This window comes from Chiloscyllium punctatum, chromosome 41 (assembly GCF_047496795.1).
Source record: "Chiloscyllium punctatum isolate Juve2018m chromosome 41, sChiPun1.3, whole genome shotgun sequence".
Taxonomy (NCBI): Eukaryota; Metazoa; Chordata; class Chondrichthyes; order Orectolobiformes; family Hemiscylliidae; genus Chiloscyllium; species Chiloscyllium punctatum.
The window spans coordinates 15479016-16439360 of NC_092779.1; the positions used below are offsets into that span (position 1 = coordinate 15479016).

The 960345-nt window shown below is 41.3% G+C and overlaps 5 protein-coding genes across 12 annotated transcripts; 3 read left to right on the forward strand and 2 right to left on the reverse strand.

The window, feature by feature from the left end:
* Window positions 1-86991: 86991 nt before the first annotated feature.
* nrn1a (neuritin 1a) lies at window positions 86992-94663 on the forward strand. The gene is made up of 3 exons (XM_072560436.1): window positions 86992-87307; window positions 90211-90355; window positions 93345-94663. Exons 1-3 carry the CDS (start codon window positions 87253-87255, stop codon window positions 93562-93564), a joined length of 420 nt encoding a protein of 139 aa, XP_072416537.1. The 5' UTR covers window positions 86992-87252; the 3' UTR covers window positions 93565-94663.
* Window positions 94664-251235: 156572 nt separating this feature from the next.
* On the reverse strand, window positions 251236-709048 carry fars2 (phenylalanyl-tRNA synthetase 2, mitochondrial). Of its 8 annotated transcripts, none has more exons than XM_072560438.1 (9): window positions 708934-709048; window positions 703280-703315; window positions 701454-701535; window positions 615638-616264; window positions 606324-606483; window positions 565163-565294; window positions 440647-440807; window positions 371638-371789; window positions 251236-251515 (listed from the first exon to the last, which is right to left on the reverse strand). In XM_072560438.1, exons 1-9 carry the CDS (start codon window positions 708957-708959, stop codon window positions 251377-251379), a joined length of 1515 nt encoding a protein of 504 aa, XP_072416539.1. In that variant the 5' UTR covers window positions 708960-709048; the 3' UTR covers window positions 251236-251376. The 8 variants fall into 8 exon arrangements, with proteins under 8 accessions (XP_072416539.1, XP_072416538.1, XP_072416542.1 ...); XM_072560437.1 differs by lacking the exon at window positions 708934-709048 and adding an exon at window positions 708724-708916; XM_072560441.1 differs by lacking the exon at window positions 701454-701535 and having other exon boundaries at window positions 703285-703315.
* A 147-nt stretch (window positions 709049-709195) lies between these two features.
* On the forward strand, window positions 709196-884036 carry lyrm4 (LYR motif containing 4). The gene is made up of 3 exons (XM_072560445.1): window positions 709196-709349; window positions 756386-756506; window positions 883573-884036. Exons 1-3 carry the CDS (start codon window positions 709264-709266, stop codon window positions 883624-883626), a joined length of 261 nt encoding a protein of 86 aa, XP_072416546.1. The 5' UTR covers window positions 709196-709263; the 3' UTR covers window positions 883627-884036.
* Window positions 884037-905524: 21488 nt separating this feature from the next.
* Window positions 905525-907266, reverse strand: ppp1r3g (protein phosphatase 1 regulatory subunit 3G). Its single transcript, XM_072560980.1, has one exon. It carries the CDS (start codon window positions 907225-907227, stop codon window positions 906121-906123), a length of 1107 nt encoding a protein of 368 aa, XP_072417081.1. The 5' UTR covers window positions 907228-907266; the 3' UTR covers window positions 905525-906120.
* A 13074-nt stretch (window positions 907267-920340) lies between these two features.
* On the forward strand, window positions 920341-941747 carry rpp40 (ribonuclease P/MRP 40 subunit). Its single transcript, XM_072560446.1, has 8 exons — window positions 920341-920664; window positions 930613-930757; window positions 930847-930915; window positions 932659-932754; window positions 934316-934441; window positions 937296-937494; window positions 938968-939102; window positions 940966-941747. Exons 1-8 carry the CDS (start codon window positions 920548-920550, stop codon window positions 941162-941164), a joined length of 1086 nt encoding a protein of 361 aa, XP_072416547.1. The 5' UTR covers window positions 920341-920547; the 3' UTR covers window positions 941165-941747.
* The last annotated feature ends 18598 nt before the right edge of the window (window positions 941748-960345 follow it).

The following is a 960345-nucleotide window of genomic DNA, read 5'->3' on the forward strand; positions in this document are numbered from 1 at the left end:
ATTCCTGAGGTAAACACAATGACTGCAGATGCTGGAAACCAGATTCTGGATTAGTGGTGCTGGAAGAGCACAGCAGTTCAGGCAGCATCCAAGGAGCTGTGTTTTGCCAGCACCACACTCTTAGACTCTGACCTCCAGCATCTGCAGTCCTCACTTTCTCCCAGATTCCCAGTTGTAGATTGGCCATTTAAAAAAAGACCAACCATTGTCCTGTTTACACATAAATGTTTAATTTCAGCTGTGCCATCTCCCACACTGTCATCCTTCCTGGAAATGTTCCTACAAACTGGGAGGATGATTTTGAGCAAAGATCTATTCACTACTAAAATCTCTCCACATTGGGTCATCAGCTCTCCTGATGCGGCCGGGGTTCCCCAGGAATTGAAGATAATCTACTTGCCCATGCTCTAATAACTTGCAAGTAAGATCATCAGGATGCGAAAAATAGATTATTTTAATTCTCTTGGAGCATTTCAATAAGAGGATTGTTTGACTGACAATCATACAATTAATAAATAAATATTTTTTTTGTTTTCCAATTGGCCAGAGAAAGGTGGGGCTCATGTGGATCCTGAGGTGGGGCAGATGGAGCAAGGGCAAAAGACTAATATTTAAATAGTTGATTTCACAATCAATCAATGTCTTATCGATGCTTTTGAAACGCCTTCAACTGTTGTGAGGTTAAAAGGCAGCAGTCTGTTTGCACACATTCATCTCCCATAAACCTGTAAGTGGTCATGATCGGAAAACAGGGGTTAGCTCCCTGCTCTTCTTGGGAATACTGCTGTGGGATGTTTTACGTTTACCTGAATACACAGATGGGACTTCAATTTCTCTGCACCTCTGACAGCACAGCATTCCCTCAGTACTGCAGCTGTCAGCATTGGTTCATGTCCTCAGTCCCTGGAGCAGGTATTGAACTCAGAATAAAAAAAAGCACATCGGCAAGATTGCAACTAGCAAAGCCAAAGCCCACAAGGTAATGAAAAGATAAAATCTCGAGGGGATAGAATTGAGCAGATTTAGAAGCTCTGCCACCTATGTGTTTCACATTAATCAGTTCACCTTAGCAATGAGAAACCACATGGACACTGAAGGATTGGAAATAGATTCTCAGCAATACATTGGTCTTGTCACAAGGCCACTTTGCAGTGTGGCACGGTTCGATATTGCAGGAACATATGTCAGAAAATTGAATCATTGTGTCCTCTATTGGACAGATTTAGAGGACACTGTAGCTATTTGAGGCACTAGTAAGGACCAGTATTGATGTATTGACTATAGGCAACATTTTTCAAAGCATAATGGTCAGTGTTACAAATCTAGTAAGAACTAGGCACTGGATATAAGGACATATGAGACTCCTGTCTCAATATATCTATTTAAGGTAATGATTAAGTATTATAAGCAGACAGTATCCAGATTGAAAACTTTATAAAGGGATATTTTTTCCCAGTCTAATCATCCAAGTTACATCACAAAAGCTAGAACAGGAAGTTAACTGTTTGTTCCTGCAATGCATCTTTCCCGAAAGACCTGTCCTAACTTTAACTGGGGGAGGGGAGGCAGTTTACAGGCTGTTAGTTTGGAACTTTGAGGAACACTCCTGCCCCTTCTGAACCTACAAATAAACAAAACCTACCTGCAACTTTCTTTCTAAGGGCTCCTCCTGGTCCCAATTCAGTCATGCACTCGGTTTAGCCTGGTTTGGCCCAGTGACAAACTTTCTGAAGTTTCCCTCTCAAGGTTTTGATTACAAATTGCGATTGGATCTCCAAGTTGCCATTGCAGCCTGATGAGCATATTTTATCAGGTTTTTAAATCCAGTGTCTAGCAGTAGGGCAGGGTTAAATTCATTTCCGTTTCCCATCTTTGCATTTTCAATTGAAAGCAATTCAACTCCAGTCAATGTGTTGGCAGCTCTATATCTTGCCTTGTGAACAAAGGTGACCACAGTCAGTTGTTTAGGAAATTAATTCTCCAAGTGTTTTTAGGATGACATAGGAAGTGTGAGATGAGAAATGGACAGGAGACAAATCAGGAATTGGACAATCCCAGAAGAGTGAACGTTTTATCAGCAGACTGTTCCCTTGACTGATGATCCTTGCCCTCTAACAATTATTCTGCGTTGGGTGAACATCGTGACTGGTTTCCTGAGCAGGCAGGCAAAACATGAACAGCACTAATGTACAGTTGATATGAAATGCATCCTAATTTATGAATCTTATGGGAGATACTAAGCACTTGCATCCTAAGCTAATGATTGCATCTGACCTTCTGAAATGTCACTTTTTTCTAATAGTTATGAAAATCAACAATTATCACATTTTCTATGCTTGAAGTCAATGGAAACCTGAAAAATTCTGATTTTTCAGCACCTGAAGCCTGATATCTTTTAGTTTCTGTGCAACTGTGAGAATTTAGATTGAGGAAAAGCAAAGAAATGGAATCTTCTCAGCAACGTGCTTAAAGGACACATCTCTTGGTGAAAGATTATGCAGATGTGAAAAGGGAAAGCTAATATTTTTAATTGATTCTTTTTGGACAATTGGCTGTGCTAGGCCAGCCTATCCCTAAGTGCCCTTGAGAAGGTGATGGTGAGCTGTCTTCTGGAACCGCTGCAGTATCTATGGCGTGGGTAGACTCACAATGCCCTAAGGGCGGGAGTTCCAGGAGTCTGGCACAGCAACACTGAAGGAACAGCGATATAGTTCCACCTCAGAAAGTGTGTATCTGAAGGCTTGGTGAATTACTGCAGTGTATCTTGTTGATGGCACAGACTAGAACCATTGTGCATCATTGATGAAGGGAGTGAATGTTTGAAGTGGTGGATGCAGGCACCAATCAAGCAAGCTGCTTTGTCCTGAAAGGTGTTGAGATTATTGAGTTTTGGAGCTGAGGCAAATGGACACTATTTCATCACAATTTTGTCAAGTCCTTGTAGTTGGTGAACAGGCTTTGAGAAATCTGGAAATGAGTTACTGGTCACTGTGTTCCTAGCCTTTGACTTTCTCTTGTAGCCACAGTATTGATATGCTGGTCCTGTTCCGTTTGGTTAATAGCTACCTGCAAGACGTTGATAACAGGGTATTTAGGGATGGTAATATTGTGAGAGAGCTTATTAGAGTCTCTCCTGTTGGACATTGTGTGGTATGAATATTACTGCCAATTATCAGTCCAAACCTAGATGTCGTCCGGATCTCATGCGTACTGATTCGGACTGCTTCAGTATTTGACAAGTTGTAAATGGCGCTGAACGTTGTGCAGTCCTCAATAGATATTCCCATTTCTGTCCTTACGATGGAGGGAAGGTCTTTGAAGAAACAGCTGGGGGTGATTGGGAGAAAGTGAGGACTACAAAAGCTGGAGATCAGAATCGAAAAGTGTGGTGCTGGAAAAGCACTGAAGGTCAGGCAGCATCCGAGGAGCAGGAGAGTTTCGGGCATAAGGCCTTCATCATGAATGTGGTTGAGCCTGAATATTCTGATAATGATTTCTTGTGGCTGTGATGATTGATTCCCAAAAATTACAATCACCTGCTTTTATTTGTGTATGATTGTAACAGTAGAGCATTTTTGCCCTGATTCCCAGGGGTGCCATTTTGTCTGGGCTCCTTGTTAACACACAGGACAAATGCTTCCTTGATGCCAAAGGAAATGATTGTTAAACAGGTTAAGGATGAGAAGAGTGACTCCAATTATATTACAGCAGAAAAATCTGTACACTGTGCTGCAAGAGCAAACTGAAAGAAATGGTAATCAAGTTCAGTGGAACATTAATAAACTCCAGGATAGCTGTCTAATAAAGAAAGAAGTTCAATGACTGAACAGGAGAAGCCATAGTAAGTGATATAGGGTATTTTCACTGGACTAGGAATCCATGGTCCAGGGACTTGGGTTTGAATCCCACCAGAGCAGATGGTGAAATTTGAATCAATGAAAACTTGGAGTTAAAGGCTAGACTAATGGTAACTGTGGAACAATTGTAGTTTAAAACCATCTGATTCACTTAGGGAAGGAAAGCTGTTGTCCTAATGGTACAGCCAGTGATGTCCACATTCCAGGAATGGTTTGAATTTAAAAGCCGGTGCTGGTAAAGCAAGGGGAACTCAGCTGACACTCCACTGCTGTACTGAAGGAGTGCTACACTGTCAGATGAACGGTCTTTCAGATAAGATGTCAAATTAGAGCCCTATCTGTTCTCATATGTAGACGCAAGCAATCCCATGTCACTATGACAAAGGATCTTTCAATCATTGCCACAATGTTGCTTTTGGAAGCTATGCAGATATTGGGTTCCTTTACTACCACAGTGAGTACAATTTGAAAATGCTTTCTTGGTTGTAAAGTGCAATGAGACATCGGGTCATCAATTCAAGCCTTTCTTTCTGTGGTGTCCACACCAATTATTGTGTGGAATCACAGAGGCAAGTGTACATTGCATTTCATAAAGAACTGGGTAACGTTATGACCATATCCATCGAAGTTTCTCTTCCTTACTCTCTACTTGCTGGCGTCCTTGATCTTCTTCCAACTTCCTTCATTTCAATGTTCATATCCATCTATTTCAAGAGCCTGAAGAGTGCACAACAGGAGAGGGAGACTATGAGAAGGTAAACAATAACAACCCCATATTCCTACCATCATGGATAGGTTAAATCGCAGAATTCTTACAGTGCTGAAGAAGACCACTTGGCCCATTGTGGCTGCATAGCCCCTCGGAATAAGCAATCTGCTGCCAATTTCCTGCTTTCTCTCCATAACCCTGCACATTTTTCCTTCCAAGCTCACAGTTTTATTCCTTTATGAATGCTTCAATTGAACCCACCTCCACTAAAACCTCAGGCAGAGGCTATTCCAGACGCTAACCACTTGCAATGTGATAAAAAATTCTTCTTGTGCCACTTCTGCCCCTTTTACTAATTACTTGATATTTATATCTTCGTGTTCTTGATTCCTTCGTGATTGAGAGATTTCTCCCAATCTACTCTGTTCAGACCACCATGATTTTCAATACCTCTATGAAATCTCCTCTCAGCCTTCTTTTCACCAAAAACACAGTTTCAGCTTTTCCAATCTATCCTCACAACTGAAGCTCCTTAACCATGGAACCATTTTTTGCAAGGCGATAGTGAGAACAGCAGATGCTGGAGATTAGAGTCAAGAGTTTGGTGCTGGAAAAGCACAGCAAGTCAGGCAGCATCCGAGGAGCAGGAAAATCGCTCAAAATCCCTTCATCAAAAGTGAGGCCAGGAGCCTCAGGGGTGGAGTGGAGAGATAACGGGAGGGGAGTAGGATGGGGAGGGGGAATAGCTGAGAGTGCAAAAGGTGAATGGAGGTGGGGGTAAAAGTGATAGGTCAGAGGGGATGGTGGAGCAGATAGGTGGGAAGGAAAATGAACAGCTAGGACAGGTCATGAGGGCAGTGTTGAGCTGAAAGCCTTCCATATCCATCAAAGTTTTACCTGCACTTCCACACATGTCACTTACTGTATCCATTGCTCCCGATGCGGTCTCCTCTACATTGGATAGACAGTAGAACTCTTCACAGAGCGCTTTAGAGAACCTCTCCGGGACACCCGCACCAACCAACTCCACTGCCCCATGGTTGAACACTTAAACTCCCGCTCCCACTCCACCGAGGACATGCAGGTCCTCAGCCTCCTCCATTGCCACTCCCTCACCACTCGACGCCTGGAGGAAGAATGCCTCAGCATCTGCCTTGGGACCCTCCAATCCCATGGCATCAATGTGGATTTCACCAGTTTCCTCATTTTCCCTCCCCCCACCTTATTCCAGTTCCAACCTTCCAGCTCAGCACCATCCTCACGACCTGTCCCACCTGTCCATCTTCCTTCACACTTATCCACTCCACCCTCCCCTCCAACCTATCACTTTTATCCCACCTCTATTCACCTATTGCACTCTCAGCTACCTTCCCCCAGTCACAGCCCCCTCCCATTTATCTCTCTACCCCCCGAGGCTCCTAACCTTATTCCTGATGATGGGTTTTTGTCCTAAACATCAATTTTCCTGCTCCTCGGATGCTGCCTGACCTGCTGTGCTTTTCCAGCACCACACTCTCAACCATTTTTTTGCAAACCTTTGTGGCATTGTCTCCAATCTCTTCACAACCTTTCTAAAGTGTGGAGGTGAGAACTGAATGCAAGCCTCCAGCCAAAGTCAAACCTTTGATCTGTACAAGTTCAGCACAACCTTTTTGCTCCTGTGCTCTATGTTCCTACTAATGAAAAAGGGACTTTTGCTTTATTAACCTCTCTCCCAACCTGTCTTGCCACTTTCCATGATTTATGCACATTTACCTCGATCATGATTCTTTTTGCTCTTCATTTTAATATCTCTTCATGATATTTTGAGCAAATGAATCACTTCATATTTCTCCACCTTGAACTTCATCTGCTGCCTCTCTCATTAATTTATCTATGTCTTTTTGAAGTTTAACAATGTCCACCTGACAGTTCACAATGTTTTCAAATTTTATATTGGCAGCAAACTTTGAAATTGTCTGCTGTGTACTGTGATTTATGCAATTGCTATGTATCAGGGGAAACAGGGGTCCCAACATGAGCCTTAAACAAAACATAGAACATAGAACATAGAAAAGTACAGCACAGAACAGGCCCTTTGGCCCATGATGTTGTGCCAAGGGTTAATCCTAATGTAAAATAAAATAACTTAACCTACGCACCCCTCAACTCACTGTTCTCCAAGTGCATATCCAGCAGTCGCTTAAACGTCCCTGATGACTCTGCTTCCGCCACCACCGCTGGCAACACATTCCATGCATTCACAACTCTCTGAGTAAAGAACCTACCTCTGACATCCCCTCTATACCTTTCTCCTAAAATCTTAAAACTATGACCCCTCGTACAAGTCAATCCTGCCCTGGGGAAATGTCTCTGGCTATTGACTCTATCTATTCCACTCATTATCTTGTATACCTCGATCGGGTCTCCTCTCTTCCTCCTTCTCTGCAGAGAGAAAAGTCCGAGCTTATTCAATCTCTCTTCCAGTCCAGTCAGCATCCTAGTAAACCTTCTTTGCATCCTCTCCAAAGCCTCTGTATCTTTCCTATAGTGACCAGAAATGGACACAATATTCTAAGTGTGGTCTCACCAGGGACCTGTAGAGCTGTAGCAAAACCTTGAGGCTCTTAAACTCGACCCCCCTGTTAATGAAAGCCATAACAGCATATGCTTTCTTAACAACCCTATCCACTTGGGTGGCAACTTTGAGGGATCTATGTACTTGCACACCAAGATCCCTCTGTTTCTCCACACTGCCAAGAATCCTGTCTTTAATCCTATATTTAATCCTATATTCAGCATTTGAGTTTGACCTTCCAAAATGCATCATTTCACATTTATCCAGCTTGAACTCCATCTGCCATTTCTCAGCCCAGCTCTGCATCCTGTCTATGTTGCACTGCAGCCTACAATAGCCCTCTATACAATTGACGGCACCTCCAACCTTTGTGTCATCTGCAAATTTACTAACACACCCCTCAACCTCCTCATCCAAGTCATTTATAAAGACTACAAAGAGCAGAGGCCCAACATCCTTCAGCCCAAGAAACACCCATTAACCATGACCATCTTCTCCCTGTCACTCAGCTAATTCTTATCCAAGTTGCTAATGTCCTATTTATTCCATGAGCTACAACTTATCCCACAAGCCTGTTGTGCGGTTTTGCATGAAACATCATTTGGTGGTCCATGTACAATACATCTAAACCATTATCCTCATGAAGTCTCCCTGTTACTACTTCAAGAGGCTCCAGCAAACAGTTGTGAAATCCCTTCAGAAATCTACGTTGGTTTTCATTAATTAACTCGCATTATGCACGTAGACACATGTCACTGAGGATCCAGACACCAAGATGAAAGTGCCAGTGGGTCCATCCCAGGAATCGGTGGCCCTGACAGTGAAGAGACTTCAAAGTGAACCTACAGTAGCAGCTGTCTGTAGTGCAGAGTCCAGGTGGTGTTTGCAAGGTGTATGAGAATTGAGCAAATGAAAGTGCACAAACTCACAAGGCGTGAGTGCAGAGGTGCATGTTCCATCAAGTTGTTCCAACGTCATTATATTCTTATCAATTTCATGAGTCAGATATAATCTGAGATTGCTGATGGTGATGACAGTCCAATCATATTGTATTTATAGTATCTATGCTGGGAGTGACAGTGGATGCTAAGAATAAATATTTGATGGATTGCTCGAGACTAATTTGGTTTCATTGCTCTCCACCTGCTGCTGTGACACTACTGCTGTACATCGATCTCAAATTTGTCTATCCTCTGCCTCTCCTTCGTCTTCGGGCATGTCTATTTACAGAGCAATAAAGTGGTACACAGCATGCTATGACTGTTGTGAATACTGTGCTGCATATTGCAAAGAGCAAGCTGACCTTTCAGGTTTCCTGATCTAGCCATCTGCATACCAATAGCTCCCTGTACTTCCAGTTCCTCTGTGAATCCGGGCAGTGTGGTGCTCAGCTAGCGCAGTGTTGGATAGTTCTTGTCACAGACATGGGAATATGGAAACACAGGAACAGGAGTAGACCATTCAGACCCTCGAGTCTGATTTGCCATTCAATAGGTTCATGGCTGATCTGTGGCCTATCTCCATTGGCTCATATCCCTTAATAATTTTGCTTAACAAAAATGTATCTATCTCAGATTTAAAATGATAAAGAAGTTATTCCAGAACCAATTCCATCATCGAGTGTGAGTGTGAGTGTGAGTGTGAGTGTGAGTGTGAGTGTGAGTGAGAGTGAGAGAGAGAGAGAGAGAGAGAGAGAGAGAATATTCGATTTTCTCAGAATGAAAGAGCCAAGAGAGCTTCCTGCAAAGTTGGCCCTAACATGAATGAAGCATGTGCCTGGATTGAAATGTCATCATGTACAAATGTCTACCCTTGCCTGTTATATCTCCATCATGAAGGTTACACCCTGTAAGTATAATCTCAAGCTTCACTTCAATAAAGTCCTCGTGTTGAACACACTGCTGTCAATGTATGGTGGTAGAGGAGGTAGTGAAGAGAGTGTCCAGTGCTGAAATTAAAAAAAAAAGTTACAGTGAAAACACTGCTTAAGAGAAAATGGCTGTAGCTTCTCCAACACCAAATCACTGGAGAGGTTAGACAGAAACTGGAAGTAATGGCAGAATTATGCAAGAGCAAACTAGAACAAATCCCTACACTTTAATCACTTCTGAGAAGAGGTTGTTTCAAAGTATATTCCACCCTGAATTTCTCTGAAGGGTAGAAAAAAGAACACATGGCAGAAATTTTAAGAGCTTTACAGGCACTCTGATCCCTAAATGGATGTTATGTACTTATTCAATACTATAGAACAAAGTGAAAAAGAGACCATTGATCGATATGCAGCATAATTGACTCAGTTTGTAGAAACCTGTGAATTTGCACAATTAAAGGATGTGCTAATAGAGAGAGGTTTGTATTTGGAATAAAGGATCCCAAAGTGGAAGAACATTGGCAAAGAGAGGACAAACTTTCACATGGAAGAATAATTGACCTGTGCAGATGTGCTGAGGTTGTGAAACAGCAGAGAGCGTATTTAATTTTTATTGTAAGCACTGTCCAATGTCACCCGCATCCCAAGAGTGAATCAAACAATATGTGGCAGAACAGACCAGGCTTTGCATTTTTCTGACAGATAATCCAGGCACGCAGGGCAGAACAATCACAGATGAAGGGCAGGATAAAATGCTACAGAAGATATTGTGCAAAAGAGAAGGCATGTCCAGTGCAGTGAAAGCAGTTGGATGCAAAAGTGTGGCTATAAAGAAGCATATCGAGCAGGTGCAGATAGGTACATCAAGTAGGTATGGATAGCCGCTGGTGGGAATGCAGCTAAAGATTCTGACAAATCACGGTGGATCAGATACAACAGATTGGTTCATTCAAGTTGCTAAGTGAGACATGGTTAATGACTGATGAAATAAGGCCTGCTGAAGGAAAACCGCAGCTCAACATAAAATGTCAGAATGACCCCCTGGTGCATCATGCAACACCAAGACCTTCACAGACTTGTGCAAAGTGGCTGAATCCAAAAAAATGAAGTCCTCAAAAGTAAGGTTAAGATTATATGATGGCATCGCACTTGTGGTGAGGGGACAGATTGTTCTCTGAGCCCATTGCAGTGGCATGAAACAGTATCTAGAGCTCCAGATCGCAGGTTACAAGCAAATGCCACTCATCTCAGCCAGAGAAAGTCTCAGTCTTGGACTGCTAACCCTCAATGTGTCAAATGAAATTTGCATTATGCTGCAGTACAGTAAACGAGTGTGAAACACATCCTAGATACGTACACGGTGTTAGAATGCCTTCCAGGAGGAGAGCAGCTTCAGGTAGATGAGAATGCAAAATCAATTCAGCATCTGTCAAGCAAAGTTCCAGCAGCCCCAAAGGTCAGCCTGAAAGAGAAAGTAGGAATCTGGAGAAAAAAGGAGAGAACAAAGGTATCAACTTCTACAGGATGGATTAGCAGCATGGTAACAGCAGAAACACCTAGAAAACTAATCATATTTATTGACACAATGAACCTTAATATACCACTGAAAACATCTCACTACCCTATGTCAACTATTGAAAGAATCTTGCCACAGTTTGCAAAGTCAAAACTCTTTACCATCCAGGCCATGAAGGATGGTCACTAGCAAGTGACTCTAAATAAAAGCAGCAGCTTTCTAATTACATTCCGGGCGCCCTTTGGGAGATACAGATGGCTGTGCATGCTGTTTAACATTTCCACTGCTCCAGCACAGATGACATGAGATAGTGAGGGGAGGGGGTGCTGGAGAGGATGATCTGCTCAGTTATGGATGTGGAGATATAATGGAAGAAGCTACTGCTGATCCACAATTAAAATCTAGTGCAACTGCTCAAAAGAGCTCCCCAAGAAAGCCTGAAGTTAAACAAGTCAATATTACCCCTGAAGTCACATACATAGGCTGTGAACTGACAGCAAAAAGTCTTTGACTGGATCCCAAAATGATGAGCACTACAGCAGCGGTGCAGCTTCCAACAGATGAAGAAGCAGTGCAATGATTTGTTGCATTTGTCAACTATTTGAGAAAATCCCTACCCAAATTGTTATCAGAGTGTGAACAATTACACCAACTCATGGTCAAGGACGTGCAGCGACATTGGGGCACAGAACAAGAAGTAGCATTCATTAAAATCAAGCAGAAATACGATGACATCAGTGATGATGCCACCCTGCAACATGATGTCATTGAAACAGCAATCCTAATGCAACAAGGACCACATTCACACCCAGGGCATTAACATCAATGGAACAATCTTTAGATTGAGAAGAACTGCTTAAACATTGTTTTTGCTTGTGAACATTTTCATCAACACCTACTTGGAAGAGGCAGAGTGCCTTTTGAGTCTGACCACACCCCATTTCAAAACAGTTTCCTCAAGATAATACTATCTGCACTGAAGCAGATGCAAGGAATGCTATTCTAGTTACAAAGGTATCATCTAGATATGACATACAAGCAAGAGAAGTAGATTACAGACATTAAAACTGAAATAACTGCAGAGGTCAGTATCCCATCACCAAGTCAACCTTTACTTGCAAGCGCACAGTACATGGGCTCTGACCAGCAGCCAGCTCAGACCCAGCCCTAAGAATGAGGAGACTCTCTGAAGCTCCAGTTTGTTTTACAGGTTATATATATTTTATTAAACAATACACAGTTTACAAAACAACTGACATTAACAGCTGTATACAGAGAAATAGCAATTCTACAAGGAAGAGGAAGGGCAAAGCCAGGCCCCAATCCCCGTCGTTCAACCATTTTACAGGGAGATGAGGACAAACCTCAAATCCCAGTTTCACTCGTTACAAAACAGTAACAATGGCATTTGTGTGTGTATATATAGATAGTCCAATTGCATAAAACAGTGCATACAATAGAGACCCCCAGCAACCCAAAAAGCTCTGTTTTTAATTTTTTTTTCTCTCTTTACCCCCACACTACCACCTAACTGCAGTAGTGCTTATTTTTTTCCCCAGCACCCATGGTGTGTGTGTGCAGGTGTGAGACACAGTGAAAGACACAAAGTGCACGAATCTTTATTCAATTGCCACCACCAGGAAGAAAGGAAAACAACCGAGTGGCCAGTGACAAGCACTGCCCTTCACATCAAAGGGCAATGCTGTGTGATCAAAACAGTGAAGGGGAGGGTAAGGACTAAATCAAAATAGAGTTGGAGGGAGAAATGATGCACTCCACTCCCTGTGGCGCCCACCTCTCCCTGAACGACTCCAGGGTGTTGGTGGACACCGCGTGCTCCTTCTCCAAGGACACCCGGGCTCTAACGTAACCGCGGAAGAGGGGCAGGCAGTCGGCCCTAACGACCCCCTCCATGGCCCGCTGCCTGGACCTGTTGATGGCCATTTTGGCCAGACCCAGGACCAGACCCAAGAGGAGGTCTTCAGACCTGCCCTCCCTCCTCCGTACCAGGTGCCCGAAGATCAGGAACGTGGGACTGAAGTGCAACCAAAAGCAGAGGAGGAGGTTTTTCAGAAAATCAAAAAGGGAGTGCAAATGCCCACACCCAATATATACATGGTCCACGGACTCCACAGCTCCACAGAACAAGCAGTTGGGCTGGGAGTCCGTGAACCACCGCAATCTGCGGTTGCAGGGGACTGCTGCGTGCAGCACCCTCCACCCCAGATCCCCGAGAGAAAGGGGGAGGACTCCCGCGTAGAGAGCCCTCCACTGGGGGAGGTGGCAAATGGGCGCGCCAAGGCGTGTCCGGACGGTGGATGAGGGAGAAGAGGTGGACAACAGCAGTCTATACAGGGCCTTCCTTTTTACATCTTTGAAAGGGACAAAATCAAAATTCCGGAGGCGGCTCAGGTTGTGGGGCACAGGTTCCCGCGGGAAGTACGGGACCTTGGTGCCAATGTGAAATTCCGTCTGGGTGGGGTGAGCGCAGACGGGATCCCACCGCACACCTGAGCGTCCTCCAACAGGTGCACTACGTCGGGTCCGAGCACCGCCGTTTTAAGGCGTCGGATGGCGGTGGCCACCTACCGGACGTCTACCGCTGCCCTGCTCGCTATGTCCTGCGGCAGCGTCCAGCCCAGGCCCCCGGCACCCAGCACGTCCCCAACCCTGGTCGCCCTCGCCGCCACGGCCCTCCCCTCCGACAGCCACTCGAACCCGCGAGTACGGAGGTGCGGATTCCTGAGCAACGGCTCCCTGACGACAGCCGCTACTCCAGCCGGAGGGTAGGAGCGACGCGATTCGACCATGTTCCAGACAGTGATCAGGTCCAAAAGACAGGCAGCGTCTTGAGGGCGACCTCCAAACCGTCACGGTCGACGAACAAGAGCTGCGTGTCGTAGTTGAGGTTATGCACCTGGCGGAAAAAATACGTCGCCAGGGCGCACCACCTAGGAGGAGGCTCGACGTAAAGGTATCGCCGCAAGGTCTGAAGGCGGAACGTCGCGACCTGGGTGCGGACGCACACCAGCAACTGACCGCCCTCCTCGATAGGGAGACTCAGAACCTGCGTGGCGACCCAGTGCAACTTTTTGTCCCAGAAGAAGTCGACCAACGTTCTCTGGAAGTCAGCAACAAAGCCAGGAGGCGGGACCAAAGTGACCAGCCGGTACCACAGCATGGCGGCCACCAGCTGGTTTATGACCAGCACTCGACTCCTGTAAGATAGCACTCGGAGCAGTCCTGTCCAGCGGCCTAGGCGAGCCGAGACTTTGGGCTCCAGCTCCTGCCAGTTGGCCGGCCAGGATTCCTCAGCGGGGCTGAGGTAGATCCGCAGGTAGAGGAGATGGGTGGTACTCCAGCTGAACCCCCGTAACTCCTCGGGCAGAGAGTCCACCTGCCACGAATCGACCAGTAGTAAATCCCCAACTCTTACAAGAAGTATTGATGAATCGATTGCCAGAGAACATTAAGGGCATCTTGGGTATATAGAGATGAATATGACATCCCCAAAGTTGCCTCTTGAAAGTAGAGAAGTTAGTCCAATGCAAAGACTAATGTCATGCCAGACAAAAACTCAACTTCCAATAGTGAAACAGTTGCCAAAACCATAAGCAGACACAGATGTAAGTGAAAAAACATCAAGATGAGAAAGCCAAATTTAATTTGGACAAGACTTATTATTATGGAGTTATTATTATCCTGCACAAGTTAAAGTGGAAGTGCAACCGTACAATCCACCAGGGAATCGAATCAAGTCTAAGGAAGGCAAGAGATGTGCTTTACTGGCTAAATATAAGTAACAAAGTCAGGGATCACATTTGCCAGTGGATATTGGATATCTAAAATGATGAAACATTCTGATTACTGGGAGTTGGACCAGTTGACTTTAATGACGACTGCTGAGATTACCCAAAACCACACATCTACTGTTAAAGCCTTCCCGAAGTTGCCGTAGATGAGAAAAACCATCAGTGAAGAATTCAATGACTTCATGAAAAATTGGGAAGTCAAACACCACCCATCATCTCCTCACTATCCCCAAGCAAGTGGAAAGACTGAGGCGGTGGTGAAAAATCGCCAAGGAATCACGAATAACCCGAGCAAACGTCACACAGACAGATACAAGGCAGTCCTCAATTGAAGAAAGACACTCATTGAAAGTAGAGAAGTTAGTCCAATGCAAAGACTAATGTCATGCCAGACAAAAACTCAACTCCCAATAGTGAAACAGTTGCCAAAACCATAAGCAGACACAGATGTAAGTGAAAAAAACATCAAGACGAGAAAGCCAAATTTAATTTGGACAAGACTGCTAAAGCATTGCCAGAATGGAGTACTGGGGAGCTGATCAGGGTGAAAATATTCAATGATCTCAACAAAAGCCAGCTCTACTGGCAACATGGAACCTGTCTGGAGCAGTTGTCACCTCCATTGTAGGTGGTGGAAGTGAACAACCAGAGAAATCATCACAACCACAGGCATATAGACCCAACCTCAGAAATTGATCCTCAGCTGCAGGCAGCCACTCAGAGAAAGGTGAATGTATTACCTTCACAGGACACCCACCAACCATCAGAACCACAGAAACCCAACAACAGAAATATAATAGCAACAGCTACTACTGCAACAGCAAATGACACAGCAATGAGACTCCGTTGAAACAAGATTATGCAGATAAACAGCCAACATCACACATGCATACCTCTAGGAGGCCTGCACAATTTAAGGACAATGTGCAATGCATAGGCAGAGACTGATAGAAATAACAAATGGCTAAGGCAGGAGAACAGTACTGGATATAGGTGATAATGTGGGTAACTAAAAATGTTCATGATCATGAATGCATTTTATTTCTTCTGTTGTATTAAAAAAGGTATGTTTCGATGAAATGCAGTCATGTACAAATGTCTGTCCCAGTGTGCCATGGACATGTGAAATCGACGTTTCGGGCAAAAGCCCTTCATCAAGAATAAAGGACCTTCATCTCTTGCCGTCCAAGCATCAATGAATTTAATACACGCCGTGACGTTGAACAATTCTTCCATCGCTTCCGCCTCCGAGCTTACTTTCACAATCAGGATTCCCACCCACCTTCCGAGGACCCCTTCGCCCACCTCCAACACACTGCATCCACCTGGACACCCCACGCTGGCCTTTTACCTGCCCTCAACCTCTTCATTTCCAACTGCCGCCGGGACATTAACCGCCTCAACCTGTCTACCCCTCTCCCCCACTCCAACATCTCACCCTCACAACGCGCAGCCCTCCAATCCCTCTGCTCCAATCCCAACCTAACCATCAAGCCAGCGGATAAAGGGGGCGCAGTGGTAGTCTGGCGCACTGACTCCTACACTGCTGAAGCCAAACGCCAACTCAAGGACACCTTTTCCTACTGCCCCCTCAACCATGACCCCAACCCCCATCACCAAACCATCATCTCCCAGACCATACAGAACCTCATCACCTCAGGAGATCTCACACCCACAGCTTCCAACCTCATAGTCCGGGAACCCCACACTGCCCAGTTCAATCTACCTCCCTCCCAAGATCCACAAGCCTGACCACCCTGGCCGACCCATTGTCTCAGCATGCTCCTGCCCCACTGAACTCATCTCTACCTACCTCGACACTGTCCTATCCCCCCTAGTCCAGGAACTCCCCACATACGTTCGAAACACCACCCCATCCTCCACCTCCTCCAAGACTTCCATTTCCCTGGCCCCCAACGCCTCATCTTCACCATGGATATCCAATCCCTCTACATCTCCATCCGCCATGACCAAGCCCTCCGTTTTTTCCTCTCCAGACGTCCCCAACAGTACCCTTTCACCAACACACTCATTCATTTGGCCAAACTGGTCCTCACCCTTAACAATTTCTCCTTCGAATCCTCCCACTTCCTCCAGACCAAAGGGGTAGCCATGGGCACCCGTATGGGCCCCAGCTATGCCTGTCTCTTTGTTGGCTACGTAGAACAGTTGATCTTCCGTAATTACACCACTCCCCACCTCTTCCTCCGCTACATTGATGACTGCATTGGTGCCACCTCGTGCTCCTGCGAGGAGGTTGAGCAATTCATCAACTTCACCAACACATTCCACCCTGACCTTAAATTTACCTGGACCATCACTGACACCTCCCTCCCCTTCCTGGACCTCTCCATCTCCATTAATGACGACCGACTTGACACTGACATTTTTTACAATACCACCGACTCCCACAGCTACCTGGATTACACCTCTTCCCATCCTACCTCTTGCAAAAATGCCATCCCGTATTCCCAATTCCTCCGCCTCTGCCGTATCTGCTCCCAGGAGGACCAGTTCCACTACAGAACACACCAGATGGCCTCCTTCTTTAGAGATCGCAATTTCCCTTCCCACATAGTTAAAGATGCCCTCCAATGCATCTCATCCACATCCCACATCTCCACCCTCAGAGCCCACCCCTCCAACCGTAACAAGGACAGAACAGCCCTGGTGCTCACTTTCCACCCTTCGCATAAACCAAATCATCCGCCAACATTTCCGCCACCTCCAAAAAGACCCCACCACCAGGGATATATTTCCCTCCCCACTCCTTTCCGCCTTCCGCAAAGACCGTTCCCTCCGTGACTACCTGGTCAGGTCCACGCCCCCCTACAACCCACCCTCCCATCCTGGCACCTTCCCCTTCCACCACAGGAACTGTAAAACCTGCGCTCACACCTCCTCCCTCACCTCTATCCAAGGCCCTAAAGGAGCCTTCCACTTCCATCAAAGTTTTACCTGCACATCCACTAATATCATTTATTGTATCCGTTGCTCCCGATGCGGTCTCCTCTACATTGGGGAGACTGGATGTCTCCTAGCAAAGTGCTTTAGGCGACATCTCCGGGACACCTGCACCAATCAACCACACTGCCCTGTGGCTCAACATTTCAACTCCCCCTCCCACTCTGCTGAGGACATGGAGGTCCTGGGCCTCCTTCACCGCTGCTCCCTCACCACCAGACCCCTGGAGGAAGAATGCCTCATCTTCCGCCTCGGAACACTTCAACCCCAGGGCATCAATGTGGACTTCAACAGCTTCCTCATTTCCCCTTCCCCCACCTCACCCTAGTTCTAAACTTCCAGCTCAGCACTGTCCCCATGACTTGTCCAGACTTGTCCTACCTGCCTATCTCCTTTTCCACCTATCCACTCCACCCTCTCCTCCCTGGCCTATCACCTTCATCCCCTCCCCCACTCACCTTTTGTACTCTATGCTACTTTCTCCCCACCCCCACCCTCCTCTAGCTTATCTCTCCACTCTTCAGGCTCTCTGCCTTTATTCCTGAGGAAGTGCTTTTGCCCAAAACGTCGATTTCGAAGCTACTTGGATGCTGCCTGAACTGCCGTGCTCTTCCAGCATCACTAATCCAGAATCTGGTTTCCAGCATCTGCAGTCATTGTTTTTACCTCATGGACATGTGACCTCTACCGTGAGGTACACATCATGTCAGCATATATCTCAAACTTAACTTCAATAAAGTCCTCATGGTTGACTCACTGCTGTGTTCGTTTGTGGTCACACACTTAGTGGAAATTCAAGAAATTAAATCTATAACAAATGAAGAAATGGTAAGAGTTGACACAAGGATTATGGAAGGCCACACTTGTGTAATTATGCACAGCTACAGCACAGGGGAGACTTCAGTTTCTGTAAAAAATATTAGTTCCTTCAATTGTTGGTTTGGTTCCAGTGTCAAAAGATTTGAATTAAATTACTCTGGTACCCCAAGGCATTTTTAATCTCCTGACAGCAACAATGTGCTGCAAATCCATTAACTTGGCAGTAGGTTCCTGGAATGGCTCAGTAGCAAAGAAAGTGAAAGGCAGTTGCATCTTACTTCATTGCAAGCACCATCCTTATCGTTGGTGTGATTCTCAAATGATTCTAGAGAATAAAGCCTCAGTTCTTCAAAGGTGCTCAGGAGTAAGATTTACCACCTAAAGATTCCAGAAGTGAATTCCAAAGGTGACGTGAGAGTTACAGCCCTTGACATCAAAGCTGCATTAGACCAGGTGTGGCATCAAGGAGCCCCAAAAAAAACCAGGAATCATTGGGTACCGGGGCAAACTCTGTGGTGGTAGGAATCATACCTGGCACATAGGAGGATGGTGGTGTTGTCGAAGGTCAGTCATACCAGCTCCAGGACATCTCTGCAGGAGTTCCTCAGGGTAGTGTCCTCGGCCCAACCACCTTCAGCTGCTTCATCAATGGCCTTCCCTCCATCATAAGGTCAGAAGTGGGGATTTTCGCCGACCATTGCACAATGTTCAACACCATTCGCAGCCCCTCAGATACTGAAGCAATCTGTGTCCAAAGGCAACGAGATCTGGAGAATATCCAGGCTTGGGCTGACAAGTGACAAGTAACATTCACGCCACACAAAAGCCAGACTATGACCATCACCAATAAGAGACAATCTAACCACCACCCCTTGACATTCAATGGTGTTACATCAGTGAAACCCCCACTGTCAACATCCTAAGGGTTATCATTAACCAGAAACTCAACTGGACTCACAATGGCTACAACAGCAGGTCAGAGGCTAAGAATATTGTGGTGAGTAACTCAGCTCCTGACTCCTTAAAGCCCATCCGCCATCTATAAGTCACAAGTCAGGAGTGTGATGGAATACCCCCCTTTTGCCTGGGTGAGTGCAACTCCAACAACACTCAAGAGGCTTGACACCAACTAGCCCACTTGATTGGCAGTACATCACAAGCATCCACTCCATCCACTGCCAGTACTCAGTAGCAGCAGTGTGTACTATCTACAAGATGAGCTGCAGAAATTCACCAAAGTCTTCAGATAGCACCTTCCAAACCCATGACCACTTCCATCTAGAAGAACAAGGGCAGCAGTTACATGGGAACACCATAACCTTCAAGTTACCCTGCAAGACATCCACCATACTGACATGGAAATATATCGCCGTTCCTTCACAGTCGCTGGGTCAAAATCCTGGAATTCCCTCCTTAAGGGCATTATGGGTCAACCCAAAGCAGGTGGACTGCAGTTGTTCAAGAATGCAGCTCACCCCCACCTTTTCAAGGGCAACTAGGGATGGGCAATGAATGCTGGTCCAGCCAGCGATGCCCACATCCCGAAAAATTAAGTTAAAAATGACATAATTGTAAAAACATGCTGAGGAAGGCATGGCCCGGTCTGTAAGCCTAGTGTTGAAAAGTGTGGTGCTGGAAAAACACAGCAGGTCAGGCAGCATCCAAGAAGCAGGAGGGTCGACGTGCAGGAAGTGGAGGGTATAAGCCGTCCAATTCCTGCACCTCCCCTCTTGAACCCTACCCCTCTAACCGCCACAAGGATAGAACCCTCTAGGCCCTCACCTTCGCCCCACCAACCTCTGGATACAAAGCATCATCCTCCGCCATTTCTGTCACCTACAATCAGACCTCACTGCCAGAGATATATTTCCCTCTCACCCCTATCAGCATTCTGTAAAGCCCCTTTCCTCCACGATTCCTTGTTAGGTCCATGACCCCGCCAACCCACCGTCCATTCCCGACACCTTCCCTTGCCACCGCAAAACATATAAAACCTGCACCCACACCTCCCCCCTCGCCTCCATCCAAGGCCCAAAGGATCCTTCGCCATCTGGCAGAGATTTTCCTGCACATCCAAACATCTGATCTACAGTGTTCATTGCTCTCGATGTGGTCTCCTCTACATTGGGGAGACAGGATGCCAACTTGCGGAATGCTTCAGAGAACATCTCTGGGACACAGGCACCAAACAATCCCACCACACTGTGACCGAATACCTCAACTCCCCCTCTCACTCCGCCAAGGACTTGCAAGTCCTCGACTCCCTCCACCGCCAAATCCTAGCCACCCGATGCCAGGTGGAAGAATGCCTCATCCTCCGCCTTGGGACCCCCCCAACCACACGGCATCACCATCAACTTCACCAGATTCCTCATCTCCCCTCCCCCCACCTCATCCAATCCTCCTACTCAGCACCACCGTCCTGAAATGTCCCACCTGTCCATCTTCCTTCCCACCTCTCCGCTCCACCCTCTGCTCTGACCTATCACCATCCAAGCTACCTTCCTCCAAGCCCCACCCCCTCCTATTTATCTTTCAGCCCCCTTCCCCACCTCAACATTCCTGATGAAGGGCTTACCCCCAAAACATCGACTCTTCTGCTCCTCAGATGCTGCCTGTCCTGCTGTGTTTTTCCAGTGCCACAGTTTTCAACTCTGATCTCCAACACCTGCAGTCCTCACTTTCTCCTGTAAGCCTAGTGGTAGGACTTCTTTGTGAGGGCTCATCTCTGGTGCAGCCTTAGTCTTCTGGTTTCCATGGCATCCTCCCACTCATATTCCTTCTCTCGTTCCAACATGTCGCACACAAACTGCACATTAGAAGTCCCATTTTGAAATCTTTTGAGCACGTGTCCTAAATCTCCTGACTGGAACTCAAATTGTTTTAATATGCTGCAGAATGCAGCTTTGAAGTCTAAAAGTGCAACCCCAAAATATTTTCAAGACATTTCTTACGCGTTAATTTCTTATACGCACAGTGGAAAGGCCATGTCAGTTGTCATTGAGAATGTGATGGTGATCATCCTTTTGGAACTGCTACAGTTCATGACATGTACATACACCCTGTTGGGAGGGATTTAGGGATTTTTATGCAGCAAAGTTGAAGGATTAATGATATGGAGTGATAGTGGTACTGTCTTTGGAATAGTAATCCAGGGGTTAATATCCTAGGGACACGAGTTCAAATCCCACCACAGCAACATTCTTATGTTCACTCATGGGATGTGGACATTGCTGGCTGGGCCAGCATTTATTACCCATCCAAAGCTACTCTTGAGAAGGTGGTGGTGGGCAACTGGTAGCATAATTTAAATTCAAATAGTAAGAAATCTGACATTATAAATATGACAGTGACTATGAAACAATCACTGATTGTTGTAAAAACTTATGTTTAATTTGGTTCACTCATGTACTTGAGGGAAGGAAATCTGCCATCTTACCTGGAACCCAAAGTAGACAAACAGGAGGCTGGAAGAACACAGCCAGCCAGGCAGCATCGGGAGGTGGAGAAGTCAATGTTTCAGGTGTAACCCTTCTCAGTCCTGAAGAAAGGGTTCCATCCGAAATGTTGACTTCTCCAACCCTTATGCTGCCTGGCTTGCTTTGATCTTCCAGCCTCCTGTTTGTCTACCTTGAATTCCAGCATCTGCAGATTTTTTTTGTCTCTAACTAATTTTATCTGGTCCGGCCTATATCTGACTCCAGACCCACAACAGTGCAGCTGACCCTTAACTACCCTCTGAGATGGCAGAGCAAGTCACTAAGTTTTAAGGTGATTAGTGATGGGAAACAAATGCTGACTTTGCCAGCAATGCCCAGATCCCATGGATGATTGAATAAAGAACTGAAAAGTCAGGTGAGTGTCTTGGACAGGAACCTGCACGTGGTTGTATTCCTTTGTGTCCACTTATTCTTTTAGCTGCCAGAGATTGTGGGTTTGGAACGTGCTGTGTAAGGAGACTCAGCGATGTCCAACAATGCATTTCAGAGATGATATGCTCTGATGCTATTGAGTGGTGAGGTGAAGGTGTTTAAGGATTTGGTGTTTCAATCAAGTAAGCCGCATAATCCTAGATGGTGTCAAACTTCTTAAGTGTTGTTAAAGCTGTACTCATCCAGGCAAGTGGAGAATATTCCATCACAATACATGATCTCTAACAACCACAACCATCTTCCTTTGTGCTAGGTACGACTCCAACCAACATAGAGTTTTCCCCTCAATTCCGATTGACTCCCATTTTGTTCAGGTTCCCTGATGTGATACTCGGGTCAAGTGCTGTTTTCATGTCCAGTCTGCCTCATCTTTATTTTATTTTCTCGGGTTCAAGTGAAGGGTGTCATTACGCAATCTGACGCAATTCATGTACACGCCTGAATTGAAAATGACAGTCACATCCCCTTGCTGAGGACAGAATTGGTCAGGTGAACTACCACACAGTGTGCAGTCCATTCTGATGACGAGTCATTGGACCTGAAATGTTGACTGTGTTTTCTCACTACAGATGCTGTTAGACTTGCTGAGTTTCTCCATCAATTTCTGTTTCTGGTGCGTAAAAAATTCTATTTGCTCCCAAGAGTCTTGGCCCAGCTCTCACCCTCCCTTCTGATCAAAGTTCCTGAGGCTGTAGGTTCAAATTGACACATCAATAAGACCTGTTAAGTATTCATAAAAAGATTCATCGTAATGCTCAGAACAAAATGTGTCATATTACGTTGATCTTGTTCCAATACAGAATATTATTTAAAAAATGAAAGAAATGACATAAAGTATTTTCTTTCAGTCTTGCTTTCACATCCAGTTATATGACAGGCATCCCCACAGGGCCCACCGAAACATCAGAATATAAAGCACGCAGTCTTTGTGAGCACACTCCATGTTAATAAGGCTCAATTCAGAAAGATTACAAGTGATTACTATGGGCCTAGGCTCCAAAGGAAATGTAGATTATCAGTGGATCCTGCTCACCTGAATTGTGAGCCACACTGCCTCACAGGATCTTGACCCTGATAAATCATAATGTCCATCTGTTTAACTGCATGAGGGAAATTCACGTACACTCAGGAAGCATCAAATTATTCAGCAGCCCATTGGTTTATCCAGAGTGCTTCTTAACAAAGGATAACTAACTTTGACATATAAAAAGGTGGATTGATTTGAAGGGTGTAATAATTGAAACAAGGGCCAGGTGGACCTCACTGACTATGAGATCCTTGATTGGGGGTGTTAACCTGGCCCAATCAGGGAGCCCTGACTGACAGATTTGAACAGGAGATTCAGAGGTTCCCTTAGTTTAGGGGAGTGACTGTGCTGGCTGGTACTACAGTCAAATATTACTGTTGGTTTATGCTTTTTTTGGAGGGGGAAACCTGATTCCTGAACTAGCTGAATTATTTAGCCAGTTTGTTAACTGGCATTCCTTTTAGTGAGGACTGATTGTTAAACTCTTGATGCATATACTGTGTTTCAGGTGTAGCTCAGTTCTCATTAGGGGGGTTATTGTTTCACTGGCTGGTTACAGCCTGTGTGTTACTCTTGTCTCTTTTCTCCTTTTCTTTGAGACAAGGACAATGTTAATTTTCTGGTAGGGCTTAGCCCTTGGACTCTGGTTTTCTTTTGTTTTTTGTATGTGTCTTCACTTTTTATTGGTGTTTGGACTGAGCCCTTGTGGAAGACACACATTTTACCAGAGGAGCTGTTCCTGTGGGGAGGCCTAGCCCTTGGACTGGGCCTCTGAAGATTGAATATCTGTGTGTGTTGGGAGGTGAGCATTTGCTGTATCTGGCGTTTGGGTGAAGACCCTGCCTCCAGGAGTGGATCAAAACCCCTGTGAGTTAACTGCATCTGCACCTGTACAATGTACTGTTCCTGTGAGTGGGCCTGGTTTTCCAAGGCTGGGCCAGGACTCCATGGAGACTGAACACCTGTGGGGTGTGCATTTGCTGCCTTCAGTAGTGGACTCTGCAGTTTGGTGTGGACTCCATTTTGGACAATGCACCTCAAACAGGAGTGGACTCCATTTCTGGAAATGGACTCTATATATTTTGAAGACTCTATATTTGGAATGTGCACCAGAAAGGACTGATTTTTGGTAATTAACTGTATTGTGGTGTTTGTTGGGTCTATCACCTGCACTGTCTTGTGTCCCTGGGTCTGGCAGGCCTTAACTGTGAGCTGAGAGGCTCATGCTTCGTCCTGAAAGCTGTCACCCCAAGAGCCGGAGGGTGGGTAGGCCATCCTGTAAATCTGAAGGTTGGTAGGCTGTCCCGAAAGTTGGAGGGTGGGTAGGCCACCCTGATGCCAGTCGTCCCGAGAGCCAGATGGTGGGTAGGCCATTCTGAGTGCGGTTATCCTGAGAAGGGGTAATCGGAACGGGCTGTCCTCAAGGTGGTCGAAAGGTGTCAGAGCAGCCAATAGCCAGAAGGTGTGTGGGGGGTTTATCACCTGCACTGAGATCTGGAAGGCTTGGGGGCTACCCTGCACACTGTTCCCCTAGGGAAGGGGATGGGCTATCCTAGAGGTGGCCAGAAGGTGTGCCAGGATAGCCCACTGGCCAGAGGCGCTTCGGGGTGGGTGAGCCCAATGGTATGTAGGGGCAGACCGAGAGCCAGAAGGTGGGTAGCCGTCCTCAGCGCTGTCACCCCGGGCAGGCTGCCCCAGAGGTGGTCGAAAGGTGCTGAGGGTGGTTAGTGAAGCCGGAAGTGCGTAGATCGTCATGACCACTGTCACCCCCGGGCAGGTACTGAGGTGGGCTGTCCTAAAGGTGGCCAGAAGGCATGCCAGGGTGGACAGAGAACTGGAAGGGGCATGGGGTGGACCGAGAGCTGGAAGATGGGTGGGTGTGGGCTGCCTTAGAGTGGCCTGAAGGTGGGAGGGACAGGGGCTTGCTGGGTCTACATTGTCTGCACTTTTTTAAGTAACTGGATTGTCTTGTGTATAAAGGTCATTGTTGCTGTCTTTTTATATTTTGAAACTGGGATTTGTGGTTTGTCCTCATTTCCCTGTAAACTGGTTGAACAGTAGGGTTTGGGGCCTAGCTTTGCTGCTGCTCTCTTGTAAAATTACTGTTGTATACAGTTGTAAATGTTAATGTTTGTAAATTGTTTTGTAATTTGTTTAATAAAATCTTATAAACAGGAGATTCAGCTCCCCTCAGTTTAGGGGACTGACTCTGTGCTGGCTGGTGTTACAGTCAGTATGTTACTGTTTCTGCTTTTTTTTTGAAGGGGAAACCTGATCACTGAACTGGCTGAATTATTTAGCCAGTTTGTTAACTGGCATCCTTTTTTTTTCTTTATTTATTTTTTAACCCCACACTACCGCCTAACTGCGGTAGTGCTTATTTTCCCCCAGCACCCATGGTGTGCGTGTGTGTGTAGGTGTGAAACAAGTGAAAGATACAGTGCACGAATCTTTATTCAATTTCCACCACCAGGAAAATAGGAAAACACCCAAGTGGCCAGTGACAAGCACTGCCCTTCAAACCACAGGGCAATGCTGTGTGAGCAAAACAGTGAAGGGGACGTTTCTTTTAGTGAGGACTGATTGTGCATCAGGAGTTTAACATAATATGTTTCAGGTGTAACTCAGTTCTCATTAGGGGATTGTTGTTTCACTGGCTGGTTACAGTATGTGTGGTGTTCTCTGTTTCTTTCTCAAAAAAAAGAAATGTTAATTTTTGTGGTAGGGCTTAGCCCTTGGACTCTAGTTTCTTTTGTGGTTTTTTGTATGTCTTCATTGTTTTTGGTGGTTCAACTGAGCCCTTGTGGAAGACATACATTTTACCAGAGGAGCTGTTCCTGTGGGGAGGCCTAGCCCTGGGACTGGCCCTCTGAAGTTGAACACCTGTGTGTGTGCTGGGAGGTGAGCACGTGCTGTATCCTGGAGTTTGGGTGAAGACCTTTCCTTCAAGAGTGGATCAAACCCTGTGAGTTAACTGCACCTGTACAAGTACAGTCTTCCTGTGAGTGGGCCTGGTATTCCAAGGCTGGGCCAGGACTCCATGGAGACTGTACACCTGTGGGGTGTGCATTTGCTGCCATTTGGAGTGGATTCCATTTTGGCAATGCACCTCAAAAACTGGAGTGGACTCCATTCCTGGGAATGGACTCTACTTTGAAGACTCTATATTTGGAATGTGCACCAGGAAGAACTGTTTTTTGGTAATTAACTGTATTGTGGTTTGACACTGGATTGTGTCCCTGGTCTGGCAGGCCTTAATTGTGAGCTGGGAGGCCCATGGGTCATCCTGAAAGCTGTCACCCCAAAAGCTGGAGGGTGGGTAGGCCACCCTGTTGCTAGTTGCCATGAGAACCAGATGGTGGGTAGGCCGTTCTGAGCGCTGTTGTCCTGAGAAGGGGTGATCAGGATGGGCTGTCCTAGAGGTGGTCAGATGTCTCAGAGCAGCTGAGAGCCAGGAGGAGTGTAGGGGCGGGCTGAGATCCAGAAGGCTTGTGGGCTACCCTGCACACTGTCGTCCCAGGGAAGGGGATGGGCTGTCCTAGAGGTGGCTGGAAGGAGTGCCAGGATAGCCCACTGGCTGGATGGCACATCAGGGTGAGTGAGACCCCAATGGAGCAGACAGCCAGAAGGCAAGTAGCTGTCCTCAGTGCTGTCACCCTGGGCAGGTACCAGGACAGGCTGTCCTAGAGGTGGTCGAAAGGTGTCAGGGCGGACTGAGAACTGGAAGGGGCTCAGGGTGGGTTGAGAGCTGCAAGGTACATAGGGATGGGCTGCCTTAGAGTGGTCAGAAAGTGGGAGGGATGGGGGCTTGCTGGGTCTGTATTGTATGCACTGTTTGTAACTGGATTAGCTTTTTATGTACAAATGTCATTGTTGCTGTCTTTTGTGTGAAACTGAGATTTGAGGTTTGTCCTCCTCTCCCTGTAAGCTGGTTGAACGGTAGGGTTTGGGGCCTGGCTTTGCTCCTCTCCCTTGTAAAACAGCTGAAAATGTTTTTAAACTGTTTTGTAATTTGTTTAATAAAATAAAAACAAGGACTGTCAGACATCCTGACACAGCTGAAAAAATAAACATTCAGTCCCCTCAACTTAGGGGACTGACTCTGCTGGCTGGTGCTACAGTCAGTATGTTACTGTTGGTCTGGCAGGCCTTACTGAGCTGGGAGGCTCATAGGTCATCCTGAAAGTTGTCACCCCGAGAGCCAGAGGGTGGGTTGACTGTCCTGTGAACCTGAAGGTGGGTAGGCTATCCTGAAAGCTGGAGGGTGGGTAGGCTATTTCTGAACACTGTCATCTCAAGAACAGCTAATAGGGAGGTTGCCAAGAGGTGTCAGAGCAGCTGAGCACCAGAAGGTGCATAGGGGCAGGGTGATATCCAGAAGACTTGTGGGCTGCCCTGTGCACTGTCATCCCACGTAAGGTGACATGCTGTCCTAGAGGTGCCAGAAGGTGCTAGGTCCATCCAGAGGTTGGATGGCATGTTAGCATGAGCAAGAGCCAGATGGTACATAGGGTTGTCTGAGACTGGATGGTGGGTAGGCAATCCTGAGCACTGTCACCTCAGGCAGGTACTGGGGCAAGCTGTTATGTAGAGGTGGCCAGAAGATGTCAGGGCAGCCCACAAGCCAAGTGAGTGTTGGAGTGGGTGAGAGCCCGATGGTAATGGGTAAACTGAGAGCCAGAAGGTGGGCAGGCCATCCTCAGCTCTGTCACCCAGGGCAGGTACTAGGTTGGGTAGGCCATCCTGACTGCTATCATTCTGGGGGGGCTGGGAAAACAGAACAGGCTGTCCCAGAGGGGGCTGAATGGGGCATGTGGGCAGAAGGTGGGAGAGATGGGTGGCTTGCTGGGGTGGGATCAGTATTCAATGCACTGTTCTTATCTAATTGAACAGTCTTGTATGTATTTGTTACTGTTCTGTGACAAGTGAAATTGGGATTCGAGGTTTGTCCTCATTTCCCTGAAAACTGGTTGAACAGTGGAGATTTGGGGCCTGGCTTTGCCAAACCTCCCTTGTAAAATTTGCTGTATCTCTGTATACAGCTGTTAATGTTAATTGTTTAAAAACTGAATTGTTTAATAAAATAGGGAGGGGAAAAAAACCAGGAGGGTCAGTCTCCTGTCTTCAAGGACTGACTGAGCTGGCTGGTCACCGCTAGTGTACTAGAGGGAAAAAATAAACTATACAAGGCATTGGTGAGACTGCCTCTGGCATCTTGTGTACAGTTTTGGTCACCGTATTTGAGGAAAGATGTAGTGGCATGGAGGTGGTTCAGGGAAGGTTCATTAGATTGGTCCCAGAGATTAGGGCTTTGTCATATGAAAGATCGAACAGTTTAGGCCTATGCTCTCTGGAATTTTAAAGAATGAGGGGAGGTCAAATTGAGATATTCAAGATGACAAAAGGAATGGATAAAATAGATATGGAGCAGATGCTTCCTCTTGTGGAACATTATAGGAGGAGTGGTCATGGCCCTAGGGTAAGGGGTAACAAATTTAAAACAAGTCAGGAGACATTCCTCCCAAAGGCTTGTGAATCTATGGAATTAATTATCCCAAAGTGCTGAAAGTGAGTAAATTTGAAGAGTTAAACACTTTTTTTTAAAATTGGTAATGGGGGTGAGGAGCATATCAACCATGCTCAAATAGTAGAGCAGACTTGGTGGGCTGAATGGCCTAATTCTGCTCCTCTATCATGTGAACGTATTAGTAGGCGACTCAGTCTCCTCATTCTAGAGGCTGGCTGGTCAGAGCCCAAGAACTGTGCCTGTGACTTGGTGATAGAAACTGTAAACTGTACTTTCTCACTTTCTTGCTAGTTAAATTTGAAGTGGCTTAGTTGGCCTTAACTAGCTTTATTCCTGATGAAGGGCTTTTGCCCGAAACGTCGATTTCGAAGCTACTTGGATGCTGCCTGAACTGCTGTGCTCTTCCAGCATCACTAATCCAGAATCTGGTTTCCAGCATCTGCAGTCATTGTTTTTACCTCCTTAACTCCTACCTGCCTGCCCACACACTACAACAGCATGAGCAGTGCAATAGGGGGGCCAGCTGATTTGTAAACAAGAACCATTGTCTTGTAGTTTTTTTTGAAAAACTAAGTGCCTGTTGAATTTGTCACCTTCCCTTTTTCTAAGGCTAGGGTAGGGGTACAGGAAAACTGGAGGGCTACCTACCCCCTGATGGATATTCTACCTTTTAACCATACACCTGATAAATCCATCCTCAACTTTCAATGTTCATACCAGCAGTCATGTTCAGCTCCTCCCTTCACTTATTATCCTATTTCTCTCCTGCAAACTGGGCACTAAGCAATCTGATACTCTCACTGACCTAAAGCTTCAGTAGTTTCCGAAGATGGAAGTAGTAACCAAGCAAAAATCTATCGGTGATACAGAATATCACAAGACTGGGGCAACTCGTTGGAAAAGTGTTAAGGCTGTAGCCCAATTTTCTTACTGTTGCTGATAGCAAGGCTCTAAGCTTGCATCTGCTTTCCACAACATTATCCTCTTTAAACAAGGGTTAGGCACAGAATTGCCAAAGCCCAGCAGACAAAGGGCACATGGTCATCATCCTGATACAATACATTGGGGAAAAAGCAAACACACTACTTGCAGTTACCAATAACTACCAACAGGTGCTGTTGAGCTTGAGTCCACAGCTGGCAAACTGCATTACTGCATCCCTGAGGAAACTTCATAAGGCAGTTGCAATTAACAAGAGTAAAACCTGAAGGATCCAGCACACACCTTTTCTACAGATTACCAAAGGTACATAAACAAGGCCTCCTTGCCCCCCTCAGACCTGTAGTCTAACTTCCTGGTACACCAACAGACAGACTTGTGAAGGAATTGCACTGTAAACTGAAACACCGAGTAGAAGACATAAGCCACTCCACCCAGGAATTCCTGAACATCACCACAGACACCAAGGTAGAGGGTGACGACGTGACAGTCTTATTCACATTAATAACGATCACCCTAGCAAACGAAACACTGACCTCATTGCTAGACAAACCAAGGACACAAGCACCTAACTGCATCAGCAAGGACAGCATCCTCAAACTAGTAGACTTGTGCCTCACAATCCACTTCACCTCAACGACAAGATCTACAAACAAATCAATGGAATGCCTATGGGGTCCCCAACATCAGGACTCTTAACAGAAACAATGATGCAGAGGTTAGAACGAACAGCCCCTCCCACGATCCAGCCCAAGCTCTGGGTCTGCGAGGTGAATGACACCTTCATTATCACGAAATACAACAAATTAGAAGAAAGCGACAAACACATTAAACTACATCCTAACTGGTATAAAGTTCACCGAAGAGGAAAAGACCAACAACCGAATCCCCTTCCTAGACGTCATGGGGGAAACGCAAAGCCAACGGAGAGCTACAGACCAGCGTCTACAGGAAAGTCTCTCTCTCTCTCTCTCACGCGCACACACACACACACACACACACACACACACACACACACACACACACACACAGAACTGCAAGAGCAAGCCCAACAACCTGGAGACTGAGAAGCTGAGGAAAAACACATATTTAGGAACAACGGGTACCCGATAAGCACAGAGCTGATTCCCTCTCCTTCGAATCCAAAGGGGTAGCCATGGGCACACGTATGGGCCCCAGCTATGCCTGTCTCTTTGGCTACGTAGAACAGTCGATCTTCTGTAATTACACCAGCACCACTCCCCACCTCTTCCTCCGCTACATTGATGACTGCATTGGCGACACCTTGTGCTCCCGCGAGGTGGTTGAGCAATTCATCAACTTCACCAATGCATTCCACCCTGACCTTAAATTTACCTGGACCATCTCTGACACCTCCCTCCCCTTCCTGGACCTCTCCATCTCCATTAATGATGACCGACCTGACATTTTTTACAAACCGACTCCCACAGCTACCTGGATTACACCTCTTCCCACCCTACCTCCTGCAAAAATGCCATCCCGTATTCCCAATTCCTCCGCCTCCGCCCTAACTGCTCCCAGGAGGACCAGTTCCACCACAGAACGCAGCAGATGGCCTCCTTCTTTAGAGACCACAATTTCCCTTCCCACGTGGTTAAAGATGCCCTCCAACGCATCATCCACATCCCACACCTCCGCCCTCAGACCCCAGCCCTCCAACCGTAACTAGGACAGAATGCCCCTGGTGCTCACGTTCCACCCTACCAGCCTTCACATAAACCAAATCATCCGCCGACATTTCCGCCACCTCCAAACAGACCCCATCACCAGGGATATATTTCCCTCCCCACCCCTTTCCACCTTCCGCAAAGACTGTTCCCTCCGTGACTACCTGGTCAGGTCCATGCCCCCCCCCCACAAGCCACCCTCCCATCCTGGCACATTCCCCTGCCACTGCAGGAATTGAAAAACCTGTGCCCACACCTCTTCCCTCACCTCCACCCAAGGCCCTAAAGGAGCCTTCCACATCCATCAAAGTTTTACCTGCACATCCACCAATATCATTTATTGCACCCGTTGCTCCTGATGCGGCCCCCTCTACATTAGGGAGACTGGGCCCCTCCTAGCAGAGCGCTTTAGGGAACATCTCCGAGACACCCGCACCAATCAGCCACACTGCCCTGTGGCCCAACATTTCAACTCCCCCTCCCACTCTGCCGAGGGCATGGAGGTCCTGAGCTTCCTTCACCGCCGCTCCCTCACCATCAGACGCCTGCGGGAAGAATGCCTCATCTTCTGCCTCGGAACACTTCAACCCCAGGGCATCAATGTGGATTTCAACAGTTTCCTCATTTCCCCTTCCCCCACCTCACCCCACTTCTAAACTCCCAGCTCAGCACTGTCCCCTTGACTTGTCCTACCTGCCTATCTTCTTCTCCACCTATCCACTCCACCCTTTCCCCACCCCAACCTATCACCTTCATCCCCTCCCCCACTCACCTATTGTACTCTATGCTACTTTCACCCCACCCCCACGCTCCTCTCACTTATCTCTTCACCCTTCAGGCTCTCTGCCTGTATTCCTGATGAAGAGCTTTTGCCTGAAACGTCGATTTTACTGCTCCTCGAATTCTGCCTGAACTGCTGTGCTCTTCCAGCACCACTAATCCAGAATCTGGTTTGCAGCATCTGCAGTCATTGTTTTGACCTTCCTGCACAGCAGCCCTAAACAGGAAGACATAACATGCCTAGAAATGCTAGCCACTCTACTATATAACAAAGACATCTCAGAGATGATGCCCAGACTACTCCAACCCCTTGGTATCGTGGTAGCCCACAAACCTACCACCACACTGAAACAGCTCCTGATGAATTTAAAGGCACCCATACCAACAACCAGCCGGATGAACGTCATATACAAAATGCCCTGCAAGGACTGCAACAAACATTACGTTGGACAAATGGGCAGGAAACTAGCCACCAAAAGACATGATCAACTATCACTAATATCCATACACGCAGTTGACGAGGAACACCAGTTTGACTTGAACAATATATCCAGCATGGGACAGGCTAAACAAAGATACGTACAAGAATTCCTAGAGGCCTGGCATTCAAACTGGAACTCCATAAACAACCATACTGATTTGGGCCCCATTTACCAACCTGTCAGAAACAGAACTGGAAATGGTATCACAATAAACCAAGACAGATACATAGAAAGAGGGTTAGAACACCTGCACTTCATCTGAGGCTCACTGATGATGTTACCGAGCATGGTGACGAAACGTCTGACAATAAGTCTACCAGCTCAGTGAGCAAACTTACAACCTGATGTCAAATAAGTGTACCTGTATATCCATAGTTTTTTTTAACAAGAAGAAGAAACTGAAATGCCAGAGGAGGTGTTGGCCTGGTGGTGTTATCACTAGACTACTGATCCTGATAACGTTCTAGGGACCTAGGTTTAAAGCCCACTATGGCAAATGATAGAATTTGAATTTGATAATTTAATTCCAGATTCTCTTTTGTTTTAAGAGTTTAATGATACTAATGAAACCATTGTTGGACAAACTTTAGGGAAAGAAATCTGCCATCCTTACCTGGTCTGGCCAAATGTGATTCCAGGTCCACAGTAATGTGGTTGCCTCTTAACTGCCCTCTGGGCAATTAGGGAATGGGGAATAAATCCTGGCCTAGCCAGCGAGGCCCTCATCCTGTGACTTTTGTTTTTAAAAAGCTGCTATATTAATGAGCATGACAATCAAGCAATTATATTCTTGATGTAATGTTTAACAGTAATAGGACTGCAAGCAGCAAAATGATTTATTCAGGATGTGGACAGAAATGTTCAGCTTAGAAATCATTATTTACCATGTGAAAAACGATGGAAACATCTCTACACAGCACAATCTTACAGAGGAGCATCATGGTAAAGGAGACTGACATAGCACCAAAGCAAAGTGTAGCTGGCAGAACAGTTACAGAGGTAATTATCCCGAAGGTAAGCTCTTGTTGGCTTTTGTACAAGCACCATTAAACATGACCAACATAAAAAGGCACTCAGCGTAAAAGTACAAGATTTCCACTGAGCAAGGTGGTTGCATGGAAATAACCAATCGCCTACACCATGTGGGTATTTCTTCTTACAGATTTCCTTGTTTCATGGAGAATCAAGCATTGAGAAATTACATCTCTCCTGAGAGGGCTCTCTGATGAACAAGGAAACAGTTTTGAATGTTTAACTGGTTGGAATCATCTTTTATGTTTCCTGGTTAATGAGTTCATTTGGAACTTTCAAACTCACCGCATCTCCTAAACCCACAAAAAAAGCTAGAATCTAGAAGAACCAAGGGAACAGGGGCATGACAACGCCTTCTACAACTTACCCGCCTGTTGGGATTGGAACGAGGGCCCAGTGGATCACATTGACTCTGAGATCCTTGATTGGGGATGTTTACCTGGGGTAATCGGGGAGCCCTGGCTGATTGATATAAATAGGAGTGTCAGAGAGACTCCTCAACCCAGGAACTGGTTCTGAGCTGGCTGGTTAGAGCCCATATACTGTGCATGTGTAAATAAAGGGTGACTTGGTGATGCAATAGCTGCCTCCTTGGATTTATTACACCTCCAAACCACACTCCAGCCTGACTTGGAACTATATTGTTGTTCCTTCGTCAGTAATCGGTTAACATTTCAGAAGTCCCTCCTTGACAGCACAGTGGATGTACCTCGACCACACTAATTGAAGCAATTCAAAAAGCAGCTCATCAACACCTTCTCATGAGCAATTAGTGAATTCTAGTCTTAACAGTAACCTACATACCACACAAATTAATTTTTAAGAGTATTTGTTTGCTATTATGGTGAGAATATTTACTGCATTTATATTAAACAGGTTGCTGCCTTTCTTTAGAATAGAAGCAGAAATTTCATCAATCTGCGTATTTGTTACTAATGTTCATCCCCAAGGGTTCTTGGGCCACTGTTCACGCTATTATACTGTTCTGATTTAATTATTGTTCTCTTGCTCATTACTGTGTTGTCAAAACACATCGTCTTGTGTCAATATTGATCACATTACCCTTGAAGATAAAACACAGTACAGATATTAATTACTCTGCAATATATGCTACATGATATTCAAAAATATCAAAGTTGTATGAATTAATCTCGAAATGATTGCAAAGGATGGACTGTCACAGCTGTAATTAAATCTTTGCACAAATTGGTTGGCCTGAGGTGTGAAATTTGGAGATCTTGGCAACCCGATATGTCATCTGTGTGTGCACATGTAGTGAGTCACAGAGCCAAAAAATTGGTAGGAACATAGGATACTCATTCTGTGCCACTGGTGAAGCAAGTTGCACAGGGGACTGAACACTGCAACATATTGCAGCTGGCAGGAGACTGGGAAATACAAAGCAGAGGTACTAACAGGAAAGTACTGCCAGTCCCTGCTGATGAATAACTACAATCTTATAATTGCGAAAGCATTAAAAAGAATTTCTCTTCAGTTGCCAAGTGTGGTATAAATTTAAATGAATTGGCTGCTTCTCAACAGCAATCCCAAGAAGGGAAAACGCCACTTAAGAGTAGGTTTTCTGCGTATTATCTCCCCATTCATTTTAATAGGATTGAGTTCCTAATGGGGAGAAGTAATTCATCTTTTTGTCAGTTTTATTCCTCACTCACAGACAGTGATTAAAAGAAAGCAAGGATTAACCTACTGAGCAATATGCAGACTAGAGACGATTCTGAAAGCTGGTCGGTGCTATGTTGGTAAAGCAAGCAGGATGGAAAGGAAATCAGAGACTCCATTGAACCAATCTCCCCCCTTTTCAGTGCCATAAATCACATTAGCCCCTTCATATTCCACCATTCTGGAAAACAAATACAAAACAATCTGGAATTAAGAATCTACCCATGACCATGAAGCCATTATAGATTTTCAGAAAAGCCCATCTCATTTCCTAATGTCCTTTAGGGAAGGAAATCTGCCATCCTCACTTGGTCAGGCCTACATGTGACTCCAGACCCACAGAAATATGGAAGACTCGTAATTGCCCCTCTAAAATGGCCAAGCAAGCCATTCAGTTGTACCAATCGCTACAAAGTCTCGACAAAAATGAAACCAGAAGGATCACTTGGAATTAACATAGGCATCGGAAAAGACAACAGCAGAAGCAGTCCAGTCAACCCTGCAAAGTCCTCCTCTGGGGGCTAGTGCCAACAGTGGGAGAACTGTCTCACAGACTCAAGCAACAGCCTGACGTAATCATACTCGCAGAATCAAACCTTGCAGACAATGACCAGACACCACCATCACCATCTCTGGAAATGCCCTGTCTCACAAATAACACAGACCCAGCAGAGGTGGTGGCACAGTGGTATGCAGACAGGAGGAAGTTGCTTGGGAGTTCTCAACATTGACTCTTGACCCTATGGAGTCTCATGGTTTCAGGTAAAACCTGGGCAAGGAAACCTCCTGCTGATTGCCACATCCTCTCTCGGTAGATGTATTAGTACTTGTCCGTATTGAACAACACTTAGAGGAAGTGTTGAAGATGACAAGGGCACAAAATGATCTCAGGATGGGGTATTTCAATGTCCACCACCAACAATGACTCGGCAGTAGTATGATTGATTCAGCTGTTCGGGTCCTAAAGGACATAGTTGCCCGATTGGGTCTGCAGCAGGTGGTGAAGGAACCAACACGAAGAAAAACATACTTGACCTCATCCTTACCAATCTGCCAGCTGTGGATGGATCTGTCCATACCAGTATCAATAAGAGTGATACACTCCAGGGACCAGGGACCTCACAGCACCAGGGACCCGGGTTCAATTTCCGCCACGGCAACTGTCTGTGTGGAGTTTGCACATTCTCTGCATGTCTGCGTGGGTTTCCTTCAGGTACTCTGGTTTTCTCACACAGTTCAAAGATGTGCAGGCCAGGTGAATTGGCCATGCTAAATTGCCTGTGGTGTTAGGTGCATTAGTCAGGAGTAAACGTAGTGGAATGCGTCTGGGTGGGTTGCTCTTCGGAGGGTCGGTGTGGACTTGTTGGGCCGAAGGGCCTGTTTCCACACTGTAGGGAATCTAATCTAATCTAATCTAAATGGGACAGACTTCAAACAGATTTAGCAACTCAATACCATGAGCAGCAGAATTGTACTCCAGCACAATCTATAATCTCATGGCATGTCATATCCCGCTCTTAACCATTACCAAGAAGCCAGACTATCGACCCTGGTTTAATGGAGAATGCAGGAGGGCATGTCAGGAGCAGCATCAGGCAAAAGATGAGGTTTCAACCTGGTGAAGCCACCAAATAGGACTATCTACATAAGACAGAGCTAAGCAATTCCACAGCCAACAGATCAGACCTAAGCTCTGCAGTTCTGGTGGTTGGAGACAGACCTTACACACAGGAAAATGGTTGCAGTTGTTGGAAGTCAGTCATCTCAGCTCCAGGGCACCTCAGCAGGAGTTCCTCAGGGGAGTGTCCCAACCATCTTCAGCTGCTTCATCAATGACCTTCCCTCCATTTTAGGTCAGATGTGGGGACATTCGCCGATCCTTGTACAATGTTCAGCACCATTCATGTCTCCTCAGATACCGAAGCAGTCCATGTCCAAATGCAACAAGATCTGGACAATAACCAGGCTTGGGCTAACAAGTGGCAAGTAACATTCACGCCACACAAATGCCAGGCAATGATCATCACCAATAAGAGACAATTTAGCAACTGCCCCTTGACGATCAATGGTGTTATTATCACTGAATCCCTCACTATCAACATCCTGAGGGTTATCATTGAACAGAAGCTCAACTCGACTCACCACATAAACACAGTGGCTACAAGAGCAGGTCAGAGGCTAGGAATACTGCAGTGAGTAACACTCCGCATGACTCCCTAAAGCCGGTCCACCATCTACAAGCCACTAAGTCAGGAGTGTGAGGGAATACTCCCCACTTGTCTGGGTGAGTGCAGCCCCAACAAGACACTTGACACCATCCAGGATAAAGCAACCCACTTGATTGGCATCGCATCCACTCCCACCACTACCTACGCTCAGTAGCAGCAGTGTGTACTGAGCAAGATGCCCTGCAGAAATTCACCAAAGATCCTCAGACAGCATCTTCCAGACCAATGATTACATCCAACTAGAAGGACAAGGGCAGCAGTTACATGGAAACACTATCACCTTCAAGTTTCCCTCCAGGCCACTCACCATCCTGACTCGGAGGTATATCACCATTCCTTCACTGTCACTGGGTCAAAATCCTGGAATTCTCTCCCTAACGGCATTGTGGGTCAACCCACAGCAGGTGGGCTGCAGTGCTTCAAGAAGACAGCTCACCACCGCCTTCTCCAGGACAACTAAAGATGGGCAATAAATGCTGGACCCATCCAGCAATGCCCACATCCCACAAATGAATAAATAAATTGACATTACAACCACCTTCATCAGTGATTGAATGTATGATTAGCCTGATCTCTCCCCACCAGGCCTTTCTTGACCACCTCAAGCATTGACACATTTCCTTCTCTGAGGTCAGGTTATTTTGTGACTTCAGGATTCCCAATCCTTCATTGATGCTGGGTCAAAAACCTGGAGTTCCCTTCCTAACAGCACTGTGGTCTCCTTACACTAAATGGAGGGCTTACCACCATCTTCTCAAGGGCAACTAAGGATGGGCTATAAATATTGGTCCCCAACCAATGCACAAGAGGTCAAGAACAAATTCTGCTCAAACTCAGACTTCTTTGACCTTCCTGTTCTGTCCTTTCCATTGACAACTCTGATGATTGGAGAAATGGGTTCCTTTTCCTCCAAAACTGTTGCTCCAGTTCCTTCCTCTGCCTCAGTATCTCCATCCTCAGGCCCACACACCTTATCAACATCCACAGACGAGGCCAGAGCTGGACACTTCCCAGAGTAAGCAAGTCCTAGCAAAGTTAAGAACTGCTGTCACTTTTTAACATTTCCATTCTGAGCATCTTAGTTGATGACACACAACTTTGCTTGACCAAAACTACTTTTGACATCTGGAAAGCAGGGCCAGGGACAAATATGAAGAGCCGTGGTGCTGTGCATGGTCTGGGCTTCAGGCGCCTGGCCTCTAATCCAACAGCAAAGGACCCAGTCCTGACCCAGGCACAGTGGGCCTCCTTGACATATGAGCTCTGCTGTAACCCCTATCCTCTGTCCTACATAAAGGTAAATATCCATAGGATTCTGCCACTTGTCCATTGGTGGAAGAGCCACAGAAATCTACATGGAATTTCAGCCACTAATCTACTCTGGGCCAGCATCAAGGCTTCTTTATTTCTCAATCACAGGATCTGAGCATTAATGGCCACCCTTAAATGCACTTGCAAAGATAGCCTTCTTAACTTGCTGCAGTCTGTGTGGTGTAGTAATACCCAGAGTGCTGCTGGGCAGGGAATTTGAGGATTTTGGCCCAATATGATTCCAAATCGGGATGATGTGTGCTTTGAAGAGAAACCTGCAGTGGGTTGTGTCCCCTTGTCTGTCTAGGTGGAAGAGGTCATGCAATTGGAAGTTGCTTTCTAAGGTATGCAGACAAAATCATCACCCATTCAGCTCCTATAAAAATGTTTGAATAGATATTTTTAATCAATCGGTTCAGAAATGTTATGACACACCTCTGAAAAAAGAGGACTTGAACCCAGGCCTTCTGGCTCAGAGATAGGAACACTGCCACTGTGCCATAAGAGCCTCAAACATTGATTCCCAAATCCAATATCTTTGCTTTCCATGAAAACTACAAAGGAATAGAGAAAATGGGTGTGGAAATGCCATTTGTTTAATTGATGACAATTATAGAATCATAGAATCATTGAGAGAGACAGCATGGAAACAGACCCTTCAGTCCAACTCATCCATGCTGACCAGATATCCTAAAGAGCTAGTCCCATTCGCCAGCATTTGGCCCATATCCCTCTAAACCCTTCCGATTTATATGCCTATCCAGATGCCTTTTAAATGCTGTAATTGTACCAGCTTCTACCACTTCCTCTGGCAGCTTATTCCATACACTCATCACCCTCTGTGTGATAAAGTTGCTTCTTAGATCCATTTTAAATCTTTCCCCTCTCATCTTCAACCTATGCCCTCTAATTTTGGATGCTCCGACCCCTGGGAAAAGTCTTTGTCTATTCACCCTATCCATGCCCCTCATGACTTTATAAACCTCTATAATGTCACACCCCAGCCACTAACACTCCAGAGAAAACAGCCCCTATTCAGCCTCTCCCTATAACCCAAAGCCTCCAATCCTGCCAACATGCTTGTAAATCTTTTCTGAACCCTTTCAAGTTTCACAACGTCCTTCCAAGAGCAGGGAGATGAGAATAGCATGCAGTATTCCAAAAGGGGCCCAACTAATATCCTGTATGGCTGCAACATGACCTCCCAACTCCTCTACTCAATACTCTGACCAATAAAGGAAAGCATACCAATCGCCTTCTTCACTAGCCTACCTACCTGCGACTCCACTTTCAAGGAACTATGAACCTGCACTCCAAGGACTTTTTGTTCAGCAACATTCCCCAGGACTTTACCATCAAGTCTATAAGTCCTGCCCTGATATGCCTTTGCAAAATGCAGCACCTCACATTTATCTAAATTAAACTCCATTTGCCACTCCTTGGCCCATTGGCCCAAATGAAGTAACCTTCTTCACTGTCCACTACACCTCCAATTTTGGTGTCATCTGCAAACTTACTAAACGTACTTCCCACGTTCAGGTCCAAATCATTTATATAAATAACGAAAAGCAGTGGACCCAGCACCAATCCTTGTGGCACACCATTAGTCACAGGCCTCCAGTCTAAGCAACCACCCTCCAAACCATCCTTTGTCTTCTACTTTTGAACCAGTTCTGTATTCAAATAGCTAGTTCTCCCTCTATTCTGTGTGATCTAGCCTTAATAACCAGTTTATGAGAATTAAAGATCTAACAATTGAAAGTAGATTAGTTGGTTTTCATGCATCTTGTCATTTCTATGACTCAATATTGATGAGGTCCTTTCCTTATCAAAGTCCATCTGATACTTGACCTCCAAAGCTCTTCTTGTCAGCAATATGAGTTCCAATCTTCAAACCTCCAGCTCCCCTGCCAATCTCCTATTCTGCACATAGTTCTGCTGAATGTCTCCTGTCCCATCAGAGCCCTGATTTCAATATTCCAAATCTTGCTTACTCATTATTTCAAAGCCCTGCACCAACTTAAACTGTTTCCATGGATGCTTTGGGTTCTGACTCAATTCTTCTGTCCAATCTTTCACCTCCCTCAACTCCACCATAAAAGGACTTTGTGAAAGCTAACAGATCACTCAGAGTTCATGAAACCTGGTGCTCCTGAGTCCATATTGCTATTCTAATCCTCTTTTGAAGATCCAGGAGTGCATTGCTCATAAGAGCGAGTTGTTGTTTGGTTCTTGTATAAATTCGTAGCTTTAGTGACACATCATCCAAAGACCAACAACCCTCCATGGATATTGTTACATTTTAGAATGTCTTTATCTCATTTATTACACATAACATCAGTTCAATAAACATCCACAAGATCGTCTGGATGAGCAGACATAATAAGGATCATGAGTGTGTCACAGATCCAATCAGGTTTTGTGTTCACGATCAGGGCTCATTTTCTCAAACATTTTCGTTTCCTACTGCCTCAAAACTCTCTCCTTTCCCTGAATCCCGACAATATTTCTGAACACCCAGGGAGTAGGCTTCAAGTCTGTTTGTTCAGAAACTAATCCGGACTGATTCACCTTCACATATTTTCAGCAGCAGATGGCCCAACTGACATCTGGAACTCACCATATGAGGGATTTCTGGGGACGAATTTGCATCACACCGTTCTGTAATGTAGTGCGTTAATGCTGCGACCGGCTGCTGTACCAACACAATGACATGTATATCCACAGTACTTCCTTTGCCATTGCTTCCAAGAGAACAATCCGAACAGAGCAAGTAGCCTAGATCAGACTTGAATATTCACTTTTTATTCAATTTTGATCTGCAAGCTATCCTTAAAAATCATTGTGTATTTCGATGTCACCATCTTATTTTTGTTTGCAGTATATTTCACTTTTATGCGTGTTACATTACTGAATCTTTTACGTCCTGCCTGCTTACTATGTCTTAATTTGAATGCATATGCATTTATTATCTCAAATACTCCTGCTTCTTCTCTGCTCTCTCTCTCTGTCATGTATCACCCAAGGCTGGAACTGGTACTGGAGGGAAAATTGTGCTCAAGTATTTCAGCATTTCTCTGAAGTTAATCTTTCCACTTACAGATAATCCATTTATTTAAAGCATGACAGAGAATTGGCAGATTAACACACTTTGCGACCAATGCACTAACATTGCATAGTTTCAAGACTCATTTTTATTCATTAAACTGAATGCTTTAACAACCAGAACACCAAGAATAATCCTTACCCACCCTCACACCCCACTGTTGAAAATGATGGAAATAAGTGGATGATTATTGTCATTGGATTATTCTCATCTCTGGAATTTAAAAATTGAGAATCATATTCTATGTGGCATGTAAAGAGTTTTTGTGATGGTGCAGCATGTATTACAAGTTGAGTGTGGAAATGCAGTTTTAACTCCCCTTTTTGTGCGAGCAGTTTCCTGCCTGCGTCCACAATTTGACACTTCCTCTGATTCACTTTGAATTATCTCTATTTGAATTGGCACATTAGCTGACTTGCCAACAGTAGGTGGTGCTGAAAGTCCATTCTTGGAACTAAACTCTGCAAGTCTCCTTCTGTCAGATCTGAATTAATGTATGTAATCCAACAGATGGGCATTTTCACTGCAGTGGAACCTCCATATTCTATGGAAATGGAAGGAAGTGTCCCCACTGAACACTGGAAAGTGACTGGAAGCTGGAAATCCTCACATTCTGGTTTTTCATGCATGGTTCAATACTCCAGGCGCAGAAATAAATACAAGCAGTGAGCAGTGTCAACTGAATTTAATCTTTCTTGAGCCGTTATGATTTATGCGAGGAAATAGGTGCTGTGGTTGATCAAGCAGCATCTTGAACATGATTTTGCCCCAAGAAGATTCTGGCAAGTAACCAAGAAGTTGATACCTGGAACTAAGACAGCAGACGTTCAAAGGGAATAATACAACAGGCTGTTTCTGTAATATTACTGCTGAACTGAAATATTGAAGATTAAAACGTTTCATTGTATTTTACAGAAATGCAAGGATTTCTATCTCTTACATTCTGATTCAGTTCACTTAGCTTATCCAAAATTCTGTTACACATTCCCTAACTCACAGCTGGTCCCTTGTATCCATCACCTCCATGTGCTCATGTTCTAACCTGGCTCCTGGTCAAGTGATGCAATGACTTTAAGTGATCCATTTTTCAAGTACCACTCCCCGTGTCTGTGTGGGTTTCTTCCGGATGCTCCGGTTTCCTCCCACAATCCAAAGATGTGCAGGTAAGGTGGACGGGTCATGCTAAGTCGCCCCGTAGTGTCCAAGGATGAGTAGTTTAGGTGGATTAACCATGGGAAATGGGGGAGGTGTAGGGTGATGGGGATAGGGTGGGAACTATGTGGAACTGGGTGAGATACTATTCAGAGGGTCAGTGTGGATGAATGGCCTCTTTCCACACTCTATGAACATAGTGGAAATCAAGTTCCATTATTTGCAGGGTCATCAAAAACAGAAATTTGATTGTACCACTGAATTGTCCAAGTCTACCTAACTGTCTAACTCAGATTAAAAGAACATGCAAACCTGTTTTTTTCTCAATAATTTATTGTAATCACTTTGTTCTTAGCCAATAGCAAGCAAGGAAGAAACAAGAATGGCTCACTCATAATGCTGTAATTAAAACTCTACCATAGAATAATAGAGTAAAGATCTGAGGATGCTGGTGATCTAAAACAAAAATCAAAAGTGCTAGAGATGCTCAGCAGGTCTGGCAGCATTTGTGGAGGGAAAAACAGAGTTAATGCTTCAAGCCCAGTGACCTCTCATGAGAAGTGAAAACAGCTGGGATAAGGTGGTATTAATGTTGATGAGACACCCCAAGAAACACATGGCTGTTTGTAGCCTAATAGATTATTCATGTGCCTGTGAATGTAGTACTTATAAATGTTATCTAGTTGTAATAAATGTCCATTGAATTTTTCAATGCCACACTTATTTTCTTATGTTGGAAGGGATAGCATAAGCATTACTACACCAAGTAAAATACCCTGCTAGAGTCAAGAATTGCATCATGGTTAACAGTGGTGACTGTCTACAAAAGATTCCAACATCTGGAAAGCTATGTATAGAGCAGCCAGACACAACTCTAGACAATGGAAAACTTGAGCAATCAGCATAATCACTTTCTGTGAGCGCAGATAACTTTACAGATCTGTAGATAGTGCACTGACCAGGAGTGAACATTTCTTTAATTAGAATGTAAATTATTTCAAGATACAAGAAATTTCTAACTGTATAAAAATATAAAGCTGATGTTACAAATACAACCAAATTTAAAGGCTATAGACATGCAATGAAACACACTGAGGACTCTACCTCTCTTGCTTTAAAATAAACTGAACAGGCTTAAAACTCTTGTCCAAAATGGCAGTTTTAAATGAAGCTGAAAATATGGCTACAAAACACTCCTAGAGGAGAGTACAGATTGAAAATACTCACAAATTTGGTTTCCTACATTAAGGAGGCTTACATGTGTCCAGGCTTTGGTCAGTTTTAACAATTTCTTTTTCTAAATCTGCACAAAAATTAAAAAAAATATGCAGAGGTGTACTCCATTGTCATGCAGAGTATGTGAAACAGACAGACCAAGGAGCAAAGAGGCAAAAGGTGGTTAGCAAGGCCTGACATGGCACTTCGCAAGTTATTATCTCAGAGAAAATTGGTCTGTGGACACGCTGTGAATTAAAGAAGATTTTGCACAAAGGAGGGGATGTTGTGGTGCAAAACAAGTCTACAATTGTGACAAGATAGACTGAAAGATGTTATTCCAGAAGACACTCACGACAGTAAATCTTTGAAGAGACTCATTATCATACCTTCCACCTATAATACATTTTTGTGGTGTGGAATTGTGGACCAGGTTATTGCCGGGTCTCAGCGCGTGTAGATAAAACCAATTTATTTATCCACTGAACCAGTTACAAACTGTTTATTGCATAGTGACTGCACAGAAATTGAACACACATCTTCCTTCAGTTGTAATAAGCAACTCTCCACCACTCTCCTTTATATTAGCTTGTGATCCAGAGTCAGTGAAACCACAAGTGATTGCTGGTATAAATGGAATAAGACAATGCTTCATTAAAAAGGTCAATAATAGTACAGCACTGCATCATGTAATCTGACTGACTAAGACTAATGTAAATAGAAAGCACTTCCATACGCACGTTTGGTTCATTTGAGGCTTTTATCAAAGTGACGCAAATGAATATTCGATATAAATGACAAAGATAAATGTTAAAATAAATAAAAGATTTCAAAAATATTCTCTCTTTTTTAATTTGTTCATGGAATATGAGTGTTGGTAGTAAGGCCTGCATTTATTATCCATCCCTAATTGCCCTTGAGTAAGTGGTGGTGAATCTTGACAGATTGACATGTAGGGACATCCACAGCACTTTTAGAGAGTTTTGACCCAGTGACAATAAAGTTACAGTGATATTGTTCCAGATTTGGCTAGCATGTGACTTGGAAGGGAACTTAGAGCTGGTGGTTTTTCCTTGCCTCTGCTTTCCTTGTCTTTCTAGGTGGCAGAGATTGTTAGTTTGGAAAGTACTGTGTGTTGCTGCAGTGCATCTTGTGGAGTTAGTCAATGCTGTCAGTGTGCATTCATGTTGGGTAAAGTGAAGTGCTGGGTGGGGCACCTCTCAAGCTAATAGCTATGTCCTGGATAGTACTGAGCTTCATGAAGGCTGTGGGAACTACACTCATCAAGACAAGTGGAAGTATTCCATCACACTCCTGACTTGTACTCTATAAAAGATGACCAGGCTTTGGAGAGTCAGGAGGTGAGTTGCTCACTGGAGAGTTCCTAGTCTCTGGTACTTCACCTTTTCCTTTCTGTCTTTGCTAGGGTACAATTCTGAGAGCTCTGAACTGAGTACTATTTGGCAACTGAGTAACATTAAACTATTTGGTATTGTCAGGACCATAATCAAGCATCAGCCTATCCTTAACTGGTGTCTTCATACTTACACATCCAGACTGGATAGCATCATGGAGTCCTGCCTCAATACAAGGTTGCTGCCCTTTAAGTAATGTTTTTTTCATACTGAAGCTCTTTGAGACAGCTCTAGAAGTCGTAATTAGGTGTAATAAAGACATGCCTGTTTTTCCTTCTTGAAATGCTAAACATAGAACATATAATGATGCTTGGTTTAATTTGTACAAATTAGATGAGTGTTTAATTAGCAACATGTTTTTGAGAATAATTATACAAACTGAGAAGACCAAAATAATACTTAGCAATTTGTAATTATTAAAATTTAGTTCTCATCTTAGCTTTTAATTTGATTCCCATATTCAGATCATATTGCTGTGTTGTGCCTCACAGTCAGAATGTCAGTGTATCTTTAACAGACATGATATCATTGTTGTATCATAATATATGACTTGAGGGTGTAACAGTCTCAGACTCCATCTTACTGGAGATCACTTGAAGCATGACATGACACTGGAAGCATACCACTCATTGTAACCAAATAGCCCAATACCAGCGCAGATACTGATGCTCAGTAAGCACAAATTTTGGTGTTGTCACATTTCTTGAGATTTGTACCGCACTCACTGTGGTGGGACAGGTCAGAGACAATGCAATTGTACCAGTTGAAGTTAAAAATACGCTCATAGCTGATCTGTTGCACTTTGACCACAGCCAGTGTGAACAGTTACAATTAGCCACTGCCAAAGATGAGTAACTATAAGAGCTGCAAAAGACCAATGAAGAGCATTAAAGAAGTACTTCAGAAGATTTATTCACTTTGACCACACAGAGCCAAACTTGGTGTTTCATGACAAGCCATTGGTCAGGGATGAAACAGAATATTGAACGATTCATGAATCCATACAAGACATGCTGAATGTTTTAACCCCAGCGGCAGAGGGGGCATCTACATCTACACAACATTCTACCCATTACTTGGCTAAAGTAGCAACAGATCTATTGAACGTGCATGGCAAAGTTTGCATTTCGTGATGGATTACGTCTCCCAATTGCCTATTGTTCAATGACTTAGCAACACAACAGGTCTGACCATTGCTGCCACAATGGTCACTACTTTCAGTTTATTCAACATATCCAGAATGGAAAGTCTCTGACAACAGGCTACAGTTGACAGGCAACCCATTTAAATGCATGTGTACTCAGTCGAGGGTGACTCTTTTCACATCACCACCTCACTATCTGCACTTCAATGGTCTTGCAGCACCTGTGGCATGTTCTATCAAATGAAAGAATAGCAGAATTGAATGCATGGTTGAAAAGATGCTATAGGAGGAAGGAGCCGCTCTGTTCAGGATACAGGTTGGGGACTAGCTCCAGAAGAAGTATTGGGGCCTGATGTATGTCCATCACTGGATTCAAGGACAGAGTCAAATTGGAGAAAACTAAGGAACTAACAGGGTGTAATTACATTACTCAGTGTAGTCTATAAACCAATAACTACTAGGTAGAATGTAGAGAAGCAAAACTGCAAGAGAGTTACAGGGAGGTGTAAACATTACAAAATAGTTATAACTGGGCACTACAAAGTACTCAAATATAGACTGGGATGTAAAAGAGCAGTAAAGGGCAATTGTTTCTAGTTGTGTCCAGCGGAGTTTTCTACAGTCGTACATGCCCAGTCCAGCAAGAAAAGAGATACTGCTAGACCTGGTTCTTGGGAATGAGGTGGCCCAAGTACAGCAAATGTCAGTGGAGGAACATTTAGGGCACAGTGCTGTTTGCATCATAGAATTTAGGGAGATCATGGAAAAGGGCAAAGGACAATCCAGAGGAGGAATATTTAACAGAGTGAGAGCTGACTTCAGTGATAAAAGAATAGAACTGAGCCAGATGGGCTCGAATCAAAGGTTGGCCATGGTAATAGATGAGGAAACTCAGTTGATTGAACAGTGTAAATTTATAAGGAGAAGGTATTGGATAGCCTAACAGTACTTAAACTGCAAACGGCATAGGGAGTGGATGAGATCCATCAAAGATATTGAAGGAGATGAAAGTGGAAATTTGTCCACTCTTCCTTCACCTTCTCCTCCAAACCCTTCACTACCTCATGGCACCTTCCACTGCACCTGAAGGTTTAATTCCTCCCTCCTCAGTGTCCAAAGGCCCAAACACACCCTCCACGGTTAAGCAGCACTTTATCTGCACTTCACTCAATCTGGTCTGCTGCATTCGCTGCTCACAATATGGTCTCCTCTACATTGGGAAAACACTGCATAGACTAGGTGACTCCTTAGCAGAACATTCACGTTCTGTCCGTAAAAAAAGACGCAGTTGCCTGCCACTTTCATACACCACCCTGTATTGTGAACAGTTCTTAGCATTAGACTTTAGGAAGGATGTGAACCCATTGGAAAGAGTGCAAAAGAGAGTTACAAGAAAGGTCCAGAGATGAGAAACGTCAGTTTTGGGGATAGATTGGAGAATCTGAGACTCTTCCTTAGAGAGGAGAAGGGTAAGAGGAGTTTTGAAGAATATTTCGAAATCATGAGGGAACTAGACAGAGTAGATCAGCAAAAAACTTCATAAAAGAATGGAGAATGAGAGGGCACAGATAAAATGTATAGACAAATGTGATCTGGGAAACACAAATAGAAATTGCTGGAGAAACTCAGCAGGTCTGGCAGCATCTGTGGGAAGAAAGCAGAGTTAATGTTTCAGGTTTGGTGACTCTTCATTAGAGGAGGTGATCTGAGAAAACCCTTTTTCACACAGCGTGTGGCTAGGGTATGGGGTCATACAGCACAGAAACAGACTCTTCAGTCCATGCCAACCATTATCCCAAAATAAACTAGTCTAATTTGCCTGCGCTTAGCCATATCCCTCCAAACATTTCCTATTCAGGAACTTATCCAATTGTCTTTTCAACATTGTAACTGGACCCACATCCAGCACTTCCTCTGGAAGCTCACCCCACATTCAAACCACTCTCTTTGTTAAAAAGTTGTCCCTCATATCTTTGTAAATCTTTCTCCTGTCCCCTTAAAAAATATGCCCCCTAGTTTTGAAATCCCCTACTCTAGGTAAACGACACCTGCTTTTCACCTTATCTATACCCCTCATGACTTTATAAACCTCTGTAAGGTCACCCCTCAACCTCCTACGCTTCAGTGAAAAACTCTCAGCCTATCTAGCTTTTCATTCTAACTCAGACTGCTGGAGTTTTGATTGAATGCATCAGGAAGTTGAAGAAGAATCTTCTGAGACTTGTCCTAAAAATGGCCACAGGCCTTTCTTATTTTCACCTGATCATTTGTATTTATGGTCCCACTTTATCTGAGTGGGACTCTCTGATAAACCTTTCTGGTTTTGCTTCGACCGTACCTGTTGTTTATCAATCCCTGTATTGACTCGTAATCTCTTTCCTTTGTCTCCTGGTATTTTGCAATAAATACCAATTGTCCCCGATGTCAGTGCTTAGTGCATGGTTCAAAGGAGGGGAACAGATTTTTAAAAACTCAAAAAATGTCATTGTTTGAGTGTAACATGATGTGATAATGCAACTTTGCACGCACAGTTATTCACACATGAACTGCCTGACCTCAGCAATAACATCACAACAAAATGAAATTCTTCATCACAAGGAAGAAAAAGCCAAAAGGAAGATTTGCATTTATATAACCCTTTTCACAACCATCAAAGTGCTTCACAGCCAATGATGTACTTTTGAAGTATAATTACTGTTGTAATGTAGAAAACACAATAGGCAGTTTGTATACAGCATACTCTCACAAGCAGAAATGTAATAATGACCTCTGAACACCTGTTTGTTTCTCATATTGATTGAGGGATAAATACAAATTGTGACTTCTGTCATATTATAAGTGAAATAATTAAAAGTTTTTTTGTCTGTACATGTATGTGTAACTAATGATTAGTTTTGTTCAGCGCAGTATATATCTGGCTGAAAGAGAATGCCTAATTAGCAACAGCAACAACAGACCAGGCTCCTCCAGATACCAGCAACGGTTTATCTGAGAAACATTAGCATTCAATCTAATTTGTGAGAGACAGCCTTACTATAATTAAGCAAATGTGTAATGACTCACTGAAAAAGTGTTAATAGCTTACTATATAAAAATAGTGAGGGTGATTCACTGCTAAAACTATCATTTTAGTTCTGATTAAGTTGGCCTTAATTTCAAAACGAGAGTACAATAATTACATAACATTATACATTTTTAGTACCTTGCAGAATGCTTTATTGGACTTGTGAGATTAGAGATACAATGAGATATCTCTGCTATGGCATCCCACAGGTTGTTATGAAGCCAGTTATTCTGGATAGTGAGTCGAACGTTGATTAAGAGTAAATCCTGCCTGAGCGTTCTCCTCTCACCTATCCACCCACAAATGCATTCGCTTCCAAAAGGAATTCACAGTGCGAAGGGAGAATTGCCATCACGACAAATTCCATATTTCTGACTAACCTCATTACTCTTGTAATAATGGACTTTAAGAACCGTGCTGCTGACTGTACTAGCTTGAACCTCCCCACATCCCCCACCCCTGCCCATACACCCACATGCACCTACACTATCATACCCACCAATTCTTCACATCTCTCAGACCTTGCTCTGCCAATCCTGAAAGCAGGTAACATGGGTAAATTGCTTTACCACCTGCAAGAAAAGTTAGCCTTTATGCAGCATCATAACCTGTGCATCTGGAGCTGTTTGCAGTGTGCTAGGAGGATTGTGGAAAGAGATTGATTTTCCAGCTGACTTCTCATCTCGATGGGCTGCGGAACAGCTTTGGCACTGCAGATGCTGGGAAGATTCGGGGCTGCAGTCTCTCTGGCGAATGGTACATTTCCAGCTGTATACTGTGCGCTTTCATCTCAGTTTCAAGCTCCCCTCTCTACCCAGCATGGTTTTATATTTAGCATTCACTCTAGTTAAGCAAATGAGTGTATATACCTGATAACTCTATATGTGTTTGTTAAGAGAATGGCAATGAAATACCTTGCAAATTCCCTTTATATAGTCATTACACTCATCTTTATTGAGTAGACACCGTTTAGCTATAAAAAATTGTGGCACCTTTCAGTGTAATACACGGCATTATTATTCCTCAAATTACATTGAACTTTTCAATGATCTCATACAATTTCCTGAGTTTCTGTTGTACTCTAAAATGCAGCAAGTGGAGTGCAATTATAGCACAGATGCTGTTCTTAGAATGATGCCCAGCTGCTAGTCACAACTACACTTTGCTGTGACTACAGTAACAAAGAAAGACTGCACAGATATGCTATGTTCATGTGCTTTAGCTGCTAATGATTAATTCAGACCAAAATATCACTCCCTTGGAAAGCATTAAGAAATGCACTTGTACAGTCTCCATGAATAATAATCTGCTGCGTACAGTGAAACTTCAGACCTACACAATTTAAAAAAATCTGCTTTGATGTAAACCCTACTTTGGTTCATCTAAGGCCAGGCCACCTCTGAAGTGAAAGAATCCATTGGATGGATTCAGGTCCCTCAATGTTTCAAATTGACTCATATTGCAAGTTGCAAAAGAGATTAATCGTTTACTCTGGAAAGTCTTTTATGTTCTTAAGAAAAGATAATGCAACACAAAATATTTCGAGATGTTTGAATTACACCTGACTGGAATATTTTCAAAGTATTATTGTGGCTTCATAGAAGCGTACAGTGCAGATAGAGACCATTCAGCCGATCAAGTCTACACCAAATCTCTGAAGAGCATTCCAACCAGACCCAGCCCAGCGGTTGCCGAGGCTAATCCATTTAGCTTGCACATTCCTGGACACTGTGGGGCAATTAAGCACGGTCAATCCACCTAGCCTGCACATGTTTGGACTGTGAAAGGACACCAGAGCACCCAGGGGAAACCTGAGGCTGGAATTGAACCTGGGCACCTGGCACTTTGTGGCAGCAGTACTAACCACTAAGCTATCGTGCCACCCAATATTCAAGGGCAGTGCGAGCCCAACACGCAGACCTTAAGTGGATGCATGTCACGGACCCCTTACGACCTTGAGCCTTGCCAAGGGCATAGAACTCAGCTGGACTAATGGCAGACTCAGGCAGGCCCAGGAAGTAGACCTCAAGCTGGCCCAGTGTGCGGACATTGGGCAGGCCCAGGGTGTGGACCTCAGACAGGCCCAGGGTGTGGACCTCGGACAGGCCCAGGGTGTGGTCCTCCGGCAGGCCCAGGGTGTGGTCCTCCGGCAGGCCCAGGGTGTGGTCCTCCAGCAGGCCCAGGGTGTGGTCCTCAAGCAGGCCCAGGGTGTGGACCTCGGGAGGCTAAGGGTGCAGACACTGAACAGGCCCAGTGCGGAGCAGAGTGAACCCCTACTTACTTTTCTGGAATCAATAGCTGCTACATCTGCAGAAGTGACCTCGGCGAGGCCGGCCAAGCAACAAATGATGGCGCCTGCAGATCAGCAACTTTGTTGGTGGCTGGGTCTAGCCTGGGTGGCAGCGAATGGGCATCATGCCAACATTGAAGAGATGGGCCCAGCGGCAAGAGACACGACTCTGATGTTGGATGGTCTGGCGCAGGCGGCGGTGAGGTGGTGGCGGATGAATATTGGCCCAGTGGCAAAGGTGACGCTTAAGGATTGGCAGCTTTGATGTTGGTTGGTTGTGGTGCCAACAAAAGCGGAGGGATGGCAGAGGGATGGCAGCAGGGACGCCTCAGCACTGATGGAGTCTCTTCCAAATATGTCTTTCTTCTTCTCCTTATTCTTAAATTATTCAAAATGGTGCAGTTTGATGATGACAAATGAAAGCCTTTCACTGTATTTTATTGTCTGTTTGCTATAAAATAGACGTGACAATAAATTCAAAATCAAAATCAAACCTGGAAACGCCTATGGTGCTCCTAATGCATATCACCAGTTTTACTGTCAGTTCTGCGATGATCCATAACCATCTTCCCACAACAAATAGCACCAAATACGCTCTTCTGACAAATTTGATTGTTGAACATTTTAATAAACAAAATATTGTTTCTATTTTAAGAGAAACAAAATGCATTTTACCATTGACCAAGTATGGCTGCTAGCATGATTGTATTTTCGAACAAATAAGATTCTGATCTATCACAGGCAACAGCACATTTTGACTGGGGAGAAAAAGACCTTGCATTTATATAGCATCTTCCACAGTCAACAAGGCACCTTTTGAAATCTAGTCACCATTGTAACGTATCGAAAAGCAACAGTCAATTTTCACACAGGTTTCCAAACACAACACTGAGGTTAATAAACGTGTCATCTTTTTTAAATGATATTGGCTCAGGGATAAGTATTAACTAGGGTTTAGGGAAACACGTACTAACAATCTGTTCTCCAATCATACTTGAAGTGTCTATGAAAGGTTACCTCAAAGCTAATTATTTCGAAGGTAAGGGTAAGGGCTGCTTTGTGAGAATGCCACATTTTTTATGTGAACTTCAAGAAGCAGCTGGTTTATGTAAGAGAATCATCCATGCCAGAAATGTGCCTGTCAGATCTGGCATTCTACTGCGACTGGAGAAGCTAGGAAGAAACTAGAATCCATTCTGAAGAGAACATTAGGGCTCATAAATAGTAATATCATATACAATACAGAATTAGCTAGCTTCAAATTGGACAGGATGATGGTTAGAAACAAATTGATGTGCAAACTATTGTTTGATGATGTGAAAAGACCAAACCAGATGGAGTATCATTTACTTTCATTCAGCGTGGCAAACATAATTACCTGGCTTGAAAGCAAATAACTGACAACAATAAAAAAACGTTTCAAGTTTTGGGAAAGCTTGCTGTTTGTAAGCCATAAATTTCCAGCAATATATAATACAGCTCTTGCTGCTCAGGATAAGGAATAAAATTAGTAGGTGTTTTACTTCCGTGTATCCAAGCTCCCATCCTTCCTCTGTATTTTGAGACTTATTAATGCAAAGAAATGAGATTCAATAATAAATGTGAAAGCTCAGGATTTTAGCTCTGCATTAAACGTGAGTTCTCTATACACCGCAAATGCATGCAAAAATGTATCTAATTTCAATCTTGCTCTTGTGGATTTTGTAATATCTTAGAAAGCTCAAAAATATCAGTTGATTTAGAATTTGAATGCGACGGTGATTTTTACAGTCAGCTAAAAATTACTTTAGATGGATAGAATTTTGAGACGAGAATGTATGCTCATAAACTCCTTCGGTAAATATTTGTGTTAGTTTTTATGGAGCATTTTATTTCACAAAGAATCATTGGCACATGGAACAAGCAGGTGTGGAAGAGTCGGGCTGAAGGGTCTCTTTCTGTGCTGTCTGACTCTATGTGTCAGACATAAATTTGATGGTATGCCTTAAAAGGGAAATCGGAAATCTGTTGGTTAAATGCATTGTAGGCTCATGTATTCCATTAGAACTATGCTTCATTGCCTGAGGATGTTGGAGAGAAATTATCGAAAGTTTTTCTATGTTGGCAACTTCATTTCTTCCCAGAAGACCGTGTGGTTCAGGGGTGAGTAAACAATTATGATTTTTTACAGCACGGTCTAATTTCTTTTCCCTGCTGTTTCAATGTGTTTATATGTATTACCGTCAGGCTTATCCACTTGAGTGACAAGAGTATTCCTGAGAAATGCAAAAATTTCTCAAAAATGCTGTGTTTTTTATAGCCTGGTTTTCCTTGGAAATGAAATTGGAAAGCATTTGGGCTTGCCACATTAATGCTTATGTTGAAAATACTCGAAGAAATCTGAAACACTTGCTTGGTGCAGAATGTAATTTGAATTTCGAAGTTGAAGAACATAGGTTTTTGGGAACCATAATAATAGGAAATGATCTATGGCGATGCCAATCCAGATTCACAGTGCTGAAGGGCACCCTCAAAAGAATAGGATATGATGCTCAACTCATCGATTGCCAGTTCCGACGTGCCACAGCAAGAAACCAAAATGACCTTCTCAGGAGACAGACACAGGATACAAACCAAAAGGGTACCCTTCATTCTCCAATACTTCCCAGGAGCAGAGAAACTATGCCATGTTCTTCACAGCCTGCAATTCATTATTAATGTAAATGAGCATTGTCAAGACCTCCCCTATGCCTCACCTTTAAATAACCACCAAATGGTAAACAGATCATTGTTTGCAGCAAAATGCCCAGCCTTCAGGACAACATTGACCACAACACTGTCATGGCAACCACTGCAAGACGTGTCAGAATGCCGACACAGATGCCATCATTCCACGTGGGGACACTACCCACCACGTGCGTGAAAGGTACCCATGTGACTCGGCGAACATTGTCTATCTCATACTCTGCAGGAAAGGATGCCCTGAGGCATGGTACATTGGCAAGACCGAGCAGACGCTACAGCAACGGTTGAATGGACACCATATAACAGTCATCAGACCGAGATGTTCCCTCCCAATTGGAGAACACTTCAGCAGTCAGGGACATTCAGCCTCGGATCTTCGGGTGACTGTCCTCCAAAGCGGACTTCAGGATATGCAACAATGCAGAGTGCCCGAGCAGAGGCTGATAGCTAAGTTCGGTACCCATAAGGATGGCCTCAAACAGGACCTTGGGTTCATGTCACACTACAGGTGACCCCACTACACTATACATTTCACACACACATGTACACGTTCACACACACACACACGACACACACAGAGAACTTCTCTCATACACATACTCTCTCTCAGACACACACAAACACACACACACTCACATGCACACCCTCTTACTGGCATATATCTGTCACATGATGCACAAACTCTCTCTCTCTCTCTCTCTCTCTCTCTGTCTCACACGCACATACATACATTCTTTCCCTGTCTCACGCACACACACACACACACACATATAAGTCTATGAATGAATTTGTATTTGCAGTTATATTCTATTTCGTTCAAAAAGCACACAATATGTAGACAATCAGTCCATGTGACATTTTATAAATTCCTTCTTTGGAAATAGAACCAGTCTGACTCAAGATTGAGATACAGACAGACTCTAACCTCACACCTTTAATGCATTGTCTGAGCTGAGATGTTACCTTTTTTTTAATCAAACCTTAAATTATCTTGGGAATGTGACTTGAAAGAAGTTCTGGATTTACATATTAATCAATTGAAACTTGCATCCCCATTCTAAGTGATTAAAGACTTAACAGCAATCTCAGTTTGTTCAATACTTCACATCAGTTGTATGACACTTTGATCTTTTACAATAAATTCTGTGTCCTATGATCTTGCCCCACTCACTATCTGATGAAGGAGCAGTGCTCCAAAAGTTTCAACTTCCAAATCGTTTGCACTATAACACTATGGGTGGCACGGTGGCACAGTGGTTAGCACTGCTGCCTCACAGCGCCAGAGACCCGGGGTCAATTCCCGCCTCAGGCGACTGACTGTGTGGAGTTTGCACGTTCTCCCCGTGTCTGCGTGGGTTTCCTCCGGGTGCTCCGGTTTCCTTCCACAGTCCAAAGATGTGCAGGTCTGGTGAGTTGGCCATGCTAAATTGCCCGTAGTGTTAGGTAAGGGGTAGATGTAGGGGTATGGGTGGGTTGCGCTTCGGCGGGGCAGTGTGGACTTGTTGGGCCGAAGGGCCTGTTTCCACACTGTAAGTAATCTAATCTATAACCTGGTGTTGTGTGATTTTTAACTTGATTCAGGCAATGGTCCAGTGCAGGTTAAACCTCATGTAGGTTGTACCTCCCAACCTGAATTGGTAAAGGAGACCATCTAGTTCTACATCGCCCACCTCCTGCCTCAAACTCAGCCCTGTAAATTGAAACTTTGCCCAGCTATGAAATAGACAATTTTAAAATGGTACAGTCCCCACCCTCCACTCTTCATTAATTTCAGCCCATTCAAAATCTTTGCTGTCAATAATCAACAAATTCCACTCACCCATCACTGCGAATCAACTCATTTATCTAATTTGTTATTTCTGGGACCTCATTGTATACATATTGCCTGCAAAATCAAACGATTGTCTCCAAAAGTAATTTTCCCGCCACAAAGATCTTTGAAATTTTTTGAATGATTTGAAAGATATTCTATTAATTCAAGTTTTCCCCGTCTTGATCACTTTAGATGTTAGGGATATAAACCCTATGATCCACACAAGGAGCGAGCAACTGTTTTAGCTGAAGATCACCCAAACCAATTTCAGGTTGGACATTTTTCAGATGCCTTTTGGTTGTAGAACTTCCACTCCAAGAAATCAAATCTTTGCAGTGCATCCACAAAATAAGTGTCACCATCTCCAAGCTCCACTCTGCAATCCTTGAGATAAAGTAGCCAAGCCCTTTGTTTAGGAGAAAGTGAGGACTACAGAAGCTAGAGATCAGAGTTAAAATGTGTGGCACTGGAAAAGCACAGCAGGTCAGGCAGCAACCAAGGAGCAGTAAAGTCAACTTTTCAGGCATAAGCTCTTCATCAGGAATGATAAATATTGTCAGCATGTCTCTGTGTATGAGTGTATATGGGAAAGATATGATCCCTGATTTATGAGAAGACAGGGAATTGCAGGAGAAATAGGGAACCAGCAAAGCTGGGCACATGATGGCACTACTACTTTTCATTATCCCTTTCTCCCCTCCATTTGTTGCCACACAACTGGGCAAATTGGTAACTTGCCTGGTGCCAGGTATTTGGAGGCTCAGTTAATTGCAAGGATTTGAAGATTATGAAATGGAGGGATAGATAATGCACTTTAGTTCCATTCACAAAGAGAGATGTCATTGGGGGTGATATAGAGGGGAGAAGCCAGTGATCAGGACAGGCAGGAGAGAAAGACTTTAGTCAGCCAGAGAATGTGAAGTTCAAAGGCTTCTCTGAGAACTTGGGACTAACACTTTCTTCTCAAAGAAGTCTGCAATTGACACCCTCGTGTTAGTACCCATCTAAGGACTGACTAATACCAAGTGACAAAGGACTAACCACAATATGTCTTTGGTAGAAAAGGCTCATACTCGAGTAACAAGATGTGATTTATCACATTGCAGTAAAGAACAGGTAACACTAATATCTCACTAGTTATCCACATTACACAGATAGAAAACATGAGTACCTTCAAAGAGATACTTGGCTAACCCAGGTTACATGGCTGCTAACTGTAATGGTGTGACTAACAGACTTGCAACTGCAGAGAACTGACTACGACTGAATGGTTCCTGCCAGAGACTGCCTTTTATATATCAATGAGCAGAACTAATCCAAAACTTCTGAGTGAACCCTTATAAGCCAACCGCCTTCTAAAACATTTCTCCCTGCTCCCAAGGAGAGCTGAGAAAGATGATTACCTTGTGAAGTCTGCACTGCCTGGTTTGCAAACCCTGGAAAATCAATGCAATGGCAGCTGGAAGTTTTACATGAGGCTCCAAATTGCACTACAGAATCGAATTAAACAGGTTAACACTGTCCGGCCTCACTGTGGCAGTACGTGCAGTCACCATGAAACCCAATACAGTGAAAACGGTAAAGGGCAAACCCCTCGGCATTACCGAGTAGAATCACATTCCCCAGTTTCGCATTTCCAATCTCCTGCCCCACAGACTTTCAGCTTTCTGTCTTGGGAGGAGGTAATTAATATTGAGATAATTATATTCTAAAAATTGACACCTATGCTTGAGTGAACCTCCAAGGTAAGCCGTAAGGCAAGATCTACACCCACTGGCACAAAGGACTGTTTGTTCCAACGATAGTCTTAGAAGAATGCATTGTTAGCAATATAATGTGCAAAATTTTAATTGCATTAAAGACTCTATTCATCTCAGGCAAGGTACATTGATATTATGTGTTGGAGTACTTCAAGTTAGCATAACACATCTTTTCATAATTTTTTACAATAAAATTGTGCATTAGGAGCACTTATTAAAAGTGTCTAAAGTCTTTAACAACATGTAGTAATAACATGTACCTTCCATGTAACTAACAGAGATGCCATTTTCTGCTTTTCTTGATGTTAATTTAAGTAAATCAAACTATCCAATCTAAAATTAAATGTAATAATACAAATGAAACAGCTTAGCAACTGGTAATGACCCACTTGACTTTTGTTAATGAGATTGGATGATTTTCTGCAATAGGTAGCTGATGGAAAATGGGTTTGCCAAGCTTCATAAAGCTGCATTTTAAGGAGCAGGAGTTTCATCTTTATGAAATTATTCATTAAAAGGGGGAAATTAGGAGCTTTAAAACCCATTTACCCACAGCAAAGTAGACATTAAAGTCCTAAGACTAAGTCTGCATCCAAAATTAACAAAATCAGACAAAGTGAGAACGTAACATAACAAAGTCAAGGACTGACAAGGATGCCATCGCAACTCCGCGGATGGGATAAAAACATTTACATATGTTAAAGAAAGAAAACCAGCAAAAAAATGAGCTAAGAATACATACCTGTTGTGTTCTCAAGATCTAGAATTTTTAACAGTTGTGCTATATCATGTCACGTATACCAGGGCTCAATGAATAACACTCTGGTTTTTGATTAAACATTTGTGCAATTAAGGCCCTCCCCAGGGCTGACCGCTCAGTGCAATCCTGAGGGAGAGCTTCACTGATACAAGTGGTGTCTTTTGGTGGTCTGAGGTCTCGCCCTCCCTTTCTGAAGGACATGAAAGATCCAATAGGACTATTCTGAAAAAATGTAGGGGATCCCAGGTATCCTAGTCATTTATCTATCAATCAACAGCACATATAGTCACTATCATATTTCCGATTGTGGAAGATTACTGTGCAAAAATTAATTTTTTTTATATGTATTCATGCACAGGATGTAGCTATCACTGGCTGGACCAGTCATCCCTAATTGTCCAGAAACCAGTTAAGAGTCAATCATTTTGCTGTGGATCTGGAGTCACAGGTAATCCAGACTAGGTATGGGTCGCAGTTTCCTTCCTTAACGGATGTTAATGTATCAGAAGAGTTTTCCCAATGGTTAATGCCTCCCATTAGATTTTATTGAATTCAAATTCCACCATCTGCCATGACAGGATTCATACCCAGGTCCCAGAGCTGGGGACTCTGAATTAACCGTCTCCCAATAATATTACTATGCTATTGCCTCCTGCTGCTGTGTTTTCGACATGGCAACAATGGGTACAGTTCCAGGTGCTCCCACAATCCTCCCACAATCCAAAGATGTGCAGGTTAGGTGAATTGGCCAAGCTAAATTGCCCATAGAGTTCAGGGATGTGTAGATTAGGTGCTTTAATCAGGAGAAATGTAGTGGAATGGGAGAAAGTGAGGACTGCAGATGCTGGAGACCAGAGTTGAAAAATGTGGTGCTGGAAAAACACAGCAGGCCAGGCAGCATCCGAGGAGCAGGAGAATCGACGTTTCGGGCATAAGCCCTTCTTCAGGAATGAGGCTGGTGTGCCAAGCGGGCTGAGATAAAAGGTAGGGGGGGGAGGGAATTTGGGGGAGGGGCGTTGGGAATACAATAGGTGGAAGGAGGTGAGGGTGAGGGTGATAGACCAGAGAGGCGGTGGGGGCAGAGAGATCGGGAAGAAGATTGCAGGTCAAGAGGGCGGTGCTGAATCCAGGGGTTGGGACTGAGATAAGGAGGGGAGGAGGGGAAATGAGGAAGCTGGGGAAATCTACATTCATCCCGTGTGGTTGGAGGGTTCCTAGACGGATGATGAGGCGCTCTTTCTCCAGGCATCGTGTGGTCAGGGTCTGGCGATAGAGGAGGCCAAGGACCTGGATGTCCTTGGCGGAGTGGGAGGGGGACTTAAAGTGTTCAGCCTCGGGCCGGTTGGGTTGGTTGGTCCGGGTGTCCCAGAGATGTTCCCTGAAACGTTCCGCAAGTAGGCGGCCTGTCTCCCCAATGTAGAGGAGACCACATTGGGTGCAACAGATGCAGTAAATGATGTGTGTGGAGGTGCAGGTGAATTTGCGACAGATATGGAAGGATCCATTGGGGCTTTGGAGGGAGGTGAAGGGGGAGGTGTGGGCGCAAGTTTTGCACTTCTTGCGGTTGCAGGGGAAGGTGCCAGGAGTGGAGGTTGGGGGGTGTGGACCTGACGAGGGAGTCGCAGAGGGAGTGGTCTCTCCGGAATGCTGAGGGGTGGTGGGGGGGAAATATATCCTTGGTGGTGGGGTCTGTTTGGAGGTGGTGGAAATGACGGAGGATGATATGATATATCCAGAGGTTGGTGGAGTGGAAGGTGAGGACCAGTGGGGTTCTGTCCTGGTGGCAATTGGAGGGGCGGAGTTCAAAGGCAGAGGTGCGGAAAGTGGAGGAGATGTGGTGGAGAGCATCGTCGACCACGTCAGAGGGGAAATTGCGGTCTTTCAAGAAGGAGGCCATTTGGGTTGTTCGGTAGTGGAATTGGTCCTCCTGGGAGCAGATGCGGCAGAGGCGAAGGAATTGGGAATATGGGATGGCGTTTTTGGAATGGGTAGTGGAATAGGTCTGGGTGGGTTACTGTTTGGACGGTCTGTATAGACTTGTTGGCCGAATGGCCATTTCCACACTGTAGGGAATCTGTGATTCTTCATAAAGGATATCATGATGCCATGAAGAGTGCTCTGTAAATGTATGTTTTTACTATTCCACGTGGTGACATATTTTGGAATTTTAGCCATATTTGATTTTGATTATGATGATACAGTTGCCTGATTGTGTAAGTGTAAATGTATGCATACCTTTAGCCTGCACAATGCAATAATTTGTAAACAAGAATACTGTTATGCGATTCGCACACTGATGCTTAAATTAAAGATTGGTTCAGGTGATGCAGAGTTCAATTACATATTCATGAAATCTTCCCAAAGATGTTGATTGGAAAACACAAATAACATCACTCCCAACTGATGAGTTATTTATGATACTGGTTGTCAATTTGTCTTAGACTACATTCTTTAGGATCATTCTGGAAAGAAGTGAGGTCTTTTGGTCTTTAATACCTTTCATAACAAAGAGTTGGATTGCCTGTAATTGGATTCCTGTGATAACCAACCTTAAAAATAGCTGCAGTGCCTAATTGCTTCTGATAGCCTTTCTGTTACTGACCCCAGATTCTCATCTTCTTGCTCATGTCGTTTTTTCAAATGAAATTTTATTTCATTATCTTTAAGTTATACCAATTTACACACAGTTGTCATGAATGGTAACAGTCGAGATGTAAATTCTGATTATTGCATGTTACCGTGCACAGGACTCTCAACCAGTTGATTCAGTGTCTTATACCTCTCTGCATTCTTAATAGTGAATGGAATAATAGTTGGCTGGTGTTGAGTTATACATTGGCGAGAGGCTTAGATGCTATGAGAAGAGGCAGGGCGCACAGGGCTTTTAAGTGCTTGGTTTGGGTAATGCTTGAATCTTAAGGTGTGGGGACAATTCCCAATTGCTATGGCCAAGAGGCAGTCAGAGTTATGTTTTCACTACCTAAAGCTCCTCAAAATGGGAGGTTGAGTGAGTCACTTAAACAGCTGAATGACTGTGAGTACAGTGAAAAATCTTCTTCAGTTCTCTAAGCAAAGGTAGGTCTGATCCCACAGTAACATGACCACCACTGCAGGAGACAGGTTTAAAATTACCTCAGCTAGTTTGGGGATCAAACCCCATGCTTTTGACATCAATTAAGTCCACACCTGCCAACCAGCCAAGTAGGCCCCAAATACTATGAACTTTTGTGGAAACATAGGCTATTATAAGCATGTTGTAGTCCTGACCCTGACCAGTAGAAAGATGAATGCTATAAGCTCCAAATTTGTCCCTCCTGTGACATGGCCATGAGTCTCTCCTGTTTACTGCCTGCCATTGGTGGAAAGATTTAGCCTCTTTGGCCATATTAGAAATGTACCTTCCTTGGCCATCAAGTGCTAAAATGAAGCATAAGTTTGTAGTAATTATCCCAAATGTAGGGTGAACCTGATTCAAGAGCCATTGTGTTACAGGCCCTCCACATCAGAACACTGGGTGACTTTTGCGTGCAGCAGGATTTCCACATCAACTGTCTGTCTGAGAATGTTAACCAACACTGTCTATCTAATCTACTGCCTGCATATCCTCTCTCATATCCCCAGATAATATGAGCCAGGTATTATTCATTGTGATCCTGGAAAGAAACAAACATTTACAGAACATGATTCACAACATAAGCGGAAAGTTCAAAGGGTTTTACGACCAATTGAGTATTTTTGAGGTCATTGTTGTAACATAGGAAAAATTCCAGCCAATTTGTGCACAGTGAGTTCCAATATACAGCAATGAGATGGTGAACAGATAGCCTCATTTTATGATGATTATTGAGTGATAAATATTGACCAGATAATGGACCTAACCCCCCATTCTTATTTGAAATAGGGGTCTTTTCTAGCCACCTGATACGACAGACAGCGTTTTAATGTTTCTTCCAAAAAAAGCATAGCATCTCTAAGAGAGTAACTGTTCTTCAGTAATGCCAGACTGGACTTTTGTACTCAAATTGACTTAAAGGTGAGAATGTATGAGTTGAGCTGTAGATGACACATATGGAGAGATAATAAAACGCGTAATTTCATAATATTTGCAAAAATCCTAAACTTCCTTTAATTGCATCATCCTGAATGAAAACAATTTCCAGTCGCACATAATTTTTTATTTAACCTATTTTTCTTTATCAACCTGCTCAGCAATGCTATTACACATGCCGCTGGAGCAGGTGGGACTGGAACTGAGGCCTCCCACTGTAGGGAATAGGACACTACCACTGCACCACAAGAAGGCCCCTTCAATTGTAGAACTTAAATAGCCTTTATAAGGGAATCTTCATTGCATGTACAAAATTTCTGGAATCTTCTATATTGGCTTATTTGTACTACATTGTACGTTTAATAACCAGGTCCTTTATCTAGTGCGGCTATGCAGCTGTGTTCAATTAAATGAAGAAAACATAAGTTTGTAGTAATTATCCCAAATGTAGGGTGAATCCCAAAGTAACCGAACTACTATAACAGATGGTTCCATTAGCACTGACAATGTAACTTCTCCCAGGGGAGAAATTCCTCATTGTTACATTTATCCCGCACAATACCCTAACATAGAGGAATCTGCAGAGTTTGCAATAACAAAGCAATCATCCCTGCTTCTTAATACATCTCCTTTGCATAAGCCAGCATGATAAACAGTCCCAAGGTTAGTTGCACTTAGCTTATTAAGGACAGACTGACATATAATGAAAGCTAGGCCTTGCAAAATTGTGTAATTTTGAGCTTTCTATGGATTACCTTTGCAATATATGTTCAGGCTAGGTGTGTGAAAGAATACATCAACAGTGCAGGAAATAACTGAACAGCCCAGAACCACCAAAGGACCATGACTTCAGGATGCACAATACAGATATGTGTGATATTCAATAGCAATTTTTACATATATGCCATCTTTAGCATATCAAAACATCCCAAAATATCCCATAGGAATGTTAGCAAAGAAAACTTAATACAAGTCCACATAAAAGCAAGGTTATCATAGTTTTAACAGAGGCGATAGCGAGGACTGCAAATGCTGGCAATTAGAGTCGACAGGGTGGTGCTGGAAAAGCACAGCAGGTCAGACAGCATCCGAGGAGCAGGAAAATCGACATTTTGGGCAAAAGCCCTTCATTAGGAACAAGGCCGTGAGCTGAAGGGGTGGAGAGATAAATGGGAGGGGAGTGGGGCTGGGAGGAAAGTAGCTGAGAGTGCAATAGGTGGTTGGAGGTGGGGGTGAAGGTGATAGGTCAGTGAGGAGGGTGGAGCTGATAGGTGGGAAGGAAGATGGACAAGAGGGACAGGTCAAGAGGGTGGTGCCGAATTGGAAGGTTGGAGCTGGGATAAAGTGGGGAGTGGGGAAATAAGGAAACTGGTGAAATCCACACTGATGCCATGGGGTTGGAGGGTCCCGAGGTGGAAGATGAGGCGTTCTTCCTCCAGGTGTTGGATGATTAGGGAGTGGCGATGGAGGAGGCCAAGGACCTGCATGTCCTTGGTGGAGTGGGAGGGAGAGTTGAAATGTTTGACCACAGAGCAATGGTAGTAGGTGCAGTGTCCCGGAGATGTTCTCTGAAGCGCTCTGCGACTAGGCCTCCTGTCTCCCCAAAGTAGAGGAGACCGCATCAGGAGCAATAGATATAATAAATGACACATGTGGAAGTACGGGTAAAACTTTGATGGATGTGGAAGGCTCCTCAGGGGCCTTGGACAAAGGTGAAAGAGGAGGTATGGGTGCAGGTTTTGCAATTCCTGCGGTGGCAGGGGTAGGTGTCGGGAGGGGAGGGTGTATTGGTGGGGGGAGGGGCGTGGACCAGACAAGGGAGTCGCGAAGGGAATGGTCTTTACAGAATGTGGGTGGGGTGGGGAGGGAAATATAGCTTTGGTGGTGGGGTCTATTTGGAGGTGGCAGAAATAGAGAAGGATGATGTGATATATACGGAGGTTGGTGTGGGACCAGGGCGGTTCTGTCATTGTTGCAGTTGGAGGGATGGGATTCGAGGGCGGAGGTGTAGGAATTGGATGAGATGCACTGGAGGGCATCATCAACCACGTGGGAGGAGAGATTGCGGTCTTTAAAGAAGGAAGCCATCTGGTGTGTTCTGTGGTGGAACTGGTCCTCCTGGGACAGGTGCGGCGGAGGCGGAGGAATTGGGAATAAGGGATAGCATTTTTACAGGAGGCAGGGTGGAAGGAAGTGTAGTCCATGTAGCTGTGGGTGTTGGTGGGTTTGAAAAAGAAACGGTGACTGACTCAACACTGACACCTTCTATCCAGCTTTTGAGAAGCACAGAGATTTTGGAGGATAGTAAGACTCAAAGGAAACTTGAAAAGATGGTTAGCAAGTTTGGGAGTGATGGGTCAACAGGACTTGATGGAAGTTAGGTGCAAGTAACAAAGTTTTGAATGAGATCACGTTTACAGAGTCGCAAGGTAGAAGGCCAGTCAACACAACATTTGAATAATTGTGTCAAGAGGTAAACCAGTTTCCTATTGCTGTCCATTTTTATGGAGAAGCATAAAAAGCAAGAGAAGGCAACCCCAGAGCACTATCCCTCCTCAACCTTCCTGCTACCATCAGCACAGTTCACAAGCTCATTCTTGAATCCTCTTTGTGAACTCACCTTTGTGCCCCTGCTCTCTCTCCTAGTAACACTGTCAACATTGTGTAAATCTCAAACAGATTCTCCCACGCTCTTTGGTATATCATTGGTTCCATCCATGAATCCTTTCCACTTGCCTTCACTTTTTACAGCTTAACCCTTCACAATATAAACCAGGATGATGGATTAGCTTCCACCTCCATGCTGTTGGCATCCTGCTCTTTCGCATCACTTCCTCCATCAATCCTGCAACTCTTGTCACTGCCTCCCTCCATCCATCTGACATTAAGCTAAAACATCCTTCCAGCTTTATGTCAGCAAGACTGATCAATCACTTCAGATTCTGTGAACAATAATTTGTCTCCAAATCCTACCTTGCTCTGCAGCTGTAGCCTCCAGAGAAACTGGGTATTTTTTCCAACATGGAGCTCAGTAACAATTGACACATCACACTCCATGCTGGTCAAGTTGGATTTATGAACCTCCCCATTTCTACCATCCATCCCCTGTGGTGCAGCTCATGCCCTCACACATTACCTTCCATATTCTCAGTACTCAGTTTCTCACCAGACTTCACTGTGGCTAGTGAATCCACTGTATATTTCTGACCTGACTATTAAATTGTGCTCCTCTCTACGTCTTTGAATATACTCCAGAGCTGCAATGTTGGTGTAGTTCTCACGGTCTCTTCTCTCTGCTCCTTCATTCATTACTTCTACAGCCAGTTTATCCATACTCTCTGGAACTCTGCCTTACTCCTGACTCCTTGCCTCAAACGCCTCTCCTCTGTGATGTGTGATAATGGTGTTTTTCTCTGCAGACCACATCCAGTCCATCTTCCCACTTCATGCCTGTCCATTATCTCACCACAACAGTGCTAGGCAGCCTTCTGAGTGCAAGGGGAAATAATGGCCTATGAGGTATTATCACTGGACCAGTAATCCAAAGGCCGAGACGATTGCTCCAGGGACATGGGCTCAAATCCCATTGAAGTAGCTGGTGGAATTTAGCATCAACTAATTGACTGGTGACCATTAATTGGTGTAGAGTTCACCCCCAAGTTGCCTGCATGTGGCCATGGTTGACTCTTAACTGCTCTCAGAAATTGCTGGGTTAAACCACCCATGCCAATGGGAATGGATGCCAAATGTTATCCTCGCCAGCAATGCCCATGACTCATCAAAGGTGTCACCATACATGTGTGAAAGGAACTGAAAAATATATCTGTATGCAGCTATACCCAGGCAACATTTAGACTGGGATGAATAAGGAAGTACCTAACCTTGATATTCAATGGTTTTGCTCAATTCCCCAATATTAACATTCTGGTTTAACCACTGACCAGCATCAAAAGCTATAGCGATAAGAGAAAGGTTCAGAATAGATAAACTCTGTGGTACATAATTCACTTTCTGACTGCCCAAAGTCTATTGATCATCGAGAATATTCTCCACTTGCCTGGATGGGTGCAGCTGCAACAACATTCAGGAAGCTTGACACCTTCCAAAACAGAGCAGCCTGCTTGATTGGCACCCCATCCACTGCCTTCAATATTCACCATCCACCAGCACTGTGTACTATCTACAAGATACACTGCAGCAATTTCCTAAGGCTCATTTGATAACATCTCCCATACCCACAATCTCTATTCCATAGAAGGACGAAGGCATCAGATATTTCATTGCCTGACAAATTTCCTCTAATCCACACACTATCCTGACTTGGCACTAATCAACATTCCTTCACTGTTCTTGGGTCAAAATCCTGGAACTCCTTCCCTAACAATGGGTCTTCCTACAGCATATGAACAATGGTGGTTATCTGAGCAGTGGTGGTTCACCGCTTTCTTTCAACGGTAATTAGGGATGGGCACTAAATGCTGGCTTGAGAGTGTGTTGCTGGAAAAACACAGCAGGTCAGGATGCCGCCTGACCTGTTGTGTTTTTCCAGCAACACACTCTCAACTCTGATCTCCAGCATCTGCAGACCTCACAGTCTACCAAATGCTGGCTCAGCCAGTGACACCCACATTAGATTAGATTAGATTACTTACAGTGTGGAAACAGGCCATTCGGCCCAACAAGTCCACACCGCCCCGCCGAAGCGTAACCCACCCATACCCCTACATCTACATCTACCCCTTACCTAACACTACGGGCAATTTAGCATGGCCAATTCACCTGACCTGCACATCTTTGGACTGTGGGAGGAAACCAGAGCACCCGGAGGAAACCCACGCAGACACAGGGAGAACGTGCAAACTCCACACAGTCAGTCGCCTGAGGCGGGAATCACATGAATGGATAATAGTCTTTAAAAATGATTGGCGTCAGAGAAAATAGAAGGGAGATTGAGGTGAGCTGGGGGTATCTATTGTGAGGATGTACTACATGGAACGATCCACGCAGGGAGGTCATGGGTCAGAATACAGTGGTCCATTGGAAGGTTTCCATTTAGTGTGCTTGGGCCAGCTGAATTGCTAGGGCTCAGACAGTCCTGAGACCAGAAGAGGAGGAGGAGCTAATCTTCAATGTCAAGCTGGTTTTCTGAAGAAGCACTCCAGCAATTTGTGGCCCCTTAATTAATATATCTGGCCTGTGGTACTCTCTTAACTGGAACACCAATTAGTGTACACACACATACACATACACACACACACATCAGTAAGTAGGCATTAGGCAACCAAGGAGCACACCTAGAGTAGATTGTGGTAGCTGTAGCCAAGGCACAGGGCACTTGATCTTTCATCACCGTATTGAGAACATTACTGCCTCCTTCTCATCAGCTGGTAATCCTCAAAGTCTGCTACAAGTAGGTTTAAACAATAAGTCGTATTCACAAACATGTCCTTTTACACCAAATCAATACAGAAATTACAACCTTGTTGACACGAAGTAACAATTTCTGATTAATAAATATGGCTTTGTATTACTACTTCAAAGAATGATAGAAGAAAATGTTATTCCACTGAACCAAAACTCTGCAGCAACCACCGGTGTAGACTGAAGCAAACTGTTTACAACCCCCACCTCACATTTAACGCTGAAATTCAAGCCCCATATCCTTTTCATCAGAAGAAACATCTACTTCTGTCTCTAATGTCACTTCCATCTTTCCCGGCCCAGGACACCAGCAGCTGAAACCCTCATTCCTACATTTGTCACCTCGAGGCCCCACTACCCTAGTACTCTTTTGACCAGCCTCCGTATTCTGCCAACTTCAGCTCATCTGATACACCCTCTGTTTATGATTGATCCTGCACCAAGACTTGCTTTCTCCTCAGCACTACCTTAGATAACTAAGCTTCCCCATTCTTCAGCCCTTCAAATATACATTTCTCAATCTCATGTTCAAAGTCCTTTATGCCCGTTCTAGTCTGTGTAATCTCCTTGGTAATCTACAACTCCTGCCCTGTTCTACCCCATCCCCAAAATTGTCTTGGTCAAGTCTTAGACTCTTGTTCATCCTGTCCTACCTTTACTGTCTTAGCGCCAAATTCTCTGAATATCTCCATTTCTACCTCTCAGGCCTTTAGATCCTCCTTTAGGTCTTCCTTAAAACCCATCACTTTGACCAAGGTTCACTTCCTTCTAATATCTCTTCCATTGTCTCAGCAACTATTTTTGTCTGATCATCATAAGTGCCTTGGGGCATTTTTCAATCTTAAAGGCACTAATAAATGCAAACTGTTATGGCTGATTATTGCGTTGAAACGACAGTTTCTTTTAGAGTTGAGAATCTTTTCATTGTCTTCAATAATTGATGCTAAATGTGATCTATGAATTGGTCTATAGGGTGCAATAGAAAGACTAAACTTCTTCCTTGTTTAAATTGTGAGAAGATGTTTCTACATTGCAAGAAAGGCGCAGGAACATTAAACAAATCATGGCACAGATTTCACAGGAACACTCAGAATTCATTTGCATAAAGGTATATTTTGAACAAAATGGAGAGAAGATTTGTGTCAGGTGATATGCCTTGCCTTATTATGAGAATAGGTATGTGTGTACAAAGAAACAACATTGGCTTGCCAATAATTCAGGCTTGCTACGGATAGGGAGAACAAGATAGATACTGGATTGAATTTCATTCAGTACCAACAGAGTCAAACAGAATCCGACTGTACACATTACCCTGACCGTACCACATGCCACTAGCATCGGCCTCATTAGGGTGGGCTTGAAATGTTGTTCCCACCCATAGACCCATGGACTTCTACAGCACAGAGGATGACCTTTTGGGCCATCATGCCTGCATGAGTCAACAACAATGACTCCACTCATCCCATTTTCCAGCCCTTAGCTCCACCCCTGGTGGTTAAGACAATGTAAGTGAATGTCTAAAATACTACTTAAATGTTTTGTGAGTTTCTGACCTAATCGCTATTCCAGGCAGTGAGTTCCAGACTTATACCTCCTGGGTGAAAATATTTCTTCACAACTCTTCTCTTCGACTTCTACCTCTTACCTTAAATCTATATGACACACCACCCCCCCGCAACCCTCTCCAATAATGGGCAAGGTGCCTTTGATGCACCCTATCTATGCCCTTCATAGTAATACTTACTTCTATCAGATCATCTCTGCTCCAAGGAAGATAACACTAATCTCTCCAATCTTTTCCCATACCTCAGAGCCTCCAGCTCAGGCAGCATCCTGGTAAAGCTCCTCCATACCCTCATAGGTGCAATCACATCCTTCCTATAAAGTTAAATGCCAAAACTGCACACAGTGCTCTAGTTGCAGTCTAACCACTGTTTTACATAGTTCCCGCATAACACCTATATTCTATGCCTTTGCTAACAAAGGAAAGCATCCCATATGCCTTTTTAATCACTTTACCTACCTGTCCTACTATTTTCAGGGTCCCTCTAATTTTTCCAGAGACCTACCATTCACAGTGAAATCCCTTGCCTTGTTAGCACTCCACACGTTCACTGCCTCACATGTATCCGGACCCACACCTCCCCCCTCACTTCCCTCCAAGGCCCCAAGGGATCCTTCAATATCCATCAGAAATTCACCTGCACCTCCACACACATCATTTACTGCATCCGCTGCACCCGATGTGGCCTCCTAAACATTGGGGAGACAGGCTGCCTACTTGCGGAACGTTTCAGAGAACATCTCTGGGACATCCACACCAACCAACCCAACCGCCCCGTGGCTGAATACTTTAACTCCCCCCCCCCCCACTCCGCCAAGGACATGCAGGTCCTTGGCCTCCTCCATCGCCAGACCCTGGCCACATGACGCCTGGAGGAAGAGCAACTCATCTTCCAGCTAGGAACCCTCCAACCACAAGGGAGGAATTCAGATTTCCCCAGCTTCCTCATTTCCCCTCCCCCCACCTTATCTCAGTCCCAACCCTCAGACTCAGCACTGCCTTCTTGACCTGCAATCTTCTTCCCAACCTCTCCGCCCCCACCCCCTCTCCGGCCTATCACCCTCACCTTAACCTCCTTCCACCTATCGCATTCCCAACGCCCCTCCCTCAAGTCCCTCCTCCCTACCTTTTATCTTAGCCTGCTTGGCACACCCTCCTCATTCCTGAAGAAGGGTTTATGCCCGAAACGTCGATTCTCCTTCTCCTTTGATGCTGCCTGACCTGCTGCGCTTTTCCAGCAACACATTTTTAAGCTCTGATCCCCAGCATCTGCAGTCCTCACTTTCTCCTAGTCTAATTGACTACTCCAGGTTGGCTTGCTGAAGCTGAGAATGAGGATGCTGAAGTTCAGCTGCAATGAATACAATGCTGCAGCTGCTCATGGGTGTGGCAGAGACACATCAGCAACACACAGCTATGTTGAGGAGTATCTGTGATTATCCCTCCCAGATATGCATAAATGTCAATAGGTGACCTTTAAGCACTCAAAGGAGCGAGCAGAGACTATGCTTGAAGACAGGACAGTCAACAAAATTATGGATAATCAAGGTAAATGGACCAGACAGTATAAACAGTTTCACAACTGTAATAGGTTAACCAAGTTAAGTGAAGATATGAGAGTTCATGCATATCCTCAAATAAGGTTGGACATGTGACTGGTCATTTTGTAGTGATTGGGTTTAATGAATATGCAGATGACTCTCTGAGGTATGCTGTGGTGTAACTGGTATCTCATTAGTCATGTGATAGGGACTCTGCTGGAAGGTTGAACAGTTCTGAACAGCCTTGCCTGCTGATACATCATCACCTATGCAGGTAACAAATGCTGATGAAGAATCACCTTGAGGTCAGGCCTGAGTTTACCTGAGCAGATGAAGCCATACTAAAACACATCACTATGGTACTCTCCCCTGTGTCATGAATGCCAGCATTGCATTTCACAAGAAATGGCATGCTATCATGCCCATTTCCTTCCATCATATCAAAATACCACTTTTTGTTCTCTAAGATGAAGATTGAGCAATGATGTAGGGAAAGGATACATCTGAAAGTATTAGCACCAGGTTTGAGACCTGGGTGAAATTCATCATTGTGCCCTCCAGAATTGTTTCCCACTCTCCATTCTTCATACAAGGAAAAGGTTGCAACAATTAAGGGCAATAAAAAGTGAGAGAGGTGACACAGAAACATAGACAATAGGAGTAGGTGTAGGCCACTCTGCCCTTCAAAACTGCTTCACCATTAATAGCTGATCATTCAACTCAGTGCCCTGTAACAATGTGGATTTTTTGAGGCCACTAATTACACTCAAGCCGGAAGCTCACTGCTCAAAAAACAAAGCAACAACGATCAAAGCTAATGGGAATAACAGCTCAGTCAACAGCTATTATGAGCAAACGTTTAGTAAAATCGAGAGAGACCCTTTTGTTGTAAGATTTTAAAAGTCATTTATTTTCAGAGAAACGCTTCCAAAAGACTTCTCATTTGGACTGCCCTAGAAAATTGACAACAAGAAATTGAAGTCAAAATAAAACAAAGGACTTCGGGAAACCTGAAACAAGAACAAAAATTGATGGAGAAACTCAGCAATTCTGGCAGCATCTGTGGAGAGAAAAACAGTTAACATTTCAGGTTCAGTGAACTGCCACTGCACTTGGAGCATTAACTCTGTTTTTCTCTCCACAGATGCTGCCAGACCTGCTGAGTTCCTCCACCAATTTCTGTTTTTGTTTCAGAAGTTGAAACAAGTTTGTAGAACTATCTGACATCCCAGAGAAGATATCAGAGGAGGTGGAGTGGCCTTACTGATTAGAAACAATGTTATTTCAATGATGAGGAAGGATATAATGAAAGGAAAGCATTCAATGGAGACAATATGAGTGAAACTGAGGGAACAGCAAAGGATATAAAACTGCAATAGATGTTGTGCATATATCCTCTGGTAGCGGCTCTGAAGTGCTAGTTTGTATAAATGCAGAAATTAAGCAAGTTATAGGAAGGATATTAAAAGCTGGAGATGGCTCAGAAGAGATTTACCAGGATGTTGCTGGGTATGGAAAGTTTGAGTTATAAAGAAAGGTTGGATAGGCTTGGACTTTTTTCACTGGAGCATAGGAGGTTGAGAGGTGACCTTGTGGAGGTTTATAAAATCATGAAAGATATAGATAGTGTTAATGGCAGGTGTCTTTTCCCTAGGATGGGGGATTTTAAGACTAGGGGACATAAGTTTAAGGTGAGAGAAAAGAGATTTAAAAAAGACATGGGGTCACTTTTTTACACACTGAATGGTTTGTGTGTAGAATGAATTTTCAGAGAAAGTGGTGGATGTAGGTGCAGTTACAATTTTTAAAAGACTTTTGGATAATTGTAAGAACAGGAAAGATTTGGAGGGATGTGGGCCAAGCGCAGGCAAATGGGAATATTTTAGGTCGGGATTATGGTTGACATGGACTGGTTGGACTGAAGGGTGTGTTTCTGTGCTGTATGACTCTATAACTCTATGGCTCTATGTTTAGCAAAGCCAGAGTATTAATAGGGATTTTAACTTTAACAAACATCAGAAGAGGCAGGCAAGCACGTGTAAGAAATGCAGTGAATTTCTGGATTGTGTCCGGGATGGTTTCCTACAGCAATGTTGTCCTGGTTGCAACAAGGGGATAAGCAATATTAGACTTAGTAATGATTAATGAGCCAGACTTAATGAGTAACCTGATTATCTATGAACATTTATCAAATAGTGATCATAACATGATCAATTTCAATGTAGCATTTGAAAGTGAAAAGCATGAATCAGCTACTAGAATTTTAGATTTAGTTCAAGGTGATTTAATGAGATGAGACAGAGATTGTCTACAGTCAACTATGAAAATCTGCTAAAGGATAAAACAACTGACAAATAATGGTGAATGTTTAAAGAAACAGATAACACAATCAAAAAAAGGTTATACCCCAAAAAAGATATGCTTCACAAAAAAAGCAGCCATGGACAATTAAATTGACAAGGGACAGCATAACACTAAAATAAGGGCTTATAAAAATGCAAAGAACAGCACATATTCTGCTGAATGGGAAAGATACAAAGGCCAGCAAAGGACCACAAGCAGCTTATAAGAGCTATTAAAAGGAATTATGAAAGCAAACATGCCAGGGGCATCAAGATCAATGAGAAGAAATGTTATAGCTACATTAAGGGAAAGCAGGTGAACAGGAACAATGTTGGCCCACTAAAGATTGAAACTGTGGATATTGTCAATGTCTATGAGGAAATAGCAGATATGTTGAATAGTTACTTTGCTTCAGTATTAACAGTGTAAAAGGAGGGTCCCTTGTGAGAAGTCCCGAGGAAATTAATAGTTGACTGGGAACAGGGCTGAATAAAATTAATATAAGTAAAACATTGATAATTAATAGAATTAAAGAACGACAAATTCCCAGGACCTGACAGTCTCTCTCCAAGGGAGTTAAAGAAAGTTGAGGAGCACTTGTAAACCCTCAAACTATAATCTTTCAGAGATCCATAAATACAGGGGTCCTCCAAGTGGATTGGAAAATTGCACGTCTATCGGCTTTTTATGCAGACCAAAAGAGGAACATCAGGAAAGTACAGACCAGTTAGCTGAACATCTGTGATGGGGAATTTGTCAGAGTTTTTAATCAAGGATGGGGTAACTGAACACCTTGAAATTTTCAGCTAATCAGAAAGACCCAGCATGGATTCATGACAGATAGATTATCCCTCACAAACTTCAATGAAATCTTTGAAGAGGTGACTAATGTAGTTTATAGGAGCCTATTAAAGTTGTTTATATGGATTTTCAGAAGGCATTTTACTTAATCTCACATAAGAGACTGTTAGCTAAGGTAGGAGCCCATGGAATTGAGGACAAATTACTGATAAGGCTGGGAAATCGATTGAGTGGTAGGCAACAGAAAATAGGGATAATGGTTAGCTACTCAAATTGGCAGGATGTGACCAGTGGTGCCTCACAAGAGTCAATGTTAGGGCCTCAATTATTCACCTTATTTATTAATGACTTGGATAACATCATAGAAAGTCATACATGTAAATTTGCTGATGGCACACGTTAGGCAACTTTATAGACAGTGTAGTGTAGCATGAAATTACAAATGGATATTGATAGACTAAATGAAAGAACACAACTGTGGCAGATGGAGTTCAATGTAAATAAGTGTGAGGTTATCCCTTTTGGGCCCAAGAAATGATAGATCAGGGTATTTTCTAGATTTTGGAAAAAGGAATTTAAATTTGGATGCCCAAAGAGACTTAGGGCTTCAGATAGATCTTTAAAAGGTCACAAACAGCTGCAAAAAAACCAAGAAAGTTCATGGAATACTGGCTTTTATATCTCTAAATCAGGAATAAAATGTTGCAGAAGTTATGCTGCAGTTGTACAAAACTTTGGTTAGACCGCATCTGGACTACCGTGAGCACATCTGGGCACCACACCTGAGGAAGGATATATTGGCCTTGGAGGGAGTACCATGTAAGTTTACAAGAATGACAGCTGGATTTCCAGCATTAAGATCTGAGGTGAACTTATACAAATTCGACGTGTTTTCTCTAGTATTTAGAAAGTTAAGGGGTGATCTGATCAAAGTCTTCAAGACATTCACAGAAAAAGACTGAGTAAATAAAGATAAACTATTTCCACAAGTTGGGGATTCTAAAACCAGGGGCATTGTCTGAGAATTAGGGCCAGACCATTCAGGAGAAATGTTATGAAGGACTCCTACACAATGACAGTGGTAGATGTTGTGGGTTGGTGAAGGAGGCATATGGCATACTTGGTTTTATTGGTCAGTGCATTGAGTATAGGAGTTGGGGAGTCATGTTATGGCTGTACAGGACATTGGTCTGGTCACTTTTAGAATACTGAATTCAATTCTGGTCACCCTGTTATAGAAAAGATGTTAATAAACTTGAAAGAGTTCTGAAAGGATTTACAAGGATGTTACTGGGATTGGAGGGTTTGATGTATAGGGAGAGGATGTATAGGCCTTTTTCCCCTGAAGCACCAAAGGCTGAGGGGTGATCTTATATAGATTTATAAAATCATGAGGGGCATGGAGAGGGTGGATTGCCAAAGTCTTTTTCCCAAGTCCAAAACTAGAGGGCATAGGTTTAAGGTAAGAGCAGAAAGATTTAAAAAGGACCTGAGATTCAACTTATTCATGCAGATGGTGTTTCATGTATAGAATAAGCTGCCAAAAAGATGGAAATATGTACAATTACAACATTTAAAAAACATCCTGATGGGCCCATAAATAAGAATGTGGGTCAAATGCTGGCACATTGGACTAGATTAATTTAGGAACTCTGATCAGCATGGATGAGTTGGACCAAAGGATCTATATAGCTCTAAGACTCTATGATGTTATGCTTGGAACTCTTTTCCACAAATGGCAGTAGATGCTGGGTATGTTGTTAATTTTAAATCTGTGATTGATTTTTTTTGTTAAGCAAAGATACTCAGGAATATGGGCCAAGGGAATATGGAATTAGGCTACAGGTCAGCCATCATTGAATGCCATGGAATGGTGGAACAGACTCTAGGGGCTGTATGGCCTGCTTGTGTGCCTATGTTCCTAACTCAATCTCAACAACTGCTGGCCACCCGTCTCACCTATCATCATGTCCCCTTACATATGCCTTCATCAGTCCATATTTATCCATTTCGGAATATACTCAGTGAGGCAGAAGAACTATCACTAGAAAATGGATGAAGCACCAATGTAGATTGAAAGATAAGGAGGTAGTCATGCCCAGCTCGGTTGCTCGAAAGAAACTATTGTTAGTTGAAGAACTTTGGGTCTCAAACCTCAAGGATTATAACTAAGACAAAGGCAGGGACATGACATACATGTGCAGACAGCAATAATGGGTCCCATGAAGGTGCTGCAATGCTGAGGGCCCTTTACAGTACAGTGAAGGAAGCTTACATTTCTCTAATCTCCATTTTCCCCCTTGACCACGTCTGCAAAACTTAGATGACACTTCCAAAGAAAACTCATTCTATTAGTCAAGGATGACTTCCAAGACGTCTCAATCCTAATCTCCTAGTGTTTCCTGTAATTCGCAGCAGTTTGCTGGTTACTTCCAAACACTCTTGTTTTTCAGCGTTGAATGTTATTTATGGAGAGGTATCCAACCCACAACTGCTTACGATCCACAAGAGAAGAAGCAGATTGGACTGTGGCTTCACCAGACCTTTCTTGTCGACTTCAAAGTAGAATACACAGGGTTCTGGGATCATATTTCTTATGAGGACATGAAAAATAAAATGGACTGGGCAACAAAGAGACACTCCATTTTCCTCCACTTTGAACTTAAGACTAAATAAAGTGCTTGAAACACATGCATTGTAGTTTCAAAGCTTATGTTCTGTCTAATCCATGTTTCAGTTTCCTGCTGTTACTTGTAAAACTTGCATGGATTTCCCTATTATTCTGCTCACATGAATTATTGGACAAATCAAAGCAGAAAGAGCATCTATAATGGAGGATTAGTGCATAAATGAAGGTGTAAACTGAGCTTTGTTTCAGATTTTGCACACTAATTTATAGCTATCATGGCTAAAATGTATTCATTTGTTAGGTTACATCACATAGCCTAAATAATGGGGGAGAGATGTCTCAATCAACAATGTTACAAGTCACACAGCGCCAGGTTATGCTCCAACAGGTTTAATTGGAAGCACACTAGCTTTCAGAATGCCACTCCTTCATCAGGTAGTTCATCAGGTGAAGGAGCAGCGCTCCAAAAGCTAGTGCGCTTCCAATTACACCTGTTGGACTATAACCTGGTATTGTGTGATTTTTAACTTTGTACAACCCAGTCCAACACCGGCATCTCCAAATTAATCAACAATGACATATACATTTTTGCCTCCGTTATCCATTGTGACACCAGCTGTTCAGACCTAGGGTCATGTAATGGTAGGAAACTATGGAATTTATTTCGGACTCAATACAGTCCCATTTTCAATGGGAATGGGCTTGCCGGAAGACCAAGATCATGCAGTAGCATGTGCAGCATAACTATATATTAGACTGTTCAGAAATCAGTTTAATCATTACCCAAGAATTAGGGTTGTTTTCAATTCTCTAACCTTTCTTCAATATCTATTAAGCTTAAATGAGCATGGACCCTCTAACTTCTCCGATCTTATGTACTCTTTCAGATGGCACCTATTGCAGGGGAATTGCCTATCAGAAAGCTCAGTTTCCCTGGCAGTTCCCATGGAATCTGTTGCATTGGAAATTTCACATAGTGCTTAAGCACAACTCCATTTTGCTCTGCTCCAGAGATTACTGTGACCAGTGGTGTTCTGCAGAGATCGGTGCTGGGTCCACTTTTGTTTGTCATTTATATAAATGATTTGGATGAGAATATAGGAGGCATGGTTAGTAAGTTTGCGGATGACACCAAAATTGATGCAATAGTAGATATCAAAGAAGGTTATCTAAGAATACAAAGAGCTCTTGATCAACTGGGTCAATGGGCTAAGGAGTGGCAGATGGAGTTTATTTTGGATAAATGGATATATAGCTTTTTGGTAAAACAAGCAGGACAGGACTTATACAGTTAATGGTCCAACCCTGGGTAGTGTTGTAGAACAGAGAGACATTGAGGTTCTGGTACATAATTCTTTTAAATTTGCATTATATGTATTCAGGGCACTTAAGAATGCTTGCCTTCATTGTTCAGACCTTTGCGTATAGAAGATGTGACATCATGCTGAGTTTGTACAGCATGTTGGTGAGGTCTAATCTGGAGTATTGTGTGCAATTCTGGTCATTGTGTTATAGGAATGATATTATTAAAATGGAGCGGGTGCAGAAAAGATTTACCAGAATGTGGTCAGGAATGGATGGCTTGAGTTATAAAAATATGCTGGATAGGGGACTTTTTTCACTGGAGCACAGGAAATTTCAGGGGTGATCATATAAATGTTTATAAAATCATGAGGAGTGTGGATAAGGTGAATAACAAAGAGTCTTTCCCTAAGATGGAGAAGTTCAAGGCTAGAAGTTCAAAACTTAGAGGGCATATTTTTAAGGTGAGCAGAGAAAGATTTAAAAACCACATGAGGGGCCACATTTTACACAAGGAGTGGTTGGTATGTAGATGCAGGTACAGTTTCAATGTTTAAAAGACATTTGGATAAGTACATGGATGGAGAATGTTTGGAAGGTTTTAGGCCAACTGCAGGCAGGTGGGACTTGTTCAGTTTGGGAACATGTTCGATGTGGACTAGTTGGACCAAAGGGTTGGTTTCCATGCCGTATGACTCTATGAGTCCATGACTCTCTGGTTACAGAATATCTGAACTGAAGAACCAATGAACTGTTTGCAATGTCTGGGCACTTCTGTTGAGGTGAAATATTCACTATCTGTCTGCAGGAATCGATTGAGGAGGAGGGCAAAGTCAAGCAGAAAGTAATGAAGTGCTGGACGGAAATCTAAATTCTGGGAGGATGGTTAGTGAAATTGAATTGTCTGGAGCATTTGAAAGATGACTGCAGTTCAGAATTAATTCTCTGTAATTGTGGGTAGTATTTAGTCATCATTATCTGACTTTCCTCTCCCTCGTCAGATTCTTTTCATATTCCACTTTTCCCTATCTTCCTTTCTTCATTCTTTTTCTTCTTTTGTTTCTTCTTTTCTTTTTCCACCATACTTTTCCTGTCTAACCTTCCTGCTCCTTAAATCTCTTACCCTTTCTCTCCTTTAACACTTTCCCTTACCTTCTCCTCCCCACCCCTTCTTCCATCAAGCGGCAACTTGTATTGATATAGCGCCTATAATAGAACAAAGCCTTTCGTGGTACTTGATGGGACCATCATAAAATATTTTAAAAAGGCATTTCTATGACAACTTTCATGACCATGGGACATCCCAAAATGACTTTGCAACCAGTTAAGTAATTTTCAAAAGGTAATCACTGTTGTCGTGTTGGAAAAACAGCAGCCAAATTGCGCATAGCAAGCTCCCATGCACAGCAATGTGATATTAACCATACAGTCTGTTTCAGGGAAGTTGACTGAGGATAGATATTGTCCAGGACACTATGGAGAGCTTGTCTGCTCTTCTTCAAGATAGTACCCTGGGAATTTTTGCACTCATCCAAGGGAGTAGACAGTGTCTCAATTTAACATTTCATTCAAAGGGCAACAGCCCCACCACACAGCATTCAATCAGTTTGTCGGTTCTGATTATTTGTACCTAGAATAGGATCTGAACGAACAGCCTTCTCATTTAGAGACAAGACTGTTACCAACTGATCCAAAGAACAAAGTGGAGAAAAGAGTGAGTCATGTGCAGAGTTTTAAGGAGGGAATTTTGAAGCCTGGGTGCAGGGGATACAGCGGTAGTGTCCCTATCTCTGGGCCATAATGTCTAGGTTCAAGACCCACTTGCTTCAAGGATGTGTAATAACATCACTGAACAGGTTCATTAAGAAAGGTTCTAGAGCTTGGGGGCAAAGCAGCTAAAGATGTGACTGGCAAAGAGAGATATTCAAAGTCAGAAATGTCCATAAGGCCGGTGTTGAAGGAACATGAAAGCTCATCAAGATTACATAAATTGGGAAGGCCAAAGTCATAGCTGGATTTTAAAACCAGGTGAAAATTTTGGATCAGTGTAGGCAAGGCAGGTCAGTAATAGATAACAAAGATTTAGTTTAAGTTAGGAGACAGGCAGCTGTATTTTGGACTCAAGTTTATAAAGACTAGACTACAAAGGAACTTGCAAGTTTGAGCAGGTATGCTCAAAACGAGCAACAGCCAAGACCGATGGCAAACATGGCAGAGGGTTAAACACAGGAGGCTGGCTAGGAGTGCATTAGAATCGTTATCCCTGGAGGGACCAAGGCGTAGATAAGGGTTTTAATAGCAGACAAGCTGGGAGAGGGTTGAATAATGTTACAGATCAGAAATATGATCCAAAACGCAGTTCAGGGTCAAATATGATATTCGGGATGCAAATGGCTGTGTTCCATCTCAGGCAAGTGCCCAGGAGGGGATTAGAGGCCTCCTCTACCTACTCTTTCATTTCCTCTTCCATCTCAATCCTCCCTCTTTTAAACTCTGTCCTTTTCTCATTCCTTTTCCTTCATTTCCCAATATTGCGCAATATATGAGCAAGATGGGGATTATAAACTAAAAGAATTGATATGTTGGGTCATTTTATAATGGCTTTCTGACTAGGTGGTGAGGTTACATTTCAACATTTCTTCTTAGTTTTATTGCTTGAAACAATTAGAATCCTACTGCAGTATTGACTTCTGATTTGTTTTTTTAACAAGCTTCAGTGGTTGATTCTTCTGAATTAATCACTTTAATTGAGATTTCGAAGCGGAACAGGTCAGAGGAACAAGTGGAATCTCAGACTCGCTGAATAGACTCATTGTTTTTAACGTGCTAGATGATATTTCCCCTGAGGCCTATGAAAGACATGGAAAAGAGGAAATGTCAGGGTGCGTCTTGGGAGGCCAACAGAGAGAGCGTGGAAATGGGTCATTTAGAGAGGTCAGGACAGAGAGAGAAATTAAGGGTTCAAATTCCTTTTCACTCTAGGATCAGGATACAGTTGCTTTATCTGCTAAGTAAGGAGGATGAGATACTGAGACAGAGAGAGATGGAGCGTCAGAGAAGCCGAGATAGAGTCAGATGAACAAAATAGCAAAAGGAGCAAGTTGAAAAAGTAAGGCTTGTAATTACATATTTCACAGTGAGAATTAGGTTTGACTACCACAAACTCAAGTGGGATACAAGAGTACAGTGGAAAGTGTACAGAGTCATGTACAAAAGGACCTAGCTACAAAATCTGAGGTTTAAAGCAGAAAATAAAGAAATAAAGTTAAAAGTTTAGCATTGCAATCCTTCGTAAGTGATCAGCCATGGGCTTGGATCCAAGCTCGCCCACCCCGTCGCTGAGACCATCAGCAGCAGGAGTCCCCTCGTTGAGCGAGCACCACAGAACAGTATTGCCCTCCTGCTGCTCCCGGCGGTGTCACTGACATGAGACCGCTGGGCCGATCTCAGCAATGCAGCTACCGCTGAAGCTCTCCACGGAAGCTAAGTTGCATTAAAGTTATTAAAAAAGCAGAGAAAGCAAAGAAAGTTTCAACGTCGATTTCGAAGCTACTTGAATGCTGCCTGAACTGCTGTGCTCTTCCAGCACCACTAATCCAGAATCTGGTTTCCAGCATCTGCAGTCATTGTTTTTACCCTTGTTTGAAGGTATAGTATTGCATCTTTTCACTCCTCAGAAGCTAAACAGGACTTCTGTTTCCATCTCAGACAAAAGAAAGCACACCTTCAGCCGAACAACACTTCTTCCATTCTGCATTAGAGACCGAGCCTAACTTTTGTAATTAAGTCTGAAGTGGAACATGAACCTGCAACGTTGTGACTCAGAAGCAGAAGTGCTTGAGCCACAGCTGACTAGAAACAAGAGAGAGAAACCAATTTAGTGTTTTGAATCTAATGTGACCTGAAGAGTCATATTCCACTTGAAACCTTCACTATTTTTTTCTCCAAATATATTGCCAGACCTGCTGAGCATTTGCAGCTTTTTGAGGTTTTGTTTCAGATTTCCAGCGTCCACAGTATTTTGCTATGTATGAGTCAGTGTGAGAGAGAGTGAATGAGTGTGGGACAACAAGTGACTATAACAGCAGAGAAGGAGTTGATGAGCTGCAGTATGAACTAAGGTGAGAGTGTGTGAATGACCCGGAGTGAGAGACAGGGAGTGAAGTTACATCAGTGAAAGGAATGAGTGTGATTCAGGGCAGGAAATTGAGTGCAAAAGCCACAAATATGGGGTGTGGTCGTGGGTGGGATCGGGGGTGGAGATGGAGGGGGACGTCGGCATATATTAGCCAGCAGTTAGATTCCAACCTCTTCACGTCTCACGTCCACCCACTTTCCATCCCACAGTCTGTGGAGGGAAAATGAAGAGACGTTCAGTTCCCATTAACTCCCACTCATAACCCAGGAACTGTACAAGACCTCAGTGCAGCTCTGATAAGTAAGGTTATAAGGAAGTTTAAAATCACACAACGTCAGGTTATAGTCCAACAAGTTCAATTGGAAGCACTAGCTTTCGGAGCGCTGCTCCTTCAGGTGATAGTGGAGCGGCGCTCCGAAAGCTAGTGTGTTTCCAATTAAACCTGTTGGACTATGACCTGGTGTTGTGTGATTTATAATTTAGTACACCCCAGTCCAACACCGGCATCTCCAAATTATAAGTTGTGGTAAGACTCATATTTTGAAATCACATGCAAGGCCTTTCTGATAGCTCAACTGGTGATCATACTCAAAGATATGAGATCCTGAGGGAACTTATTACGGTGGACGATGAGAGGATGTTTCCCCTAATGTGACAGAGACTGGATCTAAGAGGCACGGTTTAAAAGGGAAAGGGCAATCTTCAATTTTTCCTCCCAGAGTTTTGTGAATGTTCGGAATTCTCTTCCCAGAGAGTGGAGGAGGCAGGGTCTGAATATTTTGAAGGCAAAGGAAGTTATATTATTGACAAGCAAGGGAGTCAAAGGTTATCAGGGATAGGAGTCAAAGGTTATCAGGGATAGGAGTCAGAAGTTATCAAGGATGGGGGGGGGGGGGGCGGGGGGGGGGGTGGATTTGAGACCAGATCAGTCATGACCTTATTACATATGATGAACAGACTTGAGAGGACCAGTGACCTCGTCCTGCTCCTAATTTGCATCTCTCTGAAGAAACGTCACCTAGGCTGGATGTTAGTTTGCTGTCTCTCCCTGGATGCTGCCTGACCCGCTGTGATCGCCAGCATTTGTTATTTTCATTACATGTCTCCATATTTGTTACAGGCGGCCAATTATTTTATCTCAAAATGACCAACGACAAATGTGACTTTTCATGATTATATCAGTGCCCATTTCCATCAGATAAACTCGATTGTATCTATACCAACTGTTCACCAAATCGTAGCTTTTTGTTACTTATCGTTCAGTAATTATATTTTAAGTGCAGCAAATAATATTTCGATTAGACTTGACATTGCAGTTTTGACATTATCTTAAGAAACAGACGAATCATTCATATTTGTTGGTGTTTCAGCAGTGAAATTAAATATATTTCATCATTTTCATTTTCATTTTCTTTATTAAGTCTCACATCATTTCTATTCCTGTGTAAACATCTTAAGTATTTACAGTGAGATTGGATAGAAATACTCTACTAATTCATTTCCATTTCGGAAACCAGCATTGCGTAGTTGCAAACACTGAACAGTCTCTAGACTTTCCAAAGTTGCAGAAAACATCTCCAACCATTTCAATGGAATCAGGATGAAATGACATTGTGTTCGAGGGGCTTTTTCTTCGTAGTTCTGAGAGTTGCACTTTGTTAACGGCCAAATGAAGTGAATCGAACGTAAGCCTGCGATCGGAATGTTAGTTGAATTCAATTCCCTCGATGTATTTTGGTCCGAGCGTGTAATAGGTCAGCCGCTCCAGCCCTCTGCAAGCGGGAGTTTGAGTGTGTCGGTTCACGCCCGCAGTGTAGCTGCATTGCTCATTAGGTGAGACCTCCTTTCGAACAGTGGACTGGACTGTCTCAGAAATGAAGCGGAATGTCAGGAACCCCGTGGTGAATTGAAATGTCACCATATCCACACACACAGACACAGACACACACACATATACACAGACACACACACAGCCCCATACACAGATACACACACACACACAGACACACACACAGACACAGCTCCATCCCCCCCCCCCCCCCCCACCACACACACCTCACACACACAGAGGCAGGAAACCCAGATCCGACTGGTATTGAATGACTGCATTGTGGAAATCCTGGAATCAATGAAAGGAAAAGCCAATTTCTCTCCGTAAACTAGTTGGGAGCCTGTCGTTTGCTTGAATCGAAATTTAAACAGGCAACGATACACGCACACACGCACACACACACGCATACACACACACATATACACACATACACACACACATACACACACATAGCACGCACACACATACACACACACATATACACACACATATACACACACATACACATACACACACACATATACACACACATACACACACGCACACACACATACACATACACACACACATATACACATACATACACACACGCACACACACGCGCACACCCACACATACGCACACACACACACAGAATTCAGGACTTGGAGAATTTGGTTACACAACGTGGCTAGTGAATGTTGCAATTTCTATCTAAAACAAAGAGCCTGCATTATTTATGTTGTGAATTAATGTTAACACTGACCACCCCCCCCCCCCCCCCCCTCGGGGGAGAGTTAGGTTATTCGAGTAAAGGGAGATGGATGGAGGGTGATTGAGAAGTGGCGGGACACCAGCAGTGAGGCATGTTAAAGGGGCAGACTCCAAAGGAGCTAACCTGGGGGGAGGTGGAGGCGCCCGAGGGCGAAGGGCGGGCTCTTTAAGCGGGTAAGAGAGGTCTGCTTGCTGATCATTATTCTGTCCATCAGCCCCTGTCTGGACGGGGAGAGATTCCTGCTGACGTCAGCGGGAGAGATACACTTTGAGCAGCCACAGGATGACGTCATTCGTTTCGCTGGTAATCCCAAAGGGGGCATCAATTATTTAAAGGGGCTTCAATAAAACAAGGAGAGAGAAAGAGGGGGGGGGGGGGGGGAAATCCTTCAATCCTCAGCTTCCACTTGCTCTCCAAGGCAGATCCACTGACTATCTCGGAAGCAGCCTCTGTCCTTCCACATCCTTCGACTGTGATGCTCCCCGCAGTCGAACAGCAGGATGACTCCAACAGGGATTGACCAGGGGGTTTGACCTCTATCTCCATCAGGGCGAGCCAGACACGTCTCGTCCACTCCCCAAGCCCCTGTCGATAATCCCTTTTGGCCGAGCCACTGTTCGGAATCTCAATGATCCTCACTTGATGATCGGTTTCCACGCTGAGTGCCGGTTAATTTTGGAGGTTGCCTGATTTATGGGAGACGTGTTGGGTCCCCAGAGAGCAGAGCCGACCCGGCAGAGTCATTGATGAAGAAAAAGAGCCAGATAAACTTGCTAAAGTGGACCATCCTTCAATGAAATGGGCTCACTTTTCATTTCTTCTTAAAGCTGGGCAGGTCAGAGCAGGGCAGGGGGCGTGGAAAGAGGGGGGCGAGAGGTAAAAATTGCTGCAGAGAAGCGAAGCTCATTTTAAAAATCAGACACATTCGGGTTCCTCTTTAATATAAAAAAAAGCCTTGGAAATGTTAATCCTGGAATAGATGCGAAGAATCCTATAGTGTGTATAAATGTTCAAAATGTTATTACCCAAACCTATTTAGGAAAGGGCTTTGATAGTCGATTTCAATATTCCACACCCGAGAATGCTCTTTTAAAGAAAACACCATTCACCGCCCTATTCACTAAAGTTTCGCGCTCTCCTGACAACCTTTCTCGTGTCCCAAGTTGCACCCACTCTGATCAATAATCATGAAGTGTATGGGGTGGGGAGTGGGGGGGGTGGGGTGGTGCTGTGGTCAATCTCACCCTCCTCCCCAGAGGGTGGGAATTTAAGCTAATGTCAGATGGAGTGGGTGCCAGATATTTGATGTCCGCCCCCCCCCCCCATACTAACGCGGAGATCTGAGTAATACCCAGCCCTCTGATGGCTATAAATACAGTGTGTGCCTGGTTTTTATTTCACTCCCCCCCCCACCCCCACCCCCCACCCCACCCCCCACCCCCACCTTAGCCCAGTCGGATTCAGTAAGAGTAACCCATACGTCAGGAGTGTACGTGGCCCAGCGAAGCTCTGCCTAAACTCCCACCCACACCCCACACCCTCCCCTTCCCTCAGACGGCAGTGAACCAACCCAGCCCGGCTGCACTGTGCTGTTATACTTGGAGGAACTAACTTGTTGGCAATGTCTGATGTCCGGCCTTCCCCCACGTTTTCGCAGCTAACCGTCTGAAAAAGCCCGCAGTCTCCAATGGTTCTACTCAATATAGGATGGGACTTACGTTGAACGGAGTGTACCTTGCACTTACTCTGGCTGTACAGCTCGGTGAGTGAAACCATAACATTCGATTAATTCATTCTCTGTGTGTGTGTGTGTGTGTGTGTATACACCGGTTGGTGTCTGACCCTCACTCTTACAGTGGCGCGTTATCACCTCTTACTGTACATTCCAACCCCTTGTTCAGGGAGAGAGGGGGAATAATGCGAGAGATCTTGACGCATCGTCCAACTCAGTCTGAATCCATCTCCCCCCCTAGTCGTTTGAACAAGGAACTGACTCCCGAACACAGGAAAACTCAGCATTCATCCATCGTTCGTTTATTATATATATATATATATATATATATATTCTGTCCGTGATAACGCCACGGTGTGTCACCTTCCTTTGGATCCGTTATCGGAGAGAGGGGGAGAAGATGCAGGACGTGGATTGAAATGTAATAAAGCCGTCCTGCAGCTCTCTCTCTCCCTTCTGGTATTGCAGGACTGGCGGGTTGTGGGAATGTCAACTTCTTGTAGACAATGAAAGAGTTAAAACTGGGCTCTCACCCTCGGAAACATAAAGTCCAAAAAGTTATTTTCTCGGGATTCAAACCAGATTTCCCCCCGTCATATGACATCCAGCCGCAGTTAACCTTGTACTGTACATAAAACCTTCGGCTCTGAAAAATATCAGACCCAAACAGAGAATATAGAGCCTCCCATTGCTAGCCTTGGACGCACATTCGCAAGATATTTATTAATGGTTTATTCAGATCTGTTTGGGCATCATGTTAATATCCAAAATAAAATCCAGCCACTATTAACACGTTCTCCAAGTTGTAGTGATTCAGAGGCAGAAAAAAAATCCTCCGTCTTCATTACCATCGGCCATAGTGCCTCTAGTATGTTCCCCAGGCTTTAAGAAAGGCGAATGATCAGTTCCTTTCTATTTTCATTGAGATTTTAAATAGCTAGAAATTACAGCCCGAGAACGAGCCAAAAAGAAATCATTTTCGAAGCTAAATGGGGAGAACGAAGGGAGGCTTCGACTTTCTCTCAATAATCCTGAAATTGTCCCCTGGGCACGGTTCAAAAATTCCCGGTTTAAGGTACGGATTTGACATCGAGAGAAAGCTATTCCGGGAAGCGGCGTAGGAAAACCTCTTTCTCTCTCTCTCTCTCTCTCTTTAATGTGGAACACGGTGAAGATATATTCGTTTGCAGGCGAGGAATAGAGTTAAGGTTGAATGTGCAAATTGGGACCAAGCATTATGAGTGGTTTCCCCTCAGAATGTCAGGCAATCTCCTCATTGGAAAGGATTAAATAACCCGGCCAAATAAAACTGTTTAAAAAAAGGCATCGCCTTCTGTGTTTGTACCGGCGCCGAGGTTCAACAGCAGATCTGACCATTCCCTCCCGCAGCCATCGCTAACGGATTCTATTCCAGATTGATTTTTGAAATGCGTTTTTTTTAAAAAAAGGTACTTGATAATCACGTCAGTGTTTTAATCCATTTTTTAAAAAACATTTTATTAATAGGTAACCCGTTCACATACAACGGCAGAAAGTGCATTTTAACGCATTACCAAGCGATAGAACAAGCCCCGTGATTATAACCGGAATTCTAGAGCACTGCGGTCAATTTCAATGGGGGCGGTTTCTTTCCCGTTATCTCGTACATTTCTACATCGGACCACCCGCTCTCCCCCAAAGAAATATGCTGGATAACCCAGTTGATACCGTTGGACCAAAATAGTCACCTGTAAAATCGAAGTGAATAACAGCAGAATAAAAATCACATTCAAAACCGCCACTCTGACTTTTAATGAGGCGCTCATTTGGACAAGTTATGGACATTTACAGACGGGTACAGATAATTCCAGACCCATACATCAAAGACACCTTTTACTGTGAGAGTAGTTTAAGGCCCTTGCCCATATTTCAATTCTTTAAGCCGGTTACAGCTGAGGTACCACCAACTGATGATTAGCCAGATCTCATAGTGCCATATGGTACTGGTATTAGCCTTGTTAGTGAGGCGCATTTGGTCAGGATCTGTGGACTGATCAATTAGGCCAGCGCGCTTAATTCCCCAACACTTAAAGGGCAGGTTTGATAGCGTTAACTAACATGTACACGGTTCCGCTCGGAGACTCCAGTCACTCACCCGTGCATCGAATTGAATTTTAAAGCAAAGTCAACTGAGTATAAGATGGCCATCCATGCGAAGAAGAGGTGTATGGAAAGTGGAAAACTGCTGTTGTATAAAATCAAAAGAAAATGCAGAGGACTCCGACAATCGACCGGACGGAATCCGAAGCCCCCAGGGACAAGTTGCGAAAATCCAACCATCCCCACGCCGGAAACAAAAAAAGAACAAAATCCCGATTGATTTCTGGCGACGCCTGACCGTCCAACTCCAACTTACCCGAAACCGACACAAGGCGAACGCTGCCCGGGAACTGGTCACACCCTTTCCGAGTCCCAAAACTAAACGGCGGGAAAAGATTTCAGCCTGAAAGTAACATTCAGAAAGTCTGCAGGTCACACAGATGGAAAGGGGACGGGGCGTGGGTGGGGGGTCGCACTCATGCCAATAGAGGCCTTGCAAGAATATCAAAGATAGACTAAAAATAAACCTGAAACAGACAGGGGACTGTTATTTTAGCCTACAACAAATAGAGCAGCTCCAGTCAATATATAATTGGAGAGGGGAGGGAAACATATCAGGTTTCTGTTAAAAGGAGCACATCTCCTGTAAAAATAATGTATATTAGATTAAAAATTCTCCATAATAATATTAAAATGTATGTTTGTGAGATACAGCGCACCACATGAAAAAGGCTGGAAAAACAGCATATAAGTAACTAATTGGCAGAAACGCATTGTTGTCTTTTTATTATGATTAAAGTGTTATGATGAGTAACAGTATTTTATGACCACTGCTGTTTTAATTCCCCCCGCAGCTTATCTGTTCCATACTGTGCGAGCAGCCGGCAAGTGCGATGCGGTGTTTAAAGGATTCTCGGATTGTTTGCTGAAACTGGGAGACAACGTCGCGAACTATCAGCAAGATATGGACGACAAGCAGAATGTAGAAACCATCTGCTCGTAAGTATGACACCAACACACACACACACACACACACACGTACACACCCACACTCACTAGCACCGCCGCCTCCTTCCCACCCCCACTCTCCCCACGTGGAACACGCGAGGCAGGAATATCACCCACATTCACCAGTCTCCCACATGGTCTCTTACACTCACTGACTCAGCCTCAGCACCGCGCCCCATACCCTCCGCGCACACACACGCATCATCACGTCCCGTTCCAACATGTTGCTGTTCTCCATCTGTACACACAAAGGGTACACATCCGAACAAAGGCCCGAGAACTGCCTACCAACTGGTGCTTGCGATGTATCACCGGGTAACAATGTTTTCCAGTGAGCCCGGCTGTAGACTTAGCGGTGTGCATATTTCCCACATACAGCCACACCTATAATCCACATTGTATAATCCGTGCCAACAAACCGTAGGTTTTAAAAAGCAATATACTGCTCTCTCGATTCCCATCCTGCAAACACAGACATACAATTATTTCCCCTGTTCATGAACGATCGCCTTTTTATAGGAGCTAGAGCTGCAAAATTATGAATATCTGTTGTATATTACGCTGATTATTTGTGCGCGTGGACGGCCCCTGGAAGTGTACAGAATCATTTGCAAATATATGTCAAGGCACAGAACCATAAAGAATAACTGCAAAACATGCAGCGGCATTTAAAAGGTGTACCGTATATAACAAAAAAAAATGTAGCGATGAATGAGTAACGAGCAAAGCCCATTTTTAAATCCTTGCCTTGACTATTTAACATTTTACAACATGATATAATGTCCTTCTCATGGAAGTACATGGTTTGGATGGATTGTGGTTTTGAACGGCGGCTTGGATGAATAGCAAATGAATTTCTACTAAGACATTTTTTTGGGGTAACAAATAATTTTGCCCCCTTTTAATGCTCCTTGGTGTCGCGAACTGTGGTAACGTTACCGACTATCCTGATATACATTTGGGGCAAGCGAACAGACGTAATATGAGCATTAAAAAGCAGTGGAAATATATAAACCGAAGTGCTTGAGTATGCAAGCAAGGGGGAATTACCTCAACCCGAATAAGACTACATTCCCGTAAGAGAGCAGTTAATATTTATTGTAAAGAACAGCAGAACAGCGTCTGCTGTGTGTGCAGCATGGTAACCACTAAATAAACTGCCCGGTATATTATTTACAGTTAAAATTGGAATTTTGAGCCCCACTTGCTTCCTATCCTGTAAAGAATTCGAGAGCGGATGCAAGGGGAGATCAGAAATTACATGTCCTCTGGGACATGTAATTATAGCAGAAATACTGCAGGAAAGATGGCCCAGGCATCTCAATATCCCATTATTTATTGCCCGTGTCTAAAACACGGCGGGTGCTGACATTTTAGTGTTGATTGAGAAGCTCTGCCATTGCAACAAACCGAATGCCGCCGTGGTGTATGCATTGTCTGATTTTAGTATTTCAAATATTTCGTACAGAAGAAACAAACCGTTATAAAATATGCAGTTGGATAGATTGATCTGCACCGTATAAAATATTAATAGACTTGCTTTGTATGTGGCTGTGTAGATGTGTCTGTGCGTGTGTGTAGTTTTATGGGTGAATGTGTGAGTAGATTTTGTGTTTATGCATGCGTGTGTTTACAGACATGTCTGTGTATGTAGATATGTATTTGCATTGAGTGTCTCAATATGTGTACATAGGTTTGTATGTGTGTGGATTTCTTAGGTACGTGTGGTTCTTTGCATGTTTGTGTTTGTATGTGTTTAATGCGTATGTGTGCGTATGAATAGGTAGATCTCTATATCATGTGTATGTATTTATACATGTATGTTTGCATTTGTAGGCATATAAGTGCACATTCGTGTATATGTGTGTGCATATGCATACGTGTCCACGTGTGTGTATTTGGACGCATATATGTGTATTTATGTGTGTTTATATATGTGTCTAGGTATGTATGAATGTGTCTGTGTATATGTATGCGTGTTTATATATGGGTATATATGTACGAATGTCTGTGTATATGTATGCGTGTTTATATATGGGTATATATATATGTATGTTTGTGTATATGGAAAAGCACAGCAGGTCAGGCAGCATCCAAGGAGCAGGAGAATCGACGTTTCGGGCATGAGCCCTTATTCAAGAAGAAGGGCTTATACCCGAAACGTCGATTCTCCTGCTCCTTTGATGCTGCCTGACCTGCTGTGCTTTTCCAGCAACACATTTTTCAGCTCTGATCTCCAGCATCTGCAGTCCTCACTTTCTCCTGTCTGTGTATATGTGTGCGTTTATATGAGTCTATATATGTATGGATGTGTCTGTGTATATGTATGTGTTGAGATATGTGTATATTTATTGTATGAATGTCTGTGTATATGTGTGCGTGTTTATATATGTCTATATATGTATGGATGTGTCTATGTATATGTGTGCGTTTATATATGTATATAAAATGTATGAATGTTTGTGTATATATGTGCATGTTTGTGCATGTTTGAATGCATGTATATGTGCTTGCGTGACAATTTTCTACAATTTTGGCGTTAGCTGGAAAGCATGTAGTCACTCCCAGGCCGTTAGAGACAGGGACAGCTCCGGGCACGGCGGGGTTCTCTCACGATGCCTGGATCAGTTCAGAGGGGAGAGAGAGAGAGAGAGAGAGAAAAAACATGAGGAAATGTGCCGATTGCAATGGCCCTGCCCAACGTGAGTGACAAATGGAAGTCGTGCCACTTTAATGACGATTAAAATGCGCCTTGATTATCAAACGAGTTGCAGAGGGATGGGTGGAGGGTGGCGGGGTGGGGGGAGTGTGGGGTGAAAGAGAAATCTAAGAGTGAATGATTGGAGTAGAGGGAGACGTTGAACAGGGAGATGGACAGAGGTGCGGGAGAGTGATTTGTCGGAATTTTCGGTGTATTATTTTGATGTTTGGATTCATTCTCCTCCTCCTTACACCTCCCCCCCCCCAAAAAAAACTCCAGATACTGGAACGACTTCCACGCATGCGCCACGACTGCCATCGCGGATTGCCAAGATGGAGCAACCGATGTTTGGGAAAAACTCAAAAAAGATTCCAAAAACCTGGATTTCGAAGGCAGTTTGTTTGACCTATGCGAAAGGAATAACTCTGCAATAAGCCCCCAGTGTTTCACTTTCGCCGTTTTAACATTGTCCGTCTTACTGACCTGGATCCTACTGTAGAGACATCACACACAACAAAAAAAAAGCATTTTTGCAAACGCGCCGCCCACCCGCCCATGTTGCGTGTGTGGGGATGTTGCAAAAAAAAAATCATTTCAGAATGACAGGACCTTGTGATTCATCAGTGAGCCAGAAGGTATTTGCCAGGAGTGGAAACTGTCTCATGTCTCTTTTCTTTTAAATTGTTCTTATTTCGTTCTCTTTAATTTAACACACACAAGCGGTTTTTTTTTGTGTCACTTGCCAAAATGTTACCGAGGAGCGTCAACCCTCTGAAAATAACAAAAGAACTGCAACGAGAACTCACTCAACAAGAGGATATCTCTAACCAGATGCAGACCAGAACGCCAGAGTTCGGTTCAAAACTCAGGAACGGCCTTTGAGCCAGAAGTTAAAGTGTTGTGCGCCCTACGGAGGAACAGAGAGGGAGAGAGAGAGAAAGAGAGAATCAAGCAGCTGGCCACTCTATTTGTGTGAATCTTGGTGATTAAACACCTTCGCTGTGTTTCTTACTGCCACCATCTAGTGTGTATTGAGGTCTTGTGCTTTTTATCATTGTAGAACTCTCACGGGACGTGACAAGGAAACTATAGTGACCGCCTCCCTTTCCAAAAATAACAGAAACCCGCGAACAGTCCAGATCGCGGTCAGCTCCCCTTCCCCAACCCCTCTCTCTCCGGAGAATCGCAAAAATTGTTTCCTACCCGTAAAAGGTATCCTTCATCCTCACAAGCTTCTTTTTTCTTATTTTTTAAATTTTAAATATATATATATCTATAAAATATATATGCTCACTTATTTTTGGATGTCGCGTAGCAGAGTAGATCACTAAAGGGTCTTAAATGTATCTCAAACGAAACAGTATGAGAACCAATCGTTATTTTAGAAATAAAAAAGTTACTCTCAAAAGCAAACCGGCAAAAAATATAGCTACAAATCCAGAAATAAATATATATATGAGTTTTTTTGTGGTTGGTATAACAGTGTCGCTTGATGTTTGAGCGAAAATCAGAAATATAAAAAATGTTAAAACTTGCTAGAATATGGTTATAAAGCTCCTGTTGTACGATTTGTATTAAAATAATGAATTTTAAAAATATCTTAAGGCCCAGAATGTGGTTGTCCTGCTTGCAGCATTAGGGCAGATCATTTCCTAATTAATAATGTAAGATCCTCTAACAGTAGCCTGGCTACGATCGATTGGAATCGTTTTCAGGTCTCTCATTTGTAGTCTCCCGGTGTCCTCCGTTTAAAACAAATAATACGGGAAGTGGGGAATGTAGTGTAGAAAGGACAACGTCAGAACATCGAGTAGAGGAGTCAGTTTTAGGTCTAATATACAGCGGGAAAGGTCAATAGATGATTTATTGGACACATGCTCTCCACATACGGAGCCACTGGTTGGGACACTTTGAAATGAATTTATTCAGCGCTCTTGTAGGCGTTTTTGAACGGTTCCCAAATTGGATGCTGACGTTGCACTGTAATGGAATATTTCTCCCGAGCGAAGCCGTTGAAAATTTAATGTGCCGGCCAGGACAAATTTCCACCATAATTCATGAACAGTCGGCGTGAAGCCGATTTTTTTTTTGCATGGAGCAGATTAACCTCAGCAACAGCTCGCCTGGCTTCTGGAACCGAGCTCAGGGAGAGCTGTCCGGTCTCGGTGTAAACTTAATGGGAAATGCATGTGACTTAGTGTTGACTGTGTCCGGGTGGGGGGGGGGGGGGGATCTTTCTGATTTCACCATTCTGGGGAGGTGTGCTGGCCTCAATTAATTCCCACAGCCGCGTCGGATGGACTGAGCGGGTGGGACGGAGGTGGGTGGGGAGGTGAATCGTCCTGCCGCGTCTCGCCCCAGTGCAAAATGGAAATGAAACAGCACCATTTTTCCTTTTCTTAAAAAAAAACATGAATCACATCCTATCACAGTCATTCGGTGTAGATTAAACAAGTGCTCCAGTCAACATGTTTTATTTATGTCTAACTGGGGTTAACATTCGGCCTGGTTTTTTTTACATCAAAAAACAAGAGATGGTAAATGAAAACAGAAATAAAAACAAAGGCGCAGATTTCCAGCTTCTTTGTTTTTATTTTGCTGATTGTAATCTTTAAAAATGCAATTAAAACATCGAGATGTTTAGCTTGACCGGACCAGGGAGGCGAGGATATCAGGGATTGGATGTCACAAACAGAAATATTTTCCCCTAAAAAAAAATTCCAAGTGAGATAATCTGTCTTTAACTGGAAGGATGTGAATTGTAAGCTGTCTGGGTATTGTTTTGTTTTTGTATTTTGTAATGGCTATCCCTAGCAGTAAGGTCCTTTCCTGGTGGATGAGATATGAGAGCCGTTTGAAATATTGCAGGAAGGTCGGATTTGAGGCGCGCACAAGGACGTCTACTTTAATGCTGGCACAAATGTCAACCCCATTTTAGTCGTCAGTCCACCTTAACCCGAGTGGAACTATTGTTCTTTTTTAGCTTTAACCACGACAGTAAACGAATGTAATGAAGCTGAGCTGAATTTTAATTCATACTTTTGACCGTAGGGCTTGCATTCTGTTGAATGGCGAAGTGACTAAAACATCGGATGAGAAATATTGGATATGTCTCGCCAAAAAAAAAGGTTGTAAAACCCCCGAAATTATTTTAAATAAAAGGTACATAAATAAGTGTTGCTGCTGGATAGAAATGACAAGTTAGGGTCAGGGTTTTGGTGCGGATTTCTAAGCTGAAACTCCCCAGTTAGGAGTTTGACTTGGCGCCCTCGTTCCCACTCCCAATCGGGACACTTTCTGTCGCCTTCAACCCTTCCACAACCGACTCCGGAGGAGGCTTGGTGGGAGTGAACGTCAGCCGAGAGGAAGGGAGCGGTCGGCGTTTTGAGGGTTGTTTCAGTCAGTCAGTGAGTGAGTGTGTGAGATGGGTCTCTCCCCGATGCAGCAGCTCATTCCCAGCGCCTGGTGACTCCTTCAGACCGACAGGGACACAGGCACCCCCCCCCTCCCCCCCACACTACCCCCGAGAGAAAACAGGCATGAAAAACAAACCCCTCCGTTTATAATCGTCGCGAAGGGTAGTGTCCACACATCTGGGCCAGGATTAACCCAACTCGTGTCCCACCTGACTCATAACACATCAGAGCAGGTTGTCTTCATTTAAATGAAAAGCTAGAAGCTCGCCAGAGAGGGTCCTGTGGCAATGTCCCGACTTCTGAGCCGGAAGGTTACGGGTACCAGACCCAGTTGTCCCAGAAATGTGTTAATTGAAAGTTTTATTTTCTCTTTACACTGTGAGTCGAGCTGCCCGATTGTTTCCAAAAGTTCATTTTATTGCAGACGGAAGAATAATTATAGTGTGGTCTTAATTGTTAAATGTCACACTGAATGGGAAAAAAAAACACCAGGCTCTGAACCACTGCAATTTTACTTCGTGGGGACGGGTTTAGAGATTTCCGTGCAGTTCGAGTTTCAACTTGAACGGAGGCGATTGTGGAAGGGGATTTTTATTTTCGCTTACTGCGCGGGATGATGAGGAGAGGGTGGTATAATAATCAATGTTTCATGATTAGTTCTGCAGGCGGTAAGACAGCGTTGCCAAGGCGACAGCCAACGCAGGGAGGAGTTTAATGACCAGCTTCAGGTGGGAGATTTAAGCAATGGGTTAGAGAGACACAAAAGCAATACATGGCGTGGGCAGAGATAAAACGTTGCTGCTAAAGAGATTTTCCTTTAAAGCTTAAACACAACAGAGAGAAAAATAATTGGGTTTTTGTTTTTGCACGACTGAAGAGCACCAGACATTTTTTTTCCCCCCAAGTGCCTTTTTTTTTGGTTTAAAACCGCGGCCCAAACTCTGTGATATTGAGAGCTGGTGTTTGTCGAGCGAGTGCCCGCTGTGGGGGTCGGCCGTGTTTCTGCTGCCTCCTAGGGGTCACTGAGCCGGGGGCTGCTGCCTGAGATCACAGCGAGACGCGTGTGCAAACACGTTCTGTCGGCTGCGTGCTGGGGCTTTCTTTCTTTTTAAAAAAAAAGCCAGAGTCAGCTGGTATTCAATTAACTTCTCCTCCAGTCCCGTAGCAGCAGACCTGTCACGGAAGACGCGCCATTGCAGTCAGATGTAGCAGTATCCCTGAACTCATACATTCCGCACATTACAATTGGCACCTTAATGCTGGACGAAATTTGACAAAATATTGATCATGAGATCTAATTTGCAGCAGGGCAAGCTTTTTTTTTTGATTTTTAAAAGTACTTTTTTGCGCGTTTGCCTTTCAATAAATAAACTAAGAGTAACACTGTCTTATTAAGGTCTGTAAATTGTCCCTAAATAATTTTATTGAAATTGTCCCCAAGTGTCACGAGAACGTATCATCACATTCCCTCAAATGCTGTGCACTTTCAGCGGTTTTCACCAAACGCCTTACATGTCGATTAAAAGTTGCTCGTTTTTTTGTTATGGGACGGCTAGTATGTAGACTTCTTGTTCTGAGGAAGGGTCACTGCTAACAGACCTGCTGAGCATTGCGAGTAATGTCTGCTTTTGTACCTGGACTCCCCAGTTCAGCACATGAATTGGATGGACACCGACGCCGTGGGAGTCTGTGAAATCTCCCTCTCTTTATTCCACCCCCACCCCCCCACCCCACCCTCGAGTAGGATTCGTACTCCGGCCAAAACGCTTTTCCCAGCTTGTCCAGCCAAGGCAGCGGGTTTGCTGAGACACACACAGGGGCCGAAGTGACCGTTTCAACAGCGGCTGCACCTACTCGTGCGGGTGAAATTCTTAAAAAGAGAAAGAAAACGGACTGTGACAGCAGACCATCACAATACACCCCACCAGCCGAACTGGCCCCAACTCCAGTAGTCAGTTGCTTGTGGAAATAGTTTTTTTGACGAATTCCATTGATGGGTCCAACAAAATAACATTCGAAGTAGTTACCTCAATTTGAAAAAAAAAGTAAAGACCATTCGCAAAATTTGTCGTTTTGCCGCAGTCATTAACATAGGGTGATTTTTCTCTCGTCTTTTTTGGTTGTCCGTCTGTTTTGAGATATTACACAGCATCGCAGTCATTACTTTTACATAAAAGCTCTTGTCTTCAAAAAGCGAAGTGAATTAAGTGTGTTAAAGTATGAGTCTGGTTAATGCTTACACTCCCATCCAAGTGGAGCGGATGCCTTTATCCTTGTTTTTTCTGTAAAAACCCCTGTCTTCAGAATCAATCCCGAACGAACCTGTTCAAAACGTGTTGTGATTGTAACTGCCTGACGTGTTGTAAAGACCGCCGATTCCATTTATTACTTTTTGAGGTAATTTTTGTTTTATTTTTTTTTTGTTCGACGTTGTAATAAAACGTTGCAGCGTTGCCTTGGCCTCTGTTAAAGGAAATGAATGTGAAATGAGCAGAAGGGGTAAGGTCACAGGGCGGACGGCAGATGTATGCTTCAACATTTGGAAAATGTCTCCACGAGCAGACACTGAGCCTGGCCTGCCGAGGGTGTCCCGCGGAAGGAGAATTTGCAAGGAGATAGCATGCCGGCGGCGTTCCCTCCGCCTGTCCTATTGCAATAACAAAAATAACGAGGCAACTGGAGTGACCCTTCTTTGCCACACGTTTTTGCAAATCGCCCAGCTCCACTCTTCTGCTTACCATGAAGCCAATTTCTACATGCATGGGATTTCTCTTTAGTTTGCAGATTCACCCAGGTTACGGAGCAAGCATGTCTTATTCATCCAGACCTGGGCGGTACGCTACCGACTGTTAAACTAGACAATTACATTTCTGTACCCCTTTGATCTGTGAGAATAACGTGGAAAGGAGATGGAGGGAGAATCGAATCTCTTAGGATTTAACATTTCTGTCGTAGAGCCAGTTTATTTTTTGGATTGACGATTTCCATTTAAATTATAAACAATGCTTCTTTCCTTTAATTTTTAAACATATTCGTTGTGACATTTTATTTGTATTTTGAGGAATTCATATACAGTATTTTCGAAAAGCAAAGACCTGTCTCTTTTTTTTTGTCGAGTTTCTGTTTCATATCTCCTGCAGGGAGGGATAAAGCAGTCCTATGCAGAAAAATAAACTTCAGTTTGTTGTCTCACGAACAGCCGTTTCCAGTAGAGGTCTGAATTAATCAGCAAATGTCATTCATTGTAAGAGAGAGCTTGAACATGACCATTCGTCCACTCCCACACATCCCACCTTTGCGGGGGGGGGGGGGGGGGGGGGGGATGCTTCCATGAAATTCACACTTATTTAATTCCAGGAACACTGTCTTTTCACCTCCTCTTCCCTGCTCTCTTCCCCTCCTGTGAGGTTTTGATTTGTGTCCAGTGAATGTTGCAATGGACCAGGCCAAGTTACAATTACGACATTTAAAAGGTATCTGATGGGCACACGCAGTGGAAGGGCTTAGAGGGATGTGGGCCAAGTGCTGGCAGATGGGACTAGTTTAATTAGGATATGTGGTTGGCATGGGCAAGTTGGACTGAAGGGTCCTGTTTCCCTGCTCGATGACTCGAAATGAATCCCCAGTTTAGGATTTAAAAGCCGCATCAGTCTCTGAGCACACACGAACAGCTATGTCACAAAAAAAGGGACAAAAGAAACAAATATTTATGCTGACCAGTTTTCATCCAGCACCGCCATTTATTCGTATTTTCCACTTTTTTTTAGACGGGGGATCCCGTTCTAATCTGAAGCACTGACTGTGCAGTGTCCCTTCTGCTGTGAAACAGGGCTCTCTCCTCAGACGCTGAGTAACCCACAATCCATGGAACCGCAATTTCGGATCTCCCCTCTCCCCCCCCCCCCCCACTCCCCCCTCTCCAAACCCCCCATTCCCCCCTCTCCAAACCTGTTATACATCCGCTGAAAGAAATTGTCGCTTGCAAAAGGGAGTCTCCAATTCAGACGCAGTGCAATATAAATGTCACAGAGACCTGCTTTCACTTTGAAATGTATAGAAATATTGCAAGATGGACACATTACATTTCACTAAACCAGGAATTGGGGCTTTAAAATTTCGCTAAATTTAAGTTTCAATAAACCACGAGTAAACCTCTCACACGAACCTTTGAAGTTTTAAGGAGTTGTTGTAATACGGAAAAGCCGATGATAATTATCCTTGTGGATAGTCCCAACATTGCTGATCCCGAGGAGAATAATTCTCCATCACGTTTATCCAAACATACAGGCAGCAATTTGAGGAGATAATAGCAAGATGGGCCTGGGCGCCCCAAGGAAAACTAGACAAAAATTATTGACTTGAATAAATACATTCATCACTCTAACAAAAGCGTGAATTTGATCAGAAATAATCACCAATAACCGAAGGGGAGAGCAGTGCTAAGAAGCTGGCCAATGAGAATATAGGCTGTAATTTTAAATTAAAGTCTCTCCCGAGCAAATGCACCTAAACTCCAGTGTAATTAGAAACGTTCAGTTGAGAACGATTGAGAAACTACGTGCAAAAGGAGCACCTGAGAGATTTTACTCGACGTTTAAACATCATCCCACGTCTCCTAGCGTGGTGAATGCTGCAAATGTATAGGCCTCATCTCAAACACCCCGATCTTGGGAATCATGCAGGAAATGCCGCGGACTGAATTAAGTTTTATTCTGGAATTCTAACTCGCTACACCTAACTCGCATATTTAAAGAGAGCAAATGTTTTTATTTTTTGCTTTCTGCTTCGTTTTTTCCCCCCGATGCAGCCTAACATATTTGGCCCTCAGCAGTACCATTCTGAAAGCCTAGCTCATTAACTGACATTTGAACATAACATGAGCCGCTACATGTAGTAACATAATACCGGTATACTGTCCGACATTACTACTGAATGCCATTGAACTACATATCTGTGATATCACACGTTATAACCTGTCTGTTTTACAAGGTATAAATAATTCTGCCATTATTATATGCCCGATTGGATTGGTTTTAATCTTGCACCATTAAAAAAAAGGCAGACGTCCAAACTGGAATGTTTTCGCTCAGGGCACCAATTCTTTTGTACTCCCACATTAAATATGACACGGAGTATTTATACGTAAAGTTCCCTCTCTCCTGCCCAACTCTCCCATCTCTCACACACCTTTCCTACAATACACTACAGTCCCGGAATGAGATTGACTCGACGCCTCTCGGCAGTAAGGTGACATTTCTTATGGTCAGCAAAGAGGGAGAGAGAAAGAGAGAGAAAAAGTCAATCCATCAGACCAGTCTGGATTATAACTGGATTCTAAAAACAGAGGTGACAACGATCTAATTAGCTGCACACCTAAATCCCAATCGAAATCTTTCAAATTAATTTTCAGCGCAACTGAAGGTGACACAGTGGTACAAGCGAATGCATGTTCCAAATTTCCCATGTGGTTAGCTTCATTTCAATGGTCAATCACTTCCTCTCTAATGAATAAAGGGAATTTTCAGCGAGCCGGTCAGACCAGGCTGCAGTTGCTGTGTGTCTCCTAGCGACCTATAGAAGCATTCACTGCAGGGAAGTGTGAAGGGAGATTACATTAAGCAGGAAGATTGCCTAGAAGTAAAACGAAACTTTTCCAACCTCCCCCCCACCCCCCCCCCCCCCACTCCAGTCCAATAGTTTCCTTCCCCCTCTTTATTCTGTACACTATTTGCCAGTTATCCACTCTCCCCTCTTCTTTCAATATGCAATCCATGCCAACCCTGAAGTTCTGGCGAAATAAGAATGGCCAACTATTCCTCAAAGGAAACCAGTATCATCTTTTCGCTGCTCCTGGATGGTTTGGTTCAGAATGGTGAGTCTCCTGCAGTAGATCTTAGGCCTGATTTTCACCAGAAACAGGGCTGGGATTCTAAGACAGGTCGTGGATTTGATCATCAGGAAGCCAAGTGCATCAGCACCACCCACTCTTAGCTGGCAAGCAGTGTGGGTCTGGGGGGGGGGGGGGGGGTGGGGGGTGGAAATCTAAGGGAGTGGGGGTCAGACCAGCAGGCAGCAATTCAGTCTCTATAAACCAGTGGGGTTAAGTTGCAGATTGACTGGTGTAACAATGTTAATATTCAAAGTCGTGTAGACATGACAGGGCCTTAATTAATATATTGCATACTGTCCCTTACAGATAGCTGCTATAGCCAGCTATCTCATGATGGTGCCCACATTGGCAATGGTTGGACTGACTGGTGTACTAAGTGATACAAAGTCACTTTCAGGTGTCCAATGCTGCACTTACAACACACAGAGTGAAATCCCAATTGGCCTCATATCTCTAAACTCATGTGCTATCACTCTATACACTGTCTGCACACTCACAAACGATCATTCTGCACATGCACACGTGCTCAGTTTCAAATATGCAACTCCTCTGAGCTCATCCAGTATTGTTTGAAGTGGTAAATGATTGGTCTTTCATGCTATGCTTACATCAATGATTTTTCCTCTTGCTCATTAACCTGTTTGCCTTTTCCTTTTCACTTTCTTTACTCGAATGATCAAGGAAAGGAGATTGCTCAATCCCTTGAGACTGCTCTGTCATTTAATATGATTATGACTGATCTGATTCTAACCTCAAATCCACAATCCTGCCCACCCTGATAATCCTTCACCCCCTTGCTCACCAAATGTCTATCCACATCTTCCTTAAAGGCATTCAAAGAATCTGCCTCTGTTGTTTTTTTTTCAGGAAGACTATTCAAAATACCCAGATCCTCTATGACAAAAAAAACCTCTCATCATCTTTATTTTTCTGTCCTTATTTTTAAACATTGCTCCCTAATTCACTTTCTCCCAGAAGATGAATTCTCTCCATATCTACTCTGTCACAACCACTAAGGAACTTATATGTTTCAATCAAATCAACTCTTCATCTTCTAAACCCCAGTGGATATAGGCCCAGTCTGTTCCAACATTTCCTCATAAACTGTCTCATTCATTCTTGATATTAGTCTATTAAATCTTCACTAAACTGCTTCCAAGGCATTTACATCCTTACATTGAGAGACCAATACTGTGCACAGTACTCCAGATGTGGTCTCAACAGTGCCCTCTACAGTGAAGTATGACCTGCTTACCTTTGTATTTAATTCCACACGCAACAAAGTATGCCAAAAATCACATGACACCAGGTTGTAGTCAACAGGTTTATTTGAAAACACAAGCTTTTGGAGCATTGCACTACAGGTGTTGTGATGAAGGAGCCAATGCTCTGAAAACATGTGATTTCAAATAAACCTGTTGGACTATAACCTGGCATTGTGGGATTTTTGATTTTGTCCAACCCAGTCCAATACCTGCACCTCCACATCATGACAATAAGTTATGACATTCTATTAGTTTTCCTAATGACTCACTGTACCTGCATACCAGCCCTTTGTGATTCATGCACTAAGACACCCAGATTCCTTCATCTTTCAGAGTTCTACAGTCCATCATCATTTAACTTATATGCTTCTTATTTGTTCGTTAACTTGGCCCCACAATCTTGTTCCACTGCTGAAAATCAGTAGCTTTTAAGGAGTTTCTGAAAGGAGAGGGAAGATTGGAGAGGTTCAGAGAGAGAGTTCCAGTGCATGGGATCATGACAACAGAAGGCACATTGGCTAATGGTAGAGCCATTGAAATTGGTAATGCCAGAATTGGAAGAGCATGGAGATTTTGAGTGTTGTGGATCTGGAGGAGGTCACAGAGATAATGAAGGGTGAGGCCATGGTGAGCTTTCACGAATGAGATGATTTGAGACTATCTACTTAATGAAGTGAGAAAATATTCTTTTATTTCTGTGACAACAATTAGTGTCAAATGTTGGAATATTTTAGTGAAATACCCTTATACAACAGACAACCAGGAGAAGTCAACACCTGTAGCTGATAAGGGAATCCTCTCACACTCCATAATTTCAAAGATCATATTGTGAATCACCTTATATGGCAAGTTTGGCTGTTATTAAAGTCATGATGGCAATAGTCCAGAAATTCCTGCTAGTACTCCTTTCTTCATACAGTTATTTCAAAAGTGATGAAATTTCAGTTTAGAATGCTTGTGACATCTCTATAGTTTGTATGTAAAACTGTGATAAAGCAGAACCTCCTTCCATCACATGCCAGGGACCAGCTCAGTCCAATATTCCAGTTTGGAGTCTCTGCCTGTCAAAACAGTCACCCTGCTGGAGAAGTCAGAGCCATATCCCATCACTCTGACAGGACACATGCTGGACTCCAATTGCTCTTAGAAAAGTGTCAGAAGCAAATTCTTCTCCCTATCCAGGGATAGAGAGCCACCTTTGTGAAGTTCCAGAGTTTGACTATAAAGAAATATTCACCTGATTTCAGCAGACATGAGACCTGCTGGGTCTACTAGGGAAGGCCAACTCAGTCCTCAGGATTGTCTGAGAATATCCGGAGAGATGACCTTGGAATCGCTTCCCACTATAATCAGAGTGGACAGATGGAATCTCAAGTGGGTTAAGATAGAAGGGATGGAAACCTAGTAAGAATTAGATTTACTCTAAAATACCTACTGTCTGCATGCCAAGTCATGTATGGGATTGTCCTCCAGTTCAGTTAACCCCACTCTCAAATACCACCTCCCTCCACTTCACTCCCACCTCATCTTCCATGGATGATCTTCAAGCTCTTTCTGTAAACTGCTGTATAACTTTGGTTATAATGTTAGTTACTGATATACTAGGCACTATTATCCTCTGATCCAACATTCACAAATGATGTGGAACACTATCTAAATATAATCATTTGACTACCAAACATTTTGGGCAAAATTTCTCTGTATTTGACCCTGCCTTGAAACTTCCTATCTCTTCAAAAGTAAATGAATGAACATTTGTGAAAAACAAATTAACAATTTTATTTAATGGTAAACACATATAGGTAATCCACAATGAAGTTAAAATGCAAGAATTTTCCCCCAGCACAGTCCCAGTATTGAACACTTTGAATTATCACCACTGCAGTAACAGACATGAGTTCTTAGCCTGAGATCCAGGATGCAGTAGCCGTTGGTGCCAGAGGTTCCCATAGTTTTAGGATCATTCTGGAAAGCAAAGACATCCACTACTATATTCTTCCTTAAACCTCATTCCTTATCCGCTCTTATAGCCACTTTCGAGGAGTTTACAGACTTCTATAGCATTTAGCTGATTCCAGAGTTGTCAACCAGGCTGGACATGTTCCCTAGTGTTGAATCTGAGTCTTTCACTAGTTTTTCTCTCCTCTATTTCCTTTTCTCTCTTCAAGCTTATCTAATTAATGAGGTACACTTCTTGCCCCTTGATCCCAATGCCATCTAATTGCTGACCATCTAACCTGTCTTCCTTGAATGTATGGTATATAATATTCTAAGTGGTTCCCTCTCGTTAAATGATCAGCACTCTCTTCCAAAGCTCTCACTCATTCCTAAAAATCTTTCTGAAGCCCCCACCCCTATCCCAAAATTTTCCATCATTCCAAATTCATAGTCATAAAGTCATAGAGCTATACAGCACGGAAACAGACCCTTTGGTGTGACTCATCCATGCTGACCAGATATCCTAAATTAATCTCGTTCCATCTACCAGCACTCGGCACTCCAAACCCTTCCTATTCGCATACCCATCCAAATGTCTTTTAAATGCTGTAATTGTACTTGCTTTCACCACTTTCTCTGGCAGCTCATTCCATACACACATCACCATCTGAGTGAAAAAGCCGCCCTTTAGGTCCATTCTAAATATTTCCCCTCTCACATTAAACCTTTGCCGTCTAACCTATGGACTCTCCTACCCTAGATAAAAAGATTTGGCGATTCACCCTATCCATGTCCCTCATGATTTTATCAACTTCTATAAGGTCACCCCTTAACCTCTGACATTCCAGGGAATATAGCCCCAGTCAGTCATACAGCCAAGAGTTTTACAGTGAAAGAGGTGCTTTGGCCTATTGCGTCCACACTGGTCACCAATGGGACCCTAGTTCCATTTTTCAGCACTTGGCCCACAGCCTTTTATGCTTTGGGTTTCAAGTAATCTTCTAAATATTTCTTAAATGTTGTGATCTTTCCCACCTCTACCAACCCTTTCAGGCAGTGAGTTCCAAATACCTACCTTTCTCTGCGTGAAAACATCTTTCCTTCAATCCCCAGTAAACCGCCTGCCTGTCACCTAATATCAATGCACAGTTCTATTTCCAGTCTGACTTAATATTGGGATACAGACAGACTCTGACCTCATATCTTTAATGCATTGTCTGAGGTGCGATGTCACCTTTTGTTAGCTCGAAAGGTGACTAAAATGAAGTTCTGGGATTTACATATTAATGAACCAAAACCGGCATTCTAAAAGATGAAAGATTTAACAATCCAGGTTTGTTCAATTTATCACTGTATGACACTGTAACCTTTTGCTATAAATTCTGTGTCTTATGATCTTATACTCCAAACCACCTGATGAAGGAGCAGTGCTCCAAAAGACAGTGCTTCCAAATAAACCTTTTGGACTATCACCTGGTGTCGTGTGATTTCTAACTAAATATTTCCATTTGTCACTCAGTTGCCTACTACTAAATTTGACCCGAGTTAAAGAAATAGCTACATGGTCACAGAGCCTTCCCATTTTGTGTCCTTGCCTTTGTGAGTAACAGCCATGGATGTTTGAGATAAGTGGAAGATCATAGTCACTGGTTTCAAAGTGGAATATGTGCAGGGACTCAAAACATGAATGTCAATTGATTGGATTTATTTTAATTTATTGATCTATCTAATGATGTATATTTATGCATGCACAATTTATCCAAAGTGTCAACAGCAAGGGTGCTGTACTTGTGAAATGTTAACGCACGTATAAATGAACAGGAGCAGGTATATTCTGTGTCCTGAAAGAGTAGGTGGTAAATTTTAAAGCATTTTTTAAAAATGACATTTCCATGAACTTGTTTGCTATCTTCAGTGTTAATTTCTGTTCAGCAACAATGTTTAATTGCTGCCTGGTTAATATTGGGATCTTCTGACGGTTTAAATTTCCATTCAACGACAGATTGTGCATTGCAGGAACAATGTGTTGCTGGTTCTGTATGTCTTGTTGGCTTTACAGATACTTGATTTCATTAATGGGCCTTCTGGGAAGTAAGGCTGGAGGGCAAGGAGCAGTAAAGGAGACAGGACTGAGCAGGCACAGCTTGGAGAAAGGGCTGGAGGAAGAGGAAGAAAACAATGCACAACAACTGCAGAAGCAGGGCCCATCAACTCTGTTCTGTAATTCAATTTGTTAAAGACTTATTTTGGGTTTCAATTCCACTTTTCTACCCACTCTCCATATCCACTGATTTCCTGAGAGACCAAAAATCTGTGTGCCCCAGTCTTAAGAAATATTCAAAGATCGAGCATCCACAGCATTCTGATGGAGAATTCCAGAAGTGCACAAACCTTTCAATGAAAGCTAGTACTTCCCAATAAACCCATTGTGCTATAACCTGTTGGGTGATTTTTAATAGAATAGGGGTGACACCTTCAGTCAGACAATGCAGTTTAGGTGGGAGGCCATGTTTCAAGTCTAGCTCCAGGATGAGATGCAAACAGATTTGAAACATGGCCTCCCACCTAAACTGCATTGTCTGACCTAAGGTGTCATTTTTATCCTGATAAAACCTGAAGTTATCTTGGGACATGGATTTACATCTTAATTTATCAAAACTCTGCACCTGCATTCTAACTGATTAAAGACTTAATAGCCATCTAGGTTTGATTAATACATTCACAAAAGTTAAATGATCATTTGATCTTTTACTCTGATTTCAATGTCTGATGTATTCTCTCTCACTAGCTGCCTGAGGAAGGAAAGGGAGCTCTGAACACTTGAGTTTCAAATAAACCTGTTGGATTATAACCTGGTGTCGTGTGATTTTTGACTTTGAGAAAGAATAGCTAATGATACATGGTGCTGCCAAAGCCACACTTATAGGCTTCCTACCTCCTCCACATGGGAACTAAAGAAGACTCAGTATAACCCTTGGAAGACTCTATCAAAGTTGGATCCCAAAGCAATTGATAGTAGTGTAAGTTAGCATGGCAAGTGCCAGATCCATAGCCAGAGGCTCCATTGTGGCGGGGCCCAATATCAAGTTCATGGAACTGAATACTCGCTGCATAGCTGCCAGAATGCTTTATAAGCTCTGTGCAATGTCACAATATATGAACTTGGATTTATACTTGTCCTTAGATATTAGATACAAGTTCACTAACAGGCTTTCCTGATGCATGATCTTTCTGATTCAATATTCCTCAAATTCAACTTTTGATTCCTCTCACCCTGCACATGATGCCTCTTCCAGAGGCATGTTGTCAATGATATGAAGGCCCTTCCTCGAGCCTTGGATCTAAAGGATGTGCAGTGCCAGTCTCATGAGCTACAAAGGTCAGAGTGAATGATGGTACATCGTCAAAATGCATTCATTCCTCTTTTTTCATTTACCACAGACATCACATTTCTTCAGCAGCTGAGATCAAAAAAGGGGAATAAGACTCAACAAGGTGAGGTGGAGCCTACCATATAGAGTGCATTAGGTGTGAGTTCAAAGTGAAAGAGAATGGGAAGAGAATATGGTCTGGAATATAGTGCCTGCAAGTCAAATGGGAGCTCACAATCCCATTATAACTTTCAAGTGGGAATTGGATATATACATGAAGGGTAAAGAGTTGCATGACTGTGGAGAAAGAACAGAGGAGTGAAAAGAATTGCATAGCTCTTTCAAAGAGCGAAGAGAGTGCCTAATGGGCCAAATGGCATCCATCTGTTCTATGTGACTTTGCTTGAGGACCCTTGCAGCATGTCTCCTCCTGCATTTCTGCTCGCCAAAGCCCTGAACCAATCTGTGGCCTTCAGGTCAAGGACTGGCTCTCATGGTCACTGACAAATCTGGTGATACAACCTTCTCCTTCAGGAAATACGGTGTATGAGTCATGATCTTATGAGTAAGTGCACGTTGGGATTGACCAGTCCAGATGTTGTGTGGAAACTTCGAGGGATGAGGCATTGGCACTGTTAGTAAGACTGTGGCTTGGAAATACAGATTGTGAGTAGGTGCTGAACTGAGGTGGAGTGAATGAAGATGGGCACAGTGACTGGAGATGAGTGAAGGAAAGGAAGGCAAGGGAGAAGTGAGGATGACAGTAAAGATAATGGGAGTGCAAAGACTGGGTAAATGGGCTCAGATTCTTACCCTGACAATGCCGCAGAATCCTAAAAGTTCGTACTCTGATCACGGGAGCTAAACTCATCATATTTGCCTCTTTAACTACGTCTTCACATTGTCCAGCAAAGAGCTGTCTGGGAATAGAGGTCTTTCTACCCAACAATGGAAGGCAGAGTATCAGGATCCCCCAGCCCAAAGCTGCAACAGAGAATCCAATGCCTCGAGCTGCAGGTCTTGCAGCCAATCTTCCCTCAAATAGAGGAGAAAGTAAACTTGTCTATCACCCCACAGGACAGTTCCCTCATGGGAGAGAAAGCGAGAGAGAGAATGAGAGAGTGAGAGTGAGAGAGAGAGAGAAAGAGAAAGAGAGAGAGAAATGACTGGTAGTGTGTTTAACCTGAAAGTCACCACACCTCAGGCAAGGGGCAAAGTTATGAAGGCAGGACCTTTATAGCAACCTTAACCAGTGTAGGACTGAAACTGTGATGTTGGTATCACTCTACATCATGAACCAGCTATCTAGTCAACAGAGTCTAACTGACCCCTCTAATGTTCCATTGTTGCGTGCTGATTTTTCATTGTTCTTCATGGGACTTTGCACATTGCTGTGTCACCATATGACCACACTTTTTTTTAGTTTCAAAAATAAACTTTATTCATAAAATTATTTGAGTCTCTTTACAATTGGTCATGCCATTCTTGTGCACACATTATGTTACATACAGACATCAAATTTCATTTTTCCTAAATACAAGTCTGTACATTTACTATCCAGCTCTTCTGCTGAGACGTCAGCAGAGCCCAAATGACAGGGTGGGCCCCCTGTTCTTCTTAGGCAGGCAGATGCCCCAAGCTTCAGCGCATCCCTCAACACATAATCCTGGACCTTGGAATGTGCCAGTCTGAAACACTCAGTCGGGGTCAACTCCTTCAGCTGGAAGATCAACAGGTTTTGGACCGCCCAGAGAGCGTCCTTCACCGAGTTGATGATCCTCCAGGCACAGTTGATGTTCATCTCGGTGTGCATCCTGGGGAACAGGCCGTAGAGCACGGAGTTCGCGTCATGGCGGTGCTCGGGACGAACCTCGACAAACACCACTGCATTCCTCTCCAGACTTCTGTGTAGGCACATTCCAGAAGGAGGTGTGTGACAGTCTCGTCCCCCCCGCAGCCGTTTTGAGGGCAGCGTGTGGTGCAGCTGAGAGTCCAGGCGTGCATAAAGGATCTCACAGGCAGAGCCCTTCTCACCACCAGCCAAGCCATGTCTTGGTGCTTGTTGGAAAGTTCTGGCGATGAGGCATTCTGCCAAATGACTTTGACAGTCTGCTCAGGGAACCGCTCGATAGGATCTGCCCTCTCCTTTTCCCGAAGGGTCTCAAGGACACTACGTGCTGACCACTTCCTGATGGACTTGTGGTCAAAGGTGTTTTCCTTCATAAACTTCCCCACGAAGGACAGGTGATACAGAACGGTCCAACTACTAACAGCGTTCCGCGGCAGCGATGCCAGGCCCATCCTTTGCAACACCGGGGACAGGTAGAACCTCAGTAAGTAGTAACGTTGGTGTTTGCGTACCGGGGATCCACGCACAGCTTGATGCAGCCACACACAAAGGTGGCCATCAGGGTGAGGTTGGTATTGGGTGTGTTTTTTTCCCCGTTGCCCAGATCTTTATACATCGAGTCCCTTCGGACCTGGTCCATCTTTGAGCTCCATATAAATTGGAAGATGGCCTGGGTGACTGCAGCGGCAAAGGTTCTGGGAATAGGCCAGTCCTGTGCCACGTATAACAGCAATGACAATGCCTCACACCTGATGACCAGGTTTTTTCCTGCGATGGAGAGCGACCGTAGCTTCCATCTGCCCAGTTTCTGCCTCACTTTGCTGATACATTCCTCCCAAGACTTGGTGCATGCCCCAGCCCCCCTTTGCAGCCATTCTTACAGTTACAAAACCTTCCTTGGTTGCTCCAGTCTGAGTGGACCTCCTGGTTAAGGTATGCTGGCTGCTTTCTACTGGCATATTGACTCTCATTTACATGCGCAGCCAATGAGCACTGTAAGTGGTTCTGACTACATGATGGTACCAGATGAGAATGACCTTTCAGCCTGCATTTACAGAGAGCCTCTACAGTTAATTCTATGCCAATTTAATTTGTGTTTTAGATCTGATGTATCTGATATCTACAGCAAATTCTGGTTGGCAGTACAAAATCACATTTTCCGCAGGTAAAATTGGAATCCTATACGCCAAATGCTTAATAGTTTCATAAACATCCGTTAGCTTTTTCAATAATGTGTTTGTCAGATCTTCTATTTCAGATACCATTATAATTTTATTTCCCAATGTATGAGTAAAATCTTCAGCTTCTATTATCAGTCATTGTGTTTCAATACTCACTGCAGCTCCAGTCTTGGGGTCTATAATATAAAGTGCTTCTGGATTAGTGGTGCTGGAAGAGCACAGCAGTTCAGGCAATATCTGAAGAGCAGTAAAATCGACGGTTTCGGGCAAAAGCCCTTCATCAGGAATAAAGGCAGAGAGCCTTTAAGAGATAAGCTAGAGGAGGGTGGGGGTGGGGAGAAAGTAGCATAGAGTATAATAGGTGAGTGGGGGAGGGGATGAAGGTGATAGGTCAGGGAGGAGGGTGGAGTGGATAGGTGGAAAAGGAGATAGGCAGGTCGGACAAGTCATGGGGACAGTGCTGAGCTGGAAGTTTGGAACTAGGGTGAGGTGGGGGTAGGGGAAATGAGGAAACTGTTGAAGTCCACATTGATGCCCTGGGGTTGAAGTGTTCCGAGGCGGAAGATGAGGCATTCTTCCTCTAGGCGTCTGGTGGTGAGGGAGCGGCGGTGAAGGAGGCCCAGGACCTCCATGTCCTCAGCAGAGTGGGAGGGGGAATTGAAATGTTGGGCCACAGGGCAGTGTGGTTGATTGGTGCGGGTGTCCCGGAGATGTTCCCTAAAGCGCTCTGCTAGGAGGCGTCCAGTCTCCCCAATGTAGAGGAGACCGCATTGGGAGCAACGGATACAATAAATGATATTAGTGCATGTGCAGGTAAAACTTTGATGGATGTGGAAGGCTCCTTTAGGGCCTTGAATGGAGATGAGGGAAGAGGTGTGGGCACAGGTTTTGCAATTCCTGCGGGTGGCAGGGGAAGGTGCCAGGATGGGAGGGTGGGTTGTAGGGGGGCGTGGACCTGACCAGGTAGTCACGGAGGGAACGGTCTTTGCGGAAGGCGGAAAGGGATGGGGAGGGAAATATATCCCTGGTGGTGGGGTCTTTTTGGAGGTGGCAGAAATGTCGGCGGATGATTTGGTTTATGCGAAGGTTTGTAGGGTGGAAGGTGAGCACCAGGGGCGTTCTGTCCTTGTTACGGTTGGAGGGGTTGGATCTGAGGGCGGAGGTGCGGGATGATGTGGACGAGATGCGTTGGAGAGCATCTTTAACCACGTGGGAAGGGAAATTGCGGTCTCTAAAGAAGGAGGCCATCTGGTGTGTTAATATCAAGTGCAGTCAAGCCTAATGTTAAAATATTATCACAGTCTTGTAAAAAATGCTTACTTTTTTATCACAGCTTGGCTGCAACCAGTTTTTGTAGTAGAACTTTGATGGGCTGCCTTAGTTCTTTGTTATGAAATATTAAAATAAAATTAACCATCCATTAGGTGCAGTTTTCTGTTTTGTTCTCCAGTAGAAGTGAGACCTGGGTTGAATGGAAGATATTTCACATATATATTAGATCTCCAATTTAAGGGAATGGCAATAGACAAACACTTACTACTGACTGCTTCACTATGAATATTTTGTCATTAAGATCATAGGGTGAATAATAATTTTTTGTAATTCCCAAAGCTGGCTTGTGGGTATATTATGGTATGCTAGAAGTAAAATTTCCAACAGTAAAGCACCAATTACTTTCAGTGAAAAGAAAACACCTACCATCTGATTTTGTAATCCCGACACTGAATCCTGGAGCTTTTCCGACACAGTGGCTGGGTGTCCCAACCTCTGAACTGGAAGTTCTAGCTTTGAGTGTCACTCCCTAACTTGATGACTAAGGTAGGCGTTTCCATAACACAACCAAACAGGTCAATCTGTAAATCCTTCCAACACTCACCAATAGCAGACAATAGGAGTTGGAGAGACTCCTGATCAACCAGATGATTACAAAAAAATTTGAAACATGTTTCTTCACTAGTCATAGCTCTGGACTGCAACATGCGTGTGGGATGGGGTATGGGCTGGGTTGTAAAAATCTATCAACTTTTGAGAATGTTCTAAAAATGCTTGTATTCAGCTGCTGGGCAATTCACTGATCTACTCACCTTGTACCCAATTATCCTCAAAAAGGTTCTTCAAATATTAATCCAATCATCCCTTTAAAAAGGTCTCATGTTAGTCATTCCCTGTTAAAGCACACTATGCTGCATCAAAACAATTACTCCTGCGTTCAATATTCTTATTTTTACAAACTAAAATATGCTATGGTCTGAAATAACTGCACAGAGGCCGGTATCCTGTCACCAAGTCCCCCTTTATTTACATATGCACACTACCATGGGCTCTGACCAGCCAGCTCAGAGTCAGTCACCCAATTTAGGGAACTCTGAATCCCCTGCTTATTTTATTTTATTAAACAGTTACAAAACAGTTTATAAAAAACAGTTAAAATTTACAGCTGTATACAACAGCAATTTTACAAGGGAGAGGAGCAGCAAAGCCAGGCCCCAAACCCTACCATTCAACCATTTTACAGGGAGATGAGGACAAACCACAAATCCCAGTTCCACATATAAAAGACAGCAACAATGACATTTGTACATTAGACAATACTGTTACGTACAAAAGATCAGACAATACAGACCCAGCAAGCCCCCGCCCCTCCCACCTTCCGGCCATTCTAAGGCAGCCCGCCCCTACCCACCTTCCGGCTCTCGGTCCACCCCATGCCATTTCCAGTTCTCGGTCTGCCCTGACCCACCTTTTGACCACCTCTAGGACAGCTCGCCCCGGTACCCGCCCAGGGTGACAGTGGTCAGGACGGCCTAACCACCTCCCAGCTTCACTAGCCACCCTCAGCACCTTTCAACCACCTCTGGGGCAGCCCGCCCCGGTACCTGCCCAGGGTGACAGCGGGCAGGACGGCCTACCCACCTTCTGGCTTCACTAGCCACCCTCAGCACCTTTCGACACCTCTGGGGCAGCCCGCCCCGGTACCTGCCCGGGGTGATAGCACTGAGGACGGCTACCCGCCTTCTGGCTCTCGGTCTGCCCTATGTACCATTGGGCTCTCACCCACCCTGATGCACCATCAGGCCTGAGCTATACTGGCACACCATCCGGCCATCTCTAGGGCAGCCCGTCCCCTTCCCTGGGATGACAGTGTGCAGGGTAGCCCACAAGCCTTCCGGATCTCAGCCCGCCCCTGTGCGCCTTCTGGCTCTCGGCTGCTCTGACACACCTTTCGACCACCTCTAGGACAGCCCGTCCTGATTACCCCTTCTCGGGACAACAGTGCTTAGAATGGCCTACTCACCATCTGGCTCTCAGGGCGACCGGCATCAGGGTGGCCTACCCACTTTCCAGCTTTCAGGATAGCCTACTAACTTTCAGGTTCACAGGATAGCCTACCCACCCTCCGGCTCTCGGGGTGACAGCTTTCAGGACGACCCATAAGCCTCTCAGCTCACAGTAAGGCCTGCCAGGCCCAGGCATACACAAGGCAGTGCAGGTGATAAACCCAACAAACGTCATAATACAGTTAATTACAAAAAAAACCAGAGTCCTTTCTGGTACACAGTCCAAACAGAGTCCATTCCCAGGAATGGAGTCCGCTCCAGTTTGAGATGCATTGTCCAAAATGGAGCCCACTCCAAACTGCAGGGTCCACTTCTGAAGGCAGCAAATGCAGAGCACACAGGTGTTCAGTCTCCATGGAGTCCTGGCCCAGCCTTGGAGAGCCAGGCCCACACACAGGAACAGTACATTGTACAGGTGCAGTTAACTCACAGGAGTTTGATCCACTCCTGAAGGAAAGGTCTTCTCCCAAACTCCAGGATACAGCAAGTGCTCACCTCCCAGCACACACACACAGGTGTTCAATCTTCAGAGGCCCAGTCCCAGGGCTAGGCCTCCCCACAGGAACAGCTCCTCTGGTAAAATGTATGTCTTCCACAAGGGCTCAGTCCAAACACTAAAAACAGTGAAGACACATACAAAAAACAAAAGAAAACTAGAGTCCAAGGGCTAAGCCCTACCACAAAATTAACATTGTCCTTTTCTCAAAAGTGAAAAGAGTAACACACAGGCCGGAACCAGCCAGTGAAACAACAACCCCCCCTAGTGAGAACTGAGTCACACCTGAAACACATTGTGTGCATCAGGAGTTTAGAAATCAATCCTCACTAAAAGAAATGCCAGTTAACAAACTGGCTAAATAATTGAGCCAGTTCAGGAATCAGGTTTCCCCCTCCAAAAAAAAGGAAGCAGAAACTAACAATAACATACTGACTGTAACACCAGCCAGCTCAGAGTCAGTCACCCAATTTAGGCAACTCTGAATCCCCTGCTTATATCTGTCAGACAGGGCTCCCTGATTGACCCAGGTTAACAACCTCTCTTTTTTTTTCTTTTATTTTCTTTTTTTTTGGAAGGAAACACTCGAGTGGCCAGTCACAACTCCAGGGTGTCGGTGGACACCCGCGTGCTCCTTCTCCAAGGACACCCGGGCTGGACACTGCTACTTTTTTTTTCTTTTTTTTTTCTTTTTTCTTTTTCTTTTGTTTTTTTTTCCTTTAACCCCCACACTACCACCTAAGTGCGGTAGTGCTTATTTTTATCCCCAGCACCCATGGTGTGTGTGTGCAGGTGTGAGACACAGTGAAAGACACAAAGTGTACGAATCTTTATTCTAACAACCTCTCTTAAGGATCTCATAGTCAATAAGATCCACCTGGTTACAATCACCACAGGTCTTCTAAAGCCTTGTCATTTGATCTCTCAAGGGATTACGTTTCTGATTAACTACACACCTCTGCTTATCCAATCTCCTCAGCATCTCTGCACAGAATATATTCTCTTCTTTTTTCAAAACGCATCAGTTCACTCTTCTGTGCAGTATTGCCTATTCCAATAACTTATCTCTGTCCTGTGATGATGTTTACAGTCTCCCTTGTTGGTTTGTCAAATCCTCAGTGTTTTTGTTCTTTGTGCATTTTCATATTGCGTGCCCCATAACCATGTCCAAATCAATCAACAGAAATGGATTCAACATTCACCCCTGGGGTGCATTGTTTTCAACAATCTGAGCACCAACCAATTCCTTCTGTCCCGTCAATGAACATCTCCACTGGTGGAATTTCTTTTGTACCACAGACTTGGACTTTTGTCACAAGTTTCCTTTGAGACACTTTGTCAAACACCTTCTGAAAATTCATAAATACAGTATCAACTTCATTCCTTTTCTCCAGCCAATTTGTACCACTTCCAATAAACCATTGTCAAGCACAATTTGTCTTTAAGATCTCAAGGCTCAGTTTCCATGAGTAACCCATACATTTCTAAACATATATCACTTTTAGAGTCATAGAGTCATTGAGATGTACAGCGTGGAAACAGACCCTTTGGTCCACTCGTCCATGCTGACCAGATATCCCAACCCAATCTAATCACACCTGCCAGCACCCGGCCCATATCCCTCCAAACCCTTCCTATTCACAAACCCATCCAGATGCCTTTTAAATGTTGCAATTGTACCAGCCTCCACCACTTCCTCTGGCAGCTCATTCCATAACATACCACCCTCTGTGTGAAAAGGTTGCTCCTTAGATCTCTTTTATATTTTTCCCCTTTCACCTTAAACCTACGCCCTCTAATTTTGGACTCCCCAACCCCAGGGAAAAGACTTTGTCTATTTATCCTATCCATGCCCCTCATGTTTTATAAACCTCTATAAGGTCACCCCTCAGCCTCCAACATTTCAGGTAAAACTTCCCTAGCCTAGTCAACCACTCCCTATAGCTCAAATCCTCCAACTCTGGCAACATCCCTGTAAATCTTTCTGAAACTTTTCAAGTTTCACAACATCTTTCTGATAGGAAGGAGACGAGAATTGCATGCAATATTCCAACAGTGGCCTAACCAATGTCCTGTACAGCTGCAACATGACCTCCCAACGTTTGTACTCAATACACTGACTAATAAAGGAAAGCATATCAAACACCTTCTTCACTATCCTATCTACCTGCGACTCCACTTTCAAGGAGCTATGAACCTGCACTCCAAGGTTTCTTTGTTCACTCCCGAGGACCTTACCATTAAGTGTATAAGTCCTGCTAAGATTTGCTTTCTCAAAATGCAGCACCTCACATTTATCTAAATTAAACTCCATCTGCCACCTCTCAGCCTATTGGCCCATCTGATCCAGATCCCATTGTAATCTGAGGTAACCTTCTTCGCTGTCTACTACACCTCCAATTTTGGTGTGATCCGCAAACTTACTAACTATATCTCTTATGCTCACATTCAAATCATTTATATAAATGATGAAAAGTAGATTGTTTTGGATGTAGGTTTGCTCGCTGAGCTGGAAGGTTCATTTTCAGATGTTTCGTCATCATACTAGGTAACATCTTCTGTGAACCTCTGGATGAAGTACTGCTGATGCTCCCTGCTTTCTATTTATATGTTTGGGTTTCTTTGGGTTGGTGATGTCATTCACTGTGGTGATGTCATATCCTATGGTGATGTCATTTCCTGTTCCTTTTCTCAGGGGGTGGTAAATGGGGTCCAAGTAAATGTGTTTGTTGATAGAGTTCCAGTTGGGATGCCATGCTTCTAGAAATTCTCATGCATGTCTCTGTTTGGCTTGTCCTAGGATGGATGTGTTGTCCCAGTCGAAGTGGTGTCCTTCCTTATCTGTATGTGAGGATACTAGTGAGAGAGGGTCATGTCGTTTTGTGGCTAGTTGATGTTCATGTATCCTGGTGGCTAGTTTTCTGCCTGTTTGTCCAATGTAGTGTTTGTTACAGTTCTTGCACGGTATTTTGTAAACGTCCTTAGTTTTGCTTGTTGTCGGAATGGGGTCTTTCAAGTTCATTAGCTGCTGTTTTAGTGTGTTGGTGGATTTGTGGACTACCATGATGCCAAGAGGTCTGAGTAGTCTGGCAGTCATTTCCAAGTTGTCTTTGATGTAAGGGAGAGTGGCTAGGATTTCTGAATGTGTTTTGTCTGCTTGTTTGGGTTTGTTGCTGAGAAATCTGCAGACTGTTTTCATTGGGTACCCATTCTTTTTGAAGACGCTGCACTATACTACATGAATATACTTCTTTATATACAGATAAGGAAGGACACCACTTCGACTGGGACAGCACAATTGGGTCATTAATAGATGGAAAATCCCACAGGTGATGGTAAAAAAAACCACTCAGGAAGTCTGCAATTTGGCTTGAGCATCAACAATAACAAAACACAAAACAAAACACCAAAGAACTGTGGATGCTGGACATCAGAAACGAAAACAGAAATTGCTGGAAAAGCTCAGAACACAGACTTGTGAAGAAATGACGAAACATGTTCAATAACAAGTTATGGTGAGAGCAGTATGACAATTCAGCACGCAAGCATTGAGAATGTGGATCAATCCCAAATTCATGAAATGGAAGTCACTACAAATGGGAATAGCAGCACTGGTATGAAGACAAGGCATGCAATTGGCCACTCTTCAACTTGTCCACTGAATGAAGTATGGGGGGACATCCAACATCAGCCTACAGCTGAAAAAAAACACGCAAAATCCTTGGTTGGAGCATTGTGCTCTCTGAGCAAGAAAACTATCAGGCCGATGAGAAAATGATTACTGCTTTCCAAATAAACAAGATAACTGCAGATGCTGGAAATCTAAAACAAAAACAAATTGCGGGAGAAACTCTATAGGTATGGCAGCATCTGTGGAAAGGTCACTAGACTCTGCTTCCTCTCTGCAGATGCTGCTAGGTCTGCTGAGTTTCCCCAGCAATTTCTGTTTTTGTTACAGTTTTTCAAATATTGCTTTAGGGAAGAATTGTCAGAATCAGCTGGAAAGAGAAAAGATGAGGCCGACCTTAGGAAACTTGGACATCCAGTACTGAAGAACATTTAGCTGAAGTAAAGAAGTGGAAATTTGAGAAAAATGAGACCACTGGAAGAAGTGAGGGTATAAAATGGTGTTGGTGTCAAGAAAAGGTAAAGCATCAGTAAAGGACGGGAAGCATTAAATCATTACTTTGCATCAATCGTCATGAATGAAGTGAATATATCAATGACATGCGGAGGTTGTCAAAAAGTGAATCAGATAAAATAGACAAATATAATCAAAGTTTAGCTGTGGAAAAATCAATAGAAATGAGAGGAATGCATTAGGGTTCTTGAAGGAAGCAAATATGGAGATAGCAGAGTCTCTAGTCACAATTTTTCTTTTAATGTGGAAATACCAGAGGACTGCAAGATTGCAAATTTTACAGCTCATAGAAAACAAGAAGGATAAATCCAGGCTGCAAGAGACCGGATAGTCTAATACCTGTAATGGAGAAACTTTCAGAGTCAGTAACAAGGAGAAAAATAATTATTATTTAGAAAAATGAATTAATAAACAAGAGCCAGCATGGATTTATTAAACTCATGTTTAAAAAGTTGATTGAGTTACTTAATAAAGTAAAAGAGAAAGTTGATGAGAGTCACATTACGGATGGGTATAAGTAATTCCAAAAGTATCAGTAAATAGTTATTTGTTAGTGAATTGAAGTCCATCAGATTAAAGGCAGTACATTCATCGTAAATTGGACATTGTATGGGTTTGGATGTTTGAATGTCATGTGGAGGTGTTAGCTGATCATGGGGGTCTGACTGTGTAGGAATAAGAGGTTAGGTAACACTAACATTCCTTTTGGTTCAGAAACTTTGGCCCTTCTTATCTCCTTTTGCTGGTGGGATCCCATGGCCTGGGAATCCCAATCTTCATTTCACAAAAATAAAAAATGACTAAAGTGGAAGTATCCAATGTCCTTAAAAGATTTTAGTTATCAATTTATGTCCTGAAATGGCATTGGCTAATCTTAGAAGGGGTAGGTTAGAGGCTAGTCTGAGAATTTCTAATATCTCATTAATGTGCATCGATCTGCTTCACTAAAAGAAATTTCTCAGTACTGGTCAGTCTAGACCATTCAATTTCAATATCTTGTGTCCATCAACTTACATTTCTGAATTATCGTCCAAGCACAAAAAGATCCTAAAATGCTTCACAGAGTTCAGAAGACTAGAGGTGGAATCAAATAGAGAAAACATCTGAGGTGGTCACTAAAAAGAGGATCAGCAAGGGTCTTGAGATGCTTTTGAAGGAGGGAGAAAATTAATACGTTTAAAAGCTTGGAGTGAATGTCCCAGCTACTGGGCTTTAATGGTGAATGAATCTCTAGCCCAGAGTAGAGTAAATCAAATAGTGATGCCATGGTGGTCAGAGCCAGATATTTCATACAGTAACATAGAGTTAGACTGAAAAATGAGGAATTGGATGGACCATGACGAGACTCTTAGACAAGCACAATAATTATGAATTAATTTTGAGATATATGGAAGCCAGTAGAAATTAGTGATCACAGGCGTAATCAAGGAAAAGGGTTCAGTATTAGACAGAATACTTGAACTGGAATTTTAAAAGTATTACAATGTATACTTTGTGGTCATCAATGAAAAACATTGGAGTGACCAAAGATAGAAGGGTTAAAGGCATTAATAGCAGTTCATTGACAGTAGAGTTACGTTAAAGATGGATTGGGGCAGAAAAGGTGAGAATTGGTCACAGTGCTGAATTGAAAAAAATTATTGTGACAAAATTCAAATTCTACTTCATTTGTGAAGGAGTATCGAGGACAAAAGAATATAATTTTGATCCAGTCAGTGTAAAAAGGGGACTGGATTGTTGGGATGAACAATGTGTCATTAATAATTCACAAGACAATAACAGAACCCCTGAACTGCTGTTTCAGTACTTTTTCTTTCCAGCATTCCACATGTGTTACAGAAGGCTATTTTACAGTAGCCTCTTAGAGAAGTAATATGACCCATCCTATGTTCATCCTATGCTAATTTTGACCCCCTTCTCAAATGCAGGATATTCCTCAATACATAGTGCAGTGGGTAGTTTTCTACTTCAATGTGAGGAAGGGCCAGTAAGGCCTTGAGCTTCATGCAGTTTGCCAGTGACATATACAGGACGTGATAAATCATGACTTTCAGTTGACAGAAGTGATCAAATCCCTACGACTGTTAATCGCAGAATACCGAAACACAGACTCGCCAGCTGGACATTTTAATAAGCAGAGGAAGGTTGTTTTGGCATATTTATTACACTTTTCTCATTGCCTTCCACCATCATTTCATCTTTTACATATATTGAGAATAAAAGTCTTCTAAGAGAGAAGAAACACAGTACTTCCATATTTTATAACTAACCAATAAAAAAAATCTGCAACTCAAGTAAACATTTAGTTTTAAAATATATTTAGAGCATTTTTGCTTGTTACAGAATTGCAGTCTACTTACATGAAAATTTTATTTTTATTTGTCAGTATGTAAGTGGTAGTCATAGTTTCAATGTCGCAGTAAAATTCATGTAACTACCTGTAAGCTGATAGCTATTGATATTCACCAGGAGCCATGGCATTCAAGAAGGTGGTGATGACCTGACGTCTTGAACTACTGCAGTCCATGCACTGTAAATGCACCCATGGTCCTGTTAAGGAAGGAGTTCCAGGTTTTTTGAGCCAGCGACAGTGAAAGAATGGAGATATTGTTTCAAGCCAGGATTGTCCAGACCTGAATTGAAGACAAAATGGAGATCCTGAGCACAAGCATGGGAGCTACCCAACGGGCCACCTCTGCTTACCGTTCAGGAGGAGTGGATGCTGCAGAGGTAGATAGGGAACTGCAGGTGCCCTTAGAAGAGGAGAAGGCCAATCAAACTGTGATGAATCAAAGTTGGCAAGAAACTTCTCCAGACAATTAGCTTGGGATATGGGTGCAGTCTTTCAGGGTGGTGGCCTTATCATTGGGTCGTAGAATCTCTAGCTTCCCGGCCTCAGTGAGTCTGCCTTCACTGGTACAGAGGAGTCCTCGTAGAGCCACAGAGATGTACAGCACAGAAACAGACCCTTTGGTCCAACTTGTCCATGCTGACCAGATATTCTAAATTAATTTAGCCCCATTTGCCAGCACTTGGCCCATATCCCTCTGAACCCTTCCAATTCATGTACCTATCCAGATGCTGTTTAAATGCTGTAATTGTATCAGCCTCCACCACTTCCTCTGGCAGCTCATTCCATACACGCACCACTCTTTGCATGAAAAAGTTGCCCCTTTCAAATCTTTCCCCTCTCACCCTAAACCAATGCTCTCTAGTTCTGGACTGCCCCACCCCAGGGAAACAACATTGTCTATTTACCCTATCCATGCTCCTCATGATTTTATAAACATACAATAAGGGTTTGCTCCACTGATAGCAACATGAAATCTCGGTGGCAAAATCACACCTAATTGATTCCTTAATCATCTTAATTGGCTCCATACCAATACAATTGTTGCCAAGTCAGCATGGGTGGCTAGCACTGCTGCCTCACAGCGCCAGGGACCTGGGTTCGGTTCCAGCCTTGGGTGACTGTGTGAAGTCTGTACTTTCTCCCTGTGTCTGTGTAGGTTTCCTATAGGGGTTGTGATCCCATGCAGCTCTCCCTATTTATCTCAACTCCTCCTCTCACTGCCTCCCATCCCACTAAAAGTCAGTTCACAAAATCATAAAATCAAATAGCAGGGGTGGCAGTTTTTCAGCACATCAAGTCTGTGTTGGAGATTTGGAAGACTAATCCAGCTTGTCCCAAACCCTTGTCCAATTCCCACATTAAAGTGCTTATCAAAGTATCTTTTGAGGGTTCCTATTGTTTCTGTATCCACCACACAACCATACTTAGCATTTCAGTCCTAACTATTCATTGTGTTCAAATAGATTTTTCAACTTATATCTTTGTCAATCAACTTATATTAATGTGCACTAACTATCAACTCTTTAGCCATTTAAAACAGGTTCTTTTTATTTATTTCATCTTTATTTTAAACATCTCTATTAAATTTCGTCTGTAGTTGAAGGAGAAAGTATATTCAAAAAGTTTGATTCATAACTCTTGAGGAAGATACGTTGCAACCTAATCCTTTTTAAAAGGCTTGGTGGTAAGTCCAAGACTTAACTATAAAATAAATGTTAAGACAAAGTCCTGTAAATGAGCTATTGTTAATCACAGAAAAAAAAAGAAGAAAAATATTACATTATGGGTCTTGGCGACACAGATAAACCTCATAATCTGAAGCAAAACCGTGTCTCTTGTGTGTATTTACTGGAAAATGTTTTATTTAAATTCTCAGGTTCTGAGTGTTTGTGAAGAAAAACCATATATACATTGTATAATGTGTTATGAAAAGAGTTAAAATCAAGCTTCTCAAGGAGGAGTGACACAGGAAAGTCAATCTCAGAGAAAATTGCCCACGAAGATTTACTAATTTCTGTGGCAAGGATTTCCTCTTTACTAAGGTTAATTTGAACCTGATTGGCAGCGAATTTATGGCATCTCCAGCCATCCAGCAATGCAAATTAATCAAATACTAGTAAACCCATTCTAAAGATGAAAGTCTTAGTCTAGGTTTGTTCAATATATTATTTTGGTAATCTGTAATCTTTTGCTATAAATTCTGTGTCTCATGGTCCTGCTTCACAACCACCTGATGAAGAAGCAGTGCTTCGAAAGCTAGTGCCTCCAAATAAACCTGTTGTTGTGTGATTTTTAACAATTACCATCAAGCAGGCTAAGCAGTCAATTCAATTGAAGTATTCTTCCAGATACCCAACTAAGAATATACTGCAGGGGTTAACTTTTGAAAAGTGAAATAGTTATTAGGACATACATCTGGAAGCTAAAACATAACCAAACATTATTTCTGCATTATTATCATCTTTAGAGTCTATTGATTCTTCACATCATAATGGAAAGGATTGATATTTGATAAATATGAAATTTTGTTTTTCAGGGCCATTGAGTCAGTTCATTCCATTTGCCGAGAGGTGCGAGGAAGGAGCGAAGGACTTCTGGGAAGTCATATATTTGTGTGGTTGCGTTACCCGAAACACTACTCGGGTAGTGTCTTCCACCCATCCTCCTTCTCTAACCAAAAAAAAAGGTTCTGTGCGCCAGATTCTTAAGATAACGAGTTTATTTTTTATTCCTTATTTTTCAACAGTCTCTTTGGGAATTTAGGATAGTGGGAGTGGAGGTTAGGGCAGTTGAATGTTCCTCCTGCAGAATGTGGGAGGTAAGGGTCACCACTAGTGTCCCTGCTGACTACGTCTACGGGAAGTGCACCCAACTCCAGCTCCTCGAAAACTGCACTAGGGAACTGGAGCTAGAGCTGGATGAACCTCGGATCATTCGGGAGGCAGAGGGGGTTATTGAGAGGCGTTACAGGGAGATAGTCACTCCTCAGATACAAGAAGAAGGCAGATGGGTTACAGTCAGGGGACGGAAAGGGAACCAGCAGGCAGTGCAGGGATCCCCTATGGCCATTCACCTCAACAATAAGTATACCATTTTGGATACTGTTGGGGGGGATGACTTACCAGGGGAAAGCAGTGGGGCACAGGGCTCTGGTACAGAGTCTGTCCCTGCTGCTCAGAAGGGAAGGGGAAGAGGAGCAGAGCAGTAGCCACTGGGGACTCCATAGTTAGGGGGACAGATAGGAGGTTCTGTGGAGGCGAGAGAGACTCACGGTTGGTGTGTTGCCTCCCAGGTGCCAGGGTTCGTGATGTCTCTGATCGTGTTTTTTGGATCCTTAAGGGGGAGGGGGAGCAGCCCCAAGTCATGGTCCACATAGGCACCAATGACATAGGTAGGAAGAGAGATGGGGATTTAAGGCAGAAATTCAGGGAGCTCGGATGGAAGCTTAGAGCCATAACAAACAGAGTTGTTGTCTCTGGTTTGTTGCCCATGCCACATGCGAGTGAGGCGAGGAACAGGGAGAGAGAGAAGTGGAACACGTGGCTACAGGGATGGTGCAGGAGGGAGGGTTTTGGATTCTTGGATAACTGGGGCTCTTTCTGGGGTAGGTAGAACCTCTACAAGCAGGATGGTCTTCATCTGAACCAGAGGGGTACCAATATCCTAGGTGGGGCGGAGGGGGGGGGATATTCGCTAAGGCTATTGGGATGGGTTTAAACTAATCCAGCAGGGGGATAGGAACCAAAATTGTAGTTCGAGTATAGAAAAGGTTGGGAGGTCCAAAATCAAGTTTCAGGGATGCAAGATGGCACTATCAAGCAAGAAGTTGGTTTGAAGTGTGTACTTCAATGCCAGGAGCATCCGGAATAAGGTGGGTGAACTTGCAGCATGGGTTGGTACCTGGGACTTCGATGTTGTGGCCATTTCGGAGACATGGTTAGAGCAGGGACAGGAATGATTGTTGCAGGTTCCAGGATTTAGATGTTTCAGTAAGAACAGAGAAGATGGTAAAAGAGGGGGAGGTGTGGCATTGTAGGTCAAGGACAGTATTACAGTTGCAGAAAGGATGTTTGAGGAATCGCCAACTAAAGTAGTATGGGCTGAGGTTAGAAACAGAAAAGGAGAGGTCACCCTATTGGGAGTTTTCTATAGGCTTCCAAATAGTTCCAGAGATGTAGAGGAAAGGATAGCAAAGATGATTCTCGATAGGAGTGAGACAGACAGGGTAGTTGTCATGGGGGACTTCAAATTTCCAAATATTGACTGGGAACACTATAGTATGTGTACTATAGGTGGGTCAGTTTTTGTCCAGTGTGTGCGGCATGGCTTCCTGACACAGTATGCAGACAGGCCAACAAGGGGCGAGGCCACATTAGATTTGGTACTGGATAATGAGCCCGGCCAGGTGTTAGACTTGGAAGTAGGTGAGCACTTTGTGATAGCGATCACAATTCTGTTAAGTTTACTTTAGTGATAGAAAGAGATAGGTGTATACTATTGTGCAAGAGTTACAGCTGGGGGAAAGGCAATTACGATGCGATTAGGCAAGATTTAGGAAGCATAGGATGGAGAAGGAAACTTCGGGGGATGGGCACATTAGAAATGAGGAGCTTATTCAAGGAAAAGCTCCTGTGTGTCCTAGATAAGTATGTACCTGTCAGGCAGGGAGGAAGCTGTGGAGCGTGGGAGCCGTGGTTTATGAAGGAAGTGGAATCTCTGGTCAAGAAGAAGAAGCAAGCTTATGTTAGGATGAGATGTGAAGGCTCAGTTAGGGCGCTTGAGGGTTAAAAGGTAGCCAGGAAAGACCTAAAGAGAGAGCTCAGAAGAACCAGGAGGAGACATGAGAAGTTGTTGGCGGATAGGATCAGGGTAAACCCTAAGGCTTTCTATAGGTATTTAAGGAATAAAAGAATGACGAGAGTAAGATTAGGGCAAATCAAGGATAGTAGTGAGAAGTTGTGTGTGGAGTCAGAGGAGATAGGGGAAGCACTAAAGGAATATTTTTCGACAGTATTGACTCTAGTAAACGACAATGTTGTCGAGGAGAATACTGAGATACAGGCTACTAGACTAGGTTGGATTGAGGTTCACAAGGAAGAGGTATTAGAAATCCTGCAGAGTGTGAAAATAGATAAGTCCCCTGGGCCGGATGGGATTTATCCTAGGATCCTCTGGGAAGCCAGGGAGGAAATTGCCAAGCCTTTGGCATTGATCTTTAAATCATCATTGTCTGCAGGAATAGTGCCAGAAGACTGGAGGATAGTAAATGTGGTTCCCCTGTTCAAGAAGGGGAATAGAGACAATCCTGGTAATTATAGACCAGAGAGCCTTACTTCAGTTGTTGGTAAAGTGTTGGAAAAGGTTATAAGAGGTAGGATTTATAATCATCTGGAAAAGAATAATTTGATTAGGGATAGTCAGCACAGTTTTGTGAAAGGTAGATCATGCCTCACAAACCTTATTGATTTCTTTGAGAAAGTGACCAAACAGGTAGATGAGAGTAAACCAGTTGATGCGGTGTATATGGATTTCAGCAAGGCGTTCGATAAAGTTAAAAGCAAATTACTGCAGATGCTGGAATATGAAACCAAAAGAGAAAATGCTGGAAAATCTCAGCAGGTCTGGCAGCAGCTGTAAGGAGAGAAAAGAGCTGACAGTTTAAGTCTAACTGACCCTTTGTCAAAGCTTTGACAAAGGGTCAGTTAGACTTGAAGCGTCAGCTCTTTTCTCTCCTTACAGTTGCTGCCAGACCTGCTGAGATTTTCCAGCATTTTCTCTCTTTGTTTCGATAAGGTTCCCCACAGTAGGCTATTGTACAAAATCCGGAGGAATGGGATTGTGGGAGATATAGCAGTTTGGATCAGTAATTGGCTTGCTGAAAGAAGACAGAGGGCAGTGGTTGATGGGAAATGTTCATCCTGGAGTCCAGTTACTAGTGGTGTACCACAAGGGTCAGTGTTGGGTCCTGCTGTTCGTCATTTTTATAAACGACCTGGATGAGGGCGTAGAAGGGTGGGTTAGTAAATTTGCAGATGACACTAAGGTCGGTGGAGTTGTGGATAGTGACGAAGGATGTTGTAGGTTACAGAGAGACATAGATAAGCTGCAGAGCTGGGCTGAGAGGTGGCAAATGGAGTTTAATGTGACAAGTGTGAGGTGATTCACTTTGGTTGGAGTAACCAGATTGCAAAGTACTGGGCTAATGGTAAGATTCTTGGTAGTGTAGATGAGCAGAGAGATCTCGGTGTCCATGTACACGGATCCTTGAAAGTTGCCACCCAGGTTGACAGGGTAGTTAAGAAGGCTTACAGTGTTTTAGCTTTTATTAACAGAGGGATCGAGTTACGGAACCATGAGGTTATGCTGCAGCTGTACAAAACTCTGGTGCGGCCGCACTTGGAGTGTTGTGTACAGTTCTGGTCACCGCATTATAAGAAGGATGTGGAAGCTTTGAAAAAGGTGCAGAGGAGATTTACTAGGATGTTGCCTGGTATGGAGGGAAGGTCTTACGAGGAAAGGCTGAGGGACTTGAGGTTGTTTTCGTTAGAGAGAAGAAGGTTGAGAGGTGACTTAATAGAGACATATGAGATAATCAGAAGGTTAGATAGGGTGGACAGGGAGAGCCTTTTTCAAAGAATGGTGATGGTGAGCATGTGGGGGCATAGCTTTAAATTGAGGGGTGATAGATATAGGACAGATGTCAGAGGTAGTTTATTCAGAGAGTAGTAAGGGTATGGAATGCTTTGCCTGCAACGGTAGTAGATTTGCCAACTTTAAGTGCAATTAAGTCGTCATTGGACAAGCATATGGATGTACATGGCATCGTTTAGGTGGGATGGGCTTCAGATTGGTATGACAGGTCGGCGCAACATCAAGCGCCGAAGGGCCTGTACTGCGCTGTAATGTTCTATGTTCTATGTTCTATGTTCTAAAAGTAGTGTTTAATGTGGTATTTCATTATTAATGCCAATTACACCATGTTCAACTGGACGTTTTGCTTTTCAAAGGGCTTTACCACAAAACTAACAGCAAGTTCATGTCAATACAATGATTTTTAAAGATTGAAGATTTCAACAGCGGACTCTAAGGAGACTGCAATTTCTGGATTTCCATATTTCACTGTACTGTACATTGTCTTGGTGCTGAAAGTTATTGCTAGTTGCAGACGTGTAATGACAGTGAAAAGTGACAGTACTACCATAAAATTAAGATCAATTCCTCCTTTTTAACCCAATTCTGATTCCACATTTTTTGGATTAATTCTATTTTCCATTGTTAGTTCGATATATTCAATACATTTCTTCACTTTCCTCAGTACAGTACCTCTACGGTTCATCAGACCAGACCATGAATAAAAATCAAAAGGTAGGAAATGTTACTTTTTACACACATGCATATGCACCCAACAGAAGGATCACAGTAAACCTTTCTGCGTATGGACGGAGATGGTAAAAGTAATAAAGGGACTCTGGTATTGTGACTTCTGAGACATGCAATCTCAGAAACAAGCTTATATTATTTTCTTAAAATTACAACAGGCCTCCAAGTGCCATGGAAAACTACGATAAGGGTTGATGGAACCAGACAGGCCTGTCCTTCCAGCAGAGTTCTGATATGTGTACACATGCCCTGGGCGGGGGTGAGGGGGGATGAAAAAAGTCATTCTTGGGTAAGAGTACTGTGGTTGTACTAATGAACTTGGAATTATTAATATGTCAGCTGTAATGGAAGACAGACTTTTACACGAAAAAGGCATATCTCTGGCTTACCTATAAACATACCATAAATCTTTTTTAAAAACTGATGATTATGGTATTACTGGACTGAATGCCTTCAGCTGGTTAAACCTCCAGAGTCCGATAAAGGGAAAGTAAAACATTAGACAATGATGTAGTCATGTTTTTCCTATGTCAAACAGCTTTAATATGTGAATGAATAAATAAAATGTCCATTTAGACTGGATGAAATCATTAACACAAGGAAATAACTGAAAGTCATTCCAGTTTGATTACATTCAAACCACTGGTTTACGAGGATTGCATGTTGAATTCTATGTTTATTACTTGGAAGCACAAGATTCTGTGAGAATTTTACCAATCTTTTTACAATTGGGTCTCGTGATTCTGTCAGATTATATTAAGTGAGCTGGCTTACGCTAATTATATATGCAAAATTCCTATTGATTATACAGGACCTTATTTTGGATCACACATTTCCACAATTTCATTTGTCTTTAACCTTTCTACTTCTGAGACTCTACGTCTGTATTATTAAAATTCCACAGTACCCCTCTCTCCAATGCAAGTATGATTCCTGTATGAAAATTATGAAACATGTTTCTGAGGCTCAGCAATAACTCCATCAAGACACGGAAGCATTGAGATAAAATAATATTTATTGTTGGTATTTAATGTGAGGAGTAACAATGGTTTTTCTTGTTCTTTGTTCCTCTGTTGTGATAGGTTGTCAGTGGAGCTCTGGAGTGCTGAAGATAGAGGCATGCTAAAAGACGGTGAGTTGGAGCTGATCCCGCAAGGATCATGCAGTTGGTAAACCAATATTGAGGTAGAGGTAAAAACAATGACTGCAGATGCTGGAAAATGCTAGATTCCTGATGAAGGGCTTTTGCCCGAAACGTCGCTTTCGAAGCTACTTGGATGCTGCCTGAACTGCTGTGCTCTTCCAGCACCACTAATCCAGAATAATATTGAGGTAGGTAGACTACTGCTAAGATTGGGGTAAGGTGCTATGAAACCTGATAGGCACTGATTAGAACAATAGTGTTAATGACTGTATTAGCTCTTGGATCATTTATATATTACTTATGAAGTGGATGGAGAATACCCACTCAGCCTGGGTACTACTGTACAGTGGATCAATGAGTATAAGTCTCTGAGACCTAGCAGTGATTTCCACTGAAGACTCACATGTCAGCTAGTGATCCTATAGCAGTGTAGGAATTTATTATCATTGGCAGATGTTTTGAAGCCTCACATTCTCCAGTTGGGAAGCCCTGGCATAAATTACATTTCCTTAATCTAGACCTTCACAAGGAATACCATTAGGATAACAGCTTTTCTCTAAAATGGCTCAGCTTTAAGTGGAGTTTGAGCTGAAATGAAAAAACAGACCTTTAGCTCCTCCCATTAACCTCGCTGTATTGAAGCCAAGCCCCAGTACAACGATTTTGTCTATGAACTGACTGGGGAGGATTTTTGATTCAGGCAGATAGTGGACAGGCAGGTTGATAGACCAATGTCTCCCATGAGGGGACTGATGGATTTTTGTGACTGGGTTTCATTATAAGAAAGTCAGTGAGCAGCCAGTACTAAATGAACACTGACAGCCTGATTGCTGTTTGGGACATAGAAGGAAACTCTGACGGCATTGACGTCCCTCCTGGTCCACATGATCAGGTAAAATCTGATCTTGTAATGTTTTAAGAACAGCCCTTTAAGGACTCCTTTTAAGGCTACTTTATGTTCAGATTCAAGGCTTTCCAGCTATGTCCAGTCCATGCCATGCCTATACCATCTCACTAGGTGAGATTTTAACTCATCAAAAACCCATTCATCACAAAATGTTAAAATTTGACCTGCAAGAGATCTTCGCCCTTCCTTAGCTGAGTGAAGAAATGTTCTTCCCATGACATAGGGCCCTTAGTACATCTTAGAATCCTGATTTAAATCAACTCATGAAACACCTGCTTATTCCAGATGTGGCTATTGACTGCCTTTTCAAGGTTAATTAAAATAATGTAGCAGCCGAGAAGACAACAGGAAGCCAATGTGTCTTTCTGTCTTGCAATTTTCATCTTCTTGTGCCCTGTTTTATAACGGGAATAGAATAGGAATAAAATGAAATAGTTTGTCTTTCTCAGACTCTCAGGAAGCCCTTGTTGCTCCAGACTTTGTGAACTCCAAAGGTTTTCAAAGAGAGCGCTTGACGTTGACATTGGCACCATGTTGTCTGTTATTCATCCCAGTTTCAGATAATGTCTTTAATTTTCACTTTGTCCTTTTTATGGGGTTTCTCCATTAAAATAAACAACAGTCTCAACCTTTCCATCAAAAAATAGGAGCAGGAGTAGCCCATCCAGTACCTCAAATCTCCTCCACCATTCAGTAAGATCACAGTGATCTTCTATGTCAGTCATAACTTTGTAAACTATTCCCATATCCTGTAATCCTGTCATTTATGACTTGACTGTACTTCACCACTGAGAGCTCTCTGGAGTAAAAAATCAGAAAGTCAACAACCCTTTGAACAAAGACATTTCTCCACATCCCAGTCTTATATGACTGACTTCTAGTTCTAGAGATCCAACCAGGGCAAACACTCTCCCAACATTTACTCTGGAAAGCCCTAGAAAAAATGTCAAAACAAGATTTACAAGGATGTTGCCAGGGTTGGAGGACTTGAGCTCGAGGGATAGGCTGGATAGGCTCAGGCTGTTTTCCCTGGAGCTTCGGAGGCCGAGGGGTGACCTTATGGAGTTTTATAAAATCATGAGGGGCATGGTTAGGATAAATAGGCAAGGTCTTTTCTTTGGGGTGGAGGAGTCCAGAACTAGAGGGTATAGATTTAGGGTGACAATGGAAATATATAAAAGGGACCTAAAGGGTAACCTTTTCACAAAGAGGGTGGTACGTGTATGGGATGAGCTGCCAGAAGAAGTAGTGGAGGCTGGTACAATTACAACATTTAAGAGGCATTTGGATGGGTATATGAATAGGAAGGGTTTGGACGGATTATGGGCTGGGTGCTGGCAGGTGGGACTGGATTGGGTTGGGATATCTGGTTGGCATGGATGGGTTGGACCGAAGGGTTTGTTTCCATGCTGTACATCTCTATGACTCTATGACTCTATACACCTGGATGAATATATGAATAAGAAAGGTTTGAAGGAATATGCCAAATGCTGGCAAATGGGACTAGGTTAGGTTAGGCTATCTGGTTGGCATGGACAAGCTGGACCAAAGAGTCTGTTTCTGTGCTGTACGTCCCGATGACTCTATGACTGTATGTTGAGGTTGCTGGAACTCTGAAGTAAAAGGCAAGTGTGGAGAAACACTGCAGGTCTGGCAGCAGCTGTAGAGAAAGAAACAAAGTTAACAATTTGAATCCAACATGACCCTTCTTCTGACCTAAACTGGTCAGTTCTTGTCACTTCTGATGAAAAGTCATATTGGACTCAAAACAAGAACTCTGCTCCTGTCTCCGCCAATGCTGCATGACCTGTTGAGTGTTCTTTGCTCTTTCTGTCTTTATTTCTAATTGCTATGCAGTCATTTTTCATTCTTCCAAATTTGAGCAAGTACACACCTAGTCTACTCAACCTGCCCTGATGGGGTAATCCCTATTGAGTTCCAGATCTCAGCCGAGATGTACCAAGAGAAGAGTGGCAAGGATAAATGGAGAGGGTCTTATAATTACCATTCAATATTGCGAGCGTTCTTGTCGTCAATGAGGAACAAACAAACTGGAAATTACCCCTTAGGACACAGAAGGTCCACACCACCCCAAAGGAGGGGAAGTCAAGTAGTTTTGTAACTTTCAAAATGGGAAAAAGAAAAACAAGAGAATTACATGTGTAAAAGTTCAGGATAACTTCTGAGTTAAAGCCAACCTTACAAGGAAACAGATAGGGCTGTTGTGATGCAATGGTACCTCTGCATACAAATACTGGATTGATGTCCCACCTGTTCCAGAGGTGCCATAACATATATGAAGAAGTTGGCTCAGAATATCTATAAAGGGGAAACATTAAACATTTAGCATTTCTTACTGGAGCTGATGGCTTGCTATATTTATAACAGGCATTTTAAAATGTAACTTTAAACAAAAAGCTTGATACAGAGACAATGTAATTTTGCACGTAAAAAATATTTAAACAATTCTCTACACGCATTAAATTAATAACTGAAAGGTTGAAATATCAATTAAAAGCTTCAGATTTTGACCCCTCTAAAATTTCAACACAGCTTAAAGGTAAATGCCAAAAGTCTGATAGATTTCCCAGATGTCATTGTGACAGTCAACTAAACTGTTGGTATTTATTTCTTTAATTTAGCTGCATTGCTTCTTAAGACTACCCTCTCTGAACATGCTTTTGTAGATCAGAAAATTTTATAATTTGATCATGAATATCAATTACTGAAGGTACTGCCACAAATGGAAATTACTACAGACACAAATCACACGTAAAATTCTGGTGTTTATGTTACAGTTCAAGTTTGTATTAGTATTAGCACAAATATACAACCTCCCATGAACCACCACAATCAGACAGCATGATAAAACATAATTAGTTCTTGTGCTTATTTGTATTAAATATTGACTTCTGTATTTAAGTGCTGTAACCCTTGGGCAGTTTTATCAGTACAGCTCAAACATATTTAATCAAAAAATCAAAAAGCTGATATAATAATTGGGAGTAACGTAGCAGACGTTGGAAATCTGAAGTGAAAACATAAATTGCTGGAAATACTCAGCAGGTCAGGCAGCATCTGTGGAGAGAAACAGAGTTGAGCTCAGCACGATTCTTCTTTGGCGTGTTAGTACTTAGCCCTCCAACTGTGAATGCCCCAGTTTAAAATAATTGAAATGGATCTAATATTAAAACTATACAAAAATACTCAATTTAAAATAATTGAAATGGATCTAATAGTAAAACTATACAGAAATAATAAGTTTTATTGGTGGGCATTAATCAGTTACATTTTGTGGAACACATTACGACATTTAAAACATGTCTACAGGTGCCTGTGTTCTTACAAAGTACAGAGAATGCTGGAGAAACAATGAGTGGAACCCTATCGAGGTCTGAGTGACATGGCTGTGGTGAGATTTGTGCTAGATTCAGAAGATATTTGACGGCCAACTCAACATTGGGAGCACCTAATCAACCAGTTCAGATGTGCTTGATACACATGGGCAGAGGGAGATTTGAACAAAGAACAAAGAACACAGAACACAGAAAGTTATAGTATAGGAACAGGCCCTTTGGCCCTCCAAGCCTGCACCGATCCAGATCCTCTATATAAACCTGCTGTCTATTTTCTAAGGATCTGTTCCCTGCCCATACAGGTAACTGTCTAGATACATCTTAGATAGCGCTATCATGCCTACCTCTACCACCCCGCTAGGAATGCGTTGCAGGCACCCACCACCTTCTGCATAAAGAACCTTCCATGCATATCTCCCCTAAACTTTTCCCCTCTCACCTTGAACTTGTGACCCCTAGTAATTGAGTCCCCAACATTGGGAAATAGCTTCTTGCTATCCACCCTGTCTATACTTCCCATGATTTTGTAGACCTCTGTCAAGTCCTCCTTCAACCTCCATCTTTCTAATGAAAATCATCATAATGTATTCAACCTCTCTTCATTGCTAGCACCCTCCATACCAGGCAACATCCTGGTGAACAGCTGCTGCACCCTCTCCAAAGCATCCACACCCTTTGGTAATGTGGCAACCAGAAATGTATTCCAAATGTGGCCAAACCAAGGACCTATACAAGTGTATCATGACCTGCCACCTCTTGTAGTCAATACCCCGTCTGATGAAGGAAAGCATGCCATATGCTTTCTTGACCACTCTATCGACCTGCATTGCCACCTTCAGGGTACAATGGACCAGAACACCCAGATCTCTCCATCCACCAGTTTTCCCCAGGGCTTTTCCATTTACCATATAGTTTGCTCTTAAATTCGATTGTCCAAAATGCATCACCTCACATTTGCCCGCATCAAACTCCACCTGCCATTTCTCTGCCCAACTCTCCAATCTATCTATATTCTGCTGCATTCTCTGACAGTCCCCTTCAGTATCTGCTATTCCACCAATCTTTGTGTCATCTGCAAACTTGCTAATCAAACCACTTGTATCTTCCTCCAGATCATTCATGTATATCACAAACAACAATGGTCCCAACACGGATCCCTGTGGAACACCACTGGTCGCAGTTTTCCATTTTGAGAAACTCCCTTTCAGTATTACTCTCTGTTTCCTGCAGCCCAGCCAGTTCTCTATCCTTTTAGCTAGTACACCCTGGACCCCATGCAACCTCACCTTCTCCATTAGCCTACCATGGGGAACCTTATCAAACGCCTTACTGAAGTCCATGTGTATGACATCTACAGCTTTTGCCTCATCAATCAACTTTGTCAATTCCTCAAAGAATTCTATAAAGTTGGTAAGATATGACCTTCCCTGCACAAAACCCTGTTGCCTATCACTGATAAGCCCATTTTCTTCCAAATGTAAACAGATCCTATCCCTCAGTATCTTCTCCAGCATCTTCCCTACGACTGATGTCAGGCTCACCAGTCTATAATTATATGGATGATCCCTGCTACCCTTCTTAAATAGGGGGACAATATTAGCAATTCTCCAATCCTCTGAGACCTCATCTGTGTTCAAGGATGCTACAAAGATATCTGTTAAGGCCCCAGCTATTTTGTCTCTCGCTTCCCTCAGTAACCTGGGATAGATCCCATCTGGACTTGTCCACCTTAATGCCTGTTAGAATGCCCAACACTTCTTCCCTCCTGATGCTGACTTGACCTAGAGTAATCAAACATTTATGCCTAGCCTCAACACCCATCATGCCCCTCTCCTTGGTGAATACTAATGCAAAGTACTCATTAAGAATTTCACCCATTTTCTCCATGCATAACCTTCCTCCTTTGTCCTTGAGTGGTCCAACCTTTTAGGAGTAAGTGAGGAATACAGATGCTGGAGACTAGAGCTGAAAATGTGTTGCTGGAAAAGCGCAGCAGGTCAGGCAGCATCCAAGGAACAGGAGAATCGATGTTTCGGGCATGAGCCCTTCTTCAGGAATGAGGAAAGTGTGTCCAGCAGGCTAAGATAAAAGGTAGGGAGGAGGGACTTGGGGGAGGGGTGTTGGAAGTGCAATAGGTGGAAGGAGGTAAAGGTGAGGGTGATAGGCCGGGGTGGGGTGGGGGCGGAGAGGTCAGGAAGAAGATTGCAGGTTAGGAAGGTGGTGCTGAGTTCGAGGGTTGGGACTGAGACAAGATAGGGGGAGGGGAAATGAGGAAACTGGAGAAATCTGAATTCATCCCTTGTGATTGGAGGTTTCCTAGGCGGAAGATGAGGTGCTCTTCCTCCAACTGTCGTGTTGCTATGGTCTGGCGATGGAGGAGTCCAAGGACCTGCATGTCCTTGGTGGAGTGGGAGGGGGAGTTGAAGTGTTGAGCCACGGGGTGGTTGGGTTGGTTGGTCCGGGTGTCCCAGAGGTGTTCTCTGAAACATTCCGCAAGTAGGCGGCCTGTCTCCCCAATATAGAGGAGGCCACATCGGGTGCAGCAGATGCAGTATATGATGTGTGTGGAGGTGCAGGTGAATTTGTGGTGGATATGGAAGGATCCCTTGGGGCCTTGGAGGGAAGTAAGGGGGGAGGTGTGGGCGCAAGTTTTGCATTTCTTCCGGTTGCAGGGAAAGGTGCTGGGGGTGGAGGTTGGGTTGGTGGAACGTTTCAGAGTGGAGGTTGGGTTGGTGGCCGGGTGTCCCAGAGGTGTTCTCTGAAACGTTGCACCAACCCAACCTCCACCCCCGGCACCTTTCCCTGCAACCGGAAGAAATGCAAAACTTGCGCCCACACCTCCCCCCTTACTTCCCTCCAAGGCCCCAAGGGATCCTTCCATATCCACCACAAATTCACCTGCACCTCCACGCACATCATTTATTGCATCCGCTGCAGCCGATGTGGCCTCCTCTATATTGGGGAGACAGGCTGCCTACTTGCGGAATGTTTCAGAGAACACCTCTAGGACACCCGGACCAACCAACCCAACCACCCCGTGGCTCAACACTTCAACTCCCCCTCCCACTCCACCATGGACATGCAGGTCCTTGGACTCCTCCATCGCCAGACCATAGCAACACGACGGTTGGAGGAAGAACACCTCATCTTCCGCCTAGGAAACCTCCAATCACAAGGGATGAACTCAGATTTCTCTGGTTTCCTCATTTCCTCTCCCCCCACCTTGTCTCAGTCCCAACCCTCGAACTCAGCACCACCTTCCTAACCTGCAATCTTCTTCCTGACCTCTCCACCCCCACCTCCACTCCGGCCTGTCACCCTCACCTTAACGTCCTTCCACCTATCGCACTTCCAACGCCCCTCCCGCAAGTCTCTCCTCCCTACCTTTTATCTTAGCCTGCTTGGCACACCCTCCTCATTCCTGAAGAAGGGCTTATGCCCAAAATGTTGATGGTCCAACCTTTTCTCTAGTTACCATCTTGCTCCTTGTATATGAATAAAAGGGTTTGGGATTTTCCTTAACCATGTTTGCGAAAGATATTTCATGACTCCTTTTAGCTCTCTAATTCCTCATTTCAGACTGGTCCTACTTTCCTAATTTGATCCTAAAGCTTCATGGCTTAGAGATAGGGACACTACCACTGTACCACAAGAGACTGTCTTTTATGCTTTTCACAAGTGGGGTGATAAGTTTCTCATTAGACACTGCCAAAGTGCCAATTAAGGAAGGATTATAGGTTGTTAAATATCTTGTTAATGGCATGATTTGCCTTATTAATATTCAGCTTTCTCTCTCACCAAACAAATTGAAGATCGAGAAAACCCAACATTGAAACCAGAAAGGGTTCCTGGCAAATCCAACTTGCCACTTTCTCCAAATGACCTCCACATTGTGTACGAACAAAGTGGAGCTCAGGGCATGATCGTCGGGCACCAATCCCTTGTCCACAAACATTGGCCTTCTCTCACCTCTCATGACCATGATGGCTTCACTCCAGTACAGTGGCAGGACAGTGGAAGCACAGATTTGCATTGCAGGGCATTTGGACAACTTGCATCAAAAGACTGCAGAAGGAATCCTTTGATTATAAGTACAGGCACCCAGCTCACAAAATGGACCAGGTTGCATCTCAGGGCTGTTTGCTTGTTCTCTCAGTGCTAACTCACTTAGTGTCTACTCATATGATTACAGCACCCTGGCCTTGCCTTGTGTTGCCAATTAGTGCAGTCACACAGCCAGCCGGCAGCCCTCAATCAAGGGGGCAGACATCTTGATGTAGGCACCATGCTGCATCGCCCACCCCGAGTGCCAGCAGCATAGATGGCTAACAAACCGCATGCACAGAAAGCAAGCAGCCATGCCTTAAAGTCTTGGGGGAGTAATCCTTGCTGGGATATTGTGTCAAGGGCAGCCTCTGATATCCCAGGATTTGGCCAGGGTTAGATATCTGGTCAATGTGTTCTCGGTGAGAGAGTCCATGCCCCGACAGACCAGGAAATGGGTTGTGGTCAGTCCTGTGGCTCCATAACAACCAGTCCAGGAGAGTGGTGTAGCCGCCAGTCATTACAGTGCAATGTCACCTCCCCCCAAGCCACTAAAGTACTTTCAATAGATCTTAAACCTCTCAACACCTTAATGTACTCCCTATTTCCACAGCTGGGCTGAAGGGACCTGGTTGGCAGTGGGATCTGTTGGCCCTCATGGTTTGGCTCTGATAACTCTGGTTTGCTTGTGTCTGGACAGACCATACATGCTGAGGGTCTTCTCACCAGAGACAAATTGACCCTCTTTGGCATGAACTGCCATGGGCTGGAGAGAGGGAAGGCTGAGTGGCTGTGGAGGTGAAGAGCCCAATCAACTCTGGAGCATCCTGATAGGAGACCTCTGAGGGTTCTGTGTTTGCAGGGATTCCTGCCTGCTGCTCCTGCATCCCCCATGTGGGCGGGGATGGAGTCTCCAAATACTGACACCGTATAGTTTTCTCCTGCCTGAGGCTGAGCAGCTGCCTGGTTTCTGGCAGTCCTCTGAGGACTGGCAGCCTAGCACATTTCTTCTTTGACCAGCTGTGGAGCTGTCACAGTGAGTTGCCCACCGGATTGTGTTCCCACATCCTCCTCGTCTACTGTTTCCACCGAGGTGGTAGAATCCGGGCTGCTGTGAGGTGCAGGAGGCAGCCTTGCTGATGCCTCCTCTAAAGCCTTGTTACTCTAATCCACAGAGACAGTAGTTTCTGAGGGAATTGAGCATTACAACTGGAAGTTGGTGGAGGTACTGGCTGCAGATACAGGAGAGCGAATGCAGCAAATGGTTAGAAATGATGTACAGTGAATGATTTTGAAAGCAGGTCAATATGAGAGTTGCAGTGGCATGAAAAGTAGTATTTTGTTGGCTAATGGGTCATTATGTCTCTGCATGCCAATGTGCATAGTCCTCACCTTCTCCTTCAAGGACCAGGGTTTGTTCCTCATAGGGAGTGAGGAGCCTAATGTGGTGAAACTCTCCACCCATGCTTTCCCCTGTTACGGCCTGTCTTCTCCTGTAGTGAACGAAAGCGAGAGATTGAGTGAGATGAAAATAGGGTAGTATGGCATAGGCAAAAGGCAATGAGGTGTTCTAAGGTAGTGCGGAGACAGTGCAGAGATGATGCAGGGTGAATGGTGTAGGGGCCGAGAGTGTGGAGCTGGAAAAGCACAGCAGGTCAGGCAGCATCCGAGGAGCAGGAGAATCGACGTTTCAGACATAAGCCCTTCATCAGGAATGAGGCTTGTAGGTCGGGGGGCTGCGAGATAAATGGAAGGGGGATGGGGTTGGGGGGAGGTAGCTGGGAAAGCAATATGCGGATGAAGGTGAGGGAGAAAGTGATAGGTCAGAGGGGTTTCGGAAGCTGGTGCCGAGTTGGAGGCTTGAGACTGGGATAATATGGGGGGAGGGGAATGAGGAAGCTGTTGAAATCCGCATATATCCCGTGTGGTTGCAGGGTCGGAAGGCGGAATATAAGGCGTTCCTCCTCCAGGCGTCGGGTGGTAATGGATTGGCAGTGGAGAGGCCCAGGACCTGCATGTCCTTGACAGAGTGGGAGGGGGAGTTGAAGTGTTCAGCTACTGGCCGGTGGGGTTGATGGGTGTGGGTGCCCCAGGGATGTTCTTTGAATGGTGTTGGGGGTTGGGTGGTTAGAGGGGTGAGAATGTCGATGTTGTGGACATCAGTGAGAATAGCAGTTGATGAGACTTGGTGGGAGGTGTGGCAGTAGCAGAGATGTAGTGAGTGTGAGGAAGCAGCACTTACCCTAGCACAATGGAGAAGGTCATTGATCCCTTATGACTGCTGGCCATTCCTTCATGCTGTTGAGATGGCACTAATCTGGGTGGTGACCCTGGACCAGGATGCCCAGGTGGCATGGACCAGGGCCAGTCATTTGTGAAGTGGCGGGCCCTCCTCCAACACTAGCCCCTTCAGTAGCACCTCTGGACCCCACTGGAGAATCGTGGAGCCATTCTTTCCTTTTTTTCCAATACATTCAAAATCTGTCTCTGCACGGCAGCTTCAGAACGCCAGTGCTCATTTGGGTCCACAGTGGCCTTTTAAAGATGGCATGAATATAAGGAACATTAATCTTTTGGTGAATATCTGCTGAATGATGAGTGGCCCCAGGACTGGCACATGGTAAAATGGAGCCAGGATTGGATATGACAGATTCCATAGTAGTGGGGTAGATAGGTATTGAGGAGCATTTGGTAAGATGTGATAAAAAGAACCTCTGAAGATTCACAGCAGAAATCCCTCCAAAAATTGGATACAACTTGGATTTAACCAAGAAAGTGTAAAATTCAGCTTAGAATTATTTTTTTGAATCCAATAAAACTCAGCTTTGGAACTGAGCTGTTTGATGTACCTCCATTAACAAACACAATTGGTGGACCCAATCCCAGGGCATGAATAGATTTGTGGGTCGTATTATCTTTGGGTAAAATGATCTCCAACCACTCTTACAGACAGTGAAATTCAATTTGCATTAATTTGGATTTAAAACCACAAAAGCACCAGGTAAAATAATTGGCTTGTGTGGATTTGGCTAACATCAGAAGAGATTGTGATCCTTGACAAAAATCAATCGCAAGAGTGGACGTTGAACATAGAACATAGAACATAGAAGAATACAGCGCAGTACAGGCCCTTCGGCCCTCAATGTTGCGCCGATCAAAGCCCACCTAACCTACACTAACCCATTAGGGCATTCCATGAACTTACGACTCGCTGAGTGAAGAACCTACCCCTAACATCAGTCCTATATCTACCCCCCCTTAATTTAAAGCTATGCCCCCTTGTAATAGCTGACTCCATACGTGGAAAAAGGTTCTCACTGTCAACCCTATCTAACCCCCTAATCATCTTGTACACCTCTATCAAATCACCCCTAAACCTTCTTTTCTCCAATGAAAACAACCCCAAGTGCCTCAGCCTTTCCTCATAGGATCTTCCTACCATACCAAGCAACATCCTGGTAAACTTCCTCTGCACCCGTTCCAGTGCCTCCACATCCTTCCTATAGTATGGCGACCAAAACTGCACACAATATTCCAGATGCGGCCGCACTAGAGTCTTATACAACTGCAGCATGACCTCGGGACTCCGGAACTCAATTCCTCTACCAATAAAAGCCCAGTACGCCATATGCCTTCTTCACTGCACTATTTACCTGGGTGGCAACTTTCAGAGATCTGTGTACATGGACACCAAGATCCCTCTGCTCTTCCACACTACCAAGTAGTCTACCATTAGCCCAGTAATCCATCTTTTTATTACTCTTACCAAAGTGAATCACTTCACACTTAGCTACATTGAACTCCATTTGCCACCTTTCTGCCCAGCTCTGCAGCTTCTCTATATCCCGCTGTAACCTGACACATCCTTCCTCACTGTCTACAACTCCTCCGACTTTTTGAATTCACCTACTTCTCATTACTTTTAAGTGGGACCTTTTTGAAAAGTCCAGACGTGTGGACTTTGTTTAAGACATTACTGCAATTTTTCCTATTGTCCAATAGACCTCTCGCAGCCCTGACTGCCTTGGTTTTTGCATATGAGACTACTTACACTGCTGACACCCACTGAAACCATCCATCGGCTTGATTCAATATTGTCAGAAGAGGAGAGAAACCGAGGGAGAGAAATTAAGTCGAAAGTCACGAGAGTGGTTTTATCTGCTGCTTATCTATAGGCAACACCTCATAAAGCCTTCCTCAGAATATACCAGTAGATAAAGTATGGTGGATAAACGTGTAAACATCTGGATGGGAAAGGATAACTAAAGATTAAATGTGGAATACAAGAATATAATAGCAAAAGTGTTGATGTGGGGCTCAGGGCCAGTCTGGAACTGCTTTTGAATGGAAGTTCCTTGTCGAGGATTTCACTAAAATGGGGCCCTTGCAAACTTTTCAAGTTCGAAACTTGATCTGAGGATGTGGTCTGTGGTAAAGCAATAAAGTGGTTGCTGTTATTGAGTTTAATTCTGGTAATAGACTAATCTTCTGCTGCATTTGCCTCTTGGCAGGAGTCAGTAATTGTTTTGCTGGAAGAGACCCAGATGAAAACCGACCTTAAATCTGTACAAGCAGAGAAAGACCCTTGGAAGGGAATGTAAATCTAGATGGGAAGCACTCAGAGAAGGCTATCTAAAGGAAATTGTCCACAATAATTACTAGTAATTAAATAACTCTACAACCTGTTGACAAACAGGAAGAATGAGAAATTACAAGCTAAGGAAAGATAAGAGGTTAGGAGAAAGATTGTTCTATATTGTAGCTGATGGAAAGATCATTGAGGAAAGCTATTGCTCATTCAAACAAACAGGGATGTGTAAAATAATGGAGGTACCCTTCCATATAAATTGTGCCTTGTGTACTATTCAGTGAACAATGCCATGAAAACCTTATAAATTCCTGAATTGTATTAATTGAAAAAAGCTTGTGGTTATTTCTTAAATTATTGTTATTACCTCTTCCCCTTTCTCCCCCAAAACTGGGTTTCTTTGCCAGTTCAGGGCAGTTTCCCCAACCTCCTGCCAGGCCTTTAGCTGTGTTGTTCTTGAACCTCATAGGTTGCCTGACCTTCCAATATGTTTTCCTTCTCCTTAGACTAATCACATTGTGTATATATGAGTAATTCATTTGTTTAAATTCACACCCTTCCACTTTGCATTGACGTATCTCTCATCCATTGGTTTCCAAATATTCAACACTTTTTATTCATTTTTGAAACTGGATATGTCCATGTGAAGGTATGTTAAAATCTGTATCGGTTCAGTAACTGCTTTTGGTGTTGAAATGATTCACTCTTCAGAAGCGCTTTTATTTGTCCAACTTTTACTCCCAAATTAGAAAATTGTGATTTAAGACAATTTTCAGCACAAACTATAAGGCATCATTCTCGGGTAGTACTGAGGGAGTGTTAGTTTTAGTGCAAACTACATCTCAGATGACGTTAAAGGCCACATACTTGAATCATAATAAAGCTATGCAGAGGGAGTCCATTCAGCTATTGTGCCGGATGATGAAGAGCTCCCCAACTTCATCCCACATTCCTGCCCAAGGTCAGCAGCTCTCAGGACATTCTGTTCCATCCATAGACATTTCAAATGTGGTGATGGTTTCTGCTCCATCGATTCCATTAAAACATTTGAAGAATTGGGGTGGCTCAGTTGTTAGCACTGCTGCCTCACAGTGCCAGGGGCCTAGCTTTGATTCTAGCCTTGGGTGACTGTGTGGAGTTTGCACATTCTCCCTGTGACTGCATGGATTTTCTCCGGGTGCTCTGGTTTCCCCCCACAGTCCACAGATGTACAGGTTGGGTGAATTGGTCATGCTAAATTGCCCATAGTGTGTAGGTGTATTAGTAGGAGGGAAATGGGTCTGAGTGGGTTACTCTTTGGAGGGTCAGTGTGAACTTGTTGGGCCAAAGCGCCTGTTTCCACACTATAGGGATTCTAATCTAATTCTAGTCATTACAATGTATTCTTGCAGCAGGTCGGAGGCCACATCAGGACAGTCTACACCTATGGCCCAATCATTTTCACCAGAAAGGAATCCCTTTCCCATGTTAGTCTTCTGAGGTTCCAGAACTGCTGCCCCTTGGATTTGGCCAACCGCATCAAGAACCCACCTGCTGCCCTTCATAAGACAGCAAGCGCAGATTGAGGACATCTTCAGGGAGATACCTCAACTGGATTCTATGTTTTCAAGTGCAAGTTCATGATCCCCATATGGTCCCAGCACCAGGTTCCCAAAGACTGTGGGAAAATCCTACCCCTTGTAGCTTTAAAAGTAAATGAAAATGTTTACAACTACTATTGCTTAAACAGTGATAGGATGGCAATATAACAACACCACCACGAGTGCTTGCCACAACTCATTTGTAACCTTTCTGATGAGCTCTATTCCTTGATATGCTGCCTTTTTGGCACAATTGGAAAAACACAGTTTTCCTGAGTACAGACTTGGTTTTGGCTCCCAATAACGGATGCAAGTACACTGGCAGAAGATGGCCACCTCAAGATTGTGGCCATGTTGGATTTTGGATCTGGTCAGTTTTTGGGTCAGGCAGTTATAGTTGGCCAGCTTGGGTCAAGTCAAAGGTCATTCCAACCACTTGGAATGCAGGGAAGGAACTGAGCTGTGCAGCTGATAACTAGACGGTACAGCACCTCACCAACTCAGCACCTAGCCCAGTAAGATCCTCCATTAATTTACTCATCGCATGTGGCAACCTTAAAAAGTGCCTGGTTTCTAGAAATCACTGTGCTTCAGATAACAAATGTGAGATATTGTAACTGGATTATTTATCTTCCTATTTCTCTTCAGGCAGAAGCATTCTGACTATAAATGGAACAGGATTTGCATGAACATCATGCAGTCTTTAATCTCACTGTGTTGGCAAGGCTGTGTCACTTAACTGTAAAGGCTTTGTAATACTAAAAAAAGGGTTCCATCTTCAAACAATTGACTCAATTAGTGTTTTAAGTGCATTAGCAGTAAGTATTTACTGGTAAGTTAAACCCTGTATACATTCCATTTGACAGTAATCCATCAGCAACAGACCTTTAATGGTTGCTTGTAGGAAGTGTAATCATCAAATAAAATTTCTGTTATCTACAGGTCACAGGTTTAAAAAGTGATTTTTGCAGATATTATCTTGTTTAAATCTTTCTCTTGTCTCTTGTGGGTTTCTTCCTGGAGAACATCCTCTTGAATAGGAAAGGAACCAATGGCTTTGCTCTTAATAAAGTAAAATAAGAACATAAAATGCTGGACACGCCCAACAGACCAGGCAGCCTCTATGGAGAGTGACACTGTGTCTTGGACAGATTCATCTGCCAAAGTTGAGAAAGCTGTGTCAGGAGGCATGCTGGGCTGCAATTTCAAACTTCTTAGGCTTTTCCTTCCACTTGCTACTTCCCTGCAGTGGGAAACATGGTTGCAATCTGACCACACTTCGAAAGTGACGCTGGGTCACCATTAGAATGTCTGCTCAAAATACAATTTTCCCTGATTCCCTGAACACTTGAGCCAGATGGGTTTCTGAAGTCTGTTGGAACAATACAAAAATAAGTCAGTTCATGGACCTTGAGGGAATCTAAAGTGGAGTCAGGTTCTTTTTTGATAGGTAGGTTCAAAAAGATCTTACTAACTTCAAATGTCAAAATGTAATGGTGAATGATTATTTTTAGCATGTTCTCAATGCAGTGATTAAAACAGGGCTCTGGCCTGAAATGCGAAGTAACATTAAATTGACCAGCAGTGTAGAAACATTGATATGCGTTATGCTCCTTCTCTTGCTCTAATCATACGCCAGCAACCAGCAGCCGGAGCGGGGAAATGCCAATGGCCCAGTGTGGAGCGCTGGTAGTAACCTGGTGTGGGAGCGTGGGGTCAGTACTCTAGTGCAGGAGCCGGGGTAGCTGCCAAGCGTGATGCATGGCAGCAGTCAGCAGTCAGACCATGTGGAGGCCCCTTGCATTGATCTGCTGCATAGAGCTCTGGGAGATAGACTGTGATGTTTTCCTTTTCAACTTCTTGCTTTTTCTGACCTATGGTCGTACTATGTACAGTTGCAATGTAACTTTTTTTTCTTCATTTCTCTATTCTGTAATTAAGGATTGTACTTAGGTACATTTGTACCTAAGATGGCGCAATAAGTGGTGATTTATAACCTTTTCGCTGTACTGATTTGAGTAAATGTGACAGTAAAGCCAATTCATTCATTCATACATTCCATTCTCAAAATACAAGTCCCAGCACAGTTCAGATGAACCCCCTCCAAATGATACAGCCCTGCCCTGTCCCAGTATAGATGCCATTTCCCTATAACTTATAGGATGTCAAGTTCAGAGTGAGAATGTTCTTTCAGATTTACAGCATTCACAGTCTATTGATACAGTGTTCTACCTTTAATCAGTAGCTCACACTTAGTTAACTGTTATGAATATGCAGGCATGAGGGGATCATTCTCCCTGAGTCTTTAAGAAACATACAACCTTCTTCCAGAGTCTCTTTGTTAGCATAGTCTGTACAATGAGGTGAATACTCATAAATAGCTTGTTAAGCTTTGGGCCATCATTTTTTGTACTTTAGTTATTTAATCTTCATATTTTAGTCTACTCTAGGAGTGAGCCAGCTTTCCTTACACCCTCCAAATGTTTTCAATAGCCCAAATATCTAGTAAAATATAGCTTAATAAAGAGAGCCCTTTTGCAATTAGTTCAGGGATTGGTTTGTTTGCAAGATACTTTTTATCTCTAATAATGGATGAGGAGCTCTCCATTAGATCTTGTTTTCAGACTAAATTGCCAACAAACTTTTACTATAATAACAGAACAGGTTTTAGCTGAAGTATCACATTGTATATTTTCGGGGCAATTGTTCAACTTGGCTAAGAGTTTGATTAATATAAAAAAAGTTCATAACTCTTAAAAAAACCATGTTGATTCCTTTAAATAAAGGTTAAGGTCCACCAAGTATTTTGCAGTTGGTGGACTAGTCCATCTTCAAGGACTCAGCAGCCAACCGAAATGAGTATGCTATTATTGTCACAGACTTCACTGGCAAGTGCGTGCCAAAGGAGTTCACCTGAGTGTTCCCCAACCAGAAACCATTGTTGAACAGGAAGATAAACTCCCTACTATAGTCCAGGTCTGAGGCATTCAAGTCAGGTGACCCTGATCTATACAGGAAACCTAGCTGTGATATTCACTAAGCCATCAGGAATGCCAAGAGACAATATCAGACTAAACGAGAGTCCCAGAATAACCACACAAATACATGTCGACTGTGACAAGGCTAACAGGATATAACAGACTACAAAGCAAAGTTGAGTAGTATTGTTGATAGCAATGCATCTCTCCCCAGTGAGGCAAACACATTCCATGCCAACAAAAGGAGGGAGCTGGTCATCAACTTCAGGATGTGGAGTTGAGGACCTGCCCCTGCCTGTATCAATGGTGCTGATGTGGAGGTGGTGGAGAGCTTCAAGTTCTTAGGAGTAAACATTACCAATGATCTGTCTTGGTCTATGCATGTGGATGTCACAGTCAAGAAAGCACATCGACACCTTTACTTCCTCAGGAGCCTAAGGAAATTCAGCATGAATTACTCTTACCAATTTTTCTAGATGCACCATAAAGAGCATCCTCTCTGGATGCATCATGGCTTGGTATGGCAACTACTCTGTCCAAGACCACAAGAAATTACAGAGAGTCGTGAGTGCATCACGAAAACCAGCCTTCCACCCATTGACTATGTCTAAACCCCTGCTACCTTGGGAAAGCATTATCAAAGACACCTCCCACCCCAGTTACACTCCACACTCTTCCATCGGGTAGAAGATACAACAGTTTGAAAATATGACTAACAGGTTCAAGAACAGCTTCTTCCGTGCTGTTACCAAAGACTTATGAATGGACTTCTATATATTTGAGTTGATCTTTTCTGTACCTTCTCTGTAGCTGTAATACTATATTCTGCATTCTGTTCTATTACCCTGATATATTTACATAAGGTATGGTTTATCTGGTCAGTATGCAAAACAATACTTTTCACTGTATCTTGGTACATGAGACAGTAGTAAATCAAATCAAATGATCGAACATTTCCCCAACTTCACACTGCTATGCACTTCTACTGTAGTCTTTCAAGCTTAGCTTCCACAGAAGTGCATAGTGCAGTGTCCATCAGGGAACATAATCAGAACAGAGTCAGAAAGAGAGAATATGTCTCCCTTTTCATGTCACTGCCTATCGTATTGTAAGATTAAATGTCTAGTTTGAATATTCGTGATTGGATGCTTGAATGATTGGTAAATGGGTGAGGTAGGTGAATGAGTGAGGTGAATAGGTGAATCAGCGGGTAGTGTGCTTAGGGCATTCGGGTCATCAGGGAGACATCAACTCAGCTTGGAAGAGTAGTCAGAAGATAGTCAGGTCATGTCGGGGAGCCGTGGTTGGTTGGTCAGGGGCTGGGGGGGTGGGGAGGGGTGGGTGTTGGTAATCATGAGGACAATCAGCTATTATTTCAGAAAGACTTAATAGTTTTCACTTGTCAAATATTTCAATTTGGTTGGAGCCTATGAAGACAAGATAATTCGGGGGAGGAGCTGAGGGTTATTTGGGTGGTTGCGGAGTAGTTAATTGGCTGGGACATGGTTGGTTTGGGGTAGTCAAATGGGCAGAAGGGTGTTCAGGTCAGAAGGGAATGCGTGGTCAGATAAGAAGGCAGTCAGTTCATGGTTGGGTTTGGGGGTCTACTCAGAATGGCCCAATTTGCGGGATGGGGGGAGGTGGTGTGGGTGAATGTGAGGATGAGTTCTGGAGCCTAGGTGTCAAACTGCCTAAAGTTTTCCGAGTAAGTACTAAGCTAAGTGTAGTGGAACCTTCTGAATCAGATTCATCACCATTCGTGGGGCAGTGCCAGGGAAATAGCCTATCGGAAGCTGAAACCTCCCAGGTAACAGACATTGCCATGCCAGGATATCTTAATATGGTTTTGGTTCACATGCCCAGTCTCCAATGATCCTGAGACTGAATGATTTGGTGTAATGACTCTTCTCCAATTCTTGGTACCCTGTTATCTATCTTGTCTCCAACCAAATTGAATTATTTGACAAGTGAAAACTATTAAGTCCTTCTGAAATAGTAACCACATCTTTGTGATTTTCAATAATTAATCAACGCAAAAGAATAATGTGGACACATGTTTGAACAAATCAGACATCAGGGCCATTTTAATTCTGTGTGATGGGGTGGGTTTTGGATTGAGGCAACCCCTTGTTTCATGTTTGTATTTGAACTGAATGACTCAGCTAACTTTTCAGGTAGATTACTGGATTAGTGGTGCTTGAAGAGCACAGCAGTTCAGGCAGCATCCAACGAGCAGCGAAATCGACGTTTCGGGCAAAAGCCCTTCATCAGGAAAGCGAAATCGACGTTTCAGGCAAAAGCCCTTCATCAGGAAGATTTTCAGGTAGATTGCCTGACAATATTCTCCATTCACAGCATTCCTGCAGCAGTTTAAGGAATTCCCTTGCCACCATCTCTGGGAAAATAAGGAAGGGCGATGAATGCTGCCTTGCCAGCGCTGCTCAGATCCTGAGACGAAATAAGGAAATTAACACCCACCTAAAATTCAGACAAAATGGGCTCACCGACTGGTGAAGAGTCCCACATGGGGTCTCAGACCAGCAAACAGTGCAGGTATTCTGAAGTCAGTGCATTATTTTGACCACGTTGAATTGATGTTTCACCACCTTTAGAACAGGGACAGAAATAGATAAAACTGAGTGATGCCTCAGTCACATTTTGTCATTTACAGAATCACCTGCTCTTTTTTATAAATCATACATTAAGAAGTATGTATTTAACAACAAAAGCTTGCAAAGAATAGAAGTAAACTTCCATCAGATCTCACACTGACAAATTTCCAGCAACATTTGTATCTATTTCTTCTCATTCCTATTCAAATAATCCTTCAGCATCTTCTAGCGTCTTCCTGTTGTAATGCTCTTTCTGCAGAACATTTTGTGAGCACTCTTTTTTAGTGTGTACAAAGAAGTGGCTACATCTTTTAATTTCTTTATCCCCGCTGCTTCCATAAGAAATCAGCAGTTCCCTCACTGCAGCATACAAGCAGCACAAAAGGAGGGTGATGATGTCAAAAATTTTACAGTCAAGTGACAGGGTTAGACTTTAGCAGGTCACTTCAAAGACAGGGCTACGAAGCAGTGTTTGATCAGAGCTTTCTTTTTCAGTGATACTTGAAAGGACTTGCCATTGAACTGTCTTGGTCCATCTGTTGGTGTGCAGCATTGTGCCAATAATAGTGGCCAATCAGTTTTGTGTTAAATAATTGGCTTGAAAACCTACCTTAGTGCACAAGGTGCCACGTACATACTTACTTTGAAGGTTATCAGTTGTATTCAATGAATTTAAACTGAACAGGAACATTTTCAGTTCTATAACTGAAGCTGATACTCTGGGTTCAGATTACCTCTGTAGAGTCGCTGTCATGCCTCAAGCAGTTCTCAGTGAATTGTTGAGCCAAGGCAACTCATTCCCACTTCAGTTGCACTGTGTTAGTTAATGTTGGATGGTAGAGGAAACACAATTAGCTTTGTCAACCTGCATTACAGAACGGAAATTTTCATTCAGACCTACAACTTGACCACATAAATACTAATAGATGGAGAGAATAGGTCTGTGCTCAGTTGTGATATTCCAGCCACTTGATTGCCCTTTTAAATTTCACCAGCGAGCTTCGGTGTGATCAAAGCTTACTTGGGGACAATGCCGTTGAGGAGTCAATCACTTCTGAGAGTAGAGAAAGGAAAAATACAATGACAGGGAAAATCTGCTAAGAAGGTGAAAAATGGGTAGACTCTCAATTTGTTCATCTTGTACTATAACTGGCTCGGTGCCCCCTTTGTTGCATGAGAAGACTTGATTACTTGGGTCAAAACTTCATCAGTGACATGATCTTTACTACCAGCATTCCTTGGGGGTTACCATAGACCAGAAACATAACTGAGCTAGCCATAGAAATACTGTGGCTACAAGACCAGGTTGTAGGCTATGAATCTTGCGCAGAGTTAATTGCTTTCTGACTCCTCAAAGCCTGTCCACCATCTTTAAGGCACAAGTCAGTTGTGTGATGGGAAACCCCCATTTGCCTGGATGATTGCAACAACACTCAAGAAGCTTGTTGCCGTCCAGGACAAAGCAACCCACTTGGTTGACACTATATATTTGAATTCAGGAGAATGGGAGTAGATCTCATTGAAGTATATGAGATTCTTAAGAGGCTTGACAAGGTAGATACAGAGAGGTTTCCCCTTTGGGAAAGTCTAGAAGCAGAGGACATAACCTCAGAGTTTATGGTCATGCTTCTAAGTTGGAGATAAGGAGGAATGTTTTCTCTCAGAGGCTAGTGAATCTGTGGAATTGTTTACTGCAAAGGTTTGTCAAGGCTGGGTCATTTTGTGTATTCAGTGCTGAGACAGACAGATTTTTGATCAGTAATGGAATCAAGGGTAATGGGGACAAGGCAGGAAAGCACAGTTGTGGGTTATTAGATCAGCCATGAACTAATTGAAAGACAGACCAGACTTGATGGGCTGAAGGTTTATTTTATAGTTTTCCACAAGTATTCACCACTGACATACAGTAGCAGCAGTGTGTATCATATACAAGGTGCACTTCAGAAATCCACTGAGGCACCTTAGCCACCACCTTCTAAAGCCATGACAATGTTTCCTCTAAACTGCATGGTTATGCACAGTACAGGAGTTGGGAGGTCATGTTGTGGCTGTACAGGACATTGGTTAGGCCACTGTTGGAATATTGCGTGCAATTCTGGTCTCCTTCCTATCGGAAAGATGTTGTGAAACTTGAAAGGGTTCAGAAAAGATTTACAAGGATGTTGCCAGGGTTGGAGGATTTCAGCTATAGGGAGAGGCTGAACAGGCTGGGGCTGTTTTCCCTGGAGCATCGGAGGCTGAGGGGTGACCTTATAGAGGTTTACAAAATTATGAGGAGCATGGATAGGATAAATAGACAAAGTCTTTTCCCTGGGGTTGGGGAGTCCAGAACTAGAGGGCATAGGTTTAGGGTGAGAGGGGAAAGATATAAAAGGGGCAACTTTTTCACACAGAGGGTGGTACGTGCATGGAATGAGCTGCCAGCGGAAGTGGTGGAGCATGGTACAATTGCAACATTTAAGAGGCATTTGGATGGGTATATCAATAGGAAGGGTTTGGAGGGATATGACAATAGACAATAGACAATAAGTGCAGGAGTAGGCCATTCTGCCCTTCAAGCCTACACCACCATTCATTATGATCATGGCTGATCATCCTTAATCAGTATCCTGTTCCTGCTTTATCTCCATAACCCTTGATTTCACTATCCTTGAGAGCTCTATCCAACTCTTTCTTAAATGAATCCAGAGACTAGGCCTCCACTGCCCTCTGTGGCAGAGCATTCCACACACCCACCACTCTCTGGGTGAAGAAGTTTCTCCTCATCTCTGTCCTAAATGGTCTACCCCATATTTTTTAGCTGTGTCCTCTGGTTCGGCACTCACCCATCAGTGGAAACAGCGGAAATATGGGCCAGGTGCTGGCAGGTGGGACTAGATTGGGTTGGGATATCTGGTCGGCATGGACGGGTTGGACCGAACGGTCTGTTTCCATGCTGTACATCTCTATGACTCTATGACTGTAGGAGTAGCTTGCCTGAGGATCTGCACACAGCAAGTGGTGTACCAAAGCTGTTTGCAGCACTGACTTCCAGTGCTTGGAGGTCTGCACAGAAGAAAATAAAATGAGCAGGATCGCTGTCCATGAACACTACCATCCAGAAAGATGAAGACTGCAGATACGTGGGAACACCACCATCAAGCTGCAGGCCATCCTGACTTGGAATTGTATAGCCATTTCTTCACTGGGTCAAACACTCCCTAGTACACTGGGAGTCCCTACACTAAATGCAGCAGCTCAAGGAGACAACTCACCACTACCTTCAGAAGGGCCATAAATGCTGGATCCACTGATAACGCGCATATCCATGAATGAATAAAATAAAGGTGCTTTATTATTTCAGCACAATGCAATGCATTGCAGCTGATCGGTGTTGAAGCCATCCTCAATTTTTCTGTCGGTTTTGTCCATCCTCTGACCTCAAGTCATAAAGACATTGAAGAAGAAAGTCAACTTGCAATGCAAACAGTTGCAATGGTTTTGGAGAGACTGCTTGGGCTGTTGTTGTTCTGACTAATATGACATTGGGCTCCTTTAAAAGCTGCAATATTGCTATAGGATCCAAAAAGGCACCCAGGTCTGGCGGGGAGGCAGAATAACACAGGGTCCTGAGGCTCGCCCACTGCAATCCCAGTGTGGGCTATGAAGGCAGTGGTATCAGGATGAAGATTTTCAAGGTGGATCCAGGAGGATCCAACATAAAACAAAACTGAAAATTCCTTTATTTCCATTTTCAGTGTATTCAAGTGTTGTCCTTTTAAAGATCACTAGTTGGAATGTACAAAGCCTGTTATAACTGGTGAAGCTTATTTGACTGAGGAGGTGACAGCCTTGTGGTATGATTGCTAGTTTCTTTTTAACCCAAGACCTAGGTAATGTTCTGGGGGCCTGAGTTCAAATTCTGCCATAGCAGTATTCGTATTCAACAAAAAATTTGCTTTTTAAAAATCTGGAATTGAGAGACTGATGTTGCTGATGGAACCCGTTGTTGATATTTGGAAAGCCCATCAGGTTCACTATGCTTTTTAGGAAACTTTTTAAACTGCCCTTACCTACATGTGAGTCCAGACCTACAGCAATGGTTGACTCTTGACTTCAATTTTAGATGGGCAATAAATGATGATAGTGATGCCGACATCCCGTGAATGAACAAAAATTGGAATGAATTCGGCACTTCAGATCAATGTAATCGTAAGGTTTGTCAGAATCAAGTTACAACTTGTTCTCATGCAGGGTCAGAGCAGGAGCTTGGGTAGAACTCAGGTCTGGGTTCTGTGGCTGACTCCCCCATGAATGGCGTGGTAGTTCAGTGGCCAGCACAGCTGCCTGACTGTGCCAGGGACCCAGGTTCAATTCCAGCCTCGGGCAACTGTCCATTTGGAGTTTGCTCATTCTCTGCATGTCTGTGCGAGTTTCCTCCTCCCACAGTTTAAAAGTGGATTAGCCATAGGAAATGCAAGGTTTTAGGTGGGTCTGGGTAGGATGCTCTTTGGAGAGTCGGTGATGGGTTGAACGGTCTGCTTCCATACGGTAGGGATTGCATGATCCCTATACCAAGAGTCTTGAAACTAACTATGGTGGCCTGATCACCATCAGGGCTGAAATCAGATAACAAACCATCTATCAGCAATTGAATAGGGGACTCTTTTAGTATCCACAATTCAATGTTGGATGATTACTGGCAGCAAGCAGCTGAGGCTACTTGATCTGCCCGCCCTCTTTCCTCGGACTCCCTCTCCTGTTGGACAGGAATTGAAGTCCACTCAATTATTTAATGCCCTTTTTAAGCCATGATTGTATCTGTCTCCACCACACTCCGAAGTGATCATTTCCCGATCCTAACCATTTACTGCTAATGGAGGCTTTTCCTCAAGTTGCTTCTGTTATGATCAAATAACATGAAAGATCCAAACTTCCAAAACCAGCCCGGTGAAAACCTAATGAACAAGATTTCACTTCCTGCAACTTTTACTGGAACAATCAAACCACAATTCAACACGTTAAACGTCATGACAAAGGAAGAATGGGAATGAATTTCAATTATGAATGTTTTTCCCAGCTTCATTATAAGACAGTGTGGCATTGTTTGATTTACCTGTCTCCCTGATGTTCAGATTTCAATTTTTGAAGCAACCCTACAGCAAAATCATTTTAGGATGAAATCGAAGATAAGGGTTATTAGCAAAACATTCAAAATTGGGGTGGGGCGGGCGGTTGCTTTGTTACGCCACTGTATCTGTCTCCACCATACTTCGAAGCGATCAATTCCAAATCCTATACAATGCCGGGAGCTCAAAAGCTTCTGGAAATGTGATCATGTGATCAGCCTTGGCCACTTGTAAAAGGAACAGAATTTAAACATGAAAATATTGAGGGGAATGCAATATTTTTAAGGGATTTCACTTCATGCCCACTGGCTACAATATAAACATGAATTAAACAACAAACTACAATGGATTATAAACTCTAAATCCCGTGTTAAATGGCATTTTGAACAATGACAGATTTCATAAATTTACACAGCAGTTCACTCAGCATGCATGTCATCAATCTATCATTTTGAACAGTGACCTTGTCTTGAAGAGTTCTAGCTCCCATTTTTCCAGAATTTAGTCTGTTCTCCAGCCGACAACTTCAGTTTCATTGGCGTAGTCTTTACCAAGCTGGTGTTCTTTTGCAGAACCTCCTTAATTCTGCAAATAATGGTCCGGGTGGCATTAGATACACTCATGTTACCTTCAAGTAGCAGAAGCATCTGAAGCAACTGCGATTTGTCTACTCCCAGTTCCTCGATCCAACCTTGATCTTCTTCTGCCTGTACCGTAACACTGCGAACACTAACTGAATTCAGAAAGCTCCATTATCCAGGTTCAACCAGTTTCAGTCTCCCCAAGAAATTTTGGTTTCCAAATTCAGTTTCAGTCATTGCATAAGGACTCAGTTTCCTTTATCTGTTAAGAGTCAAAACAAACAAGGAATTCCTTGGTACCATCAGTGTGGAGGAAGGGTCACTCGACCCAAAACATTAACTCTGATTTCTTTCCATAGCTGCTGCCAGACCTGCTGAGCTTTTCCAGCAATTTCTGTTTTTATAACAAGGTTAGAGGTCACAGTTGCATCCTATTTTGGTTGTTTGTTGTTTTAAGTCCATGTCAGCAAAACGTCTACCACTGAAAACAATTTCTCCACATTCACTTTATTAAAAACATTCTACATTTTGAATACTTCATTTACCTTTCTCTGCTGTTAGAAGAATGATCCCAGATTCTCTCAGTTCTCCACACAACTGAAGTCCTTCATCTATCCACAAGTGTTTAATACTTGACTCATTAATATTTCTTTTCAGCTTGGGCTATCATCACTTTTGACAATAAATTGCTCCTACCTGCCCAATCTATCACAGACTTATCCCTGTTGTTCATTGACTGTCCGCATTTTCCTATTCCTGCACTTTCTTAGAAATGCTTCAAGTCTCAATCACTTCTAATTCCAAAAGAAAGGTTACTGGGATAGTACAGCAGCTCTTTCCTGGTTTTCAGATCGTTCTGCTTTTATGTGGGCAATTTCATTGCTAAGCTTAACTTATTGCACGGAGAAGGATTAATGTCCTTTGCCACTGCTTTAATAGTTAAACAGTCAGCAAACCTCTTGAGAAGTACAAAATGAGTGCTTTTACAGGTTGTATCTGTTATCATTGACATAATGTAAAAGTGGCAAGATCAACATCACAATTTCTAAAAGCGGAACACATCCCAATAAAATGCCAATCAAAGTTTGACAGCTCCTCGCCTGCAAAGATGGAGTTTTCTCTTCCACAGCAACCTCTCAAAGTCAATCACTGTGAGGCAGAAAATGGCTCAGGAAAAGAGACAGTCAGTCAGCTTTATCATTCAGATATCACAGCACTAAAAGCAGCAGTCTGACATTTCTTAAATGACTGCCAATTTGCCTATTGAAGTTATTAGTAGTCTGTTGAAGTAAACCATTGCTTCCCTTTTCCCAAGAGTAAATTTAAATTCTCCTCTACAATTCTCAAATTCTCTGTCTTGAAATGTAACAGATTCCTGTGAAATTATGTTTAAGCAATATTCAGTGGATTTTTTGTTTTGATATACAACTGACTTTGCATTTTCTGTCAATTGGCAAAAAAAAAACCCTATACTCATTATGGTGTGGCTCAGTGCTAAAGTTTCTTTGATATTCATTGTTGTGAAGCGCCTCAGGACAGTTTATTCCTTTAGCGGTGCTATATAAATGTAAATTGTTGTTTTACTACCATACATCCTTGTGTAGTGAGAAGTCTGTGATACGTATTAAATAGTTCACCAATATAATTCTAACAGATTGCTACATGTAATGTTATAGTTTAAACAAAACCATTTGTTCACTAAATTTGTGAAATTTTTCATAAAATCATTAAGTTAATACACGTTGACTGCATTTATGCAGAGCATGCTGCATTGACAGTTCCTCCAAAATGGATAGAGTGTATTCAGTTATACAATGATTTCTGGGTAGAGGCATACTCCATCAAGTCGCAGATTTGTGGAAGAGATCATATTAAGATTGAGGAAAGGAGGATTGCATTTGGAATATGGAACATATAACTTGAATTATGTATTTCTGTAAATTCCCTCGTTACAAGTCAGGCTCTTCTCTGAGCTTCAAGAATTGGAAATGCACAAATATAAAATATGAATGCAAAGTATTTTTCTCTGGGTTACTAACAGTGATGCCTGGGAGAAGAATCCTCCATTCTGAGAACCTCCTTGACATTCCTGCATTGGCTACCACACTTCCGCCACTATCTATCCAACGCGAGACATTTGATTCCACCAAAGCATGATCTTACATTGCATCCATTAGATTGCGTTTCTTGGCACTTGATATTTACAGTAGCGCCTCGACTTACGGACTTAATCTGTTCTGGGACCCAGTTCACAAACCGAAAAATTCGCGAACTGAATCAATTTTCCCATTGTTTGGATATTTCCGGAGTATTTTCTCTTTTTTGTCTCTTGGATGTTGGTGATGCCACAAGAAAACGATCCAGAGAAACTTGTTTTTTTTACTTTTTTGCAGAATTTTCCGAAAATGGGACATCACATTGTCATTTAAAATGTTCACCTTCGTTCGTACCTTGAATTTCGTACGTATGTTGAAGCAAAGTTTTGCGTACAATCCTGTTCGTAAACTGATTTGTTTGTGAACGGGGTCATTCGTATGTCGAGGCGCTACTATATATCTGTGAGTCTGCAGCAAATTTCTCTCTGTATTTCTGGAACAAAAGGCAATTTTATTGGAGAGGCCATTCAGCTGATTCATGCCATCACCGGGACTAACACTAATACAGCATGGGCCGTCGGGACATAGCAGCAAGATTGGGTCTGCACCAGTTGGCCAGGGTACCAACAAGAAGCAAAAATTATCTTGACATTGTTCCCACCTGTTGTAAGTGCATCTATCCATAACAATATTGATAGGAGTGATGACCACACATTCCTTGTGGAAACAAAGGCCTGTCTTCACATTGAGAGTATCCTCCATTGTGTTGTGTGGCATCATCACTGTGTTAAATGGAACAAGGTTAAAAATCACACATTCGAATACCATGATAGTTTCACTACTTTCATGTGCAAATCACAAAATCTTTTTTTAAAAGTTGCATTTTCAGGTTAGCTATTATGGTATTTGAACAGGTGAAAGACTCAACAGACAATCAAGGTATTTTTCAATGTGTAATTTCAATTACATCACACTGTAAATGTTTGCTGTTAATTCTGTGCCTTAGAATTGTGTGCTCCACTATCACCTGACAAAGGAGCGGTGCTCCGAAAGCTAGTGTGCTTCCAATTAAACCTGTTGGACTATAACCTGGTGTTGTGTGATTTTTAACTTTGTACACCCCAGTCCAACACCGGCATCTCCAAATCATGACTACTATTGACACCATTAAATGGAACAGACTTCGAACACATCGAACAACTCAAAATTAGGCATCTGTGTGGGCTGTGTGGGCCATCAACAGAATTGTTTTAACTACAATCTGTAACCTCATGGACTGCTATATCCCCCACTCTACCATGACAATTGAGCTGGTAGATCCAGCCTGGTTCAAAGCAGCACAGGCACACTTAAAACTGAGATGTCAATCTGACGAAGTTACAACACAGGAATACTTACATGCCAAACAGCAGAGGAAGTTGACAACTGACAACGCTAGGTAATCCCACAAACCATTGATCTAAGCTCTGGAATCTGCCACATCCAGTCATGAATGGTGTTGGACAATGAAAGTAACAAGGAAGTGGAGGCCCCCCAAATTCTCCACCCTGAACAATGGAGGAACCCAGCACAGGCAAAAGGCAAAGCTGAATTGTTTGCATCCATCTTCAGACAAAAGTGCAGGCTTGGCTTTCTGGGTTAATAGTCCAATGACATTACCACGACACCACTGCCCCACCATAAAAGCACTTCAAGAAGGTGACTCATTACCATCTTCTCAACAGTGATTAGGAATGGGCAATAAGTGCTGGACTATGCAGTAATACTCACATCCCATGGATGAATTTAATATATGTCACCACTTCCACCTAGAGCAGTCACGCACCACCCTTAATCTAGCTCCTATCTCTAATCTATGTTGGAATTATGCCTACAATGTGAAGCTGCAGTCACTAAGAAAGTAACATTGAGGTAACATGAGTAGAACTAATCTTGATGTGAACCCTTGATTTCTCCTCTGCAATGAGTCCTTGCCATTCTCTCCTTGTTCATTTCAATTGAAAAGATCCATGGGTGTCATCAGTAATGCTGGAATTATATCCACACTGAATTTACCAGACTCATTTCAATTCAACTGCAAACATGTCAATACACTTAGCTTTTAACATCAATCAAAGAGAACCCAGTTGTCAGTAATTTTCAAGATTTTCAACACTACCCAATAACATGTCATCTTTCATAATGAAAATATTGGATAGTATTGAAAATTATGGCTAATTTATCTCTTACGTCTTTGATTAAGGACTGAAAATTAATTTTGGATGTCATGATATCTCCCCAGTTAACAATGCAACTTGAAGAATTGATTTTGTTTTCCCATTTATACCTAAATTCAACAATTTTAATATCGATCTGAATGAGAAAAGGACACAATTGACTTTTTAACAATATTTGCAGCGGTTTGTACAAACTGGTAATTACTTGCGCATTTCCAAAGCGAGACAATCACTGATCATGGCACCAGCCATTGGTAAAACATTGGACTGCACCAGTGGGACATTAGTTATCCTCAAAATTGATCCACAACAAAGTTTCTAGCTAAAGATGTCTACCAGAGACAAGAAAGGGAATACATTTTGAAAGGTCTATATGTACTATTGCAGTATACATTTTTTGATTCTCTTGTGGGAAGTGAGTATCGCTGGCTGGCCAGCATTTATTGCCCATGAGAAGCTGGTGGTTATCTGTTTTTTTGAACCTCTGCTGTAGGTAGACCCACAAGGCCCTTATTGAGGGACTCCAGGATTTTGACCAAGGACAGTGAAAGAAACGTGATTTGTTTTCAAGTCAGACTGGTGAATGACTTGGAGGGGAACTTGGGGGTGGGGGTGTTCCCACATATCTCCTGCCCTTGTTCTGCAAGATGGAAGTGGTCATGGGTTTGAAAGGTGCAGTCCAAGGAGTGTTGGTGAAGTGCTGTGGTGCATCTTGCAAGCAGTACAAACCGCTGCTACTGAGCGCCAGTGATGAAGGGAGTTGGATGCTTGTGGATGTGGTGCCGATCAAGTGGGCTGCTTTGCCCTGGATGCCATCAAGCTTCTTGAGTGTTGTTAGAGCTGCACCCATCCAGGCAAATGGGGAGTATTCCATCACACTCCTGCATTCAATCAAATGTTAGCCCAGAGAGCATAAGAACAGCATAGGATTCGGGGAGACCAAACAAGATGGAACAAAATAAAGCGAAAATAGGACAGGGTCCACTTTGGAACTTGCATTTACAGGTTGGAAAAAAATATTTATTAATTGTACTGTGTAATCAATCCAGACAACTGCAAGAATTCTAGAACTGTGGTCTGATCTTACATAAGAGGAAAACCCTAAAGACCTTCATTTATTGGAAAAGAAGAAACTATAAAATAATTTGCAACCATACAGTATCTTATAAATGTCTCAAAACAGTTTGCGCATGATGAATTGTATTGAAATGCAGCCAGTGTTGTAAACACCCTTTCTTGAGAAGCAGAGGCACGGAATTGAGCTTCATCATGCTGAAGCCTAATGTTGGAAAATTGCATGTGTATCACTTCCAGCCACTTGGATATAGGTCATATGACATCCAAGAAGTGTCAAAAGCCCTGAGAGGCAGGTTCACCATTTTCTTTTTAAGTAGAAAGGAGCAGGATGTGAATGTCCATTGCTTTTGCAGGGTGGTGGGACGCCCAGTGCTGCAGTGCTGCAGGAGCCAATGACTGCACACATGTGGTCGTGCCAATGCCAAATAGAAGAGCTACCACTCCATTAATGTGCAGTTGGTCTCTGATCGTGCGCGAACCATCATGCTGATGTGTGCCCTCTTTCCTGATATGATGCCCTCACCCTGATGCTACCTCTGAGGTATCTGAGCCACCAGAAAACTGCCCAATCACAAGGGTCGCATGTGTCCACAAGATGGCTGCCCCCATCACTGGCACCTGACCATGTAAAGACATAGGATACACAATGACAGACATGGTGCCACCAGAAACACTGTATTGCAGTTAAAATGAAGGATTCTGCAAAGTCTGGTCGACAGAAGGGATCACCTGCTCGATTCTCCTACAACTTACCTTTTAATCAGAAATACATTGAAACAAAACCCAAAGAACTGCGGATGCTGGAAATCAGAAATAAAATCAAACATTGCTGTAAAAACTCAGCAGGTCTGGCAGCATCTGTGGAGAGAAAGCAGAGTTAATGTTTCGGGTCCAGTGATCCTTCTTCAGAAACCGATTGTAGCTAAGGAAAAGTTTGGCGTATATGCTAGAGAAGGAAGAATATCAGTGAATATGTGATTAGGCCATGCACCTCAATAGCTGGAGTCATGTGGAGACAGTGAGAGGTGTTCGAGAGTCTGGCTGGTATTGGAAGGTGAGTGAGGGTGAGCCTCTGAGAATTAGGTATGGATGCTAACTGATGTGATGCGTTGGTGGTAGAATATAGTCAAATAGCCTTTATTATCATGTGCAATATATTGTCAATGAATACAGTGAAAAGCTTGTAATGTGGCCTCTTGGTGCCATCTTAGGTACAGGGTACCTAGGTATAGATACTTAAAGTGTAAAAACAGGTAAGCTAGGGAATAGAGTTTAAACAGTCCAGCATGATAATAAAAGTGACTATAAAGTACTAACGTTTTAGAAGTTCTAGTCCTTTTCCAACATGAGGCCGTGCCTACTAGCCCCAGAACACAAGGCAATGCCACCTTCACGCGTTGGAACCCCTTTGTACCAGCTTCATGACTGCTCCAGCTCCTGATCCCACCCGTACCTGTTCTGGACCCGGCCTCGACCGGTACCCACTTCGCTCCCTGCTCCGCCCCCATCTTCCCACACCCTGCTCCCTGTTCGCTTCCCACTCCACTCATATCTCCCCATACCCCACTCCGCACATCCCGCTTGCTGCTCTGCTCCCCACTCTGCTTCCATCTCCCTGCTCCCCACTCCACACCCGCTCCGCGCACCCCCTTCCCCGCTCCAGGACTCCACCCAGACTGGTCCCCGCTCCAGTCCCGACTCTACTCCTCACACCCCACACTGCTCCCGGCTCCCCATGCCGCTCCCCACACCCCACTCCGCTCCCCATTCCCCACGCCGCTCCCCGCTCCCCACTACCCACTCCCCACGCCACACCCCACACCGCTCCCCGCTCCGCTCCCCACGCCGCTCCCCACTCCCCACTCCCCACACCTCTCCCCACTCCCCACGCCGCTCCCCGCTCCCCGGTCCCCACTCCCCGCTCCATTCCTCGCTCCCTCATCTCCACACCCCACTGCCCGCTCTGCTCCCCGCTCCTTGCTCCCCGCTCCCTACTTCATTTCCCGCTCCCTGCTCCCCGCTCCCCGCTCCCCACTCCCTGCTTCCCCCTCCTCACTCCCCACTCCCCGCTCCCTGCTCCCTGCTCCCTGCTCCCTGCTCTCTGCTCCCCGCTCCCCGCTCCCTGCTCCCCGCTCCCCACTCCCCGCTCCCACTTCCCCCTCCCTGCTACCCTCTCCTCACTCCCCGCTACCCCCTCCCCGCTCCCCGCTTCCTGCTCCCTGCTCCCTGCTCCCTGCTCCCCGCTCCACTCCTCACTCTGCACTCCACGCTCCCTGCTTCATTCCCCGCTTCGTTCCCCACTCCCCGCTCCCCGCTCCCCACTCCGTGCTCCCCGCTCCCTGCTCCCCGCTCCCCACTCCCTGCTCCCTGCTCCCACTTACCCCTCCCCGCTACCCTCTCCTCACTCCCAGCTACCCCCTCCCTGCTCCCCGCTCCCCGCTCCGCTCCTCACTCCCCACTCCACGCTCCCTGCATCGTTCCCTGTTTCGTTCACCGCTCCCCGCTCCCTGCTCCCTGCTCCTCACTCTCCACTCCCTGCTCCCAGCTCCCTGGTCCCCACTCCCTGCTCCCTGCTCCCCACTCCCCGTTCCCCACTCCCTGCTCCCTGCTCCCTACTCCCCACTCCCCACTCCCCGCTCCCCACTCCCTGCTCCCTGCTCCCTACTCCCCACTCCCCACTCCCCGCTCCCCACTCCCTGCTCCCTGCTCCCCACTCCCCGCTCCCCGCTCCCCACTCCCTGCTCCCTGCTCCCCGCTCCCCACTCCCCGCTCCGCTCCCTGCTCCCTGCTCCCTGCTCCCTGCTCCCCGCTCCCCGCTCCCCGCTCCGCTCCCTGCTCCCTGCTCCCTGCTCCCTGCTCCCCGCTCCTCTCCCTGCTCCCTGCTTCCCACTCCCTGCTCTGCTCCTTGCTCCCCGCACCCCACACCACTCCCTGTTCCCTCCTCCCCGCTCCTCACTCCCTGCTCCCCGCTTCCCGCTCCCTGCTCCCCGCTCCCCGCTCCTCACTCCCTGCTCCCCGCTCCCCACTCCCTGCTCCCCGCTCCCCCCTCCCTGCTCCCCACTCCCTGCTCCCTTCTCCCTGCTCACCGCTCCCTGCTTCCCACTCTCCGCTCTGCTCCTCACTCCCCACTCCACGCTCCCTGCTTCGTTCCCCACTTCGTTCCTCACTCCCCGCTCCCTCCTCCCTGCTCCTTGATCCCCGCTCCTCTGTCCCCACTCCCCGCTCCCTGCTCCTCGCTCTCCACTCCCCACTCCCTGCTCCCTGCTCCCTGCCTCCCGCTCCCCGAACTCTGCTCCCCCTCACCGCTCCCCGCTCACCGCTCCCCGCTCCCTGTTCCCTGTTCCTCGATCTCTGCTACTCACTCCCTGCTCCCCACTCCCCACTCCCTGCTCACCGCTCCGTTCCCTGGTCCCCGGTCCCTGCTCCCTGCTCCCCGCTCTAATCCCCGCTCTCTGCCCCCCGCTCCCTGCTCCCTGCTCACCGCTCCCTGTTCCTCATTCTCCGCTCCCTGCTCCTCACTCCCCGCTCCCCGATCCCCACTCCCTGCTCTCCACTCCCTGCTCCCCACTCCCCGCTCCCCGCTCATGCTCCCTGCTCCCTACTCCCTGCTCCCCGCTCCCCACTCCCTGCTCCCCGCTCCCTGCTCCCCGCTCCCCGCTCATGCTCCCTGCTCCCTACTCCCTGCTCCCCGCTCCCCACTCCCTGCTCCCTGCTCCCCGCTCCCCACTCCCTGCTCTCCGCTCCCTGCTCCCCGCTCCCCGCTCATGCTCCCTGCTCCCTACTCCCTGCTCCCCGCTCCCTGCTCCCCACTCCCCGCTCCCCGCTCCCCACTCCCCGCTCCCCACTCCCCACTCCCCGCTCCCCGCTCCCTGCTCCCCGCTCCCCACTCCCTGCTCACCGCTCCGATCCCTGGTCCCCGCTCCCCGCTCCATTCCCCGATTCATTCCCCACTCCCTGCTCCCCATTTCCCGCTCACTGCTCCCCGCACACCGCTCCCCGCTTCCTGCTCCGTGCTCCCCGCTCTACTCCCCGCTCCTCGCTCCCCATGCCGCACCCTGCTCCCTGCTCTGATTCCCGCTCCACTTCCTGCTCCCTGCTCCCTACTCCTTGCTCCCCGCTCACCGCTCCCCGCTCACCGCTCCCCGCTCCCTGCTCCCCGCTCCCCGCTCACCGCTCTGTTCCCTGGTCCCCGCTCCATTCCCCAATTCATTCCCTGCTCCCTGCTCCCCGCTCCCCGCACCCCGCTCCCCATGCAGTACCCCGCTCCCTGCTCTGAGTCCCGCTCCATTTCCTGCTCCCCGCTCCACGCTCCCCGCTTCCTGCTCCTTGCTAACAGCTCCCTGCTCCCTGCTCCCTGCTCCCTTCGCCTCGCTCCCTGCTCCCTGCTCCCCGTTCCCTGCTCCCTGCTCCCTACACCTTGCTCCCCGCTCCCCGCTCCCCGCTCCCTGCTCCCCGTTCCCTGCTCCCCACTCCCCACTCCCTGCCCCCCGCTCCCAGCTCCCTGCTCCCTACACCTTGCTCCCCGCTCCCCGCTCCCCGCTCCCTGCTCACCGCTCCGTTCCCTGGTCCCCGCTTCCCGCTCCCCGCTCCATTCCCCGCTTCATTCCCCGCTCCCCGCTCCCCTTACCCCGCTCCCCGCTCCACTACCCGCACCCCGCTCTCCGCACCCGGCTCCCCATGCCGCACCCCGCTCCCTGCTCTGATTTCCGCTCCACTTCCTCTGGCCCGCTCTCTGCTCCCCGCTCTCTGGTCCCCACTCCGCGCACCCCGTTTACTGCTCCCTCCGCCTCGCTCCCTGCTCCCCGCTCCTCGCTCCCCGCTCCCCGCTCCTCGCGCCCCCCTCCCCGCTCCCCGTTCCCCATTCCCTGCTCCCCGCTCCCCGCTCCCTGCTCCCTGCTCCCCACCCCCCGCTCCCTGCTCCCTGCTCCTCGCGCCCCGCTCCCTGCTCCCTGCTCCCCGCTCCCCGCTCTCTGCTCCCTGCTCCCCACCCCTCGCTCTCTGCTCCCTGCTCCTCGCGCCCCGCTCCCTGCTCCCTGCTCCCTGCTCCCTGCTCCCCGATCCCTGCTCCCCACTCCCTGCTCCCTGCTCCCTGCTCCCTGCTCCCTGCTCCCCGCTCCCTGCTCCCCATTCCCTGCTCCGTGCTCCCTGCTCCCTACTCCCCGCTCCCTGCTCCCTGCTCCTCGCGCCCCGCTCCCTGCTCCCTGCTCCCCGCTCCCCGCTCCCTGCTCCCTGCTCCCCACCCCCCGCTCTCTGCTCCCTGCTCCTCGCGCCCCGCTCCCTGCTCCCTGCTCCCTGCTCCCTGCTCCCCGCTCCCTGCTCCCCACTCCCTGCTCCGTGCTCCCTGCTCCCTACTCCCCGCTCCCTGCTCCCTGCTCCCCACTCCCTGCTCCTCACTCCCCACTCCATGCTCCTCACTCCCTGCTCCCTGCTCCGTGCTCCCCGCTCCCTGCTCCCTGCTCCCTGGTCCCCACTCCCTGCTCCTCACTCCCCACTCCATGCTCCTCACTCCCTGCTCCCCGCTCCCTGCTCCCTGCTCCCTGCTACCTGCTCCCTGCTCCCCGCTCCCTGCTCCCTGCTCCCTGCTCCCTGCTCCCTGCTCCCCGATCCCTGCTTCCCACTCCCTGCTCCCTGCTCCCCACTCCCTGCTCCCTGCTCCCTGCTCCCTGCTCCCTGCTCCCCGCTCCCTGCTCCCCACTCCCTGCTCCCTGCTCCCTGCTCCCTACTCCCCGCTCCCTGCTCCCCACTCCCTGCTCCTCACTCCCCACTCCCTGCTCCTCACTCCCTGCTCCCTGCTCCCTGCTCCCTGCTCCCCGCTCCCTGCTCCCTGCTCCTCACTCCCCGCTCCCTGCTCCCTGCTCCTCGCGCCCCGCTGCCCGCTCCCCGCTCCCTGCTCCCCACTCCCTGCTCCCTGCTCCGTGATCCCTGCTCCCCGCTCCCTGCTCCCCACTCCCTGCTCCCTGCTCCCTGCTCCCTGCTTCCCACTCCCCGCTCCCTGCACCCTGCACCCTGCTCCTCGCGCCCCGCTGCCCGCTCCCTGCTCCCGGCTCCCCGCTCCCTGCTCCCTGCTCCCTGCTCCCTGCTCCCCGCTCCCTGCTCCACACTCCCTGCCCCGGCTCCCCGCTCCCTGCTCCCTGCTCCCTGCTCCCCACCCCCTGCTCCCTGCTCCCTGCTCCCTGCGCCCCGCTCCCTGCTCCCTGCTCCCCGCTGCTCGCTCCCTGCTCCCTGCTCCCCACCCCCCGCTCCCTGCTCCATTCTCCTCGCGCCCCGCTCCCTGCTCCCTGCTCCCTGCTCCCCGCTCCCTGCTCCCCACTCCCTGCCCCTGCTCCCCGCTCCCTGCTCCCTGCTCCCTGCTCCCCACCCCCCGCTCCCTGCTCCATGCTCCTCGCGCCCCGCTCCCTGCTCCCTGCTCCCTGCTCCTTGCTCCCAGATCCATGCTCCCTGCTCCCTGCTCCACACTCCCTGCCCCTACTCCCTGCTCTCCACTCCCCGCTCCCTGCTCCCTGCTCCCCGCTCCCTGCTCCCCGCTCCCCGCTCTCTGCTCCCTGCTCCCCACTCCCCGCTCCTCACTCCCCATTCCCTGCTCCCTGCTCCCCGCTCCCAGCTCCCTGCTCCCCGCTCCCCGCTCCCTGCTCCCTGCTCCCTGCTCCCCGCTCCCTACTCCTCACTCCCCGCTCCCCGCTCCCCGCTCCTCGCTCCCCGCTCCCCGCTCCCTGCTCCCGGCTCCCCGCTCCCCGCTCCCCGCTCCCCGCTCCCCGCTCCCTGCTCCCCACTCCCTGCTCCGTGCTCCCTGCTCCCTACTCCCCGCTCCCTGCTCCCTGCTCCCCACTCCCTGCTCCTCACTCCCCACTCCATGCTCCTCACTCCCTGCTCCCCGCTCCCTGCTCCCTGCTCCCTGCTACCTGCTCCCTGCTACCTGCTCCCTGGTCCCCACTCCCTGCTCCCTGCTCCCTGCTCCCTGCTACCTGCTCCCTGCTCCCCGCTCCCTGCTCCCTGCTCCCTGCTCCCTGCTCCCTGCTCCCTGCTCCCCACTCCCTGCTCCCTGCTCCCTGCTCCCTGCTCCCCGCTCCCTGCTCCCCACTCCCTGCTCCCTGCTCCCTGCTCCCTACTCCCCGCTCCCTGCTCCCCACTCCCTGCTCCTCACTCCCTACTCCCTGCTCCTCACTCCCTGCTCCCTGCTCCCTGCTCCCTGCTCCCTGCTCCCTGCTCCTCACTCCCCGCTCCCTGCTCCCTGCTCCTCGCGCCCCGCTGCCTGCTCCCCGCTCCCTGCTCCCCACTCCCTGCTCCCTGCTCCCTGATCCCTGCTCCCCGCTCCCTGCTCCCCACTCCCTGCTCCCTGCTCCCTGCTCCCTGCTCCCCACTCCCCGCTCCCTGCTCCCCACTCCCCGCTCCCTGCACCCTGCACCCTGCTCCTCGCGCCCCGCTGCCCGCTCCCTGCTCCCTGCTCCCCGCTCCCTGCTCCCTGCTCCCTGCTCCCTGCTCCCCGCTCCCTGCTCCCCACTCCCTGCCCCTGCTCCCCGCTCCCTGCTCCCAGCTCCCTGCTCCCCACCCCCTGCTCCCTGCTCCCTGCTCCCTGCGCCCCGCTCCCTGCTCCCTGCTCCCCGCTGCTCGCTCCCTGCTCCCTGCTCCCCACCCCCCGCTCCCTGCTCCATGCTCCTCGCGCCCCGCTCCCTGCTCCCCGCTCCCTGCTCCCTGCTCCCCGATCCCTGCTCCCCACTCCCTGCTCCCTGCTCCCTGCTCCCTGCTCCCTGCTCCCCGCTCCCTGCTCCCCACTCCCTGCTCCTCACTCCCCACTCCATGCTCCTCACTCCCTGCTCCCTGCTCCGTGCTCCCTGCTCCGTGCTGCCCGCTCCCTGCTCCCTGCTCCCTGCTCCCCACTCCCTGCTCCTCACTCCCCACTCCATGCTCCTCACTCCCTGCTCCCCGCTCCCTGCTCCCTGCTCCCTGCTACCTGCTCCCTGCTCCCCGCTCCCTGCTCCCTGCTCCCTGCTCCCTGCTCCCCGATCCCTGCTCCCCACTCCCTGCTCCCTGCTCCCCACTCCCTGCTCCCTGCTCCCTGCTCCCTGCTCCCTGCTCCCCGCTCCCTGCTCCCCACTCCCTGCTCCCTGCTCCCTGCTCCCTGCTCCCTGCTCCCCACTCCCCGCTCCCCGCTCCCCGCTCCCCGCTCCCTGCTCCCCACTCCCCGCTCCCTGCTCCCTGCTCCCCGCTCCCTGCTCCCCACTCCCTGCTCCCTGCTCCCTGCTCCTCGCGCCCCGCTGCCCGCTCCCCGCTCCCTGGTCCCCACTCCCTGCTCCCTCCTCCCTGCACCCTGCTCCCTGCTCCCCGATCCCTGCTCCCCACTCCCTGCCCCCTGCTCCCTGCTCCCTGCTCCCCGCTCCCTGCTCCCTGCTCCCTGCTCCCCGCTCCCCGCTCCCCGCTCCCTGCTCCCCACTCCCCGCTCCCTGCTCCCTGCTCCCCGCTCCCTGCTCCCCGCTCCCCGCTCCCTGCTCCCCGCTCCCTGCTCCCTGCTCCCTGCTCCCTGCTCCCCGCTCCCCGCTCCCTGCTCCCTGCTCCCCGATCCCTGCTCCCCACTCCCTGCTCCCTGCTCCCCACTCCCAGCTCCCCGCTCCCCGGTCCCTACTCCCTGCTCTCCACTCCCCGCTCCCTGCTCCCTGCTCCCCGCTCCCTGCTCCCCACTCCCCGCTCTCTGCTCCCTGCTCCCCACTCCCCGCTCCTCACTCCCCATTCCCTGCTCCCTGCTCCCCGCTCCCCGCTCCCTGCTCCCCGCTCCCCGCTCCCTGCTCCCTGCTCCCTGCTCCCCGCTCCCTACTCCTCACTCCCCGCTCCCCGCTCCCCGCTCCCCGCTCCCCGCTCCCTGCTCCCTGCTCCCGGCTCCCCGCTCCCCGCTCCCCGCTCCCCGCTCCCTGCTCCCTGCTCCCCGATCCCTGCTCCCTGCTCCCTGCTCCCTGCTCCCCGCTCCCCGCTCCCTGCTCCCTGCTCCCCGCTCCCTGCTCCCTGCTCCCCGCTCCCTGCTCCCTGCTCCCTGCTCCCTGCTCCCTGCTCCCTGCTCCCCGCTCCCTGCTCCCTGCTCCTCGCGCCCCGCTCCCTGCTCCCTGCTCCCCGCTCCACATTTCTCGCTCCCCACTCCCTGCTCCCCGCTCCGCTCCCTGCTCCCTGCTCCACCCTCCCCGCTCCTCAGTCCCTGCTCCCCTCTCCTCGTTCCCCCCTCCGCTCCTTGCTCCCCCCTCCCCGCTCCTCAGTCCCTGCTCCCCTCTCCTCGTTCCCCGCTCCGCTCCATGCTCCCCGCTCCCGGCTCCCTGCTCCCTGCTCCCTGCTCCCTGCTCCCTGCTCCCCGCTCCCTGCTCCCTGCTCCTCGCGCCCCGCTCCCCGCTCCCCGCTCCCCGCTCCCCGCTCCGTGCTCCCTGCTCCCTGCTCCCCGCTCCCCGCTCCCCGCTCCCTTTCCCTGCTCCCCACTCCCCGCTCCCTGCTCCCTGCTCCCTGCTCCCCACTCCCTGCTCCCTGCTCCCTGCTCCCTGCTCCCTGCTCCCCACTCCCCGCTCCCTGCTCCTCGCGCCCCGCTCCTCGCGCCCCGCTCCCCGCTCCCTGGGGAGGTGCCTGGGCTGTACAAAAACAGGTCAGTTTTACTTATTTAACAAGGTGTTAGAAAGGATTCTGAGGGATAGGATTTATGACCATCTGGAAGAGCATGGCTTGATTAACTGCAGTCAACACGGCTTTGTGAGGGGCAGATCATGCCTCACAAACCTTATTGAGTTCTCTGAGGATGTGACTAGAAAAGCTGATGAGGGTCGAGCTGTGGATGTGGTATATATGGATTTCAGCAAGGCATTTGATAAGGTTCCCCATGGTAGGCTCATTCAGAAGGTCAGGAGGAATGGGATACAGGGGAACTTAGCTGTCTGGATTCAGAATTGGCTGGCCAACAGAAGACAGCGAGTGGTAGTAGAAGGAAAATATTCTGCCTGGAAGTCAGTGGTGAATGGTGTTACACAGGCCTCTGTCCTTGGGCCTCTACTGTTTGTAATTTTTATTAATGACTTGAATGAGGGGATTGAAGGATGGGTCAGCAAGTTTGCAGATGACACAAAGGTTGGAGGTGTCGTTGACAGTATAGAGGGGTGTTGTAGGCTGCAGCGGGACATTGACAGGATGCAGAGATGGGCTGAGAGGTGGCAGATGGAGTTCAACCTGGATAAATGTGAAATGATGCATTTTGGAAGGTCGAATTTGAAAGCTGAGTACAGGATTAAAGATAGGATTCTTGGCAGTGTGGAGGAACAGAGGGATCTTGGTGTGCAGGTACATAGATCCCTTAAAATGGCCACCCAAGTGGACAGGGTTGTTAAGAAAGCATATGGTGTTTTGGCTTTCATTAACAGGGGGATTGAGTTTAAGAGTCGTGAGATCTTGTTGCAGCTCTATAAAACTTTGGTTAGACTGCACTTGGAATACTGCGTCCAGTTCTGGTCGCCCTATTATAGGAAAGATGTGGATGCTTTGGAGAGGGTTCAGAGGAGGTTTACCAGGATGCTGCCTGGACTGGAGGGCTTATCTTATGAAGAGAGGTTGACTGAGCTCAGACTTTTTTCATTGGAGAAAAGGAGGAGGACAGGGGACCTAATTGAGGTGAACAAGATAATGAGAGGCATAGATAGAGTCGATAGCCAGAGACTATTTCCCAGGGCAGAAATGGCTAACACGAGGGGTCATAGTTTTAAGCTGGTTGGAGGAAAGTATAGAGGGGATGTCAGAGGCAGGTTCTTTACACAGAGAGTTGTGAGAGCATGGAATGCGTTGCCAGCAGCAGTTGTGGAAGCGAGGTCATTGGGGACATTTAAGAGACTGCTGGACATGCATATGACCACAGAAATTTGAGGGTGCATACATGAGGATCAATGGTCAGCATAACATCGTGGGCTGAAGGGCCTGTTCTGTGCTGTACTGTTCTATGTTCTCTATGTTCTATTAGCATGGCTCAGCAGTGAGTGGTTTTCAAATTCAAAACAGTGAGACATTTACCTAAAGTCAACTGAAGGTAAGATTTATACTGTTTCAACATCAAATGGCTTTTGAATATGATCACAAGTAACTACCGATGCACATCCATTTGAAGAGCATTCAGCAATTCATAGTTGAAACCTGGATCAGACTGATAGGGTGACATTAAATCTCCAGCTCAGAAACAGGTCACTCTCAGGTCCACACCAGGGTTAATGCTGCATCCTTGCCTTGGAGTCAGAATGTTTGGGATTCAGAAACAAAAACAGAAATTGCTGGAGAAGCTCTGTGGGTCTGGCAATATCTGTGGAGACAAAGCAGAGTTAGTGTTTTGGGTCCCTTCTTTCTGAACTTCTTTTTTGTGATGGAAACCACAAAACACATTATGGCGGCAGCAAGTGGGCCCGAAAGCCAAATAGTGACAGCTGGTGGATGTAAATGGATGCCTAAGGCTGACAAAAAGGTGATAGCAGTGTGGCAGTTAGAAAAAGTCTTTTTCCTAAGAGTCATCCATCAATTTGGGGTGGCACGGTGGCTCAGTGGTTAGCACTGCTGCCTCACAGTGCCAGGGACCCGGGTTCAATTCCCACCTCGGGCAACTGTCTATGTGGAGTTTGCACATTCTCCCCGTGTCTACATGGGTTTCCTTCAGATGCTCCAGTTTTGTCCCACAGTCCAAAGATGTGCAGGTTAGGTGAATTGGCCATGTTAAATTGCCCGTAGTGTTAGGTGCATTAGTCAGGGGTAAATGTAGAGGAATGGATCTGGGTGGGTTGCTCTTCAGAATGTCAGTGTGGACTTGCTGGGCTGAAGGGCCTGTTTCCACACTGTAGGGAATCTAATTTGTCTGAACTCAGAGATGAAGTTACAACTACAACTAAGACTAAAGTGCTACAACCAAAACTCAAGGCAACATGTTCTGAATCACAGTGAATAATTTGCCTTTTTATTTTGAGTGAGTGTCAGTTTAACATGTTGGTAATACTTAGAGTCATAGAGTTTTACACCATGGAAACAGACCCTTTGCCTGATCTTGTCCACGCCACCCAGTTTTCACAATTAAATTGGTCCCATTTGCCTGCATTTGGGCCATGTCTATCCCATCCATGTACCTGCCCAAATGTCTCTTAAATGATGAAATTGTGTTCACTGCCATCACTACCTCTGGCTGCCCATTCCAGACCCTCACCGTCCTCTTTGTGAAAAAATTGCTCCTTTGGACCATTTTGTATTTTGTCCTCTCACATTAACCCTATACCCTCCAGTTTTAGGCTCCCTTACCAGGAGGAAAAGCTGTTGGCTTTCCACTTTATCTATGCCTTTCATGATTTTACAGACGTCTATAAGGTCACTCCTCAATCTGCTATGCACCAGGGAAAATGAGTCCCAACATATCCAGCCTCTCCTTATAACTCAAACCTTCCAGTCCAGGTAGCATCCTAGTAAATCTTTTCTGCACCTTTCTAGTTTAATAATATACTTTCTATAGCAGGGTGACCAGAACTGCATGCAGAACCTCAAATGTGGCCTTACCAATGTCTTGTACAGCTGCAGCAAGACATCCCAAATCCTATGCTGAATGCTCTAACTGATGAAAGCAAGCATATGGATTGTCTTCTTCACTGCCCTGTCTACCTGCAACTCCACTTTCAAGGAGCTATGAACCTGTACCACCAGATGTCTGTTATAGAACACCCCATTTAAAAAAAATAAAACAGGGACCCGGGTTCAATTCCCACCTCGGGCAACTGTCTATGTGGAGTTTGCACATTCTCCCCGTGTCTACATGGGTTTCCTTCGGGTGCTCCAGTTTTGTCCCACAGTCCAAAGATGTGCAGGTTAGGCGAATTGGCCATGTTAAATTGCCCGTAGTGTTAGGTGCATTAGTCAGGGGTAAAATGGACTCTTACGCTAGGATTTCAGAGGACTTAAAGTTGACAAGAAAAATGGAAAGCAAGCCTTTCACCATGAAATGGCAAACCATTGATATTCCAGCAGATCTTCAGTTATTTAAAGTAAAAATCAGTATTCACTTCACAGTTAACTGACCAATCAAACATCTCCTTGCTTTGCAAACAGTGAAATGCCACAAGTCAGCTCAGTCAGTTTTTGAGAAACAAATGTTATTTTTAAAGTGGCCCATGATGATGGCAAAAATCTTGACATTTTTCAAGTTTTAGAATATCACCATAAAGTTTGAGTCAAGTAGAGGATGTGCACGCTTGAGTTCACAACATCCTGTTAACGGCCAGATGAACCGATAGACCAATTTGTGAGCAGACGTCAGTGCAGGTATGTAAAGTAATTTCACCAATATTAACGTAGCTGAAAGGCTATTGAACTGCACATTGCCTCAATACCTGCCAAATTCTTCTAAAATGCTGATCTGGACAAATCTAAGGAATGTACCATTGATTGTCTACCAGAAGAAGGATGCAATTTCAGAGCAATTGTGACAGGCCAGTGGCATCTGCAAATACTTAACCCTGTCATGACTATTGCACTTATCAACTGGATCAGGGGAACATCCAAATGTTGCATGAATTGTAGTTTGTCTCATCACCAAAACAGCATCCAGCACAGTGCAATCTATGTTCTACAAGAAGACATTGAATTTCTCATATATTTTAACCTCATTGCTTAGATAAAGCCAAAGTGCAACATTAAGCTCCATTGCAACATGTAAAGAAGGGCCAACCAAGGAGCAATGCCAAAGTAGCTCCCAGACGTCTGTCCACCACACATAAGCATGTTAGCAAAGTCTCAGAGGTAACTACAATGCTTCCGCTTGCAGACTGCAATCAGATTGTATGTACGGTCAACTTGATACATAACATGGATGCCATCAGAAAAGCTGAAGCCTTCATCCAAGTGACTTTTCTGAAAACCTTTCACCATGAAATGGCAAACCATTGATATTCCAGCAGAACTTCAGTTATTTAAAGTAAAAATCAGTATTCACTTCACAGTTAACTGACCAATCAAACATCTCCTTGCTTTGCAAACAGTGAAATGCCACAAGTCAGCTCAGTCAGTTTTTGAGAAACAAATGTTATTTTTAAAGTGGCCCATGATGATGGCAAAAATGGGCCAAGCTTGATAATGGTGCGAATGCAAATATCATCACCCCTTTACATATTTGCCTGAGATATATTCAGGTAATGAACACAATGTGGTGCGATCTGTACAAGATAAGCTAACTGCTTACAACAGCTCCAATGTCACATGTATTGGCATCACCCATCTTAAATGCCAATACAGATTCTTGGGATGGACAACTGAAATCTTTTACATTGTCGTAATAGATGGCCACCTATTATTGATCTGCCAATATATACGGACCTACATATAATCACTACACAGAAGGTGACAAACCTGTCAGTTTAAACATCAAGGATTCCATGCCACAACATTGAGTCTATCCATCAACTCACTGACCTTAACCTAGACCAGTTGATGCTATTGGCAACTTTAAAGGCCATGCAGTACATCTGAAAGATTATGCCAAATTTAGCATTAATCCTCCCTTTAGTGACTGGAACAAGGTCAGTTGAGTGGATTTCATAGAAGATGGGTTCCCTGACTGGGGCTGTTAACCTGTTCCAATCAGGGAGCCCTGGCAGACAGATATAAACAGGAGGGTCAACAGTTTTGTTCACTCTAGGAGCCAGGTCTAAGCTTGCTAGACCAGTATCAAGCACGTTTAAATAAAGGGTGACTTAGTGACGGGGTACCTGCCTTCATGAATTATTTCATTCCCTATAAGCGCAGCATTCACATTCAAGATAGCTCAAACAGGAATTATATTCCATGTCACAAAACAAAAAAAATCCCAAATAGTCAAGTATCATATGGACTGGTGTATTTCCAGTATGCATTGGAAAGAAAGATGACACTATATGTATATGTGTAGATTTGATAACCGAATATTGCATTAGGAAAGCTTTCACACAAGATTACTACCGTAGCAAAACTTAAACCCAAGTTCTCAGGTGAAATGCATCTTTCTAAACTTCATGCCAAGAATGGTTATTGGTCCATACACCTTTCCCCTTGGGCCCAACAAATAACACCTTTCAGAGCCTTTTCAGTGACATACTGTTTCTACATATTAATTTGGATTATCCATTAGCCAGGTTACATTGCATGAATCGTATGGCCCAGCTATGATCATAATGAATGGCAGAACAGGCTCGAAGGGACAAATGGCCTAGTCCTATTCTTATTTTCTATGTTTTTTGTATCACTGAGATTTTTGTATCACAGATTGTCCACATATCACATTGCAGTTCTCAGGAAAACTAAGTGTGAGCATTACACAAACCATCATCAACTAATGGTAGCAGCAAGAAAATGTCATGAACTTAAACAACTTCTTTGAATGAATTTACTCTTCATAGAATTTGTTTAATCCATTAACAGAATTAGGGTGTCACTGGTTAGACCAGCGTTTATGGCCCAGAGGGCAGTGAAGAGACAACCACATTGCTGTGGGTCTGGAGTCACATGTAGGTCAGACCAGGTAAGGACATTACTGAACCGGATGGGTTTTTCCGACAACTGATTTGTGGCCAGCATTAGATTCTTAATTTCAGATTTCTATTGAATTCAATTTCCACCATCTGCTATGGCAGGGTTTGGATCCTTGGTCATCAGAATATTACCTGTGACTCTGGCTTAATAGTCCAGCAAGGCGTCATCTCCCTGAAAGTGTTGGACCTGATTGTGCTAAGAACAAGGTATTCCTCTAGACATACAAACACATTTTATAGAATATGAGTTGAAAGATAGTCTCTGTTTTGTTCTCAAAACACTTTGATCATGAGCCAAGCAGAACAGATTCAGGAAGATATGTCTGATGGAATCCAACTGCAATAGCTCAAGGGAATTATCACCAAACACATTTAACAGGTCCCTGAGGAACACATTCTTCCTGATTATTCAACTATGAGCTAGAAGTGTTTAGGAAAGTAATCTTCAAATCAGAGGCAAATAAGTGACCATTCCACAGAGTATATATCAAAGATATGATCGATCATTTATCTAGCTCATGATGGTGCAGTGAAAGAACAAGAGTTTGGTCCCTGAAACCCTCTATAGGTTGGCCATCAAAACAAGTCATACAAAATATGTTAACTCCATCAACTTTAATCATTGAGAGAACCTCTCATTTCACACAAAATTCCTTCTGACTTGTGGTGGAAGATCCCAACTGATAATTTCAATGTCCAAGGATATGATTATATTCTAATGACTGATCATTCCTCCAAATTCCATCTTTTAATATAAATCAGTTGTTGACATGTTAACAGCAACATTGAGTATGTTTAGTGTTCCTCATCAATCATGTGGGGCAACTATCTGAGGTACACTAGTGCTATCTGCAAAGGTACGTGCAGGATGTAGAATATTTAGCACATTGCCTCGTGTCTGACTATCCTCAATCTAATGATCTCACAAAATGCTCTGTCTGCACGGTAAAGTCCAAGATTCTTAAATGCCAAGTTATTCGCCAAGTTTTTCAAATAGTCACGTTAAATTAATGTGCTACTCCTCAAAGCCAGGGTTTATCCTAACCAGTAGTTCTCATATTTGGAAGACAAAACCATACAGTTCTTCCCTCAAACAGATACTACTCGACACATGTACATGTTGTACTATTGGAAAGAAGGGAGAAGATGCACAAGATTAATGAGCTATCCCAATTTAAACCATGATGTGGAGGTGCCAATATTGGACTGGATTAGACCAGGTGAAAAATCACATGACACCAAGTTATAGTCCAATGAGTTTATTTGACCTGTATGACTATAATCTGGTGTCTTGTGAACTTAAACCATGACAAAGCACTAGAGTTCAAAATGTTTGTACGCATACATAGTATCTTGGAAGAATACTATGATATTGTGTCCAGCCAAAGTTTGGTCAAATCCTACAAGAAAAAATAAGACACATTTGAGTTGTACATAACCAATCATCTATCATACAATATGGTGACTTGGATACTGAAAGTATGATACCAATCAGCAAGCGTATATCTATGATACACGTTACAACTCCAGCTACAATGACAGTTGGAATACCACGGAGTGGAGCTCCACAGCCAAGTCATGATAATTGAATAAGGACTAGATCTGGTCATATTGTCAGTCCGTCAAATGTATAAAGATATTGTGCCAAGGTGTATCCTTGTATATAATTATCAGAAGGGGAATGTCGTATTATTGCACAGATTTCAGAAAGACACTTTGTTGTTACATTAAGACATCTCAATGACATCATGGTATAATGTTTTAGCGCAAAATGTCTCCATCTTACTCTCTGCACAGACATTCAGTAAATTAGTTGGTCAGCCAGTAAGTTGGTCAGTTAAGCTCACCACTCAATCAGTTAGTCAGCTAGTCAACCATTTACATCACAATGTAGAAATATAAGTAAGGATATAACATGGACTATATGTGAATGTTGGAGATGTCATAGTCATATGCATAACTACTGATAAAGTTCAAAATATCTGTTTTAATAAGAACCCACGTCTCTATGATACATGTTTGTTGGGTTACCATTTAGGTAACCATATTACAAAGAGACAGCACAAACATAGGTCAACCAGCCTTTTTCTCCACCGTATTGTTCCATGATTCTGCGGCCTCTATGGTGAAGATGTAATGGAATCGATTTGTGTTGAGAGTGTGGTGCTAGAAAAGCACAGCAGGTCAGGGTATCATCCGAGGAGCAGAAGAATCAACGTTTCGGGCATAAGCCCTTCATCAGAAATCAATTTGTGTTTGAAACAAAGTAAGAATTGCAAACTATGCACCTAAAATAAAAAAAAAGAAGCACAATAATGTATGTGGGACAATTATATAAGAGCAATGTAGCAAGTGGGAAAGCACAGAAATGATAAATTTAGCTCACAGAGATAAGCAATTTCCAAAGGTGTGAGACAACTTGCAAGTTATCATTGTACAGTGAAAATCAGTTTTTGACAGTCCTAGTTTCTAGAAGTTGAAATATATCTAGAAACTCTATAATGATGTTCCTTCTGGGAACCTGTATTATATTTTTAATATCAATTCAATTTAAACCTCTAACTTGTTCAGAGTGCCTACGTGGTTTGGTATAGAACCAGATCTGGGTCAACTCAATTGAAATGAGGTGATTCTCATTTAGTAGAAGTCACATGGAGGTAGGTTACAGTGAAAGGACTAGAACCTGTGTAGGAAATTTCTTAAAGAAAGAACTTGCACTCACCTAGCGCCAATTCATGACCTCAATATGTTTGAAATGATGTTGCAGCCAATGAATTACTTTCGAAGTGTTTTGCAAAGTTCCATAGTGTTTTCAAATAATAACCATTTTCAATCGGTGATTTACCTAATTTTACATTGCGCCTTAGAGTGCAAGCCAAGCATCATTTTCTTTTGAAAATATTCTCAAAGGAGGAGGCAAAAGCGTGTTTGCTGAGCAGTGAGTATGATCGATACATCAGTTTAATGAAATGTTGCTGCAAAGGTGTATTAATTGTAGTAGAATCACATGTATTCTGTCACAGCGTGTCACTGCTTAAAAATAATGAAGTAGAATGGATTAAAGATTACTTTTTCTTTCATGTCGATGCATGGTTTTATATTTAATCTGCAGAGTCCTTCAGAAATGCAGAGTTGTAATTCAGCTGTTTTCCACTCGGCAGTTGTTCTGCAGATCCTTTAATTTCAACAGAGTTACAATTAATCTTTATGTGAAATCCTCTTATGGTGATTTAATTCTAAAGGAGGCCATTTTACTGACCTTTGTACTCAGGAACGCTTATTTCCCCAGGGCCAAATGTCAAAGAAACGAAACTAGAGACTAATTATGCCTGCGCCTGGCCTATTTATGTTGCTTTGAGAGGGACAGGGAACTTGAAAATAGTTCAGCCAAACTGACGATAGGTAAAGTTGCCTTACACAAAGAGGAGTTTCTCTCTCATTAGAGGGAGACGATTGGTGGTGGTTTAACCTGAGGGTCACCATGCCTCAGGTGAGGGATAAGGTTGTGATGGTGGGACCTTCATGGTGACTTCAGCCTTTGATGGGAATTGAACCTGCGTTGTGTTGTCACTGCACATTGCAATTGAGCTAACTGAGCCCCAATGGATGACAGGCTAGTGAGGGCATTAGGTAAAAACAATGACTGCAGATGCTGGAAACTACATTCTGGATTAGTGGTGCTGGAAGAGCACAGCAGTTCAGGCAGCATCCAAGGAGCTTCAAAATCGAGGTTTCGGGCAAAAGCCCTTCATCAGGAATAAAGGCAGTGAGCCTGAAGCGTGGAGAGATACACTAGAGGAGGGTGTGGGTGGGGAGAAAGTAGCATAGAGTACAATGGGTGAGTGGAGGATGGGATGAAGGTGATAGGTCAGGGAGGAGAGGGTGGAGTGGATAGGTGGAAAAGAAGATAGGCAGGTAGGACAAGTCCGGACAAGTCATGGGGACAGTGCTGAGCTGGAAGTTTAGAACTAGGGTGAGGTGGGGGAAGGGTAAATGAGGAAACTGTTGAAGTCCACATTGATGCCCTGGGGTTGAAGTGTTCCGAGGCAGAAGATGAGGCGTTCATCCTCCAGGCGTCTAGTGGTGAGGGAGCAGCGGTGAAGGAGGCCCAGGACCTCCATATCCTTGGCAGAGTGGGAGGGGGAGTTGAAATGTTGGGCCACGGGGCGGTGTGGTTGATTGGTGCGGGTGTCCCAGAGATGTTCACTAAAGCGCTCTGCTAGGAGGTGCCCAGTCTCCCCACTGTAGAGGAGACCGCACTGGGAGCAACGGATACTAGTGGATGGGGAAGTAAAACTCTGATGGATGTGGAAGGCTCCTTTAGGGCCTTGGATAGAGATGAGGGAGGAGGTGTGGGCGCAGGTTTTACAGTTCCAGCGGTGGCTGGGGAAAGTGCCAGGATGGGAGGGTGGGTTGTAGGGGGGCATGGACCTGACCAGGTAGTCATGGAGGGAACGGTCTTTGTGGAAGGCCCAGCCCTTCTACTGTTTTTTCCCATTTCTGCAGGCGTATGGGGCCTAAGTCCAAAAGGCCTTTAGAAAGGTGGCACAAAGACATGTTTTAGGACTGTCCTCAGACTAAAAAGGTAAGTTTCAATTTTATTCAGCTCGCCCGTGAGATTGCTGGGCATCTGTCTGATGTCTGGAATTTGATGATCAGGCAGTTACAGGGTTCCTCAAATTTCCTACATTAGACTCACCCGTCGGGAGGCATTGATCCTTTCCTTGATTTTAAATGGAGGTGCTATTAGCTTTGGACAGCACCTTGGATATGTTCTCAGACTCGCCAAACAGTACAGAAGGGGCAATTGGATCCATCATGCCTGCATTGATTCCATTATCTACAGCCAATCCCCTGCCTTTTACCCATATCCCTGCACAACAATACTATCCAAAACAAAATCCGATGCCCACCTGAACACCTCAATTAAACCTGCCTCCATTGCATTTTCAGGAAGTGCATTCCATACCCTAACAACGTCCTCTGTGTAAAAGCTGTATCTCACATCTCCCTTGCTTTAGGTGCACATCATTTCTGCTGGTCCAAGATAATGCCTTCACTCTGGTTACTTTTAAACAGGAACCACTGTTGAATCAATTCCCATCCATGTGTCATGCAACCTGGTCTAAAAAACAGATATCATGCAACATTAGCTCTCATAAAGGACTTTGTACCAGTGATAGTAGGGCCGAAAGTCTTCAGAAGATCAATGACTGGCAGCCCCAGCATTTCACTTTCAAGCAACCACTCCATTTAAAGACTGTCTCAGTAAGGAAATATGCCAAAGGAAAAAAGCACATTGTTAATGAGACTAAAGTTACAGTCAGTTAAATTTAGTCAACGCTAATTGGCCTGGATGAGTTAACATGTACACCTTTTGAAGATAATGCTAGAAACACAAACATTCCAGCAGGGAAATCTATAAAGTCTGTTCTTTCCTAAAACGTCAAAAAACTGAATTCATCAGATCAGTGGCAGGGGCAATGATTACCTTGGTCCTGCTCTTGTGAAAAAATCTATCAACAAAGAATGAGAATGTTTCAATGTGAGACACCTAGAGAGATTTCCCTGCTGGCAGAGACCAGGGACAATATGACATCCCAGATATTGAACAGTCTATTAAAAGGCGATTGGAGGAGTAATACATCTTCTATTTTTGACTATTTGAGCTAATATTGGTAACAGGGGCACCCTGTTAATGTTACCATCCATTAAAATGTTCCTGGAAGAGAACTCCAGTGAGATTTGCTTAATAATGTGCTTATGTGTTAGCTTGGCAATGTTGAAGATGGGAAAAAGTGGAACCACACTGATTCTGACAGGTTTTTAATATTTTAGTTTTGTAAGCTTGCAATTTGTGTACTTTTATTCAACATCAATGAAGATACCAAAACTGCTGCAGTGTTCACAGTGAAGATTAAGTGTTGGAACTAGTACATGAAGGTATGAGCTTTGTCTGGATCTCATTATAGAGAGAATGGTCCAATTACAATGGATTACTTCATTGTGGCAAAATATCATACCTTCTGGAAAAGAAAAATTCTTACGAAAATGTATTTGGGGCTAGCTGGTGCAGCTTTTCAATATCCATGTATACCAACCAAAGGAAAGTGGATTGAGAAGTGAATTGAAAGTGGATGTCACAAGCTAAAAATTAACCTGGGGTTCTTGTGGGAAAAAAGCCAGGTGACTTGGGTTCATGCCCCACCTGCTCCAGAAGCATCTTTGAACAGTTTGATTAGAAAATGTCCAAAAACAAATGTGTCAAATTTGAACATAAAAAGCGAAAATTCAAAACATTGGCTCAGAATTTGCTGAAATGGGAGTTACGGTACAGACAGCACTGGCTCTGGGTTTTGAGGTTCAGGCATAAAATCTCAGAAAATAAAAGCCTACCCCAGGAACTAAAACTAATGGAGAACACCCCAACAGGTGACAATGCTATCTCAATTCAATTTTGAGCAATTCTCCAAAAAAATTGAAACTCAAGGAGGATGGTACTCTCGATTAAGCCGAGTGAATGTCAGAACATGTGAGATGGGAGAAAGTGACCACTGCGGATGCTGGAAGATGCAGAATCGAAGAGTGTGGTGCTGGAAACGCACAGCATCCAAGGAGCAGGAGCATCAATGTTTCGGGGCATAAGTCTTTCATCAGGAATGGACAAGCTTAGTTACTGAGACTGCGAGATTGTGTTAGACATTTAGATTAAGAGGGTACAGAACTCTGAAAGCAAGCTGATAATGGATTACAGACAGAACAGGTGCCTACGCTATGTATTATGGTTCTAGGTTTGCTGAATTTAACCACACCAATATCACGCCAGGAATAGTAAACAAATTGTTTATGTTTCTGGAAGTTCTGTATGCTTGAAGATATATTACAGAATTCCTCAACAAACAGATGTTCTGTGAAGGTTTAGCAACTATCATCTTGAGAAAGCACAGCTGTATCTCCCTTATATTACACGCTGCAAGTCAAACTCTGCAATGGCTGCTAGTCACATGTCCTCCATCCTTATTACTTGGTTATCAGCATATTCTCCCTTAAAGTGGTATCAACATACACAGTACTAAACTTGGACCCACAGAAGAGGAAAGGTTCATGGTCTACTGAGAGGCAGAGGGTGCTTTCAAGATGTTCCCTGGATATGGAGAAGTGCTTTCTGATGTAACCACAGTTAGGAGAGGGAGGGGGGTGGGGAATATGGTGAAAAAAACAAATGAGGTAGGGATGGAGGGTTTCTTGTGTTGGCATGTAAGCAAATTAACCCATTATGCCCATGCCACCTTCATAATTGGTTTGTGAGTTCTTGGCTGTAAGCCAAAAGGCTTTAGTGAATCTCATGATTCACTTTATAAAGGAGTGACTGACTGAATGAGTGTGAGATTAGATTCCCTACAGTATAGAAACAGGCCCTTCAGCCCAACATGTCCACACCAACACTCCGAAGAGTAATCCGCGCAGACCCAATCCTCTACCCCTATATTTACCCCTGATTAATGCACCTAACATAAGGGCATTTTAGCGTGGCCAATTCACCTAACCTGCACATCTTTGGATTGTGGGAGGAAACCAGAACTCCCAGAGGAAGCCCACGCAGACACGGGGAGAACATGCAAACTCCACACAGACAGTTGCACAAGGTGGGAATTGAACCCAGGTTCCTGGCATTATGAGGCAGCAGTATTAACCACTGAGCCACCGTGCTGCCCAGTGGTTGTTTAGTTTATGTACACATCCATGCATTCACATGTAGTCTCTGTGCTTTGAAGAAATGAAGACCTTCGCTTGGAAAAAACAAAGGCATGTATAACTACTTTCCGTGTGTCAGCTCTGGAAATCGGAGGGGGTGGTGGGTTATCTAGACATCAGTAAAACTAAGAGATAAAACTGGGAGAAGACCCAAAATCCCAGAGAAGGAACTTTAAATCTACTAGAATAGAATATCCTTTATTGTCATGTGTAATCCAGTGTAGGAGCACAGTGAAAAGTTTTTACAATGGCTACCTTTAATAGCACCATCTTAGGTACAAATACCAAGGTACAAATCTTGGATACTGGTGAGACCGCACCTGGAATATTGTGCGCTGTTTTGGCCTCCAAATTTGAGGAAAGACATTCTGGCTATTGAGGGAATGCAGCGTAGGTTCACGAGGTCAATTCCTGGAATGGTGGGACTATCTTACGTTGAAAGATTGGAGAGACTGGGCTTGTATACCCTTGAATTTAGAAGGCTGAGAGGGGATCTGATTGAGACGTATAAGATTATTAAAGGATTGGACACGCTGGAGGCAGGAAGCATGTTTCCATTGATGGGTGAGTCCTGAACCAGAGGACACAGTTTAAAAATAAGGGGTAGGCCATTTAAAACAGAGTTGAGGAGAAACTTTTTCACCCAGTGAGTTGTGGGTGTATGGAATGCTCTGCCCAAGAAGGCTGTGGAGGCCAAGTCTCTGGATACTTTCAAGAAAGAGTTGGATAGAGCTCTTAAGGATAATGGAATCAAGGGTTATGAAGATAAGGCAGGAACAGGATACTGTTTGAGGATGATCAGCCATGATCATAATGAATGGTGGTGCTGGCTAGAAGGGCAGAATGGCCTACTCCTGCACCTATTGTCTATTGATACAAAAGAGGATTAAAAGGAAAAGTAGTAGCATTACTCACAATGCGTAAAAAATAAGTTAAAGATAAGGTAGTTATAACAGAGTTAAAGGATTGACATTACAGTCCAGTGAAGAGTTTCAAATAGCAGCAGTTCAGCAATTGGTCTCGCTGCTGGCATGAGGCACTAGTTTAATAATTGTCCCGCTCCTCTCCACCCTCGGTTTGGATGGGCTTATCCTCGCCTATTTCGTCCCAAAGGCTTATCTGAACTCAACCTGTGGTCCAATAGGAGGGATTCCACTACTTACTTTACTCATCCCCACAAACAAAATGATCTAAGAAGTAGTATGTTTTTAATGACATTTCAGTGGCCTGCGGGGGAAGGGTTGTTAACCTGACTTTCTCTCGGGTTGTGCTGGTCAAGTGTTTTAGAAAGGTGTCTTCCAGGTTGCCAAAGCAATAAAGTGTGCAAACATTCTTATGTTGACAAGAGGTTCAAAGACGTCCTCTCACAGTTGTGGATTAGCTGAGTGCTCTTTCCACCGGTTTTGTTGAATTTGTGTCACTGGGAAAAGCTTCTGGTTTCAGGAACAGCGGTAAAATCTCTCGGGCTCCTGGGCTGAAAGAGGCAACTTAGCTCTGCCTTTCTTTTTCACAGCTGCGGTAGACTGAAAGTGGTTGCCACCAGATCTCCTATTCCCCTTTCATCACACACAAATATACTTTATTAAACAAATCGCATCAGACAGTGGGAGAATGAATGAACAGCACAGCACAATTCCCATACACTGCATGGAAACCATTATGAAGTTGTAGGATTGCCTTCACACATTTGGATTGTGACCCTGGAAAGGGTCACTACATTGAGGTCAGTAACTTTCCCACAGGGAGCAGATTAAAATTTCTCCAACCAGCCACAGCAAGCTTCTCTTACTCACCTCTTAGAGTCTGGCATAGCCATTGTCTTGCCAGTGAATTGCCATCTGTCAGGGAACAGTGCATGACATAGGATGTGCTACACATGAGTAGAATATATTTACGAAACAGGAAGGAAAAGAAGCAAAGAACATAAGGACATTAGAAAGAGGAGTAGGAGTAGGCCATTCGGTCCCTCAAGCCTGTCCCAGCATTTTAGAAACATATGGCTGATTTGCTCCAGGCTTCAACTCTGTTTTCATACCACATTTTCATAGCCCTCAATTTCCCAATACTTCAAGAATCTATCTACCTTCTCTAAATACTTATAGTGATCTAGGCTCCACAACTCTCCAGGGTAAAGAATTTCAGACTTGCACTACCCTCTGAGAGAAAGAATTCCTTCACCTGTCAGTTTGAATGATAATGAATAAAAGCTTGATAATGAACTTGAATAATCTGCCTGAAATCTGGGGGTGGGGGAAGAGGGGGGAGGTGGTTGGTATTGGAACTTTTAGGAGATAGTAAGGTCTGCAGATACTGGAGAGTCAGCTCCTTCAGGATAAGGACAAAAGGGTAACTAGGGAGAGAATAGGGCCCCTCAAAGCTCAGCAAGGCGGCCTTTGTGTGGAGCCACAGAAAATGGGGGAGATACTAAATGAATATTTTGCATCAGTATTTACTGTGGAAAAGGATATGGAAGATTTGGAATAAAGGGAAATAGATAGTGACATCTTGAAAAATGTCCATATTATAGAGGAGGAAGTGCTGGATGACTTGAAATGCATAAATGTGGATAAATCCCCAGGACCTGATCAGGTGTACCCTTGAACTCTGTGGGAAGCTAGAGAAGTGATCGCTGGGCCTCTTGCTGAGATATTTGTATCATCGATAGTAACAGGTGAGGTGCCTGAAGACTGGAGGTTGGCTAACGTGGTGCCACTGTTTAAGAAGGGTGGTAAGGACAATTCAGGGAACTGTAGACCAGTGAGTCTAACGTCAGTGGTAGGCAAGTTGTTGGAGGGGAATCCTGAGGGGCAGGATGTACATGTATTTGGAAAGGTAATGACTGATTAGGGATAGTCAACATAGCTAAGTGCATGTGAAATCATGTCTCACAAACTTGATTGAGTTTTTTGAAGAAGTAACAAAGAGGATTGATGAGGGCAGAGTGGTAGGTGTGATCTATATGGACTTCAGTAAAGCATCCGACAAGGTTCCCTATGGGAGACTGTTTAGCAAGGTTAGATCTCATGGACTACAGGGAGAAGTAGCCACTTGGATACAGAATTGGCTCAAATGTAGAAGACAGAGGGTGGTGGTGGAGGGTTGCTTTTCAGACTGGAGGCCTGTGACCAGTGGAGTACCACAAGGATCGGGTGCTGGGTCCTCTACATTTTGTCATTTACATAAATGATTTGGATGTGAGCATAAGAGGTACAGTTAGTAAGTTTGCAGATGACACCAAATTTGGAGGTGTATTGGACAGCGAAGAAGGTTACCTCAGATTACAATAGGATCTTGATCAGATGGGCCAATGGGCTGAGAAGTGGCAGATGGAGTTTAATTCAGATAAATGTGAGGTGCTGCATTTTGGGAAAGCAAATCTTAGCAGGACTTATACACTTAATGGTAAGGCCCTAGGGAGTGTTGCTGAACAAAGAGATCTTGGAGTGCAGGTTCATAGCTCCTTGAAAGTGGAGTCGCAGGTAGATAGGATAGTGAAGAAGGCATATGGTATGCTTTCCTTATTGGTCAGAGCATTGAGTACAGGAGTTGGGAGGTCATGTTGCAGCTGTACAAGATATTGGTTTGGCCACTGTTGGAATATTGTGTGCAATTCTGGTCTCCTTCCTATCGGAAAGATGTTGTGAAACTTAAAAGGGTTCAGAAAAGATTTACAAGGATGTTGCCAGAATTGGAGGATTTGAGCTATAGGGAGAAGCTGAACAGGCTGGGGCTGTTTTCCCTGGAGCGTCGGAGGTTGAGGGGTCACCTTATAGAGGTTTGCAAAATTATGAGGAGCATGGATAGGATAAATCGACAAAGTCTTTTCCCTGTGGTCGGGGAGTCCAGAAGTAGAGGGCATAGGTTTAGGGTGAGAGGGGAAAGATATAAAAGAAACCTAAGGGGCAATGTTTTCACACAGAGGGTGGTACGTGTATGGAATGTGCTGCCAGAGGAAGTGTGGAGGCTGGTACAATTGCAACATTTAAAAGGCATTTGGATGGGTATATGAATAGGAAAGGTTTGGAGGGATATGGGCCGGGTGCTGGCAGGTGGGACTAGATTGAGATGTCTGGTCAGCATGGACGGGTTGGACCGAAGGATTTGTTTCCATGCTGTACATCTCTATGTCTCTATGACTCTAACTGGATCCCAGTGAGAGTCAGCATCTCCAGGCACTGTATCTGAGTGAGAGTCAGTCCCTTCAGGAACTTTTTCCAACGTTTCTGATGAAGGGCTCCAGCCCAAAATATCGATTTTCCTGCTTCTCAGATATTGGAACTTTTACCTTTACCTATTGCTTCTGTGTATTTTTTAAATTTATCTGTAGGAATGCATAACCAACATCTCCAATTGTCCTTGAGAAAACAATGGTGAACCACCAGCTTGAACTGCTGGAGCCCACATGGTGCAGGGGCACTCCCACTGCAGTTGGGAGGGAATTCCCGGATTTTGACTCAGCAACTACAAATGAAGGGCAACTTCTTTCCAAGTCAGATGGTGTGCGGCACGGAGGAGAAATTCCAGGTATTTTGTGGTGTTTTGCTGCACCTGCTACCCTTGTCCTATCATGTGATGGATGTGATGGGTTTGAAAAGTGCAGTCAATGAAGCCTCGTTGCAGATGATACGCTGTCACTGTACGATCAGTGGGTGGAAAGGATGTTTAAAATGGTGCATGGGGTTCCAATCAAGTGAGACGCTTTGTCCTGGATGATATATACTCCTTGAATGATTTTGGTGCTGCACCCATTCAGGCAAGTGGGGAGCATTCCATCACAGTCTTTGGGGAGCCAGGAGGTAAGTTACTTGCAGCAGAATGCCCAGCCTCTGACCTGATCTTCTTTCCACAGTGTCTGAGCTTTTCATGTCATTAACCCATGTGAAAGTGGGTTCCACTTTCCTTTTTATCATTCTTTGGGTAAAGACATTTCTCTTTATTCATTTTATTGGTGACTTCCTTACATTTAAGAGCCATGATTGAGACTTGCTCACACCCTTTTCTGCCTCCCCTTTATTCAAGCAGGTGCAGGCTCATTTGAAAACCACTGGAATTTTACCTCAGGACCCTGTGCTTTGTTTTTTACAACTGAAGCTGGTGATTTCACAATACAGTTTAAACATATATTGTACTTAGTGTTGTTACGCAGTGACTTGTTTGTAACTCTGGAACAAGCTGTGATTAGTTACAGTGATATTAATTTTCAGCACATTTATCAACAGGTTTTAAGACCTGCATGTGGTTTATTGATTAATCATAATTCCCAGCTTTGGAATGGAAGTGCCTTCTTAGTTCATGTGCAACATCCAGGTGTGAGCTTTGAATTGGGTGAGGCAATAGGGATGGGCAATGAATGCTGGCCAGCCAGCAATACTCTTGTCCCAAAAGTGAATAAATAAAATAATTTTAATGGGCTCTATTAGATCATTTCTAAGATTTCTCATTTCTGGAGAAGAAGCCCCACTTTGTATTTCCTTAGAATTATAGTCCCAAAGATCTGTCATCATCTTTGTTTTGGACTTTAGTTTTGCATCTTCTTTTGGCTCTCCATTCTTTGGTAATGTTAGAGCTGTTTGCTGTGCTTTAAGTATGGTACACTTTATGTACTTCTGAGCCAACGACACAACAAATAAATCTGTTCCTAATCCTCTGGTTTGAAAAAACTCAAACAGAAGAAATCAATGAACAGAAAATATAATATCAAATCAGAATTGAGTTGCTGGCCTTTTGAGAGGTCAGAGTGTATGTGTGTGGCCATGGGGCTGCAGTTTGGATATTAGATTACTTACAGTGTGGAAACAGGCCCTTCGGCCCAACAAGTCCACACCGACCCTCCGAAGAGCAACCCACCCAGACCCATTCCCCTACATTTACCTCTTCACCTAACACTACAGGCAATTTAGCATGGCCGATTCACCTAACCTGCACATTTTTGGACTGTGGGAGGAAACCGGAGCACCCGGAGGAAACCCACGCAGACACGGGGAGAATGTGCAAACTTCCACACAGACAGTGGCCAGAGGTGGGGATTGAACCCGGGTCTCTGGCGCTGTGAGGCATCAGTGCTAACCACTGTGCCACCGTGCTGCCCAACTTTTGCTTATGCCTCTGAGTTTATGCACTGTGTCAGAGGTTAAACATGCCTTCCTGGAACGGAAGGAAATCTTGAAAGTCTCTGCAATCTGCCACGTCTCACATAACAGTGACTGAAGAGTGGCGCCAGTGTTGGCATGTATGCAAGTTGCATTGGGATGTAAGCGGTACTGGCATAAAGTATACATGGAAACTGTTTCCATTGGCTGGAAAGTCAGTGACCAAAGGAGACAAATCAAAGACAATTGGAAAAGGAATACATTGTTAACCGTTAAGAGCTGGAATGTACCAAGGATGATGGAAGCAGATTTATTGGGAATTTCTAAAAGAAAATTAGCTAAATATTTGAAAAAAAATTCAAGTCTATATGGAAATGCAGGAAGATTAACTAATTGGATGAACTGGCATCAGCTCAGTGGGCTCCCTTAACACCTAAAATACGCAGAAGCGATGGAAACGATAGATGTAGGAAGTTATAAAAGGAGGCCACACAGAGAGAGAAAATAAAAAGAACAGACTTCCAGGATCCAGCATAGTATGGCAAAGGAAAGCTGTACAAATCATAGCAATTTATTTGTAAATTAAATCCTGATTTAATTCGATCCTTAAATCGAATTATTGTACAATAACATCTATCTGTTCATGCTCTTCCAACTATTCCCAAACATTGGATATTGCGACTTTGCTTATTGAAAGACACAAAAAATGATTATACATGCAAGTCACCTCTCCATTTATCCACAACTATAATTAGGGCTACACTGTCTTTTAAAGATCTGGTTAGAGTCTAAATGAGCACAAGCCAAGTTCTTTAATTGAAAACGAACAAAAAAGCAAGAGCACTAATCATTGTTTTTAAAAGGTATTGGTTTTCCAATAAATAGATTCTGAAAGGCCACAGAATTTCTTTTTACAAGTAAGACAAAATAAATTCCAACTTTAATTTTAAATAGGGTCGAAACAAGAAAGTCCTTAAAATACACAATAGTTTCATTAGCGTCGGTGAAGAGGAAACTCAAGGTTCTGTGAGAAGAGAGACAGGAGAAGAGATTAAGAGAGATGGGAAAGGAATCAAGAGGAGATATAGGCTATTGAGAAAGAAAGTGAAGAGGAAGCTATCCACAACAGAGAATTAATTAGAAGTGGGGAGTGACTGCAGGCCAGAGGGCACAATTGGGAAAGGAAAAGTGATCTGGAGCAAGGGTGAAGAGATGTTTGGAAATAAGTGATGAGAGAGGAGAAATTATTGACAGAAGGGATGTGAACGTGAGATAGCTGAGCAGACACCAGAGATGGTTTTTGCCACTGGAATGTAGTCAGTAAGAGCACTCCTGTTCCTTCCAGCTCCAGATTCAGGCGCACATTTTTTTGCAAATGAACTTGCTGTTTCAGCCTTTAGTGACAAAATTAAAGCTGTATACAGACCACATTTTCCTGTATGTGCAAGGCCTAATGGTCAGAGCTGCCCAATTTTGAAAAGAGGGCTTTCAACATGCATAAAGTCCCATATCGCTACATGCAAATGATCCAATGCCTGTTTCAGACATCGGCGCTGAATGCTTGCTTTTCCAATATGGCAGCTGGTCCTGCCTCCTGCCAATAACAGGCATGTCTGTCCCAGCATGTTGGATGCAGAGGTAACTATTTTGTGCCTGAAAACCATGACTTATGGTATCAAATTTCTAAACCAAGATCTTTATTCAGAACCTTAATCTGTCTTTTCTCTTTAAAGATGCTGGCTACCGAAACAGTGTATTTCTTACTATTTTTTATATTACATTCATTATCTTAAACAAGACTATAAAGAGATATTTTCTATTTAAAACTGGTAGATTTGCTATTTTTAGCAAATGTTTTCAAATTAACAATTGCCATTTAGTTTTAGCTTCATTATGAAGATTAAATTTAAATTATTTATCATCATCTGCTTCTATATTACTTTTTAATGAAGACCAAAATAAACAGCATTTTAGGAGAAAAAAAATATGCACAGCTTCAGTTGCAAATTACCCAAGAGGAAAATTTACTTGCTGGAGAAAACGTTATAAACTGTGTTGAAATAAGTGGCGGAAGATATATGCTACACTTATCCTATTGTGAAATCACATTTTTTTTCCTTTCAATATATCCTCCCTTGGAGGTACCCATTCTAACAATAAAATTAATCACTGTGACAAAATCAATATTTTAATTCTTTTCCAAGCATCCCAACTTCCAGCTTTTGCACCCTCCTTGCGAGTTCAAGCCAAGGAAGGAAGGCAAGGTGGACGTGGAAGTTGTGGCCAACTCTGGAGTGTCCTGGGAGATTTCTGGAGGGACCTGTGCATTGTTCCTTCTCTGGTTGGTTGCCTACAGGTACTGCCCTGTCCCCTTATGAGAAAGGAGTTTCTGGAGTCAGGTTAAAGGTCCTTTGACCTCCCCAACAACCCCCCCCCCCCGCCCCTGCCCACCCCACCCCCTCCCCGCCCCACACCATGGTTGCCTTGCTGAGCACCAACAGCTAGAATGATGAACTGCAGATCTGTGCATGTATTCAGCAAACTCTGAGAGTGCTGGGCCTGGCTCTTCATGACAACCACTGATCTTTCCATGGAGGCAGCCAGATACTCAAATGCTTGTCACAGGAATCAGCAAACAGGTATTGGTGGAATCCTCCAACCGTCAAGTCAGTTGACCCAGTACCACTGCCTCACAGCACCAGGACCCAGGTTCGATTCCAACCTCAGGTGACTGTCTGTGTAGAGTTTGCTCTGGATTCTCCCATGGTCTAAAGATATGCAGGTTAGGTGGATTGGCTGTGCTCATGCTCCTGAGTCTGCTTGTGCATTTCCATGAAGTTTACTGTATTGCCGCACCACAGGGTCCTCTCCTGCCTGGTGCTGAACCGTCCTCAGAGCGCCAGTGAACTGGGCATTTCTTCCTCAACCAGCTGTGAAGGCATGGCAGTGATATGTCAACCTGCAGTTGCTCCCAATTCAAATCTGGGCACAGTAGCCACCGAGGTGTCATATCCGAGCTGGTGGAGAGTTTGGGAGGCAGCCCTGTCAGTGCCTCCTGTAGGTGATCAGTGATTGCTTCCTCAGAACTGAAGGAGGGCTGTTCCCTTGACCGCGGAGACCACGCAGATTTTCCTGGTACCTGCAGAACACAAAACAGAAAACACGTTAGGAGGAAAGAGTGGAGGATCAAGCATAGAGCATGGAAATAGATCTTTTGGTCCAACCAGTCCATGCCAAACTAAACTAGTCCCACTTGCCTGCGCTTGGCTCACATCCCTCCAAACCTTTCTTATTCACATACATATCTAAATGTCTTTTAAACGTAACTGTACCTGCATCCACCACCTCTTCTGGAGGTTCATTCCACACATGAACCACTGTTGGTGTAAAAACATTACCCCTCGTGTTACTTAAATCTTCAATCCTCTCACCCGAAAAATATGCCCCCTAGTCTTGAAATCCCCACCCTAGGGAAAAAAACACCTTATTTATACCCCTAATGATTTTATAAACCTCTATAACGTCACCTCTAACCTCTTACGCTCCAATGAAAAAGTCCCAGCCTATTCAGCCTCTCCTTATAACTCAAATCCTCCACTCCTGGCAACATCCTGCTGAATCCCCTCTAGCTTAATAATATGCTTCCCATAACAGGGTGACCAGAACTGAACACAATACTCCAGAAGAGGCCTCAATGGACAACGTATTTTACTCGATTGCTCAGATATGGAGGTTTCAGTATCGTTATAGGCGCAGTCAATTGTCATTGGCCGGGGAAGTATAAAGCAGTGGGGGCAGTTGCGGGGAGGTGGTGGGGAATCGGAACACAATTTCAAAGTAAGACAGAAAAGACTGAGAGTTGAGATGAGGAGAAGTTTTTGTTTAATCAGATGGTTACTGAGCTTTAGAATTCTCAACACCACAGCTGTAAGAGCTGCATGGTGGCTCAGTGGTTAGCACCACTGCCTCACAGCACTGTGACCCAGGTTTGATTCCAGCCTTGGGTGACTGTCTGGGTGGAATTTGCTCTGGATTCTCCCACGGTCTAAAGATGTGCAGATGAGGTGAATTGGCTGTGCTAAATTGCCCATGGTGTCCAGAGATATGCGGATTAACCATGGGAAATGCAGTGATAGGATGGGGAGGGGGGTGAGTCTGCGTGGGCTTCTCTTCAGAGAGTAGGTGTGGGCTTGTTGAGCCGAATGGCTTGTTTCCACACTGTAAGGATTCTATATTTAAAAATTCTATTAGTCTTTGGGCATGTTTAAAGGCAAAGATTGACAGATTTCCAAATACCAGGGGCCTAAAATGATATGAGATATCATAAAGTAAAAGGCATTGAAATAAACGACCAGCCATGGTTGTCCTGAATGTTGGAGCAAACTCAACAGGCTGCATGTTCTACTCCTGTTCACACGTTTCTATTCCAAGAGGATTAGATGCAGTGAAATCTTGCTTCCACTATTTTGAAGTTTGGTCAGACCACACCTGGATCACTGCACTCAGTTTTGGTCCTCTTCCCTTAGGAAGGATATGAGTGGTGCAGAGGGAATGCAACGAAGATTTATCAGACTTGTTCTCATAAATGGCAAGACTGTCCTTTAAAGAGAGATCAGAGGAACTTGGCTTAAATTCTCAAGAGTTTCAACAAACGAGAGGTGATCTTTTCGGAACTTACAAAACAGATAGGGTAGATACAGGTGAGATGTTTCCACTGGCTGGTGAATCTTAAAACTAGGAACATAATTTCAAAATAAAGGGGCAAGTCACTTAAGGCGAAGATGAGGAAATATGTTTTACTCAGAGTCATAGAGTCATAGATGTACAGCATGGAAACACACCCTTTGGTCCAACTCGTCCATGCCAACCAGATATCCTAAACTAATCTAGTTCCATTTGCCAGCATTTGGCCCATATCCCTCTAAACCCTTCTTATTCATATACCTATTCAGATACCTTTAAAATGTTGCAATTGTACTAGCCTCTGCCACTTCCTCTGGCAGCTCATTCCATACACGCACCACCGTCTGTGTGAAAAAGTTGCTCCTTAGGTCCCTTTTCAATCTTTCCCCACTCACTCTAAACCTATGCCCTCTAGTTTTGGACTCCCCCACCCCAGGGAAAAGACCTTGTCTATTTACCCTTTCCATGCTCCTCATGATTTTATCAGCCTCTATAAGGTCACCCCTCAGCCTCCCACGCACCAAGGAAAACAGCCCCAGCCTATCCAGAGTCATTAGGATTCTAGATTTGAGGAGATGTGAAAGTTCAGTCTTACACTTAAGTAGAGATGGACAGGTTTCTAAATACTAATGATGTAGAGGGCTAGAGGCATATGTGGAATAAAGACATTGAAATGGATGCTCAGCCATGATCGTTTCAGTATTGGAGGAGACTTGATGGCTGAATGACCAACTCCTGCTCCTATGTTGCCAGCCCTATATTTCTTTTTAACACTACCTGTATCAGTATGAAGTAAAAAAAACCCTAAAGTAGTGACATATTTAACTCGTCAGACCTTTAAAATTTTTTAAATGTTGCCTGTCTGTGTCAGAGATATTAAAAATCTCAAACTATGAAATTACATAATGTCCAGTTCTTTAAAAATTAAGAAATAAGCTGCTTGTGTCATTTGAGATTTGAAAAAGAAATCCATTCTGGCAATTGCAATAGCTGGTAACATTTCCGAAAGATCTATCATTATGTCATTAAGAATGCTTGGCTGGTCTCCACAGATATTAATAATCTCAAATGGGATGGGGGGGAGCATGTTTTCAAACCTTGTAGTTTAATTAACAATTTTGAGAAGTTGTTAAACATTATTTGTCTTTGATTCAGAGTTATGAATACTAGTTTGTTTGCTTTTACAAGCCATTAAGCAGATTTATAAGTTTGTAATGTACTGTCATGAATGAACATGTTTTTCTAATTTGGGCGTCATGTTCAGCACAACATTGTGGCCCAAAGGGCCCGTTCCTGTGCTGCATTTTTCTATGTTCCATCTTCTAAAAATATAATGGAAGGCTGCACTAGATATCTCACTATTCATTTCATCCCAAAATTGCTCTTGAGGGCTGTCTATGGTGCATACTGGGTAAGTTGGCATTGAATGTCTGGAACATACATGTTAAATGAAAGAAGGAATGGAAGGAGATGACTTGATTGGGATTGGCATTAAGTTGGCTCAGGGCAGGGATGTGACACAAGGAACAGTTGGGTGATGGTGTTGATGAATGAGTTTCAGAGAGAATTGGGGCAAAATTCTGAAGAAATGATATGGGCTTTCTAATTAGCCCACGGTGATAATGCTGCGGCTGTCTATGATCTCCACCCAGGATGGACCCAACTCCAATCCACAACTGTGTCTCTGCCCAAAGTGAAAGTTGGACCCATTGGGCCTCCATATGAAAATTCTAGTCCAAAAATTCAGATCAGCAACATTCCATCAGAATGAATTATTAAGATGGTCAATAGCCTGATGTGTAACAATCTTACAGGGTCTTGCAAAGAAATTACTGCACAGAAACAGGCCATTCAACGTAACACTCCCATGAAGGTTTAAGCTCAACTCAAGCCTCATCTTTATATAACCATATCAAAATATTTTGCTATTCCTTTCTTCTCTATATAATGATCTAATTTCTGTTGTGCCTTGTCAAATGACTCTCACACACATAAGCTGATAGAAGACTAAGTTATAGCTTAGTTGAGCAATTCGCCATGGTGGACCAGTAGTTAGCACTGCTACCTCACAGCACCAGGGACTTGGGTTCAATTACAGCCATGGCAACTGTCCCTATAGAGTTTTCATGTTCTCCCTGTGTGTGTGTGTGTGTGTGTGCACCTCCAGGTGCTCCTGTTTCTTCCCACAGTTCAAAGATGTGCATGTAGATGAATTGGTTGTGCTAAATTGCCCATAATGTCCAGGCATCTGTGGATTAGCCATAGGAAATTTAGAGATAGGGTAGGAATGGCGAGTCTCATTTTGATATTAAATCGTCTTTGTGGTTTTTCTATTCTTAGCTGAGCAGGCACATTAACTCACCTCTCATAATCCCTATGTTTGGTCAAGCTGTTCAAGTCCAGTGGTCCACACTAATGCCCTTATGATAGTCACCTCAGTAATTCCTGGTAGCAGCATCTCCCACATTCTAACCATTTTCTAAAAAAAAATTCTCCTGAATTCACTATTGGATGTATTTAAATCATTAAATATGCTGGGAGTAAGTGGTCTGAAATTTCACAAAGAAACTGGATTTACATGCATTATGAACAACTTTATACTGTGAATTTATTGTTTGTTGTTCTAGGGACCCCAAGTGTACAATAAAATACACCAGTAAATTACTGAATGGCTGAAATTGGAAGGAATGGTAATAATAGCAATAACCTGAGAGCAAAGGATGTCCATTAAGGGATTTGTTACATAATACATGTATGCCCCTGAATGTTTTACACTGCAGACTCGTCAACTTAAAAGGAAAGTAACTGCTACATTTTTAGATAGGATAAAGTAAAAGAGAAATTCTTGAAATTAATAATTTGCTTGTTCTCAGTAAAATCCTTTTTTCTCCACCATAATATCCCACATTGAAACAAATCAATGATTGCTGGTCAGCATTAATCATGCCATGAAGGAAAAAAACGTTAATTGTGGAGTAGCAAGGCAGCCTTGTGGCACTGCTCTGTGACATTCAAATGGATTTGGCATCCCTTGTACAATGCATCATCTGCTCGAAGATAAATCAACCTGTTTGCTTGGAAAGTAATCTGAATGGCAGCAAGTCAGTGCCAGGGTTAACTCCGAAGACTGAAATTCAATGAAAGCTCTATTTTTGTTAAAAGAAATCTTCTTTGCCTCACAAAGTCCTATATTGAAAAGCAATAGAACACATTAGATGAGAGCAAGTAAAGTGAAGAACAGCACTGGAATATTCTGTTTCCATGGCAACAAGTTTTAGTGTCTGCTTCGTGTAATTAATGGATGGTTGTGCTGCTTTGGTTTTCTCGAACTGTTACTTCTCCCTTACTGCACTGCAGTGCACCATATCATTTCCCCATTCATAAATATTTCATACCCACTGCCTGCTGCATTTCATCATAGCTGATAACAGTTAGGTTAATCCTATCATTACTGAATTAATTCAGTTGCAAAGGAATAGCAAGCCTCTCTCCCCATCCCCATGTACAAGAACCTGCTGGGAGGCTTAATTGTCCTAGCTGAACTGCAGGACACCTTAGGGACATTGTTCAGCTGATACGTGCATGGGAGACCTTTCCCCACCACAGAAAGTACAAAGGTTACATATTTTGAATAGATTTTACTCTTAACAGTTTATAAAATAAAAAGCTGTCTGCAGGGAATGGCTGGTACACATATAGGAATTTTTTGCTTTGAAAGGGTTAATAGATACAGGAGTATTTGGTGATTCTTGGCTTGCTATTTTACTCAAGTATTTTACAGATTGATTGGAAAATAATGGAACCCATTGTGTGATTTCAAGACAGGAAACTAATCGAGCAGTTCGGGTGATGTTGCAGAACACTGTAAGTCAAGTTGTTTGTAAGTGTTATCTGTACTCCTGCAATGAGGACACAGCTCTGCATGCAGAATTTCATCTGTTGTCAAATAGTTTATGCCAGCAATGATTGTCGTTACCAAGTATAAACACGATGCAATATGATAGCAGAAAAATGCACATCGATTGTGTTTCAGTTGGCAGCCAGGAAACAGGCTATTGGGTCCATACTGACCCTCCAAAGAGCATCCCGCCCAATCACCCTGCATTGCTCATGGCTAACCCACCTAGCCTGCCCATCCCCTGGACACTGTGGGTAATTTAGCATGGCTAATCCACTTAACCTGCACATCTTTGGAGTGTGGGAGGAAACCCACGCAGACACAGGGTGAATGTGCAAACTCCACACAGTCGGTTGCCCGAGACAGGAATCAAACCCGAGACCTTGGCGCTGTAAGGCAGCAGTGTATCAATCGATATCACCAAAGGTATGGATGATTTGGTTATTAACATGCTGCTGCCTTAGGGAGCTTTCTGAGTGCAAATTGGCTGCCGTGTTTCTCACATTTGAATAATGACCACTGTTCAAAAATATCCCACCGGTGAGCTGTTACTGTGTGATATTTGGATCAGGAAGGTCCCATGTTGTGACTTCTAGTCTCTGCAAAAATAGCTACATAGAAACAGAAGGAACTGTCCCTTGAGATCATTTGATCATTCAACATAATAACTGATTGAGTCCTGCCCTTTTTGCTCAATTCTTAGATTTTAAAAAATCTATCGATTTAAGGTTTAAAATGAACTATTAACCTCAAATTAATTGCCATTTGCGGAAGAGAATTCCAAAGTTCTACAATGCTTAACATGGGGAAGTATTTTCTAATTTCATTCCTAAAAGATGTCAGAAGGAATTTACCAGGATGTTGCAGGGTATGGAAGGTTTGAGTTATAGAGAAAGGCTGCAAAGGATAGAATTTTTTTCACTGGAATGTAGAAGGTTGAGAGATGACCTGATAGAAGTAAATAAAATAATGAGTGGTATAGATAGAGTTGATGGTAGTTGTTTTTTCCCCAAGATGTGGAATTTCAAGACTAAAGGGCACATTTTTTAAATTAGATTCCCTACATTGCGGCAACAGGCTCTTTGGCCCAACAAGTCCACACTGACCCTCCAAAGAGCAACCCACCCAGACCCACTTCTATCTGACTAATGCAACTAACACTATGGGCAATTTAGCATGGCCAATTCACCTGATCTGCGCATCTTTGGACTGTGGGAGGAAACCAGAGTACCAGGAGGAAACTCACGCAGATACGGGGAGAACATGCAAACTCCACACAGACGGTCACCCAAGGTTACATTCGAACCCAGGTCCCTGGTGCTGTGAGGCAGCAGTGCTAATCACTGAGCCATCGTGCCGACCATTCCTAAGGTGTGAGGAGAAAGATTTAAAAAAGACATAAGAGGTAAAGTTTTTACACAGACGGTGGTTCACATATGGAATGAATTTCCCGAGGAAGCGGTGGATGTGGGTACCATTACAACATTTAAAAGACATTTGGATGGATACATGAATAGGAAAAGATTGGAAGAATATAGGTCAAAAGCAGGCAGGTCTGACTAGTTTAGGTTGGGATTATGTTTGGCATGGACTGGTTGGACCGAAGGGTCTGTTTCCATCTGTATGACTCTATGATTCTATGATTCAGTCCCCTGACCAGACAATAATACATAGGAGGTAAAAGCAATGACTGCAGATGCTGGAAACCAGATTTTGGATTAGTGTTGCTGGAAGAGCACAGCAGTTCAGGCAGTATCCAAGGAGCAGCGAAATTGACGTTTCGGGCAAAAGCCCTTCATCAGGAATAAACGCAGTGAGCCTGAAGCATGGAGTGATGTGCTAGAGAAGGGTGGGGGTGGGGAGAAAGTAGCATAGAGTACAATGGGTGAGTGGGGGAGGGGATGAAGGTGATAGGTCAGGGAGGAGAGGGTGGAGTGGATAAGTGGAAAAGGAGATAGGCAGTTAGGACAAGTCCGGACAAGTCATCGGCACCACTCCCCACCTTTTCCTCTGCTACATTGATGACTGCATTGGCGCCACCTCGTGCTCCTGAGAGGAGGTTGAGCAATTCATCAACTTCACCAACACATTCCACCCTGACCTTAAATTGACCTGGACCATCTCTGACACCTCCCTCCCCTTCCCGGACCTCTCCATCTCCATTAATGACGACTGATTTGACACTGACATTTTTTACAAACCCACCGACTCCCACAGCTACCTGGATTACACCTCTTCCCACCCTACCTCTTGCAAAAATGCCATCCCATATTCCCAATTCCTGTGCCTCCGCCGTATCTGCTCCCAGGAGGACCAGTTCCACCACAGAACACACCAGATGGCCTCCTTCTTTAGAGACCGCAATTTCCCTTCCCACGTGATTAAAGATGCCCTCCAACGCACCTTGTCTACATCCCGCACCTCCGCCCTCAGACCCCACCCCACCAACCGTAACAAGGACACAACGCCCCTGGTGCTCACCTTCCACCCTACCAACCTTCGCATAAACCAAATCATCCACTGACATTTTCGCCACCTCCAAAAAGACCCCACCACCAGGGATATATTTCCCTCCCCACCCTTTTCCGCCTTCCGCAAAGACCATTCCCTCCGTGACTACCTGGTCAGGTCCACGCCCCCCTACAACCCACCCTCCCGTCCTGGCACTTTCCCCTGCCACCACAGGAACTGTAAAACCTGCGCTCACACCTCCTCCCTCACCTCTATCCAAGGAACTAAAGGAGCCTTCCACATCCATCAAAGTTTTACTTGCACATCCACTAATATCATTTATTGCATCCATTGCTCCTGATGTGGTCTCCTCCAAATTGGGGACACTGGGCGCCTCCTAGCAGAGCGCTTTAGGGAACATCTCCGAGACACCCGCACCATACAACCACACCGCCCTGTGGCCCAACATTTCAACTCCCCCTCCCACTCTGCCAAGGACATGGAGGTCCTGGGCCTCCTTCACCACCGCTCCCTCACCACCAGACGCCTGGAGGAAGAACACCTCAACTTCCACTTCGGAACACTTCAACCCCAGGGCATCAATGTGGACTTCAACAGTTTCCTCATTTCCTCTTCCCCCACCTCACCCTAGTTCTAAACTTCCAGCTCAGTAACTGTCCCCATGACTTGTCCGGACTTGTCCTACCTGCCTATCTCCTTTTCCACCTATCCACTCCACCCTCTCCTCCCTGACCCATCACCTTCATCCCCTCCCCCACTCACCCATTATACTCTATGCTACTTTCTCCCCACCCACACCCTCCTCTAGCTTATCTCTCCACGCTTAGGCTCACTGCCTTTTATTCCTGATGAAGGGCTTTTACCTGAAACGTCGATTTCGCTGCTCCTTGGATACTGCCTGAACTGCTGTGCTCTTCCAGCACCACTAATCCAGAATAATACATAGGAGAAAGTGAGGACTGCAGGTGCTGGAGATCAGAGTCGAGAATGTGGTGCTGGAAAAGCACAGCAGGTTAACAGCATCCAAGGAGCAGGTGAATCGACGTTTTAGGAATTCCTGATGAAGGACTTATGCCCAAAATGTTGATTCGCCTGCTCCTCGGATGCTGCTTGACCTGCTGTGCTTTTCCAGCACCACACGTTTTGACCCATGAGACCATCATCTGACATGAGTGACAACCAAAGGGAGGAGAATAACGAAAAAGCTTTTGTTAATATAGAAAGAAAGTCATGCATTCGTATAGTACCCTTCATGACCCAAACATTTTTACAGCACATGGTGCGTTTTTGAAATATAGGGCTGAATTATACATTTTTTTTGTTTTGGCTAGATGAGATTTTCCTAGCAGATGCTCGTCACATAACATGGCTTGCTTCATGTATTTTCCTCTTCCATGTTCTAATATCCAGCAGACATTGATCCTGTGATTATGGTCATCAAACTGACTGTAACTCTGTCCACTCTGGGCTGCTGTCCATGTGATTATTTTCATTTCCATTGTGCATCATGAGACAGCCAGTGATGGCAGAGAACACAGCCTTTGGTGGATATCTTTAGCATGTGGCCCCATCTAGTCACCAGGTAACACGCAATGGTCACGCTATTTCTGTGGTAATTCGGTCAAAGTTTACAGCAGTTAAGCAGAAATAGTGCTGAGGAAATTTCCTGTCTGCATTTCAGACAGCTGGACATAGATTCTTAGATTTTATTTTGCACAAGGTCCATAATGCAATAAAAAAACTTAAAGGACTGATGCATGCCAGAAGTAACACTATTATTCACTTTTCATACATATTATGGGCACAGGATATGGAGTCCCTTTGAAGGTGTAGTCACAGTGGTAAAGTCAGACATGAAATCTCTAATTTGTGCTCATCAAACTCTCACAAAGAGCACTGATAATATTGCAACCAGAGACAACACCTTTGTGAAGATAGTGAAGATCTCCCTCAGTACTACACTGCAGAGTGCACTTTGATTTTTTCTGTTCAAGTGCTGAGTGGGACTTGACTTAGATAAACAGACAAATATAAAATAAGAGGAGTTTTAAGAAGTCATTCAATCCATCCAGGTTTCCTGTAATATGCAATGTTTTCTCAAAAGATAAGTGCCTAAATATCACACTCAGGTACACGCACGCACAACTTCAGTCTCAAATTCTCAATTTTGGTTAAAAAACACATTGGATCTATAGATCTAGATTCCAATGCAGATATCAATCTTAATGTCAAACAAAATGAAGGGAATATTTTTTAATATAGGATTATGGTTCTGAAAGGGTTCATGTTGAAGTTAAACTAAGCTCCACCAATCTGATTTGTCACATTGTCTTTGGGTGGAGAATCAGGCAGTCTGGAATGAGGTCCTGATAGAGAAAGGCAATTATTTAAGAAATAATTATACTGAAGTAGTCAAAGCAATTTGTATCTATGAAGTCATCTAAAAATGTGCCTCTTCTTGTAAGACTGTCCACGGTTTATCATCTACCATTAACAATTATATAGACCGTCAATATTGAAAGGAAGATTGGTGAAGCACCATATTGCAACAACAAGCTGGTTGGTAATCCAGAGCCCTATACTAATTAAATAAGATGAAACATTATGTTTAAGGAATGCTTTGATAAAATAGTGAACTCCTTTAGTTAACTGAATTAACTAGTTAAGTTGTCAGTTCGCATTGTTCACTTATGTTAAGCATATTACATTTTTACACCTCGATTATTTGTGACTTCTTCAACAGATCGTTGTTATCTGACATTTCATAAGCCATTCATTCTTGCATGTTCCTGTGAGCTAAATCTCCAGCAACCAGTTCTCTACAATCATTGTGCAAAAGCCGAGATTCGTGGGACTGTGTGTACACAGATCTTTGAAGATGGTAGGACATTTGAGTCCTTTCACTGTGAAATTCTGTTCAAAAAACAGAAGCATCCATAGAATTTGTACTGGCACCATTTCATATTCATTTGGTGTTAATACACAATAAATAGATGGATATGCCTCACTTTGTAACCCACCTTACTAAATGCAAGATTACATAAGATAGGTGGAACTTAGAGATTGCTTAACCAATGTTATCGCATATCACTCCCTTAACAGAGTAACAGAAGACAAGATGGATAACATTCACGAATGCCACAAGCCCAAGTAACAGAAATGAAAATAAATATTTTTTACCTTTTTTTCTCTCTAATTGTCTCAAATCTCTTCTTGTGAAAGTATGAACAATTTGCAAAGGTATAGAACCACAAACATAAGTCAGCCTCTAAGATCATAGTCAAGCACGATTCTGAACCTTCACAGTAAATACTATCAGAGTTTTTATGATCAGGGGAACAAAATGACAGAAGTAAGCTAATCAGTCTCTCAAGCCCGTTGCACTGTTTATTTATACCATGGCGAAGTGCGCCTCAAACCCAGTTACCTGCCTTTGCTTCATGTCCCTTGATGCCCTAACTAACAAAACTGATTTCTATTGATTCAGTATCCACAGCCTTTTGGGAAAGAGGGGTTCCAAATTTCTGCACTCCTAATTAACCAGCTCTAATTTGTTCTCCACCAGAGGTAATAGATTCTCTATATCGACTCTATCCAATATCTTTTGTCATTTTAATCATTAATTAGTTTGCTTTTCAACCATCTTAACTCAAAGGAATACAAAACCTTAAAAAATGTCCAAAAGACCATTAGCCCTTATGATGACTTTTTGTAGATTTCAATAATCTGTGCACTCAAATCCCTTTACTCCTTCACAGTGTGTATTAAGAAATTATTCAATTTTTTTCTGTCTAAGATCCGAAGCCCCTCACATTTCCTCAAACTGAACTCAATCTGCCACTGCTCTGTTCATTCACTTCGTTTTTTTTTAATGCCCTGCTTCAATCTACACAGTTTACAGAGCCACCCAACATTCTGTCAGGGACAAAAAAAAACTGCAGATCCAAAATGGACAGGCAGGAGGCTGGAAGAACACAGCAAGCCAGGCAGCATTGAAGGCAGAGAAATCGACGTTTCGGGTGTAACCCTTCTTGTCCTGAAACGTCGACTTCTCCACTTCCTGAAACTGTGTTCTTCCAGCCTCCTGCCTGTCTACCCAACATTCTGTGACATGTAAACTTGGATATACAACTCTACTACTTTTGTAATATGTGTGATGAAAAGCTGATGCCCCATATGATTGCAGCCACGTTTGTAATTATTCTCTGCCGATATACACTTTCTACTGACATGTTGTATATTAATCCCGAGTAGGAACTCAGGCGAGGTTTCCCCCGTCTCTAAAACAAAACACTGGGGCCACATGCTGCACCACAATCAATACCTAGTATTGGCTGATTCACTAGAGACCAGAGAACAAACCTGAGATGATTAACACATTCTTTAATAACTTTTCTAACCCAGTTTTTCATACACCTGACAACTGTAACTGTCATTGCAACCTGTTCCTGTGAGTATCAATGTCCTTAAAACTGCGATTACAAAAATGATTAGTAAATTCAATGTTCAAATGGTTTGGTAATAATCGCTGGATTACTAACTGAGATGAGGGTAAACTGGCGTAGGATAAATAAAGTGAGTGAGCTAAATGTGTGGCTCATAGAGTGGTGTGTGGGACAATGGGTTTCGGTTTGCCGGCACTGACACCAATACTGGGATAGAAGGGAGCTATTCTGGTGGGAAGGCTTCTCTGAACCATACTAGGACCAGTGTCTGGTGGACTCAATAACTAGGACTGTAGAGAGGGAGTTAAACTAATGATGGAGGTAGTGGTGGTAATGGTAGTGGAGAGGGAAGGGTGAGTGGTGGGGATTTGGATTTGGAAGAGGAGCAACATAGGCTTACAAAGCAAGATGCAGCAGCATCTTGGTAGTATTACATTGAAAATGTTGAGAGAGAGAGACCGACAGAGACACAGAGAGAGAGAGAAACACAGAAAGAGACAGAGAGAGAGAGAAAGACACAGAGTGAGAGAGACAGCGAGAGAGAGAAAGAAAGAGAGAGAGAGAGACAGCGAGAGAGAGAAAGAAAGAGAGAGAGAGAGACAGGACACCTGGGCAAACAATGGAGTGGGTAATAGGCAGCTTGGAGAAATCAATAGCTGCTAATGGGCACCATGAGTAGCTGAAAATGGATTGTGTTGGTAGCATCCCATGTCATGACAAAGCCTGGTTTGTGGGGGTTGGGATAAGGGCATGTGGTGCTCAAGCCCTTCAATTATTGAACTCAATATAGAGTTGTGAGGCTGCAGGGTATCAACATTTTCCAAGCTATAATCAGTTCTGAAGGAGGGTCACCAGACCCAAAATGTTAAAAATATAAAAAAAGAGAGCAGTACAACACAGGAATAGGCTCTTTGGCACACCACGACTGTGCTGGCCATGATGCTAATTGAAACTAATCCTATCTGCCTGCACATGACCCTTAGCCCTCTATTACCTTGGCTTTCTCTCCACAGATCCTACCACTCCTGTTGCGTTTCTCCAGAAACTTTTGTGTTTGTTTTGGATATCCGTAATCTGCAGTTCTTTGTTTTATAATAAATTCCTGTACTTTGAAATGCTCATGGAAAATTTGGAAGTTCTTGAATATTAATGAAAAAGAATGCAATTTGTTGATGCTTTTTGCTTTGCATTCAAGATAATTCAAGAATACCAATGTAAAAGGCGTGCAACATTTACATTGTACAAGAAGACAGTGCTGACTGGGTGGCTACTGGACTCTGATTTGGTGAGGAATTGCCATTGAAAATGCACCAGTTAATGATGACTGACAATTAACTTTTAAGCTTTGTTTAAATTTTAAACCAGTTAGGACAATGCTTTGATGAATCAGAGTCGCTCTGAGATATGAACCAAGGGATGGATGTTATCTATTTTGTTGAATTGAAACAGGTGCAGAGTGTGTTCCTATTTTGCAAAGAACAGGACTCTGTGTTTTAAAATGTAGTTTCCAAGATGTGCAAGTGGGACATACTACAAACCTGATTGACATTCCTAAATTGGTTTTCAGTGATTCTTTGCACACGGGTTTATTTAGGAAATGTTGCAAAATCACAAAGCTTTGACAAAATGTCTTTTTTTTAAAGTAATATTCAGATTCTGTACTATCAGAAAGTTCCTTTGGAAAAGAAAATCTGGCTGAGCCATTTATAGTACCAGTCAGACATTTCATTCTGCTGCACACTTTCTAATTTTATCCAAATTCAGACATTGAAACACTACAAAGAAAAGATAACTTAAATTAATAAATATACTAATCCAAGCAGACACTGCTCTTTAACCTGTGTCTACATATTAGATTAGATTAGATTACTTACAGTGTGGAAACAGGCCCTTCGGCCCAACAAGTCCACACCGCCCCGCCGAAGCGTAACCCACCCATACCCCTACATCTACATTTACCCCTTACCTAACACTATGGGCAATTTAGCATGGCCAATTCACCTGACCTGCACATCTTGGGACTGTGGGAGGAAACCGGAGCACCCGGAGGAAACCCACGCAGACACGGGCACGGGGAGAACGTGCAAACTCCACACAGTCAGTCACCTGAGGCGGGAATTGAACCCGGGTCTCAGGCGCTGTGAGGCAGCAGTGCTAACCACTGTGCCACCGTGCCGCCCACTCAGACCCATAGTATCACTACCAGGGACACCAATCACACAAACTGGCTAAAGAACTACAGCAGAAACTGAAACACCTGATCAGCGGATCCAGACCCTCTATACAGTCAACACAGGAATTCTTGGACATCATCAGAAATATACACATAGACAAGGAAGAAACTATGATCTCATTCGATGTAACGGCACTGTTCACCTCTATCAACAAAACCCTAGCCAGAGAAACAATAGCCAACCTGCTGGACATACAGAACAGACAACAAGACAGGGAACCTATCAACAAAGACGGCATACTCAAACTACTGGACCTGTGCCTCACAACACACTTCACATTCAACAACCAAATATATGAACAAATCAACAGCACACCCATGGGCTCACCCATCTCTGGACTGAGTTGAGGGCATTCATGAGTCTTGGAGTTCTTTAATGTGAAATATTTTCAAAGGCATGGTACAGGAATATTACAGAAGATCATTTAATACTGTTGTGGTTCTGTTCGCCGAGCTGGGAATTTGTGTTGCAGACGTTTCGTCCCCTGTCTAGGTGACATCCTCAGTGCTTGGGAGCCTCCTGTGAAGCGCTTCTGTGTTGTTTCCTCTGGCATTTATAGGTTTGTCTCTGCCGCTTCCGGTTGTCAGTTCCAGCTGTCTGCAGTAGTGGCTGGTATATTGGGTCCAGGTCGATGTGTTTGTTAATAGAGTCTGTGGATGAGTGCCATGCCTCTAGGAATTCCCTGGCTGTTCTCTGTTTGGCTTGTCCTATAATAGTAGTGTTGTCCCAGTCGAACTCATGTTGCTTGTCATCTGCCTGTGTGGCTACTAAGGAAAGCTGGTCATGTCGTTTCGTGGCTAGTTGGTGTTCATGGATGCGGATCGTTAGCTGTCTTCCTGTTTGTCCTATGTAGTGTTTTGTGCAGTCCTTGCATGGGATTTTGTACACTACGTTGGTTTTGCTCATGCTGGGTATCGGGTCCTTTGTCCTGGTGAGTTGTTGTCTGAGAGTGGCTGTTGGTTTGTGTGCTGTTATGAGTCCTAGTGGTTGTAGTAGTCTGGCTGTCCGTTCAGAAATGTTCTTGATGTATGGTAACGTGGCTAGTCCTTTGGGTTGTGGCATGTCCTCACTCCGTTGTCTTTCCCTTAGGCATCTGTTGATGAAATTGTGGGAGTATCTGTTTTTGGTGAATACTTTGTAGAGGCGTTCTTCTTCCTCTTTTTGCAGTTCTGGTGTGCTGCAGTGTGTTGTGGCCCTTTTGAACAGTGTCTTGATGCAACTTCTTTTGCGTGTGTGTTGGGGTGGTTGCTTTCGTAGTTCAGGACTTGGTCTGTGTGTGTGGCTTTCCTGTAAACCTTTGTGGTGAATTCTCCGTTTAGGAATGGGAGTTGGTTGTCCTTTTCTTCCTCTCTAGTGAATCGGATTCCTATGAGTGTGGTGTTCATGATCTGGTATGTGTTTTCTATTTGTGTTTTTAATGATTACAAAGGTGTCATCTACATATCTGATCCAGAGTTTGGGTTGAATTTGCGGTAAGACTGTTTTTTTCTAATCTTTGCATTACAGCTTCTGCTATGAGTCCAGAGATGGGTGAGCCCATGGGTGTGCTGTTGATTTGTTCATATATTTGGTTGTTGAATGTGAAGTGTGTTGTGAGGCACAGGTCCAGTAGTTTGAGTATGCCGTCTTTGTTGATAGGTTCCCTGTCTTGTTGTCTGTTCTGTATGTCCAGCAGGTTGGCTATTGTTTCTCTGGCTAGGGTTTTGTTGATAGAGGTGAACAGTGCCGTTACATCGAATGAGATCATAGTTTCTTCCTTGTCTATGTGTATATTTCTGATGATGTCCAAGAATTCCTGTGTTGACTGTATAGAGGGTCTGGATCCGCTGATCAGGTGTTTCAGTTTCTGTTGTAGTTCTTTGGCCAGTTTGTGTGATTGGTGTCCCTGGTAGTGATACTATGGGTCTGAGTGGGATGTCTGGTTTGTGCACTTTAGGTAGTCCATAGAATCTGGGGGTGTTGTTGCTTTCAGGTTTCATTCTTTGTAGGTCAGACCTGGTTATCTGTCCATTTTTTTGCAGGTTCCTCAGTGTATTGTTTATCCTATTGGTGAGCTGTGGGGTGGGGTAAAACTCTCTCTCTTTTGGTAGGTGTTGGTATCTGCAAGTAGTTGTTGCACTTTCTGGATGTACTCCGCTTTGTCCAATATGACCATCATTCTGCCTTTGTCTGCTGGTGTATGATTATGTTCTTATCATTTCTTAGTGTTTTTAGTGCTTCCCTCTCCTTGGTGTTGAGGTTGTGTGTTTGTCTCATTCGATGTAACGGCACTGTTCACCTCTATCGACAAAACCCTAGCCAGAGAAACAATAGCCAACCTGCTGGACATACAGAACAGACAACAAGACAGGGAACCTATCAACAAAGACGGCATACTCAAACTACTGGACCTGTGCCTCACAACACACTTCACATTCAACAACCAAATATATGAACAAATCAACAGCACACCCATGGGCTCACCCATCTCTGGACGCATAGCAGAAACTGTAATGCAAAGATTAGAAAAAAACAGTCTTACCGCAAATTCAACCCAAACTCTGGGTCAGATATGTGGATGACACCTTTGTAATCATTAAAAACACAGAAATAGAGAACACACACCGGATCATCAACGCCACACTCACAGGAATCCGATTCACTGGAGAGGAAGAAAAGGACAACCAACTCCCATTCCTAGACGTGATGGTACAGAGAACACCGAACGGAGAATTCACCACAAAGGTATACAGGAAAGCCACATACACAGACCTAGTCCTAAACTACGAAAGCAACCACCCCAACACACACAAAAGAAGTTGCATCAAGACACTGTTCAAAAGGGCCACAACACACTGCAGTACACCAGAACTGCAAAAAGAGGAAGAAGAACACCTTTACAACGTATTTGGCAAAAACAGATACCCCCGCAATTTCATCAACAGATGCATAAGGGAAAGACAACGGAATGAGGACACGCCACAACCCAAAGGACTAGCCACGTTACCATACATCAAGAACATTTCTGAACGGACAGCCAGACTACTACAACCACTAGGACTCATAACAGCACACAAACCAACAGCCACTCTCAGACAACAACTCACCAGGACAAAGGACCCGATACCCAGCATGAGCAAAACCAACGTAGTGTACAAAATCCCATGCAAGGACTGCACAAAACACTACATAGGACAAACAGGAAGACAGCTAACGATCCATATCCATGAACACCAACTAGCCACGAAACAACACGACCAGCTATCCTTAGTAGCCACACATGCAGATGACAAGCAACATGAGTTCGATTGGGACAACACTACTATTATAGGACAAGCCAAACAGAGAACAGCCGGGAATTCCTAGAGGCATGGCACTCATCCACAGATTCTATCAACAAACACATCGACCTGGACCCAATATACCAGCCACTGCAGCGGACAGCTGGAACTGACAACCGGAAGCAGCAGATACAAATCACTGTAAGTGCCGGAGGAAACATCACAGAAGCGCTTCACAGGAGGCTCCCAAGCACTGAGGATGTCACCTCGACAGGGGACGAAACGTCTGCAACACAAATTCCCAGCTCGGCGAACAGAACCACAACAACGAGCACCCGAGCTACAAATCTTCTCCCAAACTTTGAACATTTAATACTGTAACATATCTAGACCAGTTGAAAGGTAGAGGAAGTGAATTTGACCCATCAAGCCTGCTCCACCATTCGATCATGAGTGATATTTTTTCAAACCGATTCTTCTGCCTTCTCCCCATAACCTTTGACCATTGAACTAATTATGAACCTATCTCCAATCTTAACACACCCTCAATGACTTGATTTCCACAACCTTCTGCAGTTCTACAGATTCACCACCCTCTGACTGAAGAGTTTCCTCATCTCAGTTCTAAAGGGTCATCTCTTCACTCTGAGACTGTGTTCTCGAGACCTAGTCTTTTCTGTGAGTGGAGACATCTTCTTCACATCTGCTATCTCCAGGCCCCTCAGTATTCTGTACATTTCAATGAGATCACCCCTCACCCTACTAAACTCCATCAAGTACAGAACTACAGTCCTCAACCACCCCTCAATGACAAGCCTTTCGTCCTGTGGATCATTCTTGTAAACCTACTCTAGATTCCCTCCAAAACCTTGATTACTTGAATTTCAGATTATCCGAATTTCAGACTATCCGGAGAAGATCGCAAGGTCCTGATGCTCAGCTAAACTGAGTTTTCTGGCATTTGATTGCCCGAACATTCGATTATCCAAACAAAATACCTCCACCTGTGTCGTTCGGATAATCAAGGTTCCTCAGTGTTCAAATGCTGTCTGAGTAGAGGCTCAATTCCAGCCTTGGGCAACTGTCTGTGTGGAGTTTGCACATTCTCCCCGTGTCTGTGTGGGTTTCCTCTGGGTGCTCCGCTTTCCTCCCACAGTCCAAGTATGTGCAGGATAGGTGAACTAGCCATGCTAAATTGCCCATAGTTTTCAGGGATGTGTAAGTTAGATGCATTAGTCGGGGGAAATGTAGAGTAATAGAGGAATGGGATTGGGTGGGATACTCTTTGGAGGGCCAGTGTGGACTTGCTGGGCCAAAGGGCCTGTTTCTCACTGTAGGGATTCCGTGTTCTGTGTTGTATCCCAGACATTGAGTCATAGAGATGTACAGCATGGAAACACACCCTTTGGTCCAACTCATCCAGGTTGATCAGATATCCCAAACATAACTAGTCACATTTGCCAGCATTTGACCCATATCCCTTTAAACCCTTCCTATTCATGTACCCATCCGAATGCCTTTTAAATTGGATACGGAACTGGCTCAACGGTAGAAGACAGAGGGTGGTGGTGGAGGTTTGTTTTTCAGACTGGAGGCCTGTGTCCAGTGGAGTGCCACAAGGATCGGTGCTGTCTCCACTACTTTTCATCATTTACATAAATGATTTGGATGTGAGCATAGGAGGTATAGTTAGCAAGTTTGCAGATGACGCCAAAATGGGAGGTGTAGTGGACAGCGAAGAAGGTTATCTCAGATTACAATGGGATCTTGATCAGATGGGCCAATGGGCTGAGGAGTGGCAGATGAAGTTTAATTTAGATAAATGTGAGATGCTGCATTTTGGGAAAGTAAATCTTAGCAGGACTTATACACTTAATAAAAGCGTCCTAGGAAGTGTCGCTGAACAAAGAGACCTTGGAGTGCAGGTTAATAGCTCCTTGAAAGTGGAGTTGCAGGTAGATAGGATCGTGAAGAAGGCATTTGGTATGCTTTCCTTTATTGGTCAGACTACTGAGTATTGGAGGTCATGTTGCAGCTGTGCAGAACATTGGTTAGGCCACTAACCAATGGAATATTGCATGGAATATTGCATGCAATTTTGGTCTCCTTCCTATCGGAAGGATGTTGTGAAAGTTGAAGGCGTTCACAAAAGATTTACAAGGATGTGTCCAGGGTTGGAGGATTTGAGCTGGAGAGAAAGACTGCATTGGATGAGGCTGTTTTCCCTGGAGCGTCAGAGGCTGAGAGGACCTTATAGAGATTTATAAAATTATGAGGGGCATGGATAGGGTAAATAAACAAAATCTTTTCCCTAGGGTGGGGGAGTCCAGAACTAGAGGGTATAGGTTTAGGGTAAGAGAGGAAAGATATAAAAGAGACCTAAGGGGCAGCTTTTTCACACAGAGGGTGGTGTACATGTGGAATAAGCTGCCAGAGGAATTGATGGAGGCTGGTACTATTGCAACATTTAAAAGGAATCTGGATAGTTAAATAAATAGGAAGGGTTTGGAGAGATATAGGCCAGGTGCTGGCAGGTGGGACTAGATTAGGGTTGGGATAGTTGGCGTGGATGAGTTGGACCAAAAGGTCTGTTTCCATGCTGTATATCTCTATGACTTAATGACCCTTAGTGTTGTAATTATCCCAGCCTCCACCACTTCCTCTGGCAGCTCATTCCAATACATGCACCACTATCTGTGTGAGAAAGTTGTCCCTTAGGTCTCTTTTATATCTTTCCCCTCTCACTCTAAACCTATGCCCTCTGGACTCCCCCACTATAGGGAAAAGACCTTGTCTATTTATCCTTTCAATATCCCTTATGATTTTACAACTCTCTATAGGTCAACCCTCAGCCTCCGACGCTCCAGGGAAAACAGCCCCAGTCTATTCAGTCTCTCCTTACAGCTCAAACCCTCCAACATACTTAAATGAATGTTAACATTGCATTTGCCTTCCTAACTGCCAACTGAATCAGTATGTTAATCTTCAGAGAATCCTGAACTAGGACTTCTGGGTCCCATTGTGCTTTAGTTTTCTGAAGGCTTTCCGTGTGTGAAAAATAGGATATACTTCAATTCTTCCTCCCAAAGTGCATAACCTCACACTTTCCCACACTGAACTCCACCTGCCACTTCTTTGCCCACTCTCCTAGCCTGTCCAAAGGCCTTCTGCAGCCTCTGCGTCCTCATCACTGTTCCTCCACCTATCTTTGGTCAGAAGTCACACAACAGCAGGTTATAGTCCAACATGTTTAATTGAAATCACAAAGCTTTCAGAGCTCAGCCCCTTCTTCAGGTGAAGTGTGACTTCTGACCTTGTCTATCCCAGTCCAATAACACCACCACCTCTCTTTGCTGCAGACAATATGGAGTGTGGGGCCTTAGTAACTGAAGCCATGCCCACTGATGGTGAAACAATTACATTTGGTCACGTTCAATGGTCCAGAATTGCAGGAGCACGGAAATCAGGGCTTGGGGTTTCTTATACAGCTGAAGGAGATTACAAAGCTAAGGAGGAATGACATCTTGGAAGGACTTTAAAATGACAGTGAGTGCAAAAAATGTTGAGGGCTGCATCGCTGGGAATTGATATTAATCAGTGTGCACAGGAGAGGTGAGAGCAGGACTTGGCTCAAGTTAGGATATTGGCAAAAGATTTTTGAAGGTCTCAAGTTTTAGAGAATATTAAGTGCGGCCAAAGGGTATTGTCATGATCTGATTACTGACTGTTAATGTCTTATCAGTGATCTGAACACTTCATTTTAACCAAGAGTGAAATTGTGGTGTTTTTCTATCTTTAAATTGTAAACTTTAATGTATGCAGTACAAATTAAACTAAGAAAATATAAGTGAGTGTTACATAGCTATCTCTTGCACTCAGATTTACTCCTAACTTCCCTCAAGAATTCTTTTGAGACACAATGTTAAACAGTTATTTACTTCCTTACTTCAGTACAGACCCCCAAAAGCATGCTTTACTTCACTGGAAAATACTCTTCAGCTAGTTATTCTCAAAAAAAAGGGAGAAAAAACACTCAGTAACATCTCTTGATTGTTGATGCTTCGGTTTGTTGTTCTGGTTATTTTTCCAATGCTCCCAAACCAATCTGCTCGTTTTCAAAAACACACAGAGGTTCACTATAGTTTTATCCATTAGTTCCAAACTAGGCAATCTTCAAAAAAAAGAGAGAATTTTCCATGGATGGAATCAAAATGCAATGTCTGGTGATATTTTCACTTCTGCTCAGGCACTTCATGTGTTTCTCACGTAAACAAGGCTTTAACTCATCGCACATATGAGAATTGTTTATCACAATAATCGACAAATCTTGGGAGTGAGGAGATGGTCAGGAAGTTCTCACTGCTGCTGGCACCTCCTGGGGTTGAAGGTCAAGCACTATATTTGTAAGGTCAAAGACAGCCCTTCAGCCTGCAGCACCATGAAGCCAGTGTTGATCACCCTTTTCCCGCCTGACAGATGCCTCACAGCTAACGAAAACTGACTCCGCATTTCAAACATTTCCCATTGAAAGGTGAGGTCCAGGTCATCCACGAAAGGAGGGAGGCCCTCGTTCATGGGAATGATGGCAGGAAGCCTCCTTATCAGACTGAGCTGGCCTGGACTGAGGTCACAGTGTAGGTCAGCACTGACTGCACAACCTAATGATCTGGATCCAGGAAGTAGGAGGCGAATGGTCTCCCATGTCCTGCAGGTGACACCATGCACTCACAGCAAGTTGGGTCATTACTGTCAGTGCAGAGTGACATCAGAAAGGACAATTGCCTGTATGCCTCAGGACCTTGTGGAATATGTGCAATAAACGGATGACACTCACCTCATGGGCTGTTAATAGACCAAAGAAAGCTGTATGACATTGCCAGAGTTAATCATTTATTTAGAGGACTCAGGACCTGGCATGTCTATGTGTGCTCATCAAGAGTTCATGAACTCACTGCAATCAGACCTAATCCTTCCATTTCTGTCTGCAGGGCAAGCTCATCTGTAAGAGCAGGGAGTAGTCCTCTCACTGAAATGAGCCACTTGTGAAGTTCAGGGTCACTGTTACCTTCAACACAACCAGCATGAGATTGCTTCCTCGTCTTTGCAGCTGCAGAGAATCAGGTTATTTTGATTGAGTGATTCAGCTGTATGCACTTGTTAAGCTTTGGAGCTAAACCAATTTGCCAAAAGTTAAAAGAATAAGTTTATGAGCGAGTACTAAAATCTGGAACACAGGCAGCAATGAACATTTTGAAACCAACTTCAAATTTGATTAAATGACTCACTTATTAACTTGGTGAAATCGAGAACTAGGAGACACATTTTAAAGTAAGGACTCTCCCATTTAAGATGGACATGAGGAATTTCATCCTTGAGGACCATTAGAATTTGCTGCCACAAATAACAGTGGAAGCAACATTATGGAATATACTCAAGGCTGATTTAGGCAGATTTTTGATCGACAAGTTAGTCAAGAACTGTATGGGGGGGCAGGCAAGACAGTGTATTTAAGGCCAAAATCAAACTAGGCTTGATCTTACTGAATGACAGAACAGGCTTGAGGAGCCAAATGGCCTATCCCTCCTCCTGTTTTCAATGATCTTATGAACTTCTCACTTGCAATATCAGGCGACATGTCTCAATATCCTCTCCAGCACTTGAGTCTTGGCACATCCGTCATTTATTCCAAAATGCACAATTCTTAGAGGTTTCCTTTTCTTTCTGAATTAATTTAGAATTTCTCAACTTGATGGCCACAACTTTTGTCCTTGACAGAAAAATCGCCAACCTTTGGTGGAAATGTTGCTGTGAAATGAACATTCTGAATCTTTTTCATCAGCATTACGTTTCCACTTTTTTTTCTCTGTCTAAACGTCTCTGAGATTTCTTCAAGCAAATGCACCTGTTCCCATATTATACAGCACTGAGAGCTGTTAGACACTGCAATTTCGTCCTTCCCCTCACAAACTCTCTACCTCTCTTCAACAGTTTTTGAACCCAGGCATTAATTATGAGACTGTCGCATCTGTCGAACCTTGCTGCTCTACCACTGTGTCAGTATGTCCTTTATAGATTGCCCTCAGTCAGTCCTCTCACTCTACCACCTGCTGATATCAATGTTGCCTGTGCATCATCAGTAAGCTGCACACGCTTATTAATCTTCCAGACAACATGAATATTTCTCTTCAATTCCATCAGCAGCTCCTTCAGAGCCTTAATTAACCAACAATGTTTACAACACTTTACTGTGATATCCAACCAAGCCTGACAACTGAAAACATTCTTACACATACACACACACCCAAACAGGCACGCGCACACAGACACAAACACAAACACACACACAGACACACAGACATGCACAGACATGCACACAGACACACAGATACACACCCACACACACACAGATACACACACATACACACACTCCTCAAATTCAATTAACCAATACCAAAATCTGATTGATAATGAGCAAAAATGAATGAAACGTGAGAACCATTTTAATTTTATTAGCAGCTAAAACAGCAAAAAAAAGACTTATCAAAGGTTTGTTGCCAAATGTTAAATTCCATTTATTTTTTCAAGATATATGAAAATTTGAATAATAATGGACTCCCTAACAGATACTTTCACCTCAAGGACTGGTAATACTCTTCTTACCAAAGCCGAATGCAAATGTTCCTTTCAACTCCTTCTAATAGTTAAGAGGCCGGGCTTTGCACTCTGGTAATTGATGGCTTTAATATAACATTTACATTTCAATTGAATTTTACAGGTTACTTGCACAAGTTGAGTGTCATTCTTAGATTTCCTTTGCATTTAATGATATCTGTGTCCTACATTTTTTTTCCTACAACAGTCAGCTTCTTGTAAACTCCTCATCTGTACTGGAGTGTGGCTTTTCTGTATTACAATGTAACTAGAGTTTGGTGAAACAGGTGATCAGTCTCTCCTTTTCTTTTATTGCTGAGTCCTTCTATTATTTAATATCCAAGTAAGGTGTTATGGAATTTGGAGCATAAGGGAGATTGAGCTGGAAACAAATATTTAGGCTTGAGGCCTACACACCTACCAGGGAGTTGAAATGTGTGGCGCAGGTAGCTAGTGGGGCAGGATCATAGGACACAGAATTTATAGTAAAAGATCATAGTGTCATACAACAGATGCTAGGTATTGAATAAACCTAGAGTACTGTTAAGCTTTTAATCACTTAGAATGAGATGCGGATTTCGATTCATTAACATGTAAGTCCCAGAGCTTCTTTCCAGTTACATTCCTAAGATAACTTAAGATTTAACAAAAAAAAAGTGACATCTCAGCTCAGACAGTGCATTAAAGGTGTGTGGTTAGAATCTGTCTGTATCCTAGCCTTGAGTCAGACTATTTCCAAAGTAGGAATTTATAAAATGTCACATGGACTGACTGCCTACAGATTGTGAGCTTTTGAACAAAATATAATGTATCTACGAATACAAATCCACAAATGCAAATTCACCTCAACTTCGAGTGTGTGTGCATGTGTGTGGGAGAAAGTGAGGGAGTGTGTGTGTGTGTGCAGGTATGATGGAGTGTGTGTGTGTGTCTAAGAGAGACCATGTGTTCGAGAGAGGGTCTGTGTGAGTTTGTGAATGTGATCAATGAGGATAAGCACCTCATCAAAATCTACTCTACACTTTCACTTCTTGCCTTTAAGTAACCACCAAACCTTAAATGGCCTGTTGTTCACAGCAAACTGCCCAGCTTTCAGGACATCGGCCACAACATCATACAACCCTGTCATGGCAACAACTGCAAGGCATGTCAGAGTGTCGACCTGGATACCACCATTACATGTGGGAACACCACCCACGTGATCATGTGACTCAGCCAAAGTTGTCTATCTGATACGCTGCGGGCAAGGATGCCCCGAAGCATGGTACATTGGCGAGATCAAGCAGTCACGAGGGCAATGGATGTGTGTACGCTGCACAACAGTCACCAGACAGGGATGTTCCCTCCCAGTAGGGGAACACTTCAGTGGTCAGGGATGTTCAGCCTGGGATCTTCAGGTGACCGTCCTCTGAGTTAGACTTTGGGATACGCAACAACCCAGAATGAGCAGAGGCTGATAGCCAAGTTCGGTTCCCATGGGGAGGGCCTCAACCGGGACTTTGGGTTCATGTCACACTACAGGTGACCCCACTACACTATATACACTCTCTCTCTTTCTCTCACTCAAACACACATACTTATACACTCACAAACTTACACAGACCCTCTCTTATACTCATGCTCTCTCTCTCTCTCTCTCACACACACACATGCATAACCTCTCACAGGCATATACTCCATCACACCTGCGCACATACTCTATCAAGCATGCACATACACTCTGACACGCATGCACACACACTCTGACACGCATGCACACACACTCTGACACGCATGCGCACACACTCTGACACGCATGCACACACACTCTGACATGCATGCGCACACACTCTCTCAAACACACGCATGCACACACATATAAGTCTATGGGGCGAATTTGCATTTGCAGATTTGATTTTGTAGATACATTTTATCTTGTTCAAAAAGCACACAAATTGTGGGCAGTAATTCCATGTTACATTTGATCAATTCCTTTGGAAATAGAACCAGTTTGACACAAGATTGAGGCACAGACAGACTCTAACCTCACACCTTTAATGCATTGTCTGAGCTGTGATGTCACCTTTTTTTATAAAACCTTAAATTATCTCGGGAATGTGACTTGAAAGAAATTCTTGGATTTACATATTAATGAATTGAAACCTGCACCCCCATTCTAAGCGATTAAAGACTTAACAGCAATCTCAGTTTGTTCAATACTTTGCATCAGTTGTATGACATTTGACCGTTGACTATAAATTCTGTGTCCTATGATTCTGCCCCACTAGCTACCTGACAAACGAATAGTGCTCTGAAAGCTAGTACTTCCAAATAAACCTGGTGTTGTGTGATTTTCAACTTTGTACACCCCAGTCCAACACTGGCACCGCCACATTATGATAAAAGTGAAGTCACGAGAAAAGCTGTACTTTTATTGGTTGGAAGTAACTGTTAATTTGAATACCTAGAATAAAATTCATTAATGTAGTGCCTTTAGCATAACAGAACATCCCAAGGTGCTTCAAGGTATCATCCAAATTAAATTTTACACTGAGCCATACAACAGGCTGTTAGGTCAGGTAACTAAAATTTTGGGCAAAGACTGAGGTCTTAAAAAAGAAATGTTATAGAGTCATACATCCTGGAAATAAACCTTTCAGTCCAATTCACCCATACCGATCAGATTTCCCAAACTAAGCTAGCCCCATTTGCCTGCGTTTGGCCCTCGAAACTTTTCCTATTCACATAAATGTCCAAATGTCTTTTAAATGTTATAACTATACCTGCATCTACCACTTCCTCTGGCAGTTCATTCCATATATATACCACCCCGTGTGTTAAAATGTTGCCCCTCAGGTCCTTTTTAAATCTTTTCCCTCTCATCTTAAACCTATGCCCTCTGGTTTTGAACTCCCCCACCCCAGGTGAAAAAAGACCTTGTCTTTTTACCCTATCCATGCCCTTTCCCCATGATTTTCGCATCAGAGAGCAGCGGGAGCTGGGCGGAAGTGTAGGCAGAGAGCAAAGCCGGTCGGGAAGGTAAGTGATTGTTATTTGAGTGGGTGTGTTCTAGACCCCAGGTCCTACAAAGTTGGGCCTCCTCTAGCCTAAATTAAAAGTCCACGGACTTGCCCCAAAAAGAGGGTCCAAGGAAGTTCCTGTGGATTGAAGAGTGAGGCTTTAGCTCAGGAGTCTTTGACAAGTAGGTTGAGTGAAGTGATTACGCCACAGTTGAAGAGGGTGAAGACATGACTGCCCAGCTGGTTCAGTGTGCTACGTGCTTGATGTGGGAGGTCAACGACTCTGGTATGTCTGGCTCGTATAAGTGTGGAAAGTGTGTGCACGTCCAGCTACTGACAGAGCATATTGCAGCACTGATGAAAGAACTCGACGACCTTAGGCTCATCCGAGAGAACGAGATCTTTCTGGACAAGACCTTCAGCGAGGTTATTACACCAATCGTACCAGAAGAGAGCAGAAGAGAGCAGACAATGAGGAAGACAGAGAAGAGACAGGTGTAAGAGACCCCGGGGAAGTACCTGTCAGGAACAAGTTGAATCTTTTGGAAACAGTAGAGACAGATGACACTGCCAGTCCGCGAGGCGGCCAGGTCTGTCAATCAAAAGTTGGTGTGGAGACAGAGCGGAAGAGTCAGACATAGCACAGAGCCGTGGTAATAGGGGACTCCATAGTGAGAGGAACTGACCGGGGTTTTTGTGGCAGGTTTTTAAGGATGGTGTGTTACCTTCCTGGTGCTAGGGTTAAAGGCATCACAGACAGAGTGCAGGAAATCCTCAAGGATGAAGGTGAAGAGCCAACGGTGGTGGTACATGTCGGCACAAATGATGTCGGGAAGAAGAGGAGGAACATACTACAGCGGGACTTCGGAGAGCTAGGACGAAGGCTGAAAAGCAGGATGTCCAAGGTGGTTATCTCCAGTTTGCTTCCAGTTCCTCGGGCTGGTGAGGCCAAAAACAGGGAGATAATGGACTTGAACGTGTGGCTGGGGAACTGGTTCATGAAGCAAGGATTTAAATTCTTGGAACACTGAGGTATGTTTTGTGGTAAGCATAAATTCTACAAGAGAGACGGTCTGCACCTTAATAGGTTAGGGACCAGCATTCTGGCAGGCAGGTTTGCTACTGCAACACAGCTACGTTTAAACTAAGTAGCGGGGGTGGGTTGGGGGGGGAGGGGACAAACTGGATGTTTAAGAAGGAAATTGAGAGGGAAAGTTGGAACAAGGGAAGTAAAGAAAGACAACTGTATCAATGAGACAGAAAACTCAGTAAGGGATCATGCTGTAAGGTTGAGTGAAATAGGAGTTGATGGGAAGGGTGAGGGCAGTCACAAATTAAAAATATGATACATGAATGCACGAAGCATTAGAAATAAGATGGATGAGCTTGAGGCTCTTTTGGAATTTGGCAGATACGATATTGTGGGGATAACTGAGACGTGGCTTTAAGTGGACAGGGCCTGGGAAATGAATATTCAAGGCTACACGTGCTATCGTAAGGACAGACAGATGGGCAGAGGGGGTGGGGTGGCCATGTTGGTAAGGGATGATATTCAGTCCCTTGTGCAGGCTGACCTAGAATCAGGGGATGTAGAGTCAGTGTGGATAGAGCTGAGAAATATTAAGGGTAAAAAGACCCTCTTGGGAGTTATCTACAGGTCCCCAAACAGTAGTCTGGATGTCGGATGTAAGTTAAATCAGGAGCTGAAATTAGCCTGTCGCAAAGATGTTACTACAGTTGGGGGATTTCAACATGCAGGTAGACTGGGAGATTCAGAATGGTATTGGACCTCAAGAAAGAGACTTTGTGGAGTGCCTCAGAGATGGATTCTTAGAACAACTGGTGCTGGAGCCAACCAGGGAGAAGGCAATTCTGGATCTGATATTGTGCAAAAAACCAGAATTGGTCAGGGACCTCGAAGTGAAGGAGCCATTGGGAAGTAGTGACCATAATACAATAAGCTTCAATCTGCAATTTGAGAGGGAGAGGGTATAATCAGAAGTGACAATATTTCTGTTGAATAAAGGGAACTATGGAGCTATGAGGGAGGAGCTGGCCAAAGTTCAATGGTGCAATACCTTAGCAGGGATGACAGTGGAGGAACAATGGCAGATATTTCTGTGTATAATGCAGAAGTTGCAGGATCAGTTCATTCCAAAAAGGAAGAAAGATCCTAGGAGGAGGCATGAGTGGCCGTGGCTGACGAGGGAAGTTAAGAAACATATAAAGTTAAAAGAGAAAAAGTATAACATAGCAAAGATAAGTGGGTAAACGGAGGACTGGGAAGCTTTTAAAGAACAACAGAGGATTACTAAGAAGGAAATACGCAGAGAAAAAATGAGGTACGAAGGTAAACTGGCCAATAATATAAAGGAGGATAGTAAAAGCTTATTTAGGTATATGAAAGGCAAAAGAATGGTTAAGACTAAAATTGGGCCCTTGAAGACAGAAACAGGGGAATATATTACAGGGAACAAAGAAATGGCAGAAGAATTGAATTGGTACTATCTGTGTTCACTGGGGAAGACACAAGCAATCTCCCTGAGGTAACAGTGGCTGAAGGACCTGAACTGAAGGGAATTTATATTTGCCAGGAATTGGTGTTGGAGAGACTGATAGGTCTGAAGGTTGATAAGTCCCCAGGGCCTGATGGTCTACATCCCAGGGTACTGAAGGAGGTGGCTCGAGAAATCATGGATGCGTTGGTGATTATTTTCCAGAGTTCAATAGATTCGGGATCAGTTCCTGTGGATTGGAAGGTGGCTAATGTTGTACCACTTTTTAAGAAAGGTGGGAGAGAGATAACAGGAAATTATAGACTAGTTAGTCTGACCTCAGTGGTGGGAAAGATGCTGGAGTCTATTATAAAGGATGAAATTACGACACATCTGGATAGTAGTAACAGGATAGGTCAGAGTCAGCATGGATTTATGAAGAGGAAATCATGCTTGACTAATCTTCTGGAATCTATTGAGGATGTAACTCTGAAGATGGACAAGGGGGATCCAGTAGATGTAATGTACCTGGACTTTCAGAAAGCTTTTGATAAAGTCCCACATAGGAGGTTAGTGAGCAAAATTAGGGTGCATGGTATTGGGGGCAAAGTACTAACTTGGATTGAAAGTTGGTTGGCTGATAGGAAACAAAGACTAGTGATAAACGGCTCCTTTTCGGAATGGCAGGCAGTGGGGTACCGCAGGGATCAGTACTGGGACTGCAGCTTTTTACAATATATGTTAATGATATAGAAGATGGTATTAGTAATAACATTAGCAAATTTGCTGATGATACTAAGCTGGGTGGCAGGGTGAAATGTGAGGAGGATGTTAGGAGATTACAGGGTGACCTGGACAAGTTAGGTGAGTGGTCAGATGCATGGCAGATGCAGTTTAATGTGGATAAATGTATGGTTATCCACTTTGGTGGCAAGAACAGGAAGGCAGATTACTACCTAAATGGAATCAATTTAGGTAAAGGAGCAGTACAGAGAGATCTGGGTGTTCTTGTACACCAGTCAATGAAGGTAAGCATGCAGGTACAGCAGGTAGTGAAGAAGGCTAATAGCATGCTGGCCTTCATAACAAGAGGGATTGAGTATAGAAGCAAAGAGGTTCTTCTGCAGCTGTACAGGGCCCTGGTGAGACCACACCTGGAGTATTGTGTGCAGTTCTGGTCTCCAAATTTGAGGAAAGACATTCTGGTTATTGAGGGAGTGCAGCGTAGGTTCACGAGGTCAATTCCTGGAATGGCGGGATTACCTTACATTGAAAGACTGGAGCGACTGGGCTTGTATACCCTTGAGTTTCGAAGACTGAGAGGGGATCTGATTGAGACATATAAGATTATTAAAGGATTGGACATTCTGGAGGCAGGAAACATGTTTCCGCTGATGGGTGAGTGCCGAACCAGAGGACACAGCTTAAAAATACGGGGTAGACCATTTAGGACAGAGATGAGGAGAAACATCTTCACCCAGAGAGTGGTGGCTGTATGGAATGCTCTGCCCCAGAGGGCAGTGGAGGCCCAGTCTCTAGATTCATTTAAGAAAGAGTTGGATAGTGCTCTCAAGGATTGTGGAATCAAGGGTTATGGAGATAAGGCAGGAACAGGATACTGATTAAGGATGATCAGCCATGATCATATTGAATGGTGGTGCAGGCTCAAAGGGCAGAATGGCCTACTCCTGCACCTATTGTCTATTGATTTTATAAACCTCTATAAGGTCACCCCTCAGCCTCCAATGGTCCAGATAAGAAAGAGGCTCCTTACAACTCAAACCCTCTATTCTCAGAAACATCCTTGTAATTCTTTTGTGTATCCTTTCTAATTTAATAATATCCTTCCTGTAGTCGGGAAACAGTAAACAAGTATAAGGAGGGAATTCCTGATCTTAAGATGAAGGCAGACGAGAACATGGCTGACTTTTTGTTTTGCTCTTTCATTTAATAAGGGTGTCGCTGATTAGGCAAACATTTATTACCCATCCCCAGTTAAGAGTCAACCACACTGCTGTGGGTCTAGGGTTACTTGTAGGCCAGACCAGGTAAGGACAGCAGTTTCCTTCTCTTGGGAGCATTAGTAAACCAGATGGGGGCTTTCTGACATTTCGGTAATCGATTCATGGTCACCTTTAAATTCTTAATTCCAGATTTTTTTCTTCATTGAATTCCAGTTTCACCATCTGCCATAGTGGGACAAACCTGGGTCCCCAGAATGTTATTGGGGTCCCTAACAGTCCAGTGATACGACCAATCAGCCATCGCCTCCCCCTGGTGAGAAGAGAAAGCCACTAATGGTTGACTGTTTTGGGATAATGACATACAAGCTAGGACTCCATAAATAGAATCCAAACAGTCCAATGTCATAATGAACAATAAGAGGATGGTTTGAATCTGTACTCCCTTCACTCCTCACTTTCATGCAACTCAACTACACAGCTTTAACAGGTGACATTTGTCAAAACAAAATCCACTTTCACCTGTTTTTATACCATGTTAGATGTGCATACAATGTTCATGTTGGTCATCAAACCTTAAATTTCCAAGAATCAAATAGTTAGTGATGACATCATACAAAATTTGACACTGTTGAGGACAATCTTACAAAGTGAGATAATGATGCTGATTCAAGAATGGAACGCCTAAGCCTACATGAAAAAGAAATACGTGTCTACTTCTTTTTAAATTAGCACATTTAAAATAACCTGGCATAAATTCTATAATGTGTGATGATAAGTGGGTTAGAGCATTTGTAACATGATTTCACAACCAAAGGTGCTATTGTTGAGGGGAAGGTGCAATGTAATTCAAGTAACACAGATTTGCATTAAAAAACTAAAATACTATGTGAAATTATCTTAAATTAGTAAACTTGGCAGCATTGGGAGGACAATGGTGCGAAGGTGGATTCAGTAAACTTACCACCTTATTAAAGCTGACAATCAGCTCAGTGTCACATCTCCACAGTTTGAGCACTGAGTCTGTTTGATTCAGGTGGTAGGCATCTTCTCATTTGCAAATCTTGGTTTCACGGTATAGATAGAAACCGACTGCTACATTGAATCATAGAACCTTACAGCACAGACGGAAGCCATCTGGTCCAATGTGCATTTGTTGATCCTTTGATAGAGCAATTGTGTTTCATTTCTCATCCTCCTTCCAGTGAAGACAAAGGATTCTGGAAAGGGGATAAACTAACCATGGTTGACCAGGAAAGTTAAGGATTGCAATAAATTGAAAGATAACCACACAATGTGGCAAGAACAAAAGGTAACTTAAACAAAATTAAGAGGAAGAAAATAAGCCTTGATGGTAAAGTAGCTAGTAATATTAAAAAAGTTAATAAAAGCTTATTTAAATATGTAAATAGGAAGAGGGAGGCCAATGTGAACATAGGTCCCTCAGAGAAGACTTTAAAAAAAAAATGGATGGGAACCAGTTGAAGGGCACAGAATTGAATAAATAAGTACTTTTCATCAGTCTTCATGGTAGAAGATATTGAGAGTGTTCCAAAATTACAAAATAATCAAAGGGCAAAAGTGGACGGTGGGGGGGAATGCTGGAAGAAAATAATTACAATAACCATCACTAGAGAAAAAGTACTAGGGAGACTCATACAGTTAAAAGCCAAATGGTCACCTAGACTTGGTGTGTTGTACCCTAAGATATCAATGGAAGTAGCTAATAGACAATGGATCTACTGGCAGTAATCTTACTGGTAAAATCATTGGACTCTGGAAAAATCCCAGGGGATTTCAAAACTGTGAATGCTTTCATCCTTATTTGAAAAGAGAGGGAGACAAAAAATATGTCTATTTAGGCCAGTTAACTTAACATCTGTCATTGGAAAAATGTTAGTCTGTTATAAAGGATAGAAATGTATACAGGGTCAACATAGTTTCATGAAGGGGGAATAAGGTGTGACAAATTTATTAGAATTCTTTGAGGAGGTAACAAGCAGGGATGGAGAAGATGTAATATGTTTTGATTTATAAATGCTGTTTACTAAGCTATCACACATAGGTGATTTAATAGAAAAGAGCCAATGGCATTGGGTAGTACATTATCTTAGTTAGCAGATTGACCAACTAATAGAAGAGAGAGTTGGAATAAGATGATTATTTTCAGTGTGGCAATCTGTACCTAATGGATGGCCACAGGGATCAGTGCTGGAGACACAATTATTTATCGTATATATTAATGGATGAGGAAAGTAAATGTCCAACATCCAAGTTTGCAGATGATTCAACAATGTAGGTGGGAAGACAAGGGGTGAGAATGATTTACAGTCTACAGTGGAATATAGACAGGTCAAGTGAGTGAGCAAAACTGGCAGATGCTACATTAAGTATGAAAATGTGAGGTTATGCACTTTGGCTGGAGGAATAGAAGAATTGAATATTATTTAAATGAAGAAAGACTGCAGAAAGCTGCAGCACACAGGAACTTGAGAATCACAAAAGGTGAGTGTACAAATTCGGTTAGAGACACAAAAAAAACTCAATCCTTAGAAGAGTATAAAGAAAGTAAGAGTATACTTAAGAGGGAAATCAGGAGGGCAAAATGGGGACATGAGATAGCTTTAGGAAATAGAATTAAGGAGAATCCAAAGGAGAATCCAAATATATTAAGGACAAAAGGGTAACTAGGGAGAGAATAAGGCCCCTCAAAGATCAGCAAGGCGGCCTTTGTGTGGAGCCACAGAAAATGGGGGAGATACTAAATGAATATTTTGCATCAGTATTTACTGTGGAAAAGGATATGGAAGATATAGACTGTAGGGAAATAGATGGTGACATCTTGCAAAATGTCCAGATTACAGAGGAGGAAGTGCTGGATGTCTTGAAATGGTTAAAGGTGGATAAATCCCCAGGACCTGATCAAGTGCAACCGAGAACTCTGTGGGAGGCTAGAGAAGTGATTGCTGGGCCTCTTGCCGAGATATTTGTATCATCGACAGTCACAGGTGAAGTGCCGGAAGACTGGAGGTTGGCAAACGTGGTGCCACTGTTTAAGAAGGGTGGTAAGGACAAGCCAGAGAACTATAGACCGATGAGCCTGACCTCAATGGTGGGTAAGTTGTTGGAGGGAATCCTGAGGGACAGGATGTATATGTATTTGGAAAGGCAAGGACTGATTAGGGATAGTCAACATTGCTTTGTGCATGGGAAATCATGTCTCACAAACTTCATTGAGTTTTTTGATAAAGTATCAAAGAGGATTGATGAGGGCAGAGCAGTAGATGTAATCTATATGGACTTCAGTAAGGTGTTCGACAAGGTTCCCCATGGGAAACTGATTAACAAGGTTAGATCTCATGGAATACAGGGAGAACTAGCCATTTGGATACAGAACTGGCTCAAAGGTAGAAGAAGAGGGTGGTGGTGGAGGGTTGTTTTTCAGACTGGAGGCCTGTTACCAGTGGAGTGCCACAAGGATCGGTGCTGGGCCCTCTACTTTTTGTTATTTACATAAATGATTTGGATGCGAGCATAAGAGGTACAGTTAGTAAATTTGTAGATGACACCAAAATTGGAGGTGTAGTGGACAGCGAAGAGGGTTACCTCAGATTACAACAGGATCTGGACCAGATAGGCCAATGGGCTGAGAAGTGGCAGGTGGAGTTTAATTCAGATAAATGCGAGGTGCTGCATTTTGGGAAAGCAAATTTTAGCATGGATAGGATAAATAGGCAGAGTCTTTTCCCTGGGGTCAGGGAGTCCAGAACTAGAGGGCATAGGTTTAGGGTGAGAGGGGTAAGATATAAAAGAGACCTAAGGGGCAACGTTTTCACACAGAGGGTGGTACGTGTATGGAATGAGCTGCCAGAGGATGTGGTGGAGGCTGGTACAATTGCAACATTTAAGAGGCATTTGGATGGGCATATGAATAGGAAGGGTTTGGAGGGATATGGGCCGGGGGCTGGCAGGTGGGACTAGATTGGGTTGGGATATCTGGTCGGCGTGGACGGGTTGGACTGAAGGGTCTGTTTCCATGCTGTACATCTCTATGACTCTATATTGGAATCCAAGGTGGACAGGAAGGAGGCTGGGAGAACACAGCAAGCCAGGCAGCATCAGGAGGAGGTGAAGTTGATGTTTTGGGTGTAACCCTTCTTCAGGAGGTAAATCAGCAGGTAATAGGGAAGGTAAATGAAATGTTGATCTTTATTTGAAATGGATGGAGAAAAGAATAGGGAAGTCTTGCTAAAACTGTAAAAGGCCACTGTCAGACCACCATTAGAAGAGTTGGAATATCCTCTTATCTAAAGGAAGCCATACTGACATTGGAAGCAGACCAGAGGAGGTTCACGATGTTGATTCTGGGGGTGGAGGTATTTTCTTATGAAGGGACGTTAATTAGGATTGGCATTGGAGTTTAGAAGACTGAAAGATGACCTTTTTTTTGATGGAATCTCCCAGACTGGAATCAGGCCATTTGGCCTAATGAGTCCGCATCGACCTTTCAAAGAGCACATCACCCAGATCCATCCCCCAACCCTATTCGTGTAACCCTGTATTTCCCAAGGCTAATCCACGTAGCCTGCACATCCCTTGCCACTATGGGTAATTTAGCATGGCCAATCTACCTCACCTGCACATCTTTGGATTGTGAGAGGAAACCGGAACACCTGGCTGAAATCTATGCTGATGCAGGGAGAACGTGCAGACTGCACACAGACAGTCACCCTAGGCTGGAATTGAAACCTGGTTCTGTGAGGCAGCAGTGCTAACCAAGGAGCCACATTATCGCCCCTATTGAAATGTACAAGATTCTTAGGGTATTGACAGTGTAGATGTGGAGACGTTGTTTACCTTTGAGGGAGAAACTAGGACTAGAGGGCATGATCTCATCATAAGGGATTGTCCATTTAAGACAAAGATGAGGAGGAATTTCTTCTCTTAGGAGATAGCAAATCTGTGGAATTCTTTACTGCAGAGTGGTATAGAGGCTGTGTCTTTAAGTATATTCAAATCTGAGATAGATTTTTAATCAGTAAGGGAATCAATGGTTATGGGGGAAAGACAGGAAAATGGAATTGAGGATTATCAGATCAGCCATGATCTTACTGAATGAAGAATCAGATTGGTGCGCTGAATGAAGTATATCTGCTCCTATATCTTATGGGCTTACCCTTTGGTTTTGTCAAACACCGTTGAGTTCCTAGTCCTTAGGTACCTGTAAACTGCTTTTTAAAATGAATTATGAAACCAACTTTCACCTTTACAGGGAGATCCCAAAAACTAAGTGAAAAGATTTCTCCCTATCTCCATTGTTGGGTATACATATTTATTGTTAAGGAACATGTGAATCTGGAAAATGGATCTGTTTGGACATTTTAGATTAAAAAGGGTTCACAAAAGTTTTGAATGGACATGCAATTTCTTGGAATACTTTAACAGTAATGTGAGCTATGACTTGCCTGTTAATTGCTGAAAAGTCAAGTAACTTTGGAAAGGAGATGAGCAGAGCTTTAAGAGAGATAAGAGATACCTGTAATTGCTGGACAAATTTGGTTTGGAGGAAATGAGGCTTATGTGCTGAAGGCTGCCTATCAATTCTCTTCTGGAGTTGACTCCTTTTTTTTAGTACATCTGGATGATTCAATAGAAGAAGACAGGCCTCCAAAGTGAGCAGTGAGTAAATGTCCCTCTACTAGAAGAAAATAAATAAAGACCTTACAGCAGGATAAGCTGATGGATCTCTCTTTCAACGAGGTATGTCTGGGAACCTGAGAAAGTTCCAGACATTGCTATCTCCGACTATCCTATAAATCAAACTCTAACTGACATTCTATCTGAACTGAAGTCTTGTCTGAAGATTTTGAATCACTCTATAGTGGTCAGCGTTTTAATCTCATTGGTAAGAACCTTGGGAAACTGGGAGAAGCCATTTTAACCTTTGAGTTCGGACCTGGGATATTTCCGTTCTCTTTTTTGCATAGTGGTATTGCATTGTTTATAAAGTGAATGTTTGTTTGGGATTAAGGGTTCTTGTTTAATTCCAGAATGTAGTTTAATTGTTAACATTTTTTTCCACTTGGTTAAAGAATAAGCTTTGTTCAAAGCAAACAAGTTCGTTTTGACCTTAGAAAGAAAAACTTGGTGAAAGTCTCCTTTATTCTGGATAGTTGTAATAAAGGGATTTACAGTATTGATACAACTAGTGGTGTGCAGGGGCTTTATTACCACAACATTCCTCCCTTCAGAACAAGAGAAAGTGAGGACTGCAGATGCTGGAGATCAGACTTGAAAAGTGTGGTACTGGAAAAGCTCAGCAGGTCAGGCAGCATCCGAGGAGCAGGAGAGCTGATGTTTCAGGCATAAGCATTCCTGCTGAAGGGCTTATGCCTGAAACGTTGACTCTCCTGTTCCTCGGATGCTGCCTGACCTGCTGTGCTTTTCCAATGTCACACTTTTCAACTCCCTTCAGAACCATAGCACCATTTAAATTGTTTGCCACTAGCAAAATGAATTTTCTTTTCTATCTTCTCGATCAAAACCTCAGAAGATCTCGAATACCTCCATTAGGTCATCCCTTTACCTTCTGCTCCAAAGTTTTAATTTTCTCAAACTCTCTTTTTAACTGAAGTCCCTTGTAAAATTCCTCTGTACCCGAAATGAATTACGAAGAATTGTTCACTATATTCCACCTGAGATCTAACCAGGGATTTATGCAAGTTGAACCTGATCTCCTTTGTTTTCATATGCGAACCAGCTATTTAATAATCCAAGAAACCTATGTCCATTTTTAATCACTTCATCAACTTGTGGGTGGCACGGTGGCACAGTGGTTAGCACTGCTGCCTCACAGCGCCAGAGATCCGGGTTCAATTCCCGCCTCAGGTGACTAACTGTGTGGAGTTTGCACGTTCTCCCCGTGTCTGCGTGGGTTTCCTCCGGGTGTTCCAGTTTCCTCCCACAGTCCAAAGATGTGCAGGTCAGGTGAATTGGCCATGCTAAATTGTCCGTAGTGTTAGGTAAGGGGTAGATGTAGGGGTATGGGTGGGTTATGCTTCGGCGGGGCGGTGTGGACTTGTTGGGCCGAAGGGCCTGTTTCCACACTGTAAGTAATCTAAATCTAAATCTTGTCACCTTTTAAAGAAGTGAACGAGAGGTTAGGATCCGAAATAAACTATCTGAGGGTGAGGCAAAAGCATTTTGTATCAGGGTTTTCATCTGGGAATTAGAATTATTATTAGACGAGAAAGTATTGCAAGTCTGGGGCAAATTGCAGGAGAGTGGGCCCTGCTGAGCTACTCTTGCAGAAAGCTGACCAAATGGCCTCTTCATGTATTATAACCATTTTATGTGCTGAATGTTATTGGTCCTCTAAGAATGGACTGGGAAGTTGTCAAAGTCTGAAAAATGGCGAGGGAAAGTCAGAAGAGATGTGACCATACCAATTGCTGGTGCCATACACACTCATGCTCACTTTACGACACATAAACAAGGGTCCCTGGTATTGTTAGGGCTTGTTGCTATTTTAATGAGCAGAACACCCACCAGTGGAGTACAGCTTCTCCTCCCTTGCACAGATGTTCTGGGTCACTGTTGTCCCAAGCTGCCCATTCATATACACATACCTCCCTCACCTACCAGTCACCATAATCTGTCTGAGACCAAACTCATGATCAAAACTCCTCCTTTGCACCCCAATGAGCTTCACAACAATGAGAACTATCCTGAATGGAAAACGCATGACTCTCAGATGCTGGTAAACATCTAAAATTTTCAATCAAAGTAAATATTTATATAACTAGGCATTGTATTGAAAACAATGTACAACACAGTATGAGTGCAAGAACAATTTTAAAACATATTAATCTGAAAACAGCTTTCTGGAAAAAAGTGTTTGGTTACTTTGAGGTGACAGTACCTGGCTGATGATATTTTTAAATTTCTAAGGGTGTTTTAAAAATGGCAGATAGAGAATCTTGATTCAGGACTGTCAGCACTGAAGAAATTATAGCAAGATTTATGATCAGAAAGAGTGAGACAGATTGCCAAGTCTTTTAAACAAATAGTGCTGTGATGAGCTTTAAAAAGTAATATATACATCAAAGGAGCCTCCATTTTTAAACCCAGATGAGTGAGTCATGCCTACTGAGGGAAATGCAACTAGTCAGCTTGACTGAAGGAGGCATAGTTATAAAAGGGATCTGAGACATGATATACAACTTAATGGTTACCATTTTCTGCTTTCTCACTGCAATATTTATACTGACACTTTAATGTTTTAGTTTTTAGGTCAAATCTTGACGCAAATAGAGATTGTTTTGCAAATGCTGCAAACTGTGCTCTCTAAAAGAAGAACATGAGGTACAATTTGATGAACAGCTGGGTTTGAATGGCATGTAATAGCCCTTACATTGGAGCCCTGTACTTACCCATTCCCACCTAAAACCTGTCAGCGACTATTTTATCTGTGACAAGAGTGGAGCAGGGGCCCAATCTGAGTCAACCAACAGTCACGAGTCATACAAGTTGCATTTGTGTAATGTACGGAGGTAGTATGTTGGCTCAGTGGCTAGCACTGCTGCCTCATAGCACTGGGGACCTGGGTTCAATTCCAACCTTGGGTGACTGTCTGTGGGTTTCCACAGACGTGCAGGTTAGGTAGATTGGCCATGCAAAATTGCCAATAGTGTCCAGGGGATGTGCACGCTGAGTGGGTGAGCTGTAGGAAATGCAGACTTGCAGTATGAGGTGGGTCTGAGTGGGATGCACTTCAGAGGGTCAGTGTGGACTCAATGGGCCGAATGACTTGCTCCCATGCTGTAGGGATTCTATATGGGACCCAATAGCATTTTTGAGTCACAGGTGGCCAGAAGGTTATTCTGTCCATTGGTCATGGATAGCGAGTGAAGTAGCCCAGCCTACAAAATATCAAGGTTGCTTCTGGTGGCTTCAGCAAAAGCTTGGGCCAGTGATGCAAAGAATCTAGGCCACTGTTAAGCTCAGGTCAGCAACTTTCGGGTTGGCCAATATCCCGACTTCCCAGAATCTGGCACACCCCAGATGAAGGTGGCATCCTATATACTAACTGAATACAGACAAGGAGAGGGGTCTCAAACAGGCCTGCTATCCAACCATAACCTGCCAGCAGTTAAAACTGCTGCTGGTAAGATCAGGCACAAGGGCATAATACGTAAGAAAAAGTACATTTTGAACTGGAAATCATACGATTTGCAGAATTGTCAGCTGCAGCAGCTCATGATATAGCTTCAGCTTGTTGCTTTGGAACAGTCTCACTGGCATTTCTCATTGGGGAGGGGAAAAAAAAATCAATTCTTGTTGCAATCAATAAAATCTTTAGTGGCTCAGAACCAGGCAGAGTCACAGAGCAGATTAGTGGAACATTGGTTTCAGCATCAAGTTGCTGCTATAAAAGAGGTCTTTTTTCTAATTGGAAAGAAAATTGTACAAACAGATTAATGAGATTCTAATAGCAGCCTTTTCTGTACATGACAGTGATCAGATTAAGAATGTTGCCTTGCTATTACCAGTCATGTTATTTCATAACCATGCTTATTCAATCAGAGATACATAATTATAATCTAATTAGGTTCTCAGATAATTCACAACTGGCTACCAATGCAGGGTTTATTTTTAAAACCAAAGGATTTAGAGGATCTTTGGAAACACAATTTAATACAATACAATAACAAATGATTATCAGATAAAAGTACTCTTTAAGGCAGGGAGTCATAGAGCTGTGGAGCACGGAAACAGACTTTCCAGTCCAACGTGTCCATGCCAACCCAGATATCCCAACCCAATCTAGTCCCACGTGCCAGCACCAGGCCCATATCCCTCCAAACCCTTCCTGTTCATGCAACCATCCAGATGTCTTTTAAATGCTGTAATTGGACCAGCCTCCACCACTTCCTCTGGCAGCTCATTCCATGGATGCACCACCCTCTGCATGAAAAAGTTGCCCCTTAGGTTCCTTTTAAATCTTTTCCCTCTCACCCTAAACCTATACCCTCTAGTTCTGGACTCCCCCACCCTGGGGAAAAGACCTTGTCTATTTACCCTATCCACGCCCCTCATGATTTTATAAACCTCTATAAGGTCACCCCTCAGCCTCCGGCGCTCCAGGGAAAACAGCCCCAACCCATTCAACCTCTCCCTGTAGCTCAAATCCTCCAACCCTGGCAACACCCTTGTAAATCTTTTCTGAACCCTTTCAAGTTTCACAATGTCCTTCCAATAGGAAGGAGACCAGAATTGCACGCAATATTCCCATGAGAAGCATATCATATGATTCCAATTTTAGATACATTATCACTTTGAACTAAATTAAACTCAGATTTGCTTGGAAAATCTAAGCCATTGTACTTAAAGTTTTGATGTATTTAGCACACAACTTCATGTGGCGTCTTTGGTTCTGAAGTGACATTTATTGTCAAATCAACTTTCTTGTCTGAAAGAATCGTGAGGTCGACTTCACTATGATCTTCTGTGAAGGAGTCAAGCAGAATAAGAACATTTCTGTATATAAAGAAACCCATTGACAAGTAGCTCCAAACTTAGTGTTGACCTACATAGAATGATTTGAAGTTGCTGCAGCTGCACAAAACTCTCATTATGTGAATGCAAACATTCAGCTTGTCCACATCTTCAGCTAAGCTGGAAAAAAAAATCGGCTGTGGAATTAGGTTCCATGGCTTTATTGCAGCAGGTACTAATGAAGGCAGAACAACTGAAAATGGCTGGCATGTCACCCTGGCTGCATATGGGCTCCTTATGCAGCACGCCTTGTCTGTAGAGAAGCAGGAAGTGGCACACCATGGGTGTGGCCTGGAAGCAGGCAGATTGGAAAGACTGTGACTTCAAATTGCCACTAAAGTTAATTTGATGTAATTTCTTGCAGGACTAGCTAATGATCTCTCATAATTACTATTGGCTGAACATGTGCTGACCAATAAGGATGTCCAATAAGCACTATATAGGATATATTTTAAAAATTATTTATGAGATCAAGCATCCCATACGTACATGAGATTTTTTTAAAATTACTTTTGCCCTTGACTGGGACTGTTCCAGAGGTGTTCCCCAGAGTATAGGCCGAAGTAGGTGGTGATCTGTTCCATGTAACCTTGCTGTCATCGGGCCCTTATGACTAGGCTTCCACAGGCCTCCTTGGGAGCAGAAAGAGTAAGGAGTCATCAGTATTCCTTTGTCCTGGGTGGACTTTCTCTGAGCAGCCACTGAGTCCATTACACCCCTAAGGCTTCATCCTATTATCACCATTTCCGTGGAACTCCCCATCTTTCAATCCATCTGCTCCATACAATCTCAGCATCCTCTTGGACAAATTCCTGAAATAAAAGCTCCCAAAGAAATCTTTTCATTAAGCATTAGGCAATGACATATTCAATATCATGGGCAAAAGAGATTAAAGCACCTCACTTCCTCATGTCTTCCACATCCCTTTGCATACATGGTCTGATATGCCCATGAGTGCTACCTTGGCACATCTGGCAAAATGCCGTTGACTTTCACCGATGGGCAGTGGGGTGGGTGCAGGGAAAAGATCATGGGGTTGGAGGGGATGACTAGAGATGGCCTTGCAAGATGACCTGAAACAGCTCTGAGCCTTGAGGGCCTGGCTCCTGGTGGTTCTGTAACTCGGCATGACCAGAGGTAGACTGGGTTGGCTGGCTGAGAGGTCAACAGCAAGGGCACTAACGGAGTGGCAGAGTGGAGTTTGTGTGCCATTTGAGCCACTAGCACACAATATGGTGGGGGTGGCACTACAGTAATCCTAGTGTTCCATTTGGAAGTTAGAATGCTGGACTGCTGTACAAGCTTGTATGCTCTTCTGAGGACTGAGATCTGCTGAAATTAATGTAGTGATCTCAGTCTGCATGATATGGATTTGATTAATTCAACCTGAGCTTCGATTGTGACTTTGGGTAGCTTCCATCTGCATATCAGCTATCATTTGTATGTTATTCCCCATCTCAGTCCTCAGCCACCATGGCAGAACCCACCCACAACCTCTCCCTCTGGGAACCAATCAGGGTGCCCACTCCTGCTGACCTGGCTGCTGTCCACTTGTACATGGTGACTCCTCAGATACTGATCCTGACTCTATATACTTGCAGTGCTGGGATCTGAGCTGGGTGACTGCTGTTGTCAGATCAACCAGCAATGCTTCTTCATGAGAGATCTCATCCTTTCCCATGAGGCTGTGTGACTGGCTAGATGGCAGTTTTAGGTTACCTGAGAACAGGAATTCAGGTTTGGTGTCAGGGTTGACAGGTCTGGTTGGAGGCAAGAAGCAGCAAGACGTTGGTTTGAGACCAGCAGCATTGGAAGTTTGGGACGGTGGGGTGAAGAATCTAAAATGTTAGAGGTTAGTATTATGGAAGATAGAGATCTCCTTCGTTGACCAAAAGACACAAGAGCAGAATTGTGTCTGCTCTGCCATTCTTGAGATTCTGGCTTATTTATCTATTCTCAACTCAACTTTCCTGCTTTTTCTTCATAACCCTTGATTCCCTTATGGATTAAAAGTTTATCTTGGACTTGAATTTTCTTCATGACCCAGCCTCAATGGCCTTCTATGGTAAAGAATTGCACAGATTCATTACCCACTGAGAGAAGAAATTCCTCATCTCAGTCTTAAATGGGTGACCCCTTACTCTGAAATGAAGCCCTCTGGTCCTGGACTCTACACAACCACTTCACATTCACTCTGCCAAGCTCCTTAAGAACCTGATATGTCTGAACAAGGCCTCCTTTCATTCTCCAAACTACAATGAGTACAGGCCCAACCTACTCAACCTCTCCTCAAAAGGAAATCCCCCCATTACTGGGATTAACTTGGTGAATCTTCTCTGGGCTGCCTCCAATGCCAGTATGTCTTCCTTTGGATTAGAGGACTGAAACTGTTCATAGTATTCTAGGTGAGGTCTATTTTCCATAGATTTAGCAAGACCTCTATTTTTATACTTCATTCCCTTTGAAATAAAGACCAACAGTCTATTTGCTTTTCCTATGATTGGCGGAACTTAAATGCTAACTTCCTGTTATTCATTTCTGCACTGCCCTTGGTAGATTCTGGGATCTGATACCAACCCCCACACCCCTGTCTACCACTGCTCCTGGTCTTTTCCCAAGGCACTGTAGAAATGTTATTTCGGTCCAGTGTTCCCTTTGGTTTTCCTATGGGATTCACAGTCCTCTGAAGCCCTTATGCGACTTCCAGAACCAAATGTCAAACAATGACAATCGCTGTGAGCAGAACATCAGAGGGGCTGCAAACGCACAATTAAAGAGGACATTTCTTCTCTGCATCTTTTAATGCTGCTGTAGTGATTGTAACAAGGCCAGCCAGGTACAACTCATAGAAAATGAGTTCCTTGACTGGGGCTGTTAGTCTGATCCCATCAGGGAGCCCTGGCTGACCGATATAAATAGGAGGGTCAGGTGTTTTGTTCACTCTAGGAGCCGATTCTTAAGGTGCAGCACCAGTGTCGACGACCTTCCATGCGTAAACCAAAGGGTGACTTGGTGACGGGATACCGGCCTCTGTCGAGTTATTTTGGCTGCATCAGCAAACACCTGTGAGCTCTTGCTCTTGATGTGAAGGTGCCGGTGTTGGACTGGGATGGACAAAGTTAAAAATGATATAGCACCAGGTTATAATCCAACAGCTTATCTTGGAGCACTACTTCCTCGTCAGGTAGTTATTGGACATTGCTCTGTTTGGGGTGCTCTCCTTACAGTTAGTTCCTTCACAGGTAGCATCAGTTTCTGTATGAGCGCCTCATTTTCTTTAAGAAATGCAAGCTAGCCACAGCCAGTGCCAGCCTCAAGTGCTGCTGGGTCACTTGTCAAAGGTGCAGCCAACTGGCAGCATATCTCGTGCTTGGCTAAACACTCCAATCATTGAAATAGAGAGGCAACCAATTTAACCTATTATTTACACAATGTAATGGGGTGTACATCATCACACATATGACCCTTGGCCCCAAAAGTTGGCCTAATCCAATTTTTTCCTCTTTGTCTTTTCCAGTGCAGATCTTTATTTAAAAAAGACGTATTGCGTGTGGCCTATATGTAGTCATGAAGAGACTGTATCCCTTTGAGTTTTGATAATATTTTGATCATTAGATTCAATGACAACTGATTGAATGATTTGTTAAACCAAAGAAAAGACTTGCAAAACAAAACTCTTCAAAATCATCCTTCCTTTACATAATCAATGGGTTGAACAATAACTTATAACATTACTACTGTGAGGAATAGTTCAGAAGTATAATTAATTGTTTAATATTACAGCAAGTGAATTTGTGATGATCAAAGTTGTGTCAAATGATGTCACTCCTACTTAATTTTACTTAACAAAAAGACCATTCTTTGCTGTTTAACAATAAATGTATCAGTTTTCTAACTTCAGATTTATACATACTGGGTGATGGAATTGGCTTTTTCAAATTCACCTTTAACAACTGTAACTGTAAAAGATAGAAGGTAGTTTTTCCTCTAAATTATACAAAACACTAGGTAGAAAGTGTACAGTGGTGCTGGAAAAGCAGGAAATTTGACGATGAAGGGCTTTTGCCCGAACGTTGATTTTCCTACTCCTCGGATGCTGCCTGACCTGCTGTGCTTTTCCAGCACCACTCTCATCTAGACTCTGATTTCCAGCATATGCAGTCCTCACTTTTGCCGAGAAAGTGTACAGTTCTGGGTGCCACATTTCAGGAAGGATTTGAAAGCATTAGTGAGAGTGTGGATGATGTTTAGTTTGAGGGATAAGACAATTCAGTTGTAAGGATAGATTGGAGTTGTGACTGTTTTTTGTGGAGAAGATAATGTTAAGAAGAGATTCAGTAGAAGTTTTCAAAATCATGGCAGGCCTAGGCAGAGTATAGCGGGACAAACTGTTCCCAGTCATAAAAGAATTGAGGGCTGGGGCCAAAGATTTGTAAGTGTTTTCCAAAAGGAGGAAATGCCAGGATAGAAACACCTTTTCCTCACAGCAAGTGGGTTGGGTAAGGGATACACTGCCTAGAAGTTTAATGCAGGGCATTCAAGAGGGCATTGGTGATCATATACATTGAACCAATGTGCAGGGTACCAGGGACAAGGCAAGGAGAGTACCAATAAGTCAAAACGATTGGAGGGAGGTGTGGATATGATGGATGAATAGACTCCTTCCTCACCTTCACAATTTTGTGATTACATGATTTAGTATTTTTTCTTTTAAAATGCAACCTTTGCAGAAAAGTTGCTTAATGGAAATTCCCTGATACAACAGAACAGTTTAAGAAATTCCAATATCTGTATAAACATGAATCGATGAGCCTGCTCTCCAATGATTTCTTCAATTAGCATTCAAAGAATATGTCGACACTTCAATATTAAGATAAATTTGAAACCAACCTCATCAACTCACTAATCTGTAATGAATAACCATCAATTCAAAACTAAATTGGCAGGATCACCATTAAGGAGGAGAAAGTGAGGACTGCAGATGCTGGAGATCAGAGCTGAAAATGTGTTGCTAGAAAAGCGCAGCAGGTCAGGCAGCATCCAAGGAACAGGAGAATCGACATTTTGGGCATAAGCCCTTCTTCAGGAATGAGGAAAGTGTGTCCAGCAGGCTAAGATAAAAGGTAGGGAGGAGGGACTTGGGGGAAGGGCGCTGGAAATGCAATACGTGGAAGGAGGTCAAGGTGAGGGTGATAGGCCAGAGTGGGGTGGGGGCAGAGAGGTCAGGAAGAAGATTGCAGGTTCGGAAGGCGGTGCTGAGTTCGAGGGATTTGACTGAGACAAGGTGGGGGGAGGGAAAATGAGGAAACTGGAGAAATCTGAGTTCATCCCTTGTGGTTGGAGGGTTCCTAGGAGGAAGATGAGGCGCACTTCCTCCAACCATCGTGTTGCTATGGTCTGGCGATGGAGGAGTCCAAGGACCTGCATGTCCTTGGTCGAGTGGGAGGGGGAGTTGAAGTGTTGAGCCACGGGGTGGTTAGGTTGGTTGGTCCAGGTGTCCCAGAGGTGTTCTCTGAAACGTTAAACCATTAAACCAAGTTTATGCACAGAATCTTCCCAGCTCAGGAATGATATGGCATCGGTGAGTCAGTTGGGAAAATGGGGTGAGATTGTCAGAAACGAGATTCTTGAGGTTGAGGAAAAGAATCTGATTATCTATCTAAGTTTTGCACAAGATGAAAAGTTCTTTTATGAATTGTGAGAGCCTTACTTGCATCCATTTGCATATCGTAATTACTTAAGCTTATCTCATCGATACACAGTTCCTCATTCTTCCATCTGCCGATAGAAACTAAACAGTGACAACTCCTGGTGTGAAAGTCAGAGAGAGTACCTGGTGACTTCAGCTTGCTACTTGTTCCTCCCTCTTGGTTCGCAATCCCCAGAATCACAGGGCACACTCCATACATAATGAATTCCTGCAGCCTTGGACATGGTCAGTCATCTGCTTGGAGTATCAATGCTCAGGGATTCTATGTCACTACAGTCCAAGGATTGGCAAGACCATGGTAAGTCCTGCAGGTCTAATCAGCCAGTACAGGGAGTCATGGTGAATCAGTCAGGGAGCTGACTGAGATCTGACAGAGGTTCTGTCACCCATCTGTTGGGGCTGTCTGTCCAAATTGAACTGAAAGTCGGGGGTGTGCTGCTATCAGAGGCCACTGTTGTGGTTGGAAAGTTGGGCACTTCAGGGATTAGAGATGGTAGGCTGGGATGCAGAGGTAACAATAATTGTGAAGGAGGAAACTCGACAAATTAGGCAAAGAGAAATGATGGTGCTTTAGAGGACCTGGGGCACTGTGGGGGAGTGTGTCTTTGACATTTATTACCAGCCTGGCCATGATGGGGGGACAGTGCTACAGGATAGTTAGCACAGCTAAGCTATAGAGCTCGGAATCACGGGGTAATGTTTGGAGATGAAGTTGTAATTCAGAGGTGTGTGGGACTGTATGGAAGCTCAGTACTGATGGGATCAAAAGGGAATGCAAGGAAGAAAGGAGTATGAAGTTTCTGAGGCAGGGGACACGATTACCAGGCTAAGCCTGTGACTCATTACACATGCATGACCTGTGTTGCCTTTCAGTTTTATCAGAATCATAAATGCAACGTGGAAATGGAAAATGGTTGCAATCACACCCAGTGTTAGAGTTTTTTTGCAGTCTGAGCACTTGGGCTGTACTCATGAATGATGTGAGGCCCTTGAAGGGGCGAGTAAATTGATCGGGCACTTACACAGTACAGGTGGAAGGCATCTGAAATCATAGCATCCTGTGTGTGAACTGCAGGCAGAATTCAACTATGTGGGAGACAAATCCTGGTCACAAGCAATCTTGACTGATGTCACTGATCATCACAAATTGAAGATAGTCACCTCTGAGAAGCAGAAGTGATCACAGGCAGCTTTAAAAGCAACACCAGTGGGCCACAATGCACAAAGACAATCTAAGACCCTGTAGGCTACACAAGGGCATGGGGCTGGTTTCATCCCAACTTGAACGGTAAGTAATAAGCAACATGCTCTTTTGTGCAGTGCTGCCTTTCTTAGTTGATGTGGAGGCTTGGGGGTGAGGGTGTTAGCAGGGACATGTTATCAGCAATCAAGGAGCACCTACAATCTCCTACTTTACTTGTTTGACATTGCTTGTGCTGCATTCATTAGAATAAGATCTGCACAGAGGCATTCTGTATCCATCCTTGTTGCAGTCCTACTTTTCCCACTGAATGGGTGAGTATGCTGAACTATCATTTCTGATTGCGGACTATTCAATTTTCTAAGAACGTGCTCTGTTTCTTATATTCCCCACATCGGTTCTTTGGAAGTGTGACCAATGTATCCGGCTGCAGATGGTGTATATGATGTCATTGCTGTGGTATAACAAAGGCACAGAAAAATGGAAGAAATGTTGCAGCATGGTGGGTCAATGGTTAGCATTGCTACCTCACAGCACCAGGCATCCAGGTTCGATTCCAACCTTGGGTGACTGGCTGTGTGGAGTTTGCACCTTCTCCCCGTGTCTGCGTGGGTTCCCTCTGGGTGCTCCGGCTTTCCCCCAGTCCAGTAATATGCACATTAGGTGGATTGGCCATGCCAAATTTTCCGTAGAGTCCAGGGATGTGTAAACTAGGTGGATTATCCATGGGTTATGGGGATAGGGTTAGGGTGACATGCTCTTCAGAGGATAAGTGCAGACAAAATGGACCAAATGGTTTCTCCCTGCACTGTAGGGATTCTGCCAAAACAGCTTGTTTCAGAGAAAAGAGGTCCATTATAACAAATATATTGTTAGTAGCAGTCTCCAAACAGTCAGGGCTAGGGAGAAGTTCTAAGCTGCTTAAAAGAAACTTTCACAAGCTGAAAGCTGTGGAGAAGTCAGAGTAGAAGACTTGCTACATGAGGCTATTGAAGACATGAGTTAAGGATTCCATGTTCAGTGATAATAGTGAGCTGAGTTAACAGCTTGCTTCACGATCTCAGGAAAGACATTATTTGAAGAAAATAGCACCAAGTGAATACAAAGAAATTTATAGAGAAGGAAATTATGAAGCAAGAAGTTTGAAGACAAGAATACCCCTTTACTGAAGCTAGGGTCTCCAAAATATTTTATTGCTGGTGTAAAATCGTTGAATTTTTCTTTCTGATATTTGTAATGAAACTGTCTCAAATAATTCTTGAATAGGGTAATATAGTTGTGTATGTTTTCTTCTGTGTAATAAACCTTTATGTTCTTTCATTTAAAATATATTGGTAGTCCCTTGTGAATACGTTCAGCAACTGATCTCCCCGATAAACCAGAAAGAAAAGTACCATTTAAAGTTTATCAAGACATATTCCTCTCTGGTCTGACATGCCCAGTATGAACATCAATTGGAATCATAACAGATGAAAGGGTGACAATGTTGCAACAAATTTATTAGAGTTCATTCAGAATGTAACAATTAGAGCTGTGAAAGGAGAACCTGTGTATGTAGACTATTGGGATGAGTTTATGTGTGAGATAATATATCAACACAGAAAAAGAACTAGACAGCCAACAGGAAACCGAGAACAAGGAGAAATTAATCATTTTCAGGTTGACAAATTGTAACTAATGGAATGACAAAGGGATCAATGCTGGCACCTCAAGTACTTAAAAACTGTATTAATGACTTGGATGAAAGTTCTGATTATTTTGGCCAAATTTGCTGGTAACATAAAGATAGGAAGGAAAACAAGCTGGGAGCAGGGTACAATGAATCTGTAAAGTCTGCAGATAGGTTAAGTTAGTGGTTGAAACATTTGGCGAAGAGACTATAAAGTGAGGAAATGTAAAGTTGTCCACTCTGGCAAGAAGAACGGAAAAGCAGAATATTCTATTTAAATGGCAAAAGACTGCTGAAATCTGTGGTACAAAGGGATCTGGGTGTCCTTGTATATAAATCATTTAAAAAAAACATGCAAGTACATCAAATGATTAGGAAAGCAAATGGAATTATGCTTTTTTTTTGCAAATGGGATAGAGTATAAAAATGGAATAAAATCCTGCTGACGGTTGTACAGCAAATTAGTGAGGCTGCACCTGGAATACTGTGTACAGGTTTGGATTCCTTACTTAAGTAAGTTTATGTTTGCATTGGAGCTATCTTCGATAAGATTCACAGGTTGATTCCTGGGAAGGCATTGTCTTTATGATGAAACGTTGAGCAGCTTGGGCCTATACTCATTGGAGTTTAGAAAATTGAGTGATGATCTTATTACCCCTTCTGGGGGAATCTAGAGAACACATTTTCAAAGTAAGGGGTCAGCCATTTAAGAAAGAGCTGAGGAGGAATTTCTTCTCTCAGGGTTCTCTCACCTATATTTCATCAGAGACACGCACAACTGCATCATTGTCTTGGAAAAGTATAATTCTGCCAAAAGTTTTGGGGAGGTCTTTGGGAATGCCATCCACTGAGTATACTGTCATTGTGCTAAATGAATGCACTAGCTAACTTGCTCAGTTTTTATGTAGTTGAAATGCCAATGGCAATTTTCCAGATGAAGCTCAAAGGTTTTATAGACTCCAAAGGGGAAATGATGTATACACTCAGTGCACTATGATCCCATAACAGATAAAAATAAATGTGGGATTTGCATAACTCTAATTTTTGTGATATTTATTATTAATTACACAATAGGCTTCTGGTATATTGCATTTACTCTTGATTGAATTGAGGTAAAACCTTCAGCAAGTTCATCTGGAAGTATTTGAATAAACTGCAACAGACAATGTTACAGCTTTCTCTCTTTTTACCGAATCCCACACAATTACAGTGACAGAGGCATGCATGCAAAATACATGATTTGGAGGTGCCGGTGTTGGACTGGGGAGTACATGTTAAAAATCACACAACACCAGGTTATACTCCAACAATTCCAGAACTTTCTTAAAGTTACATTCTCAAATGAACTTTAACAGTAGGTGCCATGTTGGCCCAGATAATACATTGAAGGTGTGAGGTGCCCTATGTGAGGCTGGTTATGCCCCAATGTTCAAACTGATTCTAACCTAAAAAAGGGATTTACAGAATCTTACATGGATTCATGCAATTTTTGAGCAAAATAAACTGTAATTCTGCAAGTACAAATTCACCCCACAAACTTATATGTCTGTGTGTGCATATGGGTGTATGCGTACGGGCTGGAAGGGGTTGTGGGAGGTATGAGTGTCTGTGCGAGAGTGCACACGCATGCTTATGTGTGAGAGAGTGTGTGTGTATATCTGTGAGTGTGAGTGTAAAGGAGTATAACTGTAAAAGGATGTGTGTGAATGTGGGAGTGTATGTGTGAGCGTATGGGAGGGAGCTTGTGTATGAGAGAGGATCTGCGTGAGTGTATGGACTTGTAGGAGTGTGAGTGTGTGTGTGTGTGTGTGGGCGCACTTGCATAGGAGTGTATGGGTTTGCAGGAGTGTGTAGGAATGTATGGGTCTGTAGGAGTGCGTGTGTGTGTATGTAGGAATTATGAGCCTGTAGGAGTGCATTCGTGTGTATGTAGGAATGCATGGGTCTGTAGGAGTGTGTGTAGGAATGTATGGGTCTATCAGTGTGGGTGTGTGTATGTAGTGCAGTGGGGTCACCTGTAGTGTGACATAAACCCAAGTTTCCCATTGAGGCCACTCCCATAGGTACCACACTTGGCTATCAGCCTCTGCTCAGCCACTTTGCATTGTTGCCTGTCCTGAAGTCCGCCTTGGAGGATGGTCACCTGAAGGTCCGTGGTCTAATGTCTTGGACCGCTGAAGTGTTCTCTGATTAGAAGGGAACACTCCTGTCTGTTGATTATTGTGTGTTGTCCATTAATCATTGCCAAAGTCTCTGCTCGGTTTCACCAATGTACCATGCCTCTGGGCATCCTTGCTTGCAGCGTATGAGATAGACAATGTTGGCCGAGTCACACGAGAGAACCTGCCAAGTACATGGTGGGAGGTGTCCCCACGTATAATGGTGGTATCCGTGTCGACACTCTGACATGCCTTGCAGCATCAACTGTGACGAGGTTGTATAGTGTCCTGAAAGCCGGGCAGTTTGCTGAGAACAATGATCTGTTTGAGGTTTGGTGGTTGTTTAAAGGCGAGAAATGGAGGTGTGGGAACACACACACACACACACACACACACACACACACACACACACACACACACACACATATGCTCACACATACATTCCCACACACTCTCACACACCGTCTCACAGACTTCTGCCACTTTACACTCACACTCACACACATACACATACACATACGCATACGCTCTGACAGACACTCATACCCCCCGCTCACACACCCACATATAAGTTTGTGGGGTGAATTTGTATTTGCAGAATTACATTTGATTTTGCTCAAAAACTGCATGAATCCTTGTAAGATTCTGTAAATTCCTTTTTCAGATTAGAATCAGTCTGACCAATGGGGCACAGACAGGGCACCTCACACCTTCAATACATTATCTGGCCCAACATGGCACCTATTGTTAAAGTTCACTTAAGAATGTAACTTTAAGATAGTTCTGGAATTTACATAGAGAAAAACTGAAACCATTCTAAAAGATGAGAGACTTAACAAACATTCCAGGTCTTTCTCGATATATAATTTCAGTTCCATCACACTGTAAACTTTTGTTATAAATTCTGTGTTCTACAATCTTATACTCCAAAATCAAATGATAAAGGAGCAACACTCCGAAAGCTAGTGCTTCCAAATAAACCTGTTGGACTATAACCTGGTGTTGTGTGATTTTTAACTTTGCAAAATACATGCAGTCATGTGGAGGGAAAATTTTTCAGTGTGAAATCTGCCATCAGCTGACAGTGCAAGTAGTATGGTGGCCTGATCAAAGAGGGAGGTTCTGTACAACATTCCTGCCCAACTCCGGTGCCAATCACAAGATTTACGAGCACGAAAGTGGCTGGCTGTTTTTACAAAATTAAATTTTACAGGTAAGCATTTCACATCACATTTTCATTATATTCATATGTGCATCATTATCTGTTCAGGCCAACATAGTTAATTATACTGGCATGACTCATAGTTGGCACACAATGATGGTCACGGGGCATTTGGGATGTTTCCTTCATCATGGAAGAAGCAATGTTGTGTACGCTTTTGTTCGCTCTTTACTGAATGTTCATGTTAGTATCCAAAGTTGTTTACTAGGAGAAAGTGAGGACTGCAGATGCTGGAGATCAGAGCTGAAAAATGTGTTGCTGGAAAAGCGCAGCAGGTCAGGCAGCATCAAAGGAGCAGGAGAATCGACGTTTCGGGCATAAGCCCTTCTTCAGGAATCCTGAAGAAGGGCTTATACCCGAAACAGCGATTCTCCTGCTCCTTTGATGTTGCCTGACCTGCTGCGCTTTTCCAGCTCCAAAGTTGTTGACACTTTGTGAGACATAGCAGAACTTGCAGGCACAGCTGGCCTTCCCTTCTAAGCATTGTAAAGGATATTGTATGAGTTTACTCTTTTCAGACATAATTGAAATATTGTAGATGAATTCACAGCCTAAGGTCTTGTGCGCACAACACCTTGAGTTGGCCACAAGTTGGACAGTATCAATACTGCCTTTTAGGCCTCTAATTTTCTTACCTTGATTGACAGTCCCCCACCTCACCATAACATCAGCATCTACCTGCATCATTCCTACATGCCCAGACTCCTCCTTCTGTCATCCCCTGGAACTCTTTTCCATCCTTCTATGCATCCACTCCACACCACCCTTCACCACTAACTTACTCTATGAATCCTGGCCCTCCAAGAGACAAAGACCATTTTCCTGCCACCCTCTCTTATGTTCTAGGGTTAAATAAGGAAAATCTATCTCTGCATCTCAACCCAATAGTGGGAAATTGAAATTTTGCATCCCACCTTATTAAATCACACTACATACCACTTCTCCTACTTTTCTAGATTCCATAAAATCCCCTCATGCAACCCCCATGATCTCCTTTCCAGTGGCTACGTACCTTTTCTGTGGAACATTTTTAGTTGGCATGACAGGGTTTAGGACACTATTTTTCTTCAAAGTTTTCTTCAAAGGGCCAAAAGTCAAGTGACATTAGACTATAAAAATGAAAATTTGAGCTGCATTTATATCGTCCCTTTCAAATCACCTGAAGTCCCAGATGCTTTACAGACAATGTGACCTACTGGTGAAGCAGTCACTGTTGTGATTCAGGAATCATAGCAGCCAATTTGCATCCCACTGTCTGTCTTTATGATGACCATTGAGAAATAAATATTGGCCATAAGACAATGGAAACCTTCCCTCAACTTCTTCAAAGTAATACCGTGAGATCTTTTACACTCAAGCAGACAGAAGAGATTTTAATTTAACATCTCATCTGAGAGAGAGTGTTTTCCTGCAGTGTGGTAGACCATCAAGACTGCACTGGAGTGTGAGCCTTGATTTTTCTACTCATTCTTGGAACAGGATTTGAACCCAGATCCTTGCACATTACAGGTGACAATGTTACCAACTGATAAGACAAGTGTCCTTAATTTCCAATTGGTTCTCACAATTTCATGCTGAGGTATTCATAGAAATCATTGGAATCCCCAGACAAATTGTGCAATTAGCTATTTTATCTGTTATACTGTTCATCCAAAGTTAATGCTGTTCTCTTACTAGACTCATACTAGGAGATCGGAAGAATGACCCAGGAAATTTAGGGACACTGCATAAAACTGGAAATAAATGCTTAGGTTTGTGTTGTCCATGTAGTAAATATGTTTTTAGTATCTCATAGGTTCTGTACTATTTAAGATGATAATTTGATTGTGTCACAAACTTGGACTTATTTTCCTATTATCTAGAAAGTAATAAAATTAAATATATCCATAGCAAGATAAAACAATAGAATCAATCCAGTGTGAAAAGGTTTTACAAGGCATAAGTGATCCTAAAGGAATTGTTTAGGTAAAATCGACATATACATTGTGTTTTTTCCTGCATCAATTATTGCAAGAATATACTGAAAATGAAAGCAAATATTTCTGATTCTTTCCATATCAGGAAAGCTGCTATCAAATCGCTTGATGTAGAAATTGTGTCAGTAGGAGTCTAATTTGGTCTGATGAATGGATGACATGACGGGCACTTTCCTGAAACAGCTTAACTCTTGGGAGCCAATTAACATGGACCACAGCATAAAACCTAAAGATAAACCCTTCTGTTTTACAAATGAAGGCTAGTGCCTCTGTACAAAACACAAGAAAAAAGAGCAGACATATTAATCCAAAATGCTGAGCTTTACTCAAATCAAGTTTGGCATTAATTGAATCTTCATCTGTATTTCATCACTTATTGAGCACAAGAAAACCAATAGGTAGACTGCAGTTAAAGCACAAAAAAAATCATTATTTTCTTGATTTTAAAATCTGCCTTCCACTCCCATTTTCTCCACAGTTGCCTTTTCAATTGCTCGATGAATGGTACACACCTCTTCCTGGGTTAATGTTCGTTCCATGTGGCGATAGGTAACCCTGTAGCAATGGCTGATCTTTTTAGTCCTAGGCAGAGAAAATCAGCATCAGTCATCAGCAGCAAATACAGGCTGTACACCCAACCCGCCAAATACTTAGCCATACAAAGATAGGGGTTTACTTTGTCTCTAGTGCAGTCTTGTGAACTCTGCACAACACTAACTAATTAATTTTTCCAATTATCTACTTCATCCACTGGTTCACCGCAAATGTGTAATTGCCAAGTAAATACAGTTTTCAGAGTTTAGCCTTATAAAGGCTGAGTTATTATCCATCCATACTTATTCTGTGAATCTGTGCCCTATTTTTAGCACAACTGTTAATGCATTTGAGTCAAATTTCTGTATGTAATATTTGAACGATTTCTCAACCTATTTTAGCACTAAAAAATTTCAACTACTCAAATCAAAGATCTAGCAGTTCTTAACAGATCATCACCTTTTAAATTAACAATAATTTATTCTATGCTTAAAATACTGTATGCTAAATACTGAAAATCAAATTATTGAAGAAAATTCTTTCTACTCCTTCATATTGAAAGAGGTTAATTCCATGCACCATAGTACAGTTTCTAATAAGCCTGCTTGGATCTCACCTAACAAGCTATTCTTTACGCATGACCCATAGAAGTAGCATTAGCAGTTATTTAACTATAGCTGCATCATAGCTGAACTAGATTCTATCCTCACTTGACATTATCCAACAGGAGTTAGATATTTTTAAATCAATCTGTTCAGGTATTATAATATGTCTGGGGCAAGTGGGACTTGAACCCTGAACTTTTGAGCCAAATGACGTGACACTACTACAAGCGCCACAAGCGCCCTCCAACAATGAAGATTGCAGTCATATAGCAATCTAAGTTTAATAAAAATAAAATCCTGCAGAGTGCTGGAAATCTGAAATTTAAAAAAAGTGCTGGAGAAACTCAGCAGGTCTGGCAGCATTTGTGGAGAGACAAACAGAAAAATTGATATAATGTGAAGTGTCATATGTGACTCAAAATGTTATCTCATTTTCCCTCTCCACAGATGTCAGACCTGCAGAGTTTCTCCAACAATCTATCATTATTCAATTCACCATCAAATAGAAAATGTATAGATTGTTCTTTACACTTTTCTTGCCTTTTAAGGCAATTGTAGAATCAACACTGTTGCTTTTGCAGAGGCAACTAATCCTAACACCAAATGTTTGAGTACTGCACACCTTTAATGGTGCTCATTTATCCTGCAACTCTAAGAAAGGGATTAATTTATGTCCAAATTAATAAACAGCAAGTTACAATTGGTTACTGCAGTGGTTCAAGGGGACAATAAATGTTATTTGACCAGTGTCACCTACATCCCAAAATCAATTGAAAAGCAAGTTGCACAGATGACTGTGAAGATTCCTTTTAAATACAGATTGAGTTTAATTTGGTTAGGATCTGAACCCATTGGACACAATTTGTTCCTCTGGTGCATCATCACAGATGCACAAGTAAGTCCAAACCTTCTTGATGTGGATAACTCATTTACCCGTAGTCATTAAGGGATCTTAACATATGCTTAATTGGGCATTACTGACGCCACACAATCTGGCATTAGATGAGACCAAGAAAAAAATCTCGGAATACTAACTTCATTAGATTATCAGGCATCTGACCACACCTGGCAGCACTCAAATAAACAATGGGACTAATGTATTTTTTTATTCATCATTGTTCAGTCACTCAGGATAAATTTAAAATATACTACTGCTTTTGATAAACTACAATAATAAATGGAATAAATACAGTGGCTTAAACTACAATACTAATCGAGTTAGTGCTACATACTCTTCATGGTAGAGAGGAGTATTTCTTACAAATCTGCCTAAATGCATGTCCAAAGATTTGATCACCAGTTCCAGTTTCTGACAGCATTAATGTTTTTAATGAGTTATAAGATAGATTTTTATTCAGTCGTTCAGTAAAGTGTTTATATTTCCTTTTTAACTCTAATTTAGTAGTAGAACTCACAGTTACAACATTTAAATGACATTTGGATAAGTATACGAATAACGAGTGTTTGGAAGGATATAACACAAGCACAGGCAGGTGGGACTATCTTAGTTTGAGATTATTATCAGCAGGGTTAGCCTGAAGGGTCTGTTTCAGTGCTGTATGCCTCTATAATTCAATGCCACAGAATGAGAAAGACAAATTTTATTCATCATATCTAGTTTCATCATCCACTTTTCTAGTATTAAGCAAGTTTATCAACCAGATTCAAATCTCATGTGTTTGGAGAATGGAGTGGGTTTGGGTCAGGCACAATAATCAATGGAGAGTAAAATCAGATGGGGTTTAAAATGGGCATCCAAATCAAATTCAACACATTCCTGTCAGATGGGTTAGGTACAAATTGAGGCCAATATATTTTATCCAGATATCATTTCAAATTTTAGTTGGAGCCAGCTGTTTTCTCAAGTTGTTGAAAATATGCCTTATGGCTTGATAAATGAAAGATTGTTTCAAACACATCATTCCAAAAAAAAACCTTTCCTTATATGCACCAGGTTAGATGTTATTCTGAGCAATTCAGTATTTCAGTGAGGCTATGCATTTTGGAAGATCAAGTACAGGTGGAAAGTATACAGTAAATGGCAGAACCCTTAGGAGTATCGATATGCAGAGGGATCTGGGTGTGTAGTCCATAGATCATTGAAGGTGGCAACGCAGGTAGATGAGGTAGTAAAAAAGGCCTATGGCATGCTTGACTTCATTGGAAGTGGCACTGAGTATAAGAATAGACAAATTACGCTACGGGAAAAGCACAGCAGTCCAGGCAGCATCCGAGGTGCATGAAAATCAATGATTCGGGCAAAAGCCCTTCATCAGGGATAGATGAAGGGCTTTTGCCCGAAACGTCGATTTTCCTGCAACTCGGATGCTGCCTGAACTGCTGTGCTTTTCCAGCATCACTCTAGTCTAGAATCTGGTTTCCAGCATCTGCAGCCCTTGTTTTTACATAAATTATGCTACAGCTTTATAGAACTTTAGTTAGGCCACACTTTAAATATTGTGTAGAGTTCTGGTCACATACTATTAGAAGGATGTGGATGCTTTGGAGAGGGTGCAGAAAGGTCTAACCAGGATGTTGCCTTGTATGGGGAATTTAGCTATGAAGAAAGGTTGGATAGACTGAGTTTATTTTCAGTGGAATACAGGAGGTTGAGGGGTGACCTAATAGAAGTTTATAAGATTGTGAATGGCATAGAGTGAAAAGTATGAGGCTTTTCCCCAGTCTGGAAGGGTCAATTACTAGGGGATACAGGTTCAAGGTGTGAGGGGAGAAGTTTAAAAGAGATGTGCAAGGCAGATTTTTCATACAAAGGATGGTGAGTGCCTGGAACACATTGCCAGAGGAAGTGGTGGAAGCAGACATAATAGCAGCATTCAAGAAGCACCTAGATGAATACATGACTCGGAAGGGATCAGAGGGATAGAGGTCCTGTAAATGAAGATAGCTTTAGTATGGAAGGGCAGAATGTTTCGGCACAGGCTTGGAGGGCCCAGTGGCCTGTTTCTGTGCTGTATTGTTCTTTGTTCAGTCAGTTATATTTCTCAGCTGGACAACAGTGATAACGACACCAAACTACATAAGATCATAAGATATAAGAGCAGAATTATGCCATTCGGCCCATTGAGTCAGCTCTGACATTTTATCATGGCTGGTATGCTTCTCAACTGAAAATGTGTTGCTGGAAGAGCGCAGCAGGTCAGGCAGCATCCAAGGAGCAGGAGAATCAACGTTTCGGGCATGAGCCCTTCTTCAGGCTCATGCCTGAAACGCGATTCTCCTGCTCCTTGGATGCTGCCTGACTTGCTGTGCTTTTCCAGCAACACATTTTCAGCTCTGATCTCCAGCATCTGCAGTCCTCACTTTCTCCTAGTATGTTTCTCAACTCTATTCTCCTGTTTTTTCTCCATAACCTTTGATCCCTTAACTAATCAAGAATCTACCTATCTCAGTCTTAAAGACACTCAATGCTTGGCCTCCATAGCCTTCTGTGGCATTCAGTTCCACGGATTTACTACGCTCTTGCTGAAGAAACTGTGCCTCACCTCAGTTCCAAAAGGTTCTCCCTTCACTCTGAGGCTGTGCCCTTGGATCCTAGTCTCTCCTACTGATGGAAAGACCTTCTCCAGATCCACTCTATCCAGGCCTGTTAGTACATTGTGAGCTTAAATGAGATACCACCTCATCCTTGAGTACAGACCCAGAGTTCTCAACCGCTCCTCATATTCATCCCGGGATTACTCTTGTGAACCTCCTCTGGACTTCCTCCAACACAATACATCCTTCCTTAGATACATGGCCCAAACTTGCTCACAACATTACAAATGTGATTTGACCAGAGCTGTATGCAACTTCAGCAGTAGATTGGTCATAGGTTCATACAATGCAGAAAGGGCCTTTTGGCCAATTGAGTTTGCGCTGACATAACTACCAGTAAAAATGTGCTAATCCCAATTTCCTGCACTTGACCCATATCCTTGAATGTTAAGATATTTGAAGTGTTGATCCAAATATTTTTTAAAGGTTGTGAGGTTTCCAGTCTCCACTACTACCGCAGGCAATGCATTTCAGATTCCCACAATCTGCTGAGTGAAAACGTTTTTCCCAAATCCCCTCTGAGTCTCCTGCCCTCTTACCCTAAAACTCCTGCCCTCTTACCCTATAATCTTATACACCTCAATCATGTTCCCCCTCAGTCTTCTCTGCTCTAAAGAAAACAATCCAAGCCTAATTAGACACTCCTTAAAGCTTAATTTCTCCATCCCAGGTGACATCCTGGTGATCTCCTCTGTATCCCCTCCAGTGCTATCACATCCTTCCTGTAGTGAGGTGACCATAACTGCACATAGTACTCCAGTTGTGACCTGACCAATGCTCTGTACATCTCCAACATTATTTCCTTGCTCTTATACTCTATGCCATGACTGGTTAATGCAAGTGTCCCATATGCCTTCTTAACGATCCTATTCGCGTGTTTTGCTGACTTCAGGGATCTGTGGATAATTACCCCAAGATTTCCCTGTTCCTCTAAGTTATCCAGTGTCCTGCCATTCATTAAGTACTTCCTCATCGTGATTGTTTCTTCCAAAGTGAATCCCCTTACACTTATCAGGGTTAAATATCGTCTACCACTGGTCTGACCATCTGACCAACCCATCTATATCTTCCTGTAACCTATAAGCATCTTCTTCGCTATTAACCACTCTACTAGTCTTGATGTTGTCTGTAAATTTGCTTAACAATTCCCTCACATTTTCATCTATATCATTTATGTATATAACACATAATAAGGATCCCAGTCCTGATCCGTGTGGTACGCCATTGCACACTGACCTCCAGTCACTCAATCAGCCGTGTACCACTACCCTTTGTGTCCTATTACTAAGTCAGTTTCTGATCGCATCTCACCAGGCTTCCCTCAATTCCATGTGCTTTAACTTTCTCAATCAGTCTCCCATTTAGGTCCTTGTCAAAAGCTTTGCTAAAGTCATATTAACAATATTAAGTGAACTAATCTCTACTGTTGTATTCTAGCCCTCTCAGAAGACCATATGGAATGGAGGCAGTGGGCATAAACACCAGAGATGTTCATGCTTTGCAGTACTCCACCAGGAAGAGCCAACTGCCTGCACTCTTAACAGTAACAAGTGATGATACAGGTGAAATGAAGGATTACAAACAAGGACATGGGAATAATCTTGAAAGTTATATATTACCCCATTTTTAAAAATCAACCTATTTGCATAATTCAGTGGCAGGTGGGACTTAAACCTGGATCTACTGGCCCAGAGGTAGGGACACCACCACTGTATACTAGAGCTTTATTTCAGGCCTTTTTCAACTTGTCCAATTAGTTGCTATCAAAATATTGATGAGGCCAATGACATTCTATTATTTTTAATATGCAAATTATATGTCTTCAGGTAAGGGAATGTAGGTTGTTAAGCATGACATTTAAATATTGTTGTCCTTGGTGTACTGCTTCTGTTGTTAGTTTGTGGAAAATTATATTTCTTATTGAAGTGCATTGTATAGGATGTAATTATTGATCTTGGACAGTAGAAATATACTTTCATGACTCTAAATAAACTAAACTCATCACAGGAAGTTAAATCTTGACTGTTTTAGTCTATGTACACTTTTAACTATATGTCTAAATTATTGGCATTTAACACTGAAAACTAATGATCACACATGGTAGTCTCATTCCTTCAGGTTTTGACTGTCTTCTAAACATTTCAAACTTGAAAAGAATACTTTTTCTCTTTTTTTAATTCTTTCTCTTATATTTTATTTATTTCATTCATCTATTTCCTAACGCACATGTTTAACATTGAATTCACTCACTCTAACTTGCACTTTCTTTGCACTCCTTCCACTGTTAATTGCACTGGCCTTGACAGTGACAGGATTTGAGTATAGGAGTAGAGATATTTTGCTGCAATTACACAGGGCCTTGGTGAGGCCATACCTTGAGTATTATGTGCAGTTTTGGTCTCTTCGTCTGAGGAAGGACATTCTCGCTACTGAGACAATCCAGCAAAAGTTCACCAGACTGATTCCTGGGATGGCAGGACTGACATAACAGGAAAGCCTGGATCGACTGGGCTTGTACTCACTGGAACTTAGACAAATGAAAGGAGATCTTATAGAAACATATAAAACCCTAATGGGACTGAACAGGTTAAATGCAGGAAGAATGTTCCTGTGGTTGGTTAAGTCCAGAACTGGGGGTCACAGTTTAAGAAAAGGGGTATGCTATTCAGGACTGAGATGAGGAAACATTTCCTCACTCAGAGTGTTGTGAACCTGTGGAATTCTCGACCATAGAAAGCTACTGGGGAGAGTTCTTTAGATGTATTCAAGAGGGAGCTGCACATCGTCATCACGGCTAAAGGGATCAAGGGATATGGAGAGAAAGTGGGAATGGGATACTGAAATTGCGTGACCAGCCATGATCATATTGAAAGGTGGTGCAGGTTTGAAGGGCCAAATGACCTATTCCTGCACCTATTTTCTAAATTTCTTTATTTCAATCTGATTGGTTAGGCAGATACCCTGTTTGCTGTTCACTTGGTCCCATGTTTTATTGTTTCTTTTGCTGCACCATTATCTGCTTGCCTGTCATGTAAAACTTTTAAAAAGCTAAATGCATAAAAGCACATCTGCCACTTGATACCTTGTCACAGCAATCCATGGCCTGATGTATTGACAGTAGGCAGTGTAAAACAACTTGTGCAATGATACTCAGTAAGGGCTGTATAGGATGACATAACTGACATTTACACATATAATTCTACCCAGGGCAAATAAAATCACAGAAATACTGTTGTAAAGAGTTTAAGGTCTTACCACAGAGTTCAATTTCTGCACAATATTTCTAGATCTGCCTTATTTACCCAAGGTATCCTGGGTTAGAAGTTGGGACTGAAGAAGATATGAGATATCAATGTAAGTGATTATTATAGAAGAGTGAATCAAAAAAAAATGCTGGAAATGCACCACAAATCAATCAGATGAAAAAAAGAACGCTGTCTCAGGAATATCCCTGCATTTCTAACAGTATTATTTATACCTTATATCACAATTAGTCTTTGCTGCAAAATCCAGCAAAAATTACTTCCAAACATAGTGAGAAACAGCAGTTTTATTTCACGTGAGAACTTTAGCTCTAAAACGGTCATAGGAAAATAATATAATCCTGAGACAACTGCATGTCTGTTCACCAATAAACACTGCCATTACAAAAACATTCTAAAGTTTTAACTGTTTCCTCACAGACTTACCTGTAACAACAATTTGAATTTATTTGAGACTTTAATCCAGAAACATTGTGATTCGTGAAGAATAATAAACCAAAAGAACCACATTTGCTGAACCCAAATGAAGTAATTATTGACAAAATTCCACTACTGGAAATCAAACATAACCAATAACCAATTTGTAGGCAGATGATTCTCTACATAAAGCAAAGTCAATACAACAAAGATATATCTTACAGAACCAAAGAAAATTCCCCCCAAAATGTGGCACTTTCACACTACTCAGTTCCATAAAATTATATTCTTATATCCTGATCTGACAACAACTTTGGCCTACAAATTTCATGGGTATGATCATCATCAGAACAACACAATTCTAGAAACTCCTTCTCCCTTAGAACATGACAATCTGGATAGTGTAAATTTTCAGAGTTCTTTTTCATTTGATCAACCAGTAACACCCCTGTTCGGAGTTTGGTAATTTCTGAAGAAACACTCTTTAGCATTTCCAAAATATTCACAATGTTATCCAGGCTTTAGCCCTCTTCAGTCAGCTTGCAGAGTATCTCCAAGAGCACCTGAGTCCCTTTTTGCTAAACCAGAAAAAAAATGAGATTGATTTGTTCTTTTCCTTACAAGAATTTTGTGTTTTGTTCTCTCAGTTTGCCTTTCCTTTCTGCCTACATTTGTGCATCGATTGGTTTCACCTTCTAGCTCCTGTCTTGGAGTTTTCCTTTTTGTCTCACAGCCTCATGGCTTCCTTCTTAAATTCTTTCCTGTTGGTACCACTTCTAGATTAAGAGTCATCACATCATGATAACCAATTCCATTACATTAAAATCGTAAATCTTAAAAACAATCACAAATTTCACAGACTTTTTAAAGAGTTTTTTTTAAAGAAAGAAATCCTTAATACGTTACTTCCAGATCAAATCATGTTTCACAGGGCTTTGCTGAGCCATGGTCAGAAAAAATGGACACTGAGCCAAAGAAGTAGATATTAGGATGGGTGACCAATAGCTTGATTAAAGATCTGCACTTTATGGAAGAGATTTGGAAAGACAGAAAGGCGTAGGGAGGAAATTCAATACCACAGACCTATGTCTGTGAAGGTAACAGTTACTAATGGTGGAGTGGGTTAATGGGGAGTCGAGATACACAAAACTGGCTAGAGTCATAAAAACAGAGAGTATGGATGAGATTTGTGGGACTATGACCTCAGGTAGGTCAGAATGGATTGCAGAATTTCAGATGAGTTGAAGATTATACAGGATGGAGACTAGTTCTAGGATCATTGAGATAATTGAATTTGAAAATAACAAATATATAGGTGAGGGTTTCAACAACAGGTGAGTGGAAGGAGTGACATTAAGATGTGAGAAATTAAAAATCTACCAAGAAAGGTTTGGTTTGCCTGAAAGAATTGCAGAACTTTACAGAAGAGAAGACAACATCATTGAGGCTGTGCTGGCACTCTGTCAGAACAATTCAACTTGTTCCATTCTGCTGCCTTTCTTCCATAACCTGCACATTTTTGCATTCAGGTGCTAAGTCAATATCCTTTATAAAGCCATGATTGAATCCGTTTCCTTTCAGGCAGTGCATTTCAAGTCCTAACCACTTACAGTGTTAAAAAAAATGTTTTCTCATATCGCTTTTAGCCCTTAGTCAATCGCTTCACATCTGTGTCCTCTGAATCTTGACACCTCTGTCAATGGGAACAATATCTATATCAACTCTTTCTCGCCCTTCCTGATTTGAACACCTCGACCAAATCTTTCTCCAATTTCTCTTCTCTGAAGAGCTCAGCTCAGCTTGTCCAATCTATCCTCATGACTGAAGTCTCTCAACACAAAAAAACAATTTCCACATATTGCTTCTACATGCTCACCAAAGCCTTTATACCCTTCCTACAGTGTGATGTCTAGAACTGGACATAATACTCAAGTTGAGGCAGAACCTGTGTTTTATAAGGGATCAACAAAACTTCTGTGTTTGTGTGTTCTACGCTTCTATTCTTAAAATTCAGGATCCTGTATGCCTTTATAAACCAATACCTCAATCTATCCACCACCTCTAACAATTTGAGCACATAGAACCATTGTTTCTATAAGTATTGTAAAATCACCTTCCACATCTTTGAACTGTCATTTTGCTGAACAAATTTCCAGTTATCCCCTGTGTAAAGAAACATCTGACATTGTTAGATTTGGAGCTGTATATGGAACACATAAAAGTGTCAGTAAGAAGATGCATGCAACCTTTGAGATCATATTGACTCAATTCTATTAATGTTCTGTGGGATATGATGATCTAACGAGCCTTTGTAGCAACTGATTTTTTAAAAAGTCTCATATTCATTAAGTGCTGTCTTTCTGTTCTCACTGGGTTCTCTGCCCCATTTTAGTGTTTGTAGGAAGAGATTATACTCCCTGTAAACAAAAATCCAAATAACTTGACAATAATGTCACCCAGAACCTGGAATATGCTACATTCAACCTTTCTCCAGTTTGAACACATCCTAACTTGGTTTCCTGTCTGCCAACTAACTTTCTTCATGCTATTGCATATCCTAACATATACAGCTGATTTGTTTTTAAATAAACCTCTACGAACCTAAAAGAGTCATAGAGATGTAGAGCACAGAAACAGACCCTTCAGTCCAACTCGTCCATGCCGACCAGATATCCTAACCTAATCTAGTCCCCTTTGCCAGCACTTGGCCCATATCCCTCCTAACCCTTCCTGTTCATATAACCATCCAGATGCCTTTTAAATGCTGTAACTGCACCAGCCTCCATCACTTCCTCTGGCAGCACATTCCACATTCTGTGTGAAAATGTTGCCCCTTAGGTCCCTTTTATATCTTTTCTCTCTCACTATAAACCTATGCCCTCTAGTTCTGGACTCCCCCCACCCCAGGGAAAAGACCTTGTCTATTTATCCTATCCATGCCCCTCATGGTCAGCCCTCAGCCTCCAATGCTCCAGGGAAAATAGCCCCAGCCTATTCAGCCTCTCCCTTTTGCTCAAATCCTCAAACCTGGCAACATCCTTGTAAATCTTTTCTGAACCCTTTCAATTTCATAACATTCTTCTGATAAGAAGGAGACCAGAAGAGCAATATTCCAAAAGTGGCCTAACCAATGTCCTGCACAGCCGCAACATGACCTCCCAATTCCTATATTCAATACTCTGACCAATAAAGAAAAGCATACCAAATGCCTTCTTCACTATCCTATCTACCTGCAACTCTACTTTCAAGGAATTATGAAGTCCATTCCAAGGTCTTTTTGTTCAGCAACACTCCTCAAGATCTTACCATTAAGTTATAAGTCCTGCTCTGATTTGCTTTTCCAAAATGCAGCCCCTTGCATTTATCTAAATTAAACTCCATCTGCCACTTGTCAGCCCATTGGCCCCTCTGATCATGGTCCTGTTGTACTCTACTGTCCACTACACTTCCAATTTTAGTGTCATCTGCAAACTTACTAACTAAATCTCCTATGTTCACATCCAAATCATTTATATAAATGATAAAAAGCACAGGACCCAGCACTGATCCTTGTGGCACACCACTGGTCACAAGCCTCCAGTCTTAGAACTCCGCTTTTACACAACTAGTCCATCCCATTTACTGAACCAACTGTTCATTTTTTCAAAAACTCGCAAATTGGTTAAACATGCCTTGTCTTTCCAAAATCTATGCTGGTTGTCTTGGGTTAACCCTACTTGCCTTATAACCTGATTTTGAATCAGTGATTCTGAAATATTGCTCACAACATATGTTGTCATAACTGAGTTACCCTTTGCTGCCGAGCTCCGCACTTAGAGTTCCATGTCATAATTTACATTATTTAAAAGGAGGATGGAAAAGTGGTGGTCAAAGCCTCTGCTATCCTCACTCTCACTTCTTTCAACAGTGTAGACATTGAGAAAATTTCATAGTGAAACAGTCATTCAGAAAATGTACTGAACATGAAGAAAGTCTGCTGGACAATTTTTGTTTGGTCAGAGCTGCACATTATTTTATACTTTTGCTCCAGAAATCAATAATCATTTAAAAGGGAAAAGGAGTGCATTTCACTATCAACATGGGAATTGAACAAGGCCAATGAAACTCACTGTGAACATTTCTTCCCTGTTACAAGAACATTTCAGCAGTAGTAAGATACAGCTCATTTACTTGTAAATGCTTATTTTCGAATCTCTTCATTTCCTTCAAGGACCCTGAACAAATATACAGCACTGCAATTTACCTCAGCCCTTATAAAGTGCTGAAAAAATTGGCATCATGCTTCACTATATTATTGTAGTTATATTTATAAAACATAGTTCTAAAACTGCTATTCTGAACAAGTTCCATAACTGGTTGTTAACAATTCAGTAATTATTCTGTAATTAATTGGAGGTTACGTTAAAACACTCTAATCTTAAACTATAGTGGTCATCAACTCAGTCAAATTAATTGCTATCATTGTTTTTTGTCTCCTGAAGTGGCAACAAGATTCTAGAAATAAAGCAAAATAAAACAAATAAAGGTTTTCTGTGGAACATGTGCCCAAGTATACTACAAAACAGTGAAATATTTTAAAATCTGATTTTTGTTTTGCATTATCCTGCAAGAAAATTTCAGCAAATTGTGAAAAAAACTTTGAACTTGCAATTGGACTTGGCCAATGTAATTCAGGGACCAAAATGTTAATCATTGCTTGTAGGCACATGCTTCTGCTTTACATTATGATGGATGGTGCACTGGTAAAGTGCACATATAGTTAATATTTGTCTGATGTATGCTGAGCAGGTTGATCATAACGCCAATCAGACTGCAACAATGAGGGAGTTATCTATACTTGACTAAGGATGTCTTGACTAAAATCTGCCACATGCGACAACCACAACCTGCAGGCGAGCACGAACGTTTATATTGCTACTGGCTGTGATGCGACTGTGTTGCTGAAATTTTATGCTGCACAATAAAAGATTTATGACTACTGTGAAGAATCCGGGTATTAACATGCGTGGTTGTTTGCCTATGGTCACACATCAGTTGAATATTAAGGGATCTGAACTCCTTTCAGTTCAGGCATATGGCAGGGATACTATGCAGTGCTCATGAAGTGATATATGTGCAGCTAATGGCACCCTGCAGCACATAAAATGCTGCAATCCCAGCAATATCATGTGTGTGCTTGTCTGCTAGTTTCTGGCACAAGAGTGAAATATAGTTAGTTCAAAGGAGCAGAGAGCCTCAGACATCTCCCTTATTAAGCAACAGTGGACTACCAACTGAGATGTTGCAAATATTTCTATTTCGAGCCGATAGTTAAATTAACAGGGGTAGGTTAATTGGCATCATACTAACCCACATTTCAGAGGTCATCGAGTTCAGCCCACTTCCTCTCACTGAGTTCATTTCTCCAATGCTTACACTTGAAAGTCTAAAAGACTTTAAGAGCTCAATGACAGCTAACTGAATGCCTCTGGTGGTGAGCTCAAATCCATGACAGCACTTCAGCCTTACGTTAGTGTTCAGATCATATTTTAATTGGTTCCCACTTTTATCTGCATTCTAAGATTGTGACATGGTGAGGGAGCTGCCATTCAGACAGAGGTACAACAGTCAACAGCTTCAAAATGGGGATAGATTGAAGAACTTGAACTGTTCTCCTTGGAAAGCAGAAGGCGGAGAGGAAATTGGATAGAGGTTTTCAAAATCATGAGTGGACTCAATAGAGTAGACTGATTTGAAATGACATGCAAAAGAAGTCAGGGTGATGTGAGAAAGAACTTTTCGCACAGTGAATAGTTGAATTTTGGAATGCACTGCCTGGAACTGTTATGGAGGCATGATCTGTTGACATATTCAAGTCAATAGAAAGCTCAGGGGAAACAGAAAGATCTTGAGGTGCTTGTCCACCAATCCCTGAAACAGGCAGGATAGGCTAATAGGGCAGTTGAGAAGGCATACAGGAGATTTGCCTTTATAAGTCATGACAAAGATTAGAAGAGTAGGGAGGTTATGTTGGAGCTGTACAAAACTTTGGAGTAGTATGTGCATGTCTGGTCACCACACTATAGGAAGGATATATCTGCATTGGAGGGGACGCAGAGGAGATTCACAGGATGTTGCCTGGGATGGAGCAGGTTAGATATGTAGGGAAAGTGAGGGCTGCAGATGCTGAAGATCAGAGTCGACAGTGTGGTGCTGGAAAAGTGCAGCATTGCAGGAGCAGTGTGGTGTGGTGCAGCATTGCAGGAGCAGGAGAATTGATGTTTCGGGCTTAAGCCCTTAATCAGAAATGATTAGATATGAAGAGAGTTTGGATAAGCTCGAGTTTTCTTCAGAGCAAAGAAGGCTGAAGGAGGGGTCCTGACTAATGTGTACAAGATTATGAGGAGTATGTATAGGGTGGGTAGAAAACAGCCATCCCTTTACTTAAAGGGTCAATAACAAGGATGCATAATTTTAAGGTGAAAGGGAGGAAGTTTGGAGGGAATTTGAGAAAAATGTTTTCACTCAGCAGATTGGTGGCAATCTGGAATTCACTGCCTTGGAGGGTTGGTGAGATGGGAAACTTCACCATCTTTAAAAAAAAAAGTGGTTGAGCAATTGCCATAATATTCAAGGCTATGGGCCAAGCTTAAGAAGGGCAGCAGGGAAAATCCAGGAAATTACGGACCTGTGAGCCTCACGTCGGTGGTAGGGAAATTATTAGAAAAGATTCTCAGGGCCAAGATCTACATGCATTTTGAAACAAATGGACTTACTAGTGATAGACAGCACGGATTTGTGTGTGGGAGGTCGTGCCTCACTAATTTGATTGAGTTTTTTTAGGAGGTGACAAAGGTGACAGTGTGTTCTTGTAAAGGTGAAAGGAAAGGCTGGAAGGTGTAGGGAATGCTGGATGACTAAAGAAATTGAGGGTTTGGTTAAGAAAAAGAAGGAAGCATATGTCAGGTATAGACAGAATAGATCGAGTGAATCTTTACAAGAGTATAAAGGCAGTAGGAATATACTTAAGAGGGAAATCAGGAGGGCAAAAAAGGGGGACATGACATAGCTTTGGCAAATAGAGTTAAGGAGAATCCAAAGGGCTTTTACATTAAGGACAAAAGGGTAACTAGGGAGAGAATAGGGCCTCTTAGAGATCAGCAAGGCAGCCTTTGTGTGGAGCTGCAGGAGAGGGGGGGGGAGATACTAAACGAGTACTTTGCATCAGTATTTACTGTTGAAAATGACATGGAAGCTTGAAAATGTAGGGAAATAGATGGTGACATCTTGAAAAATGTTCATATTACAGAGGAGGAGGTGCTGAATGTCTTGAAACGTGTAAAAGTGGATAAATCCCCAGGACCTGATCAGGTGTACCCTTGAACTCTGTGGGAAGATAGGGAAGTGATTGCTGGGCCCCTTGCTGAGATATTTGTATCATCGATAGTCACAGGTGAGGTGCTGGAAGACTGAAGGTTGGCTAACGTGGTGCCACTATTTCAGAAAGGTAGTAGGGACAAGCCAGGGAACTATAGACTGGTGAGCCATGTCGGTGGTGGGCAAATTGTTGGAGGGAATCCTGAGGGACAGGAGGTACACATATTTGGAAAGGCAAGGACTGATTAGGGATAGTCATCACGGGTTTGTGTGTGGGAAATCATGTCTTGATTGAGTTTTTTGAAGAAGTAACAAAGAAGATTGATGAGGGCAGAGCGGTGGATATGATCTGTATGGACTTCAGTAAGGCGTTTGACAAGGTTCCCATGGGAGACTGGTTAGCAAGGTTAGATCTCATGGAATACAGGGAGAACTAGCCATTTGGATACAGAACTGGCTCAAAGGTAGAAAACAGAGGGTGGTGATGGAGGGTTGTTTTTCAGACTGGAGGCCTGTGACCAGTTGAGTGCCACAAGGATCGATCCTGGGTCCACTACTTTTCGTCATTTATGCAAATGATTTGGATGTGAGATAAAGAGGTATAGTTAGTAAGTTTGCAGATGACACCAAAATTGGAGGTGTAGTGGACAGCGATGAAGGTTACCTCAGATTACTACGGTGTCTTGATCAGATGGGCCAATGGGCTGAGGAGTGGCAGATGGAGTTTAATTTAGGTAAATGTGAGGTACTGCATTTTGGGAAAGCAAATCAGAGCATGACTCATACACTTAATGGTAAGGTCCTAGGGAGTGTTGCTTAACAAAGAGACCTTGGAGTTTAGGTTCTAGTTCCTTGAAAGTGGAGTCGCAAGTAGATAGGATCATGAAGAAAGCATTTGGTATGCTTTCCTTTATTGGTCACAGTATTGAGTACAGGAGCTGAGAGGTCATGTTGCGGCTGTACAGGACATTGGTTAGGCCACTTTTGGAATATTTCATGCAATTCTGGTCTCCTTCCTATCGGAAGGATGTTGTGAAACTTGAAAGGGTTCAGAAAATATTTACAAGGATGCATCCAGGGTTGGAGGATTTGAGCAAAAGGGAGAGGTTGAATAGGCTGGGGCTGTTTTCTCTGGAGGCTTAAGGATGGCCTTATAGAGATTTATAAAATCATGAGGTGCGTGGATAGGGTAAATAGACAAAGTATTTTCCCTCGGTTGGGGAGTCTAGAATTAGAGGGCAGAGGTTTAGGGAGAGAGGGGAAAGATATAAAAGAGACCTAAGGGGCAACTTTTTTGGCAAAGGGTGATACGTGTATGGAACGAGCTGCCAGTGGAAGTGGTGGAGGCTGGTATAAATGGGTATATGAATAGGAAGGGTTTGGAGGGATATGGGCCGGGTGCTGGCAGGTGGGACTAGATTTGAGTTGGGATATCTGGTTGGCATGGGCAAGTTGGATCGAAGGGTCTGTCTCAGTGCTGTATATCTCTATGACTTTGACTCTATGACATAGTATCAGTGGTGAGCTGGCAATATGGATGCACAGAACTGGCATAGCAATAGGAGGTTGAGTGTATTGGTGGAAGGATGCTTTTTGGGACGGAGGGATTTCTACAGGGATCAGTGCTGGGACCACTGCTGTTCATGGTCTACATAAATCATTTGGAGAAAATCATGGCTGGACTAACTAGCAAATTTGTAGATGGTACAAAGATTGGAGTTGCAGATAGTAAGGAGAATTGTCAGAGGATACAGCAGAAGATAGGTCAGTTGGAGGCATGGGCAGAAAAATGACAGCAAGTTTAATCCAGACAAATGTGAGATGATACATTTTGGAAGGTCAATTACAAGTGGCAATTATACAGTAAATGGCAGAACCCTTGGGATATTGATATGCAGAGGGATCTGGGTGCGTAAGGCCACAGATTACTGAAGGTGGCAGTGCAGGTAGATAAGGTTGTTAAAAAAGCCTATGGCATGCCTGCCTTCATTGGAAGAGGCATTGAGTGTAAGGATAGGCAAGTTATGCTGCAGCTTTATAGAACTTTAGTTAGGATACACTTGGAATATTGCATATAGTTCTGGTCACAACACTATCAGAAGGATGTGGATGCTTTGGAGAGTGTACAGAGAAGGTTTACCAGGATGTTGCTTGATATGGGGGATTTAGCTATGAAAAAAGGTTGGATACACTGGGCTTCTTTTCAATGGAATGCAGGAGGTTGAGGGGTGACCTGATAGAAATTTACAAGATTGTGAATGGCATAGATAGAGTGGAAAGAATTAGGCTTTTTCCAGGGGAAGCATCAATTACTAGGGGACATACGTTCAAGGCTTGTGTGGGGAAGGCAAGGTTAAAATGAAGTGCAAGGCAAGTATTTTGCATAAAGAGTGGTGAGTGCCTGGAACATGCTGTCAGAGAAGGTGGTGGAAGCAGACACAGTATCAGCATTCAAGAACCGCCTGGACAAATACATGAATAGGAAGCGTTCAGAGGGATACAGGTTCTGTAAGCGAAGACTGCTTTAGAATGGAAGGGCAAAATGTTTTGACATAGGCTTGAACAGATGACGAGCCTATTCCTATATTATATTGTTCTTTGTTCCCTTGTTCTTTGTACCGCGAAAATTGAATTAATACAGATCCATTGGCATAGGCTCGATGGGCTGAAGGACCTCTGCTGTACTATGACATTGGATGATTATTTGTGCAGAAATAGCTTGCTATGCTGGGGAAGAAGCAGGAGATTGGCATGAAGTAATAATGCTCGTTTGAAGAGCTTGTGCAGACACAATGCGCTGAATGGCCTCCTTCTGCACCATAACAATTCTATGAAAAATAGCTAGTATGATAAATACCCAAGTTACTTTAAGACGAGCAAAATGTCAACAAATATGCACTGATGAAAATAATATGTTATTCCTTATTTAACTTCTTAGATATTTGTAGTGAGATTAAAATAAGGTTGTAAGCTGTTGCACTGAATTGAGGCCATGTTGTCTGGGGTCAACATACACCTCATTTCTTAAGAAAGTTGGAGGTGTGTCCTGAGGGGTGTTCTACAATCATGATCATGCTGACTGAATCAGTCAATATTAGCAACAGTAAACATAATCATAGAGTCATACAGATGTATAGCACAAAAACAGACCCTTCAGTCCAACTCATCCATGCCGACCAGATATCCTAAATTAATCTGGTTTCATTTGTCAGCACTTGGCCCATATCCCTCTAAACCTTTCCTATTCATATACCCAGCCAGATGCCTTTTAAATGTTGTAATTGCACCAGCCTCCATTACTTCCTGACAGCTCATTCCATACATGCACCACCTTCTGTGTGCAAAGTTGCTCCTTTTGTCCCTTTTAAATCTAGTTTTAGACAACCCTGGTGAAAATATCTTGACTATGCACCCTATTCATGCCCCTCATGACTTTATAAACTTATTTAAAGTCATCCCTCAGCCTCCAATGTTCCATGGAAAATAGCCCCAGCCTATTCAGCCTCTCCCTGTAGCTCAAACCCTCTAACTTTAGCAACTTTGCAAATCTTTTCTGAACCCTTTTAAGTTTCACATTGTCTTTCCTACAGCTGGGAAAGATAATCATTTGCTTCTTATATAAATTGACTAAGTTTTAAGTTTTTCCTACAATCTTACATCTTTTCTTTGCTTAACATAACCAAAGCCTCGTTGCTATATGAGCAGTTCTATACACTACAAAGCAGGCTTTTGCCAGGGTTTTCTGTATTATCTTGCCAGGAATGGCCAAGGTTTGAGTTTTCTAAACAACGTCCACCCATTCTCTCTCTCACATCCTACTATAATATTGCTAACTTTGTTACTTCTCAATACAAAATAAATTGTGAGCTGAGTGAGTGGGCACGGATGATCAGGCTGTTCCTTGACTTCATTTTCCACAGTTCGACCTATTATACATCTGCTGTCTCTTTTAAAGAGCTAACCAATCAGTCCCACTATGAAGGCAGTGCACTCCAAATCATAACACAATGCATAGAAAGAGTTCTCACCTTCATCATAAAATATTGAACATTGTATGTCTTCTGCTTACTGACCTTGCTACGGCTGGTAACAGTTTCTCTCGAGGTTCTCTCTCAGAAACCCTTATCATTTTGAACATTTCAATTAAATCTCCCCAAAACCTTTGTGCTCTTAAAGAAAAAAGCAATCTCAGCTTCTCTAGCCTCTTACCATAATTGAAGTCCATCATTCTTGGTAGCTTTTTAAGATATCATCCACTACAGGTCCCTCCAAGGCTTCAGCACTTTTCCAAACTTTTGTTAAAATAAACTTTGATGTTTCAAGCACTGTGCTACCTACAATCTGTTAAAAAAATCACTTTACAGAATTGCACTTTTCCTGCAGCCATTCTTTCTAAACTATTGTTTCTAACACAATGTTTACATCAATCTTCTCAGACTTCTCAATCACACTTAATTTTTCCTCTTATTTGCTTTTTCTGTTCAGATGAGCATGACAGTTAGTTGTTCATCTTATCTATTAAGCATTGATCAGGTTAGGACAGAGTGCCTCCTATCAGGTTAACAAGTTGTTTATATAAGTAAATGAATTGTCAGGCTATTAGTGGTCACTTGATTGTTCTGACAAACTGGTTGGTTTAATAAGCAATTTTTTTCTTGAATTTGATCATTAGTAGAGACTTCAGCCTAAGAAACGTAAAAGCAGCTTTGCTAACCAGATAATATGGGTGATAGGGATGAGGACACATCTCTGAAATTGCCGTATAGCACCAGTGCTAATTGGTTTTACAGAGACAGAATCCACCATACTAATTATTTTATATAGGGCTTGAATGCTAATGGATTTCTCAGTGTGACTTCCATTATGGAAAATAAAATAAGATCAATAGGAACTCACAGTGCTTCCTTCTCGAAAAGATCAGCAGCAATAAGATCAAAGTTCTAGGAGGAAAGAACAAACCAAAACACTTCATCCTAAAATTTCACAGGGCTTTCTACTGGTGTTTTGCTGTAATTTACCAGGGGCTGGAAGAATCCTTAGAAAAGCAATATACTGTTTTCAGCCATGCAAAATGTTTTCTGGTTAACCAAAATGGTTAATAATGCAGTACAAGTGGTCAGCTGTGATACCAGGCAACCAGTCTAAAGCATAGAGGGTCAGTGTCAATTATGGATATTCTCACTTAAAATAAAGATTCATGTCTTCTGAGGTCCCCTCACAACAGGGGCCACCTATACAGAATTGTAGACCATTAAGCCTTTTCTCACTTGGCATATAGCTTCCGATATTACAACGGTGAACTCTCCAGTTTTTTTCTTTACTCTTTCACTGGATGTGAATGTTGCTGTCAGGTCCAGTATTTGTTGCCCATCACTAACTGAGCGTCAATTGAGGTGGCTTGCTGGGTTATTTCAATAGGCAGTTAATAGACAACCACACTGGAATTATTGTCAATCCCAAACAGGAACAAATACCACATTATCCCAAACTAAACCTGGGCAAACTTGCATAGATGATGGGGACTTTAGAACATTTATTTGAAAATTGTGGGAAAGACGTACTATGCCAGAACTGCAGTGGGATACAAATGGATCATCTGAGGATTTTTATTCCTGATCTATTAAGAAGCACTATACCTACAACATATTTTGGCAAGTGCAAGCAGTTAACTATGTGTTGATAGTCTGAAAACAGTTTAATTGATTAAAAATAATGGATAACTTTGGAAAGAGTAGAACAAAAGTGAACTGCAGCTCTGTAGTATTCCGCATTAAAACATTTACAACATATTATTTTATAGATAGAATTTGACAGTTACAGCAAAGGATACTTAGTTCTCAGGAGATAAATAGTCACTGAATAATGTGTCCGTATTGGTCAATTCTATGTGATTGATGACACCATAGTTATAGAAGTCAAACAGGGGGCCCTCTTGTGGCACCGTAGTAGTGTCCCTACTCCTGGACCAGGAGGCCTGGGTTCATGTCGCACCTGCTCCCGAGGTGTGTAATAACATTTATGAACACATTAATTAGAAAAATCAGTTAATTTTTTGAATTTAGAAATCAAATTAATCACATTTTTCATTGTCAGTGGTGTATTTAAGTTCAGTTGTAGAAACCATATATTTCACTGAGAATATTTTGAAAAAACTCATAACATAAATACAGTTATAGAGTCATACTGCATGGAAAGAGGCTCTTTGGTTCAAATAGTCCATGCCAACCACATTCCCAAACTAAACTAATCCCACCCTCTATTCATGAACTTATCCCCCCCAATCTTAAGGAAAAAAACCTTTACTATTCACCTAATCTATGCCTCATGATTTTATAAACCTCTGTAAGGTCAACCCTCAACCTTCTATGCTTTAGTGAAAAATGTCACAGCCTATATTTATAACTCAAACCCTCTATTTCCAGCAACATTCTGATAAATCCTTTCTGAACCTTCTCCAGTTCACTAATATCCTTCCTATAGCAGGGTGACCAGAACTGCACACAGTACTCCAGAACAGGCCTCACCAATGTCCTGTACCACCTCAACATGACGTCCCAACTCCTATACTCAAAGGTTTGAGTGATGATGACACCATGTTAAACACCTTTTTAACCATCCCTTCTCCCTGTGATGCAAATTTCAAAGAATCATGCACCTGAACCCCCAGGTCTCTGTTCTACAATGCTTCCAAATTGGGTCTTGAAAACTACTGACTTATAAGAATCTACTGTGGTGCTTGAGGGCACTGTTGAGGGAAAATATTCAAGGTTTCCATTTACAAATACTAAACACTATTTTGTATATTTATTGCTGGCATTTCCTTTTACTCCCTCTTATATCAGTTTACCACATTGAGAAGTTGTGAGTTCAAGTATTTTACTGTTATGAGCTTAAGGGAGATATGACGTTACAATCTAACTGCAGTTAAGTGAAAACTAGCAAAGTCAATTTAACTTGAGAAATTGATGGAAATTACAATGAATGAGGAATTTTGCAATACTTTAATTGCAGCACCTGATCATCGATTTCATTTTTAACTGGATCACTTGATAAAAGATATTTTCAAACTTGAAAGGGTTCAGAAAAGATTTACAAGGATGATGCCAGGGTTGGAGGATTTGAGCTATAGGGAGAGGTTGATTAGGGTAGGGCTGTCTTCCCTGGACCATCAGAGACTGAGGGGTGACCTTATGGAAATTTACAAAATCATGAGGGGCATGGATAGGATAAATAGATAAGATCTTTTCTCTGGGGTGGGGGAGTCCAGAACTACAGGGCATAGGTTTAGGGTGAGAAGGGAAAGATATAAAAGATCTAAGGGAGAATGTTTTCACACAGAGGGTGGCGCATATATGGAATGGACTGCCAGAGGAAGTGGTGGAGGCTGATACAATTGCAACATTTAAAAGGCATCTGGATAGAATAATGAATAGGAAGGGTTTGAAGGGATATGGGCCGGGTGCTGGCAGGTGGGACTAGATTGGGTTGGGATATCTGGTCAGCACGGACTTGTTGGACCGAAGGATCTGTTTCTGTGCTGTACATCTCTATGACTCTATGACAAAATGCTGCAAATACACCTCAAGCTAATTATCATGTGTAATAGAAAGCCAGTTTAAAATTTCAGTTATGACTCTTCATCATAGCTGATGCAATTACTGGCATGTAAAGGAAAATATAGGGGTTATAATGTTTTATACACTCCATTGCAGCTTATTATTGAGAGTGTATTTGTCAGAACACAGTGCTGGCGGAAGAATCTGAAGCTGAATGTCATCTTCCTGTCATCTCTCCAGAACATTAAGCCCTTCTCTGTTCCACCAAATTCTCCCATTTCCATTTTAAAACTGATGCAGCTGTGACTACTCCATCTGTTAAATGTTTGTTTTTCCTCTTTTCTTTAAAAGGCATTTGGATGGGTATATGAATAGGAAGGGTTTGGAGGGATATGGGCCAGGTGCTGGCAGGTGGGATGAGATTGGGTTGGGATATCTGGTCAGCATGGACAAGTTGGACCGAAGAGTTTGTTTCCGTGATGTACATCTCTATGACTCTATGTGTTACTCTAAATTTAAGGGTTCAAATATAGAATGATTTACTTAATTCCAAAGGTAGGACATTTTTAGAGTCTTTATATATATATTATTCCAACTTCACTTTGATGTGGTTATGAGGTACTAAATCAAATAAGTAATATTTCTGGAAGATGCAAATGTCACATTGTGATAAATAGACATTTTCCTTCCAATGCATCTGTTTAGCAGGAAATCATGGTTGATCTGTCTCTGTTGCTTATCTCCATCAATTACACCACTAATTTGCATTTATTTAGCACCTTTAACAGAAAAAATGGTGCATGTGCTTCACAGAAACATAAACAAAATCTGACAGTGAGTCAAAGGCAGAGATACTGAGTCAAGATAAATGTGACATACATATCAAGAAGGGTCTTAAAGGATGAGATAGAAGTTAAAAAAAGGAGAGGTGTTGGGAGGCAATTTCAGAACTTGGTAGCTGAAAACATAGCTGCAAATAGTGAAATGAATGTTGTGGAAGAGAAAAGAGTTGCTGAGGAATGCTGAGTTTTCATTGGGATTTAGAAGAACAGGAGATTTCAGGAATGGGAAATGGAGAGGCTATGAAGGAATTTGAACATAAAGATAAACATTATAAATATGAGGCCCCAGGAGACTAGAAGCAATCGGCAAGCAAAGGATGATTGGGAGTGGGACCTGGTGTGGGATAGAACCTGGAAAGTCATATTTTTGATGAGCTGTAAGTATTGAGGATGGAGGAAGAGAGGTCTATTATGATTCAATGAAATAGCTAGTCTGAGAGGTCATGAATATTTCTCCAAAAGATGGGTCGTTTTAACATCTGGAATGGTGGTAAGTTCTTGCATTTATGTGATGTACCCACTAATCAGGCCAGAAAAAGTGAAAAAAAAATCAAAGAACTGCAGATGACGGAAATTCACAGAAGCTGCCAGACTGCTGAGTTTTCCCCGCAATTTCTGGTTTTGTTTCTGATGCCAGACAAAGTTACAACTTTCCCATTTCAAAAATCAGTAAATTTTAATTACTCCTGAACAATCTCTCTGGCATGAAAATTAAGTATTAAGGGTGGAGTCCCAGTGATTTAAATTTGAATTATTATTTGAAACTTTTAATGAATTAAGTGATTTTCCTTTACCTTTTCATTCTTCGATCTCTTAATTCCATTTTTCTTTCCATATCTATTTCATTTTCTCCACATGATTTCGCATCAAGTTAACAATTCTTATTGGTTCAATCTCTGCATGCTCTTTCAGGTTTAATTAATCTGATTGGTTATAGAGACACACAGTTTGCTTGCCCAATTCACAGGTTAATGTTTCTCTAATCACACTATGTTTCTCCAGTGCAAAATACCAGTCTCTATGAGCAACAAGTATAAGTACATTGTACAGTTAAAAGTGTTCATTCACCAATGAGAGTGAATCTGCTGTCTTGTCTTCCATCTTCCCATCATTCAGAGAAGTACAACTTCTTTCATACTTAAATCACAGAACCTTACAGTGCAGAAGGAGACCATTCAGCCTGTGTGAGTTCTTTGAAAGTTCTCCAATTACACCGTTTTCCCCAAAACTGTGCAAATCTTTGTTTTTCCAAGTCTACATTTAATTTCCTTTCATCATTGTGATATTGATTACTCCTATTTCATTGCTCTGTTTGTAGAGATTCAAATGGTGTTGCAGTAAAAAATGAGAATGGAGTTTGGAGATGACATTATGTTCAAGGGCTTTGGAGAGAAAGGTGACATTTGGAGATGATATAGTAGTTTGAAAGGGCAGAGGTGGTCTTGGTCTTTTTTTTTGAGAAGGCTAATCCCAGTTGTTGAGAAAGGAATGTGACAGTACCTCAGGAGAGGAAACCATTTACAATGAAAGCCAGATTGGAAGTCAATGTGTAGTACATGTAGCACATGTGTAGTAACATATTGGGAATGGGGTACAGAATGTGGGTTTAATGAACAAAATGAAAGCATAGAAGGGAAATCAGACAAAAATAAGTAAAAAATCTAAATTTGTGGCCAGTGCACAGGAGCTTTGTGGATAGTTTGGTTTAGTATACGGTAAAGGGAGGAGATATGGCAGAGGCAGCTGAATGGATATTCTCCATTATCGTAAAAAAGAAGCCAATGAATTCCTTAAATAATCTGATGGAAATGACAGTGGAGAATGTGAGTGAGAAGTTTAACAGTGGAGATGACAGTGAAGAGAAGCTAGTGGCTATTTATATTCCAGTTGTTGTGACAAAATTGGCAGAGGAGAGCAGGACCTAAAATGTTTGATGCTGTTCAATGATCTAGTGATGAATGGTTACATTAGTTGTATGCCAAATGCCTTCAAATCCGTATTGCATAGACTTAAGGGTGTGGAGGTAAAGCATTATGAAGCAAATCACCAGGCTGGGAGAGAGTAGAGGTTTAACTGGGAGAAAAGGGAAGTTGAGAACTAATCGAGCTGATAGATTGAGCAGCTCAACAGCTGCAGAAATATCGTAATGTGTGGAGGGTCTAAAGCTGAACAGTTGAGTTTGCTGGATTTAATTTCAAGTCACATTGGATAATGTTTCCCTCCCTGTGAAAACAAAATCTGGACTAATGATCACATTTAGCCAAATTAATTACTTATCAGGAACTCTTAGAAGTGACTTAGACATAAAATTCCTGGGAATACAGCCTTTGTTAGCAGGAAAAGAAATAAATTCATCTAATTCAAACACATCAACAATAATGACCTATTAATACTTCTCAAAGAATTAAAACATGTGTACCCAATATAAGTACAAAAATTTGTTCATCAGCTGTGGAATTGAAAATTTTATTAGAAAAGTATCATCATCAGGTTTCAATGCCTGTTGTATTGATCAGATCTTAGAAGCAGAAATTATTTCATTAATAGTGTGGTATTAACAGATTTATGATGTGCGAGACAATTTAAATCAGAAGTCACAATAAAACAGTAAAATGATAGAAAATTAATGCAATAGTTAAATATTACTGCAAAATAATAGTGCAGAATGTACAGAAGGAATTTTCTATCCATTGCCTAGGTGAATAGGGTGATAATAAGGTCCATTTGAAAATTAATATAGAAGATAATAGATATTTTGCAAAAGGAAATAAGGTGTATTTTGAACATTGCAGGATGGATATTTTGCATTCATTCCAGCAGTGGTTGAAAATTATTCCTTTAAAATGAATGGAGGGGTAAATTGGACGGGATATTTAATTGGATAGGATATATTATCTATTGCAAAGCGTTTTTCTCAGCACTGACAGTGCCAATCAGTCCCATTTTGTCTTCTTCCCATTTTAAAATGGATTCTTGGTGACTGGAAGATGGAAATAAGTAATGGAAAGATTGCAGCAAATTCTCGTTTGTAAAAAGCCGAATGAAATTTTCTCCTAATCACAGCTGTGGCAGTTGCTGGTGTCTGCCAAAATACTGGCGACTGGAGGCAAATTCTATGTAAGTACTCCTTAGATGACCTTGTCAAATTTCTCTTAAGGCAGTCAGCACTGGAGCAAAGTATGTTTTCTTTACATATTCCCTTTCATCTATGTTTTGAAAAGGACAGTAAAGAATAAAATAGGTAGATTGGGTTATCAATACCTGAAGAGGTTACAGGTTCCATATTTATAGACCTAGACAACCACATCTCAATCACTTAGCTTAAGACAAGGTTATTTGAGAAGGTTATACTCTCCTTGAGAGTTAGCATAGGAATTAGGTCACATGCTTATTTAGACCTGCAACCCACCTTCATTAGGATAACTGAATTGCAAATGTCAGCAAAGATCACAACAGCCCTCATCTTGCATGTCAATAATTCCTTACAGGAGTGCTATCAATATTGGGAAAAAAATTCATTTCAGCAATAAACCATTTGGAAATGTATTAGCATATATGCATGTTGGTTATCCAGGCAGCTGTTTGATCATTTAATTTAGAGACAGTCTGTCAATACTCCAACTGTAAGATTGGTGTCAGGATGATGGTTATAAATCCTGGCGACTCACTGCAGGGCAGGTATCTCTCATGATTATGATCCCTGCAACTCAATGGACAGATCTGATGGAACTAGCAAACTGTAGAGCACATTCGGTAACTTGATGACAAAGCACAATAGAGGCAGATTTGGAAGAGGTGACCAAGAACATAGCCAAAAATTTGACCTTTGACACATTTTGAAGGGGCTAGGAGAAAGGAATAAAAATAGAGACATCTTAAGAGAAGGCTGCAGACTGTAGAACTGAGATTGCTGGTACTTCTGCCCAGATGAGATGTACAGGAATAGTGTCAGAAGACTGGAGGATAGCAAATGTTGTTCCCTTGTTCAAAAAAGGAAGTAGAGTCAACCCTAGAAATTATAGACCCATGAGCCTTATTTCGGTTGTGGGTAAAGTATTGGAAGGGGTTATAAGAGATAGTTTTTATAATCATCTAGAAAGGAATAGGTTGATTAGGGATACTCAATATGGTTTTGTGAAGGGTAGGTCATACCTTACAAAACTTATTGAGTTCTTTGAGAAGGTGACCAAACAGGTGGATGAGGGTAAAGCAGTTGATGTGGTGTATATGGATTTCAGTAAGGCGTTTGATAAGGTTCCCCACTGGTAGGCTATTGCACAAAATACGGAGGCATGGGATTGAGGGTGATTTAGCGGTTTGGATCAGAAATTGGCTAGCTGAAAAAAGACAGAGGGTGGTGGTTGATGGGAAATATTCATCCTGGAGTTCAGTCACTAGCAAGGATCTGTATTGGGTCTACTGTTGTTGTCATTTTTATAAATGAGCTGAATGAGAGCATGGAAGGATGGGTTAGTAAATTTGCAGAAGACACTAAGGTCGGTAGAGTTGTGGATAGTGACGAAGGATATTGTAGGTTACAGAGAGACTTAGATAAGCTGCAGAGCTGGGCTGAGATGTGGCAAATGGAGTTTAATGCAGAAAAGTGGGAGGTGATTCACTTTGGAAGGAGTAACAGGAATGCAGAGTACTGGGCAAATAGTAAGATTCTTTGTGGTGTAGATGAGCAGGGAGATCTCGGTGTCCAGTTATATAGATCCTTGAAAGCTGCCACCCAAGTTGATAGGGTTGTTAAGAAGGCATTCAGTGTGTTAGCTTTTATTGGTAGAGGGATTAGATTTTGGATTATGCTACAGCTGTCCAAAACTCTGGTGCGGCCATATTTGGAGTATTGCATACAGTTCTGGTCACCGCCTTATAAGGAGGATGTGGAATCTTCAGAAAGGGTTCAGAGGAGATTTACTAGGATGTTTCCTGGTATGGAGGGAAGGTCTTATGAGGAAAGGCTGAGGCACTTGAGGCTATTTTCGTTAGAGAGAAGGTTGAGAGGTGACTTAATAGAGACATACAAGACAATCAGAGGGTGGACAGTGACAGCCTTTTTCCTCGGATGGTGACGGCTAGCATGAGGGGACATAGCTTTAAATTGAGGGGTGATAGATATAAGACAGATGTCAGAGGTAGTTTCTTTACTCAGAGTAATAGAGGCATGGGCCGTACTGCTGCAACAGTAGTAGACTCGCCAACTTTAAGGGCATTTAAATGGTCACTGGATAGGCAAATGGACGAGAATGGAATAATATAGGTTAGATGAGATTCAGATTGGTTCCACAGGTCAGTGCAACATTGAGGGCCAAAGGGCCTGTATTGCGCTGTAATGTTCTATGTTCTGCAAGAGCTAGAATTGGGAAAATTCAAGGCATAAAAGAAGATGGTCGAATTAAGATGAGGTGAGATGATGGAGGGATCTGAAAACAAGACATATTTTTAATTTATTGAGAGGGTAGGTGAGGTAAGATAAGCAAGTGAATATGTGGTGATGTGCAAGTGGGGCTTACAGCAGGAAAGTATGTGGTGGCTGACTCTTAGACAAGTTCACATTGACGAAGAGGTGGGACAGGGGCAGTTTTGTTGTGATATTTTGGAGAATTTAAGCCCAGAGGTAAAAAGAATGAATATAGGTTTCAACATCTTAGGTCGTAACTAAATCAGGCATGCTCCCAGGTTGGAAGTAAGTGTTCTTAGTAATGGGCCATACATGAGATTTAAAATTTAAGCTTGGGCTAAACAGGATGCTAATATTTCACAAAATCTGGTTCAACCTGAATTCGCTTCCATCACTTTCTTGAAGATGGTTCAAACTGTTCCCATTTGTTACTTTATTAACTCTCTGTTTCTGGAAAATGTTTATCATTAATAGTCTTAACAAATTATTAAAGATGTTTTCAGATTTTAATAACTAATTTTTATTAATCCATTTTCGCTTAAGAACTTAAAGCAATTGATTAACCAAATGGGTAGTCAGTTAGTACTTTCTAAAAATAATCGGTTGGTTCAACTGAATTACACTGTTACTACATTATCTGAGCCTAATATGACTATCTGTGGAGTACTTAACTCCTCAGCTGAAAGGTCGGACCAATTCAATACTGGCAGATAGGTGGCTAGAAATTAGAATCCATTGTGCCTGAAGGGTATAGCCATGCCCAGCTTTGGAAATCAGTATACTGTACACACCTGAAAGATTTTCGACTCAGTACTGGGTCAGGGTAACTATCCACAGATGTCAGAGTGGCTAATTAAAACAGGCATTAGGCCTGTACTGGAAATAAATAAGACGAATGCAGTTTTCGGTACACTTAGAGAAATTGGACTGTTTACACCTATAGCCTAAATCAATGTGAGGGAGTTTTTCTTTTGTAAAAATTTGCAAAAGCAAGGTAGCTGTGTGGCCAGAAGGTGAAAGGCATTGTAATCACTGCCTCTCCCACTCCTGTTTCAAACCACCTACCTCTCCTCCTGGGACCTTCCTCTGTTCAAGCAACTGGTTTGACTCTAGTCTATTTAGAATGTGCCTGTGGAGGATCAATAGATACCAGTGACTCATTCAAAAAATGCAATTGAAGTCCAGGGCTCAATTTTAGACAGCCTCAGGCCTCCCAGTTCAGGCATGCACCAACAATGCGTTGTTAGTTATACATTCAAAAGTGGGACATGGCCTATTTTTACTTTTTCGAGAGATTTATATTTACATACTACTTTTCATGACTTCATGCCAACTCAAAGTGCTTTAGAGTTAATATATTTCTGAAGTACAGCTACTACTATAACGTAGAATTGGAGTGGGTGGAAAAAGGCCATATTATCTGAAGCATTATGAAGCCCAATTATAAATTACTTTTCAAAAATCTCCAGTATGAAGTCAGTTATATTTGACCATTAGGATTCCAAGGGATTTTTTTCCAGTTGAGAGTCTTTTGGTGCCATTTATCTCAATGGAAAGTTTCCTCTCAAAATCTTTTCCATTACACTCAATTAGATTCTTTAGTTTGGGAATCTCAATTAATGTGCATGTGCCACATATTACCGAAAATTGACATAAGGTGGCAATGTCATTGTTAAGAAATCCATGGAATACTGTAACATCTCCAGCAGGCTGAGAGAGATACATCTGTTGCGCTGGATCCTGCATGGTCTTGTCGACCAGGGAATTTAATGAGAATGGCCTACTCCATGCCAGCAACAATTCTTGTTAGTACTTAAGACATGGCTGTGCTGTCAGTTCCCTACATGATGATAATTACAGTGCTGAAGCCTGAACTTTCTTCTTTGCCAGAAACATAAGAGCAGCTGCAGTTCAACATTGTATATCAATCCAAAAGGTTTTCACAGAATACCAATGATATGAGTTAGTTCACCATTTCTCCCAAATGTGTAAATTTTCTTCAGTTAGATTAGATTAGATTACTTACAGTGTGGAAACAGGCCCTTCGGCCCAACAAGTCCACACCGCCCCACCAAAGTGCAACCCACCCATACCCCTACATTTACCCCTTACCTAACACTACGGGCAATTTAGCATGGCCAATTGACCTGACCTGCACATCTTTGGACTGTGGGAGGAAACCGGAGCACCCGGAGGAAACCCACGCAGACACGGGGAGGATGTGCAAACTCCACACAGTTAGTCGCCTGAGGCAGGAATTGAACCCGGGTCTCTGGCGCTGAGGCAGCAGTGCTAACCACTGTGCCACCGTGCCGCCCACAATATCTCTTTGGCAATCATTATTTCTGATAATATTTAAACATACAGCTAACTAGCCGTTGCTAAACAGAAATGCTGAAGCCCACCAGAGATGTAGGAAACCCACTGCTGCAGAGTAATTTGTTGCCTTTCATTGTTGATGTTAAGTTATAACTTCCTCCTGCATTTATTCAGTGCTCTTAACAGAAAACACCCCAAAGTGAATATCCATGTACTGATCCTCAGTACACAGCATTGGTATAATATTACGGTCTTTCACTGGTAGGTTTGCTGGTAGGAGAAACTGTAAAATTCCTTGGATGGCTTCCCACTGTTCTCCCACATATCCTCAACCTGTCCATATTTTATGTGAGGTGGGTGAGGCTTAAGAGCTATGGGCTTTCATCCCAATTGAGACCCTCAAGTGCCCATTCATTGTTCACTTCACATTGCTTATTGCTCAGTTTCAACTTTGTCTGTGTAACATTCCCACCTTATTGCTTGCCAATTCGTGGGTCCCTTCCCTTCCTTGTCTCTTCATCAAGACACCTACACTTGACCTGTGACATTTTCTCCTTGCTCTGAGTCCCAAACGCTTAACTGGCCCAGGTCTATGAGACTCAGAATTTGGGCACAGCTGTAGCCCCAGTGCTGACTACTGTTGGTACTACTGAACTTCTCTGAGAGAGCACCCCTTCCAGATTGTGGGATGGAAGTCTCATCCCAATCAATTGACACTATGCAGAAGCAGATGGCAATAGAGGAGCTGTGATTGGTGGGGCTGTGTTCGCCATGGATTGTGTTTGTAGCAAGGTAGGAAATCCCACTGTCCAAAACATCCTGCTCCATCTGCCACCATGTTGCCCAGTCACTTAACACATTTTATCTCTTTGCTGCCTCTGTGTCCTCATCACAGCTTACATTCTGACCTTGTTTTACATTGTCAGACCTAGATACTCAGATACAACCACACTGATTTTTCAATCTAAGTCATTAACATATTGAATAAATAGCTGAGGCCCTAGCTCTGAAACTTGCAGCACTCCACTAGTCACAGTCTAGCAACTTGAAGATGCTATGTTCATCCCTATTTTCTGCTTCCTGTCTGTTAACTAGTCTCTGACATGTGACTCTATATCACCCTCAATACAGTGATCTTAGATTATGTGTGACAGTTAATTGAATATCTTTTGGAAAGTCAAATGTATAACATTTACTGGCTCTCCTGTATCTATCCTAACTCATTATATCATCAAAGGACTCTGTAAAATCTGGCATATAGGATTTTCCTTTTGTAAAACCATATTGACTTGTCCCAGTCATACTATATGTTTCTACACATACTGTTAAAACTTATTTAATAATCGATCTGGTATTTTCTCAATGACTGATGTCAAGTAAACTCGCCTGTAGTTCCCTGTTTTCTCTTTAATTTCTTGAGTAACTGTGCCACATTTGTTAACTTCCAATCTGCTGGGATAAGTTCAGAATCTAGGGAACTTCAGAAAATCATAGCCAGCACATTCATTTTCTTTGTTCTCTCTGCAGCTCTCTCTTTTATACCACTAGAATATAGGATATCGGGTCCTGGAGGTTTGTTGGATTTTAGGCTCCTCCAGTACTTTTTCCTCTTCTGATATTAATTAATTTAATTTTCTCACTCATCAATTCCTAGGTTACCCTGTATTTCTGGTACTTAACTAGTATCTTCTACTATGAAGAATGACACAAATTATTTGTTAATTGTCCTTGCCGTGTTGTCATTCTTCATGATAATTTATTTCTATACATTTGCAAAAGCTTTTATAATCTGTTTTTATGTCCCAGGCTCATTTACTCTCTGATTCTATTTGTTTAATTTTCATCAAATGTTTGGTGGCCCGTTGATGGTTTCTAAAAGCACTCCCAATCTCAGACTTCTTACTCTTCCTTGCAATATTATAAAATTCTTCTTTTAATCTAATACTATTTTTAGTACCTTTAGTAAGCTCTGAATTGATCTTTTCGGCTTGGGTTTTGCTTTTCAATGGAATATATTTATATTGAAAACTGTGAATTGTTTCTTGGAAAATTTATGGCTATTTCGTTTTTTGCCATTTCATTTAGACTATTTAGCCACTCAGGTTTAGCAATTTTCACCTCATATCTATGTAAATGTTTTATTTAAGATTTTTGTTTGAGATTGGAGTATGGCGTTTTCAAACTTAAAAGGGATTTCAATTTATTATGACCACTATTCCCAATGATCTTTTATTAATTAACATGGCCTCACTACACAATATTACATCTAAATAAATTTATCTCTAGTTGGTACCACAGTTTGCTCCAGGAAACTGTCACAAAAGCATCTGATATACATATTTCCCACACAATTTTTGAAATTTGGTTTGGTTCAGTGTATATATGAAGATTAAATCACCACTAAAAATGGTGCTTTTGTTACAAGTTCCAATAACTATTTGCTTAATCATCCATCCAATATTATAATCATTGTTAGGATACCTATAAACTACTGCCACCAACATTTTCTGACTCTTGATATTCTTTGTCTCCACCAAAACTGATTCTACATTCTGATTCTGTCAGTCGAAATCCTTTCACATTATTTTCCAAGTCAACCTCAGACTTCTTTCAAAATGTTGAGTATGATGAAAAAATTGCTTTAACCTCAGCCATTTTATGACTGTGTCTCTGAAGTGGGGATTGGAGTAAACTATTATCAGTGTTTGTGCCATTAGTTCATTTATGTGGACATTTGCAGTATCCAGCTTCACTATTACTGATCTCAGTACCTCAACAGTGTAGCCTTATAGAGATGTTTTAAGTGTGAGGACATTTGCAAATCTCAGTTGCTATGTAGTCTCTTAAATAACTATGCAGTCAATAGCTCTACAGTTTCTAGAATATTTTGTCAAGTGAGGGATGCAAGCCATGTTGATTGGTGATTGACTCTTGCTGTGAAGCCAAATGTGTTTTCTCATCATATCTTACCAAACTCACCAAATTAATCAGCATTGCTGCCCTTATGCCGAGTAACACATCTGATTTCTGCCCCATTTACTATAGACCATTCCCAGAATAACTCGACAGCCACCTGATATCTCCATTAATATCCCCCTGTGCCTGTGCCATCTTTCAAAGCTCACTGTGCAATTGGAGGACGCTCGCATTTGGAAGCTGTCTAGTTCAGTCATGGAAGGAGTCAGCAGCAATACTGGAGAAGGGAAGGCTGGAACCATGCTTCTCAGAGACAGACCTGAAGGGCTTTTTGCACAGGTTGGTCAAGAGGAGAGGAGTCCTCTTCCCCGAGGACTACATACAGACCATGACCAGCATGATCAGACCATGCAGCTTGGTTGGAGATTGCCACCTCGGTTAGTACCATCTCCAGGGAGGAGGACTGGGTTGCAGTGCAGAAAGATCAACTATCTTTGCTGCTCCACCTGGGTAAGTGCTATCCTCTGCTCTCTGTTAACTCATACTCTCTCTTTTTTCTCCTTTCTGCCATTCTTACCTAGTCTGGCCTATATGTGACTCTAGACCCACAGCATTGTGGCCCTCTGAACCAGCATTTACTGTCAATCAGTGATACTCACATCCCATGAATAAAATTTATAAAAAGGTGCTAGACTGACATGGCACACATGTGACAAGATGCACATGCCCTTGACTGTGCACTGCTGCACAGCACAGCCACACGCCTGGTTGTGTAACTGTTCTATTGGCACTGCAAGGCACAGCAGGCAAGGCATGGCTGAAATGCATGCTAAGAGAGCAAGAGAACAGCCGGTAGGCAGTCTGATCCATGCTAGATTGCTGACTCTATGTGCTACCTATATCCAATGCAGCCATACCCAGCTGGTTGGTGGTATGCCCTATTAGGCAAGCTTTCCCTTACAGGTGCACTGCGAGTGCACTGTATGATTAAATTACATTACATTACTTACAGTGTGGAAACAGGCCCTTCGACCCAACAAGTCCACACCGACCCACCAAAGTGCAACCCATCCAGACCCATTCCCCTACATTTACCCCTTAACCTAACACAACGGGAAATTTAGCGTGGCTAATTCACCTGACCTGCACATTTTTGGACTGTGGGAGTAAACCGGACCACCCTGAGGAAATCCACGCAGACATGGGGAGAATGTGCAAACTCCACACAATCAGTTGTCTGAGGCGGGAATTGAACCCGGGTCTCTGGCACTGTGAGGCAGCAGTGCTAACCACTGCGCCACCATGCTGCCCACCGTGATGCCAGGATGTTGACGATAGCTTGAGTGCCAATGCCTGTGGTGGAAGGGTATGTGTGGCTTTTGCCCTGTTTTGCAGTTTGACAATGAAAAAGATAGAGATCATTTGGAGGAGTGGCACATTGAACCTGCCAAGAACCTGCTCTGGTTTCCACATTGAATTTTCCTGGTATCTGCTTTGTTTTGAGAGTTTCGAAAGATCATCTATTTATGTGACCATTTGGGCTATTAACAAGGTGTTAAACAAGATATAATGAGCGTCAATTGGGAACTTGTCGCTGTCTAGGGAGAATCTCACTATACTTTCTGAGGAAAAGATAAAAGATGCAGCAAGGTGATCTTGTTCAATGCTGCCACACATTTCACCACAGCCAGCGTTGCGCAGACCCTTATAAGACTGCGCCTATGGTGTTTTTATACATTCTGTGTTCTACTTCTATTAATATATTCACGAGGAAAAAGCATTAGCTTAGACCATTTTAACATGCAAGCATCTTGTCTCAAGTAATTTTTAATAATTCAAAACAATACATTACAGGATGCAATGTAAAAGGTTTGTTTTATAGCACAATGCATAATTATCTGAAAGCATGAGAAACTAACATTAAACTTTAGTTCTGCATTAGAATTCCACAATGCTCTGAGAGTGAAAATTCATCAAAAGTTGAATTGAGAACATAGTAAATATAGCAAGTGAATCATGTTAAGATTCTTGCCTGGATTTTTAATCAGTGCTGTCACGACTGACATTTTGTGATGATACCTTAGCTTTGTATGATTACTCCTATTGGGCTGGTAAAGAAAAAAAGAAGTGGTTACATGCCAAGATGATGGAAGGCTAACTGATGGTAATTCAGTGCTACACCTAATAATAGGCTTTATCAGGAGATTGTTGTAAAGGAGTATGTAACACATTACCATCGCGTTAACTCTCATCAGAAAATGTGAACTGATACTAATTTGGTCCAAAGAGATCTTGCTGCCCTTTTATGCTTGGCCTTAACTGGGTAATAAAATTGCCATGAGTTTAGAAATCCTACCTGTTTTTTTCTGGCATGTTGAAAAGCAATTACTCGCCTCAGTTAAGGTAGATCATGAAGCAAACTATAGACAAGCCCAGATAGCTCTGTCAGATTGAGTCAGGTGTTATATTCTTCATCAAAGAAAGCAAGGTCTTATAAGCAATGAGCTATGTTTGGATCAAAAAGGACAGATGAAGACAGGTGAAGGATTCAAACTTGAGTCACAAGCTTATTCGTTGCTGAGAATGTTTTTGTATCTATGAGAAACTAACTGAATAGTTATGTAAAAAAAAATTAATGTGACTGATAAGTACTAATACATAATTTTACTGGATAGACACTGTTTGATTACATCCTAGACTCACCATTAGTAGTTTAGTTTAAGTACATTAGACCATTAACCAAAAATCACATTTTCTAATCGCTATGTGCATAACCCTTCCTGCTTTTGAAATCATCATTACATCTATACTCAGAGGTACAAAAAAGCCCAAATTTAGGCCAAATAATTAAAGTTTCATACCATGCATTCATCAGTAAATATTATTGATATAGTGTTATTACAGTGCTTACAGTACATCTTAATGCCCATTTATTTGTGAAATATTTCAATTTTTTATTCATAGAAAAGTAAATATTAAAGAAGTAGATGTTCTGTTTGATTTGGCATTCAGGTTAATTATAGTGACAATTGATCTCATGCAATATTAATAGATAGATTAACAGAAACAAGTGATGCAATTGGCCCAAACTGAAGAGCATTAAAACATGGTAAAAATTTAAATCTGTAACTCAAAGTCAATTAATCACAAAAGGTGGTACAGCATTGTTATCATAGGCCCAAAATATTATAGCAATTCTTTGAAAACTGAAATCATCACAACAAAAAAATGCTTAGATGCTTTACTTTATCCCTCCCACTTTCTCACGACTTCTAAAGATGCTTATGTTTAATCTTACATAGTAAATAAACTTATGGTTAGTAATGTATGTCAATTCTTCTGCATGAATTGAGACAGTGATCCTGTCAGTTGGCACAGCGAGCACTGGGAGTCTTCAGTGGAGAAAAGTATAGATGAGCCCATTGTTATCCTCATGTGACATTTATGTAAGCATGCATTCCAACAGACGTCACTGATCTGTGAATGGGAGCAGGGACGCTGATTTGGTTTAACCGAACCTAGGTAAAATGCAAAGGCTTCACTTGTGCACTTAAAAATTGTGGTCAGCCGAAAAGAGGCATTAAAAAAAATTTAAAAGGTTTGCACAAATGCAAGACAAATTGGAAATCCATCAAACTGGGAGAGCTCTAAAAAGCCAGAAGTAATACCATAGAAAGTAATAGGATTAGACAGGGTAGATGCAGGGAGGATGTTCTTGATGGGTGTGTCCAGAACGAGGGGTCACAGACTGAGGGTAGACCATTTAGGATGGAGATGAGGAGACACTTCTTCACTCAAAGAGTGAACTTGTGGAATTCATTACCACAGAAAGTAGCTGATTTCAAAACATTGAATGGATTCAAGAGGTGGTTAGCTATTGAACTTGGGGTGAATGACATCAAAGGATATGTGGGGAAAGTAAGATTAGGCTATTGAGTTTGATGATCAGCCATGATCATGATGAATGGCGGAGCAGGCTCGAAGGGCCAAATGGCCTACTTCTATTCCTATCTTCTATATTTCTATAAGAATTGCATAAAGGGAATGTGAGAAAAAACTTGAGGGGAACATGGAAACTGACATAAATATATTATAAATTATAAACATACTAAAGGAATAGGAGTGCTAAAGTAGACACAGTGAGTATTAAAGGCAGATGTGCTTGATATTATTGGATAATTGAAAAAATGGCAGACCAGTTAAAAGAGTATATTATATCCATTTTCATTGTCAGGACATGGACACAATACCAGTGGTGCAAGGGAACCCAAAAATAAGACATAGGGAGAAGTTTTGAAAAGAAAACGTACTGGACAAAATAATGGGAATTAAGATTAAAATTGCCAAGACCTAAACAAGTGGTGGAATTACAAATGCATGAGTTATAATCACCTATGGCTCTCTAAATTCAATAATTTTCCCTATGGATTGAAAAATTGTAAATATCACCAGGTATTACTGACCAAGAGTTGGGGCAAGTTACCAGAACATGATCAAGATTGCATGTGGAGAGACAGCAGGCCGCGTAGGTGAGTGCAGAAAGCTACAAAGACAGACTATGAATGTGGGCAAAGATATAATGGCTGGAATACAACATGGGGAAGAGCACAGTCGTTCATCTTGCTATGAAAGAAAAGGAGACTCCAGAGATATCTAGAGAGTAGAGACTGGCAACTCATGAAGGATGAATGACCATATTCACATAGAAATATTCCTCTTCTAATTCAGGAGGCAGGCAACTGAAGACTAACTGATGGAATCCTATTAATGTTATGGAGCAAATAGAGAATGGCTGCTTAGTGACTCCTAAGAGCTTCTCTGCCAAAGGAAACCATTGATAGTCTCTGCAACTGTAGTCCTGGGAATACTAATGGATAAATCTCTCATAGAAGCTTTGTGTGCTTATTCATCTCAGGAAAAATGTCATGTTAAGTCCAACTTAAGTCCTATTCATAGGCAGCCATGCAACATATCCAAGCTGACATGTTACATTTTGCTCAATGGGTGAATGCACTGTTTGAATCCCCTTCATTTCAATCTGCCTCATCTAAACCTTTCAGCATATCTTGATCTTGTATTCATATAGTTTCTTTTTGAAAGCATTTAAGTGGTTTGTTTCAGGCACTTATTGTGGCAATAAGTTCCTTAAGTCAATTTAATAGAACAGATGGATAATTTTATGATTTTGTCTTAATTTTTAAGTGCTATGACAAATATAGTTGGATATGTATGTAAGTGAGGTCAATGAAAACAGATATGGGTGGGGTGTGGATATGAATTCACAATCTTGTTCAAAGCCATACAAATTTGTATTGTATGAACGGGAATATGAATTACCTTTCCAACGATAAAATTAACATGCACTACTCAGGCCAACAGGGAACTTTAGTTTGAATTTGGATACACTACTCATCTGACCTAGACTGTTTGAAGCCGAGTCTGATGCCAAAAGTGGAAATGGTATCCTATTTCCCAGCAATGACATTTTAACCTTGTGGTTAAAAAAAAACAAGGTGTTAAATGTCCAGAATCTTTTTTAAAAATCTGAGCAGGAATATTCATCTAAAATTAACTTGCTTTGCAAAAAACCATTAAATTGTCTTGGATATTTTTAAATTCTCTATGTAAAGCTAATCTGTCAATCATGACCATAATAGCTTTAGAGATGACATCAAAATACATCTCAGCATCTTCAATCAATCACAGCTATCACTGATGCTGTTACTACTTCACTGTGAGTTTATTATTACAAAATTATAGATGGTATAGAATGAGTAATAAATCTGTAAGCGAATCATAATTTATTAATTAACTTAATAGATCAAATACATCTACAAACACTTCAAACATCACCCTTCTGATTTATACCTGACTTTCCCCCGAGAGTTTTGGGTCACCTGTGCTAGTCCAACCTCCAATGTTGCAGATTAGCCTCCCGATTGTGTTGCTGCATTGCCTGGATAGAGTGGTGCTGTCAGCAATTTTCCTGCATTGTCAGGATTGAAGCCAGCACAGATGATCTAAGATCCTCGAAGGAGAATTGCGACCTACAGTGGTTATGATATCATTTGAATCCCTTTGCTAAACTATTCTGGACCATCCATAATTATATAAATAGATGCTATAAATCAGACACTGAAACACACTTGTAAAGTTATTGAAGAACACAGAAGCTGTAATTTTTAATTTATTTAATTTACAATACACTGGACTTTTAAAAAATCTAATAATTTATAATGAAAATTAAAAAGAAGCTGTAGGTGCAGTGACTAAAATTAAATAGTTTACCTGTTATATGTCTGTAGTCATTATGTGCTAACTATAGTTCTTTTAGAACCATGGTTCATGTTTCTTTTTGTAATATACCATTTGCTATACTGCTGGTCCTTGTGTATTGAATCATTTGCTGTCTGTAATGTAGACAGTTTCTGACAAGGCAGAGCTATTACAACTCCCAACAGTCTGCTTTACTGGCTCATTATGGTTTAAAGGATTTAGCAGGTAGAGGTGGTGAATCAGTAATTTGTACAGAATTTCTTTAACACTTCTGTAGTCTTTAAACTGTGGAAGTAAAAGCATAATTCCACACTAATTACATCAGCTAATCATTCAATCTGACTCCTTAGCCTTAAAATTGAATGTACTTTTTCTCATTAAAACATATAATAATATTGAAGCAGAATCTGAATTCAGATCTGAGAATTATTCTATTTTCTACATGCACTCCTGGGCTTATATAAATGATTGTGCTTCTCTTCTACTTCAGTTTGTGGGATGCAAAACAATGGAATTAGTTGCTGAGGAGAGGTAAACCATGTCATTGATAATCAGCACTTCTGCTGGGTTCCTGCAACAAGCTCTTCTGCTTTACTGAACTGCAAACATTGAACAGATTGTAACAAGTAGCTTTATTCAGTAGGTTAACGTGCACGATATGGAGCTGGACATCATAGATGATCTTACCCTGAGGGTGTGAAACCACTTCCTCCTCATGAAACTTCATTGGTTTTAAATGGCATCCTTCAGAGTCAAATGTACTTAGTCAATCACTCTGGAAAATACAGATATTTACCAAGCCTCAGTCCCCTTTGCCAGTGCTCCACCATGTTTCAAATAAGAACTGACCAACGGAATAGAGTGTCAGTCACTCATCTAAAGCCATTCTTCACTTTTGTTTAACTGACCCGGAACAGGTTTCCAGTGGATGCCTACTAGGATCCAGGTATTAAAAGTTGAGGGTTGCGGTGACCTTCATTTCAACTTAGGTAACATGTGAAGCCTGAGTGATTTGGAGAAAATCACACAGTTAGCTGATGGCTGCCATTGTGAAATGCAAATAGCAGTCAATGTCACAGATACCTCTTCTCAGATAGAATGCAGCTTGAAGCATTAATACTTTTCAGGACATGTATTAGTTTCCTTTAACTTTCTACCTATTTTCGTTCAATCGTGTGTGGCCTCTCTGTGGCATGGCTTTGTATGTCTGTATTGTAAAAGGGGTATTTGGTTATGCACGGCATGTTTATTGCACTGAGCAGTATGTACTGAATTGCTGCCCATGTGGCTCAGGAGGGACATTGGTTTCCTCTTGTGATGCTTCACATTTTTGGATCTTCAACTTTAGTTCATCCCCTCCTCTTCTAATAAAGCATAAAGCAAAGGTGTTCCATATATGATCCAATTACTTTTCCAATTAAAAAAATCTGTAAAATGACATTTTAGAGTAGCAAGAGACCCCAGTCAGCATATATGTTTGCTTCAGTGACTGTGATTAGATTAGATTAGATTAGATTAGATTAGATTACTTACAGTGTGGAAACAGGCCCTTCGGCCCAACAAGTCCACACCGCCCCGCTGAAGCGTAACCCACCCATACCCCTACATCTACATCTACCCCTTACCTAACACTACGGGCAATTTAGCATGGCCAATTCACCTGACCTGCACATTTTTTGGACCGTGGGAGGAAACCGGAGCACCCGGAGGAAACCCACGCAGACACGGGGAGAACGTGCAAACTCCACACAGTCAGTCGCCTGAGGCGGGAAAAGGTAGGCTGTGGTAGGCTGGCTGTACCCTGTGTATGGATTCGTCAGTCACATTTTTTGAATACCATCTATTCAGATGGCCATTAACAGTGGAGCCACTGGTAACAGACAAGAGGCCACCGCAAGCTGCTTACCATGCTGATAGCTCATCATGTTTACACGTGACTGGTAAAATGCACTTTTTCCTGTCCAGAGACCATCACAACGTTGTCTCTGAAGGCTTGGATTCTCTTGTGGGCATTGCTACCTTGCCCCATTGCATTACATTATTGATTTGATGGCTGCACTAAAGTTTGACATTTTCACCTTAACACTGTTGCTACTGTGATACTGTGCATGCGTTGATCTGAAAGTAAACATAGCCTTCTAAGATTTGGCACACTGTAGCTACATGTGTTGCTCATTTACACCCAAAGTTCTGCAAAATTTTACATAATGAAACTTGATTGCTCCAAATTACCTGTTTCTCTCTGGGCACGAATGCATAACAAGTCCTACATGATAAATTCTTCAGCAGCGATATATCAAGTCACCATCAAATCTAGAATTACCAATGATTTTGTACAAAACTTGTGTTTGTTAGCCACTACCTGTGTATAAATTTGATGCTGCAGGATAGCTGCCTTTCATAAATACATGAATAGAAAACTTAAGAACACCTCCAGTGAGATGGGTAACTATTTATGTCTTGTATATAGAAAAAACACACATTTTGCCAAAGATTTTCATCTTGCATCATTAGGACAATTCACAAAAAATATAAATGTAAACAGAAAACAATACTGTGTATGTAAGAGTGCTGACTGGTTGGCAAGTGGACTCTAATTGGTAAGCAGGGAAAGACTTTGACCCCTCAGAATCAAAATGTCTGGTTCAACATTGGTCCAACAAGTACACAATAGCTGAACTCTAGAGACTAGGTTAGTGTGACCCCTCTTGATTAAAATGACAACATTTGACTCAGTATGGTCTCACAAAGCAAAACTTCAGTCAATGAGAAGAGAGAAGCTGGTCAGAGTCCAACCTTGCCAACAGAAAAAGGTTTATGGTTGTTGGAAGTCAATTATCTCAGTCCAAAGATATCACTGCATGACTTCCTTGGGGTAGGGTCCCAGGCCTAACCATCTTTAGCTGCTTCCTCAATGACCTTTCCGGTTTCATAAGATCAGAAGTAGGGATGTTCGCTGAGTACCATTTGTGATTCAAAAGGCACTGAAACAGTCCACGTCCATATGCAGAAAAACCTGCACATATCCAGGTTTAGGCTGGTAACTGACAAGTAATAGTGTCAGGCAATGCAATCTCCAACAAGACAGAAACCAATCGTTGCCATTTGATATTCAATGACATTACCATAGTTGAATCCTCAATTATCGGCATCCTGACGATTACCAAAAACAGAATTGGACCAGCCATATAAATACTGAGGCAACAACAGCATGTCAGATACTGTGGCAAGGAATTTACCTTATGTCCCCACAATGCCTGTACACCATCCACAAGTTACAAGTCAGATGTGTAATGGAATATAATACTCTATATCATTGGCTCCCAATCTTTGAAGATATACTACAATTCCAAGGCACACCCACTTTCATTACTGCGTATGCAGTATCAGAAGTCTACATATGCATGGCCCTGGAAGCTTGCACATGTGCAGTTGAAAGGGGATTTGATGTCAGCAGATCCTGTCCTTAATAACAGACACCAAAGCTCTGGAAGAGATGGGAAGCATTACATGACCTTAACACACAGGAAAAGCAATACTGCTTCTCGAAAATTTTGTGGCAAACATTTAACCTTGTCACTAATTGAAAGCCAGTGCTCTACACTGGCCTGGATGAATGCAGCTCGAATAACACTTAATAAGCTCTTCAGAATGCAGGATAAAGTAGCTCACTTGACCGGCACTTCATTCACCACTTTCAACATTCACTTCCTTCACCACTGACAGACAGCGGCAGCATTGTGTTCCATCTACAAGATGTACTGCAGTAAGTCACAAACACTATTACGACAGCATCTTTGAAATCTGTGACCCTCACACCGCGAAGGACAAGGGCAGCAAATGAAATTGCTTTCAAATGACACAGTATCCTGACTTGGAATTATATTGTTGTTCCTTTACTGTTGATTGGTCAAAATCCTGGAACTCTCTTCTTAACAAGGCTGGGGTGTCCCTGCACCCAAAAGATTTCAGCAATGTAAGAAGACAGCTCACCACTACCTTCCTGAGGGAATTAGTGATGGATAAATGCTGGCCTAGCCAGCAATGCCCACATTCCATGAATGAATGGGAAAAAGGAAAAAGAAAGCTGGTTGTGTGGGAGGCTGCATAATTCAACAGGGCTTAAACTCATCATGGGTCTGCAAGAACATTTCAAAGGAGAGGACTGAAAATATTGCTGGGGAGATTGAGACTGGTGGTAAGTGGGAGGTGAGTAATCAGAACTTTGTAATTTCGCATCAGGGAAAGTTAATGAGCGCACCAAGCTGAAAGGTGTTGAACTTCAGGAAGCCTTTAAGGCTTACTACTTTCACAACAATGAAAGGTATATGATTTTCAAAGCCTGCCTCCAGCTTTCTTTTACTGCAACTAATGATCACTTCCAACTGAGTTTTGAGTGGTCTCCGTCTGACCTGCATTGTTCATGGTGTGCGCATACACAGTGGAGAAAGTGACTGCAGATGCTGGAGATCAGTGTTGATAAAGTGGGGGTAGAAAAGCACAGCAAGTCAGGCAGCATCCAAGGAGCAGGAGAATCAACGTTTCAGGCAAAAGCCCTCCATCAGGAATGGACCTCATTCCTGATGAAGGGCTTATTCCCGAAAAATCGATTCTCCTGCTCCTCGGATGCTGCCTGACCTGCTGTGCTTTTCTAGCACCACACTGTCGACTCTGCATACATTGTGGAAACAGCCTAGCACAACATTGAATAGCCTGAAGATGGAGTTGAATGAAGTAGTAATTTCTGACAATGTCATTTGGCATTGAATTTGAATATTTTCAGGAAACCTCCACTAGTTCTGGCCAGGAGTATTGGCCTTCTAAAGTGAGATTCACCCAGAAATTCGAATGGCCAGGCTGCCAGAAGTTATTTAAAAATAAACATTACCCATGTGTTGCTCTGCTTACATCTTAGGAATGGGGCAGCAGTGAGACAAGAATCGTCCCAACTATGTTGTAATATCAGGACTGTTATAATATGAAATTTAAAGATTGTTTCAAACCTGAGGAAAAGGGTGGTAGATCAGAAGATTGGACAGAATATAGAAAAGAGCAAATAATGACTAAACAAGTAATAAGAGAGAAAACAATAAAAAAAAAGCTAACTTGAAATGCAAATACAGATATTAAGAGTTTCCACAGATATTTTAAAAAAGAAAAGTTAATAGAGTGAACATTTGTCCTACAGAAAGTGAGTGTAGGGAATGAACAATAGAAAATAAGAGATGATAGATGAATTGACAATGAATTTTGCACCGATCTTCACAATAGAGAATACAAGTAACATCCCAGAAATAGATTTAAATCAGGAAATTGGAAGGGAGGGGTAAACTAAAAATATTGCAATAACCAGGCAATTGGTAATGAAGATATTGGTTGGTCCTGTGGTTGGTAAATTGTTGGATCCTGATGAGTTCTGTTCTAGGGTTTTAAAAGAAGTGGCCATGAGATAGTTAATGTAAATAAAATCAACAAGAACTGTGGATGCTGTAAATTAGAAACAGAAACAGAAGTTGCTGGAAAAGCTCAGCAGGTCTAGCAACTTCTGTAAAGAGAAATCAGAGTTAAATGTTTTAGGTCCGGTCACCTTTTCCCAGATTCTTGCCTCCAAGAATTGCCCCAACTATGTTGTAATATTAGGTCTGTTATAGTATGACATTTAAAGGGAATATCAAACCTGAAGACTGCTTCCCATTCTAGTATTCTAGATCCTTTTTACACTATTACCCATGAACATGGCAGGTGGCATATCTTCTAGAATTATGCAGTACAACCAATAACAAAGGACTTTCATATGGCTAGACTCCCATTTATCATGGTTTTTTTTACAAAATGTTCAGAAAATGTTCAAAAAACATCAAAAGGAACAGTTCTGGTTTCAGTTCTTTGCTAGATTTCATGGTCACTGGAAAAAAATGTAAAAAAAGTAGCAATTTTTATAAAGAATACCCTTCCCTCTCTTCACCTACGTGTATTCAAAGCATTCTGCCCCTTGTGATTCTGTAAAATGTGCAGAAAGGAAGATTTACTTTTATGACCTTCTAAATACAGCTGTAGTGATTGTAACAAGATCAGCCAGGTGGACCTCATAGATTACGAGTTCCTGGATTGGGGCTGTTAATCTGGCCCAATCAGGGAGTCCTGGCTGACAGATATTAAAAAAGATGTCAGACATCTTATTCATTCTGAGAGCTGGCTCTGAGGGAGCTGGATCAGTGTCAAGGACTCTCCCCATGTAAATAAAGGGTGACTTTGTGGCTGGATACCAGCTTTTATGGAGGTATTTTAGTAGCCATGGGAGAAAAGAACGCTCCTGAAGAAATTCACTCGCAACAGTTGTCTTTGAGTTGGGGTAAGCATTTTTGGCATCATGTTGTTATTTGGGAAGCCTGACCTGTTTGATCCTGCCATCAATGACTGGGCCCAGTATTTGGAAAGAATGCATTTTTTTTCCAGGCAAATATCACTGGGGCCGATGAAAAGCAATGAGTAATTCTCCTGACAGCTTGTGGACTCACAATGTTTTCAGTTACTAGGTGCCTAACTTTCCTTGAGCACCAGATACTAATATATTTTAAGAATTGATGAATTTAGTTTAGAAATATTACAACACCAAGCCTCCTCTAATTCTGAGACGCTGTTATACTTACCAATTCAAGAACTGAGGAATAAATATTGGGATTTTTAACTAGGTTAAGACAACTGGTAGAGGCATGAGACCCTTAATGAGATGCTGAGAGCTGATTTGGGATGTGAGATTAATGACATAAATATGCAAAAGCACCTCCTGGCTGAAGCCCAACAAGACTTCATATAGGCACTATAACCATTGGAAAACACGACAAGCGGAGCATGAGTGCTAATGAAAGTGGACACCCTCACCAGTCTGACTGAGCATGGGGAACATCATTTGAGGGAAGGCAATTGCATAGTCTCACTCAGGACACATCCTGAATAAAGGGACTCTAGTTCAGCCCACATCAAAATCCCAAAGCAAAGCCAAGCCTCGCCCAAAGTGTTAACATTTTCTTCAGGATCTGGACTGGCAATCCATGCAGTTGTTGCTGGTTTGCAGACTCGAGACAGCAAAAGAGTCTCACTGGATCTCAACTGAGTAAGAGAAGTCATGGCAGATATCCAGGAGAGTGCATGCCCTGGAAAATTCACCTACATCGGGTTTGGAACACCTACCTACCCTAACATCATGCGTCCTTATCTTATGCAGCAGCCTCATGTGCGACACATTGTCAAAGGCCTTTTGGAAATCTAGGTACACCATATCCACTGGGTCCCCTTGCCTGAGATGTCTTCATAGAATCCAAAAGATGAGCTATACATACTTGCAATTGTGGTTAGATGAGAATATCCAGAAGTATGTTAGAATTAATACCCATAAGAGTTTGTACCAACATATGATACTGCCATTTGAGGTATCATCACCCTGTGTGATTTTTCAGTGAACAATGGAGAACATTTTACAAGGTCGCCATTTATCTAGATGACATGCTAATAACAGGTAAGATCAATAAGGAGAAGTTAGAGAACTTGGACATAGTCCTTAGACTTTTCTCCGAGGAGGGCGAATGCCTTCGAAGGGAAAAATGTGTGTTCCAGGCACCCCAACTGACTTACTTGGGCTACAGAGTCGACAAGACCAGATGACCCCATTGGAAGATAAAGTGACGGTGATCAAAAGGGCCCTGGCTCCCACATCTATACCAGAACGTAGGCCACTCCTGGGCTGGTGAACTATTATGGAAAATTCATACAGAACCTGACCTATATCCTGGCACCTTTGCATCAACTTCGAAAAAAGAGTCAGCCTTGGAAATGGTTGCGTAGCCAAGCCATACCCTTCAGGGAAGTGAAGAGACAGCTATCATTCTCAAAAGTATCAGCACGCAATCATCCCAACAAGATCTAGTATTGAAATGCAATGCCTCCCTGTTTGGCTTTGGGCAGTATTAGGTCATTAGTGGCCCAATGGAGAGGAACACCCAATAGCGACTGCATCCAGGATAGTTGCTAATGCAGAGTGTAAATATGCCCAGAGGGAGAAGGAAGCTTTGGTGGTCATATATGGAGTCAGGAGGTTTCATCAATGCTTTTACAAACATAAATTTGTAATAATAACAAACCCCAAAATCCTACTGGGTCTACTTAAACAGGACAAGGCAGTGCTGCCCATAGCCTCAGGCTAAATTCAGCGGTGGTCTCTAATATTCAGTCCTTTATTTACAAGTTGGAATACCATCCAGGAGGCCAAGTAGCAAATACGTTGAGCCGCCTCCCACTGGCAGTTACACCACTGGAAGAATTCCTAATGGTTTTAAATTTTCTGCACATACTTCCAGTCACAGCTAAAAGTATCACATTTTGGATGCAGAAAATCCAATCTGGCAAAACTGAAACAGCTGATGGTGATAGGGGAAACCAAAGGACCAGTACAGCCAAAAGTGAAACCTTTTTGGACCTGGACAGACCACATCACAGTTCAGGATAGCATTTTATTATGAGTGATTGTCCCGAGCAAAACTTGCCGCCAGATTCTGGCTAAACTCCACCAGGGGTTTACAAAATTAAGTTGTTGGTGAGAATTTATGTCTAACGAACAAGACTGGATGCAGACATAGCCGCATTGGTGGGCCAATGCCCAGAGTACCAACAAGGACAAAAATGACCGCCTGCAGTTCCATCACATTTGTGGGAATGGCTGAGAAAAACCCTGGATTTGATTACATGTCAACTATGTCAGTCCTATCATGGAGTCAAAATGATTGTGGATGCTGGGTATGTATAGAGTTTGTCAAACACAGGGATGACAATAGATAAACGGCATGCATCTTCTGCAATACATGGACTCCTGGAAGTGTTGGCAATTTGAGTATTTCCTAAAGTTGACTGGTAGTCGTCATCGAAGGACAGTTCCATAGCATGCATCACCCAATGGCCTGTTAGAAAGAGCAGTTCAAACTTTGAAGGCATGCTTAAGGAAACAGCCCACAGCTTCACTCGATACCAAACTGTGCTGGTTCCTACTTGGTTATAGGCCCACTCCTCATGCAAATACTGGGATAGTTCCAGCAGAGTTGCGAATGGGGAGAAGACTCTGCACCAGGTTAAAATGTGATCTTCCAGAACCTTGGCGGGGAAGGTGGAACGGCATACTGGACACAAGACTCTACTAAGCAAGAGAGACAGTTTACTTCATGGGACAAGTTAGGTGTACAAGCCACAAGAATGGTCCTGCGTGGGTAAGAGGCATAGGTCGATGCGAGGTCAGGTCCAGTGATGCATATAGCTCAGGTAGGTGCAATGGTCCTGAACAAACATTTGGACGATATGAAAGCTGCAAACATGCAAACAATGTGGGAGCAAATGTGCCCAGCTCCTCGAATCCCTTTCTGACTGTTGCAGAACCATGGGTCCTCCCTCGATGTCAAGTGTTGAAAATACCTCCGAATCTGAGATGGACACGGCAGATGTCACTGCCTAGACACCATTGCCACCTGAAGAGGAGAATGAATTCCTTTCGAGACACTCTGGGGCCCAAGAGGCAAGTTACTGTGCATTACACATAGGGGTGGGCCTATAACCAAGTAGGAATCAGCCCAGTTTGGTATCGTGTGAAGCTGTGGGCTGTTTCCTTAAGCCTGCCTTCAAAGTTTGAACTGTTTTTTCTGCCAAGCCATTGGGTGATGCATACTATGGAGCTGTCCTTCTATGAGAATTACTGTGGCAGAGCTGGAGGAACCTGGCTCAGTGCTAAAACATCCCAGGAGGAGCTACAAAAAAAAACAGCCTATGTTCTTGGACTCAGAGCGGGAGGGATGTAGTGATTGTAACAAGGTCAACCAGTTGAACCTCATAGAATATGAGTTTCCTGATTGGACCAGATTAACCATCCCAATCAGGAAGCCCTGGCTGACAGATATAAACAGGAGTGTCAGAGGTTTTGTTCACTCTGAGAGGTGGCTCTGAGGGAGCTGGATCAGTGTCATGGACTGTCCACATATAAATAAAGTGACTCTGTAATAGGTAACTGGCCTCTGTGGAGTTATTTCAACAGCAACCTAAGATTACTTTGCCCAGGTTTGCTAAACAGGCCTTATCATTTTTGTTCATAAAAGAGCAAAATATTATTCCGATGTTTTGCCACTTCTGATGTCAAATGCCTTTCTCTTATATGTGCTAACTAACCAGATTTTAATTCAGTTTTCTCTGTTTTTATTTCCAGCATTTGAGTTTTTTTCAGTTATCTGTTCAGTGACTGAGGCCATGCCATGAAAGGCTTATCTGTTGATAACTTCCTGACATTGTGCTTTAGTTGGGAACACACAGCAAAACATTTTGGTATTCATGTGCCAGAATTCCCACTGGAGAAGGAGTCTCAACATTTGTAAGTAGATTGAAACTTGCCACTATAGTTTAGATATAACTGAAGATGTTTTTATATTTTTCCTGTCTTGGGACCTTTGTGTCTGAATCTTCCCCTTTTTCAATCTGTTCAGGTGGATTGTTTCTATTGCACTCTTGGACTCCATTGTTAAACAAAAATTCTGAATCCAATCATTTGGATGGTTTAAATGAATTAAATGGTTTAAATGCTAACTATATCCTGATAATACATGTTTGGATGCAGTTAATTTACATAATAGAAGAAGATTGATGGAAGAGAGAGAATATCAACGTAAAACAGCTGGGTGTAACCAGTGGTGTAAAAGCTCTTGCAAACAATTGGATTCTGAAAGATGAGGCTTCACAGCATGCAACACTGATCAGTTTTCAGAACACAGCATAGTTAGCTAAGCAATTATGTTGCAAGGATGGGAGGGTAGTGTTGGGCAGGTGTGGGGGTGAGAAATCTGTCAACACATTCACACTTTTACATGTAGTGCTCTTCTCCTTGACAGCACCTTAGATTGAATCCTCAATTATGTCTCAATTGGTTAGTTAGGAAGAAGATCCTGTATACATGATCTCTCATGTTCTGGGGACCTCACGGCATTTATTGTTACCTAGTAACAAGAGTCTTTGAATACTGTGTAAGCCACACATTAATACCACAATTTCTCATCGGATAATATTTCAATGATCACATTTGCAGATAAAACATTAAACATATATTCCAAATAATACATATATGTAATATATATGTTCGTTGTACCTTTTGGTTGACATGTAGTTAATCTATTATATTTAATCAATGTTGTTCATCATTTTGGGAATAGTGCAAAAATATGTAAGAGTGCAGTTCAGCAAATACATTAACTGCTAGCACAATCATAGCTGCAATGCTGATACATTACTGACAATCATAGCTGCAATGCTGATACATTACTGACAATACCTTTCCCCGAAAAGTTTACTTTTAAAAAACAAAGAATTATGAAACACTTCTCTAACAAACCCTCTCTTCCCTATGTATCATTTGGAAATTCTGAGCTTAAATGTTTCAGGAGTCTGCAATTACAAGGGCTGTAGAGCTTTATATAAAAGAGTACAATTGGCATTCTAAATGCAAACTTAATTTTAAACATGAGAGAACGTGTTTCAATCGCTGCTTAGTTTATTTAGATTTCACTAACAATCAAAAATACATTAAATTTCTCAGATAAAACTGAAAACGTGAAAAACAAGGAATTACTGGCTGCTATGAAACACACTGAAAACAGAAACCATTAATCTTCCATTTCCAAGGACACAGACTTATCCATTTCTTCTGGTTTCATTTTACAAAGCTAACTGTAAGAGCTTCATTAGCGAAGACAGTGACATAATGTGAAAAGTGAAGTAGCCAGTTATGTTCATTTCCTATATATAATGATCAGGACTGGAGTTTGTCCTGTTTAATGAAAGTATGTCCTACTTTATGAAACGTATAATGTTTTAAAAAATTTTGTAAGTCACCAATGGTTCCATTGTACACGAATAGTTTCTTGCAAGATGAATGTTTATGCATAAGGGATGTTATGGTTATGTTCAAATTCACAAGATCCTAGAGTAAAAATAAATAAATAAATCAGTTGGCTGAACATTTTCAATATATCTTAGTACTCTTATTGTCATTCCATTGTTTTGTTGATGGACTTTCAGTTCAAACTTTACTTGAGTTGAATCACCAAAAAGTATTAAGTATTCCTAATTTTCCAAATTGATTGAAACTTCTTTTGAACACAACAAAATGTAAAGAACTATGTTTTCCATAGAAGACAAAGTTTCTTTTGGCTTCTTGTGATATAATGTGCTGTGAAGCTGGTATTGTTCTGTCAGTTGTATTAAATCCTGAAGCCATTTTCACCATTTTAGATTTTGGCCAACAGCATCAAGCTCTGGTACTGGTACTTTGGTAAAGAAAAATATTTCCTTCTTTATTTCTGCCACATTACAACTTTCAACAGCTACACCTCCCCAAATTCTACCAACTCTAGCTTTGCTCTATTCAGATACAACAAATTAAATAAATAAATTTCTGCATGTCTCACTGAGGTGGGGTTAGGATGGGGTACAAGGGGAGTAGCGTAGAACAGAAAAATAACATCTTATCCAAATAAATGGGAAATCTATTACATCTTTACCAAAAATATCTGTAATAATGTTTAATATTGAATTTGCTGTGATAATTATGAATGGCAGAGGAGGCTTGAAGGGCCAAATGGCCCACTTCTGCTCCAAATTCTGCTTCAAAATTCACCTTCCAGCTACCTTTGCTTAAATAAATATTCAATTCAGAGCTTTTTACTCAGAATCTCTTGTATGATGGCCTAGGTTCCAGACCAAATAGTCCTTTACCTTTACAACATGACATCACAACAAGTGCTGCTCTGGTGTCATGGTGCATGCCTTTCTGTGCCATGGGGACAGTGTAGTCACTGAACTGTGTAATAGAATCATCACAGAATCCCTACAGTGTGGAAACAGGCCAATAGGCCTAATAAGTCCACACCAACCCTCCAAAACGTATCCCACACAGATCCATTCCTCTACCCTATTATTCTACATTTACTGCTAAATAATGTACCTAACCTGCACATCCCTGAACATGACAGACAATTTAGCATGGCCAATTCACCCAGCCTGCACATCTTTGGATTTTGGGAGGAAACCAGAGAAGCTGGAGGAAACCCACGCAGATACTGGGAGAACGTGCAAACTCCACACAGACAGTCACTCGAGGCTGGAATAGAACCCGGGTCCCTGGCGCTGTGAGATAGCAGTGCTAACCACTGTGCCACCATGCGGTAATGTATAGTAATATCAGTAAGCACAGAATCCAGCCTTCTGTAAGCCTATGATACCTTATTTTTGTAAATAGTCATGTAAATTAATTTCAAGATATCTGACTTAATCTAACTAGCTTTGATACATATTATATTAGCTCACATATATAAAAAACCACAAAGAGAATCAGAAACCCCTCTGTAAACTTCAGTACTGGCACAGTTCATCAGAAACTTTATAGCTTTATTAATTTTTATCGTTTTGAGTTCTCTATCAAACATGAATTAAAGAAATGTGACCATCTTAACCTCTTACAATATAAAATTTAAATGAATTTAAATAATGGCAATATTTCAAAGTATAATTTATTTTTAGGTTACATATATAATACATTTGACAAATAACAAAGTCTTGACTATATCAACTTGTTTTTTTAAAAAGCTGTTATAAAAAGTTTCAAAATGATAAAATCTTATTTTGATGAATACTTTCACTAATCCTGATCTGGAGATGCCGGTGTTGGACTGGGGTGTACAAAGTTAAAAATCACCCAACACCCGTTAACTTCACTAATCCTAGCATTCTAAGTGATTCAATCCTTTGCCTTCCCTGATTTTACTTCAATACACAGCAGCAAGAGCTAAAAGGCTTACAAGTGGTCGACACGTCTGAAGTAGGCTTTTCTTGTTAACAATTGCAAAATGCTTTCCTAGTAGTAATGGCAAGTTGCCTTTTTTTTCAGTGGGCAGTGATAACTCTGAGGAGATCTATGAACTCGATCTTAGGTTTTCTCAGAGTGCTACCAGCCTATAAAAGAACACAAGAGGAATTTTGAACACATAAATGTTGCTGAATGGATTAAATGCAATCATTTTAAGCCTTATGTTTTTATTATGTCAGTACAAATTCAGCAGATTAGATTCGAATTTTTGAATAATCCTTGGATAGATTCCACTGGTTTCTGTGCTTTTATTGGCAATTTTTGCTGCCTTCTTACTGTCGACTGGTTGTCCGTGTATCTTTAATATCTAAGATAAATTTATCAACTTGCTTTTGATTTGCACATTCTCTATCTGTTTAACTATAATTTGTTGTCATTTCATGAATATTACATTTTAACTAAGCAGGCAAACACTTTCAAAAGCTGATTGGGGGAAGATGTTCGATGATAAAGGGACGGCTGGAAAATGGGAAGCCTTCAGAAATGAGATAACAAGAATCCAGAGACAGTATATTCCTGTAGGGTGAAAGGAAAGGCTGATAGGTGTAGGGAATGCTGGATGACTAAAGAAATTGAGGGTTTGGTTAAGACAAAAAAGGAAGCATATGTCAGATGTAGACAGGATAGATTGAGTAAATCCTTAGAAGAGTATAAAGGCAGTAAGAGTATACTTAAGAGGGAAATCAGGAGGGCAAAAAGTAGACATGAGTTAGCTTTGGCAAATAGAGTTAAGGAGAATTCAAAGGGTTTTTTTACAAATGCATTAAGGACAAAAGGGTAACTCGGGAGAGAATAGGGTCCCTCAAAGATCAGCAAGGTGGCCTTTGTGTGAAGCCGCAGGGGAGATACTAAATGGGAATTTTGCATTAGGGTTTACTGTGGAAAAGGACATGGAAGATATAGAATGTAGGGAAATAGATAGTGACATCTTGAAAAATGTCCAGATTACAGAGGAGGAAGTGTTGGATGTCTTGAAACGCATAAAGTGGATAAATCCCCACGACCTGATCAGGTGTATCCTAGACCTCTGTGGGAAGCTAGGGAAGTGATTGCTGGGCCTCTTACTGAGATATTTGTGTCATCAATAGTCACAGGTGAAATGCCGGAGACTGATGGTTGGCTAATGGGGTGCCACTATTTAAGAAACGTGTTAAGAACAAGCCAGGGAACTATAGGCCGGTGAGCCTAATGTCGATGGTGGGCAAGTTGTTAGAAGGAATCCTGAGGGACAGGATGTACATGTATTTGGAAAGGCAAGGACTGATTAGGGATAGTCATCATGGCTTTGTGCATGGGAAATCATGTCTCACAAACTTGATTGAGCTTTTTGAAGAAATAACAAAGAGGATTGATGAGGGCAGAGTGGTGGACGTGCGCTATATGGACTTCAGTAAGGCATTCGAGAAGCTTCCCCATGGGAGACTGGTGAGCAATGTTAGATCTCATACAATACAGGGAGAATGAGCCATTTGGATACAGAACTGGCTCAAAAGTAGAAGAAAGGTGGTGGTGGAAGGTTGTTTTTCAGACTGGAAGCCTGTGACCAGTGGAGTGCCACAAGGAGCAGTGCTGGGTCCACTAAGTTTCGTCATTTATATTAATGATTTGGATGTGAGCATAAGAGGTATAGTTAGTAAGTTTGCAGATGAGACCAAAATTGGAGGTGTAGTGTACAGCAAAGAAAGTCACCTCAGATTACAATGGGATCTTGATCAGGTGGGCCAATGAGCTGAGGAGTGGCAGATAGGGTTTAATTTAGATAAATGCGAGGTGCTGCATTTTTGGAAAGCAATTTTAGTAAGACTCAAACACATTAATTGTAAGGTCCTAGGGAGTTTTGCTGAACAGAGAGACCTTGAAGTATAGGTTCATAGCTCCTTGAAAGTAGAGTTGCAGGTCAATAGGATAGTGAAGAAGGCGTTTGGTATGCTTTCCTTTATAGGTCAGAGTATTGAGTACAGGCGTTGAGAGGCCACGTTGCAGCTGGTTAGGCCACGTTTGGAATATTGCATGCAATTCTGATCTTCCTATCGGAAGGATGCTGTGAAACTTGAAAGGGTTCAGAAAAGATTTACAAGGATGTTGCCAGGGTTGGAGGATTTGAGCTATAGGGAGAGGTTGAATAGGCTTGGGCTGTTTTCCCTGGAGTTTCGGAGACTGAGGGGTGACCTTATAGAGGTTTATAAAATCATGTGGGGCATGGACAAAGTAAATAGACAAGGTCTTTTCTCTGGGGTGGGAGTGTCCAGATTGAGAGGGCATACATAGGTTTAGGGTGAGAGAGGAAAGATATAAAAGAGACCTAAGGGCAACCTTTTCACTAATAGGGTGGTGCCTATATGGAATGGGTTGCCAGAGGAATAGGTGGAGGCTGGTACAATCGCAACATTTAAAAGGCATTTGGATGGGTATATGAATAGGAAGGGTTTGGACAACATTGTCGTAAATCTTTTCGGAATCCTTTTAGGTTTCACAACAGCCTTCCGATAGGAGGGAGACCAGAACTGTACATAATATTTCAGAAGTGACCGAACCAAGGTTCTTCTCTCTCCCCAGTGCATAATCCACCAACAATAAGGCAGAGGTCAAGACTAAAATGGAATACTTTCCACTCACCTAGATGTATGCAGCTCCAATAACACTCAAGAAGCTCAACAACATCCAGGACAAACCAGCCACTTACTATCTTCAACATTCACACTCTCTCCATCACCAACCCACAATGGCAGCAGTATTATATACAAGATGCACAGTATCAACTCACCAAGACTTCTCTAATAGCACCTATCAAACCAACAATCTCTACCACCTAGTAGTATAAGGGCAATTTATGCATGGGAACATCACCATCAATAAATTTGCTTCCAAATCATGTAATTTCACAGCTTAAAATCCTTAAACATCTTTCCTAACAGCACTATAGGTGTCCCTACAACTGTCTCAGCACACAATCTTTGAAGCAAAGAATGGGAAATATAGGATGTCACCAACAAACTCTTTTAATAAATACTACCTGTCAAATGACAGGATGGTCTACCATGGAGATAGTGATGGTGTGGAGGGGCTGGTGTTGGACTGAGGTGGACAAACTTAAAAAGCACACAACACCAGGTTATGGTCCAACAGGTTTATTTGGAAGCACTAGCTTCTAGGAGCGCTGCTCCTTCATCAGGCAGTTGTGGAGCAGGATCACAAGACAGAATTTAGAGCAAAAAATTACAGTGTCATGAAAGTGAAATGATATATTGAACAAATATTTCAGTTGTATGACACTGTAATCTTTTACAGTGCCCTGTCGTTCTGCTCCACAACTACCTGATGAAGGAACAGCACTCCAAAAGCTAGTGCTTCCAAATTAGCCTGTTGGACTATAACCTGGTGTTATGTCATTTTTAACTATGAAGATAGTGATCATTGCTAAGTGGCTCAAGACAAGCCAGGATCCCTGGGATCTCAGTACGAACTCCTTATGTACCTGTGGAGAGACACAAACAATGCTATATATTACCATAGAACTCCTCCCCCACCCCACAGACTAAGTGGTGGACTAATCATTTTTACTCTCTGTAAATGAGGAGGCTAACACTTGGCTTCAGTGATTCACATTCATTAAATAAAATTAATCCTCTCCATTTAAAATTTCACTTCAGTTCAGTATCAAAATAACTTTGAGGAGAAAAGGAAAGAGTAAGTTCAACTGTGGCATCTTGTTGACAACAGAACAAAATCTACTTGATGCAATTTAGTCCTTTCCTTTCTAAATTATCCTACTGCGAACATGGTAGCAAAGACCTGAGAAACCACTTCCATTATTTAAATTATACAGATTAAAAGATAACTGATAGCCCCCTTTATACAATAAAATGCTGCAACATCCAGGACAAACCAGACTGACTGCAGAATGTTACACCTATTTGTGAAGCACCTCAGAGACATTTATTGACATTAGGATTGCGCAAAAAAGCAAGATCTTGTTGTTTGCCCTTCACTCTTACCCTTCATTCCTAAAATTGGTTGCCTGCTACTGTGAAATTTAGCTCTCCATTCTTTAATTGGTGTGAAAATTAATTAAAACAGATAATATGATTGGCTGATCAGCATGCAACAATTAGTGTTAGATAAATCACTGAATTTAAAAACCTGCTTTGAATTTCTAATATAGTCTGTTATGAGTCTGGACTAGTCCACCAAATTTATATTATAATCTGGCTACAGAGCAGTAACCTTTTTTAAAGTGGACAAAATATGAGATTCCAGGGACTAAGAAAATAAAGTCCAGGATTCCACAGCATTTTATCAAATAACAATAACCTTTACTATACAGCAAGTTAGAACAGCAATACAATCTTCAATATAAACAATTTATATTCAAACATCCAGCATTAACCCAAGGTAAATATGATTAACAGATAAACTGTGATTGGTAAGGTCTCCACAGTCCTACTGGACCATAGGGCTGTTCTCTCATTAAGGAGAGATGACAGGTGGTGGATTATTCTGAGGGTCACCATGCGTCAGGCATGGGAGAGGTTGAGGAGGAGAGTCCTCCATGTAGCCTTACTTGTGGTTGAACAGACTTCAGGGCATATCAAATAATATAGACAGTCAAGACAGATCCCATAGATTTCTCAACCATTCCCAAGATCATGTACACACTGGGTCATCAAATCTCATTAAAACTTTACAAAGGATTATTATTGTTCTCTTTTGAAGATCTAACTTCGGAATTCCCTTAAAGGCCACTCCATCATCCTCACTGTCAACTGCACTGAGATATTATTGCTCGCATGCTTCTCCTGAGCCCTTTGTGGTTTCAAGGACTTCCCTCAAGTCCTAACAAGCAGGGCTTTTCAAATTTTCTCAGAACTTCTCCTTCTGCTTCAACAGCACAGAACTAGGGTCTGCTCAGTAGGCACAACTTAATAGCAGCACTTTCTTGTAGACAGCCTGCTTCTCTCTCTCTTATCTTCAATTCACTATAATCCTTCAACTGCTCTTTAGTGATTTTTGAACTGTTTCAAATGGTCTATTGAAAACCTTGCAACAAGCTCCCATCTTTGTTCCTAGATGGTATCACAGTTTTCTGCCTCAGCTACACAGAGTTTCTGAAGTTGGTGGTTAAAGGTAAAGGCAAAGCAAGGCAGGGATGCTGTAACTCTGGTAGGCTCAAAATAAGTGAATGTCGTGACAGTGAGCAAAGACCCCAGAGTTGCAGCCTAGTTCAGCCAATGAGCTAAGTTTGTGTGCCTGAGCACAATGTCCCTGCTGCGGCATTACAATGATAATTGCTGGTGTAATGTGGGGTGTAGCACTGATGTGCAGAAGCATCTAGTAAGTGGATAAAAATGTGCCATGTGGGTATTGAGAGGTTGGTACACATAGAATGCCAATGTCAGTGGACATGGGATGCACGTGTCTGGGGACCATTGAGTGAGCCCTGAGATATTGGTGCATGATATCTAACATAAATATGACGAGGTCGGTTTGAGATGTCTGGTTGGGCTGGATGAGTTGGACTGAAGGGTCTGTCTCCATTCAGTATATCTTTATGACTCTATTAAGGTCCTTTGAGCAAGCTATGAGCTGAATCCACCAGTTACTGACTCTGATTTCCATTTCATAAGATAGGAAGCTGAATATTAATGAGGTGAATTTGGCAGTTAACGAGGTATTTAACAAGTAATAATCCCATTTAAATGGCAACTCATCAAGTCTCTTGTAAAAAGCATGAGACATGAAAGTGAGATGTTGCTGATGGTAAGATGCTTCTCACCCAAACTTTTGACTGATATTCCCACAAATCTGGCCATAACCCATGTTGTTCAGGCCACTGTAAGGTTCTGCCCTTTGATTTCATTTTGCACCTTTCATTATTTCAAAATTCTGCAAAGCACGTTCAAGTCAATGAAGTGCCTTTTGAATTATGGCCACTATTATAACATAAGCTAGAATTCAGCTGAGCTATTATTATGATTCCAGCTGATATCATTGCTAGACAGGTTACATTCCAGTTTGAAATGTGGCTTGATGGACCAGACTTTTTAAACAAGGTAGTCTTTCATTGAAACATAAGCACATAATTCTACAGATTTACTTTTAACCATAAACAGAATTATATCATGTAAAAGAATTAGATACAATAGAATAAAACAAGCCAGTAAACATACAACTACATCTATCCCGACACCATTACTTTACAGTGCTCAAATACAAGAGCAAGTTCCTTTTTCTATCACATCAATAAAGTCTGATTTACTGTTTCTTTCAAATTTCTGGTCCTGAGTGTAGTTAGGTTTGACCTCAATTACTCACACACTGAGCTTAAATGTTCTTCGCTTCAACTAGCCCTTTCAGGGTTCTATTCAAACACTTCTGGTCCGTAACTTTCAAACTAAACATTTGTACTGTGGTAACCGATTCCCTAACTGTTCTGAATTACCTTCTTATTTCTGGAGAAACTGTTTCTTTCATTTAACTTCAACCAGGACTTCTGTGAACTGAAAACAAAACCTTTCCAGACTATGGGGTTGTCCCCGTAATCAAAGAAAATAAATTAATTCTAGATTATTCTAAACTGAAAGCAAGCTAATTATTTTCAATGCTTACTTTATCCAATCATAAAATTCTGACAGTGCACACAAATTCCCATTAGCACTCCAGCGACTCTCTTACTGTCACACATGCACGAGTTCAAAAATGTCATTGCTCCAGAAATACTGGCAGGTTAATCATTAAACCACCTCACAAACACATACCAAGACCCATATGCCACGATTTCAAAATCCAAACTCTCAAGTAAATTATATTGATATATTCACACTTTGCATTACACTGTATTTATGTATTTGCTCATCTAAATAACAGCAGAGAATGATACCTTTAGTCTGGTTAAATTAGGATTCAAAGGATTCAAACACAAACTTCAGAAACTGGGAACACTGTCAATGGATGTATCAATGTTTAACAAATATTGTGAATTAATGCCCTGACTTTTATACTCTGGAGTTTAATGTGAATAATGAAGACAAGGGCCATTAAAAATCATGCACTGCCGTAAGAATACCTGAAGTAGTAGGAACAAATCTTTCTTTAACTCCAGGCCAAACTGCTGGCTACTGCCCAATCAACTGAAAGCAGAAATATACAGCATTATAAACTGCACCCTCACACTTCAACATTTGTTTTCTGTCCAGAAGCTATTATACATGGAATTTATTTATCCTACTTTCCTAACCAACCTGTTCAGAGATGTAATTACACACCTTTGGAGCAGGTGGGATTTGAACCCCGGTCCCTTGGTTCAGGAGGTAGGGAACTACCATTGCACCACCAGTGCTTAAAACCCAGTGAAATGCACAGGAATTTATACATTAAGCCAAGCAAGAAATGCTTGATATGGGAAAGCACTAGCATCAAATTAGAGAGGCACCGGGCCACAATTTTCACTTCCAAGGCAGCTAGCGTGAGTTGGAAAATTTCTCACCTGGTGTTTGTTAGTCAGCATAGAGTTGGTGGGATGAAGGGCCTGTTTCTATGCAGTGTGGTTCTAAGACTTTACAAAGGTTTTGGAAGAATGTGCACCGTTAGACTTAAATCTTTACACTGAGGAAACAGGTGCAAGTAGAATCAGCTCCATTTAGACTTCAGATTCTACCCCACACATCCCATCTCCACCCCTCACCCAACTCCCATGATTCTTTACAACTTCCATGCCAACTTCATGTCAACTCATGCCCCCATCCATCCTCAGGATCCCCTAAAGCCCCCACACCAACCAAATGCAAACTCATGCCAACTGATGCTGCCCACTCATCCCATGTCAACAGTGCCCACCTTTTCTCTTTCCCCATACACCTTAAATTCCAAATCACCCTGCATCTACCCTGAGAAGACCTCAACAACCACGATAAGATTAAATAAAACAAATACCTAAATGGGAGGGCTCTTTGGGAGGGGTGAAACTAGTTTAGCAGGGGGATGGGAACTGGACCTACAGATCAGAGGAGGGGGTAGTTGGTGAACAGGCAGATACAGTGTGTACAGAATCTGTGAGGAAAGATAGACAGTTGATAGGGAAAGTTGCAATCAATGTGATGGGTTGAAGTGTATCTGTTTTAATGCAAGAAATGTCAGGAGTAAAGGTGATGAACTTAGAGCATGTAGCAATACTTGGGAGATAAGATGTTGTGGCCATTACAGAGACTTGGATATCACAGGGGCAGCAACAATTGTTGACGTTCCAGGGTTTAGATGTTTCTAAAGGAGTAGAGAGGGAGGTAAAAGAAGTGGGGGAAGTGGCATTGCTAATAGTACCACAGCTGCAGAATCATAATAGCTGCAGAAAGGGAGGTCATCAAGGAGGGTTTGTTTACTGAGTCAGTATGGATGGAAGTCAGAAAGGAGCAGTCACTTTATTGGGAGTTTTCTATAGACCTCATCAACAGCAACAGAGACATGGATGAACAGATTGGGAGGCAGATTTTGGAAAGGTGCAGAAGTAACAGGATTGTAATCATGGATGACTTCAACTTCTCTAATATTGATTGGAACCTCCTTGGTACAAATAGTTTGATGAAATTAGATTAGATTAGATTACTTAGTGTGGAAACAGATACTTTGGCCCAATGACCCTCCGAAGAGCAAGGAACCCACTCAGACCCATTCCCCTACATTTACCCTTCACCTAACACTACGGGCAATTTAGCATGGCCAATTCACCTAACCTGCACATTTTTGGACTGAGGGAGGAAACCAGATCACCCGGAAGAAACCCACACAGACACAGGGAGAATGTGCAAACTCCACACAGACGGTTGCCTGAGACGGGAATTGAACACAGGTCTCTGGTGCTGTGAGGCAGCAGTGCTAACCATCATTTGGATGGAGCAGATTTTGTCAGGTGTGTGCAATAAAGATTCCTGACTCAATATGTAGATAGACCAATTAGAGGGAAGGCCATATTGGATTTAGTGCTTGGCAATGAACCAGATTAGGTGTCAGATCTCTCTGTGGGAGAGCATTTCGGTGATAGTGATCACAACTCCCTGACCTTTACGACAGTCATGGAGTGGGATAGGAGCAGACGATATGGGAAAGTATTTAATTGGGGGAGGGGGAATTACAATGCTATTAGGCAGGAACTGTGTAGCATAAATTGGGAACAGATATTCTCAGGGAGACACACACAAAATGTAGAGGTTGTTTAGGGAGTACTTGCTGCGAATGCTGAATAGGCTTGCCCCTTTGAGGCAAGGAGGAATGGTAGAGTGAAGGAACTTTGGATGACAAGAGATGTGGAAATCTATTCAAGAGGAAGAAGGAAGCTTACTTAAGGTTGAGGAGACAAGGATCAGACAGGGCTCTAGAGGGTTACAGGGTAGCCGGGAAGGAACTGAAGACTGGACTTAGAGGAGCTAGAAAGGGGCATGGAAAAGCCTTGGCAGGTAGGATTAAGGAAAATTCAAGGTGTTCTACACTCATGTGAGGAACAAAATGATGGCCAGAGTGAGGGTACGGCTGATCAGGGATAGTGGAGGGAACTTGTGCCTGGAGTCAGAGGAGATAGGGGAGGTCCTTAATGAATGCTTTGCTTCAGTATTCACTCCTGAGAGGGACTTTGTCATTTGTGAGGACAGCATGAAACAGGCTAATATGCTGAAACAGATTGAAGGAGGATGTGCTGAAATTTTGAAAACATGAGGATAGATAAGCCCCCTCGGCCAGATGGAATGTACCCAAGGTTACTACGCAAAGCGAGGGAAGAGATTGCTGCGCCTTTGGCGATGATCTTTGCATCCTCTCTGTCCACTGTTGTAGTACCAGATGATTGGAGGGTGGCAAATGTTATTCCCTTGTTCAAAAAAGGAAAGAGGGATAACCCTTTGAATTACAGACCAGTTAGACTTACATTGGTGGAGCAAAAATAATTGGAGAGGATTCTGAGAGACAGGATTTATGATTATTTGGAAAGGCAGAGCTTGATTAGAGATAATCACTGTAGCTTTGTGAGGGACAGGTCATGGCTCACAAGCCTTAGTCAACACATTGGAGGTAGAGCAGTGGATGTGGTGTATACAGATTTTAGCAAGGTGTTTGATAAGTTCCCCATGATAGGCTCATTCAGAAAGTAAGGAGGCATGGGATACAGGGAAATTTGGCTGTCTGAATACAGAATTGGCTGGCCCATAGAAGACAGAAGGTGGTAGTGGATAGAAAGCTATCAGCCTGGGGCTCGGTGATGAGTGGTGTTTCACAGGATCAGTTCTGGAATATCTGCTCTTTGTAATTTTTACAAATGACTTGGATGAGAAAGTGGAAGGGTGGGTTAGTATGTTTGTCAATGACATGAAGGTTGGTGGAGTGGTGAATACTGTGGAGGGCTGTTGTAGGTTGCAATGGGACATTGACAGGATGCAGACCCAAACTGAGAAGTGGCAGATGGAGTTCAACCTGGAAAAGTCTGAAGTGATTCATTTTGGAAGGTCGAATTTGAATGCAGATTCCAGGGTTAAAGGCAAGATTCTTGGCAGTGTGGAGGAATAGAGGGATCTTGGGGTCCATCCATAGGTCCTTCAAGTTGCCACCCAAGTTGATAGGGTTGTTAAGAAGGCGTATGATGTGTTGGCTTTCATTAGTAGGGGCTTGGGTTTAAGAGCTGTGAGGTTATGCTGCAGCTCTATAGACCCCTAGTTAGACCACACTTGGAATATTGTGTTCAGTTTTACAAAGTTAAAAATCACACGCCACAGGTTATAGTCCAACAGGTTTATTTGGAAGCGCTAGCTTTCGGAACATTGCTCCTTCATCAGGTGGTTGTCACCTGTTGTTCAGTTCTGGTTGCCTCATTATAGGAAGGATGTGGAAGCTTTAGATAGGATGCAGAGGAGATTTACCAGGATGCTGCCTGGATTGGAGGGCATGTCTTATGAAGAAAGGTTGAGAGCGCTAAGGCTTTTCTCATTGGACCGAAGAAGGATGAGGGGTGACTTGATCGACAGCCAGAGACATTTTCCCAGGGTGGAAGTGGGTATCATGAGGGGGCATAATTTTAAGGTGATTGGAGGAAGGTTTAGGGGAGATGTCAGAGGTAGGTTCTTTACACAGAGAGTGGTGGGTGCATGGAATGCATTGCCAGCAGTGGTAGTAGAGTCAGCTACATTAGGGACATTTAAGTGACTCTTGGATAGGCACATGGATGATAGTAAAATGAAGAATATATTGGGTGGTTTGATCTTAAAGTAGGATAAAAGGTTGGCACAACATCGAGGGCTGAAGAGCATGTACTGTGCTGTCCTGTTCTATGTTCTATGTAAATGGCTATATTCACTATATTAAAAAATACTCACATTCATGAAAACTCATTCAAAACTTAAAAAAACCCCAAAATAATATTCATAACCTTACAACAACAGCAAATCCTTTAATAATCTTATTATCAATTAAAAGTATGAATTTAGGACATCTTCTGTTGAAATAATTCTGAGTTATGGAAAGCAGCCAAGCATTATTAATGAGCTAATGATTGCCTTTGAGGAAATGTCAGCAAATACCACTGTTAACACCAGAACAACTTTTTCGAACAATCACTGACATAGCGCATCCTATTTTAATTTTGCTTTAAATGACTGGGTATGTAAATTTTTTACAGCTGTCCAGTTCCGTAGGAGTTATCTGCCCAACACGGGCATTTAAATATACTACGAAATTTGTGATTCCCACTCTGTGAGTTAAGACCTCTAAGTGAAAATGGGGACTGATTGGATTCAGCATTGAGTTCATCCTACAGATGAAAAGAGATCTGATGGTAATGGGGCAGGACTTCAACATCCTGGTCTCATTCACCATTATTTAAGATACATGACCCTGAACATCTGTAATATGGAAACCCTGGCTCTGTTGTATCTGCTTTAACCAGCTCATACTCCTTTCAAGATTTTGCTCAGTACATCCCGATGTCATCTGACCAGTTCCATTTGCTCAAAGGGAAGGAAAGGTTGTTGAGAACAAAAGAGAAAGATTCATCATTATTTGGACAGAATTACAACGTCAGGAAGTCACAATATGTGCATAATCAGTTAAGTACTGTGGAATGAAGTACTTTTACTGTAAAGGTACATGCAGGCAATTTGTGTACAGCAAGGTCACACAACAGAGACCAGATCAGTTGCTGGACTTGAAATGTTAACTCTATATTCCCTCCACAGAAGCTGTCAGATTATTGAAATTCTCCAGTAGTTTCTGATTTTATATGTTTCAGATCTCCAGCATCCACAGTTTTTTTGTTTTATTTCAGAGGCCAGAAACAACGGAGTCCTGCCTTAACTTCTACGTTGTTAATCCTGATCAATCAATCAAATCCCCAACCTAGTCTAGGTATTTTAAGGCGTTGGTTTTTGATGTGTCTAAAAACTGAATAAGGTTGTTCTTATAAATCATACTCTAGGCAAAAAATCCTCACCCCATGGGTTCATGTTTTTGGAAGGGAAAGTAGAGGGAACAGCATGCTTTGAAAAGATCCCCCTGGAGAATTTTGTTTCCTCAATAGTATTGTCAGTAATGAACCAGAATTGGCACAGGCCCTGAATGAGACCTCTAGTTTGTTAAGCTCACCATATGATTATAAATATCCCTAATTCCCATATAAGCAGCATTTTCTGACTGCCTAGTTCATCTAATATTGATTCCTTTATTATAACTCCAAGCGCATTCACAAAAAATAACTTTCCACTGAGTTGTACTGAATGAATTTTTCCATTCAGTTCAATAGGGCCCTAACCTCCCAATTCCATACCTTATAAATTCTATTCTCCTTTATTCTGCTGTGTTGCTATCTTTTTTAAAGCCATACTCAGTTATCTAATAAAACTTCCTTTTGGTGACTATTCCCAATGGAATGCCAGCAGCTGAAATGCAGGAAATTATGCTTCCCACCTGCAAACTGAATCAACACATTTTTTTTCTGTTCAAAAATCCTGAATACAGAATTTATTAAGAAATTGATTACAGTCTTGAGTCTAGCAGAAAAACCTGCTATTATTTCAATCTTTCAAGGTTAAGGGTTATCATACAAAGTATGTGAACGTTGTTTTTATTTTTGTCTGCTTTGAAAATCTAATGGTTCTGAAATAAACATGCATCCAAGTTGTATAAGGGAAGTCAGTACAATGAACTGTACACTTCTCCCTCAATTGCTCATGACCATTTGTGTATATATGCCAACGATTTCAATGGCAATGGCTAATTGTGCCTCCTGGAAATATCTGTCAAAACATGTGGCGCTGGAAAAGCACAGTAGATCAGGCAGCATCTGAGGAGCAGAAAAGTTGACGTTTCACACATAAACCCTTCATCAGGAATGTTTATGCCTGTGCTTTTCCAAAGTCACACCTTTTGACTCTGATCTCCAGCATCAGTCCTCACTTTCTCTTGGAAATATGTGCAAGATGTGTTGTTGGAGATGCAATCGGACTCATCATAAGGAAGTACAGAACTCATTACCCAAGAATTTCCAAGGTGGGCATATTCTTGAGTGAATGATTACTGACATCAATTGAGCTACTGTCACTGGAAGAGCAGTTCAGAAGCCATGAATTCTGTGGCAAATAGCTAAATTCCTCAGTTTCCAAACATCTACAAGGGACAAGTCAGGAGAGTAATTCTCCACCTGCCTGGAGAAATGCAAGTCCATCAACACTCAAGAAGTCGACACTATCCAGGTCAAAGCAAACTGTTTGACTGGCAACTCTTGCACCAACTTAAATATTTAATAACTACTGTTGCAGTGAAAGCAGTGCATACCATATTGAAATACATTACAGAAACTCACCTAACCTCTTTTTACAGCAATTCTCCTCAAGAACATACACTAACATGTCTTGAAACTATATCATTTTTTTGTTGTCACTGGTTCAAAACCATATAAATCCCTCAGAACTTGTGGGTGTACCCAGATCAGATGGATTGCATCACTTCAAAGTGGGCGACTCAACATCACCTTTCCAAAGTTACTGCTGGCAGCCAGCCTCGTGTTCCACTTCATTCCCATAAACTCCCAAAAATATACTTCCATCCTTACACAAAGTCAATAAAAATTAGAATGAAGGTGCATTCCTCACTTTGATGAAGCACAATACTTTCCATAACAAACGCAAGGGTCAATTATGTATGGGCCATGATGGAGTGTATGGATTCAGCCTGGAGGTCAAAGGTTACCTGGTGGCCTGATAATCTTTTCCTTGCAGTCCTACAACTCAAACCCCACCATATACACCCAAACTGCGTCTCTGTGGTAGCATGGAAATAGAAACCACGAATCCACTATACCCCTGGCACTCAACTAAGAGGAGTGCCTGTAATCCAAGGGTATGCAGGATCTGTAGGTAAAAACAATGACTGCAGATGCTGGAAACCAGATTCTGGATTAGTGGTGCTGGAAAAGCACAGCAGTTCAGGCAGCATTCGAGGAGCAGTAAAATTGACGTTTTGGGCAAAAGCCCTTCATCAGGAATGCAAGTGTGGAAAGTAGTCCTGATGAAGGGCTTTTGCCCGAAACATCGATTTTACTGGTCCTTGGATGCTGCCTGAACTGCTGTGCTTTTCCAGCACCACTAATCCAGAGTATGCAGGATCTGTGACATGCCCAAATTGTGTCAAATCCCAAGGATTAATCAATGTGTCCCGACCTCCAAACAATGCAGAGGTCCATATTCATGCACAACTACACAGGCAACCTGAAAGTCCCAATGCATATTCATTAGTTTGTAAAATGTCAAAACTGCATGAGTTCACAAAACTCGTATTTAAAAAAAATCTCTCCTGCCTTAACATGAGTTTGCATTTATTTATTTATTTTTAAATTTATTCACAGGATGCGGATATCGCCAGCTAGGCCAGCAGTTATTAGCCATCCCTAAATTACCTAGAGGGCGGTTAAGAGTAAACCATATTGCTGTAGATCTGGGAGTCACAGTATGCCAGACTGGGTAAGAATGGCAGATTTCCTTCCCTAAGGGACAATAATGACCCAGGTTGTTTTTACGACAATCGACAGCGGTTAATGGTTGCCATTATGCCATTCTTTTTTAATTCCAGATTTTAAAAATTGAATTCAAATTTTGGAATTGGAACCCACAGTTCCAGAAAATTAGTTCAGGATTTTGGATTACATGTCCAGCAACATTACCACCATGCCTCCCCCTCCCCATTTATTGCATATTTTTATGGTTTTTTATGTATAAATTGTTAAGTTTGTACAAATTGTACCAAAACAGGCTGTTATTTTGTCCTGTGGATTTATGCTCATTGGATAGCAGGCTGAATGAATTTAAAAACAGAAGGTAGAGTTCTTAACCACTGCCAGAGAGAGCAGATTTTCATCCCATATGTTTTGGTTTGATTCTATTGTAGAGCCTAGAGAAGAGAGAACAATATGTTCTAACCCTTGGTACAGCAAATGTGCCCTTTGAGGAAGTTTCTGTTTTTATGTCTTTATAAGACTTTCCACTTCCAAACTGTACCCGAGAAGACTGTACCTTAGATTATATCATGGCCTCCAGCGGTAGGTAACCTCAATAAGAAAGGGCTGAGTTTAATTAATTTACAGTCCCAGGAGCACAACAGTAAATCCAATACTAGTTTCCCTTGAAGGGCAAGGAAATGGATATACAGAAATTCCTTCTCTCACGACTCAACTAATTATGACAATTATCTTATTTGGAAAGAACGAAGATTTTGCCTATCCCTCTTTTCACAAGCCCATCATGGAAACTGTGGAGGACATCAAACTGCAATGACATCAAACTGTAATGATCCCAGGTACCATCTTCGATTCCGGTCCTACATTCAGACTCTCTCTGATTATTCAACAGAAGTTCAAGAATCAAAATGCAAAATTCAAGGTCACATTTGCAGATTAAATGGTAGCACAGTAAATTGAAAGAAATACACAGAAAATCACTCTCATTGAGATAAGCGTTTGAGCCTTTAGACAGGAAGGCAATGCAGCTCCGAGTCAGCATGGTATGTGATTTGGAGGAGAGATTGCAGGTGGTGATTTTCTCATACATTTTGCTGTCCTTGTTCATCTCGGTAGTAGAGGTTTCGGGTTTGGAAGGTGCTGCCCTAAAAAGGCTTGGTGATTGTCACAGTGCAAACTGTAGACACACTGTTGCCACTATGCATTAGTGGTAGCAAGAGTGACTGTTTAAAGAGGTTGATAGGGTGCCAATCAAGTAGGCTGCTTAATTACTGTCATTTCAGAGATTGGAATGTACCATGATACACCAGAAAGATGCTACAATGAAGGAGAGCAGTACATAAAAGCAATAGCTTGAGATACAGAAGACATTACAGAACAAGAGAAACAGGGAAAACTGAGGGTCATTGTGAGAGAAAGAAACAATTTACTTCATTTCCTGTCATACAAACATATAGTCATAGTCGAGAGTGTGTTGCTGGGAAAGCACAGCAGGTTAGGCAGCATCTCCACTGACCTATCACCTTCTCCCTCACCTTCATCCACCTATTGCTTTCTCAGCTACCCACCCCATCCCCCTCCCACTTATCTCTCAGTCCCGGCCCACAAGCCTCATTCCTGATGAAGGGCTTATGCCTGAAACACGGATGCTACCTGACTGCTGTGTTTTCCCAGCAATACACTCTCAACTCTGATCTCCAGCATCTGCAGTCCTCACTTTCAAACATATAGTCATAATCCTGTACTTCATTCTGTTATTATCCATTTAATTCTTGTCTGCTTCCGAAACTGCGAAATTTCCAACCCATCAACAGGCTATATACTATATTATGAGTTGTATGAATAGTCAGTTAGTCATGGTCACAAATTCTTAAAGCCAAGAACGGCAATGTCAGAATGACTTATGGACTGTGTCAGTACATTGCCAGTTTTTCAAGACATAATTGTAGTATATGAATAATGTGCTCATCTTCCTTAGTTATTTATGAATTTTACAACTGTAATACTTCCACGACAGAATGGGTTTTCCGCTGCTGGTAAAGTGCTAAAGAACCAGCCACACAACTTGCAATTCAAGCCCGTTAATGTGTCATTGAGCACCTGCAACGAATTGACTGATCTGTGATAGCACTCTTCAGAGAAACTCCGCATATTTGTATGAATCATGTAGGTTCATTCAATATTTAGACAATTCATGTACTGATGAATCTTTATAAACACTATCTGAATCTTGTTAGATCATTCATTGTCACATGGATAAGGTTCTAAAGAAACCTGTTCTGAAAATTCAGAGAAAAATAATATTCATCAACATATGGGACAGAATCAAGTTTTGCACCTGAAACACTGATGCAGGCCAAAATTTGGAAATGAGACTCCAAACCAGTTCTGGACATGCGCATGCACATGGTTCTTGCCAAGCAGACAGTTTGTGAAGACTTAGAATTTTTTTGTCTTCTATTGAATCCATTTTCCCAAAAGCATCCAAAGTTGGACAATGATTGTAAGAATTATATAAAATACAGACTATTGATCTTTGAATCCTATTGGATGACTTGATACCTGCGACTTTCATGAACTGAAATGTTTTCAAACAGGGGCCAAAATCACTGGCCAGAGGGAACACATGACCTACTCAGGTTGGACAGGTTTCATGGAACAGACTTCGATTAAAGACAGTCTGGGCTGAAATTAACATTTTACCCAAGGGCAATGAAATCAGTTAGACAGTCCCATAGGAGGTTTGGTAAAGTCCTCATCTCTTATTTTATTTACAGCATTGTGAGAAACTTCACATGTTGGCAATAAAAACTTTCTACAATTATCAAACCTGAAAACATAACTTTAACAGACACATAATATACAAACAAGCTGCTAGTTCAAGAGACATTTTTGACCATCCAGAGAAGATGGAATTAAGGATGCAGAACTGAATACAGGCTGCAAAGTCTCTCTCTTGAGAAGAAGAAACAAAGTGTATGGTTCTACTGCACGAACTGGAAAGCAGCATCAGAGAACTGATAATTTAATAGATAACTGCAACATTTGCCATTAATGACAGTCTAAAGACCCAACTTACCACAGGTTAAAATTTTATGCATCCAGGACACCCAAATAACTCTAACCTATACATTTCTTTTTATCCCCCTGTAAACTGAACACACTGCTTTTAAACTTATACCTGTATATGTGAATAAAGTCCAGAGGGCTGCTCTCTCTTTAGAGAAAGACGATTGGCGGTGGTTTAAGCTGAGCGTCACCATGCTTCAGGCAAGGGGAGAGATTGAGAATGTGGTATCTTCATGGTGACTTCAGCCAGTGCAGGAATTGAACCTGTGCTATTGGCTTCACTCAACATTGATCAGCTATCCAGCCAACTAAGCTATGTATGTGAGGGCTTGGTGACTGCGTGAACACCAGATGCTTTCTTTTATCATTTTTTTCATCATTTTATTTATTATTTTTCTCAGAGTTAGCAGGTAATAAATTTGTTCTTTCGTTAAATCAAGAAAAACTTGTGATTGGTCTCTTACCACATGGAGTAAGAATTATATTTTAATTGGAGAAAGGTATAGTCTTGTGTTAAAAAGAATTTAAACCTTTTCAGCATCCAGTTGAGGAGGTTGAAAAGAGGGGAGGCACTTCCCCCTTTGTCATCTGATTGTAACACATAGCATAGCAGGATGATACATCAGAGGTGTAAAACATTTTTGGGGCCATTTTAATCCAGCTCATCAGTGGAAATGAGGCAAACTAGCAGTTCAAGTTCCTGCTATTTTCTATTTTAACTTCCTTACCACCTGTTCCAAAGAGAATATGAAGCAAATGGTATCCTTCCTTAAATATAGCTTATGTCTAATGATGTCGTCAGGACTTGATGAGAATTTTAGCCAGTATTTAAAACTGATGTGGCATGATAGAGGGAAGAATGTCCTAGGTCAAAATTTAGGTTTTATGTTATTTAATTCCCTTTCGGGACAAGGAAAGAGGAGTTATGCTCGAGTCACCACTACAACCAAAATAAAAGTTTCAATCACCTTTCCCAATATATTCCCCTTCTTGAATACAGAGCTGTCCTTCCATGACTCCAGCAAACTTTCCTTTGTGGTTGAACTCGGTTTCCTGAATTTGCTTACTGCAGCTTACAGAAGAAAATCAAGCCCAAACCAGCACACTGAACCTTCCACTGTGTAAGAATTGAAACTTCAAATGAGAACTCAAAGCAACTTTCAAGTTTTCTTATTTTAGCTTTAGCTGAGTCACTGAAAACAGCATGATTATTTATTTGGTGTCACAAACTGTCCAACTTAGCTGAAACCAAAGTGGAGCACACAGCGAGGGGCTAAGCTGACCAATGGCGCCCTTTGGCTAACACATTTGGCTGGAGTATGAGAGCTACTTTGCTGACCTGACTTACAATTCTCTTCACAGTTAAGTAAGAGTTTAAACATCTTCAGTAATTGTAAATGCCATGGCAAAGAGCAAATGCATGATATGTGGTATTCCAATTTTATTCAGAGACACATGAAGCCTAATGACCTTATGAACCATCATCTCTGACATAATCTGTCATCAGAAGGTCATTCCTTGCTAGCATTGATAGGCAACAAGCTAAGTTATTCAATTGATGCCCTCTTTTGATGTACTAGAGTATTTATGTCCATGATCTTATTTGATCATTTTGACCCACCACCAGGATTGCACACTGACAGTACTGCTTGGCAATTCTTACAGGCTTCAGTACTGTGCCTTTGGGATCAAATGCAGTTACCAATCCACACTTGCCGGCAACAAGAGCAGCTCAATAATCTTTTTTAGGAGATGGTCTTCAAATCAGTTGTCTCATTGGCTGTCTCAGTGCTGCAACTCCATTTCAAGAGCCAGCAACTTAGACGCCAGCAACCTCATTGGGAAAGATGGCCTCAGTAGAGACACATCTAGGACATGGAGGTGCCCTAGCTGGCCTGCACAGCACTGAGCTAGCACCTCTGAGAGTGACAGAGCTGCTGTCAGCAATGAACAACATGTTATTTACAGATCACCCCTAAATGGGGTGATCTGTAAATAACATGTTGTTCATTGCTGACAACCTGAACAATGAACTTTTAATTTACTGATGTGAATTGGAGACTAGCATTTACCATCCTGGCCAACTTAATGTAACTCAATTTCAGTGTGGATTGGCGAAAGGCCTTGAGCTCCTTCTAAATGAACTCCCTGTTTCTCAAAATGAGTTAAATTTTGGGAATACTGAAGTCATAATTTCATGGCAGCTAACAACTCGAGCGCTTCTGTAAATTTATACAAATTTGAAAACTGGGCCTTGCAATCAAGTCACAAATGTTGGAAGACACTGAAGGCACAATTCTATGGCTTTGCATGACAGAAGGGAGTACCTCTTGCAGGAGTGCCTGTTGTGCAGTTGCAAGTCAGTAACTCACAATTATCAGTCAAAAGCACTGGGGACTATGCTTCTTATGACTCCCAAATTAAATCTCAGTGGGTGGAATTTTTCACTTTGAGTACATTGTAAAAAGGTTTAGATGGGCTACACAACAGGAGATAATATGTTCTAGCTAGAAAGTCATGTGCAAGGATGCACAGTCAATACCTCTCACTTTCAAAATGGCGGTGTGTAAATTGAGCATTGCTGTGAAATAATGGGTAGTTGGATGGGGTACACTGGGAGTAAATTTTACCAGGACATTAAAGGCAGGTTTGGAGATGGAAGCAAACTGAGAGAAAAATATGATGTGTTTGATCCTCCGTCACCTCCTCCTCCTACTTTTCTTAGAAGTAGCATCAACAAGAACACACAGAAACTGTGGCCAATAGCTTCCTCAAACAACGCATCACATCTTGTTGATTAGGCATTTCCTACACATACCAACTCAAGAAAGAATTGTGCTATGAACTTTTGGAAGCATGAACGTATTATGTCTTGGCAAAGGTTAATTGGTGCATTTGAGATATTAGTGAATGATGAGATCAATAATGTTTCTCAACTGATAAAACTTAAATATTGAGAAAGAATCAGTAAATTATAGAATCCCTACAGTGTGGAAGCAGGCCACTCAGCCTATCGAGCCCATACCGACCCTCTGAAGATCATCCCGCCCAGACCCACTGTGTAACCCTGCATTTCTCATGGTTAACCCATCTAACCTGCACACTATGGTCAATTTAACATGGCCAATCCACCGAACCTGCACATCTTTGGACTTTGGGAGAAAACCAAAGCACCCTGGTGAAAACCCACGCAGACACAGGGAGAATGTATAAACTCCATACAGACAGTCACCTGAGGCTGGACTCGAGCCCGGGTTTCTGGAGCTGTGAGGCAGCAGTGCTAACCACGGGCCACCGTGCTGTCATGAATTGGGAGGTGGCGGAAATTAGAGTCAACTGAAATACAGAAAGAAATAACTAAGGAAATGAAGATTGGATTGAGAGAAAGAAACAAATTGTAAACAAAAAATAAAATTTCAGAACAGTTTACTTCCTTCAGAAACGAGACTCCACAGTTTCAAGTGTTCTCTTTCTCACCTGGAGAGATTTTGTGGTATTGTAGGAACCTAAGAGTAGAAATTTCCCCTCTCTAAAGTTGCCAAGAAGGGGAAATAATTGGACAAGTGGCCCTGGAGAGATTTCTTGTCAGTTCAGCAATTAAATGCTGGGTGAGAAGATCCATTGATAACTTTGTTGACTCGTTAGCTATTATAGTCTTTAAGTGATCAATTAATGGCAATTTAAGGGCCTCAATTCATGACCTCTCTGATCACTTGCCACCACAGTGGGAAAAAGCATGGCTAGTTTCCTAACTCACCTCATGACCTACCACCTATGCCTCTGATTGGAGCAGTTACAAGTTTCTGAAAGTCACTCCCTGAACTCCTCCCTGTCCACAACCGAAAGATAGACTCATCTTCTCGCTGCTGGATTCCCTAAGGAGGTCTTGATCAACGGACTTTCAGACCCAGAAGCTGCCAACCTTTAATTAGCAGGCAACTTCTGGCAACCTGGGATGCCAGTGTTAGGGCCTTAAATAGGACAAGGTGCTTGTCATACTCCACCTCCCCTTTATGAATCAACTAGTGTGTGTGCGAGTGAGTTAACTCAGTGGTGGGCTGGCATCTTAGTCACACGTTCACCTGTACACTTTTTTTTAAAAAAGGAACAATTCTGCCTAAGGTCTCATCATTAAAACATCTTTGCCGCAGATTACCAGCCCAAGCTTTGTGCAAGGAGTTGAAGTGGAAAATAAGGTGAAAATGCAGCATATTCTCAAATCTCATTGAGAGATTGAGGGGAAGCTGTCACTTTTGAAGCCTGACATCAGAGCAGCCCAAATAGTGTTACAATTAGCGGGTTTTCACAGCCTGCAACATATCTCTTTCTCACCACAAATTGTTAAATGATTTACGCATTACTACAAACTCACAGTAAACTTTCCATTGCTTTGCCAGCAAATTCTGGCCCAATGATTTTGACAGCACGTAGAATGAAGCACTAGGTTAAGACAGCAAACAGCAATAGCAGTGAGTCTAGTTAACAATAATGGTAGAAGCCTGAAGACAATCCAGCCTTTCATTTGTCCTGCTGCTACCTGTCAACATCATTTAAAACCTCCTGTGGTTGGCAATGTAACAGAGTTGGCATTACTGCCATGGAGACAACATTTTTATTTACAATAAATTGGAGGCTGTTGATAGTTATTAGTGAGCTGGTGGGTTTCCAGGTCACTATTCTGAGGAAAAAATTTGGAAGGCAGTCCACTAGAGAACATTTTTCGTACTGTATATAATTCCAAAATGAATTTTATATTTCACCAATGAAGATAAAAGAATAAGATCATACATGGAATTACATGATGCAGAACTAATCATTGCTTAGTCAGAAATAAACTGTATAAATCAGGAAGTTATTACTGCAGTACATTCAGCAAACCAAGTACTTATAATTTAGTGTAACATTTGTTCCAAATTTGTTCTAAACAGGTCAAGCGTCTAAATGAATTAAGGAACACAGAGAAACAGCAGCATGAAGGCCAATAACCGTTGCTGTGCTATAAAGTAAAATATTTTTCTCAGTGCAACCTGTTCTTTCTGTCAGTGGACTGTATTATTCAAGTGGTACAGCACCATAATATTGTCAGAGTATTATAGATTTTTCTGTCACAAAAGGTGGAGCTGCATGAAGCAGATATGAAATACTACAATTAAACAGCAATTCAAGAGATGTGTGCTCTGAAAAATGAACTGAGTCTGTCATGCCATCATGGTTCGATGACCATGTGAAATGTTCAACCTTTGGTTTTGAGTTTTGTAACATCATTAGAGCCCCTCAAGTGTGTTACCATCTTGCAACCCAAACAACATTCATTTATTCTCTTTGGAGCATAAAAGGCTTTCTGAAAGCAATGTTCTGAGTAGCATTTGATTAGTTTTTAAATGACATAATATGGTATCAACGTGTTGGCCTGGTTTCACTTAGTGATCTTAGACAGCAATTAATCAGACCTAAAGGTGAAGCAAAGTGTACATAATTGCTTTTCAACATACTTGCCTTATTAAGCAAGATATAGCTTTAGCTAGAAGCTCTTAGATTTAAAATATAAAAATTCACAATTTTATCAATGCCATATATACAGACTTCTTTTTGCTAGGATATGGCTCTGTAACTAAATCATTGTCAACACAAGACGGTAGGAGGAAGAAGATACTTTAAAGCCACTTTCAAACCAACAGATCCACGTACTCTGACATTGGCTGGTAGATATGCATTCATAAATTGCACATTATTTCTTGGGATTGATGGTTAAAGGCTATTTTAACAGAACTTCATGTAGCATTCCATATAGTTACGTTCTGTATGTTGGCCTGGGATTGATGTGACCATACAGCTAGAGGGCTGAAATTTGGTGGGACAGCAGCACCAATGTCGACATACTTGAGAGCTGGGAGAAACTCCATGTAGGGAATACCAGAAAGGATTTAGGTCTTTCCAAAAGCTAATTAGTCACACTTGAGCTCCCATTCCCTAAGAGCTTCAAGCCAATTAGAGGTCTCTTCAGTCTCAGCCGCACCACCAGGAGTGGTGCCCATCCGGAGAAGAACATGCAGTTATATAAGCCACCTTCACAACAAGATTGGACATTGCAGGAACCAGTCAGTCAGGCATAATCAAGGGGAAAGTAGTTTTGATGAAGACAATTACAGGGATGTTCCCTTTGGGCAGCTATCATTGTCAATGTTCCCAAACATGAGCCACATAGTCCCAGTTAGGCGGAACCCCACTCAGAACTTGCAAAGAGGCCTTTGGAGCTCACCTGGCAGTTTCCCCATGTGGGAAACAACTCACTCACTGCAGGAAGAATACCAGTGGCAGCAAAACGTTTCTATTAACAGGCCAATTAAGTGACATATTTGGCCTTGAGCAGGAAGGCCATCCTGCATCTTATCTATCAATGGTAATATGCTACAGCATCCAGAGGGCAGTAGACACTTTACCCTTACCCTCCATCATCATTTTATGGGCCCTCTTGCCCCCTGCTCACCCCTAAAGGGCTGGTAAAATCCATAGAGTCATTACTGAATGAACTACTGAATTCTTTCTTCCAACCTCATAGCTGAGCCATGTGCCTCGCAAACATGTCATGTGACTGCCATGACAAGGGGATGAGGAAATATAGAAAATACAGTTTCATAGTTCAATATCTTTTAATACCGCTTTATGATATTCATCATTAAAAATGTCTAAAAGATTATATATTGTAGCCCTGAATTTGTAAAGACCTTCTGAATGTTCTGTGGGTTAGATAGTAGTTAATGGTAGTAACCATTTGGACCTTCAAGCTTTTAATGGTTGCCATATGTTTCACGGAGTGCATGTCAGTTTTCTGTAGAACAATCCAGCAATCCTATTCCACTGTCACTACACTCAAGTGCATGTTCAATTTCCTTTTGAAATCACTGCTTGTCTCCACTTTCATCATCCACTGAGGCATCAAATTCCAGATCATCACCATTCAAACAGACTCAATGCATTGTGATAAAATAGATTTTTGCAATAAATGAAAGAAATTTCTGAATGATGCCATTTCATTTTTCCATAAAGGAAGAATGCCAATTTAACTCACCACTGGGGTCATTTTGGACAACCGGGATGTGCGAGGAAACCAGTATGAAGTTACATTTGAAAACTGAATCCATTGAAATGGTTTTTGATTCTTGAGAAGGAATTTCTTCCTCTTTAAGTGAATTGATAATACCTAGTGAAAGTTCACACATCAACCAATTGCATTCCTGTCACTTGGTTTCTGATTTGAAAATGTGGTTAAGAGTTGGAATGGTCAACTGTGAGCAGAAACATATGTCCCATCACATGACCATGTAGCATGTTGGTACAGGAATCTGTCATTCTAAACTCTCACACAGATTCTTTATCTCACACTACTCTCATTATAACATCTGAAACATTTAACATAATTCATAGTTTCCAGGTATCCACTATATATCTAGTTTCTTTCAGAAAGAATAGATTCAAATTAATATAATTTTCAACAATGTATTTCTTGAGGTTTTTTTTAGTCATTGAAAGGCATTGAGAGTCATTATACATATGAAGTTGGGTGTGCCCAGGGACGTTCAAGGCAGACTAATGCTAAAAGTTTTCCATCCATCTGGGAATAGCAACAAAGAAAAAACACATAATTCCAGTATTGATTTCTTGCTCGAGATTAATTATTGTGACTTTAATATTTGCACTTGGGGCCTGTACTACTGACAGCTAGTGGCAGTAAAATGTACTGTCCTTTTTTGCAAAACCAGCAAAACACCCATTAAGTTTCATGCCGTGAGTCTGGTATTATACTGCTGCAAAGGGCTGAGTCGTATGATATTTTGGCTAAGTATCTTTTTCATTGAATTTCATGGAGGCGTTCTTTCTATGCATGTAGCCACTTAGGTCAGCGTGGTTTCCACAGTCTGAAGAATCATCCAGAAGTGCAAGAAGAAGATGAATAACCTTCGTTACTCCGAGATATGTGCCAACCATCTTCGCTCAACAACCTCACACCAACTCTATTACCACTGCTATTGCACCAACCTCCCAGCAAGGCTCATGCTGTATTATTATTATATTACAAGCTGCATCTTCATGTAAAGGGTGGTGCACGTATGAAATGAGCTGCCAGAGGACATGGGGGAGGCTGGTACAATTACAACATTTATAAGACACCTGGATGGGTATATGAATAGGAAGGGCTTTGAGGGATATGGGCCAAATGCTGGCAAATGGGACTAGACTAATTTAGGATACCTGGTTGGCATGGGCAAGGTGGACTAAAGGGTCTGTATCATTGCTACACATCTCTATGACTCTATGACTCACTCCTAATCACCGTACGAACCCTCTGCATGCCATCTGCGTTGCCTGCTCACTCATTTGGGCTATCACATCACTTTTCCCCTATCTGCACCAACATTAACAACTGTGCTACCCACTTTCTCCTCAGTCCGTCCTCTGCATCCCTCCTTTCTCTCACTCCAGAAAGAAAAGGTCCATTACAGGAACAAAAGGGGTGAAGAAGGCTCACTGAACTTGAAATGTTGACTCTGCTTTCTCTCCAAACATGCTGTCAACTGCTGAGCTTCTCCAGCAATTTCTGATTTTGTTCCAAGTGGATGATGGGGAGTCTGACATTTGGCTCCTGAACTATCTATGAAGACAGCATTTTGGTCCTCAGCTGAGAAGACTGGGACAGCTCCTGTGGAGATGATGAAATATTCATGCCTTGGAAACCAAGTAAGGTGTATTATCCTTTGTTGTGCTACTTTCCCATTATCCCCACAGTGTATTTCATTTTGACACACCATCGTGTCAACCCCTTGATCATGACACTCTCCTTTGGGTCTTGCAGGTAAAAGTGGCAAGTGCATAGTGGGCCCTGGTCAAAGGAGTCGGCCTACAGGAGATGTCTTTGCCCACCTTGGAGGAAGCACTAACAAGGTTATCGCCTGCACACTCCATCAGCTCATACTAACACCTCTGTGGTTCTGTATCCAGATTAGAGTAGGGAGCACCTACTGGAAAGTATTTCATTGTCAAATCTCCACAGCTGGTCAAAGACGAAATGCCCAGATCACTGCCACTTGAAAGACTGCATGAGCCCCAGGTACCTGCACAGCCCAGGCAAGTGAGGACCCCATAATGTTGGCAATTTGTGACTTCATTGACATACACAAGTAGACACAGCAGCAGCAGGCATTTTGTTGGGCTCAATAGGCAAACTAACTCAACGCTGTAGGCCTGCATCAACACTATTGAGACACTGCTATCTCAAGAATGTGATCGTCTGGCCGCCTCCACGGACAGGTTGGTGGATGTCCAGCAGTTTCAGAGGCTGTTAGGTTTGCACACAAACCTGCACTCTATCGTTGTAGCCATTGGTCCTCAGCAAGGCAACAAGGGGTCTCAGAGACCTTGACCAGACTCCAGGTTCCCCTTCCTCACAAACTGTCAGGATGGTGCAACCAGCCATTAGAGAAACAATGCACACACCTCTCCAGAAGTTTCAGATTAGATTAGATTAGATTAGATTAGATTAGATTATTTACAGTGTGGAAACAGGCCCTTCGGCCCAACAAGTCCACACCGCCCCGCCGAAGCGCAACCCACCCATACCACTACATCTACCCCTTACCTAACACTACGGGCAATTTAGCATGGCCAATTCACCTGACCTGCACATCTTTGGAGTGTGGGAGGAAACCGGAGCACCCGGAGGAAACCCACGCAGACACGGGGAGAATGTGCAAACTCCACACAGAGTCGCCTGAGGCGGGAATTGAACCCAGGTCTCTGGCGCTGTGAGGCAGCAGTGCTAACCTCTCAGAAAATTCCAGAAGTTGCAAGGCCTTCCATCCACACTCATCCTCAGCCCTCTGTTAGTTCAAGCTGGGGTTGGTGTGGGGGGAATCAATTTGCCTCTAGTAAGGACACACATATCTGTGCCCTCTACACAAAACATCCAGCCTGGTGTTACAAAACCAGACCTCTAAGGCAAACAGGTTCCACTGTAGGGCAGACTTCCTCCGCCCCAGTGGTAGAACCCAAGTGCTCACTGGGATTCAGTGGTAGTGAATGAGAGAGGGAATATTGGTTGCACAGGTGATATTTAGGACGAATAAGTTCTTGCTTTTGTAGATATATGTTCGGTTCTCAACACCATCTGTGTGCAGCATCTCTGTCCAGCTGCAAATACAACATTGCAGGTGTTGAAACTACCCAACCGTTTTCCTATCTGATATTTCATGTATAGGCAATGGGTAAATTACAGGTGATTGCGATTTTGCCTCCATCTTGCCAACTACAAAGAATTGCTATTGCATCATGGGCATTATTGGGGCTCATTCAATAACTTGCAGCAATGAGTTGGCTAGGTGAGTTCATGGTAAGAGTCAGAAGGAATGCAATACTCGCACTTCTGGTTTCACCTTCAGTGTATGGGTGTATTTCTAATGATTTTATTCTTTGAAGGGCCTCACATAGCATGGATCTGCAGCTCCTTCCCTCACCCACTCCAGGTTTGATTGCAGCATTTCATTTCCAAAGCACACTTGTGATTTATATACCCTGTACTTGTGTCAATGGAGTGCAACGTTGCTGCTCCCTGAACAGAGAGTTCCAGGCTTTACCTCATTGGGTAGGTGTACTCTCAAGCATAACATCTCCTTCCTGATAGCACTCTGTCTCAACTCCATAGGTCTGCACCCACATAGTCTATATGAGTCTGCTCCTTCCCATTTTCTCCCTGCCATATCAGGTTCCATTAAAAGTCAGGGTACAGTCATAAAGTCATAAATAGAGATGTACAGCATGGAAACAGACCCTTCGGTCCAACCCGTCCATGCCGACCAGATATCCCAACCCAATCTGGTCCCACCTGCTAGCACCTGGCCCTTATCCCTCCAAACCCTTCCTATTCATAAACCCATCCAAATGCCTCTTAAATGTTGCAATTGTACCAGCCTCCACCACATCCTCTGGCAGCTCATTCCATATGCGTACCACCCTCTGCGTGAAAATGCTGTCCCTTAGGTCTCTTTTATATCTTTCCCCTCTCACCCTAAACCTATGCCCTCTAGTTCTGGACTCCCCAATCCCAGGGAAAAGACTTTGTCTAATTATCCTATCCATGCCCCTCATAATTTTGTAAACCTCTATAAGGTCACCCCTCAGCCTCCAACGCTCCAGGGAAAACAGCACCAGCCTGTTCAGCCTCTCCCTGTAGCTCAGATCCTCCAACCCTGGCAAAATCCTTGTAAATCTTTTCTGAACCCTTTCAAGTTTCACAACATCTTTCTGATAGGAAGGAGAACAGAATTGTTCGCAATATTCCAATAGTGGCCTAACCAATGTCCTGTACTCAATACGCTGAGCAATAAAGGAAAGCATACCAAACGCCTTCTTCACTATCCTGTCTACCTGCGACTCCACTTTCATGAACCTATAAACCTGCACTCCAAGGTCTCTTTGTTCAGCAACACTCCCTAGGACCTTAACATTAAGTGTATAAATCTTGCTAAGATTTGCTTTCCCAAAATGCAGCATCTCACATTTATCTGAATTAAACTCCATCTGCCACTTCTCAGCCCATTGGCCCATCTGGTCCAGATTCTGTTGTAATCTGAGGTAACCTTCTTCGCTGTCCACTACACCTCCAATTATGGTGTCATCTGCACTCTACTAACTGTACCTCTTATGCTCGCATCCAAATCAGTTATGTATATGACAAAAAGTAGAGGGCCCAGCACCGATCTTTGTGGCACTCCACTGGTAACAGGCCTCCAGTCTGAAAAACAACCCTCCATCACCACCCTCTGTCTTCTACCTTTGAGCCAGTTCTGTATCCAAATGACTAGTTCTCTCTGTATTCCATGAGATCTCACCTTGCTAATCAGTTGCCCATGGGGAACCTTGTCGAACACCTTACTGAAGTCCATACAGGTCACATCTACTGCTCTGCCCTCATCAATCTTCTTTGTTACTTCATCAAAAATCTCAATCAAGTTTGTGAGACATGATTTCCCATGCACTAAGCCATGTTGACTATCCCTAATCAGTCCTTGCCTTTCCAAATACATGTACATCCTGTCCCTCAGGATTCCTTCCAACAACTTGCCCACCACCAAGGTCAGGCTCACTGGTCTATAGTTCCCTGGCTTGTCTTTACCACCCTTCTTAAACAGTGGCACCACATTTGCCAACCTCCAGTCTTCCGGTACCTCACCTGTGACTATCGATGATACAAGTATCTCAGCAAGAGGCCCAGCAATCACTTCTCTAGCTTCCCACAGAGTTCTAGGGTACACCTGATCAGGTCCTGGGGATTTATCCACTTTTAACCATTTCAAGACATCCAGCACTTCCTCCTCTGAAATCTGGACATTTTGTAAGATGTCACCATCTATTTCCCTACAGTCTATATCTTCCATATCCTTTTCCACAGTAAATACTGATGCAAAATATTCATTTAGTATCTCGCCCATTTTCTGTGGCTCCACACAAAGGCCATCTTGCTGATCTTTGAGGGGCCTTATTCTCTCCCTAGTTACCCTTTTGTCCTTAACATATTTGTAAAAACCCTGTGGATTCTCCTTAAATCGGGCGGCACGGTGGCACAGTGGTTAGCACTGCTGCCTCACAGCGCCAGACGACCCAGGTTCAATTCCCACCTTGGGCGACTGTCTGTGTGGAGTTTGCACATTCTCCCCGTGTCTGCGTGGGTTTCCTCCGGGTGTTCCGGTTTCCTCCCACAGTCTAAAAGATGTGCAGGTTAGGTGAATTGGCCATGCTAAATTGTCCCTAGTGTTAGGTGTAGGGGAATGGGTCTGGGTGGGTTGCTCTTCGGAGGGTCGGTGTGGACTTGTTGCGCCGAAGGGCCTGTTTTCACAATCTAATCTAATCTATTTGCCAAAGCTATCTCATGTCCCCGTTTTGTCCTCCTGATTTCCCTCTTAAGTATATTCTTACTTTCTTTATACTCTTCTAAGGATTCTCTCGATCTATCCTGTCTATACCTGACATATGCTTCCTTCTTTTTCTTAACCAAACCCTTAATTTCTTTAGTTATCCAGCATTCCCTGTACCTACCAGCCTTCCCTTTCACCCTGACAGTAATATACTTTCTCTGGATTCTTGTCGCATTCCTGAAGGCTTCGCATTTTCCATCCGTCCCTTTACCTGTGAACATCTGCCTCCAATCAACTTTCGAAAGTTCTTGCCTAATACCATCAAAGTAGGCCCTTCTCCAATTTAGAACTTCAACTTTTAGATCTGGTCTATCCTTTTCCATCACTATTTTAAAATGAATAGAATTATGGGTCACTGGCCCCAAAGTGCTCCCCCACTGACACCTCAGTCACTTGCCCAGCCTTATTTGCCAACAGTAGGTCAAGTTTTGCACCTTCTCTAGTAGGCACATCCACATACTGAATCAGAAAATTGTCTTGGACGCACTTAAGAAATTCCTCTCCATCTAAACCTTTAACACTATGGCAGTCCTAGTCGATGTTTGGAAAGTTAAAATTCCCTACCATAACTACCCTATTATTCTTACAGATAGCTGAGATCTCCTTATAAGTTTGTTTCTCAATTTCCCTCTGACTATTGGGGGGTCTATAATACAAGCCCAATAAGGTGATCATCCCTTTCTTATTTCTCAGTTCCACCAATAACTTGCCTGGATGTATTTCCAGGAATATCCTCCCTCAGCACAGCTGTAATGCTATCCCTTATCAAAAACACCACTCCCCTCCTCTCTTGCCTCTCTTTCTATCCTTCCTGTAGCATTTGTATCCTGGAACATTAAGCTGCCAGTCCTGCCCATCCCTGAGCCATGTTTCTGTAATTGCTATGATATCCCAGTCCCATGTTCCTAACCATGCCCTGAGTTCATCTGCCTTCCCTGTTAGGCCTCTTGAATTGAAATAAATGCAGTTTAATTTATTAGCCCTACTTGTCCCTGCCTGCCCTGACTGTTTGACTCACTTCTGTTCTCAGCTGTACCCGTCTCAGATGATCTCTTTCCTCACTATCTCCCTGGGTCCCACCCCCCACCTTACTAGTTTAAATCTCCTAAGCAGTTCTAGCAAATTTCCCTGCCAGTATATTAGTCCCCTTCCAATTCAGGCGCAATCTGTCCTTCTTGTACAGGTCACTTCTACCCCAAAAGAGATTCCAATGGTCCAAAAATGTGAATCCTTCTCCCATACACCAGCTCCTCAGCCATGCATCCATCTGCTCTATCCTCCTATTCCTGCCCTCACAAGCTCGTAGCACTGGGAGTAATCCAGATATTACTACCCTTCAGGACCTCCTTTTAAAATTTCTGCCTAACTCTCTGTAATCTCCCTTCAGAATCTCAACCTTTTCCCTTCCTATATCATTGGTTCCAATGTGGACAATGACCTCCTGCTGGCCCCTCTCCCCCGTGAGAACATCCTGCACCCTCTCTGAGGCATCCTTGATCCTGGCACCAGGGAAACATACCATTCTGCTTTTTCTCTGCTGGCCACAGAAACGTCTGTCTGTACCTCTGACTACACAATCCCCTAACACAATTGGTCTCTTGGAAGCCGGCATATCCTTCGTTGCATTAGAGCCAGTCTCAATATCAGAAACTTGGCTTTTCGTGCTACATTCCCCTGAGAATCCATCACCCCCTACATTTTCCAAAACAGCATACCTGTTTGAAATGGGTATATCCACAAAAGACTCCTGCACTAGCTGCCTACCTCTCTTACCATTCCTGGAGTTAACCCATCTATGTGACTGTATCTGAGACTTTCCCCCCTTCCTATAACTGCCATCCATCACATACTGTTGCTGTTGCAAATTCCTCATCGCTTCTATCTGTCTCTCCCACCGATCCACTTGATCTGATAAGATTCGCATCCAACAGCATTTATGGCAGATGTAATCCGCAGTAACCCTTAAACTCTCTTTAAACTCCCACATCTGACAAGAAGTACATATCACCACAAAGGCCATTTTTGCTCCTTCACAATCTACACACCCAGAAAATAACACCATCTTATTCCTCTACAAGCACTGCCCCAGGTTAAATTAATAGCTATGGCTTGTATTTTAAGTTTAATCAAGAGACTTATCTCCAAAAACATATAATCAAGAAAGAATCCACTATATTCACTACTGCAGCCTCTCTGTGAGGGAGGGGGCTGCAAGTCCATGCAATATGTGTCGAAAAGTGTGGTGCTGGAAAAAGCTCAGCAGCATCCGAGGAGCAGAAGAGTCGATGTTTCGGCCATAAGTCCTTCATCAGGAATATGGAGGGGAAGGAGGCTGAGAGATAAATAGGGTGTGGGGGTGGAGGAAGATAGGTGGGACGGTGATAGGTGGATACAGGTGGAGGTGATTGTGATAGGGAGGGTAGAGTGGATGGGTGGGAAGGAAGATTGACAGGTAGATCAGGTCAAGAGGGCAGCACTGAGATGAATGGTTGGATTTGTGATGAGGTGGGGGTGTGGGGAGATATGGAAACTGGTGAAGTCAATGTTGATACCAAGTGGTTGACGGGTCCGGAGGTGGAAGATGTGACATTCTTCCTCTGGTTGAGGCCCTTCAAAGTGCAAAACCATTTGACATGCATCTGTACATTGAAAATGCATCTTGTAAAGTAAAAACTGCAGCTACTGAGTGGAAGGAATGAATGTTTGTGGATATGGTTTCAATCAAGCAGATTGCTTTGTCTTGGATGGTACCAAGCTTCTTGAATGTTGTTGGAACTGCATCCATTCCAGGCATGTGGGGAGTATTCCTTCCCATTCCTGACTTGTGCCTTGTGGGAGTCAAGAGTTGATATACCAGCTATTGTATTTCAAGCCTCTGACCTGCTTTTGTTTCTGCTGTGTTTATATGGCAAGTTGAGTTTCTGGTAAATGGCAATCTCTAGGGCATTGATAGTGAGGGATTCAGTGATGGTAACGTCAGTGAAAGTCAAGGGGCAATAGTTAGATTGTCTCTTTTTGTAAATGGCCATTGCCTGGCATTTGTGCAGCACAAATATTACTTACCACTTATCAGCCCAAGCCTGGGTACTGTCCAAATCTTGTTGCAATTAAGAATGGACTGCTTCAGTATCTGAGAAGTTGTGAATGGTGCTGAACATTGTGCAATCATCAGCAAATATCCCATTTAAGCTCTGGTTCAGAGGCCAACAAAAAGGCAAGGCAGTCAGCATTCAGATAGGTACAAAGTGATTGAGTACCTAGAAACTAAGTAAGCAGTCCTGGGATGTGGCCTGGTCCAATCTGTGCAGCAGCATGCCAATGAGTGCTGCTGGTGCAGAAGCTTACTGTGATCGACAATGTGTTATGATGGTGTGGGGAAGCTGGAATGTATTAGATGTCTGCATCTGTAGATGTGAGTGCATGTAGCCACTACTCATGAAGCCTGCTATGAGATATTGATACTAGGTGGATGTCAGAGGAGGAAGCAGTGAATTGGAGTCACCAGCCAACTGCTCTAACTTTAACCTTGGGGTTTCTTGGCATCCAACTTCTATGGGAATCTGCACACTAATGAGGTAGATAGAGGAATTGGAATTCAATTAACAAAACTGAAATTAAAAGCTAATCAAATGGTGACCTTGAAAACCATTACCAACCCCCTTCGACTGATGAATCAATTCTCCTCCATGTTGAACATCACTTCAGTAAATCAATGAGAGTGGCAAAGGTACAGAGCTTACTTTGGGTGAAGAACTTGTGCATTAACAAGAGTGGCTGTGCACTAAATGACCTAGCTGTTAGACTGGACCTGCGACTGGTGGTGAGGGAACCAACAGGAAGGAAAAAAACAACTTTTTTTTTTACTGATGGGATTGGGTGTGCCAGCATTCATTGCCCATCTTTAGTTGCCCTTGAGAAGGTGGTGGTGGTGAGCTGTCTTCCTGAACTGCTGCAGCCTATTTGGTGTTGGTACACCCACAGTGCTGTGGGTGGGGAGTCCCAGGATTTTGACCCAGTGACAATGAAGGAACAGCAATTAGTTTCCAAGTCATAATGGTGAGTCACTTGAAGGAGAACTTAAAAATTGTAGTTAAGGTTAGGTTACAGTGTCCATTCAAATGAAAATGGTCATGGGTTTGAAACATGCTGTCTAAGGAGTCTTGATGATTTGCTGCATTGCATCTTGGAGATGGTACACATTATTGCTACAGAGCATTCGAGGTGAAAGGTATGAATGATTATGGATGTGGTACCAATTAAGCAGGGCTTATTGAGTGTTGTTAGAGCTGTACTATACTCATCCAGGCAAGTGGGGATATTCCATCACCCTCCTGACTTGTGCCTTGTAGATGGAGAACAGACAATGGGGAGTCAGGAAGTGAATTACTCACGACAGGGCACCTCGCCTGTGACCCAATCTTGTATGCACAGTATTTATATGACTAGTTCAGTTCTTACTGAATATTGTCTTGCTGCTTTTGGACATGGACTGCGTCATTATTGAACATTGTGCAATCATCAAAGAGAATCCGACTTTCTGACCTTTTGATAGATAGAAGGCTACTGATGGCTTTTTCTTTCAGTTTTATTCATAATATGGTGGGAGCTACTACTCATCTCATTGAGTTAAGAGTAAACCACATTGCTGTGGGTCTGGAGTGACATGAAGAGCAGCCCAGGTAAGGATGGCAGTTTCCCTCCTTAAAGGACATTATTGAACTAGATGGCTTTTTTCTGATAATTGGCAAGGGCTTCCATGCTCATCATTAGAGTCTCAATTGCAGACTGTTATTGAATTCAAATTTTACCATTTGCTATGGCAAGATTTGAACTAGGTTCCCAGAAGACTACCTAGGTCACTGGATTGATGCTTTAGCATAATATCACTGGGCCCTCAATTCCTTGAAGTAGCTGAAGAAGGTAGGGCCTCGGACATTACCTGAGGAACTCCTACAGAGATGTGCTGGAGCTGAACTAATTAACCTCCAACAACCACAACCATCCAGCCAGCAGAAAGTTTTCCCCCAATTCCCACTGAATCCAGCTTTGCTAGGGCTCTCACTCTGTCAAATTCTGCCTTGATGTTTCAGTAGTTACTCTCACTTCACCTCTAGAATTCAGCTTTTTGTCCATGTTTGAACCAAGGCTGTAATAAAGGTAGGACCTGAGGGTCCCTGGCACAACCCAAACAGAGCTTTGGACAACAGACCTCATCACAACATCACAAATGCCAGTCTTCAGCCAATTTGATTTACTCTACATGATATCGAAAAATGGTTGACGGTATTGGATATTGCCAAGGCTATGGATCCTGAACATTATTCCGATAGTACTGAAGATTTGTACTCCAGAATTAGCCAGACCCTTAGGCAAATGTTCAGAACAGTTACAACATTGGCATCAATCAGCAATGTAGAAAACTGCCCACAAATGTCCAGTCCATGAAAAGCAGCAAAAATACAATTACCACCTTATTTGGCTGCTCTCAATAATTGTCAAAATTATGGAAAGGGTCATTGTGTACCATTTTCAAGATGTACTCTGACAACTCATTAGTGTTCTTTAGACAGCACCATCCAAATCCATGACCACTACCACTTGGAACAGCAAGGGCTGCAGATATAGGGAACACCACCATCTGCAAGTTCCCCTTCAAGTCATCACCAAGTTTGATTAGAACTACTTCATCGTTCCTTCACTGTCACTCGTTCAAAATCCTGAAATGCCCTTCCTAACAACATTGTATCAAAAAGACTGCAGTAGTACAAAGAAGGCACCTTACTACCATCTTCTCAATAGCAACTAAGAATGGGCAGTAAATTAAACCTAGCCACTCCTCATGGAAGAACAAAATGAAAAAAAAACCCTCCAGAATAAAGTAAGGTCACTGGACTTGAAACATTAACTCTGCTTGCTCTCCACGATTGCTGCCAGCCCTGCTGAGTTGTTCTGGCAATTTCTGATTTTGAATAATTAAGAAAAGATTATTCTTATGTGTCACATGTAAGGGAAATATTTGTGCATATCATCTAAATGTCATCCCCTGAAACTAAAACTGCAAAAGTAGCAATGATCAGTTTTTCGGGGCAAGGGCAGGAAGGCCAGCCATCTTCCATGGAATTTCAGGTTCTAGTTTGTCATGTAGAATTAAAGAATTCAAGAAACTTTTGGATTTGTTCATTTGGCTCAGCTCAAACTTTGGTATTTAATGAGTTACTATGATTCAGCCTTGGGAAACAACTGCACTAAAGACCAACTTTACAGAATACTTAGGAAAAATATCTTTTTCAAAGTTTGTGAGAAGATTTATAGTTCGGGTGCTCGTTGTTGTGGTTCTGTTCGCCGAGCTGGGAATTTGTGTTGCAGACGTTTCGTCCCCTGTCTAGGTGACATCCTCAGTGCTTGGGAGCCTTCTGTGAAGCGCTTCTGTGATCTTTCCTCCGGCATTTATAGTGGTTTGTGTCTGCCGTTTCCGGTTGTCAGGTCCGCTGCAGTAGTCGGTATATTGGGTCCAGGTCAATGTGCTTATTGATTGAATCTGTGGATGAGTGCCAAGCCTCTAGGAATTCCCTGGCTGTTCTCTGTTTGGCTTGGCCTATAATAGTAGTGTTGTCCCAGTCGAACTCATGTTGCTTGTCCTCTGCGTGTGTGGTTACTAAGGATAGCTAGTCATATCATTTCGTGGCTAGTTGGTGTTCATGGGCAAAACCAATATAGCGTACAAAATCCCATGCAAGGACTGCACAAAACACTACATAGGACAAACAGGAAGACAGCTAACGATCCGCATCCGTGAACACCAACTAGCCATGAAATGACACGACCAGCTATCCTTAGTAACCACACACGCAGAGGACAAACAACATGAGTTCGACTGGGACAACACTACTATTATAGGCCAAGCCAAACAGAGAACAGCCAGGGAATTCCTAGAGGCTTGGCACTCATCAATAGGTTCAATCAATAAGCACATTGACCTGGACCCTATATACCGACCACTGCAGCAGACAGCTGGAACTGATAACCGGAAGCGGCAGATTCAAACCACTACAAATGCTGGAGGAAAGATTCACAGAAGCGCTTCACAGGAGGCTCCCAAGCACTGAGGATGTCACCTAGACAGGGGACGAAACGTCTGCAACTCAAATTCCCAGCTCGGCAAACAGACGTGAGGCAGCAGTGCTAACCACTGTGCCACCGTGCTGCCCAAATCATGCAGCATACTGATTTGTGAATGCAAATAATACTTCTTATACATTAAAATAATATTTTTATTCAAGGAGTCCTATTTTATGCTGGTCTGTTTTCTCATTTCCCCTTATGCTGATTTACTCATTACTGGAATATAGTTGAATCGACAATGCTCCTTTTCCAGGGCCTCAATGACATGATTTTCGCCAGTGCGTAAGGCTATATACAATGAATGCTAGCAGGTTATTTGACTATGGGAATATTCTCCATGGGAAATTCTCATTCCTATTTGAATGGGAAATTCTCCATTCATCCAGAATTATTGTCATTAGGGGAGGGGGAGAATGTCTGATTTTCTCCTCTAAATTCCAGTGATACTAAAATACTCCTGATTCATTCTGGCTCAAAACAGCAAAATTCACCTTAGTCAAACGTTTAACTGGAAGCAGTTCTCTTCTCACTGCACATTGAATAGATAAAATGAATAATCAACAAAGTCAGGTGCTGTTAAAGACACAGTAACATCTCTGTAATGTCGGTGCATTGTGTCTCATAGATATGAACTCCATATATTGAATACATCTCTCAGATATCAACTTTGAATAGTGATTAACCAGAGAAAGAGAAGATAAAATAATGAAATAGGACACAGAAATGTTAAGAATAAAAAAACCATGAATGGAGAAAAAGGCATAGATTGATTAGAATAGAAAAAGAGAGAAACCAGAAAAGGAGAGCAAGGCAGTAAATGAGAGGTAAACCTACAGTACAGGAAGAGACAAGATAAGAAGACATAGAGAGGGAAAAGGAGAGAGAAAGGAATACAGGAAGTTATTTGGAGACATGGAGGAAAAGACAAAGAAGGGAAGAGTCAAACAAAAAGGTGAGGCAAAAGAGGATTGAGAATGATAGACAATTTAGGCAAAGGTGATAAAAAGAAAGCAGCAGAGGAACAGGTAGAAGGAAGGAATACAACAAAATTTACACAAGAAATGAGAGACACAACAAAGGAGCAGATTTACATAAATCAAAAGCAAAAATGGGTCAAAACAAATGCATCAAAAAGTACAAAGAACCGGATCTTGAAAGGAAAATGCAAATCAATTCTGAACCAGCAGTTAGCTCAGCTTTCAGAAAACTCCAAGTACAGGAAGAACCTTTGATTTCTATGGTGTTTGGGGACAATGATGCCTACACACTGTTTGAAGAATTAAGTTGACGTGATATGCCAGGTAGATTCACATTTTGTAGGTTTTAATTTTTAAAAAATTAACTCATGGGATGTGGGTGTCGCTGGCAGTGCCAACATTTGTTGCCCATTCCCAGATGCCCTTGAGAAGATGGTACTGAGCTGCCTTCTTGAACTGCTGCAGTCCATTTTGTGTTGGTAAACCCTCAATGTTGTTAGGAAGGAAATTTCAGGATTTTGACCGAGTAGCTGAAGAAATGACAATATATTTCCAAATCACAATGGTGAATGGCTGGGGGGGGGGGGGGGGGGGAGGAGAGACTTGGTGGTTTTTCCACATATCTGCTACTTTTGTCTTTCTAGACTGAAGTGTTTAGAGATTTGGAAGGTGCTGTCTAGAGGCTTTGTGAATTTCTACAGTCCATCATATACTGCTACTGAATATCAGTGCTGGATGGTGTGAACATTTGTACATGTGGTATCAATCAAGTGGTTGCTTTGTCCTGAATGCTGTAAAGCTTCTTGAGTATACTGGAGCTGCACTCTTCCAGGCAAGTTGAGAGACACACCATTACTTTTGCCTTATAGATGGTGGACAAAGATCTGGGAGTTAAGAGGCGATTCACACACTGCAGGATTCCCAGCCCCTGACTTGCTCTTGTCGCCACAGTATTTATGGGGCTAGTTTAGTTCAGTTCACCTTCATTAATGGTAACCCCAGGATGTTGATAGTAGTGGATTCAGTGCTGGTATGGCACTGAATGTTAAGGGATGATGGTTAGATTTGCTCTTGCTAACTATGGTAATTGATGGGCATTTCTGTAGTATTAATGATACTTTCCACTTGCCAACCCAAGCCTGGATACTGACCATATCCTGCTGCATTTGGACATAGCTTCAGTATCTGAGGAACTATGAATGTTACTGAACATTGTGCAATCCTTAGCAAACGTTCTCATTTCTGACTGCAAATGAGCCGGTAACAAGAAAATAGACAGCAAGAACTTTTTTTAAAATAGATAAAAAAACAGCAAAACTAAAGAGAACATGGGCAACTTAGAGAATGAGGCTGAGGAAATAATAATGGGGAACAAGAAGATGGCAAAAGAACTTAGTAAATGCTTTGCACCATGCATAACAGTTCAAAAATACTAAACAATCAAAGGGAAGAAAAGAGTGAGAGGAAGTAAATACAATGTCTGTCACTAGTGAAAAGGTACAAGGGAAGCTAAATGGGCCTACGTGCACTGGACCTCATAGGTTACATCCTAGGGTTGGAAAGGAAGTAGGTACAGAGATGGTCGATGCAGTAGTAGTAATCTTGCCAAAATCCTTAGATTCTGGAAAAGTTCCAGAGGATTAGAAAACTGCCAATGCAACATCCTTATTTAAGAAAGGGAAGGAGAGATAAAACAGGTAACTATGAGCCAGTAAACTTGAGGTCTGTCACTGCAAAATGTCAGAGTCTATTATAGTGTAACATTTGCACTTGGAGACATGCAATATAATCAAATAATCAAACAGAGTCAGCATGGCTTCACCAAGGAGAAATGATGTCTAATTTATTAGAATTCTTTGAGGTAATAAACATGATAGACCAAAGGGAACCAGTAAATGTAATATATTTGGATTTCCAAAAGCATTTTTTAAGGTACTAGATGTAAGGCTACTTAATAAGTTAAGAAACCATGGCATTGGAGGTAGTACATTAGAATGGACAGGAGTTTGATTATTTGCTCACTCTCTGGGCGGAGCAGGTAACGGCTGTCTGGTGGAGTTTTTTTGAAGTCGCGGTATAGTCCAGTTATTGTTGTTTTAACGGCTAAAATTTAAAGTTTTCTTTTAAGAGCCTCGTGGACCCGGAAGCTGGTGTCGCGCTAGCTTACCTGGGAAGGTTTTTTCTTATAAAAGCGCGCAGGCGAGGAACCCGAGGCACTACAGGGGTAGAGCCTCCCACCCACCCTCCTCCTCTAACCTAATAATACGACCCGTTGTGACAAGCAGGTAAGTGCTGCATTTTGCTTGTTTGTTTCTTTAGATCTAGTTTTTAAAGTTTACCTTTTAGAGGGATGGCAGCGAAGGCAGTGCAATGTTCCTCTTGCAACATGTATGAGGTGAGAGAAGCCATTAGCGTCCCTCCTGATTACACTTGCAAGAAGTGCACCCATCTCCAGCTCCTCCAAGACCGTGTTAGGGAACTGGAGCTGGAGTTGGATGAACTGCGGATCATTCGGGAGGCAGAGGTGGTCATAGATCAGAGCTTTAGGGAAGTAGTTACTCCGAAGGTTATAGAGAGATGGGTGACAGTGAGGGGGAGTGGGAGGAAGCAGCCAGTTCAGGGACCCCCCTGCGGTCATACCCCTCAAGAACAAGTATACCGTTTTGGATACTTGTGGGGGGGATGACTTACCAGGGGTAAGCAACAAGGTTCAGGCCTCTGGCACGGAGCCTGTCCCCCGTTGCTCAGAAGGGAAGGGTGATGAAAGGTAGAGCGATGGTTATTGGGGACTTAATAGTGAGGGGCACAGATAGGCGGTTTTGCGGGGGCGACAGAGACTCACGATTGGTATGTTGCCTCCCAGGTGCAAGGGTATGTGATGTCTCGGATCGTGTTTTCCGGGTCCTTAAGGGGGAGGGGGAGCAGCCCCAGATCGTGGTCCACGTTGGCACCAACGACATAGGTAGGAAGAGGGGTGAGGATGTTAGACAGGCTTTCAGGGAGCTAGGATGGAAGCTCAGAGCTAGAACGAACAGAGTTGTTGTCTCTGGTTTGTTACCCGTGCCACGTGATAGAGAGTCGAGGAATAGGGAGAGAGAGGAGTTAAATGCGTGGCTACAGGGATGTTGCAGGAGGGAGGGATTCCGGTATTTGGATAACTGGGGTTCTTTCTGGGGAAGGTGGGACCTCTATAAACAGGATGGTCTACACCTGAACCTGAGGGGCACCAGTATCCTTGGGGGGAAGTTTGCTAGTACTCTTTGGGAGGGTTTAAACTAACTCTGCAGGGGCATGGGAACCTGGACTGTAGCTTTAGGGTACAGGACCTTGAGTGTAGGGAGGTTAGGAGCATGGCATCGATCTCGAAGGAGGATGCCTGTAAACAGGAAGGTGGCTTGAAGTGTGTATACTTCAATGCCAGAAGTATAAGAAATAAGGTAGGTGAGTTTGCAGCATGGGTTGGTACCTGGGACTTCGATGTTGTGGCCATTACAGAGACGTGGGTAGAACAGGGACAGGAATGGCTGTTGCAGGTTCCAGGGTTTAAATGTTTTAGTAGGGTCAGAGATGGGGGTAAAAGAGGGGGAGGTGTGGCATTGCTTGTCAAGGATAGTATTACAGCAGTGGAAAGGGTGATGGAGGAAGACTTGCCATCTGAGGTAGTGTGGGCAGAGGTTAGAAATAGGAAAGGTGAGGTCACCCTGTTAGGAGTTTTCTACAGGCCTCCTAATAGTCCGAGAGAAGTAGAGGAAAGTATTGTGAGGATGATTCAGGAGAAGAGTGAAAGTAGCAGGGTGGTTGTTATGGGGGACTTTAACTTCCCAGATATTGACTGGGAAAGCTATAGCTCGAGTTCGTTAGATGGGTCGGTGTTTGTCCAATGTGTGCAGGAGGGTTTCCTGACACAATATGTCGACAGGCCAACAAGAGGTGAGGCTATACTGGATTTGGTTCTAGGTAATGAACCAGGCCAGGTGTTAGACTTGGAGGTAGGTGAGCACTTCGGGGGCAGTGACCACAACTCGGTGACTTTTACTCTAGTGATGGAGAGGGATAAGCGTGTACTGCAGGGCAACAGTTATAGCTGGGGGCAGGGAAATTATGATGCGGTGAGGCATGACTTAGGATGCATGGATTGGAAAAATAGGCTTCAAGGGAAGAACACAAATGATATGTGGAGATTGTTCAAGGAACAGCTAATGGGTGTCCTTGATAAGTATGTACCAGTCAGGCAGGGAGTAAAGGGTCTTGTGAAGGAGCCGTGGTTTAACAAGGAATTGGAATCCCTTGTGAAAGGGAAGAGGGCGGCCTATGTAAAGATGAGGCGTGAAGGTTCAGTTGGGGCAATTGAGAGTTATAAGGTAGCCAGGAAGGATCTAAAGAGAGAGCTAAGAGCAGCGAGAAGGGGACATGAAAAGTCCTTAGTTGGTAGGATTAGGGAAAATCCAAAGGCTTTCTATAGGTATGTCAGGAAGAAAAGGATGACTAGGGTAGGTATCGGTCCAGTCAAGGATAGTAGTGGTAAGTTGTGTGTGGAGGCGGAGGAGATTGGTGAGACAATAAATCAATACTTTTCGTCAGTATTCACTCAGGAACAGGACATTGTTGCCGATGTGAATACTGAGTCACAATTAATTAGAATGGACGGCTTTGAGGTATGTAGGGAAGAGGTGTTGGAAATTCTGGAAAGGATGAAAATAGATAAGTCCCCTGGGCCTGATGGCATTTATCCTAGGATCCTCTGGGAAGCTAGGGAGGAGATAGCGGAGCCATTGGCCTTGATTTTTATGTCGTCGTTGTCTACGGGAATAGTGCCAGAAGACTGGAGGATAGTGAATGTGGTCCCCTTGTTCAAGAAGGGGAGCAGGGATAGCCCGAGTAACTATAGGCCAATGAGTCTCACTTCTGTTGTGGGCAAAGTCCTAGAGAGAATTGTAAGGGATAGGATTTATGAACATCTGGATAGGAATAATGTGATCAAGGATAGTCAGCATGGTTTTGTGAAGGGCAGGTCATGCCTCACAAACCTTATTGAATTCTTTGAGAAGGTGACCAAGGAAGTGGACGAGGGTAAAGCAGTAGATGTGGTGTATATGGATTTTAGCAAGGCGTTCGATAAGGTACCCCATGGCAGGCTAATGCAAAAACTACGGAGGTATGGCATTGAGGGTGCATTAGAGGTTTGGATTAGGAATTGGCTGGCTGGAAGGAGACAGAGGGTAGTAGTTGATGGTATAGGTTCATCTTGGAGCGCAGTTACTAGCGGTGTTCCACAAGGATCTGTTTTGGGACCATTGCTGTTTGTCATTTTTATAAATGACCTGGAGGAGGGGCTTGAAGGCTGGGTGAGCAAGTTTGCGGATGACACGAAAGTCGGTGGAGTTGTGGACAGCGAAGAAGGATGTGGCAGGTTATAGCGGGATATAGATAAGTTGCAGAGCTGGGCAGTAAGGTGGCAAATGGAATTCAATGTAGCTAAGTGTGAAGTCATTCACTTTGGTAGGAGTAACAAGAAGATGGATTACTGGGCTAATGGTAGACTACTTGGTAGTGTGGATGAGCAGAGGGATCTTGGTGTCCATGTACACAGATCTTTGAAAGTTGCCACCCAGGTAAATAGTGCTGTGAAGAAGGCATATGGTGTACTGGGTTTTATTGGTAGAGGAATTGAGTTCCGGAGTCCTGAGGTCATGTTGCAGTTGTATAAGACTCTGGTTCGGCCTCATCTGGAGTACTGTGTGCAGTTTTGGTCGCCATTTTATAGGAAGGATGTGGAAGCATTGGAACGAGTGCAGAGGAGGTTTACCAGGATGTTGCCTGGCATGGTAGGAAGATCGTATGAGGAAAGGCTGAGGCACTTGGGGCTTTTCTCATTGGAGAAAAGAAGGTTTAGGGGAGATTTGATAGAGGTGTACAAGATGATTAGGGGTTTAGATAGGGTTGACAGTGAGAACCTTTTTCCGCTAATGAAGTCAGCTGTTAATAGGGGACACAGCTTTAAATTAAGGGGTGGTAGGTATAGGACAGATGTTAGGGGTAGTTTTTTACTCAGCGGGTTGTGAGTTCATGGAATGCCCTGCCAGTAGCAGTGGTGGACTCTCCCTCTTTATGGTCATTTAAGCGGGCATTGGACAAGCATATGGAGGTTATTGGGCTAGTGTAGGTTAGGTCAGCTTTGGTCAGCGCAACATCGAGGGCCAAAGGGCCTGTACTGCGCTGTATTTTTCTCTTCTATTCTATAAGAGTTTAACTGACTAATAGAAGACAGACAGTTGGGATGTGAGGGACACTTTCAGGATGGCAACCTGAAGCTGTTGGAGTGCCACCAGGATCAGTGTTGGGGTCATAGTAGATAAGGAGAATAAATGTACTGCAAGTTTGTGGATGAACAAAAATAGATAGGAAGGCAAGTGGTAAGGATGACACAAAGAGTATACAGTGGGGTACAGACAGGTTAAGTGAACTGTCAGAAAAAGATGGCAGATAGAATATGGAAAAATGGTTATGCACTTTAGCGGAAAGAATAAAGAAGCTGGATATTATTTTAATAGTCCTACTGTCCTTCAGGGAAGGAAATTCCAATTGGTGGAATTCTTTACCACAAAGTGTTATCAAGGCTGGGTCATTAAGTATATTCAAGGCTGAGATGAACAGATTTTGAAAGGAGTCAATGGCTATGGGGAAAAGGCAAGAAAGTGGAGTTGAAGATTATCAGAGCAGCATGATCTCATTGAATGGCATAGGAGACTCAATGGGCTGAATGGGCACTTCTATGTTTTACGGTCTTATGGTATTATTTCTAATGTCAGAGAACAATAGCCAGGAGAAAGGACAAGATCCTGTTTAGTGCTCCTCGCAGGTGCTTTGTGAATTCAACTTTAGTTATATACCCAATGCCACTAGACACAGTTTGGTATTATAAAACAACTTGTTTACTGAACAATTTAACATTCTTTCCGCATTCAGTATCCTAGCTTATTTCTACTGCACGTCAATCTAAATTGTTTTTTTTTCTGTGCAAACTATAGGAACAAATCAAATTTCCTTCTAGAGTGGTCTATCTCATGATGAGCCCATCTGAATCAGATGTACATCCATTTAATGCTAGTCTAATATAACCCACTCAAGAGCATGCTCATAATAAATTAATCTGAACCAGACACCACTCTTGGTGCATTGCAAGTACAGCCAATTAAGATCGATTGGAAACAGTTTTCTGCTATAGTGTGTCTGAGCCTATAATGGAAGTATCTATGAACACCATTATAAAATATAGAAAATTTCTGTGTCACTTCCTGACAGCTCCAGGATTATTTATACACTTCTCCATTTACTACCATTCAGCAGGAATTACTCAAAAAGTAATTCAATATGAATTCACCATATTTACAAAAACCCTTTGAAAAGATGGTAAAATAACAAGGTTGAAGAGCAACAGAGAGGGACACTATTTTATCAATCTATTCTGGTCTAAACAGCCTTGAAGTTTAAGTAACTGAAACATCATCCAGCATGCTTTATCTTATCTTTTCAAAACGATGATGAGCACTCTGCAAGCATAAATTGCTCAGAGAAAGTACCAATTATGTGTAGATTCCACTAAACGGCACTACTTCCACAGACAACAACAAACAATTCTGCGTTACATGCTTTTCTTTTTTCAAAATAACATTTTGTCATGGTTACTGAAATAGTAGATCCCACTTCACTGTTTCATCTCCAAATTGAAATATTGTTATTTAATTATAGATGTATTCATACAAAGTGCATTTCATTGATAACCTGAGGTAAAACTGCTGTTAGAAAAAAGGAAGGTTTGTTTCAAAGGAAACACCAGTGGAAAGCTTTAACCTCCTAAATATGAATAGGCCTGAGTAGAATATCATCACAGTACAGCTACATATTTACTATGACTGATACGGAGAAAATCGCAGATTTAATTCACAGTTTAATTCACTTGACCCAACAATAATATTAACACAGAATAAAAAGCTTCGGAAAAGTTTCCATAACTTAGGATGACACTGCAACTCATCAACGTTAATGCTTCAATGTCAGCAGTTGCCAAAGCTTTTCCTGATGCCCAATATGTCGACCTTTACCCAAAAGGAAGCATTGGACATTAGAAACACAAAATAAAAATTTAATATGCTAGAAGAGTCTGGGGTCAGAAGGCATCTGTGGAAAAAGAAACTGAGTTAATGCGTCAGGCCAATTACCTTGCACCTAAACATTTTACTAGCTGTTTCCTCTCTGATAATGTTTCGATATTGTTTGCAATTTGAATTTAGTGATAAAGAGGTGAAAATAAAACAAAATATATGCTCAAAATATTGAACAATGCTAATTAAACACAGCTAATCAAACAATGAACACAATATGTGATTAGAATTCAAAGTGGTAAAGAAAGTCTATAATGCTGCATTACACAATAACAAGGTGTGATTTCTACAGGATTGCTCAGAGGTCAATTTGCAAAATTAACCTGGCTGTTTGTGGAAGATGCTCATAGACAGAATGACAACCAACCAGCTCTAACTGTCGTTTCTATGCACTAAAGCAGAATAGGCAAAGGAGCATGTATCCTTGAACATGTATGAACAAAGAAAATTATGGCACAGGAATGGCCCTTCGGCCCTCCATGCCTGCGCCAATCCAAATCCTCTATCTAAACCTGTCGCCTATTTTCTAAGGATATGTATCCCTTTGCTTCCTGCCCATTCATGTATCTGTCTAGATAAATCTTAAAAGACGCTATCGTGCCTGCCTCTTCCACTGCCGCTGGCAAAGCATTCCAGGGAACTACCACCCTTTGTGTAAAGAACTTTTCATACATATCTCCCTTAAACTTTTCCCCTCTCACCTTGAACTCATGACCCCTAGTAATTGAGTCCCCACTGTGGGAAATAACTTCTTGCTATCCACCCTGTCTATACCTCCCATGATTTTGTCAACTTCAATCAGGTCTCCCCCCCGCACCCCCCAACCTCTGTCTTTCTAATGAATATAATCCTAATCTACTCAACTTCTCTTCATAACTAGCACCCTCCATACCAGGCCATATCCTGGTGAACCTCCGCTGCACCCTCTCCAAAGCATCCACAACCTTTTGGTAATGTGGTGAACAGAGCTGTACGCAGTATTCCAAATATGGTTTAACCAAAGACAGAGAGAACTGTAACATGACCTGCCAACTCTTGTACTCAATACCCCATCCACTGAAGGAAAGCATGCTATATGCCTTCTTGACCAGTCTATTGACCTACGTTGCCACCTTCAGGGTGCAATGGACCTGAACACCCAGATCTCTCTGCAAATCAATTTTCCGCATGGCTTTTCCAATTACCGTATAGTTTGCTCTCGAATTGGATCGTCCAAAATGCATCACCTTGCATTTGCCTGGATTTAATTCCATCTGCCATTTCTATGTCCAACTCTCCAATCTATCTATATTCTGCTGTATTCTCTGACAGTCCTTTTAACTATCTGCTACTCCACCAATCTTTGTGACATCTGCAAACTTGCGAATCATACAACCGATACCTTTCTCCAGATCATTTATGTGTATCACAGTGGTCCCAACATGGATCCCTGCGGAATACCACTGGTCACAGTTTCCCATTTTGAGAAACTCGCTTCCACTACTACACTCTGTCTCCTGCCAGTTCTCTATCCATCTTGCTAGTACAACCTGGACTCCATGCAATTTCACTTTCTCCATCATTCTACCATGGGGAACCTTATCAAACAACTTACTGAAGTCCACGTGTATGACATCTACAGCCCTTCTCTCATTAATCAACTTTGTCACTTCCTCAAAGAATTCTATTAAGTTGGTAAGATATGACCTTCCTTGCACAAAACCATGTTTACTGATAAGCCCATTTTCTTCCAAATGTAAACAGATTCTATCCCTCAGTATCTTCTCCAGCAGCTTGCCTACCACTATCACCAGGCTCACCGGTCTATAATTACCTGGATCATCCCTGCTATCCTTCCTAAATAAGGGGACAACTTTAGCAATTCTCCAGACCACCAAGACCTCACCCATGTTCAAGAAATGCTGCAAAGATAACTGTTAAGGCCCCAGCTATTTCCTCTCTCACTTCCTTCTGTAACCTGGGATAGATCCCATTCGGACCTGGGGACTTGTCCACCTTAATGCCTTTTAGAATACCCAACACTTCCTCCCTCCTTATGCCAACTTGACCAATTAAACATCTATGCCTAACAATGGGTCTGGGTGGGTTACCCTTCAGAGGGTCGGTGTGGACATGTTGGGCCGAAGGGCCTGTTTCCATACTGTGGGGAATCTAATCTAAAAAAAAAACTAATCTAAATCCTTCATGTCCCTCTCCTCGGTGAATACTAAGGTAAAGTACTCATTAAGAATCTCACCCATTTTCCCGACTCCATGCATAACTTAGCTCCTTTGTCCATGAGTGGTCCAACCCTTTCTCTAGTTACCTTCTTGCTTCATATATACGAATAAAAGGCTTTGGGATTTTCCTTAACCTTGTTTGCTAAAGGTATTTCATGATTCCTTTTTAGCTCTCTTCATTCCTCATTTAGATTCCTACTTTCCCAATGCTCTTGCAAAGCTTTTCTGCTTTCAGTCGTCTAGACCGTATGTATGCTTCCTTTTTCCTCATAATTAGTCTCACAATTTCACCTGTCACCCATAGTTCCCTAATCTTGCCATTACTATCCCTCATTTTCACAGGGACATGAGCAGATATCCTTGAACAGTCTGCACCAAAGGGAATTAAACTTGTTTAGACATAAATAGATGCAGGTAACTTAGCTTTGAGGAGACAAGATTTTCTTATAACTTTCCATTTAGTTATTAATTATCTGTGATTTAACAAAAATCGAATATTACATATTGAATGCTATTCAGCTCATAGTTAGAGGCATGAATGAAGTGATGCTGTACTCCTGTCTCTCACCTACACATCCTGCAATTTTTCTGGGAGTACAGGGTCACAAAATTACTTTCATTTAAATCTTCCTCCAAAATCAGGAACAAGAACAGTCAAACATGATAGTGTTGGATTGGAAATCAGTTAATATTAGTGGGCCAAGAGGAAATTTACCACAGTGTAATTGTTTGGAAATCTATCTATTAACCAGTAACGGTAACTATTTAAATATACAATAATTAAGATAAAGGCAAAATACCTCCTGGAAAAGAGCAGGAATTAATTTTGGATTGTTGTCACAAAGGTCAAGTAGCCTCTGCCTGTAATGTAAAAATTTTGCTCTACATGTAAACTGCTTATGTCAAAATCTGAGGTTACCTTGATGAAGGCTGCACTCTCGAAATATCACATTCATCTATTTTCTTCACAGAAGTTGACTGACCTGCTCTGTATTTCCTATAATTTCTGATCATATTCAAGGTGTTTGTATGAGTGGAAATTGAATTGTCAAATAATAACAGATTATATTTTTATGCTAATATTATCACTTAACTTTACATGGACATATGCCCAAGAGTTCAAATAAATTAAATGCTCCCTCCAAGCAGGTTGATGCTGCTGTGAAATCCATTTATTATTATAATCTTAAAATCTTATTCACATTTTGTTATTTTATGAAAACTTAAGCAGATAAAATCTATTACATTGGCATTCGGAAATACAATCAAATATATGAGCTAGCAAAAGTTGTTATTACTATAGGATTTGCAAGACATATAAATATTGTAAGAAGAAAACAGCAAAATCAATTTGTGCCCAACACATTCCTGATTTAATGAAAGATATATCATTTCAATAGCTATAAAAAAGACATACTTCAGTTGAGGAGGAATACAATGGGATCAAAAATACCTTTCTCCATACTAAACCCAACTGCACAAATATGGTCAAAATTTGCCAGAGGCACAAGCTCAATTCCTCACTACATGTTTCTCAAAACTCAATAACTGGTGGAAGAAAATCAAAACTGCTTCCAGGACATAGCCTAACATGACAAAGCCTCCTTTTGGAGAGTGAAAAATTCAAATACCACACTTCTGTGAATAAGGCAGAGTTAGGTAAATATGGGAAATAGTAAGACATTGCTGGCAAATCTGATTTTCACTAAAATTCAAATTGGAAGAGAAATAAAATTGGCTGCTAATTCACCACCATCGTAATTAGCAAACTGAAAGTTAGGATATACTTCATTACTTTTTTGTGGAATCATCCGAAAGCCACATTTGGCTCTCAATTCATTTAAATTTGAAAAACTCAGTCACTTGAATCAAAAATATTAATTATAGCTATTTTTATTAACCTGTTTGAACATGTTATGACACACCTTTAGGGCAGATGTGACTTAAACCCAGACCATCTAGCTGAGAGGTTGGGACACTAACAGTGTCCCATGGCAGTTCGAGATAGAATATTACGTTATGAAATCAAAAGCATGTATGTTCACTTTAAAATAGAAAGTGTCTTCTGAATTTTGAAGTAAACTTAAAGTGGAGGCTCAGATATCTGAATGGAAAGGCTGGGAGATGAGCTGTTCCAAAATAGATACATATAGCAAATGGCTGTTAAATAGATACCTGAGTTTTGGTCGCTGTTTTGATGACAACTCAAATTTAACCAATTAATTTGGCAACATCCGACCAATGAGATGGTACAAAGTTGGTGGGGGTGGGGGGGGGGGGGGGGGATGCACAGGGAGGAGGTATAAAAAAGTTAGAGCATTTTGAAAATTGGTCAGACAGCAACTGCTGACTGCCCATCTAATATCTTGCTCTCAACGAAATTCTCTATCAAAGATACCCTTTCATGTAAAACATACTCACAGTAAAAAGAAAGAAGACGACCTAGGGAGATCAGTGGCTGGAAGAATGAAGACAGAGACTGTTTGGTCTTGAGATTAAGTTAATGTAATATTTAATAAGTGTGTTATTGGAACAGCATTTTTACAGAGTTAGTGTCAGATAATAAGTAGTTGAGAAAAGAGGGCTTGGATTTGTAAATAGATTTTGTTTAGTGCTCAGTGTTAGAGTTAGGAAAATAAGCTGTTATCTTTCTTTAAATAGTGGAAATTAAGAGGTCTCTGTCACTTACTCACATTTTAACAGATTACGAGGCAAGGTGAGCTTTTCTGGGTGTTTGGTTTTAATTAACATAGGAGTTCGACCTCCACTTTATAACCTTAGCTATAAGATTATCCAAACTGGAATACAGCACATACAGACAGGAAATGATTGAATTCTATCTAACCAGTAAAAGGTGCTTGGACGTCATTATTAAACGTTCATGGATGGTACCTGAAATAACTCTATGAAGGTCAGTGTCTCGTCACCAAGTCACTCTTTATTTACGTGTAATTGTCACTGGTCTAGCTAGCATAGAACCAGCTCCTAGAGTGAACAGAACCCCTGGCACTCCTGTTTATATCTGTCAGCCAATGCTCCCTGATTAGACCATATTCCATGAGATCGACCTTGCTGACCTTATTACAATCACTACAGTGCCCAACAATTGTGCAGGAGCTATCAATATGGTTTTGTATATTGGGCTAAATTTCAAGTCATTTGAAGTGAAAACAATCTAATCTTAACCAGTCTGAGGCCATAATATGCACAAACTTTGGCATCAAACTATCAAAATAGTGCTAACATTTTGGCGAGGATTCAGAGAGGAGAAAATAGATGGTCTGGGACTGATTTATGAGAAAAAAAACAAAGAAATTCTTTCATTGCACAACAAAAAGATTAACAATGAATTTGATTTTTGAAATGCTGGGAAGGCTTCATCCATTTTGTGGATAAAGTCTGGTTTAAACTTAGTTTAGTCTTATAGCATAGATTATTGGTCAGAATATAAAATAAACTAATCTCAAATTGGAATTATTGATTTCTCTCACATAGCAGTGGATATGTGAAATGACCAGTCAGCTAAATTCTTATGTACTGATAGTTGTTCAAGTTAATCAAACAGATGTCTGAATAAATTTGCCCATGCAGAGGACATAAAAATCAGATACTAATAATTGTAGCCTGGTATTCAGATCGCCAATCACCTTGCAGCACTTGAAAAACACAGTGGATTTCAACAGGAGGAGAACAGCTCCATCACAACAATATGTCATTTGGTCATCAATCTGAATTCACAGAATGGCCTGAATTTCAAGCTGTATCCATTCTAAGCAGCCTAGAGACGGATGAATCTGATTGATGTTAATGCTTGTAAAAAAAGTGGAAAGAGACATTGGAAAGGTGAAAATGGCTATGAGATAATCATATTTAAAGGAATACATATACTGAGGGTTGTGTAACACTTGAAGTATATCCAAGTGTCAGTGAGGAAGAAAATAAAGTTTCACAAATTCCCATTATCTACTTCTGCAAAAACTGCAACATTTAGCCCACATCTTACAAAGAAAAAATAAAACATGATATGACCATTGTTTTTCTGACAGCGAAATTATGAGCTAAAGTAATAAGAAATTGAATTAGGTTTATTCCCTTATTCTATTAAAAAAAACAAGTAAAATAGTATTTTAAACAGCTGAGTTATAATGACACGTAAAAGGTTGGGAGAGCTAAGTGGTCTCACAACTAAAGAACCAGTCATTTCAAAACTTTGTAGTCTTGCCATATTTAGTTATGAACAGTGATGGACAATTAAACAACTAACAGAAGAAAGAAACTTCACAAACATCCCAATTGTCAATTTTGAACAGGGGGTGCAAAAGAAAGGATGCAGCACTGCAACCATGTTCAGCCAGAAATGCCAAGTGGGTGATCCATCTCAGTCACCTCCTCAGGTCCCCTGCATCATCACAAATGCCTTGCTTCAACCAATTCGCTTCACCACATGTGATTTTAAGAAATGCTGAAGGCACTGGATACAGCAAAAACTGGGCTTTGACAATATCCTGCTAATCCTGCTAGATATCTGTGTTTCAGAATTAGCCCTGCCATAGTCATCTGTTTCAAAATACCACACTACAAATTAGGAGCAGGAATAAGCCACTTGGCTCCTTGAGCCTTTCCCATTATACTTCATGGTTAATCTGATTGTGGCTTTCATTCTACTTCTCTTTTCTACCCCTATATGTTTTGAATTCCTTATCAATCAAGAAACAATGGAACTCAGCCTTAGAAATATTCAATGACTCTGCTACTGTGGGGAGAAGATAATTCCAAACAACAACACTCTGAGAGAAAAAAAATTATTGCCATTTTAAATGGGAAATTTTAAATGTGTTTAAACTGTGTCCACTAGTTCTAGATTCTCAAAATTCTCATCTTCTCAGCATTCAACCTGTCAATTCCTCTTAGACTCTTATAGGTTTCAATAAGATTACACTGCATTCTTTTAAACTCCAAAGGATATAGGCTCAATCTGTCCAAGCTTTTCTCATATAATAACACTTTCATCTCAGGAAGTAGTCAAGTGAAAGTTTTCTGAACTGCTTCTAATACTACTACATCCTTTCTCAAGTGAGGAGACCAAAACTGTCACAGTACTCTAGATATAGTCTCACCAACATCCTATAAAAGTTTAGCAAAACCTTGCCTTGTTTTAATTCCATTACCCTTGCAATGAACAACAGCATTTCATTTGCATTCATAATCACTTGCGTACCTGCATGCTAAAGCTTTGTGATTCACTTATCAGAGCACCCATCATGGAGTTTCACAACCTTTTTCCAATTATCTAATGTACTGTTAAATAATCCTCTGTCAAAATGGATAAGTTCACATTATACTCCATCTCCATTTCTTCCCCATTCACAACTTATTAAAATTCCTTTGGAGACTCTTTATGTCTTCCTCACAGTTTACTTATTTCTGTGCCATGAACAAATTTAGCAACAGTACAGCTGCAACACTGACATCTATTCAACAATGTGGAAAATGACCTAGACATGTTATGTGCACAGAAATCAGGCTGAATTCAACCTGGACAATTACACTCTATAAGCCTTCTTTTGGTCAGCATCAAAGTAATCAACTGTGTTATTGACAATGCTTTCAATTAACACTTTCCCTGTAATAACCAGCACATTGATGTTTAGCTTCAGTTCTGCCAGAATCACTTGGCTCCTGACTCAATTAGAGCCTTGTGGACAAAAGAGCCGAACTCAAGAAAGGAAATGAGAATGACTGCCATTTAAAATGGGCGGCACAGTGGTTAGCACTGCTGCCTCACAGCACCAGGGACCCGGGTTCAATTCCCACCTCAGGCAACTGTCTGTGTGGAGTTTGCACATTCTCCCCGTGTCTGTGTGGGTTTCCTCCGGGTGCTCCGGTTTCTTCCCACAATCCAAAGATGTGCAGGTTAGGTGAATTGGCCATGCTAAATTGCCCGCAGTGTTAGGTGAAGTGGTAAATGTAGGGAATGGGTCTGGGTGGGTTGTTCTTCGGAGGGTTGGTGTGGACTTGTTGGGCCGAAGGGCCTGTTTCCACACTGTAATCAATCTAATCTAATCTAAAAATTAATGTTGCTTTTGACCAGGTGTGATATCAAATATAAAGGTTATGGCTATAAGAGAAGTTCAGATACAGATAATCCTGAGGCAAGTTTTCAGAACCCTATCAACCATGTGCAAAGCACAAGTCAAGAGTAATGTAGAAAAGTCAACTACATGCTTGGACAAGAGTGTCGCTAACAATACTCAAGAAACTTGACACCTTTCCAGTCAAAGCATTCCATTGATCAGAACCCCATCCACCAACTCAAACTTTCTCTTCTTCTCCCTCTGGTGCAGTGACAATATGCAGTATAGCAACTCAACAAGGCCTCTTCAACAGTGCCTTCCAAACTCTGACCTCTAACACCTGGAAGGACAAGGTTAACAGACGCATGGAAACACTACCATCTGCAAGTTCCTCTTCAGTCAACACCAACCTCACGGGAACTATATCACCGTTCCTTTACTGAAACGGGAAAGAAGTCCTGGAATCCAGTTTCCAGCAGCGATGTGGGTGAACCTGCATCAGGTGAACAGTCACCAGATCTAGATGGCTGATCAAGTGAATGAATGTTGGCCTTGTTAGTGATATCCACATTCCAAAAAAGAAGTAAAAAATTATTAACCTATATAGGGGGCCCGGTTCTGAGCAAACATTATTCAATATTCCAGGTAGAATTACATTGTTTTAGCATTTTTCTGGTGAGTTAGTGGTTAAATGCATATGTTGTGTGGTTAGAAGCCTTAGTTCTGGTTGCCTTTGTATAACGACCTCAGCACCAGAGGCGCTGTATTAAATTAGCAACAGAATGCTGGGCCATGGGAGAAAATCATTCGTCAATGTTTATACTCTTGACTGTTGTACAATCTGATTCTGAGAAGTTTATTTGTCAAGACCTGATGAGAACGAGATCAGGTGATAATGTCCTTGCTGTAGAACGGTCTGCAGAACACCACCATTTGGTCTGCCTCTCACTTGTGTTCATCCATGAAATGTGATTTCAGTCAGAAGTATTCGTTTTTCATGGACAGATAGATGATGATTGCTTGGTTTATGACCTTTGAAATATTACAGCCGAACATTAAATCAACAAATTAGGATCCCTGCCTGAACAGTTATAAATCTTGGGGCTAAATTTCCATTTTGTTACTGCATACTGCAGAGTGGTTTTCAGGTTATTCAAAGTGCCTGGAAACAACTTGAAAACAGTCACCAAGGCAACTCATGTTTTCCACACAGCCACCATGGTCCTCATACCATCCATGCCACCTCTATAGCCACTAGCCCAGTATCCAGTGTTGGGATATCACACGAGCCATCTGGAAGTGAGAAAAATAACAATCCAATACACCTATCACTCATACAGTCTTATTACTGAGAACAATTTCTTATCATAAAACTCAGTCAAAGTTTTCAAATCTCAAGGGTTACACATTTCTATTCAGACTCCACATTAAGATAGTTAATCCTTTAATGTTCTCATTAAGCTGTCAATCAAACTGTGAACTCAGAACCTCTTGCTAAGATAACTGTCATCTCTGAAGCTCAGCCAAACATTCATAATATAATACTAGCCCTTGAGGAAATATTAAGGAAGAACTCTGTTGAGACTGCATGATCAATGTTTTATTATTTCTAACCTGCAAGAGATGGCCAGTCAATCAATGCAGTTCATCAGAAGACTAGTCCTAGTCCTTCCTAGTCCTTCAAGTGTTTTTACTCCTACTCCATCAAATTGTGACTTCTACATTACAGGTTAAGCCTCCTGCAACAGCCAACATGGAGTTTGTTCGAACTCAGCATCAAATTTTAGGTCTCCACTTGCACTAAGCTTTTGTTCCCATCTTCCAGCTGCAAACAGTTATGCACTTGCACCACCCTCTCAACTTTACATGATGGATTATATTTTCACGATTCCTTGCCTGCAGTCTACAAATTTGATTTTCTAATATCATTATCAGTTGGTCATAAAAATTTCAATGAAGCAAAGCTTCCACAGCCGTGTCAACAATTCTTGCTGAGTTAAAACCATTTCTGGTGTTTGGATCTGATAATGCATTCACAATGGGATCCCACTGCACACTTTAAAAAAATCCAACAGAACTCAATACAATAAAGTTTAATGCAGAGAACATACTTTGATGTCCTGCTATTTAAATTAGAACTAAAATCCAGATACATTTCAACAGGGCCTTCTCCCTGTTCCTTCCTCTACTGTTATTTCTAATCTGTGTCAATGATAATTGGATGGATCCCCACTACGACAGGATATTCCTCATGAAACTGGGTAGGCAACACACAAATTTAGAATGATTGCTCTTCAGTACAGAAGGCACTATCTATGCCTTTAATTAGTGTCCCTGTTATGTACCACAAACTGGATTTTGTGGAGGCAATAGGCTCTCACCTGCTGGTTGTCAAGTTAGCGAGAGACTGGTGTTGACTCCTTTGGAAAGGCCCACTCGAGTTAAGTTCTACTTAAATACTTAAGCTTCTGAAAGGTAGAGCAACCATGGATATCGTGTCACCTGTTGGAATGACTGGATTTCTAGGATTGAAAAGTGGCACTGGCCACATGTAAGCAACAGGTGGGAAAAAAATTCTGTGGTGGTGATGTTAGGGAGAGGATTGTAGAACAAGTCAGCAACACGAGAAGGGAGTGGCTGTCAGTGATGTTGAGTTCTTCTGTGTATTTGGTGGTGACCAGAAGCAGGTTGCATAATTTTACACGCTTGCATACTGCACATCAACTGTTTCACTTGCTACTAGATTAATGCCAGCGGTGCAGGATGAGCTGCCTAAGTAGTCATTAATTGCCCATTTAAAGGCTCCAACTGGCAGTGGGACAGGAGAGACAACTATGGGCCTTCCTGCCTCTGGCAGATTTTGATCGTGGTGGGAATGAGGCAGCATTCAAGTACATCACCATTTTGCCTAGTTTAATGACCTTCTTTACTTCAAACAGGTTACAAGTGAGGTCTAAAACTCTGCACCACATCTCTACATTGCTCTTCTCTTTCATTGGACAGCCAGTCTTCTGTGCCATAGGATTTTGATATCAATTGTGACTGTTCTTCCTTCTTACTCACCCTCTTAGAAAAATAGTACATCGTATTAGTTAGATAAGACCAGTGTTTGCAGGATCTCCTTGTCAACCTCTTCTTAATCCCCACTTTCTGGCTTTCTAACTGTTGTAACCTCTTTTTTCTAAACCTGTATTTTGCTCTGAAGTCTGACATTATCTTGGGTAAATCTGTTCAAACATTTCACCTCTCCCTACCACCCTTTATGTATTGGAGTCTCTTCAGCTCAATTACTCTGAGCCAGAGTTTTGAGATGGAGTCATTTCCTGCAGACATGTTTGCTTGATGGGAAGCAGTGAAAGAGAATGCAAATGAAACTCAGATTTACAAGATGCCTGTGCTGTGGGGAAACAAATGGACTCACCCCTCACACCAGATTTTCAATTCCCACGTAAGGTCAAAATCAGAGCATGTCTTTCATTTCTTGTTACATAGTAATAAACCCAGTATACAATTTTATCAAAAGATCTCACTCAGTTGCTGTAGTTTTCCTAGTCAAATAATTAGACTTGATGGATTTAAATGACTCAGGATAATTCTTAAGCGTGAAAATTTGTTTTCAGCTGAGTTGTCTCATATCCATCAAATAATCAACAGTTATAAAATAAACGGAGCTTAGGGTCAGCATATTAAAATATCCTTCATTCAGTTCAGTCATTTGCACTGAGACGTTTGAATAGTTTATCTTATTTTAATTCCCTTTTAATAATACAAACCCATATATCAGTCTAACTTAAAGCTGGCCTGGAGCTAGATGTAAATTACTCTTTATTGCTTTACTGCTCAGTTTCAGTGTATATTGATTAAAAATGATCCTGGATGGGTGAAAGAAGACCAAAAGCACATGACAATAAGACAATAGACTATTCAATTTCTCTTCTTCACAACCCTCTGCTGAAAGTACCAAAGATATTCCTATAACATGGAATTTAGAAAGACCATCATTTAAGCACAGGATTAGTTCTCAAAAGGACCTCAAGTAAATAATCAATTGCATGGAGAAGAAAAAAATGGGTGTTTTCCTATCCGGATAAAGTAAACCAATGAAGCAATGTGCCAGGGGACACTGCCCATAAATAACAGAAGTGGTCCAACTGAGATAATTGTTATTCAGAATTCTTACATTACCTTGTTGTACTTTGTCAAAGGGATATCAAGTCAGCAGTTAAATCTACAAATGTAAAGTTGTAGTTACCAAAGACAATTATAAAGATGGGTTTGATCACTTAAGCCCCTAACAAAATTCATAATTTCCCATCATTTGGCAGCCCTGCAACAAGTTCCAGCAAGTATAGGTTAATAATTGAAACAGCAAGGATCTTAATAATTTTGTACCCCCAAAATTTTAATTTATGCCTCCAGCATGAATCCACCATCAAGCACATCTTTCACCTTCCCTCTCCTATGAACTTTTTGAAGGGACCTTAGCTCTGACACACTGCGCAACTTCACTATCGCCTCCAAAATCATCATCCATTTGTCACAGCACCATCCTATGCAGTTGCAGGAAGTGTAACTCATACACTTTTACCCCATATATAATAATATATAAAAATATTTTGTAAATTCCACTTTGGAAATAGAACCAGTATGAACTCAAGATTGAGATACAGACAGACACTGACCTCACACCTTTAATGCATTGTCTGAGCGGAGGTGTCACCTTTTGTTATAAACCTTAAGTTATCTTGAGAAGGTGACTAAAAAGAAGTTCTGGGATTGACATAGTAATGAACCAAAACCTGCATTCTAAAAGATGTAAGACTTAACAATCCAGGTTTGTTCAATATATCACTGTATGACACAGTAACCTTTTGCTATAAATTCTGTGTCTTATGATCTTATACTTCACAACCACCTGATGAAGGAACAGCGCTCCGAAAGCTAGTGCTTTCAAATAAACCTGTTGGACTAAAACCTGGTGTTGAGTGATTTTTAATTTTGTCCACCCCAGTCCAACACAGCTCCTCCACATTTTTCAATTAAGACTCCTGTATTCCCTCTTCACAATGCAGTTTTCTCTACCTTAGGGAGAACAAGTGCAGACTGAGTGCCTGCTGTGTTCAGTCTGTAAGCATGATCCTGACTTCCCACTCACTTGCCAATGCACAATGTTGCTCTCATGGTCACGTCTTTATCCCAGGCTTGCTGTAGTGCTCCAGGGAAGCCCAACACAAGGTGGAGGAACAGCACCTCATTTTCCACTTAGGTACTTTACAGTCTTCTATATTCAATATGGAGTTCAATAACTTCAGACCATGAATGCTATCCTCCATTTGATATGCCTTTTTCTTCTCCCTAGTGTCTGCATTTTGGTTTCAGGCTTCTGCTTTCATTTAGACCTAACCTATATTCTGCCATATTAACCATTACTCTGGATTCGTCTTGTCTCTTCAACCATTATCACTCTACAGCCTATTAATCTACCACACTTGTGAGCTCTAACTTCCATCACCCACTAACCATTCCCTAACATTCACATTTGTCTGATTTGCTCCTCCCATTTTCTTCAACAGCATGAAATTAATAAATTTCCACCTCTCTTCAGTTCAGAAGAAGTTATATTGGATGGAAACATTGACTTTGTTTCTTTCCCCATTTATGCTGTCAGCAACATTTCTTTTGGGCCATGGATGTATGCAGCCATTTCAATGTTCTGTGCATGACGATTAGTTGTGCTGATGCCAATCACAACACTGACTTCTGGCTTTGAAAGTTACCGTAGCACATGGACCTTGGAGGTCAGCGCAGAAGAACGAAAGGAAAATCTGGGGAAATGCTGGCTGCCATACTTGCTGAATTTCTGCAGGACTTTCTGTTTTTATTTCAATTTATAGAATTGCTACAGTGGTGAAATGCTCCCAGGTCATTATAATAATTAGAAGCTGATTTCAGGTACGTTGCTTTTACTGCTGTAATACAAAACTAAAGCATTAAAATAGCTGGAATTAAAACTTTTTAAAAACATTGAACTGATCAATAATTAAGTCGACAACCATTCAGTCAACATACGCACAGTAAAGATCAGATGATCTATATCTGTGATGATGGTTGAAAGATAAATATTGTCCTGGGCGCCTTGAATAACTCCCTTACTCTTGTTTGGAATCATTTCATGGTATCATTCCAATTGAAACGTCAGACAGGTCCTTGGTTTAGTATTACATTTAAAATATAGCACCTCTAAGAGTGACACTCCCTCAATATTGTACTGAAATGTTTTTCTTTGTTCTCAAGTCCTGAAGTGGGGCACGAACCCACAACCTTCTGGTGAGAGAGTTATGAACTCATGCATATCTGAGTCAGCAGAAATAATCTGGTGGGTGGCATACAATTTACAATCAAGACTTGTAAACAATGCAACCCCATTTAATGTGGCTGTTTATTCTAATAATGGGAGTATTTTATTACTGTATACCATTAGCCTACCTTTATGGTGTAAAATTAACACAGCTCACACAGTAGTTAAACTGAGGGGTACACTTTTATTTTCACTGACTGTGGCTTAATTCAAAGAATAACAATAATTGTCTTTTCATTCTCACACAGCATAAACTTTTAAACCAGGAACCACAAAATGGAATTTGCTCAAAACTGTGTAATTTTCAAAATGAAGGCATGTGCTTCAATCATTGTACAATCCCAAACATGTTAAATAGGGTTGAAATTTAAAAAATTAAAGGCACACAAAACTTTGTCCCTGACAAAATTAGATGAAGAACATGACTGATAGGGTATTTGTGCTGCAGATGAAGAAAATATGAATATTACCTTACAACACGCCAATACATAGATGCAGGAATAATATCCCTACAGTTTTCAATGGCCTTCAATATCTTTTACATGAGTATGAAAATAATCTGCATTTTGGTAATATTGCTAAAGAGTTTTCTACCAGAGATACATTGTTTTTGGCAGAGGTGTTCAATCCACAATATTTTTAATATCTCCCTATTTGTTGCAGTTAATGCTCAAGTTTATTCATAAACACCTTTGCAACCCCACTCCCCCGGCCCACCTATTTCCTTTACTCTTCTCCTTTCTGTCTATCTCTCAAGATTGAAACATCGATGATAGGAGCAGGAGAAGGCCATTCAGCCCTTTGAGCCTGCTCCACCAATCATCACGATCATGGCTGATCGTCCAACTCAACAGCCTAATCCTGCTTTCTCCCCATAACCTTTGATCCCATTCAGCCTAAGTGTTATATTGAGCTACCTTGTGATTACATTCAATGTTTTGGCATCAACTATTTCTTGTGATAATGAATCCCATAGGCTCACCACTCTCCGGGTGAAGAAATGTCTCCTCATCTCCATCCTAAATGGTCTACCCTGAATCCTTCGACTGTAACCCCTGGCTCTGGACACACCCACCTTCGCAAACACCTTTCTATCTCGTCCTGTTAGAATTTTATAAGTCTATATGAGATCTCCCCCCCTTATTTGTCTGAACTCCAGTGAAAACAATCCAAACCTAGTCAATCTCTCCTCATACATCAGTCCCACCATCCCTGGAACAGCCTGGCACACCTTTGCTGTACTCGAGAGAGAGAGAGAGAAAGAGAAAGCAAGAGCATCCTTCCATAGAAAAGGAGACCAATACAGCCCACAATATTCCAGGTATGGCCTCACCAAGGCCCTGTATAACTGCAACAACAATCCCTGCTCCTGTACTCAAAACCTTTTGTATTGAAGGCCAACACACCTTTTGCCTTCTTTATGACCTGCTACACCTGCATGCCTACCTTCAGTGACTGGTGCACAAGGACACCCAGGTTCTGCTGCACAAATCTCTTTCCTGATTTATAGCTATTCAAATATATTCATGTGACAAATGTAGTATCAATGTGAAGCACGATCACTTTGCATCAATGCTACAGATGTCATGTAAACGTAACCTACATCTAGAGTCAGCACAGTAGCCGTCACTGACACACAACTCCATGTTTGCATGAAACACATTTAGGGCTCAATTTTAACTGCAGCACAGGATGGGTTTCTGAATGAATTAAAATTGGGTCCTTATCAATTAAGGGGCTCGAGAACCTATTTATACTGAGATTTATGAATGTAATAAGTCCTTAATTAGCCTTTGTAATGAACTTCTCATCTGTGCCTGATGACTTGCTGAGGTCACCCAGTATTTGATCCCAGGAAATATGGCAGCAGGTAGAATCCAATGAGAAATGGGGTGAGATTATATCAAGGAGAAAGTAGGGACTGAAGATGCTGGAGATCAGAGTCGAGACTGTGGTGCTGGAAAAACACAGCAGGTCAAGCAACATCTGAGAAGCAGGAGAATCGATGTTTCAGGCATTCCTGATGAACGGCTTATGCCCGAAACATCGATTCTCCTGCTTCTCAGATGCTGCCTGACCTGCTGTGCTTTTCCAGCACCACATTCTTGACTGAGATTATATCAAGCCTGGATAGTTCTGCCAAGCTAATCAACTTATCAAATTCAATTCTCATATAAACTTGATTCTAAGCAGAAATCACTTGCTCAATAGAAGAATATTCTGGATATAGAGTCACATAGCACGGAAACAGACTCTTGGGTCCAACTTGTCCAAGCCGACCAGAGATGCCAGTTTGACCTAGGTCTATTTCCCAGCATTTGGCCCACATCCCTCTGAACCCTTCCTATTTATGTACCCATCTTTGTAATTACACCCACCTCCACCACTTCCTCTGGCAGTTCACTCCACACACACACACACACACACACACACACACACACACACACACACACACACACACACACACACCACCCTTTGTGTGAAAAAGTTACACCTTAGGTCCTTTTTAAATTCTTCCCCTCTCATCTTAAACCTGTGTCCTCTAGTTTTGGACTCCCCCATCTGGGGAAAAGACCTTGGCTATTCACCCTATCCATATCGCTCATGATTTCATAAACGTCTCCATATTGTAACACTGCAATAATCTCTCCGAGTTTGACAGCAGCTAACCCGAAAAAGACCACAAGGCTGAGAGCATGACCCAGGATAAGAACCAGTAATGGAGTTATCCACTGAGTTAATGTGGACAGCATCTCAGTCACTTTCCGTTAATACCTGCCAACAAGTGTCACTTGGCAGTAATCAAGAATATTATACAAAGATAGTAGCAGTGAACCCAGGTGATCTCTGGGCTATTAAATCAAATGGTTGTTTTACGAAAGGAAAAGGAGGAAAAAAAAAGTTTTAAAAAATTATAATTTATCATTTGATACAATCAGTCATTAGGCATTGACTTTGAAGAAAATAGTTCCAGAATCTTCATATAATTCTGGCTTACAAGCAAACTAATAATAACCACTGTTAAGATCATTTGTCCTGATTTAGTTTTCAACCAAAAGCCTGACCAATTAATTACTATGTTGCAACTGAAACTTGTAAGCTTGATTTGCTGAGACAGAATATTTTACGTGCAGTTGTTTTCATTTTCAGTAACCTCATGACACTAGTTTAAATTTTTCTGCAGGAATGTAATTGGAAAATTACATCCAAAATTCATGGGACTAATTCCCGTCTTTAATTATAAAAATAAAGATTTCATGTCACCTAACCATCATTTAGGCATAACAGCATGTCCAAGTATATGAAATTGTGAATACTTCTCAGTTTCTAATGCGACAAAAATGCATTGAAAGTAATAGAAAATGCAGTGGAACTCTCAGGGAAGTCAAAGTTTAAAGATTTGCTCAAGAGAAAAGCAAAAAAAATTAGAACAATTATTTTCTTTCCTGTTGCATCTAAAGTGCCTGATGCAATCTTATGCCAGTTTTGAACATTTACAAAGATATTTACAAGTGTACAGTTGTTTAGCATTAAGACAGTGCCATTTTAAAGAATTATGACCTGTTTGAGCATAGGGATTAATAGAGGAACGTAAAAGAGGAAGGAATTCAGGCGCAGTGCATTCAAGAGTGTAGCACACTGGTATCAAGTTTCTCTGATCATTGATGGTGAATTTTTTTTTATGCTCCAATTATCCATGCCTCTAGGCACAACTACACAGAAAATTCGACCCAGTGTCCAGATTATCAGGCACCCATCAGTACACAGATTCATTTCTGAAAAGAGTTGTGGTACTTACTTTGGATGTGTAAACTGGTCAATAAGGTTGACCTTCTCCACCAGGTCACCGCCAATATTTCGCACCAAATCATAGAAATCATTTTCTTCATATCCTTCTTTTGGAATCCAAAAAGAGATGTCATTTACTAATGGTGGGTATTTGCTGAGGGGCTGAAAAACAAATTAGTTAGAAATTAGTTACAAACAGGTTCTTTATTAGAACAGAAAATGTGGAAAAACTTGGCAGACAAATCTACAGTTAGAGAAAGATTGTTCATTTCAGGCCAATTCATTTGAAAGATATCAAAACCAGGGGAAAAAAAGTGGTAGTGCAGTGTGGAGCAATAGAAAGAGGAAAGAACTAAGGAGAAGATCTACTTCCCTTAACTCTGCCACATACTTTCCCTTGGTTTTGCCCATCACCTTGATCCATAATCCTGCCCCTTTCTCTGGATTTAAGACTATAAAGTGCTAATGGCAGCCAAGCAGGAAGCTGGAAGAACACAGAAGTCAAGCAGCCTCAGGAGGTGGAGAAATCAACATTTCAGGTGTAACCCTTCATCGGGATTTGGGGTGGGCGTAAGGGGAGCTGCAGTAAAAGGGGATTGGGGAGGAGGGGTCGGGTGCTGAGGTAGAATAGATGAACACAGGTCGAGGATACGACCCGGTTGGTCGATGGGAGGAATGAATCCAGTTGGTAGCTGGAAGGAAAGGTCAATCGAAGGAAAGGAAGGGTAGGGGAGGGGCTGGGAATGGTGTCAGAGGATGGGAAGGGATGTTATTTGAAAGTGGAGAACTCAATGTTAAGTCCTCCAGCTGTAGGCTGCCCAGGTGGAAGATTAGGTGTTGTTCCTTCAAATTGCAGTCTCATTCGCTCTGGCAATGGAGGAGGCCAAGGATGGTCATATGGCAAGGGAGTGGGAAGGGGAATTAAAATCAGTGCTGACTGGGAGGTCAGGTTAGCCCCTGCGGGCTCAGCTGAGTTGCTCAGCGAAACATGCCTGGAACTTACATTTGGTCTTCTCGATGTAGTGAAGACTACATCGGGAGCACTGGATACAAGTGTTAATCACTCATTTGTTTCCTTCCAGTTCTGATGAAATGCCACTGACCTAAAACATTGACCACAAAATCTAAACTAGCAAAGACAAAACGGTACCAGCATTTAATTACACTTATTTTTATTAGCTTTCTTTAATTGCAACTTGCAATAATTTAAAGTCCATTTTGCACAGTGTCTTCTGAACGGGAATTGAGAATTGTTTGAACAGAGAAAGCAAATGTGCATCTTATTAACTAATTAAGTTGAAGAACTCTTCAGACAGACACAAAATATAAATATCAAAAATAAAACTTATTTATTTCATTTCTTTTAGTTTTAATTTTAAAAAAATTCCTACAATAATTAAAATGTTGAGGAATGAGACTCCTCACTCTTAGAAGTTAACTTTCAGTGCCAAGAATTTTCTTTGCTGATGGCTTCACTTTAATTAATTTCATTGGCCTGCTAAGCTGTTGTTCTCAAAACTGATATTGCTTGTTCTGCTTAACTTTCCAGCATTTACTGTTCTTATTACTGGTTTAAATACATAACATTCTTAAAAATAAACCACATTTTTAAACTAAATGAATGATCTTCACTCCCAATAAATAACAGCACAGCTAGGCATGTCATCTTTGTACTTCTTTAAATGTGAACTCTTTCACAACTCCAGTGCTAATGGAGACACAAATGCTGACCATGCAATCAGTTCTCAAGGCCCTAACCTGTAGCACTACTGCCCTAAACCTTTCAGTCCTTCTATCTCTATTTCCTGCTTTGAGTTACTGCATTTTGAACATTTTACTATTTTTCAAAGGTACTACATAACTGTAAATTGTTGACCTAATTTTATGTGTTTATATTTCTGTAATAGTTTTGAACTCATATTTTCTCTATCTCATTCATTTAGTTTACAAGACGGACATCAACGTTGAGACATATTCTTTTGAGGCATTTCACTGTTTTATATTCTCAATCAACTGAACGATCAAATTCTAAATTGGCTAAATTTACCACAGTCCTTTGTCTGAGACCTGAACTAATTCAGACATCAATGTGAACATGCAATTGGGTCTCTACTTAATGGATCTTGTCTTGTTTACTGTCCATGCATGACTGATTGGGCTTTATCCTCTCCTATCTCTGTCCGCTATTTTTATGTGATGTGTATACAAGTAATGAGGTGCAAAGGAATCAAAAGGTAATAAGCCTGTGTAACCCCATTTCGATTGCTCACTCAACTTGCTGTCACATAGAAAAAAAACCCCAATGACTTTAAATCAACAGACTTGTGCCCAATAACGACTGATATACAGCATATTTTATACATTCCTCTGTTTGCTTCTTATTTTTAACTCTGTTGCATTAATGAAGCCGGGTCTCACCACACAGATAAATACACATTCAGACAATTACAAATATGAGGCCACTTTCCAACAAACTCACCAACAGTAACATTGGGTCATATCTCCTATCATTGGATGGCATAAATTCTTGTTTTGTTTTTAACACATTGTTAATTAATTATTGCCTGACTGTTACAGCTTACATTGCATTAATTAGAAGTCTTTAGGTGGATTTACTTCAGTAGACAGTGTTCCCAGCAGTGTTCCTGGAATAGCAGCACCACTTTGGAGAAAAGAGCTAAACATAAGTCATTTGTGCAACACAACTCTCAGAATTCAGATTCAGAATTTTTTAGACATGAGGGAATAGTCATATTTCCTGGAAGAAGATCTATGAACTATTAGAATTATTTGAAACAAAAGGCCAAATACTGTGGATTCTAGAACAGCATCTGTGAAAAGAAACAAAATTGGTTCAGGTCAATGACTTTCATCAGAGCTGATCGCTGATAAAAGCTAACCGAACCGAAATATTAGAATTGCTTTAAGGCTATAATCATATTTTTCTGACAAATTAAGTGAGTTTGAAATGGGAGTTCAAAATGAGAAAAAATAAACTTCACAACAGTATGGAGAATTCTGGTTTAAACTGATGCATAGAAAACATTCCTAATTTTATTTACACAATAAACATTCTTCAAGTCAGTCGTGATACATATTGGATCCTATTATTCCTCATTGCTCATCACGTTGTGTGAACTAGCTGGGCTCTTGTCTTGATGAGGTGGATTTGTTGCTATCATCTTTGCTTTCAGTTGGGATCTACAGGGACTACTTTGTCAAGTTTGGTAGAAGAAAAGCACAACTCTAACAAAGTAGGACCTTGTCTTAAACAAAAGGTATTTTGTAGCATGATGGTTACAAGCATGTTGTTACATTGGTAAGATCTGAAGAGACCAATATAAAAAGTCTAACACCTTCAAGACCTGCATTTCACCCAAGTTCTTATGACATCATCATATTGTGTGGAGTTTAATGAACATTCCAGTATTAACTAAACACCTTGTAAAACAATATAGGGTGTAACAAGCAGATGGATTTCTGCTTTATGAGACAAAATTCAATCCAGGTAGAGATAGCAGTTGTAAGATCACATTCTAAATCATGGAAGCAAAGTGTGTACATTCATATTGAATATCTCCAAATGGATTACTGTCTTAAATGTACTTACAGTGTTCTGTTATTAAGAGTGAAGAACACAACATTTTATATCAAAGCTTTTGTTTTTAATTACTTGGCACAGAGCCCAACAGACCACTGATAAGGGCTATAAATGACCTATTCAATGTTACACACCCTTAAAGATTACCTTGATATGTTGTAAACTGTTGGAAGGATGATTTTAACAAAATCAGGTATGATTTGGTCAGCGTGGATTGGGAGCAAATGCTTTTGCTACATCGGTATCAGAGGATGTGTGTTGGATTCAAGAAGGAAATAGGAAGAGTGTAGGGCCAACACATACCAATAAAGACAAAGCATGGGACTAACAAGTCCAGCAAAACATAGATATCAAGAGCTATACAGATTGATAAAGAGAGAAAAACAGGCTAATGGCAGATACCGAACTCTCAAAACAGCAGAAGCCCGAGAGGAGAACAGAATGTGCAAAGGGAAACTTCAAAAGGAATTTAGTAGAGCAAAAAGGGGCCATGAAAGAATAACAGCAAGTAATGTAAAGGAAAATATATTGCTGTATAAGTAAATTAAGGGTAACTTGGGAAAGGATAGGGCTCACTAAAAATCACAGTGGTAACTGTGCTTGAATCTGGAGAATGTAGCTAGGGATCTGAATGGATATTTTGTGTTAATGTTCACTACTGAGGTGGACAATGTGGGTATTGAAATCAGGGAGAAAGACTGTGATATACTTAAAGAAATTAAAATAGACAGGTGGTTGAGTGGCCCAGTAGGCTTAAATGTAGATAAATCTCTAGGGCTAGATGAAATGCATTAAGGGCTATTGAGTGAGGTGAGGAAGGAAATAGTTGGGCCACTGACAAAAATTTTCCCTTCCGCTCTGGCACAAGAGAGGTGCCAGAGGACTGGAGGACAGCCAAAATGGTCCCATTATTCAGGAAAGGAGGAAGGGATAAACCAAGAAACTACAGGTCAGTCAGTATAACCTCTGTGTTGAGGAGCCAATTCAAATCAATTCTCAGGGACTGAATTAATCTGCACTTGGAGATACGATGCTGGGATTAATTAAGAACAGGCAACATAGTTTTATTATTGGGAGGGCATCTTTGACCAACTTGATTAAATTTTATTAAGCATGTGAAGATGAGACTAATGCCATTGATGTAATCTTGGACTCAGCAAGGCTTTTGATAATGCCTCACATTTTTCTGAGTCTGATTGAGGAAATAAGAGCCCAAGGGATTAAAGGAAAGGTAGCCAATTTGATCCAGAATTGGCTGAGTGGGAGGAAGCAGAGGGTGACGGTTGAGGATTGTTTTTATGACTGGAAGCCTGTATCTAGTGAGGTTCTGCAGGGATCCACGTTGGAACCCTTGCTGTTTGTGGTCCAAATAAACAATTTAGACTTGAATGTTGGAGTGTTTATCAGTAACTTTGTGGATGATACGAAAATTGATGGGATGGTTACTAGTGAGGAGAATAGATTTGGATTCCAGGAGAATGTAGATGGGCTGGTCCGATGGGCTGATCAGTGACAAATGGAGTTCAATATGGCTAAATGTGAGGTGATGCTCTTGGGCAGGAGAAACAAGGGAAGGGAATATACGATAAACGGTAGAACTCTGAGATGCACCTTGTTCAGAGGACCCTTGATGTACATGTCCCCTCATACCTTAAGGTAATGGGATAGATAGATAAAATGGTTAAGAAGGTATATGGATTACCTGGGTCGAGAGTGTGGTGCTAGAAAAGCACAGCAGATCAGGTAGCATCTGAGGAGCAGGAGAATTGACGTTTGCCCGAAACATCGATTCTCCTGCTCCTCGGATGCTTCCTGATCTGCTGTGCTTTTCCAGCACCACAGTCTCGATTCTGATCGCCAGCACTTGCAGTCCTCACTTTCTCCCATATGGAATACTTGCCTTTATTAGCCAAGGCATAGAGTTTAAAAGCAGGGAGGTTATGCTGGAACTGTGTAACAGCTGGTTAGGCCATAGCTAGAATACTGGGTGCAGTATAGGTCTCCATATGATAGAGGGATGTGATTGCACTGGAGAGTGTACAGAGAGATTTGGCAGGACGTTGCCTGGGCTCAAGAGTTTTAGTTATGAAGAGAGATTGAACAAACTGTGGTGTTTTCCTTGGAGCAGAGGAGACTAAGCAGGACATGATTGAGATGTATAAAATTACGAAGGGTATAACAAAGTAGACAGGAAGGAACTTTACCTCTTGATGGAGGGATCAATCACCAGAGGCAGAGATATAAGGTATAGGGCAGGAGATTTTGAAGAAAATTTCAAGAAGATGTGAGGAAAAAGTTTTTCATTTAGAGGGTGGCGGGAATCTGGAACTCACTGCCTATATAAAGGTGGTTGAAGTCCTCATAACATTTAAGAAAAATTAAATATAAATTTGCAATATCAAGGCATACAAACCTATGGACCAAGTGGTGGAAAATGGGATTTGAAGTCAGATAGTTGTTTTTGACTGGCACAAAGATACAATACCTCAAAGATTTCTGACAGCAGCTCAAAATGAACTGATCTACAATGGGAAAGTCCTTAAATCCTGCTACCTTTCAAACACAACCAGCACCTTGGCACTTTCCCATGTAAGTGCAGATGAAAGTGCCTTTCATCTTCTCTCTGCTCAGCATCTGAGGTCCCAAACACTCCTCTGAGGTGAAGCAATGGTGTATGTTCCTGAGACTGTTATTTTTAAAAAAATCATTGTTGGTTTGGAGTTGTAAGCTGAGAGCTAAAGGTGACCTTTGTACTGTGATCAGAAGCTTGTCTTTTGAAAAAAAGGTAAACAAATAAACTATAATTTGCATATGAGGTCAGTCCTGGAAGTTAAATGTAGGTTGATCCTTGTTCAAAGAATGCTCAACAGACATATCGGTTCTGGAGATAATGTGTTTAAATATTAACTAGACATCATGGAGAGTTATGGTGCCAATCATTCCACAAAAAGAAATCAAGCTTTGAACCTGTTTTGAACTGTGCTTAAGTCAGAAAGATTTTGGCTGCAAAAGCTACAAGATGAAGGCATGATTGCTCCCTAGTTATTCTCTCATTATGAACTTACAGGAAGTTCATAGAATCTCAGTCACAAGAATTAAATGAATATTCCTCAGAGCCTACTGAAAGCTCTCTGTATGCACTGGTGTCCTCAGAAACCAAACAAGATACAATCCCATGTGGCAGTAATGTTACAGATGTTATACAGTCCGCTTAGGTGAACTAGCCAGTTAAATCTAATTTATTGATTTCTTTTGATTTATCTCTTAACTGTGTCAGTTTGTCTCTATGTGAATAGAGGCTAGAATCAAAGAAGATTGGGTTTAAATAATATATGTGAATTACATTACTTTATTGTTTAACTTTGCTGTGCTAAAGCCGTTGCGTTATCAATAAATTGTTAAATCCTTTGTTTACGCTATAAACCTGGTATCTAATTATCAGTTACTCACAAACTTTGGTACTGGTTATTCCAAAAGTCTGATTGGGAACCATTGGGATCAATTATGAGGGGCATTGAATATTTTAATTTTACTGCATTGTGAATACAGCAGTTGGGAGACTGATTTGATTTGGTTTTCTGTCTCCATATTGTAACAACTCAAAGTTATTTTAATTTGTATATGGATAGAGTCAGAGGTGTACAGCACGGAAACAGACCTCTCAATCCAACTTGTCTATGCTGATCAGATATTCTAAATTAATCTAGTCCCATTTGCCAGCATTTGGCCCATATCCTCCAAAACCATTCCTATTCATATATCTACCCAGATCCCTTTTAAATGTTGTAATTGTTCCTCTGGCAGCTCATTCCATACTCACAACACCCTTTGTGTGAAAACGTCGCATCTTAGGTCACTTTTAAATCTTTCCCTTCTCATCTTAATCCCATGTCCTGTAGTTCTGGACTCCCTCACCCCAGGGAAAAGACCTTGACTATTCACCCTATCTACGCCCCTCATGATTTTATACACCTCTAAAACTCTTCAGCCTTGAACACTCCAGGGAGAATAGTCCTAGCCTATTGAGCCCCTCCTTTTAGCACAAAGCCCAACCCTGACAACATCCTTGTAAATCTTTTCTGAACCCTTTCATATTTAACAACACCTTTCCTATAGCAGGGATACCAGAATTGAACACAATATTCCAGAAATAGCCGATATAGCTGCAATATGACTTTCCAACTTCTATACTTGATGCACTGACAAATAAAGGCAAGGGTACCAAATGTCTTCTTCACTATCTTGTCGACCTGCGACTCCACTTTCAAGGAACTATGAATCTGCACTCCAAGGTCTCTTTGTTTGGCAACACTGATCAGGACCTTGCCATTAAGTGTATAAGCCCTGCTCTAATGTGCCCTACTAAAATGTAGCACCTCACATTTGTCTAGATTAAACTGATCTGCCATTCCTTGGGCCATCAGCCCACCTGATCAAGGTGCATTAAACTCTGAGGTAACCTTCTTTGCTGTCTACCACAGCACCAATGTCAGATCTAGATACAAGGGATTGAGTGAATCCCTGGAGGAGTATAAGGGCAGTAGGAGTACATTTAAGAGGGAAATCAGGGGGGCAAAAGGGGGCATGAGATAGCTTTGGCAAATAGAGTTAAGGAGAATCCAAAGAGATTCTATAAATACATTAAAGACAAAAGGGTAACTAGGGAAAGAATAGGGTCCCTTAAAGCTCAGCAAGGCCACCTACATGTGGAAACACAGGAGGCAGGTGTGATACTAAACAAGTATTTTGCATCAGTATTTACTGTGAAGAAGGAAAGGCAAGCTAGAGAACCTGGGCAAATAAACAGCGATATCTTGAAAAGTGTCCATATTACAGAGGAGGTGGCGCTGGATGTCTTAAAACACATAAAAGTTTGTAAATCCCCAGTACCAGATCAAGTATACCCTTGAACTTTGTGGGAAGCTAGAGAATTGATTGCTGATCCCCTAGCTGACATATTTGTATCATGGATAGCCATGGGTGAGGTGCTGAAAGACTGGAGGTTGGCTAATGTGATGCCATTATTTAAGAAAGGTGGTAAGGAAAAGCCAGGTAACTATAGACCGGTGAGCTTGATATCAGTAGTGGGCAAGATGTTGGAGGAGATTCTGAGGTACATGTATTTGGAAAGCCAAGGACCGATTAGAGATAGTCAACATGGCTTTATGAGCAAGGAGCATAGTAGGGCATTTGACCCCTCAGGCCCGTAAATGAATTCAATCATGCTGGCATGATTGCAACCTCAAATTCACATTAATCTACCCCAATAACCTTTTGTCCCTTGCTTACCAAGTATCTATTCACCTTTCTTGTTAAAATATTCAAAGATTCTACATCCAGTCTTTTCAGAGTCCTTATGGCCTGAGTTTGGTGTGCTACAAATGTGCCACAAGAACTCATTGATTAAAAAAAACCTGTTTGGTGATTTTCTGGCATATCTGTGGGACAGGTGGGACTTTAACCCAGATCTTCTGGCCCAGAGGTACAGATACAACTGTTTTGTCACAGAACCCCAGGACTGAGGGTTTACAAATAAAACATTTCAAACAACCTGTTCAAACATGCCTGTGACACACCCCCAGGCCAGGTGGACTTGAACATCAACTTCTGCTCAAAAATGATTTTTGATCAACCTGCCCAGACATGTTATGACAACTTCCATGTCAGTTAGCACTCAAATCCAGACCCTCTGACCAAGATGTAGAGACACTACCATTGTGTTACTCTTCTGTTTAAGTGGTAGTTTTAAAGAAATGTTTATACCCGGAAGTGCTATCCCACACTCCAAATAGCTTTTCTAATATCAAATCATTTGCAGCAGTTTTCGCCTATTAGCCATCACCATTAAATCACCATGCTTTCAATTGTTCAATTTACATGCAGAGCCCATTAAAGGAAATGCAATAATACCAAAGAGAGAGACAATTGGGAGAGAGCAAGGGCGATAAATCAAATTGGATGTGGAAGGGGACGTAAGGCATGCTAGCCCCTGCAGTGTCCACCTCTCTTTTTAAGTATTGAGAGTAATCAGGTGGTATTTAAAATATTTTCTAACTAAACTGCTCAGAGATGTCATAACACACCTCTGGAGCATATGAGACTTGAATGCAGGCCCCCCCACCCCGTTCAGGGGCAGGGAAAGTACCACAGTGCCACAAGAGCCCACAGATGGTATTTTTAACTTTTTATATTAATCCATTTTTCTAATTAACCTGTTTAGAGATGTTATTGCACGCCTCTGATACAGGTGGGACTTAAACCTGGGTTCCCATTCAGGGGAAGGGACACTACCAATGCACCACCAAAGCTGGTATTTTTAATGTGGCCTTTTAATTTGTTGCAGTTGAAAACCAGTTATTATAATTGACTTGTAAACTGCGGGCTGTTATACCTGGCAGAATTACAGGTGATAAAGGCCACAGAAAAGATGGTATCAAGAATTACCATAAAGTCCTCCGAGATAATATCCATGGTGCCACCAAGCTCACAATTCACCACCTGGCTCATCCATTCAGGCATTAAATGCATCTGTAGCCTCAGTCATGAGGAAACCTGTGGCACTTTCGAGTTTCTCTTCGAAAATGTCATAAGGAACTTGAATGTATCAAATGCAAGACTGCCATTGCAATGGATGTAATTTATGGTGCAAATATCAAAGACAAACACTCTACAGAAGCAGTAATTGCAAGCTCTCAAGGAAAATACTCCAAATTGTAGCTAATTAAAATTCCCCTCCAAGGTTAATTGTATTGTATTTGCAAAGTCTATTTATATCAAAATAACTGAATGTACTTTAGAAATTAGTTTCTCTGAGTCTTCAATGGATTTGAATATATTACCACAAACAAGGTATGGCCCAACGGTTGGATCATATAGTTAAAAATCACATGACATCAGGTTATAGTTTGTACATCCCAGTCCATCACCGGCACCTCCAAATCATGATCATAAAAGAATGTGTTTCATTTGGAAAATATAAAAATGCTCCTCAAGTGAGTTGTAATTGAATCTAAAATGATTACAGCAAAGAAGGAGGCCATTTGACCCATAATATCCATACCAGTTCTATACAGGAGCATTCCCTTGCCCCATTCCTTTGCCATTTCTGCATGGCCCTGGGAATACCTTTCTCTTCAGATAATTTGAGAGCTGCAATTGAATTTGCCTCCATCACACTTTCAGATGATGCATTTCAGATTTTGACTACTCACTGATGAAACCTTCTTCCTGATTTTACTTCTCATTCTTTTGCCATTCACTGTTAATCAGCGTCCTCTACTACTCTACCTTTCTACCAACAATAATGGTATATCCCTATCAACTCTGTCCAGACCCCTTAAGATTTTGAAGATCTCTATCAAAACTCCTCTTAAACTTGTTTCTCTAATGACAACTGTCTCAATATTTCCAATCTCTCTTTGTAACCAAAACCAGTCAGCCCTGAAAGCGTTCTTATACATATTTCTGCACCCTCTCTAAAGGCTTCACATCCATCCTAATTATATTATAATTATTAATTTTACAATGCCTTGATTGAGAACTTCTTTGAAAAAACCCACAAAACAGCAGGTGAACCAAACTCCCAACACTTTCATTTCTTGTCCAATTCAGATCAGGTCTGCATTCTGTTGCACAGTATAACCTTCAGTGGTTGCTCTCACCCACCATACCCCAAACCCGACCACCTTCTATCAAAAGTCTCTGTGGTTTTCTGATGGACAGCCTCAGGATTTGTGAAGCACCAAATGAATATTAAGTTCAGTTAACAACCTTGTCGTAGCGGGCATTCCAGCACCACTCTAACCTTAGTAGCAGTAGCCTCAATCATTACTTCAGAAAGTGATAGATTTCGTGGTTCCATCGTCAATTGGCTGAGGAAACTTTTAGAGGCTTTAGCTTTTCCAGGGATTAAAACTTTGCACTAGAATAAAGATCAACACTGGCTAGCATCACACGCATGGTGACGCTGACACCCTTTGTTAATGTAAAACTAAACTGCTACTTTACACTTTAGTTTTCTGGTAACCCAGGTAGGTGGTGGAACTTGGAGATGCAGCATCTTTGGGAAGTGCACTGCTATTGTTCCTTTGTGTCTTAAGAATGATCTGGAAGGTATCTGTAGATGATATTATACTCAAATCATGCCACCCGGTAGTACTGGTAGCGACTGGGCAGACTGAGTCTCCTCTGATTTTTTTGGTATCAGCAACTGTTTCAGCTCATATTGTATACTTTTCTCCTTTAAATGAACTTGCTAATGTCTGTTTAGTTCAGCAAATACCTTTCCTGGTACACCGACTAGGATAATTTTGAAATAGTGAGAGACTTAATTGAATGATGATACAAAACATCGTTATTTGACTTCCACCTTTACTGAGAGACATGGATAGAGTGGATAACCAGAGACTTTTTCCCATGGTGGAAATTTTTTTCATGAGGGGACATAATTTTAAGGTAATTGGAGGAAGATTTAGGGGAGATGTCAGAAGTAGGTTCTTTACACAGAGAGTGGTGGGTGTGTGTAGTAGAGTCAGAGACGCTAGGGATATTTAAGCAACTCTTGGATAGACACATGGAAGACAGTACAATAAAGGGTATGTAGGTTAATCTGATCTTAGAGTAGGATAAAAGGTTGGCACAACATTGAAGGGTGAAGGACCTATACTGTTCTATGTTCTGCTATTTTCACATGGTTTTCTGTCTGCAGATGGATTGGACAAATTCCTCTTTTTTTGCATTTCCAAACTAGTTTCTTACCCCTGCCGTAAATCCTCTGAGCTTGGCTACAAATACCCATTGCATTCAGACAGGTTCCATGTCAGTCTCCAGGTGGGGGCAAGATTAAATGCAGAAGAGCTTTGGGCATCACTGTACCCACAGACAGCTCAGATGGATATATTGGTGTGAGAATTCCCTAAGGAGGGGTGGGGGGGGGGGGTTGAATTCAATAAGCATTGTCTGGATTTTGGCACCAGACTTTGAAGTGCATTACCACATACTAGCAAAATGTTCAACTCATAACGACTGGCCAATTAACATGAGCCATGTGTAGCATCATCCAATGCTGTAGCATGGATGAGCCATGTGAGGCAACATTCAGCATCAATCGATGTGAAGAAAATTCCTGCACCATTTTTTAAAGGTCTGTCAAATCTACATTCAGTCCTCTTTTGAAAGCTGCAAGTTACAGCAATCCTGAGAGGAAAGATGCTATATTGTGAGCCTCTCTAACATTGGATGGGAGATCTTGAGGGCTGACCATTGTTGGCTTGAAACCAAAGTTTGGTGTTCATCTGAGCAGTGAAGGAGACAGTCAGGAGGATCCAGATACTTTCTGGAATGAAGACACCAGTTAGCTCCATGGTTTAGCGATGTCTCTCTAGACTTTCTTTTAGGTTACATGGAAAAGCCAGAGCTACTTTTCCCAAGAGTTGGCAATAAAGGAATATGTTGTGGATAGTGATTGCAGTGGAGATTAGCAATTATGGAATATCATCATCTCAGCATCTGTCCTCAAAACCACTTCCTTTGGATGAAATGTTGTGAATGGATCAATGACCTCCTCCACCAGAGTGAGTCTCTTCCTTCTTGCTATTCTTCTCATTGGGGTTTTACAATTGGAAATGCAGGGTAAATCACCAGATGGGGAAGATGTGATCAACTAGGCTGCGACCACATAGAGCACCAGCTAAACATCCCTGGTGATGCTTATCTGAATCTGGATCACAGCCAACCATCAAGCTTTGCTTACCCACTCCGTACCCCTTAAAAGTAGACATATGGAGCAGACATTCAGAAGACTCATTATGGGCCAGAAAGTGTGCAGATCTTTGTGCTGAGACTCCGTGTTCCCCCATCCCCTTTTTGAGAAACAGACCCATGGCAGCAAGGGATGGTCTAAAATTGATGGAGCTCTTAACACTACAATGTTGATTCCTGCACAGCAGGAACCAAATAAACTGGCTTAAATATGGGCAACTTGTTGATCATAGATAGCAAAAGTGGAGTGGTGACTGTAGAGTGAACACTCTCATTCCGCTACTACCTGAACAAGTGAGATTTATAGCAAACTGGTAGGAGGAGATGTGGATCTTTAACTATTTACAATCTGAGGAAGAGAAACTCTATGGCCCAAATATTCATTCAAGTGCAGAGGTCCAATCACCAATCTGTAGGTTGGTAATTTTCTGCCATTGGCCAGCTTGTCACTTTGCTGGTATTTTACCCCCATAGTTATTTTGGAACAGGCTGGATCAGTGTGGGTGTGACTAGTAATTATCTACCTGCAAGTAGTCTATTGAGGAACTTTTTACTCAGCAAATGGATACCCGCACCAGTGAGGCTGAAAAATGGTTGAGGGATGGAGACAATCTCCTGGAACAAGACTGGATTTCAGGGTTCCTTTCTGCAAGGTAACCTGTCCCTCATCTGCCAAAGCCATTGGGCTTTTCCACGATGATAGCCCGATAACTGTAGCATCTCTGCATGTATAAATCTGTCATAGGTTGCTTCCAATGAAGATGGTCTCTCTCTTTTTCTTTCTATTAATAGCTCCCATCAATAACTATGGGATAGTTAAATTGACAGATCTGGAAGGTATTCTATTGTTTCTCCAACCTTGGGAACTTCATTCAGCTTATTAGTGGGCCTCCAAAATTAATTTCAGAATCCTGCTACCAGGAGTTCTGAGTTCATGAACTGGGATTCATCCCAGAGTCAGAATCAGGTCACAGAATAAAAATCCTATGTTTTGACAACTGGACGTACAGCATGGAAATCAGTTGCTATAGCTCAGAATAATTTTAAAATTATTCTTTGAGATCTCAGAAAACACAGTAACATTTATAAAATGCAATATTCATGCTATCTATCCTTTATGATAAGTGACAGACGAGGGCCAACTCCAGATCCTAAATTTAGTAACATCGCCTTATGGCTAACTGTTATGCAAAGTAAACTGAGGCAAACTTGGCAAATTTGGGTTCCAGTTGTGGGGACCAAGCCATGTAAACAATATCTTGTTAGATTTTTCATTTGAAGTTTTTAAAAAATGAACTTGTGACCTAACTTCTGGGGTTCACATGAGGTTATAGACTGATTGCAAGGATAGCAAGCCAAACAAATTCAATTTCCATATATACACTTTTTGATTTTATATGGGCATATAATAACACATTGTTGGTAAAGTGTAGATTGCTGTTGATGTGAGGATATGATCAACACGCGACAGGCAGATTGCAAAGGGTTTCTAGGCAACAGAAATCACTGACAAAGCAAGCCGATTTTGTGAAGGTACAAAATTACCACAGGATCAATATCAGTGATTTTTCATCATGCAGGCAAGCTTTTTTTTTAATTGCTCCCAGTTACACATATTTTGAATTCATATTAAACTGGTCTTTAAATAAAATTTACAGACTCAAGGCACTTGCAATTGAATTTTCAATGATTGTAATACTGGAGCACAATAATAGGCACAAATCTAAACATGCTGTGAGACTGTTAGCCACTGAGCTGTCTCGGTGCTAATATGCCATATATCCTTGCAGCGTGGAGAACAGCACTGCAATGCGGTGCTTTGGTTCTTTAATCCTAATCAGTGGCAGTGGCTGGGGCTGAGGCAACTCTCAGCAGAAACAACAGCAGACTGCAGGACCTTAGGGATAACAGCTGACACCCTTGCAATATGTCACACTAACATAATTCCCCAAGAAGAACATTTTTGAATAATTTGGAGCCTGCTCTCTTCTTCCTGTTCCCCCTCCCCCCCCCCCCTCCAGAGAGAAAAGTATTGCAGTGACCATGACATCCATCCCCACCCCTTGCCAAATAGAAAATACAACTGAGTAAACACAGTCCACCTTGAACATCTATCTATTTATGGTTCATTAGAGATGTCCATGACCAATTGAGTGGGGCAGGAAGTACAGTGCCAAGTCACTTTGACATTGAACAATGAAGATGTACAAAAGCAGAGACGGCTGTTTAAATAGGATGTCGCTTTTCTGTTAAGAGTGTGGTGGGGAGGGTTGTTTCATTTATTTTTATAAGTCACAGTTTCATTAGCTGGAGGACAGTGATACTGAGCTATGAGGAAATAGATATAACCGAGTATTGGACAAAACAATCTATTTGCGGAATATAAATATCTGAGCAAATACTCAAAATGGGACAGCAGGGAAAGCTTAGGTTATAAAGCTGTAGGCACTAAGTGCAGCACAATATTTCATCACACTACAGAATAAAATCTCCGCTGTTGTTTAGTTTAAATAGTAAACAATAAATGAAAAATCTGACAAGGAAATAAATTACTCATATGGGCACTGAATTTCTTGTACATTTTGCTAAGCAACAAGAATTGTTTTGCAAGGGCTTACAATATTTGCACTACTGCCTTTTGTTGATATTTGAAATGTGGTTGTGTATTTTTTTCTAATCACACCTACCCAATGTAGTCATGGAAAGTGCTTTGTCGTCAGGCTTTGTAAGCTAAATTACCCTTGTGAATCTCCTCTGAGGGGATGACGTAGTGAAGGGTATATTGTTCATCAACTGATGATGAAAACTGGTTTGGCTATGGTGAGTGGAAAAGAAGATTGCAACCCAAAGGTGAATACATGCCAGTGGAAAGCAGGGAAATGTAGTAAATCAATATTGCTACCTCCTTCTGAACATCTGTGCAAGACGTATCAAATATCCCCAAAAGCATTTTATCTGACTTGACCCGAACATGGCCAGATTTGCAAGTTTTAGATATTTATCCTAGGTCTAGAGCACCCTGGGAACAGCACTCTCCCGTCCAAACTGCTTAACAGAGTATATCTCCCGGAAAGAGAGGCAATCAGTAGTAATGCCCACAGACTTTGGTATCAACTAGGTGCTGCCCAAAAATAAATCTCCCACACCAATGACTGTTCATGTGGAAAAACTGTGTTATTTTTCTTGACCTCTAGAGCTTTCTTCTCCCCTATATTCAGAACATCAACAACAATTTTAATTTTCAATCACATGACTTGTCCAAAGACACTGCACAAGAACGTAAAAACCAAAGCTTGGTACCATGCCAAATTTGAGTAGTGCTATAGGAACATTGCTAAGATCTTCATAGGCAAGTCAGTCAGGTCTCCTGCTATATCTCTTCTATCTCATTCACATGATTGTACCTAATGTGGACTTAATATGGCTTCTAGACCCTTTGACCCATCACCCCCACCTTCATCTACCTATCGCCTTCCCAGCTACCTTCCCCCAGCCTCATCCACACTCTCCTATTTATCTCTCAGCCCCCTTCCCCACTCTTCCCCATTCCTAATGAAGGGTTTATGCCCAAAATCTCAATTATCCTGGTCCTCAGATGCGGCCTGACTTGCTGTGCTTTTCCACGCCACACTTTTTGACCCCTTTGAACAGTCACCAGGATTGCTCTGGTGACAAAGGAGCAGAGATATGTTTAGTGGGTTCTGGTTACTTTTTTGTCTGGTTTACCCAGCTAAATTACATATTTTTACAAATGCCAAATGTCAGGAAGATATGCTATATAAAATATTAATTTTAACTGAGCCAGTTGATTTCATAAATTAAACTAGTGAATTTTGAGAAGATTTGTAGCTCAGGTTGAGATTCTGGATATAGATTTGCTGACTGAATTGGAAGGTTCGTTTTCAGATGCTTCATCACCATACTAGGTAACATCAAGAGTGAGCCTCCGCTTGAAGAGCTGGTGGCATGGCCCACTTTCTACTCATGTGTTTAGAGTTCCTTGGATTAGTGATGTCATTTCCTCTGGTGATGTCACTTCCTGTTGTTTTTCTTAGAGGGTGGTATACCAACCGGAACTCTATCAACAAACATATTGATTTGGATCCCAGTTACCAACCGCTGAGAAAAAGAACAGGAAATGACATCACTACAGGAAATTACATCTCTAACCCAAGGAAATCTTAACACATGAGTAGAAAGTGGGCCAATGCCACCAGCGCTTCATCCGGAGGCTAACTGATAACGTTACCTAATATGGTGACAAAGGGTCTGAAAATGAACTTTCCAGCTCAGCGAGCAAACCTACATCCGTATATTAAACTTTTAAAAATGAATATTATGGACTCTAAGATAGCTGCCAAATAATTTTGCAATTTCAAGTTTGTCAAGGCTCTGGAAGTTTCCAAATTAAATTACAAATAGACATACCTAGACAATCTAAGAACCTTTCACAAACAAAAACAGAAATTGCTGGAAAAGCTCAGCAGGTCTGGCAGCATCTGTGGACAGAAATCAGAGTTAACGTTTTAGGTCCAGTAACCCTTCCCTAGAACTGATGGTAGCGAATGAAAAGTCAGTTTTTATGCAGCAGATAGGATGTGGGGAAGAGAGTAAGGAGTAAATGACAGGTAGAGATAGAGTCCGAAGAGGGAGAGAAGAACAGTTGGACAAACAAGTCGATAACGATCAGGCTAGGACAATGAATAGCTATTAATGGAAGCTATTAGTGGTTAACAATAGGTTGTATGAAATACAGACCATATGATAACAAGGTGTGGGGGTTGGAGTAAGGACATGGGAGAAGGTGCTTCTGTAATGTTAAAAGATTAAATTATATTATCTCTCTGGACATTAATGTAATGTTAAAGGGTTAAACTGTACTGTCTTTGTCCAGAAGCTGAACATTTTGGAACCGGTTGGGACAACATTCATGCAGGAACGTGGATGACTCCCACTTCATTTGGGCAGCCATTTATTGCCACTCTCTTACTATTATCAATGCTTTCATAGCCATCCCTCAGCCAATCAAATTCATTTGCGTGATCATCCCCCAATACAGAAGCACATCACACCTACATTGTCTGGGGAAGGAGCGGAGCCAGAACTCGTTTGCAGGGCCACCCTGAAGTTAGGACATGTCACTCCTACACTGTCTTTGGGAATCACGGAGTCAGGAAATCATTTGCATAACAGTTCCCCAGGATTAGGGCATTTACAATTTACATTATCTCTGAGGATGACCTCATACCCACCATTGTACTTGGGGTAACATGTGGTTATGGGGGGTTAGTGGCCAGAGTACCTGTAAGTATTACCAACTGACCTATATAAAGGGGATGTGTTTCCTTTATTAAGGGCTCATTTTGACTTGACTTTGATGCCGGCGAAGAGTGTCAATGGGGGTCACCTAGCTTGTACAGGTTTTAATAAACTTTAACTGTCAGCAGAAATTGGTGCATGTGAATTGCATCTCGTGTGAAACCTCAGGAAAAGAACCTAACACTTAAGCTTTGAAATGGTTGTACTCAATATTGGGTCTAGAAATTCCCCAAGCAGAAAATGAGGTGTTATTCTTCCAATTTGCAGTGAGCATCACTGGAGTTCTGCAACAAACCTGTGACAGAAATGTTGGCCAGGGAACAAAGTTGTACTTTGAAACTTTCACACTTGGTAAGAATTACTCCAAGAACATACTTTTGATATTAAACTCTATGCTTTTCAGACATGTGATAAACAAAACTCCACCTTCATTGTAGATATTTGTAATCAACCTGGTCAGTCATGTTGCAACACATGTCTGGGACAGGTGGGATTTGTACCAGACTTCTGACTCAGGAACAAAACATCACAGCCCAAGTTAGAATTCATAGTCGGAGTCTTTTTGCAAGGATAGCAATGCCAATTACTAGGAGACATATGTTTACTATAAAAAGTGGTAAGTTTGAAGTGATGTGGGAGGCAAATGTTTTTACACAGAGGGTGGGTAAGTGTCTGGAATGCACCCCCAGAGGAGGTGGATACAATCACAACATTCAAGAGCCATCTTGACAGACATATGAATACACTAGAAATAGAGGGATATGGATTGCATAGAGGTGAAAAAAGTTAATTTAGAAAGGCATCATGTGTCGGTGCAGACATGGTGGACTGAAAGGCCTATTCCTGTGCTGTACTGTTCTTCGTTCAGTTAATGGGGGAGAAGCCAGATGGGATTGTCATGACACTATCTGAGACAATGACTTTGCGATTTGAAATCCAGTTTCATGACAGTAGTTAGTTTGACTACCAAGTGTTAAAAAAGGTAGGGCAAGCTGCTCTAGCTTTCCCCAGAACCACCCTCATACATTATGAGAGATTGATACAAGAAAGTGTTAACCCTCTTTCTTTCAAAGCTGCATCCTGTTTGATGTAGCTGGATCAAACTGGAGCCTACCCACCACAAACAGAGATCTTTAAAAGATGACATCAACTCAGCAACACTGCCTCCAGGAGGACAGCCCAAACTGAAAAGTCATATTTTAAAACAGCACCCCATGGACCATTACAGGAACACCTAAAGCTCTGATCATATATCTCTTTTGCTTATGAAATTCAATTTTTATCAATACTCCACCACATTTATAATTTGCTTGCATGTGGCGTTTGTCTATGTGTGAATAAAGGTTTTTATTCAAACCTTTTCAATCTTCTTATACCCTTACCTGAATAAGTTTGGTAATAAACCTAACCTCTTCCTTGTTAATTCAAGAAATCTGGCTAGATTATTTCTGTACCCTGAGTTACATATAACTAAGTGCATGTGCAATTTCTTACATAAATAATAACCAGTGGATGAGTATTGCATCGCTTAACCCGACAGATTTATTTTGATTTTACAATAAATGGTCTTCTTCACGCTAGTGAGGGTACCAAGATTTTCTGGGTTACATTTTCACAGATGCCTGCCATCTTTTGGTTCCTCGCACAAGTAGCAAAGTTTCATTTGTGATCCAAGTGAAAGTCAACTGTTTGATCAAGTGCAAAAGCACCTACATTCTCAAGTGACACTGAGGAAGTACTGAATATTTTTGGTGCAGTGCTTGAGTAAGCAACAAAGTTTAAAAGAAGCTATGCACATGACAAAGATTTAGGAGGCAGCATTTTCCTCAGTCTTAATGAAAATAACTGAACTTTTAACTCCCAAATTATAAAACTGACTTAGAACAAAGAACAAAGAAAATTTACAGCCCAGGAACAGGCCCTTCGTCCCTTCAAGCCTGAGCCAATCCAAATGTACTGTAAAAACCTGTCGGTCAATTCCTAAACATTTGTATCCCTCTGCTCCCCACCTACTCATGCATCTGTCGAGACACATCTTAAATGAATCTACTGTGCCTGCCTCTACCACCTTTGCTGGCAACGCGTTCCAAACACCCGCCACCCTCTGTGTGAAGTACTTGCCGCGTGCATTTCCCTTAAACATTCCACCTCTCACCTTGAAAGCATGACATCTCGTTATTGAGTCCTTCACCCTGGGAAAAAGCTTGTCTCTATCCACCCTGTTTATACCTTTCATGATTTTGTAAACCTCAATCAGGTCACTCCTCAATCTCCTTTTTGCTAGCGAAAATAAACCTAACCTACTCAACCTCTCTTCATAGCTAGCACCTTTCATACCAAACAACATCCTTGTAAACCTTCTCTGCACCCTCTCCAAAGCATCCACATCGTTTTGGTAATGTGGTGACCAGAACTGTACACAGTAACCTAAATGCGGCCGAACCAATGTCTTGTACAATTTTAATGACTTGCCAACTCTTATACTCAATACCCTGTCCAATGAAGGCAAGCATACTATATGCCTTCTTGACCACTCTATCCACCTGTGCAGCAACCTTCAGGGTACGATGGACCTGCACTCCCAGATCTCTCTGCCCATCAACTTTTCCCAAGGCTCTTCCATTCATTCTATAATTTGTTCTAGAATTAGTCTTGTCTAAATGCATCACCTCACATTTGTCTGGATTGAAAGCCATCTGCACTTTTCCGCCCAACACTCCAGTCTATCTATATCCTCCTGTATTCTCTGACAATCCCTTATGCTTTCTGCTACTCCACTAATCTTCGTGTCATCTGCAAAGTTGCTGACCATACCACCAGTGCCCTCTTCTAGATCATTTATGTATATTATGAACAACAGTGGCCCCAATACTGACCCCTGTGGAACACCACTGGTCACCTTTCTCCATTTCGAAAAACTCCCTTCAACTACTACTCTCTGTCTCCTGTTTTTTTTAGATTAGATTAGATTACTTATAGTGTGGAAACAGGCCCTTTGGCCCAACAAGTCCACACCGCCCCGCCGAAGCGCAACCCACCCATACCCCTACATCTACATCTACCCCTTACCTAACACTACGGGCAATTTAGCATGGTCAATTGACCTGACCTGCACATCTTTGGACTGTGGGAGGAAACTCACGCAGACACGGGGAGAATGTGCAAACTCCACACAGAGAGTCGCCTGAGGCGGGAATTGAACCCGGGTCTCTGGCGCTAACCACTGTGCCACCGTGCTCAACCAGTTCTTTATCCACCTAGCTAGAACACCCTGCACACTGTGTGACTTCACTTTCTCCATTAGTCTACAATGGGGAACCTTATCAAACGCCTTACTAAAGTCCATGTATATGAGATCAACAGCCCTTCCTTCATCTAACAACTTGGTCACTTCCTCGAAGAACTCTATTAAGTTGGTAAAGCATGATCTCCCCTGCACAAAACCATGTTGCCAATCACTGATAAGCTCATTCTTTTCTAAATATAAATAGATCCTATCGCTCAGTACCTTCTCCAGCAACTTCCCCACCACCGACGTCAGGCTCACTGGTGTCATTTCCCGGAATATCCCTACTACCCTTCTTGCACGGGGGACATGAGCAAATCTCCAGCTCTCCAGCACCTCACCTGTGTTTAACGATGCCACAAAGATATCTGTTAGACCCCAGCTATTTCCTCTCTCGCCTCCCTCAGCAACGTGGGATAGATCCCATCCAGTCCTGGGGATTTGTCCACCTTAATAACCTCTAGCATACCCAACACATCTTCCCTACTTATGTCAATGTGATCGAGACTAATCAAACTTCTATCTCTAATTTCAAGATTCATCATGTTCCTCTCCTCAGGGAACACAGATGCAAAGTAATCATTCAGAATCTCACCCATTCTCTCAGGTTTGGCACACAGCCTTCCTTCATTATCTTTTAGTGGACCAATCCTTTCTCTAGTTACCCACTTGCTTCTTATATAAGAATAAAATGCTTTGGAATTTTCCTTAATTCTGCTTGCTAAAGCTATTTCATGACCCCTTTTCTCCCACTTGATTCCTTGCTTAAGACTTGTCCTACTCTCCCGGTATTCCTCCAGGGCCCATTCTGTTCTTAGCTCCCTATGTACGCTTCCCTTTTCCTTTTGGCTAGTCGTACAATTTCTCCTGTCATCCACGGTTCACGAATCTTGCCCTTCCTATCCTTTGCCTTCAACGGGACATGCCTAGCCTGCACTACCGTTAACCTATCTTTGAAAGCCTCCCACATTTCAAATGTGGATGTCCCTTCAAATAGCTGTGTCCAATCCACATTTCCCAGCTCCTGCCTAATTTTGATATAATTGGCCTTGGCCAATTAATACCTTTGAAGTATTGTATCCAACTTTTATTCTCTCTCGCCTAATGACAGTATTATGTATCTATTGGAATGGCAACTTTGTTATTGCAGCTATTTTCTGAAAACTGGTAGTATTAGAATTTTAAGAAGTGAAAATTTTGTCTGCTATTTCCATAACACTGATATATACACAATGATATTAGACTAGGCACAGAAGGAAATTAGGATCCACTGCCCATGCTGAAAAAATATATTTATGTGACTATTAGCAAACAAGTGGAGTCTTTAACTGCAATGGGCGGGTAAAGTGGGGATACTGGGTTGACTGTCACCTATACATGCTAGTCAAAAACCCAGCCCATTGACTTCCATAGAGGTGAAAATGGAATGGTCATATCTAGCCAGTCAATTCAATGCTGCATCTTTTCCAGCCCTGGTGGGAATGAATACTCTCGTGAATGACTGGAAGGGAAGTTCTGTAATTTACCCTTCCATGTACGATAGAACCACCTGGTGTCATTCACTGGTCAAGCTCACAGCTGACTTCAATCCAGTAACTGCTGGCAAGTAATGTAATATCAACCATAATAAGGAGGCCTGGCAGCAAGTACTCTTCGACAGGAAAGATTCCACTGCCCAAAAAATCTGACAGAATCAGAATCTGAGGAAGGATATTAAAGAGACAAACAAAGTCAAGTTAAACCAGGTCAGGTGTATATTCTGTCATAGGGATTATTTTACACTACGATATGTCATTGTAAGTTGAAGAATATTGAAGTACTTTTTAAGAAGTTATGTTTCCTGTAACTTAATTGATAAGCAATAAATGTTGCCACTTTGGTACTAGAATATTCTGATTCATTACTTTCTTTTACATAACGAGCCAATTTGAATTTTTCAAACAAATATTCTTCAAAAATTTACACACGACAGCTAAAAATCAGTAGTCAGCAGGTGTACCAGTAGTACCACCAGATGATGCTTCACTTGACATCTTCCAAATATATCACACATGCAAATTCCTGACAGCAATTTATAACCAGATAACACATACTCTTCAAAATTACTGAAGATTTTACACACTTTGTGATTTGGTCCAGGAAATTATCTGGATGGTTTTCATTATGAAAAGCTTTGAATACATTACCTTGCAGTGAAGAGAGGTAGTATGTTCATGATTTGAACAACTTTACAAAATAAAAACATGAAACAACTTCCAATAAATCCTACCCCACACAATGTAACCCCAGTGCACTCTTCTAATAATAATTAAGAAAAGACATGGATATTAAAAGATTTCTACCCATCAATTACATGGTAAGTACATCAACTCTGTAAATCATTAGCCACCTTGAACCAGACCATAGCTGATTTGTACCTTAGCTCCAGTTACATCACATTAGGTAAAAGTATTAACAGTTAGGGAACCTAACTAAAATCAGTCTCAGTTTTTGAAATTTTTAACTGACCTACCCAATAGCTTTTGGGAGACAAAATTTGACATAATCACTACCTTTCTTCACCCTTGTTTAGTGAAATCGTCTCAGCCGAGTTCTAATTCTAATTTTTGTGAGGTTATGTTCCCTTGTTTGGCCTGTCCTCCTAAATGAAACGGCTTATATCTATATATCCTATCAACTCTTTTTTAAAAAATTAGTTCAGGATATGTGTGTATTACTGGCTGAGCATTTATTGCCCATCTCTAACTGCCGTTAATTTGAATGGCTTGCTAAGGTAATTTTAGATTGTAGTGGGGAGGCAGTGGCATTGTCACTGGACTGTTAACTTGAGACCCAGGTAATGTTCTGGGGACCTAGGTTCAAATCCCACCATGGCAGTTGGTTGAATTTGAATTCAATGAAAATCTGGGAATTAAGAGTCTAAAGATGACGGCGAATCCATTGCCAATGGTTGGAAAAATCCATTTGGTTCACTAATGGCCTTTAGGAAGGAAACTGCCATCCTTAACTGGCCTGGACTATATGTGACTCCAGACCCACAACAACATGGTTGACTCTTGACTGAGCAATTAGGGATGGACAATAAATGTTGGCCTTTCCAACGATGCTCGCAACCTGTGACTAAATGAATAAAAGGAAGCTAAGAGTCACATTGCTGTGGGTTCAGAGTCATACGTAGACCAGATTGTGTAAGGATGAAAGATTTCCTTCCTTAAAAGACATTAGTGAGCCAAATGGGGTTTTATAAACATCCACTGTGGTGATTGCCATTAGACCAGCTTTTAATTCCAGGTTTTTAAACTTTTACCATTTGTTATGGTGAGATTCAAACCTGTGTCTCCAGAGGATTAACCTGGGGTCTGAATTAGCCTACTGACATTACAACTGCCTCCCCCTATCTTTTTTTTTAAAACCTCAATTAGGTAATCTTTAACATTCTAAACACAAGGGTTTGCAAGTTGAGAAGTAATTTTCACAATTTAACTCTTTTAACCCCTTCAATTTATTCATGCTAAGGTGTATTAAGAACTGAATGTAGCGTCCTTTTAAAATAAAACTTAACTAATTAAGACAGACCCTTGTGGGGAATATGGTATTCTAATGAAAGCTTTATATAACCTAACATAACTTCCGGCCCCTTCTAGTTCATACCACTTGAGGCCAACATTTCATTAGTCTTCGTACTGTCCAGACATTTACTCTCTCAGTAAAGTTCCTAATCTCTGTTTTAAAATTACTTTTTATTCATTTGTTTATGAAAAGGCCAGCCAAATTTGATTAGATTAGATTAGATTACTTACAGTGTGGAAACAGGCCCTTCGGCCCAACAAGTCCACACCGCCCCGCCGAAGCGCAACCCACCCATTCCCCTACATTTACTCCTTAGCTAACACTATGGGCAATTTAGCGTGGCCAATTTACCTGACCTGCACATTTTTGGACTGTGGGAGGAAACCGGAGCACCCGGAGGAAACCCACGCAGACAAGGGGAGAACGTGCAAACTCCACACAGTCAGTCGCCTGAGGTGGGAATTGAACCCGGGTCTCTGGCGCTGTGAGGCAGCAGTGCTAACCACTGTGCCACCGTGCCGCCCATTTCTTCATTAGGTGTCAAGAGATTGTTATTTCCTTATTTCCCTACAAATCAGCCACTTTGAAAGAGGCAGTATTGGACGATACAGAACATGACTTCCGTCAATAAGTGTGAAAGGTTTACAATGTTCTGTTACAAGAACTGAAGCAACTTACCTTTTGTAAAAATTCAGAAAACAAACTTAAAAATCTCTCTTGACAATATCGGTCATTCAATTTAAGGTAACAACCTAAATTCCAACTCTGAAAGCAGTAGTAGATGTGGTAATGGTGGTGGCCTGCCCAAACTGTAACTGAGACTACTGCAGGTGTCAACAGAACCATATGATAACTGCTTACATGTAACTTGTATTGTTCACCTTCAGTCAAGGGCAGGAACCATAAAAACGATACAGGAAATTTGTTTTTACAGGGAGGGATACAATTCAGATGTAGAATGGGACAACGGATGAATAATTTCTTCAGTGTAAAAACTGAAAGAAACTGCAGATGTTGGTAAATCAGAAACAAAAACAGAAATTGCTGGAAAAATTCAGCAGGTCAGGCAGCACCTGTGAAGATAAATTAGAGTTAATGTTTTGGGACAAGTGACTCTTCCTCAGAATTTCATCAGGGTCGCTGGGTCAAAATTTCAGAACTCCTAATTGACATCGTGTACCTATCTATACCAAATGATCTATAGCAGTTCAAGAAGGCAGCTCACCATCACCTTCTCAAGATCAAATCAATGCAATCGGCAATATGCATTAACTTGGCCACAAGGTCTTCAGTGGTTCAAGATGGAGCTCATCATCACCTTCTCGAGGGCAAAAGGAAGCAATAGGCAATAAGTGTTAACCTGACCAACGAAACCCACATTTCATAGATGAATTTAAAAATCTTTTTTTTGAACGCTGAAGGTGTTTTCTGGTGAGGTTTTGAGTGTTAAACACAGAATTCGCTTGTATATGCTTTTTATGGAGTTAAATTGTGAAAATAACTCAAATTGATAAGTCTAAGAATTGCTGTAAAAAGAAGAGACATACAGGCAAAGAGTTTTGTCTTGTGCTCATCGTGCCAAAATTGCAAAACTACCAAAGTTCAAAGAGAAAACCAATTGATACTGCATGAATTTCAGCAAAGGATGGAACTCATTAAGATATGTAAGGAAATTTTTTACGTGCAGCTATTTACCAAGGTACTGCTCAAGCAAACCATAGATGTTTGCACTATGTCATTGTATCATGGCAACGTAGACAGAATAGATAAATTTATATTCATTGAACTTGTGAACTTAGCAAAGCAAGCAGTTGAGTTTAGTTTTACTGACACCAATGTTACAGTAAATTTTAATGCCCAAATAGATGGCATTACCATGCCTTTCATGGAATAGCAGATAACCTCCTACTCCTTACATATTTCTGATAAAGTCAGTTCTTTTATAATGCGATGTTTACGATCTTGTGCAACCCCGTGTTATAGTAAAATCATGCTTTAGAAACAGCACTTAAAGTATTGGCCCTGTATTTGCGTTACAGCCAACACACATCTTAAAAGTGCACGTTGTAGAAACAGTGTTCCAAATTTGTCAATCGTGTTATAGTGAATTCGCATTGATGAAATGCACACTGTAACATGAATAACCTGTATGTTGATGCTGTATTGGCATATTTGAATCTTACTAATACATGCAAGAATTTCCTTGCAATCCTAAATGAGCTCAATCCTGTGCTCAAGTTCACCATTGAAATGGAGCACTAAGTGAGCTTCCTTCGACTTGCTGGTTGAGAAATTAATTAATGGGTTCTCCATTGATGTCTACTTCATGCTCATCTTCACCGGTCAATTTATGCATTGGGATTACTCCACATAGCAGAATGGCATTATCAGCAACCTCATAAATAGGCTTTGAGCTATTTAAACGTCAAATTGATATGTATTAAAACCATCCTATTGGATAATAGCTACCCTGATCAAATCACTGATTGCTGCTTGACATGCAAACCCATGAATGGGCTTAAGATCATCAACTGCTGGTACTGAAATGTACTCAGCAAACTTCAGATTATGCTGGAAGGGTAAAGTGTCTCAAACATTTGAGCACTAGATGTTTCATAGTTACCCTGCAGCAACTACACAATTTTCTTTCCATTAATAGGATGTTGCCATCAAGCCAAAAAGACTTTCTGCCTACCACACAAATGAGTAATATATGAAATTCAGTGCTGGTGTGATGCGAATCCAATGACTGGCAGATCATATCAAACAATACATTGCTTCACCTGTTCGTGACATGCACAGAATTGACCATACTCAACCAGCCTGTGTTTGCAAAAGTCTGAACTCGCAGTGCCCAACATTAGGCAGACAATACATGTTAAACAATCCAGGTTGTGCTAAGAATTACACAAAACAAATGACTTAAGATTATCAGTCATAGAGTCATACAGCACAGAAACAAACCTTTTGTTCCAACTCATCCATGTCAAACCAGGTTTCCCCAAACTAAACTAGCCTCTTGCCTGTATTTTGCTGATATCCCTCTATAGCTCTCCTATTCATGTACCTATCCAAATGTCCTTTAAATTTTATAACTGTACCTGCAACCATTCTTTCCTTTGGCAGTTCATTCCACATAAGAACTATCCTCTGTGTGAAAAAGTTGCCCCTCAGGTCCTTTTTAAATCTTTCTTCTCTCACCTTAAAAATATGTCCCCTAGTTTTTAAAATCCCCTACCCAAGGGAAAAGATCTTTGTTATTTACCTTGCTATTTATGATTTTATAAACCTCTATAAGGTCATCCTCAACCTCCTGTGCCCAGTGAAATAAATCTGAGCCTATCCAGCCTCTCCTTATAACTCAAACCTCCAGTCCCAGCAACATCGTGTAAATCTTTTCTGAACCCTCTCCAATTTGATATTTGATAATATTCTTTCTATAGCAGAGTGACCATAACTGATTACAGTACTCCAAAAGTGGTCTCACCAATGTCCTGTACAACCTCAACATGATATCCCACTTTGAGACACTTTACCGTTCCAGCACAATTTGACATTTGCTGAGTACATTTCAGTACCAGCAATGGTCAGAGCAATGAAGGCAAGCATGCTGAAAGTCTTCTTAACCACCCTGTTCATCTGTGATACAACTTTCAAAGAACTATATACCTGAAGCCCTGGGTCTCTCTGTTTGACTCCAGGACCCTACCATTAAGTATATAAATTTGAAGTGTTGCTCACTTGCACATGCTTGAAGCTACATATATTGACATACAAGGCCCCATCCTTTACAAATGGAAAGAACATATCCATTCATTGCTTCTTTTTCAATTAAGTAAAACCATGGCGAGATCAGCCACAACCCTTGTGTATTCCCCATTATACCTTGATTATTCAGAGCTGACTTGTTGATTTGAATTTAAAGAAAAGCTTGGTGGTTAATTGTTCCCCAGTGTATTCTCCATTGTAATATCTCCATCAACTAGTTTCCTCTTCTCACGCAGTATAAGTTACTGTTCCCCTTGAAATTTGATATTCTTGCATTTCTATCCTATTGAGTGCAATATGAAAATACTTGACAACACTGTTTTTAAGCAATGCTCAAGTTTTGTACTACCAATCAACCAAATGGGTAAATGTGACTCAGAAACAAGTATCCCTAAAGATATGCATATACCTATAAAGAACAGGCTGATTTCTGAAAAGTACTAACTAACATTTTTGTAGCATATATACAGTAAACAAAAGGAAATGCATTTGTGCTATTCAGTGAGTGGTATTTTTAATTGAAACAAATCCTACATTCAATCACATTGTTATAAAAACAGAATTGCCAGGGAAGGGAATGCTTAAAATTGACAATCACACAAATCAATTCTTTTCAAATAAATTAAGTGTCTGTTGGGACAAATCACTTGGTAAAATGTTTTAAAAGTCTTTCAAATGAAACAGTGAATGGTGGGCATCACTCTTCATTTACAATGTCACTGAAGCAGAACTTCATAATGTTACTCTAGGACGAGTTCTACATCACATGTCAGCTCACAGGCTGCTTTTAAGCAGCAGCTCTAAAGTATAAAACATAAATCATACTAACAAGGTGACAACTGAGATAACCGATAAGATTCCAGATACCTCACTTTATACGGGAGTATCATCATTGAAAGAACAGCAATGGTTAAAGGAGAAGAGCCACTATCACCTTCTCAATGCATGGATGAACAGGCAATAAATGCAACCTTGCGTCAGTGCCACTCCTTTCCAAGAACAAATGCAAGTTTAAAAAGACACTCAATTTAGGATCATTCTCAAAACTCTGGCTTCAGCATTATACAAGCTTGTTAGCCATTTCAATAATTTAAAATTTTCTTTTAAATACAAGCTTTTTTAAAAGCAAGATTATCATTGTTCTTTGTGGCCCTTATCTTCTGATTCCTTTCTCTTTTTTGACTGTTGCGTTCTAAGGCTGCCCACTGGCAGCTCCTGACATATTTATATCCAACTGTCCCATTAACTTCCTGCTAGCATTATACTGCCTATGCCCACTGACCCTGACTGCAGCTGGAGTGTTCTGCCTGGCATCTTGTTGCCAAGGAAACACTACTGCACTGCCTGGTTTACCCATCGCTTACTTGTTTTGTTTGTTCTCTTTTGTGAAAATGCAAATGATGACATGGATTCATTCCAGAAGTCTGGCAGGGCCATTTCTTCTGAAATGACAGCCGAACAAGAGAGATAAAATTTAACTTGGACTGCAGTAACTAATCTGGGGAACATAGGCATCTTATGAGTAAACTAAAAAGCAACAGTCAAATCTAAATTATCATATGAAACTAGTAAAACTGGGGACCCAGAATAATGACTCACAAGTTAATTAAGAATTTTAGCACTATACACAGACCCATTAGATTTACCTTTGCTTCAGGTTTTGCCAGTTCTTACCCTGGGATATAAGATTCCAAACTGAAACTGAACTCTCTTCTGATCTTTCTCAATCTCAGTTGTCAGAAACAAGCTTTGAGTGAAAATAGCTGCTTCCAGGAATTAAACTAACATTACCAATGACATTTAGAAAATAGAGGAGGGTCAGAATGGAAATTGAGTAACTAACAGAGGGACAAGGTGGTGCAGCAGTATCTTCATGGCAACCAAATGTTAATCAGTTTCCTTATGCCACTGTTACCAAGACATTCAGTTATTCCTAAACTGCAGCTGTTAGCGGTCAAATCCAAATGCATATCTGAGGGTTTGGGTTGCATTTGGGAAAGCATTTGAGTTCTGGCAAAAAGGATCAGAACTATCAAAATGACATATTGATTCCCACAGGCATACAAATGGAATTAGGTGATTCTCTGAAGGTAGTGTTCTGAGATTATATTCTCAAACAGTGTTTTAGAGTCCATGTCCATACTTTGGTATTCAGGAATTTGGAAACGGGAATCAAAGCTCTTTCAAAGAACTAACATTTATTATGGGTTTAACTGCCTCCTCCTATGGTGTGATTCAATGAAAATTCAAGCCTTGTCATCTACTGCTTTCACTACAACTTTGCACAACTTGTCTCAAGAAAGCATAACAGATTTTGAGATGTGGCGTTGTAATTGTTGCCTGTCCTCCAGTAGCTAGACTAAATGTGGACAGGAAATTGAAAATGAATATGTTATTGAAATAAGTCGGTAGATGGATGTGTGGTGAATATGTTGGTTTCTTCACATTTGATGGGAGGAGAGAGAAAACATTGCTACACATCTCTGTCCTCACCGAACATTGTGGTATATGCACTATCCCAAAGGAACCAATGGACAGCAATTTGCAGTCGGATTGCTGGTTGCGGCCTACAGGCCTGGAATGGAGCGGCCAGCGGCCCACAGCAAAGACGTCTACTGGTTGAGAACCGGTGGAGCCCAGTCAGACAGCGCTGAAGTAGTTATTGAAAGACTGTAATGTCTACCTTTTTAGCTTTATTTCTTATTTTCCTAACTTATACTATGTTTATCTGTAATATGATGTGATGTTTTTGCTTTATTTTCTCTTTTTTTTGTACCTACGATTTGTACCTGAGATGGCGCCATGTGTTGGTGACATTGTATACTTTCCTTTTGTAACTTGAGTAAATGTGACAATAAACTTAATTCTAATTCTAATGATTCCCATTGCCTAAGAGGCATGGAGGCACAACCAAGGGGTTCAACTAAATTGCTGCGGTCCAGAAATGAAACCTCGAATCATGCTGTTCTTCCTGGCTCAGGAATACAAACCATTTAAATGATGCTGTGAAGCTTTTTCAACAGGTAGCTTTTATCATCTATTTTTCAGGAAATTATAATGGGAAAATCTCAGTCACTCCCTACTCAATAATTTGCACATTCGAGAACCTGGATCTCTTTGGTGATTTTTAAAAATTTTTTCATCCCATTTACAAGGCAGAATGACATTAAGTTTAGTAATTTTGTGCCTTATGATCCTGCAGCTCAGCTAACTGTTGAAGGAGCAGTGCTCCAAAAGCAAGTACTTTCAAATAAACATTGGACTATAATCTGCTGTTGTGTGATTTTTAACATTATCCAACCCAGTCCAACCTTGGCACCTCCACATCAAGTTTAGTATCAGTAGACTAAATGGTAGGTGCGTGAATACTCTCAAGCAAGTCAACATAGAGAAGGAAGAAGTGTTGGGTTCCTTGAAATGCATTAAGCTAGACAAGTCCCTGGGCCAGATGGGCTCTATCCCAGGATATTGTGGGAGGAACAATGGCATCGTCACTGGGCTATTAGTCCATAAAGATCAGGGGCCAGGAGTTCAAATCCCAGCAGAGCAGAATTTAATAAAAATCTTGAATGAAAAGCTAACCTGACAATGTCCGAGTGACTCACTGTCAAATGTCGTGAAATCCCATCTCATTCATTAACGCTCTTCAGGGAAGGAAATCTGCCATGCTTACCTGGTCTGGCCTACATGTGACTCCATACTCACAGCAATTCAACTGACTTGTATCTGCCTCTCGGGGCAATTGGGGTTAATTAGTCCAACCAGTGATACCCACATCCCATAAACCAATTTTTAAAAAGTAAGAGATTTTACCAACTTTCCACCATATCTAAATTGGCAATGGAGTAGGAATTGTTTTATGACTGAATAAACTTTCTTGGACACAGCAGCTACACTCCCTCTTGGACATGTGACTGTGATAAGCAATAATTGGCCTGGATCACTGCTAAAATACCACCACCTGATTTCTCTCTGGTTTATGCCTTCCGACTTTTCTGGCTCCAAACCTTCCAGAATTTAGGTGAAGTTGAAGCAATTGGGGGAAACCAGCTGCTTGCTAACATTTGCCCTGCCTTGAGAAACAAAACATTTCCTACCCAGAAAACATTGAAGTGGAACTGACAAGATAGTTCTGGGAGGATCAAGTGCACATTTACAGCTGCTTCACAAATAGTTTTATTTTCTCAGGGAGGGGTTAATGTGCGAATTCCTTAGAATTCACCCTTCCTTCTGCAATGTGGAAAAAAACCTCCAGTATGTGATCACAGGGTACTAAGTGGATCAGGATAGCCCACCCTCTGACTAATGGGGACAGGGGCACCATGTGGGTTAGTACAGTCCACCCACTGGCCAATAAGGAAATGGGTACCATGTGGATAAGGATAGCTCACCCTCTGGCCAGTGGGGAAAGGGATACCATGTAGGTTAATACAATCCACCTTTAGATCAATAGGGAGAGGGGTACCATGTAGGTCAGGATAGTCCACCCTATAGGAGGTTTATGTCAGGGTCAGATAATACATAAAGATTGCAAACAGTTTGGTTTAATCGCGAGACCACTATAAGGGATGGTGTCAGTGGCTAGGGAGTGGATTTTGGAACAGGGATGGAAAACAACTTGACATTTATATGGTATAGCTATTATAATATGTCAATACTTTTTATCAATATATAGCAGGCTTACCAGAATAATGCCTATACCCAGTAAATTATAAGAACAAGTTGATTCAGCTTGGATTCTACTCCATTTCACTAAGATGGTTAAGAATGAGTCAGTCAGGCGAGTTAAAGGGTTGGACTTTTATCTTTGAAGCGGGGAACAATAGCTAAGAAAATTCCAAACCTCATGTACCTGCTTCGGGAATTATTGAATCTGGTGGTGCAATTTTCATGAGAGGAAGGGTACCAGTTTAATTGCAGCATGGAATGGTGTGGATGTAGTCACAGGGGCTACCAGCTGAAGAGATGAGCAGCTGAAAAGTTTCATCTTAGTGCAAGTGAGATGCTATCCGACCTGGAAAGAAAAGGCCATGAAACCCTGACTCAGAACACCCCACACATTGCCCCCATCCCATGCTCATCCAGGCCGACTGATCCAAGCCAAATACTTCCCCTTGCTAATCATGACATATCAAAGTATGACCCCTCCCACACACATGGCCCACCATGACCCACATGCAAAGATATGCCCTGCCTCCCAAACAAAGCATTTGGCTGAATATCCATTATTATCAAAATCATTACAGTTTGAAACACAATTTTTAAATTGCTTCAGAGTTGTCCAGACTTTGCAAACATCTGGCCCAAAATGATTAAGGGATCAGTTTGGGTAGATGTATAGGAACCATTCCCTCTGATGCAGAAATCCAGAACAAGAGTTTTGTAATCTTATAAGTTAACGTGACATTTATAGAAAGTTCAATAAAGAAGCACATTTTCCTTCAAAGAGCTGTGAATGAAGGCCAAGCTAAATTGTCAAGACTGAGATTTACAGATTTTTGTTATGTAAAGCTAATTAAGGATATGGAATAACAGGGAGTTGAAGTACGGATTAGCCATTGTGTATCTGAAAAATGGATTAAAGTCAAGAGGACAAAGGACGTATTACCGTTTCTACGACTAGGCTCTCAAAGTAAGAATAATGTACAGGAGGTTAACTTAGCTCCCTGCAAAGATTAGCAGTTTCAGAACATAAGAGGTGAAACTAGAGATGATAACTGATAAAGTTTTATCTTGAAAAGAAACCTATAGGCCGAATTGTTCGGGACTAAGAGAAATACTTACAAAAATGGAAAAAAAATAGTTTAATACCCACCAGGCCATAAGAAAGGTTCCAGTCAAATACTTGCAAATAATCTTTAAACCTTTTCACAATTCTTTTAAATGTTTAATTTAGGCTGATCTAGCCAAAATGTTTAATGTAGCATATCTAGCAAAGAAAGGTGACAAACCTGCTTAAACATAAGATGACAAAAAGCACTCTGATAAATTGAGTAAATATTACTCTTTACGAAAATACTTGATTGAAACATGGACTATTACTATTAAGCTAGTGAAATAATTGCTGGTAGAGACTAATGGAAAAAAGTCTAATATTATCAGACTAATTAAAGTGAAAAAAATGTTTTGTCAGTTACAAGTAAAGGTAGGCACTGTAAAAAACTCAAAACAGCTATGGTGAAGCACACATGCACCCAAGATTGGTATTAGTTGTATTAGTAATGCATGTTACTAATACAACAGCTGAATCTACAAGAGACTGTTAGAAAATAAATGTTTGCAAATGCACTACCAGCACTGCTTGTTGTGCTTCCAAAGATCAAGGAGACTGTTTTGATCTGACACATGCAATTTACCCGGTAAAAAAAAGCCATGAATAGGAAATGCAAAAGTGGAGTAGTTAGCTTAGTTGACCACGTGGCCAGTGCGATGCAGAGTGACTCCAAAAGCATGGGTTCAAGTCTGGTACTGGCTGAGATCACCATGAAGGCTCAGCCTTCTTAATCCTGCCCCTTGCCTGACGAATGGTGACCCTCAGTTAAACTCACTACTAGGCATCACTCTCTAATAAGACAGCAGGCTATGGTTCTCTTAGACTATGGTGACTTTTCATAGGAAATGATAGAGAAATCTACATAGGCCTAAAAGAACCAGACTTTTTTGACTGTTTTGTATTTGTTTGTTTACACATCGGGTAGAATCTTCTCTTAGTGGAATGTGGAGTAAGTGAGGTCTGCAGATGCTGGAGATCAGAGTCGAGAGTGTGGTGCTGGAAACGCACAGCAGGTCAGGCTATCTACTCCCTCGGCTCACAAGCCTCATTCCTGATGAAGGGCTCTTGACCGAAACATCAATTCTTCTGCTCTTTGGATGCTGATTCACCTGCTGTGCTTTTCCAGCACTACACTCTTGACTCTTAGTGGAATGTGTCCTACTTGCTGGCTAGAGACCCACACTACACATTGTGTCAGGACAGCCTGCTAGATCTTCTGCCAAGCAGGTAGTACCAAAGGTCACCACAGTGTAATCCTCTGAAATTAGATTCCAGTGACTGAAATCACACCTGCTAGTAGCTGCTGGCCAATCAGAAGGTGGCAGCTTCAGTGTTCGGCAGCACCATGGGAGATGATGGCTGTTGTGACTGCTAGAAGAGTAACCCCAAAGTTTCAAGGATCAAAGCGCAAGGTAAGTGATTTCAATGAGTAAGGGAGTTTTCAAGGGTTGAGCATTGTGGTGGGGGAGTATTGGGCTAGGGGTTCAGAAGCAAGGGTAACAGGGTGGCTTTCTGCAGCAATTTCCTGCCCAATGTCCATCTCCTTAATCAAGCACTTAGTGCCTTTGATCAAGAGCTTCCCCAGCACACCCAGTCGGCATCAGCCCATATCCCATACTCTATTTAATTCCAAGAGATCAACATGTCAGAAGGTCTGGTTTCAGTGTTAGTGGCCTCAAATGATCTCTAAGAGGCTTCTTAAGTGCATCAATTAGCAACAGGGCAGGAAGATCAGGTATGAACCTCTCCCTCCCCCTCCTAAACCTAATTCCAGTAGAGACAAAGAGGAGGTGGGGATGACTTCTCCTCTGCAAACTTGCTATATGTGGATAATGTGTGAATCCAACCACATAAATGAATGAGGAAGAGGGAAAAAGTTCATGGGTGCTTAAATAGGAGAATGCTGAGCAGACGGTAAACATAAAACTCTAATTCAATACCTTACAATCAAGCATTCTTATTTCATAAGTGTGGTATATAACAAAATGTAACCGAATATTATTTCTACTATAACATTACTGTTTATTCTTATTTCATTCTTACTTTTGTCAGTGAATACAGTATAATATTTTATAAGAAGAGTCTTTGTATGCAGCATTTTGCTTTAAGATTTGATCTGCCACTTTAAAAATCTTATCAATGTTTGAAGACAAACACAATAGAAAGATATATTTTGTAATCACTTTAATTATTTGTCTTGGAGCTGCATTAAGATTCACCAGAAGTTATAAATTCAAGTATGAATACTAGGAAATGTTTGCAGTTGCCAGCATGTGAATTAACTGTTAGTTATAAGATCACATTCTTTATTTCTGATACTTCCCAACTAACCAATTCTTAAATACATTTACAGGCTATGACTTGGAGTGATGTTAAAGTAGACTAGCAATGTCACAAATTATTTAACTATGCTATTTTCAGAAAATTCAATGAGACAGTACTGAGGATGATCATCCTAATTCCCATAACTGAATGAAGTATGTGAATAAAAGATTATGAATAAAAAGATAATATTCATCATCTGCAATTCTACAGCAGTGGTCAACAGCTTAGTCTAAACAACACCTGTGTCTTATGAAATGTGTGATGCATCATGTCACAAGAATTACTATGCGCTGATGGAACTAAATCATATTCCATACTCGCAGCAGTACAGAACATAGAACATAGAAAAATATAGCGCAGTACAGGCCCTTTGGCCCTCGATGTTGCGCCAATCCAGGCCCCCCTAACCGACACTAGCCCACTATCCTCCATATGCCTATCCAATGCCCGTTTAAATGCCCATAAAGAGGGACAGTCCACCACTGCTACTGGCAGGGCATTCCACGAACTCACGACTCGCTGAGTAAAGAATCTATCCCTAACATCTGTCCTATACCTACCACACCTTAATTTAAAGTTGGTTTTACCACTTTTGGAATATTGTGTGCAATTCTGGTCCTAATGGAAGGATGCTGTGAAACTTGAAAGGGTTCAGAAAAGATTTACATGCATGTGTTAGGGTTGGAGGATTTGAGTTAGAGGGAGAGGTTGAAAAGGCTGGAGCTGTTTTCTGTGGAGCATCAGAGGCTGAACGGTGACCTTATGGAGGCTTATAAAATCATGAAGGACATGGATAGGGTCCATAGACAAGGTCTTTTCCCTGGGGTGGGGGAGTTCAGAACTAGAGGGCATAGGTTTAGGGTGCGAGGGGAAAGATATAAAAGAGACCCAAGGGGCAACATTTTCACGCAGAGGGTGGTGCTTGTATGGAATGAGCTGCCAGAGGAAGTGGTGGAAGTTGCTACAATTGCAACATTTAAAATGCATGGATGGGTATATGAATAGGAAAGGTTTGGAAGAATATAGGCAGGATACTGGTAAGTGGGACTAGATTAAGTTGGATATCTGGTCGGAATGGACGAGTTGGACCAAAGGGTCTGTGTCCACGCTGTATATCTCTATAACTCTGTACAACTTGTACTTTTTTGCATCTACCTACTTTGTGGCTGTGTGAATTGCAACACAATTTTGTTCAGAGAATTCTCTAAGATTTCATGAAAGAATAATGGGGGCAAGGGAGAAATTGGTCCTTACTGCTTGTGTTTTCCAAATAGAAGATCGCAACAAAAATGAAAAATTCTGTAAGGTTATACCCCTCATCTTTAGAACAGCTGAATTATCTTCTATGCTATATCGGTCTTAGGTCACTTTCAAACATCCTAAGTGTCAAATTTAAATAATATTGGTTCCTTGCACAAGCAGGCCTGATGCCTGTTTAAGGACCCCTCACTAATATTGCTCAGTGCTGAGTGTAGCAGTTCTTGCACCAGCTGCACAAACCTTTTGGAGGGATGGCCGCAGCCAATAAAGTAGATTAGATTCCCTACAGCATGGAAACAGGCCCTTCACTCCAACAAGTCCACACCGACGAGTAACCCACACAGACCCATTCCTCTACTCTATATTTACCCTGACTGATGCACTTAACACTATGGGCAATTTAGCATGGTCAATTCACCTGACCTGCACATCTTTTGGACTGTGGGAGGAAACCGGAGCACCCGGAGGAAACCCATGCAGACACGGGGAGAATGTGCAAACTCCACACAGTCAGTCGCCCAAGGTGGGAGTCGAACTCGGGTCCCTGGTGCTGTGACACAGCAGTGTTGACCACTGAGCCACCATGCGTAGTTACCACAAAAAGGTATTTTCCTTTTTTACTTGCCTTGTTAAGCTTATTTCATTATTTACCTGTATCTCATATTATCCCCATGAATAATGAGAGTGTTAAATATGTACAACTTCTTTTTCACTGCAATAACTGGTACATCGACCTTTTACACAAATTGTGTTTTCCACTGGTTGCAGTGCAATTTTGTTTCATGTTCTAGAGCTAAACGTAGGTTAATCTTGACAGTCAGCTTTGTGAGACATCACAGAGTCCTATGTTCTTATGTTCATACAGAGTCCTATATAGTTCTATGTTCCATGTTCATACAGCACGGAAACAGACCCTTCGGTCCAACTTGTCCATGCCAACCAGGTTTCCCAAACTAAACCAGTCCCATTTGCTTATGTTTGGTCCATATTTCTCTTTCCTTTCCTTTTCGTGTACCTGTCGAAATGTGTATGTGCATTTACGACTTTCTCTGGCAGTTTATTCCATGTATGAACCACTGTCTGTGTGAAAATGTTTCCCCTCAGGATCCTTTTAAATCTTGCCCATTTCACCAATAAATGTTTGCCCCCTAGTTTTGAATTCCCCTACACTATGGAAAAGACCATTGCTATTTACCTTACCTGTGCCCCTCATGATTTTATAAACCTCAATAAAGTCCCCCTTTAACCTCCTATGCTCTAGGTAAAAAACAAGTCCCAGCCTATCCAGCCCCTCCATGTAACTCAAACTCTCCAGACCCAGTAACATCCTTGTAAGTCTTTTCTGAACCCTTTCCAATTTAGTAACATCTTTTCTGTATCAGGGCAATCAGAACAGTACATAGTACTCCATAATCTACTTCACAGTCCACAATACCTTCAATTTGGTGTCATCTACAATCTTACTAACCATGCCTTCTATATTCTCATTTAAATTGTTTATATACAAATGACAAACAACAGTCAACCAGCACTGTTTCCTGTGGAACATGACTGCTCACAGGCCTCCAGTCTGAAATCAATCATCTATCACCACCCTCTGTCTTCTACCATCAAGCCAATTTTGTAGCCAATTGGCTAGCTCTTCTTGGATTGCACATGATCTAATTTTACTAATCAGCCTACCATGTGGAACCTTGTCAAAGGTCTTGCTAAAATCCATGTAAATAATGTCTCCTGCTCTGCCCTCATCTATCTTCTAGGTCACGTTCTCAAAAAACTCAATCAAGTTTGTGAGACAAGATTTCCTTCACACAAAGCCATGCTGATGATCCCTACTCAGTCCTTATGTCTCCAAATGTAAGTAAATCCTGTCTCTCAGAATCCCTTCCAACAACTTATCCACCACTGACATCATACTCACCAGTCTATCATTTCCAGGCATTCCCTTGCAGCCTTTCTTAAACTAGCCACCTTCCAATCTTCTAGTACCTAACCTGCAGTTGTACACAATATAAATATTTCTGCTAGCAGCCCCAGAGTTTCTTCCCTAGCTTCAATAGACAATAGGTGCAGGAGTAGCCATTCTGCCCTTCGAGCCTGCACCACCATTCATTATGATCATGGCTGATCATCCTCAATCAGTATCCTGTTCCTGCCTTATCTCCATAACCCTTGATTCCCCTATCCTTGAGAACTCTATCCAACTCTTTCTTAAATGAATCCAGAGACTGGGCCTCCACTGCCCTCTGGGACAGAACATTCCACACACCCACCACTCTCTGGATGAAGAAGTTTCTCCTCATCTCTGTCCTAAATGGCCTACCCCTTTTTTTTTAAGCTGTGTCCTCTGGTTCGGGACTCACCCATCAGCAGAAACATGCTTCCTGCCTTCAGAGTATCCAATCCTTTAATAATTTTATATGTCTCAATCAGATCCCCTCAGTCTTCTAAACTCAAGGGTATACAAGCCCAGTCGCTCCAATCTTTCAGCATAAGGTAGTCCTGCCATTCCAGGAATTGACCTCGTGAACCTACGCTGCACTCCCTCAATAGCCAGAATTCTTTCCTCAAATTTGGAGACCAGAACTGCAGACAATATTCCAGGTGCAGTCTCACCAGGGCCCTGTACAGCTGCAGAAGAACCTCTTTACTTCTATATTCAATCCATCTTGTTATGAAGGCCAGCGTGCTATTAGCTTTCTTCACTACCTGCTGTACCTGCATGCTTGCCTTCATTAACTGGTGTACAAGAACACCCAGATCTCTTTGTACTGCCCCTTTACCTAACTTGACTCCATTTAGAATCTGCCGTCCTGTTCTTGCCACCAAAGTGGATAACCATACATTTATTCACATTAAACTGTATCTGCCATGCATCTGTCCACTCACCTAACCTGTCCATGTCACCCTGTAATCTCCTAACATCCTCCTCACATTTCACCCTGCCACCTAGCTTTGTATCATCAGCAAATTTGTTAATGTTACTATTAATACCATCTTCTATATCATTAAAATATATTGTAAAAAGCTGTGGTCCCAGCACTGATCCCTGCGGTACCCCACTGGTCACCGTCTGCCATTCCGAAAGGGAGCCGTTTATCACTACTCTTTGTTTCCTGTCAGCGAACCAATTTTCAATCCAAGTCAGTACTTTGCCCCCAATACCATGCGCCCTAATTTTGCTCACTAACCTCCTATGTGGGACTTTATCAAAGGCTTTGTGAAAGTCCAGGTACACTACATCCACTGGATCTCCCTTGTCAATCTTCAGAGTTACATCCTCAAAAAATTTCAGAAGATTAGTCAAGCATGATTTCCCCTTCACAAATCCATGCTGACTCTGACCTATCCTGTTATTGCTATCCAGATGTGTCGTAATTTCATCCTTTATAATTGACTCCAGCATCTTTCCCACCACTGAGGTCAGACTGACTGGTCTATAATTTCTTGCTTTCTCTCTCGCTCCTTTCTTAAAAAGTGGTACAACATTAGCTACGCTCCAATCCGCAGGAACTGATCCTGAATCTATCGAACTCTGGAAAATAATCACCAACGCATCCACGATTTCTAGAGGCACATCCTTCAGTACCCTGGGATGTAGACCATCTGGCCCCGGGGACTTATCAGCCTTCAGACCTAACAGTCTCTCCAACACCAATTCCTGGCAAATACAAATTCCCTTCAGTTCAGGTCCTTCAGCCACAGTTACCTCTGGTAGATTGCATGTGTCTTCCACAGTGAACACAGATCTGAAGTACCAATTCAACTCTTCTGCCATTTCTTTGTTCCCTGTAATATATTCCCCTGTTTCTGTCTTTCAGGGCCCAATTTTAGTCTTAATCTTTTTTTTCCCTTTCACATACCTAAAAAAGCTTTTACTATCCTCCTTTATATTTTTGGCCATATATATTTTCCCATCATAGTCTGGAATACACTTGATCAGGTCTATCTTTATGTTCTTTAAAACCTCCACCACCTCCACTTCTGTAATATGTAGTGTTTTCAAGACATGAATATTTATTTCCTGAGTTTCACAGCTTTTCCCACAATAAATACTGGGTGGCGTGGTGGCTCAGTGGTTAGCACTGCTGCCTCACAGCACCATGGACAGGGTTTGATTCCAGCCTCAGCTGACTGTCTGTGTGCAGTTTGCATATTCTCCCCGTGCATGCCTGGGTTCCTCCAGGTGCTCAGGTTTACTCCAAAGATGTGCAAGTTAGGTGAATTGGCCATGCTAAATTGCCCGTAGTGTTCAGGGATGTGTAAGCTAGGTGCATTAGTCAGGGGAAATGTAGAGTAGTAGGGGAATGGGTTTGAATGGTTAATCATTGGAGAGTCGGTGTGGTCTTGTTGGGCCTAATGATCTGTTTCCACACTATAAGGATTCAATGACGAAATAATCATTTTGTATCTCTCCCATCTCCTGTGGTTCCATACATAGATGGCCTCATTGATCTTTAAGGGGAGCCATTTTCTCCCCAGTTGCTCTTTTGCCCTTAATATACATGTAGAAACTCTTTAGATTCTCCTTAATCTTATCTTCCAAGATGATCTCATACCCCCCTTTTGCCCTCTGATTTCCCTCATAAGTATGCCCCTACTCTCTTTATATCAAGACATTCACTTGATCCTAGCTGTTCATATCTGACATAGTTTCTTGACCAACGTCTCAACAGCTCTAGTCATCCATTGCCCGCTACTCAAACCAGCCTTGCCCTTTACTCTAAAAGGAACATACTGTCTCTGAATTCTTGTTATCTCACTTTTGAAAGCCTCTCACTTGCCAGTCATCCCTTTACCTGTGAACAGTTTACCCCTATCAACTCTTGAAAGTTCCTGGCTAATAGGTTCAAAAGTGGCCTTGCTCCAATTTAGAATACTTCGTGGTTTCAGTGATGTCAAAGGCGTTTGTGACTGAATTGGCTCTTTCCTCTGGGTAGTTTATTATGAGCAGGGTAGACAAACAAGAGGCTGGAAGAACACAGCCAGCCAGGCAGCATCAGGAGGTGGAGAAGTCGATGTTTTGGGTGTAACCCTTCTTCAGGACTGGAGGTGGGTGTAAGGTGAGTTGCCAGTAAAGGGGATGGCGGGGACAGGTTGGTGAAGTGGGGATAGATGAAGACAGGTAGAAGGTACAACCTGGTTGGTCAATGAAAGGAATGAATCGGGTTGGTGGCTGAGAGGAGTGGAAGAGAGGGGGAGGGGGAGGTGCTGGGAAGGGAGTCGGGGAAAGGAAGTGAGGTTATTTGAAATTGGAGAACACAATGTTGAGTCCTCCGGGCTGTAGGCTGCCCAGGCAGAGAATGAGGTGTTGTTCCTTCAATTTGCAGTTTGGTTTGTTGTGGCAATGGAGGAGGCCAAGGATGGTCATGTTGGAAAGGGAGTGGGAAGGGAAATTAAAATGGGCAGTGACTGGAATGTCTGGTCAATCCCTGCAGGCCTGGATGAGATGCTCGGCGAAACATTTCGTTAGTTCATGTTTGGTCTCCCTTATGTACAGAAAACTACATTGGGAACATCTGAGGCAATAAACTAGGTTGGAAGAGAGGCAGGTGAACCTCTGTCTCACCTGGAAGGACTGTTTGGGGCCCTGGATGGAGGTGAGGAGTGTGATGTGCTGGCAGGTTTTGCATTGTTTATGGTTGCAGGAGAAGATACCTGGGGGTTCAGGGGGTTGATGGGAAGAGTAACGCAAACCAAGGATTGTCGAACAGAACAGTCCTTGTGGATGGCAGAGAGGGTTGGGGAGGGGAAGATGTTCTCAGTGGTGGGGTCTAGTTGGAGTTGGTGGAAGAGTTTAACAATTATGTGTTGGATGTGGAAACTGGTGGGGTGGTAGGTGAAGACATGGGGGAGTCTGTCTTTATTGGATTTGGAGGGGGGTGGTTTAGAGCAGTGGAATAAGGAATGGAGATGGTGGAGAGCTGTCTGAATGACAGAGGGAAGAACAATATCTCATTGTCCGCCTGGACAGCTTACAGCTTAGAGGACTCAACATTGTTTTTCAATTTCAATAACCTCCCTTCCCTTCCCCCGATTCCCTTCTCAGCTTCTCCCCCTCCCTTCCACTCCTCCCAGCCACCTCCCAGATTCATTCCTCCCATTGACCAACTAGGTCATATCCTCTACCTATCCCCACTTCACTACCATGCCCACATCACCACCTTTATCTGCAGCTCCCCATACACCCACCCCTAGTCCTGGAGAAGGGTTATACCTGAAATGTTGACTTCTCTACCTCCTGATGCTGCCTGGCTGGCTGTGTTCATCCAGACTCCTGCTTGTCTACCTTGGATTCCAGGATCTGCAGTTCTTCTGTCTCTAGTATGAGCACAGAGCCTACATTATTTCAGCTTCTCTCTGCCTTCTGAAGGTTCCTATATTCTATGACATGATGCTTTGAATGAACGGCAGGATATTCTGCATGTGGCATTAAGGGACAGAAACTTCATGCATGCTGACCCTACTCACTTCCATGATAGTTATTCTGATGAAAGCTTTTTAGATCCTGAAAGGGACAACGACCTGCATATCAGCTCCAGCTGCCTGGAAGCTGGCATGGAGGGTCAAGTTTAATCTACCAAAGTTACAGTTTGGCCCAGATTTTTGTGAAATCACAATGATTTCAGGAAGTCTTGGTTGGGATTTGGATGTTATGTCTTGCCTCCATTTCCAGCAGATCTAATTTTGCCAGCTGGGAAAGGGTCACGAATCACACATGTAGAAATCCAAACTCAGCAAGTCTGCAGATTTACTGTTGAGTATAAACACACCCAACATTCAAGGCTCCAATAGCTTTAAACAACAATGAAGGAACCACAATTTTTTGGACAAGGCTTAAATGCTTGAGACGCTTATGAAGGACAAATTTAGGTTCATGTATCACAATGGGGGGATGGTATTTAAATTTCCAATCCTTTAAAATTGACAGCCTATCTGTTGTAGCTTAGAGGAAAAAAATGTTTTTGCAGTATCAATACATTCCATTGTTTACATTTCCCAAGACTTACTATTACAACTGAGTCCACTATGAATGCCTCACTAAAGCCCTGATGATTACCAGGACAGTATGCCATGGCAAAAATGCTGGAATAAGTCAGAATTCCAAATCTTGCCCTGAACTCCACTTTCTCATTTATGTGTGGACAGGATTGAGGCAGTTCGTAGTTCACCTAAGTACGGTTCAAAGAAGCAATTGGCATTTGAACTACTGAAGTGGAATTTTGAAGTCCCTGGTGTCTGGAACCCAGAGTTGAGAAATGAGACCGGGTAAGAGCAAGTCTGATCTCAATGCATTTCTTTTGGATAGCCTAGTACCCCTTTGGACTAAAGGGCTCCTGTGATGCAATTATAGTATCTTTATCTTTAGGTCAGGAGGCCTGGGTTCAAGTCCCACCTGTTCTAGAGGTGTACAATAACATCCCTAAACAGGTTGCTGAGAAATGTTTATTTTGGATTCAGGTACCCCTGTACCCAGGATACGTTGGGTTGGGGATCAGGGATCCTTTGAGACTGTTAAGTTGAAGTCAATTGAGAGTAAATGATGCATAAACTCCCTTGGAACTGTCCAAGTAGTGTGCATTTGTGAGTGAGCATGCTTTTCTTAATCAATTGGTGTCTGCAATATAGAAATTGGAAATAGTACAATTAGATTTTTTGTTCAGCTGGATGGGTGCTTGCTGTTCTAAAAATTCATTTGTGGGATTCATTTGCTGGCTAGGCCATTATTATTGTGTTGAGACCATCACTAATTTTCTTTCATATTTCTTTTATTTTTCTCAATTTTTGGTTTGGAACTGTGATTTGAAGTTGAGAATTGAACATTGAACAGCAGCTTAGTTTTAAAAAAGAGAGCAAATGACTGATGTTTGCTGTTGGGAACTGGCCTGGAAAGATAATGCATTAATTACGGCTCGAAGAACACTGCAGTCAATTTGGCATTGAGATGCTGCTACGCTTAGGGTCTGGTAGCTGGTTGGATGTTGAATCAATCCGTCAAGGATAGACCCGGTACCTACCAGCCAACCACAGAGAACACTAAAAAACAAAGTAAAAAACAAAGAGTGAACAGGTTCTAACTGGGTTTTGAGCAGGAGGCAGTTCTGCTTTAGAAGCTGCTGGACTGGGATGCTGATTTGTGGTTTTTCTTACTTTAGTTATTCTTCAGTTATTGCATTATAGAATCATAGAGTCATACTGCACGGCAACAGACACTTCGGCCCAACTCGTCCATGCCAACCAGGTCTCCTAAACTAAACTAGTGCTATTTGCCTGCATTCAGACTGTATCTCTCCAAATCTTTCTTATCCATGTACCTAACCAAATGTCTTTTAAATATTGTAATTGTACTCCTTCTACCACTTCCTCTGGCAGATCATTTCATAGTGCCCTTTAATAATGGAATCATAGAATCCCTACAGTGTAATTAGGCCATTCAGCCCATTGAGTGCATACTGACCCTCTGAAGAGCATCCCACCCAGACCTATTGTCCCTATCCTATCCCTGTAACCCTGCATTTCCCATGGTCAATCCACCCAACTTACACATCCCTGGACACTATGGCAATTTAGTATGGCCAATCCATCTAACTTGCACAACTTTGGACTATTGCTACTCATACTTAAATTGGACAAATCTTTTCATTTCTTCATTACATTTACCACTCCCCTTTATCTTTTGACCATGACATTGTCATTTAGCCACTCCTGCCCTCTAACCTATCCCCTTTCATTTTGTACAAGCTGACTATCCCCTTTTCTCAACAGTATTAAAAACCAACTCACGACATTTCTACCTTTCTTCAGTTCTGAACTGTTATATTGGATTTGAAACATTAACTTTGCTTTTCCTCTCTCTACAGATTCTGCCACACCTGCTGACTGTTGCCAGCACTTTGCTTTACTTTCACATTTCAACATCTGCAGTGCATACTTTTTGCTTTATTCCAGATCTTAGCACTATGGCAGCTAAAGGCTCAGCATTAATGGTGGAGCAATTAAAATCAGGAATGAAGAGGTTAGAATTGGATGGGTATGGATATTTTGGAGAGTTGCATGGAAAGATTTAACGGTAAGGGCAAAACGTTTTGCTATTTGAAACATTTCTAAAACATTTCAAATAGCAAAATATATAAACTGTAGACCAAAGATTATTATAGCAAATAATATGCAAGCAATATGATATACAATTAAGATATGCAATTTCAAATTATTTGACTTTCCTTCAATTTGGAATTTTGGACACTCCGTTGAAGATGATAGTATTAAGACACAGTAAACGGAATGCAATGCAATGATCTGATTAAAGGCAGTCTATTATTCTTACTTCCATAAGCAGGAACAACTAGTCACTTAAGCCATTATGTGAGAAAGGTGTTAGGAACCCCTTCCATCCTTCTTTAGTACAGTCCATGAGACATTTAGTTATATTACTGTGATATGGCAGTAAGATACTTTGGTGCTTTGAACTATAAAAAGTGCTGCCTTGTTAACCTTCAATATTTCAGGGTGAATCACTTCTATCAATCAGGGGAGACATCAACAGCAGACTGCATACCTCCACGAAGCATTTTCACAAATTAGCAGGAAGGGATGAACAGAATTTCACATCCCATTAAATATTAATAATAACTTATTATTTACTCTCAAACACTCCTGAGAATGTAAGAAGGTAGAAAAACACTTCAATTTGTAGCAAAGTGCATCATTTGATATTTTGTCAAAGAGTTGTGGTGAAATTTTCAGATACTCCCAAATATAGGTGGGTATGATGTGAAAATATAGTGGCGATCATTAGGAAGATCATCAGTGCAGGACAGGGATTGTGTTTTCAACCCCATTAAGACTAATTAAACGTGTTAGGAGAATTGCTTTGGATCTTGCCAGCTGGGGACTGAAGTTCCATCATTTTAAAGAAATTAAAGGTCTCTTGTCTTTCAGAAATTGACCATCTGAATGTAGGTGGGTAAATTGAGAGGGAACCAGTCATACTTGTCTTCAGGCATCAACCTAGTCCCATAACAGGGCCAGCAGGGTAAACAGTACTGAGCAATTGATAAAGGGTGCCATGGCACTGCACAGATGGCAGGACATTGGGTACTCTGTCCAGGATTTAAATGGGATTCCCTCATCTCATACAACTGAGCATCCAGTTGTTCAGAAAGAAGGGTCCGAGTAGCAACAGGGCTCACCCATTTAAAGTAGATATGAAGTGAATTTATTTTTTTCCTAAGGTTATGGTATTAGAAATCTTTTTCTGAGAAGGTGGTAGAAACAGAATCATTTAATATTTTCAAGGCAGAGACATGATTCCCAATGATTCCAGCTATAGTCTAGTAAATCTTTTCTGAACCACCTCCAGTGTGTTTACATATTTCCTTAAATAAGGTGAGGGTCCTTACAATGATCTCTATGGCATACTAATCACTACATCCAGATATCCTGAAAATGACCTATTTTGCCTCATCTCTGCTTCCTGTTACTAGCAATCTTCAATGCATAAGAATATGTACCACTACATCATAAGCTTTTAATTTTTTCCATAATCTTTGATATGCCACTTTATCAAATGCCATCTGTAAATCCCAGTGCAGTACATCCACCAATTCACCTTTATTCTCAGGGTGTTACCTTCTCAAAGAACTCTAATAGATTTGTCAAGTACTTTCTCTTTGATAAATGTTAAACTTGACAGCCTTTAGTTTCCTGCTTCAGTTTCCCTACATTTTTTGAATAAAGGCGTTATATTCCAATCTAATGGAACTTTCGCTAAATCAAGGGAGTTTTGGAAAATTAAAAAACATGAATCAACAGTCTCACTACCCATTTATTTTAAGAACATAGGATGAAATCTGTCAGGATTCAGGCACTTCTAGATCCAACAAATTACTCTGTACCTCTTATCTCATGGAATACAGGAAGAACTAACCATTTGGATACAGAACTGGCTTGAAGGTAGAAGACAGAGGGTGATGTTGGAGGGTTGCTTTTCAGACTGGAGGTCTGTGATCAGTGAGTGCCACAAGGATCGGTACTGAGTCCACTATTTTTCGACATTTATATTAATAATTTGAATGTGAACATAGCAGGTATAGTTAGAAGTTTGCTGATGACACCATAATTGGAGGTGTAGTGGACAGCGAATAAGGTTACTTCAGGCTACAATGGGATCTTGATCAGATGGGCCAATGGGCTGAGGAGTGGCAGATGGAATTTAATTTAGATAAATGTGAGATGCTGCATTTTGGAATATACTTAATGGTAAGGTCCTGTGGAGTGTTACTGAACAAACAGACCTTGGAATGCAGGTTCATAGTGCCTTGAAAATGGAGTCTCAGGTAGATAGGATAGTGAAGAAGGCATTTAGTCTGCTTTTTGTTATTGGACAGAGTATTGAATATAGGAGTTGGGAGGTCATGTTGCTGCTGTACAGGACATTGGTTAGGCCACTTTTGAAATACTGCGTGCAATTCTGGTCTTTCTCCTATCGGAAGAATGTTTTGAAACTTGAAAGGGCTCAGAAAAGGTTTACAAGGATGTTGCCAGGATGGAGCGACAGTGAATAGACTGGGACTGTTTTCTTTGGAGCGTTGGAGGCTGGAGGGTGACCTTATAAAGATTTATAAAATCATGAGGGGCACGAATAGGGTAAATAGACAAGGTATTTTCCCTGGGGTTGGGGAGTCCAGAACTAGAGGGCATAGGTCTAGGTTGAGAGGGGAATGACATAAAAGGGACCAAAGATGCAACATTTTCAAGCAGACGGTGCTGTGTGTATGGAATGAGCTGCCAGAGAAAGTGGTGGAGGCTGGTACAATTACAACAGGGTATATGAATAGGAAGGGTTTAGCAGGATATGGGACAACTGCTGGCAAATGGGACTAGATTAAGTTAGGATATCTGGTTGGCATGGATGAGTGTGTTTCCGTACTGTATATCACTATGACTCTGTTTGGTGACTGTGATTTTTTTTGAGTTCCTCTCTCTCTCTCTTCTTTTTGCTGGTTTTGCCCTTGAGAAACTGCCAGTGAGCTGCTGTTAAGAAAGGAGTTTCAGGATTTTGTAACAGCAATACTGAAAGAAAGATGATACAGTTTCAAGTTAGGTTGGTGTGTGGCTTGGAGGTGACCGTGAGGCTGTGGTGGTCCAATGTATCTGTGCCCCTCTCCTTCTAAGTGGTAGAGTTAATGAGTTTAGAAAGTGCAGTCTAAATCTTGGTGATTTTTTGCTGTTCATCTTGCATGTAGTATACACCAGTGCCATTGTTTGTTGGTGTGGACTGTTTAAGGTACGAGACAGTGTGCCAATCAAGCTGGCTGCTTTGTCCTAAATGGTGTCAAGTTTTTTGAGTGCTGTTGGAGCTGCACAATTCCTGAATACTCAATAAATTGGACGAAGAGGGAAAAGAATGGTATGTGGAAGTAGGCACTAAGTTGGAATAGGTGTATGTGGGGCTGTCGGAGATTAGGTGGGTGCAGCATGGTGAATGTGCGAGAGTGAGGGGGAGATGAAAGGTGAAGGCTGGTGGAATGTTTTATATTTCTCCTCCTTAGGAAAAATAAGGTACCCTTTCACATCATCTCATTGAAATTTATAGAATACTGGTGGCCTGGATAGAATGGATGTAGAGAAGGTATTTCATAAGTAGGAGAGTGTAGGACCAGAGGGCATTGCCTCAGTGAAGGGATGACTCTATAGAACTATGATGAGGAAGAATTTCTTCAGCCAGAGGCTGGTTAATCTGTGGAACTCATTGCTACAGAGTGCTGTGAAGGCCAGGTCATTGTGTGTATTTACGACTGAGATAGATCAGTTCTTGATTGGTAAGAGGATCACATCCGAATGGCATCTACAGGCGGTGAGCCAACTTCCCAAAATGAAAATAGGGCTTTGTAAAAGAGAGGGGCTGCTGAGTCGGGAAAGAAAATCAACAATTTACAGAAAAATAAAGAGACCCCACTTCACAGCATAATGTTCAATTTCCCTTCCTTTCAGAGATATATTCCGTTGTCTCTCATATACATTTTTAGAGCCAGTTTGAATAGCTTTTCCTGACAATTTGTTTCACAATTACATTATCTTTTGGGTGAAAGGTTCTGTTTGACCTTTTTCTTGTGCCTAAGGTACTAATTTTATACCTGTCATATCCTGATAATGAACCTACCAGCATTGTAAATGCATTTACCTCATTTAATTTCAGTCTTTTAGAGAGCAACACCTCTCAGGAGGCTAAGAAATTTGGTATGCCAATAAAGGCTCTTACAAATGTTTATAGATGCACCATAGAAAGCATCCTATCTGGAAGCAGCAAAGTATGGTACGGCAACTGCTCTTCCTAAGACTGCAAGGAACTACAGAGTGTTGTGAACATAGCCCAAGCCATCACTTCCATCCAATGACTTCATCTACACTTTCTGCTGCACTGGGAAAGCAACCAACATAATCAAAGATCCTTCCCACCCAAGTTATACTGTCTTCCACCCTCTTATGTCAGGCAGAAGATATAAAAATTTGAGTGCATGCACGAATAAATTCAAGAACAGTTTCTTCCCCACTATTATCAGATTTTTTAACAGACCTCTTAAATGTTAATATTAATTTCTCTCTGCACCTACTTGGCAGCAGTAACACTGTATCTTGCACTCTGTTCTGTTACCCTGATGAACTTGTATAGTATGACCTGCCCGTAAAGCACGTAAGACACTTTTCACTGTACCTCAGTATATGTAACAGTAATAAACAAAATCAAATCAAAATCTCAAAGACTTCAGTTAGATCATTTCAGAAAAGAATGAGCTCAGAAAAGAATGTGCCTAAATTTCCCTTATAATTTAACATCCCATTGTTCAGAATGAGAAGAGCCTCAAGCACATTAATGTCCTTATAGTGAAAAGGTGACAACTGCACAAAGCATTTCAAATGGAATATGACCAATGCTTTAAATTTGTCATCACGCTATTTCAACTGCCTCTTTCCACCCTTTATACCCTTAGTGCAACCACCAACAGAAATTCCAACTTCAAATTGCCAGTTGAAAAACATGTTACAGAGTCAGTGTGTCATAGTGAAAGATGTTATTTGACTCTGAGACAAACTATTAAAATGACCTATTTTTATAGTATTACAAGAAACTTCACTGTCCTAAATGGAGAAAGAAATTAGTTGCAGTCCCTGAATTCATTATACGAATGAGAATAACAAAAGTTTAGTTCAAACTTAACACCATCTACCTGCTGAAAATCCACAAACAGAATAGGTCCAAAACAAACAAAATACTCAAAATATTAATAACGCATTGAATAAAATGTTTTATTCTCAGAAGTGATAACATTTGACAAAAACAAAATTTGAACTAAAGTAACAAAAAAGAAATAAAATCCAACTAAAAAAAAATAATAGGAATGATAGGGGAAGAACAAGGATACATTTGAATATGTTATCATATTTAGCAAACCTTTTCTGGATTTAGGGCTGTTTGTGAAGGATGGGAATGGAACCAGTTGGTACAGAAATTAGAGAGATGTAGTCAGGCTGTGTATGATCAAACTTAAATAGCACCGGCCACAGTGATAGGTGCTTAAGTCAAAATTCCAGGTTTCAGCAAAGCATTTTGAGGCTGCTTCTGCTCCATACAGTTATAGAGTTACACAACACAGAAACAAACCCTTCAATCCAACTTGTCCATGTCCACCAAACATCCCAATCTGACCTAGTCCCATTTGTGAGCATTTAGCCAACATCCTTCTAAATACTTCTGATTCAAATACCCACCCCAGATATCTTTTAAAGGTTGTAATTGTACCTGCCTCCACAACTTCCTCTGGCAGCTCATTCCATGACATGCATCACCCTCGACGTGAAAAAAATTACTCCTCAGGTCCTTTTTAAATCTTTCCCCCACACCTTAAACCTAAGTCTTTTAGTTTTGGACTTACCCATTCTTGGATAAAGACTTTGGCTATTCACCATATCCATGCCCCTCATGATTTTATAAATCTCTGTAAGGTCACCCCTCAGTCTCTGACACTCCAGGGAAAACAGCCCCAGTCTATTTAGTCTCTCCATATATCTGAAACTCTCCAGTCTCAGTGACATCCTTGTAAATCTTTTCTGCACCCTCTCAGGTTTAACCACATTCTTGCAAGAGAAGGGCGACTTGAATTGTACGCAGTATTCCAAAAGTGGCCTCACCAATGTCCTTTACAGCCACAACATGACATCCTAACTTTGAAAGTCAATGCACTAACCAATGAAGATAAGTCTTGTCCACCTTGTGACTCCACTTTCAAGGGACTATGTACCTGCAGCCCTAGGTCTCTTAGTTGGCAACACTCCCCAGGGCCGTACCATTAACTGGATAAGTCCTGCCCTAGTTTGCCTTACCAAAATGTTTTACCTCACAATAATATAAATTAAACTTCATCTATCACTCTTTGACCCATCTACCCATCCGATCAAGGTCCACTTCAACATTCAATAACAAATTGAAAATTGTCCAGGGAAGGTTGACAATAAATACAGAAATATGGTAAACATAGAATTTAAAGGCAGAATTGTTTAAATTGATAATTTCACATTCACAGATATCTCAGTTTGAATTTTATGCAATGATATTATGTCTGCCAGTGGAACACTCCCTCAGATAATTTCATCAACTGTGATAATACTTTTGTCCTTTTAACTTCACAAGCTGAACCAGATAAAAACAATGATTGCAGATGCTGGAAACCAGATTCTGGATTAGTGGTGCTGGAAGAGCACAGCAGTTCAGGCAGCATCCAAGTAGATTTCGTGGCTACTTGGATGCTGCCTGAACTGCTGTGCTCTTCCAGCACCACTAATCCAGAAGCTGAACCAGATACTGAGTCAGGTCTTTGCACCGACTTCCTTTTGTTGTAAGGACTATCAGATTGTAGCAAAGAACTGAATTGCTGTGATCTGCCTGACTCCAACCTGTTAGCAGCACCCAAGTGTGAACAGGGTTAATGACTGATTTCATCGCAGAATAGTGTTTGAAAATTGTCGATGGTTTTGGGAGTCCAAAATGAGTTGAGTTTGAGTATTTTCAACCCAATTCTGAGTAGAAACAGATTTACAGCACAAAACTGCCCATAATTTGACATAAACTGTCTACCTTGTTCAAAAGAATTGCAAAGACGACGAGTGACACAATGCAAATACACACAGATAAAGTAAGGGCTGCTCATTTGAGAAGTTCACTACATTGTACTTGTCACCTGCATTACAGGCAAATTCTTCAAAATGGGTGTCCCTCAACTTTAGGACAAAGTTGAAAGACAAAAAAAATCTTAATAACTTGGACAGGCTGAAAATAATGAACAGAAAGCTTTATTTGATTTTGCAAAGCCAAGCTGCTCGCAAGTAAAAATGATTCTGGAACTTTTGTTGAAAACTCCAGTGTGGCATACCGTAGTTTAAAAAAAAATTGGATACACATATGTCCAAATGTCACCTTAAAATGAAAGGTATAATCATTTCGCAAGATATACTTAAAGCTTAGTTTCACATGTTTTTCTTTCCCACAGATCTATGCCGCCTTAGGAATGTAGGTGGAGGAATGGAAAATATGACTAGACAGAATGTACCCCGCACAGAAACAGACAGTTCAACCCAACTGATCCATGTAAATCTCCTGCCATTTATCTACCCAGCTTTTCTTTAAGTGTATCTATGAGATTTACTTCAATCACTGCATAAAATTGAAACTGAAATAGTCTGTGAATGTGAAATTATCAATTAAAACAGTTCTGCCTTGAAATTCTATGTTTACTGTATTTCTGAAAATTCGCAGACACCTATTCAGAACTGACCCTGATAAACTGCCAAAAACCTACATCTGTTTTTCCTTTCTTTGTGAGAAACATGTAATGTGTCATCCAAAGTTTGTAGTCCAAATTCAAACACAGTAAGCTATCAACGTCACCTCTCCAACCCTCATTCATGCACATCAGAAACTGATTATTAGCAGTTTAACTGTGTCATGGTTCTTGATTACTGCCTAGAGAAGCGCTTACATAATGGTGGACAGGTAAAGTCTAATGAAATGGCTAACTGGGAAGGGACTTTGGCTCCAACATCAGTTTAGACCGATTGCAGGTGAAGCTTAGTTTGTAACTCACACTCGGTGAAATCAGAGGTTGAGAGTTCAAGTCTCACTCCAAGGTTTGAGCACAAACATCAAGGTTGGCACTCCACTACAGTACTGAGTGAGTGCTGCACCCGGAGGGTGGGTCAGAGAGGATCAGAGGCAAAGGCAGTGGTGTGACTTTCAGATAACAAAGGCTACCTCCCAAACTGAGAGCCCACTGGCAAACCTAACTGGGCATGAAAACAGCCTTGCAGTCTCCATTTAATCATCAGGTTTCTAAAGTGTGGCAGATGTGGGAAGGATGGCAGTCTTAAAATAAGCATGCTGTTGACTGCTGGAAAACCTGTTTCAGCTTCTTCTGCCCTCTGGCTTAACCAGGGTGCTGCCAAGACGCTGACAAAGGACCTCTCCTTTGTTTGCCACTGCAATAGACTGGTTTAAACATAATTTGTGTAAATGAAGTAATTCTACAAATCCTTCTCTGCAATTTCACAACCTGAATTTGGATTTCAAAGAATCAGGGTCCAAATTTTCAGCAAGTCAAGTCGGCAATCCTAAATCTCACTTTGAACGCAACATTTCCTATTTTCCTCAGGATGGGTTGAGCTTCCTTAGCCTTGAGTGCAAAAATTGGAATGTGGATTCCTTGGTGAGCCAGAGTATCCCTTTGGAAAGATCAGACAATCTTTTGGATCTGATAACAAGATATCTAATGCCCCTGGGGGAACATCAAGTGCCATTTAGGATTGCTAAAAATAGACTTAAATATACGTAAAATGTGAATAAACTAATTACTGTCAAGCACATTGGAACTGTCAAAGATCTGTCATAATCAACTGTCAAAGCTGTAACAGACACTACCAAAGGGATCTTTCAAGAAGACTTGTCAAAACTGTCAAAATGTTTAGAGCAGCAACTCTTTAAAACTTTGACAAAAAATGTCCAAAGTACTTCATAATGAGTTCTTGCTATTTCATGCTGTTATTGAAATAAACCTGACAGCTTCCACTGCTGGATTTAGATTACTGCTGCATGACTGATTTCACAACCAGCCATTAACACAGTGGTACACCTTCATGTTCCAAACTTTGTTTTGACAGCTACAAGAGGTTTTGGGTTCCTTGATTTGGAACAATGAATTCCAATGCTGGTTGTACTTGAATAAAATGTTTATTGTTAGGAGGCCTTATCCTGTTCAAGGAATATAAATGTAGCAAATGTGTCTGAAATAGACACTTAAAATTTTATTTGATAGAAATTTATTTTATCTCATCTCTGCATTCATCCTGAGATCTGTTCGTAACGGACACCAGGACAGCTGGCACAGTAAGTGTAAGGGCAAAGGATGGTGCATTGGGGGCATAAGTTTGAAAAATTAAGTGCTGATTTGCAGAGGGAGCAAAATGGCGATAGGGGGTGGGGAGTAATTCATAGCATGGTAAGGAGAGTTTACACTTCCATTCAAGGGACTATTCAAGCGTCGACAGGGAACAAGGGGATGAGCAGAGGGCATGAAATGGCATGGATTGGCATAAGTGGCAGGCAATGGGCAGGGAGTGAGGGATGGAAGGATCTTTTGTATTTTATTCTTTATATTTTAATCTTGGATACAGCACTCCCCTCCTCCTGCTGCCCACCCCTATATCGACAATGAGCAAGTCGAGGCAGCATTTTTCTTGTCTTCTCCTGACTTGGTAGATCTGATGCAGGCCCAAACCTTTGATTTTATTAAAGCATACATTTTATTGTGTTGGGCAACAGTGGTAAAATGTTTTTTACAATGTTATGGTCTCCTTTTATCTGCATATATTGTTACTGCTTCTTATGAGGATCTATCCAGAAGAAAATTAAATATGTGATCAATAATACTTACATCAGGAATGAACTCTGTAAAAAGAGAAGTCTATATGTTTCTCTCAGGACTGAAATTTCCCATTTGCAGTGAAAGCGTGGTGACAAGTGAGCTTCATGACATCCAATCTTCCATGGCCTAGAGCAGATTTTGCCACCAGAGCTTCTACTTAGCACCTCATTAATTATGTGACCCAGATGTTCGGTTTATTTGTCAAGGGGATCTCATGGCGAATGAGGCAAATGTACTTGCCACCATTGAGACACACCTCTAGCGCTATATTTAAGATGCTGCTGCACACCACACCAGACATTGCAAGCTAGGAAAAGTTGCTCAAACTTTGGTGCCTGACCAGAATCACCCAAGAATTGGGCCAGAAAAAGACAAGCAGGTTTCCATACTTTGTGAGCAGAAAGCTGGAGATGATGGTGGACAGAGAGGTAGAGAGGAGATCTGCCCTCTTCCTTTCAGAGTGCCAAAGGGAGCCATAGCATCGGATTAAGTGCCATGATCTTCTCTCTGCTACTTCGTGCTGAAAGGACCAACATTCTCTCTAATGTTGCCACTGCATCTCATCAAAGTTTATGAATTACAGCTCTCAGTATTGCATGCAACATGAGCTTTCAAGGATTCTCACCTACCTCCTCTTCCAGAATTTTGATTGATTCCCTCAGTGCTTCCTATTCACTCAATGGGGGACATCTAATTACCTCTCCTGCTTATTTCCGACATACTCAATCCCTTCTTTTGTTTCTTTGCAGTAAAGACTGACCAATAATTGGTCCAAGACTGATGAAGATTCCCTCCAAAGAGAAGATTGTGGAGTTGGCTGGAAAGCAGCAGGGCCAGTCATATGGGAACAGCAAAAAAACAATGGGCACAGTGAGCTTCAATGTGTGAATGTTGCTTTCCCATTACCGTCATGCTAACTTATTCTATTTCCGCAGAAGCTTTTATCCATCTTCTCCAAGTAATTTTCTCTTTTCTTATGTAGATACTAGCAGCACCCATGAACCGTTATTAAGAAGAACCAGAGATCCTCAGCTCCATCTCTAACTCTGAGGATGATGCCAATGAAGATTCATAGGATGCATTCACCCGTATCCTCCACCAGCATGAGAATTTCTAAATTAGTACACTTTCTAAATTAGACTCATAGGTTGAAGCTGGAAATCACTTCACTGACACATTCCCATGGCCAGTTGAGGAAGAGATGCTCCAGATTTCTGACACTCAGAGGATTGCCAGAGACCAAGCATCTGCTCAGGCCCATGCAGGAGATGTACCACTTGGTTAATCTTCAGAAAGAGCACAGGCATATCAAGCAGGTTTGCCAGATGTAATTGGTAAACTAGATGGGAAGGTGGAAAAATCCACGAATGTTCTCAGTACTATGATGGCTTGGGCATGGTTGGAGTGACTGGTCCAGCAGAATTTTCAGCGTTTGCCAGATATGCACATGGAACGGCACTCCATCACTTTAGTTATGGGTGCTCAGCATTAATTACACGTGAGTGGGGACGAGGTGCCCAGCCCCTCCACTTCCCCTCCCTGTCATCTTAAAGCCTGCAACTGTACATGTCAAGGAGGACAATCCTGTATCTGAGTAGGGGACTCTCAGCTGACCTTGGTCCTTCAAGTCCAAGTCTTCCAAGTCAGCAAGGTGATCCGCAGACCAGGGTTCCCTCCACATCAACTACAAAAGTTGGGCCTAAACTTTGATGCAGTGGGAGGGACAAGAAGAAGAAAACATACCCATAATTGGTAATTAACCTTTCATTTTTTAAATGTATTTTCAACTGCACTTTTGGAATGTCTGCTATTGTATAATTTTTGCTGTCAGACCTGGTTAAATCACATAGATATAAGAGATGAGCAGCTTCTTCAGACATCTTAAGAATGAAAGAAGTTTATAATGAACTAACATCTCACAAGCAGCCGACAGATTGACTGCAGATGACCTCAGTTGTCAGAGATCCTTGAACCGTGATACTGATGACTGCAGCCAATGTGGACAACACTGAGGCTAAACATAGTTTGCAGAGATTGTGCTAGGCCTGGCCTGCACACATCATTTCACACATCTCTGCAGGGAAAAGGTTCATTCTATATATTAGATTTTCAATGGAATTCAAGGCTGTGTGATGTAAAACGTTTACTTGCTTTCAATGCACAGTGGTCAATCAAGAAAAGCTACATAAAGTACTACATCTCACAGGCTCAACATTGTCATAGAGAATGCTCAAACATTTCAAAGCCACTTAGCAATCAGCATACACGCTAAAACACTGGAAGATTATTGATGATACAAGGGTCAGGTGGAGATTCCTCATGATTCCTCTCAGCCTGGTGGCTATTTTGAGAAGCTTCATTGTTAATATCTTGAGACCTGCCTAACATTAGCATCATGTGATGTTATCTCAGTCTCACTGCTTCTTTTTCCTTAAAGATCATGCTGAGCAGTTTATGTGTAAAAATATCTCCAAATGAGATCACTTGGAGATATTATGTGTACATCACAGGGTCTGCCTGCCAGATTACAAACAGAATCATAAACCAATTAAACAAAGTCCAAACCAAGCTCATTCTTCCCAGACATGGGTGGCTAAAAAGGTTACCCTGGCCTCCTTGATTTGGCAATGCACCTTCTGTCACACTGTCTTCAACTGCCTTCCTCATGAAAGTCCTGATCCTCAGTGTCATCTTCATCCTCAGAAATTTACTGTAAATGGACCATTTCTTCTATATCCAGGACGTTTCCCCTTTGTCAGCTCCAGTTGTGAAGGGCACAATGTGATACAATTAAGCCCTTTCTGGGCTATATTGTAAAGCCCAATTGGAGCTTCAAAATCTCACATTCTGTTGGCCAATGGTCTGTTCCCCTATGGCCCTGGTGGAATTGTGACATGTGTCTCTAGACCCACAGACTTAATTACTCGTTGAAATATCCTGCAAGTCACTCAGTTCAGGGGGAATTAGGGATTAACAAACATTGTCCCCCTCAGGGGTGCCCACATCCCAAGACAAAAAAGAAATTTAAAAAGCCATTATATTGAGCAACTTAGTAAAACAGATAGTAATGAATAAAGTAACAATTAACGTGTATCTTTGCTAACCTTCACAGTAAATTTCAAAGATAGCAATTTATCTTGCTTAAAAGGCTTAAGTAACAAAAATGACAGAAAATTTGTACTAGTTTTGTGGTGTTAGGTTATCAAAATGCTATGCGAACCACTCCATTTCAAATCTTAAAACTTGTTCAGTTAGTCACTTTCATCACCATTATTGTTGCAATATGCTCTTTCATCTTAAGACTAAGGTCAAAAACAAAGAAGATAACAGAAAGTCAAAATTGTATTTATGTGTTAGACTGCACATTTATGAGTAGTCATCACTTTATGAACAGTTAGTTCAGCTGCACAGACACAACAAGGCTAAATTTGATCTTGGATATTGGTAATTTACATTCTAGACTGCACAAATGCTATCAAGTTTCAGGAAAATGGCAGCATTGTGCCATTCAACCGTGGTTTGTTGATATTTATAAAAATCTTCAAATAAAATATTACAGATGCTTGAAATCTGAAGCAAACACAGGATGCCGCAGAAACTCGGCAGATCTGGCAGCATCTGTGGAGACAGAAACAGAGTTAACACTTTGAGTCTGATATGACTGTTCTTCAGAAAAGAAAGGTGTTGGAAAACAAAGTTCCTTTTCCACAGAAGGTATGGAAACTCATCTCTTCACTCTTTAATGTCTAATGGCTCAAATACAGCTTGCAGGTGAAACAGCATTTCACTTGTACTTCTTTCAATCTACTTTACCATATTCACCTTACAAACACAGACTGGGTGACTGTTTTGGGGAACTCCTCCACTCTGTCTCTAAGAATGATCCCAGCTTGCTATTTCAATAATTACCTTACCTCTAGGCAAACATTTCCATCCTGCATTTGCAACAACGCTCCAATGAACCACGATGCAAGCCTTCAGAACAATACCTCATTTTTGGCTTTGGCACTTTACATGCTCAATGTCCCAACAGTGAATTCCATAACTTCAGAAACTGACAACATGATGCCTGTTTTCCACTTTTCCCTTTCATTCCCTTCCTTAACCTTTAAACCCCTACAGCCTTAGGGTCATGGAGTATAAGAAAAAAGGTCCTTTGGCCCATTATGCCCGCCCCAGGCGAAAACAAGCCCTTAACTATTCTAATCCAATTTTTCAGACGTGGCCCATAGCCTTGCATGTCTTGACATTGCAAATGCATATCTAAACACGTTTCACTTGGGTTTCTGCCTCTATCAACCTTATAGGTAATGAGATCCAGATTCCCACCATATTTTGGGTGAAAATGTTTTTCTTCACATCTTCTCTAAACCTTCTATCCCTCACCTTAAAACTGGTATCCCTGGTCATTGATCTCTCTATCAAAATGGAAAAGTTTCTTCTTGTCTATCCTATCCACGCTCCTCAATCATGTCCCCTTATCAATCTCCTCTGCTCTAAGGAAAACAATTCCAGTCTGTCCATTTCTCTTCATAATTGAAACTCTCTATGCCAGGAAACATTCTGGTAAATTTCCTCTGCACCCTCTCCAGTACTATCATATCTTTCATTTCATGTAGATTCCAGAACCACAATACCCTAGCTGTGGCTTAACCAACACTTTATGCAGTTCTAGCATTGTCCCTCTGCTCTTAAATTCTGCACCTCAGTTACTAAATGCAAGTATGCCATGTGCCTTCTTCACCTCTTTATCCACCCGTCCTCATACTTAAGGGAATGGTGTGCATGCACGCCATGACCCTTCTGATCCTTGGTGTTTCCCAGGGTCCTACTCTTCATCATGCATTCCTTTGCCTTGTTTATCCTGCCCAAGTGCATAACCTCACATTTATCCAGACTGAATTCCACTTGCCACTGATCAGCCTTGTCTTGTTTAGAATGATAGAATCCCTATGGTATGGAAGCAGCCTATTTGACCCATTGAGTCCACACCGACCTTCTGAAGAGTATCCCACCCAGATCATCCCATTCCTATAACCCTGCATTAATTGCAACATTTAAAAGGCATTTGGATGGGTATATGAATAGGAAGGGTTTGGAGAGATATGGGCCGGGTGCTGGTAGGTGGGACTAGATTGGGTTGGGATATCTGGTTGGCATGGACGGGTTGGACCGAAGGGTGTGTTTCCATGCTGTACATCTCTATGACTCGATGACTCTATGGGAGGAAACCGGAGTACCCAGGGGAAATCCACGCAGACGTGGGGAGAATGTGCAAACTTCACACAGTCACTTGAGGGTGGCATTGAACCTGGGTCCCTGGAATTGTGAAGCAGCTGTGCAAACCACTGAGCAACCATGCTGCCCCAAAAGTTTACTTTGCCTTGAGTAGGGAGGACAATTCTCTCCGTCTCATCTTAATTTACACCCATTTTACATATTTTTCTCTTTTATCACTATTGATACACTCTTTGTCTTTCACCTCTTCGCCATCTTGTTCCTCCTCTGCCAAAAGTATATAAAAAAATTTTCAGTTCCGAGACTTGAATGATTAACTTTGTTTCTCTCTCCGCAGATGCTTGGGTTTGGTTTTGTCAAAATCTTGCTTCTAATAGGTTAAGGCAGATAGGCAGGTAACAGTTTTGAAGACGGGTCACTGGACCCAAAACGTTCACTCTACTTTCTGCTGCCAGACTTGCTGAGTTTCTCCAGCAATTTCCATGACTGGAACTTCAAACCTTGAATGCATTAGCACAATCTTAAGTTAGAACATTTTCAATAATTTAAATTCTTTCCACTTTCCACTTTAACTTCCTGAAGTACATGGTCCATGTCACACAGATTCTAGCTTGCTGCTTCAAAAAACCATCCCTACATATGAACTTTTTTGACATTATTCAGTCAGGAGTTCAACCCTCTATTCCAACTAATATATTTAAGTACTGAAAGGATGAAGCTCAATTTAAAGCAATAAATGGACTACATATGCAGCTTAAACTTCAAAGTTAATCATTCTCAAATTGGCTTTGAGCAATAGTATGGATTTTTATCAACAATCGTTTTCACTAAATTTGTAATTGACAAACTAATTTGTTGCTCAGATCAAGGGTTAGAGCAATCAACCATGCACAGGAAACCTCATTGCTGTTCCTACATTTTTCCATTGATTTTTTCTAAATTTATACTTTTATCTATAGATTCAAGCTTATAACTGTTGCTACATTATTTAAAGAATCCGAAGAATCTGGAACCATCACTAAAAGATGCATTATAACTGACTGAAACAAACTAAAGGAGAAAATGAGGACTGCAGATGCTGGAGATCAGAGCTGAAAATGTGTTGCTGGAAAAGCGCAGCAGGTCAGGCAGCATCCAAGGAACAGGAGATAAGCCCTTCTTCAGGAATGAGGAAAGTGTGTCCAGCAGGCTAAGATAAAAGGTAGGGAGGAGGGACTTGGGGGAGGGGTGTTGGAAATACGATAGGTGGAAGGAAGTCAAGGTGAGGGTGATAAGCCGGAGTGGGGTGGGGGCGGAGAGGTCAGGAAGAAGATTGCAGGTTAGGAAGGCGGTGCTGAGTTCGAGGGATTTGACTGAGACAAGGTGGGAGGAGGGGAAATGAGGAAACTGGAGAGATCTGAGTTCATCCCTTGTGGTTGGAGGGTTCCTAGGCGGAAGATGAGGCGCTCTTCCTCCAACCGTCGTGTTGCTATGGTCTGGCGATGGAGGAGTCCAAGGACCTGCATGTCCTTGGTGGAGTGGGAGGGGGAGTTGAAGTGTTGAGCTACGGGGGGTTGGGTTTGTTGGTCCGGGTGTCCCAGAGGTGTTTAACATGGCTGAAGAGCTTCTGTGCAGATGACCTGTGGTGTGCAGTGAGAGAGGGACTCACTGAAATCCTTGTAGAAGGAGGAAGAGATCTTCTTCAAGGAAGGCATCCTTGTAAGAGGATTCGCAGTAGGTTAAAATCTTCGAGGAGAAAGTGAGGACTCTGGGACATCTGGATCAACCAACTCAACCACCCCGTAGCTCAACACTTCAACTCCCCCTCCCACTCCACCAAGGACATGCAGGTCCTTGGACCCCTCCATCGCCAGACCATAGCAACACGATGGTTGGAGGAAGAGCGCCTCATCTTCCGCCTAGGAACCCTCCAACCACAAGGGATGAACTCAGATTTCTCCAGTTTCCTCATTTCCCCTCCTCCCACCTTGTCTCAGTCAAATCCCTCAAACTCAGCACCGCCTTCCTAACCTGCAATCTTCTTCCTGACCTCTCCGCCCCCACCCCACTCCGGCCTATCACCCTCACCTTGACCTCCTTCCACCTATCGCATTTCCAACACCCCTCCCCCAAGTCTCTCCTCCCTACCTTTTATCTTAGCCTGCTGGACACACTTTCGTCATTCCTGAAGAAGGGCCTATGCCCGAAATGTCGATTCTCCTGCTCCTTGGATGCTGCCTGACCTGCTGCGCTTTTCCAGCAACACATTTTCAGCTCTGAAACAAACTAAAGACTAATATTTGATTTGCTCTTGGAACAACAGAAATCGGGCCCAGATTTACCAACAAATTATTTACTTGCTTGGAAAAACATGAGCCATGCACACCAAATTTCCTATAAGTAATAATTCAGCAGGTTAATTTCTTCACTGGGTACACAAAGTTGTGCAAGTTGTCTCTATTGAAGACATGTGTGGTCAAGCGACCACAGACCCAAAACTGAATATTCTAAATTAACCTACAGCTGAAGAAATCAGGCCTGAATGAAATTGGCCAAACTAAATTAAACAGCAATCAGCAGTTATCAGCTATGGAGAAAATGGACACCAAACTTAAAGAGGTCACAAAGGTTCAGGGGAAACCAGTTACGACTAGCCTGAATGTTGTGCATTGGAGAAGTGCTGATCAGACTATCTGGTGCCTTGATTTCCAGCCAGTGCCTGAGGATTTGCATTTTACACCTCCCCAGCATGGGAACAGTGGAGGGTGTTGGCATGACCCAATTGGAAGCTTTGAACCCTGTTCAAGACCCTACTGGCCAAGGTCATGGTTGAAGGGGTGAAGGGGTATATAAACACATACCTGGAAGCCACCCCCTCAGTGAAGACTTGCAAGACTCCCAGCAGAAGACTTTTCAGCAAATCAAGAAGACACAGGAAAAGATCTGCCATGGCCTGCAAGACCCACCTGTGTGGGAGAGAGATGGCCCTATGTCAGAAAGGAAGGAGATTCCCAAGGTTGAGCTCAAACATGTGGACCATTGCCGGCAATATCCTCAGATAGATAGTGATAGATAGAGGGTAAATATTGTGGGAATTTGGGAAATGCTCACATAGTCATTTTAATAAGGAATACTTTATTAATAAAATCAAGTCAAGCTGCAAACTGAATATTGTGTCACTTTGTCCACATCACCGACAAGAGTACTTAGGTAAAATGTTTTTATGACATAAACTAGTTGAAGTGTGCAACGCACAGATAACAGACGACAAACCTTCTTGTTAATTTTCAGCAACTGTTGCAGCTACCCTGTTATTCTTGTATTCTACAAAGGTTGACTACCATAAACTTATGAGGCATAATTTTTCCAATGCTTTTACTTTCCCACTGTGGGCATACATGGGTCATAGAGTCGTAGGGTCATACAGCATGGAAACAGACCCTTCGGTTCAACCAGTCTATGCCAATCAGTTTTTCAAACTGAACTAGTCCCACTTTGCCTGGATTTGGCCCAAATCCCTCTCAACCTTTCCTATTCATCTACCTTTCCAAATATTTTTAAAATGTTGTAAGTGTACTTGCATCTACAATTTCCCTGGTAGTTCATTCCAGATACAAACACCATCTGAGTGAAAAAATTGCCCCTCAGGTGCCTTTTAAATCTTTTTCCTCTCACCTTAAAAGTATATCTCCTAGTTTTGAACTCACCCACCCTCAGGAAAAGACCTTTGCTTTTTACCTTAGCTGTGCCCCTCATGATTTTATAAACCTCTATTAGGTCACCCCTCAATATCCTTTGCTCTAGCCTAACCGCTTTGCCTTATAACTCAAACCCTCCAGACCCAGTGACATACTGGTAAATCACTTCTGAACCCTCTCCCACTTCATAATATCCTTCTTATAGCAGGGTGACCAGAACTGTACATAGTACTCTAAAAGTGGCCTCACTAACGTCCTGTACAACCTCAACATGACATCCCAACTCCTATGCTCAGTGGTCCGAGCAAGCATGCTAAACACCTTCGTAACCTGGGACCCCGGTTCGATTCCAGTTTCAGGCAACTCTCTGCGTACAGATTGCATATTCTACCTATGTCTGCGTGGGTTTCCTCTGGGTGCTCTGGTTTCCCCTCGTGCTCCAAAGATGTGCAGGTTAGGTGAATTAGCCATACTAAATTTCCCATAGTGATAGGTGCATGGGTCTGGGTGGGTTACTCTTCGGAGGGTCGGTGTGGACTTGTTGGGCTGAAGGGCCTGTTCTGCACTGTAGGGAATCTAACCTAATCTAATATTAACCACCCTGCCTACCTATGATGCAACTGTTAAACAACCATGTACTTGAACCTCTAGGTCTTTCTGTTCCACAACACTACCCATGGCCTTATTGTATAAGTCCTGCTTTTTGTTTGTTCTATAAAATGCAATACTTCACATTCATCCAAATTAAACTCCGTCTGCCACTCCTCAGCCATTGGCTCAATTGATCAAGATCCCTTTATAATCTTAGGTAACCTTCTTCACTGTCGACTATACCACAAATTTTGATGTCATCCACAAACTTACTGACCATACTTCCTAAATTCTCATCCAAATCCATTCATAAATTGACAAACAAAGGTAGACACAGTACCAATCCCTGTGGAACACTGCTGGTCACAGGCCTTAAGTCTGAAGAACAACCACCATCCTCTGTGCCCTACCATCAGCCAATTTTTTTTATCCAATCTGCAGACTGTCCCTGAATCCCACTTGATCTAACTTTACTAATTAGTCTACCATACGGAACTATGTCAAAGGCTTTACTAAAGTCCATGTGGACAACATCCACTGTTCGATCCTCATCAATCCTTCTGGTTATGACCTCAAAAACTGGTGCACAAAGCAAACTTTAACTATCTACTTAGGTTATATGTACACAGAACTCTAATTATGTGGGACATTTTAAAGTTGATAGGTAAGTTGAACTAGCTTTTACTAGATAAAACTAGCTTAGCTCAAGCAAACATTAGCCCATTTTACCCTAGATGATATTAAACACCACAATGGCGGAAGCTATTCTATGTTACCATGTCTACCTGTTTTACATTGGCATGATACTGACCACTGGAAGTATTTACTACAAGTTACAAAGACTAATTGCTGCCGCTTGACTTGGGGAAGTGTAAAGCGCTATGCTTCCTCAAGGTTATTAAGATGCAAGAAACAAACAAGAGCCTTAGGAGTCTGATAAGCAAGGTGAAGCCAAGGTTAAAATGGGCTGGCATGTCAGACGTTCAATTTATTTTGCAACATACAGGTTTACCAATATACTGAACTCTCAACCATGTAAGGCAGCTCTAAGTGAAAAAGAAGTTAAATACAGAGGAGCAGAAATTCAGAGACAGAATTAATGCCTGTTATTAACCTTCAACAATGGTTGCAGTCTAAGGTCATGCTAACTTTCTGCCTCCCTGCTTTGGCTGAGATTGACACAATAGAAAAACATGCGTTCTGAGGAAGGGTCACTGGACCTGAAGCATTAACTCTGATTTCTCTCCACAGATGCTGCGAGACCTGCTGAGATTTTCCAGCGATTTCCAATTTTGTTTCAGATTTCCAGCATCCACAGCTCTTTTGTTTTTTTTATATAGTAAATCAGCATTCCATTTTACATCACTTGATCTTTATTTCTGATAACTCCAAATGAAAATTGGAGGTAAAGACTGAGAGAAGTGTACAAGGGGCTGGCAAATTGCTATCACTGATGTTACAAAGTTAGAATTATTCTTCCACAAAATTAAACTGTTTTTTGCTCTCATTCTTCCTCGATTTAATTGTCTGAAGAGCATCTTAAGCAGAAGTCTGCTTACTGTCTTTGACAGTGTGAGTTTCATTGTCATTGAATCAATGTATTATAACTCCACACCTAACACAACTACGGACACATCATCGCTCCAAGGATGCAGTACTTTCACCAACAATATCTCCAGAAAGTTGCCAGTTTCATCAACATCCACTGAACAAAATGTTTAAAATTGTAAAAGTGAAGAATCTAAAAATAAAGAAATGAAGAAAGGAAACATAAACATGAGGAATTTATGGCACAATACCTCTATGAAGAATAGTTAATTCTCACTATATGACATATTTATACAGTTTGAAAAAAAATATAAATTGAAATAGATTATTAACCTGAAATGTGACTTTCTGGTCAATATCAATAACCTGGAACTGCTTGGAGAATCGTTCATCTTCACTCCAAAACAAGCGGATATCTGGAATTCCGTACAAAATCATTGCTATCCGTTCTAACCCCAGACCAAAAGCATATCCAATCTTGCCTTGAGCACCAGCTGTAATCAGAAAAAATCAAAGGCCTTGTAAACATTAACAACAAAACACCCAGTCATCTTTAGGCTACTTAAAAAGCAAGAGACACAATCTTCCTAATAACCTATCAGCTGATGGATTTAAAGCATGAGTGGGTAAAGGGCAGAAGCAAGTATCTGTACCAGTCTTCAATACATACAGGAGATTTTAATCATCTATCACAGATGATAATGTAGCTCTTTCATTTAATCTAGCGCCAGTTACTTGGATTCTTATTGTGTGCAGTTCTACCCATCAGGGTTTACAGTACCTTCACTTAACAAAAACTTACTTTTTCATAATCGATTTAGAGTTAGGTTTAGTCAACGTGCGTTAAACGTTTTGTTCAGAAAACCAATTGAGGAAAATTTTCAGTTAGTAGAGCTATATTTTATTTCAATTAGTTTTGCATATGGTCCCTGAATGTAAGGTTCTGCAATAATATTAGCAATTAACATGACTATATAATGAGGAGAGAGAAAAGACATACCTCATTAACACATCAAAAATAAATTGTTACACTAATTAGGTCAGGCTAGTTAATATGTAACTGATCCATACACACCAATAAGCCTCTTTACACACCTCCAATCTGTGCTGAGTCAGTTTATCCCAGCTGGGTTAGAGATTGATGCACTCAACTGTCTTCACCATTCTTGGGTTGAAGACTGAGATTATTCAATATAGTCTCTACTCTTAATTACTATTACACAGAACTGTACAGCATTAGAACAAGCCAGTAGAAAGGGTGGACTGCAGATGCTGGAGATCAGAGTCAAAGTGCGGTGCAGGAAGAGCACAGCTGGTCAGAGAGCATCCAGGGAGCAAGAGAGTTGACGTTTTGAGCATCAACCTCATCAGGAATTGGAGGGGGGGAATTGGAGGAACCACCCTCTTGAACCGTCCTACCTGTCCATCTTCATTCCCACCTATTCACTCCGACCTATCAGCATCACAGGTATAAAGAAGGGAGCAATTAGGCAGAGAGGTAAGAGCCAACAGTCATCTGAAGAGATAACAAACCTGCTATCTGAGGAATAAATACCTAGCTCTCACATAAAATCAGTAAAGTCTCTAAAAAAGCACCATAAAAGGTACCACGACTCTTCTAGCTAAGAGTCCTCACAGAAGAAATTACAATGAAAAATCCCTGACAGCAGGATCAGCACAGGAAAGGCAGGAAAGACAGTGGAGGAAGCAGAGCATTCCAAAAGACACATTCTATGTGAACTTTGAGGGACTAAGTTTTAATTTTTTGTTTTCTTATTGCTTGGGTTTATTGGAACAGCATATGATTAGAATCTTGTTATATTAGGAACTAGTTAGTAGAGGTGAATTGTTGGGTTTGTTAATAGTTTAGCTGATTTGTTTCCTGTTTGAGTTCTACAAATAATTTGTTACTTATTAAAGTATCAGGGATTCCTTCTAAGAGATTATGAAGGGCAAGGTGAGCTTCTCTGGGTGTTTCGCGTTTAATTATTCAAAGGAAACTTCTATTCCCACCATAACAGACCGGGGCTGATTTAATTATCAGAGGGGTTCAACCCTTTTACCCTTCATAACACTTGAGAATCTATTAAAGTTAGCAGGATTTTCATCATGACGTCATCACAGCAAAGGAGACCTTGTCCACATTGGTATTGATATTTGCAATTCCATAAGCTCAGGGGAAAAAAACTGCTAGTTTTTTTACTTTCTTTGCAGGCCTGTACATATTAAGACTAATTACAACACTTTCACTCCAGCTGAGATTGGCTGATTAGCATATACTGAGCTGTTGCCATACTTTTATGAGACTGGAATATCCCAATAAACTATAAAGTTTTTGTGGTCAAAATAAAAGTTTTAGATACCTCAGATACTCATAGTGACTGAGATCTAACTTAGATAAATTGCTTTATAAATTTGAGAATTAGGATTAGAAATGTGCCCATGATATTATCTGCATTACAAGTGCCAAGGCAGCCCAAAAGTGCAGTGAGTATGTTTGTAAGTTAATTGTGTGATTTTACGCTGAGCAATTGTATTCCAAAACCAAAGTAGCCAAAACATTATGCTCAGATAGTTTTCACTTGAGAACCACGGGAGGTAATGTCTAAGGAACTCAATTCGAAAATAGTTGACCAATTTAAATAGTACTCTCACAGGTCAACAATCCTGACATGGAAATCTAAGCCAGGATCAGAAGTCAATCTGTTAGATTCCCGTCCAGTCAGGAAAAACAAGAGCAGTGAATACCTAGGTTTATGTCAGTTATTGAAAAGGTTTATTGAAGAAGAGAGCTGAAGATCATGCATGATCTCCTAAAAGATAAAGCAAATCAGACAGTCACAACTGAACTAAATATGTAATACAGACGGCACAAGCAAGAGCAGCATGAGAAATTCTATTCCTGTTTTCCTTAAGAATGAATAAACTAAATAGAGTAGGGCCTTACTATAAGTATTGTTCTCTTCATTCACCTACCAATTGCAAAATAAACCAGTTTGTTTATTTGTAGTTGGCATAACATGGGGGCGGATGGTAGCTCAGTGGTTAGCACTGCTGTCTCACAGCATCAGTGACATGGGTTTGATTCTACTCTCGGGTGACTGTCTATCTGGAGTTTGCACATTCTGCCCATGTCTTTGTGGGTTTCCTCCCGATGCTCCTTTTCCTCCTTTTCATCATCCAAAGATATGCAAGTTCGATGGACCAGCATGCTAAATTGACCATAATATCCAGGGATGTACAGGCTAGGTGGATTATGCAAGGGAAATGCAGGGTTACAGGGATAGGATAGGGAGTTGGGTGTGGGTGGGATGCTCTTTGGACAGTCGTTGTCTCGACGGGCCAAATGATCTGCTTCTACATTCTAGGGATTTTATGATCCTACAATCTCACTAAACTATTGGTCAGTTTGCTTGGTGTAAAGTTCTAGAAGCACACATGACACTTCTGTCAAGATTACAGCAAACACTTCATGCAACAAGTCTTTTGTCTGAGGTCATGGATCGCTGAATTGCATGTTCAACAATAAAGATAAACTGTCCACATAGTATCTGGAAGCAGCAAAGATGACTGATATTAACCCGACAAACATCTTGATCTAAAACAACTACCATTTCCTAATTTTCATGATGGATAGTTTCCAAATCTATATCTAGCTTCTCGAGGTTAACAATAATGTGGTAAAACCACAGACGACTGCAAGGTGCGCAATACTGAATTACAGACAGTAAATAACATCTTCACTATGCTGAACATTACTTCTTACCCTCTATCCTTGGGGACTGATGCAGCATAATTAAATTCAGCCATGTCCTATGTGCCCAGCATGTATATTTTAAAGCAACAACAAAGAAGACTGTTCCTTCTGTAATGGGAATTAGCAACCATCAAGTGGTCTTTTTATCTGATATTATTGTTAACCAAACTGTTACTATTATATAATGCACATTAAGTTTTTCTCATAGCTACATTGCTCCAGAATAATTGGCCTTCTTTTGCATTTCCTGCTTGCTCGTTTTTTTTCTGATTTTAAAAAATGTTTTGCTGTATATTTTTCTCAACACAACTACTAACAGTCAAATTACACTGGTGGATATGTGTAGAAAATTGACAAAACACTAGGAATGCATTTACAATGTCACCATACACAACAACTAGGGAAATAAAGAAACTGTACCAGGAAGCATGAGGAAGCACTCAGAAAGCTGATGTGATGTTGCAGTGTATTGTTGTGCAATCTATTATTCAACCTGTGGTGCTGAAAACACAAGGTAGTAGAAATCAGATGTAACAGCAAGATGCAAAATCCAACTGATCTGATATCTCAGACATTTTTATTCAAATGTCTAACCCATGCATTTTTTCATCAGTTATATGAAGCTCTATAGAAATTGGAAATGAAAATGATTAAATTATCATGCCAGCTATGACAGTTTGTTCATTTGCACTTTGAACTAATTTTCATTTTCCAATCTGTTTTCACTTAAAATCACCTGTGTTTCAGTTTCTACTTTTTCTCCAGAGTCTTCTGCCTGAAACCAGGTTCTACATGAAGTGCAGTTAAAGGAGGCAGTTCCTCAATATGCTTCAGCCATAGTGGCAACTGAACTTTGTGCTGCTGGCACCAAATTGACCCACACTGGCTATCTGGTCAACTGAATCAACTTCAAAAAGTTGGAATTGCTGTAACAATATATTACTTTTCAAGCATGCCCATTTTCTAGAGCTATGGATAGTGATGGTCCAGGAGGCTTGGCCAAGAGGTAGCCTATGGGCCAGAACATGGCTAGCCAAACTGTTTATGCCACCCATGAGGCCTTGTCCAAGATCCATGGGACAACAGATAACAAAGTGGATTGGAAAATGGCTGTCAAGCAGCTTGTCCAATCTTAATCCTTCATTTGCTGCCGGTAAACTATTACAGCATGGAAACAGACCCTTTGGTCCAACTCGTCCATGCTGACCAGATATCCCAACCCAATCTAGTCCCACCTGCCAACAACTGGCCCATGTCCCTTCAAACCCCTCCTATTCAAATACCTATCCAGATGCCTTTTAAATATTGCAAGTGTACTAACCACCACCACCTCCTTTGGCAGCCCATTCCACACACACATCTCTGCATGAAAAAGTTGCCCCTTACGTCTCTTTTATATCTTTCCCCTCTCACCCTAAACCTATGCCCTCCAGTTCTGGACTCCCCAACCCCAGTGAAAATACCTTGTCTATTTACCCCATCCATGCCCCTCATGATTTTATAAACCTCTAAAAGGTCACCCACCCCCGCAGGCTCCAGGAAAAACAGTCCCAGCCTTTTCAACCTCTTCCTATTGCTCAGATCCTCCAACCCTAGCAACATTCTTATAAATATTTTCTGAACCCTTTCAAGTTTCACAACATCCTTCTGATAGGAAGGAGACCAGAAGTGCATGCAATATTCCAAAAGTGGCCAAACCAATGCCCTGTACAACCGCAAAATGACCTCCCAACTCCTGTACTCAATACTCTGACCAATAAAGGAAAGGATACCAAACACCTTCTTCACTATCCTATCTACCTGCCACTCTACTTTCAAGGAGCTATGAACCTGCACTCCAAGGTCTCTTTGTTCAGCAACATTCCCTAGGACCTTACCATTAAGTGTATATGTCTTGCTAAGATTTGCTTTCCCCAAATGTCTGTTTTTAATGATTATTCCTGCATCAGGGTTTAGATAAAGAAAAAAAGAACTACACTTTTCAATTAATCATTTTGATAACAGTATACCTTACTTGAATCTACTTGATCAGATACTAAAATAAGAACAAAAGTAAGAAAAAATAAGAAGTCCAAAAAAATTGCACATCATGCTGGCCAGAAGGTCTTTATTGGGAAATTGTTCTCCCTGTTCTTGTGAGGCTGACTCATCTTTTAAATCCAGCTGTAGCCTGAGAATCACCTCCAATGGCGTCTTCCTTTCACAGATAACAACCTCTGGTGTTGCCCAAGAAACTACCTGTGGCACCCTGTTAATTCTCACTGACATCAACTGAAATGCAAAGTGGAATTTAATCTAACTGCCTTGGGTTCTAGCCCATTAGTTGGAGAACTAGTGAAAAACATGCATTGCTTCTGAATGGGAGGCTCAACTGGGTTAAGTACCTGTCAAGCATATAACTGGCAAGGTTAGGCCTTCACCGGGTTCAGGGTTACAGGGTTGGAAAAGTCACCTGCTGAGAGCTGTTGGTCAATCCCACACAGTGTCATAGGCTGCCGTGGTTATGTATGCAGAAATTGGTTACAGGTGAGTGAAAGTGTGATATTAGGATATGAAAATGAAGCTCACGAGCAATGGCAGTTGGTGCTTTCAATAGCTATCCCCTGCCTGAAGTTGAGACTCTCAGTGTCCGTGGTAGTTTTAAAAAGAATTACTATCCCTACTCTATTCACCAACCCCACAGTCAGTTTCTACATGTGTGCTGACAAAAGCTTGTTGTCCTGCCTGATAACTTCTCCCAGCTTCTCCACTGACTCTGAGTTAGAGTACAGAGTCTGTGATGGTGCTGTCCCTTTACAAGATTATGCTGTCTTTGGTTTTTTCAAGAGGGGCTATAAAGTCAGTGGTGCCAAAATGTCGAACAGACACTGCCTAAGTCAATAATCAGGGAGGCCTTTAGGTTTTTTTAAAAACAATTATACAATGAAAGAGGAGTGGCCAGTTCTCCCAGTTCAGGTTTTTCCTAGTTTGGTTTAGTTTTAGCAGGCTGTCAATAACTGCTGCGGACCCAGAGAAGCAGCGACAGTGAAAAGGGGTTTCATGCTTCAACAGAGGTCTTACCTGAACTTTCTCTCTTAAATTGCTCAGACTTGTAAAAACCTGTGTTTGAATTTACCATTTACCAAGGGGTGTGTTTATGGGATGCTGCAGGAAATAAAACAGCTTCGCTAAGTTGCAATTTCAAGTCAGTTGGATTTTCAAATAGTTGTTATTTTAAATCTGTTTTCTTTCAATCATGTTTCAACCGTAGTGTGTAAATAAGTTCTGCTTTGCTTGAAGCCAGGTACTTTGACCAGCTGCATCACTCCTGAAACATCCACTTTTCATCTGCCTTTTAATAAATAAATGTTAGGATCTGGGCTTCCTTCTTTAAATATTTTGAGAGGGTGTGGCCTGGTCCATAACAGATTGGCTCATCCAGGATTTATTCTATAGTTCCAATGTGGAATTAGGGTTGTTGGGCGCAAAGGCAACAAGTGGTAGGGGTTTGTGTCTTTTGCTCTGAGTGTTGAATTTGGATGGTTTAAGCAGTGTTTGGCATAGTAATGGCTCTTTCAGTCACTAAGAGTTTCCTGGGGATGACTTTGGAGGCTTGACAAAGGGTGAACAATGCAGAACTGCTGGAATTGGCAGACACTCTGGAGTTGGAGTTACCTTCATCAATGAGACAAGGAGAGATAGCCACAACAGCTCAGCATTTAAATTTGCTGAAACGCTATCAGAATCATTGGAAATGGCTAAAGTTCAATTGAAAATGAAGCAGCTTCAGTTCAAGGCACAAGAAAAAGGAAGAGAAAAAGAAATAAAACAGTTTGAAATACGATTAAAGGCAGAGAAAAAAGAAAAGGACAGAATTGCTTTAGCAAAACAAAAAGAAAATAAGACAGCAGAAAGGGAGAAAGAGAGAGAGTTTGAACTTCAGAAATTGGCACTTAGGCAGGAAAGTTGGTTTAAAAGGATGGAGTTGAAGATAGAAGGTAAGCTTAGTGAGAAAGATAGTGCAGCTGGGCAAACCCATTGTAGCCAAAGGCCTGGTGGGGATCTGTTTAAATATATCTAAACATTGCCTACATTTTGTGAGAAAGATGTAGAAGCCTTTTACATCTCATTTGAGAAGGTTGCTAATCAAATGAAATGGCCAGTGACCATGTGGGTTTTGTTGATCCAAACAAAGCTGGTACATAGATCTATTGAGATATTTGCATCACTATCAACGAAGATATCTGGGGAATATGAGGCAGTGAAGAAAGCCATTTAAGAAAGTATGAGTTTGTGCCAGAAGCCCAAAGACAACCTTTCAGGAATCTAAGGAGGGATCCTGGTCAAACATGCATTGAGGTTGAAAGGATCAAACTAAGTAATTTTGATAGGTGGATAAGGGCATTAAAATAGAGCAAACATATGATGCTCTCAGAGAGATGATTATTTTGGAGGAGTTCAAAAATTCACTTCCTGAAGTAGTGAGAACTCATATGGAAGAACAGAGAGTTAAAACCGCAAGATTAGCAGCTGAAATGGCTGATGATTATGAGTTGAGTCACCAATCAAAATTTGGCTTCCAAAATCATTTTAATTTTTGAGGGATTGAAACTGGAGAAAAGAGAAATCCTCATATTATAAGGGAAAGGTGAAAAGGAAACCATGAAGGGGAAATAGAAGTTAAAAAGCTCGAGTGTTTTCACTACAATAAAGTAGGCCACATGAAGTCACTGTTTTGGTGAGTTAGGAAAAGCACCTGGAAGATGGATGTAAGAAAACAGGATACGCCAGTGAATTTTGTTAGTGGTAAAGGAAAGCACTGTGGAGGCTACAAAGCTGCATTAGAATGTACAGCCTGGTCGGAGGTTGGTTAAGGAGGAACTTCCAGATCTTCTTAAACCATTTACGAGTGAAGGTAAAGTTTAGTTGCATAGGTCAGGAGCAGCAGGTTAAGAGGTTGCAGTATTAAGAGACGCAGGATTATGTCAATCTTTGATATTGAGAGATGAGGAGATATGTAACTCAGAAGGACTACAGCCAGAAAAAGCCCTAGTATATGGAATTCACAGTGAGACAAGAAGTACTCAGTTATGTAGAGTGACGTTAGAGTATCCAGTGATAAGTGGAGAAGTGGTGATAGGAATACTGAAAGGACTCTCAGATCCAGGAATACAATTTGTCTTTGCTAACAATATAGCTGGGTCACAGGGAGGAGTGTTGCCTGCTATGGTTGAAAAGCCAATAGAAAATCAAGTAACTGATATATTGCAGGAAGCATATCCTGGGATTTTTCCTGACTGTGTGGTAACAAGGTCACAAAGTCATCAGTTGAAATAGGGAGAGAAATCAAAGAATGCAGGTAAGAAAGTTGAAATGGAATTAGCAAAGACCATATTTGATCAAATGATTGACACAGGTGGAGGACAATGTGGATATTTTTAGCTCAAAGAAATTAACTGAGTTACAACAGAAAGATGAAAAACTGAAGCAATTATATCAAAAAGCATACATTGAAGAAGAATCTGAGTGTATGCTTGAATGCTACTATCTTAAAAATGATGTCTTAATGAGGAAATGGAGACCATCACACATTGAGGCAGATGACAAATGGGCAGAAGTTCATCAATCTTAAAGGAGGGTGCCTGTAAACAGAAGAGTGGCTTGAAGTGTGTATACTTTAATGCCAGAAGTATACGAAATAAGGTAGGTGAACTTGCAGCGTGGGTTGGTACCTGGGACTTCGATGTTGTGGCTATTACGGAGACGTGGCTAGATCAGGGACAGGATTGGCTGTTGCAGGTTCCAGGGTTTAAATGTTTTAGTAGGGTCAGAGGTGGGGGTAAAAGGGGGGGGGGGTGTGGCTTTGCTTGTCAAAGATAGTATTACAGCGGTGGAAAGGAAGATGGACGAAGATTTGCCATCTGAGGTAGTTTGGGTTGAGGTTAGGAATAGGAGAGGTGAGGTCACCCTGTTAGGAGTCTTTTACAGGCCTCCTAATAGTCCTAGAATCGTTGAAGAAAGGATTGCGAAGATGATTCAGGAGAAGAGTGACAGTAATAGGGTGATTGTTATGGGAGACTTTAACTTTCCTGATATTGATTGGGAAAGCTATAGCTCAAGTTCGTTAGATGGGTCAGTGTTTGTGCAATGTGTGCAGGAGAGTTTCCTGACACAATATGTAGATAAGCCAACAAGAGGTGAGGCCATACTGGATTTGGTTCTGGGTAACGAACCAGGCCAGGTATTAGAACTAGAGGTAGGTGAGCACTTTGGGGACAGTGACCACAATTCGGTGATTTTTACTCTAGTGATGGAGAGGGATAAGTGTGTACTACAGGGCAAGAGTTATAGCTGGGGGCAGGGAAATTATGATGCGTTGAGGCATGACTTAGGATGTGTGGATTGGAAAAGTAGATTCCAAGGCAAGAGCGTAATTGATATGTGGAACTTGTTCAAGGAGCAACTATTGAGTGTCCTTGATAAGTACGTACCTATCAGGCAGGGAGGAAAGGGTCGTGTGAGGGAGCCGTGGTTTAATAAGGAGTTGGAATCCCTTGTTAAATGGAAGAGGGCGGCCTTTGTAAAGATGAGGCGTGAAGGTTCAATAGGGGCGATTGAGAGTTATAAGGTAGCCCGGAAGGACCTGAAGAGAGAGCTAAGAGCAGCAAGGAGGGGACATGAAAGGTCCTTAGTTGGTAGGATTAGGGAAAACCCTAAGGCTTTCTATAGGTATGTTAGGAATAAAAGAATGACTAGGGAAGGAATAGGTCCAATCAAAGATAGTAATGGGAAGTTGCGTGTGGAGGCTGAAGAGATTGGGGAGGCGCTGAATGAATACTTTTCGTCAGTATTCACTCAGGAACAGGACATTGTTGTCGATATGAATAATGAGGCACGAATAAGTAGAATGGATGGCTTTGAGATATGTAGAGAAGAGGTGTTGGAAATTCTGGCAAGGGTGAAAATAGATAAGTCCCCTGGGCCTGATGGCATTTATCCTAGGATTCTCTGGGAAGCAAGGGAGGAGATTGCAGAGCCATTGGCCTTGATTTTTGTGTCCTCTTTGTCGACAGGAGTAGTGCCAGAGGACTGGAGGCTAGCAAACGTGGTTCCCTTGTTCAAGAAGGGGAGTAGGGATAATCCTAGTAACTATAGGCCAGTGAGTCTCACTTCTGTTGTGGGCAAAGTCTTAGAGAGAATTGTAAGGGATAGGATTTATGCACATCTGGATAAGAATGATGTGATCAAGGATAGTCAGCATGGTTTTGTGAAGGGCAGGTCGTGCCTCACAAACCTTATTGAATTCTTTGAGAAGGTGACTAAGGAGGTAGATGAGGGGAAAGCGGTAGATGTGGTATATATGGATTTTAGTAAGGCGTTTGATAAGGTCCCCCATGGTAGGCTACTGCAGAAAATACAGAGATATGGCATTGAGGGTGAGTTGGAGGTTTGGATTAGGAATTGGCTCTCTGGAAGAAGACAGAGAGTAGTAGTTGATGGCAAAGGTTCATCTTGGAGTGCCGTCACTAGCGGTGTTCCGCAAGGATCTGTTTTGGGACCATTGCTGTTTGTCATTTTTATAAATGACCTGGAGGAAGGGTTAGAAGGTTGGGTGAGCAAGTTTGCGGATGATACGAAAGTCGGAGGAGTTGTAGACAGTGAGGAAGGATATGGCAGGTTACAGTGGGATATAGAGAAGCTGCAGAGCTGGGCAGTAAGGAGGCAAATGGAGTTCAATGTAGCTAAGTGTGAAGTGATTCACTTTGGTAAGAGTAATAAAAAGATGGATTACTGGGCTAATGGTAGACTACTTGGTAGTGTGGAAGAGCAGAGGGATCTTGGTGTCCATGTACACAGATCTCTGAAAGTTGCCACCCAGGTAAATAGTGCAGTGAAGAAGGCATATGGCGTACTGGCTTTTATTGGTAGAGGAATTGAGTTCCGGAGTCCTGAGGTCATGCTGCAGTTGTATAAGACTCTGGTGCGGCCACATCTGGAATGTTGTGTGCAGTTTTGGTCGCCATACTATAGGAAGGATGTGGAGGCACTGGAAAGGGTGCAGAGGAAGTTTACCAGGATGTTGCCTGGTATGGTAGGAAGATCCTATGAGGAAAGGCTGAGGCACTTGGGGTTGTTTTCATTGGAGAAAAGAAGGTTTAGGGGTGACTTGATAGAGGTGTACAAGATGATTAGGGGGTTAGATAGGGTTGACAGTGAGAACTTTTTTCCATGTATGGAGTCAGCGATTACAAGGGGGCATAGCTTTAAATTAAGGTGGGGGGTAGATATAGGACTGATGTTAGGGGTAGGTTCTTCACTCAGCGAGTCGTAAGTTCATGGAATGCCCTGCCAGTAGCAGTAGTGGACTCTCCCTCTTTATGGGTATTTAAGCGGGCGTTGGATAGGTATATGGAGGATAGTGGGTTAGTGTAGGTTAGGTGGGCTTTGATCGGCGCAACATCAAGGGCCGAAGGGCCTGTACTGCGCTGTATTCTTCTATGTTCTATGTTCTATAAGTCGTATTACCAGTGGGTTAGAAAAAGGAGGTGTTTCGGTAGTGCATGAATTACCAGTAGGAGGTCATTTAGGGATAAGAAAAACTCAAGCTAAAACACAAAAACATTGTTACTGGCCTGAACTGCACAAAGATGTAGTTGAATTTTGCCAAACATGTCATGCATGTCAGGTAACTGGAAAACCGCAGGCAGTAATAAAGCCCCCATCTCTAACACCCATTTCTGCATTTGATGATCTTTTTACAAGAGTCTTATTTGTTTGCGTAGGACCACTACCTAAAACAAAAAGTAGGAATCAGTACTTGTTAACAATAATGGATGTGTCCATTAGATTTCCAGAGGCCAATGCATTATATAATCTCACAGCTAAAAGGATTGTAGAAGAATTATTCAAATTTTTCATTAGATACGGACCACCCACAGAGATACAATCAGATCATGGGTCAAACGTTCCACAAAATTATGCAAGGAATTTATGGACAGTTTAGGAATAAAACAATACCACTCCGTACCAGTCAGAATTGCAAGGAATGCTAGAAAAGTGGCATCAAACGGTAAAGACCGTGTTAAAGGCTTAAAATCAAGACTACCCAGATAATTGGGATAAAAGAATTCCATTTGCATTTTTTGCCATCAGAGGTGCATCAAATGAATTGACCAAATTCTGTCCACTTAAATTAGTTTTTGGGCATGAAGTGAAAGGACCAGTAAAATTGATTAAGGAGAAATTGGTGAGTCAGAATTCAGAGACTACATATTTGGACTATGTGTCAAATTATAGGAAATGGTTAAATAATGTGGTGGAGTTAGCTAAACAGCATTTAAAAATATCACAGCATAGAATGAAACAGGAAACAGACAAGAAATCAAAAACTCGCAATTTTGCTAACGGAGATAAAGCATTAGTGTTACTGCCATGATAGGTGTACCTTTAAAAACAATGTTTATGCACCTTATTAAATTAAAAGGAGACTGATTGAGGTGAACAATTTGATAAGGACTCCAGACAGAAAGAAATCTCACAGTGTGTGTCATGTGACTTTGCTCAAAAGGTATTTTGCCAGGGAAGGAAAGCAAAAGGAGAATGTGTTATTGGTTACAACACAGAGTGAAGAACCAAGTTCAGAGGATTCTGAATTGGACATTCCTCAAATTAAATTGGACAATGAGGAAGTTGTCAAAAATTGGGATAAATTATTGACTTACCTTCCAGAGTAACATCAAAATGACCTGAAAGAGTTATTGCTATCGCATGGGAGATATGTGGAAATAAGCTGGGAAGTACTAATCTAATTATGCAGGACGTCGACATAAGAAATGCTCTTCCAATTAAGCAACATCCATACAGACATAACACTCTAAAGTTGGCACAGATTCAAAAGGAGGTTGAATACATGCTCCAAGATGACATAATCGAAGTGAGTTGCAGTGACTGGAGCTCACCCTAGTAATGGTATCAAAACCAGATGGCACCCAACAGTTACGTGTAGACTATCACAGAGTCAATGCAGTTACAAAGTCTGATTCATATCCAATTCCACGTTTGGAAGACTGTATTGAAAGGTGGGACAAGCAACTTATATTTCCAAGTTGGACTTGCTCAGAGAATACCAGCAGGTACCTTTATCCAAAAGCGTGAAGACAATTTCAACTTTTGGAACACTGAATGGACTGCATCAATTTAAAGTCATGCCATTTGGTATGAAAAATGCATCAGCCAAATTTCAAAGACGAACCAATTGCCAGATTACCCAACTGTGTGGTTTACATCAATGACTTGGTGAATTTTAGTCCCGCATAGAAGGAACATTTTCAGCAGTTATCAGAATTATTTGATCAACTTCAAGAGGCAGGCTTGGTGATAAACCTGGCTAAACTTTGCCAAAGCCCAAGTCACCTTCCTGGGTCATGTTATTGGACATGGTCAGAAGGCCTACAGAATGTAAAAACCAGGTTTATTGGGGAGTTTCCCATACCACTGACAAAGGGAGCAGTACTATGATTCCTGGGATTGAGTGGGTTTTATCAGAAATTCGTACTGATTTTTAGCAGTGTGGCTGCTTCAAACACTGAATTACTACAAAAAAATAGGACGTTTCAGTGGACGCAAACTGTCAAAAGGCATTTACAGCCTGAAAGCTGTGTTAACCACTACCTCAGTATTGGTCACACCTGATTACACAAAGCCATTCAAGGTGGATATCGATGTGAGTGATGTGGGTGTTGGTGCTAAACTCTTATAGGAAGATGAGTATTTCTCCAGGAAATTGAACATTCATCAGCAGAAATTTGACAATTGAGAAGGAGACTTTCAGCTTGGTGTTGGCGTTACAACATTTCAACATTTATGTTGTCAGCAATGTGGCTGAGACAATCATATATATTGATCCTAAGCCATTAAGGTTTTTGGAGGAAGTTAAGAACAAAAATTCCAGACTGTTTAGATGGAGCTTATTATTACAGCCATTCAATTTGAAAATTAGACATGTGGCAGGTTAATAAAATGTGTTTGCCAAGACTTGGATGAGAAACGGAGGTGTTTGGCGGCAAAAGTAAACAGACTGAAATTGAATGTAGTAGTGCATGCTTACATGGTTATAGTCAATGTAATGTATCTACATTGTAGTGTACTAATATTGCAAGATTAAGGGGTTTTAAAATAAAGTCATCCTTATATATTGCTGATTCATTGTTTTTAAGCAGGGAGGTATGACAATGCTATGGTTATGTTGTCCTCATTTTTTTTCAAGAGGGATGGTAAAGTCTGTGGTGCCAAAATAGGCTAACAGACACTGCCTAAGTCAACAATCAGAGGAGGCCTTTTTTTAATATAAAACAGTTGCACAATGAAAGATGAGTGATCGGTTCTCCCAGTTCAGGTTTTTCTAGTTTGGTTTAGTTTTAGAAGGCAGTCAAAAACTGCTGGGGATTTAGAGAAGGAGCTACAGTGAAAAGAGGTTCTATGCTTCGACAGAGATCTTGCCTGAACCTTTTCTCTGAAATCTCTCCAGCCTGTAAGAACCTGTGTTTGAGTTTACCATTTGCCAAGATGTGTGTTTATGGGATCTTGCAGATATTGGAACAGCTTCGATAAGATGCAATTTTGAGTTGATTCCTGGAATATCCACTTTACATCTGCCTTTTAACAAATAAAAGTTAGGGTCTGGTTGACCTTCTTTAAATATTTTGAAAGGGGCTGGTCTGGTCCAAAACATGTCCAACCAGTCCATGTCAACCATATTCCCAAATAAACTATTCTCACCTGCTTGCACTTGGCTCATATCTCTTCAAACATTTCTTATCATGTACTTATTGAAATGTCTTTAAAATTTTATAACTGTAGCTGCATCCACCACTTCCTCTGGAAGTTCAGTCCACATATGAATCACTCTCTGTGTAAAATAGTTGCCCCTCATGTTTTTTTAAAATCTTTCACCTCTCATTTTAAAAAATTGCCCCCTAGTCTTGAAAAGCCTCACCTGACAGAAAAGACACCTATCATCCACCTTATCTATATCCCCCATGATTTTATAAACTTCTATAAGGTCAGGTCCTAGGCTCCAGTGAGATAAGTCCCAGCCTATCTAGGCTCTAGGCTCTCCTTATAACACAAACATTCCATTCCTGAGAACATCCTCGTAAATCTTTTCTGTCCCTCCTATAACAGGGCCATCACAACTAGAGAAGGACTAATACTTGACCTCCTCTTGGGAAATAAGGCAGGGTAAGTGACTGGGGAGCTCTTTGGAGTAAGTGATCATAATTCTAATAGTTTTAAAGTAGCTATGGAAAATGATAGAACTGAGCAAAAAGTTAAAAGTTCTAAATTGTAATCAGGCCAATTTTGATGGTATTAGACCTTCAAGAGTTTATTGGGAGAGGTTATTCGCAGATGAAAGGGTGGTTAGGAAGTGGGAGGCCTTTAAAAATGAGGTAAAAGAAGTTCAGAGACAATGTGTTCCTGCTAAAGTGAAGGGCAAAGCTGGTAGGGTGTAGGAAAAGCTGGATAACTAGAGAAATTGAGGCTCTAGTCAAGAAAAAGGAGTCATATATATGGTATGGACAGATGGAATTGAGTGAATCCCCAGAAGAGTATAAGGGCAGTAGGAGTATTCTCAAGAGGGAAATTAGAAGGGCATAGAGGGGACATGAGATAGTTTTGGCGAATAAAGTTAAGGAGAATCCAAAGAGATTCTACAAATACATTAAGGGCAAAAGACTAACTATGGAGAGAATAGGGCCCCTTACAGATCAACATAACTGTCTATGTGTGGAACCACAGGAGATGGGTGAGATACTAAATTTAAATTTTGCAACAGTATTTACTGTGGAGAAGGACATGGAAACTAGTGAACTTGGGGAAATAAATAGTGATGTCTTGAATACAGTTCATATTACAGAAGAGGAGGTGCTGGAGGTCTTAAAGCGCATAAAGGTAAATAAATCGCTGGGAACTGATCAAGTGCTTCCTAGAACTTTGTGGGAAGCTAGAGGTGAGATTGCTGGGCCCCTTGCTGAGATATCTGTCTTCCTGATAGCTGTGGATAAAGTGCTGGAGGACTGGAAGTTGACTAATATGGTGCCATTATTTAAGAAAAACTGTAAGAAAAAGGGAGCTAGAGATCAATGAGCCTGATATCAGTGGTGAATAGGATGTTGGAGGGGATTCTGAAGGACAGAATTTATATACATTTGGAAAGGCAAGGACTGACTAGGGATTAGTCAGTATGGCATTGTGAGTGGAAAATTATGTCTCACTAATCTAATGGAATTTCTTGAAGAGGTGACAAAGAACATTGATGAAGGCAAGAGTGGTAGACATTTCTACATGGACTTCAGCAAAGTATTCGACAAGACTGCACATGGCAGACTGATTAGTAAGGTTAGATCATATGGGATCAAGGGGTTGCTATCCAATTGGATGCAAAGTTGGCTTGAAGGTAGGCGACAGACGGTGGTAGTGTCGGGTTGTTTTTCAGAGTAGAGGCCTGTGACCAGTGGTGTACTACAAGGATCAGGGTCCACAACCTTTCATCATTTATACAAATTATTTGGATGCAAATATAGGAGGTATGGTTAATAAGTTTGCATATGACACCAAAATAGGTAGTGAATGGATAATGAAGACGATTATCTCAGAATACAACAGGGGCCAATGGGCATAAACTAATGGGCCGAGTAGTGGCAGATGGAGTTGATTTAGATATATTTGTGGCATTGCATTTTGGTAAGGCAAAGCAGGGCAGGACTAATACAGTTAATGGTAAGGCCCTGACATGTATTGCTGAACAAAGAGACTTACGGGTGCAGGTGCATAGTTCCTTGAAAGTGTAGTCGCAGGTAGATAAGATAGTGAAGAAGGCATTCGACACACTTGCCTTCATTGGCCATAACATTTGAGTATAGGAGGTAGGATGTCATGTTGCAGCTGTACAAAACATTGGTAAAGCCACTTTTGGAATAGTACGTACAATTTCGGTCACCAGAAAAGATGTTGTTAAACTTGAGAGGGTGCAGAAAAGCTTCCATGTTGCTGTGACTGGAGAGTCTGAGCTACAGGGAGAGGCTGAATAGGCTGAGGCTATTTTCCCAAGAGCATTGGAGAGTGAGGGGTGACCTTATAGATGTCTATAAAGTTATGACGGACATGGATAGGATAAATAACCAAGGTCTTTTTCCAGGGGTGGGGGGGCCTAAAATTAGGAGGTATAGGTTTAAAGTGAGAGGGGGAAGATTTAAAAAGGATCTAAGGGGCAACTTTATTATGCAGAGGCTGGAGCATGTATGAAATAAGCTGCCAAGGAAGTGGTGAAGGTGATCACAAATACAACATTTAAAAGGCATCTGGATGGGTATACGATTAGGAAGGGTTTAGAGGGATATGGCTCAAATGCTGGCGAATGGGACTCGGTCAGATTGAGACGTCTGGTCGCTGCAGTTGAGTTGCTCCTAAGGGTCTGTGCCTGTGCTTTATGACCGGCAGGACCAGCAGTGGAGACCACAAAACCAGATCATGCCAGCCTGTTCTGAGGTTGCCTTCTGATTCAGTTCAGGGTTAGCCATCTGGACGAACACCCATCAATACAGGAAGAATTTAAATGACTTTCTCCACTTCACCAGCAATAAGTGCCATCATCTTCTCTCTGACACCTCATACTCACTCCATCTCAGCTACCATCTCACTTCCAACTAAGGTTCACTCTCATTAATATCCACAATAACTACCCTCACTTACTTTCACACACTCCAACCTCCTGACACCAGTAACCCTGTGTGTCTTCAGTGCTGCCTGTTCACTGACTTATGACACCTCTGCACTTGCAACAAAAACAATCATCCTGCAAATACACATCTCTCTCTCATTCCAAGAGAAACGCTGTATACATAAGGCTAGAAACACTCAAGAGAGTGGTGGCTCGCCTGAACTTCAGCTCCCCACCCATCATGTGAACAGCATCCTGACTCTTACCATTCTGAGTGGATGTTAGACCTTATTCGAACTCTGGACTGGTGTTAGAGGCTGTCCTTGTCTTATATGCCAGTACCCTCTAACCAAAAGCTATCCCACTACATTTGACTGAGACCTGCTAATAACCATAATAACCATATAGTTCGTGCATTTTAGATGGGTCAGTTTTCCCTGACACAGTATGTAGATAGGCCAACAAGAGTTGAGGCCACACTGGATTTGGTTCTGAGTAATGAAATAGGCCAGGTGTTAGATTTGGAGGGAGGTGAGCACTACGGTGATAGTGGCCATAATTCGGTTACATTTACTTTAGCAAAGGAAAGGGATATACCGCAGGGCAAGAGTTATAACTGGGGGTAAGGCAATTACGATGCAATTAGGCAAGACTTAGGACGCACAGGATGGGGAAGGAAACTGTAGGGGATGGGCACAATTGAAATGTGGAGTTTGTTCAAGGAACAGCTACTGCGTGTCCTTGATAAATATGTATCTGTCAGGCAGGGAGCAAGTGGTCAAGCAAGAGAACCATGGTTTATGAAAGAAGTTGAATCTCTTGTCAAAAGGAAGAAGGAAGTGTAATTAAAGATGAGACATGAAGATTCCAGTAGGGCACTTGGGAGTTATAATTTAGCCAGGAAGGACCTAAAGAGAGAGCTAAGAAGAGCGAGGAGGGGACATGAGAAGTCTTTGGCAGGTAGGATCAAGGAAAACCCTAAAATTTTCTATAGCTATGTCAGGAATAAAGGAATCACCAAGGTAAGATTGTGACAGTCAAGGACAGTAGTGGGAACTCATGTGTGGAATCTGAAGAGGTAGGAGAGGTGCTAAATGAATATTTTTCTTCAGTACTCACACTGGAAGAAGACAATGTTGACGAGGACAGTACTGAGATCCAGGCTATTAGACTAGATGGGATTGAGATTTAGAAGGAGGAAGTGTTATCAATTCTGGAAAGTGTGAAAATGCATAAGTCCCCTGGGCCAGATGGGATTTATCCTAGGATTCTCTGGGAAGCTAGGGAGGAGATTGCAGAGCCTTTGATTTGGATCTCGATGTCATCACTGTCTACAGGAATAGTGCCCAGAAGACTGGAGGATAGCAAATGTCCCCTTGTTCAAGAAGGGGAGTAGAGACGACCCTGGCAATTATAGACCAGTGAGCCTTACTTCTATTGTGGGAAATGTTTTGGAAAGAGATAAGATTTATAATCATCTGGAAAGGAACAATTTGATTAGGGATAGTCAACACGGTTTTGTGAAGTGTAGGTCGTGCCTCACCAACGTTTTTTGAGAAGGTGATCAAACAGGTGTATGAGGGTAAAGCAGTTGATGTGGTGCATATGGATTTCAGTAAAGCATTTCATAAGGTTCCCCAAGGTAGACTATTGCAGAAAATATGGATGTATGGGATTGAGGGTGATTTAGCAGTTTGGATAAGAAATTGGCTAGCTGAAAGAAGACAGAGGGTGGTGGTTGATAGGAAATGTTCATCCTGGAGTTCAGTTACTGCAAGGATCTGTTTTGGGGCCAATGCTGTTTGTTATTTTTATAACTAACCTGCATGAGGATGTAGAAGGACATGTTAGTAAATTTGTGGAAGACACTAAGATCGGTGGAGTTGTGGACAATGTGGAAGGATGTCGCAGGCTACAGAGGGACACAGATAAGCTGCAGAACTGGGCTGAGAGGTGATAAATGGAGTTTAATGTAGAAAAGTGTGAGGTGATTGCATTTGGAAAAAATAACAGGAATACAGAGTACTGGGCTAATGGTAAGCTTCTTGGCAGCGTGGATAAACAGAGTGATCTCGGTGGTAAAAACAATGACTGCAGATGCTGGAAACCAGATTCTGGATTAGAGGTGCTGGAAGAGCACATCAGTTCAGGCAGCATTCAAGGAGCAGCGAAATCGACTTTTCGGGCAAAAGCCCTTCATCAGAGTGATCGCAATGTCCATGTGCGTAGACCCCTGAAAGTTGCCACCCAAGGGATTGGGTTGTTAAGAAGCCATACAGTGTGTTACCTTTTATTGGTAGAGGGATTGAGTTTTGGACAAGAGGTCATGTTGCAGCTGTACAAAAGTCTGGTGTGGCCGCACTTGGGAGCATTGTGTGCAGTTCTGGTCGCCGCATTATTGGAAGAATGTAGAAGCATTGGAAAGGGTGCAGAGGAGATTTACCAGGACATTGCCTGGTATGAAGAGAAGGTCTTGTGAGGAAAGGCTGAGGGTCTTAAGGCTCTCAAAGTTGGTGCTCGTTGTTGTGGTTCTGTTCACCGAGGTGGGAATTTGTGTTGCAGGCGTTTCGTCCCCTGTCTAGGTGACATCCTCAGTGCTTGGGAGCTTCCTGTGAAGTGCTAATGTGATGTTTCCTCCGGCATTTATAGTGGTTTGTCTCTGCCGCTTCCGGTTGTCAGTTCCAGCTGTCCGCTGCAGTGGCCGGTATATTTGGTCCAGGTCGATGTGTTGTTGATAGAATTTGTGGATTAGTGCCATCCTTCTAGGACTTCCCTGGCTGTTCTCTGTTTGGCTTGTCCTATATTAGTAGTGTTGTCCCAGTCGAACTCATGTTGTTTGTCATCCGCGTGTGTGGCTACTAAGGATAGCTGGTCGTGTCGTTTCGTGGCTAGTTGGTGTTCATGGATACGGATTGTTAACTGTCTTCCTGTTTGTCCTATGTAGTGTTTTGTGCAGTCCTTGCATGGGATTTTGTACACTACGTTGGTTTTGCTCATGCTGGGTATCGGGTCCTTTGTCCTGGTGAGTTGTTGTCTGAGAGTGGCTGTTGGTTTGTGTGCTATTATGAGTCCTAGTGGTCGTAGTAGTCTGGCTGTCAGTTCAGAAATATTCTTGATGTATGATAGTGTGGCTAGTCCTTTGGGTTGTGACATGTCCTCATTCCGTTGTCTTTCCCTTAGGCGTCTGTTGATGAAATTGCGGGAGTATCCGTTTTTGGCGAATACATTGTAGAGGTGTTCTTCTTCCTCTTTCTGCAGTTCTGGTGTGCTGCAGTGTGTTGTGGCCCTTTTGAACAGTGTCTTGTTGCAACTTCTTTTGTGTGTGTTGGGGTGGTTGCTTTCGTACTTTAGGACTTGGTCTGTGTGTGTGGCTTTCCTGTATACCTTTGTGGTGCTGTTTTCAGTAGCAAGAAGGAGGTTAAGAGGTGACTTAATGAGGCATCCTTAAGGGGGAGGGTGTGCAGCCAGAAGTCGTGGTACACAATGGCACCAACGACATAGGTAGGAAGAGGAGTGGAGAGGTCATTCAGGAGCTCAGGGAGTTAGGCTGGAAGCTAAAAGCTAGGACGGACAGAGTCGTCAACTCTGGGTTGTTGCCAGTGCCACGTGACAGTGAGGCAAGGAATAGGGAGAGAGTGCAGTTGAACATGTGGCTGCAAGGATGGTGTAGGATGGAGGGCTTCAGGTATTTGGACAATTGGACTGCATTCTGGGGAAGGTGGGACCTGTACAAGCAGGACGGGTTGCACTTGAACCAGAAGGGCACCAATATCCTGGGAGGTAGGTTTGCTAGCACTCTTCGGGGGGGTTTAAACTAATTTGGCAGGGGGATGGGATCCGGACTTGTAGTCCAGCAAGTAGGTTAGCTGTTTTTCTGGATGTCCAAGAATGTAGGAAGGCTGTGGAGAAGGTAGCACTGACAGAGAATACTTGCAGACACAGAGATGGGCTCAAGTGTGTATACTTCAACGCAAGGAGTATCAGAAATAAGATAGGTGAACTTAAGGCGTGGATCGGTACTTGGGACTACGATGTTGTGGCCATCACAGAAATGTGGATAGAAGAGGGACAGGAATGGTTGTTGGAGGTTCCTGGTTACAGATGTTTCAGTAAGATTAGGAAGGATGGTAAAAAAGGAGGGGATGTGGCATTGCTAATTAGAAATGGTATAATGGCTGCAGAAAGGCAGTTCGAGGGGGATCTGCCTTTGGAGGTAGTATGGGCTGAAGTCAGAAATAGGAAAGGAACAGTCACCTTGTTGGGTGTTTACTATAGGCCCCCCAATAGCAGCAGAGATGTGGAGAAACAGATTGGTAAACAGATTTTGGAAAGGTGCAGAAGCCACAGGGTCGTAGTCATGGGCGATTTCAACTTCCCAAATATTGATTGGAAGCTCTTTAGATCAAGTAGATTGGATGGGTCGGTGTTTGTGCAGTGTGTCCAGGAAGCTTTTCTAACTCAGTATGTAGATTGTCCGACCAGAGGGGAGGCCATATTGGATTTGGTACTTGGTAACGAACCGGGACAAGTGATGGGCTTGTTAGTGGGTGAGCATTTTGGTGATGGTGACCACAATTCTGAGACTTTCACCTTGGTCATGGAGGGAGATAGGTGTGTGCAACAGGGTAGGTTTTACAACTGGGGGAAGGGTAAATACGATGCTGCAAGACAGGATCTGAGGAGCATAAGGTGGGAGCATAGGCTGTAAGGGAAGGATGTTGTTGAAATGTGGAACTTTTTCAAGGAACAGATACGACGTATCCTTGATATGTATGTACCTGTCAGGCAGGAAAGAAATGGTCGTGTGAGGGAACCTTGGTTGATGAGGGAGATTGAATGTCTAGTAAAGAGGAAGGAGGAGGCTTCCATAAGGTTGAGGAAACATGGTTCAGACAGAGCATTGGAGGGATACAGGATAGCCAGAAGGGAGCTGAAGAAAGGGATTAGGAGAGCTAAGGGAGGGCATGAAAAATATTTGGCGGATAGGATCAAGGAAAACCCCAAGGCCTTTTATGCGTATGTGAGAAACATGAGAATGACGAGAACTAGGGTAGGTCCGATCAAGGACAGTAGTGGGAGACTGTGTATTGAGTTGGAAGAGATAGGAGAGGTCTTGAGTGAGTATTCAGTATTTACAAATGAGAGGGACCGTATTGTTGAAGAGGAGAGTATGAAACGGACTGGTAAGCTTGAGGAGATACTTGTTAGGAAGGAAGATGTGTTGGGCATTTTGAAAAACTTGAGGATAGACAAGTCCCCGGGCCTGACGGGATATATCCTAGGATTATGTGGGAGGCAAGAGAGGAAATTGCAGAGCCGTTGGCAATGATCTTTTCGTCTTCACTGGCAACGGGGGTGGTACCAGGGGACTGGAGAGTGGTGAATGTTGTGCCCCTGTTCAAAAAAGGGAATAGAGAATTACAGGCCGGTTAGTCTTACTTCAGTGGAAGGCAAAGTAATGGAAAGGGTCCTGAGGGATAGGATTTATAAGCATCTGGAAAGATACTGCTTCATTAGGGACAGCCAGCACGGATTTGTGAGGGGTAGGTCTTGCCTTACAGTATTATTGAATTCTTTGAGGAGGTGACCAAGCATGTGGATGAGGGTAGAGCAGTGGATGTAGTGTACATGGATTTTAGTAAGGCATTTGATAAGGTTCCCCATAGTAGGCTTATGCAGAAAGTCAGGAGGCATGGGATAGTGGGAAATTTGGCCAGTTGGATAGAGAACTGGCTAACCGGTCGAAGTCAGAGAGTGGTGGTAGATGGTAAATATTCAGCCTGGAGCCCAGTTACAAGTGGAGTTCCACAGGGATCAGTTCTGGGTCCTGTGCTGTTTGTAATTTTTATAAATGACTTGGAAGAGGCAGTTGAAGGGTGGGTCAGTAAATTTGCAGACGATACGAAGATTGGTGGAGTTGTGGATAGTGAGGAGGGCTGTTGTCGGCTGCAAAGGGACTTAGATATGATGCAGAGCTGGGCTGAGGAGTGGCAGATAGAGTTCAACCCTGTCAAGTGTGAGGTTGTCCATTTTGGAAGGACAAATAAGAATGCGGAATACAGGATTAACGGTAGGGTTCTTAGTAAGGTGGAGGAGCAGAGGGATCTTGCGGTCTATGTTCATAGCTCTTTGAAAGTTGCCACTCAGGTGGATAGGGCTTGTAAGAAGGCCTATGGTGTATTAGTGTTCTTTAGCAGAGGGATTGAATTCAAGAGTCGTGAGGTGATGTTGCAGCTCTACAGGACCTTGGTAAGGCCACATTTAGAGTACTGTGTGCAGTTCTGGTCGCCTCATTTTAGGAAAGATGTGGAAGCTTTGGAGAGGGTGCAGAGGAGATTTACCAGGATGTTGCCTGGAATGGAGAATAGGTCGTATGAGGATAGGTTGAGAGTGCTAGGCCTTTTCTCATTGGAATGGCGAAGGATGAGGGGTGACTTGATAGAGGTTTATAAGATGATCAGGGGAATTGATAGAGTAGACAGTCAGAGACGTTTTCTCCGGGTACAACAGAGTGTTACACGGGGACATAAATTTAAGGTGAAGGGTAGTAGGTATAGGGGGGATGTCAGGGGTAGGTTCTTTACCCAGAGAGTGGTGGGGGCATGGAATGCGCTGCCTGTGGGAGTGGCAGAGTCAGCATCATTGGTGACCTTTAAGTCGCAATTAGATAGGTACATGGATAGGTGCTTAAGCTAGCACAAATGTTCGGCACAACATCGTGGGCCGAAGGGCCTGTTCTGTGCTCTATTGTTCTATGTTCTATGTTCCTATGCTCTGCAAGATGATCAGAGGATTAGATAGGGTGGATAGTGACAGCTTTTTTCCACAGATGGTGATGGCTAGCACAAGGGTCATAGCTTTAAACTTAGGGGTGATAGATATAGGACAGATGTCAGAAGTAGATTCTTTACTCTCAGAGTAGTAAGTGCATGGAATGCCCTGCCTGCAACAATAATGGAACTTGCCAACATGGAGGGTATTTAAATGGTCATTGGATAAACATATGGATAATAATGGAATAGTGTAGGTTAGATGGGCTTTGGATTGGTTTCACAGGTCAGCGCAACATCGATTGCCAAAGGGCCTGTACCATGCTGTAATGTTCCATGTTCTATATTCTATAATAAGCTTCCTTCCTTTCTATCTGTGCTAAACTGCAGGGTAAGACAAAAATAATATGAGACTGGTTTATCTAGCTGAGAAGGCAAAGCACAAAAAGGCAAGGCAAAACAATACAGAGAAGCTGTGAGCAAGGAGGTATGAGCAAAGTGAGTGTGCACTGTGACAGTAAGCAAAAAGCCCAGCGATGCATAACTGAAGTGGACTCATACTGGTGTCAAAAATTTATCTCTGCTTTCTCTCTCCACAGATGCTGCCAGACCTGCTGAATTTCTCCAGCATTCTCTGTTTCAGATTTAAAGCATCCACAGTTTTTTGCTTTTATCAGGTTTTTTTCAACTTTGATGTTATATTTGACTTCAAGATATGTTTCACATGTATGCACAATCACTTAGACCATCTAGTTTACTTCACTTTCATTACCCAATTCTGCCCCGGAAGCTGAAATATTCATCAATGCCTTTTTTTATCTTTGGCTTTGACTATAAATACTCTCCTGGTCCGCCTCCAATTGTCCAGTCCATTCTCTATAAACTAGAATGTCATCCACACCCTGCTGCCCCTGTCCTAAGCAGCACTAAATCCCAATCACCCATTACATTTTCTTGCAGATTTACAATGACTGTTGTTGAGCAATGACTGTTGTTGAGCAATGCCCTGATTTTGAAAACTTACATCGCAAATAACTTTCTTTATTTCTGTCATTCTTACAAAGCACAATGTACCCTAAAGCTCTAAGTCTGGAGTTTGCTCCTTAAACCTCTTCTTCTTCGTTTAAGATGCTCCTTAAAATTAACACCTTCGACCAAGCATATGGTCAACTGCCCTAAAAATTCTAATGTGGCACAGTGTCAAGAGCTCACTTCATATGTTCCTGAGAAATAGGACCTTTTACTATGTTAAAGCAGCCCTACAAATATTGTACAAATTGTTGTTTCTCATAGCAGCTCCTACAGTCAGGGATTCTCTGTGCATAACATCAAAGATCTTTTTTCTAATATGTTTTATTACCCACTATCGCATCTGTTGAAGAGGCCCTTTATTTGAAGATGAGATATCTCATGTCACCCACATCCAGAATTCAAACACAGCAGTATTGCTCTGCCAAAGACTTCCCACCCCCACACTCTATGAGACTTGTTGAAATTACATTAGTCCAAGCAATGTAGTTCATTTCATCTGAGGTCACAGAACAGTAAGTGAAAGGCAGGTGAAAAATACAAAACAATTGAATGAGAAAGCTTGTCATTGAGGGGGGAGAGCTAGCAAATGAAGCTTCACAGAACATTGGAAAAGTAATTAGATGTATATCATTAATTTATTGGGTTGCAAGAATTTAATCAGGTGATATGTTGAATGCCTAACAGAAAATTTGCTGTGGCTGAATGATGTGAATACTAAAGCTATCAGAGGCTCATTGCGATTGGAGCTGAATCATGTCGACTCAATCCTCTGCTCCTCATAAAAAATATTAACAAGGTTATATCAGATTTTCAGGGGGAAGGGAAGATGCACAGATTTATCATTCATCTAGTGAACTAATAGAAAGTCACATGAGATTCATATTGAGCAAAATAGACTGCTGTTCCCCTGTTAAAAAAATTACATGTATCCATTCCCCACTGGAGACATGTCAAAAGTGTTAACGCTTTCCCTTTGTAAGCACTAGAATTATAATGCTTGCCCTAGATTTTTAAAAAGAAAGTCATTAATTTTGTTCACCTCTCCCCAGTTTTCTTGGTATTGTACAACAAAATAATGGCAAAATACTACACAGAAACATCCTGAATTGACATGTTCACATGCTCCCTCTCTGTGAAGCATTGCTAGCTTTCAACCACTGCTGTCCTTGAAAAACAGTTAAGTCTGGTACGGAGTGCACTGTAGAACAATGGAGTTTAAATTATAATAAAAGAAACACTCACGATCTTGAAATATGATATACAAATTACACAGCTAAGCCACCTAGTGGTCAACCATAATTTCAGAGAGAGTACACACTGTGAATTGCCTAAGATATAACTAAAATCCTAAAAAAAATCACCATTTTCCATTTCTTTAATGGAATTTTAAAAAGAACTCCCATGAGATAAAATAGAATTCTTGCCAAATTTGGAGTCGAACTGTTCTTTCTCAGCAAACAGATGATGCAGTTGGAGCTCAAGTCTACTTCTTTGTCAGATCACGAACATCTGTGCTCTTGAACTTTCAGATGAAGAGCCATAACATTTAAACACCATAAGCCAAGATTTTCTAAAACTAGTTAATAGTACAGAACATGGGGGTCAATGTAGTCAAAGAAATTAAGGAAGGTTGGTTGGGGTATATCACAGGTGCCCCATTCACTACTGCTTTCCACTGCCACCAAAGTTGAAAACTTACTCCCACTCATACCAATAAATCAAACAACAGCCTCATTCAAACATTCACATATAAGACATGCTACAAGAAATGCTAATAAGGCTAAATGGAAGTTTCAAATGATCAAATAATCTATATGAATCAGCAAATACAAATAATCTCTATGAATCAGCAAATACAAAGCTGCATAATTAAAACCTGCTTATGATAGGGAAATTATTGTTTATCTGAGGAACTAGCTCCCACAACTGTACTATTAGCTGGATTCAAATATATGTTTACTATACTAATGCAATACCAGCTGAAATCTTGTGCAGAACCTTATTCAGAGCAGGTTTTATTTAATAAGTAATATTAATGGCCACTTTTAAGTTCAAATATGCCCTCCAATTCCTGGAGAAAGAGAAAACTTCAGAAAATTTTTCTTTCACAAATATTCAATGAATTTCTTCCATGACAATTTCACCACCAGAAAACAAACTATTTCATAATCAAATTTTGTTTTGATACATCATATTATCTTTGAGTTATTGTGTAATTTATTCTGATCTTTTCAAAGTAAAAGAGGTCAGTGGTGACCTTCCATTTTGACAATTGTGTTTTCAAACTTGTGTTTTCAAAAATGTATTAACATAACAGACAATTATCAATCTATTATCCATGTGGTTAAATACACTAATTGGATTTAAGCCACTTAACTAATTTCATAATACAGAGGTATAGTTAAAAAAAAACCTTAGGATTAAAACAACAGTGACTTATAAATCGGATAATTGGTGCAAAATGCTAAAATAATTTACCACTGAATTAAGAGAATCCCCGATATTTACTGAATAATTAAATGACCTGGGTTAAATGTACACATGGGTTAAGTACCAAATCTGGGGTCGAAAAGTGTTGCTAAAAAGCACAGTAGGTCAGACAGCATCCGAGGAGCAGGAGAATTGATGCGATGGGCATACACCCTTCATCAGGAATGATTCCAGTGCTACACTTTTTGACTCTAATCTTCAGCAGCTGCAGTCCCCACTTTCTCTTAAGTACCAAAATTGCAAACCATACATTTTTGTGTTTAGGCATGTTCATAACATCATAAGAACTCATTTGCAACATTTCTTCAAGCACTACAGATAGATTCAAATGAGCAGGAGGGAAAAAAGGGAGGGAGACAAATCTCAGGTGGGGGAGGGCTAGTTACTTCGAAGGCTGACCCACGGTTAGGAGGGCTTACCGGTGCGGTTGTGACTGCTTCGTCTGTGAAAGTAGGGGTTTTTAACAGTTTTCGCTTTTAAAGAAAAATTACGCTTTTTCGGTGTGGACTTGTTGGGCCGGAGGTCCTATTTCCACACTGTAAGTAATCTAATCTCATGTTGTGAGCATAAAAGCTAAATCTTAAATTGAAAGTTGTAACATATTTAGTGAATGTTCTCATTTATGAATATTAATGAAAAGAAGTTGATTCTTTGACCTTTAATATTCCATATTTTATGCTGACTATTGTGATGTAATCCCAAGGAAAATCAGAAAGCTAGGTAAAGGTGGAAGGGTAGCCCTGTTAACAAAGATGGCATTAGTACAACAGAAAGAGTTAATCAAAAAACCTGGAGCTTAGGATGTAGCATCAGTTTGGGTAGAAATACGACACTCTTCCCAGGGATTGAAGGGTAGCTAATGTGACTATACTATTTAAAAAGGAGGTACAGCAAAAACTGGGAATTATAGACCAGTTAGCCTGACATTACTGTTGGGAAAATGCTGAAGTCCATATGAAAGATTTAATAGCAGAACACATAGGAAACAGAACAGGATAAAGTGATAGGTATTGTCTAATACAGTACCACAGGGATCAGTGCTTGGACCCCTCATCTCTGGAATTTCAATTGTGTATAGCTTCTTTTCTTTAATATAGTATATCTTTCCTCTATTCTGTTGAACGCCGTGTTAAATGTTTTCTATTGTCTTCCTTTTTGCTAAATTGTTGTCATTTGCGAATATTGTTGTTCATTTTATCTGTCAAAGTTTTACTCTCAGTCTCTCAAAATCAGATGTTCCCTTATTCATTCGCAAATTTTACTATATCTTTCACTAACATCAACTGAAATTCAGGTTGTGATCACTATTGTTGAGAATTTCCTCAACTTTCACTTCTTTTATTGGCTCTATTCAGTCACATTATTTGATACAGTAGCAAATCTCCCCATGTTGGGTTTTCCAGATTAGAAAGGAATCCTGTACATATTGTAGGAATCCCTTTCTTTATCATGATTTCTGTTCAATAAATATCAAGGTGATTGAAATCTTCCATGATTATTAATACATACTTTTTACTCAACTCCTTAAGTTGTCTGCATCTCCTTTTCACTATAAGGTGATGTGTAAACTATGAGGAGAAAGTGAGGACTGCAGATGCTGGAGATCAGAGCTGAAAATGTGTTGCTGGAAAAGCGCAGCAGGTCAGACAGCATCCAAGGAACAGGAGAATCGACGTTTCCTGAAGAAGGGCTGATGCCCGAAATGTCGATTCTCCTGCTCCTTGGATGCTGCCAGACCTGCTGCGCTTTTCCAGCAACACATTTTCAGATGTGCAAACTATACCTATCAGTGTGATGGATCCTTTATTAGTTTTCATTCTTACCATATAGATTCAATTTTTACCTTGTCTTATGCTGCCATAATGGTAAAAATTTAAATAAAACTGTTCCACTTCCTTTTTTTCCCGTTCTAGCCTAAATATGTTGTACTCTGAAATATTTAATTCCCCAGACTGATTTTTCTGTAGCTATGTCTCAGTAATCCTTATCATGTCTTGGTTCTCCCAATCCAAGACTGCCTCAAAATCCCTGTTTTTTATGAACAGTGTGCATTGTTATACAGACATGTTAACTCATTTTAAAATAATTTCCTCTCACTTTGTTTTATCACCTTTTTGGACCTTTGTTATATGACTCTATTGCATTGCTATCAATATCCTCTCTTACTTTATTCTTTCCTATGCTCCCCTACCCTATTGAATTCCACTCAGGCTGATTATGGTTCTTGCCTCTTGCTCATTTGAAGTCTTTGCCAACTCTTACTTATGAATGTCATCCTGGTTCAGGATATTTTATATTGCAGTTAACAAATGGCCAAAGTCAACTCTAACATCAAATGCAATTTTATTTAAGGATTTGATCAGAGTGGAGTTAAACTTGGTTCCAGTACACATGGTATGCTTGTTCTTTGACAACTCTGAATGAGAACTGCCAAAGAGGTCATCGGTAGATAGCTGTGGAGGTTTCAAAGGTCAACCAATACATACTACTATCCAAGTTATTATCTTATTTGAACAAGCGCACGTTTGCAATTCTCCAATCCTCCTCCTTGAATCCAGGGAAGAGTTAATGATTATTGCCTGCGCCTTTGCAACTTCCACTCTTGCTTTCTTTAGTTTCATTGGATGCATCTCCTGTCTCCAACCTTTAAGTTGTGATAGTTTATCCAATACCTGCTTCTTATTAATTTTCAAAGTTTGGGAGAAGATTTGTAGCTCGGGTGCTCGTTGTTGTGGTTCTGTTCGCCGAGCTGGGAATTTGTCTTGCAAATGTTTCGTCCCCTGTCTAGGTGACATCCTCAGTGCTTGGGAGCCTCCTGTGAAGCACTTCTGTGCTGTTTCCTCCGGCATTTATAGTGGCCTGTCTCTGCTGCTTCCGGTTGTCAGTTCGAGCTGTCCGCTGTAGTGGCCGGTATATTGGGTCCAGGTCAATGTGTTTGTTGATAGAGTCTGTGGATGAGTGCCATGCCTCTAGGAATTCCCTGGCTGTTCTCTGTTTGGCTTGCCCTTTAATGGTAGTGTTGTCCCAGTCGAATTCATGTTGCTTGTCGTCTGTGTGTGTGGCTACTAAGGATAGCTGGTCGTGTCGTTTCGTGGCTAGTTGGTGTTCGTGTATACGGATCGTTAACTGTCTTCCTGTTTGTCTGATGTAGTGTTTTGTGCAGTCCTTGCATGGGATTTTGTACACTACATTAGTTTTGCTCATGTTGGGTATCGGGTCCTTTGTTCTGGCGAGTTGTTGTCTGAGCGTGACTGTTGGTTTGTGTGCTGTTATGAGTCCTAGTGGTCGCAGTAGTCTGGCTGTCAGTTCAGAAATGCTCCTGATGTATGGTAGTGTGGCTAGTCCTTTGGGTTGCGGCATGTCCTCGTTCCGTTGTCTCTCCCTTAGGCATCTGTTGATGAAATTGCGAGGGTTTTTGGCAAATACTTTGTATAGGTGTTCCTCTTCCTCTTTTTGTAGTTCTGGTGTGCTGCAGTGTGTTGTGGCCCTTTTGAATAGTGTCCTGATGCAACTTCATTTGTGTGTGTTGGGGTGGTTGCTTTCATAGTTTAGGACTTGGTCTGTGTGTGTGGCTTTCCTGTAAACCTTTGTGGTGAATTCTCCGTTCGGTGTTCTCTGTACCTTTTACACCTCTTATTAATTTTATACATTCTAGTGTGTGTTAATTCTTGGCACCAGCGTCTGGATAGCTTATAAGTAAAAACAGATGCAAAGTGTTCGTTTAACACCTGAGCCTTGCTTCTTGCCTCTAAGTGTAAATCCCTGTGTTGGTATCTCATGGCTCTACTCCTCCTTTCAGCATGTTTTCACTACTGATGAAGTTATAAATGCCTTTGAGCTTTCCTTTTATGTAAACTATATATTTTTCTTCATAACCCTTCTTTGCTTTTCATGTGCTTTTTCACATCCTTTCTAAACCCTCTGTGTTCAGTTTTGTTTTCAACTGTATATACCACCTGACACCGTCACAAGCACTGTTTCTTTATCTTTAACTTAATTTCTATCTCTCTTGTCATCCAGGGAGCTCTGAAATTTTGTCCTACCTTTCCTTGAATGTGCCCAAACCACCTTCAATTTGAAGATAACATATTGTTGTACTTTTTCCTGCCAATCTCTAGTTTCATATAACAGCAAAATATATTATATGCACATTGGACAGTGTTTCTGACAACAGAGACTGCAATTCAAAACATAAGTAACTGTGAAGTTTTTGACACACCCCAAAGTCATGGAAGTCATATGAATGCAAGTCCTTTCTTTTCAGTGATATTATGATAATTATCAAATTTGCCATTGTAATGCTTGATGTACAAGACACACCACTTTATAAAGAGATACCACTATTGTCAGTTTGTTCACCAAATGACTATAAACACCAATTTACATTAACTTAGCACCTTTAACAGAATGAACCGTCCCAAAGCGTTCCACATGAGCACCATAAAACACAGTATGACACCAGCTGTGTAAGGAAACATTGGGACAAATGACAAAAAGCATCCTTAAAGTATCAAGTTTAATGAAGCATCTTAATGGGGGAAATGTGAGGTAGAGATAAGGAGAAGTGTAGGGATAAAATTTTAGAACTTGATGCCTTGACAATTGAGGGCATGGTTATCTATGGTATCACAACTATAATTAGGAATGCACAAAGCAGGAGAATTATGGAACCTCAGATACCTGAAGGTGATGAAGTTGGGGAAGATTATCGACATAGGAAGGGACAAGACCAAATAGAAGTTTGAAAACAAAGATAACAATTTTAAATGTAAAATGTTGCTTGACCAGGAACCAATGTATGTCAATGAGGACAGGTGATAGGAGTACAGGACTTTCAGCAAGTTAAGAAGGGGATAGCAAAATTTTATATAGTCTTAAATTCATGGAGGGTAGAAGAACATTGAAGACCAGTCAGAGGCATGTTGAAAGAATTGAGTCTTGAGAAAACAATGACATTGATGAAGTTTTCAGCAACTGGGAAGCTGAGACAGGGCAAAGTAATGTGATGTTATGGAGTTGAAAACAGGCAGTATTAAAAATGGCAGGAATGTAAAGGGATTTTATCTTGAGATCAAAAGTGAATTCAACTATTTAAAATTACCAAAAACAAAAGATGGTTTATGATGAATTAGTTAGTTTCAGACAAGACAATATTGATCTTACTGTAATTGCTTCAGTGTTACTGTACAAGGGAGTAATATAAACTGTTTAATGTTCTCACTTTGGACAGTTATTTTGTAATTCCAAATCACCTGGGTGGATATAAGTGACAACAGATACTGGGCTCAATTGAATGACAACCAATATTTAGATAGACATGGACAGAGCTACTAGGGGGCATTGGCATCCACAGAATTTTAGCTTGAACATTCCATCAGGAGAGGAGGGATGTTGGGAAGTGAGTAGGAAGTGCCAAAAGATATAAGATATCAACTAGCTATTGCAAGAGATAACAGTGGGATTCTAACTAATGAACTATGCTAAAATTTGTCAAAATTATTTCTGGTCTTAGATTGAATACCACATAGAGAAACATTCTTTGGCAAGGAATCAATAACTTCAGGACCAGAGTGGAGGGGAGTAAATTAGCAAATTTATTTTAAAAATGAGTGCAACAAGTACATTTACGTTAAATCAATCTGGATATTGTCTCCCAGCACTTTCTGCTATGCTAATGCCATTCAAATCCACAACGAAATAAATTAGGTGCACTTATGAACAAGAGAATATGACACAAAATGCCATAAGGAAATGTCATTGCCATCCTCCAGAACCTGTACAGCTAATTTCACACATATCCAAAAATATATAGTTTGTCCCTGGGTGCTACCTTTCTGTAACTCAACACAGTGAGAATCAACATATTGTCTTATAGTCATTAGTCAGATGAAGCATTTAGAATGGCCAAGAAATATGCGGAAAGCCTGCAAGATATATTAGAACCACTTGTGCTGATAACCATTCACAGGCCTGATGTTGAAAACAGCCAAATCCTGTGATTTGTGATTTTCTTCAATGTTCACAAATCATACAGAAACTTAAATAGACATAGTTTTTCACTAGTTCAAAATCTCAAATAAATCAGCAACATTACTAAAGTTTCACAAATCACAGGATTCATAAGGGCCTTTCTTCATTCTCCTAACCTCAATCTCATTTTGTATTGTTACTCAATCTCCTTCTTCCCTCATGTCTTCATACTGAGACAATGCATATTGAGGTTCAGCTGCCACGTAGAGGTGAAGACCTATTTTTCTCTAATTTCTGACACAGGTGATTTAACTGCCCTCCATACAGTCACTTTATTTCAATTTGCTGCTGTTGCCACCACTCTGTTGTCCACACATTTTTGAACATCTAAATCCCTTTCTGGTACCCCAGCTGGCTAAAATTATGATTGGTTTATCTGAATCAGATATTGTCTCTCTCTCTCTTTAAAATCTCTGTCATCAATACTCCTTCCTCAAAAAGATCACCTACTTCTAACTTCAGAATGTGACTTGTCTCCTCTCACCTGTTGCCAAATTACTCTTTTGTGCCTTTGTCACCTCCAGGCTCATCGTTGATGCTCTTCTGATTAAGGGTGGCACGGTGGCTCAGTGGTTAGCAGTGCTGCCTCACAGCAACAGGGACCCAGGTTTGATTCCAGCCTTGAGCAACTGTCTGTGTGGAGTTTGCACATTCTCCCCGTCTACATGAGTTTCCTCCATGTGCTCCGGTTTCCTCCCACAGTCTAAAGACGTGCAGGTTAGGTGAATTGGCCATGCTAAATTGCCCCATAGTGTTCAGGGATGTGTCAGCTTGTCAGGGGTAAATGTAGGGGAATGGGTCTGAGTGGGATACTCTTCGGAGGGTCGGTGTGGACTTATTGGGCTACGGCCTGGTTCCACTCTGTAGAGATTCTATGAAATTCTTCTATGATTGGCTTCCTAACATCCAAAAATTTCAGCTCATTTAAAGCTCTGCTGAAGTTTTGCAACATGCACTTAGTTTCACTTCTTCCTATGCCTCATGATTAACATTGACACCCACTTTCGGTGAAGTTAACGCCCTCAACCTTGCATTCAAATTTCTTCAGGTTTCATCTCTCGCTGAGTACTTGGATTTGGTGAGTGAGATAAGAAGTGCTTCTCTGATCTTTTAGATGAAAGTTTATGGTCCAAGCGAAGGAGGAACTACCAGGATCTGGCAGAATAGTTGATAAATCAAAGTGGGTTAAGACCTACCACAGTATTTGTCAAAATAGAAAAGAATGCAATCAAGAAATAGCAGGAAGATAATTAATTGGTGAGCTTTTAAGGTCTTTTTCCCTTCCAAACTAGGACAGTGGTGTGAATTAGCACTGGGAAACTACAAGATACTAGAGTTGATTTACAGTTCAGTTTAATCAAACTTCAATTAGCCTAAATATAACAACATTTGAATTAATAAGAATATCATGTTATGAGAGCGATAAAATACAGACTATCAATTTTCAAATTCCATCATCTAATTTTAATACCTGGGACTTTCATGGACTGAAATCTTTTTAGAAAGAAAAAAGAACTGACTTAAATGGCCATAGCATTCAGGTGACCACACAAATTAGCAAAGTTTCATGAAACCAATGTGGAATAAATGAAATTGTCTGAATTGAAGTTAATTTTTTTAATCAGAAGACACAAACTGGTCAAGCTAGTCAAGTATGAAGAAATTCTCATCTCCTAATCTTGATTTACAGCTGTATGATAAGTTTAATACATTGGAGATTAAAGACATCATTTACAATTATGAAGCTTGAAAACAGTGAACTCAGCCACTGAAATCACAAACCTGTTGTATTCAGGGAACTGCTTTTGGAAGAGTTGGGCAAGAAAGAATTCTGACTGGAACCATCTGGAGAAAGTACTTCCTCAGACTATCAAGGGGGGAAAAGTGTCCAGTAGCAGACTGATTAAAAAGAAATACCAAAACACCAATATTGCAAAGGACAACTGAAATATTCACTACTACTGAGGGTAAAGGCATCAATCAAACAATGATAAAACTACAGATACTGGAAATCTGAAATAAACCAGGAATTGCTCAAGAAACTCAGCAGGTCAGATGATGCTGTCAGACCTGCAGGGTTTCTTCAGCAATTTCTGTTTTTGCATCAATTAAAGTTAACAAGTCATACAACATATTAATTAGATGATAAATGAACCATGATGGCAGCTGAAAAGTATTGCTCACACTTGTTGTGTCATGGAGGAAAATCAGGACACTTCATGTACCTTCCATGACCACTGTGAGCTGCTTGAGATCCACCTTGGCCTTTTTGAGCTTAAAGAAAAGTTGGAGACACTGCAAAGCATAAAGAAATGTGAGCGTTTCCTGGAGAATAAATTTCAGAAAGTGGTTGTGATGGTGGGGGCGCAGGGGGGAGGTGGTCATACCACAGGCAGTGAAAATTCAGGCTAGTAACTGGTGACTATCTGCAAAAGGGAGGGAATGCTATAGGAAGGATAGAAAGGGAGGCAAGAGAGTGGCATTTTTGATAAGGAATAGCATTAAAGCTGTGCTGAGGAAGGATATTCCTGAAAATACATCCTAGGAAGTTATTTGGGTGGAATTGAGAAATAAGAAAGGGATGGTCACCTTATTGGGATTGTATTGTCGACCTCCTAATAGTCAGAGGGAAATTGAGGAACAAATTTATAAAGACATCTCAGCTATCTGTAAGAATAATAGGGTGGTTATGGTAGGGGATTTTAACTTTCCAAACATAGACTGGGACCGCCATAGTGTTAAGGGATTAGATGGAGAGGAATTTGTTAAGTGTGTACAAGAAAATTTTCTGATTCAGTATGTGGATGTACTTACTAGAGAAGGTGCAAAACTTGACCTACACTTGGCAGGGCAGGTGACTGAGGTGACAGTGGGGGAGCACTTTGGGGCCAGCGACTATAATTCTATTAGATTTAAAATAGTGATGGAAAAGAATAGAACAGATCTAAAAGTTGAAGTTCTAAATTGAGGAAAGGCCAATTTTGACGGTATTAGACAAAAACTTTCAAAAGCTGATTGGTGGCAGATATTCGCAGGTAAAGGGACGGCTGGGAAATGGGAAGCTTTCAGAAATGAGATACGAGAATCCAGAGAAAGTATATTCCTGTTAGGGTGAAAGGAAAGGCTGGTAGGTATAGGGAATGCTGGATGACTAAAGAAATTGAAGGTTTGGTTAAGAATAAGAAGGAAGCATATGTCAGGTATAGACAGGAGAGATCAAGAGAATCCTTAGAAGAGTATAAAGGCAGTAGGAGTATACTTAAGAGGGAAATCAGGAGGGCAAAAAGGGGACATGAGATAGCTTTGGCAAATAGAATTAAGGAGAATCCAATCGGTTTTTACAAATATATTAAGGACAAAAGGGTAACTAGGGAGAGAGTAGGGCCCCTCAAAGATCAGCAAGGCGGCCTTTGTGTGGAGCCGCAGAAAATGGGGGAGATACTAAACGAGTATTTTGCATGAGTATTTACTGTGGAAAATGATATGGAAGATATAGACTGTAGGGAAATAGATGGTGACACCTTGGAAAATGTCCATATTACAGAGGAGGAAGTGCTGGATGTCTTGAAACGCATAAAGGTGGATAAATCCCCAGGACATGATCAGGTGTACCCGAGAACTCTGTGGGAAGCTAGAGAGATGATTGCTGGGCCTCTTGCTGAGATATTGTATCATCGATAGTCACAGGTGAGGTGTCGGAAGATTGGAGGTTGACTAATGTGGTGCAACTGTTTAAGAAGGTGGTAAGGACAAGCCAGGGAACTACAGACCAGTGAGCCTGACATCGGTGATGGGCAAGTTGTGAGAGGGAATCCCAAGGGACAGGCTGTACATGTATTTGGAAAGGCCAGGACTGATTAGGGAAAGTCAACATGGCTTTGTGCGTGGGAAATCATGTCTCACAAACTTGATTGAATTTTTTGAAGAAGTAGCAAAGAGGATTGATGAGGGCAGAGTAGTAGATGTGATCTATATGGACTTCAGTAAGGCGTTTGACAAGATTCCCCATGGGAGACTGGTTAGCAAGGTTAGATCTCATGGAAAACAGGGAGAACTAGCCATTTGGATACAGAACTGGCTCAAAGATAGAAGACAGAGGGTGATGGCGGAGGGTTGTTTTTCAGACTGGAGGCCTGTGACCAGTGGAGTGCCACAAGAATCGGTGCTGGGTCCTCTACTTTTTGTCAGTTATATAAATGATTTGGATGCGAGCATAAGAGGTAAGGTTAGTATGTTTGCAGATGACACCAAAATTACTACCTAAATGGAATCAATTTGGGTAAAGGGGCAGTACAAAGAGATCTGGGTGTTCTTGTACAGCAGTCAATGAAGGGAAGCATGCAGATACAGCAGGTAGTGAAGAAGGCTAATAGTATGCTGGTCTTCATAACAAGAGGGATTGAGTACAGAAGCAAACAGGTTCTTCTGCAGCTGTGCAGGGCCCTGGTGAGACCACACCTGGAGTACTGTGTGCAGTTCTGGTCCAAATTTGAGGAAAGACATTCTGGCTATTGAGGGAGTGCAGCGTAGATTCACAAGGTCAATTCCTGGAATGGTGGGACTACCTTACGCTGAAAGACTGGAGCGACTGGGCTTGTATACCCTTGAGTTTAGAAGACTGAGATGGGATCTGATTGAGACATACAAGATTATTAAAGGATTGGACACTCTGGAGGCAGGAAAGATGTTTCAGCTGATGGGTGAGAGCTGAACCAGAGGAGAAACGAGCTGAAAATGTGTTGCTGGAAAAGCGCAGCAGGTCAGGCAGCATCCAAGGAGCAGGGGAATCGACGTTTTGGGCATGAGCCCTTTTTCAGTTTCCTGCTCTGAACACATTTTCAGCTCTGAACTCCAGCATCTGCAGTCCTCACTTTCTCCTGCCAAACCAGAGGACACAGCTTAAAAATACTGGGTAGACCATTTAGGACAGAGATGAGGAGAAACTTCTTCACCCAGAGAGTGGTGGCTGTGTGGAATGCTCTGCCCCAGAGGGCAGTGGAGGCCCAGTCTTTGGATTCATTTATAAAGAGTTGGATAGAGCTCTCAAGGATAGTGGAATCAAGGGTTATGGAGATAAGGCAGGATTAGGATACTGATTAAGGATGATCAGCCATGATCATATTGAATGGTGGTGCAGGCTCGAAGGGCAGAATGGCCTACTCCTGCACCTATTGTCTATTGTGCAGTGGACAGCGAAGAACGGTACCTCAGATTACAACAGGATCTGGACCAGATGGGGCAATGGGAAAAGAAGTCGCAGATGGAGTTTAATTCAGATAAATGCGAGGTGCTGCATTTTGGGAAAGCAAATTAGAGCAGGACTTATACACTTCATGGTAAGGTCCTAGGGAGTGTTGCTGAACAAAGAGACCTTGGAGTGCAGGTTCATAGCTCCTTGAAAGTGGAGTCGCAGGTAGATAGGATAGTGAAGATGATGTTTTGGTATGCTTTCTTTTATTGTTCAGAGTATTGAGTACAGGAGTTGGGAGGTCATGTTGCAGCTGTACAGGACATTGATTCAGCCAAAGTTGGAATATTGCATGCAATTCTGGTCTTCTTCCTATTGGAAAGATGTTGTGAAACTTGCAAGGGTTCAGGAAAGATTTACAAGGATATTGGCAAGGTTGGAGGATTTGAGATATAGGGAGAGGCTGAACAGGCTGGGGCTGTTTTCTCTGGAGTGTCGAAGGCTGAGGGGTGACCTTATAGAGGTTTACAAAATTATGAGGGGCATAGGTAGGGTAAATAGACAAAGTCTCTTCCCTGGGGTGAGGAGTCTAGAACTAGAGGGCATAGTTTTAGGGTAGGAGGGGAAAGATATAAAAGAGACCTAAACGGCAACTTTTTCACAGAAAGGGTGGTGCGTGTATGAAATGAGCTGCCAGAGGAAGTGGTGGAGGCTGATACAATTGCAACATTTAAAAGGCATTTGGATGGGTATATGAATAGGAAGGATTTGGAGGGATATGGGCCGGGTGCTGGTAGCTGGGACTAGATTGAGTTAGGATATCTGGTCGGCATGGACTTGTTGGACCGAAGGGTCTGTTTCCATGCTGTACATCTCTATGACTCTAAACTGGTACGCAGCCTTGAAGAATGCTGAGAGGAACAATATCTTGAAGGAGTACAGACTAGACTGGTAGTGAGGGATTGAATAGGAGGAAAATACTAAATAGAAATGCAGTAGCTATATTTCATTGTTAGAATGACAAGATAAGCATTTCTACATCTATCATGGTAAGTGCTGCCAGTTGAGTTGCTTTCCTCGTGTTAAGGTATAGAGCATCACAGAAAGGATGCAGAATATTCTTCAGGGGAAAGGCAATGATCTAGAGTTGTGGTTTATGTTGATACCATACATAGTAAAAGCAGGTATTGATGTCCTGAGATTACACTTTCAGGAAAGTTAAGTAGAACCTTAAAGGTAATAATTTTGGGATGGCTCCCAGTATCATATGGTAGTGAGTAGATGTAAGAAGATAAGGAAGATTATTGCATGGTGTGAAGCATGGTGCAGGAGGGAGGAATCAAAGTCATACACCTTAGATATTGAAAGCTATCAACAACCTCCAGTAGCATATTATCAATGCAAATCAATGGTGGTTCCACAACATCTTGGATCAGAACATTTGTCTTCCTAGTGTTGTTGGTTAATACAAACTCTTTTTAGATGTCAGTGAGTCTGTCCATTCACCATTGAAGGACATAGAGTATGGAGTATCAGTTCAGCACTGTCTAGTGTATAGCAACTCACTAATAAGGACTTGGCAAGGAGTTTTCTTGGTTGTCAGGCAAGCAAGGCTGAACAAATTTTCATCAGCTTTCAGATATAAGTAGATAGCCTTTGTTGATGACTGGAAGGTATATGATAGCTAACAGAAACAATGTCAAAGAATGTCAGTGGCAGAAGACAATCCTGTTTGACACTGTTGTGGATTGTGTAGGATTCAGATACTAACCATCATGTAGTCATGGAAAAAAAACACAATAAGTAGCTGTGACAGGCAGCCAACGTCCTTGAACTGCTCATATGATCAAATGAATTGGTTAGATTGATGAAAACTGTATGAAATGATCTCCTTTGTTCACAGCACTTTTTTTGCAACTGCGAGATTGAGAATGTTATGTGAATGCAGATCTTTCAGGTCTGATTGTAAACCACACTGAATCTAGGCTAGATATGTTCAGCGATAATCTGCAGTTTGAGAAGGGTAACATTGGCAAATACTCTTTTCTTAATATTCAGCAGGGAGATGCCTAGATCACAGCGGTCACTGTTAAAGTGTACTGGCTCACAATCATTGCACCATGCAGTCCTGGGCACTCTTCTTTCACTGCATCAGCAAGAGAGTTTTGAGCAGATATTGCAGGAATACGTTTCTCATGGTTGATGAGTTCAAGCAGTTTAGCATCAAAACCAGGAGCTCGCACAAGCCACGTGAGCACATAGTTTTGCTAAGCTCTTCCATGGTTGGTTCAAGATTTCGCGTGGCCATACCAGGTAGGCTTTCTACAGTGTCCAGAGTTTTCTCGACAATAATGTGCTGCCTACAGTATAAGGTTGGAAGGACCTGATGTACTTTAGGGATGCAAACTAAAGCTGTCCTTACCAAGTTAATTCCAGGCCCACATAACCTAGAACACTACTGTTGTAATAATTGCTAGAAAGACTCTAAAACAGAAGTAACCAGATGGTCACAGTACTAAATGGAATACATTTTGAACAGATCTAGCAGCTCAAATCTATGCATCCACAAAGTGCCATGGGCCATCAGCAGCAACAAGATCATACTCCAAAGCAAACTGCAGTCCATGGCTCGGCATCATCCGTGGAGCCAGAAACAGATCTTGACCTCCTTAGGACTGTGGCCACCCATAACGCAGGGTCACAGGAGAAAATGGATGAGACAACAAATCTGTTTCTCCAGTACTTCATGGTTTTTCTTTAAATTCCTTTCTGTTGTTGCTCCCCGTAAACTGACAGTCCAGTACTGTAAATGGTGCCTCAGTTTGCTTCAGAACTCCATGACCGAATGCTAGACAATGTTTATTTAACTGAACTGAGTAACGGTAAAGTTTTATGTGGATTGGCAGTATGGATGATGCTTGTACAAGAATAGCATTTTCTCTTTTAATGAATAAACTCCATTTCTGTCCTCACCCTATTGCACATCAGGAAAAGATATGCATCACAGTCAGCACTGTGGTAGCTGCATGTGTTAAGAATACAGAGAGTTACATCAGTGATGATCAGATCCCATTGGTGCCAAAGGCATGTTCTTTAGGACACCTTGAGACATGATTTCTTCTGAAAGAAGATGTTAGTTACACAAAACGTTGATAAGGCAAAGCTTTGTCCTTGTCCATTCCTAGGCCAAGATGTCCAAGGCAAGAAGGTAAGATCGCATGGTCAAAGTCACTCTTGCATTAAAAATCCCCCAGTAGGTAAAGACGTTTGGACTTAGGGTACCTGTTGATAGCAGAGTCAAGCTCCTCATAGAACCAAGTCTTTCAATGCTGGCGTGGAGCACAATACCGACTCTGACAAGATGGGGACAGAGTATAATGCTCCTGCCAGAGCTCCTCTGCTCCCCTGTTCTCCTGTTCTTTTTCTACCTTTTTCTTTTTTCTCTCTCTTTCTCTTTCCCCTTAGCCCTGGAGGTGAATCCTGAAGCAGCAGCAGACACAGGGTTCAAGTCCTGAAGTAGAGCATGGGCAGCGAGTCATGAAGCAGTACACAGGGAGCAAGTCCTGGAACAGCGAGTCCCAGAGCAGTGTGGGCAGTGAGTTCCGGAGCAGCAAATGAGGAGCAAGTCCCAGAACAGTGAGCCCCAGAGCAGCACAGGCATGTGCCCCATGGCAGTGCTGGCATCAAGTCCTGGAACAGAGAGTAGGCAGTGAGTCCTGGAACAGCATGGGCAGAATGTCCCAGAGAAGTGCACGGGAAGTGAGACCCAGAACAGCACAGGCAGCGAGTCCCAGAGCAGTGCGCAGGCAATGAGTCCGGGAAAAGTGCTGGCAGTAAGTCCTGGAGCAGCATACGAAGAACGAGTCCCAGAACAGCATGAGCAGCGACTCCCAGAGCAGTGCACTGGCAGTGAGTCCCTGAACAGCACAGGCAGCATGTCTGTCAGCAGTACGCGTATAGCAAGTCCTGGAACAGCGCATAAAGAGAGAGTTCTGGAACAGTGCAGGCAACGAGTCCCAGAGCAACACACGAGGATCGGGTCCCAGGACAGTGACTCCAGAACAGTGTGGGGACCGAGTCCCAGAACAGCAATAGGCAGGGGTACCTGGAGCAGTGCGGGCAGGAAGTCCTGGAGTAGCACAAAGGCAGCCAGTCCCGGAACAGCACAAGCAGCAAGTCCCGGAGCAGTGCGCGGGCAGCGAGTCAGCGTCATGGAAATATACAACACAGAAACAGACCCTTTGATCCAACTCAAACATACCAACCAGATATCCTTGGTAAATCTAATCCTATTTGTCAGAATTTGGTCCATATCCCTCTAACCCTTCCTATTGATATACTCATCCAGATCCCTTTTAAATGTTGTAATTGTACCAGTTTCCACCACTTCCTCTGGCAGCTCATGCCATACACACAACACCCTCTGCATGAAAAAGTTGCCCCTTAAGTCCCTTTTAAATCTTTCCCCTCTCACCTTAAACCTATGCCCTCTAGTTTTGTACTCCCCACCCTGGGAAAGAGATCTTGTCTATTTACCCTATCCATGCCCCTTACTATTTTATAAACCTCGATAAGGTCATCCTTCAGCCTCCAACGTTTCAGGGAAAATAGCTCGAGTCTATTCAGCCTCTCCCAATAGCTCAAACCGTCCAACCAAGTCCCAGAACAGCGTGCAAGCAGCGAATCCCAGGTGGAGACTGGCGTGGGGGAGGCAGTCTTGGAACTTACCTTGAAGCAGCTGAATGCTGGTTGGAGTGGTCTGGAGGCTTGGAATGGAGCAAGGACAATATTGGACTGGGGTCCGGTGCAGACGGTCAGACCACGTGTGGAGGTTGCGCGCTGAGCTGCTGCAATGTAAATTATACCTTGTATTTGACATTTTTTACCTGACTGTAATGTCAATCCTTAACAATGTCTTATTTCTAACTTATTTTTTAAACTCTGTAAAGTAATACAACTACTTTTTATTCCTCTTTTGTATCCATGATTTGTACGTAGGTACTTGAACCTAAGATGGTACCATTAAAATCAGACATTATAAAAGCTTTTCACTGTACTTCTACAATGTAGAGTACATGACAATAAAGGATATTCTACTAATACTCATGAGATTAACTGTCCCTATTTGAGTTGAGAGACAGCTGGTGAGGACAATTTCTGAACCAATTGCTGTGGTTCTGTCAGAAGCAGAGGTTCTATCATTGAAAGCAGCATGTTCTTTTTTGTGAAGATTATACCTTGTATAGGTATTTTGTCTGAACTCTCTCCCTGTCAGGTGGAAGTGGAATGTTTATTTGTCAGTGGTTTGCTCAGAGTCTGGTCTCTTGTAGGGAAGCTATGACAATGTTCAGCCTATGAAGTACCATGTTAGCCTGTTTTGCGCACGTTATCAACGAACTGCAAGTTGCCTGTCAATCCTGTACATGCCATCCTGATGCTCCAGCTTGCCAACTGACAAGATAATATTTCTTTTACATTTGGTTTTTTTATCTTAGCCAAATGAAAATTTGAGTGTGGATAAGAAAGTAGGGAAGTGAATGCATGGCAGAAGGAATAGTATGGGAAAAATGTTCAATTTTCAAGGGATACTGACACCATTATTGGGTCAGAAAAGAGCTCAAATGTTGGTTCAGCCGCTCCTTAAAACTTATCTTTGACAAGGCCTTTAGTTTAAAGCAGAAATGATATAGTGTTTCTGTGTCCATAATGACATGTGAGAGAAAGAAGTCATTCACTTCAAATTTCAAAAATTATTAGCTTATTTTCTGTTCAAATTTTGAACAAACTTTCTTTTGAGTACAGAACTTAAATTGACTTTGTATGCCTAACAGTAGTTTAGCTTGGATATTGTCAAGATTATTTGAATACATAATTGACTTGATAGAAACTTTTAACTGAACCTTTAATTTAAAACTACTCATTTATATTTTCAGTCATTGTGTGAGTTAGAAAATGGAGATTGGATGGTGAAAACTATATTATTATACCTTTATTGGAAGTATCACAATACGAAGAACTGTTCATAAATTTTATCAAGATTAATCCTGATGAAATAGTTTGAATTAGGTATTTAGAAATATAGCCTTTTAACGCATTTAACCAAATCATAACAGAGAGGTGAGAATGTAATGTGGCCATTCTGATAACTGACTTAAAGATAATGTAATATAGTCATTTAGTAAGCAGTATAAATAAAACAAAATAATGTAGCAGATTTGGGGTGCTGTGCTTTCTGGATACAGTGACCATTATTTGCTTAAAGGCTCCTGAATTGAACTTGGCTGATCAAAAACACACATCTCAGTGCAAAATTAATTGCATAGTAATGGAAACAACTGTTTATGGGCTAATTAGGACACAACAAACTTAGAAAATAGGCTCAAATTATGTAAACCTGACTAACCTATGTGAATGATCCTCAGGAAAAATAACACCTGAGGATTTTCAGATTAAGCCTTAATATCAAACAGGGGAAGAGGGAGAAACTGTTAGATGCATACTGTTTATGATGAACCAATTGTGCTAGGTAACAAAATTAATGTTTTTGCCAAAATTAACTGCATTGGGAGAGAATTAAATACTTGTGCCCATTAAAGTGTACATGCCTGCAAAAGAAAGATGTGTGTTGTAGTTGTAATGGCTCCAGTGGAAATTGTAACAAGAGCACTGTCAACATATAGATGAACGTTCAAAATTCTGATTTGTAAAATCACTTGTATGAAGATGTGTTTGTGGTTAAAAATGCATACAGAGGTTGTGCTGATTTGGCAAATCTTTGAAGAATAATGAAGGACATCAAAGACATATGAAGGAGAGTGCAAGCAGATAAGATATTTGCGCTTGTAAGGGATGTAATCAACTAGTGAAAACAAAAGACTGCTAACAAGCAGAAAGACCTTAAGATGCTTAGAAAAGAGAAGGAAAAATAACAGACCTTGAAACTGGAGTATGTCAAATTGGGCAAAATTCCAATGCAGTACACGTGCACAGACCTAATCAGGCCGATGGTAGGACCAATCAAAATCAGGCTCTTGGTCTAATTTGTTTTGTTGGTGAGCTTCAGACAGCAGTCATAATTCCAATAACAACCTGTCAGTCCCAGGAAAATTAAAATCTGAGATTCAGCCAAGGTACTAATGCTGGAGTGGGGGAAGGTGCTGGAGAAGCAACTGAGGACAGAATGAATGGGGGTCCTGCAGACATCTGTGAATTTAACACTGACTCCTCGCATCTACATTAAAATTAAGTAAAAGCAAAATGCAGAAGGACCACTCGTATAGCTGTCAAGTTCTCTACATTGAATTACGAGTGTACTTTTTAAATGGAGGCCTCAAATAGGTGTGAGCCCCATTTTCACATTTATCTTTTTCGGAATGAGCTCAAGACACCTTTAGGGTCCAACCATTAACAAGTATGTAAGACTACTATTTTAAATAGGGAAATTATCAGGGTAACAAAACAAAGCTAGCTAAAATGAACTGACAAATTACGTTAAAGGGGCTGGTTGATAAAGGTTCCATGGTAGACAGTAAAAGGGATAATTCACAATCTACAGGATGAAAACATTCCAACAAGAAAAACAATTCCCACTGGGGACTCACCACCGGCAGTTAACTAATATAGTTAAAGATACACTGAGGCAAAGATGGGTCAGAGGTCAGAAGACTAGACAAAATATAAAAAACAGCAAAGAAGTACTAAAAGATTGATAAGGAGGGAATAAATTAGGTACAAGAAAAATCAAGCCTTGAGTAGGCAGGAATATAAAAATATTCCAAAAGTCAATTTTCAGTAAAGTTCAACCCTAAGAGCCAATTTTGGAGAGTTTAACAACTTTTCACTTCAATGAGCTGTAGTGAGTTGTCTCACCCAAATTTCACCTCATTGTGTATGGACCATGCACCTGTCTTGCCATGGTTCCTTATTGTGCATTCACAATCAATGGAAGTACTTGCTGCTGTTGGGACCTTCAAGGATTCAAGCTCCTGGCACTAATTTGAGAGCACAGCAGTGCACCAAGTCAAATACTGCCACCTGAGAATAGCCCTTCAGAGTACAAGTGTACGGAAGGAAACAATAAAGAAAGGCACAGTGGGCACAGTGATGGCACAGGTGACATTTTATTGGGAACAGAATTTCACAGATGTACATGAATTGTCTATTTGCATCATTGACTGTCTGATCAATACTCATAGTAATTGTAGTTGTAAAAATGAAGCTAGAGGTTTCCTGTCCTTAATGCCAGAACATGTTAGAAGGAGTGCATTTGCTGGGTAAGAAAATGTCTAAAACTTTAATTTGTGCAATTCCGACCTTTGAGTTTCCCAAATTGCCCACCACAGCAACGCCCCTGAGAACCTGCTCTTGAATTTGTGAACAGAACTCTTGGACTGACTGTGACCAAGGCAGGACAGTATCCCTTGTTTAGACGGAAGAGTAGTCCTCAGCTTTGGGACATGACTGTTTTGGTGAAGCATGTTCAATTTGCTTGCTGCATAAGATGCTGGCATATACTGTAGGCATAACATGGATGTAGTGTGGTGTTACGACAGCATATCTACCCTCTGGACTGGCAAATGTGACAAGCTGTCAGGCTTTGTCTCTGTGCTAAAAAGGAAGGCAAAACAGAAGTACTGTGAGTATTTATGTTCTGAATTAGACAGCAATAAACAAGAAGGTAAGGTAAGGCCAGATAGATATGCTGTGAGCATCCAAGTTAATACAAAATCAGTGAGTGCTAAGAAAGCAAGAGAAGACCTCTGAGATGCACCTTGTTTTGATGAATGAGATGCACACCTGTCTCTGTGCATAAAATAACTTGGCAGCAATTCTAAGCCGTGTAGCTATGCACACATGCAGCAGCATCAACGCTCTGCATACCACAATCAGCATGCCAAAGCAGGTTGCAGCACTGACTTTGGGTTCTAGAATTTGCTGCTGTCCATGGATATTGGAGATCTACATGGAAAACAAAAGGCAGCATTGATATCCTCCAAAGTGCAATACTCTACAATATAAGTGATGGACCAAGAGGATGCTAGTGGGTATTCAATGCCAATCAATGCATTGAGCACAGCCTAAGTAAAAGGGGAATCCTGGCCAAGGTGGAAGCCCAGAGGAGCAAGCAGCATCTTGGAGCTGCCAGATACCCACTTAGACTTTCAATTTGGGAACTGTCACCATCTGCTTCTTCTCCATTGCTTAGCAGAATAGCAAACTACACATTAACAAGGCAAGATTAGGTCATAGCAACATGTAAATTTGTGCAAATAGGCCTTTTACTGCTCACCAGTATGGTTCTCATCTTGGCTTTAAATCATTGGTTAGCACTGCTGCCTCACAGCGCCAGAGACCCGGGTTCAATTCCTGCCTCAGGCGACTCTCTGTGTGGAGTTTGCACATTCTCCCCGTGTCTGCGTGGGTTTCCTCCAGGTGCTCCGGTTTCCTCCCACACTCCAAAGATGTGCAGGTCAGGTGAATTGGCCATGCTAAATTGCCCGTAGTGTTAGGTAAGGGGTAGATGTAGGGGTATGGGTGGGTTGTGCTTCGGCGGGGCGGTGTGGACTTGTTGGGCCGAAGGGCCTGTTTCCACACTGTAAGCAATCTAATCTAATGTTGAGAACCTTATTTTTTCAATTTCACCAGATTTCCCCCAGTGACTTGTAGCTGACCATGCTGTCCAGGGGCTGGCAAGATTCCAGTTGTACTAAGACTTTTATATATGTGTACAGAAAGAAAAGAGTTAATGAAGTGAGTGCCACTCCTATAGAAAGTTGCATCATTGCCTATGTTACGACATGAAGGTCAACCTCTGTTAATTAAACCAAACAATCAGAAAAGCTCGCCTTGCATCATAATCTGGTAAAATACGAGTGACAGAACTACCAAATTCCACTATTTATTCCACATCAAATTATTTTGTAATTCTAAAAGTAAACATTAAACAATAACCATGCACAATTCTAAATCCCCCTTTCTCTTAACTGCTTACTATCTGCCTCCAACTCTACAACAATATACTATTCCAATAAGACACTTATTAAAATGACATCAATTTAATTTCAAAACCACACAGCTACTGTGTTTTTCTGTGTCTTTCTTCTTCTAGCTGAGGACCTCCCTGGGTCATCTTCTTTCTTTTTACTGTGAGTATGTTTCATATCAAAAGGTACCTTTGATAGAGACTGCTTCCTAATTTCTTGGAAAGCAAGGTGTTAGCTCACCATACATTTCTGTCTCTTTGGCTGTTGCTCTCTGACCAATTTTCACATGGTCCGCATTTTATAGACACCCCCAAAATTGGATCATCTCATTAGTTCAATGTTGGCAAAATGATAAATTCCAACTTGATTAGGTTTTAGTACCCTGGGGCATAATTTAACCTGATTGGTTAAATTCAAATTGTTGTGAAAACAGCAACCAAAACTCAGGTACCAACTTCACAGCCAAATGTTACACATTTTCAATTTTCCAGTACGCTCTGAGACTGCCATCTAGTCATATGCACAGGTGCTTGTAATCTCTCAATTCGGAATAGCATTCACTCTCTCTTAAAAGTACAGTACACACCTTCAACTTCCTAACACCTGTCTGAACAATAGTCATAGTAACAACTGCAAAAATGAAGCTGCCACCAATGGATAAATATGAGGTATTGCATTGTGATAAAACAAATAAGGGCAGGACTTATACAATTACAAATAGGATCTTGGGCAGTATTGTAAAACAGAGAGGCCTAGGGGTTCAGGTACATAATTCTTTGAAGTTGCATTACATATAGATAGGGTGGTTAAGAAGGCATTTAGCAAGTGTGCCTTCATTGCTCAGACCTTTGAGAATAGGTGTTTGGTCATCATGTTGAGGCTGTATTGGTTGGTGAGGCCTATTCTGGAGTACTGTGTCCAGTTCTGGTCACCCTGTTAAAGGAAGGATATTATTAAGCTGGAGAGGGTTCAGAAAAGATTTACCAGGATGTTACTGAATGGGGTGTTTGAGTTAAAAGGAGAAGCTGGATAGGCTGGAACCTTTTTCATTCACATGTAGGAGGTTCAGGAGTGACTTTATTGAGGTTTATGAAATCATAAGGGGTATAGATAAGGTGAATGGCAGGTATTTTTTTCCCTATGGTGGGGGATTTCAAGACTGGGGCCATATTTTTAAGGTGAGAAGGGAAAGATTTTAAAAAGGTATGGGGGCACTTTCTTTACAGAGAGCGGTTCATGCGTGAAATGGATGTGAATGCAGCTATGTTTAAAAGACAGTTGGATAAGCACATGAATAAGAAATGTTTGGATGAATATGGGCCAAATGCAGAAAGGTGGGACTAGTTTAGTTTGGGATTATGGTCAGTGTGGACTAGTTGGACTGAAGGGTCTGCTTCTATGCTGTACAACCCTATGGCTTTATGAGACAGAAAATAGATAATTACAGGAGTTGGCTTAACATCTGTCACAGGTTGTATGTTAGAAACTACATTTAATGACATTATTGCAGGGCACTTAGAAAAATTCAAGATAACCAAGCAGTTATCATGGTTTTGCTAAAGTCATGTTTAACCAATTTTTAAGAATTTTTTGAGGAAGTAACATGCATTATAGGTAAAGGGGAACTGGTGGATGTACCATACTTAGACTTCCAGAATGCATTTGATAAAGTGCCACATCAAACTTTACTGTAGAAAATTAAAGCTCATGGTATTCGAGAAACATTGGCATGGATAGAAGATTGGCTAGTGAACAGCAAGGATAAAGAAGGCGATTTTGAGTTATTTTTCAGTTCGCAAGATATAAAAATTGGTGTGCAAGAGGGATCAGTGCTAAGGCCTCAACAGTAGTGTTGCTGAACAAACCTTGGAGTGCAGGTTCGTAGTTCCTTGAAAGTGGAGTCGCAGGTAGATAAGTTAGAGATGAAGGAGTTGGTAGGTTTTCCTTCACTGGTCAGAGCATCAAGTTCAGGAGTTGGGAGGTCATGTTACAGCTGTACAGGTCATTGGTTAGGCCACTTTTGGAATATGGTGTGCACTTCTGGTCTCCCTCCTACAGGAAGGATGTTGTGAAACTTTTGAAAAGATTTACAAGGATGTTGTCAGGGTTGGAGGGTTTGATCTATAGGGAGAGGCTGAATAGGCTGGGGCTTGTTTTCCTGGAATGTCTGAGGCTGAGAGGCAACCTTACAGAGGTTTATGAAATCATGGGGGGGCATGGATAGGATAAATAGACAAGGTATTTTCCTTGGGGTGGGCGAGTCAAAAACTAGAGGGTATAGGTTTAGGGTGAGAGGGGATTTAAAAGGGACCTAAGAGGCAACTTTTTCATACAAAGGGTGGTGCGTGTAAGGAATGAGACACCAGTGGAAGTGGTGGAGGCTGATATAATTACAACATTTAAAAGGTATTTCGATGGGTATGTGAATAGGAAGGGTTTCGAGGGATATGAGCTAAATGCTGGCTAATGGGACTAGATTAATTTAGGGTATCTGGTTGGTATGGGTTGGTTCGACTGAATAATCTATTTCCATGCAGTACTTCTGTATGACTGTATGACTTCACAATTTTTATGAATTATTTGGGATGAAGGGACCAAATGTATAGTTGCTAAATTTGCTGATGTCACAGGATAGATAGGAGAGTAAGTTGTGAAGAGTACAAAACGAAGATTTTGTGGGATACAGGTAGGCTAATTGATGAGCAAATTGACCATAAAGCGGAAAATGTAAAATTGTTCACATTGGCAGGAAAAATAATAGTAAATCTTCTATCTACTGGTGATGGGTTGCAAAGCTCTTGGATCTGGGATCCCAAATGGATCTGGGTGACCCAGTGCATGAAGGACAACATGCTAGTATGCATGTTACATCCTATAATTAAGAAAACCAGCAGAAAGTTATTATTTATTGTGACAAGAATTTAATACAAAAGCAGGGAGAACATACTTCAGTAACTACAGTATTTTTCTCCTGATTTAAAGAATGGTGTAAATGCATTGGAAACATTTAAGAGATTTTCTCAACTAATACCTGGAATGGGTGGGTTGTCTAGGCTTGTACCAATGGGAATTTAAAGAAAAATAAACAGGAGCTTGATTGAAACATTCAAGATCCAAAGGGGTCTTGACAAAGTGAATAAGGAAAAAGTGTGAGAGAATCTAGAACTAGGTATCTTTGTTTCAGAATAAAATAAAAATATTGTCTCTTTAAGGCAGTGAGAAGATTTTTAAAAATTTCAGTGTTGTGAGTCATAGAGATATACAGCATGGAAACAGGTCCTTCAGTCCAACTTGTTCATGCTGACCAGATATCCGAAATTAATCTAGTCCTATTTGCCAACATTTAGCCCACATTCCGCTAAATCCTTCCTAATCATGTACCCATCCAGATGCCTTTTAGAAGTCATTTAACCAGCCTCCACCACTTTCTCTTGCACTTTCTTACTCAAAAGGTAGAGGTAGCAGAGTCTTTTAAATATTCTACAGCAGAGGTTGATAGACTTTTGATTAGCAAAGAGGTGAAAGATTATCAGTGTAGGTAGCAATGTGGAATACTCAGATCTGCCTGATCATATTCAAATGTAAAGCAGGTGTTCGGCCGAAGAGCCTGTTTCCATGCTGTATGATTCTATAACTCTATAGCTTCAGGATGTAAATGCCTACTCATGCTCCTCATTCGTACTAAGTGTATTTCTTGCACCTGTAAAATCATTGTGACACTAATAGATTTCTGGCTTCATTGTTGAATTACAGCAAATACACCATAGTAACTGTTCAAAATGAATGAAGATGTTGGGTGAAATCACTGTTGCTGGAAAAGAGACTGTTTTCAAAAGAAGAAATCTTGGTGCGCGTGGGCATAAGCCAATATGAACATGGTACTGAGGATGAAATGTCCACCCTACTCACTTGAGGCCAGGGCAGGACAACCTGCCAAGCTGCCCCTTAAAACCTTATGCCGGCACCAAAATTGAAGCTGGGAAGAAAGCAGCCCTTAAACAGACAGGCCTTATTGTTCAGTCATGACATGTATAGTTGCTGAATTTGATCCTTGAAACATTAGTGAAAATTATAGTATGGAACATAGTAAAATTAGAATTTGACTTATTCAGCAACTATGAATGTTGCCCTCACCATGGCACAACAACCTCATTATTAGAAAACAATGACCCTTTGACAGAAACATTATTGGAGCTCTGCTTTTTCATATTCAATACCTTGAAGTAAACAGCATTTGATGAAGTAAAGAATGTGTTCCACATTCTGAGCATCAGCTATCTCTAATATTTTACATCATTATGTTGTTAGGCTTATTTAACAATTAAAACTAGAATTTATTTCCTTGAAAGCAGACCGGAAACTGAAAAGTGAAAGGAAAAAAAAAATGTCATTCATTGGGATTTCCCCCAATTACTTTTAGATGCCTAGGGAAACTAGCACCCCTCATCTCATTAACTCCCCCATCCAACTACCCTTCACCTTCAGCAGAATCAATTCCATGCTGATTTGTAGCACCATAGATAAAGGACAAGACCATCACTCTATTTGCTAAATAGCATCTGTCAAAGGACGAACAGGGCTTGATTGCCTCAGTGCTATCAGAAAAATCCATCTCATGTTCACTGACCATTACAAAAAACAGATTTAGTCCCTGACTGGGTGGAATGGCATTTAACATCACTCAAAATGTTATACAATAATCCACATCTTGGATTCTATATCTAAATAATCTTGGTTGATTTGTTTTTACATATAAATGTCTTACTTACAATAGCAACATAAAGCAATGCATTTGAATACATTGATAAGGAGAAGTCACTGAACACAAGAAGTCTGATGGTGAGATTCAGTAAAGATTAGTGAGGGATCAGTCTAACCTATGTTAAATTATTACAAGCAGATATGGAAATGCAATGTTACTATTATACACAAATATGCATCTTGAGAACTAAAGCTTTGACTTTTATTCTGATCCACCACTAGAAAATATATACTTTTTAAATTACCTAGAAGTAGGAATTTGTAAATATTGATTAAATGTTGTATTTTAGAACTTGTAATTATAATATAATTATAAACAATTATAATTGTATAATTATGAACATATAGCTGTATGCTGGAACTTGCTCATACTGATTTATGGAAAGCAGGCCTATTACATCATTGTGTATTTGCTGAAATTACCTGACTTACACACTTCGTAAAAGATGGTAAAATACCAGCTGCAATAGATTTTTCTGCAAAAAGCTTTTTTATTATTTTGGCCATGTCAATTATTCAAATACTAGCTTCTTTTTCCTGATGAAAGATCACAGTTGAAACATTTATCTTCTATATCTTTCAGATGCTGATTAGTCTCCTGAATATTCAAGAAGTTTGCTTTTAATAATAATTTCCCTTCTTCCTACCAAAAAATAGCACTGTACATTGTTAGTAGGTTGTACCGCGGGACTAGAATTTACCATCTCCATATTTTACCAAATTAAAACACAGAAGGGGCAGTGCAGGTCATGGAAGGGGGAAACATTGCAGTTGCAGTTTTGAGATTTGATTCCTTAGTTGATGAAAATGTATTGAAAATCCATATAATGGACTGTCATAGCTTATAAGACAGAAATGCTTCTGGAAAAATCACTTCCTTACGAGATGGCTCAAAACTGATGGCAAACATTTTTAACCTGAGTACATTTGGAACCTGATTGATGCCTCTTCTCTTTGAATCTATTCAATGAGTTTTCATTAAAGACATTTGCCAATTACTAATGATGTAGAGCATCTGGGCATTTGAATTTACATAGTGAGAATTTGAGGGCACGTAACATCCTTTCATGGTCTCCTGAACACTCGTGTTATTCTGGATATTTGCTCCTTGCATGCAGATCTCTTGGCTGAGATCAATAAAGTCACAAAGTTTAGGTTGCAATCTTTCAGATTCATCTGTATTCTGTTCATTTGTGCCAATGGCAGAGAGAGACAGCACATGTTGCCAATCACAAATGAAATTTAATATTCATTGAAAGGCTACAGTAATCACAGATGTAGAGTTGGGACTTAGTTTCTGACAGGTGGGTCCGAGTGGATGGCGTGCTTCCCCTGAGTTAGAAGGCTTTGTTCCACTCCTGACATTCATTTACAAAATTCTAGACTGACACTTCAGTCCAGTGCGAGAGTACGCTGTACTGTGTCAGGTGCTATAAATTTAGGTGCACATAAAAGATTCCATTTTAAGAGGGGCAGGGGAGACATGCCTTGAGTCTTTGCCAATGTTTATCCCTCTATCAACGTTACTGAAAGTAAGGTCTGATCAACATTTCATTGTTGTTTGTGCACCCAATTTGCCTGCCACATTTCCTACCTTACCTCATGAGTACTTAATTGGCTGCAAAAAGGTTTTGTAATGTTGTGAGATCTGAAAGTAGCTAAACAAATGCAATTCAGTCTTACTACTTCCCTTGTCTTTCTGGGAATCTTCTGCTGCTTTGTGAGGAACTGTGCAGAATATCATTTTCAATTATAATCTTATCACCAGACTCTTGGAAATCTGATGTTCTTCATTTGCCAGGAAATGACAACATTATGCCTAGGAATTTCAGGTGTTATCAGAGAATAAACCACTGAAGGCCTGAAATATGATTAACAGTGCTGCAATTATAGAACAGAACAATTCAAGTAAAATCAAAAGTGCTCAAAAAGCATTGTATACAAATAAGTTTCTAAAATATAATTGGAAGATTCAAGCAAGATCTTTTAAGGTCAGTTTGATGAAGTCACATTCACAATGGTAACATGTCTTTTTTCTTAAGATAATTATTCATCTGTTCATTCCCAGTCTTTTGGTTTACATTCAGTTTTTTAAAATCCTTTTATTCAATGGACCAAAAAGTGCTGTCAAATTAATGTTAATAGCATTCGTTGTTATGTGAAAATGACACAGTAACTTCAGGCAAGTGTAGTTGAAGAGTTGATGCCTAGGATGTGTTCCACTCTTAGCTTTGCAAGAACAGTGCTTGGCTGCATGACACCCCATTCAAATGCATTGAAGGATGTAAGACTGCTTGTAAGTGTGGTTACAAACGGAACTCCTTACAAGATTTCAACTGTCATTTCAATGTCTGAAGTTTTTAATGATGTGGTAAGTGTTAATAAATGCCACTCAATCTGTCTGATATTGAAATTAACTACTACAAGTGTTGAGTCACATTCTTTCGGGTTTTAATTTCTGCCACATATAATTAAAACCTTTTTTGTATTTTTGTTACTTTTTCCACCACTATCCTAATGAACTCTTTCTATTTCTCATTCTGTACCTGATTTGACATTTAATTCACCCATCCTAATTTACATTTGTTTCTCAGCTACTGCACTGCTAATTTTCCTATTCTTCAAACTGATTCATTAAAAAAATACATAGTTACATGTCTTTGCACTCAGGTCCTGGATGTTCTGTAGCCTGCACAGTGCCATTTTCAGCTCACATTTCCAGAACCTTGCAATGCATATGCCCTTAAATGGATAAAGACAAATCTAACTAATACTGAGATCCATTCGTTGCCCTGCCACTATATTTAAGAGGTGCAATAGTACCTCTGAAAACTAATTTATATTAAAACCTGGCCATGATTCTGGTGGAAAATATTAGATCTGTTAAAATTAGATCCTTTTCAGAGAGTTTTATATTGGCAGTAACCATTAGATTGAATTTTTTCTCCCACTCATCTGTTTAACAGCACATTATCATAAGTAGAAATTAAACTATATGATGCTCCTTGGTCAGCACCCATATGCACGTAATATTTGGCCTTAATGTTTGGGCTTCCTCAGATGGATTACAGCATAAATAAACCTGCTGATTTTCTAATGTCCTTTATGCCTGAATCAGTGCTGTAAAAGTGGAAAGATCTCCGTTTGATGAGTTGATAAAAAAAACTTAATCTAGTAATTATCAACAAAATGTAGAGTTTGTTGAAAGAGAAGCTTGTTTAAGTGACACGGCATATTTCACAAGCAAATGTTTATTTTGGCTGGACTTTCTACAAAACACCAGAGAATGGACTGCAGCATTTGATCCACAGGTACTTGATTTATTCCAGACTAATAATGTCCCCAGACCACCAGAAACAGGATTATCAGAGACATGCCCTTAATATACACTACAACCCATAAAAGCATCTTATTAGTTATGGCAGCAGCTACTGCTTACACAGTATAAAAAATGTAAATAAATCTGGAACAAAAATCTGATAATAAGGAATAGATTGATTTCAGTATGATTAATTTCATGTTAGATTAAAATTGAAAGCACCAGCTGCACCCCAGCCTTTCCTGTGTTATTCTCCCCGTCCCCTTTTCACTACTGTCTCAACTAAATAAAGCTAGAGGAGAGTTAATTGTCAGATACATGGATTTAATCACATTGCCAGAGTGTTCCGACCCTCCCTTTAGCAATCCATGTCTAATTGTTGTGGTAATTTTTTCATCATTAACACCAGCGCATATGCTACAGACAAATCCCTTAGCACCATTATTCCCAATGGTCTATGGCTGACTCTTGAATAAATAATACGCAGCACAGCAGGCTTTCCTGCACTTTACTGCAAAAATAGGCATCAGTAAAACATTACATTAGCAAGTTAAACGTGTAACTCCTTCCTAAGATCCTATAAACAGGTTAGCACTCCATCTGGGATTTCCACTAGTTTAATTCCTCACTATATCTCTGGTGTTTAAACTCCTCCAGTTTAACAACTGTCCTTTTGAGTTTCAGCTATATTTGTTATTTCCATGGCAACCTTGGTACTCATCTGCCACACCATACTGCAGTCTCAGTCAGCTGAATTCTCCTGTCACCCCAAGTGTCAGACAAAGCCTGGTACATGGACTGGTGGGACATAACTTTGCCTTGGGGAAAAATCTTTGGCTGATGAAAACCTACTTTAATCACCTTGTAAAATGCATGAAGAAGATCATATAAATATAATTATTTCCTTTCTTTAGGACTGAACCAAAGGCTGAATTTGTAAAATTATTAATTTGACATATAGCATAAACCAAAATGTTGTCTGAACATTGCTGCATTTTTGCTAGAGAAAACAGGTGCACGAGAAAACACGTTCTACTGAATTTAAGTACATAAAGCTACAGAACATACAGCACCGATTGCATTATTTCCTTCTGACTTCACCTTGCACCAAGTAGTAGATGGTATTTTTTTTGGTGCTTAGCATTGAAACAAAAAAATTAAGCATATTGTGCCCAAAGCTGGCAATTGTAAGAAGAACAGTTTAAACTAAACTCATGCAAAAGATATTTACAGAAGTTCTACTTTCAAAAATTGTTGACATTTGCAAATGCATTGCATTCAAACTGTATCTTGAGAATTATTCAATGCCCATAATGTTTACAGCTCTTTCCTTTGTCACACAGGAAGAAAACTGTTGTTGGCTCAATATAAGCATATATGTTGAAGAGGTGAATGCCTATGAGCTGAAGGTTACAAAGAGGCTCTAACTCTCATATAACAAGCAATTTATGCTTCATTATTAGATGGGGAGTCAGAACCAGCAGCGATGGTGTCACTCTAAATGTTAACCAATCTGATGGCTGAATTGTTAATATGTAACAAGAGGCAGGTGGTTTTATTTCTTTATTCATTCATGGGATGTGAGCATCATGGACAAGGCCAGAACTTGTCACTGATCCTAATTTCCTTGAACTGACTGGCTTCCTATGACATTGCAGAAGATCATTATGATTCAAACACATGACAGTGATCTGGAGTCACATGCAAGCCAGGCCAGTTAAGGATGGTAGATTTCCTTCCCTAAAGGACATTACAGAATGAGAAAGAGTTTTATTATAATCAATGACATTTTTATGGCACTATTACTGAGATTGGCTTCACTTTCCAGATTTGATAACTAATTAAAATTCTATTGATTGTCATGCTGAGATTTGCCCTGGGTCCCCAGAGCATTAGTCTGGGCATCTGAATTACTATTCCAGTGACATTATTATTCCACTCTTTCCTCTGGTTATCATATTCCACAATAACCCTTGATATGTGTGATAACTGCAAAAAGGCTGGTATCCTGCATCAAGTCACCCTTTATTTACATGTGCACTGTATATGGGCTTTAACCAGCCAACTCAAAGCCAGTCGCTAGACTGAGAAGACTGCCAGATACCACATGCCAGTATTAATGGTTGAAAGGTATGTGTGGCTGGTGCCTATGGGCTGTGGTTTGGTCATAAGCAATATGGAAGTCATTCTGGACAGAGTGCAAACTAAATCTTCTGAAACTTGTTTATTTTGTTTTTTTGAACAGGATGTCTGACACTCTGATTTTTTTCCCCCCTTTTTTTGTTCCTTCCCCTACAGTGGCAGTGCTTATTTTTCCCCAGCACCCATGTTAAGTGTGTACAGGTGTGAGACACAGTAAAAGAAAAAACTCAAGGTTTTTTTCCTTTTTTTTCCTCTTTACCCCCACACTACCGCCTAACTGCGATAGTGCTTATTTTTCCCCAGCACCCGTGTTGTGTTTGTGCAGGTGTGAGACACTGTGAAAGACGAAACTCTTGTTTATATATGTCAGTCAGGGCTCCCTGATTGGTTCAGGTTAACAATCCGAACCAAGAATCTCATAGTCAATGTGATCCACAGTCACTAGACTGAGAAGACTGCCAGATACCACATGCCAGTATTAATGGTTGAAAGGTATGTGTGGCTGGTGCCTATGGGCTGTGGTTTGGTCATAGGCAATATGGAAGTCATTCTGGACAGAGTGCAAACTAAATCTTCTGAACCATGGTTCCAATCACAACAAAACAACATCAAATGTCTTCTGGATATCCAAATACAGTATTTCTGCAGGCTTCCCTTTATTCAAAGCACATGTTGACTCCATCAAAGAATTCCAACAAATTAGTTAAACATTATTTGCCTATGAGGCCACACTGACTCTTCCCAACTATCTTGAGTATTTCAAAGTGCACAGCTACAGTCTCTTTAATGATCAGTTCGAAAATGTTCCCCATGACAGATGGCAAATTAACTGGTCTATAGTTTTTCATTTCCTGCCTAGTTCCCTTCTTAAACAAAGGGGTTATATTTGTTACTTACCTTGATGGAACCTTTTCTGAATCGAGGGAATTTTAGACAACTAAGTTCTTCTTTCCTTTCCACCTCCTGATTACAGCTATTACTGGAATGTTTTTGTTACCTCTATAGTGAAGACAGAAACAAAATATTCATTTCATCTGCTAATTTCTTATTGTCTAATATTATCTTCCGATTTTCACTGTCTAGACATCCAACACTCAGTTTACTTACTCTGTTCCTTTTTAGATACCCATAAAAAGTTTCGCTATCTATATTTATATTCCTAGTTAGCTTTCTCTCATACTGTAATTTCTTCTTCTTGATTAACCTATTAATCAATCTCTACCTATTAATCATTCTCTGATCAATCATCTAACTTGCAACCTATCTTCCCACAGTTATATGATTTTTACTTAAGTTTAATGCATTCCCTACCTTTATTCATTCACTTCTCCCTTCAGAATATTTCCTGACAGTACTTACTTTTAAACTGTTCTTAAATATCTGCTACTGCGTCTCTTTTTATCTGTTCCTTAGCTGAATATACCAGGTTGTTTCAGCTAGTTCAGCTTTTGTTGTCATGTTGTTGCCTTTGTTTAGGTTTAGAATGCTAGTCTTAGACCTAACATTCTCCCTTTCAAACTAGAAGTAAAATTCAATCACATTGTAGTCACTGTTTCCTAGCACTTCCTCTACTTTAACATAATTGATTCATTCTGTCACGTAACAAAATATCAAGTTTAATGTAATCTTGATTAATAACGTAATCTCAATTTCAGAACCTGCTTTTTTCAGAAACTATCTCAAAAGCATCTCCATGCATGATGTCAAATTCCCCCTCAGGTGAATGGATTCAATCTCAAGATTCAACCTTAAGAGCAGGTGATTTATCACAGGTGTTCTAATCATTTTTCTCAATCAAACTCAATTGATTACTGGCAAATATCTCATTATTATTTGCATACAACAATGAAATTGAAAACACTAAAAAAATGCATAATTGACTTTAAAGTATTTTGGGACATGCTGATACCTGACAATCATCATGACAGTCACACTGTTAACACACTATGACGTACCAAGATGTTTCACAGTAGCTCACCTTTAATTAAAGATGTCAGGCCATAGTTCATTACGAAAACTAGCAAAACATCACCTCGTCCTGGTAATGCTACAACTTTACAAAATTATTATGTTGACAATCAGAAACTTCATGACTGTCACAAAGATTAAACAAATTTCACTCCACAGCACGTTCGGACACATGACTTTTTATTCACTTAATTCTTATAGTGTCCGATCTTATTGTCAATCAGTATGATAGAAAAGACTTAAGGACTTAGACATTTCTGGAGCGGTTGGACAAGAGGTCGACATCCACAAACATTCACTCTGTCCAGTACAGATGCTCAATAGCAGCAGAGTGTACCATCTACAAACTCCACAGCTGAAATTCGTCTCCTTAGATAGCACCTTTCAAACTCATGATCACCAAGCTAGAAGGATACAGGCAGCAAATATATGGGAACACCACCACCTACTAAACCACCTACCAATGAGATTTGGACATATATAGTTATTTCTTCAGTGTTGCTGGATCAAAATTCTCAAACTTCTTCCTGAATGGCATTGTGGGTCTGCCTACATCAAATGGCTTACAGCAGTTAAAGAAGGCAGCTCATCATCACTTTCTTCAGGGGAATTAGGGATGGGCAACAAATGCTGGTCTACCCAGTGAAGCCCACACCCTTGAGTGAATGAAAAAAAATTCCAATACCACAATCGTTAGGCTTAAATGCAATAGTTACTTCAAGATTATCTAAGTGATAGAAAAGAACTGTTGAGGTTTTTAATTAAATGTCTAAGTCTGGGAATTCATTTGAATCTTATTAACAAAGCACTTTCTGTAACTCTGAATCTTTAAAGTGTCCAAGCTTATTTCCAATCATTATGGTAGGAAACACTAATAGACATTTCTAGAATGGGTGGACAAGTGGGAGGTGAAAATTAATGCATACATGTGTGAAGTGATTCTTTTCGGTAAAAATAAACGCCGAAACAATGTAAAATTGACAGTACAGTGCTAAAATGAGAGTAGGGCACAGGGACTTGAGTACTTATAGGCATAAATCAATGAAGGTGATTAGACAGTTTAAGAAAACAGTTAATCAGGTGTAAGATCATAAGACAAATGAGCAGCAGGCCATTCAGCCCTTCAAGACTGTTCTGGCATTCAAGATCAGTTAATCTGACAATCCTTATCTCCATTTCCTGTCTTTTCCTCATAACCCTTCATTCCCTTACTAATTAAAAAATCTCACTATCGCTGCCTTGAATATGCTTAATGATCCACCTTCTACAGCCCTCTGTGGTAAAGAATTCCACAAATTCTGAGAAGAAATTCCTCCTCGCCTATCTTATAAGAGTGACCCATTACTCTGAGATTATACTTTCTGGTCCTCGATTCTCCCACAAGATGCAGACAGCATCCTAGGCTTTATTAATTGGAGCAGAGAATTCAATAGTAAGTAGGTTATAGTAAACTTGTATCCTTAACTGGAGTATTGTGTCCAGTTCTGGGTGCCACACTTTAGAAAGGGTGTGAATGTATTACAGCAAAAGCAGAAAAGATTCACAAGTAATGTTCCGGGGGGGGGGGGGGGGGGGTTCAAGATTGTTTGAAGAGCTTGGTACTGATTTCCTTGAAGAAGAAAAGGTTTGGTGCAGGCTTGGTAAAGATATTCAAAACCCTAACAGATCTAGACCAAGCAGATAGGTAGAAAGGATTAAAAATTAGAGAAAAAATAGATTTAAGCTAAGTACCAAAGGAAGTAATGGTAATATGAGGAAAACATTTATCTATACAGTAAGTGGTTAGGCTCGGGAATGCATTGGCTGACAATAAGGTGGAGGCAGGTTCAATGGAGGCATTCAAGAGGCAACTGAAGAGGAAAGATGTGAAAGGCAACAGGAAAATGGCAGGAAGAGGCACTAGATGAATTACTCCTATTTTGAGTCAACAGAGACATGTTAGGCCGAATGGACTATGCAGTGCTATATGCATTTTGTCATTCAAGGAAATCATGCTGTCATTTCTCCACTGGAATGGGATGTATTTCTGCTGAAAAGATTTCATACAGTTCTTGAGAAAATACAAAGAGACAAAAAAGTTCATGTACCAAGTTCAAACACAGCAATCACTTTTGTTTCTGCACAGGTCTAAATTCACCAAACTAATTCTGGAGTTGGAGGTTAGATTAGTAGTTAGTTGAGTTTTGTATTTTTCTTTTCTTTTTCTCTGTTTTTTTTTGTTTGACATATTTTGGCTCTTATTTACTTAAGATTTAATTGCATATTAGTGTTTGTACTTGCGTTTTTTTTATTTGTAAGTTTGTAAAAACATGTTAAATTTTCAATAAAAATATCTATTAAAAAAAGTGGTGAATATTAATGTGCAGACATATTAAGAACAGTGGGGGCCAAAAGCATGTGGGAAACCCAGAAAAATATTAATCCGTACTGTCAGTGCCTTTGTACTATTGTTACTCTATTAATATTTAATTTCCAACTTCCCTTTACAATTAGTGTAAATAGAGACAACAAAATTTGAATTCCAGTATTTAAAGGTGCATGCTAAACATGCAAGTTGGAGTTTGATAGGAGAGAGGGAAGTGTTGCAATGGAAGATAGGCTTTCATAGGTTAAAGCCCAATTTACTTCACAGGATTATAAAATCTGGAAGGAAATAACTTAAAGGAAGAAGCTTGTTGTCAAACTCAAAAAGTATGGTTGCAGAAGATACAGGAGGTCAACAGAAAAAAGTGTGGTGCCACACACCTGGATCCAATGTATAAAGTAGTGTAATGGTCTAAGCTGGGCAGAAAATATGATAGCAATCTCACATACCCCTATATTCTGACATGTGCATTACCCAAATCCCCTCAACATCTCCTTCTCAAGCCTACACCAAAATTATTTTCTAGGTAAATTGATCCTGCTATCTAAACACTGCTTTACATCCCCATCTATCCATTCACAATGAAATTCATTATCATCTTTATGCAATGACATGCTTCTTTCTCAAGATTAGAGTGGTGCTGGAAAGGCACAGCAGGTCAGGCAGCATCCAAGAAGCAGGAAAATCAACTTTTCAGGCAAAAGCCCTTCATCAGCACTACCCTAATCTTGACTCTAGTCTCCAGCATCAGTACCCACTTCTGCCTATGCTTCTTTCTCAGTCAGTCAATCTCAACACATGTTTCTACCCATCTATTCCACACATATTGTTACTCTTACAGGGGTAGGTAGCAGAGAACATCAGGCAGAAGCAGAGAACCAGATAGTCATCCAGATATCATGCAACTAAAAACCAAAGAGAAGAGAGATTTATGGAGTCTCAGCGTTTCTGGCTTATTGTGTTTGGGTAATAGGAGCATTCCAGTATGTAGTGAAATAATTAAACAATAAACACATGGAACACAATATTCAGTAAGTTGACATGATAAAAATTACAAGCAAAATATTTTCATGCACATTTTATTTCAAATATACCCAGGCTGATTGAACTCATTTATATCTTTTAAATCCCAAAGCATTTTCATGCATCAAGCAGGAATAAGGTGAAGTTAATTCCTGGGAAGAGCACAATCCTTAAAATGTACTGTAATTTATCATATTGTTTATGCAGATCATGCACTGCTTGGTAAAACTCACGTTTTGGTGAAGTTGTTAAAGTAGATATTTGTGCTTTCATCTGGTGATTTCACAAATGAAAAGAGGCGGATAGTGCTGTAAGGTTTAGAGAATGGAGACTCTGCACCATTTTTTATTAAAATGTCATGAAATGTGTACAAACTTGGGTGGATCTTCAAACATGGCAATTGATGAGTACAATCAAGCCTTCAAATAGTGTTGCTGATACTCTGTTTAGTTGGACATAACAGTATAAACGTGTAAAGTAACCTCTCAGCACATGGACTGTGGAACAAACCCTTCTCTACAAGTAGGTAAAACAGCAGCTGTGAGTATTGTATTGAGCACTTCTTTGCATATTTCTTGGGACAGCTCTAATCTGTCACTGTGAGTTGCCCTCATGGGTGAAATCCAAGAAGCTTGGGAAGTTGTGAGCCCAAAATTAAACTTAAAAATTCACCTCAATATTGCCCTAATTCAAAGTTTAATACTTTTAGTTAGAAACACATCTCTCATGAGAAGGCTGTTTAACACAGCCTAACACGGTACAGTGAAAGAGCGTCAGCAGGTTTAAACTTTCCTGACATATTGTCAATTTAGGTTTTAACCTCTTCTAACCACTCCTAAACATATATGCACCTGCGTACTAAAATCCAGTCCAACAATTTCTCTTGTATTGAAGAACTCTCAACAACATATTGTATGGAGCACTTTTTAGAGATGTTGACTTTGGTTGGCAAGAAAACATCATTGAAGAACTCCATGGTTAAGAACAATTTTTCATTTGTGGCCATTGGTGTCAGTCTTGACTCAGTAGTAGTGTTTAAGTCAGGTTATAGTTTCAACTCCACTCCAGATTGGCATTCAATACAATACTGAGGGCAACACTGCATTTATGGAGAGGCCAGGTTTTGGATGAGGTGGTGAATTGTGGCCTTATGTCTCTCCTTTGTGGGCCTTTGACTTAAAAAAGAACTAGAGTCTCAATCATTATCTAAATTTTAGCTATCACCTTAAACAGGTAATGACGTCATTTATTTCACTACTGTCCTGAAGAAGGGTTACACTCAAAACATTGACTTGTTTACCTCCTGATGCTACCTGACTTGCTGTATTCTTCCAGCCTCCTGTTTGTCTACCTTGCATTCCAGCATCTGCAGTTTTTTTGTCTCTAACCGGATTTGCTACATTAGTGGCTACACTTCACAAATTTGACCCAAAAGTGCTTTAGTACATCCTAGGATTGAATTATGATACGTAACTTCAAATTTGTTCCTTATTTTAAAAAACATGAACTTAGTGTGTTAAAACATTTCCTCACAAAGCTGGGCTGCCAGAAGATTTTGAAATGTCTTTTTGACAAGGGGATTTGAATTGACATAGCTCTTTTAAACATCTCTCAGTTGGTCGCTTCAGATATATTTATTTATTTTTCAGCATTTAGTTATTACACTCCAATTAAAATGTTGTTTCATATTGTAAACCTTTATGGACATCAGTTCGAAAGATTGTGGATACCTGGACTGGATTTTTTTTAAAGAGGTCAATGAAAGGACACTAGAAATTTTGCTTTAATAAGGCATTTAATGAATGTTACATGTCTTATGATAACTACTTTTTACTGAAGACCACCTGCCAGGGTTGACAACTGCCAGGTTGCAGCTTCTACTTTGGAGATTGATTCGATTTTTCAATTGGTCCAGTCTCAATCCTGACTGTCCTGAAGAATCCTTGATAGTGTTTCATGAGCAATGGCAAAGATCCAACAGGCTTCAGCTTGTGTTTGGTAACATGCGTCTTTGTGCACCAGAACACAAGGTCAACAGCCATCTGATTATTCTGAACCTTACCCTTTCTTTTCTTTCAAGAACTAAGACTACCTGTCCAAATGTGTCTCCTTTCCCAAAGTGAATCTCTACAGAGAGGAATTTGTTTTTCCCCTTTATGCGGTGTCTGAGAGTTTGTTTGCATTTTCTGCTTTGAAGTATTTAGAGAAATAATCACTTATATTTTCATATTACAAATTATGTGTTAATTGGTTTTGCATCATAGAATGAGTTTAACTTTTAATAAATAAATGTGTAAAGAAACCTAATTGTTGGATCTTTTGTAAGTCTAATACAGGGAAAGCTTATGATTGCCATATCAGGAACCGAGTAAACCAATTAAATTTATGTAGACTCATGGAGTAGTTGGTCTAGAGAAAGATCGTGCACTTCTTTTACTTTAGTCACAACAATTTGCTAGAAACTGAAGGAGAAAGTGAGGGCTGCAGATGCTGGAGATGAGAGTCAAGAGTGTGGTGCTGGACAAGCACAGCAGGTCAGGCAGCATCTGAGGTGCAGGAGAATCGACGTTTCAGGCATTAGCCTTTCATCGGAAACTGAAGGAGACAATTACTGATGTTTTCTTGACAGAGAAAAAAAAAGGAATTTTAATAAAAATGCAACATCATACACACTTCAAAACAGGCAATGAGTTTAAAGTGCAGAATCTGTTATAGATAATAAAGGTTACACAGTTTACAAGTTCTTAAAATACTGGAAGCCTGAGATCACAGCTCTACAACTGCTGAGTGTATCCTCAGCAGTAGCAAAGTTTTAGGTATCTTTGAGTTTCCAGTGAACTTTGGTTTCCCTAGTTTGCTTTTTCACTAGGCGTTGTATTTCAAGATGATAAAAGAAAAAATGCAGGGAAAGAGACAGTCTTCACATTTATGCTTACAAATTCATTTTCCTTCTCTCTGCTCTAGCTCCATTGTCTTTCCTAACTGGCAACTGAGTCTTTCATCTCCCAATATGTGAAAGCATCCTTGTGTAAATTAAATTCGGGTATACAACATTCTTGATACTGAATTATTTGCCTAGTTTTGAAGTCTTTGGACTAAAAATGGTAATTTCTGTGCACATGGTTTAATTCACCGTATAGGAGCTTCACAAAGGTTGTCTAAATCTGTAGTCAGGGACCTCTGCAGCCATTTTACATCTATGTTTCTGCCTTTTTAAAAATCATTTTAGTCCAAGAAAAGTCTAAGGTATCACAATCAAATGATGGATGTTAAAATTCAATAGTTGATATTTATTAACACCATGACAATGTTTATATGCATCTTAGCTCAAAGATATGAAATACGGGAACCTGGTTAAACAAACTGCTTTAAATTTATCCTCAAAGTAATGTTAAAACATCTAATGTTTGTTACTTCTAGTAGCTCAAGCCTTTGACTGTACCTTCTCTTAAAACGACAGAATAATGTATCTGATAAAACTGCACATGATTTTAGTACAACTGTATAATTTCATTTTCAGTAGCATTAAGTATGCTTTCCAGGCACTGGTAGTTTGTCAGAATTAATTTACCTCTTTTTTTAAAAAAGTAGGGATTAGGTGGATCTTTGCTCCTTTGTTCATGACTACAAGTTAAATATACATAATGTTAAGCAAATAAATAAATAAAGTGTTGTCTTCACTCCATGCAGATAGGCAAATGAAGAAATCATTGCCCTATCACATTCTTTATTTCTGTAAATATACAATGTGTCCATGCAGCATGCTGTATTCACAGAAACAAGGATGTGTTAACTTGCGAACTGCTTATATAAAAGGACATTTTGATCTCATCTACTTATATGCTCATGTAATAATTCTAAATGGGACAGAAAAGCACCAACATTTATGAAATTTGCAGGACATGTACACACTGTTGTATGTAAATCTACAACTCTCTTACCCCTTAATCGCTACTTCTAATTTCTAGTCCCTTTTAGGGATAGATCTTATAAAAAATAACCAGCTAGAGTTGAAACAACCAAGCTTCACTTTCATAGTAAGTTTTTGTTTACAGTAACTTTTAGGCAATAACTCTCCATTATTTGCTGCGGTGAGAATTTGAAAAACAGAGTGTTGGACTACAGTTACATACAGACGATAGTTTTTAAAAATCTGGTTTTTATTTCAATTTAACAGCTTCATAGTCAAATAGAAAGATGGTCGTGGTTGTTGGAGGGGAGTCACTTCAACTCCAGGACATCTCTGCAGGAGTTTCGCAGTGTCTTAGGTTAAATCATCATCAGCTGCTTCATCTTCCCTCCACCATAAGGTCAGAAGTGGGAATGTTCACTGATGATTGTACAATGTTCAGCAACATTCACGAGTCCTCAAATTTCGAAGCAATATCGATTGAGGAAACACATGGAGAACTAAATCTGGAAGTAACTATGTCATGGATCACAGCATTTCAAGTAAAAGTAGGTCTAGTGGCAGACATTTTTGCCAAGGTGAAAGTAAATTGTATTGGTGGTGACCAGAATGTAGGCACATTGGTTCTGGAATTAGCAGAACATTGAAGTTGCAGGCTTTATGATGCAGCCTAAGAAAAGCAGCTGAGGAGGAAATAGGCTTATGGCAAGATTGGAGTCAGTCTCGTGGGCTGAGTTTTGTCAGAGTGGGAAGGGTTTTCAATGGTCTGTTGCTATTCATTGCCATTACCTCTTCTAAAACTGACTGAAGCTTCGAGGTGTAACACATATACAAACTAGCGCAGAAATTCTGAAGTTGTGGTCTGTCATTCAGGGCTCACCTTCCCTATTGCTGGCAATCACTATAATTTTTAACTCTCCCTACCTCTACTTCACTTTTTGAAACCCCTGAAAAAGTTACACTTTGTTCAGTCCGGTGTAATTTTATGAACAACATATGCAGTTGTAAAAAAAAATTCTAATTGTGGAGTGCTGTTTTATGATTAATTCATACATTTTTAAGTTACACTTTTTATAATAATTCTTTAAAATTTAGAATGCTTTAGCTTTTACTTCACCCCAAATATATTTTCTAATCTTTAACATGCTCTGTGTGAACATTTTTAAAAGAGATTTCATTTCAGTTCTTTGTTTCCTGTGAATATTCTTTTAATGTGGTCAGCTGCTTGGACAATCTGATGATATTACCCCGTTCCATGCTGGGAATGCCCATTACAGAAAGGTGAAATCAGCTACAATCTTACAGCAAAGTAACAAAGGTGAAATTCTTGCCAGAGAGTTCAAGTTGCAAGACCTTTTTCATTATTAGCAGTAAGCACATTTGCTTTGCTGCTGACCACAAAATCAGACCAACTCACCTTTAAGGGTCGATGGACCTGAAATGTTAACTCTGCTTTCTTTCCAGACCTGCTGAATTTCTTCAGAAATTTCTGTTTTTGTTTCATATTTCCATCATCTGCAGTTCTTTGTATTTTGTTTAAAGAGAGCAGTAAGATTTTTGATTTTTGCTTTGAAAAAAATACTTCTGAATCATTTGCAAAGATTACTTCCTCAGCTGTATATGTGCGTTATCCACCGGCTACCCTTAATGCATTTCGTTACTGGTTGCCAGAAGGCATACAAAACAGCCAAGTAACAATGAGTTTTTCAGATTTCTCCTCCCTACCATTCTGATTAGCCACTTTCAATGTTAACATTTTTAAATGTGTTCACCTGTACAGAAGCCAAACTGAATTAAATACATTCTGGATCCTAGTTTAATTCAAAACATTTTAGTGCAATAAACCACTTGCCATTTATACTGATTGTGCAAAGTTCTTTATCCAAAGAATAAATAGTATAATCATCAAAAAAGGGAGGGGGTTATATGCGTGGTTGCTGAGCATACTAAACATATTTAATTGACTTCCAGCATTCTTCTAGAGACAGCAGCACATTTTACAAATCTAATTATTTCTGCTTTTTCTGTTGCCCAGATGATGTTTGTTGTTATTCAGAATTACTTCATCAACAATCAAATAACCTGCAGGTACAATTACAACATTTAAAAGGCGTCTGGATAGGTTGATGAATAGGAATGGTTTAGAGAGATAGGGCCAAATACTGGCAAATGGGATTAGGTCAGATTGGGATGTCTGGTTGGCATGCACGAGTTGGACCAAAGGGTCTGTTTCCATGCTATACGTCTTTATAACATTTTATACTTATTTTTACCTGAAATTCATGTAACTTTTATTTAACCATGGTGTTTTGTACATTAATGTGGGATTCCGAAGCCAATGATACATGGTATCTATTTAAAATGTGAATGCACGGACACATAGAATCGCTCGTCAAATTAATGATTGGTCGGCAGTACCCTAAGCATTATATAATGTAACTAAGATACAGTGAAGAGCTAAGAGCTAGCACATTATCATTAGAGAAATGTGTACTGCTACATGGATTATTCAGTTTCTCCCAATCAATTTTTAATTACAATTTCATTTCACACTGGAGAGGCACTGCTGAAATGGCAGGTCACAGTTTTTTGGGGTTGTGCTCAGGAGTCAGATGTGAAGCACATTTATTGCTAATAGGATTGTGATTTGAGTTTGCATATCATTTTACATTACAGGCCTCCAGGATGGGCTTATCATGTGCTATATACCATTTATAATAAAAACACAGATGACCAAAAGTGTAGAATCATTTGTCAAAAATTAAACTGTCTAAAGGCAGTATCAAGTACTGAGACATGAATCAAAACATCTTAATTATGGAGAATGAACAATTCATGTGAGCAGATAAATGGCATCTTGGTGATACTAATACCTCAAACTATGGGGAAAGGGGTGGTGTCTAAATTGGCCAGATTAGCGTATAAATTTTCCCAGACGATCTTAATATATGTTGGAACCATATGTCTCAATAGGAGAGTTTCGATTAGTTGGACATAATCTCAACTCAGTTAAGCCACAGTCTGGATTTAATCTGCTTTACAAAATATTCTCAACATTTATTTTGGCTAAATAGCTATTAGCTGCTAGAGGAGCATGGAAAGATCACTGTTACAGGTGTTTTGTAATTGACATTTTTTGTGCCCACTAATGAAATTGCATTCTCAACATGCACACAATTTGAAGTCATACATTCTAACAATTTGCAGGCAGATTTAAATGATGAAAATAAAGCAATGTATTCTGCTTTTCCTATATTACAACAGCGATTATGCATTCAAGGTACAATACTTGATAACCTTTAAAGTGCTTTGGAACATCCTATAGTTACGAATGATTATAAATCCATGTCTTATTATTCACAGAGAATATTTAGTCCCATTTATCTGTGTACTAACTTGTTTATATATATTTTTGAACTTGTCATATTGCAGTCGTTATGTTGCAAAATATCAAACAACCCCTAAAAACTCTTTTCTGATGTATATCCAAAAATTCTACGAACACCAGGAAGTCTGCAAATTTGTCTCACAACAAAACACTTAAACTCCGAACTCTATACACACTTTGAGCATGAAAGGACTGCTTGAAAAGTAGTCATAAAAGGACAATTTAATTCAACTTTTACAAGTCAACTAATATTTTAAAATCAATGCACATTTTGTAAAACTGTGTGGCTAACAAAGTTTTTTTTGTCAAGCAACTATTGTCACTTTCTACCGTTCTATCTTCCCTCATTGGGTGCAGGCATTGATGTCTGGGCCAGCATTTTATTGGCCGTCCTTACTGCCCTTGAGAAGGTGTGAATCACCATCACTCTCAAATCTCTGAAGTCCATGGGCTGTAGGCAGACTTACAATGCCATTAGGAAGGAAAATCCAGGACTTTGACCCAGCAACTGTGAAGGAATGGTGATATTTTTCCAAGTCATAATGGTGAGTGACTTGCAGGGGATTTTGCAGATGGCGACATTCCCATATATCTGCTGCCCTTGTCCTCCTAGCTGATGATAGTCTTGAATTTGGAAGGTGCTGTCTACAAATCTTTGGCAAATTTCTGCAGTGTAATGTATATAGGTATACATTGCTACTACTGAGTATCAGTGGTGGAGCGACTGACTGTATGTATGATGTGCTGCCAATCAAGTGGGCTACTTTGTTTGTCATGGATAGTGTCAAGTTTCTCAAGTGTTATTGGAGGTACCCTCAGCCAGGCAGGTGGGGAATATTCCATCATATTCCTGACTGGAGCCTTTTTGGGGTATCAGGAGGTGAGTTACTCACTGTAGTGTTCCTAGCTTCTGACCTGCTCTAGTAGCCTGTGTTTGTGTAGTGCGTCCAGTTGATTTCCTGGAGAAACATAAACTGTTTTCATAAGGAACAGAAAAGTTTTATTTTTTTCTTATTAGTTTGGAAACACTTCAATAACATGGCTAATAAGTTATTTTACTAATGCATAGTATTTTATTTTAATTTAAACCAAACTCTAATGAACATAAAATTATTCCCAAATAATCAAACATGTAAAAAAATGCCAGAACCCCCGTACTAGTGCTTGGATGCCAACTATCACTATCACCAGTATTGGTGAGGTCACCTCACTCAATGGAAGCAGCAGTCACCTCTGGACCCTACCCTATGTTAACAGGAAATCTAGGATCAAGGCACTTTGTTGGAACAGACATAAGCTTTCCCCACACTGCCCTTCTAAGAGACAGTTGGAGAATCCATTCTTTATGTGCAGAAAATGCATAAACCAGTTTATGACCGATGGATAAGGGTCTGGGGAAAGTTGACATGCACTCAGTGAGCAGATTTTAATGTTGTAACTTCTTTTTAAAGAGTTGCTCTGTGCTTAACAATAGTTTGTGCATTATGAGCACTGTCAATACTACAAATATCTTCTATTGTCAAGTAGCAAGTTACAACCTTATTTTATTGAGGACTGGAAGTGCTCAGTTCAAACATGTTTGTTGATATGTACTGAAATTCTATTATAACTTCAATACAAAGGATGCATAATTTTGTGTTTGGATGTGTCAACTTAGACAAATGCTTCTTTTTATTTGTTTCATCTTCCTTTTGTTGGTTTATTTTCCAATTTAAATCTTGCCTTGATTCTCTCCCTGATCGACAGTACGCACAAGCAATCTGTTCTACTCATACCCTGCTTAAACATTAGTGATAATGCCAAAGCTTTTGGTCTTGCACTCTTCAGGACTAGGATATAAGAAACAGACTTGAAAAAAGTGACATCCTTTTCTAAAGCATGACAAATGGGTGCTGATTGGTTGGACACATTTGGCATGGAGATGGAACAGGAAAAGTTATAGTTCGTAGTCTAGACAGGTGTTCTCTACCTAATATCAAAGGTATGTGCAAGAGCTATCTGGGTAAGCACATATTTTGATCTCTCTAACCTCCAATGAAGTACCTGGTGGTGACTTTTGAGGGCTGCTTTATTCAGCAAAGAGCCACTGAGTTGGCCAAGATAGAATCTTCAGCTGACATGCAGTTTTAATTCATGATTAACTCAGCATGCCATTTTAGTATAAGAGCTGAATTGCATGTAAGCACCCTCCAGATGAGTGAACCTGAGCAGTTAATGGACACTTAAAATTCCCACCAGGACTAGTTAAGGGGCTGCACAACATTTTTGCTAGAATAATGATTAGTTTTTCAGGAACTAGCCGATTGGAAATAAAGAAAGGCTGGAGACGATTTTGAGTGCTGTTTACAAGTATATCATGAGCCAAATTTTCCAGTCTTTGTATTGCCAGACTCTAGACATTCAAAGGCCCTGACATTTTCATTGTAAGTCCTGATACGTGGACATAAGCGGTAACTGCCTAGAAAGTTTAAACTTTTGATGGGAAATCTCACTCCCTCTGGGGAGATTCTGCAAAAGACTACTCTTATCAGGATAAAGTTAAAAATCATTCACCAGGTTATCGTCCAACAGGTTTATTTGGAAGTACTAGCTTTCGGCGTGCTGCTCCTTCATCAGGTAGCTGTGGAGCAGGATCATAAGACACAGAATTTATAGCAGAAGGATTTTACCAGGATAGTTAACTAGATTTAAAATATAATCTAAGATCTGGGGAACTGCACAACTCTCACCACTGTCCCAAGCAAAACCTCCTGATTACCGACCTTCCAACTCATCCAATTACCTCCCTGACCTTACCACATCCAGCCAGGCCTGACTAATGTCCCAGCCCCCATCCTGACAACCACCTCACCCACCCTTCTAACTATTTAATCCACCCTGCCATGTATTGATTAACTAGCTTACCCGTTCACCTATTCAGTCTTCCATTTGCTAACATTCAGAAGATGGACCTTTGACTTTAGTTATGACAACTACCAATGTTAAACAGAGGTGTCTTCTTTTCCCTTACTCTGCTCTGGCAGAATTCCCTTGGGGAAATTGCCCTCTTTTTTGTCAGGTAATTGGAAGATGATTGAGGAAGCATCTGGTCAATTGAAAATTTTGAGGATAGTATAATCTGCTCATCATTATAGTTCTTCGGAAGAATCAAGCTGTGACTGTTCAATTGCTGCTGGATATTTGAAGACAACTTTGCAACAGATTGGGAGACTTTCCAGCACGTATTGCCAAGAACTTTCCAGAACATTTCGACAAATAACTGAAACAAATCAGGAAATCTTTGCCAAGATTTCACAGTCTTATCTGATCAATATTCTTAAAACTCTCTTGAGGACTTGACCAAAATAATAAGTGTTACATTACTTAACCTTATCAGGCATCTTACACAAATTACCAGGAGAAAAAGAGTGGTTGGTTTTAGGATTCTTGCTAAAGTCCCCCTTCGTCTGCAAACGCAATTGGAGGAGGACGTGCAGTTAGGTATCATAACATCTGCTGTAGAAGAGGAGGACATGAGGGCAATATACACTCCTTCCCTCATGCATGTCCAGGGCATCCCTCCACCTCGAGATCTCCTCCACTATGGCCTCTAGTGTTGTGTTTGGGAAGTTGTACGGTCTCTGACCCTGAAACTTTCTAGTGTATGTGCATATCAGTGGTGGATGGAGCTCCAAGAAAATTTCCTCTCATCAGTGCTTGAATGCTAAACCTGAAGGCATCTGCTCTAGCACCTCCATTTAAGTTTATATTGTAGTAATCAGCAATCAGGACCAAAACTGCATGCTGAAACTAGACCTCTAAACAAACAGGTCTTCTTATCACAGCACAAGATTTAGTGCTTGGTTTCACCCTTTTACCAAAATAATCTGTATAGTCATAGAGTCACACAGCATGGAAACAGACCTCTTGATCCAACTTATCTGTGGCAAGCAGACATCCCATCTGACCTAGTCCCATGCAGAGGGTGGTTCATGTATGGAACAAGTTGCCAGAGTAAGTGCTGGAGGTGGGTACAATTGTAATATTTAAAAGGGATCTGGATGGGTGTATGAATAGGAAGGATTTAGAGGAAAATCATTTGCCTTACCAAACTGCAACAGCTCACAGACATCTAAATTAAGCTCCATCTGTCACTCCTCAGCAAATTGGCCTATCTGTTCAAGGTCTTCTAACAATTTCAACCTTTTCCCCAGTGGTCTGGTGAAGATTAAGAGCTCAATGGACAGAGATGTGGGAATCCAAACTTCCACATAATCACTGTGGTTTCATACGTTACAAAACATATGTACTGTGGCCAGGCTACACACAATATTCGTTTAAAATCACTTGAAAGCGTTAATTTAGTGTTTTTCCATACCAACACTTGTTTTCAAGATAATTTTTCCCCTTTATAAATAAAACGAAATAATTTACATCAGTTTTTCAGTATCCTCCAGTAGTCAGAATTGTTAATAGTTAATGAAGCAGAACACATTTATAATACTCGATGGATACACTGTGCACCATCTGCAGTGAAAATTAGCTGATAATGTTCTTGCAAACCTTATTTGCTCCACTCTCTCTAAGGACTGCCACTGACCTGTTGATATCAATAGCACTGAGGTATCAATTCACTGACCACATACTATGTTGTAAATCTAATCTGTACTAATGATTTTAAGAGGCTCTTTGGAATATTTCAAACAACAGGATCTTGAAGAGAACTATAAATACTTAACATTATATTAAAATTAGAGTTCTCTAAAATGAATCTTGTGTCCCAATGTTTTAAATATCTGCTATAGAAGTAGGAAACAAACTATTGTAAATTGGTGATGAAGTACGAATAGTGAGAAAGATACATGTAAAACAGAAATTTGGCCAAAGTGACAATTGGCCAAAGAGCAGAGGAGGAACGAGTAGCATAGTTACACAGTTAAAATCATTGATAGATAAAAATTATCACAATATTTACAAATAGTAATATTTATATAAAAACACGGTATTGTACTGGCAGAGAAAGCTTGTGCTGCTGTCGTTACTTTTTGCACCATGAGCTGGAAGCTGATGTTGACATTATCCATATGGACATGTATGGTGCTGCTGACACCCAAGGAATGCTCGTCACCCTCACTGAGCTCACAGCTCCGCTTGGCATTCCACTCTGCCATTCTACTGCATGCCTTTGGTTCCTGCCTCTCCTGCTCCCTACCTCATTTGCCTATCCATCCCACTCGCTGCTTCATTCAATGCCACCCTCTTCCTCTTCCCAACTGGTACCCGACTTGCCACCCTGCTTGCTGCTTATCTGGTCACCCCGCTCGCTCCCTGCTTACTTTCTCACTGTTTTTAAAAATGCTAACAAATTGGGGGTAGAGTTTATCATGTGAAAATGTTGATTTAAGTGCTGAGTCCAGTGTTATAAAGTATCTAATCAGAATCTGAGGTGTGGTTCCTTGAACTACCTTTGAGCTAACTACCAGTAAGACTGTAGCAAGGTAAGAACAGAAATGTGAACTTGGGGGCATGGTAATCAATTAAAATTGCATCTAACTGGAAGTTGGGATCATGTTTGTGCACGGTGGGAAGATTTCTGCATGTGCTTACCCAATCTAAGTTTTGCCTTCTCAAATCAGAGCAGACTGCATTGTGAGCAACAAGTATAGTACAATTAATAGGAAGATGTACAGATAAATTGCTATATTTGAGGTGATGAGGAGACAAGGTAAAAGGGTAGGTTTCATACCTCCTGTGAATGCCTGCCAAGGTTCCATCAGGAGAGAATGCGATGGTGAGAGTGAATTAGGTGTGAACAAGGGTGGCCCAGAGGAAACAGTCCCATCAGAATGCTGAAAGGGAAGGGGAAGATGCTTTTGGCGCTGTGAAACTGTGATGGCAGTGGTGGAAATGGAGGAGGATAATGTTTCAAATGTTGAGGCTGCTGGGTGTAAACTGAACACAGGAAGAATCTTATGTCAATCCTGGAAGAGTGGAAATGCAGTTCAGCATTTGGATGAGTTGAACGCCTTGTCAGCTGCAGTTGGGTGGAATACTCAGCTGAGGATAAAGGAAGACATTTCACAGGCATTGTTCTGAATAGTCACATTAAAAGAACAGATGTGATGTGGACAGAGAAACTGGCAGAATGGAACAGAATCTTTACAGAAGGTAAGGTGTGAGAAGTATAGCGAGGTAGCTCAGGGAGTTGGAGGGTTTATAATGAACATTGTTAGCTAGATTATTGAGTGCTTCTCTGTGAAATGGAAGTTTTGAATAGTTGATGCTAGCTTCAACAAACATAGTGTAAGAGGATCTCCAAATTAAATAGAATTGCAGCAAAGATAGAAATAACCTGACATGGCAGAATCAAGGCAGCACCTGACCACCAATTGTGGCGCTAAGGAACTTTTCCAAAATTCAAGCAAATAGAAATCAAAGGAAAAATTCTGCACTGGTTGGAACCATATCTAACACAAATGAAGATAGTTGTTGGAGTTTAAGGTCAATTAGCTTAGCCCAAAATAATGCAGAAAGAGATTCTCATGGTAGGGTTCTAAGCTACCTTCAGCTGCTTCCTGCCAACAAAAGGTCTGAATAGGAGTTGTTCACTAGCAATCTCAATAATCAGGCCTATTCACAAACTTCAGAGACTGAAGCAATCCATGACTGCTTGTAGTGTGACCTGGAAAACTTTCAGACTTGGGCTGGTAAGTGGCAAGTAGCATTAATGTCGTACGAGTGCCTGGAAATATTTGCATAGTGTGAAATAATTGCTATAGTTGTAACAATACTCATTTTACTCGAACTGAAAATGAGAATACGAATGGTGTATCTATTTTTCTTGCAGCACTGCTTGAAGAAGGAATTTAGAAATCACACAACACCAGGTTATAGTCCAACAGGTCTATTTGGAAGCACTAGCTTTTTAAGTTCTGCTCCTTCATCAGGTAGCTGAAGGAGCAGCGCTCTGAAAGCTAGTGCTTCCAAATAAACCTGTTGGACTATTACCTGGTGTTGTGTGATTTTTAACTTTGTCCACCCCGTCCAACTCCGGCTCTTCCACATCATGAGGAATGAATGTCAGTCAGGACACAGGTCAAACTCTTGGTCTTCTTCAAACAACCACTGAGTTTTTAAAGTTCTACTGAGTAGACAGAAACCTCTGGAGTTTAATGGGGGATATCTTCCCACCCTTTCTGACAATTTTGAAATAACACAACAATACAAATACATCTGGTTCTGATGTGAAAAATAACTTATGCTATTTTAATCAATAAATGATTTTAAAAGCTGACATAATATTAATTAAGTATAAACCCTAATTTATTCTTAAGTCTTCTCAGGATTGAAGAAAATTTTCTTTTCATCCAGTTTAGGTAGATAGTCGAATTATTTACACATTATTATACACATCAATTTCCTCTAAACCAAATTATTTCTTTTGTCTTAAACTTGGACCTCACTTCTAATGGGCTAACTGTCATGGGTCAACTTGGGGTCTTTGTGTAACATTTCTTTCAATTTCCTGTCAATCTGTGAGAAGACAGTTGTTCAGTGAAGTTTGTATCTGCACTAAGAGATACAAAATGTATCCAAACTACTGGGTTTGGACACAGAATAATGGAGGTGAAACCAGCTGTCACCAAAACACCTAATATTATTTGTCACCTTTTAAAATTGATTCTTCATTTTGTTTCAATACAGTTGATACTTCATGCTTGACATCATTGTCTTGCTTGAACATATCGAATAAAAAAAAGGTTAAATTCTGTTATTGGGACTACTGGCACCTCAACAATTTAGAAACAAACAAATTTGAGTCAACCACTCGGCCCTTTGAGCTTTCTCTGCCTTTCAATATAATCGGGCTGATCTGCTATTTCAATGCTATATCCCCACTTCCTCTTCATACCCCTTGATGCCATTAAAATCTAAAAATGTATCCGTCTCTTTTTAAAATATATTCATTGCCTTGGCCCCCACAAGTAGAGAATTCCACAAATTTACTATTCTTTGACCGACAAAATGTTTACTCATCTCAGACCTAAACAGTCTGTCCCATATCCTGAGACTGTGTCCCATGATTCTAGACTCCTCAACCAAGGAAAACATTCTTTCTGCATCTACTGTCCAACTGTGATAGAATTTTACACATTTCAATCAGATCATCTCTCATCTTTCAAAACTCTTATTAATACAGGCCCAGTTGAACTAAAATCTCCTCATGATGGTCCTGCCATCCCCATTATCAGCACAGTGAATTTTTGCTGCAGTCCCCCCATGGCAACTATATCTTTTCTTGGATAGGGAGACCAAAACTGTATGCAACACTCCATGTTTGGTCTCTCAAAGCTCTTACATAACTGTGGTAAGTCATTCTTACTTCTGAACTCAAAGCCTCTTGCTGCACGTCTATTTTCATTGACTGATGTATAAGGACACCCGGTTAACTTGTACAGTAGACCCCCCCAGGGGACGGGGGATATGTTCCAAGACCTACCGTGGAAGCCCGAAACAGCGGATAGGAGTGAAGCCATTCATTTAAATGGGAAACATACCTTCCTGGCAGCCTCTTGGTGCCGGGTTCTGGAAGGTTCCTTATAATATGTTCAGGGCGTGGTAACTGAAACCACAGAAAACAACTCCGTGGATACAGGGGCCTCCCCTGTATATCTATGCTTCTCAATATATTACCATTTAAATATTACTCTTACTTTTTGCTTTTCAAACCAAAGTGTATTATTTAACATTTAACCATGTTGTATTGCTCAATTGTCTGAAGTACCTGTTAATCTTCCTCCTCATGACCCCATCCATTTTTCTGTCATCAGGATACTTGGAAAAATTGCATTTTCTTCTCTCAGTCAGGTTGTACATATAAATTGCAAACACTTGAGATCCATACATTGACCCTTCAATATCCCACCAGTCACTGCCGGTCTTTCAGAAAAATATACCTATTTATTCTCAGTCTCCATTTCCTGTCTGTCAACTAATTCTCGATCCATGTCAATATATTAGCTTTTATCACATGTTACATAACTTTGACCACTCACCTCTTATGAGGGATTTTATGAAAAGCCTCCTCAAAATCCAAATATATCACACCCATTGGTTCTCCATAATCTATTCAATTAGTTACAAGCTTAAAGAACTCACGATTTGGAGATGCCGGTGTTGGACTGGGGTGTACAAAGTTAAAAATCACACAACACCAGGTTATAGTCCAACAGGTTTAATCGGAAGCACACTAGCTTTCGGAGCACCACGCCTTCATCAGGTGATTGTGGAGGACACAACAGTAAGGCACAGAATTTATAGCAAAAATTTACAGTGTGATGTCACGAAATTATACATTGAAAAATACCTTAATTGTCTGTTGAGTCTTTCATCTGTTCAAATACCATGATAGTTTCACTTCTTTCATGTGTAAATCACAAAACCTTTTTTTAAAAGTTGCATTCTCAGGTTAGCTGTAACAATTGGTGTTAGCTAGACAATATGTTGACGGTGTTAGCCCCCTGTGTTCTCTGTCTATGCCATGATGTTAAGATTGATTCTAATCTAAAAAGTGAGATAACAGAATTTTACATGAATTCATGCAGTTTTTGAGCAAAGTATAATGTAACTCTGCAAGTACAAATTCACCCCACAAAATATATGTGTGCATGTGGGTCTTTGTATCTTTCTGTGTGTGTGTCTATCAGGGTTGGGGGTTGTGAGTGCCTGTGAGAGAGGGCATGTGTGTGTGCATGAGTGTAGAGTGGCCTAAGTCTCTGAGAGGATGCCTGTGTGAGTGTGGGACTGTGTGTGTCTGTAAGGGTGGGTGTGAGTGTCTGTGTTTATGTGTGTGTGTAGGAGTGTCTGTGTGTGTGTGTATAGTGCAATGGTAGTCACCTGTAATGTGACATGAACCCAAGGTCCTGATTGAGCCCTCCCTATGGGTATGGAACTTAGCGATCAGCCTCTGCTCGGCCACTTTTCGCCTTGGAGGATGGTCACCCAAAGGTCTGAGGTCGAATGTCCTGGACAGCTAAAGTGTTCCCCAACTGGGAGGGAACGCTCCTGTCTGTTGATTGTTGTGCGGTGCCCATTCATCCGTTGCAGTAGCCTTTGCTTGGTTTCCCCAATGTATCATGCCTCAGGGCATCCTTGCCTGTAACGTATAAGATAGACAATGTTGGCTGAGTCACATGAGTCATGCCACACACATGGTGGGAGGTGTCCCCATGTGTAATGGTGGTATCCATGTCCACACTTTGACACGGCTTGCAGCAGCTACCATGACAGGGTTGTATGGAGTTGTCCTGAAAGCCGGGCAGCTTGCTACGAACAATGATTTGTTTGAGGTTTGGCGGTTGTTTAAAGGCAAGCAGTAGAGGTGTGGGGAAGGTCTTGGTGAGGTGCTCATCCTCATTGATAATGTGTTGCAGGTCATGAAGAACATGGCGTAGTTTTTCAGATCCTGGGAAGTACTGAACAGCGAAGTCTGTTGCAGCAAGTGTCTGTCTCCTGAAGAGGTCATTATGGTTCCTTGCTGTGGCATGTCAAAACTGGTGGTCAATGAGTTGAGCATCGTACCCTGTTCTTGTGACGGCATCCCTGAGTACTTCCAGGTGCCCATCACATTCCTCCTCATCTGAGCAGATCCGGTGTATGCGTAGGGCTTGTCCATAGGGGACAACTGCATGAATTCATGTAAAACTCTGAGCTCAAAAACTGCATGAATTCATGTAAAATTCTGTTATCTCACTTTTTAGATTAGAATCAATCTTAACATCATGGCACAGACAGAGAACACAAGGGGCTAATACCTTCAACATATTGTCTAGCTAACACCAATTGTTATAGCTAACCTGAGAATGCAACTTTTAAAAAAAGATTTTGTGATTTACACATGAAAGAAGTGAAACTATCATGAAATTCGAACAGATGAAAGACTCAACAGACAATCAAGGTATTTTTCAATGTATAATTTCAGTGACATCACACTGTAAATTTTTGCTATAAATTCTGTGCCTTACAATTGTGTCCTCCACAATCACCTGATGAAAGAGTGGCGCTCCAAAAGCTAGTGTGCTTCCAATTAAACCTGTTGGACTATAATTCGGTGTTGTGTGATTTTTAACTTTAAAGAACTCCATTAGCTTTGTTAAGCATGATTTGCCTTTCATGAACTCATACAAACTCTATCCAATCCTGTTAATGCTTTACAAATGTTCTGTTATTATATCTTTTATAATACATATAGACTGTAGAATTTTCCTAAGACTGATGTTAATCAGCTAACTTTGTTTTCATTCTCCCTCCCTTTTTAAATACTGGGAATATATCTGGTCCTGCCGTCTCCACCCCATGATATCAGCCTTTAAGCCCATTTATTTCCCCAACACCATTTTCTTACTAATACCGGTAGCCTTCAATCCTGCCCTCTTGTTAGACCCTTGGTTCCCTAACATTTCCACGAGATTATTTGTGACCCACTTTGTGAAAACAGAACTAAAGTAAGTGTTCAATTCTTCTGCCATTTCTGTGTTCCCTATTATAATTCCCCGGGTTTCTAACTTACGGGATTAACATTTACCTTAACTAATCTTTTTCTATTCGCATATTTACAGAAGCTCTTACAGTAATGTTTTTGTTCTCTGCAATATTACTCTCACACTCTATTTTCGTCCACTTCATCAAAATTTTTGTCCTCATTTACTGAATTTTAAGATGCTTCCAATCCTCAGACTTCTTGATTTTTCTTACTATTTTGCACGTCTCCTCTTTGGATATACTGTAATATCATTCCTCATTCAGTTTGTAAGCCACAGTTAAGCCAACTTTCCTCTTTTATTTTTGTGCCAGACAGGAATGAATAATTGTTGCAACATATGCATAATTTCTTTAAATATGAACCACTTCCTATCTACCATCAAGTCCTTTTGTTAGGTTCCCTAAAACATCCTTGCCAATTCGTGCCTCATCCTCTCACTTTTCCTTTATTTAGATTCAGAACTCTAGTTTCAGATTTTACTGCTTCAATCTCCATTTTAGTGAAGAATTCCATCATAATGTGGTCACTCTTCTTCAAGGGACCTCAAGCAACAAGATTTTTAATTATTATTTTCTCATTGTACATAATCCAGTCTACAATAGGCTGTTCTTTGGTTGGTTCCTCAACATGTCAGCCCAAAACAAAAATCACACACACGGTTCAGGAAATCCTTCTCCAGAACACCATTGCTCATTTGGTTTGTCTAATCCAAATGTAAATCAAAGTCACCCATGTTTACAATTCTACACTATTGCATGCATCTCTGATTTCATGTTTAATGCTATCCCTTACAGCTCTTCTACTGTTTGGAAGCTAGCAGACAACACCCAACGTTTTTCTGCCCCTTGATTATTTTTATCTCTCCACCCATACAGACTGCACATCATTAATTTCCAAAGCAATATCCCTCCTTACTCATGCATATATTTTGTCTGTACTAACAATGCCACCCCACCTACTTTCACTTCTTGTCTGTCCTTCGTAAATAATGAATACCTCTGGATGTTCAATTCCCATACTTGGTGACCGTGCAGCCATGTCACTATAATCACAACCTGTTTATATCTATGTGCGCTGCTAATTCATCCACGCATTAAGACATATCCTTGTTAGTCATCTTAGATTTAGTTTGCACAATAGTCACATTTGTCTTTCACCCTGCTTAGTCTTCAGCTACTGACATTACCTCAACTAAATCTACAATATATCAAAATCATTACCTCCAGTTATCATGTTCAAAACAAGTAGGACAGGAATGTAATTGTTCTAACCAATAAGTTATTGCAACTGCCTTAGAGTCATATAGCATAGAAACAAACCCTTTGGTCCAACTCGTCACGCCTACCAAGTTTCCCAAACTAAACTTGTCCCATATGCCTGCACTTGGCCCATATCCCTCTAAATTTTTCCTACTCATATAGCTATCCAAATGTCTTTTAAATGTTAAAATTGTACCTGCATCTATCACTTCCTCTGGCAGTTTATTCCGCATATGAATCACTTGTTCTTGATACCAAGGCTGCCTTTAACCAAGTATGGCATCAAGGAGCCCTGGTAAACCTGGAATCAATGGGAATTGGGGGGAAATCTCTCTGCTTGTTGGAGTCATTCCTAGGACAAATGAAAGCGGTTGTGGATGCTCAAGGTCAGTCCTCTCAGGACATCTCTGTTCAATCCATCCTACCCTCAAGGCAATGTAGCATATCAAAGATGTTTCAAACTGAAATTTACATTAATTATCTTTTATTTTCAAAACAACCCCTTTGATTGAGTGTTTAACATAAAACTTTAGGCTGTGAATAGTTCAACCATGACACCTAGGGAGCACAAGGAGCACACGTGCACAAAGAGAGACACTGTTCAAACAACAGGAATTCACTGTGCAGGTTGGCTACAGTGAACTGGACTATGCACAATGTGGTCACAATGAATCACTCCTTGGACAGTGGTGGTACAGTGAAGGGAATAGAACTGGGCAGCCTAACACCTCTGGGCATAACCCTCAGAAAAATCCCTCATCAGAACGCAGAAGCTGGTCATCATTTTGGTGTTCAAGTACTCTCAGATTCTTATTTTTTCTTGTGAAATAGTTAGTGGAATCTAGTTACAAAATAAACTGTCTCCATTCAAAATGATTGGTCTGTTTTTCCCCAGCCTCTATGCAGGCTCAGCAATGGATAGGGGTGGATTAGTGGTGCTGGAGGAGAACAGCAGTTCAGGCAGCATCTGAGTAGCTTCGAAATCGACGTTTCGGGCAAAAGCCCTTCATCAGGTGAAGGGCTTTTGCCCGAAACGTCGATTTCGAAGCTACTTGGATGCTGCCTGAACTGCTGTGCTCCTCCAGCACCACTAATCCAGTATTTGGTTTCCAGCATCTGCAGTTATTGTTTTTACCTACCTAATGGATAGGGGTGGGGCTAAGGAAGTGTAAGGATCAACCCAGGATGGATCCCTAATGCATTCCAGTTTCTGGGAAACCTTCTGGGGAGTCAAAGGAGACTGGCAACCAATTTTCTTTGTTTTTGTGGCCTAGCAGGTATTTTACCAGCAGTAAAGCAGGCCCTGGCAGATTAATGTAGATGGGCTCCCTGCATCAGGGTCAGGGTCTCCATGTGCCAGATGGTCATAGGCAGGAAAGGTTACATCTGTGGCCCAAACAATCCATCTGAAGTGACTTCCTTTTCCCTCAAAGAAGCCTGGTATCTTTGCCCCTTCTGAATTATTCAATTAAACACATTTATCTGAATACCTCTATGTTAAGGCAGTTTACAGTTCCCAACCTGTTTCAGTAATGTGAAATTCCTCATGGAGCTGCTGAAACTCCAGAGTTGGCAGTCGTCTGACTAGATGAGCAGCATCTGGAATGTACCTGCCCTCCTTAACTGGATGATGAGCTTAAAGACAACCAATTAAGAGATTACCTCGAGGAAGACAACAATGCCAGTCTCAGTGTCTACAATTGCGGGCTCTACTTTCCTATTTGATCCTGATATTGAGAGCCAGAAACCTGTGAGAAAATCTAAGCTGTTGAATAAGTGGATTTTAGAGGATAGCAAGGGACCATCCAATCTGCGGAATGAATGGAATTCTTGAGGCAAAAGTGGCAGAAATGTCCAGAATTTTTTCAAAAAAATCAAGAGGTTTGTTCAATTAATAATTATAAATCTTAGATCAATAAATTTTTGATAGCCGAGGTATGAAGGAATACAGTTGTGTCAGGTGGATGGAGCTACGAAATATTTCAATTGTCATCTCACTGAATGGAAGAAACGATCCAAAAGACTGATTTGGCTCTGTCTTTTTTTTGTTCATTTTGCCATGTAGGGAATTGCTGATACAAGTTCTGATCACCATGTAGAGCATGCAAGTTTATTTTTCCGCTGTAATAAGATGCTTTGGTAATACTGGAAATCTGTCTGAGATTTTCTTCACCTCCAAACAATGGGAACAGGAGAGTAATTTACGTAAGGTTGCATAAAAATACAAAGTGTTTATCATGCTGGCTTTAATAGGAGAATATCAATAAATATGTAGTTTGTAATAATCAGAAGCAAAATAGAAAATGTATCTTCATTTTTTATCTATATATAATGAATGCAAAGTAAAATATATTATATGACATATTCACTATTTTAATGGACATGGAAGTAGGCCTGTAATTTACCTTATACTCATTGACCCTATAAACAGTCTTTCTTTCTTCCCTTTTAAATAGTAATGATTTTTTTCTAGCTCAGTCAATTGAAATAATTGAACAAACATCTTTTTATTGATTGAGAAAAAAAGAACTTCTGATGTAATTTTAAACACCAGAACTATAAGATTAATAATTCATGATTCTAAGCATAAACCATACCTCAAATTATACACTCAGAAAAATTCAAATAAAAGGTTGTGAAGAAGAATCATTCAAATCGAAACATTGAATGTTTCTCTTTCAAAACTTGCTGACAAACCTGCTGAGATTTTCTCGCCATTTCTGCCATTATTTCAGATTTTCAGCATGCACAGTACTGTGTGTGTTTATATTAAAGAAAATACAAAACTTGTTTAGAATTTATAAACACAGAATACAGGGTATCTACTTTATGAATACAACAGTGCTAAGTAAGGATACAATTTAATTATAAGAAGTCATCTATGGATGAGGGCAGTCATTATCCCTGTTTATATTTGTGCGAAATTTGAGTTATTGGCAGAAATTTTAACTCGTTGTTTGTGACCCTAAGAAAGGGTCGCTGAACCCAAAATGTTAACTCTGACTTCTCTTCGCAAATGCTCCCAGACCTGCTGAGCCTTTCTAGCAATTTCTGTTTTTGTTGCTGTAGTTTGTGACCTTGATTGACTAGCCTAAATACCACAGCATCAGCAGCAACTTGCATTTAAGAATTAAGAGCGATTACTTTTATCAAGGGAAATGAAAATCTTACTAAGCAAGCTAGGCAGCATAACTATCCAAAAATGAGGAATTAGCTGACCTTTCACCAATGTTCAGTTCACGAGAGGGATTCCAGTCAGACAGTATTTTAATTGATAACTGAAAAGGCACCGAATATAGATAATAGAAGTATAGACTACAAGAGCTTGTCATTTGGTACATAACGCCAATCCTATCTCTTTGGTAGGGCTCTCTAATCAGTCCCATTTCCTTTCTCTGCAGGCCTATAAAGAACTCCCATCAAATCTGTTGAATCTGCTTCCACCATACTTAGAGCCAGTGCATTCCAAATCACAACTCACCACATAAAAAAACATTTCTCATGACACCTCTGGTTATTGACTCTTCTGCCACTGAAAAAAATTCTATTTACACTGTCAAAAACAGTCATGATTTGAACATCTTTAACAAATTGGTGCCTCATTTTTTTTCTTTTCTTAAGAGAAAAGCTTCAGCTTCTTTAACCTTTCCACATAACTGACATCCCTCATTCTTGTGTCATTCTAGTAAATTTCTTTTGCATCCAGGAAAAAGCTTGATCAAGGTATTCAATCACAATTTGCCTCTAACAAGCCTTCATTCATTAATACACATTTTTCCAAATGCCATTTAAGTTTTTATTGTTATTACTTCTAAAGTCTTCCCTATTTATAATGCGAGATTGACTGATTTGTAGAAATCTCTGTATTGAGAATCCCTCAATACTCCTTTTCTGTATTGAGAACAGGTAGTTCTCCAGCCTTCTGGCATCAATCATTACCAAATCCAAGCAAGATTGGATGGTTCACAGAATTTCAGAATTGTTATTGCGTAGAAGGCGGCCATTTGGCTCATCATGTTTTCACCAGCAAGGCAAAAACAATGACTGCAGATGCTGAAAACCAAATACTGGATTAGTGGTGCTGGAAGAGCACAGCAGTTCAGGCAGCATCCAATGAGCAGCGAAATCGACGTTTCGGGCAAAAGCCCTTCATTTTCACCAGCTCTCTGTCTTTAGCATTATAAATTACTGACATTCTCCTGCTTTTTTCCATTGATCCTGAATATTGTTTATACTTAAATAATCATCTAATACCCTTTTAATATCCAGGTTTGGGCAGAAACACTACTATTTCCAATCTTATTTCTTTAAGTAACTTAGAATACACTGCATCTGGAGTAGACGGCTTTTCTACTTTGCTGACATTTTATTTACATTCTCTTTGTCTACCTATCATCACCACAACCTTCTCCTTCACTGCAACATTGGTGTCATCTTCTTTTCAAGTGAAGTGATGCCTTCCTGTTTCCTAATTAGTCTCCTTCTTACATTGATAAACATTTTTCTACTATCTTTTAAAAATAATTTTGAATTTTTTTAATGTTACATACCAATCTGACCACAGGCTCTGTCTTTATGCCTCTTTTTCCATTTTATAGGTATCCTCACTACTTCCTAAATATAGTAAATAACTAATCTGAATACTGACGGCTATATTTGCCACATACCTCCTTTTTTCTATTTTATGTTAACTACCATATACATAGCCATTCAGAGAGCTTGAGCTTCGGATGTTGTTTCACCCTAATAAGAACATGCGCATTCTAAGCAAATCTTCTCCTCTTTATATGCTTCCCTGTGTTCAATTACTGTTTTGCCTATTCATTCTTTACTCCAATCTAACTGGATTAGATCAGTTAACTCACTGGTGTTAATCCTCTCATGTATTTTTATGCTTGATTGTATTTTGTCCTTTTCATAGCTATTCTAAAGATGATACAAGTATGCTCACTGCACTCCACAAAATCATTGCTGACAAGATCAACATTTGTTGCCATCCCTTATTACCTGCAAGTAGGTGGTAGTGAGCTGTCTTCTTGAACATCTACAATCCACCTGATGTGGGCAGTCCCACAATGCTTTTAGGAAGGGATTTCCAGGATTTTAACTTAGTGACAATGAAGAGCAGCAACACAGTCCAGGTCAGAATGGTGTATGGCTTGGAGGAGAACTTGTGGGTGATGATGTCTCTATGTGTCTGCTACCTTTGTCCTTCCATTTAGTAGAAGCCATGGGTTTAGAAGTTGTTGTTTTTATTAATTGTATTTATTAATGTAAGAAAAGGGGAGGCCATATTGGATTTGGAGCTAGGCAACAAGCGAGGCCAGGTGTCAGATCTCTCGGTGGGAGAGCATTTTGGTAACAGTGGCCATAACCTTTTCCATAGCCATGGAGAGGGATAGAAACAGATAGTATGGGAAGGTATTTCATTGAGGGAGGGGAAATTATACTGCTATTAGACAGGAGCTGTGGAGTATAAATTGTTCTATGGGAAATGCACAACAGAAATGTGAAAGCTTTTTAAGGAGCATTTGTTGCGAGTGCTGGATAACTTTGTCCCACTAAGACAGACAGCGAATGGTAAGGTGAAGGAGTCTTGGATGACAAGAGGGAGCTTCTTGTCAAGACGAAGGAGGAAGCTTACATAAGGTTAAGGAAGCAATGAAGTGGCACAGTTTTAGAGAATTACTGGGTAGCTAGAAAAGAACTCAAAAGTAGACTGAGGAGAGCTAGGAGGGGGGACGAAAAAGCCTTGGTGGGAAGGATTAGGTAAAACCCAAAGGCTTTCTATACATACGTGAGAATAACAGAACAATCAGAGCGAGGGTAGGTGGAGGATAGTGGAGGGAACTTGTGCCTGGAGTTTGAAGAGGTAGGGGAGGCCCTAAATGAGTTTTTTGCATCAGTATTCACAAGAGAGAGGAACCTTGTTGAAAGTGAGAACACTGTGGACCAAGTTAATAGGCTTGAACAGATTGATATTAAGAAAGTGGATGTACTGGAAATTCTGAGAGGCATCAAGATAGATAAGTCCCCAGAGATATCCAAGGTTACTACGGGAACTGAGGAATGAGATTGTTCCACCTCTGGTGATGAGATTTGCATCCTCATTCTCCACATGAGTAGAGTCACAGAAACGTGCAACATAGAAACAGACCCATCAGTCCATGCCGATCAGATATCCTAACCTAATCTAGTCCCATTTGCCAGCACTTGGCCCATTTCCCTCTAAACCCTTCCTATTCGCATACCTATCCAGATGTCTTTTAAATGCTGCAAATGTACTAGCCTCTACCACATCCTTTGACAGCTCATTCCATGCACCCACAACACTCTGCTTAATAAAGTTGCCCCTTAAGTCCCTTTCATATCTTTCCCCTTTCACCCTACACCCTAGTTCTGGGCTTGCCCATCCCAGGGAAATGCCATAGTCTATTTATCCTATCCATGCCCCTCATGTTTTTATAAATCTCTATAAGGTCACCTCAGAGCCTCCGACGCTCCAAGGAAAACAGCCCCAGCTTATTCAGCTTCTCATTATAGCTCAAATCCTCCAACCTTGGCGACATCCTTGTAAATCTTTTTGAACCCTTTCAAGTTTCACAACATCCTTCCAATAAGAAGGAGAACAGAATTACATGCAATACTCTAAAAGTAGCTGAGTCAACACCCTGTACGGCTGCAACATGACCTCCCAGCTTCTATACTCAATACACTGATCCATAAAGGAATGCATACCAAATGCTTCTTCACTGTCCTATCTACCTGTGACTTTACTTTCAAGGAAGTATGAACCTGCACTCAAGGTCTCTTTGTTCAGCATCACTCTGGAGTAGTACTGGATGATTGGAGGGAGGTGAATGTTGTGCCTCTGTTCAAGAAAGAGAATAGGGAAATCCCTGGGAATTACTGACCAGTCAGTCTCACATCTGTGGTAAGCTAGGTACTGGAAAGGATTCTGAGAGATAGGATTTATGACTATTTGGAAAAGCATAGTTTGATTAAAGATAGTGAGCCTGGCTTTGTGAGGGGCAGGTCATGCCTCACAAGCCTTACTGAGTTCTTTGAGGATGTGACGAGACAGGTTGATGTTGGTCGAACAGTGGATGTGGTGTGTATGAATTTCAGTAAGGCATTTGATAAGGTACCCCATGGTAGGCTCATTCAGAAAGTTAGGAGGTATGGGATACAGGGAAATCTGGCTGTTTGGATACAGAATTAGCTGGCTGAAAGAAGACAGCAAGTGGTAGTGGATGAAAAGTGTTCCACCTGGAGGTGGGCGACCAGTGGTGTTCCGCAGCGATCTGGTCTTGGGCCTTTGCTCTTTGTAGTTTTTATAAATGACTTGGATGAAGAAGTGGAAGGGTGGGTTAGTAAGTCTGCTGATGACACAAAGGTCGGTGATGTTGCAGATTGTGTCAATAGCTGTTTCAGGCTACAACAAGACATTGCCAGGATCCAGAGCTGGGCTGAGAAGTGGCAGATGGATAAATGCAAAGTGACTCATTTTGGAAGATCGAATTTGAATGCTGAATACAAGGTTAAAGACAGGATTCTTGGCAGTTTGGAGGCACAGTGGGATCTTGCGGTACACATGCATAGATCCCTCAAAGTTGCCACCCAAGTTGATAGGGTTGTTAAGAAGGCCTATGGTGTTTTGGCTTTCATTAACACCGGGACTGAGTTTAAGAGTTGCAAGATTTTGCTGCAGCTCCATAAAATCCTGGTTAGACCACATTGGAATACTGTGTCCAGTTCTGATTAGATTAGATTCCCTACAGTGTGGAAACAGGCCCTACGGCCCAACCAGTCCACACCGACCCTCCGAAGAGTAACCCACCCAGACCCATTTCCCTCTGACTAATGCACCTAACACTACGGGCAATTTAGCATGGCCAATTCACCTGACCTGCACATCTTTGGACTGTGGGAGGAAACTGGAGCACCCAGAGGAAACCCACGCAGACATGGGGAGAATGTGCAAACTCCACACAGACAGTTGCCCAAGACTGGAATTGAACCTGGCACCCTGGTGCTGTGAGGCAGCTGTGCTAACCACTGAGCCACCATGCCGCCCCCTCATTATAGGAAGAATGCAGATGCTTTAGAGAGGGTGTTGAGGAGGTTTACCTGGATGCTATCTGGACTGGATGGCTTGCGTTATGATGAGAGGTTGAGTGAGCTAGGGTTTTTCACACTGGAGAGAAGAAGGAAGAGAGGTGACTTGATAGAGATGTACAAGATAATGAGAGGCATAGATTGAGTAGATAGCTAGAGGCTTTCCCCAGGGCAGAAATGGCTGTCACATGGATTTAATCTTAAGGTGATTGGAGGAAGGTATAGGGGAGATTTTAGAGGTAGGTTCTTTATGCAGAGAGTGGTGGGAGCGTGGAATGCCCTGCCAGCGGTGGTAGTGGAGTCAGAAACATTAGGGACATTTAAGTGACTGCTGGACAAGCACATGGATGGCTGTAAATTGAGGGGTGTGTAAGTTAGGCTGATATGAGATTCAGATAAATGCTCGGCACAACATCGGAGGGCCGAAGGGCCTGTACTTTGCTGTACTGTTCTATGTTCTAAAATCTTTGCCTTTTACCAAGAGAAGTTCATTATGAAAATGTATTTATCAAAATATGGAGAGTCGGTGCCATGGTGATAATGTCATTGGGTTAATAACCCTAAGGATAATAATAGGCTAAGAACACTAGGCTAATGCTTTGAGGACATGGGTTGAATACCATCATAGCAGATGGTGAAATTTTGAATTCAATGAAAATGAGGAACAGAAATCTAGCCTAATGTGACCATTTAACCACTAACGATTGTTGTAAAACCCTATATTGCTCTTTAAATCCTTTACAGAAGGAAATCTGCCGTCTTTATCTGGTCTGGCCTATATGTGACTCCAGATCGTTGACTCTTCATTGCCCTCCAGGCAATTAGGGATGGGTAATTAATGGCAAATAAAAGCAATCAAAATGCCATATGAAAAAATTAGGAGAAAGTGAACATGGACTTGTAAGTATAAATTCAATGTTCTTTGTGGACAGCTGGACTCATACCAAGAGCAAACTGGGAAAATGGATTTAGAAGTATGGTAGATATTGTCTCAACTACCTATTCGGTGATGTCATTAAATATCTCTGGAGCAGATGTGACTTGCAACCAAGCCCATTGACACAGAGATAGGGACATTACTGCTGCCCCTGTCTCTGAACAAATTTCTTTTTAAGTGCACACTGGGTATTGGATAGATGAATTTACCCATTTATCTCTTACAACACTCACCTAAGTCAAGGAAGAGATACGTGCCTGCAAATGCTGTTTGCCAGATAATAAATCAGTAAATTTCAATTTTGCTTTGCATTTCACACTGAAATCCATTTCATACCTGGATCAGCAAATTATTTAACATTTATTTTACCTAAGTGGTTTGCTAATTGCTTTTGAAGTGTTAAAGGATCAATATTGTTGATTGCTGATTGATTTCATTCCTGCTAACAGAATTGCTTCCCTAAACCATAAATTCTCTCAATTCTGTTAGGGCTTGAAAATAATGAAGAAAAATTGACTTTTGTCCTAGTTTTGTCTTTACTAATAAAGAAAAGAAATGCTCCCAATAATTTTGCAATAAGAACTTTAAGTAAAAGCTAAATTTGTATCTTGGGAAGCGCTAACAGCAATATCTTAAGAATAGCATTATAAATACCTTCTAAAAGCTTGAACATTAAACTGTATAATTTTAATATTTGTATTCCATTCTTACTAACGGGCTCAAAAGCTTGCTGCTGATTAGTAAATATTGGTATTTCACATGTTTTAAAAAAAATCCATCTGTTTCAAATCAGTTTCAACCACTGTAGCAGGCAGCTTACTTAATACAGTTGATATACTAAGCATTACTAGAATCAAAATGTACTTTTAGTATTCAAGATGCACTGACTGTAGTAATGAAGTCCAACAGATAGTTCAGTTTTAAAGGATGAATTATGCTTCATAACCATTTGATGGATCAGAACAAAATTAGCTTTCCATTAAATGATTACAATACAACCTAATTTGTTGCAGTGTCAAGGTAGAACAATTGATAACCTGTTTCCTAACATTTTCCAGTTTTTCTGACAAATTGTTCAAACATTAATGTAAAGTTGTAAGTAATATCTGATATGTTACAGGACATTGTTGTACATTCCACATGCCTGATCCTTTACTTTCTCATCTCAACTGCTAAAGAATGTCAAATGAGATGTTAGATGCATGTTTCCAAAGATGGCTTGTCAAACTCTAAGCATTCTCGCACACACTTTAGATAAATACTCTCTATCATCCGAAAGTGCAGCATTTCCTCAGTACTGGAATTAACGATAAATTTAGATTATCTGCCTAAATCTGTGGACTGAACCTTACAACATGACCTTTTGATTCAGATTTGTGAGAACTAACACTGAACAATGGCTGATGTCATGGCCTCGGCAAAAACAGGATGGCAGGATGTATGATGGCATTTCTACTATTCAGGGCAAAAATCATGGGGTGGTGATCCTTTTAAGAAGTAGATTTCCCTGAAAGATGATTTTTTATTAGATTCCCGACAGTGTGAAAACAGGCCCTTCAGCCCAAAAAGTCCACATCAACCCTCCAAACAGCAACCCACCCAGACCCATCTCCCTCTGACTAATGCACCTAACACTATGGATAATTTAGCACAGCAATCCACCTGACCTGCACATCTTTGGATTGTGGGAGGAAACTGAAGCACCTAGGGTGAATATGCAAACTCCCACAGACAAACTCCACAGTCACCCGAGGCTGGGATTGAACCTGGATCCCTGCTGTGAGGCTGCAGTGCTAACCACTTATCCACTGTGCCGCCCTTGTAATGATTTCTTTAGACTTACAAAGTCTAAAGCCTGACTTCTGGTATCACCAATCTGAGAAAAAGAGAGGTCTTAGATTCAAGACTTCAGAGTTAAGAATGTTAGTACCAAGAGAGTTCTGAAGCTACAATTAAGATGCTAGCAACACATGTGTTGAATATGAGTTTACAATCATACGCAGTTAGAGGAGATTTGAAGAGAGAACTTTACTGTAAGTAAGCAGAAAGATTCAATACATTCCACTTAGATATTAAAGCTTTTGGAATAGTACTCTGATCAAGTGGTTAAACTTTCCAATATATGATAAGTATTTGGCTTCATTTTCTTTGGGGGCGAAAGTCAAATGGGATGGGATGCTCGTCGGAAGGTCAGTGCAGATTTGCGGGGCCAAATGGCCTCTATATGCACTGATAGATATCTGATATTTTAAAAGTCAAAGGTATAGTCATTGATATCCATGGTCTTCAATTTTTGTGGAGTAAAATTATTTTGGTTTAAGCTGTTAACCCTAGTAAATAGCAGGGTTTTTGGATTCTTAAACAAACCATGTTGTTAGTCTCCATTAAAATCATACTATTTGTTAAAAATAGAAATAACCACTTGTTGCTGCTTTGTACCGTCTTGATCAGGCATTTAAGCCAGCAAGTAGATGACACTAATTTTTTCAAACAGAAACCAGTTTCAGTTATCCACTGAAACGTGGAATCAGAATCCAAATGATGCATTGTGACCAGTCCTTAAAGAAACTATTCTAAGAACTAGTAAATTCCTCTTGATCTCACAAACTTTCTCTGGCTTGCTGCATACCACACACACCCTCCCAACCTCCAGCCCTAAATTCTCATTGATACCACCCTACTAAGGAGAAATTTATCAACTTCTTACTTGAGATGCCATAACTTGTACCACCAGAAGCTAACAGCCTGCCAATGCCTAAAGTTCACCAGGAATCTAGAAATGAGGCTTCAACCTTCAAAGGGTCCCAGACTTCTCCACAGCAGTTTTGGCCAGGGATGGTGAGCACTTCTCCCAATCCGTGTGCAAGGCTAAACTGTACTCCACTATCTGAATGTGGTTGATACTGCATGTCTTTTAACAACCAGAGATGTGACCTTGGAGCAGACTGCCTGCCCTCTTTCCCAAAGGCAGAATTTTGCCTAAGAGTTCAAGAAAAATTTTATTAATATGAATTTGGCTATGATCCTTCATCAAGACTTCTACAGCCAGAATGGCAACTGAACAAGACCCGTTGTCGCAGTTGCAATTCTATAATACAAAATGAAGCTATTAAAAGTAACTTAGAGGATTCTGGGTAATCCAAGATGGAAGACGGGAAAAACTTCTGGCTCTAACAGCTGCTCCTTTTTTGAGGTATTTTAGATGTTGGAGGTGATTTCCTCAAATTTCAGGAGCAGCAATTACTGTTTTATATGCTGTTGCATTGTTTTGAAACTTTGGAGGAAAAAAGTCAAAACAACAGCAGTTTTAAAAGGGAGAGGATCAGACAAAGGAAGCACATGGTGAGGTCACTGCAGGAGAGAGAAAGAAACTGACAGAGCAGTGAACCTGCAAAGTTACTGCCTTTGCTGTTTGAATTCATGTATCGCTTGGCATTGGAGTGCGTCTGGGAAAATTAACAAACCGTGAAACTTACAACTGATCTTGGAGGAACCTGTTTGGGACATCATGTCTCACAAACTTAATTGTTTTTTTTAAGAAGTAACAAAGAGGATGGATGAGGGTGGAACGGTACATATGATCTATATGGACTTCAATAAGGCTTTCGACAAGGTTCCCCAGGAGACTAGTTAGCAAGGTTAGATCTCACTAGTCACTTGGATACAGAAATGGCTCAAAAGTAGAAGACAGAGTGGTGGTGGAGGGTTTTTTTCAGACTGGAGGCTTGTGACCAGTGAAATGCCACAAGGATTGGTGCTGGGTCCACCTCTTTTTGTCATTTATATAAATAATTTGGATGTGAGCATAAGAGGTATAGTTTGTAAGTTTGCAGATGACACCAGAATTGGAGGTGTAGAGTGCAGCAAAGAAGGTTACCTCAGATTACAATTGAATCTTGATCAAATGGGCCAGTGGGCTGAGAAGTGGCAGATGGAGTTTAATTCAGATAAATGTGAGATGCTGCATTTTGGGAAAGCAAATCTTAGCAGGACTTTTACACTTAATGGTAAGGTCCTCGGGAGTGTTGCTAAACAAAGAGACCTTGTAGTGTAGGTTCATAGGTCCTTGAAAGTGGAGTCGCAGGAGATAGGATACTAAAGAAGGCGTTTCTTTATTGGTCAGAGTATTGAGTACAGGAGTTGGGAGGTCATGTTGCAGCTGTATATGAGATTGGTTAGGCCACTGTTGGAAAATTGTGTGCAATTCTGGTCTCCTTCCTATCAGAAAGATGTTGTGAAACTTAAAAGGATTCAGAAATGATTTACAAGAATGTTGCCAGGGTTGGAGGATTTGAGCTATAGGGAGAGGCTGAACAGGCTGAGGCTGTTTTCCCTGGAGCGTTGGAGGCTGAGGGATGACCTTATAGAGATTTGCAAAATCATGATGGACATGGATAGGATAAATAGACAAAGTGTTTTGTCTGGGGTGGGGAAGTTCAGAACTCGAGGGCATAGGTTTAGGGTGAGAGGGAAAAGATATAAAAGAGACCTAAGCGGAAACTTTTTCACGCAGAGGGTGATGTGTGTATGGAATGAGCTGCCAGAGGAGGTGGTGGAGGCTGGTACAATTGCAATATTTAAAAGGCATTTGGATGGGTATATGAATAGGAAGGGTTTGGAGAGGTATGGGCCGGGTGCTGGTAGGTGGGACTAGATTGGGTTGGGATATCAGGTTGGCATGGACGGGTTGGACCGAAGGGTCTGTTTCCATACTGTAAATCTCTATGACTCTATGATATCTCAAATGGTTTGTGCTCTATATTTACTGCTGCACAATATTCAGGTAGCCTGAGAATTTGTAATCTTAGCATATACTTTGACAGTAAAAAAGGAACTGCAGATTATTTAGATGTTGCATTCGTTCAAGCTTAACTCTTTTACATTTACAGCTCCTGACGTCTAGAACTAAAGCTGTAGTCATAGGTAATTACAGATTCCTTACAATTTTGACTCAGCACCGAGTCACAGGGGGAACTCACAGCCTCATAGTGCACTTAAATGAGGCTTAATTGCCCTCTGGCTAGGATATCATAATTGTCAGTTTGGCAAGGATCTACTGTAAGCAGCCAGCTGAAATATCTGCCATCTAATAATGTATTCAGCTACCACTGAACCTAACCTGTGATTAAAACATCTTGATACCAAGAGGGGGATATGAAGTCATATCATTTCCTAAAATTAATAATTCTGAGATTACACCCTCTGGCCACTGTTTTCTTAGATTAATAAACTTTACTAACAATGAATGTCAGGGGAAATTACTTTCCAATATAAAAATCAGGAAGTCAGGTCTATTGACCTAAAACCCTCTACAGACAAAAATGCTCCTGTCCAAATCATTATTAGCTACTTCTGATTAGGAATATTAAAATATTTCTTAAATTGTGGAATAATACGATCTTTAGAAATGTAAACTTTCTTGGGATTCTTCAGCACAGAAAGAATTTTGGTAGTAGTTTTGCACGAAAAAGAGTTTTATTAAGCACATTTTGCTTTGTTGAAGTATTGTGAATTGAAATAATTTGAGGTACATTTCTCGCTCTGAATATTTTGAAGAACTGAAGAAAATGAAGTTATTCTATAATAAATTACTCAAGTTCTCCCTTGCAATAATCAATGAAATGTGCACAAACACATTTTAAAAATTGCCAGATAGTAGAATTTTATTTGAGACAACTATAAAGTACTATCAGAACTGTTCTGAAATTTATTGCACAAAGAAACCTTCAGTATCTGGTTCATTTGTTTACTTTGTGTTAAGATAAATTCTTGCAGGTGTTTTTTCTGTAATTTTTTTTCATTTGAAAGCATACTTTTAGTTTCCAATAGGAGTATTTTTCAGCCTATATAATGTATTAAACCAAGGGATGCTCATATGCTCTTTTAGGATTCCAATCAAAAACATGGACAACACACTTTCAAGTTTTTTGTCAAACACAGCAAACAATTCATAAAGTTTGGAAAACATGAAGGCAAATGACCCACTGTTTCTTTTTAATATTATTCCACTTCTTCACTGTGGGAACGACCTAGGGGCCAACTGAGGAATGGTCAGGCCCTGGTATGACATTATAATCCAATAAGACTGACAAATCGCTGGTAAGACCATAATTCGGTGCCCAATAATATCTTTTTTCCTTTTTCATTTTATACTGCTGACCAGTAAGAAACCAAGGGCTATGGGCATACCAAGATAGTAGCACTGCATTGACACTATATTGTTGCCACTGAAGTTGAGATAGTCATCACTGGCTTGACTGTAAATATAGAATCAACCTGTGCAAAAGAAAGGGAAGGGATATACAAGACTCTATATATATGCAATTGCAAAAACTGCACAATCTGTATGTATATCAGTGCATATTTCACATTCCATAGAGTATAGGTCATTCTGCTTTAATGCACAAATCTGTTGTAATGCTATTGGCGAATTGGGGACACTGTTTCTGAAGCATGAACTTTTAAAACATGCATTGGCTGTAACACAATTACACTGCCAACACTTTAAGCATTGTTTCTAAAGCGCAATTGTTCTATAATGCAAGATTTGCACAAGAACGCAACCATTGCGTAATAGAAGAACTACGTGTATGTAAACCTTTTGTAGAACAGATTAATAAAATATATTCATATAAAAAGTCAATTTTGCCATTTGTTTTCAGGCTGTGGAGTGGAGGTAATGTTGGGAGAGGTAGAATAAAATTTGTAATGTAAATACCACATTGTTGGTTTGTGACTAGCTCTAAAAAGTGATGACTGCTCATTTTTATTGGCACTGAAGTCTCCAGAATAGCATAGCAAACTGCTTCCTAATACAATTTTCAGTTCTTCTAACAACAGTACCTCCTCATTGTATTTCCAATAAGTTATGACAGTATTGCTGTAATGTGAAATTATGAAATAGGTCTTAGCCTCGAACAATAACTGGGATTGATAATGAAACCTCATTTCTTGAAAATAATGCATGGCAATTATAAATTGTTCCAAGCAAGTAATAATTTTCCATGAATCACGTGAGTGAACGATACAACAAAAACAATTGTCTAATGACATAATAAAACATGGATTTCTAGATCGTCAAAAATGAGTTTAAAAAACCATGGCATAGTTCTCTTGTTATTCTTGAAACTGCTTGATTGAATCACTACTTTTGAAAATGCGTTTCATGTTGTTACTTAAATTTAAAATTAAAAACATCTGCTATTACAAAAATCTGCACATGCATCTCATTCATTGACCAACAACGTAGACTCAAAATGCTGGCCACCAACAATCTAACTTTGTCATTCCTCATTACAAATTAAAGTGTCACTTGCAGTCAAGAACTACCAAACACATTCCAGAGGTCTCACAGGCTGCACAACGGTGCATGGCTGTTTTCCTTTCACATTGAACCGTAAGTCTGAAAGAAGATGTTCCCATATGAAATTTTATATTTCTTTGGACATTTGCAGTGGAGAGTGCAAGGTGTTAGTAAAGATGTATAACATTAAAAAAATTAAGATCTCGTAGTTTAACTGCACAATGTGGCATTGCATTCATCTGAATAATTTCGAATTGAAACAAAATAATGCGGATGTTAGAAATCTGAAATAAAAACAAAGGGCAGGAGAAAATCAGCAGGCCTAGCATCACCTGTGAAGAGGGAAACAGGGTTAACATTTCAAGTTCAGTATGAGTCTTCTTTTAGAGTCCAATATGTCAGAGGTCCATCGAGAGGTATCCCATGGCTTTCATTCTTGGGGGCTTCCATGTTCTTCTACGTTGAGGCCAATGGTAAAGACTAATTTGTGCCTGCTGTGACAAGTCACGTTACTAAGAAACTGCTTTGTTTCTGATATTCCCCACTTACGTTTGTTGCAAACATCCTGAATAAATTCAGTCACATCAGGTATTATTGTTATTGGGGTCGCCAAGGATGAAAGTATTGTGAAATTGAGGAGGCACATAGGTGCCAGCAATTTCAAGAACAGCAGCAACCAAACAGCTTCCACATGGAGAAACACAGAATCTATACAGTATGGAAGTAGGTCATTCGGCCCATCGAGTCCACACAGAACCTCTAAAGAGCATCCCACCCAGATCCGCCCCACCCCTGCAACCCTGCGATTCCCATGGCTAATTCATCTAGCCTGCACATCCCCGGACACTGAGCAATTTATTTGGCCATGCACATTTTCATTCAAGGAAGGAAACTGGAGCACCCTAAGGAAACCCACAGAACCATGGGGAAAACATGCAAACTCCACACAGTCGCCTGAGAGTAGAATTGAATCCGACTTCTGAAGTCACAGCAGGAGGACCCCTCAGACTGCAAGAAGGTTCAAGAGGCCAAAGGTGCACGGGTTTCGCTGTCATTTCCTCCAGAAGAGCAAAGCTTAGTGCAGCTGCCAAATGAGTCCTTCAAAAGAGCTGTTTCATGTGGTAGAACAGGACTCATAATCTGAATGGATGGATGGCCAAGCTATCCCAGTGGCTGTCAAAATGATAGCAGCACTTAGTTTAACATTACTGAAAGTATTCCACTGTTCAAGTCATCTGTAAGCATTGCTATCACATCTTAGAGGCCAACATCAAGGACCTTGAAAGGTATATCCTTGGAGAAAGTAAGCACTGCAGATGCTGGAGATCACAATCGAAGAGTGGTAAAGCACAGCTGGTCAGGCAATATCAGAGATAATGTCATTCCTGACATAAATAACATGCTCACTGCACTGTCCTCAGTGGCTGCTTCAGATCAGACTGGCAGAACTCGTACCGTAATCTCTTTTGATGATCCTCCTCTCCACCAGTCATCCGTCAAGGCCGTCAGAGCCCGGTCAGTGAAACAAGGTGCCAACAAGTCAAGTCTTTTGGAATAAAAGGGCTACATACTGAGAAGTTCCTGGCTTGTAAAGTTTCAAATGGTACTTGAGGTAAAATAAGGAACATACCAGCACTGGTAAGCAGCTATGGCTCCAGCGAACACTTTCACCACTGCTGACCACAAGATTATGTGACAGTGGCATAGGGACCAGATGCATAATCAATGAGGTGAGCAATGAAGATTACATGAGGTTAAGTTGCCAGGGTTCATCTGGTGAAAACCTTCATGAAATTCCCTAAAATTGACAGGCAAAGTCTGGGAAAATTCAGGCCTATGAACCTTGGAGTATAATTAACCTTAATCGTATTTATGCTACTGTACCATCCAATTATTGACAGTACAAATAATACAATCATTCACACTTTCACGTTTAACTCACTGCTTCTTTCTGTATTACTCCATTATCCTAATTATTCATAGGCTATTCTCTTGCATCTGAAGAACAATAACTTGTTTAATAATATAACACAATTAATGCTGTGATGATACAATGGCTTTCAGAGATGTATTTTGTCCTGTTTGTTTTAGTTAAGAAAGGTTGAGTCAGAGGTAACGAGCAGTCTGTTCAAAGTCAATAAAGTAAACAGCTTGTGAGGCCTTGGTTTTTCTTTTAAAAGTTGGAACAATTGAAGCAGCCTGAGTGGGAATGGTCAAGCTCTCACTGAATCAAGATTTTTAGTTTTGACTTTCTGCAGTTGCTGGAGTCTTGAAGTTGGATGTGGAAACTCTTATTCCTTTCTCTATTACAGGTAAAAGGTGGGGTTCTCTTCCTGCTGCTAGAATTGCATAAGAGACATTCTATTTTATGGAATTTGCATTTGTCAAGGTTTGGTCTGGTCCATAACAAATTAGATGCTCTTGTCAAGATTGAACTCAAAGGCAGTGAGTGGTGAGTGTTTTTTTAATTTCAGATGCTGTTTTTGGTTAATTTAAATAGGGTGTGACTTGTGTTGGAGGATTTGAGCTATAGGGAGAGGCTGAGTAGGCTGGGGCTGTTTTCCCTGGAGCATTGGAGACTGAGGGGTGACCTTATAGAGGTTTACAAAATTATGAGGGGCATGGGTAGAGTCAATAGACAAAGTCTCTTCCCTGGGGTGGAGGAGTCCAGAACTAGAGGGCATAGGTTGGCGGGGATATGGGCTGAGTGCTGGCAGGTGGGACTGGATTGGGTTGGGACATTTGGTCGGCATGGACGGGTTGGACCAAAGGGTCTGTTTCCATGCTGTACATCTCTATGACTCTACTGTGTAATAATGACTCTTTCAGTCACTAAGAGTTTCCTGGTGGTTGAAGAATTCACAGTGTCATCTCAACCCCTGGTCAGGTTGTACATTCTGTTGCAGCTTTTTACCTTCCACAGTACTTTCCTTTATTACTTCAACAAAACTCACTGGCTTATCCTGTTTGCCATCATTATTTCTGGTGCCTAGGTCGGTGCCCGTGGTTGATCTCGACTATATAACAGTTTGGTACAATATAGTGGCTTGCTATGTCATTTCAGAGGCCAGTTAAGAGTTAAATATATGGCAGTTTCTGGAGTCACATGTAGGTCTGGCATGGTAAGAATAGCAGAATTCCTTCTCTAAATGACATTAGTGAACCAGATACAGTTTTTAATGACAATGGAGTGTTTAGACAGTTGTCATTAGGCGAGCATTTATTTCCATTTATTTACTGAAATCAAATTACACAACCAACTATAATTGAATTAATCTTTATAAAAAATATGAAGAATGCATGTTTACTTTTGTAAGCAGTTGAAACGTTTGAAAAATGTACAAGCTAGTAACTTTGATATAATAGTTTCAATTTAAGTTTTAAATATTTCAATAATTTTTCCAAATGTAGGCAAGTGTGTTAGGTACTGATTAACACACCACCCCTACAGGTGAGCTAACTCACCTAATCACTTTCTCATTAAGATCTGACAGGTAAGTGAGGGACAGTACAGCAATGCCTCAACACTGGTCAACAGAACCTGCTGGTCAATCCGAGGCTGTCAGCTTCCGGGTCCAAACCTCCATTGGGTGAATAACCTCTTCCTGAGGTGTAATGGTAAGAAGATGGCTTTCAAAAGCCATTCACTTGCCAGCTAATGTTCCTCTCATTTTCTCAGATTGGAGCAATTGGAAGCAGCCTTCACCCCAACTGGAGGGGATGCAGATGATTGGGGACTAGTGAGTTGAAACTCTCCAGTGGTTATCAACTGACTACTTCAGGGGGCTTAATTGTTGTTGAGTCAAGAAAGATGCCTGTGGATTCTCCTCGTTTTTACCTTTTTACCTTGTGGATTCTCCTGCCTAGTACAATTGTTGAGGTACGGAGAAGGTGGTGAGTTTCTATACAGTACTGCCTCACAGCTGTTTAAATCCTACCTTTGAAATATTTGCATTTCTCCAATTTTTAACTTGTGTATATTTAATTTTTATTAATTCAGCCTTCCCAGTTATGCTTTCAACCACCCAGGTCCTGGCCGTTAGGAGTTTGATCTCCAAATCTGAGTGTCAAACCTTGTTCAAAGACACTTCTGTGTATCACTTTGAAATGTTTCTACTATATGTAAGGCACTACATAAGTATAGGCTGTTGTTGTGGCTTCAAATGCTTTCAAATCCTTCACAAGTCAAAGATTTTTTTAAATCTTTGGTTTATTTTATTTATGAAAATAAGGGATGATATCACATCAAAATGAAACATTTACTATTTCAGATATCTGTATAATGCCTCATGAACATTGCTCAGTATCATCGTCACAACTCCCTTGCAACCCTCCACTCCCTCTTCCCCCCCCCCCCCCCCCCCCCCATCCCAAGTCCCAGTCTACAGTTAGGAATAGCTCAACAATGCTCCCTTTACAGCATCTCAAAAAAGACCATGAGGGCCCACATACTTGTACTTGTCTCAGATTGTTTCTGTTGGGAGTTTCAGTGATCTTCACTCTGCATTCGTGGTTCTTTACAACAGCACAGGACTACATCAATGTTTAAAATGAACTTTGTACATTTAGAATGTTCTTTTGAATATGTTTCAAAGCAACTAAATGACTTATTTTGTGAATAACATTATACTTGAATGCAACTTAATGTTTTAATAGTTCCTGCTAATGTGAAAAAGACTAGGGTTTGAGTAGTATTTAAACAACTTTGTTTTGAACAAACAGAAGTGACTTATGAAACAGGAAGTGTATGCTGTTAGAAAATAGGATTTCCCTAATGTTTAATGACATGTATGAATGACTATTCAGTTATCAAACTCAGCATTCTCTGGGCACCAGATGTATTGCTGGAAGCACTTTCCGATAATGCACAGTAGCCCTGGTGCACTCAGTGGATTAATCAAATAGCACGTTTGTCATTTTTCAAATTTGCTTTAATTTTAGATACTGCCTTTAAATATAAACAGGTCCTATCAATCAGAGTTTCAGAAGGATTTTAAATTTGCTGAATGCACACAAAGTACTGTTGAGCACATCTGTTCATGTGGCATATTAGCAGCAAGTAAAAATACAATAAACATCTTTTAGAATTAATACATTAAAATTGATCAATTGTACGGTTAACATTACAGTTTCTATCTCTAAAATATATACTTATTCAGAAATTTGAATGAAATCTCTGCATGTAAAACATTTGAGGAATATTTATGAAGTTAATTACTAAGGCCACCTGCAACGTACGATTAAAATGATTGTTGCATTAGCTAATATATCACAACTTATTAAAGATCTTTTGAGGCTTTGGCTATACACCAACAAAACCTGTATGGAGGGTTAAGAATCCATTCTGTCACTTGTCTTTAAAAATTATGTTTTATGACCTGTCAAACCAAAAAATATTTTAATATGCAACTGTTATGTAGACTATATGATGAAAATTTCATTTAATAGAGAGTAGGCACCTGCATGAGTGCAACAAATTACCTAACATATTAATCTTCATTCCTTGGACATAGCCTGTCCCAATTCTAGACTTATATCAAAGCGGCTATCCATTTCCAACCAATCATATGTTGTTATTCACTGAGTTCATTTCAAGCTGAACTACCAATTTTTTCAGTCATATCCAAATTTCAATTCAGATTTTGCTTTCGGTTTTACATGTAACATTGTCTTCCATTTTAGCAATATTTTATTTGGAAAGTAAAATGGTGCAACCCATGGAGGGGGTTAATGCAAACATCTAGATGATTTTGACAGCCAATTTTCATTCTAAGCAATTCTGCTGATTGTGCCTTGGAAGCCTGTGGACAAATATTATTTGCTTGTTATATAGTTAATTGTTGCAGATGGCACCAGCTCAATCAAATGCAAAAATAAACAAATAGGGGACGTGCCATTTCCAAGGTTGATAACTCCTGCATTAGATACTATTAGGTATACTATGCAAAGTTGTGAGCAAGCACAAAGGGGTCAGAAGTTCCTGGGAGTTAGAGTTGATTTGACAAATAGCTTCTGATGAAGGGCTCCTGCCCAAAACATCGATTTTCATGCTCCTCAGATGCTGCCTGACCTGTTGAGCTTTTCTAGCACCACTCCAATCTTGACTCTATTCTCCAGCATCTGTAGTCCTCGTTTTCGCCTCCAAACAGCTCTTTACAATTGCTGACGCTTGACTGAGTTTGTGCTCTAAATAGCAGCACAAACTCTAAATGTGCTATAATTTTGTTGATGAAGATAGATCTTTTATGTGTGACAGTTTTAATTTTGTTCCTATTTTTCAATTTCGCATGTTAGCATTTAAAGATGTTTCATACTTTAGCATGCCTAATTGGTAATACGGACAGAGCAAACTGAGGGTGAGAAGCACTGGCAAGGGAACGAGTGGAGGTAAGCCGTACTTGAGGTGTGCAGTTCCAGGTTATCCAGGTTGACCCCCACTAGAGATTCTTGAGCTAGAAGGAGATGTGACTTCATTAGCAATAATTTACACTGGAGACCATCTTCCCTGTTGGAGATATAGTCTTGAACTGTGTACCAGACACTGAGAAGTACACTTGAGTTATTGGAAGTGAAAAAGCAGCACATGCATAACGACTGACATGTAGGCCAATGTTGTTTCAGTTATTAATACAGATCGGTTGTGTTACAATGACTTGTTCAGATATATGTTCAGCACAATTGTTATCTGTATGTTGCATCTTGAAGTCTTGCTGCTGTATTATGTAATGTCCGAGATACAAGGAAAGAGATTAAGGTTGAATGGACTGGCATCTGTGAGCTGTAAATATGGAACACATTAACAGCTCATTTTCTGGCATGTGCTTTCAGCTGCCTAAGTAATAAAAGGCAAAGTAAAATAATCTTACGTTGCCAGATTTTTTTTTAGAATGCTGATTATGTGTTTCAAAAAGTGTGCACAGCACTCAGCAAGCTGGTCATTTTACACTGCTATCCTTTGGAAAAGGAGGCTTGGAATAACAAACATTCACCACTCCACTTTACCAGCAGCAGAACATGGGAGCAGATATGCAACACTCCATCATACCTCTACAGCTTGTGTTGAGTCAACATCAAGTTTCTCTTCACTTTTTTTTCCTGCCATTTCTTTTCCTTCTCTACTTCAGTTTTCATACATGGCCATTTGCTTGATGCACATGTCATGCGTCTGCTACATAAACTGCAGGCACTTGTTTCAGCGTGTAGCATGCTCACTCGCTGGATTGTTCATTGCTCCCCACTGTTACAAGCTGCCTGCTTCCCCCTCTGCATTAAAAAGCAATGCTGGCTCCAGGAGCTGGCACCCTACGACTGGGTACTGAAGATCCTGTGCACTGAGAAAGCAATATGAATGACAGAGGCAGGCAAAACTATAATGCCATCAAGAACTTATCTATCTCAGTCTTAAAACACACTCAATGACTTGGCTCTACAGCCCTCTGCAACAATGAATTCCACCAATTAACCATCCTCTTCCTGAAGAAATTCTTCCTCATCTCAGTCCTAAAGGATCAGCCCTTAACTCTGAGACTTTGCCCTTGGGTCCTAGTCTCTCCTACTCGTTAAAACATCTTCTTCACATCCACTCTATCTCAGCTTCTGTGTTCAGCAAGTTTCAAGCAGATCCCCCTCATCCTTCTGAACTGAATCAAGTGCAGACCCAGAGTTCTTAACCCTCCTCATATGACAATACCTTCATCACTGGGTTCATTTTTGCAAACCTCCTCTGGACTCGCTCTGAAGCATGCACATCATTCCTCAGATACAGGGCCTAAAACTGCTCACAATATTCCAAATGCCATGACTGGAAGTGTCACATGAGATGGGTAGCAGGCGTGTGATGCTACATTCTTTCTTTGAATTCAGGAAGCATTTCAATGTCATGAGAGAGACTGGAAAGGTCAGTGGCGCCTTCTCCTATGTCCTGATATGTCTCTCCCCTAAGCCCATCACTCTATGCTTTCAGGCCGACTCCAGCACTCCATTCTTCAATGACAGCATACCCTGCAAACACATCTAACCATCTCTGTCTTTGTATTTCCTCAAATCCCCAACTGGTCTATCCAACATTGACAAGCATCCATGTTGCTAATTACAAATCATGCCTCTCCATTAGTCATATTGAAGAAATGGTCTCTTTTCAACACTTCAGTATCATTACTCATAGGTCTTTTTGTCCCTTCTTGCATCAGGAGACATGCAGTAGAGACAGGGATCCACATATGGACCTCCAGCCAACTCCCAACTAACAGCTACAGAAGTGCAGGAGGTTGAGATCACTGGAGTCTTGACATGCCTGTCTATCAGAGATGGGAAAATTTTGCCAATGGTAGTAAGTTTGAGATTTTAATACTTGCTACATTACTTACATAAGAAATTTTTAAACTGACTACTGAACTTGCTTTATGTATCTGGGAAACACATACATGTAAACATTGTGCTCATTAGTGTAGCTGTGGCTCAGTTGGGAACACTCTCACCTATAAATCATAAGTGCTGGCTTTAGGTTCCATGCCAGGCCGTTGAGCATACAAATCAAGGCTGACACTCTCATGCAATCCTGAGAAAGTGCAGCATTGTCAAAAGTAAAAACAGAAATTTCTGGAAAAACTCAGCAGGTTTGGCAGCATCTGTGGAGAGAAATCAGAGTTAATGTTTCGGGTCGAGTGACCCTTCCTCAGAACTCAGACCCTTCCTCAGAAGTGCTGTCATTTTGATGAGATCTTAACCAGATTCTAGGTGCCTGTTGGGTGGGTGGAGAGGATCTGAAGAACTGCAAGGAAGTTATCCCAGATGTCTTGACCATTATTTATCCCTTGGTCACCATCACAAAAAAACTTTGATCATCAGAATATTATCATTTTTTATTGTAGTTGGCTTTGTGCAAATTGGCTACTGATTTTCTACTTATCAACAGTAATTGATCCCTTGTGCTTCTCCATTTCAGGGCCCCTTGTCTCCGCTTCCTATTTTAACCCATGATAGCTTCTGCAAAGCATCTCTGCAATGTGATTTAGGTCCATGTAAGAGCCCATCCAATCTGTATCAATTCTTTACATGATAAATCTAGTCATTCACCACCCCCAACACTAGGCCAGCATTTATTGCCCATCCCTAATTGCCCAGAGGACAGTTAATAGTTAACCACATTGTTGTGGGTCTAGAGTCACATGTAGGCCAGACCAGATAAGGATAACTGTTTCCTTCCCTAAAGGACTTGAGTGAGCCAGGCGGGTTTTTTACCAACAATTGACAATGGATTCATGGTCATAACTTAGACTCTTAATTCCAGATATTTATTGAATTCAAACTCCGCCATCTGCTATGGTGGGATTCGAACCCAGGTCCCCAGAATATTAGCTGGGTCTCTGGATTAACAGTCCAGTGATGATACCATTGTCTCCTCTCAGTCTGCCCCTTTTGACTTCTTCTCAGTTTCCTTTTGAACACTAATTTGAAACTGGGAGAGAATGCATTCCAGATTCTAACCAGTCTTTCTGTAAAGGTCTTCTGCCAGTTACCCCTTGATTGTTTTGCCAATCAACTTAAAGGTAGTTAAATCTGGGCCATCTGAATTTTGATCCTCTGGCCATTGCATAACAGTTCCTATTTATTCTGTCTAAACATTTCATAGTTTTACACAGCCTGTTCAAATCTCCTCAGGTTTCTTGATGATAAGATGAGCAACACGATCTTCTCTGTAATCTGTCGTCCTGGGAGCTGTTCCAGTAAATCCGTTCTGAACTCTCTACAAAGCTTTTATATTCTCTCGTGCCCAGAATTGGAGATCATAGTCAAAGTGTAGTTGAATTGCTTTATATAGGTTCAGTAAAACTTCTTCAATTTTGTAACCTATGCCTCCATTTATAAAACCCATAAAAAGGTTAGGTTTCAAACTGATGCACTTTATAACCAGGGATTTGTCTGACAATTGCATACAACTTAATCATTCATGTTAGGAAGACAGCTATGCTTTCCTAAACTTGCTATGATGAAGATTTATACATTATTATTACTTGACAACTTGGATTCTAAAATATAGGTAAATGGCTTTTCTTGTGTGAAGGTGAACCTTTTAAGATTTGGAGATGCTGGTGTTGGACTGGGGAATACAAAGTTAAAAGTCACACACCAGGTTATAGTCTAACAGGTTTACTTGCAAGCACTAGCTTTCGGAGCGCTGTTCCTTCATCAGGTGGTTGTGAAATATAAGATTGTAAGACACAGAGTTTGTAGCAAAAGTTTACAGTGTGACGTAACTGAAATTATATCTTGAAAAAGACCTGGATTGTTTGTTAAGTCTCTCATCTTTTAGAATGGGCATATTGGTTTCAGTTCTTTCATATGTAAATTGCAGAACTTTTTTAAAGTTACATTCTCAAGTGGACTTTAACAATTAGTGTCATTTCGGCTCAGATAATGCATTGAAGGTGTGAGGTGCCCTGTGTGAGACTGTGCCACAATGTTCAAACTGATTCTAATCTAAAAACCATTTTACAGAATGATACATGGATTCATGCAGAATTACATTTTACTTTGCTCAAAAACTGCAAGTACAAATTCACCACACAAGTTTATTTGTGTGCGTGCATGTGGATGTATGTGTATGTTTGTGTGTGTGGGGGTGGAGGTTATAAGTGTCTGTGACAGAATGTGTGTATGTGTGCGCGTGTAAGTGTAAACGGGTATAAGTCTGTGAGAGGGTGCAACTGTGTGTGAGAGTGTGGGAGTGTATGTGTCAGTGTATGAGAGCTTGCATCTGACAGAGTCTGCGTAAGCTATGGGTCTGTAGAAGTGTGTGCGTGTTTGTAGGATTGTGTGCGTGTGTGTGTGTGTGTGTGTGTGTGTGTGAATGTGCGTCTGTCTATGAGTGTGCGTGTGTGTGTAGTGCAGTGGGGTCACCTGTAGTGTGACGTGAACCCAAGGTCCCGGTTGAGGCCATCCCCATAGGTACCGACCTTGGCTATCAGCCTCTGCTCGGCCACTTTGCGTTGTTGCCTGTCCCAAAGTCCGCCTTGGAGGACAGTCACCTGAAGGTCGAGGTTGAATGTCCTGGACCGCTAAAGTGTTCTGACTGGGAGGGAACACTCCTGTCTGTTGATTGTCGTGTGGTGTCCATTCATCTGTTGCTGTAGCTGCTTCTCAGTCTCACCAATGTACCATGCCTCATGGCATCCTTGCCTGCAGCATTTGAGATAGACAACGTTGGTTCAGTTGCATTAGTACCTGCAAGTACACGGTGGGAGATGTCCCCACGCGTAATGGTGGTATCCGTGTCGACACATTGACATGTCTTGCAGTGTCTACCATGACAAGATTGTATGGTGTTGTCCTGAAAGCTGTGCAGTTTGCTACAAACAGTGATCTGTTTTAGGTTTGGTGGTTGTTTAAAGGCGAGACGTGGAGGCATGAGGAAGGTCTTGGCGAGGTGCTTATCCTCATTGATAATGTGTTGCAGGCTGTGAAGAACATGGTATAGTTTGTCAGCTTCTGGGAAGTACTGGAAAATGAAGGGTACCCTGTGTGTTGCAGCTCGTGTCTGTCTCCTGAGGACGTCATTACATTTTCTCACTGCGGCATATCGGAAGTCGATGAGTTGAGCCTCGTACCCTGTTCTTATGAGGGCACCCTTGAGTGCTTCCAAGTGCCCGTCTTATTCCTCCACATCTCAACAGATCCTGTGTATGCGTAGGGTTTGTCCATAGGGGATGACTGTTTTAATATGTTGCAGGTGGAAGCTGGGGAAGTGTAGCATTACGAGGTTATCTGTGTGTTTGCGGTAGAGTGAGGTGTTGAGGTTTCCATACTTGATGGAAATGCATGTGTCCAAGAATGAAACCGATACTAGGCTGTAGTCCATGGTGAGTTTGATGGTAGGATGAAACTCGTTAATATCACTGTGTAGTTTTGACAGTGACTCCTCGCCATGTGTCCAGAGGAAGAAAATGTGGTCAATGTACCTGGTGTATAGTGTTGGTTGGAGGTCCTGCGTAGAGAAGTCGTCTTGTTTGAATCTGTACATGAAAATGTTGGCATATTATGGTGCAGGTTTGGTTCCCATGACTATTCCATATGTCTGGATGCAGAACTGGTTGTCAAAGGTGAAAATGTTGTGGCTGAGGATAAAGCGGATGAATTGTAGCACGGTGCTTGGAGACTGGTAGTTGTTGGCATTGAATACTGAGGCTTTTGCCGTTATGCCATCATTGTGGGTGCTGCTGGTGTAGAATGCAGAGATGTCCATTGTAATGAGGAATGTTCCTGATTCGACTGGTCCGTGGGTGCTGAGTTTCTGTAAGAAATCTGTAGTGTCGTGACAGAAGTTGGGGGTCCCCTGTCCAATGTGTTTCAAGACACCCGAGTAGAAGGGCTTTTGCCTGAAACATTGATTTCGCTGCTCCTTGGATGCTGCCTGAACTGCCGTGCTCTTCCAGCACCACTAATCTAGAATCTGGTTTCCAGCATCTGCAGTCATTGTTTTTACCCCAGGGTAGTTCTCACACAGGGTCCCATTGCCTGATATGATGGGATGTGCTGGTGTGTTTGCTCTGTGCATCTTTGGAAGGCAGTAGAAGGTGGCACGTGAGAAGTACATAGGATGAGGGCACATAGGGAACTCTGACGGACTTGATCCAAATTCCTGATCAATGTGTTTAGTTCACAGGTGTGCACTTTGGTTGGATCAGCCGGTAGTTGCCTGTAGTGTTCCTGGTTGTTCAGTTGTCGGTACACTTGCTTACAGTAATCTGTTCTATTCTGAATGACAATGGCACTGTTTCTTAGATTAGAATCAGTCTGAACATTGTGGCACAGACAGTCTCACACAGGGCACCTCACATCTTCAATGCATTATCTGAGCCGACATGACACCAATTGTTAAAGTTCACTTGAGAATGTAACTTTAAAAATGTTCTGTGATTTACATATGAAAGAACTGAAACCAATATGTCAATTCTAAAAGATGAGAGACTTAACAAACAATCCAGGTCTTTTTGAAGATATAATTTCAGTTACATCACACCGTAAACATTTGCTATAAATTCTGCATCTTACGATCTTATACTCCACAACCACCTGATGAAGGAGCAGTTCTCCGAAAGCCAGTGCTTGCAAATAAACCTGTTGGACTATAACCTGGTGTTGTGTGATTTTTAACCTTTTTTAAGGGTCAGAAACTCAATCTTTAGCAGTCGGTCAAAACAGCATTATAAATAAAGCATGTGACTTTGAGAATCAACAGGAAAACAGAAAAGTTTAGACAGGTGAAAAAGTAAACAAGAGAAGCAAACAAAAAAGCCTATGGGGTGGGGAGGGAGATGCGGGCTGATGCATTAAACATGTATTTTGAATCTGCCTTTTTTTGCTACCCAGACCATGGTCAAACTCGAACCAGAAAAGGATTCAAAATTAATAAGGAAGGTCTTGGATATACCGTGGCACTTAAAGTTGATAATGCACCATAACCAAGAGTCATCCAAGATGGATTAAAGGACTTTGAAGAAAGTGAGGGTAGAAATTGCAGGGCCACTAACCATAATCTTTCCACTTTCCCTGGGCTCGGTTGCAAAATGCCAGAAAAGTGGAGAATTACAAACACTATCACCTTGTTCAAGAAAAGTTGTAAAGAGAATCCCAGCAATTACAGACCAGTTAGTCTAACTTCGGTAGTCTAACCTTCTAGAAACAATTATTTGGGATAGAATTAGTTGTCACCATGGAAGAAGATGAGTTAATGAGGAATAGTTGGCATGGATTTCTAAACTTAACAGACTTGCTGGAGCTGTTTGAAAAGGGAACATATAGAGACGCTAGGACAACACTGTTGAAATGGTATTGTAATAATCAGAACTTTAATAACTGTTCCTGGATTGAAGGAATCAACAAAAGACAAACTTTTATACACAAAAAGCAGCAGCAATAACTTTCTGAATAAAATTTTCTTTTAGAGATGGAAGAAACAAGGAGACAGTTATAAAAGGGATTAAAAGCAAAATGTGAATTGAACAACCCTGGAAAAGAGTTGAAGGAACAGAAACAATCTGTTTCCTGGGAGAGGGTGGAGATGACAACTGCTTGATAAATTGTTGCCTCATGCCAAATAGGCAATTAATTCTGCCTACAGAAGGAATAGGCTGAAGTAAAGGAGTAACTGTAAGAAAAGCTGTGTTTAAAACAGACAACTAACACGGAATGTAACAAGGATCACAGAAGCTACTTCTGATTAGAAGGCAAACTATATACTTGAGGTCTCCAGGAAAGTAATCATTGTTGGGATGAAATAATCCATTGGAACATCAATAATGTCACAGCACAAACTTGAAAGAAGAATCAACCATCAGAACTTTACCTTAAACAGAACTCCAGGGAATGATTTTGCATAAGGATCAAATTCTGGACACTTCCAGAGACAGACTGCTGTAGATGAAATCCTGGCCAGAATCCATCTTTAGTTGGGTAATAGCTAACACAGGTTGTGATGCTTAGTTTGCTTACTTGAGAGGTCTTATTTTGGTTGCTGCAGGCAATAAAGTTTAAATCATTGTTTTAGTACTTGATTGTCTGTGAGATTTCTTAATAAATAGCCAAATTAAAGATAATTTGTGGTGACTTACTCACAACAGTATGCATGGATTTCCAGAAGGTGTTTGGCACAATACCACATATCTCGGAGGAGAGGTATCAGTCATGGTATAAAAGGGACAGTAGCAACATTGATGCAAAATTGGCTGAGTGATAAGAAACAGAGACCAATGGTCAGTGGTTATTTTTTAGGCTGGGGGAAGGTTTGTAGTGGAGGGGTTGGTATTAGATTAATTACCTACAGTGTGGAAACAGGTCCTTCGGCCAAACAAGTCCACACTGACCCGCTGAAAAGTAACCCATCCAGACCCATTTCCCTCTGACTATTGCACCTAACCTATGGGCAATTTAGCATGGCCAATTCACCTGACCTGCACATCTTCGGAATGTGGGAGGAAACCAGAGCACCCGGAGGAAACCCACACAGACAGGGGGAGAATGTGCAAACTCCACACTCACAGCCGCCTGATGCTGGAATCGAACCTGGGACTGTGAGGCTAACCACTGAGTCACTGTGCCTGATATATATTAATGAGTTGGGTCTTAGTGCGCAGGGGACAATTTCAAAATTTGCAGATGACACTAAACTTCAAAGATCTGTAAACTGTGAGGATGACAGTGAAGATGACAGTGTGGAACTCCAAAATGGGCACCTTCAAATAAAGGTGAAATTTTGTTTTACAAAGTTAGTGGAGTGAGTGAGTAGATGACAAATGAGGTTCAAAGGAGAAAAGTGCGAGGTGATGCACTCTGGTGGAAAAATATTGGAAGAATGTAAAATAGGGTCACAATTCTAAAGGGGCACAGGAGCAGAGGGATCTAGGTGTATAAAAGTTCAAATCATTCAAGATGGCAAGTCAGGTGAGAAAGCAGTTAGTAAAGCATATAATGTTCTCAGCTTTATTAACAGGGGCATTAGTACAAGAGGAAGGAGATAATACTGAACTTAGAGTCATAGTCATAGACTTGTACAGCATGGACACAGACGCTTCAGTCTAACTTGTCCAGCTGACCAGATATCCTAAATTGATCTCGTCCCATTTTTCAGCATCTGGCCCATATCTCTCTAAACCTTTCCTACTCATCTACCAATCCAAATGTCTTTTAATTGTTGTAATTGTACCAGCCTCCACCATACAGTCATAGAGTAATAGAGATGTACAGCATGGAAACAGACTCGTCAGTCCAACCCGTCCATGCCGACCAGATATCCCAACCCAATCTAGTCCCACCTGCCAGCACCCGGCCTATATCCCTCCAAACCCTTCCTATTCATATACTCATCCAAATGTCTCTTAAATGTTGCAATTGTACCAGCCTCCACCACATCCTCTGGCAGCTCATTCCAAACACATACCACCCTCCGCAAGAAAAAGTTGCCGCTTAGGTCTCTTTATATCTTTCCCTCTCACCCTAAACCTATGCCCTCTAGTTCTGGAATCCCCGACCCCAGGGAAAAGACTTTGCCTATTTATCCTAGCCATGCCCCTCATAATTTTGTAAATCTCTATAAGGTCACCCCTCAGCCTCTGTTTTCAGGGAAAACAGCCCCAGCCTGTTCAGCCTCTCCCTGTAGCTCAGATCCTCCAACCCTGGCAACATCCTTGTAAATCTTTTCTGAGCCCTTTCAAGTTTCACAACATCTTTCCGATAGGAAGGAGACCAGAATTGCATGCAATATTCCACCAGTGGCCTAACCAATGCCTTTTCAGCCGCAACATGACCTCCCAACTCCTGTAGGAGAAAGTGAGGACTGCAGATGCTGGAGTACCAGAGTTGAAAAACGTGGTGCTGGAAAAACACAGCAGGCCAGGCAGCATCCGAGGAGCAGGAGAATCGATGTTTCGGGCATAAGCCCTTCCCAACTCATGTACTCAATACTCTGACCAATAAAGGAAAGCATACCAAACGCCTTCTTCACTATCCTATCTATCTGCGACTCCACTTTCAAGGACCTATGAACCTGCACTCCAAGGTCTCTTTGTTCAGCAACAGTCCCTAGGACCTTACCATTAAGGTGTATAAGTCCAGCTAAGAATTGCTTTCCGAAAATGCAGCACCTCACATTTATCTGAATTAAACTCCATCTGCCACTTCTCAGCCCATTGGCCCATCTGGTCCAGATCCTGTTGTAATCTGAGATAACCCTCTTCGCTGCCCACTACACCTCCAATTTTGGTGTCATCTGCAAACTTACTAACTGTACCTCTTATGCTCACATCCAAATCATTTATGTAAATGACAAAGTAGAGGGCCCAGCACCGATCCTTGTGGCACTCCACTGGTCACAGGCCTCCAGTCTGAAAAAACAACCCTCCACCACCACTCTCTGTCTTCTACCTTTGAGCCAGTTCTGTATCCAAATGGCTAATTCTCCCCGTATTCCATGAGATCGAACCTTGCTTATCAATCTCCCATGGGGAACCTTATTGAGCGCCTTACTGAAGTCCAAATAGATCACATCTACTTCTCTGCCCTCATCAATTTTCTTGGTTACTACTTCAAAAAACATGATTTCCCACGCACAAAGCACTTCCTCTGGCAGCTCATTCCATATACACACCACGCTCTGCGTGAAAAAGTTGTTTCATAGGTCACTTTTAAATCTTTCCCCTCTCACCTTAAACCAATTCCCTCGAGATTTGGACTCTCCTACACCGGGGAAGAGACCTTTACTATTCACCCTATCCATGCCCCTCATGATTTATAAACCTCTATCAGGAGGTCACCCCTCAGCCTCCAACACTCCAGGGAAAATAGCCCCAGTCTATTCAGCCTCTCCATTTAGCTGAAACACTCCAACCCTGGCAATGCCTTAGTAAGTCTTTTTTGAACCCTTCCAAATTTCACTACATCTTTCCTATAGCAGGGATGTGCAAATTCAAAGCAGTATTCCAAGAGTGGCCTAACCAATGTCCTGCACAGCTGCAACATGACCTCCCAACTCCTGCACTCAATGCAATGACCAAGGAAGGCAAGCGTACCAAACGCCTTCTCCACTAACTTGCCTACTTGAGACTCCACTTTCAAAGAACTATAAACCAGCACTCCAAGATCTCTTTTTTGGCAACACTCCCCAGGATCTCGCCATTAAATGTATAAATCCTGGCCTGATTTATCTTTCCAAAAAGCAACATCTCACATTTATCTAAATTAAACTTCATCTGCCACTCGTCAGCCCAAAGGCCCTACTGGTCAACATCCCATTGTACTCTGAGGTAACATCTTCACTGTCCATTACACCACCAATTTTGGTGTCATGATTTGGAGATGCTGATGCTGGACTGGGGTGTACAAAGTTAAAAATCATACTACACCAGGTTATAGTCCAACAGGTTTAATTGGAAGCACACTAGCCTTCAGAGCGCCGATCCTCCACAACCACCTGATGAAGGAGCAGCACTCCGAAAGCTAGTGTGCTTCCAATTAAACCTGTTGGACTATAACATAGTATTGTGTGATTTTTAATTTTGGTGTCATCTGCAAACTTAGTAACCATAACTCTTATATTCACATTCAAATCATTCATATAAATGACAAAAAACAGCAGACCCAGCATCGAAGACCTCAGCTGGAGTATTAGGTAACATGTGCATGACACTTTTAGGAAAGATTGAATTGAATTGAATTAGCTTTATTGTCACATATACTCAAAAGAATACATTTTAATGTTTAGAAGTTGCCACATACAGTGCCATCTTACGTACAAAGGTACAGATTCTTAAGTATAAATTCTTTGGAAAAAGAAGATAGAAAAATAAAGAAATAAAATAAAAAGATGTGAATACATTGGAGAGGTTATAGTTCCAGAAATGAGAAACTTTAGTTATGAGGATAGATTGAAAAAGTTGAGGCTGTTGTCTTGGAGAGAAGAAAGCTAAGAAAAGATCTAGTCGAGGTTTTCTAAACATAAGCAATGAGGCAGAGTAGATAGGGAGAAGCTGTACCCATTCATAAAATAAAGAAGAACAAGAGGGCATAGATTTAAAGTCTTGGGCAAACCAAGTTGTTTGGTGATGCAAGAAAATAAGCTTTGCACAGAGAGTAGTTAGGGTTTGGGATATACTGCCTGGTGATGTACTGGCACTAGATAACAGAACTGGTGCAGGTATGGCAAGCCAAATGACCTCCTTCTGTGCTGTAACAATTCTATGACTCTGTGATTATACTAAATGACTAGATACACTACCTAGTGAGATAATTGCTGAAGTATTTAATAGTTTGAAGTTTTACACCCTACAGACAGACCAATGGCTAAAGGTCCTAAGTTCAGAAGAAGAGGTCCATATCATCAGCAAGGCAGTTTAGTTTTGGCATTCTCTCGGCCATCTGAGCTTAAAACAAGTTTAAAACTGTTTTAACAGTTCACCAAACAGGGCTGGAAGCCTTTCTTACACAGTCCAATGAGAAAGGTCAATATGTTTACCTGTGTCTGCATGTCCCTGGGAGAATTGCAAAGAATCCAATCCGATGAATGTGCAGAAAATCATTGAAAGAAAATGCATGTGACCTTGTCAATTGAGTGAAATTAAAGAGCAGCAAATTATAGCAGATGCTAGAAAACAAAAGTGCTGGAAATCACAGTGGGTCAGGCAACATCAATGAAGAGAGAGCAAATTAACGTTTCAAGTCTAGATAACTCTTCATCAGAGCTGACATTAAGTATCACGTCAACTCTGATGAAGTGACATCTAGACTCAAAAAGTTAGTTTGCTCTCTCTCCATGGATGCTGCCTGACCCACTGTGACTTCCAGCACTTTTTATTTTCGGAGGAAATTAAAGAATGTAGATAGGAGTGGCATGAGTTTCTGTGAGGAATTTTGCAGAGAAAATGGATTCAATTTTTCTTTGTGCTATTTACAATGACGTCTTTCCAAATTCTCATATAGCTTTGTTTTAGATTTGTATTCTTTTGCAACAAACAACTTCTTTTGTTGAAAGTACACTGAATACTACAGTAAACAAATTGCAAAAATAAAACTTGTGGTGTATCAAGACAAGTATTTCTCTGGAATTTGACTTGTTCAGTATTACCAACATCAGCTGGGATCCTAACATTATTCCTTCATCAAAGGGTTATACCTGAGATTTTCTTGAAGGTTACTTTTTGATTTTCAGAGGCGACCTTTTGGCTTTCAGAGATTCCTTTTTTCATTTACAGTAATTTATTAAGTGATACTATCACGTCGTAACAATACTGTATTGAATTGCCATGTGAGGCATTTGGACTTACAGAAAAGTAGAATGGGAAGAATTTACCAACGTTCTCAATAACTGTATGCTCTCCATTAAAGTTAATATCACAAAAGGAAAACATTATTTCCTAGACACCACAGCATTTAAACTGGCACAAGACAACAGTTATAAGTTAACAATGTAGGTTTTTTTTCAAAATAAGCAACAAACACTTCTATACAAAAAAAGCCCATCACACAAAACACACATTCTGCTGACTGGTGTGGTCAGAGCTAATATATTTCCATTACTGGAGCATTTTCACCAGGCAGTTATTATCCTATTTATAGCGTTTCAAATCTCAATCCCTGATTGAAATTTAACAAGGGACACAGGGTTCGTTGCATTAGCATCCATTACAATTTACCCCATATGATAGCTCCTGACATTATGCAACTTTAAGCAAGAGATTCCACATTAAATTTCAAGGTATTCATTACTTCAGTGATTGTAAACTCAGCTTGTGATCATCTTGTTGACTATTCCTTTGTTGACAGGTTTAAAGTGGTTTTTGCAGCCTTCTCCTCCACCTTGTAGCCACCTCCTTGCCCACCCTAGTAGCTTACAGGGTCCTTCAACTTCTGTCCTGTATTAGCCTTACTCCACAACAGCCCCTTCCTTCCTCTGCTTGCAAAACTTCTCCTTTTACTACTATCCACTGAAACCTCCTTTATACCACCCAGACATTTATTCTGACAATCCCACATTGCAGACCTTCTTTCCTTCACTTCCTTGAGCTTCCTGCACACCGACTCCCAAACCCACCAGGAGAAGACGATCCATTCCAAGATCTAGGTGATATTCAATCCCAGGATCTAGATGATAATATTCCCTTTTCCATTACATGAAAAGCAGCTCTCTCTATTGCCAATAGAGTTACCAAATGAAATTAGTTTAGATTACCTCAATCAAATTCCTAGTAGGCATGTGATCACACCTCTAAATTAATAGTTATGAAGGGTATTTTTGTGAAAGTAAATTTAAGATAGTGTGAGGAGAGCTATTTGCTATATATATCTTTAAGAAGAGTTTGGATCTCAAATTGTGGCATGTGGGCACTTGTCTTTTTGTTTGTGAAGGAGTTTAGTAATTGCAAATCATTCGGTTATTAATTTAGCAGAAGAAAAGATTTTTAAAAGTTAGTTAAAAGCTACTAATCTCAATTCTAAGGAGATGACTGAAAAGATGTAAAATAGTTTCTTCAGAAAAAAGGAGTTAAGGGAATCAGTTACCTCAGTGTATGAGTTTCACTTTGTGAAAACTTCCAGATCAGGATTTGTGTTTAACAATCTGCAGCGGTTACTCAAAACTGAGAAAGTCTAAGATCTCAGTGATGTGAGGATTCAAGGAAAATACTTTGCTGCTAACAGAAAATTAACTGTGGAAAGATAGTACTTAAGAATTGGGCATAGAAGGAAAATATCCATCTTTGTAATAACTAAAGTGATAGCGTTAGAGAGTAGGTGGAACTTGATTTTGCATGGTGTTTTGGAATATTTCAAACTTTATGATTTTAAATAGCTTGGTTTGTTTTATTTTATTTATTTTGTTTCTCTGCTGTAATAAACCCATGTTTTATTGTTCAAATCTGCAGTCTTCTGTGTTTCTGTTTCAGTGAAAGATTGTTGCATCAAATTACATGAAATAAAAGATGATCTATCAAGCCAGAATTTATTCAGCTATCTGACTTGTACAGTAGTAATATCAGTCGGGATGATAACAATAGATTTTCCTGGAAAAACCATAGGAATTTCCCCTGTACTTTGTCTACTCTATCATTCAATGGTTCCTAATTTTTTCCTGCACTCCAGTTAAGCAGGAGAGATTACCCCATGAATCTATCCTATCCAGCCAATTTTGAGTGCCACTGCAAAAATCTTAATTAGAATTAATGGGAAGAATGGCATTGCTTTTGATGAGACATTCGTGAGGTGATCCTGGTACCAAACGTGAAAATGTCAATCCCATTTTGGGTTTCATGTCAGGTTCCTCTTCTGTTTTCTCAAGTGACATTAATATAAATTTTGCTTTAAAAACAAAACTTTGTTATTGCTTGCATTTGTAACAATTCATACCATGAACATGGAGATGGTTTGGTTGTGTCATGATCACATGAAGATGCAGATGAAGATTCAGGTCTATTTTCTTGCATGGCTTTGGTCATGGGACTGCGCAGTAGTGACATGCATTTTGGAACAGCCCAAGGACCACATAAGCTCTTTCGCATAATATGGTATGATGCTCAGCATATAAGTTGTAACAGTGGTTGTAGTGTGGCCCACTGCTGCAATTGAATTTAACTCAAGCTTAACGTTAAAAACACAAAAGTATCTCCGTTCTTAGCATCAAGGTAAATTTTTGCTCTTCAAAATAAGACATCTCCTTAAATAAATTGTTTTATCTTTAAACATTAAAAATCCTCCATGCCAACTGAATATTTGTTATTCCATGCATGATGTGTAAGCCCTAATCAGTGCATATCTAATTGGGTAGAATTTGATTTATGTTACTTCAACACTAACTGTTAAACATATATAGGCTATGAAAAGTTCTGTGCACAGCAACAAATAAAGGCATAACTTGAAAATATAGTAAGCCATATTGCTGATGCAGCAAACCGAATTTATCTAATTGCTACACAAATATTTTGTCCAGTATTTTCTGTATCAACAGCACTACGTATTGTATACAACTCCTTCTTCTTGAGTTCTCTACCCATCGGCAGGTGCTTGGTAATTATTTGCCAAATCTCAGCAAAGTGCCATGAATTTTACAATGAATAGGGGATGTGGATACTGGCCCAAAATTTACCTGAACTGGGTCATGGATTGAACCCAGTGTTCTTGGCACAAATCAGAGCTGCGCTATCCATTCTACCCCAACTAATGTAACTACTATACCAACTTTTATATGAAGTATTGCTTTTATGAACAATTCACCTTGTTCACCTTGAGATTTATTTGGCAGAAATTATCAAATAATTTTAAATTTTGGAATATACATGAATAACAGCGTTTATTTATTAAATCATAAACAAAGAGGGCTTCAAGGCCAATTGTTCTGCACTGAATTACCTGAGTCTACCAGCTGCTGCTCCATGATCCCACAGCCAAGGACCTCCATCCATTCTCCTTGGAACTTGATCTCCATTTCAAAGGAAGGATGCGTAAATGGGAAATAGCAATCCACCCATCTAATTTCTAGTCCTGTCACAAGGCAAATATGACAGTATTAGAGACTCCTGCAAAACCTGGCTCTTTAGTTAACGACAGTTGTTACTGAATTCCAGGAAAATAAATAGTGAACAAACCACTTACAATAGTTTTGTGACAGCAAATAAATCTTTAAACTAGAGAAAAAACCCAACTATGTCTTTTCTAATATGAATGGTGCTTTTTGCAGTTCAGGCCCCCTCCAAGTCAATCACTTGTCAAAACCTCTCAGTCACCTGGCATTTAAGGAAAATGAGTCAAGATCATTGGAAAACAGGCAGTCCTATTGAGCAACTTAACAGGCAACAAACTAGTAACTTCTGAAAATGATAAAGTAATCTAAGGCTTCATGTTGGATTTGAAAAATTCATTTCTAAATGAAGCGCTGTTGATCACAATGCTCATCACGGGCCTCTCATTTTAGAACAAGAAAATTAGTCTGTAATTTCAGCTAAAGGATATTAATAAACATGGAACTGTGTGTCAGACAAGCTTCTGTTTTGAATTATAGTTTTGCTTTTTTAATCTTCTCAATTTGCTAACAGTTCAGTGTTTAGGACTTCATGAAATATTGCATTGAGAAGTTAGATTTCCATTCACAAGCAGTAAGACCCATGTAGTCCTAATTTGGCCTTTGCTCAGCTGTTGTATTCTAGACAAATGAAGTCACAGAGATCTGTGTACTGTTTCATCTGAATACATTGTGTGCTAATATTTTGTTTTACTATTTTGTAAATCCATAGCAAAATATTTTCAGATTAGTTTGGTTTGTTTTCTAAAGGCTTCATTAATATGATGTTATTCATTTCATCAGCATGAGGTGCACGAACAATCGTTTCAGCCAAACGTACAAACATTATTGTAGTACTTTACACATCAATTGGAAAAATCATGTGACATTAACAGTGAACTGTTAAGGTGTTGTTTATTTATTAGAATTCAATTATGAACAAGTATGTTTTTGTTTCAAGTAAACAAGATTTGAAATCAAAGTTAGTTATAAGGAGAATAAAGCCACAATATTATATGGTCTGAAACAATCTGGATAACTTTTACCATGCAACAATCAACAGAGAAAGCAAAATATCATCCACTGTATATTCTAACATCCAAAATTAACTTGTGGCAAATGTGAATACAAACCATAAACACAAAATACATACCAAATAACAGGCACAATCAAAACAGACCTCATAAATCTTCTCAGCAGCCAACTTAGATTTAGTGATCACTGTGAGTTACAAACAAAAATTTTCAAACTCTGCCTTTATCATGAAGGATTTCTGCCCCTCACCTTCAATGCTTTGAACTCTAACTTCCTTTCAACAGTAGCTCCAACTCAGATTGAAGGCCCTCCTGCTTCTTCCAGCAAGGGCTTTGAGGTATCAAATACAAATTTGGAGCATTTTAAATGTTCAATTTCTTTTCCTAGATTTTGTCTGGGTTTGTAAGACTGCAACGAGAAAGTGAGGACTGCAGATGCTGGAGATTAGAGTTGAAATGTATGGAGCTAGAAAAGCACAGCAGGTCAGGCAGCATCCGAGAAGCAGGACAGTCAAGGTTTCGGGCATAAGCCCATCGTCAGGAATGTCGGGGGATGGGGGGTGTGGATGGAAGGGGACTGAGAGATAAGGGGTGATGGTGATAGGTCAGAGTGGAGGGTGGAGTGGATAGGTTGGAACGAAGATGGACAGGTGGGACAGTTCAAGAGGGCGATGCCGAGTTGGAGGGTTACATTTGGGATAAGGTGGGAGGAGGGGAGATGAGGAATCTGGTGAAATCGACATTGATGCCATGTGGTCAAGAGAGCGGTGCCAAGTTGGAAGGATGGATACAGGACTGCACCCCAGCAGCTAATTACTGGCATAATTTCAGCTCTCTCGCTGCACTGAGAAATCAAACACTGCATATTACTTCTCCTGTGCCCTAGTTCTCTAGCCATATGGAGCAGATCGCTATATGGAGCAATCACTTCAGCCTCACTGAATTGACAATTGGTCCTTAAGAGCTTCCTCCTATGCCCTGGCTCCCCAGGTGAAGTAAACCATCATCTGTCCTTCATCCTTGTGCTCCTGCATCTGCTCATAGATTTAAACTTTCTTATTCTAAGATTGCTGTTTAAAGGTTTTCTCTGTATATCAAAACCCCAGCTGCGCTGAGTGGTTAGCCACAGCTGTCCTCTCAAACCTCATCATGTGGGCTAGCTTTTGTACTGCATATCATACAAATGCACAGCAGATCTATCCATTCATACCCATCAACCAGGACTCAGCTTTAGGTCTGGGCTAAAGTCAAAACATACAAACCAGGTCTAAACTTATAGACTCCCTCTCTATGACCTCAACTCAGTTTAAAGAATAGAACAATATTCTTTTGTGAATAAGTACACAAAAGCAAATTCTGATTTTAGTCCCAATCTTTCATGATCCTAAATAGAAATAATATTCTCAGCAAGCAAATAGTGTACCATACAGGACTTCAATGACATCTATGTCAATACAGTGCAACGAATGTAATCATCAGAAACTCCTGAAAAAAATTCATTTGTAGATCTTCCGAGGCTTTGCTCACAGGCAAAACAAGTCTTCATGTGGTGGCTCAGTGATTAGCACTGCTGCCTCACGGTGCCACGGACTCGAGTTCGATTGCAGCCTTAGGTGAGTGTCTTCGTAGAGTTCGCACATTCTCCGTGTCTGCATAGATTTCCTCCCACAGTCCAAAGATGTTCAGGTTAAGTGGATTAACCATGCTAAATTACTCATTGTATCCAGGGATGTGCAGGCTATGTGGACTAGCCATGGGAAATGCAGGGTCACATGGATAACGTAGGGGGATGGGTCTGGGTGGGATGCTCTTCAGAGGGAGAGTGTCGACTCAATGAGCCTAATGGCCTGCTTCCACATTGTAGGGATTCTATGTTTCTCAATGTTTATCGTCGTCCCATTGTGACTCAAATATAACCATCGCAAAATACATAGGAGGCTTCAAACAAATGGAAAAGTACAGCACAGAACAGGCCCTTTAGTCCACGATGTTATGCTGAGAACCAATCTCAATTTTTGGTAGGCAGGCCATGTATGCTATTGGTAACTTGTCAACTGGCCCACAAACCAGTCTGCTATTTGTTGTCAACCTAATCTCCATTTGTACACAATGCTTCCTCCCGTCTGTCTAAACTGGTCTGAATCTAAGTCCAAGATGTAATCACCCAGTGCCTAATGCTATTCACTACAAATTCCCATTGAGATTTTTTCTAGTATAAGAATAAATGCATCATCTCTGACTCAAAATATAACATGGTTGCTATAAAATATTGCATTTTTGTTAGCTCCTTGATTACTTTGTTTTTTTTCAATTGACTGTTCTATGACTAATGGTTTTGTAAAAACAGAGCAATTTGATTCCTCTGTTTTATAGAGATTGATGGTTTGTAGCTTTTCAAGCTTGTCTGGTGAATGGAATTGATTTTTGCCAGTGTGAAATTTCCAACTGAATGTATGTGAATCAATCAGCATAGTGAACTTATTGTGCAATGGCTGTTTGCATTTGTAGAACAGGCACATGCCTTTTAATTATATAAGTGAAAAAATCAACCACAGGTGTCTTCCACTAACTGACCCCAACATATTCATAGTTCTGTATGCAAGGAGAATTGCAATTAACCATGTCTGGTCCACCTGTTGCGAAGCTCTACTCTTTGTAAATCTTAAGTGACTATATTGTATGTTATCTTTCATTGCATTTTATGCTTCTATAGCAACTCCAATGAATTTGCAATGTTCACAGAGTGAAGAAGATTTGCCTTTAGAGTTTCACTTAAAATTTACCGTTTGTTAATGACTGCAAAAAAAATCTTCAGAGGATGGACCTGAAATCTCTAATCATCAGAAACAATTTTCCCAGAAGGGTATGCATTAGGTCTCTAATATGCAATATCACTGTAAAATTTTCTATGCTGTGCCCAAAATACACCTACACAATTGCAAACCAATTTCCACTTCAACCACAGAATTTTCCCACGTTTTGAGCAACATAGGTAACAATAAAATACTGTATGGGAAAAAAATCAAATTCTCTATGTCATGAAAATATTTACGGTTTTCCCCTCAATGGTATCAATGGTGAGAGTTTTGCTGTCTATGTTCCTGCATTTGCTTCTCATTAATACTAAATTTGCCTCATTTAAATGTAGTTTGCAAATTAATTCTCTCCTCCTTTCCTGAGAACCTAGATGATGACAATAACCAATTTAAAAGTCAGAGCAGTGACCTAGTGAATGTCGGTTGCCACTTGCTTCTCCAGGATTTTGTTTTAATGTTCTTCACCAGAATGTCCTTGAATATTCCATAGACAACGTTATCCTCCATCCCTCAACCACCGAAGTCGGCACTGGCTAACCACAAGTTTCATCACATTTTCATGGCAGATCTTTGACCAAATCATAATCAGTCCCTTAGAACTTCATTTTGGCGCTCAGGGATACCTTTGACCTGCATGTTCCTGCTAGGCTGCCATGCACACAGTCATCTCATGCATCTACACAGGATACATCTTATTATTCTTGTCTTCACTTCTTGGTGCTCACTCACTTTGCACTTAGACGACTGGAAGGGTTAGTAATTGTGGAGGATGATGAACATTGAATTGAGATGCTGCATGCAGGAGTGACATTGGTAGTACTTGAACATTGGTGACATTTGTGCAGTGGCAGAGTTGGAGTGAGTGTAAGGTAGGAAAGAGAAGATGATGGCACTTACACTTTCAGAGCACAGAGGATCTATTTCACGCATAAAGCATGAAGTTTGTCTGACCTTGGAGACAGCAATGACCAAGGCCACTATCTGTGCCCAGGCAGGGTGTTTGGTGCCTTGCCATCCTCTGGTGGCCCATCAGGTACAGGGTGGCACTCCTCTCAATCACCACACCCAACCAGGTTTACAGATCCCTATCAGAAAAGTGGGCTGTCAGCTTCCGTTTCTGGAACATTTCAGTTTCCTCAGAAGACTGTGAGAGATAGTCCCTCGCTTGCAGCATCTGAAATAGTGTGCAGCTGGGCATTACATATGGCACCCAGCCACTTGTGCACTGGAAGATTTTGAGAGCATTGGGAATTTGTCTTTCCTGCTGCATGACTGTATAAGAAACCCCCCCCCCCCCCCCCCCAAGAGACTGTTGCATAATTCATGAGATGAAGATTGAAAAAAGGTGCTATGAGGTTTGACACACAACACCAACATAAAATGACACAGCCTAAAATGGGGAAAGCCAGCCCATAATTACTATTTTAGTAACAGAAAATTTCCCTAATATACAGCAGAATATCTGATAAAAGGTGAAATAGATCTCCATTTCAATTTTGAACCATTAACCACAACAGACTTTAGACCATTTTTTCAAGTGTGAAGTATTATGAATGATTCTCCCCTCCTTATTACAAAAGGATAAAAAAAAGACAGTAGATGCAAAAATAAATTCACAAGAATGATGCCACCGTTGAGAACACTTTTTAGAAATATGTGAGCAGGCTGGGTGCTTTTTCTTGAAAATAGTAGAAGTTTAAGGAGTGATTTGATAGTTTATCCTTTCTTAAGTAAGGTAACCACTAGCAGCCATCAGCCATTCAGCTATCAAAATCGAAAAATATAAATTTTGCTTTTTGAAAATTTAAATTAACATATAAAGATATTCGGTGCTTTTAACTGCCAAATTTGCTGTGGCGAATTCTTCAATGTGATTTGTTGCTGAGGGGGTTGCTGAGATGCCTGTTGCTGCATGCTTAGGTAAACCTTTGACTTACTGCCAGACTTAAACCCACATTAGGCAAAGGCTAAACTACACCACATAAGATCACTAGATCTTTGTGGATTGTTTTCTTTGAGATCAGCAACAAGTACAAAGTCCAGCCCAATGAATGAGGAAATCTAGCATCATCTTTATTTCTTTTCTCTGCTTACACACTGTGCAGCATTCTCAATTCTTCTTTCAGTAATGTATATTTATATCTACATTACTAATTGCACAAACATAATGAAAACCATGGTTATTCCTGTTTTGAATATCAGAATTTTAGAAGTTCCTATCTAAATGGTGTTATCAATATGTCTATCACAACTAAGTTAAGCACTGGCGCTGGCAATCAAGGACCACATTTAGACTCTTGGATAAAAGTTAATCAATTGAAGGAAACTCTCAACGAAATTAGTTTAACTGCCAAGAATCAGTTGTATCAAATTCCTCCTTATTATAAAATACCTATCTTATCATGACTTACAGATCCTGCAAATGCTGGAAACCATACCTTTGAGTTCCACATCACTCAAGCATATAGAAAACAGGGTAAGTAGAGGGAAATAATTTTAGAAGAAATATGACTATCTCTAATATGGTACTGATCTGAAACTTTAACAAAAATGATAAAAAAACCACATATACTCCAATAAAAGTCGACTCCCTATTTTTGGCCATGTCAGGAACTTTCCCTATATCTTGTGTAAAAGTCTACCCTAATCCTTCACAGATAACAGATCAACATTTGTGAGTCAAGGTATTATCCTGTACATAAATGTTACGAGACGGAAATGATATTTTTCATGCTATGTGTTTTGATGTACAATTTTCACAAACATTAGGCAATGGATTTCTCAAATTCACTATTGAATGAGCACTTTAATTAGTATAATCAGTATTCAGTTTTTATTGGCTGTCCTGCTCTTCTCCAGGCCTCTAGCCTCCTGGTTGTCCCATTCTACTCTGACCCTCCAGTCTACTGGCTGTCTCGTTCTACTCTGGACTTCCAGTTAGTTGACCGTAACATTCTGCTCTGAGTGTCCAGTCTGCTGGCTGTCCCACTCCACTCTGGGCCTCCGGTCTGTTAACTGTAACGTTCTGCTCTGGGCCTCCAGTCTACAGGCTGTCTCGTTCTGCTCTGGCCTCCAATTTGCTGACTATTCTGATCTGAGCGTCCAGACTGTTGGCTGTCCCACTCCACTCTGCTGGCCATCCTGTTCTGCTCTGGACTTCCAGACTGCTGGCCATCCTGTTCCGGGCCTCCAACCTACTGGCCATCTCACTCCGTTCTGGGCTTCCAGCCATCTGGCCGTCCAGCTCTGCTCCAGGCCTTCAACCCACTGGTAGTCCTGCCCAAACCGGGCTTCTAGCCTACTGGCCATCCCATTCCTCTCCAGGCTTCCAACCTACGGGTCATTCCATTCCACTCCGGGCTTTCAGACTGCTGGCATCTTGTTCTGTTCTGGACCTCCCCATCACTGCTCCAAGATAAGTTTTTTTTAAAAAAAGAGAATAACAAGAAAGAAAAGAAAAAGCAAACAAAATAATTACTAATCCATCTTTGTTTCTTTTATTTTTATCTGATAATTACTGTAATTTGTTGTGTTTTGTTTCTTTATTTGTTTAGAGATCAATTGGGCTTCTGCTAATGACATGGTATTTTAGACTGTAGCATGAATTTCGACCCCTCAAAAGTAGTATCCATCTTATAGTTGACCCCATAATTTTACCTTAGAAAATAGTCTAAAAAAAATTCAACTTTTACACAAGTATATACGGAATGTTGTTTATGTTGCTGTTTTTGCTTCTATCCAAATCCAACTCTGATTTATTTCTCTGCTTGAAAAGAGCAAAGAATACTTAGTACTTCTAACTATCTAGTTTGATACAGTGAATTCTTCATCGCAAGTGTCTGTTTATCTGTTTGCTGACATCATTGCTGCTGCCTGCTAAGAGAGCCCTTCAACTCAGCACCAGATATAAACTGCCATAAGGTAAGATCTAAACCATGCCACATAGATCACCAGAATATTTTGTTCTTTTGTGTTGGTAGATATCATCTTCTTGGTTGTTACTTTTAACTTGCGAGTGGAGTTCAGCACCATCAGCCATATCCAAAAGTAGATTTTGCAATTTTGTACAGTAACTCAGAAATTATAACAGGCAGGCCAACCACTTCACAGTGACTTTTAGACTCTAGTATACATCATAGAAGTCTACAGCACAGAAGATTTTTTGAACTACTGACTCTGTGCCTGTCAAAAACAACCACCTAACTATTCTAATCCAATTTTCCAGCACTAGGCACATAGCCTCGAATACCTGAGCATTGCAATGTACATCATAATACTTCTTAAATGTTCTGCCTCTATTACCCTTGCAGGCAGCGAGCTCCAGATTCCCTTGATCATCACCCTCTGCTTCCTGCCACTCAGCCAAGTCTGGATCAAGTTAGCCATATATTCTTGGATATCACAGGCCCTTACCTTTTCTATCAGTCTCCCATGCAGGACCTTATCAAGTGCCTTGCTGATTCTGAGTCCAAGTAGACCTCATCAAATGTATTGCTCTCATCTACATAACTGGTTACCTCTTCAAAAAATTCAATATACTTGGTCAACATGATCACCCTAAATAAAACAATGCTGACTGTTCTTGATTAATCTCTGGTTCACCAAGTTTAGACTGGTTCTGTTCCTCAGAATTACCTCCAATAGTGTCCCCATTACTAAGGTTACACTTACTGGACTAACACTACATGGTTTTCTATCAAAGTTCATCCCAAAGCAGTTCTGCAACTCAGGGTTTTGTGCTTTTTTTGGACTGACGCCAGGACACATACACATCAACTGCACCTGGAGAACCATTAACTCAGTGAAAGTTGCTCTCTGGCCTGCCTGAAGCTTGCTGGCCTTCCAGTGCACTGTGTTCTCTTGACTAAGTGTTGCAGATTTGTTCATTCCAATGTCTGGGATTAGTGCTGAGGACACACTAAAGTTTGGGGCAGCTGTCACAGAATACAATAATGAAAAGCTGCTGTCAATGGTCTTTCAACTTTAGTAAGCTGAGAGGCTGGAAACTGTAGATCTCCTCAGCCTGTATGCTTGACTAGGAACATATATTGTCAACATCACAAATATTTAAAATAAAAAGAGAACTGCAGATGCTAGAAATTGGAAGCACAAACAATGCTCGACAAACAAAGCAGGTCTGGCAGCATCTGTTGAGAATAAAACAGAGCATGCTTTGAGTCAAGTAACACTTTGTCAGAACTCCAGTTCCTGTTCTAACAAAGCGTCAGTGGTCTTGAGACATTAAATTCTCTTTTTCTCTCAACAGATGCTGCCAGATCTGCTGTGTTCTCCAATGCTCTGTTTTTGTTTCAAAAAACAATTTAATTGTGTTAAGGCATCTCAGAATGGAATGTAGGTGTATACAGAAAAGTTAATTTTCACTGCACTGTTGGTAATTTCCATTTTGAAAATTGTTTGCTCTTAGTCTATACACCTGACATAGACTGTATTGTAAATATCAAACCCATCATAATTGTACTGAGGTATTTGAGATTGGAACATGCTGTATGGAATCAAGTTGAATTTTATTGCAAATTCTGTAATATTCAAATCAAAATAACTAATGTATTTCTATAAATTTTAAGAATAAAGTAGACTTTTGGGAAAATAAATAGCACTACATAGCTGAAATGGTACTACATACATAGGCTTTTACTCGTTTCCCTGCCGTGGTTGCCTCAAGCTTTATTGCATCCCCTGGAATGTATCAATCTGCAATATTTGGTCATCAAAACTTCTTTGCACTGAAGATCATCAGGTTTCAGGCAGACCCACGACCACCTTTCACGGAGATGATGTTCTTCCAACACAGTTAATGCCTCGATTTAATAACTTACATTCAAAGAACATCAAAGGGCTGAAAATCATTTAGAATCCCTTAGGCTGTATGCCAAACATGGAACTTATACTGCAAACAGGGAGAAAGTGAGGAGTGCAGATGCTGGAGAGTCAGAGTTGATAAAGCACAGTGCTGGAGAAAGCACAGCAGGTCAGGCAGCATCCGAGGAGCAAGAGAGTCGACACTTCAGGCAGAACCCTTCTCCAGTCCTTAGAAGGATGATGCCCAAAACGTCAACTCCCTTGCTCCTTGGATAATGCCTGACCTGATGTGCTTTTTCCAGCGTCCTGCTTTGTCAAACCCCACTGTCCATATATACAACAAACTCCAACTAACATCCATACTTTTCATTTTGTGCACTATATTGTCTATCAGAGTATCAATGTCTGCCTAACTGCAGTCTGGGAGGCAAGTAATGTTGGAAAGATTGTCCTGAAAATATTTTTAAAAAGCTGAGGAAAAGACTTTTCTACATACCTTGATAGAGCACAGGGCTATGTTTTTAGGTCCATGAAGTGCTTTGTGAACATGAGGTCAATTATTTCATAAGAATGCCAGATAGGAGGAAAACTCAGAGTCTGTCATGTTCAGATGGTATTTTGCTAGGGAAGGAAAGCCAAAGGAGAATATGGTACTTGTGGTACAAGTCAGAGTGAAGAACCAAATTCCAATAAATGATATTCCTCAAATTAAATTGGATAATAAGGAAGGTCTCATAAATTATTGAGTTACCTTCCAGAGGAAAATTGAACTGACCTGAAAGAGTTATTACAATCACACAGAGAAATCACATAGCAGCATGGTGGCTCAGTGGTTAGCACTGCAGCCTCACAGTGCTAAAGAACCTGGCTTTGATTCTAGCCTCGGGAGATTGTCTGTATGGAGTTTGCATATTCTCCCAGTGTCTGCTCTGGTTTCCTCTCCCAGCCCACAGATGTGCAAGTTAGGTGAATTGGCCATGCTAAAATTGTCCATAGTGTTCAGGGATGTACAGTTTAGGTGAATCAGTCAGGGGAAATGTTGGGGAATGGGTCTGGGTGAGTTACTCTTTGGAGCATCGGTGTGGACTTGTTGGGCCAAATGGCCTGTTTCCACACTGTAGGGATTCTACGATTCTATGAAATACCAGGGAATAAGCTGGGAAGTACTCATCTGTTTACGCATGACGCAGATGGTCAGAAATGCTGTTCCAATGAAGCAACATCCTTATACATCTAACTATCCAAAACTGGCACAGGTTCAAAATGAAATTGAGAACATGATGATATAATTGAAGTGAGATGCAGCGAATGGAGCTCACCCATAGTGATGGTACCAAACCAGATAGTCCCCAATATTTATTTGTTGGTAACTGCAAAATCAAAGCAGTCACAAAATCTGATTTGTACCCTATTCCACAAATGGAAGACTGTATTAAGAAACTGAGACAAGCAACGTATTTTTCAAAGCAGGACTTACTCAAAGAATACCGGCAGATAACTTTATCCGAGGGAGCAAAGGAAATTTTGGCTTTTGGGACACCGCATGAACTTTACCAGTTTAAGGTTTTGCCATTTAGTATGAAATGTGCCTGGTGCACGTTTCAAAGACTAACCAATAAAGTCACTTTGAGATTACCTAATTGTGTGGTCTACATAGATAACCTTCTGGAGCATCTATTGGAATTGTTCAATCAACTTCAGAAGGCAAGTTTGAGTTTGGTGATAAACCTGGCTAAAAGTAAGTTCACAAAAGCCCAAATCACATTCCTGAACCATATCATTGGACATGGACAGACAGCCCCACGGGACGTGAAAACAAAGGTTAATGGGGAATTTCCTAGAATATCGACAAAGAAGGAAGTACCACAATTCCTGAAACTGAGTCGGTTTTATTGGAAATTCATACCAAATGTTAACAGCGCAGATGTTCTATTGACAGACTTGTTGAAGAAATACAGGAAATTTCAGTGGATGGAGGAATTTAGAAGGCATTTGACAGCCTGGAAGTTGTGTTAACCACCATCCACTGTTGGCCACACCTAATTACAAAAGCCATTCAAGATGGATATTGATGTGAGTGATGTGGGTGTTGGTGCTGCATTCTTGCAAGATGATAATGAGAGGATAGAAAAACCTATTAGGTATTTTTCTAGTAAGCTGAGTATTCGTCCACAGAAATATTCCACAATTGAGAAGGAGACCTTGGCTTGCTGTTGGCATTGCACCATTTCAACATTTATGTTGCTAGTAATGTATCTGAGAAAACTGTATGTACTGATCATAACACTTTAAAGTTTTTGGAAAAATTTAAAAATAAAAATACCAGACTGTTTAGAAGGAATTTATTGTTACAGCCATTTAATTTCAAAATTATACATGTGGCAGGACGAGACAGCGTAATCACTTTAAAAAGTTTTTCTGTCCTGGGTTTTTTTGAAGAGATTGTAAAGGCAGAAGTGCTGAAGTGGCTATGGGAGATGGCCTCAGACAACAATCAGAGGAGGCCTTGAGGTTTTATTTTAAACATTGGAAAGGGAGCGGCCAGATCTTACAGATCGAGCTTTCTAGTTTTTTTGCAGTAGCAGTCAGAAGATGTTTGGGTCCCAGAAGAGTTGGACTCATTCAGGAAAATGATTCCTTGCTGTTACATTCTCTGAAATCTCAATGTTGTTTCCTTCTGGGTTGGAAAACTGCATGTGACTGTGTCTGAAATTAGCCTTTTGCCAAATTATGGGATGTTGCTATATTGGAACAGTTAATTAGTAATAGGTACTGTATTTGTTATTTGGTTAAGTTTTCGAATAGTTAAGTTATTCTAAAATCCTCTTTCTTTTGTTTGTATTTTAACTATAGTGTCTAAATAAATTGTTTTGCTTAATGTTGAGTGGTTTGACCAGTGCATCACACTTGGAATGTGCACTTCACATCTACCTTAAAATAAAAGAAAGTTAGAGTCTAGGTTACCCCCCCTCAAATATTTTGAGGGGGAATGGTCTGTCCATAACACACAACTTTGATGAAGGAAGACAAAGGTGTTTGGTGGCGAAAGAAACAAATTGAAATGGACTGTAGTATTGAATGTTTGCATGCTTAGAGTCAATGTAATGTCTATACACTGTCATGTACTAATAGCATAAGAATAAAGGTTTTTAAAACTTTTACATTGATGGTTTTTTTTAAGGGGGAGGTATAATGATACTATGGCTTTAAGAGGCATATTTTGTCCTAGTTTTTCTTGAGGAGAGGTTTTGAGTCATCACTGAAAAGCTGCCTCGTCCAAGCCAATAAAATAAAAAGTTTGTGAGTCCTTGGGTTTTTTTTAAAGTTGGAACAATAGACGCAACATGAATGGGTGCAGTCAGGCTCCCACAGAACTGGAGCTTTCATTTAGATTTCAGCAGTTGTTGGAGTTTTGATTTTGGTTGTGGAAGCAGCTATATGTCTTTCTCGGCAACAGCTAAAAGCTTTCGTTCATTCTCTGCTGCCAGAATCGCATATGAAACCATCTGTTTTATTGACTTTGCCTTTGCCAAGGGTGTCTTTATGGGATGTTACTATATTGGAACAGTTGTTGTTTAGTAGTTAACTAATCTACTATCTTGTTAAGTTTTCCAACAGAGTTAAAGTTATACCAATTATTCTTCCCTTTGTTTATATTATAACAGTATGATAAGAATAAAATGTTCAACAATTTTAGGGCTTGAACACCCTTCCCCTTGCTTTCCCCCCCTCCACACACCAGGTCTTGTCATTACATGGCCTGCTACCACATATAACCCATTGTCAGCTACTAATTGTCATCATTAGCAGCTATACATCCATTCAGACCGACCTTTAACCACTCCTGTTTTGAGAGTTCTTCAGAAGATTTGTAGCTTGGATTGTGGATGAAGTCGAGGATTCGTTCGCCGAGCTGGTGTGTTTTTCTGCCAACGTTCTATTGTCTCACTACGTGACATCATCAACAAGGTGTTGGTGGTCTGACCCGCTTGGTATTTATCTGTCTCTGTTTGTTGGTACTTCTGGTTCTGTATCTGAGTGGTTTGTTTCCCGGGTCCAGTTCAATGTGTCTATTGATTGAGTTCCGATTGGAGTGCCAGGCTTCAAGGAATTCTGTGGTGCGTCTCTGTTTTGCCTGTGCTAGGATGGTTAAATTGTTCCAGTTGAATTTGTGTCCGTCGTTGTCTGGGTGGTTGGAAATGAGACAGTGTTGGTCATATCTGGCAGTAGTGAGCTGATGTTCATGCAGCCATATAGTCAGTTTTCTTCCTATTTATTCTATATAGTGTTTTTTTCAGTCTTTGTAGGGTATCTTGTAGAAAACATTCATCCTGTTGGATGTGGGCGTCAGGTCTCTAACCTTTGTGAGGCCCTGGTGGAAGATGTTTAATGGTTTGTGGGCTTCGAAGATTCTCAGGTTCTGAGTAGTCATGTTGTTATCTCTGATATGTCTTTGATGTATGATACAGTTGCTATCATGGGTGGTTGTGTAGTGTTATCTTCTTTGGGTTTGTCCCATAAGTGCCAGACGACAGTCCTCTTAAGGTACCTGTTTCATTTAAATCCTTCAAATAGATGTTCCTGTTCTGCCTTCTGGAGTCTGGGTTGCTGCAGTGTCCTTGCCCATTCAAATAATGTCCTAATGCAGTTCCATTTGTGGGTGTTGGAGTGGTTGCTGTTATAGTTCAATATCTGGTGAGTATGGGTTCTTGAGGTACATACTGGTCTGGAGTTCCCCGGTAGGTGTGCATTCCACTAATACGTCCAGGAAGGGGAGTCTATAGGAACACCAACACAGAACCAGAAGTACCAACAAACAGACATATAATTACCAGGCAGGACAGCCCACTAACACCTTATCAAAGACGCACTGATGATGTCATGTAGTGAGGCGACAAAACAATTGCAGGAATAAAACACACTGCCTCGGCAAATAAATCTACGATTTCACTCCTTTGTCTGTCCAACTGTTTTTCTCTCTTTTTGGGCTCTGTCCCCACCTAATGTTTACTTTACCCCCTCTATACCACCTCCTTTATACAAACTGTCCTTTTCCTAGCTACCATCAGTTTTCAAGAAGGGTCACTGGATCTCTGATTAACTCTGATTTCTCTCCACAGATTAGATTAGATTAGTTAGATTAGATTCCCTACAGTGTAGAAACAGGCCCTTCTGCCCAACCAGTCCACACTGATCCTCTGAACAGTAACCCACCCAGACCTATTTCCCTCTGACTAATGCACCTAACAATATGAGCAATTTAGCATGGCCAATTCACCTGACCTGCACATCTTTGGACTGTGGGAGGAAACTGGAGAACCCAGAGGAAATCCATGCAGACACAGGGAGAATGTGCAAACTCCACACAGACAGCCACTCGAGGCCGGAATCGAACCTGGGACCCTGGTGCTGTGAGGCAGCCATTGAGCCACCGTGCCACCATATGTTGCCATCTGCTGAGGTTTTCCTGCAATTTCTGTTTTTGTTTCAGATTTCCGGCATCCACAATTCTTTTGGCTTTTTGTCTAAAAATAAAGTGTGTTTTGCTTAAAGTCGGGTAGTGTAACCAATTAAGTTACACCTGAAACACAGGACCTTACACTTGCCTTTAAATAAGATAGATCCTTGACACATTTGCAGAGGATTTGGTCTGACCAATATAATATGGCATTTGACATTTTCACCCTGGGAAAAAGACTCAGACTTTCCACCCTATCCAAGCCTTTCATATATTTTCTATCAGGTCTCTCCTCAGCCTCCGATGCTCTAGCAAAAACAATCCAAACTTGTTCAAACTTCCTTATAGCTTCTAGCTTATACATTTCAATCCTGGCAACATCCTAGTAAATCTTTTTTCATCCTCTCCAAAGCCTCCACATCCTTCCTATAGTATACCAACCAGAACCACCCTTCAACATAATTGTGGAAACAATTGAACTGTAAAGCAGATCTGAAATGAAACCAGAAAGCCTGTACCAGCTGAAGGTCACACCTTCTCAATCTCACCACTTGCCTGAGGTGTGATGACCTTCAGGCAGAACTCACCAGAGGTTGTCTCTCTCTAATGAGAGAGCAACCCTATGGTCTTCTAGGACTTTGGCGACTTCACTTGATTTGAAATGTTTTGTAATGCATTATTACAAACTTTATCAGCATAATATATATTTGGAAAAACACTCAATTTTCACTATGTGGATTCTCATTATTAAAAACTTTAGACTGGATAAACTCACTTGACAACCCAACATACAAGTTTCAAACCAAGAAGTAATTTTATTATCTAACAGGCATGAAATGTGTAAAATAATATTTACCTGCAATCCATGATTAAAGGTCACAATGTGATAATAATTTATCTGTAAATGCTGCTCATTTTGAATATTTTCAGCATTTTCTTTTTATTTCATATTTCCAGCATCCATGGCGTTTTGATTTGAATATCTTATTTTTTCATTAATTGGTACACAACTGAATATAAACTTACTCTAGTCAGCTTGCCCAGGCATAAGAAGAAACAGTATTTCAGTTACTGGCTGTGAGTTTCAAACATTGTGCCCTCACTGGAGATTCAAAATGGCCTGAGAACTGCTAATATAAATCTGTAATATAAATCAAGTCTCTCCCCACCAAGCTGTCAATCAGTGAAGGCTCAGGTCAATCTACAGTCCCGCACTCACCTCAAAGGACTCAGAAGCAGTTGTCAATCTAAGGCACTAACCCAGATTGGGGCCAGAGGCTTCCCATAGTCAGATTGGCAGAGTGCCATGATGAGTGAACAGAATGACACCGTTGGCAGCAGCTACGTATCCCAGAAGTATATCTAAAATACAATATGGGTCTTTTTAACAATGCTATCTGGTGCTTAGGATTGAGAGTCACTGAGATCTTTAAGCAATTTGCACTTCAGACCATCATTATGTGGGCCGAATTTACAACTTGAAAAAAAAACTTATTTGGCAAACAGATTAGTTCAAGTTGATATGAAGACAAAACAAAGACTGCATGGAATTCCAGATCTTGTAAGGACTCACATTATTAACTGGTTTGTGCATGAATATTAAGTTCACCATTTTCTCCAGATACTGCAGAGCTCGGGGACTCTTGTTTTGCACACTTTCAGCTTCTCTGTATGCTCAAATTAATTGCTTTCTCTCAAAATAAGTGCATTTTGTGGTCTCAGAAATTAAACTCTTGTATTTTGCTTATAGGATTAAAAAAATAGAAATGTTAATTTGAAAATTAAAATATAGATAGAAATTCATTTTTCCATGTCACAGCAGGTATTAGATGATGTTTTACTTATTCTTTATCCATTGACTCTTGTCTGCACATTTCCAAGATACCATTTATTCTACGTTATTGCATGTATGGAATGAGCTGCCAGAAGAAATGGTGGAGGCTGGTACGATTACAACATTTAAAAGGCATCTAGATGGGTATATGAACACAAAAGGATTAAAAGGATATGTACCAAATACTGGCAAATGCTTCTAGATTAATTTAGGATCAGCATGGAAGAGTTGGATCAAAGGGTCTGTTTCCATGTTGTAAAGCTCTATTACTCTATGTCCTGTTATCAGAAGGTATCAGGCCACTTAGGGGTAAGAGTGTCCCTGGAATTAACCTCCTTCCTGGTGGCCAGGCTGCAATTTCTGTTCATGCATCCCTCTTATGACTCTGGGCAAGGCTCCACTTTCTTGGATTTGCTTGTATTTCTTGACAGGTTTCAGCGTCTTTTATGACCTCCAATTTCACCAAAAGCTTTCCCAGTGCACCCCCAGATTCTCATTCACAAAACGACATCTCAATCAGTGCTTCCTTCAATATTTTACCCTTCAAATAGCGTCTGGACTTCTCTTCCACCACACTTGCCTCAGCAATTAGGCAAAAGCTCAATGATCCATGTTGACTCTTCTCTACCTTTGTTAATTCCATTTTTGAATTCTGAATTTAAGGGTTCCCTCTATTGTCTGCCCTCTCTATTCCATAAGTACTACTGGGCAACAAAGAAATACTACAGCATAAGGCCCATGTTAATTCATTATGCCCATTCACAAGCATGTTTTGACTTCCATATCAGAACTGAGTCTATCAATTCTATATCCACTTTTTTCTCCTTCTTCTCCTTTCTGATCTACTTCATCTAGATTCTTGTTTCCTGTCATTAAGCCTCATTTCATTTGTCCCCACCTGGGTACTTTGCCCTCCCAAATCCCTATTAAACCTGTCAGCACTCCTTGAGCTTCCTAATCTCTTTCTGCCACCCTAGGCTTGAGTTTCCTTTAGATAGGTCCACAGTAACCCCCATCAAGATGGGTTAGGTTTAGGCAGTGGAATAAGATGATTCATTTGGAGCTCCTCTGCTCCTTCTGTTTTTTAAAAAAAAATTGTTTTGTTTCTCTTCTTTCTTTTTGGTGACGTGCTGAACTCCCAACCACAGCACAGAGTTGGATTCCTGGCATGGAGGTCTCCCTGCCCAGCACGGCAATATCTCAGCTGCTTGACGTGGCTGTCTCTGAGCGGCCCGTGGCAGTCTTTTGGTCCAGCGTGGTCTCAGCATGGATTCTCGGCCTCAAGGTGATGCAGGCCTGGCTCGGACTGGAGGGAGGGTGCTGGCATGGACTGGGCTGGAAGGACTGTTATTCTGAACTTTCTATTTCTCTATATTTCTAATTTATTCCTATGATCTGTAATGCTGAACTTTTTATTAATTTTCCTAACTTTTTTGCCTAAGAACTGGAATTGAAGAATCTGTATCTAGGTACCTTGCACTTAAGAAGGCACCAAAAGTGGTGACTTACAAACTTTTCACTGTACTCATTTGAATATACGTGACAAAAAACTAATTCAATCCAATATCTTTCTTGGCATGCTCTAAAAGGCCCATCAAGACATGTCCCTACCTACTTATAAGCACTAATCCCAACTCCTTTTTCATCAATCTTCCCAAATAGCACATCAATAAAGGCTAATCTTGACAATCTCCATCTCATCACTTCCCCCAGTATTCATAATGTGGACTCAGCCAACAGATCAGCCCATTTGCACCTCCTTCCAACATGTCCATTCAATTGTGAACAAAGTGCTTGATATCCATGGAAGATTTGTAGATGACTGGAACGAGAGGAATCGAGTGCGATGAAAAAAACACAATGAGGACAAGGCAATACAACTATGTAGCAATAAATGTAATGATAATCAGATTGTGGTGAGGACAGACAGAAAACCTTAAGAATGCATCACCAGAGATGGAGATTGCAAAACAATAAAAAGATACATGTTCAATTACGGAGCCATTGGTTGTATTTGTAACATAATGGATAAATTGTGACATCAACAGAAATAGATATGTGAACTGATAGTTATTATGGAGACATGGCCTGAGTATGACAAAGGCTGGGACCTGAATGTTCAAAGATACCTGACAAGGGTAGTTTGTTGAGGATGACATGAATACAATAGAGAAGATTACCTTAGTTCAAGATCAAAACAAAGAATCAATTTGGGTAGAGATATGAAATAGCCAAGGTAAGAACTGACTTGTTAAAATGAGTGATAGGGCTTTCTACCAAAGAGTACCTCATCAGTTGTAAGGTACTTTGAAATGCCCTAGTCACGACAAGGGTTATAGAAATGAAATTTCTTTTGCTAATGGTGCCTGATACTTCTTCTCATCTATCAGCTCCTCAGCTACATTGGGCACATTATCTACTCATGTGACAACATCAGATATAAATAAATTGATCACTTTGACTGAATATAGAGATATTTTCCCTAATAAATCTGTTCAGAGATATTGTGTATTACAGATCCTGCTCTATTGAGCAGGGAATGTACATGTGGAATGAGTAGACAGTTGCATTGCTAACTTTATCTTTCCTACTGTTCTTCTTACCACAGGAAATATACCTCCTAAATCACCTGTCAGCAACAGTAGGAAAATTTAACTGGTTGGTATTTAAGCTAATAATGTTTCCTCTAGGGGATAGTGCTTCACTGCTGCAGGTTAACTTATGTTGTTTCTAACATTACAATACAACACCAAACACAGTTGAAGCACAGAATAAACATATATGCGAATAACCAGAAAGTAAAGCCAGTATCAGTGTTTCACTGTCACATCCAAAGACATGTTTAATTATCTTTAATTAATTTGTGGGATCTGAGTGTCACTGTCAAGGCAACATCTATTGCCCATCCCTAATTTCCTTGAGAAGGAGGCTGCTGTCTATATGGTAGGAAGCCAGACTAACTTTTGAAATAATGGTTGCCTACAAATTGTTAGATATGAAAGATTTTAGCACTGAACAAATATATAATTATTAAAATTTCTAGCTTTTTGGGTAGAGAGGACAAAGTAGAAATATTCCTGTTGTTAAACATGATTCAGAAACAAAGTTGGGGGAAAAACAGACAGACTTCTTTAAATTTAATTATTTAGTTAAATGAAGTTATGACAATGGCAAATCTTTTACTTTCTACTGCTCATTGAATATTCTACAACCAATAATATTCAAAAAGTCATTCTATTAATAAAGGAAGTCCTATAATACTCAATACAAGCTGTCCACCATGCTGTGAAACTATTGGAGAGAAATACACCAAGTCAACTAAAGAATAGTTAACATGGATTTTCAAGTTCACACTATACAGGTCATGTGATAGAAGATGATTAAATTGATTACAATGACCGATAAAGGAGATTGGTATTTATTGGAAAGCAATATGCATTTTTAAATAGTCCTGTGTGTTGCTGAAAAAAGACAGAGTTTTGAAGATTTTCACCAGGTGCTCATCAAGCAAATTCACAAGAATAATCATTCAAAACCCAACATTTATACTCAGGCACAGATTTTATAATCAAAGAGATCAAAAGGTCATACAAATGGTGTGTGAGTGTCGACAGGTTGAATAATAAGTCCATGCAGGTGATAAAGTGTCAGACAGTGTGAGTAAAGTGTCAACAACTGAATAACAAGTGAAGGGATGATCTATAATCCGATTAATTGAGGCAGAAAGGTAATTACAAAACATTAAAAATAAGGTACTGGTCCAGACAAACCAAATGACTGGAATAACATGCTAGGTATTAAGGTCGCATGCCGATGGTCTAACCAAAGTAACAAGTTATCCAAACCTGTACAAACTAATTAAGGTAGAATGATCATATTAAGTTATCAAGGTGATGGATAAAAACAGGACAGTAAGGAAGATTTTACAGAACAGTATCAGAAGGTCACATGTAGTGTGACATGAACCCAAGATCACAGTTGAGGCCATCTTCATTGGTACAAAACTTGGCCATCAGTTTTTGCTTGGCAATTCTGCATTGTTGTACATTTCGAAGGCTTTTACTTGTTATTCAGCTGTTGACACTTTACTCATACCACCTGACACTCTTGATCATCTGCAGAGACCTATTATTTGGCCTGTCGACAAACTACTCACACCATTTGTATGATCTTTTGATCTGTCTGATCATAACGTCTGTGCCTGGGTGCTCTCTTCACTTCACCTGATGAAAGGGCAGTGTTTTGAAAGCTTGTGATTTCAAATAAACCTGTTGGGCTATAACTTGGCATTATGTGACTTTCGATCTTGTTCACCCCAGTCCAACACCAGCACCTCATAACATTTCTATTCTACGAGAGGTCAGAACTGATTGCTGGCAAGTATACTCTAATTGGTAGAGGCATTGCCATGAAGACAGCACCCATTAATGCTGATTCACAGTTACCTGCCAGGCTTTGCTTAAAGTTTAAACCAGCCAAGTTGACTCTGATTGGTCATGGCACTGCCCTGAGAAATAAACCAGAGAATGGCTGTCACTTATTTTGCTGAGCTGAAACATGTTCAGTGTGCATATTATGTTCTTTTTGTCTGCAAAGATCAAGACTCTGTACATTAGTAGATGCAGCCTCCAGCACACATAAGTGCACCATAATGTGAACCGGACAATCCAAAATTGATAGAAACACCGAAAATGTTGGAGAAACTCAGCAGGTCAAACAGCATCTGTAAATAAAGAAACAAAATTAATATTTCGGGTTCAAGATGACTATTTCTAACTGATTTAAAATTAATTATCAGTGTAAAATCTTTACCAGTTGTGAAATGACATCTAATTTGGAACTGTTTTGGGAGTTTTCCAAGTGCAGATTGCAGAATAGGGCAGTACCTTGTCTGTTGCAAACAACTATTCAGATACAATCCACCAGTCTTCTGGATATACCAAGTAAAGGCAGATTTGTGACAGACCGTAGAGGTGAACCTCCCTTACTGATTTCTTAATTCAGATATCAATGTAACCGGGCTCAGATGACTGTTTCATTTCAAACGTTAATTGAATTACATGAAGAAGTGAATTGAAACATGCAAGGGAATTCTTACATTGTTTCAAATAAAGCAAACTATTACTTACATATCAGAAAAATGCAAGATATAGCAGGGTAGGTGTCAGTCCCTTTGTCGAGTTCACTGACCTACGTGTCTAGGTTGGCCTTGAGGCCACACAATGCTGCGCTGTCACATATTCATGTTGCATGTGGCAAAATGCGGCACGGTGGGCGGCACTGTGGCACAGTGGTTAGCACTGCTGCCTCACAATGCCAGAGACCCAGGTTCAATTCCTGACTCAGGTGACTCTCTGTGTGGAGTTCGCACATTCTCCCCGTGTCTGCGTGGGTTTCCTCCAGGTGCTCCGGTTTCCTCCCAGTCCAAAGATGTGCACGTCAGGTGAATTGGCCATGCTAAATTGCCCGTAGTGTTAGGTAAAGGGGTGGGTGGGTTACGCTTCGGCGGGTCGGTGTGGACTTGTTGGGCCGAAGGGCCTGTTTCCATACTTGTAAGTAATCTAATCTAAAACGCAACATACTGACTGCAAACAATCCATGAGTTTAAAACTCACTAAATCACCACCATTAGATGTGATTACATGATTGAAAAACATTTGCTAAATAATGCTGAGTGAGCGAAGAATTACACTGACAACCAATTTAGGATCATCAGTCAGACTCTCAGTACATTTGAGTATACTAAAATTTACATTTATTAACACACAGGGGCCTGTTCTTTGTACACAGAAAGAACATGTACATGACCGCAGCTGTTTCCACTCAACAAAATAGATGACAGCTATTCTCTGATTTTTTTTCTTATTCACTCATGGGATGTGGGCTTGATTAGATTAGATTAGATTCCCTACAGTATGGAAACAGGCCCTTCAGCCCAACAAGTCCACACTGACCCTCCGAAGAGTAACCCAACCAAACCCATTCCGCTACCCTATATTTACCCCGGACTAATGTACCTAACACTATGGGCAATTTAGCATGGCCAATTCACTGACCTGCTCATATTTTGGATTGTGGGAGGAAATTGGAGCACCTGCAAAAAACCCACACAGACATGGGAAGAATGTGCAAACTCCATACAGACAGTTGCCCGAGGCGGGAATCGAACTCAGGTCCCTGGTGCTGTGAGGCAGCAGTGCTAACCACCTTGCTACGTCACTGGTTGGCCAGCATTTATTGCCTTTGAAGAGGTGGCCTTATTAAACCACCACAGTCCATGTACTATGGGTAGACCCACAATCCCACTGGATGGGATGGTTCCAGTATTTTAACCTAGCAACGGTAAAGGAATGGCAATATATTTCCAAGTCAGGATGGTGAGTGGCTTGGCAAGGAATATATCTGCTTCTCTTCTTCTAGATGGAAGTGGTCATGGGTTTAGAAGGGGTTATCTAAGGATCCTTGGCAAATTTCTGCAGTGCATGTTGTAGATACAACTAAGGATGGTAGTGGAGGGAGTGGATGTTTGTGGATATAATGCCAGTGAAGTTGGGGCTGTCTTTGTCCCAGATGATGTCAAACTACTTGAGTGTTGTTAGAACTGCAGTCACTCAGGCAAGTGTGGAGTATTCCATCACACTCTTGACTGGTGTCACATTAAAGGTGGACAGGCTTTGTGGAGTCAGGAAGTGAATTATTCAGCACAGTAACCTGCCATTGTGTTTCTGTGGTGAATCCAAATGAGTTTCTGGTCAACACCCCCCCCCACCCCAGAGGTTTATAGTAGGCATTCAGTGATGGTAATACCACTGAATGTCAAAGAGCGGTGATTATTAAATTGTCTCTTCTTGGAGATTGTCATTGTGTGGCATTTGTGTGGTGTGAATGTTGCTTGCCACTTGTCAGCCCAAGCATGGATTTTGTTCCTTGTTTTTGAACATGGACTGCTTCGGTAGCTGAGGAGTCACAAATGGTGCTCACCATTGTTCAATTATCATCACCAAGCAATCCTCCTTCTGAATTTATGATGGAGGGAAGGTAACTACGAAGCAGCTGAAGATGGTTGGGCCTAGGACACTTTACTGAGAAACTCCTGCACAGATGTCCTGGAACTGAGATGATTAACCTCTAACAACCACAACCATCTTCCCAAGTGACAGCTATGACTCCAAGCAGCAGAGAGTTTTCTCCTCGAGTTTTCTCCTCGTACCTAGTACCATCACAACATCACAGCATTTCATAAATCATTCCTTACTGAGGTGGCTATGAATTTGAAGGGGTGTCCAAGGCCCAGCCACCTTCAACTGCTTCATCAATGACATTCCCTCTATCAAAAGATCAGAACTGGGATGTTCGCTGACGAGTACACAATATTCAATCAATTTGTGACTCCTTAGACACTAAATCAGTTTACATCCAAAGACTTCCACAACCGATGCTCAGTAGCAGCAGTGCCTACCACCTACAAGATGCTCTCTTTGCACAAGATCACCAAGGTTCCTTATAGAGCACCTTCAAGGCTCATGAATGCTACCATCTAATACCGACAAGTGCAGCAGATATCATAGAATCCCTACAGTGTGGAAACAGGCCATTTGACCCAACATGCCCAATCCTACCCTCCAAACAGTAGCCCATCCAGAACCAATCCCCTACCCTATTACCCTACTTTTCCCCTGACTAATTGTGGCATTATCAGCTAAACCATAAATTATTGTCTGTAACGGCAGACATTGCTAAAATTTTGCTGCAGATGACTGGAAGACGAAGTACAGATCAGTTACTTTTTGGGAGAAATTCTAAAGTTCCATTAGCAATACTTGACTAGGGCCCATCTTGAGAAGCAACTACAACTAGCTCTACTTTTTAGAGTATTTGAATGGAATGTAATCGGGTAAAAGGTTGTCATAAAGTTATAGTTTCAAAAAGAAACCATAGTAGCAACAAATGTTCTTGAAGCTGTATTTCTGCAGGGAAACCACTTCAAAAAGACAAGTGATCCTTCACCTTCTAAAAAGGCACCAAATGTACTGCAGACACCCTGAAAATTAAGTAAGTGCTTATATGGCCTAAGAGATGCTTCAAGATTTTGCTATCCAGTAAGGTACATTCTATTAAAATTAGACTGTCTCCTCTTAAAAGCAGACACTGCCATTATTGGCGAATTTTATTTTTGGCGAACAGTTTTCAAACACCTTTATGATGCACAGTTTATTTTTCATGGAATTGGAACATTAAAATTGGAACATTGGAAACTACTTTCAATCAGTCTGCCATGATTTATTATCAAAGACATGGACTTAAAGAGCATAGGGACCTGAGGAAGATTATTATATTACAGAAAAATAATAACTGCATTGCATGGAACCAAAATTACTTGATATGGGTTACAAATTTGCAAAATTTCAAAGGACTCATAGAAAATAACAATGACCAGATACTTCCCATAACCATTGGCTAACAATGTCGGATGGCGGTGACTGGAGGAGCAAAGAGTGAGAATGTTGAACTTTTGAAGCCATTTCAATTTTACTAATATTAATTTATTCAGTATTTTACCATTTATACAATCTATTGAGTAACTTATTCTGTATTCCAAAATGATGCCAGAACATGATGACATTATACATTTTCACTGTAGTTAGCTACAAGTGACAATATTAAAGAAATCGAAATCGAAATATTGCACATTATGAGGATTAGACTGTCACAATTGGCAGTTTATCTGATGATGTACAAATCAGTCCTGATGATCAAAATGGGACCAGCAGTCCTAAAAGACAACTACCAACAGTGGGTACTGAAGTCAAATATTTACCAGTTCATGGAGAAATGTAAAGCAGAGAAAGCTAGTGAAAAATCTAACAACTGGTTGAATGAAAAGGATAAAGGGCAAGAGGTTAGGCTCATAAACTGAGAACATATAAAAGTGGAAGGCAAGAAAGCATAGTGTAAACTCACTCAATGACTTTTAGAGAGTGAACATATCCCCAGAGAGAGACCATAAACTGTTGAAGACAATCTTATCAACAAGAGGGGAAGATCAAACAGTAGCAGCCCAGAAAGTGACAGACAGCGTGGTTTCACTGCACCAATGATGATGATATATTTCAGGAATGCCACCAGGAGCATGTGATTGGGCAGATTAAAGGCTACAAATTTGAATGCAAATTTATAAAAGCTGCCCAACAGACAACTACAAAGCTAAACAGAATTTTGGGTGTTAACAGATGTGCTAAATAAGGGACAGCAGTTCCTTCACATAAGGTGGATATTTACAGAAAAGCTGCTTCCTGATGAAGCTTGTAAAGCTAATGTGGGCATGATTTTGAAGAAGAATTGGTGTCCAAGACATGAGTAAAGTCATCTATGGCAGGAAAAGCAATTCTGAAGATTATTTTGGCTTTAGTAGCGACAAATGTTCTTGAAGCTGTATTTCTGCAGGGAAACCACTTCAAAAAGACAAGTGATCCTTCACCTTCTAAAAAGGCACCAAATGTACTGCAGACACCCTGAAAATTAAGTAAGTGCTTATATGGCCTAAGAGATGCTTCAAGATTTTGCTATCCAGTAAGGTACATTCTATTAAAATTAGACTGTCTCCTCTTAAAAGCAGACACTGCCATTATTTACGTGTATTATTGGCGAACAGTTTTCAAACACCTTTATGATGCACAGTTTATTTTTCATGGAATTGGAACATTAAATTGAAAATATTGTTATATGAGCTTTGTTGCTTAAAGCAGAATCTAAAGTGAAAATCAGGATTATGGGGCTTCTAAGCGTATTGAATTGGAAATCAGGAAAAATGGATTGAGTGTTGCTCATCATCAGCAATCTTATTTGTAACATTTTAGCTCCATTGCAGTTAGTCAAAACATGGCCTCAGGAAAAGTTGCAGAGACTTCAAAAACTGAAACGTGGGAACTGTGAATTCTAATTGGGCTGCTGAATTGGCTAAGTACTCAAACAAGGCCAGCTGCCAGTATTGAGCACACATTGTTGAGGACAACAATGAAAACTCCCAAGGTGGGGGATATTATTTGGACAAACAAAATGTTGGAAAAATAAAAATGGAGTGTTGTGTTTTGATCCATCATGGGGGCATGCCTGGAAGACTACATTTCTTGTTTTTAGTGATATTCTTATGCAAATCTCTATGATGAACTCTCAAGTACAAAGCAAATTACAACTTTTCTTTTGGGAGAGAGAAATAAATTTGGGAAACTGAAAAGATCAAAAAAATAGTAAAAACATCTTAGCAGAACATTTTACTCTTTGAGGCAGCAGACATGGCATTTTTCTTGATGAAAATGTTGCAAAATTCTAAAAAGGAATTCAGCAGCAATATTAATTTTGCATGCTATGTCAAAAATAAGTCATTATGGCAATGTGTACATTCGATAGAATATGTAAATGATAAAAAAAGACTGACGTTGCCATTTTTAAAACTAATGCCGGAGAACAGAAAATTCACCAAATTTAAGTGGGTGGATAGAAGCAGTTAAGTTATCAGATTACTTTATAAAGAAAGAAGCAAGTTTCAAGAAACTACACAAAACAGAGGACAAAAGAACATACACTATAAAAAGAACTTCAAGAACATTTGTTGCTACTAAAGCCAAAAGGACATACACTATAAATATACACTATAAAAAAGAAAGAATTTTTGTTGTTATTTTGCTCAATAAGTTGTTATTTGAATTATTTGTTTTATTTCTCATTATCATTACATACTTTTTTTAAAAAGGCAGAATCTATTATTATCTAGTAAGGTCTTGCAGGGATGTTTGAGACTAAATGGAACTAGGAAACAGATGATGGCTATAAATTAATTAAGGATAATGTGGTAAGAACTTAATTGGGTGTATATTATAGGGAATATATAATCAGTGGTGATGAGTTGATGGTGCGACAGTTGGAATAAAATTCTCATCAGAAAAGCATAAGCCTGGACTCTATCTAATCATCATTTTACCATCTCTGCCTCTGATTGGATACAGTTCAACATCTATCCCCTGACTAAACTCCCCAACCTACCTTAAGCTCTCACACACTTAACTGCTAATCTACCCCCACGGCTGTGCATCCCACCACTTTACACCTTATCTCCTCATCCATCTAGCACCCAATCTCCCAACAACTGGCAGCACATACCTTCACCAATGGTCACCATACCACTCACTCACCTGGCACCCTAATTCCTCACCCTATCAAATGCACCCCTACCCATCTGCTACTCTACCTTCCCATCCACATGTTCAGCAGCCGTCACTCACCTTATTGTCTGCTAGTTGGTATATGGGAAGATGGTTGTGGTTGTTGGAGGTCAGTCTTCTCAGCTCCAGGACATCTCTGCAGGTGTTCTTCAGGTTAGTATCCCAGGACCAACAATCTGTCTGTCCCCACTACGTTATCTACACAAATACCAGGTAATGACCATTGCCAAGAAGAGACAATATGAACACTAAATCCATCACTACCACTGTCCGCAGGGTTAACATTGACCAGAAATTGAACCAGAATAAACAGAAATACCTTGGCTACAAGAAGAGATCAGAGATTAGGAATTCTGCAGCAAGTATCTCCTGAATCACCTCCTGACTCCCCAAAGCCAGTGAGGAGTGTGATAAATTAGTTCCCAATTGTCTCGATGAGTACAGCTCCAGCAACAATCAAGAAACCTGACTGTCAACTACTACAGCAAATGAACTGCAGCAGTTTAAGAAAACAGTTCACCAACACTTTCCCAAGAGCAATTGCAAATGGGCAATAAATGCTGGCCGAGCCAACAACACCCCCATTCTTTGAATGAAGGAAAAAATAGCTCACACACTTAGCTTCTTGCAGTAGCTGTCAAAACTAGATTTGGGACCTTTAAAGATGGAATACAGCATTAAAATTCTCCCCTTCTGCCTTTGTAGATTGTTTTCTAGGGGAAGAAAAAAAACTACTTTGGCTGAAGATTCCTGGCCTGGATGTTCAATTAAAAACTTTCTCCAAATGTTGATAGGCAACTTTAAGTCTTATTTGGTTTGGAAATAGGGATTCCTACCCTGAGCTTTTTTTAATCAGATTTCTGCCATCTGCACTATTTTGCTTATCCAATAGTTTTTGATCCTGGAAATACAAGTCAACATATGCCACTTGAAGAAAACACAATTTGGGGAGTAATCTTTCTCATTGTATTTTTGCCAAAAGAAGTAACCTTCTATCATCAGTGCTACGCTGATCCAGTTAAGTTTCTGATCAATGGTTTCAAATCTCAAGTTGTACACTGGGCAACCTAAATCCAGTGAATGCAATCTTGAAATAAAAGTCAGTATCAATAAAACTACAAGATTGTCATTAAAATTCATCTTGTTTAAACAGCATACTACTGCATCTGTTTATCATTCTCTAGCTAAAGGCACTTTGTTGCTCTAATCATAAATGCTCAGGACTAGGCAACCAATCTTGGTTAGATTACTCAAACTTTAATTGTAAAACATACTATTAACTTGTTCAATTTCCCACAGTCTGATCTCAGTTACGTTTCCCATGAAACTAAACTGTGGGCAACAATCTAGGAAGCATTGTGGCAGCATCTCCTGCATAGGCCAAGTATAGCGAAGAACAAAAAATGTGTACTTTTTAAGTCATATAAAGAGACAATAGGCAATCCTTTATTCCAGTTGTAGTGATTGTAATGAGGTCAGTAAGGTGTACTTTATAGAATATGAGTTCCCTGAATGGGGCTTTTAATCTGGTCGAATCAGGGAGCCCTCGCAGACAGATTAAAAGAGGAATATCAGACATCTCAACATTCTGGGGCAGGTGGCTCTGAGAGACCTGAATCAATGTAAAGGACTTTCCACATATAAATCAAAAGTGAAATGGTGATGGGATACCAACCTCTATGGAGTTATTTCAGTGCCAATGAGAATAAAGCATGTCCTGAAGAACTCGCTCGCAACAGTCGTCTTTGAGTTGGGATAAGCATTGTTTGCATTATGCTGTTTTTGGAAAGTGTTGACTTGTTTGACCCTGCTGTTGAAAACTGGGCCCAGTACGTGGAAAGAATGCTTTTTTTTTCCTGGGCAAACGACATTGTGCCAGATGAAAAGCAATGAGGAATTCTTCTGACAGCCTATGCACCTGCAATGTTTTCAGTTACTGGAGCCTAACTTTCCTTGCGGCACCAGATATTAAAACATTTCAAGAGTTGACAGATTTAGTAAACGAATATTACAACCACTAGTCTCCTCTAATCTGAGATGCTATCAGTTCTACTCGACAATTCAAGAACTAGGCAAATTTGTCTCGGGATTTTTTGGTTAGGTTAAGAAGACTGGCAGGGGCATGTCACTTTAGCTTAATCTTTAATGAGATGATGACAGACTGTTTGGCATCTGGAGTTAATGATGTAAGAGTGATGTAAATAGGCACTTGCTAAAGTGCCTATTAGCTGAAGCCCAACAGGACCTCAAATCTAGACACTACAACTGGCTTTATAATTAGAAAATACTGCAAGTGGAGATTTGAGTTGCAGGGTATTCCGATAGAAGTGGACACCCTCACCAGATAGACTGAACATGGGGATCACCACTTGAGTGCAGGCAATTGCACAGCCTCACTCAAGACATAACATGAACAGAGGGATTCTAGCTCAGCCCACAGCAAAACTCCAAAACAAAGCCAAAATTCTACCAAATGGTCAAAATTCTCTTCAGAATCTGGGCCGGCCAGCCATTATAGTTGCTGTTGGTATGCAGATATGAGACAGCAAAGCAGTCCTACTAGACAAAATTGAGTAAGAAAACTCATAGGTCAGTATCCAGAACAGTGCACTCCCTGGAAAGTCTATCTACATCTGGTATGGAACAGTTACATTTCTTCACAACATTCAAATCAGAACCAAGCAAAATAAAAATCTGGTTAAACGGTCACCCAGTTCTAATGAAGGTTGATACTAGCATGACCATTTCAGTGACAGCAGAACCAGCTTTTAAGAAAATTCGCTCTGGACTCCAACCCTTAAGTTTGTGCAAACCTCAGCTAGACTGAGAAACTATACCAGGGAACTTTTACAGATTAAGGATGCAGCTTCAATTCTGGTCTCTTATGAAAAGCAGCTGGTTTAATTACCATTGATTGTTGTAAAAGGCTCGGGCCCAAGCTGACTGGAGTGAACTTGGTTGAGAAAGATTCACCTAGAATGGCTCAACATTTTTTTTAATCAGAAAATGGCTGCCTAAGTAAAGTCCTAATTAAATACCTGGATGTTTTTCTGAAAAGTCTAGGAACTATCAAAGAAGCAAAGGCCACCTTGCATGTTGACCAGGAAGCAAGCCCATGATGCGGCAAGGCCTGCCTTATGCCTTTTGACTTACAAGCAAATGTTGACGCAGAAATCAGAAGGCTGGAAAATGAAGAAATCATCAAACCAGTCATCTGGGGAATGGGCAGCACCGGTCGTACCGATTGTGAAACTTAATGGGTCGGCTTCCCTTTGGGGGGGATTTTAAACAAACAGTAAACCACTTTTTGTAACTGGATAAGTATCCAATGCCTCGCATAAAGGATTCATACAAAAAGCTGTTGGGGGGGGCTGTTCTTCACGAAGTTGGACATGAGCCACGCATACTTGGAATTGCAGTTAGATAAGGATTCAATTGTATGCTACAATTAATGCCCATAAGACTGCCACTTGGGCTAAGACCAGCCTGTGCAATTTTTCAGCAGATGATGGAGAACATTTTTCAAAGTCTACCCCAGGTAATCATTTATCTAGATGACGTTCTAATAACAGGGAAGACCAATAAGAAGTACTTAGAGAACTTGAACATAGTCCTCAGATGCTTCTCCCAGGCAGGCGTACACATTAGAAGGTAAATGTGGGTCCCAGGCAACCCAATTAATCTACATGGGCTACGAAGTGACCAAGACTGGGTTACACCTGTGGGAAGGTCAAGTGAGGATGATCAAAAGTGCCTAGGTCAATCCTTGACTGGTGAACTATTATGGAAAGTTTATGGTCAAAAATCTCAACACTTGGTATAGTCCAACAGGTTTATTTGAAATCACAAGCTTTACACACAAAGAACAAAGAAAATCACAGCACAGGAACAGGCCCTTCGGCCCCCCCAAGCCTGCGTTGATCCAGATCCTCTATCTAAACTGTCGTCTATTTTCTAAAGATCTGTATCCCTTTGCTCCCTGCACATTCATGTATCTGTTTAGATACATTTTAAATGAGGCCATCATTCCTGCTTCTACCGCTCCACTGGCAACACGTTCCAGGCACCCACAACCCTCTGTGTAAAAAACTTCCCACACACATCTCCCCTAAACCTTTTGCCTCTCACTTTGAACTCATGATCCCTAGTGATTGAGTTCTGCACTCTGGGAAAAAGTTTCTTGCTATCCACCCTACATGTCTATATGTCTCGTGATTTTGTAGGCATCAAACAGGTCCCCCCCAAAATTCTACCTTTCTAATGAAAACAATCTTCATCTATTCAACCACTCTTCATAGATAGTGCCTTCCATACCAGGCAACATCATGCTGAACCTCCTCTGTGCCCTCTCCAAAGCATCCACATCCTTTTGGTAATGTGGCAACCAGAACTGTACGTCGTACTCCAAATGCGGCCAAACCAAATTCCTATACAACTGTAACATGACCTGCCAACTCTTGTACTCCATACCCCATCCAATGAAGGAAAGCATGCCGTATGCCTTCTGGACCACTTTACTCACCTGCTTTGCCAATTTCAGGGAACGATGGACCTGAACACCCAGATCTCTCTGTATGTCAATTTTCCCCAGGATTTTTCCATTTACCACATAGTTCATGCTTGAATTGGATCTTCCAAAATGCATCACCTTGCATTTGTATGGATTGAACTCCATTTGCCATTTCTTTGCCCATCTCTCCAATCTATCTACATTCTACTGTATTAGCGAGTTTTGAGAAGATTTGTAGCTCGGGTAGAGGTTCTGGATATAAGTTTATTCGCTGAGCTGGAAGGTTTGTTTTCAGACATTTTGTCGCCATACTAGGTAACATCATCAGTGAGCCTCCAGTGAAGCACTGGTGGTATGGTCTGCTATGGAAGTCTTATCAACTAACACATTGACTTGGATCCCATTTACCACTCCCTGTGAGAAAAAAACAGGAAATTACATCAGCACAGGAAATGGCATCACCAACCAACGGAAATCTAAACAAAAAGAAAAGCGGGCTCTACCTCCAGTGCTTCACCAGAGGCTTACTGATGACGTTACCTAATATGGTGATGAAACGTCTGAAAACGAACCTTCCAGTTCAGCAAACTTACATCCAACCTGCTGTATTCTCTGACAGTCCCTTCATTATCTGCTCCTCCACCAATCTTAGTGTCATTTGCAAACTCACTAATCTGGCAACCGATACCTTCCTCCAAATCATGAGATACCACAAACAACAATTGTCCCAGCACAGATCCCTGTGGAACACCACTGATCACAGGTCTCAATTTTGAGAAACTCCCTTCCACTACTAGTCTCGTGTCTCCTGTTGTCCAGTCAGTTCTCTATCCATCTAACTAGAACACGCTGGACCCCATGTGACTTCACCTTCTCCATCAGCCTACCATGGGGAACCTTATCAAGTGAACAGTGATAGAACTGCCCCTGTGTGATCTTGAACCACCATCCTGGCACATTTACATTAACTCTTAAGAAGAGATCAGCCTTGGAAATGGTTGTGTGGCTAAGCCAATAGCTTTCAAGGTAGTGAAGAAGTAGCTATCAACCTCTCAGGGTGTAGGCATACGATAATGCCAAGTGAGATCTGGTTTTGACATGCGATGCCTCCCCCAATCAGCATCTGGGTAATATTAGCTCACAGGTGGCCCAATGGAGAGGAACACCCAACAGCATATGCATCCAGTACTTTGGCTAATGCACAGCATAAATACATCTAGATAGAAAAGGAAGGTTTGGCAGTTATGTTTGGAGTCAGGAGGTTCCCCTGATACTTATGGATGTAAATTTGTAGTTATAACAGACCACAAACCCTTGCTAGGTCCACTTAAAGAGGACAAGGCAGTGCAGCCTATAACTTCAGCGTTAATTCAGCAGTGGGCTCTAATACTATGTGCATGTAATTATAATTTGGAACATTGTCCTAGCGCCAAATAGCGAGTGATGATGCATCGAGTCACCTCCCGCTGGCAAATCCACCACCAGTGGTACTGCCACTGGAAGAGTCTGCAACGGTTTTAAATTTTCTGGACACCCTGACAGTCACAATTGATAATTTCAGACTTTGAACACAGAAAGATTATATCCTGGCAAAATTAAAACAACTGGTGGTTATGGAGGAAACCAAATTGCCGACACAACCAGAACTGAAACCTTTTTGGATCTGGAGATATCAGGTCACAGTAGAAGACAGCATATTATTATGGGCAGCTACAGTGACTGTCCCGAGCAAAGGTCGCTGTCAGATGCTGGCTGAACTCCACCAGTGTCATCTAGAGGTTTCCAAAATAAAGATGTTGGTGAGAAATTATGTCTGGCAGCAAGGATTAGATGCAGACATATTTGTGTTGGTGGGGCAGCGTCCAGAATGCCAGAAATATAAATATGGCCACCAGCAGCTCCCCCACAAACCTGGACTCACTTACAGATTGACTATACATGTCCACTCATGGGCTCAATGTTCTTAGTCATTGTGGATGCCCATTCAAAGTGCTTGGATGTGCATACAGTTCATTCATCAAACTTGGGGACAATGATAGAAAAACTGCACAAAACACGGCCTCCCGAAGTGTTGCTCACAGATAATGGGCTGTCATGTACCAGTAGGGAATTTGAATATTCGAATATTTCCTGAAGTTGAATCGCATTCATCATGCAAGAATAGCACTCATCACGTAAGAAAAGCTCCACACCATCCATTATCCAATGGTCGAGTTGAAACAGCAGGCCAAACTTTCTGACAGCTTAAAGAAACAGACTACAGCTTCACAAGATACCAAACCACCTCGGTTCCTATTTGATTATAGGACCACCCCTTATGCAACTACAGGGATAGCTCCAGCAGAGTTGTTAATGGGAAGAAAACTCTGCACTGGTTAAATCTGAACTGCAGGGTTGGGGGAGACAGCATCAGGAATGCCAGTTTGGTGTCGGAACCACGGGAATGGCTCTGCACAGGTACAAATCATGATTGACGTGAGGTCAAGTCAGGTATCAAGTTCGGATAAGAGTGATGATCCTGAACAAGCCCGTGGACCATAAGACAGCTGCAAACTCGCAAACAGGGAGGCTCTTTGGAACAGTTGGGAAGGCTGGAGGAATCCATGGGTTCTCCCTCTCAGTCAAGTGTTGAAGAGACCTTGGAATCTGAGATGGACACGGTGGATGTCATTGTCTTGATACCCGTTGCCACCTGAAGAAGAGAATGAATCTCTCTGGAGGCACTCCAGGCGCAGAGGCAAGCTACTGTGCATTACACGCCAAGGTAGAGTCAGAGGAACCTGACTTAGTATTAAAACACCCAGGAGGAGCTACAAGTTAAAGAACCAGCCTATTTTCTCATACTCAGATGGGGAGGGATATAGTGATTGTAACGAAATGAGCAAGGTAGACCTCATAGACTATGAGTTCCCTGATTGGGGCTGTTAATTTGGTCCAGGGAGCCCTGGCTGCCAGAGATTGACAGGATTATCAAAAGTTCTGTATATTTGGAGTTGGCTCTGAGAGAGCTGGGCCAGTGTCAAGGACTGTCCACGTATAAATAAAGGGTGACTTGGTGACAGGATACAGACCTCTGTGAAGTTATTTTAATAGTGAAAGTACTTTTTGTTTATTCAGGATGCTTAAGATTTTCTTGATGGTTACTATTTGATTTCCAGCGGACATTTTGATTCTTGGTAACTATTTATTCAGCAGCGCTATCATGTAGTAACGGTACCATCTGCATTTCCACTGATTTATAGATATTTGGATTTAAAGCAGAATTAGAATAATTTATTAATATTTTCAATAATTATTAGCTCTCCATTAAACTGAAAACAGAAGGATAGCATTCATTTCTTCTACACCACTTTGACTGGGACAATACTTCCATCTTAGGACAAGCCAAAGACACGCACAAGAATTCCTAGAAGCATGGCATTCCAACCAGAACTCTATCAACAAACACATCGAGTTAGACCCCATCTACCACCCCCTGAGAAAAGGAACAGTAAGTGACTTCAGCACAGGAAATAACATCACCATAGGACATGACATTATCAACCCAAAAAAACCCAAACATATAAATAGAAAGCAGGAATTTTCAGCATTGCGTCGTATGAGGTCCACTGAAGATGTTACCTAGTCTGGAAATGAACCTTTCAGCTCAGCGAGCAAACCTACATCCAAAACCAGATTATTTAAATTAGCACAAGGCAGCCGGGAGAAGTTAACAAAAGTACTTCCCCAAAATAACTTGAACCTGTGATAAGCCATCGCTCTAAAGTCAACTTCCACAAACTGGTGAGGTCATGGCAATGTGTTTCTATTATATGTGCACAAAATATACATTTAACTTGGCAGGTACAGTCATTAGTCGAAAATGTGGTGCTGGAAAAGCACAGCAGGTCAGGCAGCATCCAAGAAGCAGGAGAATCGATGTTTTGGGCAAAAGCTTTTCAGGTAGATGAAGGTGGAAGTAACGGTGATAGGTTAGAGAGGAAACTGGAGAGCATAGGTGGGAAGAAGGATGGACAGGTCATGAGAGCAGTGCTGAGGTGGAAGGCTGGATCTCGGATAAGGTGGGGGGAAAGGAAATGAGGAAATTGGTGAAATCCACATTGATCCTGTGTGGTTGGAGGGTCTCAAGGTGGAAGATGAGGTGTTCTTCTTCCAGGCATCTGGTGGTTAGGGTTTGGCCCAGGACCTGCATGTCCTTGGTGGAGTGGGAGGGGAAGTTGAAGTGTTGGGCCACGGGGCAGTGGGGTTGGTTGATGTGGAATGTTCTCTGAAATTGGAATGGTTTGAATGAAGTTGAAATGAAGAGGGAATGGTCTCTGCGGAATGCAGATAGGGGTGGGGAGGGAAATATATCTCTGGTGGTGGAGTCTGTTTGTACGTGGCGGAAATGGCAGAACATGATGCATTGTATCCGGAGGTTGGTAGGGTGGAAGGTGAGGGTGGTTCTGTCATTGTTGCGATTGGAGGGGTGGAGTTCAAGGGCGGAGGTGTGGGAAGTGGAGGAGATACGCCGGAGGGCATTGTTGACCACAGGGAGGGGAAATTGCCCACGTGGGAGGGGAAATTGCCGCAGAGACCATTCCATCCGTGACTCCCTTGTTAGGCCCATGCTCCCCACTAACTGACCCTCCACTCCCGGCACCTTCGCTTGCCACTGCAGGTGGTGTAAAACCTGCACCCACACCTTCCCCCTCATCTCCAACCAAGGCCCCAAACGTTCCTTCCACATCCTGCAGAGATTTTCCTGCACCTCCACAATGTCATCTACTGTGCAAGTTGCTCCCAATGCGGTCATCTCTACATTGGGGAGACAGGACACTAACTTTTGGAACATTTCAGAGAACATCTCTGGGACACACGCACTAAACAACTCCACTGTCGCCGAACATTTCAACATTTTCCCTTGAGAGACTGGTCAACAAGGTTAGATCTCATGGAATACAGGGAGAACTGGCTAAAAGGTAGAAGACAGAGGGTAGTGGTGGAGGGTTGTTTTTCAGACTGGAGGCCTGTGACCAGTGGATTAACGCAAGGATCGGTGCTAGGTCCACTACCTTTCGTTATTTATATAAATGATTTGGATGCGAGCATAAGAGGTACGGTTAGTAAGTTTGCAGATGACAGCAAAATTTGAGCTGTAGTGGACAGCAAAGAAGGTTACCTCAGATTACAACAGGATCTGGACCAGTTGGGCCAATGGGCTGAGAAGTGGCAGATGGAGTTTAATTCAGATAAATGTGAGATGCTGCATTTTGGGAAAGCAAATCTTAGCAGGACTTATACACTTAATGGTAAAGTCCTAGGGAGTGTTGCTGAACAGAGATCTTGGAGTGCAGGTTCATAGGTCCTTGAAAGTGGAGTTACAGGTAAATAGGATAGTGAAGAAGGTGTTTGGTATGCTTTCCTTTATCAGTCAGAGTATTGAGTGCAGGAGTTGGGAGGTCATGTACAGGACATTGGCTAGACCACTGTTGGAATACTGCATGCAATTCTGGTTTCCTTCCAATCGGAAAGATGTTGTGAAACTTGAAAGGGTTCAGAAAAGATTTACAAGGATGTTGCTAGGGTTGGAGGATTTGAGCTATAGGGAGAGGCTGAACAGGCTGGGGCTGAGTTCCCTCGAGTGTCAGAGGCTGAGAGATGACCTTATACAGGTTTACAAAATTATGAGGGGCATGGATCAGATAAATAGACAAAGTCTTTTCCCTGGGGTGGGGATAGGTTTAGGGTGAGAGAAGATATAAAAGAGACCTAAGGAGCAAACTTTTCACGTAGAGGGTGGTACGTGTATGGATTGAGCTGCCACAGGAAGTGGTGGAAGCTAGTACGATTGCAACATTTAAAAGGCATTCGGAGGTATATGAGTAGGAAGCGTTTGGAGGTATATACGCTGGGTGCTGGCAGGTGAGACTAGATTGGTTAGGGACATCTGGTCGGCATGGACGGGTTGGACCGAAGGGTCTGTTTCCATGCTGTACATCTCTATGACTCTATAACTCCCCCTCCCAGTCTGCAAGGACATGCAAGCCGTAGGCCTCTTTCACCACCAAGTTCTAGCCACCTGACACCTGGAGGAAGGACGCCTCATCTTCCGCCTTGGGATGGTCCAACCACATGGGATCAATGTTAATTTCACCAGTTTCCTCCACTCCCCTCCTCCCACCTTATCCCAGATTTAATCCTCCAACCCAGCACCACCTTCTTGAACTGTCCTACCTGTCCATCTTCTTTCTCATCTATCCGATCCACCCTCCGCTCCAACCTATCATCATCACCCCCATCTTCATCTACCTATCGCATTCCCAGCTATATTCCCCTAGCTCCACCCACTTCCATTTATCTCTCAGCCCCCTTGGCCTTCCCCACATTCCTGATGAAGAGCTTATGCTCGAAATGTCGAGTCTCCTGCTCCTCCAACTTTGCCTGACCGGCTGTGCTTTTCCAGCATCGCCACTTTGACTCTGATCTCCAGCATCTGCGGTCCTCACTTTCTACTTTCATGAACCCGTGCTGCTTCTGCCCAATGGGATAATTTCTATCCAGATGTCTCGCTGTTTCATCCTTCATGAAAAATTTAAGCATTTTCCCCACTACAGAAGTTTAAAATAACATCAACCTCTTCTTTTTTTTAAAACAGTGATGTCACATTTGCTGTTTTCCTATCTGCTGTAATTGCCCCAGAGTCCAGTGGATTTTGGTAAATTACCACAAATGCATTTGCTATTTCCCCCACCATCTTTTTTTACTACCCTGGGACACATTCCATCAGGATCAAGTGACTTATCTACCTTTAGCACCATTAGCTTGCCCTACACTACTTCTTTTTGATTATGACTGTACAGAAAATATCATGCTCAAAATTAACCAGCTTAATTGGCATAGCTGGGTCAAGGAACAGTTTATTACTTCTCACATAACTGAGAAGATAAATCACTGTATACTACAATAAACTTTTTTAATCACAAGAATCAATAACCAAAATTCTTGTCATAACTCTTCCCATCCTGAGTGTGACAGGATTATTTCATTGACAAAAGTAACGATAAAAATGTCAAATAATATGGTGGAAATTCCTCTTTGAAACTACATTATTTTAGTATTCCATATTTAGTATTTTCGGCAGCGCATCAGTAACAAGCCTTCTACAAATATAAAAAGATGTCCAGCATAAGAGGAAAAAAAGGAAAGGTCATAAGAATCACTTAAAGGTACGTAGGCTCGTGTCAAAAATTTACTGGGTGGCACACTGCCTTGTTATGATTTCGGTGTCTAGACGTTCAAGGAGATAACAGAGTGTTACCACTAAAGAATGTGAAATATCATTGTCCAAATTGCGGGGAGCCACCAATCCTGTTTCTCCATCCTACAGAGCACCATCAGGATTGGCAAAGTCATGGAGTCATGCAGCTGTACAGCATGGAAACAGACCCTTTGGTCCAACTCGTCCATGCCAGCCAGATATTCCAAATTAATTGAGTCCCATTAGCCAACATTTGGCTCATATTCCTCTAAACCCTTCCTATTCATATACCCACCCAGATGCCTCTTAAATGCTGTAATTATACTAGTCTCCACCACTTTCTCTGGCAACTCATTCCATACACGCACCACCCTCCGCCCCATAGGTCACTTTTAAATCTGTCTCCTCTCACCTTAAACCTATACCCTCTCATTTTGGACTCCAGTACCCTAAGGCAAAGGCCTTGGCTACTCACCCTTTCTACTATTACATCTATCATGAATCATTTCCTTTCTTTGCCTAATTAAATAATTTATTGTACCTAAACTGTTGCTTCTTAACAAACACAATATGATATCAAAAAGGTGCTTACAGATAGCTGACTGCCTATATTTCATGACAGTGATCATGATTCCCCAAATTATAACATATATGACCATTGGGGCTAGTTCGATTTCACTTTTTTTTCCCAACTGATACCTAAATTTAATGCAACTTTTTTTATTACATGTGCAAAGTATGCATTCCACCAGAGATGGTTAGTAATTTGCCAAGAATTTGGGTCAGACATACTGAATTTTCATCTTGTGGCTCTCAACAGCTTTCATTTTGGGCAACTGTTAAAATAGTTGTTCCATTGAAAAGGGTTCAGAGTGCATTCTACTTTCACAATAACATTGTGAACTTAATTATCCTCTGAAGTGACCTTGCAAGATACACAGTTGTATACAAGACGACACTTGCAAAAGAACAATAAATGTTTCCTATCAGTGTCACCAGATTTTGAAATAATTCAACAAAGCATGAAAGTCACATGCAAGCATTATGATTAAATCATGTACAGATTATAACAATTTACATACCTTTCCCAAAGAGATGTATCATGACTTTCTTTAGCGTCTGCTTTAAGTCAAATTCAAGTAGCTTAACAGCCTCGAGTGTGTGCCTCTCCTGTTTACAGGGTATGCGGCATCCCTTCTCAAAAATGCAAAGTTCTTCACCATTTTGGACATTGGCAAACAACTGAAAAAAAGAGAAGGCAATTTGGTTTGTTTAGGTTATAGGAACTAGTATATGATATTTAACAATCACTTCTCCCCCACAATTTACAAAGAACAAAGAAAATTACAGTACAGGAACAGGCCCTTCGGCCCTCCAAGCCTGCGCCGATCTAGATCCTCAAGATAAACCTGTCGCCTATTTTCTAAGAATCTGTATCCCTCTCCTTCTTGCCCATTCATGTATCTGTCTAGATACATTTAAATGATATTATTGTGCCCGCCTCTACCAAGTCCACTGGCAACACATTCCAGGTACCCACCACCCTCTGCGTAAAGAACTTTCCACGCTTATCTCCCTTAAACTTTTCCCCATTCACTTTGAACTTGAGACCCCTAGTAACTGTCACCCACTCTGGGAAAAATCTTCTTGCTATCCACCCTGTGTATACCTTTCCTGATTTTGTAGGCCTCAATCAGGTCCCCCAAACTGTTTTTCTAATGAAAATAATCTTAATCTACTCAACCTCTCTTCATAGCTAGCGCCCTCCATACCAGGCAACATCATGCTGAACCTCCTCTACACCCTCTCCAAAGCATCCACATCCTTTTGGTAATGTGGCAACCAGAACTGTACTCAGTATTCCAAATGTGGCTGAACCAAAGTCCCAGACAAATGTAATATGACCTGCAAACTCTTGTACTCAATACCCTGTTGGATGAAGGAAAGCATGCCATATGCCTTCATGACCACTCTATCAACCTGTGTTGCCACCTTCAGGTACAATGGTCCTCATCATCCAGATCTCTATGTACATCACTTTTCCCAGGGCTTTTCCATTCACCACATAGTTTGCTCTTGAATTGGATCTTCCAAAATGCATCATCTCATATTTGCCCAGATTGAACTTCATCTGCCATTTCTCTGCCCAACTCTCCAATCTATCTGTATTCTTCAATATTCTCTGACAGTCCCTTTCACTATCTGCTATTCCACCAATCTTTGTGTCATCTGCAAACTTGCTAATCAGACCACTTATACCTTCCTCCAGATCATTCATGTATATCACAAACAACAATGGTCCCAGCACGGATTCCTGTGGAACACCACTGGTCACAGTTCTCAGCTTTGAGAAAATTCCTTCCACTTACTATTCTCTGTCTCCTGTTGCCCAGCCAGTTCTCTAACCATCTAGCTAGAACAACCTGGACCCCCATGTGACTTCACTTTCTATCATGTCGACCATGGGGAACCTTATCAAATGCCTTACTGAAGTCCGTGTATACAAAATCTACAGCTCTTCCATCATCAAATAACTTTGTCACTTCCTCAAAGAATTCTATTAAGTTGGTAAGATATGACCCCCCCTGCACAAAACTCCCCTGTTGCTTATCACTGATAAGCCCATTTTCTTCCAAATGTAAACAGATCCTATACCTCAGTATCTTCTCCAGCATCTTTCTGTGCACTGATGTCAGACTCACCAATCAATAACTACCTAGATTAACCTTGCGACCCTTCTGAAACAAGGGGCATTAGAAATTCTCCAGTCCTCCAGGACCTCACCCATGTTCAAGGATGCTGCAAAGATATGTTAAGGACCCAGCTATTTCCTATCTCGCTTCCCTCAGTAACCTGGGATAGATCCTATCCGGATCTAGGGACTTGTCCACCTTAATGCCTTTCAGAATACCCAACACTTCCTCTCTCCTTATGCTGATTTGACCTAGAGTAATCAAACATCCAACCCTAACCTCAACAACCGTCATACTCTTCTCCTCAGTGAATATCCATGCAAAGTACTCTTATGAATCCCACCTGTTTTCTCTGATTCCATGCATAACTTCCCTCCTTTGTCCTTGAGTGGGCCAACTCTTTCTCTAGTCAGGCAAAAGTGAGGACTGCAGATGCTGAAGATTAGAGTCAAGATTAGAGTGGTGCTGGAAATGCACAGCAGGTAAGGCAGCATCCGAGGAGCAGGAAAGTTGACGTTTCAGGCAGGAACCCTTCATCAGGAATTCCTGATGACTGGCTCCTGCCCGAAACGCCAATTTTCCTGCACCTCAGATGCTGCCTCATCTGCTGTGCATTTCCAGCATCACTCTACCCTTTCTCTAATTACTCTCTTGTTTCTTATATATGAATAAAAGGCTTTGGGTTTTTGCTTAACCCTGTTTGCAAAAGATATTTCATCACCAGTCTCAGCCCTCTTAATTCCTTGTTTCAGATTGATCCCATTTTCCCAATGTTGTTCCAAAGCTAATATTGTCGCCCAGACCTTATGTATGCTTCCTTTTTCCTCTTAGCTAGTCTCACAATTTCACCTGTCATCCATGGTTCCCTAATCTTGCCATTTCTATCCCACATGTTCACAGGGACATGTCTGTCCTGCACTCTAATCAACCTCTCTTTAAAAGCCTAGACGAAAGTGAGGACTGCAAATGCTGGAGGTCAGAGTTGAAGAGTATGGTGCTGGAAGAGCACAGTGGTCAGGCAGTATTTGAAGAGCAGGTGAATCAATGTTTCAGGCATAAGCCCTTGATCAGAAATCTTTAAAAGCCTCCCACATATCAAATGAGGATTTACCCTCGAACAGCTACTCCCAATCCACATTCCCCAGCTTCTACCGAATTTTGCTATAGTTGGCCATCCCCAATTTAGCATTCTTCCTTTAGAACCACTCTTGTTTTTGACCATGAGTATTCTGAAACTTACAGAATTGTGATCACTATTTCCAAAGTAATCCCCTACTGTAATTTCAACCACCTGGCCGGGCTCATTCCCGAACACCGGGTCCAGTATGGCCCCTTCCAGAGTTGGACTATTTACATATTGGTCTCGAAAACCCTCTTGGATGCTCCTTACAAATCCTGCTCCACCTAAACCTCTAATACTTAGTGAATTCCAGTCAATGTTGGGAAAATTAAAAGCTCTCAGCACCACCACCCTGTTGTTCCTACACCTTTCCATAGTCTGTCTACATACTTGTACCCCTATCTCACATTCACTGTTGGGAGGCCTGTGGAACTGCTCGGATACCATTAGACATGCGGCTGGTGCAGATACCATCCCAACGGTGATCAATGATGTCACTTCCGCTCCCATCATGGCCGCTTCCACGGCCACTTCCGCCCCTCACAATTCCTCATGCACCACACGTGACATCACGTCCACCCCTCACATCATTGCTGATGTCACATGCTCAGTGACTTCCAACCCGCCACTGCTGTGTTCACCACCACTTCCGCCCCCACCAATGCCACTCACCTGCATTCTGCTGACACGCCCCCTGCAGATCCCATTGTCACCATCCCCCAGAACCCTGAGGGGAACACCACCCCTTCTCATGACTCCACCCACATTTCCCCCTACTACCACTCCAGTTACAGGGTCCGCCCCCACTCCCAGCTCCACACCCACACCGGGACACAGCTCCCAGCCCTGCCGAGTTTTCACCATTCCCCCAGACCTCCACCTCACTGAGGACGAACGATCAGTCCTCAGCAAAGGACTCACCTTCATCCCCCTCCGCCCAAGCATCAATGAATTTAATACATGCCGCGATGTCGAACGCTTATTCCACCGCCTCCGAGCTTACTTTTACAATCAGGACTCCCGCGCAGCTTCCGAGTACCCCTTCGCCCGCCTCCAACACACTCCATCCACCTGGACACCTTGTCCTAGCCTATTACTTGCCCTCAACCTCTTCATTTCCAACTGCCGTGGAGACATTCACCACTTCAACCCGTCTACCCCCTTCCCCACTCCAACCTCTCATTCTCACACCGCGCAGCCTCTGCACGAATCACGACTTCACCATCAAGCAAGCCTATAAAGGGGGTGCAGTGACAGTCTGGAGCACTGACCTCTACATCGCTGAAGTCAGATGCCAACTCGAAGACACCTCCTCCTACTACCCCCTCGACCATGACCCCACCCCACCCCCATCACGATACCATCTCCCAGACCATACAGAACCTCATCACCTCAGGAGACCTCCCACCCACAGCTTCCAAACTCATAGTCCGGGAACCCCGCACTGCCTGGTTCTACCTCCTTCCCAAGATCCACAAGCCTGACCACCCTGGCCGACCCATTGTCTCAGCATGCTCCACCCCACCTACCTCGACACTGTCTTATCCCCCCCCCAGTCCAGGAACTCCCCACATATGTTCAAGACACCACCCATGCCCTCCACCTCCTCCAAGACTTCCGTTTCCCCAGCCCCCAATGCCTCATCTTCACCATGGATATCCAATACCACTACACCTCCATCCACCATGACCAGGGCCTCCAAGTCCTCCGTTTCTTCCTCTCACGATGTCCCCAACAGTACCCTTCCACCGACAGTCTCATTCATTTGGCTGAACTGGTCCTCAGCCTTAACAATTTCTCCTTCAAATCCTCCCACTTCCTCCAGACAAAAGGGGTAGCCATGGGCACCCGTATGGGTCCCAGCTATGCCTGTCTCTTTGTTGACTACGTAGAACAGTCGATCTTCCGTAATTACACCGGCACCACTCCCACCTCTTCCTCCGCTACATTGATGACTGCATTGGCACCACCTCGTGCTCCCTTGAGGAGGTTGAGCAATTCTTCAACTTCACCAACACATTCCACCCTGACCTTAAATTGACCTGGACCATCTCTGACACCTCCCTCCCCTTCCTGGACCTCTCCATCTCCATTAATGACGACCGACTTGACACTGACATTTTTTACAAACCTACCAACTCCCACAGCTACCTGGATTACACCTCTTCCCACCCTACCTCCTGCAAAAGTTCCATCCCATATTCCCAATTCCTCCGCCGGATCTGCTCCCAGGAGGACCAGTTCCACCACAGAACACACCAGATGGCCTCCTTCTTTAGAGATCGCAATTTCCCTTCCTTCGTGGTTAAAGATGCCCTCCAACGCATCTCGTCCACATCCCACACCTCAGCCCTCAGACCCCACCCCTCCAACCATAACAAGGACAGAACCCCCCGGTGCTCAACTTCCACCCTACCAACCTTCGCATAAACCACATCATCCAAAGACATTTCCGCCACCTCCAAATGGACCCCACCACCAGGGATATATTTCCCTCCCTACCCCTTTCTGCCTTCCGCAAAGACCACCCCCTCCATGACTACCTGATCAGGTTCACGACGCCCAACAACAAACCACCCTCCCATCCTGCCACCGCAGGAATTGCAAAACATGCGCCCACACCTCCTCCCTCACCTCCATCCAAGGCCCCAAAGGAGCCTTCCACATCCATCAAAGTTTTACCTGCACATCCACCAAGATTATATATTGTATCCGTTGCTCCCGATGCGGTCTCCTCTACATTGGGGAGACTGGATGCCTCCTAGCAGAGTGCTTTAGGGAACATCTCTGGGACACCTGCAGCAATCAACCACACTGCCCTGTGTCCCAACATTTCAACTCCTGCTCCCACTCAGCTAAGGACACGGAGGTCCTTCACCGCCACTCCTAACACCTGGAGGAAGAATGCCTCATCTTCCACCTCGGAACACGTCAACCCCAGGGCATCAATGTGGACTTCAACAGTTTCCTCATTTCCCCTTCCCCCACTTCACCCCAGTTCCAAACTTCCAGCTCAGCACTGTCCCCATGAATTGTCCAACCTGCCACTCTTCCTTCCCACCTATCCACTTCACACTCCTCTCTAACCTATCACCTTCATCCCCACCCCCATTCATCTATTGTACTCTATGCTACTTTCTCCCACCCCCACCCTCCTCTCATTTATCTCTCCATCCTGCAGGCACTCTGCCTCTATTCTTGATGAAGGGCTTTTGCCCGAAACGTCGATTTTCCTGCTCCTCAGATGCTGCCTGAACTGCTGTGCTTTTCCAGCACCACTCTAATCTAGAATCTGGTTTCCAGCATCTGCAGTCCTTGTTTTTACCTAGGCCTGTTAAACAATCCCAACATTGTTACTGCACCTTTCCTATTTCTGAGCTTTTCCCATATTGCCTCACTGCTCAAGTCCTCCATAGTGCCCTCCTTCAGCACAGCTGTGATATCCCCTCTGACCAGTAATGCAACTTCTATCCCAACTGAAGCATCTATATCCTGGGATATTTAGTTGCCAACCTTGCCCTTCCCTCTACCAACTCTCAGTAAAAGCAATAACATCATACTCCCAGGTACTAATCCAAGCCCTAAGTTCATCTGCCTTACTTACTACACTTCTCGCATTAAAATAAATGCATCTCAGACCAGCTGTCATCATCTGCTCCCTGCCTACTCTTCCCCTTAGTCACGCTACCTTCATTATCTAGTTCCTTCCAGGCTTTAGTTACTATCCCCTAACTATCCACTGACCTCCTCGTTTGGTTCCCATCCCCCGCCATATTAGTTTAAACCTTCCCAGAGCGTTAGCAAAAGCACCCCCTAGGACATTGGTTCTAGTCCTGCCCAGGTGTAGACTATTAATAGTCCCACCTCCCTCAGAACTGGTCCCAATGTCCCACTTTAGTTTTATTTTGACAATATTACACTTTTATCCTAAAAAAGTACTTCCATTAGTTTAATGAAAAATATAATAAAAAATAAGCAGGACTGATCTTAATGCAGTATATTAAGTTTCAAGTACCATTTTTGATAAAACAATTGGTTTAAAAATTCAGCAATGACGATGTTGATTTCGGTATAAAGGGAGACTCTGAATTATGAAAATACTAATTATGATGCTTGTACTTATGAATACTATCCTACACAGAAATGTAGTTTTAAATATCTGACATACAAATCTCTCCTGTACTTATGAAGGACTACATTATATTGTCCTGCACTGTGTTCCAACTTGTGTCCAATTTGACTTGCAAATAGGCTCAGAACAGAACCTGTTTACAACCTGTTGGCTGCCTGTATAGTGGTATTTACATGCTGTTTATTCACATCATTACACAAGCCTTGATAGCACTCATTTAACCTGAAATCCATTCACTTCTAAAAACTGTACATCTGTTCAGTGATAAGCACAGTTTTGTAGCAGATTGTACTTAAAATTACCTCATAAATAAAATTACCTTATAAGTACTCTGTGATCCAACTGCACAAATCTCTAGGGTAGAGAATTTCAAATATTCATTACCCTCTGGAAGAAGAAATTCCTTTGCACCTCAGTTTTAAATGAATGGCTCTTTAATTCTGTAACTATGTCCCATGGCTTGAGCAATAAAGATCAAAATTAAATTTGCTTTCTTAACTACTTGTTGCATCCGCACACCAATACTGTTTCATGCACAGGAACACCCAGATCCCTCTGTGACACCCTTTTTGGAGTCTCTCCCCATTTGAACAACAGTCTGCCTTTTGATTCCTCCTACCAAAGTGCATGACCTCACATTTCCTTCACACAGTTTTTGCCCACTCAATCAATCAATCTAAATCGCCTTACAGATTCTTTATGTCCTCACCACAACATGCTCTTCTACTTATTTATGTATTGTATCAAATATGGATACAATACACACCACCCCATCTAGGCAAAAGTGAGGACTGCAGATACTGGAGATTAGAGTTGAGAGTGTGGTGCTGGAAAAGCACAGCAGGTCAGGTAGCATCCGAGAAGCAGGAGGGTCGACATTTCAGGCAAAAGCCCTGATGAAGGGTTTTTGCCCGAAACATCGACTCTCCTGATCCTCGGATGCGGCCTGCCCTTCTGTGCTTTTCCAGTACCACATGCTTGACACTGTCCCATCTGTCAGGTCATTAATATAGATAGTAAATAATTGATGATCCTTGTGGTACTCCATTAGTTAAACATTATTCTAACCTGAAAAAGACCCATTAATCCCAACTCTTGGGGTCTTCTGTGTGTTAACCAATACTTAATCAATGTTAATACATTATCGCCAATACTATTAGATCCTACCTTATGCAATAACCATTAATGTGCACCATTCTCACAAATTTGCTAAACATGATTTTCCTTTCACAAAAACACATTGGTCTGTTTGATTGTGTTCTGCTTTTCTAAAAATCCACTTTTCCTTCATAATAACGTAATTAAGCATTTTCCCAGTAACAGATATTGGACTAATTAGACTGCTTATAGTTTCTTGCTTTGGTCCTCCTTGAAATGGGGGTCATATTAGCAATTCTCCAATCTTCTAGAACCTTTGGGAATCAAGCGAGTTCTGGACTATTTCAACCAATGCCTCCACCATCTGTGGTGCCACTTTCTTAAAACCTGTGGATTCAGACAATCAGTTCTTGGTGACTTATCTGCCTTCAATCCCATTAGTTTATCAGATATGTTGTCCCAAGTGATACAAACTGTTATAAGACATTTTCTCCCAATAGAAGTTTGCTTTTATGATATCTCTGGATTGGTTAGTCTCCTCCACCATGTAGATGATGCCAACTTTTGGCTTAAATTATCAATCATTTCGTTGTTCCCAACTGTCAATTCCTCAGTCACAGCTTCCAAGGGTCCAACACTCAGATTAGCTACTCTTTGTCTTCTTATACCCATAGAAGCTCTTGTTGTTTGTATTTCTTGCCAGTTTACTTTCACGATCCATGTTCTCCCTTTTTATTAGCTTTTTATTCCTCTGCTGCTGGATCCTCGTACAATCCCAATCCTCTGACCTACCACTCATTTTTTGTACTTTGACTGGATATTCCCCTTGATAGATTTTGTTACCGACAGGTAGTTATCTAGTCCTTCTTTCTGATTAGAAAGAAATTTGGTTAGGGTGATAAAATATTTGTTTAAATGTCTGCTACTGGTTATTTACTGACCTTTCCCTTAGTCTTTTTTCCCCAGACTGCTTGAGACAACACTTTCTTTATATCTCTGTAGTTGCATTTATTTAAGTTGACGATTCTGTTTTGAAACCAGAGTTGCTCTCCCGCAAAATTAATTTGAAATTCTACTGCATTATTATTGCTAATTCCTCGACGGTCCTTAACTAGTTAGATCTCATATTAATCCTACCTTATGACACATTACCATCTGTAAAATAGTGTGTTCCTGGGTATGTTGTGCAATGCTTTTTGTTTTTGTTTGTTTCAGATCTTTGCAGTTCTTTGCTTTACAATATAGTAAAAGATACTGGCTTTTTCATCCATCAACACAAAACCAAACACTAAAAATTTGCATAAAGCAGAATTTTTAACAGGTAACCAAGGAATAATATCAGTCAACACTTACTTCATGTTTTGAGAATAGTCTGACTCCTTCCATTTGATGGAAGACTGGATAGTGGCTACTATCAATTTCATCTCGTCGATAGACATCTCCCACTACCAGAAAGGCATTAAGGCCTGCACGAATAAGATCATGTTGGTGAGCAGATGTATGAGCTCGGAGCATATTAGTTTGATTCAGGTAAAAGTTATCTCCTTTCTTCCTGCTTGCATGATCCACTGGTATAAGCAAACTGTCAAAGTTCTGCGCTGTGGTAACCACAGGAGACAGATTATCATACACTGAAAACATTGGATTTCTATTACGATTCAAATACTGTGTATAGAAATGTTTCTTAATGCGTTCTTTAATGAGCCATAAAGGATGATTTCTTTGGTTATGTAAGCTTTTTCCCACTTTGGACAATATCTTTGGTGTAATATTTGTATAATCATCTCGACTGTAGAATTTCCCAAACACTTCAATCAAGTCAGAAGTTGTCGCACTAGCTGCTGGACCGGATGTTATACATCGGAGCTGCTTTATATTTCCACCAGCATCTCTTGATTGGAACTGAAGAAACTGTAAAGCCTTTTGAAATTGTAGATATGAAAAGAATTTACGAGGTACCTTCTTCATTGTTGATCTAACCTGGGAAAAGAAAGTTGTTTAGCTCCTATATTCAATTTGCACATCACTTACACACATTGAGTAAAACAGAACCATAAGAATCTTAGAATTCAGCATCTCTAATTGATACAAATTGGAACAAAATAACACATCTATGAACTTTGGATAAGTTGGATGTAGATTTTTTCCAAATATCATTGCTAAGTCAGTTTAGCCATAATGTTGACATGGATTAACAACGAGGATGAACAAATAAAATACTTGAGAAAGCTCCAGGAGGGTGCCAAATGGCTTTGTTTCATCACATTCAGTATTACATTTACAAGTTATCAAACATCTAACTAGGGAATGAACAACGTTCATATCATAAATTCATAAAATAGTAAGTAACGAAATTCAGTAATAATGTAACATAAGTACAAAAGGCTAACCGAAACGAGTTGGAAAAATTCATTTTCACAAGATGACTGAAATGCTAGTGAGAAAAGGATGAATTAAAGGAAGCATCCTCTTATTTGTTCTTTATGGTTTATTATGATGTGCAAGAAGCAATAATCAGACAGTAGTGAGTTCTTGTGAAGGTGTGTATGCATGCAAGTGTGTATGTGTACACATCTATAAAAAAGAGCGAAGAGGTTGAGAGTAGCTACAGGACTGGGTGGTAGGGGAAGAGTTGATCTTCTGGGCAAGATTAGAATGAGTCATAATTAAAGTGAAGATTTGTCTTTGTTATGTCGAAAGAGAAAAGACAATTCCAGCCAGCTGCTAAAGGAGTCAAGATAATCATATGCTTTTAAGAATACCTATTCTAAATTGTAACATGCATAAAACTGATGTGACAGAAACAGAAATCTGATTAGCTAAATATACACACAGTATCATGACTAAGATGGGTACACATTAAGATGAGACACATTAAAAGATGTTGAAGGAAATAGCTGTTGAACGTTACTTTGGAGAGAATTATGGTCAAGGATAGTTCAATATTTGAGAAGACACACTTATAATGTCAGTTAGCATGGGAATGTGGGATGAATAACTGTTAATCAGGAATAAGCTAGGGAGACCAGGAGATGCTAGCATAAACACGGTGATCTCAGAGAGGGCCATTTTTGAATGATGGGAGGGTGGAGGAAGTAGGCAATAAGCCCAATGAAAAATATGGTAGCGCAAGGTGAGTTAAGATGAAAATGGAATCAACATGGTTCAGAAGTTGCTTAGAGTGAAGGTGGAACAAGAAAATGCATCACATATAAGGAACTCAGTAGGCAGGAAAGGGGAGGACAAAGAGAAAAGAAGAGGTAGTCCAAGGTCAGATTCTCCAAAAAGGTGTAACAGGAATAACAAAGGGGAAAAAAAAGGATAATTGGTTCATAAAAGATTACAAATAAAAACTTCCTTGCTTTATGCAGGACAGATGATGGAAAAAGTGTTGGCAAATGGGAGGGCTTCACAAAAGGAAGGCTAGGTTTCAGTCAAAGCCAAACCATGTTCAGATGATCAAACACTGCCAAGAGGAGAAGAAATACTACATGAACAGGTATAATGTCAAAATTGCATTTTTTCAAAAAGCAATAACAACATTTTGGATCACAATCACTGACAATGAAAATATTGCCATGGCATAATTCTGTTTTGTAATATACTTCTGAGAAATAGGTTTCAGAGATGTTTTATCAAGTTTACAGAGGAAACTGCTGTAGATTTAAGTCTTGTTAATACATAATCCTGAATAAAAGTAAATCAAAATTCAAACAAGCAACTCTCATATATTCTTCAGTAACATCTCATTCATGTTGAGCAAAGAAGTAAAATGTTTCCTATTTCCTGACTTACCTATTGAAACTTCAAAATAAGACATGCATTATTAATCACTACTTTTGCAATAGCAAAGGGTTACACAGAAAATAGGCAAAATTCCTCCATAAGAAATTGCATGCATCTGGTCAAATCAGACAGATTATGTTAAAGTCTCCTTCAAAGTTTTAAATGAACATATTTGTGCCATTTTAATGTTTTAAGAGGTATAAGTCTCAAAAACTGCTGATAAATTATCACAAATATGTGTAAAATCTTATTGTTTAAGTTGGTTAGCATGAGAGCAATGCAAAAGTATATTGTTGAGATTGAACAGGGAACTTTTACTCTACACCTGCTGCACATTTCCTGGTGCAAGGTATTTTATCTGATAGTAATTCTAAAATGTAGCTTTATACAATAAGAAGCCCAATCACACAGATCAGGAAGGTTCAACTATCAGTTTATGTTAATTTAATAGATCTCCATAGCAGCAACAGTTGGAATGGTACAACTGACCTCAATACGACTAAGAAGGGCAGAATTTGCTGGCACTTCCATTATGGTTTATTGTTTAGTGGCCCTGTTGACACAAGGTGTGTGAGATCAATTGCAGCATCTTTACTACCATGCAATATTAGATCAACTGATGCAGTTCTTGAACTGTGAATATGTGATGAGAACAGGGTTGGGGATGGTCAATTAGCTAATCATACTTATTAAAATGCTCCTCTGTGAAGTATGGTCATTTGAGCAAGGTAATAGAGGGTGATCAGTCCTCATGGCATAATGTTTCAGTAAAGAGTAAACATCTTAGAAGAGGAGCATGGAAAAAGAGAAATGTTGGAGAAAATGAGCTAAAAGCTATACTCATCCAAGCAATTGGAGAGTATTCAATCACATTCCTGACCTGTGCCTTATAGATAGTTATCAGGCTTTACGGAGACAGAAGATGAGTTATTTGAGAGATTTCTTCACCTCTGACCGATATTTAATTGTAGCAAGAGCATATATGGCTGGTCCAATTCTATTTCTGGTCAACAGCAACTCCCAGGATGTTGACAGTAAAGGCTTAAGCTATACTAATTGCACTGAATGTCAAGGAACGATGGTTAGACTGTCTCTTGTTAGAGATAGTCATTACCTAGAAGTTCTGTGAAACCAATTTTTCCAGCAACTAATTAGTTCAAGGCTACATGTTGCTCACATATTTCTGCATGTGGATACAGACTGTTTCAGTGTCTGAGGAATTACGTATGATATGGAGCATTTATGCAGTCAAGAGTGAACATTGATACTTCTGACCTTATGATGGAAAGGAGGTCATTGATGAAGCAGCTGAAGATGGTTGGGCTTTGGACAGGACCCTGAGGAACTCCTGCATTGATATAAAATTCTCCAAAAGACTCAACAGGATCTAATTTCATGTTGTCTGATTAATAATACAGGTCTTTATGTTATTCGTCTTGTAACAGAGCTGAAGCAATATACTCAAGCACATACACAGATGCTAGGGATGTTACTGCATAGTGAGCAGTAGTTGCAATTCTAGTAGAGGTGTCCACTAATTATATCACCAGTATCTTGACTGATGGGCATCCTTGAATGTGTTACATTCAGTAAAATCTATTTATGAGATTCAGCCTTTAAAATATTATCTCCTACTTTGCACACTTGAATTGCTGCTAAAGGGCTGGTGGTACCAAATGGAGGAATGAATTGTAAACCTGGTCCTTGGAGCAGAGAAGTTGGAGTGTGACTTAATCAAGGTGCATAAAAATTATAAGGAACCTCCATGGAGAAAACAGATTGAACCTACTTATCTGAGCAGAAGGGTCAAAAACCAGGATGCACTACTTTAAAGTAATTGGTAGAAAGATTACAGGATAAATTGGGAAATACTTTTGTCATCCAGAGGGTGGTAGGAGCCTGGAACTCTGTTAAAAAGGTGTAAGGGCAGAAACGGTCAGCACATGTGAAAATTACTTGCGTAACAACTTTAATTAACTTGATGTGCAGGGCTGGAATATGTGATTAGGTTGGGTAGTTCTCCATCAAATAGCATGCACACGATGCACATGCAAGGTTTCCTTCTGTATCATAAGTTTCTATGATTTCTAAAAATTCTGGAAGACTATAAATTAAAGCCACACCGAGTTCAATAGTATTATTCAATTTTAACGATGTATAACTGCTTCATATTCCAATGCATCACTGTCCACTTTAACCTGGCATTTATAAGTGACCCAGAAAATTTGTCAAGTATTTAAACTTTATAAAAAGTTAACATCAAAGAATCTACTGCACTGGAACAGACTGGGGCAACAAGGCCATGACAGTGCTTAAGCTTCATTCCAACTTTTCTGGCCTAAATTTACCATTGTAACCCTCTATTCTCTTCGCTCTCATTTACTTGTCAAGTTTCCCTTTAAATGTTATATTTGTTACAACCACTTTCTATGGTAGCAAGTTCCACATTCTCATCAATTTTGGGCAAAGAAGTTTCTTTGAATTCTCTGGAGGATTTTTTGGTGATTACTGCCACGCTCTTTTGCACAAAAGTAAACATTATTTCTACTTTCACTGCATCAAAGCCTTCGATAATTATGAAGATCTTTATTATGTCACCCTGCAGCCTTCTTTTTGGGAGAGAAAGAGACCCAGTCTGTTCATCCTTTCCTGATAAATAAATGGTATCATTCTTGTAAATCATTTCTGCACTCCCTTCAACACCTCTGTATCCTTTTTATAATGTAGCAATCAGAACTGCACACAGTAGTACGGTCCAACCAAAGTCTAAACAAGGATTATCATAACCTCCCTAAATTTCAGTTTTATAACTCTAGAAATTAAATCTAGTGCTTGATTTGTTTTACAAGGTATTGCTAAATACTGGCATAACTTTGAGATCCTTTTGTTCTTCAGTATCACTGAGTCATGCAACTTCCAAGTAAATAAGTGACCTCCCCATTCTTCCTACCAAAATGTATGGTTTCACATTCATGTGTGTTGAACTGTAAGATTGTTAATAATCCCTCAATTTCTTGCAGTACTCCTCAGTATTAATTATATCCACAAATTTAATGAGATCTGAAAATGTTTAAAATTGAGCTTTTGATTACAAAGTTCAAATTGTTAAAATAGGTTTTTGAACAGCAGCCATCCCTGCACTGACCTTTCTGAATAGACAGCAAGTAGATCATAACCAAGGCATAATGTTGATCATGAAGAATAAATACAGACTTAGACATATCAAATCTGGACCAAATAATCATCAGCTTAAACAAATCCACAGATTACTCAGAAGTGAAATAAACTGGCAGAATAAATACTACAAATCCTACACTGTGAAGGTAAAGGGATTCACTGGCATCAATATAGCAACATGCTGAAACATTTAACAATGACAGTCAAATAGGCAAACCATTGCCTGCAGAAACAAATATAAGTCTGAAAGTTAAGGGAAGGCCTTTTCTCAAATAATAGTACAAATGTCTCATGTGGTTGACAAAATAATCTTCCTTCCTCTGCCACCTGCTGCTGTTCCTCTGCCCAGTTTCTAAATGGCCTTTCCTCCTGTACAAGCACCGTGTGGATAATCTCTTTTTAATGTCAATTTCTGCAACAGGCAGTAAAATCGCCACATTCCTACCAGACATTAGGACTGCTCTCTCATTATAGAGACGACTGGAGGTGATTTAACCTGAGGGTTACCATACCTCAGGCGAGTAGAGGTTGAGAAGGAGTGTCCTTCATGGTAACCTCAGCCGATACAGGAATTGAACCCCTGCTTTTGGCAACACTCTGAATACTAAACAAGCTGTCTTGCCAACCTTGCTAACTGAACCACCACCAGCAGCAGCAACAAGCACTAATCAATCATGCAGAGCAGGAAACAAATTATTGTGAGGAATTTCCCAAAAGAAACAAGAAATCCTCCTTGATGATTCTGTTGGTTGAGTGGAAACATTGCACCATTGCCCCACACAAATATCATCAGCAGAGGGCAATCTTCCCCTCCAAAATTTTTCTTTCACTGTGGAATTCCAGAGCAGCTGCCAGGGAAACAATTCTGTTCTACAGTGTTATGTGCAAACAAGTAACAAAGTTTAAAGAGTCAATGGTGTGGACAGGGATTAATGACAAACTGACAAACAATGTATTGGTCCTCATTAAGGAAATATTCATAAAGAAAACAAAATTACAAAAATATATGAAAAATGTTTATTTCTGTAAATCAACTTCAGCTTTTACTGCAGAACCCACAAAGCGGAGTATTCATTCCTTAACAGTAAGATGATCCAACATGAAATAGAAAGTGCCAAACTAAGAAATGGGAATTTAGTATCACTGCTACCTCTTTAATTCTGCGTGGGGATGTTTGGTGCAAGGGTAGTGCCACTAGCTCTGGGTCAGAAGCTTCTGGATTGTGTTCCATGCCAGGAATTGCTGGTAATGATGGAACATTCGTGGCATGGTTCAACAAGGTGATAGTTAGACCAGAAATATTTCCACCACTCCACACTACTTCCCAAAAGGAAAAACATGTGGGAAGACATGCTAAAAAACAGTTTGATATAAGTATGATGAGTGGAAATGTAGACAGGGAAAAATACATTCTGATCTGTAGGCTATTTTACATGCAACTTGTAAGTTTGATGTAGCTTAATGAATAATTCAAGCCGCATATTATACAAACATGAGTTTCTGTCAAATAATGCTTGCTTAAATCAAATTATGAGACACAGAAAATGATGAGTGATGAATGGCCAACATTAGTACGATAGATACATCTTGCAGTACAATTTTCTTAAAACACCAAACTGAATATTTCCTGTTTTGTGAAAATTGAAATTCCTCAATTGAGACCTTTAGAAAGGATTTTGATCAACAAATGTTAAATTTATCCAGTACTTTGAACTGTAGCTATAACAAACTATTTGCAAAGTGATATCTTAGAATTTTAGATTCTTAATATTATATTCTGGATATACTCTAAGGGAATAAAATTATTCTTCTAAATTCAAAGTTTGTGAGAAGATTTGTAGCTCGGGTGCTCGTTGTTGTGGTTCTGTTCGCCGAGCTGGGAATTTGTGTCGCAGACGTTTCGTCCCCTGTCTAGGTGACATCCTTAGTGCTTGGGAGCCTCCTGTGAAGCGCTTCTGTGATCTTTCCTCCCAAAACAGGGAGTTTGACCCCATGCCACAGCTCACCAATAGGATAAACAACACACTGAGGAACCTACAAAAAGAAAACGGACAGATAACCAGGTTTGACCTACAAAGAATGAAGCCTGAAAGCAACAACACCCCCAGATTCTATGGACTACCTAAAGTGCACAAACCAGTCATCCCACTCAGACCCATAGTATCACTACCAGGGACACCAATCACACAAACTGGCCAAAGAACTACAACAGAAACTGAAACACCTGATCAGCGGATCCAGACACTCTATACAATCAACACAGGAATTCTTGCTCATCATCAGAAATATACACCTAGACAAGGAAGAAACCATGGTCTCATTCGATGTAACGGCACTATTCACCTCTATTGACAAAACCCTAGCCAGAGAAACAATAGCCAACCTGCTGGACATACAGAACAGACAACAAGACGGGGAACCTATCAACAAAGACGGCATACTCAAACTACTGGACCTTACTTCACAACACACTTCACATTCAACAACCAAATATATGAACAAATCAATGGCACACCCATGGGCTTACCCACCTCTGGACTCATAGCAGAAGTGGTAATGCAAATATTAGAACAAACAGTCTTACCGCAAATTCAACCCAAACTCTGGGTCAGATATGGAGATGACATCTTTGTAATCGTTAAAAACACAGAAATAGAGAACACACACCGGATCATCAACGCCACACTCACAGGAATCCGATTCACTAGAGAGGAAGAAAAGGACAACCAACTCCCATTCCTAGATGTGATGGTACAGAGAACACCGAACGGAGAATTCACCACAAAGGTATACAGGAAAGCCACATACACAGACCGAGTCCTAAACTTCCAAAGCAACCACCCCAACACACACAAAAGAAGTTGCATCAAGACACTGTTCAAAAGGGCCACAACACACTGCAGCACACCAGAACTGCAAAAAGAGGAAGAAGAACACCTTTACAACGTATTCGGCAAAAACGGATACCCGCGCAATTTCATCAACAGATGCATTAGGGAAAGACAATGGAATGAGGACATGCCACAACCCAAAGGACTAGCCACGTTACCATACATCAAGAACATTTCTGAATGGACAGCCAGACTACTACAACCAGTAGGACTCATAACAGCACACAAACCAACAGCCTCTCTCAGACAACTTCCCAGGACAAAGGACCCGATACCCAACATGAGCAAAACCAATGTAGTTTACAAAGTCCCATGCAAGGACTGCACAAAACACTACATAGGACAAACAGGAAGACAGCTGTATCCATGAACACCAACTAGCCACGAAACGACGCGACCAGCTATCCTTAGTAGCCACACACACAGATGACAAGCAACATGAATTCGACTGGGACAACACTACTATTATAGGACAAGCCAAACAGAGAACAGCCAGGGAATTCCTAGAGGCATGGCATTCATCCACAGGTTCAATCAATAAACACATCGATCTGGACCCAATATACTGACCACTGCAACGGACAGCTGGAACTGACAACCAGAAGCGGCAGATTCAAACTACTACAAATGCCGGAGGAACAGAAGCACTTCACAGGAGGCTCCCAAGCACTGAGGATGTCACCTAGACAGGGGACGAAACGTCTGCAATACAAATTCCTAGCTCGGCGAACAGAACCACAACATTCTTCTAAATGGCTCAATCTTTGTTGTAAAATCCCACCAGCTGTGTTTTAAAAATGTTCACATATAGACACCAGGGAAACATACACATAATGCTGAGAAATCAGTTCAGAATTTTCAGGTTATGAAACATATTTGACCAAATTGATCTATAACTTGACTGGAAACCATTTTGAAATAAGTTCACATTGATAATATATACTCAAACTAGCTTAAGTAACGAAAGTAACTACATATATTGATTTGTGTACTATAAACTGGAAAATGGAGGTTGGATGCTGCTGTATATAAAACAAGTATCAGAAGAGAGTTTGTTTTGGCAACTTGAAGAGCAAGCAAGATTGTGTGTGTACACTTTAGCTTTACAAGCTACCTTTTGAAACAGTGAGGTGGATACTTTATGAGACAGAGCAGCATGGAGGGATCCTTAGAAAGGAAAAACAATTGCCAAACAATAGCCTTCAGATTGATCCATTCGCATAGTCTGTCACTAATCTGTGAGTGCAGTACACTCAGACATCCAGAAGCCTGCTAACAAAAGGCAATAAGTACTATCTCTCTCTATTTAACAGAAAAGGTTAAAAAAAACTAGAGATCATAAAGTAATAATTCTAATGGAAGAAAAGACTGATCATCACCACTGAAACAACACCATTTCATCACTACTGAAATCAAAAGAACCGCAAGGAATAACACTCCACCTTTGTGATCAGGATTCTGGCATCTCAGAATTTATATTTACCTGTCTACATTTCCACTCATCATATTTATATCGAACTGTTTTTGTTTGTCTTATTTAGAAATGAAAGTATGTGGTTTTGGGGTTTTATACAGATATAGTTTAACTCCTAGAGAAGTAAGGAAAAAGTGAGAACTGCTTCATCCCTCAAGGGATGAAGGGCTTTTGCCTGAAACATCAATTCTCCTTCTCCTCAGATATTGCCTGACCTGCTGTGCTTTTCCAGCACCACACTCTCGAATCCGAGAGAAGTAACCCATTTGTTGCAATTGGTTAAATAATATGCTTATTTACATAGTTATTTTCCTGTTAATAATGAAACCTGACATGAATTATTTTTGGCCTGAACAGCAGTCAATCAAGCAAAATGATCATGTTGGTTGCTAAGTAGGCAGTTACACATTTGCGATGGCTTAAGACTGTAAGAACGTAAGACATGGGAGCAGAAATTAGGTCATTCAGCCCATTGAGTCTGCTCTGCCATTCAATCATGGCTGCTAAGTTTCTCAACCGCATTCTCCTGCTTTCTCCCCATAACCCTTGATCCTCAAATCTATCTCAGTCTTAAATATACTCAATGACCTGGCCTCCACAGTCACCACTCTCTGGCTGAAGAAGTTTCTCCTTATCTCCATTTTAAAAGGTCTTCCCTTTACTCAAAGGCTATGCCCTAATCACCCCTACCAATGAAAACATCTTCCCATCATCTACTCTGTCCAGGTCATTCAGTATTTTGTATGTTTCAATTAGATCACCCCTCATCCTTCTAAACTCCTTCAAATATTCCTCAGATGCTAAGCTTTTCATTCTTGGTACCATTCTCGTGAAACACCTCTGAATACGCTCCAGGACTAGGACATCTTTCCTGAGATATTGAGCCCAAAACTATGCACAATACTCCAAATGTGGTCTGATCATTGTGGGGCTTGATTTATTGGTGCACAGTTCCCAAATGAGTCATCACAGTAATCTTGCACTCTTATTAGCAGTCATTAGTGTCGGATAATATACTTTATTACCAAAACTGATTAGTCTTCCAAGGATGAAGACCTAACCTCATCAAAATACTTAGATCTTTTGTCAACAGACTGTATTTTATTGTAGTCTTCAAGAAAGAACATAGGAGAATTGTGATACATGAGGAGGACTGTACAGAAGTGGGAAAGTGGCTGCACTGTGGAGGGACTTAAATATTAGGAAGACCATTCCAAAGTTGAGGCATAAAGCTACGTAAGCATGCAGAATTGATGGCAGTATTAGATAGAACAGGTTCACTTTCTGTTTTCCATGTACAAGTATACCCAGGTCTCTCTGAACATCAATATTCCAGTGGACTAACAATTGTCAGCAAATGTAGGTATGTAATTTGCTATATTCCTTCATCCAATTTATTAATATAAATTGTAAGTAAAAGGAGGGACGGTATTGATCCTTGCACCATTCCATTAGTTACTGTTAACCAGGTTGAAAATGCCCTATTTAACTTTGTTTCTTTGCCACTTTGCTTCTGTCCATTAACCAATCCTCTAGCCATGCTAATACATTACTGCCAATTCCATGAGCCCTAATCATATGTACCAACTTTGTGAGTGGCAATTTATCAAATGTTTTTTGAAAATAGCTCTGCTACCCTTTTCTGTAATATTGTAAATGTATTCACTTCAAGCAATTATCCAATTGTCTTTAAAATTCTCAATTGAATCTGCTTCCTCCATATTTCCTTTTGTACTGTCGACGATCACTATAAACTGCAGCCCCTTAGTTCTCAACCCTCACAAATGGGAGCAGTTTCAAATCAACTTCATCCAGATGATTCATGGTTTTAAAGATATTTAACAATCTATTTATCTTCCCTTAACAAGGTTACACAACTTTGTCCAATTTATCCACATAACTGAGGTTCCTTGTCCTTGGAACTTTTTTTCACTATCTCTAAACCTTCACATCTTTCCTGAGGTACAATGGGCATGATTAGACACAATACTCAAGGTGAGATGAACCAAAGTTTTATCATAACTTGCTTCTTTTTGAATTCTATTCCTCAAGTTTTAAAGACTGTAGTACTTTCCAATATGTTTTGAAACTGGCCTGCTGAATTTAATGATTTGTGCACATATAATCCCAAAGCCACAGTGTCTCTGCACTCCATTCAGAATTGAGCCATTTACTGCTTCTTACATTGCCTCTCCCTGTCCGACCAAAATGTACTACCTCACACTTCCCTTAATTAAATTTCAACTGTCGCATGCCCACCCATTCCAGCAATCTGCTTATGTTCTCTTGAAGTATATCAACACACCATAGAGTTCATAATATTTCATTAATACCTTAAGAAAAACCACAGTACTCATTCAAATCCCTGACCAGCATCAAAGTTTAAAAAAGGTCTAATTCTTAAATCTCCAACAATAATTAAAATCTGAACAACTGAGACTAAAATATTTTTCTATGTCAGAGAAGTTGTTTTATATTAGCCTTTTAGTTTTTGAACAATGTTATTATTTAGGCGAAAGTGAGAACTGCAGATGCTGGAGATTAGTGTCAAGAGCGTGGTGCTGGAAAAGTGCAGCAGGTCAGGCAGCATCCGAGGAACAGGAAAATCAATGTTTCGGGCAAAAGCTCTTCCTAGGCTTCTGTGTGAAGTGAAATGAGGGAAACAACATGCTGACTTTTTGACAATAACAACTGATAATCGTTGACAAGAATATAACTTATAACTAATTCTTGTGAAACTGATGAGGAAAAACAAACATAATATCCTCAAAGGTCATACTTCAAAATTTCTTGTGGTTCTGGGTTCACGCTCCTTGCTTAAAAAAAAAGAGCAACATTGTTAAAAACCAGTCTGGCAGTAAAAGAAGCAAGTATATAACTTTAGTTTTTTTGATATTCAGTGCTATAGACAGTTTAATTCTGTCAACTTACTGTCAAATTCAATGTTGGAGCACCTTAGGTATTCAAGCCTTTTTACCTGTCATTCGATTAGGTCAGGTGTTTAAATGAATAGCCAAGTCTTCGCCCAGGATAGTGGAGCCCAAAACTTGAGGGCATAGATTTAAGGTTAGATGGGAAAGATTTAAAAAGGACCTGAGGGGCAACTTTTTACGAGAGAGTGGAGTAAGCTGCCAGAGGAAATGATAGAGGCAAGTACAATTACAACATGTTTAAAAAATTTGGATAGCTACATGGATAAGAAAGGTTTACAGGAATATAGGTCAAATGCAGGCAAATGGGGCTAGTTCAGTTTAGGAAACCTGGTCGGCATGGATGAGTTGGGCTGCAGGGTCTGTTTCCGTGCTGTATTACTCAATGTTTCCGCAGGAAGGATTACATTCTCCCCTCCAAAACCCCATTAGCTTTAGGCTAATTTCTGCAGTCCATAAAATCTGTTGTTAAATATTAGCAAGGATGTCTCCAGTCACAAAATTTTGCAGAAACACTTGGCAGTAGCATAAAATAAAAACCAAAGCTTCCTATCCAATGAGAACTGTGGTATAGAATTATTCAGCACAGAAGAGGCTCTTTAACCCATGATGACTGCACCAAAAAAAAGTATTCTAAATCTACACAAGTCCCACTTGTCAGCATTTGGCCCAGAGCCTTGAATGTTATGACACTTAAAGTACTCATTCAAGTACTTTTGAAGGTTATGAGATTTCCTGTCTCAATTACCCTCCCAGGCAGTGCAGTCCAGATTTCCACCAGTCTCTGGGTGGAAAAAAAACTTTTTCTCAAATCCTCTCTACACCCCCTGCCTTTCATTTTAAAATTATGTTCCTTGTTATTGACCATTCAACAAAGGGTAACAGCTGCTTTCTATCCACCTTGTTACTGCCCCTCATAATCTTATACATCTCAACCAAATCTCGTCTCAACCATCTCTGTTCTAAAGCAAACAATCTGAAATTAGACAGCCTCTCTTCACAGCTAACTGCTCCAAATCAGGCAACATCCTGGAGAATTTTCTCTGCGCCTTTCCAGTGCAATCGCATCTTTCCTATAGTGTAGTGACCAAAACTACACAGTACTCCAGCTGTGGCCTAATTAAAGTCTTGTACAGTTCCAACATAACCTCTCTGCTCTTAAAATCTATGTGACTGAAAAAGGCAAGTGTTCCATAAGCCTTCTTAAGTAAACTATTAACCTGTTTCTGCTCTCTTCAGGCGTTTGTGGACAAGTACGCCAAGACCCCTCCGTTCCTCAAGCTTCTTAGTGTCTTGCCATTCATTGAGTACTCCCTTGTCTTCTTCTAAAGTGCATTACCTCATACCCATCAGAGATAAATTCTATCTGCCGTTGATCTGCCCATATGACCAATCGGTCTATATATTCTTGTAACCTGAGACCTTCTTGCTCGCTATCAACCATCTGGCCAATCTTCACATCACCTGCAAATTTAGAAATAGAAATAGAAAAATACAGCGCGGTACAGGCCCTTTGGCCCTCGATGTTGCGCCGATCCAAGCCCACCTAACCTACACTAGCCCACTATCCTCCTTATGCCTATCCAATGCCCGTTTAAATGCCCATAAAGAGGGAGAGTCCACCACTGCTACTGGCAGGGCATTCCATGAACTCACGACTCACTGAGTAAAGAATCTACCCCTAACATCTGTCCTATACCTACCACCCCTTAATTTAAAGCTATGCACCCTCATAATTTACTTATCATTTTCCCTCTACCCCTGCCATTTTCTTCTCTATAGACCTAGTACTGAAACCTATGATACACCACTGGACACCGGCTTCCAGACACACAAACAGCCTTCTACCACTTCTGCCCTTGCACAAGTGGAGACTAGTGCTTACAGATTAGATGCAATATGTTTACATTCATTCATTTCACGAGACAGATAACCAAACTAGAATTTCCTGTTGTATACACAGTGTGAAACAAAAAGTAAAGTAGAAGCAATGACAACAAGAAGCTAAAAATATATATATTTTCAATGATGTTCACATACTTAGCATTTAGCTATGAATTGAGTAAATCTCATGCTTAGTTCAAAACATATTTGTTGCCCTCAGCATGGCAGAAACTTCCAACCTATTCCCAGGTATTTGCTACATTCATTGACTAAAATACACAAAAAAAGAACTGATTTTAACATGGAAACTCCAAAGCAATATACTACCTAAATAAATCAAAAATAAATTCAAAGCCTCATAATTTTATGAAATAATAGAGTAAATAAAACATTATAAGGAATTATCTAAAACTGTCATTTGTGAATGCTTACCTTAATATTCTACTGCTCAGCTGACAGTTTATGTTTTAATCATAGAACAAATGAAAATTTCTGTCATGGTGAAAGAAGGGTCTTCTATGTAGAACATGGAGACATTGGGCACATACTGACATTAATGTGGATGAACATGTTAGAAATTTAAAATGGGACCCCAATACACGCAGAACATGCCACTTCCACAATGCTTCCATTAAAAAGGTGGCATGATGACTGAGTGGTTAGCACTACTGCCTCACAGCACCAGGTATCTGGGTTCATTCCTTCTTGGTAGCCATCTGTATGGAGTTTGCACATTCTCCCGTATCTGCGTAGGTTACCTCTGGGCAATCTGGTTCCCTTCCACAATCCAAAGAAGTACAGTTTAATTGGATTTTCCACACTAAATTGCCCATAGTGTAACTGCCCATCCTACACTGTAGGGATTCTATGAATGTCACGAAGAATGTCAGTTGTTAAACGTTTTTAATGCATTCCAATTGTTTCTATTTTAAGCTGCTTAGACTTTGGATTTCTTATGCGCCGGCACCGAACCTCTCTCCAGTCAGCCCTGCCCCAGCTGAGGGCCACACTCTCTCAGAATTGCAAAGGATCCACTCTGTACTACATCCTCAGGAGAATTCATACTCTCAACAAACAGTATTTCAATTCCATCTCAAACATCAAAAACTGTAAGTACAACAAACTTTTATCCACCCACCTCCATAACCAGCGCTCCTCAAAATTTCCAGAAGATTCCCCTGGCCTCGGAAACGCCATTAGCCATGCGGCTGATGCAGCTACCACCCCCACGCTGAGTGATGATGTCACTTCCGCCCCCCATCACGGCCACTCCCACAGCCCCTTCCGGCCCTCACATCATCGTTGATGCCACACGCTCAGTGACTTCCGCCACCCCTATGCCATGATCACCACCACTTCCGCCCCCACCAGTGCTACTCACCTGCATTCTGCTGACATGCCCCCCAAAGACCCCACTGTCACTATCCCCACCCCCCAGAACCCCAAGGGGAACATTACCCCTGCTCATGCCTCCACCCACATTCCCCCCACCATCACATCCATTCCAGGTACTGGCTCCGACCCCACTCCCAGCTCCACACCCACACCAGATCCCAGCTCCCGGCCCTGCCGAGTTTTCACCATCCCCCCAGACCTCCCACTCACTAAGGACGAACGATCAGTCCTCAGCAAAGGACTCACCTTCATCCCCTTCCGTCCACGCATCAATGAATTTAATACTCGCCGTGACATCGAACAATTCTTCCGTCACCTCCGCCTCCGAGCTTACTTTCACAATCAGGACTTCCGCCCACCTTCCGAGGACCCCTTCGCCCACCTCCAACACACTGCATCCACCTGGACACCCCGCGCTGGCCCAATTACCTGCCCTCGACCTCTTCATTTCCAACTGCTGCCGGGACATTAATCGCCTCAACCTGTCGACCCCCTCCCCCACTCCAACCTCCCACCCTCACGACGCGCAGCCCTCCAATCCCTCTGCTCCAATCCCAACCTCACCATTAAGCCAGCGGATAAAGGGGGCGCAATGGTAGTCTGGCGCACTGACCTCTACACCGCTGAAGCCAAACGCCAACTCGAGGACACCTCTTCCTACTGCCCCCTCGACCATGACCCCACCCCCCATCACCAAACCATCATCTCCCAGACCATACAGAACCTCATCACCTCAGGAGATCTCCCACCCACAGCTTCCAACCTCATAGTCCGGGAACCCCTCACTGCCCGGTTCTACCTCCTTCCCAAGATCCACAAGCCTGACCACCCTGGCCAACCCATTGTCTCAGCATGCTCCTGCCCCACTGAACCCATCTCTACCTACCTCGACACTGTCCTATCCCCCCATTCCAGAAACTCCCCACATACGTTCGAGACACCACCCACGCCCTCCACCTCCTCCAAGACTTCCGTTTCCCCAGCCCCCAACGCCTCATCTTCACCATGGATATCCAATCCCTCTACATCTCCATCCGCCATGACCAGGGCCTCCAAGCCCTCCATTTTTTCCTCTCCAGACGTCCCCAACAGTACCCTTCCACTGACACACTCATTCGTTTGGCCGAACTGGTCCTCACCCTTAACAATTTCACCTTTGAATCCTCCCACTTCCTCCAGACCAAAGGGGTAGCCATGGGCACACGTATGGGCCCCAGCTATGCCTGTCTCTTTGTTGGCTATGTAGAACAGTTGATCTTCCGTAATTACACCGGCACCACTCCCCACCTCTTCCTCCGCTACATTGATGACTCCTTTGGCGCCACCTCATGCTCCTGCGAGGAGGTTGAGCAATTCATCAACTTCACCAACACATTCCACCCTGACCTTAAATTTACCTGGACCCTCTCTGACACCTCCCTCCCCTTCCTGGACCTCTCCATCTCCATTAATGACGACCGACTTGACACTGACATTTTTTACAAACCCACCGACTCCCACAGCTACCTGGATTACACCTCTTCCCACCCTATCTCTTGCAAAAATGCCATCCCGTATTCCCAATTTCTCCGCCTCCGCCGTATCTGCTCCCAGGAGGACCAGTTCCACCACAGAACACACCAGATGGCCTCCTTCTTTAGAGACCGCAATTTCCCTTCCCACGTGGTTAAAGATGCCCTCCAACGCATCTCGTCCACATCCCGCACCTCTGCCCTCAAACCCCACCCCGCCACTGTAACAAGGACAGAACGCCCCTGGTGCTCACCTTCCACCCTACCAACCTTCGCATAAACCAAATCATCCGCCGACATTTCCGCCACCTCCAAAAAGACCCCACCACCAGGGATATATTTCCCTCCCCACCCCTTTCCGCCTTCCGCAAAGACCGTTCCTTCCGCGTCTACCTGGTCAGGTCCACACCCCCCTGCGACCCACCCTCCCATTCTGGCACTTTCCCCTGCCACCGCAGGAACTGTAAAACCTGCGTCCACACCTCCTCCCTCACCTCTATCCAAGGCCCTAAAGGAGCCTTCCACATCCATCAAAGTTTTACCTGCACATCCACTAATATCATTTATTGTATCCGTTGCTCCCGATGTGGTCTCCTCTACATTGGGTAGACTGGGCGCCTCCTAGCAGAGCGCTTTAGGGAACATCTCCGAGACACCCGCACCAATCAACCAAACCGCCCCGTGGCCCAACATTTCAACTCCCCCTCCCACTCTGCCGAGGACATGGAGGTCCTGGGCCTCCTTCACCGCCGCTCCCTCACCACCAGACGCCTGGAGGAAGAACGCCTCATCTTCCGCCTCAGAACACTTCAACCCCAGGGCATCAATGTGGACTTCAACAGCTTCCTCATTTCCCCTTCCCCCACCTCATCCTAGTTTCCAACTTCCAGCTCAGCACTGTCTCCTTGACTTGTCCGGATTTGTCGAACCTGCCTATCTCCTTTTCCACCTATCCACTCCACCCTCTCCTCCTTGACCTATCACCTTCATCTCCTCCCCCACTCACCCATTGTACTCTATGCTACTCGCTCCCCACCCCCACCCTCCTCTAGCTTATCTCTCCATGCTTCAGGCTCACTGCCTTTATTCCTGATGAAGGGCTTTTGCCCGAAACGTCGATTTCGCTGCTCGTTGGATGCTGCCTGAACTGCTATGCTCTTCCAGCACCACTAATCCAGTATTTGCTTTCCAGCATCTGCAGTCATTGTTTTTACCTCTTTGGATTTCTTAGACTGACTGAAACCAGACAGACAAAAGGAGGAGAACAATGCCAGCTCCACCAGGTAAGGGTCTTGCAGTACTGATGGAAAGACGAAGAAAAGTGACGGACATTTTAATTAAGGATTCATTTGATGTGAATCAATAGTATAAATATGTGGAGCTAGTAATCAATGGGTTGAGCTTTATGGAGTGTGGTTAGCTGAAACATAGCTCCCACTACAAATGGGGACTTAGTTAAAAAAACACTGACCTTCTTGTGTTGAACATTGTTGTCCCCTGACTTTCAAATACCATCGTTAACACCTTCTTCCTCAAAGTCCTATCCCTAATTCTCTGTCCTTGGAAATCACCACCTCTTGTCTAACTTCCATTTCCAACAATCTCCATTTGTTGTCACTCAAATCGGCAAGCATCTTTTCTGCAACTCATCTTTCAACAAGAGAAACAATAACTCATTTTAGGTGCTTTACCAGACAAAATAAAACAAAACATGACACCAAGCACTACAGATTTCAGAAAACTCGTTTTGCTCCATACATTATCAAAACCAACTGAAGGCAAAAATACAGCAAAGAATAAGGGCCATGACCATGTCCAAGACTGAACGCTTGTGCTCGAGAACTAATCATGCCCCTAGTCAAATTATTGTTGTACAGTTACAATGTTGCATCTACCTGAAAATGTGGAAAACTGCATAGCTATTTCTTGTCTGATAGAAAGCAGAAAAAAATCCAACCTAGCCAATTATCGCTCCATCAGCTCACTCTCGATCATTAACAAAGTGATATAAGAGACTGTTTACAGTATTATAAAGTGGCACTTTTTCAGCAATAAACTGCTCACTGACACTCAAGTTGGGTCCCCCCAGTGCCACAATTCCTTACTTCATCGTAGTCTGGGTCCAAACATGGGACAAAAAAGATGAACTCCAGAGTGTCTGCCCTTCACTTCAAGATAGTACTTGGCTGAGTGTGATACCAAGGAATGCTAGCAAAACTAAAATAATTGGGAATCAAGGGAAGATAGCACAATGGAAAATAGTTGTAGTTTATAGAGGTCAATCATCCAACACTGATGACATAATGAGAAGAGGTTCTCAGGGTAGTGCCTTAGGCCCAATCATCTTCAGCAGTTTAAGAATGGCCTTCCCTCAATCATAGCATCAGAGGTAGAGATGTTGATTGATGGCATAATGTTCTGTATCATTTACACCTCCTCAGAGAATCAAGCAGTTTGTGTCCATAGGCTGCAAGGATAGGACAACATTCAAACTTGGACTAACTAGTAGCAAGTAACATACATGCCACACAAGTGTTAGGCAATGACCATCTCCAGCAAAAGAAAACCTAACCATTGTCTATGACATTTCATTGTTGCAACAGACGAAGGAGAGATTTTAAAAAGATCACAAAAAGATCACCTGGTGCATTGGGGTCAAAATAATTTGTTTTTCAAGAGCACGGACATTATCACAAGGGATACATTTTATTTTTAGGAGCTGCTTTTTCTTATTTTCATTTTCACTGTATCATTTATTGGGTGATGCAGTCATATATTAGCATTACCTTCTGAGCTTGTGCTAACATAGTGGAGTATTTGGACTTTCATTGTGAATTGATTTCTCATTGGGTATTCTAACTTTTGCTTCAATACTTATGTTATATCTCATAAAATAAGAAACTAGATGTGGGTATCATTGTACTAAAGAATCTAACAGACAGTTATTACAACCAACCATAATGCACAAGCATTACATTCCTCAGGCACCAAAGGGCTAATCAGTGAAGCAAGACAAGATAGAGTTTGAGATCTTTATATTCTTACCCTGTTGCCAACATGATAATTGTACAAACAATGTTATGGACCGGACTAAACCTCCTCAAAAATATTAAGAAGATAGTCTATACCCTAACTTTTCTTATTTTGAAGAAAAGTGTAAGGTATTGCATTCAGAATGCAATTCGACTGGTCAAACTAATCAACTTTAAGCAAAACACAGTTTATTTCTTTCCAACAGTTAAAATACAGACAAAATTTTTAAAAATCAGCTTAACTGTAATTCTTTCAAAATGTTTAACAAAATAATATATATATATTAACTACTACTAACTAATTCTTCCAATAAAGTAACACTCCATAAACACACGCTTGGCAAAGGCAAATTCAGTCAAATGGATTTTCTCACATGCAATTCTAGCAGCAGGAAGAGAACCCCAGCTTTTAGCTGTAACAGAGAGAGGAATAAGAGCTTCCACATCCAGCTGCAAGACCCCAGCAACCCCAGAAAGCTAAAACTAAAAATCCTGGTTCTGTGACAGCTTGATCCCACTCATTCAGGCTGCTTCTATTATTCCAACTTCAAAAGAAAACCGAAGACCTCACAAGTGTTTAGTCTATTGGCCTTGAGCAGATTGCTCATCACATCTGTCTCAACCTTTCTTCGTTAAAAAAAGGACAAAACACACTTCTTAACAGTGCATTAACATCACAACAGATAAAACAAAGTTTACAAGATATCATTGCAGACTTCAGTATAATGCTTTGAAGTTTGATAGATTATCCTGAACTTACGATTGTATACCTGCCTGAAAAGTGTTCACATTGTTATCTATTACAATTGTTTGACAACATGGTTGTCTTGCTGCAGCTAGATATTACTGAACATTACTATATAATCATCGTCAGAATGTTCTTCCTCATTGTCTTCTTGAAAGATTGATGGTCTGAGTTGGCTTCTGTTTCTTCGCCATATAGCACAAGGATCAGTAATGACTTGGTATGCTCTGGTGTGCAGACTTTAGCAACCTTTGCTGGATCCAAGTATGTGAGTTTTCAATTTTACCTTGTACTCTCTGTCCAGTCCAGAGATATAGTAGTTATGTATCTGCTTGTTTTTCCAATAACTCTTTCATTTCCCTCTGTCTTTGAAGAAGAATATCCTGTGTCTTTGATTGGTTAGACAATAAGTAGCTTCACACTTTCCTTCAGACAATGTGAAATGGGTCACTCCTCACTTAGTGCACAAACCATGAAATGGTTTGTCCGTGTCTAGCGGTCCATTTTCAGACATTATATGATCAGAGTCACACGATAACATAAAATAGTACTCATCATGTCAGTGACCGTCATACCCATTGTGTTGTGATGTTGTCACACAATGGGAAATTTTAAAAAAGCAATCCATCACAAAGATGCAATCATCCCCAAGCACCGTGAAAACGTTTGTTGCTACTTTTGTTCAAGGATTTGATAAGACATTGTGCGGTTGCAGAGGCTCCCTCTGCTGTGGGAGCTTGGAATATTTGATATGCCTCACATTAATTCATAATTCAATGAATTTCTTGTCTCTTTTTTGACCAGTACATAGATTCATGTCCAAACAGTCCTGAGTTCAATACCCATATGTCCATAGTTTAACATGGACATGATATTTTGATATGATGCTTTTGGATTTAGGATTTGTTTGGCCTTGAAAATAGCTTGTCAAATTATCACAACTTAATCTGCGTAATGAGAAATGAACAAATCTTCCAAGGTATTTCTGGCAGGCCATGACTGGATAATGATCTGTTGCAACTTTCGATGTTGTTCATCTTCAGCAGTTGTTCACACAGGTTCTGGCCAAAAAGTAACTTATCAAACTTGAAACCACCTTCAAATCTGCATGTTAACATGTCAACCAAGGATATTATGGTCTTTGTGCGGGCTAGGTAATCTACTCAGTGTGTCAGATGCAGTCGTCCTGGTACCTGATTTATATCTCACTTGAAAGTCATAATCCTTCAAATTATTGACTTATTGAATTGCACCATGTATGATCTATTCTGCCATAGAGTGCGTGGCTTGAATTTTATACATCCTGACTATAACAAGATCTATCCTTTCAATTTTCAGTACTCCACTTTAGGCATTTAAAATTTCTAAATTCATTAATTAGACAATCTGAAAAATTTATCTTATTTTGAAATTCTAATATAAAATAAAAGCTCTATTATCCTGGTAGCTAATGTCTTATTGATGAATTTGTACATAAGTCTGTGCTTACAGAAATTGATGCTGCTAAAAGGTGAGAATCTCCCTCTTTTGCCCAATTTCTTTATCCCAAAGTTGTTGGTCGATTGATTTTCAATTAGCTTTCTAAATTTCTACCACCCCATTATTGGAGTTATTTTAGAAGACCAAGTCTGCTATGATGGCTCTATCCTATTTTATTGAGCTGAAAAACACTGGATCACAATTATTTAGCAAATGCCCAAACACAGAATTATGCCTAATGTTTGCACTGTGTTGCAAGGTTTGCAAACATAGGTTGGTTGGGTATGGTCAATAACTTGCTTAAGTTAGCAACCAAATGTTCTCTTTGGGTCATATGGCCTACATGCTAAGCATCCCACCTCCATTGAAATTCATATACAAGATTAGTCATTTGTGTGATAGGTAGCGTGTCTTTTTGAGTTAATGTAGAACCTGTTCGTAGTGAACAACACTCATGTTTGCTACTGCTTAGTGCCAGTGTGAAACAGCTTACCATCCAATTAGCATTCTTCTCTCAGACAGTACAAATGTTATTCTCCCTTTACATTGGTATTTCTTGCAAACTGGTCTGATGGGTGCGAAGTGAAAAACTTTGACAAAATCTGATGGTTTTTTCCATTTTTCAAGATTTCCTGCTCATTCAGGCATTACACTCTATATAAAGCTCATGTGCTTAAGCACCTGATGCATATTCTATGAATGTAAACAAAGCAGTAATTTTAAGGTTCTTGTGGCACAGTGACAATGTACCTATCTCTGAGCCAGGAAGCCTCGGTTCAAGTCCCACCTGATCCAGATGTGTGTAATAACATGTCTAAACAGGTTGATTACCACTAATGCTTTAATTTTCTAAAGTGTTTCCCAACCATTTAAAATAAACTCCACAGGCATCCAAGCTGGTTGGGAAGGGCATCGGCTGAGCATGGAAAAGTATTATTTAATTTGAAGGCAGTATTATTTAATTTAATTTAAAGTATTATTTAATTTGAACTGCAATAAAGGGGGATGAACAAGAAATGTAGATAACTGATAAAAGCTGGGCAGAAACCTAAAGAACTAAATATGAAGACTAAAGACTAATAAGGACTGTTCATAACGTTGAGCAATTCAATACACTGTATTACTTTAAAAACTTCAGAACCAACAAAATAATACTTGCGAGGCAAAGTATTATTTAATTTGAAGGCAGCACCATCTCTTTTGTATTTCGAATATTGCTAACAACAGCAAAAAAAAACTTCAATTTTTTACTCCAGAATACTGTACTGGGGAAAACAAAAACAACTACATTTAAATGTATGCAGTACCACCTACCATTTCAATTTGAGATATTTAGCTTCAGGAAAAAAGGTATGTGAAAGTGCTCAACTTTGATTTCAAGCTAGGTAACAACACTGTTTTCTATCTAGCTATTAGGAGTGATACAAAAGCAACCTAGGATAATTACCTTCCAGATTACTGTAAGAAAAATATCTGGTCTCAACTAGATTTCTATCTGAAGGTTACAGATGTAAATTCATTTCCTTGTGCTCTGTATCACAGAACAGGAGTTACAATGTGCTGGGCCATCCAGAACCTGTCTTTAATATGTTCATTATTATCAACAGCATTGAGCATTTTAGAAAAGCATTTAGAGGAGTAGGAAAACATCTACAAAATGTGTGTGTGAAATACCCATTTGTAAATACTTCTTTTTAAATAGCACTGCAACCAGAAAGAAACAGGAGCAGAATTATGGAACAGGTGATGATCCCAAAAAGTAATGACAGAAACATTTAAATATTAGAGATTCAGTGTGCTACTAAAAACATAGTAGCAGGTCAGGTGAACTGCAATAAAGGGGGATGAACAAGAAATGTAGATAACTGATAAAAGCTGGGCAGAAACCTAAAGAACTAAATACGAAGACTAATAAGGACTGTTCATAACGTTGAGCAATTCAATACACTGTATTACTTTAAAAACTTCAGAACCAACAAAATGTGTTCCTTTTCAAATCGTTCTCTGCTTCCAAATGTTACAAAAGTTCAAATTTTACAGAGCCAAGCAGGAGACAAATGCCAGAGCAGGTGGTGGAGCAGTGAGCCAAGTGCCAGAGCAGAATGGATACCCAAACTCACAGTACAATGGTGAGCCGAGTGACGTAATGAATGGCACTGTGACAACAATAATTACGTAAGTGGCCCAGCACATGTGCCTATCCGCACAGTGAATGTCAACTTCCAGCTCCAGGTATACATCAATGATTTCAGCACCAACATCCTGTATCAGTGTAGTGACAGGAGATACCTATACTCCAATTCCAAAAACAAGCAAATCCAAGAACTATTGGCATTGGCTTGGCTCTTGAGTCTGATTATGCTTGTCCCTAAAGCTAGTTGTACTTCAAATTAAATCAACACGTGAAAAAAATATATAATTGCTAGACTTTCAATTGATCTCAAAACCAGATGTTGTAAAGGTCAGACTCCTGTCCTGCTGTTTTCTAATTTCAGAAGGTTTCCCGGTGAGAATGCATTCTTCTGCCAGGCTTCTAAAAGGTAAAATGAAAGCAGCTAATGTGGTTAACCTGTACAAAACAATGTTGTAAATGGGGATACAAAAGAGAACCCCCTTCCAAAAGTTCAGCCTACAATAATTTTTGTTTAAATTGTACTCCAGCATATTCATTTGCAACTTCTTTCAGCCTTAAATGCTTTTTGAAACAGGACTGAATTCCAAGTTTTATAATTAAATGCTATTAATACAAGCAAAGAAAGCCAGTCAATACTTATTCCATTAACTTTTGTGATTGTATTGCTTTCCCCAGACTACCATATCTTGTTGTTCAAAGCTTGATGGAGGTACAAACTTCACTAAGAGAGGTCCAAACTGAGAGATGAATTGAGGACTTGACCTCCAAAAGTGATGCAATTAAAATCAGAGCTGCACTATGTACTAAAATTAGAGGTACACTGATACATTGATGGATTGTGGAGTTACAGAAGATTATGGAGATGGGGCATGGAACAAGTCTTGAGGGAAATTTATAAAGAAGGATGAGAATTTTAAAATCAAGACACTGGAAGAGGAAATCATCAATCATAACAAGGAATAGGACTTGGGCGAGTTGAGATGTGAACAGCAGAGCTTTGAATGATCTCACATTTAAGGATTCACCCCAGATTTGGATACATTTTGAATCTTGTGGCCAATCAGGTGATATGATCACAAGTTAGAGAAGCATCAAATTCTTATTGGACAAATAAGCACGGTGGCACAGTGGTTAGCAATGCTGCCTCACAGCGCCAGAGACCCGGGTTCAATTCCCGCCTCAGGCGACTAACTGTGTGGAGTTTGCACGTCCTCCCTGTGTCTGCGTGGGTTTCCTCCGGGTGCTCCGGTTTCCTCCCACAGTCCAAAGATGTGCAGGCCAGATGAATTGGCCATGCTAAAATTGCCCGTACTGTTAGGTAAGGGGTAAATGCAGGGGTATGGGTGGGTTCCGCTTCGGCGGGGCAGTGTGGACTTGTTGGGCCGAAGGGCCTGTTTCCACACTGTAAGTAATCTAATCTAAAAAAAAACTGTCAGAAGGAACATTAGTGAAGTGGTGGGATTTAATAAGAATCTAACTGTTTATAATGATAATTTTACTAATACTATCTCAGCTTTCTTTTCTATTAGCTTTTTCCAGTTGAATTTAAATGTTCATACCTGTGGTACATCAATTCATATCATCTGGATTTTAAGTTCAGACTGCTAGATCAGCGAAAAATCCATTATGCTATTACTACAAATTCATCCATAGCAATGCAAAAATATTTTACTTCAAAACAGAAAGCCTAAGCTAACAAAACGTAAGTTTTGCAAGAACTGGCAAAAAAAAAAGCTTGTTTATTAGACAGTCTTGACTGCTTGTCAATTTATTTACAAACAGCTGTTAGTCATTTTTCTATCATTGGCATGTTTTCTGGCACGGTACATTAATTAAATTTCAGATGGAACAGTTGATTCTCTCTACTGAAATTCAACTACCATATTCCTTAACATTAAACGTTATGCCCCAACTTGGTGCAAGGATCTATTTACCAGTTTACTACTACTTCAATAACATGTTAAGACTCCTTCATTTTACTAATAGTTATTTCCTTTCATTGCCATGTTTTCTAGCACAATACATTAGCCAAATTTCATGAGGAACACTTGATGCTCTCTGCTGAAGTATATCTTTTACATTCTTTAATGTTAGACCCCAATTTGATAGCTCACTATTGCATGGTTTTTGAACACTTGTGTTCAAACCATTATCGTCATAGTTTCATTAAGTCCAAAGTAAAGGTGCCTGTTAACTAGTTTAGTGGTTAAATAATAGTTTGGAAAATAATTTGAAGCCCAACTTGACAACGTGACAGTTAATATTATAACATTGAATGCAAACTGTTATTAGTAAAGCTGAAAATCTGTCATTAAGAAATGGAGGTTAGTCAACAGGAACTGCGCAAGATTTCTAATATTAAACAGATATGCAGTATTGGTAGTATACAGAAAGTCGTACCCGCAGAGGTGAAACATACATATTAAATACAAGAAAGCATTTAATAAACACTATCTCTTTACAACACTTGCCTAAGTTTCAACATTACTTGACTCAAGTCCAGGAGTCTGTTTTCAATCCACATATTACACTCACTCACATAATAGATATAAGCAAGACAGTTTTTATTTGTTCCATGTCAAAAACAGGGGAAGATGTGGGAATGAATTTGCAGTAGAATACTGCTAAGCAAATAGAACAATCTGTGTCCACTCACTTTACAGACATTGTTATTGTCCTCGAGACATAAATGAAAAATAACAGTTCACGGTGCTATCTAATATCTCAGTAAAATGAATCCGGAATTGTATGGCCGAATTTGCTGTCAGGTAGGCAAGTAAATTTTTAGCAGTCAAAAGCAAGCTGGGATTTCCTTATTCAGACAAAATTACTCTTTCTATTTTAATCTACTTTTTAAAATCAATTTGAGCTAACATGTAATTCTTTTAGATATTAAAAACAGTGCCTGTTATCACAAGTGTGTACCATCAACATATTGGAGTAAAGTTTGCTGGTAAATTAACAGTAAATTTGATTGATACGAATATATTTCTGTACTCAGTGGCTAGCACTGCTGCTTCACAGCACCAGGGTCCCAGGTTCGATTCCAGCATCAGGTGACTGTGTGGAGTTTGCACATTCTCCCTGTGTCTGCATGGGTTTGCTCTGGATTCCTCCCACAGTCCAAAGATGTGCATTTCAGGTGAATTGGCCATTCTAAATTGCCCATCGTGTTAGGTGCATTAGTCAGAGGGAAATGGGTCTGGGTGGGTTGCTCTTCGGAGGGTCGGTGTGGATTTGTTGGGCCAAAGGGCTTGTTTCCACAAACTAATCTAATTTTAAATTCGCATTTTTCCTTTGACCCTTTTTCCTGTCTCTAACATCTTTATTTTGCACATCCTGCAGCATTAAATACTTTTCACTACGAAATACTGGAGTTGCAAATTGATAAAGGGGAACCTGGGATCTTCTTGAATGACAGTCCAATTGTCTATCTCTTTAATCAATTAAATTTGTGGATGGATAAAGAAATAGAGTTACTACAGAGAGAAGCATGAAGTGAAAGTGTCAAATTAAACACAGAATTCAATGGGAACCTTTGACCTCTTTAGCCTATGTTGTCAGAAATCAATTTTTGCAGGAACACACACAGGCACACACAGACACACTTACTTTAATAACCTACCACAAATGGACTGCACCACACAAGGGCATCTCAGAATGGGCAATAAATGTTGGCCAGATTTCATGGGTGAATACAGGAAAAGAAATGCTAAAGTATTATAGTGACTGCTTTTTACCTAAAAGCAAAATAGCACTAACCAAAATAGCACTGAACATTGTTCAGCTAATATGTGCATGACAATTTATATATTAATACACATTCTCTACTGTATATACTGACTTTTCTCTTTGATGTGGGGAAGTACAAATACACTGTATTCTTAATTTTTGAGCTATCACTCCACAATGCCACATTACAAGACAGCTTCATAAGATATTCTCGTGTCATGAATTTCCCCTTGGTTAAAATCTCCTCCAAGAGGTAAAAATGCAATGCAGTCCCAACAATCAATTGATATGAAAATCCTCACTTCTAAAATAACTAATATCCATTTGCAACTTCTTCACATTTACTTTATCAGTTCATATGCATTTTCAAAGACATATATTTTATGCTGCAGTTCAACTGTAACAGCTCATAAGATCCAAAGACATAAGAACAAGAGTAGGCTGTTTGGTTAAACCAAACTCCTTAACTATTAAATAAGATTGTGACCATTCTCAGTATGGACCAAACCTTAGTTTCTTGCTTGCTCTGCCATTACCCTTGACTGTCCTCGAGATCAAAAATCTGCTTACATTAGGCTTGAATATATTCAACAACCCAACCTCCACTGTTCTCTGATGAAGGTTAGTGTAGTTGGATGGATGGCTGGTTTGCAACACACAGTGATGTCAATAGCATGGGTTCAATTACTTTATCGACTGAGGTTACTATGAAGGTCCCGCCCCACACCTTGCCCAAGAGGCAGAGACTGTCAGGTTAAACCACGCCCAGTTGTCTTTGTCTGATCCAAGATTAGTCCTATGGTTCTCTGGGGCTACAGTGACTTTACTGTACCATAATTATCACACCTACTTGGTCAAAAGGTCGAAATTTTCCTCTCCCTTGAGGTGGCAGGGAAGGTGACAAGAATGTCAAATAATTGGGTAAGTTGACCCTAGAGAGAAAACACAACTACTTCTCACTAGACTAGCAATTCAGTGCTGCATGAGAAACTCAGTTAGATTTTCTTAAGACCCTTAAGTGGTCAATTAATGACTATTTAAGAACCTCAAATCACCACTGCTCCAATTGTCTGTCTTCCCAAAAAACTGAGAAATCAGATTGACTTGCCTGCCGTGTTAGTGGGCTTTTGCTAATTTGTCCAATTCAGGGTCAAGTTCGTGAAAGCCACACTCTCCCCTTGACTACTTTCTCCCTGTGATCACCACCATGAGAATCAAAAGCAAAGTATTCCCTTTCTTACTTTTGTATTCCCTGAAGATTATTTCTCTTTCAAAAATAAAAGCTGCTAACCTTTGATAGGCCAGCAGTTTCTGGTGAGACATGTCTGTGAGCAGCTGGGAAAACCGCCTGTCAGCTCCTAGCAAATTAGCTCAGTCTGCTGAGCCTTATCGGTGGTGAAATTAGCAAGTTAGTTAGTTTTGAATAAGCTCTCAAAGACTACAAATCGAAGAATTGCAACCAATGTCCCGGAATAGTCTTGAATCTCAACTGCCAAGCCATCATTGAAGAATCAAAAAAAGTTATTATATTCCTTAAAATAAAATATTTTAGCAGTAGAATCCCTTAGATTTGAATCTACCATCCAACAACGAAATTATATTCAATTCCAACACTTTGCACTCAATCCATATCAGTGCAACCAAACTTTAGAAGTTAAAAATTGCATTTTCCTAAGGAAGATGATTTAAACTGTACAAATATTTATGATCTGTCTCACTGTACTACACTAGGCTTAAGAAGTCACACTTCATTTTAAAATTCCAATTATATTGTTGTAGCGAATCATACTACAAGTGTAATTAATTGTTATCAGGAATAGTTATTTACCTTCATCAAAGAGAAACAACATCTCAGTCCTATTCTTCATTTGTCTGACAGTAGAACATTTTTAATAGGTTTTCTTAAACAATGTATCCATTATATTTCAAAGTCAGGTGATTTGCACTTTTTTTAATGCTGCAATTTTAAGTGCAACACTTAATGCAATTTACCTGTGCTAAATAAATATTTTAATTCTTCCCTTTGCAAAAAAAAATGAAGTGAAAGATTATGTACGCACAAGTCAAAAACCACCCAGTGAAATATGGAAATTTTATTCAAGTATAAATTGAGATCATATCTCTTGTTAATGTGATAAAATGAGGTTTGTTTAATGCAGTGGTTCCCAAACTATTGGTTGAAACAGCTATTGAAATTGATGAGCAATGAAGGACCCCCAGCTAAATGATAAACTCATGATAAGAAAATATGGTCATTAAAATGTGTTTTAATAACACTTTTAAGAAAACAGATTTTTAAGTAAGATCAGTAAGATGGGTGTGCCACCTGCTAGCTGCAGTGAGGCCACCTTTGCAGGAACATAGGGAGCAATAGCATAACATGGAGAAAAGTAAGAGAAACAGGGGAGAGCGAGAGAAAAAGGGAACAGCAAGAGAAATGTGGAAACAGGCAAAAGCTGGAGCCCTGGATGGTGGAACAGCAGTCTGACCATCTCTGCTGAATGAAATCGTTTCTCATTCTTCTAAACTACAGATATAGTCATTTGATGATCTTGCCATTCCAGGAATCAGGCTGAGGGATCCCTGCTGCTTTCCCTCTATGCTAAGTATATCCATTTTTTAGGCAAGGAGACCAGCTGTGGCCTTGAACAGCTCCACGAAGACATCTATTTCCTGTATTCAAATCCTCTTGCAATGAAGCTGAACATTCCATTTGTCTTCCTAACTGTGTGCTGCATCTGCATGCTTGTTTCTACTGGAAGGTGTGCAAGGACTTTTTAAAAAATATTTTGCCAGTCTATCAGCATTTAAATAATACTCTGCCACATTATCCACGTCAGTATGCAAGACAAATTCATACTTATCCAAATTATACTGCATCTGCCAATATTTTGCCAACTCAAGCTTATTTAATTAACTTAAGGCCTTCATTACAGAGGAAATAACAAAAGTTCCACTAATACCTGTAAAGAAGAAGTTGAAATGGAGATAGGAACTTAGTGAAATTATACTCATGAGATAAATGAACTAAGCAATCTGATGCAGCTGCAGGCTGACAAATCAAAAGATCCAGACGAGCTTCTTCCAAGAATCCTAAAATAGATTGCGAATAATGCAGTAGGTAAATTGGTGTTAATTTTCCAAAAATTCCATGGTTTCAGAAAAGATTACATCTGGTTTAGAAGTAGCAATTATAACCCCTCCATCCAAGAAAGCACTGAGGTAGAAAATGAAAATTATGAGTCAGTTAGTTTGATGTTTGTTGTGGGGAGGATGTTAGAATTGATCATTAAAGAGATTATAGCTGTACACTTAGAAGATTGGTAATTAGTAAAAGACAGAACAACTTTTTCAAAAGAAATCATGCTTAACAAAATTATTGAAATTCTTTAAAAGTGAAACCTATGGACATGGATATATAGAAGCTTATAGATACACTGCACGTGAATTTCCAGAAGACAGTTGACAAAGTGCCACTTTAAAGTTTATTGCAGAAAATAAAAGCTCATGGTGCAGGGGGTAACATACTGTCATGGATAGAAGATTGCTTGGCCAGCAGAAAACAGAGTATGCATAAATAGATCTTTGTCTGATTGACAGGATATGACAAGTAGAGTTTCACAGAAGTCTGTGCTGGAAACTCAACTTTTTACAATTCATATCAATGACTTAGTCGAGCGCAGCAAAGGCAGAGTTGCTGAATTTACAGTGGACACCAAACTAGAAAGGCAAGTATATTGTGAAGAACGCATAAGGATGTCACAGACAGTCATACATAGGCTAAGTGAGTGAGTAAAAATCTGGCAGATAGAATACAATGCGGGAAAATGTAAAGTTACCCACTTTGGCAGAAAGAATGAAAAAGCAGAGAGTTACGTAAACTGAAAATGACAGCAGAATACTGAGATGCAGAGGGATGTGCGTTTGAGCGAATGAATCATAATAGTTTGGCACGTAGTTATAGCAAGTAATCAAAAAGGCTAATTTGATGCTATCCCTTATTATGTGATAAAGTGAAAATAAAATGATGCTGTTCTTCAATTATATTGGGCATTGTTGAGGCCACATTTCCAATACCACACGTAGTTTTGGCCTTCCTTTGTAGGAAGGACATAAATGTACTCAAGGCAGTTCAGAAGAGGTTGACTAGATTGATATCTGAAATGAGTGGGTTGTCTTATTTGGATAGGTTAGACTGAGTTTATTTCCATGGAACTGTATAAGACTCTGATGATCCCATCAAAGTTAACATAGAAAGGATGCTACCTCTTGTGGATCAATCCAAATAAAGGCAGTGCTGTTTTAAAATTAGGAGTTGCCCTTTAGAACTGACAAGAGGAGATTCTTTTTTCTCTCTCACAGCTGTGCACCTTTGAAATGCTGTTTCAGCAGGGTGTGGAAGTGGGGTCATTAAATCTTTTAAGACAGAGGAGTATACATTCTTAAACAAAACAGAAATTGCTGATGAAACTCAACAGATCTGGTGGCATCTGTGAAAAGAAAGTAGAGATTCTTGTTAGGTATGGAAATCAAAGATTATCGGGAGTAGGCAGTAAAGGTATATTCCCGATGACCAGGGAGTCCAGAAACAGGGGTCACAGTCTAAGGATACAGGGTAAGCCATTTAGGACCGACGTGGGGAGAAATTTGTTTAACCAGAGAGTGGAGAGAGGAAAGTCTTTTGAACTCATTGCCACAGAAAGCCATTAGGCCATAACATTTAATGTGTTCAAGGAGTTAGATATAGTGCTTAGGGCTAAAGGAATCAAAGGGTATGGTTGAAAGTGGGAATAGAGTATTGAACTGGATGATCAGCCATGATCATACTGAATGGCAGAGCAGTCTCAGAGGGGTGAATGCTCCAATTTGCTATGTTTCTGGATGGCAATGTGCAATGTGAAACACAAACAGGTCAGCCATGATCTTATTGAATGGTGAAGCAAGATCAAGGGGTTGAAAGATCTAATTAGAGTCATAGAATCATAGAGGTGTAAACCCCAGAAACAGACCCTTTGATCTAACTCGTTCATGTCGACCAGATATCCTAAATTAATTGAGTCCCATTTGCCAGCACTTGGCCCATATCCCTCTCAACCCTTCCTATTCATGTACACACCCAGGTGCTATTTAAATATTGTAATTGTACCAGCCTCCACCACTTCCTCTGGCAGCTCATTTCATAAATCACCACTCTCTGCGTGAAAAAGTTGCCCCTCAGGTCCCTTTTAAATATTTTGTCTCACCTTAAACCTATGGAAGTGGTGGAGGCTAGCACGATTGCAACATTTAAAAGGTATTTAGATGGGTATATGAATAGGAAGGATTTGGAGGGATATGGGCCAGGTGCTGGCAGGTGGGACTAGATTGGTTTGGGATATCTGTTCGGCATGGACAAGTTGGACCAAAGGGTCTGTTTTCATGCTGTACATCTCTATGGCTCTATGCCATGTAGTTGTGGACTCCCCCACCCCAAGGAAAAGACCTTGTCTATTTACCCAATCTATGCCCCTCACGAGTTTATAAACCTCTATAAGATCACTCATCAGCCTCCAATGCTCCAGAGAAAACAATCCCAGCCTATCCAACCTCTCCCTACAGCTCAAAGCCACCAACCCTGGCAAACATTTGAAATGGTTCAGAGAATTATTTACAAGTTTCACAACAACCTTCCAATAGGATGGAGACCAGAACTGCATACAATATTTCAAAGGTAGCCTAACCAATGTCCTGTACGACTGCAACATGACCTCCCAACTCCTATACTCAATACAACAAAGGAAAGCACATCAAACGTCTTCTTCACTATCCTATCCATTCGCAACTCCACTTTCAAGAAATGATAAACCTGGATACCAAGGTCTCTTTGTTCAGCAACTCTCCCTAGGATCTTACCATTAAGTGTATAAGTCCTGCTAAGATTTGCCTTTCCAAAATGCAGCACCTCACATTTTTCTAAATTAAACTCCATCTGCCACTCCTCGGTCCATTGGCCCATCTGATCAAGATCCTGTTGTACTCTGAGGTAATCTTCTTCACTGTCCACTACACATCCAATTTTGGTGTCACCTGCAAACTTACTGATTACACCTCCTCAGTTCACATACTTCTATGTTTATTTCGCATGTTCATAATTAAGTCTATCATTTTCCCTGCTACTGATTTTGGCCAACTGGCCTGTATTTCCTTGTTTTCTCCCTGCCTATTTTAAATTGTGGGATTACATTTGGCATCTTCCAATCTTATAGGATTGTTCCAAAACCTATAGAAAGTTGGAAGATGACAATCAGAAGTGAGATATTGCAACTACAGCATTTACAATTGAATAATATCATAGGAAATGGAAGAGGTGTAGATGGTCACAAAGTGAACACATCAGGCGGAATTTTGTCAGAACCTGAACAACATGGGCAACAGCAAGAAAGTAGTGGAAATTGCGTGAAATGGCCAACGAGGAGCTTCCTGATGTTGAGAGTAACAAGTCCTATTTTTCAACCAAGTGGTGAGGAGTGGTGAAAGGTGAGATGAGATTCTCACCAGTGAGCAGTGAAAGGCCTATTTGCATGCATTACATCCTCACTATGGAATCACCTTGTCTCACTGACACGCAGTTTCCCATTCTCCAACCTGCTAGATGAAAATCAGATGGCAGCAATTTCAAAATAAAGGACAGCACGATAACCTGGCAATTCCAGCTTGACACTTGCTCTTACAGCATTGATGTGAAAATGTCAAGCCCCCAGAACAACGTCTGAGTCAACTTCTGAAACCATACATGCAGTCTGAAAAAAGTGGATGTGCTGTAGAATTGTTTGTCGCATTGAAAGCATGTCTTCACACTGAAGAGGTTGGGAGCCACCATTAGTAAATTTCCTTTGTCACATATTATGGCAGCTTCAGCAGATCTTGAATAGCATCTGCAGTGTCACGATAAGAAGTTAGGCTGCACAAATCTATATTATACAGAAAGAGACGTCACATTGGTTCAGAATACAGTTGAATTGGTGGTTCAACTTGTTATTAAATCATTTCATCAGTGTTTATCTACCAAGGGAATATGATTCTACATAGTGTATAACACGGAGAAAGTGAGGACTGCAGATGCTGGAGATTAGAGCTGAAAAATGTGTTGCTGGAAAAGCACAGCAGGTCAGGCAGCATCCAAGGAGCAGAAGAATTGACGTTTTGGGCATAAGTCCTTCTTCAGGAATCCTGAATTTGGGCTCATGCCTGAAATGTTGATTCTCCTGCTCCTTGGATGCTGCCTGACCTGCTGCGCTTTTCCAGCAAAGCAGTGTATAACTAACAAGCACATTGAAGGAAAATGGATCGAATCAAAGCCAGCAATCATTCAAAGTCAAAATAAACTCAGCAACGATCACTGTATGCTCCAAGCAGTGTTCGATAATTAGGAAAACACATTTGTTAAGTCATTCAGAACCATTAGAAAGATCCACGTGACATGTCTAGTTAGAGAGCTTTTGCAGGGAAAATGCTAGTGTGTTAAATGACATTCTTGCTTGCTCAATGTTGCCACTATCACATTGGTTTAATTAAAGATCTGGCACTTGGACAATCAAATGACTTCTGTATGCTGATAAATTTTACCTCAGCACTCTTTCTCTGGGCACTTGCAGCCCTGCCATGTCTAATTTGTATTGTAGATACTGGAAATCATCCAATCATGTATCTGATCTTCGGTTCCTATATCATGGTCAAATCCTACTCTAAGAATTGCCAGATCTGGTACAGATAATTTTCCTTTCACAAGCAAACCTCAGTGAAAAGCAATATTTGATTTGCGAACAGAAACATTTCTGATGACATTCTTTTGGTTGTTTTTTCCCCCAAAAAGGTCAGTAATTATGTGTTACCAACTATGTTATTGACACTTGGCTGCACACAGAATGTGAATAAGTGAACAAAACAGCTACTGGGGCTCTTGTGACACAGTGATAATGTACTTACCTCTGAGCCAGGAGGGCTGGGTTCAAGTCCCACTTTCTTCAAAGGTGTCTGATAGCATCTCTCATGACTGATTAGAAAATATCTACAATACATCTACATGCTTTCATAAATCCTGAATCATAAACACTTCTCTAAACCTTCATGACGGAACTTATAAACTACCTATTGTACCTGTGCCATTGTGATAATAACATCACCTCAGTATCGTTTATAGGCTTCAGTAAAATGTTCCTCTGCAGAAAAAAATCTGCTGTTTATTGTTTAAAGCATAGGAAAACACAAGACCTTTCCCAAAAAATATTATTAATTTAACATTTGTGATTAAATTAAAATGTTCACTTCCAAAAAATGGTAAGTTTTCAATGGAGAGCCATTAAAGAAGTGTAATTCAAAACTTAGAAGTTTATTAGTGTTCATCAATACATCTTCTTTGGATTGTGCAGCTAGAATTATACAGACTGGAGTCAGACGGCAAGGAAACAGATCCTTCAGTCCAACCAGTCCATGCCAACCATAATCTCAAAATAAACTAGTCCCATCTGCCTGCGCTTGACCCATAACCCTCCAAAATATTTCTTATTCATGTACTTACCTAAATGTCTTTTAAATGTTGTAACTGCACCCAAATCCATCACTTCCTCACATGAATCACTGTGTAAAAAAATTGCCCTTTATATCTTCTTTAAATCTTTCTCCTCTCACCTTAAAAACATGTCCCCAATTCTGAAATCCCCCACCCTAGGGAAAAGACACCTGCCATTCACCTTATCTACGCCGCTCATATTTTATAAACCTCTATAAGGTCACCCCTCAACATCCTATGCTCCAGTGAAAAATGTCCCAGCCTATCCAGCCTTTCCTCATAAATCAAACCCTACATTTCCTGGCGACTGCCTTTAATCCTATGTATATCCCTCATGATTTTATAAACCTCTAAGATCATCCCTCAACCTCTTACACTCCAGTGAGAAAACTCCCAGCTTTTCTTTATAACTCAAACTTTCCATACCCAGCAACATCCTGGTAAATCTCTTCTGAACTCTCACTGGCTTAATAATATGCTTCCTATAATAGGGAGACCAGAACTGGACACAGTACTCCAGAAGAGGCTTTATCAATGTCCTCTATACCTCAACATGACTTCCCAACTCCTATACTCAAAAGTGTGAGTAATGAAGGCAAGCATACCAAATGCCTTTTTAACTGGCCTGTCTATATATGGTGCAAACTTAAAAGAATTATGCATCTGAACCCCTAAGTCCCCCACTCTACAATACCACCCAAGGCCTTACCATTAATTGTATAGCCCCATCCTTGTTTGTTATACCAGAATGCAATACATCGTATTTATCCAAAATGAACTCCACCTGTCATTGTTCAGCCCATTGACTCATTAGATCAAGACTTTTTTTGTCATCTTAAGACACCTTCTTCACTGTCTACTATTCCATCAATTCTGGTGTCATCTGCAAACATATTAACCATGCCTTATGTATTCTCATTCAAATCATTTATATGAATGATAAACATAAGAGGATCCAGTACCAATCCCTCTGGAACGCCGCCAATGACAAGCCTCCATCCAAAAAGCAACCATATACCACCATTCTCTGTCTCCTGCTGTTAAGCCAATTAGGTGACCAATTCGCAAACTCACCCTGATTCCTATTGACCTAACTTGACTAATTAGGCAAAAGTGAGGACTGCAAATGGTGGAAATCAGAGTCTAGATTAGAGTGGTGCTGGAAAAGCACAGCAGGTCAGGCAGCATCTGAGGAGCAGGAAAATCGATGTTTCGGGCAAAAGCCCTTCATCAGGAATAAAGGCAGGGAGCCTTCAGGGTGGAGGGATAAATGGGAGGGGGAGGGGGTTGGGGCTGGGGAGAAGGTAGCCAAGAGTACAACAGGTGGATGGAGGTGGGGATGAAGGTGATAGATCAGAGAGGAGAGCGGAGCAGATAGGTGGGAAGGAAGGTTGGCAGGTAGGACAAGTCATGAGAATGGTGCTGAGCTGGAAGGTTGGAACTGGGGAGGGGGGGGCAGAGAATGAGGAAACTGGTGAAGTTCACATTGATGACCTGCATGTCCTCGGCAGAGTGGGAGGGGGAGTTGAAATGATGGGCCATGGGGCGGTGGGGTTGATTGGTGCGGATGTCCTGGAAATGTTCCCTAAAGTGCTCTGCGAGAAGGCATCCAGTCTCCCCAATGTAGAGGAGACGACATCGGGAGCAATGGATACAATAAATGACATTGGTGGGTGTACAGGTGAAACGTTAATGGATGTGGAAGGCTCTTGTGGCGCCATGGATGGAGGTGAGGGGGGGGGGGGAAAGTGTGGGCGCAGATTTTGCAATTCCTGTGGTGGCAGGGGAAAGTGCCAGGAGGGGAAGGTGGGTCCTTGGTGGGCGTGGGCCTGACCAGGTAGTCACAGAGGGAATGGTTGTTGCGAAAAGGAGTGGGGAGGGAAATATATCCCTGGTAGTGGGGAACTTTTGGAGGTGACGGAAATGTTGGCGGATGAGCTGGTTTATGCGAAGGTTGGTAGGGTGGAAGGTGAGGACCAGGGGGGGGTTCTGTCCCTGTTACAGTTGGAAGGGTGGGGTTTGAGGGCAGAGGTGCGGGATGTGGATGAGATGCATTGGAGGGCATCTTCAACCACGTGGGAAAGGAAATTGCGGTCTTTAAAGAAGGAGGTCATCTGGTGTGTTCTGTGGTGGAACTGGACCTCCTGGGGGCAGATACGGTGGAGGCAGAGGAATTGGGAATACGGGTTAGCATTTTTGCAGGAGGTAGGGTGGGAAGAGGTGAAATCCAGGTAGCTATCGGAGTTGGTGGGTTTGTAAAAAATGTCAGTGTCAAATCGGTCATCATTGATGGAGAGGGAGAGGTCCAGGAAGGAGAGGGAGAGGTCCAGGAAGGGGAGGGAGGTGTCAGAGATGGTCCAGTTGAATTTAGGTTAAGGTGGAATGTGTTGGTGAAGTTGATGAACTGCTCAATCTCCTAGTCAAAGGTTTTACCAAAGTCCAAGTAAAGAACATCTACTGCTCTGGCCTTATCATTCTTTTTGGTAACTTTCTCAAAAAACTCAATCAAGTCTGTGAAACACAATTTCTCTCTTGACTATTCCTAATCAATTTTTGCCTCTCTAAAATGTTTATGAATCCTATTTTTCTCCACTTCATGCACCACTGCTCTTGAACCCCACCCCTCCCAACACATCAAGGACAGAACCACCCTGGTCCTCACCTTCCACCCCACCAACCTCCGCACATAATGCATCATCCTCCGCCACTTCCACCACCTCCAAATGGACCCCACCAGAGATATATTTCCCTCCCCACACTTATCAGCATTCCAAAAAGACCACTCCCTCCGTGACTCCGGAGTCAGGTCCACACCCCCCCCACCAGCCCACAATTCACTTGTGGCACCTTTCCCTGCCAGTGCAGGAACTGCAAAACCTGCGCCCACACCACTCCCCTTACCTCCATCCAAGGCCTCAGGGAATCCTTCATCCATCAGAAATTCACCTGCACCTCTCCTAATATAATCTACTGCAACCGTTGCACACGGTGTGGTCTCCTCTACACCGGGGAGACACAACTTCTTTCTGCAGATCATTTCACAGAACACCTCTGGGACACCCGCACCCACTAACCTGACCGTTCCATGGTTGAATACTTCATTCTCCCTCCCACTACGTCAAGGACATGCAGGTCCTGGGCCTCCTCCACCGCCAAACTGTTACCACCCGATGCCTGAAGGAGGAACGCCTCATATTCCGCCTTGGGACCCTGCAACCACACGGATAAATGTGGATTTCAATACCTTCCTCATTTCCCCTCCCCCCACCTTATCCCAGTCCTAAGCCTCCAACTTGGCACCGCCCTCCGGACCCATCCATCACTACCCTCTCTGACCTATCACCTTCTCCCTCACCTTCATCCATCTATCGCTTTCCCAGCTACCTCCCTCCCTCCCATTTATTTCTCAGCTCCAACCCATAAGCCTAATTTCTGAAGAAGGGCTTATGCCTGAAGCATCGATTATCCTGCTCCTCGGATACTGCCTAACGGGCTGTGCTTTTCCAGCACCACACTCTCGACCCTCCAGTCATCAGGCACCTTATCCATAGTTATAGATAATGCAAATATTTCTGCAAGAGATCCAGCAATTTCTTCCCTTATTTCCCACAGCATTTTGGGATACATTAGATCAGGTTCTGGAGATTTATCAGTTTTTGTGTTCTCTAAGGCCTCCAAAATGTCCTCATCTGTAATGTGAACTGTTTTAAAAATATCAATTTTATTTATTTCCCTGAGTTCTCTAGCCTCCATTTCTTTATCACAGTAAAAACTAACACAAAATATTCATTTAATATAGCTCCCATCTTCTGGGATTCAACACAAAGACGACCTCTTTGATCTTGAAGGGGCCCTACCCTCTCTCTAATTACCCTCTTACTCTTAAAGTACTTGTAGAGTCACTTTGGCTTATCCTTAACCTTATCTGCCAATGCTATCGCATATCCATTTTTGCTTTCTTGATTTCCTTCTTAAGAATACCCCTACATGATTTCTGTTGATTAAGAGATTCATTTGAATCCAGTTTTCTATATCTAATATAAGATTTACTTTTATTCTTTCTGTCATGTTTAACTGTAATGTGCAAATGCAAAAAGTTGTTGAAAACTTTATACACCAAGGCTAGCTTAAAAACCTTTAAAAGTAATTGCAGTAATGACACTGAAACAGTAGCAAAGAGTGCAAGCTTGAAAAAAAAAGATGACATTGAATGTGCAAAACAAGTTCTTGTAGTAGGTGTGATACTTGCCAGAAGGATCTTCAGATATGATTGCAAATCAACTCAATTCCAAGAGATTCTCCAGTTCTCGAAATAGAATTGATCATCTCATTTTCAAAACTCAACAGCATGAAGAGAGATTGAAAAGGGGTTGATTTCATAGAGAAACTAATCCTTGTATAATGAAAGAAAATGGAACAATTGTTTCAATATAAATATAGAAAATAGGAGCAGGAGTAGGCCATTCTGCTCAAGCAGGATCTGCTCAAGCCCTGAACTCTTTTTCCATGTAGTTCCTCATAGCCCTCAACTCCTGTTTGGTTTCAATAATCAATCAATCTACTTCATCTTTAAATACTCTCAAGTGATAACACTCTAAGGCAGAGTATTTCCAAACATTCATTACCCTCTGGGAGGAGAAATTCCTTAGTATCTAACTTTAAATGAATGCCTCCTCATTCTATAACTATATCCCTAAGTCAAGATTTCTCTTCACAAATGTCTTCTCAAAATGTATCCTATCAACAGCCAAGGGAATCTTCTACATTACAATAATATCACTTCTCATTCTTTTAAATTGTAATGAATATAGGCCTAACCTGTTTTGCTGTTCTTCACATGTCAACTCCTACATTTAAGGAATCAGCCTAGTGAACCTCGTTTGAACTGCCTCCAATATCCTTTCTTAAATTTGAGAACCTAAACTGTACATGAGACTCTAAGTGTGGCCTCACCTACATCCTATATAATTGTAATAAAGCTTCCCATTTTCAAAGTGCACCCCTGGAATATAGGCCAAAGTTAATTTCCCTTGTCAATTTATTACTGCACCTGCATGCTTTTTGTGCTTCCAAGTACAAGAATACACAGATACCTCTGTGCTGCACTTTTTTGGAGGCTTCTCTCTATTTAAATAATAGTCCACCTTTTGATTCTTCATACTGCCTACATTACACTCCATCTTCTAGGTTTTTGCCCACTCATTCAACCTATATTTATCCTCTTGCAGATTCCTTATGTCCTCATTAGCACAAGTCCTCCCCCCACATTTTTGTATTGTTGCCAAATGTAGATTCAAGACATTCATATTGAAAGTAAATAACTGAGGCATTAATATCCTTGTAGGTTCTTGTAGTGGTACACTAGTTACAACTTGAAAAAGACAGAATGTCCCAACTCGCTATCTCCTATGCGTTACCCAGTATTCAAACCATGTTGATATATAACTCTAATATCATGAGCTCCCACCTTGTGTAAAACTGTTAATGTGGCATATTACTGAATGGCTTCTAGAAATTCAAATACCTCACATTTACCACTTCCCTCTTATCAACTCTGTTTGTTCTACACTCAAGAGCTTGAAGAAGTTTGTCAAATATGATTTTCCTTTCACAAAACCATAGTGACTCTGTTGGATTGTGTCAAAATTTTCTAAATATCCTGTTATTTCCTCCTTAATAATGGCTCTAGCATTTTTCCAACGACAGGCTAATTAGCCTACACTTTCCTGCTTAAGGATACCAGTTTGAGATCCAAGTTGGTCTCCCTAAAAATGAATCTGAAACTCTACCATAGTCTGATTGCTAACACCTACAGGATTCTTCAATCTTTTATTAATCTACCTCATTATGCATTACTTGATCAAAAATAGCCTGTCCCTGGGTATATTCTGCAAACTGCTCTAAGAAACAATCCCTGATACACTCTACAAATTCCTCTTCCATGTTACCATTGTCCATCTGATTTGTTCAATCAAAATGCAGATTTAAATCACCCATGACACCCATGCCCTTTTTAAGCAGCCAGTTTGATTGGCCCCCCACCTACAAGCATCCACTCTCTCCACCACTAACAGTGACAGCAGTGTGTACTGTTCACAAGATGCACTTCAGAAATTCACTAAAATTCCTCAGACAGCACCTCCCAAACACACAACCCTTCCTATCTAGAAGGCCAAGGGCAGCAAGTATATGGCAACACCATTACCTTCAAGTTCCCCTCCAAGCCACTCACCATCCTGACTTGGAAATATATTGCCATTTCTTCACTGTCACTGGGTCAAAATCCTGGAATTCCCTCCCCAGTGGCAATGTGGGTCACCCCACAGCAGATGAACTCCAGCAGTTCAAGAAGGCAACTCACTTTCTCAAGGGCAACTAAGGATGGGCAATAAATGCTGACCTGCCAGCGCTGCCCATATCGTACAAATGAATAAATTTTTTAAAATTATGTTGTATCTTTAACTTACTTCTTTATTTTTCTACTTGTACCTATACCTAAGCTTTTGTAACTAGGTACTTGTACCTAAGATGGCACCGGGAGTGGCAACTTTAGATTTTTCACTGTACTCTTATATCACTGTACTTGAGTACACTCAACAAAACCTAAGTCCTAATTCATGGTCAAAAGGAACACCCTAACATATCACCCTGCTCCCTCATCATGTTTAGATCAGGTACAAAAGAATTATGAGCATGAGTAGGCATTTTAGCCCCTCAAACTTGCTCCAGCATTTGATATGATTATGGCCAATTTCATCTTAGCCTCTACTACACTTTCCTGCCTGCTCTCCATAACCCTTTAACCCATTACCAATTAAAAATCTGTGTATATCCTCCTTAAATGTACTCAATGTTCCAGCATCCACCACACTCTGGGCTGGTGAATTCCACAGATTAGACAGAAGTAATTTCTCTTCAACTCTGTTTTAAACCTACTATCCTTATCCTAAAACTATGACTTCTGGTTCAAGAGTGCCCCACAGGAGGAAACATCTTATCTACATCTACTTTGTCAATCTTCTTTAGCGTCTTTAACACAAACCAACAAGTACATAGGAAGTATACCAAGGAATATCTAACCTGTGCAATTTAGTTAGTTATACTTTTACCCAGGACAACCTTCAAGTAACTGTCACATGGCAAACGTATATTTCTCTATGTAAAGAGACAATTTGGTTAATGAGAAGATAAGTTTCTTTCTCTCCAATATGGATTTTTTCAGGATACATTAGCTGTCTCTATAATATGAAGCAATTCATTTAAAGTTGGCTGAGTAAGCTGGAAACAGAAAATCAAGGTTAACTCGGATTGGGCTTAGAACATAGAACATAGAACATAGAACAATACAGCACAGAACAGGTCCTTCGGCCCACGATGTTGTGCCGAACTTCTAACCTAGATTAAGCACCCATCCATGTACCTATCCAAATGCCGCTTAAAGGTCGCCAATGATTCTGACTCTACCACTCCCACATGCAGCGCATTTCATGCCCCCACCACTCTCTGGGTAAAGAACCCACCCCTGACATCTCCCCTATACCTTCCACCCTTCACCTTAAATTTATGTCCCCTTGAAACACTCTGTTGTACCCGGGGAAAAAGTTTCTGACTGTCTACTCTATCTATTCCTCTGATCATCTTATAAACCTCTATCAAGTCACCCCCTCATCCTTCGCCGTTCCAACGTGAAAAGGCCGAGAACTCTCAACCTATCCTCGTACGACCTAGTCTCCATTCCAGGCAACATCCTGGTAAATCTTCTCTGCACCCTCTCCAAAGCTTCCACATCTTTCCTAAAGTGAGGCGACCAGAACTGCACACAGTACTCCAACTGTGGCCTAACCAAAGTCCTGTACAGCTGCAACATCACTTCACGACTCTTGAATTCAATCCCTCTGCTAATGAACGATAATACTCCATAGGCCTTCTTACAAACTCTATCCACCTGAGTGGCAACTTTCAAAGATCTATGTACATAGACCCCAAGATCCCTCTGTTCCTCCACCTGACTAAGAACCCTAACATTAACCCTGTATTCCGCATTCTTATTTGTTCTTCCAAAATGGACAACCTCACACTTGGCAGGGTTGAACTCCATCTGCCACTCCTCAGCCCAGCTCTGCATCATATCTAAGTCCCTCTGCAGCCGACAACAGCCCTCCTCACTGTCCACAACTCCACCTATCTTCGTATCATCTGTAAATTTACTGACCCACCCTTCGACTCCCTCATCTAAGTCATTAATAAAAATTACAAACAGCAGAGGACCCAGAACTGAACCCTGTGGAACTCCACTTGGCTCCAGGCTGAATATTTACCATCTACCACCACTCTCTGCCTTCGACCGGTTAGCCAGTTTTCTATCCAATTGGCCAAATTTCCCTCTATCCCATGCCTCCTGACTTTCCGCATAAGCCTACCATGGGGAACCTTATCAAATGCCTTACTAAAATCCATGTACACTACATCCACTGCTCTACCCTCATCCATATGCTTGGTCACCTCCTCGAAGAATTCAATAAGACTTGTAAGGCAAGACCTACCCTTCACAAATCCGTGCTGGCTGTCCCTAATCAAGCAGTGTCTTTCCAGATACTCGTAAATCCTATCCCTCAGTACCCTTTCCATTACTTTGCCTACCACAGAAGTAAGACTAACTGGCCTGTAATTCCCGGGGTTATCCCTATTCCCTTTTTTGAACAGGGGCACAACATTCGCTACTCTCCAGTCCCCTGGTACCACCCCCGTTGCCAGTGAAGACGAGAAGATCATTGCCAACGGTACTGCAATTTCCTCTCTTGCTTCCCACATAATCATAGGATATATCCCGTCAGGCCCGGGGGACTTGTCTATCCTCAAGGTGTTCAAAATGTCCAACACATCTTCCTTCCTAACAGGTATCTCTTCTAGCTTAACAGTCCGTTTCACACTCTCCTCATCAACAATACGGTCCCTCTCGTTCGTAAATACTGAAGAGAAGTACTTGTTCAAGACCTCTCCTATCTCTTCCGACTCAATACATAGTCTCCCACTACTGTCCTTGATTGGACCTACCCTCGTTCTCGTCATTCTCAGGTTTCTCACATACGCATAGAATGCCTTGGGGTTATCCTTGATCCTATCCGCCAAGGATTTTTCATGCCCTCTCTTAGCTCTCCTAATCCCTTTCTTCAGGTCCCTTCTGGCTATCCTGTATCCCTCCACTGCTCTGTCTGAACCTTGTTTCCTCAACCTTATGTAAGCCTCCTTCTTCCTCTTTACTAGACATTCAACCTCCCTTGTCAACCAAGGCTCCCTCACAAGACCATTTCTTTCCTGCCTGATAGGTACATACATATCAAGGACACGTCGTATCTGCTCCTTGAAAAAGTTCCACATTTCCACCACATCCTTCCCTGACAGCCTATGCTCCCAACGTATGCTCCTCAAATCCTGTCTTACAGCATCGTAATTTCCCTTCCCCCAATTGTAAAATCTTCCTTGTTGTGCGCACCTATCTCTCTCCATAACCAAGGTGAAAGTCACAGAATTGTGGTCACCATCACCAAAATGTTCACCCACTAACAAGCCCGCCACTTGTCCCGGTTCATTACCGAGTACCAAATCCAATATGGTCTCCCCTCTGGTTGGACATTCTACATACTGTGTTAGAAAAGCTTCCTGGACACACTGCACAAACACCGCCCCATCCAATCTACTTGATCTAAAGAGCTTCCAATCGATATTTGGGAAGTTGAAGTCGCCCATGACTACGACCCTGTGGCTTCTGCACCTTTCCAAAATCTGTTTCCCAATCTGTTTCTCCACATCTCTGCTGCTATTGGGGGGCCTATAGTAAACACCCAACAAGGTGACTGCACCTTTCCTATTTCTGACTTCAGCCCATACTACCTCCAGAGGCAGATCTCCCTCAAACTTCCTTTCTGCAGCCGTTATACCATTTCTAATTAGCAATGCCACCCCCCCCCTCCTTTTTTACCGCCCTCCCTAATCTTACTGAAACATCTGTAACCAGGAACCTCCAACAGCCATTCCTGTCCCTCATCTATCCATGTTTCCGTGATGGCCACAACATCGTAGTCCCAGGTACCGATCCACACCTTAAGTTCACCCACCTTATTTCTGATACTCCTTGCATTGAAGTATACGCACTTGAGCCCATCTCTGTGTCCGCAAGTAGTCCCTGTCAGTGCTACCTTCTCCACAGCCTCCCTACAGTCTTGGGCATCCTGACACACAGCTAGCTTACTTGCTGGACTACAAGTCCGGATCCCATCCCCCTGCCAAATTAGTTTAAACCCCCCCGAAGAGTGCTAGCAAACCTACCCCCCAGGATATTGGTGCCCTTCTGGTTCAGGTGCAACCCGTCCTTTTTATACAGGTCCCACCTTCCCCAGAATGCAGTCCAATTGTCCAAATATCTGAAGCCCTCCCTCCTACACCATCCTTGCAGCCACATGTTCAACTGCACTCTCTCCCTATTCTTTGCCTCACTGTCACGTGGCACCGGCAACAACCCAGAGATGACGACTCTGTCTGTCCTAGCTTTTAGCTTCCAGCCTAACTCCCTGAGCTCTTGAATGACCTCCCCACCCCTCTTCCTACCTATGTTGTTGGTGCCAATGTGTACCACGACCTCTGGCTGCACACCCTCCCCCTTAAGGATTCTGAAGACACGGTCCGAGACGTCTCGGACCCTAGCACCCGGGAGGCAACAAACCATCCGAGAGTCTCGCCCATGTCCACAGAACCGCCTGTCCATCCCTCTAACTAGAGAGTCCCCTATAACTAGCGCTCTCCTCCTCTCCCCCTTTCCCTTCTGAGTCTCAGAGCCACAGACCCCTTCACTGCAGCTTACACCTGCAAGGCTGTCCCCCCCAACAGTTTCCAACGCTGTATACTTATTTTTTAGGGGAACGACCACAGGGGAACCCTGCACTGCCTGCTTCTTTCCCTTCCCACCTCTAACTGTTACCCAGCTACCTCTGTTCTCCGGCGTAACTATGTCCCTGTAGCTTCTATCGATCACCCTCTCAGCCTCTCGAATAATCCTCAGCTCATCCAGCTCCAGTTCCAGTTCCCTAACTTGTTCGGTGAGGATCAGGATCTGACTGCATTTCCTGCAGACGAAGTCGGCAGGAGTATCGGTGGTCACCCCGACCTCAAACATCCTGCAGGAGGAACATTCCACCGCCTGCGATGCCATGACTGTACACTTTGTCTCCAAAAACAAGAACACTGAGTCAATAACCTGTGGACTTTAAAGTTAGGTTAGAGGAGGAGGGTGGGAGGGAGGCCCTACGAAAGTAGGACCTGGGGTCTAGAACACACCCACTCAAATACTAATCACTTACCTTCCCGCCCAGCTATGCGCTCCAACCTCACTTCCGCTGCCCGCTACAGGTAAGTAATTTTGAAACAAACTGTCTTACCTTAGCTGTAGTCTCTGTAGGCTTCTTAGGTCATAAAATGGCTTATACATGGGGGTCAAGGTCAAGCTATGTTTTTATTATTTTGTACATGCAAAGGAGATAAAGACACATACTACTCCTCAACTAAATCATTCAGTATGTCCATTGATGCTACATTCATATAATTTCCTTTTTCCCCTTCGCTGCCGATAATTTGTCACTCTGCTTGTTCAAGATTCATCGTTGAATGACATAAATTTCCTTTTTAGATTAAATCCATCATCTTCAACTTTTGCCACTACTCAATTCCCTTGCTAAATAAAAAGCAAAATACTGCGAATGTTGGAAATCTGAAACAAACACAGAAAATGCTGAACAAATTTAGCAGATCTGGCAGCATCCGTGGACAAAGAAACAGAGTTAACATTTTGAGTTCAGTTTGATCTGAAGAAGTCATACTGCACTTAAAATGTTAACTATTTCTTTCTTCACAGATGCTGTCAGATCTGTTGGGTTTCTTCAGGTTTATCTGTCCTTGTTTTAATTTTCTTGCAACCTATTTCGACCACTCCGAAGGCAGTGAGGTTGAGCAAAATAGTTTTCAACCGAAGTGTCCTATTTGACTGAACTCAACCCCTTATCTCTCCATCACAAAAAACACCTATTTTCAGCTCTGTAATATTGCCCAATTCCCCTCAGTCCATTTGTTCCTGACATCTTTACACATACTTTTGTTAGCTCCAGATTCAAGTAATCCAATTGCCGACCTCCCATCTTCTATATTCCATAAACTTGACCTTATTAAAATCTCTGCAATTCTACTGTTAGTGTTTCTGATCTCATTATGAAAACTGCATTTGGCTTATTCATGTATTTCATGTAAAATGTTCCTTCAATCCATTTACCTGCATCATGTCTCATCTCATTAACTCGTTAGGGTGCTTTTCAGTCTGCCATTTGTAAACAGAAGAGAAAACATGGCAACAAATTGAAAGCAACAATGGCTGATAAATGCAGCAAGGGTTCGGCATTACTATCCTTTAATCACCCAACTATTTAGATGCAGATGGAACAGCACAATATTTATTGTAGATGGTAGGGGACACAGGGCCTTGTTGCAGCAGTGACTGGTAATGCTGAAGCCAAAACAGCATGGAGTGCAAACTCAAAATTGTGACAGTGTGTCTTTAAGTCTGACTTAGTGTCAGAGTCATAGAGATGTACAGCATGGAAACAGACCCTTTGGTCCAACTTGTCCATGCTGACTAGATTTCCTGAATGTATCTAGGTCCCATTTTCCAGCACTTGGCCTATATCCCTCTAAACCCTACCTATTCATTTTTCCATCCAGATGCCTTTTAAATGTTGTAGTTGTACCAGTCTCTACTACTTTCCCTGGCAGCTCATTCCCTACACAGACCAAACTTTGCATGAAAAAGTTGCCCCTTAGGTCCCTTCTAAATCTTGCCCCTCTCACCCGAAACTTATGCCCTCCAGTTTTGGACTCCCCCACCCCAGGGAAAAGACTTTGTCTATTTACCCTACCTCATGATTTTATAAACCCCCTCAGCATCCAACTCTCCTGGGAAAACAGCCCCAGCCTGTTCAGCCTCTCCCTATAGCTCAAACCCTTCAACTCTGGCAACTATATTTGTAAATCTTTTCTGAACCCTTTCAAGTTTCACAACGTCTTTCCTATAAGGTGGGAGACCAGAATTGTACACAATATTCCAAAAGAAATCTAACCAGTGTACTGTACAGCCGCAACATGATCTCCTAACTCCTGTGCTTAATGCTTCGGCCAATAAAGGAAAGCATACTAACCCTTCTTCACTATCCTATCTACCTGCAACTATATCTCCTATGTTCACATCCAAATCATTTATATAAATGACGAAAAGCAGTGGTCCCAGCACCAATCCGGTGGCACACCAATGGTCACAGATTTCCAGTCTGAAGAGCAACCCTCTACCACCACCCTCTGCCTTCTTCCTTCAAGCCAGTTCTTCATCAATATGGCCAGTTCTCCCTGTATTCGACGTGATATAACCTTGCTAACCAGTCTATCATGAGGAACCTTGTCAAATGCCTTACTGAAGTGCAGATAAATCACGTCCACCTCTCTGCCCTCATCAATCCTCTTCATCACTTCTTCAAAAAACTTCAAAAAACTTCAAATTTGTGAATCACAATTTCCCACACATCAAAGACATGTTGACTATCCCTAATCAGTCCTTGCCTATTCAAACACCTGTAAATCCTGTCCCTTGGGATTCCCTCCAACAACTTGCCCACTGCCGCCGACAGGCTCACTGGTCTGTAGTTCCCTGGCTTTTCTTTACCTCCTTTTTAAAATAGTAGCACCACGTTAGCCAACCTCCAGTCTTCTGGCACCTCACCTGTGACTGTCAATGATACAGATATCTCAGCAGGGAGCTCAGCAATCACTTCCCTAACTTCCCACAGAGTTCTAGATCCTGGGGATTTAACCACTTTTATGTGTTTTCAGACATCCAGCACTTCCTCCTCTGTAATATGGATATTTTTCAAGATGTCACCATCTATTTCCCAACATTCTATATCTTGCATGTCCTTCTCCACAGTAAACACTGATGCAAAATACTCATTTTGTATCCCTCCCATCTCCTGTGGTTCCACGCACAGGCTGCCTTGTTGATATTTGCGGCACTCTATTCTCTCCCCAGTTACCCTTTTTTCCTTAATATATTTATAGAATCTCTTTGGATTCTCCTTAACCCTATTTGCCAAAGCTATCTCATGTCCCCGTTTTGCCCTTCTGGTTTCCATCTTAAGTATACTCCTCCTGCATTATACTTTTCTCAGAATTCATTTCATCTATCCTGTCTATACCTAACATATGGTTCCTTCTTCTTAACCAAAACCTCAATTTCTCTTGTCATCCAGCATTCCCTACACCTACCACTCTTGCCTTTCACTCTAACATGAGTCTCAGGACTCTCATAATCTCATTTTTGAAGGCTTCCCAGTTTCCCTTTACCCGCGGATATCCACCCCCAGTCAGCTTTTGAAAGTTCTTGTCCAAAACCATCAAAATTGGCCTTCCTCCAAGTTAGGACTTTAACTTTTAGATCCGGTCTATTATTTTCCATCACTATTTCAAAACTAAGAGAATTATGATCGGTGGCCCTAAAGTGCTCCCTCACTGACACCTCAGTCACTTGCCCTGCCTTACTTTCCAAGCATAGGTCAAGCTTTGCACCTTCTCTAGTAGATACATCCACATACTGAATCAGAAATTTTTTTTTAACTTGCTAGAAATTTTCTGTTTGCACCAATAATTTTGCTCCTGAGAACCAGCCAAATCTGCAGCAAGAATTATGGTTTAGGAAAGTTAGATACTTACAGCTCACTTGAGTTTCAGTCTGTCTGAAACCTGCCAATAGTCATTCAAGCACCAACAAGGCCAGAATTGGTAATTCTCAGCTACAGTGGCAAAACTAGAATCAGACCACATGTTGCTAAGAGGAGTAAAACATCAGGTCACAAACCTCCAACTGCTTTACATTACAAACCATAGTACTGATAGCAGTTCACATAAACAATGATTAACTTATGCAAAATGCAAATACCTCTGTTGAACTTTTATCCTTTTCTATCCAGTGGTCCAGCCAAGAACATGTAAAACTAACCAAAAGAGATGTCATGACTTGAAGGGCAAGTTAAAAATGATATTAAGGAATTCCAAGCCCCATACAGATTTTTAAAAGTATCTATGTAATTATATATTTTAATCACAACACATTTTTGAACTCAACATCGCTGTTTCTGGATTAGGCTGAGAATTGCATCTTGAATGCTATATGTTGGTACTCATCATTTGCATTTCAGAAGAAGAGAACATATTTGAAGAGATTTCGCTTCCATAATCACTGGGACTTCAGAGATAATCCTTCATCTGCTCCTCCCCAAGGTAGGAGGCACTTATTATTCACTATCATGAAGAACAAACCAGGTCAGATTTTAAGATTCTTACAAGGATGAGCTGCCTCCGTGATTTCTTAGATTCCCTACAGTGTGGAAACAAGCTTTTCAGGCCAACAAGTCCACACCGACCCTCCAAAGAGCAACCCACCCAGACCCATTCCCTTACATTTACCCCTGCACCTAACACTACGGGCAATTAAGCACGGTCAATTCACCTAACCTGCACATCTTTGGATTGTGGGAGGAAACTGGAACACCAGGAGGAAACCCACGCAGACACAGGGAGAATGTGCAAACTCCATACATACAGCTACCCGAGGTGGGAATTGAACCCAGGTCCCTGGTGCTGTGAGGCAGCAGTGCTAACCACTGAGCCACCGTGCCGCCTGATACATAGACTAGTGAAAAAATATGAATAATTGACATAAAAAAATGTTATTTACATCTAAACTCCTGATAACTTAAAGCTGTGTATTCTTGTTTGCAGAAACAATTTGAATAATTCACAGTAGGGAAGTAATTATGTAGTCAGGACCCAATACACAGCAACAGACAGAAGCCAGCTTGCTGACAAGCCATTTGCAGTATGCAACTGGTTGTGACCAAACTAGGAGTTCACAACATACTATGCATGTCAAAGATTTAAGACCATAAGACCATAAGACATAGGAGTGGAAGTAAGGCCATTTCGGCCCATCGAGTCCACTCCGCCATTCAATCATGGCTGATGGGCATTTCAACTCCACTTACCCGCATTCTCCCCGTAGCCCTTAATTCCTTGTGACATCAAGAATTTATCAATCTCTGCCTTGAAGACATTTAGCATCCCGGCCTCCACTGCACTCTGCGGCAATGAATTCCACAGGCCCATCACTCTCTGGCTGAAGAAATGTCTCCGCATTTCTGTTCTGAATTTACCCCCTCTAATTCTAAGGCTGTGTCCACGGGTCCTAGTCTCCTCGCCTAACGGAAACAATTTCCTAGCGTCCACCCTTTCCAAGCCATGTATTATCTTGTAAGTTTCTATTAGATCTCCCCTTAATCTTCTAAGCTCCAATGAATACAATCCCAGGATCCTCAGCCGTTCCTCATATGTTAGACCTATCATTCCAGGGATCATCCGTGTGAATCTCCGCTGGACACGCTCCAGTGCCAGTATGTCCTCCTGAGGTGTGGGGACCAAAACTGGACACAGTACTCCAAATGGGGCCTAACCAGAGCTTTATAAAGTCCCAGTAGCACAACAGTGCTTTTTTATTCCAACCCTCTTGAGATAAATGACAACATTGCATTCGCTTTCTTAATCACAGACTCAACCTGCATGTTTACCTTTAGAGAACCCTTGACTAGCACTCCCAGATCCTTTTGTACTTTGGCTTTATGAATTTTCTCACCGTTTAGAAAGTAGTCCATGCTTGTATTCTTTTTTCCAAAGTGCAAGACCTCTTTTTGTTCACATTACATTCCATCAGCTATTTCCTGGACCACTCTCCCAAACCGTCTACATCCTTCTGCAGCCTCCCCACTTCCTCAGTACTACCTGCCTGTTCACCTAACTTCGTATCATCGGCAAACTTCACTAGAATGCCCCCAAGTCCCTTCATCCAGATCATTAATATATAACGTGAACAGCTGCGGCCCCAACACTGAACCATGCGGGACACCACTTGTCACTGGCTGCCATTCCAAAAAAGAACCATTTATCCCAACTCTCTGCCTTCTGTCAGACAGCCAATCCTCAATCCATCCCAGCAGCTCACCTCGAACACCATGGGCCCTCACCTTGCTCAGCAGCCTCCCGTGTGGCACCTTATCAAAGGCCTTTTGGAAGTCTAGATAGACCACATCCACTGGGTTTCCCTAGTCTAACCTACTTGTCACCTCTTCAAAAGAATTCCAACAGGTTTGTCAGGCACGACCTCCCATTACTAAATCCTTGTTGACTTGTTCTAATCCGACCCTGCTCTTCCAAGAATTTAGAAACCTCATCCTTAATGATGGATTCTAGAATTTTACCAACAACCGAGGTTAGGCTAATTGGCCTATAATTTTCCATCTTTTGTCTTGATCCTTTCTTGAACAAGGGGGTTCCAACAGCGATCTTCCAATCATCCAGGACTTTCCCTGACTCCAGTGATTTTTGAAAGATCTCAACCAACGCCTCCGCTATTTCCTCAGCCACCACCCTCAGAACTCTAGGATGTAGCCCATCAGGGCCAGGAGATTTATCAATTTTAATACATTTTAGCTTTTCTAGCACTTTCTCTTTTGTAATGGCAACCATACTTAACTCAGTCCCCTGACTCCCTTTAATTGTTGAGATATTACTCATGTCTTCTACTGTGAAGACTGACGCAAAGTACTTATTAAGTTCTCCAGCTATTTCCTTACCTCCCATCACTAGGCTTCCAGTATCAGTTTGAAGTGGCCCCATGTCTACTTTTGCCTGTTGTTTGTTTCTTATGTATTGAAAGAAACTTTTACTATCATTTCTAATATTACTGGCTAGCCTACCTTCATATTTGATCCTCTCCTTCCTTATTTCTCTCTTTGTTATCCTCTGTTTGTTTTTGTAGCCTTCGCAATCTTCTGATTTCCCAGTGCTCTTGGCCACTTTATAGGATCTCTCTTGATCTTTAATACATTTCCTGACTTTCTTTGTCAGCCATGGCTGTCTAATCCCTCCCCAGATAATCTTTCTTTTCTTGGGGATGAACCTCTGTACAGTGTCCTCAATTATACCCACAAACTCTTAACATTTTAGCTCTACTTCCCCGCTAGGCTCTGCTTCCACTCTATTTTCGTCAGTTCCTCTCTCATGCCCTCATAATTACCTTTATTTAACTGTAACACCATTACATCCGATTTTGCCTTCTCTCTTTCAAACTGCAGACTGAACTCTACCACATTATGATCGCTGCTTCCTAAGTGTTCCCTTACCTTAAGATTTGCTCAAAGCCTCACAAAACTGGACATTTAAAACAACAACTATCAAAAGAAATAGCACAAGCAAAGAGAAACTAAGATACTAAAGAATATTGTACCCATAAACAGTGAAGCAAATATTTTTCTGTCCATGTCATGTGTCAGTACTGTGCTGTGGATTTATCAAAACGAATCAAACAAACAGCTGCAATTGTTTATACATTTCAAACAAGACAGATTCTGGAAAAGATATTAATTATTTTTTGTTCATGGTAAATTTTATCCATTATAGGATTTCAGAATGAATATGACAAACAAGATTCATTGCACAACTTTATCATCAGCCACACCAGATGGAAACAGAAGGAATATTTTAGAATTAGGAATGTGTAACAAAGATTCCCTCTGCTTTGCTTTGCAATACTCAACACACTCTAATGACAGTAGTGTGCCAAAGAATGCAACATAAACTATATACAAGACCACAAGGGTTACAGTTAATTTATTAGCGGTTTACAAACAATTGGTTAACCAAGAGAAATCCAAGTCAGGATAAATGATTTTTTTTTCTGGTTGGCCACATATAACTAATGGGTGCCATAGGATCCAGTCCACATGGCCCAAACATGACTTAGATGTGAGGATGGAAAATACTACAGCTAAATTTGCAGGTGACACTAAAATAGGTTAGAAAGTAAGTTGCAATGAAGAAATTTAGAAATGGCTATGGATATGGTGAATGGCCCAAAATTCGGCAGATCAAATTTAACATGGCTAAGTGTGAGGTTATCCATTTTCGCCAGAGGAACAGAAGGGCAATTTTTTCTCTAAATGGTAAGAAACTTCAGACTGTTTTGTTGCAGAGTGATCCGAGTGTCCTGGTACATGAATTGCAAAAAAACTAGAAAGCAGGATCAGCTGGCCATAAGGAAGGTAAATTATTTTTTAATATTTATTGTTAAAGAAATAGAGTATAGGGAAGTGTTGCTTCAATTGTACAAGGCATTAGTGAGACGATACCTTGAGTACAGCGTACAATTTTGGTCCCGTTACTTGAGGAGGAATGTAGTTGTATTGAGGCTGTTCAGAGAAGGTTCACTGAATTGATTCCAGAGATAAGAGGTTTGTTTTATAAAGACAGATTGAGCAAATTAGATCTTTACTTTAATTTAGAAGAATGAGTGGATATCTAATTGAGGTTTCTGAAATGTTAAAGGAGATTGACAAAGTAGACCTAGAGAGAATGTTTCCTCCTCTTGGACATCTTGAATAAGAAGTCATAATTTTAGGATAAGGGGTAGCAGGTTTAAAACAGATGAGGAGAAGTTCCTTCTCTCAAAGAGTCATCAATCTGTGGAATTCCACTACCCCAGAGAATGGTGGATGCTGGACATTGAGTAAATTGGAGGAGGATATCGGTAGATTTTAATTAGTAACAAATTAATGGTTATGGAGAGCAGGCAGGAAAGTAGAGTTCAGGCCAAGAGGAGATCAGCCATGATCGTCTGAAAAGGTACAGCAGGTTCAAGGGGCTGAATTGCCTCCTGCAGCTCCTATTTGCTTGGTTCATATATACAGTATTGAATTATTTAAAATACACATTTTAACCAAAATGGCATAGTTTAATGACAAAATGTTTAACAGCATTCACTTAACACTTATTCACAAAACATCCAGTTCAGAATGTGAACTCACCTTGTAGAGAATTACAAGGACAAGTCAGCAACTAGAATACATTAACCCAAATCACTAAGGTGCCACATTTAGACAAACAAGAATGATAAATAGATAATGGAGTAGTATCATTTTTACTTATTATTCATTTCTACATTCACTTCTGAGATATATAGCCATCTTCACTTTTCTAGAATGAACAAGGTACTGACTTTGATGAAACAATCCAGTATAACGTGTTTATCATAATTTCAAGCATTGCTTTTAACAACTTCTAAGACAAAGACATTTGCCCATTCATCATGTGGCAAAGGCACAATCATGATGTTATTTCACGGACATCATTAAAGCTCACAATTGAGAAGAAAAGTTACTTTCTGAAAATGCTGTAGAATTTGAATTTGAAGGCTGAAGGTAAATGGTTGAAAAATTTAGCTTTGTTGAATGAGTGCAGTGTTGAGTTTCTTTAGATGTTTCAAGTAAATTGTTTCAAACCCAGAAATTGGTAATGCAGCCAGAGTATTGGAATTATAATTTCTCCTCAGTACAGTTCTGAGACTTACATGGAATGACTCTGGATAACTTAACTTAGTTCTAGTGAGCTTTAAGCAAAAGGATGGCCATAATTGGAACAAAGTAGAGTTAGTTGAAATGGTTGACAATGCTCTGCCGAAGAGTTGCTCTTTTGCACTTGCACGTTAAACACATTGTGTGGCACAATAGAGGGAGTGTCACACTTTGAGAGAGTCGTGTTCAATACTGGGTACGTCAATACACTTCAAAAGTAGAATATTTGGAATTCGAGCATTCATCATCAGAACTTTTCTTCAATTGAATGGATGTGCAATACAAATGACAAATTATACAAACTTTACGGAAATCATGCATTGTGAAGATCATATTTTTGTGTGCATTTGTTTCCCATAATATATTTTTGCCACGCCTGATATCTGTGTTGTTTTTGATGGTCTGTTTCTGTTTTCATGTATGTAAAAGGATTTCAGTTAGAAAGTCAAATTAATCACTTGTATTTTGTTTACATGTTATTAGAATTGATTTATTAGTAATAAACAACAATTCCTTGTTAACCTTAGAAACCTGGTCGATGTAGCCTATTAATCTAAATTTGTCAAGTGGGAGTATTGGAGATTTTAAGTAATTTGATTAAATCTTTAACTTTTGTGTCAATCCCTCAAGTACAGTGCACTTTCTCAAATGGATCGTGATAGCATTCAGAAAATCAGATCACAGTGCTATGTTCCTTCTCCCAGCTTACAAGCAGAAGCTGAAATGGGTGGACCCTTCACAAAAGGAAATACAATGCTGGTCCTAGACTATGGAAGACTGCTTTCAGGACTGCTTGGAATCAGTGGACTGGATCATATCCAAGTACTCAGAGGAAAACCTAGACAAGTACACCACTACTGTCATGGATTTCATAACCAAATGCGTAGAGGACTGCATACCAAAGAAATCAGAGTGTTCCCCAACCGGAAACCTTGGATGCACCAGGAAATCCAGTCCATAGTGAAGACCAGATGGGCAGCATTCAAGTGGGATGACCTAAACCCATACATGAAATCCAGATATGGCCTCTGCAAAGCCATCAGAGATGACAAGAGGCAGTACTGGACCAAGTTAGAGGCCCAAACCTACCAAACAGACTCCCACCCCCAATAGCAAGGCCTAAACAACATTACAGGATAGAAAATGAAGCAGAGCAATTTAGCAGACAAAGACACATCCCTGGGAGAAAAGGAGGACTGCAAATGCTGGAGATCAGAGCTGAAAAATGTGTTGCTGGAAAAGTGCAGCAGGTCAGGCAGCATCCAAGGAGCAGGAGAATCGACGTTTCGGGCATAAGCCCTTCTTCAGAATCAGAAGGGCTTATGCCCGAAACGTCGATTATCCTGCTCCTTGGATGCTGCCTGACCTGCTGCGCTTTTCTAGCAACACATTTTTCAGCAAAGACACATCCCTCCTTGACACCCTCAGTGCTTTCTAAACTCAGGTTGAGCAGAATGCCAGCAGTACAGTGATGCCTGCCTCAAATGTCCCGAAGACACCTGTTCCCTCAGTCACCACGACAGACATCAGATCAGTCTTCCTGGGAGATAACTGAAGGAAAGCGATGGGCTTGGACAATGTCCTGGCCAAGCACTCAGATCCTATGTGGACCAAATGGCAGCGGTATTCATTTACATCTTCAACCTCTCTCTCCTACAAGCAAAAGTCCTCACCTGCTCCAAGAAGACCACCAACCTGCCCGTATCTAAGAAAGTACATGCAATGTGCCTTAATGACTACTGCCCAGTGACTCTGGCCTCAATAACTATGAGGTGCTTCAAGAGGCTGGGCATGGCCCACATCAACTCCAATCTCCCAGCCTGCCTCGATTCCCTACAATTTGTCTACCAATGCACCAACTCCACAGCAAATCCTCAGCCCTGCATTCATCTCTGGAACATCTGGACAACAAGGACACCTATGTCAGACTCTTGCTCACTGAATACAACTCTGCCTTCAACAGCATTATCCCCTCCAGACTGATCTCAAAACTCCATGACCATGGTCTCAGCTCTGCCCTCTACAATGGGTTCCTCAGCTTCAGACACACAGACCACATTCAGTGAAAACAGGTAACTGCACTTCTTCCACAATGACACTCAACACTGGAGTCCCTCAAGGATGCGTCATCAGCCCCCTACTGTATCCCTGTACACCCGCGACTGTGTTGCCAAATTCCAAATGAACACCATCTATAAGTTCACTGACAACACCACTGTGGTAGGACAGATATCTAACAACGATTATTCAAAATACTGAAAGGAGTTAGAGGGCTTGGTGACGTGGTGCAATGAGACCAGCCTCTCTCTCAACATTGGCAAAATTAAAGAACTGATCATTGACTTCAGGAAGAAAGGTGGAGAACATGCCCCCATCTAAGGCAACAGAACTGTGGCTAAGAGGGTGAAGAATGTCAAGCTCCTTGGAGTGACAATAACCAAAAACCTGTTCTGAACTTCCCACGTAGAGGTGATGGTCAAGAACATACAACAACATCTCTTCTTCCTCAGGTGGCTCAAGAAATTTGGCATGTCCATCAGGCCCCTCACCAACTTCTATAGATGTATTGAAAACATTACTGTCCAGGTGCAGAATGGTGTGGTATGGAAACTTCTCTGCTAAGGACCCTAAGAATCTACAGAAGGTGGTGTGCGCAGCCCAGACCATTACAGAAGCCAGAACTCATTGCAATGCAATACAATCCTTTCCCAATCTATCGCTATTCACATAAAGACCTGCCTTCCTGTTTTTGCTATTGAAGTGGAAAACTTCAGCTTTATCCATATTATAATTCATTTGCTATGCATTTGCCCACAGATTCAACTTGTCCAAATCACAGTGAGACATCTCAGCATCCTCCTTATAGGTCATTCTCTCACCCAGTTATGTATAATCCTCAAATTTGGAGATATATTTTATTTCCTTACCTACATCATTAACAAATATTATGAATAGCTGAGATCTAGCACTGATCCCTATGGTACTCCACTTGTCTTTGGCTGCCACTTAGAAAAAAGACTGGACTATTTCTACTCTGTTTCTTATCTGCCAACCAGTTCTCAATCTATGTCAGAACACTATCCCCAACACCATGCGCTAATCTCTTACGTGGGATCTTATCGAAAGCCTTGTGGAACTCCAAGTAAACCAGATGCCTGGCTCCTCCATATTAACTCTACTAGTTACATTGTTAGAATCCTCATTGATTTTTCATTATTTTCTGTTTTATTCTATTATAAATTTTGGTTTGGAGATGTGAACTGGGAATCGTGAGCTGGAAATGACTTGTGGACTTCGGGACAGCTTGTGGTAAAAGGAAAAGGAAAAGAACAGACCAAACAAGCTTTGTTTGTTTGTGAGGCTAAGCATGAAGGCTAATTGCAGGTTGATTTTAGATTAAAATTGTTCTAACAGAAACAACAACCCTGAGAAGAGCATTGTGTTTAAATAGATAGCAGAAGTTAGCTATTAACGAGGTCAATACCGGATTGCTGGATTACACTAATTCTGGGAGAGACACTATGTTCAAACAGATGACAGTTGATGAATGGTAATCAAGACTTTGGGAAGAGATGATTTATAGTCAATCAGGGCAGAACCAGAACTGAACATTTTTAAACTATGTTTTCTGAGAAAACAAGTTTGGCTGCTGACAACATGCGCAAAGATTTAAAAACTCCCTGCCTGGCCTCCTACACCAGCTTTCAGAAGTCCAAAAAGTAAAAAGCTGATATAGAAGAATTATGACGTATACCTGAGTGAACTGAGAGGATGATGCTAATCTGCAGTTCCAAGAAAGCAACCAAGGAGTCCACATTTATGCCTGTGAAACAAAGCAGGATGAAAGCCATTTATGTAATCTGGCCACATAATTTTCTTTTATTTATCCTTTAATTGTGTTTGTTTGTCAGTTTATCTGTGAATGGGGTCTAAAAACAATTGCTTTGGATTTAAAATATCAGCTTATCTTGTTGTTTAAACTTTCCTCTTTTTATTGTTATTTTAATTTTTAAAATTACTCTTTTGTTTAAGATTCAAAACGTACGTCTGGAAATTAATTTTTTATAAAGCCTGGGATTGGTTATTCAAAAGTCTGGTTAGGAACCAGTGGAATAGTTTTTGGGGGTCTTCATCAGTTTAATTTTACTCTGTTGCATGTATAGAAGTGGCCAGGCTGATTTGGTCTGGCTGTCTGTGTCCATAACAACATCCTTGAAAAGTTCCAGTGGACTAATCAAACATGATATCCCTTGCATAAATCCATGCTGATTCTATTCGATCCTCTCACTATTTCCAAGTCCTTTGCTATTTAACCTTGTACAATGGATTCTGGCAAAAAATCCCACTATTGATGTCAGCTGACCGGCCTACAATTTTCTGTCATGTTTCTTCTACTTTTTTTTAAATTAGAGTCATAGAGTCACAGAGATATACAGCACAGAAACAGACCCTTTGATCCAACTCATCCATGCCAACCAGATATCCTAAATTAATCTAGTCCCATTGACCCATTTCCCTCTTAACCTTTCCTATTCATATACCCATCCAGATGCCTTTAAAATTTTGTAATTGTACCAGTTTCCACTACTTCATACGGCAGCTCATTCCATACATGCACCATCCTCTGCATGAAAATGTTGCCCGTTAGGTCCCTTTTAAATCTTTCCCCTCTCACCCTACATCTGTGCCTTCTAGTTCTGGACTCCCCCACTCCAGGAAAAAGATCTTGTCTATTTACCCTATCCATCCCCCTCACCCCTCAGCCTTTGATGCTCTAGGGAAAACAGCCCCAGTCTATTCAGCTTCTCCCTATAACTCAAACCCTCTAACCCTGGTAACATCCTTGTAGCTACCTTCCAATCCAGTGGAATTATTCCAAAGTCTCTGACATCTTGAAAGATGACCACTATTTCTAGGGCCACATCCTTATATGACTGTCTGACTAATGGCAACACCTCTGGATTTAGTAAAGGATGATAATGCTTCGACTTTAAGACATGGTCATTTTAATGATGTACATGCAATGTGTTTCCTCCATTGGCAAAGCGAGTGTGTGCTGAAAGCGTGAGCAAACAGACTTGAGATGCTCCCTGATCTGGTCTGTGAGCTGGGTGATTGACCAGGTATTCAAAGTATCCCTGTAATAGCACTACAAAGTGCTGGTGCAAAGGGATCAAAGGGCATGGGAGAAAGCTGGAACAGGATGCTGAGTGAAATGATCTGCCATGATCATACTGAATGGCAGAGCAGGCTCATAGGATTGAATGGCCTACACCTGCTCCTACTTTCTATGTTCTTTGTTTGTTATAATCATTGAATCATTTTCTCAAGAACCAAATTTCAACTTCTATGTAGATAATTAAATATTTCACAATGGTGTAATGTCCTGTTGAATTTGGGATAAACTAATTGCTTATCTACAGAAATACATTTCCTGTTGGTCAACCATGGATGTGAGGAAGTTCATACCTATGAGCAATGATCTGATTGAGCAGATCCATGGCAGACAAAATAAAGATACAGTAAAAGAAAATGGGTAAATGATTTTCAATTGAGAAGAAGAATGTCACCAGAAAACACTTCCTCCTACTTGCACTAACAAGCTGGCAGAAAATGGCTGATTGGCTATAGCGATGTTAAACATTATTGGGAATAATTTCAAATTGTGTTCAATCTGGTGAAAATAACCTATGTGAAATAATTTTACATTGCGAAACCCATATGCTATACAAACTGGAAGCAACTAGCTACTTATATTTGTATTTATTTATATGGATTTTTTTTCCTCTTTAAAACAGAAATCCAAATTCCTCATAAACACAAGCATCACAAAAGTAGTGATTTTCAAACTTTTTTCTGTAGAATACCACCAGAAAAGATTGATATATTCCAAAAGATAGCCTGATCTATATGGAAAAGGCTGATTTTTTTAAAAAATGATTCATCGCATGCAGATAATTCTGATAAGGTCACACATATTGCCCTTCCCAAATTACCCTTATTAAACTGTTGTAGTCCTTATAATCATATTGGTGTGAGATTAACTATTCAAAATTATAATGAAGGAGCAGCGATAGGTGAACAGGATGGTGAACAATAGGGAGAGAAGCATGCAGGAGATGGTTCCTCATTCCCAATGAAGGGCTCCGGCCCGAATCATCAATTTTCCTGTTCCTTGGATGCTGCCTGACCTGGTGTGCTTTTCCAGCAACACACTCTCGACTGCAGAAAATGGTGTTCATTTTATGTTGTTGCTCTTGTCCTACTTGATAACAGAGAGCTGTGAGATGCTGTCAAAGCAAGATTTTCAAGTTGCTACGGGATATTCAAAAGAATTGTCATAACATAGTCACAGCACACCACTGATGGTGAAGTTGGATATCGAATTGAATGGTAGAGGCACTGGTCAAGTGGCCTGCTTTTATCTGGATGGGATCAAGCTTTTTGAGTGTTGTTGGAACTGCATCCATTCAAGTGAGTGACAAATATCTAATTATGTTTGATACAAAAGAAGTTTGATGAGTCAGAAAGTGAACTAACTGTCACAGAGTATCCACCATTTTCTCTGTTCTTCTAGCTATGTTATTGATAAATTCAGCACAGTTAAGCTTAAAATTAATAGTAACCCTCAAGATATTAATAGTGATGGTTTAGTCATAATGTAGCTGTTGAAGATCAATGGACATGGCTAGAATTTCCCTAATCATCGAGCACTTATTATATATTAATATTATTTGCCATCTGGAGCATGGATGTTCAACTATACACTAGCTAGGACAAATTGACTATCAGAGAAGTTGTCATCAAACCTGAACAATTTGGAATTGTGAGCAAACAGCTTTTGTCTTCACTTTATAATAGAAGGGAGACAATAATTGAAACAGCTAAAGATTACTAAATAGTTCTGGCAAAATCCATACATACAAATGCAAGTTATAGGTAGGTAGGTAGGTGTTGCTTTACGACACTATTCGTTAATCTTTTCATCATGTTACTGATGATTATGAAAAGACTTTTCAATGCTAATTGGCTAGGTTAGCTTTATATTGCTTGTGGATAGAACAGTCCTGGGAAAGTTTCCACATTATTGGATACTGGAACATCTTGGTGCATGGAAGCTAATTCTGATCATCAGCACGACAGCTACTTTGTTGTCACGAGCCATATGTTTCACATACCTAGCAAACTAAGTTTCTTATTGGCACAAGGATTGGGCAGTGGATAATATAATGGTAAGAACTTGAAGCCATATAACAGTATCCAAAAGTAGCAATTAAAGATGCGAAATAATAAAATGCTTCTCTCAATTTGGTTAATTTTCAAAATTATTTGGGATAAACTAGAGGGAAATATTATCAAAATTACTCAAAACTGAAATTAATATAAATTTCATAAGTGTCCATCTGAAGAAGGAATTAATAAGTACAGATTACACTGACTGACACCCGTTATAGGTTTTGCAGGTGTACGAATTTTGGATACTTCATACATTTCACAGAGTCTACTGAAAAGAGTTGATCCTAATGCCAATTTAGTGTTTTTTTAAGAGAAAATAAAGAAGTGGAATACTGAAAGCAAAACAAAATCTCATGTGTTCTATTAGGCAATTAGACAATACAAACATCTTAGTCATGTATATCTATGAAATACAGGACAAAAGATAAAATCGTATTTTTTCAACAGCCTACTTTGAGTTCCTTTCTATAAAGAAATTAATTTAGAAATTTTTATTTGTTAATGTAGAATGTTAACAGTTTAATTACCAAAGAACTCTGATCATTGAATACAGCAAGTGCTAAGCATGCTCAAGTCTTCTAATCTATTTTGAAATATTTCATCACAATTACTGGCAATCAGAACTATAGTATTGCAGTCTAATTCTACACAACTCAAAATATGCGGTTTGTTGCATCTGTCCATAAGTTACCAGGCAGTTCTTCATATCTGCAAAGCCGGTGGCACCTAGAAAGTTTGGTTTCAAAAGCCAAGCCAGACCAACAAGGTGGTATAATACCACAACACTGGCAGTGCAGAAAGTCAAAAACAATCAAACTCAAACATATCAATGAAGTGAACAATCAATAAACTAAAAAGCTACATTTGAAAGTTGACCAAACTTTTCAAATGACAACTTCATATATTATATTGACAATCAGAAGCTTTTATGACCATCAATAGTGCATGATCTCAAAAGGTGAGATCGACATACTTTAAAAGCCAAAATTAATACCAGTGCCAACCTATTATTACTATGCATCTTCAAAACAATGTAGTTTAACCAGTTGCACTCCTTAGCACTGCCAAAGACCATCTCAAAACATTTTTCATGCAGAGGCACAATCCACTGTAATGTCAATATAAAATTTTAGCTCAGATTCCTGAAATCTTCTACCTGATAGATACCAATGGTCAAACAGTGGCAGGACTACCCATATACACAGATCTCAGCTTCAAAACCATTCATAAGATTCTAACCACACCACTGTGGTGAGAATTAAAGAGCAACAGGACATCTGGATTCCTTGGCTTAATGCCAGACACACAAGTGCCTGTGATTGTAATGTACATAGGTAGAGACCAAGTGTTTGTGATAAGAATTCAATGAATTCTTCAGTATTAGTCAATCCATATCTCATACTTATGTCAAAAGAGCTAATGTATGTATTACGCTGTGATAGTTGAAGGGAATCAGATATCACGTTTTAAGTTGGTTGCATTGAGATGTGCAATAACGTGTCCAAACTGTTATGAAGGAGAGGTCGACACTCCTCAGATAAATAAAACCGAAACATTCAGAGAGGTGCACCTCGCCTCATAAATGTGACAAAAGGATAACTTACCTCTCACCCCCCAATAAAGGAGTGGTTAAATGAAATCCTTTCACTCACTCTACAATCAAGAAGTAACAATTTATTTATCTAATTCCAATAATAAACATACTAACAGAATTCGTAACAAACTGAAAAATTACTCCCTAACTACTATCCATTCTCTAACTGAACTAAATTCTATTGGTATGCTATTTCAAGAGAACAGGTTCCACTTATGTAAATCCAGGAAATAAGAAAACAAATTAAAATGTAGTCAATCCGTCTTTTTCTGCTATCTCTTGCTGTAAAGAATGTTTGCTCTGAAATTTCTTCTGTTCTCAAAGCCTTCTCAGTCGAGTTCTTGCATCAGGAATGTTCTGTCAGTGAATTCCACTACTGGGAATATTATCTAAAAGTGCCATGTAAATTTATGAATATATGGAATTTTTGTTTGGAAGAGAATGTGGAGATTTCTTGTAAGAGCCTGGTATTTATTTCTCAAATGGCAAGTTTGCTCTCTCTTTCGATGGCAGTTGGCTCTCCTCCACTTTTCAAAAATCCCTTTTTACACACTCCCATGACATGTCAAATTTTTATAATCGGACTGGCTTCAGGTTGTCAACACCATCAGATTTAAATTCAATTGGGTTTCAGTATCTCGGGCCTAGTTTAAATTAATTGGCTAAATTCAAACTAGTAGTCAAAACATCGAAACAAGCCTAAGGCATCCAATCGCACAGCCAATTGATACATGTTTCCATTTTAGAACTGTCTGTGCATCTACAACTTGCAGATACATTTCTATTTACATCTCCAAACTTTGAAAAGTACTTTATCTCTTAAAGGGACCACACATTTTTCTCCATTATCATTACTACCATCAAATTCTAGCTTCCTGCCTTCCATTTCACGAGTACTCAACTTTGTGATAAAACAGACTGATTAGAAATGATTTTCTTCAAACAGGTATGTGATTTGAAATATTTTTGCCTGGAATCCCAATGCCATCACTATGTTTGACTAGATTTATTAAGTTCTTTTTCCTGAGGTTCTTACAGACTTGATGCAGCTGCAATACACCAACTTCTGTGAACAGTACAAGCTTTGGAGAAACCCTGAACACTCCTTGCCATGCTTGAGAGGCGTGTCCAAGGAAGCTCTCTCTCAACAAAGGAATCAGTCCTTTCTTTGTACAAAATCTTTACATCACAATAATGCTCACAAGACAACCCTCAGTCACTCCCTCACAGTCACAAGCCACTCAAGATACAATGCAGTGACCACCTCATCTCCAGAAACAATCTAATGTAAATCATCCCTTAATGGTCAGGTCTGGTGTGAATTGTATTTTTTTTAAACAACAGGGAGTAGTCAGAATTCCAACTACAATGTTCTTATTAATTCTGAATAGGGGATGAAAACAATGTAAATTAGCCCTGAATGGCAAGAGGTGGAAATGTAAACCTCCCACATTCCACCAATAACACAGACACACCACCCTCCCCCCAGGGCATTCAATTTCTTGCAGGTCAGCTGAGCAACTTAACTTATTAATATCACAGGTTTACTTTTAGAATTAAGCAAATCGTACCTGAAACAAATTGGATTTAGCAAATGACAAATCATTCTGTTTTATCACCTGATTGATGCCAGGATTACAACAGATGTTGCCATCAATGTACACAGCTTTGTATGTAAGGAGGTTCACTACCACATTGCCATCTGCAACTGATTCATGTCTCTGGACTGCAGTGATTGCAATGAAGTCAGCAGGTGGACCTTATAAAATATAAGTTCCCTGATTGGGGTTGTTAATCTGGTCCAAGCAGGGAGCTTGGCTGACAGATATAAACAGGAGTGTCAGAGGTTCTCTTCACTTTTAGCACTGGCTCTGAGGAAGCTAGATCAGTGTAAAGGACTTTCCCTGTGTAAATAAAGGGTGCTTTGGTGATGGGATACCTGCCTCAATTGAGTCATTTCATGGATCACTTCCCACAAAGGAACTCTGGTGCATATCCTAATGCCTTGCTAACCAGCAGACAAATAATTTCGTACTCTAATGAATTCTGCAAAGGAAATCAATAACTGCAACACAGTGTTCTGTTAAACAGATAGCAAACTTTAAGATATGATACTATTCTCACAGCTCCCGTCACCTATTGACAAAAAATGTTTGCTTTGTTTTTCACTGAGCTCCTCAAGGGCCTGACATTACAAGTGCATTGCTGGAGGCACACTATGAAACAAAGACAAAATCTAAAGATGAAAAATAGCTAAATGGTCTTCTCCACTAACAGTAATAGCACATCAACTCAGCATATATACTTTCCAAGTTTCTGGTTTTAGGTAAAAATGTTCTATCTGGCACAAATATTTCTGCATAATATTATACTTAGGAAATAATGAACACAGAAACACAGAATTATTATAGTGCAGAAGGAGGCCATTTGGCCCCTTGTGCTTGCACCAACTGTATTATCTAATCTCAATTACACGCTCCAGGCAAAATCTATTGTGGGCGGCACGGTGGCACAGTGGTTAGCAATGCTGCCTCACAGCGCCAGAGACCCGGGTTCAATTCCCGCCTCAGGCGACTGACTGTGTGGTGTTTGCACATTCTCCCCGTGTCTGCGTGGGTTTCCTCCGGGTGCTCCGGTTTCCTCCCACAGTCCAAAGATGTGCAGATCAGGTGAATTGGCCATGCTAAATTGCCCGTAGTGTTAGGTAAGGGGTAGATGTAGGGGTATGGGTGGGTTGCGCTTCGGCGGGGCGGTGTGGACTTGTTGGGCCGAAGGGCCTGTTTCCACACTGTAAGTAATCTAATCTAGTTTTTGTCATGACCACACATCAGGTCCTCAGAGTCATCTGTGAACTAAAACACTTTATAAGTTAATATTCAGCAGTTTTTGAGAGTTTCAATTCAAAAATAAGCAGCACTGCAGCTTTATATGTTAAGCAAGATAAAATCTTAGTTTATTATGCAACTACTGCTGCTAGTTACAAAAGCAAAAGATGATAAAGCTAATCGCCAAAATATGGATTTGAAAGAGATTTAAAAGCCAGTGTAAAAAGCACTATTTAAGATGAAATGAGAACAGTCTTTACTATCAGTGCAGATCTGGATTACTTGAAGATTCTCTTTCTGAAGGGATTGTAACTTGAATTCATATTCTGCATTTGCAATGGCTTCTGTAGTCAAACACTTGGAGGTTTCCTTTGTTGGTGAACCCAATAGGTAAACCCGCTTCAAGGAGTGAGTGGAGGCCCCTTACTACTTCTGCAGACAAAACACTTGAAAACTGCCCTGAAAACAAGAAATGCTAAAAATCACAGCCGGTTAGGCAGCAGCTATGGAGAGGTAGCAAGGTAACATTTTGAAACTAGATGACTCTTCATCGGAGCTGACTTGCTCTCTCTCCATAGATGCTTCCTGACCCGCTGTGATTTCCAGCATTTTTGTTTTCAGTACAGATTCCAGCATATGCTGTAATTTGCTCCTACTTGAAAACTGTCTGAACTTTGATTTTAACAATACAGGGAAAAATCAGAATCATAGAAATCCTACTGTGCAGAAAGAGGCCCATTTGGCCCATTGAGTTTGCACCGACCCTCAATGGGAACCTCACCCAGACCCAGTACCCCCATCCTAACCACGTAACTACCATGGCTAACTCACCTTGCTTGCACATCTTTGGACTGCAGTAGAAACTGGAGCACCCAAAGAAATGCATACACAGATAGAATATGCAAATTCTGTGCAGATAGTCACCGAAGTTTGGAATCAAACCCAGGACCCTGGCACCGTGAAGCAGCAGTGCTAACCACGGAGCCAACATAACTGCCCAGTTCTGTGGCAACCAAATTTGTAACTCCTGACACCTGAAAGAAAATCCAACTTTATACACTGTTCACAGCTAGTTCAGCTGAGTGTGGTGACTAGACCTGTTTGCACAGGTTCTCCTGCACTCTCTGAACACACATATATGTTCACACCCAAACACTTATACAAGTGAAAACTTCAAAATGGATGCTATGTCAAACTTTAAAATCAGTTACAGACAAAAGAAAGTTGCAGATGCTGGAGTCCATGGTAGACAAGCAGGAGGCTGAAAGAATACAGTAAGCCAAGAGCACCAGGAGGTATAGAAGTCAACGTTTCGGGTGTAACACGTCTTCAGGACGGGTGTGGGGTTAAGAGTGGCTGCAGGTAAAGGGGGAGGGGGCATAGTGGTGAGGTAGTGATAAGTGAAGACATGTAGAGGGTATAGTTCAAAAGTGTGGTGCTGGAAAAGCGCAGCAGGCCAGACAGCATCCGAGGAGCAGGAGAATCGACGTTTCAGGCATAAGCCCTTCTTCAGGAATGAGGCTGGTGTGCCAATCAGGCTGAGATTAAAGGTGGGGGGGGGTGGGTGGAATTTAGGGGAGGGGCGCTGGGAATACGATAGGTGGAAGGAGGTGAGGGGTAGGGTGATAGGAGGGTGACAGGGGGTGGGGGCAGAGGGGTCAGGAAGAAGATTGCAGGTCAAGAGGGCAGTACTGAATCCAGGAGTTGGGACTGAGATAAGGTGGGGAGAGGGGAAATGAGGAAGCTGAAGAAATCTACATTCATCCCGTGTGGTTGGCGGGTTCCTAGGCGGAAGATGAGGCGCTCTTCCTCCAGGCACCACGTGGGCAGGGTCTGGCGATGGAGGAGGCCAAGGACCTGCATGTCCCTGGCGGAGTGGGAGGGCGAATTAAAGTGTTCAGCCACGGGGCAGTTGGGTTGATTGGTGCGGGTGTCCCAGAGGTGTTCCCTGAAACATTCCGCAAGTAGGCGGCCTGCCTCCCCAATGTAGAGGAGACCACATTGAGTGCAGCAGATACAGTAAATAATGTGTGTGGAGGTACAGGTGAATTTGCGATGGATATGGAGGGATCTCCCACCCACCGCCTCTAACCTCATAGTCCTACAACCCCGCACCGCCCGTTTCTACCTCCTGCCCAAAATCCACAAACCTGACTGCCCCGGCCGACCCATTGTCTCAGCCTGCTCCTGCCCCACCGAACTCACCTCTGCATACCTCAACACTCACCTGTCCCCCTTAGTCCAAGGGCTCCCCACCTACGTTCGGAACACCACCCACGCCCTCCACCTCCTCCATGATTCGCTTCCCTGGTCCCCAACACCTTATCTTCACGATGGACATCCAGTCCCTATATACTTCCATCCGCCATCACGAAGGCCTCCAAGCCCTCCACTTCTTCCTCTCCCGCCGACCCAACCAGTACTCTTCCATTGACATCCTCCTTCGACTGACTAAACTGGTCCTCACTCTTAACAACTTCTCCTTCCAATCCTCCTACTTCCTCCAAACCAAAGGTGTAACCATGGGCACCAGCATGGGCCCAAGCTGTACCTGCCTCTTCGTTGGATATGTGGAACAGTCCATCTTCCGCAGCTACACTGGCACCAACCCCCACCTTTTCCTCCACTACATCGATGATTGTATTGGCGCTACCTCGTGCTCCCACGAGGAGGTTGAACAGTTCATCCACTTTACTAACAAAGTTTGTGAGAAGATTTGTAGCTCGGGTGCTCGTTGTTGTGGTTCTGTTCGCCGAGCTGGGAATTTGTCTTGCAAATGTTTCGTCCCCTGTCTAGGTGACATCCTCAGTGCTTGGGAGCCTCCTGTGAAGCGCTTCTGTGATGTTTCCTCCGGCATTTATAGTGGTTTGTCTCTGCTGCTTCCGGTTGGCAGTTCCAGCTGTCTGCTGCAATGGCTGGTATATTGGGTCCAGATCGATGTATTTGTTGATAGAATCTGTGGATGAGCGCCGTGCCTCTAGGAATTCCCTGGCTGTTCTCTATTTGGCTTGTCCTATAATAGTAGTGTTATCCCAGTCGAACTCATGTTGCTTGTCATCCACGTGTGTGGCTACTAAGGATAACGGGTCATGTCGTTTCGTGGCTAGTTGGTGTTCATGGATACGGATCATTAGCTGTCTTCCTGTTTGTCCTATATAGTGTTTTGTGCAGTCCTTGCATGGGACTTTGTACACTACGTTGGTTTTGCTCATGCTGGGTATCGGGTCCTTTGTCCTGGTGAGTTGTTGTCTTAGAGTAGCTGTTGGTTTGTGTGCTGTTAGGAGTCCTAGTGGTCGTAGTAGTCTGGCTGTCAGTTCAGTATTCCTAGAGGCATGGCACTCATCCACAGATTCTATCAACAAACACATCGACCTGAACCCACTATAACGGCCACTGCAGCGGACAGCTGGAATGGACAATCAGAAGCGGCAGAGACAAACCACTATAAATGCCGGAGGAAACATCACAGAAGCGCTTCACAGGAGGCTCCCAAGCACTGAGGATGTCACCTAGACAGGGACGAAACATCTGCAACACAAATTCCCAGCTCGGTGAACAAAACCACAATAACTTTACGAACACCTTCCACCCCGACCTCAAATTTACCTGGACCATCTCAGACTCCTCCCTCCCCTTCATAGACCTTTCCATTTCTATCTCAGGTGACTGACTCAACACAGACATTTACTACAAACCAACCGACTCCCACAGCTACCTAGCTTTCACCTCCTCCCACCCCGCCCCCTGTAAAAACGCCATCCCATATTCCCAATTCCTTCGCCTCCACCGCATTTGCTCCCAGAAGGACCAATTCCAATACCATACAACCCAGATGGCCTCCTTCTTCAAAGACCGCAATTTCCCCCCCAGACGTGGTTGACGATGCTCTCCACTGCATCTCCTCCACTTCCCGCTCCACCACCCTTGAACCCTGCCTCTCCAATCGCCACCAGGACAGAACCCCACTGGTCCTCATCTTCCACCCCACCAACCTCCTGATACATCGTAGCATCCTCCGTCATTTCCGCCACCTCCAAACAGACCCCACCACCAGGGATATATTTCCCTCCCCACCCCTATCGGTGTTCCGGAGAGACCATTCCCTCCGCGACTCCCTCGTCAGGTCCACACCCGCCACCAACCCAACCTCCACTCCCGGCACCTTCCCCTGCAACCGCAAGAACTTGCGCCCACACCTCCCCTCTCACCTCCCTCCAAAACCCCAATGGATCCCTCCATATCTGTCGCAAATTCACCTGCACCTCCACACACATCATTTACTGTATTCGCTGCACCCGATGTGGTCTCCTCTACATTAGGGAGACAGGCCACCTACTTGCGGAACGTTTCAGGGAACACCTCCGGGACAACCTCACCAACCAACCCAACCGCCCCGTGGCTCCGCCAAGGACATGCAGGTCCTTGGCCTCCTCCATCGCCAGACCCTGGCCAAGCGATGCCTGGAGAAAGAGCGCCTCATCTTCCGCCTAGGAACCCGCCAACCACACGGGATGAATATAGATTTCTCCAACTTCCTCATTTCCCCTCCTCCCCACCTTATCGCAGTCCCAACACCTGGATTCAGTACCGCCCTCTTGACCTGCAATCTTCTTCCCGACCTCTCTGCCCCCACCCCCTCTCCGGTCTATCACCCTCACCTCCTTTCACCTCTCGTATTCCCAGCGCCCTCCCCCAAATTCCCCCCCCCTTCACCCACCTTTAATCTCAGACTGCTTGGCACACCAGCCTCATTCCTGAAGGGCTTATGCCCAAAACGTCGATTCTCTTCCTCCTCGGATGCTGCCTGGCCTGCTGTGCTTTTCCAGCACCACACTTTTCAACTCTGTTCTCCAGCATCTGCAGCCCTCACTTTCTTCATGTAGAGAGTATAGCCTGGTTTGTCAATGGGAGGAATTAATCCGGTTGGAGGCTGGAAGAGAGAGTTGGTCAGAGGAATGGAAGGGAGGAGAAGGGGATGGGAAGTGAGGTTATTTGAAATTGGAGAACTCAAAGTTGAGTCCTTGGCGCTGTAAGCTGTCCAGGCGGAGGATGAGGTGTTGTTCCTCCAGTCTGCAGTCTGATTCACTATGGCAATGCAGGAGGCTGAGCATGGTCATTTTGGAGAAGGAATGGAAAGAGGAATTGAAATGGGCAGTGAATGGGAGGTCAGGTTGGGCCTTGCTTCCATGTTGAGTTACTCGAAGTCTGGCACATAGAGCCATCCACTGACTTTCAGGAGAAGCAATTAACTTTTTAATTGTCTAAATCATTAATCAAAGGCTCTCATTCTTTCAGATTACTGGTGAGATAAGGAAGAGTTATTCACACCTCAACAGAAGCCACTGTCAATGAGTTTCTGTTTATTCTCACATTACAAAAGGTCTCTTGTGCCTATGCTTGAGGTAAGTACTGTCTGGTTCCAACCTCAATTGAATCAACAAGCAACATATTTGGAAGCAATTTTGTAAGACTCTTTGTGTTTATTTTAAATATATATAATTCCACATTTGCGACAAGTTAAAGAAAAGGGTTAAGTACAGGGAAATGTATTTAATTTCTTATCTTTCATATATGATAATTTTCAGGTCTCAGAAATACATTAAGATTCTGATGCCCAATTAATTGTTTTTCTCTGTCTCTCCCCCACAGACTTTACTTACTTTAAAATATTTATTTATCCCTTTCTAAATAAACAATGTGTATTCTGCTTTATCTTCCCTTTAAAAGCATCTATAAAATTTAGCATGAAAGGTAGTGTCTGAAAGCCAGCAATCTGAAGACCAGATCCATACCGGGTTTTGAATGTTACCATCAGACTCAAACAACACGGAAACAGACCCTTTCACTCAGCTTGTCAATGTCGATCAGGTTTCCTAAACTGAACTAGTGCCATTTTCCTGTGTTTGGCCCATATCCCTCAATCTTTCCCCTCAATGCACCTATCCAAATGTCTTTAAAATATTTTACCCACCTCTACCTCTTCCCCTGGCAGCTTGTTCCATATCCACACCATCCCCTGTGTTAAAATGTTGCTCCTCAGGTCTCTTTTAAATCTTTCTCCTGTCACCTCAAACCTATGTCCTCTCATTTTGGACTGCCCCACCCTGGGGAACAGAATTTACCTACGCCCCTCATAATTTTATAAACCTCTAAGGTGGCCCATCAGCCTCCTACACCTATTGCTCACTTTCAGAGAAAAAAACATTAATTTTATTAATACAAAGCATATGAAATTAAGTGAATAAAATTATTTTCATGTGTGAAAAAATACATAAAAGTAAAAAAACTTGAAAGAAATTTAATTATGGTTCATTGGGGCAAGGGGAGGCTGGGAAGAGGCACGCTTCACAGCTGCTTTAAACAGCATTATGGAGTTGTTCGAACTGAGCTCACTAACGTCCTTCTCTGGCACACAGTGCACCTCCCCTAACTGAGCTGGACAGGCCTCAATCCTTCCATTGGCTGCTGGGAACCAGACCCAATCTTTTCCTTGGCTGCCCCTTTCCCATCCCCTGGCTCACAGGGCTTCAGTCACAAGCAAACTCAGTAAAATCCTTCCTTTCCTCCCCTGGCCAGAGGATCACCAGCCATGACTGCACTCCATAAACCCTCCCACTTTTCGTCTAGCACAGGGTGCGAATTATAACTGAGCTCAGCAGCAACCACTTATTTTTCTGGCGCGAAGGTTCACTAGTCCATTTTGAGCTTGGCATCCCCCCCTTTTCTTTTGGCTGCAGGACATCAGCCCGAATAGAGCTTGCAGCTCCCACCACTCTTCCCCTGGCTCTTGAGTGCCAGCCAGTTCTGAATTTAGCAGCAACTCCCACAACTCCTTTCCCAGCACAAAGGACAGCAGTCACAACTGAGCTTAGCAACTCCCCCTACTGCTCTCCTGAATTGCCACAGAGCTCCCAAAGCAGATTGTGACCCCATAGTTGGTGGAACCATGTAGGGAAGCCGCCAAAATTGGTTTGGACCAGAGCTGCTATCACAATCAGCTACCCCAGCATGGTCAAAAATCAGCTGCTTTTCTGTACTGCCTGAGCAACCAGCAGCACTGGCAACCATTATAGTGAGAGAAAACTGAGGAAATGCCAGCCAGCCCAGCCGTGATCAGTATTTCATCAGACAAAGGAAGATTAGCTAGCCAAGAGCAACAGTCCCACCAACCAGTGATCCAAACAGACCCCAGAAATGATGGCAGCCAACAAGAAGGAATGCTGCAGACCATAAAAAGCAGTCACCAGGCAGCCATGAGTCTGTGACAACCCCAGCTGGTGGCCTGGAGCCTGTTGAGTAAAAGCCACAGTACAGACTCAATGCAGCAGGCCCCCTAGTTCCACTGTTACAGGTACACTGCAAGTAGAGTGTTAACCTTTTCTTTTGTATTTCAGAATTTTTTTCAAGTTATTTCTTTTACCAATGATGAATTTAGACATTTAAAATATTTTACTTCAACAATGTACAAGTATAATATTTTAATTTCTTTCTGCTAAGTAATGGCTTATAGATCCCAACTCTGTTTTTAACATTGAATCATATGGGAATTGATTCATTATGTGTCTTTTCACATAAAGTCAGTATCATCAGGAATGCATTCCTGACTTTGAGTGAGGAAGTAAAGGATGTAATAACTGAGCATTTGGAAAGTGGTGACAGAATCAACCCTATTCTGGATTAGTGGTGCTGGAAGAGCACTCTCCCAAGGACATGGAGGTCCTGGGCCTCCTTCACCGCCGTTCCCTCACCACCAGACGCCTGGAGGAAGAATGCCTCATCTTCTGCCTCGGAACACGTCAACCCCAGGGCATCAATGTGGACTTCAACAGTTTCCTCATTTCCCCTTCTCCCACCTCACCCTAGTTCCAAACTTCCAGCTCAGCACTGTCCCCATGACTTGTCCTACCTGCCTATCTTCTTTTCCACCTATCCACTCCACCCTTCCCCCGCCCCTGACCTATCACCTTCATCCCCTTCCCCACTCACTTATTGTACTCCATGCTATTTTCTCCCTACCCCCACCCTCCTCTAGCTTATCTCTCCATGCTTCAGGCTCTCTGCCTTTATTCCTGATGAAGGGCTTTTGCCCGAAACGTTGATTTTACTGCTCCTCGGATGCTGTCTGAACTGCTGTGCTCTTCCAGCACCACTAATCCAGAATCTGGTTTCCAGCATCTGCAGTCATTGTTTTTACCCAGAATCAACCCTAGTCAGCATGGATTCACTAAAGGGAAATCATGCTTGACAAATCTTCTGGAATTTTTTGAGGATGTGACCAATAGAGTAGACAAGGGTGAATTAGTAGATGTTGTGCATCTGGACATTCAAAAGGCTTTTCGCAAGGTTAGATTAGAAACAAAAATTAAAGCTTATATATCAGAGGTGGAGAGAGAACTGGTTGTCAGACAGGAAGTAGAGAGTTGGGATAAACTTTTCAGAGTAGCTGGCAGTAACAAGTGGGGTACCTCAGGGTTCAGTGCTGGGACCATGGCTATTCACAATATACAATAACGATATGGACAAAGGAAATGAATGCAAAATCTCCAAAATTGTAACTGATACTAAGCTGGGTAGCAATGTGTGCTGTGAGGATACTAAGAGGATGCAGGGTGACTTCGACAGTCAGACTGAGTGGACAAACAAATGTGAGGCAAAAACAGGAAGACATTATTATCTGAATGGTGGCAGTTTAGCAAAAGGTGAGGTGCAATGAGACTTGGCTGTCAAGGTGGAACAGTCACTGATGGTTGGCATGCAGGTGCAGCAGGCAGTGAGGAAAGCTAATGTCATGCTGGCCTTCATGGCAAGAGGATTTGAGTATTGGAGTAAGGATGTCTTGCTGCAGTTCTACAGGGCCTTGGGTGAGTTCACACCTTGGATATTTTGTGCAGTTTTGGTCTCCTAGTCTGAGGAAGGGCATGCTTGCTATTCAGGGAGTCCAGCAAAGGTTCACCACATAGATTCCCAAGATTTCAGAACTGACATATGAGGAAAGACTGGATTAACTGGGCTTGTATTTATTAGAAGTTAGAAGAATGGGGGGGCGGAATCTTATAGCAACATACAAGATCCTGATGGGGCAAGTTCCCAACGTTCGGGAAGTCCGAAACTAGGGGTCACAGTTTAAGAATAAATGGACCATTCAGGACTGAGATGGGGAAAAGTTTCTTCACACAGAGTTGTGAACTGCCGGAATTCTCTCTCACAGGAAGTTGTTGGGGCCAGTTCATTAAATATATTCAAGAGGAAGCTGGATGTGGCCTTTGTGACTAAAGGGATCAAAGGATATGGGGAGAGGGCAGGAATGGGATACTGAGATTGCAGGATCAGCCATGATTGTATTTATGGGTAGTGCAGGTCGAGGGCCTACTCCTGCACCTATTTTCTATGTTTCTCTGAGGACACCCAGACCAGGCATATTCGTGAAATTATCAGAGAACTGCAAGTTCCTATATGTGTCAAAACATGGCCTATCAGCTATCTCAAAAATTTTTAACACAAAGCATGGAGAAAATTTCACCAGGTAATAGTTAAACTCAGAACACTTAGTCTAGTTCAACTATATTAATTATTCATACCAGATGGGGTAATTAGGTGAAGGTGTCAAGGGCTACTCAGTCTACTGGAAATGCCGAGAAAGATCTTCATGCAAACCCAGTAACTAGGTGGGCATCCCAATATGCCAATGCAGCACCACACCAAATATTTCCTGTAGGTTATATTATTCATCCAATAACAACTAAAATTAACACATAAAAGTTTATGGAAGTGTCCAGTTTGCAGTCAGCTGGGTTTTAGATAGCTGGATTTGAGATTGTACTTGTATCTCTTATCGTATCCACATTCCTACTTGCTCCTTTGTGTCCTTATTAGTGAAAAGTGTGATGTACTATTTTCAAACACTTCTTTATTGACTTGTCTCCCCATTGTTTAACCATGTGAATGAGAACCTTGTGGTATTTTTTAAAAGAAAACATTTTGCCATTAAGTAAATGTCCTTCTATTTATTCTTTCTTTCATATAGTAGTGGTTCACTTGTTGTTAAGATTACTTTAATATTCATGTGCCTGTATTTGATTATATTGATCATCACAATGTACTATGTTCTTAACTTTTGTGCTTTTTCAAGTTCTTATATTCTGCATTTATGCCGAGTACAATGCTCCTGACATTGGTGAGTTGAGATTAGGGAGTGATACAGAGTATACATCTATCCAAACGAAAAATCATCCATGAAGCAGTACTTTGTTTTTCATTCAATAGCCAATTTTCTCTGTAAGCTGCTACATTCACTTTAATACCCCGTACTTCAATTTTAGGAAAGTCTCCTACATTGCAAATTATGAAATGATTTTTGAAAATTCAAATCTACATAACAACCATTGCATTTCCAATATAAATAAGCTCCATAATTTTCTTAAAGTATTCAATTAAATTTGTCAAAAATTAGTATCCTTAAATCTTTCCTTCGTTCTTTTATAAATGCATTATTTCCTCAAATAAATATGTTTTACCTGCCTAAATATCCCTTATAGTTCCTCTCCATGTTCTCAGAATGTTATTCTATGCATTTTGTCCTTTCTTTTCTTCACTGCTCCACTTTCTATACTTCAGTTGATTTTATAATATGAGTCTTAGTTTTATTACTTGTCTCCAGTTCCAAATTAAGTTTTCTATTCATAGATATAGGCTTAGTTTTATTTTACTTTACATGATATGGAAATAATTTGGATGTTTTTTAATCGTTCATGAAATGTCGATGTTGTTGGCAAAATCAACATTTGTTCACTATCCCAAATGCCCTTGAACCGAGTAGCTTGTTAATTGCTGTGGATCTGCAATCAGATATAGATCAGACCAGGTAAAGTTGGCAGATTTCTTTTCTTAAAGATTATTTGTGATTTTTTTTGGTTTTTTTTCTTATATTTTAGTAACCAATTAAAGTTTAATAGTCACCATTAATAAAACTTGCTTTTAATACCAGATTTTTTATTTCAAATCCCATGGTGGGATTGAATGCATGATCCCTGGGCATTTGAGTGCTTCTCTGGATTACTAGCCCTGTGACAGCATCACAACACTGCTATTACTCCAAATTGTTAAGTCTGTCTCCAAAGCATCTCCTGTTTGAAAAATCCTTGGTTTTTATTCACTGTTGTATTTATGTGGCTAGTTTTCTTTGTAACTCTGTGGAATCTGTACTTCTTGCTCAGTTCAATAATTTTATTGTTAAATATTCCCTTCTCTTTTCAATTTTGATAAATAATTTAATTATTTTATGATTTTCCAGATGTTCTCCTACCCTTACCACTGTAAGTACTCCATTCTGCTCCTAACACATAGCACTGCCCTTTTCCTTCCAGGCCAAAAGTACTGTGATCAACAAAGCTGTCTTGACCAAAATTATATAATAGTGCATCACCTGCCCTCTGACTTCTTTGGCTTTCACAAAGCTTTTATTGCAATCAGTTTGATAGTGGATGACTTTGGAATCATCCACAGATGCAGCTTAGAAGAAAAGGAGGCCAGACTTGAGAATCTCAACAATTGAGATTTATATCGAGCCTTTAATGCAGAAAAAACACCTGAAGATTCTCTGGAGGCATAATCAAAAAACAACTTTGTTCAAAATCTGCATTCAGGTCATCACATTGACATTTTTTAAAAAAAATGTTCTTCCTCTATAAAATTGGGAAAAAATTTTGAATAAAATGTATCGCCCCATAGTTACATTCTATGTTAACTACTAAATACATCTCTCCTTAGTAAATGATGGGACACATTAACAACCTTTAATGGAATTATATTCCATGCATTCTTCTTTCGGAAAAGAATAATGGTTTTATAATTTTAAACCTCCTTTGAGGATGAAAAGTTCTGCCCCTGTATTATCTAATCAGATGATCAAAGATTAAGTTAAATAAAATGGAGTGTTACAATAGAAAATATGCCAGATGTGCTATCAATCAGTTTAATTCCCAACAATATTATTTTCTGCAACAGGAAAAAACAAATTCTATTAAGAATTGATTATTTTAAATTCTGGAATTATGCTTGGGCTCCGAACCCTGTATAATGCAACAATGTCCTTTTAACTAAGGTCCATCATACAGTGCTATTGAAGATCTAAACTTTGTTCTGTTTTCAAAAATATTGCATAAACTATGGGTTTAGAAAATTATTAAACTAATGCCATTCCAATCTGAAAATTTTTGGGGAGAACAGCTTTTAGAAATTGGCAAGTGATGCTATCTCTCGGTCATCTTCTTTCATTTACATTACCAAGGTAAATTATTTCCTTCTGGCTTATTTTTCACCGCAGAAATTACCAGCACGATCTCCTTTCTCACAGCTGTGTGGACATAGAACAAAGGAATGATACAGCACAGTACAAAAGGGGGATATTCAGCCCATGTTGCTAGTGTTGTTTGTTTGGTAGAGCTTTCTGAGTAGTTCCACTATCCTTTTTCAATTACCTAAAATCTGTTTACTCTGGTTACTAACCTTTTTTTTGCCACTGGAAGCAAACTGTCCTTACTATGTGTTCTTCCAACACATTGTCCTTCTTTTAAATATATCAGTAGTCCCTATGGAACCATGCATTCCTTGGGGAAGGTAATCTATTTCCAGATTTCATTAACAAAAGTCTTTTGTGTGGAAATATTAGCATAAATCTCCCTTTCCAATTTCCATGAATCAGCACCACTTCAGAATGAAATTAAATTTACTTGAGTTTCCTAGCAGACGGAGGCAGAGATTGCATCAAACGTTGAAATATTTTATTACATATTGTCCAATGCCAGCAATCAATTTCAGTGCTCACAATCTTTGCTTTGAGGATGTCCCTCTTTATGAAACAAAATAAATTACTGTAAAATAATTTCCCTTGTTAACAACAATTACTATTCTGGTTTTTCTTTCACAACTGTCAAATATATCTTTGTAAGAAGTATTCTACCAATCAAGAAGCAGTTAATTTTGTAACAACATTTCAATGGAAGAATGATCTAGGTGAGTTAAATGGTCTCCTTAATTTGTCCTTATCATTGTAATATATGATGCAGTCACGGGAAGAGACTGGGAAAATAATATTAATATGCATGGAATAAAAAAACAAGTGACCTAATCAGTCAAGGTGATTAGATTACTCTACTGTTTGTAACTGACATTTTAACCCCAAAACTAAATTACAGCCTTGAAAATATTGCATTATATATCTATTCCATTCACCAATTTGTACTTTGAAGTTCATGAGGTCATCTGATTATATATTGTGTCAATCCTCCACTTACATTTGCTGTTGCATCTGCTGTTAACGACTAGGACACACACAGTACTTGATGCATAACTACTTTCATGTTGAAAGACTAATGTCTGCAATATAATCTCTACATTTATCAAGTCTGTCCAGAACATTAGCCCATCAAAGCAACTTCAATTCACAAAACTAGCTTGAAAATTTCCCGATTCGATAGTGGTTTAGGAAAAGTCTGCAACATTCTGCATTGCAATGAAAAGTTGAAAAATGTAATCAAAGTAAGAAGTAACATGGTTGTGTTCTTAATAATTTCTTTCACAATACGTATAGTATGAAATATTGATGCCCCCCACCACCCCATAACCTGGTGGCCAAATATATCATCCACTGTCATTTCTATACAGATTGGAAAAGCTAGTTTAAATTATTGGTCTGGGTATATGTAGCTGATCTTTAGCTGTGGTAGTTAGAGGTGTTTGCACTAAAACACAAGTTACAATTTTCCTTCTTGATCTGAATAAGTTAACTCTTGCAGGAAATTACAGATATCCGTGGTAAGCATGCAAATATAAGATTTGGCCCCTCCAATAATGCAAGAATCTAACAATCTGCATAGCTACACTTGCACATGAAGCATGAACACATGGGAAAAGTACTGGCCGACTGTTGACATGTAGTACTGTTGCATTTAAACACAAGTTAGCACTGTCAAGTGTGGACATCTTCAAATGGAAAAAAAAATTAAAAATAATAATAATTACTGATAATTAACTTTATCTGTTAACTTTAGCAAAAGCTTTTTAAAAAATTACATCGTATATGTAGTTCAAAACGTGGATTGGAATAATGAGGCTGAACATAGTGAAATGATGATTATGGTGCACAATTTCAAATCTAGCATAAACATCAGAAAGGTATGTGAATTAAGAATTGGTTAGTTCAGTTAGCTGGATAGCTGGCTGGCGCACCAATCTCTACACTACTAAAGCCAGACGGCATACTCATGGACACCTCCTCCTACTGCCCCTCGACCATCACCTCACTTCCCATCAACAGACTATCATTTCCAAGACCATCCACACCCTCATCACCTCAGGGGATCTCCCATCCACAGCCTCCAACCTCATTGTCAGGGAACCCCGCACCGCCTGGTTTTACCCCTTACCCAAAATACACAAACCAATTGCCCCGGTTGACCCATCGTCTCTGTCTGCTCCTGCCCCACTGAACTTATCTCCGCATTCCTTGACATCATCCTGTTCCCCTTGGTCCAGGATCTGCCCACACACATTTGAACACTATCCATGCCCTCCACCTCCTCCATGACCTTCGGTTCCCTGGCTCCCAATGCCTCATCTTTACCATTGACATCCAGTCCCTGTACACTTCCATCCACCATGACGAAGGCCTCCAAGCCCTCACCAGCATGGGCCCCAGCTATCCCTGCCTCTTAGTAGGGTATGTGGAACAGTCCATGTTCTGCAGTTACACCAGCACCATTCCCCAACTTCTCCTCCACTACAGTCCTCCACTACATCGATGACTGTATTGGTGCCACCTTGTGCTCCCAAGACAAACTTGAACATGTCATCAACTTCACGAACACCTTCTACCCTGACCTCAAGTTCACCGAGACCATCTCGGACACCTCTCTCCCCTTTCTGGACCTCTCCATTTTAATTTTCAGTGACTGACTCAATACGGACAACTACTTCAAACGCACTGACTCACACAGCTACCTGGACAATACCTCTTCCCACCGCCCCCCATAAAAATGGTATTTTTTACTCCCAATTCCTCCGCCTCCACTGCATCTGCTCCCAGGAGGACCAATTTCACTCCAGAATATCCCAGGTGGCTTCCTACTTCAAGGACTGCAATTTCCCCTCCCACATGGTGAACAATGCCTCCAGCGCACCTCCTGCACTTCCTGCACCCCTGCCCTTGAATTCCACCCCTTCAACTGCAACAAGGACAGAGCCCCCACTGGTCCTCACCTTCCACCCCACCAATCTCTGGATATAATGCATCATCCTCCACTATTTCCACCATCTACAGTCAGACCCCACCACCAGAGACATATTTCCCTTCCCAACACTTTCAGCATTCCGCAGAGACCATTCCCTCCATGACTCCCACATTAGGTTCATACCAACCACCAACCCACCCTCCATTCCCAGCACTTTCCCATGCCACTGCAAGAGATACAAAGCCTGCACCCACACCTTCTGCTTCATCTCCATCCAAGGCTCCAAAGAATCCTTCCACATCTGGCAAAGATTTTCCTGCACATACAAACACCTCATCTACTGTGTCCGTTGTTCTTGATGTGATCTCCATTACAATGGGGAGACAGGACGCCAACTTGCGGAATGTTTCAGAGAACAAATCCAAGACATATGCACTAAACAACCTCAGCATCCTATGGCCGACCACTTCAGTTCCCCCTCCCACTCCACCAAGGACATGGAGGTCCTGGACCTCCTCCACCACCAAAGCCTAGCCACCTGACGACTGGAGGAAGAACATCTCATATTCCACCTTGGTACCCTCCAACCACATGGAATCAGTGTTGATTTAACTAGTTTCCTCATCTCCCCTTCCCTGACCTTATCCCAGAGTGAACCCTCCAACTCAGCACCACCCTCTTGAACTGTCCTACCTGCCCATCGTCCTTCCCACCTTCCCACCTATCCGCTCCACGCCCCCCCCACTTTCATCTACCTATCGCATTCCCAGCTACCTTCTCCCTCCCATTTATCTCTCAGCCCGCTTGGGCCCCCCCCCAACATTCCTGATGAAGAGCTTATGCTCAAAATGTTGACTCTCCTGTTCCTCAGATGCTGCCTGACTGGCTGTGCTTTTCCAGTGCCACACTTATTGACTCTGATCTTCAGCATCTGTAATCCTTACATTCTCCTGGCTGGTTTATGATGCAGATTGATGCCATCTAAGGTAATGATGAAGGTCCTACCTTCTCAACCTCTCCACTCACCTGACGGTAGTGACCCTCAGTTAAACCACCATCTCCTGGACCTCCTCCAGTCCTATGGTCTGGTGGGATTATGGTGACTTTACTTTTTAAATGCAGAATAGAAAGTAAATTTTACAATAAAGAACAAGGTGGAAAAATGAAAGAAAAAGCAAAAAAACGGCTTTTCATATAAAATGTAACCCTGGTTGGACATGCTAAAAAGAATCGCAAAGTTATGCTGATCATAGATGTGTGATGCTTGGCATAAACAAAGCCCACAAGAACAGTTCAAGTTGCAAGAAATTAAATGAAGGTATTGAGGGTTCCATAACTTCAAGATTCAGTTCAGCATCTGAGAATAAGAGCTAAGATGGAAGTAGTACATTAGTAACCACGAGGCTAATTTTTAAGTATTCTTGGAGTGCTAAAATTGTAATACCTTTGTTATCCAACAGAGGCTCAACATATATTCAAGCAGATCAAAAAATGTGACAATTCATTCTTCTCTGCCAAATAAAGTGTAATCTTATATGTGTATAAGCTTCTCATATCCGCAGAATGTTCTAAAATGTTGCAAAAACCATGCATGATTTTTCAAGTAAAATCACAACAACTTTATAGGTAAATACAGCAAATAAATTGCAAACAGCAGGGTCACAGCAATGAACGGTTGACCATATAACCTGTTTCCGATAGTGTTGGTTGAAGGATAAATATTCCTTAACAACCAGAAGAGGCCAAGTTTTAATATGGCAAATGAGAAATGGTATCTCTGACAGTGCAGGACTCCCTCAGCCATCAACCTAGTATCAATGCTTAGATTCTTCAGTGAGGTTTGATCCCATGACATTCTGAATAAAAAGCAAGAGCACTACCATTGAGCTAAGTTGACTCTTAATGTGCCACTTCATAAATTTAGCAACAATTTACATTTATATGGTACTGTTAATATAGCGTAATAATTTCAAGCAACTTAAATTCAATGACATTTAATTTGCCATCTATTTAATCATAAAGCTTAATATGTTTTAGCCCAAAATAAGGGTCATCTGGCTATTTGATGTTAGAAGAGTTTCACAGTCCAGACTGACTCTGTTCTCATCCTATGTTCATACACATTGCAGTTAGAGACACTGATTTTTGCTTATCCCAAGACCACTGAAACCAACTGCAAGATTCCATTCAACTCCATAGTTGAAAAAGCCTAACTCAAAAACACAAACATATTAACAATTTTTGCTCAGCATTACATCACAGTTGCCCACTGAGGCACTAGGGGGAGCCAGCAATCAAGATTTAAAAATCCACAACTTTATTTCTACAAAAATTTGTGACTTCTGTGTTATAGCATACTATAGAGTCATCAGAGATGTACAGCATGGAAACAGACCATTCGGTCCAACCCGTCCATGCTGACCAGATATCCCAATCCAATCTAGTCCCACCTACCAGCACCCGGAAAAGTACCTTTTTCATTGTAAAGTTCAATAACTTGATATATCTTAGAGACGACTTGAAATGTTTACATGTCCAGATATAACAGTTATAGAACTTCCTTGGTCTGCAACATTATTCAGTTGTTCAGTTCTGTACTGTGGTAGTCCTTGATGTTTGGCTCAATATTCCATAAATAGGTCTTGTAAATGGATGAGTAACATCTAGTATCAAGAGTACACTTTTAATGTAACCCATAATTGCTACAAAATGCTGGAGTATTGTTTTCTTCTCTACTTAACTTCAATAGGGACCTTCATCTTCAAAAAGCACAATGGATATTTATCCTCTTGACAAGTTATCAAACATATTCCTTATCATTATACATTATAAAATTATGTCAAAAAACATACCTTACTTGTGGCTGTTTTGACTGCAGAAATCCTTTTCTAAGAATTAAATGAAACATATACATTATTATTAACTTGTTTCCTTACTGTTCCTACACACTCTTCAACATGCACAAAAGAAAACATCACATAAAAGAAAACCAATTTTCGTACCTACAAAACAACCATAAAAATTTAATCTATCAAGGACCCATGCTCTTCTTAACATATATTAATGACTTTGACTTTGGTCAATCTTTGAGTAATTTCAAAATGTGCAGTTGACACAAAACTTGGAAGTATTGTGAAGTGAGGTGGAAACTGTTAAACTTCAAAAGGACATATTCAGATCCATAAGTAGACGATGAAACTTAAAACCGTGAAGTATGAGGTGTTTTACTGGTGAAGTGATTTGAAGAATGGGAAAAACAATATAAAATTATGGGCTCAATTCTAAAGACAGTGAGGGAGCAAAGGGAGTTGGGGTGTAGTTTGCACAAATCATTGAAGATTTTAGGGCAAGTAAAAAGAGTAGATAAGAAAGCACTTGGGATAATGTACTTGATAATATGAACATAGAGTACAAAAAAACAGAAGTTATGATAAAATGTGGTTCAGCATCAACTGGCGTATCGTATTACGTTCTGGAAGAATGTGAAGACACTAAAGTCGGTTCAGAAAAGATGTGCAAGAATGGCTCCAGGAATGAGAAACATCAGTTATGAAGTTGATTGAAGAAGCTGAGATGTTCGAAGAGAGGAATATTAGAGATTTTCAAAATCATGATGTGTCTGGATGGGGTAGCTGAGGAGATAGTGTTTTTATTGACTGTAGGATTCAGCCGCCCTCGTAAAAGCAAAAAAAACAACACAACATGCAAACTGTCTTTGTGCAACAGCTTTTCGGATCTGAAGTGCGCTGTTCAAGAGTATAGTTGAGGTAGCTTCAACTTTGGCTTTCAAAAGAAACAGATAAATACCTGACAAGGAAAGAATTGAAGGCCTAGAGTGGAAAAAGCTGGGTAAAAGGCCAAGAAATAATACTCAACGCATTGCTGTTCTGCAGTGCCAACACCAACACATTTGGCTAAATGGTCTTCCATATTATAAACATTCTATGATTCAAAATATGAGTAATCAAAAGAACCCAAAGCAGAACATGGAGAAGTAAAAACTTACAATTTTAATTTGTTGCCAGACACACACGACATCACATTATACATAAATTATTTTTTCAAATGGTACACAGCACCAATTGATTTAAGGTTGAAAAAACAAAATCATGGCTGCCTCGATCATTCCTTTAAATAAGCAATATGTGCAGTCTTAAATAGCCACAGGAGGCATATTATGGGATTTTAAAAAAAAACCATAGGATCCCTACAGTGTGGAAGCACGGCATTCAGCCCATCAAATCCACACTGAACAGCATCCCACCTGGATCCACCAACCTACCCTATCCTATTCTTGTAACCCTACATTTTCCATTCCTAACCCAACACATCCCTGGACATGGGCAATTTACCATGGCCAAACCACCTAACCTGCACATCTGTGAGAGGAAATCAGAGCATCGGGAGGAAGCCCATACAGACACAGGGAGAATATGCAAACTCCAAACAGACAGTCGTCCTAGGCTGTAATCGAACCTGACGCCGTGAGTGTCAATAAATCAATAAATACTGAGGTATGCAATCATAGTATGAAGGTAAAAACTGAAATACAAATAAATTTGCAAGAAACATATTGCAAAAGTCTATGTTTTAAGAGGAATGGTGGAATTACTCCACAACCATAATATGAAGCTTTCAGGGCCAAAGAAGTTGTTCAAAAATATTTCTGAATTAGTACATAATCAAAAACACACTAGTTATTTCATTTAACAAGGTATGGCTTTTTTAAGACTTATTTTGCAGTGAGAAAAATACTAATAAATGGGAAAGTTTTCATACCAACTCAGTGATTTCTAACTTATTTCCATCTATAATGATTTCATCAGCGCACCATGTGGAGGAGTCACAGGGAGTCACAGACATTTATACCTCTGGATTTCTTGATTTAACAGCAAGAGAATTGGCTACCAACTTCAAAGAGTACAGATGGTAAACACAGATATCCTTGTCATCTCTATAACATAAACATCAGGACTGCTGGAACTTCAATTGCAGTCTACTGTAAATCATGTGGCCACTATTATCAAGCCTAACTTGGTCAAAGCTAATCGACTTGATTCAATACTGAAAGCAATTACTATGCTTCCAATGTAGTGTGAAATGAGAAGCTGAACTCCCTCTGCCTTGTTACTACTATATGCATTAATGATGTAAATAAAGTTCATGACTTGGAAAATGGTTTCACAGATAATAAACAAAGAGAAAATGTAACAATAATTTTTTGAAGTTTTCAATTAGTTACCTCACAGTTGTGCTATACAGCAATTTCTACATCCTCAGGGTAACCTGTATTTGAAATAATTATTAATTACTGAAATGTGTATTACCTTGAACACAGCAAAGGCCAGCAACAAATTACCTTCAATGGACACCATATCCTTCAGTTTTCAGCTTAGTTTTAACTTTCATGCCAAGTTACCTTAACCTTACAATATCTATCATTATACTATACATCAGGCTACATTCTATGCTTTGCTCTTAAATTTTCAACAAGAGATGCAGGATAAACTAACCGTTAAAATTTTTAAGGGGGAGGCAGGAATAAAGAGACCTGGAGGTGTATGTACACTAAGTATGAATTAAATGGTACAGTTTTAAAGTTGGAGAGGAAGGCAAGACAAGAACAGAGCCGCCTGCAGGTGTATGTGCATACATTTTAAAAATGGCGGACAAGTTCAACAGGTTATTAACGATTATGGAATTTTTGCTCTTTTTTAAAAGAGGAATAGTATACTAAATGAAGTAAGTTATTCTAATCCTTTATGACATACTGGTTAAGAATCAGCTGTAATATTCTGGTCAATTCTGGACTTCACACTTTCGGAAGAATATCAGGGCTTTCGAGAGAGTACAAACATGATTTACTAGAATTTATCCCAGGGTACAGACTTCAGTTATGCAGAGATGTTTGAGAAGCTAGATTATTCTCTATGGATCAGAGAAGAAAAAAGTTAATTTGATGAAGTGTTCAAAATTCAGAATGGTTTGAAAAAAGAATTAATAAAAGACACGAATGTAAGATGATTAGCAGAAGAACCAGAGGCCACAAGAAACATTTTTGTCACTCATTTTACACATGCGATAATAATTTCCTTACTTAACAAATGATTAAAACTCTGCTTTCATCAGAATACTGGTGTTGTGTTATTTTGCACAGTCTGCAAATCAGTATATGTAGCATGTGACCTGATTGTATAAACACTGTATACTTCATCATAACTTGGATCACTTGTAGAATGAAATGCTACTGAAAGCATAATCCTCAGTTATAACTGAATAGTATAACACTAACCCTGAATTATATGTTTGTGAATGTAATAATTGTACATAATAACCAGTTGTAATAAGTATCTATTAGATCCTTCAATACCTTCAATAGATATGATTTGGAGGTGCCTGCGTTAGACTGGGGTGTACAAAGTTAAAAATCATACCAGGTTATAGTCCAACAGGTTTATTGGGAAGCACTAGCTTTCGGAGTGCTGCTCCTTCGTCAGGTGGATGAAGAGCAGCGCTCCAAAAGCTAGTGCTTCCCAATAAACCTGTTGGACTATAACCTTGTGTAGTATGATTTTTTAACCTTCAATAGATACAGTCCCTCAAAATTATTAGTCTCAGGACTGAGGTCATGTGGGTTTGTGGACTTGGATTTCTGCTAATTTGGACAGTGGATGTTCAGTCTAATTCAGATTGGCTTACTTGGAAATGAGAATAAACCAATTAAATTAACAAATATTATCTATGCAACATATAGCTGAATTGTCCCGATAAGTTCATTTCAATCGAATAACATTTTTTAAAAATGCACTGCGCATTCAGAAATGTCCAGTTTTTTGGACAATTCTGGTTTGTAGACAGCTGGTTTTGAGAATGTCTGTCTGTACCTATTTAAATCTGACTCTCTTTGTCAATGAGTAAGTCAAAGTTGGGAGAGAGAAAGTCCCAGATTTACAACTTTGAGTGTAAAAGGCATAAGAATAATTTATCATTAATTACGTTTAGATCTACAGAATAAGCACTTCATGATGAGAAACAACAGAAGGGTTTGAATGAATTTCATTTGTTTGAATGAAGGGTTTGAGTGATCTGTACAAAATGTTCAGAAACTAAGTGCATTGCTAATTTGTATTCCTCAAGAACAAATTTTCTCTCAACTCATTTGGTGAGCAGTCTTTTATTATCAATGCTACCACACCACAATTACTACTCCATCAAAAAAAATCACACTGTTACCAAAGGTTCTATTGAGTAGATGTGAACAATGCTGTATGAGATTTTAAAAAACAAGTGGAATCTCATAAGAAAACTCTAAGGGAAACAGTCCTCCCAGTATAAGGGGCAATATTTTGAACTAGTTCTCTTTAATTTTCAGCAAGATATGTATGACACTTAAGAATAAGGTAACACATAGAACATACAAAGAAGTATCTCTTTCAGTCCAACCAACGTGTTAGTTCTTATATTCCATATGTCTCCTCCCACACTTCGCGGCACGGTGGCACAGTGGTTAGCACTGCTGCCTCACAGCGCCAGAGACCCGGGTTCAATTCCCGCCTCAGGCGACTGACTGTGTGGAGTTTGCACATTCTCCCTGTGTCTGCGTGGGTTTCCTCCGGGTGCTCCGGTTTCCTCCCACACTCCAAAGATGTGCAGGTTAGGTGAATTGGCTATGCTAAATTGCCCGTAGTGTTAGGTAAGGGGTAGATGTAGGGGTATGGGTGGGTTACGCTTCAGCAGGGTGGTGTGGACTTGTTGGGCCGAAGGGCCTGTTTCCACACTGTAAGTAATCTAATCTAAAAAAAACACTTGACTCAATATGATCCAATTGGTTTGAACACCACAGTCCAATGCATTTGACCAGAAATCCCCCAATATTCAAAATCTGACGTAGCCTTAGTCTTGAGATTTCTGATTTTAAGAAAATGAGTTTGTATTGTGATGAAAGCAGAGTCATCATCCTTTGTTAAGGAAGGAAATACAAGCTGCTTCATCTCAATATATCTTTCTACTGTCTTTTCTCTGTTCGTCGCACAACCCCTCCTCCCCCCATAAAACTGTAAATTCAAACTCTGGGGAATGCGTTTCTAACGCCCTTTTAAATAAGGTTCTGCAGACCCTAACGTGAAAACATTGCTCATTTCCCGTCCAATTTATTTAGTTTCAGATTTTCAGCATCAACGGCGTTTCTGTGTTGTCTTTTTCTTTGTGCAAGCTGATTCACAATCAGAAATAGGAGATTTGAGGATCATTCAAAAGTTGCATGCATAAAGTGCAAAACCTGATAGTGATTACTAACCGTGCCCAACGGCAAGGAACTTTGCAATGTGTTGGATCCTTCGAGACACCACACATGGCTCCTCAACACATGTCCCTTCTGTTTTAATCTCAAGATTGTAAACAGGATTCCCTTTTGTAATGATACAGTTTTCTTTTTTAAAAAAAAAACACGGGCATTTTCTATATCCCTATGCTCTTAACATCCAACACTTGTTACGAACAAACTCACCTTCTTTGCAAAGACACTGACACCATCCCTTCCTTGACCTCTTCTCCCCGCCCACCACCTCAACAACACAAATCTTCAACAGTAGGACACTGTCTTGCCAGTCGAAAGAGAGAACAGTTTTTCCTTTGAAAAGTGTAAGGAAATGTGGTCAGCGGGTCCTACTTATTAGGCTTTTGCAAGGTAAAAGCAGAACTGACTTATTCTGGGTTTTAAAAAAAAATCCTTAACGGTCGAGTATTCCATGGAACAGCCGTTGCCAGCACAACGTTCCATTTCAGGCACGCGCGCCCGGCCACCCGGGTCCTGCGCGATAAAGACCGGGGAACGAAGATGGCGGTGCCCGCGAGCAGTCAGGTGTTGTCTTTATACAGGCGGATGCTGAAAGAAAGCAAGAAGTTTACCACTTACAATTATAGGTAAAAAAATTTCTGCGTGGGAATGTTGTTATTCGATGAGTATCGATAAGCTCCACGTCCCATTTCTCTATCGCTCTTAAGCCGCAATTTAATTTCGAGAGCTGACGTTTTATTTATATAGCTGTTCTTATTGTAACAAAAAAAACTGCCAAAAAACTCCAATCAAAGCAAAACCAAAGAAAAGCTGTAAGTCAGGAAAAATATCTCACGCAAAAGCGAGATCAGAAGCGGCAAACAAAATTTAAATTAGTCAGAGATCGCTTTAAAGAAAGATCTGAAAAAGGGGGTCGTAGGTGATCCACGAAATGTCAGAATTGGCCAGAGAAGTGTTTCGAGTTTTTGGAGCTGGATAAGATTCAGAAACAAGAAGGAATGAGACCATGAAAGGATTTTAAACCAAGATTGCGAAATTGAATTTGAAGGTGTCAAGAAAGTCATATATTTATATAGCGCCTTTCATGACCGTTGAAAAAAATCAAAGTGCTTCACAACCAATTCATTGTAGTTACTTATGGGAATGTTGATCACCAGGAATAAAGCTTGTTTAGAATTTTCTGCTGAATAGGATACCGACGCTAAAGTTTAGCTGTATTTTTGAAGTCAATGCTTTGCAATACAAACAGACCCTTCAGCCTCTCGCACATCACTGATCATCAAGGAAATATCTACTCTCGTTTTGTTTCCCAGCACTAGGCCGATAGTCTTGTATGTTACAACCTGCCAAGTGTCTATTCAAACACTACTTAAATATTTGTTATGGTTCCCACCTTCACCTCTCATTCAGGCAGAGCTCCAGATACCTTCTGCTAATAGGTTAAAATATACTCCTTTGAATCCCTTCTAAACGTCTTGCCTCTTAACTTAAATGTAAGCTGCCTGGTTATTGAACCCTCTACTAAACGAAATGTTTCTTCCTGTCTAACTTATCAATGCCCCATACTTTTATGTTCATCGGTAAAGTTCTTCTTAGACTTCTGTGCTGTAAGGAAAACATGGGTTTCCTCTGGGTGCTCTGGTTTCCTCCCACATTCCAAAGATGTGCAGGTCAGGTGAATTGGCCATGCTAAATTGCCCATAGTGTTAGGTGCATTAGTCAGGGGTAAATATAAGATAGGGAAATGGTCCTGGGTGGATTCTCTTCAGAGGGTCAGTGTGGGCCTGTTTCCCTACTGTAAGGAATCCAATCAAAACGCCAGCATCTCCAGTCTCTCTTCATTGCTGAAACACTCCAGTCCAGCCAACATCCTGACAAATCTGCTGATCACCCTCTCTGAAGCGTTCACGTCCTTCCAATAGTAGTGTGACCAGAACTGCACGCAACACTCCAACTTTGGCTTAACTAACATCTTTTGCAGCTCCATTATAACTTTCCTGCAGTTATCATCAGTGCCTTGATTAATAGAGACAAGTATTCCATATGCTTTCCTAACCACATTATCCACCTGTACTGTTGTCTTCAAAGATTTGTGGACATGACCAAAGTCTGTCTGATCCTCTGTACTCCTTGGTACATTGTGTACTCCCTTGGATTGGCAATGCTCCCAAAGTGCATTGCCTCACTTTTCTGGATTAAATTCCATATGCCATTGTCCATCTGACACAGCTATCTGTGTCATCCTGTAGTCCAAGGCTTTCCTCCTCATTATTTACCACAACACCAATTTTCATGTCATCTGTGGACTTAGTGATCAAGTCTCCTATATTAGTTAATGAACACTATAAACAATAGCATTGAGCCCTGCAGTACAGGATTGCAGGGGCCTTTACCTTGATGAGTATTTCATATGACACTTTGCCAAAAGACTTACTGAAGTATATTTAAAATGTACCAGAAGCACTACACTCATCAACACACCTAGTCACCTCCTCAAATAACTCAAATCTGACTTATCAGACATGGTCTTCCCTTGACAAAGCCATGGTGACTATCCTTAACTAATCTTTGTTGCTCCAAATTGAGATTGTTTCTGTCCTTCAGTCTGCTAGTTTTGGAAGGTACTAGAAAGGAATTTCCTGAACTATGTCTTGTTCTTGCTGATTAAAGCCCATTAGTTTATTTGCAGCCATGTAATATCAAAATGTCTATTAAAAAGACAAGTCAGTTAACTGTAGTATGTCTTTAACTCAGGATCACAGCCTCAAAATGGAGGTGTCACATATCTAAGACTAAGATAACTTCATAGCCATTTGAGTAAAAAAAAAAATTTGGAATGTTCTATCTTACAAGGCTTTGCATACTCAGTGACTACGTTCAAAATAAATACTGAAAGGTTTTTGGAGATTAAGGGATTTGAGAGATATAGGAATAGTGCAGAACGATGGAGTTGAAGTAGAGGAATAGCCACAATCTTATTAAATGCCGGAGCAGTGAAGAGTGGCCTGTTTTTATGTTCTTAGTGGAGAAAAATGTCCTGAGAAACTTCAGAGGAATGCTCTCAAACAAAACTTGAATGCCAAATTACCTGAGGAGAAACATAGAAAAGACTATAAAAAGCTCACTCAAACTGTTACGTTTAAGAAATATCTTAATGAAAGAGAGTGAGGAGGTCAAAGGCAGAAAGATTTAAGAAGGGCATTTCAAAGTTGAAAGCCAGGCTAGCTGAAGGCATGGCCATTTAATGCTGGTGTAATGAAAATTGAGATACCTGAACATTGTCAGAATGCAGAGACTTCAGTTTTAGCGTTGGAGAAGATTACTGAGATAAGACATGCCTCGGAGGAATTTGAATACATACTGAGAATTTTAAATATAGAGGTAATATTGGATAAGAAGTCAAGAGTTTTATCAAGTTCAGTGAAATGTAAGTGTGTCAGAGCTTTGGATGAGCTCAAGGTAGAGACGATGGTATATTGTTGCCTGCCTTGGGGCCTCTTCGCACTGCTTCCCCTCCTTGTCTTTTGATCATCAAAACTGGTATAGTACATGCAAACTAGGCACAAGAGGAAGCTAGTTGGTCTCTTGAGGCTTTTCTGTTATTTTGTAATACCATAGCTGATTGTAACATCAACTCCTGTTTCCTGCCTACCCTAATACTTTTGACTCCCTTTTTAGTTAAGAATTTTATCTACTTCTGCCTTAAAATATGTCTAACTTTCTCTGAACTGCTTTCTACTGCATGAAAAAGAACGAGGGGACTGTAGATGCTGGAAATCAGAAACAAAATCAGAAATTTGCTGGAAAAACTCAGCTGGTCTGGCAGATTCTGTGGAGAGAAAGCAGAGTTAACATTTCAGGTTCAGTGATCCTTCTTCACAACTGTGCTTTTTCCAGTTCTGCAGATAGTGTAATTTGAATTCAATACAAATCTGGAATTAAGAGTCTAATGATGACCACGAATCCATTGTCAGAAAAACCTGTCTCATACACCAACATCATTTAGGAAAGGAAACTGCCATCTTTAACCTGGTCTGCCTACATGTAACTCTGGACCCACAGCTGTATGGCTGATGCTTAACTGCCCTTTAGGCAATTAAGGATGGGCAATAAATGTCTGCCTAGACATGCAGGAGGCTGACAGAACACAGCAGGTCAGTCATAATCAGGAGTTGGAGAAGTCAGTGTTTCGGGTGTAACTCTTCTTCAGGACTAGGGGTGGGTATAAGGGGAGCTGCATATAAAGTGGGGGGAGGTAGTGGTGGTGGTGAGGTGGGGCTAGATGAACACAGGCAGAGGGTATGACCTGGTTGGTTGAGGGGAGGAATGAATCCAGTTAGTAGCTAGAAGAAAGAATCAATGAAAGGAATGGAGGGGAGTGGAAAGGTGCTGGGAAAGAGTTGGGTGATGGGAAGGAAAGTTATTTTAAATTGGAGAACTCAATGTTGAGTCCTCCGGGCTGTCAGCTACCCAGGTGGAAGATGAGATGTTGTTCCTCCAATTGGCGGTCTGATTCAGTGTGGCAATGGAGAAGGCCAAGGACGGTCATGTCAAAAAGGGCTTGGGAGGAGGAATTAAAATGGGCTGTAACTGGGAGTTCAGGTCGACCCCTGCAGGCCCAACTGAGATACTCAGTCAAACGTGCCTTTAGTTTACGTTTGGTCTCCCCGATGTAGAGAAGACCACATCAGGAGCACTGGATGCAGTAAATTAGGTTGGAGAAGTTACTGCATCCGGTGCTGACGTGGTCTTCTCTACATCGGGGAGACCAAGCATAAACTAAGGGCACGTTTCATTGAGCATCTCAGCCAGGTCCACAGGGGGAGTCACCACCCATTTAAATTTCCCTTCCCACTCCCTTTCCAACATGACTATCCTTGGCTTCCTCCATTGCCACAACGAATCAGACTGCAAATTTGAGGAACAACACCTAATCTTCCACCTGGGCAGCCTATAGCCCGGAAGACTCAACATTGAGTTCTCCAATTTCAAATAACCTCCCTTCCCATCACCCGACACCCTTCCCAGCCCCTCCACCTCCCTTCCAATTCCTCTCATCAACGCTTCCTTCGAGCTACCAACGGGATTCATTCCTCTGATCGATCAACCAGGTCATACCCTCTACCTGTATTCACATATCCCCACCACACCACCCTGCCCGCTCAGTCTTTTTCTCTGCAGCACCCTTTCTACCCACCCGCAGTCCTGAAGAAGGGTTACACCCAAAATATTGATTCCTCCACCTCCTGGTGCTGTCTGACTTGCTGTGCTCTTGGAGCCTGCTTGTCGATCTTGGATTCCAGCATTTGCAGTTTTTTGATCTAAATAAATACCTGCCTCGCCAATAATGCCCTCATCCCTTGAAGGAATATTTAAAAAGTCCCATCCCTTTTAATCAAGTTATTGCTTTTCAATAGATTGATAAAAGTTGAAGTTAGCTTAGCTAACCTGTGCTGTGTTCTTTCTAATATTTTGCCAGCTACACCTTAAGCTTTTAATTATAAATTGGTCTTGTCATAGCACTTTAACACATTGTCATCCCTTTCTCTGGCTTATATTGTATTATTTTGACTATTTTCTAATTTATTGACATTGTTGCTTGCTGTTCTCCCTGTCGGTAGGCATGCTAAATATCAAGTCTTAAAAGACTTTTGCATCTGTTACAATTCCATCGTTAAGCATTCTGCCCTAGCTCTTTCGACAGAATGCATAATTGAGGACTTGGATATGGTAATATTTCACTGGTGGGAGAATTCAAAACTTGGTTGTGGATGGAAAAGATGATATGAAGTTTAACCTTGATCACTAGAAGAGTAAGGACATTGTAGAAAAGGGAAGAAGTGGAAATGTAATAGAAACCACTTACTACATATACAACAGTCTGATTGGCAAGATGTGACTAATGTTTCCCAGGGATTTGTATAGAGGCTTCAACTTTCAATATATATTAGTAATTGGATGAAGACGTATAATGTCAATGAAAGTTTGCAGATAAGTCTAGTTTAGAAAACTCCATGTGTTGGGTAATTCGAAGTCAGAAATTATAAAGGGTTTTAGACAGACTAATTGGATATATCCATGTCACATCAAGTTAAATGTGTGGAAGCCTGATATTATTTTCTGTGGACTAGTGTTATAGACTAAACCAAACACCCTTCAAATATATAAAGGAGATAGCGTAGACCCTATTTTTTTCTTATTTATAGGCAGGTGTAAGGTGCTATGTTCGAGATGAAATATGATTGGTTACACTACTCAGCTATAAGGAAAACACATTTTATTGATCTGATTGTATTTCTGTGTGTAGTCCATATCTAGTAGAAAATTTTGAGTAACTTCTGTAATTCTTCTAGCCATAATATTGCATAAACGAATGGCTTCTGGAAATCTAGTAGACATATACATTACGGTCAACAAATATTGATTCCTACTTTTTATTTTAGGGAGGGGTCTTTTGCAATTAATTAAGACTCTTGTAAAAGGTTCCTCAAATGCTGGAATAAGTATTAATGGTGCTGGTAATACTTATTCCAGCATTTCGGGTACCTTTCACTGCCCGAGGTTTTCCAATTACCTGACGTATATGATGTGTCCAGCAAAATTCAACCACATCTTTATGCAGTCCAAGCCAACAAAAATATTTTTGTATTTTAGCTAATACCAGATTATTTGACCACTTATCAGCAACTGTTCCAATATAGTAACATTACATAAATACCCCCTTAGCAAAGGCAAATTCAGTAAAATACGAAGTTTCACATGCAATTCTGGCAACAGAGAGAGCTCAAGCTGTTAGCTATAGCAGAGACAGAGAGGTGTAGCAGCTTTCATAACCAGTATCCAAAAAACCCAGTAACTGCTGAAAGCTAAGCTGAAACACCCAGGTTCTGTGGGAGCCTGACTCCACCCATTCATTGCTGCTTCTATTGTTCTGACTTTTTAAAAGAAAGCCTCACAAGTTGTTTACTTTATTTGCTTGGAGGGGCCAGTTTGTCACCTATGGCTCAAAATCTCTTTTCAAAAAAAAAACAAGACAAAAATACACCTCATAAAGCTATAATACCATCCCACCAATGAAATACCAATGCATTTTTTTCCTCTAATATTGTGGGATAAGGGGCTGTGGAAGAACAAATGTATTTAGTGTCCCTCTATGAAATCAAGACAATCTAATGCATAAATGTGCAAAAAAGTGGTATGTTGTTCAGCTTGAACCTTTTGATATGGTTGTCTGCACACTTGTCCTCAATGCCTCTCTTATCCAGCTCAGTGAAATAATTCTCCTCAGTTCTTACATTTTCTAAGTAATTCATTTGATTATGATTTTTTGAATATTTTGCATACATGATCACAAATTAAGGTATGAAAGTTCTTGGTAATATAGCCACAATGTGATCTGAATTGTTAAATATTCTTCTCAGTGCTATCCGAGCTGACACACTGCGGTATATTTTAAGTTTTTTTTGTTAATTCAATTCCTATCTCCCAGGAAATCTATTATACCACTTGTATGTAATCACTGTTCTGCAACACTGCAGTGCTGTACCATCTCAAAGTGTAAGAAGGACATTCATTCTCTTAACTTTAGGTTGATCTTGGAGTACAGCATCTATAAACTTGTAAATGTTTAATTATGGAAGTTGGTACCTGCTGCTGAAAAACAGCTGTAATCTATAACACGTTTGATGTTTGACTGTTTTACTGCAATTGCTTCAATATGTTAGATTCTAAGAGCAGGGTTGTGTTCAGTAATGTCATGTTGCTAGGATTGGAGGATTTGAGTTATGACTCTATGTTAGTACTATTGTTTTCTCTTCTTGTCCCATTTCCTTTCCCATCTCATACTGGAGAATTAAATGCAACTTTACTATGAATTGTGCCACAAGATCTTTTATATCCTACCTTAAGAAGGCAAAACAGGTGTCAATTTAAAACAAAATCCAAAACATGGACTCTCCAACAGCACAGCCCACTTTCACTACTAGCTTATGTATTTAAGTGGTGGATTTGAATACATAATCCTCTAACTGAAGTCTTATCCTTTCCTGAAACTCTGCTTCAAAATCCTCAAAGTACTTTTTACAGTAAATATAGAAAAAAAACCATCAGCCGAACTTTAAAGCAACTGTAAAAACTTTACTGTGCAACTGTACCCTGTAATATGAGTAGACTGGATTCCATTGCACACAGCAACTTCAAAGCTATTGAGGTTTCATTCATGCATTTAATGATCTAAGTATATTTCCCCTTCATTTATTCTGTTTTCCCTGCTCGGGCAAAATTGGAAAGCTGTGTCAGACTTGATAGAAGGTAAGAAATTAAAATAGTTTATGGGAAATGAAGGTCAAATGATGTCAGGAAGGAGGAAAAAAAACAGGGAATACACTAACAATCAAGATAAAAATACAAAACTGAAGGGTATATATATAGTGAATTCATAACATATTAGACCATGCATGGCAACGATTCCCAAAATCAGAAACTGGTAAAGGTGTCAGCACACCAATCACCAGACTCTTGGAGCAACACAAGCTTAGAGGACACATCAAGTCTCCTCTGCCATTCAGTAAGATAAAGGCTGATCTGTTTGTGTTTCAAATTCCACAAATCCATCAACCCCCAACGACCTTTGATTCCAATTGTCTAGCAAAAATTGATAAAAATATTCAATTACTCCACCTCCACTGTCTTCTCATGTTTGTGCTAAAAAGACAACCCATAGTGTTAAACAATATCCCTTAGCTCTGGACTGACTCACAAGTGAAAATATATTTTCTACATCCACCTTGTCAAAGGTATTCAGGATCTTATAAACGTCAATCAAATCACCCTCCTGTCTTAAATTCCAATGAAAACAAGCCCGGAATAACCAATCCCTTCTCATAGGTTAACCCACTTGTTCCAGGTGTCAATCTAATAAAAATCAGACGATTGGCCTGAATGTGAAGAAGGCACAGAATGACTAAAATGTTAATATGGATAAAGAAATTAAAGAATGATAGGAAGCAAACTACAAATGTAAAAATGGATAGCTAGAGTTTCTACAGATACTCAAAATGGAAAAGAGTAAATAAAGTGAGTGTTGGTCCTCTAGCGAATGAAAATGGGGAGTTAATAGTAGATAATAAGGAAATGGCAATTGAAATTTAAAAATATTTTCCTTCTGCTTACAAGATAGAGAATACTGAAAACTTTCCCATAATAGCTGTAAGTCAGGAGGTGGAAAGCAATGACGAACTTAGAGAAATTAAAATCACCAAGGAAGCAGACTAAGAAATCAATGGGCTGGCAGTTTTTGCATCTAGACAAGACTTGCAAAAAGATACAAATAAGTGAGGCAGCAAAAGTCTGGCAATTGGAATATAATGTGGGAAAATGTGAAGTTGTTCACTTTAGCAGAAGAACAAAAAACAAGTATGTTAATTAAATGGAGAACAACTGTGGAACTGCAATGTGCAGAGGAATTTATGTATTCTAGTGCATGAGTCCCAAAAAGTTGGCATGTAGGTTCGATAATTACTCAAAAAGGTTAATGGGATGCTATCCTATTTTGAGAAGAATTAAACTTTAAGCTCGTTGTGTATATTTATACAGGGAATTGATGAGACCACATCTTGAGTACTGAATACAATATTTAAAGAAAGATCTAAACTGGATTGGAGGCAGTTCAGAGGAAATTCACCAGATTGATACCTGGTGGAGCTGGTTGTCTTATGAGGATAGGCTGGATAGGTTGACAGGTTGTGGATTTAGAACTGGACTTTAGAAGAATAAGAGGTAATTTGATTGATGTACAAGGTGGATGTGTAATGGTTGAATCCAGAACTAAGGGACACTATTTTAAGGATAGAGATGATTTTTTTTTCCTCTCTCAGGGTTGTATAACTTTGGAATACCCTGCTTCAGAAGCAGGATGAAGAAATATTTTTAGGACCAAGGTGGATAGATTTTTGTTGGGCAAAGGAATCCAAGGTTAACAGGTATAGACTTGAATGTGAAATTTGAAACAAACAACCACCATTATTTTATTGAACGGTGGAACAAGCTTGAGGGGCAGAATGACTATCTTCTGCTCCTATTTTGTTCATTTTTCAAATTCCCAATACCTTTAGGTATTTCATTGGTCAAGAATACAATTATTTTATGGCAGATGGTCAGTCCTGTCAAGGTGCCTGAGGAGCCATGAAGGCCCAGATAATTCCAGATTCATTTTATGTTTTGTGCGGAAGTAGATTGATATAAATAGCCTCATTCTCCTTGTTTGAGGGGGAGAATTAACCAGTGTATTATTCAACAACTTGTGATACATTTGGCAGCACTTAAGAAAGCGCACTTGTAATCATTACTGTATTTAAAGGTGTACGTTGTGATCAAATCCAGCTAGAATAATATTTTGCTCTCTCTTTGCTCCTGAAAGTTGGTTCTAACAGAAATGAGTTTTTAGAAATGATTACTTGGCCTTGTGTAAATCATTGAGCAACAAGCCAGCCAGACCTCTTGAGTTAGCAAGTAAAAAGTTCATTTTATTAGTTTATTGTAAAACCTCACATAGGGAGAAGTATAAACATTATTGAAAAGTTTTTAACAATTCTGAATTCTGCAACATACATGCATACAAGCAAACAGGATAAGATAAAGGGTGTGGGGAGGTGAAATTGGAGAATAGTTAGAGTCCATAAATAAAAAGAAATTTGGGTTGTAATCTTTTGGTGGCCTGAAAGTTCAGTAGTGTTTCAACTGATGAAGCTAGTTATTCCCATGGAAACAGTCTTTAGAAACTGAAATAAAGCAATTTCTTCAAGAGCCTATGGCAATTGAAGATCTGTTTATTTTTAAGTTATTGTATCTCTTGCAACATTGTCCAATTTGCAACAGAGAATGGGTCTGAGCTTTTAAACATATTTATTCATCCACCTGCAACTTGTCTTGCTGTTACTGCTTTCTGTAACCAAAAGACAAGTGTATACCTGGAGCATTTTGCACAGGGGGAGTTTTGATAATGTCATAACTGATGACTGACGGTAGACAGTGGAGGAAAAGGTTTCTGTATCCTGATATCAAAGCTGTCTAAATGTATGTAATGTAAAGGTGCCATTGAAACAGGTTTTCAGCACCTTCTTTTGGCGTAATGGGTTTTGATAAGCTTCCTTTGTTTGTGGTCATTCCTGCAGATCCGATGTCTGTTGCTTATTGACAATTTCAACTATCTTAATATAAATAGATTCTTTAGAAATCTTGTTTAAGTTGCCTTGTGCAACTTGAACACCTTGCAGGTCAGATTGCTTTTGCAGCCATTTTAAACACAGTGCCCTACTTACTTCAAGGTTTATTTTAATCAAATGGAAGTCCCAGATACTGAATCAGTCAATAGAATTAAAGATTAACCACGTTTTTATTACAACTTCATAACAGCATAATTGTTAAGTGAGGTATTGAGGAAGTGGAGCTTCATTTAATTATGAATTATGTCAGCCTTCATTTACTTAATGGTTGGATATTGGCAGCATCTACTTCAACTTAACAGGATAATACATTGGGAAAATAATATTACGTAATACATATTCTTAATGACATAACACAGTACTACATGACAACACTGCAACATAGTTTTACCAGTGGTCAGCATCTTTTCATCAAAGCTTACAGGTGGATATAAAGAAGTATGTTAATGTGACGTATTACGCTTTGGAAGAAGTGACAAGACAAGGGAGTACTCAATGAATGGCAGAACATGAGGAAGCTCAATGGAACAGAGGGATCCTGGGCTGCCTAGCTACAAATCCTTGAAGGTAGCAGGCAAGATTAATACTGCAGTTAAAGGTTAATGTCCCTTATAACTTATGCCACAACTGCCAAGACTTTGACTATTCATCCTATCAATGCCCCTTATGATTTTATGAACCTCTATAAGGTCACCCCTCAGCCTCCGACACTCCAGGGAAGAAAAGCCCCAGCCTATTCAGTTTCTCCTGATATCTCAAACCATCCAATCCTGGCAACATCCATTTGAAGCTTTTCTGAACATTTTCAAATTTAACAACAATTTTCCTACCAGCAGGGAGAACAGACTTGAACGCAGTATTCTAAAAATGGCCAATCCAATGACCTGTATAGTCACAAAATGACATCCCAACTTCTGTCTATACTCAGTGATATTACCAATAAAGACAAGTGTGCCAAATGCCTTCTTCACCACCCTGTCTATAAGCGACTCCAATTTCAAGGAACAATGCATCTGCACCCCAAAGTTCTTGGTTCAAGAGCACTCCCCAGGTTCCTATCATTAACTGTATATGTCCTGCACTGATTTGCCTTACCAAAATGTAACACCTCACATTTATCCAATTTAAACTCTATCTATCACTCCTCAGCTCATTGTTTCAACTGATCAAGGTCCCATTGTATTCTGAGATAACCACCTTCACTGTCCACTCCTCTATTTATTTTGGTGATATCTGCACACTTACTAACCTTAGCTGCTACATTCACATCCGTAATATTCATATAAATGATGAAAAGCGGTGGACCCAGCTCCAATCCTTGTAGCACACTGCTGGTCACAGGCCTCCAGTCTGAAAAACTACTGTCCACCGTTACCCTCTGTCTCCTACCTTCAAGCCGATTTTGTATCCAATTGGATAGCTCCCCCCGGATTACATGGGATCTAACCTTGCTAACCAGTCTACCATACGTAACCTAGTCAAATGCCATTTTGAAATCCAAAAAGGCAATGTCTCCCACTCAGCTTTTCATTAATCTTTTTTGTCACTTCCTCAAAAACTCCAATCAAGTTAGTAAGACACAATTTTTCACACACACAGCCAAATGTTGACATTCCCCAATCAGTCCTTGCCTTTCAAATGCATGTATTCCAGTTGTTAGAATTCCCTATACCACTGATGTCAGGCTCACCGCTTCTGTACTTTCCTGGCTATTCCTTGCTACCTTTCTTAAATAATGACACCACATTAGCCAACCTCCAGTCTTCCAGCACCTCACTCATGGCTATCGATGATGCAAATATCTCAGAAAGGGATCCAGCAATCTTTCCCTAGCTTCCCATAAATTTCTGGGATACACCTGATCAGGTCCCAGAGATTTAACCACCTTTATGTGTTTTAAGACACCCAACACCTCATTTTCACTTTAGGGGAAGGCACTGGCCTTGTGGTATTATCACTGGATTGTTAACCAGAGACCAAGAAAATGTTCTGGGAATGCAGGTCCACTACAGATGATGAATTTTGAATTTTTAAAAAATCTGAATTAACCATGAATCTATTGCCAGAAAAACTCTGGTTCACTAATATCCTTTAGGGAAGGAAATTGCCATTCTTACCTATGTGTGACTCCAGACCCACAGCAATGTGGTTGACTCTTAACTGCCATCTGGGCAATTAGAGATAGGCAATAAATTGCAGCCTACCCAGCGACACCCTCATCCCATGTAATTTTTAAAAAGTCACATGGTTTTTATGCAGCGAATCATGGCTGTTTTCCTCTGAATGCATTGCCACTCATTTTTGATTTTTTTTTAGATTACTTAGTGTGGAAATAGGCCCTTCGGCCCAACAAGTCCACACTGACCCGCCAAAGAGCACCCACCCAGACCCACTCCCTTACAATTACCCCTGCAACTAACACTACAGGCAAATTTAGCATGGCCAATTCACCTAACCTGCACATTTTTGGACTGTGGGAGGAAACCGGAGCACCCGGAGGAAACCCACGCAGACACAGGGAGAATGTGCAGACTCCACACAGACAGTCGCCTGAGGCGGGAATTGAACCCAGGTCTCTGGTGTTGTGAGGCAGCAGTGCTAACCACTGTGCCACCGTGCTACCCACTTTGATTTTTTAAAAATTATTATTGCATCTTCCTTGGGTCCCTGCCCTATCACAGATCTTTTCATTTGTTGTCCTTGTCCTCTCCCCTTTCCACTGGCTTAAGAACTCCTGCATTCTATTCTTTTACGTTCAAATGAAAAGTCATCGACCTGAAATGTTTTTCTACACAGACACTGCCTGACTTGGGATTTTCCAGCTTGTTTCATTCATTTCTCACCAAATCTTCCCAGACTTCGGTTTTCCTCAGAAAACCAAGTCCAGGGTTTACCCAGCTATTCCCACAAAAGCTGCTGGTGATAAATGTGCTCTTGTTGCCATATTGGGCACTGCCCCATCAATATGGCTATGTCGTCATCCAGTCTGGTATACCAGTTATAATGTCTTGCCAACATCTTCATTTTGGAACCCTTGGATGGCCCTAGTCGAGTTCAGCCAGTGTCTGACAGCGACCTTTGCTCAGGACCATCACTCTTGCTCTGCTTAGTAATATGCCATCCTGTACAATGATCTGGTCACCCCTAGTCCAGAAGGGTTTGAATTCTAGTTGCCATGGACCTTTTGTCTCCCCCTCATCACCATCTGTTTAGTTTTGCCAGAACAGCTACCTTTTGTGTCCACAGTGTGACACTGTCCGCAGTGACTAGAAAGGTGTCCAGAAAGTTTAAAACCAGAACGGACTCTTCTAGTGGTGGCAACACTGGTGGTGTACCTGCCAGTCGAAGGCGTCTGAAGCCACCCACGTTTGCCACTTGGCTTCCAGGACAGTGTTTCAATTTGTAATTGTACGCCCTTAGCATTACAGCTCCCTGCTGAATTCACCTGAAGCTACGGTCCTCCATAAGTAGCTCTAGCAGGGATTTGTGGTCCGCTGCTGTTACAAATTTATGTCCATAAAGGTATTGGTGGAACTTTCTCACACCAAAGATTACCACCAATCCTTCCTTCTCTATTTGGTTCTGTTTATATTCAGCATCAGCCAAAGTCAGATAGCATACACTATTGGGTGTTTCTCTTTTCTGGGGTACTGGTGAGCCAACGTTACCCCCAATGTCAGCACCACGCCTTGCTTGGAATCATCGTGTGCTTACACCTGAGACAATAATTGCTGCTTCTTCACTTCTTGACTGAGACCATTCCCAAGGCCGACCCTTTCTCAAAAGCAGTTGTAAGGGTGCCAGAGTAGAGGCCAGGTTATGTATGAATTTTCTGTAATGAATCATGAGGGGTATGGATAGGATAAATAGACAAAGTCTCTTCCCTGGGGTGCAAGAGTCCAGAAGTAGAGGGCGTAGGTTTAGGGTGAAAGGGTAAAGATAAAAAAGACACCTAAGGGGCAACTGCTTCACACAGAGGGTGGTACTTGTAAGGCATGAGCTGCCAGAGGAAGTGGTAGAAGCTAGTATGATTTCAACATTTAAAAGGCATCTGGATGGGTATGTGAATAGGAAGAGTTTGGGGGGATATGGGCTGAGTGCTGGCAGGTGGGACTAGATTGGGTTGGGATATCTGGTCGGCATGGATGAGTTGGACTGAAGGATCTGTTTCCATGCTGAACATCTCTATGACTCTATGATTCATCGACCCAAGAAAGACCTACGCTCAAGTACGGATATGGGAGCTGGGACACCTTTGAGCATCCTCACTTCAGCTTCCAATAGGTGTAACCCGGTCTTGTCAAATCTATGGCCCAAGTAGATCACTTGGGGTGCCTGGAACACACATTTGTCCCTCCTAAGGTGTAAACCCACCTTGGAGAAACATTTTAAAACTATGTCCAAGTTCTCTAAATGCTCTTTATTGGTCTTCCCAGCTTTTAGCACTCATCCAGATAAATGGCGACCTGGGGTATAACTTATAAAATGTTCTCCGTTGTCCACTGTAAAATGGCACAGACGGATGATACTCCAAATGACTGATTTTTATATTGATACAACCCAATTGTAGCGTACCTCTGGAAACCCTAATCTAATCACAATTGCAGGTATGTATAGCTCACATCCAGCTTCATGATGGATGGAATGCCCCCAGCTCCGCCTTCCCCCACTAATTTTGCTGATAAGTTCTCTATGTGACCAATTAGGTATTAATCCACCCACAAAAAAAGAGTTTACAATTTGTTTGAATCCCCACAACGGTGAACTGACCTGTTCGCCTTAATAATTGGTATAACCAGTCTTGTCCATTCCATAAACTGTACTAGTTTGATGATTCCTCACTTTCCAGCCTCCTGATTGCAGCCTCTAATTTTGCACATAAGGCAATGGCACTGAGCGGGCCTTTCAAAACCATGGAATTGCTTCCTGGTCAACGTGCAAGGTGACCTTGGCTTCTTTGATGGACCTTCTTGAAAAATATTTGGATATTTAAAGTCATAGAGATGTATAGCACGGAAACAGACCCTTCGGTCCAACTTGTCCATGCCGACCAGATAGCCCAACCCAATCTAGTCCTACCTGCCAGCAGTTGGCCCATATCCTTCGAAACCCTTCCTATTCATATACTCATCCAAATGCCTTGTAAATGTTGCAATTGTAGTAGCCTCCACCACCACCACTGGCAGCTCATTCCATACACGTACCACCCTCTGCGTGAAAAAGTTGCACATTCGGTCTCTTTTAAATTTTTCCCCTCTCATCCTAAACTTATGCCCTCTAGTTCTTGACTCCCCCACCCCAGGGAAGAGACTTTGTCAATTTATCCTATCCATGCCCTTCCTAATTTTGTAAACCTCTATAAGGTCACTCCTCAGCCTTCGACGCTCCAGGGAAAACAGCCCCAGCCTGTTCAGCCTCTGCCAAGAGCTCAAATCCTCTAACCCTGGCAACATCCTTGTAAATATTTTCTGAACCCTTTCAAGTTTCACAACATCTTTCTGATAGGAAGGAGACAAGAATTGCATGCAATATTCCAACACTGTTCTAACCAATGTCCAATTAGGACTTTGCTAAGGTAGGCATTTTCTAATGAAAAAAGGCCAATCAAATTTAATCTTTCTCAGCCAATTTCGCTCCATCAAGCTTGGACTCGAGCCTTTTATTACAATCAGTGGTAACTGAACCAGCTGCTTCTTATCTGAGATCGGAACCGAAGTTGTACCCTTAATCTATAGAGGTTCCCCAGTATAGGCTCTCAGTCTAGTCAAAGTGTTATGCAAACTTAAGAGTTGGAATCCAGGTCGAATTCTGGTAAAGACTAGTCCTGCAATCACTGATATAACCACACCAGTATCAACCTCCGTTAGAACCAGGTGAATGTTTAAATAGACATTTATATTGATTGGTTCTGCTTTCGATGTTCCTAAGCAATTTAACTGGTCAAAATCAGCTATATATTTTTAGGGTGTGCACTATCCTGGATACTGACCTCCATATTCTCTTAGTTAATTCAGGCCAAGTGGGACTCTTTTGTTGCGTATGCTGGTAGCAACTACAATGGCCAGCTGGCCCAGATACTTAAGAAAATGTTAACCATTTGGCCAAAACTTGGCTTTGTTTTGGGGATTTGCTGTGGGCTGACCTAGAGTCCCTCTGTTTAGAGTATGTCCTGAGTCAAGCTATGCAATTGCCTTCACTTGGTGTTCCCTAGCTCAATCAGCCTAGTGAAGGTGTCCAATTCCATTGGCAAACCTTGTAACTCAAATGCTCCAATTGCCACATTTTCTAATGACAAAGCCAGTTGTAGTGCCCATTTGAAGTTAGGGTTCAGCAATAGGCATTTTTGCATGGTCACATCCTTAATCCCCCATACCAAATGGTCTAGAACATAGAACAGTACAGCACAGAACAGGCCCTTCAGCCCACGATGTTGTGCCGACCATTGATCCTCGTGTATGCACCCTCAAATTTCTGTGACCATGTGCATGTCCAGCAGTCTCTTAAATGTTCCCACTGACCTTACTTTCACAACTGCTTTCACGCATTCCATGCTCTCACAACTCTGTGAAAAGAACCTGCCTCTGACATCCCCTCTATACTTTCCTCCAACCAGCTTAAAACTATGACCCCTCGTGTTAGCCATTTCTGCTCTGGGAAATAGTCGCTGGCTATCGACTCTATCTATGCCTCTCATTATTTTGTACACCTCAATTAGGTCCCTTCTCCTCCTTTTCTCCAATGAATAAAGTCCGAGCTCAATCAACCTCTCTTCATAAGATAAGCCCTCTAGTCCAGGCAGCATCCTGGTAAACCTCCTCTGAACCCTCTCCAAAGCATCCACATCTTTCCTATAATAGGATGACCAGAACTGGATGCAGTATTCCAAGTGTGGTCTAACCAAAGTTTTAGAGAGCTACAACAAGATCTCACGACTCTTAAATTCAATCCCCTGTTAATGAAAGCCAAAACACCATATGCTTTCTTAACAACCCTGTCCACTTGGGTGGCCATTTTAAGGGATCTATGTACCTGCACACCAAGATCCCTCTGTTCCTCCACACTGCCAAGAATCCTATCCTTAATCCTGTATTCAGCTTTCAAATTCGACCTTCCAAAATACATCACCTCGCATTTATCTAGGTTGACATCCATCTGCCACGTCTCAGCCCATCTCTGCATCCTGTCAATGTCCCTCTGCAGCCTACAACAGCCCTCTATACTGTCAACGACACCTCCAACCTTTGTGTCATCTGCAAACTTGCTGACCCATCCTTCAATCCCCTCATCCAAGTCATTAATAAAAATTACAAACAGTAGAGGCCCAAGGACAGAGCCCTGTGTAACACCACTCACCACTAACTTCCAGGCAGAATATTTTCCTCTACTACCACTTGCTGTCTTCTGTTGGCCAGCCAATTCTGTATCCAGACAGCTAAGTTCCCCTGTATTCCATTCTTCCTGTCTCTCAGCATCTCATTTAGGATTAAACCAAAATCAAGGTCTCTACCAGTCATCTTAACCTTGTCAAAAAGCCTGATACAGATTCCCTTGGTTCTCAAACTGCCAAGTAAAATCGATAATGTCTCCAATTGAGAGGAGGCTTGAGGTCATAATATTCCTTAGCTAAATCCGTTAACTCCTGAGAAAAGATTTAGTCTCTGGTACCTCAGGAAAAATTAGCCTCCTAATAACCAAGAAAGCTGTGGTCCACAAACTGTTGGTAGAATTACTCCTTGCTTTTCATCTGCCACAATGTCATTTGCCCAAAACAAATCACATTGTTTCCGCATACTGGGCCCAGTCTTCGACAGTAGGATTGAACGACCCACGCTTCCTAAATAGCAGCATGATAGCAGTAATGTTTACCCTAACTCAAGGACAAATATTACAGCAAATCTCTTCAGGGAGGTGCTTTTCCCTCATCGCCACTGAACTCCACAAAAGCCATCACCAAGTCACCCTCTTTTTACGCATACATAGCACATGATACTAATCCAGCAAGCTCAGAACTAGTTCTGAAAGTGAAAACAGAATCCTTGACACTATTTTTTAAAACTTTTTTTAAACAATACACAATTGACAAAATAATTAACATGAACAGCTATATACACAGAAACAGCAATTTAACAAGGGAGAGGAGTGGCAAAGCCAGGTGCCAAACTCTACCATTTAACCAGTTTTCAAGGAAATGAGGACATACCTTAAATCCCAAACACTCCTGTTTTTTTTTGTTTTACAGTGAAAGACACAAGGTGCACAAATATTTATTCAAATTTTCACCACCAGGAAGAAAAGAAACACCCAAGTGGCCAGTGACAAGCAGTGCCCTTCATATCAAAGGGCAATGCTATGTGATCACACTCCTGTTTATTTTTTTTAAATTAAATAAACAGGAGTGTGATCACATAGCATTGCCCTTTGATGTGAAGGGCACAAGGGGCAATGCTATGTGATCACACTCCTGTTTATTTTTTTTTCTCTTTTTGTTTTCTTTTTAACACACTCCTGTTTATCCCTGACAGCCAGGAATCCCTGATTGGACCAAGTTAACATCCCCAATCGAGGAACTCCTATGGCTAACCTCATTCCAATCACAGTTGCAATTCTCTGTGGGAGTTGGGTAGCTAAGCTGTTCCTACAGCTGTTTGCAGTGCAAACTGACATCAGTAGTGTGGGTTCAATTCCTATTTTGGCTGAGGTCACAATGATTTGTCCAGGTGGATCTCATTGACTCTACGAGCCTTGATTGAGGTTGTTAACCTGGGCCAATCAGGTAGCCCTGGCTAACACAAAAGCAGAAGAGTCGTTCAGGGAGAGGTGGGCGCCGCAGGGAGTGGAGTGCATCATTTCTCCCTCCAACTCTATTTTGATTTAGCCCCTACCCTCCCCTTCACTGTTTTGCTCACACAGCATTGCCCTGTGGTTTGAAGGGCAGTGCTTGTCACTGGCCACTCGGGTGTCTTTCCTATCTTCCTGGTGGTGGAAATTGAATAAAGATTCGTACACTTTGTGTCTTTTCACTGTGTCTCACAAAGAGAAAAAAGAAGAAAAAAAAAAGCAGAAGAGTCGTTCAGGGAGAGGTGGGCGCCGCAGGGAGTGGAGTGCATCATTTCCCCGTCCAACTCTACTTTGATTTAGTCCCTCCCCTCCCCTCCCCTGATCACACAGCATTGCCCTTTGATGTGAAGGGCAGTGCTTGTCACTAGCCACTCGGGTGTTTTCCTATCTCCCTGGTGGTGGAAACTGAATAAAGATTGGTGCACTTTGTGTCATTCACTGTGTTTCACACCTGCACACACACACACCATGGGTGCTGGCGAAAAATAAGCACTACCGCGGTTCGGCGGTAGTGAGGGGGTGAAAAAAAAATTTTTTTAAATAAAAAATTTGATGTGAAGGGGGAAAAAAAAGCAGAAGAGTCTGGTGTGTTTAAAAAAATGTAAACAGGGAGGGTCAGGGAGTCTCTTCATTCTGAGGACTTGTTCTGATTTGGCTGGTCGAAGCCAGTGTAGTGTGCACATGTAAATAAAGGGTGACTTGGTGATGGGATACCTGTTTCCTTGAAGTCACCAGCTCACCCCTTGCTGAGGTATATGACTCTTTGGTTAACTTCACCATCAGTTGTCTCTCTCTGTAATGAGAGAGCAACCAATTGTCTTCTGAGACTGTGACCTCACTGAAAATGAAAGTTACCAATGGGGAGCTTCAGACCAGCGTGTACAGGAAGGCCACCCACACAGACTACAACAGCAACCATCCCAAACATCCACAAACGGAAGTGCATCAGAATATTGTTCAAGCAAGCCATAACAAGCTGCAGCATCCTGGAGCTGTGTAAAGCAGAAAAATACACAACATCTTCAGAAGCAACGGGTGCCCAAACAGCTTGGTCTGCCTTTACCGATATGTCATACCACAGCAGGAAGACACAATATGTCCAGACATACTGGCCACACTGTCATATATTAAGAATATATCAGGAATGACTACCAGACTACTGCAACCCCTGGGTGTCATGGTAGCCCACGAACCAACTACCACACTACAAAAGCTACTAATAACTATAATAGATCCCATACCCACAACCAACAGGACCAATGTTATATACAAATCACCATGTAAAGACTACCAAAAGTTCTACAACAGGACAAACAGGAAGGAAATTAGCCACCAGGGAACACCAACTAGCCACCAAGAGACATGACCAGCTATACACACGGGCAGTGAAGGACACCTGTTCAACTGGGGCAACGTATCCATCCTATGACCAGCCAAATGGAAACATGTAAGGGAATTCCTGGAGGTCTAGTGCTCCACCTGGAACTCCATTAACAAAAATGTAGAATTGGATCCGATATTACCAACTACTAAGAAAGAGAACCAGCAATAAAACTGGAAATGACACCACTAACCCCAGCAGATCCAGACACACAATAGCAAGCTGGACAGAACACTAATGGTTCACCAGAGGTGCATTGATGATAAAACCTAGAATGGTGACAAAATGTCTGCAAACAAACTTACCAGTTCAGCAAGCTACTCAACGACCTCAGGAATTTAACTACTAATACTGCATAGCTCAAATACATATAATTGATAATTTTTATATCACAACTATCTTGCATTTGGGCATTAGCTTTTTGGGATGATTTGAGTTAAGTCAGAAGATTTTTAATGAACAGGTTCATCTCCTTAAGTTCTACAAGCGAACAAAGTCACCTGTGTATTCATAAGTATGTGCTGAAGTACTACAGAGGTTTCTGTTACGACACCAGCTAAACTCTCCTGCTTAATTTAAACCAGCAACACAGAAAAGATTTATCCTGTGAAAATCTGAGAGGCTAATAAATATTTGAAATTAAAATTAACAACTTTATTTCTTAAGGTATAACAGAGAATAATTAGCTAACAACTACTTACAACTCCTTCCTCTAACTTATCTTTTCCTTTCCCTTCTATAATACTAGTCTGATCAAACTGATTAAGATTTACTGAAAAATTCAAATTTCAAAACCAGCTAGCTGTTGAATGTTCTCTTTGTAGATTTGCTCACCAGGTTAGTGTCGATGTTTTCTCTGTGCAAACTCCTTCTCGAGACAGGTACCTCTCAGACAGTTCTGACTAGCAGTCTACATCTGTTGATTTTTTGGCAGTTCTCCCCAACTGTTCAATTTTTGCTGGTCTTATACCCCCAAAGCATCAGATTGTGTCATTGGCTTTTAATATTGTCAGTGTACTAAATTCAACTTGATTGGAGTTTGATCATTTTTGGGGGTATAATTTAAACTGATTGGCCTAATTGGAATTGCTTTTTCTCCAGGCAACCAGCTACCCTAGCTTTTGGACCAAAAGGTTATATTATATCTTGTTCAGAGCACTTGATACTGTCAGGTATTTCTGCTAGCTTTTAACTCTCTTAAAAGTATAATACCCCTTACACCTTCATAACATATCAGATATCTGAATCTGTAATAGCAACTTGCCTTTGTTCAAATTTCTGTTGTTAAGCATTCCTTTAGGCAGCCTTAAACCCAAAGAGGCCCCACCTTTCTCCCATCAAAACAGCAACATTTGTAGGCTTCTGCCATCTTTTGCGGATAACAGGACTAGAAGAGCAGATGTATGAGTGGATGAGCAGCTTAACTCAAAAAAAAAAGTGCATGTGAATTTCCAGAACTTGACTACAGCATGCCAGCACACTTTATCAAACTGAGAAGAAGTTTAATAAGAACAGCATGCTTTCCAAAGCCTGGCGCTGGAGACCATAAGCAGTGGGTGTAGGAAACAAAAATAAACACTCCAGTTTAAATACTGCTTCTGTGGCGAGGTAACTAGTTAACACTTTATGTATAATAGCAACTTATATTTGTATAATACATTTAACATGAGATATGCCAGTGCTTCACAGCAGTGTTACTTAACACCCAGAAGGAAAAGCCAGTAAAACATGACATGACACTTACTATCCAACTCAATGTATGAAGTTCAAAATGGAGCTTCATTATAACCAGAGCATTCATTTCTAAATATTACTGATTTGTTTGGTTTCTCCCTCTTATGACACCAAGCCACATAAAAAGATGTTGGATGCCCCAGACATGGTCGAAAGGTGTGTCAGGGCGGACAGAGAACTGGAAGGGGCATGGGGTGGACGGAGAGCCAGAAGGTGGGTAGGGGCGGGCTGCCTTAGAGTGGTTGGAAGGTGGGAGGGACTGGGGCTTGCTGGGTCCATATTGTCTGTACTTTTGTATGTAACAGTATTGTCTAATGTATAAATGTCATTGTCACTGTCTTGTCATATGTGGAACTGGGATTTGTCCTCATCTCCCTGTAAAATGGTTGAACGGTAGGGTTTGGGGCCTACCTTTGCTGCTCCTCTCCCTTGTAAAATTGCTGTCTCTTGCGTACAGCTGTAAATGTTAACTGTTTTTTGTAAACTGTTTTGTAATTTGTTTAATAAAATTTTAAAAAATGTTGGGTTATAAGACCAAAAGCTTGGCAAAAGAGTAGTTTTTAAGAAGTGGGTTAAAGGAGGATTTTGAGGTAGAGAGGTGGAGGGTGTCGGGAAGAATTCCAGAGCTGATAGCCTTGGCAGCTGAAGGCACGGCAATCACAGCTGGAGGATTAAAATTAGGGGTGCTCAAGGGGTCAGAGTTAGCTTAATCACGATATCTTGAAGAGATGTGAGGGTGAAAGCCTGTACAGTGGAGGAGTGAGGCAATATAGGAATTTGAAAACAAGAATGTAAATTTTGAAATCATGAGAATAAATTAGCCAAGTGCCAATTTAAAATAACAGGTACAAATGTTCGAGTTAAGATTCTGGCAGCCAAATTTTGCAAAGCCTGACATTTATGGAAAGTGGCATTTCGAGACCAGCCAGGAATGTATTGGAATCATTAAGTCTGGGGCAATAAAGATATCAATGCAGATTGAGATGGACGGACCACACACACACTAGATAGGTTGTAAAGGATGAGGAGAGGTGGTTTACCCTTATATTCATATGGTATGCCATTTATGAGTTTCAGTAGATGTTATCTTTCATGCAAACTGGCTGAAGGTTGGAGAATTTTTTATTTGCGATTTCTAATAACACCAGTGTTTATCTGTTGCCATCACCTCCATATTCATTTCTTTGAAGAGGAGTCATCTACCTGTCCCACACTTTCACCCACCCCCCTCCACCTGGACACCACCCCCCCCCCCCCCCCCCCCCCAAATCAACACTCACACCTTGTGATCAGCAGAAATACTACCCTCTTCCAGCTATTTTCACTTCTGATGATGGACCACTAGTCTAGAAAGATAAATTCTGTTTTTCTCTCCATAGATGCTGCCTGACTTGCTGATTTTATTTCAGCATGTTCTATTTTTGTAGTGGTATTTATCTTTTGTTTTATTGAACATCTAAGCATGTGAACTCATAACCAACTTTTACCTTCCTCATCATCTATATAATGCGTACAATCAGCATGGTGAAATACATACAGGTTTTTTTAATCATGCTAGCCACTTTGTAATTAGTCATTCATTCAGTTCCAATACCATATCCCAAGCTTGCTCATTTCTATTTAATCCAAGCCCTTATGTGAGGATATGAAAGCATTGCACCATCCCTTTATCCAGGCTGTGAAGAACTGACTCAAATGATAAGCCTTGGTAATATATTTTAAATTTTATTTGACTGAGTACATTTAGACTTTTATTCTGGTGCCTGAATGCCTGATACATTTTTTAAAACCTATTTTTCTAATCAACCTGTTCAGGAATGTTATTACGCACTTCTGGAGCAGATGAGACTTTAGTCTAGATCTTTTGGTCCATTGGAAGGGACATTACCACTGTGCCACAAGAGGGCCCTGAATGCCTTTTGTAATGCCCTTGCTCAAATTTTGAAAGAGCTGAACATACAATTTCCTTGCCATCACATTGGTTCGGATTGGGTTTAAAGTTAAGGCTACAATTTTTGACACCATCAGAAACAGTAATTTTTCTGGAATTTTATTGTGATTTAATTCAATCTGGCTGACATTTTATGCTTCCTTTTTATGTCTTCAGTCAAAATCGCTGAACAAATATAAAATCTTTCACATTGTGTGCTCTTGGGCATAATTATTCATGTCTGAATTTTACTAATTTTTGTTTTGCTGAATTTTGCATTCGAATGAGATTGTCAAGAAGTTTAGGTGTAAAGTAATAACAAGAAAGTGGTCAGAATATTGAAAATTATTGAATTACACTCTTTTCTCTCCAATGTTCAGTGTGTTGTTTATCATATTGCCTTGCTATTCAGGAACAAATTGCTATTAATTAGTGCATACCCTTTTTTAATTGAACAATGAGATGAAAATTGATGTTTTATTTGCTGCCTGTATTTAATTTACTTTCTTAGATGTGACTAAATTTTAAAACAAGATACCATTATTTTTGATGGACTCATTGAAATTTTTTTAGTTTTTTTTAAGTCATTCAAAAAATGTTACAAGATGTAAGTATTAAATTTATCAGTTGTTTACAAGTAACTAATAGCCAGACAGCTGCATTGTGTGATGTGCAACTATCAGATGTACAGTTATAAAGTCCAAATTGTAATTTGTGAAATCCAGGAAATAAGAAAGGCTGTTTATTGCCTTACCTCCATCGTTATGTAAGATGAGTGCAACTTTGATTCCAGCACATTGTACTGCACAGTCCTTTACAGTAAATAGATCATCTGTGCAACCTTAACTTGGAGAAAATTGAAAAATTACAAATGTTTGTATCGAGTACTGTTAATACTGTTACTTATTTTTCATTTTGTGCACTAAACATCACCACCACCACCACAAATACATACGCACACACAGTTTTCTGCCGAAAAAAATAACATTTTGAATAAATAGCTTAACAGGGCATATCTCAAAACTGCCATTTATATTTTCATGTCTAATCAGGAAAAATACCAATTTTTAAACTAAAATAACTCTTTCTTTTAAAAAAAATCTAAAACAAATCCATAATATTGTCCATAAACATCATTATTGACTGATGACCCGAGAAAGTAACAAACACAGTCTTTATCTTTGATTGGTGCTCTTTGCACCCTTGTCCACTTCAGTATTTTCATAGCATTGGTGAACACTATTGTAAATGTTGGAAGTCTAAAACCAGACAATATACCAGAAATATGCAATATGTCTGGCAGCAACTATGGAGAGAGCAATAGCGCTGTGTTTCAGATACTCCCGGTCTCTATTTCCAATACATGATCCTATTAATCCAACATGTTCCACAGGATACAACTGTTTTTCCTCTCATTTTGGATAATTATCTGTTCAATTTACCATCATGTGCCCCAACTGCTCCCCATGGCAACATCTCTTGTAGAACTGGCTAATCTGGGGTTTTCTCTCAAAAAATTAGCAAAACTGATACCAACTCATTCGGTCCTGCCAAAATCTCTGCACCCTAGGCCTGAATTGATTCCCTTCTTGGCAACTTATTCAGAATGAACTTGATAGTGTGCAAGTTCAAGTTCAATGTGCAAATTGAACCTTAAATTATACATTAAACGACACCAAAAAAGAAACATTATTTTTGTTTCCACATCTACAATCCCAATGTGCTTCATCGACTTCTCTAAAGCTCTTTTTGTTAGCTTTGATTTCCATCTTGCGTCAACCCAATTTATCTAAAATTTCTCACCCCTCATTCTATTCCTACTCTGGCCATTGCTATTCTTGCTCATGCCCCAGACCAGCAGCTGCCCACACCACCTCCAGTCAGGCTGAATTTTAAAAAGTCTGTTTTCAGTTTCAACTGATCCAACTCCTTGCTTTATTGTATCAGTGATGCTCATTCCTTTGCTGATCATCCCTGTTTTGCATTCTCCTCCACTCCACCTTGGAGTCAGATCCTTCAGCCATCTACCATCATACTGTTTTCCAAGATCCTCTGTCTTTTCCCATTTTCGTTGATCTCAAAATATTTCAACCATGCCTTGCTTAATTCCAATACTAGGCTCCTTTTTAAAAAATGTACCTTGAGAAAAACATTCAACATAGACACAGAGCAACAAAACATAATACAGCAAAGTACAGGTTCTGCCATCACTGCATTCCACGCACCACCACTCTGTGTAAAGAACCTATCTGTGACATCTGCCCTAAACCTTCCTCCAATCATCTTAAAATTATACCCCCTGGTGATAGCCATTTCCGCCCTGGGAAAAAGTCACTGGCTATCCACTCTGTCTATGCCTCTCATCATCTTGTACACCTCTATTGAGTCACCTCTCATCCTTCTTCGCTCCAGTGAGAAAGGCCTGAGCTCCCTCAACATTTTTTTCATAAGACATGCCCTCCAGTCCAGGCAGCAACCTGGTAAATCTCTCTGAACACTCTCTAAAGCTTCTGCATTTCTTCCTATAATGAGGCGATCAGAACTGAACACAATATTCCAAATGTGATCGAACCAGGGCATTGTAGAGCTGCAGCAAAACCTTATGGCTCTTAAACTCAAACCCCCTGCTAATGAAAGCCAACACACCGTATGCCTTCCTAACAAACCTATCAATTTAGGTGACGACTTTGAGGAATCTATGGACATGGACTTCAAGATCCCTCTGTTTCTCCACACTGCCAAGAATCCTGCCTTTAACCCTGTAATCTGCATTAAAATTTGACCTTCCAAAATGAATCACTTAAGACTTTTCCAGGTTGAACTCCATCTGCCACTTCTCAGTTTGGGTCAGCATCCTGTCAATGTCCCATTGCAACCTACAACAGCCCTCCACACTACCCACAACTCCATCAACCTTCGTGTCATTGACAAACTTACTAACTCATCCTTCCACTTCCTCATCCATGTCATTTATAAAAATCACAAAATGCAGAGGTTCCTGAACAGATCCTTGCGGAACACCACTGGTCACTGAACTCCAGGTTGAATACTTTCCAACTACTTATGTCTTCTTTGGCCAGCCAATTCTGCATCCAGACAGCCAAATTTCACCGTATCCCATGCCTCCTTACTTGTTGAATGTGTCTACCAATTGGAACTTTATCAAATGCCTTGCTAAAATCCATGTACATCACATCCACTGCTCTATCTTCATCAATGTATTTTGTCACATCCTCAAAGAATTGAATAAGGCTTGTGAGCCGTGACCTGCCCCTCACAAAGCCATGCTGACTATCTCTGATCAAACTATGCTTTTCCAAATAATCATGAATCTTGTCTCTCAGAATCCTCTCCAATAATTTGCCCATCACCAAAGTAGACTGATTGGTCTCTAATTCCCAGGATTATCCCTATTCCCTTTCTTGAGCAAGGGAATGACATTAGTGTCTCCAATCATCTCACAGTGGACAGTGAGGACGCAAAGATCATCGCCAAAGGCATAGCAATCTCTTCCCTCGCTTCCTGTAGTAATCTTGGGTATATCCCGTCTAGCCTAGGAGATTTATCCATCCTTTTTTTTTTCAAAATTTCCAGCATATCCTCCTCCTTAATATCAACTGTTGGAGCATATCAGCCTGTTTCATGCTGTCCTCACAAATGGCAAGGTCCCTTTCACTAGTGAATACTGAAGCAAAGTAGTCATTAAGGGCTTCCCCTACCTCCTGCGACTCCAGGGACAGGTTCCATCCACTATCCCTGATCAGCCCTACCCTCACTCTGGCCATCATCTTTTCCTCACAAAAGTGTAGAACGCCTTGGGATTTTCCTTAATCCTACCCACCAAGGCTTTATCATGCTCCCTTCTCGCTCTCCTGAGTCCATTCTTCAGTTCCTTCCTGGCTACCTTGTAAACCACTAAAGCCCTGCCTAATGTTTGCCTCCTCAACCTTAAGTAAACTTCCTTCTTCCTCTTGACTAGATGTTCCACATCTGTTGTCATCCAAGGTTCCTTTATCCTACCATCCCTTCTTTGCATCAGTGGGACAAATCTTTTCAGCACTACAGCAAGTGCTCGCAAAACAATCTCCACATTTCTGTCATACATTTCCCTGGGAACATCTGCTACTAACTTATGTTCCATAGTTCTTGCCTGGTGGCATTGAAATTCCCCCTTCCCCAATTAAATACTTTCCCATACCACAAAGATTTGCCAGGGTTGGAGGATTTGAGCTGTAGGGAGAGGTTAAATAGGGTAGTTCTGTTTTCCCTGGAGCGTCGGAGGCTGAGGGGTGTCATTTTAGAGGTTTACAAAATCATGAGGGGCATAGATCGAGTAAACAAACAAGGTCTTTTCTCTGGGGTGGGGGAGTCCAGAGCTAGAGGGCATAGGTTTAGGGTGAGAGGGGAAAGATATATAAGAGAGCTAAGGGGCAACTTTTTCAAAAAGAGGATGATGCGTGTGTGGAATGGGTTGCCAGAGGAAGTGGTGGAGGCAGGTACAATTGCAACATTTAAAAGGCATTTGGATGGGTATATGAACAGGAAGGGTATGGAGGGATATGGACCAACTGCTGGCAGGTGTTACTAGATTGGGTTGGGATATCTGGTCGGTGGGGACAAGTTGGACTGAAGAGTCTTGTTTCTGTGCTGTACATCTCAATGACTATGAATCCGTCTACTCCTATCCCTCTCCATGACTATAGTAAAGGTCAGGGAGTTGTGATCATTATCACTGAAACACTATCCCACCAAGAGATCTGACACCTAACATGGTTCATTGCCAAGCACCAAATCCAGTAAGGCCTTTCTTCTTGTCGGCCTATCTACATATTCAATCAGGAATCCTTCCTGGACACACCTGACAAAATCTGCTTCACCCAAACTATTTGCACTAAGAAGGTTCCAATCAATATTAGGGAAGTTCATGATAACAACCTTGTTACTTCTGCACCTTTCCAAAATAAGTTCTTTTAACTTCCAAATTCCTTTAAACTTGCCACATATATATTTGTTTCAGGTTTAATTTTGATCACATATTTTTCAATTTGGTTATTTTATGAAATCAAAATATTTCAAAGTTTTATCAATTGTGTTGTAAATATTCTTTTGATGCCAGTCTGTAAACTCAGCAACTAGTAATTTACCCAAGGATTCATAGTGAATGGTTCCATAGAAGATAATATAAAACTGAATCATTTTCTGTCCTTGATACCAATCTGAAAGTGTACAGGCTGGGAAACTGATGATGCCTGATTTAGCCCAATTACACTCCAGAGCAGATTCTACAGTACTTGCTACGACACAAGGCAATTTCACATAATTGCTACTTCAGTATTATTGTGCTGTAAATATTAGTGATATATGATACATTTTGTGCATAGCACTATTTTTTCAATAACAGCTTACATTTGTAAGGTTGGTTTATGTAACTTGCAATGCTTTAAAGAAGTGAAAAAAGACACCAAGCCTTGTTGGTGAGACTTGAACCATGTGATTAAAAGCATGCTAGAAAAGATGCAATCTTAACAAAGCTTTTAACAGTAAAGAGATCTTCTTGAAAATAGAGCCCAGGTGGCTGAAGGCTGGCTTGCCACTGTTGGATCAAAGGGAGAGAATGTGCAAGAATTCAGTTGGATGTTTTCACTCATCCATGACATGCTGTCAGTCAGGCAGGCTAACAGCACAATAGACATGAGATTAAGGGATTTGGTAGAAAGATGGAACTGATAACTGGCAATATATATAGAAGTTTTAAAAAATGTGATGACATTTTAAATTTGGGGTTGGCTAGAGGATAATATAAATCAGCAAAGGGACAATGGATAATCTGAACAATGGTATTTTAGATGTGCTGAATTTTATAACAGGTTTGGGATAATCGGCCATACAGGAGCATTTTGGAATATTTGAGTTTGGGAGGTAACAGAGACATGAATGAGAACTACATTAATGGGTATATTTAGCAGGGGACAAAGTGGGAACATTAAGGAAATGATAATAGGCAGGACTTTCAATGGAAAATAAATGGTTTTTGAGGCTCAGCTTAGACGTGAACAGGACTTTCAAGTCTACAATCAGTTTCATCAATTTCTCCAAAACTACTTCACATACAGTGAAATGGGATAACTGGTGCTTAGAAAGTAAACAGCCTTTTGCATATTTTGAGACCCTACAAATGGGAATTAGCGAAATGGATAATTACTGTAGCTTAAGATGTATTAAAGCGCTTATAATGATGTAAGTTTAACAAATTGAATTTTTAAATGTGCATAAGTGATACAAGATGAATCTGTTGCAATTCTTTGAGGAGATAATGAACAAATAAAACAAAGGAGAGCTAGTGTATAGAACATTACAGCGCAGTACAGGTCCTTCAGCCCTCAAGGTTGCGCCGACCTGTGAAACCAATCTGAAGCCTATCTAACCTACACTATTCCAGTATCATCCATATGTTTATCCGTTGACCATTTAAATGCCCTTAAAGTTGGCAAGTCTACAACTATTGCAGGCAGGGCATTCCACGCCCTTACAATTCTGAGTAAAGAACCTACTTCTGACATCTGTCCTATTATCTGTCACCCCTCAATTTAAAGCTATGTCCCCTGGTGCTAGCCATCACCATCCAAGGAAAAAGGATTTCACTATCCACTGATCATCTTGTTTGTCTCTATTAAGTCACCTCTCAAGCTTCTTCTATTTCCAGAAGGCCTTTGGTAAGGTGCTGCACAAGAGGCTGCTAAATAAGACAAGAGCCCATGGTGTTAGGGGCAATGTACTGGTATGGATAGAGGATTGGCTGACTGGTGGAAGGCAGAAAGTGCGATAAATAGGTCATGATCAGGATGGAAGCCAGTAACTAATGGAAGTCCGCAGAAGTCAGTGTTGGGACCACACCTATTCAGGTTATACATTGATGATCTGGATGAAGGAACTGAGGGCATTGTTGCTAAATTTACAGATTACACAAAGATAGATAGAGGCACAAGTATTGTTGAGAAAGTAGGTAGGCTGTAGAAGGATATGGGCAGGCTAGGAGTGTGGGCAGATGGAATACAGTGTGGGAAAGTATGAGGTTATGCACTTTGCTAAGAAGTATAGAGATAAAGACAATTTTTTTAAATCAGGAAAGGATTTTGGAATGAATCGGTTGGAGAGACAGTTATAAGCAATGAGGAAATTGCAACAGCAACAGTATGTGATGAATGGCAGTTATAGGAAGGGGGGAAGTCTCAGATACAGTCACATAGTTGGGTTAACTCCAGGAAAGGTAAGAGAGGTAGGCAGCTAGTGCAGCAGCCTTCTGTGGCTATACCCATTTCAAATAAGTATGCTGATTTGGAAAATGTAGGGGGTGATGGATTCTCAGGGGAACGTAGTATGAACAGCCAAGTTTCTGCTTTTGAGACTGGCTCCAATGCAGTGAGGGGTACGTCGGGTTCCAGGAGATCAATTGTATTAGGGGACTCTAGTCTGAAGTACAGACAGATGTTTCTCTGGCCAGCAGTGAAAAATCAGAATGATGTGTTGCTTCCCTGGTGCCAGGATCAAGGATGTCTCGGAGAGGGTGCAAAATGTTCTCAAGGGGGAGAGGAGCCATTGTCTACATTGGAACCAACGATATAGGAAGGGAAAAGGTTGAGATTCTGAAGGGTGATTACACAGGGTTAGGCAGGAATTTAAAAAGGAGGTCCTCGAGAGTAGTGATATCTGGATTATTCCTGCTGCTCCAAGCTAGTGAGGGCAGGAATAGGGGGATAGAGCAGATGAATGCATGGCTAAAGAGCTGGTATATGGGAGAAGGATTCACATTTTTGGATCATTGGAATCTCTTTTGGGGTAGAAGTGACCTTACAAGAAGGACAGATTGCACCTAAATTGGAAGGGGACTAATATACCGGCAGGGAGATTTGCTAGAGCTGCTTGGGAAGATTTAAACTAGTAAGGTGGGAGGGTGGGGGTGAGACCCAGGGAGATAGTGAGGAAAGAGATCAACCTGAGACGGGTACAGTTGAGAACAGAAGCAAGTCAAACAGTCAGGGCAAGCAGGGACAAGGTTGGACTAATAAATTAAACTGCATTTATTTCAATGCAAGGGGCCTAACAGGAAAGGCAGATATACTCAGGGCATGGTTAGGAACATGGGACTGGGATATCATAACAATTACAGAAACATGGCTCAAGGATGGGCAGGACTGGCAGCTTAATGTTCCAGGATACAAATGCGACAGGAAGGATAGAAAGGGAAGCAAGCGAGATGGGGAAGTAGCATTTTTGATAAGGGATAGCATTACAGCTGTGATGAGGGAGGATATTCCTGGAAATACATCCAGGGAAGTTATTTGGGTGGAATTGAGAAATAAGAAAGGGATGATCACCTTATTGGGATTGTATTATAGACCCCCCAATAGTCAGACGGAAATTGAGAAACAAACTTGTAAGGAGATCTCAGCGATCTGTAAGCATAATAGGGTTGTTATGGTAAGGGATTTTAACTTTCCAAACATAGACTGGGACTGCCATAGTGTTAAGGGTTTAGATGGAGAGGAATTTGTTAAATGTGTATTTTCTGATTCAGTATGTGGATGTACCTACTAGAGAAGGTGCAAAACTAGACCTACTCTTGGGAAATAAGGCAGGGCAGGTAACGGAGGTGTCAGTGGGGGAGCACTTTGGGGCCAGCGACCATAATTCTATTAGATTTAAAATAGTGATGGAAAAGGATAGACCAGATCTAAAAGTTGGTGTTCTAAATTGGAGAAAGGCCAATTTTGACGGTATTGGGCAAGAACTTTGAAAGCTGATTGGGGACAGATGTTCACAGTTAAAAGGACAGCTGGAAAATGGGAAGCCTTCAGAAATGAGATAACGAGAATCCAGAGAAAGTATATTCCTGTTTGGATGAAAGGAAAGGCTGGTAGGCATAGGGAATGCTGGATGACTAAAGAAATTGAGGGTTTGGTTAAGAAAAAGAAGGAAGCATATGTCAGGTATAGACAGGAAAGATCGAGTGAATCCTTAGAGTATAAAGGCATTAGGAGTATACTTAAGAGAGAATTCAGGAGGGGAAAAGGGGGACATGAAATAGCTTTGGCAAATAGAATTAAGTAAAATCCAATCGGTTTTTACAAATACATTAAGGACAAAAGGATAACTAGGGAGAGAATAGGGCCCCTCAAAGATCAGCAAGGCAGCCTTTGTGTGGAGCCTCAGAAAATGGGGGAGATACTAAACGAGTATTTTGCATCAGTATGTACTGTGGAAAAGGATATGGAAGATATAGAAAGTAGCGAAATAGATGGTGACACCTTGCAAAATGTCCATATTACAGAGGAGGAATATCTTGAAACGCAAAAAGGTGGAAATATCCCCCAGGATCTGATCAGGTGTACCCTAGAACTCTATGGGAAGATAGAGAAGTGATTGCTGGGCCTCTTGCTGAGATATTTGTATCATCGATAGTCACAGGTGAGGTGCCAGAAGACTGGAGGTTGGCTAACGTAGTGCCACTGTTTAAGAAGGGTGGTAAGGACAAGTCAGGGAACTATAGACCGGTGAGCCTGATGTTGGTGATGGGCAAATTCTTGGAGGGAATCCTGAGGGACAGGATGTACATGTACTTGGTTTGGCAAGGATTGATTAGGGATAGTCGACATGGATTTGTGCGTGGGAAATCATGTTTCACAAAATTGATTGAGTTTTTTGAAGAAGTAACAAAGAGGATTGATGAAGGCAGAGCAGTGGATGTAATCTATATGGACTTCAGTAAGGCGTTCGACAAGGTTCCCCATGGGAGACTGGTTAGCAAGATTAGATCTCGCGGAATAAAGGGAGAACTGGCCATTTGGATACAGAACTGGCTCAAAGGTAGAAGACAGAGGGTGGTGGTAGAGGGCTGTTTTTCAGACTGGAGCCCTGTGACCAGTGGAGTGCCACAAGGATCAGTGCTGGGTCCTCTACTTTTTGTCATTTACATAAATGATTTGGATGCGAGCATAAGAGATACAGTTAGTAAGTTTGCAGATGACACCAAAATTGGAAATGTAGTGGACAGTAAAGAAGGTTACCTCCGATTACAACAGGATCTTGACCAGCTGGGCCAATGGGTCGAGAAGTGGCAGACGGAGTTTAATTCAGATAAATGCGAGGTGCTGCATTTTGGGAAAGCAAATCTTAGCAGGATTTATACACTTAATGGTAAGGTCCTAGGGAGTGCTGCTGAACAAAGAGACCTTGGAGTGCAGGTTCATAGCTCCTTGAAAGTGGAGTCGCAGGTAGATAGGATAGTGAAGAAGGCGTTTGGTATACTTTCCTTTATTGGTCAGAGTATTGAGTACAGGAGTTGGGAGGTCATGTTTGGCTGTACAGGACATCGGTTAAGCCACTTTTGGAATATTGCGTGCAATTCTGGTCTCCCTCCTCTCGGAAGTATGTTGTGAAGGTTGGAAGGGTTCAGAAAAGATTTTAAAAGGGATGTTGCCAGGGTTGGAGGATTTGAGCGAGTGAGAGGTTGAATAGGGTAGGGCTATTTTTCCTGGAGCAGTGAAGGCTGAGGGGTGACCTTAGAGATGTTTATAAAATCGGGCATGAGTAGGATAAATAGACCACGTTTCTTCCCTGGGGTGGGGGAGTCCAGAACGAGACGGCGGAGGTTTAGGGTGAGAGTGGAAAGTTATAAAAGAGACCTGAGGGGCAATTATTTCACATAGAGGGTGTACATGTATGGAATGAGCTGCCAGAGGAAGTGGTGGAGGATGGTACAACTGCAACATTTAAAAGGCATCTGGATGGGTATCTGAACAGGAAAGGTTTGGAGGGATATGGGTTGGGTGCTGGCAGGTGGGACTAGATCGGGTTGGGATGTCTGGTTGGCATGGATGGGTTGGACCGAAGGGTCTGTTTCCATGCTGTACATCTCTATGACTCTGACTCACTGGAGAAAGGTACTTCCCAAATATCCCAACTTCAATGATGAAAGATCCCAGCATATCAGTGGAAAAGGTAAGGCTGAAGCACTCAACAGTCTTCAGTCAGAAGTGTCTTGTGCCTTCTCTAATGGTTCGCAGCATCATAGATGTCAGTCTTCAGTCAAGGTTATTTTCTTGAATGAATGAAACTTCAACATCACTTAAGTAGCTTAACACCATCCAGGACAAAGCAGCCTGCTTGATTCACACCACATTCACAAAAAGTCACTTTCTCCACCACTGTCTCACTGTAGTACTCGCACTTTCTGTCTGGAAAATGCACTGCAAAAATTCACTAAAGGTCCTTTGAGGAGATGGCCTCATGGTATTCTCGCTGGACTGTTAATTCAGACACCCAGAAAAAGTTTTGAAGACCTGAGTTTGAATCATGCTATGGCAAATGGTGGTGGGATTTGAATTCACTAGAATTATCTGGAATTAGGAATCTATTAAGTATTAATCTATTGTCAATTGTTGGAAAAATTCACCTAGTTCACCAATGTTCTTTCGGGACGTGAACTGCCATCCTTATCTCGTCTGGCCTATATGTAACTCCCAATCCACAGCAGTGTGGTTGACTCTTAACTGCTCTGTGGGCAATTAGGGATGGGCAATAAATGCTGCCCAGCCAGTGACGCCACCATTCAATGAATGAATAAAACAAAATACAGCCTGTTCGAAACCCACACCCACTTCACTTTAGATGGACAAAGGCTGCAGATACATCTCCCCTCCAACCATCCACCATCCTGACTTGGAAATGTATTACTGTTACTTCACTGTTGCTAGGTCAAAATCCTGGAAGTCCCTCTCTGATGGCACTGTGGGTCTACCTAGAACACACGCACTTTACCTGTTCAAGAAGGCAGCTCCCCACCACCTTCTTAAGGCAACTATATCTTTGCAGTCAAAATAATTATTTAATGTTATCGAATGAAGCCATTTTGAGAAGGTTCCAATGATATTTGGGTAGAAATTCTTCACCCCTCTTGAAATAGGACAATCTTTGTTTGTGTCGAGGAAGATGTCATATGGGTAAATGTACGCTGAATCTTACACTGAAAACAACATTTAAAAACGTAACTTTCAATAATTTTCAGTTTTAGCAGTACAACAATCTTTACAACAACATAGATTCAAAAACAGTTTTTATCCTCAGGATGACATAGTGTCATATAAGATCAAACTTCCAACAATCTACATCTGATCAAGAAAATAATAAGCAGTTTCAAGTCCCGACCAGCAACCAAGCAATGGAACAAAATTAACTGATGCTAACTTGTCTCCACAAAAATGTAAGCTTTCAGATCCATTTCACAGATCAGCATTAAATTACAAATTGGCAAATGTAGGAAGCACAATCCTAACATCTTGAGCAGCTTCAGGATTGGATACTAAATCAAATATAGAACAGCTTAGCATGCTTCTCGACTGCATGAGAACAACAGCAGATCACGTGTTACAAAAAACAGATCAATGAAAAACAAATTGTATTTGACAGCCTCATGATAGGTTTTGATCAATATTTCACTTGACTGTCGTTAGGGCACTAGTGAGATTACACTTTAACAGCAGATATCAACTCTCAAAAGAGTATGTAGATAGTCACATTAATGATCTGGATGTACAATCTGAACAATGCAGTTGTGGAAACTTTCGAGAGCTCCTTACAGAATTGTTGATGGTCTCTTAGATAAATCTGTTACTGAACTTCTTCAGTCAGAAGATCTAACTCAAGAACAGGTAGTCCAAATAGTGCTGGATGCAGGGTTTAGAAAACTAGAATGAAACGTTACACAACAAAATATTCACTTAGTACAGAACATTCTACAGAATGTGTTCACTACTTAAAGCACAATAAATCATCTGACCAAAGGAATCAACGTGATATCAAAGGGAAATCCTAAATAATCTGATGCTGAAGTATCTTGTCACAGGTGTGGTTCCAAATCCCACATCAATAAAGACAAAACTGTCTAGCCTTCTCCCAGCAATGTACTGATTTTAGCAAAAGGGGTCACTGCTCCAAGAGATACTACCCTTTGAAGACCATACAAAGCAATAAAAGAAATCATTCCTAACCCAGTATATGCATCTATGCCTTAAAACGGAACCTTGAAGAATGCATCAGTACGGTTTCTTTACATGAAGAGCGTCAGTGGAATACTAGTCCATATAGTAATGATGGTGCAGAAGATGTGTAGCCATCTTGTAGTGTTACATCATATGAGATCTTTATGTGAGATCAATTGCATTCCTGGCCTAACAAAAGCCAGCAGCAAAATTGCATGGTCACCTTCTTAGCCTCAAGCCTTTCTGTACTTGGTTATAGACTTTCCTGATTTACCTATCAAAACAGATGAATCAAGTCAAAGATTTGGTGAGAGGTATGAGAGATCAGGAAAAGTGTGAATAAATAGAAGTATAAATAGAAGTAACATCAGTACCTAATTTGAAAATGTAAGTTTTAGACTTCTAATACTCAAACCCCAGTATTAATTTGTTCATTTGAGGTTTTAACCAATAAGACAACTTGACACAGTTTGACGTGGTACCTCAGCAAACTTATAATAAGTTCTAAAATTAGTTATCAAAAAGCAGGGTAGTGACTTTATGGACATAGTACAACTCTAGGTCTCCAGTTCTGCTTAGAGTAGCTCTCCCTCTGTCTCTTTCTCTCTCCACCCCCACCTCCATCTTTCCCTCTCTCAAAACGTCTTCCTTGATCGGGATAAAGTCCAAGGATTATGCAATTATTAACTTGAATGCATTGTTACAAAATTAACTCGAATACAAAGGTTACAATTGCTATACTTTTTTTTAAAAAATACACCAATACAAGGGTATAGCTGTTCTCATTGTTCCCGATAATGGCTAACAAGCTTGTCTTCATCAATCTTGAAAGTCTGGATCTAAAGCAAAACTGATGCATCTCAGTCTTGCAGTTGTGAGTATAACAGGTTCACTCTGCTTGCAATCCTATGGTGATTCTCTTTGTCAAATCAAGCTAAGTAGTCATATGATTTTAGAATGTCATGATCTGTACTGGGTATGCTGAAGTAGAATACTATAATAGCAGAGTAATCCATGAATATCCTGATTTAGGTGATAGGAGCGAAACTAAATGGATCATAAAAAGTTAATTTCTATACTAATCTTACAATATATATAACTTTTAATCATTGCTTCTAACGGGGACAAATCTTTAAGGGACATGAACACACAAAGATGTTAGATTAGTCCTCACATGTAGCTATAAGATTAGAGCTGAAAGTGTGTTGCTGGAAAAGCGCAGCAGGTCAGGCAGTATCCAAGGAGCAGGAGAATCGATGTTTCGGGCATGAGCCCTTCTTCAGGAGATACCCGAAACGTCGATTCTCCTGCTCCTTGGATGCTGCCTGACCTGCTGCACTTTTCCAGCAACACATTTTCAGCTCTGATCTCCAGCATCTGCAGTCCTCACTTTCTCCTCCGCTATAAGATTAGAGCCTGGTATACCAGTGATTACCATGTTTATTAGTATTTGATGTTAATGTATAATAAATGATGTTACTTTGTAGTCTGAGCCTGGAGGCAGTTCTTGAATTTGCCTTCTCCTCAGCCAGTCTGCTTGAGACCAAACAATGTGGTATCAAACTATGTGATAAAAGACCATGCTGTCAGGTGCATGTTAAAACAAAAATCCATAAAGCTACAAAAAGAGAAGTTAAAAACATTCTCTTCAGTGTTGTAACCAATATTTATTCTTCAATATCTAAAACAAGTAAAGTTGCCAAACATTTCTCATGTCAGAATTAGGTGTAGCAATTTTGGAGAACTTAAAATATCACATCACATTGAAAACAAATTTTGTAAGAAATATAATCATTCCATATTCCAACGATAGCTTGATGGATACAGTTTTATTTTAACTCAGCTTGCAAATTGAAACAATCCCACCTGAATTAAAGAAACTCAAATTGTTTTCCTCCTCCACTTGACCTTTAATAGCTTTAAAATCTTTTGATATGACTGACATGCCATCATTGACAATGTCCCATAATCTCTCAAAAGCGTGAATCATTGTTTGTTGACACCTGAAATTTCATACAGCATTATATTACATTTTTGTGTTTTAAACAGTGGAAAATAGTATGCTAAATGAAAATTCAGTACCTGTGGTTAATTTTTGAATCTGTGTGGCAGCTCTTAAAATCTAAGATTTTAAGACATCCTGTGTTAGATTTGTTTCTTCATTACGATTAACTTTCTTGATGGTGTAAATCAATCAATGGGATTGATTGAATTATTTTGCTGTAATGTTGTTCTATATCGATACCGAAATGCTGTAAGCTTAATAGTTACCCATATCTGTTTAGAGTCATGTTTAAAGGTTATTTACTCCTCCTTTTCATCATAATAGGATCACTGAAATAAATATCACCTGTTGTGATTGGAATGTACTTTCCAATTAAATGATTTAGAGACTGACAGTTCTGACACATGGCAAGAATTTTTGACATGCCATTTGTTTAAATGTCTCCATCCCAAGACACAGTGAAGCTTCTAGAGAACAAGCTGTGTGATATGGACCAGCTGTAGATGAGAATTGGACTCCTTATTAAGTAACTCCTATTAACAATACATTCCCATGTCACTTTATAGGTGAACAGACCCTTATTAAAAGCACAACCATCTGCCAGTGTGCAGTATTGGCTGGCATTCAGTGGCCCACCAAAACCTGATGATTGAAATGTATTATTCATGAGACCTCAGCATTCTGTTAGCAGTGGGAAGTAAATGACAAAAATCAATGGACAAGGAACAAATAGTAATTCATTATCATCCACTGTAAAGGTGCTCAAGTTTAGAATGCAATTTTTTTGAATGATTTTAAACAACCGTATTTTAATAAACAATGAAAAGGAATTTGAGAATTATTACTTTTCTATATTTGCAATAATGTTATTTGGTCATTTAATTACTTCAAATTTTTGTGCATCAGTCTTTAAAGCGCTTAAAGAAGAATCAGTAAAATAATATCCAGAAGGCATCAAAGCAAATGTATGGTTACATTGAATTTCTATATAGTCATACAACGCAAAGACAAACCCTTTGCACCACTTGTCCATGTCAACTAAGCTATCCTTATAACAGTTCTAGTCACCCTGCTATAGAAAGGGCATAATTAAATTGAAGAGGATTTAGAAAAGATTTACCAGAATGCTACCACCACTAGAGAGTTTGTGTTGTAAAGATATGAAGAAGTTTTTGTTTTACCTAAAGTGAGAGGCAGGTAATAAGCTTTTAGTTAGTCATGTTCAGTGTGAATCAGAAGCCATATTGACCCCTGAACTTTTATGAATCAGACAAATGAAAGCTTTCTGCCATTCCTACCACCTCTAAAAGGATACCACAACTGAATACCTCCTTACTCTCCCATGGCACCTTCCCATGCAATTGTAGAAGATGTAACACTTGCTCATTCACCTTCTCCCTCTTCACTGTCCAAGGCCCCAGACCAGCTTTCCAGGTGAAGCAACATTTCACTTGTACTTCTTTCAAGCTAGGCTACTGTATTCACTGCTCGTAATGTGGTATCCTTTACATTAATGAGGCCAAATGTAGATTAGTGGCGGCTGTGCAGAGCACTTTCATTCTTAGTTGTAATGCACTCCACTTCTAGTTGCTTGCCCATTTCAATAAACCACCTTGCTGTTATGCTAACCCTTCTGTCTGGCCTTGCTGCAATGTTCCAATAAAACAGAACACAAGCTTGAGGAATAATAACTTGTTTTTTGCTTAGGCACGTCATAGCCTTGTGGGCTCAATATTGAATTCCATGATTTTGGAGTCTAACTGCATGAAGTGTGTCTTCTAATTTTTCTTGCCTTCTCTTTATTCTCCTTCCTGCTGCTCTCTTGCAGCTTTGTTTCTATTTGTTTACTTTCCTTTAAGCAGAGAAGAGCCTTTTCTCCCCATTTCAACTTAAAATCCATTTGACATCTCTTCTTTTATCTTTCACTTTAGCTAACAGCACCTTTTGTATGAGGCCTTCATGTCAAAAAGGGTCAGTTAGCTCAATTGGCTGGTTTGTAATGGAGAATAATGCTGACAGTGTGGGTTCAAGTTTTGCATGGACTGAGGTTAAGGGGACTTTTCTTCTCAACCACTCCACTCAGCGGAAGCATGGTGACCCTCAGGTTGAAACACCATCAATTGTCTCTTTCTAATGAGAGCAGGCCTACACCTGATAGGATTACATTACATACCAAGGGCCCACTACTTTTTCATCATTTATATAAATGATTTGGATGTGAGTATAAGTGGTATAGGTGGTAAGTTTGTAGATGACACCAAACTTGGATGTGTAGTGGACAGCGAAGAAGGTTACCTTCGATTACAATGGGATCCTGACCATATGGACCAGTGGGCTGAGAAGTGGCAGATGGAGTTTAATTTAGATAAATGCGAGGTGCTGCATTTTGGGAATGCAAATCTGAGCAGGACTTATACACTCAATGGTAATGTCCTAGGAAGTGTTACCAAACAAAGAGACCTTGGAGTGCAGGTTCATAGCTTCTTGAAAGTGGAGTCACAGGTGGATAGGATAGTGAAGAAGGTATTTGGTATGCTTTCCTTTATTGTTCAGAGTATTGAGTACAAGAGTTGGGAGGTCATGTTGCGGCTATACAGGACATTGGTTAGACCACTGTTGTAATATTGCGTGCAATTCTGGTCTCCTTCCTATCAGAAAGATGTTGCAAAACTTGAAAGGGTTCAGAAAAGATTTACAAGGATGTTGCCAGGGTTGGAGGATTTGAGCTATAGGGAGAGGTTGAATAGGCTGGGGCTGTTTTCCCTGGAGTGTCGGATGCTGAGGGGTTACCATAGAGAGGTTTGCAAAATCATGAGGGGCGTGGATAGAACATATAGACAAAATCTTTTCCCTGAGGTCGGGGAGTCCCAAACAAGAGGGCAACTTTTTCACACAGAGGGTGGTACGTCTGTGGAATGAGCTGCCAGAGGAGGTGGTGGAGGCTGGTACAATTGCAACATTTAAAAGGCATCTGGATGGGTATATGAACAAGAAGGGTTTGGAGGGACCTTACCATTGAGTGCTGGCAGATGGGACTAGATTGGGTAGGGATATCTGGTCGGCATGGACAAGTTGGACCAAAGGGTCTGTTTCCGTAAATCTCTATGACTGTATAGTGTGAACCCCTTTCTCCTCTACTGTCCCTGAGAAAATCTATGAAAACCACCAGTTTCCAACCCCTTTCAGTTCTGAGGAGGAAATCATATCAGACTCAAGACATTATTTCCTTACAGACACTTCCAGGTCTGATGAGTTTCTTCAGAATTTTCTGTGGTCATTACTGAAATGCTTTATGATTTCTGTTCATAGTTTGTGTTGCTCATTAACTGCCTTCTGAAAGCTAACCACAATGTTCAAACACTTCGGTAATCTGATCCACTCTGAGCTCCGCTTCCAAGTCCATATAATTTCTATCAAAAAAGACCACACTAACTCCATCTCCATAGCATCACCCTCCTCCACCTTGTGATGACTACAGAAATTCTTAATATGTCTTCCAGGCACAATTACATCGCTACTATATTCTACATTCTTAAACTCCGCCAATCTGAAGTTTTGTTCCTCATATTCAGTCTCTCAAAATATTTTGTTTGTCTATCAATCTCAATTCTTCAGATCTAATCTAATTAGATCTTGTCCCTCAATAGCTCAAAGTTAAAATTGCTGCCTTTGACTTCAAACAGCATTAACTGTCCTTGCACTGGAAAATGTTTTCAGATCATTTACCATATAAATAAGTTTTTATTAAATAGCAATCAAGCTACTAGGAGAAGGTTTTGGGAGATTTAATAGAGTTAGTCAGAGCAGTATTTTTTTAAGTGCATTTTAAAGAGGGAAGAGCAAAGGATTGTATTGGTGTATTCCAAAATGTAGGCCTTAGGGACTGGATTTAATGGAACCATCAGGTTTCTTAGTCTCTAGCAGAGACCTTCCCAAGATAAAGAACCCTGGGAGCAGTAATCCCAAAAATTTAAAAGCAGCTGTTCACACACAAACAAGCAGCTTTTTCATTCAGCAGCGTGGCTGGAGAGGCTATTGCAGCGGCTGGAACAAACTTCAGTCCCAGAAGTGAGAAGCAACCCAGGCCACATGGAGAAGTGTTGGAAGGAGGTCTGCAGAATAAGAGGGAAAGGTATAGGATATAGGAAGACGTCAAGGAGAGGGGAGTCTTTCAGTAGCACGAGCTGTCACCATTGAATGTGCACAAATGCAGACCCTGTTCCCCAAACCCTGTTCCCCACCCTCCCACATCCTGCCCAAAAAGCAAGCCACATAGTTTTACCTACCTTGCAAGGCAAATTACAGGCTCACTCAGAAGTGGACTCATGCAGTACTGGTATGAAGTCTGTAATTTGGCATGTCTTGGCCATCCAAGAGCCTCATTTAGGTTCAGAGCAAAAGGTCTAGCCAGGGCCCTTCCCACACCTGCCAATTCTAGCAGAGCTAGAAATGGGTTGGGTTCTGGTATTCTACCATCCTGTCTATTTAAGTACCTATCCCATCCCCAAACACATAAGAGACCAAAATATTCCACCTCCTGATGTCTGGAAGTGCAGCTGCTCATGATTGTGGTCACAAACCAGAGGAACCAAAGGTTCTGGTGGTGAGGCTTGGTGTCTGGAGGGCATTAGAAGGACAGGTGAGCAAAAGGACCTGAGGTGCTGTAGGCATGGCCATACGTTGGTAAGCAAGAACGATTTAATAGATAAATTGGAGATGAGCTTTGCATCTTTTGATGCAGTACTGCAATAGTCATCATAGTTATGAATTAAAAATATTAAATTTCACAGACTAAACAAATCAAACTGGCAAAGGTATTATCCTGAAAACTGGCTTTATATCATAAAAATGGCATCACTCAATTGTGGAAACCCTTAACTGTTATTTTTACATGCATGAAACCTGCGTTCCAATTATTTCAGCTCATAGGTCTATGTGGCTAGACAATGCGCATCACTATACTTTTGACAGTGCAATGCCATTGAGATAGGTTCTACAAATCTGCAGAAACCATTCGAGCAGGGAAATGGCAATGCACACATCCTTTAACCTATTAGCAAAGTGTCCAGACACTCATTTTGGTTACTGAACCGACTGGGTATAAACCACAATATCATGTTATAATTAGGTTATATAAGGTTTATTTGGAAACACTAGCTTTCAGAGTGCTGCTCCTTCATCAAGTATCTGTAGAGTAGGGTCATAAGAGACAGAATTTATAGCAAAAGATTACAATATCATGCAGCTGAAACAATATGTTGAAAAAATCTAGATTGCTGTTAAGTCTTTCTTCTTTTAGAATGGGTTGCAGGTTTCGGTTCATTAATACGTAAATCTCAGAACTTCTTTTAAGTCACATTCTCGAGATAACTTAAGGTGACATTTCAGCTGAGACGTGCATTTGAAGGTGTGAGGCTAAAGTCTGTCTGTAACCCAACCTTGAGTCAGACTGGTTCTATTTTGAAGGTTGGAATTTATGTAGTGTTTGAGTGCGTGCAAGAGAGTGTGTCTTTGCACGTGTGCATGCTTAGTAGGATGTGTGCATGAGTGTGATGGAGTATAAGTCTATGAGAGGGTGTGTACATGGATATGAGTGTGTGTGTGTGAGAGAGCGAGAGAGAGAGGGTCTGCATGGGTGTGTGAGCACATAAGAGAATGTGTGTATGTGTGCTTGTACACGTGCACACACTCTTCCATGTTCTCACACTCACACTGACTCCCTCTCATACACACGTTCTCTCTCATTGATACACACACACCACACTCTCACCCATGCGCACACACTCTCAGGCTTAAACTCCATCACACTCATGCACACATGCAAACACACACTCTGACACATGCATTCACACTCTCAGACAAACTCTCTCGCTCTCATGCACACATACACACGTATAAGCCTATGGGGTGAATTTGTATTTGCAGACAAATTCTGTTTTGCTCAAATGCATACAGTCTGCAGGCAGTCAATCCATGTAACATTTTATAAATTCCTACTTTGGAAATAGAACCAGTCTGAATGAAGGTTGGTATACAGATAGACTCTAACTTCACACCTTTAATGCATTGTCTGAGCTGAGATGTCACCTTTTGTTTTATAAAACCATAAGTTATCTCAAGAATATGACATAAAAGTTCTGGGATTTACATTTTAATGAACCAAAACCTGCAAACCATTCCAAAAGATGAAAGACCTCACAGCAATCTAGGTTTGTTTAATATATTGTTTCAGTTACATGACATTATAATCTTTTGCTATGAATTCTGTGTCTTATTATCCTGTTCCACGGCTACCTGATGAAGGAGTAGTGCTCAGAAAGCTAGTGCTTCCAAATAAACTTGTTGGACTATAACCTGGTGTTGTGTGATTTTTTTTTAACTTTGTCCACCCCAGTCCAACAGTGGCACCTCCATACCATGGGTATAAATCATTAGACTGGCTACCAGAACAATAGCACCGTGTCTGAGAGGGCTTCCCAGAACTGATCTAATCAAGCTTTATTTAGAACGCATTAACCATAATTTCATAAGGTGGTCATAAACAAATTCATGAAGAAATTCAGGAAAAAATTATTTGTTCTTGGAAGAAATTTAGAATATCGAGCTCACTAATGCACATGGTTGAGGAAGTAGCATGGATGCATTTAAAGGGAAAGTAGGTAAGTACATTGTTAAGAAAAGGAATTGAAAGAGATGCTGATATTTCTAATCAATCTCCAGGCATGTTATGACATGCCTCTGGAATAGGTGGGATTTGAACCTATGTCTCCTGGCCCAGAGGTAGGGATACTATCATTGTCCCACAAAGAGGTTGAGAGGTGATCTGATAGAAGTTTATAAAATAATGAGAGGATTAGATGGAGTTAATGGTAGTTGTCCATGGGGGAGTTTCAAGATTGGGGACCCAATTTTAAGGTGATAGGAGAGAGATTGGTGGTTTGCATGTAGACTGAACTTCCTGAGACAGTGGTGAATGTGGGTACATTCTTTTAACAACTTTTAAAAGATATTTGGATAGATACACAAATAGGAAAGGTTTGGAGGAATGTGGGTCAGGAGCAGGCAGGTAGTACTGGTTGAGTTTGGGATTATGTTCAGCATGGACTGTTTGAAACGAAGTGTCTGTTTCTGTTCTGTATAACTCTATGACTCCTATCAAAGCCCCAAAAATGTGCTAATAATGTTAGATGAAGAAGATTGACAGCATAGATAGCAGGATGGGCCAGTTGAGCCAAATGGCTATTTCTGTTCTTTACATTCAATGCAAGGTGAGAATATATAAGTGTGTGTTTTGTGGGGTGATGGTCAGCTTGCACAGAGTGTGGTGGAATTCACCTGTTTGTACTTAATTATATACTTTTTAATTATCTTAAAATTATGGACAAAATCCAGCAAACTTGAAATTTTTAAAAAAATATTGCTGCAGTTATTCCAATGCACTGCCTTGCAAGTTCTTAAATGCAAAATTAATGAAAATGTTCCAGATAACAATAAAATTTGCTTTTTATCTTGAAGGACCTTTGCACTTCGGAGAGTTAAGGATGCTTTTCGAGAAAACAAAAATGTGACAAATCCTGACGTTATCCAGCAACTAATAGAAACGGCTAATGCCAATTTAGAGATTATTCGCCGACAGGTAAGGCACCTGGGGAGCTAAATTTTCTGAGTTCAAACAAGAGCTGAGCTAAATTATTTATCTAATGCTGTCAAAATTCTATTTAAGGTAAACCGTACATTTTGCAATGAAAGCTGCAGATTGCTTAATTAATAGTGAACAGTCGAAGGATTTAACCAAATTAATAGTTTTTCTCAGTGTTTCTAATCCACACTATGTGATCGTTTGTTTTCTCTTCAGTTCTAAATTGTATAGTAATTTGTGTATTGACATGATAAAATTCATCTTTTGTATTTACAATTCTACTAGTTTAAAAAAGTGATGAAAGAGGATAGACCAGATCTAAAAGTTGAAGTTCTAAATTAGAGGATGGCTAATTTTGACGGTATTAGGCAAGAACTTTCAAAAGCTGATTGGGGGCAGATGTTAGTATGTAAAGGGACAGCTGGAAAATGGGAAGCCTTCAGAAATGAGATACCGAGAGTCTAGAGAGTGTATATTCCTGTTAGGGTGAAAGGAAAGGCTGATGAGTGTAAGGAATGCTGGATGACTAAAGAAATTGAGAGTTTGGTTAAGAAAAAGAAGGAAGCATATGTCAGGTATAGACAGAATAGATCAAATGAATCCTTAGAGTATAAAGGCTGTAGGAGTATACTTAAGAAGGAAATCAGGAGGGCAAAAGGGGACATGAGATAACTTTAGCAAATAGAGTTAAGGAGAATCCAAAGGGTTTTTATAAATACATTAAGGACAAAAGGGTAAATAGGGAGGGAATAGGGAAATCAGCAAAGCGATCTTTGTGTGGAAACACAGGAGATGGGGGAGATACTAAACGAGTATTTTGCATCAGTATTTAATGTGGATTAGGACATGGAAGATATAGAATGTAAGGAAATAGATGCTGATATATTGAAAAATGTCCAGATTACAGAGGAGGAAGTGCTGGATGTCTTGAAAAGCATAAAAGTGGATAAATCCCCAAGACCTGATCAGGTGTACCCTTGAACTCTGTGGGAAGCTAGAGAAGTGATTGCTGGGCCTCTTGCTGAGATATTTGTATCATCGATAGTCTCAGGTGAGGTCCCGAAAGACTAGAGGCTGTCTAACATGGTGCCACTGTTTAAGAAGGGTGGTAAGGACAAGCCAGGGAACTATAGACCAGTGAGCCTGACATCGGTAGTGGGCAAGTTGTTGGAGGGAATCCTGAGGGACAGGATGTACATGTATTTGGAAAGGCAAGGACTGATTAGGATTAGTGGACATGGCTTTGTGCATGGGAAATCATGTCTCACAAACTTGATTGAGATTTTTGAAGAAGTAACAAAGATGATTGATAAGGGCAGAGCGGTAGATGTGATCTATATGGACTTCATAAGGCATTCGACAAGGTTCCCCATGGGAGACTGTTTAGCAAGGTTAGATCTCATGGAATACAGGGAGAACTTGCCATTTGGATACAGAACAAAGGTAGAAGACATAGGGTGGTGGTAGAGGGTTGTTTTTCAGACTGGAGCCCTGTGACCAGTGGAGTGCCACAAGGATCGGTGCTGCGTCCTCTACTTTTTGTCATTTATATAAATGATTTGGATGTGAGCATAAGAGGTACAGATAGTAAGTTTGCAGATGGCATCAAAATTGGAAATGTAGTGGACATCGGAGGCTGAGGGGTGACCTTATAGAAGTTTATTAAATCATGAGGGCACGGATAGGATAAATAGACAAAGTCTCTTCCCTGGGGTGGGGGGGGTGGGGGGGGTGGGGGAGTCCAGAACCAGAGGGTATACGTGCAGGGTGAGAGAGGAAAGATATAAAAGAGACCTAAGGGTCAATGTTTTCACACAGAGGGTAGTATATGTATAGAATGAGCTGCCAGAGGAAGTGGTGGAGGCAAGTACAATTGCAACATTTAAAAGGCATCTGGATGGGTATATGAATAGAAAGGGTTTAGAGGGATATGGACCGGGTGCTGGCAGGTGGGACTAGATTGGTTTGGGATATCTGGTTGGCATGGATGGGTTGGACAGAAGGGTCTGTTTCCATGCTGTACATCTCTATGACTGTATGACTCTAAGTCTTTTTAAGCATTGTGTGTTGATGGGAAAGGGCATGTAAATGTTTCAAAGCTTCCAAAATGCATTTTCTTCTTAAAAATGAATTATTTCTTGTCCAAATTAATCAGTATCAAAGCTATATCTAAATAATTCTTTCAGTTGTAGAGCTGCTTAAAGTAATTAAATTATAGAAATGCAGGCAAATACTGTCAGTAACAAACGTGCTTAGTACCTTTGTAACCTCCAGACTCAACTGTCTGAATGCTCTTCAGTTTGTCCAGGTTCCAGTGTTGCTGAAGGAAAGGACAGATTCCCTCCACATTTGAAATATTAATTCACTTCTCCCTTTCATTAAATTTTGCATGAGGTCAGGTGGACCTGTGCCATCGTGACTTTGCAGCTGTGTCCTATCATGCAAAAATGCTTTGCTATATATTTGCTATTTTCCTTAAACACAGTTGAAATCAGAAAAGCCACTGTGCATATGGAAATATTATGTTGTAAAGGCACAAACAAACCAGCAAAAAATAGTCAACAATGGAGTCTTACTCTGATTTCACTAAGAAGAAGGTGCTGGGGAAACTGAAAGGTTTGAAGGTAGATAAATCACATGGACCAGATGGACCATGTCCCAGGGTTCTGATGAAGATAGTTGAGGAAATTGTAGAGGAGCTGGTGGTGGTCTTTCAAAAATCACTGAAGTCAAGTCCTATGAGGACTGGAAAATGACAAATTTTGATTAAGAAGCTTAGGAGGCAGAACATGGGAAGTTTTAGGCCACTTAGCCTGACCTTAGTCATTGGTAAGATTTTAGAGTCCATTATTAAGGATGAGTTTGCAGAGTATCTGGAAGTGTATGGTAAAATAGTGCTGCTGAGTCAGCACAGCTTTGTCAAAGGGAGGAGGTCATACCTGATAAATCCATTAGAATGTTTTGAGGAGGTAACAAGCAAGTTGGACAAAATAGAACTACTAGATATGATCTATTTGGATTTCCAAAAGGCTTTTGCCAAGGCGCTGCACAGGAGCTGCTAGATACAATATAAGACCCCGTGGTGTTAGGGACAAAGTATTGACTGACATGGATAAAGGATTGGCTGGCTGGCAGGCAAAAGGTAGAGAGTGAGGATAAAAGAGTCTTTCTCTGGATGGCAGACAGTGACTAGTGGAGTTCCACAGGAGTCAGTGTTGGGATCACAACTGTTCATGTCATGTATTAATAATCTGGAAAAAGGAACTGAGGGCATTGTTGCCAAGAGCCCAGATGACATGGAGATAGTTGAAGGGATAGGTAGCATTGAGGAAACAGAAGGACTTGGAAGGGCGAGGAGAGTGGGAAGAGAAGTGGCTGCTGGAATACAATGCAGGAAAGTGAGGTTATGCACTTTGGTGAAAGAATAGTACCAGAAGCTCTTTTTTTAAATGGACAAAGGCATCAGAAATCTGAAGCACAAAGGGACTCAGAAGTCCTAGTTCAGGATTCTCTTAAGGTTAGCATGTAGATTCAGTTGACAGTTAGGATGGCAAGTAAATATTAATATTCATTTTGAGACAGCTAGAATACAAGAACAGGGATGTACTGCTGAGGCTGTATGAGGCTCTGGTCAGATTGCACTTGGGACTATTGTGAGCAGCTTTGGGCCCAATATTTAAGGAAGAATGTGCTGTCGCTGGAGGGGATCCATAGAAGGTTCTCCAGAATCATCATGGGAATGAAGGGCTTGTCCTGTAAGGAGTGGTTGAGGATTCTGTGTCTGTGCTTGATGGAGTTTTGGAAGGATGAGTGTCGATCTCGTTGAAACCTACAGGTTATTGTGAAGCCTGGGTAGAGTGGATATGGAGAAGATGTTTTAACTAGTAGGAGAGATTATTATCCAAAAGCAGCTTCAGCAAAGGGATGATCATATAGAATTGAGGTGAGGAAAAATTTCTTCAGCCAGAGGGTGGTGAATCTGTGAAAGTCATTGCCACAGAAGTCTGTGGAGCCTAAATTATAGAGTGTCTTTAAAACAGAAATAGATAGACAGCTAGGGGATCGGGATTATGGAGAGAAGACAGGACACGGGGCTGAGAAACCTGTCAGCTGTGATCAAGTGGCAAAGCAGAATCCCTGAGCTGAATGGCCTAATTCTGCACCTATATCTTATAGTCTCATGAATCCATAAAAGAAAGTTTTATTTAAAATCAAAGACATGACGGAGGAGATAATTTGATGAGAAATTTCCTAGTTTGTCAACATTAGCTCACAATTCTGAGTACCTAAGCTTTCCCAGCTCTACTAGCCTGCAGATTTGGAATCATACTTCAGAAACTATGTTGCCGTTGAGAAGGTGCTGCTAAGTTGCCTTCTTAACTGTTGCAGTCCAAACACTGTAGATTGACTCACAGTGCCATGTTTCCAAAAATGAAATTCATGTATGCAACTTACACAACTTTAAATGTAATTAATTCACCTTCTATTGTCCTAAAATCATGAAATATGCCAAATAATTACAGCATCTTCCATAAGTTTGATGAATATTTTTGAAAAAACATTTGCTAACCAAGTAAGCAAAAGTACTCAATGCTGACTTTGAAAAAAAGCTGCCTACAAAAATCTAGCGAGCTCTCTGATGTGGTTTTCTCTTTACCGATGGCAGTTTCAGTATAGCACCAGACCAAATGTGTGTTTGCAGTAACATAGATGTCAGCAAGGCCTTTTGGAGCAATCACATTACGGTATTCTCACACAGCAAATCAGCAAATTACTGGCTAGGTCAGCATGTATTGTTCATCTCTAATTTCCTTGAAGAAAATGATGGTGAACTACTGAAGCCCAGTAGGTAGATACACCCACAGCACTGTTAGGGAAGGGGTTTGCAAGATTTTGGTGAAGCAGTAATGAAGGAACAGTGATATGGTTGTGATGCATCTACTCCCCTCTCCTTTTAGTAATGGAGGTTGTAAGTTTGAATGGTGCTGTCAAAGGTGACCTAGTGAGTTGCTGTAGTGCTTATTGTAGATGGAACACTCTGCTGCCACAGTGTATTGGTTTTTGGTGAGTTGACAATCAAGCGGGCTGCTTTGGTTTGAGCATCTCGAATGTTACAATTACAACATTTAAAAGGCATCTGGTTGGATGTATAAATAGGAAGGGTTTGGAGGGATATGGGCCAAATGCTGTCAAATGGGACTAGATTAATTTAGGATAGCTGGTTGGCATGGATGAGTTGGGTCTGTTTCTGTACTGTACATCTTTATGACTCTATTGAAGTTGTACTCATTCAAGCAAATGGAGAACTATCCATTATTCTTCAGACTTGTGCATTGCAGATAGTGCAGAGGCGTTGAGGATTTCGGAGGTGAGTTCTCAGCTTCCGACCTGCTTTTGTGATCACAGTATTTATATGATAGATCCAGTTCAGTTTCTAGTTAATGGTAACCTCTAGGATGTTGATAATGGGATATTCTACAACAGTAATGCCATTAATTGCCGATGGGAGATGGTTAGATTCTCTTTTGTTGGACAAGATTCTCGTCCTGCTGCAGACGGAGACGGACTGTACCTATCAGTCCCTAATGGTGTAATCATCAGTAAACATCCTCACTCCTGATCTCATGATGGAAATCATTTGAATTTAGAAAGTAATAATAAATAATTGAATGGAACAACAGATAAATTAAACTGAAAATAAACAAATGCATTTTGATAAAGACAAGAATATGTTATTATTATGGAAAATAATGATATTTCACAAGTAGATATTTGACTTCAGGGTCGCTGAGACTGTTTAGCATAAATTTGTAATTAGTTCAGTAAACAAAAGGGTCAAGAAATTTTCCAATAAGATTAACGGCATATGAATGATAGTTAATTTTGGTTAAATTAACTTCCGTTGTTTGTGCTCTTGGTGTGGATGGGCAGCGAGTTACGCATTATCTCAACAGTATGTCCTCTCGAAAAAGAGGGAGTCAGCAAAATGGCAGTAAAGTGGACGTATTGAGTGTCAGATCTGCCATGATCTTATTGAATGGTAGAACAAGCTTGAGGGGCAGAATGGCCTCATCCTGTTCCTATTTCTTATGGATTCTGGATTTCTTGGTTATTTAGTATGTGTGCAGACTCCAGAAACTGCTGTCAGATTCAATGGATTAATAAGGGTTGAAAACTGATAGTTCACTGTAGTTATTACAACCAAATCTGGACCTGCAATTTCGGCTCCACCAACAGTCTTGAATATTAACATGCATTGGGATAAAACTGTGCAGATTTGTACATATCTTGTCACAATGTATGTTATGAGTTATACGTGTGAAAATACACTGTTTCTCTCCTCTATAATGTAAAGAGCAAATAAAGTAGTTTTATAACATATCAGGGTATGATTGCATAAATGCTTTAGGGACAAGTTGGAATTTTGTTCTCCATACAATGTGTGACTCAGTTATGCTGTGGTCATATTTGAGAAATGTAACATATTCACTGCGTTTACATAAAATTAGGTATGAAAGAATGATATTCTGAATTGTTTTAAATATTGTACAAACTGCTGTTGTCTTTTCATGATATGACAAGCAAGTGGCTCCAATTATTGTGGGATAATGCCCGATTTGTTATTACCTGACAACAGGTCAAATCCCGAATAGGAACTTGACTGGACAGATCATAATTTCTTTGTTTTTTGGTACTAAACTGATCTCTTAATGTTCTTCACAAACATAAGCATAAAATAATGTATTTGTTTTAGCAATAAAACAATAAAATATTTATTAATATCAGAAATGAAGATAAGCAAATGGTGGAGGGAAATCCCTTTTCTCTTTTACAATGAATTCAAAGATCTTTAAACACTCAAAAGAAATGCCCCAAGCAATATGTAAAGATTGAGAAGAAATAACAGGCCTGTATTGGAACCAGTATTCTCTAGTGCAGCTTACAAGTACTAGTGCAATACTATGAACTTCTAAGGACCCAGTCCTTCTCATTTTCTAAAGTCATAGAGATGTACAGCATGGAAACAGACCCTTCGGTCCAACTTGTCCATGCTGACCAGATATCCTAAATAAATCTACTCCCATTTACCAGCATTTGGCCCATATCTCTCTAACCCCTTGCTATTCATGTACCCATCCAGATGCCTTTTAAATATTGTAATTATATCAACCTCCACCACTTCCTCTGACACTTCATGTCGTACACGCATCACCCTCTGCACGAAAATGTTGCCCCTGAGGTCCCTTTTAAATCTTTCCCCCTCACTTTTAAACCTATGCCTTTTAGTTTTGGACTCCCCTGCTCCAGGAAAAAGATCTTGACTCGTCACCCTATCCATGCCCCTTATGATTTTATAAACCTCTATATGGTCACCCCTCAGCCCCCGACGTTCCAGGGAAAATAGCCCCAGCCTATTGAGCCTCTTGCTATAGCTCTCCAACCCTGGCACCATCCTTGGAAATTTTTTCTTTATCTTTCCAAGTTTTACAACATCCTTCCTATGGGAGAGAGACCAGAATTGAATGCAGTATTCCACAAGTATTCCAAATGCAGTATTCCAGCCACACCGTGACCTCCCAACTCCTATACTCAATGCTCTGACCAATAAAAGAAGGTATGCCAAGTGCCGCTTTCACTACCCAATCTACCTACGACTCTACTTTCAAGGAACTGTGAGGCTGCACTCACAGTTTGTCTTTTTTTTGTTTGTCTCTTTGTCAACTTTCCTCAGGTCTTTACTTTTCATTATATATGTCCTGCCCTGATTTGTCCTACCAAAATGTAGTACCTCATATTTATTTCTTCAGTTCTTCTGCTTAAGGACCAAACATTTTTGGCTGCTTTTTCAATAACTTTCCCTCCATCATAAAGTCAAAACTGGGAATGTTCACTAATGACTGCACAATGGGCAGCACCATTCGCGATTGGAGTGCACATCCAAGTGCAATAAGACCTGGAAAATACCCAGGATTGGGCTAAAAATGTCGAGCAGCATTTGTGTCTCACAAATGCCTGACAATGACCACCTTTAATAAGAGACAATCTAACTATTGCTCCTTAACATTCTCAATGGCTTTACCACCAGTGAATCCCCCAGTGTTAACATCCTGGGGGTTATCATTGACTAGAAACTCACTGGATTTGCCATTATCAATACTGTGAAAAGAGACCTTTTCCTTTTTTTAATACTTTAATGAGCTTAATCTCCAACTGTAGATATGTCTTTTTAAACTATCATTATGCTCCTGACTTAATTACCTTCCAGTGCTGTCTTAGCTCTAATCCAATTCTTCTTTTTAAACCCTTAAAAAGCATAACTTCAGTAATTTTGAACTGACTTTATCCTTACATTTCAACCTGGGATTAATAATAACTTTCATGTTCTAAAATGATTTCATTACTTTAAACTTGGAATGTTGCTTAGCACATGTTAGTCCATCAAAATACCCCACAGCACTTTGCAGCTTAATATATGCTTCCCTGTCAAGTGATTTCCTAGCACAGACTCTCAAATAAAAGTCAGAAACAAAAACAGAAGTTATTGGAGAACCTCAGTAGGTCTGGCAGCATCAGTGGAGAGAAGGTGGGAGTCACTGTTTTGGATCCAAGTACCCTTCTTCAGAACTGCGTGCAATTAAAAATAATGTTTAGACATGGTTATTACTGGCAAGGCCATATTATTGCTTTTATCTTTATCTCTCTGAGAATGCGATAATGCACTTTCATAAATCACTGCAATCAATGTTTGTAGTGGTTTGAATATTAATGAAGAGTCATTTTAGCCAGATTCATTAAGAATGGTAAATTTCCTCTCAGGAATATTAATTAACCAGTTGCTTGCTAGAACAATCCAAAAACTTCATGGTCACTTTTTACTGATACCAGCTGTCTTAATTTTTTTTATCTAATTCAGTTTTTCAGGTTTTTGTGATAGGTTTTCAACTAATTTTCTTTGAATTGTGGAGGATGGTAAAATACCCTGGGAAGTGCATAATCCTTAGCAAATTTGTCTCAGGGTACACAATACAAGTAAACTTTAGAATTACAACTGTGCTCAGTCAAGCTTCACTGAAGGAGTGTAGCCAAGTATTGCTCTTAGTAAATCCAACAAGTAAGCTTCAAAACCACAACTATGCTCAATCAAGCATAACTGAAGGAGTCTAGCCAACTATTGGCCCTAGGAAATCCAGCAAATGTACATTGAAGTTGATGCTGGTGATCACAAAATCTTCATCGATATCCAACATAAAAGCAGGTGAGATAGAAAGTAAGATTTTCTTTACATCTCATTTAGAAAACTTTTTTATTGTCATATCCCTATGGATATGAATGTCTTGGCTGACACTTAAATAACAACATCAACCTTAAAAGCTGATTGTGCATGGTGTAGCAGGACTCCTTTGTATTATTGTATCCAGTTCACAACTTGTGTGTTATCCAAAAAAGCTTTAATTTTAGAAATTAATGTTTAACTGGTGGGAATTCTTCCAACTAGAGTACATTTGCTTCCTTCCTCTAAGTCATTAGTATGTATTGTGTACAGTTGCAGTCCCAGCACTGATCCCTGTAGAATCACTGGTTACAGGTTGCCAACCTGTAAAAGAACCCCTTATCTCCACTTACTGTTTCCTGCCAATTAGACAATTCTCTATCCATGCAAATATACTTACCCCCAACACTAAAGCTTCTTAACCTATGACTTAACCTTTTGTGAGGTACTTTGTCGGACCATCTTCTGGAAGTCCAAATACAAACATCAACTGGTTCCCCTTTATCTGCTCAGGTTGAGACTTCCTCAAAACAGAGCTCAATGTTGGGACCACAATTGTTTACACTACATATTGACGACTTAGAGGAAGGAAGCAAATGTAGTGTAGCTAAAGAATGCAAGAGCTATAGAAACAGTTTCCAGAGCGATAATGATAGATTAAATAAGAGGACAAAAAAGTTGTCAAATAGAGTATAATATAGGAAAATGTGAAGTTGTTCGTTTTGGAAGAGAGAACAAAATAACAATATCATTTAAAACTGCAACATAAAGGGACTTGAGACGGAGGGATACTTGTGCACAAAACACGGAAAGCCAGCACACAGGTGCAACAGGTAATCAGGAGAGCTAATGGAATGTTGGGCTATTTTTCAAGGGGATTGGAGTATAACAATAAGGAACTCTTACTGCAAATGTACAATGCGCTGGTGAGACAACATCAGGCGTATTGTGAACAGTTTTAGTCATTTATCTGAGGAAAGATATTATTTAATCGGAGGCCGTTCAGCGAAGATTCAGTTGGATGACCCCCCAGTATGGAAGAATTATCTTATGAGCAAAGGCTGAACAAGTTGGTACTCTATTCATTGCATGTAAGAAGAATGAGAGACAATCTCATTGAAACATATAGGATTCTTAAGGGGCTTGAGAGGTTAAATGCTGAGAGGATGTTTCCCTCATGGGTGAGTATCAGACCAGAAGGCATACTCTCAGAATAAAGGGCACCAATTTAAGACTGAGATGAAGATAAATTTATGCTTTGTGTCATTGGCAATCCTTGCTACAGAGAGCTATGGGGGCAGAATCCTTGTGTATATTTAAGGCTGAGATAGGTTCTTGATCAATAAGGGAATCAAGGATTATGGGTGGGGAAAGCAGGAAAGCATTTGTGAGGAATGTCGGATCAGTCATGATTCTACTGAATGGTGGAGCAGGCTTGAGGGGCCTATTCCCTGTGATCTTCTAGAACTTGAAGAAATTCTACTTTAAATCTGGTAAACATCTAATGTGAATGCAACCCAAATAAACTTAGAGTATATTACTCTTAAAAGGTTCGGGTCATGTTGATTTTAGAGGTTAACAGCTGGAAAGGTCAAATATATACAGCAGGTGGAAAAACTTAAACCATGAATAGCCTATCTATGTACCTTTTGTTGTTAATATGACATCCTGAAACCTTGCAATAGTAGAAGTTCAAAGAGATTTTTTGTTTTGGAAATTAGAGCAAATTTTATTTAAAAGCATTCAGCAAAAACTGAAGGATTGTAAGATCGATTTCTTTCTTCAGATGAAAGGAGGAATTTTAACTGAAGGGTAAATAACCTAAAGGCCTAATTGAGGACATCTCCAAGCATGCAGTATTCTCATGGAAACAGTTGGAGCTAAGGAAATGCTTTGGTTTTGATTTATTCAAATGTTTGCTGAGTTTTTAAATTGAAGTTTGAATTTTGTGTGCAATAGTTCACTGAGAGAAAATAGCCAAAGTAAATTACATTTAGCTAAGCTTGCAGCATAAGCAGAGAAGACCTAACTTCATTATTCATCAGGTAGAATGCAGGTGAGGCTTACTTTCAGTTTGAATTTCAACAAATTAGAAGAACAAACAAGAACAGAAATTAGAACATTTGTTCTGGCTTGCAAGTAATGGGGAAAAATCTACACTGGCTTTCAAAGAGTCCTGTTGCAGGAGAAAGCAACCAGCAAATTAGCTTGGAAATGTTCAGAAGGCACCAGCAATAGACTGATGGATTCCTACCCCAGAGATCTTTGAAAGCCTTACCTCTAATAATGGCTGGAACTGAGGAGAATTAAGTTATTTCCAGAGGACTCTCTTACCTTTTGGGTGCTCCTGCAGAAGTAAATAACTTTAGGATTACTGTATTACAAAGAAAAGGCTCAGAGAAAGTAATGAATAAAACAGAGTACACGAAGTATCTAGTCATAACCTATCGTGTTGAATACCTGTGCCAACTCTGACACACACAAAAAAAGTTTTTTTTTGCTTTGTTGAAAGATATGCAATCTGTTGATTAGTTACTGGGGTTTGGATTTCTCTTTACAGAATTGTAACAAAATTTCATACATGCATAGATTTGAGAGTTATACTTCACATTTTATAGTTGCCAGCAAATTTGGAAATCCACTAAAGAACGTGACAGTGTCTCTAGGAGGAATATTGAGGAGGAGGAAAAATAGACACACAAAACATTTAAATATTTTCTAGTCTCCAGAAACTGGATTCCTTTTTTTAAATGGCCACCCTGGGAATATGATTATATGTGAAATGTGACCATTCCTGTTTAGTACATTTTGCAAAAGTGTTTTCAGGAAACTTGAGGAAGCAATAACACATCTCACTTTATTTATGATTGCCATTTATGTTTTGACTAAATTATCCTAAGTTTCAGCATAGGAAACTGACATGACAAGATAAACCACCCATGTGGGAATGGAAAAGGACTGATGTGCTTATTATTAATCACACAGCTAAGTCTGCCATTTACCCCTCTCAGATGAGCGAGGTAAATGGTTGGTATGGCCTAAATGATCAGTGTTCAAATCCAACCAGTAAGCAGAATTTAACAATGGCAAACTTAAATTTTATTCTGATATAATGCCAACAACAAAATTAAAATGTATTAGCTCTCTGGCTTAAATAGTAGGTTCCATCACCTTGGGAATCTCTTTAAAAAATATAATTTAAGTAATTAATAGTGCAACTCTACTACAGAAACAAGTCAGTCCAATATTTGCCAACTTAATTGACACTTCACTTCAATGTTAAATGCATCTTACTCAAAAGTAGTAGTTTGTATAACATTGCCTGTAAGTTTAAAGAAACAGTTATATAAAAGGGCCAATGAAGGTTCACCATACCATTTGGTAGAGAAATAAAGCCTTTCTTGACTAGAGAGGATACCTGACTCAAGTCCAGTTTACTTACTGTTAAGGTAAGGAAACTTCACAGAAGTGCTTCATAGGAGGCTCCCAAGCACTGAGGATGTCACCTAGACAGGGGACGAAAAGTCTGCAACACAAATTCCCAGCTCGGCGAACAAAACCACAACAACGAGCACCTGAGCTACAAATCTTCTCCCAAACTCTGAATTACTGTTAAGGTATGCAGATTTCAACAGAGTTTGATAGCTGAACATCAGGAGCAGAAATTCTCATTAATTTGTCATTCTCTTTACCCTCTTCCCTTGTCTGCCATGAGTTATTGAATCTCAGCCATTACCCCGTCTAAGATCAGCTAACACATCATAAACAATGGATTGGATGTGGAACATGCTTGATCCATGTAGTCCCATTACTTACTAGATACAGCTGTAGGTTATGAGAAGCAAAGTTTATGAGAAGCCAAGTTCATGAGTTTTAGGAAAATATTATTGAGGTAGGTTCTAGAAAGAGTGTGCTGAGGACACAATTCCACGTCTCACAAACTTGATTGAGTTTTTTGAAGAAGTAACAAAAAGGACTGACGAGGGCAGAGTGGTAGGCATGATCTAAATGGACTTCAGTGAGGCATTAAACAAGGTTTCTCATGGTAAACTGGTTAGCAAGGTTCGATCACATGGAATACAGGGAGAACTAGCCACTTGGATACAGAACTGACTCGAGGACAGAGGGTGGTGGTGGAGGGTTGCTTTTCAGACTGGAGGCCTGTGACCAGTGATGTGCCACAAGGATCGATGCTGGATCCACTGCTTTGTTGTTTATATCAATGATATGGATGTGAACATGGGAGGTATAGTAAGTAGATTTGAATAATACACCAACATTTGAGGTGTAGTGGACAGCGAAGATTACCTCAGTACACTGGGATTTAGATCAGATGGATCAATGGGCCGAGAAGTGGCATAGGGAGTTTAATTTAGATAAATGTGAGGTGCTGCATTTTGGAAAAGCAAACCTTAGCAGGACTTATACACTTAATGGTCAGGACCTGGGGAGTGTTGCTGAACAAAGAGACCTTGGAGTGCAGGTTCATAGTTCCTTGAAAGTAGAGTTGCAGGTACAAAGGATAGTGAAGAATGCGTTTGGTATGCTTTCCTTTATTGGTCAGACCATTGAGTATAGGAGCTGAGAGGTCATGTTGCGGCTGTACAGGACATTGGTTAGGCCACTTTTGGAATATTGTGTGCAATTCTGGTCTCCCTCCTCTAGGAAGGATGTTGTGAAAGTTGGAAGGGTTCAGAAAAGATTTACAAGGATATTGCCAGGGTTGGAGGATTTGAGCTATAGGGTGAGGCTAAATAGGCTGGGACTGTTCTACCTGGAGCATCAGAGGCTGAGAGGTGACATTATAGAGGTTTATGAAATCATGAGGGGCATGGATAGGGTAAATAGACAAGGTATTTTCCCTGAGGTGGGAGAGCCCAGAACTAGAGGGCTTAGGTTTAAAGTGAGAGGGGGAAGATTTAAAAGGGACCTAAGGGGCAAGTTTTCCTGCAGAAGATGGTGCTTGTGTGGAATGAGCTGTCAGAGGAAGTGGTGGAGTCTGATACAATTGCATTTAAAATGCATCTGGATAGTTATATGCATAGGAAGAGTTTAGTGGGATAGGGGCCAAATGCTGGCAAATAGGCCTAAATTAAATTAGGATATCTGGTCGGCTTGGACGAGTTGGGCCGAAGGGTTTGTTTCTGTGCTACTCTAAATGGCGGAGGCATTTAATTGCAGAAAGCATTTGTTGCAATGATTAGATAAAGCCCTGTTCTCTTTGGTATTGAGACTGTACCTACTATTTGTTACAGAGTGTTTGGATCTGTTTTGAAGCAAGGTAATTGAATGCCCAAAGAAATTATGTCAATTATGCTGTAGTTCTTTATTTCAATCAAATATTCAAGTTCTGACTTTTCTTCTGGCTTGAACAAAGTACTGTCATTGTTTATCGTTTGTAAGTGTTCTCTGGGATAACTCAAGCTACTCATTGTTTTCTCAGAGGCTTATTTTGTTATATTTTGACTTGTGGTGATTAAACTTGATGGTCATTATTCTGCATCTAGTTGTATCAGTATACCTCCAGGAGAATAATACATCTTCAATATTGCATAGTTGGTATTGATAAGTTGCTTAGAATTTCCATTAGTGTTTAATTGCGAAATTATGATGCTATTTTTCTTGTAAATCAGTAGTTGATGTCAGAACCAATTATTGTGTTAAGTTGTGAACCACACAAAACATTTAGCGTACAGATAAATTCAAAACAAAGTAGTTAAAGGAAAAGCAGACTGCAATATTTTGAGAAGTCAATTCAGTAAAAGTGGTGATGAGACTTTGTTATAATGTTCCTATTTTAAGGCTTCATTGCTTTTTGAGTTATGTGTGTTTTATTTAATATTTATAACTCCTTCAGGTTTGTATCAGTGACTGCTGAGTTACATTATTTTACTCTGCCAAGACACACAATAGTGATACTGGTTCCAGTTGAGTTATTGTGCAATTAAGTACGACAGAAAATAAAGTTTTCAAAATTTGCCGAAGCCACTGCCAAGAAAGTCTACTTTTACTGACAGTATCGAATTCCAACCGGTTTACTTTTGGGTTTCAGCCAGCCATTTGGGACTTGCACATTAGGATAGCGATTTCTAAACTATTTTCTAATGTGACTCCATTCTAACACTTGAAAATTAACGTGACCCCAGATGCCAACAAAAACTGATCAATAAAGCAGCATGGTAATATTCAGTCCAAAACAATTGAAGTTTGTCTATTATGGACCATAGTATAAATATAAAAGTCTGATTTTAAAGTACTTTGTGAAAATGTTGTTGTTATTTCTATTAATTCAATAGTCCATCACTTTATCTGAACCATATCTGGTCATGGACCTTGGCTGGGAAGAGTGTATACTTGCATTCAGCAAGTATCTATAGCAACATCACAATAAGCTTTCCTTAAAGCTATCTTTGACATAATTGATTTTCTAGTGAGATGAGTCAAATAAGCTTTCCATTTTGTACTGTGGATTTGAAATAACAAAAATAATATTTATTCTCCCAGAAGCTAAAGCTTTAATGTGGATTCTGTTGCACATAGTACAGCTTCCAAATAAAATCATTTTGCTTCACAAGGCAAGTGACTTAACTGAATATGGAGCTGTGTCTCTTCTTACCCCACCTTTTGATCAGGTGTAGAAGATCATTTGCAGCAGTTATTGACTAATAATTCCTACTAACAGAAGACTCATGGAAATCCTTCTACTCACTCCTCTCCACCTCACAACATGCACTAAGCAGCTCTTCTTCTCCATCACATACACCAAGCACAACAAGTGACAGCCAGCAGTAACTCTGACAGCCTGAATCATAGTCCGAGCCCAACCTGAGCTAGTTTGTGGCTGCAGACCTGCAGTGCCCTTTTACTTAGTCTTGTAAAGACAACCAAGATTCAGAGAGTTGAGCAGGCTTGAGCCTCTGTGTGGGGCAGAATTTCAGGGGAGAGAGAGCTCATTACCCAGTTACTGGTTCTGTAATTTAGCTTGCGACACACATCTTTGAGAACCATTCCATTAAGAACCAATATCAATTTCACATGTATTACAATAATCCCATTTATGAAAATACAGAACAAGCCAGATCTTTGTTGCTATTTAATTTGATAAACCAGAATCTTTTAAAAAACAGAATATATGGAAGAACCAAAGCTAATGAAATAAGTGCCAGGGTTCCAGGATTGAATTTAAATGTCAAAAAAATCTTTACTACACAAACTTGAAGAAATAAAATTGAAGCAAACTGGGTTATGAAGTTTAAAGAGCAGATAAGGTAACTATTCTAAACCATATACATCTGAGCTTTCCAAACGTTTTCTCACTGTGACCATTATGAAGCTTGAAAATGTTTGTGATCCCTCGAGTTTGAGTGGAGAGAGAGAGAAGTCTGAGAAGGAAAATGTCTTTTGAAGTAGAACCATAGTTATTATGACCAGATTAGAACATCCCAGAGATAGCACTTTTAATGGCGAATACCAAGACAAATTTTAACCAAACATTCATGCCACTGTCACATCATCAAGCTCAAAAAATTCTACCCTTTTCACAAGGGCTTGTAATTTTTCACTTTGAAGATCTAGCCTTGGAATATCTCCAAAATCTCTCCAAATTAGACTGCATGAACAACTGCTTATGTTTTGGTACCTGTAGCTCTATCTCTTTACCCAAGACTGACTTTTCCAGGATTCCCAAGATTGCTCTGAAGCATCCAATTACCAATGCCTTTTCAGCTTTTATAATAACAGCAGTTGTCACTGAATTTCTCTAAGTTCTGATCCTCCTCAGCTGCATCAATGAAATACTGCTTATCAATCTCTTCCACTGCATTTTTCCTTGGAGCAGAGGAGGTGTTGAGATGTATAAAATTATGAGGGATGTAGATAGGGTGGACAGGAAGAAACTTTGCTCCTTAGTGGATCAGTGAGCACGAGGCTTAGAGTAAGATAAGGCGCAGGAGGTTTGAGCGGATGTGAGAAAGTGTTTTCACCCAGAGGTGGAAATCTGGGACTCACTGCCTGTAAGGGTGGTAAAGGCAGAAGCACTCATAACATTTAAGAAGTATTCAAGGCATAGAAGTACTGGAAATGGTTTTAGAATACTTGGGTGGTTGTTTTTGATCGGAGCAGACTCAATGGATCCAAGAGTCTTTTCCTGTGCTGTAGATCTTTATAACTTCCAGTTGTAATAATCTAAAAATGGCTGTCCAGGCTTCTTTATATGCCGAACTATTTGTATGCTTCAAAGCCACCACTTGCTAGGATTTCTCCTGAGCCCTAACACATTCCCAGATAAGTTGAAACCACAGAGCCTTCTTAAGCTCCACTGATCTCCACAATGATATAACCTGCTCCAGACTGACTTAATCCTGACCTTTCACTTTTTGGAATGCTTTTAAGCTAATTTATCTCTAACTCCCTCTGCTATCACTACAAACTTTGTAGGCACACTTTTCCAATTAAGTAGGCCCATCTACTGTTCATTTAGCACCAACGCTTCTATTCTGATTCTATTAAACAAATGTGGATAATCTTCTAAAGTGTACTTGTCCAAGCAGTCACTAAAGGATTACTGATTTTCATTACCCAAAAAATATGAGTGGGAACACATCCTTAACCCCTGAAGTAAAGGTAAAATACTGCAGATGTTCCAAATCTGAAACAAAAATGGAAGGTGCTGGAGATACTCAGTTCTGGCACCATTGATGGAGACAGAAGCAGTTAGGATTTTGAATCAAATTGTTCCTATTCAGAACTGAAAGAAGGCAGAAATGTCGCATATTTTTTACTGTTAGAAAAGAGTAGAGGGAAGGACACAACAAAGGTCTGATAGAGGGTAGAGGGCAGGATAGATTGAATTATTAAGATGCTGCGAAACAAAAGGAAGAGGGAAAAGGAATGGTTGTAATTAGCAAGCAAACCTTTTGTCTACAGTAAACGTGAATGTGGAATAGTGAACTACTCTGTCCAAAAGAAAAAAAATTAGCTTAGCACCCATTTGAGTGAAGAACAGTCAATTCGCTATTAGTAGCAGGAAATGGGTTCTCTGCCACACAGGGTCACAGATTCCCATATGGTTGGTTCTGATATAACGCAATAGGTCCATTCTCATGCGATCTCAGGTTAAAAGAAAATCGCGCAATAGCTGCAACATGGGGCGGGAATTGCATTATAGCCAATACAAGTAAGAAAAGTTTGTGCTCTACAAATAACAATCTAAATTCTTCAATCACATTAAATTCGCACTGAAGAAATACGTTACAGCAAAACCGACTATTAGAGAGCTTCTGGTCCATTAGTGTACAGTAGCATCACTTGAAACAGTGGACAATAGAATACTGGGCATTGAAGAGGTGTTCAGCACTGAATCCTTTGTTCTTTTCTGATTTAAAAAAAAAATTCTTAGTTTTCTCGTATCCACAAGTGCTGTTACACACAACTGAACTTCTTTCACCTCTTTTTTTACATCTGTTAACCACCACCAGTAAATCACCTGTGTTCTCCAATTGAATAATTTCCATGCAAAGCCTGGTAAAGGGCAATGTAAACCATTAAAGCAAGGGGGCAGGAGGGAGAATGTGAGGGTCTAGATTAAAATGGTGTTGGACCAAATCATGTTTTAAGTGTTTGAGGGTTTCACTGGGTGTAAACTAGCTGGTCCCTGTTAGTGGAGTCAGGGTTTTGGAGGATAAGGGAGATGGAGGAACCAGATGGGAGCCTAACATTTTGGCTAAGCAGGAGAGGCCTTCTGATTGTCCTGTGGAACCTTTTAAGGAGGAATCACTTCTCAACCTAGCTGGGAAAATGGTGTTGCTTACTGCTTGCTTTAGGCTTCTTTTAAATGCTTGCAGTGGTATGTTACAACCCTGAAGTAGGCATTAACTGACCACTTAAGTGTCTCAATTGGCCCATTGTGAGGTGGGCCACCTGATGCCACTCCTGCCATTGTAAAATTGCAGAGGTGGAGATAGCAGGTCAGCAACGGGCAGACCACCCATTGAATTTAATCAGCCATCCAGCTCCCAACACAAAGCAATGGCATTTTACTGACATTAATAATATTAAGCACAGATGTACAGATTAATATAAAACATGGTAAATAGTTGTAAGTCACTCCATTTACAGTGATCTCTATAACTTGTTAAATATAACATAGACAAAATAATGTTGAACTGTTCTAATATTATGTTTTTAAGAATAATTCTTTATCTCATATTTGCAAATTGGAATATAGTGGCTCAGTGATTAGCACAGTTACTTCTCAACACCACGGACTCTATTCAATTCCAGCCTCGACTAATTGTCCATGTGGGGTTTGCACATTCTACCCAGATCTGCGTGGATTTCCTCCGGGTGCTCCGGTTTCCTCCCACAGTTCAAAGATGTGCAGGTTAGGTGAATTGGCCATGCTAAGTTGCCCGTAATGTTCAGGGATGTGTAGGCTAGCTGGATTAGTCGGGGGAATGTAGGGTTTTGGGTAGGGAATGGGTCTGGGTGGGATACTCTTCGGAGGGCCGGTATAGACCTGTTGGGTCAAATGGCCCGTTTCCACATTATAGAGATTGTATGATTCTATGACATTGAAAAGTATTAGTAACTTTAATTAAAATTATTACCACAAAATAGGTAGGAAAAGTTAATTAATATATGGGAATTAGCATTAATTATTTTATCATGTCAAATTAAACTTCTTTTTTCTTGCTTTCTGCCCTTGTTAGATTACTTCAGTAAATTGAGGAACAAAGTGTTGGCAAAATGAAATCTGAAGTCTGCAAGTTTTCTGGAACCCTCAGCTTGATAAACAACAGTTTGCTGAGGGCAAACTTGTGGAAAGCATGTTATGAAATAAAGCTGGTATTGATTTTGAATGTCTCCAAAAGCCAAAGCATTTGCACTCATAATCCCTGATTCTCTAGATTTGATCATCTCTTGCTTCAAATATGACCTTGCGCAGATGAAGCTGCCTTTTTATCAAGAACTGGAAAGGATGTAAGATCATTAGATATAGGAGCAGAAGTAGGCCATTCAGCCCATGGAATCTGCTCCACAATTCATTGAGATCATCCTTGACTCCATTTTCCTGCCTTTTCCCATTAATCCCTAATTCCCTTCCTTAAGTCTGTCTATGTCAGCTTTGAATATACTTAACAACCCAGCTTGAGATCCCTCTGTGGTAAAGAAGTTCACAAATTCACAACACTGAGAAAAGGAATGTGTGACCCCTATTCTGAGATTATGCCTTCTGGTCGGACACTCCCACAAGGGGAATTCACTTTTCCCAATCTACCCTATCAAATCCCCTAAGAATCTAGTGTGTTTCGAAAAGGTCACATCTCATCCTTTAAATTCCAATGAGTACAGGCTGAACCTACTCCACAAAAAGACAGTTTGTCTATACCTGATATGAGCTTAATGAACCTTCTCTGGACTGCCTTCAATGCTAGTATATATTTGCCTAAATAAGAGGCCCAAAACTATTCACTGTATTCCATAGTTTGTATACTTTTAGTAAACCCTTCCTCCTTTTACACTCCATTTCCTTTGAAATAAAGGCCAACATTCAATTTGCCTTCCATGTTACCCACTGAATTTGGATGCTAGCTTTGTGTGATTCTTGCACAAGGACTTTCAATCTTTCTCCATTTAAACAACACCTACAGGTAATATGGAACTATACTGTGTTTGAAAATAAAATCTGTCAAAGGCTGTTAAATGCGCAATGCATGAATTTGACCCTGAATTTCCACCTACAATTTTACTTGACATTATGGAGATGTATATGTAGTCAGAAAGAAGTGGAAGAGAATAACTGAGAAACAAGAAATTAAATGTAGGGCAAAATGAAGTATTTGTTTTATTTACTCATGGGATGTGGGCATCTCTGGCTAGGCCAGCATTGATTGTCCATCCTTAATTGCCCAGAGAGCAGTTCAGAGTCAACCACATTATTATGGGTCCGGAGTCACATGTAGGCCAGACCAGGTAAAGATGGCAGATTTCCTTCCCTAAAGAATATTACTGAACCCGATAGGTTTTTCCAACAATTGATAATTGTTTCATGGACCTGTAAATTGGACCTGTAATTCCAGACTATTTATTGAATTCAAGTTCCACCATCTGCTATGGCAGGTTTTAAACCCCAAAATATTAGCTGACTTTCTGGATTTATAGTCTAACAATAATACCACGAAGTCATGACCTCCACACAGAACAAAAATGAGAGGAGATAATTGGGTGGGATACAGATTTTGTCACCTCCAGTTAACCATCACCTTCATGGGACGATTAGGGATGGCAGTTAATATTGGTTTCACTAGTGATGCCAAATGACCCATGAATGAATTTAAGAAAAGCAATTTTGTGGACTCATTTCTATACCATCTCATTCCTGAACAAGTTTTGAGAATGATACAATATGGCCTTCTGTTGAGATTTACAACTGACAAAAAAACATTCCACACAAAATAGTTAAGGCAATTTCAGTTAACCACCTCCTGATGTGTGGTGGCAGCACAAAAGTAGCATTAATTGCTGATTCCAGTTAGTGATCACAGACCGACTGGTGTGAGAAATAGAATTATGCTGTATGGGTAATTTCATCAAAACAGAACAGGCAGCTTTAATTTGCAACTGTGAATTACTTAACCTAAGTGGCTGAGATTACTTGCCTAAAATGGCAAGTGTTCAGTTTCTGAGCTATAAAATTTCCTTGGTACGTATGAACAGTTTTTAAAAATTCTTTGTTTTAATGTACCATTTGAGAGAGTGCAGGAAAGTACAAGTGATGAAAATAAAGATAAGTGGACAAATAATTAGAGTATCATGGTACTGTGTATGTAATTAAGATAATGATGTGCTTCTGAACCAAACAATTCAGTCAGCTTCATAGCCGGTACATGACTTAGATTTCTGTTATTACCTAAAACCTGCATAAGATGTTTTTATCCCTTTGTTCCATGTATATTCTTACAACACGGAGACTGATAGCCAAATCAATTCAGCCTCCCTAACCCTGTATTTGCAACAGTAAAATTAAAACATTCAGTGACCCTCAAAGGAACCCAATGGTTCCTCATCAGATGTTTGAATAACCAATCCCAAACATCATGCTTATAATTTGAATAAAATATTTAACAATTTAATCGTAAAGTATCTTAAGTCAAGTATGGTTAAACCGCAAGATAATCCAACTAGTTGATGATTTAAACACCATCTTCTTTGGATTGTAGCCCCACCTACCCCACACACACACACGCGCACACACACACACAGAGAGAAACAGACAAGCACGGCTAAGGGATAAATTAAACGAAAACAGTAAATGAAACATAATGGGCCAGTTCACTTAAGCAGATCTCATAATCTGTAACATCATAGGTACATGTTTGGTTTCTGAAGACACCTGTGCATACAAATAGTTTCCTGTAAGCTGCAGGGACTATTCTCTTAATACTTCTAACTAAGATTCTATTCTCTTAACTTTCGATAAGTTGATAATGATAGAGCAACAAGGGAGCAATCAAATTTTTGTCTTGTAGCTTTTGCAGCCACAACCCTTCTGGCAGAAGCTGCCTTCTTGAACCATTGCAAGCATATTGGTTAGGTATGTCCATTTAGGTATATATCCATAGTGTTGTTAGGCAGCAAGTTCCAGGATTTTGACCCAGCAACAGTGAAGGTAGCGATATATTTTCAAGTCAGGGTGGTTAATGGATTGAAGGAAAACTTTCAGTTCGTGACATTTCCATGTATCTGCTCCCTTGTTATTCTAAATGCTAACCTTCATGCATTTGGAAGGTGTAGTCTGAGCAACTTGAGTGAATTTCTGCAATATAACTTGTAGATGGTACACACTGCTGCTACTGTGCATTGGTGGTGGAAAGGGTGAATATTTGTAGATATGATGCCAGTTAAGCAGAATGCTTTGTTCTGGACAATGTCAACTTCTCAAATGTTGTTGGAGGTGTATTCATCCAGTTAAACAGGCAGAGGCAATGGGATAGTGGTATTATTGCTGGACTGTTAACCTAGAGCCCCAGGGCATCAATGTGGACTTCAACAGCTTCCTCATTTCCCCTTCCCCACCTCATCCTAGTTTCAAACTTCCAGTTCAGCACTGTCCCCTTGACTTGTCCTGACTTGTCCGAACTGCCTAGCTCCTTTTCCACCTATCCACTCCACCCTCCCCTCCCTGACCTAACACCTTCATCTCCTCCCCCACTCACCCATTGTACTCTGTTACTCTCTCCCCACCCCCACCCTCCTCTAGCTTATCTCTCCACGCTTCAGGCTCACTGCCTTTATTCCTGATGAAGGGCTTTTGCCCGAAACGTCGATTTCGCTGCTCGTTGGATGCTGCCTGAACTGCTGTGCTCTTCCAGCAGCACTAATCCAGAATTTGTTAACCTAGAGACCTAGTTAATGTTCTGGAGACAGAGTTCAAATCCCACCACAGCAGATGGTGGAATTTGAATTCAATTAAAAACTAGAATTAAGAGTCTAATGATCACCATGAATCAGTAGCCGATTGTCAGAAAAATCCATCTCATTTACTCATGCCCTTTAGGATGGAAACTGCCATCCTTCTTCGGTCCTGTCTCCATGTGATTCCATGACCAACTCTTAACTGCCCTCTGGGCAATTAGGGATGGTCAATAAATGGTGGCCTAGCCAGCAACACCCATATCCCATGAATGAAATTAAAGAAGTAAAAATAAATAGGGTTTGTTCCATCGCTTTTCTAACTTGTGCTCACCAGAAAGGCTTTGGGGAATCTGCAAGTGAGTAACTTGCTGCAAGAGTCCTACCATTTGACCTGCTATAATAGGTACAATATTTTATGTCGATTTCAGTTTCTGGTCAGTGGTAACTGTCAGGATGTTGATAGTGCGAACTTCAGTAATGGAAATTTCATCAAATGTCAAGAGACAATAGTTAGATTCTCCCGTGTTGGAAATGGTCATTGCCTGGCACTTGTATGGTGCTAATGTTACTTACGATGTGTTCGTCCAAATCTGAATATTGTCCAGATCTTGCTGCATTTGTGCACAGATTGTTTCAATAGCTGAATTGGTGTAAATTATGCTGAAACTATGCAATCTTCAGCAAATTTTCTGACTTCTGACCTGTTGAAAGGAAGGTTAATTGTTGAAGCAAATGAAGATAATTGAACCTAGAACACAATCTGAGGAACTCTTGCAGTGATGTATTGGAGCTCAGATTACAGACTTCCAACAGCAACAATTAACTTCCTTTGCTTCCTTCTTTCCCATGTATGTTTCATATTTCCAACATCTACAGTATTTTGCTTTTATTATTTCCTTTTGTTCTAGGTGATATATTAACCAGCTGAGAGCTTTCCCCCAATTTCTATTTTTGTCTAGTTTTGTCAAGCCTCATGATTCATACTTGGTTAAATGCTACCTTTATGTCAAGGAGCACTCCTGCCTCACCTCTAGAATTCAAGTCTTTTTCTATGTTTGGACCAAGGCTGTGATTAGATCAGATGCTGAGTGACCCTGGCAGAATTCAAACTGGGAATCAGCGAGCAGTTTATTTCTATGCAGATGCTGTTTGATAGTATTGTTGATGATACCTTCCACCATATTCTGAGAATAAACTGATGGGGCACTAATCAGCTCGGTTGGATTTGTTCTGCTTTTTGTGTACAGAATGAATCTGGCCAATATTCCACATTGTCGGGAAAATGTCAGTGTTGTAATTGTACTGGAACAGCTTACCAAAGGGTGTGGCATCTTTTGGAGCTGAAGTTGCCAGTGCATTTGCCAAAATATTGTGAGGATCTGTCGCCTCTGCAGTATCCAGTGATTTTAGCCATTTCTTGACTTCAGTGGAATTTGCTAAAGACTAAAGTGCAATGCTGGGGACACCTGGAGGAGGTCGCGATGCATTATCCACTAGTGACTGAAGATTGTTGCAAATGCTTCAGCCTTACCTTTTTGATGTATTGGATTCCACCGTTATTAATGATAGAGATGGTTGTGGAGCCTCCTCCTCCATTGAGTTATTTAGTTGTCCACTACCATTCATGATTGGACAGCAGGAAGGCAGAGCTTAGATATGCTATCTCCAATCAAGAGATCATCTTTTAAATGTACCCTACAAAGCCATGTGAATATTTTTCAACAATCTAGCAATTTTCATGGTCTGTTTATTTTTCTAGTCGCTTATGAGTTACCACTGTTTCAAACACAATTTCAATGCATGCCTGTTTGTTCTGACCTTTGTTTTTGCTTCTGTTTTACATACAAGCTGATGAAAATTAGTTGTCTAAGAAAATCAATTGTAACATTTTTGGTCAACAGCAGAAGACTAACCAGAGCATGCTGTGATGTCCTTGTTTATTTGTGGATTGAACATGAATTTATATGCAGGAGGCTCCTCGGTATTGTATCAATATCTTGAGAATTACTAGATAAGCTAGTCATTGTGCAGAGTTTATTCAACAACTTGAAGAACTTGCATCATAACATGCTTCTCAAGAGCATCACCAAAGCCATGCAGGGTAAATCTTTAGGAGGATAGCGACATAGAAACAGAGAGATTTATGGACGGAATTCAGGAGCTTAAGTCCTCAGCAGCTCAAGATACTGCTGTCAGTGGTGAAACAATCAAAATTGAGGTGCCCAAATTGCCAGAATCAGAGAAGCTGAGAGTATTGTAAATTTGGAGGAGGTCACAAAAATGAGGAAGGCAAGATCATAGACAGATTGACAAAACAAAAACGAGAATTCTAAAACTGAGGCATTGTTTAATGAGACTAAAAATTAATGGGTCAATATCAATAGCAGCGTTTTGGATGATCTTATATTTTGGAGTGTAGAAGGCTGACTGGGAGTGCATTGTAACAGTCAAGTTTAATGGTTAAAAAGGTTTGGCTCATTAGGTAAGCTGAAGAAGGAGGCATTGAAAATTAGGTGATCTTTGTGGTGTTGCAGATGTGTGTTTAAAAGTGCACCTCACCCAAAGATGAAATGTGAAGGGTACATATTGTGTGTTCCCAGAATGAAGGATGATGTCAGTGGTTAGGAATAGAATTGATGGCAAGGTTCAAAAACAAAGGATTCAGCCTTCTCAATGTTTAGTTGGTAGATAGTTTAACAAACAGTCTGACAATTAGAAGACAGTGTATGAGCCAATAAGGTAAAGCTGCTGGATCTTATCAATATACATGTGGAACTTGACATTCTTTTATATAATGCTGCTGAGGGGCAGCAGAAAGACGAGAAATATATCCTTATGGAATTCACAGTAACAGTATAAGAAAGGAAAAAAAGCTTTTACGGTTGATTCTTTGGTTTTAGTAACTGAAAAGTTAGTAAGTAAGTATTAAATCTATGCTGTTCCACAAAATACTGCCTAATTTTGCTGCCATGACCCACAGCCACTTGACTAAAATATGAATTCTGACCCCATGCACACAATGTAGTTCTTGTCACCATTAGTGTCCATAAAGTTGTATTATTTCAAAAAAATTGAAATTCTACATTACACATTGTGACCTTTTAGCTCAGCATGATATAAAACTAGCCACTGTGATAAAGTTGATCAATTTGATGCTTTTTCGCAGACTGATAGAATTAGATATGGACTGAACGTTGAGTACCCAAAGGTTATTATTTGTTGTCAAACACAACAGAGCAAAGCTTTTAATCAATTTCAAATTTATTTATATATTACTCTCAGGAATAACTAATCTACTATCAGGATCAATTTTATGTGGAGCTGAGAAGGCTGCATCTTCGCAGACCTTGCAGGACCAGATTTTGTCTATCCTGAAATATGCTATTGCAATTTTTAAGTAAAAATCCCAGCAGCCCATCTTGTTTCTTGAAAGTTTCAATTGATAATTCAGTTAACAACAAGTAAATTGATTTGATCTCTGAAGGGCAATATTTAAAAACTTCCTTTTGACAACTTTATTGGTCAGAGTATTGAGTACAGAAGTTGGGAGGTCATGTTGCTGCTGTACAGGACATTGGTTAGGCCACTTTTGGAATATTGTGTGCAGTTCTGGTTTCCTTCCTATCGGAAAGATGTTGTGAAGCTTGAAAGGATTCACAAACAATTTACAAGGATGTTGCCAGGGTTGGAGGATTTGAGCTATAGGGAGAGATTGAATAGGCTGGGGCTGTTTCCCTGGAGTGTCGGAGGCTGAGGGGTGACCTTATAGAGGTTTATAAAATCATGAGGGGCGTGGATAGGATAAAGAGACAAAGTCTTTTTCCTGGGTTGGGGGCGTCCAGAACTAAAGGACATCGTTTTAGGGTGAGAGGGGAAAGCTATAAGTGGGCGGCACGGTGGCACAGTGGTTAGCACTGCTGCCTCACAGCGCCGGAGACCCGGGTTCAATTCCCGCCTCAGGCGACTGACTGTGTGGAGTTTGCACGTTCTCCCCGTGTCTGCGTGGGTTTCCTCCGGGTGCTCCGGTTTCCTCCCACAGTCCAAAGATGTGCAGGTCAGGTGAATTGGCCATGCTAAATTGCCCGTAGTGTTAGGTAAGGGGTAGATGTAGATCTTGATGTAGATGTAGATGTAGGGGTATGGGTGGGTTACGCTTCGGCGGGGCGGTGTGGACTTGTTGGGCCGAAGGGCCTGTTTCCACACTGTAGGTAATCTAATCTAATCTATAAAAGAGACCTAAGGGGCAACTTTTTCACACAGAGGGGTGTACGTGTATGGAATAAACTGTTTTTATTGGAGTCCCCAGAGTTCAGAGGCAGCCAGCTATTTATTTTACCTAATGACACTGGGACTTTTAAATATAGGTACCCTGGTGGGCTGTACTTGAACCCCTCCCTGGATCTAGAAGCTAGTATTCTTCTTACAAATCACTAAGTATTCAGATAGCAGGTATTCCAGCAGTTTGAGGTATGAGGGATGATCTTCTCAAAATTGCCTCTTGCTTCCATCATTGTCCTCCCATGGCGTGAACAGAATTTCTACCTTCCTCAGGCCCCAGCAGGAGTTCCCCTTGGTGCATTTTGTTACATCTATCCAATTTTTTGTGGAATGTCTCATTCCTGCTATTGCTTTCATAGTTGGTTTATTCTAGGATGGTGTTTCATACCCTCAGTAAATTCTGAACATTCTTAAGTGAACCTTGCCTTGACATTCACTTTTTAGGAGTTATCTTTAAAGCATCAGTTCATCTTAATTGTCAACACAACATTGAACTGCACCAAGATCCTTTCAGACCCAGTTTCTTTTTAACAGAATATTGATTCTTTGATTATGTCACTGGGAGTTTGGACATAAATATAATTATACACTTCCAATCTAAAAGCCACAGATTTCTGGTTGTGCCGAACAGAGGAAATCAGGTAAACATGGTCAAAATGGAATCTCTTTAACAGTAAAGCAGAATTGGAGAGCCAAATAAGCTATGTTTAGACATTAATGTGTATTTGATTTTTAATGCTGCTGAGCATCAAACAGGTCTTAATATGAACAATCAGATAATTTTAAACTTATGTTAAATGTACAACACTTGCCTTGGAAAATAAGACTTTACACAGGAAATAAAGCTATTGACCACAAAAACTTAACAAAGTGGCCAGAACACAGGAGTTAATAGGCTTTAAGAGAATTTTAATACTTCAGATGTAAACTCTTCATAAATTGAAACAGCATTCATAGGAGGAAACAGATGTTAAAAATTGTAACTTTTGTATTCAAGTAAGCTTTGTCCTTAAAATAGCTGCTTTGGCTCTATAAGATAAGCATTAACATACAACTTCATAATTATCTGCATGGGCTTTTGATATATTGCATTTTAATAGTTTATGGCTATTTTAACAACATTACACTGGACCTGTGGTTTTCAGGTCAAGTATTTGAATTATGAGTTACTCGAGTAAGCATCAAACTTGTATCAATTATACATAGGAAAATTTACATTCTCTTGAAAGCTGGTGAGAATGTAGCTCTTTCAAGTCAGTTGATTACTTGAGCTGCATAGGAGAATTATGTTGAATAGGTGACGCAGAATCTAGATTAAATTTTCTAATCAGCCAGACCATATTATATATAGATTTATATTTGAGGATGATTTTTTAAACATTTAATCTGGGTAAAGTTTAGAAACAGAGCTGTCGATAACATTTGTCCAAAGCTAAATGTTGCATATATTTCATATGTAATCACCAGGAAGGGTTTTGGAGCAGAAGATGTTGTTGGGTTCATTTTGGTATTGGTCAAAATGTGATTGTTTTTCTCTCTCTGTTTTCTATCACAGATGAAGGGTTTTTTTGTGAAAATTAAATGTTTCCAATTCCAGTTGATATGGAAAAAAGATACACACAGAACCCTATCTCTTAAGTAATGCTAACAAATTGAAGAATTGATAAGATAGATTGTTCATCTCACTATCACGTGCCCCAAACAGCCAAAGTGGAGAGAAACGATTGTGTAATTTAGAGGAATTTTGTATCATTTTTATTTTCCTCTTCTCTCATTTGCAATAATCAACCCAGCATTCTCATCCAGTCTGGAGTTTATGGAGACTGTGAGATCACACTTGCCGGCTGGAGTTTTTGCCACCTCTGGGAAGGGCCAGCAGGTCATTTCTGCAATCAAGTACCCTGGGAGCAGAAATCTAGTCTAACTAAACCTGCTGGCCCTTTGGAGGTTGTCAACGTTTGAATGGCAGCCCATCTGAGGAGACCATGGCAGTTACTAGAACAGCACCTACACTGGGCCTGGGGTGGAAGAACAACCCATGTCACTGGTAGGTAATAGCAGGAACAGCTTCCAGGGTGGGGACCACAGGGAGAGGAGTGTTGGCTGCAAGGGCAAGAAACTGGTTCGTAGTGAGTCGGCACAGTGGTTAGCACTGCTGCCTCACAGCGCCAGAGACCCAGGATCAATTCCTGCCTCAGGCAACTGTCTGTGTGGAGTTTGCACATTCTCCCCGTGTCTGCATGGGTTTCCTCCGGGTGCTCCGGTTTCCTCCCACAGTCCAAAAATGTGCAGGTTAGGTGAATTGGCCATGCTAAATTGCCCATAGTGTTAGGTGAAGAGGTAAATGTAGGGGAATGGATCTGAATGGGTTGCTCTTCGGATGGTCGGTGTGGACTTGTTGGGCCGAAAGGCCTGTTTCTACACTCTAAGTAATCTAATCTAATCTGAGTCCTTTAATGTCCCTAAATCAGGCACTGATGAAGGCAGGCATACAATAGGGTTCACATGCCACCATCCCATCTCATCAAATACCCTTCCCATTTCCAAACATGCTACAAGAGAGGCAATAAAATTCCAAATGTGTGCTCATAAGAGTCAGTAATGTTAGTCTTGAGGAATGAAACAGTTTTGCATTTCAGGCTCTCAAAATTGGCATCTAGTCCTGCTGTGTTAAGCATGATGCTGTTAAATGTCGGGTAAAATTCTCTCACTAGACTCTGACCCGATGCCTTGGTTACAGTTTGTGAAAACAAGGACAATTTCTGTTCACTCTGAAAGGCACTAGTGACATTCAACATTAAGTAACTTTCTTCTCACCCATTGCGAAATCTAAACAAAATACAGTCCAAACCAAAGGTTTTTAGACAAATTCACAGTGAGAATCGGGTGAACATGTTGATTATGAACTTCAGCGATTTAACTCATATATTTTAAATGTCAGCCTCACTATTGAAGTAATATTTCCAGTCACATTTTCTGTATTGATCAGTTCCACTGTGACATTAGCCATTTCTGTGGTGACTTTTTAAGTCACATTATCCGTTTATGTTTGTTGAAGAGCAGTTATTGCTTTTGGCACACACCCACAAGCAACTCAATTGACACAGCCAGGTATTTTGCACATAGAATACTTACAGCTGGCTGTAAAAATAAGGCTGGAGTTTAACCCAGTACCAACTGATAACAGGACCATGAATAATCCAATCACATTACAGTCTCATCAAATATAGAACAATACAGCGCAGAACAGGCCCTTCAAGCCCTTGATGTTGCGCCGACCTGTGAACTAATCTAAGCCCCCCCCCCGCCCCTCCCACACTATCCCATCATCATCATGTGTTTATGTAAGGGTTGTTTAAATTTCCCTAATGTGGCTGAGTTAACTACATTGGCATGCAGGGCATTCCATGCCCTTACCACGCTGAGAAAAGAACCTGCCTCTGACGTCTGTCTTAAATCTATCACCCCTCAATTTGTAGCTATGATCCCTCGTACAAGCTGACATCATCATCCTAGGAAAAAGACTTTCACAGTCTACCCTATCTAATGCTCTGATCATCTTGTATGCCTCTATCAAATCCCTTCTTAACCTTCTTTTTTCCAATGAGAACAGGCCCAAGTCTCTCCGCATTTCCTGATAAGACCTTCCCTCCAGACCAGGCAATATCCTGGTAAATCTCCTCTGCACCTTTTCCAGTGCTTCCACATCCTTCCTGTAATGGGGCAACCAGAACTGTACACAATATTCCAAGTGCGGCTGCACCAGCGTTTTGTATAGTTGCAACATGACATTACAGCTCTGGGATTCAATTCCTCTAGCAATAAAACCTAACACACTGTATGCCTTCTTAACAGTACTATCAACCTGGGTGGCAATTTTCAGGGATCCATTTACCATGGACTCTAAGTTCCCTCTGCACATCCACCCTACCAAGAATCTTCCTTCCTGTCATTCTTACCAAAGTGAATCACCTCACATTTAGCTGCGTTGAACTCCATTTGCCACCTCTCAGCCTAATTCTGCAGTTTATCCAAGTCCCCCTGGAACCTGCAACAATCTTCCACACTGTCCACGACGCCACTGACTTTAGTGTCATCTGCAAACTTACTAATACATCCACCTATGCCTGCATCTAAGTCATTTATAAAAATGCCAAACAGCAGTGGTCCCAAAACAGATCCTTGAGGCACACTACTAGTAACTGGACTCCGGGCTGAATATTTTCCATCAACCACCACTAGCTGTCGTCTTACAGAAAGCCAGTTTCTAATCCAAACTACTAAATCACCCTCAATCCCATGCCTCTGCATTTTCTCCAACAGCCTACTATGTGGAACCTTATGAAAGGCTTTACTGAAGTCCACGTATGCCACGTCAACTGCCCTACCCTCATCCACATGCTTGGTCACCTTCTCAAAAAACTCAATGAGGTTTGTGAGACATGACCTGCCCGTGACGAAACCTTGTTAACTATCTGCAATCAATTTGTTGCTTGCTAGATGATTATAAATCCTATATCTTATAATCCTCTCCAAAACTTTTCCTACAATAGACGTAAGGCTCACTGATCTATAATAACCTGGGTCATCCCTACTGCCCTTCTTGAACAATGGCACAAGATTTGCAATTGCCCTTGATAGGTATGTCCCTGTCAGGCAGGGAGGAAGTGATAAGGTAAGGGAACCATGGTTTACTACAGAAATTGCATGTCTTGTTAAGCAGAAGAAGACGACTTATGTGACGATAAGATGAAGTGGGTTCAGATGAGGTGATGGAGAGTTACAGATTAACTCGAGTTAAGAAGAGCAAAGAGAGGTCATGAGCAGTCTTTATAAGGTAGAATAAAGGAGAACCCTAAAGCTTTCTGTAGGTATGTGAGGAAGAAAAGGATAACTAGGGTAGGAAGAGGGCCAGTCAAAGAAAGAAGTGGGAAGTTATGTGTGGACAACTTTATATATTTTTGTTTATTTTTATATAAAATGTTTCCACACAAATATATAAAATATATTTTATATAAATTGTGTGCTGAGAAACTGATAAAAATCCATTTTTGTTTGAATTCATTTTCCCTTTGTTTAAAAGTCTTTGAACAGGTTCCACTTCTCTCACATTTGTAAATGTTTTATAAATGTCTACATTAACATAACTAAATATTTGCCGTGCAGTTTTACATTGAGATTATTACCTTGTATTGTCACCAGTTGTTGAAATCATGTACTCTGATACTCTGTTCATTAGCTAAAGACTAAAAACCGAAATATGCCTGTACCAAACAGCAGTTTTCAAATTGCTTTACACAAGTATTAACACATTCTGAATTCTCCAAAAATACCAGAATACATTCTCAGGGAATACAAACTCTAATACTCAAAAGCCATTAACAACTTATCAAAAGAAACTATAACATAACCTAATGAAATGTGTTTCTATTTTATTGATATAGAACAGAAATAATGTACTTGAGTCAATAGTATAGAATGAAATGCTGACTCCCTGATATCAGATCCAAAGAACTTTAGGATTCCCTCATGAACCACAAAAGTCTAGGTATCTGAGCTTGAAAATCTGTGATATCAATGCGCAAAATGTGACTGGGAAGTATTGCTTCAGTAGTGAGGCTGATATCTAAAATGTACAAGTTCAATCTCTGAAGTTCACAATCAACATGTTCCCCCTATCCCCAGCCTGAATTTGAATGCAAGCCTGACTTGCTGCCTATATTTATTTCTTGGACTGTATATCATTTCAATTTCATAAAGGCACGGGAAAGGATATTATTTAACTTTGAATGCCAATAGTGCTTTTCAGTGTGACCAGAAATTGTTCTTGATTCAATGTGACATTCACACAATTTGATGATGTGACTTCAATGTGCAGGATGTATTTAATTTGTGTATTTTCATATGATAGGTTTAGTTATTTTATACAATAAATTACTTCTTTCTCTTAGACTGTGTTATCCAGACCTTGCAACTTTGACTCGTAGACAATAACTGAAAAGAAGTGATGCATTTGGCTTGTAATTGATAGCTATTAGAGGTTTTCTCATGTGGTGCTTGCTTATCAAAGGAGGAGGGAGAAAGCGAAGACTGCAGATGCTGGAGTTCAGAGTTGAGAGTGTGGTGCTGGAAACGCACAGCAGGTCAGGCAGCATCCGAGGAGCAGGAGAATTGATGTTTCAGGCATAAACCCTTCATCAGGAATGGCCCTCATTCCATTGAAGGGCTTATGCCCGAAATGTTGATTCTCCTGCTCCCAGGATGCTGCCTGACCTGCTGTGCTTTTCCAGCACCACACTATCAAAGAAGGAGGTTCTGAATTGAAAATCATTGAATAAACAAAATAAAATTCTATGATGATCATTAGTAAAAAGGATAACTTTCAACATTAACTGCCATCTCTCTAATCCTATAATTGCAACTTTGTGAATTTTCACTGAACGTTAGTGACAATAAAGGATATTCTGGATTCTATTCTGAACACTCCACCCCCTGCAGCTCAGATGAGAAATAACAGCTTTCTTTTAAATCTAATACAGTACTCTGAACTAAACTAATAAGTTGAATACACATTTGGTTTGTACTTTGCGTCAAACAAATGAGCTTCTCTGTTCTTTATGGTTCTTTTGCAATGAAAGGTGGATTGCCAGAAAATTAGATTATCAGACAGTTGGCAAATATTCTGCACTTACAGATGGTCATCTTTATAAACATCTGAATTAACAATAATACAATTTAATTTTTAAAAAATATGTCAAACGTGGAAGGTTAAAATTCTGTCTGATGTTCCAGTAGACATTTAATTTCATCGTTACCTCAAGATACATGCTGCACTAGGAGAAAAAAAGTTAGAAGGCAACACTATGCCACTCTCTTTGGGACAAGGTAAGCTTCTGCCACGTGTAGTGTTCCAAGTATGTTGTTTCAGAAAGACTTAACAGCAGTCATTGGGATTTGCCATCCAGATAAATTGAGTGCAGCATATTTTTCTTTACATCCTTGACGTTTTGCAAAATATGTTGTATTTTGATGCCAATTTTTTTGTTGATACTCGCATTATCACCAACTGATAGTTAGGTGGTCAGCACTAACCATTAAGATTTTAAGTGATCACTGGATGGTTTCACCTCTAGTTTTAACTCAACCTTGAATTAAGAAATGAAGATCTCTCTCTTACAACCGAAATAATATAGATGTTCATTTTGAACTGAAGCATAGTCATTGAAGCTAAAACTGCTTAAAAGTAAAAGCTCCTCATTAAGAAAATTGATCCAGTTCCTCTATTTATATAAGATCCCGCATATAATTCATATTTGAGGCTTAGCAGGTTTGATGTTGGTATAATGAAACCCTTCTATATAAATACCACACAGTACATTGCTTAACCCTGGGTTTTAAAACCATTCTAAAGGTTCATTCCTCAAAGGAGACAATTAACATTGATATTTGTATTTTGTATCCATTTCGAATTGTTTAGGGATCAATTTGAACAGAACCAGTTACTCTTGTAATGTTAAAAAAGTGAGAAATATCAGTCTTTTAATTTATTAGATTTGCTATGAAGTTGAAGGCGTGTACTGTACCTTTAAGAGGGAGTGAAAGTGGCTTTGCACTGAGAGCTTGCAGGTACTTGTCATGTGACTGACGAGCAGTCTCAGAGTGTACGGGAATGTTGAAAATATGGATCATTTGGCTGTGAAACAAGTACCTGAGTTTTGTTTGCTATGTTTTTGCAACAGTTCGAATTTAACCAATCAGTTTAAATTATGCCCCAAGATTCTAAAACCCAATCAAATTTGAATTTTACTGTTTTACCAACATTGAACCAATGAGACAATCTGATATTTGGGGTATAAAGAAGCTAGCATTTTGAGAGTTAGCTAGAGAGAATGACCAACAGCCATTGCCAGAGTATCTGCGAACAAAACACTCAAATAAAGGTACCTTTTTCATATGAAACATCTTTGCAGCAAAAGATTCAAGATAACCCAGGGAGATCTACAACCAGAGGAAGGAGGACACCAGAGATGACTGCCACTATCTGGTTTTGAAAATTAAGTTGATGTAATTTTAATACAGATGGTTATTGGAACAGTAGATTGTTTTAGAGTTGGTGGCAGATAACAAGCAGTCAGAAGAAAGGAGGCTTAGAGTTGTAATTAGCTGTTGTTTAATGTTCACTTTTAGAGTTAAAGGTTAATTTGATATTTTTTCTTTTAAGTAGTGGAATTTGGGAGTTCTCAGTCACTAATACTTTGAGGTTACAAGGCAAGGTGAGCTTTTCTAGGTGTTTGGTTTAATTAGCAGAGGGGTTCACTGCCGTGTTGTAACAGAATTCTTCCGTGGTCAGAAATTCAAAGATATTAAGAGTTTCATAATAAAAAAAATTAGTTACACTCATTATTTCATCCTCCAAGTTAGATTAAAGATGTCTATTGTAAACACTTAACAATGCAATTTAATTAGGGTTATCTTGTTTATTTTGTAGTTAATAAATACATATCTTATCTGAAAGCAAGGTCACATGTAATGCTGTTGTTTTTATTTGAAGACTGGAATAACACCTTATGGAGACTTAAACTAAGTTTAGCCAAAAGCAATAATCAAACAGGATTCTCCTTTGATTTTCATTGGCATTTGTCAAGATGCCCAGGTAAAATTAGACACTTAGAGATGTGAAAAGTTGGAGCTCCTCCACAACCATAACACTTCTTCTCTATCCTGCACTCCAAAGAGTCATGTAAAGTACAAGAATCAAAGTAATCTGAGAAGAAAAGACTAGATGAGACCAGAAAGATTATGATGGTCTTGCAATAGCACAGTGTAGAAGTTTTGTTAAAATTGTTTTTTAAAAAAGTTTTCTTTTGTTTTATTGTGAACTGAAATGACAAAAAGGACAATTTTAAAACCAATGATTGTGAAAGGGGTTGCTGCAGATTTGAAAAGCAGTTTCAAAATTTAAACTCATTATAAGTTGTGTTTACACTCTGTATTAAACAAGTGCCAATCTTATTGCTGTGTTATTACTCTGCCAGCATGAGGACAAAATCATGGCATGAGAGATAATACAACACTTGTGTAGTTGATTTAAGAGTGCTTGGCATCCAATGAAAAATAGAAGATTTGTGTTTCAGTAATTCACAACCATTCCACCTGTCTTTCTGCGTCATTCATATTTTTCTATTGATTAATATCCCATTCACCTGAAGTTGAAAATAATGGATATCATTGATTCAAGCAATGATAAAGGGTGGCTGAAATAGAACAATTTGGAGTCATGTTAGTCAAGATGATACTCGCTACTTAAATACATCTTGCCTGGCTTCACTAAAGTCATGAACCACTTCCTCTGTGACAGAAACTTCATCACTACTAGTCCTGTAATGTGATGGTTGATTATATAATTATACTCAGAAACAAAGATGCTCAGAGAAACATGATTAGCTAGTGAAATTGAGGATAGCACTAAATGGAAAGATAAGATGTACAATTCTGAAAGAATTTGTAGTAGCCCATCAGATTAGGAAAATATTACAGAGCAGGAGGTCATACAGTCATAGAGATGTACAGCATTGAAACATATCCTTCGGTCCAACCTGTCCATGCCGACCAGATATCCCAACCCAATCTAGTCCCACCTGCCAGCACCCGGCCCATATCCCTCCAAACCCTTCCTATTCATATACCCATCCAAATGTCTCTTAAATGTTGCAATTGTACCAGCCTCCACATCCTCTGGCAGCTCATTCCATACATGTACGCGTGAAAAAGTTGCCCCTTAGGTCTCTTTTATATCTTTCCTCTCTCACCCTAAATCTATGCCCTCTAGTTCTGGACTTCCCGACCCCAGAGAAAAGACTTTGTCTATTTATCCTATCCATGTCCCTCATAATTTTGTAAACCTCTATAAGGTCACCCCTCAGCCTCCGATGCTCCAGGGAAAACAGCCCCAGCCTGTTCAGCCTCTCCCTATAGCTCAAATTCTCCAGCCCTGGCAACATCTTTGTAAATCGAGGTGCCGGATGTCTTTAAAACGCATGAAGGTAGATAAGTCCCAAGAACCACAAAGGTAGAAAACAGAGGGTGGTGACGGAGGGTTGCTTTTCGGTCTGAAGACCTGTGACCAGTGGTGTACCACAAGGATTAGTGCTGAGTCCACTACTTTTTGTGATTTACATAAGTTATTTGGATGTGTTAGTAAGTTTGCAGATGACAGCAAAGATGGAGGTGTAGAGGACATGAAGAAGGTGACATCAGAGTACCACAGGATCTTGATCAGATCGGCCAATGGGCTGAGGCATGGCAGATGGAGTTTTATTTAGATAAAAAGGAACCTTGATTATCCAGCATTCGATTATCTGAACAAAATACTCCCCGCCTGAGTCATTTGGTAATTGAGGTTCCTCTGTAAATACGAGATGCTGCATTTTAGAAAAACAAATCAGAGCAGGACTTATACACTTAATGGTAAGGTCCTGGGAGTGATAGTTCCTTGAAATGAGAGTCACAGATAGATAGGATAATGAAGAAGGCATTTGATATGCTTTCCTTTATTAATCAGGGCATTAATTATCGGAGTTGGGAGGTCATGTTGGGGGTGTCCAGGACATTGGTTAGTTCACTTTTGGAATATTGCATGCAGTTCTGCTCACCCTGCTTTTGGAAGGATGTAGTGAAACTTGAAAGGGTTCAGAAAAGATTTACAAGGATGTTGCCAGGGTTGAAAGATTTGAGCTATATGGGTATGTTAAATAGGCTGGGGCTGTTTTCCCTGGAATGTCAGAGGCTGAGGGGTGACCTTATAGAAGTTTATAAAATCATGAGGGACATGGATAGGATAAATAGACAAGGTCTCTTCCATGAGTTGGGGGAGTCCAGAAGTAGAGGGCATAGCTTTAGGATGAGAGGGGAAAGATATAAAAGGACCTAAGGAGTAACCTTTTTATACAGAAGGTGGTGCACATATGGAATGAGCAGCCAGACAAAGTGGTGGAAGCTGATACAATTACAGTATTTAAAAGGCAGCTGAATGGGTATATGAACTGAAAGGGTTTAGAGGGATTTGAGCCAAATGCTGGCAAATGGGACTAGATTAGGTCAGAATATCTGGTCTGCATTGATGAGTTGGACCAAAGGGTCTGTTTCCATGCTGGAAATCTCTATGACCTGATCAGCTATATTCTAGAACTCTGTGGGAAGCTAAGGAAGTGATTGTCGGGCCCCTTGCTGAGATATTTAGATCATCAATAGTCACAGGCGAGGTGTTGGAAGACTGAGGTTGTCTAACATGTTCCACTATTTAAGAATAAGGAAAAGCCAGGGAACTATAGACTGGTAAGCCTAACATTGTGGTGGGAAAGTTATTGGAGGGAATCCTGAGGGACAGGATTTACATGTATTTGGTTAGGAAAGGAATGATTAGGGATAGTCAACATGGCTTTGTGCATGGGGAATCATGTCTCACTAACTTGATTGAGTTTTTTGATGAAGTAACAAAGAGGATTGATGAGGCAGAGCAGTGGATGTGATCTATATGGACTTCAGTAAGGTGTTCAACAAGGTTCCTCATGCTAGACTGGTTTGCAAGGTTGGATCACATAGAATACAGGGAGAACACGACATTTGGTTACAGAACTGGCTTGACAGTAGGAGGCGGTGGTGGAGGTTTGCTTTTCGGACTGGAGGCCTGTGACCAGTGGTGTGCCACAAGGATTGGTGCTGGGTCCACTGCTTTTCATCGTTGATATAAGTGATTTGGATGTAAACATAGGAGGTATAGTTAGTAGGTTTGCAGCCGACACCAAAATTGGAGGAGTCGCGGACAGTAAAGAAGGTTACCTCAGTACAATAGGATATTGATCAGATGAGCCAATGGGCTGAGGAGTGGCAGGTGGAGTTCAATTTAGATAATTGTGAGGTGCTGCATTTTGGAAAGGCAAATCAGGGCAAGACTTGTATACCTCCTGGTAAGGTCCTGGAAAGCGTTGCTGAACAAAGAGACCTTGGAGTGCAGGTTTATAGTTCCTTAAAAGTGGAGTCGCAGGTAGATAGGATAGTGAAGAAGGCATTTGGTATGCTTTCCTTTATTGGTCAGAGTATTGAGCACAAGAGTTGGGAGGTCATGTTGTGGCTGTACAGGACATTGGTTACTGGATAAGTGGTGCTGGAAGAGCACAGCAGTTTAGGCAGCATCCAAGGAGCTTCGAAATCGACGTTTCGGGAAAAGCCCTTCATCAGAAATAAAGGCAGTGAGCCTGAAGCGTGGAGAGATAAGCTAGAGGAGGGTAGGGGTGGGGAGAAAGTAGCATGTAGTACAATGGGCGAATGTGGGAGGGGATGAAGGTGATAGGTCAGGGAGGAGAGGGTGGAGTGGATAGGTGAAAAAGGAGATAGGCAGGTAGGACAAGTCCAGACAAATCAGGGGGACAGTGCTGAGCTGGAAGTTTGGAACTGGGTGAGGTGGGGGAAGGGGAAATGAGGAAACTGTTGAAGTCCACATTGATGCCCTGGGGTTGAAGTGTTCCGAGGCGGAAGATGAGGCATTCTTCCTCCAGGCGTCTGGTGGTGAGGGAGTGGCGGTGAAGGAGGTCCAGGACCTCCATGTCCTCGGCAGAGTTGAAATGTTGGGCCACGGGGCGGTGTGGTTGATTGGTGCGGGTGTCCCGGAGATGTTCCCTAAAGCGCTCTGCTAGGAGGCGCCCAATCTCCCCAATGTAGAGGAGACCGCATCGGGAGAAACGGACACAATAAATGATATTGGTGGATATGCAAGTAAAACTTTGGATGTGGAAGGCTCCTTTAGGGCCTTGGATAGAGGTGAGGGAGGAAGTGTGGGTGCAGGTTTTACAGTTCCTGCGGTGGCAGGGGAAAGTGCCAGGATGGGAGGGTGGGTTGTAGGGGGGCGTGGACCTGACCAGGTAGTCACGGAGGGAATGGTCTTTGCGGAAGGCGGAAAGGGGGTGGGGAGGGAAACATATTCCTGTGGTGGTGTCTTTTTGGAGGTGGCGAAAATGTCGGTTGATGATTTGGTTTATGCGAAGGTTGCTAGGATGGAAGGTGAGCACTCGGGCGTTCTGTCCTTGTTACGGTTGGTGGGGTGGGGTCTGAGGGCGGAGATGTGGTATGTGGACGAGATGAGTTGGAGGGCATCTTTAACCACGTGGGAAGGGAAATTGCGATCTCTAAAGAAGGAGGCCATCTGATGTGTTCTGTGGTGGAACTGGTCCTCCTGGGAGCAAAAACGGCGGAGGCGGAGGTATTGGGAATATGGGATGGCATTTTTGCAAGAGGTAGGGTGGGAAGAGGTGTAATCCAGGTAGCTGTAGGAGTCGGTGGGTTTGTAAAAAATGTCAGTGTCAAGTCGGTCGTCATTAATGGAGATGGAGAGGTCCAGGAAGGGGAGGGAGGTGTCAGAGAGGGTCCAGGTAAATTTAAGGTCAGGGTGGAATGTGTTGGTGAAGTTGATGAATTGCTCAACCTCCTCGCGGGAGCATGAGGTGGCGCCAATGCAGTCATCAGTGTAGCGGAGGAAGAGGCATCCATATGCATGCAATTCTGGTCTCCTTCCTTTCTGAAGGATGTTGTGAAACATGAAAGGGTTCAGAAAAGATTTACAAGGATGGTGCCTGTGTTGGAGGATTTGAGCTTTTGGAAGAGTCTGAACAGCCTGGGTCTGTTTTCCCTAGAACATGAGAGGCTGAGGGTGACTTATAAAATCATGAGCATCTTGGATAAGGTAAATAGACATGGTCTTTTCCCTGAGTTGGAGGAGTCCAGAACTAGAGGGCATAGGTTTAGGGTAAGAAGTGAAAGATTTAAAAGGGACTGAAGGGGCAATTTTTTCACGCAGACGGTGGTGCGTCTATGGAATGAGCTGCCAGAGGAAGTGATGGAGGCTAGTACAATTACAACATTTAAAAGGCATCTGAATGGGTATAGACAATAGGTGCAGGAGTAGGCCATTCTGCCTTTCGAGCCTGCACCACCATTCAATATGATCATGGCTGATCATCCTTAATCAGTATCCTAATCCTGCCTTATCTCCATAACCCTTGATTCCACTATCCTTGAGAGCTCTATCCAACTCTTTCTTAAATGAATCCAGAGACTGGGCATCCACTGCCCTCTGGGGCAGAGCATTCCACACACCCAACACTCTCTCGGTAAAGAAGTTTCTTCTCATCTCTGTCCTAAATTGTCTACCCCGTATTTTTAAGCTGTGTCCTCTGGTTCGGCACTCACCCATCAGCGGAAACATGTTTCCTGCCTCCAGAGTGTCTAATCCCTTAATAATCTTATATGTCTCAATCAGATCCCCTCTCAGTCTTCTAAACTCAAGGATATACAAACCCAGTTGCTCCAGTCTTTCAGCGTAAGGTAGTCCCGCCATTCCAGGAATTGACCTCGTGAACCTATTCTGCACTCCCTCGATAGCCAGAATGTCTTTCCTCAAATTTGGAGACCAGAACTGCACACAATACTCCAGGTATGGTCTCACCAGGGTAAAAACAATAACTGCAGATGCTGAAAACCAAATACTGGATTCGTGGTGCTGGAAGAGCACAGCAGTTCAGGCAGCATCCAAGGAACAGCAAAATCGACGTTTCGGGCAAAAGCCCTTCATCAGGAATAAAGGCAGTGAGTCTGAAGCGTGGAGAGATAAGCCAGGGCCCTGTACAGCTGCAGAAGAACAGCTTTGCTTCTATACTCAATCCCTCTTGTTATGAAGGCCAGCATGCTATTAGCCTTCTTCACTACTTGCATGCTTACCTTCATTGACTGGTGTACAAGAACACCCAGATCTCTTTGTGGGAAGGGTTTGGAGGGATGTGGGCCAAGTGCTGGCAGGTGGGACTAGATTAATTTAGGATCTCTGGTTGGCATGGACAGGTTAGTCCGAATGGTGTCTTTCTGTGCTGTACATCTCTATGACACTTATGTATAAATTTTAATCAAAACTGTTTTGTGCACCTTGCAGCTATTCTGGAGCATGCTCAGAGTCTAAGCATTGTACTTATTTTCCTTCATTTTCTGAATTATACCCTTCTATGATACCATTCATCTCAACCTTTCCTTCACTTCCCATAGACACATGACCATTTTTGCAATGTTGCACCTCCAGTCTAACATTGTTACAAGTGCATCAGTAATTACACTAGGAATATTCATGAGATTGTTTTTTTTATTATTTTTAGTCCCTGGCATAATTTTGGTTATTTTACCACTAATTGAATTTTGCTGTTCTGGCTGTTTGCCCACAAACACTGCAAAAGTTCACCATCTTTTTTGATTAGATGCTAGGTTTCAAGCCCCATGTCTTTTTCAGGCCTACTCAACTTATTTCCAAATCTGCAGCATTTCATTCTCATTCTGCACTGTAGCTATCTAGTTTTGTCAGTTTCTTCATCACCTGGATTCTTGTGTTCCATCCTTCTTAACTATCCTGTTTAAAATTCCCATCCATTTTCACTTATATTGAGTTACTTGCCTGCAATTGGATTGAATTCATAAACCTGGGTATTGTCTTTATTTGCCTCATCATTTTTTTCATCCATGAGTTCATGTCATCCTGTTTCTGCAACCTTGTATCTTTTACATGTTTGGTTTTCCAGTATTGGTATTTTTGTATATTATATAATCTCAACCTTTAGTCACTTTTGCTGAGTGTCCTTCATAAATTCTACTCCATTTCACTTCACTTGCCTGTCCCTTTTTGAAATACATCACAAAAGGACTATTTTCAAGCAAACTTTTATTATCATCATCTCTCTCTCCACTGCTTGATATTAGTTCATTGTCATTTATTTTTCCCCTTCTGTAAGTAACTTATTGTATATTATAGATTTAAAGTACTAAATTCTTGTCTTTTTATTTATAAATGCAGACAGCAGATGAATCAGTGATCAGTGTATTGATTTGATATCCTAGTATTCTCAGACTTAAGTGATTATTTTGGAAGGAATTTCTCTTAGTTGTTCCTAAATGGACTTTGAGAAAAAGTCAGGACCGCAAATGCTGGAGGCCAGTGTTGAAAAGTGTGGCACTGGAAAAGCATAGCAGATAAGGTAGCATCTGAGGAGCAAGAGAGTTGATGTTTCGGGCATAAGCCTTATGTCCACTCTCCTGCTCCTCAGAATGCTGCCCGACCTGCTGTGCTTTTCCAACACTACATTTTTCACTCCTTAATGGACTTTGTTCTTTTTCTGCTTCTTCCTAAAGATGCCATGGCACATTAGAATGTAGTCAAGTAGGCAATAATCCACTTTTGATGTCATTCAGGATAGATCAAGAGCAATCAAAAAGACTATAATAGCTTATGAGAAAAGATAGGAGTATATTTGATTAAATAGAATGAGCTGTAAGATATGTTAAACAATCTGTTTATTTTGTTTCTCAAATGGTACTCTTCAAAATAAATTTGTTTTGTTATGAAATTTGTGCTTACCAGTTCAAGGGAGGTTACTTCGAAATGAGGCACTTGCCATGATTTTCAGTGTCAAGCCTTCCAAGTCAATTAAACTCATTACAAAGTCAAATATCAGTGTGTCAGTTTTCCATTGGTTTTACACTGGCTGTGCTGTGACTTTTTTCTTGTGAGAATGCTTTGGGCTCATTATTACTAGAAATCACTTTGAGACCAAGAAACTGAATTGATTTCCAGAAAAATTTCACTCGATCAGTAGAAATGGATCTCATTATTTTGATCTAATGCATCAAGTACCCAATGCATTGAAAATAAGATTAATAAAAAACGGTGGATGCCTTAGAAATTTCAATTCAGAATATTTATAATTTCACTTTACATAAAAATTTTATAAGATTTTGGAAACAACGGAGTGCAAACAAATTTAAATAGCTTCTTCACATTTTTCTATTTCACGCAATACTGAATAATGGATTTTCATTTCAAATTACAAATGAATCACACTTGCGTAGGTCCCGTGCCTAATCTCTTGTATAATTCAGCCATCAAAATGAACAATTGAAAAGTGAGTAAAATTGTAGAGAATAAAAGATGCAGGCATACACCTCTTTCTTTTGTTTTCCAATCACCACTTTCCCTATTAAGTGAATAACTTAATAAAATATTTAAATGATTTGCAAAATTGAACATGCTATACTTCCCCATAACTGACGTGTTAAGCATGTTTTGCCAGTCAATGTGTTTTAAATGCATTTTTGTCTTGGTTTGAAAATTACCTTGTAATCAATGCAGTGATGTTTCAGAGTCATCTTCACATTATCGGGTGCTAGGGCTGAAGGACTTTTGGCAATCAATGTGCGAAGTGTTTTCTTTAGGCGTGAAAGCTGCCTAATCGGGTGCTAATGCTAAAGATTTGTTCAAGATAACAACCTTGTTTTAGTGATTACACACAACTCATTGGTAACAAACAGCTAGAAATGTGATTGAAACCACTCCTTTTTGACAAAAGAAGTTAGAAATCAGATAGTAGAAGGTGACCACGAGGATAACATCAGGTAAATGGAATGGATTGAATCCATGCCAACAAAATTATAATCTGGGGAAAAATTTGGTAAGAGGCACAAAATTTACCTGAAAGGCACAAAGAACTACCTCAGACCCATAAGAAAATATTTTTTAAAATTAAGTTTACCAGAATAAATGTGTTCTGAATTTTTTTTTAGCACAGCAGGTCTGACCGAATCTGTGGAGAGAGAAACAATGTTAACGTTTTTGGTCCAGTGTGACTATCCTTAACATGTTCAGTTAACTCTGTTTCTCATTTCAACAGATGCTGCCAGACGAGCTACATTCCTCCAGCATTTTCTGTCTTTATTTCACATGTCTATCATCTGCAGTATTTTGGATTTATTGTCTTCAATTCTCTGCCCAAAAGCAGGTCCAACCCACCAGGAGAAAAGTTCTGAGCCCAAGCAAAATTGGGACTGAATCATGTGCTGTTGACCAGTTTACCAGGAATCTCGCTCACTGTTACTCCCAGACGCAAGCGTATTTTGGAAGAATATGCAGATTGATACTGAACCTGTTTGGCCATGTTACAAACTAACGTTTCTTGGCCATTAAATGCTGGAGTTGGACTTTAAACCCAAATCCTCACCAGAAGGTTTCCCCTTTTCTTCAGTAGGAAAATCAAAAAATGTTGGAAGCACTCTATGATCAAGCAGTACCTGTGGTGTTAGAAGCATATTTAACACTTCAGGTTGATATATTTTCTTAAGAATTGTTTTTTTCTGAATCCTATGCCTCTTAGGCCTCTTCTGACCCTAGCAGATGTTCCTGACAGGTAGAGAATGTCAAACTGTTCTCCTGCTCAACTGAAATAGTAAATTTCTTCGGAACCCAGACTGTATTATTTAAAGAGGACTCTGCTGGCTTCAATTTGCTCTCTGGATTAGTGGTGCTGGAAGAGCACAGCAGTTCTGGCAGCATCCAAAGAGCAGCGAAATCGACGTTTCGGGCAAAAGCCCTTCATCAGGAATAAAGGCAGTGAGCCTGAAGCGTGGAGAGATAAGCTAGAGGAGGGTGGGGGTGGGGAGAAAGTAGCATAGAGTACAATGGGTGAGTGGGGGAGGGGATGAAGGTGATAGGTGGAAAAGGAGATAGGCAGGTAGGACAAGTCCGGACAAGTCATGGGGTCAGTGCTGAGCTGGAAGTTTGGAACTAGGGTGAGGTGGGGGAAGGGGAAATGAGGAAACTTGAAGTCCACATTGATGCCCTGGGGTTGAAGTGTTCCGAGGCGGAAGATGAGGCATTCTTCCTCCAGGCGTCTGGTGGTGAGGGAGCGGCGGTGCAAGACTTCCGTTTCCCCGACCCCCAACGTCTCATCTTCACCATGGATATCCAATCCCTCTACACCTCCATCCGCCATGACCAGGGCCTACAAGCCCTCCGTTTTTTCCTCTCCAAACGTCCCCAACAGTACCCTTCCACCGACACTCTCATTCGTTTGGCCGAACTGGTCCTCACCCTTAACAATTGCTCCTTTGAATCCTCCCACTTCCTCCAGACCAAAGGGGTAGCCATGGGCACACGTATGGGCCCCAGCTATGTCTGTCTCTTTGTTGGCTACGTAGAGCAGTTGATCTTCCGTAATTACATCAGCAGCACTCCCCACCTCTTCCTCCGCTACATTGATGACTACATTGGCGTCACCTCGTGCTCCCGCGAGGAGGTTGAGCAATTCATCAACTTCACCAACACATTCCACCCTGACCTTAAATTTACCTGGACCCTCTCTGACACCTCCCTCCCCTTCCTGGACCTCTCCATCTCCATTAATGACGACCGACTTGACACTGACATTTTTTACAAACCCACCGACTCCCACAGCTACCTGGATTACACCTCTTCCCACCCTACCTCTTGCAAAAATGCCATCTCATATTCCCAATTCCTCCACCGGATCTGCTCCCAGGAGGACCAGTTCCACCACAGAACACACCAGATGGCCTCCTCCTTTAGAGACCGCAATTTCCCTTCCCACGTGGTTAAAGATGCCCTCCAACGCATCTCGTCCACATACCACACCTCCGCACTCAGACCCCACCCCCCCAACCATAACAAGGACGGAACGCCAGTGATGCTCACCTTCCACCCTACCAACTTTCGCATAAACCAAATCATCCACCGACATTTCAGCCACCTCCAAAAAGACCCCACCACCAGGGATATATTTCCCTCCCCACCCCTTTCTGCCTTCCGCAAAGACCGTTCCCTCCGTGACTACCTGGTCAGGTCCACGCCCCCCTACAACCCACCCTCCCATCCTGGCACCTTCCCCTGCCACCGCAGGAACTGTAAAACTTGCGTCCATACCACCTCCCTCACCTATATCCAAGGCCCTAAAGGAGCCTTCCACATCCATCAAAGTTTCACTTGCACATCCACTAATATCATTTATTGTATCCGTTGCTCCCGATGCAGTCTCCTCTACATTGGGGAGACTGGGCGCCTCCTAGCAGAGCGCTTTAGGGAACATCTCCGGGACACCCGCACCAATCAACCACACCGCCCCGTGGCCCAACATTTCAACTCCCCCTCCCACTCTGCCGAGGACATGGAGGTCCTGGGCCGCCTCCACCGCCGCTCCCTCGCCACCAGACGCCTGGAGGAAGAACGTCTTCCGTCTCGGAACACTTCAACCCCAGGGCATCAATGTGGACTTCAACAGTTTCCTCATTTCCCCTTCCCCCACCTCACCCTAGTTCCAAACTAGGGTGCAACGTCTATTTTACTGCTCCTCGGATGCTGCCTGAACTGCTGTGCTCTTGCAGCACTTCTAATCCAGAATCATATAAACCCTTCTAAAGTATCAGTGGCTGAAACTACAGAGTTTTGAGACATCTTTATATTTCATAAGTAAACATTGTGCGACTGGCTAAACAGATCATGCGAAAGAGCTGTCAATCAAACAGCGTTTTCCCTTTGACATAGATTTTAACAAACGAATGAATGTCAGAACGCTGAGCCAAGTCTCATTATGCATTTTTAACTACATTTTGTCATCTACCATGCATGCTAAAACCAATTATAATTGCTTGTGCCTCTAGACAGGCTAAATTCAGTTCACTTGAAATAACAACAGTTTGAATTTAGATAGCAACAATATAATAAGAATGTGCAAGGTAATCCATGTTATAAGAAATGAGTCATAGAGAAGTACAGCATGGAAACAGACCCTTCCAGGCCGACCAGATATCCCAACCCAATCTAGTCCCACCTGCCAGCACCCAGCCCATATCCCTCTAAACCCTTCCTATTCATATACCCATCCCAATGCCTTTTAAATATAGCAGTTGTACCAGCCTCCACCACTTCCTCTGGCAGCTCATTCCATACACACACCGTCCTCTGTGTGAAAAAGCTACCCCTTAGGTCTCTTCCATATCTTTCCCCTCTCACCCTAAACCTATGCCCTCTAGTTCTGGACTTTCCCACCCCAGGGAAAAGACTATGTCTATTTATCCTATCCATGCCCCTCATAATTTTGTAAACCCCTATAAGGTCACCCCTCAGCCTCTGACACTCCAGGGAAATCAGCCCCAGCCTGTTCAGCCCCTCCCTCTTGCTCAAATCCTCCAACCCTGGCAACATCCTTGTTAGTCTTTTCTGAACCCTTTCAAGTTTCACAACATCTTTCCGATAGGAAGGAGACCGGAATTGCACGCAATATTCCAAAAGAGATCTAACCAGTGTACTGTACAGCCGCAATATGACCTCCCAATGCCTGTAACCAATACTCTGACCAATAAAGGAAAGCATACCAAAAGCCTTCACTATCCTATCTTCCTGCGACTCCACTTTCAAGGAGCTATGAACCTGCGAACAAGGTCTCTTTGTTCAGCAACAGTCCCTCGGACCTTACCATTAAGTGTATACGTCCTGCTAAGATTTGCTTTCCCAAAATGCAGCACTTCGCATTTATTTGAATTAAACTCCATCTGCCACTTCTCAGCCCATTGGCCCATCTGATCAAGATCCTGTTGTAATCTGAGGTAACCTTCTTCATTGTGCACTACACCTCCAATTTTGGTGTCATCTGCAAACTTACTAACTGTACATCTTATGCTCGCATCCAAATCATTTATATAAATGATGATAAGTAGAAGACCCAGTCCGATCCTTGTGGCACTCCACTGGTCACAGGCCTCCATTCTGAAAAACAACCCCCACCACGAACCTATGTCTTCTACCTTTGAGCCAGTTCTGTATCCAAATGGCTAGTTCTCCCTGTATTCCGTGAGATTTAGCCTTGCTAACCAGTCTCCCATGGGGAACCTTGTTTAACACCTTACTGAAGTACATATAGATCACATCCACTGCTCTGCCCTCATCAATCCTCTTTGTTACTTTTTCAAAAAACTCAATCAAGTTTGTGAGACATGATTTCCCAAGCACAAATCCATGTTGACTATCCTTAATCAGTCCTTGCCAAACCAAGTAAATGTACATCCTGCCCCTCAGGATTCCCTCCAACACGTTGCCCACCACTGATATCAGGTTTACTGGTCTATAATTCCCTGGCTTGTCCTTACCACCCTTCTTACACAGTGGCACCACATTAGCCAACCTCCAGTCTTCTGGCACCTCACCTGTGACTATTGATGATACAAATATCTCAGCAAGAGGCCCAGCAATCTCTTCTCTAGCTTCCCATAGAGTTCGAGGGTACACCTGATCAGGTCCTGGGGATTTATCCACCTTTAGCCATTTCAAGACATCCAGCACTTCCTCCTCTGTGTAATCTGGACATTTTTCAAGATATCACCATCTATTTCCCTACATTCCATATCTTCCATGTCCTTTTCCACAGTAAATACTCGTTTCGCATATCCCCCATTTTCTGCAGCTCCACACAAAGGCTGCCTTGCTGATCTTTGAGGGGCCCTATTCTCTCCCTATTTACCCTTTTGTCCTTAATGTGTTTGTAAAAACCCTTTGGATTCTCCTTAATTCTATTTGCCAACACTATCTCATGTCCCCTTTTTGCCCTCCTGATTTCCCTCTTAAGTATACTCCTACTGCCTTTATACTCTTCTAAGGATTCACTCGATCTTTCCTGTCTATACCTGACATTTGCTTCCTTCTTTTTCTTAACCAAACCCTCAATTTCTTTAGTCATCCAGCATTCCCTATATCTACCAGCCTTCCCTTTCACCCTGACAGGAATATACTTTCTCTGGATTCTTGTTATCTCATTTCTGAAGGCTTCCCATTTTCCAGTCGTCCCTTTACCTGCGAACAACTGCCCCCAATCAGCTTTTGAAAGTTCTTGCCCAATACCATCAAAATCAGACTTCCTCCAATTTAGAACTTCAACTTTTAGATCTGGTCTATCCTTTTCCATCACTATTTTAAATCTAATAGGATTATGATCACTGGGCCCAAAGTGCTCCCCCACTGACACCTCAGTCACCTGCCCTGCCTTATTTCCCAAGAGTGGGTCAAGTTATGCACCTTCTCAAGTAGGCACATCCACATACTGAATCAGAACATTTTCTTGTACATCACAAATTCCTCTCCATCTAACCCTTAACACTATGGCAGTCCCAGTCTGTGTTTGGAAAGTTAAAATCTCCTACAATAACCACCCTATTATTCTTACAGATATCTGACATCTCCTTACAAGTTTGTTTCTCAATTTCCCTCTGACTATTAGGGGGTCTATAATACAATCCCAATAAGGTGATCATCCCTTTCTTATTTCTTAGTTCCACCAAATAACTCACCTGTATGTATTTCCGGGAATATCCTCCCTCAGTACAGCTGTAATGCTATCCCTTATCAAAAACTCCACTCTTGCTTCCCTTTCTGTCCTTCCTGTAGCATTTGTATCCTAGAACATTAAGCTGCCAGTCCTAACCATCCCTGAGCCATGTTTCTGTAGTTGATATCCCAGTCCCATGTTCCTAACCATGCCCTGAGTTCATCTGCCTTCCCTGTTAGGCCCTTGCATTGAAATGAATGCAGCTTCATTTATTAGTCCTACATTGTCCCTGCCTGCCCTGACTGTTTCACTTGCTTCTGTACTCAACTGTACCCGTCTCAGGTTGATCTCTTTCCTCACTATCTCCCTGGGTCCCACCCCCCATCTTACTAGTTTAAATCCTCCTGAACAGCTCGAGCAAATCTCCCTTCCAATTTAGGTGCAATCTGTCCTTCTTGTAAGGTCACTTCTACCCCAAAAGAGATTCCAATGATCCAAAAATGTGAATTCTTCTCTCATGTACCAGCATCTCAGCCATCTCCTCTATCCTCCTATTCCTGCCCTCACTAGCTCGTACCACCGGGAGTAATCCAGACATTACTACTCTCGAGGACCTTTTTAAATTCCTGCCTAACTCTCTGTAACCTCCCTTCCAAATCTCAACCTTTTCCCTTCCCGTGTCTTTGGTTCCAATATGTACAATGATCTCCTGCTGGCCCCTCTCCCCCGTGAGAATGTTCTGCACCCTCTCTGAGACATCCTTGATCCTGGCACCAGGGAGCAATGCACCATTCTGATTTTTTGCTGCTGGTCATTGAAACGTCTGTCTGAACCTCTGACTCGAAAGTCCCCTAACACAATTGATCTCTTGGAACCTGACATACCCCTCATAGCATTAGAGTCAGTCTGAATACCAGAAACTTGGCAGTTCATGTTACGTTCCCTTGTGAATTGATCACCCCTTACATTTTCCAAAACAGCATACTTGTTTGAAATGGGAATAGCCACAGAAGGCTAACTGTCTCTCCAACAGATCCATTCGATCTGATAGGATTCGCAACAAATCACATTTATTGCAGATATAATCTGCAGTAACCTGTAAATTCTCCTTAATCTCCCACATCTGACAAGAATCGCATATTACTGTACTGAAGGCCATTTTTACTCCTTCACAGTCTACAGACCCAGAAAATGATACCATTTTATTCCTCTCCAAAACACTGCCCCAGGTTAAATTAAGAGTTGTGGCTTATGTTTTAAGTTTAATCAAGAGAAATATCTCAAAACACATAAAATCAAGAAAGAACCCAGTCTACTCACTATTGCAGACTTTCTGTAGGCCGCATTTAAAACAATTCACTTTTCTGTTTCTGTGCTGTGACTTTGCCCAAGCAGTTCCTCCAAGATCAGTTGTGAATTTCACTGTTTGTTAATTTTCCCAGACACACTCTGATATGCAGCGATACATGAATTGGAACAGGAAAGGCGGTAACTGGGCAGGTTCACTCTGTTGTCAGTTTCTTTCTTTTTCTCTCTTCTCCTGCACTGACCTCATCATGTGCTTCCTTTGTCTGCTGTTCTGTTTTAAAACTGCTGTTGTTTTGACTTTTTTTTTCCAAAGTTCCAAAACAATGCAACAGTATATAAAACAATAATTGCTGCTCCTAGAATTTGAGGAAATCGCCTCCAACACCTCAAAAAGAAGCAGCTGTTGCAGCCAGAAGTTGTTCCCATCTTCCATCTTGGATTACCCAGAAAGTGAAATTGGAATTTGGACCATATGAATATCTAGAAAATTAGATTTTGAGAAGGAAAGTAAGCATTTAACCCCTTATGGCAGAACAATTCATTTGCTCAAGCATTACAAGCAATTGGTCCATCTTTTTAAGTTTTCCTTTTACAAATCCCTCAGAATATTCCAAGTCAGTCTAAGTGTGGAAAAACCTCTGTGCATAACGACTATCTAAATCCTGAGATGTTCCAAAGCAGAATATTGCAGCACTCTACAAGTAAAACTGGATATTAATTTGAAATCTGAAAGAACAGAACATTACCCTCACTGGAAAGGAAAATAGATTCTATTTTAAGAATCAGAGTGACTAGTATGCTTAGGTTTTTTGACATTTGGGCAGAAAACCGGACTAGTACTACAGATCAAAAATGCTTAAAAAACTCAATTGTTAACATTTCAGATCTATGACTGGGAGCCCAATTCTGACCAAGTATCCTCAATGTAAAACATTCTCTATCCACATATCTAACCTGAATGTTCCAGGTTTTATTGTTTGAATATGAAACCAACTAGAGCTTATCACTTCCACACTTTAAAATCAAAAGTGAATTTCATCAAATAAATCTTTGACGAATTGAAGATGTTGTTGTCTAATAATAGGTAGGAGTAGGGGAGTCTAGGAAGATTGACAGACAGTTCTTTTAGCAGCAAACCAGCGTCTTGAATGTTATGTTGTCTCCCTGGTGCCAGAGTCAGGGATGTCTTAGAATGGCTGCAGAGCATTCTCAAGTGGGAGGGAGGATGACATGGGCAAAATGACATGTGCAAAACAAAAAGAATGAGGTCCTTCAACAGGAATTTAGAGAGTTAGACAGTCGATGAAAGAGGAAGACCACCAAGGAATGGAATCTCTGGATTACTTTCAGTGCTACGTGCTGCAAAGTTTAGAGTTAGGAATGGAGGTGCCGGTGTTGGACTGGGATAAACAAAGTTAAAAATCTCACAACATCAGGTTATAGTCTAATAGGTCTATATGGAAGGACTAGCTTTCAGAGTGAGCCAATGAAGGAGGAGTACTCCGAAAGCTAGTACTTGCAAATAAATCTGTTGGACAATAACCTGGTATTGTGTGATTTTAAACTAGATTTTAAACTGGACATGAGGCTGAAGGGATGGTGTAGGATGGAAGGCTTTAGATTTTTGGGACAGCTTCTTATTTTTTAAAAATCTGTTTTTCTAATTAACCTGTTCAGAGATGTTATTACACTTCTGGAGCAGGTAGGACTTGACCCCAGGGCTCCTGATCCAGAGGTAGGGTCACTACTACTGTGCCATAGGAAGGCCCTGGAGTTGGTTGGATCTGTACAACCTGAACATGTTGCACTTGAACTGGAATAGGTCCAGTATCCTTAGGAGTTTTGCTTCTGCTATTGGGGAGGTCTTAAACCAATTTGGCACTGGTTTGAAGCACAGAGTACATGTAAGATTAGGAGCAAGATCCAATCAGTTATGGAAGGAATACTAGAATAATGAAGGAGAGAGTGAAGACGTGAGTTTTATAAAGTACATTTGAGCTCCAGAAAGCTAAATTATATCAATTTTAATGCATAGAGCTGGAATGGTTAGGGAGATGCACTTAAAAGCAGTGATCATGTGGGAATACAATATTGTTGAAATCACCTAAGGCATGGTTGAAGGAAGGACAGAACTGGCAGCTCAACATTTCAGGATGGAGAAGGTTCATACACGATAAGGAAAAATGTAAGAGAGATGGAGCCACTGCATTATTGATAAAATAAACCATCACTGCAGTAATGAAGGGGGATGTCGTAGTAGGATCTTTAGATGAGGCCATCTGGGTAGAGCTTAGAAATAAAAAGGAGGCAATTACTTTGCTGGGATTATACTACAGGCCTCTCACCAGTCAAAGTGAGATTGAGGAGCAGATATATAAGCAAATCACAGAAAAGTGTGAGAGAAACAAGGTAATAGGTCCTAAAGTTATTGAACCATAGAATCCTTACATTGTAGAAACAGATCATTTGGCCCATCAAAAAGGTTTAGCAGGATATGTGCCAAGTGTTGGCAAATGGGACGAGATTAGGTTGGGATATCAGGTCGGCATGGACAAGTTGGACTGAAGGGTCTGTTTCCGTGCTGTACGTCTCTGTGGCTATGACTCGAAGTCGACACCGACTATTCAAACAGCATTCCACCCAGACCCACCACATTGCCATATCTCTGTAATGTTGCACCTCCCATGGCCAATCCATGGACAGTAATACTGTACATGAACATCACTGAATCTCAGCAATAAGTACAATTTAGAATGCTAAATTTAAAATCCAGTCAAGTGCTGACAGCTAAATAAGGACAGAAAGAAGGATTAGTACTGCAAAACAGGGAGTAGAAACATCTATGTCAGTTGACTGCCCCATTTTAAAAATCTATCAGTATTTACCTGCTGCTTCTGTAATGTATATTAGATGGCACTGTGTTAGGAATTTTCAATGTTAAATGAGATGCAAATTTTGCTACTAATGCAGCAACAGCAGTACGGTGTATTCACATTTCACACTAGAAAGTCTTGTTTGCAGTTATAGGTTCTGGCCACTAAGTGTCACCTTTCAACCGTCTAAGTTTATTTTAGTCAGCAGTCAATGCTGTGATAAATATCAAAATTATATATCAATTAAGTTAAGAAATCAATTAAAATCTTTCTGATATTTCTCATTTATTTATAGTTCCCTAGACTCTTTCCTACCTTACTGATGAGCTGACCTCGTGGAACCCTAATTAGAGAACTTGGATGGTTGACCCCTGACTCCATAATCCTTATCAAATCAGTAACCCAGAGCCTTGCTGCTTATCTTGAAATCTTCATTTCTTTCCCTCTCCTGTAGGGTATTAGCTGTCTGGCTATCTTACATTTTTGCCACAGATTGCCTGCTTGAAGAACTTTCTTCAAAATGCAAGTGCAAGTAAAGGATTTCAGGGCACATCGTAAAGTTATACCGTGCAGAAAAAGACCTTTTGGTTCAACTTGTATATCTGCTTCATGGCGACCAGACATCCCAATCTGAGCTAGTCCCATTTGCCTTAATTTATCTTGTATCCCTCTAAGCCTTTTCTATTCATGTACCTGTCCAAATATCTTTTAATTGTTATAACTGTAATTGCCTCTACCAATTCCTCTTGCAGCTCATTCTGTAATCACAGCACCCTGTGTGAAAGAGTTGCCCCTTAGGTCCCTTTTAAATCTTTCCCCTCTCATCTTAAACATATGCTCAGCAGCTTTGGATTCCCCTACCTGAAAAAAGATGATACATTGTGTGGAGAAATTAATACAAGAGTATAACTTTACTATTCACTCTATTCATAAACCTCTATAAGGTCATCTCTCAGCCTCTTACACTCCAGGGAAAAAGTCCCAACCTATCCAGCCTTTTCTTATAACTCAGACCTTCCTCTCTCAGGAGCATTGTTGTAAATCCTTTTTGCACCCTTTCTAATTTAATAACATTTTTCCTATAGCAGGGCAAACAGAATTATCCAATTTATTCTAAATGTCAGCTTACCAATGTACAGCTGTAACATGATGTACCAACTGCTATACTAAACATTCTGACCAATGAAGACAAGCGTGCCAAATGGCTTCTTCACAATCCAGTCTACCTCTGACACTATTTTCAAGGAACTATACATCTGCACTCCCAATCCTCTCTGTTCAACAACATTCCACGGAGACCTATCTTCAACTGTTAAGTCCTGCCCTAATAAATTTATTTCTTAAATGACAGGGGTGTAAGCATTTTTTTTTTGGTGACCTTTTGTACACTCACCAGATGTATTTCTATCCGTTATTGTTTCCCAGAGACAAACAGATACTGATTACTTCACTGGTTTTTCCCAACTGAACTTTGAGTAAAGACCCATCTAAACTGCCCAAAGGCAGTTTTAAGATTTCTTTTCCCCAGTTCTTAAAGCTTGGACTGGCACAACCTACTCTGCTGCTGGTAAGTATTATAACAGGGCGGTGAACCCTCTGTCAATTAAACCAAACACCCAAAAAAGATCACCTCACCTCGTAATCTATTAACATATGAGTGACAGAGAAGTCTCAAATTCCCCTATTTAAAGAAAATAACATCAATTTTGTTTTTACTGTAAATTTTTTCATATGAAAAGGTACCTTTGATAGAGAGTGTTTCCTAATTTCTTGGGTCTCTCTCGATGGCAGTTGTTATAGAGTCATAGATATATACAGCATGGAAACAGACCCTTCGGTCCAACCCGTCCATGCCGACCAGATATCCCAGCCCAATCTAGTCCCACCTGCCAGCACCCAGCCCATATCCCTCCAAACCCTTCCTGTTCACATACCCATCCAAATGCCTTTTAAAATGTTGCAATTGTACCAGCCTCCACCACTTCTTCTGGCAGCTCATTCCATAAAGGTACCATCCTCTGTGTGAACAAGTTGCCCCTTAGGTCTCTTTTATATCTTTTCCCCTCTCACCCTAAACCTATGCCCTCTCGTTCTGGACTCCTCGACCCCAGGGAAAAGACTTTGCCTATTTACCCTATCCATGCCCCTCATAATTTTGTAAACCTCTATAAGGTCACCCCTCAGCCTCCGACACTCCAGGGAAAACAGCCCCAGCCTGTTCAGCCTCTCGCTATAGCTCAAATCCTCCAACCCTGGCAACATCCTTGTAAATCTATTCTGAACCCTTTCAAGTTTCACAACGTCTTTCCGATAGGAAGGAGACCAGAATTGCACACAATATTCCAACAGTGGCCTAACCAATGTCCTGTACAGCCACAACATGACCTCCAAACTCCTGTACTCAACACTCTCTTCTCTCTGCAATTTTCAAAATGTCTGCATTTTTATATCACCAACATCAGATCATGTCATAGAGTCATAGAGATAAACAGCACAGAAACAGACCCTTCGGTCCAACTCGTCCATATTGACCAGATATCCCTACCCAATCTAGTCCCACCTGTCAGCACCTGGCCCATATCCCTCTAAATCCTTCCTATTGATATACCCATCCAGATGCCTTTTAAATGTTGCAATTGGACTAACCTCCACCACTTCCTCTGGCAGCTCATTCCATACACGTACCACCCTCTGCCTGAAAAAGTTGCCCCTTAAGTCTCTCTTTTTTAGTTTTCCCCTCTCATCCTAAACCTATGCCCTCTAGTTCTGGACTCCTCAACCCCTGGGAAAAGACTTTGTCTATTTATCCTATCTATGCCCCTCATGATTTCATAAACCTCTCTAAGGTCACCCCTCAGCCTCCAACGCTCCAGGGAAAACAGCCCTAGCCTATTCAGCCTCTCCCTATAGCTCAAATCCTCCAACCCTGTAAATCCCTTCTGAACCCTTTCAAGTTTCACAAAATCCTTCTGATAGGAAGGAGACCAGAATTGCATGCAATATTCCGAAAGTGGCCTAACCAATGTCCTGTACAGCTGCAACATGACCTCCCAACGCCTGTACTCAGTACTCTGACCAATAAAGGAAAGCATACCAAACACCTCCTTCACTATCCTATCTATCTGCGACTCCACTTTCAAGGAGCTATGAACCTGCACTCCAAGGTCTTTTTGTTCAGCAACACTCCCTAGGATCTTACCATTAAGTGTATAAGTCCTGCTAAGATTTGCCTTCCTAAAGTGTAGCACCCCACATTCATCCAAATTAAACTCCATCTGCCACTTCTCAGCCCATTGTCATTGGTTTGATGTTTGCAAACAATAAATTTAAACTTGATTGGGTTTTAATATCTTGGGGCATAATTTAAACTGGTTAAATTTGAATTGTTGTCAAAACAGCAACCAAAACTCAGGTATTCATTCCACAGCTAAATGTAACATATTTTCAATTTTCCAGTCCACTCTGAGTCTGCCATCTAGTCAAATACACAGATGCTTGTAATCTCTCAATTCAGAACAACTTTTACTCTCTCTTCAAGGTACAGTACATACCTTCAACTTCATTATACCTCCCCCTTAATAAAAAAAAATGAGCCATCATAATGAAAAGATGGCTTCTTTTTTTCTCTAGTTCTTAATTCTATTATAATGAAATACTTATGTCATTAATCTAGGTTATGCTTCCATATTAATTTCTGCATGCACATATATAACATTGGATTCTGTCTAATCTTATTTATACTTTTTCCTTTAAATCCATGATGACGCATCTGCTATCACATTTTTATGACCCTTAACATGTACAATTTGTAAATTAAAAGTCTGTAACAGAAGAGTCCAATGAAACATTCCCATATTTTTCTCTTTAAATCTTTCCAAGAACGTAAGAGGATTGTGGTCCATGTACACAGCTGTCTCCGACATATTGTTAGTCACATAAATATCAAAATGTTGTACGGCCAGTACCAAACTCAATAATTCATTTTTAATGGTAGAGTATTTCCTCTGGTGAATGTTGAATTTCTTTGAAAAGTAGCCATTTGGCCATTCAATTTCATCATCTTTCTGTGGCAGTACAGCTCCAACTCCTATATTGTGAGCATGATTGCAACTTTGAAGGGATTCAAAAAATTTGGTTTGACTAAAACTGGTGTGGTGGTTAATATTGCTTTTAAATTGTCAAATGCTTCCTTGGCATTTTTCTGTCCACCAAAATTTTGTGTTCTTCAGTAAATCTGTTCGCAGTGCCATCACACTGCTGAAGTTTGGAACAAACGTCTGGTAGAGTCCGCTAGATCCCAAAAATTGAAGCACTTCCTTCTGCAAGATTGGCTGTGGAAATTCCTCGATGTCCTTTGTCTTCGCATTCCTTGGGTCAACCTTCCATGGCTGATGTTATGTCCCAAGAATGTCACTTCTGCTCTTGTGAATTCTGTTTTCTTTAAGTTTATTACCAGTTTTTCTTCTTGCAATCGTTCAAAATGCTCTGCCAACTGTACCAAGTGATCTTTCCATGATTTGCTAAGGATCGCTACATCATCTGGATAAACTGTACAATTTGCTAATCCGGTGACAATGCTGTTCACGAGTCTTTGGAATGTGGCTGACGCAGCCTTCATTCCAAAAGACATCACTTTGAATTGATATAGCCCATTTGGGGTTACAAACGCAGAAACCTCTTTCGCTTTCTCTGATAAAGGTACCTGCCAATAACCACACAGTAAGTCCAACTCTGAGGTAGGTGGCTTGTAAAATTTTCTCTATACAGTCCTCCAGTCTTGGTATTCGATATGAGTCTGATTTTGTTTCGGCGTTGACCTTCCGATAATCCACACAAAATCGTTGAGTCCCGTCAGGTTTGGGAACTAACTCACTCTGACTCAGTTCGATTATATCCCCGTTGAGCATCGCATCCACTTTCTTCTGGCCCTGTGTGGCTTTGAGAGGATTAAGTCTGTAGTTGTGCTATTTTATCGGAACAGCATTCCCTACTTCCACTTCATGCACAGTAGTTTTAGTCCTCCCCATCTTTTTCCTGCATATGTTCTCATAATGCTGCAAGAAACCTTTCAACGAGGTTCTTTGCTCCTGAGACAGATAGTTCACTAACCTATCCCACTCCTCAAGGACCTCCTCATTATTTAACAAATTTTAAGGCATATCAAACTCCACGACATCGGGATTTGATTCCTCACACTGTGGGGTAGTAACTAACACCTGTTTCTCCAGTTCCCTGCCTCTGTTATAGTAAGGTTTCAACATATTCACAGGACATACCCAATACAGTTTTTTTATATATCCAGGATCTTTACCAGATAGTTTACCTGACTTAACTTTTTCTCAACTTGTTAGGGACCACTAAACCTGACTTTGAAGGGATCTCCTACCACTGGTAACAATACTAATACATCATCCTCACAGGAAAACATCCGAATTTTAGAGTTTTTATCTGCCACCTGCTTCATTCTATGCTGTACCCTCTTCAGGTGATTAAATCTACCCGATTTAATCTCTCCCTCACCTCAGATATATAAACCAAGTGTGAGATCTCTGACTTCAGTTCTGTCAATTTTTCCTTAATTAATTTCAAATGCCATCTCACTTCATGTCAGAATATGAAGTCAGAAGGAGTAAACGGAGTAGATTCGTTTGGGGACTCTCTAATGGCAAACAATATGAATGAGATACCTTTATTCCAATCATTCGGGTAATCCTAACAGTACGCTCTTAACATAGTCTTCAGAGTCTGATGTCACCATTCCAAAGCTCTCTGGGATTAAGGATGGTAGACACTTGATTCAAAGTGCTGTATGACTAAACTATCCATGACTTCCTTAAACAGCCTGGCAGGAAAATTCGACCCTTGGTCTGACTGAATCTCTCTGGGTAGCCTGTAAGTGTAAAAAGAGCTACTAACTCCTCTACCACCCTTTTTGCCTTAATACTCCATAATGGAATTGTCTGCAGAAATCTGGTGAATACATCCATAATAATCAGCAAGTTCTGATTCCCACTTTTCATTTTCGGGAGGGAACCTACACAATCAATCATAACCTGCATGAAAGGTTCATCAATTGTGGGAACTGGCAACAAAGGTTATTACTGCCTGTGGCTTACCTACCCATTGGCAGCAATGAAACATATGGCAAAGTTTAACTACATCCTTGTGCAGCCCAGGCCAATAGAAGTGCTTTTGTACCTGAGCCTGAGTCTTTCTCACACATAGGTGACCTCCTACTGGTAATTCATGTGAAACCTGTAACATTTCCTGTCTGTACACTTACTGTTAAGACTTCTGCCCATTTCTCCTCTACATTAACTTGCCATGGTCTACATTTTCATCTTCGAATTCTACCTTTAAGATAATAACCCTCAGAAATACCTTCTGATTCCTTTACTGAGTATGCATCTCTTTTTTTTCTCTCTCTCTGTCCATATATATATATATCTCTCGTCTTTATGTTGCAAGTCCATTAGCCTGTCAGAACTAAACATTTCTGCCTGACCCGCTGCCTGTTCAGGTTTTTCCTGCACCATTACATCAAACAGGATGTCAGCCATCCAAACTTCAATTCCTTCATCATTCTCTTTAGTTTTTGCTCCTTGCTTTGACTTATGACAGTGAGACCTTGTTACTACACTGTCTGGAAAAATTTTAGGGTGTTTTTCTTTTAATTCCTCAGTTCCCTGATCTTCCTTTGGTTTCTCCACAATAAGGGGTGTCACTCCCATCTTGGATCCTGCTAAATCATTCCTAAGAACAAACTGTATTCCTGGAACTGACACTCTCAGTTATTCCCACTGTTACTTCCCCAGTCTTGATTTGATTCTCCAACCTGATCTTACACAGGGGAATGCTAAATTTCTCTCCATCTTTTCCACAAATTACCACTCTCTCAGGTAACGTCAAAAAGAGTGCATACACGTTCATCTCTTACTATTAGAGACTGATTAGATCCCGTGTCTCAAATTATTACTTCTTTCCCTTCTCCCTCTGCTCTTCCTGGATAAATTTTGCCCACAGAGTTGAAGTCTTTATAGAGATCAGGCACTAACTCAATTCCCAGCCCCTGCCTAGGCTGTGCACTCTCCTACAGCTCCTTGACTTTTCCTGGAGTTTCCTTTACTACTTTCACTAATCCCACTGTCTGAATCTCTTTTACCACATTTTTTTCCCCATAGTGCCTTTCTTCAACAATCTGCACTGTGACTTTACGTTTCTCACCTTACCACAGTGAAAACCTGAGACCTTTCATCTTCTTTTGACCCTTTTGGACATCTTTTTTTCACCTATGGTAAAGCATTACCAATGTGTTCTACTCTTTGTTTTGCAATGTAGGATCTCCCCTTCTCCCAATTTCTATCCTTCACAGGATGAAATTCTTGCTGGGAGCTAAATTTCACCTTCTGCACCAATGTATATTCATCTGCCATCTCTGCTGCTCTTCCCACTTCTTGAACTTTCTGTCCATCCACTTGAATTTGTGTCATCTCTGGAAATGAGTATTTAAACTCCTCCAGCCGAATAATCTCTCTTAGAGCCTCATAGGTCTTAGCTATTTTTAAGGCCTGTACCCATCTATCAAAATTACTGTTTAATTCTTTCAAAGTCAACATAAGTCTGACCTGGTTCCTCCTTTATATTTCTGATCTGCTTTCTCTATGTTTCTGGTACCAATTCATAAGCACTCAAAATAACCTTTTTGACATCTGTGTAATCTCTTGCCCCGTCATCTGACAGATCTGCATATACCTCACTAGCTCTGCCTACCAGCTTAGTCTGGACTAGCATTACCCACAAGTACTCTGGCCACTCCATCTACCTAGCCAACATTTCAAATAAAATAAAGAAGGCTTCTACATCTTTCTCATCAAAATGTGGCAATATTTTAACATATTTGTATGTATCACTACCTTCTCTCTTAATCTCCATCCTGTTAACTTGACTTTCCTGACTAATTTGCAATTTCTGAAGTTCACATTCTCTCTCCCCCTCTCTCTCTCTCTCTCTCTTTTTGCTCAACTAAGAACCTTCTTTCCCTTTCTTTTTCCTCTCTCTCTCTGTCTTTCTTTTAACCTGATTCTTCTCTCCCTTAACCTGGTTCTTCTCTCTCCTGAAGAAGGGCTGATGCCAGAAACGTCGATTCTCCTGTTCCTTGGTGCTGCCTGACCTGCTGCGCTTTTTCAGCAACACATTTTCAGCTCTGATCTCCAGCATCTGCAGTCCTCACTTTCTCCTCTTCTCTCCCTTACTTTATCTTCTAATTCCTTTGCCTCAATTGCAATTTAAGTTTTTCTAACTTGACTGCACTTGTCTGTTTCTCTAATACACCTAAGTGCTTGACCAACTCTATTATAATTTCAGCTTTTCTTTTGTCCCTGGTTAAACCCAATTCTAACCATTTCACTAAAAGTATGTCCTTCCTCTGTCTTAATAAACTTTCTTGGCAAATTTGGAAAGCATCTTCAAACCCCAGAACCTCTTTAGCAATATTAAGAGCCATTTCCCTCACTTTTAATTTAACCAACCCCAGAAGTAATTGAAATTAAACAAATTGTCTCACCCAAGTTTTATTTAAAGATCGACGACACTAATAGGCAAGTGCTAAAATCTGCTGGGACCTTTCGTACCCTAAATCTGTTCAAATTTGTCAAATCTCAGACTGGGTCTGTCTAAACCTATCGAAATCTCAGACCCAAGCCCCCAAATTGTTACGACGGGGCAGTGAAGCCTTCTGTTAATTAAATCAAAACACCCAGAAAAGTTCACTTCGCCTCATATTCTGTTAAAATATGGGTGACAGAGAAGTCCCAAATTCCACTATTTAAAGAAAATAGCATCAATTTATTTTTTAACTCTGAAGGTGAACATTAAACAACAACCATTCACAACTCTAAGCCCCCCTTTCTCTTATCTGTTTATTACCTGCCTTCAACTCTATAGTAATATGCTGTTCCAATAAGACACATTTAAATTATATCAGCTTTTCAAAATCACATAGCCACTGTCATCTTCTATGACTCCACTCTTCTGGCTGCTGAATTCCCTGGGTCATTGTTGTCTTTTTACTGCGAGTATGTTTCAAATGAAAAGCTACCTTCTGATAGAGAGTGTTTCCTAATTTCTTGGATCTCTCTCGATGGCAGTTGTTCTCTCTGAAATTTTCAACATGTCCACATTTTTATATTCTCAACATTGAATCGTCTCATTTGGTTCGATGTTGGCAAAATAATAAATTCAAACTCCATTGGGTTTTAGTATCCTGGGGCATAATTTAAACTGATTGCTGTTTTGACAACAATTTGAATTTAACCGACCAAAACTCAGGTATCCATTTCACAGCCAAATGTTATATATTTTCAGTTTTCCACTACGCACTGAGACTGCCATCCAGTCATATACAGAGAAACCTTGATTATCTGAAGGACACAGGCAGAGAGTATTTTTGTTCAGATAATCGAATGCCAGATAACACAGTTTAGCCAAGCATTGGGACGTTGCAATCTTGTTCAGATAGTCCAAAATTTGGACTATCAAATGCCAGATAATCGAGGTTCCTCTGTATACAGGTGCTTGTAATCTCTCAGTTCAGAACAGCATTCACCCTGTCTTAAAGGTACAGGACACACCTTCAACTACATTACATACGCAACTATATTTCTCAACTGAAAATTGATTGTGGCCCCTAGTTTGTCATTCTGTATGCTAGAAAATTTCAACGTTGTAAACATATTTTCAATTAGGTCCTCAGAGAGTTTATCTAGTCATTTAGCTTAATACACATGCTTTCTTGGGGGCCAAAATGGATTGTCCACTTGACATTTCTGGCTGAAGATGGATACAAATACTTCAGTCTTGCCTTTTGCACATGTGCAGGGATCCCCCATCATTGAAGATAGGAATATTTGTGGAACCTCTGCTTCCTATTAATTGTTTAATTGTGCGCCATCATTGATGATTCAATGTGGCAGGACTGTTGTGCTTAGAGATCTGGTCCATGCATTGCAGGATTGCTTAGCCCTGTTTGGCATGCAAGTAGCCATGTGAGGTTGCCACCTCATTTTGGAGTATGTTTGCTGTTTCTGCCCTTGCTCTTTTTTATTAAGCCAGGGTTTAATCTCTTCGCTTGATGGTAATGGTAGAATGGGGGATATGCCAAACCATGAGATTATAGTTTGGGATGGAATGTTGAATACAATCTGCTGCTCACAGCATCTCGTGGATGCTCAGGGTTTCAATTGCCAGATGTTTTGAAGTCTGCCCCATTTAGCATGATGATAGTGGTATACAACACATCGGAAGATATCCTCAGTGTGAAGATGGAACTTTCTCTCCAAAAGGATTTGTGTCGGTCATTCCTACAATTCTATCATGGACAGGCACCTCTGCAAGGGGTATATTATCGAGGATAAGGTCAAATAGAATTTTCCCTCTTCTTAGTTCCCTCATCACTTGTAGCAGACTGAACAGTCCAGTGCTATGTTCTTTCAGGAACTAACCAGATCAGTCAGTAATGTTGCTGCTGAGTCATTTTTTGATTCTGGACATTGTAGTCCTCCAACAAGAGTACATTCTGTGCTCTTGCCACCCTCTGTGGTTCCTCAGAGTGGTGTTTGACATGAAGGAATGCATATTTGTCAGCCCATGGGGACAGGATAAGTGTTGGTCAGTAGGTTTCCTTGCCTATGTCTGATCTGACATTGAGATTTACGAAGGTCTGAAGTCAATGTTGAGGACTTTCAATGTAACTCCTTCCAGACTGTATACCACTGTACCACCCCTTCTAAAGTATATGTTCTGCAGATCAGACAGAAAATGCCTAGGGCTGGTTTATGGTGGTGTCTGGGACATCTTCCATAAGGTATGATTCCATGAGTGTGATTGTGTCAGGCTGTTTCTTGACTAGTCTATGGGAAAGCTGTCCCAGTTTTTCCATGCCCCTGATGTTTATAAGGAGGACTTCACAGGGTCAACAGGGTCATGTTTGGAATTGTCTTTTCCAGTGCCTAGGTCAACGCTTGATGACTTTGTAGCAGTTTGATACGATTGAGTGGTTTGCTAGGCCATTGTAGAGGGCAGTTGAGAATCAACCACATTGCTATGCGTCTGGAGTCACATATGTGTAGGTAGTGATAGCAGATTTTCTTCCCTAAAATGCATTAGTGAACGAGATGCTTTTTACAACAAATGATTGTAATTACTTGGTTGTCATTTGGCTTGCTTTAAATCCTGATTTTCATTGGCATCAGCCACGGTGGAATTCAAATCCATGTTCAAAGAACATTAACCTAGGTTTATGGATTACTACTCCAGTAATATTACCACTGCACCACTTCCTCTGAAGGAAGAAGCCAAAACGGATCATCTGCTTGGTTCTTTTGAGTTTAGATGCTTGCAAGTGCTTCAGCCTTGTGTTTTGTGTAACCTGAAGATGGAAGATTTTGATCCCGATTAAAGAATAAAATATGTCCTTTTTAAATTAAGTTCATCCTCCACAAAATAGCTCCCTCAAAGCATACTCTTTGTTTCTCCTTCTGCCCTGATCTGGCTTATATCAATTCCATTGTTTTAATTTGTTGCCCTTCTGGGACTTTGCACTTTATGTTTACATTAAGATATTATTTGTAGGATGTGGAGGAAGATTATCTGGCATTATGCTGAGTTAGTTGATCTCAGCCACTTTGGCATTTCAGTTGGGTGAGAACAAATAAGCCAAATTTCTACATCTAATCATAATTCATGATTCCTGTCTACACTAACTATCTCAGCCAGGTGTGAAGTCCAGCAGTGGGGCATGGTTTTACTTTTCTGAAGGTCTGCATTTGCTGATGCTACAGTTTGAGGGTACACTGTGTTAATGCCTGTAACATCACTGATTAGCAATTCAGACAGCTGTTTGCGTCAAAAATAACTCAGACCAAACAAAGGTAGAAATCTTTGATTCCCTGTCACTGCAATCACTACTATCTCTCATTCACCGTTCCCACCTGTCACCCCTTTCCCTCTTATATTGTTCTGATTGGTTCCTGCTTTCCTTGCCATTTACTATGTCCACACATTCCCCTCTCACACCCACCCCTACATACCACTGTTATTGTTTCTACTTGCTTCCATTCTTTTAACTGCTTCTTCCTGCCCCTCAGGCAATGGGAGTGAGCAGGTCAGAGTGGGAAATGGGCAGTGGATTTTAGGAGGGAGAGAGAATCAGTCAGTGGGCAATGTACACACAACAATGTTGTCAGCTGCAGGAGATACTGAGCATGTGCTGGTTAATATTTGGAGCCAAGTTTCTGTTCCTTTTCAGCAACGGAGCTCGCATTGGTGACCTATGAAATTACTAGAAAAATACTCCAACACAATTGAGGCAGCAGGAAAGCATAACAAGGGTACTAGCTACGGTAGATAATTATAAACTTGGTTGGACATTGATATTTATACATTGTTAATCTATATTCATGATTTTCATTTTCACAGATATTGCTAAGCAAAACTAGTGTAGCCCAATAAGCATTATAACTGTGGCAGATAGAAGTGGCATTTTTATAATTCTTCCATTTTTTTTTGTAAATGGTATAGAACATTGTCATTAACACATAAGAAACTCTGATTCCATTCTAAAGTCCTGATTCCATTCTGAAAATTATATATAGAAGCATGACACTTTTAACTAGTTTATTTGTGCATAGCTGCATTATATGTGTGATCCTGCCTATCACCATGTTCTAAGTATACACAGCACACTGTACCTGTAAATGTATGTAAAAATGATCATCAGTGGTAAAATGTAATATTAGTACAATCAACACCTCCTGATTTTCTCAACTTTGCTGCTGCAATTTGTAGTTTTTAACACATGACTCTTGACTTAACATGTGGGCTTGCCAAAAAATGTTCCACTTAAACTGGTATTTCTGTAAACTGGAGTCCAAAATAGCTGTTAGAATTTTTGTGTCATGCTGTATTTAATCATTCATTTAGTATTTAAATTGTGTCCAGCATCTGAAGGAAAAAAACACTTTTGAGATTCCTCATACTGTATAAAAAACAAAAAGGCAACACCATTGCTTTGTATATTGTACATCTTTACTCAATACAATCCTGTCTAAAATTTGGATGAAAGGAGATGAATTTCTTGTGGTAGATTGCATTGGTAGTTGTGATATTATAATTGTTAGTATTTATATAGTACCTTGGATGTAATAAAACACCCCATGCATTTCACATGAGTATTGTTCCTAAAATTTTAAACCAAGCAAATAAGGAGCTATGAGGACCAATAATCAAAAAGCTTGAGTGGGTAATAGGGCTGCCTGCCGGGGTGTTGGGGTAAATGAACTGTATCCAGGAGTTAGAGATGTGGAATGCAAGAGAAGTTGACTCCTGTAGAGGGTGGGGTGAAAAAGGAGGCTGCCTTCAAGGGTGGCAGGGATAAGAGTACCTCCCTGTCCATTGGGATAGATAAAACAGACTCCTCCCAGGGGAACAGATGGAAAGAGGCCAGAGGGAGGTGGGAAGATATAGTTCGGAAGAGTATTTAGTGCATAAGATACCAATGCTCAGGTCCATGCCTTAAGGGGTTCCCAGTCTCAACTTGTAACTTTTGCCTGTACTGGCAGCACTGTCCCTCTCTCAAGTAGGTTTCTCATACTTCAGTGTACTTACATATAAGCTCGTAATAGGTTTTCCACTCCAAAACTAAGTTATATAGTGTAGGCATTATTGGGTGAGAGCTCGGCATCATTTGGTTTCACAGGGTGCATTCCACACAATTAGATTAGATTCCCTACAGTGTGGAAACAGGCCCTTCAGCCCAACAAGTCCATACTGACCCTCCAAAGAGTGACCTAGCCCCTTCTGACTAATGCACCTAGCAACTATGGACAATCTAGCATGGTCAGGTCACCTGATTTGCACATCTTTGGAATGTGGGAGGAAACCGGAGTACCCAGAGGAAACCCATGTAGAACATAGAACATAGAAAAATACAGCGCAGTACAGGCCCTTTGGCCCTCGATGTTGCGCCGATCCAAGCCCCCCCCAACCTACACTAGCCCACTATCCTCCATATGCCTATCCAATGCCCGTTTAAATGCCCATAAAGAGGGAGAGTCCACCACTGCTACTGGCAGGGCATTCCATGAACTCACGACTCGCTGAGTAAAGAATCTACCCCTAACATCTGTCTTATACCTACCACCCCTTAATTTAAAGCTATGCCCCCTCGTAATAGCTGACTCCATACATGGAAAAAGGTTCTCATGGTCAACCCTATCTAAACCCCTAATCATCTTGTACACCTCTATCAAGTCACCCCTAAACCTTCTTTTCTCCATTGAAAACAGCCCCAAGTGCCTCAGCCTTTCTCATACAATCTTCCTACCATACGAGGCAACATCCTGGTAAACCTCCGCTGCACCCGTTCCAGTGCCCCCACATCCTTCCTATAGTATGGCGACCAATACTCCAGGTGCGGCCGCACCAGGGTCTTAAACAACTGCAACATGACCTCGGGACTCCGGAACTCAATTTCTCTACCAATAAAAGCCAGTACGCCATATGCCGCCTTGTCCGCACTATTTACCTGGGTGGCAACTTTCAAAGATCTGTGTACATGGACACCAAGATCCCTCTGCTCATCCACACTACCAACTACCATTAGCCCAGTACCCCATCTTTTTGTTACTCATACTAAAGTGAATCACCTCACACTTACCCACATTGAACTCCATTTGCCACTTTTCTGCCCAGCTCTGCAGCTTATCTGTATCCCGCTGTAACCTGACACATCCTTCCTCACTGTCAACAACACCACCGACTTTCGTATCATCCGCAAACTTGCTCACCCAACCTTCTAGCCCCTCCTCCAGGTCATTTATAAAAATGACTAACGGCAATGGTCCCAAAACAGATCGTTGCGGAACACTGCTAGGAACTGCACTCCAAGATGAACCTTTACCATCAACTACTACCCTCTGTCTTCTTCCAGCCAGCCAATTCCTAATCCAAACCTCCAACTCACCCTCAATGCCATACCTCCGTATTTTTTGCAGTAGCCTACCATGGGGAACCTTATCAAACATCTTACTAAAATCCATATACACCACATCTACCGCTTTACCCTTGTCCACCTCCTTAGTCACCTTCTCAAAGAATTCAATAAGGTTTGTGAGGCACGATCTGCCTTTCACAAAACCATGCTGACTATCCTTGATCACATTATTCCTATCCAGATGTTCATAAATCCTATCCCTTACAATTCTCTCTAAGACTTTGCCCACAGCAGAAGTGAGGCTCACCAGCCTATAGTTACTAGGGTTATCCCTATTCCCCTTCTTGAACAAGGGAACCACATTTGCTATCCTCCAGTCTTCTGGCACTATTCCTCTAGACAACGAGGACATAAAAATCAAGGCCAATGGCTCTGCAATCTCCTCCCTTGCTTCCCAGAGAATCCTAGGATAAATGCCGTCAGGCCCAGGGGACTTATCTATTTTCACCCTTACCAGAATTTCCAACACCTCTTCCCTACATACCTCAAAGCCATCCATTCTAATTAATTGTGACCCAGTATTCACATCGGCAACAATGTCCTGTTCCTGAGTGAATACTGATGAAAAGTATTCATTCAGTGTCTCCCCAATCTCTTCAGCCTCCACACACAACCTCCCACTACTATCCTTGACTGGACCTATTCATACCCTAGTCATTCTTTTATTCCTGAAATACCTATAGAAAGCCTTTGGGTTTTCCCTAATCCTATCAACTAAGGACTTTTCATGTCCCCTCCTTGCTGCTGTTAGCTCTCTCTTCAGATCCTTCCTGGCTACCTTATAACTCTCAATCGCCCCAATTGAACCTTCACGCCTCATCTTTACATAGGCCGCCCTCTTCCCTTTAACAAGGGATTCCAATTCCTTATTAAACCAAATTCCTTATTAGACACGGAGAGAATGTGCAAACTCACACTGCCAGTCACCCAAGACTGGGATTGAACCTGGGACCCTGGTGCGATGAGGCAGCAGTGCGAACCACTGAGCTTCTAGGGTTGGCAATCTTGGGATTACTTCCAGTGCTGTGTGCCAGTGAGGCTAGGAATAGGAAGATAGTACAGTTATATACATGGCTAAAGAGAAGGGAGGGTATCAGTTATAAACAATGTTATGCATCCTTGGCTGTGCTTCTGTTCCCTGTACAAGCACTGCCCCCTTAAAGATCTAAAAGAGTCAAGATGGCAGACCAAACTAGCAAGGCCATGAGGAGCAGGACTTGTAGCAACACTGAGAGCCCATGCAACTGGAATACTAGGGAATATTGAGAGGAAGCCCATCTTGATATCATAAAGCTAACACAACGTCCTCCTGACCTACATTCATTCCCAAACCTAACAGTGGCCATGTGTATGTGACTTGTGGCGACATAGGTAAATGCGAGGTGATTCAGATGTATGAAAGAAGTTTAACAGCGTTTATCATTTAGTAATCACTGCAATGGCACTTTTTTTTTACCAAGTCAATATTCAATATTCTAACAAGAAAGTGAGCACATTCTTCTCATTTCGAGTCATAGAGATGTACAGCATGGAAACAGACCTTTTGGTCCAACTTGTCCATGTCGACCAGATATCCCAACCCACTCTCGTCCCACTGCCAGCACCCTGGCCCATATCCCTCCAAACACTTCCTATTCATATACCCATCCAGATGCCTTTTAAATGTTGCAATTGTACTAGCCTCCACCACTTCCTCTGGCAACTCATTCCATTGAAGCCTTGCAATTTGCTATGAAGCTCAGGGACTCACCAGTTTCACCAACACATTCCTGTCCCCTCCGGCACAAGGTTTAGATGCCAAAGTCTTTTTAATTCAGTCCCTGAAGTTGGTCACTCTGAAGTAGGGTTGAAGACATCTTTTAATGAACCTGTTCAGAGATATTATTGGAGCAGGTGGGACTTAAACCCTGACGTTCTGGCCTAAAGATAGAAGTGTTACCATGAGGTTACACAAACGGTGAAAGGTGAAGGCATAAGACCATAAGACCATAAGACATAGGAGTGGAAGTAAGGCTATTCGGCCCATCGAGTCCACTCCGCCATTCAATCATGGCTGATGCGCATTTCAGCTCCACTTGCCAGCGTTCTCCCCGTAGCCCTTAATTCCTCTAGACAACAAGAACCTATCAATCTCGGCCTTGAAGACATTTAGCGTCCCGGCTTCCACTGCACTCCGTGGCAATGAATTCCACAGGCCCACCACTCTCTGGCTGAAGAAATGTCTCCGCATTTCCGTTCTGAAATGACCCCCTCTAATTCTAAGGCTGTGTCCACGGGTCCTAGTCTCCTCGCCTAACAGAAACAATTTTCTAGCATCCACCTTTTCAAAGCCATGTATTATTTTGTACGTCTCTATTAGATCTCCCCTTAATCTTCTAAACTCCAACGAATACAACCCCAGTATCCTCAGCCGTTCCTCATATGCTAGACCTGTCATTCCAGGGATCATCCGTGTGAATCTCCGCTGGACACGTTCCAGTGCCAGTATGTCCTTCCTGAGGTGTGGGGACCAAAACTGGACACAGTACTCCAAATGGGGCCTAACCAGAGCTTTATAAAGTCTTAGTAGTACATCTCTGCTTTTATATTCCAACCCTCTTGAGATAAGAGACAACATTGCATTCGCTTTCTTAATCACAGACTCAACCTGCATGTTTACCTTTAGAGAATCCTCGACTAGCACTCCCAGATCCCTTTGTGCTTTGGCTTTATTAAGTTTCTCACCATTTAGAAAGTAGTCCATTCCTATATTCTTTTTGCCAAAGTGCAAGACCTCACACTTGCTCACGTTAAATTCCATCAGCCATTTCCTGGACCACTCTCCCAACCTGTCTAGATCCTTCTGTAGCCTCCCCACTTCCTCAGTACTACCTGCCTGTCTACCTAACTTTGTATCATCGGCAAACTTCGCTAGAATGCCCCCGGTTCCCTCATCCAAATCATTAATATATAATGCGAACAGCTGTGGCCCCAGCACCGAACCCTGCGGGACACCGCTCGTCACCGGCTGCCATTCTGAAAAAGAACCTTTTATCCCAACTCTCTGCCTTCTGTTAGATAGCCAATCCTCAATCCATCCCAGCAGCTCACCTCGAACACCATGGGCCCTCACCTTGCTCAGCAGTCTCCCGTGTGGCACCTTATCAAAGGCCTTTTGAAAGTCCAGATAGACCACATCCACTGGGTTCCCCTGGTCTAACCTACTTGTTACCTCTTCAAAAAATTCCAACAGGTTTGTCAGGCATGACCTCCCTCAGGCATGAATAATGAAAACAAGGATGAAAATGTTAAAAGAGAGGCACTGGATTTTTTTCTATATTTTTCCAAAGCATACAAACCCAACCCAGTGAACCCATGTGGGTAACTAAGATGCTTAATTTTGTATAAAAACCAAGTGCTGGAGAGACTCCGGTCTGGCAGCATCTGTGCAGAAAGAAACAAAGTTGATGTTTTAATTCCCATGTGACTCTTCTTCGACCAGTGCAGCAGAACTACGGAGTTTCTTTAGTGTTTGCAGTTTTTATTTCAGATGCAAGCAAATGAAAAGCCAGTGAGCGCAGGGGTGAATAGGATTTAATGGAAGTTGGAATATTGGCATCAGTTTTGCCCAGCAATCTATTGCAGGATAATTTATGCATTACCACTTTCTAAAACCTTATCTAAAATACCTATATTTCCACAAGTACTATTCCAAAAGTGGAAGCACACAAAGTTTTGTATTGTTATTTTGAAAACTCTCACCACCTCCTTAATCAGATATTGAGACAAGAATAAAATGCAGTGCTTGCCAACAAGAGCAATTGTAGCACATATTGTTAGCTACATAGATTATTAAATGCCATACTTTAAAAATAACAAGCAACTGATATTTCTAAATGTTAAAAAAAGTTTTTAAAAAGCATACCAGAAAGCAACCAGTGGACATCCTGAAATAATTTATTATTTTCTCTGAAAATAGCAACTGAGTTAAGGAAATCTTCAACTGGAGCTGAAGGAAACCTTTTACTTGATGTAATAAATAAAAACTAAATTAACACACAGGTAAAGACTCAGCAGAAGTCTGTCACATACTTTTTATGCCTGCTACAGTGCAATGTAAGTGTTCCCTATCCATGTGGAGCCATGTAATCTCTTTGGAGGAGCAAAGATCTGAGGCTAATATGTGACAAACGATTTGAAAAATTCATGTAAAATCTGAAATCAATACAGAACACCATATTAACCTGGTTTATATTTGAGGTTACCTGTACCATGCTTAAGATGTTCAGTACTACAACAGATCCGGTTCTCCCTCAAAGAATACAGAATGTAAGTGTTCACTGCACATAACCTATTCCACTAATTTGTTACTATCTGGGAAAATGAGTTCTGCACTAATAATTATAATATAGTCAACCATAAATTATCCAGTTGTAATAAAAGGTGCAAGTGAACGCAATCTCATCCTTTTATAATTTGATAAACCTCAATCAAATTGATTTTGAGTCAATATTTTTCCAAAGCATACAAACCCAATCCAGTGAACCCATGTGGGTAACACTAAGATGCTTAATTTTGTATAAAAACCCAAGTGCTGGAGAGACTCAGCAGGTCTGGCAGCATCTGAGCAGAAAGAAACAAAGTTGATGTTTTAATTTCTATATGACTCTTCTTCCTATATGACTCAGCAGCAGAACTACTGAGTTTTTTTGTACTTGTTTTTATTTCAGAACTCCAGTATCCACAGTACTTGTTTTATTTTAGTCATTTAAATTGTTTAATTCTAACAGAATTGGCTATTGCAAAGAGTTACCATACTGTCCTTTCAGTTGTCACTTGAGTTTGATTCCCATATGTGATGAAATTCTCCTTGCAATGTGGCAGCAATAACTGCCAATCCTACAGTGCTAGCAAAGTAGTTTTGTTTCAAGGTAATTCTTAGATTTCAGCAAATCTGCAATTGAAACTGTGTCATTTTCAGATTTGAATTAAGATTTGATAAGACGTTTGGTTAACAGCTATGCTTTCTCCCCATCTTCTCTCAAAAAAAAACAAGATTTCATGAGCCAACTAAAACAATGCTATGCAATCATGAAATTCATTCATATAGTGTATTTATCAAATGGCAAGTTAGTAACAAGCTGATTGATTTAAGAATGCTGAAGGTGGAAATGAGGGTGAAACTCAAGGCATGCATAATTAGTTCTTGTGAAGCTTACTTTCAGGAAAAGGATCGATTATGTGTAAAGCTCATTCTGTTATAGAGTCATAGAGATGTACAGCATGGAAACAAGACCCTTCGGTCCAACCCGTCCATGCCGACCAGATATCCCAACCCAATCTAGTCACACCTGCCAGCGCCCGGCCCATATCCCTCCAAACCCTTCCTATTCATATACCCATCCAAATGCCTCTTAAATGTTGCAATTGTACCAGCCTCCACCACATCCTCTGGCAGCTTATTCCATACATGTACCACCCTCTGCGTGAAAGAGTTGCCCCTTAGGACAGTTTTATATCTTCCCCCTCTCACCCTAAACCTATGCCCTCTAGTTCTGGACTCCCGACACCAGGGAAAAGACTTTGTTTATTTATCCTATCCATACCCCTCATAATTTTGTAAACCTCTATAAGGTCACCCCTCAGCCTCCGACGCTCCAGCGAAAACAGCCCCAGCCTGTTCAGCCTCTCCTTGTAGCTCAGATCCTCCAACCCTGGCAACATCCTTGTAAATCTTTTCTGAACCCTTTCAAGTTTCACAACATCTTTCCGATAGGAGGGAGACCAGAATTGTAAGCAATATTCCAACAGTGGCCTAACCACTGTCCTGTATAGCCGCAACATGACCTCCCAACTCCTGTACTCAATACTCTGACCAATAAAGGAAAGCATACCAAACGCTGCCTTCACTATCCTATCCACTTTCAAGGAGTTATGAACCTGCACTCCAAGGTCTCTTTGTTCAGCAACACTCCCTAGGACCTTACCATTAAGTGTATAAATCCTGCTAAGATTTGCTTTCCCAAAATGCAGCATCTCACATTTATCTGAATTAAACTCCATCTGCCACTTCTCTGCCCATTGGCCCATCTGGTCCAGATCCTGTTGTAATCTGAGGTAACCCTCTTCGCTGTCCACTATACCTCCAATTTTGGTGTCATCTGCAAACTTACTAACTGTACCTCTTATGCTCGCATCCAAATCATTTATGTAAATGACAAAAAGTAGAGGGTCCAGCACCGATCTTTGTGGCACTCCACTGGTCACAGGCCTCCAGTCTGAAAAACAACCCTCCACCACCACCCTCTGTCTTCTACCTTTGAGCCAGTTCTGTATTCAAATGGCTAGCTCTCCCTGTATTGTGTGAGATCTAACCTTGCTAACCAGTCTCCCGTGGGGAACCTTGTCGAACGCCTTACTAAAGTCCATATAGATCACATCTACTGCTCTGCCTCATCAATCTTCTTTGTTACATCTTCAAAAAACTCAATCAAGTTTGTGAGATATGATTTCCCACGCTCAAAGCCATGTTGACTATCCCTAATCAGTCCTTGCCTTTCCAAATACATGTACATCCTGTCCCTCAGGATTCCCTCCAACAACTTGCCCATCACCGAGGTCAGGCTCACCGGTCTATAGTTCCCCTGGCTTGTCTTTACCATCTTTCTTAAACAGTGGCACCACGCTTGCCAACCTCCAGTCTTCTGGCACCTCACCTGTGACTATCAATGACACAAATATCTCAGCAAGAGGCCCAGCAATCACTTCTCTAGCTTCCCACAGAATTCTCGGGTACACCTGATTAGGTCCTGGGGATTTATCCACCTTTAACCATTTCAAGACATCCAGCACTTTCTCCTCTGTAATCTGAACATTTTGCAAGATGTCACCATCTATTTCCCTACAGTCTATATCTTCCATATCCTTTTCCACAGTAAATACTGATGCAAAATATTCATTTAGTATCTCCCCCATTTTCTGTGACATTGTTTTTCATTTCACTACTGGGTAGTTAGTATTAATTTATTAAAATGATATGATACCTTACATGCAAATTCATTTAGTGTGAATAATGGAGAATAACATCTGTATACTGGCTCCCTTGTTCAAATGCAAAAATCATTTTGCTTATGTCAACAACAATGTTAGAGACTAATGAAAAATGGATGTAAGCTTGCTCGCTGAGCTGGAAGATTCATTTTCAGACGTTTCATCACCATACTAGGTAACATCATCAGTGAGTCTCCGGTGAAGCACTGGTGTTGAGTGACCTGCTTTCTATTTGTGTTTTTAGGTTTCCTTGGGCCTGTGATGTCATTTCCTGTGGTGATGCCATTTCCTGTTCGTTTTCTCAGGGTGGTAAATGGGGTTCAAGTCGATATGCTTGTTGATAGAATTTCGCTTGGAATGCCTTGCTTCTAGGAATTCTCATGCCTATCTCTGTTTGGCTTGTACTAGATGTCACAATACAATGAACAGCCAGTGGGGAAACAGCTGCGGGAAAACAACACATAAAGACCAAAAACTGAACTATAGAAGCAATCATCCCAACACCCACAAACGAAGCTGCATTCGAACATTATTTCAATGATCCACCACACACTGCAACATAGAGAAACTACGAAGGGCACAGAAAAATCACCTACACAGTGTATTCAAAAAGAACGGGTACCCAATGAACACAGTCCACCGATTTCTCAGCAACAACCCAAACAAGCAGACAAAACACATCCAGAAACCCAAGTCACTCTCCCCTATATCCAAGACAATTTGGAAATAAATGCCAGACGACTCGAATGCTTTGGCATCATGGTAGCCCACAAACCCACTAAAATAGCAGCTAATGAACTTGAAAGACCCCATACAGACAACAAGCAAAACTAATATCATTTACAAAATACCTTGCAACAACTGTAACAAACACTACATTGGACAAACAGACATCAATGAGCTACAAAAAGACATTCTCACTAGTATCCTTACATACAGATGAAGAAAGACACCACTTTGACTGGGACAACCCATCCATCCTAGGACAAGCCAACAGAGACACGCATGAGAATTCCCGGAAGCATAGCATTCCAAGTGGAATTCTATCAACAAACACATTGACTTGGACCCCACTTACACCCTCTGAGAAAAAGAACCGGAAATGGCATTACCAACCCAAGGAAACCTAAACACAGAAATAGAAAATAGGTCACTAACACCAGTGTATCACTAGAGGCTCACTGATGTTACCTAGTACGGTGACAAAATATCTGAAAATGAACTTTCCATCTCAGCGAGCAAACTTACATCCTAAACCTCAACCTGAGCTACAAATCTTCTCAAAACTTACTTAACTCATGAAAAATGCAGATTTACAGAAATATCCAAAAATGTAGACATAAATCAGAAGATATCATTACACAATGTATATAATTTCTGTAATCTGAAAAGCAATAGTTTGTCTTGTAATCCAATTTATTGTGATATTGGTGAACTCTGTTTTCTGTTTACACATTCTTATTGTTTCATCAGCTTCAAAGATCATATCTAAGCAGCAGTACTGATTGCTTTGCTCCCTTTCTGCCTTTGCTGAAGTATTGCCATTCTTTTCATTTACAAATTTAAGCATTAAATAATTGAAAATTTACATTGTGTAGTTGAAATATGACTAGCCATGATGAAAATGGCTGGCCTTTTTACCCCATCCACTTGGGTAACATTTTATTTCCTTGTAAGATAATACCCTGTGTCAGTTTTAGCTCAGTTATTGGGTTCATGTCCAAGCCCAAGCCCATGACTTAAGTGCAACAATCTAGGCTGACGTTGCTTTACAATTTGAATGTCGCAGTGTGATCACAAGTGCTACCTTTCAGATGAGAAGTTAATCCAGACTCCATTTGCCTTTTCAGTGAACTTAAAAGATTCCATGGCACCATTTTAAATGAGATTTTATGTACTCCAAATTATTTTCTATCCCACACCCATATCAATCAATCAACTTCTCATTGTATTCAGTACAGACAACTGATACACTAACATGACAGATGATGAAGCAAAGGAGTGCATCTCTCACAGCACCATTAAAGTTACATGAATAATGGCTCGTCTTTGGCGACCACTGGTATCTTTTTACGTCCTTGCTGCTTACTTCACCATCATTGAGATGCTGGTGTTCAATTTGCAAACACCAATGACGTGGTGCAAGTTGCCAGCAACTGACCTCGAAGAACCTTCATACCACATGCATAGCAAATGAGGGATGAAATGATTGCAAATTAAATGTGGCTGGAGTTTGCAAAGGGCTAGTCATTCTTTCAGTATATTAGTGCCCAGCAAATGTGGGCACAGTGCTTTCACCCATCAAAGTGATACTGACACTACCCACTTGAGACATTATACCTGCCATTTTCTCGTAGCATCTCACATCTATAGAAGACAAGTGATGACAGGGAATGCAGCTTGTGGTGGAAACCGTCAGCAACAAGCTCTGCCTGGTCACCAGGTACTCTTGTGAGAGACTCAATCCCATTTTACCTCGCACTAGTCCGACAACCAATTTCCACCCATTTCCCCGATATGGAACCCCATCACATTGAATATTACACCTTATGAATGTCCATCCCCTTAACTTTAGGTTCCCCCTCTGGAGGCTATAATGGTGGTCATTGCCACGAATGACCCTCCCCTCAACACCTTGCAGTCTGTCATTCTCGGTAATATTGTTCAATGTAATCCCTATACATTTGGCGTCCTGCCCCATCACCATCCTTGTCCCCACTTCTGCTTTCTCCACTCCAAACCTTGACTCCTCAATCCTGTTTGACAGTGAATCCCATGTTGCCTGTACATGCCACCCTTCCACCCTCTTGAGGGATTGATAACCAAAAAGATTATATTTACCCTAGAGTTCTGACTGACTTGATGAGCAAACTTGAGACATAACTGCTCAGACTCCTAATTACTGTGTTTACAGTTCCCTGACTGATGATACAAATTCCCCTGACTGCTTGTAATGGCTGTACAGGGCTAACCACTGTCCTGTCTCTGGACTGTAATGGGAAAGATCCCCTGATAGTCGATGTCTCAAATGGACAACTGACCATGATCCAAATACTTGGACTTAGTGTGCAAACTGTGTCTTTGATTGAAGATACCAAAATCCCTGAACCAATAATCTCTTCTCAATGCCACGCCCATCCTCGTCCCCAACCCTGACTGGACTGACAGCAAGCCACCACCAGTCGCTAACATACTGTTTGGTTTCAAAAATGTCGAGTGATTTTGCTGTGCTGGCAGCTGGCACATGCTGTAGGAGTTAGATTGATGTCTTGGTCTACCATTCAACAAGATGCCACAATACCCCACCTTCCCACTGTGTGGTAGAGATTAAAACTCCTGTCTAAGGGGCCTTGATGAGTTGTACTGATGCATCTTGTGGATGATATACAATGTGTAACTTGTCGATGAGGGGGAGATTTTGAGGAATAAGGAGGTAAGTCACTTGCCATCAGCTTCAAGCTGTGATCAAGGTCTTCCAACAACAAAATAATCCTTGATCTCCAGTCTTGAAGTTTAACCAGTATGGCTATCCCTCACTTAGCATTCCAAACATGTTTCTAAGTAAAACCGACTAAATTCAAACATGCTAAATGAAAATCACTTTCCCATATCTGGAAGGGTGGGTTATGTTTCTGACCTGTAGTTTTTAGATTAATACTGGCTGCTTATACTCAAATGGTTCAAAAGTTATCTTACTAACTTTTATTGTCTTAAGAGCTTGGAATGACTTGATAACACAAAATAACTTAAATAGCACTTCAGACTTAATGCCTGCTTGCTATTCCCTGCAATCTCTCCAGATTTGCCACCTGTTCTACTCACTGGCCCTTCCATTCTCTTCCTTCCCAAAACCCCCAACTCCCTAGCTCCACCATCTGCCTGCCTTGCCACACACTACCTCCATCCCCTACTCTCTCACTTGCCTTTTCACTCACAATGTCGCCAAAGTCCTCATTTTGTTACCCAGCTTCTCTCACTACGCCATCTCTTCATTACCATTTCCTTCCAGCTTACCTCTCCTCTTTGCTGCTTAGCCTACTTGCAACAGCCTTCTCTCCCATTCATTGCTCCCCACAGTTTACTACTTCCCTTCTGCTTGCCACTTCTCTGCCACTTGTCACTTCCTTTTCCAAATTTATTGCTTCCCTGTACCACTCCACCGCTCTACTATTCCCTTGTACTCATTGCTTCTCTTCCTGAACCCACGCTGTGAGAAGAGTTTGGGACAGTCCAGTGAGAGAGAGGGAGGAAGCAAGCAAGGAAACAACAGGATTCGCAAGTGGGAGGAAGAGTGTGGGAGGGTGGGGGAGCTGTGACAAAAAAAATGGAGTGGTGAGCGAGAGGATGGAGGTGCAGGAGAGGGGATGGGTAGCGTTGTATAAAGCCTTTATACATTGACCACTGTGATTTAAAGGACAGTCTGTGAATGGGGCTTGCCATTTTGTGCATCTGTTATTTAGATCTAAACTGTTAACAACCATGTAATTTAAGTTAGCCTGGTATCTCTTGGGAGATAGCCATGTCTCAAACCAAATATGATGTAAGTTAACCAGTTCTTAAGCTAATCTAATATTACCTTACTGTTGTGAAATAATTTTTTTTACTCAAGTGCAGGACCCTTCAGCCGACAACTTAACAGTGGTTAATCCTTCACCATTTAGTATGGAGGTAGAAGAAGTGTTGGTGGCAGCAAATATACCCAAAAAAGATCTAGCAGAACTAAACGTCAACTGTAGGCATCTCTTAATACAAGCAGATGGGCTAAGGAGGAAAGCAGCAAAATGGTAGTTTTTTTAAAGTGAGCATGATTAGGAAACGCTCAAAGACCAAAAGCGTAGCACCACTATTCAAGAAAAATTCTGAATTTATAAAACACACTAAAACAAACAACATGGGCTTTAAATGTATGTAGTTATGTATACAATTTATTCACTAATGAGAACATTGTATAAATGGGAGTTACATTTTAATAGAACTTGCCAACTTATTTTGATACTGGATTAGTGGTGCTGGAAGAGCATAGCAGTTCAGGCAGCATCCAACGAGCAGCGAAATCGACGTTTCGGGTAAAAGCCCTTCCTGATGAAGGGCTTTTGCCCGAAACGTCAATTTTGCTGCTCGTTGGATGCTGCCTGAACTGCTGTGCTCTTCCAGCACCACTAATCCAGTATTTGGTTTCCAGCATCTGCAGTTATTGTTTTTACCTCCTAACTTATTTTGATATTCAATTTTTTAAAAACCGCACTTGTACTTCTATCTTTTAACTGTATTTATTATTCACAATAATTTCCTATTCATTTTCCAAAATTGCCTACATGAAATGAAGTACAACAAAAACCTATAGTTTACTTGCAGTTCCCGAGATCTGGTTAGCTTTGAATTGGATCATTGCCTGTTTGACAAATCTTGACCATTGGCGCAGTTTGGGTTATTGGTGTAATTGGTATAATACAGTCGTGCAATCCTGAGTCCAATTATTTATGAGCTTTTTATATTCTATTTTTATTCCAAAGATGTTTTCAGCTAGGAATCCCTTGTCTCTGTGATGAGAATGGGAGGAGTGATCATTACATGTCACAATCTAAATACTCAGTGTTCTACAGACCTGAAAAGAATTGATTTATTATCTATTTCTATATTCTGAAATTTCGACCAAAGGCTTAATATTCTTGAAATGTAATATAAACAGAATGCATGACGTTTATGACATTGGAATGGACCATTTATGCCAGTGTCCACAGAAGGAAAAATGTAGTTATTTAATTGATAGGTAGTAGAAACATGGTATCTGCTGTATAAACAGCCAAGGGAAAACTTTTAGGAAAGACTTCATGTTTCTGTGTTAACCTCCCATCTTTTAAAAGTATGAATTTTGTAAATAATGTATCTTAGCAATTTTTGAGATGATCTGTAGCTCAGGTTGATGATTATGTAAGTTAGCTCGCTGACCTTGAAGATTTGTTTTCAGATGTTTTGTCACCATGCTAGGTAATATCATCAGGGAGAGTCTCTGGTGAAGCGCTGGTGGTATGTCTTGCCTCTCTATTTATAGGTTTTGGTTTCTTAAGATGAGTGCTGTTATTTCCGGTTCTTTTTTTCAAGGGAAGGTAGATAGGATCTAAGTTGATGTGTTTGTTGATGGAGTTCTGGTTAGAATGGCATCCCCCTAAGAATTCTCATGCGTGTCTTTGTTTTGCCTGTCCTAGGACATGTGTGTTGTCCCAATCAAAGTGGCGTCCTTCTTTGTCTGTATGTATGGAAACTAGTGATAGTGGGTCATGTCTGAGCTGAAAATGTGTTGCTGGAAAAGCGCAGCAGGTCAGGCAGCATCCAAGGAACAGGAGAATCGACGTTTCGGGCATCAGCCCTTCTTCAGGAATGAGGAAAGGCTAAGATAAAAGGTAGGGAGGAGGGACTTGGGGGAGGGGCGTTGGGAATGCGATAGGTGGAGGGAGGTCAAGGTGAGGGTGATAGGCCGGAGTGGGGTAGGGGCGGAGAGGTCAGGAAGAAGATTGCAGGTTAGGAAGGCGGTGCTGAGTTCGAGAGATTTGACTGAGACAAGGTGGGGGGAGGGGAAATGAGGAAACTGGAGAAATCTGAGTTCATCCCCTGTGGTTGGAGGGTTCCCAGGCGGAAGATGAGGCGCTCTTCCTCCAACTGTCGTGTTGCCATGGTCTGGCGATGGAGGAGTCCAAGGACCTGCATGTCCTTAGTGGAGTGGGAGGGGGAGTTGAAGTGTTGGGCTAAGGGGTGGTTGGGTTGGTTGGTCCAGCTGTCCCAGAGGTGTTCTCTGAAACATTCCGCAAGTAGGCGGCCTGTCTCCCCAAGATAGAGGAGGCCACATCGGGTGCAGCGGATGCAATAGATGATGTGTGTGGAGGTGCAGGTGAATTTGTGGTGGATATGGAAGTGTCCCTAGGGGCCTTGGAGGGAGGTAAGGGGGGAGGTGTGGGCGCAAGTTTTGCATTTCTTGCGGTTGCAGGGGAAGGTGCCGGGAGTGGAGGTTGGGTTGGTGGGGGGTGTGGACCTGACGAGGGAGTCACGGAGGGAGTGGCCTTTTCGGAATGCTGATAGGGGAGGGGTGGGAAATATGTCCCTGGTGGTGGGGTCCGTTTGGAGGTGGCGGAAATGACGGCGGATGATACGCTGGACATGGAGGTTGGTGGGGTGGTAGGTGAGGACCAGTGGGGTTCTGTCCTGGTGGCGGTTGGAGGGGCGGGGCTCAAGGGCGGAGGAGCGGGAAGTGGAAGAGATGCGTTGGAGGGCATCGTCGACTACATCTGGGGGGAAATTGCGGTCCTTGAAGAAGGAGGCCATCTGGGTGGTACGGTTTTGGAACTGGTCCTCCTGGGAGCAGATGCGGCAGAGACGAAGGAATTGGCAATAGTGGGTCATGTGGCCAGTTGGTGTTCATGTATCTTGGTGGCAAGTGTCCTGCTTGTTTATCTGATATAGTATTTTTTACAGTTCTTGCATGGTATCTTGTAAATGACGTTGGTTTTGCTGGTAATATCTAATGGATCCTTTAGGTTCATTAGTCGTTCTTTAAGTGTTGGTAGGTTTGTGAGCTACCATGATTCCAAGGGGTCTGAGTAGTTTGGAAGTCATTTCTGCTATGTCTTTGGTGTAAGGTAATTGGCTATTGTTTTTGGTTGCGTCGTGTCTGTTTGTTTGGGTTTGTTTGCTGAGGAATTGGCAGATTGTGTTTATTGGGTACCCGTTTTTCTTGAAAACATTGTATAGATACTTCTGCTTTTTGTCGATCTTGGGTCCTGCAGTGAGATGTAGCTGATTGAAATAATACCTTGATGCAGTTCCATTTGTGGGTGTTGGGATGATTGTTTCTGAAGTTAAGTTTTCGGTCTGAGTTGTTGTTTTTCTGTAGATGCTGGTTTGAAGCTCACTGTTAACTGTATGTACAACTGTCATGTCTCGCAATGGGAGTCTGTTGTCATTCTCCTCCGCTTTTGTGAATTTTATGCCTGTCAGGATATTGGGTATTTTTGCTTGTGGACTGAAATGGGAAGAAGTGCTGTTTAACAATCCAACAATTGTGTAAAGGATTACTGCACTTCTTAAAAGCAGGTTACCAACACTTACAGGTGCTGTTTTTTATTGTCGCTTGTTCAAGCAGTGGAGGGAAGTTAACGCAGACAAACTGGTACTTGGGAGTGTGTACAAAGTAAGATTCAGCAGGCCGAATATAGTCTATGAAGTGGTGACTAGTTGTCTATAACAAAGACATTCTATCTGCCAACAACTGCGATTAGTTCTTAGGTAGCTCATCAGCTTATGGGTTTCAATGATATGGCCAGACACCTTCACACCTCTGAATGGTGAGATGTTGTCTCTCTATCTTTGCATTTAGAAAAAACTTAGAACCGGAAGAAAGCCAGTTTATTTTCCCTCACCAATTGCTGTAAGCTTTGGTTTTTAGCCAAATAAACCATAGACTTCATAATTTAAGAACCAGTTGTTCTGTGCTTCCGACAAGGAAGTGAAAGAACCTGGAGAAGGTAAGATCAAAGGTCAGCTAATCTTGGTGAACCCTGCAGTGATAGGCTTCCCAGAAGGACTGCCTTTCCAGTCTTTCTCTCTGCTCATAACATTGTTGTGGTAGATTATTCTACAAAATAATCTCAGAAATGAGGCAGCACAGTGGTTAGCACTGCTGCCTCGCAGCACCAGGGACCCAGGTTCAGTTCCAGCCTCGGGCGTGGAGTCTGCGTGGAGTTTGCACATTCTCCCTGTGTATGCGTGGGTTTCCTCTGGGTGCTCCAGTTTCCTCCCACAGTCCAAAGATGTGCGGGTCAGGTGAATTGGCCATGCTAAATTGCCCATTGTGATAGGTGCATTAGTAGGGAGTAGGTGAATGGGTCTGGATGGATTCAGAGGGTCGGTGTGGACTTGTTGGGCTGAAGGACCTGTTTCCGCACTGTAGGGAATCTAATCTAATCTAATGAAAGTCTTGGGTATAAATTATGATCGATAATTTTGCCAACAGGTCAAGAGAGTGTACCTCAAAGTTTCTGAAGCAGCACTCTACCCAAAGTAATTATTCACTAAAAGGTATGTCGGCAGTACATAACCCTAATTCCAACATGCTGAGGTTTGCATTAAATGAAATACATCTTGCAGATTTCTAGGAAATAGGGTATCTACTGCGCTGATCTTATTTACCCCATCTCTCAGATCCTGCCCAATCTTCCCCCTCGAGCCTGTTAATTATTACTGAGCTAATCTTGTAGCCCTGTAAGGTCAGTTTTGTCTATGATATGTTGTTTAACAGCTCAGACTGGTACAGGGGTCACTAAGCCTTCAAGCTGCTGACGATGACCAAGGATGTCAAAAGTTGCTAGCAGTGCATCATGGAGGCACGTAATCGCAGGGCCTGCGTGTTGACCGCATCAGCATTTATTAGGTAGTGCCTGTGTGTTCAGTTTAACTTCGAAACCTTTCTTAATACGATCAAATGGTAATAACTGAACTATACAAATCATCTTTGTTCAAGAAGGGGAGTAGGGATAACCCTAGTAACTATAGGCCGGTGAGCCTCACTTCTGTTGTGGGCAAAGTCTTAGAGAGAATTGTAAGGGATAGGATTTATGAACATCTGGATAGGAATAATGTGATCTAGGATACGCAGCATGGTTTTGTGAAAGGCAGATCGTGCCTCACAAACCTTATTGAATTCTTTGAGAAGGTGACTAAGGAGGTGGACGAGGGTAAAGCGGTAGATGTGGTGTATATGGATTTTAGTAAGGCGTTTGATAAGGTTCCCCATGGTAGGCTACTGCAAAAAATACGGAAGTATGGCATTGAGGGTGAGTTGGAGGTTTGGATTAGGAATTGGCTGGCTGGAAGAAGACAGAGGGTAGTAGTTGATGGTCAAGGTTCATCTTGGAGTGCGGTGTTCTGCAAGGATCTGTTTTGGGACCATTGCTGTTTGTCATTTTTATAAATGACCTGGAGGAGGGGCTAGAAGGTTGGGTGAGCAAGTTTGCGGATGATACGAAAGTCGGTGGAGTTGTTGACAGTGAGGAAGGATGTGTCAGGTTACAACGGGATATAGATAAGCTGCAGAGCTGGGCAGAAAGGTGGCAAATGGAGTTCAATGTGGGTAAGTGTGAGGTGATTCACTTTGGTATGAGTAACAAAAAGATGGGGTACTGGGCTAATGGTCGGATACTTGGTAGTGTGGATGAGCAGAGGGATCTTGGTGTCCATGTACACAGATCTTTGAAAGTTGCCACCCAGGTAAATAGTGCGGTGAAGAAGGCATATGGCGTACTGGCTTTTATTGGTAGAGGAATTGAGTTCCGGAGTCCCGAGGTCATGTTGCAGTTGTATAAGACTCTGGTGCGGCCGCATCTGGAGTATTGTGTGCAGTTTTGGTCGCCATACTATAGGAAGGATGTGGAGGCACTGGAACGGGTGCAGAAGAGGTTTACCAGGATGTTGCCTGGTATGGTAGGAAGATCGTATGAGGAAAGGCTGAGGCACTTGGGGCTGTTTTCATTGGAGAAAAGAAGGTTTAGGGGTGACATGATAGAGGTGTACAAGATGATTCGGGGTTTAGATAAGGTTGACCATGAGAACCTTTTTCCACGTATGGAGTCAGCTATTACGAGGGGGCATAGCTTTAAATTAAGGGGTGGTAGGTGTAGGACAGATGTTAGGGGTAGATTCTTTACTCAGCGAGTCGTGAGTTCATGGAATGCCCTGCTAGTTGCAGTGGTTGACTCTGCCTCTTTATGGGCATTTAAACAGGCATTGGATAGGCATATGGAGGATAGTGTAGGTTAGGTGGGCTTGGATCGGCGCAACGTCGAGGGCCAAAGGGTCTGTACTGCGCTGTATTTTTTTCTATGTTTCTATCTTATTGAATGAATTAAATTCTTCACTCTTTTCTAACATAGTTACTTAATCTCACTCAAGATATTTATTAATCATATTTGTTGCTTTCCCCAGTGAATTGTTGTGGGGATAATCCATATTCAGTATTTCCCCTTACAACACCAATTTTATTTTGTCTGTATGTGTTTTAGGGGAGTTTTGTAAGGGGGGGGGATGTCAGAATTTTTAGTAGCAGAGTTAAATGTCAACAGTTCACAGTTGTTTACTTATAGTTTGGATCATTTTTAAAAAATAAATACTTACTCGTGTTCAGTACAGAAACATAGTCCATATTCTTTGTTAATCTGTGTCCAAAAAGACAGGTAAATTGAGGAACTTTGATAAAATCTTTAACTTCTGCGATGACTTTGGAAATAGTGAAGTTTGATTTCCAGTGCACTACCCCAGTGAGGCTGTGATAATTTTTTTTGTACAGTGGGTAATGATATGAAAAATCTCTCTTTGGCTTTTCAACATTTAATTCTGATTGGCATCTCTGTTTCATGTGCTTTATGTCGCTGACCTTTAACATTGCCTGGTGAAGATCTACTAAAACCTCAATACAGTAAATTGCATCATTTTTATGGAAATCACTTTTTTTTTTGTGGAATTGTGCTCACACACTTATAATATTTAGAATGTTTGAAGATCTTTACAAGCATTTATTTTTGAGTCTTTTTTTTTTAAAGAGTAATTTCACCAAAGGGGGGAAGTGAAGTTAACACAATGCCATGTATCCCTGAATGGCATTGTTACAGGGCTGAAGTACATCAGGATGCTTCTTCTGTTCGCATGTCCTGGTACTCTGTCAAGACATATGCCAGTAGTTGATTTATTTTATTCATCTGTCACTTTATATTGTTAATTTTGTTTTTGGAGCTATTCTATATTAAAACCACATCTATTCCTTTACAGCAACCTATTTCTCCTCAAAAAAACATTCACTTTGTGACATTATAGTTAGGAAATTCAGTCCATAAGTTTGTTTATTTTTACCTCTACCTATTCAGTGATCTTATTGCACATCTCTGAACTTAAATTCAAACCCATGACTCAGTGGTATGGACACTACCACCATACCACAAGAACCCGTCATAAATGATTATTTGCTCTTCTCTTGCCACTTCCTATTTTGCCAATTCTTTGCTGCACCATAACAGTAATGGGGCAATATCTGAAACACAGCTGTGGTACTGGATAGCTGCCATGATTGAAGAAAACAAAATATTCTTGAGATTTAGTGCAAGAAGCTGACTAATGTAATGCTGAACACTGGTGAATTATTTCATTGCAGCTGGGATCAATATATTTTCATACACCATTGCGATTTTAGTAATCCCTGTGAAATGTTATTTGGGAATACAATTTTCAGTAGGTCGTGCATAACTCCTGTGCATGGTACAAGGAAATATAATGAAGAAAATAGAAAGGCTACTTAGAGGATGCATTTTAAAGTGTACAAAAAGACCTCAATTCTGATTTGTGTATTCAGGAGCACAGAGCTTAAATTACTTTCCATTCCCTGTGGACATGCAGCTGATGAGAATAAATTGATTAAATGTATTCAAAATCAGTAACGCATCCAAGAAACAATTTCTGTTTACAAACTGTACACAGGAGAAGTATGTGGCATTGTCTTTTTATGAAGTATTTTGTTTCAATGGACAGTATATCCCTCAAGATAGTTAATAAATTATTTTGGAAATGATCTTTAGAGTTCTGTGCTTTTTTTTATTATGGGGTGTTCATTCACTTTTATTGGCATATTTAGATATTCGTCAGTATTTTTGTACAGTACGGTGATCACTTGGAATTTTTGAATATTACTGTCATTGAAATTGAAAGAAAGACTAATCACTTGGTTAAAAACCAAAGATTGTTTGGCAACAAATAAAACGTTGCTCACAGAATGTAAATAAATACTTTACTTTCTCAGTGGTGCAAGTGAATTGAATTGTTAAATGAAACATTGTTAAATAATGACAATAAATCATTCAAATAAATACAGTGAAAAGTGCAATATGTCACCACACTCTGTCACCATTTTGAGTTGCAGAAGATATTAAGATATAACTAGACTATAACTAAAACAGATTTCTTCCTCCCTTGTGCTCAGCTCGACATTGGGGTAGGAGTTCTCCACAATGGGCTCTGTGATGTTATTTGCACCCCCCCCCAATAACATCACAGTCTATCCCAGGAGTCCCACTCAAGAACCACCATCACTGCTACCATGTTCCAGAAGTACCTCACCGGGCTTACCACACCTAGTGATCTGCCAGAAAGACCTATTCAGGCCACAGAGGCTGCCCTTCTGTCGCCATCTTGAAAGCTGGTGCCACCATCACTGTCTCGAGTCCTGCGTTGGTGGGGCCACCAGCGTCGAAGTTGCCACGGTCTGGCGTATTACCCACTAAACCATATATATCCAAAGGGTTCAGATTGTGTTCATATTCCAAGTTGTAATCTAACTTTCAGTTAGGACACCAGTTGAGAATCTGTAGTTGGCTTTGACTTGTGAGGCAAAAAGCCAGCAAGCCTGAATAATCCTATCATGTATCAGTCGGAAGTATTGTTGACGGTCAGCATCAGAACTTTCCTCTGAAAAAGCAATCCACCAGTTGAAACTTGATGTGCAAGGATTTTCACGTCAGTAGTGGGTCAGTTAGTTACGTCAGAAGGTAGTGGATTCAAGTCCTGCTCCTCATCTTGAGTAGAAAAGTCCAGGTTGACATCCCAGATTCAATTACTTAAGGAGTTCTGCTTTGTCTGTATCCTAGCAATCATCTATTCCTCATCATTATCAGCATCAACTCTTTTTAAACAAACACATGGACAATCCAGTTATATCACTGACGCTTGTGGGAATTCAATTTGTGCAAATTGGCTGCTGTTTCAACAGTGTAACTCAAAAAAAGTACTTAGTTGGCTGTAAAATACTTGAGAGTAAAGTGGTGATTATAGATATTCTGTACAAATGCAAGCCTTTCTACATGTCACTATATTGCTTATTCTCATAAATTAGGATAAATCTTGCATTCAATAAGCTCTCATTGAGAAAGTATCTGCTGTTTAAATCAGTCATGTGTTTTTTCCTTTAAGTATTATGAAAACAATTGTTGAGTTTTAATGTGATTATTATCAGAGGGCATCTTGAGAAACTCAACAATTGTAGAATATTACATTTCTGAAATGAGCATTTGGAAATACCTGTCACTGTATTTCTTCCCAGGAATTACCTCATCTAATCACAAGCTGCTCTTCATTTCTCGTGCCCTTTCATGCTCTTTTGTTTAAAGTCACTATTCTGGAAAAAAGCTTTATGGATTGTGCTTAACAGCAGTTTGTGCTGGAAATTAAACATATTAATCAACATCCTTGCAAAGATTATTTTTCTAACATTCCTTTAAAGCTTCTGTGATGGTCTTTAACTGTGCCCTTTTACTGTTTCTACTGGTTGGTGAAATAATAATCTATCACTATTTAACCCTTCATAATCTGCACCAAGTTACCCCTTAGTCTTTTCCTGGAATAAACAGAAACATTACCTCATTAAGTCTGGTAATTTTTGTTTCCTCACAATGTTCTTGAAACTCTACACTTTATCAAGTCTATTACTTTCATATTTTTTACTTTACAGGGTACCTAAAATATACTTAATTTCTCCAAAAGAGGCTTGCTGAACACTAGCTCTTCATAAAAGCATACAAATTCGGAATAGGGATGGATTGTTTGAGCCCTTGAGCCTGCTTAGTAAGATCATTGCTGATCAGACTGTGGCCTGTTCAGCCTACCCAATAATCTCTGACTCCCTTATTAGTTTAGAATACATCTACCTCAACCTTAACAATTGCCAATATCTCTGCCTCCACCACAGTGTGGCAAAGAAAGTTCCAAACACTTACAATCCTCCGAGAGACAAAATATTCCTTAACTGCTTCCTTAAAGGAAGATTCTTTATTTTTACATTGTTCACCCATAAGGAAATCATCCTTTCAGCATCCACCCTGCAGGTCCCCTCAAAATCTTGCATGTCTTACTGAGATCATTACTCATTCTTGTAAAACTCTTCAGTTACAGGCCATGCTTGTGGAACCTTTCCTCATACTGTGATCCCCTGGTTCTGTCCCAGGTAAATTAAGTGAACCTTGTGCAAACTGTTTCTAAATGCATTTATGTCCTTTCTTAAGTAAGGAGCCCAAAACTATACACAAATGTGGTCTCCCTAATGCCCTATACAACTAGAGCAAAGCAGTTCTACCTTTAGATTCCATTCCCCTTCCAATAAACAACATTTTATTTGTCTACCTAATCACCAGCTGTACCTGTATACTAACTTTGTGATTCATGTATTGAGACACCCAGATCTATCTCTGCTGCATTGTTCTGTCTCTCATCATTCAGATTAAAAGATTTGTTTTGTAAACTTTCTGCCTAAATTGACAATTCCACATTTTCCTATGTTATACTCCATTTGCCTAACCTTTGCTCACTCACGTAACCCGTCCATATGCCTTTGCAATCTTTTTATGTCTTCTTTACAACTTACTTTCCTACTTATTTTTCTGTCCTCAGCAAATTTAGAGACCGCATATTTTCCTTCTTCCAAGTCATTAATTGAAATAGTGAATAGACAGGGTGGTTAACATGGCATTTAGCATGCTTGCCTTCATTGCTCAGATTGTTGAGTATAGGAGTTAAGAAGATGTCATGTTGAGGTTGTACAGGACATTGGTGAGGCCACTTTTGGAGTACTGTGTATAGTTCTGTTTTCCCTGCTTTAGGAATGATATTTTCCCTGCTATAGGCTTCAGAAAGGATTTACCATGATTTTGCTGGGACTGGAGAGGCTGAATAAGCTGGGACTGTTTTCACTGGAATGTAGGAGGTTGAGGGGTGACCTTATTAAGGCTTATAAAATCATGAGCATAGATAAGGTGAATAGCAAAGATCTTTTCCCAAAGGTGCGAAAGTTCAAAACCAGGATGGGGGAGTTCAAGGTAGAAGGCATATTCTTAAGGTGAGAAGAGAAAGATTAAAAGGGATGAGGGCCAGCTTTTTCACACAAAGGATTGTTCATATATGGAATGAACTGCCAGAGGAAGTGGCAGATGCAGGTACAGTTACAACATTTAAAAGACATTTGGACAGTTACATGAATAAGAATGGTTTAGAGGGATACAGGCCAAATTTAGGCAAGTGGAACTAGTTTAGTTCGAGAAAGTTTGTTGGCATGGACAAGTTGGATCAAAGAGTCTATTTGCATGCTGTATGACTCTGAGCAGCTCAGAACACAACACTGAATTCTGTGGTACTCCATTTGTTGCATCTTTACCAACCCAAAAATGCCCCATTGATGTCCATTAGCTAACCAATCCTCAACCCATGCTGGTTTCCAACATCTGCAGTCATTGTTTTTACCTCTTATCCTCTATACTCTGAGCTCTTATTTTACACAGTACCTTTTGTCAGATATCTTCTGGAAGTATAAGTACAGCATATCCACTAGTTCCCTTTATCCACATTGTTTATTCATCAAAAATATCCAATAAGCTGTTGAAATATGATTTCCATATCAAACAACTGTGTAAACTCTGCGAATTACATTGAGATTTTAAAAGTTCCATGCAATATCCTTGTAAAACTTGAAAAGGTTCAGAAAAGATTTACAAGAATGTTGCCAGGGTTGGAGGGTTTGAGCTCTAGGGAAAGGCTGGGGCTGTTTTCCCTGGAGAAACCGGAGGCTGAGGGCTAACCTTATAGAGGTTTATAAATCCATGAGGAGTATGGATAGGGTAAATAGACAAGGTATTTTCCCAGGGGTGGGGGAGACCAGAACTAGAGGGCATAGGTTTAGGGTGAGTGGGAAAAGATTTAAAAGAGATCTAAGAGGCAACCTTTCCAATCACAGGGTAGTGCATGTATGGAATGAGCTGCCAGAAGAGGTTGTGGAGTCTTGTTCAATTACAACATTTAAAAGGCATTGGGATGGATATATGAATAGGAAGGGTTTTGAGGGATATGGACTAAGTTCTGGCAAATAGTAGATTTATTTAGGATATCCGTTTGGCATAGACAAGTTGGACCAAAGGGTGTGTTTCCATGCTGTATATCTCTCTGACTCTATAAATAGAAGATTCCAGTAGTTTCCCTGTGTCAGTTGTTAAACTAACTGGCCTGTTGTTTTCTGCTTTCTGCACCTCATTGAGGAATTGCATTCACTATTTTTCAACCTGATGGAATCTTTCCAGAATCTTGAATTTTGGAGAAATACAACCAGTGCACCTACTACTTCAGCAACCACTTCTTTTAAGGCCTGAGGAGAGCATCTATTGAATATCGAGAGATATGTCAACTGATGGTTTTTTGAAATTTTCTTAGTACTCTTAGTGCATATTATTGTAATACGTTTGTTTCAACTCCTACTTCAAAATTATTTCCGGGATGTTATTTGTATCCTGTGCAATGAAGGCAAATGCTGTTCAGTTCACCTCCTGTTTCCTTATTTTCCATTGTTAGTTCATGACAATCTACCTCAAGAAGCAATGCTCACTTACTTTTTTCCTTTTTAAATACCTCAAAACTCTTGCTATCTTACTATCCGTATTTTTAATATTCCTAGCTAGCTTTGTCATGGTCTCTAATTTCTCTTCTTATTAACCTTTTCACCTTGTGCTCTTCTTTTTATATTTGGTCCAATCTTCTGACTTGCTTGCTCATTTCTGCAATATTATACATTAAGTTCTTTCGATTTGAAACCATCTTTAACTTCCTTGGTTAGCCATAGATGGTGCATCCTTCCCTCCGAAAGCTAATGCTTCCAAATAAACGTGTTGGACTATAACCTGGTGTTGTGTGATTTTTAACTTTGTCCTTCCCTTGAAGACCTTCTTTCTCACTGGAATGTATCCTTTCTGAATATTCTGATATCTCCTTAAATGTTTTTCCCAACCTATCCTATAGTCTATTAAAATTTAATTTCTTCTGACAACTATCTGTCATTCTAATTTAAACCTTAATCATACATTAAACCTTCTAATTTAAACTTCAAATAAATAATGGATCACTTAGTTTCTTACTTCCCTTCTGCTAGTATTTCTTATTCATTGTTCTATTTTCCTCAATTAATGCAGTAGGTATTTAAGTGTTGTTGGAAAAAAATGTTTTTTCTCATTTCTGGCACTTTACATATCCTCCCTAACAACATTTATTCACCAGCCAATTAATTCATATCTTTCCTTTGATGTCCTGTCCATTTTATTTCAAACGTGAGTGTTTCTGGACTCTTCTCCATCATACCCTCAAGATAGGTCATGTAGGCTTTACTTTTTGGACTGTCTGTATCTAGTCCTTTTGTCGGTCTGACCTATCTGCCTTTCTCCTGAAAGTTAAATGCTGCAGTCTGTGTATCTCCCAAAGTCCCATTTTTAAATCTTGTGCCTCCAAGGGGGAATGAAATCTCTGATTAATGGCATATTATGTTGTTGCGGTTAATCTCCAACACAGATCACAGGAAGGTGCAAGTATGCAGGTTAACTTTGCATTAATTCAAACAATCTCAGACAGTGAATCTGTCTTAGGTTGGCTTATCTTAAGCAGGCAGCCCTAGACCTAACTTTGCAATTTGTTTCAATTAGTGTACAATGAAAATTACCCAGAGTATGATAGCTAGATTGACTTCTAGATTTTAGAACAGACAAAAAAAAGTATTCACAAAATTACACAATGAAACACAAAGAACAGAATTAAGAGCCCCTACAGAACTCAACCTGTACAGCTAGACTTAATTATGCTATTCCAAATACACACAATAGTCCCAACAAGCAAACTCCCTTTAAAGCCCAGCAATGGAATACATGCTTACAGGTTCAAGTTGAAGGGCAGAAAAGGAAGAGAGTTTCCACACAGCTCCCTATTGAACTTCCCAGTTCAGGAATGAACTAAATCAGCTCAGCTAAAGAGCTGACCGCTCCCCTTTCATTATACAGGTCATTTCTAAAACATGACCACTTTGGCCTGAAGTCTCATCTGTTTACATATACACAAACAACCTCTCAAAATCCTTTTCACGTCTGTACCTAACCAGACTTATTGGAGTCTAGCTTGGTTTATGGCCCTCTGAAATAAATTAAGGACAGAATCTCCTTGAGCCAAGAAATAGCTTTTAGAATAAAAGGGACCAGCTTTGTGACACTTAGAGTATTAGACAGAATTCTTCTGTCAGGGTCAGTCCCATTTTTGTCTAATACAAACAACCATCAACTTTTTAAAGACCTGCAGTCATGTGTGCATACATTATTAATATTTCATTGTTGAACGTGAAACAGAAATCTTCTGCATCTCGTCTTTGTCTTATCATGTCTACAGAAATCTGTTTATAGACTCCAATCTGTTCACAAGGCTGATAGAAGCCTTGGGGTGTTCAAGGTTCCCTTTTAGTCATTACGGCAGATGTACAACCTTAGTGTATTTAAGGTTTATACCTGCTAAAATGTGCCTAAGTGTAAAATGTCATCTTATTCCTGTTGTAGCTTTTTTTAATGATATCTTATTTGATCTCTACAATAGTTCACCTCTTTTGGCCTTCGCCTTGTCCAAGGTAGCTAATTTTAGTGACACTGGTCTTTCGCTTTATGCTGTGCCATCTATTGATGCTGGTAAGGTATCCAGCTTGGGATTATAAAGATACTTAGTTAGATCATCTGTACTAATGGGCCTTCCATTTTGGTCTTTTGTCTAATATCCTATGTTTCTCCTAACATACAAGTCTTGATTACAAATTACAGCCTACTAAAGGTAGTATAACTGTTCATGTTTAAGCTTTGGGCAAATTATAAACATTAAGTCAACATCCCCAACCAAGAGATCCAATTGATATCAGATGCATTCTCCTAACGTATGCTTGTGTTTGTTCTGACTTTACTCCCCAACGTGGTCTCCCTGTTTATGCATTGAAACGATCCTATTATCCTTTGAGGACATTGGCTCATCCTAGGTTGTTTTTGGTACACACAATTGCAGCAACAAATTATGCATGGACTGAAAATATTCTCCAGCTCTCTCATTTATCTGTACCCATCTGCATTCTGTTCTGCGACCTGATGAATTTTGTATGGTACGATCTGCCTTAGAGGATAGAAAACAACACTTTTTCACTTAGAGGAAACTTTAGAGGAAAACTGAGAGGCCTGAATAGAATGGAAGTGGAGAGGTTTCCACTAGTAGGAGAGATTAGGACCCAAAGATACAGATTCAGAGCGGAGAACCTTGAGAACTGAGATGAGGAGGAATTCCTTCTGCCAAAAGATGGTGAATCTGTGAAACTCTTTGCTGCAGAAAGCTGTGGAGGGCAAGTTATTGAGTGTATTTAGAACAAAGATAAATAGATTCTTGATTAGTAAGGGGATCAAAGGTTACAGAGAGAAGGCAGGAGAATGGGGTTGAGAAACATATCAGCCATGATTGAATGATGGAGCAGACTTGATGGACCAAATGACCTAATTATTTCTTCCTATATCATACAGTCTTATGGTTTTACAGACCAACTAATAGTGGAAGGGAGATGAAAATAGCAATGTATTGCCAAATTAAAGATTTGAGTTTGAACAAGAAATCATGGACACACCTGACATGCACTAGCTGGACTGAGTTGCCTGTTTCTTTATTATTTTGCTTCCACGTTTGCTGCCTTCACTGCTGACATAGTGGTAATTGTGTGTATTATTTAAAAGATGCGCATCCACTCCAGTAAAATGAAACTTGACATTATAAAGGACAAAGTAGCCTGTTTGGTCTTGCATCCAGAAACATTCACACTCTTTACTGCTACTGTGGCCGTTTGGTGGCAATACGTACCATTTACAAGATTCACTTTCCAAACCCATAACCTAGATGGATAAGGACAGCAGATCTGTGGAAAAATCACGCTCCGTTCTAAGCCACACACCAGCCTGATTTGGAACAAAATTGTAGTTCCTTCATCGTAGCTCAGTCAAAATCCTGGAACTCCCTTCCTAACAGCATTGTGTATCTAGCTGTCTATTCAAGGACTGCAGCAGTTCAACAAGGCAGCTCATGGGCATTTGGGGATGAGCAGCAATTGCTGGTGGAGCCAGCAAAGCCCAAATCCTATAAATTAATTTAAAAATCCAATTTGATGATATAGGTTTTAATATGTCAATATCTACAGGTTGTTTTCTTTGTTTTCAGTCCTTTTCATCTCTAAATATTAATTAGCATTATTTGTTAATTGCATACATTCGTATTTAGACCAGTCCTTACATTTACAGATGTAGAACTTATAACATAGATCTCCTAAAGGTTTTTGTCAGAAGGGGAAACTCTGAACTTTCAAGGTGAGGAGTGTCCATACAGTGGAATAGCAGGAGCATTTATTTTTTAATGGACAAGTAGACTGGATTTAACAGCACTCGAATCCTGGCACTCGAATAATTATTGAAGAACTATGGTCTGAAAATTGGACAAAAGTTGACTGGAATGTCTCTCCATACAAAAAAAACCTTTGTACATGTTTATTGCAACCATTGATGTAGGTACACAAGAGGTGTTTCGTTTACCTCTTTTTTTCTCCCCACAGTATATTTTGATGATATAAAAAATTAATTATTTCTATAACAAAGAGCTAGCCTGAAATAAAACAGGAAATGCTAAAAGTGAAACAAAGTCTGTGTTGAGGCAGAGGAGTTCTGACTAGTGTTATGGCTAATATTTGTCCCTCAACTCACTTAAAAAACGTTTATTTCTTGTTGTTTGTGGGATCTTAGTGAGCACAAAGAGGTTGCCATGTGTCTTTCTTTTAAAAAAGTGTAAACTTCAAAAGTATTCCATTGGTTTTGAAGCATTTTGGAAAATCCTGAGGTTGTGAAACTCACTAAATAAATGCAAGCCTTCTTTTATAACGGATTGAACCATCAAAAATGTTACAGACACTTCAAGAAATTTTTACTTTGGAATATTATCATCTCAACATAATATTGCATGATCCCAAAAGAACTTTTTTTTATAATTGCATAGTTTAAGCACTATTTTGTCGATTATCCATGCACTATTAAAATTTTTAAGTAAAAATTGGTTGTTGCAGTCATCTTTGAATAGTTCCATGCATTTAATTCTCTGGTCTTGAAGACTTAAACAGTAACGGATTTAACTAAACCAATTTCCTTGCTCTGTTGCAGTTTGCTTCCTTGTTAACAGATATCTCTTAAGTTATCATGCTGAAATTTCAGTGGAGATATCATATATATGTCTTGGTACTCCTTGTAAATGAGGATTTATAGTAAGATACACTGCTGCTGGAGTTGTGCTTTCTTATTTTTGGTTTTTACTACATTGATTTTCTTTTTAGTTATTATTTTCATCAACAATCCATCTGTTAGCCTGATTGCTTATATAGTGGAAACACTTTTTAAAAATAAATATCCAGGATACCTGCAAATTTGAACAAATTTTCAAGGGATTTAACAAAATGACTTTTGTCCAATTTGCAAGGAAAGACTGTAACGATTATTACTGTAGTGATTGTAACAAGGTCAGCCAGGTCGACCTCAGAATATGAGTTCCCTGATTAGGGCTGTTAGTCTGGTCCCATCAGGGAGCTTTGACTGACAGAAAAGACACGCGTACTTGTGAATACTCTCAATTGCTTGGGATGGATTTCTAAGATTTTGACCCAGCAACAGTGAAGGAATAGCGACATAGTTTCAGTTCAGGATGGTGTGTGTTTAGAAGGAGTCCTTTAAGTTGCTGGTCATCCTGTGTGTATCCTGCCATTATTCTTCCAAGTGACCGAAGTCAAAAGCTGGGAAAGTGCTGTCAAAGGAAGCTTACAAAGTTATCACAGTGCATCTTACAGATGGCGCATAGTGGTGGAAGGATAGACGGATGAGATGCTGAACAAGTGGGATGCTTTGTCTTGGGTGGTATTGAACATCCTAAATGTGGGTAAGCTATATGTATTCAGTGTTATAATGCCAAAGGCCAAATCAGACTCGCTCACACCGGATTTGCAACACAGTGAAATTAAAACATTTGATCACCCTCAAAATTGCTCAGTTGTTCCTAACCAGACTTCACAAATAACTAGTTTTAGATATCAAGTGTATAATAAACCAAAACAATTTATTGTTAAAAATGTAACTTTAGCAGAACACACGTGAACCACAAGGCAATCTAATATCTACAATTTAAGACCAATCTTCTTTGATTACCAACCTCTCTCTCACTGATAGACAGGCAGACTTTTCTTTTAAAATAAAAGAATTGTAAGTTGCCAGTTCAATAACCATTTCAACAATGAATACCAAAACTTCAGAACATCCGATGGGTTATATTACAGACATGTAATATTGTACCTTGCTTGCATTCTGAAGTCACCAATCAATCTAAACAGTTCTGAAGACTTTTCCTGATTTCTAATAGACTGGAGTTCTTTTCTCAGGACCTTCAACAAACCAATAACTGGAGAGGACACAAACAAATAAAAACAATCCTACAGCTCCAAAGAAACATTGCCCTACCCAAAAAGCCAGCCAAAAACCAATTCATCCTGTAGTTTGTCTTTCTTTTTCAACATTGTGATTGGCTGGCTAGGACTATTCCTCCCTTCGTTGACAAATCCTGCATTCATTGAGCCACCAGTCTGAGCATAACATCTCAGTGCCAATTCACATATTGTGTTCAATACTTATCCTGTATTGCCTTTCAAGGCCAGTTCCCAAACAGACATCAGTTTTTTTTTATTTTCTCCTTTTTTGAAAAAACAAGCTTAAGTTCCAAATTCAATTCTCAAACTGTAACTCTCAGTTCTAAACCAAAAGCATTGGCAATTACATTTTCTTTCCCTTAAACATGTATAATAATAACCCTCTGGCTTAACAATGTATCCCTAATTTGGTTTTAATAATGTTCTTATTTCATGGCCATAAACTAATTTAAATGGGATAAAGCCAGAAGATTCATTTGGAGAATCTCTGGTCACAAAAAAGAGAAAATCTAATCTTTTATCCCCACCCTTTGGGCCTTCATAATAATAGGCTTTGATTATGGTTTTTGAGAGAATGATGATACCTTTCCAAAGTACTTCGTTTTTGTGGTTGATGCCCATTCAAGTTTAGTTTCATCCTCTAACTACTAATGGTATTCTGAAAAAATTTTGAAATAAAATTTGATTCTCGATCAGACTAAACTTCCATTGGTAAACCATGATGAGTGAAAAACTGTTTTTCCACGACAGCTTAGCTCTGAATGTCCTTAACGGAATAGCTTTTGGAAATTAAGTGGTCATTTCTATAATTGTAAGGATATATTCATATCTAACTTTAATTTTAAGTAATGGTCCAACACAATTCACTAGTACATGACTGAATGGTTCCTCAAAAACCAGTATAGGAATCAGGGAGGCTGGTTTAATTATGTGTTGAGGTCCACTTACAACTTGACAAACATAGCATGTTTTACAAAACTACACAACATCTTTATGTAGTTTTGGCCAGGTAAAATGTTTATTTATGGACACTTGAGTCGTTTGAATCCCCCTGTCCTGTCATGGGAATTTTAAGTGCTACTCACAGTATTTCCCTGTAATAATGAGGTCATACCACTATCTGAGGAACAGGTATCCAATCTTCATTTGCACCTTTTTGAGAGGATCTCCGCTTTCTCATCAGCATTCCTTCAGCCTGTACTTCAGTATGAGTTGACTACTAATTTACTTAATTCAGGATATTGCTTTCTGAGCCTCATATAGTAATGTCATACCAAATATTCCCCCTTATCATCTTTCATGAAAGTTTCAGCTCTCTTATATTTGTTTGTGGTGTCATTATCAACCTTCATTGATGGATTTTGTTTAACCATTATTCTGGTTACCATACACAAGGGAAGGATACCCAGAAACTATTCCTATAATCATTCTGTATCTTGAACATCTTTTGGACATTCTGTAATTATTAGTGAAGCTATTACTTTTAGTCCAGCCAAATCGGTACCTAGAAGTAAGTACTCCTTGATGTGTATTGTTACGTAGATAATTATTTCTCCTGATTTTAAAAAAAAATCACATTTCAGTTGTATTTTGTATAACAGAAACAGGATGTATTCTCAACCAATCGCAAATATTAGTACCTTGACTCCCATTGAACTCTCAGTAAAAGTGATTGTGTTGTCCTGTATTTCTTAATACAATATGGTTGTGGGTATAACTACCTCACCTGAAGAAAACGGATTATCTTCCACTTTCAATAAAAACCCTGTGAATCTCTCATTTATCTTACATATTTCTTTATTAACAACAGAACTCACATCCACCCTTTTTGTTATAGTTAGAGTTACAACCATATTCACAGTGTTTAAAGTTCAATTCGCAACTGCAACTCTCCATTCTGAACAAAAATTAGGAAAATAAAAGGTAATAATGGTCCCAACACTAGTCAAGACGATATTCCATCACCCTCCCAGATGGCACCTTGCAGATGGTGAACAGGTTTTCATAAGCAGAGATTAGTTACTCCCCACAAAATTCCCAGCTTCTGACCTGATCTTGCAGCCACTGTATTTATATGACTTGTCCAGTTGATTTAAATTAGTTTATTAGCTAATCAACTTAAGCTGATTCTCTGTTTTAGCAGAGCTAGTTAATTATGCTTCAGAGAGTTTCTAGGTGCTGTTTGGCTGCACTGAGTGCTGCATAAGCACACACTCTGTGATGCCATGATTTAGATGAGTGAGGGGAGTTAGGTGGGGAATGGAACTAAGCTTTGACAAAGGGTCAGTTAGACTCGAAACGTCAGCTCTTTTCTCTCCTTACAGATGGTGCCAGACCCGCTGAGATTTTCCAGCATTTTCTCTTTTGGAGCCATTTCTTTAATCCCTATTATAAATTTCCCTGTTTCTGACATTTGTCTTCACCAAACCTTTTCTCTTCACATACCTACAGACATTTTCACAGTCAGTTTTTATGCTCCCCACAACCTTACTCTCACACTCTATTATCCCTTTCTTAATCAATTCCTTTGTCCTCCTTTGCTGAATTCTAAACTGCTCCCACTCCTCAGGTTTGTCAATTTTTTTCTGACATTTTGTATGCCTCTTCCTTAGATCTAATACTATCTCTATTTTTCTTTGTAAAGTCTGGTAAGAATTTGTTTTAATGTGCCTTTGCCAGGCAGGTCCTTAATATCAAAAGGCCATTGCCACTGGTGTTGGGGTGAGTGGTGTTTGTGGTCCTCAGTACATTGTGGAGTAACTAGAAAGAAGGCATCACATTTGGAATTGACTATAAGTGGCTGTTGACTCATCTGGCAGGGGGGTCATCCAAATGCCAATAAAGTACCAGAGGGGAATAAAGTGATCATTAAGTGGTTAAGTAATGGAATTAATTGACTGCTACCACCATGTCTGCTTCTGGCTGTTGTGGTAGAAGCATGTTGGATATGCTTCATGGATGCTTTTTTACATAGCTTCCCACCTCCAGAGGCGGTCTCCAGAGGGGTGGTACATTTCCGGCCAAGTATTTCATAAAAGTATTTGAATGCAAGGAAAGGATATGGTTGTTGTGATCAAATTATAGATGAAAGAATACTTGGATGTGCAGACTGTAAAATGAGGGGCAGTCATAGGATAAATAGATACGGTTTTTTCCCTGGGTTGGAGTAATTCAGAACTAGAGGGTATAGGTTTAGGATGAGAGGGGAAAGATATAAAAGGGACCTAAGGGGCAACTTTTTCACAGAGACGGTGGTGCGTGTCTGGAAGAAGCTGCTAGAGGAAGTTGTGGAGGCTGGTACAATTACAACATTTAAAAAGCACCTGGACAGGTATATGAATAGGAAGGGTTTACAGAGATATTGGCCAAGTGCTGGCAAATTGGACTAGATTAGATTAGCATATCTGGTCAGCATTGACGAGTTGGACCAAAGGATCTGTTTCCATGCTTTCCACCTCTGACTCTTATGTACTAGATAAACAATGAAATGTGCTTTTGGCTGATGTAAGCAGATATTTTATGCCTTTTGCAATCCCTTATTGAAGCATCATACCTCAAGAATACAAAAATATTTGATTATGAAAACCTCAAATTTAAAAAATTAGTTTTGTCAAATTGCAGTTTTATTTTTCATCGAAGTTATCAACCCTTAAGTAGCTAATCTAATTTTCTTCAAATTGCAAGAGCATTTCTGTTTTCACTCAGCCACTGCATGAACTGTCTGCTTGCTGTTGCAATACATTTCTTTGCATTTAAACTGGAAACATCTAGAGACTGCAAAACTAATTTTGTTGTCACAACTGACAACTTGAAAACTGGAAGATTTAAAATTATATCTTTATAACTTGTCTTTATGATGGACAGATTCATATCTTTAATATTCTTCCATTTAAAGACAACTCCCTCAATGATTCAGAATCTATACAGCTAAGTAAATATTTTATAAATACTAATCGATGCACCAGTATTCTATTTTGCCTGGAAATGTTAGATTTGAATTTAATTGAAATTTAGTGAATTTTAATGTTTTACTGAAATATAATATGCTGAACCTATTGATTTAAATAAATCTTAATGGCAACTTCAACTTTTCAATCCACATAGTTCACAAGATTGGATCATTCAGTTATTTACCATGACCAGTTTTTTTTTAAAATGAAAATTGGCATAATAATCTTTTCTGTATTGGATGATATTAGAATTAGGGATTTTCCTAGAAAGAATGAACATAATCATTTTCCAAAATGGCATGAGAAGAAAATTATCAAATTTATTGATATATGCATGGAAGTGAATAATTTGATATCTACATCAATTATTTTCATTTTTTTGTCAATTTTTCACTAGAAAAGACTTTGGCAAAAAGGTAAATCAGAAGTACAAGCTAAACTTTTCTTCTGTCTGGTTGGCAAACTCTTGCATTTAGATGATTTTGTAGAGATCCTTACAACAATCCTCTGAAAACATTTAAGAGTACCAGTGGCTGGCAGCATGCCATTCAGGCAGGTTCCAGATGAAGAGGATCGTACAACCTTTTCTCAAGTAGTTTGTTTTGTCTGATGGCCAAGCTGAAAATTAATTAAATTCTTTAAAGTATCTTAGAGCCTCTATTTTGCTGCTGAAAGACATCTAACAACATCTGGTGTTGCCTTTACATACTTAGATTTTATTTAATTTGGGAAAATTTGAGTAAACTGGCACAGGGAGACCAGGCAAGCAATTCTGCATCTCCTGAACCAATCAGATTGAAGGCCTTTGAAAGAAAAAGCAGAAGGACTAAGAAATAAATCATAATTAGAAGGAATTGAGGAATTCAATGGCAAATAAACTACAGAAGGAGATACAGAGAAAAGGAGTTGGATTAACAGTTAGAAGAGCTGGAAAAGAAATATAAAAAGTTTAAATTTTAAACTTGCCTATTTTATTATCACCATAAATAATTAAAAGCTGAAGGGATGAGACTACACATATGTAACAGTTCATTTTCAATGCTAGAAAGAGTTTGATAATAATTAACATTTATCACATCATAATTAAACTTGAAATGACCAGTCTTGACTTTTCATGGTGAGTATAGTTTGTATTCACTGTGCAAATAGAGCAACTTCAATCATTTAAACATAAGTAAGGGCAATTATGAAGATATGAAAGCACAGCTAGCTGAAGTAAATTTGCAAATTAGGTTGTGATAGGTCAATAAAGATAGAATGACAGATATGGATTAAATGCATTCTAATGAAAATGAAAAATTCCAAGGATGGAATTAATCTGTGGTTAATTAAAAACATTAACAATAATATCAAACTTGAAGAAAGTGTACATAATCATGTAACACAGATGACAGATTGGAAAGAATGTAAACAGCAGCAAATAATGAGGGAAGAATTCATATTTGGGTGAAAGCTGGTTTAAAAATATAAAAACAGTGTGTCTACAAATATTTTAAAATAAAAATGTTAACACTGATCAGTGGGAGTCCAGAGGAGGTTTACAAGAATGACCCCGGGGGTGAAAGGCTTGACATATGAGGACTGGTTGAGGACTCTGGGCCTGTACTCAGTAGAGTTTAGAAGGATGAGGGGGATCCAATTGAAATTTGAGAGGCCTGGATAGAGTGGACATAGAGAAGATGTTTCCACTAGAAGGAGAGACTAAAACCTGAAGGCACAGCCTCAGAGGGAAGGGATGACCATTTAGAACTAAGATGAAGGGCAATTTAATCAGCCAGAGGGTGATGAATCTGTGGAGCTCACTACCGTAGCATTCACCACCTCTGACTAAAGAAATTCCTTCTCATCTCAGTTTCCTGTTAGCTAGCCAATCTTCGAACTGCATCAATATGTTACCCCGAAATAATGATTCTTTATTTTCCATAATGACCTTTAATATGGCACCCTATGAAATCTAACTACAATGCATCCACCAGTATCTCCTTATCCACAATAAATTGCAGCTACATAAAACTCCAATAAGGTGGTTAAATTTGATTTTCCTTCCACAAAACCATGTTGACTGCCTGGTTACCTTGAAGTTCTTTCAATGGCCTGCTACAGGGCCCAATAATAGGCTTCTGATATCTTCCCTATGACAAATTTTAAGCTAATTGCCCTGTGGTTTTCTGCTTTCTGTAAATCTCACTTCTCAAAAAAGGGGTTACCTTTGTCACCTTACTATCGAACGGAACTTTCCCCAAGTCCAGGGAATTTTTGAAAATTAGACCACAAGATCAGAAGATATAGGAGCATAATTAGGTTATTGGCCTGTAAAATCTGTTCTGTTGGTCAATCATGGCTGATATGTTTCTGAACCCCATTCTCCTGCTTTCCCCCCCCCCCCCCCCATATCCTTTGAACAATAAGGAGATCTTATTGGAGTTTTTTGAAGTTGCAATTTATTGTGGATAAGGAGAACTGGTGGATACATTGTAGTTAGATTTCCAGAAGGCATTTCATAGGGTGCCATATTAAAGGTCATTATGGAAAATAAAGAATCATTATTTAGGGGTAACCCTTCATTATTGATGAAGTTCAAAGGTTGGCTGGCTAACAGGAAACTGAGCTGAGAAGGAATTTCTTCAGCCAGAGGTGATGAATCTGTGGAACTCATTGCTGCAGAGGCCTGTGTAGATCAAGTCATTAAGAGTATTTAAGACGGAAATAATGTCTTGAGAATAGGCATAAATGAGGTTTTTTTCCTGGTTGGCAAGGTGTATCAAGTGCTATGCCACAGGGATCAGTGCTGGGTCTGCAATGTTTTAAGATTTATATAATGACTGAAGTGAAGTGACTGAAGGTATATTTGCTAAATTTACTGATGAATACATTGGTTGAAATTAAGCTTGTGAAGAGGACATCAATAGCTGTAAAGGAGTATAAGTTAAGTGATTCATGAAATATTTGGCAAATGAAACTTAGTGTAAAATATTGTGAAAATATCCATTTTGGCAGAAAAAATTATAAAGCATATAATCTAAATGGTGAAAGATTGCAGTGAGATGCAGAGGGATTGGGTACACGAAGGGCAAAAGGCTACTATGAAGATACAGCAAGCAATTAAGAAAACTAACAGAATGTTATTACTTCTTCCAAGAGGAATTTATTATAAAAGTAGGGAGGTTATGCTTCAGTTCTAGAGGATAATGGTGTGACCACTCTGAAGTACTGGTATTTTCTCCATTGGTCTCTGTATTTAAGGAAGGATGTAAATAAGGTAGAAGCAGTTCAAGAAGGTTTATTGAACTGAAACTTGGAGTAGACACTGTTTATTAGAAATTATTGGTTGGTCAAGTTATTTGTATCTGCTGGAGTTCGGAATCTTAAGAGGTGACTTGATTGAAACCTAGAAGATCATGAGGGGCTTTGACAGGATAGATATGGAGAGGATGTGTCCACTTGTAGGAGAATCTCGGGCTAGAGGTTACTGCTTAAAAAGAACTCGCCACTTAAAACATGAGAATTTTTTTTATCAGAGGATCAGGTGTGTTTGGAAATCTCTCTTCCATGTAAGTTGGTGGTAGCAGTACAAACTTTGAATATTTTTAAAATATATAGATTTTTGGTAAGCAAGGGAATGAAATGTTAGCAGGGTTAGGTGTGAATGTAGAGTTGAAGTTATGTTCAAATAAGCCATTATCTCTTTAAATGACAGAGCCAACCCAACGATCAAATAGCTTATTCCTGCTCCTAATTTGCACAAGAGCATAGAAAGGAGTAGGTCATTCAGGATCTTGAGTTCCAACATTCAAGGAGATCTTGGCAGATCGGCGGCCTAACTCCATATATCTGCTTTGGGCCCATATCTCCTAAAAGCTTCTCAAAAATGTATCCATTCCAGTAGTGTTTGTTACAGTCCTTGCACGGTATTTTGTAAACAAATGAGCAAAACTAATGTCATTTACAAATTACCGTGCAAGAACTGTAACAAACACTCCACTGGACAAACAGGCAGAAAACTAGCCACCAGGATACATGAACACCAACGAGCCACAAAACGACATGACCCTCTCTCACTAGTATCCTCACATACGAATGAGGAAGGACACCACTTCGACTGGGACAACACATCCATTCTAGGACAAGCCAAACAAAGACATGCACAAGAATTCCTAGAAGCATGGCATTCCATCCGGAACTCTATCAACAAACACATCGAGTTAGACTCCATCTACCAACCCCTGAGAAAAGGAACAGGAAGTGACTTCACCACAGAAAATGACATCACCAACCCAAAGAACCCCAAACATATAAATAGAAAGCAGGAAGTTTCAGCACTGCTTCGCGTGAGATCCACTGAAAATATTACCTCGTAAAGTAACAAAACGTCTGGAAATTAACCTTTCAGCTCAGCGAGCAAACCTACATCCAAAACCTAATCTGAGCTCCAAATCTTCTCAAAACTCAGAGAAATGTAGATGCACAAGATTATGCATACAAAGTTAAAGAAAAAATGATCAGAATTACACTGGAGAAATAAGTAGCATGATATGGCATTGATCTGAGACTACAGGTTAGAATTTTAAATCTGTAGACTGAAATACTTAAGTTATTCCTACTTTTGACAGTTCCATTAAACATGTTCAAATATTAAAAGTTTCTAAATGACAGAGAATTGCCACAAAATCAGGGTCAACGCTTGGACTATCTTATGTTGAATGCATAGGCTGCAATATAAAAAGTGTGTAATTTTGAACAAATAATTCTGTCACACTAAATACCACTCCATCAACAGAGGAAAATGTATGCATTTGTCTTGATGGTAAGGTTCGAATGTATGTTCCAGAAGCAAGCTTTAGCTTAGGAGCACATCCTCTCTCTCTTGTAATACACAGAATATGTGGGGAGATGTGTATTATGATCTGGAGGATGGATAGGTCTGTATACCAACCAAAAAAAATGAGTATACTTAGTTTTGAAATGCTTGGTGATTTCTGAAAAGAAGTGATTGGCATTAAGGCATGGTCGATGGTGCCCTCTTGTGGATAAAGGTGATAAACCTCCAATAATTTGTACTCGTGTCGTTAATGGTTGTTTCGTGTCCTATCACAACTTATTTTAATTAATTCACAAGATGAGGGCATCACTGGCTAGGCCAGCATTTATTGCCCATCCCTAATTGCCCAGAGGACAATCAAGAGTCAACCACATTGCTGTGAGTCTCAAGTCACATGTTGAGCAGACTAGGTAAGGATGGCAGTCTCCATCCCTAAAGATTATTAGTGAAATAGATGGTTGCTTCAAACAACTGATTCATCATTAGAATTTTAATTCCAGATTTTTGTTGGGATGCTGGGATTCAAATCTGGTCTCTTCTTCCTTCTCAATGTTGCTAGAAATGTTGTTACTTAATTCACTTTTCCTTACATTTTAATTCCCTCAGCCAGTTCAAGGAAAATAAGTTTGGTTATTTTAAATTGATTTTATTGTTTTCCTTCATTCCCGGCGCTTGAGGTCTCTGATTCATACTTCTTATCTCAAACTGTGATTGAAACATCTGACATCTAAAACATTAATCCTGTCTTCATCTGGCATTTATAGTCATCGAATTCTAGCAGTCAGTCACTGTCAAGTTAGAAATTAGTAGAGAGGACTTTGATTTTTTTCTGCCTGGTGTGAGAACATTGAGAACGATTGTGAGATCAGTAATGCTGCCCTAATTGAAATTATTTAACTCAACAACAATAATACCTTGCATCTGTACAGTACCTACAACATATAAAAGCCTCCAAAACATTTACAGAGAAACAAAATAAATTATACGAAGCTGAATAAGATGTTGGGAGAATAGTCATGGAAATGTGTTGCAAAAAGGGTCTCTAAGGAGAGGAGAGGAATAAAAGAGGTGAAAGTATGTGGAGAGAGGTGGAGGTGGGGTGAAGTTCCACAATGTAGCCACCAATAATGGAACAAAGGAAGGGGGAAGTGCAATAGGTGCTGTAGGGTGTAAGTTATTCTGCACCCATTTATAGGCATTGGAAAGGGAATGCCCCATTCCCTTTTAATCATGTGAGCAACATTTTAAAAGTGAAATATTGGTTGAGAAAATTTAATAGAGATTTTCAAAATCATGAAAGAGACTATTTCCATTCTTATATGGGTTAGATTAGAATAGATTCCCTATAGTATGGAAACAGGCCATTTGTCCCAACAAGTCCACACTGACCCTCCGAAGAGTTACCCACCCAGACCGATTCCCCTACCCTATATTTAACCCTGACTAATGCACCTCACACTATGGGCAATTTAGCATGGCCAAATTAACCTGACCTGCACATCTTTTGGATTGTGGGAGGAAACTGGAGCACCCAGAGGGGACCCATGCAGACATGGGGAGAATCTACAAACTCCAATCAGACAGTCGCCTGAAGTAGCAATTGAACCCGGGTCTTGGCACTGTGACGCAGAATGTGCTAACCACTGAGCCACTGTGCCACCCAAACAGAAGACACTGAATTAAGGTTATTGGCAAAATAGCCTACAGGGAAGCTGAGATTTTTTTTTGATTGAAGTGAGTAAAAAATTGGATGCACAGTATCTGTAAAGAATTTATGTACATGGAATAGAACTAAACACTATTGGCCAGAGCTACCTATTCCCAACTATTATGGAGAAACTGCACTTAATTCCTATCCTCTGTTTTCTCCTTTCAGACTTGTTTCTAATCAGATTGGTAATTAGGCAGTGTCTTAACAGAGTCAACCTGCCTAGTTTAAATAAAGCTTGGCAGTGAACTTGTCATTCGTTTCTACAGAGTACATTCTCCACAATAGTGCCTCTGTCAAGAGAGTCCATTTACCAACCAACCAGCACTCTTTTCTCCTAAAGCATAAACTATTGCTGCCCTTTACATTGGTATCGTGCATATATTGACAAGTGCAAGACAAAACTTTTCAACAAAATGTGACTTTATTCAATGATACTCAAGTAACATTATTGTTGGGTCAGAGTTCTTTTCTAATTATTTACCTGATGATGTACCATGCAAGTTTGTGATTGCTTATTGCATATGAATCATCAAATTAAGGGGAGGTGATAGTCTAATAGTATTATCACTGGATTGTTAATGCAGAGACCCAGGTAATGTTCTGGGTGGAATTTAAATGCAATTAAAATCTGGAATAGAGAGTCTAATAAATACACATAGTATGGAAACAGGCTGTTCAGCTCAACAAGTCCTCACTGTGCTTCTGAAGAGCATCCCACCCAGATCCATCCCTCTACCTTATCCCTGCATTTCCCGTGGCTAATGTGCCTAACCTACACATTGCTGAACACTACGGACAATTCAGCATAGCCAGGCCACCTAACTTGCACATCTTTGCACTCTGGGAGGAAACTAGACCTCCCGGATTTCAGGAAAACCTATCTGCTTCACTAATGTCCTTTAGGGAAGGAAACTGCCATCTTACCTGGTCTAGCATATATGTGACTCTGGATCCATAGCAATGTGGTTGACTGTTAACTGCCCTCTGGGTAATTAAGGATGGGAAATAAATGGTGGCCTAGCCAGTGATATCCACATCCTGTCAATGAATTTTTTAAAAATTAAGCAATTGTAGGCATTTTATGGCATTACCTGCCAGTTTAAACACAAGTTCTTTGTTACATGAAAGTGGAATTGCAGGTAGACAGGGTGGTGAAGAAGGTGTTTGGAATGCTTGCCTTTATTGGTCAGTGCATTGAGTATAGGAATTGGGAAGTCATGTCGCGGTACCGGAAATTGGTTTTTGAAAAGTAAAATCAAGATAGGAGTTTCATGGTGAATGGTAGGCCCTTAAGGAGTGTCGTGGAACAAAGGGATCATGGAGTTCAAGTTCACAGTTATCTGAAAGTGTAGTCACAGATAGACAGGACAGTGACGAAGGCTTTTGGCACACTGGCCTTCATCAGTGAGGGCATTGAGGATAGAAGTTGGGAAGTTATGTTGTAGTTATACAGATGTTGGTGAGGCTGCACTTGGAGTATTGTGTTCAGTTTTGGTGACCTTGTTATAGGAGGGATATTATTAAACTGGAAAGAATGCAGAAGAAATTTACAAGACGTTGCCTGGACTCAGTGTTCTGAGTTATAGGGAGAGGCTGGACAAGTTAGGGCTTTTCTCTTTTGAGGTAGGTGACTGAGGGGGAACCTTATGAGGTGTATAAGATCATGAGAGGCATGGATAGGGTGAATGTACTCAGCCTTTTTCCCAGGGTTGGGGAATTAAGGACTAAAGGGCATCAGTTTAAGTTTAGAGGGGAAAGGATAAAAGGGATCCTGAGGGGCAACTTTTCTACACTGAGGATGGCACGCATTTGGATGAGCTGCCAGTGGAAGTGGTTGAGATGGTACATTAACAACATTTAAAAGGCATTTGAACAAATACATGGAGAGGAAAGGATTAGAAGGATGTGGGCCAAGTGCAGGGAAATGGGGTTAGCATGATTGGACATTTTGGTCAGTGTGGAGCAATTTGGGCCAAAGGGCCTGTTTCCATGCTGTAGGACTCTATGACTCTAGTATGCAATTGCCCTGTTCCTGCTATAAATTTTAAAAATAGGAGATCGAAGACAGAAAGTGGGTGGCACAGTGGTTAGCACTGCTGCCTCACAGCGCCAGAGATCCGAGTTCAATTCCCGCCTCAGGCGACTCTCTCTGTGGAGTTTGCATGTTCTCCCCGTGTCTGCGTGGGTTTCCTCCGGGTGCTCCGGTTTCCTCCCACACTCCAAAGATGTGCTGGTCAGGTGAATTGGCCATGCTAAATTGCCCGTAGTGTTAGGTAAGGGGTAGATGTAGGGATATGGGTGGGTTGCGCTTCAGTGGACTTGTTGGGCCGAAGGGCCTGTTTCCACACTAAGTAATCTTAAAAAAAAGTCATAGCAACAAAAGCTGCGGACTGGTGTTACTGAGCTGTGGTTCTAAGTTTGATTTTTAACCACCAGAGGGCGAAGTAGTGTAGTGGTATTGTCACTGGTCTTCTAATCCAAACTGATGCTATGGGGACATGGGTTTGAATCCCACCATAGCAGATGGTGTAATTTGAATCAATGGAAATCTGGAATTAATAGCCCATCTGGTTCACTAATGTCCTTTACAGAAGGGGGTCTGCTATCCTTACGTGTTCTGGCCTACATGTGATTCCTGACTCAGTGTTATGGTTTGACTCTTAACTGTCCTATGAAATGGCCCTGGATTAGTGGTGCTGGAATGGTAAGCAAGCCAGTCAATTCAAGTGGCAATTAGGAATAAGTAATAAATGCTGGCCAAGCTGATGATGCTAATATGCTGTTGTTATGTTTTAAACCACAAAAGCAATTTTTTTTGATTGTCTAGGAACATTAAAAAGAGTTCCAGTTTTAAACAGGCGAGCCATACATGCATTGTTGCTATTTGTGACTAAAATTTACTTGTTTGCAATAAACAGTATCGTTCAATACAGGAACCTGATCAATATTTTCTGTTAACTTTATTCTGACGGACGGATAAATCAGGAACTCTGTTTTGATTAGAGCATTAGCTTTTGTGATGACCCTGGAAGTAATGGAGCTTGGAAACCCCACCAGAAGGATCAATGGAGGATAGTAGCACTTTGCTCCACAATTAAACGTATGTGACAGTTCAGACAACTGTTGTGAATGAGTAGTAAAAATGGTGCAGAACGTGTGTTACAGAACAGAGGGAACGCACTTTCTATTCAGGAGTAACTTGCTCTTGGGGTGGTGATGGGATTTTTAAAAATAATTTCTGCCATTTGAGAATAACTGACTAAGCCAGTTATATCATCCAATTGCCTTTGGGAAGGTGGTGGTGAGGTGCTGCCTTTAACCACTGCAATCCTTGGGGAGAAGAACAGCCATGGTGCTGTTGGTGGAACAGTTCAAGGAATTTAATTAAACCACTGACACTTAAGGAACAGCAATATAGTTCCAAGTCAGGATGGTGTATAACTTGGAGGGAAATTTTCAGATTATAGTATTTATATGTATTTGCTACCTTTGTACTTCTGGGTGGTACAATTTATGAGTTTGGATCGTGCTGTTGGATGGCCTTAAATGAGTGAATTACTGCAGGAAATCTTGGAGATGTTACATACTGCTGCCACTGTACCTCAGTGATGAAAACAGTACCAGTTGAAGATGGTGGATAGGGTACTAACCAAGCAACCTCTTTGATTCTGGATGGTGCCAAGTTTCTTGAGTGTTGATGGAGCTGCATCCATACTGGCAAGTGAAGAGTATTCCTTCACAGTCTGAACATGTGCCTTGTAGATGGTGAACAGGCATTGTGAAGTTAAGAGATGAGTTAACCACTGCAGAATCTCTAGCCTTTGACCTGCTCTTGTAATCACAATAAATATATATAGCTGGACTTAAAGATTTTGAGAAGAAAATTCTACTTTGGCAACACCTCACAGTCAACCTGGTAAAGACCAACATGCCAGAGTTGGAGTGCCCACAGCACCTGGTCCATTCTAAGCTACCACAGCATCTACGTGGAGACATTCGGCCTCTTGATCAGAAAGCACTGAGACTGATTAAATGAGCAATTTGGAGATCCAAGATCTCTTTAGACCCCAGATGCAAGGCACTTCTGAATTGGCAACTCCACCAAAACATAAGCAGAGGAAATAAGTCCACAGGCAATTGAAGGCCGAGGTGCAACAAAGAATCTGTAATCGAACAAAATTAATGATGAACAGAAAGCGCATAGGAAACTCAGCAACCGTTCCCTCTGCTCTGTAGCAGACATTCTGCACCATTTTTACTATTCATTCACAACAGCTGTCTAAACTATCACATGCGTTAATTCTGGAGCAAAGTCCTACCACCTTCCGTTAATCTTTCTGGTGGGAAAATCTACTGATTACAGAGCTCTACTACTCACCACAATCTGCACAGCTTCTTTAGTGCAACCAAAGCCATTCATGATCAAGGACTCAGGGACCTATTCCATTGAAAGGCAAATCAGTCACTCATCAAAGAGGCAGTCAGTGCCCTCAGGAGACAACACTCCGAGGACCACCTCAAAGCATAGCCTTCATTGCAAACACTCTTGACACTGCCCCATAACACATTACTCATCGGAGGCAAGTAGGACTAGTCGAGTTTAGTTTTGAAAACTTGGTTAGCTAAATAGGTTGTCATCTGTCATTGAACCGTATTAGGCAAATGATGTATCACACTGAGGCCAAGCTACAAATCATCATCAACGCCTTCACCAAGTGATATGAGAGAATGGTCCTTGAATTAAACATCAGGAAAATACATGTTCTCCATCAGCCCACTCCTGTCACGCAACATTGCCCCAAACCATCAACATCCTGATGTATTGGTGCCTATACCTCAGTGTCTAGTTCAGTGACTCTGAGTGAAAGTTTCTCAAGCTAATGATGTTTACTGCAAAATGTGTTTGCCTTGGATCATATAGGTGCCCTGAAGCTACTGTAAAGTATTGTCTCTGCTATCTTTGTGTTTAATTAACTGATTAAGTTTTAATGAATGTGCCTGGTCCTGCTTGTACTAATCTTATTATTTGAATATTTGTTCTACAATTAAAATTTCCTTGTTAATATAAATAGAAAACACCAATGAAAGTTTACTTTACTATTAATAAAGCTTACCAGTAATAAAATTTGACAATTATGAAAATTACACAGGTTTTGAGAGATAAATTAGCAAAATACTCACCAAACAATCCACTACCTGTTTTCCTGTCACATCACATTTGGTTTTTCTAAGAATGCAGTTTGTCTGCTCTAGACCCAGGGACTGAATTGTATTGAATTGGATAGCCCTTCTAAGTGTTGCACTCTGTCTCCAGGTCTTTGCCTGTCTTTCCTCTGGGTCTTCCTCCCTCAAACACTTTTAAAATGCTGTCTACGTTAAGATCAATAACATGGAGTACTGTATCTACTAAATAACAACAGTGGTTAACACTTGGGTTTGCTAACTTTTTCCTTGTGACAATTCCCATCTTGTAGCATTCACTTGTAAGGTGGTTTGGCAAAAATTGGCCAAAAAGGAGGCCACGAGCAGTTAACAAAATACGATAAAGATCATAGCCAAACATAAAAACTTCTTAAAATGTTATTTCAGGTGGTAAACAATCTTGATGATTTTCTCTTCTAATGGTAGCTTACATTTTAATCTACAGCCTACACTGTTGTTGTGACTCTTTCTCCCCCATAAGAAGAGCAAGGTTTACTGCTGGGTATTGTAATATCTATCATATTCTCATTCCTGACAGTGTTAACATTATAGTGCACATGATCATGAATGGAGTAGAGCTACACGTGCAGAGAATGGAAGGCAAGCTGCTGTAATTCTGTAATTGCTAGCTAAAAAGAAGTCCAAGTGGAAGCAGGACATTAACGTAGGCTGTTGATTGTACCTCTGTAGGGATAAAATAATTAAGCAATTGGAGAAAGTGAAAACTTGAGATGTGCCGCAATGTATGTCTTTCCAGGTTTTGAGAAGATTTGTAGCTCATGTTGAGGTTCTGGCTATAGGTTTGCTCGCAGAGCTGGAAGGTTCATTTCTAGACGTTTTGTCATCCTACTAAGTAACATCTTCAGTGGGCCTCTAGGTGAAGCATTGCTGATGATTCCTGCTTTCTATTTATATGTTTAGGTTTCTTTGGGTTGGTGATGTCATTTCCTGTTCTTTCTCTCAGGGGGTGGTAGCATCATGGTAGCCCACAATCCCACCAACACACTAAAACAACAGCTAATGAGCTTGAAAGACCCTATACAGACTACAAGCACAGCTGATGTCATTTACAAAATACAGTGCAAAAACTGTAACAAACACTACATTGGACAAACAGGCAGAAAACTAGCCACCAGGACACATGAATATCAACTAGCCACACAACGACATGACCCTCTTTCACTAGTATCCTTACATACAGATAAGGAAGGACACCACTTTGACTGGGACAACAAATCCATCCTAGGACAAGCCAAACCAAGACATGCACGAGAATTCCAAGAAGCATGGCATTCCAACCCAGAGCTCTATCAACAAACACATCGAGTTAGACCTCATTTACCACCCTGAGGAAAAAGAATAGGAAATTACATCACCACAGGAAATGACATTACCAACCCAAAGAAACCCAAACATATAAATAGAAAGCAGGAATCATCAGTAGTGCTTCACCCAGAGGCCCACTGACGATGTTACCTAGTAAGGTGATAAAACTTCTGGAAATGAATCTTCCAGCTCAGTGAGCAAACCTACATCCAGGATGTCTTACCCAATGATTAGTGAAGGAGAGGGACTGTTTCTATAGCAAGATAATAAGCTTTGAGCAATGGTTCAGCTGCAAGTGTATAAGATGTGGCATGCAATATCAATAAGTGCACAACTCTTAAGTACTTCCATAAAAGAACTTGCTGTCAGTGAATGCTTACCTCCTTCTTTGCCAACTCAGCACACATTTCATGTAAGTGTTAGAAATTATGTTGCTGAAACTGGATACACGTCTCAAAGTTGTTCCCTCTTGATTCAAAATGTACTACATCATCTGCACTGCAAGGATAACTACTTAAGATTATTTTCAGGTTGTGCATAGTATTTTGTTCAATTATAAGGGGAATGGCACTCTTGTTTATTTTCAACAACTATTTTCTTTCAGTGTATTGTTGTGGAGTGGAAACTGGTTAATAGTTATTTGTCACAGATGTAGTTCTTCAGCGGTATCATCATGAGGTTTCAGTGTATAGTGCATGCATTTCCTGTGGCAACTTGCATGTTTTTAGCTCTGATGCAATACCAGATTTCACAATAGTTTTTCAATACCATTACTCAGTTGTCTGACGATGTTGCTGAGGCGATGGTTTGTAATCTATTTATTTGTCATTTTGAAAGCATTGCCAAACATATGAGGTGATCAGGAACGAATTGTTAAATCACTAAAGATTGTATACACGTTGTCCTTTCTGAAGAGTTAGAATGGTTCAGCTCAATGTTGCCAATGAAGGCACCCAAGTATTTTGAGATTATTGGTATTACTGTATAGCACATTTTCCTTACAAAAGCACTGCAGCAACATAGTCTAATCTTCAGATCATTTTAGTTTGGTGCAAGATTTCCAAATGATGCAGTGTATATTTTTACAGCTTCCTCAATAAATTTAAATACCAAGCTAATATTCTTTGCAAATCAAAACTCTAGGCCATCCTCATCTTGCCCTTTAGTGCTTGAACTTTCAGCCTTTCTTTTTCCAGTTCTTGTCCAGGAACATTCCCTTTTCTAACTTTTCCTTGTCTCTTTCAAATTAGAATAATTTTGTCTATCTGATATTCTGGTTTAGGTACAAAGGTAATAGAAGTAGATTAGATTCGATTCCCTACTGATTAGAAACAGGTTATTTGGCCCAACAGGTCCACTCTGACCCTCTGAAGAGTAACCCAGCCAGACCCATTCCTCTACCCTATATTTACTCCTGACTAATGCACCTAACACTATGGGCCAATTTAAAAGGCCAGTTCACCTGACCTGCACATCTTTGGGTTGTGGGAGGAAACCAGAGCACCGGAGGAAACCCACTGGGAGAATGTGCAAACTTCACACAAACGGTCACCCGAGGCTGGAATCGAACCTGGGTCCCTAGTGCTGTGAGGCAGATTTGCTAACCACTGAGCCCTAAGTGTTAACATTAAGACACAAAGCAACTTTTGAATAAAGCTGTTAGGAGTGATAGGTGTTTGAGAACCATTACAGACTGCACACAAAGGTCCTGACTATAGAAGGCCAGCCACTACATGAAATACAATTGTATTTCTCCAATTTATTTTTTAAAAATTGCATGCACTATAAGTTAAGTTATAAGTTAAGCGGGTTACCCAATATGCATGGTCATCAAGAAAATGTTTATTACATAACAAAATAGTGTGTTTTTTCTAGTTTTCTTTTCTAATTTGCATTGGTTTCTGCAAATGCATTGCATACAAATCATGCAGGTCTCTCAGTGGTACACATGTGCATTGTTATTTGCTGTTCCTCGAAGATTTCTTCATTCCTGAGATGGTGTTTCTTCTCCAGGGCATGTTAGTGAATGTTGTTGCCTTGATGAATGTTGTTGCTGATCCATTTCAGTTGGGTAACAGTAGGTCATTAGTTGTTCTGTTCTCTGTGCAGGTGATGGGATCACTCCTCCTTGAACCATATGCTGCACTGAAGGAACACCTTCTCTAGCTGTAATTGTTTGTATATGTTGATGTATCTGGTTGTTCACCACATATAATTTAGATGGCAACTGCTCTATCCAGGTTCCAAGTTGCTATTTGGTAGAGAGCATTGAATTTTAGTGCTCTGACAGCCTCTCCAGTGCTCAGTTCTGATAATCATTGGCAGTATTATCAGAGTGAAATTTCTGTCATTTTACATTTATTTTGTCATTCGTTTCATGATTGTTTCTAACTTCAGTTCTTTTCACTTTTGAAGTGCAGTTTTCGAGCAGTGTGACATTTGCTTTTGGATTGAACTACGTTTTCATGCCTCAAAGGTGGCATTGCTTCACTCGAGGCCTGTTTTGTACAAATCTGCATTTGTTCAATTTCTTTGTGCTCCTGTTAGCAATTTTCACTGTCACTCAGCCATTTTGTTTGGCTGGGATAGTGTGGAGATGATATCTGGTATTGAATTTCTCAACCCATTATGCAACAACTGAATTTTTCACTCATGAATTAAGGGTTATTGTCATTTATCCCTTATATCGGAATGAAGAGTGTTTCAGGCATTCTATAATCTGTTGGCGTCAGTTGGTCTAATTATCAGTAGTCAGAACTGCAGTCAGTGGTGATTGACTCTACATATTCTTCCTGAGTCTGTCTGGGATATTCTGTGTCACAAGCAGCTCTTTAGCTTGCTTAGCCTGCTGTGGTTACAAGCTCTGCACTCGCTGATATGATTCTTGGTCTCATTGCTCATGTTTGGTCAATAGAGCACTGCTGTTGTATTTCTCAGACTACATTCAATTCTTTGATGGCTTGCATGGATGTGCTTCAGCATCTTGTTTCTCATTTCTTTCAACATGACAACTCTACTTCCTTTGAACAAAATGGCATTCTTGGGCTTTCATTTCATTTTTTATAGTAACAGGTGTGACCTTGATGCTTATAGACCATCCTTTCCACAATCTTTTTTATTTGTTCATAGGAGTTGTGCTGGCTAGGCTAGCATTTATTCCATTCTTAATTGCCCTGGAAAAGGGTGGCGAGCTGTTTCTTGAACTTTTGCAGTCCTTAAGAGGTCAACATACTCAGTGCTGTTAGGAAGAGTGTTCCATGGTTCTCTCAGATGCATTTCCCAGTCAGGATGGACAGTGGCTTGGAGAGCAACTTAGGTGATGATGCCATGAATCAGATTACTCTTTCCTTCTAAGTGGCAGAGGTTGTAAGTTTGGAAGATACTGTGTTTAAGGGTCTTGTTGAATTTCTACAGTGCATCTTATAGATGGTAATACACTGCTGCCACTGTATGCCTGTGGTGAAGGGAATGAATGTTGAAGGTGGTGGATAGGGTGCCAATCATGCAGGCTGCTTTGGCCTGGACGGTGTCAAACCTTTTGAGTATACACTTGTCCATATTTCATCACACTTCTGATTTGTGCCTTGTAGAGGGGAGACAGGAGATAAATCACTCGCGGAGTCCCACACCTCTGTCCTGCACTTGTAAAAATAACATTTATATGGCTTGTCCAATTTAGTTTCTGGTCAATGATAACTGCCCAGAACTTTGATAGTGCAACAGTAATTCCATTGAACATTCTGATACTCCATTCCAAATGATAAACAGTGGCAATGGCTGTTTGTTTAGCAATGGGTGCTTTCACTGTACAACTGTAAACTACCATCAGTCAAAGTCTGCAGATGTTGCACAACTTGTTTTGTCATTGATAGTGTTCAGAGGTCATCAGGGAGAAAGATAATGTTGGAATTGTCCTGGTATTTTGCTGCAGTAGTCCTATAGATCAGACATGTAGTTATCTTAATGTGCTGATGTGGATGAGATAAATTTTCAATCCACTGGCAGGAAAAAAGAAACAGCTCTGATTAGAACAGTGTTGAGTTTTTTTTTACATGTGGTTGCAGTTAACTGACTGAACATTGACTAAATCCATTTTAAAAAGCCTTTATATTGGATGTGGGAGCACTACAAAGGCCAAGCTAATGGTGAATTGTGATCTTAAAATTTGTAATCCCTGTGGTGTAGGTACACACAGTACTGTTACATAAGTGTGTTCTTAGATATTGATCCCCAAACAGTGGCAATTTATTTCCAAGTCAAGATGATGTGTGATAACTTTGAGTATCAGAAGTACTTACTTTTCCAAAGAGCCCTCTGTGTCTGCAGTATGTCCCAAAATATTTTTAAAATATTGTGACTGTTTTCCAATACATATGGTATTCAAAGAGGAACAACCTAGGAAGACTAGAAAGAACCTGCCTGCTGTTTTTGGAAAGAAATCAAAGAATCAAAAATTAGGAAAGATTTCCAAAGGCTAGATCAAGATTATATTTTCTATGGGTGGTCATAAAGGAGTAGCGGAAGTTTAGAATTGCAGAGATAAGGGACAGAATCCAGACAGTAAGGACTAGATGATTGAAGACACATTTAACAGTACTTGATTTGAAAAAAGGAAAAATGAAAAAGAAATCGAGAGCTCTTGCATTTTGGAGTAAGACCGAGAATGAATTTAAGCATGATGATGAAAGTTTTAAATTTGAGGCGTTAAGAAACTAGGAGCCAATGTAAGTTAGTTAGGATGGGGTAATTAGAGCACTATCTGCAAAAGGATGTAGTTTAAGATGCAGAATCTTGGATGAGCTGATATATATTAAGAGTGGAGTGATGGAACCTGGGCCAACGGAACATTGACATAATTATTTTTAAAGATGATAAAAGCAATAATGAGTGTTTCAACAGCAACCAGGGTAAGGCAGAGGCACCAAAAGTCAAAGTTATGGATGCAGAAGTAACAACCTCTGTAACAGAATTGTATGGCATGCTGAACTTTTACAGATGTACCATGGAAAGCATGGCTTGATAATGGCTTGATACAACAACAGTTCTGCCCAGGACTGTAAGAAATTACAGAAAGTGGTGTGCAACAACTCAGACCATCTACACTTACCATTGCCGCGGGAAGGCTGCATCACCATTAAAGACTCCTCCCACCCTGATACTACTCTCTTCCAACCTCTTCTGTCAAGCAGAAGACTCAAAAGCTTGAATACATGTTGTTATTACTCTGCTGAATGGACCTCTCTAATTTCAAGTCTAGTCTTGAGTTTGCTTCTGTGCATCACCTGTGCAGTCGTAACCTTGTTTGCCTTTCTCTGTTTAAGCACTGTATGAGTTGAATGTCCTTGTTTGTTATGATCTGCCTGTAATGCTCATAAACATTTCACTGTACTTAGGTACATGTGACAACAAAAAAAATCAAATCAAACTCATTTTAGAGTTAAATACATTGCCATGAGTGAAATTGGTCTGGTTCAACCGAGACAGTAATCAAAATGGGGGATCGTATCAGTGGCAATGTTCTGCACACTTCCCAGTGTTTAACTGGAGCACACTGTAGTTCATGTAAGACTGCATTGGATTATAAATAAAGCCTTTGCTGGAGATGCTTTGGCTGTGATTAGATAGGTATGAGTGGAATCGAACAAGGGTGGCTCCAGAGACCTGCTCAGAGGAAGGTAGTCAATGGAAGAGGACGGTATGATCAGCCTTGTCAGAGACTGCGAAGAAGCTGAGCAGGAATTGTAAGGGTAAGCTGAAGTGCTGAAAATTATCCAAGTTGTTTGGCTGGGGCAGTGTTCCCCCAAACTGCACCTCTGTGAGACCACGCAACAGTTCAGTCGACTACTGAACTCTTAGTTATTACAGCCATGTAGCATATGATTGTTAAATGAAGTTTACTACAAGTCCAACCTACAAGCAGAGAATTGTTGGATTCCTCCAAAGACAGGAAGTTAATGAATGAAAACCAAGCCTGAACTGATTAATTATGTGGGTTTAATAGCCAATAGTTATTAATGTCAGCTGCTGCTGCGGTCCAAATCCAGGTCAGCGCTTGTCTGTGCTATGATCCTGTCACCGCACCTCTTGCTCACTGCTTCCCTCCCTGGCCCTCACATTCATAGTACATCTTGCTCTTTAAGTCACTTCTTCCTCCTGCCACTCCTCTTCCAAGCCCTTGCTCACAGAGATAGGTAACCTTTTGAAATGTATGTGTAGGTTTTATTTGTTTCCATGGTCATGCAAATCTGCATAAACATTGATATTGTTGCATATCACAAACATGTTTCACTAGTTGGATAGAAAAAGATAGAGGGAATATTGGAGAGGGGGGCCAAGGTGTGATTTGATTAATAGAACCACATCACCACAATCGTAACTTGAATGGGGTAGGTATAGCCAAGTGAAGAAGCTTCACCATTAGTTGTATGCTTCAGATGTGTCTAAGACCCAAGCTTGCAAATTGAAGTTGAGGAATAATTGGTTTAGAGGTGATCTAAGAAAAACTTCTTTCACCCAGAGGGTGATAGAAATAAGGATAATGATGTCTGAGAGGGTGGTGGAGGTGGTGTTCTTGCAATATTTAAGCATCTGGATGAGCACTTAAAATGGCAGGACACAGTAGGCTATGGACCAAGTACAGGTAAATGAGATTAGTGTAGTTTGCTGTTGTTTAGAAATAGTGGGCCAAAGGGCCTGTTTCAATACTGTATCAGTCTATGACTATTACATCTATTACATGACTGATGATTTTCATATGTTCCAACAAGTGAGTGGCCAACTAGACAGTCTCTATCAATGTCAGTGCTGCTCAAATTGAGTCATTTTGCTGTTCAGTAATTTGCAATCTTTCTCATTTGGTACCATTCAGCTCCTGTTTAATATCTTTATACAATGTAATTGTGATATATGGTACTGTGTGAGGTATTTAGCTGATGGCCTGGTCCTGCTTTTCTTTTGTTTTCTCAATTTTTCATGTTGACCATTTGTGTTCCCTTGTGGTCTTGTGTTAACTGTCCCTTGCACATTTCACCAGTATATAACTTTGATTGGGGCAGAAGACTGGAAAATAGAGAGATGATTAGAGATGAATTTGATTTGAAAGTCACACAATTTGTCCGGAATGTTTTTGTACGATGCATTATAACAGTTGCCTAATTTGAATTAATTGATCACTGCAACTTGAAGAGGGTGAACTGGAAGTTGATAATTCCAGTCCATTTAGTATTATTGGAATATCTTTCTTTGGCAGGGGTTAAGAGTTGAATAAGAGAAAGTACTGAATTGAAACTGCTCTCATTGAAATTGGTGGCTGAGAGGTTAAACACATCTTTGTCAAAGAACCAAAAGGAAAGAAATATTGGAAGCACTTTCATGCTCCTGTTCAGTAGTGTCATGAGACATGGTATTTACCCCTAAAAAAACCATTAATACAATGCGTTAACTTGTCATACAAAAGCTAGCATCTTTGTGCATCATTCCTTCAGTCACTACTGCATTGAACTTCAGCCTAGAATGTGTATCTGAGGCTTGAGTTCACAAATTTGTGAACCTAGGGCAAGAATTACCACTTAACCATGTCTAAAGCTTAACAAGCTTTTATGTGTCAATCAAACTTAAGATTGGTGGAGTAGCAGAAAGCATAGGGGACTGTCAGGAGAATATAGATAGGCTGGAGAGTTAGGCAGAGAAGTAGCAGATGGAGTTCAATCCGGACAAATGTGAGGTGATGCATCGTGGGAGGTCTAATTCTAGAGTGAACTATACTGGAAACCGAAGTGCCTTGGGAAAAGTTGATGAGCAGAGAGACCTTGGAGTTCAGGTCCATTGTATCCTGAAGGTGCCTGCACAGGTAGATAGAGTGGTAAAGAAGGCGTATGGTATATTTGCCTTCATCAGGCGGGGTATTGAGTATAAGAACTGGCAGGTCATATTGAAATTGTGCAAGACTTCAGTTCAGCTGCATTTAGAATGCTGTGTACAATTGGTCGCCACATTACCAAAAGGATGTGGACACTTTGGAGAGGGTGCAGAGAAGGTTTACGAGGATGTTGCCTGGTATAGAAGGTGCTAGCTATGAAGAGAGGTTGAGGAGGTTAGGATTGTTTTCATTAGAAAAAAGGAGATTGAGAGGGAGACCTGATTGAGATCTACAAAATCATGAAGGGTATAGACAGGGCGGATAGAGATAAGCTTTTTCCCAGGGTGAGGGATTCAATAACGAGAGGTCACGCGTTCAAGGCGAAAGGAGAAAAGTTTGAGGGGGATATTACTTTACACAGAGGGTGGTAGGTACCTGGAACGCTTTGCCTGCAAAGATTGTAGAGGTAGGCACGGTAGATTCATTTAAGGTACGTCTGGACAGATGTATGAGTAGGTGGAGAGCAGAGGGATACAGATCCTTAGGAATTGGGCAATAGGTTTAGACAGTGGATTTGGATTGGCACAGGCTTGGAGGGCCAAATAGCCTATTCCTGGGCTGTAAATCTTCTTTGTTCTTTGAAAATAATAAATGCAACAACGTTTCAATTATAATTGGAGGTGTAGCGTTTGTCCTATGTATATGGCCAGCAACTGAAATGCTATATTTTTTAAGTAAGAGTAATAAATTTGGAGTCAGGTGCCAGCAATTTTGCATGGTATGCATATTATTGCTCTCACATTTATACTTGAATTAAGTTGTATCATCATCCATGCTTGTTCCTGGGTCTTTTAGATCATGCACTTACTGTTGAGGCTAACTACTAACTCCTGCCATCTGAAACTTCACTGATAATATGGTCAAAAGCTGCTGGATTGGCAAATGCAATGGCCAGAATTCAACCCTCTCCAGCAAATTCTTTAATGCACAGAGTTGGCACTCTCCACTAAGGAGCTCTTTAAAGAAGAAGACTATACATTGACAAAATAAATTTGAGTCGGGCACATTTGGTGATCTTGAGTTGGCTCCACTGTATTATTTTGGCAAAGACATATCAATGTTAAAAGAATTCTAAAAAAAATCCTGATGGCAAGATGAAAGTCTGTGTAGACATTGATACTATAATAGTGTTGTATTTGAAAGAACGAAATTTCAATCTCTTCTCATGCTGCTTTTCTTCAGGCAATAAATCAATATTGAAAGAGCAGGTAGGTGACTTGATGTTAGGCTGGGAAACACATGGTACTAACTACAGGTTTGCTGATTATTAAAAGCTATGTTTGTCTACAAGAATGTATCACAATGCTGCTTCTGTTTTATTTTTCAGGTACTCATTGGCCATTTGTATACCACGCAAAAGCTCATCATTGAAAATCAGTGAAACTGGCATTCAAAGCTAACATGTATTTTCAAAAAATAATTTTATCTATCACCATCTACTCAACTATCTGGAATTCATGGTATCTCAACCATCAAAGAACGAAAGCTTCTTTCTCCTGCATATGTGACAGATTAAAAGATTTTCATGACAATGGTGTGACATCACTGTAATATGTTCATTTAATTGCACTTCTAATTTAGTTATACAGTGATCCCCAATATTTTATGATGTTAGGGAAATAGTACAGGTCAACAGTCTATTAACTGTATACAGTCTCATAAAATTCTAATGCTTTGTGTTTTTTTTTCAGTAACGAACAGTGACAAGATGATGTGCTAATGGCTAAAAATTAAAGCTGATTTTCTGTATAACCAAAAATAAACTGAAGATAAACTCACTTACAAAATAAAGTTGAAGTATATGCTCCTGGCTAATGTTTTGCACTAGAATAATCTCTACAAATATTTACATTGATAGTGTCCTAACTCTGAAATGGCCCAATTTATTTATAACCTGCTGTTCATACTATTGATGAGGTGGTTCTGTGCCAAAACACCCTGATACGTTTTAAATAAATGGCCTTCCTTCATTGTAAATACTGCATTTATTTGTAATTTAGCAGTATTAGAATGCATATACAGTAAATCAAGTGACCTAAACTTTGTGCTTATACACTTGGTTAGATCAAACCACGTTCAAATACTGCTTGAATTAAGTTTTTGCATCTGCTTAAGAGAGTAACTTAGATTGCAAAGCTATTTCCTGTATATTTTTAGGAGTTGATATTCTTTGCTTTGTTTAATTACAAATCCATAGTGAGTAACCAATATTGTGTAATCCCAAAAATTGCATCATTCAAATATTCTTCAACTGGTCAATGACTCACCAACTCTAAGTTGCTCATTGACAGTTCTTGTGAAAGTCCTCAATTTTTCCATTCACTTAGATACTGAAAGGTTTTGTATGAAGTCACAATTATTTAACAGATATGGTGCATGGAATGCATATTTGCAAATTTACTTCCATGTATTGCACTCAATGTTTTTATTGGAAAATATAAAGAAACTTTACTAGAACAGAAAATCCAAAGCTAAAATGCCTGTATCTTTTAATTGATCTTTGTACTTTTTTTACACAGTTCTTAACAATGAAATAATAATGCATTGCTATATATGTCTTTGCTATCCTTGTAAAGCTGTAACAAAGGGCTCTTCCAGAAATTCTTGCAGATTGTGTACATCCATCTGACTGCAGGTATAGTTTGATATAGTTGCAAAACAACAATGGTAAAATCTGGATTCTGGGCTGTTTGAATAGAGGCAGAGGACAAAAGCAATGAGCTTATATTCAAGTTACTCAAGGGCACTGGTTAGACACAAGCCACAGTATTATATCCAATTCAGGACACTACACTTTAGAATATGATATTATAAACTTCAGAACTGGAATAACTGCTCATGGATTGAATGAATCAGCAAAAATAGAGGGTCTCTCCTCTCTATTACAGACATTTACACCACATGCTGCATCTGAAAGGCTAAGAGCATTGTGGAAGAGACCACACACACCTCACTCAAACTCTACTCCTTCCTGTCATTTGGCAGAAGATACTGGAGCATTCGGTCTCTCACGGCCAGACTGTGCAAGTTTCTTCCCCCAAGCTGTCAGGCTCCTTAACACAATATGATCGGACTCTTTTCCATCTGAAATTCTTTGCCCAACTTTGAATTGCTTTTAGAAAAATGTCTATTATTTATCACCTTCTCTTACACTGTAACTTGCATGTTGCGCATTTCTTATGCACTTTATGCCATGTACAAGTGTGTAGTTTGTGCTGTCCATGTAGCACTTTGGTCCTGGAGGAACGCTGTCTCCTTTTTACTGGATCTGTTGTATATGGTAGAAATGACAAATAAAAAAGCTACTCCAAAAGATAAAGTATTACACACAGTAATAACCCTGTCCAGAATAAGCTATCAAGGAACAAAGACAAGCTGTTACAGAGAATCAAGCAATTAGCCATGTCTTGGCAAGATTACATCCAGAAAACTGCTTTGACACCTGCCTGATAAATTGGCTGAGGTTTGTAAAATCGTGAGGGATAAGGATAGGGTGAATAGCCACGGTCTAGCCAACCTCTCCCTATAGCTCAAATCCTCCAACCTTGGCAACATCCTTGTAAATCTTTTTCTGAACCCTTTCAAGTTTCACAGCATCTTTCCAATAGGAAGGAGACCAGAATTGCACACAATATTCCAACAGTGGCCTAACCAATGTCCTGTATGGCTGCAACATGACTTCCTAACTCCTGTACTCTGACCAACAAAGGAAAGCATACCAAACTCCTCCTCCACTATTCCATCTCTGTGTTGTGAAGGTTCTGGAACGATCACAAGATGTTGTTGATGAAGTTCCAGTTTCGCTTCGACCTTGGGATACCTTTGGTGATCATCAAAAGATCGTCGCTTTGCATATGGCAGGTAAAGTAGAAGAGTAGCATGGTCTTCTCAGGGATGTTTGTGTGATGGTGGCTTGTTTCTATGCTCTATCTCACTATAACTGTATTACATTTAGAATGTATATTTAGAAGATCATATGTACTCAAATGTGAAAAGTGGAACACCACTTTGGACACAAAGATGCCTCAATACAGCTTCTTCTGTTGCACTTCGTAGAAAAATAGAGAAGTTAAAAAGTTCAGAATTGCAGATTTTAGGAATAAGTTATAAAATGGAGAAAAATAAAAGTTAAAACCACAGTCTTCCAAGCCAGTCCATGCTGGCACCAAGCATCCAGTCTACACCGGGCCTCAGCTCCAGGTTGACCGGGTTGTTAAGAAGGCATACAGTGTTTTAGCTTTTATTAATAGAGGGATCGAGTTCTGGAACCATGAGATTATGCTACAGCTGTACAAAACTCTGGTGCGGCCGCACTTGGAATATTGTGTACAGTTCTGGTCACCACATTATAAGAAGGATGTGGAAGCTTTGGAAAAGGTGCAGAGGACATTAACTAGGATGTTGCCTGGTATGAAGGAAAGGTCTTACGAGGAAAGGCTGAGGGACTTGAGGCTGTTTTCGTTAGAGAGAAGAAGGTAGAAAGATGACTTAATAGACACATAAGATGAACAGAGGGTTAGATAGGGTGGACAGGGAGAGCCTTTTTCCAAGTATGGTGACGGCGAGCACGAGGGGGCATAGCTTTAAATTGAGGGGTGATAGATATAGGACAGATGTCAGAGATAGTTTCTTTACTCAGAGAGTAGTAAGGGTATGGAATGCTTTGCCTGCAACGGTAGTAGATTCATCAACTTTAAGTACATTTAAGTTGTCATTGGACAAGCATATGGACGTACATGGAATAGTGTAGGTTAGATGGGCTTCAGATTGGTATGACAGGTTGGCGCAATATCGAGGGCCGAAGGGCCTGTACTGCACTGTAATGTTCTATGTTCTATCTACCTGTGAGTCCACTTTCGAGGAGCTATGAACCTGCACTCCAAGGTTTCTTTGTTCAGCAACACTCCCTAGGACCTTACCATTAAGTGTGTTAGTCCTGCTAAGATTTGCTTTCCCAAAATGCAGCACTTCGCATTTATTTGAATTAATCTCCATCTGCCACTTCTCAACCCATTGGCCCATCTGATCAAGATCCCATTGTAATCTGAGGTAACCTCCTTTGCTGTCCACTACACCTCCAATTTTGGTGTCATCTGCAAACTTATTAACTATACCTCATGCTCACATCCAAATCATTTGTTATAAATAATAACTCTTGTTAAATATGGAAACCTTGTTTATGTTTTTTTGTTAACTTGGGTCTAAAAAGACAGTTACATTGGGGAACTTTACAAACTTTGATAAGATCTTTAAGTTTTGTGACAACTCCAGGAATAGTGGGGCTTGATTACCAGCTTGCTACCTCAATGAGGTATGATAATAAACACAACTTAATGCATCATACTTTAGGAAGGATATTTTGGCTTTGGAAAGAGTACAATGAAGGTTTACAAGGATAATACCTGAACTTCAGAGGTTAAGTTATGAGGAGAAATAATACAAATTAGACTTGTTTTCTTTAGATTTTTAAAGGTTAAGAGGTGACTTGATTGATGTATTAAAAATATTAACAGGAAAAGACAGGTAATAAAAACATACTTTTTCCAGTGAAGATGCTAGAACTAGGGGACACTGTCTAAAGATTTAGGATCAAAATTAGTTAAACAAAAGTAATAAGGGATATGGGCCAAACACTGGTGTTTGGAGTTAGGCCAGAGACCAGCCATGACCTCACTCAATGGTAGTACAGGCTCAAGGTGCTGAACCACCTACTCCTGAGCCTATGTTTCTTTTAAGCAGAATTGAACCCTAAAAATGCACTGTGTACTATATAACCGTATTAATAATTTGTGAAAACTATGAATACTATTCCTCACTACAGCATGTTGGATGCAAAGGTTAATTTAAGGTGTGCAGATGAGACTTGGACTTCAATATCAGGTTTGACATTCATGCTTGCAAGTCAAGATGTCACTGAAATAGGCTTTGGTTAAAATCAATGTGGAAAAGGTCTGTTCACGTTTATATATCCTGAATCAAATGAATTCAGTATTCTTTTTGTGAATTATCTCAATTGGAGAAATCCCATCTTATTCAGAGACTTGTAAAATTCTGGCAAAGTTGATGGTGATTGTGTAGAATGTTGTTGTGGTTTGGACTGCTCTGATTTAAATAATTATTCTTGTATGTTTTACCTACACGTGGCAGTCCAAAAAGATTCTCTCCCATTTAATGGATTCAAATGCAGAAATTAACCCATGATTGTGAATAGCTTTTTACAAGAAGTAGTCCCATCAGACAGGCTGGTGGATTTGTGCAACAATAACAGTAGCAAAGAGTCAGCAATCAAGACCACCAAGGTCATAACAGACAGTACCATGATGATTACCTGACATTTGGATTCATCTAGTTCTGTGATTCTGTTGCTTCTTGACCTTAATCTCCAATTTGCTGAGGCACAGTGTCAAACTGTTTCAAGCAAACTGAAAACATCTTTCCTCAAAACATCCCACTTACCTCCAAAAGGACATCAGTTACTTTTGACAGTTGTAAGAACAAAATGCAAAGTGGAGCTCTCATACTGAAAACATAATCAAAAGTATTGAATCATGCACAAGAGGCCAGTTACAATGTTACCAGGTTGGTTGCCAATCGAAAAAGCCTCTTATGATTGTTGAGACTCTCACTCTAAGCTTGCAAGAAAATTGTCCACATTCTGATAGCCACAGTAGCAGCAAATGAGGTGATTAGTTATATATAAAAGTGGAACTTTCAACATATATATCAGAGGGCATATAAGCACAGTGATCCAGAAAAATTCAAGGATCAGGAAATTTTTCCATTAATTGAATCAACAGACATTAATAGTTGTGCAGAGCTGGTTGCATTTGTTTGGTTTGAAGTGGACAGCTTGAAAGAACATTATTTAATCTGTAAGGAATTTCCACAACAAACAACAAAGGAAGAAATATTCAGAATGACCAATGAGTATTTCAAAATAAATGGTATTCCATGGCAGAATTTCATAGATATATGCACAAATGTTGAGGTTGCAATGACAGAATGTGAAAGGCGTATCCAAAGTGCAACGTGAAAACCTAGAAATCGAAACCACTCACTGCTTTCTTCATACGGAAGCTTTCACGTCACGTAGTTCGCCAACTAAGCTTAAATCCACACTTTGAGGCTGGAAAAATTGTCAGTGACATCAAATCCAGAACACCTCAGTCACACCTATTCTCTGTTCTATGTCAAAACAATAGGAAAGAACCTCAATCCCTCCTTCATACAGAAATTTACTGGCTTTTAAGAGGCAGTGTTTGAGTTTCAAGAGTCTATGAACTGAAGGAAGAAATGAAACAATTCATGCTCAATGAGACTCAATACGCTATCAGTTGCAAGATAAACACTGGCTGGAAAAATTGGTCTGCTTGGCTGATGTACCCGATGTATTTAAGCTGAATTGGAAACTTCAACGATGCAATGAAGACATACCGACAAACGCACAGTCAAGTTACATAGGTTGAAATCGAAACTTCACCATTGAAGAGAAGGAATAGGGCATGGTTCACTTCAAATCTCAAGCAACCTTCTAGCTCAAACTTAGATGAAAGGCTACTCTTTCTTATGGAGAAACATTCAAGTTCACATCAAGATATGTGGAAGCATTATTTCAGGTCATGTGGGCCAGAGCAAAATCCTCCAGATGAGGGTTAACCAGTGATCTATTATAGTTAAGCGCTATTCCCTTGCTTTTCTACTCCATATCTCTGTGGATGCTGTGTTTGTTTTTAAATGGCACTCTTCTGTTTTCCTGTCACCTTCAAAAATTGACTGCAATTTAGGAAGGTTCTGTCAATCCTATTAACAACAGGTGCTTGTCACATGATTTTCAGTTACCCTTGTATCCTGTTTTACCACAAATATGATCTAAATGATTGCGGGGAGGAGATGAATTAGTGGTATTATCCTGGACTTAATACAGAGACCCAGATGTTTTGGGGACCTGGGATCAAATTTGAATTAAATTAAAAAAAAATAGAATCAAGAGTCTAATGGTGACCATGAATCCATTGTCGATTGTTGGAAAAGCCCATCTGGTTCACTAATTTAGGGAAGGAAACCGCCATCCTTATCTGGTGTGGCATAGATGTGAGTCCAGACCATAACAATATGGTTGACTCTTAATTGTCCTCTGGGCAGTTAGGGATGGGCATTAATTGCTGCCTAGCCAGTGATGCCCTCATCCAATGAATGTTTTAAAAAGTGATCATACTGAAGAGTTGGTGAAACATAAGCGTGCTGTATTCTTAAAACTGAATATGGCTAAAATTTACAGTCGCCTGAATGCTTGCTAGCCTCCCTTTGATCCTTGACTTTAAAATATCATTACATATTTTGACGTGCGTAGCTGAGAATTCATAAACATTCACCCAAGAACATAAAGTGAGAAGGGAAAGATTTAAAAGGGACCTAAGGGGCAACTTTTTCACGCAGAGGGTGTGCGGATATGGAATGAGCTTCCAGAGGAAATGGTGAAGGCTGGTACAATTACAACATTTAAAAGACAACTGGGTGGGTACATGAATGGGGAGGGCTTAGAGTAATACTAGCAAATTAGACTAGATTAATTTATTTGGTCGGCATGGGCAAGTTGGACCAAAGCATCTGTTTTCATCTTAACAACTCTATGATTCTAATTTGTGGTATCTTCAGAAGAATCAATTATAGGTTTCTCTTTGAAAGAAAATGAAGAATTCTGGATGTCAGAAATCACTGCGCCCTTGAACTCAAGTTCAGAGAGATTCTACTGGATCAATTTTGACGATAAATGATAAATTAATAACTCAATCACAAATCACGCAATGATTGTTCTACTGCCATTTTGAACCACCTACTTTTGTGAACTTAGTATTTCTTCCCTGTCACTTCTGAAGAATCAGAAGAGGACATGTTTATAAAATGGTTCCAGAAATTCATGTAGCCTCTTTTCAGTATTGAACCAAATATTAAACAGTTGTGTTCATTGGAAGAATCTTAAATTTCATCTCGAAATTCTCATCAAAAAAATGTGAAGTCAAATGTTTCTTATAAAAATTGTAGTCTATTTATGTTTCAGTTCAAAATAAATATTTTTCTTACAATGCTGGTGTTGATTATTTTTAAATATTTGGTATGCTGTGAAAAGGTTTAGATGCTGAAAGTGTACATAAGCACCAAGTGATCGAGCTAAGCAATCCCACAACCAACAGATCACATCTAATCTCTGCAGTCCTGCTACATCCAGTCGTGAATGGTGGTGGACAATTAAAACAACTCACTGGAGGAGGAGGCTCCACATATGTCCCCATCTTCAATAAAGGAAGAGCCCAGCACATTCGTGTAAAAGATAAGGCTGAAGCATTTGCAGTAATTATCAGCCAGAGGTGCCATGTGGATGATCCATCTCAGCTTCCTCTCGTGGTTCCCACCTTTATAGATACTGGTCATCAGTCAATTCAATTCACTCCATATGATATTTATGTCCTATACATAAGAAGGAGGACAAATCCAACACAGCCAATTATCTCCCATTAGTCTACCCTTAATCATCAGTAAAGTAATGGAAGGTGTGATCAATAATGCTATCAAGCTGCATCTGCTCAGCAATAACCTGCTCAGTGATGCCCAGTTTCCGTTCCACCAAGGCCACTCAGCTCCTGACCTCATTACATCCTTGGTTCACGGTCAAAAGAGCTGAATTCCACAGGTGAGGTAAGTGTGACAGCCCTTGACATCAAGGCTTCATTTGACTGAGTGTGGCATCAAGTAGCCCCAGCAAAACTGGAATCAGTGGATATTAGGGAGTAAACGCTCCACCGATTGAAGTGGAAGATGGTTGTGATATAGAGTCATACAATTGTACAGCATGGAAACAGATGCTTTGGTTCAGCCAGCCCATACTGACCATAATCCCAAACTAGACTAGTCCCACCTACCTGCACTTGGCCCATATCCCTCCAACATTTCTCATTAATTTACTTATTCAAATATCTTTTAAACATTGTAACTGTACTCACATCCACCACTTACTCTCTGTAAAAAAAAGCCGCCCTGTCTTTTTTCAAAAATTTTCTCCTCTCACCTTCAAAATATGCCCACAATCTTGAAATCCCCCACCATAGGGAAAGACATCTGCTATTTACCTTATCTATACCCATCATGATGTTACAAATCTCAGAAAAGATTTACAATGATTTTGCCAGAGTTGGAGGCTATTTTCCCTGGAGTGTCAGAGGCTGAGGGGTGATCTAACTGAGGTTTATAAAATCATGAGGGCATGGTTATGGTAAAGGGACAAGGTCTTTTCCCTGGGGTGAGGGAGTCCAGAGCTAGAGGGCATAGGTTTAAGGTGAGGGGAAAATATAAGGCGCAATTTTTTTCACACAGAGGATGGTGAGTGTATGGAATGACCTGCCAGAGGAAGTGGTGAGGCTGGTACAATTACAACATTTAAAAGGCATCTAGATGGGTATATGAATAGGAAGGGTTTAGGGGGATATGGGCCAAGTGCTGGCAAATGGGACTAGATTGATTTAGGATATCTGGTCGGCAAGGACGAGTTGGACCAGAGGGTATGTTTCCGTGCTTTGACTCTATAACCCTCAACCTCCTATGTTCCAGTGAATAATATCCTAGCCTCTTCTAATGACTCGAGTCCTCCATTCCTGGCAACATCCTGATAAATCTCTTTTGAACTCCCTCCAGCTTAATAATATCCTTCCTATGACAGGTTGACCAGAACTGGACACGGACTCCAGAAGAGGTTTCATCAATGTCCTTTACAACCTCAACATAATATCGTAACTCCTATACTCAAAAGGTCTGAACAATAAAGGTAAGCATGATAAATGGCCTCTTAACCACTTTATCTATATGTGATACAAACTTCAAAGAATTGTGTACACAAACCCCTAGGTTTCTCTGTCGTACAACACTACCCAAGGGCGTGTCATGTTGGAGGTCTGTCATCTCAGCTCCAGGATGTCTTTGCAGGGGTTCCTCAGGGTAGTGGCCTAGGCCCAACCATCTTCAGCTGCTACCTTCCATCATACATTCATAAGTAGGGATGTTTGCTAATGATTGTACAATGTTCAGTACCATTCACGACTCATCAGATACTGAAGAAGTCTATGTTCAAATGCAACAAGACCTGGACAATATGCAGGCTTGGGCTGAGAAGTGGCAGGTAACATTCATGCCACACAAATGTCAGGCTATGACCATCACCAATAAGAATCATTCTAACCACTGCCCCTTGACATTCAATGGTGTAGCCATCACGGTGAATCTCCCACTATCAACATTCTGGGCTCAACATTGACCAGAAACTCAACTTCTCAGCACAAAAACATAGTGACTATAAGAGCAGGTAAGAGACTAGGATTACTACAGCAAGTAACATACCTCCTGAGTCCCCAATGCCTGTCCATCATCTACAGCAAACAACAGCAGTGTGTTGGAACACTCGCCACTTGCCTGGATCGGTGTAACTCCAACAACATTCAAGAAGCCTGACAGCTTCCAGAACTAAACAGCCCACTTGAGTGGCACTACATCCACTCCCTCCACCATCAGCGCTCAGTATCAGCAGTGTGTACTATCTACAAGATTCACTGCAGAAATTCACCAAAGATCCTGAGACAGCACCTTCCAAACCCACAACCAATTTCATTTAGAAGAACAAGGGCAGCAAATATGTGGGAACATCGCCACCTTCAAGTTCCTCCAAGCCACTCACCATTCTGACTTGGAATTATATCATAGTCTTTCACTGTCACTGGGTCAAACTCCTGGAATTCCCTCCTTAATGGCATTTTGGGTCAACACACAGCAGGTGAACTGCAGCGGTTCAAGAATGCAGCTCACCACCATCTTCTCAAGGGCAAGTAGGGATGGGCAATAACTGCTGGCCAGCCAGCAATGCCCACATCCCACAAATGAATTTTAAAACAGCTGAAATATTTAGGAAACACTGCTGTAGAAGATAAGTTCATAGAATGTGTTCATGATGGTCTCTTAAAGAAATGTATTCTTGAATTAACTAGGATAAAGGTATTGTAGATCTAGTGTTATGTACTAAGCAATGTTAATCAGTAATACAGTCAAAGATCCTTTTGGAAAGAGTGATCACAAAATGATTGAATTTCATTTTAAGTTTGAAAGTGACATATTCCATAATGCAAACAACCATCTTAAATAAAGCCAATAAACGGAATTGTGAGGAGAACTGACTAAGACTAATTGAGTAAATGGTTGAAGAGGTATGGCTATAAATGAATAGTGGGAAACAGTTACAAAGTAATCCAAGATGTTGAACAAAAGTATATTCCTTTGAAAATCAAAAAACCAACAAGAAAGGTCCATCCGTGGCTCACTCGGCAAGTTAAGGATAATAGCGATTGAAAGATGAGGCTTATAATATAGTTGAAATAGAAATAACAAATCTGAAGAATGTAGATCGTTTAGAAAGCAACAAAAGTCCACCAGAAACTTTATAAAAAGGTTGATAGAAAGGGAAAAATAGAATATGATCAAGAATATAAAAATAGATTGTAAGAGCTAACCCTTAGAAACAGACAGGAGAAATTATCACAGAGAATGGGAAAGATGAAAAAGGCATTAAACAAATATTTTACAGTCCTTACACCAGAAGAGCTAAGTTTCATTCCAGAAATATACATTAACCAAGGGACTAAAATGTGAGGGAATGAAACAAAAAAGAAAATTTATTGAAGAAACTTAAAGGACTAAAATTCAACAAATCCTCAAGACCCAATGGCTTACACTTTAGGTTCTAAAAGAAAAAGCTGTAGATATAACAGTTGCGTGATTTTCCAATATTTCATAGATTTAAGAATGGTCTCATTAGTTTGGAAGTTGGCACTGGTTACACTGTTTTTCAAGCATGGAAGGAGAGTGAAAATAATACTGCACATCAGTTAGTCTGACATCAATTTTTGGAAAAATATAATTCCATTAATTTCAACAACACTCCTTTACATATTCAGGCATCAGAAAGAATTCTCTCTCTATGATATCTATGAGGCTTAAATTGACTGATGCTTCAATTCCCGGTCTTGAAAATCTGATAGCCTCTTCCTTGAGTCTTCATGCTGAGGTTAGACTGCACTTCAAATAAACTCCTTCATGATTTTAACAAAGCACTTTCACTCTGCAATAAGAAATAATAAACTAAAATGGAACTACAGTGTGTCACCTATTGTGATCCCAGCTGATGGTACTGCTGGACATGTCAGATCCCAGAGTTAAACCTAGTTTGACAGACCACAAGTCAATGACAGACCCAAAGACTGAGATAAATTCAAAATTCAGCAAAGGAGGGCTAAAAAGATGATAAAGAAAGATAAAGTAAAATACAAGGGCAAACTAGTGAGAGGTATAAAAACTAACAATAAGGGCTTATTTAAATATACAAAAAGGAAGCAAACAGTCAAAGTGAATCCTTAGAAAATGAATCTGAAAAGACAGAATGGGGAATAAAGAAATGGCAGAGGAATTAAACAGGAATTTTGCATCAGTCTTTATGGTGGAAAATACTACAAACATCTCATTAATAGTAAAAAATTTCATGAGAGGAATTAAATACTACTACCACCACTGAAGATGTAGTATTAGAGCAACTAATGGAGGTAAAGGTAGATAAGTCCCCTGGCCCTGATGTCTTGCATCGTAGGATCTTAGAAGGAGAGGTAGTGGACGCATTGGTTGTAGTTTTCCAAAAATGTTTGGATCTGGGTAAGTACAACATGATTAGAAAACTATCAATGTGACAACCCTATTCAAAAAGGGAGGGAGGCAAAAAAGCAGATTACAATATGCCAATTAGCCTAATATCTATTGTTGGCAAAATGTTGAAATCAATTATTAAGGAAGTAATAGAGAAGCAGACTTGGAAAATCACATTCTAATCAAGTAGGGTCAGCATGGCTTCAAGAAAAGGAAATGACAAATTTAAATGAGTTTTTTTAGGAAGTCCCAACTAAAATGAGTAGAGGGAAACCAGTAGTTGTGTTGTACTGTACTTCCAGAATGTATTTGATAACACATTTCACAAAATAGGAGCTCATAGTGCTGGAAGTACTATATTAGCATGGATACAGAATTTGCTAATGGACTGGAAACAGTGAGTGGTGATAAGGGATTCTTTTTCAGATTGCTGATCTAGAAGCAATGGGATTCCACAGGAATCAGTGCTGGAAACACAACTGTACATATATTAATGACTTGGAGGAAGGAAGCAAATGTGCTGTAGCCAAATTTGTGGATGAGACAAAAGTCGGCCCGTTGCAAGTGAGGTACAAACAGTTTACAGAGAGATATTGATAGGTTAAGTCAGTAGACAAATGTAGACAAATGGAGTATAATGTGGAAGAATGTGGAGTTCTTCATTTTAGAAGAGAGAACAAAAGAACAGTTATTCAAACGAAGAAAAATTGTGTCACTATGGGAATTGGGGGTATTTGTGCATGAAACACAGAAAGCTCGCACACAGATGCAGCAGGTAATTAAGTAGGTTTTATAGAATGTTGGCCTTCATTTCAAAGGGGCATAAGAATAGGTAAGTCTTACTGTAACTGAACAAGGTGCTGGTGAGACCATATTTAGAGTACTATGAGCATTTTTGGTCTTCTTATTTAAAGGAAGATATAATTTCATTGGAACTGTTTGGAGAATGTTCACTAGGACGATCCCTGGTATGGAGGGGGATTATCTTATGAGCAAAGGTTAATCAGGTTGGGACTCTACTCATTGGAGTTCAGATGAATGAGAGGTGGTCTAATTGAAACATATAGGATTCTTAAGGGGCTTTTTGGGATTAATGCTGAAAGGATGCTTCCCCTAATGGGGAAGGACCAGAGGGTGAAGTCTCAGAATAAAGGGGTGCCAATTTAAGACTGAGATGAGGAAGAATTTCTTCTCTCACAGAGTTTTGAGTCTTTGGAACTCCTTACCACAGAGAGCTGTGGGACAGAGTCCTTATGTATATTTAAGACTAAGATAGATAGATTCTTGATCACTGGGGGAACTAAGGGTTATGGGGTAAGGGTGGAGGAAGGGCAGGAAAATGTAAGTAAGGAGTGTCAGATCAGCCATAATTCTAATGAATGGCAGAGCAGGCTTGAGGAACCGAATAGTCTACTCCTGTTCCTACTTCTTATTGTCTTAAAAGATAAAGTAAACCACATTATTTACTTATTGTACCAATTCTAAGATCTGTAAACATTCAATAAATGTGTGATCCCAAAATAATCCAAATTTGTGCATTCCAATAAAAACAAATTACTGAACTATATTGAGGGGCACACCATGCATAAACCAAAAAACACCACTTATCTAATACTCAAACCAGAGTCCCTGTCATTATCATCCCGATAGATTTCAGTACTTGTGACTTTAATGTTGGAGGTATTATAGACCTGAGTTGAAACACTCAGTTTTAAGTAACTTCTTCAAAGTTTTAGCTGAACACTTCTGGTCTGGGACTTAGACTAACTCTTCACTCTAAGCTAATCTAGTTCATTTCATAATTTACTTCTCAGAAGCCCTTGTCTTACAGTCAACTTCATCTAAGGACTTAACAGAATTACTCAAAACTCTACGTAAAACTAAAAATAACCTCCTAACTGTGGTTGTTTTCCTTACGCTTAAAGAAAACAAGTTCCAGATATCTCTAACCAATGATACCTTGCTGTATCACAGCACAATCGAAAGTAAACAAAACTCTAGTAGTGCTGTACAATACCCCTGAAATTCTGAAGCTAGACCTCGAACCTATTTTAAAATAAATCACTATGGCAACAGAAATACAAATAGAAAACAGGAATCATCAGCAGTGCTTCGCCCAGAGGCTCACTGAAAATGTGACAAAATGTCTGGAAATGAACCTTTCAGCTCAGCTCGTAAATCTACATCCAGAACCTCAACCTGAGCTACAAATCTTCTCAAAACTTGCTAGAAATACAAATACCTAAATACAGAAAACCCATTTCTCTCACTAACTGTCGGAGAAATTTGCCCAATAGGTTAGAGATCACAAAACACAGCTTGAAGTGAAACTGACAAACGGTTTATTGCAAGCGATATTGCTGGAAGATAACCAGACTAGGCTGACACAGAACAGACAGTCTGTACAGGTAGATCAGATTTCTCTTCTTAGAGCTGAGGATCAGACCAGTTTTATAATAATGCTGCACAATGACACTGATTAAGAAATGGGAATCTACAATGTATCTGGAAATGGAGTAATCTAGTTGCAAGGATGCAAATTGGAAAACAAATATCAGATGAATGTCCTGTTCCTTCACACAATGCAACATCCTGACAGTATCGATCGTTCCATTCCTCTTCACAGGTAGGTGTTAATGTCTCCTCTGAAGTGGTGAGGTGCTTCCATTGTCCTGTTCCTGGAGTATGTCCTTGCTGCTGCCTCTCTGTCTGACCTGCTCTTTGTGTGCCTTTACTATTGTTGGGTTGTGAAACTGCCCTTGGGGCTTTGAGATATTTGTGGTGCTCTGTCATTGTTAGTGGGAGCTTGAAGTGTATTGCTTTGTCTGCATGGCCTGTCTGATTTGGCTTCTGAGCTGCTTGGGAATTCTGGGTGTTTTTGGTATATTTGGCCATTTTTGCTTTTGTGGGCCTACCGTTGGTTAGCAAATATTTTCCGACACTAACACAGAACACAAGAACCCAAACTTGTAATAAATGTTATTGAAAACATATGTTTACTATTACATGCATTTAATTTCCTGGAAAAATAACTGGCCATTCAGTCACTTTCTCATCTTCTGTGACAGCACTCCACCAATCTAATTGGTGTTAACAGTCAGTTTATAAGGTATCTCATAATTTGGTGCTGCTAAAACCAGTGTGGTTGACAACACAGCTTTCAAATTAGAACTAACATTCTTTTGTTAATTTAAATTTCTTGCCTTTCTTCGTTTGTCAAGGCAGTCACTCCAGTGCTGAAATTTGGAATGGCTTTTTGATAAGTTTCATTCACATCAACATACCACAGAATTTTGAGTATTGCCTAAGGCCTGGGAAAATCCAAGATCACCCTATTTTTCCTGCTTGAATTGCAGTTTGGCTAAAATATGTCATTTTTGCTTTGCCAAATTCACTTTAGACAAATTTATGACCAAATTAATTCTTTGTATCCAATCAGACATTTTGTTCAAGTAATGTAAATGCTCTTCCCAAGTTTGGCAGAAAGAACCAAATAGAGGCATAGAGTCAAAGAGATGTATAGCACGGAAACAGACCCTTCAGTCCAACTCGTCCATGCTGACCAGATATCCTAACCTAATCTGGTCCCATTTGCCAGCACTTGGCCCATATCCCTCTAAACCCTTCCTATTCATATACCATCCAGATGCCTTCTAAATGCTGTAATTGTATCAGCATCCACCACTTCCTTTAGGAGGAAGTAAGGACTGCAGATGCTAGAGATCAGAGCTGAAAATGTGTTGCTGGGAAAGTGCAGCAGGTCAGGCAGCATCCAAGAAGGGGTGTAAAACAAGGCGACCTGAAGAAGGGCTCATGCCCGAAACATCAATTCTCCTGTTCCTTGGATGCTGCCTGAACTGCTGCGCTTTTCCAGCAACACATTTTTAGCTCCACCACTTCCTTTGACAGTTCATTCCATACACTCACCACCCTCTGTGTGAAAACATTGCCCCTTAGGTCCCTTTTATATCTTTCCCCAAAATGATCAATGTAAACAATACAACTGCTTAATCCTTCAAAATCCTTGATGGTAATCATTCAAAAGGCACTAGTGCATTTTTCATTCCAAAGAGTATATGTTTACATTCGTAAATTCAATTGATATTATGAAATATTTCTTGGGTTTTATTAGTCAATGAAACTTGTCAATATTCTTTTAACAATTCAATGTAATAGTTTGTGCATGTCCATTTCTTTTACCAGTATGAATGCACTTCTATTCTCTCTATCCACCCTGATTAAGTATCTCTTCAACATATGAAAATAACACACTCATTGTTTGTTTTTCTCCTATCTGGAGTTTCCATTTACATAATTCACATAATTGAGTTTTATTTTGCTTTGAGAAGGTCCAATTTACCTCACTCTTATGCAAGACAAGTAATACCTGGTCTCCAAAAACATTTTTTGAGCTTTGTCCTTTTTATCAGCTCTAGTTTTGAATGTTGAGTATTCTTCAAATGTTTTATTGGCCATCTCATGTGCTTTAATTAGTTTCTCTGAAATGTAACACACCAGTTGGAATTATAATATCTAAGCTTTGATTCATACATTTCTATTGAATTAAGAGCTTTTCTCACCCTATGTTCCATATTATCAGTTCAAAAGAACTGAGTCTTGTGGACTCAGTCAGAAATCACATGACATAAGGTTATACTCCAAAGATGTGGAGGTACAGGAGGAAGTAACTTCACCTGACGAGGGGCTACACTCCAAAAGCTTGTGATTTCAAATAAACTTGTTAAGACTACAATCTGGTGTCTTATGATTTCTTACTTTGTCCACCCCAGCACCTCCACATCTTGTGGACTCATTAGGGACATCTCTAATGACAGGCAGCTAACAAAGGACTTCCTACAACCCAATCATTTGGATGTTCCTGGCAATAAACTCTCATCATGATCTTTACAATGTTATGCTTTCCTTCCAATGCTTGTAAAGATTGTGCATAATAAGCTGAAGATATAAACTACATTATTCTCAAACTATTCATTTTTTTTAATATTTGTGACATAACGTTTCAACCTTGATATAATTGTAGTTTTTGGGTAATCTATGTTTTGTGAAAAGTTGGATAAATATTTCTGCTTCCATTTTTAACTGCAATTTTTTTCTTGCATAAATTCTAGAAATGTGCAATTGGATTTCTTTCTAATAATTCTGGATTTTAATTAATAAGCTTCATGGACAAGCTGGCAAACATTGAATATTTTTACTTTAAGTTTTATGGTCTGCAGATTGTTCTTCTGACAAACTGGTACGGGCGCTACTAGCTTTACCTGTCAAAACACTCTGTAATGTTGAGGTCCAAACATTTTTTTGGCCCTTCATCTTTCAAACAAGATGCACTGTCCTCCTTCTCCATTGTCTGTAAATGTTGGCTTTATCTGAAAATTTCTGGTTAAATCAAATCCCATTTTGGAACCATAATCATCCTCTAAGATACTACCTCTTCTATCTCCCTTTACTCTGAATGTTTCATTCACCAAGTCATATTGTCTAAGTTCTTTCTCTCTTTTTGAAGATCAAGCTTTATGAGTTCCATTTTTTCTCATTTATATTTTATTTTTCTCCGTTCTCAATCGCCAATTCAAACTTTCTTATTTTCAGGTTTTTTTTCCTTTCTCCTCTCTTTCTATTCCTCTTTGATTGTCTTTCTCCTCTCTTCTTACTTTCCTTTCTCTTTTCATCTTTTCTCTTTTTTCATCTACTTCAAGTTTCTGCATTTAACTTTCTCTCGCAAAGTTATTTTCTCATTTCTAACTGAATCTTAGCTAATTTCAACTGTGATACACCAGGTTCAAGACTTCCTCCTTTTAAATCTAAACTTATAGTAATCACTTTAATCATCTCATCCTTACAAAATCTTGCTTTTATTTCAATCTTCAACTTATTTGCTTTCTCAGTTTAGCACAAGCCAAATAACCCACTGTTATGTTTTCTACTGCTAGTAAAGTCTTAGCAGCATTCAAAATGATTTTGCCACTCTGATCTGTATAGTACACTTAATGTCAACATGACTGCTTTTATGACCATTATCTTCACATTCTTGTTCCTTTAAAGAATCACAGATCTCTCCGAAATTTAATCATTTCCTACCCCTTCAAAAGCCTACATTTTGTTATGATCCCAGATGATTGTAATACTGGACAAGTCAATCCCAGAGTGAAACCTGGCTGAAGAGATCATTTTTATTTTTTCTGTTTGCTTACCATGCTGGTTAATCATTGAACATACTCGCAAGAGATTGTCAAGGCTCTTAAACAAAACAACATGACTTTATTACAGAAGTATACTGTAAGAGATTTAAAAATAGGAAAGGATTCAACCTTGTTCCCGACAATATCTGTTACAGGTACTCAATTCCAGCAAAGTGAAGTTCCGATTTTAAATTTAATGTCTTGCTTGAGTGACTCTTTCCAGTTTTGATGGCATGGTAATTTTTTCCAGTTCTGAGGGCCTGGATTTCTTTTTCAGTTGACTACTTAGAGATTCTACAAACTAAACACTTCCAACTCCTGAGATTTCTACACAACTATCTGATTGTCCTTCTCATGGGATGAAATTGTTCTTTTGCACTGATTATTTTGAACTGAACTCAAGCTACTAGTGGCCCCAGTCTTTTTCTCAGTTTGTAATTAATACAAAGCTGCCCCATTGGGCATTTAAATCACATGCTTTCTTGGAAATTAAGTACTTAGTTCATGGTTCCAAATTACTTTCCACCTCTTAAAACAAGAATTATAACTCAATGCACACATCTACTTTAGAGTCCAAATTACCAACTGATATTAATATGATGTGTGACCATTAGTTTATGCAAGATCACAGAAGAACAAGGAAAAATATCTTTGCAAGGCATGTGATATCAATAAGGGAAGTGGGGTAAAACATATGTGCAGATGGGCAGAGCAGTTTCTTTAAAATAGCATAAAGGACTCTTTTAACTTTGTGACTGGAAAAGCAGTTCCAGTTTGATATCAACTAACACTCAACAACTTCAAGTGACACAGTATAAATGGCTGTCATATCATCAGGATTGGGTCTCTTAGGGCAGAAGTTCAGTAAGTTGGTCATGTCTAACTTTCATGTCTGTGATCATAATTTGAGCTCTTTCTGATGTTTTGTGTTTGGAGCAAATGGTCCCATCTGTCCAGGTCTGACCTCAATTAGTTCAAGGTTGTTCAGATTTTCTATGGAAAGTTTGAAGCCTGGGACTTCTGCACTTGTCAGTTCCAAATTGCTATTAATGATGTTTGCAGTCAACCAGGAGGTGTGCTATAAGAAGTGGAGCTGTTGTCAATTTGAATAATGTGTGTTCCAGGCCTGAATTTCAGAAAAATGCCTGGTTTGTTTTGAGGCCATGTGTCAATGTAAATCTTCTTTAAGAAGGACATTTATACCCTGTGGACATCTGAAATTTTTAATATGTGTTAGTACAGGAGTCCAATCAAGCTATATCAGTTTCAGTGTCCCAGAAATAATCCTTATGACTTCCCCGAGCTGGATATCTACCATGTTTGTGTGGCAGTTCCTGGGCCAGGTTGAGCAATTCTATAATGCTGGGTAGACCAGAACAAGTGCAACAGTGAGTTTTGTGTTGGTTCCACAGCTCCAGGTGGTATCTGTAAGTTTCCATAAGATTCAATCTTGTCTTGGCTCCAGTGTATGGAGGTGTTGTCAGAATTTTAATATAACAATCACAAATGTGCCAAGGTATGTTCATGCACCATTGTTGGGAGGGGTACAGCAATTTTTACATGCTTCTCCAGTTAAAATAAGCTTTCAGCACAAAAACATGCAAAGTAATGCTGTCAATAAGACGGCCAGCCATGCTCACAGGTTTTCAGTCCAAGCAGTGAAAGCCCACAGAAACATGAATTCTCTCGAAACAACACAGCATTAGGCATGAGTGTAATGAGTGCTCGGATAGACCCAAGTCAAGAGGCAAGCAAATACAGTGGATTAGCTTTGGGGAAAATCTGATCAGAACAATTCAAATATGGAGTTTCTGGAAAATAAGACTCAACACCATATTCAAGGGATAAAACCAGAATATGTCAGAAATGCTCAGCAGCTCTGACCACATCTGTGTAGAAAGTAATAGAGTTAAATTAGAATTTCAGGCCAATAACTTTTCATCTGAAAAAACATTAACTCTATATCATTCTCCACAGATCTAGACTGACCTACCGAATATTTAAAGCATTTTCTGTTTGTATTTCAGTTATTTAGCTTCTGGAGTCTTCTGCTTTACAAAAGGGCTTTGGTGAAGTAAGGGAATTTAGATATCAGGTGGCAGTTTGCAAGATCATAGAGGTCAAGGTGTTTTTGAGGAGAGGGATGATGCCGGTAGATTTGGAAGTGAGGGCAATATTAACTGAGTAAGAGGACAATCCCCAGCATCAGTTAACATGGGAGCAAGGAAGCAACATTGAATGGTCAGCAGTTTAGTGGAAATATAGTTAAAGGAACAGAGGCATCGCATGAACAAGATGAGCTCAGAGGTGCCATGAGAGGAAATAGGAGACGAACAACAGAAAGATACACGTTCCATGTTGTAATTCTGTCTGGCTATTCTCAATCCAGTATGAGAGTTACTCAAGGAACAGGGGAATTTTTATATGTTGATCAAATTCCTATTTTAATCTGAGAAACAGGAGGAAACTTTATAGTATAAAATACTTTTAATCCATTCCATAACTCAGTTTAGATGTCACATTCTCTGTTATATTTGCATACCTTTGTGAATAAAGTTTTCTATTTTATTCTGATTGCAAGTACATTCTAGAAACAATACTGTACATAATTCCTGTGGTATAATCAGTTTTCTAGACATTTACAGTCACCAATAATTAAAAGCATTTTAGTCAGGGTTATGTAGATGTAAATCAACTCCTCCTGAACAATCCTGCCAAAAATCTGTGCTTTTCACTGTATGTGAACTGATATCTAATTAGAGGATGAGTAATTTAGTCCTCATCAATTGCTAAGTGCATTATGTTCTAATTTTCTATATAGGCTGTGATTCTCAGATCAATAAAAACTCTTGGACATACATATTTCAGAGGATCAAAGACCAAGTGCACAATTCATTATTGGTCACTTTTTGGACAGTTAATAAAACCTATCTATATATAACCTTTAATTTGAGATCACAACTTCTCTAAGTTGTCTTTTTGGTATTGGGCCTACTGTAAGGCACTGCAGTAATTCTCTGCATAACAGTTGCAAAGCAGTAGGATGTGATTTTCTGCCTGCAATCAGAGCATTGCTGTTGGGTTGGGAGGGTTTAGTGAAAATTCAGTGTTTTTTTGGATTAGATTACTTACATTGTGGAAACAGGCCCCTTGGCCCAACAAATCCACACCGACCCTCTGAAGAGCAACCCACCCAGACCCATTTCCCCTACATTTCCCCCTTCACCTAACACTATGGGCAATTTAGTATGGCCAATTCACCTAACCTGTACATTTTTGGACTGTGGGAGGAAACCCACACAGACACAGGGAGAATGTGCAAACTCCACACAGACAGTTGCCTGAGGCGGGAATTGAACCCGGGTCTCTGGCCGCAGCAGTGCTAACCACTGTGCCACCGTGCCCTCCACGGTGGTCTCATATGAAACCAGCCTGCTCTCTAAAAACTACTAGCAGCTGATGAGAGTGGCTTTGAATCGAATTGAGAGCAGATTCTGTATCCCAGCTCCTGGATGAAGAATGCTGTAGTCTCTCTTAAATTAATCCTAATAGACAAAGGTAACATCAGAAAGTTGGAGGACAGGCAAAAGGGATTCCAGTTTAAACAAGCTTTCATGCCTCAAAAAGTCCCAAGTTATCGCATTAACAGGTCTGTATATTGACATTTACATTGTCAGTTTGGCCCCTTGTATGGTGCACAGTGGAATCTTTGATCGTTAGGCAAATATTTGTGATGCCATTGCCTCTTTAATTTTCTTCAATAATTGTACTGTCAATAGCATACCTCAAACTCTATCGTAAGTCTGGAACATATAATAATACACTTCGTTGGGCAAGTTTGACGCCTCGTGCTTTTTTTTAAAACCCGCGGCTTGTCTTGAAACTAAAGGAGAGATGGCACCTCTTTAATAGAGGACATATTCAAATGTGTGCGTTTCAAGAAGATCCTAAATGTTGGCGTGTTCATCTGACGTGGATTCACACTGCAGAGAATAATTCTTGTCGAAGTTATTGTCCCAGTACTCCTCGCTGTCCGTCCTGTAGCAGATGGCGAAGTGGACAAAAGAGCCCTGGTCCAAGAAAGGTGGGATGGACAGGTCGAACGAGAACTGGTCAGTACCTGAGTGGCTCGACCCTTCCACATATTTGGCAGGCGTGTCCATGCTGGAGAGCCAATTGTTGAATGTATAGCGGACAATCACCTCCTTGACATAAGAGACATTCAAAACCCTGATCAACCCGTGGACGTCAAAGTGTCTGACAGTAACATTCTCCAGGCAGACACGGTTCCTCTCAGCTCTCTGCATGAAGTCGCTGGCCTCGCAAGGCATGGAGAACGCGGGTCTCAAGCAGTGAATGCCCAGCGCCTTGAACTTCTCGTTCAGGTCGTCCACGATGGCCGGAAAGCTCTGCAGCCGCAGGAAGACCTTGGATGGGATGTAAGGCTCGTCGCTGGCTCGGAAGTGCTTGACGCTGGCCAGGCTGAGCCCCAGCGAGTCGGCGAACTTCACTTTCTTGCGCAGCCCCCCGTTGAATTCGCTGAAGAAGTCGGAGGGGTCGTGCAGGCAGGGCAGCGACTTGGTGCGGCGCCGGTTCAACCTCAGCTCGTTGCTCTGGCGGCTGACGGCGCTGACCAGCACCTCCTTCTCGGGGTTCGAGGCGTCCGCCTGCCGGGACAGCTCGCAAACTTTCCTCTCGTCCCCAGACTCGGAGTTACAGCTTGCCTTGCAGCCGCTGCTGGTGCAGTTTTTGCCGGTGTCGCCTTTGAGGCTGCCATTGCAACAGCCGGTGTTGCAAGCGGCCGGGCTACAGGTCTTGTTACTGTTGTTACCGTTGCTGGTGTTGCAGTTACTGCTGGTGCCCCTAATGTTATTGCAAGCGATGGTGCTGCAGCTCCGATGGATTTTGCAGCCGCTGCCGGTGTTGCTACTGGCGCTGCTGGTGCCCAGGGAAAGTTGCAAGGAGTGGCCAGAGCAAGTAGCCGGCGAGACCTTCAGATCTGCCTGCAGGTCCCGATGCACCGCAGGGGAGATGGCAGGGTCAGGCTCCTCCATGACATGTCGCTCCTCGCCCTTCACCTCCAACCCCGTCCTCCTCCCCTGCCCAAACTCAAACTATTAAAAACAATAACTAATATATATTTATAAAAACAGGGGGAGGCGCTGTCAACAGACCCAGAGCCCGTGTCAATCAAAGCTCTGTTGAAAACTTTGCAAGGGCACGTATATTGAGGTCAGGAGCCGAGTCCAGTGCTGGGCAAGGGGGGCGTCAGAGCGACGTGATCACAACAAATAAACAGGAGGCTTTGAGTCACTACCGCTAGGAGGAGCAGGGGGCAATAACTCCCACTGAGGGCATTAGGTACAGCCTCACAGAAATGACCCCTGATTGCGGGCAATGAGAACATTTCCATGGCGGTAATTCCCAATACAGGCAACAGGGCCAACTTCAGAGAAGTAAGCCCATATTGAGGGAATAAGAACAATCCCAGAGCAATTGCCTCACATTCAGGGTAAAAGGAACACCTTCAAGGAACTAGCGCACATTCAGTGCTACAAGAGCAACCAGGGGCAATAAAGGCTTTTACAGTAAACATCTTCCACTAATGGTGGTATAGGAACCTCAGGACAAACTCTCCCTGGGCTGAAACAGTAGTGAGATTGTGACAAACTCTACTGACAGCATATGGGTGCCTGCAGAGCCGTAATAGTCCCCCATCAGAAACAACAGTCACATCGAGGACAATTAGCTCACAGATTACAATGGGAGGGGTTTTAGGGCAATAATCAACTGAAAGCAATATGTTCCCACTAGGGGAAGTGGCACTAGAAGGCTGTTAATCCCTACACTGGAGCATTAAGGCATCTTTAAGGTAATACGAGTACCCAGCGCCATAAGCCCCAAGTGGGGGGGAGGGGGAAATTGGTTAATAACCCCCACAAAACGCAATACAGCATCCTGGGGTAATGCATATTAGTGCAACTGGACACCCTCAGGATAATGGCCTCAACTGACAATCATCTCCCCAGTGAGAATAATAGATGGCACCCCCTCAGGACAATATCCAGACTGAAGATAATGGGGTCATTGTCAGACAAGTGTGACAGTTGTTCATAAGTAGGGGGTTCTATGAGAATAATATGCTCCCACTAAGGGCAATAATGACATCACTGAAAGCAATAAGTTCGACAAGTGAGCATAGGGACACCCAAGCATAAACAAGCTCAAATAGAACACAGTACACATACACTCAGGATAGTAAGGTCATATAGAGATTAAAAGGGGGCCTTCAGAGTAATAAACTCATTTGAAGGGCAATAAGGGTATTCCTGGGGAATAATTTACAAGAGTAACAGTACGCTACTAAATAATGAGAAAACTAGAGATATGGATTTAAAAAGAAGCAAGTTTGCAGCTCATTTCAGAAAACTATGAATCTTAGTAATGATCTGGGATTTTAATTAATTAGACTGGGAAAATCACAATGCAAAGGACAGAGAGAATTCTTTTAATGCGGACAGCATGATCAGTATGTTTTCAGTCTAATGGAGAAGAAAATGGAACTGGTTTAGTTCTGGAGAATGAAGTGGTGCATACTTCAGTAGGAGAGGATTTGAAACAGTGATCACAACATGGAGTCAAGTGACTGTAGTGCAGGAGGAAGCTATTCTGCCTATCAAGTTCATGTTAATGTCTGTTGAATAATCCAATTAGTCCCATTTCTATGATCAATCCAAATAGCCCAGGAGATTTCCCTCATCTAACTTTATTTTACAATCATTTATCATATTAACTTCTACTACTTTTGTATGCAGCAGGGACCTGGACTTGCTGCTGGACAGGGTGATGCACAGGCAGGGTGTCTTCTTCTCCCAGGACCAATAGAAGAAGCCATGATGCCAGACCATACGTGCCTGGTCTGAGGTTGCCACCCAGGCCAGTACAACCTTGGCCATTTGGAGGAATACACTGCAATGTAGGAAGAAAGTCAATGACCTGCTCCACTCCACCAGCTTAAATGTTATCAACTTCTCTCTGACGCCTCATAGTCACTCTCTATTACTGCACCCACCTCCTACCAAGGGTCATGCTCTATCACTCTCATTATTACCTTTAACATCTTCCTCACTTGCTGTAAGCCACCCTAACTCAACGCCACTAGAAATGCATGCTCTCTGCACTGCTACTCACTTGCTTGGGACAACTCCCCACTGCACCAAACGTAATATGTGTGAAAAACTACTTTCATCTCCCATTGACTTTGTGTCATCCCAGGAGGAAAACAGTCCACAGTAGGGCAGAACGAATCATGGTGGATGGTGGGCTGCCTGACATTTGGCTCCTCACCATTTATGTGGACAGCATCCTGACTCTGACTACACTAAGCAGCTGACTGACCATGTCCAAAGCTCCTGGACTGATATTAGAAGCTGTCCCTTACTGTGCCAGAACCATCTGGCCAAAGGTTGCCTTCTTTTGAGTTGACTGAGGACAGCTGATAACCATGACAAGCTTCTTGGTTTGTGTCTGTGCTAAATAGCATTGACGGACAGCAATAATAAGAGTCTGATATCCCTGGCTGAGGAGACAAAGTGCAAAATAGCAAGATAAGACAATGCAGGGGGTGGTGTGAGCTTTCAGAAAGGCTAAGAATGAGTGGGTGCTTTGATAGTTAACAGGTCGGAGATGCAACATAGCTGAGTCCATGAGGTGGATGTGTGTCCCTGAATACAGTGTTCTTGCTGCAGCATTACAATGATTAGATTAGATACAATGTGGAAACAGGCCATTCAGCCCAACAAGTCCATACCAGCCCTCTAAAGAGTAACCCACCCAGACCCATTTCCCTCTGACTAAAGCACCTAACACTATGGGCAAATTAGCATGACCAGTGCACCTAACCTGCATATCTTTGGATTGTGGGAGTAAACCGGAGTATGAGGAGGAAACCCACGCAGACATGGGAAGAATGTGCAAACTCCACACAGACAGTCACGCGATGCAGGATTCGAACCTGGGTCCCTGGCACTGTGAGGCAGCAGTGCTAACCACTGAGCCCCGTGCCACCCTTGAGTGTAGCCCAAGTTGTAATATTGAAATTCAAAAGCATCTCATAAACGAATTGGAAATATGACAAGGTTTCTTAGAAGCTGGCATATGTTGGATGACAATGTCTATGCATGTGGCTTGTGTTATGGTAAGTTTGCCCTGAGATGCTGTGGCTGGTGACCAGCATTGGGGCTGTTGGCTGTCAATCGTAAAGGTACTAGCTCTGACGTCCAGATTGAGAATTCTGAAAGTCTAGCTGATTTGGTGTGTTTGGTAGGATAGGAAGCTGAATGTTAATGAGATGAGTTATACCATTAACAAGACATGATGTAGAGTTGTCGGTGTTGGACTGGGATGGACAAGGTCAGAAGTCAACACCAGGTTATAGTTCAACAGGTTTTTTTTGAAATCACAAGCTTTCTGAATGCTGCTCCTTCATCAGGTGAAAGTTGGACTATAACCTGTTGGACTATAACCTGATATCGTATGACTTCTGTCATTAACAAGACATTTAACAAGCAATAATCCCCCTTACTTGGCAACATGCCACTGCCTAGTGAGAAACTTGCCACACTGCTTGTGAAAAGTGCAAAAGGCATGGTCGTTCAGTGGTCAGCACTGCTACCGCACAGCATCAGGGACCCGGGTTCGATTCCAGCCTCCAGTGACTGTTTGTGTAGAGTTTGCACATTGTCCTTGTGTCTGCATGGATTTCCTCCCATAGTACAAAGATGTGCAGGTTAGGTGGATTGGCCATGTTAAATTGCACATAGTATTCAGGGATGTGTAGATTAGGTGCATTAATCAGGGGTAGGGGAATGAGTCTGGGTGGGTTGCTCTCAGTGGATCGCTGTGGACTTGGGCTGAAGGGCCTGTTTTCTGTATTGTAGGGATTCTAATTTATGGAAAAAATTTGGAGGGATTCTATGATCCAGCAAGTTGCTCTCAACATCGAGACGGGTTAGACTTCAAAATTACTTCCACCGCAAATTTCTCCATTGCCCACATTGTTCAGGCCTCCATAAGACTCCACCCATAGACTAAAAATTACACTCAAGGTTTTCAGAGTGAAATAAGGAGAAGGCATTCACATGTACAAGACTGGAGGAGTTTGGAACTATCTTCTGTTATAAATTAGTCTAAAGAAGTGCACGCTCACTACACCATGGGTCACAACATAATATGGATATATATACATTTCTAAGTTACCAAGATGGCCAATTAAATAGCTTATCTAAATCAGATCTTAAATAAAAAGATGTTACAACCAGGTTTTGTAATAATTATAGATTTATTATCAAAATAAAACCCATGAAGATGTAATAACTGATTAACAATCACAGTTGGTAAAATCGAAATATAAATGTTTATTCATCTAAATATCCCAAACACACACACAAACTTTAGGAAAGAGGAAAAAAATTGATATCCTTCTGCAGAAATTCACTTTGAAAAAATACATTTTCTAGCTATTAGGGTTATTCTTGAAGGAGAAAAGAACAAGGAATAGAGTAATTCTGATACTCTGCCATATATGATCAAGTCACTAACTATGCACAGTTAGATTCCCTACAGTGTGGAAACAGGCCCTTCAGCCCAACAAGTCAGCACCAGCCCACTGAAGAGCAACCCACCCAGACCCATTCCCTTACATTTACTTCTGCACCTAACACTACGGGCAATTTAGCACGGTCAATTCACCTAACCTTCACATCTTTGGATTGTGGGAGGAAACCGGAGGAACCCCATGCAGACACAGGGAGAATGTGCAAACTCCACACAGTTGGCCGAAGTGGGAATTGAACCTGGGTCCCTGGTGCTGTGAGGCAGCAGTGCTAACCGCTGAGCCACCGTGCCGTCCTTGGAATCTTGGCAGACATATCTTCCTCAGGAAATTCAATATTGAGAAGTTCCTACAATCATTCTTCCAGCAGTAAAAGCTCTGAATTAGTCACAACTTTGCTGAAATTGTGAGTGTTTTCAAAACTACTATGAAAATATAAAATATTGATGGTATTAGTATGCTAAATAGCATCAGTGGAGGAAGAAGTTAACATTTCAGGTCAACGAATTTCTATGGGAATTAAAGACTTCAATAATTTAACAGGATTTCAGTAAAAGTAGAGTCGGTGAGTATCCTGGGAAGGCTGAATAAGAAGAAAAGGAAAATCTGTGATTGGGCAGGGATGATTAAATAAAGGATAATGTTGCTAAATGGGTGATAATGATGCAAACTGAGTTTAACAGTGAAACATAAGAAGGGAAACAACAACTTGAAATATACTAACTGAATGTAAAACACCCTAAAACATGTCATTGAGGTGTTGCCAAGTGGAATTTGACACTAAAGCGCATTTTTGCAAAGTCAAATACAAATGTTGATTTTGAGGACTACCTTAAAAGGAAAAGAGACAGGTGGATAACTTTCGGTACAAAATTCCAGACTACGAAATCCTGGCAGCTGAAGGAATTTCTGCCAGTGATAGAACATTGAAGATTTGGGTTGCACAAGCAGCCACTATTGTAGGAGCAAGATTTCAGACAATCATAGGACGAGAAGAGATTTAAGAGATAGGAAAGGTCAAAGCTGTGCAGGAATTTGGAAATAAGAATGAGGAGTTCAAAAGACCTTACTGAAACAGAAGCTATTTCAGACAGAACAATGGCTGAATGGAATTTGGTGTGACAATAGGTACATGGTCATTATTAAGCTAGCTTTTATTGAATTCATACTTCAACAACACCATATTGGGACTTGAACACATGTCATCAGAACATTAGCCTAAGATTCTGGATTATCAGCAACATTACCACTACAGCACTGCCTCCCCATATTTAACATTCCTACTTTAGCTTTATATCAGCATACTTGAGGCATACATGGACCCTTGACACTTAGTGTAAAATTCATACAATGCAGTTCTCAATCCTGTGAAAAAAAATGACCTGCCAAGTACCCATATATACAAACAATTTAATGTTGTTGCTCGTATTAAAATGATACTTAGGAACTACAGAGAAATTAGTACAGCTATAATTTACATTTGAACTTAAAATGTTAAGCAATTTTATTTGCATTAAAAGTTCTTTCATGCTTTATGTGCTTGAGAAATAAAGAATGCATTCTTAGGGTGAATATGATTAAGAATATAAAAATGATTGTAAGTTCCTCAGATTCTACTTCCAGCTCTTGTATTATATTTCAAATGGTCATATCAGCTGTACAACCACAGGATACATTACAGTAGCATTCCTTGGGAAGTTTGCCCTGCGTTCCAGGTTGTAATGTAATAAAAGACAATATAACCATCACTCCTTGACATTCAATGCCATTACCATCGCTGAATTCCCCACTGTCAACATCCTGGGGTTACCATTGACCAGAAACTCAACTAGTCCTGCCAGATAGATACAGTGGCTACAAAAGCTCAAAGGCTAGGAATGTTGCAGTGTTTAACTCAACTCCTGACTCCCCAAAGCCTGTCCAACATCTAAAAGTGACAAGTGGAATACTCCTTCTAATTTATTCCTATAATCTGCAATGGTGGACTTCTTATTTCTTTATTTTTCTTTTTTTTTCCTAAGAACTTGCACTGAAGAATCTGTACCTAAGTACCTTTGTAATTAAAATGGTTCCCTAAGTGACAGCTTGTAAACTTTTCACTGTACTCATCTAAGTATATGTGACAATGAAACTAATTCAATTTAGTTGAATGGTCTGTTGATTCTGCAGGGTCATACTCGTGTTTATGCTACACACAACCTTTCTCCCACTCCTCTCCATCCAGCCCATCTATGTACTCTTCAAATATTTTCTTCCTCATCTGTGCTGCTCACCTCAATGAGTGGTTCCAAGTTCTATGTTGTAACCACTCACTGGAAATTTCTTCTCATTCTGTATTGAATATATTAATACTGAGCTTATATTAATAGCATCTAATTCTGGGTGTCTCCACAAGTAGAAATGTCTGTCACTTGTCTGACTTTTAAAACTTTTCACTGTCTTCATGACCATTAACAGGCCATCCTTCAGAATAATTTTTTTCTAAAAAATAGAGCCCCAGCATGATCAATTTTCCTCGTAGGTATAATTTTCAGTTTTGATATGATTCCCATAAATATTTTTGCATTATTTCAAGTATTTCTATTTCCTTTTTACGAGATGGAGACCTGAATAGTTCACAATAATCCGTGTGATCTACAAGATTCCATACAAGTTAATATAACTTATTTGCTTTTCATTTCTGTCCCTTCATCACCTCAAAGTGATGTTCTGAGGGACATTTTAAATGGCAGGATGCTATTTGTCCGGGGTAATTTTATGGGCAGACATGGCTATTGCTTCTTAGTCATTCTTGAGTGAATAAAGTCAGCAATGATAGGAAGGAAGTTATTGAACTTTAGACAGTGCAGTGAAGATTTACAAGGATGTTGCCGAAACTGGAGGGTTTGAGTTATCAGGAGAGGCTGAATAGGCTGGGGCTTTTTTCCCCTGGAGATTCAGAGGCTGAGGGGTGACCTTATAGAAGTTTATAGAATTATGAGAGCCATAGATAGGGTGAATAGCCAAAGTCCTTCTCCTATGGTGTGGAAGTCCAAAACTAGAGGTTTAAGATGAGAGGAGAAAAATTTAGAAAGGACCTGAGAGGTAACTTTTCACACCAAGTGTGGTGCATGTATAGTACAAGCTACCAAAGGAAGTGGTGGAGTTATATGCAATTACAACAGTTAAGAGGCACCTGGCTGGGTATATGAATAAATGGGATTTAGAATGATATGAGCCAAATGTTGGCAAATGGGACTACGCCAGATTGGGATGTCTGGTCAGCATGGAGGAATTGGACCAAATGGAGTTGTTTCCTCGCTGTATGACAATAGACAATAGACAATAGGTAATTCTGCCCTTCGAGCCTGCACCACCATTCAATATGATCATGGCTGATCATCCTTCATCAGTATCCTGTTCCTGCCTTACCTCTATAACCCTTCCACTATCCTTAAGAGCTCTATCCAACTCTTTCTTAAATGAATCCAGAGACTGGGCCTCAACTGCCCTCTGGGGCAGAGCATTCCACACACCCACCACTCTCTGGGTGAAGAAGTTTCTCCTCATCTCTGTCCTAAATGGCCTACCCTGTATTTTTAAGCTGTGTCCTGTGGTTCGGCACTCACCCATCAGCGGAAACATTTCCTGCCTCCAGAGTGTCCAATCCTTTAATAATCTTATATGTCTCGATCATATAGTGGGCGGCACTGCTGCTTCACAGCGCCAGAGACCCGGGTTCAATTCCCGCCTCAGGCGACTCTCTGTGTGGAATTTGCACATTCTCCCAGTGTCTGTATGGGTTTCCTCCGTGTACTCCGGTTTCTTCCCACAATCCAAAAATGTGCAGGTTAGGTGAATTGGCCAAGCCAAATTGCCCGTAGTGTTCGGTGAAGGGGTAAATGTATGGGTCTGGGTGGAATACGCTTCGGCGAGTCAGTGTGGACTTGTTGGGCCGAAGGGCCTGTTTCCACACTGTAAATAATCTAATCTAATCTAGATCCCCTCTCAGTCTTCTAAACTCAAGGGTATACAAGCCCAGTCGCCCCAGTCTTTCAGCGTAAGGTAGTCCCGCCATTCCAGGAATTGACCTCGTGAACCTATGCTGCACTCCCTCAATAGCCAGAATGTCTTTCCTCAAATTTGGAGACCAGAACTGCACACAATACTCCTGGTGTGGTCTCACCAGGGCCCTGCACAGCTGCAGAAGAACCTCTTTGCTTCTATGCTCAATCCCTCTTGTTATGACTCTGTAAGAAGAAATAGATTTCATCCTGAACTCAAAAAGAGAGTTCTTTGAAGAAGTAGGACTGATTAATCGAACAGCCCTTTTTCACAGGCTTCTTTTTCCTCAACTAATTCCACAGAGCAAAGTACCCTCAACTCAATCACCCTTCAAACAGTCCCAGTGCGGGTCTACAGCAGAACACTGCATTATTACCAATTTTGTGATCTCCAGAAAATCTTGTTGAAAAAGCCTTTCCCATATCCATAGTGACCTTTAAAGGACATCTGTTAAAGAGAAGGTACCTACACAAAATTTGAAATTAATCAATTTTTACACAGTCATAGAGTATAAAGCGTCTTTATGACACTACTGCAAATTACAGTTCATTGTGAATTCTTGGATCAACTGTTAATTTTAAGTTGAGTTTGATGAACTTCTGTTAACCATTGATACTTAAGGAAATACGCTGGTATTTAGAGTTAGGTCACAGGTCAGCCATGATCTCAATGAATGGCAAGGAACAGGCTCAAGATCCTAAATGCCTTCTATTTTTCTTTTTATCTATATCTCCCAAATGAGGGGATAAAGTGATTGTTATATCATCTACATTACATTTCTCTCTGTCATAAAATTATTTTGATAGTTTGAGATGTGATTGACAAATAAGACTTTTTTCTAGAAACTAACAACAATGCAACAACTATATTATCTCACTGGCTATCTCTTATTTATATTGAATATTGTGATACATGAAGTAATCCTTACTAAAGGATAACTAGACAATGGAGGTTAATAGTTTTTTTCTACGACATTGCAGATACTAAAGTAAGTATTCTACCCTATTTAGTTTAAATTAAGCAGCAGTCTTACACCAGGACCTCAGATTTACTTTTAGAGTACTTTGAAAGCATCTCATTATCATTCTACAATTTTAATGTCATCAAGTTGGCCATATATTACATTTTCTTGGTTCAATAATTCCACAATAATTTCTCCCTTTCCATTTTGACATTTGTCCCTCATTTTGGGGATGGTGTCTCTCTTTCTACCTGGTGTTCTCAAGCAGTTCCAATTATTACCCTATTTTCCTTTCCGCTGCTCTAATTATCTAAGGTTAATTCAATAAATGTGCATTCATTAACAATGTTCTTATTCCCCTTTCTATTATTTCCAAATAATTTAAACCTTGCCAAATGAAACTTGTCCCAGTCTTTATACTAGTACAACATCACTCCTAAAACTTGAGGTACTTAACCACATAAAATTACCACCAGATTAATAAACAGTCCCATGTCACCTGCTCTTGAAAGGACCAAGTCCCACTTTGTGCTATTAGCTGATTTGGAACACTACAATTAGCTTCAGTTTCACCAGGAGTCTTGCCAACTTTTCAGAATAGGAGAAAGTGAGAACTGAAGATGCTGGAGAGTCAGAGTCAAAACGTGTGGTGCTGGAAAAAGCACAGCAGGTCAGGCAGCATCCAAGAAGCAGGAGAGTCGACATTTTGGGCATAAGCCCTTCATCATGACTCTCCTGCTCCTCAGATGCTGCCTGACCTGCAATGGTTTTTTCCAGCACCAGAACCTTCCAAAATAGGCCAGGGTCACCCGTCCCTAAAGATTAATTTACAAGGTTATTAATTAGACTTTCTTCATTACATAACACAATATCTAAAGTAGCTTGTCCTCTAGTCATCTCAACATATGGCTCTGGAAAGCCATTCCTAACACACTTCAAAACCTTGTCCTGTACAGTTTTTGATCAAAAAAGAAAACAGGGAACTACAGACTTGTCAGCCTGACATCAGGAGAATGAAAATGCTAGGATCTATTATAAAAATGTGAGAAATAGATACTCAGACAATAATGATCAGATTGGGCATTGTTAGCATGAATTGCAAATGGCAAACTGTGTTTGACAAACTTGTTGGGGTTATTTGAGGATGTTACTAACAAAGTTAGTAAAAAGGAGTGGATGGGCTTGGAGCTAATAGCATAGATTAAGGATTGACTAATATACAGAAAACTGACTGAGAATAAATGGGTCATTCTCACATTGTTAAGTGGTGACTAGTGGAGTACCATAAGGATCAGTACTTTGGTCACAGCTGTTCACAACATATATCAAAGATTTTAGAGAGCTGAGTATCTCAGCTGGCTGGATGGCCAGTTGTGAGGCAGAGTGATGTTAACAGCGTGGGCACAATTCCTGCACTGGTTGTCTCTTGAGTTAGAGAGCAGCCCTATGATGTGTTAGGAATATGGCAACTAAATGTTGAGATCAAAGATTTGGATGTGAGGATGAAATGTAATATTTGCAGATGTCACAAAGCTATGAAGGAACGTGGAAGATGTAAAGTGGCTTCAACAGTATTTGGACAGGCTTGGAGAGTGGTCAAGAACGGCAAATGGAATACAATGTGGAAACACAAGTCATTGATGGTTATCAAAGAGCAAAAGAACAAAAAAACAAAGAAAGTTATAGCAGAGGAATGGTCCCTTCAGCCCTCCAAGCCTGCGTCAATCCAGAACCTCTATCCAAACCTACTGCCTATTTTCTAAGGATCTGTATCCCTCTTTTCCCTGCCCATTCATATACCTATCTAGATACATCTTAAATGACGTTATCGTGCCCGCCTCTACCACCTCCAGGCACCCACTACCCTTTGTGTAAAAAACTTTCCACACATATCTTCCTTAAACTTTTCCCCTCTCACCTTAAACTTGTGATCTCTAGTAACTGAGTCCCCTACTCTGGGAACAAGCTTCTTGCTATCCGCCCTGTCTATATCTCCCATGATTTTGTAGACTTCAATCAGGTACCCCCTCAGCCTCCATCTTTCTAATGAAAGTAATCCTAATCTACTCAATCTCTCTTCATAGTTAGCGCCCTTCATACCAGGCAACATCCTAGTGAACCTCCTCTGCACCCTCTCCAAAGCATCCACACCCTTTTGATAATGTGGCAACCAGAACTGTATACAATATTCCAAACGTGGCCAAACCAAAGTCTTATACAACAGTAACATGACCTGCCAACTCTTGTACTCAATACCCCGTCCGATGAAGGAATGCATGCCATATGCCTCTTGACCACTGTACCGATCGGTGTTACCACCTTCAGGGTACAATGGACATGAACACCCAGATTTCTCTGTACATGGGTCAAGATTAGAGTAGTGCTGGAAAAGCACAGCAGGTCAGGCAGCATCTGAGGAGCAGGAGAATTGACATTTTCCTGCTCCTTGGATACTGCCTGACCTGCTGTGCTTTTCCAGCACCACTCTAATCTTGAATCTAATCTCCAGCATCTGCAGTACCCACTTTCCCCTTAGAAAGACATGGGCCTACTGCTGGCAAATGGGACTAGATTAATTTAAGATATTTAGTTGGCATAGACAAGTTGGACCAAAGACTCTGTTTCCATGTTGTACAACAATTCCTGCACGGGCTGTCTCTCTTGAATGAGAGAGCAGCCCTATGATCTGTTAGGAATATGGCAACTTAATGTTGAGATCAAAGATTGGGATGTGCGGATGAAATGTAATATTTGCAGATGTCACAAAGCTATGAAGGAATGTGGAAGATGTCAAGTGGCTTCAACAGTATTTGGACAGGCTTGGAGAGTGGTCAAGAACGGCAAATGGAATACAATGTGGAAACACAAGTCACAAGTGACTCTGAATCTTTGGAATTGTTTTGATGCCAGAGGGCTGTGAAGCTCAGTCTTTGACTATGGTTCAGGTAGAGGTTGATAGATTTCCAACTACCAGAGATGTAAAGGATTTTGAGAATAGTCTGTGAGTAAAAACCACTAAGTGTTCGAATCGTATAAAGCGCTGGAGCAGGCCCATTCTTATTTCAACATTCATTTCCAGGACATGGCTGTGGGCAGGCTTTTTATAGCACCTCAGGTTTATGAGTAGGAAAAGTGTTGGTGGTGGGAAACAAATGGCTCTTTGACCTGACAGTCGAGAATCCTCGGAGTGAGCAATGAAGAGAAAGGGGAAGGCTTCGAGGATGGAGGTGTTAACTGACCAAATGTGGTAGTTGGAGGCAAAACAGATTGAACCTTAGGGACTACAGTCGACCAAAATTGAGAACCCTGCCACCTGACATGGTGCCTTCTCCTTTTTGCTACCATGCTGGAAAATAAAGGGGTTCTAAATCGTTTAAGGAAAACAGAGCGCAGCCCACTGATCGCACTGCTCATGAAACAGTTGTATTCTTACTTTGGGAATGAGAGTCGTGAGTTGAGACATTTCCCTTGACCGTTCAAAGGCGGCACTTCTTCCACCTTGGCCTCCAACCAGCAGAGGGTGCAGTCGAGCCCTATCCGCCCCGCCCACACAGACTGGGGCAGAGGCGCCAAAAGGAACGCCCGGCGCTCGCGGACGGCGCGAAGAAGCTCAGGGGCCCTGAGAGGCAGAACCGTTAACTGGCACGAGGAGCTGTCGCCCTGAAGAGAGAGGCGTTAACCGGCGCTCGCGGAAGGCCCGAGGAGCTTACAGCCCAGAAGGCGGGGGTGGGGGGAGGAGGAGGAGGAGGAGGGAAGATGCTGCACAACGTGGAGAAATGCGCGCGGCACCTAGTGGTTAGTGAAAGATCCAACTTCAGGCACAGCAAATCAAAACACCACCAGCACGTGCAAGCTCATCACTATAACTACAAGGTGGGTGATTAAAGTTAAAAATCACACAACACCAGGTTATAGTCCAACCAGGTTATAGGTAGATAATTGACAGGAGGACGGAAACTTCATGACCTGTGGGTGATTGACAGGGGGCGGAGACTGATTGTCATGATTATCTGGTGGGCGATTGACAGGGGGCGGAGACTGCTTACCATGATTATCTGGTGGGTGATTGACAGGGGGCGGAGACTGCTTACCATGATTATCTGGTGGGTGATTGACAGGGGGCGGAGACTGCTTACCATGATTATCTGGTGGGTGATTGACAGGGGGCGGAGACTGCTTACCATGATTATCTGGTGGGTGATTGACAGGGGGCGGAGACTGCTTACCATGATTATCTGGTGGGCGATTGACAGGGGGCGGAGACTGCTTACCATGATTATCTGGTGGGTGACTGACAGGGGGCGGAGACATTGCCATGATTATCTGGTGGGTGATTGACAGGGGGCGGAGACTGATTACCATGATTATCTGGTGGGTGATTGACAGGGGGCGGAGACATTGCCGATTATCTGATGGCTATTGACAGGGGGCGGAGACTGATTGCCATGATTATCTGGTGGGTGATTGACAGGGGGTGGAAACAGATTTCCATGATTCTCTGGTGGGTGATTGACAGGGAGCGGAGACTGATTGCCATGATTCTCTGGTGGGTGATTGACAGGGAGCGGAGACTGATTGCCATGATTATCTAGAGGGTGATTGACAGGGGGCGGAGACTGATTTCCATGATGTGCGTAACATAATTCACTCACAAATCAGCGTGAGACAAAGCCTTGGAAACAAGAACAATTTATTCCAGCCTTGCAAGTACCGGACGCCTCTGCAATCAAGCAGGAATGCATGTGTAAACAGAGCATGTAAGCATTCTTATTCAGTTTGCAAGTTGTGGAATCACGCCTCCCTTTTCCCATCCTATCATAAGCCGATTACCTCACTTGTTTTTTTTCTCTAGTTATTTTTTATCTGGCCATCCTGCATTCTTTGTTCCTTGTTTGTTACAGCTTGCTCTTTTATCCAGTTTCTCTTATCATACTATAAGCTTTATTGTGAAATGCCCCTGCTACTGCTTTTTGTGGTCAGCTACAACCCTTCATAGTTATTTCCTAGCTTAAAACTATTTTCTTTAAAAGACCCTCTATATTCATTAAAGTCTTAGCCTTAAATATGCTACATGCTACAAGAATTCCGCGACCACTTGTATAATGTTCCCCTTCCCCTCCCTCCACAACACCCCCTCCCCCACCTGCAGAAACTACATTTCTAATCTCCCATAATTCCCCCTTTTTCTTTTTCTTTTTCTTTAACTGTTGGTTCTGCACTTATTAAGTCTCCTTTAATTCATTTTCTTATGTTCTGCCCTCTTACGCCTTTTGGCGATGAGGTTCACACTCTTACATTTTACATTTGTGTTTTTCATCCCTCGAATTCTAGAAGCATTCTTTGACTTTCTCTTTGTTGCATATCACCTGCTGATTGTAAAAGCAGCTGATGATTTATTTGGGTTCCTTCCCCAAGGGATGTCATCAGTCGGCTCATTACTCATTTTAGGACATTGAACCCTACCACCAGACCCACTAATATCAATAATCCAGAGATAGCTAGATTGACTAACCACCTTCCCCAACCAGCCAATCCCCAATTCCCCCATTCCCATTCTTTTTCGTTCTGGTACCGATTACCGGCCTCCCTTATCTTGGCGATTTTGTCTTGCACGTGTTTGGAGATATCAGTAATGTTAGAGGAGACCTCAGGTATGTACGTACACCATTCCTCTCCAATTAGTGCACAGGTACCACCCTTCTCTACTAGAATATAATCCAGAGCCATCCTGTTCTGAAGGGTCGTTAGCCTAGTGGTAATCATTTCGGTCGTTATGGCTGCTACTTGGGATTGGGTTTTGGCCAACGCATCAGCAGTATTGTTGGCCAACTCTTCCAGGGAAGCCACCAACTTTTGTATTTCTACTTCTGCTCGAGCAGTCCCATACATAGGTATCAAAGTCCAGAGGAGGCGATCTCCTTTGGTTACTTTCCGGGTTACTCGCCTTCCTCCCGGTTTATTCCGAGGTATTTTTGGGGCTCTCTTTAACAGCCTCAAGTGGGGAATTATATAGGCAAGGTAGCAGCAGCCACTCCAACTTTTCTGGTTTTGAGGTAGTATCTGAACTGGATGGTCCCAGCACCCATTCCCGTTACATACACCACTCCAAACGTACTTCTCGCCGGGGATAAATGGGTAGGCCTTTAAGACACACACCCAATATGTCCCTTTCAATACTTGGGGAATGGTTGTGGGAGTAGCTTGGCTGGTGTGGACACAAGATGAATTTCCTAATCGGAAGAGTGTGGTATTATTCTGATTACAGAAACAAGTGGTATTTATGGCTCCTTTCGGTGGGGAAACTCTAAGGCCATCAATAGCACCCAGAGCTTTTGGGGCTGGTCGAGGGAACCATCCCGCAAAGTTATAATTACCCCTGTCAGATCTCCATTTTGTATTGTTTGAGCCCAAGTCAAATTGTTGTACATCATACACTTCTCTTTTGGTAAGTGGTATTACAGTGAGAGGAATTCCGGATTCCCCATGGTGTGGGATCTCAGCACATACCCATCAGTCATTATGCCCCTTTAGTTTAGCATAATTCTGACATAAAGTGGTAAAATGATTTTTCCCATCCCCCCTTGGCAGCTAGCGCCAATATTATCATGACAACATAAAGCTGACCATTCATTTCAGCTTACAATCCTATCTGTCTATTCCCTAACCCTTTATATGCCAGGGAGGAGTGAGTCCATGCAACACTTACAATTGTTTTGGGATACAGTTTTTTTTAACCAATACTTAATAGTCTCTTATCTCAGTCCATTCTTTTTGCTCAGCTTGATTTTCAGACAGTTGTCTGTAGGATGTGCTTGCCACTCTGCCGGAGGGGAAGGAGCGTCCACCGGGCCCTTAACACGAGTGTAATGAATCCACCCATTTTCAGCAGTTCGGATGGCCGTTTCAGTAGTCAGGAGGGTTAGGAACGGTCCCCTCCCAGCTTGGGTGCAGTTTGGTATCTTTCCAGGTCTTTATCAGGACCCAATCACCCGGTAGTATCCGATGTACTGCGAACTCAAGTGGAGGTGTCTGGGTCAACAGACCCTTCTTCCTAAGGACAGACACAAGAAGAGCCGAGCGCCACAATATAGTTCTTTAAAAACTTATCATTGAACTCTACAGTTGGTAATTGTCCTGTCACTTCCTCATCTTTTCCTCTAATTAGGGTTGGCTCAAAAATAGGCACCAAGAATTCTTCACCTTTTACTCCGGAAACCCTGAGATTTTTGTTAGTCAGTTTAACACCGGTAGGTCTAAAACGTAGGGATGATTGTGTCGCTCCCGTGTCCACCAAAAATATTGCCTCCTCCCCTTCAGGTCCCACCTTTAAATTTATCAAGGGTTCCTGATGGGTCTCAGGAGGAAGGAACCCCTGACTCCCCTAATCTTCATCTAAGGTCATTAGGGAAACGGCTTCCCTTTCTCGTGCTAATTCCGGTCATTCCCATTTAAAATGCCCCACTTTCCCACAATGGCAACACCCTGCCTGTTGCCTCCTTTCCCGGGTTTCTGACCCTTGTCTTTCATGTCCTCCCCTACCCTTCCTGTTATCCCCTGATCCCAGTCTCCTTTTTGTTATTTCTTCTACAGCCGCCACCATCATTTTGGCTTTCTGTTTCTGCTTCTCGTCTTCCCTTTTCACATACACTTTCTGTGCCTCACATAACAGTTCTTCCATCTGTCTTTCACTCCATCCATCTAATTTCTGTAATTTCTTTTGTATGTCCGGCCATGATTTAGTTACAAACTGAACCTTTAAGAGTCCCTGTGCTATCGGATTATCGGGATCCATTCCTGAATACTTCCTTGTAGCCTCCTTGAGCCTTTTAAGAAATGCAGAAGGGGTTTCATTCTTCTCTTGTCGTACTTCAAAGGCCTCAAAGTTTTATGATCTAGGTGCTGCCTCTTTAATTCCTAATATTACCATTTCTCTTAGATCACGCATTGACTCCCTATCTTCTCTGTCATTATTTTCCCAATGAGGGTCAACATTTGGGAATTTCTGTTCTGCTGAGGCCCCTTCTTCCCCAACTGGGTCCTTCTTTTCCCATTCCTATAAAGCCACTCTCGTAATCATACCTCGTTCGTCCCCGAAAATAACGTTCCTAAAATTGCCATCAGTTCTCCCCAAGTATACAAATTAGGCCCTAGGAATTGATCTAATTGTTCGGTTAGTCCAACCAGATACTCTGTTAAACTTTTCATTTCCTTTTTAAAGACCCTAACTTCACTGCTAGTTAAGGGAGCGTTTACATATCCGGTTGTACCTTCCCCAATCAGAACCTCTTGTAAGGGACATAATTTTACATTTTCCATTATATCTGCCCCTCCTTTACGTGTGGTGGCTCAAGTGACTCTGAGCCCTCTAGGTTCTGCATCTTTTAGTTCAGAGTCCACTGCCCTTTCTGTGTCTGGACTCGGTTCTACTTCGGGAGCTGTAGTCTCGTTCCGGGGAGTAGTATATGGGGGCGGCAAACACGTTAAGGGATCCCATTGTGGCTTCCCTTGTTCATTCTTTTTCTGTTCTTTCCCTGATTCCTCCGTATTCATGGGACATAATTTTACTCCCACGCTCCCTATCCAACAAGCCGCATAATCGGACTCTTTTTGACTGTACGGTTCTTTTTGATTGACATATATATTAAGATCTTGACACAGCCAATCCTCATCGGATACATATTTGGGCCAAAAAATACCAGGTGCCTTAATACTTTCTCTAGTCCAAACGAAACAACAATAGTTTATCATTGTAGCCTTATCTTTCTCCCCCGTCCGGGAGTTGTGTTCCCAATCACCCAACATTCTCCCCAAAGGACTGTCGGGCGGAATATATTCCCCTTTAACGTTATTTATAGATCGATCGTTACGCAGGCAACTCCCCGTGCCTCCCATTGTTGCTGATTTAATTAATCTTAATGAGGTCCAGAGTCACCTTCTTCCACACCCCTTCAGGGTCCTGACTAGATACCTTACTCGTCCGATTAATCTGACCAATTATATGCTTTTTTTCTGAGACTTCAACTGTTCTCCATAAATCACTTTTATGTAAGGATAAAAGAGATTAGTTAGAAACTGATAGTAAGGCAGTCATGACCTGTAAAAAGAACAGGGAGTTAACATTTTATTTCATAATCTGTAAAATCCTTAACCTTAAAAGAAATCATGTTAAAACTTCCATACCAGAAATTAGATTCAAAACAGTCCCGGATCTCAAGCTCCAGGGAACAAAGCACAAACATTCAATCACCAACAAACAAATGTGCGTTCAAACTGAATCACAAAGGGTTAAACTTTCTACTATCTGTACAGCTCTTCTTCTCTCTCTCTCACACACACACACACCATGTCTCACAGACACTTTGAGCTTCCCGCAATGACTCCTCTAGCTTTTGAATATTTTTCTGGACGTCTGGCCATAAGTTAGTTATGAAGTGCACCCTCAGTAGCCCTTCAGCTACTAACCCTCCTGACACGGGCTGTTTTCCATTGACATATGCTTTATTTTATATATCGCCAATTCCCTGTACTTTCGTACGTCCTGACCACCAAGGCAATACTTAAAGGACTCTTTTCTTACCTTGGTCTGTGCACAGAGTTACCTGGTTGTTTCGGTGTGCCCCGTCCCGCAGCAATTCCTGCAGCAAATACCGCTGCCCCCGGTCGCCCGGATATATCCTTTAAGACCTTTCCCTACCCGGGTCTTGTGCACAAGAGTTGCCTGACCGAACCCGCCGCGTCTACCCGCCTTGTTTCCAGGGTCTCCCAGTCCGGATCGTACTTGCCCAAACCATGAACGACAAGCAAGGGAGTCAGAAATCACCGAAATCGGCGAGGTGCACCTCCCCAGCCGTCCCAAGAGTGTCGAGCGGTCAAAGTTTTGGATCCCAGAACGAGGTCCCCAATTGTGAGAAACAGAACTCACTCACAAATCAGCCTGAGACAAAGCCTTGGAAACAAGAACAATTTATTACAGCCTTGCAAGTACCGGACGCCTCTGCAATCAAGCAGGAATGCGTGTGTAAACAGAGCATGTAAGCATTCTTATTCAGTTTGCAAGCTGCGGAATCACGCCTCCCTTTTCCCATCCTGTCATAAGCCGATTACCCCACTTGCTTTTTTTCTCTCCAGTTATTTTCTTATCTGGCCATCCTGCTGTCCTTGTATGTCTGCATTCTTTGTTCCATGTTTGTTACAGCTTGTTCTTTTATCCAGTTTCTCTGATCATCCTATAAGCTTTCTTGTGAAATGCCGCTGCTGCTTCTTTTTGTGGTCAGCTACAACCCTTCATAGTTATTTCCTAGCTATTTTCTTTAAAAGACCCTCTATATTCATTAAAGTCTTAGCCTTAAGTATGCTACATGCTACAAGAATTCCGCGACCATTTGTATAATGTTCCCCTTCCCCTCCCTCCACAACACCCCCTCCCCCACTTGCAGAAACTACATTTCTAATCTCCCACACATAATTACCATGATTAGCTGGTGGGTGATTGACAGGGGGCGGAGACTGATTGCCATGATTATCTGATGGGTGATTGACAGGGGGCGGAGACTGATTGCCATGATTATCTGGTGGGTGAATGACAGGGGGCGGAGACTGATTGCCATGATTATCTGGTGGGTGAATGACAGGGGGTGGAGAACTTATCAAGTTAACTTTTACTCTAAAGGGAACATAGGTGCCAGGTCCACTTTTCTTTGTCATTTATATAAATGATTTAGATGAGAATGTAGAAAACATGGTTAGTAACTTTGCCAATGACACCAAAATTGGTGGAATAGTGAGCAATAAAGGGAGTTAGTTAAAATTACAAAAGTGGTAAATGGACTTTAATTTGGATAAATGCAGCAAAGACTTTACGTCTACAATTAAAAGTAGGGCCTTGGGCAGTGTTGTAAAACATTGAACCAGCAGTTCAGGTACATAATTCTTTAAAGTTTGCGTCATGTATAGATAGATTTTAGTTTTGATTAGATTTCATAGTTTAGATTAGATTACAGTGTGGAAACAGGCCCTTCGGCCCAACAAGTCCACACCGACCCGCCAAAGCGCAACCCACCCATGCCCCTACATTTACCCCTTACATAACACTACGGGTAATTTAGCATGGCCAATTCACCTGACCTGCACATCTTTGGATTGTGGGAGGAAACCGGAGCACCCAGAGGAAACTCACGCAGACACGGGGAGAACATGCAAACTCCACACAGTCAGTCGCCTGAGACAGGAATTGAACCCGGGTCTCAGGCGCTGTGAGGCAGCAGTGCTAACCACTGTGCCACCGTGCCGCCCACTAATAGATTAGAGTGATGCTAGAAAAGCACAGTAGGTCAGGCAGCATTCATTACTGATGAAGGGCTTTTGCCCAAAATGTCGATTTTTCCTGCTCCTCGGATGTTGCCTGACCTGTGTTTTTCTAGCACCACTCTAATCTAGACTCTGATCTCCAACATTTGAGTCCTCACTTCTGCCTCATGCATAGGTAGGGTGGTTTAGCATGCATGTCTTCATTACTCAGATCTTTGAGTAGAGGAGTTGGGTTTTTCATATTGAGGTTGTAGTTTGGTGAGGCCTCTTCAAGAGTCGTGTGTCCAGTTCTGGTGTCTCTGTTGTGGGAAGGATATTATTAAACTGGAGAGGGTTCTGAAGAGATTTGCCAGAGAAGAGATTCCCATTTTGCTGGGAATGGAAGATTTGAGTTATAAGGAGAGGCTGGGACTGAAGCATAGGAGGTTGAGAAGTGACCTTATAGAGGTTTATAAGATCATGAGGGGTATAGATAAGGTGAATGGCAGGTGTTTTTTTTCCCCCAGGGTGTGATATTTCAAGACTAGAGGGCATTATTTAACCAGGATACATGAACATCAACTAACCACAAAAAAAAATGACACACTCTCACTAGTATCCTTCCATACAGTTGAGGAAGGACAACACATCCATCCTCGAACAAGCCAAACGAAGACATGCATGAGAATTCCGAGAAGCATGGCATTCCAGTTGGAACTCTATCAACAAACACATTGACTTGGCTCACATTTATCACCTCCTGAGAAAAAGAACAGGAAATGATGTCACCACAGGAAGTAACATCACCAACCCAAGGAACCCAAAACACATGAATGGAATGCAGGCCATGCCACCACTGCTTCATCCGGAGACTCATTGATGATGTTACCTAGTATGGTGATGAAACATCTGAAACTGAGCCTTCCAACTCAGTGAGCAAACCTACATCCAGAACCTTTTGATGTAGGAATGAGTGCAGGTTTCTATGCTAGTGAGGTTCCAAAGAAATATCCTTGACCTGAACAGTGACTCTTTTTCTCTCTCTTCCATGATTGCCATCTCAGCTGTATATTTTCAGCATTTTTTGGGTTTTAACATAAATGTAAAATTGCTTCCTAATACATATTAAACTACAGCATAATTCAAAAGATGTGTTTGTGCCCAAAAGTTGAACTTATCCTTTGTTTTATATACAGATGGTGATTGAACTACTGCATTATCCCATTATTTTCTTTTAGTGTGAGTGTAGTGCTGGTCTTTCCTCATTTTATCTATGTTTTAGTTCGCTGTAAATATGAAAGCAATTAAGAGATGCAAGCCTGTATTGAAGGAGGACGCAATGGCCTAGTGGCATTATTGCTAGACTGTTAATCCAGAGACCCAGGTAATGTTCTGGGGACATGGGTTTGAACCCTCCATGTTAGATGGTGCAATCTGAATTCAGTAAAATCTGGAATGAAGGATCTTATAATGACCATGAATTCATTGTTAATTGTTAAATTCATCCGGTTCACTAATGCCCTTTAGGGAAGGAATCTGCCATCCTTACCCAGTCTAGCCTACATGTGACTCCAGACCCATAGCAATGTGGTCAACTCTTAACTGCTCTCAGGGCAGTTAGAGAGGGGCAATAAATTCTGGCTTGGCCAGTGACGTCCTCATCTCGTGAATGAATTTTTAAAAAAGCAACAAGTGAATTTGTATTTATATAGCACTTTTTTAACGTAATAGAAGTCCAAGAAATGGGTAGTCAGGGCTGTATTCCTTGTTTCGTTTTTCTGTTTCAAAACCACTTCCATCAACTTTTAAATTCACCATAAATGAAAATGGCATTATGTTTGTGTCTTTGTTCAGAAAAGTCTATTGTTAAATGTGATAAATGCCACCAGCAGGAATTATTTAGCAACATTAAGAAGCTCCAATGTAACGCCTGTTCAATGAGGGTTTCAGTGTCTGTAGTAATACCATTGCTAAGTTTGCTGAGTTATCACAGTCAACAATGATAAATCTAGTGTAGATTTACTTTTTAGTTTTGTTTATTTTAGAAATGAATATCTTCACCAAGATTTTATGGCTGATTGCCAACTGTTGTAGTTTAAAAAGGACAAAGTCGTCGTAGTCCAAATGGACTGTAGGGCTGCTCTGTCATTCGAGAGAAATGACTCATGTTGGTTTAACCTGAGGATCACCATACCTGCAGTGAGGGGGAGAGGTTGAGAGGGAGAGTGCTTCATGGTAAGCTCAATTTGCTAGATGGCTGGTTTGTGATGCAGAATGACACAAACAACACAGGTTCAGATCCCACGCTGGCTAAGGTTATCATGTCAATCATGCCTTCTTAACCTTGCTCCTTGCCTGAGGTATGGTGACCCTAAGGTTATATGCTCCATCAATCATCTTTGTCTAATGAGAGAGTAGCCCTATGGCTCTCTGAGACTATGGCAACTTTACCCATTAAAATATTACCCACACTGATAGATCGCAAATAATTCTTTGTCAAACTTCTCTTGTAGATGTTTAATTGTTTTCTTGCAGGTCTCAATTTTAATACCAGAATGTGGAGTGATACCACCAGGAGTCACTGCTGTCTGCAGAAATTTAGGAGAGTATTATTTGGTAAAGCAGTTGCCACTCCATCAAATGCTTGAGCCTGAATTCGTCAACACATTTGTTAAGAAAGGTAATGCTATATCTGTAATTTATCAAATGCATTTATTTCTTCATTTTGCTAGCAATCCAAGTCACTTAACTTAAAATTGTTTGTTCCAGGCTTTCTTTATGTGCTTTCATACAACACCAGAATAGATCAAGACAACTGTATTGCATTACTGCCAACAGGTAAAAATACCTTTTGTCAGCATCAGTATCCTAGTTTCTGATCTATTTGTTACCTTGTCAAAGCATTGTTTGCTTCTCTAGAATAAATAAATTCATAGTTCAAATTCAAGTTAGAATGCCAATATTGTTTCAAGTATAAAACATTAAGTTTCATTTACATTTTTTGTTGTAAAAGCTATGCACTTATGGGAAAATTATAATTTAAAACTTATAAATTACAATTTAAAAATATAGAATTTACAGAACAGATACAGATCAATCATTCTAGTGCCTATCTGAGGTTGCCATGTTGGCCATGCCTTCTGAACACTACCTCTCGCTTGAGGTTTCATGACCCCCAGGTTAAACTCATCATCAGTCGCTTCTCTGTAATGAGAGAGTAGTCCTGTGGTCCTCTTAGATGATGGTGACTTTATCTTTTACTTTATAAAAATATTACTTGGAATATGTTTAAAGGTTTCCTTGCAGGTCTCAATTTTAATACCAGAATGTGGAGTGATACCACCAGGGTCTATGCCAGTATTTTCTGTTCTACCTGAGTCTGTTCCACTCCCTATATCAGCATATCATGCTATTCCCATGTCCCTTGGAATTATTTGGCTTCCCCTTCAGTGCATCTATGTTATGTAACTTAACAACTCCCTGTGACTGTAAGCCCCATATTCTTACCATTGTTCCCACTCTCTGGGTTTTTTTCTAAATTACTTACTAGATTTAGTAGTGATTGTTTTGTATTTATGATCCATGCACAGAAATTCTGGAAATCATTTTATCAAAGATTATTTTCTTCAAATTTTCCTTGTTAAACAAGGCAAGGCAACTTCTGTCCTCAGCCCACTGTTAATGAGAGAATGCAAGACTTACATTTCCACACAGTTTCAGTACAGTAAAGTTTTCCTTTAAAACAAAATCAGTATTTATTAGTTGAAAACCCAAGTATTTATCACAAATCTAGGAATATGAGGTGATGTTCAGAAAGCTGACTTCGGGTATATTTGGGATGACTTTGGAATCTGAGTTAAAAAAGAACAGTTAAAAGACACATTACACCAGGTTATAGTCCAACAGGTTAATTTGGAGGTACAGGCTTTTGGAGCGCTGCTGTTTTGTCAGATCACCAGCAGGGCAGGATTATAGTGTCATACAACTGATGTGATATATTTAACAAACCTAGATTGCTGTTAAGTGTCTCATCTTTTAGAATGGATTGTAGATTTTGATTCATTAGTATGTAAATTTGCACCCCAATATGCCAACGTTTTCATGCACAAGTTCAAATAAGACTTCTTCGCTGCACAGGACCTCCAACCAGCACTATATTATTGATGAATCAAAATCTGCAATCTATTCTAAAGGATGAAAGACTTAACAGCAATCTAGGTTTGTTCAATATATCCCACCAGTTGGATGACACTGTGATCTTATACTGTAAATTCTGTGTCCTGTGATCCTGCCCCACAAGCGACCTGATGAAGGAGCAGCACTCCGAAAGCTTGCACTTCCAAATTAACCTGTTGCACTATAACCTGGTGCTGCGTGGCTTTTAACTTCATCCACCCCAGTCCACCACCAGCACTTCCACATCATTTAAAGAAAAATTCTAGAAGAATTTATTTTTGAAATGATTATCTCTTTTAAAAATAATTGAGAGCTTAATCTTTCTAATAGTGCACAAATATTTATGAATGGATCTTAGATCCTGCATTGAAGGAATTTCTAACTCGTAACTATTGGTTTTCATAGGGAAGCTAATTTTATCAGTTGACAAGGATACTTACGAGGAGCTTGGCCTGGAAGGACAACCATCTATGTATTCACATAAGGCAGTAGTGAGATACAGTAAGTGCAAGCTATCATAAGATTCCAAGTTCAGGAGAATTTTTTGCCGTTTTGGAACGTACAAAGTTATTGAAACTTTGTTCTGGTTTTGTTTGACTTCCAAAGCAATTCAATAAATATTAACACACTGATTGAAAGGCTCAAAACAAATGTAAGCAGCTCAGTCTTTATATCAGGGATGGAATAAATCCATATATTACCTATCACCATGTTTTCAGTCTGTTGGAGTCCTTGCTGCTTTATTCTGCTACATTAAATATCAAAGGAACAAGGTATTGATTTGGTGGCATAGTAGGAGAGGCACCTGTGGGAGATGGTTTTGAGTCTAATCTTTTGAGTTCTTCTTCTGTTTCCCACTATTAAGAGTTCAATCTGAAATCGGTTTTGGACAGCTTAGTTTGCAGTGTAAATGGGTTGCTGGACATGCTTGTTGGCTGCCATTCACTGGTGTACAAGTTATATAAAAAATGTCATGATGCACCAATGGGTATCCTTCCCTTCTTCTGAATTTGGGATAATTGCATGTTATTAGGAAAAGCACAAACATTAGCCAATGGTGAAGATGTGCACACATGAATTAGTCTTTCTATTTCCACTTATCAGAATTATTTGTGGAGGTTCACAATGGTCAATTGCCAGTCATCACTAATTTTGCTATGAGGGCGTGGAGGTAGTGTTTGCCTTTGTATATAGGGGAAGAAAGATCAGCTCTCATTTCCCCCTTGAGTGTTGTGTATCTCAAAGTCAGGATTTGGGAAATTAAGGACTCATATTCTTTACCCTGCTGCTTGCTGGAAAGTTGCTACCTGAACATGTGCAAAATGATTGACCATTTTGGTGTTGTACTGGGAGTCTGCTGATATCTGTTAAGCCATTGTCCCAATGCAAGCACCTTCAGCAAAGGACCATCATCTTTTATTAAAAAGAAATCATCTGGCACTATCTCCCAAATAGCCATTCTTCACCTTCATGCTAGAACAGTGAGCATTATCAGACTGTTAACCATGCTTAGTGATATTAAGGTATAGTTCAGTATTTTTCTCACAATGTTATTCCCATGCACTGAGCAGGAAACATCGCTGTTTAATAATCAGGAATCAGAACTCTGGCTGTTTTATTTGTCCACCACCCAACTCGGCAATGCTGAAATCAGTTAATTGATTGGAAGTTGATTGACTTGTTTATACATCTTGCCACTGCATCAGTACCCAAGAAGCATCAGTTGTTTTTCCTGATTCTTCATTGGTTCATTCTGTGGTGATACTTCCACTTCTGGTTTTAACTCAACTGTTTGTAACAGAACAATCATCTGATGCCCCCAGGTACAGGAACAAAACCTGCAGAGACATGCAGTGTGAGTAAGAAGTGACAGGTCTGGCGACAATACAGTTATTTTCTCTCAACAATAGTAATTAAAATATCTCAATCTTTAATACCTGTCTCTGATTGCTTTTCCTAGTAAGCATGGTGATAATTCAGAATTTGCTTTGTAACTTTGTGATGCACATCATCCTAAAGTCAGTTCAGTTTTGGGTTTCATGATGTCATGTTGTGTTTTCAGATATTACTGTTTCCATTCGTGACGCTACGTTTGTTCCTGGGGCAAGAAGATATAACCGTGTAATGTGGGCGTTGAAAGAGAAAAAACCTTTAAGATTTGACTTTTTGATGAAGTGGCATTCCTCAGGTAAGAAGTTAAGAAAATGTAAATAGGAGATTTTTTTTATTTAACCTGAAATGTAATCTGGCTATACTTGAAACCTTACCTTTTTAAAAAAAAGCGAAAAGTTCAACATGTCATAGAGTCATAAGAGTCATACTATGACAATAATGTTCTATTGTGCATAACAGTAGTTTTCATGTGTGCCTCCTAACATCCTTGTCTTCAAATCAGAAAGTTATGTGCTCGATCTTAGTCCTGGAATTAACCACATAATCTGGACACATGATTCTACCTCTCTGTATATAGCTAGCAAACACCTAACAATGTCTTCTCTTCTAACCCTCAGACTAAGATGTCCAACAGTATCTCAAGAATTTATTCTTCTCCCCTTTCATTCCTCATCAGCATGCTACCTTTGAGGCACCATTCAAAGTCACAGGCTTAGCTTCCAATTGTATGTCATTGCTTTTCCATTGGCAGACTGGTTGCTCAACATCTGGTATTGATGAGCAGTAATTTTCTCAAGATCAGCATTAAAACATCAAAGCTGGCACCAGTGAAATGACTGATTTTGTCTACTGTCTAGACATTCTTTTAGGCTGAATCAGACTTTTGCAATCATTGCTATCCTGAGTTGCATTGCAGATTCAAGTTCCTTTCGATCCCAAAGGCCGCTTCTCAGCTTGCTATCCTTCTCGTAGCTTGTCAACACTTGCTCATGATTTGTATGTTTGATTAAGCTGAACCCCTATCTTCTTTGGTTTGGCATAGCCTGTTATTTCTAATTCTGAAGTATCTTAGGGTATTTTTCATGTTACAAAGTATGGAATAAAGAGTTTACTTTGCCAGTAATGTGATAGCTACTGAGCATGTTTCTCGTGTTGCTTCAGAGTCTGGAGGAATACAATGTTGCTTTAGCCCCACTACTCTCACAGGTCACAATATTAAAATAAAATATCATTACCAGTTACCAAGATGGTCAACTAAATACCTTTATCTATATCAGGTTTCAAATAAAATGATTTATTAACAAAGTTTCCTTAATATATATAATTATTTGTTTACTAACAAAGCAAAGCTTACTCAATAAAGGTGCAATAAGAGAGTCCGTAATATCGGAGAATAAATGCTTATCCCTTTAGGAATGTCAAAAAAGTATACACACTCTTCAGAAAAAGTGAAAAATAACAGATTTCTGCAGCGGTTGGCTTTCTGGAAAAAAAAAACACCTTAATGAATGAATTATCCTTTTTAAGACAAAAGGATAAAGCGTAGGGTGTTCTAAAGTCTGTTGCTGTGACGTTCTGACACACTTGGTCAAGTTACTAATCATGCACATCTGCCTCTGGAATTTTTCAGACACTGCATGCTCAGGAAATGTTCCTTCAATTGCTCTTTCAAAAGAATAAATACCTGAAAGCCAACAAGTGGACTTTCTTTTCTGAAATGGGAGAGATCAGCTGGGCAGCCCTTCCTCTCAGGTTTTTTTGTTCCCCAACTGAAGACCAGATTAAAAATAAGAAATGCTCCCAGCCACTGTTCAAACAGCTGGGACTGGATTCTACAGTAACAGAAACAGTTATCATTAGTTAAGTGATTTCTAGGTAGCCTTGTTTAAAAGAAACCTCTGTTATCCACCATGACCTTTCAAAGTTAAAGCAACCACTCCAAGTATTCTTCGTAACAGTAAGGGCTATGTCGTGATAGTAAAGGATATTCTAATTATGATGTCAGATCACGTATGACTGAGACCTGATGACCAGGTATCAGTGGAGTCTACCACAGTCATACTCATGGATATAGTTGGTATGCAATAAGTTAATAGCATACCCTACTATTCTTGTGTTCAACTCTCATATGCCACATGCTCCTAATGATATTCCTGCAATATGTGCTATTAATTACAATGGTTACTGCACATTGCTCTTAATGCAACTATTTCTTGTTTATGTAAAATTTTCCTAAAAATAGATATATGAAATTAAAATAACATGGTTTCCTATGAGAAAGTTAAATAATGTGTTACAATCCTGACGTAATTTTTACATTAAAAACCTGTCGGTTGCCTTGAACCTTTATCAGCCCAAAAATCCTCTTGTTAACTAGGACTACTTAACCTTTCATCTCCTGACTCTTCTGCTGTCTGCATGTCCCACTCATCATTTCCTTCCCCAATCCTTCTGCTTCCTTACCTTTCCTTTGCTGCTCCGTGCTACTTGCCTCTTTCCTCTGCCAAAATCCTAGTGAGGCGTGAAGGAGGGAGGGAGCCAGTAAGGACACATTGTAGGCAAAGGTTCAGGGTGATTGGAGAAGTGATTGCAGAGTAGAAGAATCAGAGCCCAGGAAGGTTGGTGAATGGGAGCTTTAGGCATAGAAGCAGTAAGAGGGAAGGTTGGAGATTGGGAGCAACAGTAAACAGGAGGAGGCATCAGAGGGAAAAAGTGAATTAGAGGGTTAGGAGGGAAGCAGCAAACTGGAGGGTGGGGATGGTACGTTGGAGTAGAAGATGGTTAGGAGAAGTGAAGATTGAAGGAAGTGGGAAAGGAGGTGAACAAGTGGAATGGCAAGTAGGAAGGACAGGAGGAACGTGGTAGTGAACTGGCTGGAGGAAGGTGAGAGCAGGAGGATGAGATAAGATGGTGTCAGTTAGAAAGCTTTGGGAGAGGTGGGAAGGGTGGTTGGTTAGGAGAGGGAAATTATTTTTTTAAAGGGATTGAGCTTTTCAGTAGTAATGCTGATATTAAAATGAAGGTCCACTATTAGGGAAATGTCCTTAATTTGCCAACTCCATTAAAACAAGCTTAGAACATGCTTTAAATAGTGGATGCCTGTAATTTCTAGTTCACCTCCTTTGTTTGTTTTTAAATGTCAAAACAAGGTGGACAAGAAGCCAATTTGGTGTCTTACTTCAAGGAATATGAATGCAAGGTTTACAATCCTAAGGTGTCAACAAGGATATTAGAAGACATTGACAGCCCTGTTCTGCTGAGTAAGGAATTGAAAGGGAAGGATAGTGAATCCTGCAGCTCTCAAGAATTCCTTGACTGGCTTGGTGCAATCTTCAGTAATATTGATTGGTGAGTTTAAATGTGCAGAACTTTCTTTGATTTTCCTGGTGTACTTGTACGCAAAACAAACCATTGTAGCCATGCAACATTTCCCAGGTATTTATTTAGGCTTCTTGCTCTATTTCAGCAGCTTTAGTGGTGAATGATCTGAGCCATGCTGGAATCATACAATGTGGTGATTACAGCTATTGATTAGTGTATGTATTCAGTGATATAAATGATAAACTGTGGCGGTAGATGGCAGGTTTCCAAATCCCAAGACTAAGCACGATTAGAGTTTTTAGTTCCTGATTCTTTCCTGAACACTGCCTGGGTCTTCCATGATTACCTCCATGTTTGGCTGCCCCTGGAGAGAGGACTTGAGGCCTTCTATGATTGGTGAATGCCAGACTGGAATGCCTCACCAACAAACCATCCCTCTCTGCTCCCAAACTCCATACCTAGAACTGGTTTTCAGGTCTTTGTTGGCAAGGCAAGCATCTCAATGTGTAACATTTATAATCATCAAGGTACAGTTGTTTTGGCAATACTGACCTTATTAAAATGAGGCCTTATTAAAATGAGGCCCACTAATAAGCTGCTTAGGTTTTGCAAATGTAATCCATCCAGTACCCTCTTCACTCATACACATTCAAGCCTTTTTCTCTTGAATCTGATGGAATCTGTTTTTTTTTAAAAGAACAACAATCCTTGAAGATCTGCCAAATGTGCAAAAAGACAAATATTTCATAGAAAGATTTACTGGTTAATGAAAAATTATTTTGCCTTATTTTTGATAGACAAATTGCTTAAAATGTAGACATTATGCAAGTACAAGTTTTTTTTAAAATTACAATCTTGCTAACCCCTGTGTCAAGTGTCACTGGCTTGGCTATGACTCTGCAGTTCTTTGTCACTCCTCTGCACTGTCTTTTAGCAAATCTTGTTTGGTGAACGAGATTGCACTCAGTTGCTTTTTGCTGCCACATTGCAGTGGCCTAACAGACATTGTTGGCTGATCTGTATTGTGGTGACGGATACTCTTGGCATTTGAACGTGGAACAATACCTGGCCAGGCATGAAACTAAGATCACTGCTCAATCACTCCCTTGAAAATGGTGCCAAAAGACACACCAAATGATCAGTTTCTGAATGTACTTGCAGTAGAATAATAGGTGCTTGTCACTTCTCAAATCCTGGTTTTTGGGTCAGGCAAAGTAAGGCAGGAAAATGGCTTGAAATGACTGGCCCTTTTCTCTCAACAGTTCTTACACATTGAAACGAAATGCACACATGTTACAGAAAAGATTTTATATTTATTTAGCTATCTGCTCTGCTTAAAGGATTCACCATCTTTATGGAAATGTATTCAGTGAAGAAATGAGCAAGTTGATATAGGACCAATAGTTCATCAGTGTTCTTTGTAAACGCCTTGCGATGATTAAATTGCAATGGTGCCCGATGTGTGTTTTAATCAAAGTTTCCATTTTTATACATCAATAGCAATAATCAAGCAGACAACTTTCTCTCTACTTATTGCTGCCCTTGGCCCAGCACTGTACTGGATAAAGCTTGCCTTTATACCATTTCGGGAATTATAATTCCAGAAGAAATAAATCTGATATTGGACCAACTTAGGTAAGTATCATTATAAAAGCAGCACTTTGTAGTCAATAGTTTGATATGCTAACAGAGTACAATGGATGGTCTTGAACCATGATTACTAATCAATCAGAAACTGGATTCTGGGTAATCCAAGATGGAGGACGGGAAAATTTCTGGCTGGAACAGCTGCTCCTTTTTTTTTTGAGGTGTTTTAGGTGCTGGCGATGATTTCCTCGAATTCCAGGAGCAGCAATTACTGTTTTATATGCTGTTGCATTGTTTTGGAACTTAGGAAAAAAAAGTCAAAACAACAGCAGTTTTAAAAGGGAGAAGAACAGGAAGCATGGTGAAGTCAGTGCAGGAGAGAGAGGAAGAAAAAAATTGACACTGCATTTGCTGTTTGAATTCCTGTATCACTGGGCATCGGAGTGTGTCTGGGAAAATTAACAAAAATGAGCTGCCAGAGAAAGTAGTGGAGGCTGGTACAATTGCAACTTTTAAGAGGCATTTGGATGGGTATATGAATAGGAAGGGTTTGGAGGGATATGGGCCGGGTACTGGCAGGTGGGACTAGATTGGGTTGGGATATCTCGTTGGCATGGACGGGTGGGGCCGAAGGGTCTGTTTCCATGCTGTACATCTCTATGACTCTATAATCCTTCATTTGTGTTAGTTGGACCAGTCAACATTACAGTTTGCTTCAGTGTACTGAAATCATTTCTGGTCTTTAGCACTGTCTAGTGTTCTAAATTTAGTGATACTCCAGTAATACCACAGGGTTAGTAACTCAGAAACCCAGGCTAATGATCTGCAGGCATGGGTTTGAATCACAACATGGCAGATGTGAAATTAGAATTCAGTAGAAATCTGAGTTAAAAGCTAGCTTAATTGTGACTGAGCAACCATTGTCAATTGTTATAAAAACCCATCTGGTTCACTAATGAGTTTCATGAAAAAATCTGCCATCCATTCCTGGTTTGGCCTACATTTAACTCCAGATCCGCAGCAATATTGTGATTCTCAACTGTCCTTTGAAATGGCCTAGCAAGTTACTTAGTTGCAAAGTAATTAGTGAGGGGCAGTAATTGCTATCTTTAATGAGTGAGTAATAAATTCCTTGTTCCAGCGTTTGGTGGCCTTACCTTCAACCATAAGCTCAGGACTTCCTTCCCTAAACTTTTCTGTTTTCTGTGTTTTAAGTGTCTTGTGTTTTGGAAACCTACCTCTGACCACTGCACTAATGTCTCCTTTTGTGACTGCACACATGTGAAGTGTCTTAGAATGTTTTACTGCATTAAAGGTGCCAAAGAAATGCAAGTCGTTGTCATGACCTACATTGGAATTTATTCTATTTATCTCCATAGCAAAAGTCCTTGTCTCATTACATTCCCGTTTAGAACAGTTTTAAAGAGTTGAAGCTTGACTTTATCCTCCGAAGATAATTTAGGAGATGCAGAGTTGCTCCTTAGATTATTTTATGTAAAAATAATCATTAGCAATTTTTTAAATGACAATTCAGGCATCATCTGTTCATAACACTTAGAACATGGCATCACTTATATTTGAGAAATATACTAAAAATGCACTTTATTAGATGTATGGTTTTAAAACATTTGGAACATTTCCTATTTTTAAAAAACAGGCCAGCAAATTCATTTTAATCAATTTTATTGGGAAGAAGTAGTAGCTTTCATTGTTTCAAAGTAAATAATTGATTGACAATAATTCTGTGCTCACTTGCCTATGTTTTATTGCACTTCTGACTCTGACTACTTATGTAAGCAGTTTCTCTGATGTTCAAAATGAGAATTGTTCATGGCTGCATTGTATTTACTGTTATAATCAAGTATACCAAGTATATACAACACTTATCAATTATTTTTCCTTTCTCTCCAGACTCTATTTCGAGGAACCCAAGTTGGCCCAGTGGGTTAGTATGACAGTACACGGCTTTGCAGATAGCCCGGTTTCCTGGGGAGAAAGTGAACATGGATACCACAAGGGGGGAGAGAACCTCTACAGTTTTGTTCTCTTCAGTAATCAAGATTACTGGCTGCACATGGCTGTGGGGGCACACAGTGCATGTCCACCATAGAGTTATACCTGTATGTGCTTACTTGTACAGAAGAACATCAGCACCTGTCATTTGTGAATTCGGAAATGATTTGCTATAATTGATTATTAAAGCCTCTTTACACCATGATGTGGAAGTGCCAGTGTTGGACTGGGGTGGTCAAAGTCAGAAGTCACAACAGATTTATTTGTAATCACAAGCTTTCAGAGTGCTGCTGCTTTGTAAAGTGAAGTAATGAATGGGCTGCGCTCCTGAAACTTGTGATTTCAAATAAACCTGTTGGACTATAACCTCGTCTTGTGTGACTTCTGACTTTATGCGATGGATTTAGAAACACTTTCAGCTGAAAGGAAAAAAACTCAGGTTAGTTCAAAATTTTTAGAATGTTTATAATAATATGCATCATTGAGATCGTCATGTATAAATTGAAGTATTTTCAAGTTTTTGTTCTTCCCGCTCATGCGTGCACTATTTCATGAATCAGCAGGCATCTGGAATTTGCATATGTGAACCTTGGCTGCCACCACCACCATATTGGTATGGTGGAGCTTGATGCACACTCTTGATATAAATAAACAAAATTTCTCTCCCTTTATTTGAGGAAGTTGTTGGCTTCAAGCAAATTGATTTCCCTGCAGATCTATCTTATTGGAAGGTAATGTTATGTAGACATTGGAGAATGGAATTAACATTCTTTAGGGTTAGGTGCAACATTTTAGCACCCTAACATTATTTCACAAGTTGCTATATCAGCACCTCAACATTAACCGCTTATATATTGTATTTAATAAAAGGTTCTTTTTAAAAAAAAGCCACAGTGAGAGAGATTGATGATTTAATTGAGTAGGCTTTTAATGTAAACATGGAATTTTCATGGAGTGAGGCTGAAGTAGCTAAATACTCTCTTACTAATGGGAGATCTAAGAAATGTGGCAAAAGTCCAGAGTTGGTGGATTGAAGGATGCAGCAGAGGTCATGAAGCTGGAGAGGTTTGCAGAAATAAGATGGGTTGAGGCCATGTGTGATTTCAGGATGAGGTTTTAAGATTAAATGTGTGGTTAGAAGCCAGTGTAGGTCATTAAACACTGGGGTGATTGCTGAGAGAGAATGCTGGCGGCAGAAATGCCATTAATCTTTATGGAAAGAGAAAGGTAGGTGACTAACAGAGGAGTGTTGGTAACATTGAACGTAGAGATTGCAAAAACATAGATAAGAGTTCTAGCTGCAGTGAACAGGGGAGAAAAAGATTATTTTTGAAATAGAATAAAATTCAGTGGATAGAAAGGATTTTGAGGGTTTGCAGTACAACATAGATTGAATGTGATGCCAGAATGTTTGCAGATTGGCTCGATTTAAGTGACTGGGTGTGATGAACAACAGAGCCAATGGCAAGGAAAAAGAAGTTACAGTGAAAATTAAAAGCTACTGCTTTGCACTTTTTGGAGAGTTACAAGGCATCTGGTTGTGTTTGAGAAAGCATTGGAGCCAAATGTCTCTAATGCACAGGTAAGAATTGGACCCTGTGCCTGTGAATGATGCTATTGGGGGAATTGGGGGAAGTATGTAAAACGCAGGCAGCTTGTAGAACATATAAAGGAGAGGCCAGGAATGACTGTTTAGGACACATTAGATTATTGTATGGGTGTTAGGATGAGGACAGGGGGAAATCTTTTGTGCATATGCTGCCTTCCCTTTGTATATTCCACTATCTGTTCTGATAATGTGGGTTCTGTAATTCCTACCTTCAGTGAGATACTGTGTTTTCATAAAGGAATTATATACAAAAGTCAAACACAGAAGCATACAGATTAGGGACAGGGGCTGACCACTTGGTTCCTTAGGCCTGCCTGATCGTGGCTTCAATTCCACTTACCCCTATTGCAGTCCCTCCACAAAATGTTTTCACAGGTCTTCTGTGACACAGTCTTTCCCCACATTTAAAGCAGCTGGAAAAATACAGATGTAAAAGCTGGCTTGACCTTGGCAGTGGACTAATATGTCAGAAGTTCTGAAATAAACTCAAGGTGTACATTGTTTCTGGATGCTCATGATATGGAGATTTTTACCTTTCTACCACCTGTGATGATTTACACTGCATCATAGTCCAGTATATTATCTTCATGCCACATGAATTTTCAAGTATGTAAATATTACCACCCAAATGCCCTTATCAGGTGTACATTTGCTTTTGATATTGCTTTTCATTGTAAACTTACTACATTTAGACTGAGGAACAGTGTCTATAGAGGACGTGAAATATGCCAGCTGTGATGTGTTGCAATTACAGTCCTTGATAGCCATCAAAAGAAAGTGCTCCTAAGCAACACCTAATGCATGTATCAACAATTCTTAATTTGGATACAGTTAGTGTAGGTGAGTGCTCCAAGAGGTAATAGGTCACAAGTTCAAATGCTAGAAGGATTTGTTTTTTGCAGATGCTTTATAAGCTCTTAAACCCATGTAGTTCCCCTTTAAAAAGCAACCAAGTACAAACTGAGATTTTGGTAATGGTTCGATTGTTTAATTTTAAATGGATATTGTTCTTACTGTGTAAAAGTTACATCAGTTTTGATGTTCAGATGCTAAATGTGCAATTTAATTGATAAGTCATGAAAGGGGGTTTTATAATAAAGTGTTTTGTTTAGATTCCTATTTTACAGTTCCTTTAAGCATTTTAACAAGAAACATAAATATGTGTGACGACTGATTAGGAATTCCTAAACAATGATAAAGATATGTTTTTATAGTTCTTGGTGTAGAAATGAAAGTAGCATAGTAATTTGGATTTGGTAGTTGATGTTTACTTTGAACAACAAAGGAGAAAGTGAGGACTGCAGATGCTGGAGATCAGAGCTGAAAATGTGTTGCTGGAAAAGCGCAGCAGGTCAGGCCGCATCCAAGGAGCGGGAGAATCGACGTTTCGGGCATGAGTCCTTCTTCAGGAATGATTCTTGAAGAAGGGCTCATGCCCGAAACGTTGATTCTCCTGCTCCTTTGAACAACAAAGGTCACAAGAAATGAGTTAATGTGGTGGTCTGGATTGCAAGTGTCGATATGAATAGACTGGTTCTGTTAACATTCTTCAGTACTATACATTATGGTCCAAGAAAACAGTTTGTAACTGGTTTAAGTGGGTAAAGGTTTTGTTAATGATTCCGGTTTTACTAAAATCTAGCTCTGATTTGGGTATTTGCTGAACTTTGTTTATGTAGTTCTGTGAAAAATTATTTCTTACAAAATGTTGGTTTTATCTAAGATGGACTCAAATATATCTGGTGTTGTTACACTTGACATTTCTTGATCTAAGCTTGGAACCAACTAGTGACTCGTGCAAATCTTCTGGAATGCATTCGGAACTTTGTGTTTGGGGGGAATGGGTTGATGTTGCTGCAGGTCCCTCAGCACTTGTGGTTGAATTCTAATTCATTCAGAGTGCAAAACATGCAGTGGTATATTAGCTATCTGATATATGCTTTGCTCCTTTTGTGACCTTTCCCATTGACTTATGTGAAGGAAGGTCAGTTTATCCACCACCGCCACCTATTTTGTAAAAATGAGTTGGACCAATGATTTAAACACAAGTTTAATGGCTTCAGTTATATAGTGTTTCTATTGGATGTTGTGACTGATAACTGGATTTGGAGGGGTTAAAGGTCTGATGCTAAAGCAGATTAACATCAGTAACAAGATACTCCAGTTTTGTGGAGAGATTACAGAATCTGGGATTGCTGTCCTTATAATAGGGAAGGTTAAAAGCAATTTAATGAACATGTTCAAAATTCTGATTGAATAAATAAGGACAAGCATACTGCAGACAGGATAATCTCTAACCAGAGGAAACAGATATTAAATAATTGGCAGAAGTATCACAGGGAAACTGCTTGCATTGAGTTAAGATCTGAAATGCATTACTTAAAGCATGGTGGAAGCTGATTCAGTGATAACTTTCAAAAGGAAATTGGATTCATGGGTGGCACAGTGGTTAGCACTGCTGTCTTACAGCACCAGGGAGCTGGATGCAAATCCACCTTCTGGCAACAGTCTGTGTGGAGTTTGCACATTCTCCCTGTGTCTGCATGAGTTGCCTCCAGGTGCTGTGGTTTCTTCCCACAGTCTAAAGATATGCAGGCTTGGTGGATTAGCCATGGGAAATGCAGGGTTACAGGGATAGGGTAGAGATGGGTCTGGATGGGATGCTCTTCGAAGAGTCGGCGTGGACTCGATGGGCTAAATGGCCTGCTTCCACACTGTAGGGATTCTGTCATGATTCTACAAATCTTAAGAGGAAGATGTTGCAGATGGAGCTTATTACTGCAGGCATACAGGACTGGTTCAGTTTAGGAACCTGGTCAGCATGGATGAGTTGCACCAAGCAGCCAGTTTCTGTGCTGTATGACTCTGTGAATACCTTTTTGGAGAGTGAGTTGGCACATGTATGATAGATTGAGGAGTCTTCTTCCTTGATATAAGTGTATGATAAACTGTTTTCACAAAATATCAACAATAAAAAGTTTTGACTCTAAATCCAGCAGTAAATCCTAAAAGATTATTTTGCTCTTTTGATAGATTGTTGGCAAAGTAAAAGACCATGGGCTGAATCTTTGAAGAAATCAACTAAGTGTCACTTTTTTGGGGTTTGATGGAGAGTTTCTTTCCACAAGGCCCAGCAAGTTTTGTTTTATTCACTCGTGGGACATGGGCATTGCCAGCCAGCATTTATTACTTGTCCCTAGTTGGTCTTAAGAAGATAGTGGTGAGATGTTGAACCGCTGCAGTCCATTTGTTGTAGGTTGACCCACAGTGCCCTTAGGGAGGTGATTCCAGGATTTTGATCCAGTGACAGTGAAGGAATGGTGATATATTTCAAAGTCAGGATGATGAGTGATTTGGAGGGGAACTTGTAGATGTATCTGCTGCCCTTGTCCTTCTAGATGGAAGTGGTCATACACTTAGAAGGTGCTGTCTAAGGATCACTGGTGAATTTCTACTATGCACCTTGTAGGTAGTACATACTATTGCGAATACTGGTTGCTTTTTGATCAACAACAAATTTACTATCAGTGAATTCTGCACTGCTTTATCATGCTGAAGGTGATGGTCTTCCTGCTCGACGACTTTCTTATCTGCCTTGGAAGACTGTTGCTGCTCCCTAACCTCAATCACAACCTCTCTTTGCCTGTTCTTGTTATGCAGATGTTAGGATTATGTAGCACACTATTCAGAGTGTTGTATGAAGTCTTCCCTCTCCTCCACACACACAGCCCCCACTCCTGAGCTGTTCTAAGCATTAGAACCTCCTATTGAGGAGGCTGACTATCTGCTCCACTAACGTTAGTGGAAGAATGGGCTGTATTATACCAACACTCTGCAGGTTGCAGGTCCCACTTTAATTGGTATAGTTCTGTGACAGTGTCCTGGGTGTCTTTGACTTGCAGCAACACTACATCTCGCTCAGCTGCAGGAAATGGCATTGAGGATAATACACCCTGGCCCTCCTGCACCTTCTGTGCATCCTAAGCAGAGCTGCAGTTGCAACCTGTTCACGTGGAGGCCGTATGGCAGTGACTACACGTTGGTACAGTTCATGGGCTTCCTGGCGCAGTTGTTTCTTCTCAATTTCTCTGCACTGTTGCACTCCAGCAGCAGCATGAACGGTACTCCTGCTGTGACTGGATTTACTACTCACGTGTAATAACAGACATCAGTCATGGTTAGACCTTAACTCCCATTAACTATCCTTGTGAGACATTCAGCCCTTGAAACAAACTAAGAACATGAGTTTTCAAAGATATATACATTCATGACAGTACCTGATGCAGACTTCTAAGATCATGTATAACTTACACGTTGAAAGAACGGAACATTTTTCCACTGATCCTTTATCGATCAGTAAACCTGTGAAGTGGAATCCCCAAGAAGAAAAGAAGAACCGAAAGCTGCCTGGTTTTGAGATAAGTTTTGTAAATATTAATTGGGAGTTTTATCGGCCTAGTATTATAGAAGGGAAGGTAAAAGATAGGTTAGAGGGAAGAGTTGTAAATAGTTGTTAGTTAATTATTCTCTGTTATATTTTAAGAAATAAAGTTGTTACTTTTTCTTTAACTAGTTCTCGGCCTCTCGGATTTTTACAGATTACTGAACGGATATATCTTTTCTGCGTTGCTGGGTTAAAGTAAACAGGAGGATTCACCCCATGTCTTAACGGTTTGGGGGTTTTTCATCGGGATTTGAACTGTTTTAGACAGATTTGAATAGATTTGGGTGTACAAAAAGTCCCAGCAGATTTAAACACTTGCAGGTTAGTGTCTGAGATCTTTAAATAAAACATGAGACAATTTGTTTAATTTCGGTGACTTGTGGTTGATTAAATTAAGTGTCACATTTGAATTGTTTGCCATTAGAGATGCCTAAATGAATCTACTCAGTTCATTCTCTTCAAGTTAATATTGGTCATAAGAGGCCCTTTGAAATTAATTAAAGAAAAATTGACAGGACCAAAGTCAGAGATCTCACACTTAGATTATGTATTGGAGGTGAGAAAGAGATTAAATAGGGTAGGTGATAAAGCGGGCACAGTGTAGAATGAAACAGGTGGCAGAAAAAAGTGCTGAGACTCGGATGTTTTCCCGAGGGGATGAAGTGTTAGTACTATTACCAGTGATAGGAGATCAGGTTTAGTGGTCCCTGTCAAATTGAGAAAAAGTTGAGTCAGGTGAACTATTTAGTAAAGATGCCAGATAGGAAAAAAAAAAGTTTCGGGTATGTCATGTGAACATGTTGAATTGTATTATATTAGAGAGAAAGAGCTGGAGAAACAGGTGTTTGTTACTGCCCCGCAGAGTGAAGAATCAAATCCACATGATGTGGATTTTGATGTGCCTCAAAATAGATTTAAAAATGAAGATATCCTTGAGGAGTGGGGTAGGTTAGTAAGCTATCTGTCTCAAGAGCATAGAACACAGTTGGAAGATTTGTTACTGCAGTATAAAGGCATATGTCAGAATCAGATGGGGAGGATTAATGTTACTGTACATGAAGTAGACGCAGGGAGTAAAACGCTCTGATAAAACAACACCCATATCGGCTCAAACCTTCCAAAACCAGACAGGTCCTGATGAAGGTGGAGGACATGATCGAACCAAGCATGAGCGAGTAGAGTTCGCCAATCGTCTTAGTCCCCAAACCGGATGGGACTCAATGATTCTGCGTGGATTATTGATAGGTCAATTCAGTTACAAAATTGGACTCCTATCCAATTCCTAGATTGGAGGACTGTATTGAGAAAGTTGGACAAGCCAGTTACATTATCAAGTAGGACTTTATGCGTGGTTCCTGGCAGGAACCTTTATCAGAGTCGGTGAAATAAATTTCTGCGTTTGTAACCCTAAATGGGCGATATCAGTTTAAAGTGATGCCCTTTGAATGAAGAATGCACCTTCCACAAGTGGCTGGCACAGTGGCTCAGTGGTTAGCACCGCTGTCTCACAGCACCAGGATTCTAGGTTCGATTCCAGCCTTGGCGACTGACTGTGTGGAGTTTGCACATTCTCCCCGTGTCTGCGTGGATTTCCTCCGGATGCTCCGGTTTCCTCGCTCAGTCCAAAGATGTGCAGGTCAGGTGAATTGGCCTATGCTAAATTGCCCGTAGTGTTAGGTGCATCAGTCAGAGGGAAATGGGTCTGGGTGGGTTACTGTTCGGAGGGTCGGTGTGGACTTGTTGGGCCGAAGGGCCTGTTTCCACACTGTAGAGAATCTAATCTTTAAAAAAAAATCCCAAAGACTCATGAACAGAGTTGTGGCTGGGTTAACAAACTGTGCAGTCTATTTGGATGATGTAGTGATCTTTAGTAAGTCCTGCAAAGATCACATGGTGCAGTTGGCAGAGGTCTCAGAAGGACTGCCAGAAGCAAAACTGGTGATAAACTGAATTCACGAAAGCAGAGGTGATATTCTTGGGACATAACATCAGTCATGGAAGGTTGATGTCATGGAACGCAAAGGCGAAGGCCATCGAGGAACTTCCATGACCAACATCAAAAGAAAGAGATGCTTCAATTCTTCGGATTCAGCAGATTCTATCAGAAGTTTATTCCAAGTTTCAGTGGTGTAGTGGCACCATTAACTCATTTGCTAAAGAAGAACACAAAGTTTCAGTGGACAGAACAATGCCAGGAGGCATTCGACCATTTGAAATCAATATTAACCACCAAAGCAGTTTTAGCTACATTAAAATTTTGAAAACCTTTTAAAAGTTGCCATCGATGCTCGTGACATGGGGTTGGAGCTGGAGGAAGGTGAGGATGGAATTAAACTGCCAGTTGGTTACTATTCAAAGAGGATCATGTACAGATACATGAGAACAAGTTAAGATGAACATATATTAAAGTTATCTCACCTTTATCTACCAATTGCATTCTCTGCTACCTTCCCCCTCCCATTTATCTCTCAGCCGCCCCGGCCCATAAGTTTTATTCCTGATGACAAGCTTATGCCTGAAACGTCGATTCTCCTGCTCCTCAGATGCTGCCTGAACAGCTGTGCTTTTTCCAGCATGACACTCTCGACTCTGATCTCTAGCATCTGCAGTCCTCACTTTCTCCTGAGTCACAGGTTCAGCTTTGTCATTAAAGAGCCTGCCTAAACCTCAATGTCCTTTTCCGGCAATCCCTGACCAACTTATTACAACTGATCGTCCAAATGAACCACATGGCACCCAGAATCTGCTGTTCTGATCCTTTGCCTACACTTTTTAATCTTACCCATTATTGCCCTGCGGTGTCCTCTGACAAGACTTATGGTGGTGTTGATCATCAATCATGTCTTCACCCCTACAGTATCCCATGTCCTCCCATTAACTATCATATTTCTCTTATATGGTCCCCTCCCAAACCCATTCTTCATCCTCATCTATTTTGCATCCCTTATTGCTGCCTCCAAATCCCAGTGTTGACTGCCCCAACATCCCTGACTGATCTGTGTAGCTCCCAAACTGACTTAGTGCAAATCCCCTAACTACACTGGAACGACAGAATTGAATGTGTTCAGAACCATAATAATATTTGGTCCCTGATGGTGTCTGTTCTCAGTGGCTGACTCACTGTATCCAGGCTGTTAGACTGAGATTTGTACAGATATGTGACCCTCCTACTAATGACTGACTTGACTGAGGAATTTAGACTTTGCGACATGACTAATGTGTTTGCTGTGTGTGTTGCTGAAAAATGCAGTATGGTGAGATTGACATAGCGTGGTACCATGAAGCAACATGTCCACACCATTGACTGATCATTGACAACCATGAAAAGCTGCCTAAAATTTTGTCTGCTCTAAATAGCAAGGCAAGTACTGCAAGCCTTAAAGATCTGGCTGAGGCAGCAAATCACTGCAAGGCAGGGCAGGGATGCTGTTAGCAATCATTTGTGAGTGAGATAAGAGAGAGAGAGCCCTTGCTGCAGCATTTCAATGAAAGATGCCATTGTACTTCAGACTGCAGCATTGAAGTTCAGAAATGCATTGTAAGTAGATTGGAGATGTGCTGTGATGGTGTGGTGAGGCCTTTAAGTGTTGGATATCAAGGTCTGTTGATGGGTACATGCGGTCACTACCGATAGAGCATGCCTTGAAATATTGATGCAAAGGATGTTCATATGGAGGAGTTAACAGTGAGCTGGCATTGCCAAGTACCTGCTCTGATTTTCATGTTGGGAATTGTTACTGTCTCATTTTCTGCCCAGTGCGTGGGAGAATGAGAAACTGCACTTCAATGAGGTGTTAATACACACACACAGGCCTCTTGTCACTCACTTGTGAAAATCTGTCTCACCATTCAACATTCGTTTGGAAAATTGGCCTTTTTTCTCTGGATGTCAGGAAACTCCCCACTGACCCTCTCTTGTGATTTTTACAACTTTCTTGCCATGGCCCACACTGTTCTGGGCAGGGAAGATTCCACCCCATGAAATCTTATTGAATTCATTTAAGTGCAGCGAGTTTCAAAAGTGATTAAGGACAAAGATTCCCTTATGTCATTCCAGGTTTTGGGGTACAATTTGTCACAAATGGGATAACTGGCATAAAAGATTGTAAACTTTAAACGCCAGTTAAATTCAACACTAATTAATTTACCCATTATACCTGTACCATAGTTCTGTAGAAAGAATTCTGCAAATGTATCACGCTGCAGCAATGTTCTCTTTCCTTTTGAGAAAATCAATACTTGACAATTTTAGGAGTTAATTTTTATTTAGTTTTCTCTATCTTTTATTTGTTTGCCTTAATCTAATAGGCATTTCCCAATCCTTGTTTCACTTTCTGGACCTCATTTAAATCTACTGTATAAAATCTCTATTTAATGGTGCTTCTTAATCCATGTTCCCCCGGTGAAAATGTTGAATGTGCTTATCCATAATCCAGTCAGCTTCTCTGTTGCATTTCTGTTTTGAGAGCAGTGTTAAGTGTTTGAGGCGGCCTTGAAGAGTTGCTGACCGACTGGATGGCAGCTCTTAAGTGTTGGTAATGCTACTTGAAGCTTTTAGCTAAGTTGTGCACTAGTCATTCTCACACTTGCCTTATTCATTTGCCAAAGTATGCATTATGTTTCCATTTAAGAATCATCAAACTATGGTGATTGTGCCATTTTCAAGCCAGTTTGTAGCTGATTGGCCTAAGCTGAACCTTAAGTCAGTTGGAAATGCTTTCAAATCTGCTTGTGTGGGGTGAAGTAATTCTGACGTTGCTGGTAATGCCTGAACTCAGTGCTGTGTGCTATTTTCCTCCCAGGTTAGAATTTGATAAAGTTCCCTCTTTAACAGCCCTATTAATTGTAATAAAAATACAACTGTGTGGAGGAACAGATGTAATTTTAATCCCAATGAGGATGTCTCACTCACTGCATTGAAGATGCTGGTGTTGGACTGGGGTGTACAAAGTCAAAAATCACACAACACCAGGTTATAGTCCAACAGGTTTAATTGGAAGCACACTAGCTTTCGGAACGATGCTCCTTCATCAGGTGGTACCACCTGAAGGAGTGACATTCTGAAAGCTAGTGTGCTTCCAGTTAAACCTGTTGGACTATAACCTGGTGTTGTGTGATTTTTAACTTCACTCACTGCTGTATTTGTTCTTGTGGCTTAGTCACAAAAAACATTGAAGGTGACACAATATAATCTTGAGGGTGTTGTGTGCTATTAGTCACGGTCCGTGGTGTTTGTAAAATCATAAGCAAATGGAAACTAGTCACTTGTGTTTGTATATTTTGTTAAGCAGTAGGGTTAGAAGTGCAGTTACGGTATAATAGCTTCAGAGTTTAAAAAATGTTTCATTTCAGAAGGAATTGACAGTATGTAAGAGTGACCAACACAGAGCCCTTGAGGTGATGATGCCTTGTCATCATATTGAGGGTATGGTCTGTCATGTGTGGCACTATGATGGTGCTAAATGGAACAGACTTCGAGCAGATCTGGCAGCTCAAGGCTGGGCACGCTTAAGGTACTTTGGGCTATTGGTAACAGAATTATACCCTGACATAATCTGTAACCTTATGGCCTATTGCATCCTAATTTCACCATTGCCTTCAAGCCAAGGGATCAACTGTGGTTCAATTAAGAATGCAGAAGAGCCTGCTGGGAGAAGCACCAAGCATATCTAAAAATGAGGGGTCAATGTGGTGAAGCTACAAGATGGCTTGCATGCCAAACAGCAAGTTTATAGACAGAACTAAGTGATTGCACAACCAATGGATCAGATCTAAGCACTGCAGTCCTTCACATCAACCATGAATAGTAGTGAACAATTAAACAATGCACTGGAGCAGGAGGCTTTGAAAATTGCCCCCACCACCGCCAGGAGCTCAGCATATCAATGTAGAAGGTAAGGCTGAAGCATTTGGAGCAAGTGGATGATCTGTCTTGCTACCTCCTGACACCTTCAGTATCTCAGATACCAGTCTTCAACCAATTTGCTTCACTCCATGTGATGTCAAGAAAAGGCTAGATGCATTGCATACTGCAAAGGCTACAGGCCCAGACAACATTCCCGAATTATCCTGAAGACTTAACGTTTCAGAACTTGCTGCTACCTTAACCAAGCCCTTCCAGTACGGCTGCAATACTGGAATCTACTGGACAATATGGAAAATTGCCCAGGTCTCTCTTGTACAAGAAAAACAGAATAAATCCAACCTGGCCATTACTGACCATTTACTCATCACCAGTGTTATCAAGCAGCACTCGTGAACAAAAATTGTGTGAACGTGAGCAAGTTATTGTTCCACGAGGGTTACTCTGCTTCTGACCTCATTACAGCCTTAGTTCAAACATGCACGAGAAACCCAAATTCCATAGATGACTTATCAGTGACAACCTTTCTCATCAAGGACACATTTGACTATGCAATGAGGAGCTCTAGCAAAACTAGAATCAGCAGAAATTTAGAGGGAAATCTCTGTTGATCAGATTCACAGATGGCACAAAGAAAGATGATTGTGGTCTTTGATCATAGTACATCACTGCAGAATGCTTCAGGATAATGATCTAGGCACAACCATTTTCATCTACTTCATCAATAACCTTCCCTTCAGCATAAGGGTAGGGGGGTGGATGTGAACTGATGGCTGCACAGTGTTCAGCACCATTCATGACATCTCAGATACTGAAGTAGCCAATGTCCAGATGTAACAAGACCTGAACAATATCCAGACTCGGCTAACAAGTGGCAAGTAACATTATTGCTACACAGATACTTGGCCATGACCTACTTCAACATGAGAGAATCTAATCTTTGCCCATTGACATTCAATGGCATTGCCATCACTGGATCACCCCACTACAACACTATGGTGCTTACCCATGACCAGAAACTGAACTGGTCCATCCATATAAAGACTATACCTACAAGAGCGGGTCAGAGGTTAGAAATCCTGCAGTGAATAGCTCATCTCCTGACTCTGCAAAGTCTGAAGTAGAAGTATCTGGATACATGCTGCTTGAACCATAGAGGATATAGCAGCCTCCTTGGAACTAGACTCTGACTCAGAGGCTGGTGATTTTCCCCACAACAGGAGCAAAAGCAGATTATAATGCCCACTGAATCTGCTCCACTTTAATGAGATCATGGTTGGTCTAATAATCCCAAACTCCACTTTCCTGCCTCTGCCTTGTGACCCTGGATTCCCTTACTGATTAAGAATTTATCTCTTGACCTTGAATATACTTGATGACTCACAAAACAGCTCTCTTTAGTAAAGAATTCCACAGATTTACTAATCCTGTACAGCTAATAGAAGACAGTTGGGAAAATGGGGCATTGTCAGAATGGCAACCTGTAATGAGTAGAATGCTGACCAGGATCATTCCTGGGCCACAATAATTTACAATGTATATTAATGACTTGGATGACAAGAGTGAAAGCACTTTAGCCAATTTTGTAAATGACACAAAAAAAAGCACAAATGTTGAGAATGACATGATGAGGATAGAGAGAGATATAAACAGTATAAATGAGTGGCAGCTGGAATATAAATGAAAAATATGAGATTATGCACTTTGGGAGGAGTAGATGAGCTGAGTTTGATTTAAATCGAGAAAGACCACAGGAAGCTATGAAACAGAAGGTGCCTATGTACCACAAAAAGCCTGTCTCTAAGTTTGTGAGTAATAGAGGTCTTTAAGGTTTTCACAAAGATCTGTAGCTCAGGTTGTGGATGAGGTAGTTAACTCACTAATCTGCAGACATCTCATTACCATACTGGGTAACATCATCAGTGCATCTTCCATGAAGCACTGTTGTTCTGTCCCACTTGGTTTTTATGTGGTCCAGTCTGTTAAGGCGAGTATCACTTCTGGGTGTTCACTGCAGCAGTTTGTACATTGGATTTACCTCTGTGTGTTTATTGATGGCCTGTCCGAGGATAGTAGCTGTCAGTTGAATTGATGGCCTTCTTGGTCTGCATGTACGGAGATGAGGGAGAGTGGATCATATTATTTAGTAGCCATCTGGTATTTGTGAAGTCAGATGGCTAGTTTTCTACTCATTTGTCTGATGTAGTGCTTGTTGCAAGGGATTTTGTATAATATGTTGTTCCTGCATGCTGTAGGTAGGGGGTCCTTAGTCTTGTTAAGTAGCTGGTATTGTGTGGCTGTTGGTTGGAGTGCCACCATAATATCTAGTGGTTGTAACAGCCTGGTAGGTGTCAATAGAGAAGGTAAATGAAAAGTTGGCCTTTATTTCAACAGGAATGGGGAAGGTTTTGGTAAAAGTATACATGGGTGCAAGTCAGACCAGCTGGAATACTATGAACAATTTTGGGGCCCTTATCAAAGGAAAGGTATACTGGCATTGGAGGCTACCTAGAGAAGATTCACTACCAAGAAAGGAGTGTCTGATGAGAAGAGGTTGAGTAGATTGGGCCCTATATTCATTGAAAATTAAAAGAATGAGAGGTGACCGTATCGAAATATATACATTTTTTTATTACAGGGAACAAAGAAATGGGAAAAGAGTTGAATTGGTACTTTAGATCTGTCTTCACTGGGGAAGACCTGAGCAATCTCCCAGATGTAATAGTGGCTGAAGGACCTGAACTGAAGAGAATTTATATTAGGCAGGAAATGGTGTTGGAGAGACTGTTGGGTCTGAAGGCTGATAAGTCCCCAGGACCTGATGGTCTGCATCCCAGGGTACTGAAGGAGGTGGCTCTAGAAATCATGCATGCATTGGTGATCATTTTCCAATGTTCTTTTGATTCAGGATCAGTTCCTACGGATTGGAGGGTGGCTAATGTTGTCCCACTTTTTAAGACAGGAGGGAGAGAGAAAACAGAATTATAGACCAGTTAGTCTGACCTCAGTGGTGGGGAAAAATGCTGGAGTCAATTATAAAAGACGAAATTACGACACATTTAGATTGCAGTAAGAGGATAGGTCAGAGTCAGCATGGATTTATGAAGGGGAAAATCATGCTTGACTAATCTTCTGGAATTTTTTGAGGATGTAACTCTGAAGATGGACAAGGGAGATCCAGTGGATGTAGTTACCTGGACTTTCAGAAATCCTTTGATAAAGTCCCACATAGGAGGTTAGTGAGCAAAATTAGGGCACATAGTATTAGGAGCAAAATACTGACATGGATTAAAAATTGGTTGGCTGACAGGAAACAAAGTAGTGATAAACGACTCCCTTTTGGAATGGCAGGCTGGGACCACAGCTTTTTACAATGTACATTAGTGATGTAGATGAAGGTATTAAAAGTAATATTAGCAAATTTGCTAATGACACAAAGCTGGGTGGCAGGGTGAAATGTGAGGAGTATGTTAGGAGAATACAGGGTGACCTGGACAGGCTAAGTGAGTGGACGGATGCATGGCAGATGCAGTTTAATGTGGATAAATGTGTGGTCATCCACTTTAGTGGTAAGAACAGGAAGACAGATGACCTAACTTGACTTCATTTAGATAGTAAAGGGGCAGTACAACGAGACCTAGGTGTTTTTGTACATCAGTCAATGAAAGCAAAATATGCAGGTACTGCAGGCAGTGAAGAAAGCTAATAGCACGCTGGTCTTCATAACAAGAGGGATTGAGTATAGAAGCAAAGAGGTCCTTCTGCAGTTGTACAGAGCCCTGGTGAGACCGCACCTGGAATATTGTGCACAGTTTTGGTCTCCAGATTTGAGGAAAGACCTTCTGGCTATTGAGGGAGTGCAGTGTAGGTTCATGAGGTCAATTCCCAGAATAGCGGGACTATCTTATGCTGAAGGATTGGAGCGACTGGGCTTGTATATGCTTGAGTTTAGAAGGCTGAGAGGGGATCTGATTGAGACGTATAAGATTATTAAAGGATTGGACATGCTGGAGGCAGGAAGCATGTTTCCATTGATGGGTGAGTCCCGAACCAGAGGACACAGTTTAAAAATAAGGGGTAGGCCACTTAGAACAGAGTTGAGGAGAAACTTCTTCACCCAGAGAGTGGTGGGTGTATGGACTGCTCTGCCCCAGAAGGTTGTGGAGGCCAAGTCTCTGGATACTTTCAAGAAAGAGTTGAATAGAGCTCTCAAGGATAGTGGAATCAAGGATCAAGGGTTATGGGGATACAGCAGGAACAGGATACTGATTGAGGATGATCAACCATGATCATAATGGATGGTGATGCTGACTCGAAGGGCAGAACGGCCCACTCCTGCACCTATTGTCTATAAGATTGACAGGGTAAATGTGGAGATTCCCCTTGTGGGAGAATCTAGGACCAGAGGACCAAATCTCACTATTAGGGATTACATATTTAAGACAGAAATGAGGAAGAATTTCTTCTCTCCATAAGACACAAAAGCAGAAGGTATTCAGCCCATCAATTCTACTCAATCATTCAATGAAATCAGAGCTGATCTGATAATCTTCAATTCCACTCTCCTGACATTTTCTCATAAACCCAATTCCTTTACCGATGTAAAATGTGTCTCTCACAGTCTTCAATGTTTGGAGTAGCTTATGGCAGAGCCCATAATAACAGACAATTGTAGATTTGGTGATGTGTAATGAGACTTAATTAGGGAGATTAAGGTAAAAGAACATCTGGGGGGCAGTGACCATAACATGATAGAATTCACTCTGCATTTGAGAAGGAGAAGCTTGAATCAAATATAACAGTATTACAGTTGAGTAAAGGTAACTGCAACGAGGAAGGAGCTTGCCCGAGTTGTGATGACGCTGTAGCCTTAAGAGGGAGATTAAACAAGATGTGAACAGCAGGTTGTGGTAACACAAATATCTTGTGAGGCCTTGGGTCTTTTTTTAAAAAAACAGTTGGAACAATAGAAGCAGTCTGGATAAGTATGGCTAACTCTCACAGACAAATACTTCTAGCTTTTTCTAAGCTTCGACCAATTTGAAAAGCTAAACCTGCTGGAGTTTTGAAGTAGTAGAAGCTATTTTTCTCCCCATCTCTGTTACAGCTAGAAGCTGGGGTTTGTAATCCTATTCCAGGTGATACATGTGAGAAAATCTGATTTCTGAATTTGCCTTTCTGCCAAGGGTGGGTTTATGGGATGACACTATTATTAACTGTTCCAATATAGTTTGTTATTCTGTTAAGTTTTCTAATAGAGTTGTTATTCTAAGTTTTCCTTTCTTTTGATGTATTTTAAATGTGTTCGATTAAATTGTGTTTTGCTTAATGACAAATTGTTTTACCAGTCAAATTGCATCTGGAACACAGTACTTGACATTTACCTCTAAAATAAGTAGTAGGTAGGGTCTAGGCTACCTTCTTAAAATATTTTGAGCGGATCTGTTCTAGTTCATAGGCTTCCTTTCCAATCAACTCCACCAACAGGGAGATTCCTGCTCCACAACGACAAGGGTTTCTGGGGTAATGCAGTAGGTATGGCAAAAATTCATCCCAAGGAAGAAGAAACGTGCTAAGATAAAGATGAGGCAACCATGACTGCCAGGGGAAGTCAGGGACAGCATAAAAAGCAAAAGAAACTTAAAATGAGGTGAAGATTAGGAGAAAGTCAGAGGATTGGGAGGCCTTTAAAAAGCAGCAGAGACCAAGTCAAAACAGCAATTGCGGAGGGTGAAATTAAAAGCAAGAGAGTGGACATTTGACTGGAAAATGAGGCTGGAGAAGCAGTAATGGGTAACAAAAAAAGGCACAGTATTGAATAGGTACTTTGCATCAGTCTTCACACGGAAGATAACAGCGACATACCAGCACTTCAAGAGAATCAAAGGCAGAGGGGAGTGTAGTGGGGTGTAATGGGCATTGATTAGGAGATGGTGATGGGGAAACTGTAAAGTCTGAAGGTGAATAAATCATCCAGATTAGATGGACTGCATCTCAGGGTTCCGAAGGAGATTGTGAAGGCATTGGTGGTGATCTTTCAGGAACCACTGGAGTCAGGGTGGGCCCCAGAGAACTGGAAAATGTAACACTCCTAGTTAAAAAGGGAAGCAGAAAACAGGAAATCGGAGGTTGGGTATCCTAATCTCAATCCTTGGTAAGATTTTAGAATCCATTATTAAGGTTGAGATAGCAGAGTACTTGAAAGTACATGGTAAAACAAGGCTAAGTCAGCATGGCTTTGTCAGAGGGAGGTCATGCCTGACAAATCCGATAAACTTATTTGAGGTGGTAACGAGCAAGTTAGACAAAAAGGAGAGACAGCGGATATGATGTATTTGGACTTCCAACAGGCCTTTGATAAGGTACTGCACAGGAGGCTATTGAATAAGAAAAGAGCCCATGGTGCTATGGGCAAGGTTCCAGCATGGTTAGAGGATTGTTATTTTCCCAGTCTCTCTGTCCATATTCACTTTGGCTTCTCTCTTTATGTACATTTAAAGAAGCAGTGATGGTCCATCTTGATCAGTATCATAGTGATTTGGGTGAGAGGAATATAAATGGATTTTATGTCCGCCATTTAGACAGCAACACTTCAAGGAGGATGGTTCACTGTTAATTTAACAAGGGAAATTAGATAGTGATAATATTCTTGGTCTTGAGAGCAAGGCCCATGTTTGTGAATAAATAAACTCAGAATTGAAATAGAATTGGCCTCTTAACTACATAATAGAGCACTGGAAAGGAGAGGGGCAGATAATGCATTGTATGATGGAAAATTAAGCACTAATTGTTCATTATTTTTCATTCCTAAAACAATGTTCTCCTATTAAGATTCCAGTGAATATACATTTCATCTATCTTTTATATTGATCAAAAAAAAATCCTGTCAACATTGAAAGTATTTCTTGTACAAGTGTTGCCTCCTCTGTCTTGTATTCTATCCAACCAGTACAATAACAACAATTCAGAATGTCCCCATAGTTATCTACATGCCAGCACAAGAGCCAAGAAAATCACAAGAGATCATTGATTGTCCAGCCACACGAGTGGAGAACTTAGACATTGGCTCAGCTCATTACAGCCCATGTAGCATGTACAATTTACACACAGGGAAGGAATAGCTTGCCCATTAAACCTGTGACATTCATTAATGTGATGTTGCACTACTAATAAAACACTCAATGTTTATTGCCAATCCTTCATTATCCTGGAAAACTTGGTAATGAGCTGCCTTCTTTAGTACAATCTAAAGGCTTGCTTGGTTATTTCAAGCAGGTGATTAATAGTCACACACATTCTTTTAGGGCTAAAAAATTCTTTAGGCCAGACTAGGTGATAAAAGATATCAAATTTCCTCCATGA

Bases quoted from the DNA above. Each gene is read 5' to 3' on its own strand.
- lyrm4 (XM_072560445.1), top strand. From the start codon at position 709,264: ATGGCGGTGCCCGCGAGCAGTCAGGTGTTGTCTTTATACAGGCGGATG. The intron at 709,350-756,385 runs GTAAAAAAATTT...TTTATCTTGAAG, and splicing joins TTTACCACTTACAATTATAG to GACCTTTGCACTTCGGAGAG. The intron at 756,507-883,572 runs GTAAGGCACCTG...TTTATTTTTCAG, and splicing joins TAGAGATTATTCGCCGACAG to GTACTCATTGGCCATTTGTA.
- ppp1r3g (XM_072560980.1), bottom strand. From the start codon at position 907,227: ATGGAGGAGCCTGACCCTGCCATCTCCCCTGCGGTGCATCGGGACCTG.
- nrn1a (XM_072560436.1), top strand. From the start codon at position 87,253: ATGGGACTTACGTTGAACGGAGTGTACCTTGCACTTACTCTGGCTGTA. The intron at 87,308-90,210 runs GTGAGTGAAACC...TTCCCCCCGCAG, and splicing joins TACTCTGGCTGTACAGCTCG to CTTATCTGTTCCATACTGTG. The intron at 90,356-93,344 runs GTAAGTATGACA...AAAAAACTCCAG, and splicing joins AATGTAGAAACCATCTGCTC to ATACTGGAACGACTTCCACG.
- fars2 (XM_072560437.1), bottom strand. From the start codon at position 708,779: ATGTGTGGTGTCTCGAAGGATCCAACACATTGCAAAGTTCCTTGCCGT. The intron at 703,316-708,723 runs GTTAGTAATCAC...TTTAATTCTTAG, and splicing joins GTTCCTTGCCGTTGGGCACG to AAAAGGATTTCTGCAGTCAA. The intron at 251,516-371,637 runs GTAAGTACCACA...TTCTCTGCCTAG, and splicing joins GACCAGTTTACACATCCAAA to GACTAAAAAGATCAGCCATT.
- rpp40 (XM_072560446.1), top strand. From the start codon at position 920,548: ATGCTGCACAACGTGGAGAAATGCGCGCGGCACCTAGTGGTTAGTGAA. The intron at 930,758-930,846 runs GTAATGCTATAT...TGTTTGTTCCAG, and splicing joins CAACACATTTGTTAAGAAAG to GCTTTCTTTATGTGCTTTCA. The intron at 937,495-938,967 runs GTGAGTTTAAAT...ATACATCAATAG, and splicing joins ATCTTCAGTAATATTGATTG to CAATAATCAAGCAGACAACT.